At 46.9% G+C, this 885,198-nt stretch overlaps 2 protein-coding genes across 3 annotated transcripts in view; both read left to right on the top strand.

The window, feature by feature from the left end:
* The first annotated feature begins 32,234 nt into the window (after window positions 1-32,234).
* On the top strand, window positions 32,235-533,133 carry PGAP6 (post-GPI attachment to proteins 6). Its single transcript, XM_078662901.1, has 13 exons — window positions 32,235-32,586; window positions 94,771-94,948; window positions 222,266-222,473; window positions 245,310-245,443; window positions 299,395-299,663; window positions 312,247-312,617; window positions 330,477-330,570; window positions 368,389-368,512; window positions 399,227-399,363; window positions 466,702-466,880; window positions 485,451-485,597; window positions 486,376-486,492; window positions 531,675-533,133. The coding sequence occupies exons 1-13, from the start codon at window positions 32,505-32,507 to the stop codon at window positions 531,969-531,971; spliced, it is 2,337 nt and encodes a 778-aa protein (XP_078519027.1). The 5' UTR covers window positions 32,235-32,504; the 3' UTR covers window positions 531,972-533,133.
* A 337,705-nt stretch (window positions 533,134-870,838) lies between these two features.
* Window positions 870,839-885,198, top strand: part of AXIN1 (axin 1) — a 271,337-nt gene continuing 256,977 nt past the window's right edge. The window contains exon 1 of one of the 2 annotated variants that reach the window (XM_078662899.1): window positions 870,839-870,974. The gene's annotated coding sequence lies outside the window, so the exon portion shown is untranslated. The remainder of the gene's footprint in view (window positions 870,975-885,198) is intronic. The other variant, XM_078662900.1, reaches the window with a different exon arrangement.

The following is an 885,198-nucleotide window of genomic DNA, read 5'->3' as shown; positions in this document are numbered from 1 at the left end:
GGTGGAGGGCAAATGTTCTTTGCAAGACTGTCTCGCATCTCTTGTAGATTCTGTAAAACATTGCAATGTTCATCTACGTCAAAGGAGGCAGCAACAGCTGCCGAGTCTAGACCGTCAAGGTCCGGTACAAACATCTTGATCCCAAAGAGCATCTCATATGGGGTCCACCCACCCAGAGACCTTCTAGGAAGATTATTTAGGGCACGGTGCACACTATTGAGGTGGACCAGCCAGTTCCTGACAGTGCCTATAACTCGAGCTGTCAAAGGCTGCTTTAAGTCACCGTTCATCCGTTCCACAACACTATTACCCTCAGGTCTGTATGGAGACGAAAACTTGACTTGGACCCCCAACGAAGTCATGGCATCCTTATACGCCTTAGAGGCGAAAGCCGGACCCTGATCCGAATGGAAGGTACCACAGGCAAAAATCCCTACAAAGACACGCAAGTCTCTCATGACAGTTCGTGAATCAGCGCTGCGGTGTGGCCACACCCACACAAAGCGTGTGCATGAATCAACTGCTACTAAGATGTACTTATACACAGTATCAGAAGAAAAAGGACCGCAGTGATCTAAATAAAAACAACCTAGTGGTTTATTAGATATGTACAACTGTGTCTGGGGCGGACGCACAGCAGTTGAAGGCTTAATCTGCTGGCAAATGTCACATTGAAGGACATAATCACGCGTCTGTTTGTACAGTCCCCGCCACCAGAAACGCTGTTGTAACTGAGCGACAGTAGCTGAAACGCCCGCATGCGCAGACGCAACTCCTTCATGGGTCGCTGTGAGCAATGTGTGCCTGCGATCTGCGCTGGGAATCAACCTCTCACCAACGTCAGGAATTCTCACATAAGGAACTTTATCAGGACTTAGGTGGTATGAATACTTCGAAGGGAACCCCTTAGGATATTTACTTCCCTTCTCAGTCGCAGCAACAGCTGCTAAGATATCACCATCAATCTTACTTTTGGACCGTGTAACTGCTGCAACTAAATATGACGATACTGCTGATTTTGCGGCCTCATCTGCCAACGAATTGCCAACAGCGTGGACTCCCACGCGCTGGTGACCTAAGGTGTGAATTACAAACACGAGTGGGAACTGCTCTTTAAGGTCAGCCACTCGGACCCAGATCATTTTATGTTTTATTGTGCTACCCTTGGAATCATGAAAATCATTCTGAATCCAAAAGAAGAGGTTCTCATTGTATGACTGGACACAGTAGTAAGAATCACTCACTCAACGCCCTTCTGAAGAAACCAACAGCAGACCCCAAAGACCTCAAGAACTTCCGTCCCATCTCTCTCCTCCCCTTCCCGGCTAAAGTCATCGAGAAGACTGTCAATAAACAACTGACTGCATTCCTCGAAGAAAACAACTCGCTCGACCCATCCCAGTCCGGATTTCAAGCCAACCACAGCACGGAGACCGCCCTCATCGCAGCCACCGATGACATCAGGACCCTGATGGACAACGGAGAGAGTGCCACTCTCATCCTCCTGGACCTCTCCGCAGCCTTTGACACTGTCTGGCACCGCACCCTAATAACCCGCCTCTACAACACTGGGATCCAAGGAACGCCCTACTGAAGAAACCAACAGCAGACCCCAAAGACCTCAAGAACTTCCGTCCCATCTCTCTCCTCCCCTTCCCAGCTAAAGTCATCGAGAAGACTGTCAATAAACAACTGACTGCATTCCTAGAAGAAAACCACTCGCTCGACCCATCCCAGTCCGGATTTCGAGCCAACCACAGCACGGAGACCGCCCTCATCGCAGCCATAGATGACATCAGGACCCTGATGGACAACAGAGAGAGAGCCACTCTCATCCTCCTGGACCTCTCCGCAGCCTTTCACACCGTCTGGCACCGCACCCTAATAACCCGCCTCTACAACACTGGGATCCAAGGAAAGACCCTGGACTGGATCACATCGTTCCTCTCCGACAGAACCAATCAGAAATTACCATTGGTTGACAATCAGAGATCGGATTAAATTTAAAACTCTATGCCTAACTTTCAAAGCATTTCATAAACAAGGGCCAGAGTTTCTTAGAGAGCAGCTCATTGCCTACCATCCAACCAGACAGTTAAGATCTTTGACACAGCTTCAACTTGTGGTACCGCGTACTAGGACTGTCACATAGGGAGACAGACGTTTCACAGTTACTGCAGCAAGACTCTGGAACTCGCTTCCATTACCGATTAGATCAAGTCAATCTTTGTTCCAATTCAGGAAATTGCTGGAGACATCGTTGTTTGACCAGTAACCACCTGTCTGCCCCTATTACTCCTGACAGCTGTTCCATCTTCCCCTGCTGAGACTTAAACTGTAATCACAGCGCCAAGACGCCCAGGGGCATTCGTTGCGCTCTATAAATTGTAAAAATAAATAAATAAACCCAGAGAGTCCGCCTCCCTCCCTTCCGCTCTGAGGCCACCAAGATCATCTGTGGCGTACCCCAGGGCTCGCCACTCAGCCCAACCCTCTTCAATATCTACATGAGCCCCCTCGCCACCATCGCACGAAAACACAACATCAACATCATCTCCTACGCCGACGACACCCAACTGATACTCTCCGTCACCAAAGACCCTCTCACCGCCAAAGCCAACTTCCAGGACGGAATGAAAGATGTCGCAGAATGGATGAAGCACAGCCGTCTGAAGCTCAACTCGGACAAGACGGAGGTCCTCACCCTCGGACAATCCCCATCCACCTGGGACGACTCCTGGTGGCCCACGACGCTGGGAACCGCACCGACCCCCACGGACCACGCACGCAACCTGGGATTCATCCTGGACTCCTCCCTCACGATGACCAAGCAAGTCAACGCAGTCTCGTCCTCATGTTTCAACACCCTGCGCATGCTCCGAAATATCTTCCGGTGGATCCCCACCAAAACCAAAAAGACGGTCATCCAGGCTCTCGTCACCAGCCAACTGGACTACGGGAACGCCCTATACGCAGGAACCACAGCCAAACTTCAGAAACGCCTCCAGCGCATACAGAACGCCTCCGCACGACTCATCTTCTACATCCCTCGCCACAGCCACATATCCGCCCACCTGAGAGACCTGCACTGGCTCCCCGTCAGCAAAAAGATCACGTTCAGGCTCCTCACCCACGCACACAAAGCACTCCACGACATGGGCCCCGAATACCTCAACAACCGCTTCTCGTTCTACACCCCCACCCGCCAGCTCCGCTCCACCAGCCTCGCACTCGCCACCGTCCCACGGATTCGCAGAACCACCACCGGAGGAAGATCGTTCTCCTACCTGGCAGCAAAGACATGGAACTCCCTCCCCGCACACCTACGACTGACCCAGGACCATCTCACCTTCAGGAAACACCTTAAGACCTGGTTATTCGAGCAGTAGCGGCTCCCCCCTCCCTTCAGCGCCTTGAGACCCTCACGGGTGAGTAGCGCGCTCTACAAATGTTTCTGATTGATTGATTGATTGATTCAAGAGTACCAAGGCTATAACTACCTGTATGAGTGCAGAGTGTTTCAGCAGGTGTTCAATTTTCCTAATTTTCAGAAGTTGGAAAAAGCTAGAGGAGACAACAGCTCCCACCTGTCCTTTAAGCAACAGGTCAGCGTTGAGGATGACCCCTAGACTTTTTACCAAAGGGGAAGCAGTGGGAGAAGAGCCCATATCGGTCGGCCAGAAATGCGGGCCCCAACTGAGCTCACTCTTCCCAGGCAGTACTAGTTCGGTCTTGCCTGGGTTGAGTTTTAGGTGGTTCAGGTCCATCCAGCTCCGTATATAAGACATGGTTGCCCGGAACTCAGCCGTTGAATCTGGGGAATTCAGTGGTATTATCAGCTGCAGGTCATCAGCGTAGTTAAAAATGGTGATCTTGCGGTTTTTTAGGGAGTGTATCAGGGGTCTGAGATATAAATTAAACAGTAATGGGGACAGTGATGATCCCTGAGGGACCCCACAGAGGGAAGAGAGTCTTGGGGCGGTAAAGGTTCCAAGTCTCACTGATTGTGTCCGCTTAGTAATGAAGGAAGCTATCCATCTGAGTGCGGGTCCCCTGAGGCCAGCCTCTTCGACACAGTTCAACAGTATGTTATGGTCGACCATGTCAAACGCGGCTGACAGATCCAGGAGCACCAGGGCCCGGTGGTTAACCTTGTCCGCATTGACTCAAAGAGTATCCTGAACTGCGAGGATCACCGCTTCCGTTGAGTGCGACGGGCAGAAACCAGGTTGGTTAGGTTCTAGTCAGAGTGTTCGATGAAATTTGAAAGACATCTAGACACGTGAGCCTCTAGCATTTTGGCCATGAAGGGGAGAAGGGAAATGGGAGAAGGGAAATGGGCCGATAATTGGAGGGGTCCAAGGGGTCTGCCCCAGGTTATTTTATGAGTGTGAGGTTCCGTGACGATTTTACTCGTGTTTGTAACATTGTCGTAAATACATAATTTTGGTATCAGTGAACCGCAAATGATCCATTTAGTATATCCTGGTGTTTTCGCTATGCTACGAGCAAGAGCACTCCAGTTACAAACACATTTCTGTTCTACCCGTGGCATCCATTTTAGAACACGGAAGCCATTTTGTATTCCTTGCCCTCACATAGTCAATAGGACACGCAATGACCTCTTTCTTTTGTTCATTTAAAGGACACGTAGGCTTTAACCGGCGATTCACCTTGCTAGTGACACGTGCACCTTAGGCCAGCAACGCTGTAGCAGCATGACTCGGCAGGAACTGCCTCCCCAGCCTGAGGCCAGTCCTGCTATACTGGTTCTTGTGTTCGTTGGCCTGATCATGATTAGGCGGCCGAAGCTGGTAACCATACCCATTTACGACCCACAAACATTTCTTATCCTGTCTTTCTTTCTTCTGCACCTGGCTCTGCTCCTTTCCTTCTGGGCCTTTATTAGGGGGAGGTAACGAAATTTACGATGAGGCGGTCCGGGTCTTGAATGAAGAATTGACATGGGATTATGATGGACTAGTGGGAACCCCTCATTTGTAATGTTTTGACATCAGATACTGTTGACGATCCCTGTGCAACGCCAAATATTTATTGTTTAAGACACGAATGTTTAGAACTGTGGTAACATGTAAAGAATTTGCCTGAAGCCCAATATTTAGTATATAAGGAGCAACCCTCTTTGTACAAATCGAACAGGCTCCTAGATACTGCCCATGTGTAGTTTCTGTGACTTCTGTGTCCCTGCAGTAATAAACCTTTGGTCTTTGACGCCACCATCGAGAAGCCCGTGTTTCTGTTTGTTTGTGCACCGAGACAGGTGGAACTCCGGGGTCTTCGGGTGTTATCCCTGACACCTCTGGACGGAACCAAAAAGTCCAGAACTCCAATTGGCGCCCAACGTGGGGCGACGTCATTCGGTACCGGTCCAAAAGCCTGAAGAGTTCGAGGAGCTTCGTGTGAAGATTTCAGAGGGAGGCGCCCCACTTCATCGATCCCGGCATATCGCAAAAGTGGCCCCGACGTTCTCTTCCACGAGGGTTCCCGTTCAGACGGCTGCAGTGGTCCGTTGCCTTGACCGTCGCCCTGTCTTGGACCCGAGGTGCAGTCCTCAGTACGGCGAAACGTGACGGGTTTCTCCTTGGTGACGTCTTCAGTGCCTCAGTTAAGTATTCAGTGGTTGATTTCGTAAGGGTTGCTCCTATTTGGGTAATCCTTTTAGTTCTCAGTTCAGTTCAGTTCTGTAAGGTTATCACTGGTTATTCTGGTTACGATAATCATTCTGTTCAGTTCAGGTATCGATACATTTGTCAGTTCTGGTAGGCCTAAGTTCTTGGTTCGAGTGCGCATCTTTTCTGTTTGTGTCTTGTTTGTTTTGTGTTCCGGATTATAAAATGGTAAGTCGGAAAAATTGTATGTTGTCTTGTTTTAGTTGCAACAGTGATTCCCAGTTGGAGGACTCGTGTTTGGTTCCTCCGATTGGAACTCCCCTTTATGATCTTTATTGCAAGTTTGGTGTGGGCCCTATCTCTTATAACGAGATATGGATCCACTACACAGAGAAAGATGGTGTCCTTAGTTGGCCACTACATGGTAGTTTTGAACCTGAAGTTCTCGATAATCTAGAAAGAAGGTTGTTTAAGAAGAAAGCCCGGCCGGCAATGTTTGATTCTTTCCGTTATTGGCGAAAAGAATCTAAACAGAGAGAAATTAAAAAGTTGAAGAAAGAACAGAAAGAGCAAGAGTTGACTTTAGAACACCTTTTTAATCTTATTTGCACAGCGAACGGAGGAACGCATTGCCCTAGCGGCTCACCTGTCTTCAGCCAAGCGCAAGCCAAGCGCAACTTCACTTCTCGGCGCACCCGCTTCGCGGGTGCCCCATCGCCTGCACCAGGAGGGAAATACACCTGCCGTTGAGAGGAGCACAGAAGCGGTAAGGAGGGAGCGGAACCGGGCGTGTGGCTGCAGCGGGGCTGCGAGCGTGCGGGGACTTCAATTCCCAGAAGTCCCTGCTAGACCGAGTGTGAACTTCCGGTCCGCTCTCCCTGCTGGCCCGCCCCCCGCCCTCCTGAGGCTTCAAAACCACACCTACAGGCCAAAGCAAGTGGGACCTTTTTAATCTTATTTGCACAGCGAACGGAGGAACGCATTGCCCTAGCGGCTCACCTGTCTTCAGCCAAGCGCAAGCCAAGCGCAACTTCACTTCTCGGCGCACCCGCTTCGCGGGTGCCCCATCGCCTGCACCAGGAGGGAAATACACCTGCCGTTGAGAGGAGCACAGAAGCGGTAAGGAGGGAGCGGAACCGGGCGTGTGGCTGCAGCGGGGCTGCGAGCGTGCGGGGACTTCAATTCCCAGAAGTCCCTGCTAGACCGAGTGTGAACTTCCGGTCCGCTCTCCCTGCTGGCCCGCCCCCCGCCCTCCTGAGGCTTCAAAACCACACCTACAGGCCAAAGCAAGTGGGACCTTTTTAATCTTATTTGCACAGCGAACGGAGGAACGCATTGCCCTAGCGGCTCACCTGTCTTCAGCCAAGCGCAAGCCAAGCGCAACTTCACTTCTCGGCGCACCCGCTTCGCGGGTGCCCCATCGCCTGCACCAGGAGGGAAATACACCTGCCGTTGAGAGGAGCACAGAAGCGGTAAGGAGGGAGCGGAACCGGGCGTGTGGCTGCAGCGGGGCTGCGAGCGTGCGGGGACTTCAATTCCCAGAAGTCCCTGCTAGACCGAGTGTGAACTTCCGGTCCGCTCTCCCTGCTGGCCCGCCCCCCGCCCTCCTGAGGCTTCAAAACCACACCTACAGGCCAAAGCAAGTGGGACCTTTTTAATCTTATTTGCACAGCGAACGGAGGAACGCATTGCCCTAGCGGCTCACCTGTCTTCAGCCAAGCGCAAGCCAAGCGCAACTTCACTTCTCGGCGCACCCGCTTCGCGGGTGCCCCATCGCCTGCACCAGGAGGGAAATACACCTGCCGTTGAGAGGAGCACAGAAGCGGTAAGGAGGGAGCGGAACCGGGCGTGTGGCTGCAGCGGGGCTGCGAGCGTGCGGGGACTTCAATTCCCAGAAGTCCCTGCTAGACCGAGTGTGAACTTCCGGTCCGCTCTCCCTGCTGGCCCGCCCCCCGCCCTCCTGAGGCTTCAAAACCACACCTACAGGCCAAAGCAAGTGGGACCTTTTTAATCTTATTTGCACAGCGAACGGAGGAACGCATTGCCCTAGCGGCTCACCTGTCTTCAGCCAAGCGCAAGCCAAGCGCAACTTCACTTCTCGGCGCACCCGCTTCGCGGGTGCCCCATCGCCTGCACCAGGAGGGAAATACACCTGCCGTTGAGAGGAGCACAGAAGCGGTAAGGAGGGAGCGGAACCGGGCGTGTGGCTGCAGCGGGGCTGCGAGCGTGCGGGGACTTCAATTCCCAGAAGTCCCTGCTAGACCGAGTGTGAACTTCCGGTCCGCTCTCCCTGCTGGCCCGCCCCCCGCCCTCCTGAGGCTTCAAAACAACACATCACTCCCGCAGCGCGGGACGCAGCCCGGGCTAAGACAGGGCAAAGACTGGGCCGTTTGAGGCCGTTCGAGGACGGCCGAGGACTGGACTGGCCCACTCCCCCTGGACCGTGCGCCCTGACTAGCTCCTCTTTGTAGTAGTAAGTACATTGCCGGGATTGACACTTAAACACAAAATGAATACCCGGGGGAGTCGTAGTAAAACTGCTATGGGGCTCAGCAAGCCTAGCGGGACATTAGATGATTTCCTTGTAAAGACAAATTTAGCAATCGACAATGAGATTACCAAACTGCAGACCAGGGTGTCACTTGAGCTTGATGCCGCACGCAGGCTTTCTCAGACCTTTGCAAATTCTAAAAAATCTTCCCTAGGGAAAATCGCGTCAGCTGTATCCCCACAACATCCGCCTTGTCCTCCTTTATTGTTAATACATGCTGATATTCATTCTGTTCCCCTACTGGCCCCTCTCCCCCTAGAGCCAATACCCACCCCGGTCATTACATCCCCTAACATCTTTGAGGGAACAGCCCTCACTGGAACTGGCAGTGGGCTTGGAGCAAGAATGGCGAGTAACCCCTCGGACACTGTTAAACTTCCCAACTGTTTTGGTCATGTTAAAAATTTTGCCGGTACAACTTCACAAAAGAAAAATAGTATCAGATCTGCCTATGCCCGTAAAAGAAATGCTTATGCCCGTAAAAAAGCTAAAAGTGCAAGGCTCCAGTTTTTCAATAAAAGGCGAATACTACCAATCTTGGGGGACACTACACAAACGCCCAATCAGGATATTAACCCAACTGGGGGGGCCGAGGCGCACATTGCACTAGATGTGCTCCCTGTCCCCACCCAGGGGCTTTCCCCCACACATAGCGAGAGCCAAATGGAGAGTGTACAATCTGAGACTGGAAAGGGCAATAGCAAGGGGGATGAAGACGAAGATTTCCTTAAAAAAGTCTGGGCCACATTAAAACAGCTATTGTCACCTCTAGAACTGAGACTTTCGCGTATCGAGAATAACTTACTCGATATGGATAAGACTCTAGTCTCCCTGGCTACCCTCACTCTAAAACATCTGGAATCAACTTATCCTAACATCGTCGAGGGAAGTAATCAGGTTGAGGACGATGGAATTCTTCCGGCCCCTCTACCCAATGTGAGTCCCCCCCCCCTACAAACAATACCTTCGGTCCTGCCTCCACCTTTACCACTACCAAAACCAAATCCAATACCCAAACCACGGTCTAAGTTAAATGTCCCTCCTGCAATAACACCAAGGCTCTCCATACCAATGCCAAAACGTCCAGTAACCCAGACTTCATCCAAGCCTACCACTAATGCTGCCTTTAAGTCCACCAAGACCACTGTCCCCTCTACTGACCACATAGCTAACCAGCACTATGGTCGTCAGAATTTCCGGGGGGGATATATTGATCTCCCTCCTGAAGCGGGCCCCTATGTGGCCATCTTGGCTGGTGTTCCACCACTTGATCCGCATTCTGTGGAGACCCAATGGTCTCTAAAGAATAAGGTGATTCACTGGCTCAATACGAATAGGCGTCCTCCCAACCCCGGCAGGACAGGGGTTCTAATGGCCAGGAGAGTACCATGGGTGGGTCGTACCAATAAGTCTATTCCTGGAGACTGCATAGTGATCTCATTTGCAGACCCCCATACAGCCCAATATATCACTAGATGGGAAAACCAGGAAACTGACCATTCCATCGTCACCAGACCCTTAACCTTTTTCTACCCCCCAAAACAGACCATTGATCCATTTGGGACATGGACATTAGTCCACAACCGTAGAGGGAAAGGATATGGGGATGGCTGGCAACCAACCAACAACTGGTGGGAAGGAGCGCCCACGAGGAATAGGTTTGAATGTCTCGACCAGGTGGATTGACTGGGAAAAAGGCTTGTTGCTCTTCAAACCAACACCCTAGATCCCCTAACAGAGACTACTCGGAATGAAAAACTAAACCCCCCACCCGACGTCTCTAGTACCAAGGGGACGGATTTAGAATTATTAAAAGAGCACACTCTCCCCGCTCAGGTTATTACACAGGCAGATCCTATGCTTTTGAGAGATCTGAAAGGTACAAGGAGGACCAGTGGGCAAAAGCTACATTCAAAGGAAACTGGAAAACCCATGCACTCTCTTATTTCCTGGAATGTAGCAGGCCTAGCCAGTAAGATCACCCATAAACCTTGGCTAGAAACCGTGCAGAAGCATGGCATTATATGCCTACAAGAGTCATGGCTTATAGAGGAAGCACATATGCTAGGTTACCGAACCCTCCATTCACCAGCGGCGCCATCAGTTCAGGGGCGCAATAAGGGGGGCCTGTGCACATATATCTCGAATATAGGGGATATCAAACCCTGTAAATTCATATCTAACCAATATTTTCAAATTATATCATTTAAATGGGGCAATTCGCAAAAGGTAATCCTCGTGAATTTTTACAATAACCTGCCGTCTAATGAAGTGGAATCAACTTTGAATACCATGATCCACCACATCCATAAAATGAGAGACCAAGCCTCTGGGGTACACATAATATTGTGGGTGGGCGATTTTAACTGTACCGTCTGTCCGTCATCCGAGCTAGGTTTGTGCGGCCTATCAGATGTAGGAGAGGACGGTCCCTTACACTTCTCCCATTCCACTGTGGGGTCCCTCCTTAATAACGTTATTTTCACCTTTGATCTCAACTTTATTAATCAAGTATGCTCCCCCCCGGTCCCCTTTGCCCCAACGTTCAATGGCAGAGGCTGCGGATCCACAATTGACTTTGCCCTTATATCATCAACCGACCCAGACTTTGTAACCTTCTGGGAAACGGGGGATGACCCGATGACTGACCACTATCCAATTACCTTTGGGGTAAACCTGACTGATACCAAGGAAAAGGAATCCAGTGGGCCCTCACACCATATTGAGATTTCTCTAGTTAGAACCAACGGGTATGTAATTAAGTGGGAGAAAGTGGATCCTGCATCCTTCCTCCGTAATCTTATGTCCGCTTGTCCTAACGACATATCTACCTGCCTACAGGAAGACATGGACGCAGCGAGCCTTATGGCTGCTTTCTCTAACATTCAGCGCCACATAAAGAATGCACTGACAAGAAACTACAAACCCGAGGGGACCCAGACCAGAGGGTGGTTTGACTCTGGATGTACCTCCACGCTGAAAAATCTAAAGAAAGTTTTGTCTGCGAACCCGAAAGACAGGGTACAAATTCGCCAAGCAAGACGTGATTACAAGCTGGCAATTAATCAACGGCGGGCGACTTTGAAGCAAGAGGCATGGGAATCCTTGGGGGAGGCAGCCAGGTCTAAGGATAGTAATGCTTTCTGGAAAGTCATTAGATCCGTGTATAATTCAAAAGACAGGGATAACTCCATAGAGGTGGCGATAACGGCTGACCTCTGGGTAGAACACTATGGCAACCTTTATTCAAACAAGATACAGGGTAATCCCTTGAAACTTTCTAAGGGGATCTCCCTCATAGATAGTTTAAACCAGGATGACAAACCCACCGCCTCCCCAGTATCTCCTTATCCCATTGATTTAGTATTTACTATATCAGAAGTGGAAGATGCCCTTAGAGAAAGCCCATCAGGTAAAGCCCCAGGCCCGGATCTTACACCAGTGGATGTCTATAAATCAGAACCAGACTTTTGGGTCCCCCTGTTAACCAATGTATTAAACATGGGAAATAAGTGTGGCCTCATTCCCACCTGGTCTGATGCGATCGTAGTACCCATCTTTAAAAAGGGGAATAGGGACGATCCTGCTTGCTACCGCCCAATATCTTTATTGGACGGCCTTATGAAAATAGCTGGAAGGATAGTCCTTAAGAGGATCCAACACTGGGAAGAGGGGAAGATGGTTATTTCGGAGTGCCAATATGGGTTCAGAAAGGGCCTGGGGACATTGGAGCAATGCTTAAACCTGTCCCTTTTGGTCTCTAAATACACGCAGGCCAAAGAAGGGCACCTCTTTGTCACCTTTGTCGACCTCAGCTCCGCATTTGATTGCGTGGACCATGCGTTGCTTTGGTCGACACTGGAAGACATTGGGGTGGACCATATCATCCTCACATTCATCAAAGAATTATACAGAGAGGCAGGGGCCAGAGTCAGGTTCGGGACCCAGGGGCAATGTTCACAGAAATTTTCAATAAATAGAGGGGTTAGGCAGGGTTGCATACTTGCCCCCTTGCTATTCACATTGTATATAAACTCTATCGCCGACAGTTTAACAACTCTGTCATGCGATTTCCCCACTATAAATGGAAGGCCTATACCCATTCTTTTATACGCCGATGACGCGGCCATCATGTCTAGAACTAAGGTAGGCCTGCAGAAGGCTGTAAATGAATTTTCATCTTTTATGGGTAAAAGAAATTTAAAGGTGAACATATCCAAAACTTTCTCCATGCCCTGCTCCCAAAAGAAAAATAGACCAGCATGTACAATATACTTAGACCAGCAAAGGATTGCAGTTACTGATTCTTTTTGCTACTTGGGCATTGTGTTCGATAGGTGGGGTAGGTGGAAACATGCAGTATCAGCCAGGAATCTTGCCTTTGTTCGCGCTATAGGCGCTCTAAGAACCTTTGCTGCAAAAATCGGGGGTAAACCCACTAGGGAAATGCTGCAGATTTACCAGGCAAAGTGTATAGCCACAGCCACATATGGCGCAGGTATATGGGGTGTCGAGAATGTGTCCTCAATTCAAACACGTGAGAACACCTTCATTTGTTACCTATTAGGTGTGCCAAAAACAACGTCGACATTTATGACCCACATCGAGGTCGGTGTTAAATACCTTAGCGATACCATAAAAATATCACCCTGTTTGCTCTGGCATAAGATCTGGACCACAGAACAATGCAAATTGAATAGAACCCTCATTAAAGACTGTATGGCCTTGGATGGGGTATCAAAAATCAAATGGTTACGATATGTTCAAACGATGTTCTCTAATATTGGTCACCCGGAATTTTATGACGAACCAGAGTCTACACAAACCATGACTAGATCTGCCCTTAAAAAATTATTATTTACACACTTAGAGAGCGTACGATGGGACACTAAGAAACACAATGACAACATTCTAACCTACCAGCAAATTACTCCAACGGAAGGTTTGCAATTGTACCTAGGGATTGAAAATGCAACCTATGCTCGTTTTCTCTTAACTAGGCTGCGCCTAGGGATCTTTTTTCGTTTGGTCACTCTGCCAATACAGAACGATTGGGCCTCATCGAAGCTAATATGCCCATGTGATGACCACTCTTTACAGAGTAACATACATATTATGTTCTTCTGCAAACTGTATACTAGCCCGAGAAAATTATTCCTCTTACCCTTACTTAAACGGTTAGGAATAAGAACATGTAAACTTGCATTTTCAAAATTATTGCTCCTAGAAGATGTGAATGTTATCTTTGCTGTCTCTCGTTTTTTAATGGCAGTGATGAAATTCAGAAATACCATGAGTTAAACTGTTATGGGCTGCTTAAATAGACCAGGGCAAAATGATGTCATGCTTTTTAGCACTGAATTAGTCTCTCACCCTAGGAGAAATGTATTATCTATTGTTGAAATCATGCATTCCATTAAATATTTCTTTAATATTTTTATATATATTCTTTATGTAGAGACTCTATTTCTGGTTTTATGATCCCTTGAGGAATTTATCTTGGAAACTTTGTCAATATGAATATTCTTTTATCGTTTGTATAAATTTTATTTGTATGCTTTTATGATTTCTCGAAAATCGAATAAAGCTTTTTTGATTTGATTTTTGATTTGATTTGACTTTAGAACAGTCTGCTAGACAGCTGCAACTCAACGAGTCTGAGAAAGCGATGGAGGTGGCCGATAGAGAGCGTAACTTAGCGATAGACAAGTGCTATCCTGCTTTGCCATCGAGTACGGCTAAGATAGTAGAGGACCCTGAAAAGGATCCCCTGTTGTCTTACTTGTTACGATCACCCCCACCGTATGCACAGGGTGCTACGGCTCCACCTATACCGAATGTTCAATTACCGGTTGCTGGACAACCTGGTGTCCCTGTTCCCGCTCCCCTGAATCAAGTTCCTGTACCTCCTGTGGTCAATATTAATGTTCCTTCGACAACCCCTCGTCTAGGGTTGCCGGCTTCTTTACCTATGCCTGTGTCGCTCACACCTGCTACTCCGGGGCAAGCTATTTTTCCTGCTACTCCTGCTGTTCCTGATCTATCTGTTCCAACTGCTACTCTATTCACTGCCTCTGTTAATATTATGACTCCGCTTTCTGTTCGTCGAAGAATCACTGATTCTGTCTCTAATATTCTATCTCCCTTCTATAAAACTCTGATTAAGACTCCTACCTCTGACTCTGTACAGAGACGTAGTCAGCTTCCCAGTACTGAAGAAAGAGGAATATTAGATTCCACTGCTCTTAGATGGGTTTCGAAAGTTGGGAGATATAATGTACAAAATGTATTAGATACATTTATGCAATGGAACGAACCGACACAACGATATGTGTTCGATGAAATGTGTTTCCTTCTACGTGAGGAATTGGAAGAGGATGACCCTGAATCAAATCTAGGAGAATTAATTAATGTTCAGAAAGAGTTTGCTGCAGGTATGATAGTTGGACAAAATATAAAAGAAGCGATGGAACTGATTTTAAGTTATAAGAATGACTCATCCCTTCGTTCACCGAGAGAATTAGAGAAACGTAGTACGAAACGAAATCGTCAGTATCCAATGAGAGAGGTTCCACCAATTTGGCGTGAAGCTGTGCAAGCTAATGCAAACCTTGGTATTGCAGCCGCTCCGGCCCAATTCCAGAGAGTCTGGATACATATTCCATGGAAGCGAGCTGAAGTATTAGCAGTGAAACAGGCCTTGCCAGATCCGCGTAAAAATCCTGCAGGGTACTACAAAGAGTTGGCTCAAACAGTTGACGCTTGTGTATTGAATCTTGCTGACATAGATTTGCTATTTGGTAATGTAGTACCGCAACCAATTTGGGCTAAAATTCGTAAAGAGAATCATCCAGTTGCCCTAGGTGGTGACTGGGCAGCTATAATTGCAGCGGATGGTCAACAAATAGGTGGTTCCAAACCTGAACCTTTAATTGCTAATTTGCCTGGTAGAATAATCGATTTAATGAAAACCTTGATGCCAGCATTGCGCGTTAACTGGGACAAATTGTCCGCGTGCAAACAGAAGAAAGACGAAAGCGTCTCCGACTTTTTCACAAGATTCGAAGAGACTTTCGTGGATCATAGTGGTCAGGATATGAGCACAGAAGGAGGCCAGAGATTATTTGTTGATAAATTTGTGCACAATCTGTTGCCAGAACTTAGTGGTAAATTAAAGAACTCTGAAAGTGCGTGGGCTGTCTCTACGACTGCGCAAATACTTGCGACTGCTCAGTACTATGAAAATAGGGATAAAGAAGAGAAGGAAAAATCAGATAAAAAGACGAAAGATTTAAAAACTAAAGTACTTTTACAGCAAGCTTATCCGCCTCGCATGAATCAAACTAATATGCAGCAAGGGTCATATCAAAGAACGGATTATAATTTTCAAAGGCCACAATACCAATGGAATCAATGTGCTTATTGCAAAAAGGAAGGTCATTACAAAAGTGAATGTCCAGTTCGAACGCAAAATAATGCTGCGGCAGCTCAGGGAGGTCGTGGTAGTTCTATGCAAAACTCTAGAGGTCGAGGACGAGGTGCTATGCCTCCGCAGACGAGTGATCGCCCCTCTAATTATTTCGATCAGCGAAATGGACAATCTGCCCAACAGAATAGGTCTCCACAGTATCATGTCGAAGACTATTATGAAGCTAGTGAGGAAGTTCAGCAAAATGAGTACTAGGACAGCCATGGACAAAGAGAGGGAGTAGTATCAGTTCCAGTAGATCAGAGTGGCCCTTATGTCGCAGTAGCAACATCAGGTATAGTCGAACAGTTTCTGTTGGATACTGGTGCAGCAAAAAGTTCTATCATACACGCGAAACTCCCTGGCGCACCTTTGTCCGGCTCAACAAACGTTTCAGTAGGTTTTTCGGGCGCCCCTGTTCACAACCCTGTTTCTGGTCCTTTGTCTATTTCTGTTGGACCCCGTCAATTGAAAGCACCCCTGATTTTGACGACAGGTTGTAACGAAAATCTGCTTGGTTTAGACTTGTTAAAACGCCTGTACGCGACATTGTACTGTTCTCCAGCAGGAGTACAGCTTACGTTGGGTAAAAGAATAATCTCCCCGATGTACTTGTCGATGGATGCGCTCCCACCAGAGCTGCGTTCACTCCCTGATACTCTTTGGGCGACTGGCCCTAATGATGTAGGTCTATTGGAAATTCCACCCTATGTAGTAACTTTGAAAGCAAATGTCAAACTTCCACGAATTCCACAATACAGAATCTCTAATGAAGGCGAGCGTGCGCTCCTACTGATAGTACAAGACCTGATCAAGAAAGACGTTATAGAAGAGACTAGAGGAAATGTCTGTAATAGTCCTGTACTGCCTATTTTGAAACGAACTGACCCTACAAAGCCTCCAGTATATAGGTTCGTAATTGATCTCAGAGAGGTTAATAAAATTGTGATCCCACAGTTTCCTGTGGTTCCAGACATTACTGCATTGTTAACGTTGATTCCTGCTACAGCAGCATGGTTTTCGGTTGTCGACTTGAAAAGTGCCTTTTTCAGCATTCCGATAGCCGAGGAAAGCAGAGATATCTTCGGTTTCTCTCTAGGAGGACGAAGTTTTAGATTTAAACGCGCTCCACAAGGTTATTGTGAAAGCCCATCCATTTACAGTCAAGCATTAAAAAGCCAGTTAGATTCCTTCGTACTTCCTAGTGGTTCTGCTTTAGTACAGTATGTCGATGATCTTCTAGTGGCTGCCGATGACAAGGAAACTTGCAAAACAGCTACGATTTCTTTATTGCATCACTTGTCAGATTTGAATCACAAGGTGTCACCTTCAAAAATGCAATACTGCTGCCAAGAAGTGACCTACCTAGGTCATCTCTTGTCAAAGGAGGGAAGGAAGTTGACCCCAGAGAGAATAACAGCAATTACACAGATGAACGTTCCTAGCACGCAGAGAGAAGTACGTGCCTTTTTGGGTATTACCTCATATTGTAGGCAATGGATCCCAAATTTTTCTCTTCTAGCAAAACCATTGGTAGCCTTGACTGGGAAAGGTGTTCCGAGTCCGGTACCATGGTCTGCTGAATGTCAGCAGAATTTTTCTGAGTTACGAAATGCACTGTGTTCAGCACCTGTATTGGGTACACCCGACTACAGTAAGCCATTCACGCTCTATGTCCACGAGAGAGAAGGTTGTGCATTGAGTGTTTTGACGCAGAAATTTGGTGATAAACAACGCCCTTGTGCGTATTTTTCATCAACATTAGATCCAGTAGCTAGAGCATTGCCTAGTTGCTTGAGAGCTACAGCCGCAGCTGCAGCTTCCATTCGACAATCTGCTGGTTTAGTAATGAACAACATGCTAGTAGTTATGGTTCCTCATGCCGTGGATACACTCATGAACCGAACCAAGACGCAACACCTTACCAGTGCTAGATTATCAGGTTATGAACTGACACTGTTAGCTAGTCATATTCAGATCAAAAGATGCAATGTATTGAATCCAGCAACATTGTTGCCGACTAGCGAAGAGTCGAGTGATTCCGAACCACACGACTGTTGTTTCAAAACTGAGGAAGAAACAAAAGGACGAATCGATCTAAAAGACACTCCGTTGTCAGAACCAGATGGCACGTTGTATGTTGACGGGTCTTGCTTCAAATTGGAGAATGGTGATGTGACTGCTGCTTATGCAGTAACAACTTTGAGTACGATTGTGGAGACTGCAAGAGTGAGTCAGAATTCTGCCCAGGCTGCAGAATTGATCGCGCTAACAAGAGCGTGCGTTTTAGCTAAGGGAAAGAGAGTGAATGTGTTCACAGATAGTCAGTACGCGTTCGGCGTGGCCCATAGTTTTGGCCGTTTGTGGAAAGAAAGAGGTTTCATTACGTCCCATGGGACTAAGATTCAACATGGTCAGCTAGTTAATGACTTGTTGGAATCTCTAACCTTGCCGACTGAAGTTGCGATTGTGAAATGCAGTGCTCATAAAGCAATCACGGATGATGTTGGTCGTGGGAATGCTTTTGCTGATGAGATCGCAAAACAGACAGCTAGAAATATGATGAGTAGAATGTATGTTGCAACGTCTGCAAGATGGATTTCTGAGTCTGGAATGTGTGAGAACACAGTGGAAAGCGTGAAGGAAATTCAGAAAGAGGCGACTGAGGAGGAAAAACTTGCATGGAGAGAGAGCACGGGTAAATTGGACTCGAGTGGGTGTTGGATTGACTTGTCGGAACAACAGCGTTGGATGTTGCCTGATGCGTATGTGCTTGCAGTAGTAACAATGGCACATGGAACAGCGCACATCAGTTCAAAAGGGATTTGTAAGATGTTGGCCCCGGTCTGGAAGAATGACGGGATTAGTAAGTGTGCAGAGAGAGTGGTGAGAAATTGTATGGTATGCTTGATGCATAATCCTGGCAAGGGAATCCCCACACCTGCAGGTCACTTCGCTCCTCCTTCCTGCCCCTTTGAGGTGATCCAGCTAGACTTCATTCACATGGATCGTTGCAATAATCTGAAATACGTCCTAGTGGTAGTTTGTGCTTTCTCCAGATGGATCGAAGCATACCCACTGAAGGACAATACTGCCTTATCCACTGCCAAAATTCTTCTTAAAGAATACTTCCCCAGATACGGAATGCCACGGATTGTATGGTCAGACAACGGAAGTGAGTTCGTAGGGAAAGTTATGCAGAGTGTGTGTGCCGGCCTAGGGATTAGACAGAAATTTCATAGTGCGAATCATCCCCAGTCCGCGGGTTTAGTCGAGGGTTACAATGGCACCCTTAAACTGAAACTCGCTAAGATACAAGCATCCACGGGTTTGTCCTGGCCAGACGCATTGCCTCTGGCTTTGCTATCAACAAGAGCAACTGTACATTCTAGAGTAGGGCTTAGTCCTTACGAAATAGTTTTTGGCCGTCCTGCAAATGTTTGGGGGGTACCTAGACCGAAAGAATTTAAGCAGCTGGAATACCCAATGTTAATTGATTACCTTTTCGACTTGACTGCTAAATTGAGTCTTATTCACCAACAGGTTTTCGATGCATTGCCAAAGCCACCGGAGAGTCCAGGCCATCAGCTGAAACCGGGTGATCAGGTGGTCATCAGAAATTTTGCAAGAACAAAAAATCTTCAGCCCAGATTCATTGGCCCTTTCCAAGTCCTGCTAGCAACGAGAACTGCTATTCGTGTGGCCGGAAGGAAAAATTGGATCCATACGACACATGCTAAACGTGTGCCTCTGCCACTTCCTTACGACAACTGGGTAAAGAAAGGAATCGGTGCCTCTGAAACGGAACAAGTCCCCAGGTTCATACCTTTCAGCGATGCAGAACTGATCACGGATTCACCAAATTCTGACTCTCCTCCTGAAACTGCTCTTTTGAACCCTGAACATTTGTCATCCACACCCAATGAACATTTGCCATCTGCACCAAAAGAACATTTGCCATCTGCGAACGTGAACATTGCAACGTTAGCTGAAAATACATTGTTTCCAGATCAGACAGCTCCTGCAAAACTGAGATACAACTTACGTTCTCGCAATATGGACAAATAAAGCAGGAAACTGCCTATTTTCAGATTTGAATTTGCTATACATTGCCTCCAGCCGGGAAGTTTGCTAATACTTTGTATTGTTTCTTTTTGTTTTAAAATTGCCTTGCCGTCTGGGTAGCCGTAGGGTCGTGGCTGTGTGCCTAGTTGAATCTGCGGGGGTCAGACACAAGGTCGATCTTTCTGTTAGTTCTGGGAACTCCCAGGGCTGATAGAGGCATTTTCATCTACGTACACATCATCAGTGGTCGCGAACGGTCGTAGAAGATGGAGCTTCCTGAGCTACAACGAGAAAATTTAATTTATGTTCGCAGAAATAGACTGTACAGAATACTACACAGCAAATGCTTTCTAATGCAATGTGCAGTTACATTTTTAATTGTTTTGATAACGTTGGTGGGTGGAATCGTCTTTGGTGTACATTTGATTTTTATGCCAGTAACTACAGTACCTTCCCTTGATCCTACTACTTCTACGGTTTCTTCTATGCATTCTTTTCACTCATTTCCTGAACACGAACAAGCTCGACGCTCAGAATTTATTAACAATACATTTGTACAGCTCTTGCATCAACACCAACTGATAGTTAATACTACAGACTGCTGGGTGTGTGGCTTGATACCTCACACTATGGATAAAGGCATTCCCTATCTAGTCTTGCCTTTCAGCTATAATGGATCATTTCAGGCCTTTCAGACCATTTTTTCATATGCCCTTGAGACCTATCCTTCGCGTCCACCACGGTCCACTAAATACAACTCAGCCAACAAAGCTTTAGTCCAGGGAATTATTGATATGATTAAAGACGTCAATAATACTCCATCTTATCCTAGAGATGAATTACTGGTGTATTTGAGTTGGAACTCTACAGAGTATCGCCTTAGTTTGGGAGAAAGCAAGCGTAAAAGCTCCATTTCAGTTTGGGTCGTGCCTCACCGAGGTCAGGTCTGTTTGCAAGGAAATGGGAGAAATCCGAGAGCTCAGCTAGGGAGGAGTGAGTGCGTTGAGACTTACGTATTTCCGTCTAACTCCTCCCCTGCCTTTCTGACTGCTAGGGGTACCTACTTCATTTGTCAGGACAGAGCATATACATGGCTGCCTGCTGACTTTTCAGGTTCATGTTATATTGCTGGATTGTTACCCCCGACATACACTGCTTCTTCAGATTATCACAAAACCAGAGTAGCAAGAGGTGTCTTCAGCAAGGAAGATACCGCTGGTCAAGAAGCTGGAGACTTCTTCAAAGGTTTTCTTCCGTTTTGGGGGCCTATGGCCAATAGTAGAAACCTTCGTCAACTAACACGGGTAGTTGAATCTACAATTACAGAAACTGCTGGTGCCCTTAGTAACTTAACAGCTGAGCTTCAGGCGGATCGTCTCATGACGTTGCAGAACCGTATGGTTCTAGACGTAATACTTGCAGATCGAGGTGGGGTATGCAGAATGATCCAATCAAGCTGCTGTGTCTTTATTCCAAATAATGCTCCAACAGTCTATGAAGCAATCTCTAAGCTACATAAGATTTCCGACTCTATACACGTAGATAAGGGAAACTGGTCCTTCATGGAGTGGTTTTGGACTCTGGTATCAGCGTGGGGATGGAAGGTTCTGATGGTCATTGGTGTCATCCTAGTATTGCTGTTCTCGTGCTGTCTTATTATCCAATGTGGTCCCGCTCTGTGTAGCCTCTGTGCTGCAACCTGTTTCAGAAAACCACCTGCATTAGGAGAAAAGGCACGAGACAGGATGATGATACAACAACATGTCACTAACCTAATGAGCATAGAATTAGACTCTGGCTCTGATATAGACTGAGTAATTGCCTATGTAAGGGCAAAAGGAGGGTCTGAGGTTCCGTGACGATTTTACTCGTGTTTGTAACATTGTCGTAAATACATAATTTTGGTATCAGTGAACCGCAAATGATCCATTTAGTATATCCTGGTGTTTTCGCTATGCTACGAGCAAGAGCACTCCAGTTACAAACACATTTCTGTTCTACCCGTGGCATCCATTTTAGAACACGGAAGCCATTTTGTATTCCTTGCCTTCACATAGTCAATAGGACACGCAATGACCTCTTTCTTTTGTTCATTTAAAGGACACGTAGGCTTTAACCGGCGATTCACCTTGCTAGTGACACGTGCACCTTAGGCCAGCAACGCTGTAGCAGCATGACTCGGCAGGAACTGCCTCCCCAGCCTGAGGCCAGTCCTGCTATACTGGTTCTTGTGTTCGTTGGCCTGATCATGATTAGGCGGCCGAAGCTGGTAACCATACCCATTTACGACCCACAAACATTTCTTATCCTGTCTTTCTTTCTTCTGCACCTGGCTCTGCTCCTTTCCTTCTGGGCCTTTATTAGGGGGAGGTAACGAAATTTACGATGAGGCGGTCCGGGTCTTGAATGAAGAATTGACATGGGATTATGATGGACTAGTGGGAACCCCTCATTTGTAATGTTTTGACATCAGATACTGTTGACGATCCCTGTGCAACGCCAAATATTTATTGTTTAAGACACGAATGTTTAGAACTGTGGTAACATGTAAAGAATTTGCCTGAAGCCCAATATTTAGTATATAAGGAGCAACCCTCTTTGTACAAATCGAACAGGCTCCTAGATACTGCCCATGTGTAGTTTCTGTGACTTCTGTGTCCCTGCAGTAATAAACCTTTGGTCTTTGACGCCACCATCGAGAAGCCCGTGTTTCTGTTTGTTTGTGCACCGAGACAGGTGGAACTCCGGGGTCTTCGGGTGTTATCCCTGACACCTCTGGACGGAACCAAAAAGTCCAGAACTCCAAGTGGGTCGACCGTAGCATTTTTAAAGGTGCAGGGAACCTTGCCCTGTGCAAGAGATTTATTGAGGAAGGGTAGAATGCTCTGGGGTAGGGCCGAGAAGACCTCTTTCATAATGTGTGGTGGGCAACTGTCGTTCGGCGACCCAGAGTTGACCCGAGACCGAAGCTCCAAGAATGTCTTCGGATCGATAGGAGGGAGGACATCAGGAGTAAGATGAGTATTACAGATGTCATCCAATGGTTCCTGGCTGAGGGGATTAGGGATGCTGTTTTTAATAATGGAGATTTTGTCTATAAAGAACTTATTCAACAAGTTACATAGCTCCTGGGTAGGGGTCTGAGTGGGTGCCGTTCTCTTGCTGTTACATAGATCATTCACTATTTTGAAAATATCTTTAGATTTGTTTTGGGAGTTTAGTATTTTCGTAGAGAAATAAGCCGCTTTGCTGTTCAGGATAGTTTTCTTATATTCCCTACATGCTGTGGAGAATTCCTCCTTATCTTGCATGGTATATTTTTCTCTTCATTTCCTTTCTTTCTGACGTAATTCAAGTTTTAATTTTTTTAGGTCAGAGGTAAACCATTTGTGGGCATCCATACATCGTGTGCCGGAAAATTTAACAGGGGGGGGCGTAAGTGTCACTAGCCGCTGATAACCACTCCGTGATTTTTCCTTCCATAGTGTCGACATCCGAGCAGAAAGTAGGTAAGGTGTTTTCCAGAGTGTCGACAAAGGCCGGTGTGTTTAAAGATTTCCATTTCCTAGTTACCCCTCCCGCCCGAGACTTAGTGTAGCCATTGATGGTGGTTGTAAACTGGAGCAAGTGGTGGTCAGACCATATGCAGCCGCGATGGATGGAGTCGAGAGTGAGAGATTGTGGGACCATACTTGGTCCAGGATATGTCCTTTTTTGTGAGTGCGGGAATGTATATGTTGGATCAAGTTCAGGTTCAGAAGGAGCTCCGAGAGTTCGACCGCCTGTGGGCCGCCTGCAGTGTTGTTGAACCAATAATTCAGGTCTCCAATTAGGAGAACTTTAGCAAAGTTTACCACTAGGGAGGCCATCTGCTCATCCAGAGAGGTGGGAAATGTGGCCATAGCTTGAGGGGGACGATAGATCAACACGAGTGCCAGCGAGCCTGTGTCTGTGTCGGGTTTAATGACTAGGTTCTCGACCTCCGGCAGGACAAGAGGGGATAGAGCGACAAACTTATGATTTTTGTGGATAATAGCTGCCACCCCGCCTCCCAATTTGCCCAGTGGGCGGTGGCTGATAAGATGTAATAATCTGAGGGGAGTGCTGCTAGGATATCAGGTAATGAGTCCTGGGTTAACCATGTCTCCGTGGTTAATAGAATATCAGGTTTTTCCGAGGCAAGTAGCATGAAATGTCAAGTTGGTGTTTTACCAAAGAGCCTGTGTTAAGATATACACAGTGAAAATCCAGTTGAGAGTGTGTGGTAGGGTTGGTGACAGAGGGGGGATCAGGGCTGGGTTCAGCAGGGAAGTGCTCTGTTAGAAGCCTAGAAATGCCATTGATGGAGATACGGTGATAGGTGTTAAGGTCCAGGGAAGGACAGAGGTATGTAAGGAGGTCTTAGTAGTTTTAGTTCCCTAGATGAGTAGGATAAGTTTTGGCCATAATCCATGGCCCCTGGGCTCGGCAGGGCGCGGACGGGTGCAGACGGGCTTGCCTTTGGCGTGACTTCGGTGCGCCCACTGCGCGCATCCACTGCGCGTTAGCGTCATGGTGTGATTTATATAGCACGTAGCTGATGGAGCACTAGAGCGTCACCCTGGCACAATGGCCGCTCTAACGTGCTCAACCAGGAAGTAAAAACTAAAGTGCCTGTCACGTTATGCAGATTGACTAACCTGGTTTGTTCAGATACAGCGGGAGCGATGTTGAAGCTAGTTTCTCTCCTCTCTGGATGTGTACCCCAGGTGAGTCTTAGCGGAACTTCACCTGAGAGGACACCACCCAGGGAAGGGGAAAAAATGGAGAAATAAAATAGAAAAGGCTGGCAGCCATAAACCATCCACAGGGCTCGACAATAGGAGATACACCTCGCCTACGTCGGGGTACAGGTTCCTGTAAGGAGACACAAGCACACAGGAATCACTCTCTGTCTCATATACATGGCATCTCGGCTTGTTATATACTAGGGTACAGCATATGCTTACATGTCAAGGCTCCAGCAAGCATTCCACACATCAGGGCAAAAGTAGGAAAAATAAAGGAACCAACAAAAATAGTAGGGAACTGCCCATGAACCCTAAACGGAAAAAAGATTAACAAAGTCTCTGTGGAATACCCATAGTCAATGTAAACGCTACTTATCTGAAGCGTAGTGGATTCTTCTTGAACGCAACCAACCCCCAGTCAGCTGTAGAGTTATTGGTGGAGACAATCCGGTCCGAGCTACTCCATAGCTCAATGTAATAGCAGAATCCACAACCAGGAAGTAGCGGGTAAGTCAAAACAAAAAAGTACTTTCCACACGCTAGTCTACCACTAGCTTTTATGTCCGCAAGAAACAAGAAAACAAGCGAGGCAAAAAGGGGAGCTGGATTCACATCATCCACTCGCCCTAAAATCCTGATGTGCAATGCGCTCCCAGCAGGGTTCACAGAGCGAGACACAGCGCGGCTGTTAGCTCGGTTCCAGAGCGGGTCACAGCAGAGTTTGCAGTGCGGGATACAAGCGGCTCCCAAGCGGCTCCCAGCAGGGTTCACAGAGCGAGACACAGCGCGGCTGTCAAGCGGCTCCCAGCAAGGTTCACAGAGCGAGACACAGCGCGGCTGTTAGCTCGGTTCCAGAGCGGGTCACAGCACGGCTGTCAACAGATCCTTTCAATAGCACAACACGAAGCAAAGTTCCAAAGGACAAGAAAGTAGCTAACACAGGTGACAAGCACCGAGGACTTCAACACAGGCATAGTTATAGATGTGGAAAAGAACAGAGCAGAGGAAAGAGAAAACAGACTAACCACCAGGCATTCTGGGACCTGTAGTTTCCCCATAGGCGCCTAAGTTGTGACAGTGCCTCCCTCCACAACAAACAGCACAAGATTGCTGCGGTGGACCGGGGAAAGCAACAGAGCGAGAGCTAGCCAAACAGGTAAAAGCAAAATAGATTATGTGCTAAATTTTTAAAGATTACAATACAGTTGCATTAAGTTCACAAGTGCAGAGCTACCGCGAGGAGATTTTGCTTACTGACCTCGAGCGCGTTGGCCCTGAACTGGGTTTTAATACCCTGCAGCTGATGGAGCACTTGAGCGTCACCCTGCCACAATGGCCGCTCTTACGTGCTCAACCAGGAAGTAAAAATGAAAGTGCCTCCTTTCACAACAAACAGCACAAGATTGCTGCGGTGGACCGGGGAAAGCAACAGAGCGAGCGAGAGCCAAACAGGTAAAAGCAAAATAGATTATGTGCTAAATTTTAAAAGATTACAATACAGCTGCATTAAGTTCACAAGTGCAGAGCTAGCGCGAGGAGATTTTGCTTACTGTCCTCGAGCGCGTTGGCCCTGAACTGGGTTTTAATACCCTGCAGCTGATGGAGCACTTGAGCGTCACCCTGCCACAATGGCCGCTCTTACGTGCTCAACCAGGAAGTAAAAACTAAAGTGCCTCCTTTCACAACAAACAGCACAATATTGCTGCGGTGGACCGGGGAAAGCAACAGAGCGAGCGAGAGCCAAACAGGTAAAAGCAAAATAGATTATGTGCTAAATTTTAAAAGATTACAATACAGCTGCATTAAGTTCACAAGTGCAGAGCTAGCGCGAGGAGATTTTGCTTACTGTCCTCGAGCGCGTCGGCCCTGAACTGGGTTTTAATACCCTGCAGCTGATGGAGCACTAGAGCGTCACCCTGCCACAATGGCCGCTCTAACGTGCTAAACCAGGAAGTAAAAACTAAAGTGCCTCCCTCCACAACAAACAGCACGAGATTGCTGTGGTGGACCGGGGAAAGCAACAGAGCGAGCGAGAGCCAAACAGGTAAAATCAAAATAGATTATGTGCTAAATTTTAAACGATTACAATACAGTTGCATTAAGTTCACAAGTGCAGAGCTAGCGCTAGGAGATTTTGCTTACTGTCCTCGAGTGCGTCGGCCCTGAACTGGGTTTTAATACCCTGCAGCTGATGGAGCACTCGAGCGTCACCCTGCCACAATGGCTGCTCTAACGTGCTCAACCAGGAAGTGAAAACTAAAGTGCCTCCCTCCACAACAAACAGCACGAGATTGCTGCAGTGGACCGGGGAAAGCAACGGAGCTAGCGAGAGCCAAACAGGTAAAAGCAAAATAGATTATGTGCTAAATTTTAAAAGATTACAATACAGTTGCATTAAGTTCACAAGTGCAGCGCTAGCGCAAGGAGATTTTGCTTACTGTCCTCAGTAAGCAATCTTGCAATTTGCTTATGACAGGGTTTTGAAAAAATAATGCATAAGATGACTGTCAGAGTTGACACCTCAAGCCTCTGCCCCTTATTACTACTCATTTTTGGATGCGACTACTTGACCCTCAGTTTATGGGAACATGAAGTTTATTGTTTCTGTTTCCAGCGCTGTTTAAAAGTGAAAATTACAAGTCCCACAATGCAACTTCCTGCAGGCCAAAAAGGTGTATATTAGGACACAGGGTCCTCAGCATGTACCCCTATGCAAGTGAAGCGTATGACGCTCCTGCCAATGTTGCATCCTTGGAGTGCCTTGAAAGAAGCGATGATAATATTTTATTAATGAAAAGCCAAACATTGGATTTCTCTGTTTTCCTCCTGCATACGTGCCAACAGAGCCCAATAAGGCGAAGACTCCCTATTTGAGAAGCCAAAAATGGCTTTATTTGAGCAGCTCCCGTCTCTGCTACGATATAAATCAATGGGGAAAATGCAGTCTAATGATTGCGTTTTCAAAATCTTCCCCTTTCCTGTTGTAAAATGTTGACATTCATGATCTTGTTTGTATTTTCCATTCTCTTTTTATTTCTACACCACCGTTTCCTCATGGCCTTCTCTTCGTTTTGAATCTTACCTGCCAATCACTGCCACTGTTGCCTCTCCGTGTTTTCCTTCCCATTGTATTCATTTCTTGAGGGTAGAAAAGCAGAACTGATAAGTCTAGCTTGGGAAGAACTAGAGAGAGCAAAAGCCCCAAGAGATACAAAAAAATTCTGGGAAATTATAAATCGCCCATTATTTACTGAAGAAGCCAGGCAGATGCATTCACTGAATCTGGGAGATGATTGAGTAGCCCACTTTAATGGTATCATTAACCCCAAAAATAAAAGGGTTGGGGAACACACAAGGGATTTGCCCGTAGACTTAGTTGCAGCTACCCAACTCAGTTTATCTATTACAGTAATTGAGGTTGAGGAGGCGCTTGCCCAGGGGTCCCACCTGAAAGCACGAGGTCCTGATGTGGCCCCCCTTGACCTTTTTACAAGTAATCCAAACCTGTGGGCACCCTTGTTGACAAATGTATTTAAGGCAGTAATTATTAGCCCAATGCCTGCATCCTGGAAGGAGGTAATAGTGGTCCCCATTTTTAAAAAGCGTAATAGAAGTGACCATGGCCTGTTTTGAGGCCAATATCGCTCATTGATGCCACAGACAAGGTATTGGGTAGAGTTCTCCTTACCCGGTTGGAGACCTCAGCAACAACACCACAGGAGTGATATCCAACACGCAATATGGTTTCAGGAGGGGGCTCGCCATGACTGAGCAATGCCTTAACCTGTCCTTAATTATTAACAAATACGTGAAGGCTAGGAAGGGCTTGATCCACCTGGCCTTCATGGATTTGTCTAGTGCCTTTGACACTGTTACCCAGGAGAAACTAGGGGATATGCTGGAAAGTTTGGGTGTGGAACAAGCTGTGGTGTTGCTCATCCGTATGCTAGATTTTAATACTTCAGTCTCCAGAAGATACGGCACTCAAGGGGGTAAAAACTGATCTAATAGCTTCAACATAGGGTGTCCGACAAGGGCGCATCCTAGCCCCTTTTTTGTTTTTAATTCACACAAACGATCTGGAGGCTTCCCTATTAATTAGAAAACTTGATTTTTCTAAGATTGGTTGCAAATCTGTCCCCTTGTTATCCTATGCTGACGACGAGGTGCTAATGGCTACGAAAGCGAATGGCCCTCAGAACTCCCAGGATACTTTTATTGATTTTATGTTGTCACTTGATCTTAAAGTTAATTTTTGTGACCCAAAGAGTACACAGACTAAGATTTTCGTAGCACAGGACAAGAGAATAGAAGGTTGAGAATTTTATGTATCTGGGGAACTTATTTAACAATAAACTAAGTTAGGACCACTTGTTTTATTTATTTATTTATTTGCAGAGTTTTATATAGCGCTGGCTAGACCCGGAGGTATCAGAGTGTTTTACATGAGGCTCAGCGAGCTACAAGTTACAAAGTTACATCAGTTACAGGAGCCAAGTATAAAATAGGAGAAAAATAGTGATTACACAATAACATGGGTTATTTGCGCATTGCATAGCCAAGACACACGTCAATGGGGCATGGAAGGTAGGGGGGCGAATGGTAAAAAGGGGTAAGGAATGCATAATTGGGTCAGACACACCGGTAAGAGGGAAAGTACTTACAAAACAGTCACAGTAAAAGACATACAAACCAACTGGGGACCAACAATCATAAACATCCTGTGAAACGGTGATAGTATAAGATGGGAGGGAAGTAGGAGACCAAAGTGGGGGGGCGACCTGAGGAAAAGAACAGACAGGCAAACAAGGAGCAGTCCAACAACAAGGGGGATAGGTCGAAACCGCCAAGATGGAGGACCCAGGCCATGGGGAACCGACAGCATCAACCCAAAATTACGGAACACAGAAAAATCCAACACGAAAATCACAAGGCAGCAGACTTGAAGGCTTCACGCATGGTTGGATGGGGGAGGCAGCCACATGACCATGAAGGGAGGAGGGCAGGCTACCGTCGATCACAAAGCGGGTCATCGACATACACACACCCGGTACTCCAGGGGCAGAAGCATCGCCATTTAGAATGCCACAAAGACAGGGGAAAGTCAGATTCGGGCGCCAGGCAACAGCCCCGGAGAGGTGGAGGCAGCAGTGGAAACCAGGATGGCGCACCTCCCCAAAACTCAAGAAGCAAAACACGCTCAGGGCACTGGTCAGCAGCACCGCAGTACTCACCGCCGCGGAACCCCCACCGGGAGAAGCAAGAATCATGCATCTCCATCGTTGCTAGGGAGGTGGTGCAAGAGGACACTTGTGACTTGTGCACTTGTGACAGCAAGAGCCCATCATACAACTAGGGCTGTGGATGGGCTTTTTCGTTTTGCTTGCAAATTAGGCCATAAGACTGTGAGGGAAATACTCACCATTTACAAAGTCAAATGCCTTTCGATTGCAACATGTGGCGCAGGGGTATCACAATACACGCCAGCTACAAGTAGTGGAAAATAAATTCAAGAAAAGGCTTATGATGACGCCTAATAGTGCCCCTAACCGCCTATGTCATGATGAATTGGGTCTAGGGCAGTTAGAAGATCTCATTTCTTGTGCCCCTCTATTCCAATGGGCGAAAATCTGGCTATCTGAAGAACTAGCGTTCTCACGAGAAATAATAAAAGATTGTCAAAACTTGGCCAACTCTCTAAAAATACCATAGCTTCGTTTTGTGAAAAGCAAAACACATAAGATGATGGACGGAATGTTGCACAATGGCAAAACATTCACCCCCAGTCACAGTTCTGGGTTTAATCAATCGTTATTTTGCTCACCAAGCCACCCCAGTTCAGACATGGCCATATGCAAATCAGCCTTGACCCTGTGCCTCATGGGAACAGTCCAACCCGAACTACCATAGCTTCATTTTGTGAAAGACAAATATTATGAAATAGGATTGGGGCATTTCTATGATGGTCCTGAAAGCATCCCATTGAATGCCAAAGTCAGTATCAAAGAGGTGTTACACTAAAGGGGAAACACGCGTTATCCTCATCAAGATGAGATCGGTCCCATGCACCTGTCCCCTGCCCCATTGCAATATTATTTAACATTCACCACTAACCCGCAGATTAGATTTTACCTAACTAGATTTCGGTTAGGTATAGTGCATTTTTTGCTGCCGTTTTCACACCAGTGTGGTTGGGCAAACAATCTCTCACTTTGTCCATGTGATAATTTTGCAAGACAAAGCATTTTGTACTTTATTTTATTCTGCACTTTATATAAAACAGCAAGGAGTTCATTTTAATTCCACTGTTAAAGAAAATTCGCCCTTGTACATATGTTGATGGGTTTAAGTCCTTGCAATCATTGGCTACTCTTGATATTTGTAATGTGATAGCCAATTAAATAAAAGTATCTTTGGCCATTGTGCTCATTTAAGGCTATGGATTTTAATTAACCTGGAAATTCTGGAGGTCTATTCAGCTGCCATAAAGTCCACTAGAGAAGCACTTTATCCTAGGAATTAACATGGCTCATGGTTCCCCTTTAGGATGTTTTTAAGTTTATGTTTTATTGTATGGTTGCATCTGAAACCATCATTTGCGAATCAGCAAATGAATTTTAGTGAAGAATGTTACATTATTGTATGGTCAATTTGGCCATTAAGGTCTTCTCATATATTCCCTGTTCCTTGTTTATTTTACATTTGATTATCTATATTTATTACTCTACAACAAGGTTATCATTGCCCATGATCCCTGCTGATGTGATAAACAAGTAAGGCCCATTTAGTGGTTTCTAGAGTCCCTAACCTATTGGTGCTATATACATTTCACATTTGTTTTAGTAGTAGTGCTGCTCGGAGCGCTGCTGCTTCTGTCTGCCCGTACCGAAGCACAGCTGAGAAGCCTCTCTCCTTGAGGTGGGGCGCGGCAATAGAAGAGCCATCCAAGCTGGGCAATAGGGCAGAGCTCCGAAGAGCAGAGGATACAAGATCCCAAGGGGATACCAAATATTACACAACACTGGTAAATGATGTATCACTTTGTGAGAGTACTACATTTAACAATGTATTTATTAGACTCTCCTTCAAGGTTGCCATTGTATGTTATCAGTGCTGGTGGCATGGTAAACAAACAGAGCCCGTTCAGCACTTTCTAGAGACCCTTAATCAGAGCTGGCCTTTGCTGAGTTAGCGCCCTGGGAGTGGCGGAGAGGAAAATTTCGGCCTAACTGATAATAGAGAATTAAATGAGGCAGCAGGGTGGCTTCCCTTTCCTCTTCACTGGTCAGTACCTGGATCAGCAGGGTCTGGTCCCCTGAACACAAACTCCCCCAGCTTACCTAAATCACTGATAGCTTAGCTGAGACATCCAGATGTTTACTTTGTTGATGTGTGCCAGCAGGGGTCAGAGGGTGAAGGCAGGTCAAGGGAGATGGCTATAGGCACGTTAAAAATATCCCAGCCGTATGATAATGAAGGATCACAACCACCTGACAAATCATACAGAAACCTGCACGTAGGGACAAGGCTGGAACAAGATGAGGAGAAGCGCCCTGCTGTTCGCCTAACCTTAATACACAAAGCTCCATGCGCCCTTCAGCTCGCCCATGCTAAAGGCCGGTCTAATATGTTGACAGGTGTGTATGTAGCAGTAATAGTTCTGCTCAGAGCGCGACTGTTTCTGTCTGCCGTGCCAAGGCAGAGCTGAGCTGCCACTCTCTTCGAGTGGGCGTGGCGTTGGCCAATAGAACAGAGGTATTTCTTTCATAATATTCGCCTGACTTTAACATGGCGCCCAGCACCTGTCTGAGAGCACTGTACGTCACCGTGCATGTGTTCTGCGGTTTAGTGATGTCACAGGATACTCACCGGTCTACTACCGCAGTGCCCGCCTCTGAGAGCGTGTAGCCGCCCGCCTTTGGGGTGGGAGCAGAGCCCGGAAGCACTGGGGTGGGGTTACCTGCTATTGCTTCAGCAGCTTCCCAGTGGACCGATGAAACCTCTGAAACTCAGCAGTTGAGATGTCACCGTGGAGGTGGCTTATGCTGATCCTGCTACAGATTCGCATGCCTGCTTCCACCACCAGCAGCAGCGGGCAGAAGGGTGAGTGAGAGAGCAGTCCTTCGCCCCTGCTTGTCTCCCTCCCCGTGCACCCTCCCCTGATCCCCCTGGAACTCCTCTGTCCCGACATTCTCGCCTTTGTATTTTTGTGGTAGGTGACGTGATTTTATGGTGTTGGGTGACAGATTCGCGTAATTCCGACCATTGGCAATAGAAATCATAGATTTATTTATTTATGCGTTTTTATATAGCGCGGACTTTACCCGAAGGCGTCAGAGCGCTTCACAATCGGAACAAAATTATACATGAGGAGAACATAACACGTGAACAGATTACAAAAACAGACGTTAAGTTTGTTATATGAGGTAAAAGTGACAATTGTGAGCAAACAAAATACATGAGGTAGCAAACAGTGCACAGGAGGAGAAACTGACAAGTGTGCAGTTTACAAGAGAAAGCAAAGTACAATTAGAGGTACAATACTGCAATATATGCTAGGCACAAGAACAAACGTTACATAGGCAATGGTGGCACTTGTGCAAGTATCAAAGGCAAACAAAATTTGAGAGATAGCAAACAGTGTGTTACAAGAGAAAAGTGGTATGTGCATGTTACAAAAGGGTACCAAACACAGGTACAGGGATAATACTGCAATAAATGGCAAACACTCTAACCACAAGAACACACTGGGAAGGCACTTCCATAGTCAATGAGCATAGAATTTTCAGTAATGGGAGCTCTTCCTTCAGATAATAGAGAGGACGTGAATTACTTTTGGAGGTGTCTTTGGAGAAGGAGAACTTTCAGGTCCTTTTTGGGTCTCGCTGGCAATGCATCCGTAAGGATGCATTAGTCCAGCTGGAGACCAATAGCGATCACTCTGGGGGGAAGGACGGACAAGAGGGTGTGCAAGCTTTTCTAGCTGGATTCGTGTGCGCGAACGCGCACGTCGCGTCCCGCGCCGTACACATCGCAGACAGACACTCGCTCACACACACACACCCCCTCCCCCACAGTCACACACACGCACTCCAAGACACATACACACACGCACGCACACACACACATACACAGGCCGCCCCCCCGCACGCGCGCGCACACACATGCTTCCCCGCCTCTTCGCCCCCCCCCGCCCGCCCGCCCGCAGCTCAGCAACGCACTCACCGGCTTCCTCTCCTCAGCTGCAAGGCCCGGCAGCAGAACTCTTCTTCCCTCCTTCGGCACCGGGGCGCAGGGTAGGCTCCTGCCTGCTCCGGTGCTCCCAACACGGCTCCAATCGTGGCTCTTCCGTGGGAGGCGGGGTAGGCTCCCGCCCTCCTACTTCCTGTTTCCGGTTGTCGCGCCGGCCTGCCTGACTTCCTGGTCGCAGACCGGCAGAGTGACGAGGATGTTGGATTTGCGGTATTTATTTATTTAGTTATTTATGCATTTTTATATAGCGCGGACTTTACCCGAAGGCGGTATTTATTTATTCATGTATTTATGCATTTTTATATAGCGCGGACTTTTACCCGAAGGCGTCGGAGGCTTCACAACAGGAACAGAAATGAAACATAATGAGAAACATTACAAAAGAACAGGTTGCAAAAACATACGTTACTTACATAAGGTAATTGTGAGCAACCAAAATACATGAGGTAGTCAAAAGTGCACAAGAGGAAATGAAAGTGACAAGTGTGCAGTTATAAGAGAAAACAGAGTGTGATTAGAGGTATAGTCCTGCAATAAGTGCTAGACACTCAGGCTCAGGAACAAGCGTTACATGGGCAAGGTGCAAGTATCAAAGGTAAAGACATGTGAGAGGTAGCAGCCGTGTGTTGCAAGGGCAGAGTGGTGTGTGTATGTTACAAAAGGGCACCGAACACCAGTACATGGAAAATACTGCAAAAAGGCAGACCCTCCAATCACAGGCATACACTGGGAAGGCACTTCCATGGTCATGGAAAGTAGAAATTATCAGTAGTGGGAAGTCTTCCTCACAATAGCAAGAGGACGTGAATTACTTTTGGAGGTGTCTCTGGAGGAGGAGAACTTTGAGGTCCCTTTTGAAGAGCAGGTTATGCATGGAAATGTACACACCTCGGGGTGCACAATGCTTGTCTCAGGAAGTTCCCGGTGTCTCTGGAGAGCTCCCGTGCCCTGCAGTGTTGACTGGCAGCTGTAACCTCTGACGAGGGTTCAGCTTTTCTTTCGATGCTGCCGGTTGGTTTGTGTTCCTGGATGTCTGGCCGGTTTTATTGGTTTCCAATAGGTTTACTGCTTTCAAGTCGCGCCATACCACCTCGCCTTTCCATACAATAACTGATAATTGTTTTATACAACTTTGTGATTTTTATACATTTGTTACTGCATAATTTGGCCTCTTTTTTTATTTTTATTTCCTATACCCAACGCTGCCGCATACTATAGCCCAAGCGCTCTCTCTCTCTCTCTCTCTCTCTCTCGCTCTCTCGCTCTCTCGCTCTCTCGCTCTCTCGCTCTCTCTCTCGCTCTCTCTCTCCTCCCCTCCCCTCCTCTCTCTCTCTCGCTCTCTCTCTCCTCCCCTCCCCTCCTCTCTCTCTCTCGCTCTCTCTCTCCTCCCCTCCCCTCCGCTCTCGCTCTCGCTCTCTCTCTCCTCCCCTCCCCTCCTCTCTCTCTCTCGCTCTCTCTCTCCTCCCCTCCCCTCCTCTCTCTCTCTCGCTCTCTCTCTCCTCCCCTCCCCTCCTCTCTCTCTCTCGCTCTCTCTCTCCTCCCCTCCCCTCCTCTCGCTCTCTCTCCTCCCCTCCCCCCAGCCCAGAATACTGTACCACTGTGATCACAAAATTCTTAAGCACCCTGCAACACTGGGGATTTACAGGAATCCAAACACCAGCGTAAAGTACTTGAACAACAATGACGTATGTCTTATAAATGTCACAAAAAAATGTTAATATTTCACTTCTGTTCTTGGATTTTCGTGAAAATACAACACATATTGCATTACAAATGCTATAGGTGTCACATTTGGGAAAGTTAAAACTATTGGCATTGTAAATGACAAAGCTATTACTTTAGCTATTACTATAGCTATTATCACAACCAACACATAAATAAAAAAAATGTAATTCACAATACCAATGGCTCAAACTTTCCTAATGCGAGACCTATTGCATTGCAAATGCTTGTTGAAGGCCTGGGAGGAGGCGGTGGTCCGGAGCTGAGGCGGAAGGGAGTTCCAGATTCTCACCGCGTTGCCTGAAAAGGATTGGGCCATCGATCTTTCCTTCTTGAAAGTGGGAGGTTCAAGCAGTAGATTTTCCGCATTACATGATGGTCTAGAGCCTCCAGAGAGTTTCAGTTTATTTGCCAGGTAGCGAGGAGAGGAGGAGCGCAAGGCTTTGTGGGTGATACAGGCAGTCTTGTAGATAGCTCTAGCCTCGATGGGAAGCCAGCGGAGGGTGGATAACATCGGTGTGATGTGGTCGCTTCTTTTGGCCCCATAAATGAAACGAGCTGCTGAATGGAAAACGGATTTAAGGGGGGACAAGTGGGATTTGGGGAGGCCAGTAAGAAGAGAATTGCAGTAGTCCAGTCTGGGGAGGACCAGCGATTGCACCAGGGTTATAAGGTCCTGCTCCGGGAAGAAGCGACGGATTCCCCAAAGAAGGCGCAGTTGGTATCGAGCAGACTTTGCAATGGAATTGATGTGGAAGATTAGATTGAGTTTTTTGTCGAGTATGACACCAAGGGATTTTGCGCTGTCGACAATGATGGGTTTATTGTTAAGTAGATTCATCTGATCCATTCATGATTGAACCGGGGGAGGAGAGAGTGAGGAGGAGAAGAGGAGGAATTCAGTTTTGGAGAGATTCAGAATCAGTTGATGAGTTGACATCCAGTTTTGAATGGAGTCGAGAGTAGAGCTTAGGATGGAGAGATCGTGAGTGGAGGCAACCTTGAGGTAGATTTGAGTGTCGTCTGCATAGAGATGATAGTGGATCCCGGATTTACTTAGGAGATTTCCCAGTGGTTCTAAATAGAGATTGAACAATGTGGGTGCAAGTATAGAGCCTTGAGGAACACCTTGACCTACCGCCACAGGAGATGAAAGACTGTTCGCTATTTTGATCATTTGGGATCTGTCCGAGAGGAAGGATGCAAACCATTTAAGCACAGTGCCCAGCATGCCCATTCTCTGTTGAAGAATATTGAGGAGGGTGTTGTGATTGACAGTGTCAAAGGCTGCAGAAAGGTCAAGGAGAATTAGAAGACAGGACCCCCCCGAATCGAGTATCCTCAGCGCAGGCAGGTTTAAGTAAATATATTAGTTTCTAGAAATATACAGAGAGCGACAGTCTTAAACATCGTAGAGCCAAGCTCTTGTACCCATGCCTCCTCCTCAGGGCACACGTCCTAAAAAAAGACTAAGTTAATTAGACAGTATGCAAGTGAGATTATGGCAGTGACATCTCACAGGGCATCACAGGCAGTGGCATCACAACCAATTACCTCACAAGAAGTAACATCACAGGAAGTGACATTAGATCTTAAGACCTCACGCGTGTTTAGCAGGCCTATCATGAGTTCATATGATCGCATTATAATATTTAACAAGTTAGATTTCAAAAAAGTGACGCAATCCAACACAAAATCTGGACATTAATTTACACGTTTAGAGGCTCATTTATGGAATTTTGACATAGGACAGCACAGCAAGGCACTTTGCTGCGCTGCCTCATGCCAAAGTTGAATGGGCAGGAATGCACCATATTTAAGCAAAATGGTGCATTTCTGTGCTTTCTCCCTGCAGTGGTACCACTTCGCCAGCCTAGAGTCAACATAGGCACCCTTGCACCATGGTGCAAGGGTGCTTCCGTTCCATGCAGGATTGTTTTTGTGCAGGAAGTTGTACCTTCCTGCACAAAAATAATCCTAAGAGGCGTTTTCCTCTTTCAATGTGTGCACAGAATGCAGCACAGATAAAGAGTAAAAAACAAAGGAAAATACGCATACCTCTCCTCATTACGCCTTACATCAGGAGGCGTACGGATTTGGCGCTTCCCCAAGTTCACATGATTTTGTAAGTCTGTGGCAGCGTCAAATTCCATGGGTGTTGTGTGGGAAAACCCAGCGCAACACCCATGGAATGCTTCCTGGGCATAGAATAAGGCGACACAGAGATTTGCGCTGCGTTGCCTTCTTCATGATTTACGAGGCCACACATGGTGGCTTTGCGTAGCTTCATAAATCGGATTGAGTGCCCTGCGTCACACATGTACCACTTTAATTGGCGCAAGAGTGACGTGGGGCTCTCATAAATGAGTCCCATATTTTTTAAAACCCTCCCACAAAGAAATTTGCAGCAAGGAGAAATGTGGCAGTAAATCTGTTCTTCTTAATTGGTTGCAAAGTCTGCATTTAAAATGTCTTATGGGGTTAGGGCACTTGCTGCAGAGTGTAGGAAGGTGGACTCTGACTATATGGTTACCCCCACTTTTTGCCTGGTGTTTTACTGGTTTTCGACTTAGTTGGACTGGGTCCCTGCTATTCAGGGCCCCAGTCTATCTGCTTTTTCTATAAAATGGACTCCATGTACTTTAGGTACATACCAGATTGGTTACTGGGTCACCCTTGTGAGCCCCTGTATATGGTACCTTAGGTACCCAGGGCATAGGTGCACCTTAGACCTACCAGGGGCTTCAGCATGTATTGTGCTACCCCTGGTTAGCCTTCCAAACTGACACCACAGATCTGCAATTGCAGCCTGGGTAAGGTGATGTAATCACCCCTTAGATATATAATATATATTATACATATTAACCTATAAGTCACTCTTATGGCAGGCCTTGACAATCCTGGAGGCAGAGTGCTTGGTTTTGTGTGACAGGGTGCCCTAGCATGAGCTGAGCACCTCTGCAGCTTTCAGAACCATCTCTTAAAAGCTATTCTTTGATATAGCCATACCATATACTCTTAAGTGCATTATAATCCTCGCGGTTAATGCTAACTTTGGTTTGGCTTTATCAAAACATGTCGTGTAAGGTGTCAAACACTTTGGAATACTACCCCCACCAGTCCTGGCAGCGGGGTAGCATTCCATCCTTCTAGAGGGAGAAGACATGTAGTTACTGGTAAACCCGGTTAAAGTTAAACAGAGCCCCAACATCACAAAATGGATGCTGCTGCCACAGACACGAGTCTGCCCTCCTGCTGCTGGACGAAACTCCGGCAGGGGAGGCCTGGACAATAGGTTTCCTGTCCAGGGAGGTACTAGCATCTCTCCAGACAGGCTTTAGTGTATTGGGGTAGGGTAGGTTGCATTCAGTGAATGCTTTTCAGACACTGCCTGGGGCACACGAGGTGCTCAATGCATTTCCCAGTTCAAACCGGTTGCTGGGGCACTCAGCCCCAGCTCTGGCGTGAAACTGAGCAAAGGGGAAGGGGGATAGCCCCCCCCCTCCCTAGGTCCTCCCATAGGTGGGACCCTAGAGTTAGTCCAACCCCTAAACTTGCTATAAGAATAGGATCCCAGTCCCTAGGACTTTAGATTACCGTGGACGAAACCCCGCAACATATATCTTTGACATTCCACATCGACTGGAAGACTGAAGAAATCTCCCTTGTGGTCAAGGAGTGACCACCCTGTTCAAACAGGCAACAAAAGCATCTTTGCCGGTCTGCATTTTCGAGGCTCCCGCCAGATCCCGAAGAATCTGTGACACAGGACACGGACTCCCAGACATCTCTGACGCTGACTTGCGCTCCTAGCAAAGCTGAGACCTGTAACGCACACAAGAGACGTGGGACTGGAACTCCTGGACATCCTGCGTTTTTGCAACTGCACCTACTTCCCGTGGTGTCCCGAAGTTGTGCATTGAGGTATTTGAAGCCCCTGCCCCGAGCACCTTTAGCACCGAAGCTCAGAGGCCTACACTCCAGGAGTGTCCCGTGGGCCCGCTTTGTGCATTTCCGCTTGAGGTCCCTTCGCGATTCCTAGTCCGTTGGCTAGCGAACCCCCACGAAGGGCCATTTTTGATTTCTTGAGCTTTCCTGGTTTCTCCAGACGTGCTCTCACTCCTCTTCAAAGGTGGAGTCCCTCAGACCTTGCTGGTCTGAACCGAAGCCAATCTTGTCATCTTGCATGGATTGCTGTTGCCAAGGCTTGCTGGGTCCAATCCAGATTCCGATGCTGCAGCACTCGAGATCCTTCCAGGGAGAGCTTGAATCCAGCTCCTGGTCGTCGTCGACGCCTCCTGGACCTCGTTGCTGAAGAGTCATGCTTCACCTCTTTCACCTGAAATCACCCAACATCGGCTGCTCGCCATCCTGGTCATTGGCTAGTGACCCAGACTCTGTCCCTTCTGCTTTCAGGTTCTTCACATCTCTGATCCACCCTTAGATCCACCCGGACACTTTTTTCCTCTGGTCGCCTGCAGCATTTCTTCGCAGCTCTCCATTGGAATCGACAACGAAACCCGACATCAATAGACACCTATGCACCCAGCTTCCGTGGGTGAGGTAACTTGAGTACTCCGGTACTCCCATGGGTATTGCCTCTCGAAGTGTCTAAGTCTAAAAGGGTTCCATCGTAGTTCACCTCACTGTCTTATGTAACACAACCTGTATATTGGTTTTCACGCATACGATTTATTGTCAATATATAATGTGTACGTGTGATGTAAAGCGCTCACACCCTGCAATCAGATGAATAGCAATAATGAGCTATAAAAGAAATAAAACAAATTAGTGGTATTTCATTGTTATTTGTTTAAATACTGGGACAGACCAACACATCTGACATTCTTACTGTGCATGCTTATCTCCTATATACTGGGACTGAAAAAGTCGAAAGCATGCCTCTTAATCCCCTCTGTGCTGGGGTAATTCCCCTGCTGTGCTGGGGGGCGGGGAGCGCGCGCAGCGCCCCGGTGCTCATGACGAGCTCAGCTCGTCATGAGGCACAGTGCTCGTGTTCTCATGACGAGCTCAGCTCGTCATGACCACACCCGTTTCCGTGGAACGCTCCGCACAGCAGGGGAATTATCCCTGTATATGAGCGTTCCACGGCTCATGACGAGCTGAGCTCGTCATGAGCATGGAAGAGGTTAAGTACCTGTGAAATTGTTATAACAAGTTGAGAGCCTTTGTGTCCCCTCCTTTGCATCTAGGTGTGAGGCTCCGAATAGCTCCCTGCCAGGATACTCCTACATTAGCAGGCATCATAGTCCCTCCACCCGCTGGCGACACCTGCGAGGCCTGCCCCACTACTGCTGGCGGTAGCCTACAAGTGCTTTCGCAGAGCCCTCTACATTACCCGGAGAGTACTTACATATGCGCCTGCGGTGCCTCTGGAGGCTTTACTGGGGGGTGGCGGAGTCCTTACGCGGCCCATGTTGGACCATTGGAAAGAGGCGGACGTACAGACGCTGGGAGACCTCTTCCGAGATGGCGTGCTGGTGCCGTATGAGACACTGGTTGCAGAAGACGGGCGTCCCCCTGGGGGGTTCCTGCTGCACCGATCCCTAGTGGCAAAGATTACGGCCAAGTGGGGAGACATGACATCGGAGCCTGCAACAAATTTAACCATGCAATACCTGCACGTCATGGGGCGGGGTAGGCATCTGGTACGTTGGTTTGCAGGGCTGTTGAGGATACATACAGGGGCTAGTTTGACTTTACTCAGGGCTAAATGGGAGCAGGACATGGGCAGGGAATTGTCCGACAAGGAATGGGACAGAATACTCAAAAGCCCAGTGCGCATCCCCAGAAACCTGCGCTTCTGCCAAATACAACTTTATGTAGTTCACAGGGCCTACCTCACACCTGCGCTCATGAATAGATATTTCCACCGTGCAGACGCGTCCTGCTCCAGGTGTGGGGAACTAGATGCGGGGCTCCTTCACCTCTTATGGAGCTGTCCCAGGTTGGACTCCTACTGGGGTGCAATCGGCGAACTGCTCCATAGATGCACTGGACGCACTATACCCCTGGAGTGGCCGGAATACATATTGCATCAATTTAAGAGATCACCCAAAGACAGGGCGTCCTCTCGCTTCTTGAACCTGGGGTTGGTGGTGTCTACGCGCCTCCTCACGAGGTGCTGGAAGGCGAGCAACCCGCCAAGTGTGCGGGCGTGGACCTCTTCCCTTCAGGCGTGGGCCCGGGTGGAGTGGACGGCCATACGCAGGGAGGAAACGGTGGGCCTCCGGAAGGAACCGTGGCGGAGCGCTGGGAGTGCATGCTTGGTGTCTTACAGCAGGATGGCGGGGCGGGGGGCGTAGGAGATGAGGGGTATTGAGTGGTGTCATCAGAAGGTTGGGGTGTGCTGTGGGATGAACTCCAGTTCGCTTATCCATTTGAATACCACCTTTGATTGCTGGGGACACGTGGGCTCCCGGTGTGTAGTTTAACTGTGGTCAACGAATGAGCGCATGCAGGGAGGGGGGGCTGTTCCCGGGGAAGGGGGGTAGTAGGTACCGGTGTTTTTACTTCAGCTGCAATTGTTTCTCTCTATTTTCCTTTACTGTTTGGTTTCAACTGTTATATAAAAGTCATTCTTGTGCGCAAACCTGGTGCTGGGAGGATCCATCCTCAGCTATGCTAATACACAAAGACTTAGTGTGTGGACAGCTATGGACTTACCTTGGGGCGATGGCCCTGACAGCATGTGTTTGGCCAGCACTGGGTGGGTATTCTTCCTACTAATTACACATATGGACTTGTACCACGTGATCACCAGTTACAAGGCCTGCCGTAGTGTGTCCGGTATACCCAATTGCTGCGCCGTCAATGAGAAAAAGTCCAATGCACTGTGATTTTCTTTACTGTAAAGTTCCTAAAAAATTGCTAATAAACAGATTTGACAAATAAATAAATAAGGAGGCATCATAGTCCCTTAACTTTGCCTTTTGTTATGGGTGCAGCTGGAATCTAATAAGCCCAATACCCCGCCTGCACGTTGCTGCTTGAATAAAGCAGACAACCGTTGGGTGCTGCTGAATGTGGCCCGTGTATAAAAGTTACACCACGACACATTTGTCATATTTCTATGTGGCCCAAACTCTTGGCAGGGTAGACTGTACCCACCCTGTAAAAAAAGTGGGTAGATGCCGTCTACCCACGTGTGCCCTCAACTCCTGCCCTGATCCCATGGTTTCAGGCCTCCATTTCCCCCCTAGCTGTTGCAAGCTGTGTTACTTTTGATATCTCTGCTCCTTAAATTCACAAGAGAGATATTTGGTTTTATAGGCATTTAGTTGTTACCTGTGTTTGTCTCTCTGTAGCCCCCATGCTGTTTTTTACTTTCTCTGTGATTGCCGCTGTGAGATTTCAACAGGTGCTGACGGGTGTAAATTAGAAGCGGGGTTCCTAGAGGCTTACATCGCACTGGGAAGTAATCCTGACGTTGTTGAGACATCTGGAGTGTTTGCAACAGTGAAGCAACATTACCCATGCATCCTCATTCCACTCATTAAACATGGAGTGATTCCCGCCTCCAACATGGGAAGGAACAGGAAGTTTAAAAGAGAGCTCCACCCACCCCTAGCCATATATGGCCAGTACACCCGATTACAGTTCCTGTTCTTTCTCATATCATGGCTGGGACAGGAGTAGGAAATTCAGGGTCTTGCTGGGTAGCGGACCTCCCACGGTGCCTAATGTAGTACTATGTTTATTGTTCATTGCATGTGGCACATTTGTTTTGCTATTTGTTTTTATTTGACAGTTTATTCCACATTCGGTTCTTGCCCCGCTAGTGTTCTGGAGGATTGTTAGTTGAGTTGCTTCTGGACGCTGGTGCAGAGCAAGAGATGAAGTGGGGGGCTTCTGCTTGTATGTTTTCCAAAACATTTGAATGGAGCTCTTAACACATTTAATTTGTATTTTCTGCATACCACATTTGCCAACGAGTTGACCACGCAATCAGAAGCCCACAGACTTCCGTCCTGCTTTGTGTAAAGGCTCAACGCTGGTTAAAGCATTTGCATGCTGGGAGGTTGTTGGATCAAAGTCTGCGGTTGTCTTTGCATCCGCAGTTGGTACAAATCGTGCCTTTTCTCCAAAATACAGGGGAGCCAGCAGTAACCTGGAAACAGTGGTTTCACACCTGTACTGCTTTGCCCACTTGCGTAATCTGAACTTACGTGCACCACTTACTCACACAGAAACTCCAACACTCCTTTGTAGGTACAATGAGTTTTAATAATATCGTAGGCAAAGACAATAAGTCACTGAAGCTAATAAATTCTTAGGCACTGAGTGAAAGGCAATAGACAATGAATACACCACACTATATACATAAATATGAAACTGAATCCAGGTATATAAACAGTTAATGTACAAAGCACCTCACCAGATTCATTTGCAGTACCGGAGACTTCAACATCCCTGGCCAAGCACTGAACACCAAGTCGGGAACCCGTAGACCGAGTCTCAGGGAGTAATCTCTTCGGGCACCAAAGTTGTCCCGCGAGTGCGTCCACTCTAAGACTGAGTTCCTGAGCTCCACCCCACAGACACCGCTTTTTATAGTTTAAATCAACATGTTCGAGAAGCCTCTAGCAGGCGCTCTCGCCCATCTATTCACAGGTGCTGGCCCCATCTCTGCATCAGACCCGCCCGACAGACCTGGCCAGATTCTGTTTGGGCTGTGCCGAGGCAAAAGACATTCCTTTCCCTATCTACAGCTTTGGTGCTTTGCACGGCCATCCTCCCTTTGTCCTAGAGATAAGTATGGAATGCACAAAAACACTCTGAAGGTACACTATAACCTCACGAGGCACCCACTTGTACTGGTTTACGTGAAAAACATGTTTATGTTACTGCTAAAGTGTAACTACAGGGCAAGGCAGCACAAAATTGAAGTGCGATGCAACAAAATGGAAGATCAGAGCATTGCATGAAATCGAGGTCAACATGTAATTTAGCACGTGTAAAATGACCAATGCAGTACATTCCACCCCTTGACCTTCGATTCACCCATCATACCCCATTGGCCTAAATACCATGGATCTGGGAAAAAAAAGGGAGAAAAGAGTAGGAATGCATTGAATGCACCAACATAATGAGATAACAATGCAAATAATGACTATAATAACACCCAAGATATACCGAAGCTGTCCAAAATTAGGCAGCCATCCAAACTACCAATCCCACCATCCTTGGTCAACGTCTTGGGTAACCCCTTTCACTAAATCTCTTAAAGCATTAATATGTGCATGGATAGACATAGAATGATCAGATAAATTGAAACAACAGAGCCCATCAAAGTCCTCGCAACCGTGGTTATGTTTTAGCAACAAATAGTCCACAGCTGCCCTATTTTGCAAAACAGCTTTTCTCATTCCTTGAACATCTAATAATAATTCAGCTAAAGCGGCAGAAGTATGATTGAGATTTTTCACTATGAAACAGGCAAGCTTTGCAATCGTCCTGGCCTTATAAACGGACAGTCCTGGCACTCCTACAATGGAAAGAGCCAAACTAGTTTATTCTGTTCTAGAAAGCAAGTAAAAATTGGAGTCACAATCCTCAGGTAATTCAATAGCGGCTCTAGAAGAGCGAATACGTGTAACAGAATGCATGGGAAAAAGCATAAGACTTAATCGTGATAAGGCACAAGGTCCTCCAGTTATGTTAGCTGGTATGTAAGTGTATGAAATATTACCACATGAGAACATCCATCCTTTAGGTAATTTCCCATGGTTAACATGACTAGCGGCTAATACTGTGTGATTGCAAACCATATAATTTGTAACATTATTACAAAAACTGCCATGTCGTGACTGACATAATGTTTGTTGATCAGGGGTCAATTCTTTGCCTTTCTCTAGTTTCAATTGGCCACACTTGCCAATTTGGGCAGGGTCACAAGTTAGTTGATAGCAAACATCTCCAGTAGAGATATTGTAAGTAACAATACTCGTCATGTTCCTCCAGAGGCTATCTGTAACCTCCGGGCAAAAGCGACAGTACTCATAAAGACTCAGATGTGTTCGAACATCACTTTCCTCCCGTACCCCATCAAAGCTAGTTTGGTTGAAGATGTGTAGGAGCACATGTGCAGGGATAGGTACGGCGACAAGACAGGTGGATATTATATCAGCTGTACTCTGAAGATTTCTCATACAGAAGTGGGAAGTGTTCAGCACATTCCCGGCCAAATAGGTCCAGATGTTATCCGGTTTCTGCAACAATGCTGTCATCCGACTCGGGTGGTTGACCCCCTTCAGCATCCCTGGGCCCTCCCGGACACGCCCAAACACCGACCACACAGCGCAAGCATCGCAGCGGCAAGCCATACTGTGATCTAGAAACAGAAAACAAACTGGTTTAATCACTATCGCAAATAATATTTTTCAGCAGGTACATTTTCCCACTTTTCCTGTCCGGGTTTCATGATGACTATGATATTATCCTTGCCCTTAGCGATCAATTCTGCAGGTTCAGGAGGTTTGTTTGGGGACTCCACCCACAATTTTGCCCCTGGGTTCTTGTCAGTAGATCCGAACCCGCCCTTTCCTCGCACGGTTAGAAGGGCCGTCCCCTTCATGACATTTCCTCCATAAACCGGCATGATGACCATTTGGGCAACACGGTCACCGAGTTGCACAATCAGATCATTATTTCCACTGTTCAATAGGATAAACTTGATCTCCCCCTGATAATCGGCATCGACCACCCCTCCTAAAACCTGGATGCCTTTAAGGGCAAGCCCAGATCGAGGAGCAATTAGCCCGAAATGCTCTGGGGGAATTTGAACTCCAATTCCTGTCTCAATCAAGGTAATGTCTCGTGGTTGCAATCGATAGAGTTTCAAGGCATTTAAATCGAGACCAGCAGCCTCTGGTGTGGCACGATATGGAGCCAAAGCTCCGGGAGCTGTGTCCCAATACAGAATCGTGTTTGTGGCCACATGGGGCTTAATCTGCAAAGCTGGGGTCAACATGTGCATCAAAGGAGTCTCTGCATCAGCAAGAGGTCGGATGTTCAAAATCTGCAATGCATCAGACAAGTGATCCCATGACCCATCAGACACCTTTTTCAACTGCTCTTTCAGCAAACCATTCATTCTCTCAATCAAACCTGCTGCCTGTGGATAGTAGGGTATGTGATAGATCCACTCAATGTTATGGTTCACACAAAAATCTTGCACCATCTTTCCTTTAAAGTGTGACCCATTGTCACTTTAGACCTGCAATGGAATTCCGTAGTATAAGATCAACAAATTCAACGTTTTCAGAGTGTTAGACTGGGTTACTCTCTTGCATGGAAAGGCGATGAGATAGCCAGAATAGGTATCCACCACCGTGCAGGCATACTGACATCCTCGACTCATTGGCATCGGCCCGATGAAATCAATTTGCCATATTTGCCCTGGTAACTTCCCTCTGCCTAACTGGCCTCTCACTACCTGTGGAATTGGTCTGTGCTGAGCATGCTGTCAAACAGGACAGTGAATGATTGCAGTCTTAATCAAATCTAGGGGAATATACATCCCTCTTCTTTCAGCCCACCTGCTAGTGGCTCGCTCCCCCAAATGCCCACTTTTCTGGTGCGCCCATTTAGCCATGCCCATCAAGTCAGAATCCTGCGTCTCCACCTCAGCTTCATGAATCTTCGCTTCTTGGTCTGCAAAGGAATTGCACCAACGCTCTAGTGAGTCAGTCGGGCAATGAGCATCGACATGATACACTGTAACTGTACTTTGGGCAACCATTCCCAAAATTCCTGCCACAATTCCTTTCCCCAGACCTCCCTGTAGGGAATCATCCAATTGTGAGCATGCCATGTGGGAAGCCAAGTGGCTAACCCATTGGCCGTAGATCATAAATCAGTGTAAATGTGACATGTACCAGGGAGCTCTTGCTTTAACGCCTGGTAAACCGCATACAATTCTGCAAACTGACTACTTCTTCCCTCTCCAGTAGTTGACAACAACTTTTTGGTCACTGGATTATATGACACTGCCTTCCAATGTCTCTTAGTCCCCACATATCTGGCTGACCCATCTGTAAACCACACATGCTTTTTGTCCTCCGCGTACAACTCTGAAAAAGGCCCACCCTATTTCACCAGGGACTCCCGCACTTTAGGTAAATCTTGCAACATTTCTGCATCAGCTACAGGAGTCTGTGCCACTTGCTCATGCAGCACTGCGGTCCCCTTAGGACCAACTCCCGCTCTGTCTTGTATGTACCAGTTCCATTTTATGACGCTAGACTCCTGTGCATGCCCAATCCTGTGTGTCTTGGGTGAGTTCATCACCAATTGCATGGTAGGTATCTCAGGTCTCAAAAAAAGATTGTGCCTTAGGGTCAACTGCTCGGTATCCACCAGAGCCCAATAACATACCAACAGCTGCTTCTCAAAAGGAGTATACCGCTCTCCAGCATCAGGTAATTTCTTTGTCCAAAACCCTAGGGGCACTTTCTGTCTCCCCTGCTTTTGCCACAGGCTCCAGGTTACATATTGATCCTGGACAGTTACATTTAAATCAATGCTTCCCTCTCGTATGGGCATAAATCCATGGCATGCTGTATAGCCTCCTTCACTGACTCAAACGCCTTTTGCTGTGCCTCCCCCCACACAAACTAATGCTTCTTCCTTGTACAGAGGGGCCAAAATCTGACTCAAATGGGGAATGTACTGTCTCCAAAAACCAAACAATCCAATGAAACGCTGCCCGTCCTTCCTGTTTTTTGGCACTGCAAACTCTTTGATCTTTTGTCTCACTTGTGGCAGCACTTCCCTGTGTCCCTGATGCCACTGAATGCCTAAAAACTTCACACTCTGAGAGGATCCCTGCACCTTCTCGGGGTTAATCACCCACCCTTTGCTTTGCAAGTGCTCTACCACTCTTTCTAGTTGAGCCTGCACCTGTTCTTGGGTCTCTCCTTGAATCAACACATCATCAATGTAATGGCAAAGTTGTACTCCAGAAATGACTGACACCTCGTCCAAATGCTCTGCCACCAGCCGCTGACAGATCGTGGGACTATGTAAATACCCTAAGTAATGTTTATTGTTTAGTTAATTAAAACCATAACAATTTTAAAACAAGAACAAAAAAACGGATAAAAAACAGTATTGTACAAAGCTTAAAAAGACAAGAATCTAAATATAGTCACTTCATCTCTACATAGGGTCTCTAAAATGACCATTGTTAGTAAAACAAGAAAAAAGTCTGTTCCGTGAGTTAGCCCTCACTTGGCCATGCTTCCGACCCCTTTTAGCACAGCTTTGTAAACACTTTGAGAAATTTAATCAGTCTGCCATTCAATGGGGGATCAGAGGGGTTTAGGCACCCCGTTATTGCAGCTCTGCAAGATCTAATGCCCCTCTCATTGAAGCATGTTTTTAAAAGGAGCGCTCGCTCCTCCTGTAGTTTCTTGCATGTGCAGATTACGTGAATAACATCTTCTTTGTAGAAGTTGCACAGCCGGCATGTTTTGGGGCCTGTATGCAACCACCTGGGCTGGTCAGCCAAGGATGGTAAGTTTCCAAAACGTAGTGTCATAAGTTGCATTTTTACATTAATTGAAAATGTTTTGCTCAGGTATGCCGCCGGTGCAAGGGACTTATAGTGGTTTAACACCATGCAGGCATGCGACCTTGATCTAAAAGTGTTTTTATCCAATAGAGACAAATGGCTTTTTGACGCCTTATTTACAGCTTGCTTGAAAGATTGGTACGGCAAATTTTTTTGTTCCATAGTTCCATTTTGCATGTAGTGGAGAGGGATTTGGTGAGGTATTGATTAAAAAGAGAAGTTTTATCCTCATTTAATTCACACCAAAGAGCTTTGTTGATTTTTGATGTGGCTGCATTTAGTTTCAGGCGATACCAGGTTTTCACAGTCGCATACATTCTTCCTATTTCTTCATTTATTAGACCAAATTCAAGGCGGACCTGCGCTGGAGAGGCCAACCTTTGTATGTGGAATACTTTTTTGTAGATGGAAGCTATTAGTTTGTTTATGAGCTCTCCGTCCTCGCCATGGAAGGCAGCGCTGGCGTATGATAGAGTTGGCAGGATTTTTGCCTTCATTACGGCGAGCAAGGGTTTATAGGAGGGACCCTTCAGCTTTTTAGCCAGTAAACTGAAGGCAAAAGTTAAGGCACTTGTTCTCTGAGACATATACTTTTTTTGCTCGGTGAAGTTTTTAGAGTTGTCAATGTAGAGACCTAGGTATTTGTATTTTTTTACCTCCCCTAGCTGGGTTCCATTAAGCCAAATTGTCTGTTTTCTTTGCTTTTTTGCTACCAATCACCATAGGTTTAGTTTTGGATGTGTTTATTTCAAGTTTATTTTCTGAAATATAAGATGACATTTCGTTAAGGCATCTTTGTAGACCGATCTTTGTTTGGCTCATTAACACCACGTCGTCCGCATATGAAAGGTGCGAAAGCCTCAATTCACCAAGCTTTGGTGGATGGGAGTTAATACTGTCCAGCCTTGGAGAGAGGTCTGATAGAAACAGATTGAAAAGGTGTGGGGCCAGGACGCACCCTTGTTTTAGGCCTCTGATGGTCAGCAGCTTCCTCGATAGCCTGGACCCATCACCTATCTTGATCCTTAGCCAGGTATTTGAATAAAATAGCAATATGCCTTTTAATACCCTGTCAGGGATGTCCCAGGCTCGCAGCTTTTTCCACAGTAGGTGATGATCAACACTATCAAAGGCTGCTTTTAGGTCTACAAAGCAGAGGTAGAGATGTAATTTCCTCTGCTTGCACTTGTTCGCAATTAGTGATAGCCCTAAGATGTTCGTCGTCGTCCCTAAGCCTTGCCTGAAACACGTTTGGTTAGCCGGGATGAGGTTAAGGTTGTCAGACCATGCCTTGGGATCTTCTAGCACCCGGGTGGCATAGTATTTCGCCTCTATCTCCAGCAAGGCTATCAACCTATAATGAGCTGGATTTGCTCTGTCACCTCCTTTAAATATTGGAGTCCAGATCGAACCTTTCCAATTTTCTGGTATTGTATTTATATTCTCTATTTCTTGGTATAGATTAGAGAGGTAATTACCCCAAAACGAGATGTTGTGTTTAAAAATTGCTTGCGGGATGCCGTTGGGGCCTGGCGCACCGTCGTTTCTGCCTTTCTTGATTATGCATACGACTCCTTCACTTGAGGGGGACATGTAGTTTGTAGGTGGTGTCAGAGAGGCGTTTCCCTCTATTGGGTTTATTTCGACATTTATCTGGTCTTTTTTTTGTGGAGTAAATGCGTCTTCTGGGCTGGTAGTTTCTATGGCCCCTTTGAGTTTGCCATTTCCCTCTACTGAATCGTAGGAGTTTCTTTTACTTCTTTCTTGATAGAATGTTTCTGAAAACCTCATGGTTAAAAATTCCGCCCACTCCGATTCTTGTATATTTGAGGATAAAGCTTTTGCTGGCCGGTTCAAATTGTTTATAATTATCCAAAACTGTTTTGAGTTGGTTTTCTTTGAGCTACAGAGGAGTTCTGCCCAGAATTTGTCATTGCTCTTTCTTTTCTCGTCCCAGAGATCTTTTTATATAGCTTTTCCTGAGCTGCCTTGCCATATCCCATGCAGCTGCATCAGGGGTTGTTCTTTTTAACATCCATATTGATTTTTTAAGGTTACGTTTCAAAGTTCGCAGCCGCGCTGTTGATGTTTTTCCCCGGGTGTTTGTTTGGCTGAGATTGTTTATCATTTTTTGTCCAGGCGACATTAATGTTGTGAGAACCGCTGTGAAGTTTTCCCACGCTTGTATTTTATTCTGAGCCCCGGCTTTACTTGTAGTTAACTTTTCTTTTATTTTTGACTGTAGGGTTTCAATTGAATCTTGCGACTATTTTAGACGTTTTAAGTCAACTGTGTGTATGTTGCCTACTACTGTTGCATTTACCAGATGTTTACTGGTTTGTAGCCTAAAATGGATCAACTGATACGAGTGGTCGCTCTTGGTAGTAAATTCTATCGAAAAATGGGAAAGGTATGGTACCAGTGATACTGAGATTGCTGTATAGTCCAGTCTTGATCTTGTTTTTCCCCCTTGGAATGTAAACTTGTGGGGGAAATCGTCAGGAGTCCGACCATTCATCACTCTTAACCGGAGAAACTCTAGGGCATTTACGAACCCTTGGCCTGCGTGGTCGACATTTGGTCTCGTTGGCTGGTATTGGTGTGGAACAGACCAAATTATATTTGTCAGATGCTAGAAATTCGTCCTCATCCGGAGTATGAATTAAGTTTGAATTAAAGTCCCCAGTGAGTATCAAGTCCCACATGGGGAAGGTACTTCGAATGTTTGTGATGATAGTGATTAGTTCTTTGTTGTGTGCCAGTTTTTTTCTGGTCATAGGGTGTGCGTATGTATTCATCAAGAGGACGGTTTTTGTTCTACTAGCAGGCCCCAATGTCAATTTGATCATTTGAATGTTTGGTCCTTCTGTTACCACTTGTTTGCTCTGGATTTTTAACTCTGCCGAAATGTAGACTGCCAGGCCCCCTTTAGGGCGACCAAAGGTTTTAGTTTTGGTGGCTGGGACAGTATAGTGGTTGTAATTTGCCAAAGGGAGAGCTTCTAGTGCCCAAGTTTCATGCAGAGCTATTATGTCGTACGTTTTCCATTTTTTTGGGTGAGCTCCATTCTCCAACCATTTTTTTGCCCCAGCGATGTTGCACGGGTCTTGAGTTGCTGGGATGTTTTCCGTTGGTCAGTGCCATGATTTCGAATTTAGCACTCCTGGCATCCAGCTCCAGTTGTCCTTTGCCCCATCCCTTCTGTTTACCAGGACATTCTGTGGTTACCTTTTTTGTATTGTAGAAAGGCTGCCACCAATTGTCCCTTTAAGGAATGTTTGGTTGTTTGGCGTGATGTCTTCTCGCCATTGACCATTTCCATTGCTGCGTTTGAGAATGTTATTCAGGGGGCCAGGATAGCGTGGAGCCTCTGGTTTTAGCAGTTTGATTCCCCAAGCTTGGAATTGCGCTTTAGAGTCCATAATATGCTGAGCGTCTTCTACAGTTAGCCAGGTTGTCAGTGTTATCTCCTTGTTTTTTTGGTGTTCCATTTCTATGAATTCTACTACCAGTAGGTTCGCTGTGGTCAAATGTTTTAATGATGGTATGTTTGCTGTTAATTTCAATATGTTCCCCCCTGTTCAGTATTTCGTGGAGGCCCTTAGAATCATATTCTGGGATTAGCAGTAGTTGTCTTTCTGTTGGAGCGTTAAAGGGGCCTAGCCATGGCGTTGGGTCTTCTACATTGTTTCCAACTTTAATTTGCTTTTTGTCGTCTATAATCTCAACTTTTATGTTGACTTGTTGGGACTTGAGATCCACCGCAGGGTGTTCGACCTGGAGAGCATCCGCCCAACTACCTACTTTGTAGGTAGTTTCTACTTCCTGGACCGCGTGTCTTCGGTTTGTGTCTTCTTCGTGTAGCGATTGTGGGTTCCTATGATTTTCCACCGTTCCAATGGTTCCACCAAAACTGTACATTTGGGGCTTTGGGGTGTCATTTTTCTGGGCATCTATCATGCTTTCACCACACTTTTGTTTCCCCGTATTTGAGGTTTCTTGGTTGTCGAGGGCCTTTCTTGATTCTTGCTGTCCTTCTGCGTATTCTTTCTTAGTGCCATGATCCGTTTCTATTTCAGTGACACCTTGGTTTTTTTCAGCTTTGTTACCTGGGCCTTTTTCCGCAAGGCTATTGTGAGCTGAAGAGCTGGTAGTCATTGTTCCTAGTTGCTCGTGACTTCTCGTATCCTCTTTAATAGTTTGTTTGCTTTGCCCTCTTTTGATCTGAGGGATTTTAAGGCAGATTGACTTCGTTGTTTGTTGGGTTCCTACTAGGTTCCCTGCTTGGGTAGCCTTTTTAGTTGGCCCGTGCTTGATATCACCTTTTCTTTCCGCTTGTTTATCCTGTTCTACCAATTCTGAGCTGGTAGAGTTAGCAGTAAAGTCGTCTGCTGAACTACCCGAGACTGATGTTATATTACCAGACTTTGGTGGGCAGAACATTGGATACATCTTGGTTGTATGCTGCTCTGAGGGCAGGGACATTTTGTTGCGCGCTTTCCTGTCACGTTTTTTTTGTTTGCGTGATAGTTTTCGATGATTGTTGTTTGTCCATACCTGCTTGTCTATTTTGTCATCTTCACGGAGCTCTGGGCTTGAGGGGATTGCTTATTTTCTGTATTTACTTTTGTTGGTTCGTTTTCTTTTAGCTTCTCTTTTTCCTTCAACCCCAGAGTGGGTTTATTAATTTGGATTATTTGTTCAAGGAGTGTGGGCATCAAGCTTAATATGTCAATTATTGGACTACATGCACACTGGGCAGAGTATTTTGCCTGGGCTCTTGAAATAAAGTTGTTCATGTTCTCCAATTTCGAATTGATCCCTGCAATTTGTGTTGCTATGATGTTCATCAGATCTGTTTGGATGTCCATCTTATCATTTTGCATGTTGAACGCACTTATTGTTGTCTGTAATGTATTCAGTAAAGATTTGGATGTCTCTGAGAAGCCACTTTGTTTACTGGCTGTCTCTCCTTGTTGATGGTGTGATTTTAATTCTTGAGTCTGTTTTGGATATTGATCTTGGTGAAGCTGTTGGATGCTATCATCATTCTCCTTACAGGGTGTTTTATTGATATTTAGGGTGGTTTTAGTTCCCTGGGGGATTCCTTTAAAGTTGTGTTAATTTGAGGTTTGACATGGTGCTTTCTGCCCTTTTGGGAAATCATTTCGGGAGCAGTTATTTGTCTTGGGTCTCTAGTTGTTGATGACATTCTTTCAGTTGTCCAGATTTCATCCATATCTTCTCGGTCTTCTTGGTCCAGCTGATGGACCTGGACGGCTGTCTGAAGCCTTGTTGGCCTTACATTGTTTGTTACTGGTATCGGGGTGGAAGATTTGTGGTCCCCTTGAGATGTATTGAGAATTGTAGTTGGCGAATAGGATTTTTTCCTGAAGCTTAATGCCCTTTTATGAGAAGTTGTTGGGCTCGCTGTCGTATTCAGTCGGTCCATTTGGTTCATTTGTTCTGGGTTGTCTTCGGTGATAATGTATGCAGTACTCTTGCTTATAGTCCCGTCCGCTTGGGCGGCATCAGCGCTCAGGCATAGTAACTCTTTGTGTACCAAACCTGTGTTGGTGCAATTAATCAACTCCTCCATGTCTGCCGGGGACAGACCGGATTTTTCCTCATTCTGGCTCGGTTTTCATAGGAGCCACTTTCTAATGGTACAGTCTGGGTTTTGCCCCACTTCATTTTGCACCTTGTTTTTTCCATTCCAAGGCAGGGGAAATGTCTGAGGAGCTAGAGGCGTCATAAGGCCTGAGATCTCTGCTGTTGTAGAGTAGATTGCTGCTCCAGGATCTTTAAGCAGTTGGAGTCTATCGCTCAGCGCTAGCTTTCTTTTGGCACCTTCCCTTATGTTTCTAAACATTGTTGTTATTGGCGAGATTAGCGGGCTATTTTGCTTGCGAACGCACCCCTTCTACTTCTGATTTTGCACCTTGTTGGTTTTTTTTTTTGCTCTCACTCTGCTTGTCACTCTTGGCTTTCAGAGTTGGCGTCTGTCTGATTCTCCCGGATCTCATTTCCCTAAATTGGCCTCCTTCGTAGGTCCGGCAGCTGGTCCCTTTTTAACTTCAGCCTAATGCTAGAATTTAGCACGAGGTTTCTCTTACCCTTCCCTTTACCCCTCCTGCGCACCCCTTTTATTGGGATTAAGTCAGGTCTGCGGGCCAATGCCCGCCTTTGAACACTTGCAACCAGTCTGTGCCCGCTAAAGTAAAACAATGTCCGGTCAGGGTTCCAACGGCTGAGGTGGTGTCGCAGCTTGGCAGCCCGCTCTTCCCAGGTGCGCAACCGTGGTCCCTTATCAGCCGCGGCTTGGTTTTTTTTCCACGCGCGCACTCAATTCACCCCTCGCACCTCGGTACGGGTAGTGACTCAATGACCTCTGGGCTGCCCTCCACGAGCTGCTCCACAGGTTGCTCTGAGGACCTTCCTGACCGAGCCAAGCCAGGCACCCCTGAGCACCACAAGGCCCCTCGGAATCAAGGCCCCCGTGCTCCTCACCGCCCCAAGTCTCTCAAGGCTCACCTGGAGGCTGAAGAAGACTGAAGGCTCGTCCTCGCTCCGCCACCGCCACCGCTACTCGCCTCTCGGTCACCACTTCTCCGTCGGCGGCCCTTATCCTATGACAGACCGAGGTAAGTGGGGCTCTGGCAGGTTCACTGGCAGGCTCTGGCGAGTTCACTGGTCCACTGGTCCGTCTGGCAGACCGCCACTGTCGAGCGTATGCCGTCGGCGGGGCCCCTGCCCTGTCCGCCCGTCCAGACAGCAGGATGTGTTAGCGAGGGGAACCTGGTGGCGGTATTTGGAACTGCACCGTGATTGCACCGTGATTGCCGGCGCTGCTTTGAATCACTGGCCCCGGTCCAACTCACAAGCTACAGGCTGCCGCGTTTTAAACACCGGCCGTGATCCAATTCACAAGCTGCAAGCGGCTCCAACCGCAATTCAGGCCCCCCGGCCGCACCAAACCCCCGGCGGCTCCGGCCGTGTTCCAGATCACCAGCGGCTCCTGCCGCAATTAAAGTTGCCGGTGATTCAAATCGCAGGACGCTGCGATCACGGCGACTCCGGCCTGCGGGCCGAGTCACAGGCTGCTCCTGCCGCTATTCCGAGCAGCGGCGGCTCCTGCCGCGTTTCCGTGCTCCGGCCGCGATTCAGGACCCGGGTCTCGGCGGCCCCAGAAGCTTCAGCCGCGACCAAGCCGCAGTGCCCGGAAGGTGGGAAGCGGCGTGTCCTGGTCCTGGTCAGGCAGCCAGAACGGCCGCCGCCTCCTCCTGACTCGCCGCGCTGCACTGGCACTGGCACTGACAACTGACAACTGTCCGGAAAACACGGAACATGGAACGATTCAGTAAAGAGCACACTATGACATGACGCCCGCAGTACAGATACCCCATAGGCAGAGATTGAAACGTGTTCTGCCTACCATTAAATGAGAACGAGAATTGTTCCTGGCACTCGGGTGCAATTGGAATTGTGAAGAAAGCATTGGCAATATCAAGTGCCGCATACCATGTCCCATTGTGTTTTTGAATTTTCTCAATCAAAGTGATGGTGTCTGGGACCGCGGCTGTCAACGGGGGCGTATGCTTATTAAGCTCGCGGTAATTAACTGTCATGCGCCAGCTTCCGTCAGGTTTGCGCAAGGGCCACACGGGGTTATTCCACGCCGTGGTAATCTGTCTCACCACCCTCGCCTCCACCAAGTCCCGAATGGTTGCGGTAATCTCATCATGTCCCCCTGGAATCCTGTACTGCTTTATGTGAACCACTTTTGTTGCTTGGGGCACCTTCACTGGGGGAATCTTCAAGCGCCCCACCCTCACAGCAGCTACCGAGAAGTACGGCTTTGACCCAAACTGATAGCATCCGTCATCTAAGTATAGGGTCATACCTTTCAGAATGTCAATGCCAATAATGTACTCGGGAATAGGCACAATCAAAGCAGTGTATGCTCTCTTGGGAAGTCTGCCTATTTTCATTTGAATTACTATTTGCACTGCTGGTGTTTCCTGTCCTCCCAAACCTGTGATAGTAAAATATTGTCCTTTAAATTTCCGTGGATTACCATGTATCAATGTGGCCTCCGCTCCGGTGTCTACCAAAACCCGCACCTCCTGAACATTTCTATTTTTCCAATAGATCTCAACCCTCACATGTGGTCTATTATTTTTGTGAGCCCATCCCTGTACCGGAGCTTGGCCAATTTCCTGATCTAATTTTCACCTGCGCAGCTCTGCATCTTCCCGGTGCAGATCTGAATACAATGTTGGGTAACCCTCAGGGAACAACTCTTCCTCTTCCCGGTCCCCATCTGAATCTGTGCAATCTCTGTCCCAACCTTTCTCTTTTGTCACTCTCACATGAGGTTCCCTCTCCCTCTCTCCTGACCTGCTTTTTCGGGCTTCTCCTCAGGCTCCGGTTCCCTGTGACTCACTTTCTTGTTATCTTTTCTATTCACATGCCTACTCCCCTCCTTCCTATCCAGTCCTCTCTTGCGGTACATCTCCCACATGCTTTTGGTCTCAATACCATCAATCTCACTCCTTGACACCCCATCCTTTAACAGCGCCTAAAACATATCACGTCTGGTCACTCGGTTGCTATCAGTACGGGACTCTGAGCGCGAAGCCCTGTCTGGCTTGACCCATTCCCCAAGCTCTCCCAGCTCACGGACTGCCTCGACTACTTCTCCTATGGTATTACCGGTTTGATTAATTAACAAAGTCATTATCACAGCTTTGTATGCAGGGGGCGCCAAACGAATGATTTTGTTCCGCATTGACACAGTCATTAACTGACCCATCAAATTATGCGCCTCACCTACAAGAACAGCCAGCTTCATCCCTTCCTCCTTAATTCTCTGAGCAGCATCTCTTAGGGTAAACCATGGTTTTTCATTCCCAGGCCAGTCTGAATCTGTGGGGTACGTGTGACCACACCCCCGGGCAGCTAGCTGCAACAGGGTAGTTTGGTCATCACCATGGAAAGTCCGAAAGTATCCCTGCACAGTGGGATCAGTACTGAAAGTACAAAAGTTGGTAGCGTCCCCCTCATCTAACATGACCCCAGAAGCGCCGTGATCATAGAGGCGCACCATCCAAGCTAATAGCGTTTCACCAGGCTTGTGTCTAAACCTCGTAAAAGATCACTGATTTATTGCTGTGTAAAATCCTCCAAACTATTTAACATTACTCCATCCGGGTTCCCTGGAGCGATTTGAAGTTTCAGTCTTAGAATGGGCTTTGCTTCCACTCTCTTAGCATTTTTTCCTTCCTTGTCCTTTCCCTCCCCCTGCAAGGGCTGCTCTCCTTCTGAGGAGAATTCTGACGATTCCCAGATGTTGGAGTCCCAATTTGATGGGTCAAAATCTAAACCTGCTTTGGCAATCGCTAAATGGACTTTCCGTTTACTCACTCGCCCTCTCCTTTTCTTGTATCTGTATTCAGCAAAATGGACTGCAGCCCGTTCTGTTATTGTCTGATATGTTTCTAACGTATCTTGTAATAACTTATTCTGACAGGAAAGCATCGTAGAAATATTCTTAGCTTCAACAAGTTGTTTTTCTAAGCTCAACTGTTCCCGCTGCAGAGATAAACATTTGTCAAAAACTTGACGGTAGGCATGCAACAAAACCCAACCTCTGCGACCCACTGTGCATAATTCTTTACTTTTCTCCACAGGAACCTTCTGTAAACAATTTGACACATCTTCAGGCGTTGCTTCGCCCAGACAGTCAAACCAGCTCTCACTTAATCCTGAGCTTTTTGAATACTCACGCGCCAGCGCCGAGTACGGCGTCGCCTCCCATCCAGGAATTTGCATGGGGGCTAAAGGGACTTCACTCGGTGTCAAGGAACCAAAACCACCTTTCATCTTTTTAAACAAGTTCCTCCCTGCGTAATTTACAAATCCTGCCGACTACGCAAAAATGTACTGCTTTGCCTTTTTGTGTAATCTGAGCTTACGCACACCACTTACTCACACAGAAACTCCAATACTCCTTTGGAGGTACAATGAGTTTTTTATTAATATCGTAGGCAAAGGCAATAGGTCACTGAAGCTAATAAATTCTTAAGCACTGAGTGAAAGGCAATAGACAATGAATACACCACACTATATACATAAATATGAAACTGTGAATACAGGTATATAAACAGTTAATGTACAAGGCACCTCACCAGATTCATTTGCAGCCCCGGAGACTTCAACATCCCTGGCCAAGCACTGAACACCAAGTCGGGAACCCGTAGACCGGGGCTCAGTGAGTAATCTCTTCGGGCACCAAAGTTGACCCGCTAGTGCGTCCACTCCAAGACTGAGTTCTTGAGCTCCACCCCACAGACACCGCTTTTTATAGTTTAAATAAACCTGCTCAAGAAGCCTCTAGCAGGCGGTCTCGCCCATCTATTCACAGGTGCTGGCCCCATCTCTGCATCAGACCCGCCCAGACAGACCTGGCCAGATTCTCTATCTATGGCCTTAGAGCTTTGAACGGCCATCCTCCCTTTGTCCTAGAGATAAGTATGGAATGCACAAAAACACTCTGAAGGTACACCATAACCTCACGAGGCATCCTCACGAGATGCCTCACACCCACTTGTACTGGTTTACGTGAAAAACATGTTTATGTTACTGCTAAAGTGTAACTACAGGGCAAGGCAGCACAAAATGGAAGTGCGATGCAACAAAATGGAAGGTCAGAGCATTGCATGGAATCGAGGTCAACATGTAATTTAGCACGTGTAAAATGGCCAATGCAGTACAGCACCGTAATGCGACTCAGCTTGATCCAAAAAAGAAAGGGGGCTGACTCTTTTTAAAAAATTTTTTTTTTTTTTTTTAGTCATTTAGGGCAGGAAGGTCAACAAATATTCAACTATTTACCAGAAATGGATGGTCCACCTTGGCGCTTTGACACCTGGAATGAGTATTCGGAGGCTGTTGCAATACTCGCTAAATAGTTCTCAGAAGAACCTAGTGTTTTGCTTGAGAGACATAACTTCTTCAGATGTAAGCTAAATGCTGAGTAGAGTGTAGAGGAATAGCTATTGAAACTAGTTAACGGTTTAATTCTGTTTCAGAAACTGATTTGGCGGGTGCACTCCATCAAAAAAAGAGGATCTAAATTTGGCCAGAAGAGGAATACATGCTTTTGTTTCAGATGTGGATCTAAAACGCATCTGAGTAATCATTCGGCGTGCCATGCTGCTAACAAACGCTGCAATAGATGTGGTAAACTAGGTCACTTTCTAAGAGTTTGCTGGAGTTTGAAAACATCTGGTAAGAACAACAGTGTTGAGTTGGATCCTGGTCAGTTTGTCAGTGAGATGTATAAAGTAGTGCTCACTAATGAGTCTGGTGGCAGTAATTTTGGAAAACTTTATGGTCCCTGCTGTGATGTGTCAATTGGTGAACTGAAACTGGTAATGATGGTTGACTCTGGAAGACCTATTACGATAATTTAGGATACTTTATACTTTGAAAGATGGGACAAGACTCTCAGTACCACAGACAATTCATCCTGAGGCGTTTGGAGAACATGACATGGTGGGCTACTTTGTAGACAGTGTCTTGTTTAGGAAGAAGCACTGTTACTAAAATGTATGTAGCTATCAAAGGCAGACACATTGTGGGGTGGCAGGATCTGGCCAGACTGGGGCTAATGCTTGTTTCTGTCTCGGAGAACCCTTTTGTTGTGGCTGATGTTCCCATTTCATGGGTTGAGAGTGATGAGGACCTGAGTGTGGAAAGTTGTGGAAAGAGTTACAGAGAATTTTCCCACAACTGTAAATTGGATTCATGTCTGTATTTCAACATATGATTAAACGCAAAATGGATGCTATTCCTGTTGTACATAAAGCTAGAGCTGTCCCACTTAGTGTTGGAACGGAGCTTAAAACACTTGGATAAATTATGTTCCAAAGGAGTTATTCAGCCAACCAATTCCTCGAAATGGGTTAGCCCAGAGATGCTGAATTTATATCTACTGACGCTCAGGACATGAGGATTCCTGTCGGGGACCAGAAGTGTTAATATCCATTTAGTCCGCCAGACTAGTAGATATTCTCACTTGTCCTCCTGCTCCTAGTAATGCCACAGTGCCGGCGGTTTTATTTTACACTCTAAATGATCATCAGTGCGCCTTTTATGTGTATATGTATTAATGTTTTAAGCGCAGAAGTGCTCTGGGCACCATGGTGCTCAAAGTCAGTCAGTGAGTAGGAATAATATATAATCTGTCTGTGGTGCAACACGTACAGCCTCTTATTGGCTCAGGGAACTTGCCACTTCAGTTCACTGACTGAAAGATAATAAATGCACCTTTGGCTGGAGCAGCTCTTGTTCAGCACTGAAAGTTGGACCAGAGTCTGAAATACACAGGGCAAACTGTAAACATATTTAGGAAATCGACGCCTGAGAAAGGTGGGGGGGGGGGGGTTGTTGCAGCCCTGCATGTGAAACTCAAGTGGCCACCTTCGAGCAGGTGGCAGTTCCCCTATCACGTGGTTTGTTTACCCTTAGCTATGGAGGCAGTCAGGGGACTGAACGCTGCTCTCCCAGTTAACTGATGGTATGGCAGCGAGCACTTGAGTGGGAGTAAAATGAAAGGTTTCTTTCAAGTGCTTAGTTCTGTTAACAACTTTAACCCAAGTGGCTTGCGTGGGGAGGCATAGAAGGTTGTCATGTTCCAAGCTCCTATTTTACCTGTACTTCCTTGTCAGTCAGCATCCACTGGATCCGATTACCAGTCTCCTATCCGATGAGTGCTTGCACTGAGTGATTCACCGTTTTCCATCATTTTCTTGGATTCTTGTCACCTGGAGTCCCTGCACAGCTCTAACGTTTCACTGAATCATTTGTAAGTTATCTAGACAAGGTTTGTACTTTTTATTCTGGGATTTATGGTACAGTTAACACATTAGAAAATCAGGATTACATGTCCACAACCCAAAGAAAAAATCCATGCCTGGATAAGCTACTCACTCAGGGACCTAGGAAATTTGAGAGAACTGGTCCGTCTTTGACATCTGCTCTGACCTCGATAACCCCCAGCCCACTCTCCTAATTCCCATCTGTAATTACCACGGCCCTTTGTTCCACGTTACTTACCTGCTTGACGTGCTTCTTAATTCTGCCCATCTGCCCCAGAAGCTTGTGCCCAGTACCTGCACACCTTTTTCTTTACTTTTACTGTACTTGCTGCATAGTACCTCAACCTTATTCTACACTCTTGACCACTCTGTAAATGCAGTTATCTCTGCGCAATTCTTCTTTATGAACCTAGAGCACTACACCATTGCTGTAACCTCCACTCAGGAAGCACGTGGGTCCAGTCCATCCACCCTCTGCATTCCCACATCTGTCTCCATTCTTCAGATCTGCACATTTTCACCCTAGTTGTGCCTCCCACCAGTGCTATGCACGCTCACCCAGCTGCTACTTGCTCACTTTCGTTGACCCTGTCTGCAGCACCTTTGCTCTGCCCATGTGCCTGCTCTGCCCGCATCTCCCACCTTGCAGCACCCGGCTGGTCGTGGGTGAATCTACTAATTTCTCCAAGTGATTTTTCCAAACCAAGCTCTTCTCTCGAGTATATTGCCATGCGCCCGTCCAACATCTTTGCCCTGATCTACAGTGCTTCCTTTGAATAGGAATCAGAACAAAGAAGGCTTGGGTCCTATCACTATCCGGCCTGGACCACTCTAATTTGTAAAACAGAAAAGTGGCCAGATAGGTTGTTCAACCAATATTTAGCACCACCTAGCCAACAAATCCTAGGTGAGCACTATTTATTTAGCATCATGTTAAATTTTCAAAGTATTATGTGTCATAACATTCCATCATGTCCTTGAAAGTGACACAGATATAGCACATTATTCGCATACAAACTTTAACAAAAGAGGGTCCTAGGGAAGCAATATTTAGAGACCAGGCAGTATCATATCCCCAATCTACAACTGAAACTACAAATAGGGAACTACCGGTCTGCAGACGTTGAGACAAAAAGGCTAGGGATTCGTGACATAAGGATCAATGCAAAACCACACTCACTGAATCGAAATGAATTCCATCAGCCCTCCACAGTGGCGGAGCATCGTCATCTGGGAATGGTTATCCATTGTATGACTGGTGCAGCCCACACCTATCCAGGGGAAAGCTGCACTTCAATCATAACCAGTGAGCAATCCAGCCACAGTTATATTTCAATCAGTGGTGCTGATGATTTGCAGTGCAAAAAGGTGTAAAGAAATGTGCAAAAAAGTTAAAATTGACTACTAAGACACAAATAACTTTATAGGCGCTATCTTAGTGTCAAGATTAAAACCAGGTGCTGATAGTTTGAAAAAATAACTATCTAGAGCAATAGGGAAATAGGTCTACATGTTTCAGCCATACAGGTGTCACTAACCAGGCTTTCGTCCGGACCAATGGGTGATTACGCTACTGCAAATATTATAAAGAACTGTGCAAAAATGATAAACACTAAATAATTGGTACGATATACCCTACCAGTGCCTGTGATTCTGAGATGAATATCGATTTTAATTATCACAGGAGGTGTAATTTCTTTCCTACAAAATAAATGTAAAGGTAATTAGCATCAATCCCTAACATACAATAGTCCTATCAATCATAGTCTCAACAATAATACTATCGAACAAAATAGACAATATCATGCCCAATTAGTGGCAAAATGAAGAAATGAAGTAGTGCATTTGTAACAACTATTTAAAAATATTTATTAGTACTCACCCAGCTTTATGTGGGAGTACACCTCACCTCACCTGGCAATTGCTCAGTGGATGAGGCCCTGCTCTGTAACAAGGGTAAACACAACAATCACACAAGAGTAAAAATCCATGTGCGCAAGTCTACCATCTTCCAAACATAAAAAATGAAATTGAACCCTGTGACTTAAGTACCCCCTGACCAAGGTTATATCTCAAGAGCCCACACAGATGAAAAGGTAAAAGAGGAAACAGTGATTTCTCAAATAAATTCCTCTTATCATGCTCACAAAGAGAAAATACATGACTGTCCTCCATTCTTATTACTGGTGTTGTCAGTTTTATAAAGTTTGATTCATGCAGCGAACACCTTACCAAGGCATGCCAACAGACCTTAAAAGCTAACAGCCCACACTACCGGTGCTAGCAAACTAACTTCACACATCCCTGAAAGCACAGATGACACCTCTGCTGCCTCACCTGTCCGTCGGTACCCCTGGCTGGAACCGAGCCGAAGGGGAGGTAACCCGACGGGCAGGCGTGGTCCCATTAAATACACTCACTAATGGATAGTAAAAAGAGGTTAAAAGCATCACCTGTTCACCCCACCGGGGGGCCGGACCGGTAATCTGCAACAACCGTAGTTTGGCAGAAAAGTCCCGGATACCCAACGCTACTTCCTGAGACTATCTGCGCATGCCCACAAGGAGCAATAAAACTACATACTTGCTGGGAAATGTAGTTGATAAAGATTGTTTGAGCTGAAATGTCCGACTGGAAGAACGAGGCATTAATGAACACCGTCATACAGTCAAAACGTCAGGGAAACCGCACCGGTTAACTGCCACAAACAAAGGTAGTGTCCCACAGAGGCGGAAGCGCAGCACTCCTTCCAGGTTCGATCTGCGCATGCGCGCAGAGACCGATTGAACTACACACTCGCTGGAAGTTGTAGTCAGTCGGACATAGTTGGTCATGTGATGCCCTCAGATCGATCATATTGTCACAACGCTACCAGGCAAATTAAAAAGGCATACTAATGCCGAAGTTGTGAACAGAAAGGATTATAATATTTCTAAATCCATTGAATAGCCACAGGTGTATTGGAAATAAACGACCGGTTCTTGAAACATGGAGGCTAAGATAGGGCATTGACTGAGAGATAGTAATGTTAGTGTTCCCCTGATAGTAATACTTCTGGAATTGGCTAAAAGGAACAAACCGATAAATCAGCGCCTACTTGGTGCCGGAATAGACACTAAGAATGTTAGCAAAAAAGGTGTTAATATGAACTCGTACTCCTTTATTTCAAGCGCAAACACATAAAGTGACAGATACCTAGAAACAAAGGCCTCTATCACATGATCTACTGTTGTTACATAGTGAGACTGAGTAACCATTAAAAAGATCACGAGAAGCCGCCCTAATAGGCTTCGTGATATAACTTGTAACAGTGCTAGCAGAGGACTTTATGTTGATATATATATTAAGATGAGATGTAAAGTCTTACCAACGGACACTCGTGAAAAGATAATAGCACGTAGAGATACTAGCACGTAAGGACACCATACGCTAGTCCTCTATCAAAAGTGGGAGAAGACAAGTTCATAGAGTCACCCATGGAATTTCATCATTGAATCCCTGGCAATCACACTTCAGTCTATACATCCATTTCTGTTCTTTAACAAAAAGAAACCTCGCGATATCACTGACATGCGGTGGAACAAAAGGTCACTCAAGCACTATCCACTTCATATCTTCTGCATTGTGTTTGAGGCTGAGAAAGTGGTTGGTGAGGCGTGTAGACTGTTTGAACACCTAATTGTGCTTTTGTGCTCCCTGATTCTAAGCTTGATCTTTCGTGTCGTCATACCAATATACCTCAACGAGTATGGGCAGGTAATCATGTAAATAACCTTGTCCGAGTTTCAATTCGTGTGGGTTTTTAAAAACCAGGGTATCCCAGTGCCAATATCCACTGATTCTGTCTTCTGGGTTTGGGGACATGCATTGCAGGAGCCACAGGGGTAATGGCCACGGACCACAGGGAGGTCCCATAATGTGTTACCGGACTACCGTGTCTTAAGACGGGGCCTGGTGTGGACCAGACTGTCTCGCAAGCTAGTACCCTTCTTAAATGAAAACAAAGGAGTCGGAATCGTATCGGTTGCCACATTCAAGATCTTCCAGTGTCTGTGCACCAATTTCTGTACTTGGTTGGACAACACACTAAATGTGTTCACAAAAGTCAATCTTTCTGAAGGTACTTTCACAACTGGGCCATCAAGCAAGGCATTGCGATTGTTGTTTGCAGCCCTCTTCCATGCTTGCCACACCAAGCGTTGGGGATAGTCACGGTTCTGGAGTTGCTCCGATAATGCCTTGGCATGTTTTTCAAAGTGTAGTTTGTCTGAACAATTTCTACGTATCCGTAGAAACTGCACTACGGGCAGATTTTCACGTAGGGCCTTGGGATGATGGCTTCCAAACGTCAGCAGGGAATTTTTAGCCACTGGTTTCCTGTAGAGCTCACTCCCCCGCTTACCAAATGATGGAAAGATTAAAATGTCCAAAAATAGTAATTGTGTTTTGCTATACTCTACTGTAAATTTAAGAAACCGATTCTTACTGTTTAGCCAAGCATGGAACTCCAGTACCTCTGCAGTAGATCCTCGCCAAACGACCAAGATGTTGTCTACATATCTTTTCCACAACAAACATGAACACCATGTAAAATGTCATTTGCCTCCAAACATCTTTAGAGGGCACCAGTCCTTGTGCGATAAATATACAAACAGGCAGACAAAAGCTAATTCAAGAAGTCCTGCTTGTTTCTTGAGCTGAAGGCTACTCGATATCAAGGGGTCATTACACTGGGGGGGGATACATTTCATTAATAGTTCCCTGAATTGCCCCACTACTGTTCTGACTTTATCTCCGAGTCAACGCGTTTCAAACCCTGAATGATTCTAGGGTTCTCCTCAGGATGTGGACTGGAAATGGCCTTGACTGTGAAAGATAAAAACAAAGGGAAATTGGTGTCAGTGGTTGTGAGACCAGTGGCGTCACTAGGGTTGGTGTCACCCTGTGCGGGTAACTCATGGTGTCCCCTCACGACTTATCGCATGGACCCCCAGTGTTGAAACAATCGAATAGATTTAGCCATATTTGTGGGTCTTAACATGAGCACTCTTTCACAATGATTAGCAATAATTTAGAGCAATCCGTATTCAAGCCATATCTGGTAACCAGAATGATGAAACCCCACCCCTCACTCCAGATACCTTTAAACATTACATGTTTGCAAATCAAGATTGCCACTTTTCTTTTGTACGATGTATAGGATGTGAAGTGTTTATGATATCCCCATTGCTATGCAATCCCAGAATTCGATCCAGTTGAAGGTGGTTCTCCTGCAAATATGTCCTGTCTGTTTTATGCCTGTCCAAACAGGCAAGAACATTCCCAGCCCTGCCTCATCTTCCATTTCGTGCATTTTAACCACTCTAAATGCTTTCACAATTGGCCTTCATGTTTAGTGTGATTGATTACATCCACTGTGAGCCACTGCGGGTTAGTGAGACATGAAAGCTCTACATGAAACCAGAGAACACTGCTCAGACACCACCCACCCAAACTGACTTCCCCAAGTGCCAATGAAAGACCCTCTCCAAACGACACAGTAAGACAACCACAAATAATAAGACCATGTTAAGGAAAAACATTTAAAACAGTGACTACACAGGATGAGAGCACTCATGACCCATCACAAAAGCACAGAGTTGACCTGGTACTATTGGAGATGTATGTCTACCCTTGATGCCACCAGTAATACAGAGCAGTGATTACAACCATCTGCATAAAATGAACATATTGCAAGAATAATAAAAGATGCATCATCGATGAAACAGCCCCTACAAAGGTTCCTCTTTGCCGAAGGACAGACCATCCCCAGGAGTAGCACGACAGCAACATGTCAAGAGCACCCCAGAATTGCCTTTTACACAAAAGCAAAAGTAGTCTTAATGGGGCATTACTGTCCATTCAATTCAGTGTATGGGCAAAATCAATCACTTGACACTGAGGCCGGAGAATGGACCAACAACTCACAGACAGGTACGGAAGAACCCAAGGTGCGCCAGACAGCCGCCGAGCAGAATGGCCACACTGTATTCAGGCTCTTGCTGTTGGAGGCCAAAATCTGTCATTAGAGCACCACTGAAACCTGCTTGAGACTTGAGAGGAGAAGTCCTGCCTGCCCTGGTGTACCTTACTGTTACCAGTTTTTGGACTGAGTTATGCACCGAGGGGTATTATGCAGGTGAGGGGAGTGCTGAACGCTCTGAATAAGAAAATGCTGATCAGCTACAGACCAGAGCCGCCTACTGCCTGGCTGGCAGGGTTGTATTTGAGAGCGCCGCTGGTGAGCAGCAGTGCAGCAAGGACATTCGGTAGCGCAAAGTGACGGGACACCAAGCAAAGAGGCGCTGCAGGCCCAGGGCGCTTAGAAAGGTGGCAGTGGGAGCTGTGGTGGAACAGGCAGGGTATGAGGTGGAGAAGAGTTAGATGGTGCGACAGTGGGGAGCAGTGCAATGCACCAAGAGATGCAGTGTGGGAAAGGGTAGGAGCAAGGGCACCAGGAGGAAGTAGGAATGGTAGGAGCCGTGCCGTGTGGGTAAGGGGAGAGGTTCTGATGCAGAAGAGGATGTGGGCATCTTAGTAAGACGTTGCAGTGCTTTGCAGTGCAGCAGATGTGAGGGGCAGTTGCTTCTTTCAGAGGTTGCAGTGCTACAAAGTAACAAAGGGGTGCAGTGCAGCCAGTCGGTGGCCTCAAGGGCCATGCAGTACAGTACGGGTGTATCTGCTGTACATCCAGGAGGCACAGTGGAGCATTACAGTGAAGTAGAAGAGGGGTCGAGTACAGTACAGCATAGGGGAGGTTGTTCAGTGCTTCAGAGTTGCTGGGGAGCAGCAGCACGAGATGCACTGCAGCAGTGGAGTGAGGGTGATTTACAACAAGGGTGAGGGTTGTAGTAGTTCAGTGCAACAAAGGGAAGTTTCAATCGATTGGGTTGCAGAGGAAGCGGGCTAGGTGCAGTGCACAAGAGGTAACTGCTGCATTGCAGCGAAAAGCACCATGTAGTAAATTATAAAGAAAAGCAGTGCAGCAGAGGAGGCTGTATACGGGGCAGCACGGGCGGAGTGTAGTGCTGCATGGGAGAAGCCTGCACTGCATTAAATGGAGGGTGTTCGGTGCATTGACGGCCGGGTGCAGTCTAGCAACGGTGGCCTGCAGAGTAACAAGGGGGGGAGGGCACTGCAATAGTAGAGTGCAGTGCGGCAAGGGAAGCGAAGTGCAGTGAGTGACAGGTGTGTATAGTGTAGTAAGGGCGAAGGGTGGAGTTCATCAAAGAGGATGGTACATGGTGCAAAAGGAAGTCCACACTGGAGCAGTGCAGAAAGATGGAGTGATGCAGTAGGAGAAGGGGGATTTCTTGGGTGCATTACAGCGCCACGAGATCGCGCACTGCAGCAATGGAAATGCAGTGCTTTAAGGGAGATGCTGAGCAGTGCAGTACTGCAAATTGCCTCGTGACGCAATGAAAGAAGATTGGACATAAGCATACATAAACTGCTCGCAGTATCCGAGTGTACATTTAACCTAATCTGTCATCACGAAACAGGGATGAACTATCTAGAGGACTTAATAGGAGTGGTACACTGATATATTATTTTGTTTGTCTGAATGATGAGCACTATTTAAGGGATTATGTTTTTTTTAAAGTTTTAAATCTTTGTAATATTACCAATTATTGTAGGAGATTAATACAGTCGTATCTGTTATTCTATGTAATCCTTTATGGCATTGTCTGAATATTTAAAAAAAAAAAAAAAAAAGGATTTATGACCGTGATTGGACAGGCGCATCCTACTGTTCTTGACCCCGGGGCTGAGCCATGCAGCGCGAGGGACAGAGTCGATGGGAGAGTGGACAACCAAGATATAAAAGACGGCGGCCAGGTGGTATGGTGCAAGAGCGTTGTTGGTGAATGCTGCTGAGGCGTGCAGTCCAACCTGCCTCAGCAGTTTCAAATACCAGAGTGTGTCAGCATCCTTATCATGCCGATCTCACTTGCCTCAGTCTCTTCTGTTAACTACTGACGCTGACACACTCTGGTATTTGAAACTGATGAGGCAGGTTGGGCTGCACGCGCTGTGCGCAGCGGTTCATCTGTCTTGTCAAACGCTGTGAATGGGCATATGTAAAACTTGACACGCGTTCCTTGCTCTCCAGAGCTCCGGTTAAGGCTACGCAGGGCAGCCCCTCGCAGGATCCAGTGACCTCTTGAGCTAAATAGACTTCTTCGAGGTAGGATAATATACCATACCGCTGCACTGTTTCCAACAAGATAGTTGGCTTATACACATAGAACTCATACAAATTCCGCTTCTTCCACTAGAGCTTCATTCTAATCCAGCGCGCTGATCAGTGTGAGTAAGATTTGGAACACGGAGGAACCATATTTACCTCGTGAGGTACGATTGTACTAATCTGCATTACATCAGATACATGCTGAGTAATGCCACTTTAATATTGCCTTTCTTTATTCCTCCCCATTATGTGTTTATATATTCATAGATTTCCAATGGTTTTTCATGAAAAGTCCATAGTTTCTTGGAGCATCAAACACTTGCAGGTGCAATCAGGTGATTCACTTGGAGTTAGATAGATTATAGTTTGAATATAAAGGTCTCACAACCACTGACACCAATTCCCCTTTGTTTTTATGTTTCACAGTCCAGGCCATTTCCAGTCCACGTCCTGAGGAGAACCCTAGAATCATTCAAGGTTTGAAACGCGTTGACTCTGAGCTGAAGTCAGAACAGTAGTGGGGCACTTCAGGGAACTATTAATGAAATGTATCCACCACCAGTGTAATGACCCCTTAATATCGAGTAGCCTTCAGCTCAGTAAACAAGCAGGACTTCTTGAATTAGCTTTTGTCCGCTTGTTTGTATATTTATCGCACAAAGACTGGTGCCCTCTAAAGATGTTTGGAGGCAAAAGACATTTTACATGGTGTTCATGTTTTGTATCGATGTTTATTGAGTATTGTTTGTATTGTGTATTATGAGTTTCTGATCTGTATGTATTGTTGGTGATAAACGTGCTATATCTGTGTCGCTTTCAAGGACATGATGGAATGTTATGACACATAATACTTTGAAAATGTAACATGATGAAATAAATAGTGCTCACCTAGGATTTGTTGGCCAGGTGGTGCTAAATATTGGTTGAACAACCTATCTGGCCACTTTTCTGTTTCTCCTTTGAATAGGAGTCACAGCACCATTTTCTCTCCAGTAGTTGCCCTCCTTGCCTTCTTCCATATTAATAATACCTGCAATTTGTTTTCAATAAATTGCTGTGTATCGCACTGCTTTCCTATTTAACTGCTATAAATAATAACGTAGCTCATACTAAATTAAATGACATTCCTCCTATCAACCTGGGAAGTATGGAAGGTGGTGTGTCTTCCTTGCCAGGATTTCAATTCAGTACTTGCAGATCACACATTTGGGTGACAAACTTTAACACATTGAACCATCTCACCGGTTTGCTTCCCTTCTACCTTGTCTCTGTGGTCAGCACTCTTTGAAATGCATCCACTTTTATTTATCTTGCCAGCTTTGTTTCCCACCATATCCTCTGATACTTCTGCCCCTGCCATGGAAACCGCCCTTCATATTTCACCAAGATTTTCCACTAAATGCTTACCTATGTCTCCTTGACTAATACCAGCTCTCGGCTCCCTCAGTCTATCCCTCAACAATAACTTTAGAAACATTTATATCACCTCTTTCCCATTCGATAAGTATCATCTGTTCAGCTCTCATATGTAGCCCAATATACCCACTACAGTTCCCAGCCAGTACATTTTCTCCCCAGTGCGTGTCTGTACTTCCTTGGTCCTCCCACACTCAGCCATTTGTTATCTACATTTTCTCATTGACCTTTGCCGCAGCATGTCTTTTCAGTCCTAATGTCTCTACCTCCATCATTCACTTCCCTCGGGTGTGCTTTTCTCATACCTGCCTCTTGCCTATAATTCCATTAACCCTTTCAACTTTGGACCCTGTCCTGATGTCGCCTCTTCCCTTTCTAAACTGCTTCCTTAGCCTTGAGCCATAGCACAGCTTATCTCCCCAGTGCTTACCATCTTCACCTTCTTGTTTTTTTTTAAATAAAACTTTTTACCACCATCAACAGTGCTATAGTGCTATAAACAACACATGTTGCTGTTACTTGATGTAATGGCCCTCCGTTTGCTGCCCACATAAACATGAAGATTCAGACTGCCTCGCCAGATTTTCAGTTTTTGACATGCAGATTGTACCAGATGTCCGAAGTAAACCTTAAGCCAACCAGCAATCGGGCAATTTGGAAATTCTGCTTTTTCACTCTTCTGCCCAGCATCCATGAGCCTCGACCAATGGTTCTGTTTTCTACCTTTGAGCTCCTGTCCAGTCACTTACTGTCCCGTAATTGATTGACCTCACACACTCCATAATCTGCATGCCTTTATATGTCATGGCTTTATAGATCTTGCTCCATTTCATTTGGGCTTTTTGCGCATACTCTTGACATTGCACTTCAAATTTCACCAATATTTTCGCTACCTCCGAGCCCTATGCCAGCACCCTAATCCATAAATCTATCACTCAGTGTAGTCATAGGAACTCCCTGCAGGTCTCTGCAGATGGTACTATGCTCTGTCCAGCCACCCCTCTTATTTACCTTCATCCCGTCTTTTAGTCCTTCTTTTCTCCAGTCTACAGCAGGAGACACAAATCTCCCTCCATCATGCACAGTGCTAGCCAACTATGTGTCCCCTGGCCTTCCTCTCACTGATGCAGAGAGCACATTGTTTAATTATTCACTTTTATACCTCCCCTCAACTGTACTTGCTATCCTATGTTACTCAGTGTCCAGTATATACTCCATGACCAGCCCTTACAATCCATTGTACAATTGGCTAATCCACTGTACTCTCTTCTTCACCTGGTGTTTTCAGCCACCAGTCTGTTTTCCAGCTGTGAAGTTTCACTTCTTAATACTCACCGCTAACCACTTGCCTTAGCTTTATTCTACTTGCTCTCTGACTATGGCCATTCAGGTATGTCCCTTTAAATGCTATTTGCAAGTGTTTTTCATTGACACAACTACTTTTTCTATTTTAATTTTATCCACTGACTATCACTGTACCAGGTGCATTGTGAAGCTTCAGCAAGTTTATTTCTAGACCAGAACACATCCTTTCACCATTTCTCTGGCTGTAGGGTTACTGCCTTGGCAGTATGTAGGACTGAATTCTGGAAAACCGAATGCCAAGGACCTGTGAAAATAAATGAGGTTTGATAAAAGCCTTTCTATTGGCCACATACCACTTAAAAAGGGGCTAAAGAACCACAGACAGCCTGTGGTGACAGAGTGGATGAAAAGGAAAATGAACCAGTTGACAAGTAGGGAAGGGAGGGTTTTGAAGACAATACTGAAGAGTTTATTCTGAAGAGAAAGTAGGACATGGGGGCATGGACCCTATGGTAAGAGTGGAGGAGATGACAAGATGGACAATGTGGTGGGAGGAGTGGGGAAGTAGATGAAGCTAATATTGTGAAAGCATTTAAGGAAAGAGTATTGGGCACGATGTTGTTGAAAGAGAACGGTGCCTAAGACAAGTCAAAAGAAATGAAAAATGCTTTATGCCTATAGCAGGAGAAAGTATGCAATGTGTGTGGAAAGTAATGGTTTGCTGTCAGACAGTTTGCAAGGCTGCTAACTGCTGTATGATGGGAACTAAATAGGCTGAGGAAGCAAGTTTACTTTGGAGTCTGCAGCAGACTAGTAATGCTCCTTATTGCCGGTTCAGGTAATTTTTTTGACAGCAGAAAGGATAGGTGGATGGCGTTACAGGACAAGAAGATCCATACAGAGCTTTGTTCCTCAGACAAGTTGATTTTATTTGTAATAACGCCCAGTAGGTATTGTGCTGAAAATAAACAGATGACATCTGATTGTGTGGATCTTTTCAACCTATATATTGTTATTGATTGTCACCCGGTACAAAAAGTACATGAATTACTGGCCAGTCTGGGTAAGTTTACATTCTTTTCCCTGTTGGACTTTGGATCGCGTACCATCAAATCTTACTGCTGCTGAATCCCAAGATTTGACAATGTTTATTACACCTTTTGGCAAATTCAAATTTTTGTGTATGCTGTTTGGCTTGGCTTCTGCAGCAAGCATATTTAAGAAGTTTATGGATACCATTTTGTGGGCATTCCTGGTGTCCAAGTTTTTCAAGATGATGGGCTATTCTTTCCAGAAACCATCAGGGAACATAATTTAATTCTGGAAAGAGTGTTACTTTTATTTAAAGAGGTTGGTATCACTCTGAGGAGAGAGAAACAAAAATCAATACATTTTATTGGCATTTATATAACCACAGTACAGTTCAAAGATTCACAGGCATTGTGTCATACAGGCTGTTTATCATAGTACAAAATAAGTAATTATATTACATTACATAGACTAAAATATGCCTATTAGTAGATCATCTTACCAAAGGTCAGCTTAATGCGGAAAACACGTAAGACCGGCATAAGTGGCATAGACAAATATAGAAATATTCCCGTAAAGCAATAAAGTATAAGATTGTATGCCTTTAATCATTCCTTATTATAGAGCTAATTGAACTAAGACTAAAGAAATCTAAGAACATGTCTAAGAGTGGCAAGAAATGTAGCAAGGTACAGGACCTGACCTTGTCACGCAAACAATGAAAGAGGAAAAGGCGAAGAAACAGAGAGGGGGGGAAGTAAGTCCCACATACAGAGTATAGACAAAGGCAACTGTATAGACTATAATGATTACATTATCCTTTTACTTAAGAAACTGTGTCTAATGTGAGCCATATAGCAGGGGCTATCTGAAGGAAGGACCTTCTTTTTGAGTGTGAATTATGAGCACTTCAAATTTAGGACTATTGAAATTTTAAAGAAGTCAAGTCAAATTTGCTTTATTCAAGGTAAAAACTCATAAAAGCACAGTACATTTAAAACCGTTTTCATTGTAGATAAACATCATAAAATATATTTACAGACTCCAATACATTTTCTTATTAACCATGTTAGCATAAAACGAACAGTAGTTACATATTGGAAATTTAAAAGAATAAAGCATTTTGGCTTTACTAATATTAAAAAACCAACAATACAACATCAATAGACATAATAGTACGACCAATGAGGACCCATCAACATGGTCAAAACATTCCTTGTAACTAGCACAGAGACATAGAAGTGAAGGCTTGATCTCAACCAGCCTACTATCATGCTATCAATTTCCTTCTGATATCCCATGCCCATCCCAAGAATTTTGCAACCGCCACAGATACAACCGGCTGAGTGCTAGTACAGATTGTTCTTAAAGCCACCTTACTCTCTCTCGTGCCAAGCAGTTTGCACATTGCCCTTAACCAGACACGACGGGGTGTTGAATATACCCCACACACAAAAAGAAGGTGGGCAATTGACTCAATGCCATTATTACAAGCTGGGCATATATTAGAATTAGCTTCTGCCATCTTCCTGTTAGCGATCTAATTGGGAGCGACCCCACTCTGAACTGGAAATAAAGTTTCCTGTCCTGGGGCCTAGCTATAATGTCCCAATAAGGCTCCAGGGACGGGGAGACCTTCGCTTCCAAGAAGTGACTTTCCAGGGAGGTGGGGTCTGCATCATTCCAGTCTCTGTGTGCTACCATTTCCCAATACCTTGTTTTTATGGTGTCTTTAGTTGGGAATTGAGCCAGCTCTGGATTCTCCCATAATCCCTTCATGCCCATTTTTTCTAGTGATCTATGCAAATCCTTTAGCCAGCCTATCTTATGGAATTTATCCATTTTAATTACATCCAGGAAGCCCCTCGCATAATGCGCAAGTTCCGGGGTAACCCAGACGCGCCGCCAATATAAAATTGGTCGTAGCCTAGCCATATCAGATATGGCTTTCCTACCTAGATCATAGCGTAGTGGCTTCATGGGTGTACTTTTAGGGAGGCCAATAAGGTTTCGCAGGAATTTGTTTTCAACAAGCGTTAAAGGGACCAAGTTGTCGTAGCCCCATAGTTCGGCGCCGTAGAGCGCCGCGCCAAGAGCTTTGGCCTCGTACACCTGGAGAGCAGGCGAAATTGGTTTGGTCAGGGATTTCTTGTGTTCAGCACATATAGCCGCAGCATTTTGGCAGAGTTTAAGGGCTGCCATTTCAGTGTGCTTCCCCCATTTTACGCCCATAGCTATGTGGATTCCCAGGTACACGAAGTCCGAAACCATTTCCACTCGTTGGCCATCCATAAAGAAGTTCCTTTAAAGCTAGCATGAGGGTTAAATACCATGAGCTTCGTTTTAGCTACGTTCACTTCAAGCCCGCGATCGACACAGAAACCCTCAAAACTTTTCAAGGCATGCTGCAGACCAGTAGGGGTTTTGGATATGATGAGCGTGTCATCTGCAATTAGTAGAATGGGCGTTTTCACTCCATCCAAGGTAGGAGCGTCTACGGAACCAGACAGCATACGCTCAACTACCCCATTGATGTACAATGAAAAAAGCTTTGGGGCCATGGCGCAGCCTTGGCGCACACCCCGCTCTACTTGAAACTCAGCAGTAACCTGCCCATGCCTCCCCCACTGGATGTTGGCATAGTTTGACGCATGTAGTCTTATTGCTAATGATCAGATTTCCAACGGCATGCCCATCCCAGCTAAGACTTTCCATAGCAGGGACCGGGGGACTAGGTCGAAGGCTGCTCGTAGGTCAATAAAAGCAGCGTACAGACTGCCCTTCCCCAGCTGCACTACCTTCCAATGAAGCAACGTAAACTGGAATATCTGGTCTGTGGTACTGGTTAGCTTACGAAAGACAGCTTGATATGGAGACAAGATGTTATTTCCTTCTACCCAGGCCATGATTTTTGCTAGAGTCATTTTACCTATCACCTTTTGTACCGTGTCTATTAAACTGATGGGCCTGTAATTCCCTGGGAGTGTCTTGTCTCCTTTTTTGTGGACAGGGATTATTACAGCCCCTTTCCAAGACTTTGGTACAGGTGCCCCTAGCGGCACCGCATTAGCTAACTCCAGAATATACCTGCCCCATCGCATTTTATCATGAAGGAAGACGTCCGCCGGGACCCCATCAGGTCCGGGTGCCTTCCCCCGGGCAACTGTGTCCAGAGCCTCTGCTACGTCAGCGTTATTAAAAGGAGGGACAGCGAATATAGTAATGGCTACAGGCTCCCTGATCTTGTCCTCGGGACGACACCTATATTGGGGTCCGAAATAATCTAGCCAACTACTCTGGGAGACATGATTTGACGGTGGATCGGGCAGACCTCCCTTCCCCCACTTGACGATATTCCAGAATAATCTGGAGTCCTTAGCAGAACTGGCAGCTTTAAGGTCTTATCTTAAGAGTCTGAGACCCTTAACCTCAGCGCACTTTAGCTGTGCGCGGTTGTCTCTACGACACTCCGCATAAATTCTTAACACATTCAAAACTAGACTTTATCTTCTCAAGATTCAAATTTTATCATGTTTGTAAACAAAAATAATTCAAAACATTGTACAAATTTGCTCTAACAAAGTATTATTCATTCAAAACATGATTATTCTAAAGTTCACAAGTTTCAAAACAAACATATTTCTTTTGCATAGATGACTTTTTCTCTTGCGCCCAATGCATTTCAAGCTCTTGGAGCTCTTCCTCAGGGGCCTGTAAACTGAATAGTAATTTTGCATTACTGCCAACATTGTTTTATCAACACAGAAAACCAAAACATCATTATGTACAGGGAATTATTTCCAAAAAGCACTCAAGAAGACATGACGGAATGTTAAGACCACAGATAACCCACACCACTGTGAAGAAAAATTTAATCACCCAAAGTTTCTAAAAAAAACAACTCACTGTTGTCAATGTCACCAAATGGCTCAATCTAAACCAGAAATAAACGCAAAACAAGATGTTTGTACCTCGCAGCTGCTTTACACTCGTTATCCCTAAATAAAACTAGACTTTCACAGTGTTCACCCTTCGCTTACCGCAAAATCTCTCGGAGGCTCAAAGCGGAATGTTCAGCTCAGTGGAGGCTCTTGTGGGTTCTGAAAAAACGGTGAACAGATCTCTCACTACCGGGTTCACAACCCTCCTCACCAGAATTCTTCTGACACGCACTCTGTCTCTCAGCCTCTTACCTCAACTCGGTGTACTGTAGTTTCTAAATCCAACTCTCTATTCCGTTTCTGCTCATTATCTGCCACTCGAAAACTCCGACCAGCTACACTGAACCACCATGGCTCACGCTTCATGTATAGCGTGGCGCTGTGAACAAACACTGAAAAAGGACTCTGACAGAGCTCTGTGCTCACAGAAACTGCGGGCGCCATATTGGAGAGATGAAAAACGGCTTACTCAACAACACTAACCCACCTAAAGGTGAAATCCAAATCCCCAAAGAAAATCTGAATGAGAAATAATGAAAAAGGAACGTGGTGAAAGAAGGAAAAATAACAGATACGAAAAATAGATGAGAAAAATGGTGCAATAATTCATGTCTTTAACCACTCATTCATGTTTCTGATATTATCAATATACAACTTTATGAAATGCATGCATCTTGCTGATGCAGGTTCAGCTGGCAAAAAGATTCAAATAAAACACGATAGATCTACTTTCTCATTTAACCCTTTAGGTTCTTGTGTTGACAAAAGCCTGATCCAATGTATCTCTCTTTGGAGGAGGGACCTGGTGAGATCAACCCCCTCGTATGTCTTAACAGCTTCCAGTATGGAGTACCTGATTTGAGCAATGCTGTGGTTATTGTCATTCCAGTGTTTTATTTGAATCTTTTTGCCAGCTGAACCTGCATCAGCAAGATGCGTGCATTTCATAAAGTTGTATATTGATAATATCAGAAACATGAATGAATGGTTAAAGACATGAATTATTGCACCATTTTTCTCATCTATTTTTCGTATCTGTTATTTTTCCTTCTTTCACCACGTTCCTTTTTCATTATTTCTCATTCAGATTTTCTTTGGGGATTTGGATTTCACCTTTAGGTGGGTTAGTGTTGTTGAGTAAGCCGTTTTTCATCTCTCCAATATGGCGCCCGCAGTTTCTGTGAGCACAGAGCTCTGTCAGAGTCCTTTTTCAGTGTTTGTTCACAGCGCCACGCTATACATGAAGCGTGAGCCATGGTGGTTCAGTGTAGCTGGTCGGAGTTTTCGAGTGGCAGATAATGAGCAGAAACGGAATAGAGAGTTGGATTTAGAAACTACAGTACACCGAGTTGAGGTAAGAGGCTGAGAGACAGAGTGCGTGTCAGAAGAATTCTGGTGAGGAGGGTTGTGAACCCGGTAGTGAGAGATCTGTTCACCGTTTTTTCAGAACCCACAAGAGCCTCCACTGAGCTGAACATTCCGCTTTGAGCCTCCGAGAGATTTTGCGGTAAGCGAAGGGTGAACACTGTGAAAGTCTAGTTTTATTTAGGGATAACGAGTGTAAAGCAGCTGCGAGGTACAAACATCTTGTTTTGCGTTTATTTCTGGTTTAGATTGAGCCATTTGGTGACATTGACAACAGTGAGTTGGTTTTTTTAGAAACTTTGGGTGATTAAATTTTTCTTCACAGTGGTGTGGGTTATCTGTGGTCTTAACACTCCGTCATGTCTTCTTGAGTGCTTTTTGGAAATAATTCCCTGTACATAATGATGTTTTGGTTTTCTGTGTTGATAAAACAATGTTGGCAGTAATGCAAAATTACTATTCAGTTTACAGGCCCCTGAGGAAGAGCTCCAAGAGCTTGAAATGCATTGGGCGCAAGAGAAAAAGTCATCTATGCAAAAGAAATATGTTTGTTTTGAAACTTGTGAACTTTAGAATAATCATGTATTGAATGAATAATACTTTGTTAGAGCAAATTTGTACAATGTTTTGAATTATTTTTGTTTACAAACATGATAAAATTTGAATCTTGAGAAGATAAAGTCTAGTTTTGAATGTGTTAAGAATTTATGCGGAGTGTCGTAGAGACAACCGCGCACAGCTAAAGTGCGCTGAGGTTAAGGGTCTCAGACTCTTAAGATAGGTTATTCAGTTTAGGCGCGTAACAGGACAAACGTGCCACCACGGCAGCACGCTGGTAGTTTAAAAATCATAATTTGAAAAATTAGTTTAAATTCACAATAACTTTTGAGAAAAAGCTCGAGTGCTCCTCCTCCCATCTATAATAGCTTTAAGGTCTTGCCAGTGCTGTTCGTCCCATTGCTTCTTGGCCGTGATTAGACTGGCCTTGTAGTTTCGTCTTGCTTCCCTGACGGCTATAGGGTCTCTCTTTTTAATCGCCGTTCCCAGATAAGTTCTAGCCGTCTTGCAGACCGCATTATACCACCCCATTTTTGGTGGACGATGGTTCTTGCCTGTGGGGTGTGGGGCTCTCTTGTAGAAATGACCCTTGATAATATCAAAAAATTCACAATGCAAATTAGTGATTTTGTCCAAATCAATTTCACTCCCAGATTCCATGCTCATTATGGCGTCCATAGCCGCCATAGTACTGTCTAGATTTCTGCTAATACTTTTTAGCACCTCGCTATTCGTTACAATTTTGGGCCACTTGACCCTCCTCATATCTTTCGTAGGAACGATCTCCACCACAGCTTCTTCGACATTACTTTCAACATTGTTTTGCCCTTCTCGTCCCCCCCCAATAGCAGATGAACAATACATAGAGGGTTGTGGTCACTCTCCTGTCTACTGACCACCTTCATATCACTCATCAGGTGCCAGATCGCCAGATTACAGATGGCATAATCAATCCTGCTTTGCGAGCGACCATTATCAAAAGTGTTGGCCCCATGGCCGTCGCTCGCTGATCTTCCATTCAAAGCCCTGAGCCCCCTTTCACTACATATACCATTCATCTGAATTATGCATGCTGTCCATCTACTTACAGGTTTTAAATCCAATTTAGGGATCCCCCACTTGGAGTCTACATCATCCCCAGAGTGCCAATGACCTACAGAGAGAGGCTCAAAGGTCATATTCAGATCCCCAGCAATAAATATATTATTCTCGCTTGGCTGGGCACCAATCAAGCGGTCAAGGGCTGCCAAAACCTGTGATTTCCCTCCATCCGTCCCTCTTACATATATATTGTAGATGTCTAAGAAAACCTCCAGCCCCATGCTTATCCTGATCAGCTGGATGTCATTGTTTCCGGTTGGGCGCTCCTCTACTCTATCAAAGAATACCTGCCGGGCCCAAATAGTTAGCCCCCCTTTCGGCCATCCCTTGGGGCCCTTGCATGCTGGTATAAAAAAATTCAGGAAACCCAAGAGAAGCAAGGGCTCACAGGCCCACGTCTCCTGGAAAATGCAGAGATCGAATCCAGTTATACCCATTCAGGTGAGTGCACCTTGGAGCCCAATCCCGCTACATTCCAGGAAACTATTCTACCCCCCGCTCTGATAGATTGGCACCACGGGACTAGGGGGGCTAGAGGCTGTGCCCTTTGGTCATGTACACTTGAGGAACCCTGTCCTTCCACTACCCCTGTGTTAGAGACACCAGATCCCGTCCCACCTACATCACTAAATACTTCCGCCTCTGCTAGGGTAGAACCTGTCAGACCCAGATAGTCAACCCCCTCTGCCGTACTACGAGTCGTTCTGTGCTCGCTACCTCTAGGTTCCTGTTGATCTCTAAACCTTTCACCCATCCTTCTATTAGATAGTCAATCAATGGAGTTAAGCCCAGACCTATCAGACCCATGTCTAGTATCCCTTGCAGACATGGCTACAGTGAGTGAGAGTGGAAGGGGAAGCATTTTCCTCAACTGTATGCCCGAGTGGGATGGGGGGCTCGATCTAAATTCTAGCATGAATAAGTTCTCTGCCAAATTGTCAGTAGACCAAGTTAATTCAATGGCATCATGCATGGCCCCAGGGTGGCTTATTCTCCTTACTCTGACTTTATCATCTCTAATAACAGATCGACACCCTCTGACATACCGTAGCCAATAGATGGCCTTGTTTGTCAGGGAGTCTACCCCTTCTCTTGGACAATTTGTTGACACATGATACTTGGGCACATTAATCATGTATATTATATTTGAGGCGGTAATACCCTTCGTAGGTACTTGGTTCACAATGGGCGCTAAGTTATAGGTTAAAGGCCCTTTAGGGCCTGGTGTAGTACCACGGGGCTGAACACCTGCCAGCGATCCTGGCTCGTTATATAGGGAAGGCCCTGGAAAACCTCTCCCCCCCCCCCATTACAGCCCCTCTGTGGCCTCTGGGTACTACCACTAGACTCCTTTGCTGCCTTAGTTTCATTCACGGGGCATTCTAGCCTATTCTTAGTAGGGACAGGGGTCGGATTTGAACTATACGGTCCCCTCTCTGCAAGAGCAACCCAATGTATCTTGCTACTTGTAGCAACATTTTCCCCTGCTATTAAATGGGTACCTTTTAGAGGGTTTAGTTGGATAGGCTGTAGTTGGTTTATGTAAAGCCCCTGGTTGTGTGCGTGTGGTTGTGTGCGTGTGGTTGTGTGCGTGTGGTTGTGTGCGTGTGGTTGTGTGGTTGTGTGCGTGTGGTTGTGTGCGTGTGGTTGTGTGGTTGTGTGCGTGTTGTGCGTGTGGTTGTGTGTGTTGTGGTTGTGTGTGTTGTGGTTGTGTGTGTGGTGTGTGGTGGTGTTGTGTGTGAGTGTGTGGTTGTGTGTGTGTGTGTGGTTGTGTGTGAGTGTGTGGTTGTGTGTGGTTGTGTGTGTGTGTGTGGTTGTGTATGTGTGGGTGTGTGTGTGTGGTTGTGGTTGTGTGTGTGGTTGTGGTTGTATGTGAGGTTGTGTGTGTGTGTATGTGTGTGTGTGGTTGTATGTGTGGTTGTGCGTGTGCGTGTGTGTGTGTGGTTATGTGGTTATGTGCGTGTGTGTGTGTGGTTATGTGCGTGTGCGTGTGTGGTTGTGTGCGTGTGTGTGTGTGGTTGTGAGTGTGTGGTTGTGTGTGTGCGTGTGGTTGTGGTTGTGTGTGTGTGGTTGTGTGTGTGTGTGTGGGGGGGGTGTGTGTGTGTGTGTCCCAACACCATTAAACAAACAATAATCCATAAACCATACATTTTGTTTATGCAGCATTTTTAGCATTGAATGACAATTCATGATAACTATATCTTTACGAACCAGTAACAAGCCCTTGCAGAACCAGCTGTTATCTTGGGGTGTGCGAAACACATGTAATTTCTGTAGCGTAGTAATTATGTGAAATTACAACACAATTACGCAAAATGCAACTTTCATTCAAAAAAATTAACATAATGGTCCGTTCTGGTATAAATTGTACTTGAAAATGTAATTTAGAATTGATTTCCAGTTGCTTGCTTTGAAGGCACTGCTGCTCGCGTTTAGGTTTGTAGTTTTATGCTCAGAAATTACCTGAATCTTCCCCTTGGGTAAATAAAATCTACCTGAAATGTAATTCTACTTTCAGAAAATACCCGAACCAGATCTTGGGTTAAAATTTGTCCGTGAAATTTCTCAGTGTGACATGATGACATAATCGTGGTAATGTCACAGAAATTATGTTAATGTGAAATAAACATTTCGGCTAGACCTATGTAAACACTTATTTTGAACTCCCCATTCCAACACAATAGACAAAGAAAGCGACTGAACCGTGGATGATGTATCAGTTTTACATTTACTATGTGCAAGTAGAAAACCAAAGTCACAGTATTTTTTAAAATTGGTATTAACCACTTTTTTTTGGTCAAAAATATCTTTATTGAAGTTTACATACGGAAACAATGCAGGGAAAACCATGTCAAGTGCCAGCAAATCCACGCAGGGGAGTAAGCAAATCAGCGGACGCGAAAAAGCAATTAGGCAATCAAGGGAGGCATGTATCAGACATTGAGACGTGAGAGTCCCCAGTCCCCCGAATAGCAAGCAGGCTAATTAAACCAGGGGGAACCCCCCATACGAAGAGCAGAAGTAGATAGGGTTGTCGCGTCCAACCGCCTGGTAAGTCCACATGGTGACTCCCCCAACGCCACTGAAGAAGGCGTAGAAGAGCTGGCAGGCGTCAAGTGGCCTCAACAGGAGGCAGGATATGCATAGGAATAAGCAAACAACCCCCCCATCCACCCCCCCTCACTCCCCCCCCCCCCACCCCTCATGGTGGCGGCCAAAACTAAACACATGCTAACAATTAAGAGAAAGAAATTAGGAGGTTGGGGCCACGGTGAGACACTGAGACTGCGTTAGTGAGCTGCTCAAACCTGGAAGAGATGTAATGCTCTGACAGAGGAAGTGCACACCGCAGACGGAAGACCCCAGGAAAGGAATTAGACCGGCAGGCCCCACCGAAATTCAAAGTTTTTGAAGTCATCTCTGAAGATGTCCGCCATCCTCTCCAGGCTCAGGAGTTGCCAAAGGCGAGCATGCCAGAGAGAGAGAGCTGGGGCTTCCTTCCTTTTCCAGGCCGCCGCCAAGGTTTGCTTGGCTGCCCCTATGCAGAGCCACAAGATCACTTTGTCCGCCTTGGTCTGGTGTAGGAGAGACAGGTCGCGCAATCCCAAAAGAACCCCCGCCATGTCAGTCGGGATAGGGTAGCCTAACATTTCCTTAATCTGCGCCAAGATCTCCTCCCAATATGATCTAATGGAGGGGCAGTCCCACCAAATGTTATGGAAATCTCCTAATTGACCGCATCCCCTCCAGCATCTGTCAGAGGTGCCAAGGAAAATGCGCTTGAGTTTGGAGGGGTAAAGGTACCAATCCATCATGGTCTTGAGATGAGCCTCTTTGAGCGCAATAGAGTGATTAAAACGGTTAGTCTCGGTCCACAGGTGGGACCACTCATCTTCGGTAATGGGGCGTTGCAATAGACCCTCCCACATATCCATATATCGGGGTCTCGGGGAGAGGACGGTACGGAGCAATAGGGAGTAGATAAAGGAGATCACGCCTTTCATGGAAGGGGATTTGGGCAAGAAGCGTTCAAATTTAGTCAAAGGGCGTGCAGCCGCCTCCTGTATAGTGGGGTGGGGTGGAGTGCCCAGGGCATGAGTTGGGTGTAATGATAGCGTTCAGTCTCGGGTAAGTGGAACTCTGCTCGACAGTCCTCGAAAGAGAGGGGGTCGCCATCCCGAAATAGGTGAATCAATGCCAAACAACCTCCCCGTTTCCAAGAGTCAAAGGGCCCATCATGAAGAGCAGGGGGAAAAGCGGATGTATGGTGTATCGGGAAGTAAGGCAAGGGAAAGGTGGTCCACCTATCGTCCCCTGTCAGTGTGTCCCAGACTTTAAGCGTGGAGTGTGTGGGTGTGCTTAGATACGAGTTCAGGGGTGTATCTCTGCGAGAGCGCCAGGCCAAGTCCCAGATAGTCCGACCCGTCACGCTGCGATCCATGTGGAGCCAGTGTTTCTCAGAGTCTCGCTGAGACCATTAGACCAGTACTCGCAATTGGGCTGCCTTGTAGTACAATTGGATATCTGGCAAGCCCACACCCCCGTCCGAACGCGGACGACACAGATGAGAAAAGGAGAAACGGGCGCGCCCCCCCTGCCATATAAATCTGAGCATCATGGATTTGAGTATCTGGAAAAACTCAGGTTCCAGACTCATGGGCAGTGCTTGAAAGAGATAGAGAAGTTTAGGCAGAAGCGTCATTTTAATGGCATGGATGCACCCTAGCCAGGATAGGAAGAGTGGTTTCCACTTCAGCAGGTCCGCCTGAATGCGTGCGAGTAAAGGGGGAAAATTGGCGCGATTGAGCCCCTGAATTGTCGGAGTAAGAGACACCCCCAAGTATTGAAGCGATTTGGAGGCCCAGGCTAACGTTATCGAGGAGCGGAGGCAGGCCGCTTGTTCCGCCGGGAGAGAGACATTGAGAATTAAGGATTTTCCGTCATTGACCTTGAAACCGGAGAGCAGTTCAAACCGATGGAGTGCCGTGTGGAGGATGGGCAGGGAGCTCTCTGGTTCCGTCAGGGAGAGAAGAATGTCATCGGCAAATAAGGTGATCTTGTGGGTGTCACCAGTGAACGGGATGCCATGTATATCCGGATTCTGTTTGATGGCGTGGGCTAGGGGCTCAATGCTAAGGGCAAAGAGGAGTGGGGACAGGGGGCATCCCTGCCGAGTCCCACGGGAGTGCCCGAAGGTACCTGAGCGAACTCCGTTGACCACCACTCTAGAGACAGGGGCTCGGTAGCTGGCCTGTATCATGGCAATGAACTCTGGCGAGAAACCAAAGGCGGCCAGCGCCTTGAACATGAATGACCAGTTGACCCGGTCAAAGGCCTTTTCCCCGTCAAGTCCCACCAGGCTAGCCGGAACGCGAAGTTTGTTAGCCTTTTCGATGAGATGAATAATGCGGCGAGTGTTGTCATGCGTCTGCCTCCCTTTAATAAAACCTGACTGGTCAGGATGTATAAGAAGCGGCATGAGATCATTCAGCCTCGCAGCGATGATGGAAGCATAAAGCTTAGCATCCAAGTTAAGCAGCGCTATCGGCCTATAAGAGGCGCAGTGTTGTGGGTCCTTCTCGGGCTTGGGAATAACAGTGATCACCGCCTCCGCCATCTTGGTGGCTGTTCTGCTCTCCGAGGCCATCGCGTTGAAAAGGGAGACTAGTCGCGGAGAGAGCTCAGGGGAGAAGGTCTTATAGACGATAGCTGTATAGCCGTCAGGCCCATGGGCCTTGTGGGCTTTCAGTGAGGAGATCGCCAAGGTAACCTCGGCCAGGGTGATGGGGGCCGTAAGTCTGGCATTCCAGTCGGCGGAGACCTGCGGGAGCGACAGGGAGTCAAGGAATGACTGTTGGGCGACATCGTCCAGGGAGTCCCCCTTATAAAGCCTCTCATAGAAGTCCCCGAACACAGAAGCCTTCCCCTCATCTTCGTGGGTGATCCGGCCAGACGAGTCGAAAAGCCCGCTGATGTACTCCCTTTCCCTTTTGTCCCTCAGCTGGCGCGCCAGGTGCCTACCCACCTTGTTGCCCTGTGAGTACGACAGCTGGCGAACCTTAAGGAGGGTTTGCTCTGCTCTATTGGAGTAGATTGCCCGCAGCTTGCCGCGGAGAGCAGTGAGCTGACGTAGCCTCCGACACGTAGGATCTGTTTTATGGGAGAGTTCCACTAAGGCTAGTTCAACCTCCAGAGCCTCGCGTTCCTGAGCGCGACGTTTGTTGAGCGCGGAGTTGAGGGCAATGCACTCGCCCCGAATCACTACTTTCGAGGTATCCCAGTTAGTGCATTCGGAGATGTCCTCCGCCGGATTAGACTCAAAGAAGTCTGAGATGGCAGTGCGGAGCTTGATACAGGACTTCTTGTCGCGGACAAGGGAGGGCGGGAAGTACCACCTGGGGGCGGAAGGCCGAGGCCCCTGCCACCGCAGGCAAATCGAATAGAGACTATGATCGGAGACCACAAGGGGGAAGATCTTAGCATCCTGGAGGGCGCCTCGCAGAGACTGATTGATAAAGATGTAGTCGAGGCGGGAATAAGACCTGTGCACGTGTAAGAAGAATGTAAAGTATCGGGCGTGTGGGTATAGAGCCCGCCAGGTATCCAAAAGCCCCATGTCCAGAAATCGTCGTGTGTCTCCCCCGTGAATATCCCCGCATCTGATCTCTGGCAGTGCGTGCTGTCCAGCCCCTCCTGCCATATGAGGTTGAAGTCGCCCAATAGAATGAGGGGGGCCCTCTACAAAGTCCGTGATGTTGTCTAAGAGGCTGGCAAAAAAGGGAGTTTGGCCAACATTGGGAGCATAAAGAGTCACAAAAGTACAAACCCTTCCCTTCAAAATGCCCTTGACCATGACCCAGCGGCCTTCCCGATCACCCTGGACCCCGAGAGGCTGAAATTGAAGCGCCGCGCGAAAGAGCAACGCCACTCCTTGGTGTTTGGCGGATGCCGAGGCGCGATAAATGAGTGCATAGAGCTTATGCTTAAGGCAAAGTTCATCCACCCGGGCCAAGTGAGTTTCCTGCAGAGCGACGACATCTAAGTGGTGATCTACAATATATTTCCAGACCTTGAGGCGTTTCTGCGGGGAGTTGAGGCCTTTAACATTCCAGGTGGCTAACGTGACAGGAGCCATGATGGTAGTGGGATAACGCTGCGCAAAGCAGGGGCTATGAAGGAGACGCGGCTGCTAGGCCCAGCTGTCCCAGAGAAAGGTACACAGCAACAGTCAGGCACCTCAGAGCCAAAACAAACTAAAATCCCTACAGTAGAAAGCCGCCACCATGATCTCCCCCTCCACCATGACCTCCCCCACCCCCGGCCCTCCCAGGACCCCCCCCCACCCCCAACCAAGAGAACCCCGAAACCAACATGAAGAAAGAAATGGCAACAGAAACAGTATGACCCAGTGTCTGGGGAACGTGGTTCCAGTTCGTCCATCCGACGGGCTCTAGTACAGAGTCCAACACTCGTCGAGGACACGTGTAGAATACCAGTAACTCTCAAGGATCGCTCCCTCCGGGTCATCTCGAAGGCCCAGAAGTGCCGTGGCTGAGTATGTCCCTCAGGGGTCCCCAGACGCCTCTGTCACCAGGGCCACAGAAGCGACCGCCGCTCCTCGTTCAAGACGACTCGCGGAGACATCAGGTTTCGCCGCACTCACCGGCTTGCCGATGCGTGGCCATCCCATCGGTTGCTTATGCTCTCTGTCAGGGGAAGCCGTCTCACCCGGCGGGGCAGTGGGATCCGTCAGGCCCAGAAGGTCCATGGTCAACGTAAGAGAGCGCGCCTGGACCAGCTTCCCGTTGAATCTGAAAATCAACCTGAAGGGGTGGCCCCAGGAATAGGGAATATTCTGCTCCTTTAGGTATGTAGTCACGGTTTTGAATTCCCTATGTTTGAGCAAAGTGGATGCCGCCAAGTCCTGGAAGAGTAGGGGATGGTGTTCTCTGAATTGGAGGGGATTGAGAGTGCGAGCCTTCCGCAGGATACGCTCTTTCAGCTGGAAATCGTGTACGCATACCAGGATGTCTGGAGGTGGAGCTTTCTGACCTCTCCGGAGGCCCAACCGGTGTACTCTGTCCATTTTAATGTCCAGGAGGTCGTCTTCGTTCAGCACTTGTCTGAAAAGGGCCTCCACGTATTCCCGCAGATCGGATCCCTCACCTTTCCAAGGCACCACCCTGATGCGAATGTTATTTCTGCTGGATCTGTTCTCCAGGTCCTCAGCATGGGCCTGGAGGTCCAGGTTTTGTTCAGTGAGCTTAAGCACATCTTGCTGGAGACGATGGATGTCGCCCACTGTGTCCACGTCGTGTTCTTCTAGAGAGGCCACTCTCTCACTGATCCCGTTGACGTCGCGCCACACCTCCCGGAGATCTGAGGGCAGCTGGGAGCGGAGCTCAGAGATATCTTCTTTGATGGCGGCGAACAGTTCCATCATGAAGGCCTTGGTGGCCGGTGCGTCATCGTCTCCAGGTCGCGCCGATCTCTCAGCAGCCTTGGATGTGGTGGGTCCCCCGGGGGTTGAAGGGGCGTCTTTCCCGCGGTTTGTCCTTCCTATTCCTGCTCGTCGCCATATTGCCCCGGTCGTCGGGGCCGGCTATGGAGGAGCCTCCCTATGGGAGTGGCAGCAGACTTCCCCAGAATCCCCGGGACAAATACAGCTTGGTCGCAGCGCGGCTCCAGCTCGTATACACAAGGTTCTCCCCTCGCCCCCAGGCTCCGGCCCAGACGCGAGTCCAGAACCGCAAAGTACCTCCAAGGCCTCTCTCCCCTTCGGGGGGGAGCAGAATCACCACTCGCTCGACACCCAAGAGGCCCAGCTGCCTCCTCAGGCAACAGCGACCATTGGTCAGGGGTAAAGGAGCCTCACTGGAAGGCCAGATTCAAAGGCCCCCCGATCGCTCATGCACAAACCAAGAGTGGGCCCCCTGTGCCAAGCAGCACAAAGCTCAGAGATCGCAGCCCACTCGCAAGGGTCAAGAATCACACTGCCGCAAGGTTCTCTCCAGATGTAGGCCCCACTCTCTCTCCCAGACTCCGTCAGACGGGGGCGGGGGTGACCTTTGCTGCTACAATCCACCACCACTGCGCAAATCAGCACGGCGCCAGGTACGCCGTCAGCTCCCACCAGCACAGCACCGTTCCTCACTCTGCCGACAAGCGGACCGATCTATAGCCCCGGGGGCAAGTCAGCCACTAATCCACCAGGCCTCATCCAGGCCCGAGCCCAGGAGTGACCGCCACCCGAAGCAGCAGAAGAGAGGGGTCTTCCCTACCGATGCGCGGGCCGAAAGCAGACCTGCCCCTCCCGCAAAACAGCTGTCAGTACCTCGGGGGGGTGGGGGGGGACATCCACACTCGTCTCACTGCTAGCAGCCCTCGTCCCCGACCGCCCCCACAGGCACCGGTAGTCCTCCAGCCTCTAGGCCGTGAATCGGGCGCACGACCAGGCCCCCCTGGCCGGAACTGCAGGGCTCGGGGGCCCCGGTAGGTGCACAGCCCCCGTCCACACACTCTCCGCACTGGGCCCTTGTCTCCCCGGCAGCACAGGAGCACGCCGTCTGCCGGTATGCGGACCGAATCCCGCGGCCAAAGGTCCAAAGTCCCCTCTCACCTTGCTGCACTGTGCCTGGGCCTTCTCCGCTCCTTCGTACCGCTGCTCAGCCCACGCGGGCACCGGACCCTGCAGCCTCACTCAGCCGCGGCCGCAGACCAACCCCCGAACGCCAGGGAGGCCCGCCTGCTCACTCTCAGCGTGAGGGGGACTCCGGCAGCACCCGCGGAGAAGCCGCACCCATCTCCGGCCCCAGTAGGCATGGGCTGCAGCAGAAGCTTGAACTTCGCGGCTCGGACTTCTCCGCAGGACGGGGACCGCAGCTCACACGCCTCTCCGCCTCGGCAGGGGGGTTATCCCCTCTCCACAGCGCGGTCCAAGGGGCCGCAGCACTAGGGTCTCCCACCGTCAACGTCTCGTCTGGGAACTCGCTGGGCCGCAGCTAGGCCGGGACAGGCCGACCCGAAGCAGCACCGATCACCACTGTCAATCGCCGAAATACGCCCTCCACTGAGGTAGGGGAGTCAACGGGGACCCCAACTCTCACTTTCCAGCGTGGATGGGCACCAGGAGGGTAGATATCCAATGCTAATGACAGTCGGCGCCGGAGGGACAGAGAAACGCGTCCTACTCCGCCGCCATCTTAGCCACGCCCCCGGTATTAACCACTTTTAACTCTTCTCAATGAGAATATGGCGAAAAATACAAAATAAAGCTTTTTTTTTTTCCTGGAGTCCGTTGTATCTTGAGACATCGTAGGTAAATGCCATTTACACTTTTAATATTCAGTTGTAAAATACTGGCCCTACATTTAAGATACTTGGACTTGGCAATCTGTCCATCATTTAAGTACGAAAAACATTTCATTATATTTTTATGTTTTAAGAATTTCTTAGTCAAATGACCTAAACGAATATTGTTAAATGTACTACTTAAGAAACTAAAACCAAAAACTTTTCACCAAAGTAGCGGAGAGTTGGATTTAAAGAAAGACTGGCTACTCCAAAGAGTTGAATTTCCCAGTGAAGGCAAAGATGTATGAATATGCTTAAACCAGGGCAAGCCCTTGAGGCCTTTGAAGACCAATATGTCAAATTGCTTCTTAATATGGAAGTTTAATCAATGCTTTCAAAAAGAGATTCTCGTTGTACGTCAACTTTGACTGTTTTGTAACCCCTTATTTCTGATCCATACATTGCATTTGCTTGAGCTTTTGCACTTTGTGATGATCAGATCAGGGTTCTCCAACAAGTAGCTCGTGAGCAACTGGCAGTTTGCCAGAGAACCCATAAGTTGCTCTCCTGTGTGCAGCCCAGCTTAATACATTTGAATCTTTTGCTTAGCTGAATTCAAATGTATGCCAAAATTGAAATGTGTGTATTTTCAGAACTCATGAGCTGATGTTTGGGAGACTTATTACTTGGTGCCAGGGCATTGCAGTTATGGCTGTTATGTATAACCCATGTAACGATATTTCACATTGACAAAGCATTTTTTACATTATTGCTGGGAACCGTTCCTTAAGAACCGATGTGATCACTCTTGGTAATCTTGCATAAAGTGGACCCTAATGAAAGCTTTATGATGTGGTCAGTATTGAAACCCTATTAGTATTACTAGCTCAGGATAATTGTAATTGAACATATGTAGCTCTTACTGCAGAAGAGGTTGGAGACCAGCCATAGCAGGGAAGAGCGGTGCAGCGTTGGGGGTGGGCTGAGGGGATTTCGAGAGACGACCACAAGGGAAAATAAAATAATTCATTTTACCTTGTGATCGTCTCTCGAAATCCACCCCCCCACCCCAGCCGGCCCCTCCGCTCTTACCTGCAGCGACCACAGTTGTTGGAGACACCTGGATTAGAGCCTACCTACAGGTAGAGTGCAACTGCATCGTGGAGTGTCCAGATGGCTTTATTTAAAATGTCATCCTTTTGTGTCATTCAAACACATACGTTACAATTGGGCGGTTAAAATGCCGTCAACACATGATGTGCTTTGGGCTGTTGACTTATTCTGGTGTACTGCCCTCTGATGCTGATTATGTTACTGGAGTGCTGGTCTCCTAAAGTGGTTACAACATTTAGCTGAAAATCCTAAACAACTTGATCTACCTTTGACCAAAAATAACTCTCATTGGTCTACCTTCAAACTTTACGATCTTAGTGACCTCACCAAAACCTTAGCAACTATCAAACCCAATAACCACTTCAGTGACCCTGTCACCCTCAAACTGCCTACCCCACATCTACCATATCATCTCCCCTCTCTGGACCAAAATCATCAATGCCTCATTAGCACAAGGTCACATCCTGGATTGCCTAAAAATTGGTTGTCACCCCTAGCATAAAAAATCAGACAGCAGACTCCTTTTGACCCTAATAACTTCCGACCTATAACCAACATTCCCATGCTAGCCAAGGTCCGGGAAAAATATATTCAGCAACAACTGAACCAACACATCACGGATTCCAAACTACTGAACGACTGCCAATCGGGTTTCAGACCTGGACATAGCACAGAAACAGCGATTCTGCATATAGTAGACCACACGCTCCTCGCTCTTGACCATAACGAAACCTGCCTACTAGTCCCACTCGACCTCTCTTCAGCCTTCGACAGTCATTCACGATAAAATTCTAAGAAGACTGGAAAACAGGATGGGTTTACCCAGCACAGTCCTTCAGTGGTTCAAATCCTTTCTGGAAAACAGAACGCAATCATTCATGGTGAATAAAAATCTCTCTCCCTCCTCACCCTACCTATTAGGAGTACCACAAGGCTCCACCCTATCCCCCACGCTTTTCAACCTTTTTATCGAACCATTAACCGAACTACTACAGCAGGCGAATATCTCCTACAACATGTACGCCGACAACACTCAACTTTACATCAAGATCACTTCTATCGAAGAGAAAATGATGATGAATCAAGTTCTCAAAGGCCGTCCACTGGCTAACGACCAATTTCCTCAAGCTAAACTCGCAAAAAACTGAATTTCTCTTAATCTTCCCTCCTAAAAACTCTGAGGATAAAGAAATGGAATGGACCAAGATGATGATAGCTCTAAATTGCACGCCGATTCTGGTGGACTCCACCAAATGGCTTGGAGTTACCCTGGATAAGAACCTTAACATGCAAACACACATCAACCTGTTGGCTAAAAAATGCCTGCTTTCACCTCGGCTATCTTAGAAAAATGACACCATTCATCGAGAACCCTGACCTCAAAACTGGGGTTCAGGCTTTAGTCATCTCGAGGTCGGAGTATGGATGTACTACCCTCTCGTGGCTTCCCAAAATCTCAAAAGCCCCTACAAAAAAAGCTATCCCAACGCAGCAGCAAGAATCCTTACAGGATCTAGGAAATTTTACCACCTATCCCAAACACCTGAAGGCGCCCAACTGGCTACCCTACGAAGCTAGAATCCACCTAAAGATGGCCTGCATCACTCCTAAAGCTCTACACCACAATACCCCCCAGTACCTATCGGAGAAACGTACTTTATCTGGAGGTAACAGACACTCTAAGAACTCCGAAAATCTTATCCTGAAACCCTCTCGCTTCAGCAAGAAGATAACTTCTGACAGAGCATTCTCCAGAGCGGCCCTAAGAATATGGAACTCGCTACCTTCTTGCATCAGAAATATCTCTTCTACACCACTATTCAAAAGGGAAGCAACATCATTCCTGATGAGTAAATTCCTCCCTTAATGCCGCACATGCCTCACTGTATGGGGCCCTACTTTCACACAAGCTATTTTCACTGACTTGCAAGGCACTGAAACAGTTTACTACTTCAAACTGGTTTCTACACTCCCCTTAATGACACCCTCGCCCCTATGACTTACTCGTACCCAAACTTGTTCCTACTACCCCGAACAAATCATCACTATTATTGCTTCTGCTACCTGCCAAACCTTGTTAAAAGTATTTTTCATACTTTCTTTGCTCTGCTTTTGCAAAATGTTTTATACTTACTCTGCTTTGTTTAGGTAAGCCCTCTGATACCCTACTCTGGGTCTCGTTTGCGCTATTGAAAACTCTAAAAATAAATAAAAAATGTGTAGATCATTTCAATCTGCTAAATGAATTCAGATCTGCTGTTTTAGGACACTCAGTACAATCAGTGTGATCCAAAATTCGAGCCTTGAAATATTAATGATTGAAATGCTTCAGACTAAATGCTCTTTATTACAATTAAATGTCAACCTTTGTGGTTGTGGCTGAACTATGTCCTTTGCATGTTGTTCTTATTCCATTCCACGAGGCTCCCATTTGCATTCTGCTCCCACTCATTTGCTGCTTCTTCTTGTCTTTTGTTGCAGACCTCATCTACAGCTCAGAATTTGTCTCACAGAGTGCTCAGCATCTGTCCTTTTACAGCTGGTATGGAAATGTCCGCCTCTATCACTTTCAAGTGCCAAAAGACACCATTCTACTTCGATGGCTTCTGCAGGCATCCAGGGGCAGAGGGAAAGAGTGTCACGATACAGAAATCACTGTGTGAGTAAGCACACCCTCGAAACGTCATTGCTTTTGTGCTTGGCTTGCTTCACTGCTACCTGTGAACAACGGGCTCTCCTTTAATCTCCTTAATCTCTTTGCCTCATTCATAAGGCTGTGTTTGTGCCTCTGCTCTGACTCCACTCTTCCGTTTCTACTAATCTAAACACTCACTACGGTTTTCTTAGATGTTTTACGTCATAATCCCTAAGTATATATATACAAAAGACCATTGTTTTTATGTAGCTGCTGCGAAACACTGGAATGCGCTGTCAGCCAAGATAAGGTATTACGAAGCTTTCAAACTTCAGAGGAGCCTTGAAAAGATGTCTGTTTCCTTTGCTAGGGGGCAGGCTCGCTGCCACTGATATTTTGTTTCTTTCCTGACCTAAAAGTTCAGCAAGAATATACCTTTTGGTGATCGTCAACGCCTAAGAAATATGTAACTAAATAATGACCTGCTTTGAAATTAGAATTTCCACCTAAATTTGACATAAACAATTCCGATTTCTGGATGGTATGTGTGGTTGAGGAACACCCCTATCTTATAATGCCCTTTGTAGTAGCTTGCCTGGATTAATCCTTTTTGGATCAGAGAGAACCACTGCTCCCTTTGGAGCCTACAGGGTGTGTGCGTCTGGAGAAAGTGCCATTGATTTGGATTTTGGGGTCTGATATGAAGGTGATCGTCCCATGTGAAATTTGATTTGGCAGAAGAACGTGATGTCTGCCCTTGTGATCTCTCTTAAGTGGTGTTAAATGGAGACACTTGGCGTATCTACCTTGATGATGTGTGTGCTATAACATAAATGTACATACCAAAATGAGCGTATCCTAGTGTAGCGATCAGCCAAAGAAAACCACATCATCTACATTCATGTAGACCTGCAACTGAAAATTGATATAGCAGTGTCTGCACAGTCTCACGTGGCATAGGAGAAGCACTGCATAGTGCTGTTAAGCAATGCCTCTTTGGCATTGAATGCATAGTCCTCAATTTGCTTTGATACTAGCAGAACTAGCAAGACATTTTATGATTTTTATAACAGTATGAATATTAAAATTCTTTACTAGATTCCTAATGCTTAATAACATTTTTTCATTTGATTAGTAAACATCACTACAATACAGGTCAAATATGGAATTAATGAAATGCATGGTTTATAGAATATCCTGCAGCATTTGATGGTGTAAACTTGCCAAGTTATGGTACAAACTGGAATGGCCGGGAATTTTATGGCTGTTTGCCAGTGCAGTATGTTGATTATCTCCCACTCACATATGTATTCATGACTGTTTGAAGCTTAACAAGGAGCCGCTAAACAATGAACAATTGATTCCCCATCTATCCAGTTTGTGCCATAACTTGGTAAGTTGACGCTATCAAATGCTGCAGCATATTCTATAAACCATTAATTTAATTTACCATTTTTATTTGGCATTACTTTATTTATACCCCAGCATTGCTAATTAAGCAAACTAGCGGCTGCGTATTTTTTTTCTAAAACTACAGAAGATAAAGTGAAGAATGCGTTTTAATAGGCTGTCTAGAATCGCTACTAAACAACACAATGTTATTGGTCCTAACCCATAGATGAGACTGTTGAACCCAACCAGTGAGGTAAGAATTTGTCCATTAGATAGTATGATTTTGTACATTAGGGTTAAGACCCAGAAAAAGGATGTACTTAAAAGAGTACAAAGCAGGGACCAGGCAATGTGTTTGTCTGTACCCAGACTATCCTTAAGAGCAGCATGGTAAAAGCTTTCTTCAGGGCTTGATAGGATCCCTAGGATGTTTCTTGAAATGTCTTGCAAGATAAATATTCCAGGTTTGCACATGAATACCTACTATATTGTGGCATAAATATTATCGCCAGTAGTGCTTACTATTTTCAATAATATTTTGCCTTTTCTTTGGGAGATGGCCGCCTGGTGTTCTGAGAATTTATGTACCTTGTATTGAGTCTTAGCTGCCCAGATATATTTTTATAATTCTTCTCTAGTTCTTTAGATGCGTCTTTAAATCTGTGACCTCTAGTGTTCTCTGAAAGATGCTGAATTGTTTAGGCAAGGTATTTTCCTTGTAAGTAAAGTATGGTCATACCACGATTTGGATTTCTTAATTGGGTACCTTGGAGGAAGTGGACATAATTCAATAGCAAGTAGCACACACAGCTATTTCCCATAGTGTGCGTATCAGAGGCTACAGTTGACACAATTGACTTGTTCTTACGATTAGATAAATATTTGTACAACAAATGTTCAACCCATATGTTAAAAATACCAAGCATAAGATTTGACCACTTTCACCGTTTACTAGGCACTATTGCATTGACCTTACCTTTGACTGGTATTGGGTATGTTTCTATGAGAAAGAATGGAAAAGTGCTGCGGACAGTGGTGTATTTATTTATTTATTTATTTTTGGTATTTGTAAAGCGCAGCATTTACCCTCAGGCGTCTTGGCGCTAATAAAACCATTTATAAATGATAATTGTCATGATAAAGGGTCCGTTATTGGTTAAAAAGCCACGTATTTTGCAGTGTCTATAAACATTGAGGAATTATACAGTTGACAAAAGATCCACTGTAAATCTGCCCTCTCCTCCCAAGCTGACCTGGTCGAGTAACAGTTACTCACCGATTCCTACAACTCTACTATCTCCAACATTATGGATGACATTGCACCACTCCAACAAAAAAATGCCTCCTCAAAAATATCCAAACCGTGGTACAACGGCAACTTAAATACGGAACGCCGCAACCTTAGGGCTGCTGAATGCGCCTGGAGATCCAAACCTTCCGCGGAACAACTAAAAGATGAGAGATGTTAGGAGCTTCTACAACAAACAAGTCAAAACCACTAAGGCAGAATATTTCAGACGCCAACTGGATCAAGCTGCAAACCGCCCAAAGAAGCTTTTCGAATTGGCAGCAAACCGTGGTAGCTCCAAATAACTCGGCTTCTGGAGGCAGCCCACACTCTTGTGACAAACTGGCTGTCTTCTTCTCTGAGAAATCAAGACTCATCTCCATTGATCTCTCCTCTAAGAAGAGGTTATACTGCCGTCCTCCGGGTGCACCACACTCTGATCTTGTAGAAAACTGCAAACCTATCAGCATGAACACCAACAACAATGCATCATGGGACACCTTTACCCCATTCAGTGAACAAGACATCAACAAAAGTCTCCAAAATATCAACCCATCTAATTACTTCAACGACCCCCTGCCCCCGGCCATCTTCAAAGAAATCAAGAATGCCCTCATCCCCACCTGGACAAGGATTGTAAATGCTTCACTGTCACAAGGCACAATCCCAGACTGCTTAAACGCAGCTCAGGTTTCACCTATACTAAAAAAAACTAATGCAGATAGAGCCGACCTCAATAACTTTCACCCTATCTCCAACATTCCCACCTTAGCCAAGATACTAGAAAAATGAGTACAATCCCAACTCCAATTTCCAACTCCTTGACCAGCATCAATCTGGTTTTCGGAAGGGGCACAGTACAGAAACGGCGCTGACTCATGTTCTGGATGACATTTTAAAAATGCTTGATCAAAACGAATCATGCCTCCTAATCCTCCTTGATCTTTCCTCCGCATTTGACACTGTCAATCACGAGAACCTCCTATCCATACTGAAGTACAGGATGGGTTTCTCTGGTCTGGTATTACAATGGTTCTCGTCCTTCCTTCACCACAGACCACAAAGAGTCGAGGCGAACCATTCTCTCTCACAACCCTTCCCAGTTCTCATGGGGGTACCCCAAGGGTCCGCCCTATCTCCCATACTCTTCAACCTTTTCCTGGAACCACTAGCTAACTCATTAAATTCCATGAACATTCTCTTCCATATGTATGCGGACAATACCCAACTTTATTCAAAAATCTCTGTCCAGGATGACATAATCTCACTCAACTCTACCCTAACATCTACTCCAAATTGGTTAACTGAGCACCATCTCCTGCTCAACACCTCCAAAACTGAATTCCTTCTCATCTCGCCTCCGTCCCACATCCCTAAGCCAAACCTTTGGCTAAATCACCTCACAGCTTTCAACTGCACCCCCCCACATTATAGACTCAGCCAAATCTCTCTGAATCACCCTGGACAAGCTCCTGAACATGAAGAATCATATCAGCAAAGTGTGTAAGGGAACTAATCACCTGATGAGGACACTTAGAAATATGAAACCATTCCTTCCGCAACTTGATTTTAGGCATGTGGTCCAAGCGCTTGTCTTTCCGAGATTAGACTATGGCGGTGCTACGCTCTGTGGTCTCCCCAAATACACCCTGGCTCCTCTAGGGGCATTGCTGAATGGTTACAGGTACCAAACGAAATGTGCATATATCCCCAGTCCTAAAATCTCTCAAATGGTTGCCCTTCGAAGTTCGAATCCAGTTAAAGATTACGGTTCTGGTGCACAAAGCCCTTCACTTCAAACCCCCCAGATATCTAGTGCAAAAGCTTGAATTATCCTGTGGTGGTAGAGCCTCAAGAAACGCCAACACTTTCCTCCTGAAACCGCAAATCTTTAACAAAAAGAGAACTTGCCACCGAGCCTCTGGCCCCGCTCCAAAGATTTGAAATTCTCTGCCACCGGAATTACGCAGAATCTTCTCAATGACCGACTTCAAGCTGGAAGTCAAAAGATTCCTAATGAACAAATTCCTACCATAATGCTGCTCAAAGCCATTGGCCCTACAACCACTTGACCATCATTGGCTATTGCTCTTCTTTACCCCATAATATTTCCCCCTATACTCTGATATTCACTTGTTTATTGTATTACTCTCCTTTGACCCATTTGTAGTTCAATTATGTGATTATTCTTGTTCCTACTCCTACCTTATGTTGTTACTGCATTTATTACCTTCCTTCCATCCTTTTGTAAAGCGCTCTGATATCCTTCTGGATCTTGTTCGCGCTATATAAAACTTTATAAACAAAATAAAAATAAATAAAATAAAATAAGCTGACAGTTTGAAAGGGGCATATTTAGGGCCTACAATCCACATTGTGATTTCGTATCAAATGTATAAATGTTTTGTGACTGCAGTTCTGGTTGCAAACCAGTGAAAAGTTACAAAACCCTCAAAGGATGTGGTAACTTATTTGCAACAGGAAAGGGGTCCCTTTGGCACCCCTTCTCATTTGTGAATGTAAAAAAAGTTTGATGGGCAGTAGGCAGTGGACCCCGTTTTCTACCATGTATAATACACATTTTATTTAATGGTGATCTCAAAGCCTTAAGTGGTCTACTTTGAGTCTGCACAAAACAGTTACAGCCATACAGTACTCAAGGTGTTAATCATATTATTGAGGGGGTTATAAGTACAGGTCTGACAGTAAGCTGAAAATGTAGATCTAATGCATGTCTGAATATTGCTATGAGACTGGTCATTGTTCTGGAATTCAGAAAACTGTGTGCTTGGTATCTGCTTCTCTAGTAATGCTCCCATCAACTTTCCTAATTTATCCACTTCTATGTACAGTTGTTACTAGTACGGTGTGTTTCCAGTGCAGCCGTAATGCCTGTTTTACCTCCACAATATCTCGCCGTTTCCTTCAGTTTAGAGTCACTAGAGTTCTAGTCATGTAAGATTTTCACTTGTGCGCAGTGATTGTTTTTTATGTCGAGCCTGGGCAGCGCATGCGCTGCTCTGCGATGCATGCTGTATTCAGTTATGGACTTGAATCTCCGCTCATTTTTTGCCCATCTTTTTAATTGGCTTCTATCACTGCCCTTTGTAAACTGTGGCTTTTCATTGGTCAATAGGCTTAGTTGTCCCTCCTTAGTACCGCCTTGTCTCATCATGTAACCTCCCATAAGGACTGGCCCTCTGACTTGTGTTATTACTTGGTAGGCTTTAATTACAAATTCCGAGCACTGTTTTCTGAAACTGCAGCAAGCAGGACACACTTCTGCAAAACTTTTTAATATCTCCGTTCGGCACCCGCTTCATGTATGTTGCGTTATTACTTTTAAATCTGCTCCATCCCAGCCCCCATCCCAGCTACATGGACGCCACACTTCAATGCAGGTACTTCCTCCATGCGCCATTGTTAATGCCTTTTTTTAGTAAAAGCGCCCCATTCTAATAGAAGCTGCTCTCCTTTCTTTAGACGAGCCGTGTTTAAAGAAAGGGGCATGGCCAACATAAAAGAAAAAACGCAGCATGGGGAGCTTTTACAAAAAAAAAAACTTTCATGCATTCGGAGTCAAAAGTGTACAAGTTCCCAAGAGCCAATTGCACATGGTTCACTCCCAATGGCATATGGAACACACCTGCTCATTTTTGGCATTACTTCGCTTGATTTCTGGAGCGCATGCAGTGGGGGCGACCACTGTTGTCACTTTACAACTTGCAATCAAGAGGGTCTATAACACTGTCTCTCCAAGATGGTGAAAGATTACTCCTTTTGCTCTGTTTCTATATCCCACAGAGAGCTCTGCTATTTGCTTACATGGGATAATTGAAATGTGGTCAGAAGTTAGTCTTCATGCATTTCAGTGGAGCATGAGTGGACAAACGCTGGCTGGGCTGAGGTGTGCTCTAAACTCCAGGGTAAACTCTAATTTTGGAAGCATTATTCTTGGGTGGAGAAAGTCTGGTCTGTAAGGGTTATGGTTGTAGGCACCATAAAAGAATAAGGGCATGATAGGGGCCCTAAATATAAGTAGCAGCGAATGGTCGGACAGAGTCTGCCCCTATTTTGTGACCTTCTTGTATTTATGCTGCTCATCCCGGCTGACAAGAATTTAATAGAGCCTGCTGTGCATGCAGTGTGAGGCGGAGTAGCACTAGTACACTCTATTGATGGAGTGCTATGCTCTCAATATGTCTGTATCTCGCCCTCTCCCCATGTCTGTATCTCGCCCTCTCCACTCTGAAAGCAAGGAGGTTGGCGGCCCGCACTACCTTTGTGACTTAGGTGGAGAGGGATCCTGTCTAAGGTACTATCACACAGTTAATGTACCGAGCTCAGATATTAAGTATACGCCAGCAGTCTGCGGTTCCGTGCACAATGTTTATATATGATCCGCATTTAGTGTGTATCTGTTAACTAAGCTAATTTTCCTACCACGCAACAGGCTACTGAAAAATGGCCCCTTTGTGGCAATTTTCTTTTAACATTGACCACACCCTCCTGACTGACCGTTTCAGGACCACAGGCTTACGGGACTCAGCCTGGATTGTCTCATTTCTTCTAAACAGATCCGAATTGGTTCGACTTCTCCCATTTAGCTTGGTGGGGATCTAATTGAATTATCTGCCCCCTGGTTACATCTCTTAAAAAGAGGAAAGTAAATATATTTACTTTCCTGTTTTTGCAACTGCTAATTACTGTCATTGTTAGCTCTAAATCTAGATTGCAGTTTCTAGAAACTATGCTGGACATCTGAGACTGGATGAACAGCAATCATCTGAAGCTAAACTCTGACAAAACAGATCGTAATTGCCAAAAACAAGCTGGATCACTGGAACCCCTTCTTTTGGCCCAGCGAGATGGGCACTCCCATCCCCCTGCCTAAAAAGTTGGTAAAAAGCTTTGGCTTCATCATTGATGAAGAGCAATCACTTAAACAGCAGGTTGGCGCAGTTACATCCTCCAGTTTCCTGCAACTTTGCTGCATTAAGAAGATAACATTTTCACCACTGATGCCCTGATTCAAGTTATTATGGCTATAGTCATGTCAAGATTTGAATATGCCAACTCCCTTGATCGGTTTCTCCACAAATATCTCACATGTAGGCTCCAGCTGATCAAAACCAGTCTGCCCGGCTGATATATCATATATATCATCTGCCCAAACTCTGTCATATCTCTCAGGTGACTAAAGATCTGCACTCGCTGCCAGTCCTACAGAGAACAATGTTCTAAGTATGCCGCACGATCTTCAAGGCCTTACATATAGACAGTCCCGCCTTCATCAAATCTCGGGTTATTAAATACTGTCCCACCAGAGAACTAAGATCCAGTCATCTACACAATCTTGGTATCCTTCAATTTAGGACGAGAACAGGTGGGACTAGATTCTCAGTCATTTCTCCCTGAGGATGGAACTCATTGCAGTTAGAACTTAGGACCACCACTAACTATGCTTCAATTTCAAATAAAAAAATAAATAATGTATATAGACCTCGACTGGGGTCAACAAATATACAAACATGATTTCAAAACATTTAACAGAAAACTCATATCATCAACTTTAAGCATTTATGATGCTGAATCCATTCATCATAGCTTTTAAAACAATTTAAACTCAAATCTGTTTAAGAGTTTATACCACTTTGAAACATGTAAAACATATGTCGTCTGGTGATTATTTTTCAAGATTTACATAGACCTTCGGAAAAAAATAAAATTAGATCTGTTATAGAATGGTCATAAAGTCGACTTTTGATATTTAAAAGTTTAAAATCATTTGCATCATCAACTTTAAGACCGCTTTAAGAAAATCTTAAAAAATGTATAGAGTTGACAACAAACAAATTTGTCCGGTGGTAATTTACAGAGAGTGATTAGGCTTTGTACAGAAGGAACATTGTATCGGATTCTAATAGGCCTTATATACCTCCACCTAGCTTCTACTAGAGTATAATTTGGGAAGAACGTTAAAACATGAGTTAGATTTTGCAATCCTCCCTTACATAAATCACAGAGCCCTGTTGTGCTGTCTGAATTATTCCACTTTACTGTGTGTACATTCATGGGGAGGATTTCCAACCTCAGTAAGAGAATACAGCGGCGTATCCTATGATCTAATAAAAAGTATGTATATTTCTCAGGGAATTTATATTCTATAGTTTTTGTATATTCTATATAATGTTTTAATTGAAGACCGGGCTCTACGTCCAGGTCGAAACTTAATTTAGAGGTCATATTCTTTAAGAAGAGCTTCAGAAGTACCGGAGTCCAAGTTTCTAAAAGTGCTACTGTGCAGTGGGATAGGCTAAAAGCAATATTAAGGTTTTTGTTAGAAGTGTAACACGACGGCTCTTCTCTAAAGGTTTCCAATTTTAAAATGTGCCTTAATGTACCAGAGTCGGCGTGTAAAAATGGTAAGCCCTTCTTATTAGATTTGAGATGGCCCTTGCATAAATGCTGACTAAGGAGAATTCCAGACGTAATGCTTGGGCCGGGACAGCTTGATTTACTCTTATTAGTCTACGTAATGAGTTCCCTTCTCTCGTTTTTACTGATTTTCAGGTTTTTATGTGGATATATTCTAAACCATAGGTTAAAATAGGCGGGATTTTCATCCGATATACCTCTAACATAGGTTGAAAATGTCTATTTCCAGAGGAGTAAAGCCTCAACAATGCTCTTACATGGGCATCCGCCTTTTGACCTATGTGTTGTAAATGAGAGGAGTTCTGTAGGGTTTGGGTGAAGATCCGACCTAAATACATATATTCTTTGTTTGAATTCTGTTTTATTTTCTAAATCAAAAGTATTGTGGGGTCCATACATACTCAGCGTTAAGCCCACAACCCATTTAGGGCCGGCCGTGTTGCTTGCAAGTGCTTTCCAATGTAGATAAAAGCAGTAGTAAACTAAATATAACACAGCATGTCGCCTACAACCCTTGTTGGGCCGGCCGCGTGAGCTAGCATATATATCTACAGTAGCATGCTATGGGATAGTTCAGGACCCATTTAGAACCAGTAACATTATGAGCCTGGGCTAAAAGCCCATATAGAGTGGATAGTAGTAGATGGATAGAAAAGAGTTGAAGGAAAAAGGAAAAGAGATAAAGGAGAGGTAAACAGCTATGTGGGTGAGCAGGTGGGTGGACCGGAAGTGGCGTGTGGCAGTGCCCGGCATGTGGCGGTTGCCCGGCTTGGGCACCACTGGGGGCATTAGTGTTTGCTAGGAGGGCGAGCGGGCATGCTCGGTCTAATTATACAATAAGCCTATCGGGGTCTGACGGGAGTATGGCATCCTCAAAGAGTCGCAGCACTCTAAGCTTGGAGGGTAAATATCGTGCATGTTCTATTTTACAGAGATATTGGACTAAGGGGGGCCAGACAGTGCTGAAGCGGGTATCACGTGATTGCAATTGTGCTGTGAAAAGTTCCATGGTTATTACATGCCACAGGTGCATGAACCAAGCCGCAATCGGGGGTGCCTCTGTCTGTTTCCAATATAGCGCTATGAGTTTCTTAGCTGCGCCAAGCATGTGAAGTGCTATAGTCCAGTCGTTGCAAGTGAGCGCTTTTAAGTTATCAGGTTTAAGGCCCAGGAGGATCGTGGCTGTAGATTCAGGCAGGGGAAAGCCCAGCACCTCCCTAATATGACTAAGGACTTCTTTCCAGAGCGGGGTCAGGAGCGGACAGGCCCACCAAATGTGAATGAAGTCACCAGATGCATTCGAACACCCCCAGCACAAGAGGGGGACGTGGCAGGGAACATTTTGTGTAGCCAGGCGGGCGTGAAGTACTATTGTGTCATAATTTTGTATGCATTTTCCCTCTGGGATGCTACGATAAACCCTAGGGATGTCTTGCCTTAGGTGATTCCACTGTACGGGCGTGATTTCCGTGTTGAACGTCAGCTGCCATTGACGTTAATATGGGTGCGTAGTCAGCACAGGTGGGTGTTGTAGAATCTGGTAAGTCCGAGATATAAGGCCTTTCGATTCGTCAAAGGAGCGGACCAGCCGGTCGAGCGGGGTGTATGGCCTAGTAGCAGCCTGCTGCATCTCTGGTGAAGATATCCAGTGCCGCAATTACGCATACTGTAGGCCCGCTTCCAATGGAAGACGAAATTCTTTCCTGCACTGGGCTAACATGTCCCCAATAACTCTGCAACCCCCCTGTACCCATTTAGCGAATGCTTGCGAATGGTGGGCCGGGGGGAATAGTGGGTTGCCCGCTATGGGAGTGTGAGGAGAAGGGAAGGTAGTCAGCCCTTTACACACGGCTACCTTGTCCCATATATCTAGGACCGTTTTAGTAGGCACCGCAATATATGTACTATGGGAGCGCGCGTGCGATGGAGCCACGTATGGTCCCAGATAGTACGCCCCGTTACCATCCTGTCCATGTGAAACCACACCTTTTCGCTTTCAGTGGTTGCCCATTCTGAGACAATACGAAGGTGTGAGGCCCAGTAGTATTCCAAAAGGTCAGGACACGCTAGCCCCCCTCTATATCTTGGCAACATGAGGATCTTGTGGGAGAACCGTGGGTGGCGTCTGCTCCATATAAAGTTAGTGATATCTTTTTGGAGGCCCTGTATCTGTTGTTGAGGTATAGGGGTGGGAAGACATTGGAATAGGTATAAGATTTTAGGGAGTATCAACATGTTGACGGCATTAAGCCTACCAAGCCAAGAGATAGTAAGGGACTTCCACCTCCGTAGGTCTTCCAGGACGGTTTTCTTGCATTCTTGCCAATTTACCTGAGACCATGTGTCCAGGGAAGGGGTCAGTTGGAGTCCTAGATATTTAATATGGTCCGTAATCCATTGATAGGGAGAAAGCGTTTTCAAGACTGGCATTTCCGATTTTGGAATCGTAAGATTTAAAGCCCAAGATTTGTCATGATTAATTTTGAGGCCTGATGCCCTTTCAAAGGTTTGCAGTAGAGTATGGAACGCCGAGAGAGATGTATATGGACGCGATAGCGTGAGGATGAGGTCGTCTGCGAATAGCGCTACTTTGTTCTGCTGACCCCCAAAGGTAAGGCCGTGGATGTCTGAATTCTGCCCTATCATCTCTGCCAAGGGCTTTATTATCAGGGCAAATAGCGGTGACAGAGGGCAGCCCTGCCGCGTACCCCTATGTATGAAAAAGGGATCTGTAAGCTGCCCGTTTACTCGAACCCTAGCTTGTGGGGAGATATAGGGGGCCATAATCATAGAGATCATATTTTGTCCCAGGCCAATCTTGTCAAACACTGCGCGAAGAAAACTCCAGTCCACCCTGTCAAATGCCTTCTCTGCGTCCAGCGACAGAAGGCATGCCGGTGTGTTCCAGTGGTGTGCTTTCACCACCAAGTGTGCAATTCTACCCATGTTGTCTGCCCCATGTCTGTTTCGGATGAAGCCAACTTGGTCTGGCTCCACAAGGCCAGGCATGTGGGGGTCCAGGCGTTTAGCTAGCATTTTTGTGTAGATTTTGAGGTCAGTGTTTAGTAATGCTATGGTACGGTAAGATGCACACAGCGTGGGACCCTTTCCTGGTTTGGGGATAAGGGCTTTTTCTGCCATACCCATGGAGGGATTATGTAGGCGCAGTAGGTAAGGCTGGAGTTGCGCTATAAACATACGATAATAGGCCACCGGTAAGCCATCCGGGCCCTGCGTCTTCCCAAGGGGGAGGTCTTTCACCGCCGCCGTCAGTTCCTCCGCCATGAGAGGACCGTCCAGCTGTTTATCGTAGTGTGGGTGTATTGGGATCCAGGGGCACTGGTTCAGTACCTCATCGATATAAGCTTGGGGTGGGGTGTTTCCGCCTTGTAAAGTGTGGTGTAGTAGGCCCTATAGGCCTCCATTTAACCTGCTCCGTAGTGACCCGTCCTCCAGCAGGTAAGTAGATATTCGCAATGTGGGCCTTCGCTGCTCGTACCCGCAGCCGCATAGCCAACAATTTACCCACTTTGTCCCCCCCTCGAAGTACTGTTGTTTTAAGGCGAGCAGGGACCGTTCAGCCTTATTAGTTCGCAGGGAGCGAAGCTGACCCCGGAGGTTTGCCAGTTTCCGCCAGCTTACGAGTGAAGGATGCTCCTGATCCTGCTTCTCCAACTTTTTAATATCCTTAGAGAGGCTATCCTCTATGCGGCGGGCTTCTCGCACCCGTGCAATCGCTGTGGACGTGATATGGCTGCGGATCGTCGCCTTAAAGGCATCCCACAACACAGGGAATGGGGTCTCGGGTATATCGTTGCTCGCAAAATAAGCATCAATGGCAGTTCGTATAGTCTCCACATTGGCCGGATCCCGCAGAATATGTGGCGGCAGGCGCCACTGCGGCGAATGGGTGGGGCAAGCGGCCGGATCCTGCAGGAGGAGCTCAACGTGAGCATGGTCAGATATCGAGATGTCAAACAGAGATGCTGTCAGCGTCTCTTTTATAAGGGCGTGCGACACAAATAAATAATCAATACGCGAGTACGAGCGGTGGACATACGAGTAGTGCGAGTAGTCCCGCACCTCAGGAAAGTGGTATCGCCAGGAATCTATCAAGCCAAGGTCCGTTATCTGCTTCCAGAGTGCAGAGGACATGGCACCCAACCCGTTCGAGGAGGCTTCACTACGATCCAGCATAGGATCCCACACCAGGTTAAAATCTCCCCCCAGGATAAACAAGGGGTCGCCCTGTGGCACTTGTTCCCTCAATAGCGCTCGGAGATAGGAGTCCTGCATCTGGTTTGGTGTATAAACATTACACCGTGTGAGTAGGCATTTTCCGACCTCCACCCCCGCCTTGACAAAACGTCCATCTGAACTACAGAAGATTTTTGGGATCCCCTGCCTGATACCTTGTCTGCATAGGATAGCCACTCCAACTGTTTTGGTGTCTGCTGTGGCCCAGAATTGGAGGAGATATTTAGGGGTGCGCCATGCGAGGGGTGTCCACCTTTAACAGGTGGGTTTCTTGGAGGAAAATTACGTCTGGGTTATGTTGTAGTATGTAGCTCCACACTTGCTGTCTCTTGTTAGGTGAGTTAAGCCCCTTGACATTATGGGATAGTACCTTTAAAGGGTCAGGAAGAGCCATTAACACATCATTTCACAGGTTGGGCCATCGTGCCACCCCAAAGGACATGCCAAAATGAAGGAGGGGGGAAGCATAGGCAAGTCCTTCCCATGGCCCGGGGCCCACTGTAGCCGTGCAATCTCCTGCCCGCCATACCCAAAAGACAGGGAAAGGGAGAGAGGGAGAGTCAGTAAATAGTAGGGAAGAAGAGAAAAAAAAGAACAACCAACATCGGCCAACCGGGCCACATCGTTCTGTTCCAGTCATGGGCCATCCTGCACCCTAGGGTTTGGGTGTACACAGAGACGTCACTCTCCCAGGAACAGATGGAGGGTGGGTCTTCCACTTTACTCGAGTTCAGCCAAGTGGGAGGCTCCGGCCTCCGCCACCCTGTTTGAGGGAAGGTGGGGGGGCCCCAAAAAAGCAGCAGTAAAAGTTGAAATCCTTCAAGTGAGGGCTATGGACCTCCATAAAGGTTTCAGAGCTGGTTATGAGCACATGTGCTGTTCATTGGGGGACTGAGGATTCCAGGCCTGTCTCCGACTTGTCCCCTTCCAGGGACCGGATGTGTTCAATAATGTCCTGCTTGGCCTGCGAGGATGATTGTTCATCCAAGGGTGGTGAGCGTCTACGCTGGCGTACCGTGGACCCGGACGGCTTGGCGGGCACTAGTGTAGAAGGTGGAGGTCGGGTGGGGCTGACAGATCATGAGGCGGGGAGTCAAAGTAGTTGAGCTGCCTCTTGGTAGGAGCGTATTACTCGACGTTTGGACTCCCACAGAAAAAAAAAAGAGCGAAGGGGTGGCCCCGCTGGTACGAGATGCCCAGGCTTCGCAGCTTGTCTGTCACGGGCTTGATGTTGCGGCGGCGTCTCAAAGTATTGGGCGCTAGGTCCTGGAATATCTGAATCTTGTTTCCGTCATATGTGAGGTCCTGCTTGGTTCTCGCCGCCCTAAGAATAGCCTTCTTTTCTGTGAAAAAGTGGACCCTGGTTAAGAGGTGAGTCCCCTTCAGTCAACGGGGCCACTTCAGCCGTAGCAGACGCATCCGCCTTGCCCCACATTGCCACCACAGTGGTATCTTTAGTAGTCGGCGCTGGGACGTCTTTACCTTTGTTGGTGCGTGTCATGGTTGCGCCGTATGTGCCCTACCAAATGTCAGGCTTGGTGAGCAGTAAGGTGTCCGTTTTTTAGGCGCTCAGTCCGGGTGCACGGGAAGGGGCTGTTCCGCTGGGACAGTACCAAATATAGTCCGTGTTGGTCAGTGAGGCGTCAAATGGGCCTCCATGCACTAAAAAATATCCGTAGGTGGGCGTAGAGGGGTAGTCCCGTGAGGTATGTAGCCACAACAAAGGTCAGCCCATTGGGGCAGCGGTATGGTATCTTGTATTGGCAGCGCAGGGCCCGCGGCTACTAGGGGCAATGCAGAAGGAACAACAGGCCTCATCTCCTGGCGTCCGCTGGGCAGTGGAGTGCCTTTCCCGCTGTATTGGCGGAAGACGTGATCTTTTCAGGGACAAAGGACACCTTCTTCAAGGGGCAGTAAGGAGCCGTGCGATTGCCTGTTAGAGCTTCCGACTGCCAAGCGGGTCTCTCCCCACCACCTCCGCTCCCGTTCCCAAGGGAGATGGCAGATGCTAGGATGTTCGCCCCCAGACCCCTTCTAGCGCGATGAGGTCATCAATGTCCTGATCTGAAATTGCCTGCTGTAACCGCCACAGACCCACCCTGCCCCCAGACTGCCCAACAAAGGAAGGTTCAATCTTGCACCAGCTAAGGCCCCGCACCGGCTCTCAAACGTGCCCCAATCCGTTGTGGCCAGCACAGGCCGGAGATGCTGCAGAGGTTCCACCTGGCCGAAAACGCTTCAAACCGTTGCGTGGGGGTGATGAGGCACAAAGTCCGGGCATGTAGTCAGGGGCCGTTCGCCTGGGCAAACACAAATGTACTCAGTATGGGCCAGCCGGGCGGTAAGCCTGTGGGGCGTCAGAGGTACCTTTATACCTAAAACAACTGTAGGCGGGCACGAGGAGCCCGCCCACAGTGGTGCGTGACCACACCAAAGAATTATTCATTGAGGCAACAGCGTGTCCATCCCACAGTGGGAGCGCAGGGCTTGCGTCTTGCAGGGGCAGTACAGAGACTCTAGTATGGTTTAAACAATCACGAGAAGGCCCCCCGCAGCCGCCAGGTAGTGGTACGCTTGTCCCACAGGGTTGGAGCAAGAAGTAGGCCTCGTAGGGGCAGTGCGAGGGCGCCTTTAGGCCAAGGGGTCCTGGAGAGCTTCCGGCGAGCCCCCTCGCAACGTGATTGCTGGGGAGCCCAGAGGAGGCGGACAAGCTCAGAAGCAAGGCACAATGCAGTACAACAGTCCTCTTTGCAGGGGTCACGGTCCTTTACCTCTTCACCGGTATGTGCAGGGCCCAAGCGCACCAGGGAACAGCAGGGCCAGGCCCACCACAGTTAGGGTCCTTTATGCTGCTGCGTCAGCCCTCACCGTAATAGAGTTGCGCCGGCAGGCTAATGCGAGGGGGCAGCCCAACAGGCCGCGCTACCGCTGTGTTCGTCCACTCCTTCCCCAACCGCCAGAGCGGATCCCTCACCGGGGTAGCATATGGACGTCTGGAGGGCGTCACCGCTGAGGATTTTCCTGGGGGTTCCCTTGTTCGGGCTGTGAGATGGAGGCCGGTGGGCGCAGGGGCAGGGCCTGCAAACTGAGTGGCTCTTCCTGTCCCCGGGGTAACGGCCCTGGATTCACTCACCCCCGCACCGAAGCTTCCACGCGCCAAAAGCACAGCACAGGGGGGGGGGGCGGACCCCCGCCGATGAGATCCATTGTCCGCTGCTGCCAGCCAGCCTCGGCCCCTCGTCCGTGCCACTCACCGTCTCTCTGTTTCAGCGCCGATCACCAGCCGCTCACCGCCGTCACCAGGCCGGCGCTGCCACCGCAAGATGGCGGCCAGCCAGTATCGCCGAGGGACCGCCAGGCAGCTCCCAGTGCCACCAGCTCGTCCAGCGCCTCAGGGGTGCCCCTCCACTCTTGCCAGGGCACCAGTACACCTGTGAGGCCCCAGGACGGTCAAAGCAGAGCTCGTGCAGGCCTTGCCAGGCGCCGGCCTAGGATATCGCAAAATGGCGGCGGCCGCGGTCGTCAGGGGGAGGCCTGGACAGCTTGGCAACATCCCCTCAATCCGCACAGTATCCGCGCTACCAGCACTTCTGGGGGACTCTCCTCTTCGATCTCCACCTTTTGCGCCCCAAAAAGTGGCTGCAATCTGGCCCCAGCTCCGCTTAAAATTGCTCATAAAGGCAGCGGTCGGCCGGAGCTCCCGTAGCGAGCGTCTCACCTCATCTGCAGCGAGACCATGCCCCCCTACATATATTCTTTAACTGGCTCAAGTGATTTCCCCCCAATGTTCAATTAAAGTGTTGCAATCGCTTATTTCCCGTAAAAGGTAGAATTTTGGTTTTCGAGGTATTTGGGACAAAAAATTATCAACTGCATAGCTATTTAATGCGTTTAAATTTCTTTGGGGTCCTTTTGGCGTAAGATCTAAAATCGCAATATCATCCGGGTACATTAGAATATATATGTCACTGGATGCTAATTTCAGTAGAAAGTTTTTTACAGATGTAAAATGCTCTGGTAAATCGCTTAAATACAGAGAAAATAGAGGGCCAAGGAGGCATCCCTATTTTAGGCCATTTGACGTGGTGATTGGTCTAGTTAGACCCTACGAACCCCCCATTTGAACTCGACACCACGTTTCTGTGCGGAGAGATATAATTACTGTAAGTACATTTTGGGGGATTCCCAGCCTCACCAGTTTCTTCCAAAGTGTTGGCCTATCAACCCTATCATAGGCCGTAGTAAAATCAATAAAAGCACAGTATACAATTTGAGATTTTGAGACAACATATTTATCAAGAATTGTTTGTAAAATTGCAATATTATCTATAACTGAATGTTTTGGACGAAATACTGCCTGAAACATAGGGATTGTGCCACAGGAAAAGGCCCAGTCTTTAAGATGATTGAAAATACAGGCTGCAAAGATTTTTCCAGTTGCATCAAGTAGGGCTATTGGTCGGTAGTTCTTTGGGTCCGTTCCTAAGCCTTTTTTAAACATGGGGACCACAATGCTCCCCCGCCATGATTTTGGGATATCTCCTGTTCCAAAACAGTGGAAAAATAGGGGGGATAGAAATTTGCTCCACTCCTCTATATTTGATTATAGGACCTTGATTGGTATCTTATCCCGGCCCATTGCTGCTGTAGATCTTGCAGCCTGAATCAAATAAGCTATTTGCTTCTTTGTTCGAGCTATCATGTCATCCCTTGACTGATCCTTTTCTGGAGACTGCTGCTTCCCTTTCTTTGCCTTATGTTTATTAAGTTTATATAAGTTTTGGATATATGTTTCCCAGGCAATGCTGACACTGGGAGCGCTTGTGTTGTTTTCATAATGCCCATTTGTTTTGCATCTAGGCTCCAAAATGCTTTGCTGTTTTTACTTTTAACTGCCAATTTAATGTCTATTCAATTCTTGTCCTTTTCCTCTCGTAGTTTTTTCGCTGCTGAAGACCTGGCTTTTAAACAGGTCTACCAGTAAATTGGGAGGTATGGCAACTCAGTTACCTCGTGCCAAGAGACCCTTTGGAGAATGTGCGCTTTAGAAATTGTAGTAACATAACATAACACTGATGAAAAGGGACCTCTAGTGCTATCCAAGCCATTACCCGCTTTAAGATGAGATGTATGTGGCAGAGTAGAATTGGGCACACTGTCTTTTGAGAGGCTTTGCAGATTTCGTGCCCAAACATGTTCCTTGAAAGAAAGAATACAATTCTAATGTTGCCTCAGGAATTATTCTATGATGTGCCTTTAGAAATGATAATTCCTCTAACATTCCCAGTCGCTAAGTGTATGCCGCTCTCATTGCGCAACATGGGTATGCGATATGATCACTGTAGGCGCCAACCTCGAATCACAGTAGAGATTGCTTACAGATGGCAATCTGGTTTGGCCCCACTCATCCTAAGAATGTCTGTTCTTCCTAATTCACTCTGATGGGTCCTGTTGAAATCCTGATAAATTCCCATACCGAAGTAGTTGCTAGCTCAAGGAAACAAGCAGTTTTCCTCATACTTTGGGATGTGTATTTTTGGATTGTCGAGCTATGTTCAATAGGCATCTCCTCACAGTTGGCGAACTTTACTCACCCATTTATGGGCACCACCCACTGATTATATGAGGCACAACACCCAGCTGTTTGAATTTTAACTCGGTGAGCATTGTTGACAACGTGGTCCCAGGTGCTTGGGCCAAAGTGCACCAATTAGCTAGTGTATTTTTCCAACCTGTGGTTAGACGATCTGCCTTTCCCTCTGCCCATCCTTTTTACTATCTCCCTCATTTTCACATATGACCTAAATAGCAATAACTGTGTACTTCTCATAGTGCTCTGTGACATTTTAACTTCGCTCTGACTCTTTAAGTGCCCCAGGGTGCGTATTAGTTCCTCTTAATCTTCTCATGCTTGATGTGTTAGCCCAGGTCCTGCATGTTGTCTGCTATAGTTTTCGGCAAATGTTCTTAAGTTGACAAGGAACTTAAGGTGCAATCCCCCTGGACCACCACAGCTACGCTGTGAGCCGTCTGAGGGGACGGCAATGCTTTACCGTATCACCTGGCCGATTTCTATTTGGTGCCACCCGCTGCAAATACAATTTCTTTTGTTTTTGCCAGATCCGGTCAATCATCTTGCTGCATCGGGCCCCAAGTATGCTTTTAATCCTATTTGAAATAGAGAGTCTAGAAAGGGATAAACCATTCTTCTTCACAAAAGCTTTTGTGGTGCAATGGGCAGCCTCTAATCAGAATGATGATGACAATCCTTCCAAGAAACAGCGTGGCAGTGACTTAGTTAGAAACAACACTTCTTTTTTTATTTTTTTGCAGAGAACTAGAACCGAACCAGTTATCAGAGCGCTTTACTTGAGCACCAGTTACGTTACATGAGGACACGCATTCATTTTAGGCACGGGGAGATTAAGTGATTTGCCCAGAATCACAAGGTTTTTTTTTTTTGGCGTCATTACCGAGACTCGAACCCAGATCCCCAGGTCCGAGGTCGAGCGCCTTAGCCGTTAGGCCAACCCCTCTCCCTTTGTAATAGCTAACTAAGTATGCTAAAAAGAATGCAGTTTAAACAATTGAATCTCAAAACATCCAAATCAATGGAACTGAACCTGAAGCTTCAATGATTCGAAGGTTACAGCCATGACAACAATTGAATCTCAAAACATCCAAATCAATGGAACTGAACCTGAAGCTTCAATGATTCGAAGGTTACAGCCATGACAACAATTGAATCTCAAAACATCCAAATCAATGGAACTGAACCTGAAGCTTCAATGATTCGAAGGTTACAGCCATGACAACATACTGATAGCACAAAAACGGTATCATATGTTACTCGTGTGGGCTGAGGACCTCTGGTCAGTTCAATGATGTGGGACTTCCAGAGGCAAGAGGGGTATCCAGTCATACTTCAGTGTTTATGGTGGAGCTCAGTAGTCTGACGTCCTCCCACATTCTCCTCGGGCCTCATAATAGGCATGTGGAAGTTCATGTTTATATTGTCTTAAAACTTTGGTGGGTTAATGTTTCATGACATCCAAGGGCTGGGGACTATTGTAGGTCAAAAGGTGTGTCTCAAACTAGATCCTTCTCAGATAGGGCCACATAGACCTCAAATCGGTGGATAAATGGACTTGGAATAATCAACAGACTTGGAAGTGGGATAGAAATTGCAACTTGCAGCTAGGTGGGTGTCCCCATTTTTATTGCTATGCATATCATCATGTGTTAACTTACTAAGTACAAATTCACTAAATGGAACTTGAGGGAAATGAAGAGCACAGCAGCAGAATATTTTAGGCAGTACATCAGATTCGTTAGCATCACTATTGGGACCGGTGTTCTTTTGGAAGCAGTGACAGCTAATGGTTGTGGAGGCAGTGCTCCTCTGAAAGATGATCTTATGAGTATTTCTCTTCTTTGCCAATATGTAGAGGTCATACCATGGAAGGTATTTAAGTGACCTATTCTTTACTAACCTAATTTGGATCAGCTGAAGAAAAACACATGGGGCTCACGATTTTTAACTTTTTTCTGGCAGCACAAATGTAGTGGGTAGCTAAATGACGAATAATAAAGACTGACAAAGCTCACACCCTCAATCTGGAAATTGGGCCATGGTCAATGATAGAAGAAATCGTGGGAGAAACGTTTGCACATGCCTCCTTTCCAAAACTGGTACAAATTACACATTGTTTCTGGAAACGATGCCTTAGGAAAACAGGAACATCAACTGCCTACTCCCCAACCTTCTAGTGCCCCCCAAAATTCAGTGACACTACAAACTCAGCAGTTGGATATTGCAAAATATCTGTATTTTATGAACAAAGTATTTATATAATATGGGGTGCTTTGCACACCTTCCGAAGTCTCCAACAAACTTGTGAAATTCCAGTAAGCAATTTCTTTGCCCCTGGATGGATCTCTTGAGCAGTACATGAAGTGATTCATTCTGTATTGACCCTTTTCAATGGAAAAATAGCTGTATCAGAGAGTGACACTGAGGATTAAGACTAAAATAAATTTGAAATGTCCCAGCTGTCAAGAGGGAAACAGAAACTTCTATCACATAGGTTTGTAACGTTCGGCATTGAGAAGACTATTAAAGGGGTTTGGTAGACATGGTATTGTCATTAACAGGGCTAACTGACGTGTTGAAACCCGAGCTTTGTTTGTTGGGTCTGATGACCATATCCAAGAAGAAGAAATGGTAAACAAATGCACAGACTTGGTCTTCCTGCTAGCCAAAATACTAACAGTAATTACCTGGAGGTTACCCAAATCCCCAGTATTCAGATTTCCCTCACGGAAGTCAGGAAATTGGCTGAAGTTGAGGCTTCAGTGGCAGTTGTACAGAAGCAAAGACGGTGGAAGCACATGTCGATCACCAGATGGGTACACTATTCGTTTAGAATTCGTCATGTAATCTGGTACTATACTCTTTTAGATTATCTGACAAGATTTTACTACAGCGAGGATGTATAGTTGCAGCAAACCAGGTGTGCAGAGAGAGAAGGGAAGTCGCACAATTATACAGCGATATGCCTATGGATGGGGTGTATCAGCCTTAGATCAAGAAACATTCCTCCGATTTTAAAACGATTTATACTTGAGGCAATTGTTTACTGGTTTCACTTGTACCAGAGGCTAGATAAGCCCAACGGGATGTAAATACTTGTTATAATTGAAGCTTTATTGCCTTGAATTATAGTTTAGTATATATTGTTCATATTGCTTAAATAACAGATGGCATTCATTTACAGTGGTTAAAATGGAAGGATCATTATTGAACTGTAAACTGATTGTAAACTTTTGAAACAAGAATAATCTAAACAAGATAGTCCTATACAAAATAAATCAGTGCATCTTCTGCATATTCTAGAAGAAGCAGGGCAAGATACCCTAATATTTATAAGTATTACAGGTCACAAGTACTTAGAAAGTACCTTTTTTCTGTACATTATACATCTCTTTAGCGGTTTGTGTAGAAGGTGTGTTGTTCAAAGATGCATGGACCACATAAACAGCCACAAGTGAACTTGTTGATATCATCATTGATCAAATGATTAGTAATGGTATGTCTGTAAAATCTACAGCTAGCCACTTTGCAAAAAAAAGGATCAGTTTTCACTGTGAAAATGTGGTGTGACCGTGTTGCGTTTTGGGACGTTTCCTGTCACGGGCACTAGGCCTACCCACACAAGTGAGGTACCATTTTTAGGTCTCGCCTCTCAATGCGCATGCGCATTGAGCAGAGCGAGACTATAGCGACTTAAACAGACTTTACCCAACTGGGCGATTTGGTGCTGTGCCCGTGCGCTTTAAGGTCAATGCGCAAGCGCATTGACCTAAAATGCGCGTGCACATCATCAAATCGCCATCTGTTCCCTCAGCCGCACTCCTCCCACACCTTTGAAGTGAAGCTTAGCTTCACTTCAAAGGCCCCTGCTGCTTCACACCCTCCTCGCCGCTCTCCCCGCTCCGCCCCCTCCCCTGCCCGCCGCATTTCTCCTCCCCCTCCCCTTCTCTACCTTCTGTCGTAGTTTGGTCTCCTTTATTTTCTTGTTGATTTACTAAAAATAATTAAGTGTAAGCCTATTTGCTTTTCAGGAAAGGTTGTGCACCTTTTATCCATCTTACTATCGCATCGTTTATGCATTGTCTTGTGAGTGCTAGTTTCATACCGTTTTAAGTTTGCTTTTGTGTAAGACTTGTCTTAAAATTATGTTTTGGAACCACTGCTGACCGCAGCGTCGGTACTACGCCAAATTAAACAGCTTGACACTTCACTTCGCTTTGTTTCGCTTGCATTTAGCTGCTCCCTTGCTGAAAAATGTTCCTTTGCTGCGTAAAAAAGCTGTCTTTAGGCTGCACTGTTCTAAACTTTCACTCCATAAAAGCATGGTTATACAAGAGTTGCCAGACTCCACCAATGTATTAAACACAATGTATGTATATTAGACGCCATGTCTCGCATAAAATAATAGAATTTCGCCATATTTTTTGCTTTCTTGCGAGTGTGTTACTGAAGCACTGTCCGCCCGATTCACGCAACCACGTGCGCACCAAAATGCTACTTGGTGCACAGAGGGCGTGGTTCTCGTTTCCCTTTCATAGAGTGCCCTTTCACGCTCCTAAAACGGCATAGTGTATTACATGGGAGTATAACAACTCTTATAATATCGGCTTCCCTCTACACTAAACTGTGATTCTGGGCAAGTCACTTCCTACCCATGCACCCTTATCTTGCAAAAGCAGCACCGTTCAACAGACCCGAGTCAGACAGGTTATTCCCGAGTTTCAAAGCAAACAATGGCTTTATTTATGCTCTCTCCCGCCTAAAATTAACTGTTTTAATAGGAGTCAGTGGGGAAATATATACCCCTATTTTTATCGGCGCAGCTCTTACATCATCTGGAAGGTTCCAGATGGCTGCCTTTTTTGCTTCTACAGCACCTCACCCTCACACCATCTCACCCTCACTCACCCTCACACCATCTTACCCTCACTCACCCTCACACCCTCACTCACCCTCACACCCTCACTCACCCTCACACCCTCACTCACCTCTCACCCCCTCACCCCCTCACCCCCTCACACCTCCTCACCCTCACACCTCCTCACCCTCACACCTCCTCACCCTCACACCTCCTCACCCTCACACCTCCTCACCCTCACACCTCCTCACCCTCACACCTCCTCACCCTCACACCTCCTCACCCTCCCTCACACACCCTCACACACCCTCACACACCCTCCCCCCTCACCCTCACACACCCTCACCCACCCTCACACACCCTCCCCCCTCATCCTCACACACCCTCACTCACCCTCACACCCCCTCACAACCCTCTCACCCTCACTCAGCCTCACACCCTCACCCTCACACACCCTCACCCCCCTCACCCTCGCACCCTCTCACCATTACCCCCCTCACCCTCACACACCCTTACCCTCATCCCCTCACCCTCACACACCCTCAGTCACCCTCACACCCTTACCCTCACACCCCCTAACCCTCACCCACTCACACACCCTCACTCACCCTCACTCACCCTCACACACCCTTTCACACCCTCACTCACCCTCACACCCCCACACACCACACACCACACACCCTCACCCTCACACACCCTCACACACCCTCTGAAGAACCGGGTTTTTAGAACCCAGCGGCGCCAGGGATAACGCCCGAAGTCTTCGGATTACCCTGTCTCGGCATACAGCGATACGGGACTCTTCTAGGTAGCGTCAAAGATCAAATGTATTGGCTGCAACCAGTAACATAAGTCCACGAAGTACAATAACGTATATTCGTAGGAGACTGCTCAACTTTACAAAGCCAGTCAACCCTTTATATACCAAATATTGTGCTTCAGGCAAACATTCCTTATTTACAATCAACCAATCCCAGTGACAAACCCACATTTCATTGTCCAGCCCACCATCAATTATTGGTCAAACCCAACATTCTTCATCAGACAAGTCGATCGAAACCCATCATAAAATCGGTCACCTCCCCATCGTAAACAGGCCATAAAGAAAGGAGCAGAGACAGGTGTAAGTAAGATAAGACATAGTTGTGTGTAATAAAGGGTTTATTATGTCCTGTGCCTTGATCACTAATCTTGATCAGCTACTGGGAAAAGAACTGGCCTAACAAGTTTGGCTTCGGGCAACGGAGTCAGCTTGCCCAGGTCACACAAGAGTCAGCTAAAGGTGTACGTGTCTCAAGAACTCGTTCGGCCGTAGTCATCGGCCTATGTGAGGGCAACCACAAAATGGCTGCCGTACACAAAATGGAACCCAAGGGTTCAGAACGGAATCCCTTATTTCATAGTGATTCCATCACTCGAACATGACGAAAACACTTGTACATAATATACTCGCCATTCTCGGTCTGCTGATACCAGATTCGTCACGATACGACAACCTTTATTGCACGGGTTCAGAATCTCGGAACCTCAGACCCTCCTTTTGCCCTTACATAGGCAATCACCTAAACTCACGTTAATCTGAATCCAGGTCTATACTCATCAGATCATTAAGATGTTGCTGTAGCATCATACTATTACTTAACACGTCTTTTGATACAGGTCTCCTTGCACACGAAGTAGCACAGAGGCCACATATAGCAGGAGCACACTGTACACACAGACAGAACAGGAAAAGAATGGCTACGATCATCCCAATGACCATCAGAATCTTCCATCCCCATCTGGATAACAATCCCCAAAACCATCCCATTAACGACCAATCTCCTTCGTCCACATGTATAGACTCAGAGATCTTGTGTAGCTTGGAAATGGCTTGGTACACTGTCGGAGCATTGTCTGGAATGAAAACACAGCAACTGGATCAATTTACATACCCCTCCTCTATCTGCAAGTATGACATCTAACGCAACTCTGTTCTGCAGAGTCATAAGACGATCCGACTGGAGCTCAGCAGTCAGGTTACTAAGCGCACCGGCAGTTTCAATTATGGTGGACTCAACCACCCTCGTCAATTTCCGTATGTTCCTGCTGTTAACCATCGGTCCCCAAAACGGCAGAAAACCTCTAAGGAAATCACCTAATTCTTGTCCTGCAGTATCTTCCTTACTGAAGACACCTCTAACAACTCTTGTCTTGTGGTAATCTGCCGCAGTTGTATAGGTAGGAGGCAACAGGAACGAGACAAAACATGTGCCCGAGAAATCAGGGGGCAACCATGTGTACGCTCTATCGTGACAAACACAGTAGGTACCCTTATCTGCTAGAAACAATGGGGAAATCTGGGACGCAAAGACATACGTCTCAGTGCAGATACTCTTCCCTAACTGAGCGCTCGGATTCTTGCCATTACCTTGCAGACATAGATGACCCTGACGGGGTACAATCCAAATCGGAGAAGATCTTTTAGCTTGCTGTTTCTCACTCAGACTCGCTCCATATCCAGTCACGTTCCATCCAATGTACGCTAGTGTCTCATCTTTCGGGATAGTCTCATAAGATCTATTCATCTAATCATATCCACTATTCCCTTAACTAGAGCACTATTCTCCAAATTGTCCTTCACAGAACGTAGGGGGTATGCTTCACGAGCGTAGATAAACATCGTTCTGTATGCCCACACAGAACCATTGTAGCTAAACGGCAAGACCAGGTAAGGAATACCTTTACCAGCAGTATGGGGCATAAGACCACATACCCAACAGTTAGCTGTTTTCACTACTAATTGGTGCTGGTGCAAAAGCTGAACAAAAGAGTTATTAACGAACTCTAATCTCCTAATGGACTCATGTTCGGGCAGAGGGTGAAAAGAATGCGAAGGAACAGTAGAAGGAGGCATGGGTTGTGTGGTGGGTGCAAACGACACTTGAAAAGAGAATATAACATATCCCATTTAAAACATCATTAGGCTAAACATCATGGAAAAGACATAATATTAAAAAAACATTTTCTGCTCATTATTGTACACATTCTGCTTTTGAAACTTTCTTCTTCAACAGGTCTCTCCATCTCGAAAAACTCGAAAAACTCCATCCTCTAACCTTGCTGCTCGCGGAGGTAGGGTGTTCCGTGCTAAGGAATGCGCCTGTCAGTCCAGGGAAACGCCCAAGGACCAACCAGAACCGTCGACCTTGTGTCTTCGGCTTGCACTCCAAAGACTTGACATCGCGACCCTACAGCTGAACCCGGATGGCGGCTCGAAAAACAAAAATCGGTCAAAACTGTTTTTCAGATGGGAGAGCTGAACTTTCAAAAATATCAAAGAAAAGAATTTTCACTTTTATTTGTCCATAGTTCTCGATCTCAAATTATAACGGCTTTTCTCAGGCAATGTCTCATCACGAAACAAAAGGTCCGGCTCAGTAGTGTCCAATCGAACCGACGATTGCACAGCTCCTTGCAAGAGATCGTCACTTTCACGCTCAGAACTTGTCCCCATTAAACGTGCATCGCTAAAAGGCAGAAAACGAGGCACAGTCTAAGTTTCCGAATCAGGAATACCCTCCTGGACCCACCGGTCGTACGGCAGAGGCAAAGGCACCCTCTTACAGTGTACGCCATGTATCCAGTGCTTCTTTCCTTGCACTCGTACTGCAGATCGTGTCGATAACAGGACCAAGTAGGGGCCAATCCAGCGGGGCTGATCGTTCTTTGTTCGCTGGAAATTCTTGATCAACACCCATGAGCCAGGATCGATGACATGTCCTGGATCTTCAGAAATCTGAGGCAGTGTATCGTGAACCTGTTGGTGTAAGACATGCAATTTAGCCATCAAATCATACAGATAGTCAAGCAGTATAGGGTGTTCAATCTCACTAAATTTTGTCGGCCTCGGCACTCCCCATATGTTTGCCAGGCGACCAAAAACTATTTCGTAGGGACTAAGTCCCACTCGTGAATGCACAGTCATCCTAGTTGACAAAAGTGCTAATGGCAAAGCATCAGGCCATTTAAGACCAGAGCTCGCCTGTATCTTGGCAAGTTTTAACTTAAGTGTGCCATTATAGCATTCTACTAGTCCAGCTGATTGGGGATGATTTGCAGCATGGAACTTCTGGCGGATTCCTAACCCTTCACACACTCTCTTCATCACCTGACCCACAAATTCACTCCCATTATCACTCCAGACCATTCTCGGCAAAACCTAGGGAAAAAATCTTTGACTAGTGCTTTAGCTGTGGACAAGGCAGTATTATCTTTCAGTGGATATGCTTCAACCCATCTCGAAAAGGCACAAACAACCACGAGCACATATTTCAGGTTGTTGCATCTCTCCATGTGGATGAAATCTAGCTGCAAAACCTCAAACGGATACGTCGGAGGAGCAAAATGACCAGCTGGATTTGGAGTTCCCTTACCAGGATTGTATTTCAAACGAACCATACAATTCTTGACCACATTCTCTGCACACTTAGGAATTCCAGCATTTTGCCATACTGGAGCCAACAACTTACAAATCCCTTTCACACTGATATGAGCCATACCATGCGCCATCGTAACCACTGCAAGCACGTACGCATCGCGTAACACCCATCGCTGATGCTCTGACAACTCAACCCAACAACCATTCAAATCCAATCTACCCGTACTCTCTCTCCATACGCTCAACTCTCTCTCTGTAGCTTCAGCCTGAATTGACTTCACACTCTCTATTGTAGAACGCCTCAGCCAGACTCATATTAGACATCCCGCGTAGAGAACACATCTCTGATCACCTGAAAAATCTCCACTGGCTCCCCGTCAATAAGAGGATCACTTTCCGACTCCTAACCCACGCACACAAAGCACTCTACGAAATCGGACCCGAATGCCTCAACACACGACTATCCTTCTACACCCCCTCCCGCCAGCTACGATCCTCCAACCAAGCCCTTGCCACTGTACCTCGCATCAACAAAACCACCATGGGAGGTAGATCCTTCTCCTACCTAGCAGCTAAAACTTGGAACTCACTTCCCACTCACCTTCGCCTTACTCAGAACCACCTAGCATTCAGAAAGCAACTCAAAACGTGGATATTCGACAAGTAACTCCCCACCCTTCTACAAGCGCCTTGAGACCCTCTGGGTATGTAGCGCACTATATAAATCTTTTGACTTGACTTGACTTGACTATCTTCAAACATTCCTCTATCCGGAACCCATCTCGCCGGACCCACAACATACATTCGACCCATCACATCTCTCGCCGTTTCTTTCGCAACTTCATCCGCAAACGCATTACCTCGACCAACATCATCAGTAACCTTCTTATGTGCACTGCACTTCACAATCGCAACTTGCAATGGCAGGGTCAGTGATGCTAGAAGCTCATTCACCAACTGACCATGCTGTATCTTAGTTCCATGAGACGTGAGGAACCCACGTTCCTTCCATAATCGTCCAAAACTGTGAGCCACACCAAATGCATACTGGCTGTCGGTATATGCAGTCACTCGCTTCCCTTTTGACAACACACACGCTCTCGTTAAAGCAATCAACTCCGCTGCTTGGACTGAATTATGTGGGATACGTGCAGCTTCAACAATCGTATGCAAAGTCGTAACAGCATATGCCGCAGTCGTATCACCATTCGGAAGCTTGAAACACAAACCATCCACCCATAAGGTACCATCACATTCCGCAAGAGGAGTATCCCTAAGGTCTATTCTCCCTTTCGTTTCTTCCTCTGTCCTCAGAAAGCAATCATGCTGCTCAGAAACATCTGTCTCCACTGAAGTCGGCAACAACGTAGCTGGATTCAACGTGTTGCATCTCTTTATATGCACATGACTCGCTAAGAGTGTCAACTCATAACCTGACAATCGAGCACTAGTTAAATGCTGTGTCTTGGTTCTATTTAACAACGTATCCACTGCATGTGGAACCATCACAATCAACGTATTATCCATCACCAAACCAGCAGACTGTCGAATGGAAACAGCCGATGGCGCTCTCAAACAACTCGGCAACGCTCTAGCTACCGGATCCAAAGTCGACGAGAAATACGTACATGGACGCTGCTTGTCCCCAAAAGACTGTGTCAACACTGACAACGCACATCCATCTCTCTCGTGGACATAGAGTGTAAAGGGCTTACTGTAGTCGGGGGCACCCAACACAGGAGCCGAACACAATGCATCACGTAATTCAGAAAAGCTCTTTTGGCATTCATCAGTCCAAGGAATAGGATTCGGGGTATCCTTAACAGTAAGGGCTATCAAAGGTTTCGCAAGAAGCGAAAAATTCGGGATCCACTGTCTACAGTATGATGTAATACCCAAGAAAGCACGCACTTCTCTTTGTGTGGTTGGCACACTCATTCTCGCAATCGCTTGGATTCGCTCTGGGGTCAATCTTCTTCCCTCCTTCGATAAGAGATGACCTAAGTAGGTCACTTCTTGTCGACAATATTGCTACTTCGAGAGAGACACTTTATGATGCAAGTCAGACAAGTGACGCAACAACGACAAAGTAGCTTCTTTACAAATCTCCTCAGTATCCGTAGCCACTAACAAATCATCGACGTACTGAACAAGAGCAGCACCATCAGGTAAGACAATCGTATCAAGTTGTGTTTTCAAAGCCTGACTATAGATCGATGGACTCTCGCAATAGCCTTGAGGAGCTCTCTTAAACCGGAAGCTTCGACCTCCTAAAGAGAAGCCGAAAATATCCCTACTCTCCTCGGCAATCGGGATGCTGAAGAAAGCATTCTTCAAATCAATCACCGAAAACCAGGCAGCCGAAGCTGGAATCATTGTCAGTAAAGTAGTAATATCCGGAACAACAGGAAATTGTGGCATTACACTCTTGTTCACCTCTCGAAGATCAATCACAAACCTATATACAGGTGGCTGAGAACAGTCAGTGCGTTTCAAGACGGGCAAAACCGGACTATTGCACACATTACCTCTCGTTTCCTCAATCAAATCTTTTTCAATCAGATCATAAATGATCGCTAGCAACGCTCTTTCACCATCACTAGAAATCCTGTACTGTGAAATACGTGGCAGTCTAACATTCGCTTTCAGCGTCACAACATGTGGCGGAATCTCCAGGAGACCCACATCATTAGGACCAGTAGCCCAAAGAGTATTAGGCAGGGAGGACAATTCAACTGGGAGTCGATCTCTCGACAAATACATTGGAGAGATCACTCTCTTACCTAATGTAAGTTGTACTCCCGAAGGAGAACACTGTAGCGTTGCATACAATCTTTTCAACAGATCCAATCCCAACAAATTCTCACCACAACCTGTCGTCAAAATGAGGGGTGCTTCCAATTCACAAGGTCCAACAGAAAGAGACAAAGGACTAGAAATCGGATTCCTTACCGGGGCGCCAGAAAAACCTACTGAAACATTCATTTTGCCAGACAAAGGTGCGCCAGGGAGTTTAGAGTGCATAATAGAACTCTTCGTAGCACCAGTATCCAACAGAAAAGGCTCTGACACTCCTGATGTAATCACCTCAACATAAGGTCCACTCTGATCTACTGGAACTGAAACAACTCCCTCTCTTTGTCTATGGCTGTCCTAGCAATCATTATCGTCCACATTCTCACCTTCGACGTAGTAGTCGTCAGCATAATACTGAGTCGTCCTACCAGCCGCACCATTCTGCTGATCAAAGCAATTCATCGTATTCTGTTGAGGAAAAGAATGTGCATTCTGGAGGAAACCTTCACGTCCCCTACCTCTAGGAGCTTGCTGAACACCTCGACCTCTCACACCAAAAACACCATTCCCGCGCTGTAACTAAACCGGGCAACTACTTTTAAAATGACCCTCTTCGTTACAATATGCACACTGATTAGGGCCTACAGGAAAACGCGATTGAGGAGACTCGAACCTTTGCGAGTTCCTCTGAAACTGCTGAGGTTGCTGATAATTACGCTGACCACTACGAGGCAGATACGCCTGCTGTAAAAGCACCTTCGTCTTCAACTCTTTAGTCTTCTTCTCTGCTCTATCCTTCTCATCCTTATCTCTATTTTCATAATACTGTGCAGTAGCCAATATCTGTGCTGATGAGGAAACGGCCCAAGAACTCTCTGAATCCTTCAACTTCTTACACAACTCGGGAAGCAAATTATGCACAAATTTATCAACAAACAACCGTTGGCCACCTTCAGTACTCATATCTTGACCACTATGGCCAATAAATGTCTCTTCAAACCTGGTAAAGAAATCAGATACATTTTCGTCCTTTTTCTGCTTACACGCAGACAATTTATCCCAGTTTACTCGCATAGCCGGCATTAAAGTCTTCATATAAGTAACAATCTTACCAGGGAGTTCTGCTACTAAAGGCTCAGGTTTAGCACCACCAACTTGTCGCGCATCCCAGCAGCAAGATTAACCCAAGTATCACCTAGCTCTTGCGCATGATCCGTATGACGAATCAATCCCCATAAAGGCTGTGGGACAACATTCCCAAACAACATGTCTATATCAGCTAAATTCATAATACAGGAGTCTGCAGTCTGTGATAATTCCTTATAGTATCCTGCAGGATTTTTACAGGGGTCAGGTAAAGTCTGTTTAAGAGCCAAAACTTCAGCTCGCTTCCATGGAACATGTACCCAAACACGCTGAAAATGAGGCAGAACAGCTGGATTAGCATTTGGATCCCCTTCTTTCCAAACTGGGGAACTTCTCTCATTGGATATTGTCGCACCTTTCTCCTAACAGAAGGATCAGGCTCAAACAACGACTGAGAAGCATCCTCACTTCTAAACGACAACAATGTCGCTACCGCTCTCTCAACATCGGAACCCACTATAGTACCCTTCGCTAACTCGGACTGTACACGGGACAACTCAGACGGAGTCTGTCCCAAATCACATCTTCCCATTCCTCACGAAGGAAAGCACACATCCTATCAAAAACATATCTCTGCTTCGGTGCTTCCCATTGCCGGAAGACATCCATAACAGAATCTACATTGTATCTTAAAGGGCGAGTAACCCATCTACGCGCCAAATGACCCAATACTTCCCGCTCTCTAGAATCAGCCAGTTGACTACGCAACTGTTTACGCTCTGAAACAGGGGTCATACTTAATGACCCAAAGAAAGGAGATAAAAGACTGGTAACAGTATCAGTCATTCTCTGTCGAACAGAAGGAGAAGTTGACAGGACAGGAGATAAAGCAGACTGAGAAAAGGTTAATGTAGGAGCAGAAGCAGAGGAGGCAGCGAGAAAAGGCGGAAAAGTCGTAGGAAGTAAAGACGGAGCAGGTATCGAAGTCGGTGGCAGGCCTTGAGAAGGCTGCACCAGAGGAGTAGGAGCCAACTAAAGAGGAGCTGGCGGCTGTGGAATAACAGGAGGCAAAACAACCGGAGGTTGCGCAACTAAATGTTGTGGAGGTGCTGTAGCACTCTGCATATAAGGGGGTGGCGAACTCAACAACTGTGACATTAAAGGATCTTTCTCAAGTTCCTTCGCTGCATCTTGCTGAAGAAGCGGCAAAGCTGGATAACACTTATCAATCACCAGTTTACGTTGCCTGTGCAACTGCTCACTCGCTTGTTCCTCTTCGTTATCTTTAAATTGTATAGCAGCCTGCATTATCGAAACACCTTTTTCTCTTTTATTCATCTTTGCTAATTTGATTTCTCTCTGTTTGGCTTCCTTTCGCCATAGGTGGAAAGAGTCAAACATCGCCGGCCAGGCTTTCTTCTTGAACAGTCTAACTTCTAAATTATCTAAAATCTCGCTGTCGTAGCTACCATATTGGGGCCACTTTAAGACACCGTCCTTCCTAGTGTAGCGGATCCATACTTCATTATACGTGATAGGACCCACGCCATGTTTTCCGTAAAGCTCATATGTTGGCGTTCCAATTGGAGGAACCGGACACGAGTCTTCCAATCGGGAATCCCTATTTCGACCACAACAAAACAAATTTCCAAGTCTGCTAACACCAGGCATCTTCGCTCACTAGTCTAGCTTCAAACTTCAAAGGATTATCGAATACGATAGTCTCGTGAATACACGAGTCCCTCGGCTTTGGTACTTGCAAGTTCCAAATCAAAGACCCAAGGGGATACCCAAAACTAAGGACTGGGAGACGCTCCATTCATACTTAACTGAGGTATCGATGACGTCACCAGAAGACCCGTCTATCGTCTCGCTCTACAAATCGTCTAAGGGCTCAAGACAGGGCAACAGTCAGGGCAGCAGTCCTTCGTAGCCGTCGGAAAGCGGGGAACCTCTCAGCAAAGACTTTCGGACCACGACGACATACAGGGGTCGATGAAGTGGTTGGCCTTCCTCCAGAATTTTCACACGAAGCGCCTCACGATCTTCAGGCTTGGACCGGTACCGCTGAAGTCGCCCCACGTTGGGCGCCAAGTGAAGAACCGGGTTTTTAGAACCCAGCGGCGCCAGGGATAACGCCCGAAGTCTTCGGATTCCCCTGTCTCGGCATACAGAGATACGGGACTCTTCTAGGTAGCGTCAAAGATCAAAATTATTGGCTGCTACCAGTAACAGAAGTCCACGAAGTACAATAACGTATATTCGTAGGAGACTGCTCAACTTTACAAAGCCAGTCAACCCTTTTTATACCAAATATTGTGCTTCAGGCAAACATTCCTTATTTACAATCAACCAATCCCAGTGACAAACCCATATTTCATTGTCCAGCCCACCATCAATTATTGGTCAAACCCAACATTCTTCATCAGACAAGTCGATCAAAACCCATCATAAAATCTGTCACCTCCCCATCGTAAACAGGCCATAAAGAAAGGAGCAGAGACCAGTGTAAGTAAGATAAGACATAGTTGTGTGTAATAAAGGGTTAATAATGTCCTGTGCCTTGATCACTAATCTTGATCAGCTACTGGGAAAAGAACTGGCCTAACAAGTTTGGCAACGGAGTCAGCTTGCCCAGGTCACACAAGAGTCAGCTAAAGGTGTACGTGTCTCAAGAACTCGTTCGGCCGTAGTCATCGGCCTATGTGAGGGCAACCACAAAATGGCTGCCGTACACAAAATGGAACCCAAGGGTTCAGAACGGAATCCCTTATTTCATAGTGATTCCATCACTCGAACATGACAAAAACACTTATACATAATATACTCGCCATTCTCGGTCTGCTGATACCAGATTCGTCACGATACGACAACCTTTATTGAACGGGTTCAGAATCTCACACCCCCTCCCTCACCCTCACACACCCACTCACCCTCACCCCCTCACCCCCTCACCCTCACACCCTCACACCCCCTCACCCCCTCACCCCCTCACCCTCACACCCCCTCACCCCCTCACACTACTCAGTGCTACAACACATATTGTGTTATAATAGGTGTCACATTTGCAAAAGATAAAACTATTGGCATTGTAAATAACAAAGCTATTAATTTCGCTATTTTCAAAGCAAGCACATAAATAAAAAATGTGTCCTTTACAATACCAATAGCTCAAACTTTCCTAATGCGAGACCTATTGCATTGCTGTGCTTCTCTCCCCCGCTGCACTCTCCTGCTCTCTAGAGATGTGGCCTAACGACCAGAGCTGCCATCTAAGTCACGTAAATACAAAACATGTTGCATTCCAAATGCTACAGGTGTCACATTCGCAAAAATTATAACTATTGGCGTTGTAAATGACGAAGCTATTAATTTAGCTATTTTAAAAACCAACAAATAAATAAAATATTTGTCATTTACAAGACCAATAGCTCCAACTTTTCTAATGCGAGACCTATTGCATTTCCAATGCTTGTTCTCAGAAGACTTTGTTGAACACGGGGTGGGTGGAATTGAGTGGGTCCACGCAGATTCCAGAACTTTCCACCATAGAAATGTGAGGAAAATGTGTTTTTTGGACACATTTTGAGGTTTGCAAGGGATTCTGGGTAACAGAACCTGGTGAGAGCCAGTCAAGTCACTAAATCCTGGATTCCCTTGGGTGTCTAGTTATCAAAAATGTATAGGTTTCCCTAGGTGCCGGCAGAGCTAGGGTTCAAATTCTACAGCTAGCCATTTTGCCAAAAAAGGGTCAGTTTTCACTGTGAAAATGTGGTGTGTCCATGTTGCGTTTTAGGACGTTTCCTCTCACGGGCACTAGGCCTACCCACACAAGTGAGGTGCCATTTTTCTCAGAAGACTTTGTTGAACACGGGGTGGGTGGAATTGTGTGGGTTCACGCAGATTCCAGAACTTTCCTCCACAGAAATGTGAGGAAAATGTGTTTTTGGACACATTTTGAGGTTTGCAAGGGATTCTGAGTAACAGAACCTGGTGAGAGCCAGTCAAGTCACCCCATCCTTGATTTCCCTGTGTGTCTTGTTTTTAAAACTGTATATATTTGCTAGGTTTCCCTAGGTGCTGACAGAGTTAGGGTTTAAAATCCAGCAGCTAGGCACTTTGCAAATAAAGGGTCAGTTTTCACTGTGAAAATGTAGTGTGTCCACATTGTGTTTTTGGCCGTTTCTTGTCGCGGCACTAGGCCTACCCACACAAGTGAGGTACTATTTTTCTCAGAAGACTTAGGGGAACATGGGGGGGCGGAATTTTGTAGATCCATGCAGATTCCAGAACTTTCCACCACAGAAATATGAGGAAAATGTGTTTTTGTTTTTACAAACTTGTAGGATTGCAAGGGATTCTGTGTGACAGAACCTGGTGAGAGCCAGTTAAGTCACCCCATCCTGGATTCCCCTGGGTCTCTAGTTTTCAAAATGTATAGGTTTGCTAGGTTTGCCTGGGCGCCGGCAGAGCTAGGGTTCAAAATCTGGGTCCATTTTCACTGTGAAAATGTGGTGTGTCCACGTTGCGTTTTGGGCTGTTTAATGTCGCGGGCACTAGGCCAACCCACACAAGTGAAGTACCTTTTTTCTCGGAAGACTTTGGGGAATGCGAGGTGGGTGGAATTTTGTGGATCCAAGCAGATTCCAGAACTTTCCTCCACAGAAATGTGAGGAAAATGTGTTTTGTTGACATATTGATAGGTTTGCAAAGGATTCTGGGTAGCAGAACATGGTGAGAGCCAGTCAAGTCACCCCATCCTGGATTTCCCTGGGTGTCTAGTTTTTCAAAATGTATAGATTTGCTAGGTTTCCCTAGGTGCCGGCAGAGCTAGGGTTCAAAATCTACAGCTAGGCCCTTTGCAAAAGAAGGGTCAGTTTTCACTGTGAAAATGTGGTGTGTCCACACTGCGTTTTGGGGCGTTTCCTGTCACTGGCACTAGGTCTACCCACACAAGTGAGGTACCATTTTTCTCGGAAGACTTTGGGGAATGCTGAGTGAGTGAAATCTTGTGGATCCACTCATATTCCTGAACTTTCCACCACTGAAATGTGAGGGAAAAGTGTTTTTTTGACAAATGTTTAGGTTTGCATGGGATCTGTGTAACAGAACCTTGTGAGAGCCAGTCAAGTCACCCCATCCTGGATTCCCCTGGGTGTCTTGTTTTAAAAAAGGTCTAGGTTTGCTAGGCTTCCCTGGGTGCTGGCAGTGTTAGGGTTCAAAATCTACAGCTAAGCACTTTGCAAAAAATGGTCAGTTTTCACTGTGAAAATGTGGTGTGTCCACGTTGCGTTTTGGGCTGTTTAATGTTGCGGGCACTAGGCCAACCCACACAAGTGAAGTACCTTTTTTCTCGGAAGACTTTGGGGAATGCGAGGTGGGTGGAATTTTGTGGATCCAAGCAGATTCCAGAACTTTCCTCCACAGAAATGTGAGGAAAATTTGTTTTGTTGACATATTTATAGGTTTGCAAAGGATTCTGGGTAGCAGAACATGGTGAGAGCCAGTCAAGTCACCCCATCCTGGATTTCCCTGGGTGTCTAGTTTTTCAAAATGTATAGATTTGCTAGGTTTCCCTAGGTGCCGGCAGAGCTAGGGTTCAAAATCTACAGCTAGGCACTTTGCAAAAGAAGGGTCAGTTTTCACTGTGAAAATGTGGTGTGTCCACACTGCGTTTTGGGGCGTTTCCTGTCACTGGCACTAGGTCTACCCACACAAGTGAGGTACCATTTTTCTCGGAAGACTTTGGGGAATGCGGAGTGAGTGAAATCTTGTGGATCCACTCACATTCCTGAACTTTCCACCACAGAAATGTGAGGGAAAAGTGTTTTTTTGACAAATGTTTAGGTAGAGCTAGGGTTCAAAATCTATAGCTAGGCACTTTGCAAAAGAAGGGTCAGTTTTCACTGTGAAAATGTGGTGTGTCCACACTGCGTTTTGGGGCGTTTCCTGTCACTGGCACTAGCTCTACCCACACAAGTGAGGTACCATTTTTCTCGGAAGACTTTGGGGAATGCGGAGTGAGTGAAATCTTGTGGATCCACTCACATTCCTGAACTTTCCACCACAGAAATGTGAGGGAAAAGTGTTTTTTTGACAAATGTTTAGGTTTGCATGGGATCTGTGTAACAGAACCTTGTGAGAGCCAGTCAAGTCACCCCATCCTGGATTCCCCTGGGTGTCTTGTTTTAAAAAAAAGGTCTAGGTTTGCTAGGCTTCCCTGGGTGCTGGCAGTGTTAGGGTTCAAAATCTACAGCTAAGCACTTTGCAAAAAATGGTCAGTTTTCACTGTGAATATGTGGTGTGTCCATGTGCGTTTTGGGCCGTTTCCTGTCGCAGGCACTAGGCTTACCTACACAAGTGAGGTACCATTTTTATCTGGAGATTTAGGGTAACACAGAATTGCAGAGCATCTGTTATTACCTATTGACTTTCGATGCATTTCCGCCTTGCAAATGAAAGACTGTGTAAAAAATAAGTCATTTTGAAAAATGACGTATAATTCTCATGCTAGTATGGGTACTCACAATTTCGGAAATTTGCAAATATCTACTGTTTCTAAACTCTATACGTTGTTCCAATTTCAGAAATACATAGTTGTCTTTCATACCGATTTTTCTAAGTATATATTTTCCCAAATTAATGGCTATATGCCCGGTACATAATAAAAAACCATTGCAAGATGCTGCTCAGTTATTGGCTCTGGGTTCGTCGGGTTCTTGGTGAACCTACAAGTCCTATATATCCCCACAACCAGAAAGGTCCAGCGGATGTAACGGTATATTGCTTTCAAGCAGCTGTCCTAGTTAAAAGAAGTTACAGGTGAAAACGTATACACAAATGGCTGTTTTTTTCAACTAATTTTCAACGTTTCCTATGTTCAACTGTTAGTGTTTATAAAGCAACCTTGAAGGATCTACACAAATGACCCCTTGCTGAATTCAGAATTTTGGCTACTTATCTGAAATGTATAGCTTTCCAGGATCCATTATTGCTTTCATACCCATTTCTACCATTAACTGGAAGGAGGTTAAAAGCACAAAAAATAGCAAAAATAGTCTATGCCCCAGAAAAATGCCAAAACTGTGTAAAAAGTTTAGATTTGCTGACAAATGTCTGCTTGTCACTGAAAGCTGGGAAGCGGTGATTTCAGCACCACAACCCCTTTGTTGATACCATTTGCAGGGAAAAAAAACTGACACTTTCATCTGTAGCCCTTTTTCCAATTTTTCTTAAATAAACCAAAATTTAGCTGTATTTTGGCTAATTACAGGGTCCCCTCCAGGAGAATCCACAAACCCTGGGTACCTTTAGAATCCCCATGATGTTGGAAGAAAAGGACGCAAATTTGGCATAGATACCTTATGTGGTCAAAACGTTACGAATGGGGTGGTCTCGATGCGACAGACATGATGCGTGAGACATGTCTCGGGAGAGCTCCTGCATGTCGCCGCCTTCAGCTGCATGGAAAGCGGAGCCGGGGCATTACCAGCACCGTAAATCGGGGCGCAGGGGTGCCGGAACGGTTGGGGCACCCCTTGGTGAGCAGGCGCGGACCGGGGCTGATTCGGCGAGGAGATACGACCCTTCCTCCTCTCCTGGCTGTACTCTGCGGCAGCCGCCACCATCTTGCTCCCTGTGGCCCAGGCGCACCTAAGTTTTCCCCCGCTGCCATCTGCCCCCCCATACCTTATCGAGGTCGCCGTAGTTCCGCGGTGGACATCGGACCTTGAGAGGGGCCTCCCCGGAGCGGATTCTAGGCTGCCCTGGTGGTCACATCACCGCCCTTGGCCGCGACAGCCACCATTTTGGGCCTGCTCTACCTCCTGGAGTGAGCGTGGTGCGCTGACCTGCGGCCGCATCCGCCCACCATCGTGACCCCTCACTGCATGGGCTAGTGGACCTGGGGGCCTGGCGGTGACTTGAAGAAGGGTCTGACGACTTTTGGCCCTCGGAGGGGCTGAGTGCGGTCTGCTGGGGGATGGCCCTCCTGGCCTAGTGGACATGTGGCAGGGTGCGAAGCTGCCCTGCTCCCGGCCTCTTCCACACTGCCTTTCTCCTGGACATTGAAGCGGCGGACCTACCGTGCAGGTGAGGTGCGGGGGTATCTCCGCGCACTGTGGCCCACCTGGACTGGCTTGATTGGGCTGGGCCCTGCGCACCAACCCTTGGTCCTCGCCCCCTGTACTTGTTGCCGCCACGTTGGCGCTGCCTGAGGCCCACCCTGACGACACCCTGGGCCCCACTGCATGGTGATTTCTGGGCATCTGAACACTCGAAGACCTTCGGGGGCGGGGGCCCACAGTGACTATACCCCCTGCTGTTGGCGGGCCCTACCTGTTCTAAGGCCCTAGGGTTGGATTCCCCCGGGCTGTTGCGCACCATCCTGTACTTCGTGGAGCCCTCAGACAGAGTAGGGGAGATCGGGCCTGTGGGCACCCTTGTTGACGATTTCCGCGCAGAGTAAGATCCTCTCAGCAACCCTCCCTCCTGGAGGCTGGAATTTCCGGCTGCGAGTGTCTTTGCCACCCACCAACATCTTGTCGCCCTGGCGCCATCGCTTCCTGCCGCCGCCCATGCAGTAATACACAAAACAAGAGCAACCCATATGTCCTTGCAAACTGGGTAAGTACAGTCGTACTGAAAGAACAATGTTCACAAGGAACTCATTTAAACATTTCAATAACACATTAATGGCAATTTAATGGTTTGCCCAGCCTGATAGAAAAACGATATACTGGTTTTATCTAGTTATTTTAGGTTAGTTATATAAACTCTGACAAGCTCACTGGACATCCAACTGGTTATAGCCTATTTCACCGAACTAGGCACTTTATTTCTACAAAGTCAACAATTTATATACATTGCACATAAAAACAATGAAAAACATTAAAAAAGATGATTCACATAACCCCAAGTGTAGTGACCGTAACCATATTTACAGTGAAAATCGTGACATATTCAATTGAAGGTTATCAGTACAGAAACAAAAAAACAACAAAGGACACATATAAATGAGACAATTCTATTTGTTGTGTGTGTCTCTTTACTCTAATTCGTCGATGGCGTTTCGACCCTCTCTAGGTACCGGGTCTCATCGGGACAGTTTATCTGGGGACAGTATTTGTGTGTGAAGCGATGGAAATCCAACGTTTAGGTGACTCGTCTTTTACTCCGAGCCAGTGGGTATAATTACATCCACTTCTACGATTATTCAGCTTGATAATAGATTTCTTAGCGGTGTGTGTCTTTTACTTCTGATGTTGGCGGGCCCTACCTGTTCTAAGGCCCTGGGGTTGGATTCCCCCGGGCTGTTGCGCACCATCCTGTACTTCGTGGAGCCCTCAGACGGAGTAGGGGAGATCGGGCCTGTGGGCACCCTTGTTGACGATTTCCGCGCAGAGTAAGATCCTCTCAGCAACCCTCCCTCCTGGAGGCTGGAATTTCTGGCTGCGAGTGTCTTTGCCACCCACCAACATCTTGTCGCCCTGGCGCCATCGCTTCCTGCCGCCGCCCATGCAGTGACTTGTCATGGACCCCTGACCCATGGCCGTCTTCTTTGTGGCCTGCCTGCAGTTGGGATCTCGGCAGCCCCTGGCGCGCATGGTGTCAAGGCCTCTGTGGTGCTACTGGCCTCGGCAAGATCAACTGGCAGCTTCCCCCTCCAATAGCCTGAGAAACGTTGCTCGTAGCGCCTTCTGCGTTAGATTGCACCTCATCGACTGGGGGCCTCAGATACCTTTGGCTGATGCTCAACACCCCCACCCCCGCAAGCCTCTGCTGCTTCGACGGGGCTCTGATGGTGCTCGACCTTGGGAGGCGATGACGCGCACTAAACTGGGAAGGGAGCCGGCGGCGCCCCAGGAGGACAACCCAGTTGCTGCACTCTTAAATAAACCGGGCTCCACAACCCCTGGAGCAATGGCAACCCTTCCGGCGGCAACTACTCTGCACCAATCACACAATCCTTCGTGGCGAACTTTATAGTGGAGCTCAAATCCGAAATCGTCTCCCTGCGCTCAGAAGTCCACACCTGTGTCCGGTGGCCGCATCCCCGACATCCTGACCCGGGGCCACTTTTTTACTGAGAAGGAGACAATCCTCAGGGCAGCGTGCTCCAAACCGGAGCTCACCTATAAAGGGGCCACCATTCACATCTTCCAAGACCTTGCTCCTACCACGTTGCGCAGACAATGCGACTTCAAGCCGGTAACAGACAATTTGCGGAGCCTCAATATTCAGAACCAATGGGGTCATCCCTTTGCACTCTTTTTCCAGTGGGATTCTAAGAGTCGGATAGTGCATTCCCTCCAAGAATCAGCACAACTCCTGCACATCTCCCTCTCGCCGCCATCCAGTCCGACACATCCATCCTCCTGAGTCCGGGAATCGGCCAAAATGTCCTGGCCCCAGGTGTGTCGCCACAGGAGAGCATCACATGCAGGGGCGCAATCGGCTTCCCAAGCCAATCAGGACATCATCCAGCATATTCTCTCCATGGAGGAGAGGCCTTCCTTAGCGGACTCTCGCTCTTCCACACCATGACTGAACGGGTGTACACCCTCGCTTGTTATACTGTGACGCATCGTCCATATCCTTAGCCCCGAATTGACGACCCGTTGCCCCGCTTCATGTTTAAGAGCCCTTGGCTCCACACTTCAAAGGTCGGCGACGCGAGCTCACCCTCCTCTCTCTCACGCTCTGAGTTTGAAAGATACCTACCCCTGCTCCTGGGAGAGTGACTTCTCCGGAATGATCTGTGCCTCCGGGCCGCGATCACCCCCAGTTCGGAACAGGACTCTGTGGCCCCGTTGGCCAATGTTGTATTTTTTTTTCCAATATGTTGATAATTCACCTTTCTTGCCCTTCCCTCTTCTTTCACTTCTTTTGTACTTATCTTCCTCTTTTCTTTCTATTCTCCTTGGTGGGCGGGGGCGCTCCTTCTGGCACTTCTCCTATTCCCGGCTCTCCTTCCTCCTTTTCCCTCTCTATTCCTCTGCACTCCGGTGGGGGTTTTCTCCACGACGGTTCCACCCTACTTGACGGATCGACGGTGCTCTACCCTTCTCACCTCATGCACCACACCTCTCCCTACTTTGGCGTGCCGGTACATCCCTGTTACCAACACAAACATGGCTACTGTCCCTTGCCTGAAGATCCTGTCCCTTAATGTTAAGGGACTTAACTCCCCTAACAAACGACGCCAGATTTGGTGCTACCTCCTGCAGCAAAACCCGGACGTCATCTTCCTGCAGGAAACTCACCTGTTGAAGGCTGATGTCCCCCGCATGGCTCACCCACGCTATCCTCTCCAATTTTGGACTGCAGCCCTTACTAAAGCGGCTGGGGTGGCCATACTTTGCAGAGCTGGCGTTAGGCAGGGGGAATCCAAGATATTTTGTGGCTGTGGTGGTCGCTTTATTAAGGTTGGGGTCCGGATCGGGCATCAGTCCTTTACGTTGTGTAATCTTTATGCGCCCGATCAGGCGCAGGACCCATATATACGGGCGCTCCTGGGCGAACTCATACCTCAGACGGACCCTTCGCTAATCTTGAGGGGCGATTGTAACATTGTGTGGGATGCTGCACTGGACCACAGCGATGCCTCATTTCATGGGACGGGAGCTATGTCCTCGGCCCTCAAAAGACAAATCTCGGATCTCGGTTTATTAGATGCTTGGTGATACTACTCTCCTGACCTGCGCGACTACTCTTACTATTCACATGTACACCGCTCCTACTTGCGTATCGACCACATTTTTATCTCCCACGACTTAATTGGTGAATCACTCTCTACCTCCATGTCCGACATATCTGTCTCTGACCATGCCCACCTTGCACTTCTCCTGCAAGACCCGGCGACTTCCACCCCCCGGGCCCCATGTTGGCATTTACCTCCGCATATCCTAAGGGACCCAGTGGATGTAGAGAGGTTGCGGGACTCCATTGAGTCCTATTTTGCAACCAATGACATTCCCGAAAACCTCTTTCCCCATAGTGTGGAACACATTCAAGGCCACGATCCGAGGCCACATCACATCCCTTGCCATGGCACGGGAGGCGTGCCTCCGGGAAGACAATCTATCTAGGGACATTAAGGCTCTTGAGCGGCAGGACCAGGAACGCTCTTCCCTCGCGAACAAGAGACACCTTGCGAACCTCCGAGGCCAGCTGCGCTCTTGAAGTACCAATAAAGCAGAACGAGCCCTTCTGGCGCTGAAGCAACGCTTATTTCGAGGGGGTGACAAGGTGGGTACGGTCTTAGCTCGACGCTATCTAGGGAAATTAAGGCTCTTGAGCGGCAGGACCAGGAATGCTCTTTCCTCGCGAACAAGAGACGCCTGGCGAACCTCCGAGGCCAGCTGCTCTCTACGTACCAATAAAGCAGAACAGGCCTTTCTGGCGCTGGAACAATGCTTATTTCGAGGGGGTGACCACTGAAATGGCTAAACGCAACACCTTTTATAAGTATTATTCAACATTATATGCCAGGGATACACCAACTCCGGACTGGTTGCAAGCCATCTTGGACAGTTGCCCCTGGTCACCGATCAGCCGCTATCATGCTCGGCTACTGGAAGAGCCCCTCACCCAAACGGAGCTTGCGAGTGTAATGAAGGAGCTATCACTTGGGAAAACGCAGGTCCCGGACGGTCTTTCCCTGTCTTTTTATAGGCTCTTTTTACCGCAGCTCCAAAAGCATCTACTGTGTCTTTTCAATTTGTTCCCTGACACTGCAGCACTATCCCTCTCTATGGAAATGGCATAGATTGCCTTCATCCCCAAATCAGGAAAGGACCCCACACTCTTATTCTTTTCATCCCATCGCTCTTCTGAATTCGAAACTTAAAATATATATGAAAATCTTGGCTAAAGGACCCTCTTTTGCCCGGCATTATCGAACCAGATGAGGTTTGTTTCATCCGCAATCGTCAGGGGGCGGATAATGTGCGCCGGGTTGCACTTCTTGTGGGGAAGGCCCACCACTGGAACATACCGGCATGTTTATTGTCGCTCGACACGGAAAATGCGTTTGACCGAATGGACTGGACCTTCCTCCGAGCGGTGTTACACAAAATTGGGCTGGGTCAGCACACGATAACCCGGATTATGGCTCCCTATATCTTCCCGCGGGCACGAGTACGGGTTAACGGTCAACTTACAAACGCCATATCTATTCACAGAGGCACGCGGCAGGGATGTCCACTCTCCCCGCTGTTGTTTGCCTTCGTGGTACAACCTCTGGCCATAATGATCCGACAGGCCCCGACGTTCATGGCATCCCTCTTGTCTTGGGGGTCAACAACACAAAGTGGCACTCTATGCTGGCGTTTAGATTCTTACACTGTCCCATATACACACATGCTGGAGATGCTCTGTTGTGATCCTTCGAACTGGCATCTGGCCTTAAAATTAACCATGAGAAGTCATGGGCCTTGAACCTTGTGATTCCAATGGAAGAAATACCCACCCTCCAATCCCTCGTTCCTTATAAGTGGGCTGCCAGCTCAATTCGCTACTTGGGACTCCAATTGACCCCTTCACTTGCCACGTGGTCCCAAGTCAACTGGTGCAGGCAGGTGGTTTTAGAGGACGTATGTGCTTGGAAACCTCTCACCCTCTCTTAGCTGGGCCATCTGAACGCCATAAAAATGTCATTACTCCCAAATTTTGTTATCTTTTTCAATGCCTTCCCAGCCCCATGCCGAAACTTCAGATTCCAACTCTTCAGCAAGAAATCACAAGCTTTATATGGGGTGGACGCAGACAGCGTTTCTCCAACAAAATCCCCATGCTGCCAAGGGATAGGGGCGGGCTTGCATGCCCCAACTTATTGGAATACTATTGGGCCTCCCACCTTCGCTTCATCTCTGAGTGGAAGGCAAGGGAGAGTGAAAAGGTGTGGTTCCATATGGACAGAGCGGAAACTGGACGAACCATTTGGACCACTCCTGCCTCCCCCAGGCCTTCTGCTCCCGCAGTGCCTTTATTGCCCTTCCCACCAGGACGGTTCTGGACAAAGTGGCCGTTTCCAAAGGGCTCACTACCTTTTCATCTCCCCAAACCCCTATCGCGGGAACTTATCTTTCCTGCCGGGTGTTAATCCCCAGGTGTTCTCGGCCTGGGTGGGGGCGTGCAGAACGATTTGGGATCTGTTTTTAGGCGACGTCTTCAAAACATTTGTGCAATGCAAGGAAGAGTTTCGACTCTCGGAAGGAGCAAGACTCATATCTTGGATCTACCAGATTTTACAGCATCCTCCACTCGTGCATCCCCATCCGTACCAACGGCACTGGCAATCGACAGCTCCCTCTGACATCAACTCAGCCCAAAGGACCCGCCTATGGTGAGACATTCCGAAGGTGTACCGCAGCCGTTTCACAACGGGAAACGACATATAAGCTAATGACGCAGTGGTGCTACACCCCCCTTCAGCTGCATAAGATGTTTCCTACTTCCTCCCCCCATGCTGGAGAAGCTCGAGCGCCCCGGGAGACTTCATCCATATATGGTGGGCCAACCCGGTCTTGACCCTATTTTGGAAAGAGATTCTTAAAGGTCATATCGGGACAGTGCTTCATTACCCCCTGCCTGACACTCCAGTCACAATTCTCCTAGGCATCATGCCCGACAATCTGCGCGCGCTCACCTGTAGTGATTGGCATACCGCCCTCCATATGCTCGGTGCTGGGAAACAGCTCATAGCCTTGTACTGGAAAAAAAAAACCTCCATTAACATTTGGGTCACCTGACTGTGGCACATTGTAACCATGGAATTACTTACTGCACTCTTGCAAGCCAGCGACACACACTTCACCAAAATATGGCAGCCTCTGGCCACCTTCCTTGGTAAAATGGAGCACGCATGACTTCTGCCCCCAAAGCTCCGCGCTCTACACCTATTTGAAGAAGCTGTCTGCCCACCTGTCTTTTACAGAGCTTCCACATAACTGGCCTGGTCCACTTCCTCGGCCGACACAAAGTTTCCTGATGGACAAGCTGAATGCCCTCCACCTCCCCCCCCACCCCTACCCCGCGGCCCTACCTCTTTCTGATACTACCCTGGGTCGCAACTCTTGGACCTCATGACTATTATGGTGGCCTCCTCTTGATCCTTCTTACATGTCCTCGACTCCCCCCACAATAGCTACTTCTCGCCCTTTATTCTGTACGTCCCCCTCACTCCCATCAGCCTATCTCTCCTCCCTTTCGTTCCTCCGGTTTCTCTTTCCTCTTATTGTTCTCACTGCCTAGAAGACTCCTTACATTGGTATCGGCATGAAACGTCAATAGTCAGACGCGGCTGACCTGTCATGGGTTGTAAGCGACTTGCTGTGTAACATCTGCCTAGGTATTTAACATCTGCAATTTATATGCCTCCCCTAAATTACGCAGACAGCCCTGTAAAGGGTTGTAGACGATGCGCTGCATACAGGCAGACCCTCCCACTTGTTTTTACCTACAAAATAAAACAGATTTCAACAAAAAAGTTACAGGGGCCTAAGGGGTTGAATGTTATCCATATAGACAAAGAATTAAAAACAATGTCAATTCTGCGTTTCGGTGAACAGTAACGTATTTCTTCCACCTTCTTCAGGACAAACAATATAACAGTTTATTTCTATGGAACAGAGCGAGACAGAAATGACCTACTATTAAATGGAATTCCAAATAAAACAAAAACAGTTTAGTCATTACTATAAGCTCAATTCATGTCCATTTGACTCTTTTTAAAATCTGTTTTAATAAAAAATCCACTAGAGTGTTCTACTAAATGTCTAATTACATATGCTCCCTATGTTATTTAGATATGGTTTCAACCCAAATCAAACATTTTTCTTAAATCGTTTAAGAAGAGCATTTTATATTATTTTCTTAATTTAAAAAAAGAAAAAATAAGGAATGGACCCAAAAATTCTTATCTGATAGAGACTACTAGCAGCAGATTCCTTAACGTAGAGTTATCCCCAGGCGTGAGACTGGATCCGGAAAACTTTTTGCCAAACATCCCTGCGCTCCGGGGGTGGCGGCACCACGTGACTCCGCACTGACGTCGTCTGTGAGGATTGTGTCCTGGCCTGTTTTCAGGCCATCCATTCTTTTCACGCTATGGCGTTAGTGGAACAATGTGCGAATGCCTTCGGACTTCAAGACATGTACCTCTTGTGCACGTCCCATGTCCGCGAAGGACCCTCACCCGATCTGCCCGTGGTGCCTGGGTGAGCTCCATGACTCGACAGATTGCGACGCCTGTCAGCACCTTAAGCCTAAATCACAGCGGGAGCGCCGGAGGAAATTTCTGTAGGCGCGATTGTCCAAGTCGGTGTCATCCCGGCGTCCGTCTCCTACCTCGGAAGCAAGGCGCCGCCAGTTTCGTCTGCAACATCGACCTTCGCCACGGCCCCAAGGGTGTGGTTCGCCAGCTGGTAGGTCCTTTAGCTTGGCTCCGAGGCCTTGTCCTCCTTCGGCGGTGGGCGCCGGCTCCCCTCGGACATGCGCCCCTGCCTGTCACCTTCCTACCCGCCGTTTCCCGGCATCGGGGCAACTAGGGCCCAAATGACAGCCTACGCTGCAGCTCTTCAGGCTTCATTGGGCCCTCCTCCACCTCTTGAGACGTCCGCGGGTACCTTGCCTCGCACGGGGACTTCCGCGGAGTCGCTGACGGCTCCGGCGCCGAAGGTTTCGGCTTCAGGTCGTAGGAGGTTGGTGTCGTCGAGGCGTGGTCCTACGGGGCTTCCTTCTTCGGCACCTGGCGTCCCTGCCTCGCCGCAAATGCCTACGGGGCTCCCTGTGGCGTCGCAGGAGATCGCCGGGATCCGGGCTTGCCCCCGATTCCCCCTTGGTCCTCTACGCAGGCGGCTGCCTCGACAGAGACCGAGCCGGTGGCGTTTCGGCGCCAGGAACCTTCCTCCCCGTCTCCGGTGGAGTCACGGGTGGAGCCTGGGACCTGGGGTGCTTTTCCGAGTCCCTCTCGGTCCTTGTCGCGGGCAGATGCCCCGTCTGAGGCAGAGCCGGCGCCTTTTCAGTTGCGCTCCTTTGTCGTACCGGCGTCGACCCCTGCCCCGGTCTCCTGGGGAGCACGTGGTGGCGGGGGTCGACCCGGCGCCACAAGAGCCCACTCCCACGATGCCCGAGTGGGTCAGGCGCCTGGGGTGGACTCCACGGAGCCGCACCGGCGTCGGGTTCTTGATTGGTCTCCTGAAGTTCCTTCCTCTCTGGAGGTCTGTCATTTGTTGGTGTCTTCCTCCCCGGAGACGGGGCGCCGTATTGTTGCCTTTTCACCGGCATCTTCCAGGGAGGGCTCCTTGCCGTCCCCACGGCCTAAATCTTCGACCCCTTCTTTCTGTGGCTCGCAGCTGGCTTTTTCACCGGCCTCGGCTCCTTCCCCTGGAGCCCTCAGGTTCCTTGTTTTTCTGTGGATCCCCCACTATTCTGGGGCTGGCCGTTTCCTTTACCAGATGGACTTGGGGACAGATGGCTCAGTCTGATGCTGTCGCCCACAGAGGGATTACTTTCTCCTCCGCTGCGCCCTACGGAGGTCAGTGTTGCCTTTGTTCGGGCTATTTCCACAGCTGCTGGTATTCTGAGGATGGGTGAACCTGTCACTCCATTTCCTACAGGCAACCGCTTGGAAGTTCTCCACCAGGGCTCTGGTGGATGGGAGTTGTTCCTTCCTTTTGAAGCGTCAGTCCATAATTCTCTTATAGGGGCTTGGGGCCGCCTTGCCACAGGCGATCCAGTACCTCAGGCGCTCCTGCATCGCCACCGTCCTGCTCCGCACGAGCCGATCTGCCTATCTTTCCACCCTTCTACTCAAGGCGCTCTTCTGAGGAATGCCTTTCCGTGCTTGCCTGTGGTGTTGTTTCCTCCGTCTACGGAGGCCCGGTGGTTAGATTCATGGGGGCGTAATGTCTTTGCTTCTTCCAGTGCTGCCTTGCGGACGCTTAACACTTAGTTTGTGTTGACCAGGGCTACTTCCAGCCTGTGGGACTTTGTGGAGTCCCTTCTTTCTCATGTCTCCCATGAGGGTGCCCATGCTGATCTGCGGGGCCATGTGTTGGATGGTAAGGAGTTGGCCACGTTTATTCTTTGTGCGGCTTTGGATGTTGCCGATGTTCTCGGACGTGCTATGGCCACTTCTGTGGCTCTCCGTCGCCATGCTTGGCTATGTGATGCTGTTTTTCCTGAGAATATTAGGGAGCGTCTGGTTGACGTGGCATTTAATGGGGTCCTTCTGTTTAATACTCATGCGGACTCAGCCATTCAGCGTCTTCTTGCAGGGCTCCATCCTCCTCAGTAGGTGGGTTTGTTGATCCTCCGGATCTTGGTGGGAGTTGTCATCCCACTTGCTCCTGGTTTTTGGTGTTTGGAGTGGCTGTTACACTTTCTGTGTGAGTTGCTGTGCCCTCGGGGTCCTTTGGTTGGCCCCTCTCTTCAGTTGGATGCTTTTTGACAGGGAGTACCTTTTGGCTGATTTCGAAGCCTTCTGTGGTTTCTGCTGCAGATTTATGGGTTTGTTCTCTGATGCAGGATTTTTCTTCCCTAAGAGTGGTTTCCATACTTTCTTGGGACGTGTCCTACCCTACATGGGGTAATTTTAGCTATTATATAGACCTGTCTTACACTGGAAAAGTGTGGACTCCTTGCGGGTTCCTCGCCCTTCCTGGTGTCGCTGTATGCCGCTGGTGCGGTTTCTTGGCCATCTATGGCGTTGTGCTGCGGTGTTTTTGCCCTTTGTCTGCCGTTCGGCCTGGTCCTCTGACTGGTGTTACAGAGGGGTTATTTTCCTGTGTTGACGGCTTGGTTCGTCTTACTTGTTTCTCCTCTTATCTTCCGGCTGGTCGCTTGTTGGCACCCAGCTGGACAATGTGGTCTGGATGTTTAGTTTTGTGGCGCTTGTCACCGTCCAGCTGCGCCCGCCTGCTCTTCTGGTCTACGGCCAGGGTCCTTGGAGTGAGGCCTGGCGCCCCTGCTTCTTGTTTTGCGGGAGCCTTGTGGGACTATGTTTTTCTTCTCCCACCTGCCTTATTGTTGAGGTGCTGTTCTGTCTGGTCTGTTGACTTCCAACTGTGATGGATTCGGCTGCTCTCTTCACTGGGTGTGTTCCCAGTGGAGGCTCTTGCCTTCGTTTCTACCCCTTCTCCTTGGAGTCTCTGAGCTGCTCTTCTTCCTCGGTACTCCTCTGCATTGTCTGTACCTCTGGCCCTTCAGGTGGAGGTCCCTGGTGCATTGACTGCTGGCTTCCTTTCGTATTGCCCTTGCTTTCTCCTGCTGGTCTGTCTCTTTTGTCGTTATAACACATCCCCTGTGGGGCTGGTGTTCTTCCAGAATGCTGAGGTTCTCTTCTGCTTGGGGGGGGGGGGGGGGGGGACTGGGCTCTTTTCCCCTGTCCCTGTGACTCATCCCCTGTTGGGGAGGACTGGGCTATTTTCACTGTCGCTGTGATTTGTCCCCTGTTGGGGTGTTGTGTTCACCAGAGCTGGAGAGGTCCTCTCGCAGACCCTCCTTCTCCTTGGGCATGGCTAGGGTATCTATTCTACGTTAGGTAATCTGCGGCTAGTAGTCTCTATCAGATGTACGAGTTACTTACCTTCGATAATGATGTATCTGGTAGAGCCGATTCTAGCCACAGATTCCTTCACAACCCGCCCTTCCTTCCTGTTCTGCGAGGACCCTTCTTTGGTTTTCTGCTCTCGCCTGCCTCCGGGTGGTTGTCTTCTGCGAGTGCCTATTCTTACTCCCTCCCTAGGGGGATGCTAGTCTTGTTGTTTGCTCCATTTCTTCCCTTCTGGGGATTGGTTGATGATTTCATGGGTGCTTCTGTGCCCCTGTACCCTGGTCTCCAGTGTGGGGTCTGCTGTGCTCTTCTTCCTTTCGTTGATTCTACTTTTGACTCCTCTGCAGTCCTTAGGGTTGAGGTCTCTTGGCTGGATCTCGACCCTTAGCTCTTTTCAGGAGATGTCTCTCCCTGCTGGTGTCTGGGGGTGAATTGTCGTTCCTCTTCTGTTCTGGCCTTGATGCCCTTCTCTGTTCTGGGCTGTGGTTGCAGACTTCTTCGTCTGCTGTACAATTTTTCACATGCTTTCTGCCCCCAGGAAGGCTGTCGTATTTGTTTACAGGCTTGCTTGCAGTAGCTGTGCTCTGTTCTTTTCTTCCATGACTTTTGGTGCCATAGTGCCTGGCATTATTCTGGATGGTGCTGTTCCTCACCATTCGTTTCTTCCCTTTCTGTTTAGCTGATTTTTTAGCACACTGTTCCAGTATTCTTACAGTTTTTGTTTGTGATGGCTCCGCGTTGTGGAGCGGAAAAGTTCTCCGAAGAAAACTGATGTTGGTGCGCCGGGGTGGGACCTACGTATCCTCGCTGACGTCACAAACGCGGATGACGTCAGGACGGAGTCAGGTGGTGCCATCCCCCCAGCGTGCAGGGATGCTGTGGCAAAAAGTTTTCCGGATCCAGTCTCACGCCTGGGGATAATTCTACGTTAAGGAATCTGCGGCTAGAATAGTCTCTACCAGATATATCGTTACCGAAGGTAAGTAACTCATACGTTAAAATCAAGAAATGCCTGTAGGCACACAAAATTTATTTATATGTTCCTGTGTCTGGAAGAATCCTCCACACAACGAGGCAGTTATGAATATATCATGCATTTATCTAGGCAACACCTCCAAGATGTAATTTTCATTTTCTTGTGTATGCGACTATCTCAAAATATCTGTCAAGTTGATACACAAAATATTAGGTAACTTTGATACTTACTTGATGTAGCTGAGCGTATTTTGAAATGTACGTAGATTTATCAATAAAATGCTTTGTTTTCTATAAGGCAATTTTATACCAATGTTGTAGCACAGGGCCTCCTCAGCCTATCATTTAAAATATATAAAACCTCATACAAATAGAAGGCGTGTCATGTTCTCATACCTAATATTTATAAATGGATTTAAAAAATAATTGGATGGACTTCATTAGTTCTTTACATATATGTATGTACAATTCTTTTATCTTTAAGGTTATTGGACTGCCCTCGGAGCTAGAAAATAATCACATTACGCGGGCTTACAAGTTTATCAATCTAGGAGAGTCTTCATTTGAACAATTATATCTGTGCAAATTAAAAAATATAGACTGTCGACCATGGATAATCGCAATCATTTCCCAGGGGTGCCGCAAAGTACTCTCTGTGGCATGCCCGAGGGCCGCACAGATACCAGCAATGCAAGGGTCGGGTGATGAAAGGTGGGCATAGGGGGATGGGAAGCAGATGCATGGTGTGGACAACAAACTGAGCCTTCACACAACTTCTGTCTGCCACCAACGCTGTATTCTCCTGCACAAGAATTAAAGTCAAAGAATTAACTTCTAATGTAAAATGTACAAGGGAAAGATCATCTCATCTGTTGGCTGAATTGCAAAATGGGACACCAGAAAATCTAGTATCAGTCCTGGCTTCCCCACTTGTCAAAATTGTGTGATCCTAGACAATTGGTTAATTTTACTTTGCCTCCTATTTCTTCATTATCACTTATGAGAGCCCCTTAAAAATACATGAGTTTAGGATGTGTGCTATACAAAACCTTCTCCTGTGTTCTATTTAAAAAAAGAATTCTAGAACAACCAAGGCTACACACAAGGTGCACCTAAAAAATGATTAGCATCTCGTTTCACAAATGGAATTGTTTTCATAATGGGGGCAGCATGAATGTTTCGAAGATCATGTTTAAAAACTATCACTGCTAATAAAGGCCTCTCAATGCAGTGATAAAATCTGACCTACTAAGGTAAAAAGCTCATGCATGTTAATAAAACACACTTTTTTGAAGTTTGCAGACAGTTTATAATGTCTTTACAAGTTTAGTGCAAGATGTCTCTAAAACTAAAGATGTTCCTAAGATAAGTTGTCTAGGACACCTTCTTTTCTTCTTTACTGTTACTTACGGTAAGTTAATGTGTATATAAAGTATGCCTGTTTGTTTCACAGCTTTCTGAATGTTCCTGCTTTGTTAAGTGAAAAGCAGCCCAGTGCTGCTGTTCACTGGGGGGCTGCAATTAAAGGTCAGAAGGGCCGCAATTAAAGGTCAGGAGGGCCGCAAGCCTGCAATCACAAACGGCCAGATGTAGGTAAATCTGAAATACCGATTTCTTAATAGCGAATTTTACCGATTCGCTATTAAGAAATCGGTATTTCCTATGTAGGTAAAGATTCGGTAAAAAATACTGAATCCTTAATATTCCTTTTTACTGAATCAGTAATTGAGATTCGGTAATAAGGAATACCTACCTATTCATTTCTATGGGCTTGGAGGCCCATAGGAATCGCTAATAGCGGGAGCACTTTAAAGCGTGCCAGGGTGTCAAAGCACACCCTGTTGCACCCCTGAAATGTGCATGTGTGCACATGTGGCGCACATACATGCCCTAAGGGCATGAATGTGTGCCACATGGCACTTAACAAAAAACAAAAAAAGTGATTTTTTTTTTATAGGAAATCTGTAATTACCACCAACTTGAAGTTGGTGGTAATTACCGATTTCTTAAGGCTCAAAAGAACTCTTTAATGTGCTTCTTACATTGCATTTAAGGAATCCGTATTACCTATTCCTTAAATGCAAGAGCAATAAGGAATCGGTATTTACCGATTCCTTATTTACCGGTTCCTTACCTACATTAGGAATGGCCGGTAACGCTGAAATTTACAGAATTTCGGCTTCACAGACCGATATTTAGCCTGGCCCATCTGGCCCAAAGTCTTTTCTACTTCATTTACATTTCAGACACACTTCGAAAGTTCTCCAATGAGTATATGTAACCCCGAATTAATATGATCCAAATGGATACATTTTAAGACAATAAATAATTCAAGAAAATATTTGTACTGAATCATTTATCTTTAATAGCATTCCAAGGAGAGAGAATCTCTTAGATATTGTCCAAATGTTTTTTTAATTTTCAAAAAGAGATGCTGAAAATTCCTTTAGTTATAGTCCAGAGATTCTTATCAGTTATCCTGATATATGCTTCATATATTAAAATGTGATTGTACATTTACAGCAAACACTTCGATTAAAGAAACCATGCGACTTGAAAATATCCGCATTTACTACATTTATTGTCCCTTTTATGTACAATTTTCTAAGTTCTCTATATTACTTCAGTTTGCAACTTATTAGACCAAGATGACAACAGTATATGACTAGGTTCTCAGTCTCCCTTCCGAAACACTTACAAAGGTCTAAGCAGCTCTTTAGGATTTAAAATGGCTCCCTCTCTAGATGCCTACAGATCAGTTTTGGAAGGATCGCAGAGATGTCGAGACCGAAAGGGAATTTGGCCTGTTACTGGGAAGCCTTGCTACATGATCACATTCTCCCTCTCCTGGTCACCACAGCATTTTCTTTCTTTGTATTGATGCTTGCTTTATCTATTTTCCACTACTTGGAACATAATCTCCGCTCATAACTAGTCTGTTAATGTTTAGTTTTTATTACTCAGAATTATCAATATGGACATTATTCTCAAGCATGCGGATTCTACTTTTTTCCCGTTATCAGTCAGTCCCTAGCCATATCCTATTATCTAAGTAACCTATCTATTGTGACATGTAGCATCAGGACCGTGTACACGGCCCTTTCTATTCTTCAGTCATCAGAATTAATATGGACTTTTCTCCCAAACTACTCGCAAAAAGAGCTTGTGTCTCATAGCTATCCGTATAGTACAAATTTTTTCAGTCCTTTTTACAAGTGTCTCATCGCAATCCACTGTATTAGTGTTTTCTCCTTTGGTTAGACCAATCCAATATGGTGTCTAGAATGAGTCCTTTATTCGCTGAGCTTTCTATGTATTAATCAGTGGACTAGTCGTCCCTACTTGGATTAAGGAAACCATGAGCCTTGAAAATATCTCATTACTACATTTAATGTCGATTTTATGTGCTTTTTTTCAAGTGCTCCGTATTGCTTCAGTTTGCAACTTATTAGATCCCTAGATGGCACCTGTTTATGACTTTGTTCTAAATCTCCCCTCTGAAACAATAACAAAGGACTAAGCAGATCTTTAGGAATAAAAATGGCACCCGCTTTAGATGCCGATAGGTCAATTTTGGAAGTACTGCAGAGATGTAAAGACCAAAAGGGAATTGTCTGTTACTGGTAAGCCTTCTGACTAGATAACATTCACTCTCTCATAGTCACTACTGCACTTTCATCCTCTGTATTGGTGCTTGTTTTATCTACTTTTCACTACTTGGAGCACAGTCTCTGCTTCCAAGTAGCTCATTAATGTGTAGTTTTCAAGAACCTAAACTTTCAATCAATCAGATTCTCTTTGTTCGACAATTTGTCATGAAAACAATGAAAAAATACATCCAATAGTACATTTTTAATTTATTTTTTATTTTGTTTATTGGCATTTCAAAGACTTACAATGTCAAACATTTGAAAGTACAAACATATAGACTGTTGCACAATAACATCCCGTGTCCAAACTGTTACATATCTGAGTTTCTGGAGATATACATTCTATAAGTCCATCAGTTATCATTAGTCTACTTGATACGTTTGCATATACGTAACTAGGAAGTTCCAGTAATCTTTGAGTTTCGACCCTGATAGCAGGTCTTCTTCATAGGTTTTCAAGGTGTCCTTGCAGTATGTCAGGTCTGTTAACCACTGTTTAACCCTTGGGGCCAGTTTACTACCCCAACAGAGCGATACTCAGCGTTTGGCTACCAACAACACTATTACACAACATTTTCTTTTTGTCGCACGTACATTTGACACCAGACCCAGCAAACATGTACGCACCGAGCAATCAACTACAGCACCCAACATTTCCCCCAATATTCAGGTCACTTCTGCCCAATAGTGGGCTACCGCTGTGCATGACCATGCTAGATGCAAGACATCTGCATTATCTGCTCTACATCTCAGACATTTGGACTCGGATCTCAACCCGTACCTGCATAGTGTCACCGGAGAGTATTAAGTTTGGTGTAAATATTTGTAATGCAGCATTCTTAAGTTCCCGTTAGGTGTCAACAGACCTGTCAGTGAACATGTGATAGACCATTCTTCCTCTGTTAGTGGCACAGTCAAGCATTCAATCCACCTCTCCAGCGCCTCGCCTACAGTACCTGCTAATTCTTCCTGCAATTTAGTGTAGAGTTTAGACACCATGTGTTGAATCCCTGGAGTCGTAATAAGTAACTGCAGTGTATCTAGTTGCGGCGGCTCTTCGGGTTATGAAGGGTAAAGCTTTTTAATCGCACCCTGTAATCGGTAGTAGATAAACCTAAACAGCAATGTTTGCTTACTTATGTATGATAAATCCTCGATCTTTTTAAACATACCATCACAATATAGGTCACCCATTTTATCTATGCCCACCTGGTGCAATAGTTTCATACCCACCTCTTCTTGGGTGAGGGACAGTTCTGGATGGTTATGCAGTGATAGAGCTGGGGCGTATAGGGGTAACTTGTTTGCCTTGCGACCTATTAGTTGCCATGCTTTATTCGTGGTATCCATTGTGTTTATGTCCTTCTGGTGTAACGGAGGTCTTTTGTGCGTAATTATGGCGTCCAGTGGAATTGGCGCCGCATCACCTTCCTCAATCGCGACATGCGTTATAAGGTGTTCTATGATACCAGAAATGTGCATACTTCGCTTGCGCACATAAATAATAAAGCCAAAGATCCGGCACCCTAAACCCCCCCTTGTGAGTACGGTAATGTCATATGACACAACTACTAAAACTCCTTAGAGATGTTAGGAGCTTCTACAACAAACAAGTCAAAACCACTAAGGCAGAATATTTCTGGATCAAGCTGCAAACCGCCCAAAGAAGCTTTTCGAATTGGCAGCAAACCGTGGTAGCTCCAAATAACTCGGCTTCTGGAGGCAGCCCGGACTCTTGTGACAAACTGGCTGTCTTCTTCTCTGAGAAATCAAGACTTATCTCCATTGATCCCTCCTCTAAGAAGAGGTTATACTGCCGTCCTCCGGGTGCACCACACTCTGATCTTGTAGAAAACTGCAAACCTATCAGCATGAACACCAACAACAATGCATCATGGGACACCTTTACCCCATTCAGTGAAAAAGACATCAACAAGAGTCTCCAAAATATCAACCCATCTAACTACTTCAACGACCCCCTGCCCCCGGCCATCTTCAAAGAAATCAAGAATGCCCTCATCCCCACCTGGACAAGGATTGTAAATGCTTCACTGTCACAAGGCACAATCCCAGACTGCTTAAACGCAGTTCAGTAATCACCTATACTAAAACAAGCATTGGAAATGCAAAAGGGCTTGCATTAGGAAAGTTTGAGCTCTAGGTCTTAAAATTGAATTTTTTTTAATTTGTGTTATTTTTTAAAATAGCTAAATTAATAGCTTTGTCATTTACAATGCCAATAGTTATAACTTTTGCAAATACCTATAGCATTTGTAATGCAACATGTTTTGTATTTACGTGACTTAGATGTATTGATATTACAAATAACAATGGCTTTTAATTTTTTTAAAATAATTAATACTTAAATAATTTATTTAATTTGTAATGGCAATAGCTTAAACTTTTGTAAATAACTTTTGTGAAGATTATGTTCAGTGTTTTTTATAGTGACGAAAATCCAAGAACAGAAGTGAAATATTAACATTTTTTTGTGATTTGTAATAAAGCATGAAAGCTTGAAAACAGCTTGAAACATTGAAAGAACATATTTGAACCAGTGATGCTGTGGTTGCGCTGAGTGATGGTGTGGTTGCGCTGAGTGATGCTGTTGCGCTGAGTGATGCTGTGGTGGTGCTGAGTGATGCTGTGGTTGCGCTGAGTGGTGTGTGCATCGGTGGAGCTGTGTGGTGGGTGCCTCGGTGGAGCTGTGTGGTGGGTGCCTCGGTGGAGCTGTGTGGTGGGTGCATCGGTGGAGCTGTGTGGTGGCTGCATCGGTGGAGCTGTGTGGTGGGTGCCTCGGTGGAGCTGTGTGGTGGGTGCCTCGGTGGAGCTGTGTGGTGGGTGCATCGGTGGAGCTGTGTGGTGGCTGCATCGGTGGAGCTGTGTGGTGGGTGCATCGGTGGAGCTGTGTGGTGGGTGCATCGGTGGAGCTGTGTGGTGGGTGCATCGGTGGAGCTGTGTGGTGGGTGCATCGGTGGAGCTGTGTGGTGGGTGCATCGGTGGAGCTGTGTGGTGGGTGCATCGGTGGAGCTGTGTGGTGGGTGCATCGGTGGAGCTGTGTGGTGGGTACCTCGGTGGAGCTGTATGGTGGGTACCTCGGTGGAGCTGTGTGGTGGGTGCCTCGGTGGAGCTGTGTGGTGGGTCGTTCGGTGGAGCTGTGTGGTGGGTCGTTCGGTGGAGCTGTGTGGTGGGTGCCTCGGTGGAGCTTAGTTGGAGCATCGGTGGAGCTGTGTGGTGGGTGCATCGGTGGAGCTGTGTGGTGGGTGCCTCGGCGGAGCTGTGTGGTGGGTGCATCGGTGGAGCTGGGTGGTGGGTGCATCTGTGGATCTGTGTGGTGGGTGCATCGGTGGAGCTGTGTGGTGGGTGCTTCGGTGGAGCTGTTTGGTGGGTGCATCTGTGGAGCTATGTGGTGGGTGCATCTGTGGAGCTGTGTGGTGGGTGCCTCGGTGGAGCTGTGTGGTGGGTGCCTCGGTGGAGCTGTGTGGTGGGTGCCTCGTGGAGCTGTATGGTAGGTGCATCGGTGGAGCTGTGTGGTGGGTGCATCGGTGGAGCTGTGTGGTGGGTGCATCGGTGGAGCTGTGTCGGTGGAGCTGGGTGGTGGGTGTATCGGTGGAGCTGGGTGGTGGGTGCATCGGTGGAGCTGTGTCAGTGGAGCTGTGTGGTGGCTGCATCGGTGGAGCTGTGTGGTGGCTGCATCGGTGGAGCTGTGTGGTGGGTGCCTCGGTGGAGCTGTGTGGTGGGTGCCTCGGTGGAGCTGTGTGGTGGGTGCCTCGGTGGAGCTGTGTGGTGGGTGCATCGGTGGAGCTGTGTGGTGGGTGCATCGGTGGAGCTGTGTCGGTGGAGCTGGGTGGTGGGTGCATCGGTGGAGCAGGGTGATGGGTGCCTAGGTGGAGCTGGGTGGTGGGTGCCTCGGTGGAGCTGTGTGATGGGTGCATCGGTGGAGCTGTGTGGTGGGTGCCTTGGTGGAGCTGTATGGTGGGTGCCTCGGTGGAGCTGTGTGGTGGGTGCCTCGGTGGAGCTGTGTGGTGGGTGCATCGGTGGAGCAGTGTCGGTGGAGCTGGGTGGTGGGTGCATCGGTGGAGCTGGGTGGTGGGTGCATCGGTGGAGCTGTGTCGGTGGAGCTGTGTGGTGGCTGCATTGGTGGAGCTGTGTGGTGGGTGCATTGGTGGAGCTGTGTGGTGGGTCGTTCGGTGGAGCTGTGTGGTGGGTGCCTCGGTGGAGCTGTGTGGTGGGTGCCTCGGTGGAGCTGTGTAGGTGGAGCTGTGTGGTGGGTGCATCGGTGGAGCTGTGTGGTGGGTGCATTGGTGGAGCTGTGTGGTGGGTGCCTCGGTGGAGCTCTGTGGTGGGTGCATCGGTAAAGCTGTGTGGTGGGTGCATCGGTGGAGCTGTGTCGGTGGAGCTGTGTGGTGGGTGCATCGGTGGAGCTGGGTGGTGGGTGCATAAATGGAGCTGTGTGGTGGATGCATCGGTGGAGCTGTGTGGTGTGTGCATCGGTGGAGCTGTGTGGTGGGTGCATCGGTGGAGCTGTGTGGTGGGTGCATCGGTGGAGCTGTTTGGTGGGTTCATCGGTGAAGCTGTGTCGGTGGAGCTGTGTGGTGGGTGCATCGGTGGAGCTGTGTGGTGGGTGCATCGGTGGAGCTGTGTGGTGGGTGCATCGGTGGAGCTGTGTCGGTGGAGCTGGGTGGTGGGTGTATCGGTGGAGCTGGGTGGTGGGTGCATCGGTGGAGCTGTGTCGGTGGAGCTGTGTGGTGGCTGCATCGGTGGAGCTGTGTGGTGGCTGCATCGGTGGAGCTGTGTGGTGGGTGCCTCGGTGGAGCAGTGTGGTGGGTGCCTCGGTGGAGCTGTGTGGTGGGTGCCTCGGTGGAGCTGTGTGGTGGGTGCATCGGTGGAGCTGTGTGGTGGGTGCATCGGTGGAGCTGTGTCGGTGGAGCTGGGTGGTGGGTGCATCGGTGGAGCTGGGTGATGGGTGCCTCAGTGGAGCTGGGTGGTGGGTGCCTCGGTGGAGCTGTGTGGTGGGTGCATCGGTGGAGCTGTGTGGTGGGTGCCTTGGTGGAGCTGTATGGTGGGTGCCTCGGTGGAGCTGTGTGGTGGGTGCCTCGGTGGAGCTGTGTGGTGGGTGCATCGGTGGAGCTGTGTCGGTGGAGCTGGGTGGTGGGTGCATCGGTGGAGCTGGGTGGTGGGTGCATCGGTGGAGCTGTGTCAGTGGAGCTGTGTGGTGGCTGCATTGGTGGAGCTGTGTGGTGGGTGCATTGGTGGAGCTGTGTGGTGGGTCGTTCGGTGGAGCTGTGTGGTGGGTGCCTCGGTGGAGCTGTGTGGTGGGTGCCTCGGTGGAGCTGTGTGGTGGGTGCCTCGGTGGAGCTGTGTAGGTGGAGCTGTGTGGTGGGTGCATCGGTGGAGCTGTGTGGTGGGTGCATTGGTGGAGCTGTGTGGTGGGTGCCTCTGTGAAGCTGTGTGGTGGGTGCCTCGGTGGAGCTGTGTGGTGGGTGCATCGGTGGAGCTGTGTGGTGGGTGCATCGGTGGAGCTGTGTGGTGGGTTCATCGGTGAAGCTGTGTCGGTGGAGCTGTGTGGTGGGTGCATCGGTGGAGCTGTGTGGTAGGTCCCTTAGTGGAGCTGTGTGGTGGGTGCCTCGGTGGAGCTGTGTGGTGGGTGCATCGGTGGAGCTGTGTGGTGGGGGCATCTGTGGAGCTGTGTGGTGGGTGCATCGGTGGAGCTGGGTCGGTGGAGCTGTGTGGTGGTTGCATCAGTGGAGCTGGGTGGTGGGTGCATCGGTGGAGCTGTGTGGTGGGTGCATCGGTGGAGCTGGGTGGTGGGTGCATAAATGGAGCTGTGTGGTGAATGCATCGGTGGAGCTCTATGGTGGGTACATCGGTGGAGCTGTGTCGGTGGAGCTTTGTGGTGGGTGCATCGGTGGAGGTGTGTGGTGGGTGCATCGGTGGAGCTGTGTGGTGGGTCGTTCGGTGGAGCTGTGTGGTGGGTGCATCGGCAGAGCTGTGTGGTGGGTGCATCGGTGGAGCTGTGTGGGAGCTGTGTGGTGGTTGCATCAGTAGAGCTGTGTGGTGGGTCGTTCGGTGGAGCTGTGTGGTGGGTCGTTCGGTGGAGCGGTGTGGTGGGTGCCTCGGTGGAGCTGTGTGGTGGGTGCATCGGTGGAGCTGTGTGGTGGGTGCCTCGGTGGAGCTGTGTAGGTGGAGCTGTGTGGTGGGTGCATCGGTGGAGCTGTGTGGTGGGTGCATTGGTGGAGCTGTGTGGTGGGTGCCTCGGTGAAGCTGTGTGGTGGGTGCCTCGGTGGAGCTGTGTGGTGGGTGCATCGGTGGAGCTGTGTGGTGGGTGCATCGGTGGAGCTGTGTGGTGGGTTCATCGGTGAAGCTGTGTCGGTGGAGCTGTGTGGTGGGTGCATCGGTGGAGCTGTGTGGTAGGTCCCTTAGTGGAGCTGTGTGGTGGGTGCCTCGGTGGAGCTGTGTGGTGGGTGCATCGGTGGAGCTGTGTGGTGGGGGCATCTGTGGAGCTGTGTGGTGGGTGCATCGGTGGAGCTGGGTCGGTGGAGCTGTGTGGTGGTTGCATCAGTGGAGCTGGGTGGTGGGTGCATCGGTGGAGCTGTGTCGGTGGAGCTGTGTGGTGGGTGCATCGGTGGAGCTGGGTGGTGGGTGCATAAATGGAGCTGTGTGGTGGATGCATCGGTGGAGCTCTGTGGTGGGTGCATCGGTGGAGCTGTGTCGGTGGAGCTTTGTGGTGGGTGCATCGGTGGAGGTGTGTGGTGGGTGCATCGGTGGAGCTGTGTGGTGGGTCGTTCGGTGGAGCTGTGTGGTGGGTGCATCGGCAGAGCTGTGTGGTGGGTGCATCGGCAGAGCTGTGTGGTGGGTGCATCGGTGGAGCTGTGTCAGAGCTGTGTGGTGGTTGCATCAGTAGAGCTGTGTGGTGGGTCGTTCGGTGGAGCTGTGTGGTGGGTCGTTCGGTGGAGCGGTGTGGTGGGTGCCTCGGTGGAGCTGTGTGGTGGGTGCATCGGTGGAGCTGTGTGGTGGGGGCATCCGTGGAACTCTGTGGTGGGTGCATCGGTGGAGCTGTGTCGGAGGAGCTGTGTGGTGGTTGCATCAGTGGAGCTGGGTGGTTGGTGCATCGGTGGAGCTGTGTCGGTAGAGCTGTGTGGTGGGTGCATCGGTGGAGCTGGGTGGTGGGTGCATCGGTGGAGCTGTGTCGGTGGAGCTTTGTGGTGGGTGCATCGGTGGAGGTGTGTGGTGGGTGCATCGGTGGAGCTGTGTGGTGGGTCGTTCGGTGGAGCTGTGTGGTGGGTGCATCGGCAGAGCTGTGTGGTGGGTGCATCGGTGGAGCTGTGTCGGAGCTGTGTGGTGGTTGCATCAGTAGAGCTGTGTGGTGGGTCGTTCGGTGGAGCTGTGTGGTGGGTCGTTCGGTGGAGCGGTGTGGTGGGTGCCTCGGTGGAGCTGTGTGGTGGGTGCATCGGTGGAGCTGTGTGGTGGGTGCCTCGGTGGAGCTGTGTAGGTGGAGCTGTGTGGTGGGTGCATCGGTGGAGCTGTGTGGTGGGTGCATTGGTGGAGCTGTGTGGTGGGTGCCTCGGTGAAGCTGTGTGGTGGGTGCCTCGGTGGAGCTGTGTGGTGGGTGCATCGGTGGAGCTGTGTGGTGGGTGCATCGGTGGAGCTGTGTGGTGGGTTCATCGGTGAAGCTGTGTCGGTGGAGCTGTGTGGTGGGTGCATCGGTGGAGCTGTGTGGTAGGTCCCTTAGTGGAGCTGTGTGGTGGGTGCCTCGGTGGAGCTGTGTGGTGGGTGCATCGGTGGAGCTGTGTGGTGGGGGCATCTGTGGAGCTGTGTGGTGGGTGCATCGGTGGAGCTGGGTCGGTGGAGCTGTGTGGTGGTTGCATCAGTGGAGCTGGGTGGTGGGTGCATCGGTGGAGCTGTGTCGGTGGAGCTGTGTGGTGGGTGCATCGGTGGAGCTGGGTGGTGGGTGCATAAATGGAGCTGTGTGGTGGATGCATCGGTGGAGCTCTGTGGTGGGTGCATCGGTGGAGCTGTGTCGGTGGAGCTTTGTGGTGGGTGCATCGGTGGAGGTGTGTGGTGGGTGCATCGGTGGAGCTGTGTGGTGGGTCGTTCGGTGGAGCTGTGTGGTGGGTGCATCGGCAGAGCTGTGTGGTGGGTGCATCGGTGGAGCTGTGTCGGAGCTGTGTGGTGGTTGCATCAGTAGAGCTGTGTGGTGGGTCGTTCGGTGGAGCTGTGTGGTGGGTCGTTCGGTGGAGCGGTGTGGTGGGTGCCTCGGTGGAGCTGTGTGGTGGGTGCATCGGTGGAGCTGTGTGGTGGGGGCATCCGTGGAACTCTGTGGTGGGTGCATCGGTGGAGCTGTGTCGGAGGAGCTGTGTGGTGGTTGCATCAGTGGAGCTGGGTGGTTGGTGCATCGGTGGAGCTGTGTCGGTAGAGCTGTGTGGTGGGTGCATCGGTGGAGCTGGGTGGTGGGTGCATCAGTGGAGCTGGGTGGTGGGTGCATCGGTGGAGCTGTGTGGTGGGTGCATCTGTGGAGCTGTGTGGTGGGTGCATCTGTGGAGCTGTGTGGTGGGTGCATCGGTGGAGCTGTGTGGTGGGTGCATAGGTGGAGCTGTGTGGTGGGTGCCTCGGTGGAGCTGTGTGGTGGGTGCCTCGGTGGAGCTGTGTGGTGGGTGCATCGGTGGAGCTGTGTGGTGGGTGCCTCGGTGGAGCTGTGTGGTGGGTGCCTCGGTGGAGCTGTGTGGTGGGTGCATCGGTGGAGCTGTATGGTGGGTACCTCGGTGGAGCTGTGTGGTGGGTGCATCGGTGGAGCTGTGTGGTGGGTGCATCGGTGGAGCTGTGTGGTGGGTGCATCGGTGGAGCTGTGTGGTGGGTGCCTCGTGGAGCTGTATGGTGAGTGCCTCGGTGGAGCTGTGTGGTGGGTGCATCGGTGGAGCTGTGTGGTGGGTGCCTTAGTGGAGCTGTGTGGTGGGTGCCTTAGTGGAGCTGTATGGTGGGTGCCTCGGTGGAGCTGTGTCGGTGGAGCTGTGTGGTGGCTGCATTGGTGGAGCTGTGTGGTGGGTGCATTGGTGGAGCTGTGTGGTGGGTCGTTCTGTGGAGCTGTGTGGTGGGTGCCTCGGTGGAGCTGTGTGGTGGGTGCCTCGGTGGAGCTGTGTGGTGGGTGCCTCGGTGGAGCTGTGTAGGTGGAGCTGTGTGGTGGGTGCCTCGGTGAAGCTGTGTGGTGGGTGCCTCGGTGGAGCTGTGTGGTGGGTGCATCGGTGGAGCTGTGTGGTGGGTGCATCGGTGGAGCTGTGTGGTGGGTGCATCGGTGGAGCTGTGTGGTGGGTTCATCGGTGAAGCTGTGTCTGTGGAGCTGTGTGGTGGGTGCATCGGTGGAGCTGTGTGGTAGGTCACTTAGTGGAGCTGTGTGGTAGGTCCCTTAGTGGAGCTGTGTGGTGGGTGCCTCGGTGGAGCTGTGTGGTGGGTGCATCGGTGGAGCTGTGTGGTGGGGGCATCTGTGGAGCTGTGTGGTGGGTGCATCGGTGGAGCTGGGTCGGTGGAGCTGTGTGGTGGTTGCATCAGTGGAGCTGGGTGGTGGGTGCATCGGTGGAGCTGTGTCGGTGGAGCTGTGTGGTGGGTGCATCGGTGGAGCTGGGTGGTGGGTGCATAAATGGAGCTGTGTGGTGGATGCATCGGTGGAGCTCTGTGGTGGGTGCATCGGTGGAGCTGTGTCGGTGGAGCTTTGTGGTGGGTGCATCGGTGGAGGTGTGTGGTGGGTGCATCGGTGGAGCTGTGTGGTGGGTCGTTCGGTGGAGCTGTGTGGTGGGTGCATCGGCGGAGCTGTGTGGTGGGTGCATCGGTGGAGCTGTGTCGGAGCTGTGTGGTGGTTGCATCAGTAGAGCTGTGTGGTGGGTCGTTCGGTGGAGCTGTGTGGTGGGTCGTTCGGTGGAGCGGTGTGGTGGGTGCCTCGGTGGAGCTGTGTGGTGGGTGCATCGGTGGAGCTGTGTGGTGGGGGCATCCGTGGAACTCTGTGGTGGGTGCATCGGTGGAGCTGTGTCGGTAGAGCTGTGTGGTGGTTGCATCGGTGGAGCTGTGTCGGTAGAGCTGTGTGGTGGGTGCATCGGTGGAGCTGTGTGGTGGGTGCATCAGTGGAGCTGGGTGGTGGGTGCATCGGTGGAGCTGTGTGGTGGGTGCATCTGTGGAGCTGTGTGGTGGGTGCATCTGTGGAGCTGTGTGGTGGGTGCATCGGTGGAGCTGTGTGGTGGGTGCATCGGTGGAGCTGTGTGGTGGGTGCCTCGGAGCTGTGTGGTGGGTGCCTCGGAGCTGTGTGGTGGGTGCCTCGGTGGAGCTGTGTGGTGGGTGCCTCGGTAGAGCTGTGTGGTGGGTGCCTCGGTGGAGCTGTGTGGTGGGTGCCTCGGTGGAGCTGTGTGGTGGGTGCATCGGTGGAGCTGTATGGTGGGTACCTCGGTGGAGCTGTGTGGTGGGTGCATCGGTGGAGCTGTGTGGTGGGTGCATCGGTGGAGCTGTGTGGTGGGTGCATCGGTGGAGCTGTATGGTGGGTGCCTCGTGGAGCTGTATGGTGAGTGCCTCGGTGGAGCTGTGTGGTGGGTGCATCAGTGGAGCTGTGTGGTGGGTGCATCGGTGGAGCTGTGTGGTGGGTGCATCGGTGGAGCTGTGTGGTGGGTGCCTTAGTGGAGCTGTGTGGTGGGTGCCTTAGTGGAGCTGTATGGTGGGTGCCTCGGTGGAGCTGTGTGGTGGGTGCATCGGTGGAGCTGTGTGGTGGGTGCATCGGTGGAGCTGTGTCGGTGGAGCTGTGTGGTGGGTGCATCGGTGGAGCTGGGTGGTGGGTGCATCAGTGGAGCTGTGTCGGTGGAGCTGTGTGGTGGGTGCATCGGTGGAGCTGGGTGGTGGGTGCATCGGTGGAGCTGTGTTGGTGGAGCTGTGTGGTGGCTGCATCGGTGGAGCTGGGTGGTGGGTGCATCAGTGGAGCTGCGTCGGTGGAGCTGTGTGGTGGGTGCATCGGTGGAGCTGTGTGGTGGGTGCATCGGTGGAGCTGTGTGGTGGGTACATCGGTGGAACTGTGTGATGGGTGCATCGGTGGAACTGTGTGATGGGTGCATCAGTGGAGCTGTGTGGTGGGTGCATCGGTGGAGCTGTGTGCATCGGTGGAGCTGGGTGGTGGGTGCATCGGTGGAGCTGTGTGGTGGGTGCATCGGTGGAGCTGTGTGGTGGGTGCCTCGGTGGAGCTGTGTGGTGGCTGCATCGGTGGAGCTGGGTGGTGGGTGCATCGGTGGAGCTGTGTGGTGGGTGCATGTGTGGAGCTGTGTGGTGGGTGCCTCTGTGGAGCTGTGTGGTGGGTGCCTCGGTGGAGCTGTGTGGTGGGTGCCTCGGTGGAGCTGTGTGGTGGGTGCCTCGGTGGAGCTGTGTGGTGGGTGCCTCGGTGGAGCTGTGTGGTGGGTGCCTCGGTGGAGCTGTGTGGTGGGTGCCTCGGTGGAGCTGTGTGGTGGGTGCCTCAGTGGAGCTGTGTGGTGGGTGCATCGGTGGAGCTGTGTGGTGGGTGCCTCGGTGGAGCTGTATGGTGGGTGCCTCGGTGGAGCTGTATGGTGGGTGCATAGGTGGAACTGTGTGGTGGGTGCATCGGTAGAGCTGTGCCGGTGGAGCTGTGTGGTGGCTGCATCAGTGGAGCTGTGTGGTGTGTGCCTTGGTGGAGCTGTATGGTGAGTGCCTCGGTGGAGCTGTATGGTGGGTGCCTCGGTGGAGCTGTGTGGTGGGTGCATCGGTGAAGCTGTGTGGTGGGTGCATCGGTGGAGCTGTGTGGTGGGTGCATCGGTGGAGCTGTGTCAGTGGAGCTGTGTGGTGGGTGCATCGGTGGAGCTGGGTGGTGGGTGCATCGGTGGAGCTGTGTCGGTGAAGCTGTGTGGTGGCTGCATCGGTAGAGCTGTGTGGTGGCTGCATCGGTGGAGCTGTGTGGTGGGTCGTTCGGTGGAGCTGTGTGGTGGGTCGTTCGGTGGAGCTGTGTGGTGGGTGCCTCGGTGGAGCTGTGTGGTGGGTCGTTTGGTGGAGCTGTGTGGTGGGTGCATCGGTGGAGCTGTGTGGTGGGTGCATCGGTGCATCGGTGGAGCTGGGTGGTGGGTGCATCGGTGGAGCTGTGTGGTGGGTGCATCGGTGGAGCTGTGTGGTGGGTGCATCGGTGGAGCTGTGTGGTGGGTGCATCGGTGGAGCTGGGTGGTGGGTGCATCGGTGGAGCTGGGTGGTGGGTGCATCTGTGGAGCTGTGTGGTGGGTGCATCTGTGGAGCTGTGTGGTGGGTGCATCTGTGGAGCTGTGTGGTGGGTGCATCTGTGGAGCTGTGTGGTGGGTGCATCTGTGGAGCTGTGTGGTGGGTGCATCTGTGGAGCTGTGTGGTGGGTGCATCGGTGGAGCTGTGTGGTGGGTGGAGCTGTGTGGTGGGTGCATCGGTGGAGCTGTGTGGTGGGTACCTCGGTGGAGCTGTGTGGTGGGTGCATCGGTGTAGCTGTATGGTGGGTGCCTCGGTGGAGCTGTATGGTGGGTGCCTCGGTGGAGCTGTGTGGTGGGTACATCGGTGGAGCTGTGTGGTGGCTGCATCGGTGGAGCTGTGTGGTGGCTGCATCGGTGGAGCTGTGTGGTGGGTCGTTCGGTGGAGCTGTGTGGTGGGTACCTCGGTGGAGCTGTGTGGTGGGTCGTTTGGTGGAGCTGTGTGGTGGGTGCATCGGTGGAGCTGTGTGGTGGGTGCATCGGTGGAGCTGGGTGGTGGGTGCATCGGTGGAGCTGTGTGGTGGGTGCATCGGTGGAGCTGTGTGGTGGGTGCATCGGTGGAGCTGGGTAGTGGGTGCATCGGTGGAGCTGGGTGGTGGGTGCATCGGTGGAGCTGGGTGGTGGGTGCATCTGTGGAGCTGTGTGGTGGGTGCATCTGTGGAGCTGTGTGGTGGGTGCATCTGTGGAGCTGTGTGGTGGGTGCATCTGTGGAGCTGTGTGGTGGGTGCATCTGTGGAGCTGTGTGGTGGGTGCATCGGTGGAGCTGTGTGGTGGGTGCATCGGTGGAGCTGTGTGGTGGGTGCATCGGTGGAGCTGTATGGTGGGTACCTCGGTGGAGCTGTGTGGTGGGTGCAGCGGTGGAACTGTGTGGTGGGTGCAGCGGTGGAACTGTGTGGTGGGTGCATCGGTGTAGCTGTATGGTGGGTGCCTCGGTGGAACTGTATGGTGGGTGCCTCGGTGGAGCTGTGTGGTGGGTGCATCGGTGGAGCTGTGTGGTGGGTGCATCGGTGAAGCTGTGTCGGTGGAGCTGTGTGGTGGGTGCATCGGTGGAGCTGTGTGGTGGGTGCATCGGTGGAGCTGTGTGGTGGGTGCATCGGTGGAGCTGTGTGGTGGGTGCATCGGTGGAGCTGTGTGGTGGGTGCATCGGTGGAGCTGTGTGGTGGGTGCATCGGTGGAGCTGTGTGGTGGGTACCTCGGTGGAGCTGTGTGGTGGGTGCATCGGTGGAGCTGTGTGGTGGGTGCATCGGTGGAGCTGTGTGGTGGGTGCATCGGTGGAGCTGTATGGTGGGTGCCTCGGTGGAGCTGTATGGTGGGTGCCTCGGTGGAGCTGTGTGGTTGGTGCATCAGTGGAGCTGTGTGGTGGGTGCATCAGTGGAGCTGTGTGGTGGGTGCATCGGTGGAGCTGTGTGGTGGGTGCATCGGTGGAGCTGTGTCGGTGGAGCTGTGTGGTGGCTGCATCGGTGGAGCTGTGTGGTGGGTGCCTTAGTGGAGCTGTATGGTGGGTGCCTCGGTGGAGCTGTGTGGTGGGTGCATCGGTGGAGCTGTGTGGTGGGTGCATCGGTGGAGCTGTGTGGTGGGTGCATCGGTGGAGCTGTGTCGGCGGAGCTGTGTGGTGGGTGCATCGGTGGAGCTGTGTGGTGGGTGCCTCGGTGGAGCTGTGTGGTGGGTGCATCGGTGGAGCTGTGTGGTGGGTGCATCGGTGGAGCTGTCGGTGGAGCTGTGTGCTGGGTGCATCGGTGGAGCTGTGTGGTGAGTGCATCGGTGGAGCTGTGTCGGTGGAGCTGTGTGGTGGGTGCATCGGTGGAGCTGGGTGGTGGGTGCATCGGTGGAGCTGTGTCGGTGGAGCTGTGTGGTGGCTGCATCAGTAGAGCTGTGTGGTGGGTGCATCGGTGGAGCTGTGTGGTGAGTGCATCGGTGGAGCTGTGTGGTGGGTGCATCGGTGGAGCTGTGTGGTGGGTGCATCGGTGGAGCTGTATGGTGGGTACCTCGGTGGAGCTGTGTGGTGGGTGCATCGGTGGAGCTGGGTGGTGGGTGCATCAGTGGAGCTGTGTCGGTGGAGCTGTGTGGTGGGTGCATCGGTGGAGCTGGGTGGTGGGTGCATCGGTGGAGCTGTGTTGGTGGAGCTGTGTGGTGGCTGCATCGGTGGAGCTGGGTGGTGGGTGCATCAGTGGAGCTGCGTCGGTGGAGCTGTGTGGTGGGTGCATCGGTGGAGCTGTGTGGTGGGTACATCGGTGGAACTGTGTGATGGGTGCATCGGTGGAACTGTGTGATGGGTGCATCAGTGGAGCTGTGTGGTGGGTGCATCGGTGGAGCTGTGTGCATCGGTGGAGCTGGGTGGTGGGTGCATCGGTGGAGCTGTGTGGTGGGTGCCTCGGTGGAGCTGTGTGGTGGCTGCATCGGTGGAGCTGGGTGGTGGGTGCATCGGTGGAGCTGTGTGGTGGGTGCATGTGTGGAGCTGTGTGGTGGGTGCCTCTGTGGAGCTGTGTGGTGGGTGCCTCGGTGGAGCTGTGTGGTGGGTGCCTCGGTGGAGCTGTGTGGTGGGTGCCTCGGTGGAGCTGTGTGGTGGGTGCCTCGGTGGAGCTGTGTGGTGGGTGCCTCGGTGGAGCTGTGTGGTGGGTGCCTCAGTGGAGCTGTGTGGTGGGTGCATCGGTGGAGCTGTGTGGTGGGTGCCTCGGTGGAGCTGTATGGTGGGTGCCTCGGTGGAGCTGTATGGTGGGTGCATCGGTGGAACTGTGTGGTGGGTGCATCGGTAGAGCTGTGCCGGTGGAGCTGTGTGGTGGCTGCATCAGTGGAGCTGTGTGGTGTGTGCCTTGGTGGAGCTGTATGGTGAGTGCCTCGGTGGAGCTGTATGGTGGGTGCCTCGGTGGAGCTGTGTGGTGGGTGCATCGGTGGAGCTGTGTGGTGGGTGCATCGGTGGAGCTGTGTGGTGGGTGCATCGGTGGAGCTGTGTGGTGGGTGCATCGGTGGAGCTGTGTCAGTGGAGCTGTGTGGTGGGTGCATCGGTGGAGCTGGGTGGTGGGTGCATCGGTGGAGCTGTGTCGGTGGAGCTGTGTGGTGGCTGCATCGGTAGAGCTGTGTGGTGGCTGCATCGGTGGAGCTGTGTGGTGGGTCGTTCGGTGGAGCTGTGTGGTGGGTCGTTCGGTGGAGCTGTGTGGTGGGTGCCTCGGTGGAGCTGTGTGGTGGGTCGTTTGGTGGAGCTGTGTGGTGGGTGCATCGGTGGAGCTGTGTGGTGGGTGCATCGGTGGAGCTGGGTGGTGGGTGCATCGGTGGAGCTGTGTGGTGGGTGCATCGGTGGAGCTGTGTGGTGGGTGCATCGGTGGAGCTGGGTAGTGGGTGCATCGGTGGAGCTGGGTGGTGGGTGCATCGGTGGAGCTGGGTGGTGGGTGCATCTGTGGAGCTGTGTGGTGGGTGCATCTGTGGAGCTGTGTGGTGGGTGCATCTGTGGAGCTGTGTGGTGGGTGCATCTGTGGAGCTGTGTGGTGGGTGCATCTGTGGAGCTGTGTGGTGGGTGCATCTGTGGAGCTGTGTGGTGGGTGCATCTGTGGAGCTGTGTGGTGGGTGCATCTGTGGAGCTGTGTGGTGGGTGCATCGGTGGAGCTGTGTGGTGGGTGCATCGGTGGAGCTGTGTGGTGGGTGCATCGGTGAAGCTGTATGGTGGGTACCTCGGTGGAGCTGTGTGGTGGGTGCATCGGTGTAGCTGTATGGTGGGTGCCTCGGTGGAGCTGTATGGTGGGTGCCTCGGTGGAGCTGTGTGGTGGCTGCATCGGTGGAGCTGTGTGGTGGCTGCATCGGTGGAGCTGTGTGGTGGGTCGTTCGGTGGAGCTGTGTGGTGGGTACCTCGGTGGAGCTGTGTGGTGGGTCGTTTGGTGGAGCTGTGTGGTGGGTGCATCGGTGGAGCTGTGTGGTGGGTGCATCGGTGGAGCTGTGTGGTGGGTGCATCGGTGGAGCTGTGTGGTGGGTGCATCGGTGGAGCTGTGTGGTGGGTGCATCGGTGGAGCTGGGTAGTGGGTGCATCGGTGGAGCTGGGTGGTGGGTGCATCGGTGGAGCTGGGTGGTGGGTGCATCTGTGGAGCTGTGTGGTGGGTGCATCTGTGGAGCTGTGTGGTGGGTGCATCTGTGGAGCTGTGTGGTGGGTGCATCTGTGGAGCTGTGTGGTGGGTGCATCGGTGGAGCTGTGTGGTGGGTGCATCGGTGGAGCTGTGTGGTGGGTGCATCGGTGGAGCTGTATGGTGGGTACCTCGGTGGAGCTGTGTGGTGGGTGCATCGGTGGAACTGTGTGGTGGGTGCATCGGTGTAGCTGTATGGTTGGTGCCTCGGTGGAGCTGTATGGTGGGTGCCTCGGTGGAGCTGTGTGGTGGGTACATCGGTGGAGCTGTGTGGTGGGTGCATCGGTGGAGCTGTGTGGTGGGTGCATCGGTGAAGCTGTGTCGGTGGAGCTGTGTGGTGGCTGCATCGGTGGAGCTGTGTGGTGGGTGCATCGGTGGAGCTGTGTGGTGGGTGCATCGGTGGAGCTGTGTGGTGGGTGCATCGGTGGAGCTGTGTGGTGGGTGCATCGGTGGAGCTGTGTGGTGGGTACCTCGGTGGAGCTGTGTGGTGGGTGCAACGGTGGAGCTGTGTGGTGGGTGCATCGGTGGAGCTGTGTGGTGGGTGCATCGGTGGAGCTGTGTGGTGGGTGCCTCGGTGGAGCTGTGTGGTGGGTGCCTCGGTGGAGCTGTGTGGTTGGTGCATCAGTGGAGCTGTGTGGTGGGTGCATCAGTGGAGCTGTGTGGTGGGTGCATCGGTGGAGCTGTGTGGTGGGTGCATCGGTGGAGCTGTGTCGGTGGAGCTGTGTGGTGGCTGCATCGGTGGAGCTGTGTGGTGGGTGCCTTAGTGGAGCTGTATGGTGGGTGCCTCGGTGGAGCTGTGTGGTGGGTGCATCGGTGGAGCTGTGTGGTGGGTGCATCGGTGGAGCTGTGTGGTGGGTGAATCGGTGGAGCTGTGTCGGCGGAGCTGTGTGGTGGGTGCATCGGTGGAGCTGTGTGGTGGGTGCCTCGGTGGAGCTGTGTGGTGGGTGCATCGGTGGAGCTGTGTGGTGGGTGCATCGGTGGAGCTGTCGTTGGAGCTGTGTGCTGGGTGCATCGGTGGAGCTGTGTGGTGAGTGCATCGGTGGAGCTGTGTCGGTGGAGCTGTGTGGTGGGTGCATCGGTGGAGCTGGGTGGTGGGTGCATCGGTGGAGCTGTGTCGGTGGAGCTGTGTGGTGGCTGCATCAGTAGAGCTGTGTGGTGGGTGCATCGGTGGAGCTGTGTGGTGAGTGCATCGGTGGAGCTGTGTGGTGGGTGCATCGGTGGAGCTGTGTGGTGGGTCGTTCGGTGGAGCTGTGTGGTGGGTGCATCGGTGGAGCTGTGTGGTGGGTGCCTCGGTGGAGTTGTGTGGTGGGTGCATTGGTGGAGCTGTGTGGTGGGTGCATCGGTGGAGCTGTGTCGGTGGAGCTGTGTGCATCGGTGGAGCTATGTGGTGAGTGCATCGGTGGAGCTGTGTCGGTGGAGCTGTGTGGTGGGTGCATCGGTGGAGCTGGGTGGTGGGTGCATCGGTGGAGCTGTGTCGGTGGAGCTGTGTGGTGGCTGCATCGGTAGAGCTGTGTGGTGGGTGCATCGGTGGAGCTGTGGGGTTGGTCGTTCGGTGGAGCTGTGCGGTGGTTGCCTCGGTGGAGCTGTGTGGTGGGTGCATCGGTGGAGCTCTGTCGGTGGAGCTGTGTGGTGGGTGCATCGGTGGAGCTGTGTCGTCGGAGCTGTGTTCTGGGTGCATCTGTGGAGCTGTGTGGTGGGTGCATCGGTGGAGCTGTCGGTGGAGCTGTGTGGTGGGTGCATAGGTGGAGCTGGGTGGTGGGTGCATCGGTGGAGCTGTGTCGGTGGAGCTGTGTGGTGGCTGCATCGGTAGAGCTGTGTGGTGGGTGCATCGGTGGAGCTGTGTGGTGGGTCGTTCGGTGGAGCTGTGTGGTGGGTGCCTCGGTGGAGCTGTGTGGTGGGTGCATCGGTGGAGCTGTGTGGTGGGTGCATCTGTGGAACTGTGTCAGTGGAGCTGGGTGCATCGGTGGAGCTGGGTGGTGGGTGCATCGGTGGAGCTGTGTGGTGAGTACATCGGTGGAGCTTTGTAGGTGGAGCTGTGTGGTGGGTGCATCTGTTGAGCTGTGTAGTGGGTGCCTCGGTGGAGCTTTGTGGTGGGTGCATAGGTGGAGCTGTGTGGTGGGTGCATAGGTGGAGCTGTGTGGTGGGTGCATAGGTGGAGCTGTGTGGTGGGTGCATAGGTGGAGCTGTGTGGTGGGTGCATCGGTGGAGCTGTGTGGTGGGTACATCGGTGGAGCTGTGTGGTGGGTGCATCGGTGGAGCTGTGTGGTTGGTGCATCGGTGGATCTGTATGGTGGGTGCCTTGTTGTCCTGGTATCTGACTACAGAGTTAGTTATTAGAGGTCTTTCCTACAATTATGATTTCAGAGAGACTAGATACTAGCTAATGCACCAATTAAAGGCAACTTTTAAATTCAGTATTCTTGTTTAGGTTTTGATGGAAAAAAAATGACAAACATTTCTGACTATACAAACATAAAAGCTGCCATGTTAAAATAAACAGCAGACAGGGCCTGGGTGCCGTGTAAAGTGAAAGTACGGCCGGCCTGGGCAGTGAAAGGGGAGGAGGGAGGGGAAATGCGAGTCAGGGCAGCAGCAGCCTTTGATGTTGCCGCCGGCCGTGCAGTGAATAATTAGGGGAGGAGAAATGCCGGCTGGGGGAAGCAGAGATGCCTGTGGGAGGGTGGCTTTGATGTGCTGGTGGCTTTGATGTGCACAAGCTTTTTCTCTGGCACTGCAACAAATCGCCGAGATGGTTAAGCTCTGTTTAAGCCACAATAGAGCTCGCCAGCTATGCGCATCAGCAGGCGAGCCCTGAAAAACTAATGCAGATAGAGCTGACCTCAATAACTTTCGCCCTATCTCCAAGATTCCCACCTTAGCCAAGATACTAGAAAAATGCGTTCAATCCCAACTCCAATTTCCAACTCCTTGACCAGCATCAATCTGGTTTTCGGAAGGGGCACAGTACTGAAACGGCGCTGACTCATGTTCTGGATGACATTTTAAAAATGCTTGATCAAAACGAATCATGCCTCCTAATCCTCGATCTTTCCTCCGCATTTGACACTGTCAATCACGAGAACCTCCTATCCATACTGAAGTACAGGATGGGTTTCTCTGGTCTGGTATTACAATGGTTCTCGTCCTTCCTTCACCACAGACCACAAAGAGTCAAGGCGAACTATTCTCTCTCACAACCCTTCCCAGTTCTCATGGGGGTACCCCAAGGGTCCGCCCTATCTCCCATACTCTTCAACCTTTTCCTGGAACCACTAGCTAACTCATTAAATTCCATGAACATTCTCTTCCATATGTATGCGGACAATACCCAACTTTATTAAAAAATCTCTGTCCCGGATGACATAATCTCACTCAACTCTACCCTAACATCTACTCAAAATTGGTTAACTGAGAACCATCTCCTGCTCAACACCTCCAAAACTGAATTCCTTCTCATCTCGCCTCCGTCCCACATCCCTAAGCCAAACCTTTGGCTAAATCACCTCACAGCTTTCAACTGCACCCCCCACATTATAGACTCAGCCAAATCTCTCGGAATCACCCTGGACAAGCACCTGAACATGAAGAATCATATCAGCAAAGTGTGTAAGGGAACTAATCACCTGATGAGGACACTTAGAAATATCAAACCATTCCTTCCGCAACTTGATTTTAAGCATGTGGTCCAAGCGCTTGTCTTTCCGAGATTAGACTATGGCAGTGCTACGCTCTGTGGTCTCCCCAAATACACCCTGGCTCCTCTAGGGGCATTGCTGAATGCTGCGGCTAGACTGGTTACAGGTACTGAACGAAATGTGCATATATCCCCAGTCCTAAAATCTCTCAAATGGTTGCCCTTCGAAGTTCGAATCCAGTTAAAGATTACGGTTCTGGCGCACAAAGCCCTTCACTTCAAAACCCCCAGATATCTAGTGCAAAAGCTTGAATTATCCTGTGGTGGTAGAGCCTCAAGAAACGCCAACACTTTCCTTCTGAACCCGCAAATCTTTAACAAAAAGAGAACTTGCCACCGAGCCTCTAGCCCCGCTCCAAAGATTTGAAATTCTCTGCCACCGGAATTACGCAGAATCTTCTCAATGACCGACTTCAAGCTGGAAGTCAAAAGATTCCTAATGAACAAATTCCTACCATAATGCTGCTCAAAGCCATTGGCCCTACAACCACTTGACCATCATTGGCTATTGCTCTTCTTTACCCCATAATATTTCCCCCTATACTCTGATATTCACTTGTTTATTGTATTACTCTCCTTTGACCCATTTGTAGTTCAATTATGTGATTATTCGTGTTCCTACTCCTACCTTATGTTGTTACTGCATTTATTACCTTCCTTCCATCATTTTGTAAAGCGCTCTGATATCCTTCCGGATCTTGTTCGCGCTATATAAAACTTTATAAACAAACACAACTTGATTCGAGCTTGTTTACCTGCCCATATAAGTGTGAGTACCATTGAGGAGATTCTACGAAAGACTTCTGCTGGAGGTTTGATCTGGACATTGTTAAATAGATATAGCAGTTTTGGTAGGACCACCATTTTTACAATGGCTAATCTATCTGCCAGTGACAGGGGCAATTGAATCCATCTTTCTATTTTCTCCTCTAGTGCATCAATTGCTCTACCGTAATTAGTTCGGATCACCACCTCTGGGTCTCGATGGAACCAAACCCCCAAGTATCTAACCGGTTCCTCCTGCCATTCTAGTGGGTAATCTGTCGTGTGTGGGTATGTGGTATCCGTCAAAGGTATAATTACTGATTTGGCCCAGTTTATTTTCAGCCCTGAATACTGTCCAAATTTGATATATTCGCGGAGAAGAGGATTTAAGTGGATATCCGGATCTCGGACATACATCATGTTGTCCGCATATAGTGAGATATGCAGGGGCCTCTGCGAAAATTGTAAGTCTGAGTAGTGGTGTTTTTGTCTGATTTTGCAAGCTAGTGGCTCAAGTGCGATTGCGAATAATATGGGTGATAATGGACATCCTTGTCTTGTCCCTCTAGTGATTGATATGGGATCTGAGACATATTTGTTGACTTTAATACGGGCTAATGGAGCTGTGTACAGCAATTTCACTATGTAGAAATATTGGGGGGAAGCCCATCCTGATCAATACCGCATGTAGATAACCCCATTCTATTGAATCAAATGTTTTAGCAGCATCTAAAAGGATCGCTGCCGCTTTAGTAGACGGGGTCAGATAGTGAGTGAAGACAGCGTTCTAGTGTTATGGGCTGTAGAGCGGGCTGGGATAAATCCAGATTGGTCTGGCAGAATTAGGCCAGTCAACAGAGGCTGAAGTCGGATGGCTAATAGTTTGGCTAAAATTTTAGTGTCCATATTTAATAAAGACAGTGGTCTATACGAGTCGCAATATTCTGGATCTTTGTTGGGTTTTAAGAGTGTAATCAACATAGCCTCCCTCAGTGTCAATGGTTATAACTGCTTTTCATGCGCATCCCCGTATAATTCCACTAAGTGAGGTGCCAATTTATCCGCAGATTTTGTTACCGAGCGCTTTACCTGGCCTCCCACCTTCCCCATAGGATCGTGCTATCTGTGTTTTCTTTATATATTTAAGCTTGTCTGTGGCATATGTTTGGTATTCAGTCAGGAGAACTCTGATATCATTTCATTCATTTCATTAATCTTTATTTCGGCGATTTGCCATAAAAGATAAGCATAACATTACTACAAAGCAAAAATCAGACATCAGTATTACATCAATAGCGGGATAGCACACGGGTAGAAACAGAGAATGCCCCAATACACCTCAACCTATACTATAAAAACAATTGAATAAATCAGTGCTGATTAATTATTTACAAACAGTCTCTAATATTACGAATTAAAAATGGAGGCGATTTAACAATATAGCTAAAATTTTACAGACAATAGACTGATACAAAAAGTTATACACTAAATGATACGTGATCTGAATCAGGGATGAAGTACCCTAGGAATTAGAAACAATCTCTTGTGCCATGCTGCTTCGAGAAATTTGGCCATTACAAAAACAGTTATTTTTGAAAGGTCAGTCTTAAGAATTCTAAAGGCCTCAGAGCATTTAGCAAACCCTAGATTTTTACATAATGGGATTATCCAGAACCTTCTAGCCGCAATGTAGGCAGGGCAAAAGAAGACTAAATGCAATTCATCTTCAAGCCTACAATTGCAGCCAGGACAGTTTTCCAGGGAGTGCTGCTTCCATTTACTGGTAAATGCTCTTAGCGGAAGAGTACCATACCGCCATTGCAGATATAATTTCCTGGCCAGATTCGGAAAAATGTCATCAAGAACTGACTCAAACTTTTAGGAATCTTTCACCCCAAGAAAAGTGTTAGCCAAGGAATCTGGGCGTATACCCTGTGTGTGAGATGCAAGGTTGCCACCAGATGTTTGCGGGACAGTCCCTGACAGGCCACTTCGGGATCACTCCACAGGGTCGGAAGACCCAGCCGGGCGAACTCAGTTTTTAGATATTTAAACCACGGGATGTTCTCTATAGTAGGAAGAACAAGAATTTCCTGCAATTCCTGCCTATAGTTGGCTAACTCAGGAGTGGACCATAATCTTCTCCAAAAAGTTAGGGGCTTTACACCCAATACTTCGTCCAAAGGTTTGAGACCCAGATCCAACCTAAGGGGCAGAAGGGGGGTGCTAGCCGGTAACTTTAGGAGTTGTCTAAGGAACTTGTTTTCAACAATGACCAACTCTTTTTTGCAGACATGTCCCCAAAGTTCACTGCCATAGAGAATCGCACCTCTGGCCTGGAGTCTATAGATCTCCAACGGGGGGGCTAACGGTCTAACAGATGATTTATTAGAGTTAACTAGCCTAATTATTCCCCCTGTTATTTGAGCCAATCTGAGCTGGGACTTAACTTGATGATCGCCCCATTCCAATTTATCATTCATGGTCACACCCAGATACTCAAACGTAAAGACTCTTTCTAAGCTGTTCAGGCCTATAGAGGGGTTGATATCACCCATTATCTTAGTGGAGCCTGTACGCCCATAGTCTAGTTCCAACGCACTCAGTTTATCTTTTCCTTGTGCTAGTTGGCTCCTTATATCTCTTAGTATACCTGCCATAGTGCTTATACATGTACCCCTAATTGTGGCTTTGAATGCTTCCCAAAAAAACCCTGGGTCTTCCGTGCTCGGCTGGTTAAACTCAAAGTAGTCCATTATAGCCTGACTTATCGTGTCTGTGTATACTGGGTCCAACAGAGCCTTAGCGTTAAACCGCCAACTGTATGGCGGCGGCGTATAGTGTGGCATCGTGATGGTCAGCATGACCGGATTGAGATCCGACAGTGTCCGAGCCAAGTGTTGTACAGAGTTTGCCTACATCACGACATCATCAGAAACCAACCAATAGTCAATACATGACCAACTATTATTTGTCACCGATACATGCGTGGCTTCTAGTGCGACAGGGTGGCGAGATCTCCAAATATCAGTTAGTTGGTTTGTAGACATAATGTCTCTCAATTTACATAAAGGTCGCCTATGTGGTTCAATGGTCGTCCCTGAGCGGTCGGTAGCATCCTGCAATGCAATGTTAAAGTCCCCTCCACAAATTTGCGGAATGTCACGTAATGCACATATTTTTCTCTCTAGAGCACAATAGAAATCAGGATCATCAATGTTCGGTTCATATGTATTAATGATAGCCAGTCTACGGCCTCTTAATGTGCCTGTTATGATTACATAGCGCCCCATTGCATCAAAATCAATAGTATCTATATGGAATTGTATACCTTTTTTCACTAATCCCCCCTGGCATAAGAGGAATATGAGGACATGTGTATGGATTCCGCCCAGCGCCGTCCCACATTGCTAGTAGCTTTTGGCGACAGGTGCGTCTCCTGTAGGAGAGCAATATCTATCCGATGGCGGTCTAAATATCCAAACACTTGATGTATCTTTTTCGGATTGTTCAGTCCCCGTATATTCCAAGTTAACAAAGATAATTTCTTTGAACATAGTAGTTCAGTAGACATTTACAAACCGTATAAGTCTACATGATGGAGTAGGATGCTGATAGCACATTAAATATACAGTCTTCAGATCAGATCTTTTGATATAGTATTGTATAGCATAAGCCTGTGACACAGCGATGTCTCTCAAGTGCCTTGTAGTGTAGTTCCTATCTTCCCAATAGGCTCTGCGCATTGGAATAGTACCTACAGCAGTAAAGGCCTAGGCCAGACGTTAACTAGGTCTACTACTGTCGATGCTAGACTTAATTTTTGGGTTTGCCAGCTAAGCTCAGAGTTCGCTAGAAACTTTCTCGAATGTTCAAGGAAGGATTAACTCCCCTGATTAGACAAGAAGGGATTTAGTTTCTGACAACCATAGAACATGACAACTTTGCTCTCCCCTAATCAAGAGTCAATCTCAAGAGTCGTGTGAGCACAAGGCAATTATTTTACTCAGTCAGTACGTGCATTCTTAGTCTCATCAGAATGTAGAGAAAAGGAAGAGACGGGCGTGTTCAATAAAAGATGTTATTTATTGATCAGTCTCTTTTCTCGTACAAGAGAAATGGATCGATATTATTGCAATACTTATAGTTAAGTAAAGTGCATACGTTAAAAGCAATAGTACAAAATAATACTGTAAAAACATTGATATGGTTTCTGAGCCATATGATGTTTAAAATGATTAAAATATATTTACATACACATATACATTTGACTAAACGCACTCAACTGGTGTTTCTAAATACGCCTACCCCGTGTACCTGACCTAAGTCTAATGCGTGGGCGGGAATAGAAAGTGACAGTTTAAGTTAAGTTTGTTTTTGCCAAGTGAATAACTAAAGAATTCTCTAGGAGGGGTTATTCAGTTCTGTACCTGGAATTTAGGATGAATGAGGAATGGTATCTCTTTCTCTGCTCTCGATATTCCAGGCTGCCTGCGAGGGCTACCCGGAAGCGCCGGTGCTGGGTCTCTCGGTTTGAGATAGCAGCGCGTCTCTCAGCGCGTCAGGAAGGCGGGGCTGCTGCCTGCGGGGTCTGCTTCTGCTCTCGGCTTCGGCAAGTATGGCTGCTCCGTCTTGTCACCACGCGTGTGTTTTGCATAGGGCAAGATTGGCAATATTTATACCTTAAAGGTGCCGGGATTGACGTAAGGATGGACATAGGTACGTCAATAAAGATGTCATACGACTTGCTCGTTAGCACATTCTTTACTAAAGTTCTCTGTGAAATCAAAACAATGGCCGCACGGATTATCCAGGTTGTCATAGGTTTGATTTGTTATGAGAACGTCGTATGCCTTATCAGGGGCTGGAGGAATATCGCTTGTCTAATTAGATCTCAAGCGTTATGACCTAATCAGATAACACGTTCCTGTGCCGTAGTGTGACTGCGTCAGATAACGGTATCTGCATCATGGGGGATTTCTTGCCTCATGGGCTGACTGTTAGTTAACTAGCTAGGTAGTTTAACCAGAATAGGGTCAGGAATAGGGGGATCGATTCAGAACCTATAGAAATACACGACACCCACTCCACGCTAACTATGGTCATATCCACTAATCTATGCATAGTATAACATAGTACAACATACTATAGAGTATAGTGTATACCTTACCACCCCAAAATACATAAATGCATTTTGAAATTTTCAAATATACTGAAAAATTGCAGTCATATATATCGTATGCACTTAAGCTATGAATCAAATGCAAAAGTAAACACGCATTGTTATGCATTATTGTTTGTTGGTATATGAGAAATACACATGAAATGGCTCTTAATATGGCTATACAGAAAAAAGGTCGAAACCATTTCATCACATAAAATATATTGTGAACATACCAGTGGGCAGCTAAAGTCTATATAAAGTCTATAAAGAATCTAAAAAAATAGAAATCTTAGTTCTCTAGGAATAGTTTCTTACTTTAAGCAGAAGATCAGTGTCCCGGGAAAAAATATATAGAAAAATATTTTAGGGGCTTGCTGGAAAAGTTGCTGTCCGTGAACTGGATTGTAATTGTTCATGTGACTTTATTTTTAAAGTTGAAGGCCGAATTCAGGGAACGCCGCGTGCGAGTTTACTCAAAAGTCTCTATTTCTGTTCCGGAGAGAACATCATATCATTCAGGCTTTCGAAAAAACTGTCAACAGCTTCATGGGAAAGTTCCACTAAGTCGGAAATAGGGGTAACCATGCATTCATGCGCATGATTGTCTGCATTGACATTCTGATTTGCATTGCTGACAGAAGGTCGTACCTGTTCGATGCTGCTTTCATCTTGAACTTCACTACTCTTCAATCGCAGTGGTGAAGATTCCAGGAATGCCGTCATCAGAATTGGCAGCCTTTGAGGGCAGCACAGTGCGTGAACCTTGGTAGGAACCAACAGTGTATCTGCATCCACTGGCGCATCCGATTGTAGCGTCAGACAGGTGTCTAACACGCATTGTTCTCCGCATAGCAGACACCTTAGTACAGGTAAAACACACCTTTGCCACATTGGTCGAAATGATAGAAACCAAGTCATGTTTAGGTCTCTAAGCCGGGAGAGTCCCAGGATTTTTGATATCCGGTCCCGGTATCCAATGGCTAGGATCGTATCTTCCATTGTCGTGAGATTTTGTTCTGTGACATGGGTTGCCATAACGAAAAATAAGGACCAGGAATAGGATTCCTGCAATTAGTCCTAGGATCAGGGGAAGTCCGCCAAAAATCGAATGGACGAAGTCTGGAAAAATACCCAGTATGGCTTTGAATGGTGTTAATGCCATCGAAAATACTGTCTTAAATACCTTTGAGACCCCTGTGGTATCAGAAATATTTAAGATTTCGCTCAGGATTTCCGCGAAATGTACGGGGGAATTAGTTGATAATAATGTATGTATCTCTGCAGTCGTCCTTGCGACTTGTAGATCATACGTTTCTTTAGATGACGTGAGCCTTGTAGGCGTCTGAAGAAGCACTGTTTTCATTCTGCTTAAAGTATCTATTCGAATAGAAGTAATTTTCAAACCGGGCCATGCCCTTGCCTCCCTGTCTGGAAAGGAGCTGGGGAACAAAGAACGTCCACAGCACTTGACCTTCGCCGTCGTAGTGACGAGATAAGGAGTCCCGGGCATAAGACTACAACATCTGCGGTCTACAATAAGAATGTAACTCCCATTATAGAGTCTTTGAAAGAATGGTTCTATTTCAGTTGCAGGTGCGCCTTGCTGGTGACATGAAAGGTTGTATGAATTCCCTTCACAGGCTCCGTGCAAACTAATACCGTTACACAGAAGCGTGCCGCTTAGTGACATAGCACAATTGTTGCCACTAAGAAACACTTTCTGTCCTTTGTTACTGACACATGCATGTGAATAGGGCAGGTTCCAAGTTGTTTTAAGGTACCCCTTTCCCAATTTCTCGTACATGCCAGCCTGTATATATTTTTGGCAGTATTGAAACCTGAAGGTTGAGATTGGAATATTTATGATTCCGTGGATTATCCATTCACTGACAGGTCGTTCTGACATTGTCATTGGTAATCTTTCTAGTTTTTCAATGCTCAAGATTGTATAATCAGCACCCTTCTGCGCCATACCGATTTGTCTATCAGTAAGGTTAAAGATTTGGAATAGTGACGTTGTGTTGATTAAACGCCAAGGCACATAGCCTGAACGCAGATTTTGTAACGTCCAGCCAAGCTGTACAATAGAACGCAATTGTGACTGACCATGTTGTAATAATAGTAAGTCTTGCGATAATATATCGATTGCTGAAGACACAATGCTGTCCAATGAAAAAATTCTGGAGGACAGAGTCATTAACCCATTGTCCACTACAGAAAGTGATTTTTCCAAATTAATACGGTCAATTTCCCGTATTCTTTCTGCTGTCTCAATTTGAGTAACCTTCCAGGCCTCATTGTATGCTGCATATACAGAGGCTGCTATGAAACGCTTATGACGCTGTTTGCGTGGTCCCAGTATGAAATCACGCAAGTCAGCACCGTCCGTAAGTAAAGTTAGGTGTTGCTTAATTTCAGGCAGTGTGGAAGTTTGTAGCCATTGAAGGCATAATTTGCCCACACTGTAGGTTGTTATTATCCCTGGGTGATGTCTTTGAGGATATCTAGGGTCTGGCCTGGTCATTTTGAAACCCTGTGTTTTATTCAGGAATCTATCTTGACAGTTATTTGTATCTGTGGGCCAGATCAACCATTGTTTCCAATCAGGATGTGTTCTGTTTTGGTTAAGTATATGGTTTATGTCTATTTCTTCATCTGTATCAGAGTTATTGCTAAACATTGTTGGCTTTGGAATAGACGGTTTATTTAAATCTTTGATTTTGGCTAAGCCAAGACAGGTGGTTTGTTGAACAGTGTCATTTAAAAATATCATTTGTTCTGGGATCATGCAGGCTCTAAACAAAGCTTCTATACCCTGTACTTGCCATTCTTTTGTACCCCAAACACTTTTCAAATCAACATTTTTGTCCCAATAATCAAATCCAAAAGTATTCATTTTTTCAAAGAAAGAATCTGAATATATCAATTTTGTGTTGGTTATCATGGTTTTCATCCCTGTCTTGTTTGACAATTTGTAATAAAATGTTTCAGCATTAGTTATGTTAAAACCTGAAAAATATGAATATTTGTCATATACGGTTCTAGAGCTCCCTTTTGGAGGTGTAGCACAATGTTCCCATTGATTATAACTTAAAACATTTCTAGGTTGTGCAGATTTATGCAAGAAATGGTTACCATAGTGGTTATAGCAATACATACTATCATAATTTGTAGAACCCTGCAAATAATCATGTTTTGTAAATTTAGCAGACATTACTAAGTCAGACATCATATTGTTTATACTTTCAAAGTCCCAATCATCAGCAAATGAGTTTGGTTTTGCAAAGTCACTCAAGGAGATCTTGATTTGGTGTGGATATTTCAGGATCTCGACCGGACCATAAATTTCATAGTCAGTGTTGTCCCAGGCTACCCCACCAGGTATTGGATTTGCTGTGAAGTTGGCTGAAGAAAGTTCTGAAGAAAGTTCTCGTTTCTCGACGTGTGAAGATGTGTGTGGTTTGAGGACCAAGTTGATGTTCTGACTTGCTGTGTCCATTTTAGCATATTTTCCCTCAATGAAGCGTCCCAAGGTAAATACCATGATGAGCCAAAGTATGAGGATAAATGCACCAAAACCCACCCAAAATTCAATCCATGGAGAAATCAGATATGTTTCTTTTAGTTGTTTCAAAAGTTCCTTTGCTTTGTCTTTAAAGGATTTTGGTGATGGCTGTGTCTTTTGTTCACTGAAGCCGTCAGAGGAATCATCGAAGTTGATGAAGTAACCAGATGCAGTTCTATCAATTGTTCCAATTGGTTCAGGATTTTTGTTCCTTGCATTTTCACTTGGTACTTCAGTATAGATTGGTGTGTCTCTGCTAAATGTTTTTATTTGGGTTTTCAGAGGTCTTAGTTCTATTGCATTGTTGCATAGTCCTTGTTGTTCTTCTGTAGGTGTTTCTAATGTGATGAGCCTTTTTGATAGAACCTCTGTACTGGTAGCAAACCTTGGTGTTCTGCTACTTATTGGGAGTCCACTTGGCCTACTGTTTGTTATCGGCCACATGTTGTGGTTTTACCAGGTCGATGGATACAACTCGGTTCTCCTTTTTTCCAGCAAGTGGCGGTAGTACAACTGATCTTGTCCCGTTGACAGACAAGACAGGAACTGCTTTTCTGTAAGAAGGCCCAAATTCCTTCTTTACCGCGATCTTTTCCCTGACTAGATCCCCGACTTTTGGAATCCAGACAGGTCTTGCTGGGACAGGTGGTGAATCTTCAGTGGTTGTTGGCTGTTGTTTCAACTGTATGTTGCTCAGGTCTTTTCTTGTTTTGTTTAAGTCCTGCAAAATAGCCAAACGGTCTTTGACATCAAAGGTTTTTTCTGTTACCACTGAAGTCTGACTATCAAGGTCAGAGATCAACATCCTAGTTCCGAATAATAATTCGTACGGACTGAATCCCTTCAGAGAATTTCTTGGCAAGTTATTTAGACTACGTTGGACACTTATTAGATGTTTGACCCACCCAGCTCCCGAACCTAATATCCTTTCTATTATAGATTGCTTTCTGTCTTGGTTTTTTCTTTACACCATCCCATACCCTCAGGAAGGAAGTGAGAAGATTCCCGCTGGGCTGTGCTCATTTGGCCATTCTTTCCCCCCCCCAGGCTGGATTGCCTGAGAAAAAAGAAAAAAATGGTCGAACGTAGCATGCTCTTAGCGTATATGCCATTTAGACTCGCAAATCTTGTATAACAGTCCGGACGTCAGCCGAGTGCTGTGGATCTACACTATAAGTGGAACTAGCCTGTGTATGTTAATCGCAAGCCATTCTTTTTGCTGGTAATATTATCTGCCTTGATACGACGAGGTATTAAACTGCTTCTCTCCCCACTGCGATCTCTGTTACAGTTTGGGCAGTTTTTTACAAACATGGTGTAGTGCAGGCTCATGCCTGGCCACCAGTACCGTGATTGTAATTCTTCCAGAGAATCTTTTAATTTAAGGTGTCTGTGACCCTCGCCCATGTGTGCGTCTGCGATTAACAAGTTTCTCCTGTCCATGTTTGGAATCACTCTATCCCCCACTCCAGGGATTCGAGCAAAAGGGACGGAGTTTGCATCGATTATGTATGTATAATTGAGTGGATAGTTGATCGGTAACGCTGAGCAGTCGCCTTTTGATGACGTTTTCACCGCCAGCAATGTTTCGCCGTCAATGTATTTTAATGTACGCTTTTTTCGATCTACGGGAGCCGATTTAGTGGCTGCCGCTGCGGCTGTCTCAGCCAATGAATTCTCCACAACGTGAACGCCATCACGTTGATGACTCAGTGAGTGAGTCACGTGAGTCTTTGGTAGTTCTTTCTTCAAAAGAGCTACTTGTTCCCAGAGAAGTCTCTGCTTTATTGGTGCACCTGTGTCATCTTTGTAACCGTTCTGAATCCATGTCTGCAAATCCTTGTTATATGCTTTGACGCAGAAATATGAATCTGACACTATAAGTGTCGGGAATTCGCGATCCGCATTATCTAGCGCCATTTTCAAAGCTAATATTTCAGTTTGTAGTTCTGAATTAGTTTCTACTGAGTGTGATTTTGTTAATAGAGGTCTTAGTTTACCTCCGTGCCACACTTCTTTTGTAATCTCACATGTGGGATTGTATGCATGTTCTCCCCAAACGGAGGGTTGAGCATGTCCGTCTGTATAGATTACACAGGCGTAATGTCTTAGAGGCAGAATGTCGATTGGCAGAGGATACGTTTTTTCATATTTTAGATTTTTTAATTCTTCTAGTTCTGGATCAAAGAAGTAGTATACTTTGTCCGTTGTGATTGAATTTACCCATTGCAACCAATCTGGATCCAATGTTGTTGTTGGTAAATTACACGGTGTTGTTAATGCCTCGAAGGCTGATTCAGCTGTTCTGACTGTGATATGTCTACCATCAGCTATGTCTTTTTCTCTAGCTATTGCGGTTTGAACTGCTTGAACCATTTTTCCTTTGTTGCTGAATCTCTGTTCAGCTTTTGTGTACAAATGTGATTTGAATGCAATTGGTACTTTATCTCCCTCATTAGAGGTTAGGTATGTGAATCCGCATCTCCCTGGGATGACTCGGATCACAAGGTTGCGTGTATTATCACGGGTTTCTAATTTTGTTTTAATTAGCATGTCTGTTTGTAAGGATCTCAAAATTTCTGTGTGTGTTTGAGTCCAACTGGATCTTTTAAAGTCTGGTTTAATTAGATCGTAAAGGGGCTTGACCCTTTCTGCGTAATTAGCAATGTAAGTTCTTCCGAAATTTAGGAAGCCTAGAATTGACTGTAGGTTTTTTAGTGTTTTAGGAGCTTGGATTACGGCACATTTCTCTAGGAAATTGTCTGCCAGGCTTTTGCCTTCACTTGATAACTCATATCCTAAGAATAGGACCGTCAGATGGGCAATTCTGGACTTTTTGAAGTTGAATTTGTAACCCTCTGCAGCGAAACCAAGTATTATGGTGTTCACTCTTTTCAAGTGAGTTTCCAAGTCATCATCTGTTAAGTAAATGTCATCGACATAAGATAATGCTTCATCATCATATTGTTGTAGTAATTCTGTTACTCTCGCTGAGAATACCCCCGGGCTATTCTTGTACCCCTGGGCTAACCGACAGAATTGTTTTTGAGTGCCATTTACTGAGAATGCAGTTAAATATCTGCTCTCTGGTGCTATGTTTTGACAAAAGAATCCGTTGGAGATGTCCAAGGTTGTTTTGTATTTTTTGCGCACTATGTTATTCATTAGTGCAGCACTGTGTGAGTTTTGCACTGCAAAAGTTTTGCAACATGTGTTAAGGTGTCGGTAATCCAAAACTAGACGGTACGAATTGTCTGGTTTGGAGACCGGAAACAAAGGATTGTTCATTTGTGAGGTGCAAGTTTCAATCACCCCTTGGTATTCTAGCTGATCTAGTATTTCATTTACTTGCTTTTTAGCTTCTTGCTTAATTGGGTACTGCCTTTGTGCAGTTGGTTGTGATTTTAACTGGACTTTGTGAGGAGGAGAATCCTCATCCCATCCTACATGATTTTTGTATAAAGCAGGTGCTAAGGCCACTGCCCACTTTCTAGCAAGTGTGTATTTTTTATGAATCGGTATTTGATTCGAGAAGGCAGGCATAATTACTTCTTCGCCATGAGGGCACTCCCTGACAAACTCTGGTGGCCAGTCTTTTTCAGCTAGAAGGATGTCATAGCCTTTGGATAGGTTATCCCAAAATAGTCCCCTTATTTTCCTAGTCTTATCTCCCTCTATACGTAATGTTATCTCGTATATTTTGTGGGGCTTGCTAACTCTGGTATCTGCAGTTTCCACTTGAAGGTATTCATTCGTGTCCACTGTCTCCAGATGATTCATAAGGACTTTGCGAGCTATGCTCACCTCTGCTGCGCTGTCTAGCATTGTCTGAGCCCACTCTCCGTTTTTCAATTGTGTCCTCAGTATTCTCGGCATTGTTAACTACCTTGATACTGGCTACCTTCTTTTTTGGAAATTGTGATTTCTTTTTCAGTTGAGCAGGTTCCTTGTCTTTGGACTTGGCGTGCTCTTCTGATCGTCCTCTTCTTTCCGATTTCTGCGAGGAATTCTGAAAAGATTGAGAGGGACGTGTATCAATGTCTTGATATCTATCAGGTTTTTTAATATTATCCCTATTTCTAAGGTTATATCTATTCCCAGAGGGTTCACTCTGAGGTGACCTTTGTCTCGGGTTTGGAGATTTCTCTCTTCGCCTAGGAGACCTTCCTCTGGACTGGAATTTCTTTTCTTTTGGATTGGATTGTTTGTTTCCATCCCAGTTCTTTTTTGGTGAATTATTATTATTAAAAAATATTTTTTCTGGACTTGTAGTCAGTTGCGGTTTTACCGGTATTCCACCTAGACTATCTCTGCCTAGTTCTTCATAGGATTTTTCTATGATTCTGGCAATTTCAGCTGGTTGGTCTGCTATATCTGTCTCTCTTAACCTCTGGCGGATCGCCACGTTTGCTGCTTCACCTTTTATGTTGGCTAGTAATATAGCCGAGACCTGCTTGAAGTCTTTCAGTAATTTCATACCAAGAGTTAAAGCAGGTTCTGGACCGTATTCATCTTGAATTTGTTTTAGCACATCTGGTATCACCGAAATGGATGGGACACCGTGCGTTTTTGTGTAGATGGAAGCAAAGACTGTACCCCAAGTGTCACAGTCCTCAATGTGTGGTGCGATTCCCATTGGGAGACATATAGTCAGAATCCTGTGTTTTTCTAGCGGGGTGGTGTCAGGAAACACCGCCTCTATTTGGGTGATTTTCTGTGCCAACCAGAATGGTATCTGTTCCCGTTTAGCTGGAACCTTACCTAGGCAGGATTGGATGTTCTGTGGTGTAATTTTATTTGTGTTCCCCTGGTGAGAGGTCAGCTGTGGTAGTTTAATCGCTGGCTGAATTGTAGAAGTCCGCATTACATACTGAACTAATTGTCTGTGAATTTTTAGTAGTTGTTTTAGCTGTATTAATAGCTCTGGTGCAGGCATCTCGTCGATGTCTGGATGTGGTGTGTATCCGGCTAAGACCGGCCACGTTGCTCCTGGTCTTCCTAAAGGACCGAGCCTTGTAATGTGATTATTATGATTTAGGGCGCCATCAAATAAGAGCAAATGCTCTTGGAATTTGAGTGGTACTTCCACCTCCTCGAAAGGAGTGTACGTTTCAGGAGGTTCCTCTACTTTGTAATAGTGGAAGTACTTTGTTACAGCATTTGCTGCTGGAAAATGTATCCATGTATAGTATACCTCTGTCTGCCGATATTCGTGTGCCTCAATTACGAATATGACTGTGCCACCTCTAGGTGTCAGTCCATTTTCTATAAGTTTTAAGGTTATAGATCTCCTTTTAATGACCGGAATGAGTATTATATCCGCGTCTGCTGCTTGCATGGTAGCATCAGCATCTGCTATTTCAGTGGCTAATCTAATTGCCTCTCTTTCTCCATCACTGTCTCCCATTTTACTGACAGGATGGTATTATTTTTGTTTGCAGATCAGGTTTCTTATGGAAACAGAGATTAGATGCACAATATTTTGGAACTGTTTTATCCTTCAACGTTGACTATACCAAGAACCATACATAGGAGTTCCCTCCTGCGAGGTTTTTGGAGGATTTATAACCTTTCACCCACTCCAGACGTCTTTGGAGTATTTGGGAAAAAGGGGTCTGAGTGAGAAAGCACGACTGAGTTACTCTAAATGTCTTACGTTAGTTTTATCGCCCTTTCCAAACGCGTTGGGCGCCATGTAGTGTAGTTCCTATCTTCCCAATAGGCTCTGCGCATTGGAATAGTACCTACAGCAGTAAAGGCCTAGGCCAGACGTTAACTAGGTCTACTACTGTCGATGCTAGACTTAATTTTTGGGTTTGCCAGCTAAGCTCAGAGTTCGCTAGAAACTTTCTCGAATGTTCAAGGAAGGATTAACTCCCCTGATTAGACAAGAAGGGATTTAGTTTCTGACAACCATAGAACATGACAACTTTGCTCTCCCCTAATCAAGAGTCAATCTCAAGAGTCGTGTGAGCACAAGGCAATTATTTTACTCAGTCAGTACGTGCATTCTTAGTCTCATCAGAATGTAGAGAAAAGGAAGAGACGGGCGTGTTCAATAAAAGATGTTATTTATTGATCAGTCTCTTTTCTCGTACAAGAGAAATGGATCGATATTATTGCAATACTTATAGTTAAGTAAAGTGCATACGTTAAAAGCAATAGTACAAAATAATACTGTAAAAACATTGATATGGTTTCTGAGCCATATGATGTTTAAAATGATTAAAATATATTTACATACACATATACATTTGACTAAACGCACTCAACTGGTGTTTCTAAATACGCCTACCCCGTGTACCTGACCTAAGTCTAATGCGTGGGCGGGAATAGAAAGTTACAGTTTAAGTTAAGTTTGTTTTTGCCAAGTGAATAACTAAAGAATTCTCTAGGAGGGGTTATTCAGTTCTGTACCTGGAATTTAGGATGAATGAGGAATGGTATCTCTTTCTCTGCTCTCGATATTCCAGGCTGCCTGCGAGGGCTACCCGGAAGCGCCGGTGCTGGGTCTCTCGGTTTGAGATAGCAGCGCGTCTCTCAGCGCGTCAGGAAGGCGGGGCTGCTGCCTGCGGGGTCTGCTTCTGCTCTCGGCTTCGGCAAGTATGGCTGCTCCGTCTTGTCACCACGCGTGTGTTTTGCATAGGGCAAGATCGGCAATATTTATACCTTAAAGGTGCCGGGATTGACGTAAGGATGGACATAGGTACGTCAATAAAGATGTCATACGACTTGCTCGTTAGCACATTCTTTACTAAAGTTCTCTGTGAAATCAAAACAATGGCCGCACGGATTATCCAGGTTGTCATAGGTTTGATTTGTTATGAGAACGTCGTATGCCTTATCAGGGGCTGGAGGAATATCGCTTGTCTAATTAGATCTCAAGCGTTATGACCTAATCAGATAACACGTTCCTGTGCCGTAGTGTGACTGCGTCAGATAACGGTATCTGCATCATGGGGGATTTCTTGCCTCATGGGCTGACTGTTAGTTAACTAGCTAGGTAGTTTAACCAGAATAGGGTCAGGAATAGGGGGATCGATTCAGAACCTATAGAAATACACGACAGCCTTGGTCTAAGGAAACTTGCCCAACACCCCGCCCCCCACCCCCACCCACTTTAGCAACCCAGTTATGCCAAAGACACGATCCCCTGAACATTGCTCACATAACTTCACTTTAAATGGGGTACACCCACCTGGGGGGGTCCGCCGAGGTCACACAACTCCATCCAACTTAATGGATGTGGCCAGGTATATTCTATAACTGCGGATATTATCCTATTACCCAACCCAGATATGTGGTAACAACATATGTATGGCGCCCATTGTAGACATCTAATGTGTAACATAGGAAGAACTGAAATCACATAGCAAAGCATGCACAAGTCATATAAATGTCCAGCAACCAAATAATGTGTGACAACTTATACTTATCCGTTCTTGCCATGAAGGCTCCACCAATTCTGCAGCTTGGAAGGCATGATTGATCCCCCAGTGCAACCGCACCTCCTAGATCACAGCAGGTAGCTGCCAGGCAGTGATGTTTTTAGACAGTTTCATCTTTGCAGACATTCTATGTGTCGCCAGCTTCCACAGAGCAACAATATTGTATAGTAGTATCCATACCGGAGTTCATTGCACTTGTGTGGAAGTGGCGTAGACAAGTATAGCCCCGTTCATGAAGAAATGTTCTGCCAGCATACATTTTGTTTACTCTGAATCTTGACGTTGTTCTTCTCTGTGCTGTTCTTTCCGCCTAGTGCTGAGTTTCTTTAGGTATTCCTGAGCGGCCCTTGGTATTTGCAATATAGTGGCTCTCCCATCATGAGTGGCCGGCTATAGCATGAAGTATTCTATTCCCATGTCTCGCAATTTCTTTTTCATGGGGTTGAACTCCTTTCTCTCCAGCTCGACAGTCATCGTGAAGTGGGGGTAAAACTCCAAATTATTACCTTGATAGTTTATCTTGTTTTTCACGAGCCATTCTGAGTATTGCATCCCGATCTCTATAATTAAGTACTCAAGCTATTATTGGTCGCGGAGTGGCACCAGGTTTGGGCCTTGGGGCCAGGGATCTGTGTGCACATTCAATTAGGAAAACAGACGAGAGTTGTTCCGTGCCAAACACGCTGCGAATCAGTTCCTCTATATATGTTTCCATTTTGCCCGTGTTTGTGGACTCCGGAATTCCCGCTATCTGGACGCTATTTCTGCGAGAGCGAGCTTCTAAATCTTCTGCCTTATTCCTGATGGTGTCCAACATCCTCTCCATTTCTTTGCATTTTGTGGCCATGCCATGTGATTCGTCCTCTACCGCAGATATGCGTGTTTCGGCTTCAACCATGTTTGTCCAGTTTCACAGCCATATTATAAACTCATAGGGTGATGGTGTCCAGCTTACCGTTAATATCTTGTAGACTTCTCTGGATATCCTGCAGCACTCCCTCCATGCCAGCTGTGGATTCTCCTTCAGTATCCAGCTCTTTGTCTGACGCAGCTGTTGAAGTCTTCGCAGATTTTTTAGATTCAAAGGTCAATTTAGCTTGCTGTCTGTCTGGTTTGCCCATGATGGCGTATCTGTATTCTGAAGAGATAGAATGAGGACACCGCCCAGATACCCAGCGTCGACGAATTGCAGCACAACTTCTACACTGCAAAAGTTGTCGTAACAGCACAGTGGGCATCAACACTCCAGCACATTTCACAACCACTGCCTGATCGAGGTTGAAGCGCGGCTACACACCAGATTTCTCCATGGCAACAAGCTCAACAAATCTAGGGTGCACTGAAATGCTGAGTGCACATTCCCGCCTAGTCATTCATAATGCAGCCCATCAGATGCATTGCCGCATTTCAGGGTCTGAATCCAAAAAGATATATGTGTGCTCTGCAGCGTGGTCTGAGCATATAGGGTCCGCCTTCTGATCTTCCCCGTAGCATGTACTCTTTCCGCTCAATGACCCATACATTTGCGACTGTTGAGCGCTATCGCCAGAGCTTCGACCCCCAAAATGCCTCGTGGCTGATGATGACCATGACTGCATGCCCGGCAGCTCAGTTTCCAAGCATTAGTGTCTGAGGCGGCCTTTTTGTGTCCAGCAGATGCGCCACGATGTGCCCAACAGTGTCTTTAATCTTGTCCGCCCACCATTTTGAGCTGCATGCGCTTTATTTTATATGTCCTTGCTGTATGTATGACCCATGGGTGAGACCTCAGGAAATGGTCCACGATGCACAAATCCCCCCAGCTACAAAAAACAGGACATAGGTAAACAGTGCGGGCGGTTACTGACTCATTTTCCCTGTCCTAGCGTCGCTCCATGCTCTTCCTTTAATGCGTGATGCAAGCTCTCCCCCGTGTGCGCGCCGACATCTTGATTACACTTGTTAGCAATTTCCGTATCTCTGTTGTGCCGGTCACTTCACACCCGCACTTATGTGGCACAAATATGTTAAGTCCAATATCAGAGAGAAAGCAGGTCGCCGTTGCGCAGTCCGGAAATACACCCTGCAGTGCACATCAAACGTTCGTTGTTTGTCCTCACGCCGTTACAGGCTCTGAGCGGTTCGCTGCAGCCGACCGTACCACACTCGTGTCACCCAGTCCATACAGCAAGGTCTGCGCGGCCTTGCGCGGGGTTACCGGCGTCTTTGTTTAATAAAGCATGAGAGATTGCGGGTACTCACTAACTCGCGTCCGGCGTCTGATCCACCCCGGACGCCTAGTAGGCTGAATCCCGTTAGGGCGCCACCATCTTGTCGCTGCCTCGGGCGCCGCTGGGCTCGTGAACCTTTCTCTGTTTTAACAGCCGCCTCCGCACCTTTTCACAATTCTGATGCGCACACTTTGTGCCCAGCACCTTCCGATTGCGACATCTGTCGTTAGTCGATGTTCACATCTCCACTAAACGCTGCTTTACAGATATTTGTCACCTGCCCGGCGGAGCTGTCTCAGAGAGCAGCCATCCCGCAGTGCGCCCTCTAGCGCCCCCCCTCCAATAGTACATAAACAAGAAAATGTACAAATAAAATAATAGTAAAAATCAGTTTATGCCTATATATCATAAAATGCATTTAAAACCCACATCAAGGTGCTCATAAATACAACAATGATAAAAGAAATCAACAAGAGGAAATTCCTAAATCCAGCCCACAAGTGTGTTTTGTCTGCTTAGTGGCCAGTTAGAAGATTAGAGAGGCTAATACCTACTATCAGCACTTTCACATGCTAGATAATACAGAGTAAAGCTCATTTCTGGTAACATTTTGGCATAATCGAAACTATCGAGCGCGGATCACAGATGTCATTGTTGTGGCTCAAATGACCCACATCTTCCTCCAAAATTCTGCAACTGCACAAGCCTAAACCAAATTTGGATTAGATCTTAAGATTCTTTAAGCAACTAAGCTGCTTCTTGTTCCCAGGAGCCTACAAACTGCTTTTATCCATGCCTGACATATAGCAGCATAGCTGGTGCAAGCAAACAACACATGGCCTGTTGTTTATGGGAAGATGTTACAAATGGGGCTTAAAGAATCGGTACCCAGGGCCCAGCTTGTGGTGGACATTTTAGAGGTAATGTGCCCACCATAAACCGGAAATAGAATTTCTTATCTAGGTGTGCCATAATGGCATCTCAGTAAGGCTCCAGAATAGTGATGGACTTAAAATTAAAAAAATTAACTGGTTAAAGGATGACCAAAGCTTGTGCTCACATCATTATCATCGACCCATTAGCAGTACCTTTTTTTTTATCAGATCAACCGTCGGAGATGGAGTAGAACAAGGATTGTCCCCAAAGTCCCGGAGGCCTATGACCATTAGTAATGCTTTTACTTGCTTTAGCCAGGGTATTTTATTGAATCTGTAAACCTTCATCACGGCCCTGAGAGCCACGGTATACCGAGCTAACTTTGGTTGTAGGCAGAACCTCCTCCAGAATAATGGGAGATTAAGTCTTGCTGGTGTGCCAAGGTGCCCTTGTCCATGGCCATCAATAGAGGTTTAATTGGTTTTGTTTGAGGTAGTGTAGCTAGATTACATAGGAATCTATTCTTTTAACTAGACATCGAGTCCAGTTTAGAGAAGTCCCACAGGTCCGAGCTATGAAGAATAGAACTAACAGCATTCAGTTGTATATCTGGAATATTGGAGCAATCGGTTTAGTAAACGATCTACTGTGCTCTCTCGCAATGGCTCCTGATACCTGTCGGTGCTGGAGTCTCATCAGTTCTATCTGGGTTTTTCATGACCAGGTCGAGGAAATGGTAGTACCCAGGTGGCTAAAGACCTTAACCCTTTCAAGGTGTGTACCACTTAGCGATAACCTAGTTTTAAACGATCTATGTTTATTAAAGGACATTAAGCTTGTTTTTTGCGGCATTTATTTTAAGACCTCGATCAATACAAAACTCTTCAAAATAAGTTAAGGCCTGTTAAAGTCTGCTAGGAGTTGTTGATATCAAGAGTATCGTCTGCAAAGAGTAATATGGGTGTTTTTTTCTCTGCCAGGGAAGGAGTGTCAATTGAATGGGAAAAGAGATGCTGCAGAACATCTTTAATATATAGTGAAAACAAGGTGGGCGCCAACACACATCCTTGCCGAACACCTTGGTTAATTGAAAAGAGCCCAGTCACCTGGCCTGAGTTCCCCAGTGTACTTGAGCAAAGTTCCCCTCATGAAGGAGAGTCAGCAAACTCAAAAGATTTCTTGGAATGCATATACGGTCCAGTTCCTTCCATAGCTTATTACGTGGATCTAGTTCAAAACCAGATTTAAGGTCGATGAAAGCAACATACAGGCTACCTCCGCCGACCACAACCGTTTTCCAATATATTAGATTACGAAAAGCTTGATCTAACGTAGATACTTTTTTCTAAGGCCTGCCTGAAAGGAAGACATAATTGCCTTGTCAGCAATCCACTCCTCTATCTTGCCCAGAATTAAGCGAGCAAAGGTTTTTGTGCACAGTTTATCAGACTGATTGGTCTGTAATTTGATGGGAGAGCTGTAGCCCCATTCTTGTATATTGGTATAACCTCTTCACCCTTCCAAGAGTCTGTTACGGTGGCACCACTAAAACTGGCATTAGACAAGAATAGAAAATACCTGGTCCAGTTATCTGTCAGTTAAAAGGAGATCAGCCGGGATACTATCCAATCCCGGCGCCCTGCCTCTATATATGGCATCAACTGCTAGGGTCATATCAGCTGAATCGAAACGGCAGTCAAAATCAACTGGGGCATCAGCTATGTCGTCAATTCCCATGTCAATATCCGAAGACATTTAAAGAATATAAACTAGAAAAATATTCAACGCAAGACTGGGGAGTAAAGTTGTTCTGGGGATGGAGCACAGAGGCTTTGCTCCTATGTTTTACAAGTGACCAAACCCTAGAGGAATCCTTTGAAACACAGGCATGTTTAAGTTCCTGCCACCTTTCTTAGTCTCAGCCTTTCTTCACCTGGATTTGAACCCTCTTATATGTTTCCTTAACTAAGCGTGTTTGAGGAATGTCCTTAGTGTGGAGGGCTTTGCCCAGTTGCCTCCAAAATAATCTTCCTTTTTGACTTCTTCTGGGCTAAGAAATATACAAGATACACAATTGTATCAATGTGTGAATAAGATAATTAACGCCATTGGCAGACACCCATTGTTACATGTAAAATAAGAGAAAAGCAGCACGGTACACATGATTTCTTAACACATGTGGAAACCCAAGTTGTTATAAACATAATATCTAACATGTCAAAGCTTTTTTATATGAAAAGATTCTTTATCAAAGGAGGAACAAAACAATGTTTGGAAAGCACTAGTGAAATTGTGTGACTTATCATTGTGACAGCATTAATGTGGTTGTATGGTATTGTGACAAAATAAATAGTCATTAATGCCCTGCGGCATGGTAACTTTCATTACTTAAAATGGCGACTTGTGCATGGTGCAAGTGTGAATTTGTGGGCCTATCCTCCTCCCTTAATGTCGCCAGTCCAAAGTCCATGCAAGTATTGATAGAAAAAAGGGATAGAGTTACCTAAATTCCTATGATTACGGTCCTATAGGAATGGGAGAAAAGAGTTGAATCGGAGAGATTAGTACTCCAGAATACAACCAAGACATGACACCACATAATGCGTGGATGGATAGTAATAAAACCAACCTTATTGTTGGTTGTACGTCTGTCCCGAAGGTAAATAGTAGTAGATGGTCTCAAGGGTAACAGAGACTAGAATTCTATTTAATTAATGTTTCCTCATGAAGTAGATTCTACAGGCATAAGGCGCAAAGTAATAATCAAAGGTCAGAATTATGGCATGGAAACTAGGGCTCAAAAAACGTTTTAACATAGCAATGTTTATTGCACATACCTATATTCCGTGATGCAGACGAGTATTCAGAATATGAAGCTACTAATTATTGTGAGACCCTATTCGTAGGGTTATGGCTGATAGCCCCCTTTGATTGTGTTGTCACTGGTCAGCCGACCCTAGAGTGGAATCGAGAACCAATAGATTGATTTACTGAGGAGAAACTCCTATGTAGGGAGTACTCCATAGCAATGAGCGGCTTGAGCCACCCAACCAAAAAAGAGTTTGTGGCCATGAGTATTCGGGCCCTCAAAGGAATCTCTTACCGGTGAAGCAGCTGGTGAATTATCCCGTGTGTAGGAGGGACGGCGTTCAGCAGCTGAATGATCTCCTCTCCTTAAGTAGGAAAAATAGAGAGGAAAAATTATGAAATTGCTGCTCTGTTAATTGGTGGTTATACTGATGGAGGTGCGTTGGCCATCTTGGACTGCCCACCTGGCCTATGTATGTCCAAGCAGACCTAGACACGATTACCCATTAGCCCAAGTATTCGTAGTCTTTAGTGGTGGGTGATTACTACGTTTTGTGCATTCTATTAAGGCTCCTACTGTAGCCTATCGTATCTCTCAGTAGAGAAAGGTATTCTCCATCTGTGTGTGTCAAGGTGCTAATACTCGATCGAGTGGTGACCATATTGAGAGTGTGTTTCATTGTCACTCTGTGAATAGAGTGCAGTTATAGAAGCTAGTTCCCTGAGTGATTATAAGGAATAGATACAAATCAACGTGATTGCTTTCAGTGGCAGATTGCTGCAAAGTACTGCTGCCGTGAAAAGGAAAAGTGTCCGGTGCGATCCAAGCCTGGATCCAGGATGTGAAAAACCTAAAAGCAGAGGGGACAGAGTCTGGGTCACGTCAGGGTGACCAAGGGCACGGTAGACCAATGCCCACCAATGTCTGGTGCGATGAGGTAAAGCTGGACTCCGCTGCCACGGGGACCAGAGATGTTGCCGATGACCAGAGTCCACAGGCGAGTTGTCCCACGAAGGTTGTTGAGTGCAGGGGGGTCGGTGTCCGGATTGGAGACCAACAAACCTTGACATCAGCAACCGACGCAGTGAGAGTAAAAAGGCTTTGGGATGGACCAGCAAGGTCCAGGTGAATCCCCAAGCAATGGAGAGTCAGGGCACGTCTGGAGCAACAAGGTAAGTCCGTTCAAAGTTACAGTACCCTTCTCAGAGACCCACAAAACGACGGACAAGGGATTGCGAAGGGACCTCGAGAGGAATCACTAAATACCAGCCCACGGGTCACACGTGGACCAGTAATCTTCAGTGGAATCACTGCTCTGGGTCTGGACTACAAGTAGCCCAAGGCACAGCCTCAGGGATCACCAAGAAGCATATGCAGCTGCAAATGGCCACGTTGTCCAGGGATTCGGGTTGCACGGTCCCCACAAGGGCTTTGGATCTTAGGTTTGCTGAGAGCACGGATCGGCCTCGGGGAAGCTTGGAAACCCACCTCCTGTGTTTCAAAGCCTTCGGAGTCCTTCAGGAGCTGCGTAGTTGCAAACCGGACAGATGCGTCTTTGGTGCCTGCCTGGTAGGGGAGTAACTTCTTTACTCCAAGGGAGATTCTTCGGTCATCCAACGAAGCGTAGATAGTTGAAGTTCTGGGATTCTGTAGCAGAGTTTCATCCAGGTAAATCTAAAGTCCTGTAGTCAGGGGTTCCTACTTTATACACAAGGAAGGGGTGGAACAAACTCTGGGGACCCACCTATGGGAGGGTCAGGACAGAGGGGTGGTTATACCCATGTCCTTTGTCCAGTTTCGCGCCAGAGCAGGGGCTGAGGGACTCTGCAACCGGTTTGAGCTGGACTATGCACAGGGACACCAAATGTGCGCCCAGTGCAGACAACAAAGCCCTCTTGGAGTGCATACACAATACACTAAAGCCGGTCTGGGAGGTGGCCACACCTTACTGGGACAGGAAACTGATTGTCCAGCCTCCCCTGCTGGAGTTTCGCCCAGCAGCAGGAGGGCAGATGCGTGTCTGTGGCTGGCAGCATCCATCTTGTGGTGCCAGGGTTCTGGTAAGCTGGTACCGGGTGTACCGGTATAGTCCTATTTCTTCCTCTAGGAGGGTGGAATCATACCTCCCCTGCCAGGACTGGCGGGGAGGTATGATTCCAAGGTGTTTGACAGCAAACGCGACATGTTTCCTTGCAGCCATTCCAAAGATAGCTTTTACCGCGAGTTTATAATGCACTTAACGGTATATGGTTTGGCTGCATCACAGATAAAAAACCCTAGATAATAGATTCCGAAGGCTGCAGAGGGGCCCTGCTCATGCATGGGCACACTCTCACACTAAACCCAGCACCCTGCCGTTAGGATTTATAAGGCCTGCCATAGGGGTGACTGATCGGTTTATACACCACCTTACACAGGCTGCTGTAGCAGACCTGTTGTGTCCTTTTGAGTGGTCTCTCAGGGGTGGCATAATACATGCTGCAGCCCCTGAGAGGCCTCTGAGGTACCTATGCCCTTGGTATATAGGATACCATATACTAGGGACGTATAAGGGTACCCCAGAATCCAATCTGTGGTGCACCTAAAGTACATGCAATCATTTTGGAGAGGAAGAAGCTAGGCTGGGGCCCTGGATAGCAGGGTCCCAGCCAGACTAAAGTCGAAGAACAGTGAAACATCAGCAAAAAGTGGGGGTAACTATAATAAGCAGATCCTACTCTCCTACACAACCTCCCCAAAACATAAGGACATTAAACTAACCTTGACAAGTTGAGTCTTCATGTTTTAAGTGGAAATATCTGGAGAGTCCATCTGCATTGGCATGGTTACACCCAGGTCTATGTTCCACTGTATAGTCCATCCCATGTAGGATCACCTCAAAAGTTTGGGGTTTTCACCCTTCATCTGTTTTAGCTATACGAGGGGCTTATGGTCTGTCTGAACAGTGAAGTGAGTGCCAAACAAGTATGGCCTCAGCTTCTTCAGAGCCCAAAGCACAGCAAAGGCCACCCTCTCAATATCTGGGGGGGGGGGGGGTCAGCCTTCTGCTAATAAAAGCTACTAACTGATCCTGTCCTTCATCATTCAATTGTGATAACACAGCCCCTACCCCCGACTCAGAGGCATCTGTTTGGACAATTAATTCTTTGGAGTAGTTATGACTCTGCAGAATGGGAGCAGTGCACATGGCCTGCTTCAGGTCATCAAATGCCTTTTGACAGCTAGCTGTCCACTGAACTTTCTTAGGCATTCTTTTAGAAGTTAAGTCATTCAAAGGGGTCACTATGGATCCATAACCTTTGACAAATCTTCTATAGTACCCAGTCTGGCCCAAAAAAGCTCTCACCCCAGTCTGGGTGGTTGAAGCAACCCAGTCCATAATGGTCTTGATTTTGCTCTGCAATGGTTGAACCTGGCCTCCACCCACAAGGTGGCCCAGGTACACAACCTGACTCTGCCCTAACTGGCACTTGGTGGCCTTGATAGTTAGGCCTGTTTTCTGCAGGGCCTCCAAAACATTTCTCAGGTAGACCAGGTGGTGCTAAAGACAGCAATATCATCTAGATAGGCTGCACTATAGTCTTCCTGGCCTCTAAGTACTTTGTTCACCAACGTTTGAAAAGTGCAGGTGCATTCCTCAAACCAAAGGGCATCACCACAAACTGGTAGTGCCCACTAGGGGTAGAAAATGCTGTTCTTGGTTTTGCATCATCAGCTAACCTGATCTGCCAGTAACCAGCTGTCAAGTCAAATGTGCTCAGAAACTTGGCTGAGGCCGGAGTATCTATAAGCTCACCTGCCCTTGGAATTGGATGAGCATCTGTCCTAGTGACTGCATTGCGACCCCTGTAGTCAACACAAAACCACATTTCTCTCTTGCCACCATGGGTGTGAGGTTTGGGGACTAAGACTACTGGACTTGCCCAAGGGCTATCTGAGGGTTCAAAAACTCCCAATTCTAACATCTTCTGGCCTTCAGTCCTGATACAGTCCCTAACATGGACAAGGTAAATCTTATTTTTAACAGGCAGACTGTCCCCAGTGTCCACTTCATGAATGCACCAGGTAGTGTGACTTGGAGTCAGTGAGAACATATGTCTATACTGTTGTAGAAATGTTCTGCAATCAGTTTGCTGCTGGTCAGTAAGGCTGCCTGCCAAGGCTACACCATCTACTGAACCATCATCAGGGTTCTGTGAGAGCAGGTCAGGGAGTGAATCACTCTCTTCCCCCTGTCCCTCATCAGTAGTTATGAGCAAGCCCATGTCTGCCCTGTCAACATATGGTTTGAGCCTGTTGACATGGAGCACCCTATTGGGTCTCCTGGGAGTTCCAAGGTCCACCAGGTAGGTGACCTCTCCCTTCTGCTCAATTATGGTATGAGGCCCACCCCACTTCTCTTAGAGGGCTGCTGGGGCCACAGGCTCCAACACCCATACTTTCTGCCCTGGTTGGTAAACAGTCAGCACAGCCTTTTGGTCATGCCAGGCCTTCTGTAATTCCTGGCTAGCTTCAAGGTTTTTAGTTGCCTTCTTCATGTACTCAGCCATCCTGGAGTGGAGACCAAGTACATAGTCCACAATATCCTGTTTAGGGGGGTTGAGAGGTAACTCCCATCCCTCCTTCACTAGGCACCATCGACCCCTAACTGGATGTCGAAACAGAAGTTCAAATAGGCTGTAACCAACCCCCTTCTGTGGAACCTCTCTGTAGGCAAATAGAAGGCAGGGCAAAAGTATGTCCCATCTGTGCCTAAGCTTTTCTGAGAGACATTTAATCATGCCCTTGAGGGTTTTGTTGACTCTCTCAACTAAGCCATTGCATTGTGGGTGATAAGGGGTAGTACATTTATAATTTATACCACACTCCTTCTACACAGCTGTTAAGTAAGTAGACATGAAGTTTGCATCTCTGTCTGATACTACCTCCTTAGGAAAACCCACCCTGGCAAAGATTCCCAGGAGGGTCCTTGCCACCACAGGAGCTTTGATGGTCCTAAGTGGGATTGCCTCTGGATACCTAGTGGCATGGTCTACCACCACCAGTCTAAATCTGTGCCAGATGCAGTTTGAGGATCCAATGGACCAACAATGTCAATCCCTACCCTTTCAAAGGGAACCCCCACCACAGGTAGTGGTATCAGGGGGGGCTTTGTTGTACCACCTGCCTTACCACTGGCTTGACAGGTGACACAGGAGTTGCAAAACTCCTTTGTGTCTTCAGACATATGAGGCCAATGAAAGTGAGGGACAATTCTGTTCCAAGTCTTGTTTTGGCCTAGGTGACCTGCTAAAGGGATGTCATGTGCTAGTGTCAATAGGAAGCCCCTTAACTTCAGAGGTATAACCAACCTCCTGGTGGCACCAGGCTTGGGATCTCAACTCTCTGAGTAAAGGAGTCCATCATCCCAGTAGATCTAATGGGACCCAGTAGCACTCCCAGCAGCCTCAGCAACATCTCGTTGTCTGAGCGGTTCAAGAGAGGGAGAGCTCAGCTGCTCCTGACTCAGATCTGCCCTGAAAGGTCCCTCTCTCCCCAGGAGCTCAACCTGATCAGGTTCAAGCTCACCTGGGACAGTTCCTTCTTCAGGGCCAGGATCATCCCCCTCAAGAGACTGATCTGTACTCTGAGCCAGGGGGGTAGACACTGCCTTGCCCCTACTGTTCCTCTTCTTGGTCCATTCTTCCAGGATCCAAGACCTGTTCAGTGTTGGATATTTCTGCCTGTGACCTAGTCATCGCAAACACATCTGAAGGGATAGCCAACATTTTTGAATGAGTCCTGAGTTCCACCTCGGCCCAAGCTGAAGTTTCTAAATCATTGCCAAGCAAGCATTCAACAGAGAGGTCTGCACTTACCACAGCCTTCTTAGGGCCAGTTACCCCTCCCCAGGTGACATTAACGACTGCCAAGGAATGGACTGTCTTGACATTGCTAGCATTGGTCACTTGGTACATCTCCCCAAGTATGATTTGTTCAGGAGGCACAAGATCTTGTGTCACCATTGTGAAACTTGCTCCTGTGTCCCTGTGTGCCAAAGCCTCTTTTTCATTTATCAAAGGCTGCTGTCTGTATTTTCCCAGATTGCTGGGACTGACAAAGGAGGACATATCCATGCCTCCATCACAGATCAGTAAAGCCTGAGTTGGAACTCTGACTTGGCTAGAGTCCATCTCAGAACCCAGGGTTAATCCTATTACAATGGTAAAGAGGCTTTGGCATTCAGGGACACAGGGGCAAGTGTCACAATGGTGACACAAGACCTTGTGGCTCCTGAGCAGATCATACTTTGTGAAATGTACCAAGTGACAGATGCTAGTAATGCCAGGACTGATCATGCCCTGGCAGTTGTTAATTTCTCCTGGGGAGGGGTAACTGGCCTTAAGAAGGTTGTGGTTAGTGCAGACCTCTGTGTTGAATGCTTGGTTGGCAATGATTTAGAGACTCTTCTAATCAGAGGTGAGGGAGATGGAATATTGATCCATTCATTTTCCAAAGGATATCTTGTAATCAAAGGGGAAAGGATCACTTGTCCTGAACAACCTTAGGTCTGCAGGATGGTTTTCGGGGGGAGTTCTGTCCCAATATAAAGACCCTCATGCACGTGATGGGTATGGTGTTGTCTCAGAGCGGTATATCTTGGTTCTCCGCTTCTATCTCACGTGTGTGCATAATCATCAGGTCTACTTAGGTTATGCAGCCTCCACCAGGAGGATTTTACCCAAAGGTTGGTGCAGTAGTGAGCCAGAGATAAAAAGACCAGAGATCAGAAGGGCAAGGCTTTAATAGGTCTGATTTCGGGTCTGGTAAACTCAATTTCTGTGCATCCGGTTATACTTGTTTAGGAGTTACAGTTGCACTTTGAGTGATGAAGGAGTTAAAAGGTTGGTCGACATGTTTCTGCCTCTGTTGCCTTGTTAATAGGACTTACGGGCATTCTTCAGGACCGTGAAATAACGTGCAAAATATCATACAGTGTAATAAGTGAAAAGAAAAGGTAATTGACCTGTTTCTAAGTCTTGGAGGTCTTACGGTACCTCGCGCATTGCTAATGCACACTTCCTTCAGCCGGTAAGAATATTGGAGCGGGCTGTTTCGCCTCGTCCTCAGCTCGCTATTGCACGCGCTGCTCTGCTCTTACCGAACCGTAACTCCTAAACAAGTATAACCGGATGCACAGAAATTGAGTTTACCAGACCCGAAATCAGACCTATTAAAGCCTTGCCCTTCTGATCTCTGGTCTTTTTATCTCTGGCTCACTACTGCACCAACCTTTGGGTAAAATCCTCCTGGTGGAGGCTGCATAACCTAAGTAGACCTGATGATTATGCACACACGTGAGATAGAAGCGGAGAACCAAGATATACCGCTCTGAGACAACACCATACCCATCACGTGCATGAGGGTCTTTATATTGGGACAGAACTCCCCCCGAAAACCATCCTGCAGACCTAAGGTTGTTCAGGACAAGTGATCCTTTCCCCTTTGATTACAAAATGATTTAGAGACTTCAGCTTGGATTGAAGTGGAGCTCAGGACCCATGCAGAAATGTTAGGAATTTGTGCACGTGTTTGCTGTGACCAGGCCACAGGCCAAAATGTCTAAAGCTGAACAGGATCCTGAAAGAATTGACCAGGTGCCTCCCAAGAAGAGGAGCAGTAGGGTTAAGGCAGTGCTTTCCCCCTGACTCAGAATACAGATCATTCTCTTGAGGGAGATGATCCTAGCCCTGAAAAAGGAACTGTCCCAGATGAGCTTGTGCCTGATCAGATTGAGTTCTTGGGGACAGTGGGCCCTACCATGGCAGATCTGAGCCAGGAGCAGCTGAGCTGTCCCTCTCTTGAACCCCTCAGACAGCAAGCTGCTGCTGAGGCTGCTGGGAATGCTAGTGGTACCCATATGATCTATTGCGACAATGGACTCCTGTACTCAGAGAGAGTAGAGACCCCAAGCCTGGTGTAGCCAGGAGGTTGGTTACACCTCTGAAGTTTAGGGGCTTCCTATTAACAGTAGCCCATGATATTCCCTTAGCAGGTCACCTGGGTCAAACAAGACTTTGGACAGGTGACCCCTGACCCTGCTTGCAGGCCAGGTCGCACCCCCTACTGCCGAGCAGCACCACCTGTGTGTGCTCGCCCCGCTGCTGCTGTTCTTTGCATGTTCAAGTCTTTAGTGCCCCAGGACCTTTGTGCCGCTTTGGTTTGCCTTCAGTTTTGTTTTTTGTTTCTCAACTCTTGTGCATTGTTATTTCTGTCTCCATTGCGTGCATTTCCTGCCACTGTAGCCCAGTATTGTTCCCCCCACCCCCCCTTCTTTGCTTCTGTGCCCGCTCTCTTCTTGCCGCTGACCCTGCGGCCATGCCCGCTCGCCGCCCCTCTCCCGCCTCCCAGCTGCTCCTCCCTCCCTCCCCGCCTTATATGCCGGTCGCTGCCCGACAGGGGAGGTGACTCCCTGACCCTGCTTGCAGGCCAGGTCGCACCCCCTACTGCCGAGGAGCACCACCTGTGTGTGCTCGCCCCGCTGCTGCCGTTCTCTGCGTGTTCAAGTCTTCAGTGCCCCAGGACCTTTGTGCTGCTTTGGTTTGCCTTCAGTTTTGTTTTTGTTTTTTTGTTTCTCCACTCTTGTGGATTGTTATTTCTGTCTCTATTGCTTGTATTTCCTGCCACTGTAGCCCAGTATTGTTCCCCCCCAGCCCCGCCTTCTTTGCTTCTGTGCCCGCTCTCTTCCCGCCGCTACCCCGCGGCCACGCAACCTCGCTGCCAAGCGACCCGCCTCCCTCCCTCCCCGCCTTATATGCCGGCCACTGCCAGGACGTGCAGCGGACGTGCCGATTGCGTGCCAAAGGCAAGCCCGTCTGCGCCCGTCCATGCCTGGACCGCGCCCAGCGCCAGAACCCCTGGTCCCAGCACACATCACAACGCCAGAATCCGATACGACGCAAACACTCTCCACGCTCTCAACATCGGCCGAGACCACCACTGCTTCCAGGCCTCCCCGAAACGCACCCATGGACCCTTCTCCTGCCTCACCTGCAACTTCACATGCGACAGACCACCAAACCCCAAGGAATGGACCCAACCACCTCCGCTGCATACTCCTCAACACTCGCTCCACAGGCAAACACGCCGTCGAGCTCTGGGACCTGCTCGACACCACCGTCCCAGACGTTGCCTTCCCGACCGAGACCTGGTGGAACGACTCATCGGCACCTGACATCGCCATAGCCATCCTGGACTGCTACAAGATCTCCCACAGAGACCGCACCAACAGGATGGGAGGAGGAATAGCCATCGTCCACAAATCCACCCTCCAGGTCCACACCCTCGCAGACGACTCCGACAACTCCGCCGAACACCTTCACTTCCGAATCCACACCGGCCCCAACACCACCCTCAGAGGAACACTCGTCTACAGACCCCCTGGACCCCGGACCCCCTTCAGCGACTCCGTTGCCGACCTCGCCAGCACCCACCCACTCGCCTCCACGGATTACATCCTCCTCGGGGACCTGAACTTCCACCTCGAGAACAACAATGACGCCAACTCCACCGCCCTGATCGACAACCTCGCCAACCTCGGCCTCCGACAACTTGTCACCGAACCCACCCACGCCGCCGGCCACACGCTCTACCCTGTCTTCTCCACCAGCACCCACGTCTCCTTCAACCACACCACCGAACTCCACTGGACTGACCACCGATGCATGCACTTCACCTTCAAGAAATCAACCATGCACCACCACACCCAACAGCTGCCCCTCCTCTGCTGGAGCAAAATCACCGAAGACCAGCTGACCTCCACCCTCACCCAGAACCCACCCTCCGACCCCACCGACACAGAGGCCGCCGCCCGAAACTTCAGACAGTGGATCGATGATTGCGCCAACACCCTCGCCCCGATCAAGAAACCCTCCACCAACTACCCCAGCAAGAAAGCCGCCTGGTTCACCGAAGAACTCCAGATCTCCAAACGAACATGCCGGAAGCTGGAGAAGAAATGGCTACACGACCGCGCACTAGACAGCCACACAGCCCACAAGGACGCCATCCGCAGATATCCCCACCTCATCAGAACAGCCAAGAGATCGTCCTTCAAAGCCCGACTGGATAACAACGCACACGACAGCAAAGAACTGTTAAACATAGTGAAGGAACTCTCCAACCCCAGAGCCAACACCAACGACATCTCGCCCTCGCAAGATCTGTGCGATTCACTGCCCACCTTCTTCCATCGCAAGATCGCCGACATCCATGACCGCTTGAACTCCTCATCCGCCTGACTGCATCAGACCACACCCCGAACGCCTCCGGCACCAACCAGCTGACCTCCTGGTGCCACGTCAACGACGAAGAGACACGCAAGGTCATGAACTCCATCCACTCTAGTTCCCCGCCAGACCCCTGCCCAAACCACGTTTTCAACAAAGGTGACGCAACCATCGTACCCCAACTGCTGAAGATTATCAACATCTCCTTCGACACAGTGACATTCCCGGAAAGTTGGAAGCACGCTGAAATCAACACCCTCCTCAAGAAGCCCAAGGCGGACCCCAAAGACCTCAAGAATTTCCGTCACATCTCCCTGCTTCCCTTCCCGGCGAAGGTCATCGAGAAAATCGCCAACACGCAGCTGACCCGCCACCTCGAGGACAACAACATCCTGGACCCATCCCAGTCCGGATTCAGACGCAACCACAGCACCAAGACTGCCCTCATCGCTGCCACAGACGACATCAGGCGCCAGCTAGACAACAGTGAAACTTCAGCCCCCATCCTCCTGGACCTGTCAGCCGCCTTCGACACGGTCGGTCTGCCACCGCACACTAAGAACACGCCTCCAAGAAGCTGGAATCCAGAAGAAGGCCCTGGACTGGACCACGTCCTTCCTATCCGGCAGAACCCAGAGAGTCCGCCTCCCGCCCTTCCTATCCGAAGCCACCAACATCATCTGCGGCGTACCCAGGGCTCATCCCTCAGCCCGACCCTGTTCAATGTCTATATGGCCCCTCTCGCACAAGTGGCCCGCCAGCACGACCTGAACATCATCTCCTACGCCGACGACTCCCAGATCATCCTCTCCCTCACCAAGGACCCGCACACCGCCAAAACCAGCCTCCACGAGGAAATGAAGGCCGTCGCCGAGTGGATGAGGAACATCCGTCTGAAACTGAACTCGGACAAGACGGAGGTCCTCATCCTAGGTCCCACCCCCTCTGCGTGGGACGACTCCTGGTGGCCGACCACACTGGGAGCAGCGCCAACATCCACGGACCATGCACTCAACCTAGGATTCATCCTAGACTCCACCCTCTCCATGTCAAAGCAGGTCAGCGCCATCTCTTCCTCCTGCTACAACACCCTCCGCATGCTATGCAGGATCTACAAGTGGATCCCGATAGAAGCAAGAAGAACAGTGACCCAACCCATCGTCAGCAGCAGGCTGGACTACGGCAACACACTGTACACAGGCATCCCGGCCAAACACCTGCGACGACTACAACACACCCAGAATGCCTCAGCCCGACTGATCCTCAACGTCCCCCGCCGCAGGCACATCACCTCCCACCTAAGAGACCTGCATCCAACGAACGACCTCCGGCGGCAGATCCTCCTCCTTCCTCGCTGCCAAGACCTGGAACACCCTCGAGCGGTAGCAGCACCCAACCCCCCCGCCCCTCCCAGCGCCTTGAGACCCTCACGGGTAAATAGCGTGCTTTACAAGTTCTCTGATTGATTGACAGGATTGTCCCTCACATTCATTGGCCCCACATATCTGAAGACACCAAGGAGTTTTGTTGCTCCTGTGTCACATGTCAAGCCAGTGGTAAGGCAGGTGGTGCAACATAGGCCACCCTGATACCACTAGCTGTGGTGGGGGTTCCCATTGAGAGGGTGGAGATTGATATAGTTGGTCCCATGGATCCTCAGACAGCCTCTGGGCACAGGTTTATCCTGGTGGTGGTGGGCCATGCCACCAGGTATCCAGAAGCAATTCCCCTTAGGACCAATACAGCACCTGTGGTGGCAAGGGCCCTCCTGGGAGTATTTTGTAGAGTGGGTTTCCCTAACGAGGTAGTATCAGAGAGGGGTGCAAACTTCATGTCTAGTTACTTGAATGCTATGTGGAAGGAGTGTGGAGTGAATTTACAAATTAACCACACCCTATCACCCACAATGCAATGGTTTAGTTGAGAGATTCAACAAAACCTTAAAGGGCATGATCAAGGGTCTCATAGGAAAGCTTAGGCGCAGATGGGACATCCTTTTGCCCTGCCTTTAATTTGCATACAGGGAGGTTCCTCAGAAGGGGGTTGGTTACAGCCATTTTGAACTTCTGTTTGGGCATCCTGTAAGAGGTCCATTGTGTCTGGCGAAGGAGGGATGGGAGTTACTTCTCAAACCACCCAAACAGGATATTGTGGACTATGTACTTGGTCTCCGCTCCAGGATGGCAGAGTATATGAAAAAGGCAACCAAAAACCTTGAGGCTAGCCAGGAATTGCAAAAGGCCTGGCATGACCAAAAGGCTGTGCTGACTGTTTAGCAGCCAGGTCAGAAAGTATGGGTGTTGGAGCCAGTGGCCCCCACAGCCCTCCAGGACAAGTGGATAGCCCCATACAATTGTTGAAAAGAAGGGAGAGGTTACCTATTTGGTAGACCTTGGAACTCTCAGGAGCCCCCATAGGGTTCTTCATGTCAATAGACTGAAACCATATGTTGACAGGGCAGACATGGGCTTGTTCATGGCTACTGATGAGGGACAGGAGGAAGAGTGTGATCCACTCCCTGACCTGCTCTCACAGAACCCTGATGACGGGTCAGTAGATGGTGTAGCCTTGGCAGGCAGCCTCACTGCCCAGTAGCAAACAGATTACAGACAGGTGCTCAATCAGTATAGGCATATATTCTCTCTGACTCCAAGTAAGACTATCTGGTGCACACATGAAGTAGACACTGGGGACAGTCTACCTGTTAAAAAATAAGATTTACAGGCAACCTGACCATGGACTGTTCCCATGAGGCACAGGGTCAGACTGATTTTCATATAGCCATGTCTGAACTGGGGTGGCAGAGTGGGCTAAAGAACGGTGATGGATCAAACCCAGATCTTTTGACTGGGTGTGAGTGTTTGATTGGTTCAGATGCTCGTCCATCACCACCCACTTTTGCCGCCATAAATGTGGCAGGGTATGCTCTGACGTGAGTCCCTTGCTCACTTTGCCACTGGATTCAAGCAAGCCGGGCTGAAGACGGCTGGAATGCCAGAAACCGGTCCTCGGAAGCTTGTTTCCCGTCCAGGGAAGGCATGGCTTGGCAGTTCGGGCTGGACTGTTCCCATGAGGCACAGGGTCAGACTGATTTTCATATAGCCATGTCTGAACTCGGGTGGCAGAGTGGGCTAAAGAACGGTGATGGATCAAACCCAGATCTTTTGACTGGGTGTGAGTGTTTGATTGGTTCAGATGCTCGTCCATCACCACCCCCTTTTGTGTCGGGGACTGTATCAGGACTGAAGTCCAGAAAATATTAGATTTGGGAGTTATTGAACCCTCAGATAGCCATTGGGCTGGTCCAGTAGTCTTAGTATCTAAACCTCACACCCAATGTGGTAAGAGAGAGATGAGGTTTTGTGTAGACTACAGGGGTCTCAATGCAGTCACTAGGACTGATGCCCATCCAATACCCAGAGCAGATGAGCTTATAAATTCTTTGGCCTCAGCCAAGTTTCTGAGCACATCTAATCTGACAGCTGGCTTCTGGCATATCAGACTAGCTAATGATGCAATGCCTAAGACAGCATTTTCTACCCCTAGTGGGCACTACCAATGTTTGGTGATGCCCTTTGGTTTGAACCAACCAGGCCTGGAAGACTATAGTGCAGCATGCCTAGATGATATTGCTATTTTTAGCTCTACCTGGGAGGATCACCTGGTCCACCTGAGAAATGTTTTGGAGGTCCCGCAGAAAGGAGGCCTAACTATCAAGGCTACTAAGTGCCAGATAGGGCAGAGTCCGGTTGTGTACCTGGACCACCTTGTGGGTGGAGGTCAGGTTCAACCATTGCAGAGCAAAATCCAGACCATTATGGACTGGGTTGCTCCAACTACCCAGACTCAGGTCAGAGCTTTCTTGGGCCTGACTGAGTACTACAGAAGATTTGTCGAGGGGTATGGATCCATTGTGACCCCCCTGAATGACTTAACTTTTAAGAGAATGCCTAAGAGAGCTCAGTGGGCAGTCAGCTGTCAAAAGGTGTTTGATCTGAACAAGGCCATGTGCACTGCTCCCATTCTGCAAAGTCCTAACTACTCCAGAGAATTCATTGTCCAAACAGATGCATCTGAGTGGGGTGTTATCACAAATGAATGATGGTCAGGACCAGCCAGTAGCTTTTATTAGCAGAAGGCTGACCCCTGAAGAGAAACGTTGGTCAGCTATTGAGAGGGAGGCCTTTGCTGTGGTTTGGGCTCTGAAGAAGCTGAGGCCATACTTGTTTGGTACTCACTTCACTATTTAGACAGACCACAAGCCCCTCTTATGGCTAAAACAGATGAAGGGTGGAAACCCCAAACTTCTTATGTTTACCCCCACTTTTTGCTGGTGTTTCATTGTTTATCGACTTTAGTCTGGCTGGCGCCCTCCAATCCAGGACCCCAGCCTAGCTGCTTCCTCTCTAAAATGAGTCCAAGTACCTTAGGTACACTCCAGTTTGGTTACTGGGGTACCTTTATAAGTCCCTAGTATATGGTATCCTATATACCCAGGGCATACGTACCCCAGAGGCCTACCAGGGGCTTCAGCATGTATTATGCCACCCCTGGGAAGCCTTCCAAAATGACACCACATGTCTGCTACTGCAGCCTGTGTAAGGTGGTGTATGCACCCCTTACTTAGATATAGGTTCCCTATATCTACTTTGTATCACTACACATTTAAACCTATCAGTCACCCCTATGATAGGCCTTATCAATCCTGAAGGCAGGGTGCTGGGTTTTGTGTGAGAGGGTGCCCTTGCATGAGCAGAGCTCCTCTGCAGCATTCAGAATCTATTCTCTGGGGCTGTTGTGTGGAACAGCTGTAAGGAAACATGTCATGTTTGGTGTCAAACACTTTGGAATCATACTGGGCCAGTCCTGGCGGCGGGGGTATGATTCCACCCTTCTAGAGGGAGAGACATGTACACACCGGTACACCCGGTACCAGTTTAAAAGAACCCTGGCATCACAAAATGGATGTCACAGCCACTGACACAAGTCTGGCCTCCTGTGGCTGGACGAAACTCCGGCAGGGGAGGCCTGGACAATAGGTTTCCTGTCACAGGGAGGTGTCCCCATCTCCCAGACAGGCTTTAGTGTATTGGGGCTGGGTGGGTGCACTCTGAGAGTGCTTTGAAGTTACTCCCCTGCGTGGCAGCCACCAAAGACGCATCTGACAGGTTTGCATCTCCGAAGCTCCCTCCAAAGTATTTGCAACACAGGAGGTGGATTTCCAGACTTCTCCGAGGCCGACCTGAGTCCCCAGCAAAGCTGAGACCTGCAGCCCTCGTGAGTACTGTGGAACCGGAAACCCTGAATACTGTGCACATTTGCAAGTACACCACCTTCTCGACGTTCCTTGATGCTGTGCATTGGGTTACTTGTAGCCCAGATCCCGAGCACCTTTTCCACCCACTCCACAAGTGTTCTGTGAGCCGGCCCTTTGTGTGTTCGCTTCAGGTACCTTCGCGATCCCTGGTCCGTTGACTGGTGGGTTCCTGGGAAGGCAACTTAGACTTTCCTTGGGCTTCCCTGGTTGCTCCAGACGTGCCCTGACTCTCCACCACTTGGTGAGTCCCCCGGACCTTGCTGGTCCTCACCGAAGTATCTTTTCTCTTCCTGCGTGGGTTGCTGTTGCCAAGGCTTGTTGGGTCCAATCTAGGCACCGACACCGCAGCACTCGACATCCTTCGTAGGACAGCTCCAATCCAGCCCCTGGTCGTCGTCGATGCCTCCTGGTCCTCGTGGCTGCAGAGTCCAGCTTCACCTCTTCACACCTGAATCACCCGACATCGGTGGGCATTCCTCTATCGTGCCCCTGGTCACTGGCAAGTGACCCAGGCTCTGTCCCCTCTGCATTCAGGTTACTCACATCTTCGATCCAGTCTTGGATCACACCAGACACTTTTCTTCTCGACGGCAGCAGCACTTTGCAGCAGCACTTTGCAGTAGATCGCCATTGAAATCTATGACGATTCCCGACACCAAAGGACACCTATGCACCCGGCTTCCCAGGGTGAGGTAACACGAGTACTACGGTGCTCCCATGGGTGTTGGCCCTAGAACTCCTTAAGTCTAAAGGGGTTTTCTCAAAGTCCTCTCCCAAGTGTCCTTAATCTTTACATTTCCAACTGCGACTCTCCCCATAGAAGATAACGGCTATTCGCAACTGTGTTCTCACACTGCACGCGTCCCCCCGGGTCCCCTGTGTCACTACCGTGGGTGGTGCCTTGTGGTCCTAGCGATTCTACAGGCTCTAGGCCTTATGTCTTGTCAAGTCGTGGGTCTTATACCACTTCCTTAATATATGGTCCAAAAGCCCTGGGGCTCAGTGTAAATTGTGCTGTTTACTGAAGTTCTATTGCATTGAAACTGTGTACTTTGCTCTGTAATCTCATAAAGGGATTAGTAGAGAGTGTTTAGAAATAAATACATATATTTTATATATATATACCTTGTGTGGTTCTCTTTTCATTTAGATATTCAAGAGGTTATAATCTGGTAAACCAAGCTGCATTACACTCCTTCAAGACTTCGCCTGAAGGCTGCTCTCCATAGCTACCACTAGGATAGCTTTCAATAAAGGTTTAATTAAACCTATCATCAATAAGGGTTGTGTGGACTGGTGCAAGGTGCCCACTAGAATAGTGGACAGCATATGCCAGGCCAACTTCTCACAGTATATATATATATAAAGTATATGTATTTATTACTAAACACTCTCTACTAACTTCTTTATGAGATTAGGGAACAAGATACACCATATCAACAGACTAGAACGTCAGTAAATAGCACAACATACAATGGGCCCAGGGGAAGACCAAACCATATATTAAGAAAGTGGTATAAGATCCACGACTTGACTAGACATAGTGCCTAGTGCACATAGAATCGCTGGGACGCCAAGGAACCAGTCAAGGTAGTGACACAGGGGACCCACGGGGGACGCATGCAATGTATCCTATGGGAAAGTCACGGTTGGAAAATTAAAGATTAAGGACACTACGGAGAGGACTTTGAGCAAACCCCTTTAGACTTAGAAGGTTCTAAGGCCAGCACCCATGTGAGCACCGGAGTAATCATGTTACCTCACCCATGGAACCCGGGTGCATCGGTGCCAAATGGTGTTGGGGATCGTCGCTGTTTTTAATGACCAGTTGCTGCAAAGTGCTGCTGCCGTGGAAAGGAAAAGTGTCCGGTGCGATCCAAGCCTGGATCGAGGATGTGAAGAACCTGAAAGCAGAGGGGACAGAGTCTGGGTCACGGCGGGGTGACCAGGTGCACGGTAGGCCAATGCCCACCAATGTTGGGTGTTTCAGGTGCGATGAGGTGAAACTTGACTCAGCTGCCATGGGGACCAAAAGACGTCGCTGATGACAAGAGTCCGCAGGTGAGCTATCCCACGAAGGATGTCAAGTGCTGGGGGTCGGTGTCTGAGTCGGAGACCAACAAGCCTTGGCAACAGCAAACCACGCAATGAGAGTAAAAAGGCTTTGGGATACACCAGCAAGGTCCAGGCGACTCCCCAAGGGATGGAGAGTCAGGGCTCATCTGGAGCAACCAGGTAAGCCCGTTCAAAGTTACAATACCTTTCTCAGGGACCCACAGGTCGATGGACAAGGGATCGCGATGGGACCTCAAGAGGAATCACTAACTATCAGCCACTCGGGGAGTGTAGGCCAGTAATCTTCGGTGGAATCACTGCTCGGGGTCTGGACTACAAGTAGGCCAATGAACAGCCTCAGAGATTGCCAAGAAACATATGCAGCTGCAAATGGTTGCGGTGTCCAGGGGTTCGGGTTGCACAGTCCCCACGAGGGCTTTGGATCTCCGGTTTGCTGAAAGCATGGATCGGCCTCGGGGAAGCTTGGAAACCCACCTCCTGTGTTGCAAAGTCTTTGGAGTCCTTCAGGAGCTGCGTAGTTGCAAACCGGACAGACGCGTCTTTGGTGCCTGCCTTGCAGGGAAGTAACTCCTTTACTCCAAGGGAGATTATTCGGTCATCCAACGAAGTGTAGATAGTTGAAGTTCTCGGATTCTTAGCAGAGTTTCGTCCAGGTAAATCTAAAGTCCTGTAGTCAGGGGCTCCTACTTTATACCCAAGGGAGGGGTGGACAAACTCTGGGGACCCACCTATGGGGGGGTCAGGACAGAGGGGTTGTTACACCCATGTCCTTTGTCTAGTTTCTCGCCAGAGGAGGGGCTGAATGCCCCTGCAACTGGTTTGAGCTGGACTATGCCCCCAGTGCAGACATCAAAGCACTCTGAGTGCACACACCTAGCCCCCATACATTAAAGCCTGTCTGGAAGGTGGTTACACCTCCCTGTGACAGGAAACCTATTGTCCAGCCTCCCCTGCTGGAGTTTCGTCCAGCAGCAGGAGGGCAGTTTGTGGCTAGCAGCATCCATCTTGTGATGCCAGGGTTTTGGTAAGCTGGTACCGGGTGTACCGGTGTAGTCATATTTCTCCCTCTAGGAGGGTGGAATCCTGCCTCCCCCGCCAGGACTGGCGAGGAGGTATGATTCCAAGGCGTTTGACACCAAAGACAACATGTTTCCTTGCAGCCATTCCAAAGATAACAGTAAAGAAGAAAAAGTGCCAGGACACGAGTTATGAACACCAGAGCTGATTTATTCAACTGGTGTATCCCTTCCTTTCATTGTTTCCAGAAGGTATGCATTTGTCATTATATCGAACTTTCAAAACATATTTACATTTTAAACAGAGGATGAGACATTCCTCTTACATTAGAGACAATATTTCATACATTCAACAATAAACGGTCCTTGCGGTATGAGTCAAACAAGAACAAAAAAGCAAATCAGAAGAAATTCATGAATGGTTACACTTTCACTATTTCATGAAAAACAACAACAGATGAATCATGTACACCTCAGCTTATTCGTGAATTTTTAAATATATTGCCCTATGGTATTATGCGCCACTTTAGACAGCCAAGTAGCCGACGCGTTTCCAAACCCTTCTTTTAGTTAATGGGGTTCTTCCTCAGGGCTGGGCTGTTTACCTGTGGTGTGAAATTAAGGGACATTCAGTATCTCCTTTTTCAAACTTTTTGACTTACTTCGTCTACCAGACAAACTTATAGACGTTTTTACCTTATATCTCGGTATTGTGGACTGCTGTTCTCAATGGGGGGGCATCTGGTAAATTGGATTTTTCACCATTGCCTAAATAGAGTTAAAGGTTGGTGATTATTATGAATGTGCGGAATTCTAACACTTAATTGCGTGTTTGGCGTGTCAGTATGTGGTGCGCTCGCACTTACTTGTTATTTCTTTATTCTTCTACTAATGTGCTAACTCCGAGTAGTCTTTGGACATGCGGGTTCCACCAATTTCTTTCTCTGTGATTAAAAGTTATGAACATTAGTCCCAGGTTAAACCCGGTACCCGACTTTCATACTTTTGGTGCATTCACGTTTATAAACTGCTTACTTGTGTGGTGTGCGGCGGGAAGCCCAGACGCTGCTACATTTTGATGTGGTTGTGGGGGCGGTAATCAATCATTCCCGATTTCGACGTTCTGTAAAAAAGGGGCACACCCATAGCTCCCGTTACTCGGCGGTCATATATATTCTCAGTTCCCACTTCGGTGTGGTGGCTATCAATATTCTTACCGTTATCTCTATGTGTTCGGGGCAGTGCTGGGGGTTCTGTTAGTCCGCTTGCTTCTCGCTCGTCTGTGACTGTTCAAATGAGATATCTGGGTGGAACTCGGTTTCCTGTTTATGTATGCTGCTAAGCATTGTGGGATTCGTAGTTTTATGACTGAATCGCGCATTCTGACAATTTACAAGTGACTGGCAAGGGCTGTAGCGCAGTGGTTAACCTCTTCTTATTAAGTGTATCTTACGTGCAACAGTGGGGTTCACTGAAGGCTCAATAATTTGATCTTTGCAGCTCAGACATTTCGTTCAGGCCATCCATCACACAATTGAATTTCAAAATTAGATAGGCTTCTTTTTTCAATAGCATGGCATCGATGTTTCCTCCTCTAGGGGGAACTTTCATCGCTTGCAGTATTGTCCATTTAAAGTCTGCCTCATCATGGTTGTGTTCAACAAAGTGCTGAACCATTGGTGCAGACAGCACTTTGTTTTTAATTCTGGACCTGTGTTGGGCTATTCGTTGGTTAACTTTTTGGGTGGTTTTCCCAATGTACAGCTTGGGACAAGGGCACATGACTGCATATATCACGTTAGCTGTTTTGCAGTTTGAGAATCCTTTATGTGTCCATTTCGTTGTTTTGAATTGAAATTCATCACCTTCTATAGTATTTGGACAGGAAACACACGTCCCACATTTATGGTGGCCTATTATGGGCGGTAATTTCCACAGAGCACGTAAGTCCGTTTTGGCCTGGCTGACTCCCAAATCCGCTCTTACAACATGCTGTCCAATGCTTTTATTTTTCTTTAAGGCAAACAATGGCTTCTCCATTGGAACCTCTGAGTTCTGAATTAGGTGCCAGTTCTTTAAGATAATGGACTTCAACTTATTAGTGTATGGCCCAAATGTGGTAACACATACCGGTCTTTCGAGAGGCTTAATGTCTTTGTTGGTTGTCAATAATTCCTCTCGGGGGGTGTGCCATGCTCGTGTGGTTGAGTGTTTCAACAATTTGGGAGGATAACCTCTCTGTTGTAGTTGGTCACTTAGTATTTGGGAATGGGTCAGGAAATCTTCCTTCCTTGAACAATTCCGTCGGATTCTCAACATTTGTCCGTACGGCAAATTGGATTTGAGACTTTTTGGGTGGTAACTTGCATAATGCAAGATTGTGTTCTTATCTGTGTCTTTACGATGTAGGGTAGTTGTCAATTCATTTTCATCGGGAAAAACCACCACGTCCAGGAAAGTAAGTAACGTTCTGCTACATGTCATTGTGAATTTTATATCTGGGTGTCTGGTGTTGAGCCACTGCTGGAATTGGGCCAACATTTCTTCAGACCCTGTCCATTGGCACCAGATATCATCAATGAAACGATACCATTTGGTTATATTTTGTTGAAATGGATTGTTCCGGTAAATGAAGCGCTCCTCATACAGGGCCATGAAGAGCACCGCCATTTCTGGGGCATAAGGACACCCCATGGCGGTGCCCTTCACCTGCACGTAGAACGTGTCCAAGAACCGGAAATAGTTCCTTGTGAGTGCTATTCTCGCCAAGTCAATAATGAAGTCCGTGGGGACTCTGTGTGGTCGGGGTCGTGTATCGAGGTAATATTCTATTGCTTCAAGTCCCTCCTGTTGGGGGATTTGGGTGTATAAAGAGGTGACGTCAAAGGATACCATCAATTCTTGGGTACCGTCAAATGGGGTCCCTTCAACTTTATTGATGAAGTCCCTTGTATCTTTGAGGTATGATTTCACTTCAGGTAAAAAGGGTTTTAGGAAAAAATCCACATACTTAGCTAGTGGTTCTAGTACTGAATCACACCCGGAGACTATAGGCCTTCCGGGTGGTTCAGTCAAGCTCTTATGAATTTTCGGTAGAAAATAAATCACAGGAATACGTGGACTTTTTTTGTCCAAATATTGAAACTCCTTTATTCCAAGTATCCCCTTCTCACGGCCCTCTGTAAGTTTTGTCTGAATCTCAGCTTTTATTTGTGGAGTTGGGTCTTCCTTAACTTCTCGATACCAATCGGTATTCTTGATTTGGCTGTTGGCTTCAGCGATGTATTTGTCTCTGTCCCAGACCACCAGTGCACCCCCTTTGTCAGCAGGTTTTAACACTATGGAGTCATCATTGCGTAAATTATTCAAAGCCATTTCTTGATCTCTACTGATGTTCCTCTTGAGGAACACTTTTTGTTTACTTAATTGTGTGATGGAGCAAAGAACGATCTGTTCAAAGGCTAATATTTCCTTTGGAATGGTGTACGTTGGAGGAACAAACGTAGATTTGTTGGATAGATTGGAGGGTTCAGTGACTCTAGTATCCTCTCTGTTGTGGAAAAATGCCTTTAATCTTAGTTTACGACAGAATTCTAATGCTTCAATTTTTAGATGTGTCAGGTCGGTGTTAGCTGTTGGCACAAATTTAAGTCCTAATTCCAAGACAGATTTTTCGTGTTGGGTCAAATCTTTATTTGATATGTTCACAATGGAGGTCGGATTTATGTTTTGTATTGAGTTCTGCGTGTTCGCATCTCCCATGGTTGGGGCTGCGGTTTGAATCTGACTCTTCCTCTGCCTTCGCCTTTCTCTAAAAAAGGATTTCTTTTAGAAGGTCCCTCCCTGGGGTCTGAGTCGTTGGTTGAATCTGAGGATGAACTCTCTGAAAAAGTTAGAAATCTATTTTTCGACCTCCCTTGGTATTGTGATAACGCTCGTCGGGATTCTGTTTGGGTATAGTAATCCTCCTTGAGGTACGGATACACCGAATCTATTTTGAAAGCCTTAACGTCTTTCTCAAATTTGTTCGACCTGAAATTAATGGTATTATCCCAAAGATAGCATTTACTGCGAGGTTATAATGCACTTAAGAGTATATGGTTTGGCTGCATCACAGAACAACCCCGGATAACAGATTGTGAAGGCTGCAGAGGGGCCCTGCTCATGCATGGGCACCCTCTCACACGAAACCCAGCACCTTGCCTTCAGGATTGATATGGCCTGCCATAGGGGTGATTGATCGGTTTATATGTGTAATGATATAAGGTAGATAAGGTAGATATAGGAAACCTATATCTAAGTAAGGGGTAAATACAGAACCTTACACGGGCTGCTGTAGCAGACCTGTTGTGTCATTTTGAGTGGTCTCTCAGGGGTGGCATAATACATGCAGCCCCTGAAAGGCCTCTGGGGTACCTATGCCCTAGGTATATAGGATACCATATAATAGGGACTTATAAGGGTACCCCAGAATCCAATCTGTGTTGTACCTAAAGTTCATGCAATCATTTTAGAAAGGAAGCAGCTAGGCTGGACCCTGGATAGCAGGGTCCCAGCCAGACTAAAGTCGAAAAACAGTGAAACATCAGCAAAAAGTGGGGGTAACTATAAGAAGCAGATCCTACTCTCCTACAGAGATTCACTAGGGCAGTCAGCCATCTCAGTTTATTTCTCAGCACAACCAGTCTCAGCAGCGCAACTGACTCCCATTGCAAGTAAGATTTCTTTCCTCCTCGTCTCCCCCAGTACTTCTAAAACAACCAATGTCTGCACCAATGTCTGCTCAACTGATCATGTCCTTTCAAAGCAGCTGGAGTTGCTTGTCAGTGGGTAGAGGTCCAACCCCAGCTCTAATTCAACAGGTCTGCAATCAAGCCCTATGTGCACCATCTTTACTGTGGCCCGCCACCTCTCTTCACCAGCAACCTCCGAAGTCCCAACGAGACCCCATGGTACAAGTCAAAAAGACTACAGACTATTTTTTGCTGACCATTTCTTGACAGCAGACTCTTTACACCGTGCCAAGCAAAGACACAATAAAGCTGCAGATGACCCCTCCAGACACCATCCCAAGACCTGCAATGTTCCAAATGTATTATTGTACCTTTGTATTTCACCTGCTTAGCATGCGTGTGTCTGCATCCATCCGCAGCGAGAAATTTGCTTAGTCTGTGAAGCCTATCAACATTTCTACAGGGCTTGCCTAGGGATCTATCCCACCTCACTTACATTGAACGAAACACTAGTATTCCACACGCACTACATAGTGTACTCTTGCACAAAACATGGTACCAACACTTGACTGCCATGGGTGCCTAGACGTTAGCTAGGTCATGCTATGTCTGCTCACTGATACCCCACGCTGTGGTCCCAGACAGACTTTACCTATCACATTAAATACTCCCCGAAAAAGCGAAATATCTCATCAACCTGTATCTATGTAGGATTAGGGCCAAGAAGCAACCCAGTGGAGTAGAACGCCTTAGAGTAGTGGCAAACATCACCTGGTATGAAACCAACCCCACAGCATTACACCTTATCACTTAGCCTACCGACATTCAAACCGAGTTAGACAGGATGCACAGGCAAGGCACCTTAAGGTAGAGCACTGTTTGGCCCCAAGAGTTTCCAGAGATGAGGTTCTTGGCGGTAGCAAGACCAGCGCGCCATTGCACAACTTTGCCCTCTCCCGCCTCTGTCTGTCATCCCAGGATGGCCCTTCATGGGTAAGTATTCTTTAATAAAAAGTAGACCCCCGACATGGAGTTCTAGTGCAGGTCCATTCACCTCTATGATACAAGGGGAAATGAGTCTGGAAGGGAAGGGTTGAATGCCAACATAGGTACCCCATTTTTGTAAAGCTGGGACAATGAGATAGATCGGTACACGTGGCAAGAAGGAAAGGGTCAGTCCCCGAATTGTACAGAAACGTAAAATGTGTTCTTTGTGGTTTAGAGGCAAAAGAACAATCCCACTTGGCACCAGTGACAATTGTGGAGCAATACTGCTCGTATCAGATCTGCAATGGGACATCTTCGTGTTGAAGGATACCTACTAGCAGTGAGGCGAGTTTGCCTACAGCCAACTAATTCCCGGATGGCGGGACCTTCGCATCCTTGTAGCCATACACACCACAAACCTAGTCATCCCTGGAGAACATCTGTCCAAGCTGCTCCATCATCCACTACAGAAGAAAACAATTCTATTGCACCAGGATCAAGAAAACTGCTGATTACTTTGGCTGGACATTCCAGAAGAATTTAGACAGTTTTTTGAAACTCAAGTAAACGCAGGAGGGTCCATACCCTTCTTCACCTTGCAAACAAAAGCGAACACATGCTGGTTACAAATAACCAGGTGAGAAATGCTGAAGATGATCAACAGTACTTCGCTAAGCCTAAACACTATCAAGTAAGAACTAAGAACCATTTGCCTTATGGTGATGCAACATTGATATGTGTTGGATTGGATGATCGCGATGGAGGGTGGTGTGGGCGCCAAGATCAATGCATCCTGCTGTACTTTGATCGCTGGAAACTACATCAACAGGGCACTGCTCTAGTCATCCAAGCACTACAAGATGACATGAAGATGGAGGGAGGTGTCCAGGGGCAGGATTGGTTTTCCGTTTTTTTTTTCCAATGTGTTTTTAAAAAAAAAAATTTCATGGTTCCCCCGATGGGTGACCAGAATGTGCCTGTCACTGCTCCAGACTTTCATGGTTGTACTGGTTTTGTGTGGTTTCCTACAATTGGGGGTTTCCTGCTTTAATAACACATTCCCCAAATTAGTTAGAATGCAAGTAACTAGGGAATTAGTAATAGGCACAACAGATACGCATTGAACCTCAAATAATGTGACTATCATGAAGTACGTGGTAAATGATGTAGTTGAAAATTCAAATGGGGGGAAATGTTAATATTGGAAAATATGATGTTGATGTGGCCCATAATAAATGTACGTATAAAAACAACCTTGCATTTCTGTTGTGGAATTCACCAAATGTGACCTCCCCCTCAACCCTGAGTCAGAAATATGTGGTTAGGCAGGCCCTGTGACCTAGGCCTGAAGCAACTATTTGACAGCTCGATTCGCAGCAACACTACAATGGTCTCCAAAGATTGACCCCAGTAAACCATGTTTTGCCGAAGGGGTGCGCATTCCCAAATCACCATAAAGTTAGATGCTACTATACGTTAGGAACAAACAGCCATTCAGAACACAGCATGCACATTACACTAAGTTATCACACGCTCCTCATGGCGAACATCTGAACACGTACCCAGAGGCTCTGTATTATGTCCACCCAAGATCGAGGCCCAGCAGCGCTTCTTATTACACCCCGATATGTGACCCTTTGACTAGGTCCAAACTTCTGTCACCGAAGGAATTCATAAATCGTTTTATGATGCTTCATATAAAGTATAAATTGACGGCCGAAACCATTGTGCTTTGAGACCGTCTTCAGACCCCGACTGTTGGCCTATCTTCCGACCTCTGCGTTTAATTAAATAACTGGGATGAATGCTGGCTTCCATATATTATCAAATTTTGTGATCCACGCTAATTAAATTATTCATCTGTGCCTCATTTTCCTTTACCATCACATTGAAGAGCACATTGTAGTATATAATTGCAAGGTGTGTGCTGTACAAAAACCTCAGTTGACTATAACTTTGTTCTATCTGTACCAAAATATAGGCCACATCTAGGGTGCACATGACTACTGACTTATATCTTGATTCACTAATGGTATCATGTTAGGGCGGCAGCGGAGGTGCATCCACGGGCAGCTGTAGGTATTCATTAAATATGATGTTGTGTGCTTCTATGCTGATGTCTACGTGTTGGTTTCCAGATAATTATGTTCTCGGTAGTCACTGTGACTTAGGTTCTGCCCCTGACACAGAAGCTGTGTCAGATTTATTTTGTTTAAATGTGTTTATTGGGTTTTAACATTTCACATACAGTTTGGCAAATTTCTGGTATAGAGAATGAGCATGTATGTATTTGTTAACAACTAGGTTTTCAGATTTGCGATAGCTTTTCACACAGTACATGAATGATCAGCATTTGTCGTAATTACATTTTCGTTGCTACATACTTGTTAATTCCATTTGCTTTGTCAGTATGCTTTCAGTAACATGACTGGGTTAGCATTTCCTTGGTTATGGACTTATGTCTGTCCCCACATATGTTTATAGGTACAGTGCAATGCTTCGTGGAGCGGGTGCGTTCCCTTTTGGCTCACACCTGCTTCGGTACTACGGGCTAAGATTGTGAACTGCTAACTTTGGGAGTAAACTGGGGTAGTTATTAGGGGTCGGCGGGAACAGAACCTGTGTCAGATAGGCTTCATTAGTCTGTGGGTCTAATATAAATGCAACTATCTTCCAACTATGTACTCCACCACGGGGCAGCATACAACACAGGCTCAGGTAAGCTGGGATAGACCGCATCTAGGAAAATGTGTGTAGGATTTACATGCTGCAGCCCCCCAGTAGCTCTGCCTGCTTAACTTGTGCACCATCACACACACCCCAGCTCGCTCCTCCCATTCTACGCAGGAACAATCTGCATCGATGGTCTTGTCAACTGCCTCCCAACATCCTCACCCCCTGCAGCAAAGTGGCCCCCATTAGCATACGATACAGGCTCAGGTAAGCTGGGATAGACGGCACCTAGGAAAACATGTGTAAGGATTTACAGGCCGACTACCATTTATACCCAGAAGGTGGTGAGAGCTGCACACCCCCCCCCCCCCCCCCCCCCCCCCCGCCCACACACACATTTTCATCCGGAGATGGCAATTTTAAAGATGTTCCATCCTCCCCTCTCTGGGAGTCACCCCTAGCCCATCAACTGGCACCGCTGGTCCATGTTCTAGGAAAGTGGCAGTACACAGCCCTGGAGTCTCCCCATCCATGCCGCTGAATTCTCCCATGTCTGGGAGCTCCACAGAGATCGTAGCAGCCAGCTGCAGTCTAGTGTCACTATGCAACACTCTTGTGGCACCCCCACAACACCAACCCTTAAAATGCCCTTGTCACGACCACTGGGGATTTCATTAAATGAAGTTGTGTTACCCATAGTTCCTTAAGTAAGCTGAAGGAGCCAATTTGTATTATTCAAAACTATCCTAAACACAACTCTTCATTAAGTTAAAGTCTATTGATGTTCAGAGGATTCACACAGGACTAATGCAAGGACTTTTAGCAGTCCTGGCAAAATAGTATTTTGACGTTGAAGCACACTTCTTGTTCCCCCCCTCAGCTTTGGCAGATTAAAGTCAGACCTGTTGGCTTTGCCAATGCATCTTTCTTTTGTTATGACTCTTAAGCATGTACATGTGTTTTGTGGCGCCATTTGTGATCCTACCTTGTTTAAAAAAGAGAGTTTAAAGTGTGCCTTATTTGTGGGTTTCTGGCGGACTTCTGCTGCTGGATTAGCAAATCAAAATCTTGTCCTTTGGTCTTCCAGGCATTTTCGCTATGGTGCGCCTCCAGTGATAAACCCGATGGGAAGTGAGTTTTCAAAAAACACCACCGTCCGCCCTCCTTACAGCATAACTCTCAATCTCACCAGCAACCTGCACAACAATACCTTTGTGAATGTTACCAACCCAGCACCAGGAGAATGGTTTATTGCTGCTCACTTGCCACAGGCTGATCAGAAAATTGCCATTAAGGTAAGTGGGTTAAGGAGGGCTGGGGCAAATGTCCCTTTCAGCTGTCCTTTCCAGCCACTGTATAGGCATATACTCTGTCATCATCTTTCTGGAGAGCCGCTAATTGACATTCATTTCCTACATCTGTCCCGTCTCTTCTCCTGACCTCCATCCCTGATGCTCTTCACTTGATAGTATTTTGTGGAAGGATTTATAATTTGCTTTTTCCTTTGCACAACGCAACCCAGATGAGCCTCCCTCCCCCCTTCATAAAATAAAAGGCATGACCGTGTGTGAGGAGTATTCCAGGAGTACTGGGCAACCAGAGATTACTGGGCTCAGATTCGGTGAATTGGAGCATTTCACCAGTGGTGTCCTGAGTCCTAACCATTCTATTGAGCCCAACACTGATCACCAAGTACACCCCTTTAGTACTTGACTTGTAGTGTAGCAAAGTTGAATAGTCAAAGGCTTACTCTGGGCGGTAGTGTGGGGTTAAGTATTCAGAACATTCCAGACACCAGCTGACTTGCAATAAAACGCTGTCCCACCAGTACTTTGGTTTTGAAGGACAAAAAAAGTACTTTAATGCTAACACGCACAATGAATGTCACCGTACACAATTTAACAGGTGGCTGATATCTCAGGTCACTAATGAGATCAGTACACACAGTATACTAAGGGACATACTTTGCTGGTAAGGTACATTGTCCCTTGGCCGTGCAAAGGGAAATCTCTGATAATCTTTATCTTCTCTTGAAACTTGAAGTTTTTTGTCAGTCTGACCGTGTCTGGCAGTCATGTTTTTATGTTTTTGTTAGTTCTTCAGCACTTCTTGGCACTAGATTATGGAATGGATATCATGTCCTGGGATATTTCACAACACACCTAGTCACAGAGGTCAATGACCACCTGTCTAGGCTTTCGAAACTTACTTGCAGCATATCTTTGGGGTGCATATTTGTGGTGCAGTAGTGACACTGCTTTGCCTAAGCTCCTCATTGTCTTGCTTCTTCAGAGCAGTGTCTTCTTCATTCAGGGCACCTCCAATGCATATCCTAAGCTGTCAGACCCTTCTCTCCCATGATGGTGGCTGGAGACAGCCTCTCCTAGCAGGGTAGTCGAATCTTTTCCAAGTTACTGGTCTCAAACTTAGCATGGGGAGTTGGTAGTCAGAATCTCAAAGGGATCTTCTTGTTGCTGCTAATGTGGATCCCAGGCTTCTGGTCCGAATATCGTGGCACACTGGCTGAATATTTTGCTCCCAACTTTATAGTCCACTTGCAGACAGATTGTGTGTATTCCAGCTGTTCAGATCAGTTCTGTCACGGATTCTGGCCAGTTCTGCACTATTGCAATTTCCACAAAGGCTGGGTCAGCCATGGTCTCTGTTACAAGTGTGAGATAGGAGGTGGGGTTGGGAAGAGATAAGCTGGGAGTTGTGTCTCAATAGAAACTCAGAATAAGAGAACAAAAGCAAATGAGGCTACCACACTTAACTATTTGTTAACCTAGTGCGAGCTCGTGCCTCCCTTAGAATAATGGGCTTGGTAGCAGCAGGGGAAACTCTGTAGATTCAAAGGGGCCCTTTTACTCTTTCATTAACACTAACATCACTCTTCTGTGTGACCCACTAAAATGCTGTCTGCGGTCTCCTCCTAGCCTACGTCCTAGATACCACCAAAGTGTGCCTCTTACGCAATGGAGCCCATTTGGCCATAGCCGCTGGTAGCATTTGCATCCTACATGTATTCTGTATATGCAAGTATTGCAAACACTCACACAGCACCCATGCCCTACGTGGGTGGGTGAAGGACCCAGGTATAGGGGACTGGCAGGTCTGTAAGAAAAGTAAAAGATAAACCAGTAAGCTGCTCTCCCAAGCAGGCAGCAGAGAAGAAGGCCTACCTTGGAACTATAATCACTTAGCTCCCCCCACTGATAGTCCTTTGCAGCCCAGATGAGATGACAGTCACTTTCTTAACAAGCATTGGCATAGCCAATAGGCCTCGCTTTTGGGACCTTATGTGTTTATTTAGAAGTGTTGGCTATGTTGTAGAGTATTGTGGCTGATATGTTTTATGTAGAAAAGTTGTAATAAAAAGTGTTATATGTGGTACTGAGTGGTATTATGTGTAGTGTATTGATGTTGCATTGAGTATAGTGTAATTATGTGATGTGCAATTATGTGGTACTGAGTGTTATGTGTAGTGTATGTATATTGTATTGAGTGTAGTTTTACATTCGTGGTGTGTTATTATGCAGTGCTGGCACAGCCAATGGGTAGTGCGAGCTGCAGCGGCCTCCTGATGCGGACCCCGGGACCTTCGTTTTCACAAATTAAGCACTGATTACCTCAGTGCAAATTTTCGGCACTCCTTGCACTATATAAACCTTTATAATCCTGCCCTGGCATACCCCTAATGTGCCTATTGACTTTTATGTATCTAAGTTGAGTTCAGTTCATGATCTCACCGAAGACTCTCCTAACAGGGCTGCCAAATCCCAATTGTGGTTTCAACTGGACAGTGTTTATGCTGCAAAAGTACGGGAGAGACCAAATGTTACACTTGAAAGCTAGCCTATACATTTGGGAAAAATCAATGTACGGTAACGAGGAGGGGTCAAAATCATTGACAGTAGGGTCACTGAGTATTCCTAGAGCACAAATGTAGGCGCTTTACCTTGCCCAATAAGCACCCACTGGTCACGCTGAGTGTCCGACTGACGCTTCTTCTTGGATAGCATCCCAATATCCAAGCTCAGCACTTTCTGCTTCGGCGCGCGTACAGAAGCGCAGCCCCAAGCAAGTCGAAGCTTGGAGGCAAATCGTACTAATTACAGCTGCTCCTGGGTTAGGAATTATGTAGCGAAGCCAGAATGGAGCTCCATGCAAAGCGCACATAAAATGTGTTACCTCCCATCTGTGACTTGTGTGGTTATAATACAGCATTGCCGTTGCATTTCAATGACATAAATGAACATACCCAATGTTTCGCTGTCTGGCCGTGTCCCCCACTGTATGCTTGCATTGGTATGGCCCACTAGTCGTACTTGTGGGAAACTAAACCAAAAGTTAAGTTGCATCTGATACCACCGACTAAGCGTGCATCCTGAATAACGGTAGTTGCATCTCCATAGTGTCAGGGCTGTAATTTTGGGCACATAAATAAGCTGTTTGACAGTGTGTGCTTTTGTAAAGGATAATGCATCCCGGTTACTTTTGAGACTATGGGGAGGGACACGGCTGCTAAGGTTTCAGATTCTACGTGTGACATTTTCATGATATCAGTGTTATTATGAGTGACATTTCAACGACTAAGAGTGACGCTTTCTCTCAAGCAAAATCAAACCATGAAAACGAGGGGAAAAAACTCTCTCGGTGTAGCCTGTGGGATAACAAGTGGGAGGGGTGGGGGGAGTGCGGCCGAGAGCGCACACAGTGTTTCCCTTGCGGGAGCGAGCAGGGGCACCATCTGTTTGAAAGTTCATTACAAACAGATGGTTTCAAAGCTTGCTCCCGAAGGAAATCGCCAAACGTGTACGTGCTGCCATTGAAAGCAATGCAAAGCGTGCATGTTTTTGGCAGAAGAAGCGAATCGATTCCTAAAGGTCTCCTCCCAAGCAGCGCATGCGCGCTGCGTAGGCGAGACCTAAAAAGGAAAGTGCACATTGTGTGACTCGCAAACATGTCATATGGGAAAGCATCACTACACACTCTTGATTGTCCTGTGTGCTGGGGAGGAGTCAAAACCACCTATATTTTGCTATGGGTGCCCCAAAGAAGGACTGAATCCTCTCTAGAACTATGCAATATCTCTATCTGAAGACAACGCTTTACTCCTGGTTTCCTTTACCAAACTCTAGTTTTTGTTCTGAAAATGAGTGAAAGACAATCGGATTTTAAAAGTTGAGAAATGTACAAGAAGGTAATGTCAAGAAGGGTTACATGCTTTGGTTGAAGGCGTTCATGAAAGTCGCAATTGCAAATTATGTCAGCATAACCTTGAATGTCTACTGTTTTTCGGAGAAGCAAAAAGTGGGCTGGTCATGTTTACCCTTAAGAGCTGTGGGACCCTTGGGTTGAGAAACAAGAAAATACATTGTTGTTTAAAATACTTTGTGATGCAATTTAGGGTGCAGATTGTGAGAGGGCAAAGTCACTTTTTGTTTGTTGACTCCAGCTCAAGTTTAAGTGTTGTCTGATTTTTATGGCAGATATGATTTTAGAGGGGATACGGATGAAGTTGAAGATGCCCATCTCAACTCCACATGCGTTTGTTTTTTTGCCACATCGTAGATCCATGGCAGGGTGTAGCTAGTGTTGATATTTGCAAGATGAAGGATATGTTCACTCTTGATTGTTTTCTGGATGACTTGGTGGATGTTATGTCATTGGTAAGAGTTATGGTTTCACAAGGTCCATATATTCACCTATTTGTAGATTACACAGCACCTTGGACTATTTCTAGGAAGCTGGCAACATCTGCATCAGCACCCATGGCTTTTAAAACGGGGGCAGAAGGAAGGTCTGTGTCATGTTATTCACTCAAAATGGAAGATTCGTCATGTTTAGATAACTATTTTGGAAATTGCATATTTCTATACTCTTGAACTTGGCACGTTCACCAAGTAACGGAGCCTAAATATGCTTTTAAAGACATTATTCAGTGGATGGTTACACTTCCTACTAGCTTTGTTGACAAGGATATCCAACCTCTGTTTTCAGTTTGAAATCTCCCATGACTAAAAAAAAAAGTGATGAGATTATTCACCTGTGGCTTATTCTTAGGACAAGTTATAAAATTAGGGCAAATGACTAGGTCTTCGAATACGATGGCAACAAAATGCAGTTTGCACGACATAGCTCTATCAGTGTGTCCTTTTCACTACTCAATCCCTCAAAAGGGATGGGTTTCACAAAGTCAGTTTCAGTATAACAAATCATCATGAGGTATGGAACTGGGCAACAGAAGACGTTGCTTCAGGCTGCTGCAACCTCGATCACTCCAACCAGAGGAAAGCCCTTTGTAAATCACCTTTAAACAGAAGATGAGATCAGTGTGGAATTGAAGGGTTAGTTACGTTTTATTTTGTTTTTAGGTCTGCCTGAGACCTTGTATGTGCTGTTGCTTGAGACGATTTGTTGTTTCTTCAAAAATAAACTCCATAAAGGGGTCCTTAGCCCGCCCATTACTTACCGATTATGTTCAGTGTATTTTATTGTGCCGAAAATCCAAGAACAGAAGTGAAAATCCTTTTGTGACATTTGTAATAAACCTTGAAACATTGAGAGAACTTATTTGAACCACTTGTTGTTGAATGGTTGCACATATTGATGCTGTGGTGGATCTGAGTGATGTTGTGGTGGCGACAAGTGATGCTGTGGCGTTCAGTGATGCTGTGGTAGCGCATAGTGATGCTGTGGTGCCCCTGAGTGATGCTGTGGTGATGTGATAGATAAAGTGAGTGCGATAGATAGATAGATAGATAGATAGATAGATAGATAGATAGACAGATAGTGAGGGCGATAGAGAGATAGAGTCAGGGCGCTAGAGAGATAGTCAGGGCGATAGAGAGATAGAGTCAGGGCGATAGATTGTTAGAGTGTGGGCAATAGACAGATAGACAGACAGATAGATAGAGTGCAGGCTATAGAAAGAGTGCGGGCTATAGAAAGAGTGCGGGCTATAGAAAGAGTGCGGGCTATAGAAAGAGTGCGGGCTATAGAAAGAGTGGGGGCTATAGAAAGAGTGGGGGCTATAGAAAGAGTGGGGGCTATAGAAAGAGTGGGGGCGATAGAAAGAGTGCGGGCGATAGAAAGAGTGCGGGCGATAGAAAGAGTGCGGGCGATAGAAAGAGTGCGGGCGATAGAAAGAGTGCGGGCGATAGAAAGAGTGCGGGCGATAGAAAGAGTGCGGGCGATAGAAAGAGTGCGGGCGATAGAAAGAGTGCGGGAGATAGATAGATAGAGTGCGGGCGTGTGTTTATGGTTGTGTGTGGGTTGTGCTTGGGGTTGTGTGTGTGTAGTGTGTGTGTGTGTAGTGTGTGTGTGTAGTGTGTGTAGTGTGTGTGTGTAGTGTGTGTAGTGTGTGTGTTTGTGTGTAGTGTGTGTGTTTGTGTGTGGTTGTGTGTGTGTGTGTTTGTGTGTGTGGTTGTGTGGTTGTGTGTGTGGAGGTTGTGTGTGTGGAGGTTGTGTGTGTGGAGGTTGTGTGTGTGGAGGTTGTGTGTGTGGAGGTTGTGTGTGTGGAGGTTGTATGTGGGGGTTGTGTGGGGGGGGTTGTGTGTGTGGAGGGGTTGTGTGTGTGTGTGGGGGTGGAGGGGTTGTGTGTGTGGTATGTGTGTGTGGGGGGGGTGTGGGGTGTGTCTGTGTGTGGGATTGTCTGTGGGGTTGTGTGTGTGGGGTTGTCTGTGGGGTTGTGTGTGTGTGGGGTTGTCTGTGGGGTTGTGTGTGTGTGGGGTTGTCTGTGGGGTTGTGTGTGTGTGGGGTTGTCTGTGGGGTTGTGTGTGTGCGGGGTTGTCTGTGGGGTTGTGTGTGTGCGGGGTTTTGTGTTTTGAGGTTTGTGTGTTGGGGGTTGTGTGTGTGGAGGGAGTGTCTGTGTGTGGGGGCTGTGTCTGTGTGTGGGGTTGGGTCTGTGTGGGGTTGTGTGTGGATTTGTGTGTGTGTGTGTGGATGTGTGTGTGGGGATGTGTGTGTGGAGATGTGTGTGGGTGGAGATGTGTGTGTGGGGTTGTGTGTTTGGGGGGTTGTGTGTGTGGGGGGTTGTGTGTGTGGGGGGTTGTGTGTGTGTAGTGTGTGTGTTTGTGTGTGTGTATTTGTGTGTGTGTGGAGGTTGTATGTGGGGGTTGTGTGGGGGGTTGTGTGTGTGTGGAGGGGTTGTGTGTGTGGGGGTGTGTGTGTAGGGGTTGTGTGTGTGGGGGGTGTGGGGTGTGTCTGTGTGGGATTGTGTGTGTGGGGTGTGTCTGTGGGGTTGTGTGTGTGTGGGGTTGTGTGTGTGTGGGGTTGTGTGTGTGTGGGGTTGTGTGTTGGGGGTTGTGTGTTGGGGGTTGTGTGTGTTGAGGGTTGTGTGTGTTGGGGGTTGTGTGTGTTGGGGGGAGTGTGTGTGGGGGGGAGTGTGTGTGGGGGGAGTGTCTGTGTGGGTGTGTGTGTGGGGTTGTGTCTGTGTGTGGGGGGTGTCTGTGTGTGGGGTTGTGTCTGTGTGGGGTTGTGTGTGGATTTGTGTGTGTGTGGGGATGTGTGTGTGGGGATGTGTGTGTGGGGTTGTGTGTTTGGGGGGTTGTGTGTTTGGGGGGTTGTGTGTGTTGGGGATTGTGTGTGTGGGGGGTTGTGTGTGTGGGTGGTTGTGTGTGATGTGTGTGTGTGGGGGAGTGTGTTTGGGGGGTTGTGTGTGTGGAGTGAGTGAGCTTGGTTAGCACAGGGTACAAGATGCAAACAGTCGGAACCTGTTCTAACACATTTCCTAGAGCGACAAGACTGGTGACGGGACAGTCGTCGTCACGCACTCGTGTAAAGAAGTAACCCCCATCCTGCCTCTGTGCGAACCAAGTATTTTCATGAAATGACTCCCTCTGAATATGCCAGCAGTTATTCAGTAAGAAACAAATGTTTATATGCATGTGTTTATGATCTTTGCATAGCGCGAACCTCTCCAATAGGCAGCATGACAATTAGCAGAATAGCTTGTGAAACTATTGCGGTATCAGCATAAGACTTTTGAAGGGATTACTAATCGGGAGTGGAAGGGATCCCCGCAGCGGTCTGCTCTGGTGATTGGCTGGACCTTGCCACAGTGCAATCCAACCGGGCGATGACCACCTGCAGAGAGCATTTTTGCGTGAAGCCAACCAGCGAGAAAAAAAAAAAAAGGTCTCCAGTGTTGGCGCTATTGGAGGAGGAATTCTATCAGCATTACCGCGCGAGAGCAGCAAAGGCATCCATCGCACCTGTAAAGATAACTTTTTTGAGAGAAAAATACAAAATAGTATTTTGGATTCCAGATTTATTCACGCTAAACTTGTATGTTGCCATGAGCAGAAATATTTCCTTTTGTGGTTGCGGAAATGTGTTAGTTAGCCACACGAGCAGGAAAGATCCGGAAATGCGCGTAGGCTGACAGAAACAGATACCAGCACGAAGCGATGGGCACGGTGTGCATTATGGACTTACAGGCCAGATGTGGAGGTAAATAGGATGTCCTTCATTATGCCACCTGCAATAACAATATCGCCGGAGCCCTCGTGGGACCAGATCACAGGGCTCAAAGTGATCATTTAAACGGAGCGTTTCCCAAAACCATGGAAAAGATAAACAGTGTGTTCGCTCCATTTTAGAGTAACCTCGAGGTGGCTTTCTCCCCCGTACCCCCCCCCCCGCCTGGTAATGAAGACAGCAACGAATTGCGGTCTGGATTTCGTGCAGTTTGTGAGGTGACTTTGTGGTGTGAGAGGCTATTGTATTAGTGCTCAAACTGTACCTCTGGGTTTTTCAAATACACCAATTTCCTTCCGTCTAAGACTTCAGCAGTGCCCAGACTCCGGAAGTCGAGGAGGCAGATGCCCCACAATGGCCGATCGTGTACCGGCGAGCTTGCAGACTAGAAGCGAGAGAAGCAGCGCATAAGCGCGCACGCTGTAAGGGTGCCCGGGAGTGATGCATATGGCGTGGGAGCTGTAACTGAAAGAAAAACATTGCCTCAGGCGAAATGCAAAAGTAAACAAGCTCTCTGCATTGCTGTGGCGGGGGGGCGGGGAAGCGCATACCTATGTAATCTGATGGGGTGGGAGCCTGTGAAGTGATGCGAGGCACAGACAAATGGTGGAATGTTGGTGTGCGAGCGGCTTCCTTTCAAGTCGGATGGGGGGGGCGGGGGAGCAAATGGCGAGCGCGCGCACGAAGCACATGCACTGTCCATAATCCGCATTCAAAAGCCTTCTTGGTAAGTTTTCCTGGAGCAGCTCTCTATATCTCCCTCATAGCGATTGCTTACGCAATACGCTAGGCGAGACCTAAAAGCTGCTTGGACTATCCGAACACCAGTAACTACTGCCTGATTTCCTGGTTGCCCTAGCCGGCAAAAGTCCTTGAAAAATTCATGAATCGAGAACTGACTACTTTTATCAATACCGACGCATTTTGGATGCTACGTAGTACTCAAAGTCAAAGTCAAACATAACTTTATTTGGTTAAATTAAAACCATCAAAGTGCATGACACAAAGCATAACGTTTCAGAGCACAACGCATAAATACATAGCATAACTCAATCTGATTATGACATTTTTACAACATTTGCCCTAAAACATCATGTATCGTAATAGTCTCCCCACGCAATCCTAAGTAATAAAGGTCCTGGGAATTTAAATAAATATCTAAAATAAAAAGTTAGCCTAATCAAAACTTAACCATTGTCACACAAGGTTAAAATAAAAGAATCACTAAATAACTTTGTTTAAAACGGAGTCCGCACTATGGTTCAATGATAGCCTATTCCTACGCCTGATTGCTCATATTAAGTAACTTGCAACCCCAAAACACACCACTGGTGACGCCAGCATTTGTACGTATGCCAGCGCTGGCCTGACTTGTTCATAGTTATGATCTCTTAGGAGGGGGGATAATAAATTTCCTGCGTAACAAGACATAATAATCACAGCAAAATATCCAATGGGGAGTGTTCTGTTCAGAGAAGTTGTCACAAGGACAGGGACTTAACGATCCTTCTTTAAAAAAACCCTTTCGGAAATGCTAGCAGCCAGGGAACCATATTATGCTTAAAACGAATTAAAACAAATAGATGGTAAGGTTTGTTTATATAAGATAAATACCGTTGCAACTGTCTGCCTAGACTCCGCGTGACAAAACTTCTCACAGTAGGCTTTGCCAGTTCCCGATTCTCACTTAATGACATAGATCCATCCAAAAACTGCTGCTTCAAATCCCTAATGGCTGACTTACCGAGAGCTCTAGGGCTCAGAAATAAGTCAGGACAACCAAGAATTTCCATCTGTGTCTTGATCTAACGGACCCATGGTATATCTAACCCCTTGTCTAGGGAAATGCAGTCTTGGATGATCAACTGATTACGGTTAGGGGTCGCTTGTGCCCAAATTCTCAGCCAGCACAATAAAGGGGAAACCGCAATCTGGTCAGAGATAAAACAAGCTTCTAGGTCCTCATGGATATTAAAAACTGAAATAGAGGCCGGGACCGACAACTGTCTGCGGAAAAAGGTGTTTTCGACCGCCTGGATTTCTCCAGTCTCTGTGTATCCCCAGATATCGCTCCCCTAGGTCGCCATTGGGAGGCACTTGGCGTTATAAATCTTCATGAGTGCCGGGAGTGGTTGGGAACCAATTCTTTTTGCAAAGTCTAAAATAGCCCCCGAAGCTCTAGCTAGTGTGTTCTTTTTGTGTGTGCGCTGCGTGAGCCACGAACGCCTATCATCAAAAAGAACCCCCAAATACGGGAAAGCAGGGACTTTTATTAATTCCATATCCTTGCAATAGAATTTGGCCTTCCTTGCTTTTCCTGAGCCAATAGACATAGAATGTGTCTTTTTAAAGTTCGTAATCCGAGCCAAGGACTCCATAAAATCAATAAAACAATCTAAAAGTTTGCAGCCCCCTCGAAGTCCTTGCCACCAAAACCGCATTATCAGTGTATAGCAATGGGAGTGTGAACAGAACAGCAAGGGGGCTAAAATGCACCCCCAGTCGGACCCCTCTTTTAAGAGCCCAGGAATTAGTTAGGCTACCAGCTTCATTATAACGCACTGCTGCTGTGGTGTTTTCATGGATTGCCGCCAAAAAGGAGATCAGGTCCACATCTAAACCTATATTTTGGAGGGTCGCCCAGAGCTTTGATCTATTAACAAAGTCGAAAGCCGAGGTTAGATCCATAAAGGCCAAGTGGAAATCCCCATGCTTTACGACCGTGTACTTTCCTATCACCAAGTGAAGATTAAGACCTTGACCAAATGTACCTTTTCCTTGCCTAAAGCCATATTGGAGATCAGAAATGATGCTGTTTTGGTCAAGCCACTCTGTTAGGTGAGCAAGGACAACTTTCCCCATAATTTTAGCCGCAGAATCCAAGAGCAAGATTGGCCTGTAACAAGCCGGATCATCTCTAGCTCCCTTCTTAAAAATCGGTATAATAACCGCTTTGGCCCAAGACAGGGGAAAGCTGAACTGGCTGGCTGCATTAAAAACATGAGTTAAAAATTTTGCCCATAACTTAGGATCTGCTCTATAAAGGTCGGCTGGTACTCCATCAGGGCCCGGGGCTTTCCCCCTTGATGATGACTTAATCGCCTCGGTCACTTTATCCAAAGTGAATAACAAGGGGTGCGAAACACAGCCGCTGCCAGCTGGCCAGACAGGGGATTTGTCATTCACGTCACTGTAGACGCCCCCAAAATGTTGGACCCACCTCTCAAGCGGAATGTGACAGTCTTTAACGGCGTTAGATGATTCATCAAATATAGGGCTGTTCACCACGCTCCAAAACCTAGTGCTGTTTGACAGGACACTGGCTTGGCTAAGCTCGTCCCATGCCATCTCTCTTAGCTGCTTTTTCCTCTTTTCCACTGAAGATTTATATAACCTCCTAGTATTCTTGACCCTTTCGGCTACCCTAGGTTTCCCATTAAGCTCCTGCATGAGTGCTTTATGAGCACTCATACAAGTTTCGTCAAACCACTTTTTATATCTTAGGGGCCTTGGTCTACAAGATACCGTCAAGTTAGCAGCTACTTGCCTTGTGATTCGGTCGAACGCACCTAGGACTAGTAATGGGTTGGAGTCCTGGTCCGAACAGATGCCAAACTCCTCTGCACAATCACCAAGTAACTTATCAGTAAAACTGTCAGGAGAAATCACCTCCCACCTTATCCTAGGTTAATAACCAATGTCAGTGGGTTATGGTCACTAAGGCAGTTGTTTGTTAAACTTAATGCGCCTAATAAAGCCAACAAAGAGCCCGAAACTAAGATATAGTCAATAATGCTTTGGTGATCTTGGCCAATATATGTGGGTACGGGAGATAACACATCCGACTGCGTTGGGCAGATCAAATTATGGGTCGATAAAAAACTCTCTGGGAAGGTCCCAGAAGCAGTATGTTCGAAATGCGTTAACCCCTGCGAACCACAATCCTGGTCTAGTTTTGTTAGAAAATTAATAGGACAAACATGAATATTAAAATCACCCAGGACTAATACATTATGGTACGTGCCTGCCTTGGCCTCATAATTAGTCAAAAATGCATTGAGGGATCTTAAATGCTCTAGGTCATCACCTCTCGTAAAAGAATTATAAAAATTGACCACTAAAGAATTTGGTAAATTCTTCCCTATTAATTCAACTCCCAAAATATTGGGTGAGCACGAGTCTATTGGCTTTGCTTTGTATGATAATTTAAGATTAATTAGCAGCAAGAGTCCGCCCCTAGCTCTCCCCATGCAAGATGGTATGGCATATTTGCAGAACGATAAAAACCCATCCAAGAAATAGGATTCTTTCGCCTCCCAGGTTTCCTGGAGGGTTATAATATGATAACTAGCGAGAAAGAGTTCCCAGTTAGAGTCCCCCCCCTTTTGGCCCTTAAACCAGCTATGTTCCCTGATAATAGTTTTATGGAAGCTCCCTCGGTTGGCCGCATGGTTAAGTTAGAATTGACAGTATCAAGTGGAGTAGGCCGGGGGTCTGCAGTAGGAGGGATTATTAGAGTCAGGGGACTAGTCAAAGGGGTAGATGATACTTCCACCACAGTTTCCTTTACATTCAATGTATCCCTTGAGGCAGTGTTAGTAACAGATAGTCAGTCTTGAGCATCTAAGCCAGACAAAGCCTCAAACCTGTTTGAGACCGGGATATAGGGAGCTGTCTCCTTCGGGGTTCTCAGTGGGGGTTTATAAAAATAACCAAGTGGCAGGGCCCAGATCGAAGTGACAGGTAATAGGCACAGGTCCTGCACCTTTAGGATCATTTGGGCGACGGCAGGGCTCCGGAAGTTAACAACAACACAATCCCCCCCTATGTTCTTTGGCGATGGCCCCACCCACGCAAATCTGTGCACCATTATGATATTATTACTCATGGCTGCTCTAAAACCTTTATGCTTGGATAACCAGTCAACAGTTTTGTTTCTCAATTGGGTCCAGAATTCTGGTTGATCAGTTCTGAGCGGGGGAACTCCGGCCAAGACCATGACGTAAGGGCACGCCACCGGTGGCAGATCTAAAATTTCTCATGCAGGCTTGGAAATCACATGATTTGATATAATAGGACCATCTCCATGGCGGTCGTGTTCAGCCATTAATAACCTTTGTGGGCCCTCCGATATAGGCAGATTCTGTTCTCCTGTGCGGCCCACATTCGCCTGCCCACCCACCCCATGGCATCCTACGATCAGTTGTGGAATTGCCGCCCCTGGCTCCGATGGCACTTGCGGCGATCGCAGCCCTGCCATACGCACATTGCCAGTAAGATTTTTCCCTACCCCATGGGCCATATCCCCAGCGCGGTCCCCAACAAGGCCACTGTTTCTTGGCAGTGATTGTTCCACGAATCCCATGCCTTCCCCCCAATACTGCTGTGACCCACAGAGGAGAGGTTTTTCGTCAATCGCCCCCAGTTTGTTCCAAAAAGGTGCTAGGAGAACAGTAATTAGGGTCTCCAAGCGTTTCCAGTGATCCGGATCGCCTCCCTGCTCCACCAACATGGGCGTGTCAGTGTTAACAATAAGAGGCGAGCCAATACTGGGTTTCAGGGAAAAATTCTCACTTAACCCGGGGGCTTGATGTTTAAGTTTATCTTTGGCCTTACCCCTCAGCGCTGCTCCACCCCTTGTGCGTTTTGCGGGCGGTTCCCTAGTTCCTCCCTCATTATTAATACCCAGCCCTGATCTTGATGCACTTGCCACCCTTTCCCTTTCTTTAACAGATCTTTCGGATCTAGTGGCTCGGTCACCTTGAGCTGCCCGGGGCGTGTTCAAAGAGTGGGCTTGGGATAGAGCAGGGGCAACAAGGAGGTCTGAATTGAGCACATGGGGAGATCCCACCAAAGCCCCATGGACACTCAGTCCTGGGGTATTATTAGAGACCACAGTACTTAGGTTGACCGCCTCTACACGCCCTGAGTCCAAAGTGGGATCCGTGCCAGATTTGCTGGCCATGCCGGCTTCTAATGACTCCGTGCTTAAATGAGTCATAGGTTGCGGGACCACCACTGGTGATTTAACCGTTCTTATAGCCCCCAGGGATGATCTTTTTTGTTCCACATATGACCCCAAAGAAAGTCTTTTCTCTGTTAGCTGGATTTCGTGCTGTAGGACACATTCTGCCCTTGATAAAAATGCGTTCAGCGTGCCCACCACACCCCCCCACCCTCTGCCCAGTAGGTTTAGGTTTGGTGGCCATTAACAAATACAAAAGATCACCACTCAGTCAATCAATGGCAATATCGTGATCAATGTTAGGACACTTTAAAGAGGGGGGGGGGAGCCCAGCCTTCTTCGGCCTCTGACGGGCTCAGACTGGCCCGCCCTTGCCCTGGGCTACGGCCGGCAAGCCCGCGCACGTCCCGCGCCGCCAGGGTTGAGGCAGCACTTGATAGCGCGATCACCACACCTCCCCCTGCGGCAGCTGGGAGCAGTTCTGACAATGAGGGGGCGGTGCAGCCCTTGACAGGGAGTCCCACCAGTCTGTGCTGGAGTCAAAGTGGAAAGCCGCGAAGGTCTAGGAGGCAGCCCGAGGTCCTTTATAAAAGGGCAAAGTCAGCACCACAGGTACAGCAAAAGCTCCCCTGAAATATCCTGCGCCGCGGGGGTTGAGGCAGCGCTTTATAGCGCGATCACCACGCCTCCCCCTGTGGCAGCTGGGAGCAGTTCTGACAATGAGGGGGCAGTGCAGCCTGGGACAGCGAGTCCCACCAGGCTGTGCTGGAGTCAAAGTGGAAAGCTGTGAAGGTCTAGGAGGCAGCCCGAGGTCCTTTACAAAAGGGCAAAGTCAGCACCACAGGTACGGCAAAAAGCTCCCCTGAAATTCAGAAGTGAGCACAGTACTGAGCTCACCTGGATTACTGTGACGGAGGTCAGACATGCGGTCGACAGTGAAGGAAATGCCCCACTGATTTTGCTGGACCTCTCAGTGGCTTTCGATATGGTGGACCACGGGTTACTGATAAGTTGCCACCAAGAAAGTGGCGTAGGCGGTGTAGCTCTCTTTTTAAAATCTTTTTTAAATGAGCATGAGCAAATTGTGAAACTAGACAGATATGAATCACATACTCTTCAACTTCCTTGCAGGGTGCCACAGGGCTCTTCACATAGCCACTCTCTTCTTAATCTATACATCACTCATCTGGCCAGGCTTATCAAATCATTTGGCTTTACCAACATGTCATACGCCGATGACGCGCAGATTATTGTTTCTTTTACGTTTCATAGTTGCATGCAACAGGTAAAGAAGTGGATGATGGAGAATTGCCTGAAGTTAACCTTAAAAAAAAAATGAAGTATCGCTCTTGCTAGTAACTCCCCCTTTTGGTCTCCTGATTGGTGGCCTCAGGAACTCTGTTCATTCCCTAGTACAGTTACAAAGGCAAAAAAAACGGATGTTATCTGCAATACAGCCTTGTCCTTTACCCAGCAGGTAAAGGCCATCACCTCGTCCACTTTTTTTTACATGAAAAAGTTTAATTAAAATCTTTTCTTTTATACCTAAGGATCTTCAAAAACAGTTGTCTCTGCGCTCATCTTATCTAAGTTGGACCACTGTAACCCCCTCTTTGTTGGTTTACAGAAGGATCTTCTTAAACTACAGGTTCTCCAAAACGCAGCTGCTCATTTATTATTAGGGATCCCCAGACATTCTTTAGCTAAATAAGCTCTTAAATCCCTTCACTGGCTTCCTGTGGAGAAGAGTATTGATTTTAAGGCCCTTTGTATTGCTTTTACCGACTGGAATACCTAAAGGATCCGTTCCTTTGGCATGTTCTGCCAAGAAATCTTAGGTCATTGTCTCTAAAGCTAGTGGAGGTTCCACGATTTCGGCTTTCAATCTGAGGGGCAAACATTTAGTTAATGTCACCGCTAGATTATGGAACTGTCTTCCCACCAATCTAAAGGACTCCTCTGACTTGTTTTCTTTTAGGAAGGCCCTCAAAATTTGTCTCTTTACCCGTTAGTCCATTTTCCATAAATGCAAAAGTTTGAGCATTGCTAAGATCTGGCTATCACTTCAGGTTTCTTTTAGCATCTAGACGCCTTCGGGTATTAGTTTGCCTCTATAAATAAATAAATAAATACATAAATAAATAAATACATTTGTGATGTATAGCATGAGTAAATTCTAGGTGCTGACGGTGCAACTGCCCTAAACCACCTTTTGTTTTGCAGACCAACTGCAACTGAGGATCCCGGGTGGCCTTCTTGCCAAAAGTCGGGACTCCTTTTTGGGTTTCGCCTGCCGAAAGGCTGCGCTCTGCGCAGCTTTTCAGCGCAGGTGAAATCCTATGTCGACACTAAGCACTTCGGGAACGTCCCCCGGCTCTCATTGGCTAGCTCCATAAATGGAGGCTAGCCATTGGGTGCCGGATCTGTCCGTCAAGGCCGGACCAGTTTCGGGGGCGTTCCCGAGATTTTTTCCCAGGGCGGAGTTACGTTTTTTCCCGTTCCCTCCCCTTTCACTGAAAGTGAATTCAGATGCGCTGTCCATTCCCGCCCCCTCTGTGTGCCTTTCCGCCCCCCTCGCTGTCCTGTGCACGTTTCCCGCCGTCCGTGTCCTCTCACGCCCCCTCCCGCCCCCTCCCGCCGTCCGTGTCCTCTCCCGCCCCCCTCCCGCCGTTCGTGTCCTCTCCCGCCCTCCTCCCGCCGTCCGTGTCCTCTCCCGCCCTCCTCCCGCCGTCCGTGTCCTCTCCCGCCCCCCTCCCGCCGTCGGTGCTTTGCTCCACGCACTCGCCGGTAATCGCCTCAGGCAGTGTTCCAGGCAGCGCTCCCGTGCACCACCCGCCGCCGCACATATTTGCATGGACACTCAGCCCACATTCCTGTGTCCAGGTTCCCTGTGGGGCCGATCAGCAGGATCAAAGGCCGCCTGCCTCCACCGCCCTTGGCGGGCACCGAGAATGGGCAGTGTGGAGCTGGTTTTAATTGGCGTCCGTCACGTAGTCAGGCACAACCTGCACCGGTGTGAAAGCCGAAGCCTCCAGTTCCAGGGGACCGCCTCCAGTCAGATGGATTCTCGACCGGGTCCAGTCAGGAGGGCCTCGGTCATCTGTAAGCTGAGGGATCGGGAGTGGATTGGAGGAGCTAGCGGGAACGAGAGGACCCTGGTTGTAGTGATCTCCGGTCCGGGCATCAGCTCCTGAGACTTGCCGGGAGGATCTTTACTATCGAGGAGCAGGTTCAGCAGGGGTCCTCAGCGTCAATTCCAGGGGTAAGTCGTTTAAAAGATGTAAAAAAAATTTAATCTACAGACACCTCTCACTGGTGCACCACTTTTCTAGTCCTAGACATTTCTTGATGAAACGTGATCCTTGGGGGTGTTGATCCAGAACATTGTTTGCAGTAGTTCGTATCTGCAAATCTTGATACAAATTTGCACTGCACAAGTGCGAAGAGGCCCAAGACCATTTCCTGGCCCCTCTTTTAATATTCTGGCTTTCCGGCTTTTTTAAAAATGGTGTCATTTTTACTCACTTAATTTCCCTGCATCTCTGTTCCCATGTTTGCAAAGCTGGCTGCAAGTAGTGGCGCTTCACTTGGGGACATCTTCAGCCAATCCTGGGTTTCTAGCACAAACTTTAATAAAAAGGAATGTTTCATTAAGATTCCACGAAAGGTGCCAAACTTATTAGCAAATCCATAAATCCTTTTCCTATGGAAAGGCGGCCCTGAGTAAAGAGAAAGATATATAGCCTAATAGTTAAGCTCATATTCGCCATCTGCTGTCAGCTACAAGTTTTGTGTTAGGAACCTGGTAAGGCTGACTCAACCTTTCATCTTTCTGAAGTCTGTAATGGAATCATTTGTGAAGGGATCGGAATGCAGGAAACATCATACGCCCTACAATTTCGCTAGGAAAATTCAGCTGGTCAAATCTGTCGAACTTTCCCAGAGGAAAATGGCACTAAAATGTTATATGCTGAATGCATCAATGTTGTGTGTAACACTCAATTTTTTACGGGAATAGGAAGTATTTACCACATAGTGTAAATACCCCATTTAAGGGTTTCGTTTTTTGCCTGATGCAGTAAATACACTATTCCGTACAGGCCGCCTTGAATTCAGGGTCTATGCTTCGACTCCTGACCTTTCCTACTGCAAAACGTATTCATATGTTTTAGTACAAGTCTTTCGATTTAAGAGAACGAAGACTACAACTCCCAGAATGCCTGTGTGTCAAATGGAACACTCACATTTAAAAACTGGCCTTCGAGCGCATTTACACCAACAACCCTTGCTCGTTATTTGTGCTGTTTTTGGACTTCTGAGGTTAACCCTTATTATCTCAATCCTGCTTGTAAGACTGAAGATGAATGGGAGCGGGGTGGGAGATTACATTTCTAGGCCCTTCTGGAACGTTCTTCTGAGCCACACTCGAGTGCCCGCACCTGCCTGATGTCTCCCTCACTTGTTTTGTTAACATTGCATGGTAGCGCCACAAATATATCTTGTTCTGATATCCCACCCCTCTGATGCCCACCGCAGTAGAGATCGTGTTCACTGCCCATGTGACTCACGAACCCCTCAATCCCAGCTGCACTTCTTATTTTGTTGCGATTTATATAAAGACTTGAGGAAGAACATTTTAATGCCTTTATTAAGGAGTCTAAACATCAGCGTGTGCGAAGCAGCACTGCATTATCTTCAACTGCTGCAATCTGACTTGGTTTGCTATACAGTTTACAGATTCATGGCAACCACAGTTAAACTGTGTAGATTAGTTGGCAAGTAAAGATAATCTGGTGCCGGCACTGTGTACAGGAAGTACCAAGCGTGGAAATAAATGTGGATATGTTTCTATATCTATATGCTCTAGATATGTTTCTAGCACTATTTGTTTCTTTTTAAATTTGATATATGATATTATTGATGAATTGTTTTGATTATTGCACATTAATGCACTTAGTTGCCCCTTGTTTAGCGCTGTTCGTAAGGCAAAGAGGGGGCTGATTTTAGATATGATGATCTTATACTTGTGATTTTAGCATGCAATTTTAAATGCAATTTGTATGTATTCTTTTATGTTTTTTTTAGCAGAATAAAGACTTACTTGACTTGAGTATGTCAACAATGGAGCTGGAGTAGACTCTGTCATTGTCATACATAAGGTCGAGAGCTTCTAAATTGGGCCGGTGGGCCTTGAGTTTGGCAGAGAGGGTACTCTGTCGCAGTTGCGGTGGAGTACCCTTTCCGCCAATCTCTAAATCAGCCCCTAACTCTCATTTGAGTAGTTGTAAGTGGGATCTGGAAATGTTTGTGACACCTACAGTATTCAGGCGAGACAGAATTTGAATTTTTCACTTTGTGCCTTTAGGTTGGTCTATGGTAATATTTATTAACACATGCTATTACAGTTGGTTAGCTGAATTTTAGAATCTAAATATTATAAAACATTCTTCAGAAGTTCATCACTGTCTTTGCCCTTTAGTTTTTTGCTTTTAAACCTCTTCCTTTGGTTGCACCAGTTAGTCATTTAACCGTAAACTGTTATTTATTATAGAGACACAAAATTCTGGTGAATGTGTTGTTTTTAAATATTTGGACCCAGATTTATGTACAATTCACTCAGCACAGCAAGTAAAGTTGCTGCTCTGCATTGCGTGAATGGGACAGAGCAGCACAGCTCCATATCTACCTAGATGTGGTGCTGTTGTGCTCTCTCTCTCTCTGTGCTGGCGCACTTTTGGCTGCCATGCGCCAACGCAGAGAGCCTTGCACCACAGTGCAAGGGTGTTATCAGTGTGTGATTCTTAGTTTGTGTACTGGAAGGAATCCCTTCCAGTACCAAAACCAAGCTTTAAGGCATTTCCCACTTTATATGTGAGTTATAGAATGCAGAAAACTTTCAAAGAGGGAACAAACATTGACAAAGCCAATAGGTTTTGCTTATGGGAGAGCTATTGGCTTTGTCAATTTCTTTAAGCCATGTTGTACAGCAGCATGGCTGAAAGTTAGAAAAAAAGCTATTTGACATGCCCAGCATGTCCAGCGCAAACCATGAGGGGGAGTGATCCTTTTTCTTAGTATGAGATTATTCTCTTCTTTCATAAAAAAAACATCTAATTATCTTAGAGCCAAGCTCAAGTGTGCCATGTTGGACCCTTATGACGACAGTGCCAAAAGGTTATTTAGAGAAGAAAGAGCAGCGCTGTCTGCATCATAGTAGCATCTCAAAACCTGAGGGCATGATTTTTGGGCCACAATAGAGGAGTGGGGAGGGAGGACAGGGGTGCAAATAAACAGATAAAAGTCCCTCTGAAAGCAGCGAGTCATAGAAGGACCCTGGGCAAGGGAAGCAGTACTTGGGCCATGCTCCAGAGTAGGAGCAAATGCACAAGATGAAGTGAACCCGACATTCTCTGACCAAAGAGGAGCAAGGTAATGTGAGTGACGATGAAGCAAACAAATGGTAAGTAAAGGGCGGGCTATATGGCTCCTGTAAATTAACAAAGTTTCTCATAAGCTTCAGTCCAAGCACTGTCTCAGGTGAGATCTAAAGTATAAGGTGTGGGTGGTAAGGAGAGGAGGAAAACTGTCAAAATTGCAAAGTTGCCCGCCAACGTTCTAAAGAGCATAAAACAACCTACATTGCCTCCAAACCAATTAGGTGCGCTAGGTGAAGATAGGGCAGTGTTAAACAAAGGGGAGGAATTATTTAAAAACAAGCATTTACAATGCAACGGTTTCGCCTTTGGAAAAGTTAGAGCTATTAGCAATGTAAATGACAATGCCATTTATTTATCTGTTTTCAAAACCAACACATAAATACAAATTTTGTCATTTACAATGCCAATAGCTCAAACTTTTCCAAAGGCGAAACCGTTGCATTGTAAATGCTTGTTAAGTTTGACAATCACTGTTCCAGCATTTCTTGCCTCACCTTGAAAGAGGAAGCGACGCTCCATTGGCTGGACCCCAAGAGAGCTTTAAGCTTATTTTGATCACACCAAAGACCACCGGGTGGTAATGGGCTTCATGTGGGGTTTTCTGGGGCAAAGAAAGGCAAGGTGGTGTCTGCATTAAGATTAGCTATGCATTGGCCAAAATAGCAGCCTCTAGAACTTCTAAGAGCCAATTCCACCACGGCTAACTCTGCCACCACTGCTTCGGCATGCAGAGTGCCTGTCCTGGACAACTGTCAGGTCAGGCTGCGACGTGGTCATCAGTGCACACATTCACAAGGCAGCACTGCTTTGACAGCCAGGTCTGATGGAAAGAGAATTTTGTCTGTTCGGTTCAGCAAGACCTTTTGATCTGAGCCTACTCCACGGACGCTCCACCTTGGAAGGAACTGCTTTGGTCTCTATTCTAAAGGTGAGAAATCTGTGTCACTTCGAGGGCATAACTAAGCCAATTCGGAGCCGCACGGGCCACTTAACGAGGTGCAGAAGCACTGCTGTGAAAATATTGTGATCCAGTTTGGCACCTTGGGATATATTAAAGTTAAGTAATCTAAGGTTAGATAGAGTGTTACCCAGAAAGATCCTTACTGAAGGTAAGTAATCTGTTGAACACTGCATTGCAGTGACTCTTTGTATGCACTTGCTTGCGCCTGAAAAATGAGCAATAGCTGTCACTCCAACAGAACCCCATCATGACACAAAAAAGGACAGATAACACTACCATTCTGACTTTGGTCTGAAGATAGACTTTACCATCTGAATCAAATTACCCAAATCCTTCAGAAGACTTAAAGGGTTTGTCAGGGACGGTAGTCACTTCTTCCACCCTCCCTTAGTTGCATTGAGAGCAGAAGGAATTTCCCAATATTATATATATATATATATAGATAGGTGACCCATAAAGGAAACATCCTGCAAATCAGCAACTCTTTTAAATGACACCTTTGCCTTTTGTGATGCATGGATATCTATTTGTGGTCTGTGAAGGGCTTATTTAGGTAAAGAACAGAGAATGAATTTGAGAAGTGGTGCCCCAGGAAATCACTGTATGGGAGAGAGACACGCGAGATTGGCTACTTAGCCCACATTATGGTTGCAAACACTAGAAGAAACTGAAACCCCATTCGGATTGAAGATCTTGAAGCATAACTCATTGCTGCACTCCTCTTGGGTTGAGCTGATATTGTCAGCACTAAAAAAGAATTTGTAATTGGAGATGGAGACTAAGATGGTGCACTGTCACTAATTTCCCCCACCCTTTAAATTTCAAAGGAAGTTAAAAAGTAAAGGGTAGTAGGAAAAGGTGCAGTGGCATCTTTGAGAATTGATTCCTAGGTCTTTTCGGCAGTGCATAACGGGGATGATGAATACTGAATAAATGGAATCATGAGGTGATCTGTGGAGCCCTGTGCAGAGGTCACAGACACAGAAGTATGCCCGCAAAGTTGTAAGTGGTCCCGAAAGTTAAAATGTAGTGTGTGGGGACCCTGTCCTCAGAAAAGAGGATGCTTGTGCTGTCACGGAAAAGATGGCAGAGTGGTCTCCCAGAGGAAAGTAAATAAAGGTGAGGCAGTATTGTTAAAACTTACAATGCATATTTACTTGACTCATTATCAAAATATTTTCCATGTTGTATAAACCATGTTGGTGAAGGAAGTTGACTTGAAAGTATAAAAGAAATGAAAATGAAGTCAGTCACCGTCTAATGTTGTCCCTTTTTCTACCCGTAGGGCTTCTCAAGCATGTGTGCCTACATCTTTCAACCGGATATGTTTTTGCTGCGTGTTGTAAATGCTGCGATTCTGGAGCCAAATTCTACCATGCGACTGAGCATTACCTCACCAATCAAGCCAATGCATCTAAAGTAAGCGAGTAGCATTCAATCAGGCTAACCTGAAGTCACACCTGGCAGACGTTTATACCTGGGAAAGTGCACAAGTGTTGAGGCAAGGATGCCAGAGTTTTTTTACAATGACAATGTAATAGTTCTGCAATACATTTATAAGATCCTGAACGCCTTGAACATTCTATTTATTTTATTGATTTTTATTATTATCTTGGTCCTGATGCACATTCGTGGATGCTTTTGGGCACTCTGGGGTAAGGAGGGAGAGAGAGAGAAGAGGTGAGAAAGTAGGGAGGTGGACAGTGGGGTTGAGGATGAAGATGGGGTGCAAAACAATAAATCAAAATACGTTCTTGGTGGAATAGTATTCATAACTTTACAGGATCTTATAGTCTTTCTCTTGCCACAGAGGTATGGTTAACATTTTTCTGAGGGTTTATCCTAATGTGCTGAGATTCCCCCTGAAACCACTTGTATGTCATTAGAATTGTGTCTGAGGTAAAGGCAGAAATTCCTGGGAGGCTAATTGAAGTTAGTGTGAATGAAAGCAGCAGCCGCGGAAGGTATTACGGTTTGATTTTATATGTGCCATGTCCATGGCACAGGATTTTAAATTTGATCCTGGGCTTAAGGGCAACCAGTAGAATAACATCAATACAGAAGAGTTGCATTCTGATCTTTTTTGTCCCAGGATAATCTGGGTGGCATAGTTTGAGTATAATATTTGATTGAAAGTGGTCAAATGGGTGGGATGGTCGTGTAGGGCTTAAAGTTGTTGGTGCATAGGCCATAAGATATCCTTTCCTCATTCTCTCATACTTCCTGACTTGCTAGATTTTCCTGTGCACGCTAGTCATGTCACAAATCCCCTGGCTATTGTTGTACATGTTTTTGTCCATTCTTACCTCTACTGTCACCTGGTCAAGGCCATGACCTGTCAAATGGTTGATAGCAGCAGGTTATACATGCCCCCCCCTTCGGTGAGAACTACAGCTTTCTATGTAGTCTGTCATGACTCCTCCACCGCCCTCTCCCGATTTCCTCTGTTAGATGTGATGTGTACAAGTAGTGCTTGGTATACATTTCAGATGATGGCATGCTTAGCCCCCTCCCTGTTCTGTACATATCCTCTTAAATTGTAGGGTGCTGCATTGGGTTTAATGTTAGACAGGGTAGCTCGGTCTCCTCTTCCTGTCTGCCCTCTGTGCTGATACTACCCTCTAAAAAACACACTGGTAAGCAAAGTGAATGTACCTCGTCTGAAATAACATCCACTTGAGTAGAGCAAGGCTCTCCGCTCTCCTGGAGCAAACTCGTTCCATTCAAACAGATGCTATCATGCCTCATGGCTAAGGCATGGAAGGCGCCGTCTATTGTGATGACACAGGATCCTGGGATTGATGGCATGTAAACCCTGGGGTTTGCAATGGATCACCCATTGAGTCCAACCCTGGCCACAGTGTTGGTGGTTCCCACATGAGCACAGTGATTTTCAAGAATATTTCGTAGACACTTTAAGCTTCGGTCATTGAAAACCAAGTACCTGGTCCAATAGGATTGTCCTGTCTTTGGACCGGGAAAAACTCCGCTCAGGCTGTTGCGGTGATGACAACGCTGTCCGCATGAGACAAGGTGGGAAAGTGGCCATTGTCTGAGGCACGCTTATTTCAACTTAGTCTCCACCTCTGCACAGATTTCAACACTGTGCCTCATTTCCACTGGACTATGCAGAGAAAAAGTACTGGTAAAAGCTCAACATGGAAAGGAAGATGCAGAGAAGAAACTGCTTGTGGCCAGGGGTCTTATCAACACAGCCTCTTTGCCTCTGTACACTGGTCTAGTCATGCTGCTGCAGTTATGGCTCAAGCCCTCTAATTTGAAGTTGGAGGCACAGAATGAAGTAATCAATCCCCTTTTGCCAATTTTGTCCCTCAATCGCAGCCAAAAAAGATCTTTATATCTTTTAAAGCCAAGTAGTTCTTTTAGCCCAGTACTAGCTAGATCCTCCTCTTCGTTTGGGGAGCAGGCAGGTAAAGAAAAAAGTCTTCATGGGGCAGAACAAGCCTGCTGTGTCCGCCAAGCCCGAAAAGTCCCACTGAATTTCTCATGAACTAGCTGTCCCCTCTAGCACCATTTTGGAAAGCCCAGATTGCGTCAGTGGGTGTGTAGAGACTTTCTATTCACTACCACCACTGGACCAAGATATACAAGAATTGGTCCTCTAATTGGCCTAGAAGTGCTTTGGTTTACAGATTCTACAACCACCTCTGTCCAACGTGGCAAGGCAAGATTTTATGCAGGAGGATAAAAACTATGCCAAAATGTGGGTCTTTATGCCCTAACTAGTTACTCCCCCTTTAACAGTTCAGAATAATGATTTTGGCTTAGGCACCTGCAGAGATATACAGCATTTTCAGCGATAGTCTAGCTGCTGACTCCTTACCTTTAGAATTTTCCCATTCTCCGGTCTTGATCTGGAAGTTTTCAAAGCAGTTCTCCTAGGCGCTTCTAGGGAACGCCATGTGGCTCCACATTAGCCTCGTTCTGCATCAGTAGTGAAAGAGTGGAGCAGCAGTTAAGCTCCAGGCCTGCATGTCACATTAGTACCTTTCTTTCTGTTCCTTCGAACACTGATCTGGCGCTTGGCACCCTTTTTTATTGGCTAACAATTTTCTACAAATTGAATTCCAGTATGCAAGAGAATAATGTGCGAAGACGAAGGCGCGCCAAATTCGCGCTTAAGTCAAGCCCGTCTGCGCCCATCCGCGATCGTTCGTGGGCCAGGGCCAGACCCTATGCCCCGCGGGTGGGGGACAAACGGTGGATCAGGCAGGAGCTGATGGCTCTTCGCAGTACCACGGCCAGCCCATGTTTACATAGCATGAGATTGGAGGATAACATGGACTGTGAGCACTACCACTTCTCCTACGATTCTGGCAGGGATGTGGCTTCTAGGAACCACAACTTGGCCTGTGGCCTGCTTATCGTACGTTCCCTACGGAAACATAAATTAGATCTCTACGACTTACTCACTGAGAAACAGTGGGATCTTGTGTTTCTCACAGAGACTTGGTTAGACGAGTGCTCCACCTCTGATGCCTTAGAGGAGATACCAGAAGGCTACATAATGCTTAGGCAAGATAGACCTACTGGAAGAGGAGGGGGCATCGCTATTGTAGCCAAGCAAAGTCTGCGGTGCCAATTAGACTACTCCCCCCATCCTGGACAGCGAGGCAGGTAGCTTTACCATTAAGGTAAAGGATGACTACACGCTGAAGGGACTTTTAATCTATAGACCCCCAGGCCCTATGGCCAGGTTTGGGGAGAGTCTGGTAGAAGGCATTATTGAGGCTGCGCTGCGTAGAGATAAGTTCCTGGTACTGGGGGATCTTAATATACATCTGGATGACCCCACGGACAAAGCTGCCAGGGACTTTTGCCAGGCGTTGGGAGCCCTCCAGCTGAATCAGATAGTAAGTGGTCCCACTCACCAGCTGGGCCACGTGCTCGATCCCATATTCGTCAACTGGGGGGAAGTAGAAGCCCTGATTCCTATTCCTATCCCCTGGTCGGATCATCATCTGGTACCATTCTCCATACGCATCTCAGGGGCTAGATTACCGGAGCCAGCACCACTGTACTACCTTAGGCGGAGATGGGCCACCTTCTCCCAGGCTAAATTCTGTGCGGCACTTATTAGAGGGGGGAGTCCGGAGGGTATGATGCGGATACTGCTAACACCAACCTTTGTAAACGCATCACCGAGGCACTTGACTGCACGGCCCCTCTCTCCCATGCTAAAGCGGGTGGCCGCACCCAAAAAACAGCTCCGTGGTATAGTGATGAGCTCCGAGTTGCAAAAGCAGCACTGAAGCGAGCTGAAAGGCAGTGGTGTGGGGCTTTTGCCATGGATGCTAAGGAGATTTACCTAACTGAGAGGCGTGCCTATCATGGGTTAATCAGGAAGTCCAAAGCAGCATACTATGCCACTAGGATTAATGAAGCTGGGAATTCCACGAAGGAAGTGTTTTTGCTCTATAAAACTCTCTCGGGCGGGATGCCTGCCACTGCCCCAGATGATTGCTCGGTGGAATCCTGTGATAGGATTGCTGACTTCTTTGCCGTGAAAGTGGCGAAAATTTACTCGGCGTTCCCCAGCCATCCCACCGCAGGGTCGGAGTTTGTGGAAATCCCGAGGGAATGGGGGGACAGACATATACTGACCAACTTTGCCACCCCGTCCCGGGAGACCCTTTTGAAGATCTGTAGGTCTGTTAAGTCAGGTTCCCCTCGGGACCCCACCACGCCGAAACGGCTAGCTGATAGCTTGCCAGTGTTGGAACCGTACATCAGACATCTGTTGGACGTGTCATTCAGGACTAAGACCGTGCCCAGAGACTGGAAACAGGCGGTGGTTCTACCTCTTAGGAAGAAGCCTAACATCAGCTTCGAAAAGTTGGAGAACCTCCGGCCAATCTCCCTTCTGCCCTACCTGGCCAAAGTGGCGGAAAAAACGGTAAACATACAACTGATGGATTTCGTGGAAGAGGCTGCCCTCCTGCACGAGACCCATTTTGGCTTCCGTCCCCGTCACTCAACTGAATCAGCGCTTCTGGTGGCTGTGGAGACCTTACGTCAGGGGGTGGATGAGGGTCAGACCATGGCCCTCATCCTATTGGACCTGAGTGCAGCTTTCAACACTGTAGCTCATACCACCTTGCTACAGTGTCTGAATGGTGGTGGGATATCAGGTGCTGCACTCAAAAGGATCCAGTCCTTCCTGACAGGGAGAGGCTTTCAGGTTCGCCAGGGAGAATGTTACTCTAAGGATATCGGTCTGGGCCAGGGCGTGGCCCAGGGCTCGTCCCTGAGCCCCACCCTATTTAATCTATATGTTTCCCCGGTGGCGCCTATCGCTGAAAGCCATGGTCTGCGCATGGTGTCCTACGCCGACGACACGCAGTTGGTCATCTCCCTTTCATGCGCGCCCGGTCTTGTGGTGGACAGATTCAGAGCCTGCATGCAGGAACTAGCAACCTGGATGTCCACCAACTGTCTCAAGTTAAATGGCAGCAAGACCGAGGTGCTCGTAGTGGGGGGGAGCCCATCTGTCTGGTCGTCGGCGTGGTGGCCATCATGCTTAGGGGAGGTCCCAACACCCTGTAAGGAAGCCAGGAACCTCGGAGTCTGGCTTGATGCGGACCTGTCCTTTGGACCTCAGATAGGCCGTGTGGTGGGTGTCTGCTTCAGCGTCCCTAAAAAGTCTGCGGAAGGTTTAAGATCTCCTTCCTACGTCAGCACGTAGGACGCTGGTGCATACCCTCGTCACATCGCGCCTGGACTACGGCAATCTGCTGTATCTGGGAGCCACTAGTAAGGCGATTAACCGCCTCCAGGTGCTGCAGAATGCAGCGGCTCGCCTGATTCTGAAGTTCCCCAAGAGATCTGCTTCCAAAGCAGCCCTTCAGACCCTTCACTGGCTCCCAGTAAGGAGCAGGGTCGAGTTTAAGGCCCTCTGTACATGCCACCGCATCCTGAATGGGAAGGCACCAGCACCGCTTCAGAGTCTGATCACCCGATACGCGCCTGTGCGTGCCTTGCGCTTCTCCTGTGTAGGGCTATTAAAGGTCCCCAGGATAAAAAAGGCACGCATGGGAGGCAGATCTTTCAGATACTTGGCGACGAAAAGTTGGAATGCCCTACCACTGGACCTTCGCCTGAAGCCATCTGAACTTGGCTTCAGGAAGAAGTTAAAAACCCATCCTTATATATGTTAAACCGAGTAGACCCTGTGGCACATCTATGCTGACTCCACTTACCATAGCGCGGGACACGCCACCTGAGCGTAACCAGGCGCTTTACAAAATTCCCTAATAATAATAATGTCTCTAAAGAAGGCTAAAGGGTTCCAGGGGTCTCCAACCTTTCCACTTACAAGAGCTACTTATCCTCCCGAGCTACTAATAATATTAGTTTTGAACACATCAGATAAGAGTATATTAGTGGTCTCCCTATGCACGGTTACCAGCCACGATCTCCTCAGTGTTAGGATTGCCAACAGTAATGCAATTTGGAATGCCTCTACAAGGGCAATGCATAGCAGCCACAGATGCAATGCCCCCTGGCACCAAGGTAAAACGTTAGTAATTAGTCTATCATTTTATATCTCATATTTATCATTCAGATACCAGATTTAAATAGATTTTGGAAAATATGGGTTTTGAAAATACATACATTTTCATATCAAATACACACTTTTCAATTTTGGTATACATATATAGCCAACTCACATGGTGCCATTGTGTGTCCCACGATTTAGGCTCCATTCACACAGTCCCCCAGGGAGAACTTGAACTTACACTGTGGTTGGGAAAATGAGCTAAAACCACTGTAAACAGTGGATTTCCAGCTTGTTTTTGGAGCCAGTAACCAGCCGATGTGCACAAATGGTGTGAAAACACCCCAGAAAATCGGGGACAGCCTCGATGACAGTATCTCTATAAAGAATTTGACAGTATTTCTATAAACAACTTGCTCAGAAACAATATTTGTGCAACTTTAGCTACTTTTTATTTTCTATATTTAAAATGACGAGACTGTATAAATTATAAGAGGTGCCCATTAGATATAGGTGGTTTATTTTAGAGACCTTTTTTAATTTTCATGTATAGGTGATGTTTGTTTATTTAAGCACTTGATGGTTTTAGATTTTTTCTTTGATTCATATACTGTGAATACATTTCATGTAAATAATTTAACTAAATATATTTTTCACTTTAGGAAACGGTAATTATTTCTGGAAGAGCCAAGATAGTTTAAGTTCTGTATTCAAATGCATTCTGATAGATTAACAATAGATCCTGAACATTGATAGGAGGCACAAAAGGCCAATTGTTATGGATTTGATACATATATTACAGGCCTGCCAACTCACACGGTGCCATCGTGTGTCACACAATTTCGGCTCCCGTCACAAGTCCCCCAGGGATGAGCTGAAATCACACAGTGGTAGGGATAACTAACTGAAAATCACTGCAAACAGTGTATTTCCAGCTCATTTTTGGAAGCAGTAACCAGCCAATGTCCATAAAAGGTGTGAAAACACCCCAGAACATCGGGGACAGCCCCGATAACCCTTTTTATGTTTTTGTTTAAAGGCGAGTGGGTAGAGGTCTTGGCGAGGGTCAGAGTGCCTCTGCACTCTTAGCACCAAGCCCTGCCCCCTCCAAGGCCCTGCCTCCTCACACAGTGAAACTATGTTGTAATCTGCAGGTATGACATTAATTCAACCAAACAAAAGCTTCTAATTTAGTAGGCTGGACAACAAACAGGAAAGCTACTCACAGGTAGCTGAAGAGCTACCAGTAGCTCCGGAGCTACTCGTTGGAGAAGCCTGCTTTAGCCTATAGAGGGTAGATCTACGGTTAATTCAACCAAACAAAAGCTTCTAATTTAGTAGGCTGGACAACACACTGGAGAACTACTAACAGGTAGCTGGAGAGAATTACCAGTAGCTCACGAGCTACTCAATGGAGAAGCCTGGCCCATGCCAAGTTTTTCAGAAACATGTCACTAATGGACCTGCACGTGGTGTTCCTTTGATATTTGGGTTCTAGCTATAGCTCCAAGTCATGGGAAGATTGTGCCCTCATCAGGCCTTGAAAAGTCATATAAATATAACCAGACCTGCAGGTCTAGTGAGTTAGATGATCTACTTGACCTAACCCTAATACCCTTGACCCATAAACTGGTCTCAAATAGGCAAATCTTTTTTTCCACTGAGTCGCTGTTTTCTTCATTATCACATATGAGAGCACATTCAAATATGTGAGTTCAGCAAGTCTTCTGAACTAAAACCTTTGCTTTGCTCCATGTATAAAAAGAATCTGTCCCACATATAGGGTCCACATAACACCTCTGGCTTTCCACTTAGATTACTCATAGCATTGTCATGTGGGGGCAGGAATGTAACACTTTCTTGTAATAAATATATTACTAAAGCATGATGTGGTAGGATACTGTCATTTGCAGACAACACATTCTCCATTGAAATAGCCACCAATGTTCTCACTGACATGCAATTTTACTTCAGCAAAGATCTATCATTTACACATCACCAAATAAAGAGTTCAGATTTTTTTTTAGATCCTTTTAAAATTGTTGTTTTCCTCACACTTCAGAGTTACCAAAAATAGGCTTTCCTTACTGCTGATATATTTTTTAATATTTCTACAATTCATTTGAATGCTTTCCAAAGGTTGTGTTCTAGAACAAATCCTGACATCCTAAAGCTTTTCAATTTACACTCCCTGTACCCCAGCATGATTGTCGACAGTTCAGTTCACAAAATCCTCTAACTTTGCAGTCTGAGAAAGAACAGCAAATACGGATTTCCATAACACCTGTTCTTTTCCAGCTCAAACTCTCTTACCAGAACCGGCCAGTATGCTCTAAAAATAGGTTGCCATGATAAGATCTGACTTGCCATAGAAGTGGACGATTCGAATTTTTAAGGCCTTCTATTGGACCTGAAGACAATCTGAGACCGTCAAGTGAAGTTGTCTGTAGCGGAACATAGTAGAAGTCACGTTCCTTGCATAAGTCCCGCTCCTACGGCGCGGATCCTTTTCCTCTCTCAAGGTCGGTCCTGTGACTGGTCTTTTTTGCGGTCAAAGTCGACAAAGAAGCATAAAAAGTTGAAGCAGGATTCAGTCCCATCCTGCTACTCTGTCTAATGAGAAACCACAAGGGCTCCCTCCCTCTACCTCACTCCCGATCTCTGATTGAGGAGCTAATTCCACAATTAGTCTCTGCCCATAGACGATGCTGCAGCATGATTACGCCTTTAATAAGGCCATGCTGCATATTTCTGGCACTCTTCCGACTCCCTTCTGTACACCAACAGGCCTCCAATCAGGGGACCATTGGCAGGCCCGCCTAAGGCACATCTGAGCACTTCGAATGTACCTTGTGTTGCACACCGACCCTTGTTGCTCACCTCCACTCAAGTTCAAAGAACGGCATTGGTCCCTCTTTTATCGACATTGATCAATGTATTAGACTGCATCTTCACGACATGGGGTGTTCCTGCAAACTTAAAATCTGACAACGGCCCACCTTTCAACAGTCTAGAATACAGAGACTTTCTCAGTTATCTTAATGTGAAGCACCACAAGAGCACCCCTCTTTGGCCACAGGCCAATGGCCTTGTCGAACGTTTCATGAGTACTCTTAAAGCTGTTCAGCATGCTGTATTGGAAACGCTTGACCTTAAAACTGTTTTGAATTATATGCTTCCAGTTTACGGTTCGACACCTCACTTGACCACAGGTGAAAGCCTGTTTGGGAGAGCCATGATGACCAAGTTACCTCAATGCACCAATAGAACACCAAGTAAAATGGAAATCAAGGCCTATGCAGACAAGCGCTGACATACAAAAGACATTATTTTCACTAGAGGCGATTGAGTGCTTGTTCGTCAGTCTAAAAAATGAAAATCTGATGCTTCCTTTGATGCTGAGCCATTTCATGTTGTGACCAGAAAAGGATACATGCTTGACTGCCCAACGTCCTAGGAAGTCCATTACATGAGATTCTTAGCATTTCAAACATTTGGCTCATAGCTAGTCAGGCACTGACGTCAATTCTAAGACTGAGTCTGAAAGGACAATTAAAGACCCCATGACTGCTGCTGTTCCTTCATCGCCAACGCAAATCAGACACTTCTAATGACTGTACCCAGTTTCCAAAGATACGATCAGGGCACCACAAAGAATCATTGAAGAGCCATGATTGTATTTATATTTGTAAACATTGTACTTATTTAATTAATCGGAGATGTAATGTCATGTGAGATAAACATGACGGAACTCTTTTGGCTCTTGATGGACTAAGCGATAGAACGTAGTGAAGTGAATTCAGCTTTATAATGTTGAGCTCCCGGTTACAAGCAGATGAATAAAGACGTGTATTACCACGCTCTTTGTGTGGCGTAGTCATTGGCAGGTACCCTGGCGGCGGAAGACGCTACAATGGGAACGATCACAAATCACTAATGCTTTGAAAGCCAGTACGGTATTTATACAGATTTACAGCATTATACAGAATCGTGCAGGTATTTTTTGATCTTCACCCACTTCACAGATGCTCTACCTTGGGGAAGTATTCATTTGGTACCTATTCTAAAGCTGGGGAATCGGTGGTTAGAAGAATTCATCTGAATAACATTATTACTTACCTTCGGTAACACTCTTTCTGGTGGATACTTTGTCTAACCGCAGGTTTCTCCTCACCCTCCCAAATCCCTACTATTTACCATCTACAGAGGTCCCAAATTAGAGATCTGTGCTTTGGTAACTCCAATTGCTCATGCTCCATATCCTAGGGCGAGGAATGAGCCAATCGAGAAATGGACGGGGATGTGCTGGTGTGGTCCTTACATGCGGAGTAGTGTAGCTCACTGGTTAGAGGCGGCAGGCCCGAGAGCAGAAGTCAGCCTGGGACCAGGGTTCAATTCCCGACGCGGCAGGGTCGTGGACCTTGGTCAGCGGACTCGATAATTCTCGCTTTGGTGCTTACTCTAATCAGGGGTCGCACTCGGCAACTCTGGGCATTAGCTTGCCTAATCTCCACAACGGCCCCACCAATTCCGGGGATGCCTGGCTCCACCTTGGGGACTCCCAGCAAGGGACCATCCCACAGGGAAAGCCAGGACGGGTTCCCCAGAGTTATACAGCGCCGGGACGCCCCGTTGCTGGGGCAGCTGTGCGCTTTACAAGTATACTACATTTACATGCATCTCCACTCCATCACTTTTAGCGTGTAACCGCATGCTAGCTAGCAAGTAGTCCCACTATGCCAACTAGCGGTGTTTGGCAGCACTACTTTAAAACTTCCAATTTCAGTATCCATCAGCAAAAGTGTTACTGAAGGTAAGTGATTTTTTTTCATCACTTCTACTCCTGGTACTACCACTACTACCTGTCCTGAATGATCTTCATGGAAATTCATGGAGGGAAACTAACGTTACCCTTACAGAACAGTGTCATTTGAGTTTACTGCCATAGTCCTGTTTTTACAGAGATGCTGGCTTTAAGGTGGTCTTCATGTTCTAGGCAAAGGTTTTACTGCTACCCAATCTTAGGTGCCTTTGACACTCAAGCTCGATACCACGAAGGGTGCAATGTCTGCACTCTCAATAGCATTAAAGATCCTATTCAAGCTTGGGTTCACAGTAAAGTGTACAGTTATTTCCTCTTGAATAATTCAGTTCTGAGGGGTGATCTTGGAGTCCAACCTGACAAAGGCCTTCCTGCTCTAGAGAGAGTAGCTAATAGCCGTCAGCCAAGGAGTGAGTCATTACTTGACCAATGAGACTGTAAGAGCCTGGTTATTTGAGGCTTCAGGGACTGCAGGCTTCCTGCACTGGTGTGCTTCCCCCACTCTAGGCTCCACATGAAGTCCCTGCATTTGATCTGGCAGGTGCTTGACCATCTGTGAAAAGGCGTGTTGAAACTTATACCACTCCACCATCATTTCTGTCAGCCTTTCTCTGGCCTTTTTTTCTTTCCCTTCCCCTTCCCACAGCTGTGTTCCCTGCGGCCCCCCCTCGCTCGCCCATTCGTCCACACACCCACCTCCCAGCTACTCCTCCATCCCACCTCCCCTTCATAATGGCGACCGCTGTGCGGTGAAGAGAGCAACCGTTGACCCTGTTTTCAGGCAGGTCGCTCCCCGCGCTGTGCAGCTCCACCTGACTGTGCCGTGTCTTCCACCTCGCTGCTGCCGCGAGTTCGCGCCACTAGGACTCTCCCTGGATATTTCCTTGTTGCCTGTCCTCAGATAATTATTTTATCTGCCATTTTTCAACTGTTCTGCTGTTCTTTCTTCTTAGCTTATTGCCTCTCTCTGCCTTTTTCTTAGCTCATTGCCACCATTTCTGCCCTTCTTCTGCTAGCTTATTGCCTTTCTCTGCCCTTTTTTTCTTTCCCTTTCTCTTCCTGCTGCTGCGTTCCCTGCAGCCCCCCCTCGTCCATTCGTCTACACACCGCCTCCCAGCTGCTCCTCCCTCCCACCTCCCTTTTTTAATGGCAGCCGCTGTGCGGCCGCGCCGCATGTCGCGCCTAAGGCCAGCCCGTCTGCGCCCATCCCCGCCTGGACCGCGCCCAGCGCCAGACCCCCTGGCCCCCGTGAGTGCCACGACACCAGACGCCGATACAATGCCAACCTCCTCCACAAACTCAACACCGGCCGATCATCAACCTGCTTCCAGGCCACCCCGAAGCTCACCCACGGACAATTCTCCTGCTGGAGCTGCAGCTTCACCAGCCACTGAACACCTGCTCGTCCTGACCCCCCCCCACCATGGCAGGTCACAACCATCTCAGATGCATACTACTCAACACCCGCTCTGTCCACAAGCACACCGTCGAACTCTCATCCTCCCCGGATGTGGCTATCCTGACGGAAACCTGGATGAACCCCTCATCGGCGCCCGACATTGCCATAGCCATCGCCGATGGCTACAAGATCACTCACAGGGACCGCACCAACAGACCTGGAGGAGGAATCGCCATTGTCCACAGGAATACCCTCAGAATCTCGACCAGCACCGAAGACACCCTCATCACTGCCGAACACCTGCACTTCCATATTCACATCGACCCCAACACCAGCCACAGAGGAACCCTCATCTACAGACCCCCCCGGACCCCGGCCACAATTCAGCGGCTCCATCACAGACATAGTCAACTCGCACGCCTTGGCCTCCACAGACTACATCCTCTTCGGAGACCTGAAATTCCACCTCGAGAACGCCAACAACAGCAACTCAACCACCCTGCTCGACAATCTTGCCAACCTCGGATTCAAACAACTTGTCTCGACTCCCACCCACTCCGCCGGACACACACTCGACCCCATCTTTTCCGCTAGCAACCATGTCACCTTCAGCCACACCACCGAACTCCACTGGACTGACCACCGCTGCATTCACTTCTCCTTCCAGAAACACACCGCACACAATCACCCTCAACGAATCTCCCACCCCAGCTGGAACAAGGTCACCGAAGACCAGCTAATCACCACCCTCGCCCGAGACCCACCAACCGACCCCACCGACACAGCTGCCCGCAAACCCAGGTGATGGATTGATGATTGTGCCAACACTCTTGCCCCGATCAAGAGACGCACCGACAGAAGGGCCAGCTGCTTCACCGCCGACCTCCAGGCATCCAAGCAGACCTACCGAAGATTTGAGAAGAAATGCCGCCACGAACAGACACCGGACAACCACGCTCCCCTCAAGAATGCCAGCCTCAAGCACCACCAACTCATTTGATCCGCCAAAAGGACCTCCTTCAAGTAATGCATTAACAACAATGCACACAACAGCAAAGAGCTTTTCAACGTCGTGAAGGAACTCGCAAGCTCCAGCCCCAACGACATCCTGCCGTCATAAGACCTCTGCGACTCTCTAGCCAACTTCTTCCACAGCAAGATTTCAGACATCCACGACCGCTTCAACACCCAGACCCCCCCCCCGACAGCTGCCGACACCCCAAACTCACCACCCTCCAGCTACACCCACCTCCTGCTCTCCTGGAACCACGTCAACGACGACAACTCCATCAAAATGATGAACACTATCCACTCTGGCTCGCCATCAGACCCCTGACTACCACATCTTCAACAAAGCAAGCTTAGGCAAAGCTGACTTAGGCCTCCTCACTTCCACCGCCGCGACTATCGCTCCTCCGCACTCTCTGGCGGCCGTTGCGCTGCTCGCTCCACACTTGCCGTAGGAGGGCCTCCCCGCGTTGTAGCCCCAGGTCTAGGGCCGATGGCACCTACCTACCGCCTCGCCAAGACCCTCTGCCACAGCCGCGGTCAAAGTTCTTCCGCCTCACGGCGTCCCCGCTATCGAAAGGAGAGAGGGGGCCCCCAGGGCCTCTCACCTCCTCAGCCGGTCCAGACAACAGGTGCGCTCTCCCCTCCGGGCGTCCAAGTACCGCCGCCGGGTCAGCACCCGGCAGCCACCAGCTCCGACGCCGCACGCACAGCGACGTAATGCGGTCTCGAGCAGCACTCCAGGTCTCGGCTGCGTGGCCCACCGCACCGCCACACTTCCGCGGCAGTTATCTTCGTGCTCAGGGTCCCAAACTCGGACACCCGCTGGTAGCTCTGTTCTTCCGCTTGGTCGGGAGGAGCCTCGGCAGTTCTTAATCTGTAATATGATGCAGGATAATGCCGGATAGTGAGCACAACGAGACGGAGCTCAAGGCTCAAGCGGCCATCTTGGTCGCTGGCAAGCTCCGCCCCCCCAAGTAAGTTAATCTTAATGGCTAACTATATATAGGCTATTTTATGACCATATGTGAATAATTGATTGTCATGTTGTTTTTATTATTGAAATTGTTATTTAACACGTTTACATATCTTTATGTGGTTTTTAAAGGACTTAGATGATGTTGTGATTCTTTTTTAACAAGACTAATTAATTTGTCAGATTCTAACGTAATTCGATTTATTTAATTCAATATGGTTTTAAATGTATTTATATCCTTTTGTACTTTTATGACCTGTAGATTACAAAACAGACTGAATAAAGTAATTCTAAGTCTAAGTCTGCATGGTTAACTCCAACTGACAATGATGGTACAGCAAAATACATTACAACATTTTAATTATTTCTGTCATAAAATCTAGTTGCTTATACAGGGTACATAAAATGCTTAAATTCATTATGATTAAAACCATTTTTCTTTTAAATGTCAGCACATGTTGCTAATAAAGGCTTAAAATGCCTTTGGTCCCATAAAATTAAATTGCTAAAAACAATGCTTCATCTATGGGAAAACTTGGTCCAAACTATCAATCAATCAATCAATCAATCATAGTACTTGAGAGCGCGCTACATACCCGTGAGGGTCTCAAGGCGCTGAGGGAAGGGGGGGGGGGTGATGCTACTGCTCGACGAGCCAGGTCTTGGAGTCTTCTGAAGGCGAGTAGGTCTTGGGTTTGCCGTATGTGGGTAGGGAGGGTGTTCCAGGTCTTGGCGGCGAGTTAGGAGAAGGATCTGCCGCCAGAGGTCGTTCGTTGGATGCGGGGGGACAGCGGCGAGGGCGAGGCTGGTGGAGCGGAGCTGGCGGGTGGGGGTGTAGAAACTGAGTCTGCTGTTCGGGTAGGCTGGTCCGGCATTGTGGAGTGCTTTGTGTGCGTGGGTGAGGAGCTTAAAGGTGATCCTCTTGTTGACGGGGAGCCAGTGTAGGTCTCTCAGGTGGTGGGTGATGTGGCTACGGCGGGGGACGTTAATGATCAGTCAGGCGGAGGCGTTTTGGATGCGTTGTAGTCGTAGTAGGCGTTTGGCTGGGATTCCTGCATAGAGTGCATTGAAGTAGTCCAGTCTGCTGCTGATGAGGGCCTGTGTCACCGTTCTTCTTGTTTCGGTCGGGATCCACTTGTAGATCCTGCGGAGCATGCGGAGGGTGTTGTAGCAGGAGGCGGAGACAGCGTTGACCTGCTTAGACATGGAGAGGGAGGAGTCGAGGATGAATCCTAGGTTGGGTGCGTGGTCTGTGGGTGTTGGTGCTGTTCCCAGTGTGGTTGGCCACCAGGAGTCGTCCCAGGCTGAGGGGGTGGGTCCGAGGATGAGGACCTCTGTCTTGTCCGAGTTCGACTTCGGACAGCTGCTCCTCATCCAGTCGGCGACGGCCTTCATTCCCTCGTGGAGGTTGGTTTTGGCGGTGTGTGGGTCCTTGGTGAGGGAGAGGATGAGCTGGGTGTCGTCGGCGTAGGAGATGATGTTGAGGTCGTGCTGGCGGGCCACTTGTGCGAGCGGGGCCATGTAGACGTTGAACAGCGTCGGGCTGAGGGATGAGCCCTGGGGGACGCCGCAGATGATGTCGGTGGCTTTGGATCGGAAGGGTGGGCGGCAGACACTCTGGGTTCTGCCGCAGAGAACTGGCTATTGCCAGTAGATAATTATAGTTAGGAGCTAGTTTCCATAGGAAAAGCATATTTTGACTTGCCTGTAACTTTGGCGCCGTTTGCCGAATCTTCACAGTCTTTTCCAAAGAAATTTTTTGCTCACTTCAGTTGCTGTCTGGAAAGTTTCGGGGTAAGTCCTGAAGCAGGGGCTACAATTAACATTATAGACCGGGCCCAGGGGACCACCACCTCCGTCGCAGTGAAAAAGATAACACGATTTCTCCTGCACGGAGGGAGCTGCCTTTCCAGCAGATACTCATCCACCAACTCACAGACCCACTCAGGGACCCACGCACCCACTCACAGACACAGTCGGAGACTCACAAACCGAGTCACAGACGCACTTAGACACTCATGCATCTACTCAGACCCGCTCAGATGCACACACATCCTCTCACATACTGCTGTGTTGTTCCTACAAATCTAAAATAGGATCTGCATGTTTGTACAACATAAACTAAGGGATTGGTGTCCAGACTGATTCCAGACATCTCCAAAGGATGTTAGTCTGTAGACCAGCTAGCTCACAGTGCCACTATAAGTCCCCAACCTTACCAAGGAGTGAGTAGTTTCAGGCAACTATCGAGCATGACAACCCTGACCCTCAGGGATCGTGGAAAATGTGCACTACTTTTCACTTAGTAACTCGTGCTCACTTTGTCTCAGAGAGATACACAGAATAAACGGTGGGGACGTTTTCAATTTGTATTTATTGAACCAGCGTCATTCTAGTATAAAATACATGTGCTGCAACAACCATGAGACAAAAACGGATATATACAATTACAAGGACCAACAGAGTAAATAAAAGGTAGAATTCTACCATGGTGCTAAAACAGTGAATAAACGCAGGCATATATATATTCATGGCAGTAATCAGTCGTACTCCTAAGATACTAACCCTAGCTAAGTGTACCTAGCATGTATGTAGGTGTAGAGCCAAGAATCCCCCTAGGAAAGAGCCAACCGCATTACCTGATGGAAGAGTACGAAGGACCCCCGTCTTGGTCTCGAGTTGGACATACCGCAAGGGAGATCAGACCACTGTGCGCTGTAGTGTCTGCGTGCAGGGACTTCAGCGTCTCGTGTCAGCATGTAAGCTTCTACTCTGGTTTACCCAGCGAAGATGTGGTACTTATATACCCAAAAGGTACCCTCAGGGGTTCTACCTAGATGTGTCCTGGTACTGTGGGCCTGTCAGCCAAGGATGAGGATAGCAGTGACTTTTGTACAGAGTTATTGTGCAGAAGATGGTAATCCTGCTGTGATACTAAGAATCCTCATGCATAATAAATTAGGCTAGTTTTTGAAGAAAATCTGTCAATATTTATTCGGGACCTAATTAGGTAAAAGGTCAGCGCCAGAGCCGTTATGTAGAACAAGGTAGGACAAATGTAGGTAAAAGGTCTTGCAACTACACAGGCCTACATTGGGGCTCATAACACCCACTCCTCATCCGATTGGATGATAGAATTAACAAATGCTAAAATATGCCTGTCTAAAAAGCTTAAAAGACATTGCTAAAATGAATATAAAATCATCTAAAAACATGGTATTTGTTAAAACTGATGCAAAAGTTAAAAAAGCTCTATAAGTCCTCTAAATAGTCAATATACTGTTAGACCAACTGAGCATGTCAAAAGCCATAGAGCCCAATGAGAGCAAGAGAAAAAATAAAACAAAAATGGTTTTGTCGAATTCCAATTTGGGTTGTTTAAAAAAAAAAAAGGCAAAATTGTTCCCATCACGTGGAGAGCCAAATGTTTGTTTCCTGTGTGGGAGACTCAACATCACTGCTGCTTGCCTTCACAGATGACAGTCCTTCTGACACCTCTTGGATCAGGTCAATGGACCCAAGGTGATCTTCTCCGGATCCCCCAGCCACTGCTGAGGAAGCGATCAATGCCTGTGAACCTGTTTCAGAGCCGGTGTCTATTCCGACAGGTGCTGGAGCGTCCTGTGGTGACTCTTAAGAATAGCGACATCAAAATGAGAATACGCTGAAGACACTGTAATACGTGTGCCTTTAAGGGGCCTAGTGGTACGTCTACGTCCAGAGGAGCAACCAATGGAAGTATTAGACATATGTCCTACACACATTTGTATCCGCAGGACAGCGGAGCACAGGAAAGATGCAGTCAAACTAAACTGATCTGAACAATAGGAACCAACGCTACCTTTGCTTCCATAGCTGAGGTATGCCACAGATGGATTACCATGCGGTCAAGACAACATCGCCCCAAGAGTGCTTTTTCCTTCTCGTTGGAGGCTGGGACGTCCATTGCGTAGCAGAAAAATTAAAACCAGATACCCACTACAAGTAGTAGGACCAGCGGAAGCCCTATAAAAACGCTCCCTAACACAGAGTGTATAAATGATGGAATAACTCCAAAGATTGTCTGAAAGGTGCTCAATAGCTCAGAACCTATGCTCTTAAATAGGTGTACTATCCCACTTGCATCAGACATGTTAAAGATACGATGTACCATTTCCCTGAAATTGAGCAGGAAGTTAGATCGGACTAGTGCCAGTATCTCAGCTGAAGACCTTGCAACCTGGAGATCAAAAATGTCTCTTGGGCTGAGGTTAACGCTACATCCTTCTGCAAAAGTATGGCTTTCAGTCTGCTCAGAGAATCAAACCGTATAAGGGAAACATTCAATGAAGGCCATAGCGACGCCTCCCTGACTGTGTGGGTAAAGGGAAACAATATTTGCATTCAACAAGTAACCTTGAAACTTACTGTGACCAGATATGTGATGCCTGGCAGCATCCCCTCAACAACCTCGATCATTCATCATCAAATTACTCCCAATCGAGAGTAGTGTGAACACCAGATGAATATTGGCAGCTGGGGATCCTTTCACGTGAATTGATAGGTTTGCAACCAAAGCATTACAAGCTCCATGAAGCATAATATCCTGACAAATTAGAGACCACTTAACAAATACTCACAGTCAGAACTGCTGAGAAAGAATTCAGTGTTCCCATTTCTGCATCTAAATATGTACTGTGTCTCCCAAGATACATGTATGTATTTCTTACCCAACGCTTCATACCTGCCTACTTGGTGATAATGTAGACCGTATTGAAATTGGAATGTCGTGACTGGCAGTGTAATATGGCCATGGACTAACCATTCTGTGGAAGGTGACTCAGCCACAGTAAAAGATAATTGGGACAGTTTTTCAATGTACAGCATTGTTTATTTAGCATCTCTTCGCGCTCTTGTTGTCTGTCTTTCTGCTTGATTGAATGCAGAAAACAGAGATGTACTGTTGATATATCGCCCAGGCATCGGACTATAGCGCAATGATTGTAGCTTCCAGCTGAATAATAGAATGGATCACAATTGTGATTGTCCACGTTGAAGAATAGACAAATCCTGTTCTATTATATCTATTGCAGATGACGCAATGTTGCCCAGTGAATAAATCCTGGATGTTATTGCGGTCATGCCGTAGCAGACCACTACCAAAACCTAGGATAACCCTGTTGATTTCACAGAATCTCTCAGCAGCCTCCTATTGCAAGATTTTCCATACCTAATTCTAAATAGTGAATTAAGAAATGCTTCTGACGTGTTTTCCGGGGACCTAACAGAAAATCCCTTAAATCCATGTCATCTGACACTAAGGACAAATGTTGCTTCACCTGGGACAGTGTTGAGGTTTTTAGCCACTCTAGGCATAACTTCTCAACACTGTAAGATGTTACCACCCCTAAATGTTCTTTTTGTACGTATGGATTGTCAGGCCTATGGATACCAAACCCTTCGGTTGTACATATGAATCTTGACTGACACCTGTTTGTGTCGATGGGCCAAACCAACCATCCCTTCCGATTGGGGTCTGATGAATTGTATGATCCATCATGTAGAATGTCATCGAGTGTATCCTCACAATATTGTGTGTAATACTGCCAAACCTCAAATTGTGTAAGTGAGGGAATCTGAGGTGTGTTCAAATCCTTCATCTTACCTAACCTAAAACAGGAAGTCTGTTGCACAGTCCAGTTCAGGAAGATGATTTGCTGAGGTATGAGGCATGCTCTAAATAAGGCCTCAGTTCCCTGAACTTGCAATCTTTAGTCTATGGTATCCCTCCAAAAGTCTAAGCCTTGTAAAGACAGCTGGGAAGTAAAGGAAGCAGAGTATATCTGTTTTGTATTGGTTAGCATATTTTTCTTTGCCGGTGTAGTTGCAACCTTATAATAATAACAGGTGATGTATGTGGTTTCGTGACCAAGTTCACTTGTACTGTGGAGCATTCCAGGAGATAGTATCCATTCAGTAGCAGGAAAAAGACAGCCACTACACCTATTCAGAGGACTAGGAAAAGTAGACCAATTGCAATCCAGGGCCGTAGCCAGGGATAAACAAAGTAAGTCTTTTTCAGCAAAAGGTAGAGATCATGTATCTTTTGTTTGTGTGAAATAGGAGCTGGCGGTGACTCTGGTTTACTTGGATCCAGAGAGAAAGTATCGAAGTTCATGAAGTAGCCTGGCGCAGTTCGAGCTATCTGTGGTAGCTCAGCAGGTTTTGTAGAACTGGCAGATGATTAGTTCTGAGACATATTCACATAATTGTCGGTATTAGGCCGAATTGAGATTTGTGTATCATTTGAATTTTGTAGCTGTACAATTTCAACAGGTACGAGTTCCATTTCATTGTTGGTAACTCCATTACTTTGTAGTATAGAATCTTCAAATGTTATCAGTCTTTCTGTCTGAACTTCCTGTATGGTAGCGAGAAGAGATCGGCGGCTACCCAGGAACCCACACGGCCTACTATTCAGTTTCAGCCACATTGTATGGATTGATCAGATAAATGGAGACACATCTCTTTTCTTTCTTTCTGGCAAGGGGCGGAAGAAGTACTGTTCTTGTTCTTTTGACAGCCAGGACATGTACAGGAGCTCTGTAAGATAGCCCAAATTATTTTTTGTCCACAATCTTTTATCTGACCAGGTCCTTGGTCTTCGGGACCCAGGCAGGTCTTTCCGGAACAGCTTTCACTTCCCCAGTGGCTCTGTGTTTTACTTGGATGTTGCTTTTTAATTCCCGGAATTCATTGAGTTCCTGTAAAACAGCCAAACAATCATTGATGTCAAATGCTTTTTCATCCGCCAATGTGCTGCCACAATCGAGTCTGGGTACCCACATTTTAGTCCCAAACAGGACCTCATATGGAACTTCTTGGCATGTTATTGAGTGCCCTCTTGACCCCATATAGGTGATGACCCAACTGCCACCGAGCCTAATTCCCTTGCTGTTAAGGATTGCTTTAAGTTCTGGTTTTTCCTCTCCATAATCGAATTTCCCTCAGTATGATACAGAGAGGAGTACCGCAAGACCACACCCAAACTTCCCAAAGCTTCTTTGAAAGGCCGAGAGACAAACGCAGGACCACAGTCGGAATGTAATGTGCCAATTGCGTATGAACCTGTAAAGACTCGCAAATCAATCATAACAGTTCGAGCATCAGCCGAGCGCTGGGGCCAAACCCACAGGAATCTAGAGCATGAATCCACTGCCACCAGGATGTACCTGTAAGCCCCGTCTGGTTAGAAGGGGCTGCAGTGGTCCAAATAAACACATGTGAGAGGTCTGTCTGATATCAGTAGTGGTGTCTGTGGCGGACGTGCTACAGTGGAACTCTTCATCTGTTGATAAATGTCACACTTAAGGACAAGTCCCTTGTTCTGCAAGACCTGGCCACCAATAACAGCATTTCAGACCAGGCCACCAATAACATTGTTTCAGTAGCGAAACCGTTGCAGTAATTCCTGCATGTGCGGCACCCAGACCCTTGTGTGCAACTAGAATTAAACCTAATCTGCGATCCATGTTTGGTATTACTCAATCCCCCACTCTTGGAATTTGAGCATACAGAATATTTTGCGCATCTAACTTATAGGAGTACTTGAGTGGAAAGCCTTTTGGCAAGGCTGACCTGTTATTAAGGGTAGCGTTGACAGCTACCATTAGCTGTCCATCTATCCTTGTGCTAGAACAAGTGATTGCAGCAACTGCAGCAGTTCTCGCAGTCGCCTTGGTGGCTGCATCAGCCAATGCATTGCCTTCATTGTGCACGCCAACACGCTGATGACTAAACGTATGAATCACATGAGTGCGTGGGACGCCGTTCTTCAGCTCTTCCACTTGTTCCCAAGCCAACTTGTGCTTTATTGTGCATTTCTGGAGTCTCTAAACCCATTCTGTCCCCAATAGTAAAGGTATTCATTGTAAGGCTGGACACAACAAATTAATTACACACAATGAGTGTAGGGAGTTCCTGATTCCTATTTGTTAGTGCCAGGGTCAGGACTTTTAGTTCTGTCAGCTGTGCCGTGCAATCTCCTAGAGACTGCGTTTGCGTATTTCTAGGACGGAACTTACTGTCACGCATATTTCCCCTTTACAATCACATAAGCTGCGCTGTATTTCTGTTTACTTCCTACGGCCGACTGGGCAGGTCCATCAGTGTAAATGATGTATTCAAACTGATGTAGAAGCATTATTTCATTCGGGAGAGGATATTAATGTTCGTAATGCAGGAATACTTGTGTTTTTAATGAAGAATACAATTTGTAGTCTACATCTGTTTCAGTGAGAGAATGTATCCTCTTGTATCCAATCTGGATTCAGTGCTTTTGTGTTTGGAACATTTGCTTTTGTAACAGCCTCTGAGGTCGGTACTGGAATCACAACTGTTAGTTGTTTCTCCCAAGCTAAAGCTCGTTCTCTCACTGCAGCAGTCTGTACTGCTGTCAGTTTTTTTTCTGTCGATGCAAAACTCATCTCCGCGTTTGTGTACAAGTGTGACTTGTATGCAATCGTAACAGTTTCGCCTTTGTTGCAGGTAAGGTAAGTGGACCCTGATTGACCTGCGACTACACGGATCACCAAATTCGTAGTGTTTATGCTTGCGTGTGTTTTGAAGCTATCTTGTCAGCTTGTAAGGAACAAAGGATTTCTGTGTGTTCCTGTGTCCAATGTCGAACTGAAAAATCAGGTCTAATTAAGAAGTAGAAAGGTTTTTCTTTTTCTCCCTAATCCAAAATGTAAATTCTGCCAAAATATAGGAATCCTAAAACGGCTTGCATATTTTCAGAGTCTTTGGAGGTTGGAGCAGCGCCCATTTTTCTCAAATAAATTGGCTGCTAGGCTTTTCCCTTCACTTGAGAGCTCATATCCTAAAAATAGGACATTGGGGTGGGCAATTTTTGATTTTTATTAAAGTTACATTTCTAGCTCTCAGAGGCAAATCCCAGAATTTTGTTGTTCACCCTGTTCAAAAGATCGAATAGTTCATCGTCTGTCAGATAAATATCTACATAGGACAATGCCTCCCCATCAAAATCTTTAAGTAACTCTGATACTCTTGCTGAGAACAACTCTGGGCTATTCTCATTTTCTTAGGGCAGTCTACAGAATTGACTCTGTTGATATGTTGGCAAAACAATCCTTTTGAGATATCTAGTGTTGTTTTGTATTTCTTCCTCACAATGTTATTCATTAATGCAGTTCTAAGTGCATTTTGTACTGCAAATGTTTTCGTGCATGTGTTAAAATGCCTGTCGTCTAAAATTGTGAATTGTCCGGTTTCATTACGGGAAACAAAGGATTATTCATGGAAGAGGTGCAATTTTCAATAATACCTTGATATTAAAGATGATCCAAGGTGTCTCTGACTTGTTTTTTCGTGTCGTGTGTTATTGGGTACTGTCTGTGTGGTGTAGGACTAGTTTTAACTGGTATTTCATGATGAATGAGCATCCCACCCTACATGATTGCGGTATAATGCAGGCGCTAGTGCTACCGCCCACTCCTGCGCATATGTCTGTTAGTGATTCTGGAACAAGGTCGGAGAAGGCAGGTAATATTAGAGCTTCTCTTTTTGGGCAATCCATAACTAACTCAGGTGGCCAATCTTTTTTAGCCAAAAGGATATCGTATCCCAAAGTCATGTTCTCCCAAAAGAGACCTTTTACTTTCCTTGGCAAGTCTGTAATTGTGATGTATTCTTCTTGTTTTTTGATTGTTGATTATCCCATTTCTTATCGGCAGAACCAGGTGCCTGCTTTAAGTAATCCTTTTCAGGATTACTCATTAATTGTGGTTTCACACGTCTAGCTCCCAAATTATCTCTACCCAGTGAAGCATAGGTATCTTTGACAATTTTTTTAATTAAATCTCGCTTCTGTTGTGCAGGAGTTCATTCCCTCAGGCGTTGGGATATAGCCACCGCTGCTGCCTCTTTTCATGTTTGCTAACATAATTTTAGATACCTGAAAAAAATTGCAGATCAATTTCCTCCCAAAGTCCAGGGCTGGTTCTACCCCATACTTGTTCTATATTTGTTTCAGTACTTCTGGTATGACTGCTATTGAGGGGGTACCATGAGTCCTGGGATAGACGGCAGTGAGGACTGTACCCCTGTAATGAATGTGACTTCTAACCAATAAGCAACATTCAAACCCTGCACTCCCACTTTGGAGGCAAATATACCACTGCACCTTTAAATAATACACTTTGAGCAGCACTCCCTAAAGATGATGAATAGACGCAGCACTCCCTTTAGACGAGGCAAGAAAACAAATCCAGGTGCATTTAAAATAACATACAAATGTATTAATGTGAACAGTAGGCCAAATATATCAGTAAATGCAGATTCCCAAGTATCAAATGACTCCAATGAATAATTAGAATAAAATAGATTAGATACAAGTAGCAAAGAGTAGAAAATATATACAAGATGGTTAGGAACACCTCACCGATTGAATTTGCATCATCCTTGCCAACTCAAGCTGGGGAATCCCTTCAACATCCCAGGAAGGAGTTCAATTAGGACTCAAGTTCTGTCACCTCCACAGTTATGTCTATTCTGTGGTGAACTTCCACCTGGCCCTCAAAGGTTCCCAGCTTAAATACCATTACTTAACGTAAGACGAAGCTTCTAGAAACCCTCGCCCCCTTCTCATGAGTAAGAACCGAGCTGGCTGTACCAGTCTGCGTCAAGGCAAAGGCTGGCCCAGCTCCCGTATTTTGGCTTTGTGGCAAAGTTGCACATTCTACAGATAATATCCAATTCACTCTGGTCAGTGAAGAGCGCAAAACAAGTGAGGAGCAGAAACATGCCCTCCCCTCTTTGCAGCTACGTGCGAGCAGCAAGGCAAAGCCAGAAAACAAGATGACATGAGGCCATGTCAAAGCCAATAGTACAAACTCATAATTAAACCAAACAACTTGCAAGCACTGCTGTGCACGCAGAAGCAAGGCAAAGTCAGAAAACAAGATGACATGAGGCCATGTCAAAGCCAATAGTACTGTTCTACTCCTTGACAGCTCCCACTAAAAGACAGCAAGATTACAAGACAGAAGAGAAGCAGGCATATGCAGGACTGTCCTACATTAAGGCTAGGGTAAAATAACACACTAAAGTCAATTAAAATGGTGGTAGTCGAAGGTCATCATAGGGTGCCAAACCACAAGAGTGACTCTTTCACTACAACCCCAAGGTGTACAATCCTCTATCGAGGGAGATATCCCCATTGGCAAGCAATTTGTCAGTATTCTGTGTTTTTCTTGCCGGTCAGTGTGTGGAATAACTGCCTCAAAGTGCTATTTTCTGTGCTATCCAGAATGGCATTTGTATTCTTCCAATAATAGTGTTCAGCACTTGTGGGTTGATATTAGTTGCAGTACTTGTAGTTGACCTGTTTGAGTAACCCTTGTAGGTTGAAGTGTGAGTGTTCCCATTACAAACTGCATAAGATTTTTTTGATGTTTTAATATTTCTTTGTGAATTGGGCGTAAGTCTGCTGCTGGTAATATGCAGTCTCTGGATGCGGTGTGTAAGCAGCTAGAACCGGCCTAGTTGCTCCGTCTCTGCTGAACGGACCTAGTCGACTCTTTATTTATGGTATTTGGGAGGGTACCTTTAAACCAATTTATATGTTCTTGTAAGTTAACAAAATTTCTAAAGTGTAAGAATGAAATGTATGTGTGCGTACATCTGTGGGTGGAAATTTGACCTAAGAATAGAACACCTCTGTTCTGAATGCCTCATGTGCCTCAATCATGAAGATTATGAGGTAGAAGTGAAACTAGAAGGCATCTAGTTTCATCCCTTTGAGGCACACATGTTTGTTGTCCTTCCCCTGAGTGCAGAAATCCAAGAAGTATCAACAGAATTATCCAAAATGATGACAGAAGATGAATTAAAAACAACTTTGGATGATATAAAAAACCAAATAGACAGACACTCAAGAGAAATTAACGAACGCAAAATTCGTAAATTTAAGAGGGATACCCTTGATTATAGACTCGGAGAAGTCTACACGTGGGCAGACATCTATGCCCAGAAAAGGAGGAACCGTCCATATCATTCCAAAACGGATACCTCATCAACTGGTAGCGATACCAGCCAAAAACCACGCAAGACACAACCGACCCAACAAACACAAGACAAAGATTCAGCCGAACAACCTACCACTAGCGCAACAACCGACACTAATCCTTTTTTAGAACAGGGCCAAGCCCAAAAAGGAGACCCCGGAGAGGGCAAAGAAAAGGAAAAGGAGAGAGATCCACCAAACACACGGAGTACGACAGGGACGCTAAAAGACAAGGAGAAAGAGAAGCGAACCAAAAAGAACTAGATACAGAACAGTTAGTCATCAACATAAGTGATCACCACCTCAACACATATGAACTAGGATTACTCCAAAAGGGTACATCCTTTGTACCGACGACAACCACAGACAATTTAGAACTTGAAGTGAGTTTTTTCAAGCTAATGCGTAAATTAAGACTAAGACACTTTTTTGACAACGTACTACCGGAACGACCACAACAAGAGAAGGACCAACTACTAGGGTTACGACCACCTAGCACCTTTCAAGCACCCATAAGCCATAAAACACTGGACTTATTCGAAAATATAGTCAAACAAGACTTAAACAAGTTCAAACATCCCAAACCCAAACCCAAAAGTAGAAACACAACGCAAAAAGACCTTGACACACTACACAAACTTGCATCCAACGACAATATCATATTCACCAAAGCTGACAAGGGAGGAGCAATTGTTATCATGAACAAAACCATGTATGAAACGAAAGTGATGGAACACATCAATGATACCAACACACACAGTAAACTGGATAACAATCCCACACTGGAATACTCTAAAACATTACGGACAATCATTGATAGAGCCCATAAACAAGGCACTATCACAGATAGGACAAGAAATTTTCTCATATCTGCCAACCCCAAAAGCCCTACATTACGGATGGTACCGAAGATCCACAAAAACACCCTGGACCCACCAATGAGACCCATAGTATCTACATGTGGGAGCCTACACGAACCAATTGGACAGTTAATAGATAAATTCTTACAACCAACAGTACAAGCAATGCAGACGTATGTCAAGGATACCTCACAATTCCTGTTGAAACTGCAACAAGTGTCATGGGATCCACAAGACAAAATTATACTGTGCACAGCAGATGTTCGTAGCCTTTATACCAGCATACCCCACGATATGGGGATAGAAGCCATGGAAGCAGCACTGATGAACACAGAACTAGATCACGACTTCCAGACCTTTTTAATGGAACTCATGTACTTTACCCTATACCAAAGCTATTTCAAAGTCAATGAATCATGGTACCAACAACTGACCGGAATGGCTATGGGCAATTCGGCGGCACCCGTGTATGCCAATATCTTTATGCAGTGGTACGAAAACAAACATATTCTGACCAAAAAAGAATGGACGGACAATCTAAAAATGATCATCAGGTACATCGATGATCTATTCATCATCTGGACAAACTCGGAGGAGAAACTGCTTACTGAACTGAACAAATTCAACCAAATAGACCAACGAATCCAACTCACATGGGACACATCTGACACCACGGTGAATTTTCTGGACGTCAAAGTCACCATAACACCACACGGATTTTCCACGGATTTATACGTTAAACCAACAGACAGAAACAATATGCTACTGTACTCAAGTTTCCATGAACCCAACTTGATAAGGAATTTACCGTTTTCACAGATGGCCAGAGTGAAAAGAATCACTTCTGAGGAACATACCCTCAACACAAGACTCAAGGAAACCACAAACAAATTTATCAACAGAGGGTACCCTCAAAGACTCATGGAAGAAACCCAAGCGAGGATTGATGTAATTGACAGAACAAAACTTCTAACACCCAGAGACAAACCGGAACAGACACGAACTGTAGTAGTCTCTAAATTTTCCACAGCCAGTAAGAAATACAAAAAAGTGATCTTGAAACACTGGTCAATATTGAACATGGAACCCGATTTCAAACAATCTTTCAACGCACCACCGTTATTTGCATTTACCAGAGCTAAGAATTTTGGTGAAATTTTACAAAACAGACCTCTAGAACCCACAACATACTCAGGAACTAAACCTTGCCTCAACTGCGGCAATTGCAACAGTATAATTAGAGGAAACACGATCAACCACCCAATGCAAGGGTATCCAATCAAACTCAAGGTAAATGCTACATGCGACACCAGCAACCTGATCTATGGAATAAGATGTCCATGTGGAAAGATGTACGTTGGCAAAACAGAACGTCGTATCAAAGTGCGCCTAACAGAACACAAATCTAACATCCGATTGAAGAACACCAAGTCATCCTTGTCATCGCACTTTGTAGAAGAACATCACAATATTTCTCAAATCAAGTTTGTCATATTAGAGACTGTCCAGAAAATCGAGGGGAGAGACAACACCAAACACCTCCTCAAAAGAGAGAACTTTTAGATCCAAAAACTTTCTACTCAAAAGCCGGCAGGTTTAAATGATAGAATTGAACTGTCATGCTATTTGTAAATATTGCTCCAATGACTGTACCTTGTCCATACTGTGTGAGACCTAATAACCATCAGACACTACCCATATATACATTCATTTACCGCTCAACCCCACCGCCGTTCAGATAGCTCCACCCATAGAGCATTCCATTAGCACCACCGATTAACCCAGGGTTCGCTACCCTAGTCCGATTTTTTTCTTTGGATTGTCATTAGCCTTTTTATTTAATTAATTTTTTAGCAATTCGTAACCACAACTTAAATACACACTTTTTCACACTCGTTGCATACCCCGATTTAATCCCCGATTTTGACCTCTATACACGAACAGATGTCCCTGAAAGTCTGTCGACCATGTTTACGGTCACATGACCGGAACTTTTTCAAAATACCAAAGCGCAGCCGGAGCCCGCCCGAGCTGACGCTTCAGAAGTCCACTCACGGATTTGAACACGCCAAACCAGCATTTCAGGTTAGTTCTTAATAGCCCACAAGCAGAATGCCTCCCCAACGCTTTTCCGATAAGCTCCCAAAACACTGCTAACCGGGGTTTCTATGTTGTTTTACAGATGTAACTAAACTCATGAGGAAAGGCTTGTGAGTAACACGTCGTTTTCTTTAACGTTTGTTTGTTATGTTTTTGAACCTTATTGCACATAAATGCAGAACCTCACTCGATATTACTGCATACTGAACGCTTTTACAATGTATAGTTAACATTTAACGCAGTTGCTAGCAGATATCATGTTCCATGGTTACCAAAAAGAATATTGTAATTGTTACCACATTATGTTTACAGTGTCGATTCCCTGATGAAGGGCATGAACAGAATGCCCAAAATGCATTGGATGCCACAATAAGACATTGCCTGAAATGCATAGGATTATAATTTACATGAAAATGAAAATGTAATGAAGTTGATAAAGAGAAGAGAAAACTCAACCCATTAAAAAACAAAAAATAAATAAATAATCATATATGTAACTCACAAAGAACGGAGTGGAAGTCTTTTTTCCAATGGGAAAGACAACAAACATGTGTGCCTCAAAGGGATGAAACTAGATGCCTTCTAGTTTCACTTCTACCTCATAATCTAAGACGCCATTGGACTCTCGTCGTCACCTTTAGGAGCACCATAAAATCCAAATAAACTTTTTCACAATCAGTACCACAAATAGAAACAAGCTGTGCATCTATCCGATATCTCATCAATCATGAAGATAACAGTCCCACCTAATTCTGGAACTCCAAAGTCTGCTAATTTTTAAGTAAGTGCATTTCTGCAATTTTCTGAAATGTTTATAACACCTTCCTTCTCTCCTTCCTCTGCTGCATTTGCATTTACTGCAGTCGCAGCATCATCTTGGACAGACATTTTTCAAGGAAGTTATTAGTATGGGAAAGAGATAAGGTTTGCACAATGTGGAACTATAATCCTTCAAGCTTGAATAAACCTACAGCCAATACATAGGATATGCCTACTTAACTGTGGCAGATTTTTCCCTCCCCACTCCAGATGTCTCTGGGTAAATGTGTATAGGTGTCTCTGAGAATGCACTACTGTACTTCTCATATTTGACCGTTAAATAAGAAGCAAACCAACGTTGGCGGCGCCATGTTGTGCAGTTCCTACAAATCTATCTAGAATCTATGCCTTTAGACAACATAAACGAGATTGGTGTCCAGACTGATTCCAGATACCCCCAAAGGATAGAGCCACCCATGCACCCCCTCCCTCACCCATACAGCAACTCACACAGCCACTTATTTACCCATACACCTACTCATACACCAACTAACACACCCATACAAGCTCTCACATGTCTACTCACTCACACTTGCTCTACAGTAGAGCCACCCAAACACCCACTCAGTCACTTATACAGCCACTTACATAAGTCACTCACCGATACATCCACTCACACTGCCACTTAGTCACGAATACAGCCACTCACATATCCACTCACACCTTACAGTCAGTCACACACAGCTCTCACCCATACAGCTACTCACACACCCACTTACACATGGATACACACAGTCACACAACCACTCACATAATGTATATTAGAAATTGTATCACTCAGTTGTACACGAAGTATACTAATTTAACTATTGTAGTACTGTAGTATATATACTTTTGGAAAACACTCCCAATCACTGGATAATGTATTCAGTGATGGCATTTTAGATGTAATCAGTGATATTAGTGAGGTCACTGACCATGTTAAGAGTGATGTAATAGGTGTGGTTATAAACCGTGCATTGCGGGGCATAAGGTATAGTTAGCTCAGGTAACTATAACTGCTTAATTTCACTGGTTTTGTACGATTGAAATCTGAGCCTAACTATAACATCCCTGTAACCTTTGTTTTTTTCACTGAATTTGTAAGTTTTAAAAAAAATTCTATATCTGATAGAGACATCTAGCTGCAGATGCCTTACTTTAGAATCTTCCCCAGGTGCCAGACTGATAGAAACTTTTTTCCCACAGTACGTCTGCACGCCACCAGAGGGCATCGAGCGACTCCGCAGTGACGGTGTCCCCATATTTGACGTCAGCGGAGTCCATATAACTCCTCAGCCGATACGCCGACGTCAGTTACTTCTTTTCCGCGCTCGGAACGCGATCTGGAGCAGATTTCAGGCCATTATTGGGCCCTTCCTCTTCCTTACCTCTCGTATAGAACAGTATGCCAAAAGAATGTCATTGGGTTCAAGCCCTGTCATTCTTGTGAGAGACTTAGGTTGATCACAGATCCACATACTGTCTGCTTATGGTATCTGGGCGAGCACCTTGATTTTGTCGACTGTGGCTCCTGTCAGCGTCTGTGGCCTAAGATGTTGAAGGAACACTGTATGAAACTCCTCACGTTGCGGCTTACGAATGAACCATGGTGTCATCCTCTGTCCCTGAAGCCAAGAGACAGGTTGAGGAGGTGTTAGGGTGAGGAGCCATCGCATTCACAGAAAACACAGAAGACCCGGTGTACTAAGCCTGAGTCGGACGTTGCCTCTCACCTACCAGTTACGGAGGCCTCTCAGGTGACCTCATGCCTCCCTGACTACCCTGGAGGCGGGGCAAGCTTCGACTAAATGAAAGAATATGTTCGAGGCATGTGGGCTGCTGAATTTATATCTATGCATAGATCGCCGCCTAGTGTTGGGTCCGGATGATTGCACATTGTTGTCCTGGAAGAGTCTTCGAAGTATCACGAGATAGGTGGCTCCTCCCCTGGACTACAGTGCGCATGGGCATCCCCTCCATGCTCCGATTGTTTTTTTCCGCCATCGGGTTCGGATGGACTTTCTTATCTCAAGTTAGGAATATCTATAATTACTCTTTCTACAAGGCCAAAAGGCCTTCGGGGCGTCGGTATTGTCTTTCGTTCGGTGCCTTACACTTGTTTCCACAAGTCGTCGAAGACAGATTGCCTTTCGACGACAGAGGCCCCATCGACGATCGACAATGGAACGAAGTCCGTTCAAGCGCTGCCCCGTTTGCAACTCGAAATACCCTCACATCGATGTGCACCCGGTGTGCAATAAATGTCTCTCACCAGACCACGACGAGGCCAGCTGCATGGCCTCTTCGAAGTTCAGATCGAAGAAAACTCTTCGTCTTCGACTGTCGTGCGGCGCGGGACTCGGCACCCGATCCAGAAAATATCTTCGGGGGTGACGACGACGAGGGTGTACAAGAAGAGGATCCGGCTCAGCCCTCGGATCCCGCATCGGAGCAAGACTCACCATACAATGAGAACGCAGAAGAACTCTACGTCCATGATGAAGACATCGTCGAGGTAGGAGACGACGCACAACCTCTCTGAGCCGTCGACGACTCAAGCGAGGAGCTAGGCCCAACCGCAGTGGCGGGGCCCCATACAGACTCTACCACGGCTCAGGTCGAGGCATCGCCGGAAGGCCTTAGCCAAGATCTTCAACACCGTTCTCTAGTCCCGCTTCAAGGCCCGACTAAGAACATTTCCAAAGAGCCATCAGTCGAGCGGCCACAATCAGTGGACAAATCGAAACCAAAACATAAAGACACAAAATCGAAACCGAAAGTGTTGACAACAACCATCGGCTCGAAGACTTCGGAGCCTCCCGAGTCAAAACGTGTGCTCGACCCCTCGGGGTCGACAGGCGGCGTCGACCCGAAGATCGGAGCGACAAAGCCTGTGTCTGCTGTTAAACACGTGACGCTCACGTCGACGTCGAAGCCCGGCTCCAAAGATGGCGACTCTTCCAAAGGACTCAAGGCCCAAAAGGCCGTCGATCCCAAGATTCAGAATCCGCAACTGGTCAAGGCCTTCGAGCCGAAAACCACCCTCGGCACGAAGGAACAAACCTCCTCGAACACCACAAGCATCCCTGCTACGCAGCAACGAATCGAGTCGACAAAAACACACAAGCACGCTGACCAGTCGAAGTCGGTCGGATCGAAGTCGAAGTCTTCAAAGCAGTTCGGTCCGTCACCGATGCCTTCGGCGCCTATCAAATACGGCCTGCCCCCGACGGCTAGACCTAAGGCTCTCCAACTCCCGAAAGCTACAGACTCATCCAAGTCGACATCAGTAGCTGCACCCGCCCAGCCTCGGACCGAGGACGTTCAGTTCCAGCCACCGACCTATGACGAACAGTCGAAATTATACATCGACTCCGAATCAGGCAGGCTCACCGTTTACAAACGGAAAATCAGACCTGAAACACCTATGGAGCCTTACAAGATACCACTAAAGAAAAAGAGAGATTCTACTACCTCTCCTATTCTATTTGAACCCATACACCCATATGGGCAAGACTATACCTACTCACCCACATCAGTCACTGAGGATGTGGAGGAAGGGGACAATGAGGAGCAGTTTAACTATCCCATGGACACAGATCAAGATGAGTCCCAGCCATGGGCTGACACTGTTGACCCTGATGAACCACACACCACCCGTGACACTCAGTCATATGCAGTCAAGACTTCGCCTACTGAAGACACTGCTGCGTTTAACGCACTCATTGAAAGGGCAGCCCTTAACCACGATGTTGACATGCACGCTGACCCTGTGGAGGAAGACTTTCTTTTTGATACGTTCTCTATGTCAGAAAGATCTGTAAAGTCTCTGCCTATGCTCAAGGGTGTGCTCAAACATGCCAGTGACATTTTCAAAGAGCCCACTAAAGTGAGGGTGGTAAACCCCAGAATTGAAAGGAAGTACCGGCCTGCGCCAGTGGACCCTACGTCTATCAAGGGCCAACTCCCCTTGGACTCCTTAGTGGTGGCTAATGCTCGCAAAAGAGCAAACTCTCAGACAACTGGTAATGCTCCTCCTCCGGACAAAGAGTCCAAGATCTTTGAAGCTTCTGGGAAACGTGTAGCGGCTCAAGCAGATAATATTTGGAGGATCTCCAACACACAAGACCTGTTAGCAAGATATGACAGGGCCCATTATGACACGTTAGAACAGCTACTGAAACACCTGCCAGATGCTTATAAGGAAGGAGCAGAAATGCTTATACAAGAAGGGAAGTTAATCTCCAACGCGTCCATTAAGTGTGCGTTGGATGCAGCTGATACTGCATCTAGGGCCATAAACACTAACGTAATGCTTAGACGGCATGCCTGGCTCCGTATCTCTGGTTTCAAGTCGGAAATCCAAACCACTCTACTTAATCAGCCAGTTAACCCTAACTTCCTGTTTGGTCCTGAGGTAGACACCACTTTAGAAAAGATTAAAAAGGACACTGACACTGCAAAGTCCATGGATGCTCTACAGTCTCAACAATTCAGGGGCAGTTCCTTTCGTCCCTCCGGTAACAGGGGAGCTTCTAGAGGCCAGGCATCGCATCAAGCCCAATACACCAAAGGAGGCACACAATCCACCTATAACAAGAACAATAGGGGTGGATATCGTGGGAACAGCACCAAAGGCAGAGGATGTGGAAATAATAATACCAGATCCTATTCCTCTAACAAACAGTGACGTCTTGTCACTGCCCCCGACCATACCACACCAGTCGGGGGGGGGAGACTTCAGCAGTTCCTGCCAGTCTGGGAAAGCATTACCACAGACAGGTGGGTGAGACAACTTATACGTCACGGCTATTATCTAGAGTTAACGTCCACTCCACCCAACATACCCCCAAGGCACCGTCCTATGTCCGCAGAGCACATGCACTTATTGCAGCAAGCAGTCATCTCTATGCTGCAAATGGGGCCTTAGAACTCGTGCCTTTAGACCAGCAAAGTGCAGGGGTGTATTCACTGTACTTCCTAATCCCCAAAAAAGACGGGTCTCTGCGGCCCATTCTGGACCTCAGACCCTTAAACCAATACATCCTGTCAGAACACTTTCACATGATCACTTTACAGCAAGTTCTGCCACTGCTCAGTCAGGGAGATCTCCTCGCAACCCTAGATCTGAAGGATGCCTACTTCCACATTCCCATGCACCCCAGTCACAGGAAGTATCTCAGGTTCACCATCAACAACCAGCATTACCAGTTCAAGGTCCTGCCTTTCGGGGTCATTACTGCCCCCAGAGTGTTTACAAAATGCTTAGCGACAGTGGCCGCACATCTTCGGAGACAGCACATCCACGTCTATCCGTATCTAGACGACTGGCTTGTCCAAGCAAAGTCTGCCCAGCAGTGTGACAGCCACATGTCCCGCACAATTCACCTCCTACACAGTCTAGATATTTCCTAAATTACCCGAAGTCTCACCTTCAACCCGCCCCTGTACAACAGTACCTGGGCGCGAAAATAAACACTCACACTGCAACTGCGTGACCAAACTCAGCGAGAATCCACAATATGCAGGTACTGATTGAAAATTTCAGACCACAACACTCACTCCTAGCACAAGTGTTCATGCAGCTAATAGGCATGATGGCCTCCTGCATCTTTATAGTCCCTCACGCGAGGCTGCACATGCGTCCGCTTCAAGAATGCTTGGCACACAAGTGGAACCAGGCTCAGGGACAACTGAGAGACCTAGTGTTGGTTACCGGTCGTGCATACAACTCTCTGCATTGGTGGAACACACAAAACCTTTGCAAGGGACGACCGTTCCAGGAGCCTGTACCACAGGTGGTGCTGACAGCGGACGCATCTCTCCAGGGCTGGGGAGCTCATGTCCTCCATTATACTGTGCAGGGACTTTGGACCACACAGCAAAAGCGGTTGCACATCAACCTCCTGGAATTGATGGCAATCTTCATGGCGATGAAGGCATTCAAGTTGCATCTCTGCAACAAAGTTGTGCTTATACGGACGGACAACATGACTGCAATGTATTACATTCAGAAGCAGGGAGGGACACACTCTCCACAATTGTCACACTTAGCACAGTGCATGTGGAAGTGGGCCATTCAGAGGAACATTTTCCTCATGGCGGAACACCTCCCAGGCAGGGACAACCAGATGGCGGACCTGCTCAGCAGACACAGCCATCAGATGCACGAGTGGGAGATACATCCCTCAGTGCTCCAACCATATTTCCAGCAGTGGGGTCATCCAGAGATAGACCTATTCGCCACACCAGAAAACGCAAAATGCCCCACCTTCGCCGCCAGGTTCCCACACCCGCAGTCTCAGGGCAATGCGATATGGATGAACTGGTCGAACCAATTTGCGTACGCCTTTCCTCCAGCACCACTCATACCGCTGGTGGCGGTGAAATTGAGGCAGCACTCGACACTCATCCTGGTTGCTCCAACGTGGGCGAGGCAAGCCTGGTACACCACGTTTCTAGAACTTTCAGTGGTGCCCCACCAGCGACTAAAACTCACACCCAGTCTCCTCACTCAGAGCCATGGAGACATTCAGCACCCAGATCCGCAACAGTTGAACCTTGCAATCTGGCTCCTGAGGTCATAGAGTTTGGCTATCTAAACCTTCCCCCTGACTGTATGGACATCATCAAGGAGGCTAGACGGCCTACCACCAGGGCATGCTATGCAGCAAAATGGAAGCGTTTTGTCATCTACTGTTCCAGTAATAACATTAATCCACTGGATGCTTCCACACAAAACATCATATGTTACTTGCTGCACCTATACAAATGCAATCTAGCGTATAGCTCCATCAGAATACACTTAGCTGCAATGGCCGCATATCTTCAACATAGACAGCACGTCTCCCTTTTCAGAGTACCGGCCATTAAAGCTTTTATGGAGGGACTCAAACGTGTCATTCCTCCAAGACACCCACCTTCGCCTGTCTGGAACCTCAACATAGTCCTCACCAGGCTCATGGGTCCACCATTTGAACCTCTTCACTCTTGTGTGATACAATTTCTCACATGGAAGGTGGCTTTTCTGGTGGCAATCACTTCGCTCAGACGGGTTAGTGAGCTGCAAGCCCTCACTATTCAAGAGCCTTTCATTCAAATTCATGCTAATAGGGTGGTGCTGCGTACCAACCCTAAATTTATGCCCAAGGTGGTGTCACAGTTCCACATTAACCAAACTATTGAACTACCAGTATTTTTCCCAAATCCTGATTTAGTGGCAGACAGAGCGCTACACACACTAGATGTTAAAAGGGCTCTCCTGTATTACATAGACAGAACTAAAGACTTCAGGAAAACTAAACAACTATTTGTTGCCTTCTCTCCACAGCACAAGGGCAACCCAATTTCAAAGTCAGGTATAGCCAGATGGAATGTTAAGTGCATACAGATCTGCTATCAAAAGGCTAAACGCACATTAACATTTCCCCCACGAGCGCATTCCACACGCAAGTTAGGGGCATCCATGGCTCTCCTAGGTAACATTCCTCTAGAGGACATTTGTAGAGCAGCCACATGGACCACCATCCACACATTCACCAAACACTACTGTGTGGATGTACACTCAAAACAGCAAGCTGCTGTAGGTCAAGCTGTTCTAAAAACTCTTTTTCAGACTGCTGCAGCTGGCTCGGGCAACCGCCGCTAAGGAGGGTACTACTATTTATTCTATGCATAGATATAAATTCAGCAGCCCACATGCCTCGAATGGAAAATGCTACTTACCAGTATGCATCTGTTCTTGGCATGTAGGGCTGCTGACATTTATATCGCCCACCCTCCTCCCCGGTGCCTGTCGCAGCTGTAGCACTCAGAATTCTTCTCAAGCATGGTCATCACTTACTGTATCATACTCCATCTCTGCCACAATGGCGAAAAACAATCTGAACATGGAGGAGATGCCCATGCGCACTGTAGTCCAGGGGAGGAGCCACCTATCTCGTGATACTTCGAAGACTCTTCAAGGACAACAATGTGCAATCATCCGGACCCAACACTAGGCATCGATCTATGCATAGATATAAATGTCAGCAGCCCTACATGCCAAGAACAGATGCATACTGGTAAGTAGCATATTCCTTTCTCTTGCTTCAATGAATCTTCTACCCTCCGACTCCTTCTGGTGCGCTTTCCAGCCCCAGAAAGGTAGAGAGGGTCCCAGCTGAATCCTTGCCAGCGGCTTCGGCCCCAGTGGACCTCCACAATCTGTTATCGGATTCAACACAGCACCAGTGTACAGCCCTCAAGGGTTCACACCTTCGGTGTCTTTGTCTCTTCCTCCTGTGGTGTCGGTGGCGTCGCCCGACGCCGATCCCATTGCTATTTCCGACGTTGAGTCGATGCCACAATGGCGCCAGATGGTGTTGAGTGTGGCGTCGGCAGTGCCACTCATTGTGGACCGCTCTACTTCGGATCAGATTCAGCCTCAATCTGGTTTCCCTGTTGGGAATCCTTGTTTTGCAGGCGGAGAGAAGGATGTGGGGCAGACTCTTTTGGGTGCACTTGCCCCACCATCCTTTGAAGAAAATTGGCTCACTGATCTGGGGGCCATAGTGGTCTGCAGCCCTTCCAAGCTTCAGACTTGCTCTCTTCTCCTGGCATTGCAACAAAGGATAGTTCCTTTGTGTCAGAGTTTTTAAGAGCAGGTGCAATTCTGAGTTGCCAACTCTCTTCTGTGCAATTGTCCACAGATCCTTTGATGCAGGTTCTCTATCAAGGTGAGATGGGAGTTGTCCTGTTACTCCCCTACAATGAGTCCATCTTTGATATGTTACTGGGGATTTGGGCACAGCCTATCATTGGGCCAGCTGTTGACCGGGCAGTGGGCCATTGGCATCGCTCTGTGCCAGGAGATCCTCCCATGCCTCTTATGACACCTCACCACTACAGCGCTGGTAATAAAAGCTGCTCCTGCGTCGGTGGACCCTAATGTCCTTCCGGTGGTTCCCTCTAGCAAGGACTCCTGGTCGTTGGATAATTGTTGTCGGAGTCTCTTTTCTTCTGCCAATAGAAAACAAATCACGTTATGAAAATTATATCAGCAAGACCTCTGACCTCTGGTCAGGGACCTGCTCTCTCCCCAGTAGCTCTACCGTTGTGCCACTGCCGCTGATAGGGATCCAGCAGGGTTTGAGCCTGCCTGCCACTACCTGCCTCGTTGTGCCCCTCTTTTCCTCTGTTGCCTGTGCCATCCTTCTCTTCTCGGTTTTATTTTTGGTGTGTAGGTATTGTTTTAAACCTGAGATTTTGTTAGTGTTTGTCACAGTGCTGCGCTTCCTGCCCGTTTGTCCTGACACTGCTCCCCTGCGGCCCCTCCCCACAGCCTCCCAGCTGAACTTCCCTCCCTCCTCCCCTATTTAATGGTGGCCGTCCACCGAAGGCATGCCAATGGCAATCCCGTCTGCGCCCCGAGTGCGACCTGTGCCAGGGACCCTGGATCTCCAACCATCCACTGCTACGGCTCATCTACCCTCCTCGCACTCAACCCCGGGAGGAACAACTGCCAACTGTCCACACTGAGCACCACCCACGGACCGTTCGCCTGCAGTCACTGCCGCCAGACCTTCAACACCATCAGCACCCCCACGGCCACCACCCCCACACCAAACGCGAACACCCCCGAAACCCTGAGATGCATCCTCCTAAACGGGCGCTCCCTGCTCAGACATGCCGTTGAGATCTGGGACCTCCTCAACACCCGCTCACCAGACATTGCCTTCTTTACTGAAACCTGGACCAATGCCTCATCCGCCTCCGGCTCCTAGACACCACGAAACACACACAGAGGAGGCGCAGCATCGGCAGTAAGTAACATTTAAACTCAACAAAGGAGGGGGTACTATAACCGGAGAGTGTGTGTGAACTGCCTCAGCATATGGTGGGAGGGAATCACCAGAAAAAGTTAGGCCTGCGGCTGCTGGGCGCCAAACACACTCCCTGGCAGCCTAGTGTCTGTAGAGGGCTAGGTTCCCACAGTGTGTCTATTTCAGGGTATCTGATGTAGGGATGGGGCAGGTTTGTGTCATGGACGAGAGCCTGCTGTGTGCGTACCCACTTCACCAGTACAGGGACACAAACCCTGGACAGGATTTTCACAATTCACGCAGGATAGCCACACGGGAGGGGGTAAGAAGCATATCTCCTACTTGTAACAGCTGTTTTAAGAAGTGGGTTTAATCCTCTTTTTTGAACAGTCTTTCTTTGCAGCCAGTGTCCCATGTACGGTTTCCACAGATAAAGAGACCAGGAGGCACCTGTAGACGACAGTGCACAGATTTGACATGACCCTTAAAAAGAGGCCATGCCCATCCCTTCCTCGCCCTCCCCATGTGATGTGTGAGCTCTGCTGCTTGTTCAAATCAGACTCATTTGCTGATTTGACTGTGCTGAAGAGAATCTTCCAGAATTACTATAAAGCCATTGGACATCCTTGAGGTGGTGCTCCTGTTTTGAGGGACTTGTAGTGTACCGGGGTAGTTTCTCATTGACTTTCTAAGCATCTCGCATTACAGACAGCTCGCCCTCGGCTGATACGAGACGCCAAATATACAAACCACCCTTTGCTGCTTGCTGGACAAAAGAACAGCTAAGTCAGACTAAAACTACCTGACTGGTCAACTCTAGCAGCTGGCAGGGCCATTGAATCATCACACCCTTGTAAATCCTTAAGCCACATAAATAATATCATGGTAACTGGATGGAAAGATTGAAAGGCTAGATTGTTACTAGTGGTTTTTCTTTTGAGGTGGATGGGGCATGGGCAGGCACGTGCTCTTGTGCTGCAGTACACCAACTTATACCCTACTTGATTTAGTTACCAATCTCTTTTTTTATGCAATGGCATATATTTCAATGCTAATGTTTAAATGAAACAGTGTAGGTGCATGCAGTGAATATAAAATCCTTAAATCAGCATTGCTCTATCAGTACAGCTGTAAACATTCCGAAAGTATTAATTTCCGAACATTTACCAGAATTTACATTTCCTAACATGTGAGCAAGGCTACGTTGCAGTAATGTGGGATAATGTGTTGCATGGCTAAATACTTATAAGGTCCCAAAGGCGAGACCAATTTTATTGCAAATGGTTGTCTTTAATGAGTTTCCCCTACTGCAGGCACGGCATGCTCTCCTGCACCATTAAGCGTGCCATGTGGGCTTCCACTTGCCAAGCAGCCCTGGACTATGGCGGCCGCTTCTTTGAAATGAACTGGGTCTTGCATTACAAGCGTTTGAGCTATTGGCATTGTAAATGACTATTCCTTTTATTTATGTGTTGATTATCAAAACAGATAAATAAAAGGCATTGTCATTTACAATGCCAATAGCTTAAACTCTCGCAAATGCAAGACCTATTGCATTGCAAATGCTTGTTATTAGCAAGTAGCAAGACAGAAGCAGCCGCTCGCAGCGCAGCTTCACTTGCCCCTCTGGGGAGGATCACCTCCTGGCTAAGAGTTTAATTGCAGAATTAATCTGCTTAATGGAACATATTTTTGGTTTTTTGCAATGTGCTCATTTATCTATTTACAAAAGAGTACTTTGTAGTTGTCTGTTTAGTTGTTGTAACTAAATTCTAAATATGTCTTGGAGAAGTGTGGTGTTAAGAATAAATACAGGTGCAAAACAAGAGCTTCACTCGTAGCTCAAGGTCAGCAGCTACTTTTGCTATAGGCTAAGAAAGTGTTGACAGTTTTGAGGCATGCAGATTCGTGTCATCAGCAGCAGGTACTGCAGCAGTGTATTTATTAGCATGATTGCTACTGCATGGGTAGATTGCAAACATCCCCTTCTTTTCTGCATGTATCCTTTCTTGGAACATGGTTTCCTTGATGACTTTAACCTGTTCAATTAGGTACTTTGTAGAGCAGTGCTTGCCTAACTTTTTAGAACCTCGACCCTATTTGTAGAATGACAACTTCTGTGACCCACCCAGCTTTCATAGACACGAAGGGGGTAATTTGTTTTATGTAACTCAGCCATCCCGTGGTAGCGCTTTGTCATTTACAGGCAGCACGTTTTTCATTGAAACAGCTGCTGAATTTGCACAGAGTTGCAGTTTTACTGATAAAACTATATTACACGCAAATTATGGGTTTCTGTGAGTATTTATCATTAGTACATCACCCAGTAAAGTGTCTTGATTTGTTTTTATCTTTGTTTCCATCACACTTCAGAATTACAAAAAAATGTGCTTCATTTTTGCTTTTAGATAGTTATTGTTTATCTACCACGCCTGTCAAAAAGCTAAAAAGCATAAATCTCTGCCAGCTTTCAGCCTGTGCTCTGCCTTGAATAGGTGTGAAATGCGTTCCAGGAGCAAGCAATAGTCTGACCAAATTGGGCAGAGATGACTCCTCTGATACTCCACAAAATATGCAGTTTGGTCTGTGGGACCTTCTGACAGCACAGTGTCAAATCTTGCTTGACTGGTTTTGTGAGCCACATTTAACACCTGGGGTTACCTTGAAAGGGAGAGAACACAATGGCAAGATAACATTTGTGTATCTATTATCTGGTTGCTCGGTGCCATGCTTTTCTCCTACCAGTCTTCTATCTCTGGGTTCGTTGTGAGTGCAGTGCCTGCCTCAAACTGGATTTTATTATTAGTTGAGGAAGTACATTAGGATTTCCATAGTACAAGCCCCACACTACATCTCCAGCCCAAGTCGATTGTGGTCAAAGTCTTTCTCCATGTTGAAAATGCCCCGACGCTTCGCTTTTTGGGTCTGTTTGCAGTAAGGCAGACAGGAACTACTGAAAGTGAATTGGGTTTGCCGCAGAAACTTTTACCCATTGGTTAGGGCGGGCCAAGGAGTCACCCTACTCCCCCCTAGTTGGTTCCAGGCTTAAATGTGGCAGCTACAGGCACCCACTTCAGAACACTTTCTGGATCTACAGAAGACCATAAGAGGACTGGACCTTCTGTCTATGACCTGAGAAGAGCCCTGAAGGACTGGGGTTGTTTCCTGTTGTGCCAAGGACAAATTAGTGGACTGTAAGGGTTAGTTGGTTGACCTCCTGTGTGGCTACAAGGAGTTAAAATCTGCAAGAGGCATTTTCCGGACAATACCCAGCTGGTGGTGAAAACTGGACCCTGCTGTCTGTCTCTGTGAGTCTTTAAGTTTCTCCCCTGAGGTCCGGGGGGGCTTAGAAGTGTACTGATGTGGCGGATGGGGACTTAAAAGACGTAGTCAGGAGTTAAAATATTTTACCAGGATGAACCTTGTTGGTTTATTCAACCCACTTTCCATTAAGGTCAGCCTCACATTTCGCCTAGGTCAATGTCTACCTCAATATTTGCTTCTCATTGGCGCTTTGTACTTTTTGGTGCCATTTCTACTGAAATCTTTAAAAATTATCTGCTGTTTCCCTTATTGGATTTTTGTCATAAGTTGCAATTGTGTTTATTAAATGTTACTCTTTTTTTCCTAATTCAGTGTGGGATTTTTATTGTTTAGCATCTTGACCTAATTACTGCTTTGGTACCGCATAAATAGTTTACACATTGCCCTAAATTAAACCTGTCTTCTCTGTGCTAAAGCTACATGGAGCTGAGCTCAGGTTAATTTAGTGACTTTGAGGGTTCACCCTCACAAAGGTTGTGATGATTATTTCTTGAGTTATGTAGTCATCCACCCCAGTAATAAAGACATTTCTTACAGGTTGCTATTAAATGTAACATGTAAAGTCTGTGCTTCCCAACACAGCTATTTTTTGGAGCATATTGCGACTTATTTCAGAAATGCTATTTCCATCATGGGACAGTCCAAGACCTCAGCAGAGCAGCTGTATTTTTAAAGGCAGGACATTAAAAAGTCTCCAACTTTTAGCGGGCTAGCACAGAGCAAAGCACTCGAATTAAATATGCCATACTCTTAATGTGGCAGTATTGCCACTTCACATCAAATTTGGCTTGATGGGAGAGGAGTGTGGCCTTTCTGTATTGATGTTTCAGTGTTTTTTGGGTATTGTGTCACTTCTGAATAGAATTGCACAATTGTTATAGAGCGAGTATGCCCACTTCCTGAAGGAAGCATATATTACACAGCAGTGGGTAAAGGAGAACTAAGGACAGATTTTCTTTTGCGCCACAGAAGAAAAGGTAGTCTAAATTTGGATCCAAATTGTCACCCCTTTTCTGTCAGGATATATAACAGTACAGCTGTCCTGGGAATCGCATGTCAAAAATGCATCTCAATTAACATTCGTCTTAGCACCTTTTAGGTTGTGCGCCCCTTCGTTTACTTGAGCCGGTGCTGCAGCAGAGAAATCAGCTCTCTTGAGATCGATCCTTATTTTGTGATGAGTGTAAATTAGCTCTCTACATCAACTGGCGTGACCTTCCCTGGGATTGTTGATTTCCTTCCAAATTAATTTGCTCTTTATTTACATATTACACATCCATAGAGGCACTAGCAAAGCCATTACCTGGGGAATTAGTGGTCTACGAGTACTATATATTGAAACAAAATAATACTTGAAATAATATTACAGAAAGGGACTAAAGTGCAGCTTCTGAGTAAAGACTAATCGCATTGGCTTTGCCAATGCTTGCTTTTTTGTGTGCAAATATTAGAGTACATTTGATTTTCAAAGCAACCATATTATGTGGCTTGTAGATGTACTTGTATATCAAAAATGCGACTCTCATCCATCTCCTCCCACCGATGAGTACTTTTCCCACACCAGTTTTGTGTTCACGTTGATGTTTGCAAACGTTGGCGTATGTTTAGCTACAGAAGCGAACATTAAATCAGGCATGTATGTGAGACAGGTGAACCCAACAGTGCGAGGCAAACATTAGAGTTTGTTTTATTTTCAACCCAACCTGACTTGTAGCCCGGATTTGTGTTCCCAGTATGTGCGAGAGCTGGGTCCTCCAAGGTGGTGTGCATTACTTCTGCTGAGTTTCTTCGTGTTTTTGATTGTGAAGTTAATGGCTATTCATGCTTGCAAACGTTTCCATCATGTCTATGCACTGCGGTCATTATGTGTTGTTCACAATGTATTGTCAGATGATTTCTAACTTCAATGTACATGCGCACTAAACCCTTTTTTCCCTTAACAACTCAAAAGGGCTAGACAAAATTTCATCAAAACAAGAAAAGGAACTAAATAAAACGTGTCTCATGTTTTCATGTTCTTACGTTCAGCAGTTTTTGACTTCTCTGGACAGAAGAACGCATATAGTGATTTTCATGTTATTTAGTAAAAATGGCCAGTTTTTTAATCTTCCCCCCGAACAAATGGCCAGTTTTTTTTAAACCCCCCCTCCCCTACACCCCCCCTCCCCTCCCAAATAGCTTTTGACCCACCCCTTTAACCAATATTTTCCTAACTCGGGCATACTGAAAGATGTATTTTGGAGACTGTTTCCCCAAGAGAGGTTCAATTTAGTCAAAGGGTGCCAAAGTTATTAAGTGTAAAAAATGAGATTGCCAACTACAGAGGTGCAATTGCTTATCTGTTGTTACTGCAAAGATGAAAGCCTTCTTATTGGAGTTCGCATTCCATCTGGCGTTAGGTAAACAGCTTTTAGTAGATGCTGTCTTCCATGACTGGCCATTGAAATTACTTTGCTTCTCACCGGTTTCCCCTCATTCATCAGGTTCTTCTGAAACGTAAGAGATACTGAAACACCAGATATCGCCTGATTCCCCTTCCTGTCCTTAGATAACTAATTTTTATTAGGGCTCGGTGTACACTGCGCATGCAGTGTCCCGCAGCGAGAGTCCTATTCCCGGCGTTTTGAAAATGGACCTTGAAATTCCACATAGCTTGTGCATGTGGATTTCCAAGGTCCATTTTCATTGGCCTTCTCGTGCGTGCTGTTTTTAAACAGAACACGCATTAGGCCATAGGCGGTCGCATAGCTCCGCCTATGGCCTATTGGTGTCTGTTACGCGCACCAGAGGCCATATGTTTTGAATTATCCTGGCTTGACAGCCGCGATAATTCAAAACATATGCTGGCAGTGGCGCGCGCGTGTGCACCACTCGACGTTTTTTTTTTTTTTTACAAAAGCGATCGCGAAACCGATTGTTTTCAGTCCCGCTTCTTACAGCCCCTTTAACGTGATTATCCCCTTGCTGTAAGTGCAGTCCTCTTGAGTAAATGACAATCTCTTTCTCTTCTCTACTCGTTGCTAACCTGAACTCTTTAAATAGGTTTTGGTGAAAAGAGACACACAGTAAGCTCAACTTTTAATGTATTTGGGCTAACCATGGCTTCAGTAATATCTCGTTTCAGATCGTGGGAGGGAAAAATGTTTTGTAACATTTTTTATTGTAAATATCAGGTGTCACCGAGACAGCACTAAACGTCACCCTCTTTGGCAATCTTAAAGGGATGAAATTGAAATGTTGAGCGGTGAAAACCATGACTGAAACTTGTGACATTCGAACTGTGTACAAATCTCTGTGGCAAGTTCCTTATCTCACTGAGCTGTCTTACCAACTCTAAGGTAAAGGCAGTGTTTCCTAATGTTCGAAAAGTAGTCCGAGCGTAGATGAATAGGTAAACCACTCAAACCAGTCACTATTCTGCCATTTTATACTGACGCGACTTCTTTAAACCTAGCGTCTCCTTTGCTTGATAGGGAATTTGATTTCTCAGCTCAGAAGAGGCAGATGAGTCGAGCGTGCGTGCAGCGCGGTGCAGTCCGGCCGCTTGTCAGAGTTTGATGGGTTACATTTTTCAACATATTTCTTCGCAGCAGGAGGTCGGGCGGGCACATTTTTTGTTTTCGGTAAAACAGTCTTCCCTGACCGACCGGTGGAGCTGGTTTCCCGGAGACGAGGGTCAGACAGAGTCAGCACTGTTGCCTTCCCCTGTCGCATGAGGATGTCATGTTCACACCCCGACAAAGGCGCGTACTCCACACCAACCAAGCGTAGCAGGTGCCAAGAACAACTGCTCTGGGGTTCAGGGAGCGTTATGTGTGACATGCAAGGTAGGAAACATGCTGCTTCCTGTCCTGGTGCCCACGGTGGCCTACAAGGCAATCGACAAATGTCTGATGGGCTGGACCGAAGGGTAGTGTGTGGCCCACTTACGCGACTGGTTGTGGACCTCTTTTACCGTCTGCTGGACCGGTTTTCCCCGTTAATTTCCCTGATACTAAACCAAGCATTGCCTGCAGCGAGCACACATCCATGCTGCCTTCCATAACTTGTTATCACTTACATCCCTCAGCAAGAAGGGGTAACGGAAAGGGGAAAAGGATTGCTGACACTAGGCGGTCTCCTGTGAGCATAAGGGCTGTCATCCCCAACTGCTAGCCCCAAAATGGATGATAAATGGTTGTGATGTAGGCCACCTGCTCCTCCCTACCACCCCCAGCACCCCCTCACTGCTGCGCGCAAAAGGCTGAATTACTCGCATTTGCTGGTCAGCCCCACAGCCTCGTTGTGATTTATGCGTGGCCGCTTTGACTGCACAAACCTGTGTGAGCATGAATCTACTACGGGTTGGTTTGCACGTGGGTATTTTGCGTTTCTTGTTATGTTAATTGTTAATACGCCTGATTTAAATGGAATTAAAGGTACACGCCTTGCATTTTATTCACAAACCTTAGTTACTGATGCCCTCGTCCTCCTGTCAGATCAGCTCGTTGTTTTACATTTTAGGGCAGGGCGGCAGAAGTACACAAGAAGGCAACGCTGCTCGTGTCATCCTACTGTACTACAGTACTGTTAGATCTAACAGCAGCTTTCGATACCCTGTCTCCCATTACATTAACATCCAGGTTAAGGGAGGCAGGAGTAACAGGACCTGCCCTCAGTATCCTGAGCTCTTTCTTACAACAAAGAGAGCAGCGTGTGATGCTGGGTGACCTCCTTTCCCCTGCCAAGTTCTTGCAATGTGGGGTGCCACAGGGGTCGGCACTGAGTCCGACCCTGTTTAATATCTACGTGGCCCCCCTTGCTAGACTTGTAAGATCTCAGGGGATGGAGGTAGTATCGTACGCTGACGACACGCAGATCATGGTCTCCCTGACCCACTCTGTGACTGTCACCGCTTCTAACTTTAGGTCCTGTATGCAACTTGTTGCAGAGTGGATGATTTTCAACTCTCTAAAGTTGAACGGTGACAAAACAGAGGTCCTGGTCTTTGGTAAAGACCAGGACATATGGTCTGGTGCCTGGTGGCCTCCATCTTTAGGCAACTGCCCTATTCTCACTCAATCGGCGAGGAACCTTGGGGTCATTTTTGATACCCGGCTTTCCATGGAGGCCCAGTTTAACAAAACTGTGGCCACCTGTTGGGGTGTTATTAGGACTCTGAAGAGGATCCTTCACTATCTCCCCTTACAGGCACGCAAGCAGGTTGTGGTTGCCCTAGTTGGCTCAAGGCTTGACTACTGTAACTCCCTGTATGCCGGAGCCAACAAGGGCCTCCTACAGCGCTTACAGGTCGTACAGAATGCGGCGGCACGGTTTGTTCTGGCCTTGCCCTGGATGTCGTCTGTGACCATGGCAAGGAAGAGTCTTCATTGGCTCCCTATCATCTCGAGAGTATCCTTTAAACTTCTGTGCCTTACATATCGTGCTCTTACGGCCGGTCCTGCTGATGCTCTGGGATCTCGGCTTACTCGATATGTTCCGAGTAGGTGCCTACGCTCCTCGGAGCTTAATCATCTGGTAGTTCCTCGTTCCATGAGGGTTAGATGGGGGAGCAAGGCCTTTTCCATCTTGGCACCCCAAGTATGGAACTCACTTCCCTTTGAGATTAAGTCACAACCCTCATTGGATCTTTTTAGGAAGGCTCTGAAAACTTGGTTCTTTGTTAATGCATATCAGTAAGCTCCTTACATCCTTCGACTCAGCTAGATTAATGTTAGGCGCCTTGACGCCCATGGGGCTAAGTTGCGCATGTGTAAATCCCACTTCATTCATTCATCCTGTGATGCAGACGTCACCCCCTTGCTTTCTATCTCTTCAGACACTTATTTGTTTTCCTCTTGCATTGTTTCGCCAACAAGTCTCTTTCTCTAAAACTGTGTCAGAGATTTGGAAGACCCATGTGTGCGCTCTGAAGTGACCTCAGTCATCACCCGAGTCAATCAATAATAAACGAGTAGGTTAGGGTGAGATCTGTCGCCTGCCTGGCCCGTGCGTGCCTGTTCTTTTTTCCATCTTTTGCAAAATACAGATCCTGCAGGGCAGATGGCCCCATCTGGCCGCCACGCACTCTGGTAGGTTTCCACTTCTTAGAACCAAGAGCCATCTTCCACATGGGGGTCTTGCAGAGAATAGATACCAGTGTTTACTTTTCAAACCTGCTGGCCCAGCTATCGCTGCACGGGATTTAATATTTCTATGGTGTGCAACAGGGGGCTCACTTTTGGTACTGGAGTATTAATTTCAGGCTGGAGGCAGTGCTCCTGATAATCATATTACAGGATAGGTAATATTTAGCTCAGTGCTTAATTTGTAAATAAATAAGTGCCAGAGACCTAGTCATGAGGCCACTGCAGCTTGCACCACCCATGGTCTCTGCCAGCGCTGCCAAGTGTGACAATTCAGACTGTTCCCAGCCCCTGAAGCTATAAGAATGGCTTGGGTGAGGTGTAGTCTTTTTCAATGCACATTCAATTAATAAACAAGTGTTTACCACACGCACATAAATACACACAACCACACCTAACCAAACACACACAACCACATGCACAACCACATGCACAACCACACAATCACACCCACATACACACCCACATACACACAACCACACGCATACACACAACCACATGCACACACACAACCACATGCACACACACAACCACATGCACAAACACTCCACATAATTTGACATCAATCCACATAATTCAACTCAATAACACAACACACCACATACATCTAATCCACACTACAGAATTCCACATCATGCCACAAAATTCTACAGCACACCACATAATTAAACTCCACCACATACCATTCCACAACACAAAATACCATTACACATAATTACACTCAATAACACACAATCCCACTCCACACAATTCCAATAAACTCAATACCACATAATTACTACCCACAACATTCTACCATGCCACACCATTTCACTACACAAATACATTTCACACCACACAATTTCACGCCACACAATTCCACAACTAACAATTCCAATCCAACCCACATAATTCCACTACACACCACATGCATACACTCCATAACACATGGCTAAAAGACATTGCCATTTACAATGCCATTAGCTCTAACTCAAATAAATCCGAGACCTATTGCATTTCTAATACTTGTTATTGCTTCTCTGGTACTGAGATCCTCAGTTTACCAAAAAAAACATTTTTTTATCAAATCTTTTTATCAGTAATAAAGAGACATATCAAACAGAACTAAGCACTCTAAAATGCCTTATCTTCATTAGCTTAGACACTTCAGACCACCCCAATTCCCACCACTCCTCCGCCCTCCCCATCATCCGAAGAATGGCCTGATGGAAATGCCTGAGACCAAAAATCTTCTTAGGATATTGGGGGCTGGGCCTTCACAGATGTTGCGTCTCCATGCATTCCAGTTTCCACAAATGTTGCCCATTTTTGGGGGCAGACTTGACCTTCAAGCATTACTGTCTCAGCTTGCATGCACTAGACCATGTCATGTTTTCATTCTCCCAGTTGCGGTACCTGATCCGTACCCCATAACCTAGCCACATTCCTTTTCGCCACCTCTAACCCCAGGGTAATCCATATCTACTCCATGGGGAGCAAGTCTGTTTCCTCCCAAACATTAAAGGGACACCATTTTACTGTGTGTGTGTCTGTCTGTCTGTCTATCTGTCATACCTCACTAAGACAGGCAGTCACCGCCACCCAAAAGCCCTATAGCGTTGGACAGTCCTAAATTATATGAAATCAGGTCCTGGTACGGCCCAGCATTTTCGGCACAATGCCGTCACTGCCCTGCCCATTTTAACCAGTGTGATCTGTGCATACTAGAATTGGGGGAGGATCCTAAATTGGACTAATCAACATTCCTGACTGTACGGCCACTTCACTAGTGAATGCCCGGTCCTCTGCTCTGTCATTGTCCTCCAGTGCATCCAGGTCTACAACTCAGCAGTGTCAGTGCATCTGGTGTGTTGTTAAACAGCTTCTGTTCCATCAGCGATGTGGCTTTGCACTGCATGTATTCATCAAACAGCCTGTCCTCTAAGGAGCACCGTTACCCTTGACAGAGCCGCCCGGATGGCGTGTCAGACCTGCATGTAGCTATATCTTTTGGTTGGCACTAGTTGGCAGTCACTTTTTTAGGTCCGCCAGTGGTATAACGTCTCCCTGATTCCATAAGTCGCCCACCATAAACCCCATTTATCAAAGCCGGGCAAATGTCCCAGTGTGCTCAGTGCTACTGTGTCCCATAAAGACAGTAATCCTCCCCCTCCAGCCCAGGGCCTGTGTATCAGTATGCAAGAGGTTTTCTACTGTCGCAGTCCAGAAGGCCGGCTCCTCTGCGGAGTGGAAAACCCCACCCATTAATGGTGGTCAGCTGCGCTATACAATAGTACTTCAGGATGTCTGGTAGTGCCACTCCCCAGTCGTACTATCCCCTTGTCAATTTGTGTTGCGCTATCCACGCAGGTCCCCCATCCCAGAGCAATGCCCCCGTCCCAGAGCAATGCCCAGATCTCGCTCTTGGATTTCTTAAAATATGAAGTATGGACCGGGTAAGTAAGCTCTGGAGGACATAAAGAAAACGGGGTTGGGACATAATTTTAAACAGTTGCGGTCTGCCCAAGACCAACAGTGTGAAAGACCTCCAGTGTTGGACATCACTCTTTACCCTCTGTAAAAGTGGTTACAGGTTGTGGTGAAAGAATAAGTAAGAGTCGGTGGTCACATAAAGTCCGAGATCGCGGAATCCCTCAGTGACTATTTCTGCCGCACAATCGCAGGGTAGTTTCAATAGGTGGCCCTGCATATTATATATTCGGGATTTACACCAAATTGTAGTATATCTTGAATAGCAGCCAAAGACAGTATTTGCAGGATTCTTCCCAAGGTGTTCTCGGTATCTGTCACTTAAAGTAAGACATCATCCTCATAAAGGGATATCTTGTCATTCCATTGCATACTGCGGATCAGTGCTTCCTGCTTGATCCAGGCAGCCAATGGCTCCAACGATAGAGCTTAAAACATCCCAGCAATTATCTTATGCACTGCCCTTTTCTAGCATCAAGACTTATGGCTGTGTTCAATTCTGTGAAATTTAAATGTGTGAAAGCAACCTAGTAAATAGGAGTAAATAGGGCACTGTTGTAGGAATTTCAGCTTCAACATGGCACTCGACAGGGTTGCCCCTTGTCGCCCCTAATCTTTGCTCTATCGTTGGAGCCATTGGTATGGAAAGGATAAAACTCTTCTGACTTCGCTGCATACTGTGCTTTTACCTCATGCAGCAAAGCATGTATTTGTAAACCTTAAGACTAATGTTTGGTTTGATGTTTTCTTCCTGAAAATCAATAAAATATGTGTTTATCAAAAAAACCAAATTAAGACATCTGAGTTCTAGGTTCCTGTACATTTAGTGCACAAAGGCAATATTAAATGCCTTATAAAATCGTGTCATGTCGCAAACGTTTGTTGGGCAGCACCATAAACTGTTAGATGTTTTTGACTGCATTACTTTATTGATGTATCTTCAAGGAACGCTGCAGCTTTCAGCCTGGAAATCATGTGTAACTTGTTTACTTGAAGCCCTGGCAAGCATCGGAGAACAATAAATAAATAAACAGCAAATAAAGCAGAGCCATGGAATTGGAGCAGAAGAGTGTCATTTAAAAACAGATTTTTCAAAGCTCTAAACATCGAATTCTTTTTTTTCCCTTAAAGGCATTAACAATCTATTATTCATGCTTGGTGAACCAATACCACTAGACGAAATTCTAATTATTTTCAACAACGTTTCTAAGCTCCACGTACAGATTTTTTAATTAAGTTGTGTGTTCAGAAATCTGTCAAGGTATAATATTAACTAATCTTGCATTATAGTAAAGGAGACCTTCATGATAACACCAATACGTGAAGACCGTAGTTAGGAAAACTAGCCAGTATGGAGAGTGTATGAAGATATTCTTTTTCAATAGTGTCTTGTAATTATTATTTTTTCCTTTGGCCAATAACCACCGAATGAACAAAGAGGAAACTGAAAATAGTTGAGAGGAGCTGCTTTTAGTTTAGGTTCTCAGAACAATTTGTGTTTACCCCTCTTTGTAGTTGTGTGTTAATAGCTTATTTAGTCTGTAAAATTTTTGCTGCTGAAAAAATATTTTTTTAAACAGTCCACATGTCTATGTTATGATCTTTTTTTAATTTGAATGAGAACTCGAATAGCTGTTAGAGGGGTTTGGGGAGATATATTTAATTGGTTTCTTCGTCGTGAATGTAAGATGCCTAGTATTCTGCATTACTGTGGCTGTTTAATGCTGTCATTTATTACAGGCTTTTTGAGTGCTTTCATTCTAGCTTTGGCTCATTTTCATAGTTGTTTGTAGAAGATGAACAGTCTACTTATGAAAATGTAGTTTTAGAGTTTGCTTCACAGTTCACCTTATTTTGTCATCTATGGATAATTGTTCATTTGTGTGCTGTTATAAGTTCTGTAGCTCATTGTATAAAATAGCCCTAAGGTAAACCCCCTCCCTCCCACCAAAACTACCGGCTCCTTGTTCCTCAGCCACTGCATAGATTTATACTTGTGTCAGACCAGGCATTAATGTTGGGTGGGGATTACCAACTATGTTCAAGTTGGAAAGAGAGTGTCTAAGGCATGACTAACATAATAATTGTTTTTTTCTCTAGGATTTTTATTCCAGAGTACACTTTGCAGTTGAAAATCAGTATTCTTAACTGTGCAACCAACTCAGTTGGGGTTGTGTGTCCTTTGAAGCTGACTCTGGGCTCAGTCACCATGCCCCAGTCCTACCAAAAAAAAATGGTCTGCACAGACAGGACTGAGTGCAGTGTAAAGCTAGACTTTCCTCCCTGGGAGGCATGGGTGCCCATCACCTTGGAAAGTATTGGTGACCGCAACGTAACCATCTCTTTGGAAACATCTGCCTCCTTCACAGGTGAGATTTGAGTCTGGAATTGGGATCACTTAATATTTGCATTTGTTTTTCTAAGTTGGTTGCGAGGCTAGTAGGCAGCGTTGTTCTTGCGCTCAGGGTTAATGTTTGACAGGATCAGTAGAACATTGAAACAGTTTTTAGTTCTTAGATTTAGGCCTCCTATTTGACCTGATTGCCAGGACTTCAATGTAATTGTTTGATTAATTTTTCTTTAAGAAATGTATTTAAGAAGTCTCAAGTCATTATTATGAGGAACTGACCTCCACTTTGAAAACCTTAATTTTGCTTCACTGCCTAGATTTGAATTTTACGCTCATTGGGTCTAATCTATCGGTTGACTAAATGTCTATTGGTAGACAAATACCAAGGCTCACATTGTTCAAACTAATGGTATGCTGTGTAATTGAAGTGTCCTTAATGTGTATATTACTGCAAAAGAGATAGACAACATTCAACATAGATTCAATACTTTTCGACAGTGGCTTCTTTTTCCCTCCCCATAAGCATGATGTCTAAGGTTTGAGTTTTTTAATGGTCTTTTATTTTCACTCCATTTACTTGCCAAACTTGATATCGCCAATAATAACTATACTCTAAATGTAATTTGTTCTTGGCTATTCTTATAAGTGAATTAACTAGTAGTATAAACTTTACAGGGTCCAAGACCCCTTTCTCCTACTCTAAGGTCTAAAGATATGCTTTTCCCGTGAGCTTACGTTTCTGCCACGGTTTATACATGACCATTTGTGTATTGTTGGGTTGGAAGTAACCCACTTGGATGTGGAGAGCGTACATCTCTGCGTTTCCACCCCTATTTGTGCAGTTAGCTTGTTTTTGAATTTCCCTCACTGAGCCTAACAATAATCCCATTTATCAAAGCCTGGCAAATGTCCCAGTGCTGCTGTGTCCTATAGGGACAGCAATCCTCCCCCTCCAGCCCAGGGCCTGTGTATCTGTATGCCAGAGGTTTATGACTGTCGCATTGGTGCCCTGAAGATTAAGGTGTTCAGGAGTACTATAGAAAGGCACAAAGTTGCCCCCCCCCTGATTTTATCACCAGCCTCTTCATCCGGAAGGCCGGCTCCTCTGCAAAGTGGAAAACCCCACCCATTAACGGTGGCCAGCTGCGCTGTACAATAGTACTTCAGGATGTCTGGTAGTGCCACTCCCCAGTTGTACCATCCCCTTGCCATACCATCCACTCGTCAATTTGTGTTGCGCTATCCACGCAGCGTCCCAGAACAATGCCCGAACTTGCTCTTGGATTTCTTAAAATATGATGTATGAACCGGGTAAGTGAGTTCTGGAGGACATGAAGATGCAAATATTCGAAGGGGTGCTCCTTGTTACATCTACTGACAAGCCACAGAGGTGCTATTAGCGCAAGATGGGCACCCAGAGTCCACCTTCATTGAGACACTGGCTATCACACTCTCTAGCATACTTTCAGGGACTGCTTATGGCAGCAGCCTTAATTGAAATGTAAGGATGCGTCTTTTTACCCATCTGCTTTAGTTGGACATGGCTACCGGCCGCCCTTGTGTAAAAGGTTCTCTCAGTTTTTCTGAAAGTGAATGTGTACTTTGTGCATGGTACAGTAACGGTATATCAGCTTGTATCCCTTACTCACAGGGGGCAGGTGAGAATCCATTTTAGCTTCTCGGTGTGATGGAGGGCTTTGTGCAAAGCTGGTCATGTCTCATTTGACCTGGGAGCTTGCACCTTCGCTCTCCATCTCATTTCCTAGTGCTGTGCTGTAGAGGGTCATAGTATCCTGTGTTTGATGGTATCTCAGTCCTCTGTTTCTTTCAATTTCTGGCGGATCGCCACAGATGCTGCTTCTCCTTTTATGTTGGCTAATAATATAGCCGAGACCTGCTTGAAGTCTTTCAGTAATTTCATACCCAGAGTTAAAGCAGGTTCTGGACCGTATTCATTTTGAATCTGTCTTAGCACATCTGGTATTATCGCCATAGACGGAACACCATGTGTTTTTGTGTAGATTGAAGCAAAGATTGTACCCCAAGTGTCGCAGTCCTCCATGTGGTGCGATCCCCATTGGAAGACAGATAGTCAGAATTCTGTGTTTCTCAGTAGGGGTAGTATCCGGAAATACTGCCTCTATTTGAGTGATTTTTTGTGCAAACCAGAATGGAATTTGTTCCCGTTTTGTGGGTACTTTACCCAGACATGATTGTATGTTCTGTGGTGTAATTTTGTTTGTGTTCCCCTGATGAGGGGTCAGCTGTGGAATGTTACTAGCTGGTTGGACTGTTGAAGTCTGCATTACATATTGGATTAATTGTCTATGTATTTTAATTAGTATTTTTAGCTGGGCTAAAAGTTCCCGGTCTGACATTTTTTCTATGTCTGGATGTGGTGTGTAGCTGGCTAGAACCGGCCACGTTGCTCCTGGTCTACCTAGTGGACCGAGCCTGGTGATGTGATTATTATGTTTTAGGGCGCCTTTAAACCAGAGCAGGTGCTCTTGGTAATTTAATGGGATTTCCACCTCCTCGAAAGGGGTATACTCTTCCGGAGGTTCCTCTATTTTGTAATAGTGGAAGTCGTGTGTGACAGCGTGTGCTGCTGGAAAGTTTACCCATGAATAGAATACCTCTGTCTGCCGATATTCATGGGCCTCAATTACGAATATGACTGTACCACCTCGTGATGTCAGTCCGTTTTCTATAAGTTTAATAGTTATAGTTCTTCTTATGTTGACCGGAATGAGTATAGCATTCGGGTCATTCTGTTGGAGAGTTGTGTCTTCCAACAACAGTTGAGACGCTGTAGCATCTCTTTCTTCGTCTCCGTCAGGCATTTTACTGACAAAAAGTCTTTTTTAGTATGCAGATCAAGTTTCAAGGAAACAAAGATTAGGTGCACAATATTTTGGAACACTGTATCCTTCAACGTTGACTAAACCAAAAACTATACATAGGAATCTCTTCCTACTAAGTTCTGGCGGATTTTAACCTTTTACCCACTCCAGACGTCTTTTGGAGTATTTACGGGAAAAAGGGTCTGTGTGAAAAAGCACGACTGAGTTACTCTAACGTCTTGCGTTAGATTTATCGCCTTACCAAACGTTGGGCGCCATGTAGTGTAGTTCCTATATTCCCAATAGGCTCTGCGCATTGGAATAATATATTCAGCAGTGTAGACGTAGGACTGAGGTCGACTAGGTCTCTACTGACTATATTAGACTTAAGGTTTGCCAGCTAGCTCAGAGGTCACTAGAAACGTTCTCGAATAAACGAGGAGGAGTTTAACCTCCCTGGATAGACAAGAAGGGATTAGCTTCTGACAACCATAAAACATGACAACTTTGCTCCCTCAGAATAAGAGTATATCTCTAGGGTTGTGTGAAAACAATAGACAGCTATTTCACTCAGTCAATCGTGCGTACTTAGTTTCACCAGAGTGCAGAGAAAAGAGAGACGGGCGTTTTCAATAAAAGGTGTAATTCATTGAGCAGTCTTCTTTCTCATGCAAGAGAAATGAATTGCCACAATCGCAATACTCATAGTAAAGTAAAGTGCGTACAGTAAAAGGAGGATTATAAAATAATACTGTAAAAGCATTGATATGGTTTCTTAGCCATATGATACTTTGAAATAGAAAAAATATATACATACATATATACATTAACTAACGTACTCAACTGGTGCTTCTAAATACGCCTACCCCGGTGTACCTGACCTAAGCCTAACACGTGGGAAGGAGTAAGTAAGTAGCAGTTTAAGTTAAGTTTGTTTTGCCAAGAATCTGACTCAAGAATTCTCTTTAAGGGTTTAGTCAGCTCCGTACCTGGGTAATAGAAAGCAGCGTCTCTCTCAGTGCGTCAAAAGGGAGGGGCAGCGCCGTGGGCTCTCGCATCAGCTGGGCTCTCGGGCAAGTAGATAGCTGCTCTGCTCCAAAACCACCACCGTGTGTTTGCTTAGGGCAACGTTGGTATATTTATACCTGAAAGGTGCCGGGTTTGACGTAAGGTTGGACATAAGACGTCAATAAAGATGTCACTAAGAACTGGCCGTTCTTACAGTGCTTCACAGGAGTTCTAGGATGAAATCAAAACAAAAGCAATAGGGATTTCCCAGGTTGCTGGAGGTGTGGTTTGTTTAGAGAACTCGTTGTGCTTTCTAGGAGTCCGGGGAAGTAGCCTTGCTTAATGTGACTGCATGGGCTACGACTAAATATGGATATGATTCTTATGCCTTTATAGGGATATTATTTATTATAACGGTACAAGGGCATAAAATAGAAATATCGATTTAGGTTCCTAGATAAAAACACAATAATTTAATATATAAGGCTCTACTATATTGTGTAGGAAATGTTTGTTTGGTGCTGCCAGCTTACCTAGGGAGGAAATCCCATAATGAATCCCCATATTGGACTTCTGTAATATGGAAACCGGGACGAGTCCTTTACCTTTCCTCAAGGAAACAGTACAGTCACAGAAATGTGTGATGAAAAAGAATCAAAAGATGTTTGTGTTGTGGGAAGAGAACTGAAAAGATAGATATACTCTGTCAAATATAGCATAGCAAATACTTGTGTTTGATCCTGTAATAATATATAGCAACAGTGGAATGTATTACTGTAAGTTGAAAATTTGGTAACCAAAAATTGTGCAAATCTGCCATTTGTGTATAGACACCCCAGATTGTACAACAAATTCAGGACTCTATTTTTACTGTTTTTTTTTTTACTGTGGGTACATTGCACTGCTAAGCTCCTGCAATGGGTCTAAGCTTCTCCTTTAAACATGGCTAAATTGACCTTACCCCTCGCTGACATATGTAACATATAAGGCTCTACTATATTGTGTAGGAAATATACCAAGATTCAGGAAGTTAAATGCCACCTGTGTACTTCAGCGCTTATTTTGTCATCCACAGAGTGTACATGGAAAACATAGCTTCAGGCTTACCCTGTGTAGCCTGACTAGAGCAACCCAAAAACCTGCTGGTAAACCTGTCAAAATAACCCTTTTTGAAAGGCTGAAACTCTTTTAAATATGAATACGTCACCTGTAAACACACCTTGCAGCCCACAAGGTAGGATAGATATTTAATATTAGAACATGTGACGTTCAAGTCGCCATGCTCCTGGAGTGACTAGCCCCCAAACACTATTTTCACTGGCAGAGCTGTGGATGGATCTAACGATGTCCAGGTACAGATGATAACATTAAATCAAGTTCCTTTCATCGATCCAGTTGGGTTTTTAATAAATATTTAGGAACGTGGACACAGGGTATGGGACTGCGCTTGTCCCAGGCATGTCGCGGGTTAACCACAAGAGCTTTGCACAGGGGAAGAAGGATTTCCCCGTTTTGGATTTTAGGAGTAAGGGGTACTTTGGAATTGTTTGCAGTAAGGCATACAGGACCCACTGGAAAGATTGGTAGGGTTGGCTCCGGGAACCTTTGGCTAATTGGTTAGGGAGGAGTCTGTAGTCAATCCCACCCAAAAGCTAGTGCCACGCATAAATGTAGCATCCCAATACACTCTCCTAGAAACACTTTCTGGAACTGAGGAAGATCAGAAGAGGACTAAACCTTTAAAAAGGCGTTTTATTGATAGCAGCTGTGCACTCGGCCGGGCTTTGCTCCGCCGTGGTGTCTCTGGCCGGGCTTGGCTCCGCAATTAACTTCCTGCACCGTGGTGTCCTCGGCCGGGCTTGGCTCCGCCAGGGGGACGCTGTGCCTACAACCCCCAGCTGCCTCAGCGCTAAGGGACGCCGCACACGCAGAAGGGCAGCGCCGGGAGGCGCATAAAGGAGAGCACGCCGTTGTGTGCGTTGGGAGGCGTTTTATTGATAGCAGCTGTGCACTCGGCCGGGCTTTGCTCCGCCGTGGTGTCTCTGGCCGGGCTTGGCTCCGCAATTATCTTCCTGCACCGTGGTGTCCTCGGCCGGTCTTGGCTCCGCCAGGGGGGCGCTGTGCCTACAACCCCCAGCTGCCTCAGCGCTAAGGGACGCGGCACACGCAGAAGGGCAGCGCCGGGAGGCGCATAAAGGAGAACACGCCTCCTCGTCCCGCGGGACGCGCGCGGGAGCGCCCGGGGCGAAGCCCAAGCAAAGGGCGGGCCCTCTGTGGCCCTCAGAGGCCTGAGGAGACTGGACTGGGCCAGGGACCCTGTATCGCCTCATCTATAAGGTTATCGTGCCGTGTGCACGCAAGACTTTACTTTTAAAATTGTTAGTATTTTTGTGTTATCAATTTTCTTGTGAGTGTATAGACTAGAGAGTATTTGTGTGTATGGTGATAGCCTCATTACTTATGATGTCTAAACCCAAAACAGATAAGGTGATGGTAGGCCCTGCATCTATGGATAATTTTCTGGTCAGGAAAGTTAACCAGATTAACAATAGTAGACGTGCATCGTTGGGGAAGGATTCTAGGACAGGGGACTTACTAGAAATATCTCCTGACACTACTCCACCTATAGATTCTGATACTAATACCAATAATGTTATTTCCATTGATCCTCCAGTACCCATTACAGTGAGTGTTGATGTCTATTCTGACCCATTGGTGCAGTTGATTGATGACACCGGTGTATTGAATGAGACCCAAACTGAAGCTAGGCCCCTGAGAACTTGTAGAACTGTATCTCAAAAAAATAATGGTAAACATAATAATTCTAAGGCTAATAAAAAGGATGGCAAAAAGTCTAGCTGCCCTGCTGCAATAACTCCTTTTGTCTTTACAGGCAGTAATGGTAGTGGGGGTAATTTAAATTCTGATTTACTTGCCTCATTTATAAAAAACCTTGAAGTTTCTTTAACAACAAAATTAGAAGAGTTTATTAAACCTCTAATTAACAGGATTGATAACTTAGCAAAGGAAGTTACAAGGCTGGGTGGTCTGTTATCATCACAAAAAACTGTAACATCTGGTGGCACAGTTCATTGTGGGGGGAAAGGGAAAGAATCTGCTGAAGTTAATGACACACGGAACATGGGTAGGGGGAATACTGCTGTAGCCGCACCAGCAGGGCCTGATAGACCCAACATACGGGATGCCCCAGTGGTATCGGCTTCGCAGCCACAACCATCTATAATACCCCAAAACAGTAGAACCCCCAGACCCCCAAAGTATAACCGTTATTTAAATCTACCACCGGATTGTGCTCCTTTTGTGGCAGTACTGACAAATGTTCCCCCTTGTGGCACACATCCTGCATCTCCTTATGATGAATCACACAGTTCCCTGAAAAACAAGACGGTGGCGTGGCTTAATAAAAACTGTGGTTTTCCCATCGCATATTCTGACCACATAATGGCAGTTAGACGCGTAAATTGGGTGGGACCTTCTAAAAAATCTGGCGCTGGAGACTGTATAGTCATTAATTTCAAGCAACCTCAGCATGTGGCAACTGTTCTCTTGAGAGCTTCTTCACTGGTGTATAATGTAAACAGCATCTGTGTACGCCCCTTGGGTTATTTCTATGCACACCTCTGTAAACCCACACTACAACAGAGTTTAACCAGGCAGGGGCTTGAACCATATACTCCTGTTCAAGATACCCAATTCTTTTATAACATCACAAATTCTTGTAGGTCAGGCGGATTGAATAATGTTTATAATAGGAGTACTAGTGCTGGCCATTACCGTCATGACTCGGATCTAATTACACAGAACAGGTATGAGGCATTATCTGGGCTTGAGATGTGCGACTGACGGATGGCACCTGCGGCTCAGGACACTGTGGCTACAGGTGAACTTATAAATATAAATTCAGATAACATGGTGGCCACTAACCCAGGATGTCATGTTGTTTCCTGGAATATCGCCGGTCTTGCGACAAAAATGTGTGATGTAAATTGGGTGACCTATATGAAACAGTTCTCAATCATCTGTTTACAAGAAACTTGGGAGGTGGGTTGCAACCTCTTTCTGGAAGGTTATAAGGCTTTCTATGTACCAGCTTTGCCATCCTTAAGGGGTAGGCCGAAGGGGGGCCTTGTAATTTTCATCTCTATATTAATACCTTGTGGAGTACGTAGAATTGAAGCCAAGCATACAGGTGTAATGGGCTTGGCCTTATCTGGTGGAAATGTTCGTGTGGGTTTAGTGAACTTCTATAATGCTATCTATGATAGTGAGGCCAGGAATGATATTTCTATCCTAAATTCTTTTGTTTCTAATAACATGAAAGACCTTGGTCATAACTTGATGATTATGGGGGACTTCAATTTGCATCCTTGTATAGACCCATTACATAAGCGCTTACCAGAAATGTTTTGTGAACGTGCATGTTATCTCCATATGGAACACACTAAGGAGGGGGAACTGTGCAAAGATCTTATGGATGACCTTGACCTTTCACTGGCCATGTCTCTTAAAGACCCTTTATATTGTTTTGATACTCCAACCTTTAAGGGACATGATAGGGGCACCTTTATAGACCATATACTGGTCTCTCGGACGATGCAAAATTTTATAGACTCTTTTTACATTGTTTCAAGTGCATTCAGTGATCACAATCCTCTAACAATCTGTTTAAAATGTCCCTGGGTAAAGAAGGGAAATAAGACCATCAGTCAAGGCAGTCTGGGAACAACTGATGGGAGGAGGAGGCTAAAATGGTCTATGGTTTCTGCAGATATCCTTTACAAAACAATTGCTGAAAAGTGTACAGAGGACATTGAAGTTTGCATGACCGAGGGGGGCGACCCCAGGCTAGTGTTAGAGTCCTATCAAAATGTGTCAGAGAAGGTGTCAGCGCTTCTTACTGTCCCTAACAAAAATCAGCCTAAACTAGGCCCGAAATGGTTCAGTCATGATTGTACCAAAGCTGCTCGCAATTTGAGGGTAGCTTTGTCAGCTTCACCTAGGAATCAGGAGGAGGTAAAAGCTTGTAGAAAAGAATATAAGGCTACCACTGTCGCCCGCAAGGAGTTCCTCAGGAGGGAGGCTTGGCAGGAACTACTTGATCCCTCCACCCTGAAGTGCAGCACCAAGTTCTGGGCACTGGTTAAAAAACCTTTTTTGACCGATGCTCCTTGTGACGAACTTGCTTGCTGCATAACAAAAGAAGAATGGGAAAGCCACTTTAAAAGCCTGTACTACTCAGAGGGTGTTGGAATCAGGGCTACTGTTCCCCACGCTGGAAGCAGTAGTATAACATTTGAAAAAAGCGAGGTTTTGGATGCCATTATGGGCCTTACGGCAAATAAAGCGCCTGGTCCTGATGGAATTCCGCCGGACCTTTACAAATATGATCCAGCTTTCTGGGCTCCAATTCTGGCTGCTGTTTTTAACGCTCCGGCTAGTGTGGGTTGTCCGGGAACGTGGGGATTATCAACCATAGTCCCGGTCTTTAAAAAAGGCGACAGGGGAAGTCCTCTTTGTTATCGACCAATATCCCTGATCGATTCAATGGTTAAAATTATGGGGAGAGTCTTGCTTCAACGTCTAGTAAGTTGGTCGACTGAAAATAATAATATGTCGGCTTCCCAATATGGCTTTTGTGAAGGCCGGTCCACCATAACTCAGTGCCTTAATTTGTTTCTTATCTTGAATAAATACACTGTTGTACAAAAAGGAACAATTCACCTAGCCTTCATGGATCTGTCGTCAGCCTTCGACTGTGTTAACAGGGGGAGGCTGTGGCAGACCATGATGGACAAAGGCGTTGACAGGGGGATTGTGGATTTCCTTGCGGACCTACACAATGACACAAGGGCCAATGTGAGGTTCTCAGCGAATGGGGATATCACAGGCAATTTCTGTATTAATAAAGGAGTACGACAGGGGTGTATCCTGGCCCCATTTCTTTTTAATTTTTGCATAAATGACTTAGAGTCTGAATTGCAAGAGATAAAATCAGATTGCCCGAGAGCTGGTGCGAGGGGTATTCCATTACTTTTATACGCTGATGACGCGGTTTTAATATCCCGAACAGAGAAGGGTCTCCAAGCACTTCTGAATGCTTTTAATCATTTTATGTCTGAAAGGGACCTTATGGTCAACAATTCGAAATCTTTTATTATGCATGTTGGCCGTCAACCAAAAAAGAAGTTCGTTTTTAAATTAAATGATGTTGTGATTCCTGTCACTAATACGTTTTCATATTTGGGTATTTTATTTGATACTAAGCTAAGTTGGGCTCCGCATTTGGCCAGGAAGAAGGGTGAATTGATCAGAGTGAACGCATCAATTTTTAATTTTGCCAGTAAATTGGGGGGAAAAACGACCGAGGCCATGATGCAACTATATAATGCTAAATCTATATCTACCGCAGTCTACGGCAGCGAACTATGGGGCTATAAAAATAATGAACAACTGCAAATAGCCGAAAATAATTTTTTTAAACGCTTGCTGTGTGTCCCAGGTAGTACACCGAACTTAGCTGCACATGAAGAGCTTGGTTGTCAGTATATTTCAGATATTGTCGGTCTGAAACCATTGTTATGCTGGGCAAAATTATGGTTAAGTGAGGATATTCCCTTAACCCACCAGATACTGGAATATCTTGTATCAATGGACTATGCTATGTGTGTACCCTGGCTCAAATATTTGAAGTCCCAATTTTTGAAGCTTGGCCGCCTAAATTTGTTTGAAAATCCGAAGGATATAGTTAAGGGTGATGTGGCAGCAATTAAGAGGGCCTTTTTTATGAATTGTAGTGCCACAAGAGATGAAGTTGAGCTTCTGAAACCAAATGTTAGAAAGTACATTATGTTAAGAACCTGTGACACCATGGAAATGTACCTAACATGCTCCTTTTCCTCTCATGATAAATGTTTGCTGACACGATTCAGGTTCAACATCTTTCATCATATTTTAATTAGACCAAAGTTGGACACTTTTAAAAAACCTGTAGCACCCTGTGGCTGCGACGGGAAGTCTCCACAGGATATGCTGCATTTTATATTTTTATGCTCATTTTATGAGTACCCCCGGAGGCGGTATCTTGTGACTCTTTTAAGAAAATTAAATTTTAAACAAATCAGACCTGCCCTTGTATATCTACAGCTATTGCATTCTGATTGTGTCCTTCAGGTGCTAGAATATTTAAAACTATCAGTGAGAATAAGAAAATGCCTAGATGAATAACTGTGATTCTCAGCTAGACGCACTATTTTGCACTTTTTCTGTACATGGGCTTAACCTGCACTTTCTCTGCACTGCTCTCGTCTACCCACTCTTTTAAGAAATTTTTATGTCTTATGTATTATTTTATATTGATTTGTCATCTTTGTATTGCTTTTAAATGTAATGTATAATGTATTGTACTTTTATGGATTGCAATATATCCGAAATAAAGTCAATTTGAATTTGAATTTGAATTTGAGGACTAAACCCTGCTTGCTGTAGCCCGATAAGACCCGTGTAAGACTGGGCCTACTTCTTCTACCCAGGAAAGAAATGTTGACTCCAAGGGTCACTTGGCTGATGACTTGGGTGGCTACAGGGGAACAACAAGCAGCACTAGGACTTTTTCCTGAAGTGACCCAGTCGACCAGTACCCCCTGGACTTGACTTTGTTGGATGGCCTCTGCTTGAGTAAGTCCTGGCCCTAAGGGCTGTCTTCGAGGTGCTGGAAGCCTTAGAAGTGATGCAGTAAAGCTGTTCCAGAAATCATGAAAAGTTGGGGCTTAAAGATTTTTAGATTTCCAAGACCTCCAAAGCCATAATGGCATCTTGCTGCAAAGGTGTCTGAATGTCATGCACCTGTCTCTGATAGAGCTTCAGGCTTTTCCCGCTGGGGGATTTTGAGCTTTATAAAAAAAAAAAGTAAAATCTTTGACTGGGACATACCTGCGTGGTTTTCCAACGTGTGCTGCATTGCATTCAGACTGAAATCAGGCCTAGATATCAGTCCACCATCTTCATAGATAGAGAGATAAATATTCGTATCTCCTGTTTCCCTTATTGATTTTATGTTGCTTTAATGTCATTTTGCTAGTTAAATTTAACACATTTATTTCTAATTCGATTTAGGATTGTTATTGTTTGGCAGTTGGTTTTTATTACTGATTTAGGGCCTGATTAGATCTTGGCGGACAGGTTACTCTTTCACATTGGTGACCGATAGCTTGCCCGCAGAAATATAAATTCTGTAGGACATCATGGGATTTATATTTTGACGGACTGGATATCCGTCACCATTGTCACAGAGTAACCTGTCTACCAAGATTTAAATCAGGCCCTTAGGTGAATAATCCTACATTAGAAAGTTGGTCCTAAGCTGCCCAAAGTTAAATTTAATATTCATTTAGAGTGCTTTAGAAAACATTCCAGCATTCCAAATTCTAAAAGCGTTTATTGGAGGTGACACATGCTTGCATTTCCCTTGCAAGTATTTTAATTTGTACCATGATAACACGACTAAGTTTGGTTAAAGAAGGTTGTGATGTGATGACTCAGTAGGTATTGTGTGTAGGAATGGTTGAAATCGGATCTACATAAAGCCGTGATGGAAACTTTTAAATATGATCCTTAAATGTTTATTTGCAACTTTTATCTAGAATGCTGGAGACCATGGAACTGGCTTGTCGTAAACGGTCCATGCTTATTTTAAAATAATAAATGTGCAATTTTATTTTTCTATTCCTTTAGAGTGCAAACCAGCTATGGTCCGACCCAGCACGCTCTTTACTTTCTTCCAGCAACAAAATGTGAGCCTGAACATGACAGCTGCTTTGGGGATGCCCCAATCCTCACCAAATGGAACAGCCAATAACTCCATTGCATTTTCAGCGAGGATTTTAGACATGGACAACGCTTCACTGTTACAGCCTTCCAGCAGCTTCTGCATGCGAAATCTGCCTGTGATCCGTGAAGATCTTGATGTGGTGTCAATCCGGTTCCGTACTGTCAGCGGTCCTTTTGTTAGCATTCCGGCTGAGTTCCCTGTTGTAATCCCATTGAACCTAGATTCTGGCATGGACAATGGCGGAATGCTTACTGTCAGTCTGCTGCTCAACAAGGTAAGGCAAATTTTTGTCAACCTTGATGGTGTAATGTTCCGCTTGTTCCCTCTATCTTTCTCTTCTTTTTTTAATTGTCAAATTGTTCTCGTTCATTTTCAAACATTAACACATTTATTCCTATGCCCAGTGGTGGTCGGCACGGATCTGGGGTGGCTGGGCGTGAGGCGAGGGTGAAAGGGAGTGTAAATAAAGAAAAAGACTCTTTCCTCTTCGCCGCTCTCTCCCACGTCGTCTCTCCTCCCCGTCAGCCGAACGGGAAGCAGCCAGGCTCCCCTTAGCCAATCACAATGCTGCAATGCAGAGTTGTGATTGGTCTGAGCACCGTAGTTCGATGCTAAGATGGGAACTGGGGTACTGAGCAAGTTCTCCACCCAGGCTGTAATGCAGTCTGGGTGGAGAACATGCCAAGTGCGCATGACTGTTTGGCCGCACCGAGACGGCCAGCTAAAGCGTCACGCGTACTTCAGTATGCCCACCACTCCTTCCCTGCCCTGCTGTGTGAGCAGAGCAGCCACGCCCTGCTCCTATGCTGCAGCAGCACAAACAAATAAAATGATAATAACATCAAGTTATTATCATTTTATTTTTCCTTTCACTGCTGCAAAGCAGTGGGGCAACACTCCTCCGCCTTAGCGGAGGAGCTGCAACTGCCAATATTATCCCTTAGCACTCTCATTTAGGTCTTGAGATGTGACAAATATTGCATTACCTTGAGACATAATTGCTTAATGCTCCTTAGCACACGTTTTGTATTATAGTTTCAGCAATATACATGTGTTTCCACCATACATCAGTCATACATTCATAAGAAATTTCAGTTCCTTTTATTCAGGGTTGGTGTTGTTGTTGTTTTATTTCTGGAGACGTCACAGCCGACACGTGTTTCGTCGTTGAGGGAATGTAACCCACGACTTTCTCAAGGCTATTCTCCGAAATGTCGTTCTTTATTTGTTGAGGTGATAATTCCAACCCTCAAAGGGGTTCTGTTTGGGGACTTTATTCGTGGTTGGCATGTTCATCAATGTTGTAACTGGAGTGTCGGTTATCATTTTAAACAGCTTTTCGCTGTAGTTTTCGAGTTTGAAGTTCAGTCCCCGCTGCTGTTTCTATGGTGCACTAGAAACGGCAGCGGGACTGAACTTCAAGCTCAAACTATGGTTCCATTGCATACATTTGTAAAATTGACACATTTGCCCTTCGATCCTTATGTCGAGCAGAGTTTTGTTAACATGACAGGCACTGACCCTCTGCTCCTATCCTTCAGGTGACAGCGCCTACGGCCTCCGTGAGTACCTGTTCACCCCATACCTCAACCCTGCCTCACCACAGGAACGGCGTTACAATGCTGCGCACATTCACACTAGAAATGTAATTGAATGGACATTTGGGATGTTAAAGAGCCGATTCCGCATCCTACATAAGACAGGTGGGGCCCTCAAATACCAGCCTGAGGTCTGCTGCCGCATAGTGGAGTGGTGTGGCTCACTGGTTAGAGGCGGCAGACCCGGGAGCAGAAGTCGGCCGGGACCAGGGTTCGATTCCCGACGCGGCAGTGTCTCGGACCAGGGTCAGCGGACTCGATAATTCTCACCTCGGTGCCCACTCTAACCAGGGGTCCCACTCGGCAACTCCGGGCATCAGCTTGCCTAATCTCCACAACGGCCCCCCCAACGCAGGGGATGCTTGGCTCCACCTTGGGGATTCCCAGCAGGGACCATCCCACAGGGAAAGCCTGGACGGGTTCCCCAGCGGTATACAGCACCGAGATGCCCCCCGGTGATTTGCGCGCTTTACAAAAATACATACATAACACACACATCGTGGCCGTGTGTGCCATACTCCACAATATTGCTATCAAACGGAGGATACCTGTGGAGAACTCTGGCAGTGAGTCGGAGGGGGACAACCGCCCACCTGCACATGTGCATCATGCACGCGGGGAGAATCCTGCTGAAGGACACAGGCGCCGCAACATCTCAATGAATTATTTCTAGTGCACCCATACCCCTCACACAACACTGCACTCATGCATGCCAAATGAAATAATGACATGAGTAGGATTTGCGTTTGAAATAAATTCTTATAATTATGTGAACAAGATCTTTCATTTACTTTTTATGTTAAAAAAACATGAAAACTGTATTACGTCATACAGCCCCATGATTGTGAAGCAGGCGTGCTTGGTACATCAGCATGGCACTGCTGCTACTGTTCAGTCAATCACTGGCGCCTCCGGCCGGACGCACCCTGTCGCCTCTCCACATCCACCTCACCAGTATCTGGCCGTGATGCTGCACTTGGCAAGGTACTGCGGCGTCGTTCTGGTACCACCGGAAGGGACAGGCTGCTCAGACTGGATGTGCCCTCACTGGCATCATCACCCCCCCCCCCTACCCCCCCCCCCCGTGCATGGCGATGGCCGCACACCTGCTGGTTTTGGACAGCGGTTGTGACCCGTTCCATCGGCCTAGCAACATCCTGGCAGCATTGCACCATTTGTATTTGCATTGTCAGGGACGGGCGTGACCGTTGGGATGTTGCATTCCTGATCAGGTGGTTTGCCCTGGTATATGCTGATCAGCAGCTGGCGGTGGCGGCGGCGGCTGATGTCCTGCTGCGACACCATAATTTGGCTGTTCTCCCTCACTGCAGCCGTTAACTCCTGCACACTCCTGGGGGGCTGTTTCACATTTTGCGCAGTCTTGTACAGCTGCAGCTGCATGGCTGCCATGTGCCGTTCCTGCTTTTGGTGGACAGCTAGTATCCGGCTTTCGATACCAAGCCCCGGATCTTGGGCATGTTTCCCCCTGTCAGCTCGTGTTGCCACGTTGCTCTGCTTCCTCAACCGGCTGCTTGACTGCGACTGCCAGTGGCTGTGCGCCGTGTCTGCCTCCTGGGCGGTGGTCTGGCCTGTTCCAATGCCATTCGTGACGCATGGGGTGGTTGCACTCTTCCTGTGGCTGCAGGGGTGGCTCTGTCCGCATGGGGAGGTGGTGGTACTGGTGCAGGTGTGTGTGTTGTGGGGCAGGATGGCTCTCTCCCTCCGTCTCCTCTGGGGTCTCCTCAATTTGGTGTGCCTCGCTGTCTGTGCTCTGTGGTTCTGCAGCACCTGTGATGTAAATGGGTGAATGATTAATGAAATGAATGTTGCACATGGGATGTTGCAACATGCATGCAGGCTTGCATTCTCTGACTGGCTTTAGGGATATGTTTCACTTGACAGGTCTGGCTATGTGTGGCTATCAGGGTACTATTGTCACACTACAGGTCCCACAATGCAATATGGCGATTCTGATGTGCATGGCCTGCATTACTGGGTATATCAAATGGCTAGCTCTGGGGGCATGGGCACTGTTAGGGGACGGGGTCGCAGTTGCATGGCTCTTACCTTGGGATTGTTGTGTGGGTCGGGAGGTGTCCAGCTGAGTGACCCCCACAAGGTCCTCGAGTGGAGTGTGGTCCGCAACTGTGGGCTCTCCTCCTCCCGTGGCATGTTGCTCCCCCAGCCTCTCTGCTATGCGCTCTTTGGCACGGCCTCTGAGGTCATACCACCTCTTCTTCAGCTCATCAATTGAGCGCTGGGTCACTCCTACAGAGTTTACCTTCGCCCTGATGCGCTGCCAAATGCGCCTTTTGTCTGCTTCGGGCACCTTCCTGGATTGCTTCCCAAAAAGCCTATTATGGTCCCTGCTGACTCCCTGGATCAGGAACTCCAGCTCCTGTTCGGAAAATTTTATTTTTATTTTCCTGCCAGTTGCACTGCTTCCCGCTGCATCCTGGGACATTCTGGAGTTGGATGTATGTCCTGTTGTGGGGCTGCAGGGTGTGTCTGATAGAGCTCAGTGCTGTGCCTCTTCCTCTCTCCAGCTCTGTGTTCAGAATGAGTGAGGGAACTGCCTACTTCCTGGTTGTGATGTCATCATTGTGCTCGAAATGTGACTTCCCGTTTTTGCGATCTCGCAATTTGCGATTTCGGTAATTGAGAAATCGCAATTTCAACATGGGAAACAGGAGATTCTGCGATTTTTTTAGCGATTTAGTAAAATTCGCATTCGGCGATTGTGGGCGACTGCGAATTGCATTTTTGGAACGCTTTTTTTGATGCATCCCATTCTGCGAATTCTAATTTATGATTCGTTATTTTTCGCAAATTAAAATTCGCAGAATCTGTGCTTGTTGCATCTGGGGGTAAGAGAATTTAGGAGATTAGAAAACATTGTAATGTTAACCGTTGCTTGTTGTAAATGACTTAGCGATCAGGCCATATACGAATAACTCAAAGGAAGGGTGGTTTATAAAAAACATACCTTTCTTTATGTTCGCCAAAATGCTATTTAAAATTGGCATAGTCTGTTTGGCATTATGTATGTACTCATAACCCTTCCCAGGAAACAAGAAGATCGCTGTCTACGGCAGCCAACACAAGAGAAGTAACAATACCTGGTAATTGTACAGGATTACAATGTCTGCCCCACAGTGACCTACTGCCCCATATATATTTGCCTCCTGAAGCCAGCCCTTATGTGTTGGTGATCAAGAATGTTCCCAACCCCACCATGCCTAAATCCCAGGAATCCTTCAGAAACAAGTGTTCATTGGCTCTGGGCTTTTATGAAGGACATTAAAATTATTAATTACATTATCCTGGTAACTAGAGTAGCCTGAATCGATCGCTCGCTGAAAGATTGTGATGGGGACTGTGTGATCACTAATTGTTATTCTCCCCATCTTGTACACTCATTGCTAACTTTTTATCACATTAGATTAAATAAGTCTGCCAGCCGGCCAACTCCTTCCCTATGGTTACTTTTACAAACTACAGCCAAATGTTAACCAGTTTCTGGTTCATACACATCCCATGATTAGAAAACTTGTATCATTGTGTTCAGTCTTTGAATTACTTTTATTTAACTGATTTCAGCAGTTTGCAAATGTGGAAGAAGTGAACTGACAACCGGCAGTTGGCATTGGCTGTATAAATCTGAAGGAGAGTGATGGGGGCACCAGAGGTCTTTTTCCCTTGGTTACTCAAAAGGTCCAGTATGTCCCTCCTCTTCAAGCTGTTATGGATTACAAAAGTAATCATGAAAGTACAACACAATGGCTGGAGGCCTTGGTGGATTCTCTTAAACCATTGGTACATATATCTACTGATGGCCATACCCCAGTTCCTTCTGGCACTCCTAGCAATGTCCGTAATTACAAGCACCACATTGGCCCCTATCACCAAACTTGCATCCTGGAACCTTGGAGGAATAACCTCAAAATGATCCTTCCCGGATCGCTGCTAGTTTGTTGATGAGTTTGACAGCTATCTTTTTCAGGAGGCATGGTCCCTGACCTCTCAGTTCTGTCCTGGCATTGTTAATTTAACCCAGGCCTCAGTAACATCAAGGAAGGGATGACCCTCAGGGGGTTTAACAATTTGGTTGAAAATATGTATGGGAGTGTACTTCAAAGAAATGAGGAAATCTGGGGCTTTAATACCTGAGCCTTAATTGGTATTTCCAAAGTGAATGACATCTTTAAGAACAAAGGCTTTATCTTCTTTTAATCTCTCCAGAGGGATTATCAACTCCATGACAGGCAACATTTCAAATACTTACAACTCAGACATGCATGGAGGGCGGACAGTATAGCTTCAGATCTTCCAGAATATACACAACTTGAGGGTAGGCTCCTGATGGGAGAACTGACCAACAAAGCTGTTTACTCAGTCTATAGAACCATCAATGGTAATGCACTGGATGGCCTTAAAAAGCTGGGGGCTAAGTGGGAATCAGAACTGGGGATATTGTATAATCTTGATTGGGGTCAGCCTTAATTCACCAGAAAGTAGTGGCGATCAAGTCTTGATTGCAACTTGCTCAGTGTAAAATCCTTCACCGTATCTACTTTGATTCCACACAACTCCATAAAATCAAAAGGGTGATGTCCCGAGAATGTTTGAGATGTATAGGGCTGAGAAGAAACTTCCTAAATAGCCAGTGGATCTTCCCATTCATACATGATTACTGGTAGAAAGTGATATACGAATTAAGTAAGGCTGTAGGAGTTACACTCACTAAAAACCCTAAGTATGTCCTTTTGAGTATACCCACCAATGTTGTTATTCCTCAAGCAAAGCTATTCTTCTGTAATTTGGCACTGGTGGTAGCAAAGAGAGATGTGGCAAAATACTGAGGAGCCCTTGAACCACCAACTATGTTGGAATGGAGACCAGGGATGGACTTCTATATGGCTGCTGAGAAAGTCACCTATAACACTAGATCGTGACCATGTAAGTTCCATAAAGTATGGGGCAGGTGTATTGCATACCACAATCTCAAGGTTGCAGGTGAGGAATCTGGGTTTCAATTCGCACATCTCTGATGCTTGGTGTGCCCCCATTGACTATAACAGTCCATCTTTTGTAAATCTTTATCTGCTCCTTTTGTAATAATGCTGCAAAGAGTAATTTATTTTATTATTCGGTGTTTTATATAGCGCGAACATGACCCTAAAAGGTATCAGTGCGCTTCACATTTACATAGCCTTAAATTTAGAACAGAATGTTTGACGTGCACTTAATTAAAAATAACAAGCGTACAAATTTGCGAGAGATAATTGAGCTCCAAGATCAAATGTATATATACATCGATTTGAGAGAGAGACATTTGTGCTTTCACAGTTATATATACAATTCCAACGACTGCTAGGCGTTGATTTGTATTAACAGGTTGTGTGACAAGAAAGTAACCCAACAGTGTATAGTCTACTGAAATTATGGGAGGAACTTGCTCATAAAAAAGCACTTGGCTTCTTTTTTGAAGGCAGAAACTGACGATATTCTTCTAATGTTCTTTGGGAGAGCGTTCCAAATTCTTGTGCTGCACCAGAGTGTAGTGTAGTTCCTATATTCCCAATGGGCTCTGCGCATTGGAATAACATATGCTATAGTTTAGACGTAGGACTGAGGTTGACTTGGTCTCTATCGAATATATTAGACTTAATTGTGAGTGCACGCTAGCTCAGAGGTCACTAGAAACTTTCTCGAATTCACAAGAAGGGATTAGTTTCTGACACCCGCATAAACATGACAACTTTGTTTCCCCAGGATAAGAAACGTATCTCTAGATTCGCAGAAACAATAGACAACTATTTCACTCAGTCAATCGTGCATGCTTCGTTTCACCAGAGGTGCAGAGAAATAGAGAGACGGGCATTTTCAATAAAAAGTATTTATTGAAGAGTCTTGTTTGTCAGGCAGAGGAAATGAACTGCTACAATCGTAATACTGGTTGCAAAGTACAATGCGTACAGTACGAAGAGTATTTTAAAATAATACTGTAAAAGCATAGTATGGTTTCTAAGCCATATAAAATAACATAGAATACATACATGAATAAATAATGACTAAAGGTACTCAACTGGTGCTTCTAAAATACGCCTACCCCGGTGTACCTAACTTAGGTTTAGTACGAGGGAAGAAGTAAGTGAAGTGTAGCTTAAGTTTAGTATTCTTTTGCCAAGAATCTATTCCAAGAATTCTCTAAGGATCTAATCAACTCCGTACCTTGGTTTTAGAATGAAGGAGGTCTTGTATCTCTCTCTCAGAACTCGATTTCCCAGCAACCCACAAGGGTAGCCTCGAAACACTGGAGCTGGATTTCTCGGCAGGAGAAGAGACAGTTTCTCTCTCAATGCGTCAGCTGTAGGGTCGGCTTCCTTCGGCACTTGCTGTAGCAGGGCGTCGGGCAAGTAGATTGTCGAACTGCTCCAAACCAGCGTGTGTTTGCTTGGGCAAATGTGGGCATATTTATACATTGAAGGTGCCGAGTTTGACGTAAGGTTGGACATAATAACGTCATCAAAGACTCTGTTCTTTGAAAACTCCTTGAGTTCTTGGATAAATCAATATTCAAGCAAGGGGAAGTCCCTGACGGCTGAAGGCGGGTTTTTCCAAGAAATCGTTGTGGATTCTCGGAACTAGTGGAAGTAGCCATGCCGTATTTGGGCTGCATAGGCTAAGTCTAAATATGGTTATAATTTCTATGCCTATATAAGGATAGGGTGATTTATACCTATATAAGGGCATAAATCTTGAAAATTACACTAGGGTCCTAAATTCATACACAACACCCACTCCACTTTAATATGTTCAACATTACTAAATTTTAAGCATCTAAACATAGCTAAAGCATGTGTTTACAATCCCAACCAAAATACATGAAATGCATTTGAAATGGCTGTACATGAAAATGAGTATGTCTATAGTACGCATTTAAAGGAATTGATGTCATGCTTTAGCATGAAGTATGATAACGGTGGGGGCGTGGCTAAGCACGCGACTGTAATGGACGCCTTAGGGTAGAGCTCCGCTCCGAGCTCCCCTTCCCGGCGGAATTATCCGCGGAAATATTATCCAGAGCTGGCCGAAAATAACGGGCGCCACTGCAGGACATCGAGAACGTGCGCCCAGCCGATTTTGGAGAAAATCGAAGAAGCCAAACGACACAGAGGTTTTCGTGGGGCGGAGGCCGGGCAGGTCGGCGCCGAACTCGGCGAGACCGCAGGAAAGTCCGCGGCTCCGGCGGGAAAGGTAGGCCCAGAAGTGTGGCCTGCGTCCGGACCCAATGAAATTGGCGGGGCCGGCCGGACACATCCGCGATACCCAAAGAGACTGGCACGGTGGTACAGAGAGCACCGGCTCCCACACACTACCTTCCTAGACGCACACATGAGGGGTGAGTGAAAGCAGGAGACAGCCGCGAGGAGCCACAGCGTGCTACCGGAACACTGAGGACGGGTGCGGAGAATGGCCTAACGACAGAGGCGTGCCCGAGGCCCAGAGCCGACAACCCTTGAGGCTCCGAGCCGAAACCCAGACAGCGCCGCCCACGCCAGGACACATCGCGGCTGAGGCGGCGGAAAGCCGTGAATACAGAGGCGCTGGTGGCTGTAGCCTAGGGTGCTGGAGACGCGACGGACCACGGTGCGCAGGCACGTGTGGGGACGGCAGAGGGGACCGTGAGCGTCCGCCGCTACAGTAGGGAACACGGGGGCTCACAACTGAAGAGACACTTGACCGCTCACGGGCCCCGCACACGCCGAGACCGGAGCAGAGGAGGGCGGCATGTAGCGTCCCCTTTGCCGGCTGGAACACACATCGGGGAACCACCCTTGGGGCACACAAGGAATTGTTGGGCCCGACGATACGATCGTGCCCACCCTGGGAGGAGGCGCCGGACGCGTGGTGTGCTGCCCGCGACACCGGGACCTGGTCGGCAGACGCAGACGCTGGGATACACCAGAGAGCGGCGTGATCACCGGGGAGCGGACCGGCGGTGCCCCTGAGCGCTACCAAAGCGACGGAACGACATCCCCACCCTTGGACCAACAACTCCGCAGATACTCACACCAGCCCATTGACCAGTGGATGCGCTGTTGCCCCCCCCGCTGAGGAAACCGAGTGCACACCGGGGCGCTGATGTCTGGTGGGACCAGAGCGCGAACTGGGACCGGAACACGCACCCTAAGGGCAAAATGGACAAGACCGGGAAGAACGCCGAACCGGATCAAACGGCGGCCAAGCTTGACACCATGCTGGCTGCCATGGAGAGACTGGAGGAATCCATCCAGCTTACCCGCACCTCCCTGGCGACCATAATCGATAGTGTCGTGATTGACCTCACCCACCTGAGAGCTGACCATAAAAAACTGGTGGACCGCACCACGTCCCTGGAAGGCGACATGAAAGAACTCCGACCGCAAGTCAGCCAATCACATGCTCAGACACAGGACCTCCTGGACGGGGTGGAATTCCTAGAAGAACGCGCTGAGGATGCGGAGGGGAGGGCGCGGAGAAACAACGTGCAGCTGGTGGGTGTACCGGAAAAGTGGGAAGGAAGGAACCCAGAGGAACACATGGAGAAGTGGTTAAGAGATATCCTCCCAGAGGGGTCACTCTCCCCGCACTTTGTAGTGGAGCGTGCACACCGAGTTCCGACAAGACCATTACAAACGGGCTCAAACCCCAGACCTATGCTGCTCCGCATACTGAACTATAGAGACAGAGACTCCATTCTGCGCGAAACACGCAAACTTCAAGAAGTAAGGATTGAGAACATGGCAGTGATGTTCTTTCCAGACTACACGGTGCAGGTACAAAGACAAAGACACTCCTTCCTGGCGGTGAAGAGGCGCCTGAGACAGCTCGGCCTACAATACTCTCTTCTATTTCCTGCAAAACTGAGGGTGGTGGCTCACGAGAAAACGCACTTCTTTACCAACCCGGAAGAGGTGGATGCGTGGCTCGACAGCGGCACGGACACGGCCCCCAGAAGAGCTGCCGACGTCACTACCCAAAGACGCGCCGGGGGAGCCCGGCGGAGACGCAGACCCAGACCCAGACAGAAGCCGCTGGATGGTGCGCGGGAGGTGACGGGTATGACCCCCCCGGCTGAAACCACACAACAGGAGAAACAAGACGCCCTTCGCCTCGTGATGGAACTTAGCCAATCCCCTGCGCTGAGTGATGTGGAGGATGGCAGCCCTCGGAATCTTCCTAGTGACGACGAAGCCATCTACGGAATATCGGACTCCCAGACCTCGGGGGAGCGACCTGACGTCGCGCCACAGACGGCGGATTTCATACACTGACTGAACATTGAAGCACATCGCCCTTGGAACGCCTGCTGGGGAGTATTTCTGGGAGGACCGGACCCGGAACTGATCGGTCTGTAGAGCCACGACCATCTGGGACGCTTGTCGTGACTGGGGTCCCCCAGAGCCCAACTGCAAGCAGAGCGACCTGAACACACTGGATGCCTAACCACTGAGGGTCATGACGCGGGGACGAAGCAGAAGACCGTGCATGACCGATGCGCGGGGCAAACGCTGACCCGCCTGGCTCCGAACTGATTGGGACACGTAATGTATGATGTTTAATGCATGTGCAATCATTTACCTGCCTTTCGGATATTGGTCTAGACTGGCACGCACATCCCGGGAGGGAGGGGGCCCTCATACAACAGACTTCATTAACCGAACACAGTTACAGTGCTAATTGCACAGCAACCCCCTTAGCTTTATACTTTGTTTTTCTCCTTGAGAGTATGGACGGGGGCACGTTTGGCAACCGACCTTTTGGTATTTTACGTGTTTATAGCATTCCATGGTTTACCGTTTTGCCTGAAATGTTATTTTTCCCCTCCTTTATTCTAATGATGTGGTGTGTGGATATGGATACAGACTCGAAATGCACTAATGGGAGCGCTTGTATATCGGTAGCTTTGCAGTCACCCGGGAGGTGGTGGAGGGACCGGAGAGGGAGATATGTTAATGATATACAATGTCTACTGTTACGATCTGTACGTGGAATGTGAGGGGCATGCACACACCATCCCGTCGCTATCAGATTTACTCATACCTCAAGCGCCACCACATTCAGATAGTATTCTTTTGCCAAGAACCTATTCCAAGAATTCTCTAAGGGTCTAATCAACTCCGTACCTCAGTTTTAGAATGAAGGAGGGCTTGTATCTCTCTCTCTCAGAACTCGATTTCCCAGCAACCCGCAAGGGTAGCCTGGAAACACTGGAGCTGGATTTCTCGGCAGGAGAAAAGACAGCGTCTCTCTCAGTGCGTCAGCTGGAGGGTCGGCTTCCTTCGGCACTTGCTGTAGCAGGGCGTCGGGCAAGTAGATAGTCAGACTGCTCCAAACCACTGTGTGTTTGCCTGGGCAAATGTGGGCATATTTATACCTTGAAGGTACCAAGTTTGACGTAAGGTTGGACATAATAACGTCATCAAAGACTCAATTCTTTAAAAACTCCTTGAGTTCTTGGATAAATCAATATTCAAGCAAGGGGAGGTCCCTGACTGCTGAAGGTGGGTTTTCCAAGAAATCGTTGTGGATTCTCGGAACTAGTGGAAGTAGCCGTGCCGTATTTGGGCTGCATAATCTAAATATGGTTATGATTTCTATGCCTATATAAGGATAGGGTGATTTATACCCATATATGTGCATGAATCGGGAAAATTACACTAGGGTCCTAAATTCATACACAACAAGAGAAGGCTCGGTCATAAGTTCTTTTCTTTCGGAAGAGGGCAGGTTTCAGTAATAGATCTCCATGGCTCCGAGAAACTCTGCATCTTCCTGGTTATGTGATTTTCTGGGCTAGGTAGATTGGTGTTTTGTAGTGTATCGCTTTGTGTGTGATACATGCCATCTTTCTTTGGATTCTTGCTTCGTAAGTTAACCAGCTGAGCGCTTTCAGATGTGGGGTGATGTCGAATTTTTTGGAGCCTGGTATAAGTCTTGTGGCCGCAGTGAGACAAGCTTTTAGTGGGGCTGTTGAAATCTTGGGTAGTCCTGCTAGAGTTGTGCATCAATACTCGATCCTGTCTATGACTAATGCGGACTGCTGTTTTAAGGTCTGAGTTAGCTATGAAAGGTTTCAGTTTTCCGAGGTAGCTTAAATGGAACCTGACATTTTTTGCCAACATGTTAATGTGTGTTGGCATGTTCAGGTTTTTGTCTAGCATAATTCCAAGGGATTTGGTTGAGTCTACTAGACTTGAATTGCAATTTAGCGCAGTTATCAGCTTGGTCCAGTACATGATACTTGTAGCACTTTTCTGGGGGAATCGGAGGGAATTCTGATTTATGCGGGTTAAGCTTGAGATGATTACTTGTTATCCAATGGGCGGTCCTCTTTAATGCCTGGTTCATGATACCGATTTCTTCCTTTGATGTAATCTTGATATAAAGCTGTTTGTCATCTGCATACATGTGGAAGGAGATGTTTGCCTGCTGTAAAATATCTGTTAGTGGTTCTACTTAAAGGTAGAATATAGCAGGGGATAGCGTTGAACCCTGCGGTACACCAGTAATGATTTGGGGATGATGCAGATAGTGTTTGGTTCACTATGAATCATTGTGATCTGTTCTCTAAGAAGGATCTAAACCACTCTAGGACTGTATCCTCTAAACCTATCCTTTCTTTCAGGCCTTCTGAAATAATGATTGTTGCCTGGACCGCTCTTCCCTGCAATGTTAATTTGTTATTCATGGGCACATGTTGGTACCCGTATGTACTGCTTTTAAATAATCAAATAAAAATAATTTACCAAAAAATAAACAATCTGTGTGAAAACCACCCTACTTTGTGTGGCCAAGGAAATTGATTTGGGTACTCCAGATATATTGTGTGTCCGCTTGCAGTTTCCTATCAATTAAATCTACAATTTATATCATCTCTACAGTAGATCAGTGAGTAACTGTTCTGAGCTAACAGTTATTAACCGTGTAGACTCTCACATAGCAGCTCTCCCAGTTGGTTCTTACAAAATTGTTGCAGGTGATTTTAACTGCAAATTTGAATCATTGAGCTGTAATGTAGAGAGCTTTACTGGTGATGAAGACCAGGTTTGGTCAGTTTCTGGGTTGACAATCCCCCCTATAATAAAATGGAAAGCTGCAGCAATCCAATTGAATGCATTTATCCTTAAACAAAGTCTTCGATCCTGTTATGGTAGAATGACCTCCGACAAATAGGGTAGATATACTTTGAATCATTTGCATAACACCATTCTTATTTACTGTACATTGCTCAACATTTGACTTTGGCCTAAATTGGTTGATATGATTGTAACCCCTTGGCTGGACAGTGACCATATGCTCTGGTTCCTACTTTGCGACAATTGGGAATTTTTCTATCTAGCACCCTCCCAGAACCCTTAGATAGAAGGCTTAGACTTACTAACCACAAACATAGGATAACATAGAGGTCCATGGTAGAGACTACAACAGCATGGAGGGAGGTATACAAAATGGTAGCCTATGGGTTGGAAACTATACAGTCTATAGAAGATCCCCTGGATGAAACTAAATCCCTGGAGAATATTAGTGCAATTCATAACTTCATGATTTCACTGTTAAGGAGTCTTTTTGTAGCGTCCAAGAGCCTTCCAGGAAGAAAAGCACAGAGCTCGTAGAGTTATGAAGCATGCAGAGTGGCCAGGCAGTTATTATCAAAAGCCATACAAACCCAAAAAAGAAACTTGATCCAAGATGCCAGATGGTCCCATAAAGTTGTCATATTCCGTGCTAAAAGAGAATGGGAATATGATAAGTAGACCACCATGTAATGTGCCATTAAAGGGAAGGACCATAGTTCCTTTTGGTGTATTCTTGCTAAGGGTGGTATGGATGAATAGTCCCCAATAGACAACAACAATTCCACAGCTGATTTGTTTGACCATTTTTCAAAGCTGTATTCCTCCGCAACAGAGTGAGCCTATAGAGCCAGTGGATACGTATTTAGTCATAGATTAGGAAGTCTTGGGTGAGGTGAACATCAAACTGACTTATTCACCCAGTTTATACCAGCTCAAGAAACTATTTTCACTTCCAGTTCTGAAATGAGCAAATCATAGATTGTATTAACCCAAATAAACCTCCAGGTTATGGATTAGATCTCTGAGGATCTATTTTGGGCAGAAAATGACATTTTATTGTTCATATCCTGCCGCTGGCACTGGTAAGCACAGTGGGGCGGTGGGGTACGTGCAGAGCGGGGTGGGAGGGGCCCTGGGAGTCGACTTACGATGGAATAGGTATAGTTAAATAAATAAGCATTACCTATTCTATCGTCTGTCGACCCCCCCCATCACCTCCCCCCCCACACACACACACATGTCAGAGATCAATATTGGGAAAACGACGTGTTTGGTCTTTAACCCCGTCGCTGCGTGGCAAATTCCGCAACGAGCGAGGGGGTTGGAGCTGGGCGTGGCGCTCAGGTACCCAGGACGCTCCCGGCCGTCATAAATCACGGTGAGCTTGTGCTCATGACGGCCTGGAGCAGTCCGGACTCCGCCCACCAATTAATTTGCCTGCACAGGCGGGGAATTAACTGCTCGTGGGCGGAGTGACAACAGTCGGATGGCTCCCAGCCATCATGAGCACACGTCTACTGTGACTCATGACGGCCGGGAGCCTCTAGAGCATCGATGAGGTTAACCCCTGTATATCTACCAGAACTAACTCTACACTTAATGGGGTTCTGTTGGAGTGAGTACACACATTTGATTATCAGAGGGTTACCCTGAGAAAGCACTTTGTTTGGCTACCCAACATTATCAAATCTAGATTAAAATTGAAACACCACTCTAGGAATTGTAAAAGCAGGGCTTTAAGTGTGGGGGGGGGGGGTCTGAGCACCACCAGTTTTTTTGGGGGGGGCCTCGCAACGGGTCTCTAGGGGGCTCTATTTTCGGGCCTCAAAGGTAGGGTGCCCAGACGTCCGGCTTTTTGTTGGTGTTTCGGGTGAGCATGCACGCGCAATGCTTAAGTCGTGACGTCATTGTAGCAGGAAGGGAAATCCTTTGAAGAGACGCTTTCTCTCGGGATTTCCCTTCTCTTTGAACACGCAGCGCCACCTACGTCCTCGTGCCAGCCATCGACACAACAACAGCTGGTTAGAATTGGCACAACCCTGCTTTTCCGGCCTGCAGCAAGATTTCTCCAGCAACCAGTGTGACCCTGCTCTGCCTTAAAGCAAGCGAGGGACGAGGGTCTACAACAGAATCCAGCAGCAGTAAAAAGGAAACTTGCCTTTGTGACGCCTCCCCAGCCCTACCAGCACCGTCTGCACCCTGCTTCCACATTAGAGCTGCCTCAGCCAGGATCCTTCTGAAGCCACACAAGACTTGCCCTCCCAATCTGCAAGCCCGCAGCGTGAGTATTTTAATGCCCGTTTTTTAACCCCATTCTCCATAGCTTTCTCATTCCCCCGCAAAGCGCCATTCATCTTTTTCAAAACACTCTCACTGCCAATGCTGACTTGTTCTGTTTATTGATTTATATATGCAGTGGTAAAGCACCCTCGTAGAAAGCACAAAGGGAAATCAAGGCAAATATTGAGCGCCACTGGTTCCCCAGAATTTGAAAATATTGTTACAATTGAGAATTTTGGTTTTGCTTGTGGCTGCATTGAAAATGTTCAGGCACAATTCCGAAGTAAGTAGATATGTTTTTTAAGTGTTTGGTATTTTATGACTTATACTTAATAAATATACTTTTTGGGATATTTTATTATCCTTTGCTGGATGCGACTTCATGACTTTCTTAAGCACACAATGCTAGTTATCTTGATTTAGACCACGCACCTGCTCGGATAGGCCACACCCCTTTAAGAAATTTGCCACACCCCTTTTAGAGCACCCCCAGTTTATTTCCCCACTTAAAGCCCTGTGTAAAGGTGCAGCAGGGTTCCCAAATCCACCGGAGTTCTGCGCCCCCCCCCCCCCAAATGTACAACCTTCAAGCCTTTGGTGGGGGGGGAGGGTCGGGTGGTCCTCTATGGCACGGAGCTTTGTGGACACAAGGATGTAATATCCCTGTTGAAAGTGGAAAATCGCTTTATGTGATTTCTAGCCAACCTCCCTGCTAGTACTCCGTTAACTCCATTAAGGTTAGATCTTGGCTTTAGTTCAATTGCTAATAAAATAGGATTGAGACCTATTTTGTATTGGCTAAGGCTCTTGGCTACCCCATAATTGATTTCTTATCGAAAGGGCTAAGAGGAAGTTCTAGGATTACCCAGGGCAATTAAGATTCTCTCACTTAGATTTATGAAACAATGCATACTTCAGTTTGGGTGCGGAAACCTTTGGACATCTCCTCTGGAGGCAGGTTGGGTATCCAAAGCAATGATCAAGTGTATTTACTGGCAGCATTCACACACATCACTTCTAGGGCAAACTAGATTAGTTACCCTAACAGCCACTATGCTCAAGTCCAAAGACGAAAATATTATGGAAAATTTCCAGGTTGAGATTGAACTTCCACAAGCTAAGCCACTCTTTTTGAAATTTCGATTAGGGATCCTGCCACTTTACTCCTTCACTGCCAAATAGCAGCATGATCCCCAGGGGTCTGATGGGTTTTGTCCTTTCTGTACCGAGCTCACTGAAACCATGGAGCATGTCCTATTTTTTAGCTTAGTTTATCTAGGATACAGAAGGAAATAGATTCTCCTGCTGTGTTGAAATCTGTGAATAAGGAATAAGGATTCTGAGAAGTGATGTTAGGCAACCTATTGTTTTTTCGGTTTCCCGTTTTCTGTTATCCATGTGGATGGTCAGACAAAAAAGAAAACAAGTGTAATGGGTCCTCTTTGAAGCTTGCCAGAAACTGATCCTCAATGTTCTTTTAAGTTCTTAGTGCCCATTTAATAGGGCACACATCAGGCACGGAGAGGTTAAAGCCCGGTCTGTGTATAAATTATTATACATTTTTGTAACCTCCTTCAGATACTGGTCTGTCTATTTTGGATTAGCCTCCATCACCCTTGATGATTTTATTATTAGGTTTTAGTGGTATATTACGGTACAATCAATGTATAGATCATTGCTTTTTAATTGCACATGAACCGTAATTGAATGGAATAATCAGGTTTTAATTGTCTTCTTATTTAAACATCATTAAATTGATTGTACATATTTCCTACTGTGATGTTTCATGTGCCTTTATGGCTGTATAGCTGAAGAAAGATTTCCAAAGACGGTATAATTAGTTAGGATAGCGATTCCAAGCGTTAATGTGAATTTATCAACAGAAGAGAAAGGGTGACTCCATAGGGAAAAAGTGCACACAGTAGCAAATTGTAGTGTGGAATATCCGAGCAGACGTGTTGCAGTGTAATGGCTATAGAAAAGATGAGGCTAGTGGACCATGGGCTGGCCTTTACCAAGGCTTCTGTAGGCACCTCTCAAACAACACTCATACCTAAAACGACATACTCTGGCATTGCCATAAAACGATGATTTATTCTATTTGTCCTAAATGCTCTTTTTTTTTTTTAGACCACTCTTCCCAGTGCCGACGCCAGAGTGATTGGCTGCTTGAGTGCATCTTCCCCGGTCATGCGTCTAACTGCATCTGACAACTGCACAACAGGTACGGGTAACAGAGACTGTGATAGCTCACAAGCCCATGATTGCTAGGATTGACCCCTCTTGTGTCTTGCAGTCTGAACTGTCACTACCCTGGTTATACCTAGTATTTGCTGTGGTTTCAGTTTTTTTATTTGTACATAATTTGAAGCGACCTTTGAACTGTGAGCCGCTAAGACACAAAGCTATTTGACATTATAAAATAAATGTCAACCTGTTCGACTATTTTGTGATGTTCGTCACAAAATGATTTAAAGTTTTATGCTAACCTAGACATTTTGAAACACAAATGACTTTTTGCAGTTAAATAATGCATCTTGCAATGTCATTTTCTATTAACGCTATGATGTTGCATGTGGTTTGAAAGCGCTTTAATAAATAGGCTTGCCACAGAAAGCTGTGCACTTTATGAAATAAACACTGCAAACCTAATGTTTAGTTACACTAACTTTTCAACATTGTCAGACTGAGACTTTATTAATAAAATATTTGGTTGCAGTATTTAATGTTTGTTCTTTTTAGGCTGGCCTTCGAGACAGTGTTTGTTGTCCCACCAGCCTATTGTTTGCTATTGTTAGACCCGTCAGCCTTATGGTAGTCTTCCCAAAAAACCTTTTGACTGCTTACATCCTCCTTTTTGTTGAACCTTTTTGTTGGTCGTAGGACTCTGAGCACTTCACCACTGCTGACCAGTGCTAAAGTGCCTGTGCTCCTCCTCTAACATGGTAGCATTGGTGTATATAAAATTGGCATATTTAATTTACTTGTAAATCCCGTGTAAAGTCGTATACCATATATTCAGGGCCTGCAAATTAAATGGTACTAGTGGGCCTGTAGCACTGATTATTCCACCCACACAAGTTGTCCTTTCAACATGTCCCAGGCATGCCACTGCAGAGCCTGTGCATGCAGTTTCACTGCCACTTTGACTGCAGTTAAAACCCTTTGACAATCTTTAAACTCCCATTTGATTACACATAAGTCACCCCTAAGATAGGCCTAGGTGGCCCAAAGGGCAGGGTGTGGTGGAAGTAAAAGGTGAGACATTTACTTTTAGGTTTTGCATGTCCTGGTATTGAAAAACACATATATTCATGTTTCACTACTGTGAGGCCTGCTCCGCTCATAGATTAACATTGGTTATTCCTTAATACACTTTAAAGCTGTAATTCCCGATTAGAAATCATTGTCTCATGTTTTATATCTTTGGAACGGTAATGACAAAACCTCTTTACTGGTAATGTTGGATTTAAAATTACTATTTTAGAAATACCACTTTTAGAAAGGGGACAATTCTCTGCCCTTACTGCTCTGTATATCTGCAGCATGTCTCCAATACACGTCTGAGGTGGGTGACAGCTAAACTTTGTGCACTCCCTCTAGACAGCCACAAACACAGGAAGGGTAGGTGTGTCGGAGTACTCATCTTAATTCTGATTACTCTTCATGGGCAGGAATGGATGGAGGAACTGGCATTTCTACCTAAATAGCCAGTGCCCTGTTGTCACACAAAGGGTGGACTATACCCTACAGATAGTCTGGAGCCAGGGTTGGGGTGATAGGGCTTCTGCACACTTCAAAGACCCTTCTTTGAAGTCAATCCCACTTCAAAGACACAACTGGATATAAGAACTGGGACTCTGACTCCACCAAACCAGACACTCCTGGACCTGTAAAGAACCTCTGTAAGAAGAATGACTGTGCTGCCACAAGGACTGACACTCTGCTGGACTGCTGATCTGGAAGACCTGCTTTTCTGCTGTGCTGCCCTGCTGCTCTCTAACCCTACTGAGGGAGAGCTGGACTGTGCCTCCATGCAACCAAAGTGATCTCCAAGGGCTTGTTGGCTTGCCTCCTGTTGCCTGAGACTCTGTGATATCAAGTCTCTCTCTCTACTCCTGGTTCACTGGAAGTGGACCCAGATACTTGCACCAAAGAAATCATAGCATCTCCAGTCTTATATATACAAACTTTATTGTTTGATTAATTAAAATCATTACAATATAAATCGAGGGACATAAATAAATACATTCAATAGAAGTGATAAAACGTCCTAGCCAGGTGGGGAGCGAGAGATGTTCAGTGTCCAGGTCAGCCGGCTAAGATATTGGAGTCCTTCTTGGTGCAGTGGGCAAGGGGCTATTTAGTAGAAACATGAGATGGATTGTCATTTTCCCTCCTGGGGCCCGAGTAGGGAAATTGCTTTGTGCAAGAAGGAGGACTTGTGCAATGCTTGTTTTACTCAGTGGGAAGACCTGATTTGCTTTAATCCAGGACTGTGGTTGGTGTAACTTGGAGGTAACTTCAAATAGTTCATAAGGCCTGAGTAGGGAAAGTGCTTTGTGCAAGAAGGAGGACTTGTGCAAATGGTTGTTATACTCAGTGGGAAGGCCTGGTTTGGCTTAATCCAGGACTGTGGTTGGTATGACTTGGAGGTAGCTTCAACCTCGTCCCCATGAGGAGCAGATGTTCAAGGCTGACAACTTTCTTCTGGCTGGAAGAATGACTTAATACATTTTATTATTGGTAAATTAAAAACCTTGCAATATAAAAACATGCATCGTGATCATAAAATAATGTTGTTTTTTTTTTTCTTTTGAGTAACATTTTGATTGAAACTCTACTTAGTTTCTTAACTGGTGTTGTAAGTGTCGCGAACCAAGTTTGAATCAGCAATTTGTTGATAGCCAACAAGGCGTTGGTGTATCCAGTAATAAGGTTTCCCTCGGCTCTAACAGGACAGGGGTGGCAGCCCTGATAACTTCCAACTGGCTTAGTGCTTTGGTTACTAGTTTTGTTAGCCCAATGTTCAGCTTTATGTTATCCGGGTTGAAGGCTGCTATTATGGCTTGGCGGCAAGATCGAATTCCCAGTCTTATCCATTCTTCTCGCAATAATAAGCGTCTAGAGGTGAGCATTGTTGGACATAAGCAGACTGTGTTCCAACCCTTCGGTGTGGTAACCACACAGCCTGCATTGGATGTTGCTGTCTTTCCGGCGCCATTCAGGAAGATTTTTCAAAAAGGGCCATTCACCCAACCTCAGTGCCAGGAACTTTCGTTTCAGGTAAAGTGCCAAGGTAGTTGATAGGTGAGGGGATTCTACTCCTGGGTTGAAGTTAGCAATTACTGCCCAGGCGTGTTTCCTTTTTGACAGCGTTGCCCTGTCTGAATGAAAGGACCACAACCTAGTACTCTTCTTGATGGCTAGCTTTAATGCAGACTGGGGGGGGGGTTGTTCCCCATAAATCCTTAATTCCAAGTAATTGTAAGCTGTGCTCCAAGTGGAGCCGATATTTTTGGCTGGCATAACTTTTCTGGATTTCTTGCCAGAGTCTGGCCTCCAGTGAATCTTCCCGGGCTTGACGCAGTCTATTGCACAGCTTCTATGCCATGGTGATCAAGTAAGCCAAATTCCAGGCGGATTTGTGCCGGTGATGCTGAGATTGGAAGATGAAATACACGTTTAAAGATTTTAATTGTCAGTTTATTTAGAAGAGTGTTTGTAGTTCCCTTCATGATCTCTTGGCCATACGTCAGGGAGTTAGATGTTTTTGCCTTTATCACTTTTAGCAATGGGATAAAGCTGGGACCTAATAGTTTTTTTGACAATTTTGTTGCTGCAGCCTCTAGAGCCAGAGCTTTGGTTCTCAGCGCTTCTTTTTGCCTAGCAAATGAGCTTCTGGAATCAAACAATATTACCAGGTACTTATAGTGAAGTGTTGGATCAATTTTTACGTTGTCGAAGTACCACCCTCCACGCGACTTCTTAGGTTTCCCAAAGGTGATTGTTTTTGTTTTTGTTTTTGATAGATTTAACTCTAAAAGGTCGTTTTCGGTGTAGGGGAGCAATTCATCAAGTAGCCTCTGTAAGCCCACCTTCGTGTGGCTGAGCAGCACCAGGTCATCGGCGTATAGGAGGTTACTGATTCGTACTCCATCTAATTGAGGGGGATGACAATTAACGACGTCATGGATTGGTGAAAAGTCCGATATGAACAGGTTTAAAAGGAGTGGGGCCAGTACGCAGCCTTGTTTTACTCCTCTGCTGGTCTCGATCTTCCTGGTAACGTGGAAGCCTTCACCCAACTTGATTTTTATCCATGTTTTGGAGTGGAATTGGACTATAGCTAGTAACAAGGACTGAGGTACTCCCCAGCTTTTTAGTTTTTGCCACAGTATGTCCCGAGGCACGTGGTCAAAGGCTGCTTTGAAGTCCACAAAGCAACAGTGCAGTTGAATTTGTTGCACAGTAGCTTTCTCTATTAGGACAGATAATGACCCGGTTGTTGTTCCGGATTTTGCCACGAAACCTGTTTGATTGAAGGGGAGGGAATTTGTTTCGTTGGCCCATGTCAGGAGATCTTCCAATAGAATACTGGCATAGTATTTAGACTCCACGGCAAGGAGGGCTATCATTCGATAGTTACTAGGGTTATTTCTCTTCCCGTTCTTGTAAATGGGATGGATGATTGCACCTCTCCAGGAGTCTGGAACATCATAGTTTGATCGGCATTCCAAAAACAGGGGAGTCAAGTGCTCTGACCAGAATTCGGCTTCTGTTTTGAACAGTGCCTGGGGGAGACCATTTGGACCTGGCGCACCGTCAGCCCTGGCTTTCTTTATAGAGCACAGGATCCTGTGCTTTATTCCTTCTGGTGTCACTGTTAGGTTTTCAGTAAGAAAGGCTTGAGGAACACTTGGACCATCATTGTCCATAACAAAAACGCTCTCGGAGCCAATGATCGCCTCCAGAACCTGACGCATCGGAACCGTACATTACTGCCGCAGCACTGTGAACAGATCAACTCATCCCTATGACTGCGCAGGGAAACCCAAAGCATCGCATCAGAACCAACGCCTTTCACTTAAGTGCTTTGTCTTCGGAACTGATGCATCGCCACCACTGCAGGATCAACATTGACGCATTGCTCGACTGCACATCTCATTGTTGCGACCAGGATTAAGGTACTCTGTTCCCCGGGCCTGCTTAGCTCTTGTATCCGGATGCACTCCATCGCAATCGGCCTGAACGGTTGATTTTGCCCCTGTCCAACTAGATCAGATACCCCACATTGGTGCTTATTGCTTCTAAGTGCTAAGAACCTTTGTATTCTTAAAAATCCATATCTCTCCTTCTACATAATGGATTTTTGTCGTTTTGGTCTCGATTTATTTATAAAATGATTGTCTATCTTCTGTGTTTTCATTTAGTTACTGTGGGTTGTGTTGCACAAATACTTTATACATTGACTCTTTAGATTAGCCTGACTGCTTTGTGCCAAGCTACTGGAGGGTGAGTGCAGGTTATCTTTTGGTGTATCTGACTTACCCTGACTAGAGTGGTGGTCCCTACTTGGACAGGGTGCATACCTCCGAGAACTAGAGACCCCATTTCTAATAACAATTTTTTTTTTGGGTCAGTGGCCTCCATCCATTGGGCTGTTAAATTGTCACTCACTTTTTTGTTCCTTCCACCACTGTATACAACATAAGGCTGTGAATTAGCCCATTTCAGCCACTGGCTCCCCTCACTGTGAGTGATGGCATTTTGACCTATCACATTTGACCTCAAGAAGCTAAGAAGGGAAGGGCGCTCCCGGCGTAACAACGTTAGAATTACGGGAATTCCCGAGAGCGAAGGGAGCCCAGCCATGGACTTATACATAGAGGACCTCATTAAAAACTAGACTCCAGCCCTGGGGGCTCTCTACCTTTTTCTCAGTTGAGAGGGCCCACAGAGTGCCGGGCGGTAAGCCCAAACCCGGGGACCCCCTAGACCTGTTTTGGCCCGCATCTTTAATTTCAGGGATAGAGACGCTATATTACAAACAGCAAGGGTGGCTCCGCCGCTGCATATCCAGAATTCACTGGTGTCATTTTTCCCCGATTATACAGCGGCAGTCTCTAAGCACCGCAGGAGTTGCATGGAGGTCAAGAAAGAATTGAGAGCCAGGGAGCTACCATACTCTATGCTATTCCCAGCGAGATTGCGTGTGGTAGCAGATGGGAAAACGTTGTTTTTTGATACACCTGAAGAGACACACAACTGGCTCGAGGGATGGCATCGGGTGGGGGGACCCAACGGTCAGAGAGAAGACAGCGACATCACGGGATGGCTGGGGACCCAGAGGACCGTGGCCAGGAGCGAGAGGAAGAACACCTGCATCAGAGCGAGACGGATGAGTGAAACCGAGTGGGAACGATGGACTTTGCGACTGGGCGATGTGCGGTGGCGCACAGACTGACTTACGTGCACGAAGAGATGAACCATATTTTAAGCAAAAAGTTGTCTTTGAGGTGGGGAAGGACTGCGACCGTCCTTGGACCTCTCAGCTCCCGCACGCAAGTACTGTTTCCGAGAGTTGGGACTGAGCACTCTGCAAAATTGGGGAGGCGGGTAGTTTTAAGTCCGTCTGGCAGGGTGGGAGGGATGGGAATGTTTATATGGTTTTGTATGTTATTGTTTTTTGTTTTCAGCGGCTGTTTCAGGACTGTAGCACTCCCACACATTGGCCGACAGACACAGGGCGTAGATACCTCCGTAACAGCACCCAGGCACTATACTAGACACGGCAACACAAACCCCAGCTGACCCCGACTCAGTCGTACCCCACGACCCAAGTGACCCCCCCTGTCCTTCCTCATGTGGAACGTGCGCGGCCTGGGGGACAAAATAAAGAGGGGCGTGGTTCTACAATGTCTGAAACGGTGCGCCCCGATGGTAGCCCTGTTGCAAGAAACGCACCTCACTGTTACCGCATGTTAGGCGATGGACAGATGGGGGTATAAAATGGTAGTGCACTCAGTTTTCTTCTGGTTCCAGAGGAGCCGGCATCCTGGTGAAAAAACAATCTCCATTAATAGTGCATAAGACAAAAGCAGATTATCAAGGCCGATTTGCGGCCATACTGGGTCAGTGGGAGGGACGGTCAGTCAATATAGTATCTGTATACATTCCTCCAGCACTACATGCGATAGCACTCCCAGCCCTTAGCAAATTCTTACTTGACCTTCCGGAAGGGGAACTTCTGATAGGAGGGGACTTCAATGCGACTATAGATGGTAATCTGGACAGATACCCAGTAAGGGTGCGCGTGCCTGGCGTCTCTCGTCTTCAGGGTTTTATGGAGGTGCTTGGGCTTATTGACGTGTAGAGAAAGCACCACCCCACGACACAACACTACACTTTCCACTCGGGGTACATAACAGCCTTTCTAGAATAGACTACTTCCTGGCCTCAGCGGATAGTATTAGGAACATTGATGATATAGAAATCAGACCTAGGGGCATCTCTGACCACTCCCCGGTACTATTAACCTATTCATATCACCACAAGACTCGGAGGCGTATTTACCCTGGCTTTTTACAGGTCCCTAAGATCAAAAATGCGGTGGTTACGGCGACGAAACTCTACTTCGAAGAAAATGCTGGGTCGGTCAGCTTGCCGACTACCATGTGAGAGGCTTACAAAACTGTCATTAGAGGGCAGGCCATAGTCTCTATAGCAGGGCACAAGCAGGAGAAGCAGCGGGAATTGCATGATATTGAGTTAAAGTTGCATGAGGCTGAGACACACCATTCTACTAACCCCACACCAGATACTTCCCAGACGCTGGGCATTAGGCAGCAACAGTACAGAAAATATCTTAGAGAGGCGACCAAGTCGAGGCTTATGGCCACTAAACATAAAATATACAAAACCGATGACAAGGCAGGTAAGCTTTTGGCTTGGCTCGATAAGAGGGAGCGAGGTAATACGGGGATAACACAGATTCAGGCCGGGGAAGGACCGACGACGACAGACCCACAGGTAATAGTACGCACACTAGCACAGCATTTTCGAAGATTATATACGTCATCCTCCACGATGACAATGGAGGATGCGTTTACTTATATTAAAGATATAGCAATGCCTAGGCTCACCCCGGAGGCGGCCCTTGCGCTTGAGGCGGATCTCATGGTGGAAGAAATACAAGTGGCGATCCGATCGTTGCAATCTGGCAAAGCGGTAGGACCTAACGGTATGCCTATTGAGCTATATAAAAAGACGGCGGAGACTATTGCCCCACACCTATTACGCATGTACTCCGACAGCCTGCAGGGAGGTGAACTACCGCTTGATCAACGATTAGCTACCATAGTAGCGATACCTAAACCGGGAAAGTCTGCTGCAGAGTGTACCTCGTATCGCCCGATCTCACTGATCAATGCGGAGGCCAAAATCCTCGCGAAATTATTGGCGACGAGACTAACACAGCATCTCAAGACCCTGATACACCCAGACCAGTCCGGGTTCATGCCGGCGGAAATACGGCACTGAACCGGAGATGCCTACATGGAGTGCTGGCCCGAATTCCATATCTTCAAGAGCCAGTTGTCGTACTCTCCTTGGACGCACGAATGCTGTTCGTTATGGTTGAGTGGCCCGTCCTATTCGCAGTACTTCATCACTTGGGCTTTGGGCGCAAATTCTGCGTGTGGATTCGTCTCCTGTACACTAAACCAGTAGCACATGTTACAGCCAATGGGCACATCACCGATGATTTTCCACTTGCGAGGGGTATCCGTCAGAGTTGTCCCCTCTCACCACTGCTCTTCGCCCTGGTGCTAGAGCCGCTGGCAGCGTGGATCAGATGGGAACCAATGATACGGGATCTCTGGTGGACAGATGGGTGGAAAGACCGCATTTCCCTATACGCGGATGATATTTTGCTATATCTGGCATCCCCCAGGCGCTCCATACTGATTCTCCTCAATATCTGCAAGCTCTTCGGAAGGGCATCGGGGTATACTATAAACTGGTCCAAATCTATCTTATGTCTTGCATGGCCCCCCGCCGCAACTCCCTGCTGACTGCCCACTCCGGGTCACGGACACCACATTTAAGTATTTAGGTATATACATTACAGCCAACCCAAATGAATTCTTCACAAGAAATCTAGTGCCCCCGTTGGAGCGTCTGAGGAGAGATGCAACACACTGGGAATTGTTACCGATGTCGCTGTTGGGAAAAGCAGCACTTTTTAAAATGATGGCCCTTCCCCGTTGTCTATATGCACTAGAAAACACGCCGTTCCCTGTACCTCCAGGCTATTTCAAAAAGATAGCAGCCCAAGTATCCAACCTGTTATGGGGTAACAAACCGGCACGCATAGCACAGAATAAGTTGACCCGTGGGTGGTACGATGGCGGGATAGCACTCCCGAATATACAATTGTATTACTGGGCGGCGCAATTAAAGGTGATCAACTATTGGATACAGACCCAGCATACAATGTGGACAGGTTTCTATTGGGACCCGGAAATGTACTCTCTGCACTTTACAACAGGGGACACACCCCTGCGTTAATAGGGTCCACGCGACACACTGTCAATATATGGCATGCGGCGCAGGCAAAAATGGGCTGGCAAGGGGTTTTAACCCAACTTGCTCCTCTTTGGAACATTAAGCGATTAGGACGACTCAGGAATAGCAAGGGCTTTGAGCAGTGGGATGCCGTAGGTATATCCACGGTGGGGGACATGTGGTCTAAGGGGAAAGTAGTCACCTTCGAGCATCTTCAGCGACAATACAAACTGGCACCCACTGAAATTTTTCGCTACCTGCAGATAAAACACGCACTGACCATGGCCATACCACAAGGTGCCAAGGTACCTGAGGCCTCCCCCTTGGAGGACAGGCTACTGACGGAATGCATGCAAAAGAGGGCTAAGTCATTCACTTACCGGAAATTAGTTAATAACCTTCCGGACCCCACAACACCACTCCGGGATAAATGGACCCGTGATTTAGGCGACCTTGATGACAGAGTGGCAGGAGGCACTGGCCTCGCCACCGGAGGTGGGCATACCCTCACGACTCGGACTAGTGCAGCTTAAAATCTTACATCGCACCTATTACACTAGACACACCATATACAAGATGGGAAAAACACCGCATCCATATTGCCTTAGAAGTTGTGGGGAGGAGGGTACCTTTTACCACATCATATGGCACTGTCCAAAAATCACTGACTACTGGAGGAAAATAATGAGAACAAAATCGCAGACAGCAGGGGTGTCGTTGGTACCAGAACCAAAGAGGTGTTTGTTAAACGTATGGGAGCCAAATGACCTTACTCATCCGGCGCAGAATTGGGCCACGCTGGGGATAATGGTTGCTAAACGTAATATTGTGCAAAAATGGGGGGCGATGGAGGTGCCGTCTCTAACCGCCTGGTGCAAAGACATGGACACGGCTATGGTGGCTGAAAGGACAGTGTTTATTAGTCGTGGCTGCCCCCTGAAACCGGTCCACGGAAGCTTGTTTCCGGTCCAGGGAAGACATGGCTTGGCAGTTCGGGCTGGACTGTTCCCATGAGGCACAGGGTCAGACTGATTTGCATATAGCCATGTCTGAACTGGGGTGGCAAAGTGGGCTGAAGAACGGTGATGGATTAAACCCAGATCTTTTGACTGGGTGTGAGTGTTTGATTGATTTGGATGCTCCGTCTATCATCACCCCCTTTTGTACCGCTTTTGGCCGCCATAAGTGTGGCAGGGTATGCTCAGACGTGAGTCCCTTGCTCACTTTGCCACTGGATTCAAGCAAGCCCGGCTGAAGACGGCTGAATGCCAGAAACCGGTCCTCGGAAGCTTGTTTCCGGTCCAGGGAAGACATGGCTTGGCAGTTCGGGCTGGACTGTTCCCATGAGGCACAGGGTCAGACTGATTTGCATATAGCCATGTCTGAACTGGGGTGGCAAAGTGGGCTAAAGAACGGTGATGGATTAAACCCAGATCTTTTGACTGGGTGTGAGTGTTTGATTGATTTGGATGCTCCGTCTATCATCACCCCCTTTTGTACCGCTTTTGGCCGCCATAAGTGTGGCAGGGTATGCTCAGACGTGAGTCCCTTGCTCACTTTGCCACTGGATTCAAGCAAGCCGGGCTGAAGACGGCTGGAATGCCAGAAACCGGTCCTCGGAAGCTTGTTTCCGGTCCAGGGAAGACATGGCTTGGCAGTTCGGGCTGGACTGTTCCCATGAGGCACAGGGTCAGACTGATTTGCATATAGCCATGTCTGACCTGGGGTGGCAAAGTGGGCTAAAGAACGGTGGTGGATTAAACCCAGATCTTTTGACTGGGTGTGAGTGTTTGATTGATTCGGATGCTCCGTCCATCACCACCCCCTTTTGTACCGCTTTTGGCCGCCATAAGTGTGGCAGGGTATGCTCAGACGTGAGTCCCTTGCTCACTTTGCCACTGGATTCAAGCAAGCCGGGCTGAAGACGGCTGGAATGCCAGAAACCGGTCCTCGGAAGCTTGTTTCCGGTCCAGGGAAGACATGGCTTGTCAGTTCGGGCTGGACTGTTCCCATGAGGCACAGGGTCAGTCTGATTTGCATATAGCCATGTCTGAACTGAGGTGGCAAAGTGGGCTAAAGAACGGTGATGGATTAAACCCAGATCTTTTGATTGGGTGTGAGTGTTTGATTGATTCGGATGCTCTGTCCATCACCACCCCCTTTTGTACCGCTTTTGGCCGCCATAAGTGTGGCAGGGTATGCTCAGACGTGAGTCCCTTGCTCACTTTGCCACTGGATTCAAGCAAGCCGGGCTGAAGGCGGCTGGAATTGCCAGAAACCGGTCCTCGGAAGCTTGTTTCCGATCCAGGGAAGACATGGCTTGGCAGTTCAGGCTGGACTGTTCCCATGAGGCACAGGGTCAGACTGATTTGCATATAGCCATGTCTGAACTGGGGTGGCAAAGTGGGCTAAAGAACGGTGATGGATTAAACCCAGATCTTTTGACTGGGTGTGAGTGTTTGATTGATTCGGATGCTCCGTCCATCACCACCCCGTTTTGTACCGCTTTTGGCCGCCATAAGTGTGGCAGGGAATGCTCAGACGTGAGTCCCTTGCTCACTTTGCCACTGGATTCAAGCAAGCCGGGCTGAAGACGGCTGGAATGCCAGAAACCGGTCCTCGGAAGCTTGTTTCCGGTCCAGGGAAGACATGGCTTGGCAGTTCGGGCTGGACTGTTCCCATGAGGCACAGGGTCAGACTGATTTGCATATAGCCATGTCTGAACTGGGGTGGCAAAGTGGGCTAAAGAACGGTGATGGATTAAACCCATATCTTTTGACTGGGTGTGAGTGTTTGATTGATTCGGATGCTCCGTCCATCACCACCCCCTTTTGTACCGCCCCCAGAAATGGAATAGTGTGTGGGGAGCATGGAACAAATTCAGGGGAGACATTTGTGAACCACCGCCAAAACGAAATGAGGACAGTTGGGAGGAGGAACATTAAAGGTAGTGTCATGACCTATATGGGAGAAGTGAATATTGATTCTGTTGATCTAGTTGAGATTTTGTATACTGTTTTTGTGCTAATGATGTGGGAATGTGGAATGATGTGCTACAATATGATTGTATTTCACCTGAAGTTTTCGGCTACGCTGTTCATGAAAATATTAAAAATATTTCCAAATAAAAAGAAGCTAAGAAGTACGTCTCAAGCCGTGAACATTATGCAGACACACACACCAGCCAACCATGGAGCTTGGAGGCTATGTGTGCAGGGAATTGGATGCATGTGTTACGAAGGGGCAGCCTTTGGAATGGGCAGGCTGGTCCTAACCCATGCAGCAACCTTTGATGAGAAACGGGGGAGGGGTTTGCTGCCTGCATTAATATCATACATGCGAGTAGATGGAGGCAGATATACATTTGTGTTAAGATGCCAGTCATAGCCCTAATGTAACCAGTCAGCCTCTGACGAGGAACATAAAAAGCGACTCCCTCTTGCCTTGTTTATGCAGCAGGAGCAACAAGAGTGTCAAATAGGGTGTTACGCAAGCAAAGTCCACATCTGGTGTTTTACAAGCTGTGTATTTTGCTAAGTGTTGCACACCGAGAGAGCATGCAGCAGTTGGGATGGTGCTTGGGATCTGAAGCGCACCCTGTTGCCTAGTGCCATCACAGTTTTACTTCAGTAACTGCCTGGAGATGAAGGCTGCAAACAAGGGCAATGTGCAAACTTGTAAATGCCTTGTCGTAGCCTTTGTTGCTGCACTGCTGGGCGAGTGTTGAGGAGCTCTTTGGGAACAACTAACTTGTAAGCAACTGTGCTGAGCAACTCTGTAACCTGAGCTCAGCAGTCTGGTGGTGCTTTACACCACAACATTATCTGGAGCCATGTCTGTAGGGGAACAGGGGGAAGTTGCTTATATCAGTAGTGGCACAATGTAGATTGAATTAGGTATCGAAAAATAAATCACTGTGTATCGCAAAGTGTAAAAACCAAATCTGCAGTATTTCTTTCCAGCTCTTACGCTAATTACCACAGAAGTTGACTAGTTCTGCTGAGAGACGAGGAGTTGAATGATGTCTTGTAAAAGGCAGTGGTTAACTGATGAGATTCTTGTATTCCTATGGAAAGCTGGTTCTGGCAGGCTGTATAAGTGGAGGAGGGATTATACAGCTCCTGTCCCACCCTCCCCTTCAAGGCAACACAAATTGTTTTGTTTTGGAGTCTATATTCTACTTCTACATTACATACAAAAGAAACAAAATTACTTACCTACAGTAACGCTCCTTCTGTTGACCGCCCGGCAGTCACCAGATTTCCTGCCAGTTGAGTGTACCCTGGAGCCTGGCTGGATTTGGAAACCTTTCGATAGTCCCCTCACTGGTTGGGGACGTTGTATCAGGATAGGAAGGGTAGTATAAGGGGACTGTGAGAAGTTGGCCTGGCATATGCTGTCCACTATTCTAGTGGGCACCATGCACCTGTCCAAACGACCCTTATTGATGGTAGGTTTAAGACAACCTTTATAGAAAGCTATCCTAGTGGTAGACGTGGAGAGCAGCCTTCGGGCTAAGTCTTGAAGTAATGTAAAGCAGCTTGTTTTACCAGTCTATAATCTCATGAATGATCAAATGAAAGGAGAACCACACCAGGTATATATATAACATATATTTATTTATTCTAAAACACACCCCTCTAGTCTCTTTATGAGGCTAGAGGCAAAGGTACAATACAAGGAGTTAAATAGCACACAGTAAATTAGCACAGTATACATTTTGACCTAGGGGCCTCACAAACCATATACTAGTAAAAAAATGGTATAAGTACCGCTCAGAACATAGATACAAGGCCTAGGGCCTGTAGAACCGCTGGGGCAACCAGGAACCACCCAAGGTAGAGACGCAGGAGACCCACAGGGGATGTGTGCAGTATCTAAACACAGCCGCGAATCATCATTGACTTCTATGGCGAAAGTTAAAGTTACAAATTTAAAGAATAAGGACACTTGGGAGTGGACTACAGTAGAAACCCTTCAGTACTGGACACTTCGAGAGTTAAGACCCACGTGAGCACCAAAGTACTCATGTTACCTCACCCAGGGAAGCCAGGTGCATAGGTGTCTTTTCGTGTCGGGTTTCGTCGTCATTTCCATTGGAGACTGGCGGGGGGGGGGTAGGATTCCAAAGTGTTTGACACCAGCCACGACATGTTTCGATGCAGCCATTCCAAAGTTAGCATTTACAGTCAGGTTATAATGCACTTAAGAGTATATGGTATGGCTGTATCATAGAACAGCTATAAGGAAGGGATTCTGAAAGCTGCAGAGGGGCTCAGCTCATGCTTGGGCACCCTCTCACACAAAACCAAGCACTCTGCCTTCAGGATTGTCAAGGCCTGCCATAGGAGTGACTTATAGGTTGATATGTGTCTATATATAGGTAGATATAGGTATACTATATCTAAGTAAGGGGTACAAGTACCACCCTACCCAGGCTGCAGTAGCAGACCTGTGGTGTCATTTTGGAAGGCTTCCCAGGGGTGGCATAATACATGCTTCAGCCACTGGTAGGCCTCTGGGGTACCTATGCCCTTGGTACCTAAGGCACAATATACTAGGGACTCACAAGGGTAACCCAGTAACCAATCTGGAGTGTACCTAATGTACAGGAAAAAAGGGCCCTGAGGCGAGAACGAGCCAGATTGCAAGGTGGCTTCTCACCACAAATTTATTTAGACAGCTTACACAGTCCAAAGTAACGTTAGCATTCCTTACGCGTTTCAAAGCTTGGCAGCTTCTTCATCAGAGGAAAGTCACAAAAAGTCAAGGAATCGCTGCTGAAATTGCATTTCAAATGGTTGTACACGAAAAGAGCATTTGTGCTGTACGCATTTTAAAAGCAATGTTTTCATTCAAAGCATATGGTATGATATTGGAAATGCTATCCCAATGAATCACTAAAATACATTTATGAAATGGCTCTTAACCTCATCGATGCGGCGAATATTTCCGCTGTGCGCTAACCGCAAACGGAAACCTATGCGTTCATGACGAGCTCAGCTCGTCATGAGCGTACGAGAGGTGTACCTCATGACGAGCTGAGCTCGTCATCAGCGTCGAAGGGGTTAAATACAGAAGAAAAGTCGAGTCCATTCCATGACATAATTTTATAAATCGTTTGGTTGTGGACAAGGTCAAATATTGTCTCTTGGAAGTATTCAAAGAATTCTTGTTCTCTAGGAATAGTTCTACTTTAAGCAGAGTACTGTGTGCCAAAAATGAAAAAATGCAATTCGGAAAAAAGTTTGATCATAGAGAAAAAAATGTAGAGTTCCAAAGTTAGAAGCTTGTTTGGATAAATAAAGGTCGAATTCAGATTCTCTCAGAACACTGTGTGCTCACTTCAAAAGTCAGTCGCATTGTTTGGAGAAAACATCAAATCTTCTAAGCTGGTAAATAATTTGTCTACTACAGTAGGTGCATGGGGATGTTCTGCGGTAAGAAATCTAACACTAACTACTGTTCCTTACAGATATATTGTTACCGAAGGGGCGTAATTTGTGCGTTTGTACTAGTTGATTCAATGCCCATTAGATTCTCCATGTTAGACTAATGTTCTGATTTATTACCTTTGCCTCAAATTGTAAAGCGCTCTGATATCCTTCGGCATCAAGTTTGCGCTATGTAAAACTTTATAAATAAATAAATAAAATTAATCCAAGCAACAGTGTTCGGTGATAGTGTAAAGGAAAACCCATGTCGCCACACAAGAAATCTCAGCTAAAGTAATACACTGGCGAGTGCTGAGGTCGAAGACTGTGCTCTGGTGGAATGAGCCTGGATACCCTCTGGTGGTTCGTTCTTGGCAAGGGCAATTCACTTCTTTATACAGAGTATTATCTAGTCAAACAACTACTCTTCTGGACGACCTTGCCTTTTCTGTTGTCTGTATACCCCACAAAAAACTTTTTGTCAGTCTTTATCTCTTTAGTGCGCGCAGTTTAAAACAAACTGCCTTTTTTGGGTCCAGCCTGTGTAATTTCATTCTCCTTGGTGGGATGAGGTAGAGAGTAGAAGGTAGGGAGGTTTGTCCCAGATGGAACGGGGTAACCACCTTGAGGTAAGAACCCTTACTTCTGAGGATACATTTTTCAGTGAAGAAGCATGTGAAGGGCAGGCTTTCACTCAAAGTTTGAAGCTCACAGACATGCCCTGCAGAACTAAAGGCCAGTAGAAAAACTGTCAACAGGCATAACTGACAACTGTGAAGGGTCGGAAGTGAAGCACATATCAGAAGTCAATACAAGTTTCAAATCTCATTGAGGCATCACAAAGCGAGTCGGAGGAAACATAAGAGTAAACCCTATCAAACACCTGTTCATGATTGAATATTCAAAAAGGGATGGTTGGTCTAAAGGGAAGGGGAATGCCAGCAAGGCAGCAGTGTATTCCTTGTTGGTGACCACTACACAGCCGTACTGGGAAAACGAGAGTATGAAACAAAGAATCGGACAGGCAATAATTCAAGGGATTCACATCCTGTTCCGCACTTCAGGCTACAAACCTATTCCACCTTCCAGGGTAGACCGTGCTGGAAGTGCAACAGGCTGGTAGGATGACATTGATCAGCTCTGGATGCATCTGGAAGGATTTAAGGTGTTCCCTTCTCAAACTCAAGTCATGAAGGTGGAGGCTTTGGAGATTGGGATGCAGCAGCTGCCACTCCGACTGTGGAGAAGTTCCACCCTGAGGGATTGACAGAGAGGGGGGACACAGGGAGAGGACAGAAGGTCTGCATTCGACACCCTTCTTGGACAGGCCAGGGCAATTGGGCTCAGTCAGTCTTGTCAATCTTCCTCAGTCTTCAAAGAATCAAGGATATATCAGGAAACACGTGGTCAAGTGGAAAGCACCACCTCAACTAAAACGTATTCCTCAAAGCTTCCTGCAGCAGATACTGAAGGCATAGTTCTGTAGCCAATGGATGGGTGTCCCAGGGAGCAGCGATGTATTGATACCACCTCCAAGTGGAAACGCCTCTTGTGGTCCGCAAGATTAATCTAACCGATGTCCTGGTGTTCAGAGAGCCCATCAGGTTGTTGGTGATTAACCAGATGCTGTGCTGGTGTGCACAAACCAGAGCCTAAATACTGCTTGACAAACATGGTGAGACCCTACTCCTCCCTGTTTGTTCATGTACCACATTGCTGTAGTATTGATCACCAAGATCGAGTCAGACTGACTGCAAAGGGGCGGGAGGAAGGATTTATCCACTAGATGGATTGCTTTATTTGTGCATGGTAATTTGCAGCACCTGCTCTTCTGGAAACCAGAGTCCTCTGATCTCATATTCGTCCAGATGAGGACTCCACCAGAGTGTGGATGCATCAGTCACCACAGTAGCATTGGATGGTGGAAGGTAGAAAGACAACTCCTGTGACAAGTGCCTCTTCACCAACCACAAGTTCAGGTCTGCTGCAATGTCCCTGCCAATTCTGATTGATCCACTGTCTGGAGGCACCACTTGTGAACCCTCGTGCACCAGTGTGTGAGACCAGCTGACCAGTAAGGCAAAGATCATCAGAACTTTCCTGAAACTTCGGAATTCTATCCTGAATGTCCCTGATCCTCGGTAGAAGAATGCAAGCTTGAAGCATGGTTATGTCGTGCTGCCTCTATGAACAGGAGTTGCGGAGAGGGCTCTAACTAAGACTTAGGCAGACTGATGGAAAAGCCCAAGCCGAAAAGCAGGGAAGCTGTTGAATGTTGGTGAACGCAACACAATCTGTGGTGGGCTGACATTGAGCAGCCAGTTGTCCAGGTACAAGAATAAAGAGGTTCCCAGCCTACTCAGATGAGTTGAAACCACCACCATCTCCTTGGTGAAAACATGAGGTGCATATGTTAACCAAACAGGAGGACTGTTAACTGGTAGTTGGTGGTTTCTACCACAACATTAGAGTACTTCTTTTGAGACTTCAGGATGGGCATGTGTAAGTGTGCGTCCTACAAGTCTAGGGACACCATCCAGTCTTCCACTTCCAGCACCCCAGAACCTGCGACAGGGACAGCATCTTGAACTTTTCTTTGCCCAGGAACATATTCAAGACCCTGAGATAAAGGATCGGATGAAGACAGCTGTTCTTCTTGGGGACCAGGATGCACAGTAGCCCTCCTGCCCAATTTCCTACCCTGGAATCAATGCCACTGCCCCTTTCTGCATCAGGACTGTTTATCCTGCTGCAGGATCCGAAGATGTTCTTCTGACTGAAAGAACTGGGTGGGAGGAAACTGTGGAACATGCTGAAATGGTAGAGCATACTCTATTTCTACTTTTTGAAGGACCCACTTTTCTGGTGTTATGCCCCTTCAGACTTGTAGAAAAGATACCATAAAGAGGGGAGCCGATTTGGCTTTCCAGGGGGTGCTTGAGGTGATGAGGAGAAGGGATGATGGATAGGAAAACCCCTGCATTTGAATTTCCATCTGTACTCATGAAGCAGCTGATTGTGTTGTTGGGAGGCTGGGAGGATTGATGTTGCCACAAATGAAATAATTTTGAGATCCCCCGAAACGTCTGACACTGTAATCCCTGAAGGGAGACTGGCGACCCAAAGATAGGGCTGTTGCCCTCCCCGATTTAAATCTGAGGGTGCACCATCGTTCTAGAATCTGAGGCGTCTAGCCCAGTATTGATAGCGCGCCTAAAAACATCCTGTCTGTCACATACTACCTGTGCAAAATGCTCATTACGATGGTCCACCAAGTTTGGGTCAACTATTGCAGCCTTGTCCCTTCGTTTTTGCCGAGACAAGCTGCCCGCTGATTGGACCATTTCGTGAGGAAGAAAGAGCGCCAAAGAGGGACCCTGCCAAAGATTAGAGCCCCGGTAGAAGCAGGCGCCGAGTAAAACAAACTGCTGGTCTCCGCGGTTATAAAGGGAGAAACGAAGAGACCCGTCCGACGGCAGCCTCGCCTGCAAGAGCTAAATTCCGAACGGTGTTTCTTCTTAATAAAAAATTACGAAGCTAGAGGTTAACGCTGTATCTGTTCGCGGGGAACTGTAATCTTCTACTGGCACTACGCGGGTTAGTTTGAAAATCTGCATCGGCATCAGTTACTGCCTTTTGGTGTGTCGCCTTGAATAGTGGGAAGACTTTTTTACATGTGTTTATCGGTTTTATTTATAGCCTAGAAGCATTCTTTCGCTAAAAGAAAACTACTGAAAGTGTGAATACAGGCGAAGTGAGATGGGAGCAGTGAATCCTTAATGCTGAGGTTTTCACATGCCATTTTTAGAAGAAGAAAAACACGGTGCCTCACTTATTCTGTCTGAAACTGAAGAATTTACAGACGATCCGTTTAAACAGAAGTCTAGTCAGATAATTTGGCTGAAACTATAAATGTCCTGAGGAAGAAGACACCACGACGTGTCGAAACGCGTTGACTGACATACAACAGCCACAGCAACAATAGATAGGACATGTATCACTGTCCTCCTAATGTTTTTTAATTCATGTTTTTTAATATAAAAGTATATCATTTTCCATCATCAATTCATCATGTCCGTATAACTACATTGTAAAAATGTATCCCTGTTTTTATTAAAACATACTGTTTTTGATATCAATGTGATTGTTTGTGTTATGGTTTAAGTTCTCTACATTGGGTAACGGTGCATCTAAATACATAGCTAGTGTTTTGTTAGACAGATAGCCTGGGTGTTTACCTTCACATTGTAGCCTTGTCGCACAGAGCATGACAATAACCTTACAATAGGAGAATGGAGGTCCAGACTGCCCGCTGAAAAAATATTCTTCGCCACTACCTCCAACTTTGACTCTGTCAGGTTACTGTCCCTAGAATGCTCTAGGGTTCTGTTGTAGGCATCTAGATAACTGCACTACCAGACTGTAAGGAGGCGGTTGCATTTACAGGAAGGGCGGTCCACCTGGTGCCGGTCTACATCTCCTTGCTATCAGGCGGTAAACTGAAGGAGTTAATGTGGGCTTTTCCCATGCATCTTTCAATGTGTTCATGAGTGCGTCATCGTAGGCCAGTAGTGACTTAATTGAATTTGTACTAAGTTTTAGGATCTCAGTAATAATTTCTGCCCTAGACGTCATTTAGGCAGAGTCAGTTCTAGAATGTCAGCTGAATTCCTGAGGACAACATGGAAAGAGGCTGCCTACGTCAGGACAATCATGAAGGATACTCCACCTCTGTCAGGGAGAGTGTCTATCCTACTTGCATTCTACAGGGATACATATTCCACTGTGCTGGAAGAAAAGGGTAGCAGCAAATTGGCTGTTTCACTACTGACATCGGTATCATCTTGTGCCTCATGTGGCATCTGAAGAGGGTCTGTCTGTGCCTCCCTGAACCTTTCTTCCGCCACTGTCCACTGTCCTCTGGGCCGCTCTCCTAACTGTACCCTTAAACACAGGTCGCATTCGAGGGGCAGTGGCCTCGTGGAGCCTGTGTTGGGGTTTACATTGTCTAACCTGCGAGAGTCTAGCTGCTGGAATGGCTAATGTTGGTGCCCTAGAGGGTCCCTGTGAGGTAGGTGGTGGTGGCTACATGGTACTGGGCGAGGAACCACCAACAGAGCCCTGAGAGGGCCATCAGAAAGCCAGAAATGACCATCCTTAACATCTGCATTATTACATAGAAGTATAGGACAGGTTCAGCCCACACGGCTAGAAACTCTGGATAAGCTGGCATCAGTGCCGTAAACTGCATCGGTGTCGGAGGAACTGGAATTGAAGTGGCACCAAAATCTGCCGTGCTGCTGGAGCAAGGCCCTCTGCACCGTAATATCCACTCATTTGGGCACCGAGGATGACTCCGCAGAAGGCGAAGCGGCTGAATGGGACTTCGCTTCTAATTTGAAGGGCTTTCGGATGAGTTTTCTCTTTTCTCCATGGACCCTCTTCTTCTGCATTCTCTGTTGCACTTTGGAGGACTATAAGGGTGAGGAATTGAGGGGATTCAATGCTCCATGCGAGCCATGGAGAGGTTGACCTTGAGCTCTTTTCTGGCTTTGGGGTGCATAAGGGCGCCCTTCTAACACAAACTTTAGTCGTGCTGTGGCCCCAGGTACTACCGACATCTCATGAGAATCTGAAATGGATATTTGTCCATTGCAGTCTCATCAGGGCCTGAACCCTGACTTCTTGTGAGGTGACAATCTGTACCTGCAATATTAGAAATGTGAAGGAGTAGCTCAGAATCTGTGTTGAAGGGTTCTGAAAAACGGAACTGATATTTGTGCATTAGAGTGGGCTCTTAATGGCTTTGCTTCTTGTGCCAAAATGGAGCCAGCACCCCCTACTGGTGCGGAAGAACTATGACAAGTTTCTGGATCAATTATGGCGCATGGGGATATTCAACAGCTGTGGAACTAGAAGGAGGGAGAAGTATCCATCCGAAGAGGCAGCACTTGAAGCCTTTGTGCCGCCATTACAGACTTTACACGTGCAGATCACTCTGTATGAAGCTTGTCCGCGATGGGATACGTGAGTGAAACTCCCTTCTTGAAACCTGCATGGGAATAAATGAAGGATTCTTCTATACCGTGCAGCTACTCGGAAGAGTGTCCCTGTGCTTTTTAAGGGAGCGGAGCAGAGGGCCGCTGGGATCCAAACATCACTGAAGTCTGAATACAAGTATTTTCAGCTCGTTTTTAAATGTGACTCCGTCCGTGGTAGATTCCAAATATTCAGGTAGCTAATTCTACATGACTGCAACTTTCACCGTGAATAAATAGCCTTCCCTCCGTTGTCTTCGAAATTAGGGACCCGCAATAGCTCTGGTATTGCTAGAACTGATTGTCCCAGCCCTGGATAGCAGCTAAATCAAACATTTTGAATATTGTCTTGCACTAGTTCAAAATGAAAGTTTATTTTTATCGTAGAGTTTTTGATATAGTGTTGCTAGACCCTGAAGAGTGACAGAGTACTTTACAGCATGGATTTAGGATAAGAAAGTCCCTAGTATCTGCAAGTGGAAAAGAAATGACATTAGTGTGGCACGCAAAAGTTATATACATTTGCAGTTGGCACCTGTGTAACCCAAGGGATTTTTTATTTTTTTTATTTTTATTTTTGATTTCACGAATACAAAACAAATACAAAGAAACAAGATCGTGAGCGACACCCCTGGGATGTAGAGTACATGTGGGCACAGCAATGCAGAAGGTAAGCACCATGCAGGTCCAAAGGCCATGTCTTGAAGGCGATCAAGGAGGGTAGCCGGAGCAATAGCAGGCAGTAGAATGCCTCGACCGCTGAGTCTTTTCGTTTGTACCAAGGGTGTCATATCTCAGGATCAACCAACAAAGAACCCCCCCTCTCCACCCACCCCAGCCCCCCGTGGTGATGACAGCCATTCATACATACTGACAAATCATGTGCACAGTTAGAGTTGAAACAGGTGGAGCGCGCGCACTGAAGAAGGGCAGACTGCTGATGGCAATCCCCGTGAAAGAAATCTAACAAGTGGGCCCCAGCGGAAGATGACATTTTTAAAGTTGCCCAGGAAGATGTCCGCAACCCGCTCCACACTCGGGAGCCTCCACAGTCGAGCGTGCCAGAGAGAAATCGCTGGGGCATCTGGTTTCTTCCATGCTGCCGCTAAGGTGAGTTTAGCCGCTCCTAGACAGAGCCAAAGTATTTGCTTGTCGGCTCTCGTCTGGTGTTCGAGACCGGGGTCACGAAGCCCGAGGAGGACATGTTCTAGAGAAGCGGAGACTGGATAGCCTAGTATGTCTTTGAGGTGGGACAAAATCTCCTCCCAGTAGGGGCGAACGATCGGGCAATCCCACTAGATGTGGCGAAAATCCCCCAAGAAACCACAGCCCCTCCAGCAGCGGTCAGACGAAGTCGGGACGATACGGTGTAGCTTGGATGGGTAGAGGTACCAATCCATCAGTGTTTTGAGATGGGCTTCCCGAAGAGCCACCGAGCGGTTGTGCGCCGTGATGTCCCGCCACCAAAGGCCCGCCCATTCTGCATCAGGGATGTCTCTTCCGAGAAGCTCCTCCCAATGTCCCATATACCGCGGGCGGGGCGAACCCAAGGGATTTTAAAAGGTATATTGCTTTGTAGTTGTCAGCGACTAACCCTATATAGAGAGTACAGTACAGTAGTAAGGTGCATAAAATATTTACATTTTCAATAAGCAGCAGTTGTGGGAAAGAGGGCAGAGTAAAGGTGTAGTTAATACATGACGGAGGCCTGGAACTCAATTGAACCTCTTAGTGGTATAAGAATTGACATAATGTGTTTAGCAGTGGTGAAACTGGCAAGATTTCTACATTAGTGGTCATCAGCGGTACAACAGTGGTGCAACAGTAGGAAGGATATCATCATCAGCAGGACATAAAGTGAGCGTTGATAGACTATTTTTTTTAATCAACTTTTAATTACGTTTTGAACAAAAGAAAATATGCATGACCGGTCTGAAACAAAAGGCCTGTAATATTCCCAGAATTGAGCATGTCAGTTTACATTCTCCATACATTTGGATGGTTCTTTTCTCCGTGTTACATTTAGGTGAGAGTCTCTTGTCCCTCCGCCGTCAGTTAATGATAATCGATGGAACTTGCGCCATTGTCCCCACACTTTTATACATTTCTTCAGGGACCCCAAATTTGATGTATCTATTTTGCAGCTACAATACTAACGCAAGGGGGTCAAAGGGAAAGTTTAACAACTACAATGCTACATCCCTAAAGACTATTGAAAACCAACTAATTAGTAGCATTTGGTCGAGACCTCAGAAGAGGAATGAATGAATGTGTGTGAGCTGATAGCGAAATCGTTCACTGGGCACTCTCAAAATGTTTGTAGTGTTCCCATCAGAGTTCCATCCTGTACCGCCCTACATCATTTGGGAATATAAGCAATAGCGCAAAGGGAGTGACCCAATGCACGATTTGGCACGATTGTGCCCCATTTGTCTTCTATATCCCAATGTATTTAATTACTTGGTAGGTATCAGGAGGTATCTAATAAGCAGTGCTAAATCGTGTAATAAACAAAATATATCAGAAAAGAGTGGTGTCGCTAAAAAGGGTAAAGGAAGGGAAAAAAGTTTAATGGAAACCTTCCATTCCCGCTATTAAAAACAGTGAAAGAGGTAGTGTCAACAAATAACTACCTTGACAGTTGTAATGGTCATGGTCGACATGTTTCTGCAGTTTTACCTTGGGCCCATAGGTCACCTACTGCTTCATCAGGACCTTCAATACTACTGCTTAGCTAAGTGCATAAACAAAAGGGGGAGTGAAAAATAAATATCACCTTCAGTTCTCCTGGTTGGAAGACCCCCGGATTTCACAATGTGACACACACACCAATATGTAAAGAAAGAAGAGAAAGAGCTCATTAGCTAATTTCTCACATACAGCAAAGGTCATACAAAGTACCTCACACTGGCTGCTAATTAATTATAACAATCACAAATCTTGTTCCCTCAGAAGCGAGTCACAAGAGAGCAGAGTTACCTGTGGTAAAATACACTCACCCAATGTTCTGGAGAATGTCGCCCCACCTCACCCGACATTAGCGCAGGTATGACGGAGCCCCGCTCTGTTTAAACAAACATAAGCAAACAAGGGGAGGGGTTAGGGGAAGCACACATAGGCTGGGATAAGCCACTAGATCCTTTAAGTCTTATTCCCAAGCAAAAAGTATCTTAACGTGAGCCACACAAGTTGACTGTTGATGTTATTGCTTGGTGTGTTTATGAAACGTGGTCCCAGGCTCGTATGCATCAAGAGGCATGCACTAATTCAATATTCGAGCCGAATTCTTTGGCACATTGTTGTTAAATCGGGCAGTCTAAAGATGCGAGCGAAAAGCACGTTTAGACTACGCACTAGCACGCGTTTGTCGGCAAAAACCTTTGGGGGACCGTAAAGTGGAATCACTATCTATTTGTCAAGTTACTCACCTATCCGTGGGTACTCCAGACGTCCATCTGGGCTATCTGTGGGAGGTACCGACGGGACAGGTCAGCCTGCTTTTACATGTTCCGGTGTCTCTCGAGAAAGGCAGGCGCGGCGCTCTGACGTCGATGCGCCGCGTAGAGACTCATGGGTAATGTAGTTTACATGCTTCCGATCCGACCGGCAACAAGATTAAAACTATGTTCGTATAATCCTACTGGAGTCTCTCGTCCTATATATTAAAAATAGTTTCTTATTGGCTATGAATATTGAAGGATCCATAGCCCCTCGAGGGTGGTACAAAAGGCGCCTTTATGTCATCGCGCCACGCCAATTGCTCCTGGGCAATGTAGTGTTTTAGGTGTTCCATCTTACGGATCACTTATGTTAATACTGGTCCTGTCTCATTCAGTACAAATAGAAATAGTCCATTGTTGTCAGTTCCATTTGGTCTAAATCACTAAGGACACCGACCTGTCTTTTATTAAATCTATGACTCATAAAGGGGATGTAATGTTACCCACTAGGAAAAGGAATGTGGACTCCATGTGACATTATAGCGACATCCAAGGAATGTCTTCATTCAGTCCTTGTTTGTCCGTCTGGAGTTTGTACACCCATTTCTGTTCACGCCGAAATAAGAAGCTTTTAATATCAGTGATATGGGTGGGTATCATAGACTGCTCTAACACAGTCCAATGCAGATCAGTGGGAGTGTGCTTTGCCTGCAGGAAATGGTTTGTGAGTCTTGTTGATTGTCTAGAGCACCTGATCGAACTCTTATGTTCTGTAATGCGTGTCTTAACCTTTCGGGTTGTCATACCCACATCTTTTTTTGCACGGGCAGGTGATTAGTACCAATGTCAATTGTCTGTGATTTGGTAGTATTAGTATTAGGACACGCTGCACAATTGCCACAGGGATGGTGACCCTGTGGCAATTGTGCAGCGTGTCCTAATACTACCAAATCACAGACAATTGACATTGGTACTGGTCGTCCGTGGGAACAGCAGAGATTTACTAATTGTAATAGCTCCAACCTAGTGTACTTAATCACCTGCCCGTGCAAAAAAAGATATGTGGGTATGACAACCCGAAAGGTTAAGACACGCATTACAGAACATAAGAGTTCGATCAGGTGCTCTAGACAATCAACAAGACTCACAAACCATTTCCTGCAGGCAAAGCACACTCCCACTGATCTGCATTGGACTGTGTTAGAGCAGCCTATGATACCCACCCATATCACTGATATTAAAAGCTTCTTATTTCGGCGTGAACAGAAATGGGTGTACAAACTCCAGACGGACAAACAAGGACTGAATGAAGACATTCCTTGGATGTCGCTATAATGTCACATGGAGTCCACATTCCTTTTCCTAGTGGGTAACATTACATCCCCTTTATGAGTCATATATTTAATAAAAGACAGGTCGGTGTCCTTAGTGATTTAGACCAAATGGAACTGACAACAATGGACTATTTCTATTTGTACTGAATGAGACAGGACCAGTATTAACATAAGTGATCCGTAAGATGGAACACCTAAAACACTACATTGCCCAGGAGCAATTGGCGTGGCGCGATGACATAAAGGCGCCTTTTGTACCACCCTCGAGGGGCTATGGATCCTTCAATATTCGTAGCCAATAAGAAACTATTTTTAATATATAGGACGAGAGACTCCAGTAGGATTATACGAACATAGTTTTAATCTTGTTGCCGGTCGGATCGGAAGCATGTAAACTAATTTACCCATGAGTCTATGCGCGGCGCATCGACGTCAGAGCGCCGCGCCTGCCTTTCTCGAGAGACACCGGAACATGTAAAAGCAGGCTGACCTGTCCCGTCGGTACCTCCCACAGATAGCCCAGATGGACGTCTAGAGTACCGACGGATAGGTGAGTAAGTTGACAAATAGATAGTGATTCCACTTTACGGTCCCCCAAAGGTTTTTGCCGACAAACGTGTGCTAATGCGTAGTCTAAACGTGCTTTTCGCTCGCATCTTTAGACTGCCCGATTTAACAACAATGTGCCAAAGAATTCGGCTCGAATATTGAATTAGTGCATGCCTCTTGATGCATACGAGCCTGGGACAACGTTTCATAAACACACCAAGCAATAACATCAACAGTCAACTTGTGTGGCTCACGTTAAGATACTTTTTGCTTGGGAATAAGACTTAAAGGATCTAGTGGCTTATCCCAGCCTATGTGTGCTTCCCCTAACCCCTCCCCTTGTTTGCTTATGTTTGTTTAAACAGAGCGGGGCTCTGTCATACCTGCGCTAATGCCGGGTGAGGTGGGGCGACATTCTCCAGAACATTGGGTGAGTGTAGTTTACCACAGGTAACTCTGCTCTTTTGTGACTCGCTTCTGAGGGAACAAGATTTGTGATTGTTATAATTAACTATCAGCCAGTGTGAGGTACTTTGTATGACCTTTGCTGTATGTGAGAAATTAGCTAATGAGCTCTTTCTCTTCTTTCTTTACATATTGGTGTGTGTGTCACATTGTGAAATCCGGGGGTCTTCCAACCAGGAGAACTGAAGGTGATATTTATTTTTCACTCCCCCTTTTGTTTATGCACTTAGCTAAGCAGTAGTATTGAAGGTCCTGATGAAGCAGTAGGTGACCTATGGGCCCAAGGTAAAACTGCAGAAACATGTCGACCATGACCATTACAACTGTCAAGGTAGTTATTTGTTGACACTACCTCTTTCACTGTTTTTAATAGCGGGAATGGAAGGTTTCCATTAAACTTTTTTCCCTTCCTTTACCCCTTTTTAGCGACACCACTCTTTTCTGATATATTTTGTTTATTACACGATTTAGCACTGCTTATTAGATACCTCCTGATACCTACCAAGTAATTAAATACATTGGGATATAGAAGACAAATGGGGCACAATCGTGCCAAATCGTGCATTGGGTCACTCCCTTTGCGCTATTGGTTATATTCCCAAATGATGTAGGGCGGTACAGGATGGAACTCTGATGGGAACACTACAAACATTTTGAGAGTGCCCAGTGAACGATTTCGCTATCAGCTCACACACATTCATTCATTCCTCTTCTGAGGTCTCGACCAAATGCTACTAATTAGTTGGTTTTCTATTTTGCAGCTACCATGCAGCAATCCACGAAAGAACACCATTCTCTGATACCAGCTTTTTGCAGTTGCCCCCATCTGAGTGCTGTGTCCCACCTGACTACCAATTCCGCGTTGCGCAACATATTGGCATATTTGGGTACAGTGAGGTCTCCATATAAGTCAGTAATGTTATTATGGATCTATGCTGAACTCTCTTTTTTGACACGATTGGGACATTTTTAAATCACTAAATTCACACTTCACGCATCCCCAAAAAAAACAGCTCCACAGTAACCTGGCGTTGCAGCACACTAGGCTGGCATTCGGCCACTCCTGGTGGGGCCCGATGATGAAGCATGTCACCAACCTAATGAGGTTTCTCTCTCAGTTGATCCTGGACGGTGAGTGTTGCTACATGCTTGCTCTCTTTTTCTAATTTCCATTGGCATGACGCTCCTTAGTTGTTTTTTCGATTTCTCTCGAGGGGAGTAGGAGCGTTGATTCCGTTCCCTTCCTCTCTTGTTGTTACAAGTCTATGTTGAACTCTACACTGGTTGCCGTCACATGGCAGTTCCTTACTTTTCCCTAATAGTATTAATCGATGCGCAGGCCCACCATATTTGATTGTTAACATACCCTCTGAAGAAAAAAAAGCTCCATATATGTCTGTTTGTAGTAGGTCTGTTTGCACACAACTATATTATGTTCTACTTAGCAGTTTAATTTGAATCAGGTGGAACCAAACCTTTATTGTAACAATTCTGGGTGCCCATAACTCGTCCTCTCAACCCCGTATCATCCATTCTCTGAAATTTCTCATCCACCTGTCTGTCACTAGTCCCATATAGTCGGGGGCATTATTTATTAGCATCTTCTAAATCAGTGATATCCTCTTAACTGATCTGGATTCAGAAATTACTCAATTCTCAGGGAGAGGGTAGCATTTATGTTTGTCATCTAATCAGTCCTTATATTAGTGTAATGACTGTCTTAATTTCAGGTATTTGAACACCTCAGTTATCCCATACGAAGTCCACTAGAGGTCCTTGTATGGTTTAATACCTAAATCGCCCTCATGTTGCAGATCTTTGATATGCCTATGTTGTCTCAGTGTTGGAATTCCAGTAGTATCACAACCTCTTTCAAGAGGTAGTTGTCCCAGGGTGTGATTTTCCATGAAACTTTGTGGTATACCTAGTTTTTTTTGGCCAGAGTTGGGCTTCAGGGCAGCACTCTCTGCAATTCAAAATTCCTACTTCAAAACCCTTCCTGAAAATACCAGGGGAATGTCAAATAGGGTGGCTTGTCTGCAGGGTGAAGGCTCAGTCATTCGTTAACCACTAGGTGGGCAGCCCAGTCATCTCTCCAAATATCTAGAAGCATAGTACCTCCACGGTATACGCCCTTGTGCAGCTTATTGAGTGATATGCGTGGAGGCCCACATCCCATAAGTGTGAGTGCATTGTGTCGTTCATCTGTGTAAAATGTTTCTGATAGACTTCGAACTACAGATTCCTCCCCTTTTGAATATACCCCAGCCATCAGATTGGATGTGGAAAATTTTGAGCAGTACCTCTGCACGCCGGCTAGGCCCACTGTGCTGCTCTGACATTGTTTCACTCCAGAAATGATGTGTAGGGTCTATATAAGAACCACTCCTGCATGCTGACGTTAGTTCCTTTCTTACCTCTTCGCCAGATGCGAATCTGGAGCTACCCCTTGTCTCTCAAGAGACCCGTTTACCGCAGAGATTTTGAATTCAGTGTGCAAGAGAAATGTCTCTTCCCAAAACAACAGGTTTTTAACCCTGTAAGGATGGTCGTAAACAAATACCTGTGACAGATGCTCATCAGGTTTGCCTTTGGTGCCTGGGGATGAACCACAACTCAAAGGCCTGCAGTGACAGCTCAATTCAACTCAATAAAGCTTTTTTCGATTACTTTCGAGATAGTCATGAAAGCACATAATATCACACATTATCACAGTCTATACAGCTTTAAAAACAACATCATTTAACACCTTCTTATGGCTGCCTATTACACATAAATAAGGAGAAATGTCATATTCTAGAAATATTCATATTTAAATAGTTTTCCTACATTTGATAGCATATTTTAAAAATGCAGATAGTGATCTTGCGGTTCGACATTGTCTAAGGCCAAGTAACTTTAGTATTGGTAAGATTCACCTTTTTCCTTTGTACGCAATAAAAATGTACAAAATACAAGAACGTGTAATGTTGATTGTTGGGAACATCATCACATGGACACTTACTTGCACATGTCTCTGGATCAATCGTTCATAATAGGGAAACTTATTAGTCTGTGAAAGATCCCAAATCTGAATCGGGTCAGTAGGAATCTATTGTATTTGCCATGGGTATTCTTAATATAGGGTGGGATGCTGCTATAGGTGGTTAATATCATTTAATTCGCCAGTACCGTTGGTTTCACTATTTCTATGGGAAATCCAATTGTTTCTAAAAGCGCCATGCAGTTTCCTTTAAGATCTTTTCTAGGGACGGTGATCATTGTATTAGGGCCGTCATTATATTCAGGATGCCTAAGATTTTTCATAATTTTTTTGATATATTTTAACCATGGTATGGTAAAAACCCGCTCTAGCTTGAGACTATCAGTTAGAATATCTCGATTAAAAGTGTTTTTTGTTGTGATCCAGATCCTGTGCCTTAACAAAACAGGTTCTCTTTTTATAAGATCAGATATATATGGCATCCCTAGCTCAGAATGACAAATATAAGATGTACTGCTGGGGTCTGCCAGCAGAAATTTTAAAAAAATGTTCTTAACTAGCTGTAGGGGCTGTGAGGCTGCATAGCCCCTGACACCTGCACCGTTTATAGCAGTAGAGATGCATTTTGCCCAATAAATGTGTAATCGCTCTAGAGGTGGTCGTCTACCAAGCTTTCTTGAGAAATTAGCTAACGCGGCAGTGGTTTTCATAAATCTTAATTTTTATTAAACCCAAAGACCATACAAGACCGCAGAGGGAAACTCTGTTGCCACGCATCGTAAGGCTTTGCAATGAGACTGGTGCAAGTCGAAGGGTAGTCCCGGTCTAGAAGTCACAGGAGTCATTCCTAGGTTTCAGTCATCATTGCACCCCAAGTCTTCGGGTAAGTCGAAGAAAAAAACTGGAAACATTCTTGGCCCCTTTCCGACAGTCATATACTCCTGATAAGGTACTAAGGTGTCATCATACCTCTTGATCTTGCTTCTAAAGGCAATCGACATTGGAGAGTAATCCACAACTTGCCTTGGCACAACCCAAGTTTCTCGGGCTCTCTGCAACACCAAGGCACATAAGAGTTCTGCGAGGCCATGCTCTGACTCTTCTGATCCTTACTGACTCCCATTGGAGCGCCTTCAGTCCCCAAGCAGCCGAGAAGCCCTCCATCTGGGGCACAGCTGGCAGGTTTGCCCTCTGCGCCATTTGGACCCTCCAAATCTACCACTGGGCTTCCTTTGGCTTAGATTTCAGCTCTGCCTCTGGTGCCACACTCCACGGTAGTTCCTGGAGCCTCTATGCCGATGATGACTTTAGATGAGGTGCCCATTGTGCTATCTGACTGTGAGTTGACACAGTTCCGACCTCAACAGAGGCTGCGCTCTGATTCCATCAAAAAGTGCCTCCTCCCCCACTTAACTTGTCACCCTCACAAGGAAGGGCCTTTACTTTGCATTCCTTATTTTGCGCAGATTTGGACAATGATTACAATGAGGGTGATGAGATTGGGCAATCATGCCACCAGGAAAATTGGTATGATGATCGTCTAGAAGGCTGTGGCCTTGCTATTTCATCTGTATTGGGACTCCTTTCACCCCTTGGTTGTACTACTAACGAGCGCGCTTCTTACTCCAGGGTCATGTATGGGCTAGCGGAAGTTCTTGACATCCAGAAGATGTGTGGCCCTCTGTTGGCTGCAAGGTCCAACTCCCACACTGACACAGTGGACAAAAGAAATGCTCTATTGTAGCACCCAAACAGAGCTATATAGCTAATTGCTACCCCCACGCAACAGACCTAAGAATTTCTGGTCCCTTTTCTTGACTAGAGAGCCCCCACGCGAGACCCAAGACGAGGAGGTTGCGGCAACAGCGACGGGGGAGGACAGCCGTACGACACATATTTAGATGCCCAACGATAGGCCTACTGCCCCTCCGAATGGCACACCTGATTCGAATAGTGTACACCGAGGCCATGGTGGAGTGAGCTCTGGGGCTGATTACTCAGTTGACTGGGGAACGGTGGACACCTGAGGGGGATATGGCCACAAGATCTATTAATTAGGTATGGAATGGTTGTACTGCCAGGCTTTAGTCTCTAACTGTATTATTAGACATGTGCCACTTATACTTATCTGCCTTTGATCCTGCGCTAGGTATGTACATGCTGATGCCTTGAATTGATGCCTTGTTTTTTTTGTTTTGCCAATAAACTGATTATTATAAAAATATATATCATGTATATCAATTAGCATCATATCTCTGACTTCTTGGTCTATTGCTAAACAGGCATTTACATTTTGGACATTCGTTTTAGATGGTAGGCAGGTAGTAGAAGTGGAACTACAGAGGGAACAAAGCATTGCCAGTAATGTTCAATACTGTAGTACAGTCACTTTTTCCCACTGTGATACTACCAAAACAGCTTACATAAAGATTTGCTCGGGCTCTAGTAACAGCGATAACAGAAGGCCCGTTACCCTTGGCCATTCGAGTGTTGGGGAAAACATAACGCGTTTAGGAATTTCCTTTGCGATACTCCTCCATTTCCGATACAGTTCCTTTGGCTTGTGGGTCCCCTTCCTCATCGGGGTAACAAACTTTATTAAGTTTTGCATTAAGTCCTCCTACATCAGCTAGAGTAATATTAGCAATTTCAGAGGCCTACAACAGTGCAAACCAGGCTCTACAGGAGCCATTATGCTAGAATGGCAAGGGAATGAAAGGCGTTCCTCCCTTCTGATGACCTGGCATCCTTCCACATATCCAGCAGTTGGTAGTGTTCATAACATTATGAGTATGATGCAATATTTGTATGAAAGTGTTATTGCGATATGACATTCATTGCTTCTTTTCATGATAAGTAAAAGTGAAATAATAATGATCGGTGGGGACAGGAGTAGTAGCAGTCAGTAAGTTTTGAGCCGGAGCTACTTCCTCTGTAACCCACATTATTACAGCAATGATGACAACAGTCAAAGTTAGTCCAATAGCTAACAATGTGTATTTGCTACAGATTTTTTAAGCATTCGATTTCTTCTCCTCATGCATGTTCATCTCGTCGGTAAACAACAGAACATATGGTGCTCTAAGGTCCTGGGCAGGCGTTGGTTTCTTCACTAACGTTAAGGCGAGTAGTCACTGTTAGGCTACCCCCCTTGGTAGTCCGTCTTTAACCCCCCAGCACATTGGCTCAAACAGTCTCTTTCTGCGATGAACTGTCTCTTCCTGGATCGAAGAAGATATCTAGATGTACCAGGGATTGTGTGGTCCGGGAAGACTTCCTCAGGTCTTTCAGGTGACGCAGCCCGCCCTTTCTCGGTAATCGGAATGTCGCTTGATCTCTCAGCGCTTTAGGTTCCACCAAGGCAAACGGAACTTTCTTGCACTGTGTAACATGCACCCAGTTCTTCCTGCTGGTCACTCACACTGCAGTTCTGGAAGCAAGGAGGACCTGCTCTGGGCCACGCCAGTGAGGTTCCAAGCAATTCACCCGCTGAAAGAGTTTGATCATCACCTGGTCGCCAGGGCGCAAATTGTGTCCATCACCTTGCGACCTGTCTGGAAGAGCTTCCTGTACCTGCCGATAAATAGAAGACAAGCTGTCAGTTAACTGGGAGAAATAGTCACTCATCAATACGTGGGGAAAATCATGTATAGGGCGAAGCTTAGGGACCCCCCAAATATTCATGGGCCTGCCTAAAAGTTTCATGCGGTGTAAGGCCAGATTGTGTATGTGGTTTTGAGTAGTACCGTCAATATCAGGATTATCCCAAACTTGCATGAGTTGTTTTGCTATTGAGGATGCACCAACATGTGCCGGCCCATGTGCCGTGTGAATCAAGGGATATATACATAGGCTGGGGGTAACTTCCATTTGGTCATATCTTTATTCCTCCAATAGTCCTCATCATCCAGTGTTCCCTCCTTAGACCATTGATCTAGTTCATCAGCAGAGGCAGATTGTTGCTTGTCCAGCACTTCCTGCCTGGAATCATGCCAATGTTCAGATTGTGACTTCACCACATACATGGAGGTGGTACTTTGCTGCATTGCGGTCTCACGGGCTGTGTGATTTCAAAAGGCATTACCAGCTCCTATTTTATCAGTCACTTTCTTGTGTGCACTACATTTATCAATTGCCACTTTCTTAGGATAGATTAGGGCCGTGAGAAGATTATACACTAATTCTCCATGCACCATCTGTGTTTCATGTGAGGTTAGGAAACCCCTTTCTTTCCACAAGCAACCGATATTGTGTGTCACCCCGAATGCGTACTGGCTGTCGATAAAAATATTGACAAGTGAGTCTCTACTACGCTCATATGCTCTTGTTAGTGGGTGTAGTCTGGAGTTCCTAATACTGGTGCAGAACAAAGAGCTTGGCATGACTATTGGAAGGCATTCTGACATTCAGAAGTCCATGGGAAAGGCATTGAAGTGTCTTTTAGTCAAAAGGGCCAACAAAGGTTTAATAATGTGCGAAAAACTGGGGATCCACTGCCTACAAAAAGAAGTAAGGCCAATCAGTGCATGGACATCCTTCTGAGTACAGGGCACAGAAGTATCTAAAATAGTCTGAGGGCAGATGAATAACCACTTGGTCAGCAAAGTGGGAGGGGGAGCAGAAATGCTTATGGCAGCAGTAAATGGGTGACAGTTAACATCTGAGACCAGGTGCACTGGCAGCTACAAACCCCCAGAATGTACATTGCTTTAGCTGAGTCAGGAAGTCCACTAAAATAGATAACACGAGCAGAGTGAAAAAGACGAGCAGCAGAGGAAGGAAGAATTACGAAGGAAACTAAATGGACCCCACAGCCAAAATGGCTGTCGCTTATGCTAAGTAAAATACTACACTTTTCCACAACTGCCTGTTCAGAAGTAAAATATTGGAAGATTTGGTGTTTAGAGGGGATCCTAAAGCTTTGAGCCCCGGTTTCACTGCTCCTGCTGCACCATTGAAATCATGACCCTAGTGTCTGCAAGGTAACTGCACTTGTGATTGCTTATTTAGTAGCTAAATATAACAATATTTGATGTATAGAGGAGTTCTGACACATTTTGGCCCCGTGCCACTGCACCTGCAGCACAATTGAAATCATGGCCCTAGTGCCTGCTAGATTTCCTCACTTCTGACTGCCTGTTTAGTAGTAAAATATAGCATTATTAGATTTAGAGGAGTTATGAGAACTTTTTGCCACTGTACCTGCCGCACCATTTAAATCAAGGCCCTTTTAACTGCAAGGTAAGTGCGATTGTGTCTGGCTGTATTATAGTAGTAGAATATAGTACTATTAGCTGTTTTGAGGTGTTCTGACAATGTTTGGGCCCGGTTCAACTGCACCTGCTGCAACATTCATATCACGACCCAGTTGCCTTCAAGGTAACTGCACTTGTGACTGCCTGTTTAGTAGTAAAATATAGCAATTTTAGGTGTTTAGGGTTATAGTGTCTCTGCACCATTCAAATCATGACCCTAGTGCTTAAATATAGCAATAATATGTGTTTAGAGGCGTTCTGACATTTTTTTTGCCATGTCTACTGCACCTTCTCCACCTTCTTTTACATCATGAGCCTAGTGCCTGACAGATAACTACACTTCTGCCTGCCTGTTTAGTTGCAAAATGTAGCATTATTAGGTGTTTAGAGAAGTTCTGATTAAACGGTGGGCCTGGTGCCACTGCACCTGCTGCACCATTCAAATAACTACCCTGTTGCCTGCAAGATAATTGCACTTGTGACTGCCTATTTAGTAGTACAATATAGCAATATTCAGTGTTTAGTGGAGGTAATAGAACTTTTGGCCCTGGTGTCACCAAACCTGCTGCACCATTTAAACGAAGCCCCTTTTAACTGTAATTGTGACTGACTGTTTAGTAGTAAAATTTAGAAATGTTATGTGTTTAGTGGGGTGCCTAGAGATTTTGGTCCTGGCGTCGCTGCACAATTGAAATCATGAACCTGTTATCTGCAAGGTAACTGCACTTTTGACTGCCTGTTTAGTTTTAAAGTTTAGCAATAATCTGGGTTTAGTGGGGTCACTTGAGCTTTTGGCCAGGTGCCACTGCATCTGCGGTACCATTCAAATCAAGTCTCGTAACTGCAATGTTGACTGCCTGTTTAGTAGTCAAATATAGCAATATTATGTGCTTTGACAAGTTCTGACACGTTTGGTCCCGGTACTACTGCACCTGCTGCACCATTCAAATTATGACCCCATTGTCTGCAAGGTAACTGCACGTTTGGCTGCCTGTTTAGTAGTAAAATATAGCATAGCTCTTGTATATCAACTTTATTTGTAACACAGTGTTTATTACAACCTTTAGAATTTGATCATAATAATCAAATAGATTAAGTTGGAAAATCTATCTGATAATGCCTACAAAGTGCAAAGAAATATACTGAGGCATGAATAGGAAATGCCACAAACTTTCCAAGGCAAAAACATCTGCTCTACACATCTAAGTAACACAAATCAAGCACTCCAGCTTACTGTTAGAAGCTGTCTGCCTTTCCTCTGGAAAGAGATCTTATCTTGACAGTGAATTGGGCTTAAACAGCGTGAACCACTCTTGTGGAAGTATCATAATGCATGCAGCCAGGGGGAAGATAACAACAAAAAAGTTCCACACAAAAGTGACTGAACACAGTAATTCGGTTCTGGTAAGTGATAAGAGCACCCTTTTAAGATATAATGAATACAAGAGATTTCACAAGCATAGCGCTGTGTCCGTGAAACTTAAAATGGGTGCCCGATTCTCTCTTTCATGATTAGTTTCCTGAATTTTAGCATTAAACTCCAACAACGGCATCGCTGCTCAGTTTTATGCTGTATTAGTGCTTCTCAAAGATTACATTTCATACTTCTGTAGCTGCTGAAGCCTTAAAAAAAGAGTAATGTGCTAAGATTTATCAAATCATTTGTAAGGAAGGAAGTCCTTGCCAAATCAGTGGAATATGTCATTCTGTGTAGTTGCATGAAAGGCAGTGAGTAAGAGGGAAATTAAATATGTGTGTGAAGCTAAATGAATTAATTGAAGAGCAACAACTACCCTTTAAAGGATAGATGTAATGTGTACCAAAATAAAACTGTGAAGGATATTCGGGGAGGTTGGGAGGACGTGCAATTTTTGTCTCATCTGTGAAGAGTACTGCTCCATTTTACCAACTGATTCCATCGCTGGCTTGTTATCTGTGTTCTTAACCACAACTCTCATTTCCTTTTATATTTCAAGCTTTTTTTCAGGGATATCCTTTCAACTTGAATACCAGCGTCACTGAGTCAATCCATGGCCTCCCCTTCCCGGAGACTGGCATGTGGTATTTAACTATACAAGTCTTCTGCCCCAAGAACCGAAGGTTAGTGTTTTGTGGCTGCTGATCTTTATACATAACAGGGCGGTCCGATTCTGGCACTTGGATTGCTAAATGTAAACATAATTGTCGTAGTACAAAGCTTTATTTCGATATAGAAATATCTTAAAAGCACATAACAATAAAACATAATTGTCTTTATGTGGTTTTCTCTTTGGCACCGTACTGTATCATGCTTTGCTCTTATACTGTCTGAAACTTCCTCGGTGTCCTGCACCTTCCCAATTAAAGTAGTCCTGAACATACAAAAGAGAAGATATGTCCGTGTAAAGTTTCTTTAATGTCCTTGTTTTAAAAAAAAAACTGTATACCCAAAGTAAGGATCCCCGCCCCCAAATCTGTGTGCGCAGTCCTATTTCTATGTCCAGTAATTGTGAGAAATATCTCAAACGGGCATAATTAGTATGCAACAGGAAGTCCCTGAATTCACAGTCCTACAGGACATGTCTTAGATCCATTAGCGGCCTGTGGAAAGTTATGCCTGGACTCCTCTGTGAATTGTGAGCAGGGTTATGTACTTACAGTTAACAGGGTTTACTTTGTTTCACAGACTCGTATAAATGTATTTAGCACCTCACAGAAATGAACACTCACGTTTTTTATAAACAGCCTTTATTTAGTTTTCAGGCGTCAACAAAGGCATGTTACACCTAGAAACATTAATAAAAAAGCATAAAATTGCGATATTCTCACACAAACATAGCTTTATATGGGTAGTTGGAAACTAGTGTCCCATCAATATGGCTTAACACAAATGATAGTTCTGTAATGTGTCCCCAGTGCAGGGCTTCCACCATCAAGAAGATGCCCCATCTAATATTTTAGCGGTACAAAAGGGGGTGGTGATGGACGGAACATCTGAATCAATCAAACACTCAAACCCAGTCAAAAGATCTGGGTTTAATCCATCACCGTTCTTTAGCCCACTTTGCCACCCCAGTTCAGATATGGCTATATGCAAATCAGTCTGACCCTGTGCCTCATGGGAACAGTCCAGCCCGAACTGCCAAGCCATGTCTTCTCTGGACCGGAAACAAGCTTCAGAGGACCGGTTTCTGGCATTCGAGCCGTCTTCAGCCCGGCTTGCTTGAATCCAATAATATTTTATTCATGGGAGTATCTTTACGGGGGACGTTTGAGGTGTGACACTCCCCAAATAAATGCATTATTGGCCTGGTAGTTGGGTCACAGAACCCTGAATTTGGTCTGCTATATCAGTGTTGGTTTCTCATTGTGGGTCAAGAATGCAAAACTATACAGTGACCTGCTGTAAAACAGGAGAGAGAGGACTATGCATTTGGTGGCTACATTTTAAAATGTGAAACCAGATAACCGTGAATCAATACCAGCTTTCCTTCCTGTCCAAATTGTGAGATCCTATTTAAACATTTTATTTCAGAGCCTCCTTTTACTTTACTATCACATATGAGAGCACTTTTAAATACTTGAGTTCAGGATGTGTGCTGTACAAGCACCTCTTACGATTGATTTAATGGACTGAAATGTAGCTCAATCTACAGTAGCAATCTAGGCCACGTTAAGGGTTTACATGAATACTTCAGGGTTTACGTGAAGGGCCTAAGGCCTTTTTGCAAACTGCATTTTGTAGTCCATTTTATAGTACTGTAGTAGTAGTACAAACATACTATAAAATGCTATTCACATACTGCACTTCTAAACCACCCCTGTTTTTTTGCAGTAGAACTTTAGAAGTGCAGGTTGTGAATAGCATTTCGTAGCATGTTTGTAATACTATTGTAGTTCTACAAAAAGTACTACAAAATGCAGTTTGTGAATATCCCCCAGGCCCTTCAATTTGGTGAGCGCATGCAAGTTACACTTTTGATGTAGATTTACACTCTGATGTTGTAAATAGTCAAAAAATAGTAAACGTGCTCAAACGTTTAAGTTACCTTTGTGAATAGGCCCATATTCTGGTTTACCCAAAAATGGTAAATCTGCACCCACAGCAATTACTGCTTGTATAGGTACAAATCTACTGCTTTTTGGAATTCACAAACATTGGTAGTAGTAGACTTGGAAAGCTGTGGTAGTCCCAGGTTTCCAGGCTTAATACTGGCAATCAAACACCCAAAAGGTTTACCAAAAAATTGTAAATCTTCACCCACATAACTAATCCTTGTATAGGTACTAATCTACTGCTTTTTGGAAATCATAAACATTGTCAGTAGTAGACTTGGAAAGCTGGGCCAGTCTCAGGTTACCAGGCATAAAACTGGCATCAAACACCCAAAATGTGATATTCGCAACGGGGTAGCAATCTGACCCATCACATTTTGCCCACTGTGCCACTTTAGACTTAGTTCTACCTAATGCAAATCAGTACTGATTCTGCTACTCAAGAAAACAGTTGATCCCGAATCTTGGTCATCTCACTCCTCCACCCTACAACTCACTTTTGTTAGTTGAGAAATTTGAGATTCACACCCCCCAAACCTCACTGACTGAGCTACACCCCTGCTTTGGTACTTTATACCCCAACATGCATATTAATTGTCCTCTTCGCATACCAACCCTATCAAGTTACTGATATTATTTACCTCGCAGTGGGTATATTGTGCATAGTCATATCAACATTTGCATAAACATTTTCCATCCAAAGAGGTCCTCCTCTAACTTCTCATCCCATTTGCGACTGGTCTTATCAGTAATATAGCAAAAAAATATTTGGTGTAGGGTCTTTGCCAATATTGTTCCCTTATTACTCAGTTTGTTTTTGGTTTGTAATGAGTGCCCCAGTAAATATGATGTAACCATTCCACTAATGTTTATTTATCACTAAGTATTTATGACGGATTGTGCAAGTTCCACACTGTTGGATGTGACCTTCTCTGCAGGGTCACCCCTAAACCTTTTGCCTTCACCCTCCTGTTTTTAGGTCTCGACTGGCGTACACTGCGCAGCAGTGTCGCGCAGCTCGAGAAATTTTGTCTTTCAGTTACTGGGGTTGAACCCGCCTCTCCCTTCCATTGGCTAGCTCCATAAATGGAGGCTAGCCATTGGAAGAGTGGAAGAGATATGTGTCAATCATTCTGGGAGCAGATTCGTGGGCGTTTCTGTGTTTTCTAAGCCCCGCCCCCTTTGTTTCGTCATGCAGAGGTGGGCCATAGTGGGCGTTTCCTTTTTTTTTTTACAGGCCTGTTTTTTCGTCATTGGTAATGTCTCTGTTGCCGCTCCCGGTCCCCTCTGAAGACCCCCGCGTTCCGGTCCCGCTCTCCCCCGCAGCCCCCCGCGGCTTGCTTCCGGATGTCTCGCTCCCCCCCCCCCCCTCCCTCTGCCGCAGCTCTCCTCCATCGCGCTCTGCCGCTCCCCCGGGCCCCCACCCCTCCTTCCCTCTCCAGCGGCCATGCTGCCTCGGCTTGTTCTACAATGTTTATGAAAGGTACCGAACTGCATACGCAGCCCTTCCGTTTACTCTGAATCTTTTCTCTCAATCCTTCCCCTCCTGTCAGAGTGGTGTTTTTCACTTTTGGCCCGAGGATAACTTTCTCTGCAAACGAACTCGGGGAGAGGACACACTGGATTTGGTGTGCATCTGCAACCAAGCAGCTTTTGAGGTAAAGCAGATGGCGCTTCGACCGTCGGCTTGCTCGTAAATGCTTTGTGTTTGGAGTTTTGACGGAGCTGATGTTCAGAACTGGTCTGTGGACTAATAGAAGTTCTAGTACATGTTTCCAAACAAGTCCACTTACTGCTTTTTCACCTAGCGTGCACGTCAGGACTGCTTTACCACAGTCATGGGCGTTTGATGTCCGACTCCATTGCCTCATTATAAATTGGGACAGCTAACGTATTTAATTGGGAAATGGTTCAGATATATCGTGAACCATCATAGGTTTTCTAGGCAGCTGCTAAGGAAAGCTCATTAAATGTTAAAGTACTTATGATCAGTAATGAGGAGCAAGTTTTCTCCGAAGTAGTACATTATGTCTCCACTTGTTCCTTGTCAGGCTCAGAGGGCTGAATGCAGAGCTGTGTGTCTTAGCCTATCGAACCCTCTGTGTACCCTATGTAAACCGTGCCCTCGGTTCAATCCTGATGCTGTTAATTGGAAATCCAAAACACGCTCCTTTTCTGCAGCCATACCCCGCTCTTGTTTTGTTTTGTGCTCTTACAGGAGTTTGTTTACTGCTGCTAATTAGCTAACTTCTATCAGCACATCCACCCAGTCTGCCCTTCAGTGTGTCAGGCAAAACTGCTAATTAATGAAACTAGGGAGGAGCCTCTTCAAACGTGCACGTCACTGTCAACATTTTATTAAATAAAAAATAAACGCCTGCATTGCCCATTTATCTTTCAGTAAGAAACTCATGTAGGGGTTGAGTGTTTCACAGATTCATCTAAGTTAATGACAGACACCGTTTCCCAAGCGGACTTTGCACAGCGTAACAATTAACAGTTTTGCACATGACAAACGCGAGCTGATGGGGAGAGATTGATCTTAGTACATGCAATTATTTCTGCCGTGTCTAGCAAATTTTATTTTAACACTTATACGGTCCCAAAGGCGTGAGCTATTGGCTATGCCAATGCTTGTTTTCGTTTCTTTCTCTACTAGAAAAACACGCCCCTCAATCCGAAAAGGACGGGGCTTACAGACTCCTGCGTGAGCCTACCCAATGCTTGTTTAACTAAACTCTTCGGGCAGGTAGGAACGCAAGAGGGAAGTTTTGGGCGTGAATCAGAGTGGGCGGTTCTAGGGAAAAGGCGCCCCGGGGTAGTTCTTTAAGCTGTGCACCTCTGGGGCCTTCTAAATCAGAGGACCTCTGGGCAGATTCCGAGCACGGAGACCATGTCCTGAACACAACACAGCAGCTCAAAGGCAGGAAACAAATGCACACGCTCTAACGGCGAGTTATATTTTGCACTTTTGGGCTACTTGTGAGAGTAGGGGCACACATGGACTGGTCCTGATCGCTAGTTGCATGTGCGTTTTCTGAACACGGCATATGTGGAATTTGATATCTGGATGGATACTGGCTGCAGGGTGAATTGTGAAAGCAGGATACATACAGCTGTGTGATTTCTTATCTAGAAAAGCTGTGAACGCAGGGGGCATCGTCCTGGATTCTAGAAGCAGGACACGCATTGGTGAGCTCTGAGCACGGGATGCGTCCTGCTTTACAGTACTCTGCCGGAATCTGAGACAAACCGTGTATTCCCTGGTGATGCCCCAGGCGGTACGTGCCCCCGTGCTCTGATGCTCCCGGGAGGGGCTCGGATATCCAGAGCCCTCACCTCTCTGGCCCAGTGACCCTGCCACCGGCCCAACAGGTTTCTTCTATGATCGAAACATGACCAGCCCGCATCTGAAGGGGGGAGTGGTGGGCGATCCTGCCTTCCCACGCTCTGGCATTGTCCCGTGGATCTCGGCACTATTCTTCAGAACGGTCTATCATCTATTCATTCTCTCTTTAATCCGTGTGTCTGGATGCAGACTCAACTCTGTAGCCGGTGCCTTACCTGCATTCCTTGTTCGAATAACTTTGTTAGTAGTAAATATTTATTTACGTTGTTTATTGGTGAGCCTAGAGGCCAGCCGGCTGAATGAAAACCAGAGCAGATCTGCGACTGGCACCCACCCACAACTTGCCTGAAGCAGAGCTGCTGCGCCCCTGCCTCGCCTGCCTGTTTCTTATTATGTTATGCGTATACTTACCCACAACATGCTTGAAGCAGAGCTGCTGCGCCCCGTTCCTGACTCCTGTTTCTGATTAAGAGGTGGAAGAGCTGTGGCGCAGTGGCCAGGGTGCCTGGCTCCTGACCACTGGGTGCATGGTTCGATCCCCGGCGCCACGTTAGCCCAGCGCCATGTGCCTCTGGGCACTAACTCTCTTAATCTTCCCTACAGCCCCCAGCTCAGGGACACCTCCAGAGGTACAGGATGCAGCTGCCACATACGTGACTCTTGTCTTGATACTGTACATAATGGGTTCTGTGAATAGTTTGTAAGGGCCCAGCACATAGCTTGTTGACCAGCCATGCATGATTCGCTGATTAGTCATGTTAACAAACGCGCCCCCTACCAGCAGCAGCGTAGCTTCGGATCCAGGCAGCGAGATGCCCCCCTTCCCTCTATCAGCAACAGGCTCCTGGTATCCGAGGCCTAGAAGAGCTGTACCAGAAACAGGCCTTTAAGGTGCAGGGTCCCCTGGCCTGTAGGGGTACACTGACCATGCACACAGTGCTATCGAGACTTTTGTTAATACACGAGGCGTCCGAGTCTCTGGGGAGAGCAGCCCGCTATCCCCAGCAGCTCACACAGTAGGAGTTTTTGCTAAGCCTGTCCCGAGGGAGGGTGTTGTTCGCTGCAGGGTATATGCACCACCACCACCACCACCACCACATCCACCACCACCACCACCACATCCACCACCACATCCACCACCACCACCACATCCACCACCACATCATCCACCACCACATCATCCACCACCAACACCACCACCACATCCACCACCACCACATCCACCACCACATCCACATCCACCACCACATCCACATCCACATCCACCACCACATCCACATCCACCACCACCACCACATCCGCCACCACATCCACCACCACTTCCACCACCACCACATCCACCACCACCACATCCACCACCACATCCACCACCACATCCACCACCACCACATCCACCACCACATCCACCACCACCACAACATCCACAACCACATCCACCACATCCACCATCCACCACCACCCCAACCACCACCCCATCCACCACCACATCCACCACCCCATCCACCACCCCATCCACCACCCCATCCACCACCCCATCCACCACCACATCCACCACCACCACCACCACCACCACATCCACCACACCCAGCACCACACCCAGCACCACACCCAGCACCACATCCTCCACCACCACATCCTCCACCACCACATCCACCACCACCACATCCACCACCACATCCACCACCACCACATCCACCACCACATCCACCACCACCACATCCACCACCACATCCACCACCACCACATCCACCACCACCACCACCACATCCACCACCACCACATCCACCACCGCCACATCCTCCACCACCACATCCTCCACCACCACATCCTCCACCACATCCTCCACCACCACATCCTCCACCACCACATCCTCCACCACCACATCCTCCACCACCACCACATCCTCCACCACCACCACATCCTCCACCACCACCACATCCACATCCACCACCACCACATCCACCACCACCAGATCCACCACCGCATCCACCACCACTTCCACCACCGCATCCACCACCACTTCCACCACCGCATCCACCACCACCACATCCAACACCACTACATCTGTGTGTGTGGCTCTGTCTGTGTGTGGCTCTGTGTGTGTGTGATGGTGCAAATGCAATAGGTCTCGCATTTGCGAGAGATTAAGCTAATGCCATTTATTTATCTGTTTTTAAAACCAACACATAAATAAAAAAATTGTCATTTATTTATTTTATTTTATTTTATTTTAAGGTTTTATAGAGCGCGTAGTAACCCTAGAGCATCCCAGCGCTAGAACCAGAACTCAGGAGAGGTCAGAATCGAAGGGGGGGGGATTTAAGGAAAGAGAAAGGTTTTCAAGGCCTTCCTGAATTGGAGAAGATTAGGTTCAGTTCTCAGTCTCCGAGGAAGGTTGTTCCAGTGTTTGGCCGTGTGGACCGAGAAGCGGCGTCCTCCGGACCGGGCCTTTTTGACTCTGGGAACAGTGATGAAGTTCTCTCCGCCTGAGCGGAGGACCCTACTCGCATTGTAAGGGATGATGAAATCCTTGAGGATGGGTGGGCCTTTGTCATGGAGGGTCTTATGGGCCAGACAGAGGGCCTTGAAAGCCACCCTTTCTCTGACTGGGAGCCAATGCAGGAGCTTCAAGGCTGGCTTTGCCGAGGATCTGGCGGGGGTGTCGGTGAGTAGGCGGGCCGCGGCGTTTTGGACTTTCTGCAGGGTATTGAGGGTGGCTTCGGGGGCACCCAGGTAGATTGCGTTGCAGTAGTCCAGCCTCGCCATAATGAGGCCCTGAATCAGGAGTTTCTTGGAGGTAGCGGGGAGCAGGGGGAAGACCTTTCTGCAGGCCCTAAGGAGTCCAAAGCAGATTCCTGCCGTTTTTTTGGCCTGTGATCTGAAGCTCAGGTCCTTTTCGAGCCATACGCCCAGGCTCTTGACCTCCTCCTTCGGTGTAGGGGGGTCACCTAGACAGACGGGCCAGATGTCAGGCGGCAGGGAGGGCTCTTTTTGTCCGAGCAGCAGGATCTCGGTCTTGGACCCGTTCAGTTTCAGTGCCGAGGAGTTCATCCAGTTATGAATTTCCGAGAGACAGCTGTGAAGGTCGGGTGGGGATTGGTGCGGGTGTGAGAGGGTTACCACCAGCTGGGTGTCGTCGGCGTAGTTGATAATCGAGACGCCGAACGGGTTGACCAGTTTCTCCAGCGGGGACATATACACGTTAAATAACGTAGGGCTAAGGGATGAGCCCTGCGGTACTCCACAACGGAGGGGGATTGCGGGGGAGTGGCTGTCATTCTCCCAGACTTTGAAGGAGCGTCCGTCTAGGAAAGATTTTAGCCACTTCAAGGCCGTGCCCCTTACTCCGATGTCTCCCAGTCGTTGGATTAGGGTGTGGTGGCTCACAGTGTCGAAGGCCGCACTGAGGTCCAGGAGGATCACTGCCACTGATCCTCCCGTGTCCAGAATGCTTCTGGCCTTCTCCACTGCTGCCAGGAGGGCTGTGTCAGTGCCCTGTCCTGGACGAAACCCTGTCTGGGAGGTCCCGAGTAGGTTGTTGCTCTCAAGGAATAGTGATAGTTTTTTATTCACTAGCTTCTCCGTGATCTTGCTATTTCCTGGGAGGAGGGAGATAGGTCTGTAGTTGGCTAGGTCCAGGGGGTCTAGAGAGGGTTTCTTTAAAAGGCCTTTGACCACTGCCACCTTCCAGCTAGGAGGGACTAGACCCTGCGAGAGGGAGGAATTAATGAGGGACGTGAGGGGGGGGAGGATGGTGCTAGACACTTTTTTCAGAAAACGGAGGGGGGCGGGATCGCGAGGAGAGCCACTTTTAATTGTAGCCAATGTCGCGGCTACCTCTTCCGTAGACACTGGGCCAAAGGTGTCCAGAAAGGGTAGGTTGCCATCAGGGGAGTGAGGGCAGTAAATGGGAGATTTAGAAGGATCACCGCCCAGGTTGTCAGCCGTGATTGGGGGTAGGTCCGCGAGAATTTTTTGGATTTTCTCGTCGAAGAAGGTGGAAAGTTTAATGCATTTGCTTTCCGCTGCTTTGGGGTCCAGAGGTTTTACTGGGGGGTCTGGGGCCTGGAGGAGTTCCTTAAGGACGGCAAAGGTTTCATGTGCCGAGCAGGAGGCGTTTTTAATTCTATCTTCGTAGAAGGCGCTTTTAGTATTGAGGAGTTCCGTTTTATAGGATTTTAAAGAGGCCCGAAATATATCTTTTTTGTCTGCCTTTTTATCTTTCCTCCATAAGCGTTCGTTCCTCTTACATTCCTTCCGTAGTAAGTTTAATTCGGGGGTGTACCAGGGGGAAGGGGTGACTCTCTTGGTACGTTTGAGGGTGCTGGATTTCGGGAGGATGTCGTCCAGAGATTGGGAGATCCATGTGTTAAATTTGGTGTCAGCAGTGATAGTGTCTTGAGAGGGGGGAGGGGTATCTTCACTTAGTTTAGCTGCCCATTCCTCTGGGACCAGTTTATGCCAGCGTCTAATAAGGGTTCTGAATTTAGGAGGTTGAGGTGGAGGGATGTTAATGTGCCATTCGAAGGGGACCATGAAGTGGTCGGTCCAAGGGAGGGGGACGTGGGGGCGAGTGCTCAGATCTTGGATGTTAGTGAATATGGGATCGAGTAGCTGTCCTTTGTCGTGAGTCGCCTGTGCGTTTTTTAGGCCGAGGCCCATAGAGGAAAGATCTTGTAGGAGTTCTACAGCCTGTTTGTCGACCGGGTCCAGGAAGTGGATATTGAGGTCCCCCAGTAGGAGATAGTTGGAGGAAGTCGTGCAATCCATGGTGATGTGGTCAGTGAGTTTGCTAGGAAAATCGGTGAGTTGGCCAGGGGGGCGATATACAAGCATTCCCGACAGGGATGTTACTGGGGAGATTTGGATGGAGAAGTGGCAGCTTTCACAACCTTTGATGTTACCATCCGAGATTCTACAGGAGAACACGTCCTTAGATATTATTTACAATGCCAATAGCTCTAACTTTTGCAAAGGCGAGACCATTGCATTGTAAATGCTTGTTTTAAGCTGTTATTGTTGGTCTTTAGTACTCTATGCACTCTACCACTGCTAACTAGTGCTAAAAGTTTTTTTTCTCTCTCCTCTAAACATGGTAGCATTAGCTTACACCTAATTGGGGCATATTTAATTTACTTGGAAGCACCAAGTAAGGTAGTACTGTATTTGTGCAGGCCTGTAAAGTAAAAACTACTAGTGGGCCTGCAGCACTGATTGTGCCACCCACTTAAGCAGCCCTTCAAACATGTCTCAGGACTGCCAGTCTGCTTGTGTGTGCAGTTGTAGACTGCTATTTCGTCCTCGCAAAAGCATTTTTAATACATGTAGGCACCCCTAGGGTAGGCCTTGAACAGCCCAGCGGGCAGGGTGCAGTGTATTTAAAAAGTAGAACACGTACTTTAAAATGTTTTTCATGCCCTGGTAGTGAAATATGTTTAAATTCTTTTTGTTACTACTGCAAGGCCTGCCTCTCTCATAGTATAACATTGAAGTTCCCAAATTAGCTTTAAAAAGCTGCAACTTTCGATTGGTAGCAGGTAGACAGGTTGAGCGTGGTGTCTAAAGAATTGTAATTTAAAGCCCTCTTTAATGGTGAAGTCAGATTTTTAGTAATAAATCTGTAATTGCTACTTTTAGACAGTTGGTATTTTCTTGTCCTAACCATTTGGTACCTACAGCCTGATCCTTGGACACATGAGTAGGTGTACCTGGCAGATGGTCTTTGTGCCTTTCTCCCAGACACTGAGACACAGGCAAGATAGTTGTTGGCAGGATGGGCCCGCCCTAAGTTAACAAGGGTAAGGTAAGGTAAAGTTTATTATGCATAGTTAGTTAAAACCAGTGCAAAGCATATTACAAAAGGATCATAAAATATCATGGATTAAAACCGTTAAAAGTTAAGCATGTGATTAAATAAGTTAACAAGGGGGAGGAGCTGTCACCTACCACGGTACTTGCACATAAGAAAGGTTCTACATGAATACTCTCAGAAAGGGTTTGTCACAAGATGTTTGTGACTCTAAACGATCTGGGGTCCGGACAGAGAGAAATGGGATGCCTGGCACCTCGGTGGGGGGGGGGGGGGGGGGGTAGAAGCCTCTAGAAGCTTCCTCTACTTCAAAGTGGGCAGCAGGTGTAAAAATTGGACCCCAAACACCAACTTCTGGACCTATGGAAGATTGACTCCAAATGCTAGTCTCTTGTAACACTGCAATCTACAACTGGGAGACCTACCCTGCCAAGTGGTGCCTCCCCTGTCCTTGACATTTGTAAGTTGTCCTGAAGGTGCTGTGCCGGCCCATCTACGGACCTAGCAGAACCGATGTATATCTACTACTGAGTGCGCACAATCCCTATCAGAACGGACACATTGCTTCTGCTTTGAGGACTTTCCCATTGCAAGGATTTTGCTTCTCAGTCGCAGACCACAGCCTCATCGGAACTGCCAATGCACAGCGCATCCCTGACGCAGGCCCTTGCATCGCAAACCCCTCTTCGACTTCCTCCTCGATGATGACAGAGGATTTCACATCTCAGTACCCCAGAACTGTTGTTGTGTGATGCATCTCTCTCCCGGACCTCTCATTGCCTCGGCTGTGCAACGCATCCTCAACACAGGACAATGCAATACTCCACAATCAGGAGTTAGGGTATTCCTATTCAGTGGACCTAACTGCGTCCCTGTAGCTGGCCCGCCCTCCGTGGTCAGTCTAGTGAGAGCAGATATCCACATTCGACACTTTGTGCTTTTTGCCATTGTATTCACTGAAATCTTTAAAATTGCATGTCTACAGTTCCACTGATTGGATTTTTTGCTGTTTTGACCATGCATTATTTATTAAAATGTATTCAGTTTTTATAATCTGTTGTAATATGTTCTGTTTTTACTTTATTACTATTTGAAGTACTGCATAAATACTTTACACATTGCCTCTGAGTTAAGCCTGAATGTTCTGGGTCAAGCTACCAGAGGGTTGCGCACAGGTGAATTTGGGTTTTGCTTGTGACTTCACCCTGACAAGGATTGTGGCTGCTGCTTGAGTATGGTTTCACCCCCCTCAACCAGTAACCCAATTTCGTACACATACTATATATATGAATATGGCCATGTGTTAATGGCGTGTAGGGCAATCACCCGTATGATTTTTGTTCATTTTATAGAAGGTACTTTGAGTCATGTAAGTTTGATGCAGGAAATTAAACTTTGTTAACATAAATGTTGCTAAATCACACATTGCTGGACACATTGGTTATCAATTCAATGCCCTAGTCCAGCGGTTCTTAACCCTTTGATTTCTATGTACCCCCACTGAATTACTGCTGGAAGCCACAGACCCCCACACGAACAATATCTACACTTTGAAACTCTAACAGTACATAAAAATAGATAAACAAGTATACATCAAACCAGTACACAAATGACAAAATATTTGATTTAGTTCACAAACAACAGCAACAAATGCAAACATTTAAATATGAGTGGCAAGGCTGGAGCTTTTCAAAATGTAATTTTTTATTTCTAAAAGATAAATGATAGACTAGAGTAGCACATAACTGACTTTTTTGCTGTTATGCATGCTCTACTTTTTGTGGATGCATACCAGTGCTTCAATTTAGGGCACCAGGCGTCCCTACTAGGTTCCGTTTGCTGTTCTTAAGCTGCTCCTATGAATCAAGATGATATTAACTTACCTTTTAGCCTTCAATTTCAAATGCCTACTCAGTTACGCAGCATTTAAAAATTTGCTTTTTATGAATATATTCTTTTTAAATCTGCTATTAGTTGCTGTTAAAGCAGTTGCGGACCCCCTAGGTAGGCGATGCAGACCGCCAAAAATCCATCAAGCACGGGTTTGGAGCCACTTTCCTAATCAGTTCCTTTTGTGTAGGTTCCCTTACAGCCTTCCGTCCATTTAGGCAAGAGCATATTTTTACCTCATGTCCATTCTTATTGGCCTATGTATTTGATATCTCTTTTCTTCCTGCATCCATCAACAATATGTTATCGAACACATTATGGTCCCATATGCCATTGGCTTCCTTTTATAACATGCTATAATGCAGAAAATAAATGCATGTTCTGGAATATTATATACGTGTTGAGTTTGTGCAAATCTTGTGCTTCTGAATTGATCACCCTTAAGATGCCTTGTGTTTGCATTTGAAAAATATTTTTGCTTCAATGTTTTTCTAGGGAATCCCACAAAATTATTGTGCATTGTAAATAAATATAACAAAAAGTTCCATACCTGGTTACAAAAGAATGTAATTCTGTTACTCGTTGAGATGGGCTTCTACCATGCTATTCTGCAAACTGCAGCACATATACCACAGTTAGTGGAATAGGGTTCTCGTTTCCTGTTAGAGCCACTCACTCCTATTCACATATAATTGTTTGGCAATGCTTTTATACGTGTTCCAACATGGATGAAGCATATTTACTACAACATCAGTGATGTTGAGAGTGTTGTGAAAGTACTATTCTGTTCCACAGGATCCTACATTTATATGAGTACGTGATGTGCTGAGAACTGTTATCTCATTTATAGCTGGGAAGCAGTCTGACAACAAAAGCATAAATCCTGGTCCACAAACAGCGCAAGACACCTAAGGCTGTGGCCAAAAGAGTGGGTGCATATACTGCCACCGAGTTGTTGTTTACCATCTCCACTAGTTCTTGTTTCTGCCCCTGCAATGGGAAAGGATTGAATATCTGCTCCAGCTTCAGGAGTACATAAGAAGGCAGCAGTGGTGTAAGATAGGAAACTCATTTAAAACCTGTTTTGCTCTTAGGCCTCCCTGTATTCCACTGATACAACTTTTTTGGAACAGAAGTATTCCCTTGCGTGACTCTGGAGACAGCGCACCACTTCCTTGAGTTCCCCATAGCTAGGTTGTTGTTTTTTAAATTTAGACTCAACAAACATGACAAGCAGTCCCCCATGTGCCCTGATGGCTCTCTGTGGTATTGAGTTTGACGCAGAGCTGGGCTCTGTGGTGTGGTGAGGCACATCATGAGTCCTTTCCTTCACTGAGCATAGCTATCATCAGCTCACTGACCTGTAGAGGAGTGACAGGACTGGCACTAACAGATTATAGTGGAAGCGCTGACCTTTTTTCATGTAACCTGCCCAGGAGAGTTGTCTACTGGCCTCCCCTGTGTGTTGGTCAGTCTCCTATAGCTGGGGCATGGGCGGGCGGTGCGCACGCAGTAGGATGTGCATGGGGTGAGTGTACTACATTTGGCTGTGGCCAACCCAGAATCCATTTTGATTTCCTGCACTAGAGTAGTACCTAAAATGGTCAATAGGGACATCCCCAGGCAATATTGTGAATTGCAGGGCTTCACCAAAGAATTTGCGAGGCCCTCAACAGGAAATAGTTAAGTGGGGAACTATCTTCTCTTTTGTGCCTTTGTTTTGAGTCTCCCCTAGCAGGAGACTCCAAACCACACCCCACATCGTGCTGACACTGTGACATAAAAGACCAAATCTCTGCAGTTCCTGACATATGTCAGGAACTGCATGCAACTGGTCTCAGAATGGGAAATTCACAAACTCAGTCCGCAAACTTGATATAAGTATGTGATAGAAGCTACTAACCACAGTAGTGAAATTCCTCTACCTGAATGTGTTGTCCCATACCACTGGAAACCTAAAAGCTCTTCTGTACTTCATAGTTGAGTTTGCTGACTGTCAGCTCCCCTTCATCAGGCTCGGACTAGGAGCCCTGATATAGTCCGTGAACAAGACCCTCTCAGTTGTGAGAAGTAAGAGGCAAGTGCCTCTGGGATCCCAGCGACCAAACCCAGACGCAAAATACTGTTCTCAAGAAAGAAGATTAAGATGAGGCACTCTCGGCAGAAAACAGCAAGGCCAGACACCAAGCACAGTGAGCATTGTTCCAGTGCAATCGAGTCAAGGGACAGAATTCCACTTAAGTGCCCCCACGCCAAGGCAGAGCACCGCTCTCATGGGAGTTGGGTGCGTAATTCCAAGCAAGGCAGAAAGAGAATGCCAATCTCTGTCCCAGCGGCATCATTGGACTCGCATTGAGAAAAGGCTTCTGTGCTGAGTAAGTGCCCAGCACAGGGTATCAAACCTCCCCCTTCAAAGCTAAAAGCTTCATAGAGAACACTTCTGAGACCAAGAGCTAAGTCTGCGCCGATGGCTACTTGAACACCGCAATTGGGTGAATTTGAGGCCCTCATGCTTGAAAGACTGGAAGAGGAGCTCTACACGAGGCATAAATGTCTCTTTGAACACCCAAAGACTGACCAGTTCACCACTAATACTCCCACCACACCACCCCTGACTTCTAAAAAAAAAAAATGGAGGCTAACCTTAGAGGAGGAACTCTCCTTCGACATACCAAGACATCTACTGCCAAGAAGCACATGAACAAGGCCACCACAACCTCCTACTCCATGATAAACTCCACAATTACTTCCTTCTCCACCTCCGACATCACAACGTCCGTACTCCTAACCTTGCCAAACACGACCAGAGTCCCCTGATAGGTTGCTGCACTCGGACTCTGACTCGCGTAGTGCTTTTGGGATGGGGTGGAAACACATCTGATCAACCTGCAGGAGCAGAGGATGTGAAATACCCCTGTGGTGACTACACTTTCATCCCTGCAGTGACCCAGATTTTAAGCCATCCCCATCAGATGATACCACCACATATCATGACATCATTCAGAGGGCATCCTGCAACCATAACGTTGACATGCATGTCTTACAAGATGAGGATGTCTTTTTGGTCAAGACTCTCTCCAAGGCGAAACACACTATTAATTTCCTCCTGATGATCAATGGCTTGCTGATGTCGACCACAGAGAATTTCAAAGTCTCAGTCAATGAAAAAGTGGTCACACCATGAGTCTAGAAGAAGTTTAAGACTTCTCCTAAGAACCCATTTTACACCTGCAGACTGGCCCCCACCACCCCTGGTTCCTTGGTGGTACCCACAGCAAGAAATCCGGTCTCAGGTGAAGCCACAGTGGTTGACTCTTTCAGCCATTCTCTCAACTCTGCCACCTACCTGGACAAGGAGAGCAAACACCGGTAAGCATGTGGTGGTTGGGGCAGCCACACAATTACATATAGCTAATTTGATCACTGCTGTAAAGGTATGACAGATTTTACTGGGAGGAGACGGAGATGGAGGTGCTTCTCCTCCCTGAGACTTAGAGAAAAAGAAGGTGGGACTAGTTGCACACTCAATGCTGGGAACCTCCTCTGCCAACACGTATGGATTCACATCTCAAGGTTTAAGCCGAGGTCCAACAAGAACGCCTCAATATCCCATTAACCGGAACCGAGGCGAATGAGAAGTTGGAAAAAAATAGAAGATGAAAATTCCATGGCGTCCTGCAGTCTGCCACTCCTTAGGGCACCTTTCGTACGCAGCAACCTAGAGGTAGGATTAAGAACACACTCCAAACCAGGGGGAGACCTACCAGCGCCATCAGCAGACCTTCATGAGTCCCAGGCAGGCAGAGGAAGGAACAGTTGTAGGGGCAGCAAGGGCAATGGTAGTGGTGGCTCTGGCAAAAGAGCCAAAGCACAGACTTGCCCTCAATCATGTAACACGTGTTGGGCGAGATGAAAGGATTTCTACCTTCTGTAGGAAGAAATCACCTCCATCCAGTGAAGTCTAGCAGTAGTCCAGCAGACCTACTGCTTAGATGGCATATCATTAAAGGTCCACCTTGTTACATTAAATTATGCCCTCACCCACTTGTTGTGGCATGCTTCATCATCTGGCATACTTCAATACGTTTGTCGGCTAGTTTATGACCAGATTGGGGTTGCCATTAAGCGTATCTAACACTGGTATTTCTTTTTTGCCCAAGGTGTGGAAAGTATTCAGCTCACTGTCATGCAATCTCACAATGTAGTTTCAGCATCAAATAACCACAAGTATATTTTTTAACCGTTTGTGTGATTAACACAGGGGATCACTTGATGACACTGAAATATGGATGGAATACGGATCGTTTTGCCTGAAAGCTATTTACCCATTATGGATGATAATCTAATGGCCAAAACATGTTGACATTAATGAAGATATGGTAGGGTGATGAAGGTGTGGAAACACTTCACCCTGTAGTGTTTTTAATCCTGTCAGAGGGACCCCTAAATAAAACCGAAATGAGTGGGTATCCTATTCAACAGTTTTAACTCTTTAATTCAGATCCCTGTATATACCTTTTGAGCTCACAGCAGAGTATGGAGCTCCATTTATGTTCAATAATCTAAACAGTAGGTGTTGAAGCATGCCTGATGATGAACCATGCCACAACAAGTGGGTACGGCCTGTGCTGAAAACTAATGGGATCATGTTAGACAGTGGATCCTTAAAGATCTATCACCAATCTTTTGGTGATTTGGTGTTATGAGCTGGGAGTGCGATTGATGATCTTTCCTCTCCTATTTTTGTGGATAATAGAATTCCACACCACCCTCCCCAAAACATGCCACCACAACCTCAGCCAAGAGCACCCCACGCTCCTTAATTAAGAAGAGCAAGCATTCCTCCTATAGGGGACACACCAACAGGCAAAGGCATTTACTCACTGTACTTCCTCATTACAAAGAAAGATGGCTCCATCCAGTCCATCTTACACCTAAAGCCACAGCCAATTTTGTTGGAGCACTTCTATAAAACACGGACGCCTCCATCCACCCTGCTCTTCACCAGTAACTTTGGTAAGTGGACAACACTACCAATTCAAAGTTCTACCCTTCGGAGGCACATCAACTCCCAGGGTCTTTACCAGTTGCCTGGCAGTGGTGGTCACCCAACTCCACAGAGGGGACATCCATGTCTTCCCGTACCTCGACCGCTGGCTGATCAAGAGCAGCAGTAGGTAATAATGCCTACCATGCACTCAAGCAATGGTAAGCCCAGCTCCACAGCAAGAGTTCAACATAAATGCAAAATGAGTCTCACCTCAACAACATCAAGTGTAGCCCTTTTTGAACTCTGCAATAAATGCTGCTACTGGGAAAGCATATCCAAATAGCAAAGGGCGATGGCAGTTCAGCAGCAGATGTCTCTTTTCCATCCACTCATCTGTTAACTGTAATGAAACTCTTGGGCATGAAGACATCCTCCTTAGGAATTGTGCCATATGCCAGATTACACATGCACACACTCCGACAGTGCCTCGTGAGCCAATTTTCACAAGTGAAGGGTTAGTGGGAATGTCTAATGTTGATGAAAGCCATCACTCACCACTCTGCATTGCCGAAGAGCATCAAGCTGTTTCTTGGCAGGCCTTTATTGGATTCCCTTCTGCAGGTACCATTCCCAATGATGCACCACTCACTGGGTGGGGAGCACATCTGTGCAAGTTACAACAGGTCATGTTGGGTACGGCTGCGTTCAGAACATTGTTCCAAACATCTGCATCATCTACTCCCCTAGCCACCACTTAAGAGTAAAGTGCTGTATAGTCGATGCAACATATGTGTATCTACAGCCATACAGTGTATCAACTCAAAATGTTATTTACCCTGTAATCATCTGTTTACAGTGTGCAGTGCTGTATATTCATTTGTGCCCACCTTCTGTCCTGGAAGCTTGCAATGATAGCATGTTTCTTCGTTTGCTCACACTTAATATCGTACAATGCCCAAGGGACACCACAGTAGTTTTACTCTTTACTACACTCTCACCCGCTGAGCAGAAAACAATCTAGGGTGAAGTTGGTGCCCATGTGCATTGTGAACTAAGATGGGGGTTGCAGCTCATTCTGGGCCAGATGTAGGAGCCAAAATACCGGTGGGTAACGGCCGATTTCGGACGTTACGGACCGGTATTTACGAATTGGCATGTAGGGGCATATTTTTACAGAATCGATTTTGTAGACGCTGATTGCGAGCGTCTGCCCACTTACAGCGAGTCCTCCTGAGGCGGAAGCCGGGAGTTGAACTCTAGTTATTTTAAAATTGTTACAGCAACTGCTTGCAAATATTGTGCTCTCTGCTTTTTTATATGTGAATTGATTTTACTGTTGTGTTATACTTGGGGGGCTCATCAGAGTTAAGGGGAAAAACTTACTAGGCACTCTGACACCGCTGACACACTCTACAAGCCTTTTTTCGGCACTGCCGCCTCGCCGATTCTAGACGACGGCGGGCGCCATCTTGAGGGAAGCAGGGAGAGCGCTCTAGTCGCGCCATACTCCCGCCCCCTTCTCTCCCCATATTATGTGCAGACTAGCCAGACGGCGCAGCGGGCTGGCGCAGCGGGCGCGCCGGTTGCGCGCCGAAGCCGCGCCTAAGCCAAGCCCGTCTGCGCCCGTCCGCGCTAGGATCGCGCCGAGCGCGGGCCATGCTGCTCTTGCACTCCCTGTCCTCAGGTACGACTCGCCTGTATTGCTTTCCATGCGTTCTACTTCATTTAGTCCTTCCTGTCATGTTTTCGCCTTCTCAGACGACCTTAGGGGCCCCTTCTTCTGTCAATCATGTGGTTGGTCATCCTCTTGTTCCGCCAGCCCTAATGTTTCCCTTCCTTCCCAAACTTGCCTTAAGACTACCTTTTTCAATAGTGGCCTCATTAACGCCAGATCCTTAGCATGTCACGCACAAGATATCCACGACCTTATCGTATCAGCCGATCTTGATGCCCTATTCATTACCGAATCCTGGCTGCATGATGCCTCCAACCCTGATCTTGTAACCGCCCTTCCTCTTGATTTCACCATCATCAGGCAGGACAGACCCATTGGTCGGGGAGGCGGGCTGGCCATCATTATAAAGAAAACATTCAAGTGCCATACACTTGATCTGGCCGCCTTCAAGGATTGCGAGTCCCTGGGATTTGTTATCCAAATTAGTTCCTCCTCTGCCTTCTCTGGAGGACTTGTCTATCGCCCCCCCGGAAATGCCACTTCATTTTTGGACTCCCTTGATGAAACTTTGGCAGCCCTCCTTACCCACTATCCCTCCTTCACCCTCCTAGGGGATTTCAATCTTCATTTGGAGTCTTGTTCTGATTCACACTCTCTTAATTTCCACCATTCCCTCGAGATTTTTGGTCTCTCCCAATTAGTTTCCCTTCCCACTCATTGTGCCGGGCACACCCTGGACGGCATTTGCACAAACTTAGCCTTTTTAGAAGTCTCCCCCCCCCTACCACAAATATGGACAGACCACTGTCTCATCCCTTTCTCCATCCAATCCAAAACTCTGCCTCCTCCCCCCACTAAACACTCCCATACCCCCTTTCCAGTTAATTGGAAAAGGTAGCTGAGTGCATCAAACTCAACCCCCTACCGACTGTCCCTCCCCCGCCCATAATGGGTGATGCAACAGTAGACTCCATAAATTTTCATCAGTGGATTGACAGAATGGTCTCTGCTAATTCAATATCTGCCACTCAAAAACCAGCTCGTGGTAAGAAGAAGCCTAGCGCTCCCTGGTATACTCCGGCCCTCACTGACTGCCATCTCAAGTGTAGGCTTATGGAGAGAAAATGGAGAAAGACCTATGACCCTACTGCCAGAATCCTATACATCCTTCAGAGAAAACAATACCTTTCCGATATAAAAAGGGCAAAAACTGTATTTTTTACTCAAGAAATAGATTCAGCCAATCAGAAACAGCAAACGATTTTCAACATCGTAAAATCCTTCACTCATCCCAAGGCTTTGGCACGTGAAATTCCCCCCTCACAAATTCTCTGCGACCAAATCGCCGACTTCTTCGAGGAGAAAATTCAGAATATCCATAAGGACTTCCCCTCCCCTCCCACTCCAACCCAAGAACCCGACTCAACCACGCCCCTACTTAGTCAATTCACACCAGTCTCCCTACAGCGAATGCAAAAAGCCATTTTGGCTTGTAAATCAGGTGCCCCCACGGACTCTTGCCCCCCAGTCATCCTTCACCACCTCATCGAGGCTGTTAATCCTCTAATTAATGCCATTGTGAATCAATCTCTCCACTCCGGTGTTGTTCCCTCTGACTGGAAGAAGGCCATAGTCAAGCCCCTTATGAAAAAGCAAAATAAACCCCCCACCGATCTGACTAATATGCGCCCAATTTCCCTTCTCCCAGTACTAGGCAAAATTACCGAGCAATTAGTCCATGAGGAACTAAAACACTTTGTGGAAAATTTACATATCTTGCACCCACAGCAATCCGGCTTCCGCCCCGGCCATTCCACAGAAACCGCTCTGATTGAGTTGTCTGACACCATCAAGTTCCTGCAAGATGAGGGCAGGCAGGCTGTCCTCATCTTGCTCGACCTAACCGCGGCCTTCGACACCATCTCTCATGCTATTCTTATCAATAGGATGCGTGAGATTGGTGTCTCGGGCTCCGCGCTTGCTTGGATAATTTCATTTCTGTCCAACCGCTCTCAAACGGTTTCCTTAGGCCCTTATCTTTCCGGCGAACGCCCTATTACCTCAGGTGTGCCTCAGGGTTCCGTCTTGAGCCCTCTCTTTTTTAATGTATACATGGCCCCCCTCCTTACGTTGATTGAGTCACATGGGATTCTAGTGACATCCTATGCTGACGACACTCAACTCGTCGTCACTATTGACAAAAGAATCCCTGACGCTGCCATCAGATTCCAAAACTGCCTGTCAGAAGTCTTCTCCTGGCTCAACCTGAATCATCTGAAATGTAACAGCGCCAAAACCGAAATAATACCCCTCGGTAAAGGTACACTCTTTTCCCCTAAAGAGTGGTGGCCTCATAACTCCGAAGCACCACCTAGCGCGGTTGTGTCAGCCCGCAATCTGGGAGTTCAATTCGATGCTTCCCTCAGCTTCGATGAACATGTGCGTATCACCGCAGGGCGCTGCTTCAGCTTAATCAGGCAACTAAAGAAATTCTTTAATTTTTTGCCCATTTCAGCCAGGAAATCAGTCGCGGTTGCGCTCATCCTTTCCCGGCTGGATTATTGTAATGGCCTCCTAGCAGGCATTAAGAAGTCCTCACTAAAAAAATTACAAACTGTTCAACACGCAGCGGCCAGGCTCGTCCTGAAACTCCCCCGTAGGTCTTCGGCCACTGCAGCCCTTAACGCACTCCATTGGCTGCCCCTCCACAAGAGAATCTTGTTTAAGCTTTTAGTCACCGTCTTCAAAGCTAACAAGTGTACGGGTCCAGCTTACCTAATCAAGCGCTTTCAGCGTTATACTCCAACTCGCTGCGTGAGGTCATCAGGCGCTAATTTCATCTCTGAACCCCGAATCAAATTAAAAACAAAGGGTGGAAAGACCTTTTCATTCCTTGCTGTTAGGGCATGGAATCGCCTCCCCCCTAATCTTAGGCATGCCCCCTCAGAAAGCCTTTTCAGGAAATACCTGAAGACATGGATTTACTCTCAATCTGACTCCTCAGTTCTCGCAGCTATCTGATCCATGCTATCCAAGTAGATCTGCTGTGGGCCTAGCGCCAAGATGCTCCCTCCGGAGCGAAAGAAGCGCTTTACAAAAAACCAATAAATATCAAAAATATCAAATTTACCGATTCGGTAAATTTACCGATTCTGTAAAATACCGAATCGGTATTTTTACCGATTCGGTAAATCTGAGATGTAGGTGGGACTCTTCTGAGTCCCAAAGGCCCTACAAATTCGGTATTTTACCACCCAATCCAATTGGGTGTTAAAATACCGAATTCAGGTGTGCATGCACATGTGTGCATGCACACCTAGCCATGTGACAGACAGACATGCCCTTAGGGCATGTCTGTGTGCCACATGGCGCACATGCCTATTTGTGGGGTGCCAGAGGGTGTCAAAGGGACACCCCCTGCACCCTTGCAGAATTCGGTATTTACCGATTCGGTAATTACCGAATCGGTATTTCCCATTGATTCCTATGGGCTTCACAGCCCATAGGAATCAATAGGGAATACCGATTCGGTATTTACCGAATCGGTAAATACCGAATTTTAACGATTCGGTATTTCCACATCTGGTAATACCTACATCTCCCCCCTTCATATTTACCGATTCATAAATACCGAATTGGTAAAATTCTGTATTTATGAATCGGTAAATATCATTTACCTACATCTAGCCCTCTGTGACTTAAAATGTCTTCGAAGAAAAATAAGTTGAACTGTCCGAGCCCAACATTGTATGACAGAGCATGTGGATCTAAAGCACTACAGTTTATGAGCAGATGCTTCCATGGTAACAGTGTCCTTTCTTTCAATGTAAAGCACTGGCTGGACATTTTTTTTTACCACTTTTATGTCCATTAGTGAGTTATGATTTTGTACCCTACACCACCTCATTTTGTAAGCCTCACATAGCTTGATTATGCTACCCTTAGGGTCAGGTTGTAAAGGTGTGTACTTGGTGCTAAGTACTGGATCTAACAGTAGGGTATATCCCCAGGACACCAGTGGTATAAATCCCTCACTGTTACAATGTCAGCCTGGTAACTCCTGAATGCCCTGAGACACCTGATAGAATTCCCAAAGACATCTGACATCAGAATTTGTTCTGCACCATTACTGTCTGTGTATTCGCCTGTCGTAGTAGAACCATATGTGTCCTTTAATGGCTATCAACTCTTGAGTCAAAGGGCAGATTACATGCATGAACACAACATGAGGTTGTGTTTATGCATGTAACAGAGGAACATGCAACAGGGGTCTTGCTTTTTGGCCCCAATGTTTCCTTTTGGGCACATAATTAGTGGCCTCCGGAACCTGGGAATCTGCTCACTCCAGCAACAAAGGCTAAGACTCTAGAAGTAATCTTTGATACAACCTTATTTTTAAACAATCAAGTAAATGTCATCACTTCAACCTTTTTTTATTCTACAAATGCTTCTACAAATGCTCAGAAAAATCTTTCCTTTCATACCACAAGTTCTTCAGAAAACTGTTGTTTGCAGCATTTATCCTTTCCAGGCTGGACTACTACAACAGCTTTTTTGTTGGATTACAGAAGGGTCTTCTGGCCAGGCTTCAAGTTCTTCAGAATGCGGCGGGTCGATTTCTGTTAAATATACCCAGGCAGCAGTCTGTGAGACAAGGGCTCCTTTCCCTTCATTGACTTCGCATGAAGAAGAGGATTGACTCCAGTGCCTTATGTATTGCCTTCAGTGCCATACATAACACCGGACCAGACTATCGTAAACATCGGTTCTCTTGGTATATCCCTCAAAGAAATCTCTGTTCTTCCAAAGCCAGCTTGGTCAGTGTTCCAAGATTTCAACTCTCGAGGTGGGGTGGCAGGAGCTTTGTCGCCTCCACTTCCAAACTGTAGACTACCCTACCTGTTCACCTAAAGAACGCGCCCAATTTGCTATTAATGAGAAAAGCCCTTAAAATGTGTTTTTTTTGCTCTGTAAATACGGTTTGCCTAAAAATTCAGGTAGTTTTCTAGCTTCCTTTACTTTCTTATAATCTTCTGCTCATCTGTTGGAAGTCCCAGACACTTACGGGCATTAGCTTGCACCTTATAATTATAAAATCAAATCATGTCAGACACCAAGCCTTTAATTCGTTGAACTTAGCAGCATGGACTTCTGATGGTTGGGAGTTTGTTGCTAGGTGTATTCAAAGCTAAAAGACTACTTTCACTGCCACTATCCAAGAAAGTTTATAATATTGGTTAGATTCACATCTATCCAGGTCAAGTAGCTGCCTTGATAGTTTACTTGAAAACCAAGGAGGTTACTTCACTCTTCAGAGTACTGGGTATGCAAGCTTTTGTGACGGACTTAAACCGAACATGCACTTTCTCATCTCCTGCACGGAACTTTAAAATAGGGCTCACTAAAATTGGTATTGTCTCATTTTGAACCAATCCATAGTTCTTCTCTCTAGTATCCCTAGGGTGTTGAGAGTTAAAGTTCTATATTAGTTTGGGAGAGTCAAGAATACTTCACTCTCCAAGGATACAGATCTGTATATGATAAGATTGCACAGTAGGTATCCCCTAGACTGTGCCACTAAAACTCCTACTAATTTCCGTAGACCGGCTGTACCTCCTCCTGGTTATCAACCACATCCACTCGGACTCTTGGCAGCTTAGACCCAAGTTTACCCAGGCCGTGGTGCAATGCTGTCTATCACAGACTCTCTAAACTGCTAGATCTGTTATCTCTGTCTCACTCATCTTGGAGTCCCAACAGTGAATGACAGATATGCCCTTTGCATTAGGCTTATGGAAGTATGATAAGAGATGAACCATCTAGAAGTTGAGAAAATAAACAAATATAAAGCCACACATGTGCTTTATATTTCACCAGTAGACAGGCTTCAATGAAAAGTCAGGTTTTGTTCTTTGATTTAATTATTTCACTTATCTATAGTGTTGCTGTGATTAAAGCAGTTTCAATGTGCTTTACAATTGGAACAACTAGTAGAGATGTGGATCTTATTCATTACATAAGTGAAGAACGTATGTGAAGGGGAACAATGAAATGTGAAATACATTTAACTCTGCATTCAGATAGTGGTTAGAACATTGAGCAATGCAGAAACTGATGTAGTGAAGTGAGATGAGTGAAGCTAGTTTTTACAGGCATAACAAATACATTTGCCGGAGAGAGAATTTGGAATAAAAAGAGTTGGCAGAAATCACTAGTAGGAGAGTGGATTGGAAAAAAGAGGGGTGAGGAAAGATAAAGAGTTAAAAAGAGAAGAGTGAGGAATAGGAAGAAGGTGAGGATAAACTAAGAATTAAAAGCAGAAGTTGACAAAGTAAGGGTCAAGGGGAGGATAAATATAAAAATGATTGAGGAGTGGTAGAACTTGGAATTAAGCAGGGGAAGAGAACGCAATCCAGCTTGGAATTAATTAATCAAGATGGAGTTGAAACAAGCATGTTTGTAGAAGGAGGTCTTGTTGTTGCATGTCTTTAGGTATCAATCCCAAACAGATGGAGATGCCTGTCTTTTATTGAGACTTTACATTCCCTTGAAAATGTTAATAAGTAGGCTTATTTTTGAAGGTGGATTGCTTCATAAAAGTGATGAAGGCGAGTTTGAAGTTAATTCTATCTTTATAGGAGCTGCTTTGCTCTTTGTTATTGCAGGCTGTTTGTGCTACCCAGAAATAGTTGGGTGGCTAATGCACTCAGTAGCCTGACCATCCTTTTTGCACTAACCACATACCACCTAGAGACACTGCTTAAGTCACTAGCCTGTAGCTAGATGGGGAGCGAAGTGCCAGCCTGATTTCTGTGCGCCCACTTCCATGCCTTCGCTACCAAAACCCGTCAAATCCTTTTATTTTTAGTGCTTTTTAGAGTGCTGTATTTTTTTTAAGTGTTTCTTCTGTGTTACAGAATTTGCTTAACTCTGTCTCTTTTTAGCACTGGCATCTTATAACTCTCCAGTGAGCAGTACGCCTTTAAATCTCGCCTAGTTGTTATTGAGTAATATTTTCTGTTGGTTTCACCACCCCTTTTACACACCCCTTTAAGTCATAATCAGTGAACCCTGTGTAGCCAACCCATTCCAAAACTCATCAATGTTAACCCCTAGAAGTACCTTGCTTGACAGGCAGAGAGAATAGGGGGCAAAGCTGGAATAGGTCAGGCGTTAACACCCCAACTATGCTGTATCAATGTACATGTGAGAGATGGGTGGTAGTCATCTGTTGATGGAAATGCTGTTCGAGTCTTTGAAATATAAATGTGTAAGAGTACAAGTTAGGGTCTTACTATGGCCTTCTGTTACCCCACAAAGTCAAGATTCCCCCATCCCTTATTAAGTAGAACCCTTATGATAAAGGCAAAGAGTTTGTGAGAATGTAAGTAATCTGACTGTGGATCTTAGACTCATGAGGTTTGTTATCCAGATACAATATTATGTCGGGGGCGGGGGGGAGAGGAGGTCAGGTTTTAATTTGGGTAAAACCAGATGTTGGTTTGTGCAGTGAAAGTGTACAGTTAGACCAATGCCTTAGAGAAGAAGAGAAAATGATTTATCAGAAACCTGAAGAATATCCCAACCACTAAAGAACTAATTTGACTACGTTGTGAGGGTCTTTTGAATTGTCACCTCTAAATGCCAGTTAGTGAGAAATTAGGAAAACTAGTTCAACACCGTATTTCTAAAACCCATGTGCTGCATGGGGTTCCCCATAAGCCCGCCATGGCCAACTTTGCCAAAGTCTGACGATAATTCTTGATGGAGCGTAGACACAAGCCTCATCTATCCCAGATGTCATGTACATCATCCAGGATCTTTATAAAGGCTCTTTCAACGCTAAACCCAAGTTGAAATCCAGTTTAATAGTCTGCCAAAACAAGTTCCTATTTTGGTTTTCCTTAGCCACGCTAGATTAGAAGATGGGCGAAAGTTGAAGAGCAGATATTTTTTTCCAGGTTGGCATTATGAGGTGATTTTACTATTGTTTAGGTAGCCTGGGAATGTGCTTTGAGTGAGGAAATCATTCAGGCCACACTAAATTAATTGGATTCAAGTAGATAGAACTTTGTTTGATCATGTTCTTTTTTTTTTTTTTTTTTTGTTTTGTTTTTTCAAACGTCTTCATTTGGTTAAATTTCGTCATAAAAGACATCATAAAACACTTTCAACTTCTTATTAAAACATTTACACTAAGAACGAAATATTTAAAATATTTAAAAACTTAGTTTAACCATAAATACCCAGACTCATCTCCTAGCAATACAAAATTACACATTGACACTGAGATACTAAATAGTTAGCTGATTAATATACATAAAACAAAATTAAATTTACATTTACATATAAAGACGTCCCAAAAATACATTTATTTTTAAAACATCAATTAATCAACAAACAAGTAGCAGTTTGGTGCCTCGCTCTAATAACCCATGTCTAGCCCAAAAATTTAGCAACAGCTATGGCCACCGGGGCTGATGTTAACGTCCTCAGCAGCCATAAAGCCTCCTGTCCCACCCGTGTTCTCAGATTTTTACAAATTGGTTTTAACCATTTCCTCTGGGGGGGGCAAGGTATGCGGGGCAAACAAAGAAGACATGGTCAATAGACTCTATCTGGTCACTACACCACGGGCAGTTAGCCGTGGACTGACCGCCCCATTTTTTTGTAAAAGATCTTAGTGGTAACGTCCCAACTCTGAACTGGTGGTACAGCTTCCTGTCAATACTCTTAGTGATAACATCCCAATAGATTTCAAACAATGGGTCGAGCTTATGATTCAGGAACCTACCAGTCAGCGAAATTGAATCAGACTCGGCAATAAGCTGATTCCTTTGGGCCGCCCAATATAGATCTTTATATGCCCTTTTAGAAGGGAATACATTACTACCGGGATTCAACCACAGCTCAATTAGGCCCATATTCTCCAGTATGGTTTTAACAGTCTTAAACCACGGGAGACTGCCAGAACCTACTATAGATCTAACATCTTGTATTTCCTTCGTAAAAATGCGAGTTCCGGCGTTGTCCACATCCTCCTCCACAGGGCAATAGTCCTAAAGCATGCAGCTTCATCAATCTGTTGACAGCATAGATCCAATACCAAGGGTTTCATAGGGGTAGATTGGGGCAAACCAACCAGGGAGCGCAAAAATGTATTTTGTACTCTGACAAGGGATGACAAGTTCGAGTAACCCCAAAGGTCCGCACCATACAATATTGCCGAATTTATTTTAGCATTGTATATTTTAAGTGCAGACCAATTCTTTTTGTTATTGAGGATCTCTGTTCCTTGATAAGACACCCAGTCAGATGGGCAAACTTCAGAGAATGGACATCAATCTGGACTTTCCATCTAACCCTGTTTTCAAGGACAACCCCCAGATAGGTCATCGTCTCCACCTGTTCTAACCCAGTACCATTCATACTAACATGACCCGCCAGCGGCCTATTTTTTGTTAGCACCATAAATTTGGTTTTACTCACATTGACCTGAAGGTCATTGATCTTACAAAATTCCTCACATTTATTTAGTGCTATTTGTAGCCCCTTTTGGGTTTTGGAAAGGATAAGGGTATCGTCTGCAAAAATAAGGAGTGGCAACTTTGTACCACCTAGAGCAGGAGCATCAGTCGGTGTGTCCGCAAAAAACTGCACAACTCTGTTGATAAATAATAAAAACAGGGTCGGAGCTAGTACGCACCCCTGGCGGACACCACGAGTAACCGGAAATCTCTGAGTAACCTGCCCCTGCTTGCCCCATCTAACTTGTGCAAAATTTGCCTCATGCAGTCTTATAACCAAATCCAGGAGATTGCTAGGCATTCCCATATTCCCCAAAGCCTCCCATAACTTGGCTCTCGGGACAAGATCGAATGCAGACTTTAAGTCTACAAACGCAGCATAGATTGTTCCTCCACCCAGGGACACCACCTTCCAATAGATGAGGATAAATCTGAACACCTGGTCGATCGTACTGACATAGGATCTTAAACCGGCCTGCATGAGGGATAAGATGTTCTCAGTATCCATCCAGACCTGGATTTTAGCCAACACCATCCTAGAAATAATTTTTGGGGTTGCGTCTATCAGACTGATTGGACGGTAGTTCCCTGGGGCCGAACGATCCCCCTTTTTAAATATCGGAAGATTTTCAGCCCCCAACCAAGAATCCGGAATCGGAGCCCCATTTGCAATTGTGTTCGCAAGTATAGTAATATACGGTACCCATATCCCGGGAGCATGTTTAAATAAGTCTGCCGGGATACAGTCCCTGGGACCTCACCGGCTTTTGTTAGACCCAGAGCAATCTCTGCATCTTTGGACTCAAATACTACTATCATGTTCTTACTTTGATGATCTTGGTGGTAACCTTTCCGAGTTTGCTGATGAGGGTAGACCTTAGTTTTGAAATGATGGACAGGCCTGCTACCAATTCGTTGTATTTTGAGAACGGTAGGTGTTGGGTCATATACTAAATGGTTTTATTTATAACAGTGGGTATTTTTCAGTGAAGAAATCAAGGAATTCCACACATTTGATGTAAAAAGATATAAGTGCGAATTCTGTGACGGGAACTGTATTGGATTTGATTTGCAAAAAGAGAATGTGTAGAAAGATATTGTACGTTTTTTAGTTGCCTCTAAATAATGTGGAATTTGGACGTAATGTACACAGTAAAGGAGGTGTTGCTCACTGGATTCCTGGTACTTGGATTCTGCTTTCAAAATATTTTGATCTACCTTGTAGCACTGAAATATGTCTAGTATATTGAAAAACTTCAAAACTCTGTATCCCTGTGAAATGTGCTGAATATTAATGAAATGCAACAGGCTGTGTCTATTGTTATCCTTTGGAAAAACAATTTGTGCAAAAGGTCACTTGCTGACACTGTATAATTATAGGCTGCTGCAGTGGCTTCCATTGCATATGTGTAAATTAGACAAAAATACTTACTAGTACTGCCATTGTATACTTGTAGGATAGGTGTGGTACACATTGTGTCACATGATGCTGCTTCTAAATGGTAACATTTACTAAAATGTTCTCCTTTTCTGATTTAGCTCTTGCCAGAAGGTGAAAACCAAAGTGATGGTTTCAGCGGCCCTGGATCCATGCACAGATGACTGTGGCCCATACGGCGAGTGCAGGTTGCTGCGGAGGCATGGCTACCTTTATGCTGCATGCAGCTGCAAGGCCGGTGGGTCTCACTTGTTCATCTAATTCATTGACAAAAGGCACAGTGAATTAGTCTTTCAAACATTTTCATTTCTTCAGCAGCTGAACTTATTTTAAGGTTATTCCTCCATTCGCCTCTTTTCTATAGGTTTCAGACCTCATATCATCTCTGCTCCCTCTACCTAAATTTTAGAACAAAATGATGTAAACTGTGCCTCTTTGATCTTTTTAACATCTTTAAAATACTTACTCCAAATATAATGGAACTCCTCCACCTCCCATAGATGCCTAGAATAAATTACCCCCATTTGCCATCTTCTACCTCACTTTTTTCTGTCCTGCTTCCAGGTTTGTGCTACAGCTCTATTTTTGCATTTTCGTGTTTTGTTTTGGGAATAGTTTGTACCAGACGCAAGCATGTCTTTGGTCTTGTAGGTCTTCCCTAACACCTGGTCTCCTTTTTAATTGTGGTTTTATCTGTGACACTTATATTTTATATATCTGTATATGAATCTTTGTTTGTTTTGACTTTTTTGTGTTCTAATACTGACAGATAAACTTAAAGCTAATGACACTAAGGTAAAAAGATCAAACTAACTACATTTTTAATTTTTAGTGGTGGTTTGGCATTCTATCTCGACACTGGCATAAACCCTGATCACTTTATTTATGTTGCGAAGGAGCAAGATTTTGGGAAGCTTTAGAATCCCTAAAATCTCACTTCCAGCCCGCAATAAAGACTGTCTTGTTTTCAGAGTATATTTTTTTGTGAATTTCAGTGGTTTTTTCTCAGTGTTGAGAAATCTGTGTTTATTCTGCTGCCTAACCTCCAAATTAGACAAAAACGGAGTTTTTCCACTGTTTACAAAACATGTTTTTTGCAGTGATTGTTCTAAAGCAAATTTTTAATTAAAGGGGAATTAATGCAAGGTATCTAGTGACTTCTCATTGGCATTATGTCCAGTGAATTTATGTTAGACTGGTTTAACCCCTTCCGCGCTGCGCACATTTTCACTCTGTGCCGGGGTTTTATTGAGTGGGCGGAATTCAGACGGCCCCCGGCTATCATCAGCACATGCCCACCATGATATCGGACGGCCGGGGGCCGTCGGAAGCTCACAAGGGGTTAAGCATAGAAAGTCAGTGTAATGCACTCTTACTCATTCACGTTTCATTACCCTCTCTCATATCTTGTTACCTCATTTACTCACTTTGCCATGACTCTGTCTGGTTTACAAGACTATTATAATACATAAATTCCTAGTCAAAGTTAGGGGGTCATCCACCTACTCCTTATTGAATATTATAACATTGCAGTGGTGGGCAACCCTGCCAACAGCATTAGTACCTTGTGAAACTTTGAAAATGTTTTATTTCACCATACATTACATTGTATTTTGGGAATTGAAGTGCTGCTACTAATATTGTTACTATGGGCCCTAAAACCCAGCAGTAAAGCACAGTTGGGTAAAAAGCCAAGGTTAGCTGACGGTATCACACAATAGGGCACCTTGCTGCTGTGAATGTTGTTGGTATGTGGAAAGTCTTGTCATGTCTCCACCATAATGCCAAGCGCTTGTTTTTTTTCTTTCTTTTTTTTTGTGGTTTTTTTTGGTTCCAGGTTGAATTCAACTCCACATCATCTGCAAGCTTATATGAACAGAAGATATATTACATAATACAAAATCTACATAACAAATAAATCTGTCCTTGACTCCCTTTGTTATGCAACAACACCCCCACCCCTTTGCCTTGCCCTCTAGGAAAATCAATACTATTATTCTGTCTTATTAATGCATGTTTCCCAACCAATATAACATTGTCTATCTGAGCAGAGTCTATTATTTTATATTTTCGTGAAATTCTCATGATGCTTCCATTTCTTATGGAATTTACTGCCTGCACCTGTGCATATTGCATATAATCGCTCTCATTTACATAAATATTACCTTTTAAGAAGCCAGGTCCATCATCCCCTTAGGTATCGCTTTGATCGCCCTAAGTTGACAGGGTATGCCCAGACGTGGGTCCATTGCTCACTTTGCCACTGGATTCAAGCTAGCCTGGCTGATGACGGCTGATTAGCCAGAAACCGGTCCCAGGATGCTTGTTTCCGGCCCAGGGAAGACATGGCTTGGCAATTCGGGCTGGACTGTTCCCATGAGGCACAGGGTCAGACTGATTTGCATATGGCCATGTCTGAACTGGGGTGGTGGAGTGAGCTAAAGAGTGATGATGGATTAAACCCAGATTACTTGAGAGTTGGTGAGTGTTTGATTTGCTCAAGCACTCCGTCCATCATCCCCTTTGGTATTGCTTTGTTCGCCCTAATTTGGCAGGGTATGCCCAGACGTGGGTCCCTTGCTCACTTTACCACTGGATTCAAGCTAGCCTGGCTGATGACGGCTGATTAGCCAGAAACCGGTCCCAGGATGCTTGTTCCCGGTCCAGAAAAGACATGGCTTGGCAGTGCGGGCTGGACTGTTCCCATGAGGCACAGGGTCAAACTGATTTGCATATGGCCATGTCTGAACTGGGGTGGTGGAGTATGGATTAAACCCAGCTCAGTTAACTGAGGGTGAGTTTTTGATTTGCTGAAATGCTCTGTCCATCATCCTCTTTGGTAGGCCTAAAAGGACGGTGCAGTTTTTGACTGTCAATGTGTACTTTTACTGACCTTGCAACTAAGGTTGCGATAGACCACCAATGTCTTACTGATTTGGGTCTAACTCCAAGATGACCTCTACTTCCAATCGAAATTGAAAGCATATCGGGGTTTATCGGAGTTTCCAGACTTGAATCACAAATTTTGGAATTCATTCCAGTATTCTTTTAGGCTGTGACAAAGCCATGTCATATGAGCCCAGTTCACAGGCTCACAGCACTTAAAACATTGTTTAAAAATATTTGGGTTTATTCTGTGAAGAAAAGCTGGAGAATAATATGCTAGTCACTGAGCATACATTTGCATCCTTTTAAAATTGGCACCTTGTAAAGCTGTCATATTATGCTCAGAGGCTTTGCACCAGGATTTAAGGTTAGTTTTGAATGATGTGTTCCAGGCATGTGAGCTGTAGATTGCATACTTTAGCATAGATAGATCGCCATCTGGTGTTGGGCTCGGATGTTTGCAGTTTGTTTTTGTCGAATAAGTATTTGTAGTCACGAGATAGGTGACTCCTCCTTCTGGTGATAGTGCGCATGGGCATCAACTCCATCTTTAGATTGGTTTTTTTCCGCCATCGGGTTCGGATGTGAATTGCTGCCCTCTGGTTGGTGTCTTTATCGAAACCCCTTCGACACGCAATCACTCACCTCTCAACGGTATTGTCTTGATTGCGTTTCCCTTTCGACGCGCATCCTCTACAATTAAGCTACTCTACCTAGACTTCTACGCGGGCCTCTGGACCTACCCGCGCCCAAGTTGGACTCCCTTCAAAAAATGTCTCCAGTGTGGTGCTAAATTCCCACACTTTGACCTACACGAGGTGTGTAATCTTTGCCTCTCTCCGGAGCACGAAGTACACACCTGCAGCGCCTGTTTATCCTTCAGTCCAAGAAAACCATCCATGATTGTCAGGCTCGACGCCATGAAATGTCCCGGGGAAGCACTTTGATTCCGGACACCTTTGAACCAGGTTCCGATACCCTTCTAGAACAAGGAGCTGAGGAAGAACAGATCTCAGTCTCCGAGGCTGATGACTCCGACGTCGACGACACAGTCACTCCAGCTCAAAGGGCCATGAGTACCGAAACCCCTGTCCTACCCACTCCCATACAAGAGGCTCCGGTAACACCTTCGCCCGTGGGCCTAGGTCCACACCGATCGAAGATTTCAGACACCCAGCCCGGCTATGAAACCAAAAGATAAGCCTCCCAGCTCGGGCTCAAGCCAACCCTGCTCCAGTACCGATAAAACACCTTCGACACCGATGTCCAAACACATAAATGTGCCACCACGGGCGCTGAAAACACCCTTGACGCCGAAGTCCTCGGCGCAGAAACAGACAAAAGACATGTCTTTGTAGCCAAAACAGTCAAATAACAAGCTTTCGGAGCCAAAACAGACTAAACCGATGTCGTCGGAGCCGAAAAATGTCCCCGAACCTAAAACTCCTACACCTAAGCCTAAACAGGATAAAACCACTCAGAAGGCAAAGGAACATGAGGACCATAAATCTTTTGCTCCAAAAAAGGACACTGGATCCAAAGACCCTTCTGCACCGGACCTTCCAGATCCAAAACAGAAAACAATACATATTGATCCAGAGACTGGTTATATTACTTCCACACGAAAACGGAAATAGGACTATTCACAATATTCTCCAGGTTCTCCTAAGAAAAGAAATATAGCCACTAACACCTCTCCACCTCTTCCACCTCCTCCACCCTCTCTTCCTCCTCCCTCTCCTCCTACTGATCCCAATCTACTAATTTCTCCAGTACATTCCCCACAACCCTCAATTTCACCTCCACCACTAGACAAAGATGGTGATTATGGGGGTGCGGACGGGGATGGGGAAAGGAAGGAGAACACAAACCCACATTGGTATGATGATGACGCACATACCATCTAACAAGATCCAGATCCCTGGCAGGATTATAATACTGATCCAGATCTACACAATGACCCGGACCTATATCCATCTCACCCATCCCCTCCAGATGACAATGTGGGGTTTGCACAACTAATCACTAGGGCTGCACAATATCATGGTGTACAATTACACTCTGATCCCTTAGAGGAATAATTCCTATTAGAAACCTTTGCTCAGCCACAAAAGTCCACACACACCCTACCAATGTTGAAGGGATTGCTTAAACATTCACCAGAGGGATTTAAAGACCCTGTTAGAGCCAGGGTTCTTAACCCTAGAATAGATAAAAAAAATAAGGCAGCTCCCAATGACCCAATATACATCAAGGGTCAGGTCCTTCTAGACTCCCTGTTGGTGTCTAATGCACTTAAAAGGGCCTATTCACAAACAATAGGAGACGCACCACCTCCTGACAAGGAATCAAAACTTTTAGATGCATCTGGAAAACGTATTGCGTCACAAGCTGCAAATTATTGGAGAATTGGCAACACCCAGGCTTTGCTGGCAAGATATGACAGGGGTCACTATGATGAGCTTGGGAAGCTTATCCAGCATCTCCCTGATCAATATAAGAATAAGACAAATGACCTGATTCAAGAAGGTAAATTAGTTACAAATGCATCCATTAAGTGTGCTCTTGATGCAGCTGATACCGCATCTCATGCCGTTAATACCATCATTCTATTACGCAGACACGCTTAGCTCTGGACAGTATTCTTAACCAGCCTTTTGACCAGAAATATCTCTTTGGACCTACAGTCAACACATCTTTAGAAAAGATGAAAAAAGATACAGAGACTGCAAAATCTATGGGGGGCCTTGCAATCGCCTTCCCAGAGAGGTTCTTTTCGTCGCTCCTTTTTACAGGGGTGGCTTCAAAACCATTGCATCAGAGCAGCCTTCTTCATCTTACAAAAGCCCCAATCAAAGTTCCTTTTCAAAAGGATATTTTAGAGGAGGATACAGGGGTAACAATAATAAGGGAAGAGGACGCAGTAACAACACCCGCACCTCCCCTACCACCAACCAATGGCTTCCCTCCACTTCCCCCCGATCACTCTACACCTGTCGGGGGACATCTATCACAGTTCCTACCTGTCTGGAATTCCATCACCACAGACAAGTGGGTAAGACAAAGTATCCAGTATGGTTATTGCCTGGAACTCCCCTCCAGTCCTCCACATATCCCTCCCAAACACCGGCCAATGTCCACGGAACATTTGACCCTTTTAAAACAATATGTTCTCTCTCTCTTACAAAAAGACGCAAATGAACCAGTCCCCTTGCATCATGAGATAATGATTTCTCTTGTTGTAGATCAATTCATTTTAAATGTAGCAATTGTACCTTTATTTAGAGCTGTTATAGCTAACTTGTTGATCTGGAAACCCCCTTGCTTGTAGTACTTTAAAAAGAAACTTACAACATACATCGGCAAATGCCTTTTGGGCATCTAGGAAAATGATGGCGTCTTTTTGAGGAGGGAAAGAAATCAATAGTTTCTGTTAAAATGCGTGTTTGCATATAATTGGCAGCCATTAATGAACCCATTTTGATCCTTATGAATGAGTTGGAAAATACATGAAGTTAAACGTGCAACTATTGTTTTCGAAAATATTTTATAATCTGAGTTTAGTAGTTTTATAGGACAATATGAGTTAAGTTGTTGCAGATATTTTCCTTTAAAAAAAATGTCTATTAGCACTTCTTTGTGAAAGGATGATGGTATCTGGCCTCCTCTTAGAAAATCATTAAAAAGCTGTCACAGGCCGTTTTAATTCTTCTATTAAAATGTTATACTATTTAGCAGATAACCCATCCCCACCGCAGGTTTTCCCTTTAGCAAGGGTTGTTATGGTTAAAGTGTAATGTTTTCAATGCATGCATATTTAATCTACTTAAGTATTCTAATATCTCTACATGCAAGGGATTTATTTGCTCCTTATATAGATTTCGAAAAAAGGACTCAAATGACTTCTCTATAGCTGATGGGTCAGAAGTAAAGCAGGTATTGCTATGTATGATTTGGACCACCATGTTAGTAATTGAACGACTTTCAGTTTTCCAAACTAATAGTTTGCCTGCATATTGCCTTCCTCGTAAACCTGCTGCCTGATGTTAGATTAATGCAATAGCTCTTTAAAAAAAAAAAAAAAAAGACCTTAATTTTTCTTTGGCTTCTTCCCATTTAACAATATCATTTTGAATGTTGCTTAAATTCAGATTTTGTCCTGCCATAGATGGGAGTCTTGACTTTTCTTCATGTATGAAGATAATGCAATAGTCTCTCATTTTATCGTGGCCTTATATTCCTCCCAAATATACCCACAAGCTGCTATCCACCCATTTTCTGCAATAAATAACTCTAATCTCTCCTTTAGTTGCTCTGCAAATTGAGGATATGTCATATTCAGTTTCCAGATCCTTGATGTTCGATTCTATGTCAGGACCGGAGGCTTCAGATTATGCTTTTCCTTCTTCGCTCTTTATTTTAGTACAAAACTTACAGCAGCCTAGAAAAGCTTAAACAAATGCTTATATCCCAGAACAAAGGAAAAAGTGTTAAACAAGGAAAAAACATTCAGTTCTCGAATAATCCACTACAAATCCCATCAATCCATTAGGGTGCACAACATTAGTCCTTTGGCAGTGTCCATGACAGCTAGATAGGACGTCCATCTTGTGCCAGCTTCCCCTTTCTTCGCGCGAGTCACGCCAACATCCTACTGGTCCTGTTTCGAACCTTCATTCCCTAACGGAAGAAGCACAACAGCGTAAGCGTCGTAAGATAAATTTACACGCTTCCATAACCTAATGCCAAACATTACAACATCTTGAGAAATCCACAATCCACAGGTAAATCAAAACCTAACTACTTACTGCAATACGGGCGGGATCGCACCCAATGGTGACCTGGGATGGATAATCCTAGTCTCCGTGTCCTTAATAGACGGAGGCTTCAGATTATGCTGGTTCAAAGCTTACTTACCACTAAATGTGCAATGCCCACTGTGAGAAGTTAGCCTGGCATATGATGTCTACTAGTTCTAGTGGGCACCTTGCACCAGTCTAATCGACCCTTGTTGATGATGGTTGTAAAGTCAACCTTATAGAAAGCTATCCTAGTGGTAGCATGGACCAGCAGTCATTAGGCTAAGACTTCAGAGAGCGTATTAAGCAAGTTGTTTTACCAATTATAATTTCTTGAGTACCAAATAAAAGTACACCACACAAGGTATATATCAAATATATATGTATTTATTTTAAACACAACCCCTCTGCATTCTTTATGAGGTCAGAGGTTAAAGTACATTACAAGAATCTCAATTAGCATATGATAAGTTGCACAATATACAGTATGCCCTAGGGGCCTCACAAACCATATACTAAAATAGTGGCATAAGAACCACGTCTGGAATAGAAAGCAGTCTAAACACAGCCGCGGGTTACCATTGACATTCTATGGGAAACGAAGAAGTTACAAAAGTACAATTTAAGGACACTTGCGGATGGACTACGGTGGAACCCTTTTAAACTAGGACACTTCGAGAGTCAAGACCCACAGGAGCACCGGAGTACTTGTGTTACCTCACCCAGGAAAGCCGGGTGCATAGGGGCCTTTTGGTGTCGGGTTTCGTCGTCGTTTTCAATGGAGAGCTGCAAAGAAGTGCTGCATGCGACCAGAGGAAAAGTGTCCGGGTGGATCGAAGATCTGAAGAACCTGAAAGCAGAAGGGACAGAGTCTGGGTCACTTGCCAGTGACCAGAATGGCGATGGAAAGCTGCCAGCCACTGTTGGTTGATTTCAGGTGAAGAAGTGAAGCTTGTCTCTTCAGCCACGAGGTCCAGGAGGCATCGACGATGACCAGGCGCTGGATTTGAGCTGTCCCACGAAGGATCTAGCTGACTGCGGTGTTGGTATCCGGATTGGACTCAACAAGCCTTGGCAACCGCAACCTACGCAGGATGTCGAGATCGGCTCTGTTGCAGACCAGCAGGGTCTGCTGCGCTTCTCCTTTGAAGGGACGCTGGAGCAACCAGGAAAGCAAGATAGTTGTAAAAGAAAGTCTTCGGGGGGTTCACTATCCAACGGGCAAGGAACCAGGAAGACACGTCGAGCTGAAATGCAAGAGCGGAGCCCACGGGCCATTCGTGGAGTGTGGGGCTCTGGGCTTCGGTGCAAATGATGCTCGGGGCTGGGGCTTCAATCTCCCCAATGCACAACTTCAAGATACCTCGAGAAAGGAGTGCAGCTTGCAAAATGCAGCATGTCCAGGAGTTCCGGTCCCACGTCTCTCGTGCCCGCCACGTGTCTCAGCTTTGCTGTGAGTGAAGGTCGGGGTCAGAGATGTCTGGAAGTCCGTGTCCTGTGTTGCAGATTCTTCGGGATCCGGCGGGAGCCTCCAAAATGCAGACCAGCAAAGTTGCTGTTGGTGCCTATTTGAACAGGGTGGTCACTCCGTGACCACAAGGGAGATGTCTTCCTTCTTCCAGTTGAAATGGAACATCGAAGGTCCAGGATGTATGTATTAAAGTTTCGTCCAGGGTAATCTAAAGTCCTCGGGACACAGCTCCTTTACTTATACTAAGTTTGTGGCTGGACTACCTGTAAGGTCCCTCCTATGGGTGGACCTGGGGAGGGGGTGGTTACACCGGCCACCAGCTGAAGAACCGCAGGAGCTGATGATCCATGCTAGACGCAAACAATCCACTGAGAACGGACCCCAAAGATCGTTCAGCCATCAGAATACCAGACATCCTTCTTGCTGCAGGTGTCTGGTGTGCCAATCCGCAACCTGATTGGCCTGGCCGGGTAAGTACTCCGCTGTCACAGAAACATGATGGGCCAGACAATAATCCCAAAATTATTTTGCCAAGTCCGCTAGAGCCCGAGACCGTGGACCGCCCAGATGGTTGATGTATCGAACCGCTGAGACGTTGTCCATTCTTAGGAGAACACATGACCGCACTGACTCTCTGGTCCAGCAGCATACTGCAAAGGACCCCGCCAGAAGCTCCAAGCAGTTTATGTGCAACTCCTGTTCCTCTGACGACCAGGCACCGCCTGTGGAGAATTCCCTGCAGCGGGAGCCCCAACCCGACCTGCTGGTGTCAGACTCTATCACTAGGTCCAGAACCGACCCGAAGATCACCCGGCCATTCCAGGCCTTCATATGAGTAAGCCACCAGGACATCTCTCCCTTCACCTCCTCTGAGAGGGGAACCAACTGGTCATAAGCCATGCTCTTCCTGAGATGGTGCGCTTTGAGACGCTGGAAAGCTCGATAATGAAGGGGGCCCGGGAAGATTGCCTGGATGGAAGAGGAAAGGAGCCCCACCACCCTGGCAATCTGGCAGATGGAGGTGTGAGATTCGAAATTGTCTGTCGCAATACATGCCGAATCTTGGCCATCTTCCGGGATGGAAGATTTAAGGAGGTTTGGAGAGAGTCTACGACAAACCCAAGGAATACCACGCTCTGAGACGGTAAGAGAATAGACTTTTCCTAGTTAATGACAAACCCCAGCCCTTGTAACAAGGAAACCGTCCGTTGAAGCTGAAAGCCCAACTTCTCGGGGAATTGGGCCATCAAGAGGATGTCGTCCAAGTAGACAATCATCCGAATATCCTGACTCCGCAGAACTTACACCGCCGGTTGAAGCAGCTTGGTGAAACACCAAGGGGCCAAAGGAAGCCCGAACGGAAGGGCAGTGAATTTGAATACCTGATCCTTCCAGGTAAACTGTAGAAACCGATGGTGTGGGGGATGAATGGGTACCACCAGGTACTCGTCCTTGAGATCCAATCGGACCATCCAATCATTTGGAAGAAGAACATCCCGAAGAAGATGGATTCCCTCCATCTTGAAATGGCGGTAGACCAACCACCCATCGAGTTCCTTGAGGTTGATTACCGGACGTTTGCCGCCATCGTTTTTTTTCCACAAGGAAAATATTGCTGAGGAAACCTAAGGGATGTCGAGTTGACCGGCAAATGGCCCCTTTGCGGAGCAGCTCCGAGACCTCTTCGCCGATCAACTGCACATCGGCCATGGAAAAAACTATAGGGCGCGGAGGCCTCGTCTGGTGAGGATGATCGTAAAACTCCATGTGAAAACCGCGAACAGTCTGTAAGACCCACGCGTCCGCAGTAACTGCTGCCCAAGCCTCTGGGAAGGCCGCTAGCTGGCCGCAAATTCGAACCTGGATAACACTTACCGTTGGAACCGTTGTTGCCGGGGTTATTCCTGAAGCCACCTCGACCTCTAAAGCGTTGTCCTCTGGTAGTATAGAAGTTTGTGTAGTTGGCCAATGTGTTGTATTGACCTCACCCGGAGCCTTGACCCTTGTTGGCAAAATATTGACCGCCATGGCAGGTCGTCCGGCTCCTACCACGACCGGGCCCTTGAGAAAAACGTTCGTGAAACACTCTTTTTATTCTGGACTGGGCCTTGTCCAGGGAAGTAAAGGTCGAAACAAATTTAACTAACTCCTTAATGAAGGGGTCTCCGAAGACGCCACCGCACCAGCATCCGAGAAGGCCAAGTCACCCAATTTTGGGTCCAACTTGATCAGGAGAGATCATCGACGTTCGGTTAAGAGGGCACAATTGCCGTTCCCTAAAAAGATGACCACCCTTTCCGGTCAATTCGACAGAACGTAGGGGGAGATGGCGGAACCTGTCACCTTCGCTTCCTCCGCCATGTCAAGGATTTTCGTGATGGGCTCTATCGCATCCAACAATTTATCCTGACAGGAGCGCCAGGAACAGTCAATGCCTTTGCGAGGATCTTTCACAAATTTTGCCATGAAGCTGGCTATTTTCGATTCTAACTCTGGTGTCAGAGCCACCTTCCCTTCCAACGTGGGCCGTGGGCACTTCCTTGCAGACAACTTCTCGCCTCCATCTCCAAGGGCTTGCGGAGGTGTCCTGCCACAAACTTCGCCACCTTGTCCCCAGGGGTCCAAGCTGCCGACCGCGGATGGATTATTTCATCCGGGTCCAACATGCTCGAGCTGTCCTGTGGTAACTCGGCGGCGGAGCGAGACGGGCACCAAGAACGCACAGACCCCTCCTCATTGTCTGTGTCTGCTGATGACAGCCCCCTAGGGGATGAGGGAGCCGTTCCCATAGATACCGAGGGATTGGGAACCGGCAGTGGCGCAGGGGTGGGAGCGGTCGCCTTAGACAAAAAAGCGTCACGCAAACGCTCAAAGGCGTCCCTGTCCACACCTTGCGTCCCTACGGAATCCCCCTCCCTGCAAGCCTTCTTGGGGGCAAGGGGTCCTCTCCTATGGGAGATGGGGTATTGACCGGCGCTCCTAAATGTGATTGCGCAAATTTTGCGCACTCCTGTACAATACAGGTGGACAGGCGCTCTTCCATGGGGCCTACTATCTCTGTGACGCAGCGGTAGATCGAGCTGTCCACTGCATTAAAGAACTCATCATCGTTGAGGTACTGATGAGTTTCCACTTCCTCAATATAATAATAATAATAATAATCCACATTTGTAAAGCGCACAATCACCCGTAAGGGTCTCTAGGCACTGGGGGCTGTCGGGAAGATTAAGCAAGCTATTGCCCAGAGTCACATGGTGCTGGGCTAACCTGCCGCCGGAGCCAGGGATCGAACCCTGATCCCCAGATTCCAGCGTCCGTCGCCCTGGCCGCGGCGCCACACCTCTAATATAGCCCTCCTGCTCCATGCCTAGGGACCGTTGGAACTCTGCAGTCAAAGGCAATAACCAAATATGTGGGACTGAGGAAAGGCTGTGGGGAACAGCACTAGTTGTGGGCAGGCCTCGGGCCAGCTAAACCTTTATGGCCGGTTGAAAACCGGAGATTGAGGCAGCACCAGCCCCAGAGCGCGCTGACCATCTCTAAGAGACCGGGTCCCAGCTGCCTCCCTGCGTGCTGCCCCACACTCTAGAAATGCCTAAACTGCTCGCAGGTCAAACACGGTCAAAACCGCTGTCAGTGCTGGAAACCGCCCGCAGACGTTGAACTCTGTGAAAACCGTCCTACAGACCCCACGCCGGGCGTTCAAGATTTAGGGGGGAATGACCGACCCAATTCTCTTGGCCGTTCCGGTGAGGCGGCGGGGGTAAGGCTCCGGCGTGTCTCGCTCCTCAGCACGGCTCCCCTCTGTGAGGAAAAACCGCGCTAAGGAGCAACAAGACGCCGTGGCTCCCCTAGCCGTCAGAAACGCACTGCAATGAACACAGGAAGATCGCGTGAGGAACGAAGAACGTTCCTGCGATCGAACGGGGCTTTGTGGGAGAAAAGTACAACAATACTAATACATTAAGCACCACAGAGCCCCCCTCCACAGCACAATAACAATGATTTAAACAAGCAATGTACACATCACAATAGCAGAGAAAAGGAACAAAATACTTAACTGGCTGCGAAGCAGTGAAAAAAATAGGAAGATGGCACAAGATGGACGTCCTATCTAGCTGTCATGGACACTGTCAAAGGACTAATGTTGTGCACTGCCCTATCATCTGAAAGCATTTGGGCTCTAAGCACTCTGATTCCACCCCATCTCTAGGATAATCACAGGGAAAAATAGTTCACAGGGTCTCCCTTTCATAGAACAGATGAACTTTGGCTCCAGACTCACTTAACCTTTTGTCCAAAGTCCCCTGATGTTCACCTGAGCCAAGTTTGACCCACAACTTCAAGATACATTGGGATAGTTCAAGATACGCATTACGATGATTTAGTTCTAAAATAAAAAAAAACAAGGAGGGTCAGAGTTGTGTTTGAAACCTGAGGGAAAAAAAATTGTAGGATTAAGTGGTACCGCAAGAATAACTCCGCAGAGGGAAGGAGTGAGTGAACTATGAACAAGGTTACACTGGAGTCTTTAATTGTAAATATATGAATATTACATTCCCCTGAGGGCTCGAGTTGGGGGTACACGCAGGTACACGGCGTCCCCCCACTCTTTTCACAGGGTGGACGCCGTCCCTCTACCAAGAAGCTGGGCCCCACAGAAATATGCTGAACGTGTCTCGGTGTAATATTCAAACACCGGGACAGGTTCAGCACGTGACGAAAGGAGGTCATTTGCATATTGTCATTCCCTCCACTTTTTATAGAACTTGTGCCCTGCCTGCCCCTCTTCCTAAAGGAGGTGATCAATCACTCTGCTGTACTCCAAAAGAAGAGAAGTTGGTGTTCATGTGCTTGGAATTGCGTAGACTGTTGATGGAGCTTTTGGAAGTTCTGGAATGTCTATTTGTGCTACACAATTAGTTGGTAGGGGAAGGAATGGGAAGGTATGGATGGAGAACTGTTTTGAAAATTGTTGGAAATCGCCCTTTCTGCAGGGACACCGCAAACTTTTTTCCATCCCTCATCCCCTGAATTAGTTTTTTGGGCTTTCGGAGGCTGTGCATTTTACCACTGCTTACCTGTGCTAAAGTGCTTGTGTGCACTCCCCTAAACATAGTTTTATTGAATTATCCACAATTGGCATAGTTAATTTACTTTTTAAGTCCTTAGTAAAATGCACTACCTATGCTCAGGGTCTGAAAATTAAATACTACTAGTGGGCCTGCAGCTCTGATTGTGCCACCCACTTAAGTAGCCCTTTAAACATTGCAGAGCCTGTGTGTGGGATCCAAGGAAAGGCCCTGGACTGGATCACCAAGTTCCTCTCCGACAGAACCCAGAGAGCTCGCCTCCCTCCCTTCCGCTCAGAAGCCACCAAAATCATCTGCGGCATACCCCAAGGATCCTCGCTCAGCCCAACGCTCTTCAATATCTACATGAGCCCCATCGCATGCAAACGCATGCAAACACAACATCAACATTATCTCCTACGCCGACGACACCCAGCTGATACTCTCCCTCACCAGAGCTGAGCCGTCTGAAGATGAACTCAGGGGGGGCGTCAGAACGTTGGGAGACCTGCGGACACTCTGGTCCTCAGTTTGCTTGTTTGCCCTGACACACGGACCCACGGACACATCACTGGGCAGCTCCGCTTTTCCCCGCCGCCGCTCCTGACATCGCGGCCGCGGAGAGGGGGAAGCGAAGGGAGACTACATTGCCCGGCATCCCCTGCTGCTCACGGGGACGCGAATTGTCGCGCCAGGATCCCGCGCCCGGAGGCGCTTAAGAGAGGGCTGTTGCTGCGGCCGAGTGGGGGCGTCAGAACGTTGGGAGACCTGCAGACACTCTGGTCCTCAGTTTGCTTGTTTGCCCTGACACACGGACCCACGGACACATCACTGGGCAGCTCCGCTTTCCCCCGCCGCCGTTCCTGACATCGCGGCCGCGGAGAGGGGGAAGCGAAGGGAGACTACATTGCCCGGCATCCCCTGCTGCTCAGGGGGACGCGAATTGTCGCGTCAGGATCCCGCGCCTGGAGGCGCTTAAGAGAGGGCTGCTGCTCGCGGGACGCGTGCGGGCGTTGCTGGGCTGAGCCTGGGCAGAGGGCGGGCCGTCTGTGGCCGTCAGAGGGCCGGAGGAGGCTGGGCTGGGCCACATCCCTAACATCTTCTGCCACAATGGGTAAGCGCAAGAAAGCGTCTAACAAGGAGGAGGGTGGGAAAAATGCCACAATGGGTAAGCGCAAGAAAGCGTCTAACAAGGAGGAGGGTGGGAAAAATGCTAAGGTCCCAAGACATTCTAAATCCATCATGACCTACCTTTCCTCGGCAGTGGGGGCTCTGTCGAAGGAGATTGCAAACGCTGAGTACGAACTGGGCCTGTCAATCCCCCCTCCGACAGCTAGTAGTCCAGCTACCCCAACGGACTTGGATGACATTGTACCCACGGATAATCCTCCGTTACCCCTGGACCCAGTGGTGACAATTGTTAATCTCCCACCCCTGTGCCCCCCAGCTAAGGCATTAATCCCCAATTCGCCAGCTAGACACACTAAGCAGAGCCACCAGTCTACTGCCAGACCAGCAAAGCGAGCGATGGAGAATAACGTTAACACTGTGAGCACATCTAGCCTACCAATTGACCATCTCGGAGACAAACTGGAGGAACTATTTGTTGCAAGGATTGAACCCCTGCTTATTGGGATTGCGAAGGACATAGTGGACACACTGAATACTTGCCTAGAAGGTCTGCTAAAGAAATGTGCCCTAATTGACAGACTTGTTAGCACCCATTCACCTTGCTTAGACACACGTGATAGAGGGTTGTGCCCCGAGGGAGAGGGGGGCATGGATGTGTCCAGTAAGGGGGTAAGGGCACAGGCACCCTGTGTGACGTCCCAAATTGAGAGCAGAGGGAATAGCGCAGGGGCTACTAAAACACCACTTCTAGTTAAGGAGGCAATTCCCTCAAATATGGAGGCTCAGTCATGCACGCAGTTCCAGTTATGTACATCTGTCCTCAAGAAGGAAACCCCTAGCAAACACAAATTTAACCTACCACCTGAAGCAGCTCCTTTAGTTGCTGTCTTCATAGGGGTACCCCCACTCAGGGAAGGCGAGGAGGACTCTACCCCGGATTTCGTGGTTAAGGCTAACAGGTGGTGCTCGGATACATGTTGCGGGGAGAACATCGCGGACAAGATCATCTATGCAAGGAGGGTGGGTTGGATTGGTAAACAGCAGAAAATTAACCAGGGAGATTGTGTGGTCATTAATTTTAGCGGGGCTAACCTGGCGGATAGACTCTTCTGGGACGGCTCCGCCATCTCACCAAGGTACCGTGTGAGACCTGTCCCCTTGGGATTCTTTTACCCACCCCGAGTCCGCACTATGCAATCCGTATGCCCCCTGGGGAGCAGGTCGGGTGAGAGGTTACCTCAGGCAGAGGGCAGCCACCATGGATACATTTCCTCACAAATCTCAGGGCGACCAACTACCTTGTCAACGCGCCAATCCTGGGATCACCTGAGTGCCATCGAGGGCTGTGGGTTGTCCACGAATAACCGTTTTGACCCCCTGTCGGGTTTGGAGGAGATAGACTGACTATCAGTCAATCCGCCATTTCCGACAGAGGAGGGAGGCAACATAAATAATGATGACGTAGGGATGTGTAAATTGCTTAGCTGGAACGTGGCAGGAGTTGGTTCCAAAAGAAATGACAGTGAGTGGCTCAGATTTGTCTCTGGACATAATGTTATCGCACTTCAAGAAACATGGGACACCACCTCTAACTTCTGGCTGGACGGGTTCACTAGCTTTTTCGTGGCTGCCACCCCTAGTATTGCTGGCAGAGCTAGGGGAGGACTTTTAATCCTATTTTCTCTAGAACTCAAAGGGTCCCTTAGACAGATTAAGAACGTTTCGCCTAACATCCTTATTGTTGAAAGGGAAATTAGCCCCACCAGGAGGACACTATATATTAACTTTTATAATTCCTGGTATAGGGACACTGGTGACAATAACATTGCCAGCTTAGATTCTCTTTTAATTTCAGTCAGTCGCAATATACATATCAACTTTGAGTGCGTACTATTGGGCGATTTTAACATTCACCCCTGCAAGCTCATCTGTGGCTCAAGTTACAAAGAGGGGGGAGAGGGACTTGAAGGACCTCACTTTGAGCATACTATACCAGGTGAGGAGCTGGAAGATCTCCTGGCTAATTTTAATTTTTTTTGAACCACTGTCTACAGAGGGGGGACCAAGAATAGCTACTTTTAAGGGTACTGACCCGGAAACAATCATTGATTATATATTTGTAACACCAGGTATTTTAAACAGGGTCAGCTCTTATCGCACTGTTCCCTCACCCCATAGCGACCATAACCCCGTTATACTTGAGGTCGCCTGGGGAGATTTTATGGGGCATAAGCCAGGGCAATCAAAACAAAGACATATCTTACATACAGCCAACCAGGGTAGAAGGCTTAAATGGGCGAAGGTGGCCCCGGATAATTTCTATGCGGAAGTTCTCCCAAAAATTGAGGCCCATGTGGCGATATGCCAAAACCCAAATGCCTCAGACAGCGAAATCATAGGGGCCTTCCAAACAATTTGTGGTCAGGTCTCGCGGGACTTATTGGTAAAAACTAGGAAGGGAGGCTGTAACAAGCAGCGCTGGTTTGACGCCACTTGTTCAAAAGCACATAAATCCTTAATGGCAGCCCTGAAGATCAAACCTAGGCCGAGGGCTGACATCGCCATATTGAGGAAGGAATACAAGCGTGCAGTCAAGACCAGACAGGATAACATCAAGCACGAAGCCTGGGAGAATCTTCTTTCCACGGCCGTCCTGCGGGACAGTAGGCAATTTTGGGACATTGTCAACCAGCCCTTCTTCTCTGACTCAGCCAATGTCGCCACGGATTGTGTTATCCCTGACGACAAATGGTTGGCTCATTTTAGAACAGTATATGGAGATAATGAGACGGACTGCCAAGTATGTCCCCTGGCGGTCCCGGATGCACCCCCCATTTGTTTTAACAAGGCAGAGGTCGAGAAAGCAATTCTGGCCACCACCAAGAACAAGGCACCTGGCCCTGACGGGGTGCCAGCCGATTTCTACATACACTCACCCAAACTTTGGGCAGGAATTCTGGCCACTGTTTTCACCGCCGCTAATGGTAACCCTCTACCAACCACCTGGGCAACTTCTACCATCGTCCCCATTTTCAAGAAGGGCCAGCGTGACGACCCCGGGTGCTACAGGCCCATATCCCTCTTGGACTCTGCAGTTAAGATCTTAGGCAGAGTCCTTCTGGTCAAGCTGAGGGATAGTGTTGAGAGCTGTGGGGGGCTGTCAGACATTCAATATGGGTTTAGGGAGAGGAGAGGGACGGTAGAGCAATGCTCCAACTTACACCTGTTGATCTCGAAATACACGGTGGCCAATGAGGGGTCCTTATTTCTAGCGTTTTGGACCTCTCCTCGGCCTTCGACTTGGTGAACAGGTCTAAGCTGTGGACCACCCTCCTGGGGATGGGGATAGACGAGGCACTGGTTAAGTATATGGCGTCACTGCATCAAGAGCTGTTCGCTGCAGTGCGGATCACCAATGAGGGAAGGTGCACTTCCTGTTTTAATGCCATGCGTGGGGTCAGGCAGGGCTGTATATTGGCCCCGCTGCTCTTCACTATTTACATTAATGGTTTGGGTGCCTACCTGAAAGACGTGGAGGGAGACGTTCCGCGTGCAGGAGCAGCTAAGATCCCCGCCCTACTGTACGCGGACGACACAGTGCTGATAGCTCGCACTGGTGTCTGTCTTCAACATCTCCTGGACGCCTTCGGTACATTTATGGACCACCTAGATTTAAAAATTAATACTAATAAATCACACACAATGGTTGTTGGGCACAAAAGAAATAAGGGGTTATCTCAAACCTTTAAATGTAAAGGTGAGGTTGTCACCAAAGTCCCGACCTTTCCCTATCTGGGGGTCCTTTTTGATCAAAGGGGCACCTGGGGACCCCAGGTCAGAGCCAAGAGGCTGGCGGTGACTAGATCATCAGCAGCCCTTATGGGATTTGCAAACAGGTTGGGCGCTAGGCCGATGGAAGCCCTCCTAAAAATTTATAATAGTTAATCTGTTGCACTGGCATCGTATGGTTCACCCCTATGGGGTTATGTAAACCTTGAACCGATACAGAAGGCAGACAACAGATTTTTACGTTCCCTTTTGTCCGTCCCACAGTCCACCCCGACTTTTTCCATACATATGGAGGTGGGCTTAGATTTCATCACTGATAGACTGAACAAGGCACCCTTGATTTTTTGGTTAAAGACGTGGCTCAACGAAGAACTGTCCCTTAACCATAAGATCATGACCGATGTCATGTCTTTGGACCATTCCAAAAGGGTGCCATGGTTGGCCTACCTGATGAAATCCTTTTCAGATCTGGGACGCCCGGAACTCTTCACATCCCCCCTGGATATTAAGAAACAGGATGTAGATACAATCAAGAAGGAGTTCATGAGTAGGGCAAAAACCGAACGCAAGGAGAGGGAACTGCAGAAACCGGCAGTGAGGAATCACTATCTGCTTGTAAATTCCATTACACTAGCACCTTACCTTGGTTTTGTTACAAAGCCATTTCATAGGTTTCTCCTAACAAAATTTAGGTTTAATTTGTTACATTTTTATTTGGGTAACTTCAAAACCTGGGAAAAACCAGAATTAGCCCCCCCCCCCTTGTGGTTGTGATAATTTTTCGGTTCAAGATACCATGCATTTTGTTATTTTTTGTGGTTTCTTTTTAGAGCCTAGGAAAAAATATGTTTCCTGTTTTAAAGGAGGCTGGTTTCACGCAGGTGAGACCAGCTCTGCTCTATCTTCTATCACTGAATGATATCCGTATTACATTTTGCATGGCAAATTTCTTGGTGGCGCCAGTTAGAACGAAAAAAAACTTGCAATATAATGAAGGGCCCCCCTAAATGAGTTTCATTATTTTTAAACCCTGTATAAAATGAATTAATTTGCCGTTTTTATATACAGCCCGGATTTGTACCCCATTGTATGCACTGACTTGTATGATATTGTAAATAGTCTTTATTTGTATATTAATGTTTTATCTCTTTGTATGATTTTTAACTAAATCGAATAAAGATTCTTGACTGTGACTGACTGTGAACTCAGACAAGACGGAGGTCCTCATCCTCGGACAATCCCCCTCCGCCTGGGACGGCTCCTGGTGGCCCTCAGCACTGGGCTCCGCACCAACACCCTCGGACCACGCACGCAACCTGGGATTCATCCTGGACTCCACCCTCACGATGACCAAGCACGTCAACGCCGTCTCGTCATCATGCTTCAACACCCTGCGCATGCTCCGAAAAATATTCCGGTGGATCCCCACCGAAACCAGAAAGACGGTCACCCAGGCCCTAGTCACTAGCCGACTGGACTACGGAAACGCCCTATACGCAGGAACCACCGCCAAACTCCAGATACGACTACAACGCATACAGAACGCCTCCGCACGACCCATCCTCGACATCCCTCGCCATAGCCACATATCCGCCCACCTGAGAGACCTGCACTGGCTCCCCGTCAACAAGAGGATCACATTCAGGCTCCTCACCCACGCACACAAAGCTCTCCACGACATGGGCCCCGAAGACCTCAACAACCGCCTCACGTTCCACACTCCCACCCGCCGGCTTCGCTCCGCCAGCCTCGCCCTCGCCATCGTCCCACGGATCCGCAGAACCACAGTCGGAGGAAGATCATTCTCCTACCTGGCCGCCAAGACATTGAACTCCCTCCCCGCACACCTACGACTGATCCAGGACCATCTCACCTTCAGGAGGCACCTCAAGACCTGGCTATTCGAGCAGTAGCAGCAACCCCCCCCTTCAGCGCCTTGAGACCCTCATAGGTGAGCAGCGCGCTCTATAAATGTTTTGATTGATTGATTGATTGATTGATTGATTGATTGATTGATTGATTGTGCAGTTTGCACTGCCATGTCCACTTGGCATTTAAAGCCCCTTGCCAAGCCTTAGACTGCCTTTTTTTTTTACATATGTCACCCCTAAGGTAGGCCCTAGGTAGCCCATAGGTAGCCCATAGGGCAGAGTGCTGTGTAATTAAAGGGGAAGATATGTACTGTGGGGTGAGCCTTTCAGGGGTTCACCAGTGCAGGGGTTCCCCCTTCTTTTATCACTGGTCTTTTAGACTGACAAAATAGAAATTGTCACGGAAGCTGTAATATTAAAGAAATAGTTTATTAGGACTCATGAGTGGAACTACATCGATACATAACCCTCAGGCAATGTATGAAGCAGCACATGGAGTACAGAAACCATGGTGCTTATATACTGTGAACGTTTGCAGAGTAAGCACGGAGGTTCAAAAAGAGGTAGTACAAGTGTGCCCACAAATAGCTACTCGCATATATAAGGATAAATGAAAATCACTTAGTCAACAGAGTGGGAGGAGTTACAGAACTGCTGACATCAGTTAAAGTAGCCTGACAGTTAAATCTGTAACAGGTGCATTCTAGCAGCTACAGGCATTTCTGAGCATGTGCAGTGCTCTGGCTCAGTGCTGAAAGAGTTAACGATAGATGATGACTCAGGTGTGATAGAGAAGCAGGCAACAGCGAAGACGGGGAAGCACATGGCAAACACATGGCTAACTAAAATGGATGCCACAAACAAAATGGATTCAGCTCATGCAAACAGTGATCACTACCAAGTTTCCACAGACGACCCGTTTAGCATTAGCTAAAGACATCTATGATTTAGAAGGAACAAAGAAAACATCTTGCACATCTATTTTCATCATCTCATTAACTTCTTGGTCTAATACATATGGGGCGTTTACATTCTTAACATTGCGTTTTGTAGGCATACAAGTAGTGATTCAAAGGGAGCAAAGCATTGGACCACATTGTAGACATAGGCAACATAATAGTAAGATCGCAAATAATATACATAGTACTGTCTGCAGTTTCCAGCCCCAAGTAACTAATAATGTCCACAGCCAATCAGTTAAAGTCCATTTTCCGGTATCAGGGTGAATCTCTGCAGCAATTGTATACAGTTTAGAAATTGCGTCAAAAACAGAAGGGGCGTGATCAGGGATGTAAACACAACAACTGGTCCCGATGAGGCGACATGCACCACCTCGATCAGCCAACACAACATCAAGACCATTCAATTTTGGAGCGCCACAATCCTCGCAATTTTCAGTTCTTCTGTGATGTTTCCAAGTGCCATAGCTGTCTGGTTGGTTACAGCCTCTACAACACGTGTCCAGCGTCTGATTTTCCTCCTGTTCAAAACAACACCAACAAAGAAGAACAATCCCAAATTAAAGTCAACATATTGCTGCAGCACAGTGTCAGACTGATCCATCTCGTCATGATGTATTGTCCTCTTATATGGGTTCTTGGAAATGCCATTAAATAGTTTATAGTCTTTATGGTAGGATGCAGGTGCCAAAAACACAGGTGGTAACAAAAAGGACACATAGCAAGTTCCTTGACTTCCAATGGGTAGATGGTAGTATTCTTTATTTCTGCAGATAAAGTAAGTATTGTGTGAGGACATAAAACTACTGTTGTTAACCCCAGTAATCTTCAGTACCAGGGTACAGTCGCTCTTCCCCATGGGAATTCTGCCAATCCTGTTCACGCACAAGTCTGCTCGGGCTCTAGTAACAGCCATAACAGGAGGTCCATTACCCTTAGATGTTTGAGTGTTTGGGAAAACATAGCGCATAGAGGAGTTTCCTCTGGGGGGCGTGGCCAAGCAAGCCACGATGGCGTCTGTGTCTGGCTGAGGCTCCGCGATCGGGCTAGCATACTGTCCTTTTTCTGGGATCGTCCAGAGCACTGAATCCGATATCCAGAAATCGGAACTTGCCCTGTACATGCGGCGTTCCTAAACTCCTGGAAATTCAGAGCCCAGCTTGAGCAATCTTTGAATATATCGGACTCTGGCGCTGAACGGCAAGATGGCCCCCGCATCTCCCCGATAGTGCGCCCCCGGGTGCTGGGCTGACTTTCTGTGATCGGTGCCCGGCAGCAGATACTGTCTAAAGCAGGAGTGGACACAACGGGGCCACACCTCGGAGTGTGCTCCCACCGCTGCCCCCACCTTGCTGCAGGAGGAGGCGTTGGGCGGGCGGGGACCCGCCATTTTGCCCAGAACGGACCTTCACCAAAGAGGACGCTGCCCGGCACTGGCAACCTACAACGCGGCATTCCCAGGCGGCAACCTTCCTCCTTTCCACTGGTAACTAGGAGCCGGGGACTATCTGGGACCACTAGGCCGATCGTGCCGCCCTGGGGGAGCCCCCTTGAACGGGCCGCCTGACTTCAAGATGGCGCCCGAGGATCATCGCGGGAGACGGAGCTGCTGTTGAAAGCCTCCGGGGAATGCCCAACAACACGAAACCAGAGGTGAGCGGAGCCATCCTACCCCTCTGCGGGGAGCTCCCCCCGCTGAGCGCCCCTTTCAGTCCGTAGCTGCCGCGAAATCAGACTTGTCGTGGAGAGAGATCGCCTCACCTTAGCGTGGAGGCACAACCACTTCACCTATCCCTGCACCAGTCGGTGCCAAGCCCCTTCATAGAGCCACAAGACCCGGCCCCTGAACTACCCACAGTCGCCACACTATTTGCCTCCTGGGACAGTGCGCAATGTCCTGGCTGGGACGACACCCAACTCCGGACATACCTAGACCATCAGAGCGAACCCCTTCCCCGCTCCTGGCTGGGCGCAAGTGAGACTGATACGACCCCGTCCCCGGTGGGTACGGGCCGATCCCACGGGACCGCCTGTTCGGAGGGGGCTTACCCGACAACGCAATCTTCGCTACACCCTGCACCTCGGGGCGGTCCCGCGATCATCAACATGGAGAAACCGAGGGCGATGCAGCAAACGTCCGTGCCGCAGACTGCCCCGGAGAACATGCCGAATACCCGGGCATGGACACACGCTAACGCGTCCCAGGCTGACCCATCGGTGTCAGATAAATAGGACCAGGTATTGGCAGCCATCGAACTCTCCAGGCTGTCTATGGAGGAGCGGCTAGGCACTTTGGCGACCAACATTAGTCTAATCCGTGATGACCATCGCAAATTGGCAGACAAAGTGAAAGACAGAGAGAAGACGCTCGCCGACCTACAACCCACAGTCAAGACGCACCAAAAGACGCTCCAGGATGTCATCCACCGCCTAACCATCGTGGAGGAACGCACAGATGATTGGAGGGGCGATCGAGATGCTGCAACATCCGCGTGCTGGGTCTGCCGGAGGGAATTGAAGGATCCAACCCGCTGGATTTCATGGAAACGTGGGTGAAATTGTTTACCCCAGTGAGAGACAGGACTGCATTTCTTTCCATTGAACGCGCCCACAGGGTCCCGGCCCACAAAACGCCACCAGGCACCACCCCAAGACCGATGCTGGCAAAGTTTCTACACTTTCGCGACAGGGACGTGCTGTTGCGTGCGGCCCGCCTGGCTAGCCCCTTGCACGTAGAAAACAACCAAATAATGATCTTTCCCGACTATGCACGAGCAGTGCAACAACAAAGGTCCTCCTTTCTGGACGTGAAACAGCGGCTACGGGCGAACAATGTCCAATATTCTCTGCTCTACCCAGCCCACCTCAAGGTCCTATATAAAGGCTCCGCCATCTTTTTTACCACCGCCGAAGAGGCGCACAACTGGGCAGATTAGCACTGCCCACTACAAACTAGAGCTGAGACTGCGCGCAAACCCGGTCTCAAACCACCGCGACCCAGCAGACGCGGCCCGAAGTATCAACGCGGTGGGGCGAATCGGGGGACCAGATCATTCTCTCAGGATTCTCCGGACCTGACGCAAATTGTGAAAGAACATCGGGAAGTGCTACAGGCAGTGATCGACCTGCATGCATCCCCTCTAACACAGGACATTGATCGACCCCCCCCCACGTATTCTCATCGGAAGGAGAGAACGACAGTGATGGAACACTATCTGGCGGGGACTCCGTCACACCTCCCCTAGTCACTCCTCAGACGGCTGATGCTATCCTAGATGGACAATTGAGCACCCTTTCGGCATGAGAAGATCTCACTGACATCGCCATGTGGACCGGCACAATCTGGACTCACTTGCTACACATATGCATTACAGCCGTATCACAACAGCTCTAATGTAAATTGTAAATTGATACTTGTATAGCGCACTACTCACCCGCAAGGGTCTCAAGGCGCTTGTACGAATACCGCTGTGGAACCCATCCTGGCTTTCCCTGTGAAGTGTCCACTCCTGGGCACCCCCAAGGTGGAGGCCAGGCATCCTTAGCGTTGTGGGGGCCGTTGTGGAGGCCGTTGTGGAGATTAAGCAAGCTATTGCCCAGAGTTGCAGAGTTGGACTCCATGATTGGAATAGGCACCGAGGCGAGAATTATCAGGTCCGTAGAATTTTTGAGCTCAAGACCCGCCGAGGCGGGGAATTGAACCCTGGTCCCAGGCTAGACCTCTGCATCAGGGTCTGCCGCTCTAACCATTGAGTAGTAGTAGTAGTAAAAATTACAGGAGTGTGACCCATATACCTATTCAGGACTGGGTAAGGAAGATGCAATCAAAAAACAATGTCCTAATAGGTTAGAATAAACAGTCAATTAAATATGCATGCACATAGCATTGCTCGCAAGGAAAAAGGAGAACACTCTTTGATTTAAGACAAGATAGTCAATCATCTTATTTTATGATGCAAGTTCATGGTCAGTAGTATACAGTTATGAGCAGCACTGCATAAACTCAATTTTGTGACAACCATATAAAACTTGGTGCTCTACAAAAGTGACTGTAGTGGAGGTGGCGACGCAAGTGAGAGAGTGAACAGCATGGACGGCGCACAGTGAACAAGGTGCAAGTAATCTACAGTGGGTGGCTCAGATCATGTGACAAAGTGATATCACAGATAAGAGATTTCTTTTCATTATTTGAACCACATTAGAAAGGTACGCCTATGAATGAGCTGTTAAGTCGACGGCGTTTCGATCCCTGTAAGTTGGGATCATCATCAGGACTTGGTTGTCTGACTTGGGGCGTGCTGCAAGGGAAGGAGAATGTATCAGGGAAAGGGTACCATTGGTGGTGGGTCGAAGGTGGACGAAAAGGGGAATAATTACCTGGAATGGAACTTGTTATAGGCGATCAAAGGCGATCGTCAGAAATCGAATTTCAAGCCTGCATGAGGGCACTGTAATTGGAGACGAGGACAGTGGGTAAGTATTACTGGAAAATTATAAGGAGACAAATAAGAGTTTTAAAGTGAACAAAATAGCTTACAGGCAATGGAGCGCTGGGCTGCCGTTTGCAATCCGCCGAGAGCCAGCACGAGTCCTGTTGAAAAGGAGACAGGAGCGGGGCGATTAATTAAGGGACTGGACGCTAAGCATGTTATGAAAGTGACGGGGCCAGGGGCCGCGGGCTCCGACTAGATTTACCTTAAAGATTGCCGGGCAGGGCTGAATCCTGGGGTCTGGTGAACGCTGGCGTTCGAAGGGAATGATATTTTACTTCCGCGTGTGGGCGGATACTAGGCGGGGTCTAGGTGAATGACGAGGCGTGGGGCGTGACTGGGAAGATGACGTGAGCTATCAGTCGGGAATAGACAAGGAGAACCCTGATGATAGTTTGATCCATATCATGGAGGTTTATGAACCCAACAAAGTTCTAAAATTATCACTGCACGTTAATTACATTGCAAAGAAGTCATATGTGAAATCAAGCATGAATAGAAAAACATACATTCTACATTATTACCCAAGGCAATTTCACAGTATATATCACACCGTGACAGGGGGACGAATACACAAAATAAGGAGGAACAGTCATGAGATTAGTGCAATTACTTCACAATGATACGGTACAGGCGTGTTGGTTTTGTAAGAGTTGCGGTGAATAAGGCATTTATAGAAAGGCAGTCCGTAAACAGTAGTTATAATCAATTTCATAAGTAAGGCACATCTCATAACACTTGGAATCGAACAGTATGACACTCTACAGCAACAATGAGCAATTGACAACCGAGCAGAAGGGAGGGTGGGTTCGGGGCGGTATTGGGGGGGGCGGGGGGAAGAAACCGGGTTGGAAAGGAAGGTTCATTGCTTCAAGTGGTAACTGTGCTGTTCCACTCATCAATTGTGTTGAGGCCATTGTTAACCGAATCACAAATGGTCATCCATTTGCACTCAGCTTTGTTGAGGATGGATTTAATATCCCCTCCACGAATCAGCAGGGTGGGTTTCTCTATCACTTGCCAAAAAATGTCTGTATCTTGGTGTCCCAGTTCCAGATAGTGTGTCACCAAGGGTGCTGACAGTGTTTTACAATTGATCCTGCTTTTATGCTGGATGATGCGTTGTTTGATCATCTGCGTCGTCTGGCCAATGTAGAAAAGTTTGCATGGGCATTTAATCGCATAGACGACATTTTGCGATCTGCAGTTTGTGTGATTTTTCAGTTTATGCGAGCGGCCATTGAATTTGAATTCTTTAGTGTTGGAGGTCAAACTGCAAACGCTGCAATTTTGATATTTGTAATGTCCCACGATCGGGTCAAGCCCCCAGGCTGCTGTTATGGTGTTTCTTTTCTCAGTGGTTTGTGGCCACGTGATGGCATGCACTAGGTGACTAGCCAGATTGTCACCGTGTTGGTATGAGAATAGCGGGGCTTCGTGGAAGTGTTCATGAGAGCGAAGGAGGGACCAGTTCTTTTTGATGATTGTGCTGACCTTGTTGCTGTGGGGACTGAATTTAGAAACAAATGGAATCCTAGTCATGGACTTCTTGGGTTGAATGGTGAGGAGAAGGTCTCGGTGGCAATACCAGGCTCTTTTTTTGGATCTAGTCACCAGACGTCTGGGATAGCCACGATGTATAAGTTTTTTGAAGAGAATATCTGCTTCTTTAAAAAAATCTTTCCGCCATTTGCAGTTGCGGCGGATCCGCAGGAACTGGCCATACGGTAATCCATCGCGTAGGCCGCGTGGATGGTAGCTGGTGTAGAGGAGTAGGGTATTCTTTTCCGTGGGCTTTCTGTATAAGGTGGTGCCCAATAGTCCGTCTTCACCATGGATAGTTACGTCCAGGAATGAGGTTGTTGTTTTTACATTCACTTGTGAATCTCAGGTGTTCTTGGGAGCAATTGAGCCAAGTGATGAAGGGATCTAAGGTTTCAGCAGTGCCATTCCATAGTAGCAGCACGTCGTCTATATACCTTCGCCATAGGTTAATTTGTTGGAAGAAAGGGTTGGCTGGTGTTAAGATCACTGCGAGCAATGCTATGTGCATGCATATTTAATTGACTGTTTATTCTAACCTATTAGCTCTAACCATTGAGCCACACTTCTCCACTAATGCGACTCCCACTGATCCTACAAAGGCCCGATCAGCGCTTTGCCTCACGCACACACACCGCCACCCCCGCAGTATATTTTCACACTCTTCCCCCTTGTGGGGGAATTGGTTTGGACGCATCGATTCCAACGATGGGTCCTTGGTATTGGGACTGTTTCCCAACCCCTGTTTCACAGGTTACTAGCCCGGTTCGGTTCTGTCCCACTCCCTTCATGGAACGGTATACGACAGGGAACCCGTTACACAACAGAAAGCAACGTTATGGGTCGCATGAGCACCTCACCCAACTGGGGAATTACAGGTTCAGAGGCTCCGGTAGTTGCATACCCCCCTCGGGTGCATTGATACCACTACATGACAACGACAGCGCAGCACACTGACATTAGTATCCTCACACTCAATGTCAGAGGCCTCCACACACCGAGCAAGCGCTATGCTCTATACTCATATACAAAACGTCATAACGACAGGATTGCATTCCTCCAGGAATCGCACCTCACTGCCACCGAGGTAGGCAAACTTCAAACTAAATGGCGGGGCACCATATACGCCACGTCTTACTCGGCATATGCACGTGGTGCCCTGATCTGGGTTCGGCCGGGGACTCCATTCCAGGAACTCAGGCAGGTGGTGGACAAAGATGGCAGATATGCCCTACTTGAAGGGCTTCTAGATGGACAAGCAGTGCTCTTAGGGAGCATATATGCCCGAATATTCAGCAGGACAAATTCTGGGACCGTCTCACTGGGATCCTAGCACAATTTACTTCCATCCCATGGATTCTAGGTGGTGATTACATTTGCACACTAGACCTTACCTTGGATCGCTCCCACCCCCCACCCACACACTGTCAGGACTGTCAGCAGCGCCAAATATGTTATGCCACTAACCTTCAGTACGGCCAGCGGGAAAGATGCCGTGAAGAGTAGTTCCCAACCTCCCTTAAACACTGGTCTCGCCACAATGAAATAACACACTATGGGAAGAGAAGTATCCAGGGGAAAAGGGAAGGGGAGAAAATAACAAATGATGTCCTGTTTCTGCACAGGATTGGTGACAATCTCCTGGCACCCTCAGGGACCCCTGCAGATAATAGAAAGCAAGAAGAGTATTAGAAGAACCACACACACTCCGTACACAGATAATACTGATAGCACTTGCAAAGTACACTTATAGGAGTTATGACTGGAAATTGTCTCTGTCTCTAAACAAGTATTCCCTGGACTAGGATGCGAAGGTAAGTAATTCTCCGCTGGTAATGGATCACGCGCACCATATGAAAGCACAACTCAAATGTATATGAAGCTGTTTACAAGATAGTGTGGTTTCCTTTTGAAACAAAGTAAAGAAAGAGTAAAACCGCACCACGAGAGGAGAGCGCCGTTATGCGCAATCTCCGACTCTCTGACTTGTCTCTCCGATTTAATTGTAGATATTTCCCCCAAAGTATGCTCTGGCTCCTCGGTCGTATGGACGTGAAGAAGTTTTGAAGGAACGCGCTTCCTGCGCTACCTCCAAACGTGCAAACGATGTATACGTTTCTAGCGTGTGCCTGACACCAGCTGCACACGCCGACGTGAGAATCACACAAAGCGTATCGCCGTCTTTCCTGTACAAAATTGGGCTAGTAGAGCGAGAGCCTCCTTGCTCCTGCTCCGGTATCAGATTAAAGCACCCTCCGACCTGGAGGTGCCTTGTGGACAAATCCAGAAGCGAACTCTCGGACGAGTTCGAAACAGCGCTAACTCGCACTACTCTTGAAGAAAGTGCCTCGGCTTCTCCCAATAGCGTCTCACGGCAGGAAAAGGAAGAGCGAGGCAAGACGAGTCCGTAGAAGGCTCCGAAAGCCGATTGCCATGCCCCGTTGTAGGCGGATGCAGGGTTTAAGAAGGATCCAGGCATACGCCTATTTCCTGTTGCCTAGCCCCTACGCTTCTTGGGACTTGTAGTTCCCAGATAACTTCTATCTCTGGCCTTCGTGCCATTCAAAACCTGGAAAAGTGATGTGCGCCTGCAGTGTCTACCTGAGCCCTACCTGCTATGGAGACCCGTTATTACTACACACACTCGCCCGCCCATAAGCAAACTGAGAGATTCTGGGCCTGGGTCACACAATGGGCACTCACGGATGCATGGCGACTGAACCACCCACAAACCCGACTATACTCGTTTCACTCCATCCTACATAACCTGCGGGTTTGATTAGACAGATTCCTACGCTCTGCGGCGGTGCTTCCCAAAATTTTGCACACAGACTATATGGGTAGGATCGTATCTGACCATGATGCCCATATATTGCGATTAAGCTGGAGCCCCCCGCACCCCCCAGTCCCCACCTGGAGTCTACACCGAGACTGTCTAACAGATCAGGTCTTTAAATACGACCGGGGGCAAAGCATCCAGGATTACTTCACTCACAATGCGGGCACAGCATCTTCAGCATTAGTGTGGAATGGGACACATTTAAAGTAGTGGCCCGGGGTGAGTGTATTAAACAAATAATAGGGGTCAAGCGGACGCTAGAACGGGCGCTCACTAAAGCTGAACAGCACCTCGCCACGGCCACTAAACGAGACGATCTGTCTAGCTCTCACGGCCAATGCCAAAACAGAATACCAAGCGGCCTGCACTGATCTCCTCCGGTATAATTTCAGAACATATGCCACCCGGATGCATAAAGAGAGGGATAAAATGGGCACGCTGCTGGCGTGGCTGGATAAACAGGACACGGACTTGAAACCTATAACGGAGGTCATTGACCCTTGGGGTACTTTGGTACGGTCCCAGGACGAGATCCTCCTAGCGTTTCAACATTACTATGCGGAGTTCTATAGTCACCGACCCCGACTGAACAGTCCATAATAGATCATTTTCTAGACCCTCTAACAGTCCCCAATGTTACGCAGGCAGATAGGATGACACTAGACACGGAGATAACATCCACCGACATTACCCAAGCATTACATGCCCTAGCTCGCAACAAGGCACCGGGACTAGATGGGCTCCCGCTGGAGTATTGCAAGACTTTCTCCCCCTTGTTAGTCCCTCGGTTAGTAACGATGTTTGCGACCGCACTTGAACAAGGGGAGTTACCGAAATCCCTTAGAGAATCTGTAAACTTTACCTTCCTAAAACCACATCGAGAACCGCAACACATGGCATCCTACCGTCCCATCACGCTCCTCTCCACCGAATGTAAAATCCTCGGGAAGATACTGGCGGACAGATACACACAAATTATATGGCCTCTGATCCATCCGGATCAAAGTGGGTTCGTCCCAGGTAGAAATACGTCTCAGAATATACGCCGCTTTTTTCATGTCCAAGATCAGGTGAGAGACAAATATCCCCGATCAGCCTGCCTCATCCTGGACCTTGAAAATGCCTTTGATACCCTCACTTGCGGTATTTATTTTCAGTCTTGCAACGAATGAATGTCAGTCCCATTCTTTTAGCGTATACACGACTTCTCTACACCAAACTCACCACGCGTGTCTGTATAGGGAGACGTATCTTGGCGGAATTCGCGGTACAAAAGGCCACGAGGCAAGGCTGTCCCCTCTCGCCTCTCCTCTTTGCCCTCGCGGTCGAACCACTAGCCAAATGACGGCGGCAAGAGGGAACACAATGGGGCATTCCAGACACCGTGCACAGCGTCTCCATGTACGCAGACGACCTCTTACTGTACATACGGGACATCACTGGCGATCTGACACCTATTTGGGCAACACTCACAGAATTCGCGGACTGCTCCGGACTAAAAGTAAACTGGGACAAATCCACAGTGTACCCCCTCCAGCCGAACCTGCCGCCTGCCCCCCCCCTCCGAGACATATGGATGGGCAACCAGAAGGTGGCCTGGAGTGCGGAGGCCCCACACTACCTTGGGATCCACCTTTACCATTCCCCGACCGACATCTTTGAGGGTAATCCCCGTAGGGGACTGGCCGGCATCAGATTGGCAATCGTATTCTGGAGCAGACTCCCTTTGGCCCCGATCGGCCGAGTGGCTCTCGCTAAAATGATAATGGTTCCCTGGTTGCTATACCACTTCACGAATTTACCTACCAGTGATCCCGCCCAGAACCTTCTTTCGTGACTTAAACACGCTTCTCAGCTCATTAATCTGGGGACCTAGCAGACATAGAATAGCATTGAAGACACTGCAATTACCTACCACACAGGGAGGACTGGGAGCCCCATCCTTTGAGTCCTACTTCCTAGCGGCACAACTTCAATGGTTATCTTATTGGATGGCAGGCAGACACACCAATGAGACACATACTATGACTGGTCGAATATCTGTCCCAGAAATTACTTGCCTTCTGCTACCCGGTACCAAGCCAAGGCGTACGTCCCCCCTACAAGTAACAGTAGCACGCCAATGCATGCTAAGAGTGCATCGCCTATCATCGGGGACACCACCTTACTCCCCTATGCTCCCGCTAGTCGGATGGCCCAAGTGCAAAAACCATTACACGGCTAACATGCTAACCGCATGTGGGATTACCGACATGGAGTCCTTATTTGAGGACGGCCAGGTCAAATCATTTCAACGCCTCATAGATGAGTACGGTCTCCCCCCCGGCCAGTTCCTGCTGTACCGACAACTCCTCGAGAGCTACCGTCCATATCACAATCTCTTGGCCGGGGAGCCAAACACACATCCGGTCATACATACGGCCTTGCACATGGGAGTGGGGCAACACTTAGTCACATGGCTTTATAAAGCCCTCCGAGAACTCACGCACAAACCCTTAACGACTTTACGCACCACTTGAGAGGATGAAATTGGGCGTCCACTACATGAGAAAGAATGGGCCAGGGCCCTCGAATACCCCAAAAAGGTATCCAGAACCGCACGCTTCAAAAACATACAATTTTATATACTCCACAGAGCGTATCTAACACCGGTACGCCTGCAAAAATTCTACCCCGAAACACAGTTCCTTTGTCCAAGATGCCAATCGCAGGAAGCAGACTTTCATCATATGCTTTGGAGTTGCCCCACCATCCGAGCCTTCTGGCAAATTATTCATGACACCCTGGGAGACCTCACAGGGCTTACATACCTCAACACTTGGGAAGCTAGCGCACTAGGCATATACCGCACACAGAAACATCACAAAGTGCACCTTAGCTTTACTTCGCTAGCCGTTTTACTAGCTAAGAGGAGCATAACCATGCACTGGCGATCCCCCACAGGCCCCCGCTTGCGGCATGGGTGGGAGCAATGCATAAATGGGCGGCCGCAGAGGAGGAGGCATTGCGCGAGGAAGAAGTAAAGGGGATACGTAAACACCCCATCTCCATGGAGTGGGCCCCATTGTTACACCGCTTCAAGCAATCCTCACCCAATGACGATCTGGGCGCTGGCACACCCTTTCCAGCAGTCCCCCATCCACCTGTGCAAACCACAACCGCAAACGTTGGCCTCTCCCCGACGGCACATTTGTGATGCTGCCAGTTGCACCGTGCACTACATCACACTAGGCGGTCGGACTCTGCAATCGGTTCGAACGTAATCCTCCCCACGATTCTATAGTATACTGCTCCATTGATTTGCGAGACTCACGACACCCAGACACCACACCTGATACCTATACCCTGTAATTCCATGAACCTTCTCCCAGTTATTATACCCCTGTTTTTTATGGCATTTACACAGCCCCAATTATCACCGTTGACACGTTGCCTACCGAGCAGCTTCACATATAGCTAACGATATCATCAGCCGTAACTGATGACGTATATCACTTGACTGTATGTATTTGTATTGCAAATTGTCATGATAAACTATAAATGCCAATACAAATATGTTTTTTAAAAAAAAAAGTCAGTTACATCTGTCATGCATAAGATAAAATCTGGCTCTCCCACTGACCCTGTACCTCCCAAACTTTTCGTCACCATTGCTCCGGTAGTGTTGGAAAGTTTAATCAGTCTTTTTAATAAGTCATTGCAGAGGCGGACTTCCCTACAATATGGAAAACAGCCAGAGTGAGACCTATCTTAAAAAAAACGACGGCCAACCCAAAACTTCTCCTAAATTATCGTCCCATCTCTCTACTTACCTATTTTGGGAAGATGCTGGAATCCCTTATTAACCAACAGCTTGTTAACCATCTCGAGAAGCATGGCCTTTTGGACCCTTCACAGTCTGGCTTTAGGGCGGCGCACAGTACCGAGACAGCATTGGTCGAGGTCACTGATAACATCAGGCTGGCCTTAGACAAACATCAGTCAGTCATCCTCGTTGTGCTTGACATGTCTGCCGCCTTTGACACCATCTCCCACAGCATTTTAGAACATCGGCTTTGGGAGATTGGTGTCAGAGGAAATGCCCTTAAATGGTTTAAAAGCTATTTATCTGACCGTGTAACAACTGTTCAGATGGAAAACAGCATTTCATGTGAGAGACCTGTCAAGATGGGAGTGCCACAGGGCTTTATTTTGAGCCCAACGCTTTTTAATCTGTACATGCCCCCCCCTCCCCCCCAGCTGAGGTGATCAGAACCTACGGATTTGATGTCATATCGTATGCAGACTATATGCTGATCCTGGTCACCATAGGCCCGGACCCTATCGAAACCAAGCAGCGTTTCCAAAACTGTCTGTCCCATGTGGATCGATGGATGAGATCCAACCACAAAAAAAAATAGAGGAGTTTCCTCTGCGATACTCCTCCGTTTCCCGTACAGTTCCTTTAGCCTGTGGATCTCCTTCCTCATCCGGATAACCAACCTTATTTAGCTGGAAATTTAGTCTCCCTACATCAGCACCAGTAATATTAGCAACCTCAGAAGCCCACAGAAGTGCGAACCAGGCTCGTCAAGAACCATTGTGTGAGAATGGCAGAGGAATGAAAGGTGTTCCTCCCTTTTTCTGATGAGTTAGTATCATTCCACACACCCAACAGTCGGTGATGTTCATAGGATTGTGGGTGTGGTGCAACATCTGAATGAACGTATTATTGAGGTAGGACATTCTATGCTGCTGCTCATGATAGGGAAGGGAGAAATAATGGTACTCAATGGGGGCTGGAGTACTGGCATTCAGCGTTTGTTGAGCAGGAGCCACTTCCTCTACAAACCAAGTTATTATTGCCATAATAATCACAATGAAAGTAAACCCAGCAATGAACTTAGTCTTCTTGTCGCAGATTCTCGCAGCAGTCGATGTCTTTTCCATAGGCATGTTTATCTTGACGTTGAAACAGCAAAGCAGATGGAGCACTAAAGTCCTGGGCAGTCGTTGGTTTCTTCACTGAGAGTTAAGATGGGTGTCACTAACAAAATGATCTCCCCCCTCGTCTGCTCAGTCTCTCACTAACCCAGGACAGTTGCTCAACTAGTCTTTTTCAACAACAAAGTTTCTTTCTGGGGTCGCAGCTGATATCGAGATGCACCAGGGATCGTGTGGTCCGGGAAGACTTTCTCAGGTTCTTCAAGTGATATGGCTTGGCCTCTCTCTGTGTCCAAGATGTCTTGTTAGTCGGTGAGTGCAGCGGGCTTCACCAGGGCAGATGGCACTCTTTTACAGTGCGGGGAGTGAACACAATTTTTCCTATTGGTCATTCGGACTGCAGTTCTGGTGGCCAAGAGCACCTGCTCAGGGCCGCGCCACCTCGGTTCCAAGCTATTCGACCTCTGGCTCATTTTACCATCACCTGGTCGCCGGGCCGTAGATCATGGCCATCACCCTGCGACCTGTCAGGAAGAGATTCTCGAACCTGTTGATGAATAGAAAGCAAGCTGTCAGTCAACTGTGACAGGTAGTCACTCATCAAGACACAAGGTACATCATGTATAGGACGTGGCTTAGGAATCCCCTAAATATTCATGGGCCTTCCAAATACCACCTCATACGGTCTAAGGCCAGATCGTGTATGTAGCACCGATCTAATGGAAAGCAGGGCAAGGGGTAGCGCATCAGGCCATTTCAGAGATGTGGAAGCCTGGATTTTTGCTAACTTAAGTTTGAGGCTGGAATTGTATCGCTCCACTAGCCCCGCTGGTTGTAGGTGGAAAGCAGCATGAAACTTCTGTTTGATCCCTAATCCTTTCAAGACATACTCAACAACTTGCCCCATAAAATGGGATCCGTTGTCACTCCACAAAAGTCGGCAAACGCCGAATCGGGGGAAAAACTCCTTCAGAAGCACCTTTGTTGTGGTAAGAGCTGTATTATCTTTTGTAGAGTACGCTTCTAACCACTTACTGAAGGCACATACCACTACTAGGACATACTTTAAGGTATTATAGCGTTCAAGCTGGATGTAATCCATTTGCAGAACCTCAAAAGGTGCGGTTGGTGTGGCAAACCCTCCTGTTGGAGTTTGTGTTCCCTTTCCAGGATTATACTGGAGACAAATCAGACAAGTCTGGGCCATCTTTTTAGCTGTGCCGGCAATTTCTGGATGATCCCAAACTTGCGTAATTAACTTCGCTATTGAGGATGCTCCAACATGTGCCTGCCCATATGCCATGTGAATCACAGGGTGTCAATAGGCTGTCGGCAATCTCCATTTGGTCATGTCTTTATTTCTCCAACAGCCCTCATCATCCAATGTTCCCTCCTTAGCCCATTGCTCTAGTTCATCTGCAGAGGCAGATCGCTGTATGTCCAGCACTTCTTGTGTGGCATCATGCCAACGCTCAGCCTGTGACTTCGCCACAAAAATAGATGTAGTGCTTCGCTGCATTGCTGTTTCACGAGCTGTGTAACCTGCGAAGGCATTGCCTTGTCCTATTTTATCAGTCACTTTCTTGTGTGCACTACATTTAACAATCGCTATTTTCTTAGGATATGTCAGAGCAGTAAGGAGAATATGCACTGATTTTCCATGCACTATTTGTGTCCCATGTGATGTAAGAAAGCCTCTTTCCTTCCAGAGTAGCCCCAAATCATGAGCCACTTCAAAGGCATATCGGCTATTGGTGTAGATGTTAACAGAAAAGTCAATGCTAAGTTCACATGCTTTCGTTAATGCTATCAACTCAGCTGCCTGAGCTGACTTCTGTGGGATGTGAGCTGTCTCAACTACCATCTGAAGTGTTGTAACTGCATATGCAGCTGATGTCGTGCCATCTGGTAGTGTCAAACTGGACTCATCAAACCACAATTCCCCATCAACACTTGAAAGGGGTGTATCTTGCAGGTCAACATGACCCCTTGACTGTTCCTCAGTAAGGAATATACATTCATGGGACTCTTGTGACTGGGACTGAGTAGCTGTGAATGGCAATAGAGTAGCCGGATTAAGAGTCAAACATCTTTACAAGGTGATATGAGGACCAAAAGTGTCAATTCACATCCTGTCAAGCGAGCACTAGTTAAGTGCTGCGTTTTGGTTTGGTTCAAGAGGGCATCAACTGCATTGGGCACTAACACAAGCAATCTATGTGACAAGACTATTCCCTCACTCTGACGTATGGACATAGCTGCCACTGCCACAGAGCGAAAACACCCAGGCAACGCACGAGCGACTGAATCAGGTTTTAAAGTCTTTATTTCGATTAAAAGAAATCATAAAAGACAAATAGTAACAGACATTAATTAATACTAAGTACAAAGTACAAATTCATTCACCATAAAATAAGCATTAAACAATGTAAAGACAGTCCTGAAACAGGTTTTCCTTGTAGGGAAAAAGGTTTACAGATAAATTCCAAACAGTGATTAGTAGGGAAAGAAAAAAAAAGGGACAATGCAATTAAAAAAAAGAAAAAATATAAATTAGATCAGAGGCAATCATTATCGGGAGCAAATAGACAATCTTACAGAAAGAATGCTCAAACCATCCGTACTCAAAAACAATCCAGGGTTGAGCTATTGTTTTGCCCTGAGTATCCAGGCCCAGCCCAAGTATTTGGCCAAACTCACTGTAATAATTTCCAATGTATTAGTTTTTAATACGTGAATGGCCTCTTCAGATTTTCTAATAGGCAGGCGCTGGAACAGTGGTTTTAGCCATTTGACCCTTGGTGCCTGATATCTAGGACAGGCAAAGAGAAAATGTCCCACAGTTTCCTTATGGCCTGGGCACCATTTGCAATGATCCGTGGTGCTTGATGGCCAATTTTTCGTAAAGGTGTTCAATGGCAAAGCTCCCACCCGGAACTGATGATAAAGTTTCCTGTCTAAGGATTTAGAAACTAAGTCCCAATATTGTTCGCGGGATGGGTCCAACTTAAAAGAAAGGAACCTACCCGTGAGATTAGTGGAGCTGGAAACAGTGACTCTATTCCGACGGAGCGTAGCCCAATACAGTTCTTTAAATGCCAGTTTGGTTGGAAAAATACTGGTGGCGGGAGCTGTCCAGAGCTGCTCTAAACCCATGTCCATCAAGATGGATTTTACCATTTGGAACCAGGGGATTTTCCCCGATCCCCTGATTGACCTAACTTCTGCTACCCCATTAGCAAATAAGGTGAGGTCAGGGGAGGTCCATAGGCGCCGCCAGAGGGCGACCAGTCTGAATTTGGCCATCTCATTAATCGGAGGACAACCCAGATCCAGGCAAAGGGGAATGGAAGGGGACTACTGTGGGAGGCCTACCAAGTTTCGGAAAAATTTATATAAGATCACTGGATTGATTTTAGCGTCATAGATTTTAAGTGCTGGGGTAATTCGCTTAGTGATGGATTTTCTTTGTTCACTAAGGAGGCAGCCAGTAAGTCGGGCAAGCTTGAGATGTTGAGCACCAACTTGGGCTTTCCATCTCAAGCGACTATCTAACGTGACCCCCAGATAAATCATCTCCTCCACTTGGTCCAATTTGACACCACCCATACTAACTGAACTCCGAACAGAGCAGTTCTTTGTTAACACCATAAATTTGGTTTTTCCCACGTTCACCTTGAGGTCGCTGATGGCACAGAACTCCTCAAAGCGGTCCAAAGCCCGCTGTAGTCCGCTGCGTGTTCTGGAGAGGAGTAAAGTGTCATCAGCGAAGATGAGCATTGGGAAGCGCTGTCCTGCCAGCATTGGGGCATCTGTCGGGGTCGATTCGAAGAACTTGACCACCTGGTCAATGAACAATAAAAAAAGGGTGGGTGCCAGTACGCACCCCTGACGGACACCTCGGGTGACTGGGAAGGGTTCCGTCACTTGGCCCTGACCTCCCCATCTTACCCTCGCAAAATTCTCCTCGTGCAGTTTAGTTATCAAATCAAGCAGTTCCGCGGGCATTCCCAAACTCCTCAAGACTCCCCACAGTTTGTCCCTCGGGACTAGATCGAACGCGGACTTCAGATCGATGAACGCTGCGAAGATGGTACAACCGCCAAGCTGAACCACCTTCCAGTAGATCAGACAAAGTCTGAACACCTGGTCGATGGTGCTTGTTCCTGATCTGAAGCCCGCCTGCATTGGAGATAGTATGTCCTCCATTTCGATCCAGCCTTGGACCCTACCCAGGACCATGCGTGCAATGAGTTTTTGCATGGAGTCAATAAGACTAATCGGGCGGTAGTTACTTGGATCTGACCTACTACCCTTTTTATGAATCGGTAAAATCTCCGCCCCCTTCCAAGATTTGGGTATTCTTGCACCTGCAGCAATGGAATTTGCCACCTTAGTAATATAAGGCGTCCACAGAGCGGGGTTGGCTTTATACAAGTCGGCGGGTATTAGATCCATGCCCGGCGCTTTCCCTCGCATGGTGAGATTTAGTGCCTGCTCCACCTCACTTTCTGTAAAATTGATGATGTTCTCGCTTTGAATAGAAAGATTGGATGCCGTTCCCAGGGTACAGGTAAACATGGGGTTCGCAGCACATAACTGGGTTGAATAAAAAGTCACCCACTCAGTGGGAGACACATGGTTTGTGGGAGTGCGTGCGTCCGGATCCTTCCCCCACTTAACTATTTCCCAAAATTTAATGGGGTTATTGGATGTAGAAGCTTCTAGTAGGTCTGACCAGTACTTGTCCTCCCACTCCAGTTTGGCTTCCCACTGTATTTTCCTATAGGCTAATCGTGCCATTTTCACTGTACCCATATTCCGAGACTTAACAGCTTTAATCAAGTCAGAGTGGGCTTCCCTACATTTTTTATTATACCATTTCTGGGGACGAATAAGTGCTTTAGTGGTACCTTGCCGGCCTGGTTGCAAAAGCAGAGATTTTAAATCGTCAAAACAACGATTGTGAAGGTTTATAATAAGGTTAGCCGTTTCTGGGTTATCCCCCAACCGGGCGTGGATCAGCATTTCATTATATATATTGTTAACCACGCTAATAACCTTGTTCCTCAATGATTCATCCTCCTCAATTTTTGACCATTTCAACCTCCTCCTATCGTTTGTAAGATATGTGTCACCTGTCTGTGAGATACCGGGTTCCACTAGTCTCGCAAGTCCTGGCAACCTTAGTTGCAAGGTCAAAGGGTTGTGGTCACTTTCTGGGCGGGAAAGTACCTCCATGTCCACCAGCAGGGGCCAATCTCCTATTTTTAACAGGATATAATCAATGCGGCTTCTTCTTAACCCATTATCAAAAGTACAGTTGGCTTCCTGGTCTGATTTTGTTCGACCATTACAGGCCCGAAAACCGCTATTTAAACAAAAAGCCGTCCAGTTCACCGCTGCCTCTGTTGCAGGTACCGGTTTGGCGGACAGCAGGGCGGGTATACCCCATACTACATCCTCCGCAGAACCCCAACTATCCCCTGGGTCAAATAAAGTTTCGAAGCAGCAATTCAGATCTCCAGCAAGAAGAATAACATTATTGCTATCTAAGGCTGCCAAAATGGGGTCCAATACCTCCAGCAAGGGTGGGGAGCGGCCACCCGGCAAACCACGTGCATATGTGTTAATCAGGATCAAGTCCCGATAACCAGTCTTGCTCAGCTTAACAATAAGGAGGTCCGGGTTTTGTACACTTAGTTCTGTGGTGTGATATCCCAAAGATTGTTTCACCCAGATCAATAGGCCCCCTGAGGCTCGCCCTTTGGCATTTCTAGTGGCGCTTCGAGTGGCGGCTTTAAAAAAATTTACATAACCCAACCTAAATATTGGATCAACTTCCCAGGTTTCCTGGAGTAGGATGATATCGAATTTGTCCATAAACTCCAGCCAATCTTCAGAATGGATGCGACTTTTAACCCCAGCAATATTCCAGGACACAAGGGCAAGTGTTTCTGACGTGGATACCACAGTAGGGGCCACCACGTCTAAAACTACAGACTTGCCCTGTCCAACCCTACCATCCCACCCATCTTCAGTTCTCCCAACAAAATTTTTATTTTTCCCGGTCATCATGAGGGCTCCCCCTATTCTCGAAGGAGTTGTGTCAATCCCTGTTAGTACTGGAACCCCCTTACACTCTTCTACTATATTTGCGAGCTGTGGGGTCTCCTGGCCCTGCCTCTGCCTCTCTACCCCATGGTCAGGGTTTTCTAAGGATACAGGTAGATAAGAGGGTGTTTGAAGTCAATCAATGGCCTCGAGATCAGACAAGGGGCCAAAGTGATTGAAGAGGGGTGGGAATTGCGGTAGTTGAGGTGTCCTTATCATAGGGTGGCTCCTAATGGTGGGACGTCCCTGTTTAGGGGCCTTCAAGGTATGAGCCTGTCTGTGTGGATAAAAATATGATAGGTCCAGGGTCTGGACATCCCCCTGCCTGGCAAACCTAGCTTCTCTACAGATTGTATCCACCACCCAGGGGTCCCTGAACGAAATTAAAATGCAGTCACCCTCCAGATCTTTGGTACCATTGCCCACCCAATCAACCCTCCTTACGAACAGAATTTCAGTTGGCGAGGCTGGAGGTAAGGGTCGGTTTTTATTCAGCCAAAAAATCACCTTATTGCGCAGGTCACCATGAGTCTCCTTTTTGCCAGCTTGTAAGGGGGCCACACCAGTCAATACCATTGTGTATGGTGTAGCCTCTATAGGGATATCAACCCGAGGTGTTGTATACCTGGGGTATTTTTCCACCATAGGTTTTAAGGTACTATGGTGGTTAACTAAGGGGCCGCGGGGAGGATGCCCATGGGTGTCTGTGCTAGATTTTGCAAATGAGGGTGGTTTGGTGGTGTGGGGTCTGGCAAGGATTGTTCTATCTGGTTTATTCGTAGGCTTCGTCATATGGGTGCGTTGAGACGGAGCCTCAGATACCTTACTTGGGATGTTTTTAGAATCACCACCCCTCTTTAGTCTATCGGTTACTTATCCTGGGGGTTTGTGATTGCTGGGATTACTAGTAAGAGTATTTGGGATATTTGATGTTTTTGGGGCTGGGTTTGAGGATTTGACCCCCCCTGGGTTTATACCAGGTATGGATATTAACAGGGCAGAATTCGTACTCACTACTGCCTCCAGTGAGTCTATTTTTAAGGTCATTAATCTAGTCCGCTCCAAGACTGGTAATAAGAGGTTTTTCATCAAAGCCTCAATCTTTACCAACAAGGATTCGTCGCTGCTTTGGCACGTTGGACATGGGTTCGAGGAACCTAGGGAGATGAGGGAGGGGCATATGACATTAGACAATGTACTAGGACATTGTTTTTCGCTGTGGTGGACAGGTGCCGATGTAGGATTGCCAATAGTGGCTTTTAATTTAAGCATCTTACATTCTCTCCCTCCCATGTGGCTCATATCTTGCTTTCTTTTCCTCGATACCATGTCCATACCCAAAGAATCTGTATAGGTTAGCTCATTAGAGACTGTCTTGGGTGTGTCAAGGGATGAGTCGGCAGATTCCGAGCTATATTCGGAATCTAAACTATCTTGAATTTCAGTTTCCCCAGTTACTTCGTCATCATCCAAATGGTGTTCGGGATGAGCTGGAGTGTGTACAAGAAGATCAACCCCCTCACTATCCACGTGGACTATGTCATCCGTAGTGTCTAGGTGTATACAATTAAAAGCTGCATGTGTGTGTACATGTGACACGGGGCTAGGGATCGTGGCCAACCTACCCAGCGAAGAACGTTTTCCGCTGACTAGGTCAATGGAAAGTCTTTTTTCCACCATTGCTATTTCTTTTTCCAGGATTCCCGTTGCACGTGTAATAAAAGCATCCAATGGACCCGATACCACTCCATTGGGTGTTTGAATTTGGACAGTGCGTGTTTTACCAGATCTTAAAACCATGGTATGTAATTAGCACCAGCTACAATAATCAAAACTAGGCACGCTATTTACATAAAATGGGATAATAACTTAGTAGCCCTCCCAATCAGTACAATATTTCTTATGTCCGATCAGTCTCTGAGTCACAAAACCCCCTACCTTACTTAAGTCACAACTGTGCAGAGATTGTGGGCCAGGGCCGTCCTCGAACGGCCTCAAACGGCCCGCTCTTAGCCCGGTCTTTGCTCCGGGCTGCGTCCCGCGCTGCGGGAGGGATGGTCCCAATTATACAAGCGTTGAGGGCGGTGGGCGGGCCGACAGGGAGAGCGGACCGGAGGTGGTAGGCGGTCTAGCAGGGACTCCTGGGTAATGGAGTCCCTGACGCTCGCAGCCCTGCAGCCCTCAGCCAAGGATGAAAAGAACTTCCCCCGTAGAGTCAGAAGCAGCTGCCCCTCACTGCCTCCGGCGATGCGGCACCCGCGGAGCGGGTGCGGTGAGGTCCGGCGTCGGGTTTCTCCGTGTCAGGTAGGCGCGTCCTTGCAATGCGCTTTCAGCAAGTTTTAAAATTGTCCCACTGATGGAGTTGCAGCAGGGGGTTTAAAAAGCCCTCAGGTGGGCGGTGGGCCGGCCGACAGGGAGAGCGGACCGATGGTGGTAGGCGGTCTAGCAGGGACTCCTGGGTAATGGAGTCCCTGACGCTCGCAGCCCTGCAGCCCTCAGCCAAGGATGAAAAGAACTTCCCCCGTAGAGTCAGAAGCAGCTGCCCCTCACTGCCTCCGGCGATGCGGCACCCGCGGAGCGGGTGCGGCGAGGTCCGGCGTCGGGTTTCTCCGTGTCAGGTAGGCGCGTCCTTGCAATGCGCTTTCAGCAAGTTTTAAAATTGTCCCACTGGTGGAGTTGCAGCAGGGGGTTTAAAAACTGAATCAAGGACAGCTGAGAAATAAGCACAAGGACGCTGCTTATCACAGTGTGTCTGTACTAAAACCGAGAGAGCACAACCATCCCTTTAGTGTACATAGAGTGTGAAGGTCTTAGTGTAGTCTGGAGTGCCTAACACGGGTACAGAACATAGAGCTTGACGCAACTGTTGGAAAGCATTCTGGCATTCAGTAGTCCATGGTAGGGGCATTGGAGTGTCTTTAGTCAAAATGGCCAACAAAGGTTTAACAATATGTGAAAAGCTAGGAATCCACTGCCTACAGAAAGAAGTAAGCCCAGCCAACGCACAAACCTCCTTCTGAGTGCAGGGCACAGGCGTGTCTAAAATAGCTTGAATGCGATCTGGTGTGAGTGCACGTATCTCCTTAGACAGAAAGTGAGCTAAATAGGTAACTGCTGTATACAATATTGCAATTTCTTCCTAGAAACCTTGTGATGGTGAGATGCAAGAAAGGAAAGCAATGGCAGTGTTACTTCTTCACACTGTTCAGGGGTATCTGCAGCCAACAAGATGTCATCGACATATTGGATGAGAGCCACCCCTTTTGGCACAGAGAAAGAATCAAGCTGTCTTTTCAATGCTTGGCTGTAAATGCTAGGACTCTCGGTATACTCCTGTGGAGTTCTACAAAATCTGAATGATCGATTATTCAAAGTGAAGCCGAACAAATAATATCTGTCAGGATGAAAAGGGAACGAGAAGAAAGCATTCTTCAAGTTAATCACACTGAATGTAGTTGCATTCGGAGGAACCATAGTAAGAAGTGTTGTGATGTCAGAGACTACTGGAAAATGGAGCACTACGATCTTAATAACCTTTCGCAAATCAATGATAAACCTGTATATTCTAGTATCAGTATCTTTCTTCAAAATGGGAAGGATAGGACTATTACAAACATTGTAAGGGACTTCTTCCATAACTCCTACTGCAATCAAATCTTGAACAATGCGTATCAGTGCCTCCTCCCCTTCTCGAGATATTTTATATTGAGGCAATGAAGCACCCTCCTTTACTTGAATATGAACTGGGGGAATAACCATTTGCCCCACATCAGTATCTGTTGTAGCCCATAAAGTACTAGTGTTGTGTGTCGATTTAGATACCGTATATAGGTTTCCCGACTTATGCGCTTATATAGGCACGATTCTCATTGCCCTTATTTAGGTACAGCAATCCAACCCTTATTTAGGCATTATCCATGCTAACCAAATACAGGCATGGTCCCCTAAATCCGTCCAACTACGTCACCACGAGTTGTTGGAAAATCAGACTCTTAAGCCTTTAGGATTTCCCCTTGCTTAGATTATTGATTTCTCCAAGAACTCATTTATTATGAACTTCTATTCCTTAGGGGTTCATTCATGAGGTTTCCATGCCTGACTTTTATGTCATTACTGGCATTCCTAAACACCTTCAAGGTATAAATATACCTTCACTTGTCCTGGCAAACTAGGGTGCACGGTACGGTCCAGCTGCATACTTGCACGACACGGTTTGCCACAGCAAGTTCGGAAGGAGATCGAGTCCCCACCTAACGCACTGACCAGACGCCGTCATCCTCCTTGCAGAGAATCCAGCTCCAGTGTTTCTGACTCCCCTTGCGGGGTGTTAGAGATCGAGACCCGGAAAGAGATTCCAACCTCTCTCATTCTAAGGTATGGAGCGGACTAGAACCTAGAGGGAATTTTGAAAATCTTGGCAACACCAATCTAAACTATAGCTAAACTAAACTATAGCATTGCAACACCTACTTCTCACCTCTTACTACACTTAGGTTAGGTACACTGGGGTAGAACTAGCTAGAAGCACCAGTTGAGTATTTATATTTTAACCTGTGTTATTTATGTATGTATTTTTATGAATATATGTCATAGCTACAAGCCATGCTATTGGAGTAATATTTTATCTTCCTGATAACGCTGTACTTATTATACTTCGCATTCTGTCTTACGATTGTAGCAGCTCATATCTCTTGCACGAGAAATAAGACTGTTCAATAAACCCTTTTAATTGAAACGCCCGTCTACCTATTTCTGTAGAAACAAAGCATGCACGATTGACTGAGTGAAACTGTTATCTATTGTTTCCACGATGCTGAGACTGTTCCGATTCTAAAGGGAAACAAAGTTGTCATGTTTATGCGGTTGTCGGTGACTAATCCCTTCTTGTTTATTCGAGAAGTTTCTAGTGACCTCTGAGTTAGCTGGCACACACAAGTAATTAAGTTTAATGTACTCGATAGAGACATACTGACCTCAGTCCTATGTCAAACCTATAGTGTATATTATTCCAATGTGCAGAGCCTATCAGGAATATAGGAACTACACTACATGGCGCCCACCGGTTTGGTAAGGCACTAATTTAACGCTAGATACTGAAGTAACTCAGTCTTGCTTTTCTCAGAGACCCTCTGCTCATAATACTCCATAGGACGTCTGGAGTGGGTAGAGATAATTTCTGCCATAGCTGATTAGGACGAAAATCCTATGTATTATAGCTGTTTGGTTTGTTCAACGTTGAAGGATACAGTGTTCCAAAATATTGTGCACCTTATCTTTGTTCCCTTGAAACTTGCTCTGCATGTTTTATTTCACAATGTCTAATACTGGCAATAACACCGAAACCGGTGGAGCTGTGGCTGATCTAGACAAAGCAGCTTTAAACTATACAGGTTTTAATGAAACCGATTAGAATGCAGTAATCATTCCACCAAATTTAAGGAGAGCTATCACTCTTAAACTTATAAGACGTGGCCTAACACCAAGAAGTGGTAGAGCAGTTTTTGTGATAGAGGCACATGAATCTCACAAGACAGACGTATTCTACTCATGGATAATATTCCCTGAATCACATCCAGTAACTAAAATGTTTCACTTCTACAAAGAAGATGATCCACCTATGGAATATATTCCGTTCGAGGATATTGAAATTCCACATACATACCAGGAGCATGAGCTCTGCTTAAAGGCGCCCTAAAACATTTAAATCACATTACCAGGCTCGGTCCACTAGGTAGACCAGGAGCAGCATGGCCGGTTTTAGCAGGTTACACACTTGATCCTGGCATTGAAGCAATGTCGGACAATGAATTACTTAGTAACATACAAAAATTAATAGAATTATACAGTTAAACCACAACTGTCTGAGAGTTCTGAAAAGGACTCTATTAAACACAATCCTACCTGTTCTAAAAAGAAGTGGGAAATAATAGTAAACAACATTCCAAAGAGAAACGTTCTCAATCCCGAGGTAGGTCTCCTCAAAAGGAGCCTTCTGAAAGGAGTACAACATCAGGAATAGGGATAATTTGAGAAAACCTGTCAGGTATCAAGATACTGATACACGTTCCTCTCGTACATTTCAGATATCGTCACAGACATCCGAAAGAAGAGGACGGTCAAACCACAAATAAAAACGTGTGAAGTCCAAAGATGATCAACACGTTCAAAAAAGCAAACCAAAAGCTCAATTCACAAAAAAGAAGGTAGCAGATCTGAAGATCAGACATGCCGAGGATTCTGAGAACACAACTCAGGAACGGAGAATGGGCTCAGACAATGTTGGACAGTGCAGCAGAAGTAACAATAGACATTCAGGTTGAGACTGCAGACACCGGGGTTAGCTCTCCACATAAGTTATATGAAATAACACTCCGGATGGAGAGAGTCATACCAAGAAAAGTGAAAGCACTCTTTTGGGAGCGACTTTCAAAGGGTTACGATATACTTCTAGCAGAACAGGGCTGGCCACCAGAATTTCTCAGGGAGTGCCCACATGGTGAAGACATCATTATGCCAGCCTTCTCCAACCATGTTCCAGTACATTTAAAATAACTTATGGCAGGAAATGGGTTGCCCAAGGCCCAGCATTATATAAAAATCACGTAGGATGGGATGAGGATTCACCTCATCATAAAATCCAGTAAAAGAAAATCAACCAACTTCACAAAGGCAGTATCCAATTAAGCAAGAAGCTAAAAAAACAGGTCAGGGAGATCTTATATCAACTTGAATACCAAGGGATGATTGAAACATGCACCTCATCAATGAACAACCCTTTGTTTCCTGTTTCCAAACCAGACAATACATATTGTCTAGTTTTGGATTACAGACACCTAAACTCTTGTTGTAAAACATTTGCAGTGGAAAATGCACATAGTACAGCATTAATGAATAATAACATTGTGCTTAAAAAATATAAAACCACATTAGAAATTTCTAACGGTTTCTTTTGTCAAAACATTGCACCGGAAAGTAGGTATTTGACAGCTTTCTCAATAATGGAGACGCAGCATCACTTCTGTCGACTCTCTCAAGGGTTCAAGAACAGCCGGGGTTATTCTCAGCAAGGTTAACAGAGTTACTACAAATTTATGATGACGAGGCATTGTCATATGTCGATGATATGTATCTGACAGACGATGACCTCTCTGAGGGCTACAAATTCAATTTCAAGAATTGCCCACCTCAATGTCCTTTTCTTAGGGTATAAACTATCAGGTGAAGGCAAAAGCCTGGCAGCCTGGCAGCCAACTTTTTAGAAACGTTTGCACTGGTCCAACCTCCAAAAACGCTGAAAAACTAATTCTAGGTTTCCTGAATTTTGGAAGAACATACATTCTAAACTACGCAGAAAGGGTTAAACCTCTCTACGGATTAATCAAACCTGATTTTACACACACAGAAATTTTGTGTTCACTTCAAGCTGATATGTTCGCAACAAATCACTTACAAACACGCATAAACGTACGCAACTTAGTGATCCAAATCATCCCGGGTCAATGCGGATTCACCTACCTAACTTTTAACGAAGGTGAAAAAGTACCATTTGCAAACAAATCACATTTGTGTACACAAGCAGAAATGAAATTTACATCAACAGAAAAAATTCTGACAGCAGTGCAAAACGCTGTAGCAAAAGAAAGAGCCCTAGCACAGGGGAAACGCATTATGGTTGTGACACCTGTACCAGCCTTAGAGGCAGTTACAAAAGCGAGCATTCCGAATGCTAAAGCTTTACATCCGAGATGGATACTATGGGTTAATTCTCTTGCTTCAACTGATGTTGAATATGTTTTTGATCCTTATTTTAAAACACAAGCATTCCTGCGATGCAAACACGAATGTCCTCTGCCTACTGAAATTCTCCCTCTTGATCAGTCCGAATTTATAATTTATACTGACAGTTCTGCACAACCCGCTATAGGGGGCAGCATGCGCGATCGTTAAAGGTCGTATGCGCGATGGCAAATTCAGACCTATGGTCACAAAAACACAATCTCTAGGAGATTGTACAGCTCAGCGAGCTGAACTACAAGCATTCATAATGGCATTTGAAAATACGGATCGCGAATTCCCCACACTCATAGTGTGCGATTCCTTTTACTCTGTTCAATCATATAATGAATAAATGAATATTTACAGAATTGTCTTCAAAATGGCTTCAAAGATGCAAAAGATGGCACAATCAAGCATAAAACGCTTTGGGAGCAAGTTGTTCAGTTACGAAACGGACTACAAAACAACCATGTGATACACATGCTGCGTCATCAACGTGATGGCGTTCACGTTGAAGGGAATTCATTGGCTGATGAAGCCGTGAAAGGGGCTGTGCAAACGGCTCCCATAGCTGCAATCACTCGTTCAAAACCGAAAATAGACAGTGAAATAATACTGGCTGTCAATGCTTCAAGCAAAGGCTGCGGGCAGCGTTACCTAAAAAGTTTCCACTCAAATACTCATATACAATTGATACGTACAATGTTCCGTTTGCTCAAATCCCTGGAGTGGGGATAGGTTAATTCCAAACATGGAACATAGATTAGGACTAATCCTAGCAGCACTTGAAGGGCTCGCCTCTGGTCATGCAGGTGTTTCCGCCACAGTATTGTTATTAAAACAGAGATACTGGTGGCCAGGCATTAGGAAACAGACCAAAAACTATGTTATGGACTGTGAGATATGCCAGAAGATGAAAGTCTCTACAGTGAAACGTCCGCACAGACGCCCCTGTTAATTTCAGATAAACCATTAGCTTGCGTTTACCTGGACCACTGCGGTCCCTTACAGAGGGATGGTAACTATAAATATATCAGGGTCGCCGTGAACTTGTGTTCAAGGTTCCAGTGGATGTGGCCTCAGCGCTCGGCTGACGCTCAAACTGTTATAAAAGATTTGCAAGGCTTTATCGGCACATACGTAATAGGCATACTACACTGACCAGGGCCCTGCGTTTAGCTCTCGAGCTTAGAAAGCAGCCATGGCCAGTTTGGGCGTAGCCTTGCGGTATTCTTCTTCATTCCATCCTGAGGGAAATTCTGTTGTGGAAAGAAAAAACCGAGACCTAAAGCAGTCTATAACAGCTAGGTTATTAGGTTTGGGTGATGGGTGGGTCAAACATCTTTATGGGGTCCAATGTGCATTACACAATTTGCCAAGAAGTTCTCTAGGGGGTGTCACTCCATATGAGGTCCTATTTGGGACTAGAATGTTGGTACCGGCCGTGGTTGTCATGGGGCAGTGGTGGAAAATAAGAAATTTGATATCAAAGATCGTTTGGCTGTTTTACAGGACTTAAATGAACTAAGATTGAAACAAAGAAATGTGTTCCTGAAGCCAACCACCACTGGGGAAAAAACAGCTGTCCCAGCAAGTCCTGTCTGGATCCCAAAGCTTGGTGATCTAGTCAGAGAAAAGATCGCGGACAAGAAGGAATTTGGCCCTTCTTACAGACAACCAGTACCTGTCCTAGCAATCCACGGATCAAGAACAGTACTTTTGCCGCCCCATGCTGGTTAAAAGGAGAAAAGATGTGTCCATCAACCTGATCAAACCACACTATGTGGCCAATACTAAGCAGTAGGCCAAGTGGACTCTGACAATGTAGCAGACGCACTCCTCTAGCTACAATTTAAAAGGTTCAAACTGAGTCACTCATCAGCTTTGAAGATTCTACAGTGAGAAATGAAGGACTAAGCAACAAAGATATGGAACTTATCCCTCTTGAGACCCAAATAACAGTTCATCCTGATACACCTGTCTACAACAAAGTAACAAGTGATCAACTGTTTCTAGCGATTTCAACATATCCTGATGCAATTCCAACCATTGACAGAACTACCTCTGGCTATTTCATTAACTTTGATACGTTTTCTGAGGATCCCAGCGAACCTGAAACGACGCCAGCACAAAGAACTTTCAAAGAACAAGCAACTGACTTTTCTGAAAAAAACGTATCTGGTTTCACCATGGATTGAACTATGGATTGTTTTGGGAATATTTTTCCTTCTACTTTGGTTAGCTCTGTTAATAACTCTGGGTATGCTGATAAATGGAAGATATGTTCAAATGGACGCAGCAAGTAAAAGAGTGAACTTACTTCTCCAGCCACACAAATCATCCCATCGTGAAGCAAGATACTTGTCAGCAGTGAAAATCACAGCTGTTCCTTTACCAGATGGTATAGTTTGGGACAGAACTGCATGTGACATGTTTGGCCCGTCGGAACTCTTGAAGATTCCACACTTGTTTAATATTAACCTCTAGTACCTTTCTGATGATTGGGACTTCAAGACTGTTAATAACATGATGTCGGATCTAGAAATGTCTGCAGGATTTTCAAATCATGAATATTTAGAGGGTTCATCAGACTATGAACTGTTATATTGTTATAACCATTATGGTCATCATTTCTTGCATAAGACTGCAACACCTAGAAATGTATTTATGTATAACCAATTGGAACATTGTCCTACACCTCCAAAGGGTAGCTCAAGAACGTTTGCAATGAAATTTCCATATTTAGTTTATATGGTTTGGACGCCGGCGAAGATGGCTGCGTGAGCTCTCACCTACTCACATGCCACAGCCCATAATCGTCTTTTTCGTACTCATTTTCAAGGCAACATACTTCTGCTGCTCAGTATAGGTGGCGGAACATAGGGTGCACCCGCGGCTCCTGTTTTCGAGAGAAATACCTGCGATCCTGGTCTCAAGTGGCGGTCCACGTGGGCGGTGACAGCGGTCGGAGAACTCCTGTGCCTGCGATGATCTGAGGAAGACACTGGACTGAACTGTATGCCGGTAATGTAAACTCCAAATAGGCGGCTTTGCTCGCAGCCATCCTTTTCATTCGGACAATACCCTGGCACGTTGGGCCCCCGCACACACGCCTAAAATGGCGGTCATGGCAGACTTTTCGATGCATAACAGCGATCGCGCCGCATGGTCCATTATCCCCGAGCACCTTCCCCTTCAAAAGGCAGGCGGATTAACACGCCCTGAGCCCTGCTACAGTGTTGTTTAATTCGCTTGTAATGAGGATGCGCTCCACTATTACTGATTTTGAAATAGACACGAGAATAGCTATGAGAGCCCACTTGTAAAGGTACCTGCTTCTCTTCACCCTTTCCTGGCTCTTATTGGGTCATAAAGAGAGAAATTAATAGTAGATGCTTATGTCTTAAAGTCGGGTCTGCACAACTGCTGGAGATTAATGCAGGTTAACAGCTAACTATACGCATACGCAGTGCCTTGAACAGCACTGGATACCATGGTTGCCACACAGCTGTCGAATATGATCCTGATAGGGTCCCAGCGCTTGTGAAAGGCGTTTTTGCTTTGGAGACCTGCCTCACCTTATAATCTCTGCACTTTTGTTTATCATGATGCCTGTCTTTAAAATGGCCGATGCCTAAGTTTGCCTATCTCTTACATCAGCTCTGCCTGACCTTAAGATGGCTGCAGGTTTACATAATGGAAGCTCCTAACTCTGATGTTTTAACAGCAAGTGACAACCAAGAAGCTAATGTTATATCTTCTATGAGTTCTACAGATCCCCTACTAGACCCATGTAAGAGGAGAATTTTATTTCCAACGTCTGGCTATTTACTACTATAGCTTAGTTTCTGCAATCGTCAAACCACAAACCATAAACCACATAAGCACTTCGATCCTCACGTATGTGCACCATGGGGGAAAAGGAAGCAAAGAACCTTAAGAGGCTTAAGGCAGACCCTCCGAACCCTGACTCTCCTACCAAAGGGAAAAGAGATATCAACGTAACAATGGACACTATACTGAACAAGTTGGCAGAGGTACATGATCTGGCAAAGTCAACTAAGGAGAAAACCTTAGCGATCAGACAGAACATTAGGGATACCAATATCAGACTATCGGAAACGGAAAACAGAATAAGCCACCTGGAGGACTTCAAGGCTAAAGTTTGCAAATCCCCCAAACAAATGTCTATCACAACAGACTCTCTGAACAGAAGAATGTCGGAACTTGAAGACAGAAATCGAAGAGGGAATCTACGTATCTTTGGAATTCCAGAAGGATCAGAGGATTCCGTTGGCTCGTGTATCCCCTTCCTAGAATCTTGCTTCACTCAAGCAACTAACCTTTCCTTTAGTAATCCTTTGGAATCTGATTGGGCCCACAGAGTCACTAAACAAATTCCACCAAATCAAAAAGGTCCAAGACCAATTGTATGCAAACCCCTACGATACCAACACGTCAAGCAAATCCTGGCCTTTATGCGCAAGAACAACCACATTCTATGGAAAACTAACAAGATCTTTATCTCCCAGGACTACAGTAAAGAGACGGTGAATATCAGGAAAGGTTTCCTTGCTCTCAGGCCTAAGCTACGTTCCTTGAACTACCAGTTTGGATTTGTAGGGCCGGTAAGATTCCGTGTGACGATTCAGGGGATACCTCAGGTCTTTGTGGACCATCTGCAGCTGAAAAGATTCCTTGATGGCCCAGATGATCCCTCTATGGACACTGCAATGCCAGGGTCATCTAGTTCAGGCACCTGAATTTCTCTCTTAGTCAAGCGAAGTCCTCGTCCTCTGTTCTACTGTTATAATGCTGTTCTAATGCTATTCCAATGCCCGACGTAGATCATATCACTGTTGTCTACTGTTCTAATGCTCAAGTAGATCATATTATAGTTCATTTGATGCAATCACGGGGCGCAACTCGTTAAGATTCATACTATAACTTGCGCCCACAGGTGTGTTTGCTTAACTTACTTTTAAGGAAGACTCCTTTATGTAGTCCGCAGCATGCGTGTTTGAGTCATGGTCTGTCTTCAGCCTACTATTATCTTCATTCAGTAGTTTTCATAGTAACGTTTAGTATTAATGTTTAGTACTTGCATCTTCATTGTTCAGACTCGTCCAAATGGGTCAAACTTAGAATTAATGTAAACGACCATACATTTGAGTACATGATACCACTCCTAACAAGCATTCCTAACAAGCATTCCATCTTGTTTAGTACTTAGTTTAGTTATGGTTATGTGATCAAGCTCGCTGTTCTTGAAATGTTTTCGATTCTATGTGTTATACATGACTTAATTGCTGTCATGGGAGGGGAGCTATTTTCCCCTTGTCACCATGTCTACTGTTTACTTTTTGGGTGGGGTGGGAGGGTTTGGGGGTAGGGTGGGGTGGGATGGGGTCTTAACTGTATTTTCTTGTTTTTTGTTTACACTTATGTTTTACTACCTGAATTTATCCTTGTGTTTTTGCTCGATGTGCTCTAATAACAGACTTCAATCCGAGTCTCTAGTTCTCTACGATGACCCAGAAAGTCTCAAACCCACACCTGTTTTCCTCATGGTTACCAAGAAAATTCTCTTCAGGTTAGCAATCGCCTTGCTGCAAATGGCCATATACGGTCAACAAGTGGGGCTGCTGGTCAAAAACCAATTTTCTGTAATCTTGCGTTGGGTCACACACCTTGGAAATGTATGTTTTGTAGTCCAATACACTGCACTCCATTTACGTCTCCTTACGATGTCGGAGTCACATACTGCTTGTACACAACGATCTCTTGCTACCATTCGTCTCTCCTGGTAACATGGCACACAAAAGTAACAGTCTTAAAGTTGTCTCACTAAATGTAAAAGGCATTAACCATCCGATCAAGAGGAGGAAGATACTTGATTATCAGTATAAACAAAAAGGAGACATTATTTTGCTTCAAGAGACAAAAAATGACTCCTCACAATTCAATTCACTCAAGAACAGATCATACAGCGACGTTGTGGGCTCTGACACACTAGGGAAAAAGAATGGGGTTCTGACCTTAATAGCTAAGAAATCTAATATTAACATACTAAGCAGTGCTTCTGACACTAAGGGGAGATGGATTTCCACTAAGCTATCAAAAGATAACAGGGAATTTTATGTCACTAACTTATATACCCCTAATAAAGATGACCCGGATTTCTGGATGGAGCTGTCTGACCATATCTGTACAATCCCGGATAATGCAAAACACATAATGGCCGGCGATTTTAACTTGCCTATGGATCCAACACTAGATAGGGACTCATGTTGCCCTTTCCGTCCCAACACCTCTCACAAAACCCTCCTCAATCTTTGTTCACGTTTTAATTTGATAGACTCATGGAGACTACAAAACCCCACGGAGAGAGACTATACTTTCTTTTCGACACCTCACAACACCTACTCACGTATAGATTATATACTCTTGTCTGGGAACGCCTCCAGCAACATCGAGGAAACCTCGATTGAACCAAGAGTGATCTCAGATCATTCCTGTATCACATTGTCACTAGCCTTGATGAATACTATCAACAAAGAGAATCTTTGGAGACTGAATAATGCAGTATTAGAGAAAGGCATCCATTAACAAACCACACACACACACACACACACACACACACACACACACACCTCACATCCAACAAAATAGGGGAGACATCTGATCTTACATGGTGAGAGGCACTTAAAAGCTCCATCAGAGGTGAGATCATAAAAATAAGAGCGGCTATGAACAGAGACGCTAACATTAACCTTATACAATAGAAAAAAGACACGTATTAACCAGAGACCCCCTTGTCTTGAATGAAATAGTACATAAAAAATATGAATACAATAAGATAGTCAGTGAAAGAGCGGGGATATGGTTAAAAATTCAAAAGAACATCAGACTATGTGAATCCAATAAAGCAGGTAAGAGCCTTGCTTCTTATTTAAAATTTAAGCTACAGCAATCCACGATTAAGAGCTTAACAGACCAGTCCAGGGTATCTCATTCTAATCCTGTTGAGATCGCGGATGTCTTTAAGGATTTCTATAACAGCATATACAGCAAGAACAAAGAACTCGACAACTCTAAAATAGAAAACTATCTAAATAATTGTTCACTCCCCTCTTTATCGGCCCAAGAACAATCTGAACTTAACAACGCGATCACTGCCCCGGAAATTGGATGTGCAATGAAAACACTTAAATCGGGAAAGCCCCCGGCCCAGATGGGTTTAATGCAAAATTTTACAAATGCTTCACCAAACTACTGACTCAACCTCTACTCGACCTATACCATGAATTTGACAATACCGGCCAAGTACGTGACACCCCAGATGAAGCTATTATAGCAGTGATTCCCAAGGAGGGGAAGAACCCGTCTTCTCCAAAAAATTACAGGCCAATTTCTCTAATTAACTTAGATTGTAAAATCTACGCTATGATCATTGCGAAACGTATCCAGAAATTCTTACCCAAACGTATCCACCCTTCACAAGTAGGCTTCTTAAAAAATGCTTTCCAGCGATAATACGCGCATCCTAGCCCATATACTAGAGAAGGCTAAGTCTATCGACTCCCCAACAGTTGCAATCGCCCTAGACCGAAAAGGCCTTTGATAAGGTGGACTGGTCTTACTTAAAAGCGACGCTAGATAAATTCAAATTAGGCGAGACTTTCATTCGTATGGTGATGGCACTCTATTCCAACCCCACAGCCAGTGTTAGAGCAGGTGGCTGCCTCTCATCCGCATTCAGCTTAGAACAAGGCACGAGACAAGGCTGTCCCCTTTCCCCTTCTCTATTCCTGCTCGCTATCGAGCCCTTCCTTTACCATCTTAGGCATAATGATAGAATTAAAGGGATATGCTTTGGTGAGTGCACGGTTAAAATTACGGCCTACGCTGACGATGTCCTGGTGATATCTGTAAACGCTGAGGCTGCTATACCGGCCCTAATGTCCTCAATAGCGGACTTCTCCAGAGTGTCTGGTTACAAATTAAACCAGGATAAAACGGAGGTGAAACTCTTAAACAACATTGGTAACAAAGACATTATGGGTGACTCAGGCTTACTTTGGCAATCTAAATGCTTCAAGTATCTAGGGCTGGAATTTGAGAAGACCTAATCAGCACCTTAAAAACTAATAAACTCCCTTTACAAAAAAAATCCACCTTGTTGGAAGGATGGTCCCCTAAATTCTTGTCATGGTGGGGCAGGGTGGAAACTTTGAAAATTATGATAACACCCCTGGTTAATTACCTTGTTTGCATGCTACCAATGTTACTATCGAACGACTTCCTGAAAAAGGTTTATAAACTTTTCAATACATTTCTGTGGCAGGGTAAGAAACCTAGAATCTCATTAAGTAAACTTCAGCTACCCAAGGAAAAAGGTGATATAGGCCTCCCGATCTTTAGAAACTACCAGACTGCATACTTATGTAAACAGGGGTCTAACTAGCATTTCCCACAATCGGACTATATCCCTGTCTGGTTGGACATAGAAAGAGCGATCATCAATAACATGCCTCTCCCCACCCTCCTAACAGCTGATGCTTCTGCTTTTCCTCATTCCAGATACATCCTGCTCAATACCAAAAGAGCCCTGCTGAGTTTAGAACAGGTAACCAAAGCCAAGACCAAAATTAACAAATCCAACTGGGCCTCCTTATGTTATAACCAGAGTTTAAATTAGATGGCAGGTCTCTCTATTGGGACCACTGGTCTAAAAACGGGATAAACCTAATCAAAAATCTATTCACAGGCCCATTGCCTTTACCTTTCTCCGAATTACAGTCAAGACACGGGCTTAAACCTCTGGATTTTTATAAATTTCTAAAACTCAAATCGCTCATCTCCTCACGATCTATCACACCCCACTACCCTTCCATTGCCGGCAAGCTTGCTCAACTCGTAAAAGCTGGACACACCGTCTCCAAGATATATAAACTCCTCTCTCCCAACTCACAAAAATCACATAGAAAATGTGAGACGTCATGGGAAAATGAGACAAATTCCTCTCTGGTCCAATTTGATTGGGGGAAGATTCACCTGACCCCTTTTTCAAACAAAATTTCGCCTGTACTCTCACAGACCAAAATAATGTTAATAAACAGATCGTATTAGACCCCCGAAAAAAATTTCAAGCTTAAACTCAACAATAGCCCCACAAGCTGGAACTGTAAATCTCATGTGAGTGATTTGGCACACATGCTCTTTTATTGCCCTGCCTTACAATCATATTGGGACAAGATATATAACTACATACACAGAACCTTTCACTATCGACCTCCAAGAGATTTCTCCTACATTCTAGTGAGTGCTCTAGATCCTCATCTTGTAAACATCCAGGATCGGCATCTGATGGATCTCATGCTCACTCTGGCATGTAAAGTCCTTCTAAACAAATGGAAAAGTGCTAGTGAAGTTTCCTTTAAAATGTGGCAGGAATGGTTGTTCTCTTTGAGAGGTGCGGATAACGAGTCTCTCCATACTTCCCCATGGCGCAAATAGCACAGGAAATTGTGGAGCTCCCTCGACTACTCGTATACATGTTACAACCCTCCGTGAAATCGCATGTTCTGTTATCCCTAGGATGTCTCATACTCCATGCTATTTGAGTGATACCTTGCTTTACCATACTGTGTGTATTGGTTGTACTGATACTTAGAACTATAAGACCTGGACTCACCGATGCAGTCTCATGTGAGTCTAGAGCACTATTAATCATTAATGTCATCATTATTACTATCTTGCCACTGTCGTTATTGCTTCTTTTATTGTGTCGTCATAATAGTTTTACTTTACTTATTATCATCCCTGTATAATGCTAATATTATTGTCATGTTTTGCTTTATTGGGATATGCAATATGTTTACTGCCATTATCTTTTCTTCTTTTATTGTAGTGTACTGTTTGTCTTTTTGTTATTCTCAATAAAAATTTGAAATTGAAGAAAATAAATTTCCATATTGTTCAGGGTTCAATGTATCCAATGCTGAATCATTTTACTTTAAAATGTGAACAAGACAGGACCGAAAAATATGTTAACCAATACAAAACAGATTTATTCTGCAGCCTTTATTGCCCAACTGTCTAGACAGGGTTTCGACTTTTGGAAAGACAACATTGACACAAAATCTGCTTTGTTTAGAGCCTGTATCATCCCTGAGAAAATTATGTTTTTGAATGACACTGTCCAACAAACGTCTTGCTTTGGGTTAGCCAAGAACAAAGATATGAACCTGCAAGTAATAGCACTACACAGGGGGAGGTCGACGTACATACTATTTTGCATCACAACAGATCAGATCCAGATTGGAACAAATGGTTGCTCTGGCCCACGGACACAAACAACTGTCAAAATCGATTCCTGAACAAATCATAGGGTTTCACTATCAATAGGCCAGACCCACGCTATGTTCAAAGACAGCATCCAGGGGTAATACTGAAAGCTACACTAGAGGATGTAAAACAACACTCATCTTTACTTAAAGAAGGCGCAGACCTTTAGGGAATTCTTGCTAGGACCAAGAAGACCGCATCAAAAACGTTTCATATATGCCAGTATCTAGGCTGCTTATAATGAAATATGGAAGATTACCCAAGCAGAGACTGCAGAAATAATTCGAGAAATTGATTGTATTAATTTAGAGAAATCTCTCTCTGTAGTAGACAATGGGTTAACAACTCTGTCGTCCAGGATATATTCATTGGACAGCATTGTGTCTTCTGCCATAGACATCATGGAATAGGACTTGGTCATGTTGCAACATGGTCAATCTCAGCTAAGTTCTATCATGCTATTAGGCTGGACGCTCCAAAACTTGCGTTCAGGCTATGTACCTTGGCGTTTAATTAACACTAGGTCACTGTTTTCAGAATTCAATCTCACTGATAAACTCATCAAACTGGCACAAAGGGAAGCAGACTATACGGTGCTGAGCATTGAAAAACTGGGAAAAATACCATTCACAGTGGCAGAAAAAACAGCAACTGAGTGGATCATACATGGTAAAATTACTCTGCCTGTTACAATTTTCCATTTTCAGTATTGCCTAAAACATATACCAGCAGGCAAATATGAAAGGTTGGGTAAAGAATACATCAAGACATCCTGGATTTTACCTTACACACACAGATGTTGGAGTGGGGGGCGTGAAGTGTTTCTTAGCGGTTCTAACTGTGAAAACGCACTAAGCAGTTCTCTCCTTTGTCAGGGTATTAAATTACAAGGGGCCTGTGATGGGTCCACTACAAACCTATCCTGTCACCTGCAAGACTCATCAGCTTCAGTGATTAATCCAATTTTTGGACAACTTTCAAATGGAAGTTGCCTCATGTTGAATGATCACAGCTGCTGTGGCATGTTGCCAGGTATCCCATATCTAGTAACGGTTACATCCAGGGTCACTTGCTGTATGCAAGTCTTGTTTTCACAAATAGACACAGTCAGGGAGTCGCTTTAATGGCCTTCACTGAACATCTCTTCTATACGAATTGATACTGTAAGCAGAATGAAAGCCATTCTTTTGCAACAAACAGTGCCACCGACCTCGGCCAAATAAACCTATGATCTACAAGTCGCAAGGACTTCTGCCGAGATACATGCCCTTTTGAATACAAACTGCCCTATACATTTCTCAGAAATGCTGGGAGGTATCTTAAACATGTCTGATACGAGCAGTATTGTACATGTATTTAAGAACGTGTGTTCAGGACTCTTAGCACCTTTTCAAGCAGTCCTCAGAATCATTCCAAACTTCGTGCACTCTGGGTTTGGCGGACTGGCGCTCCTTTTAGCACTCGTTGCGGGGATCCTGTTTTTATTCATACTGCTACGATATGACAAAATAAATCACCAGCGACACCCAATTCACCATGGAGAGAGCTCTACTGGAGATGAAGTGTCGTGAGCGCATCGTCCACCTTTTGAGTTTATATCGTCTACAAGAATTAAATATCACATGGTTTCTGTCATTCAGACCAATCTGGCAAGATTGCATTTTACCTGTTCTAAGCTGCCTGCTTTGCGGTGAAGAATGTGTGCTAGACATCTGTCTAACACTTCAATCAGTCATGCCTATGGATGTCGATACTCTGCAGGACCCTGTAACGGCCCATGCTCTGTGTTGTGCCCAGAGGCTACCATTTCTGATGATGGCATTCATTGAGATCTCACAGACGGAAATTGCTACTGTTGAGGTACGAGAGGATACAACAGGCACACAGGTAACATCTGATACGAACATTGCTGATGCGAACAATGCTGAAGGCGATAGTTCACATCTATGTGCGTTAATCTTCTAAACGAGGTATTCCAACTTTCGTCTACAACGGTAGATGAGAAGACTCTGAATCTGACCTTCAGTTTTTTCAAAACAGAGACTAACTCTGAAACTTTTTTCCTATGATTATTTTTTTTTTCAAATTTGTATTTTCCATTTTTTTGGCACAGTAATCTGCTTATAGTAGAACTATTCATAGAGAACAGAATTCTTTGAAAAACCTATCAGAAACAATATGTCACCTTGTCACCGACAATTGATTTATGTAATCTGACATGAAATGGTTTTGGATCTTTTTCTTCTCTATTTATGAGCCATTTCATCATATGTATATATATATGTATGTTCATTCATTTAGCATTCATTGTAAATATATGCTTGGAATGATACATTGCTTTAATATGTACAGCACCGTTGCATTATTTATGCATAGCAACACTTTTTAATGCATTTTTAGAAATATGTTTTTTAGACATGTTTTAGCAAATCATGCGATACTCTATTTTAGATATGTTTAACATGTTTAGGATTTGGTAATGTCGTTCATACGAAAGTGGAGTGGGTGTTGTGTGTCGATTTGGATACCGTATATAGGTTTCCCGACTTATGCCTTTATATAGGCACAATTCTCGTTGCCCTTATTTAGGCATAGCAATCCAACCCTTATTTAGGCATTATCCATGCTAACCAAATACAGGCATGGTCACCTACATCCGTCCAACTACGTCACCACGAGCTCTTGGAAAACCAGACTCTTAAGCCTTTAGGACTTCCCCTTGCTTGGATCATTGATTGCTCCAAGAACTCATTTATTATGCATGAACATCTATTCCTTAGGGGGTTCATTCATGACGCTCCTATGCCCGACTTTTATGTCAATACTGCCATTCCTAAACATCTTCAAGGTGTAAATATACCTTCACTTGCCCTGGCAAACTACGGTGCACGGTATGGTCCAGATGCATACTTGCACGACGCCGTTCGCCACGGCAAGTTCAGAAGGAGATCGAGTCCCCGCCTGATGCACTGACTAGACTCCGTCATCCTCCTCGCAGAGAATCCAGCTCCAGTGTTTCTGACTCCCCTTGCGGGGTGTTAGAGATCGAGACCCGCAAGGAGATTCCAACCTGTCTCATTCTAAGGTATGGAGCGGACTAGAACCTAGAGGGACTTTTGGCAAATCTTGGCAACACCAATCTAAACTATAGCTAAACTAAACTATAGCGAAGCAACACCTACTTCTCACCTCATACTACACTTAGGTTAGGTACACTGGGGTAGAACTAGCTAGAAGCACCAGTTGAGTATTTATATTTTAGCCTGTGTTATTTATGTATATATTTTTATGAATATATGTCCGCTACAAGCCATGCTATTGCAGTATTATTTTATCTTACTGCTAACGCTGTACGTATTATACTTCGCATTCTGTCTTACGATTGTAGCAGCTCATATCTCTTGCACGAGAAATAAGACTGTTCAATAAACCCTTTTTATTGAAATGCCCGTCTACCTATTTTAGTTTAAACTCTGTAGAAACAAAGCATGCACGATTGACTGAGTGAAACTGTTATGTATGGTTTCCACGATTCTGAGACTATTCCGATTCTAAAGGGAAACAAAGTTGTCATGTTTATGCGGTTGTCAGAAACTACTCCATTCTTGTTTATTCGAAAAGTTTCTAGTGACCTCTGAGTTAGCTGACACACAAAGTAATTAAGTTTAATATACTCGATAGAAGCATACTGACCCCAGTCCTATGCTAAAACTATAGTGTATATTATTCCAATGCGCAGAGCCTATAAGGGAAATAGGAACTACACTACAGTACTAAGCGCAAATTGTACAGTTCAAGAATTAAAAAATTAGAGAAAAATCTCCTCATTGCCTGCCTACATAAATTACAATTTAGATATACTCTAATCAAATCAGAATCTTTGGCCAAACAAATCAAGAAGTGTCGCATCCAACAACCTTACCAAACAAAAGTCCCTAGCCTCCAACTGCCAAGTTCTGAATCGAGCAAATCGTCACTGGAAGACGAACGCCAAAAGGGATCTCAGTCGGAGACCGGCACCACCTGGAGGGTCAAATCGGAAAAGCACTGCGGCCTGCAAACACAAGGGTCTCCTCATGCAGTGTACATCCTGAGCCAGATTCTAAACCTCCGCCGAGACCACTCCTTCGGGCATCCAAGTCGCCGATGAGCCTCATGTAACAGGCGCCAATTTGTGGGGTGAGCCTTTCAGAGGTTCACCGGTGCAGGGGTGAGCCCTTCTTTTAGCACTGGTCCTTTAGACTGCCAAAATAGAAATTGACACGGAAGCTGTAATGTTAAAGAAATAGTTTATTAGGACTCATGAGTGAAACTACATCGATACACAACCCTCAGGCAATGTATGAGGCAGCACATGGAGCACAGAAACCATGGTGATTATATACTGTGAAAGGTAGCAGAGGTAAGCATGGAGGTTCAAAAACAGGCAGTATAAGTGTACACACAAATAGCTACTCACACATATAAGGATACGTAAAAAATCACTTAGTCAACAGAGTGGGAGGAGTTACAGAACTGCTGACATCAGTTAAATTAGCCTGACAGTTAAATCTGTAACAGGTGCATTCTAGCAGCTACAGGCCTTTCTGAAAATGTGCAGTGCTCTGGCGCAGTGCTGAAAGAGTTAACAATAGATGATGACTCAGGCGTAATAGAGAAGCAGGCAACAGCGAAGATGGGGAAGCACATGGCAAACACATGGCTAACTAAAATGGATGCCACAAACAAAATGGCTTCAGCTCATGCGAACAGTGATCTCTGCCAAGTTTCCACAGTACTTTTAAGTTTTACATGTCCTGTTAGTGAAAAACTCCCAAATTCGTCTTTCGCTACTTTGAGGCCTAATCCTCCCATGCATTAAATTTGAGGGTTCCTTATTACACTTCATAAGCTGTAATTAGCAATTGGAAGGAGGTAGAGGTGTCTCGATTAGTATCTATGTAATTGTAATGATAAATGCTCTTTAATTGAAAATTAGAATTTATCATTACAATTCTAAAAATGCCACTTTTAGAAAGATGCAGTTTTTCTGCTTGTATCCCTAGTCATGTGCCTACAGCCTGCCTCCAATACATATCTGGGGAGGGTGACAGCTGGGCTTTTTGTATTCCCTCTAGACAGCCACATGTAATGGGAGCTTAGGTGTGACTTGATGGGCCATCCACATCCTGATTGGCCATCCTGGGCAGGATGGAAGGGTGGAGCTAGACAGCCTCAGACTGACACCTGAATTCGCTATCCTGTCCCTACACAAAGGATTGCATAACCCCCTGTAATATGTCTGGAGCCAGGGCAGTAAGGAGGACCCCTATGCACTTCATAGACCCTTCTTTGAAGTCTGCACCACTTCAGAGGCACAACTGGGTATAAGAGCTAGAGCTCAGACCCTGCCACTTCAGTACACTTTTGGACCTGTAGATACTCTGCCTGGATGAAGATTGCTGTGGTGCTGAAGGAATGTCACTCTGCTGGACTGCTGCTCTGGAACAAATGCTTTTTTGTTGTCCTGACTACTGCCTGCTGCCCCCCTTGCGTGGGAAGGACTGGGCCCACATCACTTGAGCCCAGAACCAGAGTGACTCCAAGGGCTCACTGGCTTGCTTCCTGTTGTGAAGTCTCAGGTACATCAAAGACTTTCAACTACCATGCCCCAGCACCTAGACTCAGCTGTCTGTGAGTTTTGCCCTGCCAAGTGGTGCCAATTAAGTCCTGAGCCCTTCGAAGTGGATATTAGGTGCTGCTCCAGCAAAAATCAACATATCACCACAGTTGTGCTGCTTGGAACCAGCACATCGACACCAACGCATCGCCGCTGCTGCATGACGCATCTGCGTTGTTGTGAGGATCGAGTACATCGCATGGCCTATGCGAGGTACATCTCCTCCATCTCAGACACATCTCTAACTTTGCACACCTCAGAAGTAACACTTTACCTCCAACCTAAGAATCAAGGATGACTCATAGCCTCCTCTCCTCACATTTTCCTTGACATACACAAGGTACTTTGCATCGGTCTAAGGCTGATCCCTATGCCTGACCCATGCTCCATCGCTGTCAACCTGAAGGTTTGGATTTAACCCGGTCTAGCACGACTAGATAGCCCTGGTTGATGCTTCATGCTTCTAAACACTACATTTCAGTTTATTTTTTAATAATTCATTACTCCTGTTCTAATTATTAGATTTTGGGTCTTTTTTTGTTCATTTTAAGTAAGCTCTATTTAACCCGGTGTGGTATCTTTTTGTATCGTGTTTTCACTGTTTTATTGTTTGAAGTGTTCCACAAATACTTTACACATTGCGTCTCAAGTTAAGCCTTGCTGCACTGTGCCAAGCTGGCAGGGGGTGAGCACAGGTTAATTTAGGGTGTGTGTGTGACTTACCCTGACTAGAATTGTGGTTCCTGCTTGGACAGGGTGCATACCTCTACTAACCATAAACCCAATTTCTAACAAAGATCTTCAGCCATTGTATATTTAGGTGATTGACAATGGAGGTCGGAACATACATATGCTGGTAATCTCTTTTTGGGCAAAGAAAAGTGTTGCAGGCTCATCAATGTTTTGAAAGAGTGCACCATTTCCCATCATTTGTCTCTCGGTTAAATGTATTGGCTACAGTTCTAAACCTGGTAAGATATGGTCTCCCTCCAAGTTAAAACGCAAGTACAGTAATAGAATCACAGAATATACACAATTATTTCTTTCTTTTGACTTGTTCACGCTTTATTCTGGTGTTCTTGGCCACAACCAACACGTGTTTCGTCGCCACAGGGTGTGATCCCGCGACTTTCTCAAGGCTATACTGTCCAAGTACATGTTTTCTCAATGTGGTGTTAATTCCAACCCACACAGGGGTTCTGTTATGTATCACGGATGAGTCCAAAATTTGGGTCCTCCGATTAATGTGTTCTGGTTATCTTCCACAGACTAACACAATATCTCTCTAGCGTCGCAGAGTACAGCAAAACTTTTTGGCTGCAGACCGAGTGCGGTGTGCGGTATCCAGTCTGGATGCTAGAGAGATATTGTGTTAGTCCGTGGAAGAAAACCAGAACACATTAATCGGAGGAACCAAATTTTGGACTCATCCGTGATACATAACAGAACCCCTGTGTGGGTCGAAATTAACACCACATTGAAAAAACACGTACTTGGACAGTATAACCTTGAGAAAGACGCGGGATCACACCCTGTAGCGACGAAACACGTGTTGGTTGTGGCCAAGAACACCAGAATAAAGCGTGAACAAGACAAAAGAAAGAAATAATTGTGTATATTCTGTGATTCTATTACTGTACTTGCGTTTTAACTTGGAGGGAAACCATATCTTACCTGATACGTGTGCTGGGGAGTCGATTTGCGTTTGAGGCCTTGTGCTTGAATTTGTGGAGTTTAGTGGATCTCCACGCCCTTTAGCACCGTAAGAATAAATTTTGAGAGAGAATACAATAAGTGTAACTCAATCCTGTGGCGCCATAATTCCCTATAAACACAAACCACTTCTTCTATATTGCTACAGTTCTAAACCTGATTCAAGTAAATCTCCTTTGTTCCTCCTTTTAGGCTGGAGCGGGTGGAGCTGCACAGATGCCACCAATGCCATCTCCTTTCTTCGCCAGGTTTTTGCCACACTCCTGCTGACGCTTAGTAACCTGATGTTTCTTCCGGCCATTTTTGTTGCCATCAGCCGCTACTTCTTTGTAGAGGCCTCAGTCTACATCTTCACCATGTTCTTCTCCACGGTATGTTACTTGCTTTCACACTGTTTAAGGGTCCAAAGCATTTCCAGTATACATTGTTGTTTACTATTTGCAGGGTTCACCACAAACCTGCTTTGAGGTGTATCACAGGCTAAAATAAATTACTAGCTTGAATCTAGTTGCAAAGTGAGCAAGGGACCCACGTCCATCATACCCTGCCAACTTAGGGCAAACAAAGCAAACACAAAGAGATGATGGACGGAGCGCTGAAACTTTTCAGACACTCACCCCCAGTCACAGATCTGGGTTTAATCCATCATCATTCTTTAGCTCACTTTGCTACCTCAGTTCAGACCCAGCTATATGCAAATCAGTCTGACCCTGTGCCTTATGGGAACAGTCCAGCCCTAAGTTAGCAGGGTATGCCCAGACGGTCCCTTGCTCACTTTGCCACTGGATTCAAACTAGCCTGGCTGATGAGGGCTGTTAGCCCGAAACTGGTCCCAGGATGCTTGTTTCCGGTCCAGGGAAGACATGGCTTGGCAGTTCGGGCTGGACTGTTCCCATGAGGCACAGGGCAAAGACTGATTTGCATATAGCTGTGTCTGAACTGGGGTGGCGAAGTGAGCTAAAGAACGATGATGGATTTAGCCCAGATCTGTGATTGGGGATGAGTGAAAAGTTTCAGCGCTCCGTCCATCTTCTCCTTGTGTTTGCCATTATTGTAAGCAACATGAAATGAAGTTGTTTGAAAATATAAAACATGCCATTAGTACATAAATGTATTAAGGCAAACCCTCGGAGATAATGTAAAGAGCCTAGTATGTTTCAGAAATGAAATGGAGGTGAGAACTTTGTGCAACCATTTTATAATCCTTTAATCCAGGTTAGCATAATAAACGCAAGCATAATGAAACGTGCTGCTTCCTCGAGTTAAACCTGCAAAATATTGTAACTGCACGTTTGCCCGACGTTCTGCATCTATGAAAGGTGTGTTGCACTGATGTTATTCAGCCATCGAGCAAACTATACTATTGGTAATCCGTGAGAAATCTTTTTATAATAAAGTAAATGTGTGCAGATAGTAGGAAAATAGAGAAAGGGTAGAGAATCAAGTGAATTTTAAAAGGTTATGCAGTGGGAATCTTTTTTGGATTCACATGCTGTGCATTATTCCAACATCTAATGGTTGTATCGGAATTGTCTCCTTTAGTCCTTTTCCTCTCTATTTTTGTGAACCCTGTCAACCATTTCATCTTTTGACCCTCCTTCATTGACCTCAGTCATTCGCCCCTTAAACCCCTCGACGTAGTCACCATCTTCTGTTTCTTTTTTCCGCCATTGGGTCTCGAAGCACAGCCAGGGCTCCAGAGGCGAAGAAGGGATATATTTTAGTAAAGACTCCAACAAAATGCCAAAGGTCAGAGGTTTTTCAAACAATATACCAATTTATGTCGACTAAAGAGCGCAAAATCACAGAGGAAAACCAAAGACCAGCTAGGGTTGGGTTCAAGATGGGAGAAATGGAAATATGTGGGTCTGAGAATAGCAATGTGTATGAAGGACACCCTATTTAGATTTTGGCCGAGCTGCCACCACACATTTACACAAGACAGCTATGATGTGTGTGTAAACTTTGCCTTCTGAAGGGATCACTGGTTGGAGGGGTGTGCTGCGTTCCAGTGCAAAATCATAAAACCAAGAGAGAAGCAAAGGCAGATATGCCATGGCACAGACTTGCACAACCAAGGTTCGCTAAGGGATCTGGTTTTGTCAAGGAATAATAAACCCACAAAGACAGTAAGGTGGTGCAGGGAAAGGTTGTGACATGAAACACATCATGCCTCAATCAATTAGTAATTGATAAGCGTGAATACTCACCCGCTAGGGTCTCAAGGCTCTGCTATTCACCCGCAAGGGTCTCAAAACAGTCATCGAGGCTGGAAAGGAAATAAACACCAGAAATGAAGCAGACACCAAGAAATTAAATTTAACAAACCAAGGGTGTATCTTGGCTGAGCGTGAGGTTTCAAAACAGAAGCGAAAGCCAATGATGGTTGATGGCGATCAGTAGAGACTCAACATCTAGCGCTCTATTGTCTCTTTTGGGGGCATTTAATTTCACTGGCCTGCTGTTCCTTAGTCCCGCTGTTGGTCTCCCTCTGCCGCCACAGCTCCTCGCCATCGTAGCGCGGCCGCAGCGAGGGGGGGACCACAACTCCCAAGAGCCTTTGCCGCTGGAAGCCGCCACCGCACATTCCCCGCCAGGAGGCGCTTAAATTTGAGCAGAGCCCCTGCGTCGCGGATACGCGCGCGGGCAGCGCCGGGCTAAGCCCGGGCAAAGGGCGGGCCGTCAGGGGTCAGAAGAGGCCGGTCCGGGCCAACCCCCTAACACCTCCAATATTGACTGGGACACAAGTACAGCTAATTGAGCTGCAAGACATTTATTTAATCCCCAAAAAATAGACTAAGCAGTGGTGTAGTGTTTTACCCTTTTTTAGTTGTAACCTATTGTACATCATGAGCAAAACCACCCGCAAGGGGGGGGACAGGGGCAGGGGGCGTGGGGACTCTAGACTCCTTTCTCCAATGGGCCGAATCAGTGCTGATTAAGGAGATAGAGCTTACAGAGAGGAGGCTCTCACTTGATCCTCTTAATCTGATTTTAAAACCGCTATTAGCGACAGAGTCAACTGGAGTTAATCAAGCCTTTCCCCTGACCCTGCATGTGTAAACATTCCCTGCATAAGAGGACCCTATGTTGGTTACACAAATGTCTAATACTCTATGTTCATCCTCACCCAGTTCCCCTCCTTCACCTCCCTCCACACGCACAAGACAGTTACGGGCTCCACCAGTTGCTAGAGGTAAAGACCCACCTGGGAAAAGGAAGGGAAATAGCACTCCAAAAGGAAGTCGCCAGAACGCAAAACAGGCTAGGAATAAAAATCCTGCACTTGGGTTGGGGACCCAAATAGAAAAAGTTGTGGGACAGGAAATTAACCCTAGGACGCAGGGAGGGAGTAAGCCCACAGAACCCTTGCCAGGCCCTAGTCCCGAGGGCACTATGCCAGAGTTTATTGGGCAATTGGAGGAAAGGCTTCGGGCATTTATTCACCCAGTCATGGAGAAACTCGATCTAATTGTCCATAGACTAAATATTTTAGAAAGTCATTTACTTAAAGAGCAACCTCTCATCAATGGGACTAAATCTATAGAAGTACGCCCCACCAGTGCTTACACCGTACCGGCCACTGGTTTGAGTGTCCCCCCTGTGGCCCCAGTGGCCCCAGTGTCTAATATAAAGGCCCCTGTGATAGGTACAAACCCTGGAGTGAAGTTGGGACCCAGGGGCCCCGTAGGGAGACTACATCGAGTGGGAAATAGTTCTCCCAAGGATGTGTTTCTTCATCTCCCTCCGGAGGCATGTCCCTACTCTATCATTTTGCCTAACGTCCCGTAAATTACAGATGGCGAGGAGGAGCATTGGTCCTTGCTTAAAAATAAGGCACTCCACTTTTTAAATCAAAAAACTGTGCTAGAGGGAGGAGCTATGCGCGCAACCGAGATGGACGCGTGAGCACAGGGCTCCCGAGACCTTCGCCACCTCCCGCATCTATCCTGAACTTTATCCTGATTACGACGACGGTTTATGGAAGATGCAACCCAGCTGATCTAATGGCTGCTTTCAAAAATCGATTTGGACTCCGGGAACCGTAACTACGGCACTTTGAACTTTTGCGGCCTGTTCCATGGCACTGCCCGGGGCTCGAGTCAAAGTGCCACCCAGGTAGTAATTGAACAACAGCGGCCTACGAGACATTGCTCACAGCCCCGGAGTTAACTTTCGGTTTAGTTTTTGGCTCCTCTGCTTTTTCCTGTCTAGAGCCACCCTAACAACCCGGGATGCAGTCTGTCCCCGCGACCCCACTGTGTGATTGCCATCGAATGTCTCCAGTTGCGTGAGATCTGGCTGGAATCTGGTGTTTTGGTGAACCTGGTGGGTGAATCGAAGGAGCCATTTTCACCAGGTCCCGCAAGCCCCTCAGGGGCGCGACATCCAATATGGCGGGCAAACCAGAAAGCGAGAAACGGAGGACAAAGACAGTGCAACGGGGGGGCACTACTCAATCGAATATCATGGCCCGCTACACTCATCCTAAGGGGTCCCCCGGTGGTACGTGTAGGTCCTTGGGAGATGCGGGAGACGACTCGGCGGCTGTGGATGACTTGACCCTGCGTGATGTCATGGGCGCCATTGCTAGTATGAAGACCTCTATCGGCCAACAATATGAGGCTCTGGCCTTAAAGCTTGACACTGTGGCAATTGATGTCCACTTGATCAGGGCGGACTTATCAAAGACCAATGAAAAAGTCAAATCCTTAGACTTGAAGACCTCCAGCCTCACGACTGATGTGTCCGACTTACAGACGGAGGTTCGCAATTTACGATCCTCCAATGATCTCTTTTCTCGCCGGCTGGAGGATTTTGAAAGTCGGGCCAGACGCAACAACGTACGTATTATTGGGGTCCCTGAAAAACCGGAGGATCCAGCAGTTGATCACCTTGTCGAGGACCTCATCCTCAATCATCTTGCCCCCAAAGGCCTGAGCAACTTCTTTGCTGTGGAACGTGCGCACAGAGTGCCGGGCGGGAAACCCAAGCTGGGCGCTCCTCCGCGTCCTATCATCGCCAGAATTTTCAACTTTAGGGATAGAGACGCTATCCTGCAGGCATCACGGGTGGGCGGCCCCACGAAGTTTGAAAACACTATGGTGAGGTTCTACCCGGATTTCAACCAGTTTGTTCAGAAACAAAGAATGGGGTTTCAGGGGGTGAAGCGACGATTGAGAGACATGAGTATGAAATATGCGATGCTCTTTCCATCTCGGCTCCGTGTGGAATACGAAGATCGGACGTTTTTCTTTGACCGCCCGAGAATGTGAGTGACTGGCTCGATACGTTGCCCATGCAACGTGACCGCTCTGGACATTCCGGAGGAGTTGAAGGCGGCCCGTTGGAACAGGAGTAAGCAGTGGTTTTGGACTTCCTGGACATTGCGCGCAACTGGCAGCTGTGGTTCAATGACTCTTATACTTGCACTGTTTGTGATGTGATACCCAGAGGTGGCGGGGGGGTGAGACTTTTTCCTCCTCCGGGTTTCTTTTTGTAGACTAGTTTCATGTTAGGGCGACGGGCACACTGCAAGTTGGGGTGGCTTTTGAGTCTAACGCAGGGGTGCAGGGTGGGGGGGGTTGTTTTTTGGGTATTTGTTGGGGCAGGGGGGTATGTGTATGTTTCATTTTGTTTCAAGGCAACGCATTGTTTAACTCTTGGACCTGGGTGCTGTGCTCGCTGCGGGGTGGACTCTGCATTTATTTCTTGGGATGGGGGGTAGGGGGCTGAGGTTATTGTGCTGGAATGTTAACGGGCTGGGGATAGGATAAAACGTGGAGTAGTGCTGCAGCTACTGAGACGCCTCTCCCCTGATGTAGTGTTGCAACAGGAGACTCATCTGATCGGAAACGCATGCCATGCCATGAATCGGCGAGGTTATCGTCTTGTGGCACACTCTGGTTTTACTACTGGTTCTAGGGGGGTGGGTATCCTGGTCAGGGGTTCCCTCTCCCTGGAGGTTGATGACATAATCCTTGACGACAGGGGGCGCTACGCTGCTCTCACTGGTAGATGGGAGGGGAAGTCTGTCTCCCTGCTTTCTGTTTATGTTCCTCCCGGCTTACAGACTACAACCTTTGCTGATTTTGGGGAGAGTAGTTTTGGGGCTTCCGGAAGGCATCCTGGTGTTGGGTGGATATTTCAACTCTGTCGTCTCCGGTAGGGAAGACCGTTACCCCCCCAGGGATGTCACGAGATCACACTCTTGGTTGGGTGACTTCTTGGAAACGCTGGGATTGGTAGATTGCTGGAGGTTAATGCACCCGGGACAATCGCAATACACCTTCCACTCTGGTGCTCATGGCAGTCTATCTAGACTGCATTATGTCCTGATGCCGGCGGCGCAGGCCTCTTCAGTCAGGGAAGTCAGACATCTGGCCAGGGGCATTTCTGACCACTCCCCACTGTGGCTTATGATGGATGCGAAGATGGGAACGGAGGGTCGAGTGGCCCCGATCAATCCTTGGTACCTCCGTGACCCCAAAACCCGGGCGGAGTTGGTTAAGTCTCTGGATCATTATTTTGCCGAGAATGTAGGGTCTGTGTCCTCTTCTGTTTCGCTGTGGGAGGCCTTCAAGACGGTTATCCGTGGCCAGGCGCTCTCGTTAATTGCTGCCGCTAAGAAAAGCAAAAACGAAGCGGTAGTCCGCCTTGAGACCGAAATAGCTGAGTTGGAAGGGGATTTGGAATTGTGTACCACTCACGACAAGATTCATCTTCTCAGTCTTAAACAACTTGACTACAGTAACGGATGCTGCTAAAGTCATGAGTAGAGAGCAGCAGGGACGTTTATATGATGTGGGTGATAAGGCTGGGAAATGGATTGCTTGGTTAGATAGAAAGGAGAAGGCGAATCGCGTGGTCCCTGTGATTGAGAGATAGGACGGAGTGAGAGTGACTGATCCTGTTGAGATTGTGGAGTGTTTTGCAGAAAATTTTCAAACGGTGTATTCCCCAGTATCAGATAGTCCGGAGGAGGACTCCCATCTGCTGCTACGGGACATAGCATTGCCTTGCCTGTCGGACTCCGATAGGGAACGGATGGACGCAGTACTTTCCTTTGACGAGGTCGCAACCGCTATCCGTTCTGTACGCTCGGGAAAAGCTATGGGCCCTAATGGTCTCCCCATCGAGCTTTATAAACTGCGTCCTGATAAAATGGCGCCGTATCTTCTTTCTATGTTCCGAGAGTCACGAGACATCGGCTCTCTCCCTCGTGATCAGCGACTTGCGACCATTGTGGTGATCCATAAGGAAGGGAAGCCGCGGGATCGCTGCGCATCTTACAGACCTATTTCGCTTTTAAATGCAGAGCCCAAGATCCTCGCAAAATTGTTAGCAAACAGTGATTGGCGACCTGATCCATCCGGATCAGTCCGGTTTCATTCCACATGGTAACACAGCATTGAACTTACGACGCTTGCATGGCGTCCTTGTCAGAGCAGCGTCACTGCATGAACCGGCCAACTTGGCTTCCTTGGATGCTACGATGGCCTTTGATACGTTGGAATGGCCGTATCTTTGGGCTGCTCTTGCAAAGTTTGGTTTCGGTCCTGGTTTCATCGGTTGGGTGAAACTTTTGTATGAGGAACCATTGGCCAGGTCGTGGTGAATGGTCGGGCTTCTAAGTCTTTCATTCTTGGGAGGGGCACGCGACAGGGGTGTCCGCTGTCCCCGCTTCTTTTTGCCCTCGCCTTGGAACCCCTGGCTGCTTGGCTGCGGTGGGAGCCATCGATGAAGGGGATCCGGTGGACCCCGGATTTTGAGGACCGAATATCGCTCTATGCTGACGATATCTTGTATCTTACGTCGCCTCGAAAATCGCTGATTGTCTTGCTTGATGTGTTGAGCTCGTTCGGGAGGAACTCCGGCCTCGTGATTAATTGGGCTAAATCCTGTGTCTATGTACTCTCGGGTGACTCTCCTTCATTACCACGCGGTTGCCCCATGCAAATTGTACAAACGGGGTTTAAATATCTAGGGATCTTGATCGCCTTGGACCCCGTGGTACGTTATGAACGTAATCTGCTTCCCCCGCTCCAACGCTTAAAATCCGACGTTGTGGCTTGGCGTAGACTGCCATTGTCCCCTCTCGGGCCTGCAGCTCTTTTTAAAATGATGTCTTTGCCGCGGTTTTTATACGCGCTGCAAAACACACTTGACGCCATTCCGGCGAGTTATTTTCGGGAGGTAGAAAGTCTACAGAGACAATTGATATGGGGTGGGCGTTCGCGGATCGTTCTCGCCAAGCTAACGCTTCCCTGTTACGACGGTGGTATTGCACTTCCAGATATAAGGCGATACTACTGGGCTTCCCAGCTGGGAGCGATTAATCATGGAATGTACGGTCCTGCGACAAACCCTGCGTTTGAAATGGATAAGTGGCTACTGCCGGGTGGCGATTACAACAGAGCGCTTTACTCCAAATCTGCGGGGCAGAAACTTTCAGGGCCCACTAAAATAGCGGTACGAGTGTGGCAGTGTGCCAATGCGGCAATGGGATGGAAGGATCGACTGACTAGAGCAACTCCGCTTTATGCGTCTGAAAGACTGGGCAGCCTCTGGAGGTCGAAAGGTTTTGAGAAGTTGGACATGATTGGTATCTGCAGGGTGAATGATATCTGGATCAAAGGTAGGATTAAGACCTTCGAGGAATTGAAAGTAGAATATAAGTTGAGTGATAAGGAGTTCTTCCGATATGCACAGATATGCCACGCACTGAGTTCGGTTTTTCCTGCAGGTACCGTCATCCCGGAATCACCCCGCTTGAAGATCGGGTGCTTGACGGATACGTTCCTGACAGCACTATTTCCCTGATCTATAAAAAATTGATTAATGATCGGGTTGATTTGTTGGTCCACCTCAGAGAGGTTGGACTAATGACGGTCTGGAGTTGGACGATGAGGACTGGCAATCGGCTATATCCTCACCGAAAGAGGTCGCGATTCCAGCTTGTCTCCGACTCGTACAGCTCAAGATCCTGCATAGGGTTTATGTGACCAGCCCTCGTCTGATTTGTATGGGATATTCTGTGGATGGGTTGTGTAAGCGTGGATGCGGTTTAACTGGTACTTTCCTCCATATCATTTGGGAATGTCCGGAGGTGATGCTGTTCTAGAGTCAAGTGCATGCTGTGATGGAGGAGGTCACGGGTATAGCGCTGTTGCCGGAGGCGAGGCGTTGTCTGCTGAATGTGTGGGAGCCGAATGATTAGGATGTGGCGCGGACTCAGTGGGGGACCCTTGGGAATATGATCGCCAAGAGAGATATTGCGCAATTGTGGGGCTCCCAGAGACCGCCCACGGTCCAGGCATGGAAGGAGAATATGGACTGGTGTATGTTTAGAGAGAAGACAGTGTATGTAGCGCGTGGCAGACCTAAGAAGTAGGGTAAAGTCTGGGGCCATTGGAACTCCTACCGGGGTGATATATGTACACCTCCCCTCGTGGATGCTCCGGAGGTTCCGTCTTCCCCCTGACCTGACATTCCTAGTGATGTTTATGCATTGATGTCTATGACTTTGAATTTCTCCCCTGTTCCCCCCCTTGCACTGATGATTTGTATCATACTTGAATGCACTCCTTTCCTCACTGAGCGTATATCCAGCTGTACTGATTTTATTGCCTTGTTTGTTTGTTTATTTGAAATAAAAAGAAATATAAAAAAAACTGTGCTAGAAGCCTATAGGCCCATAGGAATGCATGGGGAGTTATTCCTTATTTGCGATTAGCAATTTGCTAATCGCAAATAAGGAACATGTAGGAATCGCAATATTTTTTGCAATTCCTATATGAATCCCGTTTTGCAAGTCCTTAATAGCGATTCCTTATGAATCGCTATTAAAGACTCGCAAAACGGGTCTTTGATGAATCTAGCTGCATCTCTTTAAAGAGTTTAAAATGGTGAGAAAAGTCACCTGGGTGGGACACACAAAAAAGGGTATGGAATGAGACTGTGTAGTCTTGAGTTTTGGGTCTCCGGAGTTGGTGGGGCATATCCTGAGGCAGGCGGGATCACTCAGGATCCGCCTTAATTGTATTAACGTACTACCCCTGGGTTATTTTTATCATCCACCCACCCACTCAGGAGTCCACATTAGAAGAGATTACCCAACTCAGGAAGGTCTCCCCACCAGTCGTGCCCCATTGAGCAATAGATATGAGGTTTTAAGCTCACTGGATGTCAATGATGACTGCCTTGTGAACTCTGGTGCTCATGGCAGTCTATCTAGACTGCATTATGTCCTGATGCCGGCGGCGCAGGCCTCTTCAGTCAGGGAAGTCAGACATCTGGCCAGGGGCATTTCTGACCACTCCCCACTGTGGCTTATGATGGATGCGAAGATGGAAACGGAGGGTCGAGTGGCCCCGATCAATCCTTGGTACCTCCGTGACCCCAAAACCCGGGCGGAGTTGGTCAAGTCTCTGGATCATTATTTTGCCGAGAATGTAGGGTCTGTGTCCTCTTCTGTTTCGCTGTGGGAGGCCTTCAAGACGGTTATCCGTGGCCAGGCGCTCTCGTTAATTGCTGCCGCTAAGAAAAGCAAAAACGAAGCGGTAGTCCGCCTTGAGACCGAAATAGCTGAGTTGGAAGGGGATTTGGAATTGTGTACCACTCACGACAAGATTCATCTTCTCAGTCTTAAACAACTTGACTACAGTAACGGATGCTGCTAAAGTCATGAGTAGAGAGCAGCAGGGACGTTTATATGATGTGGGTGATAAGGCTGGGAAATGGATTGCTTGGTTAGATAGAAAGGAGAAGGCGAATCGCGTGGTCCCTGTGATTGAGAGATAGGACGGAGTGAGAGTGACTGATCCTGTTGAGATTGTGGAGTGTTTTGCAGAATATTTTCAAACGGTGTATTCCCCAGTATCAGATAGTCCGGAGGAGGACTCCCATCTGCTGCTACGGGACATAGCATTGCCTTGCCTGTCGGACTCCGATAGGGAACGGATGGACGCAGTACTTTCCTTTGACGAGGTCGCAACCGCTATCCGTTCTGTACGCTCGGGAAAAGCTATGGGCCCTAATGGTCTCCCCATCGAGCTTTATAAACTGCGTCCTGATAAAATGGCGCCGTATCTTCTTTCTATGTTCCGAGAGTCACGAGACATCGGCTCTCTCCCTCGTGATCAGCGACTTGCGACCATTGTGGTGATCCATAAGGAAGGGAAGCCGCGGGATCGCTGCGCATCTTACAGACCTATTTCGCTTTTAAATGCAGAGCCCAAGATCCTCGCAAAATTGTTAGCAAACAGTGATTGGCGACCTGATCCATCCGGATCAGTCCGGTTTCATTCCACATGGTAACACAGCATTGAACTTACGACGCTTGCATGGCGTCCTTGTCAGAGCAGCGTCACTGCATGAACCGGCCAACTTGGCTTCCTTGGATGCTACGATGGCCTTTGATACGTTGGAATGGCCGTATCTTTGGGCTGCTCTTGCAAAGTTTGGTTTCGGTCCTGGTTTCATCGGTTGGGTGAAACTTTTGTACGAGGAACCATTGGCCAGGTCGTGGTGAATGGTCGGGCTTCTAAGTCTTTCATTCTTGGGAGGGGCACGCGACAGGGGTGTCCGCTGTCCCCGCTTCTTTTTGCCCTCGCCTTGGAACCCCTGGCTGCTTAGCCGCGGTGGGAGCCATCGATGAAGGGGATCCGGTGGACCCCGGATTTTGAGGACCGAATATCGCTCTATGCTGACGATATCTTGTTGTATCTTACGTCGCCTCGAAAATCGCTGATTGTCTTGCTTGATGTGTTGAGCTCGTTCGGGAGGAACTCCGGCCTCGTGATTAATTGGGCTAAATCCTGTGTCTATGTACTCTTGGGTGACTCTCCTTCATTACCACGCGGTTGCCCCATGCAAATTGTACAAACGGGGTTTAAATATCTAGGGATCTTGATCGCCTTGGACCCCGTGGTACGTTATGAACGTAATCTGCTTCCCCCGCTCCAACGCTTAAAATCCGACGTTGTGGCTTGGCGTAGACTGCCATTGTCCCCTCTCGGGCGTGCAGCTCTTTTTAAAATGATGTCTTTGCCGCGGTTTTTATACGCGCTGCAAAACACACTTGACGCCATTCCGGCGAGTTATTTTCGGGAGGTAGAAAGTCTACAGAGACAATTGATATGGGGTGGGCGTTCGCGGATCGCTCTCGCCAAGCTAACGCTTCCCTGTTACGACGGTGGTATTGCACTTCCAGATATAAGGCGATACTACTGGGCTTCCCAGCTGGGAGCGATTAATCATGGAATGTACGGTCCTGCGACAAACCCTGCGTTTGAAATGGATAAGTGGCTACTGCCGGGTGGCGATTACAACAGAGCGCTTTACTCCAAATCTGCGGGGCAGAAACTTCCAGGGCCCACTAAAATAGCGGTACGAGTGTGGCAGTGTGCTAATGCGGCAATGGGATGGAAGGATCGACTGACTAGAGCAACTCCGCTTTATGCGTCTGAAAGACTGGGCAGCCTCTGGAGGTCGAAAGGTTTTGAGAAGTTGGACATGATTGGTATCTGCAGGGTGAATGATATCTGGATCAAAGGTAGGATTAAGACCTTCGAGGAATTGAAAGTAGAATATAAGTTGAGGGATAAGGAGTTCTTCCGATATGCACAGATATGCCACGCACTGAGTTCGGTTTTTCCTGCAGGTACCGTCATCCCGGAATCATCCCCGCTTGAAGATCGGGTGCTTGACGGATACGTTCCTGACAGCACTATTTCCCTGATCTATAAAAAATTGATTAATGATCGGGTTGATTTGTTGGTCCACCTCAGAGAGGTTGGACTAATGACGGTCTGGAGTTGGACGATGAGGACTGGCAATCGGCTATATCCTCACCGAAAGAGGTCGCGATTCCAGCTTGTCTCCGACTCGTACAGCTCAAGATCCTGCATAGGGTTTATGTGACCAGCCCTCGTCTGATTTGTATGGGATATTCTGTGGATGGGTTGTGTAAGCGTGGATGCGGTTTAACTGGTACTTTCCTCCATATCATTTGGGAATGTCCGGAGGTGATGCTGTTCTAGAGTCAAGTGCATGCTGTGATGGAGGAGGTCACGGGTATAGCGCTGTTGCCGGAGGCGAGGCGTTGTCTGCTGAATGTGTGGGAGCCGAATGATTAGGATGTGGCGCGGACTCAGTGGGGGACCCTTGGGAATATGATCGCCAAGAGAGATATTGCGCAATTGTGGGGCTCCCAGAGACTGCCCACGGTCCAGGCATGGAAGGAGAATATGGACTGGTGTATGTTTAGAGAGAAGACAGTGTATGTAGCGCGTGGCAGACCTAAGAAGTAGGGTAAAGTCTGGGGCCATTGGAACTCCTACCGGGGTGATATATGTACACCTCCCCTCGTGGATGCTCCGGAGGTTCCGTCTTCCCCCTGACCTGACATTCCTAGTGATGTTTATGCATTGATGTCTATGACTTTGAATTTCTCCCCTGTTCCCCCCCTTGCACTGATGATTTGTATCATACTTGAATGCACTCCTTTCCTCACTGAGCGTATATCCAGCTGTACTGATTTTATTGCCTTGTTTGTTTGTTTATTTGAAATAAAAAGAAATATAAAAAAAAACTGTGCTAGAAGCCTATAGGCCCATAGGAATGCATGGGGAGTTATTCCTTATTTGCGATTAGCAATTTGCTAATCGCAAATAAGGAACATGTAGGAATCGCAATATTTTTTGCAATTCCTATATGAATCCCGTTTTGCAAGTCCTTAATAGCGATTCCTTATGAATCGCTATTAAAGACTCGCAAAACGGGTCTTTGATGAATCTAGCTGCATCTCTTTAAAGAGTTTAAAATGGTGAGAAAAGTCACCTGGGTGGGACACACAAAAAAGGGTATGAGATGAGACTGTGTAGTCTTGAGTTTTGGGTCTCCGGAGTTGGTGGGGCATATCCTGAGGCAGGCGGGATCACTCAGGATCCGCCTTAATTGTATTAACGTACTACCCCTGGGTTATTTTTATCATCCACCCACCCACTCAGGAGTCCACATTAGAAGAGATTACCCAACTCAGGAAGGTCTCCCCACCAGTCGTGCCCCATTGAGCAATAGATACGAGGTTTTAAGCTCACTGGATGTCAATGATGACTGCCTTGTGAACGAGACAAGATTCCTCTGGGAATAAGTCCAGCTCACGCCCATAGAATGTGTTTACCCCTATATCCTAGCTCACCAGTAAAGAAATCCCTGGCCCTGGTAGATGAAGTATCATTGGGTAGATTCGCCAATAATAGTTGGGCCCAAGAGGTTATTCAAATTGGGCAAAGAGTAACAATTGGAGTGTCAGGTGACAGCGGGCCTCAAGGTCAATATAAAATAGATATTGGCCCCGATGTAACATCGATGGTCTCATGGAATGTGGCTGGACTAAGAAGTAAGGTTACATCACAAGACTGGCTGTCTTTTCTAGATAGTAAAGATTTAGTATTGCTCCAGGAAACTTGGCTGGTTGCACCAGAGCATAGACCAGAATATCTTAACTTCTTTATACCGGCAATTCCTAGTTTGCGGGGAAGACCCAAGGGGGGTTTATTAACGTGGGTAAGACAAGATAGTAGATATACAGTTAAACAACTGGATACTAATAGTAATGATATTCTACTAATCCAAGTCCAGTGCCCTGAATCTAAGGTTCTTTTTATTTTTAATATTTATTCAAGGGGTATGCCGGGGGGCAAACCCTCGGTTACTATTGAACAGTTAGAAGTACTCCTTGAGTTTTATCATGAGAAAGGTAATATCCTAGTTGCGGGAGATTTTAATTGCTGTTTTGAACCCCTCAACAGTAATGACATAGATCTTACCCTGGAAGAAGATAGTTCATGGAATATTCCACAGCTGTCGCTATTGCCTATCAAAAAGTGGACAGAGGCCGCACTCCAGCTTAAAGTTTTATGTGTTGGACAAGGGCTACGGGCAATAAACGGCAGATCAGCTTCTGATAAACTAGGGGCTTTTAAATTTAATAATGGTCTTCGTAAGAGCCGTATTGACTATATTCTCACTAACAAAGAGAATTGGCCCAAGATCAAGGATATGATGGTAGTGGAAAGGGTTGAAAGTGATCACAATCCATTACTTCTATCCTTTAAGCTATTTAAATCTAATTACCAAGAGGCACCCCCAGATGGTGTCGATATTGTCCTCTCAAATGACACAAGGCGAATTAAATGGGCAAATTGTTTAGTGAAGGAGGATAACATAGCGGCAATGAGGGAATTGACAATACAGGCAACAATTGATCTTCAAAATTGCACTACACAGGAGGATGTGACAGCAAATGTCATTCCGATCCATACCAAATTTTTTCTAATCAATTAAAGGGATTTTTTACGAAAAAGGTTTTCAATAGGCAGAAGAGGCATATTAAAAAGGAAGAACAATGGTATGGGAAGTCTTGCAGGGCTGCATATAAAGCCCTGGTAGAGGCAGTAAAAGCAAAAGATAGAGATAGAATTAAGAATGCCCGTGCCCTCTACAAAAAAGCCCAATACGATGTCAAACGAGCCTGGGACGAGGCCTATTGGAGGGACCTGCACCCTTGAAATTATTCTCAATTTGCGATTTTCATATAAAATAACTCAATTTGCGATTTTCAAAATTGCGAATCGCAAAATTGAGAATACCTTCCCATTCATTCCTATGGGCCTCCTGGCCCATAGAAATGAATGGGAAAGTATTCCTTAATTGCGATTCGCAATTTGCTAATCGCAATTAAGGAATACTAAAAATTCGCTAAAATAAAGCGAATTTGTACATACATACCAATTTGCGATTCTGAAATAGCGATTTCTTAAAAATCGCTATTTCAGAATCGCAAATCGGTACCTTCATACATATGGCCCTAAATCTAAACTTAGAAATTCTGACATCCACCTTCGTCTCGCATCCGGCCATAAAACCTGTCTTGAAAAAGCAGGATCTAGTTCTCTTAGGGCAAGGCGGACTTGGATACAGTCAGCAGCCTATGCAAATTCAAACTCGAAATCGTAGGAAGGAATAAAAGTGCATTCATACTTTTAAAAAAGTGGCCTTAATTAAGGAGTAAAAAAAATGGAATACTCCAAGAAAGACTTACTGTTCTTCTGTTCAACGAGTTTAGAACCAATTGTAAAGCCATGCCTTTTCTAATTAACTGGAGCTTTTGCGATTTCAGTAGAGAATCCCTGTTAACCTGCTTTGCTGCTGCCCAGAAGTTTTATCATCACGTTGCACTTTATTAAAATCACTGCTCTTAAAATATGGTGTTTCACTAAGTAAAGAAAGTGGGACTTATGTTGGAGTTAGCCCGATTTGGCATATATAATATAAACTGTATTAAATTGCAGAGAAACCTGGAGCACAACTGGACATTGGTATTTAAACACATGTAATGCACGAACGTTTAATTGTGCAATACTTGCGCTGTCAACAACCAAATTACAAGTCTTTTTAATTTTCATTAATTTAAATAGGATTTTTCTCATAGATTTTATAGATCAATTCTGATATAAAGTATGTAACATTTCACTTCTGTGTTTATGTAACTGTAGCAACTTTAAGTAATTGAAGCCACATATGGGGCAGCAATCTGGGGGTAATAGACGTGACACCAATCCAAGTTATAGACGATAAATTTATCAAAAGATTGCTGTCAGTCCCACAATTATGTAATAACCTCGTAGCACACACTGAAGTCAGTATGCCATGTATTACTATTAAAGGGACACAGTGGGTTTGAACCAGAAAATCCTGAAACATAGTCTGTACATTGCTCATGTCCACAAAAGCCCATGGCTTTCGTATGTTAGGCAAACCTTAACTTCATTGGGTCTTGCTTTCCTATATGACACTCCTACCCTTCGTGAAAACCTTCCTAAATCTAGATGGAAGGACATTATATAACAAAAGATATTTGCAACAGGTGGGATAGCCATGGAGAGAAACAATCTATAAAAACGTTTGAAAGCATACTGCAGATGCCCTAACATTTTCATTCATATTTAGGGTTTGTCAACAACAACCAGCATCATTTTATCCTGACCCGATTTCAATAGAATTTTATTTGGTTAAGGTTGGGCTATCCATACAATTTATTTTCTATAAGTCACTTACCGCGATACAAGTGTAATAATAAGGCAACCCAATCAACTTCACACTTCCTATTCTTCTTCTTCCCATTGTATAAAGCAAAGCGGTAGATATTTATTAACCACTTTTAAATAGATTTTCCTTTCTTAATCCAGTCTTAGCCCTTTCATTATTTTACCAATTAGAAACCCCACTGGTTTGCTTTGCACTTGCTTCCTTCTTTTTTGTCCGCATTGACAATTCGCAAGGTTTTTAGTATATTATCTATCAAATCTTAAAGATTATCGTTTTAATTGATTGTACCTATTTTTTAATTCATGATCGCTGCTATCTGATCCTGTTTGTAACCTGCATTGTATTTATCTCTCGATCGGTTTATTAAATGTTATCACATTCTTTTAATATGTGTACTTTTATGCATCTATGTAGTGCAAAATAAAGTTGATGATGATGAAGTAATTGAAGCAATAACCTTATTTATTCATCAGTCTCTTTTGACACTACTTTCCACTTAACACTACTCTCCTGCTGAGCAGAAAAGAATCTGAGGTGGAGCCAGCGTTGCTGGTGCATTGTTGACCAATTTTTCTAGGTTAATTATCTTATTTTTGTCTGTATAAGATATAGAATCCATGTTATTATACTATTGATGATGGTTTTGGATAAGCACTTTTTAAATTCTTTCACTTTAGAGCGCCAGAAATAATAGTATTGTTTGCATGAATGGATTTGGTAACTGGATGAAATTTAGAACCCATGTAGCAGTGGCTGAAAGAAGATGGTCATCCATTTTTTAACTGAATATATTGCCCTCTTATTTGATCCTCTTGTAATGTGATCAGTTCAGTTAGAAATGCGATTGTGCGATGTTGCAAATTGCACTTTGATGTTTACGCCGATTTAACCGAATTCTATGCCACTTTAACACTTTACTACTCTGCCTATAATAGGGTGAACAGCTATGGTTATTGGATGTTATTTATGAGAGTACACACACTAATGAACTGTAGTGGGAGTACTGTCATTCTGTTGGATTCTGTGAGCTATGCTGTACTATATACTACCATATCAGTTCAATTGAATGTTTTGCTATCTCAATGTTCCATATACAGTTTAGATTGTAACATCTTGACTTTTTAAAGAATATATAGTGTAGCATTTTTCAGTGCAGGATATTATGAAGCACTTTTAAGTGGACTATCCGCTTATTTGAATGTATTGTCACGTTACTATTTCCCCTTTACTATGATGATCCTATTTGTGAAATTGAATTAGCTGGAATTATTAATTACAATACAGTGCCTGACTGCAGTTCTTGCATATTGCAAAAGCATTTTCTTTAGGAAAGTATTATCGACATATATTTAAATGCACTGTCACTTTAATGTTTTGATTAACAATATGATGATGTAATTGTAGAACTAAAAGAGATGGTTGGTGGTAATAAATTACACAAATATTCGCGGACAAATAATGACATTAATAAAGAAGAATAAAAATGGAGGCCCAATTTAACCATCGACCACAGTGATAGTGTATGGTCTAGTTTTGCATCACTAAAAGAAAGGAAGGACTGATTATATTGATATAAATGGGTATGAATTGGGTTTGTAGTCCAGTAGAAGATGCAAGGTGAAACGTGTCAGCCGTGCCTTTGCATCCGTTACATCCACATGGACTAAGGAAGAAAACGCTTGTATGCTTGAATGTATGTATATACAGAGCTTGACCCCTAGGCCTTGCTTCTTTTTTTTTATATATATACATGTATTACTAAACGCAGCTGGATATTTGGATATTGCTTGGTCTGCCAATGTTTGTTTTGTCTTCTTTCTTTGCAGTTCTATCATGCCTGTGACCAGCCAGGGATTGCAGTAATGTGCATTATGGACTATGACACTTTGCAGTATTGTGATTTCCTGGGCTCTGTCGTCTCCATTTGGGTGACTTTGCTGTGCATGTCTAGAGTAAAGGATATCTTGAAATATGTGAGTGAGCTGTAAATTCTTAAAAATAATCTGGGAGAGTGATCATAAGCTGTATGTAGGTGGTATGGGATGTGTCACTTCACCTCTTTTTTTGTGTATGTCACCAATGTCATTATCCTTTTTAAATTCTTTCACTGCATGTATTCTATGCCTCGGTTTCTATGTTTAGATCTGCCCTATGGACAGCTTTGGGAGTTTTGCTAGCCTCCTCTTTTGTTTAAAAAAAAATCATGCTAAAAATACATACAGACATGGAGGCACTTTTAGTCAATCATTGGTCTCTTCAAGTATCATTCGCATTTTGCGTTGACCCACTACAGCCTCCTGCATGGTGCAGTGGGTCAGCCTACTTTAGCCATTGGCTGTCTTCACTGTAAGAGACAGCATTTCGTTTGTGCACCTATGGACATTCTCCTAGAAAGTAGTCCATTTCAGTGGCAGGCTGGTAGACCAGTCTCTGCTTTCATTTTATTTTTTAAAGTTTATTTTGCTATGGATCATTTTTGTGATGTGTAAATTTTTTGGGGTGTAAATATTTCTACTTTTAATTAACTATACTTGTGCACTGTTAATGTCTTTTATATTTGTTTTGAGGAATAATAAAAAGAAAATAAGGTAGCAGGCTGGCTTAGGACAGACCTATTGCCTTTGGTAATGCTTGTTCAACATGCTCATTCTTTTTTGTGTCTCTATCCTTGCGGCTAATGATTAAATACTCTCCACAGCTAAGTTTAATTGCACATTCTTCCTAACTGCTATTCTTACTCTTTCCCCACAGATGCTGTTCATCCTTGGCACTCTGCTAATTGCTATGTCTATGCAGTTGGATCGAAGAGGAATCTGGAACATGATGGGCCCCTGCCTTTTCGCAATTACTTTCTTACTAGTTGTATGGGTAGGTTATATCAGAAGCTGTGTTGTGGTCTCAGAGCACCTACACTACTGTTATTGTTTTTAATTTGTCTTGCCAGGTAAAGTCATAATGTCCCATGACTTTAATCTCCTTGCCCCTTTACAGCTAATGATCATATTGTTACAGTTACTCAACAAGCTAATCTCATGGTGAGGGAGAATGAGCCCTTAATATATATTTGTCACCCCTTCTTCATGTCATTGTCGACCAAATCATAGTAAAACAGTCCCTGAACTGATTCTGAAAACCGGATTCTGTGAGATGTAGTAATGTCTCTGTCCCTTTGTGAAGCAGTAATTTAGCATCTTTTGGATACTAAATTCAACCTCTACTAGAAACAGTTCAAGAGTAAACAATGGCCTTTGCTTTAATCTCCTGAAGTGGGTCAATTCTGAGATTCAGATTCAAAAGTTATAAAAACTCATGGACTGATTTATACCTTCTATGAGACCCTTGAATAGTGCAATCCAAATACATTAAACTAGAAAGAATGGCAAAACATAGTATTTGTTTAGCACTAGAGCTGATGTATAGCTATAAATAGTGCAGGACATGCTGCGGCCTCAGTGACCAGGGAGTGGGGGCTATTTTCCATCTATCGGTACTACGTTGCACAGCCTTTACAATGTGGTCTTTACCACGCACGACCTTTACTACTCAGGTAAGTGCATAGTATAGGCTTTTACTTTCACCACACATCCTTTACCATGCAGGTATTTTGTTTATTTCAACAACATGATTTTCATACCATCAAAAAAATGGGTTAACTTGCAGGTAGAGATAAAAAGAAAGTACGGGTGATTTTAGGGTTAAGGGATGGGTGGAGGGACACGGAGGTAAGGGTGATTTGGGGGTTTAGAGATGGGTAGAGGTAAGGGTAATTTTAGGGTTTAGGGGTGGGTCGGAGTAAAGGAAGGTAAAGGTGATTTTAGGGTTTAGGACTGGATAGAGGTAAAATTAGGAATCGGTGGCAGGGTTTAGGAGTCGGTAGAGGTCAAGGTAATTTTTAGAATTTAAGGATGGTAGAAGAAAAGGGAGGCAAGTATAATTTTAGACTTCAGTGGTGAATAGAGGTAAGGGAAGTTAGGAATAAAAAATAAAAAAAGGATTAGCAAAGCCAATAGGTCTCCCCTATGCAAGAGCTATTGGCTTTGGCAATCTGTTTTAGCTGTTATGTACACCTGTGTATCTGGATAAAAGTTAGGGGCATGGAGTGGGATGATGAGTTAGATTAGCGTAGAGGGGAGTGTGGGAAGAGTGGGGTAGAGTTGAGTGTGGGTAGAGTGGGGTAGATTGGAGTGGGGTGGATTGGAGTAGATGAGCTGGAGAAGATAGGAGCAGGGTAGATCGAGGTAGATTGGGGTAAAGTGGAGTGGGATATATTAGGATAGATTGGAGTGGAGTGTGGTAGATTGTGAAAGAGTGGAATGAGCAGGATTAAGGAATAGTGGAGTGAAGTGGGGTAGACTGGAGTAAAGCTGGGTAGATTGAAGTGGAGTGTGTTGAAGTGGGATAGATTAGATGTATTATAGTTGGGTAGAATTGAATGGAGTGGGGTAGTTTGGGTAGTCTGGAGTGGGGTAGAGTGGGATAGATTGGGGGAGTCGGGTCGATTGGAGTGAAATGGAAGTGGTGTCATGTGGAGTGAAGTTGGCTAGAGTGGTGTGTGGTAGATTGGAGTGGGTAGATTGAGTTAGGGTGGGTTAGATTGGAGTGAGGTAAATTGGGTGGGGCGAATTGGATGGGGTAGATTGGAGCAAGATGGAGTGGGGTAGGGTAGATTGAGGTGGAGTGGTTTAGATTGGATTGGAGTGGAGTGGAGTGGGTTAGGTTTGGGTGGCATGTGGTAGATTGGCGTGAAGTGGAGTGGGGTAGCATGGGTAGAGTGGAATGGAGTGTGGTAGATTGAGTAGAGTTTAGTGGGGTAAATACGGTGGAATGGAGTGGTTAGATTGAATCGAGGTAGACTGGAGTGGAGTGGAGTCGGGTAGTTTGGAATGCAGGGGGGTGGAGTGGAGCCAAGATAGGAGTGGAGTGAGATAGATTGGGGAAGAGTGGAGTGGTTGGAGTGGAGTGGGATAGATTAGGTGAATTAGAGTAGGGTAGATTGGAGCGGAGTGTGGTAGGCTGGAGCGGAGTGTGGTAGGCTGGAGCGGAGTGTGGTAGGCTGGAGCGGAGTGTGGTAGGCTGGAGCGGAGTGTGGTAGGCTGGAGCGGAGTGTGGTAGGCTGGAGCGGAGTGTGGTAGGCTGGAGCGGGGTGTGGTAGGCTGGAGCGGGGTGTGGTAGGCTGGAGCGGGGTGTGGTAGGCTGGAGCGGGGTGTGGTAGGCTGGAGCGGGGTGTGGTAGGCTGGAGCGGGGTGTGGTAGGCTGGAGCGGGGTGTGGTAGGCTGGAGCGGGGTGTGGTAGGCTGGAGCGGGGTGTGGTAGGCTGGAGCGGGGTGTGGTAGGCTGGAGCGGGGTGTGTTAGGCTGGAGCGGAGTGTGGTAGGCTGGAGCGGAGTGTGGTAGGGTGTGGTAGGCTGGAGCGGGGTGTGGTAGGCTGGAGCGGGGTGTGGTAGGCTGGAGCGGGGTGTGGTAGGCTGGAGCGGGGTGTGGTAGGCTGGAGCGGGGTGTGGTAGGCTGGAGCGGGGTGTGTTAAGCGGGAGCGGGGTGTGGTAGGCGGGAGCGGGGTGTGGTAGGCGGGAGCGGGGTGTGGTAGGCGGGAGCGGGGTGTGGTAGGCGGGAGCGGGGTGTGGTAGGCTGGAGCGGGGTGTGGTGGGCTGGATAAACAGGATGGCCTATAGGTCCACTATTCACATGGCCAAAATAGAATGGGACCAGTTAAACTGGTTAGAAATGACGGCTGCCCTAGAAGTCCATGATGCGCGAAAATTCTGGCAGATCGTCAAGCACGGATCAGCTGAACCATTGGCGGCAGTAAATGCAAACATTTCTGCCACAGTGTGGGAGGACCACTTTAAATCCCTGTACAGTTCACCCGACCAGAGCCATGTGGGGAGGTCAACCGAACCCTGTCTGGATCGAACCCCTGAAATTCGATCTCAGATGGACGAGTTCACCCTGGGAGAACTTAAAATAGCAATCCTGGGTCTGGCGGCTGAAAAGGCGCCAGGCCTGGACAAGCTCCCAGGAGATCTCTATAGGCACGAAGTTAAGATCTGGGCCCCTTATTTGAGGATGCTGTTCAATGCCATTCTGAACGGCATGATGATCCCCCCAACTTGGCTGGGGGCAGAGATCGTCCCTATATTCAAGAAGGGTTCGCCTCTGCTCCCAGCCAACTACAGGCCCATAAGCCTGATAGATGTTTCTCAGAAACTCTTTGCCAGGCTACTTCTGGATCGTCTGATGGATTGGATCTTGGATCATGAAATCCTAAGTCCTCTCCAGGCGGGTTTCAGAAGGAAGATCTCCACCACAGACCAGGTCTTTCGGTTCGCCCTCATTTTCTGGAAAACGGTACAGCTGGAGGGTGGCAGCCTCTACACTGTATTCGTGGACCTGAGGGCGGCCTTCGACCTGGTCCCCCGTGGAAAACTCTGGGAGGTGTTGGCCAAATTGGGGGTCCCGAGGGGCCTGTTGGAGATGATTATTCGTCTCCATACGGCCAACTTTGCTCAGGTGAGGTGTGGCAAGGATGGGGCGCTTTCTAACCGATTCCCCGTTGACAGGGGGGTAAGGCAGGGCTGCGTGCTTGCACCGACCCTGTTTTGCCTCTATGTCAACGGGGTATTCGCCCACCTTAATGGAATTTCCAACTTAGATGCTCCCAAGTTGGCAGGTAGCAGGGTGCCAGCGATTATGTTCGCCGATGACACCCTGCTACTCTCAAAGTCCCCAATGGGGGTGCAGCGCGTCTTAAAAGGGTTTGTAGATTTCTGTGGGGAACACGGTTTAGAAATCAACACCTTAAAGACCAAATTTATGGTCTTCAATGCCCCACCTAAACTACATTTTACACCTACCATTGGTCAGACTAGTCTTGAAAGGGTTCACACCTTTGAGTATCTTGGGGTCATGATAAATGAAAAAATGACTTGGTGCTCACAACAACAGAAAGCACTACTTAAGTTGACCCAGTACTCGGGAGGGGTTTTAAAGCTCATAGGGAATAACAGGTCATCAATTAGACCCGTTGGCCCTCCACTTCAGATTTACAAGGCACAGGCAAGGGGGGCTGCTATGTATGGTTGCGAGTTATGGGGTCATGTAGTCTCTCCAGACTTAGCGAAAGAGGAGAACAAGTTTATTAGGCTCTTGACCGGACTTCCGCCTAGTACACCCCTTGTCCCACTGAGGTTAGATCTGGGGCTGCGCCCTCTAAGTGAAGAACTGGCACTGCGTCCCTTGGTCTACTGGCGGAGGCTGTGGGCAGTCCCGGAATTGATCAGTTACAGGCAGGGTTTACAAGAGGTCCTAGCTATCCCGAATGCTGGGAAAATTAAATGGCTAAAATTTATTAAAACTGAATTAGAGGGCTTAGGTCTAGCGGCACTCTGGTCTGATCCCTTGACTGTATGTTCACGAATTTCCAGAAAAAGGCTGGCAAAGTTCTACCGCGACAGTAAATTGGCAGAACTCTGTTGCCAGCCAACACTGGGGTCACTTACGGATTCATTTCTATGCATCAAGGATCATTATAGTTTTGAATCAGCATTAGAAAAAATGTATCCCGTCCTACTTAGAAAACTCTACCTGCAGTGGAGGCATGGGACCCTCCCACTAAGAGCTCTAACAAGTAAATGGAGAGACCCAATTACTAGTTTATGCCCGGCTTGCAGAGTAGCTACTGAATCAGAGCTCCACATGGTCTTTTTCTGCCCGGCTTACAAGGCTCCCCGCAAAACATGGATTGCCCCCATATGCAGGAACATGGGGTTTGCGGAGTGCCTGGCCGCGTTTAGAGTACTAACTACAGATATGACTGATCACATTGTTTTTGCTGTAGCTAAATATCTAGGTGCAATGTGGACGTTGAGGATACAGAGCATAAAGGCTGGTCATTAAGTCTATTGCAAAACAAGGAACCATGCCAATGTAAATTTTGCTTGTACCAGGATGAATTGTGATGTTTTAAATGTTTTATTCTTTTAAATAACTATGGATTGTATTTTGTGTATCTTTTATGGTAATAATATTGCCGAAATAAAGATTTATGAAATGAAATGGTGGGCTGGAGCGGGGTGTGGTAGGCGGGAGCGGGGTGTGGTAGGCGGGAGCGGGGTGTGGTAGGCGGGAGCGGGGTGTGGTAGGCGGGAGCGGGGTGTGGTAGGCGGGAGCGGGGTGTGGTGGGCTGGAGCGGGGTGTGGTAGGCTGGAGCGGGGTGGGGTAGATTTTAGTGTAGTGGGGTACATTTAAGCATAGTGGGGTAGATTGGCGTTGGGTGAGGTTGATTGGGTTTGATTGAGTGGAGTGGGATAGATTGCAGTGGATGGAGGTAGACTGGAGTGCAGTGGTGTGGACTGGGGTAGAGTGGAGTGAGTTAGAGTGAGGTAAATTGAAGTGGAGTAGATTGGGGTGGGTATCGGGAAGTGTTGGCAGCCATCCTGAGACTCTGCTTCCGCCGAGTCCCCCCCAAAAAACTACCTAGTAAGATAGTTTAGAGGAGTTATTGCGGGATCTTAGACCATACCTCGCGTTGATGAAAGAAGAAATCTCAAAAGACATAAGGGAGGTCAAACATGATTATCTCTTGAAGACACAGAGAGGAGAAGGGAATTCTACATCAAGAGCTGTTAGTGTTGAAGGAACAACACATTCACCTACAAAGCCAAATAGAAGGCCTTAAAACTGTTCTAGAGGCACAATATAAGGAATTGATGGCCCCTCCAACATCAGAAGGCACAGATCTGGAAAGCTTAATTAGAAAGATTTTCATGCATATACTCCCAACCAGCGAGGGAGTAGACATAAAACTCAACATATTGTGCACGACCACAAGCTCATCTTCAAGATTAAGCCTTGCCACAGACATTCTGATACATATGTTGTCCATGACTTCATACTGAAGGAGACCATCATGAGAGCAGCAAGAGAAAAGGGCTAATTACATTTGAAGTCCACAAGCTGACACTTTTTAAAGATCTCTTCCTTACATCCAAAAATGTAAGCAATTCTGACCATTTCAGAACATTTCAGAAGAAAATGCATCAGATATCAATTAGTGCACCAGTTTCATCTTGTCTGCCGGTGGGGTTGCCAGCTACAGCAACCACACTCTGCTGTTTCTTCACTCAGATCCTCGCCTGACTCTGTAGTGGTCCTGGGGGCAAAGGAACTGCACTCAACTACTCCTTTGTCCACTGTACCACCGTACTAGGAGAATAAGAAAGTGGGAAGCAACGTATATGGTACAGCTGCACCTCGATGAAAGCTACAAGTGCATTGGCCCTGCTTTGCAGATATGATTGAGCCTTTAGGGACTCATTGCAAACGTTTGCAGACAACCTCCTTAGAGATCGTTGGTAGGACTTCCTTGACGTGGTATTTGAGGGATTATGGTCTTCAACCAAGTCAGTAGTGTGGCTGCTGACGCTTCACTGCTAGCAGCCCAATGAGTACCATCATGGTCTGACCCTCAGACTACACTCTTGACTTTGCCTTACAGGTCCTAAACATGAGGCACAACAACGTATCATTAAACTTCCATTCTCAGGATCCACATTGTTTGGAAGTCATACAAATGACAAGATGACTCAGGTGAACTCTGAGATGGAAACCCTGAAGGCGGTTGGTCTTGAAAACCAAAAAGAACAGCGAAGCATCCTTACAGGCCTTACCAATGTCATTATCACCTGCAGAGGGTTCAGACCCCTCACTGGGGTCAAGGTCAACAATCGCTTCAGCAACACAGACCTTATCAACACCAACTACATCGTCAACCCAGAGGAAGAGCCAGCCATCAGGCTGCCCAAGGGGGAAAACCTGCATCAGGCTACAAACAATGAATCTCTATTACCCCCTTTTCTGTTACCCACTCTGGTAAGGGGAAATATACCTAATTTCCTGGCAGAGTGACAATCCATAACGAAAGATGTCTGGGTTCTAAATATTGTACATAATTGGTATTCTTTCTGATTTACCACTCCTCATCCAAGTATACTACCAAAACCATCTACTCAACATCTGCACTCAGAAGTCAACAACCTTCTGCACAAGGAAGCATTGGAAATCGTCCCTTCCATACGAGGCATGGGGATTTAGCCTAGTTATTTTTTGGTCAATAAAGAAAGGCCCCCCAAAAAATACAGACCCACTCTAGATCTGACGACCGCCAACAAATGGGTTTGGAGAGATAAATTCTGAATACTGGCCCTGCATCAGATTTATCCCCAAATACATCTTGGGAAATAGTTCTGTGCGATAGACTTTCAAGGCGCATTTTTTCACATTCCAATAACCAGGAAACAATGCAAATTCTTGAGATTTGTTGTAGGCCATGAGCTGTATCAATGCAAGGTGCTTCCGTTCTGCCTCAAATCATCCCCCCGAACTTTCTGAAAGTGCATGACAGTGGTCACTGAACATCTCAGAAAGCTCGTAATATTTGTCTATCCCTATCTAAACGACTGGCTGATCAAATCTTCTTCACCATGAGAAGCTTAACGATTAGGTCTGCATCTCAACCACACCCTATTGACTTCTACTCAAGTCTAGTCTCTGTATTACCTAGGTGCCATCATCAATTCAGTAAAAGCAAGAGTGTATCCTTCAGAAGAGCAACTGTTATCAATCCGTCTGAAGTGTCACTCTCTCAAGACAACCTCTCATCCCACAGTGAGAACAGTGTCATCTCTCACAGGCTCGATGGCCTTGTGCATTTTTCTAACTCCTGAATGCTCGCCTCCACATGAATCCGCTTCAGGAGATTCTGGAAGATCAGTGGGATAAATAGTCAGGCAACTAGGAGGACAGGACCAATCTATATCCCAAGACACTTCAGTCCCTGAGCTAGTGGTGTTCTCCATCAAATCTCCAACAAGGGATGTTGTTTCATCAGGAGGTACCATCTCAGACAATAGTTACAGATGCCTCTCTATCAGGTTGGGGAGCGCATATGATCACATACAAATCCAGGGAACATGGTCACCCCGGGAGATGACTTATCACATCAGTCTCCTTGGGCTACAAGCAGTTCATTTAGCGTTGATGGCCTTTCTACCATTACTACCTCACCAAGCAGGGATGAGCAAGGTCCAGACCATTGTCTCACGAAGCTCAGACAATCTGGGAATGGCTTAAAGCCAGGAACCTGAGGATCTCTGCAACCCACCTCCCAGGTGTTGAGGAGCAGAAAGTATTCAGGACAGAGGTATTCTATTCCTGGGATAAATTCCCAGCTGCAGACACTCAAACACAATTGTTTCACACCTACATTGAGGATGAAACAGCAGATGAATACATTCCATATGTGGACATAGAAATTCCTTTCTCTTACCAAGGGCATATAAATTGCTTTAAAGGTGCCCTCCCACACTCTACAGAAAACGTGAGATTCGGTCTGCTCAGTAAGGAAGGAGCGACATGTCCAGTCTTAAGCTTCTTATACACAGCGTCCTAACGTTGCTAATTAAGATGCAGCAGAAATAAGCCCACAAACACTGAATGCCATTATGCAAAAGATTCCCACCAGTCAGGAGCACATTCTGTTCTGGATAGCACAAAAAAACAAGCCAGCTTGAAGCAATTTTTCCCCATACTGGCCCGCAGAAAAAACACAGAATATTGACTTTTTGCTTGCCAATGGGGATGGCTCCCCTGTGGAAGATTGTGCGACTTGGGGTACAGTCTTCGCTGTTGTTTACACCAGAACACATGGTACCCCTTCTCTGACTGTATTGCCTGACGTACTGAAACAGGTTCAGAATGAGTAGGGGGCAGCACCTGCCCTGGACTTGGGAATGAAACTGATGGACGATTTTGCTGCATTATCAGCCATTATGTTAAGCAACATAAAAGGGGAGTCAGCAGCATTTGACATACACCAACGCTTGAGGGAATTCATTCCTGCACAGCACGAGCAGGAATTGCCTAAAATTATCGGAGAAACTTGTGCTATGCTAAGTAGAGAACATTTGGGAGCCATTTCCATCCAAGAGATCTTGGGGATATCTATATATTTGGATTCTTAAGTATTTAAAGGAATTAGGTGCAACATGGAGTCTCAGATGGCCGAATGGAATCAGCAAGATCTGGGGATCACTTTTAAAAAGGAAGGCATGCCACTTGGTTTTGTTTACAGTAAGCACCGAAATTTGCTCAAATTGTATGAAGGCATTGGCTATTGGATGCAAGTCATCATGAAGGTCCTTGATATATAATAATATATCATCGGCATAGAGGGACAATGCAACGGTTATTTGTTCTATGCAGATACCCCAGTCCCTTACTTCCTGATGTAGGCGCAATGCCAGGGGCTCCAGTGATAGTACGAACAATATAGGGTAAAGTGGGCATCTTTGCCTTGTTCCTCTGCATGTGTGGTAGGTCTGTGAGATGTGTGCCTGTACGTGCTCTTGCAGTGGGTGCTGTATATAACAGCTTTACCCATGGCAGATACTTGTGGGGGGGGATGCTAAGTTTGCGAAGGGCTACTAGCATATATTCCCAGCTAAGGGTGTCAAATGCCTGACTTAAGTCTAATGAGATACACCTGGCTTTTTGAAGGTTATCTGGAGATGCATTTATTACGTGATATAGTCACCTTATATTTAATGATGTGTTACGACCTGGTACAAAGCTGAATTGATAGGTATGTATTAGTCGTGGCAGTAAAGGGAGTAATCGGCGGCCAAGCACTTTACTTAGTGTTAGAACTGGCTATTTCTGGTAGGCTAAGGCTGACGCCAAAGCCAGGCAGAAACCACCATTCTAGTCAGGGCAAGGAAGTCACACGCCAAGATAACCCCTGCTCACCCCCTTGGTAGCTTGGCCACGAGCAGTAAGGCTAAACTCGGAGGCAATGTGTAAAGCATTTGCGCCAGCACACAACAGCAACAACATCCTAGGCACACCACAAAAGGAACTCCATACAAGGTTATATTAAAATAACTTTTGTATTGTCAAAACACATCAGATAGAAATCACACATGTACCTTGTGCCAACTGGCACGGGCAATATTCACAAGGGATTATTTACAAGACAGGGCCACATGGGCCACTGTCAGAATCAATACTTTTAGAAATAGAATATAGGATATAAAATCACTGTAGCACAAATTAGCAAATATAACACTCAACCAGTAACTACTGGTAAGAGGTAAGTACCACCTACGCAACCCTAACCACCTTAGGAGAATGTCACGCAGGGGACCAGGACCTCACTAGGACCACCTGTACTGGAAAGAACAACCACCTAAGAATAAAATACATTTAGGGGTATCAGCAAGAACACATTACACATGATGCATCAAACATTCAGAGGTGTAGGGAAAGGTAAACACATGATGTATAAACACATTCAGAGGTGTAAGATCAAGGGAGACACATGATGCATAAAAACATTCAGAGGTGCCAGAACATAACTCAATAGCGCAAAAACACATGATGCACAAAAACATTCGGAGGTGTAAGATCAAGGTGCGTAATCATATTAAATGCATTACATTTCCTAGCACCATATCACATTGCGCAAAACTCACATTAGGCAATTACCATCACATAGATAATCACATACCAGCCCCCATCTAATAAAGGGACTAAAGAGCCCTGTGTCCAGAATGTCAGGGCGCGCTGCCTTGCAGCGCCAGTCAGGGGTGCGCCACTGGCGCAAAACCTAAACGGTGCAGGTGCCCACTACTTGCTGGGCACCTGGGAACATCACAAGACCTAAACAGCGCAGCTGCCCACTAATTGCTGGGCAGCTGTGAATCAAAACTGCAACAGGGTCCTCCCTGACCCTTAGGCGCAAACTGCGCCCACTGCTGGAGCCACACGGGCTCTGTAAACACTCGTGTCCACGTTGGAGACACACAGGCTCTGACATAACATATGCCCCAAACGTTGGAATCCCCCCTCTGGTGACTGGTGAACAAAAGGAATGCCCGTCGGAGCACTCAGGCTCCTAAAACACTCATGGGCCTTCTGTACCCCCACTGGGGCCTTTTACCAAAAATAGGGCACGTTGGAGCCTTCGCGGCTCGAGAGGAAATATGCCCCGTCGTTGGAGCCTCGGGGCTCTAAGAAATGCCACGGAGCCCCTCAGGGCTCGGAAACCAACAACAATGCCCCCGGGACCCTCGTGGGCCAAACAAGAATGCGACCGGTCGGAGTCCCTCTCTGGGGGACTCGAAACCAAGGATATGCCCCCAAGAGCCTCTCTTCAGGCAACGTTGGGGCGACCCACTGCCAACCGGGGCCGCCCTACTTACACCAACTATGCCCCCCCCCCCCAGACAGAGGGCAGGACACGGGCCATCGCGAGAGCCTACGGGGCTCTAAAAACACATCGCAGGGAGGAGCACTTTGCAGGAGGGAGCGGGCACCGGCAATGTGCCCCGACGCTCCCTGCTGCCCCAAACAGTACCGGCCCCACTCACCGGCTCGCAGGCTTCCTCTGCGGGACTCTCCTCACGCCGCTCGGCTTCCTTCTCTTCCCGGGGCTCCAACCATGCGGCCAGCATTTCCGGTCTCCCTCTCCACACGGGAGACCGGCAGCGAAACAGAAGCAGGCTTCCCCCGGCCAGGGGGGAAGCGGAAGAGACCGCCTCGAGGCCCCGCCCACGTCACCAAACAATCTGCCTGGCTTCCTGTCTCGCAGGGCCGCCAATGGCAGCGCGGCCCTGGGCAGGGAGGCGGGTACAACGCCCCCTCACACAATCTCCGGGCCGGCGGCGGTGATTTCAACACGGGGCAATGCCGGGTGGGCACCGGCTTCAAATAATTCAATGAAAACAGGATGGCACCCGTAAATTAACTTAATAAACGGGGAATAAAAGCGCTACCAAGCGCTTAGAGCAGGAATAAAGCGCTCCCAGCGCTTAACAGGGAAAGTAAAGCCCTCCCAGCGCTAAAGGCACAAAAAGTCCAGCAACAAAGTCCCTCTTGACCTGCAGCAGTCCATCAGGGATCCAGGGGCTGGGCAGGGCCCAGGGATTCCCCTGGGCCCAAGCAGCAGCACGCCCCTGGCAAGATTCAAGTCCAAAAAACAAGAACCATTTGGAAGGGGACACAGCCCCTTCTTATACAGAGAAAAGTCTTTGAAGTCTTTGTGCAAGTGGGCCCTGAACCCGGTCTAAACCAGTTCTTGGGTGTTGCTGGAGCCCTTGGACTTCCTGGCTTCCTTCTTCCTTTCAGTATCAGGGACAGAGGTGACAGCCGCCCAGCGGGGAGGTGGAGCCAGCATTGTGGCAGGCAGGCACAGCCTCATTCACTCCCAGGTGCTATCTCCTCCCACTTCCCTGGCAGCAGATGCAGCCTTTCATCCACGGGCTGACTCAGACAACCTACTGGGGGCCCCCCAGCCCCTGTCATCCTCAAACCAGACAGTCAATCCACAAGCAGGCCCAGGCACTCCTGGGCCAGGCTCACCAGCCAATCACACGCCAGGCACAGACTACACAAATATGCCAACTTCTAAAAGTGGCACTTCTACACTAGACACAATCATGCCGCATATACCATTTCGCAGCATTCAATCTCACGAGTTCGTACATATCAAACTCGACCCCGCACTCCCCACACATCAGGAACTACCATGGGCATACATATTCCCCATTCATTCCTATGGGAGGGCAGGTCACTCACCACACATACACAGAGAGCTCACGCACTTTATCCTGTACCACAGTGAAAAAGTGCGCAAAGGCCTAAAATCACCAACACCAGGTTCCAGAAACAGGCTAGGAAAAAGCAAAAAGTTTCGGGGTGAACCTGCCAAAAGGGCCAGGTCCAACACTTGGTATTTTATATTCGGTATTCAGTAATGATAGTGGCCTGTATCCTCTAATATCTTGGGGTCTCTACCTGGTTTTGGGAGCGAGGTCACTAATGCTGGCATCGTGGTGGGATGTAGATTGCCTATTTGTAAAGCTGTTTGATATAATCGTCCAAGTGTGGGACTAATTGGGCTAAGAAAGTAGCTTAGAATCCACTTGTAGGCCATCCAGGCCAGGCGTTTAATTACTTAGGAGCTCCCTGATATCCTCTTTAATCTCTGTTCATTAGGTCTCGCCTAGGCAGTACTTGCGCTGTCTCTTTGAGACATGCTGTATGCAGGATATCATGAATACACTGGTACATCCACATATACAGACACTAATCACCTCATCACATTGGGCCATCAGCAAAACAATATTATATTATTATTCGAGTTTACCCAGGGTGAAATCACCACGTCAAATTCGTGCATCATGAATTACAAATAGTGAGCATAAGAGATGTCACACTGGACGTTGAGTATGGAACACAACACTTTCCCTTTTATATATTATTCGAGTTTAGATATTGATGCGCAATAACACAATATTTATTCCAGAATTAGCGTCAGGAGATTACGCATTTACTATTCATTCAATTCGTAATTTGCCATTATCGTTGAGGATATAAGGTTAAATACTCCGCTTTAATCAGTATGGCTATGATGCCCATACAACTTGAATATGTCATCTTTTAAAATGGCGCGTCAGGTTACCTTTAGAATCGGAAAGTTTTTTCGATCAGTCCGTTTTTAGTGTTGCTTATAGAAACACGCGATGACGCGGTATATACCAGCAATGGCGCGGGACGTTTGATCTAGAGCACCCGAGTGTAATCAGGAGAACGCGGCTTTAACCCTACTGTTTAAAATATTGGCGACGTGATCTTCAGGTAATGGGCTTTTCGTTTTTTAGTGCGATACTCGTTCACACATGGTTGAATAATTTTGAGTATTCCCGCTTTATAAACAACTCGTTTTTTATGATTCAGGACAGGAAACAGTACTCTTAAGGTACGTGGCTTTGGAAATGGCTGAAATATATCTTAAACTGGGAGTTACTTATCCAGTGTTTAATACCATATCATATACTTATAGATTGGAACATTCCACACAGATCAGGTAGGACCTTTTGTTCTTGTTATTTTTTGTCATCATTTGGCAAGTGATTAAAGAGTATTACGTGAATGTTCACGAACCACATGTTTGGACTGTTAATTGTTTTCACAGGGTACCAAGTCTCAGATAAACTTAGGTAAGCGGTTCCCTTATTTATCCATCTCAGATGGTTTATAAAGTTTCATTCTTCCATTTATCGCTGGTCTTTAATTTATTTTTTCAGTTCGCTGAACAGACTTATTTACATCAGAGGTATGAAGAAACAACTCTTTAATATACACACCCCCATGACACATGATTAACATAACACACTCACTTGTTCCATTGTTTCTATTTTTACAGATCAGCCCCTGATGAAGGCACAATGTAGTGCCGAAATGCATTGGGCATGAATATGAAAATTAAGTGCTATGAATTTTGTGTGGTTATAACATGAATTTAAAATGTTGGTTTTCTTTAAAGTATTGAGTACCATAAGATAATGTGTTCAATTGAATTTGGACTGTACTTGGTCATAACATTGTGATGATTATGAATGAATCAGTATATGAATTAAATAACTGAAGTTCAATTATGTTATTGTGTTAACATTGATTATGATTTAAAGTGTTGGATAACACGAGGTGAACAGTGCGCAACTAGATGAGATTCATCTCACCTAAACTAGTATGCAGGATATGGGCATAAAGGTCCGCCCATCTTTTTAATTGGCTACTGTCCCTGTCCTTTGTAAGTGGTGGCTTTTCATTGGTCAGTATGCTTAGTAGTCCCTCCTTAGTACCATCTTGTCTCTTCTTGTAGCCTCCCATGAGGACACCCCCTATTACATGTGCTGTTACTCCCTAGGTTTTAATTACAGCCTCAGAGCACCATTTCTTAACCCCTTCGCTGCCAGGCCTTTTCCCCCTCCTATGCCACGCCTTTTTTGGGGGCTATTTGGGGTAGTGTGCACTAAGGCCCCTGTAACTTTTTGACCACATAAGGTATCCACGCCAAATGTGCGTCCTTTTCTTCCAACATCATGAGGATTCTAAAGGTACTTGGGGGGAAAATGGGTTACAACTGAAAGCGTCTGGGTTTTTCCCTGCAAATGTTATCAAAAAAGGGTTTGTGGGGCTGAAATCACCATTTTCCCAGCTTTTAGGAAATGAGTCTTTTGTCAGAAAACCAATATTTTTTACACAGTTTGGGCATTTTTCTGGGACATAGCCTATTATTGCTATTTTTAGTGCTTTCAACCTCCTTCCAGTTAATGGTAAAAATTAGTATGAAAGCAATAATGGATCCTGGAAAGCTATACATTTTAGAAAAGTAGACACAATTCTAAATTCAGAAAGGGCTCATTTTTGTAGATCTATCAAGGTTTCTTTATAGAAACTAACAGTTAAATATTGGAAACATTGAAAATTAGTTGAAAAAAACAGCCTTTTGTGTCAACGTTTTCACCTGTAATTTCTTGTAATTATGACAGCTCTTTGAAAGCAATATACCGTAACATCTGCTGGACCTTCCTGGTTTTGGGGAAATATAGGACTTGTAGGTTCACCAAGAACCAGACGAACCCACAGTCAAAAACTGAGTAGCAATTTATTATGTACTGGGTATATAGCAATTATTGTGTGAAAATGTATACAAGGAAAAATCGGTATGAAAGACACCTATGTATTTCTGAAATGGGTACAAATTATAGAGTTTAGAAACAGTACATATTTGCACATTTTCAAAATTGGGAATGCTCATACTAGCAAGAGAATTATTGGTCATTTTTCAAAATGACTTCTTTTTTACACAATGACTTTCATTTGGAAGGCAGAAATGCATCAAAACTCAAATGGTAATAACAGTTGCTTTACAAATCTGAATTACCCTAAGTCTCCCGATAACAATGGCACCTCACTTGTGTGGGTAGGCATAGTGTCCACGACCGGAAAGGGCTCAAAACCCAACGTGAACATATCATATTTTCACAATGAAAATGTACCCTTTTTTTGCGAAGTGTGTAGCTGTCGTTTTCTAACCCTAGCTCTGCCGGCACCAAGGGCAACCTAGCAAACCTATCCATATTTGAAAACTAGACACCCAGGGGAATCCAGGATGGGGTGACTTGACTGCCTGCCACCAGGTTCTGTTACCCAGAATCCCTTGCAGACCAAAAGAATTGTCAAAAAAGCCACATTTTCCCCACATTTCTGTGGTGGAACGTGTTGGAATCTGTATGGATCCACACATTTCTACCCACCCTGCGTTCCCCAAAGTCTTACGAGAAAAACGGTACCTTGTGTGGGTCGGCCTAGTGCCCGGGACAGGAAACAGCGCAAAACTCAACGTGGTCACACCTCAATCTCGCAGTGAAAAATGACCCTTTTTTGGACACCCGGGGCAGAAAAGGCAAGACTCCTTCTGCAAACCTCTTCGCCAAAAGACTCTACATCTCCTTGTGGGAAAGTCTTTTGAAGATGTGGGAGGAATGTAATCAGGAAAGTGGCGATCTTTCAATCGAACCACATCCTCCACCACTCCAAATCTAGGAACACTTGCCTGTTCCACAATAACAAGACTAGCTATCACAGAGTGCTGAAACTGAAGAAATGTCAACTTTGACACAGGAGAACACTCCTTGAACACAATAAAAGCATTGAAACTTGCTAATTCAAAGACATGGATGGCCAACTTCTTATACCGAACATAAGCCTTCCGAATAGCAGTGTAAGGTTCCAACTTCTGATCTACTCTGTCAACACCACCCATGTGCTTATTGTAGTCTAGAATGCACACAGGTTTGCACACTTCAGCAACCTGACCCCAAACAGCCACAGGTGAAGTACTCTCATCATGAATGGTAGTCAGCATGTACACATCCCTCCTGTCCACAAATTTCACAGCTAGTAGTTCATCACTACACAAAGAACTGCACTGTCCACTCTGAAGTTTTTTGCAAACAAGTTCTTTCGGATAACCTTTACGGTTAGAGCGGATTGTGCCACATGCAAAAGTGTCCATTTTAAACAAAAGTCTTAAATAATTGCACAGCAGTGTAGAAGTTATCAAGGTACAAATGGTGGCCTCTGTTAAACAGTCTTTTAGCAAGATCCCACACAATTTTCTCTGAAACTCCAAAAGTGGACGGACAACTTGGGGGGTCAATAGTAGAATCTCTACCAGTGTACACACGAAAGTTAAAAACTTATCCTGTCCTACTCTCAGACAACATATACAGCTTAATTCCATAGCGTGCCCTCTTGCTAGAGATGTACTGCCTAAAAACCAAACAGCCCTTAAGCAAGACCAAAGACTCATCAATAGATATTTCTTTCCCAGAAGTATAGATCTCAGTAAACTGATCTACAAAGTGATCAAGAACTGGCCAAATCTTAAAAAGACGGTCACAGTCAGGGTGTTCTCGTGGCAACGCCATAGAATTATCAACAAAATGCGGCATACGTAACAAAAGTAAATACCGATTATGAGTCATAACTGCAGGAAATATGGCTGTTGCAAACAAGGGGCTAGTAGATCAATATAAAGCCAGGTTCAGCCTCCTTACCACACCCATCAATAAAGTCAAACCCAAAATCTTCCAGATTTGTGGGAGTCCACCGGGTAGCTCTAGACTGGGGCCAAAGTTGTCACTGTTGTCCCTCAAAAACTGTTCAGCATACAAATTAGACGGGTCAACAATCTCACCCAAAAATTCATCATCCATAAACAACTGAAAAAACTGAATAGGCAAAAAAATTCACAATCCACTCTACACCCTGCATCACCGCTAAAGGCAGGCAACACCGCCTGTACCATGTTTGGATCAACCCAGAGTCCAGCACTTCCAGTAGGAAGCCTACCAGCCTCAAGCTGCAATCCAAATGCCAAATGCCTCTGAAGAATTGCAAATCTTTATTCTCAGGGAATACTTACTAATAAAAAAAGAACTTGGCACAGAAGCTGAAATATGAAAAGACATCTTTATTAATTTTAATAAGTGAGGCCACGTCACACAGAAGCCGTAGCAACTGAATGAGGTAGTCTGAGGAATACAGAGGAAAGAGGCCTTTTATATGTTTTAGGGTTACATGACTCAGCACAAAAGTAAGGGGCAGTCCTAGCTTTTGCAAGCATGCAAAAAACCCAACATTCCTTCTTACACAAGCTGAACAAACCCATAATAAAAACGGGCACATCCCCATCGTAAACAGGCCATAAAGAAAGGAGCAGAGACAGGTGTGAGTAAGATAAGACATAGTTGTATGCAATAAAGGTTTATGATGTCCTGTGCCTTGATGCTTAATCTTGATCAGCTACTGGGAAAAGAACTGGCCTAACAGGTTTTGGCTTCAGGCAGGAGGGTCCCTTAGCTCGGGTCATTCAGAAGTCAGCTAAAGTGTACGTGTGCTAAAAGACTTGTTCGGCCGTGGTCATCGGCCTATGTGAGGGCAACCACAAAATGGCTGCCATACACAAAATGGAACCCGAGGGTTCAGAACGAATCCCTAAATACGTAGTGAATCCATCGGTGTAATGTGACGAAAACACTCATACTTGTCGTACTAGCTGGTTACGGTTCGCTAATATCAAATTCGTAACAAAACCATGACCTTTATGAAACGGGTTCAGGATTCACGGAACCTCACCTCTTGCACCATCGGCACAGCAGTTTCCTCCTCTAAAAAAGGCACTTCATCTGCACTGAGAGTTGCTTCATTCACACCAAGAGTACCTTCATCTGCACTGAGAGTAGCTTCCTCATCCAATGATTCCATGTGGAGAGAATACTCACTGCCAGAATCTTCCCCTGCCTCCTCTCCCTCAGATGCACTGTCAGTCTCATAATCATGCTCAGAGGAAGATTCAAGAAGCATACCAACCACCTGCTGAGCAGTCATTCTACAGCTAGCCATAATGCTTACTAATAAAGGTAACTTGTTAAAAAAGACAACAACAACAAACACTTTGAAAAATAAGTAATAAACAAAAAGCACCTTTATCGAAACACATATATACGCAAAAACGATACCACTTACTTGCCAGAGCCAGCTAACCTCACCACCACCTATTCTGCACACACACAGTATGAATCAACAATATCCCCCTAAAAAAGAAAGAGAAAAAAAATACACATAAGACTATGCAAAACACATCGCAAAGAATTTCTTGCTCAAAATACTAACTAAATATGCTGCTATTATAACAGCACTTACAAAAAAATTCATTCATACATTACAATATTACTCATTTGGAGTAAATCCAACAAAAATATTTTTCTTACTAAACAAATGCAACTGCGCAAAACTGCAGAACAACGACTGTCGAAACCACAAACAGGCAGCAAAAGCTTTACACTAGAATAAAAAGGAGAAAAAACATTACAATCACATATGCAAATATGCACCAGTCCACACACAATCCAGCAGCTAAGCTATGGGGTAGGTAGGCCTGAAAGTATAAATTAAATATTCACCCCGTAAAAGGGGAGCAACCCTTGCCCTTGAGGCCACTCCCCACTACAAAAACTTTTAAAACCCTGGTGTCTACTGGCTTCTGCTCCGCTTTGGGGCAGATGGGCCTAAACTCATACTGCTATTCTGCCACCCAAAGAGAGCAAAATGGCCACAATCATCCTCCCACAAAGGGCCGCTCCCTGAAAACAAATCCCTGGATCGCTGGGGGCCAGAGACAGCCACAAATATTGAGCCCAAAGGAGAGCGACCCTTGCCCGTGGGGTCACTATCCACCCTGGAGGCCTAGTGGGCCCTAGATTAAAAAATGGCAAAATCTGCCCCCCCCCCCCGCACCCATGGGGATAGAGAGCCAAAAACATAGCCCCCAAAGGAGAGTGAACCTTGCACAAGGGCCACTCCCCAACAAACACCCACTGGTGGTCCAGTGGGCATTTTTATTATATAACAAATCTGCCCCCCCCCCCCCCCCCAAGGGGGCAGACAAAGCCTAAATTATTAGCCCCATAAGGGGAGCGACCCTTGTTAAAGGGGCCGCTCCCCCAAACAAAACAAACATGGCCCCCTAAAGGGAGTGACCCTTGCCCAAGGGGCCCCTCCCCAACAAACACTCCCTGGTGGTCCAGTGGGCATTTCTTTTAAAAATTATATAAGAAATCTGCCCCCCCAGGGGGGGGCAGATAAAGCCTAAATCAATAGCCCCCATAAGGGGAGCGACCCTTGCCAAAGGGGCCGCTCCCCCAAACAAACCAAACATGGCCCCCTAAGGGGAGTGACCGTTGCCCAAGGGGCCACTCCCCAACAAACACTCCCTGGTGATCCAGTGGGCATTTTTTTTAAAATAATACAAGAAATCAAGCCTAAATGTATAGCCCCATAAGGGGAGTGACCCTTGCCAAAGGGGTCGCTCCCCCAAACAAAACAGACATGGCCCCCTAAGGGGAGAGACCCTTGCCTAAGAGGCGCTCCCCCAAACAACAAACAAAACACAAATAATTTAAAAATCTGCCCCCCCCCCCCCCCCCCGGGGGGGGCACACACTTCCAAAAATATAGGGCTCATAGGGGCCACTCCCCCAAACATCGAAATTCAAACACAGTGGGCATTCCTGCTGCACAATCGCGCAGCAGGAATGCACAAAAGAGGCATCGGGGGAAAGGAAAACCCTTTCCTTTCCCTCGATGCCTCTTTTAGTGAAATCCCCCCCTCCCCAACCCCAGCGCTTTGCGAAAGGTGAGCAGATTGTTTGAGGTTTTGGGGGTAAGTGGCATGGTATTCCAGAGTTTAGCAACCGTGAGTGTAAAACTCTTTTCTCCTCCTGGTAACTCTCCTAAACTTGGGGACAACCAGATTAACTCGGGAGACCGATCTTCGGTTTCTAGCTGGGATATAGCGATGGAAGAGTTGCCTAATAGAGACTGGTCCTTCGGAATGGAGGCTTTTTAAGGGCTAAGCGCAAGGATTTGAACATAACCCTTTTCTTAACCGGGAGCCAGTGAAGTGATGGGAGAGACTTGTATACCAACTGATGTTTTGGAATCCCAAAAAGCAGCCTGGCAGCCGCGTTCTGGACCAATTGTAGTTAGTCTAAGGCTTTCTTGTGGGCCGCCAGGAAGAGGCTGTTGCAATAGTCTATTTTAGAAAAGACTAGAGTGGTGATCACTGCTTTCTGCAGGTCCAGAGGGATGCAAGGGCAGATCTTCCTGAGAGATTTAAAAATGAGGTGATAGCATTGGCATGTCCCACAAAGGAAAGTTTTTCATCACACTGAATTCCCAGGTTTTTCACCTTTGGCACAGGAGTGGGGATTGGACCCATTTCCTGAGGCCACCAACTGGGGCCCCAAAATGATGGATTGTTGCCAAACGACAGCCCCTCCTTTTTATCGGAGTGCAGCTGCAGTAGACATCCGATTCCCTATCTGTAGCATACAGTTGTGGAAACAATTAGCTGTGTTGTCGGCATTCTCTGTGACTGACACCACTATCCAGGTGCCATCAGCTTAGGAGGCAACTGAGAAGCCAAAGAAAGAGCTGAGGGGACTAAGAGCAGTGCCTCCGACACCTATCTCGAACAACCGGTTGATCATGAGTTGATGATTAACAGTATCGAACGCTCCAGAAAGATCAAGTAATATTAGGGCAGAGTTCCCTGCTTTGTCTAAAGTTGCTCTGACATATTCTGCGGCTCTGATCAAAGCTGTCTCAGGGCTATGTTGGCCTCTGAAGCCAAACTGGGAGGAATCCAGTAGATCGTGTTCCTGGTCGTAAAGAGAGAGCTTGGTGTTTATGGCTTTCTCTATCAGTTTGGCCGGAAGGAGAGTCAAGATATTGCCCCATAGTTATTAGGAATGTCGGTGTCCAAATTAGCTTTTTTTAAAAGAGGGAAAATTGACGCGACTTTCCAGCTTTTGGGGAAGTAGCCAGATTGATTTGATTTAAAAATCCCTAGAAGATGGCCAGGAACTATACTTGATCCCAATTGAAGAACTCTAGGCAGGCATGGGTCGAACGGTGATCCTGACTTAATTTGCCTGAACAGATTGGTAACTTGGTCTACCGTAAGGGGGGGGGAGCCAAAAAAGTGGGGTTGTTAGGTTGGGACGGTATCACCACGTCTGGCTTTACAATAGCTTTTCCTCCTTTAGGAACGTTAAATCCAGCAGCCTGAGGGTTGTCAGACCTACAGAGTCGGCAATTGTGGTTAAGGAATTAAAATCACTTCTACCTTAGTTTTTAAAAAAGTTGGCACGGTTGTTGCAAATAAAAGGCCTCTACTTTCAGGTTACTGGCTGGGAAAGGGTTGCTAAGCTTGACCACCGTTGAGAATAACTCCTTTAACTTTCGCTTTAACTTTTGCGGCTGTGCTTGACTTGCCTGCACTAGGTTCCACGGCATCCTTGACACGCTAGTGATATTGACAATTTAATAACGCATTTTTCTTAGGGCTGCATAACACACTGGGGCATTATTTGAAACTTTGTAAATAACAAGCGTTCCTAGTACCCAGTGTAATGATACCCAAGTCCCCGACTTCGAAGGATAGAACCCCAAATAAGTGTTGCCAAAGCAAAGTAAACCGCACACTTATATGAGTGTATCCCCAGCACAGCAGTGTCTTTCAGGGCTGCTTCTCACCATTACCTGCAAGCAGACTTTCTCTACCCCTTCTCCCCCCTTCCAGTGGCGAAACTAAACTTGAGGGAGGGGGGCTGCAAAGTACATGCGGGGAAAGGGGGTTTGGCGGGGAGGGGTCACGGTCTGGACTCAATCCGGAGGTCTCTGGCCAGGCACCTGCCAGTGTTGGGAGGGGGCCCCAGAGCTCCTCCTCAGCGCCGCGGGAGCTTTTGTTGCGTCACGGCCCTCTTCTCCCCTTTACCCTGGTTCCTCTTTCCCTTTCGCCTCGCCACTTCCCTCTCCTTCTCTTTTAACGCCAATTGTATCTTTCTTCTGTTCTTCTTCCCGCCTCCTCCACTTCGCTCCCCTTACTCCTGTCTCTTGCCTTCTCGTTGATTATCCCTCCTCCATTTCCCCATTCCACCCCACTCTCCTCCCTCTCTCTGCCCTCTCCGCCTCCCATCTAAAACTCTTTCTCCCCCGATTTCCTTCTGCTAAGTCCCTCCCATGTTTCATCCTCCCTACAATATCCCGCTACTCCCCCTCCCCTCTTTTGTCTTTTCTATCTCCTCCTCCGCCCCCTATTGTTCTTGGAGCCCCTCTCCCCTGCTCTTCTATTCCTGTGTTGCCTTACCCCCCCCCCCCATGCTGCCCCTCTGCTGGCTTGAGGGCGGGAGGAGGGGCCCCACCAGCTCTCATTTCTGGGCTGTCCCGGGGCTGCGGGCAAACACACACCCTTCGCACCCCCCACGAGGTTCTGGCTCTCCGGAGCTCAACCTCCCTGGCTGGTCCTGTTAAGTTCCTCGGAGTGATCCCTCGTGCAGCATGGCATGGTGGCATCCGCGCCTATGCATGCCATTGCTGCATCTGTGCTCACCCCTAACGTGTCTTACATTTCTGTCCTTGTTGCGCTGACCTCTGCCTCTCCTAACCTCTGCCCTGCTCTCTGTATATCCCCACCTTTGAGTGTCCTCGCCTGGTGTCCATCCTCTTACCTATGGCATCACCTGTGGCCTCGCCTCCGCATGTCACAATTCTACCCTCGCTCTGCCCTCACCTGCCTGCTCTAACTGTGCCCACCTCTGCCCGCCCTCATGAGCTCTCACTGCCTATCCTCACCTCTGTCTGACCTTACCGACACCTATGTCATTCACTTGGTTGCCTTCTCTCTGCCTACCTCTTACTGTCCTCACCCCTGCCTTAACCTCTTGCTCTCCTGCACACCTGTTTAGCTTCATTGTACCCACCTCTTAACTCCTTACCGAACTCCTGGTTCTGCCTGTCCTAGTCACCAACTGTCCTCACGTCTGCACTTTCCTCTGTCTGCCCTCGCTGTGCCCATCACTTCATACCCTCAATAAATTTCTCTCTCCCTGTACTCGCCTCTTTTTGACCTCGCCTCTCTGCCCGCACTTTTCCCTGCCCCACTCACCGGTCTGACTCTGCCCACCTCTCATTGGCCTCACCTGTGCATTTCAGTACCTTACTGAAACTCTGCTCTCACCTCTGCTTGTGATCACCTCTGGCTGACCTTTTCATGTGTTCTTTGTGCTCCCCAGTAACATCACCTCTTCCTGTCCTACTTATGTATGCCCTCACTGTGACCTCCTTCGCCTTTCCTGCCCATTTCCTGACGATGCCCACCTCTGACTCCCCTCTTTGAACTCACCCCTGCCTGACCCCGTGGATCTTCCCTCTCTTCTGCGTCTCCCAATCACCTGTCCGTCTCCATGGCGACCTCCTCTGTCATTTCTTCTGCCCAGGCCTCTGTTCTCACTGACTGTCCTCAGCTCAGTTCAGGACTCGGCCTGTCCTAATCCTTGACTGCCCTCACCTCTTCCTGTTCTACCACCTGTTTCCCCTCACAGTAACTACCTCGGCTTGTCCTAATGGCTGCCTGTCCTCACTTTTGGCAAGGCCTCTCCATACCCCACTCACCTGTCTGCTGCCAGTGTGCCCGCCTCTGCCTGTCCTTACCTGCCTGCCCTCACCCTGCCTGCCCTCACCCTGCCCTCCTGTGCCTGCCCCCACTTCTGAGTACAACTCTGACCACCTGACGCCTCACCTCTGGCTATAGCCCCCCTCTGCCTCCCTGCCACCTTTCCTCACCTCTCTCCACTCCTACCTGTCCTCTTTGTGCTTGCCTGTCTGTACTCACCTGTCCCCCTCATGGGTTCACCGCCGACTCCCCTGACCTCTGCGTGCCCTCGCTTCTCTGTGCCCGGAAGTCATTCTTAGATTTCTTTCTCCTCGCATTTCCATCCACAGCTCTGTCTGACCGAAGGTTTGCATATTACTCTTGGTTGGTGTTTTAATGGCAACAATAAAAAACAATAGCACACAGGTTGTGAGCAACCGCACCACTTGTGTTTTTTAAACAGAGATGAGTAATAGAGTATCAGCCGGTTGGGATTTGGCAGACACCATGCCATCTGAGAACAAGCATTTGCAGTGCAATAGGTCTCGCATTTACGTAAGTTTTAGCTATTGGCATTGTAAATGACAATGACTTTTATTTATGCTTTTTTTTAATGTAAATAAAAGGCATTGCCATTTACAATGCCAATAGCATAACCTCTTCCGTGCGCCGGACGGTCCCCGGCCGTCTGACGTTATGGTGGGTGTGTGCGGAGGACGGCCGATGGCCGTCGGAACCGTGTACATACACTCACACGCCGAGGGCTTACCGGCGTTTTCCCAAGTTTGCTGCCAAGTCTGTTGTAGCTGTATCTGCTTTCTGCTACAGCTAGCCGCACCCGCTGCGCGGGTGCCGCGTCGCAGTTTTGGAGAGTGAGGCTGTTGGGAGCACGTTTGCTCACAGCCCCAAGGAAGGACTCGAGGGAGCAGGGTCGCGCTCTACACACCTGCGCTGCCGCTGCAGGGACTCAACTAACCAGGAGCCCCTGCGCCTCGGCACACCTGCAGACCTCTTGCCCCTCCCATCCCTCGCTCTGAAGGTGAAAAGGAAGCAGATCCCTTTATCCCAGCGGGACACTCACACGCCGAGGGCTTACCGGCGTTTTCCCAAGTTTGCTGCCAAGTCTGTTGTAGCTGTATCTGCTTTCTGCTACAGCTAGCGGCACCCGCTGCGCGGGTGCCGCGTCGCAGTTTTGGAGAGTGAGGCTGTTGGGAGCACGTTTGCTCACAGCCCCAAGGAAGGACTCGAGGGAGCAGGGTCGCGCTCTACACACCTGCGCTGCCGCTGCAGGGACTCAACTAACCAGGAGCCCCTGCGCCTCGGCACACCTGCAGACCTCTTGCCCCTCCCATCCCTCGCTTCACGCCCCCATAAAGGACTGCCCCTTCCCCGCTGTGCGGGAGCATCGCGGGAGAAGCCCGGGACAAGGGCGGGACCATCCTAGGCCATCAAGGGCCAGAGGAGGCCGGGCAGGGCCACATCTCTTGGCTCCATAAAGCGGGTACGTAAATAACTGGAGTATGGCTTCAGGCACTAGAGCAAGTAAAACAAGGAAAGCTGCTGGAGACGTTGTCTTAGGTACTATGGACCAATTCATAACTCGAGCTGTCTCCATAGTGGAAAAGGAGATAATCCTGGCAGAACGAAGATTATCCCGGGATTCCATGGATTTATCTCACAAGCGCTCGTCCTTGGGCGCCCTTGCCCTAGCCCCCAGCCCTGTATATGTTTCTCCAACTCCACTGGTGATAATAGATTCCCCGAACATTGATGAGAGAGTGAGTAGGATTAGGGCAAGTCTAGAAAGGGTCACTACCACCGCACCAAGCATTGTTCTTGACCCAACACACTCTAGTTCACTCTTCCAAATTGACTATTCGCCGGGGGAGCAAAATCAGGATCTTGATACTGAAATCAACAAAGCTCTTAGCCCCCCTGCGTTGTCCAACGAAGCCGCAAACCCTCCCCTCGCAGTTGTACATAGTGAAGTTAGCACTTCCACAGTAGTTGTTCATCAAAGCACCCCCGTAGGGGAACTAGCTTTAGGACTAGTCGCACAAAAGAGAAAGCGTCCTGCTAGCCCCCGTAGGGGGGGCTCCCAAAAGCCGCATAGTAAAGTAAGTAGGCATATTGTGACCAAAGGGGGTACCAGCACTAACCAAGTCCCACACCCTAAACCCCCTACGACCCACACTAGAGACATCGCGTCTGAGGACGCATTAGGTCCGTTGGCTTCTTTAGATACCACCATATTCCCACAAGTTGAGAGCATAATTAAGTCTGTGGTGATGCCTCTCGTAGACAAGATTGACAGTCTCACACGCAAACTAGCTACTCTTGAGCAGTCAATGTTGGATAACTTTTACGCTGTGAAATCACTGGTCAAATTCCACGCCAAGGCGCAGGTTGAAGAAAATGGAGGGTTAATGAGTGGTGCTGTCTCCCTAGCTCCCTCTGTCACCTTAGCTCCGCCTGAGTTAATATCTCGTCAAAAGACGCCTGTACCGGGGAAGGCTCCCCAATTATATCAACTTAATAGTGGAACCACACCCGCCCCACAAACCCTTACTCTTGAGCCCAGTTTGAGTCGCCCAAGGAATAAATCCAGTACTCAGGTACCTAAAGCCCCCAAGGTTAACCTTGCCCCAAACCCTAAGTCCTTAGTGCCTATTTCTAAAGTAGCAGGAAATACACCGACCACATTGAATGGTAACATAACTCCATCTTTTTCCGTTCCTGCCAAACAGGCTGCGCCCAAACCCCCAGCGAAAACAGTATCTAAAGCTTCGGCTAAAACACCAAAAGATAGGGTAAGAAAGCACACTCCAAATGCTAGCCTCCCCCCTGGTTGTAAGCCGTACGTGGTAATTCTAACGGGGGTTCCGGAGCTTGAAGAGGGTTCTCGTGAGTTGTACTCTGATCTTAAACACAAGACGCTCTCCTGGCTCAAAGCTAATAGACCCCTCCCAGGGCACATCGATGGCAGAATAGCCTTCGTTCGCCGTGTGGGGTGGATTGGAAATAGACGTAAGGATTTAACTGGGGACTGCGTGCTGATCAATTTTAACGATCCTAGAGCAGCAGGTATGATTTGCAGTCAGCAGTCGCATTATAACTTCTGCGACATTCAAACTAGGGACCTGGGGTACTTTTATCATCCTCCTCCTTTAATGGGGTACAAGAATTTTTCTCAGGACGGGGGCAGAGTCGCATGGTTCCCGCATTACCCAACCTTGGATGTTAGAGCAAGGGCATGGACACCTACCCAAGCAGCCCCATCCCAGGGCTGGGGCTGGTGACTTGGTGACAAAGGGCTAATAAATGCCCCCTTCCTAAGGGTTATTGCACCATGCATAGCTGGGCGGGCACCTCTGTCTAACTTTTCTGTGCCCCAACCCACGCCCAACCCAATTACTCCCTCTCTCTCAGGCTATCGGACTGAGACTATTGAGTCCGTGGATGGAGTACAAGCTTCGGGTACACAGGGTGGGGAAGCAGGACGCGTTGAGCCTTTGTATCGTCCTACCCTGAAAGCCATCAGTTGGAATGTGGCAGGCTTAAATAACAAGCTGGATGTTCCGGACTGGGTGGCGCTCGTCGAGCCCCACTCAGTCTGTGCATTCCAAGAAACGTGGTGTGTGGAACCAAGGCACAGAGTGGGTCATGCCACCTTCTTTGTCCCGGCAGGTATTCCAGCATCGGGAAGAGGTCGCCCATTTGGAGGCCTCTTAGTCTGGGTAGATATATCTCTAGGTTGGAGAGTATACCACCATCCCCAAAAATCTCCGGACTTGATGCGCCTTACTGTAACATGCCCAAGGAAAGCAGAAAAGCTGGAGATTATTAATATTTACACACGCGGGGCTTCAGGGAGAGCTTTGTCACCAACTCTATTGGCTTTGGAGGTAGCCTTAGGGGAGTGCCGTGGAGACTCTCTAATTATGGTCATGGGGGACTTTAATTGTACATTTGAGCCCCTGTTGACCGATGAATCTTTGGACTTGTATGACGAAGATTCAAGGAGAGGTGTCCCGTCACTTGATCTTCCAATTGTAAATAGATGGACCCCCAGAATTATTCAATTAAATTCCCTTACACTTGAGCACGGCCTGAGAGCAACTAACGGGAGAACACGCTCAGACCTAGCGGGGGCACACACATATAATAGGGTAGGTCACTCATCCAGGATAGATTATATCCTTTTAAACTTTCTTCTGTGGGCCCACATGAAGGATATGATAGTTTTACCTTCCCTGGATAGTGACCACAACGCACTTTCATTATCCTTAACATGTTGGTGGAGGGAGAGTGGCCCATCTTGTGGAGATCATGATATACCTGAGCAAAGGTCATCGGGAGGGGTGGTTCCCTCAAACTGCCTAAGACGCTTAAAATGGGACAAAGTGGCAATCGATGAAGAAAAACTTTCATGTATTAGAGCTATTACCACTGCAGCCTGTGAGCTTCTGGAAAATGAGCCTGTCAGCCCAAATAAAATCTCAGCAATGTTTAGCGAGGTCTCGACGTCGATTGGGGACCTATTCAAGGTAAAAAAAAAAAGGGAAACAACAACCTTGATAAGCGACAGGGCAAATTTGGCTGGTACTCGACGGAGTGTCGCGCTGGAAAGAGAGCACTAATATTGGCAGTAAAAAGCGGAGACGCATCATTAATAGCCATCAAACGCAAGAGCTACAAATCCGAGCTAAAGGCAGCAAGGAGAGACTGGGAAGATTGCATTTTGGCAGGAACTCCGTGTCGCCAGTGTAGGAAAAAATGCAAAAGGTTTTTGGGACTTAATACGAAAGAAAAACAGACCCCTGGACACTGTCATCACATGCAATATAACTGAGGATCTGTGGTATTCACACTTCTCAAAACTGTATACAGCATCTGTAGCAGAAGCGATGGATTTTCCATTACCACAGATCTCTCGAAGTGATGGGAGTTACGAGGAAAGTCTGTTCACTAGGAAAGAAGCGGAAGGTGCTATAAAATCTCTTGTTCCGCGTAAAGCGGCTGGTCCCGATGGCCTTCCCGGCGACCTGCTTCGCGCAGACTTAGGTGATTGGGGTATGCTAATCGCATCAGTATTAAACGCGGCTATGGCAGGTGCCCCCCTGCCTGACTCATGGATGGCCGCCGAGGTGGTCCCCCTGCACAAGAAAGGCTCAAGAGACGACCCAGCAAACTACAGGCCGATTAGCCTGATAGATTGTTCACAAAAAGTAGCGGGCAAGGTCCTTTTAGCCAGAGTTCAGCAGTGGGCAGACGAAAATAAGATTCTTTCGGATTTCCAGGCTGGGTTCCGAGCTGGCACAGGAACAATAGAACAATCTTTAAGGCTGCTCATGATCCACTGGAAGGTCGTTACGATTGGGAAGGGTACCTTATATCTGGCCTTCATTGACCTTCGTACGGCCTTTGATTTGGTTCCCAGAAACAACCTATGGAAGGTTTTGTGTGACCTTGGCATGCCACCCTACTTGCTTCATTTGATCATGAGGTTCCATGAAAAGAACTATGCCCAAATACGCTGGGGGCCGAATGGTCAAAAGACCCCAAGAATAGATGTGAATAGAGGTGTGCGGCAAGGTTGCGTACTTGCCCCAACTCTATTCTCTCTTTATGTAAATGGGGTGGTGGACTACTTGACCAGGATACCAGCAGATGCACCCCGCTTGGCAGGCCGTTTAATTCCCACTCTGCTTTTTGCGGACGATACTTTACTTCTGTCAAAATCCCCAATGGGCCTTCAGCAGCTTCTCTCTGGTTTTGACGATTTTTGCAAGCAGAGAGGACTCTGTATAAATACAGATAAAACAAAGTATCTCATTTTGAACCCTCCGCAAAAACTTGGCCCTCCTCCAACACTGGCGTCCGTTCCACTAGAAAGGACCAAGACGTTCGATTATCTGGGTATCCGGCTGGTGGACTCCATGAAATGGGACTATCATTTGACCAAAATGTTGCTGAGTTTGAAAAGAGTGACCGGGGCTCTGCTGAAAGAGCAGAGAGCAGCTTCCACAAAACCAATAGCAGCAGTAATGGACATTTACTCGGCCAGAGGCGTAAGTGCCGCTCTTTATGGGGCGGAACTCTGGGGAATGTCAAATATGAAAGAGCTTACTCGAGCTGAGAACATCTTCTTGAGAAGTTTGATGTCTCTCGGCCCGTCTGTCCCCATTCTACCATTGCAATTGGACATGGGCTGTCGGGCGATTGAAGACCAAGCAAAGTTACGCCCCTTGCTTCTGTGGGCCCGCATCTGGAGAGTGCCTGAGCTCTCAAGTTATGCGGATGGCCTGCGGGAGATAATCAAATCTACAGGTTGGGCAAAAATAAAATGGCTGAGAGACATTAAAGCACTACTTGCCAATCTGGGGCTGGAAGAAGCATGGCATCAACAGACAGCCCCGCCCAAATCAATGTTAAAACAACTTTACTGGACATGGGTGGCAAATAAAAGAAACTCTTCTGCAACGATTTGCAAAACGACTAGAAATTTTGTGGAGTTCAAAGATGTCCCCATTAGAGAATTGTATTTGGATATTATCTCAGCCCCATGGGAAAGATCCCTGTATTTTAAATTTAGAATAGGTCTTCTCCCTGTAATGGAACTCACATGCCACTGGAAAATTCCTTACCAAACTGCTCCATGGTGCCCCTTCTGTCCACAGCGTCGTGAATCTGTCCCCCATTTGTTATTCGAGTGCCCTGCCTATAAGGTTCCACGGATGAAATGGCTAAAACCCATGTGTCTAACCTTGGGCACAAGACATTGCAATGTGGCACTAAGGATATTACTCTCAGACACTCGCACTTTTTTTGCATGCGCCACCTCGAAGTATCTTGGGTGGGCATGGCGGATTCGGTCAAAAAGACTTAGGCAAATTGTTTAATCATGTTTTATTTCCTTGGTCTGTTTCTTAAACATACCTCTTTTAGGTAATTTATATAATTCTCCCCCTAAAAATTATAGTAAAAATTGCTGATTTTTATCAGGCAAGGGGTTTTTACACTTTTTATTTTCAATGCTTCAAAAAGAATTTTATATGTATGTATGCTTTTTAAGATATTTTTATTTTGAAATAAAGCCTATTTGACTTGACTTGACTTGACTTAAAAGTCTGCCCAATTGGCCCCTTTAACATGCTGGGTCTGATCTATTGCCCTTTTTGAAAACCAGGACTATTATTGAGTTGGACCAGGTAGGTGGAAGGGGGTAGACAGCTGCAGCATTTAGATGTGATGTCAGTAGCAGTGCCCATAAATCAAGTACAGTCTTTAAATAGGTCCCCTGGGACCCCGTCAGGCCCTGGAGCCTTATTAGATGATAGTTGGAAGATTGCAGCTCTGACCTCAGATAGATTAAAAAGAATCTGATCCTCTGTAATTTATTAGTGGTTGTAAATAGCCGAAAATGGTCGACCCAGGCTTGAGGGGGGATGGTACAAGCCTGATTGGAGAGTTGGTCATTTCTAAAGAGTGGACAATTAACGATGTTTCAAAAAGCGGAGTTATCGCGTTGCCTACGGGCATTGTGTAATTTTTCACAAATGTCCTCTTTTAATTGGGCCTTGTGTTCCTTACAATCATAAATAATGTATTAGGTCATTCAAATTGGTAACATTAATTAACTATAAATTAATGGCATTACTTTGTTTTAAATGTAAGGTTTGGATTTTAAGGGGGGTAAAGGAATTTTATGGTTCAGGGAAGTTTAGTTTAGTAATGGCAAGTAGTTTTAAGGGTTCAGGGATGAGTAGTGTTTAGGGGTAGTAAGGAGTTTTAGGGTGCATGGATGGGTGGTATTTACGCATAGTAATAACTTTATAGATTTCAGGAATGGGTAGTGTTTAGGGATACTAAGGAGGGTCTGGGGTATAAAGATGGGGTAGTGCCTGGGGTACTAAGTTATTTTTAGGGTTCACCGATGGGTAGTCTATAGGGGAATAAGGGGTGTTTGGGGTTTATGGATGGGTGATGATTAGGGATTGTCAGGGATTATTAGGGTTCAATAACAAGTAATATAACATTCATTTATAAAGAACTAGGTTAATTAAATGTATTAATTGATCATGTAAATTATCAAAAATATAATTAATTACATTTAAAATAATTTTAACATTTATGCTTATATTAAATTAAGAATTTAACGTATGTAAAGTGATGCACATAGACAAATATAAATGTATAAATATGTAAGTATATAATTATATACATATATTAAATTGTAAAAGGTTAAAAATAATGCTTACCAAAGTACCAGCGATGTAAAGGCATTGCACATATAAATTCATGCAATGTAAAGGAACTCCTGATGTAATAACCCCGATGTAATGTAGCACAAAGTACTTACCTGCAAAGTAATAATTAATGTTTATCCAGCCACTTCTTTATCTCAGACATATAGTTTCTCCACATAAGGTTTTGCTTTGATGGTCATCCAAATGAAAGAGTATTTGAGTATCTACATAGGAAAAGAGTTGAAACTATGCAATTGGATTAGTGAGGACAGAGGTTGAACATAGAGAATATAAAGCTAGCGTAGATGGTGGAGCCTTGAGTTTGATTAAGTATATTCAGATAAAAAAGAGCCAGGCGTCACTCTGTGAGAGTGGTTGTGAGTAATGAAGGTAAACCTATCCAGAACAGAGTTCAGGATACCACATTCTTCCTCAGACAGGAGTATCTTGCGGTTGATGGTGTACGTCGCTGCAGAAAAATCTAATTGAAATCGAGGTATTGACAATGTCTGCTGCCTTCCGTAGCTTAACAAAAGCAACAACAATAGTCTATTCTGTGCTGCAGTTAGGGTGAAACCTTGTTTTGTATTGTGAAGGATGCCCTGCAATTCTAGAAAAAGCAGAGCAGTTTAGATGCCTGTGTTTCCAGGATCTTAGTAGTGTCTGGAATTATAGGATTAGATGAAAACCTGGGGTACAGGTTAGTTTTTCTTCTAAAGGGGAATATTTGTTTCGAATTTCAAGTCTTCCGAGACTGAACCATAGATAAGAGAGTGGTCCATAATGAGAGGCTAGGCATGGGCAATTGAGTAGCTGAGCAGATGAATAATATGAATTAGAATCTTATTGCTGGGAGTGTTTGATCTATCTACATTAGGAGGTCAGAATATGTATTTCCAAATAGGAGGTCTGACCACTTAAAAGTGGGGATGAGAGTTCAAGATCAGGTAGTGGTTAGACATATGGTAATAGTGGTATTAGAGAGGGCTATAGAGTCTGGTCTGAGAGACGTATCATTGAAGAAAGTGACAAGGTGGTTACAAAAGTTTTGAGAATGCATGGAGCTCCCTTATTTGCTTTAAGGAGGAAAGTTAATTGAGAATTAAAAAACAAATCCCTTTTGTGATATTTTTAGAAGAACTAATGTGGGGAGTGGGGGCATTCATCAACACAGATGGACATAGATTTATAACACCTCAAGATGGTTTTCTTTACTTAGTGAACCACAGGATGTTTTGGCTTTGTATCATGTCTTTTTGTAGGCTTAGGGAGAAATCTGTTCAAGCATACATGTAAATTATTCATAATAAAAGGGCTAATCTAAGAGAGTGGACTAAGTACAAGCAGAGTTTATGTAGTTTTAAAAATGCAATGAAACTGATTAGGATTAAGTTTCTTCCAATTCCTAGAACTATATGAAGAGAAAAGATGTATGCGTTTATTGTTAAGGAAGGGATGGAGTTTTTAGACATGCAGCATAAAAGCATAAAAGCGCATGTCTGAAAGTGGTTAATGAAACTACTAGTGGCATTTTCAGAATAATTATCTGAGTGAAGATTAAGACCAATTATGGTGATAGGAAAGGAGCAGTCAGTATTAATTTGGCTTGCTTCTGCTTCGAACAGCAGTAATGGAATGAATTTGGGTTGGCAGGAGCTAGCACAAAGGAGTGGGAGGTTTTAACATTGAGAGATATTTTTATGAATCAAATCTCAGTCTGGAAGCTCTAGAGTAATCAAGACAAAGCAGGAAAATTGGGTTTTATAAAAATAAAAAAGAGAGGAAACACAGCTGCCATCTACGTTTCCTAGGCGATCATAGCAGGAGGTAGTGAAGATGTTAGGAGTGGCTTCAACTTTGGTAGAATCATCTCACTCTTTAATCCAAATTTCAGTTGTAGCTAGAACATTACATTTTTCATTAAGAAGTGATCTTTATCTTCCGTGGTGTGTTTAACTAGACAGCTTATAGGACAATTTTTTTTATAATCAATTTGATTGTTTTTTTTATAGAAAAGTTTGCAAAAGAAGGAAAAATTCACATCGCAGCACAGGTAGTCATCATAGTTAACTTTGCATAATATATCCATAGGGTCGGTACATATACATGCATAGAACCTACAAACCATATTCCACATCCATTGTTACCATGGAGGATGTACAGACTCAGAGATTTTGTCAACCTAGTTGTTGCAACCATTTGCCCCATATCCTTTCATGTTTCTTTTGGCAGCCTCTGGCTATAAATGGGGTTCTCTTGGGCACCACACCAGTCCACCCCTCGGACCCAAGTAGCTACTCTCGGGGGATCAGATTGTGACCACGTCGCTGCAATGTCTGGTTTGGCCACCATGGTGGCCATTCCCAGGAACAGTTTGTCCGCTCGGGATCCATCCAGGTCGTCCTTGACTTCCTGGATAAGCTGTAGGGGGTTGTGAGGCACCTGCCAACCTAGGACATGGGTGAGTTCAGATTCTACCCTGCTCCAGTACGAAGTAATTCGGGGACAGGACCAGACAGTGTGAAAGAAGTCTGCTGGTGATTGCCCGCAGCGTGTACACTCTGGTGAGATAAGTAGGCCTGCCTTATGGAGAAATTCGGGGGTGAGATAGGCGGTAAGTAAATAGTATAATTGAATTAGTCGGAACTTTGCGGATGTGGGATGGTCTTGTGGGCCATAAGCATGTCACGCCAGTCCTCATCTTCCAAGGGGCCCAGCCATTCTTCCCATCTGTGTCTGATTAAGAGTCGAGTGATGTGGGGCCATTGTTAGGGTGCGGTATATCCGCGATACACCTCCCTTACCCAGGTTTCCCATCATGATTTGTGCTTCTGGTGGGCTAAACTCGGGGAGCACAGTGCCTGTGGATGTGTGGGCGTTGAGGGCGTGCTGCAGCTGTAAATATTTATAAAACTGTGAGGTATGGAGAGTGTAGCGCTTTTGTAAGTCTTGGAATATCCTGATGTGGTCACTCGTCCAAATGTCACCCAGTTGTAATATACCGATGTGGTTCCATACCCTGAAACCCTCTAATGTCACCACCACACCCAACCACATGCCCTGCCAGAGAGGTGTCTGAAGAGTCAATTTGTGGTCCCAGCTTGTGTGTCGTAAGGCCGAGCATCAGGCCAGCAGCACCGCCCTGGTCACCATCGGGAGTGCTTTGGGTATTGGGCAGCCATATAAAACGGCCTGGATATGGGAGCAGTCCATGTCACTTAGTTCAGTTTTGTAGGCCTGGTCAGACCAACCCCTTGTGAACCAATCATGGAGGACGAGCAGTCGGGTGGCCGGATAGTATAGGTATAGATCGGTCATACCCATGCCTCTATCAAAGGGTGGAATTCAACATTGGGCTAGGGCTATGTGTGACCTCGCACCTCCCCATAGAAACCTGGTAACCATGCTATCTATCTCTTTGAACCAACTTTGTGGGAAGTGGAAGGGGTGGTATTTTGGATGATACATAAAAAACAGGGGAGGATCATCATCTTGAATAGCGCGATCTTCCCGAGTGGGGTAAGTGGTAAATTTTGCCAACGCAGGAGATCTTCCTTGGCTCTTTTAACCAGGGGGTTAATGTTTAATGCCCATTCCAGCTCGGGAGCAGTGCGACCCATTTGCCCAGATATTTAAATGTTTCTCGTCTAATAGGGATTTTTAAATTTTTATTTTTATTTGTTTTTATTGATCAGCCTAAAACACGAGTACATAATTCCGAAAAAGAAGCAAATCAGATATTCAGCGACCACATTAATACAGGCTTTGTTTTTTGTTACGTATAAATACAACATCCTACTCCACTTTTTACCCTCCCACACTGCAATAAATATTGGTGAGCACTTAGCAACCCACATGTCATATTTTTGGCCCCTATAATCGGTAGTAACAGGTCTATGCAGTTATTTCCCACCCTCGTTGGTATGTATTACACCCGCTGCAAGTCAGGTTTCTCAAGTAGGTACATGATTAGTGAAGCCCAAAAGTTTTCAGCCCGTGAAGCCTCAGGCAATTCTTCAGCGTAAACCCCAAGCTGCTCCCTACAGTAAATTAGATCACAAATCCACTTTAGTTCTGACGCCCCAGCATTGTGCCACTGCCCACTTGGCAAACAGGGTCGAGACAGCTTCAATGCGCCGGTTGCATGGCTTAAGTTTCTTAACCATTCCCAGCAGACACAGCTCAGGAGCACACACCACATTATCTAACACCACCTCAGTGAGCATTCTTGTATCTGATTCCAAAATGCATACATTTTATCACAGCTCCATGCAAGATGCATGAAGTCCGCTTTATCTTGCCCGCATCTGGTACATCTTGCAGATTCCCGCAAGCCAAACTTCCACAATTGGCTCGGCGTGTAATATAATTGATGCAGGTATTTGAAATGTATGATACGGAGATTGCTGTCAGTCTGCCAGTCAGCTCACAGCAGAACTTCCCCTGTTCCAGTGGCATTCAAGACTCCAGCACTGCGTTTCACTTGATTAGTGAAGGGGGCTCACTAACTTTGACACATTATACAGTTTAGTAATCAAACCCTCATTATCTTCCCTCTGAGCACCGCCTGCAGTGCTGTCAATGTTTTTGGCTCTGCTGGGAAGTCTGTGAATGTAGATATAATCACCTGCCGCACCCTCACATTTGAAACCCAGCATTATACTATGGTCCCACCCAGTTTGCAGGTCCAAAAGTGACCGGAATTGGCCATTTTTGTATAAATCCCCCAGTTGCATGACCCCTGCCACCCTTACTGTCCGCAAGACTGCCTGTTCTTGTGTCGCAGGGATGTTCGGATGTGTGGCAATCTGCAGAGCTGGGGCATATAAATAGTCCAATTGAGCCCGCTTCGCCATTGTCTTCCAGGCCCAAGCAGCACATTTGACCGAATTGATCTTGAGTGCTGCCCCCTTCCCCCTCCTGACAGCGCCGCGGCCACCAGAGGGATCGAATGCACGGTATCCGCTTTAATCGCCACATGTGGTTGGAACTGCTGCAGGTGGTACCAATAAGGCACATATTGCGTCTGAGCACATAAGTAGTATAAGAGCATGCCAGGCGCTTCAAAGCCTCCCCGATCAAAAGGCTGCGTGAGTAAGTCCCAGCTGCTTCTCGCCTTCTTGCCACCCCAGACAAGGGTCAGTAGAGCCAACTGAAGTGTGTTGAACAATGCAATATTAAGTCTGAGCGGAATATTGACAAACAAGTAGAGAAGTTTGGGCAATATTGTCATTTTTGTTACAGCAATCTTGTCAGCCAGCGAGAGAGGCAATTTAGCCCAGCGTGCAGCTTGCTCCACAATTTAGGTGATGATTCGGCCGTAGTTAATGGACAGTATCTTGTCCGGGTCTCTATGCAGCCATATCCCTAAATACTTTATCGGATCTGTGGACCACGACAGTGGAAAGTCTAGCGCCACCTCCTGTGTGCCAGCAGTCAGCGGGAAGACTGTTGACTTCTCCCAGTTTATCCCTAAGCCGGAATACTGCTCAAATTTCCTGTATTCCCTCAGTAGCGCCGGGAGAGTTTCAGCAGGATCACAGACATACAGCATCATGTCATCCGAATACAGCGAGACCCCTAGAGGTCTCTACCGACATTGCAACGCTGCATGAGCATGTTTTTGACACATTTTACAGGCTAGGGGCTCAAACACAAGTGAAAAAGCATTGGCGACAAGGGACATCCCTGCCTTGTCTAATAGGGATTTTTACAGAGTTTTATATAGTGCGAACTTGACCCAAATCGAGTATCACAGTGCTTTACATTGCACCAGTTGCATTACATGAGGACACATTCATTTTTGTTAGGCACAGGGAGATTAAGTGATTTGCCCAGAATCACAGGCTGTTCAGCGTCATTGCCGAGACTCAAACCCAGTTCCCCAGATTCGAGGTCGACCGCCCTAGCCGGTAGGCTGACTCCTCTCAGGTTTACTGCCAGTCAAAACATTCCCTGGAGAGGTGGAGGGGAACCAGAGTCAACTTTGCCAGAGGCCTGAGACGCTCTTGAAGTCCTGAAGGGTCTGAAGACACTTAGGGCCTAAGTGGGATAAAAGCCAATTTTTAAAAGTACATTCTGCATGGGTATGGTTGAGGTGGGGGCACTGTGTGACCAAAGATAGTTTTGAAACGCAGTAGGGTAAATTGGTGTAGACAATCAACTGTCTTAAAACATACATGTGTTCTGCAGGTTTGTAGTCAAGGAGCTTGAGGCTAGAGTATCTCATAGCAGGTAATAGTTTGTATATCAATGGAGGCATTCCTGGTCCCTTCATGAAAAGTCCAGTTATCACACCTTTTCACATTTAGTTAATTATGTCAGATATCAATTTTGTTAAAAATATGTTCTTTTCTTCACTGTAGCATCCATTTTTCACATTCTTATTCCAGTGCTTTAGTGTGCATCTCTTCAGCCCATATTCCAATTGAGCTAAAGTGTGGCAGCCATTTTGGATGGGCTCACTTTAGAGCTTGGCTGAGAGTAACACCAATGCATGCCCCTGCATCTGTGTCATACAACCTTTCATTGTCTGCTTTTCTACTCTATATTTATGAAATGTGGCACATACGTATTTTTTGTTTCTAGTGGTAGTGAAGTCCATTACTTTTTATACGTTAAGCATTTTACGTGCAGGATTCTTCATGTATATACTCAGAAGACACTGGTTGCTGGGACTCCTACTACAGCGTTCCCTAATCTCTACTCGACCATCTTATTCCCTGATGAAGTCCAATTGTTATTGGGCGAAACGTGTTGGTTGAAGCTTGTGTTATTTGAAATAAAAAGACTTATCGCAAATAAAGGAACTGCCTGAATTGCAGTTATTGGATATAAACTTTCTGGGAGTGCACCGCTCCACATTGTGCTTACCAAAAATATTAATGCACAATACTAAATGAGCATTGGAAGCTTCTGAATTGAGTGCTAACAATTTGTCTCCACCATTTCCATTTTCAGAAATTGCATGGCTTTTCTTAAAGTTAGTTAACTATTGGCTTTGCAAAGCATTGCCAAGGCCTATATGTCTTCTTATTTCAGTGTGACAACAAACGCAAACACAAGCATGAACATATCGTGCTGTCTCTTTCTGCAGCCTGCCTCTTTTTGTGCCTCCTTTGCCCTTTTTTTGTTCCCCGAGCTTATGTGACTTGCCTTTGCACATTAAAGCTAGACCTACTAGCTTTGCCTAAGCTTAGTAGTTTGTGGATTCTAGAACATACAGCGAGCTACACCAGGCTCACCTTAATTTTCAGTGCTTCACGAAACACAAAATAGATTTGGTAGCATAGCATTTGCCAAAAACCTACATAATCTAGGTGCATATTTTGAGACAGACCAACAACTGTTTGATATCGAGTGTGGTTAATAGTGGTACTCACAAACACAAAATAAATAGCTAATGATGCTTCATTAGAAATATATTTTTGATAAACATCGATCTGCTATTTATAAAACATGTTTACATATTATTTGTTATGACAGTCACGTTTTAGAGATAATAGTATAGTTATAATATTTTGTTTTTTAGGTCTTGCACAGGCAGGGCATGCGCTGCCTCTCCGAGGCATCAAGTAATCAGTATTATTGGTGAAACTCCACCCATTGCGTTTCTATTTGTTTTGTCGCTTGCCATTGGTTAAATCTGGTATTGCTCTTCTTAATTTGCTCATTGATTGGCTGGTGGTCCGATACGTCACTTCCGTTTTGCAGGAGCAGCACCGACCAAATACAGTTTAGTTCCACTGCTGGGCTGTTATCTTTTTATTTAGGGACTACTTCCTTGTTTTGTACTGCTGCTCTTGTATCTGAGCCCGGCAGCCTCTGACTTAGAGCACTAGCTAGGGGCATTTTCAGACAAACACAAAGCCTCTGCTGCGCATTATTATGCCTCGGAAACCGAAGACAACTGGTTAAGCTCATCCTTGAAGTGTTGTGTCTACGTTTCAAAATTACATAGTCAAAATAAAAAATATGGACAACGCAGCCGGCGCCCTTCTCCTCAACATGAGGTCGCTGCGGCACGACGATCACGGAGTCTGGTCCGTAGTTAGTTTTATGTCTGCGTGTACCTTTATCCGCCTGGATTAAAAAGCACACCGTTACCCACTCAGGCCTGCGCCACAGTGTGTAGTATTGACTTGCAAATAACGGGGGCTTGCCATGACCCAGTATTCTGATACATGGCTGTGGGGGCAGAAAGGCCTGTGTATGACAGACAAACCGTGTGCGTAGCCAAATACCAGCATTTCAAAACGCATTTTTATGAATAAAGGACCCGATAATCATAGTGCTGCCGCATAACGATGAGAATGCAAACCATTCCAATTAGCATATGTGACAAACAGTCCACTATGTTTACGCTGGCTTATAGAATATTTTCCAGGATCCTCTCAAACACAATTGTGCCTTCTCGCCGTACACTGCCCACTCTTTCTTTACTCCCAGTAAATCCCTCTCTTTAGTTTTAATTGCACTTGCCCTGCCATCCTTTGGCGCCCTTGTACTGTTTTACATACCTCACCCTTCTCCCACGCCCACTTGTTGGTGCGCCTTGGCTGTCCTTTCTGCTCCCTCCTTCTCCATGACCCTGGATGGCACATAATACCATTTTTTCGACATCAGGGAGAAATGTTTTATTATTTTCAGCCACCGCCCACAGAAATTAGTTGTGCGAGTTTCTCTTTCAGTTAAGTTTGGAAGTGCGTTTCATTTTCAAGGGAAAGTGTGAAATAAATAACTGCTATGACATTGTTTGAGTGCCCCGCCTCGACCTTGACAAACTCACAGATTTAGGTGGGCAAAACGCTTACATTATAGCAGATAAAGAAAATATGAGGAACGATGCTAACTCCCCGATGGATAACATAGGCATTCCTTGTGAAGTACTGGAATCCTCATTGGTGGGCGAACGGGTTAAAGTTATGGTCGCTAACCAACACAACATAATACATAGCTCGCACCCCTTGGCCTGTCGTAACCTAGGTATAATTACAAATGACAATGCCATAAGTAAGAACATGGAAAATGGTGACACTATTACCTTCCTATCCTGGAATGTTGCTGGGCTATCAAATAAGTTTAAGGACCCGGTTATCTTCCTTTTATAAAAACTTTTTCTATTGTTTACTCCAGGAGTGCTGGGAACAGGAAGAAATTCACATAAATGGCTTCCGTACTTTTCACACTCCTGCTATGTTGTCAACGAGAGGCAGAAAACAAGGGGGACTTTGTACTTATATTTCAAATGTACAGAATGTGAGGGTTACAAAATCCAATACCAAATTTTGATTATTATCAGTTTTTAGAATTGATCGTGGGAGGTAATCAAGTCATTGCCTTGATTAACTTTTATAATAATATTCCGAAGGCAGAGTTAAGCAGGGTCTTTGACGAGATTTTACAAAGCCTGATAATTTTTGTAAATAATTGTCTGTGGGGGTATGTGTCCTATGGATGGGGGATTTTAACTGCATCCTATGCCCTAACTGTAACTCAGTGATAGATTATGCATTGATTTCCAACAGTCACTGTAATCATGTTGCCACGTTTGAAACATGCGATATGGCTTTAAGCGATCATTTCAAAATAGTTTTTCCCTTATTTTTGCAGCACACTATAGAAAAAATGCTGACTTAATTAATAACCTATATAGCCATAGAATAGGCTTAGCAAAAAAGAACGGCTATACCATAAAATGGAATAAAGTTGAGCCCACTGCCTTCTTTGAAACCCTACTTAAGAATAAACATAAGGAATTCTTAACATGCCTCTCAAAGAACGATAACTGTATTTCAGTTATTTCGGCCTTTTGTAGTATCTCTGAAGAAATCCGTAATTCACTTACATGAAGCATAAAGAGCAAAAGATCTAAGCCACAGGGTTGGTTTGACTCTGTGTGCAGTAAAGCTCACGCACATTTAAAGCTGGTACTCAAAGCCAAACCTAAAAATATAGTTGAAATTAGAGACGCTAGAACGATTTATTATAGCGCAATAAAATACCGAAAGAAAGAGCTAAAGCAGGAGGCATGGCAGGCTTTACATCAAGCCTGTGCGGTCAAAGATAATATAGGATTCTGGAAGGCAGTAAACGCCCCTTTTTTGTAGACATGAAAATTTACTCTATAGAGGTGGCAATAGATGAGGACACCTGGGTTAACTACTTCACCGAGCTATATATAAAAGAAGATTTATCAGGGAGAGCATCTGGGGAAGTATGCGGGGCAGAGGATAATAATGCTTATGGATTATTCCCAATAGCAATTGTCTTTTCACTGTCTGAAGTTGAAACTGCTATAGCAGAGAGCGCCGCAGGAAAAGCCCCAGGACCAGATGGGGTCCCTGTAGACATACACAAATCTAATGTTATACTATGGGCGCCCCTTCTGACTAATGTTTTAAATAACTGTAATAAAACGGGTTTTCTCCCTTCATGGCAAGTGGCCATTGTGGTCCCAATCTTCAAGAAAGGGGACCGTAATGATCCAAAATGCTATAGGCCAATCTCATTGCTGGATTCCCTGATGAAGATAGCGGGAAGGGTAGTATTAAACACGTTACAGTTATGGGCAGAAGACACAGGTATTCTTTCAAAGTTTCAGTATGGTTTTAGAGCAGGTTTGGGCACTACGGAACAAGGTTTAAATTTAGCAATGATAATAGGTAAATACATGGGGGCAAAGAGAGATAAGTTATATTTAGTATTCGTAGACCTGAGTTCGGCCTTTGACTGCCTGAGTCATGAAACTCTATGGTCTACTCTCCTACAATTAGGCATCAATGTAAATCTGTTGAATTTCATTAAGGAATTATATCAGGGGGGGCTGGTGCGAAGGTACAGTTTGGGAGTAATGGTGAGTGCACCACCAAATTCCCTATAAACAAAGGAGTCCGGCAGGGATGCATACTTGCCCCGTTTTTATTTAACTAATACATAAATAGTGTGGCATCCTACCTCATTCAAGATAGGCAGGACTACCCCCAAATTGGAGATCGCCCACTCCCCATCCTACTATACGCAGATGATGCGGTAATTATGGCTAGGACTCAAGTGGGTCTACAGAGAGCGCTCACTACCTTTGCATATTATATGTGTGCTAGAGGTTTAAAAATCAATATCAGTAAGACTTTTAGTATGTGCTGTACTACTAAGAAAAACCCAGTGTGTAAAATGTTTCTATCAAATACAAGGATAGAGACAACTACCACATTTTCTTATCTGGGCATAATTTTTTACAAGAAGGGGACGTGGTTGTCAGCAGCTTATACCAGGATATTGGCTTTCTCACGTGCCATTGGAGCAGTGAGAAATTTCGCTAACAAATTGGGGGGTCGACCGGTGCAAGTCCTGGTGGACATATATAAATCAGAATGCGTGTCCACGGCAACATACGGTGCAGGAATTTGGGGGATAGTGGATACTCGCGAAATCCAACTTTGTTAGAACGCATTCCTCCGGTATCTATTAGCAGTGCCTAGGTCTACCTCAACCTATGTTTGCCACAAAGAATTGGGTCTAGCGTACATATCGGATCTTATTAATGTTAGTCCAATCCTATTGTGGCATAAGGTATGGACCTCTGAAGAAACCGGACTCAATAGAGATATAATTCAGGACTGTCTGAAACTTCAGGGGGCTCTTAAAATTAGTTGGTTAACATATGTAAAGAGCTTCTTGAGAGATATCGGACATCCTGAATATTTTGAGTCCCCAAATTGTTTACCGACAGTATCGAGAAAAAAACTAAAAGAAACATGTATCCTCTTTTTGGCGAACAAACGTTGGCAGCTAGAGGGTAAAAAGACCTCTGTCCTGGAGAATCAATTGATTCTACATGGACAGGGGATACAGCAATATTTGATTTCTACCCAAAGCTGTTATTATCGCATGTTACTGACTCGTTTCAGGGGGGGCAGTTTCTTTAGATTACTTACATTCCCCGAGGCCAATTCTTGGTCTAAAAACCCGATTCCGTGTCCTTGTGATGATACATCTGTGCAATCGTTGCTACATTGTACTTTGTTCTGTAAATATTATACATTGCCCAGGGAAAAATATTTAAAAATTTTATTGAGAAAGTGGGGTTTAAGACCATGCAGACCGGCACTAATGAGATTGCAAATGTTAGAAGATGAGATGACCATGTACTTTGTGTCATTGTTTTTAAAAAGTATAATTAGACACAGACTAACAATGAATTGATTGAATCCTTTGTAATATTGTATATCCGTATTGCCTTGTCCTAAATGAATGAATTTTAACGTTTAAGATGAATATGAATTTGTGTTTTTAAATGTATATTTACCTGGGCTTTTGTGATTTTTTAACTGAAATCGAATAAAGCTATTCTTGATTGATTGATTGAGTAAAGTATGCACTTTGTGTTTTTCTTCTTTCAGGTATACCGGGGTGTGAAGCGGCAACACTGCTACCCGCCTAACTGGAAGCGTTGGGTCTTCTTTCTTCTTCCAGGGGTGCTGTTGGCCCTGATTGCCGTGTCTGTCTATGCCTTCTTAGAGACCACTAAGAATTATTTTTACACCCACAGTCTGTGGCATGTCATGGTATCTGGAAGTGTGGCTTTCCTGCTTCCCCCCAGAGAGAAGCACAAGAAGCCCTTGTCGTGGTCCTGGCAGGCAGACTGCCGGTATAATATCTGCCAGGACGAGCGGGAAGAACTGTATGTGGTGACATGAGGTTTGGAAAGGACAATGACATAGAGGCAACTGGGAATACTTATGTGAGATGTTGGTGCTTTCAGGGAAATACATGGACAGTCATGAATATGTCATACTGAAGGGCATATGTTAGACTCTGAACAAATGGGGGATCTGCTACTGAAATTGAATGAGAAAATCCAGTACATGTCCATGGCACATGTAGACATTTTTCTAAAGTGTAAGGCCTATATTTCACGCCAGTCAAAGGTCTTTAACAGTGGTGTGAATGGCGTGCTATGGGGTAGCTAGTGAATGGTCACTTATACAGCAGTGATCAGCCATTTGCTGCTCTTCTGACATTCTGCCTCTTCTGTGCAATGTGATGAAGTAAACACAGTACCAAAATTAGCTTGCTGGAGATTCCTCATTTAGAAAGCCATCTTACAACAGTGTCAGTAGAGATGTGGTAGGGTTTGAGAAAAACAAAAAACACATTCAGACTAGAAACCTTTCTTGCACTACTCATCCGATACATGGTTTAAGCCTTGCATCAAGGCACAAATGGTTATTGAATATAGGAAGTAAGGACCAAGTTTTTGTGCGACAAATGTCTAAGACTGCCACCCCTTTCGAAGGTAGACTAAACTGGCCTAACTGCAGATTTGGCTCCATCATTCTGGGGAATCTTGATGGGTCTATCTTTAGCACAACATGCATTTTATGACTTATCTACAGATTGGCTGTTCTTTTTATCAGTTTACATGCAGTTTACATTCAACTGGACTATCGGTTCTGCCCTCCTCTGAGGCCATTCAGACTTTCTGTTGCACTAGAATGATGTGAATGTGGATGCTTCGAACTGTTAAGCAGAACAAACACACTTTAATAGACATGCTTGTTATATTATTCAAACTGAAGTGGCAATTGAAAGCTATTCAGCCGTTGGACATGATTTTTAATCTGTAAAATATGCTGTCATTGTTAATCACCTGCTAAGTGGATTTTAATTAAATGCCTAGTTTTTTACATTGGATTTCATCTTTGATTAGATAAGTAGACGCAGAATTATATTTAATGATTTGTTAAAAAAATTATTGTTGTACAAAACTGTATATTTTAGAACAAATTAATTTGTTATAATTGCAGTACTTTGATGATGGCTTTTTATGTTTCCGATGAATAAATGATGTCACATGAAGCCTTTCTGGAACAAAAACTTTTTTTGTAAACTAATGGGTACATTTTTAGGATGCATTAAAGAATAATGTTGTGCTGGGAAACTAAGTACACAGAATTTGATGCTATATTTGGATTCTAAACAGTAATAGGGCGACCCAATAGTCCCAAGGAACTGGGTATCATTAGACGTTTCGGTCTCACATAGTCATTTCACGAGACCATCATCAGGACGAACGTTGCGCCATGAATCTAAAATAATATAGGTAAAATCAATATTGTATCTACAGTCTCCTCAGAGCATGATATGAACCGTCTGCCCATATTTACAACCAGTGCTTAAATCCAAGTACACAAATGTAAACCATCACCACACCAATAGTGTCAATGAGCCCAAAAACTCTCTCCTACGTCCAAATTATGATACATATTCTCTTATTTTCAGTGGTCATGTCCTTATACTGTCATGCACCCACTGGCTACACCAGTTTACCAAATACAAACATCTTTTTACAGTACTTACTACGACGTTGTAATGTCACCAATTCTGTAAAAACAAACAAACCAATGCCAAATGTTTTCACATCCGTGATTCAATAGGGCACAATTATTAAATGGGCCATATAATTATTACTTGGGCCATGTAAGCTTAGGTGGTCTTACCTTCTGCCCTAATTCGATTTCTAAATAAATTAAAAATGAGTACAGGGATAAGCATAGCATTCCAGTACAAGTAACTCAAAGCGCAGTTGTAGAAAAAAAATGCATGTACTCACAGACTCAGCCGTATTGAAAGCCACACAGTTGCCCTCGCAATGCCTGCAACACGGAAGTGAACCGCCCATTAGACCGTAACTTTATTAATGTAATCCAACTTATACTCCACAACGTCTAAAATCAATTGCTCTCTCCATTCATACACTTACTTGTGCACACCACCGTATACACCACATACGCCCTCTTTCGTCAATGGGACATCGGAACCTGCACCGCGTCTTCCTCGTGTTTAAAAACACACACTCCCACCGAGGTCCGATCACATGACCCGTAAAAACAGTGTCAGAGCCTATCACAAATATCGCGGCCATCTTGGAACGGTGTCAGTTATATCGTATTAATACCTACTCAACCCATATCATGTAATAGTTTATCATGATCGAGAACAGTATAGTAATTAAAACCGCATTTCATCAAACAATTATGTAAATGAAGATGGTATAGAGCAACAAATGTGGTGTCTCATTGAAAGTTTTGCAAAATACTCTGGACTCCAGGCTAACTACTCAAAAGACGGTGGCCATATTAGAAAGGGCATGGAACCTATCACTTATATCTGATATGACTATCAACTGTCAACCCATAGCCATAAATCTGTCCAATCAGCCAGATCTGTTCATATATCAACGCAAGGTAGCCAACACTTGCCATTCCACAAAGGAATTAAGCCCTTTCTTCACTGTATTTGCAGACCAAATCCACCTGTTTTCCTTTTCAGTAAGAAGACGGTCCATATCATGCCTCCTTTTTGACTGTTTCACAGTTTCTAACACAAACCATTTCATTTCACTAGGTGAATGCTGTTCTTTGATGTAATGTTCAACCATAGGTGCAGTTTCAACTTTACATCTTATTCGGGACTGGTGTTGCATAATTCTTTTTTTAACTTCTTGTGTTGTTTTTCCTATATAAAATAGGGCACATGGGCATTCTACACAGTAAATCACATTACGTGTCAAGCAATTAGTATGTTGTCGCATCACCCAGTTTTTTCCATTAATGCAACAGGATTTAATCGCTACAGTTGTGTGGCACGCTACACATGAACCACACGGATTCTAGCCAGGTGACTTCTTTCTATTTCCATGCTTCCTCTAATGTTACACGTCTTTACTTTTCCCCAAATGATTCCACATCTTGTTTTCCTAGTGTTTCTATTCGCTGAGTCTTTTCCAGGCTTGATTATTCTGATCACTTTTTAATGAGTTACATGTAAAAAGACATTTTTCAGTGAACTAACAGTACAAAAATAATTACTGATTGGATAAATAAGAGGCCATTCAATAGATCAAATGATAGAAACCAGTTGTGAAAAAGTTTTTGTTTTACGGTTAATTTAGTCTTGTATGGCAAGTTTAAGTTGTGTAACACGGACACTGTAGACCTCATCTCTCAAATAAAGAGAGGGGAGGGGTTTGAGGGGAATTCACTGTCCAGCACACATCCTCCTCTAGTAATGTCATATAAATCAAATGTGCAGTTCCGATAAAAATGGGGCGCTTCACCTGCCACGCTTAAGCTCAAGATGTTCCTCACTGGTCACAGATCATCGCTTTCAGGAAGCACAAGTCCTTACCAACCAAGAGGGCATGCTTCATCATAGTTAATGGAATTGTATCCCCCACCGTGAGGGAACCAGACGGCCGTTTTCGTACAGAGGGTTACATACTTTGCCAGGGCCGGACTGGGAACTGAAAGCAGCCCTGGCAAATTTTTCCAGACCAGCCCCCGTCCGGCCCGTAGCGAGCAAGCGCAGCGTGCAAGTCCGACCGCTACTAGCGGGGTTTGGGGGGGTTCTCCCCCCCAAGAAAATTTTGGAAAAAGACAGACCAAAATGGTGAATTTTACAGCACATGTTTCATTACATATTCAATTGTATCAACTTTCAAAGCACAGTAAATAGTAGATGGTGACCTTAAAGAGCACCAGGTACCCACCAAGTCATATGTACCCATAGATTTTCTTTCAGAGAGCACCAAAAATAGACACAGGTATTGAATCAGAGAGAACAAAGTAAAAGTGAGACCAGCCCCCCCCATGGTGTGTAGCGAGCAAGCGCAGTGAGCAACCACTACTAGGGGGAGTTTAGGGGGTTCTGCCATAAGGGTGCACTCACTGAATAGTTCTTGAAAAGGTAAGTGTCTGAATTTCTCAGTTCATTGTGGAAAAAAGGTCCATAATAATAATAATTTTTTAAAAAGTAACAGAAGACCAGTTAGGTTTCCCCTGAGTGAGGCAATGTACGTTTTGCCAAATAGTTTTGCTATGTATGTATTCTCTAATGAGTTTTGGAAAAGGCCAGAGTGATGCTTTAGCCGAAATATAGGGAAGGCTCTCTGCCTCCCCCTGTCCCCTACTCACCACATGCCCTCGAGGTCCTCCTGGATTCCAGGTTTATGCATGTAGCATGTTTCGACCTCTGAGGGGTGGTGATGGCTCATGGCTGGCTAAGTTACATGGTGGATCGGGGTCCGGGATAGCCGCTCCCCGAGTCATCAATCTGAGCCTTCCTGGCCTAGAGCGTGAGGCCTGCCACCACCTCGCTCCGCCCCTGCTCACAAAAAAAAACACTACGCTGCGGAACCGGGCCGGGGCCTAGCCCTGCTGCCCCTTGCCCCTTTAGGACCCTTTTGCTTTTAATTCATTTCTCTGGCCCGGTCGCAACTTCCCTATACAGTGCCGCCCAGCACCCACCACCCAGTGGTCAAAGTGGGGGGAAAAAAGTAGGGGAGCTGTGGACGGACAATCAGAGGGCGGGAATAACCCGTGGATTGGGTCAGTGGGCGGAGTCAGAGGTGTGGCAGAAAGTGCAAAATATCCCAATATTTAGTATTTGTTTCCCATTTCCCTAACCGCTTACAGCTTATTACGTTATTTAATTTAACCAATGGATACACATGATTATTTAAGGTTTAATATTAGTTATTGACATTAAAATACATTCACAAAGTGGGATACGTTTCCAATCATAGAATGTCCCAAATATTCTTAAAAGTGGAATTGCAAGCCTTTTGTCTCCCAGCCATGGAGTTTCTGTCATCAGAACTTCTCCTTTTTTTTCCACAAGAGCAGTTCAAACATGAATGGCAAAATATCCTAGTTTGCAAATGTTTTCCACATAATTATGGCTCTGTCATATTTGCCACATAATACATCATCAGCTGCATAATCAGACGGTTTTAACTTATAAATTCTTTATACCTCAAATGTATCAAAAGTTACTAAGAAATGTGACTTGTGCTGCTGTGAAGTGGAGGGCCCCATGAAAAGATTAACTGGTCACCTTTCTCACTGCTGCAGTTGTATGTTCCATTGGTACTAATAAGTGAAAATCTTTGCAGAGGCTGTTAGCTTGTGTAAAAATGTCAAACTAATAAAGTATCAGAACATTTACAGCACCACTTATACCCATGTAGGGTGTCAGAGCGCTTTACATCACACATATTACACAGAGACAATCAATCATACGTGCATAAATCACTGTATAGGAAATGTTACATAAGAAAAAGGACTACAAGGTGTAGGAGTCACATGACAACCATACTGGTAAACAGCATAGCTTGATAGTGATTGGTCTGGAGAAACGCAAACTCAGAATTTGAAACGTAATACCATGGTTGGAGGTTCTCCTGAATAATCAGAATTGATTTCTACCCAAATGAACCCTTTTTTGTAACATTAGTATAATCAAAGACTGGGGAAAACAACATAACAATCTAATTTATACCTTGCAGTTTGCATGCAGCTCTTACATGACAGTTAATAGCTCACTGTTCTATGTTAGGATTTTAAATTATTAACTGCAAGTAACAATAGGGCCTCTCTGGCAAAAGAGGGAACCCACTGACCCATTTACATTATGCAAAAACAACAATTGATGAACAGAATGCAGAACAATGTCATGCATTCACCCCTGTACAGAGATCTGGGCCCAAATCCATTTTTTTTGCTCACAATGCCATTCCAGTTTGAACCCAACCATATGTCAAGTCAAGTCAAGTCAAAGAATTTATATAGCGCACTACATACCCAGAGGGTTTCAAGGCGCTTAGGAAGGGGAGGAGGATTACTTGTCAAATATCCACGTTTTAAGTTGCTTTCTGAATGCTAGGTGGTTCTGGGTAAGGCGAAGGTAAGCGGGGAGTGAGTTCCATGTTTTAGCAGCCAGGTATGAAAAGGATCTGCCTCCCATGGTGGTCTTGTTGATGCGAGGTACAGTGGCGAGGGCTTGGCTGGAAGAACGTAGTTGGCGGGAGGGGGTGTAGAAGGACAGTCGTGAGTTGAGGCATTCTGGTCCGATGTCGTAGAGTGATTTGTGTGCGTGGGTAAGCAGTCGGAAAGTGATCCTCTTATTGACGGGTAGCCAGTGGAGGTCTTTAAGGTGACCAGAGATGTGTTCGTTGCGTGGGATGTCTAATATGAGCCTGGCTGAGGCGTTTTGGATTCGTTGGAGTTTCTTCTGGAGTTTTGCGGTAGTGCCTGCGTAGAGGGTGTTTCCGTAGTCCAGTCGGCTCGTGACCAGAGCGTGGGTGACTGTTTTCCTTGTTTCGGAGGGGATCCAGCGAAATGTTTTTCTGAGCAAGCGAAGAATGTTGAAGCAGGAAGAGGATACGGCGTTGACTTGTCTGTACATTGAGAGTGAAGAATCCAGGATGACGCCTAGGTTCCGTGCGTGGTCTGTCGGGATGGGTGCTTTTCCGAGGGCTTCCGGCCACCAGGAGTCGTCCCATGCATAGGGGGATGTACCTAAGATGAGGACTTCTGTTTTGTCTGAGTTCAGTTTCAGACGGCTTTGTTTCATCCATTCGGCAACTTCTTTCATTCCTTCGTGTAGGTTAGTTTTGGCGGTGCTGGGGTCATTGGTGAGAGAAAGGATCAGTTGAGTGTCATCCGCGTAAGAGATGATGTTGAGGTTGTGTTGGCGTGCGATGGCCGCGAGGGGGCTCATGTATACGTTGAAGAGGGTGGGACTGAGTGAGGATCCTTGTGGTACGCCGCAGATGACTTCAGAGGCCTCGGACTTGAATGGTGGAAGGCGGACTCTCTGGGTTCTTCCGGTGAGGAACGAGGTGATCCATTCAAGTGCTTTTCCTTGTATTCCGATGTTATTGAGGCGTTGTAAAAGGGTGCTGTGGCAGACTGTGTCAAATGCTGCAGAGAGGTCAAGGAGGATGAGGGCGACTGTGTCTCCACTGTCCAGTAGAGTTCGAATGTCGTCTGTTGCTGCGATGAGGGCGGTCTCAGTGCTGTGTTTTGCTCGGAAGCCGGACTGTGAGGAGTCGAGGGATTTGTTGGCTTCGAGGAAGGCGGCAAGCTGGTTGTTGACAGCTTTCTCGATGACTTTGGCCGGGAATGGAAGAAGCGAGATGGGGCGGTAATTTTTGAGTTCGGTGGGGTCCGCTGTGGGTTTTTTCAGAAGGGCGGTGAGTTCAGCGTGTTTCCAGTCTTCCGGGAAGGTGGCGGAGTTGAAGGAGCAGTTGATGACGTCTCGGAGGTGCGGTGCTATGACGGAGTCTGCTTTGTTGAATATGTGGTGAGGACATGGGTCTGTGGGGGATCCTGAGTGGATGGAATTCATCAGGCGGATGGTGTCTTCAGTGGAGATTGGGTTCCAGTCGTTAAGGGTGTTCACGGGGGGAAGATGATCAGCAAATGGTAGGGTGGGTTGGTTTCCGGGTTGGTTGTCAAAGCTGTTGTGGATGTCTGCAATCTTGTTGTGGAAAAATGAGGCTAGGGAGTCGCAGAGGGTTTGAGAGGGGGTGATGTCGTTGGAGTTGGCCGAGGGATTGGAAAATTCCTTGACGATGTTGAAAAGTTCCTTGCTGTTGTGGGCGTTGTTGTCAAGTCGATCCTTGAATGCTGTGCAAATCAGTCTTGACCCTGTGCCTTGTGTCCAGCCCGAACTGCCAGGCCAGGTCCTCCCTGAACTGGAAACAAGCATCCTAGGACCAGTTTCATTTGTTGCAGTTACACTATTTACATTATGTGCACTTTGTGATCTGTATGGTACATGTTCTTAGCAGCAGGCACATTAACCCTCTTTCCATGAGTCAAAACATCCACTAGACTAAACACCTTCTGTCTCCACTAAGAACATGAATCACTGGAGTTATCATGACATTTTTATTGTTGCCGAAAATTGTTGGAGGCCAGGAAGGAGGCAGCAAGTGCTTTTAAAACCATGTTATACTTGCAAACACAACGCCCCACCTGAAGTCAGTGCCAGCCGCGGTCCGTGCATGTAATAGCGGTGGGTGGTGGGGCCGGAAAAAGAGGGATTTTGAGGGACAATGCAGAGGGAAAATAAATTATTTATTTCATTTTCCCTCTGCATCATCCCTCGAAATCCCCCCTTACTTGTCCCCTCTGCCCCACTGCTGTTACCTGCACTGACCGCGGCTGGGCAACGCCTGGTGCGGTCGCACTGCCCTAGAGCCACCCTGCTCAAGGGTCCTGTGACTTCAGTGACAAAGTCACTTTCACTCTATGGTGTGCTGCTTCATAGGCCTGCCTGCAAGACTGAAGGTGAACTTCAGAATGAAGTGTGGCGGACAGGCCTTCTAGGTTAACCCACGCTTGCCACTGCTAGGGTGATAAGGCACCAGGGCTTCTAAGTTCTTGTGCGGCCTTCTAAGGTCTAGCATGGGAATGTGCTCTCTCAGGAGAGTGGTCTGGTGGACTGGTCATGAAGGCTGAACCTGGTTCTCCAGTTCCAAATTCAGCAGCTCTGACCGTAGTGCCCCCCCCCCTCTCCCCCACTGAATACCATACTGCCCCACTGAGAGAAACTTGCACTGCACTGACCCGCTATAGACACCTGGATGTGACTCAATTCAAATTACGCACTAGACAAGAGCAATATTCTGCCTAAAAAAAAAAATTAACAACATTCTAGAAAAAGCAAACACTCATAGGGAATAAAAGATTAAGTAAAGCATGGGAAATGTAAGCAGGAAACAACATGGTTACCTTTTTCTTTTTACAATCATTATTCAGAAATTAGTGAGTGCTTTTGCCTGAAAAGTTAAGGCCCTGACTACAGGGCATAGAGGGGACCCATTTCAATGCCCATTGCTTATATCCTACAAAACATAAGATGTATGGTTTAAAAAGACCACGTTTGTGAACACAAAGCCGCTGTACATATTTTGTTTTCCAATTCACCCATCAAGCAGGTATTTTAGTACCTCCAGGAATAGTGCACTTTCCCACTCAGGGTAAGTAAGCAATGGCGAGAGATAAGACAACAAAAGTAGCCTGAGTGTTGCAGTGTCCCTGAAATCACATCCTGCTAATAAATGAGTTGGCCTTGTATACAGCAATAGCAGTGAAACTGTAAAGACATTTAACGAGACGATGGGATACAGACGATCCCGACTCACCTGTCTGGAGATAGACCACCTCCAGAAGTCTTCAGGAGCATCAGCAACTTTAAGATGCGAACCCTCCTCAAAATGGCCTCTTCCAGCCTAGGAGCAGTAGCAGCAATCTGGGGCTTTGAAGAGTGGTATGCTTTCTGCTAATCTCAACGAAGTTGATTGCTGTTACTATTATTAACCTGTTTATTTTATATAATGCAAAGCAGTAGGCAGTGTGCCTGTCTTTAAAATGTTGCCAGGATTCTGCTAATTTTACCATCTGCATTACTGGCCCTAAAGTTATGTTTGTGCCCTGCTGCCCGTCTGGCTATGTTTGTCGTGTGTAGATGCCTTTGAACGTGCAAGAAATCCAAACTGAGGTCATAAAACAGCAAGAAATCTTACTGCACTGATGCTAACAAACATTCACTACTAAAAGATCCCATAAGACAGAACAGCATTCATACACCCTTCGGAGTCCAGTTGTGCTGCTTAGCTGGCTGTCACTGTGCTCATAACTGCACTACTGAAAAACGTATGCCACCCGCTGCAGTCCACCTGAATACATTGAACAGAACACGTGCTTAACAATAGCCCTTACCACTGTGCAACAACAAGCACAAATGTCCAGCAAAAGACATTAAACAAAACACCGTGCATAAAATCCACATACCAAAAATATGCCAAGTAGTAGGCTACCACTGTGCTCGTAACAACACTTCCCACCATGATATAACTTATGCAAATGCGCAACAGTCACGCTTGTAAAGGCCCAGATAAGCAATGAGACCCACTGTACACGTTACTAATGAATGCCACACAGAAAGCAAGAATGCACAGATCTGTCAACGCAGAAGATGCATATGCAAATGGTGAAGCACTTCAGCCTTAAACATACACCAACAGCGTAATACATACCCACCTAACCAACAGGAGGGCCTGGACACGGTACCCTAATACACAATCACACCCCGGTCCAGCCCATGGCCTAGGATGAACCCTGTGGGAAGGCGTCCGGCTGCCAAAAGCTCTAAGACGCACAACCATGCTAGAATGTGCCCTATACAAAAATCACTTTCACAACATGCCATTTGCACAAGATAGCGGCCCGCGTGGCACAGTGTACTGCCACTGGGCGGTTTGGCGCCAACGGCATCGGCACTTATGCACTCCTGCAGGGGTTTGAAGTCCCATCGGCTGTTCTAACTCCAGCCAACCTCCTCTAGGCGCTTTGCTTTCTCTTCGCTCTACTCCCCACACTACTATTTGCAAGGATTTTAGGGCACGCTGGAACACATGCACTGAATAGTCTGGTTGAGATTCTGGCACAAAGGTTGGTGATGAAACACAGCATGCATAAGCCCTGTTGTGGAGTACATTCTTATCTGTGCAAATGACTAGTATTCATTCACTATCAAGATCAAACCCCCTTTAGAAATGTATTTCAGCTTCAACCTACTGTTGCTTTTGGAAAAACATGCTTTAAATGGCCACATTTGCTAATATTTTCCACAATGGGTTTGGCTGAAGCAATCACAGCAATACAACAGAATGCAACTGCACTTTGTGTCCTTTAAAACGTCCTTAAAATTCCATAGGAAAGTATCACTGTTAATCCTCAACCTCACTCCCCACCAGTTGTAAAATCCTATCCAGTTCTGGTCAAAGTTACATACAGTGCGGTTTCATTTGGATCATTTGTCTCAAAGTACCCCTGTTATGTGATCCCCATTGTGTCTTAAATAGTTGTGAATTTCGATGCACGAATATGCAGCACTGTGATCTGTTTTTGTCCCAGTCCAAGCCTGGTTGTTGAAATTTACAATTAACTAGTAACATGTTTAAAGATAAGCCCATAACGGTTGCCTCTTTCAAAAGCCATGGGAAACGTTTTACTGATCAGGCCTAAAAGTGCAATTTAATAAAAATGAATTGTGTTCGATTTGAATAACGGATGCTGGTTAAACGCAACTTTGAGATCACAAATAATGAATCTAAATCACCAGGCTGCCATATTTCCTGATTTTAAATTGACATCTTTCTTCATTTTAATTGTGCAGGAACTTTGCTTATTCGTGGGCTACACTTCCTCCGTATATTGCTCAGCATCAGTACTAAGTGTGTCAGCCATTGCACTAGATAGCTACTGGACTATAGTGGGGTGCTTTCAATATGGGACTCCTCAAAGCAGGACGTTGGCTGTTATCATCTGGATTTGGCTTCAATCACTGCTTCGCAGCATTCCTCCTTTACCAGGGTGGGGGCATGTCACAGACTGAAGCTGCAGCACTAACTATACAGTGCTCTTAGCTGGCTTCTCGGTTTTACTGCCAATGTGTATAATGCTTTTTTGCTATTTTAAAAGTCGTCAGTATTGCCACTGAGCATGTTAAAAAGATTAATGAGTTGGAGAATCAGCTACGTAGAAATTCTCTTACACCAAATAATGCTGAGATGGCGAAACCAACATGTTCTAAACTAATTTATTTCATGAATTGCAAACTTCTAGCAGAAGCAAACTAGTGCAGTATCTAGTTACTCTGGGGGTATGCAAACCCAAGCCAAGACCTTTCGGTAAACGGTTGTAACGGGCGGGATAATCATGGACGGATGTTTCTTCTGCTTATTGTAGTTGTGTTCTCCTGTTCCTGGGTGCCTTATGTGATCGTCAGTCTTTTTCAGGCCATAGAACATGCGTATCCTAAGACGTCCAGTAGCGGAAGTGTGGTTAGATGAGGCCAGGGCCTGGGGCTCCTGCGGGTAGAAGGATGGAGGGGGCTGTGGGTGTCGCACAAGTGGCTAAGGAAGCGGGGCCTCCAGTAAGCGCTATTAATAAAATGTAAACTTTGAAGAAAACTGATACCTCACTGAGGCGCAACTTACTTTTGAGTCGATTCACAAATTATGTGGCTCGAAGCAGCTGCACAGGAGGGGCTGGTGTGCTTATAAGGCTGCTGAAGAGCAACTCCAGGGGCCGCCGCTGGTCAGGACCCTCAAGTGTTTGACGGAGATAATAAAATACCCACGGCACATAACTCACTTGGTACACCGGCCCCATGATTAATCATGCTGGTTGCACGTCGGGGTAAATCTGTTACAGCACCTTGGCTGTGTTGGGGAGCTCAGAAAGACATGCGCGAATGGTTTAATTGTTGCAACTTGCAAGTGAGCATGCGTGGTGCAATACGCATAAGCCCGATGCGTGATACTTGGCAGTACTGTGTTTTTCTTTTTGGGATCCATTTCACAGAGAACCAAAAACTACGAAAGGAGGAAAGAGAAGGTAATGCCTGACTGTTTGTAATAACTGTCTCTCTCTGAGTCACGCAGGGGTCGGTTCCAAACGGCCAAATCGGCCCCAGCAATAGAACCGGCCCCCTGTCACAAAACCGGCCCCCACCCCCCTCCAGCCGACCGGGGGATTGCCCGGTGCCCGGACTTAGCAGTCTGGGCCTGTACTTTACCCACAACTAACTGGTAATATCACTGATCACTGATCCACTGTTTGATATGACCCCGTGTGGAAGGTCATAACACATACAGATACATTTCCAATAACTCCGGATCTATCGTTAATCTGGTAATTCCAAACACCGTTGTACTTCAAATCACTGACGCACATGAATTCTTTTTTACTTTTATCGCTACATATTGAAAAACACTGACAACGTGAATCTTGCTATTAATACACGGTATCGTCATCGTTGATTTTAAAATTGACATGAACTTTCGCTACTACCATCAACAGATACAGACTATGATAAAGCCCTGAAGAAGTCCCATGAGGGATGAAACACGTTGGCAAGCAATTGTATGAAGCTTTTAAAAGAATAAAGTGCTTTTCAATAAAAGGAACATATTGACTACAATCAAGTAATGCGACCATCTTTTATGGTCATCTGGGAAGCTATTTATTAATATATTGTGCTATTGTTTAAATATGATATACTAGGACATCTATACATAAAAGTAATTGTTGATCTCGGATGCAGGGTCATTTTTTTTGTCAAAGTATCTATTTTTAAAATACTGTATTGTGGATTCTATATCATTTTTGATTTTGTTTCGAGTTTATAAAAATATTGGATATTTTTCTAATCAGGTGTGGTGTCCTTTTGTAGTGCTTACACTGTATTACTGTTGGTTATTTGCAAATGCTTTACACACTGCCTCTAAGCCTGACTGCTCGTGCCAAGCTACCAAGGGGGTGAGCAGGGGTTATTTTAGGAGTGTAACTCCCTTATCCTGACTAGAAGGAAGGGTCCCTACTTGGACAAAAGGTGCAAACCCTTGCCAACTAGAGACCCCCATTTCTAACACTGGTTGTCAGCGGTGAGGATAGGACTTGCATTTGGACTTTACTTACAGTGATTGGTGTGCACTACTACCATATCGCAGACCATTACGTACCACATAGTGTTTTTTGGGTCTATTTTTGCCTTTCCATGGGTCTTGAACTTTCCAGTACAACCTACCTGAATCAATTGCATCATCTGCTGCATCCTTGGAAGCGGCCTTTGAGTAGGAGAGGTTAGAAACCTACAATGTTAAGGAATTGAAGGTGATCTGCAAGAACCTCAAAGTCCAAATCAGGGCCCTCACCAGAAAAGGAGAGCTACAAAAGGCGCTGAGGGCCTGAGTAGCAGCCAGACATGCCAGTGAGCTGTCTGGGGATATTTGCATGGAGGCAGAGTAGCCTATTCCAAGGGTGGATATACTTTTGGGCGGGGCAGCAGTGGCTTGTCTTCAAGGAGCGGAGGACATGCGGAAAGCAAGGAGAGTTGCTATGGAACTGGAGAAGCTTAAGTTGGCCATGGAGGAGAAAAGGATAATGCTAGACCATGAGATCAGGATAAAGGAGCTGGATCAGAGGAGTAGAACCAGCTCAAATGGTGGTAGCAATTAATTAGGGCACTCAGCTCTCCCTCCTCGTATTTTTAACAATCTTAATACGCTGCTCACCTCCCTACTTTGGGCGGGTAGGCGCAGCAGAGTTGCATTGCGCACGGTGGTTAGACGCTGGGAGGTGGGGGGCTTAGAGGCCCCGCGTTTTGATTTATACTACTATGCGGCTCAACTTCTGCCGGCTGCGCGCTGGTACGGACAATTGGGAGTTGCGACTCCTGGCGGGCAGCGCGGATGAGAGGACGTTACAAGTGGCCCTGATGCGGGGTAGGGGAGCGGATGACTCCCTGCCGTATATTGTCCGGCACACTGCGGGACTTTGGCAGCGAGTTGTGGAAAGGGTGCTACCGGTGTGGATATTGGCTACCGGTGTGGATATTGGCACCGGTCACGTTAATGGAGGAAGACATGTCGTTCCGAGAATGGCGTGAGGGCGGCTGTGAAACCTTGGTGGACCTATATCCGGACGAATCCTTCGTGACCCTGGAAAGAGCTACGGAGGCCTTTAGTCTCACTGGGGGTCAGTATCTTCACTACAGAGGCCTGCAGGACATGGCGAGGTTGACCTGGCCACAATACCCGGAGGCGCCCCAGATGTCCCATACTCTGAATATCCTATTGTCGTGCGGCACGGGACGGCGACTGATAACGCTGTTGTATACAGCGCTGAGATGTGACTCGGCCCCCCCGATATCCCCGTCCTGGGCGGCGTGGGAGGCGGATCTAGGGGTCGCTTTAGACCCGGGGCAACGAAAACGAATAGGGACACTTACCAGGAAGGTATCGTGTAACGCGTGTTTCAAACTAATCCATTTTAATTTTATGCACCGCACCTACATGACCCCAGTTGCCTTGCACCGCATTGCCGCGGATACATCGGATGCCTGTGCTCGATGTGGTACAGTCGGGCCGGATTTCTCCATCTAGCCTGGGAGTGCCCGCTGGTCGGGGACTTCTGGAGGGCAGTAGTAGTCCACATCCGGAAAGTCACGAGCCTGCATCTTGACCTGACCCCACTTCACTGCTTGTTGGCCCTGGTCCCCAAACCTAGGAAGAGGAATCTGTCATATAAAATGCTGCAGTTGCTTTTGGTGCTGGCTAGGAGACGGGTGGCTATTACCTGGATGGGACAGAGGGCACCAGACATGTCATTGTGGCTTCGGGATGTCGGGGAATGGACATTGGCTGAGGAGACGCACATGCAGCGTACGCGTAAAGATGAACGGCTGCAGGAGGACCTGCTCGCATGGCGTATGATGTGCGCTGTGGGGTCGGTTGACAACGAGTACGATGCAACTAGTGCTGAATTGTTCTCCTCTGAGGAATCGGGACCTGAGGAAGGGGAGGCGGGCGGTGGGGAGGGAGGGTTGGTGGTGGGGTGATGCCCTGATGTCTGCGCACAAGGTTCCTTATTGTCAGTTTCTATACCTGCATGTTATCCCAAGGATTTGACTCTTGTATCTCCTGTTATATCTGCAACTGTTGGAGCCATACTAGGACTGTGAACTGTGTACACCTGTGTTTATCTCAACTGATGCCAATTTTGGGGGGGGAATATGTTGTTTATCATGCTGCAAAAATAAAGTTTAAAAAAAAAAATTAGGGCACTCAGACAGAATTGTGCACATTCCCAAGAATGTAGGCAAGGAATTCAAGAAGAGGGGTGACATATTAAAGTGGTTCCATGGGTATGAGGCGTCTATTCATATGAATGGGGTCCCTGAAAGGAATTGGGGAGCAGGGTTATGGCCTCTCTTTCCAGAAGAAGCTAGGGATACTCTGATAGATTTGGGTATGGGGCAGAACCTCACCTATGCTGATATGAAGGACGCTCATATCACCATGTATGGTCTCACTCCCGAGAAGTATAGGGATAAGTTTAGGTTCAGCAAGAAAACTGATGCCAACACTTGGTTGGAATGTGTAGATTCTTTCTGCAGGTTCCTGGATGGCTGGGTGAAGGGCAGTAATGTAACAGATTTTCAGAGGCTCTACAATTTGATTGCATGGGAGCACTTGTCTAGTCTGTTTTGCAGAGCTGCGCCAGCACTTGGTTGATAGTAAGCTGACTGACCCCAGGAAGCTTGCTGTGGCGACGGATCACTGGGTGAGTACCAGGGTCCACAAGAAAGCTTTTGGGAGAGACTCAGCCAAAGGTGGGCAGGGTACCCAGCAGAAAAGTGGGGGGGACAAGGGTAAAGCACAGGAGTTCTCAAAAGAGCATCAAACTATTACCCAGGGTAAAGGTTCCCAACCCCCAAGAAATCAGAAACAAGGGGTCTCTTCAGTAAAGCCTACTGAGACCGGCCACCGCAAGTGTTTTTCATGTGACATGGATTTCTCCAGAGAGGTGGTTTCTGACAGTCAGACCAATTTCATATCGAAGTATATGACACCCCTGTGGAAGGAGTGTGGTGTAAGCTACAAGTTCACCACTCCTTACCACCCACAAGGTAACGGTCTGGTGGAAAGATTCTACCAGACCTTGAAGGGCATGATCAAGAGTCTAACAGAACCCATTAGGCATAAGTGGGACGTCCTCTTGCCATGCCTTCTCTTTGCATATAGGGAGGTACCTCAGAAGTCTCTTGGGTTCAGTTCCTTTGAGCTTCTGTATGGCCACCCTGTGAGAGGATCTCTGAGTTTCGTGAAGGAAGGTTTGGAGGCAGCTCCCTAGGATGTGCTTAGTTACATGCTGGCCTACAAAAACCAAACTGCCTGCTTCCGGTAACTCGCTCAGGCGAACCTGGAAGCAAGCCAGGAAGAACTGACAAAGTGGTATGACCCTTATGCCACTCTGGTCGAATTTCAACCTGGGCAAAAAGCGTTGGTCATGACCCCAGTGGAACCTTGTGCCTTGCAGGCCAAGTGGACTGGGCCTTTTGAGGTGGTGGAGCGCAAAAGTGATGTCACCTACCGGATGAATTTGCAGACCCCCAGGAACCCTTTGAGGGTGCTCCACGTGAACCACCACAAGTCCCACTTCTAGAGGTACAAAGTGAGCATGCTCTTGGCTACCTATGATGGGGTGGAAGAGTGAACCTCTCCCTGACCTACTGTCCACCAAGGAGCACAATGAGTCAGTGAAAGGTGTGATCCTCTCCCCTACACTGACCCCAGAGCAGCAGAGTGACTGTCACCAGTTATTGAGACAGTTTGCCCCACTGTTCTCTCCGACCCCAGGTGTTCCTCACTGGTGTGCCCATGATGTGGACACTGGTGACAGCCCTCCTGTAAAACACAAGATTTACGGGTTGACTGACCTGCTCAGGGCCAGCATCAAAGAGGAGGTCTCTAATATGTTGGTGTTAGGGGTGATCTAGCCCTCCAACAGTCCTTGGGCTAGCCAAGTGGTCTTGGTCCCACAGGCTGCTGCACCCGGTGCCACACCAGAAATGCGGTTTAGTATGGACTACCACAGGCTCAATGCCATCACCAGGACTGATGCATACCCCATCCACAGTGCTGATGAGCTCATTGATCGGTTGGGAGCTGCCAAGTTTCTTAACACGTTTGATTTAACGTCCGGGTACTGGCAGCTTGCCTTAACCGATGGGGCCAAGGAGAGGTCAGCATTCTCAACCCCAGAAGAACACAACAAGTTCCGAGTGATGCCTCTTGGGTTTAAGAATTCCCCTGCCACCTTTCAGAGATTGGTCAACCAGGTGATGGCTGGACTGGAGGATTTTAGTGCCTCATACCTGGATGACATTGCAGTGTTCAGTTCCAGCTGGGAAGAGCACTTGCTGCACCTCAGAAGTGTTGAGGGCTCTTCAGAGGGTAGGCCTCACGATCAAGCCAGTCAGTGCCAGATCGGGCAGGGTTCTATGGTGTACTTGGGACACCATGTAGGAAGCGACCAGGTGGCGCCCCTACAGTCCAAGATTGACACCAATCTGGCTTGGGAACCCACCAAGACCCAGAAAGAGGTGAGAGCCTTTTTAGGTCTCACCAATTACTACAGGAGGTTTTTTAATGGCTATGGCACCATTGTTGCCTCCTTACAAGAGCTGACTTTCAGAAAGCAGCCCAAGAAGGTGATTTGGACTGAATCCTGCCTGAAAGCCTTTGATGCCCTGAAGGCCGCCCGTGCTCAATGCACCCAACTTCTCCAAAGAATGTGCGTGCAGACCGACGCTTCAGAGCTTTGTGTGGGAGCGGTGCTCTCACAACTGAACTAAGAGGGCCTAGACCAGCCTGTAGTCTTCCTTAGCAAGAGACTACTCCCAAGGGAACATAGGTGGAGTGCCATAGAAAGGAAAGCTTTTACTGTGGTCTGGGCACTGAAGAGGCTAGACCCTACCTGTTTGGGACTCACTTCCAGGTTCAAACAGACCACAGGGCCCTCAGATGGTTGATGCAAATGAGGGGTGAGAATCCAAAGCTGGTGGAGTGGTCCATCTCCCTACAGGGACTTGACTTTACGGTGGAAGAACGCACTAGAACGGAACACGCCAATGCAGATAGTCTGTCCAGGTTCTTCCGCCTTAGTGAAGAGAACTCCCAGGAGATTGGGTAGTTCTCCCTACTTTCAGCTAGAGGGGACATGTGATAGATTTGGCATCTTTTGGCGTGTTTCCCCATACATTTTGCTTTCTGACCTCCCGGTTTTGACTCTGTTTTTGCTGGCATAGTATCTGTGGGCACTTTCTAACTGCTGATCAGTGTTCAAGTGCAAGTGCTCCTGTTGTAAATTGTGTTATGGATTGGTGTTTCCATGATTGGCATATTTGATTTACTTTTCCGTCCTTAGTAAAGTGCACTGAGTGTGCCAAGGCCTGTAAATCATAGGCTGTTAGTGGGCTGCAGAACTGGATTGTGCCACCCACACAAGCAGCCTGTAAAGTTAAGTCTGGTCTGCCATTGCAAAGCTTGTGTGCAGCCTGGGACTGCCATATCAACTTGGCAAGTGTACCCCCTTGCCAGGCCCTAACCTTCCCTTTTGTTACATGTCAGTCATCCCTAAGGTAGTCCCAAGGTACCCCTGTGGGCAGGGTGCAGTATGTGTGAAAGATAGGACATGCCCTGGTGTGTGTGGCATGTCCTAATAGTGAATTACTGCCAATTTCGTTTTTCACTATTGCAAGGCTACCTGTTCCCTTAGGACGGAATGAGGAGTTTGTTTATAACATCTTATAAACCTAACTACCCCAGGGAACAAGTTAGACAAATAAATTTTAGTATGCCTGAACTCAGAATCTAAAGATGCATCTTTTATTGAAGGTGAGTTTTTATATTCTGTGTTTGAAAATACCACTTTTAGAAAGTAGGTATTTTCTTGCTCAGCCATCCAGTAGGCCTCTGCTAGGTTTGTGGATTGACCGTCTGGGGTTTGGATGACAGGGGCTGGAGAGGAGCAGTGGCTCCAGAGAGTCTAGATGAATCAGGGAAGGGCTGAATAGACCTGGGCCACATTTACAGTAAGGAGGAGGGGATTTCCTTTCACCTGAATGGGCCTGGTCTGCCCCTGACAAAGCTGTCTTCACCTCCTGCCAGGAAGCTGCACCAAGGAGGACATAATTGGTTCTGGCTGGGCACAGACACACTCTGCTCCCAGAGAACAAAGGATTTTGGGCTATAAAAAGTCGGAACAAAACCTCTAAACTGTAGAACTCGCTGGAATCCAGGAACCTGCCAAGAAGAAGAGCTGCCAGGAAGAGTACTGCCCCTTTGCTGTGTTGTTGCTTTGTTGGGTTGGCCTGCAGTTGCTGCTTCTGCCTTGGGAAGTGAAAGGACTGGACATAACTTTCTTTACTTGGGCTGAGTATCTCCAAGGGCCTGAAATCGAGCTGGCCTCCTGTTCTGAAGTCTCAGGGACTGCAAAGACTTTACCAAACTCTGGGTACCACTTCTGGGGCACAGTTTCAGTTGCCACAGAGAAGGAAACTGCAACAGACTCTGTTGCTGGCTCTGTGTCCTGACGGCACCGCAGACCGCAACCGAGTCTGTTCATGCTTTTGCTGACCCGTATCAACGGGGCCGGCTACATCTGTTAGACTCTGTTGTTTTCAGCATCACGGTAGCCCCAGACTGAGCTACAGACTCATACGAACTGTGTTTTTGAGGAATTTCTGCAGTTTAGAAGACATCTTGCAAAGTATCTATTTTTCAAGTACTGTATTGTGCATTCTATAGCGTTTTTGGTCTTGTTTCAAGTATATAAAACATTGGATATTTTTCTAAACAGGTGTGGTGTCCTTTTGTAGTGCTTACACTGTACTACTGTTGGTTATGTGCAAATGCTTTACACACTGCCTCTAAGATAAGCCTGACTGCTCGTGCCAAGCTACCAAGGGGGTGAGCAGGGATTATTTTAGGGGTGTAACTCCCTTATTCTGACTAGAAGGAAGGGTCCCTACTTGGACAAAGTTGCAAACCCTTGCCAACTAGAGACCCCCATTTCTAACAGTCTGCCTGTGTGGCTGAGAATCTATAGACAACAAAGTGCCCTCTAGAGTTTTCTAGGCATGATGAAAGTAGATTGGGGGGTTAGGTAATTATTTCAAATTTACTAAGGACCTCGAAGCTAACTGTCTCTAGATTACCTTGATAAGCTTAAAATCAATTTATTGAACCTAGCAGGAAATAATTTTCCCTTGGTGAGCATCATAAGAATAGTACAGGGACCACACCAAATAGATTAGGAGTACCTCTTTTGGGTCTGATGAATTGCCATAGATCCCTGGTGGGACACTCTGGCAAGAAACATGTTGACCGTGTATTGAACTCAAGGAACATTATTTCTAGCTCAGTTCAATGTGTTGATTTTAATCTTAACAAGGCTATCCAGAGACATCAAAAATGGGTCTTTTCTTCCTCTAGGCCGGCTCTTCTTTCTGTTGATGCTAGCTGTCGCCTGGGCTTTTACTCTCATGCTTTATGGGACTCTGCAGCTGGATTTTGCACATGGTCTTGGAAGAAGCCGTTGCTATCCTTTTCACAGGACAGTCATGATGTGGCCAAGTACACAATCCGCTGTGGGTTGGACACGACCAACTCACTTGCGATAGTCATCGGCATTAGTTTGCCCTTTAGTAGGCTCTCCTGGATGCGGTCCACTGTATTATCTGGGGACATGCAGGTGAGTCCAATGGACATTCCATTCATTGGTTGTCATCTTTTGGGAGATAAGGCAGATTCGGTCCTGGGACGCTTCAAAGACAGCAGTGCCACAGCTGTCTCCCTGGGCCTTTTCGTTTTTCCACGACCGCCACATCAGCAATTATGTCCCATCTTGTTGCCATGGTAGGGGAGTTTCAGTATTGCCAAAAACTCCAAGCTGCATCCCCCAGACGTTTTGTGGCCAAAGCACGCACCGAACACATAGCCAACAGGGCCTGATGCAACACAGCCTTCTGCCCTTAAAGCTGCTGCATCCACCCAAACTATTTAGCGTGCACTTGCCAGCATGCAACCATCCTGTCGGAAGCAGGATCCAACATTTCTCATCATGGTGACAGACAGTAACTCCTGACAAGTGGGTCTTGCAAATTATTCAGTAGGGTTACTACTTCTCATTATTCCCCGAGACTCTGCATCTTCCACAATCCCCAAAACAGCTGACTTGGGACCACCTGCGCCAGTTGCAGCAGAACGTGCAGGCTCTTTTAGCTAAAGGGCCCATAGAGAGGGTGCTTGGGGCAGAAGTTGCCCGTGGTTGTTATTACTTCTACTTCCTGTGGGCAAAATTGCTGATGGTGGAAATTGGTGGTAGTTGGTATTCCTGCTACTTCCTGGTGCCAAAAAATGATGGAGGCCTCCTTCCCCTCTTGGATTTCCACACTTTCAATGCCGTCCAGTGCAAGGGAAAATTCAAAATGCTCTGGCCTGGTCCAGTCTGCCCGCAATACAGAAGACTGAATAGTGTCATTGGACCTGCATTAAGCTTATTTCCATAACCCCGTCCTGCAGGCCCACCAGCACTACCTGCGGTTCAGGAAATTTCTAGTAAACGTACTCCCCTTTGGTCTTATCAGCACTCCTCGGTGTTCACAAAAGTGTTGACAGTTGTTGCAGAATGTTGGGGAAAAATATATATCCATGTGTGTTACTACATAGTTTACGAGGTTAATCCTAATTCTTACCCGCACTATTTTAACCTACTGAGCTATCCCACTTCTCACTACACCAGCTGCCAGCCAGGTCCTCCACGGCACACACACACACACACACACACAAGCACCCTCCTCCTTCATAGATTGTATTCCAGCCCTGGACCAAGGCTCTGACCGTCCTTGACAGACACAGCAACCCACCTCCTCCCCTTTAGAGGCATTTCTCTACTGTACCAAGCCCATCTGGTACCAATTACCTGACAGAAACTCCTAATCTGGCTTCCCCTCTCCCACATTAGATAAGCTTATTAGGACATTCCAAACCCATGGATGTTTCACTCTCAGGTCCCCCGACAAATGGCTATACTGTAAGATATGGTACAGATGTTTCTGTTCATTTTATGCTTGTGCTTCATTTCTTTGTTTGTTTATAGTATGTCTAGTATTGTACATAAGGCCTGTACAGTGGCCACTTGGGTAAGAAGGAGCCTGTTCCTCGTGCACAGGTTACATGTATGTCTGGCCTTCTTCCTTGGCCAGCAAGCATTGATACCTACAAATACATTTCATCTGTTCTTGATCTCCTGATGTCTGGAGTCTTCATTTGTCCCTCCAGCGAGGGTGCAGGAGTTATTTCCTGACAAATGGTGTCCTGTACGAGGAGGTGTGGAGGTGTGGAGAGTCAGGTTAGTGAGGTAAGTGCTTTGCCGGTATGGCCCTTCAAAACTTAGCATGGAGCTGGGTCTCCACCTCTTTTCTGGCAGTAAAACAGGGGGCTGAGGAGTTAACTGTGATTTGCACCGTGTCAGTAAGTTTAGCCAGCCGTGGCAGATTTGCAAGGGGGATTGCTACTTCCAAACAGGAAGAGCCTGTGCCAGGGGGGATTTGAGAGACCTCAGGGGCACCCTACCAGAGTAAGGCCGGGGGAAACATCTGATTATCGGGTTGCACTGGAACACAGGGAAATAATTTTGAAATGTGCACAGAGGGAAATTGGTTTTTGAAACGGTGATCTCGTTTGAATTATATGTTGGCTGATGGTGATGTTCATATTATGTTAAATGCATTTTCTCATCGAACAGTGATTCTGTGAATTATATGTTAAGTGGTTTATTACTGCATTGGATATCGAACTGTCTAATGAGGTGTCTCTGAGTTGTTGACAGCTGTTGATTTTTCCTCTCCCTCTGTCCACTACCTACCCGCCGTTCCTTGCAGGATACATTTTATTGTGTTTATACCCAGCGTCCCTGAGCGGCGTCCCCCAGAGTTCATCCCTCAGCCCGATGCTGTTCAACGTCTACATCGCCCCCCTTGCACAAGTGGAGATGTGCAGATTGGGAGAGAAAGGCACATTTTACCGTATTAATGGGCAATGAACGTTCTAAAGGAAACAAGAAGGTGGGAAGCCCCCCAATGCAAAAAAAACCCTAGAAAGTTGTTTAAAAAGTTGGCAGGAAAGAAAGGTTTTAAATTACCACCAAATAGCCCCGCAGCTCAGGTAGTTGAGGAGACGAATTGTCTAAAGTATACAAGTCCCTTTTGTTCGCTACTGGAGAAACGGATAGGAAATACTAGGAGGTTGCCTGAACTTGTGTCAATTGAGATAGATAATATTAAATATTTGACAGAGACTATAGAATTATGGTGTGACCCAGCGTGGTTTTCACACTATATGAGTGATTGTTTACAGCAGTGGCATTCAACTGCTAAAAAGCGAACTCTCCTTTCAAAGAAGAAAGACCAGCGAAATGCAAAACTACCAGTTTCTTGACACAGGGTCCAGGGACTATTCTGCAATGGTGAACAGTTAGTGCACCATGCCTAATAAACAAGAACTAGAACTGGGATACGTTTGACCCACGATATATAGCCAATGTTTACTAGAATGATGTAACTGTGTGCTAACAGAGCAACATTTTCTGTCACTGTGCATACACTGTGGCTTTACAACAGCTGAAGTAGACCGTGTTAGAACAATTCCAAAAGCCTCTTCCTCTAGAATGGCTGCTGCTATGTGCATTTGGACTCACCTGCAGGTGCATGTTGACATAACTAAATTAAAGAAACTGTTCATTGCCGCTAACCCTCAAGGCCTTTATGTCAAGCTAGGAGATGGATCAAATGGTGAGCAGGTAGCTGAGAGTGCATTGACTGATGAGGAGGTTTTGTCGTTGGCTGAGGAAGAAAAGAATAAACTACAGAGATTAAATGCGAGTGCGGATTTCAATTCCTGGCTCGTAGATAGAGGCGGTAGGAGGAGCAGTCCCCTGATAAAGGGATAAAGCATTTGTTCTAAAGGGACTGTTCCGCCTGCATCTCATTTTACAGCTCCTCTTCAATAAACTTCGGTTTACCCATCTTTTCCAGGTCCCCACTTCAGAGCATGAGCGGAACAACATGCACATACAGACCCATGCTCCACCAACGGGTTTAACAGTTGTCCTACTTTCCCCCCCTTTGACGGAGGCATGGGGGTGACCCACCTCCACCTTTATTACCTTGCCACTAAACTCATAGTTATGGTACGCGGGCGGCTGGTCCGACCCAGCCTACCGGGTGGAGCTTGACGTGATGGACTTCCCACAGGTTCAAGCACTCCTCTACGGCAGTCCGGTGCCGAGGACAACGGCCCCAATCACCAGAACGGTACTCCTGGCCTGGCGCACCGCCCTGCGACATGTAGGGTGGGATCGTAAACTCACCCGGCAGACACTGCTCTGGCATGGAACCTGGCTCCGGGAGGTCTCGTCCCTGGCAGGATTTCGATGCTGGGATCTGATTGGAATCTCGGTGCTTGGGAATGTCTGGGTTGGGGACCATGTTTGCACATTTGCAGACCTACGACAACGCCATGCCCTTTCTCACGCCCAGCACTTTCGCTACCTGCAACTACGACACGCCCTCCACACACACCTCCCCTCACCTGTCTCCCTTCCAGAATTTAGTCAGCTAGAAGCCCAGGTGATGATGGGTAATCTGGGCAGGGGTGGAGTATCCCGCATCTACCGTACCCTAGTGAATAATGGGCCCGCTTCCCTGGATCGACTTCGTGCCCACTGGGAGGGTTGGGTGGGCCCCCTGGAAGAGGTGGATTGGAGGGATGCCATTATGGCGCCCAGAACCCTGACCTCGTCCTCTAGGCTGCGCCTGGTGCAGATTTATTATCTCCACGTGGCATACCTCACCCCTGAGAGGTTATTCCAAGCCCGCCTACGTCCGTCCTCGGACTGCCCGAGATGCGGCAATGGTTCTGCCGATTTATATCACATGGTGTGGCTCTGCCGAGGGAAAATGTCATTCTGGGGGTGGGGGGGTGGATGGAGCGGGAGCGCACACAAGCCCTGGGATGGGTGGTCCCACATGATCCTCTGCGGATGCTGTTGGGGGTCTTTGATGGCTTAGATGGATCCAGGATGGACAAACGGCTCTTGGGGACAGCGGTGGCGGTGGCCAAGAGGGACATAGCGTTGCATTGGTCGTGGACCACAGTGCCAACTGTGGGGGGGTGGAGAAAGGGGGTGGACTGGTGCGGGACACTGGAGGAGGCCCTATTTGAAGCCCGAGGGTGCCAGGAGTAATTCCACAAAGTGTGAGGGAAATGGTTCAATATGCTACCACCATGATTTTCTGTTGCTCTTCTGTACCACGTAATGCTGCACCCGTTCTGTATGAGGTGCTGCTGGACTGGTTTGATCTGACCCTACCCGTATTTTTTACTGTTCTAGATCTATTGTTTAGGCTGATTGATGAGCTGCTACTAATGAATTTTGCTTGTTTTTACATACTCAATAAAATTGATTATCAACAAAAAAAAAACAGTTGTCCTTCTTTTCATACATCACTTGAAGGGGATTTATCGAGGGTGTGTGACATGCTGGCTACCCCCAGAGAAAGGGGTTTTAGAACTCCGGTCCTCAATGAATACATATCCTTTGGAGGGGATATGGCATGTGCTCGTTGTAAGCTAGATGACTGGGAACGACGCATACCTACATGGTTACGCACAAATGCCCTAGGGGAGAGGGGAGAAAAAGCATATACAGCGACAACAATATTTGGACATTAGATAACAGCACCAAAAATTGTTTTGGGTGTTTGGGTGGACAGCAATGTTGAAACCTTGGACTCCCTTAGAAGTCTCTGTAAATGAAGGACACACCTAATCTGTTCACAGCTAGTGTGAAATATGAGTGGCTTCATACAAAGTGCATAGCATACTCTCTCCCTTCCCAGTGAAGTAGAAATCTTACTGAAAATTGGATATGGCAGGTGAAGGCCACTAGTAAAAATGCTTTCTAAATTCCACAAGAAAGAAATTGTACAATACTGACTAATAATATGCATGTCACAGAATTTCGAATTTTTGATTGGTTAGACTCTGTAAAGGACACAGTTAATGGCCTAGCAGTGAAACATGGATATTTTTCTCAAGTTACGGCCACGTTGCAGAAGTCAGGCGAGTCTGTGGCTGATTAAATTTTAAGGTATAATGAAGCGTAGGATAATACTGCTGGGGTACTGTGGACAACAGAGGTATTAAAGTGTTAGGTACTCGAACGCTTATTTTTTTTAAACACAATTTTATTGATTTTATTTCCTGTAGTGTATTCATTACAATAATTGCATCAGGGGATATTCATAGAACTTAAGTCATTTGGTGAATTATATTGAACAATATGTCTCTATGTATGTGAGCACTTAGGTATGATATCTCCTGTCTGACAGGTTCATATAAAGTACAATAGGTTTTTACCGCTGTGACATATATACAGTCGAATAGTATGTGGTTCATTTCTATACAAAAATCCAAAAATATATTTGAACAAACCCCATTCAAAATCTTCCCTCTCCCCACCCGTTTTCCTGGCTTATCCACATAAGTAGAATCTCGGTTTAGAGTTGTGTATTCTCGTTTATGAATATAATTTTCTGGCTATGGTATATGTCTACATGATCCTAGGTGGTAGGTGTTTGTTTATTGTATGTTACTATAAGGGCTTAGTTGTTCAAGCCGTCATAGTTGGGGATGGTGTTATTATAGTTTGGGGAACAGGAGTTTTTAATGGGTCTGCAGCCTTTAGTGTTTCTAGCATCTGATCCCATTCCATAGAAATGGATATTTTACGCTGTCCACTGAGTTCTTCTTTTCAAATAATAGCACTCTCCGCACTTCCCCAGCGAGTCATTTCTGCGTGTCAGGTAAGTGGTGTAGGGGGAAGGGCAAATTTCCATCTCATTGTGATGGCACGTTTTGCTATGAGAATAGCCATGTCTGCAAATCCATACCGTACTTTCTATCCTTTCGAATAGCGGTGTAGTCCCAGTTGGCAGCTTTCCGCTGTTGTCCAAACAGCAGTATCTGTTGTTTCCTGCACCAGGTACCCTATTGTGTGCCAGAATCCCTGGAAGCGCGGACAGTCCCACAGCATATGCAACATATCTGCATCAGTCGCTACTCGAAGTGTTGTGCACGCTTCGGTTAAATATGGAGAGGGATAATGTTTTCAAGTTAAAGGACACAGTTAAAAGTGATGATGCTGTAGCAGGTGCAAAGAGAGGAGATCCAGAGGGAATGTACTACCAAGGAGTGCAGCGTAGGCAGGATGAAGGCCAATGATACCAGAGAAGAGACAAGAGTAGAGATCAGTGTTCTGTTTGCTGAAAGTACTGGCAATGGGGGAGAAAATGTCGAAATAATAGAGGGAGAGAGAATAGGAGAAAAAGATGGTGAAATTAGAGAAATGACTGGTTTGACAGAAATGAGGTCTAGCCAATCAACACCACCCATGCCCAAAGACATCCAAGAGACACAGCGCTACATGAAGAACCATTTTCAGGGACAACAATGATCAGCATGGGACAACGAGGGGAGAGAGACGGTGACCCAAATTTCAGAAACCCCAGCCTAATGGTTTATGATGAAGGTATCGAACACGCCCGAGGAGAATCTCATGTTTTCAATTGAAGTAGGAGGTAAAGAGTTTGATTTCTTAATTGACAGCGGTGCGACCATATCAGCAATCAGGGACAAGTTAGGTCCCAGCAGTGGCCAGAAAGTGACCACTGTGGCTGTTAATGGAATGTTGATGCATGAAGAGTTAACTGAACCCTACCAGTATCTGTTGATGATTATAAAATGACGCATCAGTTTCTCCTATCACTAAATGTGCCAATACATTTGATGGGGAGCGACCTCCTCTGCAATTTACATGCAACAGTATATTTTTCATAAAATTGAATTTAGTTACAGGTAGCTGAGAACAGATTGGATTTGGATAATAGAACACTAACTGCTTGCAAAGTAGGTGAGGATTCAGTGTTAATTGCACCCCATGGGGGTGCGTGGCTTGGAGTGTCAAGATGGCAGTCGCACTCTAAGAGTGCTCCGGACCCCTCCGTCATCCGCTCTATATTCCGTAAGCCATCGCCAGCTTTATCTTAACCCTAATAACTGCTACCACTCTCTTAATACAGCACAGTTCATGTGGGATGCCTGAAACCTCCTGAACACCTAGAGCGTGTCCCCTTCCTGGCTCCTGGTGTCACGGGGCACGCAGTGATCCACGGCCCCTCCACCATCACCGGTGATTAATAGACACCTAGAGTCCGACGCCCCGCCTTTGAGGACACTGGGGTGTCCTGATCCCCTGGGCCACCCCGACTCACCCGACCGCCTTCCCTCGACCAGGTTGGAATCACAGCTAGGGCCTGTGGATCCCTGTGCCCCATAGAGCGAAGTAGCAAGCCTACCTGCTGCCTTCCGGGATGTGCTGGATGCGATCTGCGGGCCCAATCCCAGAGTGCCCACGCTGCCTTCCCCTTGAGGCGGGCAGATGTTATGCAGCTCTGGTGGGGGCCTGGCCTGATCTCCTGTGACCGATGCCGCTGCTGAGGGAGCCGCGGCTGGACTACTGCGGGGGAGAGCGACTGTCGGGCCCTGAAACATGTAGGGAGGTCCCCGCTGACTGCTGCCGCTGGAGTGGGCCGCAAGACTGAGGTGCGGCCTTGGATTCCCCGAGTGATGACGATGAGTACCTCCTACCCCTGATGTGCTGGTGGTGTGTGGCCTGGGGGGGACCCTTTCATCCAGCGGAACGCATCGAGTAGCCATAAAGTCCGAATGGCCCCCCCGCTTCTCAGAGGTATTCCCCCTGCCCCCCTCTGAGAGCCCTTGGATCAGAGGCAAGCCACAGGACTTTAGGACCCTGCCTTCTCGATCCCCACCAGCAACGCCCCGCCAGCGTCGAGACCCACTGGGCGGTTGAAGGCAGGGAGACCCTCGAACGACCCCAAAAGCAAATGGAAGAGGGCCCCCCTTGACTGGTGGATTGCAGCTTGGGCCTGCCCTGGAGTTCCCCGAGCGCCACCGATCTGGCGAGGCCTGATGCAGTGGCCATTGAAGGTGTGGCCTGTTTGGGGCCCTTGAGGGTGTGATCTGAAATGGGCCATCAAAGGTGTGCTCTGCTCTGGGCCATTGAGGGTGTGATCTGGCCTGGGCCCCCCTGGCGCACCGAACCCCAGGGGACCTCCAATATCCCTGGGCCTGGGGGGCTACGCAGGCTGGGCCCCATGGGGACTAGGGAGCCGGGCGTGGGTTGGCTGAGCCCAGGGTGGCTAACATCCGAGCAGACAGAGAGGTGAGCTGAACCCCAGGGACAGTTGGACCGGGATAATGAGACCCTGACACACCTCCCCCAATTTACTTATTTTAGGCTGCTCCTTCCCTTCGGAGGATCCTTCCCGACTAACATTCTACACAAGAGAGATCTTCTGTACCTTGCTTCTCTCATAGAGGCCTCCTGGCTGTCCCACCTCACATCTAGGGGGGACCCAGCCGGCGACTCCTGCTCTTTTAGCGCCGAGGCTCTGTCCAGACTCGACACCGGCCCATAGACCTACTACCTCGCGGCAGTGGGACCCCTCAAACCTCTGGACACACCTGCCTCTCCCTGGGAGAGTCGGCCTTGCAGCGAGGTCCACTCACTTGACCCTCTGTGGTGGCTGCCCACCCGGAAACCCCGGAGCCCCACCACCTGTGTATCTTTCAACTTGAGGCCTGGAACGTTGTAGTACTGGCACAATATGACGAGATCAAACGCCCTGATGACCTTGGATTGTGGGAGACCGAATCGGAGACGCATCGGCTATAACCTTACTAGACTCTTCCATCACCAAACATGGGGAGGGATCAAGGCCCTAAGTCCTCTACCACCCAAATACAAACAAAAATGGACCAGTTCACCACTGTTGAACACGACCCCCCGGAGGGGGCCGCGGGTGGCTTATCTCTTCAGGGTGATGATCTGGCTGCAATCCTGCAGGCCATCAATGCATCTCGGACATCGGTGGAAGAGAAGATTGGAGGGATCCAAGTCAACATGTCCCTCATCTGGCAAGACCTGTGCAATGCCAAGGCCCGCATCTCAGAGGCCTAGTCCCGCCTATCCACAGTGGAAGACGATGTCCACCAATTGAAAGAACAAGTGGTCCACGTACAGTCCCACACTAAGGAGTTACACAAAAGAGCTGAAGAGGCCGAAAATAGATTGCGTTATAACATTCTACGCCTGGTGGGATTTCCGGAGGAGAGCAAACAGGGTCAGATGGCCACTTTCATTGAAACGTGGATATCATCCTGTATGCCTAAGGACGCACTTTCTCCCTGGTTCGCAATCGTGCAGGCTCACCGTTCCCTTGCATCCAAAGCACCACCTGGGAGCCCGCATCGTCCTATAATCGCTCAGATCCTCAACTTCAGAGACTGTGATGCGATCCTGCATGAGGCACGGACCCTGGGCACATTGAAGTTCCAGAATCACACCATCATGGTGTTTCCAGACTACACCAGGGAAGTGCAGACCCACTGACACTTCTATATAGAGGTCGAGCAGAAAATGGAAATCCAGGCCTCCAATATAGACTCCTCTTCCCAGCCTGTCTCCGTGTCATCTTCCAGGGCAAAATGCAATTCTTTGACTCCCCTCAGGCTGCCTGGACTTGGCTGACCGAAGAGCGCCCCCTTGGGACCCGGCAAAACTCCTCACCTACCCACTCTGGTCCAAAGGCCTGGCGACCTTTGTCTCCCAAACAGCGCAGGAGACACACACAATCCCGCAGAAGACGGGAGGGTTGCACAGACATCCCCAGATCGATGAGCCCAGCCACCCATGTGCCCAGGGCCTTGGCCTACCCCCTCTGGCTCCCATCTCAGACATGTGAACAGATCAGCAGAGGACTCCTCCAGGGAATGTATTCCCGCAGGCACCTTTGACCGGACAGCCACGGACTCAGACATTTACCGCTGTCTAGTAATCTGAAAATTCCTCTGAAGGACAATAATGATGACATGGAGAATCACCACCATCTGAAGTTTAGGGCTATCTACCCTGCAGGGTCGTATTGTAGAACTTTAATGCTGCCAATGCCACATGTACATCCAACTCGAGCGGACGGGTCCACCACGCATCTCCTGCACTAAACTATTGTTTAGCTTTTTTCTCTTAAGTTGTATGGCGACAGATGCTTCTGTTCCAGAAGTATAGGGAGGGGAGGGTTCAGGACCATTAACCGATGTTTAGTTTTAGGTTTTATGCTACACTTTCCATCTCTGACAGCACAGTGCACTTTCAAACGAGAATGTCACATGCACATGATGACCTTGCAGAATGGACACCGTTTTGGAGGGTTGCACTTGCCTCCCACCCCGAGCTTATCACAGAGCGCGACCCAGCACACCCCTCGAACCACTTGCTCCACTTGACACATACAATCCAAGGATATAGCTCCCTCCGGGTCATGTGTTGGAATGTGAATGGCCTGCCTGATCTCATCAAACGCACGGCAGTCCTGAAATATGCTCAACGAGCCTCCCTGATGTCCTCTAGCTCTAGGAGACCCATCTCATGGGATCCCACTGTGCCTTTCTGGCACTTTACCATTTCAATAGAGTGTGGCACTCAGACTGCAGCAGTGGCTCCCAGGAAGTGGCCATCCTACTTAAAAAGACCTTCCCATTTATCCTCTCTCATGTTACCAAAGACCCGCAAGGGTGATTCGTGACTCTCTATCAATCAGAGTACTTGTAAATCGCGCTACTTACCAGTGAGGGTCTCAAGGTGCTGAGGGGGGTGGGGTGCTGCTACTGTTCGAAGAGCCAGGTCTTGAGGAGTCTTCTGAAGGTGAGTACGTCTTGGGTCTGCCGTATGTGGGTAGGGAGGGTGTTCCAGGTCTTGGTGGCGTGGTAGGAGAAGGATCTGCCGCCGGAGGTCGTATGTTGGATGCGGGGGGCAGCGGCGAGGGCGAGGCTGGCGGAGCGGAGCTGGCGGGGGGTTGTGGAAGCTGAGTCTGCTGTTCAGGTAGGCTGGTCCGGCGTTGTGGAGTGCTTTGTGTGCGTGGGTGAGGAGCTTGAAGGTGATCCTCTTGTCGATGCGGAGCCAGTGTAGGTATCTCAGGTGGGGGGTGATGTGGCTGCGGCGGGGGACGTTTACAATCAGTCGGGCGGAGGCGTTTTGGATGCGTTGTAGTCGTCGTAGGTTTTTGGCTGGGATTCCTGCCTAGAGTGCGTTGCCGTAGTCCAGTCTGCTACTGACGAGGGCCTGTGTCACCGTTCTTCTTGTTGTGGTCGGATCCACTTGTAGATCCTGCGGAGGATGTTGTAGCAGGAAGAGGAGACGGCGTTGATCTGTTTAGACATGGAGAGGGAGGAGTCTAGGATGAATCCTAGGTTGCGTGCATGGTCGGTGGGTGTTGGTGCTGTTCCCATTGTGGTCGGCCACCAGGAGTCGTCCCAGGCTGAGGGGGTGGGTCTGAGGATGAGGACCTCCGTCTTGTCCGAGTTCAGCTTCAGACGGCTGCTCCTCATCCAGTCGGCGACAACCTTCATTCCCTCGTGGAGGTTGGTTTTGGCGGTGTGTGGGTCCTTGGTGAGGGAAAGGATGAGCTGGGCATCGTCGCCGTAGGAGATGATGTTGAGGTCGTGATGGCGGGCCACTTGTGCGAGGGGGGCCATGTAGACGTTGAACAGCGTCAGGCTGAGGGATGAACTCTGGGGGACGCCGCTCAGGGACGCTGGGTGGAATGTCCTTAACCTATTATCCATACACATCCCCCCACGACACTTGCCTTAACGCTACAGCACCTCACTGACACTATCTCCACTTTGCCCAAAGGAGAGATGATCCTGGGAGGGACTTCAACGTGGTCATGCAACCCACACTTGACACTACAGGCACCCCCTCCCCATATCCACGCTAAGAAACTGGCTGACTGGACGGCCACCTTGGGCCTTTGCGACATATCAGGAGGATTTGGAACTCTCGAACCCCCGATACACACATACTTCAGCGGCGCACCACTCCCATGCATGTATCAACATGATTTTTATGCCAGCCGCTGACTGTCAAGGTGTGATCACTATCTCCATCCTTCTCTGGGGAATCTCTGACCACTCACCAATGCTTATGCACCTAGGTGACACCTCGGATGAGCTGTGCCCTATGTGGCAATTGAACACCTGGGTCCTACAGAACAAGGAGTTTCGCAAGACTATAGGGGAGGAACTTCAGCAATACTGCAATCCCCAGTCCGGGGAGTGGCCAAAAGCCACCTTCGGACGCAGCAGCAGACCCAAGACAGTCGCTTGGCCCTTCTCAAAGCGCAAGCGCTCCGGCTGGAGACTGACCTGGCCAGATCCCCGGACTGGGCCCACGAGAGGCAACTAGCAGCCATACGTGAGGAGATCAAACAAACCTCATTGGAATGAGCTAAACTGCTGTGGCGCTAATCTGTTACCTGTGTGTACGGTCGGGAGACTCCTGCACAGATTGGCCTCATATCCCTTGGCAAATCGGATAATACCAGGGATCTGTGAATCCTCAGGAACCATTTGCCGCACCTCAACTGAGATTGCACAGGCTTTTGCGGGTTATGACTCTTGTTTATATTCGGCACGCAGGCTGGAGGGTACTCTCCCAGACTTCCTTAACCTTCTGCAAGTCTACATCCCCTGCTTGTCACACTCAGAAGCAGCTAGTCTGGACCTTCCCTTCACCCTAGAGGAGATAGGTGTGGTGATCTCCCAGCTGACATCCTGGAAGACTAACCGTCAGGCAATCACCGTCAGGCAATCACCCCTATCTAACGCTTCTTCTTGTAGATTTCGAGAAGGCCTTTGATGCGGAGTACTGGCTTTACCTTGATGAGGTGCTCACAATGATGGGCATGGGTCGACAGTTCCGGCGCTTCGTTCAGGTCCTATACTCTAATCCTAGAGCCAGAGTGCTGATTAATGGAACCCTCTCAGAGATATTCCCAATCCGGAGGGGCACGAGGCAGGGCTGCCCCCTCTTCCCGCTCCTTTTTGCCCAGGCGATGGAGCCCCTGCCGTGTCTCATCTGCGCGGATGATTTGATTCAGGGCTGGGCATGGGGAAACTATCACGTGGATAACATTGCACTATATGCGGACAACGTCTTGCTTTTCCTCTCCGACCCGGCCCGCTCTGGCCCCAGATGTCTTCAATCCCTTCAAGCCTTTGAAAAGGTCTTGGGCCTTCGGCTGAACCCAGCCTAAAAGCCCTCATACCTCACCATCCCTCTTAAGCGACAGTCGTTTAAATATCTGGGCATATGGGTTGCTCTACTTCCTGAATTAGAATGGGCTCTGAATGTTACTCCACTTCTTAAAAAGACCAGGAAGGACCTTAATCGTTGGCAAGGCTTACCACTTAACCCACTTGGAAAGGTGGCACTATTTAAAATGATGATCCTCCCACGATTCCTATATACTATTCGAAATTCTCCCTTCCACTATCCCTGAAGCTGGTTCCTAGAGATTGACGCCATGATCATACGGTTCCTGTGGGAAGGCCGCGGGTGTCTCTTGACCACTGCCGCATTCCATCCTTTGACAGCGGCATAGGCAGGACGGACCTCTACCTATATTATCTAGCTACGAGGCTGCTTGTCGTCCATGATTGGTTCATCGGGGGAGGGTCTGATCCAGCTTACCAAACTGAACTTCGAGACATGGACTTCCCTCGAATCTAAGCTCTCATGTACGGCTCCCCCATCTCTAAGATGCTTCCAACAGTGACTCAAACAGTTTTCCTTGCCTGGCGTTCGACCTTGAGTCATACACGATGGGTATCCAAACTGACCTAACAAACGCCACTCTGGCAAGGCACATGGCTCAATAAACAAGCATTTACAATGCAATGGTCTCGGCATCATTAAAAGTAGAGCTATTGGCATTGCTCATGACATTTCTTTTTTTTTCCTTAAATCATAAATATCAGCACTCACTGCTCTGCGCACTCACTGCTCTGCGAACTCACTGCTCTGCGCACTCACTGCTCTGCGCACTCACTACTCTGCACTCTGCACTCACTACTCTGCACTCTGCACTCACTACTCTGCACTCTGCACTCACTACTCTGCACTCTGCACTCTGCACTCACTACTCTGCACTCACTACTCTGCACTCTGCACTCTGCACTCACTACTCTGCACTCTGCACTCTGCACTCACTACTCTGCACTCACTACTCTGCACTCACTACTCTGCACTCACTACTCTGCACTCTGCACTCTGCACTCACTACTCTGCACTCACTACTCTGCACTCTGCACTCACTACTCTGCACTCTGCACTCACTACTCTGCACTCACTACTCTGCACTCTGCACTCACTACTCTGCACTCTGCACTCACTACTCTGCACTCTGCACTCACTACTCTGCACTCTGCACTCTGCACTCACTACTCTGCACTCTGCACTCTGCACTCACTACTCTGCACTCTGCACTCACTACTCTGCACTCACTACTCTGCACTCACTACTCTGCACTCTGCACTCACTACTCTGCACTCTGCACTCACTACTCTGCACTCACTACTCTGCACTCACTACTCTGCACTCTGCACTCTGCACTCACTACTCTGCACTCTGCACTCTGCACTCACTACTCTGCACTCTGCACTCACTACTCTGCACTCTGCACTCACTACTCTGCACTCTGCACTCACTACTCTGCACTCTGCACTCTGCACTCACTACTCTGCACTCACTACTCTGCACTCTGCACTCACTACTCTGCACTCTGCACTCTGCACTCACTACTCTGCACTCACTACTCTGCACTCTGCACTCACTACTCTGCACTCACTACTCTGCACTCTGCACTCACTACTCTGCACTCTGCACTCACTACTCTGCACTCTGCACTCACTACTCTGCACTCACTACTCTGCACTCACTACTCTGCACTCACTACTCTGCACTCACTACTCTGCACTCACTACTCTGCACTCTGCACTCACTACTCTGCACTCTGCACTCACTACTCTGCACTCTGCACTCACTACTCTGCACTCTGCACTCACTACTCTGCACTCTGCACTCACTACTCTGCACTCTGCACTCACTACTCTGCACTCACTACTCTGCACTCACTACTCTGCACTCACTACTCTGCACTCTGCACTCACTACTCTGCACTCACTACTCTGCACTCTGCACTCACTACTCTGCACTCTGCACTCTGCACTCACTACTCTGCACTCTGCACTCTGCACTCACTACTCTGCACTCACTACTCTGCACTCTGCACTCTGCACTCACTACTCTGCACTCACTACTCTGCACTCTGCACTCACTACTCTGCACTCTGCACTCACTACTCTGCACTCTGCACTCACTACTCTGCACTCTGCACTCTGCACTCACTACTCTGCACTCACTACTCTGCACTCTGCACTCTGCACTCACTACTCTGCACTCTGCACTCACTACTCTGCACTCTGCACTCACTACTCTGCACTCTGCACTCACTACTCTGCACTCTGCATTCACTACTCTGCACTCACTACTCTGCACTCTGCACTCACTACTCTGCACTCTGCACTCACTACTCTGCACTCTGCACTCACTACTCTGCACTCTGCACTCACTACTCTGCACTCTGCACTCACTACTCTGCACTCTGCACTCACTACTCTGCACTCTGCACTCACTACTCTGCACTCTGCATTCACTACTCTGCACTCACTACTCTGCACTCTGCACTCACTACTCTGCACTCTGCACTCACTACTCTGCACTCTGCACTCACTACTCTGCACTCTGCACTCACTACTCTGCACTCTGCACTCACTACTCTGCACTCTGCACTCACTACTCTGCACTCTGCACTCTGCACTCACCACTCTGCACTCACTACTCTGCACTCTGCACTCTGCACTCACTACTCTGCACTCACTACTCTGCACTCTGCACTCTGCACTCACTACTCTGCACTCACTACTCTGCACTCTGCACTCACTACTCTGCACTCTGCACTCACTACTCTGCACCATTGCGAAGATTCAGCCTTAATGTATGGACATTCGTACTGTCCAGCATATGTGTAAATGATGTTCCACTTACACGGTCACGGGTATAGATAACCAGCACTACACTTGCATAGAATACTATGAGAAGTCGAACATTCCACAAGGGTTTTAAGCCACTTCTGAGGTACCAGCCAAGTATTTCTGCCTCTTCAGAATCACCAGTGGCACTTTTGTACATGGTGTGAGGTAAGGGTTACTCTTTTGCTGAGATACAGAATCGCAGAGGCCTCCTAAAAGCAAAGTCGTTCCCCTGTGCAAAACAATTATCTTATCAGGCAGCCCGTGAGACAGTAAGCATGTGCGCAATACGAAGAAAGTGGAACGCGAAAGAACGCAAAATTGGATCGTTTCCCCCGATTTCTGTCGTTTCCCTCAATTTCTGCTTAGGGTCGTGTGACCGAGACTCGAACCCGGGTCCTCTCGGTCCGAGGTCGAGCGCCCTAGCCGTTAGGCCACCTCCTCTCCGCTATAAAAGCGGCATGCGGGGAGCATCTTGTGGTTTTCAAAACCCATTTGTGAGGCCTACTCTCCGCCTCCGTATCCCGTGTAATCGGAAATGTGTGGCACCGTCACAAGCCTCTCCGTAATTAGCACCGGGGCTGAGTAACGAGAGAAAGGATTACTCCCTTATAAAGTGCTTGAAACCCGGCTATCGGTATAAAGCGCCACTTAGATAAACAAGGCCACAGTTAATTGAATGCCCTCCATTTTTTAGGTCTAAATTCAATCGCGGGCCCTATGCTTTATCCCGTTCTCAAAGAAAGGGAACTTCGTATCCTTTAATGTAAGTTCTTGAACTGAAAAGCTTATTATTCTTTCAACAGTAGCATGTCTCCCTCTTGTTTAACTCCACCGAGAGTTTCATTTGCAAGAGAGTGCCCAAAGCGCTACTGAGAAACTAGGGGCTGTTGCATTTAAATATCCGCAAGCCCAACACCAAGGCTGCCTAGTCTTGAATTTGTCTTGTGCTTTTTTACTACGGAGGCCGCTAGCAACCCTTCCGCCTTCCGGCCATGTCGGAGGCTGCCCCAAGTATTACATTATTTATCTTGGCGCTGTGCAATGGAGTTTCTTGTTACCCATCTCAACGAGCGTCATGTTATCGACCTTAGACGAATGATAGGCAGGGCAGCCCTACAGGATCGGTGCCTCCTGGTCCTCGTGGTGTCCAGCTGGAGGGCCTACTCTTCAGGGTGCAATTGAGAGACCTGAACTTGCCATCACAACTGTCAGTCGAAATAGGGGGCGGGTTATGCCTCTCACCATGGCCTCGGTGGCCTGCGCAGTGCCTACCTCCCGGTGCTGGAAGGTATTTCGTGCGTAATAAATTGGACATAAGCTGGGCAGTCTTTAATAAGAGGACGTGCAAGATTATCCCTTTCACCGGCCAAAGCTTATCTCTCAATGGATGGCTGAGGGCCATTGCTCTACAGTTAATTAGCAGCAGAGGTAAATCAGGCTCTGGAAGGAGACGATCTCCACACATCTATCTTTGGAGGACTTCTTAGGTCAGAGGTCACAAAGGACCGATGTGTGAGGCGGGAGGAGGCCCGAGAAATGAAAGAGCAAACGGCTGGAAAGGATCCCAGTGCATCTGAGAAAACCCAGCGCTGAACACTGTGTATTTCAATATAAACAAGAAATCACTGAGGTCCGTTTTTTTTTTGCCGAGTTTTATATAGCGCAAACTTGACCCGAATCGGGTATCAGAGCGCTTTACAGAGCACCAGTTACGTTACATGAGGACACAACACTCACCTTTAAAGTTGCTGGGGACGGCCGCCGGTGCAATCTGCAGACTGCAGAGTTCACAGGAGAGGAGGGGCTGGGGCCGGGAGGAGCAGCTCAGGCTCGCAGTCCGTAGTCGCAGGCTCCGCTCAGCTCAAAAGGAATTTGAAAAGGAGGAAGTGAGGGGGGGGGGCCAAAGATAAAGGGCAAGATTACCGTGTCACTGTTCTGTTGCATGCAATGGTGTACGCGCGCGCACCATCTGGATTGCATTACACGGGCACCCTGACAGCTCGTAATTAAGATTAATCACTCTGCCGTGCTCGTTCTCGCACACAATATGCCACATCGGGCACGCGTAAATTACTTACATCCTATCACGGCAACGCTAATACATACACAGCACAGCGAAGACGAATCACTAGGCAGATGACAAAATACACTAAGGAATGTATCTGTTCAGACCCCTAGAGATCATTTCTTTCTTCTTTAGCATTAGGAGCTCGAAGCTCCACCCCCTTCGTGGGCGGAGGCCGAGCCCTAAAAAGGTATGGGGTATGGTTAGACCCCACCCTCAGCTTCTCTAGCCACACCAAAAAAGTGGCAGCCATGTGCTTGGCATTTTACGTGCCATCAGACCTATTCTGAAATTCTTCGATGAACCTACCAGGCAACTCATAATTCAGGCTTCCATTGGGTCCCGGCTGGATTACGCCAGCTCCCTCCTATTGGGGGCAAATCAGGCGGAAATCACCCGGATGCAGCGTACACAGAATGCTGCAGCCAGAGCCTTGGTTGGCCTACCTAGGTTTTGCTCAGCGAAGGAAACTATACGGATGCTTCACTGGCTCCCAATGGCCCAAAGGATACAGTTCAAGACATTGTGCCTATCCTTTAAAATCCTTAAACAGTCCACTCCCAAAATCCTGGAGAATCTACTGACCCTTATGTCCCTTCACGCACCTTGAGATCCAAAGGTCAAGGTCTGGTCACGGTCCCACACTTTAAACTCTGCAGAGCCGGAGGGCGCTCTTTCCGCTACTTGGCGGCGAAGCTCTGGAACTCTTTACCTGTCCATATCCGCGCTATCGACTACCTTCTTTTATTCAGAAGGGTGCTTAAGACGCACCTTTTTCCACCTAGGATCTAATATTTGCCCTAAATCTCTGCTCTGTACCTGCCACTGCAACCCCCCACTCCATCTGGTAGCTGGCTCATTGGTTGTCTTAGCGCCGGGACGCCCCTTTGCTGGGGCAGTTGCGCGCGGTATACATTTTATTAACATAACATAACATAAAGTGGTGGCGTTACGAGGGTTTAAACACGGGGACTACATTGGATTCTCCCTACTGGGTGACTTGGGCAGGAAATCATATACAGACTTTTCATGATCTACAAAACCACTTCTCCTTACATGCCTCACAATTCTACAGATACTTACAGATATGGCACGCCCTGAGCACACACATCTCGACGGGTACCACACTCCCTGATTTTAGTCCACCAGAAGCACAGGTCATGATGGGAAATTTCGGAAGGGGAGGCATATACCGCACCCTCACAAACAACAGCTCCACATCTCTGGACCCACTAAGAGTTTGCTGGAAGGGTTGGCTGGGCCCCTTGAGGATGAGGCCTAGCAAGATGCTCTTAAGGCTCCCAAAACGATCACTACCTCGGCCAGACTCCGATTCATCCAGATCTATTACCTTCACACTACATACCTTACCCAAGAGTGACTACATCGAGCAGGGCTGCGCACTTCGTCTGAATGCACGCGCTGCAGGCACCTGCATTCAGACGAAGTGCACAGCACAGCTGACTTCTACCATGTGGTCTGGTCTTGCCCCGCCACATAAAATACTGGGACAAAATAAAATCGGAACTCACACACATCTTGGGTTGGCATGTACCTCACAATCTTATAGCCTCCTCCTGGGCATTATGGACGGTCTAGACGGGTCCAGTGTAGACAAATTATTCCTGGGGACAGCCATCATGGTGGGCATCTATGGCCGTGACACATTCTGAGCCCCCACAATAGCTAGATGGCACCGAGGGGTGGACTGGTGAGCCACCCAAGAGAGATCCTTATTTGAGGCTAGGGTTTGCCCAGCCAAGAGTGTGGGGTAAGTGGACATATCAAAAGCGTAAAAAAACATATTAGCGGGGTCCGCGAGGATGGACTCTTGCCTTCGACAAACTGCTTCCTTTTCACATTGTAAAGTGCTTGTGAGAAGTTGGCCTGGCATATGCTGTCCACTATTCTAGTGGGCACCTTGCACCAGTCCAAACAACCCTTATTGATGATAGGTTTAAGATAACCTTTATTGAAAGCTATCCTAGTGGTAGCTATAGAGAGCAGCCTTCAGGCTAAGTCTTGAAGGAGTGTAAAGCAGCTTAGTTTACCAGATTATAACCTCTTGAATGTCTAAATGAAAAGAGATTCACACCAGGTATATATATAAAATATATGTATTTATTTCTAAACAATCTCTAGTAATCTCTTTATGGATTACAGAGCAAAGTACACAATTTAAATGCAATAGAACTTCAGTAAATAGCACAATATACACTGGGCCCAAGCGGGGAACCAAACCATATATTAAGAAAGTGGTATAAGGACCACAACTTGACTAGACACAAGGCCTAGAGCCTGTAGAATCGCTGGGACCACAAGGAACTACCCAAGGTAGTGACACAGGAGACGAACGGGGGACGCGTGCAGTGTGAGAACACAGCTGTGAATCACCGTTATCTTCTATGGGGAAAGTCACGGTTGGAAATTTAAAGATTAAGGACAGTTAGGAGAGGACTTTGAGCAAACCCCTTTAGACTTTAGGAGTACTAGTACCAACACCCACGGGAGCACTATAGTACTCGTGTTACTTCACCCAGGGAAGCCGGGTGCATTGGTGTCTTTGGGTGTAGGGAATCGTCGTTGATTTCAATGACAATCTGCTGCAAAGTGCTGCTGTCGTGAAGAAGAAAAGTGTCTGGTGTGATCCATGCCTGGATCGAAGATGTGAAGAACTTGAAAGCAGAGGGGACAGAGTCTGGGTCACTTGCCAGTTACCAGGGGCACGAGAGACGAATGCCCACTGATGTCGGGTGATTCAGGTGTGAAGAGGTGAAGCTTGACTCTGCAGCCACGAGGACCAGGAGGCATAGACAACAACCATGAGCTGGATTCGAGCTGCCCCACGAAGGATGTCGAGTGCTGCGGTGTCGGTGCCCGGATTTGACCCAACAAGCCTTGGCAACAGCAACCCATGCAGGAAGAGAAAAGATGCTTCGGTGTGGACCAGCAAGGTCCAGGGGACTCCCTAAGTGGTGGAGAGTCAGGGCACATCTGGAGCAACCAGCAAAGCCCAACGAAAGTCAAAGTTGCCTTCTCAGGGACCTACAGGTCGACGGACCAGGGATCGCGAAGGTATCGTGAGCGAAAACCCAAAGGGCCGGCTCACAGAACACTCGTGGAGTGTAGGCCAGCAATCTTCGGTGGAAAAGGTGCTCAGGGTCTGGGCTACAAGTAACCTAATGCATAGCCTCAAGGGACGTCGAGAAGCTAATACACTTCCAAATGTGCACGGTGTCCAGGGTCCACGGTATCCACGAGAGCTTCGTGTCGTAGCTTTGCTGGGGACTCGGGTCAGCCTCGTGGAAGTCTGGAAATCCTCCTCCTGTGTTGCAAATACTTCAGAGTCTGGCGGGAGCTTCGGAGATGCGACCCGGTCAGATGCGTCTTTGGTGCCTGCCATCAGGGGAGTATCTCCTTTACTCCAAGGGAGATTCTTCAGTCATCCAGTGTCGTGTAGATAGTCGAAGTTCCAGGATTCAGTATGAGTTTCGCCCAGGTGTAATCTAATGTCCTGTTGCCAGGGGTTCCTATCTTATACTCAAGGAAGGGGTTGGACAAACTCTGGGAACCCACCTATGGGAGAGTCTGGAAAGAGAGGTGGCTACACACATTTCCTTTGTTCAGTTTCATGCCAGACCAGGGTCTGGTAGCCCCTGCAACCGGTTTGACCTGGGCTATGCACAGGGGCACCAAATGTGCCCCCAGTGATGACTTCAAAGCACTCTCGGAGTGCACCCACCCAGCTCAATACGCTAAAGCCTGTCTGGGAGGTGGTGACACCTCCCTGTGACAGGAAACCTATTGTCCAGGCCTCCCCTGCCGGAGTTTCGTCCAGCAGCAGGAGGCCAGACTCGTGTCTGTGGCTGTGGCATCTATTTTGTGATGCCAGGCTTCTTTAAAACTGGTAACGGGTGTACCGGTTTGTACATGTCTCTTCCTCTAGAAGGGTGGAATCATACCCCCGTCGCCAGGACTGGCGGGGGGGGGTTATGATTCCAAAGTGTTTGACACCAAACACTACATGTTTCCTTGCAGCCATTCCAAAGTTAGCATTTACCGCGAGGTTATAATACACTTAAGAGTATATAGTCTGGCTGCATCACAGACCAGCCCCAGAGAATAGTTTCCGAAGGCTGCAGAGGGGCTCTGCTCATGCATGGGCACCCTCTCACACAAAACCCAACACCCTGCCTTCAGGATTGACAAGGCTAGGGCCTGCCATAGGGGTGACTGATAGGTTTATATGTGTAGTGATATAAGGTAGATACAGGGAGCCTATATCTAAGTAAGGGGTGCATGCACCACCTTAAACAGGCTGCAAGAGCAGACCTGTGGTGTCATTTTGGAAGGCTGCCCAGGGGTGGCATAATACATGCTGCAGCCCCTGATAGGCCTCTTGGGAACCTATGCCCTGGGTACATGGGGGACCATATACTAGGGACTTATAAGGGTACCCCAGTAACCAAACTGGAGTGTACCTAAAGTACATGGAATAATTTTAGAGATAAAGCAGCTAGGCTGGTGTCCTGGATAGCAGGGTCCCAGCCAGACTAAAGTCGATAAACAGTGAAACACCAGCAAAAAGTGGGGGTAAACATAAGAAGCAGATCCTACTCTCCTACAGTGCTTGATCATTGTGCTTAGTGTATTATTTCACAACCGATGCCCACAATATATCCAACGTGCAAACCTCCATACTGTGCCGTCCATGCTAAATGTTCTTTGTTTTCTAAAAATCAATAAAGTTGATTATCAAAAATAAAATTGCACCCAAATCTCGTCTCTCTCCAACATGATACCAATGAACTCCCTTATAGGAAGATTTCTGTAATGATATGTTTAAAGCATTGTCTAAGTACAGCCCTGACAAAGACTGATTTGTTCACATACTTATTGCAGTTGACATTAGTACCAGGGCTCATACATTTCAGTGCAGCATTTTTAACTGGACCAGTGCCTGAGTGGGACACCTACATGGCAGATAAACACCTCTACTGGACAATGCATATGCATATATTGTATTTAGGCAAGGAAGGGTGTACTGTGAGCATTGAGCTACAAACAGAGGAAGAGTGGTTATTTTAAGTGCCAGCTTCAGAACCACATGTCTGTAGCTGTAGCGCCAGGTATTTACCCTAAAGATTTGTGCCCTCATGGTCAAACGCCTTCAGGACTTACCAAGAACTAAGGATTTTACATTTCCTTTAGGAAGTGTCTGTGTTGGGAGATGGTGAAGGATGGTGTTGGACGTTGTGCATGCTCAGAAATGACAGGACTGCAGTTTTTGACAATCTTAAAGGAAATATGGTTTTACAAATGACCAAAAATGTTTTTGAACAGGTGAACTTGGAGGTTTGGGCAAAACACAAAAATGAGGCAGGATTGTTGAAAACAAGCCCTCTACATAAAGTGGCACTTAAAGAGAATGCAGAATTACCTTATGTGCATCAATACAGACTGTCACCTCAGGCAGAAGCGGGAATAAAACTGGTGATCTAATAGATTCTTCTAGCCACAGATTTGTGGTCACACTCCAAACACCAAAGGCAACGAGGTGCTGGCCCATCTCTGGCATTGGCCGGTGCCAGGTGCTGCAGGGCTTAAAACCTGCTTTGCACAAGGATATCCTTGAGACACCAGGCAGTAAACCTGAAAAGAAGTCAACAAAACATTGAATAAAGCCCTGTCAAAAAGTGACAGCGAGGTAGCTCTTCTCTAGATCGTCACTGGCTGGCGCGGGGTGAATAAAATTGATGTCAGCATGCCTAGGTACCGCGACTTCACTTCCGGCTCAGATGACGCTGACGATGTACGAGTAGCCGGTCGCAGGGGTACTGCTCAGGAAAAATTGTACAGATCCACTTTAACAGACACCTAGGGAAATTCTACGGTAAGGAAGCTGCACCTACATATAGTCTATATGAGATAAGGAGTTATTGAAGGTAAGTAACTTGGTCATTGAGCCTGTTATAACAGGGTATCATAAAAAAGACAACTAGCCCCTAGTCCACTGCCTGAAATCTATACAGGACAATATAGGGTCATGCAGGATTTACACCTGATAAACGACATTGTAATTCCCTTTACACCTATTATGCCTGACACCAATACGATATTATCTTCTATACCCTTAGCGGCAGAGTATATCACCATCATAGATCTGTCCACTGCCACCTTCTCAATCTGAATAGATGATGGGTGCAAGTTCCTCTTTGCCTTTATCCTAAAAGATACACAGTATACTTTTATACGACTGTCCATAGGTTTCACTGAGAGTCCTACGGTCTATGCACAGGCAGTAAAAAAGAGACCTGGACAGCTTACATCTGGAAGATTGTAACGCCGTCTTGTAATACGTTGTTGACATCCTTGTGGCATCTCCATCACTTGAGGCCTATGAAAAAGACACTGTGGACCTGCAAACCACCTTTAGGAGAGAGGACACAAATCCTCATTGTCAAACTTTCAGTGCTGCCAAAAAGTGGTGACTTACCTGGGTTATGGGGTGTCCAAAGGTACACACTGCATATCACGTGTCAGAAAATTGATTAAGAGCATGCAGCCCCTCTTCACCAAAAAAGGAATAATGTCCTTCCTGGGAATGATGAACCACTGCCGCCAGTGGATCCCCGAGTACAGATCCTATGATGACATCCTGAGACAATTTACACAAAAAGATGCACTCAGCAACATTGTATGGACTAATGAACTTGCAGAATATTTCAAGAAACTGAAAAAGACATTGTGCACTACACCAGCATTGGGGCTGCCAGATTACAAATTTCCCTTACTTCTGTGTCACAGCAAAATGGCATTGCAAATGGTGTGCTGACACAGCAACATGGTTCTGGAAAAAGACCTGTGCCATAATACTCTGTGATTTTTCCTTCAGCAGTGGCTGGGCATCCGGCTTCTTTGAGAGCTGTGGTTGCACCGGCTGTGATGGAAGAGAGGATTGGTCCCATTGTGTTAGACTACTCTTGTATTGTTTATTTGCCACATTCTGTACAATTGTTATTGTAATCTGTAGCAAACACAAGGCGATGATGATTGACGGAGGGGGAAATCTACCTTGCGACTTTCGAGGAGGGACCCACATCGCCGCTCGCTGTGCATCCAGGGAGCTTGCTGCCGCTCTGCCCACTGTCTGGTGCTCCTTGTGTTGCCTGCTGTCTCCCCTGCCGCCGCTGCCTACAAACATCCAAGGCGCGGCCGCTGTGCGGGGAGACTACTTGGCCCAGAAGCCCCAGCAGAACGTCGTGGGACACGCCCCCTTTGCGCCAGGTGGCGCTTTAAAAATCAGACTGACCTTCGGGGGAGCGGGAAATCTACCTTGCGACTTTCGAGGAGGGACCCACATCGCCGCTCGCTGTGCATACAGGGAGCTTTCTGCCGCTCTGCCCACTGTCTGGTGCTCCTTGTGTTGCCTGCTGTCTCCCCTGCCGCCGCTGCCTACAAACATCCAAGGCGCGGCCGCTGTGCGGGGAGACTACTTGGCCCAGAAGCCCCAGCAGAACGTCGTGGGACACGCCCCCTTTGCGCCAGGTGGCGCTTTAAAAATCAGACTGACCTTCGGGGGAGCGGGAAATCTACCTTGCGACTTTCGAGGAGGGAGCCACATCGCCGCTCGCTGTGCATCCAGGGAGCTTGCTGCCGCTCTGCCCACTGTCTGGTGCTCCTTGTGTTGCCTGCTGTCTCCCCTGCCGCCGCTGCCTACAAACATCCAAGGCGCGGCCGCTGTGCGGGGAGACTACTTGGCCCAGAAGCCCCAGCAGAACGTCGTGGGACACGCCCCCTTTGCGCCAGGTGGCGCTTTAAAAATCAGACTGACCTTCGGGGGAGCGGGAAATCTACCTTGCGACTTTCGAGGAGGGACCCACATCGCCGCTCGCTGTGCATACAGGGAGCTTTCTGCCGCTCTGCCCACTGTCTGGTGCTCCTTGTGTTGCCTGCTGTCTCCCCTGCCGCCGCTGCCTACAAACATCCAAGGCGCGGCCGCTGTGCGGGGAGACTACTTGGCCCAGAAGCCCCAGCAGAACGTCGTGGGACACGCCCCCTTTGCGCCAGGTGGCGCTTTAAAAATCAGACTGACCTTCGGGGGAGCGGGAAATCTACCTTGCGACTTTCGAGGAGGGAGCCACATCGCCGCTCGCTGTGCATCCAGGGAGCTTGCTGCCGCTCTGCCCACTGTCTGGTGCTCCTTGTGTTGCCTGCTGTCTCCCCTGCCGCCGCTGCCTACAAACATCCAAGGCGCGGCCGCTGTGCGGGGAGACTACTTGGCCCAGAAGCCCCAGCAGAACGTCGTGGGAAACGCCCCCTTTGCGCCAGGTGGCGCTTTAAAAATCAGACTGACCTTCGGGGGAGCGGGAAATCTACCTTGCGACTTTCGAGGAGGGACCCACATCGCCGCTCGCTGTGCATACAGGGAGCTTGCTGCCGCTCTGCCCACTGTCTGGTGCTCCTTGTGTTGCCTGCTGTCTCCCCTGCCGCCGCTGCCTACAAACATCCAAGGCGCGGCCGCTGTGCGGGGAGACTACTTGGCCCAGAAGCCCCAGCAGAACGTCGTGGGACACGCCCCCTTTGCGCCAGGTGGCGTTTTAAAAATCAGACTGATCTCCCGCCTCGCGGGCGACGCCGGGAGAAGCCCGGGACAAGGGCGGGACAGTCTGCGACAGTCCGAGACTGGCCGTGACTGGACTGGGCCACTCCCTTTGTCTCACAAGTAAGGACAATATAATTATCTATCAATACCTTTCTTCCTGTGTGAATGCAAAGCGGAGTATTTCATTCTCGGAATATGACTTGTATGTTCCAGTTTCAGTGTCTTGGCATACTCATTTCTGCTTAAGCCAACACGTAATCTGATACTGTCTGCGATCCTATTGGGCCACTTATATGCCGGTGAAGTAAGAGTCTCTGTTTGCTAATTCTTCTTGCCAATCGGGATAAGCAACAACGCAGTGTTTAACATGCCAAAAAATATGTCAAAAAAACTGCCCGCAGATAACACAAAAACCATAGACAACTATATGGTCCAGGTGGTTGCTAAAATTAATAACGAAAGGAGACAGTCACTGGGTCTAAGTCAGTCTCCCAATTTACAGCTATTAAGCCCAACCCAAAGTCCACAACAGACAGTTTCCACAGCGCTTGATGCCACTACGGATCTGATAGATATTACGGTCCATTCGAGCCAAAATCATGTTGACCAAAACAGTCTCATGTTGGACGATGTAGTAAATATAGTGCCATCAGATTTAGAAAACAATAACGACTCTGATCATGAGATTACGGCCCACAATTCTGATGATCTTTCATCTCCCGAACAGGAAATTCGACCTGCGAGAACACGTAGAAAAACCCAGCAAAAACGGACAGGTCTACGCTCGGGAAATAGGAAAAAAAGAGCAACACCCACAGGGAAAAGTAAGGTCAAAACCACCGAATATGGAGATGACCACGACCACGATAAAAGCTACAGGGACGATGATCTGCTCCAGAAGATAGCTGACATTATAGACTTTAAAATTAAAACCATAATTAAACCTCTAGTTGTTAAGATCGACAAACTAAATGCCGAGGTAAAAAGAATGAGTGGTCTTCAGTCTAAGGCTGTGGATGGGGTTGACAAGCTAACAACTCTGGTATCAAAACCGGGACATCCAACTGAGAACAATGTGAGAAGTTCCACAGAAAAGGGGAGTGGGTTGACGCTCCCTGTTTGTGCAATCCAAAATCCAACTAACCCTACCAACCAGTCGCTGGCTACTGACGATGCACCAGCAATAACAAGAATTCCGCCAATAATGTGTCAGGAAACGGACCCCCTCCAATTTATTGAAGAAGCCTCTCCAGTGGTATTAGTGCTGGCTAACGTTCCTCCATCAATGGATGGCCAAACGGAATCGCCAGCATCTTTGTCCAGTAAGGCACTGCACTGGCTGACGGGAAACATGCAGATGGCACCAGGAGGCAAGCAACAGCTTGCATGCTAAATTAAGTCAGTGAAAAGGGTTGCTTGGCTTGGGAATCGACCGAAAAAGTTTAAAGGAGACTGTGTTTTAGTGACTTTTTCTCATCCGGCTGTTCTACCCAATGTCTTAAATCATATTTTCCCCCCACAAAGAAGATCTGGGACTGTTGTCCCCCTCACCCTTAAATTTTTCTATGGGGAACAACAAAATGTAACATTTCCCAAGACTCCGGGACCTGTGTGGGACATTATGAGAAACAACAGAGGAATAAAGGTTCCACCTAATGAATGGGGTATGGCCCTAGGAAACAGATATGAAGCTCTATCAGGGCTAAATGATTGTGATTGACTGGTTAGATGTAATTCTGCTTTCCTCACTCCCTCTGGTGTTCGAGCAGGGGGAGATTCGATAGACTCGATAGCCCAGACAAATGTTGAGAAAGCTGATACACTGATAAATGTTAGTAACATACAGGCCGATCTGGGCGCTACAAAAGATGATTATCATCCCATTGGCCATTCTGACCACATTGTTGAAAGTGATCAAAATGTAAATTTATCCCCAAATTTGATTGTAAGTGGGAATAATACAAATGAATATGATCTTCCCCAACAACATAGGGAGAGTCAATCTAGCAGTATGAAACCCAATAATGACAATGTGCATGCTCAATTTATTTTAATGTCATGGAATGTTGCAGGTTTAAAAAGTAAAATTCCATCACAGGACTGGTCAACTTTCCTGGACTCGAAGGATATAATCCTTTTCCAGGAAACCTGGCAGCTAGATCCAGAACCTATTCAAGGCTATTTACATTTTTATGTCTCAGCTATACCGAGTTTAAGGGGAAGGTCTAAGGGTGGCCTGGTGACATGGGTCAAACAGAACAGTGAACACTCAGCTCTTCAACTGGTTACTAACAGTCCTGATATATTGTTGGTTAAATTACAGCGACCCTATAGTAAGGATCTTTATATCTTTAATATTTACTCGAGGGGTTTACCAGGTGGCAAACCTACTGAGGCGGTTGATCAGCTAGATTCTCTTTTAAAACAATACTGTTTGAACGCTAATGTTATCGTTGGCGGTGATTTTAATTGTTGTTTCGAACCACTTGATAACCAAGATGTAGATCTTACGACAGAAGAGGACTATATCTGGGATATCCCTCAGCTTTCCTTAATACCTATTAAAAAGTGGTCTGAGGCTGCACTCCAATTAAAAGTCCTATGTGTAGAGTATGGGTTGCGGGCCACTAACGGAAGAACGGGCTCGGATAAACAGGGCGCCCCTACTTTTACCAATGGCACTTCACATAGTCGCATCGACTATATTTTGATTAATAAAGAGAACTGGGCTAGCGTTGATGATATGTGGATTGAGCCAAGGGTTGAAAGTGACCACGACCCATTAATTTTGACATTTAAATTGTTTGACCTATCGAAAGGAAATGAACTGAGAGAAAATGTTCAAGTAACTCTCTCAAATGATAATAGACGTATCAGATGGTCAAATTGTGCAACTAATGAGGAAAGCATAATAGCTATGAGGGACTTAACAACTCAGGCCATTAGAGAATTAAGGAGAAAATCCACTATGGTCACTCCGACATCTGAAATAACTATGATCCATGATGAGTTTTTTAATAAATTGAAATCCTTTTTTGTAAAAAAAGTTACTAAAAAGCAGTGTAGGCCAACAAGGAAGGAAGATCAGTGGTACGACAAATCCTGTAGGGTTGCCTATAGGGCCCTATCCGATGCAGTAAAAACAAAAGATAAAAATAAGATAAGGGATGCCCGAGTCACGTATAAAAAAATGCAAACTAGAGCAAAAGGGGACTGGGAGGAAGGCTACTGGAGGGATCTCCTAAAAGCTAGCAAAGAAAGGTCTATGACCTCCTTCTGGAACATTGTTAAATGGGGAAGGGGGGCCAAAAGAGGTGAACCCATGAACCACGTGTCACCAGAAGCATGGGTTTCCCATTATTCGACCCAGTTTGCTGCTGAGGATAGAGATGAAGAAGAGTGTGTGGCTCCTGTAAACACCACTATGAGCCACCTACTCTTTACTAAAGCCGACGTCCTAAAAACATTAAATAACATACCCAAAGCTAGAGCTCCAGGATTGGATTCTGTTCCTGCAGACTTGTTTATACATGATAAAGACCTATGGGCTACCTATATCCAGCTGCTAGCCAATGGTATCGCGAAGGGCTCGCCCATTACTGAGACTTGGAAGGGAGCCGAGATAATCCCCATCTTTAAAAAGGGGGCATGCTCGGATCCAGGTAATTATAGGCCTATTAGCCTGATCGCATGTATACAAAAAGTATTAGCGAGGCTCTTACTGCAGCGCATGCATGGATGGATTGACGAACAGGACATACTGTCACCCTTGCAAGCAGGTTTTCGTAGCCACACTAGCACTATTGATCAAGTTTTTAGATTTGTTTTAATATATTGGCGCGTTGTTCTTCTTGGGGGGGGATGCTTTTTACAGCTTTTGTTGATTTAAAATCTGCATTTGATTTAGTTCCTCGCCCCAAGTTGTGGAATACTCTACAAGAACAGGGTATTCCAAATGAAATTTTGTCCTTATTAATTAGAATGCATGAGAATAATTTTGCGCAAGTTCGCTGGAACCAGCAGGGCAGCGTTACCGATAAATTTCCTATTGAAAAGGGAGTACGCCAAGGATGCGTTTTAGCTCCAACGCTCTTCTCGCTATACATCGACAGGGTGATCAGGTACTTCGAACAACAACCTACAGATGCCCCAAAGTTGGCAGGAAGACTGATCCCCCTGTTGATGTTTGCGGACGATACCCTGCTGATATCTAAGACTCAACAGGGACTCCAGAGGGCCATTGGAGTTTTTGAATCGTTTTGTGCAGACCACGGTCTTGTTATTAATACAAGTAAAACAAAATTTATGGTCTTGCACAAACGAAGACACATCAGAGGGAAGGCTATTATGGACGGGGTCCAACTTGAGCAGACCCAGGTCTTTAAGTACCTCGGTATTACCCTGTCTTACAACTTAGACTGGAAACAACACACTAACGAGCTAGCCACAAGGCATGCTCAATTGACAGGAGCCCTTATCAAGGAATTATTTTCCTCACATTCCAAAACTATTAGTCCGGTTTTAAAAATTTATAACGCAAAGGTTGGAGCGGCGGTTCTATATGGGGCAGAACTCTGGGGGCCTAGTAATCTCACAAAGTTGACGGTAGCACAAAATAAATTTCTCCGCAACATCACTGGCTTACCAATGTCAACCCCTTTGCTACCCCTAAATTATGATCTGGGATTCCACAGCTTCGAGGATATGGCCAGGTATAGATCAGTTGCCTACTGGAGGAGGTTATGGGTAACCCCAGAACTCTCTCAGTACGCCCAAGGCTTCCTTGAGGTTAGAACCCAGGATACAAGACACAAAATAGTATGGATGAGAGAGGTAAAAAATATCTATAGGGCTATGGGATTATCTCAATTGTGGGATGACCCTGTTAATAATGTTTTCCCACCCAAAAAAATACTTCGAGTTTGTATTGGAGCATGATTGAGACTAAGTGCTTTGGAAGCCGTATTGATCGATCTTTTACTAATGACTTCCTAGAACTCAAGCATGCACCGGCCCTAGAATCTTACTGGGATTGGATTACCATCCCAGGTGACCGGAAGAGGTATCACCAATTGAGGGTGGGGACACTACCATTAAATGCCCTAACTGAAAAATGGTATACGAACCAAACATCAAGGTGCCCCTTTTGCCCTGATCATAAGGAAAATATTGGACATGTGTTGTTTGCTTGCCCCGAATATAGCGCCCCCTGACGATCATGGCTAAAACCGATTTGTGCCCAGTTGGGCTTGAAATCAGCAAACGAGGCTGCTAGGATTTTAAGAACTGACACCTCCCAGCCTGTTGTTATAGCCATGTCGAAATTCCTCCACTGGATGTGGATAATTCGGGCACGTAAAATGAGCTTGGAGCAATCTTAGGGATAGCCATTATATCCTGCTATTCAAATTTGCACATTGTATTTAGTAAGTGACATACTATGAATACTGCATAAGTAACTGATATATTTTGTATTGATGAATTTCGCTTTTATAACTGTTTTTATAATTGTTTTAATATTATATATTTAAAGATATGTAAATATGTAAATAGGAGGAGTTAGGTTGATATATCCTTTTTTAGATTAGACTGAAATGATTCATTATGGATATTGTATTCTTGTGGGGTGTGGGTGGCAACAAAAACAACTTTTAATTGTAAAATGTCTTTTTATGATTGAAAAAATATCGAATAAAGACTAATTTGAATTGAATTGTTTGACGGAGGGCTGAAACTATTCAAACATTCACCCCGTCATAGATCTGGGTTGAGTCCATCATCATTCTTTAGCTCACTTTGCCACCCCAGTTCAGACACAGCTACATGCAAATCAGTCTTGACCCTGCGCCTCATGGGAACAGTCTAGCCTGAACTGCCAAGCCAAGCCTTCACTGGAACGGAAACGAGCATCCTGGGATTGGTTTTGTAGTAACATCCCTCGTCAGCCAGGCTTGCTTGAATCCACTGGCACAGTGAGCAAGGGACCCACATCTGGACATACCCTGCCAACTTAGGGTGAACAAAGCAAACACAAGGAGATGATGGACGGAGTACTGAAACTTTTCAAACACTCACCCCCAGTCACAGATCTGGGTTAAATCCATCTTCATTCTTTAGCTCACTTCGCCACCCCAGTTCAGACACAGTTGTATGCAAATCAGTCTTGACCCTGTGCCTCATGGGAAGAGTCCAGCCCGAACTGCCAAGCCATGCCTTCACTGGACCGGAAGCAAGCATCCTGGGATCGGTTTCGGAGTAACACTCCTCATCAGCCAGGCTAGCTTGAATCCAGTGGCAAAGTGAGCAAGGGACCCACGTCTGGGCATACCCTGTCAACTTAGGGCGAACAAAGCAAACACGAGAAGACTAGGATGCTGGTTTCCAGTCCAGGGAGGACCTGGCCTGGCAGTTTGGACTGGACTGTTCCCATTGGGCGCAGGGTTAAGACAGATTTGCCAGTCAGTCATTAAGTCTTTATTGCGATTCTTCATCATAAAAGACAATATGAACTAGTTAATACAAATTCGATACAAATAAAATTCATCATATTGAAAATTCTAAAACCTGTTTCTAAAATCCATCATTGAATAAATACACCTAATTTCACATATAAAACAATCCTACAAAAATATTAAATATGTAAACAAGCAATAGACTTAATACATCTATAATATAAAAAAGCTAAGATGACGACTCGCCAATCCTGTAGTAATTCCCAACACCAGCCCGTACTTCAAATAGCCGCGGCTTAAGTCATTCATGACCGCTAAACCCCCCCTTTTTTATTCCGAAGAACCCATGCCCAGCTCAAAAACTTTGCTACTCCAATTACAACTGTGTTGGAGGTATCAGTTTTCAATATTCTACTTGCCACCATCGCTGTTCTTGTTCCCATAAGCGAGCATACAGGTTTTAGCCAAGTACGTCTGGTTGGTGGTACGCAGGGCAGGCAAATAGAAAATGATCGATGGTTTCAATAAATTCTGGGCAAAATACGCATTTGTCACTACCAGCAGAGTTCCATCTACTAGATAACCATCGTAGAGGCAAATTACCTACTCTGAACTGATGATAAAGTTTGCGGTCATGTTGCTTCGTGATAATATCCCAGTAACCTCCCAGGAGGGGTTCATCCTTGGTGTCAAGAAAAACTGTTGTCAGAGACCTACTGACGTGGGAGGAGAAGCTCTTAACTTTCATCATCCCCCCAGCACTATAAACTTTTTTCGTTGGAAAAACAGCTGTGTCTGGATGGTTCCAGAGTTCCCCCACCCCCATGTCAGTCAACAGTGACTTAATTTCAGACAACCAAGAAATCTTGTATGAACAACTTAGCCCCTTTACTTCGACCAGGGCTTTTGCATACATGGAGAGCTCTGGAGTAATCCAGAGACGTCTCCAGAATGCCAAGGGTCTGAAGCGTGCTACATCCTCAAGAGCCTGGCATCCGAGGTCTAGAAGCAGAGGAATTCGCGGTGATGATTGGGGCAAGCCTACTATCGACCTTAAAAATTTGTTCTGCGCAACATTTAGTGGGGACAGATTGCTAAAGCCCCATATTTCAGGTCCATACATAATTGCAGGCAGGATTTTGGAGGCATATATTTTGACAATGGGGCAATGGGCTTAGTTATGGACAACCTATGCTCCTTGATCAGTGCACCAGCTAGCTGGGTGTGCTTCAATGCTGGCATATCAATTTGGGGTTTCCAGCTCAATTTATCGCTATAAGTGATCCCCAGGTAGGTAAAAACATCTGTTTGCTCCAAAGGGTCGCCGTCCATATGAACACGTGCTATAACAGCCTTCGACCCATGGAGCACCATAAACGTAGTTTTCCCTACGTTGACCTCCAGCTCAAGTTTGCGACGAAACACCTCAAAACGAGACAGTGCCAGTTGTAATCCCTGTCTCGTTTTGGATATGAGCATGGTGTCATCCGCTAACATGAGCAGGGGGACTTTCATGCCTGCTAAAATTGGCGCGTCAGTTGGGACGTTTTCAAAATACTGGACCACCCCGTTTATAAATAAGGAAAACAGGTTGGGAGCCAGCACACACCCCTGTCTGACGCCGTTGCACACCTCAAACCTGTCTGTGACCTCCCGTGGTTTCCCCCAACGAACCTGTGCTTAAGTATGTTCGTGGAGTTTAACCAAGATAGCAACCAATTCATTAGGCATCCCCTGGTCCAAAAGTACTTTCCACAGTTTTGCCCTTGGCACAAGATCAAAAGCAGATCTAAGATCCACAAAAGCAGCGAAAAGCATGCCCCACCTAGAAACACTTCCTTCCAGTACAATAGCACACATCTGAAGGCCTGATCCAGGGTCCCTATATGTGACCGAAATCCTGCCTGTAGGGGAGTTAGAATATCAGCTTCAGTCATCCAGCCCTGTATTCTCCCTAATACTAATCTTGTAATGATTTTCTAAACAGCATCGATTAGACTAATCGGTTGATAATTAGCCGGAGCAGAGCGATCACCTTTCTTGTAGATCGGTAAAATCTCTGCTCCGGACCAAGATTCTGGGACTGGTGCTCCGCTAGCTATGGCATTTACTAGAAGAGTTAGGTGTGGGACCCATAGATCTTCGTCGTGCGTAAATAAATCTGCTGGAATACTGTCAGGTCCTGGTGCTCTACCACCTGGAATCACTTTCAAGACAGACTCCACCTCTTTATGTGAGAACTTCAGTGATTCATCAAAACTGAAGGACAGGACAACCTCAATATTGCTGTCAAGTATCTTAAATTGATTTTCAAAGTATGTCACCCAATGCTGTGGCTCAACATGGTTAATCGGAGTCAGTGATTGCGGACAATTCCCCCATTTTAATAGATGCCAAAAATGGGTCATGTTACGACCATTGCAGGCCTGTAACAACACATTCCAACGATCTTCATCCCAAGCTTTTTTAGCTTGTCTCTGCACTGCTTTGTAGGTAACCCTACATTGCTTGATAATTACCTGCGATCTAGATTTAATTGCTTTCACCAAGGCTTTTTGGGCCTGTCTACAGCTATTGTTAAACCACGAGCTAGGCCTCAGCAATTTATTCTTTTTACAGGGGTTGTCTTTAATAAAATACTTTTTAAGGCCCTTAAAGAGTTCACTGTGGATGCTCAATAATTGATCATTGAGCACCTCATTTGACTCACAACCGTTAAGTTTTATTAAAGAGCTTGAAACAAAGTCCCTAATGTCAGCACGGGTCCTCTCGTTAGTGGCTACCCTAGGCCACCGTACCCTTCTTTGGCCATTGGAGATAGTTGCCGTCACCTGATCTATAACACCTTCCCTCTTAGGGGATCTGCTAAAACTACAGCCAATAAATGTCAGGACCAGGGGATTATGGTCACTTTCTGACCTACTCTGTACCTCCATATCTAGGATAGTAGGTCACATCCTGCACCTGCCTGTCTGACTGTGTCCTACTGTTGACCGCCCTCAATCCCTTGTCCAGGCACAGGCCGTTCATTTGAAGTGCGGTACAAAAGGGGGTGGTGATGGATGGAGCATCTGAATCAATCAAACACTCACACCCAGTCAAAAGATATGGGTTTAATCCATCACCGTTCTTTAGCCCACTCTGCCACCCCAGTTCAGACATGGCTATATGCAAATCAGTCTGACCCTGTGCCTCATGGGAACAGTCCAGCCCGAACTGCCAAGCCATGTCTTCCCTGGACCGGAAACAAGCTTCCGAGGACCGGTTTCTGGCATTCCAGCTGTCTTCAGCCCGGCTTGCTTGAATCCAGTGGCAAAGTGAGCAAGGGACTCACGTCTGAGCATACCCTGCCACACTTATGGCGGCCAAAAGCGGTACAAAAGGGGGTGGTGATGGACGGAGCATCTGAATCAATCAAACACTCACACCCAGTCAAAAGATCTGGGTTTAATCCATCACCGTTCTTTAGCCCACTCTGCCACCCCAGTTCAGACATGGCTATATGCAAATCAGTCTGACCCTGTGCCTCATGGGAACAGTCCAGCCCGAACTGCCAAGCCATGTCTTCCCTGGACCGGAAACAAGCATCCGAGGACCGGTTTCTGGCATTCCAGCCGTCTTCAGCCCGGCTTGCTTGAATCCAGTGGAAAAGTGAGCAAGGGACTCACGTCTGCATTCTGTCCATCAATTGTTGTTTTTGCATTTGGCACCCCGAGTGGGATGGGTTTGCTCAGACGTGAGTCCCATGCTCTCCACACCACTGGAGTCAAGCTATCCAGGCTGATGAAGGCTGATAGCCAGAAACCAGTCCTTGGATGCTTGATTCCGGTCCAGGAAAGACATGGCTTGGCAGTTCGGGCTGGACTGTTCCCATGAGGCACAGGGTCAAGGCTGATTTGCATATGGCCATGTCTGACCTGGGGTGGTGTGGAGTGCAAAAAAACGATGGATTTAGGCCCAGATCTCTGTACTGGGGTGAATGTATGACATTGTTCTGCATTCTGTCCATCAATTGTTGTTTTGGCATTTGAAGTGCAGCCTCTGACCATTTCCTTATGGGTTTTAGGTCTAGGTACTGATTCAGGTGACCTTCAAGGGTTGCTACAACTTTGGAGCTCCTACCACCCGGTAGGCCCCTCGAATATACATTTTATATATAGTCACGACTAGGCCCTTTGATGAGCTAACCGGGATAGCCATAATGTCGGGGCTGTCAATAAAAAGCTTCTCCACCTTTATCCCCTCCAGTTGCCTCACCCAAAAAGTCAACCCACCTACAGGCCTGCCCCTCGGACCCTTGGCTGCTGGTTTGAAAAAATTTAAATAACCCACGTGAAATACACCTTCCACGGACCAATTCTCTTGGAAGGCCCATATATCCATGTTTTCTATGAAAGTTGCCCAATCAGTTGAGTGTACTTTGGATTCTAAACCTGCAATGTTCCATGAGGATAGAGTTACAAATGATCTCGTGGAACAAGGGCCTAATTTAGCTGTGTTGCCCATACACACTGTTGTACATACAGTAGGTGCAACGGACTGACCTAAACTACCGACACTCGCCGGTGGGCAAACCGCAGGGTCAACATGAGTAACCCTCTGTCCGGGGACCCAACAAGTATTACCCACACTGTAAATCAGTTTATCCCTAGGGGAACCCCTCCCCCTACACAACTCCTTGTGGGTACCAAAAGTGTTCCTGTCGGCCATCATTTTGACCCCATGGCCTTCAACCCTCAATAGGGTGACACATCCACTCAGTCAATCTATGTCTTCTAACGTGGAAAGTAGTTCAAATCAATTACTAATCTGGATTGGGTAGTCAACCGGGTAATGGACCCTGTGGGGAACCCAAGCTTCCTTATATCTTGGCATCTTGCGTGAGTTATAAAAAAAACCCTAAAGGAAGTAATCGAATTTCATCAGCAGCCGGGGGATAGTGGGCAGCCGTCTCAAGGATGTGTTGTACAAAGATAATAATAATAATAATCTTTATTTGGCTATAAAACAATATCCTTAAAAGAAGCATTGACAGCAATATACATTGTAAAAGCAAAACTGACATCAATAATCAACTTTAAATGGATGCAGGGTTATCACATTGCAATTTTCGCCTCCCTGTTAAACAGTCCGGGTTGCGTTAAAAATAACTTTAAAAGTACGGAGGTTGTTATACAGTAATTTACAGTATTAAACTTATTGGCCTACCCACCGTTAATAAATAGTTATAAAAGTTAAAAAAATATCAAATAAAAATAGCAACAGCAGATCAATAGCAGCAAATCATGATAGTGCAGTAATGGATGAGGGCCTTTTATCAAGTTACAAATAATACGATTAGATTTAAGCTGTTCCCAACATGAGGGGAGCATGCAGAAAGTTGCGATATGCAAGGCGTATAAACAATGTAAGAGCAATATTTAAAGCTGTATTTTCTGGACATAGGGCCGCAATGATTGCCTGTCTGCAGGACCGGATTCCCAACCTATTCCACACCACTTTCAGTTTGCGTCTGCGCTGTGCCATGAGTGCTGGGCAAAGACAAACCACATGCTCCAGGGTTTCAGCCGTCCTGCTGCACCCTCTGCACCATATTTCATCTGTCGTGCGACGCCAGCCTGGCAGATCTTTTAAAAATTGCCAGTCACCAAGTCTCATGGCCTTTAAACTAAGTTTTAGGTACGAGGGGTAGGTGCAGGACAGGTAGGTTGCAGGAGCTAATCGCCCGTACGAATTGATAACGGCCCATGCGTGTCTACGTTTGGCAAGATGGTTTTTATCCATAATAAGGGAACTTATTCGGACACTTTTCTTAATGAGGGATTTGAATACTGTCATACTGGGGTTAAGATCCCATAGGTCGCCTGCGGAGAGTTCTTGAAAAGACGACCATACGTGCCCCCTGAATTTTTCTCAGAAATGTCTTGCCAGACTAGTGACTCAAGTGAGCCTGTTTCTGCCTGTCTGAGTTTATGGCAGAGATTTAGGAATGTGCCGATGCTGGAGACTTCGTAATTTAATAGGCCGAGTTCTAGCCTAATCTGTGCAGCAGAGGCATTACTGGGCAAATGGAGGACTTTTTTGTAAATTTTAGTCACGTATTGGTTTAAATTTGTGTTTAATTTACCCCTGAAGATCTCGTTACCATATGACAGTGTCAGACCAATCTTTGCTCTCATGACCTCTAGTAGAGGGGTTAGACTTGGGCCAGACAGTTTTTTCAAGAGCTTGGAGAGGGTCACCTGTAAAGTCACAGCTTTAGCAGATATCTCCTTACGTTGTTTCGCAAAGTTGCCCCTTGAGTCAAGATTGACCCCTAGGTATTTATATACACTGCCTACTGCAATGGTCATGTTGTTATATGACCATCCTCCCCCTGCTTTTCTTTTTTTCCCAAAGGTAACCACTTGGGTTTTCTTTAGGTTAACCTCTAACTGGTTTGCAGCGGTGTAGTTGTGTAGTTTTACCAAGAGCCTTTGTAAGCCGACGCGTGTTAGACTGAAAAGCACTAAGTCATCCGCGTAAAGCAGGTTACTTATGGGGACACCACCCATCTTTGGAGGGTGACTATTGGTTTCATCTAAAGTTGTCGTCAGGTCAGCAATAAACAAATTAAAAAGAAGAGGGGCCAGCACACAGCCCTGTTTGACACCCCTAGTAGTCATGATTTTACGAGAAAGATGTGTGCCGGACCCCAACTTCACCTGAACCCATGTACCTGAATGTAGCTGAATGATTGCCTCCAGAAGTTTGAGGGATTCCCCATCTCCTTAACTTTTCCCATAAAGCTACCCTGGGAACCCTATCAAAAGCGGCTTTAAAGTCAACAAAGCAGCAAAATACAGCCCTAGATGTTAAACAAACTTTATCAACAATGATGGCTAATGTCAATAGGTTGGTCATGGTCCCGGATTTGGCAGTGAAGCCTGTTTGGTTCATTGGTATCAGATTGTTCTCGTCTGCCCATGCTCTCAGCTCGCTCAGGAGAATGCTCGCATAATGTTTAGCCTCAACGTCCAAGAGAGCTATCAGTCTGTAGTTGTTTGGAGATGAATGGGGACCTGATTTATAGATTGGATGGATTATTGCTCCACGCCAAGAGTCCGGTATTATCGAGGTTCTAAGGGAGTAATTGAAAAGGTTGGTTAGATGGCCCGACCAGAGGGGTATATCAGAATTTGAATACGTTTGAGGGTAGTCCATTGGGGCCCGGTGCTCCGTCCGCTCTTGATTTCAACAACACTTTAGTGACCCTTCCTTGAGTTGTCTGTAGATCGTCGGTACTGAGATACAAGCTACCAGTAGACCTACTCCCACTCTTGCTCGAACTTGTCGGCGCCATTCTAGGTGAACATGCGTCAGTTGGCACTATTCCTTCTGGGGACTTAAAGTGATCTACCAAAAAAGCAAACCAGCTAGCTTCTTGGATGTTTGCTGACCCGGTGCTGAGCTTACCCAAGATTTGCCGGTTAATTAACGCCCAGAATTTCCTTGCGTTATGATTTTTGCTCTCCCATAAAAGCTTGCACCAGAATTCGTCTTGTTGAAGTTGCTTTTATTTTTGTACTGCCTGCCTAAATTATTTTTGAGCGAGTTTATATGCCCTAACGAGCTTGTTATCTCCTGGGGATTTCATCAGGGACCGCAAGGCACTGTTTCTGAGTGTCTTCAATGCCCTTGTCTCTCGTGAGATTACACCCTGACGGATAACAGAGTCTGGCTGGGAGTACTGTTTGGTTGGAAATAACGTTATAAGTTGTGAACAAAACATCGACCATGCAGCAGCTGTGAGAGTCCCCAGGTCAGAGCGGTCTGGAATAAGGGCCAAACTTGCCTCCATGACAAGGGGTATTATTTTGTCGCTCCATCTTAGGCGTTTCAAATTATCACAGTGCATTCCTGCAAATGTAGTTGGGGCAGGTTTATTGAACTCTGGCTTTATTTTAAGGGTTAGGAACTGGGGACGATGGTCGCTTTCAGTTCGTGGTTGAATACTAAAGTTGCCCAGATGTTTCAGCAGTGCCAAATTGCAAATAGTGTAGTCTAGGTAGGAGTGCTTGTGGCCATTCGACCAAGACCAGTTTGGCGGTGAGTCTTTAGTGGATCTTCCATTTATTACCAGAAATCCTGCACTGTGAAGTTGCAACACACAGAGTTCTCCCAGGCTGCAATAGGCTTGGTTTGGTGGTTTCGATTGCACCCCTCATCTGCAGCTGCAAGGGGGGGTTAGCCCTTCAAGATCTTCCGTATTATCCTGGAAGAGGTTGGTATTAAAATCCCCTGTGATTATACAATCTGCGTGCTGTTGGTCCACGGCCAAACCCCTCGCAATTTTCATTAAGTGTATTAGATGTGACTTTTTGGAGTGGGTACTGGGGTTGATGTAAATGTTAAGGAGTAAAAGGGGGCGTTGGTTACTCCAAGAGTTGATTTTAACTTCCAGGACCCAGTCTTCGTCGATGTTCAGTGGCACAATCGGGCCTTTTAGGTTGTTAGAGACATAAATCGACAGGCCCCCTTTTGGGTGGCCGTAGGGACAGTCTCTGACTGCCGGTTTCCGAAATTCAATGAAGCCGGTCACTGGGATTGATTTAGTGGCCCATGTCTCTTGTAGTGCTATTGCGGTGTGCCCGAATATAAAAGAGTGTGTATCCGTACTGGTGATTTTGTTTTGAAGCCCACTGATGTTCCATGAGCACAAGGTAATTGAAGGGGCTCGTTCCAGGATTGAAGGTTCTGCGGGTGGAAGTACTTGAGATACCGTTAGAGCAGAAACCTTGCAGTTTAAGTGTTCGGGATAAGACTCCAGGGATCAGGCCTTTTTGTTGCAAGCCAAGACTGCCGGAAGCCACCCCCAATCTTGAGGGTTGTTCGGGTTAGAATTTCTGATCGAAGGAGTTTGATTTCCCTCTGTTGTGCCTACGGCATTTTTTAGAATTGAGTAGGGCCTACTTTTGGTTCCTAATGCAGTGCATTCCACTTTTTGCTGGGTCTCCTGATGATTTAACAGTAACAAAGGATAACCTGGAGGATTGTGCGGATACATTTTAATACCCCATTCCCGGAAGATAGCCCTTTGCTCAATGAATACTCGAGCCCAGGTTGATGATTTAAATGACACCAGGGTTACCTCGGATGGTTGTGTGCCTCTAGGTGGGAGGAATTCAATTGAGTCAATGTCTTCAGTAGTAAGGGCCTCGAAACCCGGTACACCATTGGCTAGTCTTATTATATTCGACCTATTCAGTACAAAGGAAGGTGACCTGAAACTCAGTACCACACAGTCACCAGTCAAAGATTTAAGTGAGTGCCAACCCAGTTAATACGATGCACCATTTTAAATTCATCAAATAATGCATTGCTAATACCAGTCTTTTCCTTCAAAAAATAAAGAGCTTTATTTTTTGAGGGTTGACCAGTGTTCACGAGTTCCCAAGGGGAGTGGAGGCACATTAGCTAGAATAATAGTGTTTGGTGTGGCTTCGGGGGGGAGATGGAGGTTATGGAGCATATTGGGACCCCCTTCTAACCCCTCTTCATCCCGCCTCCCAACACCTTCTGCCTCACTCCGCTGTACCGATGAAACTGTAGTACCGCTAGTTGGTTTTGGAGGAGCTGGGTATACAGCACTTGAAACCTGTGAGACCCAAGCAGAGCATACTTGGGCATTTGGTATATCACCAGTTAGCCCGGTGATTGCTACCCCTGAAGGTTTACAATGGCCCCCCCATTACCCTGTGGAATAGGATGAGTGGAGATCCTTTTCATACTACTAGATAAGCATTGCTCGATTTTGTTAAGCCTCTCATCTACTGAATCGAGTCTTTTAAGGATGGGGGCAATAGGGCAGCTAACTGATCCTTTAATAGTGTGCACAGATCTTCTTGGTTAAACTGAATTGTAGGAAGGTGGATACCTGACTATGGTTACCCCAGATTGTCTGCCTTGTGTTTAGCTGGTTTTCGACTTAGTTGGCCTGGGATCCTGCTAATCAGGGTCCCAGGCTATCTGCTCTCACTGTAAAATGGACTCCATGCACCGTAGGTGCATAACTAATTGGCTTGGGTCACCTTATCAGCCCCTGTACAGTGTACTATAGGTACCCAGGGCATAGGTGTATCCAAGGCGTACCAGGGGCTGCAGCATATCTTTTGCCACCCCTGGCTGGCTATCCAAACTGACACAACTGGCTGATCACTCAGCTGGGGCAAGGTGGTGTAATCACCCCTTGCTTAGATATAGTATACCTGTATCTAAACCTATAGCTGGACACATATATACCTATAAGTTACTCCTATGGCAGGCCTTAACAATCCTGGAGGCAGAGTGCTTGGTTTTATGTGAGATGGTGCTCTAGCATGAGCTGAGCCTGTCTGCAGCGTTCGGAACCATTTCCTTACTGCTGTTCCAGGATATTGCCATACCATATACTCTTAAGTGCATTATAATCCTCGCGGTTATTGCTAACTTTGGTTTGGCTTTATCAAAACATGTCGTGTTTGGGGTCATACACTTTGGAATACAACCCCCTCGGCAGTTCTGGCGACGGGGGTAGCATTCCACCCTTCTAGAGGGAGTAGACATGTTACTTTACTTAAAACGCGTTTCATCCTAACCAGAGCCTCAGCATCACAAAATGGATGCTGATGCCCCGACACAAGTCTGTCCTCCTGCTGCTGACCGAAACTTGGCAGGGGAGGCCTGGACAAAGGGTTTCCTGTCACCGGGAGGTGCTACACCACCCCAGACAGGAGATAGTGGATTGGAGCAGGGAGGGTTGAATGAAACTAGACACTGCCTGGGGCACACAAGGTGTCCCGGGCAAATTCCAGTCAGACCGGTTCTGGAGCACTCCAACCCCAGTCCTGGTGCAAAACTGGACAAAGGGAAAGGGGTGTAACCACCCCCTTCCTGGGTCTCACCCATAGGAGGGACCTAGCAGGTAATCCAGCCCCTTGATTTGGAATAAAAGTAGGAGCTGTGCTGATGCACATCAGATTATCCTGACTGAAACTTTGATACATAACTCTGGACCCTTCGACATCCCACTCGACGTGGAAGACTGAAGAATCTCCCTTGTGGTCAAGGAGTGACCACCCTGTGCAAACAGGCACCATCCATGCATCACCGTTTGCTTTGTTGCAGTTCCTGCCACAACTCGAGCAACAGAGATCAACACGACCCAACGTTCATTCCTTCCAACAGCCCGATCCACAGTCCCAGCGAATCTGAGACCCGTGGAGGTGACCTGAAGCGTGGAGCCGGCCATCTTGGAAAAATTACGAAGTGTTGACCGTGCAGCTCCCGAGGCTCCCTCGAAGCTGTGCATTAGGGTTTGAGAAGCCCCAGCCCCAAGCAGCTTTTGCGCAAAAAGCTCACCCCTCCACACTCATCGAGTGCTGCGTGGGGCCCTTTTGCATTTTCCTGCTTGACACGTTGGTCCGGTCGCTAGCCCGTTGGCTAGTGGCCCCAGTACCAACGAACCTTTGAATTCGCTCTGCTAGTCTGGTTGCTCCAGACTGGCCCTCGCTCCCCTGAAAAGGAGGACCCGCTCTGACCTTGCTGGTACGAGTAAGAAGCGATCTTCAAATCCTGCGTGGGTTGCATTTGCCAACGCCTGTTAACTCCAATCCGGAAGCCGACACCGCCGACAATGAGAGCCTTCTTGGGCAGCTCGTGATCTACTCCTGGACATCCTCGATGCCCCAGAGTCCATGTGGCAGCGGAGACAAGCTTTCATGACAACCACCTGATTGTGCCCAACATTGCCTGGTTCCTTCCTGGTTCCTTCCTGGTCACTGCTGAGTGACCCAGACTCTGTCCCCTCTGCTTTCAGGTACTCTACATATTCGATCCACCCTTGGATCCAACCGGACTCTTCTCTCCTGGCCGCCTGAAGCATTTTCATCTCCAGACTCCATAGAACTGCACGACGAAACCCGACACACTTTGGCACCTATGCACCCGCTTCCTGTGGGTGAGGTAACGATCTAATGCCGGTGCTCCTGTAGTGGTTTACACCTCTAGTGTCTAAGTTTAAAGTGTGGTAATTCTATTCCAGTCGGAAGACTCCTAAAACTGCAACTCGCTAACTTTTACGCACCATTGACTTTGCATTGGTGCATGCGTGTGCTTTTAGCGCTGCACCCGAATCCCGCGGGCTACTCCCGTCCTAACTGCTGTTAGTCCAGTGTAGTCCCAGTGATTCCCAAGGCCCCAGGCCTTACCACTGTTCGAAAGGTGATACTTATACCACTTTTTTGATATATGGTTTGAGTGGCCACCGGCCTCATCCATAATTGTGCAACTTTCATATGTTTAACTGTGCTTTTGTTTAAACGCTTGTGCTTCTATACTCATAAAGAGTACAGGGGATTATTCTGAGAATAAATACATATATTTTTATAATATATAACTTGTGTGGTGTCCTTTCATTTGATATTATATTACAGGATTGCATATGGTAAAACAGCTGGCTTCACATGCCCTCTTCAGTTAAGCCTTTAGGCTGCTTAGTCCATGCTACCATTAGGATAGCTTGTCTTTTTAAGGTTGACTTACAACCACCACCATAAGGGATTGTTTGGACTGATACAAGGTGCCCACAGAATTGTGGACATCATACATCAGGCCAACTTCTCACATTGGTGTACAGCGGTTGGGATTTAAGCTTGCTGTTGTTTTACCATTGCAATCTTTTATCAAATTGAAAGATCACATTAAGTACCATAGGTACATATAAACAAAGCTTACATATTTAAGTTCTACTGAACTTAGTAGTTGTAGAAAAAAGGGCTTAGCACCCCCTGCCTACAACTCACTAGCAAGGTACAGTAGGAAAACACTTAGTGTAGGTAAGTGCATCACTTACACCTCACTAGAGTCATGTCTGGGGCAGGTGAGCAACCCATTGCTCTGCCTGTGACAGGGGACCTTACCCAGGCACCTTCCAGCTATGACAAACTCAGCCATAGGGACTTGAGTGCCTTGTGCACTGCAAGGAGGCTGAAAAAGGATCACAACCCTACCATTCCCATCCTGATAGCCATCCTAGAAAAGGATGATCTTGAGAAAGCTAATGCAGTTCCCTCAGGTAGTTCAGGTGAAGGAGTGAACCCCCCAGATACTGAGAACACCACCCCAGAGGTAGAAGATGTGGAGGTGGACCCAGAGTCAGAAGGTGATGATTCAGATCATTATCAAGGGGTTATCCAGGTACCAGTGGGGAGGCTTAGCCAAACCAACTTGGACCTACATGGAAATGGAGAGGGCCAGTACCTCCCCAGATTCCATAACAGAATACTCCCAGGCAATAGAAGAGAGAGATCTGCTTCCAGGGAATCTCACCTTTCTAGTGCCTCAAGGGACTCTCAAAGGGGAATGACTTCCCCCCAGAGAAAAGAGCATAAGGCCAGGATGAGAGCTATCAAACTCCAGATAGAGAGGGAGGAGGTAGCCCTGGCCCAAGCTAAACTTGCTTTAGCAAGCGAACAAAAACTGTGTGGGGAGATACCCACTGGTGGCAGCATTATTCCCAAAGAAAAAGACAGGTCCTATGACAATAGAAACCTGACAAAGATTGTGCTCCCCTACAAGGAAGCGGATGACATCCACAAATGGATGACTGCTCTGGAGAGAGCCTGCATGGTATAGCAGGTTTCTCAAGAACAGTGGGCAGCAATCTTATGGTACTCCTTTTCTGAGAAAGGGAGAGACAAGCTCCTCACTATTAGACCTGAGGATGCTAAAAACTACACTGTTCTGAAGAGTGCTCTTATTGATGGGTTTGGCCTAACCACTGAGCAATACAGGTTGTTGTTCAGAGACACCCAAAAAGCTCAGACTCAGGACTGGACTGATTTTGTAGATTGTGCTACTAAGGCTCTGGAAGGTTGGCTACTTGGCAGCAAAGTACATGACTATACAGGATTGTATAATTTGATTATGAGGGAGCAGATCCTTAGTAATTGTCAAAACCAGCTTTTGCACCAGCACCTGGTGGACTCAGATCTGGCCTCTCCCCAAGAATTGGGTAAGAGGGCAGACAAGTGGGTCAGAACCAGGATTAGGCCTAAGAATCAGGGTAATGACCGAAAGAAGGATACTTCCAAGGCTCAAGAGAAAGGGGGGGAATAAATCTAAAGACAAGTCTCCCACAGGTCCCCAAAACTCCAAGGATGGGGGTGGGTCCCAAAACACTTCCTCTACCCAGAATAAACCTTACTGCCATGTCTGTAAACAGACTGGCCACTGGAAAACAGACAGCTGTTGTCCAAAGAATAGTAATAAAGAAAATATTCCTCTAAGTACAGCTCCAACACCTCCTGTTACTGTTACAAGTAATCCCCCAGGTGGTGGGAGCACCCCCAAGAATTTGGCTGGGTTTACTTTTGGAACTCAGGTGGACTCTGGCCTAACCAGGTCCCCTACTATAGCTACTCTTGTATGTGAGAATGGCATGGGGTTTACCAACTTCACTGCTTGCCCAAACAATTTGAGCAAGTACAGACAGGAGCCCCTCATCAATGGTCAGAAAGTTGAGGCCTACAGAGACACAGGGGCTAGTATCACTATGGTGACTGAGAATCTAGTCCCCTCAAGGCAACTTTTACCTGGTGCCACATACCAGGTGACAAACATTGATGGAGTGACGAAAAATCATCCCATGGCAGTGGTAAATCTCAGCTGGGGAGGTGTCACTGGCCCCAAGAGAGTGGCAGTGTCCCCAAACTTGCCTGTAGATTGTCTACTGGGGAATGATTTGGAAATCTCAGCCTGGGCTGAGGTTAAACAAGAAACCCATTCTAAAATGGTAAATCTCCATGGAAAGGTTAGTGGGGCTGTGATGGCCACAGCCCCAATCCAAGATGTCCTTCCTGAAAAGGTTGGTAGGGCTTTGCTGGACACTGTCCCATCTTCAGAAGACTCCCTTCCTAGACAGATTTGCAGGGCTGTGATGGTAACAGCCCATACCCAAACTGAGTCCCCTCCTGAAAAGGTTGGTGGGGCTGTGATGGCCACAGCCCAAACTCAAACTGATTCATGTGTTGTGAAGCCTGACACTATGGATCACTCCACACAAACAGAGAGCATTGAGGAGGAAGAGAAATCTCCCTCCCACCAGACACTAGGAATGGATCAGCCTCCTCAGGGAACTGATCTTACCCCTTGTGAAGAAACTGCCCCAGAGGTAGTCAGGCCTAGCCTGGCAGAGCCCCTGATGTCAGTGAACCCTTCCAAGGTGGGACCCAGTCTGGAGCAGGTAACCTGCCCCTCTCTACCCTGCCTTAGTCAGCCCAGGGCTACAGAGGTCAAGGAGGTCAGTGAGCCCCAGAGGGCCCCCTGTCAAGTAAAACACCCCCATCAGCAGATTAGGGGCACCAAAGCTAGCAGCCCTAGCAAGGTAAAAACTTTAAAAATTCCTGAGGGATCCCCCTTACAACTAGTTAGGGACCTCCCCCAGATGGACACTGTTGGGCACAGCCAAACCTGGGACCCCAAGGCCCCAAACCTGACCAGTCCCTCCAGTAAGCCAACCAAAGGGACCCTGCCTCCAGCTGTAGGCAGCCAGGGGTTGACCCTGAGAGCACATTGCAACTCAGTCATGGAAAGAAAGGCATCCATGGTGGACAGTGATTGGAGGAAGTTGAGCCCTACATTAGTGGAGCCTCACTTCAGTACTCCATCTCAACACCAGCCTTTTGCTTTGCCAAAACACACCACAGGTAGTGATTCCCTATGGTGGAGACCCTCTGATACCCCTAGGGTGAGGGATTGCTTAGTGGACCATGAGACAGGGGGTAACCATGCTAGTGCAGGTACTTCCTTATATGGCCACTTAGGCAATATAGGCTTACCTGGTCAAGGATTGTGTTGTAATCTGCTTCTCATGTAATGCATCTCCCTGGCCCTGGTTCTCTGCCTGAAGCTCTAGCTATGTGATGTCATTTGGAATGTTATGGATGTTTGTACTTGAAGAGAGAGCTGTTAGAGAAGATGGGCTGAGCAGCCAGGAGGCCGCTCCTGGTGGGGCTTATATTAGGAACATATATTAAGACTTACATTGGAACTTACTAAACTGTAACCTAAGGAATAAACTACAACTACAGAACTGTCTACTGGACTTCTTCATTTCTACAGATAGCCTTATCTCCTTTCGTTTGGGGGGGGGGGGGGGGGGGGGTTATGTAGGAAGGTGGATACCTGACTATGGTTACCCCAGATTTTTTGCCTTGTGTTTAGCTGGTTTTCGACTTAGTTGGCCTGGGATCCTGCTAATCAGGGTCCCAGGCTATCTGCTCTCACTGTAAAATGGACTCCATGCACCCTAGGTGCATAACTAATTGGCTTGGGTCACCTTATCAGCCCCTGTACAGTGTACTATAGGTACCCAGGGCATAGGTGCATCCAAGGCCTACCAGGGGCTGCAGCATATCTTTTGCCACCCCTGGCTGGCTATCCAAACTGACACAACTGGCTGATCACTCAGCTGGGGTAAGGTGGTGTAATCACCCCTTGCTTAGATATAGTATACCTGTATCTAAACCTATAGCTGGACACATATATACCTATAAGTCACTCCTATGGCAGGCCTTAACAATCCTGGAGGCAGAGTGCTTGGTTTTATGTGAGATGGTGCTCTAGCATGAGCTGAGCCTGTCTGCAGCGTTCAGAACAATTTCCTTACTGCTGTTCCAGGATATTGCCATACCATATACTCTTAAGTGCATTATAATCCTCGCGGTTATTGCTAACTTTGGTTTGATCAAAACATCTCGTGTTTGGTGTCATACACTTTGGAATACTACCCCCTCGCCAGGGTAGCATTCCACCCTTCTAGAGGGAGAAGACATGTTACTTTACTTAAAACGCGGTTAATCCTAACCAGAGCCTCAGCATCACAAAATGGATGCTGCTGCCCCGACACAAGTCTGTCCTCCTGCTGCTGACCGAAACTTGGCAGGGGAGGCCTGGACAAAGGGTTTCCTGTCACAGGGAGGTGCTACACCACCCCAGACAGGAGATAGTGGATTGGAGCAGGGAGGGTTGAATGAAACTAGACACTGCCTGGGGCACACAAGGTGTCCCAGGCAAATTCCAGTCAAACCGGTTCTGGGGCACTCCAGCCCCAGTCCTGGCGCGAAACTGGACAAAGGGAAAGGGGTGTAACCACCCCCTTCCTGGGTCCCACCCATAGGACGGACCTAGCAGGTAATCCAGCTCCTTGATTTGGAATAAAAGTAGGAGCTGTGCTGATGCACATCAGATTATCCTGACTGGAACTTTGATACATAACTCTGGACCCTTCGACATCCCACTCGACAAGGAAGACTGAAGAATCTGCCTTGTGGTCAAAGAGTGACCACCCTGTGCAAACAGGCACCATCCAGCGCATCACCATTTGCTTTGTTGCAGTTCCCGCCGGAACTCGAGCAACAGAGATCGACAAGACCCAGCGTTCCTGCCTTCCAACAGCCCGCTCCTCAGTCTCAGCGAATCTGAGACCCGTGGAGGCGACCTGAAGTGCGGGGCCGGCCATCTTGGAAAAACTACGAAGTGCTGACCGTGCAGCTTCCGAGGCTCCCTCGAAGCTGTGCATTGGGGTTTGGGAAGCCCCAGCCCCGAGCAGCTTTTGCACCGAAGCTCACCCCTCCACACTCATCGAGTGCTGCGTGGGGCCCTTTTGCATTTTCCTGCTCTACGCATTGGTCCGGTCGCTTGCCCGTTGGCTAGTGGCCCCAGTACCGATGAACCTTTGAATTTGCTCTGCTAGTCTGGTTGCTCCAGACTGGCCCTCGCTCCCCTGAAAAGGAGCACCGGCTCTGACCTTGCTGGTCCGAGTAAGAAGCGATGTTCGAATCCTGCGTGGGTTGCATTTACCAAGGCCTGTTAACTCTGATCCGGAAGCCGGCACCGCTGACAGCGAGAGCCTTCGTGGGACAGCTCGTGATCCACTCCTGGACATCCTCGATGCCCCAGAGTCCACGTGGCAGCGGAGACAAGCTTCACGACAACCGCCTGATTGCGCCCGACATTGCCTGGTTCCTTCCTGGTTCCTTCCTGGTCACTGCTGAGTGACCCAGACTCTGTCTCCTCTGCTTTCAGGTACTCTACATCTTCGATCCACCCTTGGATCCAACCGGACTTTTCTCTCCTGGCCGCCTGAAGCATTTTCATCTCCAGGCTCCATAGAACTGCACGACGAAACCCGACACACTTTGGCACCTATGCACCCGCTTCCTGTGGGTGAGGTAACGATCTAATGCCGGTGCTCCTGTAGTGGTTTACACCTCTAGTTTAAAGTGTGGTAATTCTATTCCAGTCGGAAGACTTCTAAAACTGTAACTCGCTAACTTTTACGCACCATTGACTTTGCATTGGTGCATGCGTGTGCTTTTAGCGCTGCACCCGAATCCCGCGGGCTACTCCCGTCCTAACTGCTGTTTGTTCAGTGTAGTCCCAGCGATTCCCAAGGCCCCAGGCCTTACCACTGTTCGAAAGGTGATACTTGTACCACTTTTTTGATATATGGTTTGAGTGGCCACCGGCCTCATCCATAATTGTGCAACTTTCATATGTTTAACTGTGCTTTTGTTTAAACGCTTGTGCTTCTATACTCATAAAGAGTACAGGGGATTATTCTGAGAATAAATACATATATTTGTATAATATATGACTTGTGTGGTGTCCTTTCATTTGATATTACAGGATTGCATATGGTAAAACAGCTGGCTTCACATGCCCTCTTGAGTTAAGCCTTTAGGCTGCTTAGTCCGTGCTACCATTAGGATAGCTTGTCTTTTTAAGGTTGACTTACAACCACCACCATAATGGATTGTTCGGACTGATACAAGGTGCCCACAGAATTGTGGACATCATACATCAGGCCAACTTCTCACATGAACAGTAGAGCCAGCTATAGAATTAGTTACGGGGGCATTGGCACCTGGATTACCAAAAACATATACCCCACTAGAATCGTTGTGGCCGCCGATGAAGGTTGTTTTGCTGGGTAACAACCTTTCCTTTTTTTAGGGCGGTTCAACCCCTACCCCCCTGCTGCTTTCATCCCCCTTGTTTTAACCATAGCCGGACTCTGTATATTACTTTGAGGAGGCAAAGTGCCTGTAATGGGGGGCATGGACACCTCACATATCGAGCTGGATGATATTATCTCACCAGAGGGATCCGCTTCAATACTTGTTAATAATGGGGATAGCTGGGCACTGGGCAAGGAGCCTCCCCTAGACGAGGATGGTTCCAAAGACAATCTACGTTCAGTTGCCTGGATCTCATGGATTAACACTGATTCCGCTCTAATTAAAAAGGCATTTATTTACAACAAGGGGTGGTGAGGGACAGAGTCTCTGAATAAAGCAGAATACTCTCACCCAGTCAAGAGATCAGGGCTAGATCCAACACCGTTTTTTAGCTCATTGCACCATCCCAGTTTCAGAACCTGGCTGTATGCAAATTAGTCTGTTCCTGTCCCAGTGCATGATGGGAACAGGGCAAACCAAACTACAAAAGCCAATTCTTACACTGGGAAGGAAACAAGCTTCCGGGGACCGGTTTCTGGCATTACAGCCGTCTTCGGCCCGGCTTGCTTGAATCCTGATGGTGCAATGAGCAAGGGACTCATGTCTGAGTATACCCTTCCACGCTTAGGGTGGACAAAACGATTTACAACAAGGGGTGGTGAGGGACAGAGTCTCTGAATAAAGCAGAATACTCTCACCCAGTCAAGAGATCAGGGCTAGATCCAACACCGTTTTTTAGCTCATTGCACCATCCCAGTTTCAGAACCTGGCTGTATGCAAATTAGTCTGTTCCTGTCCCAGTGCATGATGGGAACAGGGCAAACCAAACTACAAAAGCCAATTCTTACACTGGGAAGGAAACAAGCTTCCGGGGACCGGTTTCTGGCATTACAGCCGTCTTCGGCCCGGCTTGCTTGAATCCTGATGGTGCAATGAGCAAGGGACTCATGTCTGAGTATACCCTTCCACGCTTAGGGTGGACAAAATTATTTACAACAAGGGGTGGTGAGGGACAGAGTCTCTGAATAAAGCAGAATACTCTCACCCAGTCAAGAGATCAGGGCTAGATCCAACACCGTTTTTTAGCTCATTGCACCATCCCAGTTTCAGAACCTGGCTGTATGCAAATTAGTCTGTTCCTGTCCCAGTGCATGATGGGAACAGGGCAAACCAAACTACAAAAGCCAATTCTTACACTGGGAAGGAAACAAGCTTCCGGGGACCGGTTTCTGGCATTACAGCCGTCTTCGGCCCGGCTTGCTTGAATCCTGATGGTGCAATGAGCAAGGGACTCATGTCTGAGTATACCCTTCCACGCTTAGGGTGGACAAAATTATTTACAACAAGGGGTGGTGAGGGACAGAGTCTCTGAATAAAGCAGAATACTCTCACCCAGTCAAGAGATCAGGGCTAGATCCAACACCGTTTTTTAGCTCATTGCACCATCCCAGTTTCAGAACCTGGCTGTATGCAATTTAGTCTGTTCCTGTCCCAGTGCCAGTGCATGATGGGAACAGGGCAAACCAAACTACAAAAGCCAATTCTTACACTGGGAAGGAAACAAGCTTCCGGGGACCAGTTTCTGGCATTACAGCCGTCTTCGGCCCGGCTTGCTTGAATCCTGATGGTGCAATGAGCAAGGGACTCATGTCTGAGTATACCCTTCCACGCTTAGGGTGGACAAAATTATTTACAACAAGGGGTGGTGAGGGACAGAGTCTCTGAATAAAGCAGAATACTCTCACCCAGTCAAGAGATCAGGGCTAGATCCAACACCGTTTTTTAGCTCATTGCACCATCCCAGTTTCAGAACCTGGCTGTATGCAAATTAGTCTGTTCCTGTCCCAGTGCATGATGGGAATAGGGCAAACCAAACTACAAAAGCCAATTCATACACTGGGAAGGAAACAAGCTTCCGGGGACCGGTTTCTGGCATTACAGCCGTCTTCGGCCCGGCTTGCTTGAATCCTGATGGTGCAATGAGCAAGGGACTCATGTCTGAGTATACCCTTCCACGCTTAGGGTGGACAAAATTATTTACAACAAGGGGTGGTGAGGGACAGAGTCTCTGAATAAAGCAGAATACTCTCACCCAGTCAAGAGATCAGGGCTAGATCCAACACCGTTTTTTAGCTCATTGCACCATCCCAGTTTCAGAACCTGGCTGTATGCAAATTAGTCTGTTCCTGTCCCAGTGCATGATGGGAACAGGGCAAACCAAACTACAAAAGCCAATTCTTACACTGGGAAGGAAACAAGCTTCCGGGGACCGGTTTCTGGCATTACAGCCGTCTTCGGCCCGGCTTGCTTGAATCCTGATGGTGCAATGAGCAAGGGACTCATGTCTGAGTATACCCTTCCACGCTTAGGGTGGACAAAATTATTTACAACAAGGGGTGGTGAGGGACAGAGTCTCTGAATAAAGCAGAATACTCTCACCCAGTCAAGAGATCAGGGCTAGATCCAACACCGTTTTTTAGCTCATTGCACCATCCCAGTTTCCTAACCTGGCTGTATGCAAATTAGTCTGTTCCTGTCCCAGTGCATGATGGGAACAGGGCAAACCAAACTACAAAAGCCAATTCTTACACTGGGAAGGAAACAAGCTTCCGGGGACCGGTTTCTGGCATTACAGCCGTCTTCGGCCCGGCTTGCTTGAATCCTGATGGTGCAATGAGCAAGGGACTCATGTCTGAGTATACCCTTCCACGCTTAGGGTGGACAAAATTATTTACAACAAGGGGTGGTGAGGGACAGAGTCTCTGAATAAAGCAGAATACTCTCACCCAGTCAAGAGATCAGGGCTAGATCCAACACCGTTTTTTAGCTCATTGCACCATCCCAGTTTCAGAACCTGGCTGTATGCAAATTAGTCTGTTCCTGTCCCAGTGCATGATGGGAACAGGGCAAACCAAACTACAAAAGCCAATTCTTACACTGGGAAGGAAACAAGCTTCCGGGGACCGGTTTCTGGCATTACAGCCGTCTTCGGCCCGGCTTGCTTGAATCCTGATGGTGCAATGAGCAAGGGACTCATGTCTGAGTATACCCTTCCACGCTTAGGGTGGACAAAATGATTTACAACAAGGGGTGGTGAGGGACAGAGTCTCTGAATAAAGCAGAATACTCTCACCCAGTCAAGAGATCAGGGCTAGATCCAACACCGTTTTTTAGCTCATTGCACCATCCCAGTTTCAGAACCTGGATGTATGCAAATTAGTCTGTTCCTGTCCCAGTGCATGATGGGAACAGGGCAAACCAAACTACAAAAGCCAATTCTTACACTGGGAAGGAAACAAGCTTCCGGGGACCGGTTTCTGGCATTACAGCCGTCTTCGGCCCGGCTTGCTTGAATCCTGATGGTGCAATGAGCAAGGGACTCATGTCTGAGTATACCCTTCCACGCTTAGGGTGGACAAAATTATTTACAACAAGGGGTGGTGAGGGACAGAGTCTCTGAATAAAGCAGAATACTCTCACCCAGTCAAGAGATCAGGGCTAGATCCAACACCGTTTTTTAGCTCATTGCACCATCCCAGTTTCAGAACCTGGCTGTATGCAAATTAGTCTGTTCCTGTCCCAGTGCATGATGGGAACAGGGCAAACCAAACTACAAAAGCCAATTCTTACACTGGGAAGGAAACAAGCTTCCGGGGACCGGTTTCTGGCATTACAGCCGTCTTCGGCCCGGCTTGCTTGAATCCTGATGGTGCAATGAGCAAGGGACTCATGTCTGAGTATACCCTTCCACGCTTAGGGTGGACAAAATTATTTACAACAAGGGGTGGTGAGGGACAGAGTCTCTGAATAAAGCAGAATACTCTCACCCAGTCAAGAGATCAGGGCTAGATCCAACACCGTTTTTTAGCTCATTGCACCATCCCAGTTTCAGAACCTGGCTGTATGCAAATTAGTCTGTTCCTGTCCCAGTGCATGATGGGAACAGGGCAAACCAAACTACAAAAGCCAATTCTTACACTGGGAAGGAAACAAGCTTCCGGGGACCGGTTTCTGGCAAAGAATTCCAGTAAAGAATTTCTGGTAAAGAATTGGCTTGGTAGTTTGGTCTGCCCTGTTCCCATGATGCACTGGGCCAGGGTCAGACTAATTTGCATGTAGCCAGGTTCTGAACTGGGATGGTGCAGTGAGCTAAAAAACGGTGATGGATCAAGCCCTGATCTTTTGACTGGGTAGGAGTGTTCTGCTTAATTCAGATACTCTGTCCATCGCCACCCCCTTTTGACTAATTAAAAAGGCGTCAAGTGTACCCACCACCCTGTCCCTTACCTTCCTTTTACTCATAATGACTAGGCACAAGGTTAAGGGAACACATGAAAAGTTACAAGCAGACAACCTTTCCGCCTACAGTAAACAAGTAATAATAGTCCCAATAAAATGGATGCAGGCTTACAGTTCTCCACAAAAAAATGTTAATGGTGTGGCACAGCCCAGCCTCTTCTGGACTCTGACTGGCACACCTGTGCGCGTCCCGCGCTGCGGTAGCCCTTTCCTCTCTTTAAGCACCTCCTGGTGCACGTGACCCTGTTAGGCGGCACAGCTAGCGAGCGGGATTCTGGGTTCTGTAGTCCCCACACGCTAGAAGGCAATGGCGGCTCTCGGCGTCACTCGGGAAGCCTCACGAGTGCGGCGGCGGCCCCATCGGGGTTCCGGACTCTCCTCTAATGCAGCAAGTGAGGAATGGAGATTACCTGGGCCTCTGTGGCAGCAGGTAGGGACTTAACCACAAAAACAAATTTTGGCAAGAAAAGAGCTGGCTGGATTCAAACATATGGCTGGATTCAAACTGGAATGATATAGGGAGCGATTGATCTAGGCCCAGATGTCTGTACTGGGGTTAATGTATGACATTCTTCTGCATTCTGTCCATCAATTGTTTTTGTGTTTGCAGTCCAGGGAGGACCTGGCCTGACAGTTCAGGTTGGGCTGCTCCCATTAGGCCCAGGGTCAACACTGACTTCCATATGGCTGGGTTCAAACTGGAAAGGCATGGGGAGCAACAAAACGATTGATTTAGGCCCAGATCTCTGTACTGGGGTGAATGTATGACATTGGTTTGCATTCTGTTCGTCAATTGTTGTTTTTGCATTTGTCACCCCGAGTAGGACAAGTATGGCCAGATGTGGGTCCTGTGCTCTCCATGTCACTGGAGTCAAGCTATCCTGGCTGATGAGGGGTGAAACCCCGAAGCTAGTCCTAAGATGTTTGTTTCCAGTCCAGAAAGGACCAGGCCTGGCAGTTCGGGCTGGACTGTTCCCATTGGGTACAGGGTCAAGACTGATTTCCATATGGCTGGGTTAAAACTGGAATGTATAGGGGAGCAAAAAAACTATGGATTTAGTCCCAGAATGATATGTACTGGGGTGAATTTACGACATTATTCTGCATTCTGTCCATCAATTGTTTTTGCATTTTTCACCCGAGTGGGACGCGTATGCTCAGACATGGGTCTGGTGCTCTCCATACCACTGGAGTCACGCTACCCAGGCTGATGAGGGGTGAAACCCCAAAACCAATCCTAGGATGATTGTTTCCAATCCATGGAGGACCTGGCCTGGTAGTTTGGGCTGGACTGTTCCCATTGGGCGCAGGGTCAAGACTGATTTACATATGGCTGGGTTCAAACTGAAATGGCATTGGGAGCAAATAAACGATGGATTTAGGCCCAGCTCTCTGTACTGGGGTGAATGTATGACATTCTATCCAACCATTGTTTTTGCATTTGTCACCAAGAGTGGGACGGGTATGCCCAGACGTCTGTCCGGTGCTCTCCATGCCACTGGAGTCAAGCTATCCTGGCTGATGGGGGGTGAAGCCCAGAAACCGGTCCTAGGTTGCTCGTTTCCAGTCCAGGGAGGACCTGGTCTGGAAATTTGGGCTGTACTGTTCCCATTAGGCCCAGGGTCAAGCCTGATTTGCATGTGGCTGGGTTCTAACTGGAATGGCATGGGGAGCAAAGAAACGATGGATTTAGGCCCAAATCTCTGTACTCGGGTAAATGTATGCTGCTGTTCTGCATTCTGTCCATCAATTGTTGTTTTTGCACTTGTCACCCCAAGTGGGATGGATATGCCCTGTGCTCTCCATGCCACTGGAGTCAAGCTATCCTGGCTGATGAGAGGTGAACCCCCCAAACCTGTCCTAGGATGCTTGTTTCCAGTCCAGGGAGGACCGGGCCTGGCAGTTCGGGCTGGACTCTTCCCATTGAGCGCAGGGTCAAGACTGATTTCCATATGGCTGGGTTCAAACTGGAATGGCATGAGGAGCAAAAAAACGATGGATTTAGGCCCAGATCTCTGTACTGGGGTGAATGTACGACATTGTTCTGCATTCTGTCCATCAATTGTTGTTAGGTCGAGCTAGAGTTGCGCATGCGTAGCATGCGGTCTAGCTCGACAACTATTGTTTTCAGTTTCCTGGGAATCTGAGACAGCGTTCGGCCACGCGCCTCTGCTGTCTCAGATTTGTCCTCGTGATCGCGCTTTTCCTGCTGGCTGTTTGCTGTGTGTGCGCTGTTTCGCTTTCGGGTTTGTGTTTCTCAAGACGTGTAGTGCTGGGTGCAGACAGACACTCACGTACACACCCCCTCCCCCCCCACGGTCATCGGGCTCTTTTAACACACACACGCACGCATACATACACACACGGGCGCACACACAGACACACGCGCGCACACATCCCCCTCACACCCCACTCACCAGGTCCTTCTCGCGTGTCCCTCGGCAGGCAGCGGGTCATTCTTGTTAACAGGCGGGAGCCCCGCTAGCTGAGACGCAAATCTTCCGGCGGGCACAGGAGCGCGGGGTAGGCTCCCGTCTGCTTCCTGTATTTGTCCGTCCCCGCCCCCGTCCCAACAAAGGTTGCCTGGCTTCCTGTTGAAGCCGGGCTGCGGCGGTGAGTTTGCTTGTTTAGTATTGTCGTGAAAACGCAACGATTTTATACTATGTCAACATCACCTTTACTTGTACAGGGTACGTTCGCCTTTGGATTTCTTGCAAGTGAAATTTACGATGTTTATTGTTAGCCAACTAAATTCCGCTCATTTTATGTACCTGTTCCCATGATGTCCAACATTAGTCTGCACAGCGTTGTCTTGTGATCCTCAACATGCACCATTGATCACAGCTGTTAAAATATGTTGCTTCCAAGTTTGTTTGTTTTTTACAGTTTTTTTATATAGCGCGAACTTGACTCGAAGGATCAGAGCACTTTACACCAGCACCAGTTGCTTTACATGAGGACACATTCCTTTTTGTTAGGCACGTGGAGATTACGTGATTTGCCCAGAATCACAGGATGTTGCGCGTCCTTGCCGAGCCTGGAACCCGGCTCCACAGATTTGAGGTCGACCGCCCTAGCCGTTATGCCAAATCCTCTCCGCCAATCGATTGGCTTTCATCTGGCTTACACTTGTGCTGATAGTTTTCCAGACACGATGCACAGGAAGAAATGTTTGATACAGATTTTCTGAACAGACTAAAAAACCCAGTTTCCCATAGGACCGGCGAAGCAGTTTTGTGACAATAAACAGAAGTATTGGTTTCCAGCCGCCTTTTATGTCCGTGTCACATTCAAGGCTGAATGTGTTTATTGGCTGTCCCCGGCCAGTTTATGAACCTTTAACTTTGACGCGCATCCGTGCGCTTGATTTGACAAAATGGATACATGAATTGTGTGCTCACATAGTGCTTCAGGCACGTTAGGTACTATGGTCAAGTTCTGAGAGACAGACAAAAAGCAGTTTGTAATAGAAGTTAAATGTACAGATCACCCCAGAATGTACAACATTTAGCCATCCATGAATGTAACCTGAACAAGCCTGAATGCCATTGCCAGCAACTGCTTATGTCTCAAGAAAGATTTCATTATCTGTAGATCTGCCTAGATTACCTACCTGTCTAAAGACTCGGATATCTTCGTTCCACATCAGCTCTAGTTTTTACCCGTAACACACGTCCTTTAACTTGGTTGTCATAGAAAGGGAGTGCTGAGTGGACAGAGAAAGATTATGCTATAATAATGGTTTGGTTTCAGTTTGGTAATATCACATTCTAGCGCACAACATATAGTGACTCGCTATAGTTCATATTTGTGTTTTTCCACTTCATTTTCCTTAGTACCTCTTTTCAAACTCTTGTTCTTTTTTCTGCCCTGTGTTCATGTTCAGCTGTTTTTTGTTCATCTGATTTCTCCCGTCATTCTTTTACTCTTATTTTATGTTCTACATGTCATGTAAGTGCTCTGTTCTCTGCAGTATTTCCTTTCATCTTTCAACTTTGTATGTTTTTTGTTTTATTGTTCTTGTTGTTTTGTCTGCCCTCTGCTTTTACCTGATTTTCCAGTCCCATTTATAGCTTAATTCTTCGTTCTTTTTTATCCTGTTTTGTTTTCCTGCTATTGCTTTCTCTTACCCCTTTCTCCTTTGTCACTTTCTTGCTCTGTACTTTTTTGTCCTCATCGCTCCCTGTTTTCCCTTTTCCCTCTTGGCCTGCATGGGTACAGAAAAACTGACAAGTACAGCAAGAATGATCTTCTAGAACATCTGCCTTTGAGCTTGTGCAGAGCTCTGTCCAAGGTGCACTCGTTAGAGAATTGCAATAGAAACGGGAGGAAAGATATTATTACAGCCTTGTGCCGCGCACCATCTGCCTATGCTCCTGTCCCTCTTACCTGTTCCTCTTAAACCATTGGATCTCTAGCCATGGGGGACGCCTCTTTGGGGATGGGGAACTGCATCTCGATGAGAGGTAGGGTTGCTAGCTGGGGTTCATAGGCAGAGACACCTACTGCTACAAGGCTGGTGTGAGGCAGGCAGTCTCTCCAGCCCTGAAAACACTTTGATCAGCCTCCAGCCTCCTAAGAAATCCCCCGGTCCACTGCAGTCTAAAAACGGCCTTCCCTCATTCCTTCTGGCACTTTGTATATTATGTCATTGATAAAGAGAATATTTTCCCCTTTGTATTGTGACATAGTTTTTTAGTTGCACTGCTTATACAATCTGTGCAACCATTCAACAACACCTAGTTTAAATATGTTCTCTCAATGTTTCAAGCTTTATTACAAAGCTAACAAAAAGATGTTAATATTTCACTTCTGTTCTTGGATTTTCGTCACAATAGAATACACTGAACATAATCTTCACAAAAGTTATTTAAAAAACTGTACGCTATTGCCGTTATAAATTACAATAACTTTTATTTAAGTATTAATTATTGGAAAAAATTTTAAAGCCATTGTTATTTGTAATATCAATACATGTAAGTCACGTAAATACAACACATATTACATTACAAATGCTATAGGTGTCACATTTGCAAAAGTTATAACTATTGGCATTGTAAATGACAAAGCTATTAATTTCGCTATTTTCAAAAACAAAACATAAATAAAAAATGTGTCATTTACAATACCAATAGCTCAAACTTTCCTAATGCGAGACCGATTGCATTGCAAATGCTTGTTTTTGCTTTTGTTATTGTCATCTGCAGCAGCACACCATTTTTCGGGTGCTAGACGCACAGGTTATTAAGTCACCTTGTTGTCTAAAACTAATATCACAATTTAAAGATGCCCACCTGTTAATTTTGCGATTCTGATGAGATCCCCTGACGTGATTATGTTGAGGTTCTAGAAAAGTGCACCACACCTAGGCTAGATTTACAGCAGACACCATTAGAAAAGGCAGACTGTGAGTGGTACACTTAGGATTACTCCTGCAGACTAATTGGCACTGACTACAGAGAAGGATATGCTATTCAAACAGTTGATTTCTTAGTTGAGAGTGCAGCTCTGCCACCTGCAGTTCTACACAGCAAGCTGAGCTGTATGCTGTAACAGGAGCATGCATCCTAGCTGAAGGGAAGACTGTTTACACTTGCACTGACTTACATTACGCCTTTGTAAGTAAGTAAGTAAGTAAGTAAAGTTTATTATGCATAGTTAATTAAAACCAGTGCAAACATGTTACAAAAGGTCATAAAATATCATACTATAAAACCGTTAAAAAGAGAACATGCAATAAAAAGTACAGTATGGCTGACTATACGCCTTTTTTCGAAGACAGCGTAGCGAGGTCCTCTTACATCCTACTGTCAGTCTGCTTGTTAGCCTGTGTTTATATTGTTCGCCCCTGGTTTTGGCGGTTTTAAGGTACTTTGCTCGACCATCGAAAGAAATTTGACATATCTACAATTCAGTTTGGTGTTTCCAGGGTTCAGGCATGCCAGCACCGCCTGCCTTCTGGTACTGATCCCTTGTTGCTTAAGCTGATCCTTAAGAAGCTGTTGGCGAGCTTGTTGAAATTCTTCACAAAGACAGGTGACTTAAAGAATGTCCCCCTTCTTTGCATTGCAGAACGGGCAGGCCTCGTTGCCATCTGTTCTGAGCCATGGTGGTAGATGCTCAGTGCTTGGCAGAATGCCTAGTCTGTGTTTCAAGAACCTCATTTTTGTGGCTTTTGGAAAACCCTGACTAAAGTATGTTTGCGGTGTCAAGGATTTGTATGAGTTGAGGGTCATCCATGCGTGGGATCTTTTGGAGAAAGCCGCCTTGTCCTGTAGTAAGGAGAGCGATTTGACGTTTTTCCAAACTAGTTTTTTGAAGGTGGTATGCCCAAGTTGCATATCCCAAAGCTCCGTAAGTTTAATCGTTCCCAGTGCTGCCTGCAGATAAGTTCTTGCTTGCGATGCCTCCCTTCCTTGTATGTCCTGCCAAAGCAAGGAGTTTAAAGTGTCTGGAGCGGCGGTTCTGAGTTTGTGGCAGCAGATAATGTATGCTCCTTGCCTGGCTAGTTCTTGTTTTTGCAAGCCGCACTCCAGTCTTATTACATTACGCCTTTGGAGTTGTTCATGAGTATGGCCAACTGTGGCAGTTTTGTGGCCTTATAGCAGCAGGGCTTCCCATCCAAAAGTTTCCTTTAGTAAAGAACTTGTTAAAGGCAATATTACTACCCCACAGGCTAGTGGTAATAAAATGTGAAGCCCACACAGGAGCTAATACTGAGATTACCAGAGATAACGCCATGGCTGACACAGCTGCAGGAGAGAGCATGTTGCGTTCAGTACAGATGGTGCCTTTTATGGCTAAAAGCATACCCAAAATTGAGTACATTAAGAGACAATTGTTAGCTGATGTGAATGAAGCACAATGGTCTGCAACTTCAGATGGTGAGGGAGTGTAGATTGATTCTGGATGTGTGCAAAATGAAGAGTGAATGTAGGTTCACGGCAATGGGAGACCTGTGGCTTCACACAGCATGTTCCTTTATGTTAGAATACTTGTGCATGGTCTAACACACATGGCACAAGAAGGGATGGAATGCTTTAATTTGAAAAGAGTGGTTTGCACCAGAGATACTAGCTTTCATTGCACAATGTTGCTGCCAATGTATTGTCTGTGCCCAGCTTGATAAAGGTCTGTCTCCTGCTACACATGATCACTTACCGGTACCACAGGGCCCTTTTGTCAGTTTGAAAATTGATTTTGCTTGTATGCCCCAGTAAATGCATTGAAATATTTGCTGGTGTGTGTGGATCAGTTTTGAAAACGAGTGGAGGCACTTCCAACAAGGAAGAATGATGCAGCAACATTTGTGCGGTGCTTGATGAAAGACATCATACCAAGGTTCGGGGTCCCCCAGAGCATAAATAGCGACAGAGGTGGTGAATTTGTGGCTGCAGTTATGCAAAACATGGTTTGGTGTTTGGGAATAGAGTGAACACATACATTTAACATAGGTTGATTACAAACGGTGTGATACATTTCAAACAACTTTCCCGAGGGGAGTAGGCCTCTCTCCTGAAAAATATCATACTTTGGACAAACAGTTACAGGGAGGTATGTATTTCATTTGTGGCACAAGAGCCTACAAAGTGCTTCCCTACCATTTGGAATGTATGTGTGCGATTACTTATCTCACACCAAACATTTCAGTCGTACCGCATGTCGCAACTCATGAGGCATTACGTTTGGGGAGTTCCGCTCATAGGTATACGAGAGATATACATGCACCTATTTAGGAGACTAGAAAAGGTCTGTTTGGGGAGCTAATGTGTATATTTCTTCCTGGATATGGTGTATAAGACTTCGAATTTGCCCTCGTTAACCATTGTATTCAATGCAACAAAAGATGTACTTCAAGAATTGCAGGTGGAAATTAATTCAGTGGCTGCCGTGAGTATTCAACATAGAATTGCGCTTTACCCCCTGACCTAGCAACAAGGAGGACTGTGTGTTTTACTGAACTCTTCTTGCTTCCATTTCCTGAAAAAGATTGGAACATAGCAAGGGATGTAGCACAAATTAAGCTTAGGGTTCACATTTTCAGTGGAGCTGAGAAGCTCATAGATTCTGGGTATTGGTCCTGGTTGTGGTCTTTGCTATCAACTGGATAGGCAGAGTGCTTAGTTCTAGCACTAATAGGCATTTATTTTTTTTACTAGAAATCTTGTTATTGAAGATAAACACAAATCAAAGTAATATACAACACAGGACACTGGTAGCATATAAAGGCATCCACCGCATTGCCATACATTGCAGCATCACAATAGTAAGTACAACCAGTGAATATATGCAAGCATAGACTGCTCAGCGAGGGAGCTTGTCAGGTGTGATAACTGTGTGCACGTACCTACAGGTAAGTTAAGGGATAATACAAGTGAACAATTGAACATTAAAGGTAGGAAGAATACATCTCATGATAGGCAGAACGTCAGGAGGCTGCAAAGCCTTGGGGGGTGGGAAAGAACATAAGAAGGGAGGAAGAGAGAAATGGGTCTGGTTTAGGGGGCAAGAGGGCCATCACCACCATGGATGCTCTTCTATAACTGGCCTAATCAAAGAGTTGGCGCGCTCTGAGCCTGGGCTGTGTAAAGCATGAGTATTCTAGGCGGATAAAGTAGTAAACTACAGGTTGGAAGATGGGGGCAATTTATTGTCTGTGTGTGCTATCTTATGGGCAGAGGCACTTAAACCATTGGGCAATAAGAGGAGCAAAAGGTTTCTTCCAATGAAGCTCTATGAGTTGCTTGGCAGCTCCCAGCATGTGACGTTTAAGGCGCAAAACAGTGTGAATCATTGACTCCAGTTCTAAACAGTGGAACCCCAGGACAACCGTGTTATAGGAATCTGGAAAGGGGAACCCCCTGTGCCTTTGATACGGCCAAGGACTTCCTTCCAGTAAGTAGTGATAAGAGAGCATGACCACCATATATGATAAAAGTCCACAGGGGCTGCGCTGCACCGCTAACATAGATCAGAGGTGGTTGGGTAAATGGTACGAAGGCAAGTCGGTTTATAATAGCACCATGTCATCAGTTTGTATGCGGTCTCGCGCTGTGATATGCTTCTTGAGAATGTCCCGCCAGAGTGTTTCCCATTGCTTCTTGGAGTTGACCTCAGTAGTATCATGTCATTGAGATTGGATCCTGCTTCGGCCTCCTTAGAATGCTCAGGAAATTCCTCCCCCTGCTATCTCTCTTGCACAGAAAGACTGTGGTTCAAGACCTCATTGCCTCAAGGCTGGATTATGTAAATGTTCTGTATCTGGGCCTCCCAGAGTTCATATTAAACAAACTCTAGGTTGTCCAAAATGCGGTTGCTAGGGCGGTTCTCATGTAGGACCCAGAACCCAGATCTCTCACCATCTGATGGCCTTGCACTGGCTACCTTTCCATAACAGAATTCATTTCAAAGCCTTAGTCCTGGCTTTCAAGGCTCTACATGGAATGGGGCCCACTACATCAGAAAAAGTGTTCTACACTATGCACCTGGGAGAACACTAAGATCATTTAACCAACATCTGATAGCTGTTCCCAAATTCTCCCGAACCCGTTGCAGTGGCCGCTCTTTCCAAGTACAGGTTGCCCGTATCTGGAAACTTTTGCCAATGTCACTCAGACAGGTGCCTGACTTCATGACTTTCAGAAGACAAATTAAAAACCTGGATGTTCCAGCAACAACTCTGGGTTTCTTTTTATTTCTGTTACAACTGTTATTAGGCTAACCTACGGTCTGACTAGCGCCGGGGCACTTTGAGTAGCTGTGCGCTCTACAAATACCTTATACCATAACATAACATTGGGATTTGTGAGGCAGCACTTGCACAGAGTGCTGCAGTACCTGATTGGTGCATGATATCAAGCCCCTTGTGCCGTTGTCTGCCCTGACTAGTGTCTCAAAGGGATTGTATTGCAGCGTTGCTTCCTGGACGTTAGAAGAATGAAGCCCCACTGGCGCATCTGACAATATTGCAGCCGGGCCATTTCTGATTCCTGGAATTTTGTTTTGCATTACCCCAATATTTTAATGGTCACGTCCGCAAATAAGTGGCTTGAGTTATGGCAGTCTCCCACCCCTCAGCTGGGAAATGAGTGAGCCTTGAAGCCCGGTTTTAAGTCCAGATTGCAGGCAAGTGGAGTGTTTGCAGAATGGAATCCGGTGAGGCCCATTTAAGCGCAATCCTATCCCAGATCTCAAGGATAGTCCTGGTAGGGATTGCTGTGTAGGTGCTTCGTGGTCTGGCATATTTAGGGAGCCAAGCAAGATCCCAGAGAGCACGACAGGCCACAGCCCGAGCCATGTGGAACCAATGGTTTTTGCTCTCAAGGGCTACCCACTGGGAGATGTAGCTCAGGTGTGCTGCCCAATAGTATTCAAGGAGGTTGGGGCACGCTAATCCTCCCCTGTCCCTTAGGCGCATCAGCGCAGCGTTACAGAGCTGGGGATATTTTCCCCCAGATGAAGAGGCATATATCTCGCTGGAGAAGTACTATATCATCGTGTGAGACGGTGTGGGCAAGGTCTAGAATAGATAAAGGGCCTCTGGGAGGATAGTAATTATGTCGGCCTTAGGCTGACCTAACCATTATACATGCAGTGGTCTCCACCAATGGAAGTCCTCCAGGACGGACTTTCCTTATCCCAACCAGTTAGCTTGCATCCAGATCATCAAGGTAGGGGTCAAATTAAGACCTTGGTATCATATGGCTCCTTATAAAAGGGGTAGAGATTCCCGCAGGGGCGGCCTTAGGCATGTGCAAGCTGTGCACCTGCACAGGGCCACCAAACCCCAGGGGCCACCACGCCAATATATATATCCTTAATATAATAATCCTCTGAGAATGGATACATATTTGCGTGGCGGCCCCCGACAGGGATTTGGCGGCGGTTCCACTTCCAAACACCCTGAACCCCCCCTCTTCACTGGCCTCCGCGCTCCGCCCCGCACGGACCCCCTCTTCCGGGACCCCCTACCTAAGCTCCCTGCCCAGGGCCGCCATGAGCCTAGAGCCGCCCCTGATTCCCGAGTGGGGAGGTCTAGCTTGGATATCATGGGGTTCAGGGTGTGGGATTTAGACATGTTAACCCGCTTGAAATCTGTAAGGGGCAATTGGGTATTTTTACAGCAATAGTTGCGCTTTTGTGATGCTGTGATACTTTCAGTGTTGTTTCTCCATGGGACAGCAATTTTGTAGTAAGGGCTCAGTTCAGCAAGCTTTATTCGGTATGTACAACCTTAAAAGCAGTAACCAATTTAAAATTAAAGATTCTAATAACAAAGTCAACCATACATAAACCAGTCCAGTTTGTTACATGTAAATCAGTTGGCAAGCACAATGCCTTATCTTACATCAATTGCTTTTTTAATTCATGACGCAACATAAAAACATATCCCCGGGTCATTAAGAGTAACAAGTCATTTCATAGCAGCCCTGGTTGTTCTCACATTATGTGTTTTAAAGTGGCTTCAAATAAAAATGTCTAAAATACAAATAAACATTGCAAAAGAGCATAAAGTGCATAGTGCTCTGTTAAGATTGCTCATCACACCGGCACGGAGTAGTGGGACACATTATTGTTATAGGGAAAGCCACTAGGTGATGTGCTATTCCTAATCTCAAACTTATCATAAGAAAACGATGTGAAGACTTGGTGACTGTAGGCATATAATCTGTAAACCACTTCTATGTTCAATAGTTTTATAAAAATATAAATGTGGATTGCTTCCCTACGACTCTCATGAGGATTCCTACTTCTTAGTGTATTATTTCTGTAGATGCTGTAGGAGGTCAACTTAGAAGACGTTTTACATTTTTTATTTTTTCTTTCCTTTTGTTGTAAAATCGATCTAGAATTGTGGCCCCACACCCCTGCACCATACAAGGCAATGGTAGCACATCTAGCCATATATAGATCTATCATATCCTTTATACGTCAATCTCCCATTTGTTTTACGCAAATCGGAAAACCCCATGTGCACTCTTTATCATCTTTGAACGGACGTTGGCTACTTTGTGCGTCCAGGTCCCATTGCCTGAGTAAGTTACTCCCAGATAGTAAAAGTTAATAACAGTTTCCACTCGGGTGCTATCGATAAAAAAGGTTTCGCATTTCTTGTCTTTAGGGCCACACACCATAGTAAAAGTTTTTGTTTTGTTAATTAACAGTTTCTTACTAATAATAAAAGTACTAAACTTGTCCAATAATCGTTGTAGGCCAACAGGGGTTCTGCAAAGAAGCACAGCATCATCTCAGACCAATCGGAGGGCTTTGTCAACCTCATTTATAAATAGAGTAAAGAGCCGTGGTGCTAAGATAAGACGCAGCCCTGGCGAATACCTCATGTGACTTCAAAATTTGGGGTGCACTCACCACACTGCTCATAGCGAACTTTGCATACCAGGGTCTCATAACATTCTTGCAAGAAAAAAGATTATAGGTTTGAGAGCTCCAAGGTTAAGCAAATTTGGCCACAGGACAGTATAATCAACAAGATCAAAAGCACTACTAAGTTCTGCAAAACATAAATATAATCTCCCCTGCTTTGCACACATATATTTACCTATTAATAGTTCTAAATTAGTGAATTGATCTATCGTTCCTAGCTCTTTTCTAAATCAATATTTCACTGGGGATAGTATCTCATTCTCGTTGGCCCACTTTTCTAGTCTCACCAGTAATACTTTGCTCCTCAACTTTACTGATGAACCTAAGAGCCAAATGGGGCGATCATTTTAGCTTCCGTTTTGTTCCCTTTTTTTATCAATAGGGATAATTACTGATTGGTCCCCATGTCGGCGGTATATACTCTTTCACTGCTAGATTAAAAACTTTAGTAAGGAGGGGCCCCCATATATCTTTTGCTGCTTTATAAACGTCTACTGGTACCATCTGGGCCCGGTGCTTTTCCACCCCAATTTCCAATTAATTCTATCGGAACCTCATCAAGTGTGGTATTTAGAGGTATGACCGGCCACTTACTCTGTTTTAGGCCTTTGGGCCTAGATACTTCTTAGTCTGATGGGTTGAAAATACTTGAGAAATATAACACCCATGCTTCACAATTAACATGGGATAGTACATCAGGGAATGCGGCACATTTTAAAAGCGGCAAGTTCACAGTTTCCCAAAATTTCAATTCAATCTTTATTTCAGTTTAAAAAAACAATAAAAGATATACATGCATGATATACATGCATATCACAATAAAAACATATCATATAATAATAACTTTTCAAAAGGTACCGCTAGACCAATGCATACTTATTAGGAATCATATTCCCTATACAAGACCTTTCTTAGCAGGTAAAAAATAAATATATTTTTAATTAAAGACTTTGAGGAGTTACATTAAATCTCATTGTGGATTAGCAAGACTAAAATTTCATTTCTGGCATCAATAGATTTAACTTCCTGGTTTACAACTATAAGAAGAATTACAAAATATATACAGGGTACACTATACAGAAAGGAACACATTTTCTACAGTACAGTACAGAACTAATGTAGTATTGATAGTGAGTTCCATATATACAAAAACAAAGTGCAAATGCAAAACCGGAATATTTCATGTATACCAAGCTAAAATTTAAAGCCTTCTTTTTTTCTTATTAAACTCAAACCAAACAGGTACCTACTAACACTGAAAAATACTACTTGTGATGTGTCTTTTCTCAGTATTCTTTCTGCTTCATAGCAGGATCTTTTGCCCAGTAGCCGGCAAATGGGTTTAATTCATTTCATCTATACTTTGTATAAGCTGGGAAGAAGAATAGTAGATGTAGTTAATTTTCTTTTGCACCCGTATGGCATAGAGCACAGCACTCAGTACTTTCATTCTCATATTTATGGGCCCATTTCAAAGTGTTCGAATTTATCTGTAATACACCGTATCAAAATTTCAGATATAAAGATTTTGCCAGCTGTGGCTGAACTTCGTCCAAAAATGGCTCGAAACTCCAAGTTGGTTTCATTGAAAGGAATCGGATTGTTAGTGTACCTGTAGCTGAGCTATGGGACAAAACTATCTTGAATATAAGCTCAAAAAGTAAGCTTTAATATCTTTTTTGAAGTCATAGATAGTTCAACAGGGTCCTTCCAAAAGTGCTTAAGTCCTAATTTATGGAACCAACCATACACATGTTTCAACCATGGTAAACCTATACCAATTTTGAGCTTTAAGGTTTCCTCTAATCCTTCTCTGTAATGAGCGAGTTCAGCTGTGGACCACAGACGTACCCAGAACAATAATGGTCATAAAATTGCCTGGTAGTCTGTAAGGCGTATATTTAGGTCCATTCTAATGGGTATTAGTGGTGTGCGCATTGGAAGGCTTAATAACTTCCTAAAAAACTTATTTTCACCCACCATGAAGGTAATATTACTTGAGGGGCACCACAATTCAGCCCCAAATAAGGATACCGATTGTGCCCTCTATTTGTATACCTCAATGGCAGGGGATACCGCTTTAGACGTGCTACTCTCATGTTTTTTTACTATTGGTAGAGAGTTTTGGTATAAAATAGCCTTGCTTTTCTCCAATTGTAGTTTCCAGGTCATTTTGGTATCCAAAATAATACTTAAGTAGTTAAAATTATGGACATATTCTAGCTTCTGATTTTTTACAGATAAATTCTTTTAAAAAGATTTATGTGGATTAACTGCCATGTATTTTGCTTTGCTAGAATTTATTTCCAGACCCTTAGCCTCGCAATAAACCCCAAAAGTATCTATTAAGCTTTGTAAGCCTTTAGGGGTTTGGGATATTAAGATGGTGTTGTCTGCAAATAAAAGTGCCGGTACTGGCACCCACCCAAATTGGGGAAAATCATGTTTGCAACCCAATAGATATTCAAGAATGTCATTTACATATAATGAAAATAGGGTGGGTGCCAGTACACATCCCTGCCTTACGCCCCTGTTAACTTGAATAGGTTCAGTAAGTTCGCCCCCCGGACCCTATCTAACCCTTGCAAAGTTTTCCTCATGCAATCTTATTATCTGCAAGAGAATTTCCCCCAGTACCCCTTGTTTTTTTAGGAATTTCCAGAGGAGATTTCTAGGGATGAGGTCGAAGGCGGCCTTTAGGTCAACAAAGGCGATATACAGATGACCCTTCTTAAATACTACGGGACAGATTTACAATAAGTGACGCATCCCTGCATATCAGCAGGGATGCGCCACTTATTGTGCGCCATGCCTCTGCCACCATTGATGCGCCGCATTTTCAATGCGGCGCACCGTGGGGCAAAAAAGCAGATGCATGACGCATCTGTGCCATAAAGGCGGCGCATTGCTGGAGTTGTGTCGCAAGCACGACGCAGCTTCAGCAATGCTCTTGGGGGCCCTATCTTTGCAATGCTGCATCAATCCTTACGCCTGCTTCAAGCAGGCGCAGGGTTTTGACGCAGCATGGGCCCCAAAGTGACTGAGTGAAATCTTGTAGATTTCACTCAGCCACTTTTAGGCGGCGTTCCTTCGCCGGAACGCCCTTTTCTGACGCAGGGCTTTACAACGTGATGCATCTGCCAGATGTGTCACGTTGTTAATACCCCGCACCATGGTGCATCTTTTGCGCTACCACTGCGTCACAAAAGTGACGCAACGGCGGTGTAAAAGAGGTGCAAGGGGCTTGTAAATCTGCCCCTGTGTATTTCCAACTTATGCAGAGAAATCTAAAGACCTGGGGCCATATATAGGTAAACTATGAATACAGATTCCTTAATACCGAATATTACCGATTCGGTATTAAGGAATCGGAAAATGAGATGTACGTAAAAAATCTGTAAAATTTACCGATTCGCTAAAATTCGGTAAAAAATACAGAATCGGAAGGAATCGGTAAAAATAAAAACCGAAACAGCAATACCGAATCGGAATTACCAAATCCATCACCGATTCGGTAAATACCGATTCGGTAATTCAAAAATTCGTGATTTGAGGATTCAGCCAATCCTGTGTCATCCAATTACCTCCCAAACAGGAAGTGGCCACACCCAGGCAGCTGCACTGAACCTGGAGCTCACTGTGAGGCAGGCAGGTGAGCTGAGGATCCAGGACCTACATAGCCTCACAGCTACAAAAAAAACAAAAAAAACTTTTGAAATGGCAAGGCAGGAGGGAGAGAAGGAGGCAACTGAAAGGAAAAGGAAGATGAAGTTCAGCGAGAAGGAGCTGGAGGTGCTAATTCAGGATGTGAGTCAGGACAATGACAAGCTTTTTGGGAAGCAGTCCCTCCATGTGCCAGAGTCTCAGAAGAGACAGATCTGGAGTGGGATACAGAGCAAGATTAATGCAATTGGTGTCACCCAGCGTTCCATTGAGGACATCAAGAAGAGGTGGTACGACCTCAGGAAGACGGTGAAGGCAAGGATGGCTGAGAGGCAGAGGCAGGCTGGCAAAACTGGCGGAGGGAAGAACAAAGCACCTGCACCAACACCACTGGAACTGATGGTAGAGTCCACCCTCTAGCCGGAGAGTGTGAGTGGCGTGGGAGACGCAGACAGCTCTGCCAGAGCTGCAAGGAAACAAGGTAAGATGCCTGCCCAGCATGCGGTGCTACCCCCTCCCCAATCCCCATAGTGGCTCCCACTCCACTTCATTTCTTACTCATTACCTGCTATGCATTGTGGGAGATGTAGTCCTAGCAAACTGATGTTTAGGACAGTCAGCCTAGCAAAACAACAGCATGTGAAAGTAATTGGCAAGCTCAGGACAGTCACTGAGATCTTTAGGCATGATGTTTAATGCAATCCAAATGCAGCTAGATAAGTGAGTACATCTACATTCTGTCATTACAGGCGAGACATCTCGCAGTGCTGCAGAAGGGAGCAGAACAAAGACAGCCAGGCCAGAGGGGAGGCAACATGATGAAGAGAGTTTGCCTGCAGAGCACACAAGCTCCGCACAACAACCACCACCATCAACTACTCCTTCACAGACATCACCACAGGGCCAGGGAACGCCGCCATCTCCTCATATGCAATCACCACTGTAACAATCACTACCACCACCATAGTCAGGCAGAAGGCATGCCATGGCCACCCTCCAGCAGATGGAGGAGTCGGAGAAGGAGGGCACAGGGGGCCAATAGTCTCCAATCCATGAGGAGGGCAACATAGTGAGGGCTGGTACTCCATCTGAGGGCGCCCACACTTCATCAAGATGCCGCAGGGCAAGGCCAGCCAGTCCTCAAGGCTCAGAACAGGAAGAAAGTGTCTTTGCTGGACTGGAAGGCAACATGCTCAAGGTCCAGCGCCTGCAGTGGAGGGAGATGCGAACATTGAACAGAGAGGTGGCCCACATGAACAAACACATGTGCAGGATTGAAAAGGGCATTAGTTTAATGGGCGACAACATGTGTGAGGGAATGATGGGAATTGCAACCTCTGTAGACAACCTATGCAGCCAGTTGGAGCAGGACCGTCATTGTAGGCACAGGGAGAGGCAGAGACTCCAGGCCTATACCAAGGCAGTGAACCGGCTGGCCACTGCTACCTCCCTCATGTGTCGCAGGTCTATCGCCATGCAGGAGGAGATGGCACATTGTGACGTGGCCAGGGGCATGGTCTCGATGACCTCTGCATTGGAGCTGCTGCAGAACGTGTAGGCGGCCACATTGGAAGGGGGGGGACAGTGAGGAGGCTACCAGCCATGGTAGCATTACGTCCTCTCCCACCGAGGGCAGGAGGCGCAGCGAACGCCACAGCGCTGCCCAGGAACAATCTGACACTACAGACAGTGTGGCCAAGGAACGTGGACATGCAGCGCGTGGGCGCAGAAAATAGGTCCTACTGCTATTTGGCAATCATTAGATGGGTGATGTAACCGATGTCTTTATGGACACTGCTTTCAATCCTGGTGGTGTGCTGATTAAACACCATTGCACAAAAACTGTTACTGGCTCTGTCTCGTTACTCACTCAGAAATAGTTGGACGTTATCTCTGCCCGTCTGTGTCTCCCATCCTGTTCTACTGCAACACCAGCTGTGCAGGGCTCTGGCTGGGGATTGTCCTCGTCCTCAGAGTCAGTTAGTTCCACTGCTGTTCCTTTTTTTGTGGCTAGATTATGGAGCATTGCACATGTTGCAATCATTTTGCAGCATTTGATGGGGGCAGTACTGTCGTGCACCTCCACTTTTGTGGAGGCAACGGAATCTGCTTTTAAACAGTGTGCTCTTATGTGCCACATTGTATCTCATCTCCCTTGGTGTGGTTGGGTTGAGGTATGGTGTAAGTAGGTAGGACCGGAGGGCATATGCGCTGTCACCTAAATGCAAATGAAAGTGCCATTAATTTGTGTCACTAATAGGTTGAGCCAAGGAATACATCAGGGTGTGTCACATTGATTTACCTAGTAGGTATCCTTCTCCGAATTCACCAGCAGCCAGACGTGTATGGACACCACTGTTCCTGAATATGTACGAGTCGTGGGTGCTCCCTGGGAATTTTGCCACAATGTAAGTTATGATGAATTTTGCATCACATATCACCTGCACATTTATGGAGTGAGTGGATTTGCGGTTGCGATAAATGTATTCTGTTGCTACAGGTGGGCAGATTGGTATGTGGGTCCCATCGACACAGCCAATGACGTGTGGGAACTGTGCAATTTGGTAGAAATCCAGCTTGGTCTTCTGGAGCTCCGCCTGTGTACTGGGGAAGGTTATGTAATGATGCATTCGGTCCATCATGGCGTCCAGGAAGGTGTTGAAAAATCTTGATAGGCAGCTCTGTGACACACCACCTACTGCTGCTATCACACCCTGGTAACTTCCTGAGGCCAGGAGGTGCAGGCAACAGAGCACCTGTACATGGGTGGGTATTGCGTGCGCCCTTGGTGTCTGATGCTCAAGATATGGTTTCAGGTCCTGTATGAGGTCAAGGATGGTGTGTGGGTGCAGCCTGTACCTCTCATGGATTTCTGGTTCAGTCAATTGGAACAATGTGACGCGCAGTCTGTACACCCGCTCTTCCCGTCTCTAAATCCTCACTCCTGCTGCTCTCAAACGTAGCCGCCTTGCTATGAGGTAGAGGCCCGCCATTGTGTTCACACTGTTGCATTTTGGGGCTGTTTTTAAGCACTGCACCTGATTACCACCTGCTCAGGATCAGTGGTAAATACCGAATCGTTAATACCGAATTTGGTCAAATTCGGTATTACCAATTTTTGCTACATCGCATTTTGGGTTTTTTACCGATTCGTTATTTACAGATTCGGTGTTTTTTGTTTCAGTGTTCACCGACCGGTAAATAAGGAATCGGTAATTATTTACCGATTCGTTATTACCGATGGCATTCGGTAATACGTACATCGCACAGGGCTAAATACCAGTCGGTAAAGCTGAAATTTACTGAATTTCGGCTTTACCGACCGGTATTTGGCCACCTGCATATGGCCCCTGGTCTATTGTGCTCGTTTTAGCTCTGAAACCAGCCTGATACAGTGATAAAATGCTATTCTCCCCAATCCAGTCTTCAATTTATTTAAAATTTGCTGTGCATATATTTTCTGTAAAACATCAATTAAACTAATCGGTAAAGAATGCGAAGGGTATTGTCGGTTACCTTTTAAAAAAATAGTTGTAATCTCAGCCCCTTTCCATGATTTTGGTATAGGCGCACCTGCAGCGCCTGAGTTACATATGAAATTGATATAGGGGCCCCAAACCTCTTAATCATGTTTCCATAGGTCTCCTGGTATCTTGTCTGGTCTTGGTGCCTTCCCCGGTTTTACTGCGTCTATTGCTGCCTGTGTTTCTTCAAAACTAAAATGTAGTGGAGCTATAGAGTTGGGATAGTTGCATATACTTGTGGACTGAACTCTAAATCACTCACTGTTGTTGAGTAAAGGCGAGAAAAATGGCTTACTCACATTTTTACATCTAGGAAGAGGTCTTTACTACATCTTCCCTTCTCGTTGCCTTTAGATATCAAGCGCCAAAAGCCTAAGTGATCTTTGGCTTTGGCTGCACAGACTAGCTCAGTCCAAATATTATTATCCTAATTTTTCTTGGTTTGGATTATTAATCTCTTATTTTTATTCCTTTTGTCCCTTAAGGCTACTACATTTTTGACTATGGTTGCTAAAATGAGTTCTTTCTTTGCCTCACGGCATTCTTTGTTGTACCAGGGGTTGTCCAGATTGCTCACATCTGTTATCCCCTTTTTGCATTCTTTGGGGAACTTACTTAATATAGGTATCAGAGCTTCTACCAATCCATGGTGTATATTCATTATTGGGATCTCTACAGCAAGTGGATCTACAAACGGGGAGACAATATCTGCAAAGGTATCATAGATCTGCTTCATAACCACCTCATTTCTTCCTATAGAAGGCCACTTTAGGGCTCTACAGTTGTTACTTAAGAAAGGCTCCGTCCCACTACCATTGGTATCTCCAGCCCTCAAAGTAGCTGGCTGAAAAAAGTGGGCAGCAAGTGTCAAGCATAGGGGATAATGGTCACTCTCAGATATATCATCGACTATCAAGTCATGTAGAATTGACCATAAAGCTATAGGTACCAATATATAATCTATACAGCTCTTGGAATTACCCCTACTAAACGTGGGAGCATTCTGACTGTCAGAAGGCAGTCTGCCGTTACAGGCTCCAAGGCCGGGTCCCCAGACCAGTCTTAGCTGCGCAACAGCAAATGTACAAGATACTACTGGGCTACTTTCTAACATGGGAATATTGTTAGCCATATCTTCTTCTTTGAAGATATTTTCAAATCCTGTCACTGGTTCGAAATTCCCGACTGAAACCCACCCCCCCACCCCCCGATGACCACTGCTCTAGGGTTAACCGAAGCTAAAAACTCGTCTAACTGTTGAATAACCACAGATTCCCTGCTCGCTAGGCCTGGTCTACTGTAAATATTTACTATATACAATTCCTATTTATCGGGTGATAAAAACTTTACTCCCACAATATCCTGAGTTGGGAATTCTAACTGTTTTGTATCAATACCCAGAGTAACTTTTACCCAGATGACAAGACCTCCTGAGGGCCTCCCTCTAACCGAAGGAGTAGCAGCATAACTAATGTTTTATATCCTACTTTATGGGGTATTTCCAACACCCAAGTTTCTTATAATAAAATGATTTTGTTTTGTCCGATGTACTCCTGTCACACTTCATCCCCCTGATTTCTTTTCAACCCCGCAATGGTCCAAGAGGTCAGTCTTATCTCTGTTTGACATTCATCCATACTTGATTGATTAAGTACTCCTTTTCCTTTTCCTAGTCCTGAAATTTCCTGAAGTTCAACAACAGGATTAGAATTGTATGCTGCAGTAGAGAAGTAGCCTCGTCTATTGCCCCATTTACTTCAGGTAAAGATGTAAATGGTACATCTAGGATAACATATGTTGTACCCACCTTCCTGTCATAAGGACCACAGCTTTGACCCAGAGGGCCAATCCTCAGGTGTTATCCTCCTGCATCATTTAGAGTGCTGGAGTTGATTCCTGCATTCGCCTTATCAACAATATCTTTTGCATTTTGATCGTTAATGGAAGGCATAGATGTCAAGACCTGGAATCCCTCCACAGAGACCATCTCTTGTTGTAATATAGGTAATTGTCAGTCTTGGGCATCAAAGTCCGACAGTACCTGAAACCTATTGGACATAGAAATTGGAGTGGGTCTATTTACAAAGGGCCCAACTGGCGGTTTGTAGAAGTATCCGAAGGGGAGTGCACAAATGCTAGTGTTAGAGTTAAGGCTTGATTCACAATAATTTAAATCTGTGGCCTACGAAAATTAATCACAACACAGTCATCCTTAATACACTTATCAGATTGACCTACCCATCCCACTCTACGGACCACTAAAATCTCCTTTGTGTGTGAAGGGGGGAACCTTTTGTGTTTTTTCAGCCAGTCTATGGTTTTATTATGTAGGTCAAACCACGTCTCTCTCTGGTCCTCCCTAAGGGCAGGAACACTGGCCAAACTTCAAACATAAGGGCATGAAGCAGGGGGTAAGTTCAACACATCTGCATTGGGTTTCAAGCAATTATTAATTGAATCTGCTCTTGTGTTCTTAATTAAGGTACTCAATGCAGTTCCTACATCTAAACGTGATGTGTGAGTGCCTTGTGTGCCTATGTATTTCAAGCCATTAAGTACATCCTGCATTATACCTTCCGTACCATTGGGAATAGAATCAATGAAACAATTTTCTTTAGCCTCCCCATTTTGACTTACAGAAAGATTACTAACCCTCATTGTTTGAATCTTCTCTTTCTACACCATTCGCTTGTTTGCTTACAATATTACTACTGAAGTTTTTTTATGGCACTATCTACTTGATTAGATTTTTCCCATAGGAGGGCAAAGTTCTTTCCGACTAAATCATGAACCCGGTTTAGCATTACTCCTAGTATCGAATCATCAGGAGTGGCATCAGTTTCGGTCATAGCATCTGCAATATTAACATCTCTTGGAACGGAAATCAATGGGACTGCATCAGTTTGTGTGCCAACAGAAATACATTTCAATATATCAACCTTTACATTATTGACATTATTTGCACAATTAGTCACTTGCGATCCCTTTGAGGTCTTAATATTTTTTGCACCAACCTCCTGTTTCCGTTTTGCCGGTGGTTCTACCACCTTCCTTGCAACAGGATTATTAGAAACATGTGTCCTAGTAGATCTACCGGGCACTTCTAGTGCGATAGGCACTTGAAAGTTTAAGTCCAGCGCTGGAAAGGAAGGGGAGGGGGTAGACGGCACAATAATAGGTGTGGTGGGCAGACATATTTTTACAGAATTCCCCGATCTAGATGAAGGAATACCCACTGATGATCATTGTAGGAGAGTAGGATCTGCTTACTATGGTTACCCCCACTTTTTGCTGTGTTTCACTTATTTATCGACTTTAGTCTGGCTGGGGACCTGCTAACCAGGACCCCAGCCTAGCTGCTCTCTCTATCTAAACTGATTGCATGTATATTATGTACACTCCAGATTGGTTACTGGGTTACTCTTGTGAGTCCCTAATATATGGAATCTTAGGTACCAAGGGCATAGGTACCCCAGAGGCCTACCAGGGGCTGAAGCATGTATTATGCCACCCCTGGGAAGCCTTCCAAAATGGCACCACAGGTCTGCACTTGCAGCCTGGGTAAAGTGGTGTAAACACCCCTTACTTAGATATAGTATACCTATATATATAGACACATATTAACCTATAAGTCACTCCTATGTCAGGCTTTGACAATCCTGAAGGCAGAGTGCTTGGTTTTGTGTGAGAGGGTTCCCAAGCATGAGCTGAGCCCCTCTGCAGCTTTCGGAATCCCTTCCTTATAACTGTTCTATAATACAGCCATACCATAAACTCTTAAGTGCATTATAACCTCGTGGTAAATGCTATCTTTGGAATGGCTGCATCAAGACATGTCGTGTTTGGTGTCAAACACTTTGGAATTCTACCCACCCCCCCTGCCAGTTCTGGCGGCGGGGGTAGAATTCCACCCTTCCAGAGGGAGTACACACTTACTTACCCAGTAAATGGTTAAAACAGCCCCAGCATCACAAAATGGATGCTACTGCCACAGACACGAGTCTGACCTCCTGCTGCTGGACGGAACTCCGGCAGGGGAGGCCTGGACAATAGGTTTCCTGTCCAAGGAGGTGTAACCACCTACCCAGACAGGCTTTAGTTTATTGGGGCAGGGCGGGTGCATTCAGAGAATGCTTTTCAGACACTGCCTGGGGCACACAAGGTGTCCCTGTGCATACCCCATTTCAAACCGGTTGCTGGGGCCCCCAGCCTCAGCTCTGGTGTGAAACTGGACAAAGGGGAAGGGGTGTAACTACCCCTTCCCCAGGTCCTCCCATAGGTGGGACCTTGGAGTTAGTCCAACCCCTAAACTTAGTATAAGTGTAGGAACCCCAGTCCCTAGGACTTTAGATTACCCTGGACAAAACTCTTCAACATATATCTTGGACCTTTGACATTCTATTTTGATTAGAAGACGGAAGAAATCTCCCTTGGGGTCAAGGAGTGACTCTCCTGTTCAAACAGGAACCAAAGAAGCATCTTGCCGGTCTGCATTTTCGAGGCTCCCGCTGGATCCCGAAGAATCTGCGACACAGGACACGGACTTCCAGACATCTCCGAGGCTGACACGATACCCCAGCAAAGCTGAGACCTGTAGCCATCACGAGAGACGTGGGACTGGAACTCCTGGACACCATGCATTTTTGTAAGTGCACCTACTTCCCGAGTTTCCCGAAGTTGTGCATTGGGCTATTTGTAGGCCAAGCCCTGAGCACCATTTGCACCGAAGATTGTGGGCCTACACTCCACGAGTGTTCCGTGGGCCCGCTTTTAGCATTTCTGCTCGAGGCTCCTTCGCGATCCCTGGTCCGTTGACTGGTGGGTCCCCACAAAGGTAATTCCTTTGTTTCTTGGGCTTTCCTGGTTGCTCCAGAAGTGCCCTGACTCCCCTCCAAAGGGTGAGTCCCTCAGGCCTTGCTGGTCTGCTCCGATGCCAATCTTTGCATCTTGCGTGGGCTGCTGTTTCCAAGGTTTGTTGGTTCCAATCCGAATACCGACATCTCAGCACTCGACATCCGATGTGGGACAGCTCAAATTCAGCTCCTGATTGTCGTGGCTGAAGAGTCAAGCTTCACCTGCATCACCTGAAATCACCCGACATCGGCTGGCATCTTCTTGTTGCCTCCCTGGTCACTGGCAAGTGACACAGACTTTGTCCCCTCTGCTTTCAGGTTCTTCCGACCTTTGATCCACCTTTGGATCCATCTGGACACTTTTCATCTGGTCGCCTGCAGCACTTCTTTGCAGCTCTCCATAGGAAACGACAACGAAACCTGACACGAAAAGACACCTATGCACCCGGCTTCCCTGGGTGAGGTAATCAATCAATCAATCAATCAGTACATTTATAGAGCGCACTACTCACCCGTGAGGGTTTCAAGGTGCTGAGGGTGGGGGGGTGCTGCTACTGCTCGAACAGCCAGGTCTTGAGGTGTCTCCTGAAGGTGAGAAGGTCTTGGGTCAGTCGGAGGTAGGTGGGGAGGGAGTTGCAGGTCTTGGCGGCGAGGTAGGAGAAAGATCTGCCACCTGTTGTTGTTCTTCTGGTGCGTGGTACGGTGGCGAGGGAGAGGCTGGCTGAGTGGAGTTGGCGAGTCGGAGTATAGAACGAGAGGCGTTTGTTGAGGTATTCGGGTCCGGCGTTGTGGAGCGCTTTGTGTGTGTGGGTGAGGAGCTTGAACGTGATCCTCTTGTTGACCGGGAGCCAGTGCAGGTCTCTCAGGTGGGTGGTGATGTGGCTGTGGCGGGGGATGTCCAGGATGAGGCATGCGGAAGCATTCTGAATGCGTTGTAGTCTTTTCTGTAGCTTGGCCGTTGTCCCTGCATAGAGTGCGTTGCCATAGTCGAACCCGCTTGTGACGAGGGCTTGGGTGACAGTCCTTCTTGTTTCTGTGGGGATCCATTTGAAGATCTTTCGTAGCATGCGGAGGATGTTGAAGCAGGAGGAGGAGATGGCATTGACTTGCTTGGTCATAGTGAGCTATGAGTCCAGGACGATCCCAAGGTTGCGTGCATGGTCGGAGGGAGTTGGTGCTGTGCCCAGGGCGGCGGGCCACCAGGAGTAGTTCCAGGCGGAGGGGGATGGTCCTAGGATGAGGACCCCCGTCTTGTCTGTGTTCAGTTTCAGGCGGCTGATCTTCATCCATTCGGTGACGGCCCTCATTCCTTCTTGTAAGTTGGATTTGGCGGTGACTGGGTCTTTGGTCAGGGAGAGGATCAGCGGGGTGTCGTCGGCGTAGGAGATGATGTTGAAGTCGTGTGCGCAGACGATGTCAATGAGGGGGCTCATGTAGATGTTGAAGAGCATCGGGCTGAGTGATAAGCCTTGGGGTATGCCGCAGATGATCTTGTTGGCCTCTGAGTGGAACGGGGGTAGGCGGACTCTCTGGGTTCTGTCAGTGAGGAAGGAGGAGATCCAGTCCAGGGCCATTGCCTGGATCCCTGTGTTGTGGAGACGTGTTTTTAGGGTGCGGTGGCAGACCGTGTCGAAGGCAGCTGAGAGGTCTAGGAGGATGAGGGCTGCGGTTTCTCCATTGTTGAGCAGGGTTCTGATGTCGTCAGTGGCGGCGAAGAGGGCGGTCTCGGTGCTGTGGTTGCTGTGGAAGCCAGACTGGGACGGGTCGAGGGAGCCGTTGGTTTTGAGGAAGTTGGTCAGTTGCTTGTTGACTGCTTTCTCGGTGACCTTCGCCGGGAAGTGGAGCAGGGAGATGGGCCGAAAATTCTTGAGGTCCTTGGGGTCTTCTGTCAGCTTCTTAAGGGGGGCGTTGATTTCAGCGTGTTTCCAACTCTCAGGGAAGGTGGCAGATTCAAAGGAGCTGTTGATGATGTCTCGGATGTAGGGTGCGATGATGGTGTCTGCTATGTTGAAGATGTGGTGAGGACAGGGGTCGGATGGAGAGCCGGAGTGGATGGTGTTCATGATCTGGGTGCCTTCTTCGGTGTTGACGGGGTCCAGCGACTGAGGAGGGCGGTGGGGGGCGTTGGTTCTGCGGCTGGTGGAGGCATCTAGTTTGCAAAGCTGTCGTGTATGTCGGCGATCTTGCGGTGGAAGAAGGCTGCGAGGGAGTCGCAGAGGCCCTGTAAGGGGGGATTTGTCTTTGGAGTTGGAGCTTGGGTTGGAGAGTTCCTTCACGATGCTGAAGAGCTCCTTGCTGTTGTGTGCTTTGTTGTCTATGCGCTCTCTGAAGGCCGTTCTCTTGGCGATGCGGATGAGCTGGTAGTGTCTGCGTGTGGTGGTCTTAAGGGCCTCGAGGTTTTCTGCAGTCCGTTCTTGGCACCAGGCTTTCTCTAGAGTTTGGCGGGATTTTTTTGAGTCCTTAAGGTCCGTGGTGAACCAGGTGGTTCTCCTGCTGTTGTGCTTGTTCGTGTGTTCTTGAAAGGGGCGAGGGTGTCGGCTCAGTTGCTGATCTACTGTGTGAGGTTTTGGGCGGCGGTGTTGGTGTCCGAGGAATTGGCCGGGGGGCCCTGGGCAAGGGAGGCGGTCAGCTGGTCAGTGGTGACTTTGCTCCAGCATCTTTGGGGATCTGCGGTGGTTGGATGTGTGCGGTGAGTTTCTTGTAGGAGAAGTGGATGCATCGGTGGTCGGTCCAGTGGAGAGTGGTGGTGTGGCTGACCGTGACGTTGGTGCTGGTGGAGGAGATGGGGTCCAGCATGTGGCCTGCGTGGTGGGTCGGGGTGTTCACTAGTTGCTTAAGTCCAAAGTTGGAGAGGTTGTCGAGCAGGGTAGTGGTGGTGTTGTTGTCGTTGTTGTTCTCCAGGTGGAAGTTCAGGTCCCCCAAGAGGATGTACTCTGTGGTGGCGAGGGCTTGCGTGCTGATGAAGTCGGCGATGGATTTGCTGAATTGTGGGCGTGGACCCGGTGGTCTGTAGATGAGTGTTCCTCTGAGGTTGGTCTTAGGGGTCTGTGTGGATCTGGAAGTGTAGGTGCTCGGCGGTGCTGAGATTTTCTTCGGTGCTGGATGTGACTCTGAGGGTGTTCATGTGGACGATGGCGATTCCTCCTCCGGGCTTGTTTGTACGGTACCTCCGGATGATTTTGGAGCCTTCCGGGACGGCAATGGCGATGTCAGGCGCCGAGGAGGCGTTCATCCAGGTTTCCGTCAGAACGCAACGTCCGGGGCTGTTGAGTCGAGGAGGTCCCAGAGTTCGATGGCTTGCTTGTGTACGGAGCGGGTGTTGAGGTCGTTGTTGTTTCCTGGGCTGGTGTAGGAGGCGGTGGTTCGGGTCCTGGTTTAGCAGCAATTTCAGCAGGAGAATGGTCTGTGAGTGCGCTTCGGGGTGGCTTGGTAGCAGGCAGTCGAGCGGCCGGTGTTGAGCGCGAGGAGGGTATCTGCGTCGAAGGTCCGTCGTGCGTGGTGGGCCTGTCGGGGGCCAGGGGTTCTGGCGCTGGGCGCGGTCCAGGCGTGGACAGGCTTGCCTCTGGTAGACAGGGACACAACACAATCAGATGGACAGAAAAACAAGCACAGATGAGCAGAGAGAATACAATCGGATGGACAGAGCAAGCACAAATGAGTAAAAAGAGAGAAAGCAGACAGAAACAGGCAGAACAATACTTACAATACTTATAGCCCACCACTGGGCCACCAGGGATGAGGCACAGGCGGGAGCCTGCGGGTGGAGGAGGGCCTGAAACTTCCAACAGTAGCAGCAGAAGTGAGGGGCAAGGACACGGCACCAGCAGGGTGTGCTGATGTGGTGGGGGAGCGGCCTGGCCGGAAACAGGGTCAAGGGCTGCTCCCTCACCGCGCAGCTGCCTGCATTAAGAAGGGGTGGAGGGAGGGAGGAGCAGCTGGGAGGCGGGTAGCGGGAGCCAATGGGAGGGAGGGAGGCGGGGACGCAGCAGCAGGAAAGTGCGGGAAGCGGGTGACGGGGAAAGGAGGACAGGACGGCAAAAAAAGCAAAAAAGAAAAGGAGGCAACTTTATTCACTCGGGGGGGAGGCAGAGGGGAGCAGAGGCAGCACAACGGGGGATCACAAATAACGGAAGGAAAAGCGAGGTAGACAGGGACACAACACAATCAGATGGACAGAAAAACAAGCACAGATGAGCAGAGAGAATACTACCGGATGGACAGAGTAAGTACAAATGAGCAAAAAGAGAGAAAGCAGACAGAAACAGGCAGAACAATACTTAAAATACTTATAGCCCACCACTGGGCCACCAGGGATGAGGCGCAGGCGGGAGCCTGCGGGTGGAGGAGGGCCTCGAACTTCCAACAGTAGCGAGGGGCAAGGACACGGCACCAGCAGGGTGTGCTAATGCGGTGAGGGAGTGGCCTGGCCTGAAACAGGGTCAAGGGCACGAGTACTTCGGTGCTCCCGTGGGTCTTGACTCTGGAAGTGTCCAGTACTGAAGAGGGTTCTTCCTAGTCCGCTCCTAAGTGTCTAAAAATCTAACCGCAACTTTCTCCATAGAAGTCAATGGTGATTCGCGGCTGTGCTTAGACACTGCACGCGTCCCCCGTGGGTCTCCTGCGTCCCTACCTTGGGTGGTTCCTGGTTGTCCCAGCGGTTGTACAGGCTCTAGGCCTGGTCTCTATGACTGTAGTGGTACTTATACCACTTTTTTAGTATATGGTTTGTGAGGCCCCTAGGGCAAAACATATACTGTGCTGATTTACTGTATGTTAATTAAGCTCTCTGTAAGTACTTTTGCCTCTAGCCTCATAAAGAGGGGTGTGTTTAGAATAAATACATATATTTTATATATATACCTGGTGTGGTTCTCCTTTCATTTGATCATTCATAAGATTATAGACTAGTAAAACAAGCTGCTTTACATTCCTTCAAGACTTAGCCTGAAGGTTGCACTCCACAGCTACCACTAGGATAGTTTTCTATAAAGGTTGTCTTAAATCTACCATTAATAAGGGTCGTTTGGACTGCTGGTGCAAGGTGCCCACTAGAATAGTGGACAACAAATGCCAGGCCAACTTCTCACATTGGTGTGCAACATGTGGAATTCCAGCTTGCATTGTTTTACCAGATAATCTCAAGTGTTGATCATTTGAAAAACCACTAAAGGTACCTGAGGTACATATAATACAAGCTTATAATACAGTAAGTTCTACTGAACTTAGAGATGTGTGTCAAGGGCTTAGCACAGCCTTTCTACAACTCAAGAGAGGTTTCGTAGGTAAACGAATAGTGCAGGTAGTGCATACACCACACCTCACTAGTCATGTCTTCAGAGGAAGGACCTAGTGGGTCTCTGCCAGATGCCAGTCAAGTACAGACATCTAAATATGACACATTCCCTTTCCAAGAGTTAAGGGCTCTGCGTGCCTTGAGAAAATTGAAGCCAGGACAGAATCCCAATACCCAACGCCTTATAGAGGTGTTATTGCTTGATGACTTTAAAAAGGCAACAGATCCTGAAAGGGTAGGCAATGGGGTGGATACATCAGAATAAGAGAACCCTGGTGGGTTACCTCACCAAGATTCAGACTCTGATGACAACCAGGCAGGTGACAATGACCTAGACCTGGAGAACCCAGCTACTACTGGAGATGAGGAAGGCCAAAGTGGCCCTATCTTTGTCCCCCCAGGAAGAGTTGGTGGTGGGCCTAGAAGACCAAGATCTCCTTCAATGGAATCTAATCATTCTGGCACATCTATAGGGTCCTCTGTATCTTCTCGTAGGAGGGGTACCTCCCAGCAGAAGAGAGAGCATCAGGTGAGAATGGAAGAAGCTCAACTGAGACTAAGGAGACAAAGAGTAGCCTTAGAGAAGGAAACCCTAGAGCTTGAAAGAGCAAGAAAAAAGATGGTATGTTATGTTATGTTATGTTATGTTATGTTATGTTATGTTAAAATAAGTTTATATAGCGCACGGCTACTCTAAAAGAGTGTCCCGGCGCTTTCCACAGGCAGCTCAATGTAGAATAACATAACAGGGAAAAACAGATACAAGAAACAGAAAAGACCCACCAGAAAGAAACTAGAGATTAAAAAGCCAAGTCTTCAAGCTCTTCCTGAACTGAAGCAGATTGGGGATGCTGCGTAGCGCCAGTGTAAGAGAATTCCACAACTGGGGTGCCTTGCAGCTGAAGGAGCGGCCCCCAGTGCGGGCCTTCCTCACACGCGGAACCACGGCAGTAAAAAGAGATTCAGACCGCAGTGAGCGGACTGGGCGATAGAAGGCCAACCTGCGCCGTAGGTACCCGGCCCCTGAGCCAAACAATGCTTTGTGCATCAGCGTCAGGGATTTAAACATAATCCGCTTCCGGATGGGCAACCAGTGCAGCGTTTGCAGCAGCCCAGAAGCTCGTGCTCGCCTATGCAGGCCAAAGATGGCACGGGCAGCAGAGTTTTGTGCCACCTGCAGGCGCTGGACTAGATAGTCAGGGAGGCCGAGAAAGAGGGCGTTGGCGTAATCCAACCTGGATCCAATAAGCGCCTACACGGTAATCCGCCTATGCTCCGCAGAAAGCAGTGGAAGGAACTTGCGGAGCATCTTCAAAATGCCGAAACAGGTGCCGGCCAGACCAAGGACATGAGCTCTCAATGAAAGCTTATTGTCCAGTTTAACACCAAGATTTTTGGCAACCAATGATGACTGTGCGGGAGGACACATTTCAGACGGCCACCATTGCCGCCACTCAGGATCGGTGGCACAACCGAAGAATAGGACCTCCGACTTACTGGAGTTGGCCTTCAGGCTGTTCCGCTGGAACCAGTCGAAGACCATGCCCAGACAGCCCCGAATACTCTCTCCATCGAATGCCTGATCTTTACCGCATGTGAAGAGAAGTTGCGTATCATCGGCGTAGGACACGATCTGGGCCCCATAAGCCTCCACCGCCGCCGCCAGAGGGGACATGAAGATGTTAAACAATGACGGGCTCAACACAGAACCCTGTGGAACCCCAACTCCCAATGGCGGCATCTCGGCGGAGCTCTGGGAAACCCAGATCGTCTGGCGGCGGCCTTCAAGAAAAGATGTAAACCATTTGAGCGCCGTCCCCCTAATGCCGATGTCATGGAGCCTGGCGAGGAGTGCCTCATGGGGGACGCTGTCAAAGGCCGCCGACAGGTCCAACATGACTAACATGGCCTTGCCACCAACATCCAAGGTCTCCCTGATGATCTCCGAGACCTCCAACAACGCCGTTTCCGTTCTAAAATTAGGACGGAATCCGGATTGGGAAGGATGGAGCAGATTGTTGGTTTCAAGAAAGCTCGACAAGACGCCATGGACATGTTTCTCCGTGATCTTGGCCAGGGCCGGGAGAAGTGAAATTGGCCTATAGTTGGCCAAAACCTCGGCATCAAGACCAGGCTTTTTCAGGAGGGGGATAACCATCGCCCTTTTCCAGGTGCGAGGGACACTCCCCTCCCTCAAGGAGGCATTGAGGATAGGATTAACCAGGGGATTCACCACCGCCGCCATCCCTGCCAAAAATTTGGCAGGGCAGGGGTCGAGTGGCGAGCCTGATTTGAGGCTGGCCAGCAGCACCCGAGACGCCTCGCTAGTGACAGCAGGATAGTCTGCCAGCACTGCGACAGGCGTGGACGATGACCCATGTCCCGCCCCGGGGCCGCAGCCACCCTCTTCCAAGCTCTCCGAGAAGGACACCTGAATCGCCTTGATCTTGTTGGTAAAAAAACTGGCAAGATCACACGCCCACGCATCCGATGATACTGGCGGGGGTGAGTGGGAACTGGGGGTCGTAAACTCCTTCACCACGGTGAAGATCTCCTTACAGGAGTTTGCCGCCGCCTCGATCCTCCTAGCAAGGTATACTTTCTTGGCACCTAGGATATCCCGGTGATAGGCCTTTATAACCGCCCTATAGGCAAGTTTGGCCTCCCCATTATACTGAAGGCGCCAGGCCCGCTCAGCAACCTTGCACTGGCTGCGGGCCACCCGCAGCGTCTCCGTGAACCACGGCGCAGATTGCCGTAATACCGTGGACCGAGGGGCTGTCTTTGGGGCAAGATCGTCCAGCCTTTCAGTCAGCCACCGCTGCAGAGCCTCCGTGTCTCTTTCCAGATCACCCGAGAGGTGGCAGGGATGTTCCGTGAGCGCCTGCTCCAACATATCAGGCGTCACTCTATGCAACGCTCTTGAGGCTGGTCTGGGCAACATAGGGGCGCTGTTATCCGGCCGCCCATTCTCCAGCACGGAAAACCTAATCAGCCTATGATCCATCCAGAGCACCGGCATAGTTTCAACATCAGCAATCGGGACTGACGAGAACACCTGATCAAGGGTATGCCCTTTCTCATGCGTAGGACCTGACACAAACGGTGCGAGGCCCAGCGGAGATGTAATGTCCAGCAGTTTGATAGTGTCCGGGTCACCTGTCACGTCAAGATGGAAGTTGAAGTCACCTGCCACTACACAATGCTGTGTAGTCAGCGCCAACTCGGAAATCGCTATCTGCAGGTCCTCCAAAAAGGAGCCCATAGGGCCTGGCGCCTATTAGAACCCCATGGTAGCAGCAACTTCCCTAGTGGTAAAGAAAGGTCTTATGACCATAGAAACTGTAACAAGATTGTCCCTCCCTATTAGAATGGGGATGAAATCCACAAGTGGATAACTGCACTGGAGAGGGCCTGCAAAGTACAGAAGGTACCCCAGGAGCAGTGGGCAGCAATCTTGTGGCTCTCCTTTGCAGACAAAGGTAGAGACAAGCTCCTCACTGTAAGAGAAGAGGATGCAGATGTTTACAAGGTCATGAAGAGTGCTCTAATAGATGGGTTTGGCTTAACCACTGAGCAGTATAGAATACAACTCAGTGACACCCAGAAGGCACAGACACAGGACTGGGTTGACTTTGTAGATTGTGCTACTAAGGCTCTGCAGGGCTGGTTGTTGGGCAGCAAAGTGTGTGACTATACAGGATTGTATAATCTGATCATGAGAAAGCAAATCTTAATAACTGTCAAAATCAGCTGTTGCATCAGCACCAGGTAGACTCTGATCTGACCTATCCCCAAGAATTGGGAAAGAAGGCAGACAAATGGGTCAGAACCAGGGTGAAGCAGAAGGTACAGAACCAAGGTGGCTAACAAAAGAAGCAAGATCAAAAGGGTAGGGGGAAAGGTAAAGACCAGAAGTCTTCACAAGGTCCCAAGAAAAACTTCTAATGGTGAGAATTCCCAATCTTCCAAAAAGAAAGAAGGCCCAAAGAAACCATGGTGCAAAATCTGTAAGCAGAATAGTCACTGGACCAGTGACTGCACCAAAAAGGAGACCACTCCAGCCACCATTGCCCCAAAGGCAACTGTTCCCCTAGTTCAGCTTCAAGTGGTGGTTCTCAGCAGAAGGGTGTAGTAGGGTTGACCCTGGGATCTGAGATGGGCTCTGGCCTAGTCAGAGTTCCAACTCAGGCTGTGTTCGTCTGTGATGGAGGCATGAATATGACCTCCTCTGTGAGTCCCAGTAACCTGGGCAAGTACAGACAACAGCCTTTAATAAATGAGAAAAAGGCAGAAGCCTACAGGGACACAGGGGGTGTCACAATGGTGACACCAGACTTTGTGGACCCTGGACAAGTCATACTTGGTGAGACTTACCAAGTGATCAATGCTAGCAATGTCAGGACCAACCATGCCCTGGCAGTTGTTAATTTCTCCTGGGGAGGGGTGTGAAAAGTTGGCCTGGCATATGATGTCCACTATTCTAGTGGGCAACTTGCTTCAGTCCAAACGACCCTTATTGATAGCAGGTTTAGACGACCTCTATAGAAAGCTATCCTAGTGGTAGCTGTGGACAGCAGCCTTCAGTCTAAGTCTTTTTTTTTTAGAACATATTTTATTGATTTTAAGTTCGTTTACAGTCCTGTAAATTGTTCGCACAGAAGTTATGACAAGTCATACATATTAACATTGCTACATATTCATCTTGCAAATGCACATTGTGATCCACGATAATCAATCATAAAGAAATAACCCCTTAAACACCCGCCACCCCAGAGAATTGAGGTCACACCACACACCCATATTCCATATCATTGCAATTGAATCTCGTCCGGCGCTCAGTCTATATACATATACAGGGCCTATCCACACATTTCCGTAGTTGGCCGGGTATGGGCAATTCATAGTGTTGTATGCACATTCAGGAACAATGTCATATAAACATCTCAGGCTCTTTGGACTTGAACTCTTCTAACATTGATTCCCAATCTAAGGCTATCGGTGTTTTTCGTAATCGCCTTGCCTCTTCTCTACGCAACGCTGCGCCTTCTGCACTACTCCATTTCACCACTTCTGTGTACCAGTTGCGTATTTCAGGGGGTCTGCTTGATTTCCACCGCATTGTAATGTTCCTACGGGCCAGGAGTAGAGCCAGGTCGACAAATCTAAATTGTACTTTGTGTTTAGACCTGCGTTTGTGTAATCCAAGCAAGCACGCCTCCACTGTGTCATGCAGTAGAAGGTTCGTCGCTGTTCCTGTGATCTCTCTAACTTTAACCCAGTAGCTGAACAGATCAGGACATGTCCACAACATATGTAATAATCCCACTCCAGGGGCATGACATCTGGGGCATGAGTGTTGTGTTTGAGGGAACATTTTATCCAATCGGTCAGGAGCCAGATAAGCGCGGTGTAATATCATGGTTTGAATGAATTTGAACCTCGAGTTTCGGGATACCTTTTTGGGGTGTTCCAGAATCTTTGCCCATTCGGTGTCCGATAATACCCTACCTATCTCCTCCGTCCACACCACTCTCAGTGAATCCAGGCGTGTCCTGGTGTGGTTGCTGATCCCAGTATAGATCCAGCGAATCAGATGTCGCCCCCTCCCCATATAATGTACCATCTTTACTAGTTCATTTTGGTCGGGTTCACGACCCTGTGGTGCCCAGTGTTTTTAATGTATCGTACCAGAGCAGCATAGGTTAAAAATAAATGTTGTGGAGCACCTGTCTCGCACACAAACATGTCGTGATCCATTAGGAGCCCCTGTCTAAAGAGATCTGCCACTGTGGTGACGCCAGACTCCGCCCAGGGTGTTAGTGTGTGATTAGTGAGGGTACCAGCTGCAAGCGGGATGCCCAGCAGGGGTACATTACCAGCGTACGTGGAGGGCGTTTTGGCATATTTGAGCGCCGCTTTCCAGCATGTCAATGCGGTGGTCAGAAGTGTAGGTAAGTCTCTGCGCATCTTGTAGCTTGGTAGCATCAGGGTGTGTAGAGCGCCTGTCTCCAGGTCAGTTTGAGCGAAACCTATTTCATGGAGGTTACGACCAGCTGTCCAGTAGGACAGCCACTGTAGTTGGCAGGCGTAGTAATACGCCCTAAAGTCCAGGACTCCCAGCCCCCCATACTAGTGCATATCTGCAGTTTCTTCAAACTGATTCGCCGTCTCCCTGTACCCCAGATTAGGTCTATCAGCAACATGTTCAGCTTTTGAAATGTGGAGATTGGTACTATTAGAGGCAAGTTCGTGAAGTAGTAAAGTAGTCGCGGTAAAACTACCATCTTTGCTATTGCCGCCCTTCCCATAACGGATAGAGGCAGCGAAGTCCAAAAATCTACACTGGATCTCCGGGACCGTAGTGTTCTGCAAAGATTACCCTCCAACAGATCGGCAGCTGTTCTATACCCTTGGATACCCAAGTATTTGAAGGTAGTGGGGGCAACCAATAGTGGAGCGTCGCCAAAGGCCACCTCCGCGAGAAGAAGGCATGTGATTTGGCAGCATTCACTGCAAGACCGGATAAGGTTTCAAAGTTCCGAAACAAGTCACAGATCAGAGCTAAGGGCTGACGAAGGTCGCGGAGATAGACAAGAATGTCATCCGCATATGCCGAAAAAATGTGGGTAGTGCGCCTGAGTGGTATTCCCATATCCGGGAAGTTCTGTCTCATCGCAATCGCCAGGGGTTCTAGGGCTAGGACAAAAATCAGAGGCGACAGTGGGCAGCCCTGGCGCGTCCCCCTGTGTATCCTATACTCCCCCGAAATATGTCTGCCCGTTCTTACTCTTGCTGTCGGCTCTGTGTAGAGCAGACGGAGCCACGTTAGATAGTTATCCGGTATCCCGAAGCGGGACAGTGCCCGAAACATATAATCCCAGTGGATCGAATCGAATGCCTGTTTGAGGTCTAAAGAGAGACATCCTGTGTGAGGAAAGTGTTGTGGCACTTCTGACATTAAGTGGTGTAGTTTCCTAATGTTCAGGGAGGTGCTTCGTGCTGGTATGAACCCCGTCTGATCAATATGTATTAGTTGGGTTAAGTAGGGCTGTAGTCTGTTAGCCAACACCTTGCTTAATATTTTGTATTCCGTGGGTAAGAGCGACAGCGGCCGATAATTAGCCATGTCAGCGTGATCCCTGCCCGGTTTAGGTAATGAAATGACCATGGCCTGGGCGGTAGTGTGAGGCAAAACACCCTACTCCCAAATCGTCTTATATAATTCCGTCAGTTTGGGTACAAGTGTCTCTGCATACGTAGTGTAAAATTCGATGGGCAGGCCATCTATACCAGGGGTTTTATTGCGAGGAAGTCCTTTCATGGCAGTTTTGATTTCTTGTGAGGTTACAGGCCCTGTCAGTTCCTTTCGCACCGTTTCCGATAGAGTGGGGAAGGTCAGTGAGGAGAGGAAGGTTTCTGTACGTTCAGGGGGTATCATCTACTGGTTTGTCATATAGAGAAGAATAATATGTTTTGAAGGTTTCATTAATCTCACCCTGCGTATACACACTTGTGTCACCTGCCGTCCTAATTTCATTGATCACAATTGCGGGAGGAGCGTCCCAGAGCAGCCTAGCTAACAATGTGCCTGCCTTATCTGCTTCCACATGCGTCCTTTTGGTGTATTCCTGGTAGTCTATGGTTCTAAGTGACTCTAACAGTTCAGCGTGTTTAATCCGCGCTTCCTGTAGCGCTTCTGTGTGTGTGTCGTCAGTTCCCACCAACTGTTCCAATCTGCCCATTTTTGTTTCAGTGTCTATCAGTGACTTATGTAATTCCTGTCGTGCCCCCACTATCGCACTATTTGCTCTACCCCGCAACACCACCTTGAATGCATCCCATTCAATCAACCTACTGGTCGCTGTGCCGCTATTCTCGGTGAAGATCGTGTCTTCCAGCAGCTGTGGCCAAAGGCGCCACGTGGGAACTGGTGTAGGTACTCTACCCCATGCAATGTTGATCTCTTGCGGGTTGTGGTCGGAGAACGTTTTGGGGAGGTATGTGGAACTAAGGACCTGCCCTGCAATGTCATCCGAGCAGAGGACCCTATCTATTCTAGTGTGTAAGGCTTGTACTGCCAAATAAAACGAGTATTCCCGTTGGGCCTGGTGTTTCATCCTCCATATGTCACATAACCGCCACCCATTCATCCAGCGCACCAGTGCTTCCGTTTGTTTAAAAACCCCTGCACCACGCAGTGGCGGGTGTGATCTATCTAGGGTAACATCCACTACCGTATTGTAGTCCCCACCTAGTATCCAAGGGCAAGTATCCCATCCCGCAAGTGCTCCGCTGATAGTGTCCCAGTATTTGTCTTGGTCGAAATTAGGGGCATATATGGAGCCTAGCACCACTAGTCTTCCGTTCAGTGTCCCCCGAACAAAAACATACCTACCCTCCTTATCAATTTTGTGATCGTAAGCCACAAAAGGCACTCCATGACGCACCCAAATCGTAGAACCTCTAGCGTAGCCTGAGTAAGAGGTGGAGACAACCTGCCCTCTCCATTTCTTCCTGAGTTTGACTATTTCGCTAGCTATCATGTGTGATTCCTATAAGCAGGCTATCTGTACCTTACGTCGAAGTAGTAGCGAGTGTATCCTGTGGCGCTTATGTGTAGTGTCCATACCCCGTATATTCCAGGTGACTATGTTATACTTGTCCTGTACATGCATGGAGTCAATCTGTATAGTAATAAGGGTGCAACCACAGCGCCTGCGAGAATGACTAGAGTGACATCTGCGTTATGTAGGTGACCATCCCTCCCCCCCAACGTTCCCAATACACGGTCTGTAACCTGAACCATTCCAGACCACAACCTAACATTGCAACAAGTAAATCAAAATTCACAATTCAAGGGCCTTCGCCAAGTGGGGGGCGGCTACTACACCTCCCATGCGTATGCGTATTACTTTGACAGAGCACTACGAAGTTACAGCAGTACCCGAGCCCAATCATTACTTTCCTGCAGGAAGCATATAAACAGCAAGTAACAGAGAACTATAGTGCTTTTTAAGGTACATTCTACAGAAAAAGTACATCACAATATACTTGCGTGTAGGTATCAGCCAAATAAGTCCGTAATCAATTGAGGGGTAGCCGAGGGGAACAGGGCTACGCTGCCCTCAGAGTCCGATCCCTGAGATGACTCATTGTCCGTTAAGGATTTAGTCTCGTTATCGGCTCGCTGTCCATTCGTGAAGGTCGCAGTTGCGGCGATCGCCAGTTGCTTGGATTGGTGTAGCCGCTGCGAAGGGGCTCGCTTGTCCATAATGAGCTGTCGGATGCGACCTCCCTTGTGGTTTCCCAAAGTATTCCTCTGAGATCTCTGGGGGAAGTCCTGTCGGTTAGTGGCGTTCTCAGCGGCAGTCAGCTCCATAACCTCGATCCAGTCCTCCACGTCACCGGGGCTCTCAAAGAAGTAGGTTTGTGATCATGAATGATCTTCAGGCGCGCCGGAAACAACAGGGCATATTGGATATTCAAGTCTCGTAGCCGACGCTTTACTCCTAGGAATGAGGAGCGCTGGCGTTGCACCATCACTGTGTAGTCCGGGTACAGGTAGACTCTCGTGTTCTCGAAGGTGATCGGCGCCTTCTCACGGGCCTTCCTCAACAGTGCATCCCTATCTCTAAAGTTGAGTAGTTTCACAATCAGTGGCCGAGGTGGGGCTCCCGGTTTCGGTCTGCCAGTAGGTATGCGATGCGCCCTTTCGATGCAATATTGCGAGGAGAGTCGTTCCAGTATGACATGGTCCCTAAGCCACTGCTCCATGTACCTTGTCGCGTCCATCCCCTCGCTTCTCTCCGGCAGGCCGATCACTCTAATGTTATTGCGCCTTGCTCTCCCTTCTGCGTCCTCCACGCGATCTATTAAGGCTGCCATCTGCGTTTGTAGGTGTTTCACATCGGCCGCTGTCTGTTTTTGCTGTGGGAGCACTTCTGCCAAGGTCGTGGCATGGTCTTTCTCTTTATCAGCCACTTTCGTGTGCTCCGCCTTCAGCAGGGTTAAGCCAGTCATTAGGGCACCTATCTGCGATTCAATGGCCTTCCTGGAATCGCGTACTTCCTGCAGAATAAGGTCCAGTTTGTCGACCTGCGCAGGCACCACCATAGGGGGGATACTGTCCGATTCTTGCACATTATCCACCTCGTCGTTCATGTCCTGTGTGGGGCCCGTTACCGCCTGTTCCGACTGCTTCAACCTGTTGCGCCCCATATCGGTAGAACAGCGCTGCACTCCGTCGCAGTCCAGCGAAGCCCCAGGTCCAATGAAAGGGCGGCACTCTTCTAGGTCGCACCCAGGCACCACCTGGGCTCAGGCGCCAAAAGCTACTGATACTGCCGTCAATCCACTCACCAGGCACAGCCCAGTCCGGCCAAGCTCACCACCAGGAACATGGGAGGGGGGCCCGCACTGCACCCGCCAGGCAGGCCCGTGGAGCGCAGCACGGCCTCGTATATCAATCCCTCCCGCGATCCGTACCAGGGGGGGAGATACAGCGTAGGATCAGGTGATAATACCCAGGGTAGAGAGGTAGATCTCCAGTAGCAGTCCCAGATATGCCTCCCGTGAGCGATATGGCTGTGGCGGCTGCACCTTGTATCCCAGGGGGCATTCACCTAATGTCAATGTGTCCCTCTGTGTGTCCCTCTCCCAAGAAGTCTGTTCCACAGCGTCTGCCGCCAAGGCCTGCGCAGTTTGCCTCCTACCTCCACGCACTATCCTCCAGGCATCCGGGGCTAAGCTTCTAGGAGGGAGCACTCGCCGTCCAGTCCGCGCCGCTCTCAGAGATCAGGTAGAGGCAGCTGGTCTCATGCACAGCAATCCACAGTTGGCCCAGTTATGAATGGCCGCCGCCGCCGGAGGTCCGCCCAGCATGCAGCTGTCCCTGCGTGTGTGCCCGGATCTTTCCCTCCACCGTGTGTGGCCAAGGTGTCCCTCCAATCCTCCCGACAGGCAGGCACAGGCGACGCAGGGGAGCGCGCTGCACCCCAGCGCAGGCCGCGGCAGTCAGGGCACAGCGTCGGTGAGGAACAGGCCTTACCGCATCCCCGGACTCGCGTAGCAGCGTGCTCCGGCCCACCTCCCGAAATCGTCACGCCTCCTTCCGTGTGGCAGCTCCCGGTAGCGGAACCGCGTGCGGAGCTCCAGCACGTCCGCAGCCGGTGGGCACCGAGGCGCGCCGGCCAGATTCGCCATGTTTGGCTCAGCTCAGTGGTCTCCGGCACTCGCGGTCTTAATTTGCCGTTCAGGGGCTGCGCCCATCCCCCCGCCGCACCACACTCCTTCGGCGACGTGAGGGAAAGAAAAACGGCACACCGCAACCTCCGCTCAGCTTCGAGGGTACAGAGCTGCCCTCTTGATGGTCCCCACCCACTTTCGCCGTCCACACAGCAGGTATAGTTAGTGAATTTCAGGATATTGGTGGGCTCGGGTCCGGAGCTCCGTAATCAGGCAGCCGCCATGCTCGGCAGTTGGCCACGCCCCCCTCAGTCTAAGTCTTGAAGGAATGTAAAGCAGCTTGTTTTACCAGTATATAATCTCTTGAATGATCAAATGAAAGCAGAACCACACCAGGTATATATATAAAATATATGTATTTATTCTAAACACACCCCTCTAGTCTCTTTATGAGGCTAGAGGCAAAAGTACAATACAGGCACTTAAATAGCCCACAGTAAATTAGCACGGTCTACGTTTTGCCCTAGGGGCCTCACAAACCATATACTAAGTATGTGGTATAAGTACCGCTGTGAACATAAATACAAGGCCTAGGCCCTGTAAAACCGCTGGGGCAACCAGGAACCACCCAAGGTAGGGACGCAGGAGACCCACAGGGGACGCGTGCAGTGTCTAAAAATAGCCACGAATCACCATTGACTTCTATGGAGGAAGTTAAAGTTAAAGTTTAAGGACACTTAGGAGTGGACAACGGTGAGACCCTTTCAGTACTGGACACTTTGAGAGGGTGTCAGGGCACATCTGGAGCAACCAGGGAAGTCCAAGAAACAAAGGAGTTACCTTTGTGGAGAACCACCAGTCAACAGACTAGGGATCGCGAAGGAGCCTCGAGCGGAAATGCTGAAAGCGGGCCCACGGAACACTCGTGGAGTGTAGGCCCACAATCTTCAATGCAAAAGGTGCTCGGGGCTTGGACTACAAGTAGCCCAATGCACAACTTCGGGAAAGCTCGGGAAGTAGGTGCACTAGCAAATGTGCAGGATGTCCAGGAGTTCCGTTCCCACGTCTCTCGTGATAGCTACAGGTCTCAGCTCTGCTGGGGTCTCGTGTCAGCCTCGGAGATGTCTGGAAGTCTGTGTCCTGTGTCGCAGATTCTTCCGGATCCATCGGGAGCCTTGAAAATGCAGACCGGCAAGATGCTTCTTTGGTGCCTGTTTGAACAAGGGAGTCACTCCTTGACCCCAAGGGAGATTTCTTCCATCTTCCAGTCGATATGGAATGTCGAAGGTCCAAGATTTATGTTTGAGTTTCGTCCAGGGTAATCTCAATTTCTAGTGACTGGGTTCCTATACTTATACTAAGTTTAGGGGTTGGACTAACTCTAGGGTCCCACCTATGGGAGGACCTGGGAGGGGGTGGTTACACCCCTTCCCCTTTGTCCAGTTTTGCACCAGAGCTGGGGCTGAGTGCCCCAGCAACCGGTTTGAACTGGGAAATGCACGGGGACACCTTGTGTGCCCCAGGCACTGTCTGAAAAGCATTCACTGAATGCAACCCACCCTGCCCCAATACACTAAAGCCTGTCTGGGGAGGCAGGAAACCTATTGTCCAGGCCTGCCCTGCTGGAGTTTCGTCCAGCAGCAGGAGGTCAGACTCATGTCTGTGGCAGCAACATCCATTTTGTGATGCTGGGGCTCTTTTAAACATTTACCGGGTAAGTAAGTGTGTACATGTCTTCTCCCTCTAGAAGGGGGGAATTCTACCCCCACCGCCAGAACTGGTGGATGGGTAGGATTCCAAAGTGTTTAACACCAAACACAACATGTTTTGATGCAGCTATCCAATGTTAGCATTTACCGCGAGATTATAATGCACTTAAGAGTATATGGTATGGCTGTATCATAGAACAGCTATAAGGAAGGGATTCCGAAAGCTGCAGAGGGGCTCAGATCATGCTAGGGCACCCTCTCACACAAAACCAAGCACTCTGCCTTCAGGATTGTTAAGGCCTGCCATAGGAGTGACTGATAGGTTTATATGGGTCTATATATTAATGAATTAATTTATGTATTTGTAAAGCACCGGAATCGACCCCTGGAGGAGTATCTCTGCGCTTGGACGGGCAGCATGTGGAAAGCGGTCTACTAAAAATCAAAAACAAAAGAGAGAGGTCTTGAGCTGTTTCCTAAAATTGAGGTAATCTGTGCACTGTCTTAGTTGCAAAGGAAGCTTATTTCAATAGCAGGGGCCCAGATAGGATAGGGACTTCCCGCCCTGTCTGGCCCTTTTAATTCCAGGTACCTCGAGTAGGGATGTGGATCCTGAGCGGAGAGACCTCCGAGGTGTATAAGGGATGAACTTGTCAGCAAGGTAAGTGGGGCCAGATTTAAATAAGGCCTTAAATATAGTGCAACAGACCTTGAACTGCACTCGCTCCCATATGGGAAGCCAGTGGAGCTGATAAAACAAAGGTCGTGAGGCAGTCCTGGGGGGCATTAAGGATCAGGCGTGCCGCCGTGTTCTGGACAACCTGTAGTCTGTCGAGGGCAGCCTCATTGGCGTAAACCAGCAGACCTTACAATGATCTAGGCGACTTAAAATAAGTCTTCAACAAAGAGAGAGACAGGGTTTAGAATCACTCTTCTTCCCCTTACAAATACACTTAAATAACAAAAGAGTGACTAAGGATGTAAACCAAGGTAGGGTAAATGGTTACAACCGAAGAGAAAAACTGGGTAAAAAAAATGAGATTAGTGCAGAAAAACTATTGTTTAGTAAAAGAACCCTCACTCACCACCCTGGTTGGTGACATGCTTCTTCATGGGATTCCCATCGGGAAGACCGAATGTCTCCCCGGTGTGCTACAATGCCTGTTGTTACAGCTGAGCTGTTTTTTTTGTTTGTGATAGTGATAGGTGATGATTAAAAGAAAGCAGACTGTATCCAAAAATAATTTTAATGAAGGATCAGAATGCGTTCGTTAAAAACAAGTGGGGCGGACACTGATTGGTTTTAAAATTGAGCCAATTATGTCCTTAATGTGAACTGGTAGCTAGTTTAGCAGAGCTTTCATCAGGGCCAAAGCGAAAAGTGACCCCGGGTGGTATACACACGCTAAGGCGTATCTTGACCTCGGGGTGTGTGTGTTACTGGAACTAACTCACGGTTTGGATGGACATTCCTGGAATTTCCAAGCATCCAAAAACCTGTGAAAAGATAAAAGGTATGCAAAACAAAGCAACATCAACGTTTGTAAATTGGGTCCCCCTATCAAGGTGTCAGGTAATCTTGCCACTTGCATCCGTGGGTAGTGGGTCACACAAATCTCACCCTATGAACCCCCAGTGGTGCCCTCTATGCACTGTGATAGACGACATATCAATTTGTGTACTGGTGACATTTGTCAATTGTATAATATATCATGCACGTTTCTTTCAAACATGCATTATCTGTGAAAAAGATAATAAGACATTTTTTAACCAAGGCTCATTAGAAGAGCAGGATTAGCATTCAATCGTGCATCTGATATATGGCAGCCCGGTTGGTCAGTGCTTTATCCCTGAACACTCAAAGAGTATTTGCCGTATCCGAAAGGAACGACCACCTAAGCATGGAAAACATCGTAATCAAAGAAGTCTTACGTGAAGACAAAGTCAGCCTCACTTCTTGGGACTCACGGCAGGGGTAACCTTCACGCCAAGTGTAGTCTTGAGAATAAAAAGGAACTTAAAATAAGTGCCTGGGTCTATGTCTTCAGGGTCGAATCCAGGAGCAAAGGTAGGATGCGTTGCAGCAGGCCTAGCACATGAAAACAGGAGCCGGCTGTCTGAGCGGCATGCTCCTTCATAGTAAGAGCCTGTTCAAGGCGAGCACCTAGGTTTTTGACACAGGTTTTCGGAACGGGAGGGGTACCCAAATCAGTTGGCCACCAGTTAGGGGTCCATAATAATTGGGCCTCGCCGAAATGCATGATCTCTGTCTTTCCCACGTTGCACTGAAGAAAATTACTCCTCATCCACTGTGAGATACTTCCTATTCCTAAGGAGAAGGTGGCCTGCACTGATGGAGTAAACTATTCAAATGGAAAGAGCAACTGGGTATTGTCAGTGTAGGAACTGGAGGTAAACCCACAACTCCTTAACAAATTGGCCAAGGGAGCCACATAGATATTAAACAAAGTTGGGCTCAGGCAGGAGCCCTGTAGTACTCCCTTGGTCAGTTCTGTTGGGGCAGAACGATATGGACCGAGGTTGATGCCTGTGAACGAGAAGATAGAAAACTTGTCAGCCACTGAAGAGCGAGATCTCTTAAGTCCAATCTCCTCCAATCTCCTGAGCAGTATCTTTTAGGAAACCGTGTTGAACGTGGCGGATAGGTCCAACAGCACCAGAATCGTGGAATGGCCTCTGTCTAGGGTCATCCTGATGTTATCGGTGACCGCTAGTAGGGCGGATTCTGTGCTGTATTAAGGCCGAAAGCCTGATTGGGAAGGTTCAAGACTACCCGTCTGGTCGACATGATTGGAGAGGTGTGTGTTTATGTGCTTCTCCAATAACTTGCTCAGGAAAGGGAGGAGAGAAATAGGACGGAGATTAGAAAGCTCAGTCAGCGGGGCCTTGGTGTTCTTACGGATAGGTATAACCTGTGCTGTATTCCATTCCAAAGGAACAAGGCCCTCTTTCAGGGAGAGATTGAGAAGGTGAACAATGGAGGGGGACAGATGACAAGCAAGGGAGGTCGTGATCTTAGCCGGGATGCTGTCCAGAGGTGACCCTGATTTTACAGTACGAATCAGTGACTCTACCTCTACCTGTGTGACCAGTGGGAAACTTTCCAGCAATTGAGTGGCTGTCTGCACAAGCACATCGGGGGGCATGATGGTTGTGAAATGCCTCCCTGACAAAACTATTTTGTCATAAATGAGCTCTTTTTTTGTGTAAAGAAAGTTCCAATGTCATCACACAGTTTTTGTGTAGGAGCCACTGGGTTCTAACAGGCTTTTGGATTTGTAAAGGACTGTAGAACACGGTATAGCACTTTGGGGTCATTTTGAGGCTGATCTAATTGTAGTGCTATATGGGTTTTACGTGCTGCCCTAATTTTCCCATGGTAGTCGGCCAGAGATGCATAAAACCGATCCCTATCTTCCTCATCATGGGTGAGACGCCACCGCTTTTCATGCTTCCTACAAATTAGTTTCTGGGCATGAAGTAGGGGGAACACCAAGCATTTTGGGGGCGCTTGGGAGTGCCGGGAAAATATTTCAGTGGTGTTAACTGATCAATATTTACAACAAGGGGTGGTGATGGACAGAGTCTCTGAATTAAGCAGAGTACTCTCACCCAGTCAAGAGATCAGGGCTAGATCCAACACCGTTTTTTAGCTCATTGCACCATCCCAGTTTCAGAACCTGGCTGTATGCAAATTAGTCTGTCCCTGGCCCAGTGCATCATGGGAACAGGGCAGACCAGACTACAAAAGCCAATTCTTACACTGGGAAGGAAACAAGCTTCCGGGGACCGGTTTCTGGCATTTCAGCCGTCTTCGGCCCGGCTTGCTTAAATCCTGATGGTGCAATGAGCAAGGGACTCACATCTGAGTATACCCTTCCACGCTTAGGGTGGACAAAAATATTTACAACAAGGGGTGGTGATGGACAGAGTCTCTGAATTAAGCAGAGTACTCTCACCCAGTCAAGAGATCAGGGCTAGATCCAACACCGTTTTTTAGCTCATTGCACCATCCCAGTTTCAGAACCTGGCTGTATGCAAATTAGTCTGTCCCTGGCCCAGTGCATCATGGGAACAGGGCAGACCAGACTACAAAAGCCAATTCTTACACTGGGAAGGAAACAAGCTTCCGGGGACCGGTTTCTGGCATTTCAGCCGTCTTCGGCCCGGCTTGCTTGAATCCTGATGGTGCAATGAGCAAGGGACTCACATCTGAGTATACCCTTCCACGCTTAGGGTGGACAAAAATATTTACAACAAGGGGTGGTGATGGACAGAGTCTCTGAATTAAGCAGAGTACTCTCACCCAGTCAAGAGATCAGGGCTAGATCCAACACCGTTTTTTAGCTCATTGCACCATCCCAGTTTCAGAACCTGGCTGTATGCAAATTAGTCTGTCCCTGGCCCAGTGCATCATGGGAACAGGGCAGACCAGACTACAAAAGCCAATTCTTACACTGGGAAGGAAACAAGCTTCCGGGGACCGGTTTCTGGCATTTCAGCCGTCTTCGGCCCGGCTTGCTTGAATCCTGATGGTGCAATGAGCAAGGGACTCACATCTGAGTATACCCTTCCACGCTTAGGGTGGACAAAAATATTTACAACAAGGGGTGGTGATGGACAGAGTCTCTGAATTAAGCAGAGTACTCTCACCCAGTCAAGAGATCAGGGCTAGATCCAACACCGTTTTTTAGCTCATTGCACCATCCCAGTTTCAGAACCTGGCTGTATGCAAATTAGTCTGTCCCTGGCCCAGTGCATCATGGGAACAGGGCAGACCAGACTACAAAAGCCAATTCTTACACTGGGAAGGAAACAAGCTTCCGGGGACCGGTTTCTGGCATTTCAGCCGTCTTCGGCCCGGCTTGCTTGAATCCTGATGGTGCAATGAGCAAGGGACTCACATCTGAGTATACCCTTCCACGCTTAGGGTGGACAAAAATATTTACAACAAGGGGTGGTGATGGACAGAGTCTCTGAATTAAGCAGAGTACTCTCACCCAGTCAAGAGATCAGGGCTAGATCCAACACCGTTTTTTAGCTCATTGCACCATCCCAGTTTCAGAACCTGGCTGTATGCAAATTAGTCTGTCCCTGGCCCAGTGCATCATGGGAACAGGGCAGACCAGACTACAAAAGCCAATTCTTACACTGGGAAGGAAACAAGCTTCCAGGGACCGGTTTCTGGCATTTCAGCCGTCTTCGGCCCGGCTTGCTTGAATCCTGATGGTGCGATGAGCAAGGGACTCACATCTGAGTATACCCTTCCACGCTTAGGGTGGACAAAAATATTTACAACAAGGGGTGGTGATGGACAGAGTCTCTGAATTAAGCAGAGTACTCTCACCCAGTCAAGAGATCAGGGCTAGATCCAACACCGTTTTTTAGCTCATTGCACCATCCCAGTTTCAGAACCTGGCTGTATGCAAATTAGTCTGTCCCTGGCCCAGTGCATCATGGGAACAGGGCAGACCAGACTACAAAAGCCAATTCTTACACTGGGAAGGAAACAAGCTTCCGGGGACCGGTTTCTGGCATTTCAGCCGTCTTCGGCCCGGCTTGCTTGAATCCTGATGGTGCAATGAGCAAGGGACTCACATCTGAGTATACCCTTCCACGCTTAGGGTGGACAAAAATATTTACAACAAGGGGTGGTGATGGACAGAGTCTCTGAATTAAGCAGAGTACTCTCACCCAGTCAAGAGATCAGGGCTAGATCCAACACCGTTTTTTAGCTCATTGCACCATCCCAGTTTCAGAACCTGGCTGTATGCAAATTAGTCTGTCCCTGGCCCAGTGCATCATGGGAACAGGGCAGACCAGACTACAAAAGCCAATTCTTACACTGGGAAGGAAACAAGCTTCCGGGGACCGGTTTCTGGCATTTCAGCCGTCTTCGGCCCGGCTTGCTTGAATCCTGATGGTGCAATGAGCAAGGGAATGGCAGAAACTGGTCCCCGGAAGCTTGTCTCCTTTCTGGTGAAGAATTGGCTTGGTAGTTTGGTTTGCCCTGTTCCCATGATGCACTGGGCCAGGGACAGACTAATTTGCATATAGCCAGGTTCTGAGCTGGGATGGGGCAGTGAGCTAAATAACGGTGATGGATCAAGCCCTGATCTTTGGACTGGGTAAGAGTGGTCTGCTTAATTCAGACACTATGTTCATCACCACCCCCTTTTCTGAATCATTTTGTCCACCATAAGCGTGGAAGGGTATACTCAGACATGAGTCCCTTGCTCACTGCTCCATCAGGATTCAAGCAAGCCGGGCCGACGACGCCTGGAATGGCAGAAACCGGTCCCCGGAAGCTTGTCTCCTTTCTGGTGAAGAATTGGCTTGGTAGTTTGGTCTGCCCTGTTCCCATGATGCACTGGGCCAGGGACAGACTAATTTGCATATAGCCAGGTTCTGAGCTGGGATGGGGCAGTGAGCTAAATAACGGTGATGGATCAAGCCCTGATCTTTGGACTGGGTAAGAGTGGTCTGCTTAATTCAGACACTCTGTTCATCACCACCCCCTTTTCTGAATCATTTTGTCCACCATAAGCGTGGAAGGGTATACTCAGACATGAGTCCCTTGCTCACTGCTCCATCAGGATTCAAGCAAGCCGGGCCGACGACGCCTGGAATGGCAGAAACCGGTCCCCGGAAGCTTGTCTCCTTTCTGGTGAAGAATTGGCTTGGTAGTTTGGTCTGCCCTGTTCCCATGATGCACTGGGCCAGGGACAGACTAATTTGCATATAGCCAGGTTCTGAGCTGGGATGGGGCAGTGAGCTAAATAACGGTGATGGATCAAGCCCTGATCTTTGGACTGGGTAAGAGTGGTCTGCTTAATTCAGACACTCTGTTCATCACCACCCCCTTTTCTGAATCATTTTGTCCACCATAAGCGTGGAAGCGTATACTCAGACATGAGTCCCTTGCTCACTGCTCCATCAGGATTCAAGCAAGCCGGGCCGACGACGCCTGGAATGGCAGAAACCGGTCCCCGGAAGCTTGTCTCCTTTCTGGTGAAGAATTGGCTTGGTAGTTTGGTCTGCCCTGTTCCCATGATGCACTGGGCCAGGGACAGACTAATTTGCATATAGCCAGGTTCTGAGCTGGGATGGGGCAGTGAGCTAAATAACGGTGATGGATCAAGCCCTGATCTTTGGACTGGGTAAGAGTGGTCTGCTTAATTCAGACACTCTGCTCATCACCACCCCCTTTTCTGAATCATTTTGTCCACCATAAGCGTGGAAGGGTATACTCAGACATGAGTCCCTTGCTCACTGCTCCATCAGGATTCAAGCAAGCCGGGCCGACGACGCCTGGAATGGCAGAAACCGGTCCCCGGAAGCTTGTCTCCTTTCTGGTGAAGAATTGGCTTGGTAGTTTGGTCTGCCCTGTTCCCATGATGCACTGGGCCAGGGACAGACTAATTTGCATATAGCCAGGTTCTGAGCTGGGATGGGGCAGTGAGCTAAATAACGGTGATGGATCAAGCCCTGATCTTTGGACTGGGTAAGAGTGGTCTGCTTAATTCAGACACTCTGTTCATCACCACCCCCTTTTCTGAATCGTTAACTGATCAATGGCACTAGAAACTGCCAGAATATACTTGGCGAGAGCCTCGTCTATGTTGTCTAATTCTGAGATCCGTGGCTCTACAAAAGAGGCTTGGAAGCCCTCTGAGGTAACTCTCTTCCATTGTCTGCAAAGATGGTGGGTGGCTTGGTTAAGGTTAATTGTCTTCCTAGGGACCTGGATAGAAAATTCATTTGACGCATGGTCAGACCATGACAAAGGCTGTGGGGATTCATTAGAGACATTAGGAGAGTTTGAAAAAATAATATCCAGTGTGTGACCAGCTAAGTCCGTGGGTCCTTCGTTAAGCTTGGTTAACCCCAATGTAACTAAGTCCGTCAAGAGTGTCCCTGCATACACATTGGAAGCACACTCACTGTGTATATTAAAATCGCCCAGCAGCAAAAAGTTGCTGCTCGTGATCACATAAGGAGCGATTAATTCAGTGAGTTGAAGAGAGAATTCAGTTAAAGGGTCCAGGGGTCGGTAGACAAGAGCCCCCTTCCAGCTCATTTGGGATGAGAAGTCTATGCGAAAAAACATAACTTCCATAATCGAGTCACTACATTGTTCTAACGTGGTGGCCTTGATGCTGTCTCTATGTACTATTCCACCCCCCATTGTTTTGTCTGCCCATTCGAGCAAGCCTATATCCCTCAGGCAATGCGAGGGCAATAGAGGAGACAGAGTAGGGCTTCAGCCAAGTTTCGGTCAGGAACTCAAGATCAGGCTGCCCCGAGGAAAGGAGATCCCAAACTTCGGCGGAGTGCTAGGGAAGAGATCTTACCTTACATAATAGACTTCTCCACCCCGCTGGAAATTAGTGGTAAGTTTTCCTGTATTGGTTGTAGGGAATCCTGTTTTAGAGCTCAGAAATAGCAAATTGGGGGGCATTTGGTTAAGTAATAACAGAGGCATAATTGGTTGGTGCCTTCTCACCGAGAGTGCCCTGAAACCGGCAGATTAAACATGAGAAAGGGCCCTCCAAGAAAGGCCAGGAATCAAACCGGCCGGCGAGGCAGGGATTAGATCTCCTCTTTAGCATCTCTTTGGTAGAGTACACTAATCTCAATGGGGTACCATGGTCTGGCACAAAACTACCAGGGTCCCTGGCTCCTGGCACCTCCCGGGCGTAGATGGGCTTACCTTTGGCATGCCTTCGGTGCGCCGCCGGGGCGCCCGCTGCTCACGTCCGCTGTGCGTTGAGGAGACCATCCAGTTTTATAAAGGGGGTTGGCCACTAGAGCGCTAACCTCCCTCTGTGCCGTAAGTGAGACCTGTCTCCTTCCACTCAAACAAGCTAGCCTCGCGGTGGACGGGGAAGAGGTGCTCAGGTTCAAGAAGTGCGGGTGAGTGAGCAGTTCGCAATAAAACATTAAACATAAAATAATGCAGTCATCAGGTTAAAAGGACCAACTTTGCAGCATTACAATTACCTCCACACTGCCAGCGCGCGTATAGATATATATAGGTAGACTATATCTAAGAAAGGGGTGCTTACACCACCTTACCCAGGCTGCAAGTCCAGACCTGTGGTGCCATTTTGGAATGCTTCTCAGGGGTGGCATAATACATGCTTCAGCCCCTGGTAGGCCTCTGGGGCTCCTATGCCATTGGTACCTAAGGTACCATATACTAGGGACTCACAAGGGTAACCCAGTAACCAATCTGGAGTGTACATAATGTACAGATAACCAATTTAGAGAGAGAACCGCTAGGCTGTGGTCCTGATTAGCAGGGCCAAAGCCAGACTAATGTAGATAAACCAGTGAAACACAGCAAAAAGTGGGGGTAACCATAGGAAGCAGGTCCTACTCTCCTACAAGGGGTAACTGGCTTTAAGAAGATTGTGATAAGTGCAGACCTCCTTGTAGAATGCCTGCTTGGAAATGACTTAGAAACTTCAGCCTGGTCTGAAGTGAAGTTGAGGACCCATGCAGAAATGTTAGGGATCCATGCACATGTGTTTGCTGTGACTAGGTCACAGGTCAGAAAGTCTAACACTGGACAGGCCCTGAATTCTGGAATAATGGACCAGGTGCCTTCCAAGAAAAGGAGCAGTAGGGTAAGGCAGTGCCTTCCCCCTGACTCAGGGTGATGATCAGTCTCTTGAGGGAGATGATTGTGAGCCTGAAGACGGACCTGTCCCAGAGGAGCTTGACGCCAAAATACAAATGTCCTAGTGTTCAAGGCAGTTCTCGTCTAATGATCTACAGACATCACTAGTTGTACATGAATTACAACAGACCTCTCTTCTTACAAGGATTTAGAGTAGGGGATGTCTCAGTCTGCTGCCGTTATTAAAAACAGCCCAACTCTGATCAACAAACTTAGACAAACACAAAACCCACATTCACCTAAAATGACAACAGAAAAAGGTGAGAAAGGCGAGATGGCACCTCACGGGCGCACCACCAATGGGACCCCTGGCTGGTACTCACCAGGATGGCCCTGTTATCATCATTGGTGCCATCAAGCCATAACGAAAACGTGTCCTAAACCCAAAGAAAAGACAGTGAGTGGTGCAGTGAACACAAATTATATGTAACAAAACGTACAACACTTTAACACTTAATATATAATCCACTGTGCAACCAGGACAAAAACTTTACTCGTGTTCCTTTCTTGTTGCATACAGTACACATATGAACAATAAAAAAGAAGGATGTGAATACTACCAATCGATTCACACCCTACTTACAGCCGACATGTTTCATTGCCTTGGTTTCTATCAGGCAATCTCCTCAGGGCAAACCAATTTAGATGCCACTGCAAAGGACACTGGGCTTTGCGTGCCCTCAGTTGGCCTTGCCACTCATACCAGCCAAGAGGAATTAAAAAGGAATACAGCCCCCATAGGTGAGCTGGGTCCAGTCTCCCTTCGTTTCTGTTGCGTTGGAGAATAACTGTCCGGCGTCTTCTCAGCACTCGAACACAGAGGGTGTGGTTGGGCCCCGAGAGAGAGGGGCGAGTACCCAGGTATAGATGTTCAGGAGGCACACTCACAAGTGAGGGAGATAGCCCAAACAAGAAAAGAGTTTGCTCTCCAGCTGTGCAATAAATATGCACCACTGGGTTGGGGCAGACACCTTAGTGAGGTAGACTGACTGCCCGATGGTGAGGTTAGTATAGATGGAGAATCACAGATAAGGAACAAAGGAAGGGAACCCCCACACGAAGGAACCCCGGACAGGATTCAATTAAAATCAGGTATTCCAATTCAAGTAGTACCGACAGACACGCATACAGATAATGAGCCCTCTAGGATTCTAGCTGCCCCCAATAGAAACCAGTGGAGTACCTTAGAACTAGTGTCATGGAATGTAGCAGGTCTATCAGCCAAATTCCAGAACACTGAATGGCTGGAATACATTAACAGGTTTAATATTATCTGCATTCAGGAAACATGGGAACTGGATCCTACTAACTTCAACTTGGTCGGTTAAAAGTTCTTTGGTGGAGGAGCCAAGATGGCGACCGGGTCGGACGTGTAGTCCCTCGGCTCCGAGGACCGTCTCCTTCCTCGCGACTATCCTGCCGGCGATCCTGCGTTCTGAAGGCGCATTGCGGTGGCGGTTATGCTCCGACGGCCCGTGGGGAAATCCTGACGCTCGGGCCTCCTTGCGACCTGGAGAAAAGTTCGACGGCAGTTTGAGGCCCGCAGCGACCATGCGACCGGGGCCTCGAGTTAGTGCTGGAGCCGGCCGCGGAGCGAACAACATCGGGCATCGTCAGCTGTGCTGCACCGGTCGGACCCTCTATGGTGAGTGCGGCCGACTTTGAACTGCGCGCCCCACTTGACTACTGGTGCAGAATTGATTGTACCGGGTGAGTGTCAGTGGGGTTCTTTTGTGCCGGCGGCAACCTTTCCTGTGATTTGCCGAGTGCCCGCCTGTGTGCTGGCCCGCGGCCAGCGGGGGATTCCCGAATTACTCGCCCCACTGATCTCGACAGGGGCGGCTGCTTTTGGAACACTGCCGGCGGCCGCTCAGATCGGCTGGGTTTTCCTTGAAACCGCGAGGCACATAATGGCGCATAGCCTTGGAGAGCGGGGGCCATGGTGTGATCAAAGATGTATGTCGCAGTGGGACACGACTGACGGGGACCGTGGAGATGTTCGGGGCTACGGCATTTTATTGGCAGCTATCGTCTCCCTTCACCATGACATAGTTTACTCTGCGCGAATCCTGATCAACAAGGTTGACGTACTATTGATTCCACGGGGGTGCTCCAAAATGGCGGACCTGCCGGACCACTGCGATACTTCTTGCCCCGCTCCTGTTTCATGCAAGATGGCGGCCTCGTGCACTACTGGTGGTTATGGTGTTCCGGTATTCGTGGCTGTCCCTGCGACGGACGATGTTTGCCTTGACCGAGGTGCGATACATGGATTGCGACCACGATTGGACTCCTTTCCCCACGTCTTCCCCCCTGATACTCGGGGATCCTTCCAGAAGGGACAGGACATCGAGACTTTTTCCTTTGGTTCTGATTCGCTTGATGCTTCGAGGGTTGTATACTTCTGGCTCAGCAAGGGACCGTTGTACTCCAGTGCTCTTAGCTTACTTGTGTATTTGCAGCAAAATTCCCCTTTTGGATTACATTTCGCGCCCGTTTGGGCTCTTTCTGCTAGGGGTGGGGGGCGCGTGAAGACGGGTCAGGGGTGACCGCTTCTTGTCACTGTCCTGTGGTTCTCCTCGTTCCAGCCCGGGTGTGGGGCGTATTGATTTTTGTATGCCGCAATGTGCCTCTTCTGTGACATTTATACTGTACGTTAGTAATGTTGTTGCTCACCGGACTGTGCATCCTGGATTTATGTTGGCCTAAGGGAACTGTGATGCCGGGGGGCTGATGGTGGGCTCCTCCTCCGCTTCTCTCCCTTATTAGGGCTTTATATGGTTCCTTTCTTTCTTCCTTTTCTTTTTGCATCTATATTTAGTCTAGGTGGGTGGTAGTTTCTTTTCTCTTCTTCTATATTTCGGGTTTCATGACAGGGGCGACAGGCACTCTGCTGAGGGGGGGGCCGTAGCTGGAGGCAGGGATGCAGGGTGGGGGGTATTCTTCGTTTTTCTTTCTCTTTTTCAGTTTCTAGGGCCTCTTTTCTTCCTGTTTTGCTTGCTTTCTTCTCTTCTTTCTTCCCCTTTTTCTCTATGGGTTTCTGCATGGCGTGTGGTTTACTCTTATGTCTTTGACCAGTATGGGGGATGTTATAATAACTTTCTTTTTAGATCCGGCGGGCGGGTGCTGCATGGGGGAGCGTGCTGTACTGTCTATTGTTTATCCTGTTTTAATGCGCATTCTCGCATGCGCCCCGCCTGCAGTGGTCCTGAATGTGCATATCCTGATTTGTGACGTCCCCTACCCCTGGTGTTACTATATTGTACGTCATCGGATCCTGTTCTATTTTTGATTCCTTTCAAAGAAAAAATGAAACCTCTCTTATCCTAGTGCCGTTATGGTGCGACAGTATCCTGGTTGTTGATCCGGACTTTTCGAGGCGGGATGTATGTGGTTTGAATTATTGATTTGCACTGCCCGTCTTTCGATAATAGCCGGCTGTGTTCTTGCCGGCTGGTGATTGTATCTGCCTTGTTTTAAAATAAAGGTTTTCAAAAAATTAAAAAAATTAAAAAATAAAAAAAAGTTCTTTGGTGTTCCAGCAGGTAGTTAATCTGCAGGAAAAGCTAGGGGTGCTCTCCTAATTTGGGTTCAGTTGAGTTTAGATGGAGTCTGGACAGATCTGAAATGGAAAGACTTTATGATGGCGGTACATTTTAAGAATAAGGACCTTAGTTTAATATTGGTAAATTTTTACAACGCAGGAGGATGTTATGCAGGCGAGTTGGAGGAAAAATTCGGGTCACAAAGAGTAGCAAAAAAGGGCGTAATGGCCCCAGTGTTTTTAATAGCAGGGGATTTTAACTGCCACCTATGTCCAAAACTGTTACCGTTGACAGAAGAATGGACAACATGCAACTCTGAAGAAGGGGCACACTTTGAACATACCCCGGAAGGTAGGGACCTAAGTAGGGTGATGAAGGGCTATAGCATAAAGCACTGAATGGATCTGTTACATATCAAACAAAATGAGCAGGTTAACCCAACATACAAAGGAAGAGGATGTAGTTCCTATATTGATTTCATACTCGTATCAGACCTGTTAAAACAGAGAATAGTGAATTTCTCGATTGACTGTAGTGGGTTTAGTGATCATAATCCACTAGCATTGTCAGTGGCCGTCTCAAAGATTAGAAAGGCTAAAAGGAGGGGGGCGGAGGATGTTAGGGAGACAGTTATAGCTCAAGGACGGCGCCTTAAATGGGCCAAACTAAATGGCGAGAGCTTCTATAAATCTCTGTTGGAAAAGGGTAAACAACATATAGAGGCGTGTCTAGATCTTTCGGTAACTGGCCCTCCACTAGTGAAGGCCTTTGAAGACGTAGGAAGACTAGTAGATGCACTAATGCGCCACACAGGAAAGGGTAAGATATATACAGACCCTATGTGGTTTGACAGAGGGTGCTCCCTAGCCCAAAAAAACCTAGGAACTGCCCTCAAACAGAAGCCACGAGATACCCAAAAGGTTATGTATTGCAGACTGACCAAAAGCAGGCAGTAAGGCGAAGAAAGAATGCGATCCAGACGAAGACGTGGGAAGATCTTAGGGGAGCAGCGGAAAAGAGAGATCATTCAGCTTTTTGGAAGACAGTCAATACTCCTTGTTTCCAGGATGGCAATAGCCCACAGATAGCATCTAATGTACTCCCGGAGCAGTGGGTGGAACATTTTAGAGTTTTGTATAATAGAGGGACCACCGCTGCCCAGGAGTACATGGCAAGCGGGGGAGGGGGGCGAGAGAGGGGCCCTAGTATTCACACTGAAGGAGATTGTGGAGGGTATAAAGGGTCTGACTCGTAATAAGGCCCCAGGACCGGAGGGGATTCCTCCGGATCTCTTCTTAAGTGAGGTAGACCTATGGGGCCCTATCCTAACTAGAGTAATAAATGAGGCCATAGTCACGGGGTTACCATGCTCCTGGTCAACGGCCATAATAGTGCTAAACTTCAAAAAGGGGAGCAGGGATAACCCTCAGTGTTACCGCCCCATCTCCCTGATAGACATGACAGCTAAGGTCTTGGGAAGAGTTGTCTTGAATCGCCTGATGAGCTGTGAAGAGGAACATCATATTCTCACGGATGTGCAGTATGGATTTCGGGCATGAAGATCTACCACCGACCAATGCCTGAATTTATATCTGCTGGTGACAAAATATACAGTGGCCAGTAAGGGAAAGGTCTATTTAGTGTTTATGGACCTAGCTGCCCCCTTTGATTGCATGAATAGGGAGAACTTATGGATCATAATGTCCAATCTGGGGATATATATTGATCTGATTAACATACTGAGAGCCCTACATCACAATACATCTGCAAGAGTGTGGTACAAATCAGAGGGAGATAACACCGAACCCTTCAATTGTTCTAGTGGGGTCAGACAGGGATGTATTCGTGCCCCCTTATTGTTTTCTTTATACATAAATGGTCTTGAGCAATCCCTCATGGAATTAAAGGTGGATTCACCAAGAATAGGAACAAGAGCGATTCCTGTCTTGCTTTATGCAGACGATGCAGTCCTGCTGGCCCGTACACCACTCGGACTGCAGCGACTGATAGATGGGTTCGTAAACTTCATGAACGGTTTAGGTTTAACTGCAAATTTGTCTAAATCGTATGTCATGGAGGTTGGTCCAAGAAGTGCGGGGATAAAGTTCAATTATAAAATAGGTACTTTTAGTCTAACAAAGGTTCAGTCCTTTTCTTACCTGGGAATTTTAATTGGCTCAACCTTTTACATCACCTGCTTGCTGAGCCAGCAGGTTTTACAAATTTTGTTGAGTCAAAGGGCCCCTGCAGCTGCGATCAACGATCTCTGCAGGATATCCTACATTTTGTATTGTTATGCCCTTTTTATTCAATGCCCATGCGTTATTTATTTGATAAATTTGTTAAAAGAGGGTAGTTTTATACATGTGTCTGAAGCCCTCATATATTTACAAATGGCCCGAGATCACCTGACCCTATTTGCGATGACAAATTTTTTAAGATTAGCTGTTAAACTTAGGGATACTAGAGGTATCAGTTGAACATGTATTGGGGGGAGTAGGGGTTCTTTAAATGAATTATGTAATTATGAATAGTACTTTGTTTCTGATGTGTTCTTCATTATGACCATTTTTTATTTGTATAGTTCAAAAGTTTTTATTGTACTTTTATGGTGTTTAATGAAAATGCCTTATAAATATTTATTACTCACTTACTTACAGCCCATTTGAACTTCTGTTTGAACACCCTGTCAGAGGACCATTTTGTCCGGTGAAGGAGGGATGGGAGTTACCTCTCAAACCCCCTAAACAGGATGTTGTGGACTATGTACTTGGTCTCCGCTCCAGGATGGCTGAGTACATGAAAAAAGGCAACTAAAAACCTTGAGGCTACTGGGGGCGGTGGGAGTTGGGGTAGGGGTGGAGGGGGGGCAGTTTACAATATACTTGTTTTGCCATGGTCCTAGTCTGGACTCAGATCCTGAGTTATGCAATGTGTCAACATGTTTGGTGGTTTCTCCTGACTGTGGGGTGCCACATTGATTGCTTTGCTTGATTCACTCAATAAAATCTTGAGGCTAGCCAGAAATTACAGAAAGCCTGGCATGACCGAAAGGCTGTGTAAATATCAAGGACCCCCTGAATTAAAAATGAAATCAATTCCTAGGTCAGGGACAATTATATATGAAAAATAACAACCTAGGTAATTGTATTATCTTGTCTATACAATGATAAAATAGGGAAATCGAAATAATAACATATGAGATTCTGCTTTTTATCTTCACAATTTTAATTTAAAAAAGACACATTATAAGGTACATACATCATTAAAAAAAATTGTGTCTATATGCAATATAGAACAAATCAGGTACAATTTTATCAAAACCCAAATCAAAAAACCATCAGAAAATGGAAAAAGCAAAAATGTGGCACAACAATAAATTCGACGCGTGTTTCGGCGAACCAGCGCCTTCTTCAGGAATAGCCACTTATGACCTAAAAAAAGGTGTACAATAAAATACATTTTAATACATTAGATATAAAATCACAAAAAAAAATGTCTCTATACATTAAAAAATGCAGATCCAAACAAATAAGTTGTGACAAAATAACCACAGAACTCATAGTTAAAACAACCTAAAGTGCATATACTTGTAGTCCCCCAAAGAATGGACAAGAAAGACTTATGAACAAGTCAAGTGTATAGAAAATGGTTTGCTTCAGTGCTCATTTAGGACGTTAAATATATATAATTGCAGGATTCAGCATTACTGTCCACTAATTTGAACTGATTGTAATCTATCTAAACAATGGTAAATCCATACATAATACTTACTCAAAAGATACTATTGACACTGCAGTAAAAGTGTATCAAATCTTTTTCATTAATGCGATGTATGATTTATCTGTAATAAAAAGATGGGTATAATGTTGAAAGATTCAACCCATAAAGAAAACTTTAGTTAATGATGCAAGGCTACCTAAATTTCTCTTATTACTTACAAAAAGTACGTAGTATATCTATTCTTAAATCCTGTTACTCAGTTTTGAATTGCTGTTTTGCATTCACGCTGTCGAATGTAGCAACCAACGCTCAGGGTAATTATTCCCGTATTCTTTTTTTTCTAGTTGGAAAAACATGATATCAACAATATTGGTATTTAAATTTAACCTCAGATAGTAGATATGACTCCAACTAACAATTTTGAGTGATAATCTATATTCAGGTTTTTTGAAAAAACATTTAGTTATATGCGGCCAGGAAAATTTTAACTATCTTTAGAAAAAGGGGGAGCTAAAACAATGGAAATGATAAGCCACAGGTCTCAATTGAAACAAATTTCCAACATATCATATCTATTTGGTTAAGAAATGGAGAGTTAAACAGATGCTCCCTCGTTAATTGTCATCTTATTGCCTATCATAAATTTAAAAATGTCCATGCATGAGGATTTACCTTTCAATTCCTAGTTAAGGTGAAGACGTGTATATAATTAGATGGATAAATCACGAAGATGCACCTTATGATGAAACATTATAGAGAAGGGGATGTTGATAAATTCTAATTAAGAAAAAATAACATGTGTAAACACACATACAGCACATACCGGGACAATAACCAATTCATTAAAAACTAAAAAATTCACGTTCATATAGGCATAGTTACCTAATGGACATAGATGACAGCCCTTGCCTTCTGGTAAACAAACAACGATAATGAACGAGGCTGTAAATACGACCAGACATGGTAATTAGCCGAACGATAATACCCGACTAAGAGTTACAAACTCTCAAATAAATTGCTTCAACCAAGGCATGTTCCCTTAGTAAAGATTATGTCTACAGAAATAAAACAACATCCAATAGTACAAAGCCTACCTAGGATAAAGCCTCGCCGAAGATAACCGAAGGCAAGCGGGAAGTCACGGTGTCCTACGTCCTGAAAAACCAAGCGATGGATGGATATCAACTTGGTATTGGCTCCCAAGCCTTATATATACTCGCAGTTAATTGGATAGTTACATGAAGATACGTCATGTGACTTAGCACATGGCTTTGTCACATGACCATTCATAAAAATAGAGAACACTCGTTTGCGAAAAATAAAATAAAACTACAATTCTCGCGGCCTCCAATAATTACATAATATAGCACTAGGAGCAAACATAATAATTCCATAATTACTAAAATGACTATTTTCATCAATATAGATACACTCAGCCCATAAGATAACTAAATGGGAGAGTATTACATGGTGTTCTAACTTCTTAAAAAATAAAAACAGAAAGCGAACTCATTCACGAAAGTAAGACAGCTTAAAAGGCAGAAATAAAGTTGCTTCTTATTAACACGGCCTCTATTAATAACAAAGATTGGCACAGTAAACAAAAAGTGATTTAATACTAACAAAGGTAATGTTTTCTCTGATGTAAACACTCGCAGCCCATTGATAAACTAAATTGGAGAGCTTTCCATAATATCCTTTCTACGAGAAATACCCCTCATAGAGACAGAGAAACTTTCATGAACTAACCGGATAAATGGCTTTCTCATTAGTCACAACTATAAACAGACCATCAGCCCCATCCAGACATATGGCCAATGAATAACGACGATATAGATATGAATACTCGCAGCCCAGTGGGTAACCACATGGGAGAGCATTTCATAATATAGTGCCCTACCTCTAAAAACAGCCACACATGTAAGTAACTTTATATGAGATATATTATATATATATCATCATTAATCCCAAATGTCTATATCAAAGGTATATATGGATCCCATCAATAAAAAGGGATGATAAATTCTTAAAAGGGGTTTAAAAATCAAGAAGTTCATTAAGCGCAGGGACTGTGTTAACCAAAGAAAAATCACATATGAATAATAAATAATATTGTTCAAAACCACCCTCAAAGGTATTAAACAATAACTTTTTCCCATGGAATTTCGCTGTTAAATCCATTTTTGAAAGAGTCCAAAGAGAATATCCAAAAAACCTCACGTTTCTTTCTTATGTGCATTCCTCCCTTAGTGTCCGGGATATTATTTTTTTCAAGTATTCGCCATTTGAAATCATCTGGTCCATGATTACATTCAATGAAGTGTTTTACCATAGGTGACAATAATTTTTTAGTTCTTATAGCGGAACGATGTTCCGTTAGTCGAACTTGAATAGGCCTAGAGGTCTTTCCAACATATCCAAGTGGACAAGGGCACTGGATAAAATAAACAGTGTTGGATGTCTTACAGTTCCACATTTGGCTGGCATGAGTAGTATAACCATTGTGGGTGAAACTTTCCTCATCTAGAAACGTATGGCAGGATTTGCAAGAGGAACATTGTATTGTACCTCTAATCGGTTGATTGGTATCAATCGATTTTTGTTGAAATTTCTGCTGCCTCTGTGAATCATTAAAGCCGGAATGAACAATCTGGTCTATGATATTCTTGTTGCGCCGATGTGCAAATAAGGGTTTAGCCAATTTTTTATCCCTAGTACAGTTACTATTTAAAATGCGCCAGTTTGAATTGACAATTTGTTTTACCTTAGCATCCAAGGTAGAATGTTTAGTGATACAGACTAGCTGTTTATTTTCCTTAGCTGTTTTAGATCTCAGAAGGCAATCCCTATCGAAATATCTGGTGCTTTTGTAAGAGTCCCTCACCAGCCGGTGGGGGTATCCTCGCTCCAGAAATTTTTCCCTCATAACGGCTGCCTGTCTATCAAAATCAAGAAGATCAGAGCAATTGCGTCTTACTCTCAGGAACTGAGAGAAGGGGATACTCTGCTTTTGATTGCGTGGGCGGAAACTATGGAAGTGAAGAAGAGTATTCCTCGCAGTGGGCTTCACATACATGTTTACTTTCAACTTCCCCTGATCATTAAGGATTAGAATATCCAAAAACTCAACTTTCTCATCGCTTACATGGGCCGTGAATTTAAGATTAGGATCTGTGACATTTAACCAACTGAGAAATTCAGATAAGGCCTCTCTCCCATTGGTCCAGACAAAGAAAATGTCATCAATGTATCTGGACCAATGGGAGACAGACTCATAAAATGGGGCAACCTCATTGTATATAAACCTGTTTTCAAAAGCAGCCATATATATATATTGGCCACAGATGGGGCCACAGAAGCACCCATACTAACGCCCTTCACTTGGCGATACAGCTGATGTCCGAATTCAAAGATGTTTTCAGTCAAAACTATCTTCAGACATGCAAGAGTAAAAGCTTTAGGGCAAGGTATTTTCTGATCATCAATAAACCATTCAGTTGTCTCCATAGCTGCAATTAAAGGAATATTACTATAGAGGAAGCTCTGAAAAAAATAGAAGAGTCAAATAAAGAACTAGAATCCTTTTCTAACTATCTGGATAAACGCAAAAAAATGACAAACTTGCAAAGGATAAAAGATTTTATTCTATTGAAAACACCTATCCGTATCTAAGATTGGATTTTTATAAACGAATCACTATGTAAACGAAAATAGAACCCAACAACAAAGGGTTAATACCTGTTCGGAGACATCGGACTCCGATGGCGATGTTAATGATACTTATTATGAACCCGAGAGCAATTTCAACTCTTTTCAGGCTAAACGTAATCAGGTTCAGCCTTTTTTGGGCAACCGAGGGGCGAACCGGGGACGTCCGAGAGTACGTTTCCAGGCTCAAAACAGAGGGGGCTACAAACCTCAACATCATTACCAACAGGAAGAGCCACAATTCATCAGGGAAACATGCAATCGACAGTATTGGAAACCAGGGATGTAATCCCCATTTTCAATCTGTCTAAGACATAGTTAGATGAACATAGTGTTAGCCTCTTGTCTAAAGGTCTCTTACGTGCCTCACTCTAACGTTAATATTTTGAACTACATTGTGATATTATCTCATTCTTTCGTAAAATACGGTTGAAAAAGGTTTTCAGCTCCGAAAATGCTGTAGACATTAATCATGATAGTACTAGAAGTCTGTCTCTTCCTTCTACTTTTAGCCCCTCCCTAGATCAGTTAGGCCCGGAAGTAGCAGCATTTGAGCTAGTGGTACTACAAAAATTGGAACAAGCCCTTCGTTTTGTTCCGAAACCACTATATAATCTAAGTAAGAATGAACACATGGGTTTAAAATGATTAGCTACTAACAAAGCCCTGACAATAAAAAGTTGTGATAAAGGGGGAGGAATAGTTGTTCTTGACTCTCTTCAGTATGAACAAAATATGTGTAGGATGCTTGATGATCCTTCTTTTTATATGAATGTTAGGTCTAATCCCTCACATGCCATTGCTAAAGAGATTCAGCAATTGACCCTTCAAGCTCTTGAGGTAGGAGATATTACTCGAAAAGAATATGAGTTTTTAAATCATAACCAAGGAAAAACCGCCTGTGTTTATGGTTTACCAAAGATACATAAGGACCAGACAAATCCTCCCTATAGACCCTTAGTGTCTACGATAGGCACTATTACTGAGTCCTTATCTAAATATGTGGATTTCCAGCTTCGTCCATTTATTCCAAATATAGTTTCCTATGTCAAAGACACAGGAGACATGATTAGGAAAGTGTCACGGTCCAACGGCTCCTCGGGATCAGAGTGATGCTAATAGGGGTCGACCTCCAACTTTCTCCGCACTCTGATAGCGAACTGCTTACAGAGTACGGTAGAAGCAGGTGAGGAAAAAAAGGCCGGGGCAGGAACTGCGATGGAAGGGATGCCTGTGGAAACAAGAACCACACATGAGTATTGGACTCTATCTCTTGTCTAACATTAATATTGCAATGTACACAAGCCCCTACCTGATACTTCTCAGGCGGAAACCCCCTTCCTTTGGATAGATAAAATGAGATGATCTCTCTCATGGTATGGGACAGGATCCCTACAAAGACAAGAGCCCTTCGTTAACTAACACCCTACTTGACACTTTCCTATAGGAAGCACCTGCGTACTAAACATACATACCATACGTTCTCACCCCTTGAACTCATAAAAGAATCTAGCACCCAGGAAATCCCTTCCAGATTCGGTGTGCAGTTGTATGTCAAAAACAAAAAGAAAAAGAGTAATTCGGAAGTCTGTAAATTTAACAATGGGACGATCATCAGAGACTGAACTAACCCGTTCTGAATTAAACCAGAAGACACCATCAAAGGAAATGAAGCTGGGAGAGAGTAACTGTAGGAACGAGTCTCTCTTACCAGAAAGTAGCGCTAGCACTCCACTCAGCCTCCGAAGTTACCAGATAGGACTCTGCAAACCACTCCGGTCAGCTGTTCTTCTGACGTATCCTAAACCAACAGAACGGGTGTTTCCGGTCATGGGAGGGGGCAATCCAGCGTCTCCCGGTCCGGACAAAATAAATAACTACGACTCGGTCTCAGGAGGGTGTAAAATCCTGCGTCTCCTGATCCGACCCTATGCACTCGTGCAAACAAAGACCTGTACAAACCGAGAGGGGGCAAATCCAGCGTCTCTCGTATAGTACCAAAGTGTCCGGTCACGGGAGGGGGAAATCCAGCGTCTCCCGGTCCGGCTAACTGGATATAACTAAGCGGATTCAGGAGGGGGAAATCCAGCGTCTCCTGATCTGTAACACAAGCACTTTCACTACCAGTGCAATCCAAAGTCTTTTCACGAACGCTAATCAAGCAACACCTAACACCGCAGCCGCGGGTTACTACAGGAACATGTCACAAGGCATTCAGCCAGTTCAACGCAGGAGCAAGGCATCTGCCATAACTTATCCTAGGCAGACAAAATAACGTGCACTGCACCGAGTCTCACCCGTGATTATATGGCCCCTACCGCTCCTCCCCGACAGATGGACTTCTGGGAGATGTAGTTCCTGCTGCATTCAGGTAGGCACACGGCGAGCCCTGACAGAAAGTTGAGAATTTGAGTTTTAACCCTCCGAAGATTTACTTGTAACTCTCGATGTTGAATCCCTTTATAGTAATATTCCTTTAATTGCAGCTATGGAGACAACTGAATGGTTTATTGATGATCAGAAAATACCTTGCCCTAAAGCATTTACTCTTGCATGGCTGAAGATAGTTTTGACTGAAAACATCTTTGAGTTCGGACATCAGCTGTATCGCCAAATGAAGGGCGTTAGTATGGGTGCTTCTGTGGCCCCATCTGTGGCCAATATATATATGGCTCCTTTTGAAAACAGGCTTATATACAATGAGGTTGCCCCATTTTATGAGTCTGCCTCCCATTGGTCCAGATACATTGATGACATTTTCTTTGTCTGGACCAATGGGAGAGAGGCCTTATCTGAATTTCTTAGTTGGTTAAATTCACGGCCCATGTAAGCGATGAGAAAGTTGAGTTTTTGGATATTCTAATCCTTAATGATAAGGGGAAGTTGAAAGTAAACTTGTATGTGAAGCCCACTGCAAGAAATACTCTTCTTCACTTCCATAGTTTCCACCCACGCAATCAAAAGCAGAGTATCCCCTTCTCTCAGTTCCTGAGAGTAAGACGCAATTGCTCTGATCTTCTTGACTTTGATAGACAGGCAGCCGTTATGAGGGAAACATTTCTGGACCGAGGATACCCCCACCGGCTGGTGAGTGACTCTTACAAAAGGGCCAGATATTTCGATAGGGATTGCCTTCTGAGATCTAAAACAGCTAAGGAAAATAAACAACTAGTCTGTATTACTAAACATTCTACCTTGGATGCTAAGGTAAAACAAATTGTCAATTCAAACTGGCACATTTTAAATAGTAACTGTACTAGGGATCAAAAATTGGCTAAACCCTTATTTGCACATCGGCGCAACAAGAATACCAAAGACCAGATTGTTCATGCCCGCTTTAATGATTCACAGTGGCAGCAGAAATTTCTACAAAAATCGATTGATACCAATCAACAGATTAGAGGTACAGTACAGTGTTCTCCTTGTAAATCCTGCCATACGATTCTAGATGGGGAAAGTTTCACCCACAATGTTTATACTACTCATGCCAGCCTAATATGGAACTGTAAGACATCCAACACTGTTTATTTTATCCAGTGCCCTTGTCCACTTGGATATGTTGGAAAGACCTCTAGGCCTATTCAAGTTTGACTAACGAAACATCGTTCCGCTATAAGAACCAAAAAATTATTGTCACCTATGGTAAAACACTTCATTGAATTCATTGAATGTAATCATGGACCAGATGATTTCAAATGGCGAAAACTGGAAAGAATTAATATCCCGGACACTAAGGGAGGAATGCACATAAGAAAGAAACGTGACTTTTTTTGGATATTCTCTTTGGACACTTTCAAAAATGGATTGAACAGCGAAATTCAATGGGAAAACGCTATTGTTTAATACCTTTGAGGGTGGTTTTGAATAATATTATTTGTTATTCATATGTGATTTTTCTTTGGTTAACACAGTCCCTGCGCTTAATGAACTTCTTGATTTTTAAACTACTTTTAGGAATTTATCATCCCTTTTTATTGATGGCATCCATATATACCTTTGATATAGACATTTGGGATTAATGATTATATATATATAATATATCTCATGTAAAGTTACTTACATGTGTGGCTGTTTTTAGAGGTAGGGCACTATATTATGAAATGCTCTCCCATGTGGTTACCCACTGGGCTGCGAGTATTCATATCTATATCGTCGTTATTCATTGGCCATATGTCTGGACGGGGCTGATGGTCTGTTTATAGTTGTGACTAATGAGAAAGCCATCTGTCCGGTTAGTTCATGAAAGTTTTACTGTCTCTATGAGGGGTATATCTCGTAGAAAGGATATTATGGAAAGCTCTCCCATTTAGTTTATCAATGGGCTGCGAGTGTTTACATCAGATAAAACATTACCTTTGTTAGTATTAAATCACTTTTTGTTTACTGTGCCAATCTTTGTTACTAATAGAGGCCGTGTTACTAAGAAGCAACTTTATTTCTGCCTTTCAAGCGGTCTTACTTTCGTGAATGAGTTCACTTTCTATTTTTATTTTTTAAGAAGTTAGAACACCATGTAATACTCTCCCATTTAGTTATCTTATGGCTGCGAGTATCTATATTGATGAAAATAGTCATTTTAGTAATTATGGAATTATTATGTTTGTTCCTAGTGCTATATTCGGTAATTATTGGAGGCCGCGAGAATTGTAGTTTTATTTTATTTTCCGAAAACGAGTCTGTTCTCTATTTTTATGAATGGTCATGTGACAAAGCCATGTGCTAAGTCACATGACGTATCTTCATGTAACTAACCAATTAACTGCGAGTATATATGAGGCTTGGGAGCCAATACCAAGTTGATATCCATCCATCGCTTGGTTTTTCAGGACGTAGGACACCGTTACTTCCCGCTTGCCTTCAGTTATCGGCGGCGAGGCTTTATCCTAGATAGGCTTTGTACTATTGGATGTTGTTTTATTTCTGTAGACATAATCTTTACTAAGGGAACATGCCTTGGTTGAAGCAATTTATTTGAGAGTTTGTAATTCTTAGTCGGGTTATTATCGTTCGACTAATTACCATGTCTGGTGGTATTTACAGCCTCGTGCATTATCGTTGTTTGTTTACCAGAAGGCAAGGGCTGTCGTCTATGTCCATTAGGTAACTATGCCTATATGAACGTGAATTTTTTTTTTTTATGAATTGGTTATTGTCCCGATATGTGCTGTATGTGTGTTTACACATGTTATTTTTTCTTAATTAGAATTTATCAACATCCCCTTCTCTATAATGTTTCATCATAAGGTGCATCTTCATGATTTATCCACCTAATTATATACACTTCTTCACCTTATTTATTCAAAGTTTTATATAGCGCGAACAAGATCCTTACAGATATCAGAGCGCTTCACAGAGACAGGGATAGCAGGAATGAACAGAGATAATGGGAGCAGTATAATAGTCACTAACATAGTAGGATAATAATAACGTACAGAAAACATATAAATATACAATCAGGTAAACAAGTAATATAAGACGGCACAAGTCATTGATCCCACTACAGAAGGGTTCAGGTAAACCTTGGATGTGTGGATGGCTTATACCAATTTCTTAGGATAGAGAGAACACTGGGTGGGGGCATTGGGAGGGTGATTCAATAAACCAAAGTGTATCATATATTGGTCGGTAGTAAGAGAGTAGCATAGTAGTGTCACCATCAAGTAGGAGTATAGTGCCAAAGGACAGGTGAACAGTGATACAAAGCGATGCAGAGTCTCTGATCCAGCACCTATAAAGTTCAGGAGATCTTGTCCAGAAGGATGGTTTTCACCTCTTTCTTGAAGAGTGCAGTGCATGTCCAACAATACCTCCCACTGTCAACTGTGCAAACTCGACATTTTTACCCCCCCCCCCCCACAATGCACTTCGGTCACCAATCACCAACCTAGCGAACCATTCCTCCGCCACCACATCCGACATTCGATTACCTGGCACCTCTAAAAAGAAAACGGATCAAGGACAGAAATCCCTGGTTCAGCGGATCCCTCAACAAGGAGATCCCTTCGACAGACCGAACGAATCTGGAAATACCCATCTGCAGCACATCTAAAACTTCTTTGACAGGCCAGAAATGCCTACAATAAGAAAATTCTTCGCACTAAAAAAAGAATTTTTCAGAACTGAGCTGGAGAACGCCAAAAATCGACCTCGTAAACTGTTTGACTTGGTGAAACACCAATCCAAAAAACTAGCTAAAACCGTCAAAGAATGGCCTAAATGTCATGAACCTCTCACCGAAGGCAAGACTCCTCCTGATTAGGTCCTGAGAAAAACCCACCCCTTTCCCGTGCACCAGCACTCCTGTATGTGAGTATTTGTGAGTTATGTATTGGTGTGCTTACTGTATTATTCTGTATTGCCATTACATGGTATTTTCCTGCTTTGCTCTTTTCTTAACTGGTTAAAATGCATTTTGGTCTGAAGCCAGTCGTCTGTTACTAGTGAATTGCATTTTGTTTCCTCAAGTTGCGCGCACATCAGGACAGCTTGTACTTGCCTGCATTTCAAAGCCGCTAGAGAGCTTCTCTCTCATTGCGGCTCCTAAACGTAACGTGCGCACGCTCTCCACTGGGTGCGGTCGGCTATTTAAACCGCACCCAGGTTTCCAGAAGCTGCTTTGCCTTCCTGCCAGCTTCGAGAGAGGTCGCGTTGGAGTGTGTTCGCGGCGACCTACCCTGAAGGAAGGAACTCTGCTGACCGGCAAGACTTGGGACAAGGAATCTTCGCGCCCGACCTGCTGAAAACAAGGAAAAGACAAGTTAAGTGTTTTTTAGTTTAGAATTTACAGGCGCCCAACGCAAGAAAGCCAATTCAGACTTTGAGACTGATATTTATTTTGCAAAGGACAATTAAGAAAGACTTCGGATTATAGACAGAGTTCTAATAATTACAAGTGACTTTGTTTAGAGACATTCTTTACAAGAAGAATTGTATTTGGATGTTATTTTATTTGTTCTATGTTATTCAGTCTTGAAAAACGGGGGTTACAAATAGGTGTGTGTTTTGGTGCCTTGTTTTTTCCCATTCCTTCATTTACCACAGTTTATCCTGGGAAATACACGAGTCTTCTAAGAAATGCAAAGGCACGCCAAATGAAAACATTTGCAAGTAAGCTGAAACGCCAAGGGGAAAGGGGGTTAAAGATTCAGTTAGAAGTCATTTTAAGGTATTTCTTCCTTGTTTTATAGAAGGAATAGAGGACTACATTCCACCAAATCCCGAAACCACCGACCCGAACATCTGGAAACTTCCCGACACCACACAAGACAAGAAATACTGGACTAAGATAGAGCAGCTCTGATCGCAGGTAGGAGTCCTTCTGTTGTCAATCTGCACTGATATTGTACGTAAAGAAGAATTCTAGTAGAAAAGGGATTTTAGACACCAGACATCTGAATATCCTCACTTGTTGTTTCGCAGGTCGACAGCAAGCCCTCAAAACCACATCACAACGTCCAGTACCGGCCCTCCTCCCAAAATTCTAGTTTTAACCTTGGCTGTAAGATTAAAATCTGTCAAGTTTATTGTTAGTTTCTTGGGGTGTTGGTCACTTGCGTCTCTGCGAGATCTACTACGTCTTCCTCAAGAAAAGGTAAGGGACGACGTAGTGAGAACTTGACAGAAGGCAAAGCCCACGAGTATTATTTCGCCCAGACGCAATGGACCAAGTCACCTTACAAGATATCGCTGCTGTTTTAAATGACCTAAAACAAGAAAACGCAGCCATCCGTAGGGACATGTCAGCTTTACAGTCAGCAGTTCAACAACAGCCTGTAGTGAAATCAGCAACCCTTCCGGGTCCATCCTCTGGTTCAGGGTCTCAATCTCAGATTCAAGTTATAACTCCGATACCTACCCCCTTAGCTCAGCCAGAAAGGTTTTATGGGGATGTGAATAAGTTTTCTATTTTTATGCAACAGTGTCACTTACACTTCTTAGCTAAAAGGTCAGCTTTTCCTGATGATTCGTCTAAAGTAGCTTTTATGCTATCTTATTTTGGAGGAGATGCAGCTCTCTGGTCTGTACCCCTGGTAGAAAAGGATGATCCCATTTTATATAATTTAAAACATTTTGAGCGTGCTTTAAAGAAAATATTCGCCAAACATGTTTTTGTTCAATCTGCCGATAACGAGTTGCTAAACTTAAAACAGGGGTCTTCTGATTTATTGCATTACATTTCTCAGTTCAACCGGCTGGTTTTAGAAGCAAAATGGCCTTACGAAAAGAGAATATCTATTTTTTATCGGGGATTGAAAGATGACTTAAAAGATATGGTGACCCAAATTTTGGAACCTCCTGAAGATATCAATGATTTCATTGATTTGGTAGTTAACTTAAATCATCGCCTTGGTGAAAGAAAGGGCGAAAGAGGAAAAGGTGATCATAGATTTCTTTTTATGAAAGAAAGAAGTTCTGTTTCTCGAGATATACCTCCTAAGCTAGATCCAGCGGAACCAATGCAAATTGGTTCTATCAGGGGTCCTTTGTCGAAAGACGAAAAGGACAAGAGACGCAAGTTAAATCAATGTCTTTATTGCGGTAAGACAGGTCACTTTGTCAGGGACTGTCCCGCTCGGCCCAACAAACCTAGGATTAAGTCCTCCGATGTAGCTTTAGTTCAAGAGCTATCAGAAAACTAGAGAACTCGGTGAAGGATGAGGTCGGTTCATCGAGTGCAATTTCCAGTTTGGCCTCTACTGTTCCACCTGTTGGCTGTAAACATTTCAGTATTCTAGTTGAATTAACGAGTTTGCTTCCCTTATCTCAAACTAAAAAGGTAGAAGCAGTTTTAGATTCAGGAGCTACAGGCAACTTCATTGACACTAGTTACTTTTCACGATTAGGTTTTAAGGCAATACAAAAAGACCATCCAGAGATAGTTAAAGCAGTAGACGGTAAGGAACTAACTTCTGGTCCTATCAGTAGACAAACTGAATTACTTAAGATGGACTGCTCGCCCATTCACAGTGAAGTCATACATTTTGACATAATTGATGCCCCTCAGTTTAAACTAATTTTAGGAATTCCTTGGCTAATTCAACACAACCCGATCATAGATTGGGTTTCTAAAACAGTAACTTTTAATTCCATTCATTGCACAAATCAGTGTTTCCTTTTGGAAAGGCCAAGTGATGTTATCCAGGGTTTTGATTTTAGCACAGACTCTACCAGCGTTTTGGCTTTAGAAGGTGTTCCTCCCGTTTACTCTGATCTTTTGGACGTTTTTGACAAAAAGAAAGCTAACACTCTACCTCCACAGAGAAACTTTGACTGTCGAATAGATCTAATTCCGGGAGCAACTCTTCCCTGTAGTAGAATATACGCCCTTACAGAGAAAGAGAATGTTCATCTCAGAGAATACTTAGACGAATATCTTGCAAATGGTTTCATAAGGCATTCCAGATCTCCAGTTTCATCTTCTCTTTTTTTCATTCCAAAAAAGGGAGGTGAATTGCGCACATGCATTGACTACAGAGCCTTAAATAATGTTACCATAAAAAATCGGTATCCTTTGCCTTTGATTCCTACATTATTAGATCAGGTGAAAAATGCAACCATTTATACCAAATTGGATCTTCGAGGAGCCTATCATCTGGTGAGAGTCCGAAGTGGCGATGAGTGGAAAACCGCATTTCGAACTAAATTTGGCCTCTTCGAATACCAAGTCATGCCATTCGGACTCTGCAATGCTCCAGTCGCATTCCAATTTTTTATAAATGAAGTCTTGCATGAATTCATTGATGTTTGCTGTGTGGTTTATATCGATGATATATTGATTTTCTCCAACTCTGACGAAGAACATGTACAACAAGTTCGCGCTATTCTTCAAAAACTGCTGGAAAATTCACTTTTTGTGAAACTGGAAAAGAGCTTGTTTCATATCTCTAAAGTAGAGTTCCTTGGTTATGTCATCAGCCCTAAGGGAATAGAAATGGATCCAAAAAAGATAAGTGCAGTGGATTCTTGGCCCAGTCCCTCTTCAGTAAAACAGGTTCAGAGTTTTTTGGGTTTTGCAAATTTTTATCGCCGATTTATCAAAGACTTTTCCCAAACTATTACTCCCATCACAAGGTTGCTTCGCAAAGGTGAAAAGTTCATTTGGTCGGAACAAGCTGAAACAGCTTTTCAGTGTCTGAAAAAGAAATTCACTTCAGCCCCTATTTTGAGTCATCCGGATCCCTCTCAACCCTTTATTGTTGAAGCTGATGCTTCTCAATTTGCTCTTGGAGGCATTTTATCCCAAAGACATAAAGACACTGGCCAAATGCACCCCATAGCTTTTTACTCCAGGAAATTATCCGAAGCTGAAGTTAATTATGCTATAGCAGACAAGGAACTGTTGGCAATAAAGGCAGTTTTTGAAGAATGGCGTCACTACCTGTTAGGAGCACGACATCCAGTGACAATTTATACGGATCACAGAAACCTGCAGGCTTTAAGATCAGTAAAGGCGTTATCTGCCAGACAATTAAGATGGTCAATGTTTTTTAATGATTATGACTTTGTGATCACTTTCAGACCAGGAAAAGAAAACTTAAAGGCAGATGCCTTGTCCAGATTGGGTTATGACATTTCTGAAAACACAGAAGAGAAAGCGCCCCTCTTCCGCCCTCTCGATTTCAAGCCAGTTTGTCCTCTTGTGAGATAATAGCTGAAATTAAGAAGGAAATCGACAAGAAGGGGCTAGACTGTTGGAAAAAAGAATTTCCTTTTTGTCATGTAAGAGAAGATCTGATTTTTATGCATGATTTAATCTTTGTACCCACACAGGCTATAAGAAAAGATATCATTCACTTCCATCATGACACAGCTATTTCAGCCCATCCCAGTGTTGTGAAAACTTACGAGTTAGTTAAAAGGACCTTTTGGTGGCCCGCAATGTTTAAAGACGTCCAAGTTTTTGTAGATACCTGTAGTGTTTGCATTCAGAATAAACCTACCCATCAGGCTCCAAGCGGTTTACTAACTCCGCTTCCAGTTCCACCTCATCCATGGCATACCATCTCTTTGGACTTTATTGTAGAACTTCCCGAGACCAAAAAAGGATTTACTACCATTCTAACTGTAGTGGACCAGTTTTCTCGTATGGCACATTTCGTTCCTCTAAAAAAATTACCCACTGCTATGGAATTAGCTCATCTTTTGATGAATAATATAGTTCATTTACACGGAATTCCTTCGGTGGTTATTTCGGACAGGGGGTCGCAGTTCGTTTCTCGTGTCTGGCAACATTTGAGTTCTCTCTTGAACATGGAAATCCGATTATCATCTAGTTATCACCCTCAAACTGATGGTTTAACTGAACGTACCAATCAAACTATCGAACAGTTTATTCGATGTATGTTACCTACTGAAGAAGGGGATTGGTCCGAGTTACTTAGTCAATTGGAATTCGCTTACAACAATGTGAACCATTCATCCTTAGGAATGTCACCTTTCTTTTGTAATTTTGGCTATCACCCTAAAAGTTTTCCTACTGATTTAAAGAGGGATGGTTCTGTACCTGCTGTTTCCGATTATGTTTCCAAATTATCTTCCATCCAAGACCTAGCCACTTACAATTTAGCACAAGCCAAAGAAGACCAAAAGAAATCTGCAGACAAGCATAGATCCAAGCAACCTGATTATGTTCCTGGAGACAAGGTTTGGCTAAGTACAAAGAATTTAAGGATTAAAGGTTATCGTAAATTCAATCCTAGATACATCGGTCCTTTTCCTATTGAAAAGATTATTAATCCAGTCTGTGTCAAATTGACCCTCCCTAAAAAATACTTAATCCATCCAGTATTTCATGTTTCACTAGTCAAACCTTTTCATCATCAGACTCGATTTGTCCAACCTCCTTCGTCAGTTTTAATAGATGGAAATCAGGAATATGAGGTGAGAACCATCTTGAATTCAAAAAGAGTGCGTGGAAAACTTTTCTATCTTGTGGATTGGAAGGGTTTTGGTCCCGAAGAAAGATCTTGGGAACCTTTGGAAAATGTGAAGAATGCTCCCAGACTAGTAAGATCCTTTCACGAAAGGTATCCTATGAAACCGAGACCCATTTCACCGGTGTTAGGGGGGATCTTGAGGAGGGAGTACTGTCATGAACCTCTCACCGAAGGCAAGACTCCTCCTGATTAGGTCCTGAGAAAAACCCACCCCTTTCCCGTGCACCAGCACTCCTGTATGTGAGTATTTGTGAGTTATGTATTGGTGTGCTTACTGTATTATTCTGTATTGCCATTACATGGTATTTTCTTGCTTTGCTCGTTTCTTAACTGGTTAAAATGCATTTTGGTCTGAAGCCAGTCGTCTGTTACTAGTGAATTGCATTTTGTTTCCTCAAGTTGCGCGCACATCAGGACAGCTTGTACTTGCCTGCATTTCAAAGCCGCTAGAGAGCTTCTCTCTCATTGCGGCTCCTAAACGTAACGTGCGCACGCTCTCCACTGGGTGCGGTCGGCTATTTAAACCGCACCCAGGTTTCCAGAAGCTGCTTTGCCTTCCTGCCAGCTTCGAGAGAGGTCGCGTTGGAGTGTGTTCGCGGCGACCTACCCTGAAGGAAGGAACTCTGCTGACCGGCAAGACTTGGGACAAGGAATCTTCGCGCCCGACCTGCTGAAAACAAGGAAAAGACAAGTTAAGTGTTTTTTAGTTTAGAATTTACAGGCGCCCAACGCAAGAAAGCCAATTCAGACTTTGAGACTGATATTTATTTTGCAAAGGACAATTAAGAAAGACTTCGGATTATAGACAGAGTTCTAATAATTACAAGTGACTTTGTTTAGAGACATTCTTTACAAGAAGAATTGTATTTGGATGTTATTTTATTTGTTCTATGTTATTCAGTCTTGAAAAACGGGGGTTACAAATAGGTGTGTGTTTTGGTGCCTTGTTTTTTCCCATTCCTTCATTTACCACAGTTTATCCTGGGAAATACACGAGTCTTCTAAGAAATGCAAAGGCACGCCAAATGAAAACATTTGCAAGTAAGCTGAAACGCCAAGGGGAAAGGGGGTTAAAGATTCAGTTAGAAGTCATTTTAAGGTATTTCTTCCTTGTTTTATAGAAGGAATAGAGGACTACATTCCACCAAATCCCGAAACCACCGACCCGAACATCTGGAAACTTCCCGACACCACACAAGACAAGAAATACTGGACTAAGATAGAGCAGCTCTGATCGCAGGTAGGAGTCCTTCTGTTGTCAATCTGCACTGATATTGTACGTAAAGAAGAATTCTAGTAGAAAAGGGATTTTAGACGCCAGACATCTGAATATCCTCACTTGTTGTTTTGCAGGTCGACAGCAAGCCCTCAAAACCACATCACAACGTCCAGTACCGGCCCTCCTCCCAAAATTCTAGTTTTAACCTTGGCTGTAAGATTAAAATCTGTCAAGTTTATTGTTAGTTTCTTGGGGTGTTGGTCACTTGCGTCTCTGCGAGATCTACTACGTCTTCCTCAAGAAAAGGTAAGGGACGACGTAGTGAGAACTTGACACTAAACCCCTAATTTCAAGCGAGGAACTCTCTTCTGTGACGAAATCTCTGCCCTAGGAAATGAACTTAAATCCAACACCCTCCACCAAAATCAACCAGCTCCACCTCTTCCCTCTGCGTTGTCCTCCCCAACCTCACCCAAAAACCTAGCGCACTGGCCCAACTTTAAAACCTATGACGAACACGCTATTTCGAGAATTCTTGCCTCCTTAAAACCAAACAATCACTAACAATCCTCTCCCCTCTAACTGCCTAGCTGCCGCTTCTCAGGCTATCATCCCCTCCTGGACCACAATAATCAAGGCCTCCCTCCTACAGGGCTCAAATCCTGATTCACTTAAGACTGGCCAAGTTATCCCCATCCTAAAAAACCCACACTGGACCCTGCCTGCACTGAGAACTACAGACCCATATCAAACATCCCACTCCTTGCCAAAATCATGGAAAAATGTGTGCAACAGCAGCTAAGCCTAAACATCAACAACTTCCACCTGCTAGAGGACTTCCAATCATGCTTCAGACCTGGGCACAGCACAGAAACCACAGTCCTCCACATTGTGGATGACGCCCAACAAGCCGTAGACCTAGGCAAAACCTGTCTCCCAATCCTTCTAGATCTCTCCTCCACCTTTGATATGGTGAACCACGAAATTCTCCTAGAACGCCTTAAACTCAGGATGGGATTGAATGGCACAGTCCTTGAATGGTTTAGATCCTTCCTCCAAAACCGCACTCCGAGAGTCCTCATCAACGGTGAGCTATCCGCCCCCTCTCCGGTTTCTGTTGGGAGTTCCCCAAGGATCAACGCTCTCCCCCACCCTCTTCAACCTTTACCTTGAACCTCTCACGGGGGTGCTACGTGCCGCCAACGTCTCCTACCTTATGTATGCCGATGATACTCAGGTCTACATAAAAATCTCTTCCCCAGAGGACATTCTCTCCCTTAACGAGGCCCTGAAACTGACAGTCCATTGGCTCACTGCCAACCAGCTGAAACTCAACACAAATAAAACGGAATTTCTTCTGATCTCTCCTCCCAAACACGATCCAGACATCCAGGAATGGATCAAGACCATCACGGCACTAAACTGCCCTCCTGCCATTGTGGATTCGGCAAAATCCCTTGACGGCAGCCTGAATATGCAAGGGCATATAAACTATGGCCAAAACAGATAGATTCCACCTGAGCTACCTAAGAAACCTAAAACCCTTCCTCAATGCCTCGGACCTTAACTAGGAATTGAAAGGTAAATCCTCATGCATGGAAATTTTTAAATTTACGAAAGGCAATAAGATGACAATTGACGAGGGTGCATCTGCGTAACTCTCCATTTCTTAACCAAATAGATATATATTGGAAATTCGTTTCAATTGAGTCCTGTGGCTTATCATTTCCATTGTTTTAGCTCTCCCTTTTTCTAAAGATAGTTCAAATTTTTCCTTGGCGCATATAACTAAATGTATTTTCAAAAAACCTGAATATAGATTATCACTCAAAATTGTTAGTTGGAGTCATATCTACTACCTGAGGTTAAATTTAAATACCAATATTGTTGATATCATGTTTTTCCAACTAGAAAAAAAATACGGGAATAATTACCCTGAGCGTCGGTTGCTACATTCGACATCGCGAATGCAAAACAGCAATTCAAAACTGAGTAACAGGATTTAAGAATAGATATACTACGTACTTTTTGTAAGTAATAGGAGAAATTAGGTAGCCTTGCATCATTAACTAAAGTTTTCTTTATGGGTTGAATCTTTCAACATTATACCCTTCTTTTTATTACAGATAAATCATACATCGCATTAATGAAAAAGATTTGATACACTTTTACTGCAGTGTCAATAATCTTTTGAGTAAGTATTATGTATGGCTTTACCATTGTTTAGATAGATTACAATCAGTTCAAATTAGTGGACAGTAATGCTGAATCCTGCAATTATATATGTTTACCGTCCTAAATGAGCACTGAAGCAAACCATTTTCTATAGACTTGACTTGTTTATAAGTCTTTCTTGTCCATTCTTTAGGGAACTACAAGTATATTCACTTTAGGTTGTTTTAACTATGAGTTCTGTGGTTATTTTGTCACAACTTATTTGTTTGGATCTGCATTTCTTAATGTATGGAGATTTTTTTTGTGATTTTATATTTAATATATTAAAATGTATTTTAGTGTACACCTTGTTTTAGGTCATAAGTGGCTATTCCTGAAGAAGGCGCTGGTTACCGAAACGCGCGTCGAATTTATTGTTGTGCCACATTTTGGCTTTTTCCATTTTCTGATGGTTTTTTGATTTGGGTTTTAATAAAATTGTACCTGATTTGTTCTATATTGCATATAGACACAAGTCTTTTTTAATGATGTATGTACCTTATAATGTGTCTTTTTTTAAATTAAAATTGTGACGATAAAAAGCAGAATCTCATTTGTTATTGTTTCGATTCCCCTATTTTATCATTGTATAGTCAAGATAATACAATTGCCTAGGTTGTTATTTTTCATATATGACCGAAAGGCTGCACTGACTGTTTACCAGACAGGACAGAAAGTGAGGGTGTTGGAGCCTGTGGCCCCAGCAGCCCTTCAAGAGAAGTGGAGTGGACCCCACACCATTGTTGAACAGAAGGGAGAGGTTACCTATTTGGTAGATCTTGGAACTCCCTGGAGCCCCTATAGGGTGCTTCATGTCAACAGACTGAAACCATATGTTGACAGGGCAGACGTGGGCTTGCTCATGGCTACTGATGAAGGACAGGAGGAAGAGAGTGACCCTCTCCCAGACCTGCTCTCTCAGAACCCTGATGATGGATCATTTGATAGAGTATCCTTGGCAGCCTCACTGATCAGCAGCAAACAGATTGCAGACAAGTTCTAAATCAGTTTAGACATATGTTTTCACTGACTCCAAGTCGACCTACTTGGTGCACTCATGAAGTGGACACTGGGGACAGTCCGCCTGTTAAAATAAGATTTACAGGCAACCTGATCATGTCTGGGACTGTATCAGGACAGAAGTCCAGAAAATGTTGTATCTGGGAGTGATTGAACCCTCAGACAGCCCTTGGGCTAGTCCAGTAGTCTTGGTACTAAAACCTCACACCCAAGGTGGTAAGAGAGAGATGAGATTTTGTGTTGACCACAGGGGTCTCAATGCTAGGACTGATGCCCATCCAATGCCCAGAGCAGATGAGCTCATAGATATGTTGGCCTCTGCCAAATTTCTGAGCACATTTGATCTAACTGCTGGCTACTGGCAGATCGACTAGCTGATGATGCAAAGCCAAAGACAGCATTCTCAACCCCTATTGGCCATTATCAGTTTGTGGTAATGCCCTTTGGTCTGAAGAATGCACCTGCCATATTTCAAAGGTTGGTGAACAAAGCCCTAAAAGGCCTGGAAGTCTATAGTGCAGCATATCTAGATGATATTGCTGTCTTTAACTCCACCTGGGAGGATCACCTGATCCACCTGAAAAATGTTTTGGAGGCCCTCTAAAAGACAGGCCTACCTATCAAGGCTACTAAGTGCCAGATAGGGCAGAGTCAGGTTGTGTACCTGGGCCACCTTGTAGTTGGAGGCCAGGTTCAACCATTGCAGAGCAAAATCCAGACCATATTGGACTGGGTTGCTCCAACTACCCAGACTCCGGTCAGAGCTTTCTTGGGCCTGAATGGGTACTACAGAAGATTTATCAAGGGGTATGGCTCCATTGTGACACCCCTGAATGACTTAACTTCTAAAAGAATGCCTAAGAAAGTCCAGTGGACAGTAAGCTGTCAAAAGGCATTTGATTACCTGAAGCAGGCCATGTGCACTGCACCAATTCTGCAAAGTCCTAACCTCTCCAAAGAATTCATTGTCCAAACAGAAGCATCTGAGTTGGGGGTAGGGTCTGTGCTGTCACAATGGAATGATGAAGGTCAGAACCAGCCAGTAGCTTTTTTTAGCAGAAGGCTGACCCCTAGAGAGAACCGTTGGTCAGCTAGAGGGAGGCCTTTGCTGTGGTTTGGACTCTGAAGAAGCTGAGGCCATACTTGTTTGGCACTCACGTCACTGTTGAGACAGACCACAAGCCCCTCTTTTGGCTAAAACAGATGAACGGTCAAATCCCCAAACATTTGAGGTGGTCCATTTCCCTACAGGGGATGGACTATACAGTGGAACATAGACCTGGGAGTAACCATGCCAATGCAGAAGGACTCTCCAGATATTTATACTAAGAACATAAGACTCAACTGGTCAAGTTTAGTTTAATGTCCCTGCATTGGGGGGGGGGGGGATAAGAGAGTAGGATCTGCTTACTATGGTTACCCCTACTTTTTGCTGTGTTTCACTGATTTATCAACTTTAGTCTGGCAGGGGCCCTGCTAACCAGGACCCCAGACTAGCTGCTCTCTCTCTAAACTGAATGCATGTACATTACGTACACTCCAGATTGGTTACTAGGTTACCCTTGTCAGTCCCTAGTATATGGTACCTTAGGTAACAAGGGCATAGGTACCCCAGAGGCCTACCAGGGGCTGAAGCATGTATTATGCGACACCCGGGAAGCCTTCCAAAATGGTAACACAGGTCTGCTACTGCAGCCTGGGCAAGACGGTACTTGTACCCCTTACTAAGATATAGTATACCTATATCTACCTATATATAGACACATATCAACCTATAAGTCACTCCTATGGCAGGCCTTGACAATCCTGAAGGCAAAGTGCTTGGTTTTGTGTGACAGGGTGCCCAAGCATGAGCTGAGCCCCTCTGCAGCTTTCGGAATCCCTTCCGTATAGCTGTTCTGTGATACCGCCATACCAAATACTCTTTAGTGCATTATAACCTCGATGTAAATGCTAACTTTGGAAAGGCTGCATCAAAACATGTTGTGTTTGTTGTCTAACACTTTGGAATACTACCCCCCCACCGCCAGTTGTGGCTGCGGGGGTAGCATTCGACCCTTCTAGAGGGAGAAGACATGTACACACTTACCTGGCCGGTAACAGTTTAAAAGAGCCACAGCATCACAAAATGGATGCTGCTGCCACAGACACGAGTCTGACCTCCTGCTGCTGGACGAAACTCCGGCAGGGGAGGCCTGTACAAGAGGCTTCCTGTCCAGGAAGGTGTAACCACCTCCCCAGCCATCCTTTAGTGTATTGGGGCAGGGTGGGTGCATACAGAGAATGATTTTCAGACACTGCCTTGGGCACACAAGTTATCTCTGTGCATACCACAGTTCAAACCGGTTGCTGGGGCACTCAGCCCCAGCTCTGGCATGAAACTGGACAAAGGGGAAGGGGTGTAACCACCCCAGGTCCTCCCATAGGTGGGACTTAGAGTTATTCCAACCCCTAAACTTAGTATAAGTATAGGAACCCAGTCTCTAGGACTTTAGATTACCCTGGACGAAACTCTGCAACCTATATCTTGGACCTTCGACATTCCATTTCGACTGGAAGATGGAAGAAATCTCCCTTGGGGTCAAGGAGTGACTCCCCTGTTCAAACATGCACCCTAGAAGCATCTTGCCAGTCTGCATTTTCAAGGCTCCTGTCGGATCCCGAAGTATCTGCGACACAGGACACGGACTTCCAGACATCTCCGAGGCCGACACAAGTCCCCAGCAAAGCTGAGACCTGTAGCCATCACGAGAGATTTGGGATCGGAACTCCTGGACACTGTGCATATTTGCAAGTGGGCCTACACTCCACGAGTGTTCCGTGGGCTTGCTTTTGGCATTTCTGCTTGAGGCTCCTTCGTGATCTCTAGTCTATTGACTGGTGGGTTCCCGCAAAGGTAAATCCTTTGTTTCTCTGGTTTCCCTGGTTGTTCCTGACGTGCCCTGACTCCCCTCCAAAGGGTGAGTCCCTCAGACCTTGCTGGTCTGCTCCGAACCCAATCTTTCTATCTTGCGTGGGTAGCTGTTGCCAAGGCTTGTTGGGTCCAATCCGGATATCGACGCTGCAGTACTCAACATCCGACGTGGGACAGCTCGAATCCAGCTCCTGGTTGTCGTCGACGCCTCTGGGTCCTCGTGGCTGAAGAGTCAAGCTTCACCTGCATCCCCTGAAATCACCCGACATCGGTGAGCATCTTCTTGTTGCCTCCCTGGTCACTGGCAAGTGACCCAGACTCTGTCCCCCTGCTTTCAGGTTCTTCAGATCTTTGATCCACCCTTGGATGCATCCGGACACTTTTCATCTGGTCGCCTGCAGCACTTCTTTGCAGCTCTCCATAGGAAACGAAGACAAAACCCGACACGAAAAGACACCTATGCACCCGGCTTCCCTGGGTGAGGTAACACGAGTACTTCGGTGCTCCCGTGGGTCTTGACTCGAACTGTCCAGTACTGAAGGGGTTTGTTCCTAGTCCACTCCTTAGTGTCCTTAATCTTTTAAAAATCTAACCGCAACTTTCTCCATAGAAGTCAATAGAGATTTGCGGCTGTGTTTAGACACTGCATGCGTCCCCCGTGGGCCTCCTGTGTCCCTACCTTGGGTGGTTCCTGGTTGCCCCAGCGGTTCTACAGGCCCTCTGCCTTGTCTCTATGACTATAGTGGTACATATAACACTTTTTTAGTATATGGTATGTGAGGCCCCTAGGGCAAAACGTATACTGTGCAATTTACTTTGTGCCAAATTAAGTTTCTGTATTGTACTTTTGCCTCTAGCCTCATAAAGAGACTAGAGGGATGTGTTTCGAATAAATACATATGTTGTATATATACCTGGTATGGTTCTCCTTTCATTTGATCATTCATGAAGTTATAGACTAGTAAAACAAGCTGCTTTACATTCCTTCAAGACTTAGCCTGAAGGATGCTCTCCACTGCTACCACTAGGATAGCTTTCTACAAAGGTTGTCTTAAACCTACCATCAATAAGGGTCGTTTGGACTGGTGCAAGGTGCCCACTAGAATAGTGGACAGCATATGCCAGGCCTTCAAAAAGCGTGGTGGAGCGAGCCGAGCGAGCCTGTGAGCGGGTGCAGCTGAGCCGCGGAGAAAAACGGGAGCCGGGAAGCAGCGAAACCAGCCACACTGCTCAATTGCCGCAGCCGCGCTTCCCGTTTCTACTGCCGTTGCCGCTGCCATTGCCGGCAGACAAGGAAGGCAAGGAAGGCAAGACTAGGAAGTGCAGCGGCAGGAGAGAGGCGGGTCAGAGGTAGCAGGCAGCAGCAGCGGAGGCGTCGCCAGAACCGGCAGTGCCGGCAATCACGGTGAAGAATTTAAAATACCGGCACCAGGCTCCCCCCTGCAATTACATCCTGCAGTCCGGATGGGCAGACAGGGTGGGGGCCCCGGCGGTGGTGTATGCTCGACAGTGGCGGTGGAGGTCTGCCAGACGGGCCAGTAAATTTGCCAGAGCCTGCCAGTGACCTTGCCAGAGCCCCATCTACCGCGGTCTCTCACAGGATCAGGGCCGCCGACGGAGAAGTGGAGACCGAGACCGAGTGGCGTGTAGCGGCGGCAGAGCAAGGATGAGCCTTCAGTCTTCTCCAGCCTCCAGGTGAGCCTTGAGAGCCTTGGGGCGGTGAGGAGCACGGGGGCCCTGACTCCGAGGGGCCTTGTGGTGCTCAGGGGGTGCCCGGCTCGGCTCGGTCGGTTGGGAAGGTCATCAGAGCAACATGTGGAGCAGCTTGTGGAAGGTAGCCCTGAGGTCACTGAGTCACTACCCATACCGAGGTGCGAGGGGGGAATTGAGTGCGCGCGCGGAAAAAAAAAACAGCCGCGGCTGATAAGGGACCACGGTTGCGCAACTGGGAAGAGCGGGCTGCCAAGCTGCTACACCATCTTAGTCGTTGGAGCCCTGAAGGGGCATTGTTTTACCATAGCGGGCACAGACTGGTTGCAAGTGCATTTGGCCCGCAGACCTGACTCAACCTCAAAAAAAGGGCTGCGCAGGAGGGGAAAAGAGAAGGGTAAGAGAAACCTCGTGCTAAATTCTAGCATTCTAGCATTATTCTAGCATTAAGCTAGCATTAAGCTGAAGTTAAAAAGGGACCAGCTGCCGGACCTACGAAGGAGGCCAACCTAGGGAAATGAGATCGGGGAGAGTCAGACAGACGCCAACTCAGAAAGCTAAGAGAGACAAGCAGAGCAAGAGCAAGAAAAAAACAACAAGGTGCAAAATCAGAAGTAGAAGGGTGTGTCAGCAAGCAAAATAGCCCTCTAATCTCCCCAATAACAACAATGTTTAGAAACATAAGGGAAGGCGCCAAAAGAAAGCTAGCGCTGAGCGATAGACTCCAATTGCATAAAGATCCCGGAGCAGCAATCTACTCTACAACAGCAGAGATCTCAGGCGTTATGATGCCTCTAGCTCCCCAGACATTTTCCCTGCCTTGGAACGGGAAAGACAAGGCACAAAATGAAGTGGGGCAAAACCCAGACTGTACCATTAGAAAGTGGCTCCTATGAAAACCGAGCCAGATTGAGGAAAAATCCGGTCTTTCCTTGGCAGACATGGGGGAGTTAATTAATTGCACCAACACAGGTCCGGTACATAAAGAGCTACTATGCCTAAGCTCTGACGCCGCCCAAGCGGACGGGACCACACGCAAGAGCACTGCATACACTATTACCGAAGACAATCCAGAACAAATGAACCAAATGGACCGACTGAATACGACAGCAAGCTCAACAAATTCCCATAAAAGGGCATTAAGCTTCAGGGAAAAATCATATTCCCCTACTACAATCCTCAAAACATCTCAAGGGGACCACATATCTTCCACCCCGATACCAGTAACAAACAACGTAAGGCCAACAAGGCTTCAGATAGCCATCCAGGTCCATCAGCAGGACCAAGAAGACCGAGAAGATATGGATAAAATCTGGCCAACTGAAAGAATGTCATCAACAACTAGAGACCCAAGACAAATAACTGTTTCCGAAATGATCTCCCAAAAGGGCAGAAAGCACCAGGTTAAACCTCAAAATAATACGACTTTAAAGGAAGCCCCTCAGGGAACTAAAACTACCCTAAATATCAATAAAACACCCTGTACGGAGATCGATGACAGCAACCAACAGCTTCACCAAGTTCAACATCCAAAACAGTCTCAAGAATTAAAATCAAACCATCAACAAGGAGAGACAGCCAGTAAACAAAGTGGCTTCTCGGAGACATCCAAATCTTTATTGAATACATTACAGACAACAATAAGTGCGTTTAACATGCAAAATGACAAGATGGACATCCAAATAGATCTGATGAACATCATAGCAACACAAATTGCAGGGATCAATTCGAAATTGGAGAACATGAACAATTTTATTTCAAGAGCCCAGGCAAAATATTCTGCCCAGTGTGCATGTAGTCCTATAATTGACAAATTAAGTTTTCTGCCCACACTCCTTGAACAAATAATCCAAATTAATAAACCCATTCTGGGGGTGAAGTAAAAAAAGAAGGTAAAAGAAAACGAACCAACATAAGCAAATACAGAAAACAAGCAAGTTCTCTCAAGCCCAGAGCCCCGCGAAGATGATAAAACAGACAAGCAGGTATGGACAAACAACAATCATCAAAAACTATCACGCAAACAAAAAAAACGCGACAGAAAAGCGCACAACAAAATGTCCCTGCCCTCAGAGCAGCATACAACAAAGATCTATCCAATGTTCTGCCTACCAAAGTCCGGTAACATAACATCTGTTTCGGTTAGTTCAGCAGACGACTTTACTGCTAACTCTACCAGCTCAGAATTGGTAGAACAGGATAAACAAGCTGATAGAAAAGGTGACATCAAACACGGGCCAACTAAAAAGGCTACCCAAGCATGGAACCTAATTGGCACCCAACAAATAATGAAGCCCATGCGCCTTAAACTTCCTCAGATCACAAGAGGGCAATGCAAACAAACTATCAAAGAGGATATGAGAAGTCACGACCAACAAGGAACATCGACTACCAGTTCTTCAGTTCACAATAGCCTTGCAGAAAAAGGCCCAGTAAACAAAGTTGGAAAAACCAAGGTGACTCTAAAATAGAAATGGATCACGGCACCAATAAAGAACACGCAGAAGGACAGTAAGAATCAAGAAAGGCCCTCGATAACCAAGAAACCTCAAATACGGGGAAACAAAAGTGTGGTGATAGCATGATAGATGTCGAGAAAAATGACATCCCAAAACCCCAAATGGCCAGTTTTGGTGGAACCATTGGAACGGTGGAAAATCATAGGAACCCACAATTGATACACGAAGAAGACACAACCCAAAGACACACGGTCGAGGAAGTAGAAACTACCTACAAAGCAGGTCGTCGGGTGGATGCTCTCCAGTTCGAACACCCTGCGGTGGATTTCAAGTCCCAACAAGATAATATAAAAGTTGAGATTATAGACAACAAAAAGCAAATTAAAGTTGGAAACAAGGTAGAAGACCCAACGCCATGGCTAGGCCCCTTCAACGCTCCAACAGAAAGGCAACTACTGTTAATCCCAGAATATGATTCCAAGGGCCTCCACGACATATTGAATAGGGGGAACATATTGAAATTAACAGCAAACATACCATCGTTAAAATATTTGACCACTGCGAACCTACTGGTAGTAGAATTCATAGGACTGGAACACCAAAAAAGCAAGGAGTTAACACTGACAACCTGGCTAACTGTAGAAGACGCTCAGCATATTATGGACTCTAAAGCACAATTCGAAGATTGGGGAATTAGACTGCTAAAACCAGAGGCTCCACGCTATCCTGGCCCCCTGAATAACATTCTCAAACCCGGCAACGGAAATCGTCAATGGCGAGAAGACACCACGCTGAACAACCAAACATTCCTTAAAGGGGCAATTGGTGGCTCCCTCTCTACAATACAGAAAAGGGAACCACAGAATGTCCCGGTAAACAGAAGGGATGGGGCAAAGGACAACTGGAGCTGGCTGCCAGCAGTGCTAAATTGGAAATCATGGCACTGACCAACGGAAAACACCCAAGCAACTCAAGACCCATGCAACATACAGATGCTTTCGTGGAACATCGCCGGGGCAAAAAAATGGTTGGAGAATGGAGCTTACCCAAAAAAATGGGAAAATTACGACATAATAGCTCTGCAAGAAACTTGGGCACTAGAAGCTCTCCCTTTGGCAAACTATATCCACTATACTGTTCATCACCACCCCCTTTTCTGTATCGTTTTTGGCCACTATAGGTGTGGCAGGGTATACTCAGACATGAGTCCCTTTCTCACTGCTCCATCAGGATTCAAGCAAGCCGGGCCGAAGAGGCTGAAATGCCAGAAACCGGTCCCCGGTAGCTTGTCTCCTTTCTGGTGAAGAATTGGCTTGGTAGTTTGGTCTGCCCTGTTCCCATGATGCACTGGGCCAGGGACAGACTAATTTGCATATAGCCAGGTTCTGAGCTGGGATGGGGCAGTGAGATAAATAACGGTGATGGATCAAGCCCTGATCTTTGGACTGGGTAAGAGTGGTCTGCTTAATTCAGACACTCTGCTCATCACCACCCCCTTTTCTGTATCGTTTTTGGCCACTATAGGTGTGGCAGGGTATACTCAGACATGAGTCCCTTTCTCACTGCTCCATCAGGATTCAAGCAAGCCGGGCCGAAGAGGCTGAAATGCCAGAAACCGGTCCCCGGTAGCTTGTCTCCTTTCTGGTGAAGAATTGGCTTGGTAGTTTGGTCTGCCCTGTTCCCATGATGCACTGGGCCAGGGACAGACTAATTTGCATATAGCCAGGTTCTGAGCTGGGATGGGGCAGTGAGATAAATAACGGTGATGGATCAAGCCCTGATCTTTGGACTGGGTAAGAGTGGTCTGCTTAATTCAGACACTCTGTTCATCACCACCCCCTTTTCTGTATCGTAATTGGAAATCGTGGCACTGACCAACGGAAAACACCCAAGCAACTCAAGACCCATGCAACATACAGATGCTTTCGTGGAACATCGCCGGGGCAAAAAAATGGTTGGAGAATGGAGCTTACCCAAAAAAATGGGAAAATTACGACATAATAGCTCTGCAAGAAACTTGGGCACTAGAAGCTCTCCCTTTGGCAAACTATATCCACTATACTGTCCCAGCCACCAAAACTAAAACCTTTGGTCACCCTAAAGGGGGCCTGGCAGTCTATATTTCGGCAGAATTAAAAATCGAGAGCGAACAAATGGCAACAGTAGGACCAAACATTCAAATGATCAAATTGACATTGGGGCCTGCTAGCAGAACAAAAACTGTCCTCTTGATGAACATTTACGCACACCCCACGGTCAGACAAAAAACTAGCACACAACAAAGAATTAATCACTATCATCACAAATATCCGAAGTACCTTCCCCTCGTGGGACTTGATACTCACTGGGGACTTTAACTCAAATTTAATTCATTCTCCGGATGAGGATGAATTTCTAGAATCTGACAATATAATTTGGTCTGTTCCACACCAATAACAGCCAACGAGACCAAATGACGGCCACGCAGGCCAAGGGTTCGTAAATGCCCTAGAGTTTCTCGGGCTAAGAGTGATGAATGGTTGGACTCCTGACGATTTCCCCCCTAAGTTTACATTCCACGGGGGGAAAACAAGATCAAGATTGGACTACACAGCAATCTCAGTTTCACTGCTACCATACTTTTCCCACTTTTCGATAGAATTTACAACTAAGAGCGACCACTCATATCAGCTGATCCATTTTAGGCTACAAACTAGCAAACATCAGTAAACGCAACAGTAGTAGGCAATATACACACAGTTGACTTAAAACGCCTAAAATGGTCACACGATTCAATTGAAACCCTACAGTCAAAAAGAAAAGAAAAGCTAATTACAAGTAAAGCTGGGGCCCAGAATAAAATACAAGCGTGGGAAAACTTCACTGCGGATCTAACAACACTAATGCCGCCTGGAAAAAAAAAAAGAGAAACAATTTCAGCCAAACAAACGCCCGGGGAAAAACATCAACAGCACGGCTGCAAACTTTGAAACGTAACCTTAAAAAATCCATAAGGATGTTAAAAAAGAACAGCCCCCGATACAGTTGCATGGGCTATGGCAAGGCAGCTCAGAAAAAGCTATAAAAAAGACCTCTGGGACGAGAAAAGAAAGAGCAACGACAAATTCTGGGCAGAACTCCTCTGCAGCTCAAAGAAAACCAACTCAAAACAGTTATGGATAATTATAAACAATTTGAATCGGCCAGCCAAAGCTTTACCCTCAAAAATACAAGAATCAGAGTGGGCGGAATTTTTAACCATGAGGTTTTCAGAAACATTCTATCAAGAAAGAAGAAAAAGAAACTCCTACGATCCAGTAGTGGGAAATGGTAAACCCAAAGGGGCCATAGAAACTATCAGCCCAGAAGACGCCCCTACTCCACAAAAAAAAGACCAGACAGATGTCAAAATAAACCCAAAAGAGGGAAAAACCTCTTTGACACCACCAACGAACTACATGTCCCCCTCAAGTGAAGGAGTCATACGCATAATCAAGAAAGGCAGAAACGATGGTGCGCCAGGCCCCAACGGCATCCCCCAAGCAGTTTTTAAACATGACATCTCGTTTTGGGGTAATTACCTCTCTAACCTTTACCAAGAAATAGAGAATATAAATACAATACCAAATAATAAAATTGGAAAGGTTCGATTCTGACTCCAATATTTAAAGAGGTGACAGAGCAAACCCAGCTCACAACAGGTTGATAGCCCTGCTGGACATAGAGGCAAAATACTACGCCACCCGGGTGCTAGAAGATCTTAAGGCATGGTCTGACAATCTTAACCTCATCCCGGATAACCAGACTGGTTTCAGGCAAGGCCTAGGGACGACAACGAACATCTTAGGTCTATCACTAATTACGAACAAGTGCAAGCAGAGGAAATCACATCTTTACCTCTGCTTCGTAGACCTAAAAGCAGCCTTTGATAGTGTCAATCGTCATCTCCTGTGGAAAAAGCTGCGAGCCTGGGACATCCCTGACAGGTTATTAAAAGGCATATTGCTATTTTATTCAAATACCTGGCTAAGGCTCAAATAGGTGATGGGTCCATGCTATCGAGGAAATTGCCGACCACCAGAGGCTTAACACAAGGGTGCGTCTTGGCCCCACACCTTTTCAATCTGTTTCTATCAGACCTCTCTCAAAGGCTAGACAGTATGAACTCCCATCCACCAAAGCTGGGTGAATTGAGACTCTCGCATCTTTCATATGCGGACGACGTGGTGTTAATGAGCCAAACAAAGATTGGTCTACAAAGATGCCTTAATGAAATGTCATCTTATATTTCAGAAAATAAACTTGAAATAAACACATGCAAAACTAAAACTATGGTGATTGGTAGCAAAAAGCAAAGAAAGCAGACAATTTGGCTTAATGGAACTCAGCTAGAGGAGGTAAAAAAAATACAAATACCTAGGCCTCTACATGGACAACTCTAAAAACCTCACTGCGCAAAAAAAGTATATGTCACAAAGAACAAGTGCCCTAACATTTGCCTTCAGTCTACTGGCTAAAAAGCTGAAGGGTCCCTCCTATAAACCCTTGCTCGCTGTAATGAAGGCAAAAATCCTGCCAACTCTAGCATACGCCAGCGCTGCCTTCCACGGTGAGGATGGAGAGCTCATAAATAAACTAATAGCTTCCATCTACAAAAAAGTATTCCACATACAAAGGTCGGGCTCTCCAGCCCAGGTCCGCCTTGAATTTGGTCTAATAAATGAAAAAATAGGAAGAATGTACGCGACTGTGAAAACCTGGTATCGCCTGAAACTAAATGCAGCCACATCAAAAATCAACGAAGCCCTTTGGTGTGAATTAAATGAGGATAAAACTTCTCCTTTTAATCAATACCTCTGCAAATCCCTCTCCACTACATGCACAATGGAATTATGGAACAAAAATTTGCCGTACCAATCTTTTAGGCAAGCGATAAAAATACCTTTAGATCAAGGTCGCACACCTGGATGGTGTTAAACCACTATAAGTCCCTTGCACCGGCAGCATGCCTGAGCAAAACATTTACAATTAATGTAAAAATGCAACTTATGACACTACGTTTTGGAACTTTACCATCCTTGGCTGACCAGCCCGCCTGGTTGCATACAGGCCCCAAATCATGCCGGCTGTGCAACTTCTACAAAGAAGATTTTATCCACGTAATCTGCACATGCAAGAAACTACAGGAGGAGCGAGCGATCTTCTTAAAAAAATGTTTCAATGAGAGGGGTATTAGATCTTGCAGAGCTGCAATAATGGCGTGCCTAAACCCCTCTGATCCCCCATTGAATGGCAGACTGATTAAATTTCTTAAAGCGTTTACAAAGCTGTGCTAAAAGGTTCGGAAGCATGGCCAAATGAGGGCTAGCTCACGGCACGGACTTTTTCTTTTTTTTGTTGTTGTTGTTACTACTAACAATGGACATTTTAGACACCCTATGTAGAGACGAAGTGACTGTATATTTAAGTTCTTGTCTTTTTAACCTTTTGTATAATACTGTTTTTCATTCGCTTTTTGGTTCTTGTTTTAAAATTGTTATGGTTTTAATTAACTAAACAATAAACTTTACATTAAAAAAAGCGTGGAGGCAGCACCAGGGATGAAGTCACAGAACAACCAAATGTAACCTTTGTCAATATTCTTTATTCTTCTTCTTATTTAAGAAATCGGACAACAGTCAACGCGTTTCGTTCCCGTTATAGGAACTTAGTCAGGGCTGCAAACAACGTAAAACAACATATAAATAAACATATATATAAAATATTTACAAGACCAACAGTACATATAGAAAAACAATATACATAACTAAATGGCACTAACGTGTAAAAAAAATTATATATACAAATATATAAAATTCCCTACAATTATAAAAACATTTCACAAATACATACATATATTGCACATGAACCCACATTAATGATTAACACGTTTGAATTCACAGTGCAACTTCAGTGAGTACTGCTATCTTCTAGTAAAAAGAGAGAAAATGAGACAGGGGAGGGAGGATAAAGGCGGGAATAGAGAGAAGAAGATGGAATCTACCCAAATGACCAATTGTATAACTACTAGGACACAAAAAAAGGACACAAAAAATGCTCCTCACCGGATAGTATAATGAGTGGACCACAAAGGATTCCAAGAGAGAGACAATCGGATCAGATGGCGCCTAATCAATTCCAATTATAATCAAAACAACAAAAAATATAGATAAGAGCCAAATTCCACTATTAAATCCATATACGGTTTGTACTCAATATTAGTGGGCTCATTGTTAATTCCAGGTTAACTGCCAGCAATTATAGCACCAAGTTGTACTAAGGTCGTATTTTAAGGTCATGCTGACAAGTTCTATACCAAAGTCACAGTGCCAAAGATAAATCAATATAGTAACCTATTATAAGTGTAATATTCACAAATCCTCACCAAAATGGTGTTTTAACAAAGTTGCTGACCATCTATTTCACAAGCTGTAGTTGGAAGTTCCCGGTTTGTTCAAGTCAAGACCAATACAAGAATACAGGATGTTACCCACATCACAAAATCTGGAGGGAACACAAAAACACACCATGTTTGTCATGGGATTCCAACTAGGTAGATGTGCATCATACAGGGTATGCTAATGCATAATTTGCCCATACCAATTTTTGGAAAAATCCATGTAGTAAATTCAGTTAAGAACCAAATTTCAAACGCTGCAATGGGTCACTTCGGTATATAAATAGAGCCAACCAGTTCAAAACTCCAGACCCAAAATTGTTCAGAAATTTGAGCAGTAATCTGGATTTGTATCCTAAAAATGAATTAGGACAATGACATTAAAAAACACACAAACATGTGTAACATCTTATAGACCAAGGTAATTAAAAAAAAAAACAGAGTCTTAAAAAGCAATCTAGTTCATGGCAATATTTACCAGACGATGCAATATGTTTATAGATGTCCATATAAGTTCCAAGTGAGGTAGGTCTACAATCCATATAAAACACCTAAGGAAATATAATACAATACAGCCTTAGAAATCTATATTAATGCAAACCAGAAATGGATTACATATTACTATAGAATCCCACCTTTATCTTATAAATTACAGGGTCTATTGAGTTATGTCTGTCGACAGGTAAAGATTATATATACATTCTTCGTTTCCCTACAAATAATGCAGAAAGGAAAGGACCACGAGAGAGGAAAGCCAAACACCAAATAATATAATAAAACACTTCCAAGGGTTACTCGTATGAGGAACCCAACTTCCAACAGTAGTAAGCAGGAAGGTTGTAGTGGCTATGGTGAGCCACCAAAGTTCAAAATCTGAAGGAAGAGCAAATATACATGCTAAGTATCCTGTGTTCGTTATACTAATAGCTATTTCAAAAAAAATCACCACTGTTTAAGTTAATACACCTGAAAGTAGTAACATAAACAAAACAATGAGCCTCCATAATGTAAAACACAATAGCTTGAAATACCCAATAGTTGGAGGCCAGAATACACTAGAAATAAGCCCACCCGGTTTCGTGTCACGTAGGTCCGATTTGTATATACAAACAAATGTGGGTCGGACGAACATTTGATAAGTATTAGAACATTGGAATGTTGGGAGCTCCATTGCAGACAATGGAGTGCTCCCTGCTTCTACGGGCCGGTAAAGGCCCGCAGAGCAACATTCCAATGTTCTACAAAGGCTTCTCGAAGTTCGAGGGGATTTATCCTCGAGCTTCGAGAATCCTTTGTTTAATTTGTTAGAACATTCTGCCCTCTAGTGGCAGAATGTTCTAATAGCCTTATAGCCCTTCGTAGCAGGGCTATACCGGCTATTAAAGTCCCGCTGTTTCGTTAAAGTCCCTCGCCTTCGGCTCGGGCCTTTAACGGTTCAGCGGGCCTTTAATAGCCGGTATAGCCCGCTACGGCGGGCTATAAGGCTATATTCAGTGTTTTGAGTAAATACACCCGGAAGTAATAGCATGAACAAAACACTAAGCATCCATGCTGTAAAAGACGATAACTTGAAACACCCAATAGTTGGAGGCCAAAATACACTGGAAAAAAGGCCCGCATACGACCAATTTGTATATACAAATGAAGGTCTGATAAACATTTGATAAGTCACTCCGCTCCACCACTGTTACATAACCAGTAACTTCTCACTCACCATGACCCTAAAGTATATCCAAGCCATAGACTCCCATGCCCGACTGCTCCAAAGTTAAAGGTTGATTCAGAACAGAAGAGGAGAAACACTTACCGAGGCAGCCAAGTGTGATAAGCCTGGCAGCGTAACGCCCGTACTCGTGGTTTGGAAAAAGTCTCTCGCTGCACTCACTCCCGGCATAGTATTTAAAGTATGAGGACTAATCACAAGGTATCTTACGGATGACGTCAAAAGATAGTGTTGTATCTCAAACGTTCTATTTAAAACGTGAAAGTCCGCGCCATGTTTTAATGTAAAGGTTTTCTCATACCTGGTAGGACTAATACACAAGAACCAATCAAATTAAAAACACCAAGACAACTCAAAACGTGCCTAATGTGCGATGTCAAAAGGAACTAAATATACCGTATTATGGACACTCAATTTTATAAAAAGTGAACATGCCAAAATTAAATATAAGGATCCGCTACGAGCCATTATTTTAACACACCAAGGTATACAGAATGTATACGCAAACCAGTTTATATCCCCATTCGTTGTGGTTACTTAGTACATCGTATTCATTCGATCACATGCTGTTCAGAACTAGTAACAACATAAATGATGTCCATTTAAAGAGGTATACAGTATCGAGCACTCTCCTCGACTGCCTATTCAATAAAGAATATCAGTGTAAAGCCAACGAGCACAATTTTTTGACAGAGGGACAGGGATGGATAAAATTTGAAAATATCAATACAGAGCCAGCGAGCACATTTTTTGGTAGAGGGACAGAGATAGATGTAAAATGAGAGAATGGCATTAATAACTGCATGTTTGATACTTCACTTTCCAAGCCCATAATGATATTAATAAATATTATTTCACATTTTATCATCATAGCCCACATAAATAGATAATCAAAATCCCATTTAACATACTATGAACAAGGCAGAGTATATATCTAATCGTTAAGAGAACATAATATATTCTCACTGAGACCCCCTTCAATATCAAATAATAAGCGACCACCAAGGGATTTCTTTTTATGGCCAATCCAATGCAAATTAAAATTCTCATTCAGGCCTGATGGTCCTATACGCTTAGAACAATGCCTACACAACAATAACTTCTCTCTAATAATATGATTATAAATGTTATCTCATGTCCATCCTGTATATACCACAATATTGTACATAATGGATATAAGCCACCTCATAAGCAAAATATAGTATGCTATATTCTATACGGTTAGTCCAAATACCATAAGATGTGCATTTAGGCCCAATGATCTCATATTGTATACCCCATACATCGATATATTGTACTATGCATAGGGACCCAAAGTTGATTCAATTATACATTTTATCTGTCTATAGAAAATAATGCATTTCGCTGTCCGTATTGTGTCAAAAATTTATCGAATCAAGACGGCATATCCATTTTGCTTCCACTCTCCTAAGCAATAGCTCCCTATTGCCCCCTCTCTTATTCTGTATGACATGCTCAATTGCGTAGAACCAAAATGTATTGTCAGCCAGATGTACAGAATTATAGTGTTCTGTAACGGGATATCTTGTATCCCTACTCATAATTGCTCAATCAAGTTCCTGGATGCGTAATTTCAATGGGCGTATGGTGCTGCCCAAATAGATCTTTCCACACGGACAGCCAAGAACATACACCACATACGTGGTGTTACAGTTACAAAACTGATCAATGGCGTGTCTGCGTTCATTGTTATAAGCAAAGGAAGTGGTTCTATTTTTGCCCATAGGACAGATGTTACAAGTCCCACATATGACCCTGTAATTTATAAGATAAGGGTGGGATTCTATAGTAATATGTAATCCATTTAATCTATTTCTGGTTTGCATTAATATAGATTCCTAAGGCTGTATTGTATTATATTTCCTTAGGTGTTTTATATGGATTGCAGACCTACCTCACTTGGAACTTATATGGACATCTATAAACATATTGCAATGTCTGGTAAATATTGCCATGACCAGATTGCTTTTCAAGACTCTATTTTTTTATTATAATTACCTTGGTTTGTAAGATGTTACACATGTTTGTGTGTTTTTTAATGTCATTGTTCTAATTCTTTTTAGGATACAAATCCAGGTTACTGCTCTAATTTCTGAACAATTTTGGGTTTGGAGTTTTGAACTGGTTGGCTCTGTTTATATACCGAAGTGACCTATTACAGCGTTTGAAATTTGGTTCTTAACTGACTTTACTACATGGATTTTTCCAAAAATTGGTATGGCCAAATTATGCATTAGCATACCCTGTATGATGCACATCTACCTAGTTAAAATCCTATGACAAGCATGGTGTGTTTTTGTGTTCCCTCCAGATTTTGTGATGTGGGTAACATCCTGTATTCTTGTATTGGTCTTGACTTGAACAAACCCGGAACTTCCAACTACAGCTTGTGAAATAGATGGTCAGCAACTTTGTTAAAACACCATTTTGGTGATTCCGGGGAGAACATGGCGGCAGATGGCTGGGCTGCCGCGGCGCTCCGTGAATCAAGCTCCCGTTAACCCCGCCTGAGCCCTGAAGAGTTTGATTTAAGGCGGATTTTTTTTTCCCTAAGGACTAAAAACATTATTGTGGCATCTCAATGAGGTAAATGCAAGGTTATCCAGCATTTGTTTGTTTGGTAATCCCTTTCACAAGATTCGGTGATATACCTGGCGATATACCTGTCTTCCGTTTTCATGACGGGATCCTAGAGCTGTGCTCTCAGCGTCAGAAGCGGCAGTAGTGGTGCGGTGCCCGTTTTCGTTGCTCCCAAGTCCACAGGAGTTCAGCTGGTCCTACGGTTGTGGTCCACGGCCGCCCTGGAGCTACGGCGTGGCAGGAAGGCACGCAGTTTGGTGCGCGCTTCGTGCACGGTTCCCGGTCCCGCGAAGGCTCGGCTCCTCAAGCCTGTCTCCCAGGATACAGTGGAGGGTGCAGAGGGCGCGAGGGAGTCCCAGGGCGGTGAGGAGAACGAGAAGGAGTGCTGTGTGGAAAGCGCGTCAGGCGACTTCGAGGAAGAAGGTTTGCACTTTCAGAACAAACACAAGCAGCAGGTTAAAGGTAAGGGAAGAGGCGGCCGCAGAAGGGGTAAGGCGCTTACTAGATCACAGTCGAGGGAGCTTGCCCCATTGCAAAATCAGTCTGCAGCGACTCTTCACCCCCTGGAGGTAAGAAAACCTCTTCCTATCTCTCAACTGAGGTTAAATCCAAGGCCCTACGATCTAATGGTGTTAGAGGCAAAGCCAATCTTAAACGGAACCTTAATGCAGTGTCTGATGTAAGTTCTAAAATAACGCCTTCTCTACGCTCATACTTTAAGGTAGTCCCACAGGTTTTTGTCTTTCGGAGACTCAGGGCATGTCTACCTTGACGGAGTTGGAGTTAGCGGCTCAAGATACTCTACTACTGGCCCCTGTACTGGTTTCTGATGGATCCTCTGATGGTGCCACTGGGGCACTGCCAGTTTTGTCCTCACCTGCAACCTTAGCTACTGTTGGGGTTTCGTCTGCCACCATGGAGTGTACTGATGTTTTGCTGGTGGACGAGGCCTGGGGCAGCTCTGAGACGGCGGGGGACAGGGCAGGAGGTTTGGTTAGTCCCGATGTCCTAGTTTCGGTGGTAACCGGGGGCACAGGCTTGGGTAGCATGGTATTGGAAGTGGAGGTATCGGATTTTCCCCTTGGCCCCGCCCTGCAGCAAACATCAGGCCCTGCTCCATCTCTGGAGGAAGGGGGGGCTACTACCAGCGTCTCGGCTGCCTCTCTGTTGGCAATGTTTTTGACTTTGTCTCGGGACATAAAAAGGGGGTTCGAGGAGTCCTCTGTTATTCAGCATGAGATTCGGAATTTTTGCGAGTCCCTTGACAACAAGATTGATGGGTTAACATCTAGGACGGGGAAGTTAGACGAGATTGTTGCCGCAATGTCTTTACATTTGGATAAAGCTGAAGAGGACATTGGTAAACTTAAGAAGGAGGATCAGGCCCTTCTAGACAGGATGGAGGTGTTAGAGAACAATGCTAGGAGGGGTAACATCCGCATTCTTAATGTACCAGAGGGATCAGAAGGCTCGGAAGTTAAACAATTTGTTGTCCATCTATTGAAGGACTCACTATGTTTAGATCAAAGCTTGGAGGAGTTTGCCACCGACATCCAAAGGGTCCACAGAGACCCATTTAGGCAGAACCCGCAAAGGTCAAAACCGCGCAAAATCTTCCACACCTATGCCCTCAAAGAGCAGATTCTCAACTTAGCTCTAAAACAGAAGTCCCTACCTGGTAAGGGGTTCACGTTCCTTATCAGGTCAGATTTATCTAGGGTCACGTTAGAGAAGCAGTGGGAGTTTGGTAGGCGGCTGGACGCCTTAAGGAAGTTGGGTGCTAGTGCTCAACTTATGTTTCCGGCCGCGCTGAAGGTGATGCACAATAATAAGATGTTTAACATCAGGTCTGTCCAAGCTGCCGATGAGCTTCTTTTGGATCTGGGCAATAAGGCGTCGGGTAAATAGGATTTGGTCTCACATTGACACAGGTCAATAAAGTATGTGAATGTTGTCACGTAATCATCTGATATATATAGTCACTATTAAAAGGTAGAACAAAACAAATGAATTTGAAACTATAAAAATATTAAAATTTCAAAAAATAAACTTTGTTATGGATTACACACACTTTAATTTCTTTGGGTGTAGTTAGTTCACTTCGGTAGGGAATTTTGGTTTAGGGTTTGGGGGGAGTGGCGGGAGCTTGAGGGGTGCCATCTACTGGACTTGATCCGGTTAGATACACCAAGGGTTCTCCATGGGAGGTGGGGGCACGGGGTTAGGGGGGGACAAACATTTCACACAAAAATTACTCATTTGTCAGTTCTGTGCATCATTTCAGCACGTAGGCCATAAGTGCTTTCATGGTGTGTTGCCATTTTGTACAGGGGCAGGACAGCCGAACAATGTTTTTTGCTCCAAATTAAGGGTATGCGGAGTCTGGGTCAGTGGAGATGGCTAGATTTAAATAATCTCTTGGAATGTCAACGGCCTGCGCACTAAACCTAGGGCCAGGAAGCTGTTGCAGTATCTCCGCGACTCAGATGCACAGGTCATCATCCTCCAAGAGACCCATTTGATCCAGGCTGAAATGGATACATTAGTTAAGGGGAACAAATGGATTGATTTCGCAATTTCTACCTCTCAGTCTTTGACCTCTAGAGGAGTATCGCTTATCTTCAAGAAACAACTCAAAGCCAGGGTCTTAAATTTCAAGGTGGACCCTGCTGGTAGATGGGTTATTGCTTCTCTCTCCATTCTGGGGGCTCAATTACTATGGTTGGGTACTATGGCCCCAATCTAGACGATTCATCATCCCTGGAGGTCATCTTTTCCCATCTCCTGTCCTTTCCTGAACCTGTAATCTTTGCTGGCGATTTTAATATTGTCTTAGACCCGGTTCTGGATAAATCTCATAACAGTAGGTCCCGGGTCCCATCGAAATCAAGATCCTTCTTGCTGAATGCAATGAAGCAGTATGGGTATGTGGATATTTGGAGAGTAAGGGCAGGTCAACAGCAGGGCATCTCTTTCAGGAACTATAAGTATCACCATCAGTCCAGAATCGATTTTGTATTAATTAATCAAAGGCTAGTTGACGTCGTTAAGGACATTAAATATCTCCCGCTACATTTATCTGATCACTCGGCAGTAGTGTTGGAACTTACAACCCCTCTTGCCGCGCCGGTCAGGATATGGTCTTTTGATCGCTCCTTACTTTCCCATCCTGACGATGTTCTCTTTCTTAAGGCTGAGGTGGAAACTTTTTTTAAAGGTAATTGTAGGTTCGGCTGGTATCGGAGTGGTGTGGGACTCTCTTAAAGCTTTTTTGAGAGGCCTTATCACAGGTAAAGTGGCCTATAGAAGGAGGGAGTATAGAGATGCCGTGGCCTCGGTGGAGGCGAATATAGCTAAGACCCAGCTTGATATTGATGCTAATTCTGCCTCCGCGGCCGCTGTTTTAACACCTTTGCGCGAAAGATCACTTTCCCTAAAAGGCCAATTAGCTTCGATTCTTAATCAGCGAATACAAGAAAGGTGGGAGGCCAGCAAACTCGCACACTTTCAGTATGGGGAGGGAGCTGGGAAGTTATTGGCATGGAAAGCTAAAACGGAGCAGGTCCGTAATAACATCAACCTGATTAATGTCAATGATGTCCCTTTTTCCTTGGATGTTGATATCAGATCAGCTTTTAGAGAATTTTTTCAATCTATTTATCATGAGGACAAGAACTTGGACCCTGACACCATTAAAGATTGGCTCAGAAAAATTACCCTCCCAGGTCTTTCTGTTGAGCAGAGTGAGATGCTGGAAAGTGAAATCTCGGAAGGAGAGGTGAGGAAAGCCATTCAGAATGCCAAGAAGGGGAAAGCCTCAGGGCCAGATGGCCTACCCGCTGAAATTTATAGAGCTTTGGACCAGGAACTTGTCTCTTTCATGGTAGTGTTATTCAATCAGATTCTACTGGATGGTGTGCGTCCTCCAGTGTCATGGGACAATGCTTCCATAACTTTAATCTTAAAACCAGGGAAGCCATCCACTGCATGTGGTTCGTATAGACCAATTTCAATCTTAAATGGAGATTATAAGATATTTGCCTCCATTCTTGCTAACAGACTCGCCCTAGTTGCTCCCACTATTCTGCATACAGATCAGAAAGGGTTTGCCAAGGGGCGACAGCTTTTTGAGCTAGCCTTTGATTTAATAGGAGCTATAGATCTGGCTGACTCACCTGGAAGTTGTGGAGGCTGTTATCTGACCCTGTGCTCTCGGGTCCAACTCTGCTGGGCTGCCCCTTGTTGCCGCAGCCTCTCGCCGCACCCGCTCCGCGGGTGCCGCTTCGCGGCTTGAAGGAGGGAGAGGCGAGGTCTAAGCGCTGTCACTGGGAGGCGCCTGGACGGACCAGCTTGTCGGCGCTAAGCAGGGACTCGGAAGACCAGGAGTCCCTGCTTCCCCAGCTGCACAGGCGGACGCGCCCACAATCAGACACGCCCCCGCCTGACCAGAGAAAAGGCGCGTGTTGCTTGCTCTCAGCGGGACTCACCTGGAAGTTGTGGAGGCTGTTATCTGACCCTGTGCTCTCGGGTCCAACTCTGCTGGGCTGCCCCTTGTTGCCGCTGCCTCTCGCCGCACCGGCTCCGCGGGTGCCGCTTCGCGGCTTGAAGGAGGGAGAGGCGAGGTCTAAGCGCTGTCACTGGGAGGCGCCTGGACGGACCAGCTTGTCGGCGCTAAGCAGGGACTCGGAAGACCAGGAGTCCCTGCTTCCCCAGCTGCACAGGCGGACGCGCCCACAATCAGACACGCCCCCGCCTGACCTGAGAAAAGGCGCGTGTTGCTTGCTCTCAGCGGGACTCACCTGGAAGTTGTGGAGGCTGTTATCTGACCCTGTGCTCTCGGGTCCAACTCTGCTGGGCTGCCCCTTGTTGCCGCTGCCTCTCGCCGCACCCGCTCCGTGGGTGCCGCTTCGCGGCTTGAAGGAGGGAGAGGCGAGGTCTAAGCGCTGTCACTGGGAGGCGCCTGGACGGACCAGCTTGTCGGCGCTAAGCAGGGACTCGGAAGACCAGGAGTCCCTGCTTCCCCAGCTGCACAGGCGGACGCGCCCACAATCGGACACGCCCCCGCCTGACCAGAGAAAAGGCGCGTGTTGCTTGCTCTCAGCGGGACTCACCTGGAAGTTGTGGAGGCTGTTATCTGACCCTGTGCTCTCGGGTCCAACTCTGCTGGGCTGCCCCTTGTTGCCGCTGCCTCTCGCCGCACCCGCTCCGTGGGTGCCGCTTCGCGGCTTGAAGGAGGGAGAGGCGAGGTCTAAGCGCTGTCACTGGGAGGCGCCTGGACGGACCAGCTTGTCGGCGCTAAGCAGGGACTCGGAAGACCAGGAGTCCCTGCTTCCCCAGCTGCACAGGCGGACGCGCCCACAATCAGACACGCCCCCGCCTGCAACGCCCCCTATTTTAAGAACAGCTCGACGCTTAGCGGGACGCGAGCGGGACGCCGAGCGAAGCCCGGGCAAAGGGCGGGCCGTCTGTGGCCGTCAGGGGCTGACAGCGGCTGGGCTGGGCCACGTCCCTTTCCCCTGCAACAGCAGCGTCTACATACAGCCGTTGAGGCCCAACGGTGCTCTCTACATCATGTCTACCCGCTCAGGAAGACCTCTCAGGAGCGAAGGCGATAGCCGAGTTATTGCAGGGAGCCCTGTGATAGGAACTATGGATCGGTTTATTACCAGGGTGGCGGCTGTAATAGAAAAGGAGATCGCTGTGTCAGAGCGGCGCCTATCCGAGATCTACCTCCCATCAAGACGTGCATCACTGGGGGCTGCTGTGCAAGCGTCTACTCCGGCTTGTGAGCGGGTTCTACTTGCCCCTACTGTAGGAGCCCTAGGCGATTCTACAGACCCGTCCCAACTGATTGAAATAGGGCAAAATATAGACGGGGTGGATTTTGTGGCCACGCTTCTTCCTAGTGGCATTGAGGAGGAGGTTGGTCTTATTATTCCAGCTCCACCTGTATCACCTAAACCCCCAAACGATGCAATTAGTCAGTCTTTACCGCCAATTTCACCCACCCCGATTATGATAATAACAGACGGGGTCTTAGAAGGGGTGCCCTCAAGTAGCCAGATCCCAGAGACTAGACAGGATAAGAGAAACAAAAGTAAAAAGACAAGACACTGTAAAAAGGGCAGATTGGTGAGCCAGGCCTCACTTTACCAAACAACAATAAAGCTCCCAGGTTTTGGCATGGAAAAGCTAAGGGGCACGACTATGGGGAATAAAGACGTGGCAGAAGGGGGGATAGTGGCTACCCTGAAGGGGCCACTTCCTAATGATACCATAGTAAATGCCTCAAACCCGCCTGACCCTGTAACTATCGATATTATTTTAGAGAGGGTAAATAGTCTCTTGATGCCCCTCCTAACACAGGTCAAGAGCCTGGGGTCTAGAATAGACAAATTAGAGCAATCAACCCTCGATGGGTTCTACTCACTCAAATCCACATTTAAACAACTAGTCAGAGCGAGTGAAAGCCCTGACATGGATCTGATGGAGAGTGAGCCTCCAGTAGTTTCTTTACCACCTCAGAGAGTCCCTAAGCCCCTAAAAATACTAAATAAGGTTGACATTAATAGACCACAAACCCCAGTTCCTAAAACGTTTCCCCCTCCTAAAGCAGGGCCGAATTTTAAGGGGCCACCAGCGCACTCAGAGGTAGCCGCATCTAAGCCCAAATCACTGCCACAAAAGCAGCCCCAGACAACTAGTGGCAAATTAAAAAATACACAAACACCAGGCTCATGTGATAAGGCTCAGGGACTAGTAACGGGGAAATTCTCAATTCCCGCTTCCCAACCTACACCTCTAACTACCACTGTACCGGCTTCTAGGAAACCAGTACGCCGTACTCCTCCAATAAATCTCCCTCCAGACTGTCAACCTTTTGTTACAGTTCTGGTAAACGTCCCCGTACTAAAGGAAGACCAGTTGGAAAACCACGAATCACTCAAGAATAAGTGCATCCACTGGCTAAAGGCAAACAAGCCAATTCCGCCGGGTGTGGATGGGATTATTCTAAGTGTGCGTAGAGTAGGCTGGGTAGGGCAGGGAAAGAAAACCCAGGAGGGGGACTGTATAATAATAAACTTTCAGGACCCCAGAGTAGTCCCTTCCATCTGTACCCCAATAAAAAATATGGGGGCCCCAGGGGTTAAAGTGGTAGATTTGTCCTATTTTTACCCTAGGCAAAATGCTACTCTAACTCGAGAAAGCCTAAGCTCCTCCGAGACAGCTGGGGCCGGGGCACCTGGGAGTGGAGGGATGAACTCAGTGCGGGTGTCAGGGTCCAACTGACTACAGGAGGACGAACCTGGGGTATGCAAAAATGCAGCCGAGGACAAAGTATCCGTGAGTGTTCCAGAGCCAAAGGTAGTATTATCCTCCCAAATTGACTTCTCTCCAATTGGAGATATTGGAGATACTAGCGGGATGAGGGCCACAGCTAAGGGTATTCCTGCGCCTTGCGACGCTCCAGCTGTGACGGGCCTAGTATTTAAGGTTTTCAGCTGGAACGTCGCAGGGATTACAAGGAAGTTGGCCTTGCCTGACTTCACTGCATGGGTGGATGAACACTCTCTGTGTATCTTCCAAGAGACGTGGAGCTTAGTGCCGGCACACAGGGTGGGATTCTCTTCCTACTCTGTCCCTGCATTGACCTCTGAAACTGGAAGAGGGCGACCTTCTGGTGGCCTGCTCATTTGGGTAGCAGCTGCCCTAGATTGTAGAGTAGAGGAACTTCATACAGGCCACCCGGATATCCAAAATATTATTCTACTAGATCAGCGGGGAAGATTGGTTTTAAATGTCTATAATGTTTATGCCAGAGGGACTAAGGGTGGAAGAAAGTCATCGGTAATATCCCTTCTTGAGACCCTCCTAAATAAAACCCCCCACAGTTTGCGTACGCTGGTCGTGGGCGACATGAACTGTACGTTCGAGCCTTTGGGCTCGGATGTTGCCCTTGAACAAGATGAGGAGGACATTAGGTTGGGGATCCCCGTATTGGAACTCCCACCTATCAGAAGGTGGTCTGAAGTGGCGCTACAGTTATACTCCCTGAGCCTGGAATTAAATCTAAGGGCAGTTAATGGGAGGACAACCTCGGATAGGGGGGGTGCCCACACGTACAATAGACCAGGACACACCTCCAGAATAGATTACATTTTAGTAGATGTGTACCTATGGAAGCATGTGATGGACATGCTGGTAGTCCCAACAACTGAAAGTGATCACAACCCACTTTCCTTAAGTATGAAACAGTGGTGGCGATCTGCAATAGAAGGTCATGTTAACCCGGTGGTAATGCCCCCTGATGAGTCCGAAGTCTCGCCATGCGGCAGACGAATAAAATGGGCTAAATTGGTCCTATCTGAGGCAAGGGTCAGTGAAATTTTTTCCCTTTTAAACCATGCAGTGGCATCCTTGGGGTCGCCCCTAGAAGGGGTGGGTAGGCCAAGTGGACTTTTTGTCTCCCTAGTAGAGGCCCTCTCTAATGTATTTACCATCCACTCTAGTAAGTCGAGTAACAAGAGAAGTAAAAAACCTGAAGATGGCTGGTATACTCATTCATGTAGGGTCCATAAGGCAAGGCTTGTTGAGGCAGTAAAGCGTAATTCCCACAGTGATACTCAGGTAGCAAGGAAGGCCTACAACAGATCCCTCAAACATGCTAAGAGGGAGTGGGAAGATACATTCTGGGAAGATCTGCTCCAAGCTAGTAAATGTAGGGACTCAAGGGTTTTTTGGAACCTAATAGGATCACGGAATAGGCCCGAGGCAGCTACGAGACCCTGCAACATCCCGCCACAAAGTTGGGTAAAACATTTTGGAACTTTATATCTCCCGGCACAAGGGGAATTGAATGTTAGGGCGTATTCCCCTCTAGCAATCGAACCCCACGCCTATGATCTCTTTACACCTCTAGAGATTGAAAAAGTGATAGGGTGGGTGGCCCCCCGTAAGGCAGCTGGCCCAGATGGCCTTCCGGGGGACCTTATGAGGGCATATCCAGCTGAGTGGGGTAGGGTCATTGCAGCACTCCTTAACAACATTATGAGGGGAGGGCCAGTGCCAGAATCATGGAAAGGGGCGGTGGTGGTACCGATTCATAAAAAAGGGTGTAGAGAAACCCCGGGGAACTACCGCCCTATAAGCCTGATAGATTCCACCCAAAAGATAGCAGGCAAAGCCATACTTGGCAGGATCTTACACTGGGTGGAGGAGAACAACATACTATCGGATTTTCAGGCAGGTTTCCGGGCAGGAATGGGGACGATAGAGCAGGTGTTCAGGTTGGCACTCTTGGGGTGGAAGGTGGTGGAGCTAGGCAAAGGCAGTCTATATTTGGCCTTTATAGACCTGAAGACTGCCTTTGACCTAGTTCCCCGGGAGGAATTGTGGAGGGTGCTTCATGAGTTGGGACTGCCCCCCTACATCTTGTCCCTCCTTGTCACCCTCCATGCCCATACCTTCGCCCAGGTCCGCTGGGGTAAAAGCGGAGAGCTCACTGAGAAAATACCGGTGTCCAGGGGCGTGAGACAGGGTTGCGTCCTGGCGCCCACCCTATTTTCACTATATGTGAATGGGGTGGTAGAATATCTTCAATTGGACCCAGCTGATGCTCCCTGTCTTGGAGGTGTGCGGATACCCACCCTGCTATTTGCGGACGACACGCTTTTGATCTCCAAGACTCCGCAAGGTCTCCAAAAACTGCTAACCCGTTTTCAGGATTTTTGTGCTTCCAAGGGCCTAGTAATTAACGTGGACAAAACTAAATATTTAGTCCTAAATCCCCCACGGAAATTGGGCCGTCCTCCCACGCTCAATTCTGTTGCCTTGGAGAAAGTATCCGAATTCGATTACCTTGGAATTCGGATAACAGACAAAATGTCCTGGGCGCCCCACATTGATAAGATGGTTCTTAACCACAAAAGGGTAGGAGGAGCCCTGTTGAGGGAATTTCGGGCCTCTCCCAGGAGATCGCTTACCCCAGTAATTGAAATCTACAAAGCCAAGGTAGTAACATCGGCCTTGTATGGCGCAGAATTGTGGGGTCATTGCCGCTTGGAGGCCTTGGCCACAGTGGAAAGTAAGCTGCTAAAAACCATTATCGCCATCCCTCCGAGCACTCCGACCATACCTGTGTTGTTGGACACAGGTTGTAAAAACATCAAAGACCAGGCCCAACTCCGTCCCCTCCTATTATGGACAAGAATTTGGAGGGGTGAAGAACTGAAATCATATGCTGATGGACTGGCTGAAATAATGAGTCTGGGTGGCTGGGCAAAAATAAGATGGCTGAGAGACACTAAAATGCTCCTGGAGAAAATCGGACTGGGGGACTGTTGGACAACTCGCACAGCCCCACCAAAAGAGGTTGTGAAGAGTCTTTATTGGAAATGGTCCGCGGAACATTTAGTTACAAACCCGAACCACTGCAAGTCTACTGCTGCCTTTTTAGTGGTAAAAGATGTGGTGGCATTTGAGCCTTATTTGGACCTCATTACCCTCCCTTTTGATCGAGCACTATATTTTAAATTTAGAGTTGGCTCTCTCCCGCTTGGGGCTGTGGTATCAAAATGGAAATCAGCTCCTCACATGTCTCCCAACTGCGCATGCTGTCCGAGCAGGATTGAGTCCATTACGCACATCCTGTTTGAATGTCCGGACTATGCAAAGCCCAGGAGCACTTGGCTTAAACCTCTTTGCCGGAACATGGGTACACGTAGTTACCTAGTAGCTTTGCGTATTTTAATGACGGACACATCCCCCCCAATTATATGTGGAATAGCTAAATTTTTAAAGCAGTTTTGGCTTATTCGTTGCAAGAGATTGTCAGTAGCAGTTTAATTCTCTTTTTAGATAATTTATTTTGGGCATTTTGATGTCCATTTTATCCCTTTTAAATGAGTTTACTACTGACTTATATGTATTGATTTTGTAAATTTTATATGGTTGTATTGTATTGTGCTTATAAGATATCTTGCATATCGAATAAAAGCTTATGACTGACTGACTGACTGATCTGGCTGTTTTGGAGTCTCTCCCCTTGGCGGTCCTTACGTTGGATGCCACCAAGGCCTTCGACAGGGTCAACTGGTTGTACCTGTCGGAGGCCCTGGCAAAGTTCAACGTGGGAGAAGGATTCCGTCGGGCAATTAGTCTTTTATACCAGAATCCTAGTGCCTGTGTTCTGGTCAATGGTGTATCGTCCGATCCCTTTAACATCTCGAGGGGAACACGGCAGGGCTGTCCGCTCTCTCCACTCCTGTTCGAGCTATACGTCGAACCATTTGCCCAAAGTTTGAGGGACAATGTTAACATCAAGGCGTTTGTGTATAGGGGTTGGGAGAGGAAGGTGGCCCTCTATGCGGACGATATCCTCATTTTCACGTCTGAACCACATACGGCCCTTCCTGAAATATTTAAGCTGGCATCGGAATTTTGGGAGGTGTCCAGCTATGAGATCAATGACTCAAAGACTGAGATGATGACCTGGAGCATTGACCAGAGCTCTTTTAGCTCTGGCATCCGGCCGGGGAAAGGGATGAGGTATTTGGGACTTGACATTGTAGGGGATATTGACCAGATTGCCACCACTAATTTCTTGAAGGTCACAAAGGACTGTCGTAAGCTGCTTCAAACTGTCATTATTGGGAAGGGTTAACTCAGTCAAAATGTCCATTCTGCCCAAGATCTCTTTTTTATTCAATACTATTCCCTTATATTTTGATCCCTCCCTTATTAAAAAATTGCAGGCCGTAATCAACACCTTCATTTGGAATAAACACCTTCCAAGACTTTCTTGGAAAAAAAATCAGGAGACGTAGGGAAAAGGGGGGCTTGCTGCCCCGGACATCCAGGCCTATGCCCGGGTGTTTCAGCTATCCCATGCCAGGTTGTTATTAAAGAAACCATTTGAGTATGGAGTGGGGACTATGTATTCTATGTTGCTGATGGGAGAGGGGGTGAGCCAGGCAGGTTTTCTTTTTAAATTTGGGGATCCCAAGTTTAAAAAAAATATTAAATTGAAAGTTTTACGGGGAATGGCAAGAACTTGGGCCCAGTTGTCTAAAGCTATTAAAATAGGGTACTATGGTAGTAGGACACCTCTCTGGGACCTTCCCGACAGCCCGGCTTGGTTGGGAGACACACTTGCAGTATCTATGAGAGAAGTTGGGGTGGAGGTCTGGGGAGACCTTTTTGTCGATGGGGTCTTGCTTTCCTGGGAGTGTTTAAGTAATAAAATCGGTCCAAACTTTGCCAGGCTAAAATATATGCAAATATCCAGCTGGTCTCGTTCATACACTGCTCATCCTTTTAGAGGAAGCAAATTTCCTTTGGGGCGTATAGCTATCTTATAACCCTGATAGTTGATAAACCTCCCGCTAAGAAGGAGATTTCATCTTGGTATAATTTAATCTTGGAGGAAATGGATGGCGTATTTTTGTTACCAGATGAGCTTTGGTCAACACATGTGAGTAACTCTAATTTGCAAGACCTCTGGAGTTTATCATGTAGAACGATGTGGGACATCGTTAAACCGGCATGGTTACGCAGGAATCACCTTTTTACCATTCACCGAGCTTATTACTCTCCCCTTAGACTCTCTAAATTTACCCACGGGAACATGGTGGTATGTCCGAGATGTGGGCTGGTGGCTGCTTCGGACATTCACATGTTCTTTGAGTGCCCTCACTTGTCCCTATTTTGGGAAGCCATTAGTAAGACTCTTTCAATATCAGTTGGCTCCACAATCGCCCTGGACCTTTCTTCGGTAATCTTTGGCCTTTCAGAAGGGGTTCCCACGCCAGCGATGAAGCTAATCTTTTATTCTATCCTGCTTGCTAGGAGGGAGATATGCAAGAAATGGAAGGACTCTCTGCCTCCTTCTATTAATGATTGGTACGCCTCGGTCTTGCAGGTCTCTAGGTTGGACTTGGCCAGAGCTGGGAACCCAGACAAAAGATCTTTCTGGCGTCTTCGGAAGTGGGATCACTGAGAAACTGTTTTTTTTGTTTTTTTCCCCCCAGGTCCAATGATTAAGCCATTAACCCCATTCCTGGATTTCAGATGCTCGTACCAGTATCCTGGCTGCATTCCTGCAACCTCCGTAAGGTTTTATTCCAGCGATCATTGGTGGTTGAAACACTATTGCTGAGGGATGAGGTCTGCGCTCCATTTCTGACCCTACCAGTTGAAAAAACTGAGGTAGCACGATGTTTGCAATCTACAGATTGCACATTTAAAACCTAGGTGGCAAATGAGGACAAAAAAAACAACAACAAAAACACCATTTTGGTGAGGATTTGTGAATATTACACTTATAATAGGTTACTATATTGATTTATCTTTGGCACTTTGACTTTGGTATAGAACTTGTCAGCATACCTTTAGTACAACTTGGTGTTATAATTGCTGACAGTTAACCTGGAATTAACAATGAGCCCACTAATATTGAGGACAATCCGTATATGGATTTAATAGTGGAATTTGGCTCTTATCTAGATTTTTTTGTTATTTTGATTAGAATTGGAATTGATTAGGCGCCATCTGATCCAGGTGTCTATCTCTTGGAATCCTGTGTGGTCCACTCATTATACTATCCGGTGAGGAGCATTTTTTGTGTCCTTTTTTTGTGTCCTAGTATTTATACAATTGGTCATTTGGGTAGATTCCATCTTCTTCTCTGTATTCCCACCTTTTTCCTCCCTCCCCTGTCTCATTTTCTCTCTTTTTACTAGAAGATAGCAGTACTCACTGAAGTTGCACTGTGAATTCAAACTTGTTAATCATTAATGTGGGTCCATGTGCAATATATGTATGTATTTGTGAAATGTTTTTATAATTGTAGGGAATTTTATATATTTGTATATGTAATTTTCTTTACACGTTAGTGCCATTTAGTTATGTATATTGTTTTTATATATGTATTGTTGGTCTTGTAAATATTTTATATATATATGCTTATTTATATGTTGTTTTACGTTGTTTGCAGCCCTGACGAAGTTCCTAAAACGGGAACGAACCGCTTTGGCTGTTGTCCGATTTCTTAAATAAGAAGAAGAATATTGACAAAGGTTACATTTGGTTGTTCTGTGACTTCATCCCTGGTGCAGCCTCCACGCAGAAGATTGTTTACGCAGGGGTGACTGTACATGAACTATCCAAGGCATTGTTTATGGGAGCTGTGTGTTGGCCAAAAGGTAGTGTTAAAATGCTGTCCTCATGAATTGTGGTATGTTAGCTATGCTGCCCTGTGAACATAGTTACTGTGTGACAATGTATTTTATATGAACAAATCGTCAAAGGAAATCGGACATCTCCAGATTTTCATACACCAACAACCTCTGTGAAACTGCCTTGTGCGATCTGCAGCGATGCAATCGTACAAAGAGCATGTATAACATCATGATTCATGTAGTAATTGTGCCTTGTGGATGCCTCACACTACTATTATGTGCATGTTAGCTAGCAATACAGTATTGTTTATCCCGACTCAGCATTCACAGGTCTGTGTGAATGGCGCTCAAAGTGGACCCAATCATGTAGCCAACGTGAAACGCAAGACTACAGTTACGTAGTATTTTCTGTTATCGTGATGATTGGTATGAGGAATATGTCACAAATGATTTAACGTCCGATACTAACACATATTTTTTTTCTTGTCTCACAGATGGTCGGCCACCAATCACACAGGGAGACATCGACTGCTTCAAGGACCCACACACCACTGGTGAGTTTGGACATAATAAATTGGCATAGTGCGGTGTCATGGATGTCTGGGTCAAATGATCAACGTTGTAGTATGCAGTATGGGTGTGTATCACATGTCCCTTTCCTACAGTGTGATGATGTATTGTGGAAGTCAGAAGTGTGCACAAATCGGTAAGTGAAGTTTAAGCAATGCATTGGTCTCACAGCTGTAACTTTGCCCATCCCCAGTTAGTGATACACAGTGAAAGTAAGGTGCATATCATTGAGACCCTATCGCCAACATAAAGTCACTTTCATTGAAGTTGTGTTCTCAATAGGGGCCTAGCATCATGACCGAGGCAGCGCTAATCCACTTCACGTATATTAACGCTTCCTTGTTAATAAGGCACCCTTTCACACTGTGTTTAATGTGAAAGGGGTGTGCAGTGGGTGTTGCGGTTGGTGTCCCACAGCAACACCCATTGTATTTGATGCTGCCCCCTATGCACAAGTGCGGCGTTGATAGCTGGCAGCACATAATTTAACATCAGTGACATCCTGGTCATAATCTGGCTAAATGAGGATGAATGCTTTTTTCTCACCATTTTTGCTTTTTACTTGTGAGCTGCCTTGTGCAACACACATGGAAAAAGCTAAATGACATGGTTTGTATATGTACAGGAAGGTGGCCCTTCCAGTACATACAGAATTTTTTTTTTAATATTCCATATTGTATCTTTCCTGTGTGCTGCACGAAGCAGCACACATGAAAGTTACAACATGGTATTCTAGGATTGATTATGTACAGGAAGGGACACCTTTCTGTACAGAAACAAACCTCCCCTGTACACAAGGTGCCTGCGAAAGGTGCTAAGTTGTGAGACTTAGCGCCATCGCAGAGGGAAACTCAAGTCTGCACCACATCCTCGATAATATGGTGCAGACTTGCGTTTCCAAAATGGCAGAGAGGCGTTAAGTCGAGGAGGCTAACACCTGTCTCCGCCCCTTCCTTGTCAATATGCCCCTAGGTCTATGGGTTCTGTCACCACAGCACATGCCTGTGGATTGTAGAGCACACTGATAGGAGAGGAGACATGTAAGTGGGGGTTGCTGATGACTATAAGATTATTTGGAATGCGTGTACATCCTTGCCTGAGATGACTGTGCAAGTGTGCCCGATGAAGCACAAGGAGGCAGTGCTTTTCAGTCCATAATTGTGCAGATACAGTTCAGCAAAGTGAATTTGTAGGTATGCTGAATGCCATCTTCAAAGAAGTATAATTTATTTTATGAGGGGTGCACTCCTAATATTCCTGTTAACCCTTGTTTGAATGGGGTGCTGCAACCTACAAGGTTTGCCAATCCTTGTTAAGAATAAACCTAGTTACTACAAGCTGCATGGCTTGAATTGGTTGCGCACATTTCACTTGGTGTACTAACACCACACCTTAAAAATCACAATTTTATCAATGTTCTCTGAATTTATTAGCTTATGTTTGCAATATTCAACTGATATATTCATAAAATGCTTACACAATTATAAATCATTGTGCATTGTTTATACAGCACGTAATTACTTTCATTCTTCTATACATAAATAAAAAATCACAATCATTTGTACAAAATCATTGAATATTCAAGAGTAGATGCTCACTACATTTCGGAACTATCGAGAGTTCCTTCTTCAGGGGCTCACCTGTAGATAAAACATAAAACAAATGTAATCACTGACCACATTCGGCTCATAAATCACCAGCAGTATCCTTTGAAATCTGTTCATATGTACTCTACCTTGTTGTACTGTAAACGTGTATAAATTGCCGCTGTATCTGTAAAAATATCACAAGATCAACCAAAAGGCTGAGGGTCAGACTACCGTTCTATGGGACTGTCCACACACAACATGGGTGTTCAACGGCGTTAGAAATCAAAAGGCTTACCCGATCCTAATTGCCAGGATGGTTCTTAATCTGCAAGTAAATATGTAAACATGCCGTTACATCCAATTCAACTACCAAGGTTATTTAAAACGACTATGTGGAAAGTCGTTCTTACCTTAAATATCACGTGCTGTTGTAAATGTCTGGAAAAAAAACGGGAGAATCGAACAATACATAAATACTCGTTCCGGATCTATGCTGTCTCCTGTTTAACCCAATACACTCTAAAGCACCTGAACAAATATGCGCATAATTGAAAAACTAAAAACTAAGTGCACATACCTAACAAACCGCCGAGTGGCAGTCCTAGTTCAAAACTTCCGTGTTTGGCAAAGCTCCGCGGGACCTCTTGCGTCATAAATGAAAAAAATTAACAATAAGAAGGAACTACTCTTGTTCACCTGAAAGGTTCAGTGCCGTAACTACTGAAAAAGGACTACGAGGCACTCTGGTAATATACAATAGAAGCCGATGGCAGTGTGTATCTTTGAGCCAAGCATATCAATGGCATGTTCCACAAACACAGAGCAAAGAATCTCATTGTCATGTTTGGCCACTGCAATGGTGTTGACAAGCTGTCTCCTTAACTCCTTTGGTGCTCAGGACGCCCCCCGGCCGTCCGGCGTCACGGTGGGCATGTCCGGAGGACGGCCAGGGGCGTCCAAACCCCGCCCGCTCATTAATTCTCCCGCACAGTGCCGAAGGGGTTAAGGCTATTCCCTGATTGACTCTGGATCAGGTGTGGGTACTCCTCTGGGCCAATTGTTGACATTACTCTGCACACATTTACCACACCTGCTTAAGCTCTGCCTTCATTGCTGTGCCATTTATTTTACAATGCAGGGCTCTCCAACGCTATCTGTGAGAAAGCATTACCCCTAACAACAGTATAAACATCATGACTCCAGGGTGCCGTTACAATGGGAATGCGTTGACACTGTTTGCGTATTTCGATTCACTATGGAGTGAGCTTAGCGGATACAAGACATGCATGAGTGAGTGAGAATTTAGAGGAAACGATGTTTCACCCTCTCTACGGCAACAGTTCACATATTGTGTAGTAGTGTTGGAGAGCGAGACAGCGCATCATGTATAAGTCAGCGTTCAGCAGCACAACGATTTTCCATGTGTGCTGCATGATGCAGCATAGTTGAAAGTGTGAGTAGGGCTGTCCCTGGATTGCTCCAGGGCAGGTAGGGTAACCTTAAAATACATTAACAAGCCCCCCGGCTCACAGACACCCTTGCACTCTGGTGCAAGAGTGCCAGTGTTGGCGCTGACTTGATGAACTGCACACACTTGCTGGGAGACACACAGGCCTGCACATGGGCATTGTAAATATCATGCAGCATTGTGTCACAGGGGAGGATGAGGGTGGTGCTACACATGGAGGGCTAATGCCTCCCTCTTCTGATTGCTTGTACATGTCACCCTCAGACCGGCTATGTCATGGCACAATCGTTTGACACTGTCAGTCTCATTTGGTTGTGACAGTATATGTCCCATGCCATGCACTGTCATGTCAGATTCCTCAGCATGAAGTCACTGATCCAGGCTTCAACATTTCATTAACAAGGTCCTCTCTGGCTTCACATAGTTACGCTGGAGTGTAGGCTCCCATGTTTAAGTGATCTTGTATTACAGATGTGAATGGAGAACATTGACATAGTCTAAAGGACTCAAAATTTCCATTGTTGATATTTTACAGACAACATGACGCCAGCCGAACAACATGCATTCCAGGTGAGGAAGGACTGCTTCAAGCATGTCAAGAAAGGGGCAAAAATGTACCGCAACATGGCCAAGAGGCACCAGGATGAGTGGAAAAAAGGTACATTGAGGGCGGTGCCCGAGCTTGCAACAACTGGCACACAGCACATCCCAGGCCTCTCTGGTGTCAGTGGTGGGTCCCAGCCTGGACAGGTGTCACATCTCCCTATGGCCACACAAACCCAAGGGACAGTCCCACCTGCACCTGGCGATCAGGTGGTGCCATTTACAGTGAGGGACAGGAGGATCCTGCATGATAACAATGGGTTCCTGGCAGAGATCAGGAGAGAAATTGCAGATCTGAACAGATATGTCAGAGACATGAAAAAACACCTTGGACTGCCATGATAACTGGACATGTTGGACCCATCCCCCTCTTCTCCTTTCCCCCAATGTTTTAAAATCTGATATTAGGTAGTGTTAGGTTAGTTCTTTTAATTGTTACGTAGTGTCGTTTTAGCGTAGATTATAGTTAGTGTTAACTTTTAAGGTAGTTTCTAGATATTTATTATTATGCCGTATTTGGGGATGTTTCTTTTTCCTTTGGCTGGGGGGGTTGATGTATTTTTTGTAAAAAAAAAAACATACAAAAAAATATATCTTTGTGTAGGTTACATGTGTAGTTAGTTTATGTATAGCTTAGATGTATTTGTCCTGTCTCGTGGCGTGCCTTAAGGGTGGGAGGGGGTTTGATGTCTGAGATATGTTGTCGCGTGTTTAGGATTAGTTAGGCTAGATAGTTTAGGTAAGTTAGAATTTTCTACTTAGTTTAGATTTTAGTAGTAGTTCTAGTGATCAGTGTTAAAGTTAGTTCAATCTTTTTACTGTTCCAATAAATGTTTACTACTTTGGAGTGGCTGGCAGCTGTAATTTTAAAGTCCACACCTCCACCATACAGGACCGAGATGCACTTCCTTTTTTTCAAAGCGTCTTATTTCTTAGGCAGCAATCAGAATAATTCAGTTTCAGCTTTATGTGTTTCAAGCTGTTCAAGTTCTTGATCACATGGAGCTGGTTAAGATTTAGAGCATGCTGTACTCACTGGTTCAATAATTAGCATAAAATCCATCTTGCTCTTTGTGAGCGTCATCGTGACCGATCTGATAAGATGCATTCTGTGACCAGTAGTTTCCAGCAAATAGGTAAGTTTTATGATCAGCACACAATAACTATTCCTGCATTACCTAAACAATATTACAACACGCTGAAAGGTCCAAAACGAAGCCAAAACATTGAGCCTCCTGGAGCCGCATTAGAGGCGGTGCTGTCTACCGCCTGGCAGCGGTAATTTTACAGTCCACACCTCCACCATAGAGAACAGAGACGCACTACCTATTCCAAGCACGTTATTTCATAGGCAGCAATCAGGATAATTAATTTTCAGCCTTACGCGTTACAAATAATTCAAGTTCTTGATCACAGGCAGCTGGTTAAGATTTACACCATGCTGTACTTACTGGTTCAATAATTAGCATAATATGCGTCTTGCAAGAGCAATCATGACCAATCTGATAAGATGCATTCTGGGACCAGTAGTTTCCAGCAAGTTCATGTCACTCCTCAAATAGGTAAGTTTCATTACCAGCACACAATAACCATTTATGTATTGCCAAAACAATATTACACCACGCTGAAAGGTCCAAAATGAGGCCAAAATATTCAGCATCACATAGCCGCAATTTTGAAGTCCACACCTCCGCCGTTGAGAACAGAGATTGACTTTCTTCTCAAAGCATCTTATTTAATAAGCAGCAATCAAGATAATTCATTCTCATCCTTCTGCTTTTCGAACTATTCAAGATCTGGATCATAGGCAGCTGGTTAAGATTTACATTATGCCATACTCACTAGTTCAATAGTTAGCATAACACCCATCTTGCCCTTTGTGAGCGTCATCGTGACCGATCTGTTAAGAGACATTCTGTGAGCAGTAGTTTCCAGCAAGTTCATTTCACTTCTCAAATAGGTAGGTTCCTTTACCAGCACACAAATAGCCATTTCTGTTTTGCCAAAACATTATTACACCACGCTCAATAGTCCAAAATGAGGCCAAAAGATTGAGCCTCACGAAGTCGCAATAGCGGCGGTGCTGTCTCCCGGCTGGCAGCCTGAATTTTAAAGTCCACATCTCCGCCAGAGAACAGAGAAGCACTCCCTTTTCAAAGTGTCTTATTATTATGCAGCAATCAAGATAATTCACTTTCAGTGTTATGCATTTCGAACTATTCCAGTTCTTGATCACAGGCAGCTTGTTATAATTTACAACATGCCCTACTCACCGCTTTGATAATTAGCATAATATCTATCATGTTCTTCGCGAGTGTCATCATGACCGATCTGATAAGATGCATTCTTTGACCAATAGTTTCCAGCAAGTTCGTATCGCTACTCAAATAGGTACGTTTTTTGCCAAAACACAATAACTATTCCTGCATTTCCAAAACAATATTACACCATGCAGAAATATTCAAAATGAGGACAAAACATTCAGCCTCCAAGGGACTGATTAGCTGCGGTGCTGTCTCCGGGCTGTCAGCCGTAATTTGAAAGTCCACATTCCTCAATAGAGAACAAAGACACACTCTGTTTTCAAAGCGTCTTATTTATTAGGCAGTGTTAGAACTGGGGGTCTCTAGTTGGCAGAGGTAAGTACCTTAGACCAAGTAGGGACCCTTGCTTCTAGTCAGGGTGAAGGAATAACCCTCTGCGATAACCCCTGCTCACCCTCTAGGTAGCATGGCACGAGCAGTCTAGGCTAAACAGAGGCAATGTGGATAATATTTGCACTTAACACAACAATAATCCCCAATCCACCACAAACTGAGACCACACAGGTAAGTATATTTTATAAAAATATATATCTTTATCTAGTTTCAGCAGGTAAATAAAGCATTTGCACGATAATCACTTTTTCAAGAATAGATTGCGCTTAATCTTAATGGTTGCAGTTAATCTTTAAGGTTGTCCTTAATTTCAGGAAGTTCGTATATCAAAAAAAAAAAACATATAGTCTCAAGTCTCTAGTCCTTCAGTATCAAAAACGAGTAATACTGATTTACTTTATAGTAGTTCTAAAAAAAGGAGCAAGGAAAACAATGCTGATGCCAAAATGGGCCACAGGAAGCAGCCCCTACCGCTGGGAATCCTAAGCGCTACAAGCGCGTCTCACCCGAGGCTGGGGGGACTCCTTTTCCCTCCCCCGGCACTTCTCCTGCCTCAGGTGTACCTCGCTGGCAGGAGCTCACTCGCGCTCGGGCCCGGCCGGTCTCAGCAGGTTCTCCGCCCGCTCTCAATCCTTCGGGGAGCGGCGGGGAGCAGAGACGGCAGGCCGGGGGCTCGAGCACTTCTCTAGATCCCTCGGCGAGGTCAGGTCAGTCTTCCCCGGTCCCGGCGGTGATCACGGCAATTCCTTGACTTCCGCAGCAGCTCCTCCCAAGCCATCCAATCGCGTCGCGGCTCCTGCGACGAGCCCCTCCTGACGCGAGGCCGCCAACCAATGGCAGCGCGGCCTCGTTGATGACGCTACGCTCCACGGGCCAATCCCGTCGCGGCGTTAGTGAGGGGGCTCGGCTCCCTCAGCCAATGGGAGCGCGGCGGCTTCGTTCCTCGCCTCTGCAGCTCCTGAACACCGAGGCAAGTTGCAGGGGGTGTTCCTGGCCCCGGGCCGTGATGGTGATTTGGCGGCAAAGGGTTTTTGAGGGCGCAGGTCACGAATAGACCCCCCTCTTGGCCTCACCACCACTGTGGAGCGGATTTCACGAGGGGAGGCGCCACAAGCCTCCGACCCTCGTTGGGAATGTGCCGATGAGCACACCGATCCCTTCCTCACGCTCTGCAGTCGAGTACCACACGTCCCAGGTCACCACAGCACGATCTTGCAGCTGCTTTTGGCAAAGCTGTAGGAACCTTTAACCCTGGGTTCCCAACAGGAGGCCAGCTCTTCTCAGGCCCTTGGAGATTCAAGTTGCAGACACAGCACACAGCAAAGTCTTGGCAGTTTCAAGTAGGCAGGGTCACAGCACACAGCAAAGTCCCTTTCTCCTCCTCAGCTTTCAGCTGCACGGCAGAACAGGTCAGCCCTTAGAGCACACAGCAAGGCAATCTTCCTTTAGTTCCCCAGCAGTCCTTCTTCCAGCAGAGGTTCCTTCTTGATTGTAGAATCTTGGAATCTAATCTTCTGTAGTCAGGGGTTTTTCCCTTATACCCCTCAAAGTCTTTGAAGTCCTTTGAAGTCTTTGTGCAAGTCGGCCCTGAGCCCGGTCTAAACCGGTTCTGGGGGTTGCGGAGCGCTGGGTGTTTCTGGTTTTCTTCTTCCTGTCAGCTTCAGGGTCAGAGGTGTCAGTTGGCCGGCAGGAGAGGGAGCCAGCATGGTGGTCAGGCAGACACAGCCCGGCACTATCAGGCGCTTCCTCCTCCCACCTCCCTGGCAGCAGATGCGGCCTTTCACCCACGGCTGACTCCGGCCCCCTCCTCCGGGGCCTCTGCAGCCCCCTGTCACACCCAGACCAGACAGGCATTCCACAAACCCAGGCACACAGAAAGGTTTAGACAAGAGAACAGCCACTTTCTAAAAGTGCTATTCTCCATCACAGGATTTAAAAACAACCTTCACTAACAGATGTGTTATTAAATTCTGAGTTCAGGGATATCTTTCACTTATGTCCCATCTTGTTCCTATGGGAAGATAGGCTGGTATCCCATGGGACCAGCCTCCTCCATGTTACTCTATGGAGCAAGATAGCCTTACAGCAGTGAGCACATAAAATGGCTGCTGCCCACTACCAGAGCATGTGACCTGCACTAGTACATGCTCTACCTTATCCATACACTGCACCCTGCCCAGGGGGGTACCTTGAGCCTTCCATAGGGGTGACTGGTGTGCACAGACAGGGAAGGGTTAGCCCCAGCCAGTGGGGACACTGGCCAGGCGGATATGGCAGTCACTGACTGCACACCGGCCCTGCGCTGGCAGGCCTGAGTCACCATTTTAGGGCTACTCATGTGGGTGGCGCAATCTGCGCTACAGGCCCACTAGTAGCATCTGTCATCACCAGCCCTGGCACACACAGTGCACTTTACTAGGGACTTCATGGTGATACAAATATGCCAATCAGGTATATTCAATCAATATGATAATTTACAGAGGGAGCACTTACACTCTGGCACTGATCAGCAGTGGCAGAGTGTCCCATGCATCTAAACCAGCAAAAACAAAATCCAGCACGGCATCAAAAACACATGAGTCAGAGGCAAAAAGATGGGGAAGAACCACGCCAAAGGTGTCAGGTCTAACACGTGTCCGCTCCAGCTGAAAGTGGGGAGAACTACCCAACCTCTTGGGAGTCCTCATCACTAAGGCGGAAGAATCTGGACAGACCGTCAGCATTGGCGTGTTCTGTACCAGGGCGGTGCTCCACCGTAAAGTCCATCCCCTGTAGGGAAATAGACCACCTCAACAGTTTTGGATTCTCACCCCTCATCTGCATTAACCACCTGAGGGGCCTGTGGTCGGTCTGAACACGGAAGTGAGTCCCAAACAGGTAGGGCCTCAGCTTCTTCAGAGCCCAGACCACCGCGAAAGCTTCTCTTTCAATGGCACTCCATTTCTGTTCCCTGGGGATTAACCTCCTGCTAATGAAAGCCACTGGTTGGTCTCCGCCCTCATCATTGATCTGTGAGAGTACTGCTCCCACGCCTTGCTCTGAAGCGTCAGTTTGCACAATGAACTCACTGGAAAAGTCAGGTGCCTTAAGCACCGGTGCTGTGCACATGGCAGCTTTGAGGGTGTCAAAAGCAGTTTGACAGGCCTCAGTCCAATTCACTTTCCTGGGCTGATTTCTAGATGTCAGCTCTGTCAAAGGGGCTACAATGGTGCCATAACCTTTGACAAACCGTCTGTAATACCCGGTGAGACCTAAAAAGGCTCTCACCTCAGTCTGGGTCTTGGGGGGCTCCCAAGCCAGGATGGTATCAATCTTTGCCTGTAGGGGCGCCACCTGGCCACTCCCTACCTGGTGTCCCAAGTACACCACAGATCCCTGCCCTATCTGGCATTTACTGGCCTTGATAGTGAGGCCTGCCTTCTGCAGAGCCTTCAACACTTCAGTGAGGTGTTGCAGGTGTTCCTCCCAAGTGGAGCTGAACACAGCAATGTCATCCAGGTAGGCTGCGCTGAATTGCTCCAGCCCCGCCAGTACCTGGTTGACCAATCTCTGAAATGTGGCGGGGGCATTTTTCAACCCAAAGGGCATGACACGGAACTGGAAGTGCCCCTCTGGCGTTGAAAATGCTGACCTCTCCTTGGCCCCCTCAGTTAAGGCAATCTGCCAGTACCCTGAAGTCAAATCAAAAGTGCTCAGGTACTGGGCAGCTCCCAACCGATCCACCAGCTCATCAGCTCTGGGGATGGGGTGCGCGTCAGTCTTGGTGACCGCATTGAGCCCACGGTAGTCCACACAGAACCGAAGTTCTGGGGTGCCACCGGGGGTAGCAGCTTTCTTAGGCACTAAGACCACTGGGCTAGCCCAGGGGCTGCTGGAGGGCTCAATAACCCCTAGCGCCAACATCTTGGAAACTTCTTCCTTGATGCTGGCTCTGACCTTGTCAGCCACTCTGTAAAACTTCTGTTTCACAGGCAGGCTGTCTCCAGTGTCCACATCGTGGACGCACCACTTGGTGACACCTGGGGTCAGGGAGAACAGGGGGGCGAACTGACCCAAGACTTGGCGACAGTCCTCCTGCTGCTCTGGGGTCAGGGTGGGGGAGAGGACCACACCATCCACTGACCCATATTGCTCCTACTGCCAGGAGGTCAGGGAGAGGATCACTATCCTCCTCCCCTCCAGCATCTGTAGCCATGAGCATAGTCACTTCAGACCTCTCAAAGTGGGGCTTGAGGCGGTTCACATGTAGCACTCTCAGGGGCTGCCTGGGAGTCTTCAGGTTAACCAAGTAGGTAACCTCGCTCTTGCGCTCCACCACCTCATATGGCCCAGACCACTTGTCACGGAGCGCACAAGGCTCCACTGGCGCCATCACCCACACTTTCTGACCAGGGTGGAACTCAACCAGAGAAGTGTTCTGGTCATACCATCTCTTCATTTCCTCCTGGCTAGCCTCCAGGTTCTCTTGAGCGAGCTTCCTGAAGCGCTTGGTCTGGTTGCGAATGGCCAGCACATAGCTGAACACATCCTGAGGGGTTTTCCCACTGGATTTCTCCCACCCCTCCTTCACCAGAGTGAGAGGCCCTCTGACAGGGTGGCCATACAGCAACTCAAAGGGACTGAACCCTAAGGATTTCTGAAGCACGTCCCTGTAGGCAAACAACAGGCATGGTAACAAGACGTCCCATTTCCGCCTCATGGGCTCTTCCAGGCCCATAATCATGCCCTTCAATGTGCGGTTGAATCTTTCAACCAACCCATTTCCTTGAGGGTGGTAAGGAGTGGTGGATTTGTATGTCACCCCACACTCCGCCCACAGGGACTTCATATACCTAGAAATTAAGTTTGTCCCCCTGTCCGAGACCACCTCCCTGGGAAATCCCACCAGTGAAAAGATTCCCATCAGGGCACGGCCCACCACTGGGGCTGTGACTGTCCTGAGCGGGATTGCTTCCGGGTACCGGGTGGCATGGTCCACCAAGACCAGGATAAACCTGTTGCCTAAGGCTGTCTTGGGGTCCAGGGGCCCCACGATGTCAATGCCCATCCGCTCAAAAGGGGTGCTCACCACAGGAAAGGGTTGGAGGGGTGCCACGCACTTCCCTCCGCTCTTGCCACTGGCCTGACAAGTTTGGCAAGACTTACAAAAGGCAGCGACGTGCTTCTTCATCTGGGGCCAGTAAAAATGGGTGACAAGCCTGTGATAGGTCTTGTCTTGCCCCAGATGTCCTCCGAGAGGCACGTCATGAGCCAGACCCAGTAGGAAGTTCCTGAAGCGCTCGGGTACTACCAGCACACGGGCTGCACCGGGCTCAGCAAACTTAGGCTCACTATAAAGTAAGTCATCCTCCCAGTAGATCAAATGCTCCTTGGACCCCAGGCCTCCTGCCTGGTCTGCAGCCTGCTGCCGCACACCAATGAGAGAAGGGCACTCCTTCTGAGCTTGGCAGAATTCCTCCCTGGAGGGACCACCCTCTTGCTGCCACTGGGACAGCTCAGGCAATTCCCCTAGTTCGGCCACCTGCTCCCCTGTAGGTTCCAGGGCATCCCCCTCAGGGTCTGCTTCCTCCTGGACCGTGGGAACAGTGGGGGCTGGTTTCCCGCGCCCTCTACCCCTTCCTCTCTTGGCAGGTCCCTGGGCCATTGTTCCAGGCTCCAGCTCTGCTAGACCGCCCTCTCTGGCTGTCATTGCACGGGTGGACACACAGATCCACGCAGGCAAACCCAACATCTCCAAGTGAGTCCTGTGCTCCACCTCTTTCCATGGGGAGCTCTCCAGGTCATTACCTAATAGAGAATCTACAGGCAAGGCATCACTTACAACAATTTCCAAAATACCGGAGACCCCTCCCCATTCAAATGGAACATTTGCCAACTTGCAGTAGCGCACTGAACTGTCAGAAGCCACCACAGGCCGGAGTACCTTGGGGACAATTTGCTCTTCAGACACCCACCGACACCTGACAGATGTCACGCTGGCCCCTGTGTCTCTCAGAGCCTCTATTTCCTGTCCATTGATGGTCACCTTCTGCCTGTATTTCTTAGTGTTTTGGGGCAGCAAAGTTTCCTGGGCCATCTCTTGGTCTCCTAGAGAGACAAGGGTCATCAATGCTAACCCCTTCTCCCCACTAGAAATCAAATCCGCTCCCAAAGCTACACTGGCTAACGCCGGAGCTGGAGCTGGAGCACCAGTGGGTGCTGATTTCTTCTTCGGACATTTGGGGGCAATGTGCCCCACCTCCCTACATGAATAGCAAGTAAGTGGGCCCCTTTTGTCCTGCGTGCCCTTAGGGGGCCAGGCCTTCTTAGGCTTGGGTGGTTGAGACACCTTCTCCTGGGAACCATTTTGGGGCCCTTTAGAAGACTCCTTCTGATTACCCGTGTCCCCCCCACTCTTCCGCTGGGGACCCTGTCCACCTTTGGCGGGGGTACTTACCACCCCCTTGTGGACCCTGGTGCTAGTCCAGCGGTCCGCCTCTTTAGCAAGCTCACTGGGGTCAGTTAACTTGCTATCCAAAAGATGCTGGCGCAGCTCTGGAACACATAAACTACTTAAGTGCTCCCAACTAATCAAGTGACACAACCCCACATAATCAGTAACTTTGCTGCCCTTTATCCAACCTTCCAGTGCACGCGTGTACATACTCACACACTCCACCCAAGTACTTGAATCAAGCTTCTTGAAGTTCCTAAACTTCTGGCTGTACTGTTCTGAAGTGAGCCCATACCTGAGGAACAAAGCCTCCTTCATAGCGGGGTAGGCTAAAGCACCTGCTGCTTCTAAGGGTGCCAAAACATCCCTCCCAGAGGCCTCAAAATGCTTCCACAATCCTGCCCCCCAATTCTTCTCAGGCACTTCATTCATCGTTAAGGCAAGTTCATACGCTCTGAACCACGCATAAATATCCTCACCCCTCTGATAATTCTGTACCAGATCCTTTGGTATGTATACCTTACCCGCCTGTACTGGTTGTGCGCTGCCACCATTTGAACTGGACTCCGCCTTTTTGAATTTAATGTCCAGCTCCCTCAGGCTCAACTCATGAGCCAATTGGAGTTTCCTCTCCTCCAACGCGAGAGCGTTTCTTCTCTCCTCCGCCTCTGCTTGTGCTTTGAGCTTAAAAAGCTCAATCTCATGGGCCCTAGCTCTCTGATTCTCCTCCAACTCCTCTGGAGAAATAATCCTACTGGAGTGGTTGCTGCCAGTCCTAGACACTGCCTTCCCCACTGGCAACTCACTGGGCAAAAAAACATTCTCCTGTGCGCCTTCCTCTCCAGTAGCAGCTTCTGGATCCCCATGTTTGGCCTCCCACCAGGCCCTCAGAGCTTTCTGTAGCTCTTCCTTGTTTGCGCTGCCCTTTGCTGGGAATTCAAGCTGTTGCAGAATTTTTTCAGTTGCTCCTTGTTATAGGTGAACAACTCCTGGATTTCAAATTCCACTTCCACTCCTCCATTCACGCTTAGCGCTTTCTGAGACATGATGCTTCCTGACCTTTTCAACTAAAAAGGTTTCACCAAAAAGAAAAAATCTTGCGCAACCTGTTCTGCTAAACTAGACTAGTGATGTACAAGAAATCACTGCAGGTCAAGTGCAATTATTAGTTCAAAATCCGCACCGCTGTCCAACAATGTTAGAACTGGGGGTCTCTAGTTGGCAGAGGTAAGTACCTTAGACCAAGTAGGGACCCTTGCTTCTAGTCAGGGTGAAGGAATAACCCTCTGAGATAACCCCTGCTCACCCTCTAGGTAGCATGGCACGAGCAGTCTAGGCTAAACAGAGGCAATGTGGATAATATTTGCACTTAACACAACAATAATCCCCAATCCACCACAAACTGAGACCACACAGGTAAGTATATTTTATAAAAATATATATCTTTATCTAGTTTCAGCAGGTAAATAAAGCATTTGCACGATAATCACTTTTTCAAGAATAGATTGCGCTTAATCTTAATAGTTGCAGTTAATCTTTAAGGTTGTCCTTAATTTCAGGAAGTTCGAATATCAAAAAAAAAAACATATAGTCTCAAGTCTCTAGTCCTTCAGTATCAAAAACGAGTAATACTGATTTACTTTATAGTAGTTCTAAAAAGGAGCAAGGAAAACAATGCTGATGCCAAAATGGGCCACAGGAAGCAGCCCCTACCGCTGGGAATCCTAAGCGCTACAAGCGCGTCTCACCCGAGGCTGGGGGGACTCCTTTTCCCTCCCCCGGCACTTCTCCTGCCTCAGGTGTACCTCGCTGGCAGGCGCTCACTCGCGCTCGGGCCCGGCCGGTCTCAGCAGGCTCTCCGCCCGCTCTCAATCCTTCGGGGAGCGGCGGGGAGCAGAGACGGCAGGCCGGGGGCTCGAGCACTTCTCTAGATCCCTCGGCGAGGTCAGGTCAGTCTTCCCCGGTCCCGGCGGTGATCACGGCAATTCCTTGACTTCCGCAGCAGCTCCTCCCAAGCCAGCCAATCACGTCGCGGCAGCTGCGACGAGCCCCTCCTGACGCGAGGCCGCCAACCAATGGCAGCGCGGCCTCGTTGATGACGCTACGCTCCACGGGCCAATCCCGTCGCGGCGTTAGTGAGGGGGCTCGGCTCCCTCAGCCAATGGGAGCGCGGTGGCTTCGTTCCTCGCCTCTGCAGCTCCTGAACACCGAGGCAAGTTGCAGGGGGTGTTCCTGGCCCCGGGCCGCGATGGTGATTTGGCGGCAAAGGGGTTTTGAGGGCGCAGGTCACGAATAGACCCCCCTCTCGGCCTCACCACCACTTTGGAGCGGATTTCACGAGGGGAGGCGCCACAAGCCTCCGACCCTCGTTGGGAATGTGCCGATGAGCACACCGATCCCTTCCTCACGCTCTGCAGTCGAGTACCACACGTCCCAGGTCACCACAGCACGATCTTGCAGCTGCTTTTGGCAAAGCTGTAGGAACCTTTAACCCTGGGTTCCCAACAGGAGGCCAGCTCTTCTCAGGCCCTTGGAGATTCAAGTTGCAGACACAGCAAAGTCTTGGCAGTTTCAAGTAGGCAGGGTCACAGCACACAGCAAAGTCCCTTTCTCCTCCTCAGCTTTCAGTTGCACGGCAGAACAGGTCAGCCCTTAGAGCACACAGCAAGGCAATCTTCCTTTAGTTCCCCAGCAGTCCTTCTTCCAGCAGAGGTTCCTTCTTGATTGTAGAATCTTGGAATCTAATCTTCTGTAGTCAGGGGTTTTTCCCTTATACCCCTCAAAGTCTTTGAAGTCCTTTGAAGTCTTTGTGCAAGTCGGCCCTGAGCCCGGTTTAAACCAGTTCTGGGGGTTGCGGAGCGCTGGGTGTTTCTGGTTTTCTTCTTCCTGTCAGCTTCAGGGTCAGAGGTGTCAGTTGGCCGTTAGGAGAGGGAGCCAGCATGGTGGTCAGGCAGACACAGCCCGGCACTATCAGGCGCTTCCTCCTCCCACCTCCCTGGCAGCAGATGCGGCCTTTCACCCACGGCTGACTCCGACCCCCTCCTCCGGGGCCTCTGCAGCCCCCTGTCACACCCAGACCAGACAGGCATTCCACAAACCCAGGCACACAGAAAGGTTTAGACAAGAGAACAGCCACTTTCTAAAAGTGCTATTCTCCATCACAGGATTTAAAACCAACCTTCACTAACAGATGTGTTATTACATTCTGAGTTCAGGGATATCTTTCACTTATGTCCCATCTTGTTCCTATGGGAAGATAGGCTGGTATCCCTTACAGCAGTGAGCACATAAAATGGCTGCTGCCCACTACCAGAGCATGTGACCTGCACTAGTACATGCTCTACCTTATCCATACACTGCACCCTGCCCAGGGGGGTACCTTGAGCCTTCCATAGGGGTGACTGGTGTGCACAGACAGGGAAGGGTTAGGCCCAGCCAGTGGGGACACTGGCCAGGCGGATATGGCAGTCACTGACTGCACACCGGCCCTGCGCTGGCAGGCCTGAGTAACCATTTTAGGTCTACTCATGTGGGTGGCGCAATCTGCGCTGCAGGCCCACTAGTAGCATCTGTCATCACCAGCCCTGGCACACACAGTGCACTTTACTAGGGACTTCATGGTGATACAAATATGCCAATCAGGTATATTCAATCAATATGATAATTTACAGAGGGAGCACTTACACTCTGGCACTGATCAGCAGTGGCAGAGTGTCCCAAGCATCTAAACCAGCAAAAACTAAATCCAGCACTGCATCAAAAACACATGAGTCAGAGGCAAAAAGATGGGGGAAGAACCACGCCAAAGGTGTCAGGTCTAACAGGCAGCATATCAGGATAATTCACTTTCAGCCTTCCACGTTTCGAACTATTCAAGTTCTTGATCACAGGCAGCTGGTTAATATTCAGAACATGCCTAGTCACTGCTTCAGTAATTAATATCCATCTTGTTTTTCGTGAGAGTCATTGTGAGAAGTTGGCCTGGCATATGATGTCCGCTATTCTAGTGGGCACCTTGCACCATTCCAAACGACCCTTATTGATGGTAGGTTTAGACAACCTTTATAGAAAGCTATCCTAGTGGTAGCATGGACCAGCAGTCATCAGGCTAAGACTTGAAGGAATGTAAAGCAGCTTGTTTTACCAGTCTATAATATCTTGAATGACCAAATGAAAGTACACCACACAAGGTATATAACAAATATATATGTATTTATTCTAAACACACCCCTCTAGTCTCTTTATGAGACTAGAGGCAAAAGTACAATACAAGAACTTAATTAGCACACGGTAAATTAGCACAGTATACATTTTGTCCTAGGGACCTCACAAACCATATACTAAGAAAGTGGTATAAGTACCGCTGTAGAGATAGAGACAGGGCCTAGGGCCTGTAGAACCGCTGGGGCAACCAGGAACCACCCAAGGTAGGGACGCAGGAGACCCACGGGGACGCGTGCAGTGTCTAAACACAGCTGCGAATCACCATTGACTTCTATGGAGAAAGTTTAAGTTATAGTTTTAAAGAATAAGGACACTTAGGAGTGGACTACGAGGGAACCCCTTCAGTACTGGACACTTAGAGTGTCAAGACCCACGGGAGCACAGAAGTACTTGTGTTACCTCACCCAGGGAAGCCTGGTGCATAGGTGTCTTTTCGTGTCGGGTTTCGTTGTCGTTTCCTATGGAGAGCTGCAAAGAAGTGCTGCAGGCGACCAGGAGAAAAGTGTCCGGATGGATCGGAGATCTGACGAACCTGAAAGCAGAGGGGACAGAGTCTGGGTCACTAGCCAGTGACCAGGAAGGCGACAAGAAGATGCCAGCCGATGTCGGGTGATTTCAGGTGATGTAGGTGAAGCTCGACTCTTCAGCCATGGGGACCAGGAGGCGTCAACAACAACTAGGAGCTGGATTTGAGCTGTCCCACGTCGGATGTCGAGTGCTGCAGTGTCGGTATCCGGATTGGACCCAACAAGCCCTGGCAACAGCAACCCATGCAAGATGGAAAGATTGGCTTCGGAGCAGACCAGCAAGGTCTGAGGGACTCACCCTTTGTAGGGGAGTAAGGGCACGTCTGGAGCAACCAGGGAAGCTCAAGAAACAAAGGATTTACCTTCGTGGGAACCCACCAGTCAACGGACTAGGGATCGCGAAGGAGCCTCGAGTAAAGATGCCAAAAGCAGGCCCACGGAACACTCGTGGAGTGTAGGCCCACAATCTTTAGTGCAAAAGGTGCTCAGGGCTTGGACTACAAATAGCCCAATGCACAAATTCAGGAAACTTCAGGAAGTAGATGCAGTTGCAAAATTCCAGGATGTCCAGGAGTTCCAGTCCCACGTCACTCGTGATAGCTACAGGTCTCAGCTTTGCTGGGGACTCGTGTCAGCCTCGGAGATGTCTGGAAGTCCATGTCCTGTGTCACAGATTCTTCGGGATCCTGCGGGAGCCTCGAAAATGCAGATCGGCAAGATACTTCATTGGAGCCTGTTTGAACAGGGGAGTCACTCCTTGATCCCAAGGGAGATTTCTTCCATCTTCCAGTCGATATGGAATGTTGAAGGTCCAAGATTTCGGTTTCAGAGTTTCCTCCAGGGTAATCTAAAGTCCTAGTGACTGAGTTCCTATACTTATACCAAGCTTAGGGGTTGGAATAACTCTAGGCTCCCACCTATGGGAGGACATGGGGAGGGGGTGGTTACACCCCTTCCCCTTTGTCCAGTTTCACGCCAGAGCTGGGGCTGAGTGCCCCAGCAACCGGTTTGAACTGGGAAATGCATGGGGACACCTTGTGTGGCCCTGGCAGTGTCTGAAAAGCATTCACTGAATGCAACCCACCCTGCCCCAATACACTAAAGCATGTCCGGGGAAGTGCTGGCACCTCCCTGGACAGGAAACCTATTGTCCTGTCCTCCCCTGCTGGAGTTTCATCCAGCAGCAGGAGGGCAGACTCCTGTCTGTGGCAGCAACATCCATGTTGTGATGCTGGGGCTCTGTTTAAGTTTAACCGGTTTTACCAGTAACTACATGTCTTCTCCTTCTAGAAGGGTGGAAGGCTACCCCCGCCGCCAGGACTGGCGGGTGGGTAGTATTCCAAAGTGTTTGACACCTTACACAACATGTTTTGATAAAGCCATACCAAAGTTAGCATTAACTGCGAGGATTATAATGCACTTAAGAGTATATGGTATGGCTATATCATAGAACAGCTATAAGGAGATGGTTCCGAAAGCTGCAGAGGGGGTCAGCTCCTGCTAGGGCACCCTCTCACACAAAAGCAAGCACTCTGCCTCCAGGATGGTTAAGGCCTGCCATAGGAGTGACTTATAGGTTAATATGTGTCTACATATATATATAGATATAGGTATACTATATCTAAGTAAGGGGTGATTACACCACCTTACCCAGGCTGTAATTACAGACCTGTGGTATCAGTTTGGAAGGCCAGCCAGGGGTGGCATAATACCTGCTGCAGCCCCTGGTAGGCCTTGGGTGCACCTATGCCCTGGGTACCTAAGGTACACTATACAGGGGCTCACAAGGGTGACCCAGTAGCCAATCTGGTATGTACCTAAAGTACATGGTATCAATTTAGAGAGAGAACAGCTAGGCTGTGGGCCTGATTAGCAGGGCCACAGCCAGACTAAAGTCGAAAAACCAGTGAATCACAGCAAAAAGTGGGGGTAACCATAGGAAGCAGACCCTACTCTCCTACATGTGGCAGCAGCATCTATTTTGTGATGCTGGTGCTCTTTTAAACATTTACCGGGTAAGTAAGTGTTTACATGTCTTCTCCCTCTAGAAGGGTAGAATTCTACCCACGCCGCCAGAACTGGCGGGGGTAAGTGTTTACCACCAAACACGACATGTTTTCATGCAGCCATTCCAAAGTTAGCATTTACCGCGAGGTTATAACGCACTTAAGAGTATATGGTATGGCTGTATCTCAGAACAGCCATAAGGAAGCATTTCCAAAAGCTGCAGAGGGGCTCAGCTCATGCTTTGGCACCCTCTCACACAAAACCAAGCACCCTGCCTTCAGGATTGTCAAGGCCTGCCATAGGAGTGACTTATAAGTTAATATGTGTCTGTTTTAAAAGGTAGATATAGGTATACTATATCTAAGTAAGGGGTGCTTACACCACTTTAACCAGGCATCAAGTGCAGACCTGTGGTGCCATTTTGGAAGGCTTCCCAGGGGTGGCATAATACATGCTTCAGCCCCTGATAGGCCTCTGAGGTACCAATGCCCTTGGTACCTAAGGTACCATATACTAGGGGCTCACAAGGGTAACCCAGTAACCAATCTGGAGTGTACCTAATGTACATGCAATCAATTTAGAGAGAGAACAGCTAGGCTGTTGTCCTGAATAGCAGGGCCACAGCCAGACTAAAGTCGATAAATCAGTGAAACACAGCAAAAAGTGGGGGTAACCATAGGAAGCAGATCCTACTCTCCTACAGTCATTGTGGCCGATCTGATCAGATGCATTCTTTGACCAATAATTTCCAGCAAGTTCATATCACTCCTCAAATAGGTAAGTTTCTTTACCAGCACACAATAACCGTTCCTGTATTGCCAAAACAACATTACACCACGCTGAAAGGTCCAAAATGAGGCCAAAACATTCAGCCTCATATAGCTGCATTAGCGGCAGTGATGTCTCCCGGCTGGCAGAAGTAATTTTAAAGTCCATACCTTCGCTATAGAGAACAGAAACGCACTCCCTTTTCAAACCGTCTCATTTATTAGGCAGCAATGAGGATAATTCATTTTCAGCCTTCCACGTTTCGAACTATTTAAGTTCTTGATCACAGGCAGCTGGTTAATATTTACAATATACCATACTTACTTGTTAAATAATTAGCATAATATCCATCTAGCTCTTCATGAGCGACATCGTGAGTGATCTGATAAGATGTATTCTGTGTGCAGTAGTTTGAAGCAAGGTCATATCACTCTTGGAATAAGTAAGTTTCTTTTTCCAGCAAACAATATCTATTCCTGTATTGCCAAAACAATATTATAACACTCTGAAAGAATATAGCATATTACTACCCATGCTATTACATTGCGTTCCTTTAGAATGCGGTTGTTACAAGACCGCCTTGTTAGAACGCGATTACAATGCAAGTCATTAGATCGTCTTGCTGTAGGGAGCATGCGCTGGACTTAGGAACAGTATAATTTACTATTCGAACTCCAGCCTGCGCAACAGTAGGGAAGGTGTTGCAATAGTAAATTATACTGTTCCCTAGGTTGAAGCGCCATCTAGAGCAAGTCGATCAAATGACTTCCGATGTAAAGGCATCACGTTGTAACACCGTGGTTGTTGTAACAACCGAGTTGCAAAGGGAACGTGATGTAATGACCGCTTTGTAAAGGCTGTTTTCCCTCTGGAACGTCCAAAATGAGGCCAAAACATTCAGCCTCAGGGTACTGCACTAGCGATGGTGCTGTCTTCCGGCTGGCACCCTTAATTTTAAAGTTCACACCTTCGCCCTACAGGACAGAGACCCTTTTCAAAGCATCTTATTAATTAGGATGATTCATTTTCATCCTTATGCATTTCAAACTACTGAAGTTCTTGATTACAAGCAGGTTGTTATTGTTAACAACATGCTGTACTCACTGGTTCAATAATTAGCATATTATGCATCTTGCTCTTCGTGAGCGTCATCGTGACTAACCTGATAAGATACATTCTGTGACCAGTAGTTTCTAGCAAGTTCATATCACTCCTCAAATAGGTAGGTTCCTTTACCAGCACACAATAACCACTCCTGTATTGCCAAAACAATATAACAATATAAAGATGCAGACTCTGGCCTGCAAGCAGTGTGCACTGTTCCTTAGAAAACTATATTCCACTGTTAACTAAATACATTTAAATAATAATACACTTTATTGTTTGTTTTTCTAAACTCGTTTATCTCAAATATTCCAGTCTTTTATATAATCAAACAATTTACATCATTGTGACAATAAATGTCATACAACTTTGTAAACATTTCTCTTTACATCAGAGATCGCCATGAAATTTGTATAAAAGTGCATTACGACAATCAATGTTTCATATTTACAATAACATCAAATATTCATAACAACATATTTCGTTCAGTATCATATACCTTGTGGTATCAGGAAGTCCGAAGCCCAATGCACTTCGGGAAATGGTTTTCCCTTCTTCAGGGGCAATTTCCTAGAACAAAAAACGTTGGTATATCTCTTTTTTCTCTGGGAATTCATTTAAAAACAGACACTCAGTGGGGTGTCCCTGGAGGTGATGTGCCTAAGGGTATAAATATCATGCTCTGTTCTAATCTAGTGATACTATTAAGAAAGTGAAGAGACAATAGAGATCATTAGTATTGCCATCATGTGGTGCTCTTACGTTAAATGTGTCATCATGAGTGCTCAAGTGTAAGGAGTTTGAAAAAACAGATACTGCGGAAACCAATGCATATCTTTCTTCCACATGTTAAAGTGTGCTCATGTGCTTATGCACGCATGCTGAAAACAGCCTCTGCCAGTGTGTTAACTATGTAACCAGCCGGAGTAATAATCTACCTGAATTTCTCAATCCTAGGTCGCTCTTCAGCTGTAGCGTAATCGTGTCAAAACTGTGCGCAGACCAACATCCGTCTATAAACAACGAATCATACTGTATTTGAACATTAAATTCACTTCAATTTCCCTGTTACTCCCAATGCGAGACACTGTTGCTGAGACATCACTAAACAGCATGACTCCCTATATGCTACCATAGTAACGTTCATTACGAATCAACTTTTACCTATACAACATGTATAACGAACCTGTACTTGCTTATTCTTAATTATTCTCTCGCTGAGATGAACTGAAGTGTTACCTAAACCTAAACGTCTACAGACTATACTGCATAAACTGACCTTATTTGTAATAACGAGAAAGTATCCAACAAGATCCAATTTCCATCTGCATCATAGTAAGCTGTGTGTCCGTACCAACGGACATCTATGTAAAAAAACATATATGTATATATAATGACGATAAACAGAATTACTAGTCTTCATGTGTGGTGTTAGCGTTCTAGACGCTACAGCCTGTGCGTGTGATGTAACACGCACCGGAGTTCCTGGAAGGAGTGCGCATGCGCGAACGGCGGTTCGCGCGCTTCAGAGCCAGGCAGAGCGCGAGTCTTAGCGGACGCCCGGCGCTCTTTCCCCCTCAATACTTGTAATTAATAAAGCACTATTTCCCCCAGTACACTCGACTCATGGTCATCATTCAGGTGCAACTTAGCCTTCCACAGTGGCGACGAGGAGTGGGATCATTCCACATAAAACAAGAAGGAAGAGTAACTGACAAGGCAGAGGTGGCAGAAGCTCTGGGAAGCCCAGGACGAAAATCTCAGACACCACCCACCTGCAGCACATGACGAGATGGACGAGGGAGCTACAAAACTGAGGGAAGAGCGTGGCAGAGGCACAGAGAAGAATCAGACACATTAAAGGTCAGAAAAAGCGAGGCAACCTGCGCAGAAGCACGGTGGGAACACGCAATCACCTTACCTAGTAACCTGGCTGAGAAGGGTGCCCACGAGGGAACGGGAGGAAGCGCACCCAGCCCCACGACGTCGCATGCAGAAAGCGCCAACGCTCCTGGCAGCCCCAGACGTCAGGAAGGAGACAACAGCGCGCCAGGCAGCCCCAGAAACCGAGCAGAAGGGCCAGAAGGACAGGTCAGGATGAGTAGTCAAGCGTCATCGCTCACAGCACCTATCCCGTTCCTACCCAGGCCAGGTGAACCCCAGATGAAGTGGGAGGACTGGAGGGAGTACTTCAGCAACTACTTAGAAGCCCTGGAGGATGAATCCACAGATGAGTTCACCCCTGAAAGACGGAGATGGATATTGCTGCATAACCTGGGCCCGGAGGGCATAAGAGTGTTCAAGAACATTGCTACTGCGCCACTACAAGCGGCTGATGCTGATATCTTCAAGCAGGCCATAGATGACTTAGACGCTCATTACCGCCCGGCTGTATGCGTCTCCATTGATAGGTTCAATTTCCAGCAAAGGAAACAAGGCGATGGAGAATCGGTTGACGACTATGTGGCTGCTTTGAGGAGACTTGCGGTCACGTGCAAGTACGGAGCATTGGAAGAAGACTTTATTAAGGACCAGATAGTAATGCACACCACCAACAAGAATGTGCAGGACAAACTATGGGCTCACGGTGAGGCAACATTGAAAGAAGTGATTGCAATGGTGAAGAAAGCGGAGCTCTCCAAGAGGTGCGCAGAGGCTGTGAAAAAAGAAAGTGCGCAAAGAGTAATGGTCAACAAAATTGATGACGCGGAACCGTCGAATAGATACAAAATGGCGCCGGGAGGCGACCGTGCACCCAGCAAGTGGGCGGGAAAATCTGGACAAGCAGGTAAACAGTCCTCAGCCACCAGATCATCATGTTACAGGTGTGGTAGCGTGAACCACTCAGCCCAAGACAAACGCTGCCCAGCTTTTCGTGTGAAATGCATGTTCTGTGGCCTGATTGGCCACTATGAGAAAGTGTGCCGTAAGAAGGAGAAGAAGACAATAGTAAAATGTATAGAGCAACAACCACAAGATGGAGGCACTGGGGAGGAGTCAGGCGAAGATGATGAAGTGCTATGCATCGAGGAGCAAGTACTAGGCATTGACACTCAGCGATCCGACAAGCCACGAGCCGAAATGCTGATAGGTGGAGTAAAAATCAAGATCGCGATCGACTCGGGTTCTCCATACTCCATTGTGCAGAGATCGGTGTGGGAAGGGGACTTTAGTCCGACACTAGGCCCACAACTCAATCCACTGGACATCAGACCTGTGTCTTACACGAGTAACCTGATCCCCATGGTGGGGTACCGGAGTCTCCTGTTCGAATTCCGAGGAAGGAAAGCTACCTGCAAGCTATATGTAGCTGAGAAAGGTCCCTCGGTGCTAGGGTGGAGAGACCAAGGAGACTTAGGAATCAAGCTAGACCCAGGTGGCAAAGAACAAATCCTCCTGACAGACGATGAGCAGTGGCCTGACTTGGAAAGAGAATATCCCAAAGTCTTCGGAGGCAAAGTGGGCAAATTGGAGAAATTCATGCACAAAATTGTGCTCAAGGAAAATTCCCAACAGGTGTCCCACAAGGTCCGCAATGTACCCATCGCGGTGAGAGAGGCAGTCCAACAAGAATTGTCCCGACTGGAAGAGCAGGGGATCATAGAGCCCATCGACAGCTCAGAGTGGTTGGCCCCCCTAGTGGTCGCCAGAAAGCCCAACGGGAAAGTGCGCCTGTGCGTGGACTTACGGGAGCTGAATAAGTGCTTAGTGGTGGATAAGTTCCCCCTCCCTAGGATAGAAGAGATGCTGGCAAGAACTAGGGGTGTGCAATGGTTCTCCACCGTTGATCTCACGTCGGCTTACCACCAGATAGACCTCCACCCGTCCAGCAGGAAGCTGACGTCCTTCATTACCCCATACGGGTGCTACCGATTCCGCAGGATGCCCTTTGGATTGGCATCCGCAGCGGCGGTTTTCCAAAAACTCATGCATCGCCTGTTCAGAGACGTCAAAGGCATCCAATATTTCCAAGACGACATCCTGGTGATGGGGATGGATCGTAAGGACCACGACACAAAGCTGGACAAAGTGCTGAGCGTATTACAAGGAAGAGGACTCACGGCGGAATGGGAGAAGTGCCGTTTCGGTATGACATCCGTCACCTATCTGGGGCACGAGATAAGTGGACAAGGGATCACGCCCAAGAAAGACAATGTGAGAGCAATCTGTGAGGCCAGAGCCCCCAACAACAAAGATGAATTACGGTCGTTTCTTGGGATGGCCGAGTACTATAGCAAATTCGTCCAGCATTTTGCAACGAAGACACATGGCTTGCGACAACTGGTTAGAGACAAGACGTTGTTTCAGTGGGATGCTGCAGCTCAAAGGGAGTTCGATGAGCTGAAGAAGAACATCAGCCAGGCTGTGCCGTTGCAGGGTCATGACCCAATGGGAGTCAGCATCCTTACCACAGACGCCAGCGAAAAAGGACTGGGAGCAGTCCTTGCTCAACAAAGAGAGAACAACACAGTTGAAACACTCAGCTTTGCGTCCAGAGCACTGTCAGCCACTGAGCAGAAATTCAGTGTAATCGAGAAGGAGATGCTGGCAGTTTTATGGGCCATGGGAAAGTTCCGGCAGTTCCTGTGGGGCACGAGGTTCCGCCTGCAAACCGACCATAAGCCACTAGTCAAAGTGCTAACCTCAAGTGGTCATGCCACAGCCACCCCGCGGATTGCCAAGATGACGCTCAAACTATTGGAGTACACGTATGACGTTGAGTATATCCCAGGCACGCGCAACAAAGTGGCAGACTACCTTAGCAGAGCGTCGGCCATGGAGGACGCACCCGTTCCTGCGGAGGAGAATGAAGAAATGGTGGCAGTAATGGAAGATGTGGAAAAAGCGATCAGTATGCAAGACTGGGCACAAGCGTATGGGAAAGACGAGATACTGGAAGAGACAAAGAAACACCTAGTAAATGGGTGGCCAGAAAAGAAAAAGCTGAAGGAGGAACTCAGGAAACTGTATGAAGTGAGAGAGGAGTTATCCATAAGTGATTCAGGAACATTTCTGTACCGAGGAGACAAGGTCATACCCCCACAGGAGCTGATCCCCACATTGTTGAACCAACTGCACGAAGGTCACCTCGGCATAGTGAAGACCAAGTCGAGGGTGAAGCAGATGTACTGGTGGCCAGGGATGGACATCACAGTCGAGAGACACGTTAGAGACTGCAAACAATGCCAGGAGTCTGACAAGGTGCTCAAGCCATTAAGACCTGCGTTGGGCAGTTTCGAACAACCCTGTGATCCCTGGGAAGATGTAGCTGTAGACATCCTAGGGCCGATATTAGACGGGCAGGGGATAGCCAAGTACATGTGTGTGCTGGTGGACAAGTATTCCAAGTGGCCTGAGGTACATGTGCAGGAAGAAATGGACTCGGAGGTTGTAATCAAATTCCTCACCTCTGTGTTTCTGAGGGAAGGCATACCAAGGACCATCCTGACGGACAATGGCCCACAGTTCACATCAGAGAAATGGCAGAGATACATGGAGAGGAATGGAATCAAGTCCAAACACACGTCAGTGTATCATCCCGCCAGCAATGGGCAAGTGGAAAGATTCAATTGCGTGCTGATGGGATCAATTCAAGCTGCCATAATGCAGGGAAAGGACTGGGAAACAGAGATTCAAAGAATGCTGTGGGCGTATAGAATAACCCCCACCACGACAGGGTACAGTCCCTTTCAGATTCTCAGAGGCAGGCACCCGTTCATGAAGGACAATGTGGCGTGGAGAGAAAAAACTATCACCAGCAAGTGGTCGCCTGCTGTGGTCCAACACAATTTGGAAAGAGCCCAGAGAGTGTACACTGACCACTACAATCGAAGGAAGAGAGTACAAAACTCTTCGTTAGAAAAAGGGGAGTGGGTGAGAGTAAAACAAGCTGTACTGAAGAAGAAGGGAGAGAGTAAATACAGCCCACCCCTACAAGTAGAAGAAGTGTATAGCAGAGCAGCGCTCCTCAGTGACGGCAAAGTGTGGTACCAAGATCGCATGGCCAAAGTCAACAAGATAGTGAAGTGGCCGGAGGAGAAAAGCACCAACCTGCCCGGTCAGGCACAAGATGGAGGAACTGAAGGAAAAGAGTTAGTGGAAGAAAGCATGGGAGGTGAAGATGTAGGCATGGACAGGGGAGACCTGGTCGAGACCAGTGTGAAGGAAACATCAGCGAGAGCAGAAGCGACGCCCGGGAGAGCAGGACACGATCAAGTAGGAGGAAAGGTGGAAAGCCCCGTCCCTGAGCTGCTCCGAAGAACCTCGCTGGGAGATTGGTGGTCAGACCCTCGCACCTCAGAGACTTTGAATAATTAAACAATGAACATTGAACTGTCTCTTTCCCTTGTAGGAAAAATGGGAGATATGTGGTGTTAGCGTTCTAGACGCTACAGCCTGTGCGTGTGACGTAACACGCACCGGCGTTCCTGGAAGGAGTGCGCATGCGCGAACGGCGGTTCGCGCGCTTCAGAGCCAGGCAGAGCGCGAGTCTTAGCGGACGCCCGGCGCTCTTTCCCCCTCAATACTTGTAATTAATAAAGCACTATTTCCCCCAGTACACTCGACTCATGGTCATCATTCAGGTGCAACTTAGCCTTCCACATCATGTATCGCTGTTGTTCTCACCCATCAATCAACAACCACTTTTTCAACCTCTGCGTACCTGCGTATAAGTGTCTGCCAAATTAACATCGATTTCTGCGCATTCTATCTCTTGTACAGGAATAATACGGGAAACGTTCCTGTGAAAAAGTAATCGCAATCAGATGATCTTGCTATACAAAGTTACAAACTTGCAAGATACTTGATGCTCTAAATAGCTAGTGTAAAACGTACCCTTGTTGATCAAAACGCCGTCCACCAAAACTTTGTGCACTCTCTAAGATTCAGAGACCTGTTCAAGTTACCGCGGAAGGATACAATACACTCATAAAAGAGTGCAAAACCTCTGCTTCACCAAAAAAACGTTATGGGGCTTATGGGAGTTGTAGTTATCTTTAGATGGCGCTATTTTTCGGTGTAAATAAAAGCTCTCACTAGATGCCATTATTACTTACGCAAACTGATGCTCGCTAAACTTGACTCTTCCACTAATATACCACCAATGTACTACGATATACTTTCTACGGAACTGAGTGATACAACCACATTTTTCCGACTGAGCAGCGAGACATAATGCTCTGTGCAGCTTCTAATGTGTCTGCAGCAGACCTGAGTGTTCACAGTAGCATCCTGTGTGCATTTTCTCTGAATTTAATAAAGGTAAAAAATCGGTTTCACTATATTACCCCCCAGTCAAAATGCAGAATCTGTGTGCAGAAATGCATGTGCCTAAATGATGAATAAGTGTTTATGATCACTAAATGTCGATTGACACTGATGACATTGACGGGAACATATCTTCCCGAAAGAGCTAACCGTTTAAAAAAAAAAATAAACTCATGTTCTCTATTACAAAAAATATAAAATAGTCAGTTAGTCACCAAACCATATTATTAACACTTTTTGTGTATAAATTCGGGGATCAAAGTACGTACATAAAATCATTTCTGTTATGTGCTGTCTCAGCAACAGTGTCTCGCATTGGGAGTAACAGGGAAATTGAAGTGAATTTAATGTTCAAATACAGTATGATTCGTTTTTAGGTCGAGCGACCTATCTCAATGCGCATGCGCATTGAGCGGGAGCTCGATATAAAGGGGCTTAAACAGAGGTTTAACTAGCTGGCGATTTGGTGCTGTGCCCGTGCGCTTTCAGGTCAATCCGCAAGCGCTTTGACCTAAAATGCGCGTGCACAGCATCTAATCACCAGCCATCTGCCATCTGTTCCCCAGCAGCTCCGCCCCACAAGCTTCCCCCAGCGTGCGCTCTGGCTCAGCCGAGCCGCACTCCTCCCACACCTCACACACACAAGTGAAGCTTCACTTCAAAGGCCCCCGCATTTCTCCTCCCCCCTCCCCACAGCAATGCCGGCCGTACTTTCACTTTGACGGCCGCAGGCCGTCTCTCGTGTTTCTCCTCCCCCCTCCCAGTGTTTTTTTTTAAAAACTTGTTTCCTTTGCTTTCAGCACTCCGCTTCCTCGCAAACAGCATTTAACCCCCACTAAACTATTGTTACTGGTTTCCCTGGCCTCCTTAGTGCCGGTCCGCCAGCTCCCATGTCTGTCTCTGCTTCTACCTCATCCTGCGCTGCCCCAGAAGATTCTGCTTCACCTTCCGCGTCCGCGACCCGAGCCTGCTCCGCCTCCGTGGTCGCTCTCCCTCCTTATGCTGCTGCCCTCTCAAGCACTGCCCCTTGTGCGCTTTATGCTGCTTCCTCCTTTCCCCATATGACCTCTTTCTTGTCTGCTGCTTCTGCCCTCCAATATTCTCTCAGACACACTCCATGCTGCTCCTTCTTTCCCCGCACCACTATTTCCGTGACGCGAGCCTGCTCCACCTCCGTGGTCGCTCTCTCCTTTCTTATGCTCCTGCCCTCTCAAGCACTGCCTCTTGTGCGCTCTATGCTGCTTCCTCCTTTCCCCACATGATCTCTTTCTTGTCTGCTGCTTCTGCCCTCCAATATTCCCTCACACACACTCCATACTGCTCCTTCTTTCCCCGCACCACTATTTTTTTCTGCCCACACTGGCTTTTTTTTTTTAGATAATGGTTATTCCCCTGCCTTCAGCCTAAAGCTCACCTGTAACTCCGCCCGGCCCACTCCCTATTCCTCCCTGCCTCCAGTTCCCTCAACCTGCTCTTCCACACCCCTTGCAGCTCTTTAAAAAAAAATGTCTTCTTCAATATTTTGGAGAGTCTCGCAGATGCTATTTGCTACCGGGTTGGTTCGCTTTAGAAAAGACAGGAATTGGTTCAAATATAAATGTATTTTTCGTATTTACCCCTCCATATAAGGCCAATAAGTCCTGCAGCGATTACTCTCAGCACTCCTATCCCCTGCAGCACATGTTCTTGTTATTTTAAAAAAAGTTTGTTTCTACCCTCAATGACAGCGCATTAGCTCAACTATGACAGGTTGATTGGGTTAGAAAACGAGGTTTGAACCGCAAGCGTTCTTTCATTGGCTAACACCTTTACAGCGACGGCATGACCGCTGGCTCCTTTTCTGAGACGCAAACAGTATCGCTGGGCTAAAAATGTGATGTTTTTGGCAAGCCCAACGTGCACTAAAAAAAAAGCGAAAACATTCAGAAGCTTTGTTAAAAAGAAACTCGAAACGGGCAAGGCGTGCACAAAGATGACAGTGGGTTAAACAAGCATTGGCATAGCCAATAGGTCTCGCCTTTGGGACCTTATAGGTGTTTTACGAAAGCTATTGCATTTGCCAATGTTTTTAACCACATCAATGCTGATGGTATTCCCCTCCTGTGCTGAGATTTGATGATTCCCATTATTCATGACGAGCTGGGCTCGTCATGAGCGTGCGAGGAGGCTACCTCATGACGAGCCCAGCTCGTCATGAGCGTGGAAGGGGTTAAGCTGTGTTGAAGAGCAGCATGGCTGCTGTGGAGCATGTTCAAAGTTATAATGAAAAAGTGTTATAAGCATTTTTCTTGCTCTACATATACCAAAAAGACATTATGTACAACTGAACGACCCTACTAAACAAGCATTGGCATAGCCAATAGGTCTCACCTTTAGGACCTTATAAGTATTTAGTTTTGCAGCACAATATCCTTGGTGCAACAACATCAGCTGTTGCATGGCTAAACCTTGTACCTTATAAGTGTTTAGCCATGCAACAGGTGATTTTGTTGCACCAAGGATTTTGTGCTGCATAGCTAAATACATATAAGGTCCCAAAAGCGAGACCTATTGGCTATGCCAATGCTTGTTTATAGACGGATGTTGGTCTGCGCACAGTTTTGACACGATTACGCTACAGCTGAAGAGCGACCTAGGATTGAGAAGTTCAGGTAGATTATTACTCCGGCTGGTTACATAGTTAACACACGGGCAGACGCTGTTTTCAGCATGCGTGCATAAGCACATGAGCACACTTTAACATGTGGAAGAAAGATATGCATTGGTTTCCGCAGTATCTGTTTTTTCAAACTCCTTACACTTGAGCACTCATGATGACACATTTAACATAAGAGCACCACATGATGGCAATACTAATGATCTCTATTGTCCCTTCACTTTCTTAATAGTATCACTAGATTAGAACAGACCATGATATTTATACCCTTAGGCACATCACCTCCAGGGACACCCCACTGAGTGTCTGTTTTTAAATTAATTCCCAGAGAAACAAGCATTTACAATGCAATGGTTTTGCCTTTGTTAAAGTTAGAGCTATTGGCATTGCTCTTGACACTCTGAAGCTCCACTCTGAAGCTCCACTCTGAAGCTCCACTCTGAAGCTCCACTCTGAAGCTCCACTCTGAAGCTCCACTCTGCACTCTGAAGCTGCACTCTGAAGCTCCACTCTGCACTCTGAAGCTCCACTCTGAAGCTCCACTCTGAAGCTCCACTCTGAAGCTCCACGCTGAAGCTCCACTCTGCACTCTGAAGCTCCACTCTGCACTCTGAAGCTCCACTCTGCACTCTGAAGCTCCACTCTGCACTCTGAAGCTCCACTCTGAAGCTCCACTCTGCACTCTGAAGCTCCACTCTGAAGCTCCACTCTGCACTCTGAAGCTCCACTCTGAAGCTCCACTCTGCACTCTGAAGCTCCACTCTGAAGCTCCACTCTGCACTCTGAAGCTCCACTCTGAAGCTCCACTCTGCACTCTGAAGCTCCACTCCGAAGCTCCACTCTGCACTCTGAAGCTCCACTCAGAAGCTCCACTCTGCACTCTGAAGCTCCACTCTGAAGCTCCACTCTGAAGCTCCACTCTGAAGCTCCACTCTGAAGCTCCACTCTGAAGCTCCACTCTGAAGCGCCACTCTGAAGCTCCACTCTGCAGCTCCACTCTGAATCTGCAGCTCCACTCTGAATCTGCAGCTCCACTCTGAATCTGCAGCTCCACTCTGAATCTGCAGCTCCACTCTGAATCTGCAGCTCCACTCTGAATCTGCAGCTCCACTCTGAATTTGCAGCTCCACTCTGAAGCTCCACTCTGCACTCTGAAGCTCCACTCTGAAGCTCCACTCTGAAGCTCCACTCTGAAGCTCCACTCTGAAGCTCCACTCTGAAGCTCCACTCTGAAGCTCCACTCTGAAGCTCCACTCTGCACTCTGCACTCTGAAGCTCCACTCTGCACTCTGAAGCTCCACTCTGCACTCTGAAGCTCCACTCTGCACTCTGAAGCTCCACTCTGCACTCTGAAGCTCCACTCTGCACTCTGAAGCTCCACTCTGAAGCTCCACTCTGAAGCTCCACTCTGAAGCTCCACTCTGCACTCTGAAGCTCCACTCTGAAGCTCCACTCTGCACTCTGAAGCTCCACTCTGAAGCTCCACTCTGAAGCTCCACTCTGCACTCTGAAGCTCCACTCTGCACTCTGAAGCTCCACTCTGCACTCTGAAGCTCCACTCTGCACTCTGAAGCTCCACTCTGAAGCTCCACTCTGCACTCTGAAGCTCCACTCTGAAGCTCCACTCTGCACTCTGAAGCTCCACTCTGAAGCTCCACTCTGCACTCTGAAGCTCCACTCTGAAGCTCCACTCTGCACTCTGAAGCTCCACTCTGAAGCTCCACTCTGCACTCTGAAGCTCCACTCTGAAGCTCCACTCTCCACTCTGAAGCTCCACTCTGAAGCTCCACTCTGAAGCTCCACTCTGCAGCTCCACTCTGCAGCTCCACTCTGAATCTGCAGCTCCACTCTGAATCTGCAGCTCCACTCTGAATCTGCAGCTCCACTCTGAATCTGCAGCTCCACTCTGAATCTGCAGCTCCACTCTGAATCTGAAGCTCCACTCTGAAGCTCCACTCTGAAGCTCCACTCTGAAGCTCCACTCTGAAGCTCCACTCTGAAGCTCCACTCTGAAGCTCCACTCTGCACTCTGAAGCTCCACTCTGCACTCTGAAGCTCCACTCTGTACTCTGAAGCTCCACTCTGCACTCTGAAGCTCCACTCTGAAGCTCCACTCTGCACTCTGAAGCTCCACTCTGAAGCTCCACTCTGAAGCTCCACTCTGCACTCTGAAGCTCCACTCTGCACTCTGAAGCTCCACTCTGCACTCTGAAGCTCCACTCTGCACTCTGAAGCTCCACTCTGAAGCTCCACTCTGCACTCTGAAGCTCCACTCTGAAGCTCCACTCTGCACTCTGAAGCTCCACTCTGAAGCTCCACTCTGCACTCTGAAGCTCCACTCTGAAGCTCCACTCTGCACTCTGAAGCTCCACTCTGAAGCTCCACTCTGCACTCTGAAGCTGCACTCTGAAGCTCCACTCTGCACTCTGAAGCTGCACTCTGAAGCTCCACTCTGCACTCTGAAGCTCCACTCTGCACTCTGAAGCTCCACTCTGCACTCTGAAGCTCCACTCTGCACTCTGAAGCTCCACTCTGAAGCTCCACTCTGCACTCTGAAGCTCCACTCTGAAGCTCCACTCTGCACTCTGAAGCTCCACTCTGAAGCTCCACTCTCCACTCTGAAGCTCCACTCTGAAGCTCCACTCTGAAGCGCCACTCTGAAGCTCCACTCTGCAGCTCCACTCTGCAGCTCCACTCTGCAGCTCCACTCTGAATCTGCAGCTCCACTCTGAATCTGCAGCTCCACTCTGAATCTGCAGCTCCACTCTGAATCTGCAGCTCCACTCTGAAGCTCCACTCTGAAGCTCCACTCTGAAGCTCCACTCTGAAGCTCCACTCTGAAGCTCCACTCTGCACTCTGAAGCTCCACTCTGCACTCTGAAGCTCCACTCTGCACTCTGAAGCTCCACTCTGCACTCTGAAGCTCCACTCTGCACTCTGAAGCTCCACTCTGCACTCTGAAGCTCCACTCTGAAGCTCCACTCTGCACTCTGAAGCTCCACTCTGAAGCTCCACTCTGCACTCTGAAGCTCCACTCTGAAGCTCCACTCTGAAGCTCCACTCTGAAGCTCCACTCTGAAGCTCCACTCTGAAGCTCCACTCTGCACTCTGAAGCTCCACTCTGCACTCTGAAGCTCCACTCTGCACTCTGAAGCTCCACTCTGCACTCTGAAGCTCCACTCTGAAGCTCCACTCTGCACTCTGAAGCTCCACTCTGAAGCTCCACTCTGCACTCTGAAGCTGCACTCTGAAGCTCCACTCTGCACTCTGAAGCTGCACTCTGAAGCTCCACTCTGCACTCTGAAGCTGCACTCTGAAGCTCCACTCTGCACTCTGAAGCTCCACTCTGAAGCTCCACTCTGCACTCTGAAGCTCCACTCTGAAGCTCCACTCTGCACTCTGAAGCTCCACTCTGAAGCTCCACTCTGCACTCTGAAGCTCCACTCTGAAGCTCCACTCTGAAGCTCCACTCTGAAGCTCCACTCTGAAGCTCCACTCTGAAGCTCCACTCTGAAGCTCCACTCTGAAGCTCCACTCTGAATCTGCAGCTCCACTCTGAATCTGCAGCTCCACTCTGAATCTGCAGCTCCACTCTGCAGCTCCACTCTGCACTCTGAAGCTCCACTCTGAAGCTCCACTCTGCACTCTGAAGCTCCACTCTGAAGCTCCACTCTCCACTCTGAAGCTCCACTCTGAAGCTCCACTCTGAAGCTCCACTCTGAAGCTCCACTCTGAAGCTCCACTCTGCACTCTGAAGCTCCACTCTGCACTCTGAAGCTCCACTCTGCACTCTGAAGCTCCACTCTGCACTCTGAAGCTCCACTCTGAAGCTCCACTCTGCACTCTGAAGCTCCACTCTGAAGCTCCACTCTGCACTCTGAAGCTCCACTCTGAAGCTCCACTCTGCACTCTGAAGCTCCACTCTGAAGCTCCACTCTGCACTCTGAAGCTCCACTCTGAAGCTCCACTCTGCACTCTGAAGCTCCACTCTGAAGCTCCACTCTGCACTCTGAAGCTCCACTCTGCACTCTGAAGCTCCACTCTGCACTCTGAAGCTCCACTCTGCACTCTGAAGCTCCACTCTGCACTCTGAAGCTCCACTCTGCACTCTGAAGCTCCACTCTGAAGCTCCACTCTGCACTCTGAAGCTCCACTCTGCACTCTGAAGCTCCACTCTGAAGCTCCACTCTGCACTCTGAAGCTCCACTCTGAAGCTCCACTCTGCACTCTGAAGCTCCACTCTGCACTCTGAAGCTCCACTCTGCACTCTGAAGCTCCACTCTGCACTCTGAAGCTCCACTCTGCACTCTGAAGCTCCACTCTGCACTCTGAAGCTCCACTCTGCACTCTGAAGCTCCACTCTGCACTGTGCTCCTGAAAGGACAGTTCTGGGACACCATGACGCACCACTACCCTTCGGTGTCAGTGTGTGACCAAGAAACGCAGGGATCCGTGATACACATGTGGGGGTGCATGTGTGCATGCATACATGTGTATGTAACAGAAAGCGGTGTCGATCGTGTCGTGACAGAGTTGGTTCATGACAATCGTCTCGCGGTGGCTGTTCTAGTCTGACGGTGACCTTGGACGTGGTTTGTTTCTCTCGTCCGCTCATGCAATCCTGGGCCGGACAAGAGAACATTCAGACCTGTCACCGGTGGCTCTTGGGCGGCCGGGGACCCGTCTCTAGAGCTCAGGATGGGGGGCTGGGGACGGGAGGGGTGGGGGCCTGAGCGCTCTGCGCTCTCCGTCAGCCGCGGCCCACTCAGTACACGGGGCTCTGGCAATCTCCGTCACAGACTGCCTAGGACTGCCTAGGAGTGTACGGGGCTCTGGCAATCTCCGCCACAGAGTTCCCAGGAGTACACGGTGCTCCGGCGATCTATGCCACTGTGCATTAGAGCTGGTGTGTCTAGTAGTACATGGGGCTCTGGCGATCTCCGTCACGGACTGCCTATACGTGCACGGTACTCTGGCAATCTCCGCCACAGAATTAGGGAGGGGGAGCAAGGGAGGTGCCGGCAATGCCGGAACAGAATCGGGGGCGTTCCCGGCGTCGCGTGACGTCGGCAAAAGCCAAAGAATGTCGGGAACGCCCCCGTGTCTGGTCCGGCATTGACGGACAGGCCCCTCGTCCAATGGCAAGGCTCCATTTACGGAGCCAGCCAATGAATGAGGAGGGCCGACCCAAAGCACACTACAATTCTCATCAGGTTTTCGCCTGCGCGAAAAAGATGCGCAGAGCGCATCTTTTTGGCGAGGCAAAACCTAAAAAGAGATATACCAACGTTTTTTGTTCTAGGAAATTGCCCCTGAAGAAGGGAAAACCATTTCCCGAAATGCATTGGGCTTCGGACTTCCTGATACCACACGTTATATGATACTGAACGAAATATATTGTTATGAATATTTGATGTTATGGTAAATATGAAACATTGATTGTCAAAATGCACTTTTATACAAATTTAATGGCGATCCCTGATGTAAAGAGAAATGTTGACAAAGTTGTATGACATTTATAGTCGCTATGATGTAAATTGTTTGACTTATATAAAAGACTGGAATATTTGAGATAAACGAGTTTAGAAAAACAAATGATAAAGTTTATTATTATTTAAATGTATTTAGTTAACAGTGGAATATAATTTTCTAAGGAACAGTGCACACAATTTTGTAGTGTAGCACCCATAACAGAATATAGGTCATAGCCGATAATTTAGAAAATACACAAGATTATCGAGTGAGTGCACCTCATTTCTATTTTTCTTACAAAAAAATATAACACCACGCTCAGTGGTCCAAAATGAGGCCAAAATATTGAGCCTCACAGAGCCGCAATGGCGATGGTACTGTCTCCCAGCTCGCAGCCGTAATTTTAAAGTCCACACCTCCACCATAGAGAACAGAGAAGCACTCCCTTTTCAAAGTGTCTTATTTATTAGGCATAAAACAGAATAATTCATTTTCAGCCTTCCACGTTTCGAACTATTCAAGTTCTTGATCACAGGCAGCTGGTTAATATTTACAATATGCCATACTCACTGGTTCAATTATTAGCATAATATCCATGTTGGTCTTTGTGAGCGTCATCGTGACCGATCTCATAAGATGCATTCTTTGACCAGCAGTTTCCAGCAAGTTCATATCACTGTGTTCAAAAGATGTTGAAGACCGATGGGGGTCTGACTTATCAACACTAGGTCGTCCACGTGTAACAGGTTTGACAATGACATTTTACCCAATTTCAGAGCATGTGATGTGCTCTTGTCCAGTTCCCCATGGAGATCAGCTAGGAAAACGTTGAAAAGTAAAGGCGCTAGGACGCACCCTTGTTTTAACCCTTTGGAGGTGGTGATTCGTTTTGAGAGGTGTGTCCCTGCACCTAGTCTGATCCTGACTCAAGTGTCAGTATGTAGCAGTTTAAGCTGATCTAAGAGGGGTTTCGGTATCCCCCAGCTTCCCAGTTTTTTCCATAGTTTGGTGCGGTCTACTTGGTCGAAGGCTGTGGTGTAATCAATAAAACATAGAAATAGGGGATATTTTGCCTCTTTAGCCGTGTCCATGAACAAGGCTAATGCCATGATGTTAGTAATGGTTCCTTGTGTACGGCAAAACCCAGTTTAGTTTATTGGGATAATAGAGTTTTCTGATGCCCAAGATGTTCGTTCGTCCAAGATTGTTCCCGTGTAGTACTTTGCCTCTATGTTGATGAGAGCAATAGGTCGATAATTATTTGGAGCTTTCCTATCGCCCTGTTTAAAGATGGGACTGTTAATTGATCCTTTCCAGGCCTCCGGGACTGTTGTTACACATTTTGTATCCTTGAAAACTGGTGCCAATGCTTTGTTCCAGTATTTCGGGTCATGTTTATAGAGCATTGGAGGTATTCGTTGGGGCCTGGGGCACCTGCGAGTCTGCTCCTGGCTATTTGTCTCTTTATCTGCGTCACTGCTGGACCATAGCGCTCCTCTTAGGTGAACCATGAAGGGTCTGAGCCTGCTGCTGTTTCAATCCCCCGATGTTGTTGTGTATTCCAGGGGAAGTCGCTGTGCTTTGCTTGCATGAAGTTGTGAGACATTTCTTCCCTATAGATGTTGCCTCTGTCCTTTCTTGCGATCCCCAGTTCTTTGTCTGCTTCGTCTTCCTTTTGCACGTTGTTGTTAAAGTGGCTGAAAAGATATTCTACCCAGAGAGCCTGTTATGTTTGAGTTTATTCCTGGGTGGTTTGGTCATTGGATTCTGTTGATTGTTTGCCAGAACTTGGCACTGTTCTTTTGTTTGGCGTCATGAACTATCTTGGCCCATAGTTCATCACTCTTTGATCTGTTTTTTTTATCCCATTTCTTTCTTTTTATTAGTGCCTTCAATTTCCGGAGTTCACTTTGCAGGTCCAGGGCATGAGGGGTTTTGCGAAGCCACCTTAATGTTTGGTTTATTGTACATTTGAGATTTTTTTAATCTGGGCTGGTTGCCATCCTTGTTGGGATGGCTGCCGTTTGTCTCGATTTTGTCTCTGTCCCGGTAGCGAGTTTCCCACCAAGAGTCATAGTGAAGCTTTCCTATGCTTTCACTGGTTGGGTTGGTGTATCTTTCCCTTGGTTGTGTAGTATTTTAGCAGTGGTTGATATTTCCTCGATGTTACTGGGTTTACACCTTATACGCTTGAGATTTGAGGTCCCTTCTGTGCCAATGGTTTTGCTTGCCTCTAGTATGTGGGCTGTGTTTGCTTTTAGTATCAGTTCCTGGGGTAGGTGATTGCTATGTTCGTTGTCACCTATTCTGAAAGAGGCGATTTTGTTTAACATGGGTAAGGTTATGAAGGTAAAGTCTAGGTAAGAGGAGTTTTGGATGAGTGGAATGTAGCAACCAGTGGATTATCCTCCTCGAAGCGGCCATTCAGTGCTCTCAATATTAGATGTTCGAGTTCCTGAAGCAGGTGCTTCGAGCATCTTGTTGGTGTCTCAATGTTTGCTAGGCCCTGATTCGGTATTCCCCAAGCGGCGGTGAGGTCTTGCACAGGGTCCTTATCTTGCCCAGACCCTAGAAGATGTAAATTGAAATCACCTGCCAGGATGACGTGGTTGGCGACCTGCTCTTCCATATCCCTTTTTATTTTTTTGACCAGCTTTTAAGCTGCTTTTGTTTTTTGTTTGGGATGCACTTAGGTGTTGTTTTGTATAACTTCCTGGCATTCAGTGTTGAACTTAAGAATTATCGACACAGTCTAGATGGCACTTGGAGCTTCAATTTGGGCCTCTATGGGTGAGATTTCTCCTATTGTAGTTATTGAGGCCAGTATCATCAGTCCCCCCCCGAGCATTGACCAAAGTTGGATCCCTTTATAGGTGGAACAAAGTGTGACTTGAACCCATGAATTTCAAATGCCTTTCCTGGTTTCCTGAAACAGTATCACATTGAATGTATTTAGGTAGTTTAATACCTCATGGTCCTCAGTCTTACGAGCTAGGCCATTGATGTTCCAAATGCACATGCAGGTTTTGTCTCGCTCTGCTGGGGCTGTCGGTAAACTGGGCATCCCTTGTCAATTGGATAGAACTGTTGTTATTGTTCGCTGTATTTGCATCCAACTGAGTTGTAGATGGTGAAGTTATGCCTAGTTGTCCGAGGCCTATGTTCAGGTTGGTGACCTTTGTGAGCGTTATGTGCACGCCATGGGTGCTGCTCCTTGCTCCTTTTAATACTGAGGTGGTGGTTTTGGGTGATCTGTTAGTATGGGCATTTAGGAAGGGTGTTGGATAGGGTGGTTTTGATTCAGCTTTCAGCTGTATCGACAGTGTAGGAACATGTTTTCTTCTTTCATAATTTTTGGGGATCTCTCACTAGTAATCAATCTTGTTATAGTTGCCTCTAGGCACTGCGGGTTGTTGATTGGTTGAAATTCTATATAGAGCAAATCTACTGAGCTTAAGTTTTCTAGGCTCATGATGGAGTGTAGGAGTTTCTGTACGTTCCCTCTATTTAGTATGTCCACTCTTCCCCGAGATTCGTACTCATGATGGTGTACGTTCCCTTTGCATCTCTGGCATCTGTTTCTTGGGTAGGGATTGCCTCGTGAGGTGGGGACCTTGGTTGAGCACAATTGCTCTGACCGGCTCCTTGGTTGGCGCTGGTGTAGAAAGTTTGCAGGAGATCAACTGATATCTGAACTTTGTCTAGTATGTTGGTACTGTGCTCGTTCGCCCTTGTTGACCATTGTGGTGACTCCCTAGTAGGTTGTTCGGTGGGTCGTCTTGCAGTTTAGGCTTTGGGGTTTTTTCCCCTCTGGTGACCTTCCTAGATTCTTCAGTTGTTGTGGCTAGCTCCTTTCTTATTTGAACGATCTCCTGTTTGTTTGCATCTGTTTGGGTGCTTTGTGTTGATGATCTTGAAGATGGCCCCACGGTTGATGCCAGGGTAATGCTGGATCTTGTGATGGGGTGTTCTGACCTGTCAACCAAGATGGGGATAGGAGCACGCCTCTTGTCCTCGAATGCAGCGGAAGTTGCGAGGGGCTGGTTTTTGGTGCAAAAACCCAGGGCGGCTGTCTTCCTGTTTCTTCCCGTTCTTTTTTGTTTGCGGCATGCTTTCCGGAGCGAGCGGTTAATGTTGGCTACACTCTCTTTAATTGTTGCTGTTGCTTCACAGCCTCCTGGAGGGTGGTGTAAGTTAATTGGTGTGGACTCCGTTTTTTCTTTTGTTGATAACCAACTTCATTGAGATTTTTAAAACAGGGAAAAGAGTTCATCGGTCGCAGCTCAGGAAATATAGGGTACAGCAAGATAAAAACATCATTACATATGGGTAAAGGTATAGCAGTCCAATCCGACATCATATTTAACGTGGTGACAATCAGTCCAGTGTACACATCTGGGTCTACGGTGGAAGCATGTTAAACCATTTCCCCCATATTTTAGGGAACATTTCTGGGGCACCTCGGGATTCGAAGAGGACCTCCTCTTGGGCTCCACACTAGTCCACCGCCCTCCTCCACCCCCCCACCGTGGGAGTAGAGTCTCTCAGCCAGTTGCGTGCTATGTCCCGCTTGGCCACGGCCACCGCAGTCCCCAGCAGGCGTTTGTCTGATCTGTTTCCATCGAGCTCATCGAAGATACCCAACAACAGCCGCAGTGGGTCATGGGGGACCTCCCAGCCCAAAGCCTGCGAGAGTTCTCTCTCCACCCCCCTCCATCCTGTATGGCGTAGGGCGGTGGGCCAGGCCATCAAGACCGTTCTAGTGATCGGGGCCATGTTTTGCGGGACAGGGCAGCCATAGAGGAACGCTTGGAGCTGAAAAAAGTCCGTCTCCTCCAGCTCCACTCGATACGCCGGATCGGACCAGCCGCCCGTGTACCAATCGTGGATGACGATCAGCCTGGTGGCAAGGCAGTAAAGGTAAAGATGAGTCATCCCTAGGCCCCCATCAAAGGGGGGAATGCGGCTGTGGGCAAGGGAGATGCGGGACCGCCCTCCACTCCAGAGGAACCTGGAGAGGGCTCCTTCCAGCTCTCGGAACCAGGAACGGGGAAGGGGGATGGAAATATTTTGTAGAATATATAGGAAGCGGGGGAGGACCATCATTTTGAACAGTGCACTCCGTCCCAGGCGATTGAGGGGGAGAGATTGCCATTTCTTTAGGTCGGAGCGCATTCGGGTGACTAGGGGCGTAACGTTTAGCGCCCATTCCAGCTCCGGGAGCAGAGTCACCCATATCCCCAGGTATTTGACCGAGTGGCGTCTGTGAGGGATGGATGCCTGCCAGTCAAAACACTCCCTGGAGGGGTGCAGCGGGACCAGGGTGGATTTGGCCGCATTGAGCCGGAGTCCGGAGACCTGTTCAAAGTCCGAAAGGAGCTGGAGACGCCTAGGCCCCGAGGTCGCCGGGTCCGCCAAGTATAGGAGCACATCGTCGGCGTATAGGGCTATCTTGTCGATGTGACTCTCGTTCCAGGCCCACCCCTGGACCAGGTGGTCATGCCGGATGAGTGTCGCCAGGGGCTCCATCGCTAACGCGAACAGGAGTGGAGATAGGGGACACCCCTGGTGTGTGCCTCTACGTATCGCAAATGCCTCCGAGAGCGTCCCATTGATCAGCACTCTGGCCCTGGGACTCGCGTAAAGGATCCCAAAATAGCTGCGGAACCACGGGCCGAAGCCCATCGCCTCCAGAACATCTTGTAAATAATCCCAGCCCACCGTATCGAAAGCTTTCTCAAAGTCGAGAAAGAGGAGGGCCAGATAGGGCGACAGACGGGAACGGTGGGCCAGGGCCAGGTGGAGGCGGCGGATACAGTGGCGGGTACCTCGGGCAGGCATGAAACCACACTGGTCCGGGGGAACCAGATCCCTCAGGAAGGGTTTGAGCCGCTGGGCCAGTATGGTGGTGAAGAGCTTGATTTTGGTGTTGATGACGGAGATGGGGCGGAAGTCCACGCAGTCCACGGAGGGCGGGTGGGTTTTGGGAATGACCACAATCGTGGCCAGGTCCAACTCGGGTGGAAAGGAGCCCTGCTCCAACACGTGATGGAAGAGAGTCATCAAATGAGGGGCCAGAGTATCTCGGAAGGCCGCGTAGAACTCCTGGGGGAATCCGTCTGGGCCGGGCGTTTCGCCACTGTTCAATAGGGGGATAGCCTCCAGGACTTCCTCCTGTGTGAAAGGTCTCTCCAGGGCTTCCGTATCCGCTGGAGCAAGGGAGGGTAGCCGGGCACCGGCCCTGCCCAGGAGAGTAGTCAGAAGCGCATCGGGTGGGCGCGCCTTATAAAGATGGGTATAGAAGTCGGCGAAGGCTCCTGCTATAGCCCCAGAGGACGTTAGGAGGGTGCCGTCCGGCGCGCGGATCTCCGGGATAACGGGGTGAGCGCAAGGGTAGGAGACTAAGTTGTGTAGTATTTGACCGTTTTTGTCCCCCCAGCCGTAGATCCGCGCCACCGACTACCTCCACAGCTGTTGAGCCGAATCAAGCGAAACTTGACGGAGTTCCTCCCGGATCATCGCCAATTGCCGGGTGGGGTCATCTAGACCTAGTGCAGCCTGCTCGGCCTCGAGACGGGCGGCTCGGGACTCCAACTCCGCCAGCCGAGCTAACCGGTCCGCCCGTTTGGCATGTACCAGCCCTCTTGCCACTCCGCGGATCACTGCCTTACCGGCCTCCCATAGGGTCCCCGGCGACGGAACCGAGCCCTCGTTGGTCGTGAAATAAAGGGTTAGTTGTTGTCTTAGATTATCCACCATCGCCTGGTCCTGTAGGAACCATGCATTGAGGCGCCATACCGCCCGCGGACCCCCTGGTGCGGAGCCCATGCGGAGGGAGACGGGGGAGTGGTCCGACAGTCCCCTCGGTAGGATATTGACTCCAGAGACCAAATGACAATCTGTGGCCGGGAGCAGGAGAAGGTCAATACGGGAGTGACTGTGATGAGAGGCCGAGGTATGAGTGTATTGTGTCGTGCGCGGGTTCAAGACCCGCCAGGCGTCACATAGCCCCAAGGCCGAGGCCCAGCCCGACAGGACCGCCACGGAGGAGGAGCGGGTCGCTGTAGGGGGACCAGATGAGTCTCGCCCCGGTTGCATCACGGCGTTGAAGTCACCTCCTATAATTGTAAGGCCAAGCGGGAAGGTGGGGATGATCTGGGTGAGACATCGGAGCGTCGGGGACAAGAGGGCCGGCGGGACGTAGACATTGAGAATGTTCAGGGGGCAGACCTCCATCACGCCCAGGATAGCAACGTAGCGTCCTAGTGGGTCATTGTGGGCTTTAAGCAGGGTGAAGGGGAGACCCATCCGGAGCAGGACCGCCACCCCTCGGGACCCCCGTTGGAACCCAGAGTGCCATACCATCGGGAACCCGTAGCGGGCCAGGAAAGTGCATTGGGTCCCCAAAAGGTGGGTCTCCTGGAGAAGGAGCACATCCGCCGAGTGGCGATGCGCCACTCGAAGGACCGCAGCGCGCTTGATACGGTCAAGGAGCCCGTTGACGTTCCAGGAGAGAACATGGAGATGCCTACTTAGAGTGGAAGCCATGCAGGGAGGAGGAAGACATGGGAGAACGAGGGGGCAGCTGGGGGCGCGCCATGGGGGAAGGGCCCACAGCCCCGTGTCGGGTCAGAGGAACTGGGCAGTCGGAGTGGACCAGCGGGGTGCAGGTGCTCAGGGTGGGTCTGGGAGACGGGGGAAGGGGGCGGCCGCCCGCAGTCCGCCGCCATGGTAGACCATGGGGACCCAGAGTAGCAGAGAGATCAGTGAGTCGGAGCTATGTGTCGGACAGGGATGTACCCACAATCGGATAGCGAGGCAAAAAGGTGCAACCTTCTGCTCACAAGCAGCAACAACCCAGGCCGAGAAGCAGCCAATCCATGTTAAACCTAAAATCCGCCCGTAGGCGGCGAAGAACAAGAAACAGTTGGGAGGCAACGGCCTCCCCCCCCCCCAGTACCCCCCAACTCCCCCCACCCCACACTTCAGAACAGGAAGCATCTGTCGCCCTAAGGTAGAACACCCAAAGAACTAACCCCTCACTGGGGGATTGATACTAAACTTTAAACGGTTAGTTGGGAGCAGTGGCACTACTCTAGAGCGAACAAAGGAGGACACCCCTCCATAGTGCCGGATGGCTGACAGCAGCAATATACAGTTCAGGGTGAGCGAAAACATGGTACAGAGAGTTCAATGCCCACGGAAGCACAAGGGATAGAAAGGTGCAGCATCAGAAGGGAGGATAAGGAAAAAAAAGGTGGAAACGGAGAAGGTAGGAACAGAAGCAAGCATTATTTAGTTAACAGTTCCTGGAAGGGACCGTCTCCAAGCGCATCTCCCTGGGGGCGCCTGACAGGGCCCGGGCTAGCGGTGCAGGACAGTCTGGCCGATCAGGGCGGCCTCCAGTAACTGGACCTCAGACAGTCAGAGCTCAGGCCTCCGTATCCTGTGGAGAGTCTCGAATTATGGGGCTGCCTGATAAGTCCGAATCCGATCTGGATTTGCGTAGGCTTGTGCCTGAGTCAGAAGGCATGTCGATGGCGGCCCCCAAGGAGGGCCCCGTCGCCGGGGGCGCCCCCCGGTCCAGAGAGGGAGGTGACCGTCCTGCGCTACCCCCTGGTGAGCGCGAGGCGTCTCGACGCGGGCGACCTCGTCTGCTGGATCCAGTCCAGCGCCGCCTCGGCTTGGGTCTTTCGCGGGCCTGGCGGGGTGTGGGACCTCGGATAGGGGAGAGCCTTCGCCCAGGTAGAAGGGGACGCTCCTCCATGAGCCAGGTCCAGGCTGCCTGTGGGGAATTGAAGAAAAAGGACTTGCCCTGGAAGAGGACCTTGAGCCGGGCGGGGAAAAGGAGGCCGTACCGCAGGCCCAGAACCCTGAGCTTTTGCTTAACTTCATCGTATGATCGCCTTTGGGATTGGACCTCCCTCGAGTAGTCCAGAAAGACCATAATTTTAGAGTACCCAAAAAGCAGGGGTCCCAGGTCTCTGGCTGCGCTCAGGATGGCGTCACGATCTCTGAAGTTAAAGATGCGGAGGATGAAGGGTCGGGCCGGGCCCCCGGGGGGAGGTCGGGGCGCCATGGATCGATGGGCCCGTTCTATGGCGAACCAGGGGGGGAGCTTCTCAGCCGGCATTCAGGATCGGAACCAGGTTTCAAGGAATTCTGCCACCGGCCCCTTTTCCATCCCCTCCGGAAAACCCAGGACGCGCAGGTTGTTCCGTCGGGCCCGGTTTTCGGCATCCTCCTCCCGATGGTGTACGTCCGACGTCAGTGTTTGGAGACGGGCCACCTGGTCTCTGGCCGCGCTCAGGATGGCGTCACGATATCTGAAGTTAAAGATGCGGAGGATGAAGGGTCGGGCCGGGCCCCCGGGGGGAGGTCGGGGCGCCATGGATCGATGGGCCCGTTCTATGGCGAACCAGGGGGAGAGCTTCTCAGCCGGCATCCAGGATCGGAACCAGGTTTCAAGGGATTCTGCCACCGGCCCCTTTTCCACCCCCTCCGGAAAACCCAGGACGCGCAGGTTGTTCCGTCGGGCCCGGTTTTCGGCATCCTCCGCCCGATGGTGTAGGTCCGACGTCAGTGTTTGGAGACGGGCCACCTGGGTCTTGAGGGAGGCCAGGTCATCTTCCGCCGTGGATATACATGACTCGGCTTCGGCGATGCGCGCTGTGCCGTTCCTGAGGTCTTAGCGGATGAGGGCCACATCCACAAGCACTTCCCCGATTTTTGCCTCCACCGACGTTTGGGAGGCGCTGATCGCCTGGAGGATCGTTGAGAGGTCTCCTCCCCCGTCCCCGAGAAAGGTGGGGCCTCGGCCCCAGGGGCATGGCCCATCTTGGTGAATTGGTCCATACGGAGCTGAGAGGAGGGGACCGGAGTCTGTGTGTTCTTACCCCTGACCATGGCTTCTCCAGGCGGTTGTGGGCCAGGGGGGGGTGTCACGGCTCCAGGGACGCAGACCAGTGGGTTACGCTGCTCAATCACTTAGAGGAACCAAGGCGGAGCTCCAGGGCCTACCCCGGCGTGGGCCGATGCAGGGAGTCCAGTCGATAGTGGGACCTCCAAGCGGGCCTCTCGGTCCCCGCACCGCGCTGCCGCGGGCCCGGCCTGGGTGTAGTAGGGCAGAAACAGAGTCCCGGCAGCACAGCCCCGAGTCCACGACGTCTCAACCGACCCCCACGCCGCTCCCGCCTCGCGGAGGAGCTGAGACTATGCCTGGGTGGGAGCTGGGTTAGGCAAGTCGCGTCCGGGCTCCCACTCCCGTGGCGGGTGGCGACGGCGGCGGGGGGGACCAGCAAGGGGGCCAGGCGGCGATCAGGGCGTGCTGGCCGACAGGAGGGCAATGATGCAGTAGGGGGCCAAGGGCCCGCGAGGGGCGGATCGCGCCCAGGGGCGTAGGGGCGCTCAGTCTTCTAAGTCGGGGATCAGTCCATAGGCAAGGACCGCTGGGGGGCACCAACCCCCATCCCAGCCCCTCCTCACCTCAAGTCCAGGCGCTCCGGGTCCGCAGCAGAGGCTCCCAGTTGACAGTTTCATTACAGGACGGACGGGTCCCCAGGGCCCCACGGGGCATCCGGGAGTCAGGGGGAGTGTCCCCAGGAGGGGCCGCCGCTGGGGGTAGTCCGTAGGGGCCCCAGAACCGCCGTTAACTGCTGCTATGAGCCCGCCGGTGCTCCAAGGTCCCAAGGACGCCCGCTGTGTCCCAGCGGCCCCGGCCCCCACGTAGGACGCAGGCGGGGCTGAGCAGGAGGGCCCAATTGAGGAAGAGTCATGGAGCAGTCCCGCAGACACGGAGGTAGGCCTCGGCGGCCACCCCGCGGAGGGAACCCCTCAGGCCTCCAGGCCCAGGCAGGCAGGCACCACCAATCTCGAGAGGCCAGGGGAGGAGCCCCAAGGCGCCGACAGGTTTCTTTTTCGGCCACCAGGCCCTCCGCGGTCCCAGGCAGGAGACCGGACGGGTCCGCAGCACAAGGAGGGCCCGCAAATGGGCGCGGCAGGGGTCTCCCTCAGTCCCGCCGCCCAAGCGGCCCCCGCAGGATCCACCGACGTAGTCACTATGCCCCCGGGGCCCGGGCCGCGCCTCCGGGCCAGGCGGGGGTCCCCGGCGGCCCCGGGCGGTATGTCAGAACCTGCGGAGGGCACAGGTGTCTCGCTCCGGTCTCCGCCCGCCCGGCGAAGACAGCAAAACCCTGGGGCTGCAGGAAGGTCTCCTCCGCCGAGGGGGATCCGGCCGCCTCAGGACTCAGAAGGGGGCCGCCACTTTGCCTGCCTCGCGGCCCGTTAGGGTCCGGGCAGCGGAGGCGTCCAGAAGTGTCCCGGGGACCCCAAACTTTGCCGGGAGGTGCCCGCCGGCCAGTACAGCGCAGCAGTGCCAGGTGAGTCCAACGATGTGGGGTGCTGCTGGCGGATGCAGGGCGGATGACGGATGGGGGGTCTGGAGCACTCAGAGTGCGACCGCCACCTTGACGCCCTTGGACACGCCCCCGACTCCGTTTTATGATGTCCGGGTGTTGTTGTTCTGTCCTAGGTGCTCTATCACTCGGGTAATTGTGTGATGTGGTGTTTATTTTTAAGTCTGATAGTGGATCTCCTAGCATTGATGGCAACATGTGTAATTTGTTGATTATTGGAGCACAGGTGCAATCTGGATGTGGAGTTTGAGTTCCTTGAGCCGCTTCTTGCCTCCGCGTTATGAGACCGTTGAGTTCTGCTAGCTCCCTATCTATCCCTGAATTAAAATCTGCTAAAGTTTGAAGGACCGTGAGTTGTAGGTCAAGTTTGTGCGATTGGTATTGAAGTGCTACGGCTGAGTATTGCATAGTGCTTAGTATAGTGGTCCATATAGGTTCTGTATATGTTGGTCCTGTGGAGTTGCTTCTCTCTGCCCAGGGCATGCTTGAGGCTGCCATGAGGGGAATATGTTGAGATGAACTTAAAGTTATATGAGGCAACAAGTTCCTCCCATTCCTGCGAATCAAGCAAGGTCATGTCACCATTCGTTGAGTGGGACTCTCCGTAACGAAGCAGCAGGCAGTGCGCGGGTGTTGGGTTGCCAGATGGTTCGTTAAGGGCTGCCAGGGCATCAGCTTGTGTGATTAAAGTCTGTAAGGGATAGCTATTTTTTGGTTGTGATGACAAGACCCAGGCTTTTTGTTCTATTCACTGGCTTAATGCTGGAGGGAGGGCTCGGGGTCCTTAGGGCCCGCTCAGTTATTAGTTTCCCCTTGTTTTAAGGTATTTGAGGAGTCTATGTCTGACTGGCTCTTGGTTTCTGATTTAGTTTGTTTTTGTTATATTGTTGGGCTGGCTTTTATGTTTCTTGGTGTCTCCTGGGTTGGCTCTCTACAGGCTATGTCCCCTGTTGGATTGTTGGCCTCTCTGTTTGTCCTAGTTTCTATGTCTTGTTTGTTAATGTCCAAGTCTCCGCCACTGCTGTGGTCTTTTCGTGGAATTTGTCCTTTGTATGTGAATGTGGTTCAGCCGGGTTAGCGGTGGTCTGTGAGATGTGGTTGAGTCTCCCTGGTTGCAGAGGGGTTTGCAGCCCCTTTATGTCCTCACTTTTGGAGTAAATAAACGTTCCAAGGTCTTTTAGACAGGAGAATTTTGTATAGATTTTTGGTAGAAAGGTGCATGGATTTTTTTTTTTTTAGATGCCGCCTCAATGTTTATAAGTTCTTTTGACTCCTGGCTTTTCGGTGCCGGCTTCAGATGGATTATAGTTAGGACTCCCGGATTTATGGCATTAATGTTTTGGACATTCCCGTCTGTATTTATCCATATTTATTTTTTGCCAATTTTGTCTGTAGCAGTCCATATTTATTTTGGGTTTTCTTGAAAAATGAAGGTGAAACTAATATATTTCCACATTTATTTAACCAGTAAATATGGACTCAAGCTTGAATGCCTACCAAGTTTCAATGTTGTAAACACTCACAGAAGATAAATCAATGTGCTTATAAGAAAATATGCAAATTTCAGTATCAATCTTGTGCACATCTACTGCTGATGAAGCTTGTTTCCTAGAATTCTTTTCTTTTTTTACCCCCCCCTCACTTATCAATCCACATAGCTATTGGACTGGCAGCCATGGCAGACAGTATTTCGAATTACTTGAAAAGCAACCCAATTTCCATTTTTATCCCCATTTACAAAGACATTTTTATAACATACAAAGGGAGGGGGGTGGGGTCTCCCCTCCCGAGGCTGATTCTGGCCCCTGGAACCCCCCCCCCGGGGCTTGCCCATTTTTTTTTTTATGTATTTATTTTCAGGAGGGGAGCAGTGCTCCCGCCCTCCCATAGCAAACTGCAATGTCCCGGGGGTGGGCCCCCCGGGAAATTGCTGGAGCTGGCCCTGGGTGGTGGTGGACCCCAGGGCCATATAGAGCTTCTGGAGGGGGGCTGTGTGGCCCCTCCCATCATGTTAAAAGCCCCGGGGAGGTGATGGTCCCTGGGGACGGGGGTCTGCAACGAACCACCACCTTTTCTTAATTAGTGCCTTGGTGAAGTGGTGGTCCCCGGGGCATGTGGGGGACTTGAGCCCCCCCACACTACATATTTTTGAAAAAGACAGCACCAAGGTGGTGGCGGTCCCCAGGGCTGCGGCGACCCCCGCATGTAAAAATCAATGCCCAGAGGAGGTGGTGGTCCCCGGGGCTGTGGGGCCCTGCAGGGCCCATCATCACAATTTTATAATGTCCCCGGGATCTGGCCCACCCATGGACTTCAAGAAAACAATGTCTGCTGGATTCGCAGACCCTATGCGAATCCCGCCGACAATTGTTTTAAAAAATGCTTTTTGGGGGCTCTGGGTCCCTGTGGGACAACCTGAGCAGCCCTAGGAGGTCAGGGTGTTCCTACCCTGATCCTTTTTCTTGTTTTTTAGGTCTCGCCTAGTGTTGCAGCGCGCATGCGCTTCACACTTTGCGATGCATGCAGTGCACACCTTGCGATGCATGCAGTATACACTATAGAGTGGAAGTTTCATGGAAGCTCCACCCATCTTTTTGATTGGCCTAGGTCCTATATGCTGCCTTCACATTTGTTTTAGCCTGGTTAGTCCCTCCTCCTGACAGTCATGTCGTCATTTGTATACTTCCATGGCTGCTGGCCCCATTAATTTCAATACTATTTTGTTCTCGTTGCTCCTCCCTCCCCTCCTGCAGTCTGTGACTTCTCCCCCCACCACCACCCCCCGCACTCCTGTTCGTGCCTTTTTGTCTGCCCGCTTTCCCGTTCCAAATGAAATAGGACTCGCGTAAATGCGAGTTCTATTGCATTGCAAATGCTTGTTTTTAAAGTAGTGCGCAGTCTTTTACATTTGACATGGGCGCAATGCCTTGCATCACAGCCACCGCCCCTTCCCCTTCCTCCTGCACATCTCTCTGTTCTCGTTGTCGCAGCTCTGATTATACCATTAAAGCAAGAATCCTGGTCCCCAAATATCTTCTATTTCACACTAAACCTGACTGTGCCTAGACGTGCCTGTTTATCAAGTCGAGCCCGCCTCGTGGTGAGCTGATGTGTTGGACATGAACGCCCGCTGCCCAAAATGCTGCGTTGCCAATATCTTGATCCGTAAAAGCACTGCATTAGGACAAGTCCTGAGCTTCCAGAATAGTAATTTTCCGCAGTGAGCACTGATGTGCCCATGTCCCAAAATGCAGACGTCAGATGAGATCATCACTGGGAGGGGGCAAGGACCTCGCCCCCACCCGTGGGCCATACATCTCACGAAATGTGCTTTGTGTCATTCCGCGCGGCCATTACCGGCACTCTGCATTAATAGCTTCTTTTATAGGAGGCTGCCTGACTTTTTAATCAGTGGGCGAACATGCAGCGGAATCAGCTTGGTGGTCAGACTGATCGATGGCTTATGAAAAAGGAGCAGCTGCGTTGGTGTATGGAAGAGGGACCTGAATGGGATGTTGAATCCAGACGTAAGGGGACCAGTATGAGGATGGGAGATGTCCTGTCTGTAGAGATTGGCTCTGACACCGCAAATTAAATTATGCCTGCCCCCTGTGATGGTCCCAGAAACGTAGGCACTCTGAGAGTTAATAAGTTAAATTGTGATTTAGGGTGGAAAGCTGAAGAGCACAGGTCTCGGCATGTAGTGGGGTTTCTTAGGATACAGGGTCTCCTGTGCACACTGGATGGGTGTACCAGTAGATTAAGACCATGAAGGGGGGCCGAAATGACCTGGTCAGGTGGGATTATGACAATAAATAGCCTCTGCAGCATAACGAGGTCAGCTCTGGACGTTCGAGGAGTCCAGATGGATGGGTGGAGTGGTTCAACATCAGACTGCCTATCCATCATATGGAAAGAGCAGCTGGTCTTCCAACCAAGCACATCTCCTGCCTGGCCATTCCATACCAATCAGTAGGTGCACACAGGTTAATAAACAGCCAGAAGGTTATCCAGAACAGGTGTATCTGCCTACATTTGGTAACCACATTGCACTAGATGGCACTTTCCAAATGCCCAGCTGAAGGCTCCCCCTTTAAAACTTCCTGAAAGATCACGTGACTTAAGCAGCCAATAGGTTCCAAAGCAAATATATGTGTAATGAAACAGTGGAAATATGGATTTTGTTTTCTTCAAAAAACCTTGATTGACAGAATTGCATAGACATGTTACAATCTTGCATCAAATCAGAGCACCGTATACATAGCAACGATTGAGGATATAAAGGAGGGCCAATAACACAGACCAGCAGAGTACAACGGCTTAGATAGACATTACTTAGGCACATCTGGACAGTAAGCAACAGTGGATATAAATCAGGCAAACTGCGGGAGAGGTAGCGGGCCTGACCGGAAAGGGAATAAGAACGGGGTAAATGGCGAATACTGACCTTTACCGGCAGCCGCCGCGAACGGAGTGCCGGTGGGGAGAGCGGGAGAGGGAGTCTGGCTTTGGGGGGTATTCAGATAAAAGGGTCTGGCATCACAATGCATCCTCAAGCCATTGGACGAACTTAGGTGCAGGTTTGCGACCCCAGCACATGGCCACCCTACGCCGCGCAAGGACAAGCAGCATAGCAATCAAGTGGCGGGAGGCCTTTGGGCAATATTTAACAAAGCCTAGGAGGCAGAGCGGAGGGTCAGGCCGAACTGTTGAGGAGGTGATCTCGGTGATAGCAGTACAGACCTCAGGCCAATAACCGGAGACCTTTGGGCATAACCAGGCAAGATGGGAATAGTCTGCTAATAATAATAATAATAATCATTTATTGAGCGCCTGGCTGCACAAAACTGTGTGTCCCCGCGCTGACTGCAAGTTCAACCCGTCCAGAAGCCAGAGAACAGGTAGAGGAGCTAAACTGTGGGAAATAGATGCGTTTTGAGTTTGGCTCTAAACCTGGTTTCCGATGGCTCCATCCGGAGCTGTGTCGGTAAGGCATTCCAAAGCTTGGTAGCTAAGTAGCGGAAGGATTTTCCTCCCATTTTAGCTTTAGTGATGCGAGGGATTTTAAATAGCATCATGCCTGCTGATCTAAGATCTCTGACTGGCCTATGGATGGTAAGGAGGTCTCTCAGATAGCTAGGACCTTTGTTTTGGGCAATGCGATGTGCATAGCAGAGAGTTTTAAATATGATCCTCTCTTTAATAGGTAGCCAGTGAAGCTTGGCAAGCGCATTTTTAGTGGATGCTCTCCTGGGGAGACCAAGCACCAGTCGTGCAGCAGAGTTTTGTATGCACTGTAACTGGTGTAGACTCTTTTGATTAAGACCAAGTAGGAGAGCATTGCCATAGTCCAAATGGGGGGATATTAGGGCATGGACTATGGTCTTTCTTGCTTCGGTTGGAAGAAGGTCTAGGAGCAGGAGCAGAACAGCCAGGCATCTATGACTGGGGGTGAGTCCAAGCTTATGTAGCTGAACGGGGTGCGATAAAGCCTATGCAAATATTTAACATGTATTAGGTGCAGGCAATAGTTCAGGGATAACCACTTTGTCTGGTTGCAACAATAAAGCCAGTCAGATTGGGAAAAATCAACACCAAGGTCCTCGCCCCATGCCACATGAGCGCGGTCAGCGGAGATGGAGGTAGCCGCCAGCGTGAGGGCATAGAGTTTGGTCATCAACTTCCAAAGAGAGGGAGACGAGTACACAAAATCAAGAGTGGTCATCGAGGGGGGAGGCATGGGGAATGTAGGTTGCAGCTCCCTGTAGATAGCTCATAGCTGATGAAAAAGTAAAGTATCCATGGGACCGGAATCACCAGCGGGAGAATAGAATGTGCTCCCTGGGTAGAGATCCGCTAATGTAGTCAACCCCAGGCGAGTGGCGTGTTTAGCCATACCGGAGGGCTGGAGAGGAGGGAAAGCCAGATGCCAAACGAGCAGCATCGTATTTGCCAAGAGCGCCGGACAGACGGCGTAGTCCATCCCTGGCCCAGTGCAAGGTCTCGACGTGTCTATTTCGGTGCGTGGGGGTTTGGCAGGGACAAACAGGGCGGTGGCGAGCAGCCACGGGGCATTGAGGTCCGCCTCAACCGCCACATGCGACTGGAAAGGAGTAGGATGAATCCAGAAATGCAAAAAAACTGGCCTGCGCATAAAGCTTAAAGTTAGGGGCACCCAGGCCACTGCACGACACCGGGAGGGTGAGAGTGTCATACGCGATCCTGGGTTGCCTACCAGCCCAGGTTACAGAGATGATCAGCGAGTGGATCCTACGAAAAAAGTGGGTAGTAAGGGGAACAGGGATGTTCAGGAAAAAATATAACAATTTCCGGAGGGCCACCATCTTGGCAATAGTTATGCGACCGGCCAAAGACAAGGGTAGCCTGTTCCATTGGGGAATCTTGGACTCAAGCCAGTTCACCGCATGACCAAAGTTAGCCCGCCCAAGTTCATCCACGTCCCTGCTAAGCCAGATACCCAAGTGGCGAGTAGGGCCTGACGCCCAAACGAAAGGGAAGTCCGGAGTGAGGGGCGTAGTGGCATCGGTAAGAGGAAAGAGGACTGACTTACTCCAGTTCACCTGGATTCCAGAATAACCTCCGAACCGTATGATCTCGCGCACCAGAGGACTGAGATTTTCTTGGGGGTGGCGGACATACAGCGTAATATTGTTTACGTACATGGAGACTAAGAGGGCACAGGCTGCAAAGCCAATGCCCCTCTGAGTGATGTTGTTGGAGGCTGGCAGCCAGTGGCTCCATTGTGATAGCGAAGAGCATGGGTGAAAGCGGGCACCCCTGGCGGGTACCGCGTCCGATAGGGATCAGATATTTGTCCGTTAAGTGGAAGATGGGCAGTGGGTAGAGTGTATAGCAGTAAGATTTTGCGGATAGATACTGGGCTGAAGCCAAGACGTGGAAGGAGAAAGAAAAGGAAGGGCCACTCTAGGGTATCAAAGACCTTAATGGCGTCAAGAAGTGCGGCTACTGCGGGGAGAGCTGGATTAATCTGATGGATGACACGAAAGATGGTCCGAAGATTGTGTGAAGTAGCGAGACCAGGAATGATGTCGGACTGATCGGGCGAGCAATGAGTGGCATGAGAAGAAGGAGGCGCGAAGCGAGAAGTTTGGCGACTAATTTATTGTTCGTATTGATGAGGGACAAGGGGCGGTAGGAAACCTGGCATTCGGGGGGCTTGTCCGGCTTGATAAGAAGAGTTAACAGAGCCTCGCGGAGTGATGATGGGAGTTGACCGCTCTCAAAAGAATCGTTATACATGGCGGCCAGGTGCGGTACCAAAAGCGGGGCGAAGGTCTTGTAGAAAGAGACAGGCAAGCTGTCCAAACCAGGGGCCTTATCGCCAGGCATGCCGTTGATGGCGGCAAGTATTTCCTCTTTAGAGAAGGGCTCATCGAGGAATTCTCTGTGGTAGTTTTCGGACCATAAAAGCTCGATGGTATCAAAATACTGGTTGAGGACCTTGCGCGTGGGGGTAGAACCCGCAGTGTATAATTGCGTGTAGTACTTCGTAAAGCGTGCCTTAATTTCTTAAGGGGAGGAAGTCTGAGTGGGGCCATCATCTTGAAGCGCTGTGATATAAGATGCTTTAAACTATAGGGGTCACGTCCGTTAAGGGGGCCTGGTAGGACGTTTAATACTTTTATCTCAAAGAGTTACCTGGCCACCAGTTTGTATACTGCTAATTTATTCAGCAGATCCAAAATACAAAGCTTTGAGTCATTGTACTGTACTTTAACAATTGTATTAAATTCAACTTATTTTAAAGCAACAATTCATCATTTTTAGTGCATTGGAGGAATACACATCTCATTCAACATTGTGTACCTTTATAAACTCATGACAAACATATATTCATAGATTCATAACATAAAGCAAAAGACATTAAAATCAAATCATTCAATTACACCAGTCGGTAATGCAAGATGTCTGCCAGCGCTAAGACTATTTTCATTATGCAATTTTATATGGCCCTGAGACAGACAGACTACGGGAAAAAAACAGTTTTTAAAGGTTCTCTCTCGGGGTATATTTCATGTGGTGACACCCTCACTAGAGTCCCAATTGATGTAGGTCCCTCGTAGGCGAATATGGACGTGCCGACGCGTTTCCAATCCCCCTTAGTGGATTATCATCAGGGCTTAGACCACGGTGTAATCTATGTAATTAACAAAATGAAGATCATAAATTATAAATCAGACATCTTATCTCCCTTTCATTCTCTACTTGTAACGGATAGGTTAGGGAATACTTATTGGGTACCTTGTATTCTTCGATTTGCTTCGCTCACTTTTTGGTTATCATTTCTTCTTCTGTAAGGGTAGTGTACCTAACCATAGTCGAATTAGTTGTGTAAGTGTACAAGTCTGATCATTACAGGCAATTATTGGCACAGTTCTGTCTGTATTTATGACTTACTCGAATCTTCACACGTCTATTCAATTGACTGCCACCTTGTATCCTTATTCTCGATTGAAGTTAGCCGAGGCAATTTTTTGGGGCTTATAATTCCGCCCTGAAACAAATAAATTATATTCATTGGACGGATCAATATCACTCACTGTTTCCGGCATAGAACGAGCTTGTTCTGACATTTCTCTTACTTCTGGAAGTGATTCCTCTTTCACAAGGGATTTTTACATCCTTTCTACTTTCGTCGTCTTTGGGTGTAGTCACAACTTTCTGCCTTTACATATTTCTTCTTCCTGTTGTTTGCCCTATGGAATCCTGGGACTAAAAATGATGAATTGTTGCTTTAAAATAAGTTGAATTTATTACAATTGTTAAAGTACAGTACAATGACTCAAAGCTTTGTATTTTGGATCTGCTGAATAAATTAGCAGTATACAAACTGGTGGCCAGGTAACTCTTTGAGATAAAAGTGATATAAGATGCGGCACGAGGCGGATGGAGAAGGTTGGCCAGGGTTTTGCCAGGCCGATCGCCCTCACCGAAGTAGCGTACCCGGGCCTCCCTGCCAAGGAATGAGATCTCTCTGTTGGCCTCCTCAGCGAACTCAGTGTGTTTCTCGTGAAGGCGAGCGAGTGTTTCAGAACTAGGGTGAAGAGAATGGGAGGAATCCAAAGATTTAATTTCCGATTCCAGTTTGTCAAGAGTGCTGCGAATTGAGCGTAAAACCCCAGACTGTTTAGAGATGCATTTGCCGCTAATAACGAGAATCTCGTAGCGCATTCGGGGGGAGTCACCAGGTGAAGGCACGCCAAGGGGACTTAGGAAAATGGAGACTAAGCTGTACTGGCGCGTGATCCGAAAGAGTGCGTGCCATATGATCGACAGAGGTAAGCCAGGAAATGATGTCCGGAGAGGTGATCCAGAGATCCAGACGTGACCAGCAACTACGAGTACCGATGACGCAAGTGCCCTCGCTGGCTTCAGGTCGCATGTGGGACCAAGCATCGTACAGGGAGTTGTCAGCGAGAATGGAGCTAAGGAGTGCTGCAGAGCATGGGTGGGAGGCATAGGGGCCAGAGCGGTCCAAGACTGTGGAAAGTGTCACATTGAAGTCCCCACCATAGAGGAGCGCGGCAGGGTCAAGGGAGGAGATGTGATGCCAGATTTGCACAAAAAAGTCTGGGTCATCAATATTAAGGCCGTATATTGCAGCTATTGTTAAAGGTTCGGCCTGAAGGGAGCCATGGAGGATAACGTAACGCCCATCAGGGTCAGTGATTACCTGGTTAGTCCCCTACGTATCAGAATAGACACCCCCGAGAGTAGCTGGAGTAGAAAGAGGAGTGAGATTCTCCCCAATGTCAGGAATGTAGTCTGGCGGCATATGCAGGTAGCAGGTGTGTCTCTTGCAACAAACAGATGTCCACTTTGTGCTGGAGGAGGTGTGCGTGTATTAGCCAAGCTTTTCGGTGGTCATTTAAACCATGGATGTTCCATGTCCAAAATAATGTATCTGTCATGTCGTCATAGTGTGGGGAAGAGTAGAGCGCGGTGCGATGAGTATGGCCTGGACCCTTGAGTGAATGCATATGGTGGTGCAGACCAACTGAGAGAAGAGCGAGTGGTGCAACAGCTTAGGGGAAGCAAGAGAACCGGCTAGGGTTGGCCAAGGCAGGTAACTGGGCTGTAAGGGGGGAACACCAGCCAAAGGAGGGAGGATGGCAATAGGTGTTGTTCCGGAGAGCATGATCCTAGGAATGTGCGCTAAGCAAAGCGCCGTGCGAAGAACGTGTGTAACGGTAATGTGATGCAAGCAGTATGCCAACAGTGTATCCAAATACAAAAACAACATTGCCTTGGGGAGAGGCCATTCATCCCATAAAACCCCCCACCCCCAGACCACACAAACCCCCCACACAAATTGCGGTACTGCAATGTAAGACATGTCAAAAAATAGCAAAATGCATACAGTAAAATGCAAAAGCGCCTCAGAAGGAGGTCGCGAACGTCCGAATCCCTCCCACCCTCCACCCACTCCAACCCCCCAAACAGGTTGAGAAACCACCCCTAACCACCCCAGGGACCCACAACTAGGAGAGGGAGAGACTACTTCAATCGAGGGAATTATCCCGTGGGGGCATGGTGTCGCTCAGCATACACCCTCGCAGAAAAAGTCGAGGTAGCCAAGCCCCAAAGCATGTCAGACAACCATCAGAGAGTTACTAAACGGCAGGGGAGCAGAAGCCCCTATGCATTGGCCGGGAAAGGCACTGCCCAGGGGGCTAGAACAACATAGAGAAACAACGTAAAGCATGCCTGGGAGTCACAAACACTGCAAACCATAATCAAGAGAGAAGACATAGCCAGTCAATCATTATCACTGAGATGGTCAGCTGCAGAGTCCAGGAAGCAGGAGTGGAGGAGCGATGTGCTCTGTCTAGTTTTTTGGCAAAGACAAGGGCATCTATGGAGTCCGGGAAGACAGGCATTTTTTAACCCTGACGGACCCTCAGCTTCGCAGGGCAGGATAGGTCAGAGAATAGGAGACCTTGTGCTTTTGGAGAATCCGCTTTGCCGGGAGGAACTTGCGGCGGGCCGCCTGGCAAGCAATGGTGTAGTCCGGATGAAACGAGAGAGAGTTCCCTTGGTGATGGATTTCGCCCTTCTCCCTGGCCGCCCGAAGGATGGCATCGCAGTCTCTGAAGTTCAGAATTTTGGCGTTGATGGGGCGAGCAGTCCAGGACGAGGGCGGGGGCCAATGGCGCGATGTGCACGTTCAACAATGAAGACAGGGGAGAGGACATCACCAAAGAGTTCCCTGACGAGCTGCTCCACGAAATCCTCCATGCGGGCGCTATTGGTGGATTCAGGGACTCCCATGATACGGAGGTTGCTCCTCCAGGGGAGTGCCTCCAAGTCTTTGTTTTAGTCTGGATAAGGTTGAGAACTTTGTCCATCTGTAGTAGTTTCTGACAATCTTGAGAGGTAGCGTCTTCGACATCGGAGACCCTGAATTCGACATGCAGAAGCAGAGTGTCGTGAGAGTCCAACCGGGCAGACAGTTGGTCAATGCCAGTGACTGTGGACTTGACGTCAAGCATGATTGCTTTCAAATCATCATCACCTGCGGGGGTGCCTCCATGACGGTAGCGGATCGCCACTGTCAGAGCTTGCGCCATCCTGACGAGTCGAGCGGCGCTGGTCAAAGGCGATATTGGGCTGTTTAGGATCAATTCTCCCCATGTCCAGTGGAGGCAGGATGGGGGCACAGCCAGAAAGCAGGGGGGAGTCGACAGCCGATAAGCCACGGATCAATAGCAACTGAGACCAGCAATGAGGGGATGACAGGGTATCAGGAGGCGTCTCCGGTGCAGGCGCCCAGGAGAAAACAGTCACTGACAGTCGCGGAGGCAGTGAGGTAGCGGCAGGACTTGACATGGGTGCACACACCAGGATGGCAGGCTGGCAGGAGGGCAAAACCCGGCCACACGAACAGAATGAGGCTGAGGAGGACGTGCCTCTTCAGACTGTAAGGTTAAGCTACCAGTGGAAGTCGGAGGGCACACCAGTAGGAGTGGTGCAATGCCAGCGTGTACCCCGCCATTGCACTCCGGGGTTGCGGGATTGGGGCGGTGCCAGAAGTAGTGGAATCGTAGGCGTAATCAACCGGGTGCAAGTCCCAAGGTCCAGCGGTGCAGCTACCGTGACAATGTCCAAGTGTGCCAAGGGAGACAGAAGGCCCATAACATGAGGTCTGTGTTGCAGGCCCAAGGGAGGAGGAGAAGCGAAGGGTGGCACTTGAGGAGCGTGGACAAAAGGCACCACTGCGTAGCGTTTAAAACCCGGCCCCGCCATAGAGACTCTAGAGGAGATGGACGGCACTGTGGGGCAATGAGACCAGGAGACTGAAAAAGGCCAAGGTGCGCCGCAGCTAGGTGGTTCACTAGGAGCTGCTAACGATCTGATCAGCAGTCCATGAGCAGAGAATTCTGTGATGCAGATGGCCCAGGCCGGGAGATTGTTTGGCGAAGAAGCTGTGTGGCACTCCGCAGGCCGAAGGTGAAACCAGGTGGTGCCCAGTGCCAGAGACACCAGCGGAGCGGAGGTAGATGCGGCCATGAGGGTAGCAAGGCCGTGCAGCAGCGTGTGGGAGAGGCCGAAATAGAGATTGAGGGTGCCAGCAACACTCGAGCAGCCCTATGAGGGAAGCCGGGAGGACGCGCCAGCCGGGGTACTGACGCAGCGGAGAGTTGCGGGAAGCACGCTGCCCCCGTCACCCTGCCGGGACACACAGGGCCGCTGCGGTGGGTGCCAGAGGCATGGGGGGGATGGCGCCCGTGACACGGACTAGGCCGGAGCCGGGCGGTGCAGCGGATGGGCTCCCAACCACACCACGAGGGACCGGCAGCAACGGCACTCGCCGGGCTCCACAGCGCGAGGTCCTCAGCAGAACTCCGGTCAGTCCTCAGGCCCAGGGAGACACACCAGCAACGCAGAGAGAGGCCGAGCCTCGCTGGCGGCAAGGCCCAGGCACCGTGTCTCAGGGCTGGGCGGCAAATCTTCGGTCTTAGCATGCCGGCAGGAGCTGCAGACTTCACAGAGAGGCGCCCAAGGAGCAGAGGCAGCAGGATGGCAGGGAACCAGGCGAGGTAAGGGTGGTTGTCTGGAGTATAATTGTGCATGTTTGACTTGGCCGGCAGAGCCCAATTAAACTGCAGCCATTTTGCAGCCGGCTAAGCCACGCTCCCCGTCAGTGGAAATATGGATTTTTTTATTACACTGACCTTTTAGTTGATTTTGTTTCTTCATAATCACTTTACTCATATTACACCTCACAGCTCACGTTACCAGGCCACGCCCATCCTTATTGCACCCACTGCTCAGTTTGTTCCGCCCCCATCCCCAGCCTCTCTTCTGCCCTGCAATCACATCCTCCCAGTCCCCCAAACCATTGGTAAGTCGGCGCTGCCGCCAGTTCGGTGGCTAACTTTTAAATTGTATATTCAGGTTTCCTGCTGCCTCCCTCTGGAGACGCCAGTGCGTAATTGTACGCAAGCCCAGAAACAAAAGAGCTCTCCTGCTCTCCTCCTCCTCTCCTTGCTGTGAGAAGTTGGCCTGGCATATGATGTCCACTATTCTAGTGGGCACCTTGCACCAGTCCAAACGACCCTTATTGATGGTAGGTTTAGACAACCTTTATAGAAAGCTATCCTAGTGAAAACTGTGTAGAGCAGCCTTCAAGCTAAGTCTTGAAGGAATGTAAAGCAGCTTGTTTTACCAGTCTATAATCTCTTGAATGACCAAATGAAAAGGGAACCACACCAGGTATATATATAAAATATATGTATTTATTCTAAACACACCCCTCTAGTATCTTTATGAGGCTAGAGGCAAAAGTACAATACAAGAACTTAAATAGCACACAGTAAATTAGCACAGTATACGTTTTGCCCTAGGGGCCTCACAAACCATATACTAAGAAAGTGGTATAAGTACCGGAGTGAAGATAGAGACAAGGCCTAGGGCCTGTAGAACCGCTGGGGCAACCAGGAACCACCCAAGGCAGGGACGCAGGAGACCCACGGGGGACGCGTGCAGTGTCTATACACAGCCGCGAATCACCATTGACTACTATGGAGAAAGTTTAAGTTACAATTTTAAAGAATAAGGACACTTAGGAGTGGACTACAGTAAAACCCCTTCAGTACTGGACATTTTGAGAGTCAAGACCCACGGGAGCACCGAAGTACTCGTGTTACCTCACCCAGGGAAGCCGGGTGCATAGGTGTCTTTTCGTGTTGAGTTTCGTCATCGTTTCCTATGGAGAGCTGCAAAGAAGTTCTGCAGACGAGGAGGATAAAAGGGTCCGGATGGATCCAAGGGTGGATCGGAGATCTGAAGAACCTGAAAGCCTAGGGCACAGAGTCTGGGTCACTAACCAGTGACCAGGAAGGCGACAAGAAGATGCCAGCCGATGTCGGGTGATTTCAGGTGATGTAGGTTAAGCTTGACTCTTCAGCAACGAGGACCAGGAGGCATCAACGACAACCAGGAGCTGGATTTGAGCTGTCCCACGTTGGATGTCGAGTGCTGCAGCGTCAGTATCCGGATTGGACCCAACAAGCCTTGGCAACAGCAACCCACGCAAGATAGAAAGATTGGCTTCGGGGCAGACCAGCAAGGTCTGAGGGACTCACCCTTTGGAGGGGAGTCAGGGCACATCTGGAGCAACTGGGGAAGCCCAAGAAACAACGGATTTACCTTCGTGGGGACCCACCAGTGCACGGACTAGAGATTGCGAAGGAGCCTCGAGCAGACATGCAAAAAGCAGGTCCGTGGAGTGTAGGCCCACAATCTTCGATGCAAAAGGTGCTCAGGGATTGGACTACAAGTAGCCCAATGCACAACTTCGGAAAAGCTCGAGAAGTCGATGCACTAGCAAATGTGCTGAATGTCCTGGAGTTCCGGTCCCACGTCTCTCGTGATGGCTACAGGTCTCAGCTTTGCTGGGGACTTGTGTCGGCTTCGGTGATGTCTGGAAGTCCATGTTCTGTGTCGCAGATTCTACGGGATCCGTCAGGGGCCTTGAAAGTGCAGACCGGCAAGATGCTTCGTTGGTGCCTGTTTGAACAGGGGAGTCACTCCTTGACCTCAAGGGAGATTTCTTCCAATCGATATGGATTGTCGAAGGTCCAAGATATATGTTGCAGAGTTTCATCCAGGGTAATCTAAAGTCCTAGTGACTGGGTTTCTATACTTATACTAAGTTTAGGGGTTGGACTAACTCTAAGGTCCCACCTATGGGAGGGGGTGGTTACACCCCTTCCCCTTTGTCCAGTTTCGTCAGGGCTGGGGCAGAGTGCCCCAGCAACTGGTTTGAACTGGGAAATGCATGGGGACACCTTGTGTGTCCCAGGCACTGTCTGGAAAGCATTCACTGAATGCACCCACCCTGCCCCAATACACTAAAGCCTGTCTGGGGAAGTGTTGGGACCTCCCTGGACAGGAAAACTATTGTCCAAGCCTCCCCTGCCGGAGTTTCATCCAGCAGCAGGAGGTCAGACTCATGTCTGTGGCAGCAGCATCCATTTTGTGATGCTGGGGCTCTTTTAAAAATTTACCGGGTAAGTAAGTGTGTACATGTCTTCTTCCTCTAGAAGGGTGGAATTCTACCCCCGACGCCAGAACTGGGGGGGGTAGGATTCCAAAGTGCTTGACACCAAACACGACATGTCCTGATGCAGCCATTCCAAAGTTAGCATTTACCGCGAGGTTATAATGCACTTAAGAGTATATGGTATGGCTGTATCATAGAACAGCTATAAGGAAGGGATTCCGAAAGCTGCAGAGGGGCTCACCCTCTCACACAAAACCAAGCACTCCGCCTTCAGGATTGTCAACGCCTGCCATAGGAGTGACTTATAGGTTAATATGTGTCTATATATATAGGTAGATATAGGTATACTATATCTAAGTAAGGGGTGTTTACACCACCTTACCCAGGCTGCAAGCGCAGAACTGTGGTGCCATTTTAGAAGGCTTCCCAGGGGTGGCATAATACATGCTTCAGCCCCTGGTAGGCCTCTGGGGTACCTATGCGCTTAATACCTAAGGTACCATATACTAGGGACTCAGAAGGGTAACCCAGTAACCAATATGGAGTGTAACTAAGGTACATGCAATCAATTTAGAGAGAGAACAGCTGGGCTGTGGTCCTGATTAGCCGGGTCACAGCCAGACTAAAGTCGATAAACCAGTGAAACACAGCAAAAGTGTGGGTAACCATAGGAAGCAGATCCTACTCTCCTACCTACACAACCCCCCCCCCCCCCCCCCCAACGCAGGGACATTAAACTAACCTTGACCAGTTGAGTCTTTATGTTCTAAGTGGAAATATCTGGAGAGTCCATCTGCATTGGCATGGTTACTCCCAGGTCTATGTTCCACTGTATAGTCCATCCCCTGTAGGGAAATGGACCACCTCATAAGTTTAGGGTATTCACCCTTCATCTGTTTTAGCCATAAGAGGGGCTTGTATGGTCTGTCTGAACAGTGAAGTGAGTGCCAAACAAGTATGGTCTCAGTTTCTTCAGAGCCCAAACCACAGCAAAGGCCTCCCTCTCAATAGCCGACCAACGTTTCTCTCTAGGGGTCAGCCTTCTGCTAATCAAAGCTACTGGCTGGTACTGACCTTCATCATTCAATTGTGACAGCACAGCGCCTACCCCCAACTCAGATGCATCAGTTTGGACAATGAATTCTTTGGAGTAGTTAGGACTTTGCAGAATTGGTGCAGTGTACATAGCCTGCTTCAGGCCATCAAATGCCTTTTGACAGCTTACTGTCTACTGGACTTTCTCAGGCATTCTTTTAGAAGTTGTCATTCAGGGGTGTGACAATGGATCCATACGCCTTGACAAATCTTCTATAGTACCCAGTCAGGCACAAGAAAGCTCTGACCTGAGTCTGGGTGGTTGGACCAACCCAGTCCATTATGGTCTGGATTTTGCTCTGCAATGGTTGAACCTGGCCTCCACCTACAAGGTGGCCCAGGTACACAACCTGACTCTGCCCTATCTGGCACTTAGTAACCTTGATAGTTAGGCCTGCCTTTTGCAGGGCCTCCAAAACATTTCTTAGGTGGACCAGATGTTCTTCCCAGGAGGAGCTAAAGACAGCAATATCATCTAGATAAGCTGCACTATAGTCTTCCAGGCCTGTTAAGACTTTGTTCACCAACCTTTAAAATGTGGCAGGTGCATTTTTCAGACCAAAGGGCATTACCACAAATTGATAATGTCCACTAGGGGTTGAAAAAGCTGTTTTGGGCTTTGCATCATCAGCTAGTCTGATCTGCCAGTAGCCAGCTGTTAGATCAAATGTGCTCAGAAATTTGGCAGAGGCAAACATATCTATGAGCTCATCTGCTCTGGGTATTGGATGGGCATCAGTCCTGGTGACTGCATTGAGACCCCTGTAGTCTACACAAAATCTCATCTCTCTCTTCCTACCCTGGGTGTGAGGTTTGGGTACTAGGACTACTGGACTAGCCCAATGGCTATCTGAGGGTTCAATCACTCCCAAATCCAACATCATTTGGACCTCAGTACTGATGCAGTCCCTGACATGATCAGGTTGCCGGTAAATCTTATTTTTAACAGGCAGACTGTCTCCAGTGTCCACTTCATGAGTGCACCAGGTAGTCTGACTTGGAGTTAGTGAAAACATATGTCTAAACTGATTTAGAACTTGTCTGCAATCAGTTTGCTGCTGATCAGTGAGGCTGCCTACCAAGGCTACTCCATTAACTGATCCATTATCAGGGTTCTGAGAGAGCAGGTCTGGGAGAGGGTCACTCTCTTCCTCCTGTCCTTCATCAGTAGCCGTGAGCAAGCCCATGTCAGCCCTGTCAACATATGGTTTCAATCTGTTGACATGAAGCACCCTATGGGGGCTTCTGGGAGTTCCAAGATCTACCAAATAGGTAACCTCTCCCTTTTGTTCAACAATAGTGTGGGGTCCACTCCACTTGTCTGGGAGAGCTGCTGGGGCCACAGGCTCCAACACCCACACTTTCTGTCCTGGCTGGTAAACAGTCAGTACAGCCTTTTGGTCATGCCAGGCTTTCAGTAATTCCTGGCTAGCCTCAAGGTTTTTAGTTGCCTTTTTCATATACTCAGCCATCCTGGAGCGGAGACCAAGTACATAGTCCACAATATCCTGTTTGGGGGGTTTGAGAGGTAACTCCCATCCGTCTTCACCAGACAAAGTGGTCCTCTAACAGGGAGTCCAAACAGAAGTTCCAATGGGCTGTAGCCAACCCCCTTCTGATGAACCTCCCTGTATGCAAACAAAAGGCAGGATAGCAGGATATCCCTTCTCCGCCTGAGCTTTCTGGGAGACCCTTAATCCTACCCTTTAAGGTTTTGTTGAATCTTTTAACTGAACCATTGCACTGTGGATGATAGGGTGTGGTGGATGTATAGTTCACTCCAGACTCCTTCCACATTGCAGTCAAGTAGCTGGACATAAAGTTTGCACCTCTATCAGATACTACCTCCTTAGGAAACCCCACTCTTGAGAATACTCCCAAGAGGGCTCTTGCCACAACAGGTGCTGTAGGGGTCCTAAGGGGAATTGCCTCTGGGTACCGAGGCAAAAAAGAGAGGGGTATGCCCAAATCACCCTCCTCTGCCTGGGCATCGAACATCAAAGATGTATTATAGGGAAAAAAGCAGGAAGGGATCAATTAACTATTTTATTTCTGCACAAGGCACAATCAATTACCCTGTCATTTGAAATTTCTTGCAACTAAATAAACATAATTTTATAGAGTACGCCTATCATAGGTAGGTGCTGGATACACAAATATATATATATATATATATATATATATATATATATAAAATAAATACATGTACATCACACATGCATGTGTACCCCTCCGATTCTTCTTCCCCTTGTCACTGGAGATGGTGGTGACTTGTTTTCTCTTCTCCCCTGGTGGAGCCACATCTCATTGAGGCAGCTGGGATGCCTCCTAGCTCCTTTCACTCGGAGCACTGTATGAGTACGGTTGGGATAGATGGTTATATAGAGAGAATAAAATGTCTAGTTATGGGTTCTAATTATTATTTTAGATATACCCTTGTCCTGATGAAGCCGCAAGAATTGAAAGGCTGAAACGCGACCGCGACTGCGTCGACAAAATTAGGAGTCTTTACAAAATATAAAATGTTGTTTCTTTATGGGTAGGGCGCTTAGGTGACTTCCTCTTAGTGTAGAACTCTAAATAAGGAGTGTACATGTGTTTGTATAATATCTAAGGGTTTTGTAATTGTTGTTGTATATAGTGTGTTTTTGTATTATATTGTGATTTTGAATGATATGTGATATATTGTCCTGGCATGTGTTGTATATATCATGTTTGATATACATGTATTTATTATATATATATGACAGGGTAATTGATTGTGCCTTGTGCAGAAATAAAATAGTTAATTGATCCCTTCCTGCTTTTTTCCCTAGAACACATTTCTGGGTACCTAGTGGCATGGTCCACCACCACTAGGATAAACCTGTGCCTAGATGCCATGTGAGAATCCATTGGTCCAACAATGTCAATCCCCACTCTTCAAAGGGAACCCCCATCACAGGTAGTGGTATCAGGGGGGCCTTTGTAGTGCCACCTGCCTTACCACTGGCTTGACAGGTTACACAGGAGCGACAAAACTCCTTTGTGTCTTGAGATATGTGGGGCAAGTGAAAGTGAGGGACAATTCTGTCCCAAGTCTTGTTCTGGCCTAGGTGTCCTGCTAGGGGAATATCATGGGCTAGTGTCAATAGGAAGCCCCTGAATCCCAAAGGTATGACCTAAAACTTTATAAATAAATACATTTACCTCCTGGCTGCACCAGGCTTGGGGTCTCTACTCTCTGAATACAGGAGTCCATCATCCCAATAAATCTTATGGGTGCCACTAGCATTCCCAGCAGCCTCAGCAGCAGCTTGCTGTCTGAGGGGTTCAAGAGAAGGGCAGCTCAGCTGCGCCTGACTCAGATTTGCCCTGGAAGGGCCCCCTGTCCCTAAGAACTCAACCTGATCAGGCGCAAGCTCCTCTTATTTTATTATTTTATTTTGAGTATTTGTATAGCGCAGCTGATACCTTGCAGGCTTCCTGGCGCTGGAGAATACTCCACAGAGGAGAAACCAGAGTGAGTGGCAGGCGGGAAGAGTTAAGGGAATAACCAAGTCTTTATCCGTTTCCGAAAGGGAAGGAGTTGTGAGATTTGGCGTATATCAATGGGTAGACTGTTCCATAATTTGGCCGCTGCGACCCTGAAAGATCTGCCCCCCGTTCTGGCTTTATTGAACCTGGGCACTTTTACCAGACAGGCCGAGGATGATCGTAGATCTCTAGTCGGAGTGTACCACAAGAACAGAGCTTGCAGGGGTCTGGGTCCGAGTCCATGCAAGGCCTTAAAGACAATGCAGAGGGATTTGAAAGCCACCCGCTGCTTCAGAGGTAGCCAATGCAGCTCAGTTAGGGCCGCTGTGGCTGAAGATCTCCTCGTCCAGCCGAGAGCTAGCTTGGCAGCGGCTGACTGAATTCTTTGAAGCCGGTCTAACAACGTAACTGGAGACTCAAGGAGCAATGCGTTGCAATAGTCAAGGCGACTGAGAATAGTGCACCTGACTATCAACGCCCGAGCTTGTGCAGGGAGGAGTGGCATAATTTTACGCAGGGAACGCAAGAGGGCTGAGCAGGTCCCCACAGTTTTAGCGACCTGGGTTTCCATACTCAGCTTGTTATTGAGCATGGCTCCCAGGTTGCGAACCGAGGTAACTGGCTGGGGTTTGTCCCTAGTCTCTGGAAGCCAGAAATCACTCGGGAACTGGCGAGGTATGTTATTACCAGCGCAAAACAGCACCTCTGTTTTGGAGGAGTTAAATTGAAGGGAGTTCCTGTGCAACCACCCAGCCGTCTCTCTTAAACAGTCGTGGAAGGAAGTTAAGGGGATGGAGTCTTCTCCCTCCCATGAGAGAATGAGCTGGGTGTCGTCAGCGTAGTTAATCGTTTTTATCCTGAATGACTTAATTAACGTGATCAAAGGTTTGAGATACACGTTAAAAAGGATGGGACTGATGGAGGAGCCCTGGGGGACTCCCTGGGGTACAGGTGAGAATGCAGATTGAAATGGGGGGAGGGAAACAGCCTGTCTCCTATCCCGCAGATAGGAATGAAACCATAGCAAAGCCGTGCCATCCACACCTGCCTCACCGAGTCTCTCCAACAGCGTCCTGTGGTTGACCGTATCGAATGCGGCAGACAAGTCCAGCAGTATCAGTGCTACTGGCTGGCCCCTGTCTGCACGCAAGCGAAGATCTTCCATGGCTGTTAAGACAGCTGTTTCGGTACCGTGAGCTGGACGGAAACCGAATTGGAGGTCATCTAGGAAGTTGTTCTGCTCCAGGTGAGAGGAGAGACAAGAGCTGACCCATCGTTCGGCGACTTTCGCTGGAAATGGCAGGAGGGAAATGGGTCGGTAGTTTGAAAGACAGTCAGGACTTAGAGAGGGCTTTTTCAGGAGCGGTGTAACGAGCGCCTGTTTCCAAGGAGTTGGAACATATCCACAATGCAGAGACTGGTTGCATATTTGGCGCAGAGTGCCAAAAAGTTCTGTTGCGAAGCTTTTCCAAACTTTTGGAGGCAGGGGGTCAAGGGGGGAACCCGAGCTAATTCCGAGCGCCAGTCTTCCGAACTCGGATTCAGAAATAGGGGGAAATTCCCGTAGCCTAGCCGTAGGGATGGAGCCTGAGCGCGTCAGGTCCTGGGTGCTGGTGCTAGTTCCCTGGCTGTTGGAACATCCCAGCGAGGGGGGGGTCTTCAAATTGTGAATGATGGTGTTGATTTTATTAATGAAGAATGCTGCAAGATTATCACAGAGAGCTTGAGTAGGAGGCTGCGTCAATGTGGCACAGTCTGGGTGGGTTAAGTTCTTGAGTATTTGAAAGATACTCTTCGAACTATTGGTGGCGTTGGCGATGGTAGTACAGAAGTAATTAGCCTTACTTTGGACAATGGCAGTTTTATATGCCCGGAGGTTATCTTTCCAGAGAGATTTGTTGGTATCCGAATAGCCTTGCCTCCATTTTCTCTCTGATTGTCTGCAGGCTAATTTAAGGGCTCTCAATGAGTCATCAAACCAGGGGGCTGGTACTCTTCTCTTGGGTTTGCACTTTTTCTGGGGGGCAAGGTGTTCCGCGGTGTTAGAAATCCCTGTGCAGAGGGCCGTATAGTTGTCCTCCACTGAATGAACGGTGGAAAAACTGTTTTCTACCTTAAACACGGAGCCGGCCAGTTTTAGTTTGTCCAGCGCTTTCCAATCTCTGTACAGAGAATCAGGGAAAGTGCTGAGTGGTGGTTTTGTGGCTCTGCTACCGGCTATGTAAAATTTAATAAGTGCATGGTCGGTCCAGCACATTGGCATTCCTCTGGGACAGTTCCTTCTGCAGGCTCACAGTCATCTTCCTCAAAAGACTGATCATCACTCTGAGTCAGAGGGGAAGGCACTGCCTTAACCCTACTGCTCCTTTTCTTGGAAGGCACCTGGTCCACTGTGAGAAGTTGGCCTGGTATATGATGTCCACTATTCTAGTGGGCACCTTGCACCAGTCCAAATGACCCTTATTGATGGTAGGTTGTAAGGTCAACCTTATAGAAAGCTATCCCAGTGGTAGCTGTGGAGAGCAGCCTTCAGGCTAAGACTTAGAGGCGAGTTAAGCAAGTTGTTTTACCAATTATAATCTCTTGAATGATCAAATGAAAGCACACCACACAAGGTTTATATCAAATATATATGTATTTAATCTAAACACAACCCCTCTGGTCTCTGTATGAAGTCAGAGGTAAAAGTACAATACAAGGAACTTAATTAGCATACGATAAGTTGCACAGTATACGTTATGCCCTAGGGTCCTCACAAACCATATACTAAAATAGTGGTATAAGAACCACGTGAGAAATAGAAAGCAGGCCTAGGACCTGGGGAATCGCTGGGGCTTCTAGGAACAACCAAAGGTTAGGATGCAGGAGGCCCACGGGAGACGCGTGCAGTGTCTAAACACAGCTGTGGGTTACCATTGACTTTCTATGGGAAACAAACAAGTTACAAATTTACAGTTTAAGTACACTTCTAGGTTAACTACGATGGAACCCTTTCAGACTAGAACACTTCGAGAGTCAAGACCCATGGGAGCACCGGAGAACTCGTGTTACCTCACCCAGGGAAGCCGTGAGCATAGGTGTCTTTTGGTGTCGGGTTTCGTCGTCGATTCCAGTGTAGAGCTGCGAAGAAGTGCTGCAGGCGACCAGAGGAAAAGTGTCTAGGTCGATCCAAGGGTGGATCGAAGATCTGAAGAACCTGAAAGCAGAAGGGACAGAGTCTGGGTCACTTGCCAGTGAGCAGGATGGCGATGGGAAGCTGCCAGCCAATGTCGGGTGATTTAAGGTGAAAGAGGTGAAGCTTGTCTCTACAGCCACGTGGTCAAGGAGGCGTCGACGATGACCAGGAGCTGGATTCGAGCTGTACCATGAAGGATCTAGTTGACTGCGGTGTCGGAATCCGGATTGGACCTTGGCAAATGCAATCCACGCAGGATGTCGAGATTGGCTTTGGTGTAGACCAGCAAGGTCTGAGGAACTTCTCCTTCGCAGGGAAGTTGGAGCAAGCCTGTAGTTGTGATGAAAGTGTATTGAGTGGGGGGCGACCTGTCTAAACCCCTTCTTTCCCCCTTTGGCTCCTATTAGTTGAGAGTATTGAGTACGGCAGCCTAGCCGTGAGAGCCTCCAGTGTGAGAATCAGTCCAAAGTTGGGACTCATTGCAGGATAGGAGCATTCCTCCATTTCCCTGTTTTAAAATTACACATCTTGCACAGTCTTTATTGTTTACACACTCACTGAAAGAGTAGATTGTCATGGCAATTTTCTGTCTAGCATTTACGGACAATCATATTGCCTCCATTTTATCAGGACCTTCCCTCCTGCCAGATACACCATTAGGAGGAACTACTACAGCCCGTGATGAAGGGGAGAAACTATCCACTTTGAGGAAGCGACAAATTAGGGTAGCGCTCCATTGAGCTTTAATGACCGAGTACCTAAGAGCCAGAGCAGCACCAGCTAGTCTCTTGGTCCGGTTGGAGTCGAAAATCTTCCTGGAGGATAAGAGGTTCCGGGTGGACTGGAGCTACATAGCCAACAAGTGCACCCGGGACTGGCTTATCCTCATAATTAACACTGCCAAGAGGCTTAGCGAGGAGCTCTTGAAGGAAATATTAGACCTTGAATCTAGTATTAAGTCTGACACCACGATTGTAGACACAAAGGAACAACTGGCTAGAATCCAGAGTGATCTAGGTGAATACCAGGCCTATATGGTTAACCAGAAGATCAAAGGGTTAAAACGAAACCTAGAGAGATTTAGCCACGAATGGGCTTTTCCCTACACTGAAGACCACTATTATCAACAAACAGCTGAGCAGACCACAGCACCACAACTCCCCAGGGGTGGGCGGCGCCAGGGGAAAAGGACTCCATATAATTGGGCCTTTGATAATACAAGTAGTGAGGACGAGGAACATACTGGGCCCCCTAAACAGGGTAATACACGGGTAAGATTTAACCCACAAGAGAATACAGACCAAGATTTGGGGGCACTATTTTGTGCTTTTTTAGGACAACACCCAACAGATCAGAGAGGGGCCAACCACAGAGGAAGGGGCAGGAAACGCGCACGCCAAAACCTCAACTCGACATGGCAAATGTATTCCCCCAGAATCACCCGCAGCAGGGGACGGCCACCTCTATAGACCACAATGTTAACATAGTGGTCAATGTATCGGACTATACACTTACAGAAGACGAGAATAGAGTCCTTAATAAGGGCCTAGGATATGTCCCGACACCCAAACATGACAGCTTCCAATTTAGGGGTGAGTTCAATAGTCTAATGAGGAAGATCAAACTCCCAAAATTTTTGGAAGGAAAGGAAATAACATCTCAGTCTATTTTTTCTTCCAATCTACGTCGTCCTTCTCACTTTACACCACTAAACCACCAAGTAGGCCCCGAGGTATCTATATTTGAACAGGAGTTTCTCAAGGACATCAGGGCACTTGAACAAAAACAAGAGGTGGTTGCCCACAGTAATATGAGTAAGGCTGATTAGATGGCTATCAAATCGTTGCAGAAAAACACCTCCATCACCATATTTATTTATTCATTTTTTTTTTAAGAGTTTTGTATAGCGCGAACAAGATCCTTGGGTATCAGAGCGCTTCACATTACATGAGGTAGTTATAGTCATGTATTGTTGTAGTAACTTTCACAATATTATGAGGTAGGTACATATATGGCAAATAGAGTGAAAATATCAATAACAATTTCTACAAAGAATATAAACATACAGTATGACAAAGGTTTAGTACATAGCAAAATATAATGTGTAACAGAATCGATCGATCCTAAGGGTCTATTTCCTGTGTCTGTTTCAGTTCCAGTCATTGAACATTAATTCTGTCGTCCCGCGCCTCGTCTATGGAAGGAATCTACTCATTAGGAAGATCTTAGTTTCCCTCTTAAAGGATGCTGTGTCTTCAATCTTTCTAATGTTTGAAGGAAGTGAATTCTAGATTCTAGGGGCTGCTCCTGAGAAAGCTCTGTCGTAAGTTTTCTTCTTCCGGAAGATGGCTGGTCTCAACACCAGCTCCTTTGCGCTCCTGGCCGGTCTGTTCCCTCCAGATAGTTTAATTTTCTGAGCAAGGTAGCTGGGTGTTTTGTGGTGGAGCGCTTTGTGGGTTATGCATGCCATTTTTAGCTGGATTCTGGGTTCGTACGGTAGCCAGTTTAATGCCTTCAAGTGTGGTGATATATGGTCAAATTTCCTTGATCCGGTGATCAGTCTTGCGGCTGCATTGAGACATGCCTTCAGGGGTGCTGTTGAAATTTCTGGTAGCCCTGCTAGCGTCGTACATCCATATTCAATCCTCGCGATAACTAGAGACTGAACTGCCAGTTTGAGATCTGCTTTGGATATGAATGGTTTCACTTTTCTGATGTAGTTCAGATGGTAGCGGGCGCTTTTTGCCATTGAGTTGATATGGGCTTTCATGTTTCGTTTTCATCTAGTGCGATTCCTAGTGATTTCGCTGAGCCAACTAGGGTAGGGGTGCAATTTAATGCTATGATCATATTGGACCATTCCTTCACTTCTGCGTGTTTCTTTGGTGGAGATATTAGTAAGAATTCAGTTTTTGTGCGTTTAGTTTCAGATGGTTGTCAGTTAGCCATTGTAATGCCATTTTTAAGGTCTCATTCATTCTCATGATGTCTTCCCTGGATGTGATCTTGATATAAATCTGGGTGTCATCCGCGTACATGTGGTAGGAAATTTTTGACTTTCGAAGGATTTCAGTGAGAGGTTCGATGTAAAGGTTGAACAGTGATGGCGATAATGTAGAGCCTTGAGGGACTCCAATTGAGTTAGGGCATGCTGGTGAGAGTGATTGATTGACCAGGAATCTTTGCGTTCTATTCTGCAGGAATGATTCAAACCATTTTAGCACATTTCCAGCCATTCCCATCCTGTCATGAAGCCTGTTCAGTAATTTTTCATGATTTACCGTGTCGAATTCTGATGATAGGTCCAGGAGGATAAGTAGACATGTTTGATTACGGTCTAGTGCCTGTAGTGCATCATCGACAATATGAAGGATCGCTGTTTCTGTGCTATGTCCTGTCCTGAATCCTGATTGGCAGTCTTCTAGTAGCGAGAAATTAGCAATGTGTTGGCTTAGTTAGTTTTGTACACATTTCTCTATTAGTTTGGCAAGTATAGGAATGTTGGTCACTGGGCGAAAGTTATTTGGGTCCGCTGTCGGTTTCTTGATGATGGGGACGACTTGACCTGTTTTTAGGCAATCTGGAAGAATCCCTTGTGATAGAGAGGCGTTTATTATTTTCGTCCAAATGGGAATCACAATATGGTTTATTTCTCTGACGCATTTTGAGGGTAGTGGATCACTATAGTGGTTGTTAGGTTTGATGTCTGATAGTGTTTTGGCTATGGTATTTTGATCAAGTAGTTTGAAGTTAACCCATTGTGCCTTGTTTTTTGTCCTATTGTGGGTGTTTTCTACGGTGATATTGGGATTTTGTCTGTCCGTATTGCCAATGTTGTCAGCCTCTTTCCTGAGCTCTCTTTCCAACTTGTTGGCCTTATCAGTGAAGAATGTTGAGAATTCTTCACAGCTTATTTGCGTTTTTGTAGTTTCTTGGCTGGTTTTAGCTAATTTATTGGATTGTTGTTTTAGAATCTCGAATAATTTCCGAGGTCTGTTTTTGGCGTTATCTAGTTCAGATCTGACAAATTCTTTTTTGGAGTTTAGTATCTTTTTGTTGTATTCGCTTCTGATTCTTCTGAGGGATTTCAGTTCGGGCGATGATGGGTGTTGTCTCCATTTTCTTTTCGCTAGTCTTAGTTTCCTCCTTTCTTCATTCAGAGTTTCACTGAACCATGGGTTTTTCATCTTCTCTGTGACTCTTTTCAGTTTTAGTGGCATCGTGGTGTTGACTATATTCGTTACTGTTTTAGTGTAATGATCTGTACGTTCCTCCACGCTCTGCAAGCTGTTTGGTGGATTCAGTTTCTTCTCACAGCTTTCTACTAGTAATGCTATATTCGGATCTTTAGTATCTCGCATCCATTTCTTGTGTCTGGTAGGTTGTATGGTCTTGTTTTGTTTCATATTGTTTTATCAGGAAGGTTATGGCATGGTGATCTGACCAGTCACACGGCTCAATTGATAGAGGTAATGTTTTTTTTATATTATCCAGTCTAACGTGGCTCCTTTTTCGTGTGTTGGCTCTGTGCATGCTTGGTTAAGATTTAACTCAGTTAGAAGGTCTTTCAGAGCGTTGACCTGTTTGTCGTAGCTGTCATTCCAGTGTAAGTTAAAGTCCCCCAGAACAATGTTATTAGTTTCAGAATTGCCGTCGGTGGTGATGATTTCCATTACCTTGTCTATGAAGGTAGTATTATTACCTGGAGGGTGGTAAAGTGCATGCAGATTGCATTTTTGATTATCTGCTGATCTTATCTTGAGATTTAGGTGTTTGCAGGATTCGAGTGGTTCTGATGGAACTTGTTTGACTTCTATTTCCGATCGGTAAATGCAGGCAACCCCACCCCCTGTCTTTTTTAGTCTATAGAGTCTCACAATACTATATTGTGGGGGTACTAGTAGGTCCATACAAGGAGACGAGGATTCCAATAGCCACGTTTCCGTCAGGATTGTCACATCAATTTCTTTGTTCATGATGAGATCAGCTATGTCTGATGCATTTTTTGCTTAAGTTAAGGAGTAGGCATTTTAGAGGTTTCCCTGCGTTCCTTGTGTTCATGTTCTGTGAGTCCGCGATTAGTTGGACTTGTTGTAGGTTGTTATGATTGGTTTTCCTTTCATTTTGTCTTGATGTTCTGTTAGCATCGATCTGGACTGTTCTAATTTTTTCACCTCTAGCGAGGTCAGTATACTCATATTCCCGAAGTAAGGATAGCGTTTCTTCTTCCGTTAGATGATTGAGGTTCCTGTCAGGTCGATTTTGCCTGTTTGATAGGGGCAATGCCATCTTATTTCCTTCTTTTTGAGAATTAAGTAGAACTTCTCGGATGTGCTCGACTTTGTTGTGGGTGCTAACTGTGATTTCAAGCATCTTTTTCATCGCTTGTACCGTGCTTAGAATACTGTCCACTTGTGTTTGAAGCTCTTTGATTATTCTTCGAGTTTGGAATGAGGTATTAAGTGCGTTCATCTTCCTCTTTCTATAACCTTGTTTTGCGTTCCCGCGTTTGAGTTTTGACCTCTTCATCGGACATCTTCCCTTTTTGTCATTAGTTTGGTAGTCTGATCCGCCTCTGTCCATGTCGTGGACAGCCGTGTTGTCTTCTATATCATCATTAGTTTGGTAGTCTGCTCCGCCTCTGTCCATGTCGTGTACAGCCATGTTGTCTTCTATATCAGTAGTTTCCATGTTCTCATTTGATGTCTTACTCGTCGGCGATGACCTGTCTATGTTGAGAGATGTCGATTCTTCCCTCTGAGAGGGTTTCAGGATGGCATTCGCAAATCGTGTATCCAATTCAATTCTTCCTGTGTCCTTTCTGGTCTTGTGAAGTTGTGTTGAATCTTCCATCTGAGAGATTTCCTGGGCTATGTTTGCACATTGTGTGTCTAATTTTGTTTTTACTGTGTCATTCACCGGTTGAGATCCTCCTATTCCGATTATGTCACCTTGATGTGTTGGAAGTAGTGGATCCCGAAGGTTTGTGTCAGGTATGCGGTCTGAGTAGGTAGCTCTGTGATGGTCTATGGTGTTATCTTGTGTGGTCAGGTGTGTTTGGGATCTTACCTTTATTACGCATCCTTTTAAGGTTGAGAACAGGTTGTCAAATGTGTTTAATTCGCTGTCAGCTGCTTGTATGAGCACTATACCGTTCTTATATATCGTTATGCATAGGTCCGCTCTACATCTTGGTGATGGTTGGCTCATAAGTTTTGTGCCATGTGGGATGTTAGTTATACTTTTTATGTTAAGCATTTCTGTGATGGTATTGCGCCAGATCGCCGTTCTTCTAGTGAAGAATATCAAATCATTCACAATAGTACCTTTATCTTTGCTATAAGAGGGGTCCAGGATTAGCGTGTCCGTTTTTTTCTCTCAGTAGATTATGTTTGAACTTTTTGGCTGCGTTCTTAGATAGATTGGATGGGTATTTAATGATATGGGCGTCCGTGCCTTCCCGCTCTAAGTAATGGTCCATGATATTTTGATTGGTATGGAGTATGTTTGATTAAATATATATATATATATATATATCAATTTAATTCTGTCTAATTACTTAGTCTGTGTTGAACTTCTAGTGACCTTCAGTCTTTCTTCCGATATCTGTTTTTATTTATGGTTGTTTCAAGATTGGTACCTGTTATCTTTTATTGAGTGAGAGCTGTGTGCCCTTCTCACTTTTTCAATTCAGATTTTTGAAAGTACTCTCAAGATGTCCGCCACAGTAGCAGTCTTTTTGCGGGCTGAGGTGTCTTTCTCTCTTTCTATTGTAGCACTAGTCCTCTTTCCCTTATCTGTGTGCTTCTTTTTCCCTTTCTATTTTCTCATTGTCCTTTTTTCATTTCCGATTTTTCTTTCTGCCATTATCGGGTGGTGATTTCCTATGTTGTTGTTTTCCTCAAGATGGCCCTCGTTTTAAATCGCTAAATGTCCTGTGCGGCCGCCATTTTGAGGTCAGGCAGGCCGTTGTTTAATCTCCGATTCCCCGCGTTTTAATTTTAATATCCCCTCTCCTGTTTTCCAACATCCGATGTGTACGGATTGGTAGCATGTAGCAGTGGCGGCGTGATTCCGCTTTTGAGGCTGTCCACTGCTTGATATGCGCATCAGTCTCTCACCTCCTCTCCCGACGTATTCCGTTACGATGCATCCCCGCTTCCTGGCCGCACCGTGGGTAGACGCCTCGGCTCCTCTCCTCCGCTCCACCATTCCCTGCTGCATCGCTGGCGCGCTCCGATACCTCATCACGCCTCAAGTCTCGTCATTCCGCACTCCTGCTCTCCCGGTTATCAGATATCGGATACGTTCCGTCCAGGGAAGCACCGATCCTTCTTCCTGCTGCACCCATGACGCTCCTTGACAGCCCGACGATGTCCTCCGCCGTCTTACCTTCCTGGATGTCTCAGGCCGTCCTCCGGCTGGGCAGTCGATGTTATTCGGTATGTGCTACTTCCTTTTTCTTTTTCCTTTTTCTCTCTTCTTCTTTTCTCCGGACGATTCTGGTTGTTGGTGGTCGCTGTGCGGATGGTGGGTGGCAGGGTTAAAACAGGGATTTTAACCATATAGGCTATCCCTAACCCTGGAGCTCCCGAGTGAGGCTCCTACCTGGCGACCATCTTCATTAAACCGGCCGATAAGGGCGGGGCTGTGGTGGTGATGAATACCACCAACTATGAGGCCGAGATAAATAGGCTCTTAGGCGCCAGACAACATTACAAACCATTACCCAGAGACCCTACTAAAGAATTACAAAACATCATTACGAATATGGTCTCCGAAGCCAAAGAGAAAAAGTGGATTACTGCCAAAGAGGCGGAGTTCTTGATCAACCCCGCACCCAGGATTCCGGCATTTTACATTGTGCCAAAAATACACAAGGCCCAGAGGCGACCCCCCAGGCGCCCAATAGTATCAGGCATCCAATCTCTATTAGAACCACTGTCACAATTTTCTGATTTTTTTCTACGCGAGTGTGTGGTCTCACAATTATCCTATATACAGGACACCACCGACATTTTGCGACATCTTGAAGCGGTGACATATGACCCCACTGAACAATTCTTAGTGACTATTGACATCGAGTCACTGTACACCGACATCCCCCAGGAGGCTACGCTGGTGGCAGCAGCCCGCTCCCTGGGGGAATGTGAATGGTTCTACGACACTATAACAACTACTCGTAGGGGAGGGTCAGAGGGAAATTATTTAACGACAAACCAGGTAAATACCCCCAGTGTGAATGCACAAACAACAAGAAACCTGTAAGTCGGAAAGTTCAGAGAAAGATACGCTGACACTGGAAGAATTGCACAGAGAGAGTGATTAAACTAGCTATCAACAAAAGCTGTTAAAGTCCTATCAGACCACCCAAATGGCGGAGCCTCATCATGTAGGACACCTAGACCTTGGTTTGTGTGCAAGTGCCCAGACGTATTTTGGCATTGCATCACTCGGCCATGGTCTAGTCACCGCAGTTGTTCATATGGATGGTGAGACTGATATGTGCAGTGCAAAAAATAAAGTGATGTGTATAAAATGGCTGAACAAGCAAACAAAAAAACTTTAATGGCGTTTGCCTGAACGTCAGATTAAAAAATAGTGAAATGACAGTGTGACAAAATCACTGTCTAACTTGCTTGGTAAAGATCAAGAATTAGGGCCAACATGTTTCTGCCATATCGTGAAAGTCCACTGGCATTCTTCAGGGCCAAGCTGGAATGCTACTGCAAGTACACTACTAAATGTGTTCTAATGAAGGCGTGTGAAAAAAATTTCTACCAAAATCAAATCAAATTGGTCATACAAGACCGTCCTACCGCATCTTCTTATTTAGTCCACAAGATGCAGTTGGTCTTCCCTGGAAAAAATATATAAAAGGAGAAACCATATAGATAATATACACAGGTACTGTATGAAAAAAACATAAACATTGCTGTCAATCTAATATGCACTTATTAGATAAGTGCTGCTACTGTGCAGAAACCAATGCCAGCTCACTAAACACTGAAACACGTCCATCACTGTTTAGCGATGGCCCCATAAGAGGTGCGCGACCTGGCGTCACCAACAGATAATCTGTGTGTCATTTAACATTAGTATGAACACTTACCCATCAATTTTTGGGAAGTGAGCCTCACCTCACCCGGCAACTGCTCGGAATGATAAGGCCCCGCTCTAAACATGTAAATAGAGACAGTTCCAGGTTAGATATCTGTCCCTAGGATATTACTTCTACATCCTGTTTAAAACCCAGTCATTTTCTTTTCTGTCTGAAGAAGGTCCCCCATCAAGGCAGAACTGGTGGAAGCATAGGGCGACTGACGCAACCAACCCTTGGAGACATATGCTCAATTGTGATGTATATTAATATGAGTATTGAACCATGGTGCTGTGCTGACCCTGGCCACCATTTTATGCGTGTGGTCAGTCCATACTGTTTGGTAGTAGTATTGATCAAGGGTTCTGTTGTCAACCATGCTAGTAAAAAAAGCGAACTCACTAGTTGGCAAACATAGGAAAAGGGGCTACCTTTATACCTAGCTGCCCTTGGATTCCCAATCCGACTGTATGTAAACAGCCAGCAAAACAACACCCCAGTGGTCTGGACACCCAACCATGACTCAACCAAGGCACCCTGCTCCTAACTTACCTGTCCGTCGGTACCTCACGGCGGGAACTCGAGCCGAAGGGGAGGCACCGACGGACAGGTTGAGCACGCCTTTATACTCCCGTTAAGTATCCAGTTAAGAGTCTAATTCGGCTCAGCTGTGCTGGAGAATAATCAGTAGCGCATGCGCGGCTCACCAACACTATACGCCGCGCCTGCGCAGTCGAGAGACCCTCTGCACATGCATCACCCACTGCCACTAAAAGCGACGCATGCGTTATCATTATCGCGGAAGCAGCTTGGCGTCACACTCCCCAAGTGTAATCGCGCATGCCCGGTCCCGCAGACGCTGTCATACAGAACCATGCATGCGCATCAGGCGTGTTGGGCTCACGCATAGCTGTACGCATGCGCAAAGACCGGAACGCGCGTTAATAACGTTCGTGCTCAATATTGAACGACCCCTGCCAGTTGTCCACATATTAACGTAATCCTGAAAAACAGCAATGAAGTCTGTCGTTCAGGGTCACGCCTACACACTAATCTATTTACTTTGTGCAATTCGGAAAACAGTACCGGCCCATAGGTGAACTACAGTGTCTGTATAAATTCTTTTTGAGCAAGACTGTCGGAGTCAGCACAGTCGGCATCCTCCAGCATAGTGTGTTGTGATGGACGATATATACCCAAGGAGTGTCAATAGAAGTAATATGCCCACCCATACTTTGGACTTAACCAATGCTGGGGAAAATACCTCCCTTTCATAGGCAAAAAAACATCAACAAGATCATAATGCCGTTGGTCTCGTGTAGGTATCGCTATGGAACAGAGTCACTCCATAACCATAATTGGTGGAGTACAGTAACATGGATCAATCTCGTGCAGATGTCACTTTAGAGTCAGATGAAAGGGTGATGTGTTCGCCCCATTCTGAAGAGTACTACGTATGGGAGTGATGTGTGACCCAGGTGATGGAAGGAGGCAACAGGTCCCATTAATAATAAAACCACAGTAATAATCTGTGGAAATGGAAACATCCATAGGAAGCCCTCTGGACCAAGCCAGAGATTAATTGCAAGGGATCCCATGGAGGCCTCATTACATACGGATGTAGCAGAGGAGCACAAGATGGCAAATGCAGCACTCAGATCGATATCCATGAAATGTTGTCATTTAGCCCATTGATGTCGGATTTCAGCTTAAAGATCCATCGCTGTTCTCTCACAAACAGAAAGTGCGAAACATCCGAGATATGTGGCGGGATGTGGGGCTGTTCTAGAACCACCCACATTAGTTCCTCTGCTTTATGTTTTGCCTCAAGGAAATGGTTTGTAAGACCTGTCGCCTGTTTCCTGCAACGGATCGTGCTTTTATGTTCGCTGATGCGGGACTTGATCATTCTCGTTGTGTGGCCCACATACTGCTTCTTGCAGGGACAGGTGATTAGGTAGATCAATTTCTCTGAATTACAGTTGGTGTGTCTCATGAGCTTCCAGGGTCTGCTGGTCCCAATGTCGATTGTAAGGGTCTTGCGTGTCTGTGGACAGGCTGCGCAATTGCCACATGGGTAGTGGCCCTGCACCGGGTTGGTATTCCACAGGGTATTCGGGGCTTGTCTGATCTCGCTCCGTGGTCTGGTGTGGACCAGGCTGTCCCGAATTGATGGTCCTCTCTTATAGGCAAACAGGGGGCGAGGTATAGTACCCACACCTACATTCAAAATCTTCCAGTGTTTCAGTATGGTCTTCTTCACTGCATTGGAAGATGTGGTGAAAGTCTGCACCATGGTCATCCGATCATTGGTGTCAGTTGACCTCTTGTGCTGCAAGAGTGCCTCCCGGTTGTTGTTGAAAGCCCTCTTCCGAGCACGGCGTACAAGGTGATTCGGGTATTGTCGCTCTCTCAAATTGGTAGACAGTTCTTGAGCATGGTAGTTATAGAGACTATTAGAGGAACAATTCCGTCTCACCCTCAGAAACTGGCCTACAGGTAGATTTTCACGCAATGATTGCGGATGGAAACTCTGGAATGAAAGTAACGAGTTCCGTGCCATTGGCTTTTTAAAGAGTTCACTTTGAAGACCTCCCTCTGCTGGAAAAATGCGGAGGTCCAAGTACGCAAGTTCTTCTTTGCTGCTCTCCATAGTGAACTTGAGGAACCGATTCCTTGAGTTGAGCCATGTGTGGAAAGACGACACTTCCAGGGACGATCCTCTCCATATCACCAGGATGTCGTCAATATATCTTTTCCACAGTACCACCTGGTGGAAAAAGGGGTTACTGTGGTTCAGAACATGGTCTACCTCAAATTGGTGCATATACAAATTAGCCAAACTGGGGGCAAAGACGCTCCCCATTGAGGTCCCTGAGACCTGGAGATAAAGCTCATTCTGGTATTGAAAAAAATTCTCCATCATGGCGATTCTCGCGCACTCCATTATGAAGGCAACTGGTGTTATTGTGTCCATCGGTTTAGCCTCTAAGAGGGTTCTAATGCAGTCTAGTGTTTCTTGCTGAGGGATAGAGGTGTACAGAGACTCGACGTCGAAACTAACCAATAGGTCTGTTTCTATGTCGAACTCAGCATCCGCTAGTAATCTGAGCACATCCCCGGTGTCCTGTAGATACGTCGGTGTTTCCTTGACAAGAGGTTTCAGGAAGAAATCCACAAAAGTGGATAGAGGCTCGAGTAACGAGCCTATACCCGAAATAATGGGCCTTCCGGGAGGAGGTCTTTGGGCCTTGTGTATTTTCGGAAGGCAATAGAAATACGGGGTCACTGGATGCGTTGCAATCAGATACCTCGCTTCCTGGGGAGTGATCCACCCTTCTGATGATCCTTCTTCCACCAGACTCTTGATGTCATTAGAGATTCTCTGTGTCGGATCTTCGTTAAGGCGACGATAGGCACTGGTAACGTTGAGTTGTCTCTGACACTCCTCATGGTAGACGCTGGTGTCTTGCAACACTATCGCACCGCCCTTATCAGCGGGCTTAATGGTGATGAGTCTGTCGTTCGCTAGAATAGACAGAGCTCGTTTCTCCAAGGTAGACATATTGAAGAAGTGTTTGCGTTGCTGGGTGTGATTCAGAACCTCATGCGTCACTGCTTGTTCGAAGGCTAGGACGTTGGCTGGTATTTGTTGGTTCAAGGGAGTAAAAGTAGATTTAGGTTTTAAACCAGTATTCAGTTCACCTTGATCCAATGTAACAGCCTCTTCCACGTTGGAACGGGATGTTCTGAAAAAGAAATGCAGCCGTATCTTCCTAAAAAAACTTTCGAGTTCACACCTCAGGTTGAAGGGATCACCCAAATAAGTGGGGACAAAGCCCAACCCCTTGTTCAAAACCGTATTTTCAATGGGTGTGATGGCCCTTGTGCTCAGATTCACCACTAGGTCGCAGCTCCTGTTGTTGGGCCTGTCTTGTTGTTGGTCTGTGGTGCCCAGTTCACAGTTTGCTGGCCTCTCCTCTTGCCTCGGTTCCTGCCTCGGCCCTGCCATAAAAAAGACTGGTCATAGTAGAATGACGGGTTGGGTGGATACATGGGCATGGGGTGACCCATTGGTGGAGGTCCCATTGGTCCCTGATGATAATTCCACGGTCCTGGAGGCCACCATTGTCCCTGGTTGGGGTATTGTTGAGCACCTCGACCTCTATTGGGTCTCCTCTGGAATCCTCTTCCTCGCATCCCAGTATTTGAGCCTGCATTGGAATTACCTTGATCACTCGCACCTGAGTCTGAGCCCGAAGATGAGTAGTTCGACCCATATCTTTTGCCTCTAGAGTTGGTAGATGGGGCTACGTAAGAATCGCTCAGATAGGGATAAGCCAATTCCATCGAGAAGCGTGCTAAATCTTTTTTGAATTTCTCTATTTTGTTCAATAAGATATTGTCACGATACTCCTTGTTGGTTTTGTTGGTATCCTCCAAATTCTTCTTGTAGATCACAGGGCGAATTGCCGCATTAATCTGTCCTTCCAGAACCTGGATCTCTATTAATAAAGCATCAGCTGTTTTCTTGGCTGTTTTAATAATTAAAATCAGCCAGTCGCGGGTGCACCGCCAGGCGATCAGAGCCCAACTTTTCAAAAACTCTTTGTCAGCTAAAAAGAGTCGTGGTGCCGTAGTGACAATCAAACCCGACGGTGCACATTTGCCATGCAGGTACTCGTTCATAATCACCCCATGTAAGGAGATGCGGGAGTGATTTTTCTTAAGGTTCAAAAGTTTAACCCAATCGTCCTCCGTCGTGGGGTTGGAGGTCGAGGGTAGGTCATCTAATATACTAGGATTATTGCTGAGGATATTGTTCAAATCCTCATCGTCGAACGCTAAACCACCAAAGTCCTCCATGATGAGGAACCGTGACAGACAAAAACCTAAATAGATAGACTGGGTGAGCTAAAAAGGTACCACTACATATGCTGTGTGGTGCTAAAATTGAAAAACAAAGACCCGCAGCCTGAGCTGCTCAATACACTATAACAACTACTAGTAGGGGAGGGTCAGAGGGAAATTATTTAACGACAAACCAGGTAAATACCCCCAGTGTGAATGCACAAACAACAAGAAACCTGTAAGTCGGAAAGTTCAGAGAAAGATACGCTGACACTGGAAGAATTGCACAGAGAGAGTGATTAAACTAGCTATCAACAAAAGCTGTTAAAGTCCTATCAGACCACCCAAATGGCGGAGCCTCATCATGTAGGACACCTAGACCTTGGTTTGTGTGCAAGTGCCCAGACGTATTTTGGCATTGCATCACTCGGCCATGGTCTAGTCACCGCAGTTGTTCATATGGATGGTGAGACTGATATGTGCAGTGCAAAAAATAAAGTGATGTGTATAAAATGGCTGAACAAGCAAACAAAAAAACTTTAATGGCGTTTGCCTGAACGTCAGATTAAAAAATAGTGAAATGACAGTGTGACAAAATCACTGTCTAACTTGCTTGGTAAAGATCAAGAATTAGGGCCAACATGTTTCTGCCATATCGTGAAAGTCTACTGGCATTCTTCAGGGCCAAGCTGGAATGCTACTGCAAGTACACTACTAAATGTGTTCTAATGAAGGCGTGTGAAAAAAATTTCTACCAAAATCAAATCAAATTGGTCATACAAGACCGTCCTACCGCATCTTCTTATTTAGTCCACAAGATGCAGTTGGTCTTCCCTGGAAAAAATATATAAAAGGAGAAACCATATAGATAATATACACAGGTACTGTATGAAAAAAAAAAAAAAACATTGCTGTCAATCTAATATGCACTTATTAGATAAGTGCTGCTACTGTGCAGAAACCAATGCCAGCTCACTAAACACTGAAACACGTCCATCACTGTTTAGCGATGGCCCCATAAGAGGTGCGCGACCTGGCGTCACCAACAGATAATCTGTGTGTCATTTAACATTAGTATGAACACTTACCCATCAATTTTTGGGAAGTGAGCCTCACCTCACCCGGCAACTGCTCGGAATGATAAGGCCCCGCTCTAAACATGTAAATAGAGACAGTTCCAGGTTAGATATCTGTCCCTAGGATATTACTTCTACATCCTGTTTAAAACCCAGTCATTTTCTTTTCTGTCTGAAGAAGGTCCCCCATCAAGGCAGAACTGGTGGAAGCATAGGGCGACTGACGCAACCAACCCTTGGAGACATATGCTCAATTGTGATGTATATTAATATGAGTATTGAACCATGGTGCTGTGCTGACCCTGGCCACCATTTTATGCGTGTGGTCAGTCCATACTGTTTGGTAGTAGTATTGATCAAGGGTTCTGTTGTCAACCATGCTAGTAAAAAAAGCGAACTCACTAGTTGGCAAACATAGGAAAAGGGGCTACCTTTATACCTAGCTGCCCTTGGATTCCCAATCCGACTGTATGTAAACAGCCAGCAAAACAACACCCCAGTGGTCTGGACACCCAACCATGACTCAACCAAGGCACCCTGCTCCTAACTTACCTGTCCGTCGGTACCTCACGGCGGGAACTCGAGCCGAAGGGGAGGCACCGACGGACAGGTTGAGCACGCCTTTATACTCCCGTTAAGTATCCAGTTAAGAGTCTAATTCGGCTCAGCTGTGCTGGAGAATAATCAGTAGCGCATGCGCGGCTCACCAACACTATACGCCGCGCCTGCGCAGTCGAGAGACCCTCTGCACATGCATCACCCACTGCCACTAAAAGCGACGCATGCGTTATCATTATCGCGGAAGCAGCTTGGCGTCACACTCCCCAAGTGTAATCGCGCATGCCCGGTCCCGCAGACGCTGTCATACAGAACCATGCATGCGCATCAGGCGTGTTGGGCTCACGCATAGCTGTACGCATGCGCAAAGACCGGAACGCGCGTTAATAACGTTCGTGCTCAATATTGAACGACCCCTGCCAGTTGTCCACATATTAACGTAATCCTGAAAAACAGCAATGAAGTCTGTCGTTCAGGGTCACGCCTACACACTAATCTATTTACTTTGTGCAATTCGGAAAACAGTACCGGCCCATAGGTGAACTACAGTGTCTGTATAAATTCTTTTTGAGCAAGACTGTCGGAGTCAGCACAGTCGGCATCCTCCAGCATAGTGTGTTGTGATGGACGATATATACCCAAGGAGTGTCAATAGAAGTAATATGCCCACCCATACTTTGGACTTAACCAATGCTGGGGAAAATACCTCCCTTTCATAGGCAAAAAACCATCAACAAGATCATAATGCCGTTGGTCTCGTGTAGGTATCGCTATGGAACAGGGTCACTCCATAACCATAATTGGTGGAGTACAGTAACATGGATCAATCTCGTGCAGATGTCACTTTAGAGTCAGATGAAAGGGTGATGTGTTCGCCCCATTCTGAAGAGTACTACGTATGGGAGTGATGTGTGACCCAGGTGATGGAAGGAGGCAACAGGTCCCATTAATAATAAAACCACAGTAATAATCTGTGGAAATGGAAACATCCATAGGAAGCCCTCTGGACCACGCCAGAGATTAATTGCAAGGGATCCCATGGAGGCCTCATTACATACGGATGTAGCAGAAAAGCACAAGATGGCAAATGCAGCACTCAGATCGATATCCATGAAATGTTGTCATTTAGCCCATTGATGTCGGATTTCAGCTTAAAGATCCATCGCTGTTCTCTCACAAACAGAAAGTGCGAAACATCCGAGATATGTGGCGGGATGTGGGGCTGTTCTAGAACCACCCACATTAGTTCCTCTGCTTTATGTTTTGCCTCAAGGAAATGGTTTGTAAGACCTGTCGCCTGTTTCCTGCAACGGATCGTGCTTTTATGTTCGCTGATGCGGGACTTGATCATTCTCGTTGTGTGGCCCACATACTGCTTCTTGCAGGGACAGGTGATTAGGTAGATCAATTTCTCTGAATTACAGTTGGTGTGTCTCATGAGCTTCCAGGGTCTGCTGGTCCCAATGTCGATTGTAAGGGTCTTGCGTGTCTGTGGACAGGCTGCGCAATTGCCACATGGGTAGTGGCCCTGCACCGGGTTGGTATTCCACAGGGTATTCGGGGCTTGTCTGATCTCGCTCCGTGGTCTGGTGTGGACCAGGCTGTCCCGAATTGATGGTCCTCTCTTATAGGCAAACAGGGGGCGAGGTATAGTACCCACACCTACATTCAAAATCTTCCAGTGTTTCAGTATGGTCTTCTTCACTGCATTGGAAGATGTGGTGAAAGTCTGCACCATGGTCATCCGATCATTGGTGTCAGTTGACCTCTTGTGCTGCAAGAGTGCCTCCCGGTTGTTGTTGAAAGCCCTCTTCCGAGCACGGCGTACAAGGTGATTCGGATATTGTCGCTCTCTCAAATTGGTAGACAGTTCTTGAGCATGGTAGTTATAGAGACTATTAGAGGAACAATTCCGTCTCACCCTCAGAAACTGGCCTACAGGTAGATTTTCACGCAATGATTGCGGATGGAAACTCTGGAATGAAAGTAACGAGTTCCGTGCCATTGGCTTTTTAAAGAGTTCACTTTGAAGACCTCCCTCTGCTGGAAAAATGCGGAGGTCCAAGTACGCAAGTTCTTCTTTGCTGCTAACCTATTGGTTAGTTTCGACGTCGAGTCTCTGTACACCTCTATCCCTCAGCAAGAAACACTAGACTGCATTAGAACCCTCTTAGAGGCTAAACCGATGGACACAATAACACCAGTTGCCTTCATAATGGAGTGCGCGAGAATCGCCATGATGGAGAATTTTTTTCAATACCAGAATGAGCTTTATCTCCAGGTCTCAGGGACCTCAATGGGGAGCGTCTTTGCCCCCAGTTTGGCTAATTTGTATATTCACCAATTTGAGGTAGACCATGTTCTGAACCACAGTAACCCCTTTTTCCACCAGGTGGTACTGTGGAAAAGATATATTGACGACATCCTGGTGATATGGAGAGGATCGTCCCTGGAAGTGTCGTCTTTCCACACATGGCTCAACTCAAGGAATCGGTTCCTCAAGTTCACTATGGAGAGCAGCAAAGAAGAACTTGCGTACTTGGACCTCCGCATTTTTCCAGCAGAGGGAGGTCTTCAAAGTGAACTCTTTAAAAAGCCAATGGCACGGAACTCGTTACTTTCATTCCAGAGTTTCCATCCGCAATCATTGCGTGAAAATCTACCTGTAGGCCAGTTTCTGTTGGTGAGACGGAATTGTTCCTCTAATAGTCTCTATAACTACCATGCTCAAGAACTGTCTACCAATTTGAGAGAGCGACAATACCCGAATCACCTTGTACGCCGTGCTCGGAAGAGGGCTTTCAACAACAACCGGGAGGCACTCTTGCAGCACAAGAGGTCAACTGACACCAATGATCGGATGACCATGGTGCAGACTTTCACCACATCTTCCAATGCAGTGAAGAAGACCATACTGAAACACTGGAAGATTTTGAATGTAGGTGTGGGTACTATACCTCGCCCCCTGTTTGCCTATAAGAGAGGACCATCAATTCGGGACAGCCTGGTCCACACCAGACCACGGAGCGAGATCAGACAAGCCCCGAATACCCTGTGGAATACCAACCCGGTGCAGGGCCACTACCCATGTGGCAATTGCGCAGCCTGTCCACAGACACGCAAGACCCTTACAATCGACATTGGGACCAGCAGACCCTGGAAGCTCATGAGACACACCAACTGTAATTCAGAGAAATTGATCTACCTAATCACCTGTCCCTGCAAGAAGCAGTATGTGGGCCACACAACGAGAATGATCAAGTCCCGCATCAGCGAACATAAAAGCACGATCCGTTGCAGGAAACAGGCGACAGGTCTTACAAACCATTTCCTTGAGGCAAAACATAAAGCAGAGGAACTAATGTGGGTGGTTCTAGAACAGCCCCACATCCCGCCACATATCTCGGATGTTTCGCACTTTCTGTTTGTGAGAGAACAGCGATGGATCTTTAAGCTGAAATCCGACATCAATGGGCTAAATGACAACATTTCATGGATATCGATCTGAGTGCTGCATTTGCCATCTTGTGCTCCTCTGCTACATCCGTATGTAATGAGGCCTCCATGGGATCCCTTGCAATTAATCTCTGGCTTGGTCCAGAGGGCTTCCTATGGATGTTTCCATTTCCACAGATTATTACTGTGGTTTTATTATTAATGGGACCTGTTGCCTCCTTCCATCACCTGGGTCACACATCACTCCCATACGTAGTACTCTTCAGAATGGGGCGAACACATCACCCTTTCATCTGACTCTAAAGTGACATCTGCACGAGATTGATCCATGTTACTGTACTCCACCAATTATGGTTATGGAGTGACCCTGTTCCATAGCGATACCCACACGAGACCAACGGCATTATGATCTTGTTGATGGTTTTTTGCCTATGAAAGGGAGGTATTTTCCCCAGCATTGGTTAAGTCCAAAGTATGGGTGGGCATATTACTTCTATTGACACTCCTTGGGTATATATCGTCCATCACAACACACTATGCTGGAGGATGCCGACTGTGCTGACTCCGACAGTCTTGCTAAAAAAGAATTTATACAGACACTGTAGTTCACCTATGGGCCGGTACTGTTTTCCGAATTGCACAAAGTAAATAGATTAGTGTGTAGGCGTGACCCTGAACGACAGACTTCATTGCTGTTTTTCAGGATTACGTTAATATGTGGACAACTGGCAGGGGTCGTTCAATATTGAGCACGAACGTTATTAACGCGCGTTCCGGTCTTTGCGCATGCGTACAGCTATGCGTGAGCCCAACACGCCTGATGCGCATGCATGGTTCTGTATGACAGCGTCTGCGGGACCGGGCATGCGCGATTACACTTGGGGAGTGTGACGCCAAGCTGCTTCCGCGATAATGATAACGCATGCGTCGCTTTTAGTGGCAGTGGGTGATGCATGTGCAGAGGGTCTCTCGACTGCGCAGGCGCGGCGTATAGTGTTGGTGAGCCGCGCATGCGCTACTGATTATTCTCCAGCACAGCTGAGCCGAATTAGACTCTTAACTGGATACTTAACGGGAGTATAAAGGCGTGCTCAACCTGTCCGTCGGTGCCTCCCCTTCGGCTCGAGTTCCCGCCGTGAGGTACCGACGGACAGGTAAGTTAGGAGCAGGGTGCCTTGGTTGAGTCATGGTTGGGTGTCCAGACCACTGGGGTGTTGTTTTGCTGGCTGTTTACATACAGTCGGATTGGGAATCCAAGGGCAGCTAGGTATAAAGGTAGCCCCTTTTCCTATGTTTGCCAACTAGTGAGTTCGCTTTTTTTACTAGCATGGTTGACAACAGAACCCTTGATCAATACTACTACCAAACAGTATGGACTGACCACACGCATAAAATGGTGGCCAGGGTCAGCACAGCACCATGGTTCAATACTCATATTAATATACATCACAATTGAGCATATGTCTCCAAGGGTTGGTTGCGTCAGTCGCCCTATGCTTCCACCAGTTCTGCCTTGATGGGGGACCTTCTTCAGACAGAAAAGAAAATGACTGGGTTTTAAACAGGATGTAGAAGTAATATCCTAGGGACAGATATCTAACCTGGAACTGTCTCTATTTACATGTTTAGAGCGGGGCCTTATCATTCCGAGCAGTTGCCGGGTGAGGTGAGGCTCACTTCCCAAAAATTGATGGGTAAGTGTTCATACTAATGTTAAATGACACACAGATTATCTGTTGGTGACGCCAGGTCGCGCACCTCTTATGGGGCCATCGCTAAACAGTGATGAACGTGTTTCAGTGTTTAGTGAGCTGGCATTGGTTTCTGCACAGTAGCAGCACTTATCTAATAAGTGCATATTAGATTGACAGCAATGTTTATGTTTTTTTCATACAGTACCTGTGTATATTATCTATATGGTTTCTCCTTTTATATATTTTTTCCAGGGAAGACCAACTGCATCTTGTGGACTAAATAAGAAGATGCGGTAGGACGGTCTTGTATGACCAATTTGATTTGATTTTGGTAGAAATTTTTTTCACACGCCTTCATTAGAACACATTTAGTAGTGTACTTGCAGTAGCATTCCAGCTTGGCCCTGAAGAATGCCAGTGGACTTTCACGATATGGCAGAAACATGTTGGCCCTAATTCTTGATCTTTACCAAGCAAGTTAGACAGTGATTTTGTCACACTGTCATTTCACTATTTTTTAATCTGACGTTCAGGCAAACGCCATTAAAGTTTTTTTGTTTGCTTGTTCAGCCATTTTATACACATCACTTTATTTTTTGCACTGCACATATCAGTCTCACCATCCATATGAACAACTGCGGTGACTAGACCATGGCCGAGTGATGCAATGCCAAAATACGTCTGGGCACTTGCACACAAACCAAGGTCTAGGTGTCCTACATGATGAGGCTCCGCCATTTGGGTGGTCTGATAGGACTTTAACAGCTTTTGTTGATAGCTAGTTTAATCACTCTCTCTGTGCAATTCTTCCAGTGTCAGCGTATCTTTCTCTGAACTTTCCGACTTACTGGTTCTACGACACCACACAGACCTTCGTGTAGCAGTGCATTGAAATTGCGCTCACACGCAATTTTTTTGCGTACAAAGATCAGCTTTACCTCCAAACGTCTGGAACTTCAATGGGGGCTACTTTTGCCCCCAGCCTGGCCTGCATATATGTGGGCCAGTTTGAAACCAACTTTATTTACCATCCATCGAATCTCTTCCAGGGGAACGTGGTCCTCTGGAGAGGTATATTGATGATATCCTGTGCATTTGGAGAGGCCCAGAGGAAGCACTCAGGGATTTCTTACTCTGGCTGAACAATCTGGACGGATGCCTAAGATTAATGTGGACAATGGATCGCCATGAAGCCACCTTCTTGGATCTGGATATTAAAGCTGAGGAGAATAAACTGATAACCACCATCCATCAAAAACCAACGGATAAGAACTCCCTTTTGCATTACAGATCTTTTCATCCGAGGGCCCTCCGGGACAACCTCCCGGTAGGACAGTTTTTTCGCTACCGGCGAAATTGTACATCCACTGCTAGCTTCTTGGAACAGACCGAGAAACCGGTCGAAAAAACTGATGACCAGGGCCTATCCACAGAAAATCATCAAACAAGCTCGTAAGCGGGCCCTTAATACCCCTAGAGAAGCCCTTCTGGAAAGAAGTAAGAAAGACCCGGAGGATTGCATACCTGTGGTCACTACATTCGGTCCGTGTTCCACCAGGATAAGAAAAATAATCAAGAAGCATTGGCATTTGCTTAGTACATCAATGCAAATGCCCCAGCCCAGATTCCCTTTCAAGCGCTCTACAAATTTGAGGGACCGACTGGTACATACTCGACCTCAACAGGAAAGGCAGGACCAGCCCATTCCCCCAGGACATTACACAAGTGGTGGATGCACAGTCTGTGCACTCACCACTAAAACGAAAACAGTGACACTCTCAAATGGTAGAGTATGGCATCTTAATAAATTCAGCAATTGTAATTCAACTAACGTCATATACAGGATCACATGTCCGTGTGGCATGCACTACATAGGCCTCACCACCAGGAAGATAAAAACCAGAATCCAGGAACATCTGAGCACTTTGAAACTAGGTAAACTCACCACAAAACTAGTTCAACATTTCGCTACCCTCAAACACCAGCCCAGGGACCTGCGGTGGGTAGTTATGGAACGGGTGGTTGGGGACCAATTCAACATGGAAAACAGACTGCTTAAAAAAGAGGCCCGCTGGATATTTCAGGAGGGCACGGACCAGACGGGACTGAACGACGTTATAGAGTGGAACAGGATATCCTCTATATAAAGTGGGTCATTCAGGTATCACTCTAATTGAGCCCATAGATACACCAGAAATATGGATGCATTAACTATATGGAGTGACATGCGGACTTGCAGCTACATTACTAAATCATGCAGAAAGAACTACTGTATGATAGTAAAGAGGCATGCCCCTGAAGTCCGAAATTACTAGCTGCGCCATACATGATTATGTCTAATCACGTTACAAAATAAATAGAGAGATGATTTTAGGGAGAGGGCGGCAGTAACAGGCCACCGCCGGGCTGCAGGATCTTAATCTTATACCAGGGTTAAACCTAGAATATCCGCATGTTAGCAACAACACCAATAATAAAGACAAATTAACATGGGGAAAAAAGAAATAAAAATACGTACATATAAAACACCTAGAAACCTGTATTTTTGTATTGTATTTTATCACTCACTTAGCATATCTAATAATTTAGGCGTCCATGTGATGTGCCTAATATCAAATAGACGACTTTAGGCAGTAGTATTCTAAGCAATCACAGTTTCTCTACCCCTTTCCAAGATGGCCCCCATCTCGGGCGTAGCCACGCCCCCGTAACGCCATGGACGCTAGCAGTGGGCGTGGCCTTAAACGCCGACTGCAGCGAGGATAACGAACAACTTTATTAAGGCTGTCGGCATTCATCAAAAATACAGGGGTCTGAGCGGAGGCCACATTCCTGCATTTCGCGGTAAGCGTGTAAATGTTAACTTAATGTGTGACTGCTTTCTGGGATAAGAAGGTTAGCGATCCCGAGTGTGGACAACATGCGATATTTAAATACCGGTTGATGGGTGTTAGATCTGGGGGTCTCTAATTGGCAGAGGTAAGTACCTTAGACCAAGTAGGGACCCTTGCTTCTAGTCAGGGTGAAGAATTACACACAGTAGATAACCCCTGCTCCCCCTCTAGGTAGCTTGGCACGAGCAGACAGGCTTATCCCTTAGGCAATGTGTATAGTAAATGCACTTAACACAACAATAATCCCCAATCCACCACAAACTGAGACCACACAGGTAAGTATATATAAAAAATATAACTTTATCTAGTTGCAGCAGTAAAAATCAACAATACACGATAATCACTTCTTCAGGAATATGTTGCACTTAATCTTAATTGGTTGCTCTTGTGTTCAGGAAGTTCTTACATAAGAATCAGTCTCAAGTCTGTAAAAATCAGTAGTAAAAATATTGTTACTGACTTATCTCAAAGTGGCTCTGAAAACGAGTAAACCACGCAATGCAAGTGTAAGTAACCTAATGCCCTGGCTCTTCAAACTACTGAGCCTCAACAATGTGAGCGCCTCCCAGGTAGTCGTGCCAGCACCCTCATGGACACTATTAGGTTAAATATTTCACTCCTTGTGAGGAAGCGCTCACCCCAAAAGCCTCGATGCCAGAAGACCTCTGATGTCGGCCCCAGCCAGTCCCAGTTGCTCTCCCGCCCGCTCTCGGCAATCCAACGAGCGGCGGGGGAGGTATGCAGGCACTAGGCAGTTGGGACGGCAGGCCGGGGGTCACAGAGGCACTCGTGGTTCCCTCGGCGAGGACGGGTCTTCTCCGAGAAGGCTCTTCTTCGCGTCACGGCTCCCAGCGTCTTCGAACGCAGCTCCTCACCGATGGGCCAATCCGGTCGCGGCTCTGAAGGCGAGCCCTCGCAACCACCCGGGAGTCAGCCAACGGCAGTGCGGCTCCCGGGACAAGCCCCTGACGGTGTCGAGCTGGCAGCCAATCCGTGCGCGGCCTCGGCGATGACGCGGCGGCGCTGGGCCAATCCCAGCGCGGCGTTACTGGGGGGGCTCGTCTCCGTGGACCAATGGGAGCGCGGCGGCTTCGATCTTCGGCCCCGCAGCTCCGATCAGGACGGCAACCTTCGAAGGGTGTTCCTGGCCCCGGGCCGCGACGGTGATTTGGCGGCAAGGGATTTACAAGGGCACAGGTCACAACAAGACCGCCCTCACAGCCACAGGATCGTTTTCGGGCAGAGCTCACGACGGGAGGCACCACGGACCCCCGCCTTCCACAGAGTATGTGCCGATGAGCACACCGATCTCTGCCCACGGCCAGCAGCTGGGCATAAATCCCGCAGTCAGTCAAACAGCACGATCTGCACAGCGTCTTGGGGATTGTTTTAGGAACCTTTTAACCCTGGGTTCCAGGAACAGGAGGCCAGCTCTTCTCAGGCCCTTGGAGATTCAAGTTGAAGACACAGCACACAGCAAAGTCTTGTTGGTTCAAGCAGGCAGGGTCACAGCACACAGCAAAGTCCCTTTCTTCTTCTCAGCTTTTAGTTGAACAGCAGAACAGGTCAGCCCTTAGAGCACACAGCAAGGCAATCTTCCTTCAGTTCTCCAGCAGTCCTTCTTCCAGCAGAGGTTCCTCTTGATTGTAGAATCTAATTTTCTGTTGTCAGGGGTCCTTCTCTTATACCCCAAAAAGTCTTTGAAGTCCTTTGAAGTCTTTGTGCAAGTGGGCCCTTAGCCCGGTCTAAACCAGTTCTGGGTGTTGCTGGAGCACTGGGGCTTTCCTGGCTTCCTTCTTCCTCTCAGTATCAGGAACAGAGGTGACAGTCGCCCAGCAGGGAGGTGGAGCCAGCATTGTGGTCAGGCAGGCACAGCCCTATTCACTCCCAGGTGCTATCTCCTCCCACTTCCCTGGCAGCAGATGCAGCCTTTCATCCACGGGCTGACTCAGACAACCTCCTGGGGGCTCTGCAGCCCCTGTCACTCTCAAGCCAGACAGTCAATCCACAAACAGGCCCGGCACACAGAAAGGTTAGACAAGAGAACAGCCACTTTCTAAAAGTACTATTCTCAAACACAGAATTTAAAAACAACCCTTACTAAAAGATGTGTTATTAAATTCTGAGTTCAGGGATATCAATCACTTATGTCCCATCTTGTTCCTATGAGAAGATAGGCTGGTATCCATTGGGACCAGCCTCCCCCATGTTATTCTATGGAGCAAGATAATTTTACAGCAGTGAGCACACAAAATGGCTGCTGCTCACTACCAGAGCATGTGACCTGCACTAGTACATGCTCTACCTTACCCATACACTGCACCCTGCCCAGGGGGGTACCTGGAGCCTTCCATAGGGGTGACTGATGTGCACAGACAGGGAAGGGTGAGGCCCAGCCAGTGGGGACACTGGCCAGGCGGACATGGCAGTCCACTGACTGCACACAGGCACTGCGCTGGCAGGCCTGAGACACCATTTTAGGGCTACTCATTTGGGTAGCGCAATCTGCGCTGCAGGCCCACTAGTAGCATCTGTCATCACCAGCCCTGGCACACACAGTGCACTTTAGTAGGGACTTCATGGTGAAACAAATATGCCAATCAGGTATACCCAATCAATATGACAATTTACATAGGGAGCACTTACACTCTGGCACTGATCAGCAGTGGCAGAGTGTCCAAAGCATCTAAACCAGCAAAAACGAAATCCAGCACAGCATCAAAAATACAGGAGACAGAGGCAAAAAGATGGGGGAAAACCACGCCAAGGGAGTCAGGTCTAACACTTGTCCACTCCAGCTGAAAGTGGGGAGAACTACCCAACCTCTTGGGAGTCCTCATCACTAAGGCGGAAGAATCTGGACAGACCATCAGCATTGGCGTGTTCTGTACCAGGGCGGTGCTCCACCGTAAAGTCCATCCCCTGTAGGGAAATGGACCACCTCAACAGTTTTGGGTTCTCACCCCTCATCTGCATTAACCATCTGAGGGGCCTGTGGTCGGTCTGAACACAGAAGTGAGTCCCAAACAGGTAGGGCCTCAGCTTCTTCAGAGCCCAGACCACAGCGAAAGCTTCCCTTTCAATGGCACTCCATCTCTGTTCCCTGGGGAGTAGCCTCCTACTAATGAAAGCCACTGGTTGGTCTCTGCCCTCATCGTTGATTTGTGAGAGTACTGCTCCCACGCCTTGCTCTGAAGCGTCAGTTTGCACAATGAACTCACTGGAAAAGTCAGGTGCCTTAAGCACCGGTGCTGTGCACATGGCAGTTTTGAGGGCGCCAAAAGCAGTTTGACAGGCCTCAGTCCAATTCACTTTCCTGGGCTGATTTCTAGATGTCAGCTCTGTCAAAGGGGCCACAATGGTGCCATATCCTTTGACAAACCGTCTGTAATACCCGGTGAGACCTAGAAAGGCTCTCACCTCAGTCTGGGTCTTGGGGGGCTCCCAAGCCAGAATGGTATCAATCTTTGCCTGTAGGGGCGCCACCTGGCCGCTCCCCACCTGGTGTCCCAAGTACACCACTGATCCCTGCCCTATCTGGCACTTACTGGCCTTGATAGTGAGGCCTGCCTTATGCAGCGCCTTCAACACTTCAGAGAGGTGTTGCGGGTGTTCCTCCCAAGTGGAGCTGAACACAGCAATGTCATCCAGGTATGCAGCGCTGAATTGCTCCAGCCCTGCCAATACCTGGTTGACCAGTCTCTGAAATGTGGCAGGGGCATTTTTCAACCCAAAGGGCATGACACGGAACTGGAAGTGCCCCTCTGGCGTTGAAAATGCTGACCTCTCCTTGGCCCCCTCAGTTAAGGCAATCTGCCAGTACCCTGAAGTAAAATCAAAGGTGCTCAGGTACTGGGCAGCTCCCAACCGATCCACCAGCTCATCAGCTCTGGGGTAGGGGTGCGCGTCAGTCTTGGTGACCGCATTGAGCCCACGGTAGTCCACGCAGAACCGGAGTTCTGGGGGACCACCGGGGGTAGCAGCTTTCTTAGGCACTAAGACCACTGGGCTAGCCCAGGGGCTGCTGGAGGGCTCAATTACCCCTAGTACCAACATCTTGGAAACTTCTTCCTTGATGCTAGCTCTGACCTTGTCAGCCACCCCGTAAAACTTCTGTTTCACAGGCAGACTGTCTCCAGTGTCCACATCGTGGACGCACCAGTTGGTGACACCTGGGGTCAGGGAGAACAGGTGGGCGAACTGACCCAAGACTTGGCGACAGTCCTTCTGCTGCTCTGGGGTCAGGGTGGGCGAGAGGACCACACCATCCATTGACCCATCTTGCTCCTTGACTGCTAGGAGGTCAGGGAGAGGATCACTATCCTCCTCCCCTCCAGCATCTGTAGCCATGAGCATAGTCACTTCAGACCTCTCAAAGTGGGGTTTGAGGCGGTTCACGTGCAACACTCTCAGGGGCTGCCTGGGAGTCTTCAGGTTAACCAAGTAGGTAACCTCGCTCTTGCGCTCTACCACCTCATATGGCCCGGTCCACTTGTCACGGAGCGCACAAGGCTCCACCGGCGCCATCACCCACACTTTCTGACCAGGGTGGAACTCAACCAGAGAAGTGTTCTGGTCATACCATCTCTTCATTTCCTCCTGGCTAGCCTCCAGGTTCTCTTGAGCGACCTTCCTGAAGCGCTTGGTCTGGTTGCGAATGGCCAGCACATAGCTGAACACATCTTGAGGGGTTTTCCCACGGGATTTCTCCCACCCCTCCTTCACCAGAGTGAGAGGTCCTCTGACATGGTGGCCATACAGCAACTCAAAGGGACTGAACCCTAAGGATTTCTGAGGCACCTCCCTGTAGGCAAACAACAGGCATGGTAACAAGACGTCCCACTTCTGCCTCATGGGCTCTTCCAGGCCCATAATCATGCCTTTGAGTGTGCGGTTGAATCTTTCAACCAACCCATTTCCTTGGGGGTGGTAAGGAGTGGTGAACTTGTATGTCACCCCACACTCCTCCCACAGGGACTTCATGTACCTAGAGATGAAGTTTGTCCCCCTGTCGGAGACCACCTGTCTGGGGAACCCCACACGGGAAAAGATTCCCATTAAGGCACGGCCCACCACGGGGGCTGTGACTGTCCTGAGCGGGATTGCTTCCGGGTACCGGGTGGCATGGTCCACCAAGACCAGGATAAACCTGTTGCCTAAGGCTGTCTTGGGGTCCATGGGCCCCACGATGTCAATGCCCATCCGCTCAAAAGGGGTGCTCACCACAGGAAAGGGTTGGAGGGGTGCCACGCACTTCCCTCCGCTCTTGCCACTGGCCTGACAAGTTTGGCAAGACTTACAAAAGGCAGCGACGTGCTTCTTCATCTGGGGCCAGTAAAAATGGGTGACAAGCCTGTGATAGGTCTTGTCTTGCCCCAGATGTCCTGCGAGAGGCACGTCATGAGCCAGACCCAGTAGGAAGTTCCTGAAGCGCTCGGGTACCACCAGCACACGGGCTGCACCGGGCTCAGCGAACTTAGGCTCACTATAAAGTAAGTCATCCTCCCAGTAAATCAAATGTTCCTTGGACCCAAGGCCTGCTGCCTGGTCTGCAGCCTGCTGCCGCACACCAATGAGAGAAGGGCACTCCTTCTGAGCCTGGCAGAATTCCTCCCTGGAGGGACCACCATCTTGCTGCCACTGGGACAGCTCAGGCAATTCCCCCAGTTCGGCCACCTGCTCCCCTGTAGGTTCCAGGGCATCCCCCTCAGGTTCTGCTTCCTCCTGGACCGTGGGAACGGTGGGGGCTGGTTTCCCGCGCCCTCTACTCCTTCCTCTCTTGGCAGGTCCCTGGGCCATTGTTCCGGGCTCCAGTTCTGCTAATCCGCCCTCACTGGCTGCCATTGCACGGGTGGTCACACAGATCCACGCAGGCAAACCTAACATTTCCAAATGAGTTCTGAGCTCCACCTCTTTCCATGGAGAGCTCTCCAGGTCATTACCTAATGGACAATCTACAGGCAAGGCATCACTTACAACAACTTCCAAAATACCGGAGGGACTCCTCCCCATTCAAATGGAACATTTGCCAACTTGCAGAGGCGCACTGAACTGTCAGATGCCACCACAGGTCGGAGTACCTTGGGAATGATTTGCTCTTCAGACACCCACTGACACCTGACAGATGTCACGCTGGCCCCTGTCTCTCAGAGCCTCTATTTCCTGTCCATTGATGGTCACCTTCTGCCCATATTTCTTAGTGTTTGGGGCAGCAAGGTTTCCTGGGCCATCTCTTGGTCTCCTAAAGAGACAAGGGTCATCACTGCTAACCCCTCCTCCCCACTGGAAATCAAATCCCCTCCCAAAGCTACACTGGCTAACCCCGGAGTTGGAGCACCAATGGGTGCTGGAGGTTTCTTTGGACATTTGGGGGCAATGTGCCCCACCTCCCTACAGGCATAGCAAGTAGGCGGGGGCCTGTTGTCCTGCTTGCCCTTATGGGGCCAGGACTTCTTAGACTTGGGGGGTTGAGACTCCTTCTCCTGGGAACTATTTTGGGGCCCTTTAGAAGACTCCTTTTGATTACCCGTGTCCCCCCCACTCTTCTGCTGGGGACCCTCTCCACCTTTGGCTGGGGTACTTGCCACCCCCTTGTGGACCCTGGTGCTAGTCCAGCGGTCCGCCTCTTTAGCAAGCTCACTGGGATCAGTTAACTTGCTGTCTAAAAGATGCTGGCGCAGCTCTGGAACACATAAACTACTCAAGTGCTCCCAACTAATCAAGTGACACAACCCCACATAATCAGTAACTTTGCTGCCCTTTATCCAACCTTCCAGTGCACGCGTGTACATACTCACACACTCCACCCAAGTACTAGAATCAAGCTTCTTGAAGTTCCTAAACTTCTGGCGGTACTGTTCTGGAGTGAGCCCATACCTGAGGCATAAAGCCTCCTTCATAGCGGGGGAGGATAAAGTACCTGCTGCTTTTAAGGGTGCCAAGACATCCCTCCCAGAGGCCTCAAAATGCTTCCACAAACCTGCCCCCCCATTCTTCTCAGGCACTTCATTCATCTTTAAGGCAAGTTCATACGATCTAAACCACGCATAAATATCCTCACCCCTCTGATAATTCTGTACCAGATCTTTTGGTATGTATACTTTACCCGCCTGTACTGGTTGTGCGCTGCCACCATTAGGACTGGACTCTGCCTGTTTGGCTTTAATGTCCAGCTCCCTCATGCTCAACTCATGAGCCAACTGGAGTTTCCTCTCTTCAATAGCGAGAGCATTCCTCCCTTCATCCGCCTTCTTCTCAGTTTCACGGTGCAGTCTCCTTTCTTCTGCTTGGGCTTTGAGTTTAAAAAGCTCAATCTCATGGGCCCTAGCTCTCTGATTATCCCCCAGCTCCTCTGGAGAAATAACCCTACTGGAGTGGTTGCTGCCAACCCTAGACGCTGGCTTTCTCACGGGCAAATCACCGGATTCAAAAGCATTCTCCTGTGTGCCTCCCTCTCCAGTAACATCTTCTGGATCACCATGTTTGACCTCCCACCAGGCCTTTAGAGCTTTCTGTAGCTCTTCCTTGTTTGTGCTGCCCTTCACTGGGTATCCAAGCTGTTTGCAGAATTGCTTCAGCTGCTCCTTTTTATAGATGAGCAACTCCTGAATTTCAAATTACAATTCTACCCTTACGCTTGCTGCTTTCTGAGACATGATGCTTCCTAACCTTTCCAAAAATAGGATTCACCAAAAAGAAAAATCTTGCGCAACCTGTGCTGCTAAACTAGACTAGTGATGTACAAGAAATCACTGCAGGTCAAGTGCAAATATTAGTTCAAAATCCGCACCGCTGTCCAACAATGTTAGATCTGGGGGTCTCTAATTGGCAGAGGTAAGTACCTTAGACCAAGTAGGGACCCTTGCTTCTAGTCAGGGTGAAGAATTACACACAGTAGATAACCCCTGCTCCCCCTCTAGGTAGCTTGGCACGAGCAGACAGGCTTATCCCTAAGGCAATGTGTATAATAAATGCACTTAACACAACAATAATCCCCAATCCACCACAAACTGAGATAACACAGGTAAGTATATATAAAAAATATAACTTTATCTAGTTGCAGCAGTAAAAATCAACAATACACGATAACCACTTCTTCAGGAATATGTTGCACTTAATCTTAATTGGTTGCTCTTGTGTTCAGGAAGTTCTTACATAAGAATCAGTCTCAAGTCTCTAAAAATCAGTAGTAAAAATATTGTTACTGACTTATCTCAAAGTGAAATGAAATGAAATGAAAAATTGCATTTGTATAGCGCATAACTGCCCTGAGGCCTCGCAGCGCTTGCTCTAAAGTGGCTCTAAAAACTAGTAAACCGCGCAATGCCAGTGTAAGTAACCTAATGCCCTGGCTCTTCAAACTACTGAGCCTCAACAATGTGAGCGCCTCCCAGGTAGTCGTGCCAGCACCCTCATGGACACTATTAGGTTAAATATTTCAATCCTCGTGAGGAAGCGCTCACCCCAAAAGCCTCTATGCCAGAAGACCTCTGATGTCGGCCCCGGCCGGTCCCAGTTGCTCTCTCGCCCGCTCTCGGCAATCCAACGAGCGGCGGGGGAGGTATGCAGGTACTAGGTAGTTGGGACGGCAGGCCGGGGGTCACAGAGGCACTCGCGGTTCCCTCGGCGAGGACGGGTCTTCTCCGAGAAGGCTCTTCTTCGCGTCACGGCTCCCAGCGTCTTCGAACGCAGCTCCTCACTGATGGGCCAATCAGGTCGCGGCTCTGAATGAGAGCCTTCGCAACCACCCGGGAGTCAGCCAACGGCAGTGCTGCTCCCGAGACAAGCCCCTGACGATGTCGAGCCGGTAGCCAATCCGTGCGCGGCCTCGGCGATGACGGGCCAATCCCAGCGCGGCGTTACTGGGGAGGCTCGTCTCCGTGGACCAATGGGAGCGCGGCGGCTTCGATCTTCGGCCCCTCAGCTCCGATCAGGACGGCAACCTTCGAAGGGTGTTCCTGGCCCCGGGCCGCGACAGTGATTTGGCGGCAAGGGATTTACAAGGGCACAGGTCACAACAAGACCGCCCTCACAGCCACAGGATCATTTTCGGGCAGAGCTCACGACGGGAGGCACCACGGACCCCCGCCTTCCACAGAGTATGTGCCGATGAGCACACCGATCTCTGCCCACGGCCAGCAGCTGGGCATAAATCCCGCAGTCAGTCAAACAGCACGATCTGCACAGCGTCTTGGGGATTGTTTTAGGAACCTTTTAACCCTGGGTTCCAGGAACAGGAGGCCAGCTCTTCTCAGGCCCTTGGAGATTCAAGTTGAAGACACAGCAAAGTCTTGTTGGTTCAAGCAGGCAGGGTCACAGCACACAGCAAAGTCCCTTTCTTCTTCTCAGCTTTTAGTTGAACAGCAGAACAGGTCAGCCCTTAGAGCACACAGCAAGGCAATCTTCCTTCAGTTCTCCAGCAGTCCTTCTTCCAGCAGAGGTTCCTCTTGATTGTAGAATCTAATTTTCTGTTGTCAGGGGTCCTTCTCTTATACCCCAAAAAGTCTTTGAAGTCCTTTGAAGTCTTTGTGCAAGTGGGCCCTTAGCCCGGTCTAAACCAGTTCTGGGTGTTGCTGGAGCACTGGGGCTTCCTTCTTCCTCTCAGTATCAGGGACAGAGGTGACAGTCGCCCAGCAGGGAGGTGGAGCCAGCATTGTGGTCAGGCAGGCACAGCCCTATTCACTCCCAGGTGCTATCTCCTCCCACTTCCCTGGCAGCAGATGCAGCCTTTCATCCACGGGCTGACTCAGACAACCTCCTGGGGGCTCTGCAGCCCCTGTCACCCTCAAGCCAGACAGTCAATCCACAAACAGGCCCGGCACACAGAAAGGTTAGACAAGAGAACAGCCACTTTCTAAAAGTACTATTCTCAAACACAGAATTTAAAAACAACCCTTACTAAAAGATGTGTTATTAAATTCTGAGTTCAGGGATATCAATCACTTATGTCCCATCTTGTTCCTATGAGAAGATAGGCTGGTATCCATTGGAACCAGCCTCCCCCATGTTATTCTATGGAGCAAGATAACCTTACAGCAGTGAGCACACAAAATGGCTGCTGCTCACTACCAGAGCATGTGACCTGCACTAGTACATGCTCTACCTTACCCATACACTGCACCCTGCCCAGGGGGGTACCTGGAGCCTTCCATAGGGGTGACTGATGTGCACAGACAGGGAAGGGTTAGGCCCTGCCAGTGGGGACACTGGCCAGGCGGACATGGCAGTCCACTGACTGCACACAGGCACTGCGCCGGCAGGCCTGAGACACCATTTTAGGGCTACTCATGTGGGTGGCGCAATCTGCGCTGCGGGCCCACTAGTAGCATCTGTCATCACCAGCCCTGGCACACACAGTGCACTTTACTATGGACTTCATGGTGAAACAAATATGCCAATCAGGTATACCCAATCAATATGAAAATTTACATAGGGAGCACTTACACTCTGGCACTGATCAGCAGTGGCAGAGTGTCCACAGCATCTAAACCAGCAAAAACGAAATCCAGCACAGCATCAAAAATACAGGAGACAGAGGGAAAAAAAGATGGGGGAAAACCACGCCAATGGTGTCAGGTCTAACAATGGGCGTATGCGCCCGTATCTCGCACAACGATTATGGAATGGCGTGACTCCCTGACATTTGGGGATAGATGCCCGCACTTTTCAAAATACTACCTAATATCACAAGGGCAGCTTCATGAGGGAGCAGAGTCACAATACTAAAACCGGACCGGGTACGAGGCATCACAACGGCCCCGCAGTAACTCCCGTAAGCACGTGGGATAACCTAAGCATGTAATTCAGCTAAAGAGCGGTACACCAAATAGAGGGCAAAATGCTTTCCTTTTTCTTAAAAAAGCATCAGGGATTATGCAAGCTTCATTGTGAGTATTCATACGGGCGTGATCTTACAATAAACCCTGTTTGATGCATGTTTTTTTTTGTCAAAGGTGTATTTTATTGAAAGAAAAAACAGGAAGAAAAATCTTGCGACAATCTCGCACAACTTCCCTCGCAGGGGGTAATCATGGCAGGCGGGAGGATCTTAAGATTAAGGGCGAAGACAATCTTCCAAATGACCGGGGCTCGTAAGATAAACAGTCACAGTAAGTGCACTCCAGGTCCAGTGTGCCCCCAGGCGTTATCGACACTGACCCGTTAGCTCTCATTAATCATGGATGACTGAAACCGGTAGAAGCCCCTTCGGAGAATCGCGGTACGCCTCCCGCCACAATCGAGGAACAGCGTCCCAGATAAATCAACGGAAGAAACCTAGAAAATCCCCTCCCAACCCCCCCCCCCCCCTCTCCCGGTGGTGGTAGCGTCCCTCGTTCACACTCAACCATACGTCTAGCATTCATACCTGGAAGAGATGTAGGCCCCGCAATGTGGGTGGGTAGACCGCAGATGGAAGCCCCTTAGAGAGGAAGCGGACCAGTGGACCCCAGCGGAAGGTAAAGTTTTAAAAATCTCCCAGGAAGACCTCAGCCATGCGCTCCATGCTTAACAATCTCTACAGTCTAGCATACCATAAAGAGATCGCTGGGGCCTCCCTCTTCTTCCAGGCCGCTGCCAGGGTAGTCTTGGCCGCCCCAATGCATAACCATAAGATCTTCTTATCCGCCCGGGTCTGATGTTCCAGCAGTGGATCTCGGAGGCCCAGCAGCACGTGTGCCATTGAGTCTGCCACAGGATATCCCAGGATCTCTTTAATATGGGAAAGGATTTCCTCCCAATAGGGGCGGATAGCTGGGCAGTCCCACCACACGTGGCGAAAGTCACCTAACAGGCCACAGCCCCGCCAACATCTGTCGGAAGCGCCAGGATATATGCGGTGTAGTTTAGCTGGGGTGAGGTACCAGTCCATCATCGTTTTAAGATGGGCCTCACGGAGTTCAATGGAGTGATTGTGTTTCGCTAAGTCTCTCCACAATTGCGACCACTCTACATCCGAAATCTCACGGTCCAACAATTCTTCCCACAAACCCATGTATCTCGGCCTGGGGGAAATCGCCGTGGACAAGAGGCGACGGTAAAGAAAGGAGATAACTCCCGCATGCCAGAGGCCCGGGCAATAAAGGCCTCAAAGGGGGTAAGAGCTCTAGTAGCGGCGTCGCGAACAGCAGGGGAAAGCGCCCAGTGGAGAAGCTGGGCATGATGGTATCGTTCCGTTGGCAGGACCTCATAGTCCCGTCTGCAGTTGTCAAATGTTAGCGGGGCAACTCCATGAAACAGGTGGGTGAGGGCAAAACAGCCCCCCTTCCTCCAGACATCAAAGGGCCCCTCAAATAGGGCAGGCAGGATTGAAATGGATGGGCGTAAATGGGGAGGGGAACGTCGTCCACCTCTCGTCCCCGGCGAGCGAGTCCCACGCCTTCAAGGTGGTGCCAGTGGGAGTGCTGATATACGCATTCTTAGGCCTGTCTCCTTTGGGTTTCCACGCTAGATCCCATATCGACCTCCCCGCCACACTCCTGTCCATATGTAGCCAGTGTTTCTCTGACATCGGTTGAGACCACTCTACCAGTACCCGAAGCTGCGCCGCTTTGTAGTAGAGAAGCATATCTGGAAGGCCGACCCCCCCATCTCCCGCGGGCGCCTAAGTGCGGCAAAGGAAAAGCGAGCCCGTCCTCCTTGCCAAATAAAGCGGAGCATAAGGGTTTTAACACTGCGAAAGAAGTCAGTATCTACTACGATGGGGAGCGCCTGGAATAAATACAGCAGCTTGGGGAGAAGTGTCATTTTAATCGCGTGTATCCGTCCCAGCCACGAGATGTACAGAGGTAGCCATCGCCGCAGATCGGAGCGGATACGTGCCAGCAGGGGGGGGGGAATTGGCGGCGTACAGTTTCCCCACCGTGGGGGTAAGGTGGACCCCCAGGTACAGAAGGGAAGAAAGGGTCGACGGCAGGGGAGACAGCGGGCGAAGGCGGTCCACCTCTGCCAGGGAGAGCGTATGATATAAAATAAAGGACTTGTAGTTGACTTTAAAGCCCGCCACCGCCTCTAAGCGGGCCAGTTCAGTCTGAACCTGGGGGAGGGAGCGTGCAGGGTCCGAGAGGGACAGCAGGACGTCATTTCCAAATAAAGAGATTTTATGTTGTTCGCCCGTGAAAGGCAGTCCCCGGATGTCTGGGTGTTCCCGCACCGCTATCGCCAGCGGCTCTATACTCAGGGCAAAGAGCGGGGGCAAAAGTGGGCACCCCTGCCTCGTGCCACGGGAGTGGGAGAAGAAGGTCGACAGGTGGCCGTTGACCGAGACCCTGGAGCGAGGGCAGCTATAATTCACCCCCACCATGGACAGAAACTTGGACGAAAAGCCAAAAGCCGTTAGGGTCTGGAATAGGAATCCCCAGTCCACCCGATCAAAGGCTTTTTCCGCATCCAACCCCACTAATACCGCCGGGATATGGAAGCCATTAGTTTTTTCAATAAGGTGGACCACACGGCGGGTGTTATCGTGGGTCTGGCGCCCCTTAATGAATCCCGATTGGTCGGGGTGCATGAGGTCCTGTAATCTAGCTGCCAATATGGACGAGTATAATTTGGCGTCTATATTCAGCAGGGCTATAGCCCTATAGGAGGCACACTTAGTAGGGTCCTTCCCTGGCTTGGGGATAACCGATATAACGGCCTCTGCCATGGAGCCCGTGGTCGTCCCAGACTCCGCCATGGCGTTAAAGAGGAGCACCAGATAGTCACACACCTCTGCCGCAAAGGTCCGATAAAAGAGTGCCGTATAGCCGTCCGCCCCAGGTGCCTTGTCGGAGAGAACCTAGTGAGGGAGACATGGTGATCACTCCATGAGAGCCTGTGTGGGAAATCTATACATCGAGTGTTTGAACTGAATGACGAACAGGGAGTGCACACAAAATCGCACTGCATCTACAAGCTGATTGGATTCAATGAGTCAGCAACAGCCCTTGAAGAGAGAAGCATCCTGAAAACCAACGACCCCGTGCGCTTGAATACATAATTGGAAGTGAAGTCTGGCAAGACTCGCTTCATCCTCCCAAGGAGACGAGTGGCTGGCCCCTGCATTAGAAAATACAACAGAACATTAAAGAGACGAGCAATGACAGCACGATCACTAAGATCAGAATAGCAAAGCCCTGAAGAGAGTCCGGGGATTTAATACCAGGATTCGAAACGCGTCGGCACAAGCCTCGTAGCACATCGAGGCGCGGTGATTAATATTCAAGTGAATACCGACAAAACTGGTCTTGTGTTTTGGAAAAACTTTATTGTTCCAAATGTATTTACACAACAAATATTGTTGAAGATGATTTTCTTCATTTTATTTCTTTGATTTAACTTCTGATTAACTGTTAGGTGTTTCTTGACAAATACCAATTCACTTGTGTATATGAATTGTTTATTATTATGATTTATGGTTTCTTTTTGGTATAATTTATTGTTAATATTTGCACAATTGATTACAGAATTATGTTATGTTGGGCAATGTTGAAATGACGATGTTTTCTTTTTCTTACGTATAATTACACTTTCAAAAAAATGAAATAATGAATGAATTCTTAATTAAATTTCTATGGTAAACAGAAGAAACGTGTTTATCCATTTTGCCTTTAGTATTTGCAGGAACTAAATAACTGAAGGGTTGGCTAATTTCTTGTTCATAAGTTGGGTTTCAGGGCTTTAATCGCCGTCAGAACCTCCTCCCTAGTGAAGGGGGCCTCAAGCAACTCGTTCCACTCGGGAGAGACGCGAGGGAGTGGAATTGCAGTAAGATAGTCACGCTGGGCCGCAGGATCTAAAGAGTCTCCTGAGTAAAGCGCAGCATAGAACTCTCCAAAGAGTTCCGCCTTGTCCTCATCGCGATGGTGCAGGTCTCCCCTGGGGTCCTGAATACCGCCGATATACTCCCTCTCCCGTTTGCCCCTCAACTGGCGCGCTAGGTGCTTCCCAATCTTGTTACCCTGTGAATAAGAAAGACGGCGCAATTTCAGGAGAGTGAACTCCGCTCGGTTATTATAATGGGACCTAAGTTTACCCCGGACCGCTGTCAGCGAGCGGAGTGTCTGTCTAGTGGGATTCTGTTTGTGGGTCAATTCCAACCTGGCCAACTCTTCCTCCAACCCTTCCCTTCCCAAACGCCGCTGCCTATTAAGAGCCGCGTTGAGGGCTAAACAACTACCCCTGACCGACGCCTTAAAGGCATCCCAAGTGACAAAGATCGAGGTGTCCTGGACAGGGTTAAGGTCAAAAAAGTCGCGGATCGCTGTCCGCAGGGCCCTACAGGAGGGGTCGTCCCTGACCAAGGAGGCTGGGAAATACCACTTGCGGGTTCCCGCACTATCCGGAGCCCATTGAAAACAGAGGGCCAGTAGGCTATGATCGGAGACCGAAAGGGGGAAGATCTTAGCATCGCTCAGGACTCCCCGAAGGGACTGGCTCAGAAACCCATAGTCCAGGCGGGAATAAGACTGGTGGACATGCGAATAGTAGGTGTAGTCCCGGGCAAGGGGGCAAGGGGATGAAGGGCCCGCCACCCGTCAACCAACCCTCGATCCGTAAACCGCCTATGTGTCTCAGCCGAACAGACCCCTGCGTCAGCCCTCTGGGGACGAGAGCAGTCCAGCTCACGGTCCCATACCAGGTTAAAATCCCCCAGTACAAAAAGTGCCCCCTCAACAAAGTCCTTCACTGTAGTCAGTAAATCCTGGAGGAACCTATTTTGTCCTGCATTGGGAGCGTACAGAACTAGAAAGGTGCACAACTTGCCACGGAGCACCCCCTTGACAAAGATCCATCTACCTTCTTTATCGTTCCTAACCCCCAACGGCTGAAATCAAACTGCTGAACGGAACATAAGAGCCACCCCTCTGTGCTTAGTATGGGCAGAGGATCTATATATCAGCGGGTATTGTCTATGCTTGAGGCGGGTCTCGTCTTTCCTCGCCAAATGCGTTTCCTGGAGGCCCACCACATCCAAGTCATGATCTAGAATGTACTTCCACACCTTTTGCCTCTTTTGAGGGGAATTCAGCCCCTTCACGTTCCATGTACCAACAGTGACCGGCATCACAGATAAGGACTCTCACTCAGTTCAGCTTCCCACCTCCCCACGCCCGACACACACCACTTCAACCAGCACCTCTGGATCCCCAACAGACCCAGTCCCCCCCCCAGCTCCCCCCTCGCTTTGGGACCCTCGCCCGCTGTCCTCAGTGCGCCAACTCCCGCCCAGCCCCTCGGCTTCAACTCTCCATCCAGGCCCCGGCCCAGTAAGCCAGCTGCCTTGGAGCGTAGCGAACACTCCCAGTACGGACTGCAAGAGCAGGAACATACCTCGACACACATTCACACTACCACCACCACCCCCCTTCCCCCCACTCCAACCCCCCCCAAACTCCTACCCCCCTCCCCCCTTCAGGCCCGTAGAGCCTCAACAGGAGTGCCTCCCCTACCTGTAACTGCAAAAGCCCCGAGGGGGCAATGTAAAGGAAAAAAAAAAACAAGAAACAAAGCCACCATAGCAGCGGCTTTAGCAGCCCACGGAGGGCCGCGGGTGAGACACCAGTCAATGTCCCATTCAGTTCCGGGACCGGGGTATCTTCTCCAAAAGTACATATTTACCCACGGTACCTGAGCGGAGGGGGGTGGTCCCTCCGACGCCTATCAGCCTTCCCTGCAGGATCATGCCGCTCCTGAGCTGCCCTGCGTCTGCGACTCCGTTGCACTCGCACCCGAGGCCACTGCTCTGACTCTCTCTTGCTGGCTGGCCGAGGGATCCGGCCTACTGTGCGTCACCGGGCGCCCCACTCTCTGCCAGGAAGGAGAGCGCCGCCGCCGCCGCGTTGGTGATTGTCCAGCCCCTGGGGAGGGGGCAGTGTCGTCCAAGCCCAGCATCTCCCTGGCCGCCTGCAGCGAACGAACCTGGACCAGTCTGTTCTGCCATCGGAAGATGAGGCGAAAGGGATGACCCCAGGAGTACGCCACACCTTGCTTCTTCAGATAGGTCGTCACTGGCTTAAAGGTGCGCCTCTTTTGCAGCGTCGATGCTGCCAAATCCTGGAAGAGTTGGGGGCGATGCTCTCTAAACTGCAAGTCAGCGATCCCTCTCGCCTTCCGAAGGATGCGCTCCTTAAGCAGAAAATCATGAATGCAGACCAAAATGTCCGGAGGCGGGCCCCCGTGCCTCTCGGTAGCCCAACTCTATGTACTCTGTCCATTTTATACTCGTGCAGGTCTTCTTCATTCAGGATCTGCAAAAAAGAGTGCCTCCACATATCCACGCAAGTCCCCCGCCTCTCCTCCCCAGGGCACCGCGCGTATGCGGATGTTATTTTGGCGAGAACGGTTCTCCAAATCTTCTGCATGTGCCTGGAGATCCAGGTTTTGCTCCGTCAGCCTGATCACATCTTGTTGGAGCTGATGTACATCCTCTGCCAGGCCCAGATCGTGTTCTTCCAGCATCGCGACCCTCTCGCCAATGCCATCGACATCCCTTCTCACCTCCCTGAGGTCTGAGGCGAGCTGAGAACGAAGCTCCGAGATGTCCTCCTTGATGGCTGAAAAAAGTTCTAGCATGAAGGCTTTGGTGGCCGGAGCCTCATCATCTCGCAGCCGGAGAGACGAGCTAGAGCTAGTGCTTGGGGATGTCGTCGTCTGCGACCCCTTCAGAGGCCCCTCTTTGCCCGGTTTGTCCTTGCGATTCCTTTGAGCCATCTCGACCTGTCCAGTTGCTGTTGTCCTCCGGTGCGCCCTCTCCAACAATGGCGATCCCACTCCTGTCGCGCCAGAGGCTCCGCCGCAAGTCTGAGGCCCCGGTGCAGATCTCACTCGCCCCCCAGCGGGGCCACGTTGCACCTCTTCTTGTCGTTACCAGGGCCAGGCCACTCCAACAGGCCGCCCTTCTCCGCTCTAGTCGCTGATACAGCCCTCAACGCCTGCTCCCGGCAAATCCCAGGTCACACCAAGCGTGGATCCGCGTGCCCTGTGCCTCCTCTATCAGGAGAGTGTCACTACCTCCTCGGGCCTCACTCAAATGCCCCGGCCCACGTGCTTGCGTGGCTGCAGTCAGGTAGCCAGGGGCCCACCGCCAATAGGCCGCCACCGGGGGTCGACACAGAGAGGGGCCGCCGGCGGTTCTAGGCCCAGTGAAGCCTCCAACAAAGTTCCTCACTCCTCGGTGCAGGACAGGGGCGTGCGCCGCTCTCGCAACTTCTCCGGCCCTGATCGGCCACACCCCAGGAGGCCGGCCCGCTCCAATCGCGGCCCGGCGCTAGGCCGCAGATCCCCGGGCTCGCGTGTACCGGGAGACCCGTCCGGCGCCTCGCCTCGGCTCAGCCTGCCCTCGCCCCGAATCCTCTCCGGGCTTTCAGGCCACTCACCCCTTGTGTGACTGGGCCTCCGAACGCCGAGGGTGCAACCGGCTCCTTTCCCGGCAAGCGGCACCGCAGCTGTGCGGCCCCTCCTCGGCACCGCCGCACGCAAGTCCCCGGCTCCCGCTGCTCCGCCACGCCACAGGCCTCAGTGCCGATGCGGGGCTAATCTTCAATCCTCCGAGCCGCGGAGAGCGCTCAAACCACCCCAGTGACTCCGGGAGCGTCGCGCTAGGGCTGGAGCCGTCGGTAGGGTCCAGGGAAGGCGCTGGGCAAGGCTAAGAAGATCACGGCGGTGGAGGGACAGAAAGCACGTCCTACTCCGTCGCCATCTTGGACACGCCCCTTGATGCATGTTTTTATGTATGTTGTTTTACGTTGTAGACTGACCAAAGGCAGTTTCCGGTAGCAACAAAGATAGCTACAAACACCGGATCTTTTCCAATTTCTTCTACGGGGGCGCTGGTATACGCATGAACAGCGGCTACCTGGTAAATAATGAAGAGGTTATATATGGCAGACATCTGTTACACCACTTTCCGATTGATGATCACTCTATGTATATTTGTCCAGTGAATGTGTCTTATTCGAGCCACTTAAGCTGTGTAATGCAATCGTGCGGTATATGTGTCGTTTGTGTGTAACTACAGGTACAATAAATGGAGAAATAAGGTGCAGACAAGACGCAGACCCAAACCCTGATGAAGTTGCCGGTAAATCTAAACAGGCAATGAAACATGTTGGTTTTTAATAGAGCGGGCTCACAGCAAGGAATAAAGGTAACATAGCCAGTGTAGCCTAGCTCCTTTTAATTGATAAGTGTCCCAATTCCCATGTACAGAGTTTGGCACACCTTTTGGGTCACTAGCACATAAGCACATATGTAATTTTTCTTTATCTGCACTGTTTATTACCTACCCTGTTTGTTTTCAGTTGGGAGTAGCTGATGATGAGAACGTGAGGACACAGGCGAGTACCAGCCAGTTTATTCCTCCCCGGGTGTTGCTCCCGTGAGGCTCTGCCAACTCCCCTCACCTTTTTTCCTTGTATTGGTGGGTTGTTTTCACGTACACTTAGGGTACATAGGTTACCACAGCTCCACACGTGTATACAAAAAATCTTCTTGTAAAATATGACATGGTTCTATATATAAGCGGATGTACAAAGTTGTCCACCGTGGCGGATATCCTAGGATAGGTATCTAGTAAAAATCCTTTGGAAGATGTGGGTCTTCACAAAGAATAGGGGCAGGTCTAGTAGTGATGAAAGTGTATTGACTGGGAACCGCGAAGATGCGTTGAGCTGAAATGCACAAAGCGGGCCCATGGGACACTCGTGGAGCGTGGGCCTCTGAGCTTTGGTGCAAAAGTTGCTCGGGGCAGGGGCTTCAAACACCCCAATGCACAACTTCGGGATACCTCGGGAAGTAGGTGCAGTTTGCAAAATGCAGGATGTTCAGGAGTTCTGGTCCCGCGTCTCTTGTGTCAGCTACGGGTCTCATCTTTGCTGGGAGCCTCGAAAATGCAGACCGGCTAAGATGCAGTTGGTGCCTGTTTGAACAGGGTGGTCACTCCTTGACCACAAGGGAGATTTCTTCTGTCTTCCAGTCAATATGGAATGTCGAAGGTCCAAAATATATGTTTCAGAGTTTTGTCCAGGGTAATCTAAAGTCCTAGGGACTGGGATCCTATACTTATAGTAAGTTTAGGGGTTGGGCTAACTCTAAGGTCCCTCCTATGGGTGGACCTGGGGAGGGGGTGGTTACACCCCTTCCCCTTTGTCCAGTTTCGTCAGGGCTGGGGCAGAGTGCCCCAGCAACTGGTTTGAACTGGATAATGCATGGAGCACCCTGTGCGCCCCAGACAGTGTCTGAAAAGCATTCACTGAATGCAACCCACCCTGCCCCAATACACTAAAGCCTGCCTCCCAGCACCTCCCTGGACAGGAAACCTATTGTCCAGGCCTCCTCTGCTGGAGTTTTGTCCAGCAGCAGGAGGGTAGACTCGTGTCTGTGGCAGCAGCATCCATGTTGTGATGCTGGGGCTCTGTTTAACTTTAACCGGGTTTAACAGTAACTACATGTCTTCTCCCTCTAGAAGGGTGGAATGCTACCCCTGCTGCCAGAACTCGGCGGGGGGGGGGGGGGGGGGTAGTATTCCAAAGTGTTTGGCACCTTACACTACATGTTTTGAAAAAGCCAAACCAAAGTTCGCATTAACCGCGAGGATTATAATGCACTTAAGAGTATATGGTATGGCTATATCATAGAACAGATATAAGGAGATGGTTCCGAAAGGTGCAGAGGGGCTCAGCTCATGCTAGGGCACCCTCTCACTCAAAACCAAGCTCTCTGCCTCCAGGATTGTCAAGGCCTGTCCTAGGAGGGAATTATAGGTTAATATGTGTTTATAACAAAAACTGCAACGCAAGAAAATTCTGGGCCTTAATTAATCGTCAAAACTCCAGCAAGTGCAGCTTTGGGTCAGCTAACATTCAAGAAGCCAGTTGGTTTACTTTTCTGGCAGAGCACTTTAAGTCCCCAGAAGGAACAGCGCTTACAGACACATGTGCTCTCAGGCTGAAGCAAACAGGTTCTAGCAACAGCTGGAGCGGGTCCACTGGTTGCTGGGACCCATGCACCGATGTCCTCCAGATCTCCCAAGAAAGAGTCACTACAGCATTGTTGAAAGCAAGATCGGACGGAGCCCCGGGCCCCAATGGCCTTCCACAGAATTTATTTAAATCAAATGTACCATTTTGGTCGGGTCATTTAACCAACCTTTTTAACTACTCTCTCAGAACCTCAATTATACCAGACTCCTGGCGTGGGGCAATAATCCACCCAATTTATAAATCAGGCTCACACTCGTCCCCACATAACTACAGACTAATTGCTCTCTTGGACATTGAGGCCAAGCATTACGCCGGCATTCTCCTGAGTGAGTTGAGAGCATGGGTGGACGTGAATAACTTGATCCCAATGACTCAAACAGGCTTCACTGCTAAATCCGGGACCATGACCAACTTATTAACATTGGCCATAATCGTCGACAAAGTTTGCGCCACATCCAGGGTGGTTTTTTGTTGTTTCGTTGATTTTAAAGCTGCCTTCGACCGAGTCCCCAGGGCAGCATTATGGGAAAAGTTAAAGAAATGGGGAATCCCACAAAAACTCCTGGAGGCAATTATCCAGTTACACTCTGATACATGGGTTCAGGTGAAGCTGGGGTCCGGCACACATCTCTCCCGGAAAATTATGACAACCAGGGGTGTCAAGCAGGGTTGTGTGCTGGCCCCGCTTCTCTTAAATCTGTTTATAGCTGATTTGCCGACAGCCTTGGAAGAAACCAACAGTCACCCACCAAAGATGGGTGGAGTTCCCATAAGCAACTTGCTCTACGCTGACGATCTAGTGCTTTTTAGTCTCACACGAGTGGGGTTACAAAGGCTTCTAGCTAAATTATACAATTACACTACTGTAAATCAACTAGAGGTTAACCTAAAGAAAACACAAGTGGTTACCTTCGGTAAAAAAAGAAAAGCAGGGGGAGGATGGATGTACAACAACATGAGTATTGCAGTAGGAAGCACATATAAATACCTAGGGGTTAACCTCGACTCAAGGGGCAACCTTGCTAAACAACGTAAGGAGATATCAGTTAAAGCTGTGACTCTACAGGTGACCCTCTCAAAGCTCTCAAAAAAACTGGCCGGCCCAAGCCTAACACCTTTACTTGAGGTAATGAGAGCAAAAATTGGCCCGACACTGGCATATGGCATTGAAACTTTTAAGGGTAAACTAAACAAGATTTTAAACCAACATGTCACTAAAATCTATAAAAAGGTCCTCCGCTTGCCCAAAAGTGCCTCTGCCGCTCAGATTAGGCTAGAACTTGGCTTATTAAACTACGAAGTCTCTAGCACTGGCACGTTTTTAAATTTTTGCCATAAACTGAGACAAGCAGATGTAGGCTCACTGGAGTCACTAGTTTGGCTAGACATCATCGAGAAAAACCCAGGGGGCTCGTATGGTCGACTTTTTAAAGATTCCATTCTAGAACTCTCTGCGGGCGACCTATGGGACCTCAACCCCAGCGTGTCAGTATTTAAAAGCACTGTCAAGAAAAGTGTTAGAATGAGTTCTCTCATTACTGATAAAAACCTCCTTGCCAAACGTAGACACGCCTGGGCTATTATGAACTCGTACGGGCGTATAGCTCCCGCATCCTATCTGTCATGCACGTATTCTCTGCACCTAAAACTTAGTTTTATGGCCATCAGACTCGGTGACTGGCAATTTTTAAAAGATCTGCCAGGCTGGCGCCGTATGTCCGACGTACTATGGTGCAGAGGGTGCGGAAGAACGGTTGAAACAATGGAGCATGTGATCTGTCTCTGCCCAGCATTTACGTCACTGCGCAGACTCCAATTGAAAGCGGAGTGGAACAGGCTGGGAATTCGGTCTTGCAGACAAGCAATTATCACGGCCCTAAGCCCAGAAAACACAGCTTTAAACATAGGCCTCACAACCTACATTCGCCTTGTATATCGCCTCCTGTCGACAACAACCTAAATCAAACTGCAAGATTTTTAAACTGTTAAAAACCCTTTTTACCTTTGCATTTTCCTACAACCTGTTGCTATTGAACTGTTGCTGTTATTTTTATTCGTATTTATTTTTAATATTTGTAACTATTTGTTAGCAGTTGTTTGGTTCACAAGCCCATTACTGCCAATTACTGGTACAACAACTTTCTTCCCTACTATAGTTAGTTTAATACTATTTGGATTGCTTACAAAGGGGAGTTGTATAATGTCTCTGACCAGTACCTGTCGCTGCTTATGTGTTGCTAGTTTTTAAGTTTCTCTTTTATATTGTGTATCGTTGTTGGTGTCTCTTTTAAGGATGTTATTTTATATCAAATAAAGATTTGTATTATTATTATTATGTGTTTATATATATATATATATATACACACCAAGCCATCAGGTCGACCCATTATCTCTGCCTACAATAGTATTCTTGAAAACCTCAGCAAATATGTAATTTTTTCTTCAAGATCATGTTAAAAGTTTACCTTCATTTGTATTGGATACTGGAGATTTTTTTAAGAAAACTGTCTGATTTTAGGTGGGAACCCAATTACCTACTAATTTCTTTGGATGTCACGTCCCTTTACACAAGCATATACCATAGGGACGGTACCAAAGCAGTACAGCATTTCTTAAGTTCAAGACCTGCCTGTTTGAATGAACATACGAGAATGATTTTATACATGATCAGTTTGTGTTTAGAGAACAATTTATTTTTGTTTGCCAATCAGCTTTTCCAGCAGATCAGGGGAGTGGCGATGGGGGCCTTCTTCTCTCCCAGTTATGCCTGTTTACACATGGGATACAGGGAGGAGCAGGTCCTCATGACCAACTATCATACCATCATGAATTCCAAAGTTAAGAAATGGATGAGGTATATAGATGACCTCTTCATTGTCTGGGACGGGTTGAGAAGCGGAGCTGAACAGTTCATTGAGAGCCTCAATGGGAACAACTTGAATCTAGAGTTCACAAGTAGCATTAGTGCCACTACTATTTGTTTCCTAGATGTGGAAATATTTGTTAATAATGGTGGATTAGAGACCAAACACTACCGTAAACCCACAGCAGGGAACTCAGTTTTACATGCTGCAAGTCACCATCCAGCACACCTTATACGGAGCGTTCCATTTGGTGAAATGCTCCGATTCAGGCGCATATGCAGCACTGAAACTGATTGTAGACAGGCCCAAATGGAGTGTAAAGCCAGGTTCCTGAGGAGAGGTTATAAAGCACAAATCATAGATAAAGCTATGAGTAGAGCCAACTCCCAGGATAGAAAGACACTTCTGGCCACTCATGCACCTAGAAAGGGTAAAACGGACACAATTGAGCAGGGTGTGACCAGGCTTATTTTCGCGTATAGTAATCAACACCAGATTATTCACAGGATTGTGAAACACAATTGGTCGCTTATTGCAAGTGATCCGGTTGTGGGAACTTTGGTTACTAAGGCCCCTAGTATAACATATAAGAGAGCAAGAACTATGAGCAATTGTCTAGTTTCTAGTAGTCCAGAAGTGCGGACCACAGGATTGTGGTTGAACATCAGCAAAGGCTTTTTGAATTGCTCTTCCTGCAAGGCTTGTAGAAATGGAGTAAGTAAGTCTGAATATATGACTCCCTTTAATACCAAACCCATTAGCATCAAACACAAATTCACGTGCAGGACGGAGTACGCAGTGTACGTGCTGGAATGTCCCTGTGGTCTAAGGTATGTGGGAAGTACGAGACCACAGGTGTACAAAAGGATATTATAGCACCTCTGGGCCATCACTAATGGAGACACTGCGTACCCGGTCGCGCATCATTTTGATGAGTGCCACAACAAGAATGCTGCTGAGCTGAGATATTTCGTTATAGACATGGTGCCACCACAGAGGAGGGGAGGGGACCTTGAGTCTCAGCTGCGCAAATTAGAAACTAGACACAATCTTGCTCGACACAAAAACTCCCAATGCAAGTGAGGATTGTTTTACATATCTATGAATTTGCACCATTTTTTGGAGTGTGTAATTGTCTGTGTACATTGTATATATTAGCTGTATCTCCGCATTTTATACATTTATTTATTTTACATATTCACCTTATATCTTCACGGATTTTATCACTGGGTAGCACCAAATTTTTGCCATTATTTATTTGCGCAATTTGTACTGCTAACTTTGCACAGCAATATGAGTTTTAACCCACATGGGCTATATTATGTCAATGAATCTGGATAGTTTAAGATGTGTATTTCCGAGTTTTATGTACTTTTTAAACAGGATTTATTTCTTAAACATGATTTTAGCCATACATTGTAATATTTATGGATGTGTATATTTTCTGTATTTTAGCGGCAATGATATGGAGTATTTATATTTTAAAGCATATTTATTTATTTATTTATATGTTTTTATAATTATTCTAAATTGCTGCTAAATACAATGTCTCAATGGCTGTGCCTTGTTTTGCTTCATGAATTCCCTTAACTTGGTACAAGGATTAGCCTAGAAAGGAAAAAAATGCGTTTGTTAACAATGTGAGATGACATTTTGTTTTCTATGTCTTCTATATTAATGGCACGTAGCACTTTAACCCCTTCGGCGCTCATGACGAGCTGAGCTCGTCATGAGTCGTGCCGCTCGCACGCTGATGACGAGCTCAGCTCGTCATGTAACGCGGCTTTTTGAAAAAAGCCGCGTAGCGCAAAAATAGCCGCCGCACGCATGCGGTTAAAAGGAGGATATCCGCCCTTTTAACGCTGTCATGTGATCAAGGTCTCGTTAGGTCGAAACGCGTAATGGGGGAATGGTGTAAAGCACATTAAAAATACTTAAGCACCATTGTTGGGTTTGCTTCGTCTCTTCAAGCAGGATATTTGATGTAAGACGTTCATTTACCTCATATATATATATATATATATATATATATATATATATATATATATATATATATATATATATATATATATATATATACGCAATCTCCGCCCGATGAGACCACTGTCCCACCACTGTCAGTTTCCTTACCAACAGCTCAAAAAGGACGAACAGAACAGACCCATTTGTTTCGTGCACTTAGTGGTTTATTTAAAAAAATAGACCCAGCAAGTCCGCATGACGCGCTTCGCCTCCGACACGAGGCTTGGTCACATGATCGCGTTGCGGAAACTAAAGAGGATATTTAAACATTTCCGTTGTAGGGTTTGGGAGGAGTCAACTGACCTCCGCCCTGTACATTTTAACCCTTCAATCTCCAAGGTTGTGCAAAAGGCAAATTGCAGCTAGAATGCAGAATATGTGGCATGGTGCCAAACAATAGTTGTTGATACAATGAGCAAGTTCCAGTGAAAATCATTGTATGCATATCATGTCCCCAGCATTACTTCACAATATACAACTTAATATATATACAAATAAATATGATCATATATACACACCCAGTTGTTATCAAAAATATACACTATATCTAGACAAAATTACAAATATATACCTGTTATATACACTATATATTTAAATCATTTCATACTATTTACATTTTATGTACATCACTTGACAAGTGTCAAAACATTTTGAATAAAAAAATGCTTCTGTTGTGTGTCTGCTAATTTATGCATGTATATGAAATTACAAAACGGAACCCTATTACTACACAATCAATGTAGCAACAACTGCAATCCAAGTCTACTAGTAGACATAAAATTGTTTTACTCAATCATTTTACTGCATCTCATTTGCAATTTCCATAAATCTAACTCCATAGGAGCAATTCTTACTGAATTATATATCCTCTGAACGACTCACACCCTTACGTGTATAATAATATAATATATGAAAAAAAGGAAAAAAAGGGAAAATCTTTTATAAATTTTTCTCAAATTAAATAAGTCTATAAAGAGAAGGACTAGATCTAATACGACCTTGTATTGCCATTATGGGCCCAATGAGTACCTCAAACCCACATATATACTGACCCATTCTCACAGTTATTGATGGTGTGATATTAGAGAAATAAGTGGACTTCGGGCATGGTAACTTGATTACATGATGGACAGTCGGTATATTCTGCTAGCTAGTGTAACTATCAGGTATCAGAGGCAAGTATATAAGTCTTCGCTCGCATTCATGCCATTCGGAGTTTTACTATCTAACTCCAATATATACCTTGTCTCCAATAGTCTGAGCTTAGCATTTCTGTCACCTCCTCTCTTTAGCGGGGGGACACAGTCAATGGCATAGTACTGTAAAAAAGCAACATCGCTGTTGTGTACACCTTCAAAGTGACGGGCTACTGGGTAAGTCTGGTCTTTTCCCACAATAGCCCTCATATGTTGAAGAATCCGCTTGTGCACGGGCAAGCGGGTGCTACCCACATATCGAAGGGCACATGTACATTGCAGTACATATACTGCAAAATCTGTTTTGCAGGACATCCTCTTTCTGATTTTCACTGACTCTTGCCTAAAAGGTACATTATATTGTGTCTTACTGCAGCCGTACTTACAAGCCTTACAGACTGCGCATTTTTTTAATCCTCCTCCCAACGACCCCCACGTGTCCGAAACTTGTTTTTCAAGGAAGTTGTGAACCAACTTGTCTGCCATAGACCCTGATCTTCTGAAGGTTATATCTGGTTTTCCATGAATGTATCTGCCAATAACGGGATCCCCTGTTATTAAGTTCCAGTTCTTGTAGAATATTTTTCGAATTTCTTTGTGTTGTCTGCAGTATTTTATGATAACCCTAGGTTTAAACACTGTTTCCTGCGTCACTTCGGTCGAGGGCCTAGCTTTGATTTTAACTGCCAGTGCTTCCTGTCGTGGAATTGCATTTGCTCGGTTCATGGCTCTCTGAACAGTTTTTGCCGAGTAACCACGTGACAAGAAACGTTCCCTACTCTCATCTTGTGCTTTTCTGCAGTCTGCTTCCAAACTGCAGATTCGCCTAATCCGCAGCATCTCCCCAAAGGGAATGCTACTGATTAGATGTTGCGGATGGTGACTGCAAGCGTGTAAAACAGTGTTTCCTGCTGTGGGCTTTCTGTGCATTTTTGTGGCTATACCCGTCTCTGTAATGAAAACCTCTGTGTCCAAGAACGCAACAGATTTGGCATCAATGTTTGAGGTAAATCTTAAATTAAGACCGTTGTTATTTATAACCTCCACAAAATCTGTTGCTTCTGCCTCTGTACCCCGCCATACAAAAAATAAATCATCTATATACCTTAGGTACAGTACAACATGGTTCCTCATTGTATCGTTCAGTGTCCCCCTGAGGACCTGCTCCTCCCAGAGTCCCATGTGCAAACATGCAAGACTCGGAGAGAAGCAGGCCCCCATCGTGACACCCCTGATCTGCTGATACAGCTGATTATTAAACAGAAAAAAGTTATGTTCCAAGCATAGCTCGATCATGGACAATAACATCTTATTGTGCGAAGAGAAATTCATAGGTCTCTGATTTAAGAAAAATTTCACCGCTCTGAGTCCATCTGCATGTTTTATCGATGTATATAATGACGATACATCCAACGTCATTAATAAACAATCGTCCTGCCACACCACCTGGTTCAACTTCCTAATAAAATCAGAAGTGTCCTGGACGTAAGAGTTCAAACTTTTTACCCAATCTTGTAAAAAAAAGTCAATGTAGCGCGAGATATTTTCAGTGGCGCTATTTATTGCCGATATAATCGGCCGACCTGGTGGAATGTTAGTATCCTTGTGCACCTTAGGTATTAAATAAAATGAAGGAATCACTGGATAGTCCTTTTTCATAAACTTGTGCTCCTCAATAGACAGCAACTTCGCACTTCTCCACGCCATAAGCTTTAGATTTTGCTCCTGCCATGCAGCCTTTACTACGGTGATATTGCTCTTTTTATAGCACACAGTATCAAGCAACTGTTTCTCAGCCTCCGCAATATACATTGATCTGGGCCATAAAACAATATTTCCGCCTTTGTCAGCCTGGCGTACAATCACATCATTCCTCTTTTCAAGCTTCATGATTAAATTTTGATAGCATTGATTTTTCTTATTTGTGACTCTACTTTTGTTGTTTGTAGTAGTGTAAAGTTGCTTTAAATCTTTGGCCACAAGTTCATGATAAACCTCCAAATTATCGTGCACTACAATCGGTAAAAAAGTTGACTTGGATTTGAATGGTGTTTGGCTTAAGGCACAATCTTCAGAGGATGTAGCTAAGGGCAAGTCATTTACTGTTGCATCTTCCTGTTGTAAGCCCCATATTGCCTCAAAAGTGTCACGTTCTTCCGCAACCAACAATGAAGGACTACGCAATATCTCACTTGTTTTTTTGCGTTTAGGTTGTTGCAGAAAGAATTTCTTAAGTTTTAACTTTCTTATGAAGCGATACGAGTCCATTCTTGCATCTGCATAATTGAAATTCATTGGTGGACAGTAAGTTAGCCCCAATCCTAGTATTCTTTCTTCTTTGGGAGTTAAACTTACATCTGTTAAATTGATGATAGATTTGTCAGTCCACAGTGTTAATTTGCCTTCTTCTTCGTTTTGTTCCAACGATTTCTCCCAGCCTGTTTTGCATTGGACTGTGTTAAATCTGCGGCATTTTCTCCTGGCATTCCGCTTTTGGTTGGCCCGGAAAAAATTGCGTTTGTTAACAATGTGAGATGACATTTTGTTTTCTATGTCTTTTATATTAATGGCACGTAGCACTTTAACCCCTTCGGCGCTCATGACGAGCTGAGCTCGTCATGAGTCGTGCCGCTCGCACGCTGACGAGCTCAGCTCGTCATGTAACGCGGCTTTTTGAAAAAAGCAGCGTAGCGCACAAATAGCCGCCGCACGCATGCGGTTAAAAGGAGGATATCCGCCCCTTTAACGCTGTCATGTGATCAAGGTCTCGTTAGGTCGAAACGCGTAATGGGGGAATGCTGTAAAGCACATTAAAAATACTTAAGCACCATTGTTGGGTTTGCTTCGTCTCTTCAAGCAGGATATTTGCTGTAAGACGTTCATTTACCTCATATATATATATATATATATATAGTAAGGGGTGATTACACCACCTTACCCAGGCTGGAGGTGCAGACCTGTGGTGTCAGTTTGGAAGGCTAACCAGGGCGGGGCATAATACATGCTGCAGTCCCTGGTAGGCCTAGGGTGCACCTATGCCCTAGGTACCTAAGGTACCATATACAGGGGCTCACAAAGGTGACCCAGTAACCACTCTGGTATGTACCTAAAGTACATGTGTGAGGGGGAACAGGATATCACCCCACTATTTCCCACCTTGCCATCCCCTAACGTAACGAGGCTACCTTGTTCGGCCCGGAGAACGGCCTGGGAAGGGTTAAATTCATCCAGCCCTTTTCGCCCACAGGAACGGGAACACCCCCTTCAAGACGCTCACCAATCCCGAGGGGCCGGATGGTTTCGAGAGGCGGGAACTTTCACTGAAAAGGCGGAAGACACAAACGAGAGTCCGGTCGTGACAGGAAGAGTCGAGGAGAGAGTGAAGACCAGCGAAGCAGACGAGGAGGACCATCGGAGACCGGGAAGAGAAGCAGACGAGGAGGAGCACCGGAGACTGGGAAGAGAAGCAGACGAGGAGAGAAGCAGCGCCGAACTGGAGGAGTGGTCCGAAGAGTGGTAGACACCCCCGGAGAACGCGTGCACACAGCCGTAGCTCAGGAGAGCTGCGGCCACCGCGGTATGTGGAACTGGGCAGGGGAAAGCACAGGGAAGGGAGGCGAGTCCAAGGGACTCCAGGGCCATGGGTAACGTAAAAGAGCACATCATTTTCCCCGATCCCTCACTAGCCACATTTCGTCAATCTTTGGCCCGCCTAACAAAAGCCTCACAAATCTTCTGTCACATTCCCCCCTCCCCCTTTTTTTATACTTCACTTGATATCTCATTTCACTGGGGGCAGTGTGCTTACAAGTATTTACTAATCTCCTGAGAAAAGAAGGATACCGAGGACATATAGACTAGGAGGCAGGCCACGAGACGAGCTTTTGTATTTTTTTCTTCTTCCCTTTCCTTTCACTCTCCCCCCCTCCTTATCCTCCCTACGGTGGTGGAACGTGAGTCTCTCACGTTATAGATCAGTGAGAGACATTTACACTGACCGCCCTCTCTTCTTTCTTTCATACTCCGGGGATTATACCACCTCATCACCCATAAGGAGAGGAAGAACCACCAACATCAAAGAAGCTGAAGACACCCCTATTCTCGCCCTCACCCTTCTGAACTCCTGGACTATTGTTTTTTTTGTGTGGTTATTTTCAATAAATGACGCCACCATTCACCCTCACGTAAGACCTCCTAGCTTTATTTTCCGCCCTTCCCTCTCACACCTGGTGTCAGAAGTGGGATCTGGGAAAATGGAGGCAGTGATACGTAAGATGGCTGAGAGCCAAGAAAAGCTGAAACGCTGTATGGAAAAGTTCCTGTCGGTAGCCGAGGAGGACCGGGAGATGATGCAAAAGTCACTTGCAGAACAGAGCCAAACTCAAGAGACCGCTATAGGGAGATTGGCAGACACCCTTAGCCAACAAAGAAGTAATGTAGGGTTCCCCTCAGTAGTACTGCAAAAATACGCGGAAGGGGAGGACCCTGATTTTTTCTTCTCTAATTTCGAGCGTATGGCAAGAGCTGCCGGATGGGACCAGGACAAATGGGGACAATATTTGGGTCCTTTACTAACTGAGGATCTCCAGGTGGCATATCAGGCCGTTAACCCATTAGGCCTTACTCCTTATGAGGACATAAAGAAAAGTATATTGGAGAGAATGGGTATAGATGATTAAACCTTCCGCTTACGCCTACGACAGCTTAAAGAAGGCCCTCATGAGACCCCTCGGTCCCTAGCTTATAGAGTCCGGAACATGGCTGATCGATGACTGAAGCCCCTACAGTCCACCAAGGACGGAATTATGGAAAAAATATATGTAGAACAGTATATATCTTCCCTGTATCCTAATATACAGAAGTGGGTCAGACAACACACCGGACTAACCTTGGACAGAGCCATTGAGATCGCTAGTGCCTTCTATCGGGCCCAAGAACCCCAAAAAGGGCGTGAGGATTCCCACTGGAAACATCCAGTAGCCCCCTTGAAGCCGAACAAAATCCCCCAACCTTCCTGCAAACCCGAAACAGTCACCCTTCTCCCAGGACCCTTCATACCAACCCCCCGACCCCTTGTCCCATCTGGACCCCAATGTTACAATTGTGGAAATCTAGGTCATATAGCTTGTTTTTGCCCCCAAAAAGATGAACCCATGGAGGTAGGGATAGTACGTAACTACGACTGTGGTACTACAGGAGTAAATCGTCCCTATCATAGAGCAGTGCAGGTCAACGGAGAGAAAAGACAAGCATTAATTGACACTGGCTGTTTACAAAGTGTCATGCAACCCCAAGCCGTTCCAGGAGGGCCACCAAAACCTACAGGGTATGTCACCATTCAGTGTGTGCATAGGGACTACCGGCAATATCCCACCACCGAGATTAAAGTCCAACATGATCCGTCCCTAGAAGCAGAAGCCTTGAAAGTAGGTCTCATTCCTCGCCTACCCGAACCATTGGTCTTGGGGAATGACTATCCCCATATGCCTACAATGATACGGGAAACCTGGACAGAAGGGGAGAATGGAGGAAGTCAGCACCTTTTTCCCAAGAGCCAGACCCAGAGATGAATCCAGGGAAACAGAAGAAAAGCGGCAAACAGAAAAAGAGGGGGAAAAGGTACTGGACAAGGGTCGCTTTAACCCAAAGTAAGGAGGCTCCGGTATGGCAATATGAACGGGGGTTTCAGGAAGCCCAACGGGATGACCCAACCTCACGGGAAGCCTGGAACAGGGCCACCAACGAAGAGGATCTCAAACAAGTAGGTCCCCAGTTTTTTGTCCACAAAAACCTGTTGTATCGCAAGGGCGGGAGGGGTTGCCTACCCAACTACTGGTGCAACAACCGTACAGAGAAAAGGTTCTCTTTTTAGCACACAGTCACCTGTTAGGAGGGCACTTTGGGGAGGAGAAAACGGAGAAAACAATACTGGATGAGTTCTATTGGCCAGGCATATTTTCACAGGTACGAAAATACTGCAGGGAATGTGACATTTGCCAAAAGAACAGCAGGGCTCTTCCTCCCAAGGCACCCCTACAACCCCTGCCTATTATACAAGAACCCTTTTCTCGGGTGGGTATGGACATTATCGGCCCCATATTACCCTCACATACTGGTTGTCGTTTTGTGTTGATATTGGTTGACTACGCCACCGCTTTCCTGAAGCGGTGGGCCTGCGTCAACCTAACACTTCACAGATCACAAAAGCCCTGATTTCCATCTTGCCCAGAGTAGGTTTTACCCCGGGAGCTGGTTACGGATCAAGGAACCCATTTCATGTCTCGCCTCATAAAGCAGGTATGCCTTTCCCTGAATATCAAAGAAATCCGTACCTCAGCATACCACCCGCAAACCGACGGGCTGGTAGAACGCTACAATGCTACACTCAAGACAACCCTAAAAAAACTTCTGGATCTTGAAACCCGGAAATGGGAAGATATGCTCCCTCTGGCTCTCTTTGCAATACGATGCAAGGTCCAAAAGAGCACGGGGTACTCCCCCTTCGAATTACTCTATGGCCGAAAGCCTCGCACATTACTTGATATGTTGAAAGAAGAGTGGGAAGAAGAACCTGAAGGGGCGAAGCCACTCCCGGAATATGTGCTCAACCTAAAAACCCATCTGAGCCAAATTCGTAATATTGTTCAAAACCACCTATAGCAAGCCCAGGCAGCCCAGAGAAAGCAATACGGCAAGAAAGCCAAAACCCGTGCTTTTGAAGTTGGCGAGTTTGTCCTTTTAATGATACCCTCTTCTGATCACAAATTGCTACGACAGTGGCAGGGGCCCTACCGCATCATAGAAAAGGTCACCCCGGTAACATATCGCCTAGAATTGGATCCCCAGAAAAGAGATAAAACCCAAATATACCATATCAATCTCCTTAACCGCATTGATGCGGCGCATTTTCCCGCTGTACGCTAAGCGCAAACGGAAACCTATGCGTTTATGACGAGCTCAGCTCGTCATGAGCGTACGAGAGGTGTACCTCATGATGAGCTGAGCTCGTCATCAGCGTCGGTGTGGTTAAGAGGTGGGAAGGGGCCCTCCCAGTTCAGATGGGACGCGTAGAAAGAACCGATCCATTGTTCCTACAAAGTGTAGACCACGACCTCCCAGAAAGTCAGAAAAGAGAATTGGAGACTCAACTACAACCAATACAAGAGGTGTTCTCCTTACAGCCAGGTAAGACCCACTTAATAGAACATGCCATTGTAACCCCTCCTAACCAGAAAGTGAAGCTACGACCCTACCGTGTTCCAGAGTTCCGTAGACAGGCGATAGAAAACGAAGTGCAGCAAATGCTACAGATGGGTATAATCGAACCTTCGAACAGTGAATGGAATTCACCTTTAGTACCCAAACCAGATGGGTCCATCCGGTTTTGTATCGACTTTTGGGAGGTGAACAAGATCTCCTGTTTTGACTCCTTTCCGCTCCCGAGAGTCGATGAGTTGGTAGAACGCCTAGGAACCGCCAGATATATCAGCACCCTAGACCTATGCAAAGGTTATTGGCAGGTGCCCCTGCAGCTTGGAGACCGAGAGAAAACTGCCTTTTCAACAACCAATGGGCTCTACCACTTTACCGTTCTCCCTTTCGGTCTCCATGGGGCCCCTGCCACGTTCTAACGCTTGATGAATACCATATTAAGACCTTATTCTGGACGATATAGTCATTCACAGTTCCACCTGGCAAGAACACCTCACCCACTTAAAAACGGTACTACAAGCATTGAAAGACGCAGGTTTAACCGTAAATCTCGCTAAAAGTAGATTAGCTGGCCAGTCTGTCAAGTATCTGGGATACCTTTTAGGGGAAGGCCTTATAAAACCACAAACAGAAAAAGTAGCGGCCATTTCCAACATTCCATTCCCCAAAACCAAAAAGGAGTTAAGAGCGTTCCTTGGGGTCCTGGGTTACTGTCGCCGTTTTATTTCCAACTTTTCCCAGACGGCCTCCCCCTTGACTGACCTATTACAGAAAAATGTAGTAACCGAAAAAGAGTTAAGACAGCCATCCCCCGTCTCATTCAGGCCTTCCAACAACTAAAAAAGGCCTTGACATGTCATCCGGTTCTGTTGAGTCCCAACAATTCTCAACCTTTTATATTACAAACGGACGCATCCGATACAGGCATAGGGGCAGTGTGGTCACAAGTAGATCCCCAGGGACAAGAGAGACCCATCCTCTATATAAGTCGAAAACTATTTCCCCGGGAAAATAATTATGCAGTCTTTGAAAAGGAGGCACTCGCCATTAAATGGGCCGTTGATTCCCTACGATACTACCTAGAAGGAAGAGAATTCACCTTGTTTACTGACCACGCCCCTCTGGAGTGGCTATCTAGGAATAAGGGGCATAACGACAGAGTACTTCGGTGGTTCCTTGCTTTACAACCTTATCGGTTTAATACCAAACATCGGAAAGGCAAGGACCAAGCCAACACTGACTATCTATCAAGGTATCCCCTTGACTTTGATCTTGCTAGCAAGAAAGTTAGGGAAGGGGGATGTGAGGGGGAACAGGATATCACCCCACTATTTCCCATCTTGCCATCCCCTAACGTAACAAGGCTATCTTGTTAGGCCCGGAGAACAGCCTGGGAAGGGTTAAATTCAGCCAGCCCTTTTCGCCCACAGGAACGGGAACGCCCCTTCAAGACGCTCAACAATCCCGAGGGGCGTTTGGCTTCGAGAGGCGGGAACTTTCACTGAAATGGCGGAAGACGCCAACGAGAGTCCGTCCGTGACAGGAAGAGTCGAGGAGAGAGTGAAGACCAGCGAAGCAGATGAGGAGACCATCGGAGACCGGGAAGAGAAGCAGACGAGGAGGAGCACCGGAGACCAGGAAGAGAAGCAGAGGAGGAGGAGCACCGGAGACCGGGAAGAGAAGCAGACGTGGGGAGAAGCAGTGCCGAATGGGAGGAGTGGTCCGAAGTTTGGGGGACACCCCCGGAGGACGCGTGCACACCGCCGTAGCTCAGGAGAGCTACGGCTACCGCGGTACATGGAACTGGGCAGGGGAAAGCACAGGGAAGGGAGGCGGGAGGCGAGTCCAAGGGACTCCAGGGGCATGGGTAACGTAAAAGAGCACGTCATTTCCCCCGATCCCTCACTAGTCACATTTCGTCAATCTTTGGCCCGCCTAACAAAAGCTTCACAAATCTTCCATCACATTCACCCCCCCTTTTTTATACTTCACTTGATAGTTCTTTTTACTGGGGGCTGTGTGCTTACAAGTATTTACTAATCTCCTGAGAAAAGAAGGAGACCGAGGACATATAGACTATGAGGCTGGCCACAAGACGAGCTTTCGTATTTTTTTTTTATTCTTCCCTTTCCCTTCACTTCCCCCCCTTTCCTCCCCACGGTGGTGGAATGTGAGACTCTAACATTATAGATCAGTGAGAGACATTTACACTGACCACCCTCTCTTCTTTCTTTCATACTCTGGGGATTGTACCACCTCATCGCCCATAAGGAGAGGAAGAACCACCAACATCAAAGAAGCTGAAGACACCCCTATCCTCTCCCTCACCCGCCTGAACTCCTGGACTATTGTTTTTTTGTGCGTGGTTATTTTCAATAAATGACGCCACCATTCACCCTCATGTAAAACCTCCTAGCTTTATTTTCCGCCCTTCCCTTTCACAACATGGTATCAATTTAGAGAGAGAACAGCTAGTCTGTGGGCCTGATTAGCAGGACCACAGCCATACTAAAGTCGAAAAACCAGTGAATCACAGCAAAAAGTGGGGGTAACCATAGGAAGCAGACCGTACTCTCCTACACCCCCCCCCCCCCAAACGCAGGGACATTAAACTAACCTTGACTAGTTGAGTCTTCATGTTCTATGTGGAAATATCTGGAGAGTTCATTTGCACTGGCATGTTTACTCCCAGGTCTATGTTCCACTGTATAGTCCATCCCCTGTAGGGAAATGGACCACCTGAGTAGTTTGGGATTTTCACCCTTCATCTGTTTTAGCCATAAGAGGGGCTTATGGTCTATCTGAACAGTGAAGTGAGTACCCAACAAGTATGGTCTCAACTTCTTCAGAGCCCAAACCACAGCAAAGGCCTCCCTCTCAATAGCTGACCAACGTTTCTCTCTAGGGGTCAGCCTTCTGCTAATAAAAGCTACTGGCTGGTCCTGACCTTCTACATTCAATTGTGATAGCACAGCCCCTACCCCCAACTCAGAAGCATCTGTTTGAACAACAAATTCTTTGGAGTAGTTAGGACTTTGCAGAATTGGTGCAGTGCACATGGCCTGCTTCAGGTCATCAAATGCCTTTTGACAGCTGACTGTCCACTGAACTTTCTTAGGCATTTTCTTAGAAGTTAAGTCATTCAGGGGTGTCACAATGGAACCATCCCCCTTGACAAATCTCCTATAGTAGCCAGTCAGGCCCAAGAAAGCGCTGACCTGAGTCTGGGTGGTTGGAGCAACCCAGTCCATTATGATCTGGATTTTGCTCTGTAGTGGTTGAACCTGGCCTCCACCCACAAGGTGGCCCAGGTACACAACCTGACTCTGCCCTATCTGGCACTTGGTAGCCTTGATAGTTAGGCCTGCTTTCTGCAGGGCCTCCAAAACATTTTTCAGGTGGGTCAGGTGATCTTCCCAGGTGGAACTAAAGGCAGCAATATCATCAAGATAAGTTGCACAGTAGTCTTCCAGGCCTGTGAGGACTTTATTCACCAACCTTTGAAATGTGGCAGGTGCATCTTCAGACCAAAGGGCATTACCACAAACTGATAATGGCCACTAGGGGTTGAGAATGCTGTTTTTGGCTTTGCATCATCAGATAGTCTGATCTGCCAGTAGCCAGCTGTTAGATCAAATGTACTCAGAAATGTGGCTGAGGGCAAAGTATCTATGAGCTCATCTTCTCTTGGTATTGGATGGGCATCTGTCTTAGTGACAGCATTGAGACCTATGTAGTCCACACAAAACATCATCTCTCTCTTACCACCCTGGGAGTGACGTTTAGGCACTAGGACTACTGGACTAGCCCAAGGGCTGTCTGAAGTTTCAATCACTCCCAAGTCCAACATTTTCTGGACTTCAATCCCGATACAGTCCCTGATATGATCAGGTTGCCTGTAAATCTTATTTTTAACTGGCAGACTGTCCCCAGTGTCCACGTCATGAGTGCACCAGGTAGTCTGACTTGGAGTCAGTGAAAACATATGTCTAAACGGTTGTAGAACTTGTCTGCAATCAGTTTGCTGCTGATCAGTGAGGCTGCCTGCCAAGGCTACACCATCTACTGATCTATCATCAGGGTTCTGAGAGAGCAGGTCTGGGAGAGGGTCACTCTCTTCCTCCTGTCATTCATCAGTAGCCATGAGCTAGCCCATGTCTGCCCTGTCAACATAAGGTTTCAGCCTGTTGACATCCTCCTGGGAGTTCCAAGATCTACCAAATAGGTAACCTCTCCCTTCTGTTCAACAATAGTGTGGGGTCCACTCCACTGGTCTTGGAGAGCTGCTGGGGCCACAGGCTCCAACACCCACACTTTCTGTCCTGGCTGGTAAACAGTCAGTAGAGCCTTTTCGTCATGCCAGGCCTTTTGCAATTCCTGACTAGCTTCAAGGTTTTTGGTTGCCTGTTTCATGTACTCTGCTATCCTGGAGCGGAGACCAAGTACATAGTCCACAATGTCCTGTTTGGGAAGTTTGAGAGGTAACTCCCATCCTTCCTTCACCAGACAAATGGGTCCTCTTACAGGATGCCTAAACAGAAGTTCAAAAGGGCTATAGCCAACCCCCTTCTGAGGAACCTTCCTGTATGCAAACAAAAGGCAGGGTAGCAGGATATCCCCTCTCCGCCTGAGCTTTTCTGGGAGACCCTTAATCATTACCCTTAAGGTCTTGTTGAACCTTTCAACTAGACCATTGCATTGTGGGTGATAGGGTTTGCTGAACTTATAGTTCACCCCACACTCCTTCCATATTGCAGTTAAGTAACTAGACATAAAGTTTGCACCTCTGTCTGATACAACCTCCTTAGGGAAACCCACTATTGAGAAAACTCCCAAGAGGGCTCTTGCCACAACAGGTGCTGTAGTAGTCCTAAGTGGTATATCTTCTGGGTACCTGGTGGCTTGATCCACTACCACCAGGATAAACCTGTGCGTGGATGCTGTCTGAGGATCCATTGGTCCAACAATATCAACTCACTCTTTCAAAGGGAACCCCCACCATAGGTAGTGGTATAAGGGGGGCCTTTGTAGTGCCACCTTCTTTGGCACTGGCTTGGCAGGTTACACAGGAGCGACAAAACTCATTTGTGTCTTTTGACATGTGGGGCCAGTGAAAATGAGGGACAAGCCTGTCCCAAGTTTTGTTCTGGCCAAGATGTCCTGCTAAGGGAATATCATGGGCTAGTGCTAAAAGGAAGCCCCTAAATGCCAAAGGTATAACCAACCTCCTGGAAGCACCAGGCTTGGGGTCTCTACCCTCTGAATACAGAAGTCCTTCATCCCATGAAACTTTATGGGTTCCACTAGCATTCACAGCAGCAGCTTGCCGTCTGAGGGGTTCAGGAAAAGGGCAGTCCAACTGTGTCTGCCTCAGATCTGCCCTGGAAGGACCTCCTGTCCCCAGAAAACTCAACCTGATCAGGTTCAAGTTCTTCTAGGACACTTTACCGCCCCCTCTCGTTAATCAACGTAGATACTAAAATACTAGCGAGCATATTAGCGGACAGACTAAAACCGCTCATGCCGCTACTAATACGGCCGGACCAGGCTGGTTTCATTCCAGATAGGTCGACCACCCACAACACTCGTACTCTTTTTGCTCTGGCGCACTACTTGGCCCCAACCGTAAAGGCGGTGGCAGTTTTATTGGACGCGGCCAAGGCGTTCGATACTATTGACTGGCCCTTTCTCATCGCAGTCTTAATCCGGATGGGATTCCCGCCATTGTTTATTGGCTGGATCACAATGCTGTACTCGGGCCTGACAGCGCGCATAAGGGTGAACAAACATCTATCAGCCCCGATAGACATCAGGCGTGGCACTAGACAGGGATGCCCTCTATCCCCAATGCTGTTTGCCCTCATACTAGAGCCTTTGGCATGTAAGATACGGCAACACTACCACCACTCAGCTATCCAGCTACCCTCGCGACCCATACACATAGCATTATACGCTGACGACATGGTCCTCTACGTAAAAGACCCAGAGACGAATCTCAACCCGCTACTGCGGGAATACATTAAATTCGGCCACTACTCGGGTCTCCACATCAATTGGAGCAAATCCCTCATAATCCCGCTGACAGATGGTACCCAGCCCATGGTGCTAGACTACCCCTTGGAATGGCAAGAAGACCCGACAAGATACTTAGGCATTTGGTTCCACAGGGACCCGGAGCTGGTCATCCGCACCAATTACGGGAGAGTCGTATCGGAGCTGGAGGATAAGGTAAAGAGATGGATTAGGCTACCGCTATCGCTAGCAGACAGACTTGCCATAGTGAAAATGGTACTCCTGCCTAAATTCTTATATCTCTTCAACAACATACCTATTAAGCCCCCGGCGGAGGTGTTTCGTAACATAAAATCCCTCATGCTCACTTTAATCTGGGCGGGGAAACAAGCTCGGCTAGAACTGCAAACTATGACCCTACCGTACGTAAAAGGGGGTTTCCAGGTGCCAGACATTTACCTGTACTATTTATACGCGCAGGCGCAGTTCGCGCATTATTGGTTTCACGAGATCCCATTTCTGACGCATGTAGCGGTAGAAAAAGGGGACGCTGATCCCATCCCTCTGTCGTGTATTTTAACACATAAACGTCCCAAATTACACGATCACGACATCAACCCTGTGAACAACACGTTGGACGCATGGAGGACACTAAGTAGGAAGGCGCAGTGCACACCAATCTACGCCCCAACACTCCCCTTGGCTCACCATCCGGCACTATCTGTCACACAGGAACGGGTGGGCATGGATCTCCTCAAAAGTGCAGGCATAGATACCCTGGGCGATTTATATAGCGACGGGCAATTTATAACGCTCGACAAACTGACTTATATCCAAAATCCAACCCTATTATTTAGTTTCAACTATTACAGATTGCAGAGGGCGGTGAAAGAAAATTTTCCGACATTCCCAGCAGAACCACAAACACTTGCACCGCTACAACTCGTGCTCACCACCCCCTCGGCATCTCACTTGGTATCTCGACTGTACCGCAGTGCGCAAACAAGCTTCGGGGGCAACACTACAAAAGCCAGGGAAAAATGGAGCACAGCACTGGGGGACACCCTAACAGAAGAGGAATGGGAGGCTTCCTGCATGCTAACGGGGATGTTGACACCAAATGGAAATCTTAGACTGATCCATTATAAATATTTACATCACATGTATCATACACCTGAAAGATTACATAGATATGGTCTGAGGGACAACTCCAACTGTATTTGGTGCGGGCAGGAACACGCAGATTTCCTACATTTGGCTTGGCATTGTGATGCGGTAGCGCAATATTGGGGTCAGGTGGTACAGACTATTAACACTATCTTGGGGGCCACATTACCATGTACAGCTAAACTTTGCCTACTGGGGTTGGTGCCACAACTGAGAGCGAGGCGACGTAAACTATGTATGGTCGCACTGCTGATGGCGAAGAGGAGAATATCCTTGCATTGGAACAGTAAGCGGAAACCAAAGGTAAAAAACTGGCTAGAGGACTTGACCTATTGCAGAGATACTTTAGTCACATATGAAGAGGAACTGCCTATGGGGTCCCGCCCCAGAGACTATTGGGAACCTTTCCGACAATATCTGATGTCGGTGGCTTCTGATGCTGAACCGTGCTGAGCACACACGCACTACAGGTCATCTATTACTCTGTGAGATACACGCTGGGGCAATGAGGGGGGGAGAATGTTGTGACACAGTATTTTGGGGTTTTGTTTGAAGGGGGTTACTGTTTTTTATGTTATGTCACTCCCCTTGGTTACGGGGGTTCTGACTGAAAAACAAAATGAAACTGTGAGACTGAAAGAACATATATGCCATACGGAAGCATTGTCAAATACTAAGCCTACATTGACACAGAAAATTGCGCCGCTGGACCTATGGTTGTCGGCTGATGGGCTGTGTATGGACGACCTCCTAAGTACGTTCTCTGGTTGCATGGGCAGCCGGCCTTATCAGGTTGTAGGCGATATGTTTGTACTATTTCTATGACAATGTGCAATAAATGTCTTACAAAAAAAAAAAAAAAAGTTCTTCTAGGACACTTCCTTCTTCAGGCTCAAAATTAGCTTCCTCAAGAGGCTGATCCTCACTCTGAGGCAATGGGGAAGGCACTGCCTTAACCCTACTGCTCCATTTCCTGGTAGGCAACTGGTCCATTATTCTAGAATCCAGTGCCTGTTCAGTGTTAGACTTTTTGACCTGTGACCTAGTCACTGCAAGGACATGTGCTGAGATTCCTAACATTTCTGCATACGTCCTAAACTCCACTTCAGACCAGGCTGAAGTCTCTAGATCATTGCCAAGCAAACACTCTACAGGGAGGTCTGAACTAACAACAACCTTCTTAAGGCCAGTTATCCCTCCCCAGGAGAAATTAACAACTGCCATATTATGCGTGGTAGTGACATTGCTAGCATTGGTCACTAGGTAAGTTTCACCTAGTATGATCTGTCCAGGGTCCACAAAGTCAGGTATCACCATTGTGACACTGGCACCTGTGTCCCTGTAGGCCTAAGCCACTTTCTCATTGACTAAAGGAGTTTGTCTGTACTTGCCCAAGTTATTGGGACTCACAGAGGACATATCCATGCCTCCATCACAGATCAAAACAGCTTGAGTTGGTGTTCTGACTAGGCCAGAACCGATCTCAGTTCCCAGGGTTAACCCTACTACACCCTTCTGTTGAGAACCACCACTTGGAGCTAAACTAGGGGGAACAGTTGCCTTAGGGGCAATGGTGGCTGGAGCTGTCTCATTTTTGGTGCATTCACTGGTCCAGTGAGTATTAACTTTACAAATCTTGCACCATGGTTTCTTTGGACCTTCTTTCTTTTTGAAAGATTGGAGACCCCACCATTAGAAGCTTTTTGGGGACCTTGTGAAGACTTATGGTCTTTAGCTTCTCACCACCCTTTTGGTCTTGCTTCTTCTGGTCACCACCTTGGTTCTGTACCTTCTGCTTCACCCTGGTTCTGACCTATTTGTCTGCCTTATTTCCCAATTATTGGGGAGAGGTCAGATCAGAGTCAATCAGGTGATGATGCAACAACTGGTTCTGACAGTTACTAAGAATCTGTTCTCTCATTATAAGGTTATACAATCCTGTATAGTCACTTACTTTACTGCCCAGTAAACAGCCCTCCGGAGTCTTAGTAGCACAATCTACAAAGTCAGTCCAGTCCTGAGTCTGTGTCTTCTGGGTATCTCTGAACTGCAACCTATACTGTCCAGTGGTTAGGCCAAACCCATCTATTAGAGCACTCTTCAGAACATTGTAATTGTCAACATCCTCTTCTCTTACACTGATGAGCTTGTATCTACCTCTGTTTGCAAGGAGAGCCACAAGATTGCTGCCCACTGCTTAGGGGGTACCTGCTGTACTTTGCAGTCCCTTTCCAGAGGAGTTATCCATTTGTTAGGTTATGTTATAGTGGAATTTATATCGTGCACTAATACTCTGGAGTGTCCTGGCGCGCAAGTGGACAGTGGCAGGAGGGAGCAAAGATATTAAGGCAGCTGTTTAAACAAAAAAGTTTTAAGATGTTTTTAAAGATGCGGAAATCCTGAATATGCTGGAGATCTGCCGGTAGAGAATTCCACACCATAGTTGCTTTGACCGATAAAGACTGGCCACCAATCTGTGACCAACGGTACCTTGGGACCACCAGCCGACGTTGGAGGGATGAGCGCAAAGGTCGCCTGAGTATATAGAACGCGAAACGTGCTCTGATGTATGCTGGACCTGAGCCATGAAGGGCCTTGTGTGTCATGGTCAATGCTTTAAAATGCTCTCGCTGGGCCACAGGGAGCCAGTGAAGGATGCGTAAATGCTGCCAAGCGCTAGAGCTCCTCGAGATATTGAACAGGAGTCTGGCCACAGCATTCTGTATGACCTGGAGTTTTATTAAAAGATAGCCCGGTATACCAATGTAGAGAGCATTGGCATAGTCAAGGCGAGAGAGGATAAGCGCCCGGGCAACCATTTCCTTAGCAGGGCGTGGGAGCAGGGGGAGGAATCGTTTCAAAGCTTTAAGAGTACCAAAACAGACTCCCGTGAGTTTTCTAATTTGGACAGGGAACCGAAGATCTTCCCCAAACCATACCCCTAGATTCTTCGCTGGCTCACCCTCTGAGTTTGGGCGCTGAAAGTCAGGGGGCCATAGAGTCTCTCTGAAGGCAGGAAGAAACTGGCAATATACGAGCACCTCTGACTTATCTTCATTGCACTTAAGTTGGGCATGTGCAAGCCAGGAAAAGACCAATGAGAGGCACTTATGAGCAATATCAGTTCGTAGGTCAGAGTCCTTCCAAGTGAATAGAAGCTGAGTGTCATCGGCATAGGCCATTATTTTAGCGCCCAGCTCCTCAGCTAAGAAAATCTGGGGTGTCAAGTAAATATTGAAAAGCAGTGGATTTGTGAATGTCATCCCCAGTCTGATAGGGAGGGACAATCTTATTTACGTTTTTATGATCATAAGACCTATCCCTACCACTAAGGATTCTGCTGCCAACAAGGGACTCTAGTCCACCTAATTGTCTCTCTCTTTCAAGAGCTAGGGTCTCTTTCTCCAAGGCAATTTCTTGCCTCTTGATTCTAAGCTGGATTTCTTTCATTCTAGCTTCATGTTCCCTCCTCTCAGGAGAACAACTTCTCCTATGGGTAGAGGCAGAGGACCCCGTTAATGAACCAGATTGGTTAGATTCCACTGAAGGTGATCTTACCCTTCTAGTTTCACCAGTAGGCCTACGTAGGGGGATGGAAGGAGGCCTTATTAGGCCCACTCCATCTCCAGGTAGCCCTGTGTCTTCCAGGTTGGGCTCATTAACCTTATCCTGGCCTGCATCCTCATTATCCTCAGAGTCCTGTTGGGGTGCCCCACTAGGATCTTCTGATGATGGATGGCCCCCCTCCCTACTACCTTGGGTATCTGGGTCTGATACTTTTGCTAAGTCATCTGCCACTAAGATATCTATCAGGTGATGGGTGGTGGGACTCTGTCCTTGCTTTAATCTCCTTATGGCACACAAACATCTTAAGTCTTGGAAAGAGAATGTGTCATATTTAGTTGGCAGCACTTGGCTATTAACTTGTAGAGGCACACTAGGCCCTGCCTTTAAAGCCATGACTAGTGAGGTTTGGTGTGTGCACCTACCTACACTACTTGGTTTCCTACTAGAACCTTTCTAGGAGTTGTAGTCAGGGTGTGCTAAGCCCTTTCCACCTACAACTTCTAAGTTCAGTAGAACTTATGTATTAGAAGTCTTGATTTATATGTACCTACTGGTACCTTAATGTGATTTTTCAAATGACACTATTGAGATTATTTGGTAAAACAATGCAAGCTGTAATCCCACACGCTGAACACCAATGTGAAGTTGGCCTGTTATATGATGTCCACTATTCTAATGGGCACCTTGCACCAGTCCAAACGGCCCGTATTGATGGTAGCTTGTAAGGTTAACCTTACAGAAAGCTATCCTAGTGGTAGCTGTGGAGAGCAGCCTTCAGGCTAAGACTTAGAGGTGAGTTACGCAAGTTGTTTTATCAATTATAATCTCTTGAATGATCAAATGAAAGCACACCACACAAGGTATATATCAGATATATATGTATTTAATCTAAACACAACCCCTCTGGTCTCTTTATGAGACGCATTCCTCACTCAGTGTCTGCCCCTTTTCTGGCCCTCTCTCTATGTGTCCACCTATGTGCCACAACTCAGTGTCCAGCACTTCTTTATGTACCACATTCCCTCCATTTGTATACTCAAACTGAGGCAGCCTCTGCATTCCCATGGGTGCATTCTCTGTGCCTAGTACCCCCTCCAAAAGCTACTTTAAGCGTTTATGGGCTGCACTCCCTTCCCTCCATGTGGCCATTCAGTGACCCGTCATTCTCTTGCTGATGGTGTCTGGTGTCCAGTGTTGAACACACTGCCTGCCACCAATACTACCTACCTCCTCCATGTCCCTCTGCCCACACAGAGATTGGTCCATACAAATTGTCTTCCATGAGCATCCGTAGATAATATTTTTTTCAAATCTTGTATTTTGAAATATGACCACCTAAGGCCATTATTCTATATTAAAAACAGAGCTTTGGACTATACCATTTCCCGCTGAAAGGCAATATTTATCTCCATGTGTTCCCATACCTGGAGTGGTAAGCAGTTTGGTGCTCACTTTCCCTCCATGTTAAAGAACAGTGCATATTTGAGCACCCAGGCTAATATGCTGCATTGCTAATTACATATACGGTCGCAAAGGAGAGACCGATTGTATTGCAAATGCTTGTTAATGATTTGTCTCCTTTTTCTTGTGACTCGATTGAACCGAGTCACAAGATGGCTACCAACACTTCCTGGTTTTAAGTGTTGGCAGCCAATCAGAAGCTAGTTTGTGATCGGGAGGATTCATGGATCCACCGCGGTCATCAGATATCAATATTTTTTAATGTCTCAGGATCTACTGAATGAATTTTCACCCTTTAAAGCAAAGAGTATAATCTGGACAAAGATCAACCCAAATTTGGTGTAATTCTATTCAGCAGTTCGGGCTGTAGCTGGGACAAAAGTTTCCTATGGAAATTAACATGGAGAAAATGCATTTTGGGACCCCTCTTTCTTCTCAACCCCTGCTTGACAAATCACCCCGAAACTTTCAAGACAGGAGCTGACCGGAACCCCCCATTAGTTTTGAAAGTATCGCAAAGATTCGTCAACCGGTGATAAAGATATTGGCAAAAGAAAAAACGCTTTTTGAATATAAACAAGGTCCTAACTATAACTACCTACTGGCAACCGCCAGTAGGTAATATATATACAGACGCAAGATACCCGCCCTGATGTTCGCAGACGACACCCTTTTACTCTCAAAATCCCCCATGGGTATACAAAGGGTCCATGATGCATTTAGCGCCTTCTGTAAAAAGAGGGGTTTGGAAATCAATTTACAGAAAACCAAATATAGGTATGGCGCTAGAAAGGGTGACGATTTTCGAATATCTAGGATTACTCTAACCGAGAAAATGGACTGGGGGGCACAAATAAAAAAAACTAACCTAAAATTGGCCCAGGCATCGGGGGGCTTTCTAAAGGTATGCAACAAATGCTTTCACAAGATAATAGGTCCGGCAGCTGAAGTTTATATGGTCCAGGCAAAGGGAGCAACTTTGTACGGGGCAGAATTATGGGGACACTGCCCCAGTACTCCTCTATCGTCAAAATAGAACTCCTTCATTAGACAGCTTCTACGACTTCCTGTTAGCTCCCCTCTAATCCCCCTTAGGATGGATCTTGGACTTAGCCCCATAGCAGATGGAATAGCTCTAAGACCACTTCTCTTCTGGTAACGTCTGTGGAGCACCCCAGAGCTTGCACCATATAGAGATGAACTAAGGGAAGTTATGAGTATGCTCAGTGCGGGAAAATTGCCTTGGCTAGCGCACATAAGGAATACATGCCATGCCCTGGGAGGGAAAATTTGTGGAGCTTAGCTGAAAACTCTAGTATTGTGACCCCAAGAAAGGCATTAATTGAAAACTACAGAGAGCAAAAAGTGACCCAGTTATGGAGCACGTCCCCAGGGAACCTATCACAAAGGTTTATGGATACAAAACTTGTATATCGGCTAGAACCAGCATTGGATGACATCCAACCGCTCCTTGCAAAGAAACTGTACATCCAGTTCAGACACGGGACACTTCCACTCCGATCGTTCACCAACAAGTGGTTGGGCGGCCGCAGTCGGGATTGTCCCGTAAGTCTGAATGTGGGGGAGACCGAAGTGCATGTACTTTTCTTTTGCCCTGCCTACAGGAGGCCTAGGTCCCGCTGGCTGGTCCAGCTGTGTAAGAATATGGGCCTCAGACATGGTTCTGAGACCCTAAGACTGCTAAAGTATGACACCCAAATGCCCATAGCCTTTTCTATTTCACACTTTCTGTATTTTATGTGGCATATTCGCTGCGCTACCTTGAAAAGGGAGTCAACGAGGCTATAGGCCAACAAACGTCCATTACCAGTCATTAATGATTTCTAGAGGACAGGCACGTTTTCCAACTAACGCTGCTGTGATGCCTTTTTCTCGTCTTTTGCACTTTGTTTACAACTAGGTTTTAAAGCATATTATAATAATCACCACACGCTTTATCTGATACTGTTGTTAACTCTCTGTATTTGGTCTCCTGCTTGTCAACTACTGCAACATGTGATCGTCCACACAGGACTGTACTTGGGCTACTTTTCCTGTTAACCAGAAATTCAGAAAGAATAGGAAAATTACATTGTTCCCGGACACTCTTCTTTCCTAATCATCAAGTGTCCTTTCTCTTAAAATACTCTAAGATATTGTCTCTATTTTAATTGAAGTACTATCATGGTTAATACTGCTATTTTGATCTAACACTGCACTTTATCAGGACATAAACATAGGAAAAGTAGTATCAGTGTTCGGAACACACATACAAACTAGGACTCTGTCTGGGGATCCTTTAAAAAGATGTATTTTTGAACTTAGTGAGTTCATGCTTGATCAGCAAATCAAATTGCGGTATTTATTTTTAGGGCGAGCTGGTGTAAGCAGTGCAAATCGCTGCTGTCCAGCGAAGCCTCTATTGTTAGCGACTTGCTCTGGAAGTGGGACAGGGGATGGGCATGCGCAGGGCCGTTGGCGATTTCAGCATGTGTGCGCGCACGTACAGGCCCGCGCCATGCACATCTCCTGTCCCGCTTCCGAGGCAAGTCAGCCTCTCGCAATCGCGCGCACACACACGCACAGCTACACACACACACGCACACACACACACACAGCTACACACACACAAGCGCACACACACACAGGCACACACACACCCCCCCACCCCACTCACCGGGATCTTTTTTCGCTGCGCTGCTACAGGCTCCGTCACTCCGCCGCATCACCTGGCACACGCGGGGCTTCCCTCACTCATGGGAGCCCCGCAGTTGCATCGGCGGCCTCAGCGGCCACTTATGCTCCTCCTTATGTCTGCTGGCACACGCGGGGCTCTCCCTCAGGCATGGGAGCCCCGCGTCAACACTGCTCCCGTCACGCCGTCGTGGGGCGGAAGTCCCGCCCCACGACAGGCGTGACACTCCAGAACTTCCGGTTTTCGGGCCGGCGGCGGAAGCCCAGTGATGTTCTTCGGAGTGCAGTGACATTCAGACGAGGCGCAAGAAGGTGAACTTGTTTCCTCCAGTTAAGAGTTCTAGGGACGCAGCCATTTTTCACCCTCTTTACTTTTTTATGACACAGCTCTAGTGGGAAGCTACTTTGCCACTTTATGTAGAATGTAACAAAGTGTCATGTGCTACTGTTCAACTCGAAATACTAAACAATTGTAAGGATGGAGAAAGATTGCACCTGCCGATTCTTAACTTCACATGTTTAAGTAAGAACTTCCCAGTTTCGTATGGTGGGAATGCACATTTGCACATTTTACCTTTTCCCGCCACATTGAAACTAATGTACCAGGAACAGAAAAACCGTCCTCCAAGATTCCCTTAAATTTTCTGGACGTTTATGATATTTCCACACCTCATTTGCACTGTTATTCCAGCATTTTTGCATCTAAGTGAATAGTCCTTGGGAACATTAATGAATACACACAAAGCTATGGCTTTCTTTTAATATTAGGTGTTCACCGAAGTCCTAGTAATCATTGCCCTGCTCCTGCCCTGGTAGCAATTGTCCCACCTTTAACCCTATACAGATGACAGCGGACAATTCACAATTCAGGCGTTTCTCGTGATCATAATGCAAAAATCCTCTGAATCAGGGACTGGGAATTCCAACTGCTAATCCAACTTTTTCTTTCTAAATCATTTGGCTATCTAGAAATAAAACCCACAAAAGATATATGCGGCGACAACAGCAAGCCATCCCTGTTGTCTGTACGGATTGCTCCAATTCAATTCATATCCAGACCATGTATAATCTATATGTTACACACTGCTGCCCGCCTCACACTGCTGCACGCCACACACTGCTGCACGCCACACACTGCTGCACGCTAATAGATAACCCCCCCTCAATTTCTGCCTGCCAGCTAGCGGATTTCCCGCCGATTAAGGAAGACTCCCTTAAAACCCTAATGCTGAAAATAACATCAGGATCCCCTACCGACCCTGCCCCTCCGCGACACCTACTAAAGGTGGCGGATACCATCAGACCAACCATCCTAAACATCATGAATTCATCAATCTCCACAGGGAAAGTGCCAAAAGCCTGGAAATGTGCACAAGTCAGGGCCCTCTTGAAGAAGCACAACCTCGACCCCGGAAAAATGGCCAACTACCGCCCGATTTCGTTCCTCCCCTGGATAAGCAAGCTGCTTGAGAAGCACATCAACACCATCTTGATGCATTATTTGGAAACCAACCACCTACTCCATGACTCGCAAGCCGGCTTCCGCCCACAACTGGGGACAGAGGCTGCCCTGCTGACTGTAACAGAGCTAGCCCGGAAGCATATGGATCAAGGCGGCACCACAGCAATTATGCTATTAGATCTTAGTGCCGCCTTTGACACCGTAAACAGCAATATCCTAATCTCCCGTCTAACACAGCTTGGAGTGGCAGGGAAGGCCATTACGTGGCTACGGTCCTTCTTGGAGGACCGCACGTTTCAGGTGGTAGAGGGGGCCACACATTCTAAAATCTGGCCCCTCGACAGGGCGTACCTCAGTGCTCCTCCCTGAGCCCAACCCTTTTTAACGTGTACATGGAGCCGCTGGCAGGGATTGTGATCCCATTCGGTTTTGAAATCATAACCTATGCCGATGACACCCAACTAGTGGTAGCCTTGAACCAGCCTGGCAGCACTTCCCACAACCTGAGCAGCTGTCTTGAAGCAGTAACAAAATGGATGGCCTTGTCCCACCTAAAACTGAATGGGGACAAAACAGAGCTCATGTTTCTGGGGAACACAGCTGTACCAAGACCCACTATAGACTGGCCGACCTGCATGGGTACTCCCCCAGAGCCAAAAGATCATATCAAAAGTCTAGGTGAATGGCTAGACGACACCTTAAGCTTTAACCAGCAAGCCACAATACTTTCCGCCACATGCTTCGGGCTGATGAGAATGTTGAGGAAAGTACTGCCTCGCCTCCCTTTTCAAGCCCGCAGGATAATGGTCCAGGCCATCATCCTATCCCACCTCGACTATGGGAACGCCGTTTACTTAGGTGCACCAATCAGCACGACCAAGAAGCTTCAAGTAACTCAGAATGCGGCTGCACGCCTTCTTCTTGGACTCTCCCAACGAGATTCAGGCGCTGCCGCTTTGAAGAAACTACACTTGCTGCCTATTCAGGCCAGGGTAAAATTCAAGGCGATGTGCATAATGCACAAGGCCATGTGGAATAAAGCACCTGCAATGATCTGCTCCCTAGCTACCCCCTACCACCCTCAGAGATCACTGCTCTCCAGCACAGCCTCTCTGGCCTCAAAGAATAAAATCAAACGCGCTAGGTGGGGCGGACGCTCCTTCTCCTGGAACGCTGCCTCTATATGGAACTCCTTGCCTCCTACACTGCGCAGCCAGTCCGACTTACAAAAATTCCGGAAAGAACTTAAAACATTTCTCTACCATTAAAGTAAGTCAGTAGACTCCTCGACCCAACTCTTCCACAGTGCTACGAGGCTTCCGGGTAGTTATGCGCTTTACAAAACCCAATTTCATTTCATTTCAATTTCACTGCCGCACGCCTCACACTGCTGCCCGCCTCACACTACTGCACGCCTCACACTGCTGCATGCTGCACACCACACACTGCTGCACACCATACACTGCTGCACGCCATACACTGCTGCACGCCTCACAACACCACCACATCACTCAGGGACACCACCATATCACACTAGGACACCACCACATCACTATAGGACACCACCACATCACTCTGGGACACCACCACATCACTCTGGGACACCACCACATCACTCTGGGACACCACCACATCACTCAGGGACACCACTACATCACTCTGGGACGTGATACCACCACATCACTCAGCCCAACCACATCATCACTCAGCACCACAACAGCACTGTCCTTCCTTGCTACCAACAAGAATTGCCATAGCCAATAGGACTAGCATTAGGAAAGCGTAAGCTATTGGCTTTGTGAATAACAATGCTATTAATTTATATATTTTCAAAGCCAACACATATTAAAAAAAAATTGCCATTTACAATACCAAGAGCTCACACTTTCCTAATGCGAGACCTATTGCATTACAAATGATTGTTTAGATATTTTATGGTATGTTGACAGAAATTGTACATAATGTTTTATTCTTTTTTATGGTCCTAGTGGCCGAAATAAAGATCTTTGACTTTGACTGACTTTAATATACAGACGCAGCAAAATACCAGTGGGGCAGCACACTATGTTAAGTACAGATTTTCAGTTTAGGGGGTTTCAGCCACGCCCTTAATTACATCGGCCCGACCCTATGAGGGACCCCCAGTTTTTTCATCCCACTTAACGCCCTGGCTGCTCCCTATTAGTTGGACTCTGTGGTGACAGTTGGAGCTAGCTTCTTCACCACCTTATACCTATCTCTATCGTCTTTTGTATGTGCCTTGTGGATTTAACAGGGAGGTACTCGCTATCTCGGAGTTCTAGTGCTTACTAATCTGATCTGCTGATACTTTTCCAGTAAAGAGGCTGAAAACTCAATGAGACGTGTAGGCACTCTCCTTTTCAAACTGAAGAAGTGCGGTTATTCAGTGTCTACCCATTTTAAGCACTGGTAAACGCTAGAAATGGCACCTGTGCTTTAAAGAATTGCAACTCCATATCTAGCCAGCCCTCACCGCGCACGACACTCGCTGGCCCGGCTTGAGCCCCAGGAACGTGGGGAGCGACCAAAAGTTCCTCCCTATGAGTCGCAGGCCATCTCGCTTCTTGCAAACGGTGTCACACCCGCAAACTACAAAACACTCTCCCAAATCACAGCAAACCAGCACTTAATTACTCCTGTGTTTTTCGAAATATGATTGTCTGAGGGGCCCCTAATGCTCCAATCCCAGCGCATCTTACATATCAGTAATACCTCCCACTCCCAGAATATGTTCAGCTACGCGATTGGTTGTTATACGACCCGGAAGTTCAAACGTTATGGACAAATGACATCCGTTAAAAGATCAACAACGGAGGACGGCTATCAGGCTGAATTCACAGACGGCCCGTGTAAGTAACAAATAGGTGGTCACTAAAATCGAAGGGAGGAGCTCCCTGTACCTTTCTCTCTCTGATCTTAGGCTGAAAGCGATATATTCCAGGGATAGTTCCAGAACGCAAAAGCTGCGCACTCATGTCTGCTCAGTGGAGCTTGTTGTCACTGCAACCCATTCTAGGCTCTCTCCGAAATCGGTTCAGTCTGACACCCACATTTCACCCGTATCCTCCCTTCTACCCGCAAGAAGTCCATGCACCCCCCCCCCCCCCCAATATATTAATTAAAAAACAGAACACTAAAACGCCACGTTTGAGTGAACTTCGTATGGACTTGCATGCCACAGGGTATGAGTATGTGGATATGAATGAAGGTGAGGCAGAGATTTTTTTAGTGCATCTTTATAAAGCGCGGACATTACCGAAGGTGTCAGAGCTCTGTACAATAGAGCCAGTTACCTTACAAGAGAAAAGTGTTACATAATAGAACATTACAAAGATAAACAGGAGACTTAAAATGAAGGGTACACAAACACAAAATCCAACACAGCAAGCATGGGTGAGACATGTACAGGAAAAAAGTACAAATTTACAATGAAGAGCGAACTTCCTAGAGAGTCCTGAGAATGAAAGTATTAGTTCTGAAAGTGTCTTTGGAAGAGAAGAGATTTGAGGTCAGCTTTGACGATCCGGGTAGAGGAGGTGCAATGGGGAAGCGAGTTCCAGATTCAATAGGCTTTGATGGAGATTAGGGGGGTGATTCCCCCTATGTAAAGCGTGTTTTGGAATTGTGGTCAATTTTTCGTTGTATGGCTTGCTCTTTAGGGCACTGCTCTGAACTTTATTGGGCTAGAAGGCGGATGTTGGCAGAAGTTAATAAACAGCTCCATAATGGAGGCACTGAGATATAAGCGGGGCTTGACTTCCTTGAAAAAACAAGCATAACTGGCAGCTTTTGAGGTATTTTTTTTGCCAGACTTAAAATTGGGGGTCATTCTTCAATTGCTGACTGCGGAATAGTGCAGTGATATCCTGGGCAACATTATTTGAATATCCTGTTGCAGTTTTTCCTCGCTATTCTCCTCAGTAAATACAATAACTTTAATATTGGATGTGAATATGTCCTAGGAAGAACAAAGGCTCGCAGTTTTCCATCTATAGACATACATACGACCCGAAAGGAGCCTGTTTTCCTGCCTGTGTATATAAATCCGTAAACAACTAAAATTCGGTGGTCTTTTTGGTAACTCTCAATACTGTCAGTCATGACTTTAAAGCCAGTACCTGTGGACGTTGACAGCAGAGAGTTTATTAACGGTCATGTTTCTCTAATCAAGTTTAATTGGTTAAATACATTTAAAGATCGTGCATTTGTACAGCGACCCTTATCTTTTAAGATTAGCATAATTTTGTATTACATGAATGGATGTTGATGTCTGAAAAGGTAAAACGGCATCCAAATGTACATTCATTAGACAATGGTGACAAACAATCTGGTTTCAACCTAATAATGCAAATACAAACCAAATATAAATAAATATTGATAAATGGGCAAAACATACAGACCAAAATGCCCAAAACTAATATAATAAACCCATGAGCCTCAAATCTACTGTGATTAAGGACTAATCTATTAAGGTATCGATAGAGAAGAATTCGATGAGGGAACCTTTTTTGCTGACTGGCAAATTATAACACTGACAATAACACAACTCACTAGCAGTGAGGACAGCAAAAAGATGTGCACACTGGTGTGTAATCTGGGAAATTTGTAATTTAGCTCAAATCACGCTCTACTACTGTGGTACCACCGCCACTTACAACAAAACTACAACCTATACAAAAGGAGCGCGCAGTCCATTAATCCTTCAGAAGCAAGATGCTTATTAATAGTCCATTTTAAATTCCCACGTAAAAAAAGTCTTCAGGGAGTCTTTTTTGTTGTATTCTCAATTCTTTTTTTTATTTTGCCGTCCATTATTTAATCCAGAAAACATCAATAAAACGTTTCCATCAGTGTGGACACCATCAGTAATAATACTGTGTCACCTACACACTCTGGGTATTGTTTTTTCACAGTGTTGGAACTTCAGTGCCCATATCCCAGCTGCAGTCTATAACCACTTCATTACAGGGTAATGGGTTTATTGGTTTCACAGGGAGTTGTAAAAAGGTCTCTGTGCTGATATCCTAAAGATGAGTTTGCTGTAGTATCAGTGCTGCTTTCACCTGCATCACGCGGATTATGATTTATTTGCTGAATTGTTCTCACCCCTATCCCCTTTAGGATTTATGCTCAGTGTTATTACTGTTCTGACCTCTACTGCTAACAGGTGGTGCTTTGGTAGGAAGGCGCCTTGGAAGCTATTCACTTTAATAATTCTGGTTTTGTTTGTATCCCATGGATAGTTGGTGGAGGAGGAGTGTGATTTATCTCAAGCAGCAGTATTAGTTGTAATTCTGCCCTCAACTATGTCATCTGGGTATTGCTTTTCCACTCTACTGGTATTCCTATCTTGCATATCCCTGGGCAGTGTATAACTATCTCGTTATGTTTTATTGGCTTTATTGGGTTCACCGGGACTAGGCCACAAGTATGCATGATGATTTTCAGAATATGATTTTTCGCTTTGACAGATCCAACATCAGTCAGAATCCTTACTTATCAAATGTATAGTTTTGCGTTTGCTGTTGTTTTTGAAGCCAGGCACAATTTGGATTCCCACTGGGAAAATAGCTTCTATCTATGGTCATCTTCTACCAAATAGGTATGTGAATAAGAAATATACTTCACCAAATATAGGAAGCAGTGCTGCATGAAATTGCAGAACTCAATTTTTTCTGGATATCATTGGCTGGTATGGACTTAATTTAAGAAAACGGGCAGATAAATATGTGATTTGGCAAGGTGATAAAAAGAGCATTGTGCCAGACCATCACTCTTATCCCTCTAATTTTGAGAACCTACTTCAAATATTACATTTGTATGCTGATCTACTTAACTTAGTGATTCCTTTTGTATTGCATTGTTGTTTAAGATGTCCTCATGGGTTCCACCCCTGAATGGTAAAAGCTGCAGCTGCAAGTAACTTAACCTTAACATCTTTTACACGTGCTATCTTCTGTTGGATAAGCAACACGCAAGCAAGGGTGTTATCGTGTAATGCTGATTAGTGATACACTGGTTTCTAATATGCAGTTCTCCTAAAGGCACCTGTTCTACAAATCTTTGTGAATGTAAACACATCCTTATTTTGTACATATTGTTTCTCCTAAATCGGATACCCACCTTTTTTCACATCATTGTTCCCTCTAGGACTCTCATTACATTTTTAGATGTAGGGGCATGAGCTTGACGTCGTTTTAAATTTTTTGTTTTACTTTATACATTTTTTATGACAGTGAGATCACAAGCATCGGTGCAGCAGTACCTTTGACACATTGTTCACTACAACACCATTACAGTCATTTCACATATGTAACAGTGCTAGACTACAACTTTGTGTTCATTAGTCACTGACTGCAATACATCTCACAGTGCAGTGCCTGATTCTTCCCCTTTGCCACCCCTTAGACATAATTAACGACAGAGCATCATTCCTGTCCTGCACTTGCCTTCTCCCCCGAGCCCTGTTCCCACCCTCGCCCGCCATGTTGGTACATCATGCCCATTGGCTGCTGTTATCCTGTGCCCTTGCACGTAAGTAGTCTCTCAGCGGTTGCCAAATGTCCTTCGGCCTGGATACAATGGCTGTAGCTCAGTAAACAGCCCACTGTTAGTATCACATTACATTAAACTTTTAAGCCATTGTTAAACGGTTGGTGTGCTCCTGCGCCCCTAATGAATGGCCAGTTCTCTTTTGGCTATGAGGAATGCTATGCCGACAAATTTACTCATTACCTTGGGGATCTCAGCGATGTAACCCTGTAATACCAGCAGTGGAGCCGGCCTAATTGTGAGGTTTGTCATTTGCTGCAGCTCTTGAAATATGTGTGACCAGTACTCCGCCACTCTAGTACATTTCCATGTAATTTGTATGTAGTCGGCATCTGGAGCCCGGCATTTGGGACAATTTGCAGTGCGGGAAGGGTCAATGTGTGCCATTTTAGTCAGTGTCATATACACCCTGAGCAGGTATTAATAATGTAGCAGCTCATGTCTCTAATTCCCAGAGACCTTACAGGTATGAGTGCAGCATTCTTTCCATATGTCATCGGAAATGGGGTGTCCCAGATCCGCCTCCCATGCGACTTTAAGCTTACTGTCACGTGTCGGCATGTGCTCACCCAGCATAGGATAGTCTGGACACTAGTCTGCCCCCCTACAGTATCAGATATGAGTAGTTTTAACAGTGTAAAGTTGTCTGGCTCTAGGGGATAGGAAGATATTCGACTCCGCAGCGCATTTTGAAGTCTGGTCAGTACAAACAGGTCCATAAGTGTAGCACCAGTGAAGCGCGCGTCCTCTGTGGTAAATGTACCCCCAGAGAAAGCATCCCCAAATGTATATAACCCCAAACTCCGCATTGTGCGCTTGGCAAGTGGCTCAGATGTGATGGGCACCCAGGGGTTATCAATCAGTAAGATTTGGGAATCATTTCGTTCTGCACCCCCTGTCACTCGTAGCATTTTCCTCCAGGCCCAACAGGTGTTTGACACGGTTTGGTTATCCACTTTATCGTGTGGCAATCTGGCTAGCAATAACTGTCGCCGCAGCACTGGAGCCGTCCATCTCGGGTCCATCTCGGGTTTTTTGTATGGCAATCTGGCGTCTGGGTGATACCAATGCCATGCATAGCTGCAATTCGCTGCCAGATAGTAAAGCTGCATGTTTGGGTCTCCCTTTTCATATGGTAGCATTAGAGTATCCCACCCTTTAGGTGGTTGCCGTCCTCCCCAGACCATCTATGACAGGAGGGTATGTAACTGGGCAAAAAAAAGAGTTAGCAAGTGGAATGGGAATATTATGGAAGAGATATATAAAAGCCTTGGTAGTATGACCATTTCAATTATTGCAATTCTGCCAGCCATGGAGGGTGGCAGGGCAATCCATCTGTCAATTTGAGTTTTCAGTCGTTCCAGTGCTGGGCCTAAATTAAGCCACACTATCTGCTCACTATCCTTGTGTAGCATTATTTCCAAATACCGAGTCTCAGTGTCACATCAAGTTAATGGAAACCCTTCACATTCACGGTCTCGTACATCCGTCAATGGGAATGCCACTGATTTTGACCAATTAATATGTACACCAGAGAACTCCCCTAATCGGGAGAACTCGCGGAGCAACGGAGCTAGATTCTCAAAGCGGTGCCTGACATATAGTATATTATCGTCTGCACAGGGTGACATCAGTACATGACCAGTATTAAATTGTAGTCCCCTAGGCATATGGTTTTCTTGTAAGCGCCTCACTAATGGGTCCATGCCAATAATGAATAAAAGTGGTGACGGGGGGCATCCCTGCCTGGTGCCCCGCATTATCTCAAACTATTGGGTTGTTATGCCGTTTATCCTTATTCGAGCGGAGGGCCGGATATATAGTAGATCGATTAGAGAAGTGAACCCAGCTGGAAACCCCATCCTGCGTAGCACAGCTCTGAGAAAGGACCACTCTAGCGAGTCAAAGGCCTTTTCCGCGTCTAACAGTGCAGCAATCGCCGGCACCGAGGGCGCTATTCTAGGCAGTATGGAAAAGAACGTGCAGAAGTTTAATGCAGTAGACCTGCGAGGAATAAACCCCGCTTGTGCAGGTGATATTATTTTCTCCATTAGCAGCGACAGTCGGGTTGCAATCATTTTTAGCTAGAATTTTCATATCAAAATGTAATAACGACAGTGGCCTGTACGATTTGATTTGTAATGGGTCCTTCCCAGGTTTGAGTAGCAGCACAATAATGGCTTTGTAGCGATGGGGGGAGAATACCTTCCTCCACTGCCTCCACATAGACCTCCAGCAGCTGTAGTGCCAATAACTCCTTAAATGTCTTATAAAAAGCCCCTGTGTATCCATCCGGCCCCAGAGCTTTACTTCCATCCATGATGTCTATGGCTTGCTTGACCTCTTCAACAGAGAAGAGCTTGCTCAGAAATTGTTGCTGGGGAGACGTAAGCCACACCATAGCTAAACTCTACAAATATTTGGTAATTTCTTCCTCTACTTCTGTATGCCTGGTAGCGTATAATTCTGTGTAGTACCTCACCAATACGCATTTTATACTGGGGTGTTGGTTATATATTTATTCTGTAACCTGCATATGCCCGTTGTGTATGATTGCCCCAGTGACAGCTGTAACAGAAGAGCATGGGTCCTCCCTGAGCTTTCCCCTTCTCCATACTTTCTTGCTGTGACATATTTACTCAGTTGGTGGGCTTCCCTGTCTGCTGCCTCCTGGAACTCTGCTAATAGTGTCGCCCTTTTGGCTAGGTATGTCTGAGCGAGCCTATCAGCATGTTTCTAGGCGCGCAAGTGTTTCTTCTTAACTAGGAGAGTGTGTTACAGAAATCACGTCTTATATATCTGCTCCCTTGGATATGCAGACCACCCTCAAGTATGTGGCGAGGTGCGGAACCGATCCTGTGTTTTTTATTTGAAGTATTCTAATATTGCCTGTCCGAGTTCACTACTGAAAACAGGATCCCTCAAGGCCCGTTCTGGGAACCACCACTGTCTCTCTATGCCTCCCCCCAGGGATACTATGTTTCAAAATCACGGGTGATTGATCCCATAGTGTGCGGGGCATGTGTTCCATGTTTCGTAGCCAGGGGGGCATCGTTCGGGACATCAGCCAGTACAGCCATGTCCATGTATTCGATTGTGCTGCATAATACGTGTATGCCAGGCCAGAGGGGTTACGCAGTCGGCAAGAATCTTGCAGCAAGTACTGTTCGCAGAGGTCACCCATGGCTACGCGGGATCTGGGCTTCTTCTGGGGGTGCCCTGGATGTGCGGTCTAGTGTAGGGACTAATATTGTATTCATATCTCCCCAATTAGTATTTGGTCTGCGTCCAACCGGGCAATTTGCTTCTGCAATTCATGACAGAAACCTGGGTCTTCAACATTTGTAGCATATACATTGACCAGTAGAATGCGGTGCCCCAAGATCACCCCCAGCACCAACAAGTAGCGCCCCATATGGTCTCCCACTGTGTGTAAGTGTCTAAACACCAGGTTTTTGCGTATCAAGGTGTTCACCCCCGCGCATATGAGCTGTAGCTGGAGAAAAAGCTTTCTGTCCCCCAGTGTGGATGCCCAGGTGTGCGACAGGTGCGTTTCCTGCAGAAAAACCACATCCACTGTGCGTTGCCACATCCACTGTGTGTCTCAGCATGTATTGTATCACCTGCTGGCATTTCCGTCATGAACACAAAGTCTGCGAAGGCTCTAACATTGGTCGCTGTCATCGTACGTTTGACTCAGTAAAATCAATTTGACAGATGTTGTGCTACACAAGCCTGATACCCCCACTGTACGTCCATCCCCATCTTAAGGGTAACACGTAATTCATCTCCCCCTCCCATGCCAAGAGGATGACCACTCAGCAAAACCCCAAAATGATAACAGTAACATTTGCTCAACTTCCCAAGGCCATCTAAGGCTAAACATATCTCACTACTGTGAACTTCACTGGGGGTGCGACAACGCTACTTCAGCCCCCGCTGTCTGAAAGAGCAGTTTGTACATGTCTTTGTGTGCGGTAGGATGCCATAGTGTCCAACATTTATTACCCTGCCAGGCTGCATAGATCTAACAGTAACAGAGTCAAGGCAAACCTATCTGTGGATTGGAGGTCAGTAATGTCCTCCCATCAGGCTGCCCATTCAGCAATAGGTCCATACTGGCATTGGAGTGGAGCTTAGACTGAGACCTACTCTGTGATCCACGTCAGTCATTATGTTGCGACCCCGAAAATGCCCAGCAGAACATCTGCACCTCCGTTGGGTTGTCAAAAAAGCGTGCCTTCACCTGTATGTCGACCGGCATCCTCGCCGGATATAACAATCCGTATTGGAGGCCTAGGTTGCGCAACATACCTTTGACTCCAAAGAACTTGCGACGGGCCTCTTGAACCATGATTGTAAAGTCAGGAAACAAAGACCGGCCTGAGCCCTGCCATTTTAGTGGGCCCTTTTGCCTCGCTAGCTTGAGCGCAGTGTCCTGGTCCCTGAAGTTCAGCAACCTTGCAATTATTGTGCAGGTGGGAGGCCCGGGTTCGGACGCGGCCACAGCGACCTGTGGAGGTGAAGTATTCGGATCCGAACAGCTCTGTGAGCAGCCGTTCAATGAAATGGTCAAGCCGTCCACTATTCGTTGACTCCGGCACTCCCATTGTGCGCAGGTTATTCCTCCACCCTCTTGCCTCCAAATCTTCGGTCTTCATGGCTAGCGTCTTGACTTGCCTTTCCAGCTTTTCCACCTTTTAGGTTGAGCCTATGGCAGTGCGCATGCGCTGCATAGGAACTCAACCTCTTGGAATCACTTCAGCGTGTGTAGCAGTTCGTGTGTGGTGCTCACATGCGATTGGCCCTTGCATCTGGCTTTAGTACGCAATTGGCCAACGGCGTGTGGAGGTCCCAGCTTCTTGTGAAATGTTTACTCCCAGAGCGTTTTGCTCTCAGGAGCCAGCAGCGGCGCGCACGACCCATCTGTTTTTAATTAGTGTGCCTGCGCTTCTTTGATCATTGCAGGCAAGGTTTCAGCATTTTTTGCCACGAGAGGAGGATCTATATCACAGTCACGCAAAGTTATATATTCCTACTTAGAAACTCTTCGCCTTTTAAACATTGTATTTGCCACTTTCAATGTCCAGATCCAAGTCACAGGCTAAAACGGCTTATTATACCGTTATGTCTCCCTTCCATTGCAACTGTTTTGACAATCTATATTCCTGTGTAAAAAGCTTGATGTGTTCGGGGTGAATGTGAAAGGGGCTCACACTTTGTGTAGGACTGAGTGCCTCTATGGTGCGCTTGCTGTCTGGCAGTGAGTGTATTATTGCTGTGGTCAGCTGACTGGTACACTCGTGACCAGGCAGGGAGGCTCAGCGCCGCCGGCTCCTTTCTAGTGCTATTTTGGGAAATCAAGGTTCTGGTGTGGCCTAAAGGTCCATTCAGAAGTGACCCTGTGGGGGGCACTATGATTGAGAGTAGGAAACTAATTCTTAACCGCATGCGTGCTGCGGTCATTTTTGCCCTGTGCGGCTTTTTTCAAAAAAACGCGTTACATGACGAGCTGAGCTCCTCATGAGCATGCGAGCGGCACAACTCATGACGAGCTCAGCTCGTCATGAGCATCGAAGGGGTTAAAGGGAGCGGTACGTAATATAAAGAAGGGCAGGTAGGTTAGTATATGACAGATGTTTCTTCCAAAACAGTAGTATTCAGGTGCTCTCACAATAAGTGACAATAAGCGTGACGTGAAAAGTGAGGGTGATATTAAAATAAAGACATCGCATTGACAACAATAGTATAAATAAAGTATGCACTGTAAAAGAGTAATAGGCTACACGAAAAGAAACACAATATGCTGGAAATAGCTAAAATGCTTAAGGAATGCAAGATTTAGTAAAACCTGTGGAATGTAAACAGGCACTAAATCAGTTTTACAAAAAAAAATCAGTAATCAGATCAGTGTTTTTGCCAGTAATATTAAGGACATGAATATAGGGCCATGTTTTGAGATTTGAGACCCAGAAGGACCGATCCCACTTAAATCCCTGTATATAGATCCGACAGGAGAGCTTAAACCATTTGTGACACCCAATGTCGGACTGGGAAAAAAATATAAGAGCTGCAAAGATGGTGGAAGCGTGGTACATGGAGAAGTCCTCGGAGGACTAGACGCAGCCACATTGGTTGCAGCTCAACCGGTCTGTGAGCGTGGCAGAATTGGAGCGGCTAGGTGTCTTCCACTGGAAGGTAAAGGCCCTGGCAGACCACCCTGGGGGCTTTTGGGAGGTGGAAGGTGCCAGTGGTCACCGGAGTCATATAAGGGACAGCAACAAACAGCAGCATGAGAGGAAGCTGTGCTCGCTTTCGGGGTCCTATTTTGAAGCAAGCAATATAGAAGTTCCTCTGTGGCAGTTTCCTTGCAGTGATAGACAGTGTAATTACTTCCTCTTGTAAGAACTTACTTTGCAACTGCTTGCTCTCGTTCCCATAACTTGACACTGAATTAAATTAAGGCAAAATACACTCATTTAGAGTCCTTTCTTTCTTGTTTGGTTCATCAACTGGCTGTTAATTTGGCGGAGCGTGGGCAGTCCTGGGCGGGTCAGAGTTCTTCACGCAAAGGCTAATCATATGCTATTCTGTGTTTTTTATTTTATAAAAACTCATGCTGCATGTAAGGCGTGTCCTAGCACCCCGTAGTTTAGTGCACTATCAGTCAAAGCAATCTCTTTTAGAAAAGAAGTATGTTTTTCTACAGAAGCCGCCTTTATCGCCTGCCCGAGACCACCATCCCGATCACAAAAACATACTCCCAGTAACCCCTAAAGTTAATTTCCTCTCTCAACCACATAGTAGTTGCAGTGTTGTACTAGTTATTCTTTGTAGGAAGCGGTTTCTGTGTGTTTGAGTTTTTAGAGGAACTTTTGTCTTGGGCCAGGGCTTTAAGTGGGATGAAAAAACTGTGTGTGTGTGTGTGGGGGGGGGGGGGTCTCAAAGGGGCATGGCCAATGCAATTGGGGGCGTGTCTTAAAACGAATAACCTACAAATCTGTGCTTAGCATAGTGTGCCGCCCGACTGGTATTTTGACAGATATATAATACAATAAGTAAGATTACCTACAACAAGCCAGGACTATTGGCTTTGTCAGTGGTTGTTTGTTACATAAGATACATAAGCTACTACTGTCTGGGAGTTCTGTGCATGCCATATAACACAAAGGGCTACATACTGCCCAAGGCTTCCCGAACACTTAATGCAGAAGCCAGCAGAGAGTGCTTAATCAGTCAGCCATCTTGACATGTCTCCTTATGGCATTTGCAATGGCAGGGCATTTGTTTAGGATTTGAGATTTTTCACATTATGGCAGATTGTCGGTGCTTGTGATATTTCTGAAAGCAAGGCATCTCTTAGTATGTGTCAATAAATGTTTCCCTGTGCAAGCATGTATTCCTGAATCAGACTGCATAATCCAGTGTGTAGTAATTGTTAATCTCTTCATTCCCTAGCGGCACAGCACCCAGGATAATGTGCGGCATGGCTAAACACTAATAAGGCCCTAAAGGCGAGACCTATTGGCTATGCCAATGCTTGTTTAGATATTTGTGCTGCGTTGTCCTCTTAAGTTCAAAGCCTTGCCCTCCACTGCTTCTAGTCTTCGCTTTTGGTTCTCCAGGCTCTCATGCATTGTGTCCAAAGCGTTGAACCTGCTGTCCAGTGCCTAGAAGCCGGACCGCAGTTCCTTTAAAAGCTCAGCACTCGATCTTTACAACTCTTCCCCTGGCGTCATGGCGATGTCCTGGACTTTGTCTGCTTGGGCAGTAGTAGTCTTGTCTTTGGCCATGTCGAAAAGTAACCTGCACTGCTTGGGGTTCCTCTTAGCCATGCTTCTCCAGCTAGAAACCAACATCATTGCACAGTATTGGGTCCCCAGCTGCTGGCAGGGGCATTCAGTACGGCCCAGCCAGTGACCGCCCCGGGCTGAGCTCCGGATCTTTGGTGGTGGGTGGGGGGCCCGCTGGAGACCCGCACCCTGTGCCTCGCTGTTTGCTTTAACCGCTACCCCCAGCCAGTGGTCCAGCGGCCGGCAATGCCAGGTGCGGCCCCGCGTTCTCAGTTCCGGATTTTGTTTTTTTATTTTTCACAGCAGAGTAGGGCACCTCTCGCCTCTTCAGGGCCTGACCCGGCCCCAGAGTCTCTGGTATCACAGGTCCAAGCTGGGCCCTGCTGCCTCGCACTGTGCCAGTCTCTTCCGCCTGAATTAGTGCTGCCGCGCTACAGGCACAAGGCCCTCTGGTCGTGCTCTAAGCCGGCCGGGCCGTGCAGCTCACCTTTCCCAGATCTCCACTGGGGCGCAGTGTCATCATGTTTTTTCCTGTCCAAGGGATCCTCTCTCCATTCGTCGGTGCTGGCCCCAGCTTGGTTTACTCTGCTATTCGGCCCACAGCGGTTGCGGTGATCTTCCTGACAGCGACCCTGATGTGCTTTCCCTCCATCAATCGAGTGCTGCGTACTCCGCCCTCGTAGGCTGCCATTATCCCTCTAGCCAGGCACTTGAGTTTACTCCTCCAGGATTCTGCAATGGTTCACTCTCTCCGTCGCTTAGCTGCACAGTCCAGGCACCTTTACCACAGACCATCCATGCATACTCGTCCACCACACACGCCCGAAAGGGTCTCGGATCTGCGGGCTGCCAGCAGAGCTTCAAGCCCCGTGGCCATTATGTTTGGCGGCTTGGCCACGCCCCCTATGTCGTTATTGTTGATTTGCGCCTCCTATTCCAGGAAGACAGGCTTGTTCATGGGCCGCTAAGGCTTGCGTATCCGACTGCATGAGAAGTGGCAATATCGTAGTGGCAGTTGGGATTTTCAGTTTCTACTTTTGCCCTATGTGAGCACCCTATAGAATGTCGAAAGGCTCCCCATCTAGCCCTCCGCAGTTTCCAGGATGACCACTTCTGTTTGAAGGATGCAATTTTGACGTGGGCTTGGCTGGCTACAGTACAGAAGCCATTGACATCATATGGCTCTCTTGAGGTCACCATGATTTGTGGTTGCATGTGGACCCTTGATGAGAGAAGGGCCTGATACAGGATTGCACCTCCTGAAGGGAGTGGTACTCACCTCTGTGTGCTGGTGCCACACCTGAACTGTAGAGTGGGAGAAATGAGGCATTTTATTGAAAACATCTGAAAGACAGTCCATGGTGAGGAAGTGGAACTAGTCTCCCCTCGTTCCTGCAAACGAGCAGAAAGGGTCTTAAGTTAACAGAGCTGATAACTGAGTGACTGCTTAAGTATTGAGGGCCTGGAGGTAATGCTAGCTGCTCTGTGATCCATCACTGTGCAGCACAATATAGGGGAGAAGGTTATATGTGCTGTGAAGTTGAGGATCTGGAAATTGAAAGTTATGTTTACTGGTACTGAGGCTTTTTTAGCAGCAATGTACCACAGTCTTCAGAAGTTGAAAACACAGACAAGTGTGTCTGACTTTAACGTCTGGGCTTAAGTGGATTTAACAAGTTGTTTCAGGAGCAGTGTTCTTGTCCTACTGCAAGAAGGGTGGTGACCTTGAAGATTTTGGGGTCCCCCTCCCCCGAGGATGCCATGGATGTGAGGATGTGATTGGGACCTTTTTTGGTGCTCACTTGATTTTCCTTTAGTGCCCCTTATCTGCACAAGTGAAGTATATTTTTAAAGGCTCTAGGAACATACAGGATCTTGTGACTCGGTTTATGGATTTGGTATAGATATAATGACCTTGTGCAATCCTGGCATCAGACAGTGTTTTCCTAAGGGAGGCTGCATTGAGCTTGGAGGCACGATTATCCTGATTCTTATCAGATTTATCCCTCAAACTCAATATAGGAGACCTGCCTTCTGGACCTAGGGCACGGTATGTATGTTATTTACTGATAATGTGGACAAGACCCAATAGTTGGTTGAACATTTGGAGGGTGGGGATAATCTCTATCTGGAGCCTTGCTAAGTTCAAAGCTACAAATGGGGGCAACATTTTGACACTGTTATACCTGATAGTATGAAACCGTAGGTCTTGCAGAGATTGATCTTTGTTTGTATCCATCTGTCTAGCAAGATTTTCCACTGTTGTGTAGATTTCTGCCTGATCTCCCATGTCATGATTTGTCTTAGTATGATATGTGGAGGATTACAGTTACAAAAAAGGTTTGGCATTGACCATTGTGGTGTACCTGCCTTTCCTGTACTATCCTGTGACCTCTTTCTCTTCTTGCCTCTGCACCTTCGATGGGGAGCTTTAAGACTATTTTTCTTGGTTCTCAAGCGGTAGTAATGATGAGACAATGTGCTAAGTCAAGCTACTGAATATGTAGAGGAAACTACTATTTTGGTATGCTTTTGGAAAAATGTGTAGGTGTGTTTTTTTTTATTGATCGAATTTAAGTGTCTTGTTTTGTAAGCAATGATGTATTGTCAGCAACTTGTACAATCATTATTGTATAATCTTTTTATAAATACAGATAAAAACGTTATTACCATTGAAAAGGTTTGATAGTAGCAGATGCAAATATACATACGTGTGTGTGTGCGCGTG

Source organism: Lissotriton helveticus, chromosome 10 (genome assembly GCF_964261635.1).
Source record: "Lissotriton helveticus chromosome 10, aLisHel1.1, whole genome shotgun sequence".
NCBI classification, from domain to species: Eukaryota; Metazoa; Chordata; class Amphibia; order Caudata; family Salamandridae; genus Lissotriton; species Lissotriton helveticus.
Note: the sequence above shows the minus strand (reverse complement) of the source record. Positions and strands in the feature narration are given on the sequence as shown.

Coding starts and splice junctions, on each gene's coding strand:
- PGAP6 (XM_078662901.1), top strand. CDS start 32,505: ATGTCACCGTGGAGGTGGCTTATGCTGATCCTGCTACAGATTCGCATG. Junction 245,444..299,394: donor ATCAAGCCAATGCATCTAAA/GTAAGCGAGTAG, acceptor TTTTTTCTCTAG/GATTTTTATTCCAGAGTACA. Junction 486,493..531,674: donor CTTTCTTACTAGTTGTATGG/GTAGGTTATATC, acceptor TTCTTCTTTCAG/GTATACCGGGGTGTGAAGCG.